The sequence below is a fragment of the Sarcophilus harrisii genome, chromosome 3 (genome assembly GCF_902635505.1).
Source record: "Sarcophilus harrisii chromosome 3, mSarHar1.11, whole genome shotgun sequence".
NCBI classification, from domain to species: domain Eukaryota; kingdom Metazoa; phylum Chordata; class Mammalia; order Dasyuromorphia; family Dasyuridae; genus Sarcophilus; species Sarcophilus harrisii.
This window is the reverse complement of record NC_045428.1, coordinates 227,021,085-228,174,517: the sequence shown is the minus strand read 5'-3', so window position 1 is coordinate 228,174,517 and position 1,153,433 is coordinate 227,021,085. Positions and strand designations below refer to the sequence as shown.

The window sequence follows — 1,153,433 nt, the reverse complement described above, 5'->3', positions numbered from 1 at the left end:
AAAGATAAAATGTTGAGACCTGTGTCAGCAGCCCCAAGGTAAGATTTTTTTACTGTATAAAAAATGGGCCAATGTTTATCCATTTTTAGGATTAATAAGTACTAGAAGCAATTTGTTTGCAGTGAATAAGCCTTCATTGAACAGAAGATTAAATATATGTGAAAGATATTAATTTTGACAAGTCTTTGGAATTAAATAATATACACATTATGACCATCCATCAGTCAGAGTACACTATTTTAAATTGCCAGATAACAAAGAGTTTACTGTAATATTTCCCTATTGATGCAGTTCTGTTTTTCTAATTCCTCTCATTTTTTTTTTCTATTGTCTTTTCTAACTATTCAAACTACGGTAATTTCTACCAAATCAAAATTTACATTTAAAAATTGTATACTTTATCCATCAAATAAAGTTAAAACCTAAACAAATTTGAATAGTAGCCTTCTAAAAAGGAATTGTGACTGGAAAAAAAATATTTTTTAAAGACCATCCAGGAAGTTTGAAACATAAAATTACGGGTAATATCTATTTCTACAGAGTTCATGGCATTATTTTTCCTAGATGGGAGTCACAGGTTATCAGTGGCAACTGATGATTCTGTGGGCAATCTTTACCCAGCATTATTTCTCACTAAATGGCATAACAGTATTTTGGATAAGTTCTTTTTCTTTAGCCTATTAAAACTTAATTCAGAGATATAGTCAAGAATAGGTAAAGTGGGAGCATTTCTCATATTGAGCCATCCAGACAGGTAGAAAACACTGAACCCTAAAATGTTACTGATTCTCCCCTCCTTTTCTCACTGGTGCTAGATATTTAATCCTAAGAAGTTTGCTTCTAACTCTTAGGAAAGGACCAACGGCAGTACTCAGAAAAAGTTTAAATGCTAAGAGATGTTGACCCAAGTCTGACCAATCTATAGAATAGCCTTTCAGTAACAGTTCTGCCTTTAGTATATTGTGCATTTTGTAGAATATTATTTTGACATGAGATAGTCATATAAAAGTGCCACAGTTCCACTCTGGCAAATTTGGGGATCATAATTCATGCCTGGATACATATATCTGGATTCAGCTAATGGAGGATGTCTTTCTTTGGTGAATAAATAGAAATGTGTATGTAAGTAGGCCTTGTGACTGCAACCATCCCAACTATGCAATTTGTGTATGGCATTTCAATGAAGAAGCCATTTGTTTCCATCATGAAGTAAGAAGAAAAGCCTTTGGTTGCATAAAAGATTAAATTCAGATGTGTGCACTCAAGGTCAGAGTATGGAAACCTCTAGGTAAGGGAATTTGGACCAAGATTCTGCCCTGAATATGTTGCCTAATTAATGAGGCTGGATTGGCAAATATATAATAAGCCTTTAGAAAGAAAAAAGTGAAAAATCAGTTTTTAACATACTCTTTAACTTTTTGCTTTTCAGGGACCATTTTAAAAAATGCCATTTGGGGCCTTTGCCATCTATCATAATATTTTAACACGAATAGTTTGTCAAGCTTTATATACTACTAACTGTCTGATTGGTTACAGACTTTCATACCTCTCACTGCGTACCCCCACACAGTTTTCACACTGAAATACATGGAAAAATTGTTCTTGCTAAGATGGAAAGTTGTATACTATATTCATATGTAGCTTTCATGCTAGTGAAGTTGGTATTGGTAGCGCCTTAATTTTGCAGTTGTGAAATGATTGTACCAATTAAGAATCTGATCTGTATTTTTTATATAATTAAATGAGCAGGTTTGAACAAGTAAGTTTTAACGTAGATAAACTTGAAATGAAATCATGCTCTTACCTGTTTTAAGATAGACAATGTGTTCTTACATCTGTGTAATATAAATTATTAATCTGCGCCTTCTCTTTTATATTAAGTATAAGTAAGACAGGTCCATGTTGTCATAATAGTGTTTGGCATTCTTGTTGCATAAGTAAAGCCAAACCTGAAATGCTGCAATATTCACTTCATGTATATTTGTAATATTCATTGGAAATGTATATTTAATTTATGTGATGTTTGGAATAAATAAATCAAATTCTCATTGTTGCATATCTGCTGTAAATAAAACCTCTCATGAATTAGAAGGTAGTGGCTTGGAAGTGAGATCACATTTACTATCTTTTCCTCACCTTCCTCACCTTGTATTGATTACTTTTCCTTGATGTTTTTTGTTTGTTTGTTTGTTTTTGTTGTTGTTTTTTGGTAGCCTATTTTTAGGCCCAAAATGAGAATGATAAATCCTAGTGGTAGTTAAGACTCCAAAGGCATAGCATCCAACTATCTCATTAACCTTATTGAGAAAACTGGGACTAAAAGAGGTTGACTTGCTCAATACCACACAAGAATCAAACATCCAAGCCCAGGGTATTTTTGACTGTATTATGATATCAAAGACCAGTTGACATAAGGACAATATTGTCTCAAAATTGTTTTCTTTTCTTTTGACTCCCCCATCCTCCATATGGGCAGGATCTTGGGCAGCCTACAAACCATTTTTTCTTCAAGCTCAATTACTAATGTAGTTGCTAGAAAAGACTTTAGGACCACAGGATCTTCTGCAGGTTTAAGGAGAAAAGCATGTTGTCCTTGGAGAACTCCTAGTTTTTGTTCACCTGTCCAGGAGGGAATCTAGCACTTCTCTTTGCCCAAGACATATTTCAATAGAAAATGAAATATCCAGCTACTTACTCCAAAATTGAGCCTATTGAAACTACACAGTATGAAAAGGTTATTGTTTTGGTGATTTCAGTGGGTTACTATCATGCACAATATGAATCTAAACAATCTGCTATAGCGTTAGTTTATCCATATTGCATTTATGAAAATAACACCATGCCTTGATGCCTTGTGTGAGTAAGTGTATTGTAGTGTAGAAAAAACTGACTTTGAAGCAAGATGGATCTGGGTTCGAGGTCTGATTCAGATATGTGCTGGCTCTGTGATCCCAGACAAAGGAAATCAGTACTCTAGGTCCCGAGGGTCAAACTTGGAACATCTTTATTCTGCTGAAATGGTTTATATGGGCAGAAACCAGATTAAAGTGTAATTAGGAAGTGTTTAACAAAATAAATAAAAATGTAATATAGTATCAATAATGTTGATTTGTAGTTTCCCAAGTCAGTGTGCAGCCTGCAGAAATCCATTTCTATTTGAGTTTGATAACTTCTGCAATAGGACTCTCTTAGCACTTGTAAGTTGCATTGTTAGAGGAGCTACCTCTACCTCACCTATATCACAATCACAAGTCCAATTTCTGCTCCACTGATGCCATCCATGGGCAATGGTTGTCTGTGGGAAAGGAGTGCTCAATTCCCAGACCCCCTTCATATCATGCAAACTTGCTGTTCTCAAATGCTCAAGTGCATGGACTAATTTCTCTCAATTATTTTTGTAATTTTCTGATTTTCTATGCAGAATTCATGGTCCAATGTTTACCATTTGATTTCAGTCAATATTTCTAGTTACCATGTTCCTTACTCTGAAACCAAGAAAACATAGAATACAATCCTTTTCCCTTTGAGAACTTTTAATCTCTTATGGCAGAAATAATTTCTAATAATGAAACAACTAGAAAATATGATAGAATGCTAAATCAAATATATTAAGATGGGACCAAGCTCATGGAGATAAACAGGAATTTATAATAACTAAGTTCATATAACTATGTGTTATCTCCCTTGGATCTGGCAACTCTCTGAGTTAGGTACTACAGGTCTCTAGCAATGTGAAAGAAATATGTGCTCTACAGACCCCCATTTGGGGTCTTGTAACTAAATGTGGGAGGTCAGTAATATTTTATTTGTACATCTGTTTTATATACTTAAATACCTGGGGCAGTGTGAAAATTCATGAATGGAAAAAAATTTAAGAAGCCCTAGGCTAGAGTAAGATTGTATGAAGGAAGTCAGAGTTTGAGCTGGACTTTAAAGGATGAGCAAATTGGATAAACCAAAAGGAAAGGGAAGGCATTTCAAGAAGAAGGGAGTAGTTATTAACAGCTGTGAAAAGTAAGGAATAAGCGCTTATAAGTGTTTTCTATATGCTAGGCACTGTGCTAAAATTTACAAATAGCTCATTCAATCCTCACAGCAGCCCTATGAAATAGATGTGGCTATTCCCATTTTATAGTTGATGAAACTGAGTCTTACCCAAAGTCCCATAGCTAACATGAGGCTGGATGTTTTCCTAACTCTAGTCCAGTGCTCTGTTCATTGGACCACCTCCCTTCCCCGTTTGTCAAGAGTCCTTAGAGGTACAACAGACAGAAGACCTCAGTGGAGCACAAGCTTTGAATTGAGCAAAAGTGGGAGATGAGATTGGATAGATCCAGTTTTGTAACGAATCATGGAAGAGCAATCCATGTGAATTGTGAAGAATTTCTATGGGAATCAAATCACTGAACTGAATGCATAATTCTATCAAAGAGGAATATTGGAAAACACGAGGTTATGTTTGGCCCAAAAAAAAAGCAAGCAGGTGATGTGATAATCATTATCTGATATTTGAAAGGTTGTAATCTACAAAAAGTTGAGAGATAATTGCACAGCCCCAGAGTATGAAGCTGACAACCAGTGAGTTGAAATTACAAGAAGCCTATTTCAGATGAACATTAAAGATGAACTTTCTAACTATCAGAGTTTATTGGGAATCTGATGGATTGCCTTATGAGGTAATGGATGAACTATGCCATCACTGCATAGCTTGTCTTCTTAGGAATACTGTGAAGGGACTTTGTGCATTGAGGAAGAAGGTGAAACTAAATAATGTAAAATCTTTTATAACACTTGAACATTAATTCTGAGCATTCTGTTATCACTCTTAAATTCAGGCAGACAGCTCATTGGTGACACTCGTCTTGAATTTCATGTTGTTAGGATAGTTTAGACTTTTCAACTTGAACCTACATACATATACCAAAATTATTTTAAAAAATATTTCTCCTTAAGCACATTTTTTCTTGGTACATTGTTTTTTATTTTACATTTTTCAAAGTTATATTTGTTTTGTTTTAAGAATATCATGATCTTTTAGACATTTCTTTAAAAACTAAATCCTTAGAGATCAAATATATTTATTGTCCACATTCATTATGTCTGAGGTGTTTAGAAGCTGGCATTGAGTGGAGTATCATAACAAGGCAGCATAAAGCTGTTGGAACTGCTCATATTGGTCCGAGGCAAAGTGTCTAAATGACAGTGCTACCATGACCTAGCATCAAAGAGAGAACATTTTGAAGCTTGATTTAAGGACCCATTGAAATTGCATACCATGCTTTTTGTAAAGGAAAAAGGAGAGGTAGTCTCTCAGTTATGTTTGTTTGATCCTGGACATTAAAATATGGTAGTGTGTGATGAATGTGGTTGTAAGGAATTAAATCTAAAGAGATCATACTCACAAAAATATCAAGCTGTAAGTTAAGGAGGCTATCAAAGGCACTCCATTTTAAACTTTTCCCTATTTGGATATGGCAAATGTTTACCAACTCCTGGGCAGTGCCACAGTGGTATGCCACTAATTTTTCTACGTGTAGCTGAATTCTTGTTAAAAGAAATATAGCATTTTTCCCCACAATAATATTGATATGGAAATATGTTTTATGTGATTACACATGTATAACCAATATTGGATTACTTAACAATTCAGGGAGAGAAAAAGGGAGGAAGGGAGAGAATTTAAAACTCAAAATTTAAAAGCAAATATTAAAAATTATTTTATACATATATAAATTATATATAATTGGAAAAATAAAAGATTAATTAAGTAAAAGACACACAGAAGGCTTAGGGTTCTTTTATTAGAACTTTAATAAAGAAACCCACCCCAAAGTAAAAGTGTAAGGAAATGACAGCAAGATCAAGCAAAGAATGCCATTTTGGTTCAATTTACCAGTATTTGGTGCTAAAACTAATACCTTCTAAATATCCTACCTATAGTTAAAAAACTATCAAGACCCCGGGACTCGAGAGGCAACAAACCCTGTCTATAATCTTGGGTAAGAAATGTGCCCTCCTTTGAGTTTTACTTTGATAAAATGTTAGCCTTTGTGGGGAGAATATTGTGACAATTAAATGAGAATAATATAGGGAAGCACTTTGTGACCATGGAGTATGTTACAAACAGAAATTGATTGCAAAATGGAAAGAGTAACAAAACCTGGATTTGCTATTTACCGTGTGATAATCATTGCACAACTTCCTCAAGAGACTCGATTTCTTCATCTGCAAAATGAGTTTTTAATTTGTATTATCTGCTCACATAAGTTTATTGTAAGAATAAAAATACATGAATTTGAACTATTATTCATGGGAAAATTAATTTATATAATTTGCAATAGAGAAAATCCTGTCATAAAATAATTTTAAAATGTATGTGTCTAAATATTACTTGTATGTCCATATATTCAATAATTGTGAAATATATGCTATATCTCCCAAGAGATGGAAAGTAAATGGTAGAGAGAAAACACACACACATATTCTTAAATAAAACTTGGAAGAAAATCCCCAAAGAATTGATTTTACTGCATTATTTTTTGGCCTACTGAAGTTAGGTGGCTTGATGGATAAAGCACCAGACTTCAGTTCAAATCCAGCCTCAGATATTTACTCCTATGCGACCCCTGGCAAGGCATCTAAAGCTGTGTGCCTATGTAAAATCAGAATAAGAATTTTACAGAGTTGCCACGAGAGGCAAATGAGGCACATAAAACACATTGTAAACTTAATCTTTAGCTATATACATGCTAGCTGGTGGTGATAGTAGTAGTAGTAAGTAGTTCTAGTAGTAGTTTTTCAAATTGTCATTAGGCTTTGTTATGTTCCCTAAAGTGTTTGTTTTTACAGATGGTATTTTGGGTAACACTATTGCCGTGCTTTAAAAAAATGGAAGAACAAAGAAGATATCAATGTGGTAGAGTGGCAAAAGAGTTCTACATTCAGAGTCATCCTGGGTTAAAAATCTCAGCCCCATAGCACACTTCTGTGACCACAGAAGAGAGATAAAATGACAGAGTCATTTTATTCCTCTGAGCTTCATTCCTTTAATTTTTGAGCATGAGGTTACAATAAGCCTCTGTAGTTCCTTCTATTTGTATAATATCCAGTGATCTCTGTACTACCTTTACCATTTGATATTGCCCTATGGTGATGGAAGAAAAATAAAAAAACCTCAGTGGCAGAGCTAGATCTCCTTTCCAGTACAGTGTTTATTCCTTTATACCAAACTGTTTTATTCCTTTATACCACCCTGTTTTTGAAACTCATCCTAGGTTTGGAGTTAGACCCTCTACTCTCCACCCCAAATCCCCCTTCCCTAGTGCTTGTCCATACCTATAGGACTTAAAGCCAATAAGGAGTCAAAGGGTCTTGCAGCTTTAATACATATTCATCAACTAAATAATCATTTTTGTGAACATAAGCCCTCATAGACTTGTCTGCTGCTTACATAATTTCCCCAAGAGGTCAGCTCCTTCAGAACCTCCTTTTTCATCCTTTCCCACTGGAAAGAAGAATCAAGAGAAAGCTTACTGACATTTTTGCATTGCATCAAGAATGAAACCCAATATGTGCCTAATTTCTTTGAAGGTTTCCCTATGGAATTATCTTCATTCCCCTTAAACTTCATTTGGGATAATATTCTCCTCTCCTGATCCTCTCTCCTACTTCTAAACTATCATCTGGAAAAGATCAAATGACTGCTCTCGATTTATATGTGTTTTAATTTCAGCCAGCCTGCTTAATCTCCCCTAGGTATTTGTCCCTATCCTTAATTGTGTAGTAAGAGGTTTTGTCTCTTTCTGGTCCTTTGGGCCCTGTTGTTTCTTAAATTTTCCTTAAGTTCCAAAGTGCAGGAAATCATTGTCTAGATAAAAGGTTCATAATGCCTTTTTGTGTGTGTCATGGACTCCTTTGGAAGTCTACTAAAGCCTCTGGACCTCTCAGATTGTTGTTAAATTATTAAAGGTGTGAAATGTGTAAGATTACAGAGGAAATCAATTATCTAAAAACTTTTTTTTTAAGTAAATGGACCCCAGTAAAGTAAATAAACCCCTATAGTTTAACATTTCGGGGAACATGTGGATTGTGTGTATCCATACCTGACAAATCTACTTTGTTTCTGGCCTCACATCTCTCCGGAAACATCCTGTACTTAGTCTTTCTTTGGTCTTGTGCTGCAGCCTCCCCTAACCACCCTATATCTCATCATCTTCTCACTGCTTCCTTGGGTGCTGCACAATTTGAATTCTTTGGAGACTAGCACCTCTTACTGCAATGAGTACCCTAGGGCACTGACATGGAGAGGCAATCCCTTCTCTGCTCTCAGAGACTTGATAGGAGCAAGATCAGACTACCTCTTCCTATTCCCTTCTCACCTCCACAAGTCTCCATGCTAGCCTCGGTTCTCTTAATTCAGGGGTCCTCAAACTATATGGCCCGCGGGCCAGATGCGGCAGCTGAGGACGATTATCCCCCTCACCCAGGGCTATGAAGTTTCTTTATTTTAAGGCCCACAAAACAAAGTTTTTGTTTTGACTATAGTTCGGCCCTCCAACAGTCTGAGGGACAGTGAACTAGCCCCCAATTTAAAAAGTTTGAGGACCCTTGTAACAATGCTTTAAAAGGCTTGGTCCTGTTCTCTCCATCTCTTCTGATGTTTTGTTAGGATGGGGTTACTGTAGAATCTCAGGTGAAACAACCTAATTGATAACAGTAGTATTTATATAGAGCTTTACATAGAAATTGCCCAATTGCTGAGTGGGGGTAGATGCCATTGTTAGGTCCACTTTACAGACAATTCTGTGGCGGAGGTTGAGAGGTTAATGTGACTTGTCCAGGGCTTCACGACTAGTCCAAGTGTCTGACATAGGATTAGAACTGCTCTTCATGACTCACAGGTTCCATATTTTATCCAGAGTGCCACCCAGCTGACTCATCCAAGTGAGAATCTCATCTAATAACATCCCTCAGCAATTGGTCATCCAGCCTTTTTTTGAGGACCTCCAGGAAGTGGGGGGTGGGGGGCAGGGAATCCATTACCTCCCGGAGCAGCCTTCTCTCCTTTGAGATAGTTTTAATTGTGATTCATTTTTTCCTTGCCTTATACCCATATCCACCTCTCTGTAGCTTCTCTCTATTGCTCCCAGTCCTATCACCTCAGACCAAGCAAAAGTTGAAAGCCTTCTCTTCAACTCCAGATTTGGAAGATAGCTCTCATCCTGGGTCTGTTACTTGAGTAGGCAGGTAGGTCATATGATTCCCTTGTCAGCCTCAGTTTCTACCTTACTTCTGTTGTATATAAAGATATATGAATTGAAATAGGGAGTTGGAATTAAGTGTTTCTAGTGTGTCTAGATTGAAACTAGTATCAGAATTGGGGGAAGGGGGCATCTAAGTGGTATTCATCGAGTACCTGGTATTGGGAAAACAGTTCAGATCACACTGAGCTCAGACACATACTAGCTGTGTTATCCTAGGCAAATCACTTAATGCTGTTTACTGGAGTTTCCTCATCTGTGTAAAAAGAGCTGCACATCTTTACTCCAGCATCTTTACCACAAAACTCCCAAAAGAGATCACTAAAAGTTGCATACAACTGACAAATGATTGAACATAATCCGAATTTGAGCCAGATCTTCCTGATTCCAGGCAGTGCTCCATCCACTCTGCCATGTTGCCCTTTAGATATTATTTGATCCTCATGGTAATCTTGTGAAATTGTTCATTTATATGGCATCCCCATTTTACCGTCGATAACTGCTGCTCAGAGGGCAGTTGCACCCAGTTGAACTTTTTTGGAGACTTGAGGATTTTGTTTAGGCGGGAAGTGCAGTGACCACTGCTGATCCAGCCTCGCTGCTGATTACCATGGGAGTTGGCACAAGTTAGCCCCTCCTGAGGCAGTATGATGATCCCCTGCTCTCGGGCTCATATACCAGTGCCATCCTTAGTGTGGATACCCAAACAGCTCAGCCCAACACAGCTCAGAACTACCAAGCCCTTGCAGTCCACCAGTCTCAGCCTTCCCAGTAGCAAGGTTTACTGGCATATGTGGTCAGAACTAAGTCTGACAGTATCTTTGTGGCTGAACAGTGCCGTCTTCCTTAAGAGCTTAACTTTTTAAAATACTTGGCAGTAATTGAGTTTTTCAGTTTTGATCCTCACTTAAGCCCTGATGTAAGCCATTACTTAAGGGTTAATGTTCCACATTGTGCCTACATCATTTGATTCTCACAGCTGACCCATGAGGTCAGTAGGGGCAGGGGGCTATCTTCCATTTTCTTGGACAGAGCAGGTTATATCATCACAGACACAGATCTGGAAGAATCCTGAGAAAATTGAGGCCCAGAGAATTTGTGACTGTCCAAAGACATGAAGATAGTAAGTAGCAGAGCAGGATTTGAATCTGTATTTTGAACTTCTCCAGGCAGTGTTATTGCCACTGTACAAAACTGCCTTTAAGGCAGAGCCAACCAGATTTCCTTAAACTGGCAGGAAACAAGAAACAGTGGATAAGCCAGATGGAGCCAGAGGGGCTTGATTTCTTACCCTCTCAGGAATGAGGAAATGGTTGACACCCTCCTTGCAAGGCCCCCCAGCAGGATATAATTATACTGGGAGCAACCATACATGCTAGTAATTAAGATACATTAAAGTGCCAAAGTGAATAGTGAGGCCCCCAGGCAAACCCCAACTCGAGATGAATGTAAGTAGGTTACAAGGCTGTGGGAACTGTACCATGCATAGTTTGTAGCATTAAAATAAGCAATATGAAAAGCCCACAGTGAGTTCAAACCCAACATGCAACAACAACAACAAAAAAAAAATTAACCTTTAGACAATTCAAGTAAACGGACATCTGAAGTTGTGAATTCTGTTCAGAACCTAGATCCCTTTAGTTTTCTTTTGGTGGAATCTTTATTTTAATATGCTTTTTGTTATTTTGAACTTGAAACACTTTGGGTAGTGTAGAGCTACAAGGTACAAAGATCATACCAATACCAATAAAAAAAAATAATTATAGGTAGCATTATGTAGGATCTTGTTTGTAAAGTGCTTTATAAATAACCTTATTTTTAACCCTCAAAACTATCCTGTGTTGTCATAAACTTGTGTCTGCCTATGACCCCATTTGATTTTTTTTTTTTTTGACAAAGATATTGGAGTGGTTTGGTGATTGCTTGTCCAGTTCATTCTCCAACTCCATTACTAATAAGGAAGCTGAGGCAGATAATCTTAAATTGCCCAGCATCATACAAGTAGTAAATGTCTGAGTGGATTTGAACTCCTGGCTTGTTGCTCCACATAGCTGCCTGCCCTATGAGGTCAGTGCTAATATCCCCATTTTACAGAAGAGAAAACTGATGTAGACAGTACTTAATTGACTTGTCTTGATTGAGGTCGATTTTGAGTTTGCATTCTTCTGGACTCCAGGTCTAGCATTCTCTCCAGGACACCAAGGATATGTGTCATCAGTCTGTGAGAGCCAGGGTTGGTTGACAAAGCTATGGAGATGATATAATTAGAGCACACTTTGTTTTTTTCCAGTAAGGAGATTTTTCTGGTATTGCCGTCTTCTCCCTCCTCTGCTTTGCCCTCTACCCCCCATGTCTAAGCCTCTCTGAGTCAGGCAAGAATTTGTTCCATCCCAAGGACTCTGCTGGAAAATCTTAACCACCACCCCCTAAAGGGTTAAATATTTCTTAGCTGAAGCATGAGTCATTTGTCCCTGATTTAGGAGCCAGGCTGCTTAGAATCACGTATTTCACTGGAGTAGTTCCTGGAACAATCACTCCCTGCTCACGTCTCAGATACACTGGCTGGCTTCGTCTGAAATGGAGTAAAAGGGAAAAAAAATCATCTCTGGAAATGGAACACCTTAGTTTGCCCATGTTTGCAAGGCCCCTTTGGGGAGGTTGAGTCTGACTCATTCTAGAGTATGCACAAGTCATTTCTCACGTACAAGTAAAGTCAGAGATTGACCATAATAGGGTATATGTGTTATTGTCCGTCTTTTTGTGTGTGTGTGTGTGTGTGTGTGTGTGTGTGTGTGTGTGTTTAAATCTCTAGATCCCTTTATTAAAAGCCAAATTCTGAAAAGATAAGTGAGAAGTATCCATTCTTTATTCTTCCACCTGAACTTGAGTTTCAGAGTACTTTTCTTTTTTATGTTTTCAAATGTTTCCATTTCAAATGAAATGGAAAAACATGTACATTTCTTTGTGCAAAGAATAGAAAAAAGATTTCACGTGACACTGAATCTTTATTGTTTTCCCTAAGTGGGTGAGCTTAAAAAGGCTGTGATAAGGATTAAATGTCCTGGTGCTGTCACTTCTGACTTAGTGACTTTGAGCAAGTCATCCTGTAAGTTGGCATCTCAGTTCCCATTGAAATAGGATCTCAAGTCTCTTCCAGCTGTCAGCCCTGTAAGGCTGACATACAGTGATCCATTTCTGGGCTCTGTGTACAAGCTTTGTTTCTGTAGCTTGGGGGCAAGGGGATATGCTCTGGTGGTGGCTCTGCCTCAGATTTCCAAGCCCACCAAAACCGCTGTAAGTACTGCCGCATACCAAGTGGGCTTGATGCTTGAACCCTCACGGAAGATAAAAATGGAACTAGCAAACAACAACTAAAATAAGGAATTCTAGGGAGAATGGGTGAGGAAGTGGTCAATATCAGAGTACAAAGTAAAAAGATTGGGAGCATTAGGCTAGAATAGATTAAGAATCCAACTCTAGGCCTCCACAAATATCAAGCACTGACTGTGTGCTAGAACAGACAACCTGAGACAGAAAATGAATTGATCCCTATCCTAAAGAAACTTAAATTCTAAGGAGGACAAGAACTATTTAATTTTTTGTCATTGTAAACCCAGTGACTAACTCATAGAAATATATTCATTTTGATAGAATGATAATGGAATAACATGTATCCACATTGGTAAGTGAGAAAATGCATGCAAACTAGCTAGAATTATAATTTTGGGGTTGGGGAACCACTAGCAAGAGGCAGATCAGGAAAGGCCTTAAAGGAAGATTAAGGACACTTGGACTGAGCCTGACCTAGAGGTTCCAAAAACAAAGGTAGGGAGAAGAGAGCATTCAGAAATGGAGTTGGGGGAGGATCAGGTTTTTCAAAAGCCCAAAGACTGTTTTGGATAGTTTGGGACCAGAAGCATCAAATAGACTAGCCTGACTGAAATGATACCAGAATAAATATTGGAATGAGTGTACATAGCAAAACTTAAGGTAAGTTTAGGGATAGCAAAGGAAATCTTCCTTCACACAGCTAGTAATCAACTTGTACAATTTGTATATAAACTATATATAAAATATTCTTACCCTCAAGAAGTAGTATAAATAGGAAATGTAGATGGATTCCAAAAAACCCTCAGGCAAATTTATGAATGATAAGAGCCATATTCTAGATTTTTCCCCAAGCCTTTAAAGTGGTTCTTTACAGAACATTTTCCTCACAACTAATCTATGTAGTAAGTAGATCAGGAAATAAACTCAGAGGTCAAGTAGCTTATCTGTTGCCACAAGAATCATCCAGATTCATCTATGGGGTCATTTTTAGCGATAAATACTGGATTACCTAGATCTTGGGTCTAAACCAGTATGGCAGCTACTATGTTTTAAGGTTTCAATAACCAGCAGACATCATTCAGATTCCTATTCCAGCAAAAATTTACTAATACCCTTCCTTGCCTTAGAAGGGAACATATGGACAAGTAGCTCTCCTGTTGATGATAGCCAATGAGAAGCAAAAAAAAAAAATGTTGATTTTCCATTTCCTTTTCGTGGCCTGATTAAAATATTGCATCATCTTCTGGGAAGTCTCTCTCCTTCTCCAAATACTTAGTTTGTTTGCAACCTCCTTGCCTCTGAAATACCCCTCTATGAGCTTTCATTCCTTTCATAAGTCTACCCTTTCAGGCTACAGAGCAAACAAAGCATGTCCCATCTAGCCTCAGTTTTCCAAGCAAAGCTTGGCCTCCAGCCCTTTCCCGGTTGTTCCTAATGTGTAAGAGGGCTAAGTGAACAATAACTATAGGAAGAAATGGCTCTCAGACAATTTATTTTTTGAGATCATTAGAGAAAAAAGGAGACATAGGTGTATGTATATGTTATATACCATACTACACATATTACACATGTGCATACATCTTCATGCATTCATACACTTAACGTGTCTGTTATTTTTCTGAATGCCACATTTATAAAATTTTGAATTTATATCTGCACACAAATATACATTCATATATACAAATTATATATGTACAATGTAAAAATACATGGCACAGATTCATATATACAGTATTTACATGTGAGGTAATTTTCTTAAATGCATTTGCAAAAGCTGGAAATTATTCTCCTTTCAGGTATAACTACTCACAATTATACCAGAACTTTACAGAACATTTTCCTCACAACTAATCTATGTAGTGAGTAGCATAAGCATTATCTCTATTTTACAGATCAGGAAATAAACTCAGAGATCAAGCAGCTTGTCTATTGCCATAAAGTATGTGGCTAGTAAGGAGAATAGACATCCTGACTCCCAAGGTGAAGTGCTCCTTAAACTACCCCTTGATAGTCCCAGCTTACATTCCAGGTATTTTCTACCAATAAAAGAAGATAGCATAAAATGGGGTTCCCATGCTTTGTCCGAGTTGAAATCTCCTTTTTTCACACAAATATCTCAAGAAGTGCTCATCCCTTTAAATCTCCAACCAGAACTGATGCTCAAAGTTCAGTCTGACTCTGACAGGGGCACTATAACATATGCCTCAGGGAATATCCTTGGAAATTTCATTGGATGAAAGTTTAAAAGCTAGCTAGCCCACTTCAAACCTGAACCAGAATCCTCCTGCTACAAGTCCTAAGTGAAGAGGAACTCATGATCTTTAAAGAAACCACATTTGGACAACTGTGTGTTTAAAAAAAAAAGGAAAAAAAAAAAGATTTTCTTCCAGGAGGTAAAATGTACCTCTGCAAAATCTACTTCTTGCCTATCTAACTTTTTAGGGTCCCAGGAGAACAAGGCTAATGTCTCATAAGATAACCCTCCACATTCCTGAAAATTATTCACACTTACCCCCTACCCTAAGTCTTTTCTCATTCACGCTAAATATTCTCAGGATTTTTCTTTTTTTTTTTCCAGTGATTTTCATATAGCATGGTATCAAAGTATCCTGGGCACTTTTTTCTGGATTCTTCAAATGATCAAAGTTTTCCTAAAATGGGTGTAATCTGTACAGGACAGACTAGTGGAATTTTCACCACTTTTCTTCTGGGGAGGAAAATGGTTCTTTTTAGGCAACCTGCACTAAATAGAGATTATTCATTGACTCATGGAGTTTTTGCTGTGCACTAAAACTTCCTGATATAATGATAATAATATTTATATAATATGTATTTGATGTTTTCAAAGCACTTTACAAATACTATCTCATTTTATCTTTACTACAATCCTGAGAGGTAGGTACTGTTGTTATCCCTGTTTTAAGTGGTTCGGAAGTTGTGACTCACTCAAAAGTCAAATACAACTAGTAAGAGTCTGAAGTTGGATTAGAATTCAGGTCTTCCAGATGCAAATCCCATGTTAACCACTGCACCACCTGGCTGTCCACTGTCTGTTATGTAAAAAAGTCCCCTACCTGCATTCTTTTGAACCCAACTGTAAGACTATATTTATCTCTATTAAATCGCACTAGATCTGGCTAAATGTTCTAGGCCAGCAAGATCTTTTTAGATCCTTCTGGTTTATTTTCCTCAAAGCCTTGTGTCATCCAGCATTTTGATAAGCATGCCATCTATGCCCTTGTTGGTTGTTGTTCAGTTGTTTTTTAGACCTTTTGGATTCTATGATTCCATTTGAGTTTTTCTTGGCCAAGATATTGGAATGGTTTGCTATTTCCTTCTTCAGCACATTTTACAGGGGAGGAAACTGAGACTCGGCTAGCATCACACAGCTAGTAAGGGTCTAAGGATGGATTTAAACTCAGGTTTTCCTGATTCCAGGCCTAGTGCTGTATCTACTGCACCTCCTACTTGTCCACCGATAAAAATGCATATCAGCTATTATACATGGCAACAAGATTATACGATAATCAATTCTGATGCATGTGGTTCTCTTCAACAAGTTGATTCATACCAGTTCCAATTGTTCAGTGATGAAGAGAGCCATCTATGCCCAGAGAGAGAACCGTGGGAACAGAGTATGGTTCACAACATAGCATTTTTCACTCTTTTTGTTGTTGTTTGCTTGCATTTTTTTTTTACTGGTTTGATGTGATTTTTTCTTGTGCAGCTTGATAATTGTATAAATATATATGCATATATTATATTTCACATATATTTCTACCATGTTTAGTGTACTTGCCATCTAGGGAAGGGCATAGAGGAAGGGAAAGAAATTGGAACACAAGGTTTTGCCAGGGTTAATGATGAAGAATTGTCCACTGATATGTTTTGAAAAATAAAAAGCTTTAATAAAGAAAAAAATTTCAACAGTGGCTAGGTGGTGCAGTAGATAGATCAGTGGCTTGAAGTCAGGAGGACCTGGCTGTGACATCTATTGTCCTTGTGACCTGGTCAAGTCTTTTGACTTCAGTGCCTTGGGCAACTTTTTGGGACCATAAATCACAAAGGATGTGCTTACTTGAAGGTGCAGTAGTTCCCTATCTCAAGAAAACACAGCTCCAGTTCCTGTCATTATTATCATTATTGTTGTCCACTTCTGTCATTATTATTATCACTGTGGTTGTTGCTATGACATCTGACTTGGTAGATATGGTATGCACGATTTTATCTCTACACTTTTCATTTTGACTCAAAATTCATTTTGTCTAGGACAGCTGGGTGGTATAGTGGATAGAGCACGGCCTGGAGTGAGGAAGATCTGAATTCAAAATTGGCCCCAAACATTAGTTGTGTGATCTTGGACAAGTCACTTATAATCCTGTTTGTCTCCATTTTCCCATCTGTAAAGTGACTTAGAAAAGGAAATGGCAAGCCACTCTAGTATCTTTGCCAAGATAATCCCAAAAGGAGGCATGAAGAGTTGAACGTGTCTGAAAAACTTATAAACAGCAACCCTTTTGACTCCAGACATATTTTTACCATTCTTTGTTGGATGAACTCCATCCCTATCATTACTGTATTTTAAGGTGTGGTCATTTGTTAACCAAACTACTATTCAAGGCTTCCGAAGATGCCATACAAACAGCTGGTGCTTTGTAACTATATGGGGATAGAAGTGGTTTGTGTAATTTTGAGTTCAGTTTCAGTTTATCAGAATACTGAAGGATGTGATTGAAGAGTGTGAGAACCTGCCTGATACCTGGAAAGATTCTGGTTTTGTTGGATTTGTTTCCCAGCCTTTCCACTTAGTAGTTCCAGATGCCTGGAATTTGAAATAACCATTGGTTAACTGTCACTAAACTCCAAACTTAATTTTCCTCATCTGGAAAATAAAAGCAGAGAGGAAAGGGACAGATCTAGATGCTTAAGGTTTCATCCTGAACACAGTTGTGCATACATATGCACTATTAATTTCCCTAGGACAAGAAAAATTTAGATGTTTTGTGATGAAAGCATTTGGTACAGCCCCCCAGAGGGTTCTGAGAGCAAAATAAAGCAGCCTTCAAACTTAATTCAATGTAATAAGCTGTTAAACACCTTCTACAGACCCTTCTATCCATTCTACTATTCCCTGACTTATCCCATTCTATTATACAAAGTTTCTCTTTTGAACACATTATGATGATGATGTGATATTATAATATCATTATATATCAATATGTCATTAATATTGATGAATATTAATTGATCCAAGAACATTGATTAATATTCAATGATTGATCATTGAAATCTCTCATGTAGAGAAATTTAATATTTCACAGAGCCAATAGGGCTTTAAATGGTACAGAGAAGAAAAGCAACTTCCTTTTTCCTCCATTGGATGGAGGGTGAGTTTTGGTATAGGGATAACAGGACTAAGATCCTGCCACATGAAAATTGTGAATCTGCGTCCCATCTCCTTCCTCCAGTGCACTAAAAAACTCCCCAACAGGGCAGACTACTTGCATACATCCTGTCCTGAGGATCCATAATACCTGAGATACCTGGGACCGGTCCAATATGTGCTAGTCTTAGAAATCTCATGTGATATGTTCCCCACTCTCCACTCAGCTCAAGAAAATTTGCTTCACATGCCAGAATTCTCAGTTCTGGGTCCGGTTCTCTAAAACATAGTTGCTTAACAGCATCTCATCCTATTCTAACTCATCCTATCCTAACCTCATCCTATCCCTAATGTATGCATATATACTCTAGCATGGGATATCAATGCAGACTGAGCCATCGCTTTCCAGAAGAAATGCTAGACTGTGCATAAGTTAAGAGATGGTGGTTTTAGTCTGGGCTGTGTCATTAATTCACTGTATGGCCATGACAGAAATGTATGATCCTGGGTGAGTCACTTAACCTGTCTACTTCAGTTTCCTCAATTGTAAAGGAGGCATCATAATAGCATCTATCTCCTAGATTCGTGAGTTTTCAAAGGCCTCCGTTGACTCATCTATGAAAAGGGGATGGAAATTTGCATTATTCAGGATTCACAGAGATTTATGAGAATGAATCACAATGAATGTCAAAGTGCTTTGAAAAGTTAATAGCATTGTGAATTTATTACGTAAGCCTGTTGACAGTTTAATCAGTTTAGAACTAGGTGGGTCTGACTGAACATTTTTTACCATTAGACTAATAAAGGACATCATCTTATGGTAACCTGAGTAAAGAATTTTGTTTTAGGAAGACTTGGATTCAAACCCTGCACTCTGATACTCTCCCAATCAATGGTCAGATCATTTAAACTCCTAAGCCTCAATTCCCTCAATAAAATGGGGATGATCATAGAGTATCTACTTCATGAGATTGTTATTAGACAACTAAAAAGATGATGTATTTTAAAATCACTTTGACAGTCTTTAAAGTGCCATATAAATGTAAGGTATTATTAACCAGTAAATAGATTGTAAGCTTCGGTAGGGCAGGGATTGTTTGCTTAGTTGGATGCTAGCAGGCACAGAAGATGGAATACCAGATCCAGTGACAGGATGAACCTCAGTTCAGATTTAGCTGCAGACATTTGTTTAGCTCTGCAATTCCTGGATGAACACTTAAATCTCTGGTCTGCCTCAGTTTTCTCAAGGAGGAAAAGGAAGGAGGAGGAAAATATATGGTACCTTCTCACTTTACAAATATTGTTTCATTTGATCTTCACAACAATCCAGGGAGGTTAGTGCTATTATGATCCCCATTTTATGGTTAAGGAAACTGGCAGACAGGCTAAATGACTTGTTTGGGGTCTTTCAGTGTCTGAATAATTTTAACTCATCTTCCTGACTTTGAACTGCTGTCCTGACAGTTGGACCTGTATCCACTGCTGCTTCCTGCTTTGAGGATATGTATAGTACTCTCTTTTCAGTGTTGGTGTGAGGCTAAAATGAGAGGGTATTTTAAAGCACTTTTCAAATGTTAAAATTCTACATAAATGCTTGCTGCTATTATTTTTGCATCCCCTAGCAAATAACACAGTGCCTGGACATAGGAGACAAATACATGCTTAGTAAATGTCTTGCTGTGCCACTGAATATATCATCATGGAGAGGTCATCTTCATTCTGGGAAGCTCATTTTTAAATTCAAAAATAAATGACTCCCCACCTGTTGGTCAAGGTCAGCAGACCAGAGATGGGGAACATGCTGCTGTTTGTGCTCAGCAGGAAGGGAAGCAAAGGCAGAAGGACATGAGAATTGCTCCACACCTCCCTTTCCTGATTCATCGACCTGGAATTGTCTTTGTGAACATGCACACATCTTGTCCCTCCTTTCCCCCATCTCTCCCATCTGGGAAAACAAAAAACCTATAGCCAAGTCCACAGACAAAGATCTGTTCCAGGCTGCAAGGCTTGATTTAACATTTGCCACCAGCCTTGATAGGCACTGTCTTAAGGGATCTGCAATTGGTAAGAGCATTTTAAAGTTATTTTAGAAAGGCTTGTGAAATGCGAATCATTAACCTTATGTTTGAACTTGGGCTCATGTGAGTGAAGTTTTGTCTACAGATATTAAGGGATAAGTGAAAGGCTTATTCGTACACACCAGCAGTTCAATCATTCCTTCATTCTGCAAGAATGCATTAAATACCTACTATGTGTCAGCTATTGTGATGGCTGGAGGATACAAAAATTAAGTCATCCCTGCTGTGAATAAACTATAAACTGAAACTCTTGAAAGGAGTGGAGGAATGGGGTAGAGGAGGAGGAATAATTTTTTAAATGATATATACACATACATTGTGTGTGTGTGTGTGTGTGTGTGTGTGTGTGTGTGTGTGTATAAAATGCCTTAGAAGTCTTTTCTGGTGCTAGGGATGTAGAGTGAGCCGTAATCCTGCAGCTTGCTGCCAGTTCCTTTCCATCATAGAGAATAATAAAATGAAAGAGCTGGACCAGAAGGTCTCTTGGTTCCTTTTCATCTCTAAGGATCCAGAAGAGATCCTACTGTTCCCCTCTACCCCCATCCCAGGAAGGCTGCAGCATCATTATCCCTCCCACAGGGACCACAGCAGGTCCAAACAGAAGTCTGCCAAGGGCCAGCCAGCCTCAATGGACTTGACCCCAAATTCAAGAATCTTGTAGAAACTGGCCTTTGCCTGGGAAGTGGGAACCCTGCTGCCGGTGGCTGGGCCATTGTTTCCAAAAGGAGGGGAGGGAAGGGGAAGGAGAGAAGAAGGGAGCCAGTAACCGCCAGGAAACAGAAACAAGTAACAGATTTCTTCCTCATGCTGCAGTAATGTAATCGGTCTGTCTCCTGGCCGAGCTTCAAGCTTGGTTGCACCTGAGTGCTGGCACACGAATGTTTGGAACAGGACGTGCAGGCCGGGGACAGACCAGCGAGACGCCGGTTACCTCCAGCCTTCCCGGCCACTTAGATGCCATTTCAGAAACTGGCCTTTTAGGAGAGACCCAGGCCGCTGGCGAAACCATTAGCATAAACGGAGCTTGGGTAATCACTGAATTTAGGGGCAGAGCTGGGGAATTTCCCGTCACCAGGCTGCTGGTGATTTCTCCGGGGGCCAAGTGGCCCGTGCAGCTGGCTGCATGTCTGGAGCAGCCCAAGGGGATAGCGTGTGGCACAAAGGATGACTTTTACCTGGCGGCAGCAGCATGGCTTTAGGAACAGGGAAAAATCAGGCCGCCTGAAAGCCAGGAAGTCTTGGGGTTGGATACATACTCATTTCATTCCTAAGTAACCAAGAAGGAAAGCATTTATTAAGCACCTAATATATATTCCAGCCCGTGTATGCTCTTAATTTACAAATACATTACTTGTTTCTCAAGAATCCTGCTTGGTAGGTGCTATTATTATCCCTATTTTACTGTTAACTGATTCATTCAGCAGTTAAATAGCTTGCTGATTACTGTCAGTTAAATAATTTAATGATCACTTGCTGATCAGCTTCAGTGGAGGAAGTTTCCACAAGGATCTAAATAACTTTGGAGATGAGAGGATCATAGAACTGAGAGCTGGAATGAGTCATAATAGTTCCAGTTTTACCACTTACTTCCTGTGTCATCTCTAGCAGGTCATTTATTCTTTAAGAGCCTCAATTTCATCTATAAAAGGAAAAACTGTTGGCATAAAATGTATCTAAGTTCCCCTCAAGCTGTCCATCAGTGGTCCTGTAATCCAGCATCAAGTTATTCCAGGGGTTCTTAATTATTTGTATCATAGACCCCTCTCAGAAAAATGTTTTCAAATGCATAAAATTCAATAAGTACAAGAACAAAGGAAGCCAATGCCATGGAAATACAATTACTAAAAATATTTTTAAGAAAACAAGTCCATGAGTCACAGGTTCAGAATTCCTGGTCTAGTCCAATCTTACAGTTGAGAAAATTGGGGCCAGAGGAGTTGCTCAACTAGTCCACAATCACCCAAGTAGTACAATGATAGCAAAAGGATTCAAATCTAGATTTCTTCAGTCTAAATCTGGGCATTCAAAACCACAGGTCAGATTTTCCACCAAAAGGTGATATATGATATCCAATAAGAGCTATAATAAACTGTTCCTTTGATGAGACAGAATGTGAAATACAGAAAGAAGTCAATTATTTTCTTCACACTTAAGCAGGGCTAAGGCAATATTTTTTAATGACTCTAGAAATACTGAATTTTGCAACTAGATTGTGTAATGGATAGAACGCTGGGTCTGAAGTATGAAGACTCACTCCACTTTCCATTTCCTAAGTTTAAATATGGCCACAAAGAATTGGACACAACTAAAAATGACTGGTAAGAAATACTTACTGAAGATTCTCCCCCCATTTTCCTTTTTCTCCCCCTTAACCATGAGGACTTGAACCTCTGTTTCTCACTCTTCTCTGATTCTAAGAGGTAGAATAAGGAGAATTCATGTGACATTTTATAGAATTGCTTATCTATAATGGGGCAGCTACTAATTTCCATGAAGGAAAGAAGGAATATACCCTAAATCAGAACTGTCAACCTTGTACAATTTGCTAAGGAAGGCTAGAGAAACAGACATTTTACTCTGCTTCTTGAAAAACTAATTTTCAATGGAGCAAGCACAGGTACTGAAATGAGAGGTGCTGGATTCAAATGCCACTGTTGAATCTTTCTTTTGTGACCTTGAGTAAAGTTACTTCCCTTTCCTGGATCTCAGATTCCTCATCTATAAAATGATAGTAGACTAGATGACATCTGAGTTCAAGTTCCAGATCTATGATCATATGATTAGAATTAGGGGTTTCTAAGACAAGGAAAGGGAAAATTTTTTATGTTTCTCATCCCCTATGCCATCCCCACAAATTCTCCCTTCTGCCTCCTGATTTTCAATAGCATTTCATTTTTCCAAAAACATGTGAAGATAGTTTTCAACATATACTTTTGTAAAATTTGGGTTGGAAATTTTTATACTTTTCTCTCCTCCCTTCTCCCCAAGACAGGAAGTAATCTGATCTAGATTAAATAATGTGCAATCCTTTTAAATATAATTCCATAAGAGCGATTTGGAACTATGCTCAAAAAGTTATCAAACTGTGCATACCCTTTGATCCAGCAGTGTTTCTACTGGGCTTATATCCCAAAGAAATCTTGAAGAGGGAAAGGGTCCCACATGTGCAAAAATGTTTGTGGCAGCCCTCTCTGTAGTGGCTAGAAACTGGAAATTGAATAGATGCCCATCAATTAGAGAATGGCTGAATAAATTGTGGTATATGAATGTTATGCAATACTATTATTCTGTAAGAAAGGACCAGCAGGATGAATTCAGAGAGGCCTGGAGAGACTTACATGAACTGATGCTGAGTGAAATGAGCAGAATGAGGAGATCATTATACACAGCAACAACAAGACTATACAATGATTAATTCTGATGGAAGATGGATCTCTTCAAAATGAGATGATTCAAACCAGTTCCAATTGTTCAGTGATGAAGTGGGAGCTGAATGTGGACACAGCATAGCATTTTTATTCTTTCTATTGTTGTTTTCTTGCATTTTTGTTTTCCTTCTCAGGTTTTTTTCTTTATTTCTAGATCCGATTTTCCTTATGCAGCAAGATAACTGTATAAATATGAATACATATGTTAGATTTAATATATACTTTAACATATTTAACATGTATTGAACTGCCTGCCATCTAGGGGAGGAGGTGGGGGGAAGGAGGGGAAAAGTTGGAACAGAAGGTTTTGCAAGGGTCAATGTTAAAAAATTACTCATGCATATGTTTTATAAATAAAAAGCTATAATGATAATATATATATTTCCGTATTTGTCATTGTATTAAAAAAAATCAGATCAAAAGGAAAAAAAACCACCATGAGAAAGAAAAAAATAAGAAAATGAAAATATTATGCTTCGATTCATATTCAGTTTCCATAATTCTCTCTGAATGTAATTAGCATTTTCCATCCAAAATCTATTTAAATTGTCTTGAATCACCACATTATTGAGAAGTTGATCATCACATAATCCTGTTGTCATTGTGTACAATGTTGTCCTGGTTCTATTCACTTCACTCAGCATCAGTTCATATAAGTCTTTTCAGGCTTTTCTGAAACCAGCCTGCTTGTCATTTTCTATAGAACAATAATATTCCATTACATTCATATGCCATAACTTATTCAGCCATTCCCCTATTGATTGGGCATCCACTTAATTTCCAATTCTTTGCCATTACAAAAAAAGCTGTTACAAATATTTTTGCACATATGGGTCCTTTCTCCATTTTTTATTATCTCTTTGGGATACAGAACCAGTAGTGAAACTGCTAGATCAACCACTTCCACATTCTCAGTTTTGATTAGATGGAGTGAAAGGGAAACAAGATAAAAATAAAAATCAAGTTTCTTTATCTCTAGGTCAATAGGACAGCATCATTTTAAAGAGAGCAAAAACTCCTAGGGAGAAATGACTTGTCCACAGTCATACCATGCAACAATCAGTCAAGAAATAGCAGTAGTAGTAGTGGTAGCAGTGGGGGTGGTGGTGGCAGTAGTAGTAGTAGTAGTAGCTGTTAACATTTATAAAACATTATATATATATAACATTTGCTCTCTTCTAGGCTCTATCCTAAGCACTTTAATTTATCTCATTTAATTTTCACAACAGCTCTGGGAGAGGTGCTATCATCAACCCCATTTTACAAGTGGGGAAACTGAGGCAAACAAAGGTAATGAGACTTCCCTTGTGTCATTCACACTTTAGCGAGTATCTGAAATAAAATTTGAATTCAGGCCTTCCTGACTTCAGATTCATTATTCCATCTCCTATTAGTCATACTTTTATTCAGTCTTTCATCCATTTATTCAACAATCAACTATATATAACAAGGCACCATATACCTGGCACTAAGAAAAGTAGTGAAGAGGATGTGGAAGAACCATACCCTGCCTGCTAGGAGCTTATAATCTAATTTGGGGGGGGGAGAATTAATGGATATTCATTCATTCAAAATCTATTCAACAAACACTTGTTAAGTAGTTTGGGGGGAGAAAAAAGGAGTAGACAGAAATTCAGCTTTTTCCTTATCAATCTTATTGAGAGTTAGAAGATGCATTTAGCAAATAGCATAAGATAGTGTAGCTATCACTTGTGTGACCACAGAAGCTTTGTGCCCAAAGGAGAGCCAATCAGCTCCATGATGAGGGATGCCAGCTAAAAGAAGCACCCCAGCTTGCCTGGCAGGCTCAACAGGACTCACATCCCTCCCTGCTCTGGAAGTGAAGGATTTGACCATCTCTTCCCATTGTGTGAAAGCCAGAGTAGAGGGCCTGCCATCAACTTCCATCTGCCTGTACATATCCTGTGGAAATTTACAGGCCCTTCAGCATGGAAAAATACAAAAAACACTGAAGCTTAAGGTTCAAGACCAAAGCACAGGCCCCCAACACCAAAGAGCTTTAGAAACTGCTATTTCAGTTGTTTTCCCCAATGTAAACCTTCCTAACACAAGGCATTGCTATAGCACATTCTCAATAGTGAGTGCAATTGGAAATGCTGGATATGAACATAGAGACCCCCATTCAAATAAATACCCACTGTACCACTCACTAGCATCTCTGGCTTTCAGTTTCCTCATCCCTAAAAAAGAAGGGATTAGACTATATGACCTCTAAGGTTCCTTCTATTTTAAAATCTATGAATTTATGGATCCCTCCAAGTCCAAGGTACTTCCACAACAACATTTTGCCTCTACCAGAGGGGTTAAGGAAAAACTGAACAATGGGATCCACCATTGGTTGATTGGACAAGAAAAGGGCAGCTACAGCTTCTTTTCTAGGTATGTCAAGTGTCTCTGATGGAGTCCAGTGAAGAAATCCATTGACTTGTAAATGCCAGGGCTGGCACCAGGAACAGTGAGACCATGTCATGTATGCCCTCCAGTCTCAGCAGAACTGAGAAGTGCAGGTGTCAGATAGCTCTACCATGCCAGAGAAACTTCCTCACTTCCACCTCTGAATTTTTCATGCTGGAATCATTCACTGACTCTGTGACTTCTTCCTCTGATTAGCTAGTTTTTCCCAGAAACTCCATTTTTTGAGCCATGGTTCCTCTCTAGGCTGCACTACTGATTCTTCAGATTTTCTCTACCATTCCTTCCTTCCTTTCAGATAAGTCTCACTTCCTTCCCTGCACTCCTTAGCTTCCTTTTTTTCTCCTGTTAGAATGAAAGTTCCTTGAGGGCAGTGAATTTATTTCTGCTCATATTTATATTTCCAGTTTAACATGGTGACTGGTACATAGTAAACTCTTAATCCATGCTTCTTAGATTTGAATCTTATTCCCACTCCAGATTTATTCCTCACAACAATCCCATGAGAGGTAACCCAGAAAATTGGCACCTGAGGTTCTTATCTGCAATCAACATTCAGTTTCCTCAAACCACTGCTTCCTTTTTTAAATCCACCATCACCAAGGCAACAAAAGTGGGACTAGGACTGGCTGCCTGGCAACAATGTCCCCATCCCACTTAGGACCACAGGATCTTAAAATTGGCAAGAGACCTTAAGAACAGAGTGTCTATCATTACTCACACATGACATTTCTTCTCCCATCTAGAGATGTTTGTACTTTCCTGATTCCCTCCCCTTCTCCCAGTTGCCACTGCCCCTCCTTCCCACAACTTGCATTTATTTTGTAAAGATGTATTGTAGATATTTGCTTATGCACATATAATCTCCCACTGCAGAATGTAAGCTCCTTGAAGACATGCTTTATTTTCAGCTTTGTTTTTGTATCCCTAGCTACAGTGGAAAGATATCTGAGCTTGGAATAAAAAAAGACCTAAGTTCAAATTTGAATTCAGATACTTATGAGAATTTGAGTGAATCACTTAACCTCTATTTACCTCAGTTTCCTCAACCATAAAATCAGAATAATAAGTGCATCTACTTCCCATAGTTGTTTTAAAGGATCAAATGAAAAATCAGTTTCCTCAACCATAAAATCAGAATAATAAGTGCATCTACTTCCCATAGTTGTTTTAAAGGATCAAATGAAAAATATTTTTTTAAACTTAATACAGTGCCTGGCATAATATGAGATACCTAATTATTCTTTCCAATGCCTAGAACAGTGCCTAGGATTTGGAAGGTGCTTAATAAAAACTTGATTGATCATCTAGCCTGAATATCTCATTATGCAGATGAAGAAACAGAAGTTTCAGGATGAGAAATGACTTAATTCAAAATCATACAAATAGCAGGTGGTAGAGTTAGGATTTGAGCTTAGATCTCTCCTTTCTTTTTCTCTCTGTCTCATTGTGTGTCTCTTTGTCTGTCTCTGTTTCTTTCTCTTTTTCTCTCTCTCTCACTTTATTTTTCTCTCTCCTCTCCTTTCCTCTCTCTCTCTTTCCCTCTCTTTGTCTCCCTCTCTTCCCCCCTCTGTCTTCCTTTCTCTTTTTGATTCTATCTCTCTGTTTCTCTGTCTTCCTGTGTGTCTCTTTTTTCTGTCTCTCCTTTCTCTCCACTTCTGTTTCTGTCTCTTTGTCTCTGCCTCTGTCTCTTTCTTTATCTCTTTCTCTTTCTGTCTCTGTTTCTGTGTGTCTCTCTCTGTCTCTGTGTCTGTCTGTCTCTCTCAGTCTTTCTCTCCTCTCTCTCTCTCTCTCTCTCTCTCTCTCTCTCTCTCTCTCTCTCTCTCTCATTAAATTCTCCTTATTTTCCAGTTCCAAGTTCAGTGTTCTATAACTAGATTATGCTGATTCTTCATATTGGGAAATACTGAGACAGAAGGTTGGGAAAAATATTGGGGTCAGAACAAGAAGTTCTTGATTCAATCAGTAAATATTTATAAAGCACTTACTTACTATCAGTTATGGGGAATACAAGTACCAATAGTGAAACAATTCCTATTTGCAATGAGTCAGTATTCCATTGGAGAGATAACAAGTAAATATACACACACACAGCATAAATATAGAGTTAACAAAACAAATTTGTACAAAACAGTTAGATATAAGGTAGCTTGGGAGGCAGGGCATTAGAAAATTGTCAGCTGCATCTGGAAGGAAGAGACTCCAGTGAGGCAAAGGCAAAGAGGAAATGCATTCCAAGCAACTTCCAGGTTTAGCCAGTGCAAAAAAGTGGAGGTGGGAAATGGAGTGTTATGTTAGAAACAGAAAGAAGACCAATTTAGTTGGACTGAAGAGGTTGGGAGGGGGAATAATGTCCAATGAGGCCAGAAAGAACTTGTTATATAAGATTTTAAAAGCCAAAAATGGGGAATCACATGATCAGATCTGTGCTTAAGGAAAACTACTTTGTCAGCAGTATGCTGAATGGACTGGAGTGATGAAAGACTTGAAGTGGGAGGACCAACTATCAGGCTGCTGCAATGATCTAGGTAAGAGGTGATGAGGAACTGAACTAAGGTGGGAGACCCTAAGAGATCCATATCTAAGAGATGTGGCAAAGGTAAAAATGATAAGATTTGGCAACTGACTTGATGTTGGGGTGAAGAGAGTAAAGAGTTGGAGATGTGCTGAGGTTAGGAATTGACAGATTAGAAGAATAGGGGTATGCTTGACAGAAACAGGGAGATTTGGGGAGCAAAGAGGTTTCGGAGAAAAGATGAGTTCAGTTTTCCACACAAGTTTCTGATGCCTTCTGAACATTTGAATTTGTCATTCTTGTGTTTAGAACATATTCTCTTGCCTCTATTGCCATTTTTGGAAATACATTTCCTTCAAGGTCTTCAGATTCTACCATTATATTATTGTTGTTGTTCAATTATGTCTGACTCTTTATGACCTCATTTTGGGGTTTTATTAGCAAACATCCTGGAGTGATTTGTCATTTTTTTTATCCAACTCATTTTACAGATAAGGAAACTGATTTGCCCAGAGTCACACTGCAAGTAAGTTATCTGAGGTCATATTTGAACTCAGGTCTTCCTGATTCCAGAATTGGAACTTTATCCACGGCCTTACATATCCACTTTATGATATCTTTCCTAATTTCCCTAGAAGCCCAACCCATTCCTTTTGAATCTTCTAGGTCATCAGTCTGACCTCATCTAGGTGCTTGTTACTTCATGACTTGTATTATATAGATTGTAAGTTATAGGATCATAGATTCCAGGGAATTTAGGAAACAGCTAGTCTAATGTTCTCATTTTATAAAAGAGGAAATTGGTTTTCAGAGAGAGGAAGTCATTTGCCCAGATTTACACATGTAGCAGCAGAGCTAGGATTCCAACTAAAGTCATTTCTTTAATTTCGTGATAAGATTCCTAAACTTAGACTCTCTGCCACTATGATACAAGAATAAACAGCAAACCACTGCAGTGTCTTTGCCAGGAAATTCCCAACAGGGGATGAATAATGGGACTGAACACAAACAAACAACAAATAGAGGATGGAAGCCAGGAAGTAGACAAAGGTGTTGGAAGAGTCAAAGAAAAGCATCAACAGAATTTAAAAATACATTTAGAAGAATTAGTTTCTTGATTAAAAAATGCAAAAATCTGGGGGGGGAAATGCACATGAATTGCATGGGATTCTATGAGCTCCTAGGAGGACTCAGTGGCAGGAGTGCCATCTGCTGGCTTCATAACCTCAGTGCCATTTATTGGAGCTCCCAAGGGTGAGTTATGGACAAAGAGGTATTGCTGTTACCAAGCCTCAAGCTGATTACTTTCCAAAGAACTCAATTTTCCATTAGTGGCTCGGATGAGTCTTGGCAGGTGGTTACACAAGTCCAAATATATAATCATCTTCATTTTGTGGGCCTGTTTTTTTTGTTGTTTTTGTTTTTGTTTTTGTTTTTTTGTTTTTACAAAGTGCTTGTTTGCATCAGCTTTCTCCAGGCAATTGCTCCTCATCAAAAGTGACATATACAGGTGTACTTTTCTTCATGAAATAGATGAGTCCAAAATAACTGTGCAGAAACAGAATTGTATTTTCTCAATGAAATATTAGTAGAGGTGGTGAATGGTGGAATGCAAGGAATATTAAGGAGCAAGGAGACCTGGCTATGAATCCTAAACTTGGATTTTCTGAGCTCAGTTTCCCCAGCTGTAAAATGAGTTTCCAGGGGGAGGATTTGATATTCTCTAAGGTTGGGAGTCAGGAAGAGCTGAATTCAGATTTGACCTCAGTCACTTATTAGCTGGGCAGGTCTTTATATTCTGTTTGGCTTGGTTTCCTTATTTGTAAAAATGAGCTGGAGAAGGAAATGTCAAACCAGTCCAGTATCTCTGTTAAGAAAACCCTAAATGGGTTTACAAAGACAGAGACATGACTAAAATAAAGGTTATTTTCAGTTTCAACATTCTAGGATTTTAGAGATTCTTTGCCTTTCTTTCCCCTTTCTCTCTATTCATAATCCTAATTCATACCTTCTCCATTTTTTTTAACCTGGAATACTGCATTTGTCTCCTAGTTTATTATTCAAATTTAGCCCCTTTCCAATCAGTGTTCCACACAACTTGCCAGAATGATTTTCCTAAAGCAAAGATCTGACCATCTGCCATTCTTCTGCTTCCTATTACCTACATTAAATGCTGAAAAGCATTTAGGGGAATGATGGAGAAACCCAGGTTAGTTCAGCCAGGTAGAAAACAGAAAAGAAAAAAACAGGAGGACGTCCTTCAATGGTGGTTCTGCTCTCCAATCAGAGGGAAGGGTACCAGGGTCAGGGGATTTTATGAAGTGCAAGTTACAGCACTGAAGTGATTTTCTAGGATGAAGAAGTTCCTTCCTAGAATAAGATGAGAAGGACAAAAGAGTGCAACCAAGTAAGAAATGAAGAGGGGGAAAATAGCTTGTTCATATGCCAGTTAAAATTTGTAGACTGATTCGATCTCACAAAACTCTGAGATTGATTTATTATAAATTAGTTATTATAAGTTATTATAAATAGCAATATTTCTGTGTTAGCCAGAAAAGCTGAAAGTCTTCCCTTTCCATTTTGATTTCACTTTTTTTTTTTTACTAAATAAAAAAGTATTCTTTGCCTCATTTTTTACCTAGCTTTAGTCATTAAATGTGCATTATTGCCTCAGACAAACATATCTGAGAAAGACAGCTCAAAAAGGCCAAGATTCCCATTGTAACAAGGGCCATCTCTAGTCCTTCTGATCTATATTTTGGCACTAGACCCAAATGTCTCTGGAGAACAAAGTGAAGCTGGTGACTTTGCCCAGGTGTCCTTCCCTTAAAGCCATTCACATGTTTGTCATGGCATCTCCTTCCTGATTCATGGTCATCTTTGAGAAGGAAGGACAAACAAGAATTACTTATAGGATCAAATACTAACTCTTCTGTATGGTCGCATTTAAAGTCCTTCCTAACCTTATTCTTCTTTCTTACTCCATTCTGCAGTCCAGTCAAAATGGTCTGTGGCTTTTGCCTTTCATCTTAATGATTTTGTTCTGACTGTCTCACATGCCTGCAATATACTTCTTCCATACCATCTACTGAAAGTTTCCTTCCTCACTCTTTTATGAAGAGATTACCCTTCTCCTTACCGATGTTATTCTCTTTACAGATTCCCTTGACCCCATTTCCTACTGTCTTCTGTAGATTGCCTCTGAAATCATCCTCCCTTTAATCTTCTATCTTTCCCTACTTACGGCTCTTTCTCTCAGTCCTGCAAAAGACAAAACAAAATTCTCTCACTTTTTTTTTTAAACTCTTCTGACATTCCCTTAAAACATTTTCATAGATCTCTCCTTTTTCATATCCAAATTCTGAGGGAGGAAAACTATCTATTCCTGTTTATCTATTTCCTCTCCTCTCCTTTACTTCTCAGTCCTTTGTAATTTGGCTTCTAACCTCATGATTCCATTGAAGCTATTCCTTCTATAGTTACTAGTGATTTTTTAATTATCAAGTTTGATTTTTTTTTAATTTCTCATCCTTATGGTATCCTTTGTAGTATTTGACACATTTGTTCTTCTAATTCTTTGTCCTCTTTGGATTTGTCCTACCTGTCTTACCATAGGCTCTTATGCTAGTTCATTTTCCATATAATATATCCTGACTGTGAAAACACTTCCAAAGGATTGTCCTGGGCTCTCCTTTTCTTTCTCTACTCTTAACTAATGACCTTATCAGCTTTCACAGATTTAATGATCGTTTTTATGCTATTACTCCCTGATCTATATATCTAACCTGTCTTCCTCCTGAATTCTAATTGCCTGTCTCCAAGTATTTATCTAATATTTTAAGCTAGATATCCCCAAAACATCTCAAACTCAATATAGCCAAAGCTAAATTCATGACTTTTTCCCCTCAAATCAACCAAACTTTTGAACTGCCTTATTTCTGTCAAGGGCACCATTATTTATCCAGTTACTCAGGTTCAAAATCCTAGTGTTACTTAATTTTTTCAATTTGTCTTACCCTGCATTGAATTATTGGCCAAATATTATTTCTATATCCACAATATCTCTTGTGTTCATCTTCTTTCTTCTGAGACTCATAGGTAACTCTTCTAGTACCAGTCCTTGTCATCTCTTACCTGGACTACTATACTATCTTCCTAATTATTCTGTCTGCTTCACATTTGTCCCCCTCTCTAAACATCTGCTACAGCTACCAAAGTCGTTTGTCTAAAGTGCAGATCTGATCTTGTCACTCCTCCACTCAATAAACTCTAGTGGTTCTCTATTGTCTGGAAGACTGAATACAAATTGATCTGTTTCATGTAAAAAAAAAAACAATAATAACAACACTTTCAAAAAATTTTTTAACTTTCATTTTTTCTGGTTTTGGTTGTACATTCATTTTAATATACTTTTTAATGAATTATATTGGGAGGAAAAAGATCAGGAAAAAAAATCATGAGAAATAAAAACAGAAGGAAAAAAACTGAACATAGCATGTGTTGATTTGCATCTCCACAGTTCTCTCTCTGGCTTCAGATGGCGTTTTCTATCCAGAGTTTATTGGGATTACCTTGGAATGCTCAAACACTAAAAAGAAACAAACCTTTCATAATTGATCGTTGCACAATCTTGCTGTTACATGTACAATGTATTCCTGGTTCTGTTTATTTTGCTTCTACATTAGTTCCTGTAAATCTTTCCATATCTTTGTAAAATCAACTTGTTCATCATTTTTTATAGAACAATAGAATTCCATTACTTTCAAATACCATAACTTATTCAAGCATTCCCCAATTGATGGGCATTTATTCATTTTCCAATTCTTTGCCATCACAAAAAAGAGCTGCTACAAACATTTTTGCACATGTGGGTCCTTTTCCATCCTTTATGATTTCCTTGGGATACAGACCCAATAATAGTACTGCTGAATCAAAGGTATGTACAGTCCTTTGGACATAAAAACAATACTTTAAAAAATTAGTTAATATGCACTAATTTTCTCTTCCCCTCTACCTGAAAAAAAAAAACAAAAAACAAAAGCCTTGTATATTTTTACATAGTTTTACATGTATATGTATATTTTTACATAGTTAAGTCAAATGCATTCTCACAATGGCCATTTCTAAAACTGATCTCTCAATTTGACCTTGAGTCCATCAATTCCCTAAAAGGAGGGGAGTGACCTGCTTTATCTTCAATCCTCCAGAATCATGATTGCTCACTGCATTGGTCAGAGTTTTAGAGTCTTTCAAAGTTTTTCATCTTTCCAATGATAGAAGCTGTTTTTTGGATTCTGCTTACTTTGCTTTTCATCAGTATATACATGTCTTTTTGTGGTGGTAAAGAATTGAAAATTAATGAGGGTGTTCATCTGTTGAGGAATAGATAATCAAATTATGTAATTTGAATGTAATGAAATATTTTGTTTAGCTTTTGAAGCCCTTTATAACTGGATGTTAATCTACCTTTCTAGCCTTGTTATATAAAACCAGACTCTTTGCAGTTATTAATATACACCACTATTTCTATCATCTCTTTCTTGGAGTTAACCTCCATGCTTGAAATACACTCTCTCCTAACCTCTGCCATTTAGAATCTCTTAATTCTTTTCAAACCTTTTTTTCCCCAAAACTTTTTATATGAAGCCTTTTCTCATCCTCCAGTTGCCAGTACTCTCTTTCCCCAAAATTTGCTATATATATATGTATATATATAATCAGGCACATGAATGTAGGTATATGCACATGTACACATAGACATGCATGTATACCTATATGCTATTTGTGTGTATATACACCTATATATGTGAATATATGTACATATATTTATGTGTGCATCTTATGTTTATATATGTATACATATATATTTTCTGTCATTTCTCTATTTCATCTATCTCAGAGCGTTTTTTTAATTTTTGACTTTTATATCTTGACTGCATACTACAAATTTTGGTGGGTTGTATAATTTTTGTCATAATCTTTAATGAACTTACTGATTGTTTCTATGATTTATTCTTTGACTCAGCCATTCTTTAAGATTAAGTAATTTGGTTTCCAATTAATTTTTAATCTTTGTCAAAAGTTCTCTATATCAAATATAATTTTTGTTACATTAAGGCTAGTAAAAAAGTATTTAGTATTTCTGTTTTTCTGTATTTGTTTGTGAGGTTTTATTCCTTAGTACATGCTCAGTTTTTTGAAGATTTTATGCACATCTTAGAAACAGATATATTCCCTTCCCCCTCATGAGATTACTCCCTCTAGAGATATATAATAGCTAACATTTATAATATTTTGTTTATGTCCTTAACTTCTTTTTTATTTTTTTTGGCCACACTTATCTAAATGTGGGGAAAATGAGTTGAAGTTCCTTAATTTTATTGTTTTATTATCTATTGTCTTCTGTAAATCCCTAAGATTATAAGCAGAAGAGCTTTATTTAGTCCTTTATGATTTCTCACTCATGTTTACCTTTTCATATTTCTCGACTCTTGTGTTTATATGATAGATTTTCTACTCAGCTCTAAGTTTTTCAAAAGGAATGTTTGGATATCCTCTATTTCCTTAAAGATTCGTATTTCTTTGGTAGGATTATACTGTTTTGCTGAGTTGGTTATTCTTGATTGCAAATCTAGATTCTTTGCCTTCTGGAATATGATATTCCAAACTTTCTTTTCTCTTAAGTGGTGTCTGCTAAATCTTGTTTGATATTGACTGTAGCTCCTCAATACTTGACTTTTTTCTTTCTGACTGATTTTTCCTTGACCAAGAGTTCTAGATCTGGGATAATTTTCTTTTATGATTTTTTAAAAATATGTATCTAAACCTTTTTTTGGCACATGGATTTCAGGTAGTCAAATGATTTAAAAAATATCTCTCCCCAGGTTTTTCCAGTTGTTGAAATATCTATGGGATTTTTCACATTTTTTTCTTTTATTTTAGACTTTTGACTTTGTTTTATTATTTCTTAATGTCCTATGGTATCAGCCTCCATTTGTTTAAATCCTAATTTATAAAGATAATTTTCTTCAAGAAGGCTTTGTACCTCTTTTCCTAAATTGTTGACTTTCTTTTTATATCTTTCTTCCTTAGTTCTCTTTTCCTTTCCCATTTTCCCTCTGTTGCTCTTATTTACTTTTTAAAATAATTTTTAGATTAAAAAAGAACCTTCTAGCTTTAACTCTTCTAGGAATTTTTCTTGGTTTTGTGTCCAAGTTATAGTTTTGTTTGACATTTTGCTTGTATCTGTTTTAGATAATTCTCTTTTTGTATTTATTTTTTTCCTGCCTACTTTTTGCTTTTGCCTATGTGCTGGTCAATTCTAGGGGATTGTCTGGCCTGAGTTTACATCCTTTGACACACTTTTGTTGGTTTTACAGCTCAGGATAGGATCCTGCAAGCTCTCTATGTACCTAAAGTGGTGTGATCTGGAGGGAGGTCTATTTATTATTCTCTTGATCTGAGCTCTGCAAGTTCTAATCCCAGGTTTGGTTCTTTTCTTGTTTAGGAGTAGACTGCTGAATTATTAATTTACTGATAGCTACTTTGGAGACTGCATGTTTGGAGTGACTGAATTGTTGGCTCCTCTTTGGCTTGGGAATACTGATGTGGCTATTCCACTAAAAGCTTTATGCTGGGCTAATGACCTAAGCTATTCCTCAGCTGGAAAAATGACTCACTGTGATTTTTTTCCTAGGCTTTCCCAAACAAAATTTGATCTCATACACTTTCTAGATCATTGTGAAGAAATAGTATAGAGCTTAACTCTATGCTTCTTTTAAGTCTGGCATCTTGATTACAATATGCTTGTTGATCAAATGACTAGGAACATCTTAGTCTTAAATTTCTCTGTACCCAAGCTTTTGTCAATTGGTTAATGATCTATAAACTTAAATGCACTAGAGAAGCTTTTATTTAAATGAAATGTTTCTTTGCAGCCAAGAGTCCATTTACAATATGAATCTCAACTTCTGATTTATCAGCTTTATAAATTCAGATTTATTGAGTTAGAGTACTTGTAGACAAATAATGAGAGATCATAATAAGGTGAATGTACTGAAGTCTCTTGATGCTCAAAGGGGAGGAAGTGAATTGACTGGTGGGAGAAAAGACTGTGGGATCAATCAGTCAACACATAAGAATTTATTAAGCATCAATTATGTATCCATCATTATGGCAAGGAACTAATGCTTCAAAGAAAAAAAAGGAAAATAATAGCTCCTGCCTTCAAAAGGCTTATAATCTAATAAAAAGAAAAAAAGAGCTAATCTCTTTGTATACAGATATACACAAAATAGATACAATATAATTTGGAGGAGGGTGGATAAAGGCTTCATGTAGAAGGTGTCTCTTGAATGAATCTTGAAGGAAAGAGGAATAAGAAGTGAAGGTGAGATGGGAGTATGTTCTAGGCTGAGGAACATCCAATATAAAATCTCAGAGATGAGAAATGAAGTGCCACGTGAAAGGAACAGGATAGTTTGGCAGGACCATAGTGTATATGGAAGAGAATAATGTATATTTGGACAAAGGATCTTGGGTTGAATTTTGTCTCTGTTACTTTCTATTGGAGAGTCATGGACAAATTACACCATCATAGCTAATAATTACATGGCAATTACTGTGTGCTAGGCACTGTGCTAAATGCTTTATAATTATTATCTCTCTTAATTTCTCCAGGACTCAGTTTCTTCATCTGTAAAATAAGGAATTAGCTAGATATTCCCTAAAAGATCCCTTCTAGTTCCAAATCTATGAATGTATGAACTCAGTAAATTTCTGGGAAATATTTCTTAGGACATTAGTCTCCCATCTGATTGCCTATCTCTCTCATTATCAGTAGTAGGCAGCTGCAGAAATACTGTCAACATTCTCCTCAAATTCTCATCCTCATTCTATCATTAAGCAGCTGATAATACTTAGAGATGAGTATGCAAAGAAAGATGCATTGATAATAATAGTTTTATTGTCATTGAGTCCTTTCAGTCTTTTCGACTTTTCATGATCCCATTTGGGTTTTCTTAACAAAGATACTAGAGTGGTTTGCCATTTCCTTCTCCAGTTCATTTTACAAATGAGAAAACTGAGGCAAACAAGGTTAAGTGACTTGCCCAGAATCACACAGCTAGTAAGAGATTGGATTTGAAATCAGGTCCTTCTGACTTCATGGCTCTGCGAACCACCTAACTTCCTGAAATAACAATTTAAAATCTGTAAAAAGGGAATTATAAGTAGGAGTCAGAAAAACAGTGGACTTGAATGTAAAAGCAAAGAACCTGGATGTGAGTCTATGAGCCATGAGCAAGTCGTCCTAATTACAGATTTAGAGTTAAAAGAGATCTTAGAAGTCATCAAACCCAAACCCTTAATTTTGTAGTTAAGAAAAATGAATTTGCCCAATGGTAGGTCGTTCTGACTCCATGTCCAACATACCTTTGAGTCTCAGTTTGCTCATCTGTAAAAAGGGGATGAAAAACCTTGTTCTATCAACCTCATTATTTGGTTTTGGGGATTTTTCTTGTGAAATATAATGCAACAAAGAACAACAGTGACGATGATAGTAATTCCTAGTTTCTAGCTGAGGGAGTTGAGCCAAGTAATTTATAAAATCTTTTCCATTACTCCAGATGCTCTGATTTTGAAGGTTATGACAAGACTCTTTTATGATGAGATTTACAGGGAACCACCAGAGGGCACTGCAGCCCCATGAATAAAAATACAAAGTCCATTGCATTTGGTGGTCTCTGAAGCAATCTGGTTTTGAGAAAAGAAACTGGAACAATAGAAAACCTTTGGTAAGGGCCTATTGTTTGTAGAGATAAGGCTGGATCACATTTGGGAAGCAGTAGGGCGTTTCCAAATGATCCCCAGCCCCTTTAGGAGACCCTGTCCTTAATACCAACCCTCTTGCTGGTGATACCCCAGGATCACGGATGATGCCTGGCAGGCAGCCCAAAGCCCAGTGGGTGTAAGCAGGTGGCAGAGTATTTTACTTTTTAGAGGGAAAGCTCTTTGTATGACTGTATAGAACTACAGAGCAGAGGTGCACCGTGGGCAAGTAGAACCTCAGAGTTTTATAAGGACCAGGTTCAAGTAGTTGTTGTTGTCCTATGTGACCCTGAACCTCATTCTGAGACCATAAATTGTGGAGCAGGAGCAGTTGCTAATGTTTATTGGCAGGGGGAGTTGTCTCTCCAAGATGAAACCTGAGATTTCTCTCTGAGAAAAAGAACAAAGATGCTGAAATATTTTAATCATGATGACTTATATAGGAGGCAATGTAAAAATATTTTTTCTTTTTAAAAATTTTGTTTTTGTTTTTATATCATCATAGTTTCCTACAGAATCCCTCCCTCTCCCACCAAGCCATCCCATATAACAGTTTTTAAAGACAAAAAAAGTACAGCTCATCAATATGTTTAACGTAAAAAGATATTTTCAGTTCAACAAGCACTTATTAAGCACTTACTATGGGCTAAGTATTGTGCTTAGCACTGAGGATAAAAAAGCAAAGTGTGTGTGTGTGTGTGTGTGTGTGTGTGTGTGTGTGTGTAGTCTTTCTCCTCAAACTCAAAAAATTTACCTGGAGTTGGGGAGAAGAGACAAAGGAGAATTGGGACAAGTCAGTCAACAAATGTTTGTTAAATGTTTACTATGTACCAGCCATTGAATTAAGCGCCTAGGATATAGACAAAAACTTCTGTCCTCAAAAAGTTTATGTTTTAATTGGGAAGGTAATATAAATAACTAGTCAGATTTCTACAAGATGGAAGGTATTGAGAAGAGAAGATATTAGTGACTAGTGAAGAGTGAGCAGTAAAATCCTCCTGGAGATAGGATTTGAGTTGAGTCTTGAAGGAAAATTAGGAAATTTAAGGAAATTAAGGAAATTAGGAAATGAAGATAAACTAAGAGTTGGAAGTGAGATATCTGCAATCCAAGACACAAGTACTGAGAGAGGATAGAATGTCTTGTTGAAGGAACTACAATTGTTGCTAGTCATGGATATGTATATATAAGTGTGCCTATTGTTGGAACCACAAGCTTGTGCAGAGGAAAATAAACGGTAAGAAGACTTGCAAAAGTAGGAAGGAAGTAGGCTAAGAAGAGCTTTAAATGAGAGCTTATAAATATAAGCTCTTTAAAAGAGCTTATAGATAAAGGAGTTTAAATTTGATCCTGGAAGCAATTGGGAGCCACTGCACCTCAATGAGCAGGGAAGTAGCACAGTTAAATCTAGGCTTTAGAAAAATCACTTTGGCAGATTTGGAGGACAATGAATTAGAGTGAAAAGAGATAAATCAATATAAAATATATCCCATGTGTCACCTGAGGCTCAGAGTGAGAGAAAATAAAGAAGAATCAAGGATAGTTCTGATGTGGTAGATCTGAATTTTGGGGGGGGTGGAATAAGGAAGTTTGGGAAATTGGGGGGAATGGTGGTGGCTAAAAATAAGACATTTCATTTTGGACATTTAGATTTTCAAATGCCATTTGGAGGTGAGAGAGGAGGAAAAAGATGTGCTGCTACAGAGTTATCGAGGAAAGAAGAGGTTTGCAATAGTCATCTTGGGAATTGTCATACAACATTGAGAGTCTAATTAAAATTAGATAGTATAAATTTGTAGTGAACCCAAAAAACAGGAGGTGCTTCCAGTGGAGTTTGACATTACTCAAGGAAGAGTGGAGAAGACAAATGACTTGATTATGGTAGGAATAATCTAGGGCCGGGGTTTGGCAATAAACAATGATATAATAAGACAGGGAACATAGAAGACAGTTGCTGATGCTTCCCCCCCCCAAAAAAAAAATTATCTTGTATTCTTGTATTTACATTTTGTATTTGATGTCACTGTTCTCATAATTGTTATTTTTCAATCGTGTCCAACTTTAACTCTGTGATCCAATTTGGAATTTTCTTGTTAAAGACACTGAAGTGGTCTGGCACTTCCTTCTTCAGATCATTTTACAGATGAGAAAACGGAAGTAAATAGGGTTAAATGACTTGCCCAAGCTCAACCAGACAGTAAGTCTTTTTAACTCTAGTTAAATATCCAAGTAAAATATCCAAGTGACCTTGTGAATTTGAAAGGTTCAAGGAGTTTGGGTCCATTGTAAGTAGCCAACTGGACTCGGGAAGCTTCTGCCTCAGAAAAACAAACACCAACAAAAGGAAGAAGTCAAGGGCAGCTGGCAGGGCAGTTGACATGGACTTTGAGAGGACAGTGCAGAGCTGAGGTGAAATATAGCATTGCTGATTCAGCAGTCCCACACATTTTATTTATGTTCAGATGGAGCTGAAGGCTCAACCTCCCAGCAGAACAGAACAGAATGATTCTGCTACTTGTTTAGTTGAAAGGTTCAGAGTGCTCAATGGCCAATAAGGAGAATGCTTTGTCATCTCAAAATGCAAAAGTCCTTCGGTGCTGAGTCACATATAATCCGAAGCAGCTGGCTCATCATCTGCAAAGTGCTGAGCTAGTAACACGGGATGAGCTATAAGAAGAAGAGTTTTATGCAGTAAGGTGTAAGAAGACTGAATTATGAAGGGCTTTGAATATCAAACAGAGCCCTTTGTATTTGATCCTGGAGGTAATATGAAGCCCCTGGAGTGTGTGTGTGTGTGTGTGTGTGTGTGTGTGTGTGTGTTTGTGTGTGTGTGTGTGTGTGACATAATCAAACTAGTGCTTTGGAAAATCACTTTTAGTGGCTAATGAATTTTTTCCTCACTTCTGCTTAGAATCTCATGTTACTTTCAAGATTTAACTCTAGCATCATCTTCTATATGAATCCTTTTCTGATGCTCCAAGTTGTAGTGCCCTCCCTTCCCAAATTATCTTGTATTTCTATTGTATATATTTTGTATTGCTTTATTTAGGTGCATATTACCACTCTTGACAGAATATAAACTCTTTGAGGCCAAGGGCCACTTCATTCATTTATTTATTTTGTCTTTGTGCCTCTGGTGCTTAGCAAAGTGTTTGGCACACAGTCAGTAAGGCTTGGCGAATGACTGATCTTTGAAGGGAACTTCCAAATAAAATAATAGTAATACAGAACTATTTGAATATTCATTTGAGAGAATCACGTACTTGGTTTCTGTACATGTGCAAAGTTAGCTGAATAAATACTTGGATTTATTAAATAAGCCATAGGAAGAATAAAATATGTATTAAAATATGAGAAGAGGTATACAATGCACTGAAAAAATTGCAGAGTTCTAGGCTCAATTGTTGGAAAAAGGAGGTATTTCAAAATTAAGTATTAATTTTCAAGATGCCAGGAACACAAAAAACTTTCCCAAAATTTGTCCTCTAAAAACATTATATATTTTCTTCACATAGAGGTTTATAGGCTATATCCTGGAAAAATGCTTAGAAGTATAATCACACTTGAAGATGTGTATTTTTCTTTTTCAAAAATAGTAATCTTTTTTATTTTCAAAATACATGAAAAGATAGTTTTCAACATTCATCCTTGCAAAATCTTGTGTTCTAAGTTTTTCTCTCTCTCTCCCTACCTTCCCCCCTCCCTTAGACAGCACATAATCCAATATAGGTTAAGCATGTGCAATTTTTCTAAATATATTTCAACATTTATCATGCCACATAAGAAAAATCAGATAAAAATGGGAAAAAAAATGAGAAAGAAAAAAAACTAGGCAAGCAAACAACAACAAAAGATGAAAATACTATGTTATGATTTACATTCAGTCCCCATAGTCCTCTCTTTTTATCACAAGTCCATTGGTATTGCCCTGAATCACCTCATTGTTAAAAACAGCCAAGTCCATCATAGCTAATCATCTTATAAACTTGTTATTGCCATGTACAATGATCTCCTGGTTCTGCTCACTTCATTCAGCTTCAGTTCATGTAAGTCTCTCCAGGCCTTTCTGAAATCATCATTCTGGTCATTTCTTACAGAACAATAATATCCATAACATTCATATAGCATAACTTATTCAGCCATTTCCCAACTGATGGGCATCCGCTCCATTTTCAGTTTTTTGCCACTGCAAAAAGGGCTGCCACAAGCATTTTTGCACATGGGGGTTCTTTTCTTCTTTTTTAATGATCTCTTTGGGATACAGACCCAGTAGAAACACTGGTAGATCAAAGAGTATGCATAGTTTGACAGCACTTTGGGCATAGTTCCAAATAGCTCTCCAGAATAGTTGGATCAGTTCACAATTCCACTAACAATGTATTATTATCCTAGTTATCATTATCTTTTCCTGTCATCTTAGCCAATCTGAGAGATGTGTCAGAGTTGTCTTATTTTGCATTTCTCTGATAGTGATTTAGAGCATTTTTTCATATAACTAGAAATGATTTTAATTTCTTTTTCTGAAAATTGTTCATATCTTTTGACCATTTATCAATTGAAGAATGGCTTGTATTCTTGTTACAATATATTTTCAACTCAAGGAGAAAGGGACTCAAGCAATTTCATTCATGTATTTGAGGTTAGTTTCCATGAACAGCTAGAATGATTGTCTCTGTGTCTCTGTGTCTGTCTCTGTGTCTCTGTGTCTCTGTGTCTCTGTCTCTGTCTCTCTCTCTCTCTCTCTCTCTCTCTCACTCACTCTCTCTCTCTCTCTCTCGTTTCCTATGTCCCATAATCTACATCTCCTTTTATCTCTAGACAGCATCTTGGGCATCCCTTTTTACTCCATTGCTTCTCATTCTAGCATCAATACTTCCTGAATCCTATTCCCCTGGAGAACTGCATTCTTTTTCCTGACAAAAGGAAGTGAAAAAAGTATCAATAAATTTGTTTCAGCTCCATTAGTGAACATGAAATATCTAGGTGACGTTATAGAGCACTGGGTTCAAAAGTCAGTAAGAGCTGAGTTCAAAACCCTGATACAGACATTAATTAGCTCTTTGATCCAGAGCAAGTCATTTTCTCTTTCTCAGCCTCATTTCTAAAAGGAGAAGGGTTAGATTTGATGATCTCTATGGTCTTTTTCAGCTCTAAATCTATGATTTTGTTTTCCTTAATTCAGTTCAGGACATCCTTATTTTTCATTTGATGTATTACAGTATATAGCACTGCATCCTACAAAAATGGTGGGAATCGTGGGCTTGAAGCAAGCAAGGGGAAGCTCTTGTTGGATTCTTGCTGCCTTCCTACTGTATCACGTGAGCACCTGCCTAGATTTCTTCCTCTTTCTTTTTTCCGTTCCTTCTTTGGGTCCTCACCAACACTCCCTCCTTTCAAATCCATGTGTGAAGCTGGAAATAAAACTGAGCACTCCTTTCTTGGCATCAGCTTCTCAGAATGAGCTTCCATGACCAACTAAGGAGACGAGGGCCAAGGGCCACTTTCTGCTGACTCCAACAGTGATTCCCAAACCCTGTCCCTGGTTTGAAATCTTTCTTTTCACGTGGAAACTTTCATTTCACCCCTGGCAGCTTGTTCTCAGTGGCTGCCCTGTAGGACACAGATGCTGCTTTGATACAGCTGTAGCTCCGAGAAGGCAGAAGGTGGAAGCTGGCCTTAGGCCAAATAGACAACACCCCCACGCTGTGTTAATAGGACCCCCACAGCCAGGATTCACAACAGCTGTTGTATAGGCGGAGCCAAGCTGGGCCAAGGTAACTGCAGCAAGTATACAGCTGTGGTTAGGGCTGCTGCTGGTCGGGGGGAATATTATTTTTGTTTCCTCTTGTTTTGGGTTAGTTTCCATCTTGAAGAGGACATCAGGAAGGGGATGTCTTGATTTGCAAGTGAATTCGCACAAAGTCCCAACCTTCAGAATCATCAGAGGTCAGTAGCAAGACATAGGTCAGGACTACTGGCGATGGCCCTAGATGCAGTGGGACACCTTGGCCTTTTAAGGTAAAGTCTCTCCCAAACTTCATTTGTCTGAGGCAATACCTATGCAGCAATTAAAGACAAGGTAAGACCAAAAGATGGTCTAGTTTGCCTTCATAAAAGAATAAATCGGGGAAGAGAAGATTCTCAGAGATTCAGAAACAATTGCTACTTACACTCACTCTGGGCCATCAAAACCCAAATAAGGAGCGTCTGCCTATGTGTGAAGTACACACAGTATGTAAATGTACAAATACACACAGTATGTAAATGTACAAATACACACAGTAGGTAAATGTACAAATATATATTATGTACATGTACAAATATACATAGCATGTAAATGTACAAATACTCAGTATGTAAATGTACAAATACATATGGTATGTAAATGTACAAATATATATTATGTACATGTACAAATATGCATAACATGTAAATGTACAAATACTCAGTATGTAAATGTACAAATACACACGGAATGCAAATGTACAAATACACTTTATGTAAAATGTACAAATACACACGGTATGTAAATGTACAAATACATTATGGTATATAAATGTGCAAATACATATGGTATATAAATATACAAATACACACAGTATGTAAATGTACAAATACACATGGTATGTAAATGTACAAATATATACGGCATATAAATGTACAAATACATACGGTATGTAAATGTACAAATACACACAGTATGCAAATGTACAAATATACACAGTATGTAAATGTACAAATATACATGGTTATGTAAATGTACAAATACACATGGTAATGTACATGCACAAACACAGTATGTAAATGTACAAATACACACAGTTATATAAATGTACAAATACACACGGTATGTAAATGTACAAATACACACAGTTATGTAAATGTACAAATATACACGGTATGTACATGTACAAACACAATATGTAAATGTACAAATACACACAATTATGTATATACACATGGTTATGTAAATATACAAATACACACGTATGTAAATGTACAAATACACTACATGTAAATGTACAAATACACACGGTATGTAAATGTACATATGCACACAGTTATGTAAATGTACAAATACACATGGTATATAAATGTACAAAATACACACAGTTATGTAAATGTACAAATATACATGGTATGTACATGTACAAACACAATATGTAAATGTACAAATACACACGGTATGTAAATGTACAAATACACATGGTATGTAAATGTACAAGTACACTATATGTAAATGTACAAATACACACGATTATGTAAATGTATAAATACACTATATGTCAATGTACAAATATACATGGTATGTAAATGTACAAATACACACAGTATGTAAATGTACAAATACACACAGTATGTAAATGTTCAAATACACACAATATGTAAATGAGACAGATAAGCTGTCCAGGTAATAGGGTGCTCAGTCTGGAGTTGGAAAGACCTGCTTTCAGGTCTTTCAAAACGGCTTCAGTCACTACCTAGTTGTGTCATCCTGGGCAAGTCCCTTAACTATTTGCCTTAGTTTTCTTATCAAATAGGATAACAATTGTAATGCACTTAGCATAGAGTTCGGCTTGTGTATATGCATGTATCTAACACATATACAGAAACTTGTGCATACACGTTTATATGCAAAATATACTTATGCATGCACACACATAGTACATGTGTACATTTGCACAATACATGTAAATTTATGTATAGAAATGTACCAGTGCATTGGTACTATATGAATGTTAGCCACAAAATAATAATTGCTGTATAAATATCAACAACAATACTAATAAATATTAATTAAATTTATAATCTTTAATTATACCAATTATTATAACATAGTATGATAGTATATAATTGCAATATAATACTTAGCACCTCATATCAATTAATTACTAATTATATGATGATTAATAAGTAATGTATTTACTATATTATAATATAGGTAATATATTATATGGTATGTATGTATATGTCATGTTATTTGTATGTTATTGTGTATTATGTATGTATAATATGTATATTATATGTTATATATAGTATATAATACTATAATCTATATTATGTTATATTATGTACTAATAGAATATGATTATTATGAATTTATTCATATTAATAACTATTATATATAACAATAGGATTGATGTAATGCAATGTAATTTATAGAGAATTTATTAATATTAATAACTACATCATATGCAAGAATAGAATTGATATAGACTGTAATTAATAGTGGTTTATTAATATTAATAACTATATATTATATGCAACAATAGGATTGATAGAATATACTCAATAGTGAATTTATTAATCTCAATAACAATTGTCATGTGCAATAATAGAATTGACAAAATTTTATTAGTAAGTTATTAATTACTGATAAATAATAATTAGGATTATCACCTGAGTTTAAATCTGGCTTCAGATACTTACTAGATGCATGGTCTAGGTCAAATCACTTAATCTCTATCTGTCCTGGTTTCTGTAACTGTAAAATGGGGATAATACCACCATTTACTAGCAAGGTTGTTGTAAAGATTAAATATGGTAATATTTATAAAGCACTCAGCCTGGCATATAAAAGGCACTGTATATGAGCTTATTCCTTTCCCCAAATATGTAGGCAATGTGTGTACATGTGTGCATATGTACCTTGTGTATATGTACATGGTAGAATGTATTTGCAGTTGTGTATGTCTATACCTGAATTTACTATACATGAATATACATGTATGTATTGTGCAAATGTGCATTCCTATTTATCATGTGTGTGCATACATCTAAAATTTATCATGTATGTAAATGTGTGTACAGAAGTAACTGTATATGTATTTATGTGTATGTGTAAGATATATAGATTCATATAAGCCTACATGCATTAAGGATAAGTGGAAAGGAACAGGCCTGGGCCAGGGCATAGAACTGAGGGCAAGGAGGCCTCTAAACCTAGGGTAGGGAATTTCCTGTGCTTGAAAAGCTACAGATCCCCACTTGAAAGGAACAGGAAAGTTACCTGAGATCCTCAGACCCATTTACCACATGGTCACAGCAGGGAAGGAACTGCTTGCCTGTTAAAATAATATAGGGCCTGATTTGTTTTCAGTCTTTTTTTTTTTTTTTCCTGCCAAAGTGAGTCCTGGACCAAATGGGCAACATCAGTTACCCAGATACTTTAATCAGAAAAGACTCCCCAAACTGACAGAGAAATGTATTTTTTTTCTTAATCTTCTTCCTAGTCATCCTAGATCTTCTCTCCAGAACAAGAATTTTGTCTTCCATTTCTCTGAAAGCCTTTCCTTCTTTCTCTTTTATTTCCTTTCTTTTTTATATTTCTGTTTCCTTCCCTGCCCCCCTTCCTTCCCTCTCTCTCTTTTTCTCTTGTTACTGGCTTTCCTCCCTTTCCCCATCACCTCCCCCTACCCCAAGCTTTCAGAACTCTACACCAGTCCTGCGGGCACTCAATAAATATTGTTGACTGGCTGACTTACTGCTGGGTAGAGCTGGAGCCAGCCGGAGCTTGGTGGCCTAATTAAGTCTGAGGCTTCACGAGCATTGATTTTAAGAGCTGTTTGGAGTTGGCAACTGTAAGTGTTTCATCTGTTATGATCAGGGCTTAAAGTGGAAAAAGGAACCTAAAAGAGTTCTGACCACCTGATATTATTTGCCTGTGAAGGGTCAAGGGAGAAAGAGAGAGGGAGAGAAAGCAAGAGTTAAGGAAAGGGGGACCTTTGGAAATGAAACAAAATACCTAATATCACAATGTAATGTTCTAGAATTAGAGAGTTGGGTTCAAATTCTCATCTTGCCCCCGCCATTTGTGTGACTACAGGCAAATTGTTTTATCTTTTTTGGACCTTTGTTTTCGTCATCTGTAAAATGGGTGGACTGGGTGATGATTATGTTCCCTTTAATCTCTACATCTGTGACCCTAAGAGATAGTTTGAAAACAGTCACAGGTATGGGGGAATTAAGATTCTCTTCAACCTAGGGCTTCCTTAGTGCCAACAGAAAACAACCCAGAAGAGCAAAATGAAAGTGTATTTTGATTTTTTCTTGTGATACCAACCACTCCTAAATGAAGGTGGGAAACACAATTAGATCTTTAATGTTTCCTGACCTGTTCTCATAAGCCAAAGGTTAAGATAGATCTCTCTCTCTCTCTCTCTCTCTCTCTCTCTGGACAAATAGATATACACACATATGTATACATATATATGTATGAATGAGAAGATGGTGTTTTATATATATCATAGATCATTCAAAATCATAACTGGCATTTAAATAGATAATGCTTTAAAATTTACAAAACACTTTATACATATCATCTATGGTGAATCTCAAAATAATCTTAGCAAGAAAATACTATAACTATTTGTTTAATTATTTTTCAGTTGTGCCTGACTCTTTATGACTCCATTTGGGGTTTTCTTGGCAAAGATACTGGAATGGTTTGCCATTTTCTTTTCCAGCATATTTTTCAGCTAAGGAAACCAAGGATTGAGTGACCTGCCCAGGGTCATAAAGCTAGTAAAGGTCTGAGATCAAATTTGAACTCAGAGTCCTCCAGCACTTTATCCACTGTGCCATCTAGCTCCCCTACTATAGATCTTATCACCACTGTAAAAATCAGGGAATCAAGGTTTCAGAAAGGCTGAGTAATTTGTCCATGTTCACTTAGCTAATTAGTACCAGAGAAAGTTTTTGAACCCAGATCTTCCTGACTATTGAACTCAAAATTATGAAGAAATTTAAAGATTATCTAATCTATCTCTCTCATTTTTACAGTCAAGGAAATTGAGATCCATCGAGGAAGTGACTCTTAGTAATTCAGCAGTTACTTAGTGAATTGTTCTCAGATTATAGGTTTCCTTAGTAGTTTCTAGGGCCTAATTGGGGAAATGGGGGGTGAGTATAAAGTAGAGAGGAATGTGTCTCATTCTATAGTACCAAGAGGCTGAGATAGTGGCCCCTTAGGGAAAGTCACATCCTGTTAAAATATTCACTGGAGCTGAGTGAGTGCCTCCCAGGATGTCTGAATCCATTAGGCAGGATTGTCTGTGAGCTCCCAATATTGCTGGCACACACTTCAACCCGTTAGCAGCTCCTCTAGCCTCCTGCATCCCAAAGGTTTGCTTCTTCAAGGTCACTGGAGCAAAAAGCAATGCAACCTCATCTCATTTGCCCCTGTAATTGTGGGTAAAATGAAAGTTAAGTGCCTGTAATCATCATCCACCCTGGGTAGAAGTGCCAGCAGAGAGCAGTAGGTATCAATAATTCTTCAATAGTTCCTAACCTCTATGAATCTCAGTCAGTGTCTCTCTCTCTCTCTCTCTCTCTCTCTCTCTCTCTGTCTCTCTCTCCTTTTTCTCATCTCTTCATCTCTATCTTTCAGTCTCTTTCTACTCTTTTTCCACCTTTCTTTCTGTCTCTTCACTTCTCTTTCTGTCTCTCTATTTCTGCCTCTCTGTCTCTCTTCTCCTCTTTTTCTCCATTGTCTCTCTATTTCTCTCTGTTTATATATAATTATGTATTTATATTCTATATAGTCACCAAACATTGTCATTTTGATTTTTATGTACTTCTCACAAAATATACAGACTGACTAATAGCAAACACACTTTAGAATCATAGATTAGACCTGAAAGGCATATCAGAGGGCAATCAGCCTATGATGCATAGATAATATGTGCCAGAACTGGGATTTGAAGTCCAGTTTCCTGTTTACAGAAGCAGTGGCCTTTCTATGTTATCACATTTCACCTTTCAAGACTGAATAAATAATAATTCATACAAATACATATTGACATAATTCCACATGAAAGCACATGGCAATGAAAAAAACACAAATAAAATCATTATTGTATTCATAGTGGGTTTTGGTCACCATGTATTTCCTCATTCAGTGATTACTAATAATACAATTACTATCATGTGAAGGCCCATAGCGTTTTTGGTTTTAAAAAGAGTTCCTATATTCACTAAGGTTGGCAATCACTAATCTAGCCCAATGACCTCTTTTTGCAGAAGAAAAAAACCTATATACTCTAAGGTAAAGTGATCCTGCAGGTTGTATGTGGCAGAGCCAGGACTAGAGGACTTAAAACCATTTTTCCTCACTTTCAGCTCAGGTCTCTTTCCATTTGTGATGATGGAGAAGGTCCTAGTTTCCCTTTCTTGACATAAGCAATATCATTTTAAGCCTCCATATATTGTTATAACTATGATCTTAGTTTCTTCAAAACTCCCCCATTTTAACTTACATGAACTGATGCTGAATGAAGTGAACAGAACCAAGAGAACATTGTATACAACAGCAGCAAGATTATGTGATGATTAACTAATGGACATGGCTCTTTTCAACAGTGACCTGATTCAAGGCAATTCTAATAGATCTGCGATGAATCCAAAGAGAGGATTAGGGGGACTTAATGTGGATCAAAGCATAGTATTTTCACCTTTATTTTATTGCTGGTATTGTTTATTTGCTTGCTTTTTTTCTCCTATTGATCTGATTTTTTTTTTGGTGCAGCATGAAAAATATGGAAATATGTTTAGAAAAATTGTATGTGTTTAACCTGTATCAGATTGCTTGCTGTCTTAGGGAGAGGGAAGGGAAAGAGCAAGAAAAAGAAAAATATGGAACACAAGGTTTTACAAAGGTAAATGTTAAAAACTATTTTTACATGTATTTGGAAAAATAAAATATTACTAAAATAAGCTTCCATTTCAAGGTGATCTAGCTGTACCAGACCGAAAACAATATCATAAAACAGTGATCATTGAAAGCATTTGGTACTGGCTAAGAAATAGAGTAATTGATCAGTGGAATAGTTTAGGTTCACAAGACACAATAGTTAAGGACTATGGTAATCAAGTGTTTGATTAGATTTGGGTAACCAAAGACCCCAGCTTCTGGGATAAGAACTCATTATTTGACAAAAATTGTTTGGAAAATTGGAAATTAATATGGCAGAAACTAGGCACTGACCCACATCTATTACTCTATACCAAGATAAGGTTGAAATGAGTTCATGATTTAGACAGCAAGAGTGATACTATAAGCAAATTAGAAGAACAAAAGATAATCTATCTTTCAGATCTGTGGAGAAAGAAGGAATGAAGGAATTTCTGGCCAAAGAAGAACTAGAGTACATTATAAAATGCAAAATAGATAATTTTGATTATATTAGGTTTAATAATTCATACAAATACATATTAACATAATTTCACATGAAAGCACATGCTATGTGGCAATGAACAAAACACAAATAAAATCATTATTGTGTTCATAGTGGGTTTGTACAAACAAAATCAATGCAGACAAGATTAGAAGGGAAGCCATAAACTGAGGAAAAAATTTATATCCAAGGAAGTCTCATTTCTAAGACATAGAGAATTGATTCAAATTGATAAGAATTAAAGCCATTCTCCAACTGATAAATGGTCAAAGGATGTGAACAATCTTCAGATGAAAAAATTAAAGCCATTTATAGTCATTTGAAAAAAATGCTCTAAATCATTATTGATCAGAGAATTGCAAATTAACAGAAGTCTGAGGCAACTCAGATTGCCTAAAATGAGGGGATGTGGAAAAACTGAGTCACTAATGCATTGTTGGTGGAGTTGTGAACCAATCCAACCATTCTGGAGAGCAATCTGGAACTATGTCCAAAGGGCTATTAAACTGTGCATACCCTTTGACCCAACGGTATTTGTACTGGTCTTGTATCCCAAAGAGATCTTAAAGGGAAAGGAACCTGTATGTACCAAAATGTTTGTGGCAGCCCTCTTTGTAGTGGCTAGAAACTAGAAACTGAGTGCATGCCCATCAATTGGAGAATGGCTGAATAAGTTATGGTATATGAATGTTATGGGATATTATTGTTCTATAAGAAACGATCATCAGACTGATTTCAGAGAAACCTGGAGAGACATACATGAACTGATGCTAAGTGAAATGAGCAGAACCAGATCATTGTACACAGCAACAACAAGACTATGTGATGACTGATTCTGACGGATGTGGCTCTTTTTAACAGCAAGTGATTCAGGCCAGTTCCAAAGATCTTATAATAGAGAGAGCCATCTATACCCAGAGAGGATTGTGGGAACTGAGTGTGGATCACAATGTAATATTTTCACTTTTTTGTTGTTGTTTGCTTGCATTTTTTTTCATTTTTTCCTTTTTGATCTGATTATTTTATGCAACAAGATAATTGTGGAAATATGTTTAGAAGAATTGCACATGTTGAGCACATATTGATTACTTTCTGTCTAGGGGAGGGGTGAGGGAAAGGGAGGGAAAAATTGGAACACAAGGTTTTGCAAGGATGGATGCTGAAAATTATCTATGTATATGTTTTGAAAATAAAAAGCTTTAATAAAAATAATAAATAAACAAAATAAAAGTCTCCATTTTAGTGTCATTTATGTTTTGGTTCTTTGCTATCCCAGATCTTGTGCAAGGACAGCCAAGAAATAGAGTCTGCCATGTCTCAGCCCTGGAGTTCAAGGGCTCAGCCCTCTGCAGTCAAGCAGATTGGAAAATCTTTGTCCTCTTCCCCTAGATAATAATAACTTGTCTTTAAGGCCAATGGCTGGCCTATAATGAACCAAACTTAACCAGGTTTTTTGGATATTATGGGAAACAAGTATCAAAAGTCCATTTGCCCCATAAGAATTTTTCCTCTCTTTGGGCCAAATAATTATCTTCCTTGAATGAAGAGAAGAATAACAATCTTTTTACTCATTTATCCATTCTAGAAAATTAAAGGATCATAAAATTTGAATTCAGGTATTCTGACTTTCAACCCAATGCTGTCTTCCAGCGTACCACCCTTGCCTTATTCCTTTTGTTTTTGAAGGCTTCAGAGGCAAGAAGTTCTTAAGTTTGGGGGTCTGTGAATTTGTTTTTAGAAATATTTTGATAATTATATTTCAATATAATTGGCTGTCTGATGCATTTTGTTTTATATATTTAAAAACATTATTCTGAAGAGTCCATAGGCTTTTGAGAAGTTCATAATACAAAAGAGGTTAAGGACTTGTGACCTAAGTTTTAATAGCCTCCTTTCAGAATGAAAATACTCTTGGGAGAAATCATATCTTAAATTCTTTTGAACTTACACTTTAGCTGTTAGCAGTTAACATCTTAGCAGGAATTAGCTTTAATGTCACTTTAATGTAATTAACTGAATGTAATGTAGGAGATTGAAGGTAGAGGTGATACTTTTCAGAGAAGGATGTTCTCAGTCTATACAATATTGGAGAAGTGGGTCCTGATAGTTATTTAAGACAGCACCTTGCATATATAGATCCTCTCCTCATCAATTATTTGTTGAATTACTAATTAATTCAGTGAGATAGCAGACAAGTTCTGAAATGAATTGGATTGCTTTTCAGTGATTCAGTGGGTTCCAGACATAAGAGTTGATGGGAGAGAACTCCATTACCCATACTTTGAGAAGCCTAGGAAAACACATCAACTTCTTATACTGCGTCCTGAGAATTTAAGGTACAAAGATTGGTAGGAAGAAAGCAGGGATTACTGGGAAAAAGAAAGAGGAACTAAGAGTATGGGTGTGTGATCCTGGGCAGGTCTCTTAACTGCTCTCCACCTCAGTTTCCTTATCTGTAAAATGGAGATAATAATAGTACCTATTTTCTACAGGGGTTTTTGAGAGTCAAGTGAGAGAACATATGTAAAGGACTTTGCAAACCTTAAAGCATTATGTAAATGCTAGCTGTTATTATTATTGTTGTTAATTCTGCGAATCTGTGTCCTTCATTATTACTGGAAACTGTAGGGCTCTGGGGTCCATTGCATAAATAAATGGGATCTGCTGTAAATAGATGAAAATCAGAATGTAGTCAACTCTCAGTTGTCTATGGTAATAAAGAGAGGCAGAATTGCAAGTTGTCCAAAGCAGCAGATCATCAAAAACTAATTTTCTTTTGAACACAACATGATTTTTTTTTCCAGAGCAGATTTACCTTCCTAATCACATTTGGCATAGGCTAATATTAAAATTAGCCTGCCTTCCTGGTACACACACCAGTTGCATGCAGGAAGATGCCAGCTGGGAATTTAAATTTTTCTGTAGATCTCTTATAAATCAACATGTATAATTGGTAGTCAACTATATTTTTCCTAGTTTTAGCCCTCTGTGGTCTGTGCCTATAATGAAGGGTGGAATGTCATTTTTGCAAAGGAAAAATTGTGCAATGTTTTCTGTCATTGTAACAGCCTAAATATTTTGGACAAATAATCCCATCTGGCAGTATTTTCTTGATGGGGGTAATTTGGGAGTGTCTTAATATCCCCAAACAAATAATGATTTCAGTCAGCCCAGTCTGATATTTGTTGGTAAAACTCTGTGCTTTTGAAGCAGAATCAAGGGCTCAAAGTTTTTCCACATAATTCTCTCTTCCTTGATGGAAATTGATTATTTAATGTTCAGTGCTTACCTGAAGGGTGTAAAAAAATTGCAAAAAGCTAGAATTCCAGATCTCACACAAGGGGAAATTCTCTAATGTAACAAGCTGGTGATAAAGATATTGTGTTAGTTCTTCCACATATCAACTTGTTCCCAATCTCTTTCTGTTTAGATATCTTTCTCTAAAGAAAATATGGAATTGAGTCTTCTCTTTAATTTGGAAATCAGAAAACTGGGTTCTCTATTCTGGTAAACTCATCATTTCTGTCCCTCTTGCTGGCATGGGTGCATTGAGTAATCAGTCTCCACCAGTGAGAAGAGTCTGATGCAAGTGGGTTTGGGACCTCTATTTATAGAAGTAAACACATCCAGAATCAAGATGTATTCAAATCAGCAAAAGGCATTCTGTGTGGAAATGAGTGCTGCTGTAGATGTGCCTTTACTCTAGTAACCCTATTTGAAAGACATGGAAACATAGAAAATTAAGATCATGTGACTTTAATGTTAGAAAAACTCCCTGAGAGCAGATATTGTGCCTCTTCTAAACTTTTTATTGCACCAGTATGAAATACAGTATTGTTATTCAATTGTGCCCAACTTTTCATGGTCTCATTTGAGGTTTTCTTGGTAAAGATACTGGAGTGATTTGCCATTTCCTTCATTTTTACAGATGAGGAAACTGAGGCAATAAGAGTTAAGGGACTTGCATAAGGTCACACAGCCTAGGAAGTATCTAAAGTCACATTTGAATTCAAATCCTCCTGACTTGAGACCTGGCATTCCATCGTATTCACTCTTCTGCCTAGCTAACCTCTGCACAAAATAGACCTATAATAAATGTTTTTAAATGAATTAATGCCTAGTGGTGCAGTAAACTTAGAATCAGGAAGACCTGAGTTCAAATTAGTAGCTGTGTGACTCTGGCCAAGTGACAACTTCTGCCTGCCTCAGTTTCTTCATCTGTAAATTTAGAATAATAACAGCACCCATCTTTCAGGGTTGTCATGAGGAGAAAATGAGATCTTTGTAATGTGCTTCCCAAACCTTAAAATACTATATATAAATGCTAGTTTTTATTATAGCCATAAATAGTAGCTCAAAGATCATTTTATCTTAACTTTTAATTTGTTTATTTTTATTTAATTTTTCTTCTAAATGAATTTTACTGCTGCATTTTGTTTTGCTGTAATGGCCATTTCCAGATATAATAGTACACTATGCCCCTCTCTTCAGCACTGAAGCTTGCCTTATAACTAAAAAGAGCTAAGCAAAAATCTACACTGAGCTTATCAGGGTATGTAGCATTCCATGCCTGTAGACCTCCACTTCACTTCAGAGGGGAGGATGGAATACATTATTCTTTGAGTAGCTCACTTTAGAGATAAAGAAACTCATTTGTTAGGATGTGAAGACCACCCAGTCAGCTACTAGAAGAGTCTGGACTATGAATCTGGTTTCCAGACTGTTGGTCCTGTGCCTTTCTTTTTACATAATTACTTTGGGGAAAGAAAAAAAAATACCCTGATGCAAAATACACTTGCCCTTTCTCTGAGAAGGAAACTTTCCCCTTGGATACCAGAAGTAAAGTCCACAAATGCAAACTTAACAGCCTGTAACAATTCCAGAGAGGGTATTGAGAGCAGTGAAATATTGATCTTGGCCAAGGTCCTTAATGCATCTTGAGTTGTGTAAATGGCTGTCCTTCTTTTCAATGGATTGTTAGAATCCATTTAATCTTTTTTGAACAGCCTCACAGATTTTTAAGACTTATGTATTACATCAAATTTATATGGTTAAATTGTCCCTGTTTTTTAAGAACAAAGAATTGTTTTGTTTTGTTTTCCCTTGATGTGTGTGTGTGTGTGTGTGGTGGAGAAGGAGTGAGGCTGGGGGTATGGGTAGCAAGGAGATGAGGTGAGGGAAAGGTTCCCTGGTAGCATGAGTTGGAAAATGAGCTTCTCTTCCAACTGGAGCCACAAAACTGCTGAACAGTGACGTGGGTGTGACTGAGGCAATCGCTGTGTGTTTCCTAGAAAAGTCCTGATTGAAGGCCAAAATCTAAAACCGGGATGGATGCTTTCAGTACTGACGCACTTATTCATAGGACATCTGTCATTTATTGAACCGGAACATTCAAGTACAAATGCCTCAGTGCAACGCAGTTGATGCCAGTGATAAATCTTAGGACTTGTGGCAGCTGAGGAGGTCCTTTCTGTTATCATTTTCTTCTCTAAAGGCACCTGACAAGGCCTTCAATTCCATACCCTAAAATCCTGAGCTTCCTTCAGAGCACAGTGAGACTGGTATCTCCTTTCTGTTGTTCAATTGCTTCAGTCATGACTGACTCTTTATGACCTCCTTTGGCGTTTTCTTGGCAAAGAGACTAGAGTAGTTTGCCATTTCCTTCTTCAACTTACTTTACAGACGAGGAAACTGAGGTAAGCAGGATTAAGGGACTTGCCCAAGATCACACAGCTAGTATCAGAGGCTGGATTTGAATTCAGGTCTTTCTGACTGCAGACCCAATGTTCTATCTACTGAACCACCTCCCTGCTTGCCAAAGGGGTCCATGACATAAAAATCAGCTTTGAAAAACCTATGTTTTAGAACTCTGATTCTATTATTGTCTCTATGCAAGTTGGATAGTGCAGTGGATAGAATGCTGGCCCTGAAATCAGGGAGACCCAAGTTCCAAATTGAACCCAGTCATTTACAAGCTGTGTGATCCTGAGCAAGTCATTAAACCCTGTTTGTCTCAGTTTCCTCAACTGTAAAATGAGGGTACTAATACTATCTTTCTTCCAAGGGTATTATGAGGATCAGAGGAGATATTGATAAAGGACTTAGCAAAGTATCTGGTATATACTAGGTGTTTAATAAATGCTTGTTCTCTTACTGAGGTTGCTTCCTCTTGCAATTGCTCTTCTACCATGTTCTATATCATGCTCCTGTGCAGGTACCTTCATATTTTCCATCATCAGCCCCTACCTCCTTTCAGCTCACTTTTATGTATTGTTTTCAGGAATTATCTTTCTTCTTGTATTTGTATCCCCAGAATTTAGCACAATGCTTGCTAAGCATTGTGCTATGACATGTAGCTTTGTATATAATTATTATTCATATTTAATTATTGGTATGTGTATTGTATCCTTTATAGCAGAAAGAAAAGGCATTTAAGGGCAAGAATTTCTTCATTTTTAAAGCCTCCCTTTCTTCTTTCCTTCTTTCCTTTCTTCCTTCCTTCCTTCCTTCATTCCTTCCTTCCCTCCTTCCCTCCTAGTCTCCCTCCTTCCTCCCCTCCTTCTTTCCTTCCCTCCCCCCCCTCTTTCCCTCCCCTTTCCTTTTTCCTTTCCCTTCCTTTCCCTCCCCCTTTCCCTTCCCCTTTCCCTTCCCCTTTCCCTTCCCCTTTCCCTTACCTTTTTCCCTTCCCTTTTCCCTTCCCTTTTCCCTTCCCTTTTCCCTTCCCTTTTCTCTTCCCTTTTCCCCCTTCCCTTTTCCCTTCCCTTTTCCCTTCCCTTTTCTCTTCCCTTTTCCCCCTTCCCTTTTCCCTTCCCTTTTCTCTTCCCTTTTCCCTTCCCTTTTCCTTTCCCTTCCCTTCCCTTTCTCCTTTCCTTTTCCCTCTCCTTTCTCCTCTCCTCTCCTCTCCTCTTCTCACCTTTTCCCTATTCCCAATTCCCAGCATAAATCCTTTGAGGTAGGGACTGTCTTTGTCCTCAGTAGCTTACTTAATAAGAACTTAATAAATACTTATTTATTGCTTTTATTTTGTCTTTGGGAAAGTTTGTTCGATTGAACTGTTAAATACTTAACCCCCACTGTTCTTTCATCTTCATCCCCTTCTTTTCCCCCTTCTATTTTGTCACTCTGATTATGCTTCCTCACTGTCTCATCATATCCAATGTGTTGGATTTCCATGATTCCATAAGTTCTCTCCTTGCTCTCCTCTGACTGCCATCTCCCTGAGGCAGGCCCTCATCCCCTGATGCCTGAGCTAGTTCTACAACATCTTAGTAGGCTTCCCTACTTCAAGTCTTTCCCTATTCCAAACCTCATCCTTGACTTAACTGTCAAAATGGTTTTCCTTCAATAAAGGTCTGAGGCACATCTTGCCCCTAGTCAACAAACTTCAGCGGCTCCCTACTACTTTCAGGATCAAATATGAAATTCTGGTTGGCTTTTCATAATCTGGCTTCTTTCTGCCTTTCTAATTTTACACCTCATTCCTCCCCATATGACCTTATTTTCTGTTCCCCAGACATGACACACCACTTCCTAACTCTATAATTCACCAGCTGTCCCTTGTGCCTGGAACCTTCTTCCCCTCTCTATTTCCTGGTTTTCCTGGCTATCTTTATGTCTCAGCTAAAATCCCACCCTCCACATGAAGCCTTTTCAAGTCCTCCACAATCTTTGTGCCTTCCCATTTTATTCTGTATATATCTTGTTTGTATAGAATTGATTTGCATGTTGCCTCCCCATGAGAATGAATTTCGTGAAAGCAGGGACTGTTTGTTTTTTACCCATCTTTGTATCCATGGCATTAAACATAGTGCCTGGCACATAGTATGTACTCAATAAATGCCAACATTATTAAATAAATGACTCAGCTAGAATGGGCATTAGCAGCATGTTATTGCTGACTGAATGTGGCAGGGGAATGATAGGGAGAAATTAATAATAATTCCAAAGCAGTAATCATGACAGAGTCAGAAAATGAAGGTACCAGTAGTGAGAATGGGAAAGCTGTGCTAGTTTGTTTATAAGGGAAAGTAGAAGAATTTTATCTTTAACTGTAAACTTTCAGACAGTATTACTACCCCTGGGAGGACAGATAGTTAATCCCCCACTTAGGAATTTCTGGGTAATACACGTTCTAATCACATTTAGATTTCCTTAGCAACAACTTTATGATGGAGCTTTTACTATTGCATTTCCCTTAACTCTTCTCCTGACTCAGAAAACCTCAGTATTCCAGATTCTCTTCTCTTTATACATCCAGTGCCTACCCACACAAAGCCAAGTTCAAATTTGACCTCATTGTTAAGTTTCCTTTTAGTAATATTTCAGGTGACATATCAGAAGGTACAAAGTGGATGCAAGGCAGCTTAAAGCTTGTAGCTGGCCACAAATACATGATCAAGGCAACAATTTGGAGCAAAGAATTGAGGCTGAAGGCTGTGCTTCCAAAGAGCTTCCCTTGGAGTTCTTTCCTTTTCCCCCTTTGCTTTTCCCTTCCCATTGAAGATCAAAAAGAATCTCAAGGTTAAGAAAATGGTAGAGGGAGGGCTCAGATCTTGAAAGCCCCTAGTGCTTTGTTCAAAGAGCAGTCCCCTGAAATGATTCTGAAAGGTTGCAGTTTGGCAATCAGAAATTAAACAAGAGTTACTAGTTTTAGTTTTGTTTTGTGTCCAAAAAGTCTGGTCCTTGGAGTGAAGCTTCTCGTTTTAGAAGGGGAAAAAAAGCCTTACCACATTCAAGGCTCTGAGAATGGACATATTCATCTTAAGGGGAGAAAAACAATGGTTTTTCCCTAGTCTGGAACTAGACTATGATGATTGCCTTATGAAAAGATCCAAACCTTAAACCTCTAGGACTTAAATTAAAAGACATATGTTGCCATAAGAAATGATGAAATGGATAGTTCTATAGAAAACTGGGAAAATTGATAAAATTGATACAAAGTGAGAGATGAGAACTAGGAAAACAACTTATACAGTGATAACATAAAACAATTTTGAAAGACTACAGTGATCAATGCTACAAGAAACTATGAATCTAAAAGACCAAAAGTGAAACATTGTGCCCTCTTCCTGCCAAAGTTGATGAATTGGAAATGCAGAAGGAGATATACATTTTTGTATATGACCGATATGGGAATTTATTTTATTTGAGTTTTTCTAAGGAGGGTTTTCATTTTGATTATTTTTTTTTATTTGCTCAGTGGGGGAAAGGGGAGGCACAGATTATAAAACAATCATAAAAATAATTTTAAAAAATATGGTGAAACCCTCTGTTCCTCTCATGACAAAGAGTTAGCACTTCAGTTAAACATTCTACCTGAGTCTGGAAGGATACAGAAACTTCATAATCACGTACCCAGCAGCAAAGAACATAAACAACTGTAGAACCAGAAATGCATATTGACCACAGGAGGCCAACAGGGAGCAATACCTGGCAGAGGCTATATAATCCATTCACATATTCAGAAGGGACCACATGCTTAATAAATGCTTGTTGACTGACTGACATGCCTTAAAACCAGTGGGAAATAGGCCCTTTGTCATTAAGGGCGGATTACTGCATCATTCTGGGCTTCATTTTTTGCAATTTAAAAATGAAAGAGCTGAACTAAATGGTTTCTGAGTCCCTCCAAGCATTTGGGCTTCTAGGAAACCATGTAGTCTTCCTTCTAGGAATTCTAGGTCAGAAGAAAAGGTTTCTTTCCCTGAAAAGTTTTTATAGAAACGTCTAATGTGATGCAAGTTGTCTTATTCTCTGTTTCATTGGATAGATACTGAATCTCTTAAGATTTATAGAAGAGGATTTCATGAAGCCTTGCTAATTTTAAATTCTATGATTTGGTAAAAAAAAAATGGTAAGTGATTGATTTCTACATTTTCACTTAAGGAAGGTATGGCAATGAGATTCATTGGCTTCAGTCAGGGCTACGCAGTAATTTAGTGGGAGAAGTAGGCTTTAAATGCAGAATCTTGATATCCCTGCTTTGTGATTTATTAAGTTTTTAGCAGGACCCCAACTTTTTCTACTGAGCCATTTTGGGACATATTGATGGAGACTTAGGCATAGAAGATTTAGGAAGCTTAATATTTATTTCTATATCAGTCATATCATAATTGCCCCACCTGACTAATATTTCCTGTTCTTTCCATGTTTAAAATAAAATATGTAAATGAATCATTGATTACTTAGTGTGTACACTATATACATATGTACAATACAGAGAAGGTATTCAATATTTCTCCATGGAGGATACAAATAATTCACATTTATATATAACATGTAAGTTATTTATATGTACTCTCATATGCATGCATGTATGTATGTATATTAATTTGTTTATTCACATATGACTTGTGAGAAGAATTAATACATGATTATAGAATCTTAACCACTCCTCTCTAGAAGAGACTGTAATTCTTGCCTTGAGGAAAGCAGGGGAAAGAATCTAGTTGCTGTTTTCCAGTTTCTAACAGAGATTCTGAACTAGAATTATATATGCTCCTCTAAATATTACTGATCCAGGGGTATTATAGATTCAAAACAGAACAAGTTGCTTTCCGATCACTATTCTCTAAAGGAAGAGAAAATATTTCAAACTTATTCCTACAGGCTTAACTTGTTCCCACAAAACACTAGATATATAAAAGACCATCACAAATAGTGAAGGCTAACAAAGTCAAGCAAATAGTAAACAAAAATTGAAGCTATATGGAGTAGAATAGAGCAGAAAATAGAAGTGTATGTTCTTTAGAAGGGAGTGATATGATATTTTAGCTCTATCAAGAGAGAGAGGTTCAGATATCACCCAATGGGACATTTCCTGAAGTCTCCAGGGATACTAACTAGAAATCAGGGACATGTTGAAGATCTGCCTTCCCTTGTATGTCTGCAGTTTCCAAAGTCTGTCTCTTTTCATATCTAGAGTTGGTCTCTGAGAGATTCTGACATATCCTCTGTTAAAGAAATGATGTCTCTATTTTCTAGTTCTCTTGCCCCAAGTCCTCCCCTGATATAATATGTAGCTTTGTACTAGCATTTTCTCTACCAAGTAGGAAAGTCCATGCAAAATGGTCCAAGCTTGACTAGAAATCCAGAATGCCAGAGTATCTTAGACATCGAATTTGCCACCTTCTGATGGAAGTGATGAAAATACCATCATCCTCATTTCATAGAAGTGACTGCCCCATAGTCACACAAATAATAAAATGATTGATTTGAGACTTGACCCATGGCCTTCCCATTCCAAGTTATGTCTTTCTTTCTTTTTTTATTAAAGCTTTTTATTTTCAAAACATATGCATAGATAATTTTCAATAATCACCCCTGCAAAACATTGTGTTACAGTTTTTCCCCTCCCTTCTCTCCACCTCCTCCCCTAAAGAGCAAATAATCCAATATATGTTAAACATATGCAATTCTTCTATACATATTTCCACAATTATGCTGCACAAGAAAAATCAGTTCAAAAAGGAAAAAAAAAAAGAGAAACAAAACAAAAGCAAGCAAATAACAACAAAAAGAGTGAAAATACTATGTGTGATTCACACTCAGTCCCCACAGTTCTTTCTTTGGGTACTCTGTCCATTGAAACTGGCCTGAATTATTTCACTGTTGAAAAGAGCCACATCTATCAGAATTGATCACCTTGCTGGTACTGTGTACAATGTTCTCTTGCTTCTACTCACTTCACTCAGCATCAGTTCATGTAAGTCTCTCCAGGCCTTTCTGAAATCATCCTGCTGGTCATTTTTTACAGAACAATATTCCATAACATTCATATACCACAATTTACCCAACCATTCTCCAATTGATGGGCATCCACTCAGTTTCCAGTTTATAGCCACTACAAAAAGGGCTGCCACAAACATTTTTGCACATACAGGTCCTTTCCCTCCTTTAAGATCTCTTTGGGATATAAGCCCAGTAGAAACTTCTGGATCAAAGGGCATGCACACTTTAATAGGCCCTTGAGCATAGTTCCAAATTGCTCTTCAGAATGATTGGATCAGTTCACAACTCCACCATATGTATTTTTTCTAATAATATATCATCTCTTAAAGAGGCACAAGACAGATTCTGACCTCAAGGAATTTGCATTGTAGTCCCAGGCAAATAATTGATCATCTTTATTCCTTTTTCCTTAAGCCATCACCTTCCATTCCTTCCCATATTTCCTTTCCCTGTTATCTTTATAACTTCTCATTTTCTCTCTATTGGTAGCATCCCTCATATATAGAAAAACTGAAAAATGATTACCCCTTGAGAAGACGTCAGTTATGTGGTACTTTCAACATAAAGTCAAGATGTGAGACAGGCAACTATATAGCAATTTTAAAAATACACAGAAAAGGCAATTTTGGATATTACTTTTTATAAATGCATGTATTTTAATATTTGAAATTTCTATTCTCTATAACATTTTTGTCTTGTTTTGTTTTTGGTTTTTTCCGGCAAGGCAATTGGAGTTAAGTGTCTTGCTCAGGATCAAACAGTCATAAGTGTCTAGTAAGTCACTAGTAAGCTAATGTCAAGTGACCAGATTTGAACTCAGGTTCTCCTGAGAATAGGACTTTACCCACTGTGTCACCTAACTGCCCCTCCATAACATATTAAGATATGGGTTTGTATTTTTGTTTGTTGTTTGGGTTTTTTTGTTTTGTTTTGTTTTGCTTTTTAGTTTTTACTGTTCCTCTAACTAAAACATTTTTCTTTTCTTTGTACATTTAAGACATTCTCCATTTCTGGATATGCAACGGTCACATTATTTTTTTTTATTGAAAGTTTTCCTTTCAAGACTAAGGTCAGGTGCTGCCTTTTTCCTGAAGCTTTCCCTCGTACCCCCAGAATAATGTGATCTTCCTCTTCAAGTTTTCTCAGGGTATCTCCTTGGGCCCATCACATTCTAGACTGTGTTATCCCTCTTTGTTGGCATATCATGCCTGCTTCTTGCAATAGGAAATAGTGAGTTCATAGATTTAGAAAAATACGGAAAGATTTGGACTTATGAAGAATATTATTCACCTTCAAGAAAGATAGGACAAACAAGCCTTACATAGATCTATTTGAAAGTACTTTTTATATACTCATACACATATATAAAATATCTATGTATATGTATAAATGTGTGCATATATATGTCTTTGTATATATATATATATATATATATATATATATATATATAAATGTAATAATGCTTAATTATACCCTTCTTGGGGAATGTAGGGGAAATAGAAAAGGGGAAAAATAAATATTAAAAGTATACGGCATAGAAAAAAGAAAACCTGCGAGGAAGCAAAGCAAAGTTGGACAGCTCTGAACATAATGTACAGTATTTATTATATAAGTTTTCTTGAAGTAGAATTTATTATTTCATATTTTAAATCCTCTCATGTTTTGTACATGACAATTTTTTCTATTTTGTTTGTTTTGCTATTTTGAAATTTAAAATAATTTAAAGAAAACATAAACTCTTTCGGGGCAAGAAATATCTTTTTTCATCATGCAGAACTGGTGCTTAGTCATCATTAGGGTCAGAATTCTTGATGGAAAGTATCACAGGGAAAACAATTTTCAGACTTTCCCAGAGCTTGACAAATGCCTTGTGTCTTCTGTGTTTCAGCACTGATAGAAGCTTTTTTTAGGTAGACTATTCCACTGCCTATCACAGTAGCTTTACAAATAAGTTTCTCAACATTTACTCTTGGATGAACAGATGCTGAAAATACTTAAGCTATGAACCAGTGATCCATCATGAGGATAAATAACAGCAGCTGTAATTTATAACTTCTGACTGCATCGAACCCCCAAACTTGGAAGTCAACCAACTGAGCAGTTAGAGAAAGTAGGTGAAGAAGCAGTTAAGAGGATATGAATCCGGATGCCTCAGAATGATAGGTTTTGTTTTTGTTTTTGTTTTGTTTTTGATGTCTATGGAAGTTATCATTGTTTTCATTCACTTGTCTGTTTTTGGAGAGTGAGGTGGAGAATTATGGCAGAATCAGGGGCCAATAATATGTCAACTCCAGTCATTTATGATATAGGGAAGTTTCAGGGAAAGGTCTACAAAAATCCACATCCCTATTCTTCAAAGCCTCCTTTGAGGAAGGGAAGGGAGCAACATAACAAATGACAGTTTTTGGTATGGAAGCAATGCAGTTTTGTTGTTGTTCAGTTGTGTCCAACTCTTGGTAACCACCTTTGGAATATTCTTTACAAAGCTCCTGGAGCAAGATTTGTATTTCTTCTTCAGCTCATAAAATTGAGGTAAATAGGGTTAAATGACTTGCCTGGGATCACACAGCTAGATGAGTCTTCCTGACTCTGGACCTAGCACTCTAATCTATGGTACCATCTAGCTGCTTGATGTAGTTAAGCACCTATGGTCACAAAATTTATGAAATTTGGAGATACTTGCCCTAAGGATATGATGTTTCAAGATCCTACAATTAAGACAATCAGCAATAAAGTTCGTTCTAATTCCATTCCTAATTCACTACTAATTAATCATTAAGATGTGAATCCTTTCTAGGTGTATACATTTTTCAAAAATGGATTGTCCAAGATAGAAAAGAGTTTAGGATCACAACGAAGGAAGACATTGTAGTTGGGCAGTTCCTCCTAGTGACGCAGAATTAAAGAGTTTTAGATTTGGAAAAGATCTCAGCGTTCATCTAGTTCATCCTGTATCGGAAAAAAAAAATTCTGAAAAGAGTTTAGGACCCCAACAAAGGAAGGCATTATAGTTGGGCAGTTGACATATTAGGGTATTCTGCTTGGTAACAAAGAATTAGAGGGTTTCAGATTTGGAGAAGATCTCAGAGGCCATCTAGTTCATCCTGAATATGAAAACATATCAGAAAAATAATTGCCCAGTCTTTGCCTGAAAATCTCTAACAAGGAGAAATCCACTTTCTCCCAAGGCAGCTCATTCCCCTTTTGCAAAGAACATTTGGTCTTACCTAAAAATTAACATTTGTCTCTTTTCAACATAATAACAATAATACTAATAATAGCTAGCATTCACATAACAGCTCTAAGTGCCAGGCGCTATGCTAAATGCTTTATAAACATTATCTCATTTGATCTTCATAGCAGCCTTCTGAAGTAAGTAATATTATTATCTTTATTTCCAGTTGAGGAAACTGAGGCAGAAGCTTAATGACTTGGGTAAGGTCACCTTGAATAAATTCTCCAATGTTATAACCCAGGGGCCATTATCCATTCTCCTATGGATGTTTGCCAGTTGTTTCTTCAAAATATCCACATAGGTACAGCCCCTCACATAGTTCTCCCTGACTTTTGAAATCATTGGCAGCCCATCATAGACTGCTAGACCTGGAAGAGACCTTAGGGACCGACTAGCCCTACCCCCTTCGTTTTACAAATGAGGAAATGAAGCCCTGGGGGTGTGGGGGGGCCTTGCCCAAGGTAACATAGCTAGTTATTGGCAAAGCCTGGCTTTCTCATTTCCAGCCCTGAAACCGCTAAATTTTCAGGCTCTGTGGCAGATGGTGAAGATAATTTTTTCAGGGCGGGGTGGGGAGGAACAGAGAGGGGAAGGGAGTCCTCCGCTCATTGGTATGTCAGACCCTGACAATAGCAGTTAGAAGAGATCCTGTGCTTTAGTTGTGCTGCCCATTAGGCCCTGTTCTTGTCTGCCGTGGAGAGGTATAAAGCACTCTGCTGCATCTGATGGCCCTGGTTCTGTCAGAAATAACAGAGAAATATCCCCTGATTTGTGCCAAAAGCAGGAGGCAAGAGGCCTGTGCTGTAGGGGCTGTCTCTCTAAATGCAAAACCATTCTTCTTCTAGTTAACTCTCGACTCTCTGCAGTAATGGAAGAAAGCAGAGCCTCAATAATTCTCTACTATGGATTATCCTAAATAATTTATGTTGGGATTTAGAATACACTCCCTGACTTCTCCTCTCCTTCTCTGCTCCCTCCTCCCCCAGCATTAACCTTCCTAATTATGTTTTTGCTGAAATTGTTAGGAAAATTAGTTTAGATCCTTGAGCACACACCAAAAAGCAGAGGAGTGGGGGAGAGAAAAAAGCTGGATTTGGGGGCAGGGGAAATCCAGCTTGGCTCTGCAAATTGGCTCCTGGCATGAATAAATCCTCAAGATAATCTAGCTCAAGATAGTGACATCACAGAAGCAACTGAAGCTCACCCACCTCCTCCTAGGCTTGCGGAGAGTGGCAGGAGATAGTCAATTTACTGTGAAGTTCAAAGTCAGGATCACCTACCCATGAGGCACTGGTTCTATAAATAACTGGCAGACAGTTATTCTCTCTGACTACCCACTTCTGCTAGCCCCTCATTCCCATGCATAGGAACTTCAGGTGGTGAGTGGCATCAAACTCTTGGTATATTTGGACAGCCCTCCCCTTGTAATACCTGTTGCTTCCTTTGCATGAGGTAGTTTTGCATGTCTCAAATTAGGGTTTGTGGTTCTTCCATTGGCCCACATGTTAGCAGGGGAAACTAGATGGTCCACACAGCTTTCCAGACAGATAGAGTGTCAGTTCTGAAGTCATTTTCCTGTATTCAAATTCAGCCTCAGAAACTTACTGTGTGAGCCTGGACAAGTCATTTAATCCTGTTTACTTCTATTTCTTCATCTGTAAAATAGCTGGAGAAGGAATCGCCAAACCCCTCCAGTATCTTTGCTAAGAAAACCCCAAATGGGATTGTGAAGAGTTGGACATGACTGAAAACAGTTGGACAATAACAATCAACCTTCACACTGAAAACTGAAATAACTTGATGATCTTAGAGCAGCATGGGTAAACTTGCAAAATGAGCACAACCAAGAGAACATTTTATTTAGTAACAGCAATATTGTTTTAAGAAGAACTTTGAGCAAATAAGTCATTTTGACTATTATAAATATCTAAATTAACTAAAAGGATATATGAAGAAAGATACTATCTGCATCTAAAACTGATAACTAGAAGTATGTATAGCACGATTTTACATAAATATACATATTTGTGTCTAATATTAGCCATCTCTAGGGTTGGGGAAAGGAAAAAATAAAAAGGGAAAAAAAGAAATTTAAATGATAACTTCATTATATATTTAAAAGGAAAAGCAAGTTGTATATAATAGATTTGCAGTTTCATGTGCAATCATCTTTTTTTCATTGTACCATGTTATGGAAATGCATGTTTTATTCCATAAATTAAGAATAAAATAAATAATTTTTAAAATTTAAAAAAAAATTGAGCTAATACGGATGGTCTGTCTCTAGTTGGGGCCGATGGCTATCAATGCGGTAGACATACTGGCTTAACTGAGGCAACACAACAACCTGAAGTAGAATTGGAAGTCAGTATGCACCACAAAGATCAAACTACCACATCACTCTAAACACTACTGCTTCTTACAGCCAAATAGACATAGCCCATGATGGTAAACCCAAGGTTCTTTGAAATAGCTCTATTCTCTATACCACCAGTCTTGCTTTTAGCTGGAGCCCCATAGCCATCACTGCGGGGAAAAATCATTGAGAAGGGACTGTCTCTTTTGCCACTAATTAATTTTAAATTGCAATTAACTGCTTTAAATTGCATTTTACTTTGAGCAGGGAAGCCCAAGAACCACTGGCCTCTTTCCCTATATATGGGCAGCATTCCCTAGATCAGAGGTATTAAACTCCCTGACACTGGGTCACAGTGCATAATAACAGCAAAATTCCAAAATTTGGTCCATATTAAAATGTAATTGGGAAATGTTTAACAACAATAACAGAATCAAAATATAATATAACCCAAATAATGTTAATTTATGATTTTTTAAATCATTATGCAGACCTATTTAAGTTTAACATCACTTCCCCAGATAACTCATTTAGCTTCTAGGCCAGCTTTTGGATCCAGAGGCCACCCCTGTCAAATCATCCCCATCTCTCCACAACTATTTCTGTCAGAACTTCATCCATAGCTTCTGAAGTCCCAGAAAATGATGTTTTTGACACCATAGTTCTTGCTACTGTCAGATGGTTCAACATCAGATGTGGATATGATTTTATCACTGGAAATGGCATTAAAGAAGAACCATGATCATCTGCTTTACTATGGTACCTGAAAAAAAAGGGATTTTTTCAACTGACTTGTAATTATGAAATCTTTTCTATATATTCTTTCCCTCATTAGAATGGAAGCTCCTTGACAAGAGACTGTTTTACCTTTCTGTTTGTACCCTTAGTGCTTAGTACAGTGCTTTGCACTTAGTAAGTTCTTAATAAATGATTTTTCATTCATTTGTTCATTCCTTCATCCTTCCTGCCTCAGAGTGGACAATAATCTATGAATGGGTTTGGGGAGAGGGAAGTAAAGAGATGGAGGGTTGACCAATAACCCACATAGACCAAAGGATCATTTTCATCAATCACTGGAGCATATTAGGGTCTAACTGAGAACAATGATGGGATCATGGGATCACAGAAGTAGATTTGAGTGACTTTAGAAGTCACATAGTAGTCCAACTCTCTTATTTAACATTTTAACACAAGGCAGGCAGCTAGGTGGAACAGAACATAGAGCATTGGGCTGGGAACCAGAAAGCCTTATCTTCCTGAGTTCAAATTCAGCCTCCAACACTTATTAGACAAGTCACTTAACCCTGTTTGCCTCAGTTTCCTTATCAATAAAATGAGCTGGAGAAGGAAATGGAAAACCATTCCAGTATCTTTGCCAAGAAAACCCCAAATGAGGTTGTGTGCAGTCAGAAACCACTAAACAACAATAATCAAGCTTCAGTGATAGTTATTCTCATTTTTCCCCTTAGCTTGAAAGAACTGTAATTGCAGAGTCCTGCTGGCAACACTTTCTTTCCTATTCTAGATTCATGTATTCATGGTAAGGGAGTGCAAATCTTTCTTGCTCTCCATTGCTACTTCTAGATTCTCACTCTAAGAATACTATCACTCATCAAGCTCTCCTCCTTTGGTATTCTCATCATCTAAATGTATGGTCCAATGAAGAGCCTTATGGCCACATACTGCCTCCTTCATTGTCCTTTCCTCCATGAATTCAGTATCAGTTAACAGTCTTCTCTACCCCAACTCTTGCCCTCACATCAAGGGACTTTCCTTGTAATATACTGTAATATACTGATTTTTCCCTCAGATACCCCAACTTTCCAACTTATCAGTCTACTTAGTTGACATGACCTTCACTTTCACTCTACCTTAGATATACAAAGAGATGGTCCTGTCTTGGACCTCACCAGTATCCTGAATCCATGTTCATTCATTCCAAAATTCTTTTATCTCATTATAATCTTTGATCACTGCATTTTCCCCCCTGTGTTTCACAACCACAGTAGTGTTTTTTGTCTTCACCTTGACCTCCATTCACTTCATCTCTCATTCTTTCCTAGGATATCATCCCTGCACTGGGTAAACTTTCTTACTCTTACTTTCTCAAACCCTTAGAATCTAATTTAACTCTACATAATTCTCTAAGCTTAAAACCTTTACTCCTTTTTACCAATCACATCTTGTCAAATCCCAACCCTAGTTCATTCTTACCATCTGTCTCCTCTCCTTTTCACATACTGCTGAATAGAGCAGGAGGGAAATCACAAAATAGTGCTGTTTGTATCCGCTACAAATTTCTGTTATCTGATCTCAACTGATCCTTTAGTGTATCAAGGAAATCATTGTACTCCTCCCTAATCAATTCACATTCTCATTTTCCACAGGCACTGTTTCAAACCTTTTCATCTCTTCCTAAACCTTGTCTGATACTCTTCCCCCAATCCCTTTCCAAGGAGGATCTTGCCTTATACTTCACTAAACAAAATTGAGGCCATTCAGATGAGATTTCCCTCTTTTTTCCTCCTCATCTTACATCCTTTAGACATTTTCCTTTACTCACATCTCTTTTTCTTGGCTCAAATAAAGAGGTGGGCTTCTCCTTGCCAAAACCAATCCCTTTAGATGCATTCTTAATCACATATCCTTCTGTATTCTCCAGTAGATTAACTCCTCTATGTCTCCAGTCTGTTTTCCTCTATAAATTGTTTTCTCCCTAACTATTGACTGCGTCTCTGCTGCTCACACACAAATTCAGCTCTCTTCCATCTTTAAAAAAAATACTCATTTGATCCTACCATACCTACCAGTTTTTGCCCCATATCTCCTCTTCTCAACTAAACTCTTGGAGAAATCTATCTAACCCAAGTGCCTATATCAACTCTACTCACTCTCTTCTGCATTTTGGCTTCTGATATCTGAAACTGCCTTTTCCAAAGTTACCAATGACCTCTTAATTGGCAAAACTACTGGCCCTTCTTCATCCTACTTGGGGATCCACCCTTAATAAATCAAAGATCTGAATCTTCATCCTTCTTGACTAAAGGCAATAAAGGCATTTGTCATGTTCAACATCCTCTTTTTTTGAATAGAATATTCTTTTTTAAGTTTTTTAAACATAACTCACTCCCAATTCTGCTCTTATTTGCCTGACTGCTTCTTCTCAATCTCCTTTGCCAGTTCTTCATCCATGTTACACCCACTAACTATGCTATCCTCAAATGCTCATTCTTGGGTCCTCTCTTTTCCCTTTCTGCCATCTTACCTGGTGATGTTATTAGCTTTCAAGAATTCAGTTTCCTTTATATAGATAATTTCCAGGTCTATGTATCTAACCCTGATCTCCTGAACTAAAGTGCCACACTACAAACAGCATTTTAGGCATCTTAAACTTGGTCCTCTTTGAGACCAAGGGACAAACAATAAACATCTCCAATTTAAAATATCACAAATAGAACTCATTTTCTTTCCCCAATCCTAAGTCTTTCCATTTGTTGGACTTCCTTATTACTGGGATGGGGGTAGGGTTGGAGAGAAATCACTTCCCTCCCAGTTATCTTGTTTGGCAAAATCAGAATCATTTTTTCTCTCCCCCCCTTACTCACCTCACATATCTAATCCATTCCTAAATCTTGTTATTTCTATGTTCTTAAGATTTCTTATATACATCCCCTTTCCTCTACTTAGGCGACCACTGCCCTTGTTCAGGTTTTCATCACCTTTCACCTAGATTATTACAATATTCTTCTAATTGGTCTTATTGCTTCATGTCTCTCCCTGACTCCAATTCAACCCCCAATCAGCTGTCAAAGTGATTTTCCTGATGTATAGGTCTGACCATGTCCTCCCTCTAGCCAATAAACTCAAGTGGCTCATATTACTTTCGGGATCAAATATAAAGACCTTTGTCAGTTAAAGGTCTATGTAACCTGACCCCTACCTACCTTTCTAGTCTTCTCACAGTTACTGCCTTCCGCATACTCTGATCCAGCTCCACTGGCCCCCTCATTTTCCCTTGCATATTATATACATCTCCTATCTATAAATTAACACTGGCTGATTTTCATGCTTGGAAATCTCCTCTCCCCATGCCCCCTCTCTGCCTCTTTATTTCTCTGGCTCTTAGAGTTGAACCTAAAACCTCACCATCTTTTAGATGCCTCCCTCTCCCAAGTCCTCCAAATACTAGTGTCTTTTTCTCTGAGATTACCTTCTATCTCCTTTCTATACGTGTCTGTATGTGCCTGCTCACGTATATACATGTATGTTGTTTTATGTTGTAATAGTTTTAAGTCAGTTCTTATTTGGAGATTTGTGATCCCATTTAAAGCTTTCAAAGACACTGGAATGGTTTGCCATTTTCTTTGTCAGCTCATTTTACAGATGAGGAAACTGAGGCAATTTCTTCCAGTTTATTTTCCCCAATAGAGTGTGATCTCTGAGATTAAGATTTATGTTTTTGCTTTTGTATCCACTGGTGTTTAGCACAGTGCCTGGCCTATAGGAAGTTCTTCTTAACCATTTTTTGTTTGAGCCAAGAGAGAAAAGAAAACAGAATAGAATAATAGAAACCCTAAAGGAAAGAGAAAAGAATTGATATGAAAAATTTGCAAAATATTTTTCTTTTGCTCTAGTTTCCTAGCTTCTGGCAAAAGTTTCAATTTTAGTCCCCGAATCACAACTTCATGGCTACACAATAAACTGATCAGCAGCAGAGGGAGTCCTGGGTGGGGGTTGCTTATGTAGTTTGTAATGTCCATGCCCTCAATAACTGCTGGAGCTTGGGGATGATAACTAGACTGATTGGGGATTAAGACTAACTGAGACAAAAATACCTTGCCCTTCACACCTGCTGCTAATTGTCATGCCCTACCTTTTATTTTGCACTCCCACCTCCCTGCCATTCCAAGCAAACTAGTTGAGAGAAGATAAAGGTTTTTTGTTTGATCTTTGTTAACTACAATTCCCTATCACAGTGCCCATTACATAGTAGGCACTTAAGAAATGGTTTTTTTGGATTTGCATACCTTAAGAATCTGGCTTTCCTGGATGAACTAAAAATTAAGCCTGAGTCCCAAGAGAAAGGCAGAAATGATTTGCACAATTCAGGCCTTAGGGACCCTGCAAGCAATGTTTGTCCTTGAATATGCATCCCTGCACTTGGAAGAACTATTCTTAAAATAATAAGTAAAATTATTCCCTTGTGTTTGCTAAAGCACCTATGACAATAAGGTTGACTCAGCAGGGCTTTCCACACTAGGATATTATAAAGTTCAAAATGACCTCAGCCAAAACACAGGATGGCTCAGAGGGAAACAATTTTCAGGCCCTGAAAATTGTATCTTTCCAGCAACCTCATGCAATAGAGAATGTTGAACTTGGAGTCATAAGACATGACTGTGTCACCATGAGTGAATCATTCAATTTCTCTGGGTCTCAGTTTATCCATCTGTAAAATAATAGATTTGATCTAGATGTCCTTTCTAGTTCTAAATCTATGACCCTATTTGATCTTATGATTTCTATGACATACTATGAGTGTCTGTGTATTTAAAAGGAGGGAATGGAGAGAAGCCCATCTCTTTTCATTGACTTGGAAACCATGATCAATGCATGTGACAGATACAGGGAAAGAAAAAAAAGAGGGAAAGAAGGAAAAGAAAGAAATAAAGGAAGATAGGGGAAGAGAGAGAGAGAGAGGGAGAGAGAGAGGAGGAAAGGAAGGAAAGAGGGAAAGAAGGAAGGAAAGATAGAAAGATAAATGGATGAATGGATGGATAAATTCATTGAGTGCCTACCATGTGCCAGGCACTGTGCTAAGTGCTTTACAAATATTATCTCACTTAAGATTGGAACAACCCTGAGAGGTAGTTATCCCTCTTTTATAGTTGAGAATCCTGAGACTGACAGAAAAGATTAAGGGACTTGCCAGCTAATAAGTTTCTGAGGCTAGGTTTGAACTCATGCTAGGTTTAGGAACAAATACATAGCTGGAGATGTAGGAAGAGGAACTCTTGCAACCTGATTATCATGGAAACAGCTGATCTGTATTTGATCGTACCTTAATGCGTGGAAACAAAAAGGAGATTCAACCACTCAACTATGACCTTTATTCTAAATGGTTCAATCTTCTTCTGACCACTACCTCTTTCAATCTTCCCTCCTCTTTTACAGCCTCTCCCACCTTTCTTATTCCTTTCCCCTTCCACTTTTGTTTTCCCTTTTGTTACCTCCCCCCTTCCTTTCCCCTTTCTCTTCCTATTTCCCCATAGGATGAGACAAGTTTCTATATTAAACTAAATATATCTGACATTCTCTGAGTCAAATCCGATTAGATTAAGGTTCAAACAAAGCTCATTCCCCTCCCTTCTTTTCCTCAACTGTAATAGATCTTTTTTTTTGCCTCTTCATACGATGTAATTTACCCCCATTTTATCTCTCCTTCCCTCTTCTTCCAGTACAATTCCCTTTCCACCCTTCGTTTCTTTTTTATACCATCATAATAAAGTCAAATTATCCCTATATCCTCTAAGTGTATCCCTAACAAATATACAGTCTTCAAGAATGAAACATATTATCTTCTCATATAAGGATGTGAACATTTTAACCTTTAAAAAACATAGCTTGTTTTCTTTCCCTTTTTCCTTTTTTATGCTTTTCTTGAGTTCTGTATTTGAAGATCAAATCTTCTGTTCAGCTCTGGTCTTTTTATCAAAAATAAATGAAAATGCTCTATTTTGAATGTCCATCTTTTCCCTTGAAAGGTAATGCTTAACTTTGCTGGATAGTTGGCTCTTAGCTCTAGTACAAGTTCCTTTGCTCTTGGGAATATCATATTACAGGCCCGTCAGTCCTTTAAAGTGGAAGCTGCTAAATCATGGGTAATCCTGATTGTAGCTCCTCAAATTTGAATTGTTTCTGTATTGCTTCCAGTATTTTCTCCTTAATTACAGTAATTTCTCCCGAAATTATTATTTTGGGGTCTCTTTCAGGAGGTGATAGGTGGATTCTTTCTCTTTTTTTAAGCTTTTTATTTTTAAAACATACGTATTGATAATTTTCAACATTCACCCTTGCAAAACCTTGTGTTCCAATTTTTTCCCTCCCTTTCCCTCACCTTCTGCCCTAGATGGATGGCAAGTAATCCAATATGTTAAACATGTGCAATTCTTCTATACATATTTCTACAATTATCATGCTGCACAAGAAAAATCAGATCAAAAAGGAAAAAAAATGAGAAAGAAAACAAAATGCAAGCAAACAACCACAAAAAGAGTGAAAAGACTATGTTGTTATCCATACTCAGTTCTCAAAATCCTCTTTCTGGATGCAGATGGCTCTCTTCATCATAAGACCATTGTTGAAAAAAGTCATGTCTATCAGAATTGATCATTGTATAATCTCGCTGTTGCTGTGTACAATGATCTCCTGGTTCTCCTCACTTCACTTAGCATCAGTTCATAAAAGTCTCTCCAGGCCTCTTTGAAATCCTTCTGTTGATCATTTCTTATAGACCAATAATATTCCATAGCATTAATATACCTTAACTTGTTCAGCCATTCTCCAACTGATGGGCATCCACTCAGTGTCTAGTTTCTTGCCACTACAAAAATGGCTACCACAAACATTTTTGTACATGTGGGAACCTTTCCCTCCTTTAAATGCTGTTGGATCAAAGAGTATGCACAGTTTGATAGTGATTTGGGCATAGTTCCAAAGCGTTCTCCAGCATGGTTAAATCAGTTCACAACTTCACTAACAATGTATCAGCGTCCCAGTTTTCCCACATCCTCACCAACATTTGTCATTATCTTTTCCTGTCATCTTAGCCAATCTGAGAGGTGTGTAATGGTAGATAGGTGAATTCTTTCAATGCCTGTTTTATCCTCTGGTTCTAGGATATCAGGGCAGTTTTCCTTGATAACTTTTTGAAAGATATTGTCTAGGTTTGTTTTTTTCACATGGCTTTCAGGGTAGTCTGATAATTCTTAGATCGTCTCTCCTGGATCTATTTTCCAGGTTAATTGTTTTTCCAATGAGGTATTTTACATTTTCTTCTATTTTTTGGTTTTATTTGATTGATTTTTGATGACTCAGTGAGTCATTTACTTCCATTTGTTCAATTCCAATTTTTATTGAATTATTTTCTTCAGTTAGCTTTTTTATCTCCTTTTACATCTAGCCAACTGAACTTTTAAATGAGCTGTTTTGCTCATTGGATTTTTTTTTCCATTTTACAACTTTTGTTTTCCAAGAAAGTGTTTTCTTTTTTCATTTTGCCAAATCTATTCTTTAAGGAGTGATTTTCTTTAGTCAATTTCTGTGTTTCCTTGTCCAGAGCTCTCATTTCCTTTCTCCATTTTTCTTCTCTTTTTAAAGATCCTTTTTGAATTCTTCCAAGAGAGCCTTGTGAGATGAAGACCAACTTACATCACCCTTTAAGGTTTCATCTGGTGATGTTTTGCCTTTAGTGTCCTCAGGGTTTGAGGTCTGTTCTTCCCCGTTTCCATAAAACTATCTCTGACCAGATCTCTTTTTGGTTTTTAGATCATTTTTAAAGGTTGAAGTCTGATCTTAGGGGAAAAGGGAGATTGTCCCAAGCTTTCTCTACAGGTAACAGCAGCTTCACATTACCCTGGGATCAGTGCTATGGGTTTCCTTCCTATGCTGGGTGGGTGTGGTCAAGTCCCACTTGTTGTGCTGGGAAAGGCTCACTCTTTACGTTCTGTGGTCTCACAGCTAGTTTGCTGAACCACTGCCCCAAACCAGGACAGAGTAGCAAATGCTGCTGTGTTTTGGCTGTAAGCCTTCCACTAGATTCTCCCAGCATGAGAAAGCTCTATCCTGAGTCTCCCTGCACTGTGCTGCTCCTCGATGGTGCTGCTATATCTGCACTGGGCTGCCCTTCTGCCCTCCACCCTGCCTGATTGACACAGATATTTCCTGAAGTTCTTTCAAAATATCTTCTTCTGGAAATTTGTAACACTCAAATTATTTGTGGGTTCTTTCGCTCCAAAACCTCTTCAAGGCCTTGATCTGATGTTGATCTGAGTTGATCCAGGAAGAACTCAAAGACCTGTCAATTCTTCACCATCTTGGCTCTGCTTCCCCCCTTCAGAATCTTCTTAATTGAGTAAACATGTGAGCATGAGGAATTCTGGAGATTCAGGATTCAGGAGTTCAAGAACTTCTGTTTCTTTTTTGTACTCTCCTAATTTTCAGTTTTGGCAAGTATGTTAAATAGTGCTTTTCTCTGAACCCCAAAAGAACCTGAACACCTCCACCCTCTATTTTCCCCAACCCCACATTATTATGTATTTATTCTACCTGTTTTGTATTTACCAATTTGTGTAGATGTTGTTTCCTTTTGCTAAGATGTAAGTACCTTGCGAGTAGGGACTATTTAATTTTTCCCTTTTTACAGTAAACATTTTACTACTAGTTGAATGGCTAAATGGTAAATGATCTGGACTCTAGTCCTGAATCTGTCACTAACTTTCTCTGGAATTTTGGGCAAGTCATTTTGAATTTTTTATGACTCATGACTTCTGTTGTCTAGACTTAATAGTCTATGGTCACATTTTCACAAAACAGAAGAGAATCTATATCATAGTCAAAGGAGAATCTACTTAACATGTAAAGTATGCCACAAAACAAAATTTTATTTCCTTTATGTATTACTCATTCCAGCTCTACTAGCTAAATAGGACTAGTCTAAAGTAAAAGGCTGCCTAATATGATGGGGTTACGATGATCCTAGCCAGTCTTCCTTTTCCCTCTCCCTGTATGGGCCCCACTCCCCCCTTCCCACTCAATCTTCCTAAGTACATAAAGTTTCCACCATTAATTTAATCAGTCTTGTGGATTAAGACATTGTCCTTAGATGACAGTTTAATCTCAAAAGAACAATATGTTACTTGGAAGAATGGATAGTTAATATTTTATTTAGTATGTTTGTCATTTTAGCTGGATGTCAACCTTTGTAGGCAGGAATCAGGGCCTCAAGGGAATGGGAAGGCCCAAAGGTAGATTAGATGTATTATGACAGACTCTGGGAAAGGGAAAGACAGTAGAAACAAATTAGTATTGCTCATTAGCAAGTGACATAGTTAGATTTTGCCATGCAATATCTGAGGAAGGATTTATTAAGGGTTCATCATTTGATGTTTAGAAGGTCTCAGTTTCCTTATTTGTAAAATGAGAAAGTTGGACTTTACACTCTCTAAGGTCTTCTTCTAAGACTAACAATCAATGGCACTATGATCCAGAGGTTATTAACCTTTTTTTTTTTTTACATCATGGTGTCCTTTGGAGATACAGTGAGGCTTATAGATCCCTCCTTACAATATTTCAAATATATAAAATAATATTAATAGGATTACAAAAGAAATCAATTACATTGAAGTAGTTATCAAATATATATATATATATATATATATACACGTGTGTATATATGTCTATATACACAAATATATGTGAACACATAAATAGATATGTATGTTTATGTATATATATTCAGTTCAAAGATCTCAGATTAAGAACATCTATTCCATATCTATATCTGATTGAGGTAAGATTCTATATTATTATAGGTATTGCTGACATTAATAGAGTAGTTAGTAAAGTGGATAGACATTAAGACTAGGAGAGTGTGTTTTAGAAACATTAGGAGTTTTTGAAACAGGAGAGTTTAAGGGAGGCAGAGATCACTTTAATAGCTGCTTCTGATACCTTGCTAGTTGTCCAGTCTTCTTTACCATTGTTTCTCTGAAAGCATCACCTTAGGGTTGGGCTCCTCTTCACAGAGAGTTTCATAAAACTACTATGCAGTGTGATTAATGACACAATAACTATTTATGCTTCTCTCAAGAGCAGAATTTATTGATTTACCAGCTGCATCCCATGAATTTTCTTTGTCTCCTAGGGAATAATTAACTGGTGCTAGTATGATATCAGAAAATTGCTAATTACTGTGATGAGTTAACGCACCCTGATTTGGGAAACTTGTGGAACTATAGTTAGTGATGGCAGAACAGGAAAGCATTTGACTTTGCTTTGCTACATTTGGATTCCCAAGAGGAAGCAGGGAAACATAGCTTGGCATCCTGCCATCCCTGGGGCCACCATTCCAGACACTCATTTTTCACAGGGGACAAGATGCGGCTGGGTAGGGATGGATTAAAGAGGGTGTTGGAGATAGTATAACTGGGTGTGCTTAAGTCAGCAGGAGCTAATGTAATTTAAGCCCTCTCTTATTCCCCTCCCTTCCCCCTACACCCCAATTGCTTGTTGGTTGTTTTGAGAGCCAAGAACACTGTTTCAGGAAGGGCAAGGGAAATGAGGAAAAAGCAAAACTTGAACATACTTTCATCTTTTCTCCTCTTAAAATAGTCTTCCTGAATCTCAGAAGAAGAGCTATAATTCCCTGTGGCCTCAGACCTAATTTTTGTGACACACTGGCACCTTCAGATGTAATATCTCCTATTTTCAAGCTTCTTTGACCTTTGAGACTGCTCTAAGTGTTAGAGGTGACAGACATAGAGGGATTCAATAGTACCTGCATTTAAATACATTTAAAATAGTTATTGGCCCTTATTTAGAAATTGCCCTAATGTGTAATTGAAAATATTAAATTTAAGCAGAACTAGGGGATCATTATACATGGCAATAGCAAGATTATATGATGATCAATTCTGATGGATGTGGCTTTTCCCACCAATGAGATGATTAAGACCAGTTCCAATGACCTTGTGATGATGAGAACCATCTATACTTAGAGAGAGGAATTGTGGGAACTGACTGTGGATCACAACATAGCATTTTCACTTCTTTTGTTGTTGTTTGCCTGAATTTTTATTTTTCTCATTTTTCCTCTTTGATCTGTTTTTTTTATGCAGCAAGATAATTGCATAAATATGTATGCCTATATTGGATTTATACATATTTTATTTTGTTTAATATATATTGGATTACTTGCCATCTGGGGAGGGGGTTGGGGCAAGGGGAGGAAAATTGGAACACAAGGTTTTGCAAAGGTTAATGTTGAAAAATTATCCTTGTATATGTTTTGAAAATAAAAAGCTTCAATTAAAAAAGAGAAAATATTAAGTTTATATATGACTCATATTTATATATATGTATATATAAAGCCTTTAATTATACAACATGCATCATTTTTACTCTTTCTTTTAGTTCTCTTTGAGGGAACTTCTTCATCTGAGAATTTCTATACTAAGGAAATCATAGACCCAGTTCCTATGCCCCATCCCTTTTAGCTTTACACTGCTTTTGATTTTTGCTTTAACAAGTTGTTGGTCTTTTTGTATATAGACAATAGATTCAGGAAAGACTTCTACAAGTCATTTTCTAGCTGTTAAAATGTAATCAATTTAATACTTTGGTGATGTACATTTTTTTGGTGCTTACAATACTCTCTGATTCTTTCCTTAGAGAATGAAAGAGATGGGGTGGAAGGAAAGAGGGAGAAAGAGGAAAAGAGAGACACATATAGAGAGAGGACAAAGATAGAGAGAGACAGAAACAGAGATAGGAACAGAAAGAATGAGAATGGGAGGGAGAAAATTTGGAGCTCAAAATCTTATAAAAATGAATGTGAAAAACTATCTTTGTAATTAGTAATAAAAAAAAAACAAATACTATTTACAAAAAAAATTCCACAAGTATTTATAAGGTTTCTGTCTAGTCTGCTGGGCTTTGATCTCTGTCATTCCTTATCTCTAACCCATATTTTCATCCTGTTTTTCACCATCCTTGCTCATTGTGGTTCCATGTATAATACATACACATACATGTATTATCACTGTTCTTTCTCTTTTCTATAATATCTCAAAACACATATAAAATATGCAAAGAAATTAGTACAAATTCATACAGAAGCTTAACCAATATAAGACAATGTTATGATGAAGAAATTGAAAGAACCTAGAATATATTTCTTTACAGCAAACACTTGATTTAGTTACCAAATGGAAACAGGGCACTCAAGGGTAACACAGGTTTAAAATATTAACTCTTCTGTAAAATCTTACCAATTGCCTACTGCTGTTTCTAAGTATGGCTGTGAGTCATGGAACATGACAGTGTCCAAAAAAATTAAAAATCAATATAACCCTGAGGGCACAATGGAAACACATATGGTGGGTGGGGGAAGGTTGTGACATATAAGAAAAAAAAAACTGGAATACAAGATGACATCAAGGAAATGGACGAAAAAGTACAAAATAAAAGAAGACAAGCTGGTCACATAGCAGGAGGGAATGATAACCAGTGGCTGGGCCATGGGTCCCATTGTTAGCATTAGCTATGCTCTCAAAAGAAAGTAAAGAAGACTGATAAGAGGGTTTGGGGTGGATGAATTTTAGTCTATGCCATTGTTGGAAACATGGCAGCAGAGAAGAAATGACATAGATCACTCTATTTGGAGTCAGAGATTCTGGAGTCAAATCTTGCCTCTTATTATACATCTGACTTTGGGCAAATGATTTAACCTGCCTGGACCTCATTTTCTTCATCTGAAAAATAATGGAAATTGAATGAGATGGTCACTAATATCCCTTTTACCTCTTAACCAGTGATTCACAGTATAAGATCACTGGTCTATTTGAGTATATCTAATCCAATTTGACAAGTGCCTACTATGTGTAAACACAGTATTGCTTTATAATATGATAGGCACTGGAGATATAAAGACAAAATGAAAAATCATATATGTCCTACAAGAACTTATATTCTACTCAGGTGAGAGGCTACAAAGTTTTATTGATTAATAAATACAGTTTGAGGAGGGAGAGAAAATGAACTAGAAGGACCAGGAAAGATTTCCCTTAAAAGATGAGGCATAAACTGAACCTTGAAGAAAGCTATTGAATCTAAAAGGCAGAGTTAAGATTTAGATTTACCAGGATTAATCAATCAGGCATTTATTAAGCATCTACCATATACCATGTGAGCAGCTAGGTGCACAGTAGATAGAGTGGTAGGCTTAGAATCAGGAAGATTAATCTTCATGCAGTCAAATCCAGCCTCTGACACTAGTTATGTGATCTTGGGCAAGTCATTTAACACTTTGCCTCAGTTTCCTCATCTGTAAAATGAGCTAGAGAAGGAATTAGCAAACTACTCTAGTATCTTTTCCAAGAAAATTCCAAATGGAGTCATGAAAATTTGGACATGACTGAACAATGACAACAAATGTACCAGGAACTGTATTAGGCTCTAGGTATGCAGTTGCAATCCCTACTGACAAGGATTTTTAAGGAGTCAGGAACATACATAACAATATAGAGAATAAATTAAGTAGTTAAATACAATAACTAATTTGTATGGGACAACAGTTGAGAAGCTCAGGAAAGGTTTCATATAAAATGGTGTTTGAGCTACATCTGAATAGAAAAGGAGAATTCTGAAAGGAGGAGAAGAGGAGGGAGTATGAGGAACAGGCTAGTTTGGAGCTATTGCAGAATATAGGAAGAGAAATGCCTAACGAGGATGGAAAGGTAAATCGGGACAAGATTGTGAAGTGATAAAAAGGTAAAACAGATTTGATTTTAGAGACAATAAAGAGCCACTAGAGTTTATTGTGTAGGAGGAACAAACAATCACATCTGGACATAAGGAAAAATCATTTTCTTAACAATGTGGAAGTTCAACGGATTTGTAAAGACTGATAGGGGGAGACTAATTAGGATGCAGTTCCAGTAATCTGTTAAAGTGCTTGCCTCTTCATAAGCCCATTTGGGGTTTTCTTGGCAAAGATACTGGAGTGGTTTCTCAATTTCCTTTCCAGATTATTTTACATATGAGGAAACTGAGACAATTAAGTGACTTGCCTGAGATCACACAACTAGTGTCTCAGGCTGGATTTGAACTCATGATGAATCTTCCTGACTCCAGGACTGTTGTTATATTCACAGCACCACCTAGCTGACCCTCACAATGATCTAGTCGAAAGGAAATGAGGGCTTGAGATAAAGTAGTAAATTTGTGAATTGAGAGGTGCTGTCAGATATGAAGAAATATTGTGGAGGTAGAAATGACAAGATTTGTCGACTAGTTATATTGGGTGGGTCATCAAAGATAACATCAAAACTGTGGAAGTAGTTAGAAAGACCTGGTAGGGGCCCTTAGCAGCTATGATTGATTGATCATTGTTTGAAAACTGTACAACAAGGGCAGTTTTCAAGTAAGAAAACTTCTTGCAAGATCACAAAACTGAGAAACTGGAAAAATGATGGTGCCTTCAACAGAACTGAGGAAATTTGGAAGAGGGGAAAGTATAGATAGTAATTTTATGGAAGTCCCTTTCAATAATAGTATTCAAATTATTATCATTTGCAAATTATATGTAATATATTTTATACATATTTTATATAATTCATGTTCATTCCCATGCTGGTAGTCTTTTCTCTCTTCCCCTGGGAATATTTGAATTTAACTCATTTCTGGTTTTTCTCTAGGACAGGGTTTCTCAACTTGGGGGCTGCGAACTTGTTTAGAATATTTTGATAATTTAGTTCAATATAAGTAGTTTCCTATGTAATTACACTATATAATTTATACTTTTTTACATTTAAGAACATTATTCTAAGGAGAAATCTATTGACTTTCCATAGGATCCATGGCACCAGAAAGGTCCATGGCATAAAAACAATCAAGAATCCTTGCCACAGGAGAACTCAGCTTTCCTGCAAACAAGTAAAACTACTGCCAATCAGACTGAACTGGCCTCTAACTTGTGGATGGCCAGAGCTGAACAGAGCCGGCTAGAGACGGGAGAGTCGGGAATCAAACAGAAATTTAATTTCACAGGGAGGGAAATGGTTTGCAAGCAAGGACACATGTCTTGGAGCACTGCTCCTGAGTGTGTACAAGCCACTTTAGTGTAGGGGGATCTCAGTACTTATACCAGTGGCTACACAGTAAGCCATAGTAAGCTACACAGTGTAGCCCTGAAAATGAGCAGTATCAGCAACAATATGACAACTTTGATTCATAGCAGGGTTTCATGACTGCTACACGGATACAGCAAGTGTTTGTTAAAGCTCAGAGACCACCTGATGCAATAATATATGTGATTTTGCCAGAGGGGAAAATAAACTAGAAGGTGAATGCAAAGGATTGTTGTATGTTACATTCGGGATACAGTTTGCCTGCTGACCCTTAGCTCTGGAAAACAGGGCATCTTCTAAAATCTTGACTTTCCCCCCTTTTGGCCAAAGGGAGAAGAAGAACTGAAAGAACCCCTGCCCTCCTGGCCAGTGAAGGAGAAGCAAGTATAAACCAAGATGCCACAAAAAAAGCCATTTGAGCCAAGATGAGATGTTGTTCAGGGAGTTAGTCCCTTGAGGGAACCTATCAGGGAAATGTGTCCCAGGTATCATTGCTAGCTATTGTTTGTGAGCAGAAAAGAGATGAATGTAGAAAAATGTAGAAAAGAGAAAAATGTAGAGGGAAGAGGAAAAAAAAATTAGGAGAGTATACATAGCCCTTATCCAGAGTCTGGGGACATCTGTCTCTTCTTGATATAAGCAACTCCTAAATCTGTATGAGATGAATCTTGGGACTCCTGAAGGGTTCTGCTATCCACTCAGGAGCAGGGATTTTCTTCAGATAATCCAGGAATCCACACTCACAAGTTTGGCAGCTGTGGAAGTAGTTAGAAAGACCTAGTACGGGCCCTTAGCAACAATGATTGATTGATCATTGTTTAAAAACTATACGGGGTCAGTTTTCAAGTAAGAAAACTTCTTGCATCAATCTTTGGATCAGAGTTTTTCCTAGTCAGTATAACAAAGTCCTTAGTTAAGAGTCTCTAAACAACACATCATCCAGTTTCCCAGCCACACAGGGTTAGGTTCAAATAATGCAATAAAGTTTTTCTCATAATTCCTATGATTGTATAATTATATTAAACCAGATATAGATAAAATTATTTAAAAGCTCTCACAATAGGCTAATTCTGAGAAGAGAGATTTACATATCATCAAGGTAACCAAAATATTAAACAAATGTTTTAAAACAAAAGACTAAAGCAATATAATAATTATCATCAATATTAACATTGTCTTCCTATAGGTTAGTAACCCATTCTCAATATATATTTAACCAGCACATTTTGAGTCCCAGATGTCTCATGTATTCATCTAGTCTCTAGATATATTTTCTTATTCTCAGGACAACTCTAAAAGGTGTTCTGCTTTTCTAGTTCCAAATTTAGAATTTCCTAGATAATTCAAATTTAATATAATTTAGCAAATTTGGCTCTTAAATCTTAAAAATTCAGAAAATTTCAGTTTAAATACTATTTACTTTTCTATCCTTACCTAAATCCTGCATTTGATACAAGAATTTTTGAGGAATTTTAAAAGGAGCCAATTGTAAAATGAACTTTTTTACTCTTTTAAAATTGTCAGACAGATAGTTTAATAATGGCAAAATGATTTCACTTTCTTTACCATTATCCATATAATTTAAGTGTAAAATCCTTAATCCAAGTTTGAGAATTTGTTACTAAAATATACTCAAAGCATGAATTTCCATGATAGATATACATCTGTATGCTGTTCTTAGAGAAAACAGTCTAATCTTGTTGCTTTCCATTTATTTATAAAACTTTCATATTGTATCTTTGTCTTATTGCTTTAATTATTTTTCTTTTAGAGGAAATCATCCCCATATTATAATTTGACCACAAATATAGGTTAAAATTGTAAGATGGTTTATATTTGCATCCTATTATAGTAACTTAGAGATGTTCCAATATCAATTTATTGTTTAATAGATTATTTATTGTTCTTATAAACTTTCTTGATTATAGAAATTTCCTATAAAAAAGTTATAATATTGTCATATATTATAACAGAGGGAAAACTTCCTTAGCTGTTTAATTCCAGGAATGAATTATTTCTGATAACCAATCAGGTAGTTCAGGATTAACCAGGTGAGGAAATTCCCTTTTCAGTAAGGAAATAACACAATGGGTAAATAGAGTCAGGAGCATCCTACTTAGACCCTGCCTAAGTCATCCCTAAAACTTTTCACCCTTAGCATTTCCCAGATTTCAACAATGCCATTTTCTACTATTGGCTTCATAACACTTTAGGCAACTATCCCTGCTCAAAATCATGTAAATTACAGTACCAGGAATCTTATTTTCATGAATCATAACTTAGCCTTGGATATTTTTCTTGATATTTCCTTAGCAATTAGCATTTCATTTATCATTTATTTATAAATTAAAATTACATATCCTATACACTTTCACAATAACCAAGATTTTTCTAATAAGAATTTGTTATTACTTATTATTGTTATCTGTTTTATGACAAAATATAACATTATTACTCTGGTTTTTCTTCAGATCATATAAATCTTAAGCCTTTTGCTAAAGATTTTCATGGAGAGGAACAATCAAAATATAACTCATTAACTATTTAACAATTTTCAAACATCTATTTTATCACATCCTTTTAACATGTAGTAGCATCCAAATTTAAAAGTTGTTTGTTTAATAGCATTTCTGTTACAATGGTCTTTCATATTTCACCTTATAAGAGAATTTAGAAGTGCAATAATAACATAAACAATATTATATATTTAAAACATGAAACAAAACTTCAGATGACATTGTGTTTCCAAATTTATCCTATATAAAAATCATTAATTTTATTACCTTTAGCATTTTAAAACCACTTTAGAGTCATTAGATATGGAACATTACATTAAATTAAAGAAATAATGATAATATAGTGATCAGCAAATGCTAATCACTGTGTTAAGCACTTTACAACTTTTTTTATATTATTATTATTGTCATCTTCCTAAAAACCCTGGGAGGTAGATACTATTATTGTTTTTCTCTTTACAGATAAGGAAACTGGGACAAACAGGTGATACAACTTGCCTAAGATTACATAGCAAATAAATTTCTGTAACCAGAGTAGAGATGGGTAAGCTCACCATGGGCAAAAGCTGGCTAGCCTCCTTACCACATACTGCCAACCTAGGCACTGCCAGGAGCACCAGGCCTTCTCGGCCCACACTGGAGACACTGGGATTTGGGGATATGTGGCAGAGGGCACTGTCTATATAATGATAATTCCAGGAGTTAGGGTAGCCGATGCCAGGACCGTCCCATTGGTGGTAATTTCTGGTGGCAGGGCAAAGCTGTGAGGCCTGACCGCTGACAGCTGCCGCTTTGAAGTCAGGTACTGCTGGGTCTGGGGTCATTTGCAGCTGCTGGGGGAGGGTGGACAGGTTTACTGCACTTAGGTGATGCTTCCACCAAGTGGGCACTGGGCATTGCACAGTTGGAAACAGAATATAATTCAAGTTTCCTACATTTTTCCAGCATTTTTTTCATCATTTGTATTTGGGAGAGGAGTTTACAAGGAGAGGATCTTTTGACTTGTGGAAATCATAGAGAATCTCTGGTTTAAACAATTTTTTTCTTTTTTCATGTCAGAAATGTCAAGAAAGGTTTAATAAGAGGTTTCTATAAGGTGCAAACTGTTTACCTGTTATTTTTTCTTTCACTTTGGGATTTCTTCTAAAGTAGCTGCCTTCCTTCATTGCTTTAGAACAATGAAGCTATTAATCTCAGCATTTACTTTTAACTTTTATAAAACTTAATCCTTATTTTTTTCTTATTACAAATTTTAGAGTGGTATCCCAAAGCTTACTGAGATCTTCTGAAATTTTTAAATGATTAGTTTTCACATTCCTTAATCTACCAAGATGTTTTTGGTAATTCCACAAATTTTGAAAACAAACATTTTGGACATATATTTAATACCTCCATATGAGAACTTAAATAGAATTTGTCTCTGAGGTTAACTAGTATTCTTTCTTTCCAGAGAGGCTAAGCCCTCTATCTCCAAATAGTCAAATCCTCAACATGATTAGGGAAAATCTTAGAACTAGAGGATTTTGGAGAAAGAAGTCAGTATATAAATCTCACTTCATGGTCACCTTCTGTTATAGTTTTGGTCCCTCTTGCTCTGGCTTCCATTTGCATCTGGGATCTCTTTGTAACTCTAGATCTGCCTTCTTTTGCCATTACTATAACAGTCACCATTCCTCTCATTTCCTCTCTCCTATGGTCATGCCTCCTACTTGTTCCAAGAAATCTCAACTCTTGCCCAATTTGAAGCTGTGACATGAGAAAATGAGTTTTCCCCCCTGTCATTGCTATTCCTTGGCTCCAAAGCATTATGGAAAGGCTTCTCCTGTGTGTATATCCACTATATCAACTTAGAATGTATTTATCAAGTTCCTAGGATCTCTGTTCCTTTCTAAAATTCACAAAGCCAAAATCAGGCAGATAATGACTCTTGTCATCTCCATTACTACCACAAATGAGCTTGATGAACAAATTTCTTTTTTTATAATAGATTTTTATTTTCAAAATACATGCAAAGATAGTTTTTAACATTTACCCTTGTAAAACTTCGTGTTTCAAATTTTTCTCCCTCCCTTTCCCCTATTCCCTTCCCTTAGACAGCAAGTAATCTGATATATGTTAAATACATACAATTCTTCTATATATATTTCCACATTTATCTTGCTACATAAGAAAAATCAGATCAAAAAGGAAAAGAAATGAGAAAGAAAGAAAGCACTTAAACCTCACTGTTGAAAAGAGCCATGTCCATCAGAACTGATCATCTCATATAATATTGCTGTTGCCACGTACAATGATCTCCTTGTTCTGCTCACTTTACTTAGCCTCGGTTCATGTAAATCTCTCCATGCCTCTCTGAAATCATCCTGCTGATCATTTCTTACAGAACAATAATATTCCATTAATTCTTATAACATAACATATTTAACCATTCCCCAATTGAAGGACATCCACTCAGTTTCCAGTTCCTTACTACTACAAAAAGGGGTGCCACAAACCTTTTGCAAAGGATATAGGTCCTTTCCCCTTTTTCATTATTTTTTTGGGGATACAGATCCAGTAGAGACAATGATAGGTATGCACAGTTTGATAGTCCTTTGGGCATAGTTCCAAATTGCTCTCTAAAATGGCTGGATCAGTGATGAACAAATTTTGTAAATATTTACCAGGTACAGAGCATTGTCATATGTTCAGTAAACTGAACTGAGGGAAGAAGTAGAAGAAAGGGATGATATGAAAATAATAAAAAGAAATAGAAATAGTAGTAGAAATTATTTCTTTAAAATATCAGTTATTTAGAGCCAGTCTTCTTGGCTTCCTGCTTTAGAGAAGTTTGGATGCTTTAAAAAAAGTATCTACTGAGAAAGAATAAAACACTTGCTTATATTCTTAGCTAGCAAGAAGGCTTATAGGGTAAAAAGAGAATTAAGGAATTAATTATTAGTGTGATTTGTCACTCATTCAAAATACACAGATGGAAGTTGATAAAAAAATAAGTATTTTTGTCCATCTTCTGCAAGAAGTCTGCAAAACTGGAACATAGCTGTCTATTAAGACAGAAAGAATCCTTCTACCCCCACTTGGCACTGGGAGGAGAATTTGAAACAATAGAACATTGTGACTTAATATACTTACGGCAAGCTGTGGCTCCATTAACCTCTTTCTGTGTCTGGGTTGGATTCAGTGCCTTCTTGTCTGAAGAACCCCTGAAAGTACAGAGACACCCTAGGGGTTGGAGTATGAGGTGGGAATCTTGCCGGGTGGCAGACCTCCCTTAAGTGAACAAAACAAGATGGAAAATAAGATGGAAAAGGCACATTTTGTCCCCACCACTCAAGGCCTGGGCAACCCTAAGAATTTGGATTGCTTACCCTCTTCTGACCCCTATCACTCTTGATGCCCTGAGAATCCTTTTTATTTTTTTTCCTTCCTCCTTAGTAGCCAGTGGCCTGCTCAAAGCTGGACAACACATTGTTTCTTTGCTGTTCTATTTCTCTACATACTAAAGTTATTCATGGAGATGAGGTTGCACTGAGAGGTCAGGGAAAGTAATGTTCTCAACAGCTGGCTGAGGGCATTCTGCCCCATGCAATGCATCAGATAACTTCTCCAGGTCTTTTACAGCTCTGACAATACAAAAGCCTATACAAGACTATACATTTATGGCATTTTAAACTGGAAGGAATTAGTCCAACCCCCCTCTTTAGAAATGAAAAAATGAAGGTCCACAAAATTGAAACAATTTGTCCAAGGTCACAGGTGAGTAGTTCAACCAGGTCCCAATTAGTATAAATAATGAATCCCTTGAAGTGGTCACATTATTCAATTTACATATTTCTATTAGGCTGGAACCAAATGACCATATTTTATATAATTATAAATTCAAATAGTGCAAACTCAAATAGATGTCACTACTTCAGGGGCCTCATTATTTGCACTAATCAGGATATAACTGTAGAGTGAAGATTTAACCATAACCTCTCTGATTTCAAATCCAATATCCTCTCCATGAGACAGCAGTTTTTATTTCACCATACTATTGTTGTTCAGTTGTCTGTCATGTCTGACTCTTCTTGATTCCATTTGGAGTTTTCTTAGCAAAGATATTGGAATGGTTTGCCATTTCCTTCTCAGGTTCATTTTACAGATGGGTAAACTGTGGTAAACAGGTAAATTACTTGTCCAGGATCACACAATTAGTAAATATCTGAGGCTGAGGTCAGATTTGAACTCGGGAAGATAAGTCTACTTGCCTTGCCTTCTCCTTTCCCCCCATACTTCTCCATTATTTAATTCAAATATTCTACTTGATTCCTTTCTGTTTCATAAATGTTTATTAAATTATAATATATACAACCCACTGTGTTTGACATTGAGAGAAATATGAAGATTAAATAAGATATAACTTCTATCTTCATGAGGGGTCCTACAATCCAGTGGTAGGGGGGATTCCACACATCAATCAATCAACAAATATTTATTAAGAACCTACTATGTTCCAGGAAGTTAGGTAGTATGGTAGATAGAGTGCCAGGCCTGGAGTCAGGAAGACTTTAGTTCAAATCCAGCCTCAAGCAGTTGTAAGTTGTGTGACCCTGGGAAAGTCACATCCTGCTTGCCTCAGTTTCCTCATCTGCAAAATGGGGAGGAGAAGGAAATGACAAATTATTCCAGTATCTTTGCCAAGAAAACTTCAATTTTTGAAGAATCAGACAGGACTGAAATAATTAAACAATATCTCTGATCTTCTAAATGTTGGAATGAAGAATTTGGGATTCACTAGTAGAAGAAAAGGAAAAAAAAACATCCCTTGTGTAGGTCAATGGGTAAACCATTGAAGCACTGAGTTTCAGTTTTCTATTCTTTAAGTGAAATAATCCAAATTTCTTTATCATCAAATTATATGCTTTTCAAAATCCACCAACCCTTTAATCTCTTGTTTTTCTGTTCTCTAGGTCTCTATGCCCCCATTATCTTGTGTATCTGTAAAATAGGTTTAATTTTTAGGTGGAGTAACTAGTCTGGAGTAAGATTATTTTATATTATTTTTAGTTTATTGTATTGTTTAGTTTAGTTTAGCATGCATTTAAAAAAAACTTTCTCAAATAGACCTTCTGTGAGATAGCAGCATAACTCTCCTGATAAGTTCTCTCAAAAGTTTCAGAGAGGTTTTGAGAATTTAAAACTTAAAACTGCACTAAAATTTTTGGGACATCCTGCACACTGTCTAAGCATGTGGAAACTCACAACTTCTGCCCAATATACCATATTTGATTCAGTGGAGAAAGATTTGGATGTTTGGAAGTCCACTGGATTTAAATTTAAGACCTCTGCTTCTTTGACTTTATGTGAATCACGTATTATCTCTGAGTTTTGTTTTCCTCATTTTGAAGGATAAAGGGGAGCTTAGGTAGAGTGATGGATAGAATGTCTGGCCCAGAATCTGACTTCAAATATAGCCCCAGATACTTACTAGCTGTGTGATTCTGGACAAGTCACCTACCCTGTTTGCCTCAGTTTCCTCATCTGTAAAATAAGCTGGAAAAGGAAATAGCAAACCATGACAGGATCTTTGCCAAGAAGACCCCAAATGGGATTGGAAAGAGTCAGGCATGACTGAAATAACTGAATAATAACAATAAAAGATGAGGAGACTGATGCTGTCTAAGCTTCAGCTAGATAGCACAGTGGAGAGGAGCACCAGCCCTGGAGTCAGCAGGATCTGAGTTCAAATCCAGACTCAGACATTTAATACTTTCTGGCTGTGTGATTGGAGACAAGTCACTTAATCCCATTTGTCTCTACCCCCAAAAAAAAGGACAGGGGGAGGAAGGCTACCCTTGCAATGTTATATCCTATAATAATAGGATAGATTGGGATGGGGACTGGATCTGTGATTTTACTAGTATAGAAGATTCCTTCTACCAATAGAAAGCAGCAGATTGTAAATTTCTCTGAAATTTATAGTCTCAAAGATTAAGTAAGTGTAAGGATCACAGAACTTATATGTATTAAAGAACCCACACCTTCTTAGCTTGGAGGTCAGTTGTCTAAACACCATACCATATTTCCTCTCTATGATAATTATAGTTTTATATGCATTTACTCCTTTGCTTTGTATAAGAAAGCTCCCAGGTTACACAATAGTTGTGTTCCAAAAAATCATTTATAAGTTGGTTATTTGGAACCAGGAATGTGGGAACATTTTCCCACAAAACGAACGTTATAAATAGTGGTTACATTTTCAGGCTAGATCCCTCCTCCAAATTTATTAATTCAAATGTGAGTAAAATATTGTTTATTTGAAACAAAAAATAATAGAAAACAATATTGTTGTAATACTAGCAATTAACCAAAAAAAAGAAAGAGAATAAAATTAAATAAGAATAAGGGTGTTACTTTACTCAATTTATTTTGAAAGCTCAGGAAAAAATGGGATTAATTAGAGGGACATGAATAGGTAGTAGGAGGCATATCTGGGGAATCTGGAGGGGATTTCTGGGTACTTTCAAGGGGTTTAGAAATTTATGACATTGTTTCTTTTAGGTCTAATTTCACTTAAAAACTTATGGCTTTTCTTTCCTTTGATACATATCATCACTACTATCATCCTTTGCTCTTTAGCCAGGACTAAAGTCATCTGGGGGAGTCCAAAGAGGGATGGAAAAAGAATAAGAAAGTGACATTTTCTTGAGGGTACTTACAGTTGAAAGAGAATGAAAGAAGAAAGGAGTTGAAGTGTCTCTCTCTCTCTAAGTGATTTTCCAAGTTGGAATTAACTGTGATGTGAATAGTGAAAGAGAGAAAAGAATGGGGAGGCATAGTGTGTACACAATCCTTCTAAGGGGAAAGAAAAGAGACCTTGGAAGAAGAGTGAGCTTTACAAATCAGCCATCAAGTGTTGTGTTCAACCTGGGATGCCTTGGATGTTGTTTGAAGTGATCCAGACATAAGGTTAAATTCAGGTGGGAAAAGAGGGAGAAGTGTATATATAACTTCCATTTGTCTGTCTGGGCTATTCATCAGTCAAGTGCTGAAAACTTTGTGATTATCTTTGTGTTCACCCCCCCCCCCCCAATGATGTGGTTATTCACTTGTCTGTAGTCTCTTTTGTCTCTGTCAATATTATTTCTTAGATTGTCAGCTTCCAGAGAGCAGAGACCATATCAGTTAAATTGCTTTGGATGGCCTCTAATAGAGAGCAATGTGCAAATAGGCATTTAATAAATGCTTTATGATGATGTATCACTGTCCCAGAGGGAAAATATCAGGTAGAATCCAGATTCTGTCCCTGAAACATTCTTTAATAGTCATGAGCCTCACAGGTAAAAAAGATTTATTTAAAATGAACAGAGATGAATATAATAGATTTTGATTCATATTTCATAATATTTTCTACCACACTACTTGATCTCCCAGGCAGATTTATGAAAATGCAGTATTTATTACATAATATCCATATTTTATTAAATCTGATTATATTAAGAATACAAGAGTCTCAAAGCAAGCAGTATCTCAAGTCTCCCTGGAATAGACTCTTGGCTGATCTCATAAGGTAGACATGAACTTTTTCCACCCCTTGGTTTTGTCAACAACTTATTCTATGACTTAGGAAAAGTCATTTACATCTAACTCTGTGCTTGCCTGAAAAAGATAGTACTTGTCAATAAATAGAAGATTGATGATAGTATTAGAACAATTTTAGATATATCATGCTAGTGTGTCTTATCTAAAGTAGAGTCTTGCTCCTTATGCAGTCAGCCCTGCTCTTTCCTTAAGAAAATCACAGAAGGAAACTTCTCTTCCAAAAGAGGTCTCATTCCCCAGGGAACTCATACGTAATTGGACACTTTATTAGATTTTTGGTTTCCTCCAAAGCTTGGTTGAAGAGTCATTCCTCTGAGGTCATTCTTAGTCACCATAGTCCCTCCTCAAATTATCGTGAATTTATTTATCTTTTGTGTGTGTCCCTGGGAGAATTAAAGGACTCCAAAGGAAAAAATAAAAAATAAAACTTTTCTCTGTCTAGCCCCAATGCCCAACATGTAGTACATATTTAATAATGTTAACTTGAATTAAACAGAACTGAATTTAATCATGGTGGGTATTCAATTCTCTCTTTTTGAAAGCGTGAGTACTTGATTATAGCATAGACCTTCTTGCTAGAAATGAAACAAGAGTATATCAACTTGGGACAGTATGGGATAGTGGAAAGAACACTGGACTTGAAGTCCTACCCATTTGGGTTCAAATCCTATCTTTTCTCCTTACTAAGTGTGACTTTGAGCAAATCGATAGAACTTTCTTCTGAGACCTCAACTTCCTCATCTCTAAAATGAGAAGAGTTTGATATGATAACATTTAAGTCAGAAGACCTGAGCCCAAATAACATCTCTCTAACATATGAAGTTGAGAAGTTAATTATCACATCTCGGCTTCTGTTTCCTCATCTTCTGATTGAAGGGACTGGACTTGAATTACCTTTAAGGACTTTTCCATCTCTAAATTTGTTACCCTTTGAACTTCAAGCCTTTGTGAAGTTTCTACAGCATCATTTCCCATCTCCCTAAATATACACACACATAGAGATATACACAGGTTACTGTACTTCTGGTTAACTAGAATACCTTTCCTAACTAAAAGATACAAAGGTAATGTCCATCAGTAGGATTAGGGACCAGCCAATTAGTTGAAAATCTCTCTGCTGACATTTAATGGTTTGTTTGTTTAATGGGGAGGAGTTGGGTCCCCATTTGTTTAACTAATATATTTTTTCCTCATTAGGGGAGAAATCCATCATATAGTGGATGACTAATTAAATTATGCAACTCTTCAGCCTTTAGCTGGCTGTTTTAGATTGATGGGAGGCATGGGGTCAGAGCAGGCCCGATTTTTGCCAAGGTGAGCAGGAGCAATCAGTCCCTTCTGCCACTGGAGTTTGACCGCAATAGGAAGGCTCTACTCCCCTTCAGCCCTAAAATAGAAGCAGAGCCTGCACACTTAGATGTCATTGGTGCTATTTTTATTCAGCAAAATAGCAAGAATACACGCCCACATTGGCTGATTCTGACAGGAATGAGATATGGCTGCTTTTGACCCTTCATTCATGTTTATTTCTAGTTTCCCTGGAGGTGCAACACTCAACCCTGTGCCATCCTACCAAATGTCACCCAAACCAAACATTTCCAGGCAGAGAGGTATGAATGATAACCCAATCTTTGTGGTTTTACAGTTTATGGGGCTCCTTACTCCTGGGGTGCAATCTCTGGTCCCCTGCGTTTTTGATTACTACTTTGTACTTTCTGGGGTTTTAATGGGGAAGGAGACAAAGGGCTATCTTTGGCTTCTATTTCTGAATCTTCACATTGAGATTCTTGGACATTTTAATTGTTTGGAGGAGAAGCTAAAAGGGGACTGAACTGGCTTATGCTTACCCTTGAAAATTATCATACACAGCATGCATATGAGACCTGAGCTTGCATGACCTTGCAGATGGCTGCTATCTCTTATGTACAAATAACTCTATAGTGTCAGAGGCCTGGTACATTGAGATCCCTTTCAGAATTCAAGAATGGAAGAAAGAATAAATTAAAATGAAATATTAAGTGCTTTCTTAGTATTAAGCCCTGTGCTAAGTGTTGGAGATATGAATAGAAAAATAAAACATTTCCTGCTCTCAAGGAGCTCACATCCTAATGGAGGGGAAGGAGAAAAGCAAAAGTGTTGGACAATATACACAGAGAAATAGCTATCACTTAACAAGAAAACAGACAAATATTTAATCAGCAAGTCAAAGTGTCAAAATATCTAATGCATAGTCTAATCTAATACAACTATTTCTGCCTTTACTGAGACAGGTAAGTAGTTCAGTGGATAGAGTGCTAGGCTTATAAGCAGGAAAACCTGAGTTCAAATCCTACCTCAGATATTTACCAGCTGTACAATTTTGAGCAAAATTTCTGTTTGTTTCAGTTTCCATAACTGTGAAATGGGAATAATAATAGCATCTGCTTCCCAGACTTACTGTGAAGAAAGTGCTTAGTACTGTGCCTGCACATAGAATGCCCTTTAAAATGCTCATTGATTGTTTTCTATCCTTGTCTCTCATTTCCTTCTGTCTTCTAAATAAATTGAACTTTATCCCAAGTGAGGCAGAGAACTTAGCACATATCCAAAAAAGTAGTATTTTTAGATCAGTTCAAAGATACAATGAGAAGCCCATTAGCTTCATGTTTTTCCTTCCTTGAATCCTGAAGATAGGAAGTTTGCTATAATATTTTTTTATCTTTTCCCATCTGAAATTTCATTTAAGAAACCCAACTCCCCCATAAATTAAAAAGACCCAAGTGAGCAAACTATATAATATGGGGATGAGAGAAAGAGAGTGATTCTTGGATTAGGATGGAAAATGGAGTAAGAAGAATCAGCAGAAAGGAGCATGGAGACATGAGCTCTGAGAACTTTACAAAAAAAACATTTAAAACTCAAGTTTTAAAAAATAAGCCCACAAAATATTCAAAAGCAGAAATGTCCATAATCAAACTTACCAAGAAGAATTCAAAAGTTGGGCCTATTCATCCAATGGCTGATGTACTAGCAGCATAGCTTTTTACTTCCTTTTAAAATAAATGTTTCAAAATAGTCCAGCCTCTCTCTTCACAAAAAAATCCCATCACAAAATATCACAATGCTCTTTCTCTTACTCAAAGCTACTTTTTGTCTCCTTGGGATAAGAGGAGAGTCTTTGGCCATTAAGAAATAGATTTTCAACAAGGAAACTGGAAATTGAATGAAAGCCCATCAGTTGGGGAATGGTTGAATATTTATGGCATATGAATATAGTGGAATATTATTGTTCTACAAGAAATGATGAGTAGGTCGATTTCAGAAAAGTCTGAAAAGACTTACATGAACTGATGCTGAGTGAAGTGAGCAGAACCAGGAAAACATTATGTATAGTAACAACAAGATTATGTGATGATCAACTGAGATGAACTTAGTTCTTTTCAATAATGTGGTGATTCAAGGCAATTACAGTAGACGGGATGGAAAGTGCCATCCACATTCAGAAAGAGAACTGTGGAGACTGAAGATGGATCAAAGCATAATATTTTCATCTTTTGTTGTTGTTGTTTGTTTGTTTCACTTTTTTTCATTCTCAAGTTTTTTTTTCCATTTTGGTCTGATTTTCTTGCATAAAATGATAAATATAAAAATATGTTTAGAAGTATTGCATGTATTTAACCTATATTAGATTGCATGCTGTCTTAGGGAAGGGAGGAGAAAAGTTTGGAACACAAGGTTTTGCAAAGGTAAATGTTTAAAACTACCTTTGTGTGTATATGGAAAAATAGAATACTATTTTTTAAAGTATGACCTAAAAAAAAAAAAGAAAAAGATTTTCTTTGTGAAGTAGATGATAGAGAGTATTTACTGGTTTTTATTGGTTATAAGGAACTTCCAAGTCAGGAAATCTCCTTTTCCCGATGTAAACTGGCAGCTTCTTTGTCATTTATGGTCTTAGAGTGGTACCTAAGGTATTGATGCCCAGGGTAACATAATCACTTTATAACAGTCTTCTTGGCTTTAAGACCAGTTCTCCATACACTTTGACTACAGCCTTAATTTTTTCATAACAAAAGGGGAAAATGTCTAACTTCCTCTAACACATAACCAAGGAAAGCTGTGCATTTATAAAAGGAAGAGAGGAAACAGTGCAGGGCACTCAAACGGGGATGTTGATTTCCCTGGTTCTGTTGATACTTCTCCCATTGTATCCAGGGCCATCTCCAGTCACCTTAATACTTATCTTGCCATTGGACTCATGTGGCTCTGGAAGGGAAAATGAGGCACAGCCCTCCCTCAAATCTGATTCACTTGCATGTCACGACATCACCTCTCATTATACTCTATTTTTCTCAATTAAAACCATAGTAGAAAACCTAGACATGTATAGAAGGCTGGCAAGTATATGCCTTGAAATTAAGGAAGAGATAGCATATCTGTGGGTGAAGGATTTCCTCATAAGGACAGGCTGAGAAGGAAGTGGTGTGTATGGTCAACCTTCAGTGTTAAAACTGTACCTATAGACTGTGTAAGGTGATTGGTGGCATTGGTGTAAGATGATAAGGTGATTCATTATAACTCAGCCAATATATATATATACATATATGTCATATATTTACCATCATGACTCTTGATATTTCATATTTTAATATCCTTTATTTTAAAAATAACTTTATTTTTCTTAATTATGTGTTAATATTTTAACATTTGATTTCTTAAATTTTGAGTTCTAAATTCCTTCCCCCTCTTCCCCCTTCCTTGAGAAAGCAAGCAGTTTGATATGGATTATATATCTTTAATCATATAAAACATAATTCCATGCTAGCAATGTTGCAAAAGAAAACACAAACCAAAAAAAAAAAAAAAAGAAGAAGAAGAAGAAGAAGAAGAAAAACATTCTTCAATCTGCATTCAAACTCTATTTGTTTTTCTCTAGAGGGGGATAGTACTTTTTGTAATGAATCCTTTGAATTATCTTATTTTATTGTATTCCTGTGAACAGTTAAATCATCCACCGTTGATCATCATACACTTGATGTCCTTTCCCTTCACATAATGTCCTTATCCTAATCCCTCTGTGGGAAGCATCTCTGCTTTCCTTAGGCTCCTTGCTCTGCTTTCTGTTTGGAAAAGTGTCTCCTACTGATTCAGTAGTTTTGCGATGGATGGAATAGAATTACTATTCTCTCTAGGAATAGAGAGAAATAGTCCTACTCCACTCCCCAATTAGTAAAGAACTATTTTCTTTTAGGGGCTAAGTTCTGCCATAGCTGACTTTCTTCTTGACTAACAGAGCTCGCATTTCTCAGAAATATCTCCTTCCTTAATTGATTCCCTAGAGAATATCTTTTGCTGTTTAAAGACCATTGAGGGAATGGTTGACTCTTTGGCCAACCAATGGCTAGCTACCCTATAATTACATCAACTTAGATTGAATTCTTCATTTCTCATAAAGAAGTAATAAAGTGTGAATATTTCTTTATACTTAATTTAATACTATATTATCTCTATCTCCAATCCTTTAAATTCTACAATTTCATCAACACCCTATTGTTTCTCTTATCCCTTACATTTTATAATTTTATTGAGTGGGTTCTGGGGAAATCAACTCCCTTTACCCTATTATAGAAAAGTATAATAATTTGGACTAGATGGTCTCTGAGTACTTAAATGTATAATTCTGTGAAGATGAAGAACTAACAACTTTTTCAAAGCAAGTATGGAGGGTAAGGAAAATGTTTTTGTACATTAAAATGAGCACACTGTTTATATTATATCCCCATAGGATAAGTATATATACATAAAATAAGAGTCTCTCCCTACAGGAGAAAGTAAAAGGACATAGAAAATCATTTCTATTCTCTGAGTTATTAGAGAAAATGAAAAACTTCTTGAAACAATGGAAGAAGTAATTCAAGGAGGAAACAAAGAAGATATAAAAATGAAAAGGGGAATTTTTACCTGTCAGGAGGTTGGAAGCTAGAAGGCTAGAACCCAAAGAAGAAAGGGAAGAAGAATAATCATAGAAAACTCATAGTAATAACAATAAACATCCAGCTCTTCCTGTTCAAAGGAGAGCTGGAACATCTGTGGAGGAACCAGATTCATGTACTCCAAAAGAAAATAAGGTAGATTCATAGTTCCCATCAGGTCATCCAATAATGATCAGAAGAAGTCATCTGGTTGATGAATCCCAGCTAAGGGTTCCTGAAGCAGCTATTTGTCAACTTGACATAAAAAACAAAGAGGCCAAGTGTCTTCCTTGTACATATATATGTAGTGATGGAGAAACTCCTGAAGACTGCATAACTTTGGGAATAAATGGCCAGGACTCAGCATTATTTGGTGGAAAGAACACTGAATTTTGAAATCAGAGGCCTTTTCTCAGTTCCTGGCTTTGCTACTTACTAACTAACTCATTTTGAATTTCTTTTACTGTTGGATACTATTCCATTTCCCTCTGCTTTTCATTTCACTTAGTTGCTTAAGGGTAGGAACTGTCTTTTTCATATTTGTATCCTCAGCACTTAGCATAGTGTCCGGCACGTAGTAGGTGTTTAATAAATGTGTGTTGACTGTTGGCTTCTAATTATTGAGCAAGGTTTGACCTTGATCAAAATTTATTGTTTTGTTATTTTTTCCCCATTTATATTGTCAGAGGCATTGCACATATTATTTTTCTGGTTCTGCTTATTTCACTTTACATTCATTGATATAAGTCTTCCTGCACCTCTCTGTATTCTTCAAGTTCATTTTTTCCCCAAAAAAATTAATATTCCATCTCATTCATGTACTATAACTTATTAGTCATTTTTCACTCAATGGCTATGTACTTAACAGTATATATATATATATATATATATATGTATATTAGCAGCAACAAATACTGCTATAAATATTTTCATCTGTTTTGAGCTTTTCTTTTTATTATTGACTTCCTTTGAATATATACCTAATAGTCTCTGGGGAAATATAGGGAAAAGGATAATATATAGTGCCTCCTGTGTGCCAGATACTATGCCATTCACTTTACAAATGTCATCTCATTTAAGCCTCACAATAGCCCTACAAGATACTATTACTATCTCTATATTACTATTGAGGAAACTGAGACAAAATGAAGGTGACTTGTCCAGGGTTAACCAACTATTTATTGTCTGAGCCAGATTTAAATTAAATTCTTCCTGGTTCCAGACCCAGTACTCTAGCTACTGTACTACAAACTACCTTTGAATAAGTCATTAAAATCATTAAACATTTACTAAGCACATACTATGTTCTAGGCACTATGCTAAGCTCTTGGGATACAAATTTTAAAAAAGAAAGAAAGGAAAAAAGAAGAAAAACAGTTCCTTTCCTCTAGGAGCTTGCAATCTGATGGTGAAAGACAAAACACACAAAAAATCCCTTAAAATCAAGGGGAAGATACCCCCCAAAAAAGAAAAAATATATATGAAAATAAAATTTTTAAAAATCAAGGGGAAGGTTCCCCACAGGGATGCATTGTTGAAAATTCAGTCAGAGAAGTCCCAAGACAGTCAAGCCAGATGATTCATGAGGAGATGTCTGAGTTGAAATCGTTCTTTAAATGGGGTTTTGGAATCTTTCAGATATCAAATACAGGATAACTTTTGTCATTTTCTTCACTAATTCCAAATTAGTATATATTGATAATGGTGTGGTTTATTAGTACTTAGAAAGCAAAGTAGTAATTACTAAAAACTCACATGAATTCACCAAAAATCGATTATATTAAACCAGTGATGTCAAACTCAAATAGAAATGGATCCTGTGGGTATATATTGACTTAGAACACAAGAAATTAAAGTTATATATGTTATGTTACATTTTTACTTTTAAAAAACCTTTTTTATTTACATTTTAATCTGGTCCAGTAGCATTCAAGTTTGACATCTGGGAAATTATTTTTTTGGACTGGGGAATTCTACAGACTTAACTTTAGCAAAATACTTAATCAAGTCTCTTATGAATAAGACAGAGAGTTATAAATCAAGTGTTAGTACAGTTAAGTGGACTTAGAGCTTGTTAAATGAATGATCAGACTTAAACAATAATAACGAATAGAGCTATGTTAACTTGAAAGAAAGTCTGTAGGGTAATCTACCAGGGACCTTTCCCTGATCCAGTGCTTTTGTTAACATTGTCATCAATGATTTTGAAGAAAATATAGGTGCCATGTTGATCATTACATAAGACTGAATGATATGAATAACTGGATGATAGAGTTTAGATTTAAGAAGAATGCAGCAGTCTAAAACTTAAGTCTAAATCAAACAAGATGAACTTGTACATACTACGTACTTTACAAATATTATTTTATTCAATCCTCACAATTACCTTGAGATTGTTGCTACAATTTCGCCATTTTACTTGGGGAAACTGGCAGAGAGAAGTAATCAAAAAAGTTAAATATCTATGGTCAGGTTTGAACTTAGGTTGTCTTAGCTCATGACTCAACACCTGCAGGCTGAACTACTTAGGTATCTGCCAACATTACTTTTCATTTTCATAAATTATACTTATCAAGATCATTTTATTTAACGTAACCCATTAAGATCTTGAATCTGGATTCTCTTATCCAGTGAGTTAGTGATATCACCCAACTTTGTGGATAGCATGGTACCTACTCTTCATCTTTCTCCTCATCCTACATTTGGCTTAAAACATAAGTTTCATAAGTATAGAATGAAGAAAGTTTGGCTAGATAACAGTTTCTGTGGGGAAAAAACAACCCTAGGATTTTGTTGGATTGTAAACTTGATTTGTCAATGGTTCAACTAAAACATTCTGGGGCTATCCTAGGCTTTCTTAAGAGAGATGTATGCAGGATCAGAAACATAAAATTCCTCTATGTTTTGGAGTGTTCTGAGCACATTTGAAGAACTATATTCAGTTCTGGGCACAAAATATCAGGAAAGATTACACAAGATGGAGCATGTCCAGATCCCAAAGGATGCATCAAAAAGGCAGTGATTTCATGTATTGAAATCTAGGTAAGAGTCAGAGAAGACATTATATTTATTAGAGTTTGAAGAGTTTTTATATAAAAAAGGGAGAAATATTTATTGTGTTTGACGTCAAAGGACAGAATAGGAGCCACAGATGGAAGTTATAGAGAAGTTTTATTTTGCCACTTTAATGAATTTGTGATATCATCAGTGTGAGTATTCCAATCAAAAATGCAAAATGGCTGCTTGTCCTGTGCAAATATTGTCCATGTCCATGTTCCATAAATACTTTACTAGGCATCCACTCAATATTGTGGTGACATTCCTCTACATCTCTCAATATTGAATGATGAAAAATGAAACATTTGAACCATTCAGTAATTATGTCATTCTATGTGACTAGCCCATCTTTTTCTTCTGATTTCCCTTTTTTTTTGATGACACTTGTTACTCTGTTTTTCCAAGTTACCACTTGTAATGTCTTGCAGTTCTATGGGTAGCTCTCAATCTGAAATCTTCATACTACATATAGTATTATATGAACTTCAGCTATTCAATAGTGGAGAAATATTAGGATTAATAAAAATGAGGTTTTATTTCAGGGAAAAGCTTGGTGGTTATGAAAATTCTCAAAGAATGACAAACATGACACAATCTACAGATTGCCATTTGCAACAATTCTCATCTGGAGGACCTCCTCCATCATCTCTAAGGAATCTTTCTTACATTCACAAACTTTCTGTAGGATCTTCTCCATGACAAGGCAAACATTTATTTATTTAGTTATCTATTTGCTGAGGCAATTGGGGTTAAAGTGACTTGCCTAGAGTCACAGAGCTGGGGAGTGAATATGTGTCTTCAAGCTTTTTGCTTCTCTCAATATTAATGGTCAGGGGGTTGTAAAAATAAAATAATCTCTGTTGTTACAGTTTTAAGGAATCTTGCCTGATTTTGACATATGTTGGAGGAGACCTTTTAAGGTAACTTTTCTTCTTATTGAACAAAGTGCTTCTAAAAAATTCTCTACAGATAATAAGAGTACAGTTTGAACAGATTCCCTACAGATAATAATAGAATCTAATAGCATTTACAATTTTCAGTTTATTATGTGAGTAAAGGCATGGTCTGCTATAGACTCTGGCTAAATCCTTCATTTTCTCTTAACAAGAATGCTCTCAGTTTGTGTATAGGGTGAGAGTTCCTAATATTTAGGGGCCATGGACTCTTTGACACTCTGCTAAAGCCTGTGTACTCATTAAAATAATGCTTTTAAATACATAAAAATACAATACACAGGATTACCCTCCAAATCCAATTATATTGAAATGCAACATATTTTTAAAAATAAGTTTATGGAACCTATTAGTTAATTATTAATACTCTTTGTTATAAACTATTCTCACAATTTTGTACAAGTTAGAAAGTAGGCATATGAATACATAATTATTGACTTAAATGTACAATTTCCTTCATTGGCAGTAATAAAGTTTGACTTTATTTCCTCACACTCATACTTTTGACATCTCTTCTTTTGAAATGATGACTTAATTGGGAGTCTCACTAAGCTTTTTTAAAAAAATTTTTTCCTCTGTATTTTTCTTATTGAATAGTTTGTAATCTTTCACCATATTTTACTAATGGATTTATATTTTGAATTGCTACATCTCAGTTGGCAGGAAGATAAAGGGCTCTGGCTGAAGCAGTTTAGGCTTAAGCATTAGAACTATCTCAAAGAAGCCTCTCAGTGGAGCTGTTCGAGCAGAGTCTGGCTGATGACTTCTCAGGGATCCTGTAGGAGAAATTCTCAGTCAGGGACAGGTTGGAATTGAAAGTCTATGAGGCCCCTTCTAGCTCTTATATTTCATGACTTTATATTTTATGTTAACATACTTTTATATTATACCAATATGGAATCAATCAATTCTAGGCACCAATTCAAAGTCCTTCTCATTTTCCCCAAACTCTTAAAGTCAAAATCATTATTGTCTTAGACATACACTAAGACTTTGACCTCTGCTAATAATCACAGTGCATTCAATTCCTTTTAGAAACAATTTTAAGATGTATTTTTAGATAAACTTGTTTTGATGTCTAAGAAAAGTTAAATGTTATCTCAGAAAGCATTTAGATTACTGGACTTGCTTATTAACAATTTTATATAATGCTTTGTAGTATCATATGCTTTACATAGCCTCATACCAACTCAATAAAGCAAATAGTATAACTATTATTATTCCCATTTTGCTTAGTAGGATGTTCACACAGCTAGTAACCAACTCATGTGAGGATGGACCACTGATGGTCCAAGACACTGATCTAGGTTTCCCTAGTCTAGCATTCTTTTCATTGTTATTGGTATTGTTCAGTTGTGTCCAGCTCTATGTGACCCCCATGGACATTGTCCATAGGGTTTTCTGGAGTTGTGTGCCATTTCTTTTTCCAGTGTGTCCCCATCTTGCAGATGAGGAACTGAGGTAAATAGAGATTAAATAGCTTGCTCAGAATTAAAATTAGTAAGTGTCTTTGACCAGATTTGAACTTAGCTCTATCCATTGCACGATCCATTGCACCATCCCCTATTTCATACTTAATACTGACAAAGAAAAGTCCATAGTTATGGTCTTTTAAAAATGAACTCTAGTCCTTACTGACAAAGAAACATGGATGTTCAGTGACTGGGCACAGAGAGTGTCAGTGATTAACTAAAGTCACACAGTAAATGAGCAGCCCAAATGAGAAGAGATATCTATGCCCGTGATTGATTCCTATCTGGACTAGGGCCAGCAGGCCATAGTACTTCCTCTCTAAGGGCAGGGAGGTTTGCTACATGATATGAAATTATAAATGGCATTACAGGGAAAACACATCCCTTGCTTTTTAGAAACTGGAAACAATTTCCCCAATATGGCCACGATGCTGCAATCTATTTCCACACACATACACAATGGGAGTTGTAAGAATTTGTTCAATCGACAGTAAAAGCCCTTTTCTTTACCTGGTGATGTCAGTTCCCAGACAGCCTGGTCCCTGTTGCTGATCTGAATAGTAATCAGATTCACATGTCTGCCATCTCTTTACAAGAACTCCGGACACTAATCATGTCCCTGGGGAGTGGCTGGAGCTTTGCAGAGAGTATCTATCTGCTAGGGCTGCAGAGCTCTCCCCATTCATTCTAATAGGCAGCAGGATGTGATGAAAAGAATTTTTTAACTTGGCTGACAGTTTTATTTTTTTAAAAAAAGCATTGGTTTCTGCTATCCTTGGTGGAACATTGGTCTTTTCTTTTTTTTAAAAAGAAGATTACTTAAGATTGTTTTCTATAAAATCTTGGTTTAAAAAAAAGTCACTCTGGAAAATGGCTTAAAGGTTATTGATGTATAACTATCTGCCACAGAAGATACCTGTCAGAAACAGCCTAACCTGGGATCTCTTGTACAAAAAGCAGAAGCTGCATGAAAAAAAAAATCCTCAAGAGCCTGCCTGCCTTCTCAGACACTCATTGAAAGGAGTTTGATGGTAATTTTTTTGGGGGGAGGGAAGAGTGGATCTAAACCTATGGAAAGTCCCTCCATTCAAACTAATTGAAAAATCTTAATAATTCATAGTCAGCTGGGATGGAGAATACCATCTGAATCCAGAGAGAGAATTATAGAGACTCAATGTGGATTGAAGCATAGTATTTTCACCTTTTGTTTGTTTGTTTTTTTTCTTTCTTGTGGTTCCCCCCATCATTGTCTGATTTTTCTTATATAACATGATAAAGACAGAAATATATTTTAAAGCTTTTTATTTTCAAAACATATGCATGTATTCACCCTTGCAAAACCTTGTGTTCCAATTTTTTCCTCCCTGCCTTCCCCCCTCCCCCCACTCCTCTAGATGGTTAAGTTATCCAATACATGTTAGACATGTACAGTTCTTTTATGTATTTTTCCACAATTTTGCTACACAAGAAAAATCAAAACAAAAAAGGAAAAAAAATGATAAAAGAAAAAATGCAAGCAAATGGCAACAAAAAATGAAAATGCTATGTTGTGATCCACACTCAGTCTCCATAGTTCTCTCTTTGGATGCAGATGGCTCTCTCATCACAAATCTATTGGAACTGGACTGAATCATCTCACTGTTTAAAAGAGCCAAGTCCATCAGAATTGATCATCTTATAATTTTGCTGTTGCCATGTACAATGATCTTCTGGTTCTACTCACTCTACTCAGCATCTGTTCATGTAAGTCTCTCCAGGCCTCTCTGAAATCAGTCTGCTGATCATTTCTTACATAACAATAATATTCCAAAACATTCATATATTATAACTTATTCAGCCATTCTCCAACTGATGGATATCCTCTCAGTTTCCAGTTTCTTGCCACTACAAAAAAAGGGCTGTTACAAATATTTTTTTTTGATACATGTAGGTCCTTTCCCTTTTTTTTATAATCTCTTTGGAATACAAGCCCAGTAGATGCTGCAGGATCAAAGGGTGTGCACAGTTTGATAGCCCTTTGGGCATAGTTCCATATTGCTCTTATAGAAATACATTTAAAAGGATTGTACATATTTAATCTGTATCAGATTGCTTGCTCTCTTGGGAAAGGGGAGGAAATGGAGGGAGGGAGAAAAATTTAGAACACAAAATCTTATAAAAATGAATTTTGAAAACTACCTTTATATGTATTTGGAAAAATAAAAGCCTATTAAAATGAAAAAAAAATAATAATTTATAGTCAGTTCAGTAGTTGAAGTCTTAGAGTAAGACTTTATAACAACATTAGAGAATATGATGGGGCATTAAAAGGTTAAGAAATAATCCATAATCACAATTTGGTTTGTGTAAATGGGACTTCAATTCAGGCCTTTCTGGTATGAAGTTGGGCATTTTATCTACTATACCTCAGTGCCTTCCTGGGAAATTATTAGAATTTACCACAAAAATGAATTAAATAAAACTTTCAATCTATCAAAAAGTATCTATTGAGAACTTATTGTATACATATTCTAACACAGTACTAGGATAATAGAGAATATCCCTAAAATAGGAGGTGATCAGGGAATTCCCTTATCAATTTAATGAGTTCCATTTTTAGCTCGATGAGCTTATAGGACATAGACATTTGTCTAAAGAATACCTCACCTCCTAGGTTCTTAATCTGGGATCATGGATAGCTTTCAGAGGGGTTGCAATTGGATGGGACAGAATACATTTTTACTTTTACTAATCTCTAGTGAAAATTTAGTATTTCCTTTAATTATTTAAAAACTTTATTCTGAGTAAGAAATGGGAAGTTTCATTAGAGTGGCTGAAAAATTTGTGACATAAAATTGGTTAAGAACCACTACCTTCCATGAGCCAAGGCTTCTCCCTTAGTGCCTTGGTATCTTGCTGAAAGGAAGCAGGGTATGCGTGAGTTTTCCATGAGAGTTTTTCAATGATTGGCATTTCCTCCAGAATGCTTAGTGATTGAGAGGTGGAGTTGGGTGTAGCCTCTTGCTGGAAAAGTCTTCCATATAAGTTCCTCAATGGCATATAAAAGAGACCTGAACAGAAACTCATATTGTTTATCTCCTTGGAGATGGAGATGGAGTGGAGCAGAATGGACTCTTCATCCTGGCAAGAGGAAGAAAGAGCATTTTGTTCTAGTCTACCTAGAAGTGGTAATTGCAATTTAGAGCACAGAAGGATATGGTGATGGTAGAATGCATAGCTTGAAAGAAGACTTCAAAAACACTGTTTTCTAATGCCAATTTCCTTTGTAGGAAAAGGGGGAAATTGGATTCCCTAGGCAATGAGATTCCACAATTTAACCTTCTAGCCAGAAAAGGGAAGGTTTCTTAGGCAGCAACAATTTTGGGAGTTGTATTGAAGACCTAATTTCATGAGTCCCTGACTTCACGAGTTTAAATACCATACCCTCTAGAGATGAAGATGGCAGCCTGTAGCTTTACAGCCAAATATGACCACTGCCAGATTTTTGTACAGGCTTTACAAAACAGATTGGGGATTAGATTCGGCTCTTGGGCCATTGTTTACAGACCCTTCTTCATATTCTCTGGAAAAAAAAGAAGAGGATAATTCAAAAATTCTTGATAAAGCATCCTATTTGGAAAGCAAAATCAAATAATTCCTAGGTTGGGACAAGTTGAATAGAAAAGGCATTGTTTGTTCAGTAGTTTTCAAAGTGTGTCTACTTTTGGGCAGAAGGACCTAAATCAAAGGAAAATATTACAAAACTTGAGGAAGCTATAAGATTCTAGAAAAGAGACTCACCAAAATAACCAAGAATTGTCACCTGCTTTCCCTGTACCTTAGTGTTCACATCTGTAAAATGATGAGTTTGGACTCAATTGCCTCTGAGGCAACTTCGTCTAGCTGTAGTTCTATGGTTCTACAAATTAGAAAGCTGTTAACTTTAACCAAAACATAATTCCATAAATCTTCCATTTAGTTTGATTAGACTTTATTGGCTAGGAGGCTAGTCTCTAGCTACTTAATTCTTTAACATAATTTCCTAATAGCCTCTAACCATAGTGGTGTAGCTTCCTGGTCATTTAAGGACACAGAGTCTCACCCATGTGAACCCTTCAGATTTGGTAGATGTCCCAAGACTGTCCTGTTGACTAGACACATTCTTCTACAAATATAAGAGGGGTGGGGCCTGATCTTGCTAAGCTAAATGATGGATTATCCTTGTTTAATGTCCTTTCTATTTTGTGACAAAGTAAACCTCATTTTGTTAACTGATAAATGATATATAAGTGCTTTATTGGAAACCTGAATTAACATGATACTGTCTTGAGTTTAGTCTTTCCCTAACAGATGGGTTGTCCATTATGTCTGTTACTCCTGTCACCCTTCAGAGCTAATGAAGATGAATAGGTGTAGGGTGATGGTGGAGTAACTTCCATTTCCAAACTTAAAACACAGAACCATAAAAATACTGAGTGGGAAAGGACCTCAGAAATCATAAAGTCGAAGTCATAAACAAACAATAATCCTGTGCCTTTACAATATCCCTGAAAGATGGTCTGCCTCTATGTTCAAAAAAATAAAATAAAAACAAAAAACTTTCTATAATAGAAAATCCATTCCTTGAGACTTACATGAACTTACATGAGTAAATAGTGAAGTAAATAGAACCAGGAGAATATTGTACACAGCAACAACAAGATTATATGATGATCAATTCTGATGGATGTGACTATTTCAACAGTCCTGTGATGGAGAGAGACATCTGCACCCAGAAAGAGGACTATGGAGATTGAGTGTGGATCACAAAATAGTATTTTCAATTTTGTGTTGTTGTTTGCTTGCATTTTGTTCTCTTTCTCATTTTTTTATCTGATTTTTATTTGGCAGCATGATAATTATGGAAAAATATATAGAATTGCACATATTTAATATATTGGATAACTTGGCGTCTAGGAAAGCGGATGTGGGAAGGGAGGAAAAAAATTTTGGAACACAAGATTTTGCAAAGGTGAATGTTGAAAATTATCTATGCATTTGCTTTGAAAATGAAAAGCTTTAATAAGAATAAGAATAAGAAATTCCATTCATTTCTTTTTGAGTCAGCTATAATTGTTAGGAAATTTAAATGCAAATGATAGTCAAATCAAGGTGTTTTTTCCCCCCTCATTTAGTTTCATTGGCAAAGCCAGAATGCTATTTTCTACCCCAAAGATGCCATTCTAGGGCAAAGCAAAGAAAGGTTGTGCTCTTTTAGTGTGTCCAGGGGCTAGGAGATTGATGAAGACAAGACTTGATCCCACTATATCATCACAGACTGGAGTCCTGCAGTTTCTGTAGGGAACAGACACTATGTAGTCAGATTCAATCCAAAGCAGACTAAAATCAGTGTATAGATATTCTAGTAACTAATACCCTGTTTTTTAAAATAGATAAATAGATTTATTTCATTAAACACTTCAAAAAAATTTTTAACATACTTTTTACATTTTGAGTTCCAGATTTTCTCCCTTCTTCCCTCCCTCCCACAACACCCCCTGACATCCTGTTTAAAGATTGAGCAGTTTGTTCTTTTAAAAAATTTATATGTGATATCAAAAAAGAACATGGTTTTTTTTCCCTAAGAATGTCAAGTTGCTGACCATATTTCATTTTATATGAAGCATAGTGGAAAGGATGCTGGGTTTGGCTCTGGATTCATGAAATCTAAATTCAAATATCATTTTTTCTACTCACTAACTTTGTGACCTTGACATCTGTGAGCTTCAGATTGCTCACCTGTAAAATGTTGATATTGTTCTATCTACCTTATAAGGTGGTTGTAAGAAAAATATTTCATCATAAAGTACTAAGTGAATGAGCAGATATTATTATTATTCCTATAAGTGATGTTCATATTGTATAGTCTTTATATGAGGAAAATTAAACATACAGCTCTAGCTATTTAAAAGTTTATAGCCTAATTATTTCTTTTTTTCTTAATAGTATTTTATTTTTCCAAATCCATGTAAAGCTAGTTTTTAACATTCATTTTTGTAAGATTTGGTGTTCCAAATTTTTTCTCTCTCCCTCCTTTAACTCTTTCTCCCTCCCCCCCCACAAGACAGCAAGCAATCCAGTATAGGTTAAACATGAGTAATCCTTTTAAATGTATTTCCATATTTATCATGTTGTATAAGAAAAATCAGACCAAAAGGGAAAAAACAAGTAAACAGACAAAAAGATGAAAATATTATGCTTTGATCCACATTCAGTCTCCATAGTTATTTCTCTAGAAGCAGATGGCATTTTCCATTCCCAAGGATATTGGAATTATCTTGAATCACCACACTGCTGAGAAGAGCTAAGTCTATCACAGTGGATCATTATATAATCTTGTAGTTACTGTGTATGATGTGCTTGTGTATAACTTAATTTTCTATTGAGCAGTATGCTTTGTTTTTGTTTTTTTATTAAGAATTTTTTCTGGTGGTTTTCAAGAAATTGGCTTCAAAAAATCTTCATCATCAATAAAAAAGAAATTCTATTGTATCATTTTATACATCCATGAATATACCAATTTTAAGGAGCAAGGAAAGGACTTTAAAGGTCAGAGATCTATAGTCTACAGACAATCTTCAGAATGTCTCTAGGTTATGAATACTTTCTTCAAGCAAAAAATCAGAAAGCATTGGACATGCTGAGTATTTTATAGCAGTAAAAATCAAACCGATTATATTTTAATGGACTAAAAGAAAATATTCATTATTGAGGTGGGAAATATTCTTGAATTAGTTGCCTGTATATAGTATATATTACAGACTCTTTGTTAGAGCAAAGAGCAAAATTAGGACAAAGCTAGAAAAAAGAATAGAAATAGGAAAAAAAATATTCTATACAATTGTGCACAGAAAGGTAACTCTCACGAGTTATTTAAATGTTATTGGTGCAAAAATATTAAGACAATCTATGGAGGACACTTGTTATAACAATTTCATGATGAATTTAACCAATATAAATATATTACTATAATAAGGAGAGCAAAATAATGCTTTCAAACATGAAATACTTGCCAAGGGAGAAATATGGAAACCAAGAATAACATGGGTTTAGAATTTTAAATTTGTTTGTAAAATCTTACAAGAAGAATTGATTATAAGTAGCTCTGCCCTGCTGAAATAATGAGAAGAATAGAGGTAAAACCTAGTGTAGTGGGGAAACAATTGAAAAATATTCTTCTCACTTCCCTTGGTCTATGGAACTTTCTGGTAGGCAATCAATGGTCTGGCTTAGTGCTGAAAGACTTTAAGGTGACTCATTGATCCCCTGGTAGTTCGTTGGTCCCCTACTGACAAGATAGCTGAAAAATTGGTGGGAAGAATGCTTCAGCCAAACTACATGGAGAGATTTGGCCCCTAAAGCAGTAAAAGTGGCCCACTCTGGATCTTCAAAGGAGATACTTTATCCTTTAGTATTTTCCCTTCTCTGCCTCTGGAATGGAAGATAAGTAACATGTTATTTGGACTTTCTGTGGTAAAACTGAGGGAAGATATGGACAAGAGTTACTCATGTAATAGGCAAGTATGGATAGGTTATTTTTTGCATAATTGTAAAAAATGTGCCCAAAGATGAGATTACAGCTCCACTTAATTATATGTCATATGCATACTTTTGCTCAGTTTATTAAAAAAATGGAAGAATGTGAAAGAGTATTGAAGTCTCATAAAATTCTGGGTAAATCAATGGGTATCAAATCCAAATAGACATAAATTCTTGACAGTCACATTTTGACTTAGAAAACCACAAATTTACATTATCTAAGTCTAATTTTTTATTTATTTTGTTAACATTTCCCAGCTGGATTGTAATCTGGTTCAAATTCTACTTGGGAATTCTGTGGGTCACATGCAGCCTCCCAGGTAACAATTCTAACATCTCTAGAAAACCAGAGATTAATGTGGTAATATTTAATAATAGTAGTAAATTAATTATTAATAAATAAGTATTGATGCCTTAAGTTAATGTAATAATAATAATACCTAGCATTTATATAGTGCTATAAGGGTTGCAAAGCATTTTACAAATATTATCTTATTTGATCCTGATAACAAACTTAGCTTATTTGCTTATATCTTCATAGTTTTACCCAGTATTCCCTTCCTCTTTAATAAATAGTATTTTGACATCAAAGAAAAAATACAGAAAAGTCAGAAAATTAATAAAACAATACATTGGAAAAGATTAAAATTATGTGCAATGGAAAACCTGTGGACCTTCCCTCTCCTCAAAGACATATAATGTCCCAAGACAGTGTTGGGATTGCCTTCTCATATGTCTTCTTTTGAGTCATGATAAATTTTTTTTAATTTTATTTTCTATTTAGTTCTTTCTATTTACATTATTGTATTTATATTGCATATTCAGTTTTCTGGGCTCAGTTTACCTCACTCTATATCTTTTCATGTAAATCTTTCTATGGTTCTCTGTATTTATCATGTTCATCATTTCTTATAATAACATTTCATTGCATTTGTATAACAATTGGGGTTTTTTGCCTTTTCCCTATTGAAAGGGAAAGGGAAAAATTGTTTCTGTTTCTTTACTATCACATGCAAAAGAAATGCTTTTAAAATATTTTGATATATATTAAGCCTTTTTTGTTGTTGTTGCCAACCTCCTTCGTATATGTGTTTAGCAGTAGAATCTCAGGGGCAAAGGGCATAAACACTAACTATATTAGTTGCCTAATTCCAAATTGATTTCCAGAATGATTGTACTTTTCCACAATTCCACTGCTACCTTAGTGTTACTCTTTTCTATAACCTCTCCAACATCGACTATTCCCATCTTTTATCATCTCTGACAATTTGCTAGTTGTGAGATGAAACCCCAGGTTTGTTTTGATTTTAATTTCTCTTATTATCATTTGAAGTAGAGGTGTCAAACACAGCCCAGTGAAATTGACAACACTCCCCAGTGCAGCTGAGCTAAATTAAAATATAATTGGAACATATTTGACAAAATAAATAAAAATACAATAAAATATAGATGATATGTTTTAAAACTAAGTGGTAAATGTAGAAATATGTTTTGTGTGACTTCATAAAAGAAAGAAAAAACTTAAATAGTATTTAACCTTTTATTTTGATTTTTGGGATGTTTTGTGAGAGGCAGTTGGAGTTAAGTGACTTGCCCAGGAGCACATAGCTAATTAAGAGTCTCAGGCAATATTTGGAACTCAGGTCCTCCTCACTTTAGGGTCAGTGCTTTATCCACTGTACCATTTAACAGCCCCACAGTGGTATATATTCTGTAGGAACCTATATATGAATTTGTGGCTTCCATTTTTCTTTGAATTGCCATACTGATTTGGAGCATTTTTCATATAATTGTTAATGGTTTGCAATTCTTATCTTGAGAACTGTTTTTTTCATATTCTTTGACCATTTATACATTTGGGATTGGCTTTTGCTTTTTACATTTTTCTGCTAGTTTTCTACATAACATGTATACTAAACTCTTATCAGAGATATTGATACAAATGTTTTTCCTATTCAGTTGCTATTCTTTGTGTGCTAGATGCATTAATTTTGCTTGTGCAATTTTTTTTCAATTTCATATAATCAAAGTTACTTATTTTATCTTTTGTACTTGCCTCTAATATTTGTTTGGGTAAAAATTGATGTCCTATCCATAGTTGTAAAAACTATATTATATATACATTTCTTAATGGTAGGTATCTTTAATGTTCTGGTCACTTTTCTGCTTTGAAATTATTGTGGAATATGAAATAAGAGTTTGCCCAAGTCTAATTTCTGCCAAAACAATTTCCACTTTTTTTCAGTAGGAAGTTCTTTCTTAAGAAATTTTTGTTTTAGGGTTGACTAAATGTTATTGAGTTACATTGTTAGTAGTTCTCTTTGTTTGATGATGTACTTTTCTATTTTTTAACCAATACCAAATGATAACTGCTGCTTTATTTATGTAATTATAGTTTGCTATATATGTGTATAAATGAAACTTTATGTAATTTGATAATTGTTTGCTTTATTGGTATGTAGTTTGATATATATGTAAATACATTTAGAACTATACATTATATATATAAAATTTCATAATTTCTACTTTATTTATATAATCATATATACTTTGATGTCTAGAAGCACTAATCCTCTTTCCTTACTACTTTTTAAATTTAGTCTCTTGATATTCTAGATCTTTTGCTCTTCCAAATGAATGTTATTGTTCTAGCTTCGAAAATATTATTTTGATAGTTTGGTTGGAATAACATTAAAATTGTAAATTAACTTTGAAAGTATTGTCATTTTTATGTTTTCATACTACCTAGCCAGGAACACTGATTATTTCTACTGCTACTTAAGTCCTGCATTATTTAAGGAGATTTTATAATCTGATCTAACCAAGTATTGAGCATGCTTTGGTAATTTGACTCCTAAAAGTTTTATCTTTTATAACTACTTTAAATGGGATTTCTTGGACAAATTACTTTTAACTTTACAGATGTTAACACCCTCATCTGTAAAATTAGGAAGTGTGATAATATAAGAAAACAAAACATCTTTCTGATTTGAGGTCTTGAATCTCTCTTCTGTAAGTTTTCATCTGTTATTGATCAATACCTTTCTTTTGCCTAAGACTCTCTCTTTTTACCCTTTTCTGGAAACTTTTGAAAATTTCTGTGTAGTCCTTTTGTATAATAGGGGCTTACCCTGGCCAGTCTCTAACACTTGCACACCTATGACAACAGAGATGAGAAAACAGTCATATATGACCAATATCCCATGAAACCTCAACCCCATCCTCCTATCACCAGACTGCTCTGATGACAGACTCAAATATCCATTTCATTAACTTTTTGAGAGGAACTCATGGCCTAGGAATCAGAGGACCAGGTTTTTAGTCCTAGTTTTGCCTCTAATTAGTGGAATGCTTTTGAGCAAATCACTCCAGCTTAATGTACCTAAGTTTTCTTAACTGTAAAATGACAAAGCTGAACTAGTCCATTGCTAAAATATCTTTAATTGTCAGCCTTCTCTAATCTTAGTTCTTGAGTTGATTTCAATTGAGAAGGGAGTTCCTTGAGGAGACAGAGTCAAATCTATGGCTCAGAAATATTTTTATGGTGTAGGGAACAAGAAAAATGCCCCCCAGTCACATGACACTGTTCTAGAAGTATGGAGATAGGATGCTGAGGGGGCATCTGAACTGAGAATCTCAGAATCTGGATTCAAATCTTGATTCTTTCTTTTACTATTTGTATGACTTTGAGCAAGCCATTTAATCTCTAGGCCACTTTTTCCTTTATCTATAAACTGAGAGGTTGTACTAGATGACCTTCAAAGTCTTTTCCAGCTCTAAAGCCATGACCTTAGCTCTGCCTTATTTGAATATAAGTACTCTCATAAAATAAATTCCATTTGCTGACCTTGCATCTTTTCAAGCACCATACAGAGTTTCTCACTCTAATACATTGTTAGTGATCCCTGGAGAACAATGGGGCAGCTGCAATGAAAATCACAAAATCAGACTTTTTGACAGAAGAATTTGATAGCTATGACTTTCATCTAAAAACAGCATAAAAATGAAAAAAATGAGACTTGTTGGTTTGAAAATATTCCTACTGTTCAATTTGTAATAGCAAAACCAAAAAAAAATCCACACAATAGAAATAGCCTATACATCCAATGATTGGGAAATGTCTGGATAAATTAGAGCATATATGGAAATATTAGATAATTTGGGACAGATAGGTGGCACTGTCAAAAGAGTTCCAGGCCTGAAGTCAAGAAAATTCATTTTTCTGAGTTCAAGTCTGACCTTAGACACTAGCTTCATGACTCTGGGCAAGTAACTTAATTCTTTTTGCCTCAGTTTCTTTATGCATAAAATGTATTGGAGAAGGAAATAGCAAACTGCTTCAATATCTTTGCCAAGATAACCTGAAATGGAGTCACAGACACAACTGAACAACAACAAAATTAGATAGTTTAAAATTTTAATAATTAATAATTTAATATTTGTTATATAATTGATAAGGAAATATTGTTAATGGAAAGAAAAAAATGGAGAAAAAGAGGAAGAGAGGAAAAAGAATAGGAGGTAGTGGAAGTTCAGATAGAACTGGAGAGAGCAATAGAATTCTCTTTGCTTATATGCTGTTTTAATTAATTTGTTTTTATTTTGTTAAATAGCAAATTTTATATGAGAAGTGACTATTTTGTTTATTTGCCTATTAAATTTTGCTTATGGTTCTTACGTTTATAATGAAAAATTAATAGAAATAAATTTTCAGATTTTAAAAAGGATATGCAAGTATACATCATAGTTCTGTAAGTGGAAATTTTTACCTGTCAGATCCATAGATAAGGGAAAAGTTGATAATCAAATAAGAAATAGGGAAGATCATAGGAAATGTAATGTATTATTTTGATTACATGAAATTAAAACGGGTTAGCACAAACAAAACTAATGCAGCCAAAATTAGAAGGGAAGCAGGTAACTAAAAAAAGAATTTTTATAGCAAGTTTTTTTTATAAAAGTCTCATTTCTCAAATATATAAAATGCTGATTCAAATTTATAAAAATAAGAGCTATTCCCCAATTGATAATTAGTCAAAGCATATGAACAGGCAATTTTCAAAAAAAGAAATCGAAGCTATCTATAATGATATAAAAGGCTTTAAATTATTGTTGATTAGAGAAATGCAAATTAAAGCAACTTTAAAGTACCAATTCATATCTACTAAATTGGCTAATATAATATAAAAGTAAAATGAAAAATACTGGAAGGAATGTGGAAAAATACAGACAATAAAACATTGTTGGTGGAGTTTTGAAGTGGCCCAGCCATTCTGGAGTACAATTTGGATTTGTCCATAAAGCTATCAAACTGTGCAAGGCTTTTGACCTAGCAATACCACTATGAGGTCAGAGATTAGAGAAAAAGAAAAAGGATCTTTATATACTAAAATATTATAGCAGCTCTTTTCGTGGAAGCAAAGAGTAGAAATACAGGATGTTCATCAATTGGGGATTGGGCAAGTTGTGGTATATAATTGTGATGGAATACTATTGTAATATGAGAAATGACAAAAGGCATATTTTCAGAAAAACCTAGGAAGATTTATATGGATTGATGTAGAATGAAATGAGTAGAACCAGGATATCATTATGTGTATGTAATAGTAATAGCAAGATTATAATAATGGATTATGAAAAATTTATATCAATACAATAATCTAGACAATTCCTAAGGACTTGTGATGAAAATTTGTTCTATTTCCAGACCAAAAAAAAAAAAAACTGATCAACTTTTTTTTCACTTTCTTTGTTTTTCTTGTATTTTTCAACATGGCTAATATGGAGATATGTTTTGTATAATTTCAAATCTACAACTGACATCAGATTGCTTTTTTTCTCAATGGATGGCTGCAGAGAATTTGGAAGCCATTTTTTAAAAAGAACATTAAAAATAACTGAATAATGATTAACTCCTTTACCACCACCACCCCCCAACAAAAAAAGAAAAACAAAATTTACTTTGGTATCTCTTGGAGAAGAGGAAAAACTTGAGACAGGGAGACCAATTAGGAGGTTATTGTAATGGTTCAGAGAACTGATGAAAACTTGAATTAAGATGATCTGTGTGAATAAAGAGAAGAGAAAGAGGTGATAGACCTTGTGAGATACAAATGACAAGATTTGGCAACTTATTGTACATATGGGGTAAGTAAATGATGGAATTGTGGAAAAGATAATACTAGATTGGGATCCTTGATTGGTGGAAGGATAATTCTGATACCACTGATAGAAACAAGCAATTTCTAAAGTTGTGAAGAAGATGAGTTCCAATTTAGACATGTTAGTTTTCACATACTTAGAGAATATCTGGTTTGAAATGTCTAAAAAGTCATTAGGGATATTTCACTGTAGCTCAGAAAAAATTAGAGCTGAATATGTAGATCTGGGAGTTATCTACATAGAGATGATAATTAAACCCAAGAGATCTGAGACCACTAAGAGAGTGTATAGTGAGAGAATAGAAGAATACAGAAGAAACAATTCCCCCAACCATGATATGTTAATTTCCCCCCCCCCCCCAACAGAAGTCAACCAGCAGCCCTAAAGCTTCAGTAATAACATAGATTCAGGGACCTTTTCCTCATTTCAGCCCCAGTTTCCTTGATTTCACCCTCCACCCCTCTCTTCCATCTGTTTGCTGATTCTCTCTTGTTTCCCACCACCTCCCTGAAGCAACCCACAACTTTGTTATTTTCCCAGTCCTTACCACTTTTCCAACAATCATTGCTTTAAGAGCCATTTCCCTTCCACAGCTTCCCAAGGTTCTATCTATGCTGCCAATTTTTCTCTCTTATATTCCCTGGTCTTTCTCTTGGTCCTAAAGCTGACTTTTCCTCACTATCTTGTTCCTCCTAATTAGAAGTGAACCCTTTGAGATCAAGGACTGTCTCCCTTGTTTATTTGTATCCCCAGAGCTTGGAAATAGTAAACACTCTCCCATTCTTTCCCGCTCCATAGGGTTACAAAATGGCAACATTAGAACTTCTTGTCTTGAAACTTTTTCAGTGTCCAGTGTCTAGTTCAGCTTTTGGTGGAATGCACCTACCCACCAAGCAAAGAGAGAAGAGATTGCTTTTGATTCCTGTAGGCTTTGTCTTTCCCCACAACTGAAGGTATAATAACAGGAAGAGCAACAAGAGCATTTTAAGGTTTTCAAAATCCTTTCTCACAATCTACCATGTGAGTATTGTTCCCATTTTATGGAGGAGAAAAGTGAGGCTCATAGGTCACATCAGATTGTAGGATAATAGATTTAATTCTGGAAGGAACTTAGTCCAATTCTTTCATTTTACAGGTGAAGAAGGTGAAACTTAAAGACAACAGTTTTTTCAAGATCACAGAGACAAAAAGCATCAAAAGTAGGATTTGAATTTATGTTCTCTGACTTTAAAGCCAGTGCTCTTTCTCCTGGTGAAATGATTTGCTTAGGATTAAGCAGGAGAAGAGAGGGAGATGGAGCTTTCACAAAAACAATAGGAAAGTAACGAGACTCTTTGTGGCTACTTCAAAATTTTGTTCAAGCTGTGAATGAAAATATATTCTCTGAGAAATTAACCAGAAGGAGTGTCTTGTTACAAAATCTGCTTTTAGGAGTAAAATGAAGGGGAAATCATCCAGCTTCTGTCAGCTCCCCCTTACTTCTGAACTGTTCTGTGCTCTCCCCAAACTGTAGCAGTTTCCTGAACTAGCTTCCCCTTGGGATGGAAGCAGGAGGGAGGCTGAAAGCAGGCACAGGAAGGGGAAATGAAAATGACCTTGTGCTGCCTACACCTGGACTCAATCAATGGGCAGTATTGTGAAGGAAAAAGTCTCTTGGGGAATCAGTTTGAAGCCAAGTTTTATTAGCTATTTGTTGTTAGTCCTCCATTTACCAGACCTTGCCCCCAAATGTTTGTTTTTTTAAAAATTTATTTGTAGGACTTGCCCCTCTAATAACTCATCTTTAAGCAGTAAAATGACCCCTTGCCTATCCTCACTCCTCATTTGGTTCTATCATGGGGCTTCCTCTTATTCATTAGAAAATTGTAAAATAAAAGGGTTAGCTTAAATGAGCTCCAAGTTTTCTTAGAAATTCTGTGATCCTATGAAATTGTCTTCTCTCTAATGCATTTGGTCCTTTCTCTTCTATTGCGAAGATGCAGAGGAACCACTGGAGTTTGGGTAGAGAGGAGGCTTCAGAAGACATTGTGAGAATGTCTCTACATTCAGACAAGTTGCTAGCACTTTCCAAAACAGCTGTACCAATCTCCTGTCATTATTAGATTATGTCCTTCAAGTACTTCCAGAAAACTGGGGGCTGTACATAGGACCTTTAGATTACAGATCAAAAAAATCAGAAATAGAAGGGACCTCAAGGATTATTTGATCCAACCTCCCCCCTACCTTTTTTTTAATAAAGAAGGAAATTGGAGTCCAGAAACATAAAGTGCCCAAAGACATATAGGTGGTTAGTTAAAATGTTTGTTTGTTATGATCTTTTATTTTAGCTACACAGTAGAGCTTGTTATAAAACTTTTTGCCAGTAAGTCAAGTGATACAATGGATAAAGTATTGGGTCTGGACTAAGAAGACTATTCTTCTAAGTTCAAGTCTGACTTCAAACAGTAACTAGCTTTGTGATCCTAAACAAGTCACTTGGCCTTTTTTGCCTTAGTTTCTTCATCTTTAAATGAACTGGAGAAGGACACGGCAAACCGCCCCAGCATCTTTGCCAAGAAAACCCCACATGGACTCATAGAGTGTTGAGCATGACTGAAAAATGACAACAGAGAATTTAGACTTCACATGCTACTTATACTCCAGCTTATATCATCCTCATCTCTCTTCTACTGCAACCTTGGAATCCAAGGTACCAAAATGGACATCACTTATGAGTGGCTCATATGGGTGAATTTCAGCCATATCTTGCCAAGAAAGGGGAAAGAAAGGGAAGAAGCATTTATAAAGCCCCCATACCAGGTGTCAGGTACTACGCCAGGTTCCTTTTCCAACTATCTCATTCTAAACTTAAAATAACCTTATTAATAGATCCATTTTATAATGAAAGAAACTGAGGCAAATAGCTGCTAAATGATTTCCCCAAGATTACAGAAGTTTGTTAAGTCTGAAACAGGATCTGAACTACCTCCATAGTATATACCTTAACCACCTAAGGATGACTTGCTGATTGGTGAGATGCTGCATCAGATAAATAACTACATGTTGAGTATTTCCAGTCACTCTTCTCATTTAGTTTTCTGGTCACTTTCTGATCTACTCCACCCCACAGTGGTACTTTGAGAGACCCTCTTTCCCTCCCGACCTTCAGGTAACTATAATTCCCCTTTAGGACTGACTTGTCTTCCCTCCTTAGAAAATAAGCACCTTGAGGATAGGGACTGTCTTGTTTTCATATCCTCAGGATTTATTATGGTGACCGATACATAGTAAGCACTGAATAAATCAGCTATTATTTATTTCCACATGGTGACACTCTACAAGTAGCTCACACCCTTTGCGGCCCAATGAAACTTTCTTTGGCCATTAAGTTGTAAGCTCTTTGTGGTTAGGAACTGTTTTGCTGACATACAGTTGTATTCCTAATATTTAACACAGTGTCTGGCACTCACTAAACTTATAATAAATGAGATCTCTTTCTCCCTCCTTCTCTCCTTTCCTCCCTCCTCCTCTTCCCTCTCTCCCTATTTCCCTACCTTTCTCTTTCTCTCCTTCCCCTCTCCCTTCCTCTCCCTCTTTTTCCTACCTCTTTTTCTCTCCTTCCCTTTTCCTCTCTCCTCTTTCTTCTTCCTTTTCCTACCTTCCCTCCCTCCTCCTCTTCTTCCTCTTTTCTTCTTCTTCTTCCTTCTTTTTCTTCTTCTTCTTTTATTCTTTCATCTTCTTCCTCTGTTTCTCTCTGTGTGTCTCTGTCTCTATGTGTCTGTGTGTCTGTCTGTCTCTTTCTCTCTCTCTTGTTTCTGCCTCAAATTTGCCCCTTCAAGTTACTTACTTATTGCTTGGTTCTTTCAATCATGTCCAACTCTTCATCACCCCATTTGGGGTTTTCTTGACAAAAGATACTGGAAAGGTCAAACTTCCCCTACAGAGTTACTACATCATTCTAGAGGGGAGATAGTTTGTAAGTTTATCTATTTGAGTGGTCTAACTGTTAAATATATTTGTATATTGCTAAGAGTTAATATCAATAATGCAAATGCAATTCACCCAAGCATATACAGTCAATTCTCAATTATCCACACTAGAGATTATCCATTGGCATATTTTTTAAAAATCCCAGATGCTTTTTCCTCCCGTTTTCCAAGAAGGAGATGGGCTCTCCTACTGCTTCAAGATGGCCTCTTTGACTATTAATGGATATGATCACAGGCAATGCAAGCTCAATTAACCCAAGCAAAGCATAATGAAGAAAGGAGACTGGAGGCAAGCCCGCACTTGCTGCATTTCAGAGTGCAGTTTACACAATTTGGGCTTGCCTGCTTTTTGAGATTACCTACTTGAAAAAAATCGTCTTCTTAGAGGGTTGTTATGAGAATCCAAAGCCACAAGATATGTAAAGTGCTCTGTAAACTATGCAGCACTAACTAAATGTCAGCTATTAGCTGTAGAATTGGAAAAGGACATAGACCATTCATGTAGCAAAAACAGGAGAAAACTGATGAATATACAGAGGGCTCCCTGCTTATCCCTGTAATGCCAAGAGATCCAGGCCAGGGATTCTTAACCTTTTCTGTGCCATGGACCCCTTGGGCAATCTAGTGAGCTTGGGAAGCTCTTCTTCGAATCATGTTTTTAAAAGCATAAAATAAAACCAAGGGAAAGAAAGGAAACTATTTATAATGAGCTACAGATATTGAAATAATGCCTTTCCCTGTTCCATGCCCCCAAAGCCTTTCCTCTGAAATTACTTCCAATTGGAGGACCATTGATCTATACCGTGCCAGTGGACCCAGATGGCTCTGGAGGAGAAAAGTGATACTGGTGACTTTGCACAGCCCTGCCTCACTTAATCCAAATCACTTGCATATCATGGCATCCTCTCCCTGATTTCACGGTCCTCTTCAAGAAAGAAGGGCAAACAACAACAATGTAAAAACAAGTTCTAAGACTTCAGCTTAAGAACCCCTCATCTAGATGAAGGCTCCTTGGAAGACAAGGACAAAAAGGATGAGAAGGATGGGACTTGAAGTATTCAAATGAACGCCTACATTGAATGAATCATAGACACATCCAATTGTTGAGGTATCATATGATCTTGTATCTATTTTTCTGTAGAGATAGAGATATTTTCCTATTTATTTATAAGAAGACTATTAAGAATAAGGATAGGATATGTGATCCAAATAGCAAATTTCCAAATGAAGAAATTTTCTCCATCACAGGAAGTTTCCATCTTCTTTAAAATTTAGTCTTAGATAGCTGCTTAGAACACTGAAATGGTAAGTGGCTTGCCTGTGGTCTTATGGAGAGCATATGTAAGTGTGAGAAGAAACTCCTCCTCCCTCCTTCTTATGGGAAACCTGCTTGACCTCCTGCACAATCAGGAAATAAGCCCAGACCTGCAGCTTCCCTGGTTGCCAGCCTAATAGAGATGGCTTTTCAGCAGTGCACATATTCAAACACAGATACGCCAAGGATAAGAACGAAGGCATTTATTTCAGTTCTCTCAAGAAGCAAGTGTACCTACTCTGCAGAACAGGACCACGCACTTACTGAACAAGCCTTTTTATGTTGGTTAGTTAGCCCTGTGCTTCCCACAGGATCCTGATTAATCAGGATCCTTCTGGATTACAATTCTCCCTTATAAGGTAATAATATGTCCAATGCTAAGAAAAATGGACAGCTTTTCCTTTTGTTCTTTTGAACTTGTGCTGTTAGTTACATCTCCACTTTCCCAATTCCTCCTTGTCCAGGAGGCAACCCCCCACCCTCTCAACTGCAACCCTACATATTTTCTGGAGCATTTATCCTTCCTCAAGGACATCTGTGGAAGCAAAACAGCTAAGATTGCAAAACTTCATTTCTTACATAAAATGGTCAAATTCTTACATATGGTCAGATTTGAACTTAGCTCTTCCTGACTAGATCTCTTGCTAGAACTCACATGTTCTCCATTGTACATATGCATGTATGCATTTTAATAATTACACACATGTCCATGCATATGGACATATATGCATATGTATTACATCCCCAGGTATATGTATATATAAACATACATAGAGGCACATGTATTATGAATGTGTACCAAATATAAGCATATCCATGTACACATGCATACATATATCAATGACATACATATATACATACCTCTTGTGTCGAGGCATATAACTTTGCATTGTGTGCTTTATAGCATTGCCTGAATGCATGCGACATACATGTGTACATGTATGTGAACACATGTGGATACCATGGGAGTACAGCCCTAATGCGTTTCATGTATGTGTGCCTTACATGTAATACATAACATGCATTGTGCACGTGTGTGGAACTGCATATGCAAATGCATGTGTGCCCCTATTCTAGTATAAACAATTCATCTATAAAACGATGTGGAGAAGGACATGGCAACTTTGCTCAGAAAACCCCAAATGAGGTCATGAAGAGTCAGGTATGACTGATAAAAGACTGAACAACAAAAGGTTTCCAAAAAGCACAACAGATTTAAACAAGGTCTTCTGGCACGAAATCCAGCTTTTCCTAATAGCCCCTATGGTTTTTCAAGGTGCTTTGCTTCATAAGTCAAATGCACTGATCATGTAATACTGTATATATCAAAAAACTCATTTGTGCTTGTATCTTATTCCTCTTTTGGATTGAAAGCTCTGTTAGGGCTGGGGTAATATCTAAATTGTGTATATCCAAGCTCACCTGGCACAGTGCTTTGCACATAAGGTGATTAATATGTTTGCAGAATGAATTTTGTGGAGTAGATTAGTAAGACTGATTTTATTCTTGCAAGTGGCACTTTTTTGAATATAAACATATTCCATTATAATTTACTGTGTGTTAAAATTTGTCCCTTTGAATAAAAGCTACAGGACATATTAATAAGAAAAAATGATTGCTTTGCAAGCACTTGCCTGCCTCCACATTTTTAGAGAGTTACATTTTGAAACAAGGATCTATTGATTTATTTTTTTTAAAGAACTAAATGGATTTTGGTTATATACAATCTTGTATTTTTAACTTAAGGTTTATATCCTTAAAATGCTTTCTTTTGTGTCTTCAACACCTTGAACACAGTCACAGAACAGTAACTAGCAATTCTAATGCCTGGAGCAAGCACCACTAAGCACTGAGGCCTGTGCAAAATAGATAAGGAGGATAAAAAGACAAACCTTAGGTAGATCACCAGGACGAATGATAGGAGAGAAGGCAAACAATATCAGGGAGTCAGGGGCAACAGAGATTTTAGGACATTAACCTTTGGGGGCAGGACACTTCAAAGTTGTAGTAGGGTGGTTGACAGTAGTAGGAATAGGACAGGGCAGGGCTGGACAAATTAGGAGTTTACTTGGAAAATGAAGTTGACTTTCTAGAAACTATTTAACTACTGATTTTATTAACTACTTGGTTAATAACAACAAGTTCAGTTGTTTCCATGTATTAAAAAAAGTACAAGGGTTGCTTGGGACCCTCTACATTGCAGCACCTTTGATTACCTTGCCCTAGGTAAGGCTCTGCTCAGCAAGCAAACAAATCTTTGAATATAGGATTTAGGAATGGAAAAATTCTTAGAGCTTAGTTCCTTCCACCACCTTTATATTATAAGTAAGGAAATAGAGATTCAGAAATTTATCCATGGTCAGACAAACTATAAACATCAAAGCTAGGCTTTGGATTCAGATCTTTCTACTCCAAGATTCATTGTTCTGATTAAGCTCTCTATGATGATGATGATGATGATGATGATGATGATGATGATGAAAGGCATTCATTCCATATTTAATTTTCCATTTTAAAGCCTTCTTAGACATCCTGGTAAACAGGTTACATGTTGTCTATGAAGACAAATAAACACCTTCGTCATGAATAAAATTAATCAAGCAAAGCAAACTCCCACATTGGTCATATGGAAAAATGTGTATCTCTTGCATTTTAGTTCATCATCTCTTTTACCAGACATGGACAAAGTGATTCATTATTGATCCTCTGGAAACACAGTTAATCATTGCATTGATCAGAGTTTTTAAGTCTTTTATGCTATGCATTTTCTTTATTTCCTTTCACAAGCTTGGATACATCTACTTAAATTGCCAGTCTGACTGGTATGAGAGACAGTGTGGTATAATAACTAATATTGGTAGAAAAGGAGACTTGGGCTTAAGTCACACTCCTGATATTTCCTGGCTAGGTAATCTTGCACAAGGCTTCTCCATGTCTTAAATAATCTAAAACTTGCAAAGCAGAGGATATTCTCCATTAGTAGGAGTTTCCTCAGTGGTAATGTCCTACCTCAATAAATCACAGGTCTAGTAAAAACAAAAAACAAACAAACAAACAAAAAACCCAGACCTGTCTCTGGAGTCATTAACTAATGGCAGAATAACTTTCTCATAAAATCAGAAACTATATTTGACTTTTTTTTAAGAATAGAAAAAGCTTCATTTTGTAGTACTATATTTAAAATAAATTTCGGAAGTCACCATGTTGCTTTCACAAGGCTTTGCCTAAACATAATTAAGCTACTTTAGCTAAGATTCACACTTGAAAAGTGTGAATAACATAACTCATTCAACTCCACTTATAAAAAGAGGAAACATGAAAAGCTCATTACAGTTTCTTAGGCATTCATTCAACAATTAATCTCCAATTTTAACACCCCATTAGAACCTTTCCAGCTCTCTTCAGGAGCCATTTGTAAAATCAAGGGTTTATTATTACATTTGAGTAGGTTTGCTCTGACACCTTTTATGAAAGAAAGATTTCTCTCACTTAACTTTCATACTTTTCTTCTTGCTCCCAGAATTTTGATTGAATGAAAAGTGGTTTGAAAGTAATAATCTATAAAGACAGATGTGGATGATTCAGACAATTAAACAAGGAGTCATAAAGATGTCAAGGGTGAGAAAATACAAAAACCTATAGAGAAAGGTTAAAAGCATCAGAATTTTTTAGGCTGAATAAGAGAATACCGAGGCATAATTTTTAAAAAAGTAATTAATTCAATAAACATTTCTAGTGTCAACTCTTCAAAAAACTCCACTATGGAGTGATTCAAAGAGTGGTAAAACATAATCTCTGCCCTATAGGAGTTTATAATCTATCAAGAGAGAGAAGGTAATTAGAATATAAAGGAGTACATGATAAAGGTCATAAAACAAATAAAATACAAATTTCAGAGAATATAAAGGTGGCTAGTTTAAAATTTGCCATTCTATTTGAAAGATTGTTATTGCTGTTCATATTATGTTTTTGAAGAAAACCAATGACATGAGGAGGGTGACATCTTGGCTTTCAAGTGAATTGAATTCAAGTGAGAAAAAGTTATTTATGGAGATGGCTCACTAATCTACACATAAAATCACAATTTCTCTCCTTAACTCCAATCTCTCTTTGTTTGTTAGCTGCCTGCAAGATATAGCCATAGCCATAGAATGTCCTGTCAGGATTTTAAGTTCAACATGAAAGATAATTGAATTCATCATCTTTTTCCCATCCATAAAAACAACTTATCTCCCCTCCCCTCTTTCTTATGTTCCCAATAATCTAAACACAAAAAGGATTCATCCTTGACTTCTCTTTATTCCTCATTCAATTATTATCCTTTGATTGAGGAAAAAATATCTATATATCCATACCCAGGTATATACATGTCTTTATGAAAAAAGTTGCTATAATAGTAATAAAAAAGTGACTTTTAAAAATCACAATAGCATCTATGTAAATTTGAAAAATAATAATATATACAAGTAAAAGCATTATTTATTCTATAAGAGCTCCTTTTGCTCATTTACAGATTCAAGGATCCTTTGAACTAGAAGTCTACAACCCACAGAATGAGGACCAATGTAGTACAAAATGAACCTCTGGTTGTCAGGAGTACATTCCTATAATCCCTGCTACTTAATAGAGAGGCTATTTGGGGGATCAGTTAGTCTTCAGAGTTCTGAGCTGCAGTGTGCTAAGCAGCTAAGGCTTTCTCCAATTCTGTGAGCCCTAGAGAGGTAGGGCTCACTATGCTGCTTAATTTAAGCAGGGGCAAACTGATCCATGTTAGAAATGGAGTAGGTGCCAATTAGCCGTAGGAATAGACCCATGAGTGGTTATTTGGGTGAAGACTCAAAAGGAAAAATAAAAAAGAGTGATGACTGCAGAGTAAAGAGATCTGTGTCCAGGACACAGTACCTGTGTGACCTCTCCAGACCTCTGTTTCCTCATCTGTAAAATGAGAGGGTTGGGCTCTGAGGTCCCATCTAACCCTGGTTCTATAATTACTGTGCTATATCTTGCTTCTTCTTTCTTTTGAAAATCTGTGATTCTGAAGGCATGAATTTTTTTTGGTAATTGGGTAGGTGATTCCCCCCTTTTTTTCTTTGGGGAAGGGGCAATAATACATTTTTAAGGTAAACCATTTAACTTTATTTTTTCTTTAAATTTTTAAAAATAATAGCTTTTTATTTTAAAATACATGCAAAAATAGTTTTCAACATTCACTCTTACAAAACCTTGTGTTCCAAATTTTTTCCCCTCCTTTTCTGCTACCTCCTTCCCCTAGTAATCCAAGTAATCCAATATAAGTTAAACATATGCAGTTCTTCTATAAATATTTCTATATTTTCATGCTGCACAAGAAAAAATCAGATCAAAAGGAAAAAAAAACTGAGAAAGAAAAAAAGGCAAGCAAACAACAACAAAAAAAGGTGAAAATATTATGTTATGATTCACATTCAGTTCCCATAGTTCTCTTTCTGGATGCAGATGGCTCTCCCCATCACAAGTAATTATACTTCCAAATGCCTCTGAAATAAGATGATATAGGAAGTATCTGTCTCTGCTTACATACCAGGCTCACCAAAATAACTCAGGTAAGATAAGATATACTTTGAATAAAGTATTAGAGAACCAAGAGTCCCACCTAGAAAATGAATCAGAAGCCTTAGGTAGGGCATAAAATCTGGCAGTGTTTCCTCAGTTCCTGGCACCAATTCTGGATCTCCCTCTCTGATCAAGGGTGGAGGGGAAGGACTTATCTGTGAGAATTCTTTCCCCTGCCTTCCCCTTTATCCCCACCCCCTCCTCCATTCTCCATTCATTCATGGAACCTCTCCCTGAAGCACTATCATTAATTTTTCTTGTTGCCAAAAGATGAATATAACCTTAAGACCAACAAGATGAAATTCAAATCGCTTCAACAAGTATATATTGAACACCCACTAATTCAAATGCCAATGACTTCAATAAAGGAGTGGGAAACTTTTTTCCCTGGCACTACCCCTAAAGAAAGTAATGAAAGCAATCTAATGGAAACAACACAGTAGAAGTTAACTCTGTCATTACATGTGCTCAGGTAAAAGCATTTTCTTGGAAAGCATTTCCCCTGGACTGTGCTCTGGGGAGAGTGGGGATGTCCAGAGATTGTAATTTATGTATTTTTCTGTCCCCTTATGGCAAGCTCCTCAAGATAAAGGAACCAGGTCTTGGTTGTATTTTTGAAAATATACTTACCCTAGCAATATGCATTATTGATCCTAGTGGAAAGCCAATGAGCATGTGGTCAGTGGGTGAATGGATTGAATGGATAGGGCCAGGAACAAAAAAGAATCCTTTGCAGGTCTTCCTTCCAACTCTTTCCTACCACCATTTAGACAAATAATTGAAAACAGACACAGTTAATTCTGGGAGAGAAAACTTTTCAGCTCTCCTCTCTGAAAAACCATTCTGACCTTAAGAGAGTAATTGCAGCTGCCTAAACAGGATTTTAGGGGACTCCTTTAACACTGTAAATAGCTCTCACCACCTGCCTGTCAAATTATGAACAAAACCTTCCATTACAAGTTAGAGGAGGCATCATGGCACATGGAACCAGCCTTGACTCTAGAGGCAAGAAGCATGTTTCAAATACCTGCGACCTTGGGCATATGATTTAAATGACCTCTGAAATCTAGATCTGCAATTGCAGGTGATTCTTAAAATACCTACATCTCTCCAAAATTGAGATTAATAGTTATAGAATTATAGATTTGGAGCTGGAACAGACCTCAGTGGCCATCTAATCTAATTCATTCATTACACAAATAAATCAATTTAGCCCTGGAGAGATGAAGGAATTTGCCCAAGGTCACATGAGCAATTAAGTATCCAAGGCAATACTTGAACCTGGTAGTCTGAATCCAGAGCTTGTGCTTGTTTTCTACATTTCTCTGTCTCCTCTAATTCACTATGAAAGGCATTTTCCCCTTAGTTTAACAGATATGGGACAAGAAATCTATTTGGGGGAATAAAGGAAATCTCTAAAATCCTATTGAAGGGGAAGAGTAAGAGGCACAGAAAGAGAAAGCCAGGTTGAGTGGAAAACTTATTTTATGGACTACTTCATGACTTTTCTTGGGAAGGTCATGATATTTGAGCTTTATGATATAATTCTGCTTTCTCTAGCTGAGCAGAAACAACCTCTCCTCCAGCCTATTAAACATGCACTGTGCTTATTTGTGAAGCAGACTGAAAAATGGTTTGACCTTAATTTCCCAACACTTTCTTCATTTCATAACTCTAACTCTTATGAGGGAAAAAAATTCTCCTTGTGTTGAAAAGTGTCTTCCTGGGTCTGTATCCCAAAGAGATCAAAAAAAAGGGGTAAGGACCCACATGTGCAAAAATGTTTATAGCAGCCCTTTTTGTGTGGCAAGGAACTGGAAACTGATGTCTATCAGTTGGAGAATGGCTGACTGAATAAGTAATGGTATATGAATGGAATGGAATATTATTGTTCTATAAAAAATGATCAACAGGATGATTTCAGAGAGGACTGAAAAGACAAAGATGAAATAAAGTGAGCCAAGTGAAGGGAGTAGAACCAAGAGAACTTTGTATACAGTAACAAGATTATGTGATGATCAACTGTGATAGACTTGGCACTTTTCAACAATGAGGTGATTCAGGCCAATTCCAATAGATTTGTTATGGAGAGAACCATCTGCATTTAGAAAGAGAACTATGGGGACTGAAAGTGGATCACAATGTGTTTTTTTTTTCACCTTTTGTGTTGTTATTTGCTTGGTTTTTTTTCTTTCTCATTTTTTCCCTTTTTGATCTGATTTTTCTTGTGTAGCATGATAAATGTGGAAATATGTTTAGAAGAATTGCTCATGTTTAAACTATATTGATAACCTTGCTGTCTAGGGGAGAAGGGGGTGAGGAGGAAAGGAGAAAAAATTGGAACACAAAGTTTTATAAGAATAAATGTTGAAAACAGTATTTGCATGTATTTTGAAAATAAAAAACTAAAAGGTTCTGATAAAGGCCTCATTTCCAACATATATAAAGAAGTGTCTCTAATTTATAAGAAATCAAGCCATTCTCCAATTGATAAATGGTCAAAGGATATGAAGAGACAATTTTCAGATGATGAAAATGAAACTATTTCTACACACATGAAAAGATGCTCCAAGTCACTATTGATCAGAGAAATACAAATTAAGACAATTCTGAGATATCACTACATACCTGTCAGATTGGCTAGAATAACAGGAAAAGATAATGATGAATGTTGGAGGGGATGTAGGAAAACTGGGACACTGAGGCATTGTTGGTAGAATTGTGAATGGATCCAACCATTCTAGAAAGCAGTTTGGAACTATACTCAAAAAATTATCAAACTGTGCATAGCCTTTGATCCAGCAGTGCTACTACTGGGCTTATATCCCAAAGAGATACTAAAGAAGGGAAAGGAATCTGTATGTGCAAAAATGTTTGTGGCAGCCCTGTTTGTAGTGGCTAGAAACTGGAAATTGATTGGATGCCCATCAATTGGAGAATGGTTGGGTAAATTGTGGTATATGAATGTTATGGAATATTATTGTTCTGTAAGAAATGACCGGCAGGATGAATACATAGAGGGTTGGAGAGACTTACATGAACTGATGCTAAGTGAAATGAGCAGAACCAGGAGATCATTATGCACAACAATAACAAAACTATACAATGATCAATTCTGATGGACATGGCTTTCTTCAACAATGACAGGATCCAAATCAGTTCCAATTGATCAGTAATGAACAAAACCAGGTATATCCAGAGAAAGAATGCTGGGAAATGAATGTAGACATAACATAGCATTTCCACTCTTTCTGTTAATGCTTGCTTGCATTTTTATTTTTTTCCCAGGCTATTTTTACTTTCTTTCTAAATTCGATTTTTCTTGTGCAACAAGATAACTGTATAAGTATGTATACATATATTGTATTTAATTTATACTTTAACATATCTAACATGTATAGGACTACCTGTCATCTAGGGGAGGGGGTGGGGGAAAGAGGGGAAGAGTTGGAACAGAAGTTTTTGTAAGGGTCAATGTTGAAATGCCTATGTTTTGTCAATAAAAAGCTATAATAATAAAAAAGAAAAAGAAATTTAAAAAACTATTATTAAAAATTAAAAAAGAAAAATATCATCTTCACCAGTCCAAGATAAGAGAAAGTGGTTTGTTACATTGGAAGAGATCTGGGAATTAGTTGACTGCAAACTCAACAAGAGCCAGCAGTATGCTGACAGTAGTAGGTTAGCAGTCCGAAAAGCTAATAGGATTTTAAACTACATTAAGATAAGCTTGATGTCTGAAGCTGGGAAGGTGAGAGTTTCTCTGTATTTTGCCCTGGTCAGACTATATGTGGATGACTTTTTTTTTTTCAGGTCTAGATGCTAAAGAATGCCCGGAAAAGGGAAAGTAGGGTGATGATGAGCTTTGTGATCCTATCAAAGAGGAATGATTGGAGAACTTTTGGAGAAAACAAAACCTATGGGAGAATGTCCTAGCTATCTTCAAGAATTGTCAAATGTAGGGTAGCCAAATGTTGAAGTGGATGGAGCACCTGAAGTCAGGAGATCTTAGTTTAAATCTAATCTCAGATACTTATTAGCTATAAATGACCCTGGATAAGTCATTTAACCCCATTGCCTCCAAAAAAAAAGAGAAAAGGGTTGTTAAGTGGAAATTAGGGTTAAATTTATGCTTGACTAGAAAGAAGTAGGTTTAGAAGCAACGGATGGTTATGACAGAGAAGTAGATGCAAGTTTCATGTGAGGGAAAAGTTCCCAATGATTAGACATACCCAAAGTATAATGGGCTACTTGGGGAGAAGAGCTCCTCTTCAGCAGAAGTCTTTTGGCAAAAGTTGAATGATCATTTATAAGTTACATTGTTCAGTCATATCTGACACCTTTTTCAATGCACTTTTGGGGTTTTCTTGGCAAAGATATGGGACTGGTTGCCATTTTGTTTTCTAACTCATTTTACAGATGAGGGAACTGAGACAAATAGGGCTAAGTGACTTGCCCAGGGTCATATAGCTTGTACATATCTGAGGCCATATTAGATCAGGTTCTAGGCTGGGCCCTCTATCCACTAGCTGCTAGGCACATTAGAAAGATGGCTTTATTTTGATATAGGAGTAGATTATAACAATGTCAAACTGAAATAAAAATCATAGCTAATCATATTTGCACATATTAACTTAGAAAACCACATGTTAACATTATCTAGGTTCTAGTGTATTTATATTCATTTTGTTAAATGTTTCTTAATTATGTTTTTAGCTAGTTTCGCCACAATGGACTCCTGAGTAAATGTTTGACATCTCTGGATTAAATAACCTCTGAGGTCCCTTCCTTCCTACCTTAAATCTGTAATTCTCTGCATTCTATAATTCTGTAATTTTAGGCAGCCTCTAACAGGCTTGGTCTTAAAACTTCTATTTCATGGAATTTTAGGGGCCAGGTATGTCTCTTTACTTCCTAGATCTTTCCCTGTTTCCTCCACAATTTCCAGGTTTATTGGGAATTTTATGTTTTTATTAATGTTTGATTCCTATTGAAAAGTAAGCCTTACTAAAAGTATTTTGGATCTTTTTCTTTAGAACAGATATTTCTAGAAAGAGAATGAGTATATTAGGTCCTAAGAAGAGAGTACAAAATGGAGGGTCTGAGAGCAGTAATAATACATTTTTCCTACTTCATCTTTTTATCTAGAGCATAGATAGATGCTTTATAGTCTATTAAAGAGAGTTGTTATTTCAGTTTAAATCAGTAAGGATATTGCTGACACATAACTTTATAATAAATATCAGATAAAGTTCCCCCATATATTTGGAAATCATCAAGGAAATGGGGAAAGATCTAAAAAACAAGACACCTGAAATCACATGAAATAAGAGTCATAAAGCCAGGCCCATTACAAGTTGTCTAAGAACATTCTTAGATTAGATTCTGCAAAAATTACAAATTTAAATACGACAGAATCCCTGAATTCATGTACCTTAGGGTTTAATAGAATGATAAGACAGCAAATACAGGTAATAATACAATGTAGTAATGCATGATATGGTAAGTATATTATAGAGCTATTACCACAGTATTATATAAAGTCTCAGAGGAAAAAAGGATTTAACCAACAGAGATTAGAATCAAGCTGCATAGGGGAGGTATCATTTAGTGTGGACTTTTAAGGGCAATTCTGCAGACAAACAAGGGTGAAGAGCATTTTCCAGGCAAAAGTAATAGTTGAAGGAATAAGAGAGAGTAGGGTATATTCATGGATCAGAATAAGCCAGATTGGCTGGAGAATAGATAATATAGAAGGAAAAAAATGTAGAGAGCTTTGGATGTTAGACAAGGGTATTTGAACATCATCCTGTAGGAAGAAAGGAGCCATTGAAGATTTCTGTGCAGAGTATTGAGTCATGGATTTGGAAGGAAGATCAGGTAATAGTATATAGGACAGATTGGGGGGAAGAGGGAGTTGGCCTCTCTTTCCTTAAATAAGATTTTCTTCAGTTTTGTCAAGTTGCTGATCCTATTCATCCATGGGACTACTAAGAAATGAATGTGTCTATCTGTTTTTTCTCATATAGAGAAAAATTTAAATTGTACAGTATTCAGATCCTTCAAAAGACAGTGAGGATGTAATTTTTCTGCTCCACATTTCCAAGAAAAAAAAGAATTCTAAGCTTTATTTTTTTTAAGTCAACTAAAGAATTTAGGGATAAGGAAGATACGAAAAATCCCTTTGAAAACTTCATCAGAATGCCTATGCACACTCATTGCAGTCATGGGTGCTGGTCTTTCAGCTGGTATATTGGGTAAAAATTTGCTGTTCTAATTCAGACTCTAGATAATTCAGCCATGTTCCGACAAATGAATTACAGCATAGCATAGCACTGGCCCTTGCTGAGGCTGATTTCGACTGAATTAAGTTACAAATCCTTGGAGAGAAGCTAATGTCATTAGCAGTTGTGTTGTTAGGGCAGAGTCAACGGAAATGCCAGACTTACCTAATTGTACCTGTTGTTATGGTCTGAAAGTGGGTCAGAATGTTTTTTCTCTCCTAGAATAAATACCTACCATATTTCCATATTAAACACTATGTAGGTCATTGCTTACCTAAGAGCTCAGTAGCTGAAAGAATCCATTTGGAGCATGAAGAGACAGCTGCCTTAGTCTCTCCTGAGTGAAAGAGTTGGAGATGAGCAGGAGAAAGAGAGAGAAGGAAAATGACTACTCTAAGGGTATTCTCTGGTCAGATGCCTGATAAATAACATAGCAAACTAATCAAGGGGTCTTAGTCTCCAGAAGGCCCCCATAATATGACGCTTTCAGCAACAGGTGGGACCAGAAAAGGGCAAAATTGGCTGACTCTGGGCCTGCTAACATCTTATTAATTAGCTTTGTATTTTTGCATGTCTACTTCTTAGTTAAAACATTCCAATTCAGGGAAATCCCTTTTGAAAAACAAAGGGATAATGCCAGTTTTTATTGCTATTCTTTTTTTATATCATTTTTATTTCCCAATATATTCCTCTCTTCTTCCTCAATCAGCCACACTGATACAAAAAATAAAAAGGGAAAAAAAGATAGTAGAATCAAACTAACAGAAATTAGTGAATTCCATCCAGTAGCATATGTGCTGTTCTTTTTTTCACCCCACTTCAGAGAATGGTCGTCAAATGTAATATTGTCTCTTACTGAGTTATTTCTGTGAATTTTTGACTTATGCCTTTAAGAAAAAAAAAGATGCCTTTCAGCCTCAGCATAAGAAAAACAAAACAAAACAATCCTCTTCTACTTAGAAGAGTCTACAAATTCAGTCAGGATTACATAGTCAATAGAGATCTGACTTCCTAGTCAGGAAGATCTGAACTTGTCTTGCCTCCATGTACAAGTTATTTAACCTTTTAGTATCTCCAGAAACTGCAAAGATTTCAGAGAAGGTGTGTTGATAGATGTTGGGAGAGGAAGTTTCTTACAAAGAACTCCCTATGCTGATGAAATTACAGATTTAGTTTAAAAAATAATTCAGAATATTGTTATTAGAAGTGATCCTCTAATCCAACTACCTTATTTTACAGATGCAACAGCCATATCTCAGGCAAGGGAAGTGATCCATCTCAGTGAGTTAGTGGTAGAATCAGATATACATCCACATTTCCTATGTGGAAAAAGAACTCTGCTAATTTGGGGAGATATAAATAAGAAATATTGGCACATTGCACAGAACTCTGGAATTAGGAGCAAGAAGACCAGTTCAAATCAACCTCAGACATTTGTTAACTGTATTACTCTGAAAACCTCTGCCTCAGTTTCTTCAGTTTAAAATGGGAATAATAATAGCAACTACCTCATTAGGGTGTTGTGAGGATTAAATTGGATAATATTTATAAAGTGCCTAGCACACAGAGCCTGACACATAATAGGAACTCTAGAAATGCTTATTTCCTTCTCTGTTCCTAATGCAAGTTTCTTCAATTTACAGCCTAAAAGGGAAGATATATATGAATACAAATAAATGTGGAACAAATCTGGAAGCGGAAAAAGTCAAAGGAGGGTTCTAAATAAAGTTAATACATATGAATGAGGTGGAAGAGATCACAACAAATGGGGAAAAAGTGAGAGGGAAGAATCATTTGCTGTTTCTGAAGCCAACTTTATACTTCTCTATATCCAAAAAACACTCAATTTCACTTTCTATAAATCTTGGGTGTCCCTAATGCCAAGACTGAAATGAATGTTTTATTTACTGATCCTTTTGAAAATTGGGACCAAAATCTAGTTTTTAAAAGTGGGAGGGAGAAAAAGGATGAGAAAATATGCATTTATTCAGTAGCTACTAGGTTCCAGACACTGGGCTGTGTGATTTTTTACAAATATTATCCCATTTCATCCTTATAACAATCCTTTGAGGTTAGGGGATATTATCATCTCTACCTTAAAGTTGAGGAAACCAAGTCAGGTTTACCAAATGTTACACAGTGAATGAGTGTGAGAAAGTATTTGAGGTGCATTTGAATTCAAGTTTTCTTGACTCTAGCTCCCACACTCTATTCACAGTGCTACCCATTGGATATAAAGCTGGAATGGATCTAGAAATCATTTAGCACAATCCCTTCACTTAATAATTGAAAAGACCAAGACCAGTAGAGCTTAAATGGGCTGCCTTGCTCACTAATAGATAGATGACCTTTCTCTGCATGCCCTCAGGCAAAAACTAGGAATCACAACTTAGTGGAGATGTTGGGGAAATTATTGTTCAGATATAAGTTGAATTAATTTTTTTCAGAGGTTTTCCAACTCAGAGATTCTGTTTTTCTCATTCTAAGTAATTATACTGTGAAAATTTAAGTCCTATGAAGGTAAAGTTTTGAGTAGTCCCAGTTCATTCAATCCCTCATTAAATGAAGTCTCTTAGAATTATCTATTTTTTAGTGGATCTCTCTTAGGAGAAACCCTATTTCTTTTCTTTTGGATTTGGTTTTCAATGCAGTTCAATAAACATTTTTTAGGTAACTCCAGTATCAGAGACTAATAGAGCATAAGGTTCTAGGCAGCCTTTGGGATGTTTTTCACTTGTGGCTCATTGTCTTCACCCCAAGAACCTCAAGAAGATATATGATATCATGGAAGTATTGTCAAACACTCCCCTGACAGGCACACAGTTCACAAAATGCAAAGAAAAGTTATCTTTGCAGGAGTGAAGAACACAATACAACTCAAATTTTTGTAGTTCAGTCATTTCAGACATGTCTGACTCTTTGTTGATCTCATTTGGGGTTTTCTTGGTAAAGACACTAGAGCCATTTTCTTCTCCAACTTATTTTACAGACAAGGAAACTGAAGCAAACAGGATTAAGTGACTTGCCCAATATTATGTGGCTAGTAATTTTTTGAATCAGAATAGAACTCAAAAAGGTGAGTCTTCCTGACCCCAAGCCCGGTATTCTATCCACAGCACCACTTTATCACCTAAAACTCAGAATATATAAAAAACAATAATATCCATTATTCAAGTTCTCCCTAGAACCCAGTAGAAGCTCATTCTGTTACTCAAGTAAAATTCCCAGTAGTCATTTTCTCTAGTTATTTTTCAGCATATGTCTTCTGAACCTTCTGCTTCTCCTAGTACTTGATGCTGGTGCCCCTCCACACTGCTTCTCTTCCTGCATATCTCTGAAGGTCCCATCATTTAGTAAAAATCCCTTTTTATTTGTTGTTACTCTGCTCAAAGTTCTCTACAATTCCTAGCAAAGGGGCCTCTCATCTTTCTTCTGCTGCTGTATTCCACACCTCCCAACAGCTCCTAGTATAGAAGAGGAGTAATTCAGGATTTCCTTGTCTGGGCAAGAGACAGTTATTCCTTTTTCCTTTTCACTTAGTATTATTTTTTCAATTATATATCATGATAGATTTCAACATTCATTTTTGTAAGATTTTGAGTTCTAAATTTTTCTCCTTTCCTCTCTCCCCAAGGCATCCAGAAATCCAATATAGCCAAACACACACAATCATGTAAATATATTTCCATATTAGTCATATTGTGAAAGAAGAAGCAAAACAAAAAGGAAAAACTACAAGAGAGAAATAACGAAAAAAACAAATAGAAGAAAAAGTGAAAATAGTATGCATCAATCTGCATTCAGACTCCATAGGTTTTCTCTGGATGTGGATAGCATTTTCTGTTATAAATTTCTTGAAATTGTCTTGTATCGTATTGCTGAGAAGAGCTACATGTGTCATATTTGATCTTAGCACAAAGTTGCTGCTCTATGTATAATGTTCTCCTTATTCTGTTACTTCACTCAGCATTAGTTCATGTAAGGCTTTCCAGGTTTTTCCAAAATATACTCCTCATTTCTTATAGTACAATATTATTTCTTTTCATTCACCTACTACAACTTTTTCTCAAAAAAAAATAATAAATCTCAAATGCAATTCCAAACAATGGAGCTTCTATTTTGAAGTCTTCCTCATTAAATCCCTCTAGTCTCACAGAACTTTGCCAATAAATCAAGAACACACCTTGCTCCATTCATCTCCAAATCAGTTTATAACTTTTAACACCAAATTTGGACAAGATGATTCCAAAGCCTGTTTTCCCCAGATACTTCCCAAGTGCATTTTATTCCTAAATAAGCACTTCTCACAGGTTTAGAAACTTGAAGAAAAAAACAAACCTTCCTGTTTCAAAATCTCTAGAATCTCCATGGAGAATAGTATCTGACTAGGGCTATTCGAATTACCTGGGGCTGCATACTTACATTAGAGAGACTAAGCAAGGTAAACCGTGCACTCCTTCTGAGTTACTATATGTCAAGAGAATGGAGGAAAAGGGGGGAAAATAGTCCTCTACATATAAGACAGCATAGTAGAGTGATGGGAGAGCTGACCTTGGAGCCAGAAAAGCCTGAGTTCAAATCCTTTCTCCAAGATGCAGAATATGGTACATATGTGTATATACATATACACATATATTTATTATTGTTGCTGTTGTTCAGTCATTTTGATCGAGTCTGACTCTTTGTGCCCTCATGATCTGGGCAGCAAGGTGGTACCCTAGTGTATAGAGTGCTGCACCTGGAGTCAAGAAGATTCATCTTTTTGAGTTCAGATCTGGCTTCAGACACTCACTAGCTATGTGACCCTAGACATGTCACTTAACCCAGTTTTCCTCATCTATAAAATGAGCTAGAGAAGGAAATGACAAACTACCCTAGTATTTTTGCCAAGAAAACTCCAAAAGGAGGTTGTACATGACTGAAACAACTCAACAACAGCAATGAATATATGTACATATTGTTACATACACATATAAAATCTTCCATTTAATAGGATATATATACCCATCTTATTAAATAGGATAATGGTATATATGTATATATACATATTTACCCAATATATGTATATATATATATATTATATAATATACATATTTAAGGTAGGTATTTCTCATGGGATGTCTATACATAGGGATGTTTCCCAAGTATGGCATGGATAGGTATCTCTGGAATCTGCTTCTCTTCCAGTTTCCACCTTGAAGGAGATAGAAGAAGGGTCATGAATGCATTCTTGCACTTACCTATTTCCTACAGGAATATAAAACTATAATTATATCTATCTGCTCTTTAAGCATCTCCAGATAGAAGTCTAAATTCAGAAGGGAAGCCATTTTCCTGATTACTCTTAAGGGAGAAATAGCCCTTAGTTTATATTCTCCAGCATAACTCTTTTCTTCCAGATTCTAGTTTCATTGAAAAGAAAAAAAAAAGCTTATCACAAAGAGCAAATAGCAAGTAAACTCATTTATCCAAGCAAACAGAAGTTGGAGAATCTGTATAGCTCGTTATATACCAAAGATTATACAAGAATGAACGATCTCTACAGTTGGAAGTGATGTGAAATCTCACTTCAAACAGAGGAAGTCTGTTCAAGCAATCTAGAATCTCAAGCAAGGTCAGCGACTTGATGGGGGCCAGCTTAGCATGTGTGTTCTACTATTTCCAGTGTCTTACCCTGCCTACATTCAATGACCTTTGTCCAAATGTCTCCCTACAGAAACTCTGATACCATTCCAGTAAATTTCTCAGCAGGTACAGTGTCAAAAAATTAGCCTTTTTCAGGTGTTTCCCATGTAACCCTGAATCCCCCCACCTTCTTCTGTTTGAGTGGTACCTGGGTTACATAGATACAGTACTAGGTGTTAGAGATACAGAAATGAAATAAGGCTCAGCTCCTGTCCATGAGAAGCTTACATTCTACCAATACAAATATTATTATTATTATTAATATTATATCGTATTATAATATAATAATAAATATAATTTGTTATTATTAATATTATAACTATAATACAAAATAGAATAGTACAAACTAAAGGTCCAAATGAGGTAGCACAACAAATTTGAAGGAGGAAAGATCACTTAACTGGGGAGGAAAGACTTCATAGAGGAGGCAGAATCTGGGTAGGCCCTTAAAGGGAGGGAACAATTTTAACAGGCAGAATTAGGGAGGAATGTAATGAAATCCTGGGGGATGGCTTGATCAGAGGCACAAAGATGGGAGGAAGTAATATGAAAATAGGAGAAGATGAGTAGATTGGTTTAAACACAACATAAATGAAGGCAAATGGCGTGAGATAAGGCTAGTAATGGAGATTAGAGCCAGTTTATGAAAGGCTTTGAATGCTAGGGTGAAATATGTGTTTTATTTGGTAGGCAATAGCAATCCTGTGAAGTTTCTTAAGAAAAATAATGACATGATCAAAGCAGTGCCTTAGAAAAAATATGAAGGCAGTAGTATAAAATAAAGCTTCTTAAACTGTCAGTTGTGACCCCATATAGGGTCATATAATTGAATATGGGGTTTATGAAATTATGATTTATTATCAGAGTTAATTGTATACCTATTTTACATTTTTATATACCTGGGGTCATGTAAAAAACTCAGGGAGAAAGTGTTTATAAGTGGAAAAAGTTTAAGAAGCTCTGATAAAAAGGATATATTAGTATGGGTAAGACCAGATGATCATTGAGGTATTCCTTTTAATAGGCATACTTATTTTAACTTAATAGGAAACTCTTGTTCTTAATTCTCGGTATGGTTATAATTTAATATTAATTTAATATTACCACAGATATTTAAAAGTTCTTTTGAATCCTTATGTTGTTAATGCCTATTAAAATGAATTTTAGTTACTATCATGTTCAAAGTGTCATAATAATTTCCAATAAGAAATTATATTAGCAATTTCTACAATAAAATTATAGTTCCAGTTAGGGAACTATAATTGTCTAGTTGTTAGATGATAAAGAACTGCACTGTGGTGTTTACAATAGGAATGAAAGTGTGAGGTTGGACTTGAGAAATATTAAGACAATAAAGTTGAAAAGACTTAGTAACTGCTTCAAGAGAAGAGAAAGAATTAAAGAGAACTCCAAAGTTTCTAATTAGGTAACTGAGAGGATTGTACTGACACAATCAGAATTATAATTATAATAATAATTAACTTTATAAAGAACATAGTATTTGTATAGACTATTTACAATAGAAGACAAGTTATTTGAGTTTAGTAAAGGACTTACTGAGTATGAATTATTGGTAGGGCAAATAGGCACAGATTAAGTAGAGAGAGGTCAGGGTGCATCTGACATCATCCACATAGAGATGATGATCGGAACTTTGGGAGTAGGTGAGATCATCAAGGTAAGAATATGAGGAGTTGGGAGTTTTTAGAGATACACACATTAAGCAGATAGGAAGAAGAGCCAGCAATGGAGACAGAGAGAGGCAGAAAGGAGACAATCAGAGAAGTAGGAGGAAAACTATAAAAGATATCTAGGACTTTGTAAATTCACTGAGATGCTTCTTGAGACTTGTTTTGTATAGCATGACACAAAAAATGTCAAGTAGACCTCATTAGGAGTCTTCGGTTACAATATGGAGTTTGGATTGAAACTCTTATTCTATGCATCAAGATTGAGGACTTTGATTCTCAAGTCTGCTTCCTTCAAACATAAATGTAGATAAAAGAAATTGGAAGAGAACTCTGATCAACAGCTATATTATTGCCTCAGTGTATCTCTTACCACCTGGGTAGAATACTCTTTATTTTCCACACTGGCATACTTTCCTATTCCTGATTCTTATTAGGACCAAGGTACTAAAGTAAACCTCACTTTATTTTTTGAGAAAGTGATAAAGGTAAGGGCAAGAAAGTTTGCATTGATTGTACATAAGCATTTCCATTCATACTTGAAAATATAAGGGTCAAAGATTATTTGCAACTTCCAGAAGCAATTATAAAAGGGTGTTGATTCTAATCCAAAAGGAGAAAAACCCTTTAGTAGAATATTAAACATTAATGTTACTTTATTATTAATGTATTTTAGCAGAAACTCAGGAAAGAACCAAAAGTTTTTCAACTGATCTGGTTATATATTTCCAATTCTGACCACACAAAACAAGTAGGAATGAAACCAAGAACTTGAACACTGAAAAAGTAAATTTCAATATTATAATCTTTTTAATTATCACTATCATAATATCTGACATTTATATCAGTTTGAAAAGTGATTTATTATATATCACTTTATTTGATTCTTAAAGCAATCCTGTGAGAGGTGCAAATATTATTATCCCCATTTTACAGAGAAAACTAAAACTTGAGAAAGATAAATGGCTTGTCGACAGTCACATTGCTGATAAGTATCTGAGGTGGCATTTTAACTCAAGTCTTTCTGACATCAAGCTTTACACTCTATCCCCTACATCATGCTGCCTGTGTATGTCTTATGTCTATTTCTACTTTTAAGGCCAAAGATATATACACATAGCTGCCATGCTCTCTTAATGAGACTAGTGCCTTTGAAAGGAGCCATATTTTTCTAGCAGAGCTAAAATGATGAATCTGCAGAGTAGGCAACCATCCCAGGATCACAGCAACAAAGGCTGTAGAGTCTGTGCAGAAGGAACCTCAGAGTTGTGGTAGCCCAACCCTCTCATTTTACAGATAAAAAACTTATGATCAGAATGGCAAAGTAATTTGTCCAAAGACTACAATGCTAGTGAGTGGGAGAGCCCCAATGTGAGCCCAGTTCTCTTGACTGAAGTTCCATTGTTCTTTTTTACAATGTAATTTTTAATCTTCACCATCATTCTCATTCTCATCTTCATTAAACAATGGATTTTGAAAGTAAAGGTCCTGTGGGGTATAAAGAAGCATGAGACATTGTCCTTTTGCCTCTAGAAGCTTACAAACTAAACAAAATTGATCATAAAAAGATAGTGGATCATATAAGATAGTACTAAAATAGAGTTTCCAATGCATTCTGAAGATATATTGTGGATCAAAGCATAGTATTTTCACATTTTATATTATTGGTTTTTTTCTTTCTCATGGGTTTTTCCCCTTTTAGTTCAGTTTTCTTGCATAATATGACAAATATCAAAATATGTTTAAAAGAATTGTACATATTTAACCTATATTAAATTGCTTGTATCTTTGGGAGCAGGGAGGGAGGGGAGGAAAGGAGAAAAAATTGACAAAAAAACTCATAAAAATGAATGTTGAAAATTATTTCTATATGTATTTGGAAAAATAAAATACTATTGAAATTTTAAAAATATAAAAACATAACTTTTAAAAAGAGAGAGAGAGAGAAATGCAGGGCAACCTATTCCACACAATGAAATATCAAAGCAGGACTTTAGCTAAGGAGTAATATGCTATTTATATCTTAGATTGAAAATATCTATCAGATACTTTTCCAATTTGGCAGCTAGCTGACAGCAGAGCTTACAAGAAAGGAAGAAGACATGAAGATCATGGGATATAGGTGATAATGGAGGATGGTGGTGAGGGGGTGAAGGAGATCTCGGATTGATTTCCAGGTTCTTGTTTGAAATGAGATGATCATTCTAGAACAGGTGTTCTTAACTTTGATTGTAATATGGACTCCTTTGGCAGTCTGGTAAAATATATGGATGGACTCATTCTAAGAATAATGTTTTTAAATAGTTGAAGGAAAATGTTAAATTTCAGTTAAAGGTCAGTGAAAATAAAGATTCAATTTTTCCCTGATCCAAATTGGTCCTTGAAATCTATCCAGTCAGTCAGATTTTTGTTGTTCAGTTCTGTATGACTCTTCATGACCCCATTTGGGGTTTTTTTTGGCAAAGAAATTGAAGTGGTTTGCCATTTCCTTCTCCAGCTCATTGTACAGATGAGGAAACCAAGACAAAGAGACTTAAGGGACTTGGCCAAGGTCACACAATTAAGAAATATTGGAGACTGGATTTGAACTCAGAAAGAGGAGTCTTCCTGACTTCAGGCACAGAAAGCTAGCTGCTCTATCACCAGTTGCTCCTAATCTCACATAGTTTGCCCATTTAAAAATTTTATTCTGAGAAAGGGGTCCATGAGACTTTACCAGAGTGCCTAAAAGGTTTATAATGCAAAAAACAGTCAAGAATCCCTGTTCTAGGTAATCTTATGAGGATTTCATGGACCACAAACAGCTTATTCTAGGAGAGTGCCAAAAACTAAGTCCCTTCATTTCTACGAGGTCTCAAGGAAATGGAAAGATAAAAGTTTGTCTTCATAATATTTTCAGGGCCAGAATCAGTGTAGGAAGCATTATTTATTCACATTTTAGAGATAATCTTTCCTTTGAGCATTCAGTTATTTCAGGTCACCCAACTGAACCATCAAAAGGTAAAGAGTTCTTTTTTCTTTTTTCAAGTAGATCCTATCAATCTTTCTCAACTATAGAGTCAGAGACAGGAACTAGACTCTGTGATTTCATTGGCATAGGGAATTTCCCATTTGAGGAAACACCTTTTACAAATGTAGTTTGGCATCTTCTCTTGCAATTTATAGTCTTAAGAGAGTTGCCAAGGGCACTGAGAGGTTAAGTAATCTGTCCAAGTTCAAACAGAAAGGATATTTCAGGAATGGGATTTGATCCCAAATATTCCTGGCTCCATGGCCAGCTCTCTTAAGACTATACAAGCTATGGAGGCAAACTACTCCAAGACTGAGAGCTAGAAAGAAGCTACCCAAAGAAAGAAGCAAAGCTAGGGAGAAACTCAGTTGTGATATCCTTTCCTCCTTACCCAGAATCTTGTTATTTCTCAAACCCAAACTGGCAACCAGATGATACAGTGGGTAGAGCATTAAATCTAAACTCAGGAAATCCTAGGAATAAGACATACCTCTGACACACAACCCTCTTTGACCTTGGGTTAGCCAAGTGGTTCCCAAGCCACCCACCCACCCCCAAGCCGAACTGTATCTAGATTTGTCAAAGATAATTTTCATAAACAATCATGGTAATTCAAGGAGAATATGGCCTACGATTGGCAACAGGATACAACAATTTTCAAACTCCCCTTCTCCATGGACTACCAAAAACATTTATTATGAAATTTAATGAAGAGTCTTTATTTTATACTTCAAACAGGGAAAGTTTAGAATGAGGATAGGCACTTTAATGTTGAACATATGTTGTTGAACAATTCACCCTGACTTTGAAGAACAAAACTAAAAATTGCAGAATTCTTAATTAGAAAAAGTGAAAGAGACTGAAGTTTTTTTGGGGGAAAGTCATCTCAGGGCTATAATTCAAGTCCATATTATCTGATATTATGTTCTGTATCCAACCCAATTGATTTGGGGTTGGGAGAGAAGGGGAAATAGGGACCTGATAGGTGCTTGGATTTGGTGGAGACAAGTTGGTGTTTATGGTATATAAACCTAATCTGCAAAATGGGAACAATAATAGCATCTATCTCCCAGGGTTGTTGTATGAATCAATAAGGGAATATTTGTAAATGGATACTTAAAAATGCTATGTACATACTATTTATTATGATTATTATTATTATTATTCTATGCTGCCTTAACCAGAAAATACACTGTGGATTAAAAACTGTGAATGTTTTCACAACTAAGTGAAGGAACAGAGGCTTTTCAGGAGGGCAGCAATCCAATACAGCTGCTGCTGCTGACTGGCTGTGGAGTGCCTTGTCACCTCCTGATTAGACCGATCTACAAGTCATTAAGACAGATTTGGAGGCTGGCAGCAGGCAGAAAGCAGGAGAGGTGAAGAGAATGTGAGAGCAAGGGAAAGGAAGAATGTTTGAAAAAAAATCACTATTTTTGGAAAGCAGGCTTTTGGAAGGGGAAAAAAAAAGTAATGTCTAAATAAGAAGAATGGGAGATGACCAAACTCCCTCCCTTAGTGATGATGGATGAGAAAAGCAGTATTTATTGGTTTTTTCCTAGCACCATGGACAATGCCCTGGGCTTAGTAGGTGCTCAGTTCCTGGCACTTAGAATTCAATAAATGCTTGCTGACTGACTGATATAACTGACTGATAGATGTCTTTTCTCACACTATTTTTGGGGGAGTTGTTTTTCTGAGTAAATGATAATCTGCATGTACCACCAAGTCATTTACACTTCCAGCTACCTGTATTATAGTTATCAAGGTCAGAGGCTATGTCCTATGCCTTTGCAATCCCCCCTTTCCCAATCCTCACAGTTCCCCAGGTAGTTGTTCCTCATACTCAGAGTGCTCCCTACAAATTTGCTAATATGATTTGATTTGCCATGGTGGTCCTGTGTCTGCTCACGATCCCAAACAGCCAATTCACCTTGGAATGGATCTCACCCTGGAGTGTAACTCCACTAATGATGGAACATGCATCTAGCAAGGTGTCAATGATTTCTTTTAATGAAAGTCTTCATTCAGTTTTAATTATGGTGTTTGCCAATGAAGCAGTATATTAAAATAAAAGGTTCCTCCTTCAAGACCACACTCAGGAGGTTATAGATGGGGCTTTATAAAGCCCTGTTCTGTTGAAAGAATTTTCTTTAAAATGGTAGTATTGTTGGGAAACATCAACTGTGGTGGAAAGAGACCTAAAAATGAAATCAAGAGACTTGAATTCTAAATATCTCACTTACTGGTTATATCATGTTGGAATGATCTCTCAGGATGAGTTTTATTAACTACTAAACAATTAGATTGGAGTAGAATATTCTCTTAATTTACTCTGTAGATGGACTATTAGCTTGGCATTAGGAGACCCAGATTTGAAGTTGAGTTCTTTGACTTGCTAGCCAAATGTCTTGGGCAAGTCACACTCTTTGAGATTTAGTTCAAAGGGGGATGGTACATGAACTATTTACCTCCCAAAGTGACTGTGGAGAAAGAACTCTCTAAACTAGAAAGCTTTATGTAATAATTTTGTATCTTTTTATTGTGAAAAACTTTATTTACAATGCCAGGAATCTTTAAAAGGCAAGTCAGATAGCAAGAAAACTAGTTTAAAGCTGAACAGTAACAGGACAAACTGCTTTACAAAATAAGAATATTCACACAGTTTCAGTTTTATTCAAACCAAAGTAAAAATAATAATTTATCAGAATCTGGACTCAAAAAACACTATACATGTAGCAGAAAAGTTTGCTATTCTGACATATGATATCTTTCCTATGCCAGTGACAAGTTTGAACCCATTTGAAGAGGGGACCCTAAAACTCTGAAAATCCTTAAAGGAGAAAATTTCCTTCAACTCTGCCTTAGTGAGGGACCCCGCCCCAAGGACAAACAGTTTCATCTTTGTTATCTGGGTGGGGTTGCTCAGTCCTGAAACTCATTGAATTCAATTCAAATTCTAGCCCTAGCTGAAACCCAATGAGGAGCCAACTTGGGACTCCACCCACTGGCCCTTTTAGCTAAATCTCTCATTATAAAAAGAGCCAAACTAAAATACTCTCTTTGCAGAGGTTCCAAACATGCCAGCTATACCATGATGGCATCCCAAGGAGCCTCTGCCCACTGGAATACTCTTTCCAGTGCCATCCTCTCTTTTCCCTCACCTATTTCCTAACCAGACTTTAACCTTACTTCCGATCCCCATAATATACCTCTTTTATCAATCTAGGTTTTTGGGTCTGTAAATTCCTTTACAGGGAGCCTCTGTGCCACCAGAAGGTAGTCCCCAGAACTCCCTATCCTTGTGCCAAATCCTAAAGGGTTGCAGGGGAGCCAAACCCCTCTATTTGATTACCTGAACCCCAAACCTGCCACTAGACCTCATTTCACTCCCTGACCACCAGAAACCATAATTTCATTTGGGTTCCCCAAATCTAAACCTCATCACACTGACTGGTTGTTATTCAAATTTAATTAAACACATTTAATTTTAAAAATTCATTATAGAATGACTATGTACAAGGTATTGCCCTATGACCTGGAGACAAAAAGATAAAAAATGAAATTGTATTTGTCCTCTTTGAGCTTACCTTCTATTAAGAGGGGAAGGAGATTTTCCCCATAATACTTCACAAATTTACATCCATATGCTGATAAAAGGGTTCATATAGATACATGTCCTTGAAACCAAGCTACTTTGACCATTCTCTCAGTCTCAGTTTCATCATCTGTAAAATGGCAGGAATAATCCCTGCCCCAGTGACTAGAGCAGCTTTGCACAATTGCTAGAACATTTGGACTTGAAATCTAGCAGAAATGAATACAATACTGTATTTGACAGTATTATGACTCTGGACAAATAATTTATACTCTCTGTGTTTCACTTGAGGGTCTGCTAAGCAATGAAAATGCAAACAGAAATAACATAATTTTAAGGAATTTATATTATTACTATAGATGCTTTCTGCTTTCAAGCCTTTTTAATTCCCTTTGAAGAACTGTCTTCCTCTGTTAGAATATAAATTCCTTGAAGGCAGGGACTGTCTTGCTTGCTTGTATTTGTTTTCACTGCTTTTAGTTTGGTGCCTGAGAAAGTAAGCTTTCCTTAGAGGGACCCTCATTTTGTATCTCTGCAATTTTGCATTGAATCAGAATTGTATAACCGCAAATTTTAAATTTGAAAGAACTGGACTATTTGATTGAATGAAGATGTGATTGGTCTTGAACTTTGGAGGATAGCTATGATGGGGACCACATACTGTTTTCCAGGCCTAAAGGGGAATAATCAGTCAGCTATAATCTAGATGGTCCACAGGTCTTAATCACAGAAGAGTCTTGTGTATAAGACATTTATGCAAATCTTTCTCTTGAAGGTTTTGCAGAACCTTCATAAAATTAAAGGTATAATTCAAAAGACAATGATAATATTGGCAGAATAGGTTTGGAACAGAAATATAAAAGGTGAGAAATGGGAGCCTGATCAATGGTGGAAAATTTGATATAGTTGAGCCAAATGTTCTTTGGATCTTTTCTTGTGGGTTTTTGAGAAGCAGGGATAGAAACTGAAATCTTTCTTAGAGTTGGAGATGATAGTGAACTCAAAGGAAAGTAAACAAAGAGTTTAAAAGATCTTTAGAAGCCAATTAGTTCAACTCTTTTGTTTTATAGAAAGGAAGCTGAGACTTAGAGGTCAAAGTGATATAGATAATTAATGGCATTTGAACTTAGATCACTGAACCCTTTCAATTTTTGTATATGTCATTTAAAATACTTTACTGATACCTTTTGTGTTGCTGTTGTTGCTTTTTAACTTCACTTTGAAACCTCTCTGGAAACCAAGAAAAACTGTTAGGCAAACCCAATAAATAGTGATAACTTCTGACAATATATACAAAAATCTGCCCCGGGAGCCCTATAGCCACCTACCAATCTAACAGTAGGAGGCAAGTATAGTTTATTATTTGCTCTCCAGGACCAAGATTAGTGATCACAATTAACCCAAGTTGCCTTTTCCTGTTCTTTTCATTTACATGAATGTGGTCATTAGGTACATTGTTTTCCTGCCTCTGAAATCCAGGTTTCTTTCCTCTACAGGGTGCGTATGTGTTTCTACTGCTCAACTGGAGCTGAGCAAAATAGGTTCACTGAGGGGAAATAACCTAGGATACATGGAGATTAGTACCTAGGGATGAATGTTGGGAAGCTCATGAATGCTATTGTGGCTTGCCAGGAAGCTGAAAGATCATTGAGTCTCTATGCCTTGGTGTACCCACCTGTGAAATGAGCATCTCATTGACCTTATTTCTAGGTAGGTAATGAAGATTGTTTAATCAATGTTTCGGTATGGTCCCTAGGTGATGTACGTATGCTAAGAGGAGTCTAAAGGAAGCAAAACTCCTATCTGCCTAGTCTTCTTTTTCATTCTATCTTATCCTCATTCACACACATTTCTTGAAGTAGCTTTGCCCATGGAGCATTTTTTTGGTTTGAATTATCCTACCAGAAACCATAAAAGCTAGTTCTGGGAACCCCAGGATAAAAGGGGGTTGGGGAGATTTAGGCACAAAATAGAGAAAATTAAATTTGTTTCCTTTTGAAATTGTTTATTATGAGCTTAACATTAAATACCAATACAACTAGTTAAACATTCTTTATACTTATTTACATTTAAATGACAATTTCAATTCATGATAATTCCTAAGAACTCTTCAGTGGCTTCCACCAAGTTTTAAATGGTATTCTTTGCACATTCATTCTTCTCTTTTGACACACTCTTGTACAAGTGCTCTATTCCTCTGGCTCTGTTCTTTTCTCTTTCATTAAATTGAATTTATTTTCACACCCCAAACTGTGGCAAATAATATTGTTGATTCACCTATAATTTCATATTTCTGGTTTCAGAGGGGGTGAAAGTCAGTAACATCAGCATTTTCTAATGAAATTCTCATTTATTTACTTTCTGCAGAACACCAGGGTTTCATGGAACACAGTTTGGGAAATGCTATCCTAGAAATATACCTTTGATGATAGCCATGTGATCTAAAATTCAGGGTCATTAGCATGGAAGCACTGTAACATGACCAAGGAGGAGTCATTAGCCATTAATCATGACTTAGGATATTCAGCCAATGTCTACAGTGGCTCTCCTTATGAAAGTATTCACTCATTACCCATGCCCATCCTTTCAGTTGACTGTTAGCAGACTGACAGGTTTCCCATTCTTTTCCTGGACAGATGATGGCATTGTAGCACTGCCATAGGAAACAAAGAGTCATGAAGTACCTCTGTGTGTCTGATTGGGTTGTGTCATCCATGCTTCTTGGGCAGGAGCTTTTGCATTTTGCTTTACACATCCTGGGTGAAACAGATGAGTGCTGTAATCATTGTATTTCCTAAAAGGGAGGCATGAAATTCTTATATTTATAATAAAAAGTGTTAGCAATCTCATTGTAATTCAGGCTTGAACTGTTCACCCTGTGCACGTCCAGGAACTCATTCTCTAATACTAGATGCAATGATCTCTGGAGGGAAGTTTTCCATCTGTTCCCTTATGATGTTAAGCTGTTAGTGCTGTTCATTATTTATTACATCTACTGGTTTATGTTAAGCTATGATTTTCTTTTTGTCTGGCATTAAGGATTCAATCGGGTTAGTGTAAAAATAGGGTTGGCACAAGCTTATAAAGGCTGATTTTTTTTTTAAACAGGATGTTTTGGGAAGGTTTATAGTCATTCCCAAACTGCTTTGATTCATAGCCAATAATTAATATTTACTCTGGCTGTTCACATTAATGTAACCTATTATCAGAGATGCCTTTGTGATGTGTGTGGCCAAAGATATTAATAAGGAGGTACCTCTACATGGATTTCACACACATGTACAGTGATCCTGAATGTCTGCTTGCAAAGATATGCATGCAAAGTACATGTATGAATAGATAGTTATATCAGTGTTCTCTCTTTCATAGGAAAGTCTCACAGAGAGACAGTTTGAGTGTGGGTTGAGTGTGTGTGTGTGCCTAAAGAAATTTGCCAATGAAATGAATGTGGACCACAACATAGCATTTCCACTCTTTCTGTTGTTTGCTTGCATTTTTGTTTTCCTTCTCAGGTTTTTTTTTTTTTTTTAACTTTCTTTTTAGATCCGATTTTTCTTGTGCAGCAAGACAACTGTATAAAATATGTATACATATATTTAAATATACTTTAACATATTTAACATATATGGGACTACCTGCCTTCTGGGGGAGGGGGGAGGGGGAAGGAGGGGAAAAGTTGGAACAGAAGGTTTTGCAAGGGTCAAGGTTGAAAGATTACCCATGCATATGTTTTGTCAATAAAAAGCTATAATAAAAAAAAGAAATTTGCCAATGTATAATATTTCTTCCAGTCATTCCAGCATTCATAGGAGTCCTTATGATACTATCTCTGTCACTCTGAAGTAGCCTTGAAGCAGGGAGGTGAGTGGTGTGACTAATGAGCAAATTAACTTTCCTTTTTTTTTTTTTTTTTTTTTTTTTAAGATAAAACTAGGCTGTCGGAGTGGGGGTTGGGGTGGACTGAATAGTAATAGACATTCCTGAATGGATGTGTTTTCATTTTTGGAGGGTCTCAGCCCTGCACCAGAAGGTGTACGTCACCATTCTGCTCTGTATTCACTGGAAGTGACTGACTCTCTGTGGAAGACAGACTACTTTGTGAGATATCTCCTTTTGCTTAAATGATGAATCTTGGTGCAAAAATCAGCTGGCTTCATGCAGTGCCACATGGGGTTAATGGCATTTGCAGTGTAAACATTGTGATGTAGCCAGAAAGACTCAGTATATCAAGCAATAAGGATCTTCTAAGTGCCCACTATGTGCCAGACATTTTGCTAATCAGTGGGATGGTTGCTCTATGAACAACTTTGTGAATATGGCATCTTGTCTACAGAATCATCCTAGGAATTGGGCTGGAGATATTCATATCTTTTACATTATAATTAAAGTATCAATTTTTCTCCATGAAACATTATCTAGATTATCCAGAGAAAGTGCTGTTAACAAGAATGACTATAAACTGTGTGCTAGCAAATGAGATAGAATAGAAAATATTCTCAGGGTTATCAAGCTCATTGTTGGTCTTTTGATGTGATAGTTTGGGATAAACAGAATTATCTTTCTAGTCCAAATGTTCTGCCTTTATTTAAATGGAGGTGTTCTTAAGATAGCATCTTGGTCCCATTCCACATGCACCATATTAACACACAATTAGTAATGCTTTATCAGTAATGGGAAATGATAACAACAGCTGCTGATGACTACTTTTAAGCTAAATTAAGTAAAATACCTTTATCATAGTAGCCCATGAAGGAAACTATAAATATTTGCCCAAGTGTATTTTACTCATCTAGTTTTTATATTACTTATTTTCAAGTCAATTAACCAATTAAATTTAATAAAAGGAATATTAATGATAGACAGGTGCTTCCAATATATCCCCCTCATCTGTTTTTTATTTAGATAATTTGGGGATTTCCTTTTCAATTTTATTTTTAATATAGAGGAACACATGGAAATTGAACATTTGAGCCTAATTTAAAGAACTGAAAGTAAAGGTCTTTAAATCTGCTCCCTTCCCACCATATGGATATATGTCCCTGAATGGCATGGAATGAGCATGTTAATTAGTAAATGTCTATACACACACACGCACACACACACATAGGCTTATTATAAATATAGTTTGATGGTGTTGTAATTACAGATTGGTATAATGGAAAAGAGAGCTGGAATTGGGGTCAAGAGTACCTGTCATTTAACTACCTGTGTGACCTTAGATCACTTAAATCACTTAACCTCTCTGGACCTCATATTCTTATCAGTAAAACAGGGAGGAAAGATTATACACTAAGTAGCCTCTGAAATCCCTTTCAGCTCTAACCCAGTGATCCTGTGAACAGTTTATCAATAACTACTCAGGGCCATATTTCCATGGACTATGTATGATGATACAGAATCTTACATAAGGGATCCTTGCCTTCATTCATTCAATAAAATTGTCAATTGCTGCTCCTTATAAAAAAGGCAAAAAGTTATTGAAGGGGGGAATTTTCACATTGAAGGCCTATGCTTTCCTTCCCTGTATTTTGGATTTTGCAGGATTCCTGGACTAGTATTAGGATCCTAAATATTAAATCTATCTATAAATGACAGATGCCTAAGGGATCTCTCTGTCATTCATACTTTTAAAAAAATTGACTCTTGTTTCACAAGAGTATCTACATAAGCAGCAATTGGGTGTGACATGATTTAATACACAGTGGGGTATGAACAATGAAGCTCAGGAGCCCTTATTTGAGGACACATTAGGATTTGAATTATTTGCATTATTTGAAAGCTCTTTAGAAATCTTTGGGGAGAGAGAATTCAAGCCTTCCTTTAATTACTTTTAAAAAGGAATAATGGAGCAACTTTACTCCAAGAAGGAGACTCTTCAGTTCAAAGGGTATTGATCCAGCAGGTCTCAGAGCCCACTATGGTATTATTAGTCTAGTGACTTATGATGTTCCTTCAATTGCTGCAAATGACCCTCACTACCACTCTTCCAGGTTTCAGAAAAGTATCTTTGAAAACTTTCAGTTTCTTTTGTATCTCAGTTATGATCCTTTTTCAATGTGTGCGAACCTGGGCAAGTCATTTGACCTTTCTGCACCTCGGTTGCTTCATCTGGAAAATTAAGGGAATTACCTGCCTTACTTGGAAAACAGGAATAATAATTAGTTTCTCTGCCTACTTCACAGGCATATTTTAAAAATAAAAGAATATAATAGCTGTGAAAGTGCTTTGAAAAAGTTGAAAGCAATATACAAATATAAGGTATCATCATCATCATCATCATTATTATTATTAACACTCAGGTCATTTTCCATACCACCCTGGCCAAAACCATCGACATAATTACTGAGTAATAGGTTAGAAAATTTCTCTTGATGAAAGGAAATAATTTTTAGTTTCAGAAATAGCAAAAAATAATAATAATAATAAAGCATCCTTAACAACCAGGGACTGACTGGGAGGCAGAAGACATTTATAATCTCATAAACTTAAAACCAGCCAAAGGGTCTTTTATCAAATTTGAAACTAATAATTTGATTCGAGTCTATATATGCCAACTTTCAACTAGCAGCCTGATTCTAAAAAAATTCCACTGAGTTATTGTAGCCCCCTGAAAGCTAGGGCTTATAATGGATACACTGACAAAACTTTATAGCCTCACTAAGTGACAATATAATGCGTCCTAGGTTCTATATCCTTTACTTAAAGCATTTCACAGCTATGGAGACTCATAAAATTCAGACCTGGCAAATTATACTTAATTCTTAAAAAGACAATGCTTTCAGCACAGGTCATCAATCTGTAAGATCAGGCGCAAGTATCAGATTTTCCAGGCATATGGAATCACTGATCAGTAGTAAACAGTCTAATTTGACCCCAGGGGAATAAAGGTGAATTAAATCCAAAGGGGAAAAAAAATCTTCTAGATTCTCAGTCTGCTTTCATCCATTTTCTTCTTCTTAGAGAATTTTGAATTTTCCCCCCTATCATCAGGTATTTGCCCAATTTTAAAATCTTTTTGTTTTATTTTGTTTTGCTTTTGTTATAGGGCATCCTTGTCTCTTCATTTTGGATAAACCCTACTGTCAGGAATTAGAAATGTTTCAAAATTCCATTTTAAGCAGGGCAGGGTAAGAATCAGCCTCCATATCATCAGTGAAACCGTTCCAATTATTTGCAATCAACTTTCAACTTAATGCCTTACCACCCTAATGGAGGTTATTGTAAGTGATGATAAAATTGGCAGAGGGGAATTATTGTAAGTGATGATAAAATTGGCATTTCTACGTGATGGAAACCTTTCACCCTTGGATTCTTTTCTATCTCTGATCTAGTTGAATTCATCCCTAATGAGAATACCCGCAGGGCCAAATCTCTGGGTGCTGTAAACCGGTAAGTAGAGATACTGCAACTTCTCCCCAAGCAAGAGGGGGCATGTCGACCCATAACTCAAGCTCAGAGAGGAGCAGGTAGGAGCAGGTGAGGTAAATATTGGAAAGATCTTTCATCCTGTTATTAGTCATCAGAGCAGGGCTGCGGTCACTTCTAAGAGTTCTCTTTGTTCCTCTTCTACAACTTTCGTCTCAGTGCCATGATGTCATGGTGCCAAGGATTATTTCCCTTTTTTTGCCAGGGAGGGAGTCTTAAATGGAATGATGGTTCCTTGAGGAGGAAAATGAACCAAAATGTGTATATCACATAAATAAGTTTGTATCCTGGTAGCTGAGGGAGAGGATATTGCTCTGTATTGGTGAAGAGGGCTAGTAACAACTGAGAAATTACTGTCCTTATGCCAGCTGACTCTCTGACACATGTCTTGTCCTGGTGCTACTCCTTTGTCTCCTTTTATTAATGCTTATTTGATAATCTGAAAAGGAAAATAAATAAATATGGATTTTTAAGTTGGTTATAACTGTCTCCAGCTTGTCTGCTAAAAGCATTGATGAAATCTCCATGTCAGCGTGAATGAGTGCAATGAGGCATTTGCAAAAATGTTTCAAGGGTGAAATGAATAGAGAGCCACTCAAGATGTGTCCATAGGTTGGGTTTTGGTCTGCAACTTGTCTGCCATTTGGAATATAATAACCTTTGAAGGGAAAGTAAAGAAGGACGATGTCTTTAGCTATTTGAAGGATTGTCATGTGAAAAAAGGAGCTGATTTAGTCTGTCCCCTGAGGGGACGATTAGGACCAGTGGGTAGAAACAGCAGAGAAAGTTTCATTTTAGGGTAAGGTATGTGTTAGCACAGTAAGCAAGGCAGGGCAGCTGGCTATAGTTGGGAAGTAGGGTTGGAAAGATCACAGGTGAGGTGTTGGCCCAGAGGAGCACACCAGTTCTATCCCAGGCCATCTGGGAGGGAAGAAAGGAGGGAAACATAGGAGCCCACTATTTCTTTCTGAATCTGATCTTTTGATACTACTTATGTAGAGCTTCATAGTTTTGGAGGCAGAAAAGAAAAAAAAAACATATTAGACCAGGTCGGGTGTTTCCTAAGTTGTTTTTTAGAGAATTTTAGTGGTTATTAACTGGCACGATGGACTTTGCTACCAAGCCACATGAGGTTTGAAGCACAAAATATAACAAAGGGATTCTAGTGCTGAATCTCTAAGACTTCTATGAACTCTACCTTTTAAACCCTTATTTCTTTCCTAGATTGTGTCAGTAGGTCAGAGATCATGGGACCCTGACAAACTTGTCCAATGATAGAACTTCTAAACTGTGAGATAGTGATCTCTCCATCATTATAAGTGTTCAAGGATAGGTTAGATAGGCATTCATCAGATCATCCAACCTATTCAGTCTCCTATTCCTTCTATTTTTGTTAAGAGTTTCACCATTGTGGTACAGCCAAGATGGCAGAGAGTAGACAAGACATTTCCTGAGCTCTCCCCAGCTTCCCTCAGAATCAGTGCTAGATCAAGCCTCTGAATGGATTTTGAAATGGCAGAACCCACAAACATTCTGAATGTAATAATTTTCCAACTGAAGATATCATAGAAGGATTTCAGGAAAGATTTGTCTCAGTTGAGGAGGGGGGAACACAGCCCAGTACAGGCTCAATGCAGGGAAGCCCAGTGAGGGAATCTGGTGGGAGACTCTTAGCCAAAGACTGCAGGGTTGGCAACTATGTCCTGGTTCAGAAGACCAGTGGATCAGCAGTGAGCTGTGAAAACTCTAACACAACTGCAGGAGGTAAATTGTGAGTGCCCAAATCCCAGCATAAGAAACTAGACTTGGCCAGGTTCATCTAGAGCAGTGGGAAAACCTAAAGTACCACACTTCCCAGAGAAGTCAGTGAGAGAGGTTCTTGTCCCCTGCAAAAGAACATCACCATTTATTTTTGGTCAGCCAACTAAGTCTGAAACATTAGTGCCATCCTTTTCTTCCTCTTATTAAGTCTTATCCATTGTCTATTTTTCTTCTCTCACATGACTTCTTTTCGTTTTCATGGCTATTACTACCACCTTAGTCTAATACCTCAATGTCTCTTGCCTGAAGTAGTATAAAATTCTTCTACTTGTGCTCCCTGACTTCATTTCCCCCACTAAAAGCTATCCTATATCCTATCATCTGTTTAGTCTTTCTAATGCATGGCTTCAATCACGTCATGGGATAGTGGATAGAGCACTGGGTTTGGAATCAGGAAAATTCATCTTCATGCGTCCAAATCTGGCCTCAGAACTTATTAGCTTCATGACATTTACTCCCATTTACCTGTTTCCTAATGTGTAAAATGAGCTGGAGAAGGAAATGATAAACCACTCTAGTATCTTTGCAACAAAACCCCAAATGGGGTCACAAAGAAACAATTCAACAACAACAATCATGTCACTACCTTGCTGAAATAATATTCAAAGTCTTCCTTGTTGCCTTTTGAATAACTCAAACTCCTTAGCTTGGAAATTCAAAGTACCTCTTTAATCTGGCCCCAAGTAACCTTTTTGGTCAATTTTCATGTATATGTTCTATGCTCCATCTGAATCAAACTCTTTGCCACTCCTAAATATTTTCTCCAATTCTTCTTTCCTTGTGAAATACTTTCCCTATTCTCTGCCTATCAAAATCATCATTTTTCAAGACCCAGTTCAAATGGCCCTTCTCTCAATAACCTTCTCTAATCCTCCTCCCATTCCCTCAAAGCTTAACGTAATCTCCTTTTGAAATCTCATAGCACATGTTTTGTATTATGGTACCAAGAATGGTAGAGTGACATAATAGATAGTTTCCCCTGAGGTAGGAAGACATAAGTTCAAGTCCCACTTCTGACACATACTAGCTGTATCACTCTGGATAAGTCATTTTATCTGTCAGTTCTGTAGGTAACCCTCTAAGATTCTAAATTACAAAGCAGGTGGTGCTTTGATTGAGGGTATTTCCTACTCCAGTTCTCAGTTCAAAATTAAACAAATATCTCTCAATGTCTATTGGATTGAAAGTAGAGACTATATCTTATTTATCCTGATTCTCACGCTCATTTACTATGCTTTTGGGGTAGCACAGGTCAACCCTAATAATGTTATTAATCTCTTACTGGTTCCTTATAACATTCCCCACAAGTATTGTTCCAAATCTACTCTAGTTCCAAACTAAATCATTGTGATCTGCCCCTGACCCCACATGCTATTTTGTTAATATTTTCTAAAGTGTAATTTAATGATGGCCAAGGATCATCCTCTTTAAATTCAATCAATAAAGTGATATAATTTTAGTTGTTCCTAAATCTAGTTTTTCTTATTCAACTTTATAGCCCTTGTTATATTCTAAAAATAAGCTTGTTCTGGATGAGTCATTGCAGTTATGTTGAACTGGGTTTTTCTTGGCAGATACTGGAGTAGTCTGTCATTTTGTTTTTCAGCTCTTTTGACAAGAGAAAACTGAAACAAAAAGGGTTAAGTGACTTGACCAAGAGGACACATGTAAGAACTTTAATTTGAACTCAGGGGGATGAGTCTTCTTGACTCTGGACCCAGAACTCTATTCAGGGCATCACTTAGCTGCCAAAAACAAACAAACCAATCAAAAAACAAAAACAAAAACCTAGAGCTGCATTAATGACTTATTTTTACATTTCAGTTTTAAAATAGGAATTAAAATGTTGAAACAGTTTAAAAACAAAATAATAAGACAACAAACCTGTTTTTCATTTTTAAAATATAAAATTTTTTTTAAATGCTATGATTGTATAGAATTTTTTAAAAAAATTATGAACTACAAGGAAAGGTCCCTAAAGTTATGGCATCCAGGAATCCCAAAGGGTCTTAATCTGTGACTGGGTAGGAGTATAGCTATCTCATGTCAAACAGATGTCTGTCCACTCTCTTCTTTAAAAAAATATTTAGTAAGGAAGGAGAAAAAAATTAGGAAAAAAAACTTGGTGCAACATCTGGAATTCCTTTTCTTGGAGTTCTTTGAGATTTTGGAGAAGGGGATGGATTAGATGGCCTTTTGAGGTTTTTCCAAGTCCTATAATTCATTAGCATCAAGGAATGAAGTACTCCCTTGATCTTACACAGAGTCGACAGGCAAGATATATGGGTCCTCCAGTAGTCTGAATTCATGTTTTTTTTTTTTTTTTCCCTAGAAAAGCTATAGTAATTTAAGAATCTATGGGGAAAAATGTCAGAGGCCACTTTGATAAGCATGGCAAATACAACTTGCTATGTAGTCCAGGGAAATAATTTCCAATTTTAAAAATTTATGAAGTTCTTCTGAATTTTTTATTCCCAAGTGTCCTAACTGTGGCACAATGACCATGATCCAGGTGTAAGTTATGTTATATATAGTTATATAATGCACACATATAGAGAGATAAAACATGTGTAAATTTATATATACATTTATGTAAATACAGTGTTTATACATATGTGTAGGATGTGTGTACATATATGTATATATGTATACACATACATATATGTATATGTAATGGCGTGCATTAAATATATATGTATAGTTATTGGGGTATGTATGTTATATATGAATACATATATAGGTATAATACATGTGTATATCTAGGTATATTACATGCATGCCTGCATATGTTTATACACATGTGGGGTATATAAATATAAATATAGGAGTGTTATATGTGTATATACATAATGGGGTAAACACATTACATATGAATATATGGCATATGTGTGCATGTATGTGCATGCATATATCTTCATACATGTTTGTGCACATTTATAATAGTGACTTTTTTGTCAGAATACTTTTGAGACACTATTAGGAACCATAAGATCCCATGAGATATAGTTTATGAAGCTGTGATCTGGTAAATAGAGTTATTGAGTAGAGCCAGATTTCTTTCCTAGTTGCATCTACTACTAGCTAAAGAAGAGGCTGATTGGCAAATAAAAGCAAAATAGTATAGTGGTAAGAGTGCTTATGAAATTGGATAACTCAATGAATAGAGTCTTGGCCCTGAAATGAGGAGAACCTAAGTTCAAATATGGCCTCTGATACTTAGTAGCTATGTGACCCTGGTCAAGTCCCTTGGGCTTGGTCTCAGTTTCCTCCTCTGTTATTTATTTTAATAATGGCAGCTACTTCCATCAAATTAGATATTTGTAATGTGCTTAGTACTGATTCATAGTAGGCATTTAATAAATGCTTTGTCCCCTTCCCTTCAGAAACTTCGCCTCATTTACTAATTATTTTAATCCTAAGCAATTCATTCAACTTTTCTAAAATTTTGCTCATCTTTAATATGGGCACAACAAATAATAATAATACTGGCTGTGTATATCTCACAGGATTGACAACTTGTAAATTATTATTAGTTGCTATTTGAGGGGAGGGAGGTTTAAGGTAATTGGGGTTAAGTGACTTGCCTAGGGTCATACAGATAATTAAGTATTAAGTGTCTGAGACCAGATTTGAACTCAGATTTTCCTGACTCCAGAGCTGATGCTTTATCCACTGTGCCATCTAGCTGCCCACTGCTGTCCTTTTAAAAAAGATATCAGAGCTAAGATAATGGAGAGCAGACAGATCTTTGTCTGAGTTCTTTCTGGCTTCCCTCAATTCAACACCAGATCAAGTCTCTGCACTGATTTGGAGTGATAAAACCCACAAATATTTGGAGTGTAATAATTTTCCAGCAGAAGATATTTTGGAAGAACTTCAGGAAAGGTCTGTTTCAATGGAAAGGAGTAGGTGGGAAGGAGAGGGCCCAGTGTAGAGACAGCTAGTAAAGTGGTCCCCATGCTGTGGGAATCTACCGGGAGGTTCTTAGCCAAAATACAGGAGTGTATGCTACTCTGCCCTGGGTCAGAAACCAGTGGATCAGCAGACTAGCTGTGAGACCTCCAATGCAACTATAAAGGCAAATAGTGAGTCCCTGAATCCCAGAATAAAACAGGACTTGGCCACGCTTACCCATCATGGGAAGGAAGCCTGCAGCACTGGCCCAAAGGCTGTGTGAAGCCATTGTCACCTAGAGAGGAAGTTTGGGACAATCTGCCCTTTGCCTTAAAAGCAGACCTCAATTTTAAAAAATGAACAAAGAAACCTAAAAAGACTTCTGACCATAATAACCTCTAGTAACTAAAAGAACTGAAGGAAGATGGCATAGGGGAAAGAGCTCTAGACTTAAAGTCAATACAAACACCTTAGTTCTAGTATTTACTATTACTTGGGCAAAAGATTTCACCCCTATTGAGCCTCTGTTTCCTCATTTGTAAAATGGGTAGATTGGACTAGATGACTTTTTAGCTCTAAAACTTACGATAATATAATACTATCTATGCAGAAGATGGAATTATTTTTAGAGGATCCACAGAAGAAAGTTAAGACTTAAAGAATAGGGAGATGAGAATTATATTCTTATTGTATTGTAATCTTATCAAGTGAATGCTAAAGATAGCAATTTCAAGCAAGTGAAACTTAAAACTGAATTCACTACTAAACTTACTTTAATTGTCTTTGAACCTGTTTTCCTCAGTGTGCCCCATATGAGAAATCTGGGGGGAAATTTTCTGAAAACCAGTTGATTTAATTATATAGAAGGAAGGAGTGAGATTAATACAGCCATATTTTTAAGTGATTTTAGGTGTGTGTGTGTGTGTGTAAAATTACATTTCAGAATAAATTCTATAAAATAAAGATTCTCTTGGAATCATTTCCTGGGAGTAAGGCAGAAAATCTCCTACCCTCCATTCCCATAATGTTCTTTCTCTATCAAGCTTCAAAAATCATTGAATCCCTTTTTCTTGACTCTATTGCAAATCTTGATTGTTGACTGTTAAGGTCAATTGCTTCACTTGCCATTATTGCTTCATGTGTTTCTTAACACAGCCTGTTGAGATGTGTTTTCATCGACCCCATTCTAACTCTTTGTTTGACAGATGGTTTGGATGTGATAAATGAAAACTCAAGATGAAGAATTGTGCTAGTGAATAAAGATAAAGAATCATAAATTTTATATCCACAAAGAAATTATTTGCAAGATCTGTACAACTTACTTAGTTGTACTAAAGTTTGAGCATAATCCCCCCCAATATTTGTTAATTTAGGAACTGCATATTTTTTGATTTCTTTAAATACATATCACCTCTCTTTGGTTGATGATGTGGAAGTAAAAAGGCTTTTTATTTTAATTGGAAACTTTTGGAATAAGAAACAGAGAGCCAGGAAATTGAGTTACATCTTTCATCTAACACACAGTTATGTCTTTTAGCAAAGGCACAGGCATTTATTAAATGCTTATTTCATGCCAGTTACCATGCTGTTTAGTCTTATTACTGATGTGACTTTAGGTAAGAGATTTCATCCTTCTGTTTCTTGTGCCTCTCAGGATCTGTAAAATGGGTGAGTTGGGCTAAATCATTTCTAAGGTCATTTTCTACTCTAAAACTTTTAGCCTTCCTCATTTTCTTCAATTGTAACTTGAGATAATGGTATCTGTTCCTATTTTAATAGTAAAAATGTAGAGTGTGAAAATCACCACAAAAAATATTTAAATTAAGAAATTAGTGGAATAAATGGTATAATCTTTAAGAGTTCCCTAAGCCTTTTGGTTGAATATATGCATGTGACAGAAGATTATTAATGTTATTTTGAGGATTTATATATTTATTAACCCAATGCATATTTGAATCAATTGATTCCATATGCATACAATATGAATTTTGTAACATTAGCAGACATTTGATTTTATGCACATGTACACATTATCCTACAAACTTAGCACAATGAAGTTAATAATAAGCATAAGATATATGTTAAATTTGGTTAAGTGTGGAAGAAATAATTTCTTCTTAGTGATGGCAGGATTCTATTCCTGAACCAATTTTCTTGGTCTCTTTCACAGAACTTATGTTCATAGAGTAACTCTTAGTTGTGGAACAAACTCCTGAAGAGCAGTTTCTGTTGGAATAAAATTATATTAAGTTTAACCCTGTCAAAACTGATGAAGAAAATTTCTGATTTTAGCTTATGCACTTATCCCTTCTAATTTGAGCTTTTCATTTTGCATTTCTGTAAAGGTCAGAGACATTTTGCATGATGATCCTAGTATATTCAACTGGAAACAACACATCCATCATACATTTTATTTTTGAAGAGAATAAAGATTAGCTACCTACCATTAATACAGATTTCCAAGTTGCTACCAAGCAGTTTCATTTTATATTCCATAATTTGAATCCACTTTTCCTTCAACTGGCAAGAACTCAACAACTGATGGGAAACTGTCCTCTTGAAACTATTTCTTAAATTTAGCTATAACCCATATCTCTGTCTTAAAGTTTACTGCCATTCTATGTCTGAAAGCTCGTCTTGGTTCATTTCCCTCACAATTGGCTATTTAGAATTAAGACTAGTCATCTCTTGGCTAGGTATTCTCCATTTTCTGATTCATAATGCTTAAAATAGTAATCTCAGACTATTTTGTTAATTTTTAATAGATTCTGTCTGAGCAACTTGATGCTAATTCCTGATTGTAGCTGAATTGTTCAGACTCCTTATTATTTAAAAACCTCAGTAAGCTCCTGAAGGTTTCTTGCCCTCTTCCCCTCTCATAGTCTTCAATTTTCTGGTGATATAAATTCCACCTGATTACTCACAAATCTATTTGGTTCACACTTGACCAATAATTGGTTTTATTAAAATGTGTCACTGATGCAACATGTCATTAAATTAGAAAGTATTTTTTTTAACCTATGCTATTTTTTTTAGGAAGATCTACTTTTAAAGAATATTTAATTTTTAAATGAAATATTTCTTTCATGTGTGGATAGAAAGAAATGGACCTGGAGATAATATCAGTTCCTTTTATACCTAAGTGGCTTAATGTGATAAGAGTGCTAGATTTGGAGTCAAGAAAACCTGAGTTCCCAACTGGCTTCAGAGATTTACTGGCTTTGCAATTTTGGACAAGTCACTTAACCTCTGTCTGCCTCAGCTTTCTCAACTGTAAAATGGGCATAATAATACCACCTACCTCTCAAGGGTATTTTGAGGATCAAAGTAAACAATTGGAAAGCACTTAGCAAGTGTCTAGCACATAGTAAGCATTTTATAAATGCTTGTTATTCTCTTTCTTGTTCTTCAATCTTCCTTTGTACTTTGTACTTCTCATCTCTCATTATGTTCTGTAGTATTAAAACCAGATTCCAGCAGGTGAACTAAACTAGGTTGAAGGCAAACCCTTTGGGAAGTTGGACCAATGCTTAACCCAAGCTTGAAGACTTCCCCAGTAGAATGGGTGGATGAGAACAATTTGTCTCAATTAAAGGCAGCTGAAGCAGGCACTGTGAACTGCTTAGAGCTTGGTCAGATATCAAAGTCACCAAGGTCATCCACTGCATCCTCAACCATTACCAGTTAGATTTTGTTCTGCCACTGGACTTTTATGTCTAGAAGAGAGAGTGAAGTGGAGAACTTTGTGCAACTCTGCCTCATTTTAATACAGTTCCTAAGCAAGTCTAGACATCACTCTATGATGTTATTGCTCTTCTCAGAAAATGAAAGAGGAATATTTCTTTTTCTTTAACATAGCTTAAATTTCTCCTTATATCTTGTCCTTCTTTCCTTCCAGGGAGTCATCCTAGCTAACAAAGATAATTTTAAAAAATAAAAAGAAAGAGAAAGAGAAAAAAAATTCCCAAACTAATCAATACATTAAGAAAATTGTTTGGCACGATATGCGTTGTCCCTTCTCTACAGTGTAGTAAGGGGAAGTTTGAGTGAAGAGAAGGTATCTTTTCATAATTCTTCTTTGGGTCCAAGCTTGTTCTTTATAATTTTAATAATTCATGGTTTTTGTTTTCTGATTATTCTTCCATTTATGTTTTTGTAATCATTGTGCATGTTGTTCTCTTGCTCTGCTAACTTCATCTTGTATTAATTCATATAAATTTTCCATGCTTCTCTATATTCTCTCTTCTTCTTTTCTCATAGCAAAACATTCCATTGTATTAACATACCAAAATCTTATCTATTCTCGTTTGTAAACAACTATCCTGTATCTAATTCCTTGCTAAAAAAAAATGCTACTATAATATTTTGGGGTATATGGAGTCTTTCTTTTATTACTACTCCTTAATTTGCCTTTGAAATAGATACTACATACCCCCAAAGTCTATTTAAATATAGTTTCTTTCAGGAAAAATAAAGAAGTCTCCTGAGCCTGAGAACTGAAAACATTTTCCAAATTTCTTGATTTTTGCTATCCTTTATGGTAACCTCTAATTTAGCACTTTTTTGAGCTCTCTGATCTAGACATAGTTGAAATCACAAGAAAACAATGGCATGAACTCAGTTTGAGTAGCTGATGGCAGTCTGTATGTGACAGTTCTCCCCCTGGGAATGAGGCAGTTGTCCAAAAGGTCCACAGATGTAAGTCAGGTTGGTTTGTGATGGACGGCAGCAAATGCTTAACAGAGTTTGACCATCAGTGGCCTATTTTGGTTTTTCTGCTTCCTAGAGGCATATTCACATAGCAGTACCATTCCTAATGGCATATTCCCTGAATAAACCATTCAATGAGATATTTACTGGGGATATTTTATGAAAATGCCTTTTTCAAGGACTTTGGGCTCCATAAGCATTTTATGGAGGAATTTTTTCTAAAGGCATCATTTCTTAATGGGATGGGATGGGATTAAGATAAGGGAGAGAATCTGGAACTCAAAATATTTAAAAATATATGTAAAAATGTTTTAAATCTAATTTGGGAAAAATAAAAATATTAATTTTTTTTAAAGCACTGAATTGGGAAAGAGATCTCTAGATGTATGACTCAGAGCAAGCCATTTTAACCTTTTATGGTTTCAGGTTATTCATCTCTAAAATGAGGGAACTGGAAAGGATGGTCTTTCTACCATTATCAGTTCCAGCTCTCTGCAACTTAGTGGTTTTCTCATCCATGCTGATGTCTGTAATGAGAGCCAGAGGTAGAAGGAGGGAGATTCAGAACTATAGTACCTAAGATAGCCTTAATTGGACTTTAAAACTCCTGAGGGGCAAAGGACTATGCTCTACACTAATGATACAAAACCCAAAAAAGAAAGGAGTCATATATCAGGTTCATATGGACAAATATAAGGATCACTGCAGACTGCATATTAGCTTCCTTTTGAAATGTAATGTTGTTCATGTTTTATTATATTATTTTTTTTGTTAAATATTTCCCAATTGCATTCTAATCTGGTTCAGGAGTGTTGTGAGCTACAAGTTGATGGTGGTAGGTGTTTATGACTACCCTCTATTTCAGAGCTTCTTAAACTTTTTCCACTCACCACCCCCTTTTGCCCAAGAAATTTTTACGTGACCCCAAGTATAGTGATAAATAAAATAGGTATATAAATCAAAGATTTACTGATATAAATCATAATTTTACAAAAAATAGTCACCCCCATTCAATTATATGGAATTATGTATTCCACAAGGAGTCACAATCTATAATTTAAAAAGTTTTATTCTACTCTATATTTCTTTTATATCCAATCCATATATATATTTCTTGTGAATCTGGAGGAAACTTTTAAGATCATGGAGAATACCTACAATATCTCCATGACTTCTACATGATTCAAACTGATGTGCTTTAATAAAGTCATATAATGTTAAAAAATTTAAAGAACTTTAATGCTCAACAACACAAGTGAGTAACAAAATCCTTCTAAATACTATTGGTCTAAATAATATCCCATCACTAACCAGAAATATACTAAATAATACTATCACTTCATACTTTTCAAAATACTTTAACATTTTTCCTGATGATTATCCAAGACATAAATACCAGAATTATTAGCTTCATTTTACATATTAGCAATTAAGTCTCCAAAGTCACATAGCAAATTAGTAGCAGAAGCAGGACTAGAATGTAGGTCTGGCATTTGTTTGGAGACTTGCAAACCTAATAAAAAAGATTTAAGTTAAAAAGAAAGAGAGAGGGAAAAATACTCACTATGAATTGCCTCCAAACTAAATCCCATAAAGCAAAGATCCCTAACCTGAAGTTTATGAACTTGGTGGTTGTTGTTGTTTTGATAGTAAGTTGGTAATTATTTCAATATGATTTCCTTTGTACAACCCTGAGATAGTATCTTATTAATTAAAAAACATTATTATGTGAAAGGGTCCATAGGCTTCAGCACAACACCAGACTATGATCCAGAAAAAATTAAGAATTCCTGCTATAACCCACATGTGCAAAAATGTTTTTGGCAGCCCTCTTTGTAGTGGCCAGGAACTGGAAACTGAATGGATGCCCATCATTTGGGGAATAGCTGAATAAATTATGCTATATGAATGTTATGGAATATTATTGTTCTATAAGAAATGATTAGCAGCAGGATTTCAAGAGGCTTTGGAGAGCCTTACATGAACTGATGCTAAATGAAGTGAATAGAACCAAGAGAATATTGTACACAGGAACAAGAAGATTATACAATGATCAATTCTGACTGACTGCTCTTTTCAACAGCAGATAATTCAGGTCAGTTCTAATGATTTTATGATGGAGAGAGTCTTCTGCACTCAGAGAGAAGACTGTGGTAACTGATTGTGGTTCACAATATAGTATTTTCAATTTTTTTTGTTGTTATTTGCTTGCATTTTGTTTTCTTTCTCTTTTTTTTCCTTTTTGATTTGATTTTCTTGTGCAGCAAGATAATTGTGGAAATATGTATGGAAGAATTGCACATGATTAACATATATTGGATTACAGGGGTGGGGGGAAGGGAGGGAGAAAAAAATTTGTAACACAAGGTTTTGTAAGGGTGAATGTTGAAAACTATCTATGCATATGTTTTGAAAATAAAAAGCTTTTTAAAAATTCCTTCTATAGAGAGTAGCTATAATGTAGAAAGAATAGCAATTGAGATATTCAGAAGTTCATATGAGAAAAAAATCCATGAAACCACCCCTTAATAAAAACCCATGGCTTCAGCCATCTATAAACAAATACATTTAATGTGGATACTTTCATCTTACTTGCCAGTAAAAGAAGAAAAGCGCTCCTAATACAAGGAGATAAATTTAATCTCACAGGAATCACTGAAACTTGAGGGGATGAGATTTATGTGTGCATTGTGGCTCTGAAAGAGTATACTTTATTGAGAAGCAAAAAGAATAGGTACAAGTGTGAATACTGGGGGAAGGGCAGAGGTAGCATTGTATATGAAGATAAGAAGAAATTCAGAATGGAGTGACTACAGTGAAAAGTTTTGGGGATAAAGATCAATGGAGGAGAAAACAATCAATATTGACTTCAGAATATACTGCAGATTGCCTAGCTAGAAAGAGGAAAGATATAAGGAGTTTGAAAAACATCAACAGCCCTAGAGGTATGACATATTACTGATAGGGGCTTCAATTATCCAGACATCTGCTGCAGTGTTTTCATTTTCTCTTTCTGTCTCTTTCTGCCTGTCTCTTCTCTTTCTCAATCTTTCTCTCTCCCTCTCTTCCCTAAAAACACAGAAAATATAATGATTTCTTAACAATGATAATTTCACCTTTCAAAAAAAGGAAGAACCAGCCCAGGGAAATTGTGGATTTGATAAAGGAGGAAGTTGTTGTTAGGGGCAGAAATGATCAGAACCTTAGAGCTAAATGACTATTTTGATTCTGATTTAGAACTTGTGAAAGAGGAGAGGAAAGCCAGGAATAATCTGAAGTCTGCTGTAGATTTTGAGACTTCAAAGACTTCAGGGGAAAGATTTGCAGGGTGGATTTAAAATCTATAGAGGAAGTCATTAGGGATGGAGTGGAACATTTTCTAAGTGTAAAATCCTGAAGGCACAAGATAAACAATACAAGTAAGGAATAAGAAGTAGAGTTGTCCAAAGGGATCAGTGTGGTTCCATAAGGAACTCACCAAGCAACTTTAACTAAAAATTAGTGAACCAAAGATAAAAGCAAAAGAAAGTAAAATGATATAAAGCCATGGCACAATCTGGAAAGAATAGGTTCCAGGATGCTAATGTTCATAGTTTACCAAAGCTGGAGAAGAAAGAAAAGGACCAAATATCATTAGGAAAAGAGGAAGATGAAATAAGAATTGGGTGAGATGATGACTGCTGAAGACCTAAAGAATGCTGAGCTTTTACTTTCTTTTGGACTAGATGACTTCCAGAGTCTCTTCCAATTCCAAGATTTTATGAGATCATACCCAAGATAAGTAAGGAAACAACAAAAAGATCAATTAGTTGTTCTAAATGAGTTTTAGTTACCTGATCCAGATGAAGTACCTCACTGGGTGCTGAAAACATTTTCAGATATTATGGGGGCAGCTCTGTGGGGCTGGCCACATTGTTTGAATGCCAAACAAATGCTTGCCAGAAACACTATTTCATGAAGAACTCACATAGGGTAAGCACTCACAAGGTGGTCAGAAAAAGGAATATAAGGACACTCTCAAGGTCACTCTTAAGAACTTCAGAATTAATTATATGACATAGGAAACACTGATACAAGACTATCCAGTATGATGTACCTTCATCAGAGAAGGTGCTATAGTCTACGAACAATGTAGAATTAAATTAGCTTAGAAGAAACATGAGATGTGTAAAGTTAGAGAATTCATCCAAATGTTCATAGAACTATTTGGATCCGATAAGTGGCAGAACATTCAAAGTTCATATTAGTCTGATCAGACAGTGTCTGACACATTAACTTGACTGTAACATAGTAATGCCATTTTGGTTCTCTTTGAGACTGAAGGACAACCAATTTGCAGTGATTATTGAAAGGACTTGGAATATACCATAAGATCAGAAAAGAGCAAATATACTTTGATTTGGGAGTTGCAAAGAAGAAAACTTAGATTTGAAATAAGGGGAAAAATGTAGAATTATCCAAAGTTAAATTAGATTGCCTCAGAAAGTAGTATTGCCCTCCCTTGGAGTTCTTTAAGCAAAGATTGGATGATCTACTTGTTAGTTATGTTGTGGGCCGCATTCTTTTTCATGGATGGGTTGTACTAAATAGTTACTGCAGTTCTTTCTAATTCTACAATTCTGTGTTTTCACCAGAAGCAAGCTGAATTCTAAGGATTACAAAAACAGTGATTGTCCTAGAGAATAGATAGTTACATATGCCTCTTTCCTCTCAGCCGAGAAAAAGGGACAACTAGGAAACAGTCCCTAAATCTAAAACAGTCCCTATTATCTTTTGCTGAATAGTTTTTCTTTATTACAAAGAAGAGTTCAATTTGGGGAAGACCAAGAGAGAAATATCTTCGGAACTGGAAACATTGTTCTATAACAATAAAATATACCTAAAGACCTTATTTTTCAAAATCTAAAAACAGGTCTTGCCAGGTTGACCTTATTACCCTTTTGACAGAATCACTAAGCTGGTAGGTTAGTTATAGTTTAACTAGATTTTAACAAAACATTTAACAGTCTCTCATGCTGTTCCTGTAGAAAAAGATGGAGAGACAGATGTCAAGTTTTGTAGTTGGGCTGGAAAAATCAACTTCACAAGTACAAGATGGGGGAGTTATGACTAGAAAGCACTTAAAAAAAAAGATCTTACAGTACAAAATCAACTTCACAAGTACAAGATGGGGCACTACGACTAGAGACCTTTCTTTCAGAAAAAGATCTTAAGATACCAATGTACTCATGAGTAAATTGTGCAATATGGCATAAAAGAAAGAATCTTTGAGTTAAGAAGTATATGGTAATTTCTAGTCATCTGAAAAGATGCTCCAAATGAGTATTAATCAGAGAAATGCAAATTAAGACAACTCTGAGATACCACTACACACCTGTCAGATTGACTAGAATGACAGGGAAAAATAATGCAGAATGTTGGAGGGGATGTGGGAAAACAGGGACAGTAATACTTTGTTGGTGGAATTGTGAATACATCCAGCCATTCTGGAGAGCAATTGGGAACTATGCTCAAAAAGTTATTAAACTGTGCATACCCTTTGATCCAGCAGTGTTACTACTTGGCTTATATCCCAAAGAGATACTAAAGAAGGGAAAGGGACAGGTATGTGCCAAAATGTTTGTGGCAGCCCTTTTTGTAGTGGCCAGAAACTGGAAACTGAGTGGATTCCCCTCAATTGGAGAATGGCTGAATAAATTGTGGTATATGAATATTATGGAATATTATTGTTCTGTAAGAAATGACCAGCAGGATGATTTCAGAAAGGCCTAGAGAGACTTACATGAACTGATGCTGAGTGAAATGAGTAGGAGATCATGATATACTTCATCAACAATACTATATGATGATCAATTCTGATGGACATGGCCCTCTTCAACAAGGAGATGAACCAAATCACAGAGAAGTAATGAATTGAACCAGCTACACCCAGAGAAAGAACTCTGGGAGATGACTGTGAACCACTACATAGAATTTTCAATCCCTCTATTTTTGTCCGCCTGCATTTTTAATTTCCTTCACAGGCTAATTGTACACTATTTCAGAGTCCAATTCTTTTTGTACAGCAAAATAACTGTATGGACATGTATACATATGTTGTATTTAATTTATACTTTAACATATTTGACATGTATTGCTCAACCTGCCATCTGGGGGAAGGGTTAGGAGGAAGGAAGGGAAAAGTTGGAACAAAAGGTTTTGCAATTGTCAATGCTGAAAAATTACCCATGCATATATCTTGTAAATAAAAAGCTATAATAAAAAAAGAAGTATATGGTATCTGGTAATAAGGAGGTTATAGTCCCATTGATTTCTGCCTTTGTTAAGTCACATCAGACATTTTGCATCTAGTTTTAGGCACGCTAACACAGGAGCACATCCAAAAAGCATCTGGAAAGCATCTAGAAAAGGACTGTCAGGATAGTGAAAAGTTTCATGCCACAAGAGTACTGGCAGAAAGAATAAAGGATGTTTGTGCTGGAAAGAAATGTTGGGTAGACATGGTATCTGTGTTTACTCAATCATCAATGAATAAATCAATAAGCATTTCTTTTTTTATTTAGTAATAGTAGCAGTAATAATATCTAACATTTATGTAACTATTTACATACATTGTAATATAAGTATTGGCTATCGTACTATTTTAGATTTACTATCAAACTGCTATATAAATGTTAACTTTTTTATTTTAATAATATTTTCAGCAAGCATTTCTTTTTTATATAATAGTCTTTTATTTTTCAAAATACATGCAAAGATAGTTTTCAACATTTACCCTTGCAGAATCTTGTGTTCCAGATTTTTCTCCCTCCCTCACCACTTCTCCTTACCCCCAGACTGCAAGTAACCCACTATAGATTAAATATATGCTATCCTTCTAATTCCACATTTATACTGCACAAGAAAAATCAGATCAAAAAGGAAAAAGAAAAAAAAAAGCAAGCAAACAACAACCAAAAAAAGTGAAAATAACATGTTGTGATCACATTTAGTCCCTATAATCTTCTCTCTGGATAGATCACTCTCTCCATCAGAAAGTCTATTGGAATTGGCCTGAATCACTTAATAGTTAAAAAGAGTAAAGTCCATCACAATTGATCTTCATATAATCTTGTTGCTGTGTACAATGTTCTTTTGGTTCAACTCATTTCACTTAACATCAGTTCATGTAAGTTTCTTCAGGCCTTTCTGAAATCATCCTGCTGATAATTCTTATAGAACAACAATATTCCATTGTACTCTTATACCATAAATTATTCAGCCATTCCCCAAATGATGGACATTCACTCAATTTCCAGTTTCTTGCCACTACAAAAAGGATTGCTACCAACATTTTTATACATGTGGATCCTTTTCCCCTTTTCTATGATCTCTTTGGGATATAAACCCAATAATGAGACTGCAAGATCAAAAAGTATGCAGTTTGATAGCCCTTTGGGAAGTTACAAATTGCTCTCCAGAATGGTTGGATCAATTCACAACTCCACCAACAATGTATTTGTGTCCCCAATTTTCCCATATCTCCTCCAACATTTATCATTATTTTTTCCTCTCATCTCAGCCAATCTGAGAGACATGAAGTGGTACCTCAGAGTTGTCTTAATTTGCATTTTTCTAATCAATAGTAATTTGGAGCATTTTTTCATACAAATAGAGATGGCTTTAATTTCTTCAACTGAAAGTTGCTTGTACATATCATTTGACCATTTATAAATTGGAGAATAGCTTTTATTCTTATAAATTTGAGTCAATTTTGCTATAAATTTTAGAAATAAGGCCATTATCAAACCCTTTGGATATAATTTTTTCCCTAGTTTTCTGCTCTTCTTCTAATCTTAGTTGCATTGGTTTTGATTGTACAAAATTTTTAATTTAATATAATCAAAAGTATACCTTTTGCATTTCATAATGTTCTCTAATTCTTCTTTGATCATAAATTTCTTCCTTCTCCACGGATCTGAGAGGTAGATTATCCCTTCAACAAGCATTTATTTCTTAAGAAAGTTCTTTGTGTCAGGCATTTTGTAAAGTTTAGACCTACAAAGACAAGAATGAAACCATTCTTATCCTCAAGGTGCAAGCAACATAAAGGCTGACATGTGGCATAGCTATGAGAGGGGTTAATTGGCTTAGAAGACAGGATTGGAAGCAAAGGGTATGACTCATAAAGAAGCAGATTTACACTTGAAGTCAAGAAAAACTAGCAACAATTAGAATTATCTGAAAGTGACATCAGTTGCCTCAGGAAAGTAGAGGTCCTCTAAGAGAGACTAAATGAGTACCAGCAGCCATGCATGAAGGAAGCATGAGGAAGCTATTTTTTCCTTTTCCCTGAACCTTGTCATCTATTTTCTTACACCACCAACACTTGGGTCCCACTCCTCTTCCCAACAGTCACTGGGCAGGGACTACCTTCCCTACCATTGCTCCCTAAGGTTCTACTATTTTACCTGCCAGATCCTAAGTCCTGCCTATCTTTTCTGTCTTCTGTGAAATTGTATCCTCTTTTATGTAATGTCTCCTCAAATTACAGAGAATTGTCTTACTTTTCCATTTCTATTTCCAATCTAGCACAAAGAGCTTAATAAATACTTGCCCAAACTATTCCACTTTACATTATATTGAAGAAGGTATTTTTTTTTTTACTTGCAGACAATAGTAGATGAACTCTGGGGTCCCTTCCAACTATGACATGTAGTGATGCTGTGATTCTGAACAGTCTTTCCATTACATGATACTATTATGTGAGAATATATACATTATAGCAAGTTAATTTAATAAAAGTATTTTTAAAATTTACTTGACATTTATGTGCATAACTGGTCAAATGAAGTCAATTTGAACATTTCTTTCACCTTCATAAAAATTAAAAAATTAAAATAGAGGGAGAAAAGAAGCTTCCACAAAACTTCCCTTGACTGTGCAAGCTAATTGGGAAATTGAAATCAATCAATTGGTCTCATCAAAATACTTTCCTCTTACAATTACTCAAAGCCTATTTAAAGTTTTTTGTTTTGTTTTGTTTTTAAAGACTGGGTGTCTTAACCTGTAGTTCATGAACTTGAAAACAAATTTTAATAATTGAATTTTAATATGATTACTTTCTTTTGTAATCCTCTATATTTTATTTTATGCATTTAAAAAACATTATTCCAAAAAAGTGTTTCTAGGTTTCACAAGACTGACAAAGGATTCTTCAGATGGATGACATATAAAGAGAACTTTTAAAATCTTTCTTTTTTTCTGAATAATATTTTATTTTTCCAAATGTGTTTAAAGATTCATTTCTGTAAGATTTTGTATTCCAATTTTTTTCTTCCTCATCTCTCCTTAAGACAGCAATCAATATGATACAGGTTAAAGATGTACAATCCTTCTAAACATATTTTCATATTTGTCATACTGGCAAAAAAAAAAATCAGACCAAAAGGGGAAAAACCACAAGAAAGAAAAAACAAACAAACAAAAAGAGGTGAAAATATTATGTTTTGATCCACATTCAGCCTTCATAGTTCTCTCTCTGAATAATATGATGCTTTCCATCCCAAATTTGTTGAAATTATCTTGGATCACTGCATGGCTGAGAAGAACTAAGTCTATCAGAGTTGATTATCGCATAATCTTGTTATTCCATACAATGTCCTCTTCATTTTGCTCACTTCACTCAGTATCAGTTCATTTAAGTGTTTCCAGGCTTTTCTGAAATCAGTCAGCTCATCATTTCTTAAATACAATTATATATAATAGTATTCCATTATCTTCATGTATCATAACTTATTCAGCCATTTCCCAATTGCTGGGCATCCATTCAGTTTTCAATTCCTTGTCCTCACCAAACATTTTTGTGCTGCAATCATTTTTGTGAATATGGGTCCTTTTCCCTCTCTTAGGATCTCTTTGGGATATAGACCCAGTAGTGACATAGCTTGATCAAAGGGATTGCAGTTTTATATTCCTTTAGGCACAGTTTCAAATTTCTCTCCAGACTGGTTGAATCAACTCACAACTCCATCAACAGTACAATTGGGCCCCAGTTTCCACACATCCCTTCAACATTTATCTTCATCTTAGCCAATCTGAGAGGTATGAAGTAGTATTCCAGAATTGATTTAATTTTCATTTCTCTAATTAATAATGATTTAGAGCATTTTTTCTTATGACTAGAAATGGCTTTAATTTCTTTTTCTGAAAATTGTCTGTTCATATTCTTTGATCATTTATCAATTGGGGAATGACTTGTATTCTTATAAATTTGATTCTATTTTCTTTATATTTTAGAAACAAAACCTTTATCAGAAATACTGGCTGTAAAAACTATTTCTCAGCTTTCTGCTTTCCTTCTAATCTTGGCTGCATTGGTTTTGTTTGTGCAAAATTTTTATCTAATGTAATCAAAAGTATCCAGTTTGCATTTCATAATGTTCTCTAGTTCCTCTTTGTTCTTAAATTCCTCCCTTCTACACAGATCTGACAGATCTACTAATTTGCTTTATAATATCACCTTTCATATCTAAATCATGAACCCTAATTGAGCCTTATCTTGATAAAGAATGTGAAATATTGGTCAATGTCTAATTTCTGTCATACTATTTTCCAATTTTCTCAGCAAATTTTTTCTCAAACTTCTTATCCCAGAAACAAGATTCTTTGGGTATCAAACACTTGATTACCACAGTAATTTGCTATTATATCTTATGTACCTTACCTATTCCACTGATCATTGCTCTATTTCCTAATCAGTACAAAATAGTTTTGATGACTATTGCTTTATAAAATAGTTTTAAGTCTGCTACAGCTAGGCCACCTTCCTTTGCATTTCCCCCCCGCCCCCCATTAATTTCCTTGATATTCTTGACCTTTTGTTCTTCCAGATGAATTTTGTTATATTTTTTCTAGCTCTATAAAGTAATTTTTTGGCACTGGTATGGCACTGAATATGTAGATTAACTTAGATAGAATTTTCTCTTCTAAAATACTAGTATGGCCTACCCATGAGCAATTTATTTTCCCCAAATTATTTAGTTCTAATTTTATTTAGTTTTGTAATTGTTTTCATATACTTCCTGGATTTGTCTTGGCAGGTAGGCTCCCAGATATTTTATATTGTCTACAGTTATTTTAAATGGGATTTCTCTTTCTATTCCCTGCTGCTGGGCTTTTTTGGTAACATAGAAATATCAATGATTTATGTGGATTTATTTTATATCTTGCAACTTTGCTAAAGTTGCTACTTTCTTCTAGTGCTTTTTTAGTTGATTCTCTAAGATTCTCTAATATAGCATCATATCATCTGCAAAGAGTGATTGTTTTGTTTCTTTGTTACCTAATCTAATTCCTTCAATTTCTTTTTCTTCTCTTATTGCTAAAGCTAATATTTCTAATTCAATATTGAATTATAGTGGTGATCATGGACGTCCTTGTTTCACCCTGATATTATTGGGAAGGCTTCCAGCTTATCCCTATTACATATAATACTTGTTGATGGTTTTAGGTAGATGTTACTTCTCATTTTAAGGAAAACTCCATTGATTCCTATGTTCTCTATGTCAAATGAGTTTTTCTGCATCTATTGAGAAACTCATATGATTTCTATTAGTTTTGTTATTGATATGGTCAATTATGCTGATGTTTTTCCTGATATTGAACTAGCTCTTCATTCCTGGTATAAATCCCACTTGGTTGTAGTGTATTATACTGGTGATAAATTACTTTCATATTTTTGCTATCATTTTCTCTAAGATTTTTTACATAAATATTCATTAAGGAAATTGGTCTATAGTTTTCTTTCTCTGTTTTGACTGTTCCTAGTTTGGGTATCAGCACTAAATCTATGTCATAAAAAGAATTTGGTAGGACTTCTTCCCTTATTTTCCCAAATAGTGTATAAAGTATTGGAGTTAATTGCTCTTTAAATGTTTTGTAGAATTCACTTGTAATTCCATCTTGCTCTGGAGATTTTTTTCCTTAGGGAAGAACTTTGAAAATCTTAAAGTACTATACAAATGCCAGCTATTAATTAATAGTGTGAATAATAATAAAAATAATAAAACAAAGATATTGAGGTTCAAAAAAATGAAATGATCTGCTCAAAATTATGTAGGTAGTAAATAATGAAAATACAAAATCACAGAGAATTGGAGAGATGGAAAGGACCTCAATAATCCCATACAAAGTCCTACTCATATGCAAAAGGAATTCCTGTTATGATATACCCAACAAATAAGCATCCATGCTCTTGTTTGAGGATATCTAACAACCCCTAGAGAGAAGCCATTCCACCTTTGGATGGCTCTAATTATTAGGAATTTTTTTCTGATATGAAGCTTATACTTGCTTCTTTCCATTTTGCTCTTAGTTTGGCCTTCTGGGGACATACAGAACAAATCCAATCCTACCACTGTGACACAAATCCAATCCTACCACTGTGATATTTCCTCAAATACATGAAGGAAACTATTCCCAGAGTCTCTTTTTCTCTAGGGTAAATAAATATGCTTAGCTCCTTCAACTGAACCTCATATAGTATGGATTCAAGGTACAGTACTCTAAATCAGGGCCTTTTTAAAAACTTTTTCCACTCATGACCCCTTTTCTTTTGAGAAATTTTTACACAACCCCAGGTATATAGATATGTAAAATAATTACACAAATCAAACATTTGCTGATAATAAATCATAATTTCATGATCCCCATATTCAGTTACAAGATCCCATATGGAGTCAAGACTCACAATTTAAGAAGCTGGGCTCTAAATGAAGATTGAGAAGGGCGGAGTACAATGGCACTGTCATCCCCTTCCTCCTAGGACTTATACCTTTCATAATTTAGCCCAATACTGTATTGGCATTTTTAGCTTCTACATCATACTAACAACTCATATTGAGCTTGCAGCTAGTAAAACTTCTAGATCTTTTCCCAAACAACTACTGTCCAATCAGATTTCTCTCTATCCTTGTAAAGTGTTTTTGAAGGGTTTGGTTTTATGTTTTGTGTTGTTTTACCAATGTATAAGACTTTAGGGGTAGTTAGTTGGTGTAATGGATAGAGCATTATGTCTGAAATCAAGAAGAATAGTCTTTGTTCAAATCTAACTTCAGACACTTACTAGCTGGGTATCCCTGGGCAAGTAATTTAACCCTGTTTGCCTCAGTTTCCTTATCTGTAAAAGAAACTGGAGAAGAAAATGACAAATCACTCCAGTGTCTTTCCCAAGAAAACCCCAAATGAGATCATGATTGAAATAACTGAAAAATAACAAGGCTTTACATTTATCCCTATTGAATTTCATCTTATTAGTTTTAGCCCAGTGCTCTTACCCATCATGTTCTATTCCCTCATTCACTGTTAGCTATTCTTCCCAATTTTATGTCATCTACACATTTGGGATACAAACCATCTATAATTTTATCTAAACTACTGAAAACATTTTAAACAACAGAAGTCCAAGCACAGAACCCTTCACTGAAGATCCCTTGCTGTGTTGACATTGAACTTTTAATAACTTATTATTTTTTGATTCTGGCTATTCAGTCTGTTCTGAATCTATTGATTATTTTATTGTCTAATAAGTTTCTCTTCAACATTTCCACCAAAATAATATTGTTGTGCCAAAATTTTTTTTTATTATCTTGACTTAGTTTCCCTAATTATCCTGATTCAGTTTCCCTGAATTGTCCTGCCTCGGTTTCCCTGAATTGCGACCTAATAGTTCTAGTCATTCCTGCAACCATCCCTCCCTCTTAATCATCAGAATATTTGAATACCAGAATGCCTCTCCCCAATCCAATCTATCAGAATATCAGATACCGTCTTATCAAGATGCCTCTCCCCATCTCTGAGGTGCCTCCCCCTATTATGTCATCCCCATCTCCAGGGGCTCCCCTCACCCTGTCAGAACCCGATTATCAGAGTCCCGTTCCTGCTCTCAGCACCCTGACTTTGCGCCTGCCTCGGTCTACCTCCTGTGTCTGAGCCAAGTATATATATGTCATTGAGAACTCACATTGTTTGCTGGATTCTTGGAGATGATAGTCTCATTCAGCCCCAGGATCAAACCATGGATCCATTTGCCACAGTAAATCTCTCCCTTTTAAATAAATTATTAAATACTCTCTAATCTCTATCTTGCCTCAGTTTCTCTGGCATTACAATATGACCTATTCAGAATTTTTATTTGAACTCAAGTCTTTTGACTTCAATCTTTCAACAACCAAATTCCCATTAATTTGCCAATGATTAAAAAAAAAAAAAAAACAACCTCTTCCATGCAGATTTTGATTTTTGTTAACAGTTTTTTTTTTTTTTAACTTTTCTAAGTGAACTACTTCGAACAAAAATATAGTAGGAGCTCCTGTATCTATTACTGCCTATTATGTAGTTTCACATTTTTAATAATAATGACCATATAGTTTTCTTTTAACCTGTCTTTACCTTCTTGAGGAGCATTACTGTTATTCTATTTTCACTCAATTTTTTATGGTGCAATTAAGAACTAAGTTATTCATTTCATCCCACCTATACATACGCAAAGAAAAAGGTGAGAAACTTTTAGTTTAATTTCCTCTGTGGTTCTTTTTGTTGTAAACTGACAACTGTAGAATTTTATCCACAGTTTGAGCTACAACCACATCTGAACTAGTCACACCTAAAACTGGAATATTCCAATCTTAAGAACTAAACATGGTTAATATCCTCATTATGGCAAGAACATTAAGTAAATTATGAATTATTGTTCCCATTTAGATTTTCCTTTCCAAGGTCAATTATTTAAATTGATCTTCTTACTTAATGATAGTCCTTAGTAAATGAAATAATATTTACATCAGGGTCCTCTTGACCTGTTATAGCAAGGCTGATAACAACCTTTATTTATTTGTCTGAGCCTTTGATTAAAGAAGAGGTCAGAAAACTTTGCCAAGACTATATCTTAAATTAAATTTATGACACATAGTCATTACTACCTCATATTTAAATACCTTAAGACCCTCAGCAGCTCACAATAAGGTTTGCAGTATGAAATAATACTCAGGGACATAAAGAAACAAAAATGCATCTATGAATGAAAAGCTATTTATGTAAGAAGACTCACTTCTCTCTGAAAGAGATCTCTGTTAAAGGTCTCAACTTATTCTAGCTAGAGTTGGAAAGACAAGTAAAAGGAAGTCAATGAATTTGCTAATGGTTCTTTCTTTATAGTGAGTGTTAGTAGGATAAGATACCAAACATTTCTTTCTCAAACTAAACTGCCAACCATTCAAACTCTGCTGCAGAGGATGTAACTCCATTGGGCAGGCTACATTGTTTGAATGTTTGCCAAATGTATGCTTGCCAAATATGTGTGTGTGTGTGTGTGTGTGTGTGTGTGTGTGTGTATACTATATATATATATATATATATATATATATATATATATATATATTATGGAGAACACACACAGGGCAAACACTAAGGTGGTCAGAAAAAGGAATACAAAGACACTGTCAAAGTCTCTCAAGAAATTTAGAATTGATTGTATAATCAATGACACAGGACCACCTAGCATGCCGTGCCCTCATCAGAGAAGGTGCTGGGCTGTATGAGCAAAGCAGAATTGAATTAACTCAGAAGAAGCACAAGATGCACAAAGTTAGAGAATCCACCCCAAATGATCATAGGGATTGTTTGTGTCCAACGTGTGGTAGAGCATTCAGAGTTTACACTGGTCTGTTCAGCCGCAGTGGGAACACTAACTTGACTCTAACATAGTAATGTCATTTTGGTCTTCTTTGAGAATGAAAAACAATGACCAATTGACCAAATTAGAATTTAATCTTTAGGGATGACAATTACCCATATTTTTCTTATTACTCTATGTCTGCTTTCTTCTTCTGCCCATGATCCCAAGCCATGATTCTCTTGCTGGGATGGGGAGAGTGGGAAGATGATGAGAAGTTTCAAGGTAGGTGGGCAAAGACTAGAGAAGACTCTAATAACAAGAAAAAGTATAATGGTGGATTTGTTTTATGTCTTAGTTCTAATATATTTGACAAATCCCCGATTCGCAAGTCTCTTTTCCTTTGTTTCAATTGATATCCTGGCTCTTGCTCAGCTCTCATTCTCTTCTGACAGCGTACTAACTTCCCTGCAGCTGTATGTAACTCATAAGCCCCAAGTTGGTCACTTCTTTATAACACTGCCACACAATAGGAAAAAACATAGTAAATAAAGCCAGAACTGGGTCTGAATTAAAATGTTAACATTTGCCAAAAGCATTGACAGACCAAGGGAAAAAAATCTAATGCCAAATCAGAGAGCATAACCAAAGCTGCTCAGACAGTAAGTAGTATCAATTCTATAACCACTGTAGCAGACAGATTTGCTCAATTTTTGTCTCCCAATGGCTTGTTTTAGAATCAAAACTAGAATTATATCCTTTATCTGCAGCAATGCTATTTAGCTATTAAATAGAATTTAAGTTACTCTCCCTAATAAATAAAATTTTATGTGCTACTCTTGAATTCTGTTTCTTTGTTTTAGATGGAGGATCTAATTTCAGTATTATAGCAGTTTACATTCACATGGAATCAGATTGGTCATATTCTTTTTTTTTTTTTTTTTTTTTGCCTCTCTCTTTTCCTGTCTTTTCTAAACATTATTTATTTATTTTGTCAGGTAGATAGATAGATGGATAAAGATTACATAAAAAAGATAAGACTACTTTCTAATGCTTCTGATAGCAATATTTTCGACATTTATCAGGATCTATGTTAGGAGTCAATTTAATCTTTTAGGATTAGTGGAAATATAAAATAGAGTGGCAAGGTTGGTACTAGGAAGGCCTAGAGCCAAAGATGCTATCCATTGTGCCACCTAAATGCTTTTCAGTGAAGAGAGTGTTGGGATTAAGCTTGTAAAGGTCTGGAATAAAACATTGCTTCTAGTTTATTTGTTCTGGACAAGTTAGCCTCTCAGGGTCTCAGACCATTGACCAAGACTACAAATTATTGACAGATTGGTGTGGAGGAAGTTCCCAAACCTACAAAATCATCAGCTTTTAATTTAGGATGGACAGTATTCTCTTCACCTATTAAATGAATTAGAAAACAATTAAAGATGAAAGAGGTAGAACGTAGATATATTCACTATCCCAAGGGCTACAGTTGTCTTCTCTATCATTCATACCTTTAAGTGAAGCTTACTTGTGAGGTTTACTATTGGGGGAAAAAAAGTTGTGTCCACAATGCTTGGTACCAAACAAACAGTATCAGTTTAGTGGGCATACTATATTGCCGGCATTGTATCATGCACTTTTGACATCACAAATAACTTTTGAGACTCTTCCTTCAAGTTGCTTATGTTCTAGTCAGAGTTGTGACTAACACATAAATTCCAAAATAACATGATAGTATCAATACATAATTAAAGAACATCAATGAGATATAAACAGTAATATCCTGATAAATGTTTAGCTCTGGGGAAAAAAGTATATGGCAGGACATACTTTTTTTTTCCCAAAAATTTATCTTATTTAAACAGAATAAGAAAAAATAAAAACAGAAAAGGAATATAAAGCAAAAGAGAAATTGTAGTGTGCCCAGCAGAACATCAAGGAGGATTCAAAATCTATAACAAAAACAGGTTTAAGAAAGTGTGTGTATATATATAAATAGAAGAAATTACATTCACAAGTGTCCATCTTTTCTTTACTTCCTTATAAATTGTTCTTTTGTTCTGTGCTGCTCATCTTTTTTGTTTTACTTTTCCCCCCCCTTTCATCTTTCCCACCACCCCCAAGCAAGCTATAGCTAAGAAAGGATACATTTATATATACATCCACACACACATACATAGACACACACATATCTTTCCTGTCCCTACTGATCCTTTACTTTAATTCTGCTCCTTAACTTAGCTTGCTATTTACTTAACCTCACTCCACTCCCCATGGATCTCTCCTTTGTCTTCTTCCCTCACCCTTTGTTTCCATGTCCACCCATCCCTCTCCCCTTATTTCTTTATAGGTTTTAGAGGGTACTATCCCCTTCATATATGTACTGTTGCCTATTTAAACCATTCCTGAATTGAGTAGGTATTCAGAACTACAAGCCCTTCTCCCCCTTCTAATGCCTCTGTTTCTTCCTACGCACCTGATTTGCATGACATAATTACTATTTATACCTTAACTTTGACCCAATCTTTCTTTTGAGTTGTTGTATCATTAATGTCACTCTTAAACATATGCTATAAATTTCCCATGTAAAAAATTCATGTTGAGTTCCTTGAAATTGATCTTTGATATTGGCTCTTACATGTTAAATTTTCTATTAAGTTTGCTTTGGTTGAGAGAAAGTCCTGAAAATCTATAAATTGATTGAATGTCTATTTTTTTCTAATTCAATATTATAGTTTTTCTAGATATGATATTTTTGGGCATAGGCTTAGTTTTTTTTTTGTTTTTTTTTTTAAGATTCAGTTCTTTTGATTGTTAGTAGATATGATTCCAGGATTTGTGGTCTTTTATTGTGGCTGCTGCTACGTCCTGTACAATTCTAATTGTAGTTTCAGAGTATTTGATTTTTTTTTTTCCTTGTTTCTTGCAAAATGTTCTCTTTGATCTGAGAGTTTTCAAATTTGCCAATAATGTTCCAATGTGTTTTCCCTAAAGTATGTCATAGAGGTGGTGATTGGTGGATTTGTTTTTATTTCTACTTTCCCCTCTTGTTCTATCACTCCAGGACAATTTTCTTGGATTATTTCTTGAATTACTGTGCCAAGGTCCTTTTTTTTTTGGGGGGGGGGGGGTCACAACTTTCAGGTAGTCCAATTATTCTTATATTTTTTCTTCTTGATATGTTCCCTAGATCAGTTATTTTTCTTATGTTTCCCATTTTGTTCTATTTTTTTTCATTCTTTATAATCTGTTTTGTTATTTCTTAGTCTCTCATATCTCCACTTGCTTCCTTTGCCCAATTCTAATTTTCAAAGAGTTATTTTCTTCTTTGAGATTCTATATCTACTTTGGTTAACTTTTTTTTTCATAATATTCTTGTTGGATGGTTTTTATTATTATTATTATTAGTTTTAGTTTTAGCTCAATGTTTCTCATTTGACTTCCAATTTTTTTTTTGAGTTCTTCCATAAATTCTTTCTAAGCAGGAAACCATTTCATGTTACTCTTTGGGGTGGCAGCTTCTTTTATTTCAGTATCCTCCTCTAAAGACAAACTCCAATCTTCTCTGTTCTCAAAGTATGTTTCTATGGTGGGATTCTTTCTTCTTTGATGGTTCATATATAAAAATAAGAGGTATTTGTGTAATCCTGGGGGAGAAAGCGGATAGTGTCTGTGGCTTCATTTCAGCTTTCTCTTCTGACCAGTAACCCCAAACCAAAAGCTCCACCCTTCAAGAAATGCCCACAGCTAGCAACATCCCTGCCCCTCTGCTTTCTTCGCTCCCAGGGCTGCATTTCAGAAGCATAACTGGATCTGGCATTCCTAATAAACTGAAGTTGCCTCAGTCTTCTGGTATTCAGACCTGGATTCTACAAGCACTCCATGAAGTGAACCTCAGTAATTCTTGCTGAGGCTCTAGCCACACCCAGCTAGCCCCAGGGCTCCCCTCTTGGTGTTTCTGTGGAGCTAGCCTGCAGGTGTTTACACTTCACACAGGTTAATCCTGGCCCTGGGTCTTTCTTCAGATCTTCTCAAATTGCATAAGAAGGATACAAGCTCTACCCTAAATCTTCTTAATTTTTCAGGAATCTATGTTTGCCTTGAAGTGCAAATTTGTTCTATTTGTGGGGGAAATCAGGAAATCATGAAATTTACCAACCTACTCTGACATCTCAGAATCCTCTCTCCTTGGCAGGACATATTTTTTAATTTAAACTGTATTATTAACATTTTCCTCTTCATTTTCATAAGTCTAAGCAATCAACAAAACCATAAATCAAGTCATAATTTGTAGCCTTTGTGGATTTTTGAAGTGGAAATTCTCATTTTTATACTTGGCTCTGGTTCAGTTGACCCCAGCATACCTCTGGAATATAAAACAATAAATGAAATAGAAGTTGAGAAAAGAGCTATGTCAATGTGGTTTGGATGTTCATGCAGGTGTAAGTAGTTTGGGGCCTTAAAACACTAGTACCATTTATACAGATCTGGGGAATAGTCATTCATATAAGAATGGTATGAGCCAGAAATTTTGTTCAGTAATTTGATATGAGCTTGGATCTAAGAATCAGAACTTGAGATTTTCAGCCTGAACATACCATTGCATCCAAACAAATCAATTAATAAACAGGTGCTTATTAAGCACCTATGTCCCAAGCATTGTGCTAACTACCGGGACTACAATCACAAAATTGAAATGTAAGAAACAAGCACCTTATTTGCTTACGAATCCAGGAAAAGAATTTTATTTTAATTCCTGTAAAAGTGAGTGTCCAGTTAGTAGACATGAAGAAGGGACTCCGAAATTCTAAAAATCCTTGAAGGAGAAAAATCTCCAACTCTGCCTCAGTGAGGGACCCCGCCCAAGGGAAACAAGACAAACAGTTTCATTCTATTATCTAGGTGGGGTTGGTTCTAATCCTGAGGAAAAGAATTCCAACTCTATTCAATTAAAAAAACTCATTCAATTCAAATTCCAGCTCAAGCTGAAACCCAGCTAGTAGATGAGCCAACTTGGGACTCCACCCACTAGCCCCCTTCAGCTTGTAGCCAAAGCTCCTATTATAAAAGAGCCAATCTAAAATCCTTTCTTTGCAGAGGTTCTAAACATGCCATGCTATGCCATGCTAGGCTATGCCATGTCATGCCAAGGAAGCCTCTGCCCACTGGAATAATATTCTTTTCCAGTGTCATCCTCTCTTTCCCCTCACCTATTTCCCTAACCAGACTTTATGCATCTCTGTCAGGATTTCTAACCTTACTTTCCAATCCCTATAATAAACCTTTTATCAATCTAAGTTTCCAGATTTGTAAATTCCTTTACAGAGAATCTCTGCGCCACCAGAAGGGGGTTCCCCCAAACTCCCTACCCTTGTGCCAAATCCCAAGGGGGTACAGGGGAGCCAAACCTCTCCATTTGGTTCCCTAAACCCCAAACTTGCCACTAGATCTTATCATTTACTCCCTGACCACCAGAAACCCTAATCTCATTTTGGTTCCCTAAATCTAGACCTTATCATTTGGTTCCCTACTAAAGGGAACCCCAAAACCTAAACCTCATCATGTTTTGGTTCCCTCACTCATCAACCTCATCAGACACATCTTTGAAGGGCAAAAGCAGTCTTTTATTCCCTAATCTCAAAAGCAAGTCCCTCCCCTGTTTCCTCATTGGCTGAGTACTACAAAAGTTACAACCTGTCCAAAGCACCTAATCCCTTCTGCATCTATCAACACATGGCTTTACTCTATAAGTTTCATTTATTTTATCCCTTTTCAGCCTAACCTTTAGGTTTCATTTCTTAGAGCAATTTCGCTGATTTAAGTTTCATTTCTCTGATTTTTTTTTTATGTAATCTGTGGAAACTAAACCCTCATTCAATTTTCACAAAATATTTAGAGTTTAACTTTTTAATCAGGCTTGCTTTTTATTAGGTGTGATAAATAGATAGATTTAGATGATACAGATACACACATGCATGCACACATATATAGAACTTACTTTTTAATGGGGAGATTATATATGTATACATACAAACATATGAAATACTGGAAGTAAGCCTGGATTCCAAGGAATAAGGATAGATAGAAAGTACTAGGAAGTCAATGAAATCAAGTTTTCCTGCTTGCCTGCCTGCCTGCCTGCCTGATGGGGAGGAAAATACAAGTTTGACATGCCAAAAAAGGAATCTGAGTGGGGCCTTCTAAAGTCTAAGCCTTGATCTTTTCCTGAGATTTGATCCAGTTGACAAGGGGGAGAATATCACAAAGACCACCTGCCCAAAAGACCAGGTAAGGATCATTTACCATTTGCCAGGTTAAGGTCGAGAAACTACAGAATGCATTACAAAGTAAGAAGAGTATTTGCAAAATAGAAAAACTTATTTTCCTGAGGATGCCTGAAAAGCAACTTTTATGCCATTTCACCCATCTAGAAGAACTATGGAATTCAGAACTCAGATGGCACTAACACTTTCTGGCATCCCTGCCCTTGACTATGGCAGTAATGTTAGTTACCTTGTCCCATTTATAGGTATGTCACAGAAGAGTTAAGAAGAAAGGCGTACATAGAGAATAAATAAACCCTTAGGCTAATATGTAATTAGGCTATATACTTTAAATCCTCCTTAAATTTGGACCTGCTGCACAATTTCTCTCAGTCCATTAAGCACTACTTAATGGAATGGAAACCTCCCTCTCTTTCAGACTGAAGATTCCAGTAGAGTTTTCCCAGCCAGTATATTTTTTTTAATTGTAAGTTAATCTTGGGCTCTTAAGCAATTGTCTTTAGTGTAGTGCCAAGGTACAACATAATGGTATTCACTCATCAAAAATCAATGTGGACAGTGATTCATCTGATCCTGCATAATCACCACATCTAAGTTTCCAGAGTTATATAGCTATAAAGAACAGAGAGAAGGCATTGAAATGCTTTTATTTAGTAATAAATGGTGTAGTTGCTGTAAACAAGGGATACTAAAAAGTACCAAATTGTCCCAAACCCAACCACACACATTTCTCTTCCCTTTTTTCCATCTCATACTCTTTCTTTCACAGCATACCCAAGCCAACAAGTGAACATCAGTAAGCAACTTGTGTTTGCACTTCCCAATTTTTGTTATATGACACAATTGATAGGCACATCTTTATTTCTCCTTACAATATGTATTCTTGTGTAATAATCTCCTTTTCATTTCCTAGAGTCTCTTCCAGCTAAATGATGATAAACACAATACAAACAGCTCTTGCGGAGGAGATGGTCTTTTATTACTGCTTAAAAAGGCCTTAATTTCCTTCCAGGCTGATCCTTGTAACTGGAAACCAGCTGATGGTTACAAGGGAGGCAAACAGATCAGAACAATGCGCCCTGGGTTTTAGAAAAAGGCTATGATTATAACAAGAAAATAATTATTGTGAGTGGTGTTTCAGTAGGGTTTAATTCCTCTCTATTTGAAATTGCATTATTACAGTTTTAAGATAGGTTAAGTTTAAGACTGAGTATTGGCTTTTTTTGAAAGGATTCAACTTTATTTCTAGGTACAGAAAAAAAAATAACTTAGTTTTGCCTTTATAACCTTCTTTCTGAGGAGCTATAAGAATTTCAGATAAAAAATGTTTCACAGAGAGAAGGTATGGAAATGTTAGAAAATTATGCAGTTAAAATTTTTGTGATCATCACTTAGGATGATTTATTCTGCTATAACGACCAGGACTCCTTGTTCTGGTACATTGGGCCTTTTATGCAAATAGAATTTTTGTGCAAATTATTCCAAATCCCAAGTTATTCATTTCTCAATCTTTTTTTTTTTTTTTTTAAGCTCACTTTTAAGCAAGAATTGTATTCAAAAACATCCAGCTTCTATGCAAAACAGCCCACTCTGGTACATACAATTAGAGCTGCTTGCCTACCCCCATTCTGACTGACTTACTTTGTTGGTGCCACTGGAAATTAGCAACCATTAGGGCTTATTTCTGCAAATCTCTATGCCTGCCTCATCCCAGATGTTGCAGATCATTAACGGGTGCAAATTGAGGCTTCTTAGGAAATTAGCATACTTCAGCATTTGTCAGTTCACTCTGACTGTTGCCCAGTTTGATAGAATGAAAAGCAAGCAAGTGGTCTTTTCTCTGGCCCAGATGATTGAACTGTTGAATAAAATGAGACAGTGCACTGGGCTGAAACAGTAAGATCTTACCAAAGAGACTGGCATAAATATTCCCGGCTCCAAAATCATTCCGGCTCGGGAAAAAGATTCTAGCAGGATGGCAAGAGGCCAACTGACGATGAAAGAAGAGGCAGAATGGAAAAGACCCTTGGAGGCCTTGCAGTGGTGAGGTGAGAAAGACACTAACAATGCTCCAATTATCATGAAAAAAAATCAAAGGCTCTGGCTGGTGGAACTGGCATGGAATTTTTGAGTGACTGGGAAAATGAAAGGAATAACCCAATGTACATGAGCTAATAGATGCATCCTTCCTAGTCACATTTGAGGGTGGCTCCTGAGCAAGTTACTAATCAGTCCTCATGGGTAGCTTTCCCTCCAAGCTTTTGCCCTGTTCCATCCCTATGTCTATTTTGATCATAAGGTCAATGACAATCCTAAAATGTTAAGAGACCTAGATTGCCTGATATCAGTAGTCACAGGTAAGATAGTCCGGGTGTGGGGAATTCTGAAACCCACGGAAGGCAGAATCATACTGAAGATCCTTTGGGATGGGGTTCGGGAATAGGGAAGATGGGTTATGATGAAGCAAAAGATCCCATGTTCTTGGCTTAATCTTATTTTTTCCTGAAAACAAAAAGCATTGATGTGAAAAGCCTGATGTGCTGGAGCTCCTAGGGAGGATGTAACAATAACCCTAAGGCTACCCTTGGGAGTACCACAAAAAATGCTGGCTATCACATAACAATCTGTGGGTCAGTGATAACAAAGTTTCTCAGACAATACAAGCCATAGAATTCAATACTCCTCAACTCCACCTCTAAGACCACTCCTCAGTTCCACTTCTAAACCATAAAATTTGCATATCATTGACATGAAGCACCTGATCTTTTTATCTTTTTCCTATAAATTTATCTTCTTGTTCCTGGTTCTTTGCTAAATTCTTTTGGAACTTAGTTCACTTCAATTGGAGTTACAATTATGATAAACTTTGCCCCTTGACTTGGAGATGGATCCGAACCTGCAAATTCTTTTGAGATAGTTTGCAGCATTGATCTGGAACCCCAACTTTTTTGGGCTGTCCTTTAAACCTCAACAAATCCTCACCAGAATTGTTGGAAAGAATAAATATTATGTTAAAAGAAAAATCATTTGGGCTTTTACCCCTTGTTAAAACTTAGGGAAAATAGAATTAAAAAGAGTTTATTAAAAATATGTCAAAGTAGCCATGCTTTGATAAATTTATTACTGATTCAAGATGGAACCAACTTTTATTGATTTTGTTTCATTATGAGAAGTTAATTTGGATAACTCTACATCAGCTAAGGGGGTGGACCATTGTGTTTCAGCTCCTCCTGAATTTCCATTATGTGCTATTTAACAGGTTAGAAGTGACCTGGTACATGTTGTATTAAAGGTAAAACAAAAGCTGCAGACTGGGTGACTGCTTCCCCAGCCCTGATTGACAAGCAAAACTGGAAACAATGGGACCACCAAGGCAGAATACTTTTAGTAATTGTAAGAATATAATTCTAGAGGTTCAATAGACCACAGAAGTGATCTATGCCATCTCTCTCTCCCCATCCCCATTTTTATAAATTAGGAACTTAGAATCAAGGCAGATGATATGAATTGCCTAAGATCACACAAGTAGTCAGCCTATAAATTTTCTAATTTCAACACCAGGGCTTTCTCCACTGAATATCCCTTTCTCTATAAAACTGATGAGGTAAAAAGTCTGGTTTGGGGGCTCCCAGTATGGGAACCAAAAATATGATGAAGTACCCCCGTGGGATTCAGCACAAGGATAGGGAGTTTTGGGGAACCCCCTTCTGGCAGCACAGAGATTCTCTGTAAAGGAATTTACAAACCCAAAAACCATATGATAAAAGATATGACATGATAAAAGAGGTTTATCATAGGGATTAGGAAGTAAGGTTAGAAATCCTGAAAGAGGCATAAAGTCTGGTTAGGGAAATAGGTGAGGATAAAGAGAGGATGACACTGGAAGAGAATATTATTCCAGTGGGCAGAGGCTTCCTTGGCATAGCATGGCATAGTATGGCATGTTTGGAACCTCTGCAATTAGAGGATTTTAGATTGGCTCTTTTATAATAGGAGCCTTGGCTACAAGCTAAAGTGGACTAGTGGGTGGAGTCCCAAGTTGGCTCATCTACTAACTGGGTTTCAACTTGAGCTGGAATTTGAATAGAATAGTGAATAGGGCTGGAATTCTTTTGCTAAGGACTGACCCAACCCCACTTAGATAACAGAATGAAACTATCTTGTTTTCCTGGGGTGGAGTCCCTCACTGAGACAGAGTTGAAGGAGATTTTCCCTTCAAGGAGTTTTAGAGCTTCTGGGTCCCTTCTTCAAAACTTTTTATGAACAATAATAGTTATCATATTTAATTCTTCTCAGGAATATATTATATTTAAGACAATCCAAAAAAGACTCATGATGGGAAATTCCATCTGCATTCAGAAAAAGAACTATGGAGTCTGAATGCTAATTGAAACATACTATTTTTCACTTTTAAAAAATGCTGTTTTTTCTCTTTTGTTCTGATTCTTCTTTCACAACCTTATGAATGTGTGAATGTGTTTATTATGATTGTACATATATAACCCTATCAAATTGCTTGCCATCTTGGGGAGAGAGTAGAAGAGAGGAGGGAGAAAAAAATTGGAACTCAAAATCTTATAAAAATGAATGTTGCAAATTATCTTTATGTGTAATTGGGAAAAAAAATACTGTTAAGTGGGGGAAAATAATTATCATAAATAAACTATTAACTTGTATCAGAAACAAACACATGGGTCCTATCTATCTCTAAAAGAGTTAAAAGTTAGTGGTTGGCTAAGTAATATTTGTGTAGAGGTAAATTACCTTTTCCAAGGTACTTTGCATTCACTACAACTTCTACCATATGAATGAATATGTGAATGGTTATGTCTATTTGGTGCAGCTAAATCCTTAACTTAACTTAAATCAGGCATGTATTGAATGTTGTGCTAACTCATTTAACACCCACTGTTCCTGCTTGTCAATCACCTTATCCAAAAAAGACTTTTGTATTAAGTGATCTTCATCACTAGTAGATAAATCACCTCCTACTTATTTGTCTCTGTTAAACACCACACAACAGGTAATTGGGGATGCAATGGTCCATCCCCTTTTGCTGACCTGGACCTATCAAAATTGTCATTATCCCCTTATGAAAATTATCAATAAAGCTGGCTCCAGCTTGAATTCCTTGCTGATCTCCAACGATCATACTATCAATGTATTGCTACCTTGGCATATTTTAATAAACTCTTTTAAATTCTCTTTGTCCTGAGTTTTGTCTTGTTAATTAGGGCAAATACTCAAACAAAGAATTTTCCTTTTGGCACATTTATAACTGAGAAAAGTAAAGATTTAGCAGTTGATTCATTCATTTGTGTTTTTTCTAAAATACATAGTATTTAATATTAATTAATATGATTGATTAATATTTATTGGATAAATATGTACATATAAATATACATATGTACATGTTTAAAGATATATTCTTAAATATATAATAAACAGAATACTGAATATGCATAATAATACAATTTATTATGTGTATTTAATATGTATAAATAAAGTATAATAAAATAAAGTATAAATAAATATAAATATAATAGAACAATCAACTACTTTGTTTTTGTAAGCAATATAAAATACTCTAGTTAAGTAAAAGTTTAAAGGACAAAAAACAAATCCTTCCCCTCACTCAGCTGCCATATGCCATTACATAGTACCCACTAGTGAAGTATATTTTGGAAAGGGGTCATCCCTGTGTCAGCTGTCTGTGTATATCTGACCACTGACTCATATTGACTCATCAGAACTACCATCAAAAGTAACTTTTAAAAAAATGAGAAAAATATATGATACACAATTGAAATATTTAATGCTGAACTATTTAGACAAGTAAATGAAAACTGTAAAAATGGGAAATAGATAACAGAAATGACATAAAAATAATTTTGTCCAGAAGCTTAACCAATGTAAATTAATTTCCATAACAAGGAGACCAAATGACCCCCGAAAGTACCTCAGTCAGCAAACATCTGACTGATTTGCCAAATGGAGAGAGATGGCTGCCAAAGTCAACACCAGATTAGAATATAAACTTGTTTATAAAATCTTGAGAAGGATGATGGATGATTATGAGCAGTATCATCTCATAAAACAGAGAGAAGAAATGGAGCATAAAACTAGTTTAAGGAAAACTTGGCAAGATATCCAACTAAGCAAAGTCATTCCAAGAGCATTTAAGGATGAAAATGGAAGTCAGTCAATCAAAAAAACATTTATTTAGCACCACTGTGCTAAGCACTAGAGATAACAAGGAAAGGCAAAAAACAATCCCTGATCTCAAGAAGCTTATGATATAATGGGAAAGACAACATGCAAACAACAGACAAGATTTATGCAAAAAAAGTTCTAGATAAGCAATAGAGGGATGGCACTAGCATTAAGAAAGATCAGGCAAGGCTTATTGTAGAAGTCAAGATTTTAACTGGGACTTCAAGGAAGCCAGAGAACTGAGGACATAGAGATGAGGAAGCAGAAGACTCCAAGAATGAGAAAGAGCCCATGAAAATGCCCAAAGGTGGGAGATGGATTGTCTTGTCCAGGGAGAGGACAGTTGCCAGGAACAGAGGAGTGAGTGAGGTTTAAGAATACTATAAGGATAGAAGGACACAGGTTATGAAGGGCTTTAAATTCCAGAAGATTCTATATTTAATCTTATATATAATAGGGAATCTGGAGTTAATTGAATAAGAAGGTGATATAGTTAGATTCAATATAACAGTTGAGTGCAGATTAGACTGAAATAAGGGAGAGAGTTGTGGAAGGGAAACCAATCAACAGAATATTGTAATAGTCCAAGCATCAGGTAATGAGGAAATGACAACATCAAGTGAGAAGGGACACATACAAAGACATACATAAAGATACACTCTGCAGGTCTTGGCAACAAATTGGAAATGAGGATTGAGAGAAAGTAGGTGAGGGTGATATCAAGATTATGAAGTCCTGGATGTGTTGAATTTAAAATGTCTATAAGACATCCAGTTTGAGATGCCTAATAAGTAATTGGACCTGTGAGACTAGAAGTCAGCAGAGAGATTAGGATTAGATAAGTAGATTTGAGAATTATAAATATTGAGATGATAATGAAGATACTGATAACTAATAAGTTAAGCAAGTGACATAATATAGAGGGTTAAGAGGACCCAGGACAGATTCTGAAGTATAAACATTGATGATGAGAGGGATGAAGATTCTTATAAAGGAGACTGAGAAGCAGTGGTTATCCAGGTAGGAGAAGAACTAGGTTTAAAGAGTCAAAAACTTATAAAGTAGAGGACATTAAAGAAAAGAGCATAATTGATAGTGTCAAATGGATAGAGCTTCAAGAAATATAAGAATCATTTGTCAATTGAGAGATTCGAAGAGTCCAACTTTGGTTGAATGATGAGGTATGAGGTCAGAAAACAGTTTTTTTTTTTTTTTTAAGATTTAAGAAGAGATTAAGAGGAAAAGAAGCTTAAGTTCTTATAAATAGACTTCTCAAGGATGTTAGCTACAAAGGGGAGAAGCTATCTGTAAAGTATGGACTAGCTCCCTGGAGGGCCTCAGGGTCAGCCAGAGTCAGGATAAATCAAAGTCCTTAGTCTTTAGGGGGAGAAGTAAAGGAGGCAGGCAAGCTGCCACATGGCTTGCCAAATATGTATCCTGGATTCTGGAGTCCAGAGTCTCCAGCCTCTTTCCTCCTTGTCCTGTGGCCAATTGTCTCTCACTTCTCTCCCTCCACTCTCCAATCCTTGCCTACGATTATCTCATTACCAAACATTCAGCAAGCACCAATGGTGAGGAGAACCATCATCCAAATACATGCTAATAGAGCTATTGTCTCACATCAAATAGATAGCCTTAAGTGCTCTTTTGTCTGAGTCAGAGTTTCAGCTCTCTCCATCTCCTGCTTTCTTTTGTTTTAGAACACAGGTGGTCATGTCCTTTCAGGACTTCTCAGGAAGAGAGATGAAAAACACCAAAGGGAAGTGGGGAGTCAAGCCAGATATTGCTAGTGGGTTTCTGTGCTGAAGGGTCTTCTTAGAAATATGTATGCACAAACCCATCAGCATGGGGGGGGGAGGGGGAGGTATTACACAAGCACATAGCAAGAACGCACAGGTGATTAGTGATAACTCTCCCCACAGCTGGTGCAGGCTCAATGTGGTGTAACAAACATGAATTATACATGCAAGTTATGATATAACAAATAATATGAATCAACATGGTATTGTAAAAGATTCCCAGAAGTCTTAGAAAGAGGATATGTAAATAATAATCACACATACGCCTCCTTCAGCAGCCTAGAGATAGTCCAAAACCAATCTATTGTCCATTGCTTCACATGTCAGGGAATCCAATGATCCCTGCAAGTTTTTGAAGTACAATAGTCTTATCATCTCTCAAGGGATCCAATGATTCCTGAGGGTTTTGAAGTCCTTCATCAGTCACATTAACAATTTTTGATGTCCATAAGTCAGTTGCCATCACTGACATGCTCTTTCAGTGGTGGGCACAGTCAGTGATAGAACCACCCGATGTTTCTTGGGTCTTCTCCTTCGTTTCAAGGGTCTACTCAGTCTCTCTCCAATGGACAAGGTGAATATGGCTCATTGGTACCCATCTGATTCCTTCTCCATCTGTAAAGATACAAGCAAACCCTTTCCCCCAAGCAGTTAACCTATTTGCTCCCTTCCATTTACCACTTTCTGGGTCTCTCCACATTACCTGGGGATTATCTAAAGATAGTGGAACTACTTGTACTGGACACTGCCCTTCCAGTGGGTTATAAAACCTATCTGCTGGAGCCAGTGCATCTTTGTCAAAAATCAAGAAGTTAATTGTATAAAGGGCTAGATTTAGAAGTTCTCTAGGGTTACCTGTGGCTCCCCCTTTCTTTTGTTTTTGGAGGAGTGTCTTGATGTCTCTGTTTCTCCTCTCTACTATTGCCTGTCCTTCAGGATTAAGGCTATGCCAGTGGTGTGTAAAATCTTATACTGTGCACAAAAGTGTGCAAAATGTTTGGAAGTATATGCAGGTCCATTATCTGTTTTTGTTGCTTGTGGCACACCCATAATTGCAAATTCTTGTATAAGTATTCAGAGTTTCAGCCCTCCACAGCTATCTATAAGATGACAGCTGGAGGAGCTGGTTGGATCAAGTAAGGGTTTTTTGAGAATGGGTAAACTACAGGCAAGTTTGGAGGTAGCAGAAAACAACCAGTAGATAAGGAGAAATTGAAGATAAGTGGGGGAATGGGGATGATACATGGGGAAGATACCTAGGGAAATCAGCTGAAGGAGATATGATGGAATAGGATCACTTGTGCTTATAGAAAGATTTGCTTCAGCAAGAAGAGGGATCACCTCCTCATATGAGATAGAATTGGGGGCAAAAAGGTACCTGAATCATGTAAGATGAGGAGGTGGGGAGAAAAAGGGAGATCTCTGTAAAAAGCCCTCCTTCTATGTGAAATATAAAGCAAAAGTTTTAATTGAGAAGGTGGGTGCAGACATCCCATAATATGTCTGAGAGATGAAAAGGTTTATAAAAACTCTAGTGGTGAGTGGGATAGTGAGTCATTTAAAAAAATGAAAGGAGATCAGGGATATGATAGACTCTAATATCATAATCCTTGATATACTTTTAGAGGAGGTAAAAATGATACTTAGGAGAACAAAGATGAAGAAAAAATATAAAGTACTATTCTTATTTATATGAACTTTAGTGAGAGTATTGAAAGGAAAGAAGTAGGCTTTTATACACCATTTTCAACAAAATGTCACCTTATAGGCTGTTTACAAGAGATCTTCATCCATATATGATTTATTCAATATTTCTTGGAAGATAAAATAACAAATACTTCTGCTCAGTGATCCTCTGAAAATAAGCAGAGGTATTAAAGAAAAAAAAACTAGTCTTGCTGAAATTATTCACCATAGCATTAAAGGACATTTAGGTTAAAGAGGGATTCCTTATGGATGATAATTCCTCTAGATACTTCTGTTTGGGGATTGCATTGGACCCCAGAAAATTTCAGATCCTCCTGAAAGATAACTGTAATTAAAGGAGTTTGGCTGTCCACCCACACAAAAAGGACCAACTAGATAAAAAAATGTTTATTACCCAGATTTCAGCACATATTTGAATTGATAGTCTATAGAACTTTCCATCAGTATGTACACCTGGACAATGAGTTTGAGTCAGAGTTGAAAAGGAGAAAAGTGTACTGAATTGCTTTCAAGACATGTGAAAACTCCTTTCTGACCCCAAGCTTCCCATGAAAGTCCATCTTTTTAATACTGTTAAATATTGTTCTATTCATGTTCCCATATGGCAGCAATGCATGGTATATGATTGCTTCCAAAGAATTGAGAATAAGTATCACAGAGGGCACTGTGAGACCCATGGTGGGCATAATGGACTATAGTATACAAGCAATGAGAGGTATCTAGTTGAAATAGTAGATAGAGCACCAGCCCTGAAGTCAGGAGGACCTGAGTTCAAATTTGATCTCAGACACTTAACACTTCCTGGCTGTGTGACCCTGGGCAAGTCGCTTAACCCCAATTGCCTCAGCAAAAAAGACAAACAAACAAAAACCCCTCACAATATATATAACCAATGAAGAACAGGAATAAATACTATGTGATACTATGTGAAAGGAATACAAGATGGACAGGACATGTGGCAAAGTGGACAGCCAGAATCCCTTCAGTGTCGTGAAAAATCAAGGAAGCCCTCCAAATCACCTCCCGAGACAATCTTATGGAAAGAAGTAGATAAGAATCACTTAGGATGAGCAGGTGTTGATGAATTGCACTCTGCATTGTTAGAGGGAACTATTAAATCAAGATTACAGATGTCTTTGAGAATAAACCACTACACATATCAGCAAACATTTAATATACACACTTATCAAAAGTATATCTGCAGGTACGCTCTATGTTTTGATGCAGAGGCTAAAACTGAGTATAAAATCAGAATGTATCAATATGTATCAACAAGTTTAGACATGTATTCTATTTTTCTTGACCTCATTACAAAATGTCTCTTTTGGAGCTGCCCACAACACAAATTCTTTCCGTCAGTGGGCAGGTGAAAATCAATCATTTAAATTAAGGAAATAATTATGAGTTATTCGTCATACATTTGAAATTGACCTTGGACTAAGATTTTATGCAATATTGCAGAGTTTGTCTTTAACAACTCATAAAATAATACACTAAAATAAGAATTACTTCATCTTCTTTATCTAGTAAACTGCTTTTTAAAAAAAGACAAAAAGACTTTGAATGGAAGCAGGTGGGACATGCTTTTCTTTTTTTAAAATAATATTTTATTTTTCCAAACACATGCAAAAATAGTTTTCAACATTTACCTTTGCAAAACCTTGTGTTCCAAATTTTTCTCTCTCTCTCTCTTTCACCCCCCCCAAGACAGCAAGCAATCTAATAAAGGTTAAACATGTGCAATTCTTCTAAATACATTTCCACATTTGTCAGGACATGATGTTCTTTATTATAAATTAAGTAGCCTTTCCCTATTTAACTATTTAAGTTCTATTTATGAAAACATTTGCTATCCTTTGTATTTAAAAATGCTGATATTTTACTTTCCCTTTCAACCTTCTTCAGAATCTTTTCATGATTCCTGGACCCATCTCTCTCAGTCTCCTGCCATGTTTTCCTAAAGCAAAAGACATTACATGTCTCCTTAATGACTTCCTGCTACTCCATGAGCAATAACTGCTCTTAATTTGTCTCTGCCAACGTTGCCCAGTAAGTACTTGTGCTCTGTCTCCTCCTGCTCTGCACTGCTGCTGGTCTCAAAATGGTGGCACCCAACAAACTACAACTCTCTCCAGACTTCTCCAGATTGAGTCATTTCATGGCCTGACTTCTTAAAGGGACCAAGCTCTTTTCTTCTTTTGAATCATTTAAAACCAGAAAACAAAACAGAACAGATTTTCAATGAAGTTATGCAGATTTCTTTTTAATCATATATAAGAACATTTATTTCTCAAAGAGATCCTATGGCAATAGTGGATAGAGTCTCTTGGAGTCAGGAAGATCTGGATTTGTCTTTTTCTCACATATATTAGATATATGATGATGGGCAAATCATTTAGTCTCTCCATGCCCAGGGCAACTTTCTAATAATAATATTATAACAGTGCCAAATCAGACCAACAAGTATTTAATAAGAATATAATATCTCCTAGGTGTAGAGCTAAGTACTGAGGATAAAACAAAAGATCTCAAGGAATTCAATTTAATAGAGGAAACAACATGTAAACAATTAAAGAGAAATAATATGTAGACAGGCTACACTGGAAATGATCTTAGAGGGAAGGTGCTAGAATTTAGGCAGATAAAGGTGGAAATGTGGAAAGCAGGGTTTTAGCTGTGACCCAAAGGAGGTCAGAAGATGGAGATGAGGAGGATGTGAGAGACAATCAGGAAAAATTCAGAGTTGAGAGATGGTGTGCCTTCTGTGAGTGATGATAAGGAGGACAATATCATTACCTGTGTTGACATACACTTTTGGAACAGTGAGATAGACAGCTTTGGATTTAGTATACAAAGTACCCATCCAATATTAATAAAATATAGAGTCTATCACCCCAGGGCAGGTATAAAAAGATTGACACTTCCTTTCAAAAAAAATGTAGGCAAGCTGATAACTGTTCTCTGATTACATGATAAACTGCATTAAAATGTACAGAAATGTTTCTGGACCATACACTGCTTCCCAAAATAATAGTAAATTTGGCCACAAATAAGTACTCCTGGGATTTAATATGGCTTACCTCTGGCTGACACCTATGAAATGACTGAGGTCCAAGAGTGAAATCAAAGGTCCTCCAGGGAGGTCTATGCCCAGACCCCAACAAAAGTATATGAACAAAGAAATAGTTAGCAAATGGCTATCATGCAGATTCCTGTGAAAAGATGGAATAGTTTCTGATAAAGATAAAAGAAAGGTATTACTGCTTCTGGAAATTATAGAAAGATCAATCTTAAGGAACCTGGACTTGTTGTTTGATGCCAACTTTGCTAGGAAATGGTACTGTACAATCCAACTCTGTTAGCTTGTAAAATTTTGATACCTAATAGATATTTAGAAATATGTGATCAAATAGTCAGAAATGTAAACCAAAAGATCATTATCCTTCATAAACTACAGATGATATACCCTATATGACAAATACAACCCCCCAAAGGTCCCCCCAAATTCAACAAATAAGCCTGCTTCCCACAATTGCCTAGATATAACAATGTGTGTAATAGATGTTACTATACTGAATATTCACAATCTCAAAACTACATGAAAGGAAAAGATTTCAAAATATAGAGATATTTCAGAAAAAATCAAAACCATGTGAGGAGAGGGTAGAGCACCTAATACTCTAGTCATTTTCTACACTGCCAAAGTTGCTTTCAATGTGCTTACAAAAGATGAACTTAAATACCAACACTTAGATTCAATTTTTCTTTTTCTATTCCTGCATCAATCTGATAAACATTAAATATTAGCAAACAATAGCAGAATGTGACTTGACCCAGAACTGTTTTCATAGGAACTCCACTGAATATAAGATGGTAATAAGAACAACAACAACAACAATAATAATAATAATATCTTATATTTAAAATGTTTGTGTACATGCATGTATACATATGTGTGTATGTGGCTTTAGGATTGTCTTATACTTCCAAGAAATTATTTCATTTGATCAGTGTATAATAAGGTAGTGAAGAGTAGTCCCCTCAACTGAGAGGAGACAAAGCTGCAGTCCAAACTCTACTTCTAATTAAGGGCACAATCTTGGGCAAATCATTCAACATGTTTGTATTCTGGTTCCTCATTTGCAATTCAAGGAGATTAGAATAAATTTCTAAGTGTCACTTCTGTAATTCTAAAATATTCCAATTTTATGCTAGGAATTTGGTTACATAACTTACTTTTCTCATGATCTCCAACATAAAACCAAATCTTACATTATCTTTAAATTCGATGCCCCCAACATTTGCAGCAACAAAATCTAGAGACTGCTTCAGCAGCCACCTTCCACTTGGACCTGCATTGTTTTATAACTCACTATAAGGGATCAGGGATATCAAGATACAGATTTCTTTACTTCCTTTCCTACTATGACTTTGTTCTCTAAAAAGGATGCTACTCAGAAATAATGTGGGTGACCTTCTTCTTTCTTAAAAGCTAAATACTTTTCAGGAGCTACATGAGTTATCTCCTCTCTCTAAAGACTCAGATGATTTCCCCCTAGAAAGTTTGATCCCCAAAAGGAATTTGGGAATTGAAGTTACCCATGAGCAATCCTCTGTTTCAGTGTTGCTCAACAAAGCTCCCTTTTTTGAATAGAAAAATATTCTAGCATGACACTGCTTCAGAACTCAAAATCCCTTCTAAGTAGGTTTTAATCTTGGGGCCTGTACTCCACATGTTTTGAACACATACCCCCCCGTCTTGGGGCTTAGGAACAATGTGTTCTTCCCTCTATGGCCTAATGTGCAGGCACATGCCAACTTCTATCACATGCTATCTATCTGTGCTTTGGCTGCTACTATTTCTTGGATGGGGGAGCTTTTGCCATCAGTAACTATTCTTCAGAATAAGGTTAAAAGTAGTAGAAATGGTATTATAAGAAAGCAATATAAAATATAAATTCTTATAGTTATTTTTCTTATTGAAGATGTCTTGGGTTTTTTAAGAGGGCTAAACTCATTTTAGCCATGAAATGTATACAATTTGGTTTGAAGATAATAAAATCATTTGGACGTCACCACCCAATGGAGTATTTTGGCAGGGAGGAATCACATTTCCAGTAAACTAGATATGCAAATAATTACTAACTTTCAGATTTTATGATCATATAATAATTACTTCCCATACTCCCCAGATTCATACTTTTCAACTCACGGTTTACCATTAAAAATGTGCTTTATGGAAAGAACAATTCAAAACAATTTTTAAAATTCACTTTGGTTTGTTGAGTATTGAAGATCAAAATGTCCTTGGGAAGTGATTATGAAATCTCTATTCCTGAAATATGAATCAACTACACATGCCTGGATCAGCAGCTCAATCTTTAAAAAACAGTTAGGCTAAGTGGGCATGAAAGAAGTTCTCAGCTTTTCATTTGGATCCCTACCTGTTTTACACATGTTTCCAGAAAAACTGTAAAGGCAGTTTCTTTTCTGCTGAAATAAACCAGCTATGTGTTCAAAACATGTGGAATACAGGCCCCAAAATTAAAACCTACTTAGAATGGCTTTTCCGTAATATCTCTATCTCTATCTTTGTATCTCACTTTGTATCTTTATTCCTCTGTCTCTTTTTGTTTCTCTCTTTCCCCTTCCCTTCTTTCTTCCTCTTTCTCCCTTCCTCTATTCTTCTTCCATTTCCCTCTTCCTTGCCTACTGGCCAATTTTAGCAAAGGAAACCCATGATTGAGAATTATGCCATTAATTTAAACACTGTTAAAATCCATACAACATAGTTGACACTTTAAGACTTCTGGGTCAATGGCAGAATTTCCCTCTGGATGTGCAAATTTTTATGGGATAATAATGAAAATAATATAATTGAAAAGAAATTTGCCTAAAATATTTAAGATTGTAACAAGAAGAAACTAATGACAATATGATTGGGCATCATTTTACAAGAAGGTTCCTTGACTTCTTGTAGCCCTTGCAAAATGAGATATACTATATTTACTAGTGAAGTAAGTATGGGGAGAGTGAGAAAAATGTTATCTCCTGAAATAATTCAAGTGTATGTATAGTGACATAGTCTCAAGTGAAACCCTCCCCCCCAAAAAAAAAACTTACCTGCTAATAAAATATGACATAGCTACTACATTTCCTAGAAAATGGAATCCTGCCTATTACCAGATAAAGATGCATTTAGCCTAATATTGTCCCAATTTGCTTTTTAATTTCAGACAGGCTGAGTCTTTAGAATTATTATTATTTAGAAGACTGAATCATTCAGACTTAAAAAGCAAATACATTGTAATTATTATTTGAAAGGATATATATATCTCAGCTAATCTGTTGGACATAGGAAAAGGGACCAGAGAGTGCTATTGTAGATAACAAAAGAAGAGAAAGGAGCTGATAATTCTAATAAAAATTAGAATTATGTTATAGTAAGAAACCGTGGGCAGTGAACATTCCTTTGGACATCTCATTTTTTATTTATAAAAATGCCTTATTAGTTCAGGGAGACCATGGAACTTTTAATGTCTTTGGTTCACTCAGTTCTAAACATCCACATGTTATAGGCACACAAGCCTTATAAGACATACAAATCTGCATGGTTGGTTGTATAAACTGATCTTAAAATGCCAAGGAGTGTTTTCTAGCAACAAAATTGTCCTTTCCTCCCTAGATGATTCCATAAATGATCTCACAGATAATACCACTTCTACAATGTGAACCAGTGAAGTGATATATAGCTCAGTTTATATCCTACTTCATTCCCTCTCTTTTCATTGCAAATCTTCTAGTCAAAGAGAAGTACGTGCTTTAGAGCTTCACTAGATGAGACTATCAAGGACAAGACTAAAGAACGAGACTTCTGGTCTTAGAGAACCCTATGAAGTCTTTAGTGATTTTAGATGCTGTCGTACGCAATCTCTTTTTGGTTTGTTTTAATTTTTTTTTTAAAGCACAAAAAAAGAATATAGAGTCAGCCTCAATTAAAGTCTTGGGTTTGAATCTGTGGCACAGACTGACTGTGTGACTATCACCCCCCGCATCGGTGGGGGGAGTCTCCACAACGGGAACTTACCTTTAACAATAAAATCATAGATTTAGACCTTCCTTGAACTGCTAGGTGACACAGTGAATAAAGCACTGGCTTGGAATGAAGAACATACATCTCCATGAGCCAGCCTCAGATACATACTAGCTGTGTGATCCTGGGCAAGTCACTTAATGCTGTTTGCCTCAGTTTCCCCATCTGTTAAAATGACCTAGAGAAGCAAATGGCAAACAACTCCTGTATCTTTGCCAGGAAAACTCACAACATTCACAACAACAATTTCAATTCAGCAATTCAACAAGAAGAAGCTTTTCCTTATCTTCTGTGTGTATGTGTGTGAGAGAGACAGACAGAGACAGACAGACAGAGAGAATTAGAGACAGAGAGAGAAAGAAAGAGAAAGAAAAAGTTAGAGACAGAGAGAGAGTGATAGACAGAGACAGAGAGAGAAACAGAGAGAGAGAGAGAGAGAGAGAGAGAGAGAGAGAGAGAGAGAGAGAAGGGGGAGGGAGAGAGAATAGATGATACTAGTACTTCCTCCTCCTCCCTGATTCTGTCTCTCTCTCTCTCTCTCTCTCTCTCTATATATATATATATATACATATACATACATACACACACAATGTATATATACAGAGTCTTCCTGACTCTGAAGACAATTCTCTGTCCAACACTTTGTGCTGCTTCTATAGTGTTGTAACTTACATATATAATTATAATATGTATATATGTATATCTACACTCATTCCAATTTTCAAATTTACATGTAAAACCTCCCAGAACTCAGTGTTAAGGCATTACTTTTTTAAAAAACATGCTTTAACATTCTGAATTGTAAAGATGTTACTTTCAAATTTAAATAGAGCCCTATTTAAGATTTGGATTAGTGATGATCAACATTTAAACTTACATGATGCTTTTTTTTTGTTGCACATAATGACAGACTTTAATAAGTGTGTGAGGTCTTATCACTGTCCAGTTATTGTTCTGTCAGCAACTCATTTGTATGCAAATTCACTTGTATGCAACTTACTCCCTGGTAAATGATACTAGCATGCAAGTGGGTTTCTCTGTAATTATGTTCATGTCTCTTTCTTCTCTATTTGCTACTGCCCATAAACATTATATTGCTGCGGCAGTGACTGCTGTATGTCATGTTCATGAATTGCAGCGAGGATCATGCAGCAATTTTTCTTTGGGATGATAGGCATGCTCTGTAACATCATGTCACCTACCAAGAGTGTAAAAGCATCTTTGAAACCTATATTTCCAAGGGCTCCCTTTTGGCACCTGCTTTTCTGAATGGTTGCAGAAAGCTCCTTTTTGTTTTGTCCCCCTTTTCTCATCTGCTGCTTGCCACAAATATACATACACATACACATTAGCAATACACATATATACATGCATGCAATTATATTCTTACAACAAATGCTAAATGCTATAAGGAAAGCAGGATGCAACAGTATATGAGACCTGAGATAATATTCAAATGTAAGAGGACTGTGCCATAAGTGGCAAGTTGATCCTGGCCTTCACCCTAAGAAAATGGGCTTCTTTTCTCTGAAGGATAATTACATTTACAATGTAAAAAAAACTCTTCTCCTCCTATACAGTCCTGGTTAGGAACACTTCCAGAAAGTGAGTGAGGAAGTATAGCTCTTTCATATCAAAGTTATCTAGATGATACTTCATAGAGAAATAAAAGCTTTCCATTAAAGCATGCGCCTTTTCCCTTAAGTCTTCTTAGAACATTTTCTTTGGATCTTCCCTCAGCTCAGCATCTCCCCTCCTCCCTTCTCCCCCTGCCTTCCCTGTAACACTTGTTTAGACCCCAGGGCCAAGGCTTTATTGAGTAATTTTGATGGAAGTTCTATGCCAGTTCTGAGGATGCACATTATGTACTGGCTCCCTTGTATTTTGCAAAGGCCATTTGGTACTAAAAATATTCCTATAACCTCTATGAGTTGAGAATATCCTGAACAGAACAGCACATTCTTTTTTCCATTTCCAGTTATGCTAGTAATTGTAAATGGGTACTAGACCTAAAAGTGAAGATTCAGGGTATAGTTCAAGGAAGACAAGCCTGTTGTAACAAAGACTTGCACTATATGGGGAAGAAGTACTATGACAAAAGACCCAGCTGGGAGACCATTACACTAAGTCCTTGATTCATGGGAAAGGGTATCTTGTCCTTTTGTGCTAGTATTCTGGGAGGTCTGCTGGTTTGAGGTTTATGGGGAAATAGGGAGATTGGTTTCCTACCCTCTAGGGCTCTCTGAGAGTATAATGATGGTCAGCCTATTGCATGACATTTGGGGCTACCGTTAGGACACACTACATCAGGACAGCCTGAGAGCCTGCAGCTCTTCAATATCATAGTTATTGACTCTGGGAATTGAAGTACACAAGGCAGGTAAAGGGAGGGGAAAAAATCTTGTTGGTGAAACCATAGTTAACATCGAGGAGAGTTGTCTTGGACAAATGAACCAAATTATTTTAACTGCATTCTACAGTAGACAGTTGGGTGTCTTAGTCATTTTGATAGTAGGATGTGTAGCAATAGAAATTATATTTTAGATTTCTGTTAATATACTACACCTTCCCATGAAAATATATTACTGTTTTGTGATATGCCATAGAAAAGTGAATCTTTACTTGTAAAAAAGTCTCAAAATATGTGGTAACCTCGGGCACCCTAATAGAAAGTTTGGAAAATGGAAGTAGTTGTATATTGTCTTCTCCATCAAGTTGTAAATTCTTTGAGGACAGAGACTACATTTAACCTTCTTCTGTATCCCCAACACTTAGCACATGCTTGACACATAGGCACTTAATAAGTGTTTATTGATTGACTGAAATTACATGAGGAGGAAAACTGTGGAGCTGCAAGATTTTCTGCATGAATGGATTGGTGACCTTATGGCAGATTACCCAGTATAAGGGAGAAAGTAAGCCATATTGGTTAATATATCTATCATCACCAAGATGGCATTACACTCCTACAAGAGGGGTTGCTGCTAATCATGGCTGAGATCTACTTTTCAAGAGTGGAAGTAAGCCTGTTAATTAGCCCAGGGGTTTTTGATCTAAGCATTATTTATTGCATGATTAGCTATGCCTGTAGATATAATAGTATCTTATATATTATCACTACAATTCAAGCATAAGATCTTGAACAAGCCCTCCATGGCTTCTCATGTTGTTGTCATGGTAAAGCTGATGTGCTGCCCTTAGATCTTAATCAGGAATATATAGGTATGAACAGGTCTAGAAGGATACCCACATATGACTCTTCTTTGAGTGAGGATGATAGTCTTGCTTAAAAGGGGAATAATTGGCTCTGAGTATACCTATATCTGGGCAGCCAGTTGACACAATGGATAAAGTGCTGAGCCTGAAGTTAGGAAGATTCATCTTCCTAAGTTCACATCTGTCCTCAGACACTTACTAGCTGTGTGACCCTGGGCAAATCACTTAATCCTATTTGCTTCAGTTTCTGTATCTGTAAAATGAATTGTGGAAGGAACTGGCAAACAACTCTAATAACATTGGGAAGAAAATCCCAAATGGAATCATGAAGAGTTAAACATGACTGAACAACAACAAAATATGCATATCATACCTGCTATTGGTGGATGAAGTCTAATGTAGTAATTATTGAGATCTAGTGATTGCAGTATTTACACTATGTAGACTGGCCTATAGGAGTGACAAGTCAGGTTTTGTGCAATAGGGCATCTTCTGTAGTTCAGAGTGTCCAGGAACATGGGTAATATCTAAATTGAACCTACTGAAAAATAACACAGTGGATTGGGCTGCCAGGAAATTCAAAGAGGCTTTAGGTTCTTGTGGCCAATGTGAACAGTGTTTAGTTATTATCACAGACCCTTGAGGTAGTGCCTCTTGTGGTTTTGGCAGCACAAAATATCTTTCAGAAACTTCTCTACTAGTCAACTTGTAGAAATACACAAAGCTGGGACATGAAGGACATGATGTGTTCTGAGAAAGAACAGACCTCACTGTAATATTGACTTCTCTGTCTTCAGGATGAATGTTTTTGCAGGCCTAGATGTACTAAGATAGGGATTAAGGTGAACATGTTCTTTAGATCATTAAATGCATCTCTCATTAGAAGTAGCTAAGGGGGCAGCACATAGAGTGCTGGATCTGGAATTAGGAAAGTCTAAGCTAAAATCTGGCCCCAGACATTTACTAACTATGTGACCTCAGGCAAGCCATTCAACTTCTGCCTCAGCTTCCTCAATTGTAAAAATCTCAATTGTAAAATGGAGATTATAATATCTACCTCACAGAGTTATTGTGAAAATCAAATGAGCTAAGATTGATAAAGTCCTTGGCACAGTGTCCACATATAGTAGTCACTTAATAAATGTTTGTTCCCTTACTGTATCCATCAAAAAGCCTTGGAGACACATCAGAAAATCAGTGAGATACAGTGACAATCTCCTTTCACTTTATTCCTCCTCATACTCCAGAATCAAAAAACACTGGATTTCTTATTTGCTCCACAGACACACAATATACATTTCTTGAACTTGTACTTCTTTTCCCACTAGGATCATCAGAAATTGTGTCTCTTAGATAACTCAGCTGGCCTGAAGTGGGTGGGTGCCCATCAATCATTTTAACTATTACTATGTGGGAATGAGATCTCTGGATCATGTTGTTTCACTGAACCAGTACTGAGTTCATAAAGTTCACAGAAGGTCTCAAGTCCATTATAACTGGAAGCTGAAATATTTGAGAACAAATCATTTTGATCTCCAAATAAATAAAAATATGGACTGTGGAATAGGGGAGGCACGGTCAGCATGGGAATGAGCAATAGGGAAAGAATTTGCTAACTTTTAAGTATTATATTTTACAATTGTATCCTTATTGCCTAGCACACAGTAAGCACTTAGTAAAAATTGGGTTAAATTGCCACAGGGTTGAACATGATTGAAATGTGACTTGATATACCTTCGTTGCCAAATGTGCACATATTTGTACCTATATCTGAAACCACATCTAGCCAAGCTAATTCAGTCCAGATGGGTATGGATTAAACTATCCACCCTCTCAGAAATAGATCACATTATTTCCTAAAAGAACATTCTTTAGGAGTTATCTGGGGCCAAGGCTTCTGCCTCTTGATCCTGTTTATAGGGTCAGATTATATTGTTACACATCAGCAACAGATAAACAAACATATACAGAATCTTATAAATGTATGATGTTGCACTGAAACTATCCCTTTTGACATTTCTTTCAGCACAATAGTATACCATTACATATGTGTAATATACCATTACTTATACTATATACTATAATTTGTTTAACCATTTCCCAATTGATGGACACCCCCTTAATTTTCAGTTTTTTGTCACTAAGTGGGAAGGGAGGACAGAGAGAAAAAGTAAATGCTTGTTAAATGAAAAATAAATAAATGCATGATATTGAACATCTTCTAAGTGCCGACTATGTACCAGATATCATGCTCAGTTGGTAAAAAGAATATAGATATCTCACTGCAAACCATTGCACTGTTGCAAACCACTGTCTGTTCTCTCTACCTCTAAATTGCAGGAGGCACCAAAACTTTAGGCCAGCACACCTAGGAGTAGTTGGCGTCATCCCCAATGAATATGAAGATATTGGATCAGTGACCTCATTTTTATAGAGGGCATCCCAAAAGTGTCTGTGGGATTTTAAGTTATTAAAGTTTAAAACAGCACTAAGACTTTTGGGGCACCCCATATTCTTAGTACAGCAGTTTTTCATGTATGCTAAAACTAAAGACCAAGTCTGAGCCAATGTCCAGAGCAAGGACAAACAGCAAAGTCATTCACTGTAATCCTGTTTACATTTTTAGGATCAACAATTAGTTGTTGAAGAAATACAACATGGAATAGTAGGAAGGAAAATAACCACTGAATTTGCAATTAAGAGATCTGGATTTGGGGTCCATCTTGATCCTTGCTTAGTTGTATGATGGTCAGCAAGTTAAGGAATATTTGAGCCTTTACTTCCTTACCTGCAAGCTAGAGATAAGAGTGCCTCCATCAATTCTCTTACAGAGTTGTTATGGGGGGGGGGAAGTGTTTTGAAAAAAAATATTGTTTTATATAAATATGAAGTATTTTAAGGCAATTGTGCCTGAACAGAAGCAGTTGCTAATCTTGGCTTTATGATATAATGACAATAGTTTAAAAGTAACTATTTCAGGGCAGCTAGGTGGTGCAGTGGATAGAGGACTAGCCCTGAAGTCAGGAGAACCTGAATTGAAATCTGATCTCAGACACTTGATACGTCCTAACTGTGTGACCCTGGGCAAGTCACTTAACCCAATTGCCTCAGCAAAAAAAAAAAATAAAAAAAAAAAAAGCAACTTTCAAAAAACCTGAAAGTGACACTTTCAGTTGCTAAAGGTTGTAATCAAAACAGAGACTGAGGAAGCTTTGGATAATTAGCCCAAAATTAACCCACAATATGCAGCGCTGCAAGCCTTATAAATGGGAAACAGTAAGTCCCCATAGACCACCTTTCACTCAATAAACTATCAAACTCAAAGGGAAATGTGCAAGTTGGGGAAGGGAGATGCATATGTGTGAATATACTTGTGCATTTAGGACTTATTTCTAGTTGAGGAAATCAAGACACAGAGGAACAAAATAGTTTGTCTTGATCACAGCCAATAAGTATCTGAGGTAGTATTTGAATCCTAGTCTCCCAAGTGCAGCACTCTACACATTATATCCTACTCTCTTAATGGATGAGGAAAGTTGATTATTTCCAGAAAATTTGATATCAAGGATATGCTCAAGGAGCATGATACCTGGTATATAGTAGACACTTAGTAAATGTTTATCTAATGAATGTATAAAATTCAAGAAAAGAAATGTATAAGATCAGAACAACATTGCTGCCATTCTTTACAGAATTGTAATGGTAGGGAGGAGAATCAGGAAGACCTATTATTGAAGGCCATCTATAAAATTTAGATTGGGGCAACAGGTGGCATAATGGTTATAGCACCAGCCCTGAAATCAGGAGGACCCGAGTTCAACTCTGATCTCAGGCACTTCACACTTCCTAGCTCTGTGACCCTGGACAAGTCACTTAACCCCAATTGCCTCAGCATGCGCGCACACACACAAGTTTAGTTTGCTTTTGATTTATTTTTTTAAATAAATTTGTTTTGATATCTTTTATTTTTACATTCCCCAAATCATTTCTATCCCTTTTCCCCCTTCTCAATCACTGCTTATAACAAAGAATTTTTTAAAAAATCAACAAAATTGATCAATATATGAAAGAACTGAAAATATATGCAACATCTGTGAATATCGTATGCCCTATCTCTGGAAATGAGCGGAGAGATATCTGCTTTTCTCTTTTTTTGGAGCCATGCTTTTTCTTTGTTAATTTTGCATATTCATTTTTTATTATTTTATTAATGTTATTTCCTTTTACATTTTTGTAGTCATTGAATGTATTATTTTCTTGGCTCTGCTTATTTCACTCCACATCAGTTCATGTAGATTTTTCCATGCTTCTCTGTATTTCATTATATTCATTATTTCTTATAATATTATAGCTTTCCATTGTATTTATGTACCAAAATTTATCATTTTTAAATGAATGAACATTGATTTTTAAATTAGTTCTTCAAAATCTTTATGGTTGATTACACATTTCTTATATACATTAAAATAAAAAACAACATTTTATGTCACATGACATTATTGTATATGCACATATGTAGTCACAAATATTAATTGGCAACTCAAAAAATTTTTATTAAATACCTCCAATGTTCAGAGCCATGCATATTATATGTGATGGGAGCAATATAAAGTTAGGTAAATTTCTTTGTTATTCAGTCATATTTGACTCTTCATGACCCCATTTGGGGTTTTCTTGGCAAAAATACTGGAGTAGTTTGCCATTTTATAGATGGGGAAACTGAGGCACACAGTACATGTCTGCAATTAGATTTGAACTCAGTAAGATGAGTCTTCTTGACTCCAAGTCCAGTGCTCTAATCATTGAACCACCTAATTACTTCATTCATACAGTTGAAACAATTAATTAAAATATCTCCATTTTTAATTAATTTAAATATTTATAGCCTTCATGGATAACCGAGTGATCTCACTTGGGTTTCTACTACTTATTTTATATTTGACAATCATCTTGAACACACTTTATCAACTGTGTCACTTAGCTGCCTCAAAAAAAAGCTTAGGAAGATGGTAAGACCAACAGATAAGTTTGGTGAACAATATATCATGATTATCTAGTAAGTGTCTTAAAGAGTTACAAGGCAAAATTCTAGGTGATGTCTGGGAGAGGTCATTTGGGTTTCAGGAAGAAAGATTTATAAGATATTGAGATGATGCTTAAAGGATATGTAAGAATTCAAAAAAGGAAAGGAGGACATTCCTGGTAAAGGAAAGAAACTGAACAAAGGCACAGAGGAGAGAGAGGAGATCCAGTTCTAGGGGGTATAGAATCTTGTAGTTTGACTGAAGCATAAAGCATTTGGAAATGAGTAATAGACCAATATCAGGTTGAAGAAGACCTTGAACACCTAAAAACTACCTCTGAAAGCTCCAAATGTGTTTTACTACTTTCTTTACTTGAGAAAAACAAAAAAGAAATGTTACACTACACTTAATAGAGAGATGACTCTGAAAAACATTGAAATCCCTTTTTAGTAAAAAAAGCAAGTAGAATGAGGAAAAATTCCCAAATGTCAAAGGTTCTCAATGTTTTAAAGTGTTGTTTTGCAAAAACATTTTTTCATCATTTAGAAAAACAATAAAAGTGCAGACTTTCTTGCTATAAAATGCCACCATTTTCACATGATTAAAATACAAGCAGGTGTCTGTATACAAATATAAACCTATTAAAAAGCACCTAGCGCAAATATTCCTCTTTATAGCTTTTATAGGTGCTAAAAAAGGGACTATAATGAATACAAGACAACTAGATTCCTGCAATAACTAATAAACATGACAATTTGATTTATAGCTGTTTCTCTGCTGTAGTCTGTTGACAGATTTTTCTTTATGGAAAAATTACCATGGTTTAAATCTGTATCATATGGCACTTAATTCAATCGACAATATGTTACCAATTAAATCCCGCTTAAACTATCATCAGCCAGCAGACCACGGAACATGTTAAATAGGATGACAATCAGATAACTAGTAAAATGCTTTGTGGCAGCATTCTAAGGACTGGAGAAGAAAGGCAGAGACAATGAAAAATGAACAGGAAAAGGCCAAACAGATCATGGCTTTTTCCCCCACCTCAGAAATAGAAGTTTCAAGTTTATGCTTCACAATGTAAATGGATATGTACAATTATTTCTCCATTCAGGCCTTTAACCCTCATTTCATTTACTCACTGTAGAATAATGAGGTTTTACTTTTTCTCTGAAGCATATTCTTATCTATGGGCAATAAGAGTTACTTTGCCCCTAGGAGAGTTCCCTGGAGTCAGTAAAAACAGATTTGCTATGGTCCACAAGATGGTCTAGTCTTGTCTCTTTTTCTTTCATTGCTTCATAGAAATGTGTTCTCCTTTATATAGGGAAAATCAGCCTTGAAATCCAGAAGTTGTTGTTCAGTTGTTTCTGACACTTCATGACCCCAGTTGGGGTTGTTTTGGCAAAGACAGGAGTGGTTTGCCATTTCCTTCTCCAGCTCATTTTTCAGATGAGGAAACTAAGGCAAACAGGGTTAAGTGACTTGCTTCTGGTCACATAGTTAATAAGTGTCTGAGGCCAAATTTGAAGGTGAGTTTTCCTGATCCCAGACTCGATGTAATTGCCCAAGAGAAATAAGGAAGAGCAATGTTCAGATTTTGCCTCTGATACATAATAGCTGTAATATCATAGACAAGTTAATCAACTTCTCAACACCCCAAGGAAATCCTTAAAATTATGAATTACAAAGGAATTTCTAATTCACATTAGTTGAGGGAATTTTCAAACTGGATATTCCCTTCACCAATGAAATCATTGTTGTGAAGCAAAAAAATCAAACTAAAATAGTGTGTGAGAATATTAAAGCTAGAAGGTGCATCAGAGATTATTTAATATACCTCCTTTATTTTACAGATAAAGAAATCCTGTGTAGGTTTAGAAAGGTGAAGTAATTTCCTTGAAGGCTACATATCCAGGAAGGGTATCTTCTTAATCAGCTAGTTACTGCACTGATGGTAAATTCTTCAACTTGAAAAGGCTACAAGCCAAAACTAAAGCAGAGGGAGTATTGGAGCATGATTTTTTTGTTTGTTTGTTTGCAGATGATTGTACATTCAATGTACCTTCAGAAGCTGAGATGCAATAAAGTATGGATTGATTCTCTGCTGGTTATGCTACTTTTGACCTAACAATTAACACCAAGAAAACACAGGTACACCATCAGCCAGCACCATACCATACCACATGTGGAACTTACAGTAAATGGTGAAGTTTTGATTGCTGATCTGGAAAGTACTTTCCAGAGATGTCTGCATCGATACACATACATTGCCAGAGCTAGTTCAGTGTTTGGGAGGCTCTGAAGCAAAGTGTGGGAGAAGAGAGGTATTAGACTGACTACAAACTAGGTCTACAGCGTCATTGTGCTGAACTAATTATTGTATGTCTGTGAAACCTGGACAGTATAACAGCCCCATGCCAGGAAACTGAATTATTTCCATTTCAATTTGAACATCCTCTTTATTATTTGCACTAATTTATTGTCAGCCACAGCACATTATCATTATGATTCTATGATTCTTTGACCTATGAGAAATAAAAGTTAGTAAAAAAAAAAAAACAAACAAACAAGCAAATAAACAGGATGTGTGTGTGTGTGTGTGTGTGTGTGTGTGTGTGTGTATAAGGAAAGGTTAAGGTGGAAGGTGAGAATGGGTAGAGAATTTGCCTCCCTTCTGTTTGTGTCAATCTTTATTGTTCCACGTTGCTTTTCTTGTTAAGTGAGTTATGTTGGTTCTCAGAGAATTCTGCTAGAGAGGTTCTGGAGCAACAACTCTCTGCTTCATATAGTTCTAATAAGGGCTAGCCAGCTTCATACAATAAGCAAAGTAGACTTTTACTTAAGTTGTGTGATTTTGGACAATTTAATCCATAATAATCCATTCCTTGCCCTGAAAGTATATCTTGATACTCAAATTCTCTTCAGTCAGTCAACACTAGAGTGCTATTTTCCTTCTTTGACTAGTTTACCAAATCCCTTTCCTTAATTGTTAGGTGAAGCAGGAAAATACTATGTTGGGAATGCTGAGAGAGGCAAGAAAAGGAAAGAAGGAAAATGATGCAGAAAAGGAAAGTTTGGGGTACTGAATACAAATTTCATTTATTTCACATGTAATACTGGGTAACCTGCTAATTTACTATTTCTCCCAGTCAAATTGCTCCAGGTTTAAGGTCTTCATCTCTGAACTTCGGTTCTCAGCTACTGAAAAATCATATCTCACAATTCCCCATCAAAATGTCTACTTATATTAATCAAAGGACACATTTTTTAAAAGGCATTTAGAGTAATGATATAGTAAGAAAAACAATAGAATATTTTTCCCATGAACCTTGTGTATACTCCCACAGACACACAGGTATATAGTAGTAAGAGCGTACACACTTAAAAACATGTCTAAAGGCCTACGCTTAGGGAATATATGTGGCCTGGACATACATAGAGTGGTGCATAAATTTGGCTGCAGGATTCCTGTAGAGAGGTAATGCATACTTCTGACACTGAAGAACTATCAATTTCTTCTAGTAATGTCATCTGTGGTTTTTTCCCCAAAAATTAATTGTAATTAATTTTTGCATTCTTTTTTGTTTTTCACAATTTTGAATTCCAAATTCTCTCTTCATCTGTTGAGAAGGCAAGCAATTTGATCTTAGTTATTCATGTGAGATTATACAAAAGATATTTACCTTTTAGCCATCTTGCAAAACAAAATTGAGAAAAATGAATTAAGTAAAAAAAATTATACTTCAATTTATACTCAGAGATCATCAGTTCTCTCTCTGGAGATGGACAGCATTGAAATTTTTTATTTTATTATTTAAGTTTTAATTTTTAGAATAAACCAAGCATTTTTATAATATAGTAACAATAAAAATATGATGACCCATGAAACTGTGAATCTACTATGCACAACCTGCCTATTCCTTTCAAATGTATATTTATGTAAATTTCTTTTTTTTCCTTTTTTCCCTTACCTTTTTCCTTTTTTTTTTCTTTTCCTCCCTCCTTACTCCCTACCATTAGATACAAATAGATAATAAATCTATTTATCAGTTCTTTCTCTAGATGGAGGTAGCATCTTTCTTCATATATCCTTTATGCAGATAGCATTTTCATTTGGAATTATGGGCAGCTAGATGGTGCAGAAGATAGAGTACTAGGCCTGAAGACAAGAAGATTCATCTTCCTAAATACAAATTTGACTTCAGACACTTAATTGTATGACTCTGAGCAAGTTACTGAAACCTATATGCTTCAGTTCCTCATATAAAATGAGTTGAAGAAGAAAATGCACTCTAGTGTTTTTGCCAAGAAAATCCCAAATGAAGTCACAAAGAATCAGCATGACAGAAATGACTAAACAAAAATCTTTTGAAATTGACTTATATTTTTGAATTGATCAGAATAATAAAATATTTTGCAGTTGATCATCTTTGTAGTATTTTTTCATCTTTATAATATTTCTGTTACTGTGTACATTGATCTCTAGGCTCTGCTCACTTCACTCTGCATCAATTCATATAGGTTTTCCCAGATTTTTCTGAAACCATCTCCATTGTCATTTCTTATAGCATAATAGCATTCCATCACAATCACATTTCACAACTTATTCTGCCATTCCCTAGTTGATGAGTATCCCTATAGTTTCTAATTCTTTGCCACCACAAAAAAAGCTGCTATGAATATTTCTATACATAAAGATCTTTCCTTTTCTCCTTTATCTCTTTGGATAAAGAACTAGTAATGGGCATAATTCCAAATTGCTCTCCAGAATGTTTGGATTAGTTCACAAGTTCATCAATAATGCATTATTAGTCCTAGTTTTTACACATTCCCTACAACATTTGTCATATTCCTTTTCTATTATATTAGCCAATGGTGATATCATCTTAGTGCTACTTTTAGTGCTTCTATTATCTATCATCCAATTTCTGCCAAAGGGGGAGTCTCTGTCAGGTGAGTAAACAGAGCTTTATTTCTCACCAGTATTTGCTCCCTACTGGTATTACATGGCACTAATGAATGGTACTTTGCTGGTCCCACGGTCACTGATGGAGCCACTGGGCAAGCAGTTGTGAAGCATCTTTCTGGTTCAAGTTTCTGATTATTTCAGCTGATGTCTGTTCTCCCACAAGAGAAATACAGGGAACTACCATATCTCTTTTAGGTTAAAACTCAAAAGATTAATTAACCATTCTTTTAGATAAATCTCTTTGTGGAGTTATATGCCTATTCACTTGGCTAGCCAAAAAATCCCCCAAAAAACTTTTAGAAGCTTTTCCTCACCTCCAGTAAGGAGAATCTATCTCCTCAGAGCCTGGACCATAATGGGTGCTATCGACAAAAAGAGAGATCTTATCCCAGAACTCAACATCTTTGGAACATAGAACAACCGATAATCTAAGTAGTACCTATGGACATTAAGCCTCAATTTTCACCTCATCAGGGACAATGTTTCTCTATTTGATTTAGACTTATAAAGTCCTTTTAACTTCTTATTGTAAGGCCAAGTGTTTCTTCCTAGTTCCTCTTTTCACCCAAATGTCCCAAGTCATCACACAGAGCAATCAAACAGAGTGAAGTACCCTGGGAAATCCTGGTACTATGGGAGACCTCAGTTACAGTCTGGTACAATAAAGCATTTTATGCTTCAATATCTGCCACCATATGAACAAGGTTCTCTCTGAGGAACCTTGAGTCCCCCAAAATCACTCTCTTGTTTCTTGGCTTATATTATTTCTCTGAAAGCTTCATCACTTCAGTGATTCCAATGAAAATCATCTAAGTATACTGGAGGCAAAGAAGATTGGTTCAAGGAAATAAAGTCCACAAAATGATTGAAAAATTCATCTCTTTGTATGACATATGTAATTTTTTCCTTCTGGTTGATACAGGAACCAGGGTACTATCAACAAAAAAGAGTAATGAATATTTTGTTTTCCTGACTTTTCACCTCTTGTTCCTTGCCTGGTGCATAGGAGAGAATCATGCTTTAGGTGCAACATGAAGTCAGAAGATCTATTTGGGGTAATATTTTTTGCATGTGATATTTTTATTATTTTACTAGACCTCTGATTTCACTGGTATGGAGAACTTTTAGGTAGGAACTCCCCTCTTTCAATGCAAATCTGCACAACCTACAATCTTACAAAGTTAGCTGGGGGTACTAAAAAGTTACATTCACAGTTACCCAGACGTTATGTATCAGATTGTCCTCTGACTTTCATCAGCTACATCCTTTCCTTCACTTATAAGTATAGAGACTGGTATAGCCAGCACAATCTCTTTAATTCCTGTAGCTTCCCCCTCACCCTCTCAAGACCTTCCCTTAGAGGAGAAACTACATTTAAATTTTATCAATAATATCAGGTTGAAAAATCACAATCATCCAAGTAATTTGAGAACTGAAAATGCACCTTATAGCTTGCTGAGATTGCCACTAGCTCAGTTTGGCTCAAAACCAAAAAAGAACTACATCATTAGGGCCTGAATTGCACAGCATTAAGTAGGTTGCACTGTTTCAAAGAGTGGCCCTTGATTCCATTTCTTTGTTTAAATACAGTATTGAAGCACTTAGTAACCCAGTGTCAGGGAAACACGGATCTAAAAATGTTACATTGTGTGTTAACTTCCAGCTGTGAATTTTATCAGTCTTCATTATCTAATCTTTAATGTTGTCTGTTCCAGATTATATGGTTGCATTTTAGGAGATGTTCAACAACCTTTGTTTAGAAATACAATGTGAGTAGTTAACCTGAGTCACTAGAAAATACCCATTCCATCATCAACTCTGTCATTATTGGCTTAGGAGGTTTTTGCTGTATTATCTATCTCTGCCTTGGTTGCCCTATGAGACTGTTTACATTGTAGCAGTTTGTGGCTACTACACAATAATCTTATAGTTCACTGCCTGAAGTACTCACACCTCAACAAAATACATGCAGGTCACTTCACAAAATCTAGGACCTCCAAACATAGGGTTGCTGTTTTTCTTCCCTTAAAATGTCTAACAGAGACAATGCTTTAGGATTGATCTTCACCATCTGGCTTCAGCTTACTTTTCCAGGTTCACTGCCCATTCTTCTCACATTCTATTCGATAGATAAACTGGTCTACCTTCTATTCTCCATACGTGACAGTCCACCTTCCATTTCTGTGTCTTTAAACAAACTGTCTCCTCTTCCTGTAAATTCTCATCAAAGAAGGAGTATAATGCCTGTTAAAATTCTAAGCTCCCTGCCTCTTTCTACAGAAGGCTTTTAGGACTCATTCCTGTCCCCCCCAAGTTGCCAGTGGCCTCCCTTCTAAAATGATTTTGCTTTACTTTGCATTTATTTCTATAAGTAAATTTGTACAATAGGAGCTCCTTCAGTATAGGAGCTCTTTTATTTGGATATTTTAAAAATCTATCTTTATTTTCTAAATGATATTTTATGTGGAAATATATTTAGAAGAATGGCACATATTTAACATATTGGATTGTTTGCTATCTAGAGGGGGGAAAGGGAGGGAGAAAAAACATGGTTTTGCAAGGGTATATTAGTTTAGCATGTATTTTGAAAATTAAAAACTGTTATTAAAAATAAAAACATAAAAAGTGATATTTTATTCCCACCCATTACATGTTAAAACAGTTTTTAAACATTTAGTTATTTTTAAGTTTTGAATTCCAAATTAATCTTTATCTTTTTAATAAATGTGTCAGACACATTTAAGGTTTGCAAAAGCTTTTGATTTTTTAATCTCATTTTATCTTTAAACTTGGCAGACAGTACTTTTATTATTCCTTTTTTATAGATGAGGAAACTGAGGTAGACAGAGGTTAAATAAATCACAAGGACAAAAGTCAAATAATCAATTAATTTAGATAGCATTTTAAATTTTAAAAGAAAAGCTCAATAGTCCTTGCTGTGAAGAAACTTATGTTCTCATTGGGAAGACATCATGCAGAGGTAGGGACATATGATAGGTGTTTAATAAATGCTTTCTGAATGAATGAGTACAGTATAGTTTTTAATGATATTATATCTCACAGAAGTCACTGTAAACCAGTTTCCCTCTTCATGGACAGCTCTAAGTAAATTCAGGCTATAAACACTGGTTGTACAATGATTTTAATGTGCAAGTTACTCCCTGGTATCAAGTTAGATCCTTTGGAAAGAGTGTTAATTCTCTGAGACTAGTGTACCATTTAGTGAATCACAATAGTAATTTCGTAAATGGCTTCAAGGAGCTTGAAAAAGTTAGCATTTTCCCCAAAGTACTTGGTTTCTATTCCCAGGATAGTCAACTGCTTCCTGGAATGATCTGGTCAAATACCCAGGAACTATTTTCCTGTAATGTGGACAGTTAACTATACAATTTGTTGTAGCACATTTGCCAGGAAAACTGCTAAGTAGGTAGTTTTGTGGATTTTCCTAAATACTAAGTCTTTGGGGCATGAATAAAATGTTAGATTTGTGATGAAAAACCTGACGTCAAACTTCTTTATAGCAGGAAAGAGTCATCCAGTGTAATTGTGTTAGTTCCCAAAATAAATGATGATAATTCTAATATATTCATTCATGATTCTGTACAACACACACACAAAACATTAGGGACCTTTATTTCAAAATCTGATTAGATTTTTTGGTATATTAAAGTTGATAGTGCCATTTGTCAACTATGATGATGAAATTAGGATATCTGAGAGCTAGAGATTACCTGCCAAGGCTTTATTAATTGTGGACATATTAAGAGTGCTGAATCTGAACTGAAGAAATCCTGTGTTCAAATTTGACTCCAAACACCAGCTGTGTGATCCTGAACAAGTCAATTTCTATCTACCTCAGTTTCCTCATCTGTAAAATGGGAATAATAAAAACACCTACCACCCAGGGACAAAATGAGATGTTTCAAAAATTTTTGCAAACTTTAAAGCACTGTATATTTGGTAACTACTCAGCAGCATCACCTAGCTTTTCTTTTACAGAATGCAATGTGGTGCAGTAGATAGAGCATTGAAGCTGGAATCGGGAGACCTGTGTTCAAATCCACCTCATACTAGTTCTGTGACTCTGGCCAAGTCACTTAACTTTGTTTGCCTTCCCCAACAATAACATTTGCTCTTGATGGAAGTTAATAAGCATCAGATTTAAAAAATGCATTGGTAGCAAACAACTGTTCCTGTCGAGTTTCTGTTGTTCATTCATTTTAGCCATGTCTAACTCTTTGCAACCCTATTTGGGGTTTTCTTGGTAAAGATAATGGAGTGATTGATATTTCTTTCTCCAGCTCAATTTATAGATGAGGAACTGAGGCAAATAGGGTTAAATGACTTGCTCAGCATCATATGGCCAGCTAGAGTTGGAGGCTGGATTTGAATTCAGGTCTTTCTGACTCAAAGCCTGACACTATCCACTATACCCAGCATCCTCATTTATAAGATAAGGGGGTTAGAATAGATGGAATTTGAGGTACTTTTGACTCTAGTATCTTATAAAATATGGTCATAAATTTCAGATACATTGTTAAGGAGCTGTAATTTTTTTCTATCCAATTTTCTTTTGTTTACTTTTGTATTCTTAACATATTATTTTTTCCAATTACAAGCAATAACATTTTTTACATTTTTCAAAATTTTAAGTTCAAAATTCTCTCCCTTCCCCACCCAACCACAACAGAATAATATGTTTCCATGTTAATCATGTTGTGAAAGAAAATATAGGCAAAAAAACAAGAAAAATAATTTTTTAAAAGTATGCTTTAACTTCACATATGGTTTCTTAATTGTGGATGGGCATAAGGAAGAGAACATAGAACTAAAAAAATTTAAAAAGAAATATAATTTTTTTATTTTGAATGTAACTGGGGGAAAATAATAAATAAATAAATAAAATTTTTTTAAAAATATAGTTCAGTTTGCATTTAGACTCCATCAGTTCTTTCTTTAGAGATGGACAGCACTTTTTATCATATGTCCTTCAAAATTTTCTTAGATCATTTTCTTGCTGATAATAGCGAAATCATTCACAGTTAATCATTGTACAATATTACTGTTACTATGTTCTCTTGGTTCTGTTCACTTTACTTTGCATCAGTTCATTTAAATCTTTCTAGGTTATTTTTTTTAATGAAATAAGCCTTCTTATCATTTCTTATAGCATAATAATATTCATTACAATCATATACCACAATTTGTTCAAGCATCCCCTAGCTGATGGTCACTTCAATTTCCATTTCTTTGCCACGACAAAAAAAGCTGCAAATGGGTCATCCCCCCAGTGTTATTGCTAGGTCAAAAGGCATGCAGAGTTTTATAGCCCTTTCCAAATTGTACTTCAGAATAGTTAAGTCAGTTCACAATTCCACCCATACTGCATTAGTATCCTAATTTTTCCACACCCCCTACAATAATTACTATTTTTCTTTCCTGTCATATTAGCCAATCCACTAAGCTTCAGGTCATTTCTCAGAGTTGTTTTCATTTCCATTTTTCTAAAAATAGTTATTTAGATGTGTGCAATTTTTCAAAAATAAGGTAACCCCCTTAGAGCTTAAGTTTCTTCATCTGTTAAATGAAGAGATAATACCAGTTACTCTAAAGAATTAGAGAATTTTGTTTCGGAGTATTAGAAATATGATTTCAATAGTATGGGATATAGAACTATCATTTCATTAGTATGTTCTACTACCACAGACCAGTATCAAGTCTGCAACACACAATCCTAGAAACTTAAATGGTGAACTGAGAGAGACTTGTCTACAATGATAAAGCCAATGCATTCCAGGTAAGGCTTGAATTGAGTTCTTAACTCCCAAGTAGACCCTTTAACCACTACATCATACTACCTTTGTAGGCAAGTGAGGTATTATGTGTAAAAGAATTTTGAAAAGCATATAGTTCTATACTATATAAAAACTCATATAATCTCTTCTTTACCTATTATACTAAATAACTTATTTAATATTGGAATTAGTTAATCATTAAATGTTTGATAGAATTTACTAATAAATCCATATGACCTGGTGTTTTTCTCTTAGGAAGCTCCTTTATGGCCTGTTCAATTTCTTTTTCTAAAATAGGTCCATTTAGATACTCTGATTTTCTCTTTTGCTAATCTAGGCACTTTATAATTTTGTAAAAATTTATTGTTAAATTTATTGACATATACTTGGGCAAAATAACTCCTTATAATTACTTTAATTTCATCTTCATGGGTAAAGAATGAAATAAGCAAAATGGAGAGAACATTGGATATAGTAACAGCACAATTGTTCAGGGATGAAGAGAGCCATCTACACCCAGAGAGAGGAATTGTGGGAGCTGAGTAGCTGAGTGTGGAACACAACATAGCATTCTTACTCTCTCTGTTGTCGTTTGCTTGCGTTTTTTCTCTCCCAGTTTTTTTTTCCCTTCTTGATTTAATTTTTCTTGTGCAGCAAGATAATTGTATAAATATGTATACATATATTGGATTTAACATATATTTTAAAATCTTTAACATATATTGGACTTCCTGCCATATAGGGAAGGGGTGGGAAGAAGGAGGAGATAATTTGGAACAGAAGGCTTTGCAAGGGTCAATTTTGAAAAATTATCCATGCATATGTTTAGTAAATAAAAAACTTTAATTAAAAAATTAAAAGAAGAAAAGAATGATTGAACACAATCAGTGGAATGGGTTAGGTTCACAAGACACAATAGTCAATGACTGTAGTAACCCAGTATTTGATAAACCCAAAGACCCCAGCTTCTTAGGAAAGAACTCACTATTTGACAAAAAATGTTTGGAAAATTGGAAATTAGTATGGCAGAAACTAGACGTTGACCCACATATTAACATCCATGTTAACATCCTATACCAAGTTAAGGTCAAAATGATATGAAGAATGATATTATAAGCAAATTAGAAGAATAAAGGATAGACTACCTCTCAGATCTGTGGAGAAGCAAGAAATTTGTGGCCAAAGAAGAACTAGAATACATTATGGAATGCAAAATGGATCATTTTGATTATATTAAGGTAAAAAGGTTTTATATAAATAAAATCAATGCAAACAAGATTAGAAGGGAAGCAGAAAATTGGGAGGGAAATTTTACATCCAAGCCTCATTTCCAAAATTAATAAAAAACTGACTCAATTTTATAAGAATTCAAGCCATTCTCTGATTGATAAATGGTCAAAGGATATGAACAGACAATTTTCAAATGAAGACATTAAAATAATTTATAGTCATATGAAAAAATGCTCTAAATCATTATTGATCAGAGAAATACAAATTAAGATAACTCTGAAATACCACTATCCACTTCTCAGATTGGTTAAGATTACAGGAAAAGATAAGAATGAATGTTACAGGGGTCATGGGAAAACTGGTATACTGATATATTGATAGAATTGTGAATTGATCCAACCACTGCTGGGTCAAAGAGTATGCACAATTTGATAGCCCTTTAGGTCTAGTTCCATACTGCTTTCCAAAATTTCTACCAATTCTACTACCAATGTATTTGTGTCCCAGTTTTCCCACATCTCCTCCAACATTCATCATTGTCTTTTCCTATCATCTTAGCACATCTTAGAGGTGTGTAGTGATACCTCAAGAGTTGTCTTAATTTGCACTTCTCTGATCAACTGTGATATAGAGAATTTTTTTCATGTGACTATAGATGGTTTTAATTTCATCATCTGAAAATTGTCTGTTCATATCCTTTGACCATTTATCAATTAGAGAATGGCTTGAATTCTTATAAATTTGAGTCAGTTTTCCATAAATTTTAGAAATGAGGCCTTAATAAGAACCCTTGGATATAAATTTTTCCCCAATTTTCTGCTTTCCTTCTCATCTTATCTACATTGGTGTTGTTTGTACAAAACCTTTTTACCTTAATATAATCAAACAATCCATTTTGCATTCCATAATATACTCTAGTTCCTCTTTGGACACAAATTCTTTCCTTCTCCACAGATCTGAGAGGTAAACTATTCTTGGTTCTTTTAATTTTCTTATAGTATCACTCTTTATGTCTAAATCATGAACTCATTTCAAAGAATAATTTTTTAATAAAAAAACCCATATAATTCAGGAGAACATTAAAAAGGAAATTCATTGGGTATTGACACAGTGTGAGAATAGGTGAAATTGTTACAGGTTAGGCAACTGACTATCTGGAAAATATTTCTAATGTTTCCTGTAGAGTTTGGGAGAGAAAGTAATCATTGATAGGTGGTAGTCCCGGAATAATTAAGTCATATGGTAAAGAAGACTCATGGAAAATCACAAGGCAAATTGGGTAGTCAACAGTCACCAGAAAGAAAGGAAGGGTGCGTCACCCTGACTAGATGTCAATACTTTAGAGCAAAACCCACTTGATAAGTATTTGTCTTCAGCTCTCTCACTTTTATATTGGACCTTAAATATTACAAAGTGCTTTACATATGTTAGCTCATTTGAGCTTATTGTCATTTTTGGTTTTATGGACTAATATGAAAGTGGCCCATAAAATATGATAAAATGATGTCCTTAAATTTAGCATTTATTAAGATTGAAATCATCTTAGAAGTATAGATTGAGAGCTGGAATAGATCTAAGAGGTCATTTAGTCCAACCTTTTTATTTTATAGATGAGGAAACAGATCCAAAAAGTGGTTAAAACACTCAACCAAGATCACACAGATAGTGAGTGTCAGAGCTATTTCCCAACTTTACTGTATGATGATGACTTGTGAACAGAAATGAAGGCTTAAAGTGACAAAGTTATTATTATCACTAACTTTGGCTTTGTATAATGAGTATGAGTACTTTGGCTATGTTTTGTTAGAAAATAAGGGGTGGTATGTAGACATTCCTCTTAATAACTTGGAGTAATATAGGATGTTTGTTATCAAAAGGTAAGTGGGTCTGGGCAATAAACATAAGATAAACTCAAGGAGACTTTAGAGATTGTCTACGATCATTTCAATTTTTAAGATTCTACCTTTAAAGTTGGAAGAGACCTTAGAAAAACACCATCTAATCTAACCCTTTCTCTTAACAAATAAAGTAGCCAAGTCCCAAATTTTTCCAAATCATCCAATTAATAGCTCATAACCTAGGATTCAAATATAGGTCCCCTAGCTCCAAATCCAGAACTTATTTTTATTGTTGTTCAGTCATTTCAGTTATGTCCAACTCTTCATGACCCCATTTGGGGTTTTCTTGGCAAAAATATTGTAGTAGTTTGTCATTTCCTTCTTCAGCTCACAGATGACTGAGCAAACAAGGTTAAGCTAATAGGTGTTTGAAGGTGGATTTCAACTCAGGAAGATGAATCTTCCTGACTCCAGACCTAGTATTATACTCACTGCACCACCCAGTTGCCTGCTCTATTCTATGTACCACAATAAATGTGTCCATACCAATAACACCAAGTATCCTTGATGAGAGTGAAACTATATGCACATCAATAATCTTCATATTTAAAATAGCCAATATGAATATACTAATTTATAGATTATTTTGCTTTTCATATTGATATATTAGTTATATTTATGAATCCTCCTCTGTTTCCCTCATCATGGTGTGCAGATGGCCCTGAGTTCACAAAGATTATGTGCTAGGTCTGTCATCTCTGGAAAGTCTTAGCAAACTGGAAGGGTTTTGAGCACTACAAATGAATTGTATGTTGATTGTCTGAAGAACAGACAATGTGTATTTAGAAAGGCTTATTTCCAGAAGTCTGGCCAAGTGATGCTGAATTTTTTCCCACAAAGGCTATGAAGGTATAGCAAGGTTGAGTTCAGTCTTTTTGGAGGTAGCACCCATATCAACAGAACTGCACATTATAGTATGCACAGAAAGCCTTTAGAGACCCCTAGGGGTGACAAAATGATCTATACAATGGAAATGTCTCTCATTCCTTTTTGGACTTATGAAATCATTTAACCTTGGCTGCTACCCTGGTAACTCATTGAAGCAAATTTAAATGCATCAGCACTATTTTCATCTTACACGTTAAATAAGTTTAATTAATAATTCCCTTCTTTCCCAGTAAGTCAACATGGTACCACCTTTTAAAGAACTTAAATAAATATGGAAGTGAAAATATTCAATTATCAGAACCAGAAATGAGAAAATATAATTGTTTTGAAAAAAGCTATTGCTACAAAAAAAGTTCCCCAAGGACAACTGACTATTTCTTATCAAGAAAGATCACATATTTATATTTCTTCATTTCTTATGTTATAATTTTGAGTTTCTCAAGGGGGAAATAGTGTTACTAAAAGAAAAATAATTATGACAAGTGTTAAAGATTAGTGAGCCAGATTCCTCTAGTGTGTAAGCAACTCCCTGAGAGTAAGTTAAGTACTTTAGAAAGCTACATTAACTCTTATCATTGAGTAAATTACAGCTTCAGTTCACTAACGAGTACCCTAGTGGATTGGAAGAGTTAATACAGTTTCCCAAAACACCAGACTGACTCCCATGGTAGCTTTTATGCTCTCTGAGTATCTGGTTCATGCTTTGATCCACATCTATTTCTGTCTTCTCCAGAATGGGCCCTTCTTGAAGGCAGAAACCATGTCTTTCAATTTATTACAGGGCATCTGGTTCAGCATCATACTCCTGAGTATCTAGTAAATACCACTCCAGATTCTCAAATAAAATGGGTTTTGCTTATGATTGGCATCCAAATACACTTGTCTGCTGAAAGAGCAATGGGACAATGTAGCAAATATGGAACCCTTGATTTCACTGGAAAGATCAACATAGATGAGAGAATTCAGATCAAGGACTAATTAGATTTATACCTTGTCTTATTCTGAGGTTACATGACAAGTAGAGGACTTTTTTTTCTCTCCTTTCCATTACATTGTTTTACATGCTATCAGATACAGAAAACTAAATTAAGAAGTTCATTATGTCCTTGTAGCCAGAGGTTTATGTCAAAACCCATTCCACACTGAAAAACTGAACCATCCCACCTTCTATGTGATTATGGAACTTAGAACTGCTATAAACATTCCATCCAGCTTTTTTGCTTATGTATCAATATCAGAGATAGATATAGATATCTATTAAGCACTTGTTGTTAAATTGTTTTCAATAATGTCAGACTCTTCATGACCCCATTTGAGATTTTCTTGACAAAGATGCTGTAGCAGTTTGCCATTTCCTTCTTCAACTCATTTTACAGATAAGGAAACTGAAACAAACAGAGATAAGTGACTTTCCCAGCTAATAAATGTCTGAGGCTGGATTTGAACAGAAGAAGATGCGAGATCCTGACTCTAGGGCCTGTACTCTATGGAATATGGTCCTATCTAGCTGTCAAGACTGTCTTCTTTTTCTCTGTATATCCTCAGCAGTTACCACAATTCTTCAGGGTTTTTAAGTGCTTCATAAATGCCTTTCATTTTTATTTTTTATTGTAAATCAGTAAGTCAAATATTACCTGAAAGTACTTCCCATGTATGACCAATAATAATGCCCTACAATGAAGCTAGTTTCCTAGCACTGGAAGTATATTTGTAGACATGCTGTTTAATGTTGCCTATTTGAAGAATATGGAGGCCAGACAGCAGATACTCAAGAAGAATACAATAAAAGTAAGTGGATTGTTCTATGGAAAGGCAAAAGATGAGTTTTAACTAAGGACACTCAACATAGCTTCATATGTTGTTCTCTAACTATAAACTCTGGGAAAATAGAAGATATACCTGACTATAATAAATGGACATGGGTCTTTTCCTTGAAGGAAGGTTTTGGGTAGTTAAAGAATTGAGATTCAGACTTATGAACATTGAAAAATCCTATGAAACCACAAGGCAAAAAAAAAAAAACAACTCTTGTCTACATAGTTTGGGAAAGGAGTGTTAATCACTATTTGCAGGAACTTTCAATTATGGAAAGAACATTGTAGGATATAGTGGCTAGAGTGATAAACCTAGAGATAGGAAGATCTGAGATTAGATGCTACCTCTGATGACTATTAGCTGTACCACCATAGGCAAATTACTTAATCAGCAAGCATTTATTAAACATTACAGATGATTTATTAAGCATTAAAGAAAAAGCAAAAACAGACGTCTTGAAGAACCATATGTTCTAATGGGGGAGAAAACAGACATAGGAAGTCTTAGAGGGGAAATGGAATAGACATCTGAAAGGGAGGATCAAGAAAGGCTTTTTGTATGATGTAGTTGTGCTGCATATCAAACTAAACCAGGGTGTCTACTTGGGGAAGATTTGGAGCAAGAGAAGTATTCTAAACATTGGGAAGAGCCAGTGCAAACGTATGTATAGGAATGGTATATGTGTGGGCAGAGTTCAGAGTTTGTGGATGGAAGTAATCTATTAAAAGACTAGAAACAACAAAAAGGCCCAAGGTATTGAGGAGCTTTAAATGCCTAATGAAGTTTATATTTGATCATAGAAGTAATCCAAAGACATTGGAATTTGTTGAGTAGAGGGATGAAATGATTAGATCAACGCTTTAGGAAAATCCCTTTGGAGGCTGTAGAGAAGATAGATTTGAGTAAATCTTGAGGCAAATCTCAAATCTCTTGAGGCAGAGAATGCAATTAGAAGAAGGCTAGTGCAGTAGTTGAGGCAAAAGGTAAAGAGGGCTAGACATAGGTTGATGGCTAGATGAATGGAAAAAGGGGGTACATGCAAGAGATGTTGTGGAGAAAGAAATTTTAAGATTTGGCAACTAAATGGATATGTAGGACATATATTCATCAGATAGAATGACTGGCAGAATCACCTTTCCTATTTAAATTATTCTCTCTCCTCTACTCTTTTTCTCCTCCCCCCTCTCTGTTTCAACCTCTCTGTCTCTTTCTGAATCTCTGACTCTTTCTCCATGTCTCCTCTCTTTATGCCCTCTATCTCTGTCAGTCTCTGTTTCTCTCCTCTGACTCTTGTGTTTCTCTCCCTTTACCCCTCCTCACCCCCTTCTTCTTCTCTGGCTCTGTCTCTGATTTTTTTCTCTGTATCTGCCTCTCATCTTTCTTCCGCAACCTCAACCCTTCTTTGGCTCTTTCTGTCTCCTCTGTCTCTATCTCTGTCTCTGTATTTGTCTCTGTCTCCTCTGTCTCTCTTTCTCTCTCTATCTTTGTCTCTCTGTATGTGTGTCTTTCTGCCTCTTTTTCTATGTTTCTTTATATCTCTGTCTGTCACTCTATTTGTTTGTATCTCTCCGTGTCTTTATCTGTTTCTGTCTCTGCCCTTCTGTCTGCTTCTCTCTCCTCTCTCTGTCTGCATTTCTCTCTCTCCACTTTCCCTTTCCTCCCTTCTTACCTCCTTCCTTCCTCTCTGGTTCTTTCTGTCGCTTCTCTTTAGGTCTCCGACTTTGTTTCCCCTCCCCTTGCCAAATTAAATCCTCTAAGTAAAATGCTTGTATAATACAATTTTATTGTACTCTCTAAAACATCTCTTCTTTAAGCTAATGAGCCTGAGTCACCAGGAAAAGGCTGAATAAAAATGAGCAATCTTTATTTACTATTATAGGGAAGTATATAGTTAAAGATGTCAAAATAGTTATCATTTAGAAAGTTTTTATTTTCTGAGGAGTAAGTTTCAAATAGTTGTAGAGTTCACTTTCTGTAGAACTTTTTAACTAATGCAGGATTCATGAAGCATCAGTGCAACTTTGTTCTTTGGTGTTAGTGAATAATTAATGGGCTTATTTGTTCACATAGGAATTAACTGAAACGAAAGTTTACAATGTGTATGATGTCATTTGAGCTTCACAACAATTGCATGAGGCAGATGATATGAGTGTTTTATGCCCATTTTACAGATGAGAAAATTGTTGTTATCAAAGGTTTCTTAATTGTCAAATCTAATGGCTAAATTCTCATTCTTCCTCACCTTTCTTCAGCATTTATTACAGTTCACAGTTGTCTTTTGAATGCCCTCTGCTGTGGAGTTTCATGTCATCTTTCTCTTGATTCTCCTTCTATCTGTTTGAGGCACCTTCTCAGACTCCTTCGCTGACTCAACTCTATTCCTGCCTCCTCATGGGAAGTAGTCCCCGAAGCTTTTGTTGTAGGCACAAGTCTTACCTACAGTTTTTCTTTGTGAATGCATCACCTCCCGTGAATTTAATTTTTACCTCCCTATTATTGTGTGATACCAGAAATTCCTTTTCATCATATCATACCCATAATCCTATAAGTAATGAAAGGGACAGCCTTATTCAGCTTTCCTAGCAGACTTGATTAGGTACTTTTGTATTCCCTTTGACTTACTTTTTTGCCCCAACATGAAACAGAGAGAAATAGTTATGTGGTCATGTCATCATCTTCTAACATAATCACACATGATTATAATGAATATCTTAGATAGAGGTTTTAAAAGAAATTTACATTCAATTGTTTCCTTGGCAGTCAGTCAATCAATATACCTTTTTTGTGCCTACTATTTGCCAGGCACTGTGCTATAAGCACTGGAGATATTATCACTACCACTACTGCTACTATGACAACAGCAACAATAACAGCAACTACTACTACTACTACTACCACTCCTTCTCCTCCTTCTTCTTCTCCTCTTCTTCCTCCTCCTACCACCACCACCACTACTACTGCTACATTAATTAATGATAATAATAGGCAAAAGACAATTCCTACTCTCAAGGAGTTCACAGCTTAGTGCCCAGATTTGGGAGATGGAATTTCTTGTTCAAGGAACAAACAGCAAGGAGACCAGCGTCACTGAACTTTAACATCACTGTGTGTATGTGTTGGGGTGAGGGGGGTATATTGGTGGTAAGGTATAATAAGATTGGAAAGACAGGGCAGGTTCTGAATGGTTTTGAATGCTAAGTGGAGGTTTTTATATTTGATCTAGAGGTAAAAGGGACAGAGATAGCAATTGTCTCAAATCCATCTGCTTTCTGTTATGGACTGCCTTCCTTTATAGAGACACTAATCTCTTTGCAGGTACAACCACTTACAACTACTGTACTATGTTCTGTGGGTGATTAAAAGGATTTTCAAGGACAGTTTTGACTGATTGCTGACTTTATAACCTAACTTTCCCTTGACTCGAGATGTAACATGTATCATATAGATTCATAAATATATATGCACACATACAAGTATACATATATATATATTTGGAGGGCAATCATAATGGAATAAGTTAAATTTCTTCCATTTGGCCTAAAAGTTCAGAATTAAAGCCAATAGATGGCAGATATTAATAATTTATATAGCACCTTAAAATTTTCAAAACACTTTAGATAAATTGTCTCATTTGACCTTTGCCAGATAAATGCTGTTGTTATTATTCATTTCACAAATGAAAAAAGTAAGGCTGAGAAAAGCTAAATGATTTACTCAGGTTGACATAACAAGTAAATATATGAAGAAAGTTTCTAACCCAGTTCTTCATAATTCCAAGTCTATTATTTTATACATTATACCATGTTGATGATTTTAGTTCAGTGTAAAAAAAAATTCTTAACTCACACTAGGAAGTAATGAATTCTTCATCAGGGAATATCTCAAAGAAGAGGATGAATGGCTACTTGTCAGAGTTGTTGTGAAACTGATTCCTGATTCAGGTATAGGTTGGATTAGATAGCTTCTGAGGTCATTTGTAATATTGAAAATTTATTCTAGTATGAATTCATTTATTTATTCTATTACAAATTCTTAGAGGACATCAATACAGTAATAGTCTCTGAGGCTATTTCATAAACTGTAAGCCCCCACACTAAATGCCCCATGCTATTGTGTATTTATTTCTTTCATCTAATTTTTAGGATTTTCCCCCTGTTTCCTCAACATCATTCAAATGATTCTGTGCTATCATTTGTCGCTTTCAATTTATCTGTTTTGAGTTGAGAAACTTTATAACCAAATTCTTTAGAATTATAGGTAAACAGTTAATAGATTCTAAGTGACGGTCAGAAGATTCTTCTATGGAGGAAAGTACATTACTTCAATGTATAAGCTTTGTGAGGATTATTTTAGTTGCTAAATTGTTTTTTTTTTAACTTAGTATGATGGTTGAAATTGTCAAAAATCCAGCTTCTAGATAAATAGGGTGTTAATGTCCATATAGGTATTTCTCTATGGTGAACTCACTTTTAAATTTTAGAAAACCTAAGAAAACTTACATGGCAATATATCAAACATGTCTAATTTCACACCATTGCTACTCACAGCATGAATGGTAAAAAGACCAAAAGGTACAAAGTAACTTAAATAGTTTCAACTGTGTCTGAATAATGTTGATCAATGAAGAAGTCCCTTTGAGGATCAGGGCAGAAATGTTGAATACCCACAGAATGTTGACCCCATAGTAACATTTGAAGACCAGAGGCTTGTGGTTATGCTGCACATAATAGAAAAAAAAAGTGGAGAATGTCTCTGTGGAATTGTATGGCAAATGAAGAGTATGGCAAAAAGGGAATAATGACCAGATGAAAGTAGCAAACAGATTATGGGTGGTTTGCATATTAAGGATGATGGACAATAAACAGTCCATCCGACAAACTCATTGAATCCTGCAAAATCACTAACTTTTGATTAGAAATCTAAGAACTTAGTAGTATGAGCTGATGACCCAAATTGTTTGAACACATCTGGAAATGACAAAGTACAAATTTTTTTGATTCTGGTTTTTGGAAGCTCTGTTGCCCCCTAGCAGCAAATGCTGATAGATACGATTGTGAATTATGAATATTATCAGTATTAATTCCTATTAAAGGTGTTATTCAAAAGTTGTATGTCATTTAAAGTAATCCTATGGTGAATTCTCTTGTAAATAATTTTTTAAGTAATGTTAATAGTTCCTTCCTTCTTTCCTTCCTTCTTAGAATTTTTTTCTTCCTTTCTCATCTCTTTCTCTTCCCTCTACTTGTTTCTCCTCCCTCCATTTCTTCTTCCCTTCTCTCTTTTCTTCCTTTCTCTCTCTTCCTTCTCCCTTCCTTCTCTTCTTTCTCTTTGTCTTCCCCTTCTTCTTCTGCAACTTCTACTGTTGCTGTTACTACTTCTACTACAATTATTATTACTTCTACTAGTCATAGTATGATTACCATGACTTCATATTTTCATATATCTGATTTGCACAAAGTAGGATATACTTGCAGTTCAAATTTCCACATGATTAATGCTTCATAGAATTTCAGAAATGGAAGGAACTTTCTATGACCACACAACAGGAACTATTTATAAAATTTTTCTCACTATATTACCACCACCACCTCCATTTTAAACAAAACATACTTTGCTATTAAAATTTGATGTAATGAACGTTCATTCACACTCAGATGGCACCTTAGCAGAACTAACTGTTCCAATGGAGCTACATGCTGGATAACCATAGGGGATAATTTATTCTTAGAAATGGTGGGAACATAGAATGGTATGTGACTTCCTGAATTCTTTTCAGAATATGCTGAGAAAGCCATATTCTTTCTAAATCTCAAGACTTGCTTTAGTTCTAAAGAGCATAAAATTCTTGCTGATCCTTGTATTGATCATTGTAATCTATGTTGTTACTGACTATTCTTATCATGAAAACAAATTTTGAACACCTGTACCTTAAACATAGTTAATTAGAATCATGCTGTAATTCCTTCCAAAGTCATACTTGCTCTTGACCCTAAAATGAGCAGCCTAAACCTAGTAAGGATTTTAATTTACTACTTTTCTGCTCTAGATCCTTCCTTTATAAGATATAAGGTCTTTTTACTCTCTATGATTTAATTTTCTTTCGTGCAAAAAAGAAAGTACCTATCTTTTAAGGTGTTGTGAGGAATAATAAAGAAAAATGAATAAATGATTGTCTTCGACTGATATGAAGTATCTAGCTGCTATGGTGACAGATGTTACATAAACGTTAAATAGATTTTTTATCTGATACTGTCAAAGCACTTTACCACTATTGTTTCAACTTTTTAAACAACCCCCTATTGGGGTAGACAGCAAATTTTATTAGCCTTATTTCAACCTTTTTAAACAACCCCCTATTGGGGTAGACAGCAAATTTTATTAGCCTTATTAAACATATATAAAGACTCAGGAATTGACAGAAGCTAACCAACTTGCCCAGAGTCAGAAACACTACCCTTAAGGAAAGTGATAAAAAAAAATCTGAAGTCTTAGTCACAGAAATATAGAATCTCAGGGCTGCAAAAGGAACTGAGAGACCATGGGGTCCAAGTCCATTTTATAAATTAATAAATTGAGGTCTGGAAAATTGAAATGACTTATCTAAGTTATGGCTTCAATCCAGATATCCTGATTTTCAATATAGTGCTCCTTCCATAACCACAAACGTTAAGTTTTTTTATTCAGAATATCAGATTAAGTGCTGCAAAGTTAAGATGAGAGGAGGTACTTACCCTCATGGAGTTTGTGGTCTAATAAAGATATGTGGCACTACATAGGTAATTAAAGGAAACATTATTTTAGCAGTTTTTTGATGAGCACATTCAAGTGTTACAAAATAAAATCTTATGTGGGATCAGATGGGGAAGGTCATTCCAGAGTGGGAGCATCAGGGGAAGCACCTAGTCTGCTAAATATGATCATGGAAGCTGCTAGAAGAACATGCTTATTTAAGATTGTAAAACTACTATATTCTCTGACATTAATTTCCCTGAATTATGACAAAAGCTTATCGGGTAAATCTTTGCTTTTGCCATTAATTGGGCATCTGAAGTGATTTATATCACAATTGTATGAATTCTTTTGTGTCATGGCCCTGATGAACAGGCTTAGGTAAGTGCTCTCTCTCTGACTTTCCTCATGACTTTGGTGGTGGAGTTGGTCAGTGGAAGGATGATAACACTAGATTCTGGGATGGGCCTAATGTATGCTTGACAGGATGAATTTTCCTTTATGTTGTAATAAACTCTATATTGTTGCCTAGAGAGTGACAGAAAGTAATGTAAAATTCATAAAAATATAACTGTCTGCACCAAGTATATAGAATTATGATAAGCATGGGTAGGAAGGTTACAGCTCAGAAATCACACTGAAACACCATTCTTTTTAGCAGCTATTTTATTGATTTGTCATAAGACTGTCCTTTTAATTAGGGAATAAAGCTAACCCACTCCTGAATCCATGCTTTTTTTCTTCCCTGTCTGTGGAAGCACCATGGACTAGGGTTCCCTATTCCTAGCCTAATATTAGCTTCCCTTAAAAAAGTAAAGCTGATCCTGGGCTTTGATTGATTCATTTCCTAGTTATCTAAGGATATAAAAAGGATTCATATGGATTCAGTGCCCTTTGACTTGGTAGTTATGTGAAGACCACTCAAGTTAACCATATTTTGTCTTGCTGGCTAGGCAAATTTTTACATGGAGATGAAGGGGGACATATCTAGAGAAGTGCTACTGTATCGCTCTTGTTGTATTACAGCAACAGAAACCTCCTCTAATTAATTATTCGGTGACTTTCAAATGCTTCATTTCATCCCAACATTGAACCTGTACTAACAGAGTGAAATTGTTGGGCCTGCCCCTAATATTCCACTTTTTCTTTTTCACTGCAAGGAAGGTATCTTCCATGCTAAGTATTCTAAGAAGTTTTTTTGTCCTTGACTAATTGATATATTTTATTCTAAGTCAGAAAGAAAAAAAAAACAACTCACAGGCAGCAGGAAGGAAAGAATCCAACTACCAAGAAAGCACCTCTAGGATCACACAGGATTTAGCAACCACTAGCACAAAGGAGCACAGAACTTGGAATATGACATTCCAGAAGACAAAGACTTTAAGTCAAGTAAACTTAATCTGTAAAAACTAAGTCTGAGGGGATGGGGAGGAGTGGAAAAGGGAAATGGCTCTTTAATGACATGGACTTTCAAACTTTCCTGATGAAAAGAACAAAGCTATGTTGAAACTCTGAAACTCAAACACAGAAGTTAGGAGAAATAAAAACATAAATACAAACAGTCACAAAGAACTAAAGTATTAGACAAGGATAAGCGACTTACATTTTTATATGAAGAGATGATATATGTGTCACCTTTAAACTTTATTATCATCAAAAGTCAAAATCAAATTAGAGAAGGTCTGGAAGTGTTTCTGTTATATCTTAATTATCTTTTTTTTCTTGGAGAGGTTGGGGATGTGAAGCAATTAATTGAGGTTAAGTGACTTGCCTGGGGTCACACAGCTAATAAGTGTCAAGGGTCTGAGGGCAGATTTGAACTTAAATCCTCCTCATTCTAGGGCCAGTGCTATATCTATTTTGATAGCTAGCTATCCTACCTTGATTATCTTCAAGAGAAGGGAAGAAGAATAAACTGAGCTGGGAGAGAAAGGGAAATGAAGGTTAGGGGAAATTATCTCACATAATAAGAGGGTGCAAGTAGACATTTATACAAATAAGGAGGAGCAACTGAAATTTCAGCTAAACAGAATTGAGTGAATTATTTATTTTATACCCAACCTCTATGTGTATGTTCACTTGATAGAGAAATAAGAGGGAAAGGGAGAAAAGAGGTAGGGTGAATTGAGGAACTGGGAATAGATTAAGGAAAGCATTAGTTTAAACAAAACAAACTAACATAGGTCATACAAAAATATTTGTAGTTCTTATTGAGGTGACAAAGAATGGGAATGTGAGGGAGTCCATCAATTGAGGATGACTAAAAAAGTTCTTGTATATAAATTTGAAGGAACGTTATTGTGCTGTAAGAAATAATGAAGGAGATGTTTTTAGAGAAATCTGAGGAGACTCATATGACTGATGCAGAGTGAGTGAACAGAAGTAGTAGAATAATTTACACAATAACAATGCATACAAGCAACTTTGAAAAAATTAAAAACTGTGATCAGAGTAATAACCCACTAGAATTCCAGAGGATTAAAATGTGTTACCTAACTCTTGATTAAAAAAAAAAGTGAAGAATTCAGAGGGCAGAATGAGACATAATTTTTTGGAGTTGACTAATACAGAAATTTATTTTGCTTGACAATACATGTTTGTAACCGGGATTTTATTTTTCTTTTCTTCTCTATTGGGGAGAATGGGTTGGGTAGAAAAGAGATAAGAAATGTATTTTGCAATAACTAAATTAATTAATAAGTTAATAAAAATAAATAAATAAAAGAGGCTTAGTGACAGAACACAAAAGAAAAACTCCACCCCCTAAACAAAGACAAGCAAACCAAATTATAGGCATTTCTTCTTGTTTGTTCTGCATTTTCAAAGAGGACCAACCATGGGCACTATCTTGACTGCAGAGTGAATTGGATTTAAATGAGGTAGTTGCATTGTCCTCAGCTTCACTCTTTTTTCTAAACTCATCAAAGTAGTTTACTTATTTCCAGTAGTAAGACAAAAGTCAAGATGACTGGAGATAGCCTGGGATGCATTGTATGACCTTGGCATCTTCAATGTCTTATCAAGCTCTAAGTGCTTCACAATATCTTCTTCAACCAAATTCATGGCTATTGGAACAAAACGTTTTCATCCATTTAACTAGGGAAAGTCTTCACATGTTTGGGTTTTAAAGTCCATCAATAAGTTTGGCACGTCTGCTGAAATGGTTTGCCAGGGTGTAACCATGAATATACTATAGCTTCTTGATACCACAGGTGAGAACTGAGTACCAGGTAGATATGTCAGAGGTTCTAATCCTCTATGAATACTCTTATCTCCTTAGGGAAGCGCCCTTAGAGTATCTAAACAAAATTATCCCATCCAATTATTTTGAGACATAATCAAATATAACAGGGACTTCCTTTATCAATTTTTAAATATATGTGTGTGTGTATATATATATATATATCTCATTGATATTCTTTTAAAATATCTTTAAATTTCCCCCTCTAACTCTTTCCTTTCACTCTCACCCCAGAAAGTCACCCCTTGTAATAATTTTTAAAGGAGAAAAATAAACAAGAACAATCAATAAATTAACACAATCTGATCCCACATATAATATAGTATTAGACACAAGGACTCCCCACCAAACAATCCCTCACCTTTGCAAAGGAATAGAGGGCATGAAGGGAGGTATCTTCTTTTATCTTTTCAAGACCAAGTTTGTTTTTTGAAATTTTACAACATTCATTTTTCAGTTGTTTTACAGTTGCTGTTCTTTTCATTTAAATTGTATCTATAGTAATAACTATATTTGTATATATATAGTCCAAATCTATGCCTATACATTTATTTCTTTGTAGGCTTTCCTTTATTTTGTATCAGTTCATGTATGTCATTCCATATTTCTTCTATATTTTGTGATTTCTTACAGTACAGTAATATTCTATTATATTCATGAACCATAATTTGTTTAGGCATCCTGCAATTGATGGGCATCTACTTTAGGTCTTTGCTGCTGCAAAAAATCTTGCAATAAATATTTTTGTGAGTATGGAACATTTTTTGGAGTCAGTCCTTCATAAAGTAAAATCCTAGAAATAAAAGGAATGGATATTTTAGATTCTTTATTTTCATAACTAAAACTCACCAGTAATACATTCAATGTCATTCCATAACCACTCCAATATTCATCATTCCCCTCTTTTATCTACTTTACTAATTTTCTGAGTGTAAAGTGAAACATTAATGTGTTGATTTTCATTCTCATATTATTAGTGATTTCAAATATTTTCTCATGTAACTAGTGTTTTGTCAATTTTTTTAGAACTATTTGTTTATATGCTTTGACTATCTATTGGGAAAAGACTTTTGGTCATTTATTTTAGGTATCTATACTGGATACCAAAACCTTATCCACAAAATTTGATATAAATATTATTCTCATTTCACCACTTTACATCTTTGCATTACTTTGTTTGCACAAAAGTTTTTTTTCAGGATCATATAATCAAAATTATCTATTTTTATCTTTTGCAACTAACTCTAATTTTTTAATTAAGTTAAGAACTAATTTTTAATCATAGTTGGGAAAGGTATACAATTTGTTTCTCCTAATGTTTTTATGATAAGATTATTTAATACTCAGACCATATATACATTTAGAATTTATTGTGGAATATGGTGCAAAATGATGGTTTAAGCCTAATTTCTGCCAGACTAATATCTAATTTACAAAGGACTACCAAATAGCTTCCCTTAAATTTCGTAGGTAATAAAAGTATTTAATAGCAGCATTTTAGAGATGAGAAAAAGAATTATAAAAGTTAAATGACTTGTCTGAGGTCACATAATTAATCACTGGAAGAGTAAAAAATTCAGGTTTTCTGCTGCCAAGTGCTTAGGAATTTTTCTATCTCACCATGAGAGAAAAACATTCTAACAATTAGAGTTGTTAAAAAATACTAATGGACTGCTTTGGTACATAGTAGCTACCTATCACTGAACTTGTTCAAGTAGAGGTTTAATAACATAGTATCAGGTAATTTCTAACAAAGAATTTCTGTATTTTTAGGGAGTTGAGGCTACATGATCACTAAGGTTCCTATCATCTCTAAGATTTCATGATTCTGTCATATGGTTCAATACTGTTTTGGTTTTAGGCATTTTACATTTTCAAAACACTGAACTTAAGTACATTAATTAGTTGTTTTTCTAAACTCCCCATGGGGTAAGTCAGCTCTATACAGCTGTAATTAGTTTGTTGTTGGAAAAAGAATCAGGAAAAAAAGATCTGCACATTTTCTGTCTGGTGAGGGAAAGGGAGTCCCAAATCTTATTTCTTATCATTATGATTTCTATTCTTGCTACAAATTATTCTCAAGAAATGAGACCTTTCAATAGCCCTGTTAGGATGTAACATTAATTAACCATTATAATGATCAGTGGAAAGTAGATACCTGAAAGTTAAGTTGATCATAGGAAAGTAATCCTACCTAAATTCATTGCTCTTAAAACAACAGGCATGAGATGCTTCTTTAAGGGTGTGTGTGTGTGTGTGTGTGTGTGTGTGTGTGTGAATTGGAGGCAAGGAAGTTTAACGGTGATTTCCCTAATAAATTTTATGATTCCTTCCTGAATCAAGTTCATGGGCTTTCATCCAAGAGACTTCTCTCCTCAAAATGAGCTTTGTGGAAAGGACACATGAATATCTCTGGGTGGCTTCCAGTGACAAAGGTTGTCTCTAAGATGATGGACAAGTGAGAATCAAATTATAGACTATGGTTTAAAGAAGTGTCCCTCCCCACCATGGTCTATAAATATAAGCCGTAATATGGACATCTAGACTACAATGCAGTGAGGATTGTATCCCTACCTGAAGAAGAAAATTACAACTTGCATATTTTGAGCCTGGAAGAGAGTTCCCGGATTTCAAGTTCTTGGCTACCTTCTTTTTCCAATTTCTTTCCCATTTCTGAATACAAGTTAGAAACCAGAGTCCATTAAAATTGACTTCCCTAGCCTTTGGGGTTACCTCCAAAGTTAGAGATTTCCTGAATTCCAGTGTTCAGGTGTTAGACTGCCTGCAGGGGGAAAAAATCTCTAATAGTGTTCTCTTTAGAACAGAAAAAGGTGGCCAGCATGGTTCCTTTAGCTGGAGGAGGACTGAAGGCATAGCATGCTATGGAAAACAGTTTCTAGGTAGTCCTCCATAATGAGTGTGTCAGAGTATGTGTGTATATGTGTGTGTATTCACATATAATGAATAGACAGTATCTGTTAAGCAGTCCTCTAATAAATAGTCTAAATAGGGGGATTATTTGTTTTGTGAGACAATTGGAGTTAAGAGACTTGTCCAGGGTCACACAGTTAGTAATTGTCAAGTGTCTAAGTTCAGATTTTAACTCAGATGCTCCTAACTCCAGGGCCAGTCCTCTATCCATTGTACCACCTAGCTACCCCTATTTATGTGCTTTACATTTCCATATTTTTTTCATGGGCTTCTGTGCGTCTTTTGTATCATATGCTTTTTCTTAAGTGATACAATAAAAACTGTCCCATAACCAAAACCCATGTATACACCAAATATCTTTGAAGCAGCTGGATAAGGTAGATAAGAGCGCTGGAAGTACGAATCAGAAAAAACCCAAGTTCAAAACCAGCCTCCAACACAGCCTCAGTTTCCTCTTCTAATAATATAGCACCTTCCTCACCAAGTTGTTCTGAGAATCAAATGAAAATGTAGTGTTTTAAAAACCTTAAATTCTAGAAAAATACTACTTGCTGTTATTGTTGTTCTTTTTCTTTTTCTTTGAAGATCTTTTAACTAATCTTTTGAGACATAAATATATGAACTTCAGGGCTCCGAATGGGCAATAAACCAAAGAAAGGAGATCTTTTTTTTCTGAGTTCCCAGGATCAGATCTGGTTTTAGTGGTTCAAAATCCTAGATGGGTAAGTAGTAGGAAGTAGGCAGGTGAAGGGGAGGCTGGGCTAGGCATCGTATTTACTGTCTGATTTATTTGGGATTAGGATGGACTAGAAATGTAAGCTTATCTTCAGGGAATCAGAAGCAGGATTCTAAGCCATTTTTGTTACATTTTCTAGCATTATTATCATGGCAACAGCATAAAGATGCTAAGTACCATTTATGAGGACTCTTGAATGTGGCCTATCTATGGTTGTAAAGAAAACAATTTAGCTATTATCACAGTCATCCTGTAACTTGCTAAATTTCCTCTTAAACTCTTCTTACTTCCCTTTTCCCCACTGCCTATGTAGGTTTTGCTCTTTCTCAACTACTTTGCTTATAATAATAATAATAAAAAATGATTGACACACAGCACCTTAAAGTTTGCAAAGCAATTTATGTAAGCATTACCTTGTGAGATAAGTACTTCAGATTTTTATTATTTCTATCTTACAGATGAAAAAACTGAATCTTAAAGGAGTTAAGTGACACTCTCCAGAACCCCCATACTAGAGTTAATGAACTTGCCTTCATCTTCGTTTTTTTCATTTCTTAAATTCATAGAACCCTGGTTCTCCCAAGAAAACATTATTTCTACCTATACTCTTTACTGGATGTACCCTCTCTCATAACAAGTCCCCTTCTCTTCCACATATCAAATTGATTCAAGAAGATGAGTAGACATATTTATTACTCAAAATTTCCTCCTCTAAAGTTCATTCCATCTATATGTATTTATCTATATCCTAGGAGCAATTTATGTATTAAGTCCCAAGACTTTCTTTCTCCTTTCTTAAAAAGTTCAAAACCTGGATTATAGTCTTCTTCATCTCTTTAACATCTATCCTTATATGTGGAGACATCAAAACACACTCATTAATGTTTTATTAAACACCTTGCCTTTTCAACTCATCATTCCTGTTAACTATATCCTCACTCAGTATCAGCTACACATAAATTGAGCTCCTACTCTTGATCCCATTATTTCAGATTCCTCCATCTGATGATATTCTTGCTATCTCATTACTCCCTTGTCTCACCCCTCCCAAATCTGCTCACTATTATCTCCAAACACTCTCCTCTTTCCTTCTTTCCCTACTATATCACTTCAATTCTGGACATATTTCTCTTCCTTTAAAATCTTGCAATGTAGGTGTGTGTGTGTGTGTGTGTGTGTGTGTGTGTGTGTGTGTATGTAGGGGTATGTATTTGTGTGTATGTTTCGCACATGTAGGTTATGTGTGTCCACATGGATCTGTCTAGATGTGACTCAGAGGGAGACATGAAAAGATAGCTCTAGATTCTCCTCCACCCTTCCTCTAGGAGGGGAAGTAGAAGGATGGGGCCAAAGGCTGGCCCCTTTATTCTCCTTAGAGAAAAGATGCAAGGCTAGAATTATACCTATTTTTTCCTCTAAATATTATTAGTCTAAAAGGCCAAGATTTCTCTTCTTCCAAGTTCTTGCTAACTCATGTAGGTATGGAGCATAAATAATTACTCTCCACTATTGAAGAGAATGTTACACAAATGAACTTTGAAACTTAAGTTACACTAAATTTACCCAGTGAAACTTTAGACCGTCCTGTCCTTTACCCTTAAATCCCTTGTCCCTTTGTCCTATCACCATTCAAGACCCATTTCTATATTATTCCCACTGTTTGCTTTTTCGGATTCTGGAAGTTACAGAACAATGCTAACTTTTGACTGAGAATTTTTGTTATATAATCTCAATTGGACTCCAATTGCTAAGACTTTGCCTCATGCTAGTAAGAAAATTGAAAGTATTCATCATGAATTCCATCATCTTCCTATATGTGAACTTCATTCTTTTCATCTTCCATTATCACATCTTCAGGAAAGATCTTTAGTAATATTTTGCTTTGGGTCAGTAAGGCAAGTTCCAAGCCCCACTAGGCTAGAGGACATTAGTGTTAGATTGGCCCAGTGCTTGGCATATAGTAGGCATTTAATAAATGTTAGTTGACAGATTGATTGACTGTTATGAACTCCTCTTAGGCTGCAACCCAGCAGTAGGTCAGGAAATCCTTGATTAAGAATGAACCAAAGAAAAAAGCTGTAATAGGAAACTTTTCCTAGTCTAGTTTTATGAATGGCTCATTTTCTTCTTGAATTTTCATATTCAACATGTGTGCATGTTTTCTGTTGTGAAGCTAGCCAAAGAATGTACCTGCCTATACATATGGAGAGGGGTAATCTGGTGCCATTAAAAGCATAACTGGACATGCTATTAGAAGACCTAGATTTAAATTTTTCACTTACTAGGCTCATTGAGGTAATTGGTCAGTGAATTAACCTCTCTGAACTTCAGTCTTCTTGCTGAAAAATGGAAGAAACAATACCTCTGGTATCAACCTTAGATAATATATGTAAAACACTGTGTAACTACAAAGCAGTTAACATGTTTTAACTGCTTTATTATGGAGTCTGTGGATGGAATTCTTACTATAACAAACTCAAAATGTCACATCTGCTAAATCAGCCCTATTTTTAAGGACTCCATAATTGGAAAAATGCTTATTTCATTATATAAACAAGTCTGAAAGATTGTCTACCATGTTTTAAAAATTAACTTTGGCTTATCTGACATTTGAATGACATGAAAAGTCTGTATTCCCCTCATTAGAGACAAAGAAATTACAGCTGGAAGGACCTTAGAGACCATTTTATAAACCATCCACGTCTTTTTGACAGATAAGGAAACTGAGACCCAGAGAGTTGGAAGACACATAGTAAATATTAATAATAGAGCCTGTACTAGAACCTAGGGCTTTATATCCCAGTCTATACTATACCCTCTACCAAAAATTTCATCAGTTGGTAGAGAGTTTGGGGGGGAGAGCATTTCATCCCTTTACCCTCATGAATCCCTTTGTATGTATATAATAGTTTTTGAGATGGTGCTAAATTACAGAGAAAGGAAGAGGTCTGTAATAATGAGGAAGCTCTTGAGCCTTGCCATGCCCTGGGAGTGGAGGATGGGAAGCTGATATTCTAGAAATACGGAAAATATTGCTTGTCAAGGCAGTCAGTGACTTGCATATTGAATGTGCTCCATAAGTATGTATTGATTGAAAAAAAAATCCCTTTTTGGGATACCTGAGACCCAGGGAAGCTCGTTGGCGAAAGAAGCCATCTAAGTATATCACCAAAATGACTATGCCTTGTGCCTAAGCCATACCAAGATGAGGTTTTGCTCTATTCCCACAGCAGGAACTACCCCATTTTGTCTCTCCATGAGAAAGTCCTAAAAATGTTTAAGGGGTATATAATGCTCAAGTTTGGCCTTGGGACAGGTCTAACTTCCTATGAAGCCACAGAACCACCCCCCTAAACTCTCTGGGTAGGAGTGCAGACAAGGGGAAGTCGGATACACAAGTCCTCCACCACAGGATACTATAAGAGAGCCCAAGGCAGAGATGGTCCCTATGCCCCATGTTTCCATGGAAACTTAGGAGGAGTGATGACAGCCAGCACAGCCACACCATCTGTTCTGGGCCTGGTAAATGATACAAAAAAAGGCACACAGGGACACAGGATGTAACCATCCAGAGATACCTGTAGAGAGGAAAAGTCACGACAGCAGCCTTTTATGAAGGGATGTCTAGATGGGGTGATACTGTGTTAGAGACCCAGCCAAGATGGGCACATTTAAAATGTGAATTTCAATCAGGAAGTGGGGGAGTGGGGTGGGTGGGGAGGAAGGACAGACTATTCTGCTTCCTTTAGATGCAAAAACAGCACAGAAGAAACAGTCCCTGGCTGAAGAAATGGCACCGAGAAGGGTTTAGAGCAAGTATTGGTACTCCAGTGGCAGACAAAGGATGAGGAAGCAACATCTGGAGATACCCTAGCAAGACCAAGAGTCTAGTGTTGGCTTTTAGTGTAGAGCAGAATATTAGAATATTCTTCTAGGGCCAGTTATTGGATATTGCTTTCCAACCAGGATTAAAATAAGGACTTTGTTCCTTCATTTCTTCCTTCCTTCTTTCCCTTCCATTCCCTTTCCTTAGTGCCTCCCTCCCTCCCTCTCTTCTTTCCTCTTTCCCTCTCTCCCTCCTTCTCTTCCTCCCTCCCTCCCTCCCTCCCTCCCTTCCTTCCTTCCTTCCTTCCTTCCTTTCTTCCTTCCTTCTTCCCCCTTCACAGAAGGAAGCCCTTTAACAAAAAAGAAGGTAGCACTGAGAGTTGGGGATATGGTTAAACACAGAAGCTTTATGGTCCTGCTTCATGGGCTCTTCCCTCAGAGATTATGTCCCATAAAACAGACTGGAAATGGGCATTGAGGAGTAATTGGCCACCATTAGGTCTTAGGACAAGCCCCTTTGGGTCTTTGTTTGGATTCAGATTGACTAAGATTGAATGAAAATAGCAATCATTTCTTCTTTGGTCAGAAACTCTGAGGATCTTTCCCTCCCACAGTTATTCATTCATTTATTCTTTTAGATTTTTTTGGACTAAGTGAAAGGGGAGATTCTTTGCCTCAGTTGCTACCCAGCCTTAATCACTGAACAGATCAAACTGAGACGTGCTGAAGATCTCAGTTTAAAAAGGTCAAGATCTCCCATTTCTTCCAAGGCCATCTCTAGTTGTTTTGATCTTTATCTGCCCCTTGTCCCAGATGGCTCTGGAGGGGAAAGTGAGGCAGGTGACCTTACACAGCTCTCCTTTACTTAAATCCAATTCACTTGCATGTCATGGTATCAGCTTCCCGATGTGATGATCCCCTTTGAGAACAAAGGACATGCAACAACAATGAGAATACTACTCTAAGAATCAGAAGCCTCTTCAGTCATTTGGCTTCTCTGGTAGTGTTTGTTTTTTTGTTTTTGTTTTTGTTTTTTTTTTTTTTGCACTCCAAGGTGGTGAATTTATTAGAGAGTTCCCTAATGCTCCTTTTTGAGCCCAGTGGATGATATTGGGTGTGGAGTTTAAATATATTATATAAAAATGAAAATAAACTGGGAAAGAATTCAAGGGATCTTTTTATTAACAATGAAACATTTCCAGCCCTGCCCTCCAATGTGCTATTAGTATACTTTGACTGAGGAAAGTACATGATGACAAAAAGCTACAACAAATTTATCAACAATTTTAAATAATTTGTATTTTGTTAATCTCAACATCTACATAATTTGGAAAATAGCAATATAGATGTGTGAGACATTATTCAGTCTACAGAAGGTACATCTGCTTATTTATTATGAGTCACACTGCATATTTTGTTGGAACTAAATAAAGAACAAAAGTACTATGCTTGTGTGTGTGTGTGTGTGTGTGTGTGTGTGTGTACACACAGACATACAGATATACAAAGAAGATATAAGCACCCCCTGCAATAACCCTGTGGTCCTCTAGGGGTCCTTAGCCCACAGGTTGGGAATTAGTGCTATTGAGAAAGGGTAAGAGACAGATTTTAGCAGCATAATATGTTATAGTGACACTTAGCCTCAGGAATTGGAATGAAAAGATCTGAATTCAAAACCACATTCTATCACTTAATGACAGTATGATCTTGAGGAAGTCTTTCTTCATCTCTAACATAAGGATAATACCTATCTAGGACACAGGATTATTGAGAAAAGTATCAAATACATTTGTGTTATTATTAGATAACATTATAATAAAGAATGGTTTCCTATGGGGTTAATTCCTGCCACCATTATAAAATGCTAGCTCTTTAAGCAGCTTGTGGTTTTCTTTGGTTTCCCTTTTCTTAGGCCCTAATCCAAGGAACCAGTCCTCTTTAAGACTCTGAAATTCTGGATACTATCTTTTTGTTCATGATATATTAGGAGATTTTTGGAGATCTAATTTTGTTTTTTGGCAGGACATGAGTAGTAGCATAAAGAAAAAGAGGGGGAACTTCTTCTCTTAGATCAGTTGAGGTACTATATGCTAGCTCTTCATTTTATATATATGATCTAAAAAAAAGTCCCTCCATTCATCTCCTTTCCCTTAAAAAACAAAAAACTAAAAAAAGTATAGAACTAAGAAATTTAATTAAATCTAGTTCTGATATTTTGGTATAATAAACTGAGCCATGTTATCTTTTCTGGGTATGGGTGACTTTTGTTTGTTTTGTTTTGTTTTTTAAAGAGTACCAGTTCTAAAATCTAGAAAAATTCTTCCTACCAATTTTACTCTTTCCCTCTTACATACCCTCTCATATAGACTCCTGAGTATTGAGATTATAGTTGTATTGTTTGGATTCCTCCCAGGAGAGAAGTTTCCCAGGTCACAAGACCCTCTTTAGTCTGCACAAAGGCCAACATAGCATATCTACTTGTTGGAATTTACCAAAGAGAAACAATCACTGACTGAAGGAACATTTGTGTAGTACCCTGTTTATTTAGGAAATTTTTACTCTTTTAGGTAGTGTCTTTTCTAAGATGTATGAAGATCTGACTCCCATTTTGCCTTAAATGAAGAATTTACATTTTTGGTCACTTAGACTCTCTTCTCATTTTGATATGTGTGCCCAGAGACTTAAGGATAATAGATTAATAAGCCAAATAAATAAGAATGAATAATAATAAAGACTTTCTTTGAATTCTTCCTATTAACTTTTTCATATTTGAACTTTAATACAAATCGGTTAGACTTGTTTACATAATATACTAGTAAAAATGTTTTCTATAACTATGATCTTAGAGTCTTCAAAATTCTCCCATTTTATTCAATAGATGATCCATGTTCATTCTTCAATGGATGAATATATATTCATAGAATTATAATATTAAGAGTAATTTTATGTCACATTGCAGTCTCAATATGAAAATATTTGTTATTCTGGAAGAAATGTTTTTAAACACCCAAACCTAAATTGCTGTAGTCTCACATATACTAATATATCAAAATGAGAGATTATTTACATTAAAATACAGATCACTGTAAAGGTGAATGTTGAAAATTTATCTTTACATGTATTTGGAAAAATAAAAAGCTATAACAAAGAAATAAATAAAATACAGATCAATGTATTACTCCATTTACTAGCCATTTCAGAGATTTCATTCCAGAATATATTGTAATACCTTTAAGCTGCTGAAATAGCCCTTATTTTAAAAAAAAAAAAGGGGAAGGGTTTTAGTCTTTTTCTTCTCTGGTACCACTTATTTATCCTTTAGTCTACATTAAAGGGGTAGATACCTAGCATCAATACACAGAATCAGAACCCTCAAATCAGTTTTGTTTTCAAGAAGTCATTGGTATAAACGTATTTGATGGGAAAGGAAAGGAATGTCAGATTTGTAAGTGAGCAGAGACATTACTTTCATTTGAGGCTTCCCAAATAGTCCTCTTGATGGTTATGCATTGGACAGTTTCAAAGTACTGGGAGTACTGGGAATATTCCTTTTTAAAGAGTTCTTCCATAGTTACCAGTCTGTCAGTCTCTTTCTTTCTTTTCCCCCTTTCCTCTCTTCTCTTTCTCCTTTGTTCCCTGAGAGCACTGACTTGATGTCTCATGCATCTCACTTTTGCCTGTGTAAACATTTCAAAGGTTTATGTTAAAGAGTTATTATGAAGACAGATTTATCTAAATGTATTATAGAGTAGGCTGTGGTTTGGGAATCCTACTTCTCACACCTGTATTTTCTCTAATATTAACATTCTCTGTTCTTTTTTAGCCTTGTTATTCTCTCATACTAGGGTGGAGGTTTGAAAGATGTGTAGAATTTCTAGATTGTATAGTAACAAGTGAATTTCTAAAACATGTCTTTTTCACATTTTCTGAACCTTATTTGTCTGTGATTCAATCAGTCCTCTCTCAGCAGATTCCATCTTAATTTATTTATTTTTTCTCCCTTTGACTCATAGGAAGGTAATTTGGTCTAGACAGAGACTCAAGTTTTAGTCCAAGCTGTAACACTAACTAGTTCCATGCCTCAGACCCTTCATTTGCTAAAGGAGGGAACTGAATTAGAAGATCCTTCCAGGTCTAAATTCTATATCCATCAATGCTAATAAAGAAGTAATCAGTTCAAAAATAAATGTATGACAAGGGCAGGGGACGATTATAAAAAATGAGAACCACTGTCTTTATAGAACTGTAATAATTGAGTCACTGTCTAAGACACCCATATCCAACCAAACTGGAAAAGCTTTGTGTTATCAGGTTATGTCAAATAACATTCAGCATTTTTTATTAATTCTTTCATTTTTCAAATCTATTATAGACATTACCTCATTAATTTTTAAACCACCTTTCTTGAGGCTAGTGAAGTCTTTAAGGATTATTTTACAATCTGACTAAGGAATGGGGGGATTATATAATTTTCACAAGGGTCTCCAGTCATCTAAGAGTCTCATTCCAAAATGTGAATTTGGCATTTCTCCTTGTTGCTGATGGAGCAAGAGGACTCTCTCCATTTAGGACATTTGGGAGAGGAGTTTTGAAATTTGCCATTATGCTCAGGAAGATGAAAACTTTATTTAATCTCCACTCTTGATACTCACTTTAGATATCTTATTTCTTCCCCATTCATACCAGGCAGTGTAATACATGGAAAAGAGCCCAAAATTTAAGATACAGAAACTGAGTTTGAATCCTGGTTGTATCACATTATATGTATAACCCTATAAGCCTCAGTTTCCTTACCTGTAAAATACAAGGGTTGGATGTATAGATGTACTATCAGATCCCTTTTGACTCTGTATCTATGCTTCTAAGGACCCCTCCTGAAGGTATAAACATAGACCATCTGCAACCAAGAAGTGAACCCAGAAGAACTGAGAAAGAACCTTAATTTCTGTATACTACAATATATTAAAAAAAGCTATTGTAACTATAACTGTGTAAGTGTGTTAACATTGTAACTGCATCCTAGAAATACATTCCTAAACATGTTTCTGGCTAAACCAATTTAAGAGGGTAAATAATTTTAATTTAGGGATGTAATAATGATCTTTCACTAAGTTACTACTCCTACGCTACATGATGTCATAGAAATGACTCTTGTCTTCCAAAGCTGCTAAACTGTAAAGGTGCCTGGTGTACCTTTTTAGAGTAACCTGGACAAGTTTGAAGAGGTTTATCAAAAGGAGATTGACTACCAGATGGTGGGTTATTTTGTTGTTTTTATTGATTTTTTTTTGTTTGTTTCTTTGTTGTTATTGCAAATTATAAAGGTACACAAGAAAGGAGAGGGAAGATGGTTTCTAGGATTTCCCCGAAGAAGTTTATCTACAAAAAAGAATCCACAAATCTGTTGAAGTGCTAAAAGAAGTAGAACTATATTAATAGAAAAGATAACTTAAACACAAAGGCTGTCCTATCATTCTTGCAAGAAACTGAATTTCTTATCACTTAACTTAATTATAACAGTATATTATTTCTTAAAGGAGTGTCGAATAAATCAGATAGAAATTAGGTGGGATGAGTTTTCGCCACTGAAGACAGCCCTCCCCCCCCCCCCCCCCCCAATGAAAAACGGAAAGAAAAAAAAAAAGACCGGGGAAAGGATGGTTCAGAGTATTGTAACAATTCATATGCCAGGCCTTTTACTAAAAAACAAATCACAGCTTTTGATCAAGTCCCCTTGGAAGTGATTTCCTGCCTCTCCTTCTCATTTATTCACTTAACTTTATTAACTTGAGAAATTTTAAATGAGCTGTTTACTTCGCCGCTGGAAAGCTTCACAAGTTAACCCCGATCTTTCCTTCAGGGTCAAGGGAATTTCCCCATCACTTCCTCCAGGTATGCAGAAGCGGTCAACCCTGCCTAAAAGGGGCTTCTCCCGAGGGTCAAATGAATTCTAAGAAAGGAAAAGAAGTGTGTAAAGACCAAGTCCGAGCTGGGAAAGGATGGGGGGTGGGGATGAGCGGAAGAGAAAGAAATTGTGATGGAAGAGTCGGGTTGGAAGGCATTCAAGGGCCCCCAGGAGTCCTTCGATGCCCTTTTTTTAAATTCTTCGCCCACTCACAGAACACTTTGGCTACTCTACGGCAGAGAAAGAGTCAAGTGCAAAGAAAAATACAAGAAAGACGCCACAAATATGAAGTGTGGCCTGCTAGTACAGCCAGATACCTAAGAGCCTGACGGGGATTGGGGGGGGGGGGGGGGGGGGGAGGGGGGGCGAGAGAGACAGAGGAGCAGCTGTTGGGTTTTTTGCAGCGTGCACAGGGAGGGCGCCCGTCTCGAGTGAGTCACACACACATGCGCGCGCGCATACACACACACACATACACACATACACACACACCTCTCGGAGGAGAAAAGGAAGGCTGGAGAGAGGCAGAGGACAGCAGCAACAGCAGAGAGAGCCGCCAGTGGGCGAGTGGCTGCGCTCGAGGGGGAGGGAGCTTGGGAGGAAGGGAGGAGGATAAAGCAGAGAAGGAGAGTGGGGGAGGAGAGCTCTCTGGAGTGAGTGTGTGTGTGTGTGTGTGTGTGTGTGTGTGTGTGTGTGTCTGCCGCTGCTCTCTGGCTGCCTGCGTGCAGAGAAGGCAAGGGGGAGGTGGGGGGAGACTGAGAGCCTGAGAAAGCCCCACAGCCACCCTCCTGGGAGGGGAAGCAGGGAAAGGAGAGCAGGGAGAGGAGAGGGGCGGGGAGGAGGGAAGCAAAGGGGGAGGAGGGAAGGAAGGAGGGAGGGAGGCAGCCAGGCAGAGGGGGGCTTTTCTCTCCTCGGCGCAGTTAAGATGCACCTTGAACGCACTGTTCTCATTGCAGCGCCCCAGCAGCAGCTACAGAAGCAGCAGTTTCAGCAGCAGCGGCAGCCTGGGTTGCGGCGGCGGCGGCAGCGGCAGCGGCAGCGCTGACACATCCCACCATGGACAGCTTCGACTTAGCCCTGCTTCAGGAATGGGACTTGGAGTCTCTGTGGTGAGTCCTGACACTCTCTGCCTTTGACAGGCAGCGGGAGGAGGGGAGGGGAGGATTGAAGGCTGCTCGGCTTCCTTCTGCAACTGCTGCTGCTGCTGCACCTGAGGCACCGGGGAAGGGGGATGTCTGTCGATCACTATGGGGTGGGGGGGATGTAAAGAGGTCGGGATTCATCTGAGGGGGTTTCTCTGCCCCCTTTTTTTTTTTTGCTCCTCTCTCGTGCCTCCCCCAGCCTATGAATGCACCCTCTCCTCCGCTTCCCCAGCTTCTCGTTCTCCTCCCCACTTCCCACTCTGGCCTCTTCAGCCCAAGGGGCCAATAGTCTGAGGAGTGAGGGGCGAAGCTCAGCCCGGAAGGGGAACAGAAGGGAAGACAAGAAGGAAACCAGTTTCTAGAACATGTCTTTGGTGCCTAGGGAAGCAATCCCTCGTCTTTCTTCCGCCCCTTCTCTTCACCCCCTCCTCCCTTCTCTCACCTCTCACCCTCCCTCCCCCAACTAGTTCAGACCAGCAGTGTCCTGGAGTTGGTGCTGCGGAGCACTGTGCCCTGTAGGATGCTTGGTTGCCCCCACCCCCTCCTCGTCTCCCATCCCTTCCGGACCTTGCTGGCTTCCTTTTTTCTCCTCCAGTACCCACCCACCTGAGAAGGAAAAGTGCAGCCAGGAGAAGAGATGAGTATCTTCAATGGGGGAATTCCAGAGATGTTGGTTTAGGGAGACGGATTCCTCGAGGTTTATAATTCCTCTGGGCCCCCTCTCTTCATCCCTATCCCACCCATCAACTTCTGCTGTTCTGCTCCTCCTACTTCCCAACCCCAACCTAGCACCCCCTCCCATTTATCCCTTTATTCGATGCTTGCTGCTTGCAGTATGAGGATGGGGAGCCAGGGACAAATCTCCCCGTTCTGTTGCATTGACTTCCCATAACGAGTAGCTGCTGTTCGTAAAAAAGGTGCTTGAAGCAGTTTAATTCTAGTTGCGGTTGTCTTAAAAATCCTATTGGCTGCTTCATCATCCCCCTCGATCCCCCCTCTCCATCCCTTCACTATCTGTTAAATGTTTGGAACCTTTCTCTTCAGGTAGTGAAATTACTGCCTGCACATTCCTAGAGGAACTTGTGTTGTGTTTCATATTTACCGGGATGAACATATGCTGGAACAAGCATGTGCTGGAACGAGCATATTAGCTGCATTTTGTTGTTATTATTATTGTTGTTGTTATCGTACCTCTGGTAATCACTTATTTGTAGAGTTGGACAATTTCCTTTTTTTTTTCTTTTTCTACTTCAGATCAGCTAAATGTTCACATGTCTTTAAAACTCAAAAGTGCTTTGCTGTTAGCACCCATTGTTTAAAATGTGAAACATGTTGTTTGGGGGTACACTGGTATATAAATTCCACAGAACATATTAGGACTGGGTTCCTTGTCCTTTCTTATTTAATGTTTTGGTGATTGTATTTTATATTTTCAATGACAGGTGTAGCCAAAAACTTGAACACAAAAGCCAAAGCTTTACTGAATAGCCTCTTCTTAAAAATCTCATGATTAGGGCAGCTTCCTGCTCATAAAGTTGCCTCTTAATAACACACAAAGATGGGCCTTAATGAAATAAAACTTTTATACATTAAGTTGGGAAACTTCAAAGAGCCAATAGACTATGACTATGAAACATGCTATTATTGTAAATAGATACTAATTACCATGGGGCTGTTCATGGCTCCTGTACTTGAGGTTATTTTAGCTTTTCAGCTATACTGCCTTTTATTGCAGGAATTTATATCTTTGTCATGTTGAGTCTTGGAATAAATGCAAAATCTTTCCAGGTACAAATGTATTCTTAAAATGAGTTTAGCTCAATTTAAAGGGCAGTTTTCCAGGCATGGAGAATGATTTATTATTTCAGACTCTTTTGGATGCTGCTGTCCATTTGCTAACTGAAAATGAAACAGAAACAACCCTTTGGCTTCTAAAAGGTAGTTAATCATTACTGTGGATTAACTCCAAAGCATTTATTATTTTTCAACAATCTAAAGAAGTAAAAAGAAAAAAAAATTTAAAGTCCAGGCATATATGATCAGATTTTCTGTTCTTTTCTTTTAATCTTTAAAAAAAGATCAGGAGAAGCATAATTGGAAGAAAGATAGCCTTAAAACTAGGAGGACCTGAATTCAGGTCCTACTTCTTGGCACATATTGGCTAGTTGATCTTGTTCAAGCTATTCTATTAAACATTTTAAAACCATAAATAGTAGAGAAAGTTATGATCTGCACTATTAGAATTTCCTCATCTGGGAGATCCATATACAGCTCTAGTCCCCATTTCATGTGTTTGATATGATTGGGGCAATATTTCTGATTTTTCAAACCAGATACGAATTCACATTTCACAATAGTTAATAAATTTGTGATTTAGAGTAATTTTTTTTAAAGAACTATATTTGGAGAATGGATTCCACATTTTTTAGAGATTAAACTAGAAGCTTTCTCAGATTTTCTCTGATACTGAGTTCTGTGAAGTAGGATTAGCATATATATTCATGAAGTCAAACGGTAATTCAGTTAAACTTATTCTGAGTTTTTGGATATTGTCTTCCATTAAAAAATAAAAACAAAAATCTTCAAATCATATATACACATACATATATATGCACACATATGTGTATGTATGTGTATATATGTACAATTTACATTGCATAATATGTATGTGTGCATATATCTATCTATGTATATATATGTGTATCTATCTATCTATCTATATCTATATCTCTCTCTCTACATATACATATATATGAATGTAACTTCTTTGGCATTTATGGAGCTTAAAAATTTATAGCTGGCCAAAGCAATTTTAGAATTATATTGGCAAAGTTTAGTGTTATTGATAGTTATAATTTTTAAAACAAAAGTTAATATATACTTGAAGAAAAACATTTCAGAATAAAAAATGTATAATTTTTCTTTATCAGCCAAAGTAAATCTAAAACTAGCATAGCATGAGTTAAATAAAGGGGGGGACTTTTTTTTCTTGATTATTCAGAACAAGAAAATCCAATTTTTAGTCTTTTTTTTTCTAATAGAAAAATGGAATTAGAAGTCAATCAAAATCATTTTCTTAATTGGCAAGCTTTTTTCCCCCTCTTCCCACAAAATAAGTTGTGGTCTGTCAGTGATGCCTTAACATTGCATCTGAAATAGCATAGTGGAAGCTTAGTGGTCAAAGAACTATTTATATAGATATCCCCAAATGGTTTAAGGCTGTGTTTAATGCAGGCAAAATGAAGAATTTAGTCCACTTGTTACTGGATAAATTTGATAACTTAGCTAGACAATATAGACTAACCTAAGCAAAACCTCTCTTTAATTCTAAGTAACAGCTTTTGAAGTCTAAATTATGGAGCAGATCGCTGCTCCAACTTTTTACTTAAAATTTATCATAAAAGTTGCATTGTGACTCCTAGTTTCGTCTACCATTTCATAGCTACTGTTTAAGAAAAGTAAATAAGACAGATAATCTAAGAATAGGTACCTTTCCATTTCTTGCCCATGAGTCTGCTTTGATGATTTTTTCCTATAGTTAGGCTTAAAGGACCTCTTAGTCTTCCTGTTCTACTCTTGACCAATTTTGGCCTTTATCGGAACTTTCTGAAGCCTTTACTATAGCATCAACTTCCACTTTTTTCCCTCTGTAGCACATACAGACGACAATATACACTCTTCACTAGGATGGCAGTAGCCTCATTGTCTCTCTGAATGGGCTAGCTCTGTTAAGTGAGCATATATTCAGGAATTACTATGAGCAGAGTGCTAGTACTCGGTATATTGAAGGCACAAAAGTAAGACAGTCCCTGACTGTCCATCCAAGTAGCTCACATTCTAGAAATGGTAAAATTACAATTACCAATTAATTCATGACAAAAAAAAATGATTTTGATACAGCATTTTCTACAATACATAAAATATTTTCAGATATAACATGATTTGAGAAACTGAAGGAAACAGCTTTTGCTTTCCAAAATAACTTATTGAAAATTCTAATTTGACCTCTTTAAATAAACTAGGCAATACATGTTAAATATTATGTAAAATATTAAAGATATAAAGATACAAATACCACCACCATACCATCACGATCACTACCACTGTCAATGCTTTGCTGCTGCTACTACTTCTACTACTACTACTACTACTTTATCTAGACTCTGAAGATATTCATTCAAAATTAAAAATTTTGCTATTGTTTATATCATATTTATGGACATGTTCTATCTGCTCTGTTATATTCAAAGATTCTCGAGGGCAGTATTAGTGTCATGTCTATTTTTGTGTCTCCAGAACTTAGGGGACAATGTCTTGTATAAAATAGATGTTGAATAGATGTTTATTGATCTGAATTTAATTGAAGATAAGCCAATATTGATTCAGTTTTACCCAAATACTTTCTGTGTTAACTTTCCCCCTTAAGATAAAGCTTTCATAATTACAGTAAATGAAGTATTTAATATCCATCCTTTCTCTACTATATCTACAATCAGCACATATTGTGTGTGTAGGTGGGTGCTTACTAAAATGAAGATGATGGATATGTTATTCATGATGAAGTGTTTCTTTCTTATGGTCTGGATTCTCTTGTGAAATGCAGAATATTAAGAATAAAGTCCTATTTGTATATCTCACTGTAGAATAGTGGAGAATAGTGGATATGCTAAGACTATCAGTCTGAAACATTTCAAGGATCATCCCAGCAATAGTGTACAGGTCTGTTTTCTGAGAATCATCTTGGCTAAATATGGAGAGACTATTCACTAGGCTGGCCATGGGGTGATAAATTTGTCAGCCATAGCACCTCTCAAAGACTACCTTCTAACTTATAAAGGGTTGTACCTGATGCCAGTACAAATTGTACCTACAATGATGAAATTATATATCTCTGAAATATTGAAGAAAAGTATTGTGAAAGGATAAAAATATAATTCTGAGAAAAGTCATACAAAGACAAAAATAGACCAATTACTAAGTTTTACATTTCTTGGTCTCAAAAAGGTTCTTTGGAAAGAACAGGGTTAAAATCACATTGAAATGAAAACACTACAAAACTCCACAAAAAAACAAGTAACCTTTCAAACAAGAATTTTTATAGTGAATAGAATAAAACAACATTCAACCAAAATACAATTTAAAATACTATTATGATATCAAAGTCACTGGTGACAAAAACAAAAACATGAACTATGATTTAATAGCATTTTATGATCACTGTGTATTTATAAATAAAAACTACAAACTTATTTTCAGGGTTGCCTATTCTCTTAACCTAGGAATTTAAGTAAAATCTGTGAATTTGACTGTCTCCAGCTCTGACTCTGTTTTGCTTTAGGCAATTATTCTCCATCCTGAATCACTTAGGAAATGGGAGCCGTCATAATGATATTCCTCTCAAAGTTGTGATGTTAAATAATATTATCAATTGCTCCATGGATACTAAATATGATTATTCTTCCCCTCAAAAGCTTAATTTAAAAAAAAAAAACCCTTATTGGGTTAGACATGTGGCCCATCCAGTTTAGTGTTCCATCTTTGAGAATATTCCAGGGAAATTTTGTTTTCCTCTCCCCATGCAAATCAACACCTTCTCTGCAGCTTGCAATCTTTCGACATTACTTGCAACACTGACAGCTATTTAAAATGGTATATGAACAGGCTGTAAAAGCATAGTCAGTATGTCTTAGAGGCAGCATTTGAATTCAGATCTTCCTGACTCAGAAGGTGAGCTCTCAGTTCATTAGGCTAGACTACCTCTTGTATAATATGCATATACATAGCAGAAAAATACAATACTATTTATGGTTGTACTACTAATGCATGCAAGTATTTAATTATTAAATCATCTTAACATTTTTCTGAAAATAAATGAACTATCCTATTGAGTGATTTCATTTAGTCACATGGATGTTATTAAATTTATCAAGTCAATCATTGCTTTGTTTCATAGAAATTAATATATAGGATGGTGGGAAAAAGTCTAAAATCACATCATTTAGAAGAGGAATAGATTTGATTTGTGAATTTCTAGAAGGCAGAGCTAAAATGAATAAGTAGAAGTTACAGGGATAGATTTCATCTCAGTAGAAGGAAGGACTTTCTAAAATTTAGAACTGTCCAAATATGTAATGAACTGCTTGAGGGTTTAGGGTCCTCTCCTTCTCCAGCGGTATTCAAGGAGAAGTTGGATAACCATCTCTGAGCTATAGAAGTGATTTCTGCAGTGCATTTGACAAAAATCAAACCTAAGATCCCTTTTAATTATAAATTCTTTGACTGTATGTATTAGTAGAAGATAACAAATTTTGGATAATGCAAAATTCATTTTTATATTTTATGTCTTTCATATCCCAATGGTAAGGGGTAAATACATGCTTTTAATTTCTCCCCAATGGGTCTCATCATTATTATGGCTGGACAAACAATTGATTTGAAATAACTTTCTCTGAGAACAGTTTCTTCTAATACCTCAGTTTTGTCTTTTGTATGCTTAAGAATAATTTGGAGTTACCTTTTATGTAGACAAGATAATAATTTTCAAAAGTTCTACAGGAGATTCCTATGGGGGTATGAGAGTCTTAGGTAAATTGCTCTTGTCACACCTGAGCTGTTTTCCTATCTGTGGAGCTTCAGAGAAGATTTGGCATCATCTCTCATTGAAATGCTAATTAGCTCTCCAGTAGTTTACTTAAAAAGTAGTCCTCTCTGCACAGGTTAATAAGCATCGACCTTGGGAAATAACAGATCTGCTTTTACTTTCTTAAACTTCACAGCTTATTTTTGAAATAAGGGTTTGTTATCCTATGGAATTCTGAGGATTTTGCATGTTTGTGAAGGAATGACTAAGGCTTAAGATATTTATTTTGGAACCTTAGGTGCTATGTGTCAGTTGAAATAGCTGTCACCTGGGAGTGAAGGTCCCTTTGACATTCAAAAGCTATTTGGAAATACTGGATTCTCTTCTCTGGGGATGCAGCCTGAGAATGAATTGTGGAAGAGTTCGTGGGGGGAGGAGGGCTGGATTTTTATAGAATAACATTAGCATTCCACAATGCCTGAAGGTTACATTTTGGTCCGGCATTTATTTTTATTATTCTGAGCCTTTCTGTCAAATAAAATCCTGATGTGATTTTTACTTTGTTTTGTTTCTTGGTCTAATTGGGCCCAAGTGGGGACAATATATGGTAGGAAATTAAAAACAAAATAAAACAAAGACTTCCATGGAAAAAAATAAATTCAGGAATAAATGGGTTAACCATCATTTCTACTACTTCAATTGTTTGTATCTGCTCTTCACACTTGGGATCCTCCAGCTACCACAGCAGCTTATCAGGGAATAAAATTGTGCTACCGGCTACAGTTAGACTTTTCAACACTTTTTGGTTTGTCAGGGATCTTTTGGAATCTCTAACAGACACCCAAGTCCCAGGATAAGTTATTTTTCTTCCAAGGACTCTGGGGAACATTTCTTTACAGAATCACTGTACTACTGTCTTGGGACCAAGGCTGGAAATTGTTTTTTCCCTAGTGTCCTGTTAGAAAGACAACCTTGCCCTCTCTCTGGAGCACAGAATGAATGCCATCAGCCTTAGATACCCCCTTATATGTGCCACATGCCACCTTCCACAATCATTATTCTGAGTGCAAATACACTAAGTTGTCAGACCTAGCTGCAGTATTATTGGACAGATTCACTGAAAATTCCCTATATCCTGTTATATGAGGAAAATATGGACAAAGGGTTATATTATACCAAGGGGGTAACATAGAAGAGAGTGATGGTGGTCTCTATTTTGCTTTGACGTATGCTCTGGGATTTGAGAAAAGAGAGTATGCATTCACCATCCTAATTGGGTTTTGTTTAGACATGTTAAAATCAATTTTCATTTGTGAAGCATACTAAAGAACAGTAGGGCCATGAGTCTTAGAAACATACTGTGAAGTAATGGAGAGTGGGGTTTAGGTAAGGGAATTCATTGGCAACTTGGATAAAGGAATAGGGGGTATGCTTGTCAAATTTGTGGATAGCACAAATCTATGAGGGATAGAGAATTCAATAAATTACAAAGTTAAAATTCCAGAAGATCTCAACAGGCTAGAACATTAAACTGTAGCTAATAACAATGAAATTTAATAGAGATAACTGTGATGTCTTATAGTTATGTTAAAAAAACATGAACTTTACACATTCAAAATTGTGGAGGTATACCTAGACAGTTGTATATCTGAAGGGGGAAAATGATACAAGGCTTTTAGTTGACTGCAAGTTCACTATGAGTCAACAGTGAGATAAAGCATCTAAGACAAATAACTTAGTCATGGGCTGTTTGTATTGGAGCATGGTGTTCAGGACTAGGGAGATGAGGGAGATGCTGTTCTCTTCCCTGGTCAGGCAACATTATAGTATTGTAGTCAATTTGAGATGTCACCTTTGAGTAAGGACATTAAAACTGGGGAGTATCCAGGAAAGGACAACTAGGGTAATGAAGGACTTTAAGCTTATGGAATATGAGAAAGATTTGAAAGAGTTGAGAATATTTAACATGAAAAGAATATATTTAGGGAACATAACTATTTTCAAATGTTTGAACATGGAAGAGGGAATGGATTTGTTTTTCTTGTCCCCAGAAGGCAAAATTAGGATCAAAAGGGGAAGTTTCTAAGAGGCAAATTTACTTTTGAAGCAAAGATTTTATTGTTGTTCAATCATTTCAGTTGTGTCTGACTGTTCGTGACCCCATTTGGGATTTTCTTGGCAAAGATATTAGAGTGGTTTGCCATTTCCTTCTCCAGCTCATTAAATAAAATTCCTTGAAAATGAGAGCTATCCACAAGTGCCTTAGGAAGAAAAAGTTTACCATTAGTGGTATATTGATAAATGTTTAACAACTGGCTCTCCAAAGGGGGAAAATTATACTGTAAGACATTTTAATTAGCATCATTAATTTTCCTATTTCTTAAGTCTAGACAATCAACAAAACAATAAATCAAACCTTGTTTGGTAGCATTTGCTGATTTATGAAGTGTATATGTTCATACTATAAATGTATCACTCTTCTGGTTGTCAGGTCTACATCCCTACCCTCATTAGACATTTTTGAGCAAAAACTGGATATTAATTCTTGTTTTAGCACAAAGTAGACTAGATGGATCTGAGATCCCTTCTAACTTACAGATTCTTTTATTCTATATTAGTTTGGGATTACCAATTTGCTTTGGATAAAATAAAAATCGAAAGCCAAATTACTTCAAATAGGATATAGGAGAAACAAGGAAGGACAGGGTGGTACTAATACTTGAGTCAGAATTTGACCATCTTTTCTTGGGTAGTTAAGTATTTCTCCTGTATGATTTGACTCCCTTGTGCGTTTTGCTGTCATCAAAGCCCAGTGGCAGTGATGTTATCTTGTATGATGATGGCTCAACATATATGTTGTCTGATTAATTGTATCTAACCATTTCTAATGCAATATTAACTTCCACTAATTTAGTCTACCCTTTGAATGTCAGATTCTCATCGTCCTTCGTTGGAGCTTGGTGCTTAAAAGGGTTATAGGCCAGACCCGTGGTGAAGGATGCATTTATTTATTTATTGCCTCAATTTATAAAAGCACTGTTGATGCCTCTCCATGCACACTCAAGCCATTTAGTAGATTTCAAGAAATAATATGAATAATAACTTAGTCAAATGATTTAGAAAAAAACCTTATTAAAAGCATAGGCTATCTGTCACACTCCAAGGTCAATAGGTTTGTACTCTGATGGAAGAAGAAGAAAAAAATATAAGGGAAAAGATGCCTGTAAAACTAAATAATGTTGAAATTATCATTACTTATCTGCCAAAATTTCAACTTTCAGAAATCTAAGGTGCTACTAAATGACCATAAAAAAACCAAAAGCATTTATTAAGCACTATATGCTAGAGTTAGTTCTAAGTTCTGGGTACAAATGCAAGAAAAAAAAATGGCTTGTCCTCAAGAGGAAGAATACTTCAAACACAGAAAAGGGCATTATATTGAAGTCCAGAAAGTAAAAAGCATAGTGGAGAGAAAAATGAAAGTTGATCAGGTTAGGCTTTGTTGAAAAATTGGCACTGGGAAGAATTCACCAATTTGAGAAAAGGGCTGGAATGGTGGAAAGATTTTCCAAGTTGATAATTCTGGTTATGGTAATGGATGGATGTTGCAAGGTAAAGAATCCCTCATTGCTGAGGAAAATTCCAAGTTGTGAAACATGTTAAACTCTAGAAATTCAGAAACACAAGTAGGATTGACGCAAGTAAGACTTAAGAATGATTGCTTTCAGCAATTCTGAATTTTGGAATTGGGAATCCTTCTGTCATTGAGAAGAGAGATATATGGTGATATCCAGCTTTCCTCTTATTTCATGTGACTGGTGAGAACTACCTTGTCATTTCTTTGAAAGGTTGTGATTGGTGAGTTTTACTACATGTAGACTTTACAATACAAAGATCATTGTCTTTGCTAGTCCTTGCTTCTGCATCAAGAAGCAAGTCAAAATAGAAATAGAAGCCCAGATCAGTGTAATGGTCCTATGGAGAATATGGTGAGTAACTAATGGTCCCTTCTGTCTTCTCAGGTTCCTCATGGTAGCTAACATTTCTGTGTTGTGTAGTGGAATGAAAACCATATTTTGAGTTTAATGAGATAGGTTTTGATTCAGTCACATTCTATCTTTGTGAACATAGTCACTTAACCTTAGCTAAAAGGTATAGTATATATAGTATATGGTATATATAGTATATAGTATGATTAGATGACCTCTAAATTTTCTTTTAATTCTAAATATTATAATCTATAATCTCTTCCCATGGATGCTGAACAGCCTTCTTAATTCACCATTTTGTAGTAGATAGAGAAGTTACCCACCTGATTGGGTGACTAGGTTAAGAGACCCCAGGGTAAACTGTCTTCCTGAGGAAATACACTGTAGCATCAAAATGAATGGGGAAAAAATCATCCTAATCTAATTTACATCCATACCAATGCCCTTTCCTTGTATTTTTATAGATCTGATATATGAAATCAAATTGTATAATCTGTTAGCTCATTTCCGTACCATGGTGCAGCACATGAATATATGCATGTGTAAGTGTATAAGGATGAAACATTTACCCTTAACTGCACTGACTGTGCTTAGGGAAAAATGAATAAAGTGCAAGGATTACCCGGATAGTGCTGATCTGCTGTGACTGAGGCTGTTGTTGAGTTTTTTTGAGAGCTCAGTGCAGCTATCATGAGCGATGTCTATAGTGTCTTGTATCAAAATTACGTTTATGTTCCTGAAAATGCATTTTAAGCTGCTCAGTGCTGACCTACTATTAATGTCCAATTTCATTTTGAAAGAGGAACAAAAAGAGCTATTTTAATATAATACATATTATGTTTTTTCCTCCTTTAAGAATTAACCCTTTCAGATGATTTTTCTCCTAGTTTTTTTTTTTTTTTTTTAATAAAGCAGATTCAAAATCTTGCAATGCACAGGGTAAATGGATTGGAGCTTTTGACTGGCAGGGGAGGTACCAGAATATTAGCTTCTTTCCCAGTCCCCCTATTTATATTAAAGCCCCAAGCAGAAGTTAAGATATTCAGGAGTTCAGAGGAGTTGAAATTTAAATCTGGAAGAAAATGTACTACTTTTCCTTCTTATATCTGGATAGAAAATTAGGAGTGCAAATGAAGCGCCAAGAAAACTGAGGAGGTGGCTAGATTATTATTTTTTAACTCTCAGCTACCTAGATGAACAAGTTGACATCCTAGAGCCCCAAAGTTTCATGTATATTGATAAAACTCAGCATTAATGGTTCCAGTCATTCTTAGTGACCCATAGTCCTCCAGATTTATGGACCTGTCTCACACGCGCGCGCACACACACACACACACACACACGTTTTTCCTGGGAATTTTTAGGGATGATTGAAAGAAAGATAGCTGGAATGGAGGGGTTGTAAACTGTATGCTGAATTAGCATGTTTGCAATTGGAATAATGATTCCTATGAGGAATATATCAGACTTTGGAAACAGAGAAGTGTAAGCATCAGATATCAGGAAAGAAAATATAAACAAAAAGTACTAAGTAAATATTTGTTTAATGGATTAGTGAAAAACCTAAAGTGGGTCAATTCAGGGTGAGTTTCTTTTTTACTCTCAGGAAATCAGCATCTAATGAAGATCAGTAAAATCACATTAATTCAGAATTAATCAAGACAAGGCAGGATATTTTCTCCAAATCGCTGAAAAATCATAATACTAGAATAATTTTTCATCATTTAATTACATTTAAGTGATATATATGTACATGCACATACACATATATGTATATATACAACTAAATATAAATTCTAGCCTTGACTTGCTGTGTGATATTGGTATCATTTAACTTTCATTCTAGTTTGCCCAACTATAAAAGGAAGTTGTCCAATATTATCCTAAAGTTTCAGTGCTAAGATTTTGGTTTGTCTCTTTGTCTATTTATTATCTCTATCTATCATCTACCTATCATTCATATATCATCTGTCCCTATTATTTCTATCAATGGAAGTCTACATCTCTTTCTATAGAAAGAGATAGAGAAATATATGAATATATTATGTATATATATTCATGCAAAAATATATATTGTTTAATTATTTCAGTCATGTTCAACTCTTCATGAACCCACATATGCATATATATAATACACATAGGTTTAAAAAATTCACTTAACCCCCAAATTAAACAACTTTGTACCAAAATACAAATGAGAAGTTATTGGACAAAAACGTAACTTAAAATAGAACATTTGTTATATATTATTATTATATCACTAAAATAAAAGCTTTGCAGTAAAAAAGGAAAACAAAAAATGAATTGATGTGTAATCAGTGGACATAATGACTTCAAACCCTTGTTCTTCCACTTACTACATGCAAGACTTCAGATAAATCATTTAAACTATATGTTTTCTCATCTTTAAATGATGATTTGGACTAAATGATCTCTGAGGTCCCTTCAAGCTCTATACCTATGAGTGCATATTTATACCACTTTAAAAAACCCCAAAACTTCTTACCTCCCTTAAAATCCCATACTCTGTCTCCCTTATTGAAAATCTTGAATTAGTAGAGTTCTAATTAATGAGACATCACTGCAGCTGAACTGAATATGACTTCCTTTCATATTTCAGTAGTGCTTGGTTTGTCAGTACTTAAAATCTAGAAAAAGCACACTGTCTACATATTATTTTCTTTTAATTATTTGCATGGTCATAAAACCACATCATTGACAAGTTTTATGGATGAAGGAAATGGTAACAACTGTTCACCACAGCTGCTGAAATCTACCTCAACACCTGATTATAACTTTATTAATAACGATAATGACAGTATGGCAATAAAAGAGTGAAAATAACATAGAGACAGAATCTGGGTTTTTGTATAAGGTATTCTTCATATAGAACTCCTTAAGGTTTATTTTCAGCATTGTGCCTATGATAGATATGAACCAGATGACCTCTGACATCTTTTCTAGGCTTATGATTTTATGATTCCATAAAAAGGGTTATTAATATAAAAGTTAACCATCTTTGAAGAAATGGTAAGAGGAAATGAACTTAATTTGTATCAGGAGGGAATTTAGGCAAAACAAAATGAATAGCTTCCTGATTCAAGAGGTTGTGAGACATTGAAACAGATAAAGGAAGGAATCTATAGATTTTCTTCTTTTAGAAATTATTAAGATTAGGATTAGCTTTGTGAGTAATAAGTGTGCAAGGTTTAGAAGCAGAAAATCTAGGATCTTATATCTTAAGTCCGTCATAATCTTTGGGTCTCAGTTTCTTCATCATCAAAAAGAGGAGTTTGGATTAGATGGCTGACTCCAAAGCTGTCAGCCTGTAATTTTATGAAAACATAAGCTTTTCAGGGTGATTTAATAAAGAGTCTATCAATCTGATAAAATTATTTTCATGGTAACCCGATAGACCTGATAGCAGTGATCATTCTCTGACTTAGAGATGAACAAAACCACTGCCAGAGGTTGAATTTTCAACTTCCCTTAAATTTATTTTGACCTGATTTCTCTTAGGATTAGCCTAATTTTTTTTCTAGGCCTTAGGCCTGTGCCAGTTTAATGAATGAAATACACATTTATTAACCTGGAGAAAGATAAAATGAGTAGGAGTTTCCTCCATAGAGAACATGGACTATGGCATAGTCTTCTTTGTATCTCCCATTGCAGTTTCACCATATTTGAACTTATATGGCAGTCTCATGCTTATTAGTATATTAACACAGGTAATGTAAATCACATCTATTTAGAATTAAATGGAGTAATTAGTGAGAAGTTTCAATATTAGATTAAAAAAATTGTATCCTGTGGGACAACTAAGGGGTATTATAGATAGTGTCCTGTAGTCCGAAGGATCTGAGTTCAACACCCCAGGCAAGCCCCTTTATCCTGATTGCCTTTGCTCCTTCTTCTCTCTTCCTCCCCATCATATCCTACTTAAGTACATACTGAGATTTACTATTTATCTTCATTTGATATCTCTTGGATTTAGCTACTTAAACTAAAAAATGAGGTTGTTGGAATAAAACATTTCGTGAGTCCCTTATCTCTCTAAAACTATGATGTTACATACTTGTAATACACATTTACACACATTACTAATGGAAAGAACTCTAGTAACCAGGAGGGCAAGCAATGATATTCTGCCAGGTGGATCAACCTTTCAAATATCCAGCAAAGCCCACATCTTAACACCACGGAAGAAAAAAGCCTCCATGTTTCAATTCCGTTTCAACGTCCCCAATGACATTATTCTTCCTGGCCCCCTCTTTTGCTTCTCATAGCCACCTCCAAAGCACACAAACATACTACCTACCACCATCTCTATTTCCAATTCAGACAAACTAAAAACCCAAGTCTTAAACGTCCCAGAGCTTTAGTGACCCTAAAGAGTTTCTAAATTAATGCTTTATCTCTATGATAGCATTACTAGTATCTCATTGCCCTTGGTACTAAGGGGTCAGGTCTAGTACTGCTTCATTGCTTCAGATGACTAAATGCTCTTTATTTCATTATGATCATTGCTTTGTTCAGTACCAGCATGTTTCCTCTCTCATTTCATGACCTAGAATGACCCAGGCTTCTTATGAAGTCTGATGGATTATAGCATATGGTATAAAAGCATGAGTTAAATTATTTTGACCTGGAAGGGAGTGGAGCTTATTGTCATATGCTCAGTTTTTATAGGCTTCAGATTTGGGTTTTTCTTCTTATTTCTGTTTCCCCCTCCTCTCATCTCTGCATTTATTACAATCGTACCTCGTAAGATGACATTGTACTTTTCAAAGTGCTCTTCTACAGGAAACCTGAAGATAAGTAATTCTACTCATCTCAGATTAAATTGCCAAATCAACAAGCTCTAAAGGTGGTTTATGGCATCTATCTGGTTTGCCTAATTGCAAAGAAATAAAAAATTACTAAGTGGATCAAATTTTAGGGGCACTGTTAATCAGTAACTTTGCTTTAAATTAAAATGGTAAATAATTTGCTCAATTATTTGCTCACTTTCCAATTGCAATTCTCTTAGTGGCAAGGAGTAACATTAAGAATTGCCATATTAGGAGTACATATATACATATATATATATATATATATATATAATGTAAAAGAACTGTTCTTTTTACTGCCTTAAATAATCACTGCCTAACTCTGTGTGATAGAGTTAATAAGAAGAAACTAGCCCATTATTTCATGTCTGAGAAATTTCTTCTTATATTTAGGAAAAGAATATTATACCTACTCTTCTTCATAATAAATGGTATGAAACATTACTAGATAAAATCTTAGAAAACATTTAGCAAAAGGAAATATGAATTTTTAAATATTGTCAGTTGTAACATGAAAATGAAGGTATATTTAATTATTAAGAAGTTGTTAAGTAGTTTTTATTGTGAGATTTTGTATTAAAAGTCATTTAACATAATTATTGGGTATCTATTGTGTGCTGGTCATTGTGGAGAATGCTGAATAAGACTTTGTCAATATTTCATTCAATATTTAATAACTCATAACCATTCTTGCTCTTCCAATGAATTGATTGAAAAGTAAATTATCTATATTTCTTGAGAAATATTGAGACAGTTGTGTGATATAAAATAAAAGAAACTAGTTTAACTTTTATGGACTTTAGCAAAAGCTTTGTGCTCTCAAAGGCCAGTTTTTAAAACTTTAATAAAAAATATGGGTGGGGTCAAGATTGAGGTTACAGTAAGAATAAGTAATGATAAAACAAGCAAGAATGAGTAAAGAGCTTTTAGTGAAACTTCATATTTCAACAAAGCTGAAGGTAGAAATCCCTACACCTGAGGAAAAGAGCATAAAATAGATTTTCAAATCAGTTAATTCCGGGTGGAAAGTGAGCAGAGAATAGAATACAGTCAGACCAGAGGGAAAAACTATCAGGGATGTGATTATAGTTACGGAGAGGAAGCCATTTTGTCTTTTCTAGTTTGAATTATTTTTGTTAGTTCCATGATGCTTATTTTCATAATGTTGAAGACTATATTATATTCATAATGTTCAGACACTCTTTAAATTTTGGTGCCCTGAGACAAAGTCCTTTCACCCTACCATCCCTAAGTTCTGCATCCCAGAATCCCTAATTTATAGTATGACAAAAACGAAGAACAAATTCACAGCGTGCAATTGCCTTTGGTCCAATTTATTCCTCCTGAATTTTAAAATATGAGAGAATAGTGTATGTTTCCTCCTTCTTCTGAAATCTATAATCATTAAGTGTAGACATGTGCATCTTTGATATTCATCAGACAAGTTGAATATTCAGGTATGTTTGGAGTGAGAGTACTAAGAGATATTTTTTCCCTTAGTTAATTCTAATGAAATTGAGTAGTGTGACTAACTAACATTATGAAACACTTAATGGGATTTAAGACCTGTAGGAGACTGGTACAAAGTAAAAATATAAACCAGATAAATGGAAATGCAATCATGCTTTCTAGTTTGTATGAGGACATAAGCAGCAATATTTTGAACTAATTGCTACTGATGTAAAGTACTTTGAAGAAAACCCATTAGAAGAGAATTAAAACTTCAACAGATTAGCTGTTCTCTAATGGGACTGTCTGAAGATCTTTTGATGCCTAGAAAATCTTTTCTAATTCCTATCACTCAACTTATTTGCCTAAAGAACCAACAGGATCTTTTCCTCTTGGCAGGTATGCCAGGAAACAGTTTTTTTTTCTCAAATGAATATAAAAGATATTTTTACAATCTTGGGGGGGTTGATGCTCTGTTTTGCATTTCAACATCTCTAGATGAGATTAAAATCATTTTTAATGCTCTTAGTGATTCTGAATAGAAAGAGCAGTGTCTAATAATGTTTCCTTAGACCTATTAATTACTTACTTTATTAAAATACTGATCTTAGACATTTTGACTTCATATGTAGTTATGAGGAAGATCATGAACACTCAAAAGAGAAATAAAGGAATACACATTTCCTGATATTCCATAGTTTAGTTGCTATCTCTAGCCATCCTGATCTATATCTTGCCAATGGACCCAGATGGTTCTGGAGAAAAAACTGAGGCTGGTGATCTTGTACAGTCCTCCCTCACTTAAATCCAATTCACTTGCATGCCATGGCATCATCTCCCTGATGGCATGGTCCTCTTCTAGAATGAAGAGTAAATAATAACAGCATACTTTTAGTTTCTACAGTCATCATGATTGAAAAGTCTCTAGAATCTCACAAATCATGATGAACAAAATTCAGTGTGTACCTCTGTAATAAACCCAAGTTCAGAATCTCATGCCTAATGACTAGCTAAATATATTCAAGTTGACATATCCTCAAGAAATTTCCATTTGTAAAATTGTCTTTGATACAAGTCTTTGATACAGTCTTACTTTAGATTTTATCTCTAGATCCATGTCTCCCATTTATCCTTCCAAAGAATATTTTCCTATTAAATAGTTTCAGAATCAAAGCATTATAAAGCTAAATATAAGTTTTAAAATTTCCTTTTAATAGATTATAATAGGTTATTATTCCTAATAGTTTTGAGCCCTTTACCTGATTTTTCCTATAGTGATTCCAATATGTAGGATCTGTTCTGTTCTTTTTTTTAGCACTAAAACTCTTTTAAAAATTTTAAACCTACAATCCCTCTAAAACTTGCTGCTCTCTCCATCTCTTTCACTTCTATTAATCTCTCTTACTCATAGTCACAAAGGCTTAATACTTTGGTGTTATCATTGACATTTTGCTTTCCCTCACCTTAGATAATCAATCAATTGCTATGCCTTATCATTTCTACTTCAATATCATTTTTCATATTTCTTTCTTCTCATATCACATATTCCTTCTCTTCAATTCCCATTGCTAGCAATTATATGCCTCTTTGTCTTATATGGTGCAAAAATTTAGTTCTTTATTAACTCTTTCCTGAACAATTATCTCCTCAATCAGTCAATAAACATTTATTAAGAGCATTGGGGTTATAAAAAGCGGCAAAAGCTAACACCTACCCTTAAGGAGCTTACAATCTAAGGAGGCAGACAATATCCAAACAAACATAAAAAGCAAGCTATATACATGGTAAATAGGAAATTATTAGCAGAGAGAAGGCCCTGGAATTAAGAAAGGTTGAAGAATGCTTCCTCTTGGAACTTAAAGGAAGTCAGGAGTGGAAGAGGAAAAACATTCCAGGCATAGGGGAAACCAGAGAGATAGAAGCTCTGGTTTATAGAAAGGCAAGAAGTCAGTGTTCCTGAATCAAAAAATACATGTTAAAGACTAAAATGTAAGAACATATGAAAGATAGGAGGAAACTAGCTAGGAGGGACTTTGAATACCAAAAAGAACATTTTGTATTTACTAGTGGAGATAATAGGAAGCCAGTGGAGTTTATTGAATAGGGGATGACATGATTGGACCTGTGCTTTAAGAAAATCACTTTGATTGAATAGAGAATGGATTGAAGTGGGAAGGAAGTTAAGTTAAGACAGGCAGACCCACCAGCAGGCTATGGCAGTAATCCAGCAGTCAGGGGGATGAGAGACTGCACTAGAGTAGGAGCAAAGGAGAGAACAAGGACATATTTGAGAAATGCAAAATTGGCAGGCTTTGGCAACACGTGGATATGGAAGGTGAGAGATGGTGAGGAATCCAGGATGACTCCTAGGTTGCAAGCTTGAGGGACTGGGAGGATAGCATTGTTCTATATAATATAACTGCTATAGAGATCTTTCAGTTAAGGACTTTGCTTTTTTATTTTAGAGGCAAGAGGAAACCAATGAGGATTTTCTAAGCAGAAGTGTTACAAAGTTACATCTTTATATCAGGAAAATTATTGTAGCACCTATTTGAAGAATGAATTAGAGAATAAAAAGAATGGATATTGGCTGTTTGAGAGAAAAGGAAGGATTATATTATGTTGAGAATAGATTTAATAAGGCATCTAAACTCTGAGATTGCAAACCTGGGGACTGATAAGATAATTGAATGATCAAAAGAAAAATATGGAAACTTGGAAGAGCAGTGAGATTTTCAGGGAGGTGGGGCAGTCAAGGGGAAGAGTGAGAGCGAATTCTGAATTAGATGTGTTGTTTGAATATGGTACTTCCACTTGAAGATATCTAGTAAGTAGCTGTAAGTACAGGATTGGAGTTCAGAAGAGCTATTAGGGTTGGATAGGTAGGTTTGGGAGCTATCTTCATCAAGATTATAATTGAACTCCTGGGAGCAGATGAGATCACCCAGAAAGACAGTGTAGGAGAGAAGGGGGCCCAGGATAAAGCCTTAGGGAGCATATGTACTCTCGGTGGGAATTTAGTAAGTATTTGTTGATTTCAATTAAGGAAGCTTATATCTTCTGTTTTTACATAGTTTCATTTATCAATGTAGGCCTTTTTCTATCAGAAAATCTTATCTTGTGATATGGAATAAAAATAGGAGGAAAAACATTTTACAAAACTAAACAATGTATTGAAAAAGCTTGAATAAGCACACTCAGAGTTTCCCACCTGTGCAAATCAGAATAGCTAGGGGCCTTCTCATAGAACTTCTAAGGGGCCTAACCTTAACCATTATCATTACTTTTTAAAGGGTTTTGATATAGCTAATTTTTTATTTACCTTCTGTCATTCATTGTATACATTGGTTTTTTTTCTATTTACTTTACTTTGCATATATTCAAATAAGTCTTCCCATGCTTCTCTGTAGTCATCATATTCATAATTTCCTATAGCATTTTATAATATTCCTTTGCATTAATGGGCCACAATTTGTTTATCCTCTGAAGCATGGGCATCTGATTGACTTCCAGTTCTTTATGATTAAATAGATTTTGTATAAACATTTTTAGAAATTTTCTGAAACTTTCTATATTAATAAGTATCGCAATCCTCTTGCACCCTTTAAAGTTGGGGCTCTACACCTTGGAGAAATTTCCTGGTTTTTGCAAGCAAAGGATTGTTATTTATATAGCTATTTAAGAGAAATCTAAACCACAGTATTATCATTACCCAGACTATCAATTAAGAGACCATAAATTCACAGCAGCTATAGCACTTTCTATGTAGCACATCTTACTACCACTTCTTTCTAAATATACGTGGAACACCTACTATGAGCTCACTCTGAGGTTTACAAAAAGATGTAATACAAAAGATGTAATAAGTGCTCCTACTGAACTGAAAAATTTCCTTGGAAAATTACGACTAATACTGATGGAGCAAGATAGTCTATAGCATAGGTTCTTTTTATGTTTTCAGTATTTTTTTAATAATAATAATTTTTTATCTTTCAAAATACATGCAAAGATAGTTTTCAACATTCACCCTTGCAAAACCTTATGTTCCAAATTTTTCTCCTTCCTTCCCTCTCTTTCCTCTTCTCTCAATATAGGTTAAACATGTGCAATTATTATAAACATATTTCCACATTTATCACACTGCATTAGAAAAATCAAATCAAAAAGGGGAAAATGAGAAAGGAAAAACCAATAAAACAAACAAACAAAGGTGAAAATAAGTTGTATTTTCAGTCTCACATTCATTTCCCATTGTCCTCTCTCTGGTTGCAGATGGCTCTTTTTATCACAAGTCTATTGGAACTGGCCTGAATCACCTCATTGTTGAAAATATAACACAGGTTCTTTACTTGAGATCCATAGATTTCCATTGTATCCAGATAATTTCAGAGAGTCTATGAACTTGAATGGGGGGAGATATCTTCATTTTAACTAACTTTTGGTTTTCCTTGTAAGACTGTATTTTTTAAAACATTATTCTGAGAAGAGGTTCAAAGACTTCACTAAACTGTCAGTGTAACACAAAATATGTTAAGTTCCCTTGGTTTACAGAACCTCAAAATGTTAAAGCTTTGTGACCTCAGGAAAGTATCAACCTCAGTCTTGACATTTGTAAAGTAGGGATGATCATATATGCACCATCTCCATTTACAATGTTTTGAGGATCAAATGAAAGAATGTATGACCATTCTCTCTCTCTCTCTCTCTCTCTCTCTCCCACTGTCTCCCTGTCTCTCTTTTTCCCTCTTTGTCTCTCTCTCCATCTATCTATTTATCTATCTATCTGTCTGTCAGACTGTCTCTCAATCTACACCTGTTATATATAATGCTATTGAAAGATCATAATGTTATAGGCCACTATTTGGAAAAATGTAAGCTGATCCAACTCACAACTTACAGTTTCCTCTTTTTCTTTTACTTACATTATTATAAAGGCAAGTTTTTTTTTTAGGCTTGCTTTGTTTTGGGGAGTTTCCTGTCTGTAAAATGGACTTACTGATATTTATCATTTTCTTTGAGATTGTAGTGAGACATAACTGCCAAAAGAAAAATGGGTGTGGAGTACTTTGCTAAACACAAAATGCCATGATGATGAAACATGTCATTTTTAAGGCAGGATTTTAGCATTAAATTGAACCACCTTTGTATTTTAATGGCTTAAGAAATCAAGTACTTCTATTAAAATTACTATCATATAAAATGCATATCATACTGTACTCAAAGGAGATTTATAGTTATTAATTGTAGCTTGAGTTCCACTGAAGGTCAACTACTAAATAATAAAATCATGACACAACAGCTCCTTATATTCTTTTTATAGCTTTAATGCAGCCCTTGCTATGGTTTTTTCCCCCCTCTCCTCTCTGCAATATTCAAATTATTAACAACAACAGCCTTAACATAACTGATGGCAATACAGTTTTTGCTGCTGTGGCAGGATCAAGGGATTTTTATATAGTCTTTTTGGCTAGACACCAAGAACACAGTGATCAATCTCTCCTCCTGCTGTTAAGCAGAGTACAATATTTTAGGGTAAACAGTTAAGCAGTAGAAGGGTTCAGCTAAGCAGTGGAGTTTTATCAGAAATATCTATGTATGTGTGTATATATATATATATTTATTTACACACAGTAGATATACATATATGTACATATATAATATATATACAGATAATCACATACTAAGTATATGTCAAATTTCAAGAATACCATGTATCAGAAGTTTAGGAATCATTCAATATAGAATTTCTTAATAATGAAACATTTTCAGAATAGAGTTCCACTTTTTACTTCTTGCTAGGATAAATGATACCTTTGGGATGCTAGTCTCAAGGATCCCATCTTGAAAGTCTGGAAGCTATTTCTCTGTTCTCTAGAGCAGATACTGAGGAATCTATGAGAGCACTGGGCCCATGTTCATGCTACAATTAATCTGCTTCAGTTTTTTTTCATACTAAATACTAAAGGATACTAAATCAGTGGTCTCTGCCATTTTTATTATCATTTCTAAAAATTCTAGTGAACATCCATGTAACATTTTAAGGGTTATAAAGCATGTTACAAACTATCTCATTTGATCCTTACAGTGACCCCTGGAGGTAGATGCTATTATCATCATTTTACAGAGAAGGAAACTGAGGCAGAAATCCAATGAATTATCCAGAAGTAAAAAATGTCTGAGGTTGGATTTGAAACCAGGTTTTCCCAACACCAACTACAATACTCTAGCCACTGTGTCAAATAACTCCTTTTGTTCATTTGAAAGTGTTCCATTGTTGAAGGATTCAGCTATTTACTACCTTTATGACCTTGGAAAAATCATTTCATTTCTCTAATAATTAATAGCCTCATTTGTAAAATAAAGGGACTAGTCTCAGTGACCTTTAAGATTTCTTCTAATTCCAAATCTATAATCTCACACCCCCAATTCTGGAGATCGCAGTTTAAGATATGGCAGATAGGGGGTGAATGTCATAGTGGAGGAATCAAAGCTTTAAAAAAAATAGGAGAAAAAAGCTTTTACATACTCATAGAATAAAATCTTTTATAGAAGCTTTTCTTTTTTTCTTTTTTTTTTTCTGTTATAGTAACTTTTTATTGACAGAATCCATTCCAGGGTAATTTTTTTTTTTACAACATTATCCCTTGCACTCACTTCTGTTCCGATTTTTCCCTCCCACCCTCCACCCCCTCCCCTAGATTGCAAGCAGTCCTATATATGTTGAATATGTCCTAGTATATCCTAGATACAATGTATGTGTGCAGATCTAAACAGTTTTCTTGTTGCACAGGGAGAACTGGATTCAGAAGGTAGAAATAACCCGGGTATAGAAGCTTTTCAAAAGACCAGATACTAAAAAATTTCTTCCTTAGAAAAATTTTATGAAGGAAAAAGACAATTAGGAAATATTTAACATACTGCTTTAAAAAAATATTGCAAATAGGGACTTTATTGAGGGGATTTTACTGTATTTCAGTTTTTTTTTCCTTGGATAATTTCTTTATATCTCTAAGGCCTCTTTTAGTCCTCAAGTACTATGACTTAATGCCTTATGTCTCTTCATCATTATCAGAATACTCTAGGTCAACAGGAAATAAAAGGGATTAACTGTGCACAAGGATATGCAAAGATTAATTTGAAGGGTACTGGATATCACATTACAAGTTGACCCAATTCCTTTCCTTTTTATGATAGGAGGACTATATTTCCACATGTAGAACAGCTTTCTCAGAACGGGATTGATGGGATTGTAACTAAATGTTAAGAGACTGAGGAAGTCAGAATAGAGCTAAGTCACATAGGTGGCAGAATAGATAGAATGGAACTTAGAATGTCAAGAAGACATGTTCAAATTTGATCTCGGATATTAATTAGCTATATAACACTGGACCAGCCACTTAATTTTTACCTGCCTTTTTCTTATCATTTTCTTATCATTAAAATGAGGATAATAATAACTCCTTAAGAATAATAATAATGACAAGAAAATATTTCAAGGTCAGTTATTTGAATTAGACTGTTTTTTTCTTTTACAAAAATATATCAGAACAAAATTTATATATGTAAAGTGAGAAATACAAATTAAGCTCTGTGTACATTTAAGTAAAACTACTTCTCAGGGTGAGTTACCATTTAAAATACTGAACTAAAAACATACTGTTAAATTCTTCTTACATAACTGCAATTTGGTTTGTTATCCCATGAGATCTCGATTTGTCTTTGACTGAGATGCAGTTAGTCTCTGCCTCTGGAAGTGAATGTTGAGAACTTTTGTTTTCCAGGATTGTTTTGCATCTCTTAAATGACTTAATACATAATTTTGATTAAATTTTTTAAAAATTGCTTTGTAGGATTTAAAGCACTACATATATGTTCATTGCTATGATGAGAATAGGAACCGCTCCATCAGAAGAGAAAGGCAGTGATCTCATTTTTTTCTTTTTCTACTCAAGTCCCAGATAAAAGAGAGAGCTGCTGTTTTGGGTACCCAAACTCCTACCTTAAGACTGAGCATCTCTCTCAGACTCCTTCCTTATCTTTTACTCTTCCCTTCCAGTCAGGTTAACCTACTTATCATTTTTCTTAGATGATTCACCAGCTATAGCTTGTTGACTAAGCTGTACCTGGAGTGACTCGGCCATCACCATTCATCTTGACTTTTGTTTTGCGACTGGACTTCAATGCACCTGGAAGAAAGAATGAGGCTGATGACTTTGCACAGCCCTGCCTCACTTAAATGCAATTTACACGCAAGTCAAGACATCATCTGTGATGTCATTGGTCCTGTTCAGAAATGAAGGATGAACAACAACAATAAATGGGATGAAATCACTTGGTATTTGTCCCAATATACCAGTTTAAGGGTCCTTCAGTTGTATAGAAACAATATAATTTTGCACCAAGACAGAAATTAAAATGATTCCAAGTAGGAAAGTTCAAAATGGTTGGCTAAGAATGAACTTCTGCATCTTACTTTGCTCCTTACCCTCCACCTCCAGTTGAGATCCTTGCCAGTGTGATATTTGCCCTTCATGCATAATTCCTAGTTACAGTTCTGCCTGCAGATCTTATATTTGTCAGATCTTGAAACAGGTTTCTGCTCCTGCAGGAATCCAACAAGAATATGAATTTCAAAGTCTTATTACTGTTTTTTTAAATTTTTGTTGTCTTTCTTCTTTATCTTGCTTCTGTTCTGACTGTTGGTTTCTAGCTACTTCTCTAATTTCATCTTTTGCTAAGCCTTGTTCTTTCAGTATTTTCTCATTGCCTTATACCAGCTCTCGGCTTCCATTTTGTCTTTGTGTTTTTCTGTATCTTTGTGACTGTGAAAATTGGTCCCTTTTTTAAGCATTAGAGAGAACTGTCTGCCCCTGTGATCTCTTAGGAGCACCAAGTTTGTAGGATATGAGAAGAAGAATAACAGCTAATATTTATTTAGTGCTTACTCTATGCCAGAGATAATGCTAGTATTTTATAGTTTTGTCTCAAGTGATCCTCATAACAATTCTGGAAACTAGGTGCTATTATCCCCATTTTATAGATGAGATAACTGAGACACACAAAGATTAACATGACTCTGCTAGTGTCACACAGCTAATAAGTGTCTGAGTCTGAAGTTGAACTCAGATTTTCCTGACTCCAAGCCTGTGATATTCTATCCACTGTGCCACAATAGTTGAAAAAAGAGCATAATGATGAAAAGGGAAAAATGTTCCGAGGGTGATTTCTCTGTTAGCAGGGATTCCTTGGAACTTGGTTCATAGAACCTTAAGTTGGTTCCATGAGCTTTTTTTAAATTGATAATCATATTTTAAAATCATTATTTCTCCTTGTAATCCATGTATCTTATTATATGAATTTGAAAACATCATTCTGATCACTGCTAGGTTTATATACCAAAAAAGATCAAAGAAAAAGGGCTTACGTGCACAAAAATATTTATAGTAGCTCTTTTTTGTGATAGCAAAGAATTAGAAATTGAGGGGATTCCCATCAGTTAGGGAATGGCTGAACAAATGGTAGTTTAAGATTGTGATATAATACTATTGTGCTATAATAAATAATGAGTGTAGGATGGTTTTAGAAAAATCTGAGAAGACTTACATGAATTGATGCAGACGGAGATGAGCAGAACCAGGAGAATATTGTTCATCATAATAGCAATTTTGTACAATGATAAACTGTGAATGGCTTTCCTGTTCTGATCAATGCAATTATCTAACATAATTCTGAAGGACTTAAGAAGTTATTTACCTCTAGAGAGAGCCGATGGAGTTTGAGTACAGAATGAAATATAATTTTTTCACTTATTTTCTTGCTTTTTTTTTCTTTTGCAACATTGCTAATATGGAATTATATTTTGCTTGACTTCACATGCTCTCTTTAATGCTCTCCTGGCTATAAATGGAAAATGTAACTTGGAACTTTCCAGCATACTACATATGTCTATAATTGCTATAACAAGCTAAATGAGTTAAAACCCAGTATGAATGCCAGATCCTAATCACTCTTACATTTTATTCTCTATGTTCTGTGTTTCTGAATTACTAGTTTCTCTATTTTCTTAGTTCCAACCCCCCAAAATGGACATTGCAAAAACAGACAAGTTTTCATTTTTATCTTTGTATACCCATAGCCCAGCCTTGCATATAAGTTCTTAATAAATGTTTATTGAATTGAATTGGATTGACCTCACTGTCAAATTCTTGAGTATTGACCTATGTACTGTCCATTTCCCTCTTTATAGATTGTTGTAAAACAGTTCCTGGACTGATTTGGCTTTTCTTTACCTTCTAGATAACTTGGTTGACATCTCTCTGTGTTAATTAGCAGTACAGGGGACAAAGTTCTCTGATTCAAACCCAGAGGTTGGTTATAGTTCTTAGCTATGGAATTAAATATCTTGACTCTACTCTTTTTTCCTAAATCCAGCTCATAAAAAACTTGAGTGCAGTTAGCTAATTTTTCAAAGTTTACCCAGATATGAGGTTGTTTTTTGTTGTTGGGTTTTTTTTTAACTTTAAAGAAATCTCATTTTACAGGGAAACCTATTTTTTGTGGATGCTGATAGAAGCAGGTCTTTAATATTTACCTACTAAATGAGAGTATAGCTGAAAACTACAGTAAATTGCTCTTTTAAATGGAGAGCTTAATGGAGTCAGTCTTTTAAGTATTTGTCCTTTGAAGCATATTTGTGATTATTTTTTTTTATTATGTTTGTCCCTAAGATGATATCTGTCTTTTCCCATTGTGCATTGAATGATGAAAAATATAGACCTTCTTGTGTCTAAATTATGTATTTTAAGGTTGAATATAAGTTTTAGGAGAATCATTTTGAGCAGAAGTGGTTTAAAATCTTCACAAATAGCTATGAAGCAAGTATGTAGAAAAATCAACAGTATTGATAATACAATTAGGAGCAATATTAAGTTCTTGTAAGGCCTAAAATTGTATTAAAATATAGAGGCATAGGACAATTAGTCTAACAAGTCAGCAATAGAAAAAATGTTTTCATGACAACAAATTAATTGAAGGATGGGGGTGACTCAGGAGGTGATATTATGTTCTTTTGCTGATGACATTAGTGAATTCTGACCAGTAACTTTGTTTGAGTTGGCTGACCTTAATTTAGGATATTACTTAAACAGTCAATGACATAATGTAATGAATTAAAATGAATTGCATAGCTAGCTGCAAAGGCAGAGTGAAGGAAGAGCTGATAGTCTTTATTTTTTTTTAATAGGGCTTGGATAATATTAAGTGTAATAAAAACTCATGTCATTGATATAAGGATATCCCAGTTATATGCCGCTTGGGCATCTAGCATGCTCACTTCTTTAGAATAACTATGAAGCCAGGAAAAAATGAAGGAATAAACATGGAGGCAGAGAGAAATAAAATGCAAAGGAAGCAGGAAGCAGATTCAGTGACAAGGAAAAGGAGAAGAGATTGTCATGAGAAGCAACCTTAAGGTGGCATTTGGAAGCAACCTAAAGCACAGTGCATTTCAATATGGGACATTTTCCACTACAAATTAACTATAATGTGTTAAACTTTCTATATCTACAACAGAAATATGAAATACTGGAGGAGGAGAAAGGACTGGATTTGGTGTCTGATTATCTGGGTTTGAAACTCAACTCTGTCACTTATCTATGACACTGAAAAAATCTACTTCCCTTTTGTGAACCTCAGTATTGCATCTGTAAAATGAAAGCTGACTGGAAAGAATATTTAAGAGGTTTTTTTTCCACCTCTAAGTCCTGCTTATTAATGTTTACAGCAACAATGCTGAAGTACCATATTGTATTTGCTAAGACAGGGAAGTGTATGATATACTCAGATATTTGTCAAACAAAAATTAAAATAAATTTCATATACAACTTTCTCTTTGGGTTGCCTGGAAAATTCATTTATTCACAACACTTCACTATTCTATATAACTAAGCTTTTCCTTTGTTGTTTCATTCAGCTCTAATATTCTTTAAATATGTAATTCATATTAAGCCTGGGATCTTTTTTTTCTTTTCTACTCATGCTTGCCCAATCACGTCCATCTTTTGCTGGTGTATCATACCTTGTTTTCTCCCCTCCCCAATCATACTGAATTTGCTGTTAGAATTAGATTCACATCTCAGCTTTGCTATATCATACCTTACAAAAATTATTTGCCTTTTAAGGATCTTACTTTACATATCAATAAAATGAGACAGGTGGCTTAAATGACCATTATCATCATAAATGACCTAAAATAGGCAACTAGATTCTACAATGATTAGAGTGCAGAGCCTGGAGTTAGCAAGACTCATTTTTTGTTGGTTCAAATCTGGTCTTAGATGCTTACTAGCTCAGTGACCCTGGACTTAACTTTGTTTGCCTCAGTTTTTTCATCTGCAAAATAATGTGGAGAAGGACCTGGCAAATCACTCCAGTATCTTCTCCAAGAAAACCCCAAATAGAGTCAAGAACAACCCTGAACAACCCTGCCATGAAATAATCAGATCATAAGTTCAAGGTTGGAAGGAAACCTAACCTCCTCATTTTGAGACCCAGGGAAGTTTAAACTGAAGATCACAAGGGAACCAAGTATCAGAAATGGGATATGAACAGTACCACTGACTCCAGAACCAATTCTTTCTAAGTTTAAGAAAGTTCTAAATCTATGAGCTTATGGACAACTATTTTTTGAACACTTGTTATGATTAAAGTATAATGTCAGATTGTATGGGGAATATAGTATAAACCCCAAGTCCAGTTTGCTTTATAATATAATTCATTCTTCCTCTTTAAACACACTACCTTTCATTTGACATTCTGTGTGATGGAACATTTCTCTGATTTATATTTTATTCGTGCCTTCTAATATCCATAGATTTAAGTAGCAAATTATTATGTCACTGATAAAAATAATAAGTAATAATAAATAATATCTTAGCCAGGAGAATCTAGACATCTAGAAATGCTCCTAGATTTATTCTGCTAACCCAAATCATTATGCTTTGTGAAGACTTTTCACTAGCTCTCGATTTTTTGTATATAGGTTTCTATACAAGAGTTAGATACTTTAACAGCAAAAAGTAGCTGCCTGCATCTCATGGGTCATCACAGGACTTATAACTGGATAAACCTGTTAATGTTAATTTCCAGTATCTTCTTCTTTAAGTTTCACTGTTAGCATTGGCTTTATATTTTGTGCCTGTGGCAGGTATACTGTCTGAGCCATGGAAAGAGGCCATGTTTTCCTGGGGCAGAGATAGTCTAGGGAAAGCGTGGGGCCAACTGAGACAAACAGGCTTGAGCTAAATCCTTATACTAATGGTTAGAACCAGAAGTGCTCTATTCCAGTTGGAATTGCCAAAAAAAGAAAGCATTGTGGTCTGTTAAGTGAAGATTTTCTTTCATGGGAAAGATTGCTGAAAAAGTGACAGATGATAGAAGAAACTATGAATGTGCCTAGGAGAATACAAGTTGTCAACAAAGGCACAAATCTTCGTGCTGACTATTCTGAACTAGTTTTGTGAGTATCAGCAAGTCAATTCATTTCTCTGGGATAGTTTCTCAATGTTGAAAAAGAGACATGTGGACTAAATTATGATTAAGGTCTCTTCTAACTCTGGAATTATTTGCTATATATTTATTTATATTTATTATACACACATACATATGCAAATAAATATATATATATGTACATATACATGTGGGTATATAAATGTATATGTGTTGTAGGAAGCACATATCAAAAGTCTAAGTGCAGTTTTACATTTATTAGAATATATACAGATACATGAGTATATATATTACATACATATATACTTATATATAATCTATATACACGTTATATCCAGGGTGTCCCAAAAATTTTGCTGCAGCTTCAAGTTTATGCATATACTTGTATATGTATAAATGCATACATATACACATATGTTGATCCCATCTCTATAAATTTCTATGTATACCACATTGCATATTTAGTTGTAGACTTTTGGGATATTCTCTCCAAATAAATGCATATATATGAGACTTGTTAAGTAAATCTCTCCATATTTATAATATATGTATGTCTATATATGTATGCAAACCATATTTGTTACTCTATCATCACATTTACACATATATAATGGTGCATGTATGCATATATACATACATGTATTAAAAGAAAGATTTATTTAACAAGTTATTGCTTATTTTGTAGTGGGTTTTTCATTAAGAATACTCATTCCTACAGGCTCAACTATCATCTTTACACAGAAGACTCTCCCATCTATATACTCAGCTCATTTCTCTCCTGAGTTCCTTAGCATAGCCTCCTTCCTGTTAGACATCACAAATTCAACGTTTATAAAGCAGGACTTACTAGCTTCATCCGTTCTTTCTGTTGAGGGTACTACCTTTTTCTGATTTATTCTTGTCCTTAGCTTCAGAGTTATCCTTGAGCTTTCCCTTTCTCTCTATCCTTCAACCACAATATCTACTAAATTGCAAATGTTATGGATCCTACTTTCATGACATCTCTCGTCCCTGTCTCTTCACTTTCCAAATTAGTCCAGGCTTTCATTATTTCCTACCTTAGTTTGTAGTATTAACTTATTTGGTGCTCTTGCTTCTAATCTCTCCTCTTTAAACCTCTGTGTATGTGACTGACAATAATAACATTTCTGAGTCATAGGTCTGACCATGTTACTGATGTGCTTGAAAACCCTTGAGGATTCCCCCTTGCCTCCAGTATAAAATATATATTCCTTAGCCAGGCTTCTAATTCACTCCATAATCTGGCTCCTACCTACCTTTCCAGCCTTATCCCCTAGTACTCTTGTTCATGAACGCTATGTTCCAGCCGAACTAGGATAATAGCTATTTCTGGAATTTGATGTTACAACTCCTTCTTCTATGCTGGCTGGATTGCATTCCCTTCTCACTGCTTGGAAAAAAATACTTTTCTTCTTCAAGCTTACTTCCTTCATTCCACTTTAACTATAATTTCATTGAGTACAAGTATTGTTTTGTTTTCATCTCTGTATGCTTTGTGTGTTTTAGTTTTTTTTAATAAATAGTTGTCACATCATTGTTATATTGATATAATGTGATGGGAGAAAAATCATAAGAGACCAGTATTGAAAGGGAATCCAGAGATCATTGAATACAATCTATAGAAGAACAGAAATCCCTCATATAGCATCTCTGCAAAATCATATAGTTTTCAGTCAAGTCAAACAACATTTATTGAGCATCTGGTATTGTCTATTTTTTATTTGTCAGGTAAGGACTTCTAGTGATGGAAAAATCCCTACCTTTTGAAGTAGTTCATTCTAATTTGTCTTGATTTTATTTATTGGGAAAGTTTTCTTTACATCAAATCGTCCTGCTTGCAACATCTGCTTACTATTTCTAGTTGGACCCACTGGTGCTAAATAAAAAGATGAATCCTTTTTATTCTGAATACTTATAAACAATCATTTTCTTCATTCTCCAGCATAAAAATCACCAGTTGGATTCCATAACCTCTTTTGGTGTATGTAGTTTCATGTCCTCTGACTGCCCCGAGTCACATTCTTCCATTTGTCTTTAGATTTTTCTTTTTGGCTTGTCAATACCCTTCCATAAGCCACATTTCAGATGGGCTTTGTCCTGGGGCATAGTACAATGGGATCACTTTTTAAAAATATGAAACTTGTATTAAAACAGTCTAATCAATCAGTCAATCAAAAACACTTATTAAATCCATGCTTTGTGGTCCTGAATGATTGTGTGACCTATATAAAATAACACAGGTGATTAATGTCAGAGGCAGGATTTACAAACATGATATCTTTTGGTTAATGTTATCTTGTTAACATTTATTGAGTTGTAGTTTGCTTCTAAATTTTTTTTCACATGAAATGTTGCTGTACACCAATGCCTCTTATGTAGCTGCTGTTTTAAATCTAAATATACGGTTTTACATTTATCACTGTTAAATTTCATCTTCTTGGAACTGACCCATTGTTCTAAATGGTCAAGATTATGTTTCATCTCAGTTCTGTCACCTAATATATTAGCTCTCCCCTCCAAGCTGTAGAGTATTTGCAAATTTAACACATTTGCTTTCTCTGATTCCTTCCAAGTTATTGATTTTAAGATGTTGAATTAAATAGGGCAAGGGACAAGTCCCCAGGCCCCAATACTGAAAACCTCCTTCCAAGTTCTATTCAATGAAACTAAATTTCACATTGAATTAAGTACCTGTTGTAGGCAAAGCAGCTTAAGTCCAGCAGGTAGATCAATTGTAACACAGATAATTATAAAAACATTAATATGTGATAACTATATCAGAGAGGTGAAAAACAAAGTGTTAATAGGAGATCTGAGGTCACTATGGACAGAAGGACAGAGTAAACAGTAGTAGCAATTTTTTTATAGTCTGCCTTTCTCTGCTAGCCAGGACCCTAGATTAGATTAGATCAGAAGGGAGAAATAGCATATATAATGTTGATAGCATTGTATTGGCCCAGGAGACCACAGCTTCCTACCTTGAAAGAAATATTGCTAGCGGATTAAATCATTTTACCATTCATGAGGGACCTTCTGTTTCAGTGTTATAGGCAACATCCAGACTCAGCTTCCCAGCCCTTAACAGGAGGTTTATTGAAAGGAAGAACAGAAGAAAATAAGGGGGAAAAAGCTACTTAGTTGAGAGACCATTTTATCAACCAGAATGGAGTCAACATCAAGGCCTTTTGAAGGAAAAGAATAACAGTGTATATGCCTGGTTTCAGCTGAGCAGAGGAAAAGGCAAACAGTTTTTAAAGGCCAAGTCACAGGTATTTTAAATCCTGTCCCATGGGGAATTTGGTGGAATATAGATTTTAAATTCTGTAAAAGTATAGTGGCAAAGGGCAGCATTTGAGACTTTGAAAACAGGTAACATTTATCTCTTCTCATGTGATGATTTTTTTAAGTACTGGGAAGTTATCAAATCATCTTAAAGGAAAGAAATTCCCTAGGACAGAGACCTGCTCTGACACCGAGAGTGTTAATAGCTGCCTAGACAAAACCATGAAGCAGAGTATACATCTTATCTGTGAGGGTGGTATTTATAATTGTTGTGACATCAGATGGGGAAACTATCTGGCTTGAGCGCTTTGTCAGACAGAATTGACTTTTGTTTTCTCTAAGGGGCACATGAAGTCTATTAATATAATATAAAAATCAGAACCAACTTCCTAAGCTCTTTTACCCTTATTCTGCCCAACACAACATAACATAATCTGAAAATCTCATGGCTTCAGAACTTAACTTTTTTCTGGCCTATTTTGACTTCTTCAGATTCTTTGCAAGATAGATACTAGCATCTATCACCAAACCATTGGCAGTACCTATAGAGGAGAAGATATATATATGATAAAGAGGTAGTTTATCAAAATATAAGGAATATACCAGGGTATGTATGCCCTCTTCAAGGAAGCATGTTAGAGCCATTTTACTGATTGTTGTTATCAGTGTAACCATTTATACCTTAGAAATTGGAGAACACTCAAATCAGGGCTTGATTTTTTAAGTTCATTGTCTAAATATAATAAAGTGTTAATAATGCAAATTAAACCTAAAAATGTGTCATAAATACATTTTTTCTGTAGTTAAACATTACCAACACACCCTTGCCTCTGCCTATCAAAATTAATTCAGGGGTCATTTTAAGCACTATATCATACAGGAGGCCTTTCCTGAGCTTCCCAGATACTAATGCCTTCACCACTGAAATTACCTTGTATTTATATTTATATATATATATATGTCTGTGTGCATATATATATATATCTGTGTGCACACATATATACATACACATGGTATATATTTATACATGTATATATACATACATACACATATAAATATGGTATAAAATGTACATATACATACATATAGATAAATATACACATAGATAGATAGATAGATGGATGGATGTTTGTTGTTCAGTTGTTTCAATCTTAGCCAATTTTTCATGACCCCATTTGGGATTTTCTTGGCAAAGGTACTAGAATGTTTTTCATTTTCTTCTCCAGTTCAAGTATCACATACTTCCTCTATAGATGAGAAAATGTAGCCCACCTGTTTTAAGGGGTTTATGCAAGAATACATGAGTAACTAAGTGGTAGAGCCAAGGATTTGAATTTAGTCCTTAGAGCCAAAGTTTAGCATTTTCTAGTGCCACTTTGCCTCTCCAGCGAACTTGATATCAATGGAAACTTGAGTTTGAATTTCATTTCTGACACTCATTTACTAGCCATGTTATCTTGACCAAGTCACATCCCCTTTCAGTGTCAGTTTCATTAAAGCCTTCATAGATGTCAACTGCTATTATTTGTGTAAAATAGAAGCCTATTATTTCCCTTGGGTCTAAAGGCAAAGATAGAGGACAAAGCTCTGTGGCTCCTGAGTTGTGTAAGTATTGATGACAGTGAGAAAAAAAGTACTATATTTGCTATCAGTTTAGTCAGCATCAGATAATAGTGTGTTGGGAAGTTTGGCCAGAACCTCAGTGGATTAATTATTAATCACTTCACAGAGTTGTCATGAGGAAAGCACTATATAAGCATGAATTATTAGCATTATTATTAATTATAAATAATCAAAATTATTATAATTATTCTTTTTAAATTAATGTGAAAGATGGAAGTATATAAGGGTCATTATACTTGCATCGCATTCTAATTTTACTATTGGAAGAACCCCACCACCACACTATACAATCACCCCCTGCAGTAATTGCTAGGTATGATAGCTATATTTCTTTTGACTTTTTTCCAAGGGAAAAAAATGTTTCTTTAAGGAAAATGTTGAACGCTTATATTATATTTATTGTAATATAATATTTTATATTAACATATAATATAAAATATTATATCACATTAAATTTTGTTTTATTTTGCTTATATTTTTGAAACACACACAAGTATTCAAATATATGACCATGAGGAAAAAGAAATCAAAATAAAAAGTAAGAACTCACTCCCAAATACTCCCTTTTAAAATAAATAAACAAAAATCCCAAGCAAAACAAAATCTTCAAAGGGTTACAATTCTCAGCATTTATTGAGGATATTGGGAAAGCATAAGCATTTATTTAGCCCCTACTATATGTTCAACACTGTCTTACAGATATCTTCATTGGTCCCCATGATAATGCTGTGAGGTAGATAGGTACAGTTAATGATCTCCAATTTATAGTTGAAAAAAACCAGATAGAGGTTAAATGAGTGGTCCATGGTCAAATGAAGTGTCTAAAGCTGGATTTGAATTCCAGGTTTCCTACATCATGAATCAATGCTTTTTTTTACTGAGCTACCTACCTGCCCCTTTGTTATAGGACAAAGAAACCAACAAAACCACTAGCAAAATAAAATCCTCCAAAAAGTTAAGTAAAAGAATCTTCCAAAGTAATTTCTGGGTAGTAAAGCAGGGAGAACAATGGCTGTGGATTAGATTATATTCATTTACTAGTTGCGTGATCTTCCACAAGTCTGAGAGTTTCTCAGTCTCAAGTTCCTCATAGGTAAAATGAGTTCCAACTTGGAAGCTATGATCCTTAGAACTTTACCTACTATTCTTTACTGGTTTTTAAAGGAAAGAAAAATGGTGCTTTTTTATTTGAATGAGATAATGTTAATATACATTGTATTGAACATGATTTTTGTTGTTTGATTAAAATTGTTTTCATTTACATAGTCATGGGTCATGTAAGTCTTTTGCTTGATATAACCTCAAATAGTTATTGTCATATTTCTTGGTACTCTTTGTATTCATTATTCTTTAGTGTTCCATAATATTCTATTACATTCACATATAGCGATTTATTCAGTCATTCTACAATCATGGCTCACATAGTTTGTTAGACTGCTTATTTCTAAAGATTCTACCCTCAGGGAAGGTCATAGGGAAGGATATCTTAATAAAGATTTTTTCAAGTACTTTTGAGAAGGGAAACAAATAGCTTAGGCAAACTATGTTACCTCTTTCTTGCCCTTAAAATGTTTTCCATTTAATTCCGAAGGTTTTATGAATAAAGAAAAATACAATATTCCATGGAGACATAACCATTGCCCAAGCAGTCACTAAAGGGAGACACAAAGGTGGGAGCGTTGTGGGGCTCATTGTGTTTTTTCTGGAGGCAGTGAGATGGAGTCAAGAGGTTTGTAAGATTTTGCTTAGAGTCCAGAATTTAAATGAATATCACTATATAAGCATAATTTCAAATTTTCACCAAAGGAAACTAAAAAACTGATGATGACCATAACACTGTATTTATATGTAGCACTTTATGGTTCGTTCCCTAGTATTTTACATATTTTATTTAATTTTAGGGATAGCTCTGAGAGATGAGTACAAGCATCATGATCTCTTTTAAAGATGATGTTGAAAAGTTGGTCTTTCCCAGTATTCTGGAACAAGCAATAGAACTAGAACTCAAAACCAAATTTTCTGACTTCATGTTCAGGGCTCTTTCCACTACAATATACTACTTATTCCAGAATGTGGCAATAGATATACCTTGGAATATGAAATTCTTGTCTATATTCAAGTTAAAAAAGAGGTTGTATTCATAACTGCTCCCTGTATGATTACACAGTCTATTTATTGAATGGAATGAAGTCTTATTTTAAACATTTAATTAGCCCTGTTTCACCTGTCTGGGCTTCCTGCCACCTCTCCCTCCCCTTCTCTCTTATAGCACACAAAGGTGGGCTTTCATTTGCCTCTTTACTAGAAGCTGTGGCTTTGTACATCTTAATTCTTAGTTCCTCAAGGTCATAGATCAAGTTATTAGACAGGCTAAATACAGGGCACACTTCTCAGTGTTGGATATCTAAAGGGCTCTTTGGCTTCTTATATTGCCCATTCCAAGACAGAGTACCATATATCTAGTTGTAGTTCTGCTTTACACCATATATTAGTGTGCAAAAAAAAAAAACATTAATTTGGATCCTTATAATTTAGAATCCAGAGAGGAGATGGGTCTGAAGGTTAACTTTGCAGTCCATTTTTTAAAAGAGTCAAAGCAATGTAATAATGGAAACAAGATATTGGGAGTGTGCTGAAGCATTTTTATAGAGAAAATTTCAAACTATTTAGAATAATAATGGCTCAAATCAGTTTGTATATGCTATCTCAATTTGATAGCAGCCATTTACAAAAGAACAATTGGTATGCTAATTACAAACCATTATTATCCTTGTTATAAGAATTTTAAAAAGTGCTTTGATAGTATAAATATTCTAATATTTTGGTGCATCTATAGTCTCACCAATGTGGGTATTCACTTCAGTGATGCAGATTACAAACCATCCATACTTGTTCATCCTATTGGACTCTTAAATCCTTTATAAATGCAATGGAGGCAATTTGAAGGGAATACCCACATCGATGAGATTACATTATATCTGCCCCTGACACATACTGGGTTTGTGACTTTGGCAAGACTTACTCTCTAATGCCTCAGGCAATTCCTTAAGATAATAATTTGCAAAACAGATGTCCATCTATGTTGGTAGAGTTTCCTCATTCAAAAATTGTTTAATGAAATCACAGATCTGATACAAAATTAATGTAAGTCATTATGCTGTAATATATTTGGGAGAAGTTGATGAGGATACTCTCATTCAGTCCACTTTTATGGAACTGAAGGACTAGTGGAAGGATCCATCATGACATTTCAAACAGCTAATGTTTGAAATGCAAGATGCATTGTCCAAGGAGAGAAGTAAAGCCACAGGTAGCTCTGAGAAGTATGAGCTCCGTGAATGGCTGTGGGGAGGTTAAAGGTCCCCTATCAAAAACAAACAAACAAACAAATAAATAAATAATTTTAAAAAGGAGCCCCTATCAGCAGCTTAATGCTCAAGAGGAGCAGTATAAGGATACTACGAAAATGGGAAGGACGTCAAGGCACTGAAGTACCAGATGTGTGAGTTTTCTGGACCACATGTATATACTATTTGTATTTTGACATATTGTGCATTTGTGGAAGAGCACACTATAATTTTTCAAATAGATTATTCCCTTATAATTTATCATATCTAAACCACATCTATAAAAAAATCTTTAATTTGAGTTGACTGTAATAACACTGATTATTAAAGGTAAACACACCAGTGGGAGCTCATGAGTTATATAAGTTTTAGTGTCACAGAATACTTTGAACTATCCTGGTGAACTCAACTTGTGTGTGTATGTGTGTGTGTTGGGTATAGGAGTGGTTTGGGGGAAGGGACAACTTAGAGGAGACACAACAAAAATATTATCAAGCATAATAACTAAGTCGATTCTCTAGGGTTTTCTGCTTCCTAGTGCTTGATTAAATTAGTTCAAGCTACTACATGTAGTAACTACTAACAGTGTGAAGTAATAAATAAATAGATAAAAATGAATGAAGCAATAATAAATAAAATTTCTTTAGAAAAAATTTTTAGTAAATACTACTTATATATTATAATTAGTCAAATATGATTTTTGCCATAGGAAAATGCCACAGTTATTACAGTTTCTGTATTTGTTATTCAGTGCAGGTCTTTTTGCTGCCATACCTTCACCTTGCTGAAGGCCTTTTGGTGAGTTCACAGTTCATTAGCTTTTCTAGCAAAGAAAGGAAGAGAAGGCAAAATTCAAAGTAAAAAAAAAATGAAACATTATTGTATGTAGTTTTGTCATAGAATTTTTGGAAAGTAGCTTAGAAATCACCTGATCTAACTCCTACATTTAATAGGTGAGAAAACTGAGCCTTACAAGGGGTAAAGTAAGCTCTCTAAAGCTACTGGGGAAGTAAAGAGAAGAGCTGGAATTCAGCCCATTCTTATGATTCAAAATTTAGTGCTCTTTTGTATTACACCATTCTTTTTAGTAAAGAGAGGAGTTCTAAACCAATGGTTAAATCCCATCTTTTGGATTACTGGATTTATTCCATTACAAAGGACAGTTGAAATTTGACAATATCATTCCTTCCTTATGAGAAATAGTGTGGAATAGTAGATAAAATGTTGAACCTGGGTTCAAATCCAATCTCTGATATTTCTACCCTTAAAGGGGTACTAGAATAATATTAGCCATAGTAACTGACAAGGTTCTCTAAAGATTTCTGCTTCTAAATGCTTTATTAAAGTAATTTAAGTTACTATATATAGTAACTGATAAGAATATGGAATAATAAATAGAATAATATGGCATTTTAAAAGAATATTCTTTAACATATACTATTTATTCATTTATTTACTCATTTACGTTAGTCATTATGGAGTTAAGAGTGGTGGTATATTCTATTTTTTTCAAATATTTGGACAATCGTCTCTACTTCTTCATGTTTCTTCATCTGAGCCTTAGTAGGGAAGAATGGATGTTAGACAATGACTGAGTAGAGACACAAATTTCTACCAGCAATCAGTAGCTACAAGGAGAGCAGCAAGAATTTATTAAGTGCCTGCTGAGTACAAAGCTCTATATGTTAAGTCTATTTCCTGTACCTTCCAATGACATTCATCTCCCAATTCCTTGCCTTCACATTGGTCATCTCCCAAACCTGGAATATTCCTCCACCTCTCCCTGACTCAGTTTCCCCAACTTCTTCCAAAACAACTCAATCCTCCTTTTGGCAGAATGGCCTTTTCCTGTAGCTCTAGTTGCTGCTAGTTCCTTCCATTTAAAATCACTTTCCTTATAGAAATATATTTAGAAGAACTGCACATTGTTTAACCTATATCATAATGCTTGCTGCCTTGGAGAGAGGGGAGGAAAAAAGAGGGAGAAAAGATTTGGAATATAAGTTTTTACAAGAGTGAATGTTAAAAACTATTTTTGCTTGTATTTTGGAAAAAAATACTATATTTTTTAGAAAGGGGAAGCAAAGTTTAAAAGCAATGGCTAATTCTGAAATGAACATTGGACAAGGGACAGTGGTAGATCAGTTTGAGTAATCATGGGTAGTGTTTTGTGGTATGAGATTTGGGCTCTTTGAGGAACTGTGTGGGATCCATGTTTTCCAAGGCTTAAGGAGAAGCATGGGTCACTTTAAGCCAGATGAATTGTACCTAGATCTTAGAACATTCAGGAATTATCCATTTTGGAGTTAGGGTTTTCTCTCATAGGCATGTGAGAACATTTAGTCCAACTCAATCATTCTACCTCTTTCTTTTCCCCTTTCTCTCCCCCCTTCCCCGCAGTTAAGTAACAATCTCAAGATCACATAGGGAATATATATCAGAAGAAGATTTAAACCTTGTTTTTTTTGGCCTTAGTCCGGGACTTTTTTCATATATATATATATATATATATATATATATCCTTCTTCCTATATATTATATAGCCTTGTGAATAAAATACATTCTTTCCTCCTTATGTGTAAATTTAAAAAATAGCCTGGAATATTGGAATGAGATAAGAAAAAAGATGCAATTGTTAGGACCAGGGCTTGAGCTTTGGAGGCTTTAACAGAAGAAAAAAGAACAGGTAGGTAAGGGACAGAGAATAGCAGATTTCAGAATTCAGAAATAATAAAAGAAATAAAACAATAATAATTATTATAATAAATAGAATTTATATAGCCCTTCAAGATATTCAAAGTGTTTGACAAATACTGATTCATTTATTCTCACAACACCCTTAAGAGGTAGGTACCATTATTATTGCTATTTAATAGATGAGAAACTTGAAGCAGACACAAGTGATTTGCCCAAAATTGCACAATTATATCTGAAGCTATATTTAAATTGACATCATCCTGACTTCAGATCCAGTAAGACTCAAAGGTAATCAGAAGTTACTTTGCCTTGAATTCAAATTTAAAAATCTGAGATTGGGGGGTTCCAACAGGTGCTAAACTAACCACAAAGTTTACCAAGATAAGCAAGTGCTATGATCCAAGGTCAAAACTTTCACATCCTTAGTTTCCTCATCAGTAAAATGAGAAGTTTGGACTAGATAACTTCTAAGGTCTTTTCTGGCTCTCAATCTGTGATCCTATAATCCAATAAAAACACTTCATAATCTTTCTGTTGGGCCACACCTGAAAAATCTTCATTTGTGATAGTTTTCCCGGGTCGTTCTACTTACAGTGTCTCTTATATCTGCATTTTTTCTTGCTTTTTAATAATTTAAAATTAGCATTTTATCATCCAAAATTAACATTTAATTCAAAAATTACCTTTTCTTCCCACATCAGTCTCATGTGTCAAGTCAAAATATTAAATCATCAATAAATAAAACAAGTATTTATTATGCACCTTTTGATGTGTCAAGTACTGTGCTGGGTATTAGATATACAAAAATGAGATATTAGTTATCTTAAGAATCATGGAATTTTAGTGCTAAAAAGAATCTTATGGGATATACTTATTTGCTTAATAGGCAGGCAAAAAACATTCATTAAGCCCTTAGTATATGTCAGGCACTGTGTTAAGCACTGGGGATATAAATATGAGAAAAAAAAGAAAAAGTCCCTGCCCCCAAGAAGCTTATATTCTAATGGAAAAGATTACAATAAAAGGGGCTGAAAACAAGAAAGATGAGAGAATACCCAGATAGGCTCATGATGGCAAAACTAAAAGAAAAAAATCACATGTGGGAGGGGGATGAAATATGGCTGCCTTAGACCCATCCCTGAAATGGAAGCTCTAGAAGAAGGTCAACAATGGAAGAGGGTCATGGTGGAGGATTATTTCAGAGTGAGAAGGCTCTGGGTAATGAAAGAAATTCCTGGATGAGAAGGGATCTGCTGCATAATGGAAAAGTTCAGAGAATCATGACCAGGAGAGGAAAATAATTGGTTGACAAAATGGCAACTTAGAGAATATACTGTTCTGTACATAGAAGGCAATTAACAAATGTTGGATTAAGTTGAATCTTGGGACTTGCTTAAGCTAAGCTCTTTAAGAACTAGAATTAGCTCTTAGTTCTCTAGTTTTAACTAGAATCTAGGGAACTTGTATCCCTGTTAGGTCCTCTTGCTGGGTAGCCTTCAATTTTACTAGACTACCTTCTTACTTTATTCATATTAAGCTATTTAGGGAAAAATTCCAAACTTAGGTATAACACTTAGAGTGTGATTGTATAAAATAAATCTAATTTCCATGAAATGGAAATCAGAAAGCTTTTGATAGTAGTCTTTGAATAATGACAGTAAGTACTCTTCTTTTAACTTCTAACCTGTGATATGTGAACTTGTCTTCATTTGAGAGAGAGGTGATTCTGTTCTTGATTTAGCTCTGCATTGTATTTTATTATAACAAAATGAGATACATTATTGTACTTCTGGATGAATGTGTTATGAGTGTGACATGTTTTATTATAAACAGTAGAAAAATGAGATTGGGGGAAAAAAAGAAAAGAAAAACTCCATTTCCAAACCAAGATCAGATGAAGTAAACATTTCCCCCAAATTTTGATTTAAACCAGTATATTTTACTGGCAATGCCTTTTTAAATATTGTTCTATCGACAGTTTCTTTCCTAGTTAGAGAATGTAAATTAATTAGACAAATGGTTTCATCAGTGTCAGGATAGAGAAAACTCAGCCAAAAGCTAGAAGACTGACATTTAGTGTGGGATTAAGGTTAAAATGACAAAGGAAAAGAGATGGAAGGATAACAGAAGGGCAAGGCAAAGGCACTTTTGTTTGCCTCTCAGTCAGAATTTCCTGGACACGAAGAACTATCTGGCAGTTCTGTGTAGAAATTTTTAGCATAACAAAATGGAGCAGGTCAATATTTGCAGTGCCTATAGAGAATTCTTAGCATCCATGGAATTAACCCTGTCATTATTAGGAAGAAACACAAAGATGAAGCTTTGAGTATTGCTGTGGAAGCTTTCCTGTTTGTGATTAATGCCTCTTTTTCCTATTTCCCTGAAGGTTGAGTTTTTCCTATGGGTTTTTCTCCCCCAGAACCCCAGTTTTATTAAGAGAAAAAGAAAGGATACCTATTTCAGAGAGTTCTTACTAATGCTGGTTCCCAAGGGTGACTTAATGGATATGGTATGGATAAATCCACACGACAATCCACTTTACTCTATGGCACAGCTGGCATTCCCTACTCAGGCAGAGCTCAGGAATAAACTGTCACAGAAATTGCATTGCTGCAGAGCATAGGTCAGTACACACTTCCATATGCTGCCTTGGAAATCCTCCCTCCTCTCTTTGCTCCATTACTGGCATGGGTGCCATACTTACTTATGCCTCCTTTTGTAGTAGCTAAAGGTGATGGGGTCATTTAGAGGGCAGCTTGAGAGCATGCGCATTGGATTTGGCAGAAAAATGGTCTTTTATAGTTAAAATTCAGGAGCTTTAGTCAGCCATCAAACTCCAAAACAAAAAACTCCAGTTTTCGGTGATCCTTGCTTGTTTGTGTTTAGTAACAGACATCTGAAGGCACAAAAATACATGATGGATGCTGTTTATTTGAGCAAGGCAGGATTCAAAATATCCGGTACCTACAGATAACCACATCTGTTGTGTAGGATGTACATAGAATAAATGCACATCAGGGATCTGGGACTTTCAATGAATACCCATAGGATAGAAGAAGAGGGTTCCCCACAGAAGGAAAAGAAAAGAAAAAGAAAAAAAAAGCATTAACTATCCAGGTTCCAAAACAAGGTGCCAGCCCATTTACTTAATTGTCTAACATTGATCAAATATCAACTACATTTAGTAGGTGTTTCTGACAGGTTCCCACTGAAAGGTCAATTCTTTTGACCAGGTTTTACAAATGATGACATTAAGATGTGATATATGGTACCCGCTTGGTTTGATCATCTTTGGGTAAAGATATAGACTGCAGGTTTTCTCAAACTTATGAGAAACTTGTGAGATTCTATGTTTTAGAATCAAGCAAACTTTTCTTCCAAATTCTGTTTTGAGGAGTGAGATGCTTCCCTTTTTTAAGTGTCTTTTAATCCATGTACTTATATAATCTTAATATGACACAGAATTATCTTTTAAATACCAATATTATACTAATATTTATCCCTTCAAGTCATGGAACACTATATTCTTTGAAGAATTTATATATATATATATGTATATATATATATATATATATATATATATATACAAATACACACACATAAAATGTATATGTATATATACACATATTTATGTATGAAGTATAAGAATATAAGTATATATATACATATATATATATATATATCATGGAAATTAAATTTCTTTCCCCCAACTAAAGATAAGTATATATACATATACATACATACATACATACATATACATACACACACATATATATGTTGGGGGAAAGAAATCCAATATGTATATATATATATTCATATATATATATATACACACATATACTTATATTTAGTTGGGGGAAAGAAATCTAATTTCCATGATATTCCATGTAGGTATACACGTACATTGCCTACCACAATATACTGTAAGCTTCTTGAGGGCAGGGGATTGTTTCATTTCTGTGACATATCCCCAGTGTCAAAGATACTGACTAGCCCAAAGTAGGTATTTATTTAACTCTGTTGATTGATTTATTTATTGAATTAAAAATGAGTGTCACCTATAAGGTACTAAAGAAGCACATGATAGGTATAACTAGGCTGAAATATATAATGAATAAGAAATGAAGAAATATAGAACCAGAATAAGAATAGCATCAAAAAAATTGTATTAGAAAAAGATGGGCCTGTCATGGAAGTGAGAATTGATGAACTTCTAGTTTTCCTGCAATATTAAGAGAAAGGAAGGCAAGTCCCCAACGTGTTGGGTGAGTGGTAAATTCATGGGAAGACATGGATAAAAATTATGTAACATGTTTAATCTTTAAGCTGTTTAAGTTTTAATCTGTATCACTAAAGGAAATGACTTTTGTATCAAAGAAGTCCCAGATCTATATGATCTATGAGTAGAAGTATTCCTAGAATATTTTGCCATGCTTGCTATTTTGAAGCTCTTGCTACTTTGGCTACACTATTTTTGCCTTTAATCCTCTTTTAGGAACAACTAGTAGTGCAATGGCTAGAGCACTGATCCTGGAGTCAGAAGGACCTGAGTTCAAACTTGATCCCAAATGCTTGACATTAGCTGTGTGATTTTAGGCAAGTCCCTTAACTCTGATTGACTGACAAAACAAAACAAAACAAAAAATCCTCTCTTTCTTCATCTCCATAGTTTACAGTCTAGGATTAACTGAGATGTTCTTAAAAAAAAATTTTAAACCCAAAAAGGTACATTTTCCATAGTAACTGATCAAAAGCACTTTGCTCATATTATTATACAAATGTTTGCTTTTAGAATATAACAGTATTTTCAATCTCTTGCTTAGACATTTGCATTTAAAATTTTTTTCCCAACTAGTAACCTTGCAGCTACTGAAAAACAGTAAAGGTATGTTCCATTATAAGAAAAAAAATAAGCTTACAAAACAAGTAAGGGAAAATTTATATTTATTTGTTTTACAAAGGGCTCCTTGTTTTGGGGGGGGGGAGGAGCATTCCATTACATTCTCCATGTGTACTTGAGTGTTTGATTACCAATTATTAATTATGTAACTGAAGAAGGAAGAGAGATGAGGATGACTGGCATAGAACATAGAATCTTGAGGTTAACAGGGACCTTAGAGGTCGTTTAGTCCAACTTCCTACCTAATGCAGGAATCCTCTTTTCAGCATTCCTGACAGGTGGCCAATTCAGCTTCTGTTTGAACATTTCCAGTTATGGGGAATTCACTGTCTAATAGGGCAACCTTTTTCATTTCTAGACAGCTGTAATTGCTAGAAAGGTCTTCTTTATGTTGAGGCAAAATCTGTCTTCCTGTAATTTCTATCTGCTGGTCCTAATTCTGGCCTCAGGAGCTATAAAGAATAAGTTCCAGAGAGTTAGGAGCCCCTGCCAATTGAGATTAATCAGAAAGGGAGAAAATGAATCTCTAAAGGAATAATGTAGGTCAATGGGAAAATGTGATTTGGCTACCAATGTCCATTTACACAAAACTTTTCAGGAATGCATCTATGGTGCAAGTGAGATAAAATTGCTATATGAATCCAGAATATAACTTTAAATAAGAGGCAATGATTTTATCAGTCTTGGACATGCATAACCTGAAGCATAAAATTACTGCTCAAAAATGATATATCTCCTTGAAATGCTCAAATTTCTACTTAAAACAATTACATCAATGGTGATTTCAAATCTGTTAGTCAGACATTTTTAATCTACAAAAGGTTAAGTATTTGACAGTTACTTGTTCTTACATACAGATTAGCTGCTTGAGGTTTAACCTTTAGATGTGCTTAAGCAACCACTCTTTAAAATTTATTGTATAAAATCACCCAAATAGAAACAGTCTAATCACTTGCAACTAAGAATACAGGAATCTCAGAGACAGTTTTTCACTTGATATAAATTGCTCCAATTACCTCTTTTCTTCCTTCCTGACTAGGGGTATTTTATACTCATGTTGCTTTAGTGGCTAGAGACGCCAGTTTGCAATTAGAGAATAGAAAAAGATTCTGAGGGATAAGTGTGGAGCTTTCCATTTGCAAGGATATAAATGTCAGAATATGATGATACTTCTACATAGTATGCCTTACAGGATTTTAAGTGGTAGAGATGTGTGTATGTTTTGTGTGGAGAAGAGGAGGAGAAAGAAAGAAATAGAAGAAAAAGGGTACTTGAATTTTCTTCTGGCCTGTACAGAAGTGGGATTTTTCTAGAGACGAGCTTATTTTTTCATTTTATTTTAATGGTATTTTATTTTTTCAAATACATGAAAAGATAGTTTTCAACATTCATCTTCACAAAACCTTGTGTTCCAAATTTTTGTCCCTCTCCTCCTTTTTTCCCTCTCCCCCAGACAGCAAAAAATCTGATGTAGGTTAAATGTGTGTAATTTTTCTAAATATATTTCCATATTTTATTTATTTTAAATTAAATAAAGGAATAATATTTTGATTCTTATTTATAGGGTTACCTCCCCCCAAATGTATTAAAACTGTTCTTTAGTTGCTTTAAGAAAATACCAATGAAGAATTACCTTCTACCACCTTTAGATATATATCTACTATAGGATTCATTGTTTTTCAGGGTTGCATGAGGTACTGAGAGAATAAGTGACTTGTCCAAAGTCACTAAGTATGTGTCGGAAATGAGACCCGAACTCAGTTTTTTTGTTTGTTTCAGATATCACAGTTCTTTCTGCTAAGTGACATTGCCTTATAGATAATACTGTTTTTAATTTTCAAAAGCTACTTTACATTCAATGAGTAATTTTAAGATAAAGTTCACATAGATATCATGAGTTGATCTAACTAGCCCTGGATTAGGAGTTATAAAATGTGGGTTCCCACATGCTTTGCTGTGTGACTCTGGAAACATCACTTAATGCATATAAAATGGATGAAGACAATTACCCTATTGCTTACCTCACGAGGTTTCTGTTCAGCTCATATTGATGAGCAGGATAGTTATGGCAGAAAGAATTTGTCTATGTAAAGTCAGAATAATTTGGTCTGAATCCTTCCATAGTTATATGACAAGGATTGTCAGCCTGGGAGCCTTGTGAGGATGGTAATACTTGCCTGATCTACACCAAAGGGTTGTAAGGAAAGCTCTTTGAAAATCTTAAAATGTTTCATAGATATGAATTATTATTTTGAGAGGTTGCACTCAATGATCCCTGTGATTTCTTTTAGCTCTCAACATTATGGTCCTCTGGCTATAAGCACTGTAAACATTAAAATTAGTATGACATAATATTAACAACAGATTGATGATACTGACAACAAACTGAATCTCATAATATTATGCCATCCATTAAATAAAAATGGAGGATAAATAAATGATTGTGAAATGAAAATGCTTGTGATATAGTAAAATATTTCTTCATAAGAAATAACAGATACAGTATTAACTAGTAGTAGCTTATGTAAAGTAGAATGTAATTGTTTAATTTTAGAAGCCCAACATTCAAATTGCAGAATCTCATATGGGAGATTTTATTTTTTTAAAATAATGATGCCTTTTTTATTTTTCAAAATACATGCAAAGATAATTTTCAATATCCACCCTTGCAAAACCTTATGTTCCAGATTTTTCTCCCTCCTTCCCTACCTTCCCACTTACCCTAGATAGCAAGTAATACAATATAGGTTAAATATGTGCAATTCTTTCAAACATATTTCCACAAATGTCATGCTGCACAAGAAAAATCAGATCAAAAGAGGAAAAAATGAGAAAAAATCAAGCAAGCAAACAAACAACAATAACAACAAAGTTGAAAATACTGTGCTGTGATCTATATTCAATAACCATAGACCTCTCTCTGGATGCAGATGGCTCCTTCTTTTACAAGTCTGTTGGAATTGCCTTGAATCACGCATTATTGAAAAGAGCCAAGTCTATCAGTTGATCATCACATATTCTTGTGGCTGTGTATAATGATATCATGGTTCTACTCATTTCACTTAGCATCAGTTCATGTAGGTTTTTCCAGGTTTTTCTGAAATCAGCTTGTTCACCAGATAGAAGATTTTAGACAAGGTATCTTGCAATTGTGGATGAAGTCTAGTCATAGTGTCAGGAAGGTCTGGATTTAAGTTCTAGCTTTTATTTATATTAGCTGTGTGACTATACAGAGGTCATATTCAACTTCACAGAGCTCTCAGTGAACTCTTAAGCTTCAGATTAGTTGATGTAGCAATGATGGGTACAATTTTCATACCAAGAATCCCCTTCTTAGATGAATCACAGGTTAAAAGGACCCATCTAGCTAAGCAGTTGACTTGATCTGCTCTGACATCTTCAGCAGATAGTTATCTGGGCTCTATCTGAAAGCATTTCTTATCAGGGAGAACCCTTTATTTAACAAGGAGACTCCTTTATTGGGAAACTCTAAATTTTTGGAAATTTCTATATGAAACAGGGAAAAATCTATGGTATAATCTTAGCATGGAATGCTTCTCACTAGACAAATTAAAATCTGTTTATGACTTCGTAGAAAAGTACTGTCTTTGCTTGAGGCACTTGGAGGTTAATTAACATGTCCAAGAGTACACAGTAAGTGTTAAGAATTTAGATTTAAACTTAGCTCTGGGTGGCTCAGGGGATAGAATCAAAAGAACCTAAGACATATAACTAGCTGTGTGACCCTGGGCAAATTCTGTTTGCCTCAGCTTCCTCATCTGTAAAATGAGCTGGAGAAGAAAATGGAAAATTATTCCAATATCTTTGCCAAGAAAACCTCAAATGAAGAGTCAGCTATAACTGAAATGACTGATCAACAGATCTTCCTGATACCATTCCCAGAATTCTAGACACTCGCTATTCCGCCTGCTTTTGGAAACTACCAGGTTAAAAATTGCATTTCTGTCTTGAGGAGAGGGACTGTCTTTCTTTTTGGCTTGTGTATGCTTGCCACAGTGCCTAGGATGTAGTAAGCATTTAATAACTGCATATTGACTTAACTTGACAGTAATTTTACTCCCTCTTTCACAAAGGCTTCACAAAGTCTTCAGAGAGTTTTAAGATGGCTTTTTTAAAATAACCCTTCCCAGTTCTTTTCTTTACCAGGCTAGAAACAAATTTGATTGCCTAATAGACTGTAGCATGCTGATAAATATTTAACAACTGGCTCCCCTCCAAAAAATATACCCAGAGAATACTTTTAAGTTAAATTTTTATTATGAACATTTCCCCCATAACTATATTGTCTAGATAATCAACAAAATAATGAATCCAACACTGATTTATAATATTTGTTGATTTATGAGGTATAAATGCTCATGCTGAAAATTTAACAGTGGGCTCTTGCCAGCTGTTGATGATGGCTCTAGCATACCCCTACTTACAGGAGACCAAAAGGAAAAGAAAAAAAAAAGAGGATAATTTATTATGCATCTTAATTTTTTTCCCCAGAATAGACTTTAAACCTTTATTCTACCCTGTTTTCTCTTTCAAGTTCTTCCCCTTTCTCCCCCTTTTTTTGAGGTTAGTTTTCTATATCTCACCAGACTTGAGGTACATGGATCACTCACTGGCTCAGTCCCATCATCGACCAGCACAGAAGCTTTGATCCATTCTGTTTCTGACCTGGGCCAATTGGCCCCTCCTTAGATAGCACGCCATGTTGACGTGTAAGTTAGTACAGATACCTTATCAGTTTAATCCTACTGAATCTCAGTACTCTCAAACTCAAATCAATACACTAGCCTTAGTCTTCAGGAAGCAAGACCTATAAAGCCTGAATCACCCAGCAATTCTTCTTAACCATTGATCTTTGCCTCTAAATCAGAGTTCAGGTACAAGATCTATTGTAAAATTAGACAAACAATTAATTTGTCGTCAGATGACCTAGTCCTGCCAAGTACCTTTTTTTCTTTGGGCATCCATAAATATCCTTTCAAGTAACTTTCAAGATTAAAAAAGTACAAAGCAAGCCACAGATAAGGAGAATTTCACATAAATGAAAAGCAGGAACTTACCAAAAAAATGAGGTAGGTAGATCTAAACAAGCATCTTTAATTCAGTGGATGACAGTTCATGATCTTGCTGACCTTGGCTGTACAACAAGGACAGTCTTTACAAAAGAACAAACTGTTTCTGAACAGTTCCTCCACTGTATTATTAAAAACAAACAAATTATGTTTTCTCCTACATTGGACCCTTCAGTCTTTTGTGTTTAAACTTTTTACTATCATGTTTGAACTATTTCTTCTGGAACAAACATTTATTATAGGCAGTGTAAATAACAGATGACACTCTGTTTGTGTTGACTTTTCTATGTCTCCTTTGGGCCATTATTTAAGGAAGAAAGAATTGGACTGGGAAATCGGAAGAAAAACTTAGATTTTATTCCCTATAGTATCACTAACTGGATATTTGAGCTTGGGCCTTTTAAAGCTTGTGTGTGTGTGTATGTGTGTGTGTGTGATATTTTCCTTATCTGGGCAATAGGGAAAAATCTATATCTGTGTCCTACAGAGACTATCAATGCATCCTGGTACAGGGAAAGAAACAAAGCTAAGGGGAAAAGTAGACAGAGGGTTTAGTCCTAGTTGCCTCTGCTTATTTGTAGGACTTTCACCAAGCCACTTTAAACTTTCAGAAACTCACTCCTTTCATCTATAAAAATCATGGGATCAAACAAGATAATTTTGAACATTCATAGGATTATTTATGTTTATTTAGAGCTCATCAGAAGGAAAAGGGTATTTATTAATCACCTAGGCTATGCTAGGCACCTTACTCAGTGGGTTACAAATATTACCTCTTTTGCTCCTCATAAAGGTCCTATTATTATTATTCCAGTTTTATAATTAGGGAAATGGAGGCAGACTGAGGTCAAGTGACTTGCCCAGGTTTGCACAGTTAATAAGTGTTTTAGATGAATTTGATTTCCCATCTTCCTAACTGTAAGCACCATCCAGCTTTTTCATATCAATCAATAAACATTTATCAAATGCCTTCTATGAGTCAGGTAAAAAAAAAAAAAAGATATGTAAAAATACTAAACTATGTTTTAACCCTCTCCAGAAAATGGGTTACATGAAACAAATGGTATTGTTTTCAGTTACTACTGACCATTATTATAAGTTCAATATCAGCTGTTCATTGAAAAGTATCACTTTCTTGTAGATAACACTATCTATGTCTTTTGGTTTGGTTTTTGAAGGACAGGATACTTTCAACTGGGTGGAATGAGGAGACCAAATCACAAGAAAATCTGATCATTTTAGTGGGGAAATCTAAGTTGCTATAACATTCTCACTTTTTTATTTTCACATAAGCTTGGAAGAGATGCTTTTTTGTTTGTTCTTTTTTTCTGCTCCATTTCTTTTTAGGAGCCAATTATAAGTGAAGAGCTCTCCCCAGTAGGACTGTCCAGCTGCTTCCTTGGAGGTAGATTGAACTGAAAGAAATAAACATTTTAGGTCTCACAAGGGAGGGCATAGGATTGTCTGTCTTGTCTTATAGAACAACAAGCCTTTTCCCTTAAGAAAAAGTAGGAATAGATCTTATTTAAGCATGCTAGGTGAGTGGTGGAAAGTGACTTCTGGTCATGTCCAGAAGTAAATCAGTGGTCTGAATGGAAACGAAAGTCAGTAAATTGTTAGTGCTTATGACCACAGATAGTACTCCCTGGAGGATGAAATTCTCTACTAGAGAAATAACTTAGGTTATTTTCATGAGCTTACCAATCCTAGTTCCTCTGTCCTTAAACTACATTGCTTCATTGTTCCTCAGTTTCCCCATGTGTAAAGTTAAAGGACCATGTTTTTATCTCACATAGTGTGCAGAGGTGCTCCAGAGATTAGATGATTAATATATATGTGAATTTCTTTGAAAATGAAATAGCAATTTCAAAGTAGAAAATATTATTGTTTTGTCTTATTTTCGGGTAATTGCAAAGGCTCTCCATATTTTCTCCTAAGCCATTTAAAGATGGAAGATAGAAAGTTTTAGTTTGCAGGGATACTAACCACAATATTCTTATGACCTACTTAATGTATCATTATGCAGTCTTTTTAGATGAAGAAATAAATGGGACCTCAGTAGGCCTGCCAGCACTATAATACTGTAGACCATTATAAACACATTAAAGTATAATAGATAATCTAGTAGCTGTAAGTCTACTATAAGCCAATTAGAATATTTAACTGTGCAATAAAAGAAGAGTTAATAAAATACATCTAAGAAATTAAAAATAAAATTAGGAGTGGCATTTTTTGGCTTTTATTTTTAGCTGTAGGAAACAAATTAGGCTATGGAAACCAATTTAAATTTGCTTTCTGCATACCTACTCTCCAATGACAATGTTTTTTTCTTCTAGATATCTAATGGCCTTTGGAATTTTTTTTCCCCTTTTTCTACCTCTCAGTTCAACTCAATTCTATTTTACTAGCTAATTTTGTTTCCAAATGGAATGTAGAAAATAAACAGTAGTCTCTACATTGAAAAGATTGAACCACCACTTAGAGATTCTATGTTCTTCTTTTGCATTTACACTAATAGTTTTATTTATTTATTTTTGGTCTTTTTCTCTCCACTCAAATTCATATATATATATATATATATATATATATATATATATTTATTTATTTTGTAAAGATGGTGAGATATATATATATATATCTCACCATCTTTACAAAATAAATTGTGGCCTTTTTTGATCCTGAATGAACTGTTTAGCAGCAGTAGATGCAAATCTGACCCTTTATTGAATAAGATATTATATAGGTATATAAAATTAAAATGGTTGCTTCTTCTGAAATTTTACGACTTTGGACATGTTTTCATTTTCCCTGACCTCTTAACTAGAGTATTTTATCACTGATTTATAACTAAATTCCAATCTAAATTTTATCATAAAGTGAATTCTTAAGATGAATTTCAGCTGTTTGAAGATAAAACTGAAGGACATAATATAAAATAAATTGTGTATCTTTTGATGTCCTTAATAATTCTGGTAACTTAATTTTAAGTAGGTATTTAAAACAGAGAAAAAATCATGCCTTTATAAATGAATAATTGGTGACATAATTTTTGTAAAAAAAAAAGATTCATAGACCTTTTGGAGAGAGCAATTTTTAGTAGAATAATGATAAGATTATATAAAACCATAGGTTCTGAATAGTTTTTTCTCCTTCATTTTCTTTCCAAAAAATATTTCAGCATGAATTCCAGAATTCATGCTTTAGCTATGGTTGTCAGTTGTAGAAAATATTATTTGCCTTAATAGTTTTAATTAAAATAAATATTTGCGTTTAAAGTAAAACAGTTTATGTTGCAACAAGATAACAGCTACATTTTATGCATCCTTTCTTTGCTGGATTTTCTTTTTACAGATAATGATCTTTCAGGCTGTATTCCATAAATATGCATGTCATGTTCAAGTTTCTATTTAAATGCATGCATGAGTAAGAAGCACTGAATTTGATTAACTTTATTAACAATAAATAATGAAGTGTACTGTTTTATGTTAACCCCTATTTTATTGTGTATCAGCCTTTAGACTTTTTACTATCTGGACAAGCAATCATTTATATCCTTTTAAAAAATATTTATGGCTTCCATGACTAATTGCTTCTTACATGACTTAGAGCCTTCTGCGTTGGTACCATTTGTTAAAACACAGCCAGAAGCAGGCAGAGCCGACTCATTTTTCAAAAATTTAGTGTCATTTTTATAGACAAATAACACTTGTAAATGATGGATAATAGCTAGCAGAATGCTGCATAGTATAAAATGTGCATGAATTATATTTTCCGGGAGGGAGAAGGTTAACTTGTCTATGAACTAATTGTGGAGCTTTATAGTAAATGCAAGGTGGTGTGTGCACATTATCAGCATGACTTAAACCAGCTGAAAAAGGGGTTTTCCTTCCCTTGAGTATTATTCATTATCTCATCCCCATTTCTGCCTGGCTGATGTAAAAAGGAGAGCAGCTAATGATAATGAATCTATGGGAATTGCAGCAGTGAGCACAGAGCAGATGTGCTGCACAACTCCGTTTGTTAACGCTTTGCACACTCAGAAGGGTGTACACAGAGGGTGGAAAACAGGAGGGTATGGGGCATGCAGGGTTGTGCCCCCAAACAGATGCTCTCATCATTACAGCATGATGTCTCAGATACTCTGAGCATTTCTGTTAATGCATGAGCAAGACACGGGATTTTCTGAAACCAACTGTGGCTTATGACCCTAAGGGAAAAAAAGGGAGGGAGATATTTTCTGAGGAAGGAGTGTGCTAGGGCCAGCTTGTACCAGCTCAAGCCAATTGTCAAGTTTTCAGTGTGAACATTTACACCTCACACAGAAGTCAGCAAAGTCTACAAATCAGGGCTTGATTTATTATCTTGTTTATTATCTGGACTTAAAGCGATAGAGATTAAACTTAAGCATGTATTATGAGTGCTAGAATATCATGTCATTTCAGAGAAGGACCAAGTCACTCCCATCTTTCCCTGTCTAAATAGTTTTAGATATTTAAATGTAGATTTAAAAACTAAATAGTTTTTGAAGGATGGATCATCCAGGAATACTCATGAGTATAGAGTGCCAAAGCAACAGGTTTTTTTGCACATAGTAGGCATTTAATTAATATCTGCAGGATTTAATTTAATTCATGATGTATTAATTACCTCTAAGGTGTCTCCCTTCCCCTATTCCGTACCCCATCACTACATGTGTTTATTGATCATCTTCTAGGATAGACATCCCACTTTATCATCCTGTAACAGTGCTATCCCAGGCACAGATCATCATCAGGCATTCATTGGTCATCCAATAAATTTTAACTGAATGAATTTGTAATCTTTAGTTGCATAGTTTTTAACTTATTTATTGAATAAAGCAACATGTCAGAAATTTGGTGGGAAAGCCCAAGTTTTTGTTCTTTGGGAACTGGCTGGGTATTCATTACAGCCAAGCTTTCTTTGTCCTCTCTCAAAGGCACTTACAGGGCATAGATCCCAAACACTGAGTAGTATTCTTCCAGTAATGGCATCTGACTTCTTGGCTGACTCTTCAGTTTCTTGGCAGCATTAGGTTGGCCTCTGAATCCAAAACTAGCAAACTAGACCCCTGATGAGTTGTCTAAGATGCCTTATCCGTCTGGTTTCCATTTTGCTGTGATTTGCCTTGGATCCAAAAGGAACAAGTACTTACCTTCTTGATTAGAGGGAGTTGACTCTATCTGTTTTGAATTGTAGATAAAGTAGAATTTGGAATCCACTCATGAAAGAGTTGCCTCATTACTTATATATTAATGCACTGGTCCCAAATTTAAACATACCTAAAAGGCATGTTTGTTTAAAGTTTATAACATAGATCTTATTTTTTTTCTGTTACTATCTAAATCTTTGTTTCTTTTAACATGGGCTTATTAATCTAATTATATATTTGTTTGAATCAAGAGATAAAGGACTTTGTAATATGTAGGCAGGCTGAGGGCTTAAGATCATTGTCTTAATACATAGAACTCTGATCCACACCACCTGGTTGTCTACTTGCTAAAACCTGGCAGTCTGTGATGTGTGGATCAAAATAACAGCTTCTCTGAGATTCACAAAAGCAAATTTCATAACAGGCAAATTAATTTCTTATAGTGTCCTTCATGAAGATTATGCATTTACTGTGTATGAGGTAACCATATATCTGACCTCCCATTAACCAAGATCCTCATTTAAGTATAGATCATCCTTTTTCCTTCACTTATGCAAATCTTTTTTCTATAGAGCCTTTGTGATTACTTGTGAAACGTTTTGGAGAACTTGGCTTCGATTTTATGTATAAAAAATACAAAATGTGTCCTATGGAGAGAAGTATTATGGTATAAGAGTTTGAGGATCATAGATAAGATGACACCTTTCTTCAGCACTTAATAGCAGTGAGGCTACTGGCAAACTGTTTCTTTGTCTATAAAATGTAGATAGTAATATCTACCTTACCAGGTTGTTGTGAGTCTCAGATAATAAAATATATGTAAAAGCTTTGACAATCATTAAAGACTATATTAAAGTCAGCTATCATTGCTCATGGATTCATCTTATTAATTTGTTTTTTTATCCTTATTTGAGTATTCCTCTTGACATTGTTTTTCTTAGAAGATAAACTTTATTATATGACTCAGAGAATGTTACTGCAGCAATTAGTAAAGGATGGGATGGTTCTCCAGCAGGAGGCAAAGAGGTCTCTCATTCCCAGGAAAGAGAAAAATGCAGAGTTTGCTATATTTAAATTTATTTCTGAAACTTAAACCAGTTTTGTGTGTCAGGCCAATGCAAGTTGATCTCTAAACAGAAAAGAAGGGATTGATGAATAGTTTCTAACTCTACAGTTTATTAGCAAAAATGAGGGTTTGTTAGGCAACACAAGGGACAGAAAGAAATTAAAATTAGAGGGAAGGAGGAAGAAAAGAGGATTTATTAAACTTCTACTATGCACGATGTAAATGTTCTAAGCATTTTACAAACACTGTCTAATTCGATACTCACAATAACCCTGGGAGGGAGGTACTAGTATTATCCAAATTTTGCAGTTGAGAAAAATAGATAGGTTAAGTGACTTACCCAAGATCATTCTGGAACTAAGTGTCTGAGGACAGATTTAAACTTGGGTCTTCCTGATTACAAGCCCAGTGATCTGTCTACTAGGCCATCCAGCAAAAGAATTTAAATCTGTATTACTAAAGCTATAATACCTTTGCCACCGAAAGTGAATCAGGACTTTCTAAAGATGAAGTACTTCTTAGTAACAGAATAATAAAGATTATTCACCAGAAAAAGTAAATACAAAAATACTATTACCAAATACTATACTATACATAGGAAGAAGGGGGTTTCATGTTGGTTGGTGAGTCTCTGCTAAGTAAAGGTTATAGAGGCAGTGAGGTGTAAAGTTGAATTAGTTAATCAAGAGAATCAAGATACATGCTGCTTTCTTGAGTGTGTATTACAAAGAACCTGCTAAGATTCATCAAATGCAACCGCTAGCTAGCTACTTCTTCTTATTCATATGAAAAAGAAATATAGGACAATATAATCATGCCAGAAGAAACTTGGGGGCACATGATCTATTACTTTCATCACTGAGATATGATATTGTTGTGGGAGTGGCTTGTAAACCACTTAGATAGATGAAGAATATGGATACTGCTTTTGCAATATTGGTTCTAAAAGTGGTATGGGGTAAGGTATTGTGGTGATGGAGAATTTATCATTCTGCTGAAAGCAGAGCATCATCACTTATGAGAATTTCTCTCTCAGTGGGTAGACGGAGAAATGAAGGAAATTCCTACTTTGGACATAATTCTAACTGACAAGTAAGAAGTGATAAATAAAACTCACCCAAGAATCATTGAATCATCAAATGTTAGAGCTGGAAGGTACCTTAAAGATTATCTAGCCCAATTTTCTCAACTGACAGGTAAACAGCCTGAGAGTAAGAAGATGAAACTTAATAGGAGTAAATATAAAGTCCTCCATTTAGGCTTTTTTTTTAAAGCATCTGCACAATAAGGGATAGGGAAAAGTGTTGTCATTTATATCCAGGGTATTCTCTTTGTCCTTCTCTTCCATGAAGATGTCTTTGATTTTCCTAGTTGGTAATGACATTTCAGGGGATCATAAATATAAAACTGGAAGGTACCTCGGAGATTGTAGTTCAACTCTTTAATTTTGTAGATTGAAAAAAACCTGAGCCCTAAAGACATTAAATGATGTGACTAATGTCATACAATTAGGAACAAAACCAGGATTTAAACGCCAGTCTTCTGATTCCAAACCTAGTATTGTTATTTATTCTAGTGAATTGCAGTGTCTTTGTTTTATACTTCCCTGATCTATTATTTTTATTATTATTTTCTGTATGTTTCATGTTGAGATTTTTTTTTGGTTTTAGTTATTTTTCAATTTTGTTTGACTTTTCAGGACACCATTTGGGTTTTCTTGACAGAAATACTGGAGTGGTTTAAGGAACTGAGGCAAACAGAGTTAAGTGACTTACCCAGAGTCATGTAGCTAATAAGTGTCTAAGCCAGATTTGAACTCAGGAAAATGAGTCTTCCTAATTTCAGGTCTTGCATTCAATACTGTGCCATCTACCTGCTATATGTGTCATATCCCCCTACTAAGTAAGTTCCATAATGACAGCAACCTTTTAAATTTAAATTTGTATACATTAGTGTATAAAACATATTCAGTTAAATTGCTGAGCAGTAGAATAGGTTAATTCTATTTAATTTTAATTGAATTTTAGTTGATTGCAAGCTCAAATCTATGATACTATGAGGATCCAATAATGTGATGTACCTGTCAAAAAAAAAAAAAAGCTAATGCAATTTTAGGCTCTATTAATAGAGGCATAATATCTGTAGCAAAGGAGGTAACAGTCCCATTTGGCCCTACATTGGAGGTGCTATGTTTTCAGAGGAACATTGACAAACTGAAGAATGCCCAGTGGAAGGTAATTACAATGGTAAAAAGTCAAAACTTTGAAAATTATGCAATTTTTCACACATTTGAACTGTCATATGGAAGAGAAATTGACTTATTCTACTGTAAAATCTGTCTCAAGTTCTACTGCATAACTTTAAAGGGCAGAACTAGCACAAGGAGGCAGTAGTTTTAGGAAGATGGAGATAAGCTATGTATCATAAACTGCCCTTTTGTCTAGTGAGCACCCCATCACAGAAGTCACAGAATCAGAACATTTTAAAGTCACAAGGGATCTTAGAGATCATCTACTTCACTCAATGCCCCAATAAGAATCCTTTCAAAGATATCTCAAACAAATGATATCCAACCTCACCTTGAAGATTTCTAGTGACTGAGAACCCAATATTCCTTGTGGCAGCACATTATATTTTTGGATGGCTCTAATTGTTAGGGTGTTCTTCACACCAAGGCTCTTAAACCTTCCACTTATTGTTCCTAGTTGTATCCTCTGGAGCTAAGTAGAAAAAAATCGAATCCCTTTTCTGATGATAACCCTTCAAAAACAATTACCACTGTCATCTCAAGCCTTCTTTTCTCTAGGTCAAACAGGACCATGTTAAGACATAATCTCCGTATACTCTGTATGGAATTCTTTTCAATGTCCTTCATAAAATATGGTGCCCAGAACTGAACAAAATACTTCAGACAAAGTCCTACCAAGGTAGAACAAAGTAAAACTATTATCTTCCTTGTTATGGGATGTTCTACCTCAATACATTCTAAAAGCATATTAGCTTTGTTGGGTATCATATGCCTGTTGATCCATATTGAGTTTACAATCCACTAAAACCTCATGTTACTTTTTGTATGAAACTTATCCTATGCTTTTGCATTGATCTTTTGAACCCAGGTATAGTAATTTATACTTGTCCTGATTAAATTATATCCACTGTGATACCTTACTTGTTATAGAGGTAAACCCTAGGCTCTCAAAATGTATGACAGTGGAGTATAAGCTTAAGTAAACCCCTAACAAGTAAACCCCTGAGCTATCTACCTTCCATTTATATTTATTTATTCTAGTGCTGTAGATTACAATCCTTTTTCTGAAAACTAAATGGCTTCAAGAGTTGTTGTCGCTGAAAATTCATCACTTTGCAACTAATCTGGTGATCAACCTCTCTAAAATTTGATAAGATTGGTCCTGATATGCCAGACATGCAATATATGCTAGCAAGCCAATACTACATATATGTGTGTAAACTGGTATATGATGAATTTTTTCATGTGAACCTCATTGTTCATAGAACCATAGCAATTATGGCACTGGGGATGGGAGTGGAGACCTGTGTTTCAGACTGACCAGTGATTCATAATGTAATTAGTTTTTTGTCATAATACTAGGCTCAGGGCTTAAAAAAAAAAAAAAAGAAAAGAAAAAGAAGAAAAGAAAAAAGAAAAAAAAGAAAGAAACAGCCAGGGGCAGAAAAGTGGGGAAATAGACATAATGAGGGAGGAAAAAAACTCTAATTAGTTGTGCACTGTGCTTTAGGCAATGGCTGGAGGAGAAAGAGATAAATGATTTCCATAGAGGACTTCAGATTTGGCACATCCATTTCCCCAGAGATTTGTGCGATCCTTTTTACCTTCACATTTACCTCTAGATACCAAGGCTATTTCTTGAGGTAACAGAAAGTCTTGGATTTGGAGAGTAGGGCAGAGGCGATTCAGATTCAGGTGGATAGCATTGGTTTTCCATCAGTATTAACAGCCAAGGAGACCCTATGTCTTGGCTGTAGCTGTGGGGAGGCCCAGACTCAAAAAATCAAACAAGCCTGAGGCATGAAAGTTCATAGGAAGTAACAGGGAAGAGAAGAAAACAAGCAATACCTGTGATTTTGGATAGAGGTGGATTATTATAAGTGAGTCTTGTGGGCTCTAGGTTCTAAATCTTTTGGACAACCCAAAAGCTGAACTCATCTAGTCTAATCCTTTGAACTTAGAGATAAGGAAACTGAGGTTCAGTGGCATTAAATAAGTTGCTCCACAGGTAGCTGTAGTAAAATTTACCTGTTCAGATGTCTTTGAATCCTGACTTTAGCATTTAACATTTTCCTCCCAGCTTCCTGTCATCTTCAGATATGATAAATGTACACTCTATTCCTCATCCATGTCACTGATAAAGGTATTAAAAAGCAAAGACCAAAAATAAATTCCTAGAGTGCATAAATTGGCATCAACCTATTAATAGCAATTCTTTGGAACTAATCATTGATATATTTCTGAATCTACCAGACTACTATTATCCAGCTTCACCTTTCCCTGTTGTTGGGTAATCTTGTCAGTGAGACAATCATTGGGATTCTTGCTTTGGGTGGGAAGTTAAACTAAACAATTAGAGGCCTTTCTAATACTGAGATGCTATGATCAAATGAAATTTTAATTATAAACATTGTAATAATATTAGAAATATTCTTGGAAAATAAAAAAGTAGTGTTTCACAATAGAAAGACTGCTGCCTCTGAAATCAGAAAACTTGGGTTCAAATTCCACCTATGATGCTTATCTCTTAAAATCATTGGGCCTCAGTTTCATCATCTGTAAAATGAAAAGATTAAATTAGATGACTTCCAAAATTCATTTTTGTTCTGTGAACTATTAAGAATAAGTCAGGGATGCTTACATTTTTTTACTCTCAGTATATATAGAACCATTAGAAGCTTATGGATCATCAAATTCAATTCCATTTAGCCCTCTAATGAATATAGAATTAAAAGGTAGATTATACGGTTGTAGGTGATACATATGATAAGGATATGAAACTATGCTCATCAAAATGGGAAAGAGCAAAATGGTTATTGTAATCCCTGAATCTTCAATAACCCTTTTTGTGAAGAAGGGAGAAAATGTATAACGTTAAGAAATGATGCTTTAGAAGTTTTTTCTGAAATTAAGGTATCTGGAGTATGTCAGTTTCTAGCAATTTTAGAAATGAAAGAATTCTTTTTAGGAAAAGCTGATGTGAATAATAGAATTACATTGGCAAGGGGAATGGAATTAACTGGAATCCAGAGAGGCTGCAGTATCAGATGAACCAAAGCAAATGGCTATAGTTTAAAAGCCCTAGAAACCCTATTCCTAAATTTGGGGGTTTAATTTTATTATAAACTCACCTTTCACTGTTCCAGATTCATCCCAATTCTCACAGAATGTTTCCTTGCTATTAATCTGACAATGGGGTCAAGCAGATGAGAAGGGGCCCATAAGGCAGGTTTTCATGGTGGAATACTTAATTGGTTCATCTACACCAGAGGTGTCTGATATTGGCAGCCTATTTGGCTAGAAGGAATTGTAAGCTGGATCCACAAAGGAGAGCACCAATTAGCATCCCTGTGGGGTGCTTCTCTTGAAGCATTTACACAATTGAAGAAGAAAATAATTTTAAGTCACTGTTACACTCACATTTCTGATGTACCTTAAAATAGCATGCTTCTCTCAATGCCAAAAAGAGACTGACTCTTAGAATAGTCAGATGTTTGTTGTTACAGTTAATTCTCAATTAACTGCAAATGACAAAATTTGAAGTACCATGCCAATAAGTGCATTTATACCCAGCAGGAACTCAGGTGCTGTGAACTTAAGGAATAATCAATGAGCAAGCATTTTAAAAATGTCACTGTGCACCAAATACTGTGTGGAGTACTAAGGATAGAAAGAGGAAACAAAATTAATCCCTACCCTCAAGGATCTTGTACTCTAAAGGGGGAGTACACATATAAATAAATAAATAAAATTAAGTCATTTTTCAGTCCTGTCCTGTTTTCCATGATCCTTTTTGGGGTTTTCTTGACAGAATCGCTAGAATGTTTTTTTTGCTATTTTCTTCTCCAACTCAAATATAGAGTAGGTAGGAAGTAACTTTAGAAAGGAGGGTAGTAGTAATTACGAAGACTCGGTAAAGCCTCCTGGAGGAGGTAGCTCTTAAACAGTCTTAAAGGAAACCAGAGATTTTGCAGGTTGGGAAGGAACCATTCCAGGTATGGGCAACACCTAGTGCAAATATGTATATTGATCTTTTAACTATCCATTATTTGAAATTATCTGAGCTACTGCTCTCCACTATTATGGCAGATAAATATAAATCCTATCTTGTCCTAAATATAATATTAAAATAATGTGCAGTAGATAGAGTGTTGGAGTCAGGAAGACCCAGGTCAAATGCTATCTTAAACGATTGCTTGCTCTGTGACTCTGTAGGAAAGTAACAACTTCTCTCAGACCCTGGAAACAACAAAAGGTAGATCTGGAAAAGAATCCTATCTTTTTTCCTCTCCCTTTGTGTCATCCAGAATAGTTTTAGAAACTCCTTTTTTTTTTGTTTTGTTTTAAATAATGTTTTATTTTTTTCCTCATTGCAGGTAAAAAAACAATTTAAAACAAGTAAGCAATTTGAAATAGGTTATACATGCGCAGTCATACAAAACATTTTCATATTAGCTGTGTTGTGAAAGAAAATACAGACCAAAAAAAAAAAAAAAAACAAAGCAACAAAACAACAAAAAAACAAAAATCTATGAAAAAATAAAGGAAGGGAAAAATAGTATGCTTCAATCTGAATTCACATTCTATCAATTTTTTCCCTGGGGGCATATATTATTTGTCATCATGAGTTCTTCAGCATTGTCTTGGATCATAATATTACTGAGAATAGATAATGATCATTTCTGGTCATTTTACATTCCTATTGCTACAGTTTACAATGTTCTCCTGGTTTTGCTGACTTCACTTTGCATCAGTTCATGCAAGTCCAGGTTTTAGAAACTACACTTTGATTTCAAGAAACATGTATTGATAAATTGATTCATGTGGGCCCATTCAACCTCTGGTCCTACTATTAGATGACCCTTGGAAACCAGGTGTATGTGAGAACAATTTTTGTGAATCTGTTCCGGACTGGGATGGGCCTGGATGGGAGCTGGTTAGTTAGATGTAGGAAGTCTGAAAGGCAGAAAGCAAAATGTGGTAGCAATACCAACCTATAATCCCTATGGAAGGGAGAGGCTGAGGTTGGAGATCCCAAATTCTGGGGCTAAGCTGATCAGGTTTCTATAGTTTGACTTTAACATAACTTCAGGAACAGGATCACCAGGTTGTCAAAGGAGTTGCCACTCAGCCCAGGTGAACCGAGCAGTTCAAAACTCTTGTGCTGATCACTATGGGATACAGGCAATAAATAACCATTGCCTTTGACCAAGAGGAGATTAAGAGATCTAGTCTTTCTCTGTCTGATAAATGTATATATGTATTATGGGTTTATGTACATACATGTGTCCATATTTATGAATATTTATATATTTAATACTGTTTTTGGCATCTGAGGATATAAAGGATATCTCTGATATTTACTCAAATGTAACCTTTAGTCATTAATGTTTAAAGAACTCAATTTCTTCTGCAAAATGAGGTGGGTGGACTACACAGCCTCTGAAATAATTTCAAACTCTAAGTCTATCTATGGTCATATCTATGACCTGGCCCTTCTTCTTATTTTCATGGTAGGGGAAAAGTCCTGAATGTTCAAGCTAGTGATATTTCTTCCATTTTCATTCACCAATCACCAACCTCATTCATTTTTAAAGACCTGTTGGGTTTTAATCAACAATAACATTATAACTGGGGCAGCTAGAAGGTGCAGAGAATAGAGCACCAGCCCCGGAGTCAGGAGGACCTGAGTTCAAATGATCTCAGACACTTAACACTTCTTTCTAGCTGTTGTGAGCAAGTCACTTAACCCCAGTTGCCTCACAAAGCAAAAAAAATTAATGAAAAAACTAATAACAACTAGTAACACTCTAATCAATACTCTCTCCCTCCAATAAAACGATTCACTGGGAGGAAGACAGTGATAATATTTTCCCACATAAAATGGACTCCAGAATCAATATTTTAGGATAAAAATAATTAAAAAAAAAAACACCATTATGACCTTATAGTAGGGCTCCAAACAGTTTAAACTACATGGAAACTGGCATTTGGCACTAAATACCACGTGTACACGATGAGGGGAAAAGTGAATGAGCAAATATTTACAATATAATATAGCAAATTTTAAAAACACATTCCCCCAATCCTCAGGCCCAGGCCCAGTCATTTGATTTAAAATTCCTGGGATCATTTGAAAATCCATTTACCTGCTTTGTTGAATATATCCAGAGTCTTGAGGATTCAGGGCCATGAGAAGTATTGATTGCATTTAAGGGTCCATTACTTAGGTAAACCAAATAATGTAACTGATCTTGGCTTTAATTGATCATACCTCTCCCACGGTGTTGGAAAGATTGTAATCTAATTACTGTGGTTCCTTAGTAACTGGAGCTGGAATGGTTACTTTTGCTGAAACTTAATCAGGTTCAATAACCATTCCACATCTTGGTCCACCCCTTCTTTAAAAAACAATCCACTCCCCCCCCCCCCCCCCCAATCCACATTTACATTTGCATTATCACTGTTAATAGTTTTCTCATAGTTCTGAGCAATTAGCTTCATCCCGAGATTCCCTGGAAAAAGGAGGTAAGCACTTCTAACCCTGGGTTGAACCATATAGGCTGACACATTTTAACTTTTGACAGTTTTGCATTAGGGAATGTGGATGACTAATCTGACTCTCAGCCTTTCTTGTTTCTCCTAACACATATTGCCTTGTGTTTTCTTTCATGTTTAAGGAAAAGTTAGCTTTTCAAAATAGCAAGTGTATTGCCTTGTCTTTTGGGGATTGTAATTGAAAGGGGCTTACAAGCTGTTCTAATACTTTGATGGACCTGCCACTTAGGTCAGGTCTTCTATGTTGTTCTCCATTCAAGACACTGTGCACTATCCAGAGTACATTAAAATATTTTTATTCTGATCTCTCCAGTAAGCTTGATACCTTATTGATTTCATCTGTTCTATTTAGATTTTCAGGTTTCTTCTCTATCATCCACTTAATTTCTTAGACCTTCATCCACATTATATTAGGAAAAAAATGTAAAAACAAAAATATGAATAATCATCTATTGTCTTAAAATGGCACAATTTAGCTTATTTTAAATGTATCTGTAAAAGTAGTTCCTGGCTAATCCGACTTTCAGCCTCTCTTGTTTCTCTTAACACACATCGCCTTGTGTTTTCTTTCATTTTCTAAGGGAGAGGTAGCTTTTCAAAATAGCAAGTGTATTGCCTTGTCTTTTGGGGATTGTAATTGAAAGAGACTGTTCTAATACTTTGATGGACCTGCCACTTAGGTCAGGCCTTATATATTCTCCATTCAAGACACTGTGCACTATCAATAGAATGCATTAAAAAATATTTTTATTCTGGTCTCTCCAGTAAGCTTAATGCCCTATTGATTGATTTCATCTGCTCTATTTAGATATCCAGGTTTCTTTTCTCTCATCCACTTAATTTCTTAGACCTTTATCCACACTGTAGAAGGAAAAATGTACAAACAAAAATATGAATTGCCATTTATTGTCTTAAAATGGAACAATTTAGCTTCTTTTAAATGTATCTATAAAAGTAGTTATTGTAATGCCATGTTCTTAGGGAGTAAAATGGAGGCCATCAAGCAAAGTCAGAAACTTCTTGTTTTCTCCATAATTGAATTGTTTGATTGTAGGTTTTCCTAAATATGAGTCAGATTACCTGAAAGCTTGAGCTCATTCACTAGGGAATGGAAATCACAGCTCTTCTTTGCTGGATGAAGAAAGGATAAGGAAAAACTTGTATCTCACACAATCTTGCTTTTAAGGCTTCCTTCTGAAGAAATGTAGGCTTGCTGTTAATTCACATTAGTCAAACTACAACTGCGCAGCCACCTTGAACAAGCTGCCAGCACTGACTGCTGTATTTAAAGTAGTGGAGGCTGTCAAACTGATCTGCATATGGCAGAATGGAGTGGTAATGTAAACTTGGTAATAGCTTGGGGGAATGAGGTGGGGCCGTGTATTTCAGGATTCCTGGGGATTTCTACTAGTTTTTGGTAAAAATGCTACACTTATTGATGTGTGCTGAGTAAAATAAAATGTGTTTTCACTAGTAAGAATAATGTCACGGAATATACCGTAATCATCTTTTTTTAAAAATACATAAAATGGATAAATATATACCACAAAGCAAGCAAGGCAAATATAATCAGGGTTGGTAGTATTTGATTTGTTGGTCCCCGAGCAAGTTTCTTGAGTGTTCTATGCCAAGAGTTTCCTTCTGGGGCCTACAAGCTGTGGGCAAGCAGGCAGCTGAAATCTATTTCACAGGAATATTTTGAGTAATGAGTTTGCAAGATGACTGAAAAGCTCTGTGCGTTCTATGGTGCTGATATTTAATAATATTAACACACAGGCACCTTACATTCAGCCTAGCACTCTAAACTGTTATTTACAAATTTGTCTTGAAAGAATTGTATTTAGGCTGTTTTTAATTATTCAAGAATCAAGTGTGTCAATAGCAATATTTTTTTAAAATTCCAGCAATTGTTTTATGTTCAATAGAGATAAAATTACACAAGATGTATAAAGGAGCATTTTTATTGAAAAATTACAAATAGAACTTTGTGTATTTAAAAGATGGATTTCTAATATAGAATTCAGGTTTGACTCTGAATATCAATTTATTTAAAAAAATCAATACTAGTTTGAACCACAGATGAACAGGTTAAATATTTGTGTTGAATTCCAGTTTTTTTTAATTCTGAGTAATTTTGCATACATTGATTTAAATCTAATTTTTAAAATCCTTTTCATTGAAAATTATGAAAATTCATAATTTCTAATTACTACAATTCCCAAACTGAAATTTAAAAAAGACTAATGTCATTAATGAAATGGTCTACATATATATATATATATAGCATTCGCCATATAAATATCACCTAAAGAATTCATGGAAAATGGAGAAAATTTGCTATCTTTTCAAAGCAATATTCATTTGAGAAATTTCCTGAGATAAATGTCTTGCTAATTAAATCATACACTTCCATAGTGCCGTTACATATAAAACTAGACTAGGAAATAAATATAATTAAAGTAAACATGCCCTTCTAATTAGTAATTGTTTCTGCCGTTTTAAGCAAATTTCAGAGTCACAGAGAGCTGCTCCACTATAAGCCTAATAATGAAGACAGAGATAACAGGTGTAAATTAACACAATGGAAAACATTTACAGTGTAACATTCTAAATTAAAAATGACATTAACAAGTCTCATTTTCAAATTCTCTATAATTAACATTTGTTCATTCCTGTGATGAATGGCACAGTACAATAGTCAATGTCTTTATTTATAGCCTATGATATTTGTCATGGTTTTATCTTTATTAAATTGTAAACAACAGAAACATGTTCATTCTTGAAATATATGTCATATGTCTGGAGCCTCAGACGGTCTGACAAGGGCTAAGATGGGATATTTACTGGTGTGATTCCTGTAGGTAATATGCAAGGGTACCATCATCGTGGCTATTGTAGACAGAGGATGGTTTGAAAAGAAATATTGAGAATGGCTTAAGTATGGCAATAGAAAGGTACAATGGTAATAATATCCACTACATGATAAAATATTTGGATTCCCTTGAGTCTGTCTCTTCAGTACATACACTACATTATTACTAAGTGCTTTGCAGTGATGTTTGTTTCTGAAAATAAATATCATTCAAAGGGCTTTATTTTATGATGTCAACTAGCAGAAGTCAAAAGGCCAGGGGCAGTGCTAACAGAAAGGCTCAGGCACAAAAGGAAGAGCTTTGTGATTTAATTTATCACAAAAGATATGATGTTTTGCACATTATAGGGATGGTGACAAGTACAGTGATGATTCAAAGCAGAGTTGGGGCTTTAGTACCCTTGTAAACTTGGACTCAGAGCTTTAGTGTTGGTATTTAAACTAAAAATTTAAATCAGATGAGATAGTGGGGTGCGTTTTTTGTTTTTGTTTTTTTTTTTAACTGTGAAAGGTGTACATCATGGATTAAAATTTTTAAATTATCTTTCCTCTTTAAAAATTTTTTATCTGTAATAACAGACTTGCTTGTATGCTCCAGAATTTATCTATGAAGCTTAAGATAGGGTGGGAAATGTGGAATGAAATCAAAACACCCAGAATTGTCTTGAGGTCATTGCCCCAGTAAAATTTCATTAACATTTGTATAATATCCAGATCTTTAGTTTGCTAAAGAATAAAAACAAAGTATAAGACAATTTTTTTTCTTTTGAATGTCAAACACATATTTTGGCAGTGTGATTGTAAAGTTTAAGATTACTCAGCGTGAAATATTTTTGAAATTTACGCAAGTAATTTAGTGGTAACAAAATATTACAAGAAATCTACTATGTACAGAGAAATGAGTTGGATTTCAGAATATCCCATAATTTATACTATTTATACTCTACAAACCCATATACATATACACGTAACCTATTCTTCCAACATCTTTTTGGCTATCAGTCATATTTTCTGATCCAAAACCTTAAGACTCACTATGGTTTAGAGTTGGTCCTTGGTTCTTGAGGGCTATTTTGTTGAAACACCAACTTTCTTCTTATTAGGTTAGAAAGATTTCAATTACAAGCCTAGAAACAGACTATACATGTTGAAGGTCATTGTGTGAGGTGGGTGTGGAAGAAGAAGATGTGGATTCATATCCCCAGATGTGCCATTCCCATGATATTCTTTGTTTGGACTTTTGTTTCCAGAAGAAGTTTGTGGTCATTAAAGAAGATTGTCAATTGTATGGAATTAATACAATTAGCCCTCTTTTTCCTCTTTAAATTTGGTTGTCTCATACTATTAATATTACTTTTACTATTTGTCCCAGATATGCATATTTATAGACAAGTTCTATAGATTGGGTACCCAGTGTAATCTGAACTGATACTCATTCTTTTTGATCTTTTTTTGTGTGGATGTATGAATTAATGGGTAATTATGTAGATAGGTAAGTAGATAGATAGATAGCTTGGAAGATTTTAATTTAAATTTTGCTTCTGACAAATACTAGCTGTATGGGTGCAACCAAGCTAAGACTTGTTGAAAACCTTAGCTTAAAAAGGTCAATCCATCCCCAATTCATCCAGGGCCATCTCTAGTCATCTTGATGTATATCTTACCACTGAATCCAGATGGCTCTGGAGGGGAAAGTGAGGCAGGTGACCTTGTATACTTAAATCCAATTTACTTATATGTCAAGACTTCACCTCCCTGATGTCATGGTCTTTGAGAATGAAGGATAAACAATAATACCAACAACAAGAAGTCTGGGTACTATTATTATATCCATTTTACAGATGGAGTAATTAAGGCGGATGGAAATTTAAGTGACTTGCCCAGCATCACCCAGTCAGTGAGGCTAAATTTGAAGTTATATCCTCCTGCCTCTAGTCCCTAGCTTCTTGAACTGAGGATTGCAATTTCATATGCAGTTTCATATGGGGTCTTGTAACTGAATATGGCGATATGCCAAATTATGATTTATTATCAGTAAATGATTTGTATATCTGTTTTATATACCTATATACTGGGTGTCACATAAAAATTTCTGAGGTGAAAAGCAGTTGCCAGTGGAAAAAAGGTTAAAAAGCCGTGCTGTAGAACCAGCAATTAATTCACTGTTCCACATAGATTCCTCTAGGGCTAAGCACATTTCTCACCCACATCACTTGCAAGAGTACTAATGCTTAATAAAAAGATCCTGGACATAATGTTGTTTAGTGTAGCTTTTTATATTGTGGTCTTGAACTATTTATGAATTTTTACTTAAGTTCAGGCCAGAATAATATTGTGACCTAATAATTGACCATAGTTAAATCTCCCTAAGGGATATCTCTAAGTCTTTTCTTAAATATTGCTTTAAGAGAGTCAGATATCACCCTTTTTTGTCAGACTACTCCTACAGCATGTGACTACAACTTCATGGCCACTTGTTCTGCCCTTGAAAAGCAAGAGGAAGGTCAGTGATTTGGATGGAATGCTCACTTTTGAAATATGACTTTGTGGTACTCAAAAGTGGATGTTTTGGGTAGAATGTTCTGTAACTTATTACTGCTGTTAGTGTTAATTTCATAGCCTCTCTAGTCACCAGGCTAAAATTCAAAGGATGATACCATAAAGAGAATTATGGGAATCTCCCCATCAGCAATCCCAACTCCTTAAATCCCTTTACTTTTTTGCTCAGATTTGTATTTCTCAGGGTTGTTCCACTGGTTTGTGGCTCTTACTCTGAAAAGAAGTTGTCTTTCTTACATTTATCTACCTTACCACCATTTTGAATCAGCATTTTAAATTTCATTCCCTTCTTTGTGGCATTTCACATTGGGTGGTCACAATGGAAGGTAACCACTGTGGGGAAGACACAGCTGCTGAATTGTCTATTTTTCAAGCATTTCCAAAAAATCTGTCTTTCAGTAGTTGAAAATATAAAAACTACTCCATGAGTTCAGTCTCAGAGGTCAAGAAAAATTGAACAAAGAGCCAGCTATCTAGAACACTAACAAGTGAACCAGCAAAGACAAGCCAATGTACTGGAAGAAAAAAGATGAGAAATCACATCTTTTCTTCTGTTACTAGGGGACTTCATCTTGATCATTCCTATTACTCATTGGAAGCTGAAATCCTAATTGATGCTGCAGAATAACTACCCAAAAAATGGTTAGGAAAGTGAAGGTCTCAAAGGACTTTGAGTTTTCTTATTTCTTGCTGCTTCTGTGTACATGCAAATAATTCTAGCATCAATCAACAGTTATTAGTTATCTTCTGTATTGGGAAGGGCTTTTGGGGTAACATAGTTTAGTGAAGAGAATATTCGGAATAGAAGTCAAAAGAACTGAATTTGAATCTGATATTTATCATCTCTGTTTCTATACATAAGTCATGTAATTTCTTTATCTCAGTTAACCTCATCTGTAAAATGGAATACTATTTATCTCTTTTGGGCAGTTAGGTGGTACAGTGGTTAGACTGTCAGACTTGAAGACAGGAAGACTCATCTTCCTGAGTTCAAATCTGTTCTCAAATGCATACTAGCTGGGTGACCCTGGGCAAATCACTTAACCCTATTTGCCTGAGTTTCACCATCTGTCAAATGAGCTGGAAATGGTAAATCATGTCAGTATCTTTGCCAAGAAAAGCCCAGATGGAGTCACATAGAGTTGGACACAACTGAATAACAACAACAATTTACATCAGTGACTTAGAATTATTTCAAATATCTTATAAATGCTGGTTCTTATTATTGAGAAACTGACAGTTAATTGAGATACTTTCCACCTAGTTTTAATGCTGGGTGCTGGAAGGTTGCATGCAGTGCTTTTTGGAAGTGTAAAGCAAAGATAATATGTGACTGCCAACTTGGTTCCTGAATAGATTGAATCCTAGCCCAGTAGCATATAAGAAGGAAACTGCTGAAGTTATATCTAATTATAAGAGACAGATATGCCCAGGTGTTAGCTGCCTAATTATGAAAGCCCAGGGTACACTACTTTCTCACAATGCCTACCAGTGTTAAGAACGTTTAAAAAAATAATTTTGGCAGCAGACTTTGACCTCAGAGGAATTCCAAGGCAGAGTTTTAACGGCTATAGATCTGAAGTCTAGATTTTCTAAGGCAAAAAGAACACCCTTTGAATCTGTTAAGTTTTAAGCCAAGTTATTGTGTGTACTCTTGCAAGATGTTTGTGAGAATGAATGCAAATGATCAGGCCTTTTTTTTTTTTTTAACCCCATGATAAAGGAGAAAAAAATCACAAACCTTATTGTTCTGTAGAGGGGTACTATACTGTAACTACCATTCTTGAATGAAGTTAGAAGAAGAAAAGTGTAAAATTATATTTCATTATGGAGATGTACTGGTAGAAAAAAAATCTCCATTTTCTTTTTTCAGCATTCTGCTTTGTGAAGATTTTTCCCCCCTCTAGCTATTTTTTCCCTCAAGTATGTTACATTTCCGTCAAAATAAAAATTTCAAGTACAGTGGAGCCATTTAGCATATTTCTCAATACCACATTTCCCCCATAATATTGTTCAGAGCTCAGCTTGCATGGCCCCAGCCCAAACCCTTCCAATTACTTTCCCTTCCCCCTGCCCCTCACCGTGTGGTAGTGGCTATATATTTTCCTTGTACCTTCAAAACCCATCGTAACAAAGTTTTATTATCCACAGAATCAGCGGTTGCTGAGGAGATTGGGTAACAACATGTATCAGACATTGCATTGGCCCACCTGCCTTCCCAGTTTTGGATGGAGACCACAGTTTTTTTTTCCCCCAAAGCCAAACTGATATTCTTTTGTAAGAAGCATCTGGCTCTTTGGCAAGCTCCGCAAGCAGTTAGTTATCTTGGTAGCTTGAGAGTTTCTTCTTCTATCACATGGTTCAGATATTGAAAGGGTTCCTGTCATTTTAATGTCACAGCTTCAGAGCATGAGGAATTTGAAGGAATTTAAATCTGTTTCTGCTTGCAGAGTAATTTCAAAACATTTATAATCTATGGGTCTTTGAGCCTCTCCTTGTAGGGTTAAAAAAAGACATCTTTAAATAAATTCACAACCGATTTCTTTTTTAAAGATTTATTTTTAACACATTATGGATACATTTAGGGATAGGAGAACAAACGAATAAGTAATAAAAAAAGGAAATTGACATTGTAAAATATTGCATATGAAGAAATGAACATTCACTCCTTTAAATGTTTTGGTTTAATAATTAAGGCGCTTTATTAAACAACCTAATGAAGAATGTAACCTAACCTAATTTCTTGAACTCTGCTTCAATGTATCACAGCTAGCATGCAGTTTCTCCATATTTGTTCAGTTCGGCTCACAATAGCCAAATCTCTGCCATTTCATTCTATTTGCTTTTTGTCAGGTTGGGTATGCAGATGTTTCTCATTTCACAATAAGCTTCAGTAAGGCCTGGCTGGGATCTATAATTTGCTTTAGTCTGCTTCCAACATAGTACTACATGCAGGTGTACTCAATAAATGTCACTTGATAGTGGTAATGGGAAAAGTGGATTACATGCAAACATATGTAGCGTGTGTATTACTTATGATACAAATACCACAACTGTATGCTCACGTAATAACATGAAAAAATCTTCATATAATATGTGTAAATGAGTTACACCTGTCTATACTCCCAACAGTTTAATATTCATCCTTTGGAGGAGATAGGTACATTTTTTATTCATGTATGGGCATAAATTGTTCATTGGAGAAGGGAATGCCAATTTTAACTAAGGTTTCCTCCTAATTTTGATTGTGTATCCCTTGTGGCTACATGTCAAAATATGACAGATCAGCATAGGCCAACCTGGATTTAATGAATAGAAAACCATGGAATTTATATGATTTGGGGGCATGTGGAGCTTTTTCTCATGCAGGCTCCAAGGATAAGTGGCACATAGGTTATTTGATTAATTGGGCAAGTATAAACTCTAGCTTCAGCTGCCCTACCTGCCATCTAAAGTACAAAAATTGAAGATTAGTTGACTTAGAAGTATGGAATTTAAATGAAGGTATTTATTTTTACTGCAGCATGACATTTTCTTCAACAATATCCTAGAACTCCAATAAGTATTGATCATATTATATACACATGTGTGTGAATATATATATATATATATATGTATATATATATATACATATATATATATATATTCTCTAGCTATGTGACTATGGGCAGATTACTTAAATTCTTCCTCAGTTTCTCAATTGCAAAATAGGAAGAATAGGACCCACCTCCTAAGGTTATTGTGAGAATTAAATGAGATACTATTTTCTAAGTGCTTGGCACAGTATGCAATTCATTAAGTTCTTATTTCTTTTCTCTGACTTAATTTAAAGTTATGCTCACTATTTTTGATCCAAATAGAAAAGGTGATCTAAATATTAAATTTGATTACTGCTCCCTGGTGAATGGTAAACCAGCTTTACAGTGAATATCCTTTATTGCTATGATATCAGGAATTTGTATGCTCTTCAAGCTTCACATTTGCACCATTGTGACTATCGTAAAAATGTATTTTCCTTTAGCTTTAATATAGATTGTAAATGAAAGGGAGGCATTAAAGAAGAAAGTTAGTTTGGGAAACTACACTTAACAGAATTAAAGAATTTAGAAGAAGTTGGGATATCTCGTCATACCAAGAGTTATTAGTTCCTAGTGTCCCTATTGAAAATGTCACTGGAAATCATTCTAATCTGTCCCTCCAAATCAAGGATCTGGGACAAACAATTTGTTACAACATTTAAAAATCTTTATAGATAAGATTTCTGAGGTTTAGGCAATAAAGTGACTGTTCAATGTCATATGTGTAAATATCAGTTAGAATTTAAACACAGATTTTGTAACTCCAAATTTTGTAATCTTTTTCATCTGCATCATTTTGCTGAGAGGACATTCATTTCTGTACATGATGGAGGAGAGCCTGGTAATAAGTGCTCACCTCAGGGCTCCTTCTGTGATCACAGACCTGAGTCATAGAGTATGTTACTCCTCTCAGGAACTCCTAGCTCTGCCTTGAGTGACAGATTCTACCAAACTAGGTGAGCATAATCCTTGTGTATACAGGTAAATCCAACTACTTAGTTATTATTCTGTGGGATACTCTGCCTCTTAGTTAAAGGTCCCTTTGACTATCCCCTTGACCATTCCCACCTGTTAGGAGTAGAAAGGGGTGAATTATGGATGCATGTGTATATGTGTGTGTGTGTGTGTATTTATCCAATGTATATAGATATACAGACATACAGACATATATGACATATACAAATACATATTTATGCACACGTTATATATCTATATGTGTATGTGTTTAGATCACTCCTAACATCCTGCTCCATTTGGTACACCATTTCTGAAAGATCCTGAATTCTTCAGGAAAAATTAACATTTAAACCATTCCATAAATATGAGAACCTAATTTGTGCTCTGTGTGTGTGTATGTCTATGAGAGAGAGAAAGAGAGAGAGAGGGGTGTTAGAGATATAAAAATGTTAGAGATTAAAAAATATAAAAATAAAAAAAATTATCAGATTGAGTTTAGGGGTTTTTGTCTCTATATTTCTATTCAGAAAAAAATAAAATCTTCAAATGGAATGATTTAGATGTAGGTATCTCATAAAAAATTAGTAATCATTTATCCAAATACCTATAGCTCAACAGCAAAAAGCCTATGTTTTGCATTTTTAGACTTTTATGGTTAACTAACAAACATTTTTCTTCTGTGCCACCTATGACAGCCTGCGTAGGTAGCAAAAATCAAGAGTGTCTCTTCTATTTGAAATCATGGGCCTGGCTTAGCAAGTGTCAGTCAGGTATGGATCAAGGTTGCAGCTTTATTGTCTGCAAGTCAGAGGTGCGCAAGAAAGACTTAACCAATTTTCTTTTTATTAGATGGGTGTTAAGGTTATCTCTGTTTCAGGAGTCCCATACTAGAAGGTAACTGGTTAAATTGTACAATGGACAGATCAATGGACTCACAGTCATGAAGGTGTGAGTCCCAATCTTTACTAGCCATGTGGCCGTGCACAATTTATTCAACATCTCTGACTTAATTTTCTCACTTGTTAAATGAGGATAATAATAGCACCTACCTTGTAGAATTGTTGTAAAGGTAAAATGAGATAATATTTGAAAAGCACTTTGAAAATCTTAAATTGCTATACAAAAGCTTATTTATTATTGTTGTTGTTGTTGTCATTTTCATTTAAAAAACAGTTTGGGCTCCTAGAAAGTACCATTAAACAAAGTGCATGTGGAAGATGGTTGAACCCTAAGGCATGAGAGAAATAATACTGATCCAATTTCAAAATCATGAAAAAGCCATAGCTCTTTACTGATTCAGTGGGTCCCTTAGTTAACAACTCATCTCTTGGAGAGAAAGAAATTGCTAATACAATAGTTCAATTAATGGAGAGCTCCATTTGAACAAAATGAAATGGCCACATTTCTATGTTAGGAAATAGTTTAATTATACATGCTGACCCATAGGTAAAAGCCACCTTATATAGTAGTCTAACTCAAAGGAAAGTGAGAGTTTAACCATTGACCCAAGCACCTTCATTGTCACTTACCTCTATGTGCACTGTTTAGTCATCTTAGTAAATGACACCACAGGTGCATTTGAATTAAAATTTGAGTTAATGATCTTAAAGATATCAATGGTCAGCACACAGGTGTATTGTTTATGCCTCAGTGGAGTGAAACAATGCTGTATTGGCTTGATACTGAAGATGAAAAGGGAAGGAAAATCCCCATTTTGTGCCATGGTGATCCACAGTGTCTGCAGCTGGAGTGGACTCCTGGGAGCTAGGAAGGATCTAATTCCACTTCCTCTTTCTATGATTGGATTCTATACCTTTCAAAGGAAAAAAAAGAGGGAGTACAGAGCTGGACATTGGAACACAATGATACCTGCGGGTCTTAGTTCCTTCAGCAAAACAAAAGAACATCCACATGCAGCAATTAATTTTGGAGACATTTAATATGTTGTACCTAGTGAGCTAGCTTGACCTTATAGGAATGTTGGAATTTGGATGGTAATTGGATCGATTTATTATGTTGCTTTGGGTTTATGATTTCTCTTGTTTGGAGACTTTGTGTGAGCCTTAAATCAATGACTACATGCATAATATCTTGGATACTTGGTACATGGAACAAAATATAAAATCACCTAAAGGCTTTTTCTCTTTTTTCTCAATGGTATTTTATTTTTTCAATTACATGTAAAGATAATTTTCGAGCTTCATTTTTGTAAAATTTTGAGTTCCAGATTTTTTTTCTTCCCTCCTTCCCTTACCTCTTCCCATCCTAAGACAGCAATCAATTGGATAAAGGTTATACACATACAATCATTTTAAACAAATTTCCATCTCTCTCATGTTGTGGAAAAAATCAGAACAAAATGGAAAAAAAACTTGAAAAAGAAAAAGTAAATAAACAAAAAAAAAAGGTGGAAATACTATGCTTCTATCTGCATTTAGTCTCCATGGTTCTCTATTTGGACATAGGTGGTATTTTCCATACCAAATCTATTGTTTTCTGTCACTGTATTACTGAGAAAAGCTAAGTCTATCATGGTTGATTCTTATATAATCTTGCTGTTAGCACTGTATACAATGTTCTCCTGGTTTTGCTCATTTCATTCAGTATAAGTTCATATAATTTTTTTCAGGCTTTTCTGAAATCAGCCTGCTCATTATTTCTTATAAAAACAATAACATTCCATTATATTCATATACTATAACTTATTCAGCCATTCCCCAAATGATGGACATCCACTCAATTCCAATTCCTCTCCACCACAAAAAAGCTGCTATGAATATTTTTATACATGTGGGTCCTTCTCCCTCTTTTATGATCTTTTTGGAATACAAACCCAATAGTGACACTGCTGGATCAAACAGTATGCACAGTCAAAAGCTTTTTTTTCCCAAAGTAAACATTTGATACAGATTTTGTAATAAGCATGTTAAAAATTACTAACTTACCAGAAAAGTTTACTATTTCTTTTCACAAGAGAAAAAAAATAGATTCCATTTCTAATAATAATCCAATATCATCATTACATTTTTTGTGTTCTAAATTGTCTTGGGGATTGATATATTTCTCTTTAAATGTTTATTCTAGAATTTGAATTAGTCTGACTAATAACTGGTGTGATATTTAATTTTTATGTTCAATATCTTTGTATATACCATTATATTAAACTTTTAACACATTTATTCAGATATTGAAAAATGAACTTTGTGAACTATAATAAAAATATTTTCTATATTTTTTGCACTAAAGAAAATCTATTTCTTTAGTTGACTTGTTGATCAGAAAGTACATGACTTTTGAAAATAAGGGCAGCAAATACCTACTTAGTCAATGTAAGCAAGTCAATTTTCCTAGATAGTAGAATGAATTAAATAATAACTGATTTTTGAATAAGTATTTGATACTGATTTTCTGGTCTGATTTAGCAAATTACTATGTGCTTGATAAATGAAATTAAATCTCAGTGATTGTGTATTCCCTATAAAGGCGGTCATGTGAATTCCCTGAATTGACTAATCTGCTGCAGTGTGGTAAAGGATAAATGTTTAAGGGTCATATGACCTTAATAAGGTATTTGTTTTGCATAAAGCTACTGAGTTATTTCCATGATATGATAATTGTTGGCATATATGTACACATAGCTCTTTCAGGTTTGCAAAAACACTTTACATATATTATCACATTTGAAACTCGCAACATCTCTGTGAAGTAGCTATTTAAGGTATTACCTTTTTTTTTTTTTTTAATGAGAAGAAAGTAAGACTCAGACTCTTGTGTTTGGTCATACAATTAATAAATGTCAAAGACAAACCATGAACCTGAATTCAGGACTAGGATATCATCTTCTTTCATCGTTTTTGTAATAAAACTCATTAAATATAAACAAAAGATTCTCACAGATCTTTCTAAACTTAGTGAAACATAATATAATATGGCATCTACATTATTGTCTTGATTATCCCTATTAAACCTTGAGTCATTAGCCACAATTATAGTCTACAGAAATGTTGATTTTTGTTTGTAAAATATAAACATTTTCCTGAATTCATTTGATGGACTCAGCTAACATTGATAATGACACTATATTTTTGTCTCTTGAGCAGCTAAGTACCACAGTGGAGAGAGTGCTGGACCTGAAATAAGGAACAGCTGAATTCAAATCTAGCTTCAGACACTAGTGCTTGTGATTTTATGCAAGTCATTTACCTCTGTTTTACCTTAGTTCTCTCTCAACTACAAAAAGAGTATGATAAAAGCATTTAGCTTATTTTGAAGATCAAATAATATTGATAAAGTGCTTAGCATAGTGCCTAACACATAGTAGGTACTATATAATTCCTCTTTCCCACACAACCCCAAAGTAAAATTTCACATAATGCTAAGGTTATGTGCTCTGTGTTCTATGAATCAGTAGTTTTAGTATGAGACTTTCATTGTAGAATTAATTTTCTTATACATATCCATGTTTATGATCTGAAAATAAATCTTATTTAATATGTTTCATGTGTTTTTCTCCTCCTATCAATTCTTATTTTACTAGAAATTTTTATAAACTTTTGGAAACCTACAAAAGATTCAGTTCTGATTATGGATTATTGCAGCAGCAATTTAACATGTCAAGTTTCATTTTAACTTTTAAGATACTATAGATTATTTTTGTTGATCCAGTGACAAGTTTGCGTGCATTCATTCTTATGATAAGTCTAAACTTCATCATCTGGTAGACTAAGATTTAAGGGGTTTGGTATAAATTGTCAAAAGACAATTTCTCATAGAAGGCCCTGTCATAATGTAATTTCAAAGATTGTCCAAGTTCTCCTCATTAAACACATGGATGATATTTGCAGGGTTAGGTCCAGCCTGTAAAGTAAAGAAGGTTGGGAAATATAATTCTCCTGCTATTATGTAAGACGATGACAGATTCACATCTTACTTTAATGGAATATTCTTGGGTCCTGCCCAAGAATAGAGGAATGAACTAAACGGACATTTAGAGTCTTTCCTAGTCCTATAGTTATTCACCAAGCAAAACTTAAACTTTGTCTTTGCCATATACTATTCTCTAAGGCTAAACTTTTGCAACACATTCTATTTCAATTAAATAAATAGGAGAGTTGAATTGGAAAGTTTTTCTCCTTTGGGTAGAATTGCTATTTTGTCCTCTTTTCTAATGTAATTATTCAAAGTGACAGTTTCCTTTCTTCAGAATATTTCTCTAAGATACCTTCATAAATATTTCTTCAGTTTTCTAGTTCCTTTAAAGAAGACAAAAACACCATTATTTCTAACAGAATGAAAACAGTATTTTATAGGATATAAACTCAGTGAGACTAAATTTTTTATGCTTTGTAATACTTAACATACTGAAGGTACTTTCTCAATCAATTACAGGTTCGGTTAATTTTTGCTTGAGGTCCATGTGTCATCTCTTTTAAATTATAAATTGCTCAAAGTTGGATTATGTGATTGCTTACCTTGCCTTTTATGATCATCAAAATAGGGTGTAGAAGAGACTATCAAATATTTTTATGATATAATAATCATAACAATTTTATTTTGATATAAAAAGAATAAAAGATGGTATAATTTTAATTTTATTATTATTATTCTTTTGGCAAGGCAATCAGGATTAAGTGACTTGTCACTTGTTAAGTGTCAAGTGTCAAGGCCAGATTGGACTCAAGTCCTCCTGGCTCCAGAGAAGGTACTCTTCCTTTGGACCACTTAGCTGCCTCAAAGAATGCTTTTAGAAGTGTTTTTGGATAAAGGCAATAGAAAAATTCATCTGGCTATTTTTTAAAAGCTAGATGTAAACAGTTTACATGAGTGTCTTATAAAAGAATAAAGGTCTGACTAAGAAGAAGACACTATGGTTACCAAAGTACAGATAAATACTCATATGAATTAATTTTGAAAATGCTATAGTACAGCTTGAGAAAACCAAAGAAGTAATTAGTATCATAGGACTGTTTGAAGGCATTACAAAATTTGAGAAATACCAGCTATTGGGAATGAAGTCCACTGCATCGAAAACCTATATAACATTAGAGGGCCAATCAATAATAAAAAAAATGTTAAAGGTGTAGTTACTCCAAATAAATGTTTCATGAACTATATAAATAATAACAATTAGATTCTAGTGTTTTAAGAAAATCTAATTATATTTAATATTAATGATAGGAAATGATATTAATTTTGCTCACAATAATTTCCTGAAGAATGTAAAATTTAGTCATTCTCATTGAAAATCAATCATTAGAAACATCTACTTAGAATATCATTTGTTAGAACAAAGGAAACAAGTTATATCCTGGAGAACAATTCCTTTTGATACTCAAATCTGTGCTTTCATTGCCTTCTACCTCAAAACTAAGCACTAAATGTTCTTTATCAGATAGCAAACAAGTTTGAATAGAACAATGATGTGAACCTAAGAAATCAACACGCCAAGAGATTTCTGTTGTCAACATGGAACTGGTTCATCCTCATAAATATCTTGTGACTTATGAAAGGGGCTAAATACTATTGTTAGAAAATCTTGGTGCTCTCTTGAGGGCTTTGGAATGTCCAAGAGTGCAGCTAACTAGCATATACTTAATTTAGGGTTGAAATAACTCCTGTGGTCATGGGTTTCACAGCAGTTGTTGGAATTGTTGTTAATCTAAATCTCTAAAGGCTATGCAGTTATCATAATAGGAATAAAGATTAGAATAAAGGCAGGTCCAAAGAATTCATTTTGAGTTGGTGACATTTTAGGAATAAACTGTCAGAAAATACCCGGGGAAGTCCAAGAACCAATCTAGCCACTTAGAAGTTTTCCAATCCAGGAACCATTTATGTCCCAAATTAAAATGGAATGTTCTAAATACTCTTAATGATGCCATGTATTATGTAGGCTCAAGGACTTAAAGAGGATAACAACAATTTCCACATATCTTGTACCAAGAGAAAAAATACTAATTCATTCAGGATATTCCCTAAAAGAATATAATATTGATATCACATAGTGAATTCCTGAGTACTGCAGTTCTTAGTTGTATTCTTGTACCAAGATGGTCATGAATGAAAAATTGAAATGATTCGAGAGGTAATGATCTAAAATATTCAATAAAAAATCACCTTTGCTTCAAATGCCCAGGTGACTGAAACAAAGTGAATTTCCTTGGTGAAATTACTGGAATGACTGTCTTATACCTCTGTTTTGCCTAGAGAGAGATTACCTAAAGAAGAAGGGGAAGATAATAGTTATGAAAGATTTTTTTTAATCCCATGAAGCATGGAGATTATTTGAACCTAACAAATATTAAATGTATGCTAAAATGTCATTCACTAAGTTTTAAAGATTAAAGTTATATCCAGATGATTGTGGTCTATGTTTCAGTATGATATGATGCTACAGATGAATTACAGTTTGTAACAAAATTCTCAAGGAAAATAGTAATAATAATAATAATAATAAGCAGTTATGATACAATAGGTATAAGATATCCTCAGGAAAATCAGAATTCATGGCAAGCCTTTGACATAGTGATTGTATGGGAAACTCGCAATATAGACAAATAGGTCTCTGAGTCATATTCAATTTCTGTCTTTGACACAAAGTAGATAAATATTTTACAAGCACCTACTATGTCCCAGGACTGTGCTAAACACTGAAAGTACAAAGAAAGGGGAAAAAAATCCTTGTCCTTCAGTAGTTCATAGTCTAATGGGGTAGATAACATGCAAATAATTATAATAAATTTAAAATTATATACATTTAAGAAATATTAATTATAAATATTGAATAATATTTATAATATTAATTGTATTAATATTACACATATGGATATAATAAATTTTAAATTATAAGCAAAAGTGGGGCACTAGAATTAAGAAGAATTGGGAGAAGCTTACAGTATTAGATAGGATTTTAGCTGTAACTTGAAGAAAACCAGAAAAGGCAGGAGGTGAAGATGAGGAGAGCATGTTGGCTCTCATGCATGGAAGCTGGGGGAGTAGCCAGAAAAAATGCCCAGACCCAAGACATGTAGTGTCTTGTTTGAAGAATATCAAGGAAACCAATGTATATTGGATCAAAGAATAGGGAGCTGGTGATCGAAAGTCAGTGTTAAGTATAAAAAGCCTGGAAAGAATTCTGAGATCGATTGTGAAAAACTTGAACACCAAATGATTTTACATTTGATCCTGAAGGTGATAAGAAGCAAAAAGTCACTTAAACTTTTTGATTCTAAGTATCTTCAGAATCAACGACACCACATATTCTTCCACATAACAACAGACCTTAATTGAACCTCACTGTTTTAAGAGTTAGTTCATTTCTATTTTACAGAAAAACTGAAATAATGGGATTCATTTGTCCAGTCCTAAAGCTAGTATATGTCAGAAGTAGGATTTGAATCTAGTTCTTTAATCTAAACCTAGTACTCAGTGTGCTATTGCTATACCACTGTGAAGAGAAATTAAAACTGTGTCATATTTTATTTCAGCACTGTGCTTGATACATAGTAAGCTCTCAATAAATACATTTTTATTACCAGCCACTATAAGGGTGGTCATATTTTGTCTCTTCTTGGAGAATTAAACATGTCCATAGCCCATCTTTAGTGCTGGTGATTGGGTGAAGCAGTTAACTATTGTCCATATAATTTCTCAGAAACTTTTATTAGAGTCTTGAGATTTCCAGAAGGATATTGGACATTAAGTTGAAAGATACTATCCCAGATGAAATCCCATTCTTCTCTTCATATCTTTAGCAAAAAATTTTTAAAGACTCTAAAATTTCTAAACAGTAGCTGAAGATAGTGCTCTGGAGAAATGGTATAATTATACAACTGTTTCATAGCTAGGGAATATAGACCAGCAGATCAAGCTTTTTGTATAGAAATAAAATTAGTTTGAACCAGTTATTTCAAGGTCTGACTAGGTGAGCAAAGCTAGGCTGGAATGGTCATGTAATGATGATGATAATAATAATGCCTTCAATTTTTATAGCACCTCTATTCTTTTTTGGGGGGGCAGGTATTAGGCAATTGGGATTAAGTGATTTGCCCAGGATCATACAGCTACTAAGTGTAAACTTAAGTATTTGAGAGTGGATTTGAATTCAGGTCCTTCTGACTCCACTGTGCCATCTAGCTGCCCCTATCTCAATACTTTTGAATCCTTTTTTACATTTATTATTTATTTAAGTTCACAATAATCATGGAAGGTAAATAGAACTGGTATGTTTATGTCTGTTTATAGTTGTAGAAGCTGAGACACCATAAAATTAACTAGTTCCTTGTCACACAGTAATGAAGTCAGAACTAGAACTCTACTAGTTAAAAGTCTAATGGTTGTTCAATATGGAGGCAAGGAGAGATTACTTAGAAGATCTAAGGTTATAATAGAAGGAATTATTATTATCTATCTTTAATAGGAGACTTCTGAGTTAGTAGTTTATTCCTAGAAGATTGTAATGATCTTATTCTTATCACCGCAATTCACTATTTATAATCCTCTAATGTCAAACCCTTTGTCTGCAAAATGGTGGCCTGAATCAGATTAAAATGGTTAACAAAATAAATTTTAAAATGATAGCATATAAATAATATTAATTTGTGGGTTTCTATGTCAATATATTACCTGAGTTGGACACTACTGATATAATATCCTCAAATGCTACAGAATTTCCTTCTTGAGATCCATGATCTCTTGAAGATCGGCTTATAGTCACTAACCATGGAAGAATAAAATAGATGATGAATCTACATTGCCAGATATTGACATGTAAAGTTGCAGAGGCAGTTCAAAAGTTATTGTAGGTGTTACAGGTGAGTGGTGAGGTGGATCCATAATTGAATAAGAAGAATATCTCAGTCTGGATCACATTTTTGGAATCAATTATCTGGAGATTGCTTGAATTTGAATTGAATTGAAATTGCTTGAAATAATCTGGAACTGCTTCCTGCTGCCAACATTTATCTTTTTTAAAAAATGCTAATCATTATTTTGATGTTATTTGACTGTGGGTCATGGAAAATCATAAACTCAAGATAATCAAAATTACAGGTGACCTAGAGGGTGATTGGGAGATGCACAATGAATATAAGAATGCCATAACAGCTTACCAATGATAACTTGTGCAAATGAAATGGCAAATGAAATGATGTAAAAATGAATGTCAAGGACATGTATAATTGAAAAATGAATTGTGCCAGCAATGGCAATAGTGAGAAGTAACAGATATTTTCATGATATCTATGAAATATCAAAAGCACCAAAGGAAGTTATCCAGCGCATGGAGTAGAAGATTTATAGAAAGACATTTTTAAAAATTACAGAGAATGGTAAACAGTGTAGAGATTGCTATTTGCATTGCTGGAGTACCCATACAGATGAGATAATGCATCTAAGCAGATAAATAAGCCTTCCATTTTTTCTGCAAAAAATCTTAACCAGCTCTCTTTAATCATAGTGTTTTCTTTCTGAGATCCCCTTTAGTTTATTCTATATACATATTATTTGTACATAGTTGGTTGATTTTTTGGCTCCCCATTAAACTGAGTTCCTTAAGGAAGGAAATTTTTTTTATGTTCATTTGTATCCACAGTGTCTGACCCCATTGTGTGTGTATAATACATGTTACTTGACTGATTGTTGGATTACTTGCTGCTTTGTCTTTTGCTTCCCAGTTCAAATAAAGCTGCTAGTGATCACATGTAATCTGTTAGCTGCTTTCTGGCTCTCACTGATTGACCAATAATCACTTGCTCATTGTTTGGGTTTGTAAGGCTCAGAGTGTAAATAGTATTTGTTTCTGTTCTGGCCAGAATCTCTGACATTCTTCTCCTCCCAGATTGAGTCTTTTGTGAAAGCAAACCAGGACATTTTTTGCCTTAATTTTTACCTAGTCTTGGATCACAGAATGGGTGTTGCCTCAGACAAATTGAGACCAGGGAAAGACATTAACTTGAGACGGCCAAGGTCTCCCATTTATTATACACTATCATATTATTATATACTAACATTTATTATACACACAATGGGCCAGGTACTGGGGATACAAATTAAGATAAAACATATCTCCTTACTATGACTTGCAATTAGACTCAGATGACTCTGAGGAAAAGTGAAGCTGATGACTTTGTACAGTTCTACCTCTTTTAAATCCAATTCACTTGCAAATCAAGACATTACTCTCCTGATGTCATTGGTCCTCTTGACAATAAAGGACAAAAATAATACTACAAGTCACTGTGATAGGTCCTGGGGCAAATACAAAATTCAGATATAAGGCATGATCTCCTTGTCCTTTGAGAGAAAGTGTGAAAAAAGCAAGGAATTTGTAGTCAAAATACCTGACTTTAAATCATATCTCTTGTGATTTATTAACTGTATAACCCTGGACAGGACCACCAGGTAGCAAGATGGATAGAAGTCAGGAAGATCTGAATTAAAAATCCAGCCTCAGAAACTTATTATCAGGGTGACTCTGAGGAAGTCATTTAATCCTGTTTACTTAGTTACTTCATCTGTCAAATGATCTGAAGAAGGTCATCTGCTAAATGAAAGTTGGTTTTCAGTTCTAAATCTATTATCCTCATGAATATTACAATTTACTAGGAATTAAGACACATATATATAAGTAGATAGAATATAGCAATATATATTGTATATTACATAATGCTGTATTATATATGTGTTGTGTCATATATTAGAACAAAGCTTCTTAACTTGGGTTGTAACCCTGTATGAGGTTGGGTAATTGAATGTGGGAGTTGAGAAAAATTTGTTAACAATAAAAACTATCAAATATTCTGCTAAGATTAAAGTTTTTATGTAAAAATAAATAAGTACATCCATCTTATTAGTATGCAAATTTGCTTCCATCTTTAATAAATGGTAAAATTATGTGTATAGCAAAGAATGGTTTTAAAATAAATTTATTTATGATTTAATATGTTATTATTTGATTTATATATCTATTTTATATATTTATACACCCAGTATACATGTAAAAATTTCTCAGGCAAAAAGTGGTCATGAGTAGAAAAAATATAAGAACCTCTGTATTAGAAAAAGGGAAAGAAGGTATAAAGTCCAAGACAAAGAAATTCTACAAAAGAAATCTACTATCTCACATTAATCATGCAGTGGCTCTTGCACAGCCACGTGGGTGGGTAGGCCCCTGCTGAAAGGTGGAGCAAACCAGTTGAAAGTCAGGTGCCACTCAGAACAATTATAACATTAAAATGGTCCACCATTCCCAGGGTGGCCAGCTGATTATTGGTTCTGCAGGAGTAGGCCAAATTTGATTATGTACCCATTGGCAATTGCTACCTTGGTTCAGTGATCTGAGTTATCAGTAAATACAAGTACAGTAGATGCAGGTTAACCAAGCACTTCTAAACTAGCACAAGATCTAATCTTGTATACAAAGGAGGATGGATCAAGGATATCAATGCTCTGCAGTAGTAAGTAGGTCATCACTATAGAGATGACAGTTGATGATAGAAGTTGCTGGATATTACACTTCTCAGAAATAATTATAGACTGTATTTAAAGTGGGGGAATAAGATGCCCAGTCAACTTATTTTTCAACTATTTACTTGATCCATTTCCACACATTTCAGGTAGGATTTCCTCATCTCAATGGTTGAGCACAGATGACAAAACTTTTTGATTTATTTAATATAAATTCAGACATGGAAGGGACTTCGCAAGTCATTTAATGAAACCTTCATTTTTCATTATAAATCCTATCCATTTTATTTAGGCTTTTAACAACATTATTCTGAGAATGGGTCCATAGACTTCAGGATAAACTACCCAGAGGGGCCTATGATGCAGAAAAGGTTAAGAACTCCAGATCTAATCCAAAACTGACCCATTAGTTCTCATGAAAGTCATGTGAGGTAAACAGTGCAAGTGTTCTCCACATTTTACAGATCAAGTGACTGAAGCCAGAGATGTTAAGATTTGCATTTAAGGTTAACCTAGGACAAAATAATGAGTTTGTTTTATTTATAAGCAACCCCTCACCTTTTCAGCTGCCTTCTCTTGGAGATCTCAAAGTATTTTTTAATGTAAATGCCCAAAGTTCAGGGGGATTAAGCCAGAATTAAAGTCAGAGAATACTTGTCATTCCAAAGGATGAGGTTATCAACCTTGCAAGTTGGAATAAAGACCTAATCTTTAAATAAAACAAAACATCATTGTCAGTCTGAGAGCTAAGATGATATTAAAATGAAATACTGATTTTTGAGTCAGTAACATTGAGTCAGTTTTTCAAGGAATGTTCCAGGGAAAACAACAAGGGTATACCTTGGAATGAACAGTATTTATTCACATAGTGATTTCATTTGTGATATTAGCTTTTAGCTGCATTTGTTTATTTCCTTAACCTTAAGACTATGATATGGACTTCCGTCTCATAGGGAGTACAAACCTTTCATTTTTCTTGATCTTTTATGTAGCTGTTCTTATCACTATACTTTTGGGTCCCCCGTCATTCTGTGACTTCACTTCCTGGCGTAGAATCTTAATACTGTCTTCTTAGCTGCCTACTACTGAGTCTGTACTCCCCAATGGCTGATTTTCCCCTACCTCTTTAGTCATCACGTACTTGCTATTCCTTTCACTGAAAATTACTCCCTATCTTAAATCTTATCCTTTCAGGACTGTGTTTTTAAAGGTGACAGCTTATTAATCTGATAAAAGAAACTTCACAGAAGATGAGCTTATAAGATTGAATTTATTTACTTAAAGGAGCAGAAAGAGAAGAACTTGGTTGAGAGAGTAGGAAGTAATCTTCCCTTTTCTCTCATCTAGCGACAATCCTTGTAGCAGATAAGGATAGTCAAGCAAAACATTGTGCGCAGTAAAAATATCTATGTCTCATTCTGTACCTTGATTTCATCATCCCTCTGTCATGAAGAATGTAGTCTGTTTCATCACCAGCCCTTTGGATTAATGCTGATAATTATGTTGATTAGAATTCTTAAGTTGTTAAAAGTTGTTTTTCTTTATGGTGTTTTTAACTGTATAAATTACTCTTCTGGTTCTGCTCTCTTCATTTTGTGTCCATCTTTTTTATACATATTTAAATCAGTTCCTTATATATTTTGAATACTGAATCTTTACCTTAGTAACTTGCTATAATGTTAAATATTTTTATTTTGTTTGATACAGCATTCTTGAAAACAATGACTTTTTTATATAAAAAAAACTTGAATTTACAGGTACAAATTAATTAAATTTTCATTAACATTCTTATTATCATCCATGATATTGTATTGCCTTTAATTTGTCTTGGGGTTGAAGAAAAAAAGTTCTCCTTCAGAGTTATTGGTTAGGACTGTGTGACACCACCTCTGTCTTCCTCTGATACAAACTGATAGTCTTTTTGCTGAAAAACAGGAAGCTGGTATCAATGTTGTGAACCTAGCAGTAGCTGTATTATGTGATAGACTTCAGTTCTTGGAAGAGATGAACAGATCCATTTTAAGGTATTTAAGAGGAACTGTAGGGTTCCTTAATGGGCATCCTCTCCCTTCTAGGCTATAGCAAATTCTAGAAATAATTGTCTTACTAGATGGCAGAGGTGGAAGACAGAGAACCTCAGTGCTAGGAAAAAGTACTTTGATTATACCTTGATGTTTTATGTATTGTGGTCTGGATCTTTGGTGGGCTAAAATTTGTTGTTGTTATCTTTTAATTTTTTGAAGCCCTAATCTGGGAGCATTCCTGGTAGCCATAATGAAACCTGGATGTCAGTAACAAAGTATGAAGTTGTGTCCACTTCTTAGTTCCTTGGGAATCTTCAGGACCGTGGGAGCTGCTACTAGTTTAGGCTGGGCTTTTTTACCAGTCAGATAGTATACCATAGGCAGCAAGCTCATCAAGTGGATAAAGTGCTAGTTTAGGGTCACAATGATCCATGTTAAAATTTAACCTATAAATCTTAAGCCCTTTCTGCTTCAATTTACTCAAATGCAAAAAAACAAAAAAACAAAAACAAAACAAAAACCTTTCTTCCTAGGGTTATTGTGAAGATCAAATGAGATAATATTTGTAAAGTGCTTAATACAGTGTCTGGCTCATAGTAGACATTAAATAATGTTTGTTTCCTTCCTTCTATATATACAATCATGGACTTCCTCAAGATTGTGTCACCCAGTTCTGTGTGTCAAGTTCCTTTCAGCCAGGTACAAATATTAGTGCTTCAGAAGCTCATAAGATATTAGATTTAAAACTGGAAAGGGATCTTGGAGGCCATTGAGACCAATTTCCTCATTTTATAGATGGGGAAACTGAGGCACAGAGAATTAAATAATTTGCCCAGATTCACAGTTAGTAAGTGGCTGGGATGAGATTTTTCACCTAAATTTTCTTAATTTTATGTCTAGCACTCAATAGACTATGCACACAGCCTCTCTAATAAGAGTCAACAAATCATATGCTAATTCTGGTGAGGTATCCAAGATATATGGACTATACCCTCTCTTAATCAAAGGATAGCCCCCTAAAACTAGTGGTAAGATTTGGGTATTTTGAGTTTTGATTCAATTGGAACCAGCTTTTTCATTTATGTCAAGAATTCTCATTCCTCTTAGGGAAGTGCTTGGATCATTGAGAAGTTAGATGACTTGTCTAGGGTTACATAATGAGATTGTTGTCAGGCAGTATTTAAACCTTCATCTTCTTGACTCCAGGACTGTCTCCTTAACTACTACATCATGCTGCCTTTCAATGGCCAGGGAAAACTGGAAACACATGCAAGTTAAAAGTTTGATCAATGGCTGCACTCTATGTATACATACATACGGATATACATTCTTCGATGGTAGTAGGACTGGATACTTTCCTTGCTTGTAAAACAATTTGCCAAAAAATAATATTCAACATTCCTATTGGAGTGATATAACATCTTGGAATCAGAATGCTATCACCTTTGACACGGGCACACCTGAGAAAATAAAGACAAGTTTAGATGTTGTTATCAAACACACATCTTGTTTTTGACCCTGTGACACAAATTCATCTCTGCCAGGAGCCCCTTGGTACTCTCTGTACCTAAGTCCTTGAGTAATTCATAGCATTCCTCAGCATCTAGGGATTTATGCATAAAATAGTAATATTTTATAGTATATGAGGAAGCCCATCCAATAATGAAAGCTCTCCTCCTCATCCCCGCTTCTGCCTTCCAGTATTGGTCCAGTTCTATCTTAGTTTGCTGTCTCCTTCCCTCCAAAACAAACAGCTTTGGGATAATAATATAATGAGCTAGCCTACCAAAAATCAACTCAGTTCTGCTTTTCTATGTCTTTAGAAGTCAGTTGCAACTAACCCTAGTGTTGGAGAGATTATCCAGCACTCAGGGCCATTGGCAACAAAGAGTCACTGTCTCGCCATACCCGTGGCTCTGTTATCTTGACTTATTTTGTCCATGAAATCATCCCTCCCTACTTCCCCTGGAGGCCCATCCTTCTCCTTTGTTTCACTCTTTCTGAAGGATTAACCTGAAGTACTCTTGGGGAGCCAAATTCATCAGGGAAAAGTGGAGCATTCTTAGAGGTTCTGAAGCCAGGAGTGGAAATTATATCTACTTTACAGAACTTAATGACTAGTTGATGGTGTATAAAGTCAAGTTTTCATTCATTAGAAGGCAAGAGATTTCTTTTCTATACATAGACAGTCATTTAATTCATCAGACTATTTCTGAATCCTATAGTAATTGTTTTACATTCCATCTCTTCTCTTTCCCTCTCTTCTCCTCTTCTTTCTCTTCCTCTTTCTTTTTCCTTCCTCCCTCCCTTCCTTTCTTCCTTCCTCTTTCTTTCTCTCTTTCTCTTTTTCTTTCTTTCTTTTTTCTTTCTTCCTTCCTTCCTTCCTTCTTTCCTTCCTTCAGTTTTCTTTGTCTTTCTCTCTCTTTCTTTGCTTCTTTCTTTCTCTCTTTTATCCTCTTCATTTCCCTCTTTATTTAATCACCATGTTAAATCTATGAAGTAGGTGCTATTATTATCTCAATTTTATTGATGAGAAAATTGAGGCTGAGAAAACTTTAATGATTTATTCAAGATCCCACAGGGGCTAGGCAGGATTTGATCTGAAAACATCCTGACTCCAAGTGCAGCACTCTACTATGTCACCTAGGTAGAAGATTAGCCATCTTTTGGGGGTAAACATATGGTGCTCCAGGGCTTATGTATCTGCTTTGAGATTGTTATTGTTCAGTTAGTAGTCATATCCAATTATTTATGATCCTATGTAAGGGTTTCTTTGCAAAGACACTGGAGTGATTTGTCGGTTTCTTCTTTAGCTCATTTTACAGATAAAGAAACCGAGGCAAACACAAATTTAAGATACCTTTGTTAAAGCTTGTAAGTTTAATCAGATTTTATTTAGGTGTCCATCATGGAATTCATGGAAAATCAACTGATTTGGAATTTGTAATTTTCATGATACATGACATGACGCTTTATCACTGATTCTCCTTGTCACAATCACGTTTGCGTGCTAGTTCTTGGTGGTTAAAACAAAGCTGAAGCAAGCTTTATGAAAGATGAAGTGTTTCAGTGTATCAGGATTTTAAAACTGCTGGGAGCTCAAATTTAAAAACGGATACTGCAAAGTGAAAAATGAAATTTAACCAGGCATTTGGTAAGAAAAAGTAATTTATTGGCTGTAAGATGAAAAGCTGCAATAAAGTAAACATCAATCTTGTCTTAGACATGTGTCATTGATTGATGTCTATTCTATGCTGCTGCCTGAAGGTAATCCCTTTGAAAAAGCATAGTAGGTATTTTGTCCATGGATAGAGGCACAGATTTTTGTACTACTGCTTTTTGAGACTCTGTTATCTCTTTATGTTCAATCAAAGAGAAAAATGGTAAATTAAAGTAATTGCTTCACCCCATGGCACTGCTACTTTGTAAAGAAAAAGCTACTGTAAAAATCCTGAAATTAACTTCTACTGCTTAAGTTATAGGAAAATTCTCCTTTGAAAAAAAAAGTGACTTGAAACATGGATTTGAATTTTAGTGGATATGTTACCACTTCACCAAAACTCAACACTTTTTTTTCCCTTAAGTCCAACAAGGGTTCCATTTTCCTTAAGAAAAGCAGCTCACTAGAGTCTTTTAACATGAGAGATTTGAAACAGTCATAATGTAGAGGTTGAAAAGAAACCTAAGACCAAGTTAATGACCAGTAAAGAACCAATCTTTAACCTTTGATATTAAAGTAGTGTATCAACAATTCTGTGACTTACTACTAGGAACTTCTGAGACAATAAAGCAGGATTCAGAAATTTCTGTCAAGTCAGATGTTACTGAAGGTAGAGTCATTATCTTGGAATCTTTTGGTGTATTTTCTACCTAAGACCTCAGGCAACTTGTGGTGGGAACTAAATTCCTCAAGCCTTTACTGCTATTCCTTTGGAGAAGTGTCATCTGGCTTGCTCATTTCTCCTCAATTAAATAAAGTCAGGATCTGTAGCAAGAGCTGTTTGATCCTGGACAAGTCACTCATTCCTGTTTACCTCAATTTTCTCATCTTTAAATGAGCTGGAGAAGGAAATGGCAAACCACTCCATTATGTCTGCCAAGAAATCCTTAAGTGGAGTCACAAAGAGTTGGACATGATTAATTGCCAAAACAAAAACAACAACAGTCTTTTTCAGGACTAAGTTAGCTGTGAGGTTCTTGTTTGTTGTCTTTCTGTCTCTTCTCACTGTCTCTCTGTGTCTCCTCTCTCTCTCTCTCTCTCTCTCTCTCTCTCTCTCTCTCTCTCTCTCTCAAAAAAAAAAAAGTAAGAAAAGAAAGCAAATCAATAACATCAATAGTAGAAAACAGCAATATCATGAGGATCTGTTTGGGAATGTCAGTTCAGAAGCTCTGGATCTCCCCAATTTCCCTTGTCTTCTTTAGATTGTCTTAGAATAGGAGAAAGGATGATGCCTTCATTAGACTTTTGGCAACAGCTTCTATTTTGCTGGCCCTACAATTTAACTAATCTTTCTTTTAGATTTTCGTACCATCATAGCACTGGTGCATGCATTCTAGTCAATAAACAGAACACTTCACACTAGCCGTTATCTCTTATTCTAAAGAAACCTGTTAAATAGGAATTGGTTTTACAGAATCAATAAAACTGGGAAATTAATTAATTTTATGAAGCCTCGAATTTGAAATTTTTATGCTGTGGTATATCATACATTAGTTGGCTGTCACCTGCTGAAAAAATTTAAGAGTGCTGCCCAGGGTTGTTTTACATAAATAATAAATAAATAAACTTAATAGAGCTACACAGCTGTATTTTATATAAATAAAAGGCCTTACTCTAATGCATGCCTTTACCATTGGACAACCAGGGATATCTGGCAAAGATTAGATATATATTTGCAATTTTGATATTGCTAATTAATGCCACTAAATCTGATGACTACTAACATTTGAAGTGTTTAGTTAACTATGGCCAATTGTATGGGTTGACAGAACAAATAGCTGTTTATGGTACAATTCAGAAAGGAGGGGGAAGAGGTACAACATCAAATATGCCTTTTTAAAAAAAATACATGCTTTCTTATTGCTAGAAATTTTCATTCTCTCTGGGATATAGGCAATTATTTTACAGTAACTGAAATATTAGCTCTCAGGGAGAAAGTCCTGGATTCAAATTTCAAATCAGCTTCTGTATAATCATGGACAAGTCATTTAATTTGTCTACATCTTCATTCTTTCTATGAAAAATGAGGGAGTGAGAATGGATAGCCTCTGAGGTCTCTTCTAGCTTTAGCTCTGTGAGATATTAAATAACCTATACAAAAGTCCTATTCTATCAGTTTTCAAAGACTGCACCAGAAAACTACAAATTCCAGCAGTTTCTCCAAATCCGGAAAGATTCTAAATGTGATTCTTATGACAGATTTTGTCTTCTTCCTGAGACTATGCCTAGCCAAATCAGAGATGCTCATTACCAGACTCTATAGGTTATTTTGAGATGCTAAGAGTGTGACTATGGTGACCTGTGAAATAGAAAAAAATTTATATGGCATTCAGTTTCATTTTGCTTTTGTAGTAGTAATACTGAAGTAGTAAAAATCAGGACAAGATAGTGGGAAGCATGTTGAGGATCTTGTATTCTAATCCCAGCTTTGTGTGAGTTTGGTTAGATCACTTGATCTTTTTGATCTTACTTTTTCATCTGTAAAATGAATCTCCTATGAACCTAAGAGGCTGAGTGAAAGAGAATGTATAGTTATATGACTGTTTATAAGTATTACTTTAACTTTTCATTATATGCTGTCCTTATCCACTAATTAAAGTTTGCACACCTATACTTACATGAACTGCATTCAAAATGAGTTCTTTATTACAAATCAAGCTAGAAAATACAGAGAAGTTACAGTAGAGGGAAGAATGGTTCACAGATTTTTTTTTGGAGGCAGTAAATAAAGGACTGGCTTAGTAAACTAGATACTAATATGAATAAATTCAGAATAAACTTTCTGTTCAGAGCCAAATCATTAACTCCATAAAGAAAAGTTCTAAATAAATGTGAAATCAGAAGAAAGGATAAAGATTAGAAAAACACTGTATGAAATTTTAGCTGCCTGTTTGTTTTTTTAAGCTATTTGCTTCAGGAAAAATAAGGAGAAAAAAGCAGAAGTGAAACCACTGGCTCTATCATGATAATTTCTTAGAGAATTTTTTGTACAACAGCCACTATAATAAGAAGGCTAACTCATGATTTCCTTGCCAAGAAAAAAAAAAGATCATAAGGGCATAGATGTAGAATTTTAAGGGAGATTTAAGGTCATCTTTATCTTCTTTTTACAACTGAGAAAATAGGAGTGAATAGCACTTAAACTGAAGTCACTCAGGTAGGCAAGCTTGCATCAGGTTGTTATTGTTTAGTCTCTCAGTTGTGTCTTGTTCTTCATGATCCCATTTGGGATTTACTTGGCAAAGATACTGGAGTGGTTTGCAATTTTTCCCTGCTCATTTTATAGATGAGGAAACTGAGGCAACCAGAGTTGAGTGACTTGTTCAGGGTTACACAACTAGTAAGATTTGAGCTCAGGAAGATGAGCTCCAGGCTTAGAGTTTTATCTACTGTGTCACCTAACTCGAATGTCAGATCTCTAATTCTAAGTCCAGGTTCCCTTCCACTTTAATAGTACAATAATAACTAACACTTATATGTAACTTTAAGGTTTTGAGAAAACTTTTAATATATTTGCTCATTTGATCCTTATAATAACCTTGTGAAGTAGGTGCCATTTATGTCCTCTTTACAGATGAGTAAACAGGTCCAATGACATATCCATGGTAATAGGGCTACATTAAGTATCTTGGCAGGATTTGAACTTGGGTCTTCCTGACTGATTACAGATCTAACACTCTACACACTTCATCACTGACATTACACTCAAAATAACCAGCCAGCCAAGAAGCATGAATTGTATGCAAAGATACAAGTAAAATAGTTCACTCTCTAAGAGATTACATTCTGCTGAGGGGGACAGTCAAGATAGTGTTTTTAATGAAAAATCAAAGCCTCTGGTGAATAGTTACCCAAAGAGGGTACATATTTCAAATCTAGCATATGAATCTCAATATCATAGAAAGTCAGAATTAGAAGAGAACTTAAATTGTTTTTCATGTTTGTCATATAAAATAGTTGTTTAATATTTGTTGACTTAAACAGCAGCAGATCTAACATCTTTATTATTACATAAAGTATCTGTTTTTTTGTCTTCTTGGACAAATCAGGACATCCTTAAGTGTTCTAATAAGTTATCTTAAAGGAAAAATAGAGTTAATATTCACTTTATTATTAAGAAAAGTAGCCACAACAATTCAGTAAAGCTGAAACTAGTAAATATAAATAAATATAAGTTTCTTTAGAGAAGAAAAAAATTTAATATTAAGAACAACTTGATCAGAATGGGTATGTTAGAAAAAAATCAACTGTGATAATAGATAAAAAGCTGAGTTATAGTATGGTTATAATTTAAAACAAGCAATCAAATATTTATCTGAAAATGCATGAATAGAACTTTGGTCTTTAGTAGCTATGAACTAATTCTCCTAAAACACTCAAAAAATTGTATCCTTATAAAAGCTATTTTTTAATGAGCTGCATTAAGGGAATAAATTTGGAAAGGAATTGATGGAGGGTTATGGATAGATAGGTAGATGGAAGGATGGATGGAAATGCATTTATCAAACATTTACTGTATGTCAAGCACTGTACTAAATGTTAGGTATCCAAATACAAAAGAGAATATAATCCCTGCTCTCAAGAAGTTTATACTCTTAAAAAAAAAAGAGACAAAGCATATAGGAGAGGGATGACCACCTAGGGATATTTTGGGTTTTGAAAGTTGTAGGCATGGTACATAGAGCTGTAAAGGAATAGATTGAGATACATTTAGTATTAATTACAATAATGATAACTAGTATTTATTTATATAGCACTTTACAGTTGGAAAACCACTTTAGAAATATTATCTCACTTTATCTTCACAACAACTTTGGGAGATAAATGCTATTACCATCCTCATTTTATAGATGGGGAAACTGAAGCAGCAAGAGACTAAGTGACTTTCCCAGAGTCACATAAGCTAGTAAGTATCTGAACTCAGGTCTTTTTGTCTCCAAGTCCAGATTTACCCCTTGAGCCAACTTGTTACACATACATACACATACACACATGTATGTGTGTAATTATACATTCTTGTATAAGTGAATGTATAAATATATACATATATCACATATTGTATATGGAGAGTGCTATGTATAACTTGAGATCAACATATATGATTGAATAAATTAAGTTCACAAAAATGCAAGGAATTGTTATTTTATGGAGAATGGTGTAATTAAAAAATAAGGGAATTTAGGAACTATTATGAGCTGAAATCCAAGCTTTGCCATTTACAACCTGAAGTTATTTAATCTCTTGGAGACTCAGTTTCTTTGTCTGAAAAATTGGATGGAAGTTGGAATAGGTAGTCTCTAAATTCCCTGCCAGCTTTAAATTATTATTAACCTAAAAACAGTATACAAATGTATATACAAAAGAAAGCTAGAGTCATATGTGTAATAGAAGAACATGAAAATATTCTTTGATGTATGAAAAATTGTTTTTTAGGTTGCTGGCCAGCTGTTTATCTTCACAAAATGTAGGGCAAGAGGAAATGGGCTTTGAGAAATTTAGGTTAGGTAAAAAGAAATTATTATTGTCAGGAAGCATTTTTAACCCATCTCTGATTCACTTCTACTTGCTCTCATGAGTCAGATTTCTTTCTTTCTTTTTCCCAGCTCTCACTGCAAGTTAAAGGTAGAATTTTCAAGGGCTCTTGGCTCCTTTCTTCACTAACTTAACAAAAAAAAAAAGATTGCCAATTTAACATCATCCTCTTTAATAGTAATGAGATATTTTAATTAGTTTGATTTATTAAATTAAAAACAATTGTTACAGATTGAGAGCATTTGATTAAGTTTCTTTAATTACCCTTGAATTGCTGATATTTCTCCTCCAGAAAAGAAAGGTTGATAAAGAGTTTCTACTGCACAGAATCTTGCCTCTTTCCATCTTTTGCTTTCTCCCATGTCTGTCTTCCCTATAATTAGTCAATCTATTTAGGCCTTGAATCAGGTGTTTTATACTTTTTGTGTGTCATGGATCCCTTTGACAGAGAGATGAAGCTTATAGACATATTTTGAGAATTATTTTTCAAAATAATCATTGACAGACATGATGGAAAGAGCAATCTGCATCCAGAGAGAGAACTATGGAGACTGAATATGAATCAAAGGACAGTACTTTCACTTGGTTGTTATAGTTTGTTGTTTGTTTGTTGTTTTTTTTCTTTCACCTTCTGATCAGATTTTTTTTGGTGCAGTATGACAAATATGGAAATATGTTTAGAAGAATTGTACATGTTTAACCCATATTAGATTGCTTGCTGTTTATGAGAGGGGGTGAGGAGAAGGAGAGAGAGAAAAATTGGAACACAACCTTTGTAGAGATGAATTTTGAAAACTATCTTTGCATGTATTTGGAAAAATAAAAAGTTATTAAAAAGAAAAAAAGAAAGAAACTGAGGTTCAGATAGGCAAGTTGACCTCTCTGAGGTCACATAGCAATTTAGTAGCAGAACCAGGACTTCAGTTATCTGTCTGCCAGCCCAGTGCTTTTCTGCTGTACCACATGCCTCATTAACATGTTGAAGATAAGGTGAGATGTATATGAAATGTCCTATCAGCAAGACAAAATGTAGACCTGAAACAGCCACCTTAAAATGAAAGAAAATAAGAGCATAATCATAATCAAGATCCCTAAGAAGAGCAAAAAAGATGGGTTTTTGAACACAAGTTGAAGAACTTTAGAGAATGAGGGAAATATTATTTCTTTTTTCATTAGAGGAAGATGTGAGGAATGGAAGTTAAGACCATGATGTGCTGACCTTACCAGAGGATGTATAAGGGAATCTCATCTAGGATTCAATCCTAAGAGCAGAGGGGCTTTAAGGGAAGAATCGCAAACAACATTTCAAATACATCTCCTCACTGAACTGCTTTATGACTTCTAATGAATCCTATAGAAAAGTAGTTCCCAAACTTTTGTTTTCAGTATCTTTATGGTATTAAAATTGTTGAGAATTTGTCAAAAAATAACCAAAAAATAATCATGGATTGAAACACTAAATTTTAGTTGGAGTTTAGTTAAAATAAAGATATAATTTTTTCCACCCAAATTTATAGATTCCAGGTAAGAGGAGTTCATTTAAGAACCCTTAGTAGGAGGCAGTATGATACCTATAGCTCTAAAAATGTATATATACCAAATTCATATATTGTATTTAATAGTTCAGGCCAGCTTTGAGCCAAAATATCAAGCAGGCAAAGTTATAGCCCCAGATTCTCATTTTTCACCCTTTCCCTACCTTGAATCCAGGCCTAGATATCAATTCACAGGTTATTTTTTTAAATGCTTATTTTCCAATTACCAAGCATTTATATCATTTTTTATATCCAACAATAGTCCCTTATGTTCATTTGTTGCATTTCCCCAATTGAAAGGCACCCATGTTGTTTGTAACTTTATGCTATCCTACTGGTATCTGATAGCTCTTTCCCTTTCTGACTTTTTTGTAAACATATGTCCAAAATATATAGGGGGAGGGGAGTTGGTGGATCCAAAATATGTGAATAATTTGGTCCCTTGTAACTCCATTTTCTATTTTCATCTATTTTAGTAATGATCCCATCATTATCACTAGCACTCTTAGTTTGCATTTTGTACTAAATCCCTATTTATTTACTTTTCTTTCTGTTGGGCTCCCCTCCTGTCACCATTTCTAATTTACAAAGGAATGTCTTTTCTTAGGTTGTGAGGAATGAGACCAATTCTTGTCCTTTAGTGCCCCTGAAGCATAAGATAATAAAAGAAAATCAGAACAGCCAAGTCTTTATTCCTCCAAATCTCCTTGTAGTTCTTTCTGAGTTGGGAAACAACCTCTCTTTGTTTTTACCCTGTTTTCCTTCTGCTGAGGCACATGTTCCCTATTTATAAATAATGAGCTCTACAGATGTAGCATTAGTGTTACAGCAACTAGGCTGGTAACTCATGTGCCAATTTAGAGATGAGCACAGTACCTTGAACAGTAGTATCCTCTCCATGCTACCTATTTAATAGCATATTTTTGGTGTTTAACCTCTTAGCCCAAGTTTCTTAATCTTTAAAATTAGTCCAGTCATACCTCCTATCCTCTCTCCCCCTTGCCTTTCACCAAGGGATGTTGCAAGAATAATTAAGGAACATATGTGTGAAGTGCTTTGCACTCAGTGGAAGGAAGGAGCTATAAGATTCATAGATATTATTATTACTTAGTCTCATGCTGTCACCATATGATCGAGAATAAATTAATTTTGAAAATGATCATTTCATATTTAGATATCTTCTACTACTTATCTATTTATATTTTTGGCCTACCTGCCTTTTGAAAGACATTTTAATTTATTAGATTCAATTTAAATATGTTTATTAAATATGTATATATATGTGTGTGTATAAATGTATATATATATATATATATATGGAGAGAGAGAAAGAAATCATTTGAAATCTGTGAATTTTATGTTATGACTCATCTTAGGTGTATTCTTTTGGGGACTTTAAAAGAATTATAAAGTTTTTAAAAAGCTGATTTAAAGGGCTTATTTTTGCATGGACTCTAAGCATCTGCAATAAATAAAAATGTAACAGTTGGCTGACTTTCCCTTCCAAGCAAAATAAATAAATACATTTGGTGACATACGTTTGGGGAAATGTGATTCTTGTGATTTTCATGCAAATAGGGAGCAGCTTTACAACTGATAGAGATTGTGCCATCTGCTAGTAACAAAGATACACAACTTTCAACTTGCAACACTTGTGAAATTAATGTATATAAATGATGACATGCTAAAAAATCATGATTGTCTTCCGACTTGAGAAAATTAATATAAAGGAAGCTGACCTAATTTTTCAATGTGGATGGAAGGGAATCCTTTCTGATAGAATAAAGAGTAAATAATGTATTCTTCACACAGTTTTGAAACAGGGTGGGAGAAATGAACTCACCTTTAATAATGGATATTGCATGAACAAAAATCATAATTCTTTGAGTCAGTAGCACCTGCCTTCCTTTAAATTGAATGTGGGAAGAGCTCATGCACTCTTTGCAGAGTAGACACTATTTTCACTGGAGCCAGCTATATGAGGAGAGATTTCCTCACAGAAAGGTCTAAGTGTTGGTTAGCAGACAAGAGTAGATGCTCTGACTGCTTAATAAGAGTGACGTTTTCTCTGGCCAGATGATAGATATTCCACTTAGCTAAGTTATGAGAAGCAGTATGATAGTAGAGAGAGAGTTGATCTTATATTTGGGAAGACATGGGTTCAAGTTCTGTTATGATACATATAGGCTATTATGCTGGGAAATCCCTAAAACTGTCAGCTTTCCCAGACATCTCTCCGAGACTATAAATTTCAAATCAAAACTATAAATTTCAAATCAAGTACAGATCTCAAGTGGTAAAATGGGTTTCATCAGCATTCCCTACACAAATAAAATCACAAGCTGGTTAAATGTGTTTATAAATGTATATATATGTGTGTGTGTGTGTGTGTGTGTACTTTTATATTATATATATATATACTTTTATGTAAAGTATTTTTGTTTGATGACATATTTTGATATATGCATGTATATGAATAGACATATATATATATAATATGTAAAAATTGCATGTATATAGGTGTAAATAGTTCTTATACTAAGGGTGAGAATATTTTTTAAAGGAGAAATGAAGTTATTTTAATTCTTTTATTCTTCTATGAAGACATGTGTACACCTATCCTTTTAAACCATAAAGCTAGAAGGAAGAAGAAACAAGTTTCAACTTTGTGTATGTTAAAAATCCTATAAAGTGCTGATGGCATAATAGAGACATCATGAACACTCACTGATTTTACTTGAATGATGGTAGGTGGTCTGTAATAGTCAATCTATATTATTAATATTCCATATGTTTAACAAATAGGACTAGATACATTAAATTTTAGTCTAGGGTAGTAGTAGAAAGGGGCTTTAAATGAAATTTTAATAATTAATTTTATTTCCTCAGATTATCACACATGGACTTTATAGAAATCAAATTTTAGGAAACTTGATTCCCATCTAGAAATATAAACAGGGTAGGGAGTAAGGCAGGACTGATCTAAAATCCCTCCCCTTGTTATAATTAATCTCTACCCCTAAAATATACCTACCACTAACCTATACATCTCATTGCATTTCTCTTAGTTCATTATTTTCATTTTACTTCTTTTACATGCCTAACAATTACATAAGTATGAACAGGGAGTGCCTATATTTTAAGTATCTAATGTCTGCATTTTCCCTTTTTTCTCTCAAGTCTCAGCTACAAATACAATATCACCTTATATAAGAATCCTTCCCTTATTCTCTTTAATGTTAATGTCTTCCCTCTGAGATGATCTCCAATTTGAACCAAATGTGTGTGTGTATATTTGTGTATTTTTGTGTGTGTGCATATATACATATATGTATATGTACACATATACATATATATACTCATATTTTTATGTACATAGGTTTTTACATGATGTCTCCTCTATTATATTGTGAGTACTTTGAGGGCTGGATTTTGTGGATTTTTTTCTATTGACCAGGGCTTAGCTTAATGCCTGGCACATAATAAGTACATAAAAATGTTTGCTCAGTTGAGTTGATAAATGCTTGCCAATTAATGGACTGATCACTTCATCTTCATCATAAAACATATGAAATCTATGGTACTATTCTAAGCAATCTACGGAAACTGTTACACAGAATAACTTTTTGCCTTCAGAAAGCTTATAGCCTAAAAGAGATAATATTGAAGGGATTTCAAGGTTTTAACTTGTATGTAGACAGGATAATCACAGACATGATATAGCTTTGGAAATGCTAAAAATAAGTCTAACTCCATTCTAAATAATAACAACTGCTGTGTCTTTTTATACCTGTCTCAAATTCATTAATTATTTTGTTAAATATCTTTTCTGCATCTATTGAGATAATCATATGATTTCTGTTACTTTTGTTATCAATATGATCAATTATGCTGATGGTTTCCCTCATATTGAACTAGCTCTGCATTTGTGGTATAAATCCCTCTTAGTCATAGTATATTATATAAGTGATAAGTTGCTGTAGTCTCTGCTAAATTTTTATTTAAGATTTTTGCATCAATATTCATTAGGGAAATTGTTCTATAATTTTCTTTTTTCTGTTTTGGATAGTCCTGGCTTAGGTATCAGCACCATAACTGTCATAAAAGGAACTTGGTAGGACTTCGGGTTTTTTTTTAACCTATTTTCCCAAATAGTTTATATAGTATTGAAATAAATTATTCTTTAAATGTTTGGTTTAATTCACTTATAAATTCATCTGGCCCTTGATATTTTTTTCCTTAGGCAGTTCATTGATTGCTTGTTCAATTTCTTTTTCTAAAATGAGGCTATTTAAATATTCTATTTCCTTTTTTGTTAATCTGGGCAATTTATATTTTTGTAAATATTCATCCATTTCATTTAGACTTGTCAGATTTCTTGGCATACAGTTAAGCAAAATAATTCCTAATTATTGCTTTAATTTTCTTTTCATTGGTGATAAATTCACCCTTTTCATTTTTGAAACTGATAATTTGGTTTTCTTTTTCTAATCAAATTAATCAGAGGTTTATCTATTTGGGGGTGGTTTCTTTTTTCATAAAAATCAACTCTTGGTTTTATTTATAGCTCAATAGTTTTCTTACTTCTAATTTTATTAATCTCTCCTTTGATTTTCAAAATTTCTAATTTGGTATTTAATTAAGGGTTTTTAATTTGTTCTTTTTTTTTTAGCCTTTTTAGGTGCATGTCCATCAAATTCGTCAATTAGAAATTCATTCTTATTCACTCTAATTCATTTTTCTTCATTACAATACACATACATAAATAGATACATAATATTTGTATATATGTGTGTGTGCATATACATGTGTACACACATGTGTATATGTGTGTAAAATAATTTGTTTCTATATCCTCATCCTGTAGTTCATCAGATTCTTTTTCATAGAAAAATGAAAGGGTATGAAAACATAGGCCACCTAAATGGAGGAAGGAAGGTAGTTTAATTTATGAATAGAATCTGTCTGTCTTTCTAGCTAATTTAACATTAAAAAGGACCAAAAAGGGCTTCATGAAAAAGATTGGATTTTAGCTGAGATCTGAAGGAAATTAGGAGATAGAGATGAATGAGAGAATTCTAGGAATGAGAAAGAGCCTGTAATAATGGAAGACTGGAATGTCTTGAGCAAGTCTCATAAAGGAGACCAAAGACACAGAGTAACAGTATTTTGAGAGGAGAAAGATGCAAGAAAACTAGAAAAGATAGGAAGGTGTCAGATCATGAAAGATTTTAAAAGAGAGAGGACTTTATATTTGATTCTGGAGGCTAAAGGAACATCTTGGAATTATTGAATGGAGATTGAATTGAATCAGATCATATCTGTGCTTTAAGATCCCTTTGATAAGGGAAGGGAAGATAGACTGGAATAGCAAGAGACTTGAGGCAAAGATACTAACCGGAATAATAAATGTCACAAGATGGAAGAGAACACATAGGAGAGATGTTTAAAAGATAGAGCTTATAGTTTTTGGCAACAGAAGGGATAAGGAGGCTGGAATGAGAGTGGTACCTCTGTGGGGATTCTGGGTGACTAAGAGATTTTCTTTACAGTTATAGGAAGTCAGGAAAGTAGTACTGCCAGGCAATGTACAAAATTCTATGACTACAAAGTCAAAATAAAATAGTTCCTGCCTTCAGTGAACTTATGCTACTGAATGTTGGTGGGGAACATAATATAGAACATGAAATACAAACTAGTGCCTTTCTTGAAGCACTTAGAATCTCCTTAAAGTTAGTAGCTAATAGATTGTGAGATATATTAGGATTTTCTCTCTTATTTAAAACTGCAAATCATAGCTTGTATTGGTTGTTGTTAGTGTTGTTGTCCAGCTGTTTAAGTCATTTCTGGGGTTTTTTTTGGCAAAGATACTGGAGTGGTTTGCTATTTCCTTTTCCAGGTTATTTTACAGATGAGGAAACTGAGGCAAAAGGGATGAAGCAATGTGCCTGGGGCAACTTGCCTAGAGTAATATAACTTGTAAGTGACTGAGGCTGATTTTGATTTCAGGTCTTTCTGACTCCAGATCCTGCTCTCTATCAATTTCACCACCTAGCTGCCTGCTATAACTTGTGTCTACCTACTAAATACTATTTCAAAAAAATTAAACACTGAGGAAAAGTTTAGATTTTAGAACTACAAATATCCCAAGTACAATTTTCTCTTCTTCCTTGACCCTGTCGTCTAATTTCTGAGGGGCTGATTTAGACTCTGTGCCTCCTCATGCTGGTCACTTTAAAGGCAGTTATTCAGAGCATTTTTTGTAGATGTGATTTTGGTCTTAAGGCTTATTTCACATGAAGGTCATCGTCTGGACTCCCAAATCTAATGACTTATAATAAATTTCCAAAGATGTATTAAAATGCTAATAGTCTACCTCTTCTGGCCATTTTAACATTCCATAATCTTAAATTTAAATAAAATGGCCTCAGGCTTTCTAAGAGCTTTGCCTGAAGCATATTGACGGATTTGATCAGCTGATTTGAATTTTAGGTAAGGGGACTAAGCTAAGAGTGTTTATTTTATTTATGACCCCTACTGTTATATGAAAACACTTTATTTTACTGAAGAATAGTTAGCTGAATGAAAAGTATGAAACATGTTTTTATTCAGATCAATCAAGAGCACTTAATAATAATTACTATTCTTATTACAGAACATATATCATCAAAATGATAAACTATTGCATTATATGGCACTTTAACTTTTCAAAGTATTTTAAATTGTATTATTTCATTTATCTGTATAAAAGTACTATAAGATAATTTAGTGAGAAGGTAATGTTAGATTTTAAAGACAGTGTCTTCCATTGGAGCTGCCCTTTCTTCATCTCATGCTAGGTAGGGATCACATTTCATAAAACTGCTTTCTATTTCCCATGTGTGACTCTATCCAATACTGGAAGGCTTAGCTTTTGAAAGGCTACCAGGAACCTATCTCTGTTCAACTAGTCGCTTAGTTGGGCTCCCTGAGTCTGCTGCACTCACTTAACTCACCCATTTCCAGGACTAATTCTCCCTTGACTCTATGATTGGGAGTTCTCTGAAGTCAAGTCCTGACTCTACTTTTTTTCCTCAGATTTTTGAAATATCTCCTATTAAAATACATTACGGTCAAACAACTTTGACCAATATACTTTATTAAACTGGTATCAGCAAAACTCTAGTTTGAACTCGGGTCCTCCTGACTTCAAGGCAGGTATTCTATCCACTGGAGGACCATCTAGCTGCCCCAAGATTTGAATTTGAAACCAAACCGTAAAAATGGGGATAATAATTGCCCCTACCTCCCTAGGGTTGTTGTGAATAACAAATAAGATAATATTTGTGAAATGCTTAAATCAGTACTTGGCACATAGCCTAAGCACTATGTAAATGCTTACTCTTTTTCCCTGCTAGAAACAAGAGATTTTACATATATATATGCTATCTCTGCTGCTCCTGGGCTAGCAAACTTAAAGGCTACCATAGGTATGAATGGTCTTTTTCTAATCTTTGGCTAGTTAGCTTTCCAATCCTATTAGTAGGAAACATTTAGATTAACAAGAATAGGATTTACACTTACAGGAGTAGGATGGTATGGGAAACAAATTACAGATAAATGAAGAAATTAAGAAATAATTTGCCTAAGACCATACACATAGTGTTACTTCTCTGACATTATGGTCCTCTTTGAGAATGAAGGACAAATAACAACTTGTGAATAGTAGGAGCTGCCCCACTGGCAAGTTCTAACTGGGCAATGCAGCTCTAGTTGGGCAAAAAACAGTTCCTTCCCTCCCTACCTCCTCTCCTTCCTTCTTTCCCTCTCTTCCTCCCTCCCTCCCTCTTCCCCTTCCTCCCTTCCTTCTTCCCTCTCCCTCCCTCTTTTCCTTTCCTTCCTTCCTTCCTTCCTTCCTTCCTTCCTTCCTTCTTCTTTCCTTCCCTCCCTTCCTCCTTTCCTTCCTTTCTTCCCTCCTTTTTTCCTTCCTTCATTCCCTCCTTCACTCCCTCCCTCCTTTTCCTCCTTCCATTCCTCCCTCCTTTTTCTCCTTCCCTTCCTCCCTCCTTTTCCTCCTTCCTTCCTTCCTTCTTTCCCCAAAAGAAGTTACATTTTGATCACTGAACCTTTATGATAGATTTTTTTTTAAGGACAAACTTTAAAGCCATTGATTGACTTGCCATAAATCCCAAACCAAGTTTCACTTGGTCATTATTTGGGCCCTAATGATTCAGAGTAAATATAAAAAGCAATTGTTTATGTTTTAGCCAGAAATCCTCCCAGATTGATTCATTGTTTGTCTGGGGTTTTTTGTTTGTTGAGGCCACTTTTTTGCCTCATTTCTTACCTAGTATAAATCACTGAATGGGTGAATGGTTTTTGCCTCAGTCAAACAGACCTGAGAAAGACCTTAGCTTAAAAGAACTGTCGTTCCTATTGTATCAGGGATCACCTCTTGTCATCCCGATCTGTATCTTCTCACTGGATCCAGATGGCTCCTGAGGATTGAGTGAGGCTGGTGACTTTGTACAATCCTCTGTCTCTTGAATCCAATTAACTTGCAAGTCATGGCATCATCTTCCTGATGTCATGTTCCTCTTTGAGGAAGAAGGACAAATAACAATTACTCCTACTACAACCACAGCCACTAACCATCACCACAGCTGCTACCCCCATTATTGCTGTGCCTTAAAAAAATTAGTGAGACTACATCAACAAAACAAGGTATTTCTTTCTTATGCGTAGGACCAAGTTTTCTCTTTTCTCTGTAACAAAGAAATGAAGAACTTCTTTAATTCTTTCTCTTGTCTACAGTCTGATTGCTTTGTATTTGTATTTTGGGAGAAGTCATTAAATTTTCTTATACAAAAAAAATCTAATTCTTTTTGTCTGATGGAATGACATAATTCAATTTCCTATCTCCCTCTTCATTGCCTGCACCCCCTCCTTCTCAACACATTTTTCATAGTTAGAAGGAGTGATGGTGTCAAATATATCAGAAGGAAGAATTGATTCAGTAGTAGTTTGACGACTTGGCTGATTAACAGAGATCAGAAGAAGGAGCATAACTGTGGAAACCACTCCAGCATGTAGTTTTAACAGCTCTTTAGGGAGCTAGTTAATGAAAGAATCACTACAGAAACACAGCCATGGAAAAAAAAGGAGCATTCCCATATAACACTCTGAGGATATGTCATAAGTGGAAATATGCTCATAATTTCTATTTACACATAGCTGTAATTACCGTCTGCTTTAAGATTACTTTCAGTCTTCTCCTGTCAAAGTTGCTTAGATATTTCCTTTTTCACATTTGAGGCAAAAAAGTTCAGTACAGGCTAGAGCTTGTCCTAAGTTTCTTTTTTCCTCTCCCCCCCCCCTTTTAAGAATTTAATTATCTGTTCTCCGTGTGAAGAAAGCACTAGTGTATCCAGGGACCTTGACTTCTACCGCCTGATTGGACTGGCATTAATCTGATTCATGTTCTTGTTATCATTGCCATTTGTCTGGGAAGCAGACTTCTGCACTTGTATTAATGCTGGATTGTGCTTTGCCCTTTAAATTTGTGTGAGTTTGGTTTTTCTCTTTTCTTTCTTTGGATGCAGTGTCTATGAACCAGACAGAAATGTATTACGGAGAAAAGAACGGGAAAGGAGAAATCAGGAAACTCAGCAAGATGATGGAGCATTTAGTACAAGTTACTCCCTCTTCAGTGAACCTTACAAGGTAGATGCTTTTCAGCTGTTTTCTCTCTATCTCCCTCTCCCACGGCCCCTACCCCCACCATGCCAGACTCTAGTTATGGGAGAGAATGCTAAAATTTAAATATACTGCTCTCTGTGCAGTCCAAGGGAGACAACACAGTCACCAGATGTGGGTTTCAACCTCACCAGATGTTGATTTATACTTCACATATCTTCAGTGGCTATGCATATTTGGTAAAATATCAAATGTTGTTATATTAGAGCTTTGGTTGCTAAGGATTTCAGCAATAAGATAAATCGTTAGATGTCTAATTAGTTCCCCAGGTGAAGGTTGTGTTGATCTAATCACTAAGCACTTAGCAAAAATAGTTAGAATTAAAAAAAAAAAAAAAAAAAGAGGTCGAGGTTACATTTTTTTAACATGCTTGGCTCATGCTTCCAGTCTGGGTCCCTCTTTGGATTGATAATGAAGAAACAATAGATGGATTATTTCTTATTTGTACTAAATACCGGAAATCTAATCTATCCCCCAAAATTAATTTTCTTCAGGAAATTTCACTGATATCAAGAGTTTCATGGAGCTTATAGAAAGCTCAGGATGATAGGTTTTCTGTAACCTTGGCTCCAAATGCCTATTAAAGCTACTATTTGGTTTCTCTTGCCTATCATTCTTTGTTTCTGAAAAGAATAATTGCATAGAATGTGTGGTGGTGGGGAATAAAGATTGGAATATTTAAGAGACCAACCTGAATTTTTGAGTAAGACTTCCAGTGAACTATCAAAAAAACCAAAATTTGATCATGGAGAGATTTAATCTAAATCACTTTGTACAGTTGCAATAGTAAATTTTCTAGTTTCCAGATAATATATTTTAACTGCAACATGATACCAGTGATGGATTTCTTCTTTATGTACTCTAAGGCTGTTTATAGCTTTTCCAGTACAGAGTGGCTTTAGAATGTTGACAAGTGTCTTCAGAGACAATGAGGAGCCAATCTTGAGATCAGCCCTTAGCTCTTTTTTAAAGGAGGCAGCTCTGTTTGCTATAAGGTCTTTAATAAAGGCACACTCACTATTTTTTTTTGGTTTTGTTTTCTTCTCTCTATTGTATTTTATAGCATGCTTGCTTTCTTTCCCCCCAGACTAACAAGGGGGATGAGCTCTCAAATCGGATCCAGAATACTTTAGGCAGTTATGACGAAATGAAAGACTTCTTGACTGACCGATCCAATCAGAGTCACCTTGTTGGGGTTCCCAAACCTGGGGTTCCACAGACCCCTATGAACAAAATAGATGAGCATTTCATTGCTGACTCAAGATCGCAGCCCCAGCCTCCTATCTGCAGCACATCATCTTCCACACCAGCAGCTGTACCTGTGCAGCAGAGCAAGAGGGTCACCATGGGCTGGCAGAAAGTTGGGCATCCTACATCTGATGGCCAGCAGAGGGCAAGCAAGCATGGGCATAGATTGCTTGATTCACACAATAGTGACTTCAAATCTGCTAACCAAAAAACCAGTAATGAGAAACCTAAACACTGTGTCTCAAGCCCCACATCCTCCTCCTCTTCTTCCTCTTCTTCTTCTTCCTCCTCCAACTCAGCACAACCAGGACCTCCAAGGACCATGCTTGGAGACGCTGTCAGCAGGCAACAGTCAAGGTCCAAGCAGAGCTGCAGTGTGGAAATGGGTCTTCAACCTCAAGAAAGGAACTCTGCCATGTCTGCCAAACACAGCGGTGGTGGGCACTGTGTCCAGAACTTCCCTCCTTCTCTTGCTTCCAAACCAAGTCTAATCCAGCAGAAACCAACTGCTTATGTTCGGCCGATGGATGGCCAAGACCAGGCCCCTGATGAATCTCCTAAACTCAAGTCTTCAACAGAAACTAGTGTACATTGTACCTCCTACAGAGGAGTACCTGTCAATAAAGCTGAATCATCCAGGACCAAGTCCAAGTTAGCAAAATTTAACATTCCCAAACAAGGGGAGGTAAGTCACTTTAAAAGATTATTTTCATGGAATTGCTGAGTAAATTAATTATTTATGTGTGATTCATGTGTGATTAATTTCCACTCACTCCTTTTTTTCTAACTCAGGAATATGGATATAAATCCCATATATGTATATATGTATGTGTATGTATATGTTATATGGATTCTCCAACATATATTATACATAAAATATTCATCTCTATCTACATATGCATATATACACACATGCATATATATCTATTCATATATAGAAAGAATCAGTAAAGAAATGCAGAAATATAATTTGTGATCTTTTTTTTTTTTTTAAGCTCATTTAAGATCAGGACTTTTAGTGTTTAAACTAAGCCAAAGTATCATGTCTATGAGGTTTTATTGTAGGGGTGATGACATGACTTCATTGTATCCCAGGTAATATATTTTGAAGAAAAAATTCTATATCATCTGACATATAATTAAGTGCATTACATAGTAGAAATAAAAGCACTTGAACGCAAATGATTGATGATGACTTTTTAATGTGTGAAAAGGTTATTTTTAATGGATTAATTTTTTTTATCAGTTTAGAAAAATCCCTTGTGTCTTGGCACAAAATGAAGCACATAATGAAAAGGATTGTTTTAATAAGAATATATTATTAGTGTATAAATATATCATTTTCATTCAATATTTGGAATTTTAAGACTCAGGTTCATTGGTATATATTAATCAGAATTTCTACTTGAACCCTCTGGTTCTCCCAGGAAAAAACTTAGTGCTACAAAAGATAGTAGATCCTTTTAGATCAAGTACTCTTGGTTTGTATTTTAATTTCTGTACTCATTGTTTAGTATTTCCATTACAAAATAAAGAGATGAAGAAAGGCGCGGATAGATTGAATGATATTTTATTTTAACATTTTTTGTTTAAAGATAAATTAACAAAGGATTTGGATCTAAAATGAGCTTTTCACATTAGAGAAGCATTTTAAATGTTACAAAGGGGGTTACCATTGGTTCTATATGTTTTCCTATTGCAAAGGCTTTGTGTTATCTCAACTTTGCTTCTTTCTCAGTTTTTAGCATATTGTTGTGTACCCAGTGAAGCTAAATTTCTCAAAGGAGTAACTAAAAAAAGCATAAACACACACATATGTACATATACAAATTTATGTATATGTACAAGAGAGAGACAGAAAGAAAGAGAAAGAGAGAGAGAGAAACACAGAGACAGAGAGAAGAAAGAAAGAGACACAGAGAGAAAGAAACAGAGAGAGAGAGAGAGAGAGACAGAGAGAGAGACAGAGAGAGAGAGAGAGAGAGAGAGAGAGAGAGAGAGAGAGAGAGAGAGAGAGAGAGAAAGATCTGTACAGGGTATCCAAAAGTCTCAGCACAGATTTAAATTATCAAATAGATTTTATATTTAATATAACTATACAGAATATTTGAATCCCAGGTCTGTACTTATTAGCTGTTTGACCCTAGCCAAGTCATTTAACGTCTCTAGATCTCAGTTTCCTTACTTTGGAAGGTTATCTCTCCAGTTCCAACAATCTGTCCTATGAGCTTGAGATAGATAAGGCATATAGCTTCTGGCTCCATATGTGCTCATCTCTAAAATAAAAGCTTTAAACAGATAGTTCACCTGGCTCATTAAGAAACATAATTCCAAACACTAATAACAATTTGACTCAAAAAGACTTTAAAAAACCAATTTAACAATCAGATGAAATGAAATAAATGTCTTATGATTGGTCTATTCTGGTTGGACATCGGAAAATAAAGACAATATTTTTTAAAAATCATACAGTTTTAGAGATCTCCATAGATTAGGGATAAAGCAAATATTCTCAGAGAAGCCTCAAAAAAACTTCATATTTCTCAAATTTCTATAGAGCACACAATTTTTAAAGAGCAATAGCTGAAAACATTTATGAATCTTTGGATTAGTAATTGGCAATACTTCATTTGTAGTATTTACTTTTTTATATGAGGATAACTTTTTTAAAAAGTATCTCCAATCTCTTTTATTTAAGAAATCATATAGGTAGTACATTCATACAACCCTACAAAATTAGTCATTTTCAAACTAATTTACTTATCTTTATATCTTCCCTGCATGATCTAAGTATTTAAAGCATTTTAGCAAGGGGCTAAAACAGATGGTTTTTTTGTCTCATTAGACTCTTTGATTTCATGATCATCACCATCAGTGACTATTAGAGATAAAGCATTTCTCCTAGTTAAATTGGAATAGGACCTACCTTTAAATGTCTGGTAATAGGTACCCTAATACTATCTCTAGTCATCAAGAGCAGAAAATATCCTAGAGATCCACATAGGGAAAAACATATTATCAGAGCCTTCTTCTTATTCTAGTAAACTTTTCATGTTCTTTCCAAATGAGTAGAGTGAACTAGCTCTATTACGTTGTCTAAACAAGTGGAAAAGTATAACAATGAAGGAATCTTCCCCTCTCTATCTGCTCATTCCCACTTTTACCAAATACTTGATCACTGTATTTAGAGTTTGAAATTATTTTAGGGGTAATCTAGTCTAATTTCTCATTTTATAGACCAATCAATATTTATTACAAGTAAAAAAAAAGAGGCTCTTGGAATCCCTCATGTCCATATAGGTGCTAAAAATCAATCTGAGATCAAACTAACTCAGTCACAAACATTTATTAAATGGCAACTATGTGCTAAGCACTAAACTAAGTGCTGAGGATACAAAGACAAAGGTAAAAAGACAGTCATTATTCTTAATGAGTTCACAGTCCAATGAGAGAAACAGTATGAGCTTAACTATGTACAACAAAACTATATACAGAATATAGTTGAAATCATCAACAGAGTTAGGCTACTAAAATAAAGGGAAAATAGGAATGGTTTTCTATAGAAAGTGGGATTTAGCAGGAATTTTAAGGACAGCAAGAGGCAGAGAAAAGAAGGGAAAGAATCCCAGGCAGAGGGAGTCAGTTAAAATGTTTGGAATCAGGAGATGAAACATCTTATTTGAAGAAAACGAAGGCTAATGTTAATTATAGTGTATATGGATGTATAAGGTATAAGAAGATTGGAAAGGTATAGGGGGACCCAGGTTAATAGACAGGTTTTGATATTTGATCTTGGAGGTGAGAGAATCAGTGGAGTTTGTTGAGGATTGGGGAGTGGTGGACATAGTCAAACCTGCATTTTAGGAAGATCTCTAACATGCAAATAAAGGGTAGAGTGAAGTCAGGAGTGATATACCAGAAATTTTTTTCCCCATTTCATATTATTTGGTTGAATGCCATCTATTACTGAAGTGAGTAATTTGAAAAATAGTAAAAAAGAGAGCTGTTCATTAAGAATTGATGTAGAAGTTGGGGCCAATTAATTATAAATGTTTGCCTTTGTTTTAAACAAAATTGTTAGTTTAGCCAAAGACATTAAAAGCATAGTTGTGTGAAGCAGATAAGAGAGAGGTATAATAGGATCCTATAACAGTCTTTTGTTTTAATTGAAGGTATATTCATGATGAGAAAATAACTTTTCATAGGTATTAATACAGTGTTATGTATGTCATCTATAATCTTTTATTGTTCTGCATCTACAAAACACATTTGTTTGTGGATTTGTTTTTTAAAAAACCTTTAAGAGGAACTCAAGATTGTCAGTTGCAGGTACATAATTACATATTTCTATTTATTCCTATAAAATCTCAGACCATGACAAAATATATGATAAAGGTCATCAATGAATAAGTATAGCTTAGAGCAGATCTTCTTATATGAAGACTTTTTTACTTAGGTAGCACCTTTGTTAAAATATGTATATGAATACATATACATATATATGTGTGTGTGTGGAGGGAGAGTATGTATGTGTGTTTATTGTTAATTCTGACATCAGTTATTTCAGAATTTTATGATGAGGGATATTATTGCCTGACCTTACAAAAGGAAATTGATTTTGAGGAAAATATTATGATTTGACTAGTCTTACTCAAGAGGTCAGTGATTCTACCTGGAATACACATAAGGCCAAATGCTATTATTATATATGTGTTCTTTAAGATTATTCATTAAAATTATGTTTACGTGATGTCAAAACAACTCAGAAATTCCGCGGGAAAAAAGTCAGGTGACAACTATGATATGGTGCAGACAAATGAAACTAGCAAATATTTATTGAATATCTACTATGTGCAAGGTCCTATGTTAGTGCTATGGAAGATACAAACACATATAAAATGGAACCCTGCCCTCAAGATGCTTACACTTGAATTGAGAAAATTAAACACTAATTTAGAATTAGAAAATTTTCATTATTTTACTTTCTTGTTAATTAATTTTGAGGCTAAATTTCTTCTACATCTAAGATAAGTACCTTTCCTTTTGTGATAATTTGTAATAAAATATATCCTATAAATATATGTATGTTGAAAATTGAAAATTTGTGAATACTTTTTGTCTGATCTGGCACTTTCTGAAGTATTCATTCTCTGCAATATATTCCACATCTGTAATTATGGAGAATTATTTGTTATTACTCATTCTTCAATAACAAGGTAATTAGTATATAAAAATTCCCTGAAAATTTATTTGGAAGTTTTAATCATCTGGGGACTTCCTTAACTTATGCACCTGCCTCTTTGCTAGTTTTTTCCCAAGCTTTCTCTTTCTCTCTCTCTGTCTCTCTCTGTCTCTCCTCTTCTCTCTCTTCTCTCCTCTCTCTCTCTCTCTCTCTCTCTCTCTCTCTCTCTCTCTCTTCTCTCTTAATAAAAGACATACTTTTAGTATCATAGTAAGGGTCTTTTTTACCCTTGAGCTCTACCCTTCATTAAAATGAATTTCCCCTGGAGTTTCATTTGGAATGGGGGCTACTTTTCAATTTGAGGCAAGAATTTTAATGAATGACAGAAATATACCAAACTTTGTTTCCAAATGGAATAATTTTTTTTTAGTTTATGGATTAGTCCCTTTGAGCTCATAAGGTAATTCAGAATCCAGTGTTCCAGTTATTAATAGAATCCAGACATTAAGGACCACTGCATAGTAAAGTTATAGCATTGTTAATAAAGTGATATTTTTATCCTGGAAAAGCACTTTGGATTAGACTAGTATTTTGGTAGAATTTATATATATATATATATATATATATAAAATTTTGAGTTTTGGAAAGCCAAAAAAGAGAAAAAAATGGATTGTGAAGAAGTCAAATATTGAAAAAAAAACTTTGGAATACAAAATATGTCTTATGGGCTACCTGGTTTAAAAGAACAAAAAAAAAAAAAAAAAAGTCTACTTAATGGAAGTCAAGTCCCTGAAAAGGCATCTGGACACTTGTATTTTAAACCTTTTTTCCCTTAGGCTAGTTATAGTGAAACACATTTGCTTGGGAAGTGTTGTAGTCTCATCAAGGTTTTTCCAAAACATCTGAATTACACCACTCTGGTTTCTGGTTTATGTTATTTTAATTAATTGAAATAACTTGAAACTGCCACAACTAAAAGTTTCCGGTGACTGGAGATTGGAGGGTTTAGGAAGCAAATGAATATTACCTTAATCTTATTAGCAACTTCTATGAAAGTGACAATTCACATTTTAGTTAAGTAAGGTTATAAATTCAGATTTTTAATTTTATACTTAATCCAAGAGCATCCAAAAACATTTTAAGGTTGGGGGGGGTAGTTAAAATTAATTAGCTAAAATCAATCATTGTAAAATACATATTTTACGACATATGTATAAATATCTTTAGGAGGCATGAGTTTGAGACATCTTAAAATTGTCATTTATGCTGTGAATGAAAATATAGAAGACACAGGTATTTCTTCTAAATAGCTTCTTAGAAAAGCAATTAACTGAGGGCTTTTTGCTTTGTGTGTGTGTGTATGTATGTGTGTGTGAGTGTGTGTGTGTTTTAAAGAAAAGTTCACAAAAGATAAATAATGTAGGCGTCTGATTTCCTGTCACTCTTGGTTACCTTTGTATGAAAATGGATCATTTCCAAATTAAAGCAGGCACCAGCCTGTCGAGGGAAAAAGGCATCTGTAGAGCAATGTGTACATTACATATTCATGCAATTCTAAATTTCTTAATTATATTTGAGATGTGTTACGTTTTCATATACTGAAATATGGTGGTACCTTATTGTTTAGTGATGAAATGACAGTATGAAGCATGCTCTTGGGCTCAGGTTACCCATCTGGCCCAGCAATCTTTTCCCCACTAATCTCCCCTCCCCCCAAACTGCCTAAGTATTACATAAATACATTTCCATGTGGTTGTTCAGTAATGGCAATCGTGAAAATAATATAGGACAGAAGTGTGGTCTGGGGTAAAGGGGGAGAGGGGGAACATTGTATTTAAGCCAGGATAGATGAGTTCAAATTTGGACTGTTGTGATTGCCTGCATGATCCTAGAAAGTCAACCAGCTTCTTGGTCTCAGTAAAATAAGAGGGTTTGAAATAATTCCTTCCTAAGGTCCTTTAAAATTTAATACCGTGACATGATACTTTGGATTATTATGGAAGTAATGGCATTTCAGAGACATGATACTGGAGAAAGAGACAGACAGACAGACAGACACACACACACACACACACAGAGACAGAGAGAGAGAGAGAGAGAGAGAGAGAGAGAGAGAGAGAGAGAAGAAAGAAAGAGACAGACAAACAGAGACAGACAGACAGAGAGAGACAGAGACAGAGACAGAAACAGACAGACAGACAGACAGACAGAGACAGAGAGAGACAAAAATCCACAGAGAGAGAGAGAGAGAGAGAGAGCGCGACAGAGAGACAGATAGAGACAGAGACAGAGAGAGAGAGAGAGAGAGAGAGAGAGAGAGAGAGAGAGAGAGAGAGAGAGAGAGAGAGAAAGAGAAAGAGAAAGAGAAAGAAGAAAATCCAGCCTCAGGTTCTCTTCTACATTGCTGACCCCTAGTCTTTCTTGTGGTTGGGAACTGTTGTTTCCTTTATTTGTAACAGGTGGGTCATAATGAAGCTTGGCAAAGGGGGAAAGTTTTCATTTTTATTTGTTCTTTTATGTTCAGCCAGCATTTGTTTGAAAGGTAATGTGCTTTCAAAGAACTTAAAATAACCTTAGGTTTTCATAACCTTTCTTTGAAGGTATCAAGAAAGTACATTATAATGTGCCCTGTTGTGTTATGTTGTTATTTCTACACCTCCTTCCCCCTCCAGACTCTGTAAAATTCATACCATAAAACCAAGTTTTTCAGCAAAGTAGGTGGGAACCTACTAATTAGAATGGAGGTACTTGGGGGAGGAGCACTGTGATGGAAGTTATGTGAAAATTTTACTTTCTCCATGATTGTTCTCTTACTTTTCATAAAACTTGCTCCCATGGTTCCATCATGAAAGGCTACCCATTTATTTGTACTTGTACTGAAACTATATTGCTTATAGTATCTTCTATAACCAATCCTAGCATTAATAACCTTATTAAATCTGTGTTCAAGTTTAAGCATTAATAAGCTTATTAAATCTTTGTTCAAGCTTAACTGTATGACCCAGAGATTTTCCAAACTGTTTCTTACCCCCTTCATAGCTTCATTCTGCTGGTTAATGTGATAAAAACATGTGAAAATTTCCAGACACAAAGTTAGAACCACCTCTAACAAAAACAAGTATAGAGGGGATAATAAAGAATTAATGGAATTCTGAAAGAAAATGTGTATAGAAGAAGCACAGTATCTGTGTGTTAAAAATAAGTAAAACTTTTAAGAAGACTGATTGGATCTGAATGCAGAAGAACAGAATAATCACTCTTGCCTATTTATTGCTTAGTTGCCTTAAGGGATTGAGATTACCACCTCTTGCATCAAAGTTGCTCATTGTAAATCATTATAAAATTGTGTGTATGTGTGTGTGTATAAATACAGGTGTACACATAAATATTTTTCTAGCTGAGGCATATAGTAAGACATATGTACTCTTAATTTCCAATTAAATAAGATATTAGAATAGAAGTTTAGGGGAAAATTATAAAATTTAAGTAATAAATCTTTAGAATAGCTCATTCAAGCATACCTCACTGAAGCCACAGAGCATTAAATAGCTTTAAAAAGAAATATTTTTTCCTTTTTTTATAACTACTATTTTATTTTTCCCAATTACATATAAAGTAGTTTTCAACATTTTTATAAGATTCGAATTTCAATTTTTTCCCATCCCTCCCTACTAACCCTCTTCCCCAAGAAAGCACACAATCTAATATAATAGATTATACATGTACAATCATGTAACATATTTCTACATTAGTCATATTGTGAAAGAAGAAATGGAACAAAAGAGAAACGCCCCCACACGCACATACACAAATGAAAATAGTATGCTTTGATCTGCATTTAGACTCTATAGTTCTTTCTTTGGATGTGGATAACATTTTCCATCATGAATCTTTTGGAATTAGCTTATAGATCAGTATATTGTTGAGCAAAACTACATCTGTCATAGTTGATTATTGTACAATGTTGCTATTACTGTGTACAATGTATTCCTGGTTCTGCTCACCTCAGCTACCTTAGTTTATGTACGGTTTCCAGGTTTTTCGGAAACTTACCTATTCATCATTTATTATAGTCCAATAGTATTCCATTACATTCATATATCAAATTTTGTTTAGCCATTCTCTGACAGATGGATATTCCCTAATTTTCCAATTCTTTGCCACTGAATAAAAAGCTGCTATAAATATTTTAGTACTTATAGGTCCTTTTCCCTTTTTTGTAATCTCTTTGGGATATAAATCTAGTAGTGATATTGCTGGATCCAAAGAGTATGTGTAGTTTGATTGCCCTTTGTGCATAGTTCCAAATTGCTCTCTAAAATGTTTGGATAAATCCACAACACCCCAAAAATGCATTAGTATTCCAATTTTCCAACATCTTCTCCAATATTTGTCATTTTCCTTTTATATCATATTAGCCAATCTGAGAGATGTGAGGTGGTATCTGAGAATTATTTTGATTTGCATAAAAAGAAATATTTTCAATCTAATTAAGTCATTTTGCAGCATGTTTTTGTCCTAATTCTTTATAATACCTTTAAAATTAGGTTTAAGTGGAATCCACTTAGTGGTACTTGTGAAGAATTATATTCAGTAGGATGTATGAAAAATATTCAGATTAGGCAGTTGAGTGGAATATGTAATTAATATTAGGAGCCAGCCTCTCCCATATGTACCCACCTTCCAAATGACATTGCATTGATCATTGATAGGGTCCCAAGTACACAATCTTCTTGTTAACTGTGGTCAGATAGTTAACAATTAACAATATTCCCTATTTGACCTAAATAGTCCTTACAAGATAAGGAACTTGAGCTGTAGCAAGAGGTTAAGAATATAGAAAGATGGTAGAAGTGGACCAGGAAGAAAAGGTGACATAATATAATGGTAGAAAGATATTGATCTGGAGTCAGAAGACCTGCTTTTTAACATGAAAACTAGACAAACTAAAGGATCCCTGGACTTCTACTTCCTCATCTGTAAAATAAAGGAGTTGTATTAGATGCCTAATAAAGTCCTTCTGGGAATAAAATAGTAATTATAGTCCTAAAAAATAACTAGAGCTTATCATTCTAAAGTCCTACTTCTTTTTGAATTTCTATGCTTGCCCACTTAACAATTACTCTTTATATTTTGTGTGAATAGAAAAGCAAATACATCTCACAAATAATTTGAGTTACATTTTTCTTTTTTAAAAATTTTATAGAAAAAATTTATTATATACTTATTTTATTCTGAATTTAAGAAATAAAACAAGCATTTCTACAAGATAGTTGAATAGAAAAAAAGATGATTGCACATGAAGCTACAAAACTATTGTGTATATAACTTGCTATCCCTTTAAAATATATAATAAAGTTATCACGTAGTTTCTTTTTTTCCTTACTTTTGTGGGAAGGAAGAAAGAAAAAAACATGTTTAGTGATATACATAAATACAACACGTGTAAAATCAAATATGTATGCTTTGCCCTAGAAAAAAAACAAAATAAAAACATAAGCAGAATGAGTCAGTGGATTGAAAGGGAGTCCTAAATAATCTATTTCTTCCTTCCTTCATTTTGTTTGCACTACATACAAAATTTTTCTTTAGTTTATTGACAAAGATTTCAGAAGAATGGGGAATAGGGGGGAAAAAAACTATTGGTAAATATGCAATCAGTGCATACTGTGTAGATTTTTCTAGGTCTTATGATTTTCAAAATCTTTTTGGAATGAATGTTTAAAGCATTTAAAAGATTATAGTGTCATAGGTGTTTTTGAAAGACAGTTCAATTATAATTGTTATTGTTTACTGAATCTCCAGAGGCAGGTTGGTATAGTAGCTAAGAGAACCAGTGTCAAAGGCAGGAAAATCTGAGTTCAAAAACTACCTCTGATGTATACTAGCTTATGCAATGCTGGGCAAGTCACTTAATTTGTTAATACTCTAGGCCAGAGGTGTCAAACACATGGCTGCCACAAGTCTCCAGTGGGATCTGAGCCAGATTAAAATGTAACTGTGAAACTTTTAACAAAATAAACGAAAATACAATAGAATATAAGTAATGTTAACAAATAGTAACTGATGGCACAGTGGATAGAGTTTGGGGCCTGAAATCAATAAGACTCATCTTCCTGAATACTAATCTGGCCTCAGGCACTTACTAGCTGAGTGACCATGAGCAAGCTCCTTAACCCTATTTACCTCAGTTTTTCTTCTGTAAAAATGAGCAGGAGAAGGAAGAGTCAGACACAAGTGAAAAATGACTTAACAATAAAAAAAATATTGCAAAGAAGAAACTGACCTACATTGATATAGGGAATTTTCTCGCTAGGAAGTTCCCTATACCAATAAAATCACAGATCTAGTTTTCTCTGTTGACTCTATTATGGTAATTATCTCAGCCTCATCCATGAATAATACTTTCAGTAGGTGCTACTCTGGGTGCTTTTAGTTTTCATGTTTTGTCACATTTCCTCCTCCAATTATCCGTGGTGATTAGTTATTTGATACCCTAATCAAAAATTACACTTTAGCTGGTACAATCAAATGTATGTTATATAAGACTGTTATTCTAAATATACATCCTTCAAAAATGTTGTCTAATATACTGTATTAGGGCTCACTTATCTCTTTTCCTACTTAATATAGTAAATAATGTGGGCTCTGTCAACATCACAGCCATCCAGTAAAGTAAATATTTTAGTCAGTAACTATTTGGTCTATACAGAATGACTAAGATTGGTCTAGCCCCCACATATTTCCCTGAAATAAGCATATATTTTTGCCCTATTACATAAATTTTACTAGGGTATCTAATGTATGTCCTTAATACATTTGTCAATTAGATCTTTAAGTCACATACTTCATCATTTTGTACAGTACTAGACACAACCTCCAAACACTTCCAGGTAGACACAAAAGTGAGAGAAAACACTTCTTTAGAGTTCTGAGTTTGTGAAATTCTTGTATAAGATTTGTGGTCTCTCTAAAATCAGAGAATCTGCATTAGTTGTTAGGTGGAAGAAACTCCTTATCTGAACCATTAGTGTGGATTTATTCATAGAAATCTGATATAAAATTTTGGGTTACCTAAATGGAAATGAACAAGAGATGATCCTTTGACCCAGAAGATTACTTTTTTGTGTTGGTATTCACAGTTGCAGAAAGATGTGCTAACAGACAGACTTATTTTTTTCTTCCTTTTATTTCATGCTTGAATTTTTGAAAATATGGCTTATACACATTCATGAATCTGAAACTGGTATTGAGAAAAATCACTATCCTTGTCAATCAATAAAGAAGAGTTTATTAATTATACTATGTATAGGCCCTGGGAGTCCCTAATCAAAAATGAAAAAGTCTCTACTCTCAAGTAGCTTACATTCTGTCTGAGAGGCATATACACTAATGAATATGCCTTTGTGTATAAGAGATGGAATTATGAATATCTGATCAAAGAATCATAAGATCATAGATTAAGAACTGGAAGTGAATTTATATATAGATTAATTCAACCCCTTTATATATAAGAAAACCAAGGCAAATTGATTTATCCAAGGTTACATATATATTCATTTGAATCCAAGTTTCCGTGACTCAAATTCTTTCCACTAGAATGGAACAAATGGAAAATTTGTTCTATTTCTGTTTCAAGTAATTATTTTAAAGTCATTATTTTCTTGCTTTTACAGTGATTTCCCTGTATCTTACCTTCCCTCTTTGGGTATTTAAAAAAATTAGGCACATCATATTGATTCTTCTGCCTACTCACCAACATTAATTTAGAGCTTAAATTTTATTTTCTTGATTCTGAAATGATTCCCTAAATTTTTTGGACCAAAGAACTTTATCAATTATCTGTTTGAGTTCATTATGTCATTCTCTCCCTAATAAGAAGTATATCCATTCAGCAAACATTTATTGAACTCCTAGATATGAGTCCCTAAGCAGACATGTTTGAAAAATAGGGAGTAGAGCAGTTTGGATGGATTATAAATAGAAAATTAACCTTCTGAATAGAACATGGGTTATTGTAGTAACCTGGTTTTCTGATCTCTCGAGATTTGAAGGTACAATTGGATTGAATAATTAATTAGGGAGATCAAAAATCTGAGAGAAAATGAAAAAAAGGAAGTATCTTCTTCCCAAGAGCATATAAAATTATTCTAATCAGCAGAAAAATCCAACAATGTGAATTTAGAAAAAAGATTATAAAATCCTTTAAATGATTAAATTATACTGTTACCCAAAAGAAAGGGATTATGAAATTTTAGCATTAAATAAATGCCTACTTGATAAAATTGTTTTCAAACTCAGACCTATGGGAGTGTGTGTGTGTGTGTGTTTGTATATGCATCTATATCTTTATCTAAATATTGATCCATGTATATTTATGTAAGTATAGATTTAACCATCTATATAAATTTAGTAAAACATACATATATGAATAGGGCTCAGTACAACATAAAGAATCTGAGCTTCTAAACCTAAGTGGAATCAGTTTCAGAGTAGAAGATTTAAAAAAATAAATAAAATTTTATTAATGCCTTTTTTTTTAAACATCATAGCAGTTTTAGAAAATAATTTTTCTTCCCTCTAACACTTGTGATTCTTCCAAAAAAAAAGGAAAGCACTTAAGCAAAACCAACCAACACAGTGATTATATCTGATAATGTAAACATTTTATACCTATACTGTCCCATATCTACCAAAAGGAGGAAGGCTTAATTTCTCATTTCTTCTCTGGCATCAATCTTTATGACTAATCTTTATAACTCAGAGTAATGCATTGCTCCTCCAGTTCTGCTTAATTCCATTAATAATTCCATCAGTCTGTTAGTCTTCTTAGAATTGAAATCTTGGAGACACTCTTGATACTCTCTCTCTTTATTCTTTCTTCCTTTGTAATGAATCCACCTCTGTCCCTTCTTGCTACTGTCTCTTACATTGCTTCTACCTTGATAGAAGTCCTCTTGCTCTATTCAAGAAACATTTAGGAAACACCTACTCAGTGGCAGCTCTGATTAGAGATCTGACCTCAGAGCCCAGAAGATCTACATCTGCCTCTGCTATCTACTGGCTGTGTGTATCTATCTTTCCAGTCTTTTTCTCCCCTCTACAGATCCATCATTCTGCTCAAAATAATTTATCTATTTATTGTTCCTCAAATAGGTTATGCTCATTTATTCCCTCTTTGATCACACCATTTTTCACAATCAGAATACCCTGACCCTTCCTTTTCCCTTGCCTAAAAAATCTTCCTTCAATTGTCAGCTAAAGCTTGCTTCTTCTCCCTCAAAGCCTTCTCCAATCACCACAGTCTTCAATCCTTTTCTAAATTCTCAAAGCTCTTACTGGTAATGTTCCCCATGGTAACTTAGCACATACTCCTTTATCTATTTTATGCACATACTCCAACTTCTTATCCTGCTCCTTATGGACATGGGTTCATGTTTTGCTATCTTTTATATTTCTAGTATCTATCATCAGAGTTGTTGCTAAGATCAGGTGAGTAGAGCTTTCCCCCAGGATATTGAAATTTGGAAGATGATAATAAGCCTTATAGTTTTTCAGCCACATGGAAATGATAGGATTTGGCATCTAGTTAGAAACAATAATAAGTTAAAATAGGACGCCCCCAGAAGGAATACTTTTTGCCCTTCACTGACTGGTTGCACTCCAAGTGCTTCCCTGACCCAGTCCTGTACTATGCCACCAAAGTAGCTTTTATAGCAAAAGTTGCCATATTGTACCATGGAATCTGTTTCTGTACCTCTCTCACTTTCCCCCAAACCAAATAAAGAGTACATTTGGATACCATAAGTTAAAAATAACATTCTGGTTATGATGTAAATGATTTTTTTCTTTTATGAAAATATTTTCAAATAGTAGACTTTCTTTAAATTTTATATAGCTTTAAACTATTAAGTTAAGACTAATGAGCCTAGTATATGCTTTGGTTGTTTCTCTAAGTTATTAGATAGATGCAATTATTCAGTTGCATTCTGTGAACTTAGTTACTCTAGTAACTTCTCAAAATTTGTAATAATGACAATACATAGGACTGGTTTTATTTTTCAGTTTTATCATTATGCTTCTAGCACTATAAGTAATGCCTTGCAAAAAGTAGCAAGGATAAATACTAGTTGAATTGAAATGAATAGTTTTGTAATTTCCAAAATCCTTTTATGTTGACTTCTAATTTAATTTTCACAGCATTCTTCTGTGATGGCTAGACAAGAAAATTGAGGCTCCAAGTCATACATGCACTACTATAGGGCAATCAGGACCTGAACCCCAACATTCAGACTATATATCCAAGGTTCTTTTTCCTATAATGTACTATTTCTCTTTTGAAGAGGCTTTTAGAGTCTATAGTTTCACCCCTGGGGGGCCAATGTATGTAGCAAGCTTAGTTTCTGCCATCTGGTATATGCACAATGGTTACACAAAATTGGAATAGCCCAGAGAAATAAGAAGCAATAAGGTAAAGTTTGGGAATAAAAGAAAGGAACTATTGCCATTATTGGGTCATATTGGGTGTTTCTATGTTTTTGGAATATAAGGGCATTCTTATTTAGGGTCTCCTTATGATAATTTGGTTAGATAATTAAGGTAAAGGATCTTCTAAATAAGCTATACTGATAAGGTCCAAAAAAGCAACAGAGAAATAATTCTGCATCATCTCTAACAGGGCTAAATAGAAGAAGGATCCATGAATTAGCCATCATAGCTTCCAGTTTTTAGGTCTTGACTTTACTCCTAATTTTTATGTGGCAGTTTTCTTAAGGCTTTGGGTTTAATCTTAGGTATCTGGGAAATGGGTGGCTTATACCTTTCTTCCCTGGATTATAGCAATATTATAAAGATAAATGTCATTTGCATGAAATAATCTGAATTCCTAGAAAAATGGAGCTCAGTGTATTTTTTGATATATTTTCAGTAGTTGCTCAAGGATCAAAAAAGACCTTCTGATGTACCCTAGTTCATCATCATAGTTTGGTAATTGCCCCCCCAAAAAATCAATGACAGATATAAAGCACAGGAATTTGATTGAACTACGTATAAATATAGACAGCAATGTAGGCCATTCTTTCTCAGTATGAAAATGTCTTTGGATAATAAGTGGATTCCTATCTAAATTCATGAGTTCTTTTATGACATTTTAGGTTAAGCCTGAAATAGATTAATCTTTTTCTGATAAAGTTTCATAAGCTGTGATTTCTCTGGTGACCACATTTAATTGGATATTAAATAAAGTGCTTATCTTTACACCAACAGGTTTTATAGTTGGATTTTACCCCTGAACTGTATTTCACAGATTAAATAACTAGAAGTAAAAAAAAAAATAAATTCTTGCTTAAACCATGATCAGTTAAGATTAGAAATTAGAATATGCCCAGTTGTGCATGTTTTTCAAATGTAAAAAATCGAAATTTAGACTTAACCCTAAAGGATATGAGGAAGGCAAGTTATCTTGAATATGGTTGTACCAGTCAAAAAGAAATTTGCTTGGCTTTTCCTTATGTACACCCCCTGCTTCCCCAAACTCCACAGATTGGGAACAGCTTCTACTAAGTGGAAAAGTTCTATTTACAACCACAAAATTTGAAACATTTTGTGATAAAGTATTGATGGTTTTAATTTAAAAGTGAGACTTTTTTTAAATACTCTGAATCATAATAAGAAACAATCTTGACTTGGCCATTTTTCCTTGAGTATGGGAAATCAGATGAAATGCTCTTCAAATCTTTCAACAGTCTAATAGTAAATATTAATAAAATCTGTTATTGTAATATGTAGAATAATACACAAATGATACCCTTCCTTCATAATAAAAAGAAACAAATAGGAAAAAATAGCCCTCTGAAACTCTGGTTCTGAAAGTGAGTATAGTAAAAAAGAGTACTGGATTTACAGTCAAAGATCTGGATTCAAACATAGTTCTGCCATTTATCTCTTGTTTAACCTTGGTCAAGTCACTTTGGAATAGCTAGATGACATGGTGGAGAGAGTGATAGATCTAGAGTCAGGAAGATTCATCTTCCTGAGTTCAAATCTGGCCTCAGACATCATAATAACTATATGATACAGGGAAAGTCATTTCACCCTATTTGCCTTAAAGTAAATCTGTAAAATGAGCTGGAGAAGGAGATGACTAACCATTGTAGTATCTTTGCCAAGAAAACCCCAAATGGGACCATGAAGAGTCAAATGCTACTGAAAAGCAACTAAACAAGTTACTCTATCTTAGTTACTTAAGTCTGTGCAGATTGTGGCTCAGTGGATTGTGTTGGAGTCAAAAAGATCTAAGTTCAAAACCTACCTCAGACATTTACTGGCTTTATGGCCTTAAATATGTGAATTAACTTCTCCCAGCCTCAGTTTCTTCATCTGTAAGATGGGGATAATTAAGATGGGGATAACAATGGCAACTATCCTATAGGGTTGTCATGAAGACCAAATGAGGGAAAAAGAAGGAAAGAATAAGCAACATGTAGTGCCTCCTGTGTATCAGGCACTATAATAATTGCTTTACAAATTATAATTATAATTTGATACAACAATTCTGACGTACTAATTTATTTTTAATTATTATTATATAGTAATGTAATAATAAAGATATATTTATATAAATACTATATAATAATAATAAAAATCAGTAGTAGTAATAATAGCAGCAGCAACAGCAGATGGACAAGCTGTTCTTTTTGTTGATAAAAAGTTGGACTATGGAGTCTTTGAGGTTTCTTCAAACTCTAAATCTGTGATTCTATCTGATGCTACAGGATCAAGGCCAAGAAGGTTGTCACAGTTGACTTTAACTCATGTGTTCTATGAAACATAGGGCTCTACAGAGGCATAAAACAGGATGAAATAAAAAAAATCCAATAAAGCTTGAAAGTTGTTTAAGGGTAGAGAGATTTTATGCATGTGAAATTCCTTGTTACAGCTCCTGATTTCAGTTGAATTCCTTTGGGATAGGTCACTGTGCTTTATGACCTAAATCATGTATATTTTTTAAAATTTAATTTTCTTAGGTTATACATATAGCATTTATTTTTAACATATGTTCATATGAGTCATGTTTGGGAAGAAAAATCAAAACAAAAGGGAAAAACCATGAGAGGAAAAAAAAGGTAAAAAAAATATGCTTTGATCCATTTTTAGTCTCCATAGTTCTCTTTCTGGAAGCAGATGGCATTTTCCATCCAAAGTTTATTGAAATTGCCTTAGATCACTGAATTCTGAGAAGATCTAATTCTATCATAGTGGATCATCACATTAGCATTCTGTTGCTTTGTACAATATTTCCCTGGTTCTACTCATTTCACTCAGGATAAGTTCATATAACTCTTTTCAGGCTTTTCTGAAATAAGCTTATTCATTATTTCTTAAACAATAATATTCCATTACATTTATACACTATAACTTATTCAGCCACTCCCAAATTGATGGGCATTTACTCATTTTCCGATTTTTTACCACCACAAAAAGAGCTGTAACAAACATTTTTACACACATGGGTCCTTTTCGCTCTTTTTGATCTCTTGGGATATAGACTCAGTAATGATTGCTGGATTAAAGGGTATGCACAGCTAAACCAAGTATCTTTTTATTCCTTTGTGTTTAAATTCAGATTCTCATTTTGTATTTTCAGCTGTACTCTAGAAATATTGAACTCGGTGATCCATGTCTACTTTCAATATCATTATATTTATTTCTTCTTCGCCTTTCCTTATTTTTATAAATGGCATCATTATATTCTCAGTTGCCAGTACTGAAAAACTTGGAGTCATCTTTGACTTTACTGACCTGGTCAAAAAACTTAAATTCTCTTATCTAAGTCTTCATAACTTCTTAGCTTGTCTTTCAATTTCCTCTCCAGTCTGAACCCAACTTTCTTTTCCAGTCATGTTTCCCATTATATTTTTGAAAACTTGTCATTCTAACCAGGACCTTTTCCACAGAAAACATAGAAAATTTCATCTTTATTCATTGTATCCCACCTACGTAAATATCTATCTCTATTCTTTTTCTCTAGCCAAATTCTTGTCCATCCTTCAGCTGGGACAGATAAAGGATCATCTCCTCCATGACAGTTTTTCTTGATTATATCAGGTTGCATGATAGTCATACCATTTGCATGACCTATTTTATTGTTTAATTATTTATTGTCTTTAATTGTTATGTAAATATAGATCTGATCTTCCTAACGAAAATACTGACTTCTAGAAATCAAAGACTGGGAAAGGGGAGAAGAAGTAGGTATTACATTGGTATGCAGATCTCTGAGTTAAGGAAATTCCTATTATCATTGTGGGTGAGCACCTTATCTGCAGCCTTTAGTCTTAGAGAATTTCATGGCACATTCAGATATTAAATGACTTGGTCATGGATATACAGCCCATGTGAGTCAAAGGCAGACCTTGAATCCAAGCTTCCTAAAACTTCATGGTCATGGAGATCTAGAATTGAAACACAGGTCCTCACATCCCAGATTCAGCTTGCTTATTACACACCATCCTGATTTCTTTTCTATTGCTCTCATACTAACACATCAGAAGCAAATGGAACCAAACAAAACCAAGGACCATTTGGTAATTTTTTTCTGTTTCACATTAATCCCATTTCCTTTTCCCATCTCTGCCCCCTCTCCCCAAGAAAAAGAAATCACCTACAGTCTCTGGAAATGAGCCTCTTTGTATTTAACTAGCCTAAGCCTCAGACAGAAAACAAAATCTGTCACCAGAAACATACTTAAAGCCATTCCAGATTGAGAGAAACTGCCTAAGCCTGTTCTCTGCTGGTGCAGTATTTGAGAATTGATACCACAACAAGGCTTATGTGTAAATGAATGAGAAGACAATAGTTTCCTTCCATATTTTAGAGGATGCCAAGTGGAAGAGGAAATAAACTCTCATTTTGTGTTTCAGTAGAAAACTGAAGTCAAGGGATGAAATTTATATGGGGGAAGAATTTGACTTCATAGAATGATGAATTTTCTAACAATTCAAGCTATCCAACAACAGAAACAATAGAAAAGGTATAAACTTCCTATGATTATAAGTGTCCAGTCCATGATTAGAGAACCACCTTTCAATAATATTGTAGAAGGAATTTTTAAATTGGACAGCAGATTAGATTAGATGACAACTTGGGTTCAAATTCTAAGATTTTTGTGAGTATGAGATTTCTGTTAATTAGAGGCAGCATGGTAAAGAAATTATAATAAATACAGGTTTAAAGTAAAAAAAAATACATAGCTAGTTAGAAATCATAAGACCTTTTGTGAGTTTTTACCTTCTAGGCATTAGTCTTACTGACCATTTTGCTGTAGGACATAGGCCAGTTGAGTAAATATGCCATTAAATGGGAGGAATAAATTATTTTTCAATGAAACTCTAGAGCTCAAATAGCTTATATGGCTAAGAAAAGCAATATCCAGCTTGTAAATGGAGTAAACTACTCTCTTGATATCAGTGAATAATCTTATTATTAGAATAAACAATTTGTTTTCATTGGGCCCTCACTATGCATTTGTAATGAGAAAAAAGAAAATGAAATACTGAATTTTAAACATGGCCAGAGCCTTAATGTGTAGGATAGATCTGATCCAGATTATGTATAAATGTGGTTCTAATGGTAGATTAATTTCTTAAGTTCTTTGTGTGAGCCCATGATTTTCTCTATTTTATTTTTGTTGAACTAATTTAATGACATACTAACCAGCTATGTGAACTTAAAAAGGTCATGGGCTTTCTCTGAGCCTCAGTTTCCTCATTTATAATTTGAAAAGCTTGGACTAGTTAATCTTGTCCTTTCCAGAACTGACATTTTGTGAAATGAACGCTAAATACCAATGTCTGAATTTCAAGATTACATAAAACTTTGTATGAGTTTATAAAGTTGTAAATAGGGCAAGATGAATGGACCCTGGAATATTGTCATTTAGAGTGTATAAAAATGTATACCTTTTGAGCTCCTGATCTGCCTTTCTTGTGTCCTCAGGCTATGACCTCACAGTTTCTACAGTTTCTCTTCCTACTTATCCATCCCTTATTCCCAGGTTAATTTATTTGCAGGCAGAATTAAACATATTTTAATGATATTTCCCCTACAATACAAAAATTACTAATCATCATTCTTCTGGTTTTAGTACCAGTTTGATCTACTTAGTTTATGTTCTTAAGAGCTTATTTTTAAAATGGTGAAGAATTTTTTTCCAAAAGTTATTTATTTTTAACATTCTTTTTCAAAAATCTTGAGTTTCAAATTTTCTCCCTCCTCCTCACATTGAGAAGGCAAGAATTGTGCTATTATTTTTTACATATGAAATTATGTAAAACAACAAAAAAGTAATTTTGAAAAAAAGCCAGAAAAAGTGGAAAAACTATTCTTCAATCTGCAGACTCTGTCAGTTATCTTTCCCAGAGTGGTTATCCTTTTTAATTAAATGTTCTTCAGAATTGTCTTGGATCATTGCATTGACCAGAAAAGTTAAGTTATTCACAACTGGTCATCATTCAGTATTGCTGTTACAATGTACAGTGTTTCACTTTGTATCATATTATATAAGTTTTTTTTTTCTGAAACCATGCCAGTTTCATTTTTCATAGCATGATAGTATTCCTTCACAACCATATTCCACAACTTGTTGAGCATCCCCTTAATTTCCAATACTTTGTCACCATATACACAAAAAAATTGCTATAAATATTTTTTGGGTATTTAGGTCCTTTTCCTTTTTTCTTTAATCTTTTTGGGATAGACCTGGTAATGGTATTTTCAGGTCAAAGTATTCACAGTTTTATAGATCTTTGAATATATTTATAACTATAAATTTGCTCTCCAAAATGGTTGGATCAGTTTGCAACTCCACCAACAGTGTCTTACTATCCCAAATTTTCTGCATCTCTTCCAACATTTATCTCTATCCTTTTCTGTCATGTTAGTCAATCTGGTGGTATCTCAGAATAGTGATTCGTATTTTTATAAATTTGGCTCAGTACCCCACATCTTTGTCAGAGAAATTTGTTTGCAAAATATTTCTTTCCCACCCTGCTTTCCTTTTAATCTTGACTATATTGATTTTGTGTGCAGAATTATTCCTGACTTTTAAAGCAGCTAAGTAGTGCAGTGGATAGAGCACCAGAATTAGAGTAAAGACTTCTTTTTGAGTTCAAATCTGACCTCAGTCATTTATTAGGTGTATGACCCTGAGAAAATTACTTAACCTTGTTTACCTTGGTTCCTCATTTGTAAAATGAACTGAAAGAGGAAATGCCAAATCACTCCATATCCTTGTCAATAAAATCTCAAATGAAGTCATGAAGAATCAGACATGACTGAAGAAAATGACTTATATTGACTTTCACATTTTATTCATTTGTCTAATTATATAGGAGCATATTTTCATGTGAGGCACTCTATCCCCTTCAAGTAAGCATCTCAAATCTTACATTTGAGATGTCAGGCTCAAGTTTAAATTCTCACTTCAGATCACACAATGAATGAATAATTAAACTTCAACTCCTAATTTCTTTTTTTTTTACCTCCAGATAACCAATCTGAATTAATTTTTAGAAGTCATGTCAATTTGAATTTATTAAGCAGCACCATATGCATAGTTCTTCACTAAGTACTGAGTACATAAAGAAAGGGGAGAGGAAAAAAACACTTCCTTTTCTCAATTTTAACAGTTAAGATAACATGCAAAAACCTATGTTCAAATATGTATGTGTGTGTGTGTGTGTGTATACACAGGATAAATTGGCGATAATCAATATAGAGAAGGATCTAGTTTTAAGTGGGGCCAAGAAAAGAAACTTATAGAAGGTGGGAACATAGCCAAGATTTGAAGGAAATTGGTAAACAGAGATGAAAAAGGAGAATATTCCATGCATGGGGTATATACAGTCAGTGCAAATTTCCAGAATTAAGGGATTCAGTATTTTGTGTCATTATATTGTAGAATACATGGAGAGATGTATAGTAGGGGGAAGCCTGTGGAGCTTATTGAATAAGAAGGGTGATGTGGCCAGACCTACACTTCAAAAAGATCACTTTGATTGATGAGTAGAGAATCAACTCTAGTTGGAAGTGATTTGATGTGGGGAAATCAACTAGAAGCCTATTGTAATGGTCCAGACATAATGTGATGAAAGCCTGTACCAGTGTAGTGGCAATGTCAGGGTAAAAAGAGGTATAAATAAGAGCTACAGCAAAGATAGAAATGACAAAAACTTGGTAAGAACTTGCATATGGAAGGGGGCAGTAACAAAAAGAATGAGAAATGTAAAAAGACACCTAAGTTGCAAGACTAAGTGAGTGGGAGGAAAGTGTTATTCTGGGAGGATGTTGGAATAATGTCTGTGGGACATCCAGTTCAAGATGTCCAGGCTGCAGATGGGGATGTAAGGCTAGAGGTCAAGAGAAAGGTTAGGTTTAGATAAATAGATCTTAATATGTGGGAATTGCAAGTATAAGACTAGACTATGTGGAAAATCTGTGCTGCAGGATGTGGATATGAAAATATGGAAATTTCAGAATATTAGAAAAGGAAAAATCCCTGAAATCCCTAAACAAGCAAAAGATATAAAGAATGCATACAACCAAACACTATAATTTCAAAGGTCTATGTACATTGTTTATTCCAGTAGAAGTCTAAAGTAAATTAAATAAGCCTTACATCTACCCTAAATCTCTATAGCTTATGTTTATATGATTGAAAATTCTAAGGAAGCATCTAAAACTACACTGTCCCTGACAGCCCTTTCAGGTATCAACTTTGAAATTAATTGAATATGATAGCCACCATCCTCCTTTATTTTGTTTTGTGTGGTGGAAGGAGGGGAATTTCCCTCATAAATATGGACCGTTTAATACAAAGACTATAGTTAAGTGGTTATTCCTTTTTCTTTTTAACCCATAAATTACATGGAGAAGTCAAGATCTTAGAAGAAAATTTCAGTCTATACATCTCTACTCAAGTCAATGAACAGGCATAAAGGAAGAGGTCAAAGAGGCACCCCTTAAAGGGCAGAGAAAACCCCTTTATGCCTCTGACCCCAGGTTCATAGGTTTATGGTCACCATTTGAAGAGGGCAGCTGTGAAACCACTTAAGATAAAGTAGTTGTCTATGTGATTATGCTTGTACTTATTACCTTATTAATATACCTAGGACCCTATGAAGATAGAGGAGCACAGGGAACTCTTAAGGGGGAATCATCATTCACTAATTTAGGAAGTTTACATTTATGGGGACATAGTCTATGTATTCAAACTGTTTATAGTATAATTTTAACTTCTGAAAGTGAAGCTCTTAATAAAAATTATAGTATTTGACTTTCTGGTAAAACATTATAGATTATCTTATACAATTATACAACAGGAAAAGGTATTGTTTTTTATCTCTCTAGTAATAAATGGTAAACACTATTTAAAAATGAAAATATTTTGTTAGCTTTAGGAGAGACATTTTTCACTTGCTCCATTTGTGCTCAGTAATTCTAATCTTTGATTCATTCCTTACAGAGAAAAAAATTCCAGTAATGGTAAAACAACTTGCAACTAAACTTTACTTGAAATTACGGATTTGGAATTGGTTCTTTGCTTCAAATAATGTTAGGGGGAAATGCTGCACACAATAAATATTCATTTAGCATTCTTGGCCTTATTGTGGTAATTGGTACAATTTCAAAAGAGGAAATGGTCCTTCTTAGAATATTATAATTTTAATTTACATTAAAATAATTAGCTTGTTTTGCCACTAAGTAAAACCTTGTGAATGGCTGAAGTTTACTGATGAAAAAATTCTCTTATTAGGTGACATAAAGCTTTCTAATTGGGAGATGGGATAACTTGCATATAAAATGTGGCAAAATAATGAGACCAATTTTTGGTTTTGTTCAGTCATCCTTGTAAATGTCTTAGCTATTTTTACTTGTGTGTTTTTTGTATTTTATAATTTCATTTGTCCTAGTTTTCTACTTACTGTAAGAAAGTTCTATATTTTAAAAAGTCACATGATATCCTGTTATTTGTATATACCATGTGATATTTTAAAAATCTGGATAAAACAAATGGTGATATATTTGGCAAATTCTGCGAGGAAAAAAGAATTGATACCACATTTATTTGAAGAAGGACATATACATATCCCTGCATTTCCATTCCAAATATTTAAAAGAAAATTCAGTCAGTGGGATGCTGTAATCAATTCCATTGTAAAACTTCATGATAGAAATATACTTTGTTGGACATTGATATTTCATTCTATTTTATACAGTCAATGATCTTGATAAAGGGAAGGACACCCTTTACTACACACACACACACACACACACACACACACACACACACACACGCACACACCCTAGAAAACAACCCAGCAATTGTTTCATATTAAAATGAGAATATTTTAAAACAAAAATGCAAATTTGCTTTGGTTACTCACTGCAAAATTTTTAATATGTAAATGTAGCACATCTGTGTATTTGTTTTGTTGCAGACATAACCAGCAAGAGTTTAGTGATGAAATCTGTTCTTAATTATGATAGCAGCTGTCGGAGTAGTAGCCATTTTTTTTTCTTCCTGATGTGAAGTTGCCTGATTTACTCATTTTTGTCTGCATTTGTCAGGGCTGCCAGTGCAGAGAGGGAACTCTTTGTGAGTGGTTGCAATTTGTTTTCTGTATGAGAGCCAGTGCAAATTGACTAAATCTGCACAGCAGGGTAGTTTTATCTTTCCTCCTTGTGCATTGCAAGCTGTTGTACCTCTGCTCTAGCACAAGAGACCTATAAAACCACCAAACAAATGAGGGACTTGTTAAGTGTTCTGGCAAGTATCTTAGGTAGCAGTTCATGTAAATTAACTGTGTCCCTCAGATCAGAAAAAAAAAATAAAACACCAAAAAATGAGTGAGTTGGACCTTATAGAACTGGAACAGATGGTATTAGCAGACTATTTTGCTTTAAAGTTTGTAGATTTATTAATGTTCCTCATTTTCAGTTCTAGTTATTTTTCCATTCATGTGAAAAGTTCCTAAAGCTATGAGTCACTATGTATTGAACCTAAGCAAACCTGACTTTTTAACTTCATTTTCCAGGGCTATTAGTCAACTTAGAATGATGTTGTGTGTAGTTTGTGTTTTTTTAAACATCAAAATAGGATATTCTGTGTTATTTTTCTAAGGAGATTTCATTTGTAATGAACAATGATGGGCTTCAAATTGATTTGTAAATGGAATCTGAGAAGAGTAACTTCTTTTAAAACTAGAAAAGATTTCTGTTTCGTATGTAATTTATAAATTCTTTGAGTACCTTTAAAAATATTCAAAATATAATCAATTTTTCATATAAAATGATCTAGGTTTAGTTTTATTGAAATTTTAGTTCTTACACTCCCAAACCATGTAATATGAAGCCATCTTCACCTTTTCCCTTTTGTGATTTTTTTTTGGAGAAAAATGAGTTTACTGATATCCTTAAAGGCAATTGACATTGCATCATGAAACTTGAAATAACCAAAGGAAAAATAAAAAGCCAAACTACTTCAGCACATTGCATCTTATGCTTTAAGCAAATATAGAAACAAAAGCACTGTTTATTCTTTGAGCCTTATTTTATTATTTAAAAATTTAAAATCAGAATAACCAATAAATAGATTTTTATCCATGACTTTCTGTCCTTTAGAGATTGTGCCATTATTTAACTTCACAATAGTCTCTTCTAAAAAGTACTATATTATAAATATGTGTTGGTGGAGGACATTGATATACATATGATATAATGTATTATATATGTGTGTGTATGTGTGTGTGTGTGTGTGTAAAATCTTCAAAACTTTGAGAACATATAGTTTCAATGATTTACATAAGCCTTCCACCTATGAATATTATTGTGACTAGAAAAAAATGCTTGAAGACCACATTCTGATGATGATCCCCTTCTCTAGGTTAATCATTAGGTGACAAACAGAGAATCCTTTGTTGCATATATATAAATGAAGCTTTTCTACCAGAAATTTTGCTATGCAAGTATGGCTTTTGAAAACCCAGGATCACTTCCAAGTCATAATAAGACATAGGATGGGATTTTAGTTAGCTCTCTGTGTGCATGTGTGTATATGTGTAATATGGACATGCCTATATTTTAAATTAGTCATAGGAGCATGTATGTACAGTATAATCTATACATGCATGCATATGTACATATAGCAAAAACATGGGTATATATAAACAATTTTAACTAGCACAAATATGCATATATAGGTGCACTTATATTGCATGCATACATACATATCTATGTGAACTTAGTTACTTAAATTATATTTAGTTATATAAATAAGGCCAATTAATTTGATTTTTAGAATTTATATTTCTTGCAAGATCCTATATAATGTAATACTTGAATTGAAAAAAATTGTTCTAAATCTTTGAAATAAATTGTTTCCCTGATAATAGTATATACTATTTTTATGTATTAATTAGATTTAGAACGAGGGAGTATAAATATTTAAATAATGTAATCTCTAAAACTTCTATTTTGTAAGAAATTCAATAAAAACTAATTTTCTTTCTCCCCCAATCTGAGTTATTAGTTCTATTTTTTAGACAGGTAAATGGGTTAAAATAAAAACAAACAAAAACAAACGAGATTTTTTTCCAGATATAAAATGAGAGGATAGGATCAAATGACTTCTACTACCTTTTCTAACTTTAAATTTAGGACCCCATGATCTTCTCTACACACAAATAAAAAGATCCTGAATTCTTGAATACAGAATTAAATATTTTATGTCTGAGAAGATCTAGTCCACTATGATACATCCATGAAGATTTTATTTAATGATAATTACTATCGAACAAAAGAGATTCAGGAGAATTAAACAAAAAATATAATTTTACAGTGTGTTTAATTCAGAAAAATAACAATAGTATTTTATGTTGTATGTAGATATGTATGTAATATGCTCTTAAATATTCCAAGAAATTAGAGATAGAATAAATCTGTTGATAATCTAGTATCTTTCCTCAAACCAGCTTAAAATTATTCAGGTTTTAGGGAAACAACATATATAAACACATACATAGACATATATTCAAACAAACTCTAATTCTTGATCTCTTTAAGTCTACCAACTCTACCACAGTAGTTGGTACCAATAGTAAGTTACTGTGAAATGTCATTGTGTGCGTGCTGTGTGTGTATGTGTGTGTGTTTTTGCATATAGGTTATGGCAGGATAGAAAAATGAGATGACAAAGAAATTGTGGAATCATTCTTTAGAGAAATCACTAGAAAATATGATATCTGTGTTCTTTTAGATCTAATTTGAGTAAATGGACTAAATCATCATTAAGCATATTCTATTTCTAATTTCTTAGACCTATAACAGTCCTTCCCCCCTCCCCCTTACTATCCTTTTCTTTTCTTTTTCTATCAGTATAGCAATGATTTCAGTGAGTGTCCCCAGGGAGGTAAGGCCTGGGGACACTTCTAACAGGTATTGAGTCACTGCCCCTACTTTCCCTCCATTATTGCTGCCATATGGGTCCTTTATTTTCTACAGACCAGTTCTGAGGAGAATGAATAAGAAAGGACTCTTACCAAACCACCAATGGTCCCCAGTTGTCTCCTTTCCTTAGACGGTAAGATGTGGTATGAAATAGTCGTCCTTTGGTCCTTTGCTATTATCATGGGCTTGCTGCCCTTGTTTATGGCTCTGCTGTGAAAAACAGGGTTTGAGCACTCATTATCATCTTTATTGAAAAAGTATACTGTTCCATGCCTAGCGAACTTGGTGGTGCAGTAGATAGAACACTGGAGTCAAGAAGACCTAAATTCAAATTTTGTCTCACACACTTACTAGCTGTGTGATAGTGGTCAATCACTTAGTAGCCTATGCTAGCCTCAATTTTCTCATTTTTATATTGGAGGAAATAATGACACCTACCTATCTTCCAAGATTATTATGAAAATTAAATATGATATTTGTAAAGTGATCTGAAAACCTTAAGGTTAATTATTATTATTATTATTATTATTATTATTATTAACTAGAGTCAAATGAGATCATTTATACTCTTTATAAACCTTAAAAATCTATACAAATGTGAGCAAATGTCTTATCCTTTGATTTTTTTTCCATTTTCTTCTCACTGTTTCCTTTTTTAAAAAAAACTATTTTATGAGATGCTCAGTGTTTAGAGCTTTCTATATTTGTATGTATAAGTATAAACTAATCATCATGTTGCAACCCAGTGAAACAAATTGGCATTTGAAGATAGGAAACTAATGAAGGCATGTCATCAGAAGCTCTCACACCAGAATAAAATTCAAAAATTCAAGTAACTTGATGAATATTGTGGTTTTAGAGACATGACCACATTGAACGGTTGTGTTTATGCTCTTCTAGTCTATTTAGTATGAGTTCAGTGTCTGTTGCCTTAGCACTCTGTACTGAATTTCCTGAACAACAAACTTGTGGTCCGATATGATCCTTGGTTGCCTATGTGTAACACTCACTGGTTTCAGAAGGAGAGCTGTGCTTGTACAAGATCTTCATTGTAACTCTTTGGGGCATTGGGTGGTTTCTTTGCTAAAGCTTTATCACCAGACCCAACAGAAAGGCTACTGAAATCACTTGCATATACGGTCTTCCTTTGATTCATAATCATAGAGTGTTGTTTTTAATAAGCTTGTACCTTTTTTTTTTCAAAGTTAGCTCAGAGAGAAGGTAGCTATTTACCATTTCATTGAACTAAATGTAGCCCTTTGTACTTTATTTATTATACCTTTAGGTTATATCTTGTTTTATAATTAATTGTGCTACTAGGTTTTCAATTTCATAAGGAATTTTATTCATCTTTGCATCCTTCACAGTACCAAGCTAGTCCAGTGCCTTCAATATAGGAATTATTCAGTAGTCTTTTTTAATGAATAATTGAAATTCTGACATGATTAGGCAAATTATATGAGAAATAGGGTAAGCAAGAAATCACATTTACTGAGGTATTTTTCAAGGAGGATAAGCAATATGGTGTAGTTAATAGAGAGGTGGAGTCAGGAAGACTTGTATTAAGTTCTATCTCTGACACATCATAATGTTATTTACCTCTCAGTACCCAAAGCATTATAGGATGCAGATGAATTGAAGGACTGTATCAATGGAGAAAATGTTCAGACCATGAATTTCCTATGTCAATGAAATCACAGGTCTGCTATGTATTGATAAAAATATGTAAATAAAATGACCCATGCATTCCCCAATATAATATCCAAGGCAACAATCTGCTTAAAACCAATGAGTAAAACACACAGTTCTCAACAAAAAGAGATAGGGATAGGTTTTTTTTTTAAGTTGACTGTAAAGTGAGGTTCAAAACAGAAGAAAACACCTTTAATCTGTCTATAAGATGAATTAGCTCAGTCATTGTGGAGCCAGGGAATGGAATTTCCAGAAATCTGACCCTTCCTAAGAAAACAACCCATCTATTCCTTAGAGAACTAAAAATACATTGCACATTAGTAAATAGATTTCCTTATATTTCTCTGGGTTATTCAGGTATAATTGCTTCCAGTGATAATCTCCTAACATCCCCTGCCTTTAATTTCCAACTTAATGCACAGTCAGTATTATGTTCAGTAGTACTGTGAATGTACTCCAGAAGTAGAGAGGAAAACATTGACATTTTGTCTTTGATAGCTCATCATATGTCTTCTGTCCTGGCACTAGATCCAAATATGCTGGATAGCCCTGGAGGCTGAAATGACGTTGCTGAGCAGCCAGGGAAAAGCAAACAGCAAAATATTTATTTCCTGAAGGGATGTCACAATTATGAATAGAGCAAAAACACTATTAGTTTAAGTCAAGCAATAGCCAGGGCTGAATAGCATGATATAACAGTAATGATGCTATAAACCAGAGGATATTGTTACGTATTTTTGCATTTTAAAAAAATTAGCTAGCAACTTGTACTTAATTAAGGGCACATAATTATTGTGAGTAGCACTCTTTAAAACCACAGATGGTAAGATATAAAGACAATAAGGTACTCAGAAGTATTTGCTTATCTACATTGCACATATTTTATATAAAATGTAAGTTCCTAGATGATCATTTGATTGTGAAGAGTGCTAGAAAAAGAAAAATTTAAATGCTAAAGGTGTCCATGTTGCCTTCGTTTCAGAGGAAGTAGAGACAGTAGGGTATTGGGGGAAAAAAATGATCCCTCTCTCATGCCTTCCCCCAAAAGACCTTGGAAGCCTTTTTGCTTCTAGAGCTTACATATAAACACACATGAATCCTTTTGTGATAATAATAACAGTAATGATACTTAGCATTTATATAGCTCTTTGGAGTTTGTAGAGTGCTTTACATTATCATCTCATTTAATTCTCATAACAACATTGTGATATAGGTGTTATTATTATTTCCTTTTTACAGATGAGGAAACTAAGGCAGATAGGTTAATCATTTTGCTTAGGATCACAGTTAAATAAGTATTAGAGGTAAGATTTGAACTCAATTCTTCTTGAATCCAAAGCATACCACCTAGCTTCTGTCTCTAAATATTTATTGTTTTGGGTACCAACTAGCTGCTGGGCTAAGTATTTTAGAAATATTATCTTACTCCCAAAGAGCTATCAAACTGTGCATTCTCTTTAATCTAGCAGTGTCACCACTGGGTCTGTTTCCCAAAGAGATCATAAAAGAGGGGAAAGGACCCACATGTACAAAAATGGTTGTAGCAGCCCTTTTGTAAAGGCAAAGAAGTAGAAATTGAGTGGATGCCCATCAGTTGGAGAATGGCTGAATAAGTTATGATATATTAAGGTTAATGGAATATTATTATTCTCTAGAACAATTTCTATAGTAATGATGAGTAGGCTGATTTCAGAAAAGCCTGGAGAGACTTACATAAACTGATGCTGAGTGAAGCAAGCAGAACTAAGAGAACATTGTACACAGCAACAGCAAGATTATGTAATGATCAATTGTGATGGACTTGGCTCTTTTCAATAATGAGATGATTCAAGGCAATTCCAATAGATTTGAGATGGAAAGTTCTATCCACATCTAGAAGAGAACTATGGAATATGGATCAAAGCATAATTTTTATTGTTGCTTCTATTGTTTGTTTGCTTGTTTTTATTCCTTTTCCATGTTTTTGTTACTTGATGTGATTTTTTGCAGCATGATGAATATGGAAATATTTAGAAGAATTGCACATGTTTAACTTATATTGCATTGTTTGCTATCTTGGGGGGAGGGAGAAAAATTGGGAATACAAGGTTGCCTTCCCGAAAGTATTACCTTCTTAATATGAGTAATTTGTGTACATTTTCATTGCTGTTTATCTTAAACTGATGTAGTTATAGTTGGAAGGAGGTTAAGAGCAATTAAGAAATTGACTATGTTTTGTTTCCACATCTATTCCTAAGGGTAATTATTTGTTTGTATAAAGGTTCTGTCTTAATATCAAGCATTAGTAATGGAAATTGCCTTTGGATTTCACAGCTATGTTTTAGATTCACAAATTCTGCATTTTATAATAGGAAATTAGGCATAGGAAATATAAGAATTACCAGAATAGTTTTAAGCCCATCACTACATAGCTCAGTATTCTGTTACTGGCAATAAGAGAGGGATATAGTATAGATAGATCATGTCACAGAGAGGTAGCATTTACAGGTATAGAGAGAATAAATAACTCAGTTGCTAAAGGTCACACAGATTTTGTAGTAAGCATCAGAGTTGGGGATTTCATCTCACATCTAAATGATTCCAAATTCGGTGGACAAGCTCACTATTCTTTCCACTGTACCATGTTGCTTTTCTTTGATGTCAGCCATAGAGATTAATTTTATACCCCAAGCATTCTAATTTCCTGTACTAACCCTTTTTTGGATCTGTTACTCATTAATTTGGGCTTAATGTTTTTAAAAGAATAAATTAGACTATGTAGCATTACAAAAGTTAGCCAGTTGTACTAAAACACATTTATTAAAATGTTTCTAAAGATAAATTCATTTAATTTCAAGTTAAGAATTCTTGCAAAGGAGGCTATCTTTTTTGCCAAATTTTACCAAAATATAGTAAACTCATATGTGTTCATTATATATACCTCTCATTATTTAAATCACAGTCTATATTTTCTCCATTCTCATTCCTTCTTCAGTCTTTACATCTTTGATTTCAATTTATTTGTATACATAATGTATGTATTTATATACATTATACATATATCTATAGATATCTATCTATATCTATATCTATATCTATCAATCTAGATATATATGTTGTCTCCCCTCAGTAGAATACAAGCTCATTAAAGTCCAGAACTATTTAATACTATCTTTGTAGCCCCAGTACCTAGGACAGTTCCTAGGTGTTTGACAAATGTTTTTTGATTGATAAATTCTTAAGATAAAAATATCTTACTTTTTAATATGTCCTTATATTGTAGCCTCTTTATCTCCTTGATCATCATATTGCTTTGTTCTGGATTTTTTCCAATCTGGTCCTATCTGACTGTGATGTAACAGCTGAAATGGCACACGGTATCTCAGGTGTGGACAAAATACCACTTCAGACATGAGCAGAATAATATTCAGGATTTCTGTTTCCAGAACATTTCCTGATGATGCCCAGCATCTTGCTTGGCCTTTGGGACTGAAGTAGCACATCAAGCTAATGTTTTCAGGGAATATTCTGTAATGATGCCTGCTTTCATATGCTGACACCTCTAAAATAAACATAAGGTCTTCGTTTAGTGAATAATTAGTCTTGACATTAGCAGTATTAGTAGAAGCATAATTCATTAATTTACTAAATGTTATTCCCTTCAGATAATACTAGCTTGTGTTGGCATGTTAGCCATAAAACAAGTGTTTTGGGTAGGTTTGTGTGTGTGTGTATACACATACACACACATAGAATATGAGGATAGTCACTCTATTTTGGCAAAATTCAACTTGGTGTTTTCCTAAATTTAGGATTTAAGCCTCTATCACATAATCCTACTACATAATTTGGTAATGATTTTTCCAATTTTTCCCTCAATGGGAAAATAATGTTTATCAAGAATTAGTGTGATATAGGGAAAAAAGAAGTGATCCTAGCAACAGGGAATAAGTATTCAACTTGCATCTACAAGTTCCTACTTGTGTGACCTTGACTAAATTATTTAGCCTTTCTGGGGCCTTCATTGACAAGTGGAATAGTCAGTCTCCTCTTCCAGCTCTAGATGTATGTGCCCATGAACATTTGTTCACATATCATAAAATAAGGGAGCTGCCTCAAAATTCTTTCTTTTCATATCGGTGCTCTGTTTGTACCAGTTCTTCCCAAACTCCAATGAGAGTGTCCCTGATTTATAAGATGTGAACATAAGCAAGAGAGAAGAAGGCAGAAGCAAAGTAATTGCTTTACTTTGTAATAGTAATTATTTACAATTAATTGTAAAAGTAAATATCTTTAAAGGTATCTTCTCCAGGACCCTATTAGGGTTTCATGTAGAACTTCAGAGAAGTTTCAGAGTAGTTCAGATCCAAAGCTATACACAAATTTCTCAGTCCTGAGCTTGGAGGAGGGATGAGCCACTGCCACAAAGGATTTTAAAATGACACAGATTGGCAATAATCTACAGATTGTTGGTTTAGAAACATAGCCTAAGATTTTACTTATATAAAGAGAAAAAAGCTAAGCAACAGTAAAGTAAGTAATAGTAAACATAAGTGACATTTGCATAGTTCCTTTCACAGTTTTAATTAACCTAGCTCACCTGGAAGTATGTAAATTAGTTTTTCATTTTATTGATGGAGTTAAGTGGACAAAATTATTCAATGCCACTATGGTAATCACTGCTTAGCTCAAGATGAGCATTGGAGAATACCAGACTATTATTTTGGTTCTTCTATTTCCCATCAGTCATAAGTAATAGAGTGATGAATTAAATAAATGATTTTACTGAAAAATGCCCAACTTTTCTAAAAAGTAGGCATTGCAATTCATTTTTCTTTATGACAGCTCCCCTAATAATGGGGCAAGAGTAACGGGGAAATGAGGGTTTCTAATAGTGAAGTTGCTGAATAAGACTCCCCTTTGTGTACAGAGTACTAGATAAGCAGCAAAGAAAGGGATCTGGCAGCAAAAGGTGCTTATGAGATTGATTTTGTAAGAATTTAAAATCTTCTAGCTGATTATAATCAACCTTTTGAAGAAGTCTACTCCACAGACTTCCTAGTCTAGTGTTCTTGCTATTGCTTAAGTACTCATTCTCTTGGAATTACAGCAGGAAAGAGTATATTAGATATAAAATAATCTACCTGCTTTATAAGGAAAAGGGTACTTCAAGAAGAATGCTAGCTCTGGAGTGAAAAGCCCTGGATTCATTTCTGACCTGTGATATTTATTACTTACATTGTCTTACCCAAGCTCACTTAACCTGGTATTCAATTTCTTCCTCTATAAAATGAGAGGGTTGCACACAATGATCTTCCAGGTTTTTCTCCCTATTAAACTCTATGACTATATAAGTGCTCTTGATAATTCTTTTGGATGTTTAAAACCCATTCTATAAAACTATTTGTTTTTATATCTAACCTATTTTCTATAAATTTCAGTTCTGAGATTTTGATTCAAATTATACCTCAAATTGCTAGCTCAAGTGACCACTTTTTACAGAAAAAAGTTCTTTATCCATAAAATTTATATATTAATATATAACATAAATACCATTGTTATTGCTATTATTATTATTATTATTACTATTACCTTCATTGTTATTGTCATTATCATTTTATCATCATTATTTTCTAAGTATAGCAGTTCTTACTGAGAATATTTCATATGTTTGATGATGCCTATGAAGCTGACCCTGAGACATTTTCCCAGGATGACTAATTCCAGTTCTATTCACTTTTCCTCCTTGATATTTGAAGAAAAAGTTAGCAAGAAAAAATTCAAATCAACTTAATATGCGTCTTTTCCTTTTTGGAAAAAAAAGAAATCATTTTAGTGACAATAGCCAGCCATTACTTCTCTCAGCCTGGGAGCTTCCTATCAGTAAAACTCAAATTCCCTGAAATGAAGAAGGAAGTTACTTATTCAGTTTTCAATGCTATATAATCATATTCTTTCCCTTCTCACTGAGAATCAGTTTCTATTTTTTAAAGTAGGTCATAGAGAGTTGTTCTAGGTACTTAAAGGCAGTTATCTAAGCTAAAGAGAGTTTTGAGATGTTCAAAAAAAACCCAAAAATTTAAGCTAAGAATGTTGTGATTTAGTAAAATACCAACTGCACTATTTAGAATTCAGTTGGCTTATAATATATGATAACAGTAAAAAAAACAACATAGAATCAATCTTTCCATTATCATGGATTCTATCACACAAAATATTCGACATTTTATTAAATAGGGGAGAAAATATAATTTTGGTGGGGACTGTGGTCTTGCTGGAATTTAATTTTCTGATGATGATGATGATGACAACTAAATGTAATTCTAAGTTGACACCTAGAATTATGAGGAAATGAGTAGTCATATCTTCTCTGGGGATTTCTTCTGCCATTGTAATTGTTAGCTGGAGAATGGATGCTACATAAAGAGTCATTGAATCTAAGAGCTGAAAGGAACCCTGGCATCACTTAATTCAATAACTATTCTGTGTATCAATTCTTTCTACAATTTCCTTCATAAATTATCTCTGTTTGATCTTCCCCACTGATATGCTCTCAAACTCATAAGGAAGATAATTTCATTTTTATTTTACTAATACGTTTTCTTTTTTATCATGAGCTTAAACTTCAACAAACATGAGCTGTTCACTATTCTAAGAACAGAAAAGATGGTTGCACATGAAACTATATACTTCTGTTAACGGTTTATTTTCAAGTACATATTAAATTTGACATGGTAGTAATAAAATGCTTACCTATGTCTCCTTCTGAATTTTCTTCTTTTTTCTACTATATATTTAAAATATTTCATTGATGTTCTTTTCTTTATATTCTTCATTTTTTGTAATATTATTATGACCCATCAAGTCACTGCTTTTCAAACAAGAGAATATCCTTCTAACAAATAGGTACAGTTAAGGAAAACAAATCAACACATTAGCTTTGTCTGCAAATTTATTTCTCATTCTCTATCCCTAGCCCATTGCTTCTCATCAATGTTTTGATATACAATTGTTATTTAGTAATAGCTATTATTACTAGTATAGTCTCACTTATTTTGAGCCAAAATCTGCTCCCCTATAATTAGTATCTGTTTCTATGAATAATAATTTTATATAATGACATTAACTTACATTTATATAGTGTTTCAATTTATAAAATGTTTTTTTCAAAAATCTTATGAGTTCTTCCCTCTTAGGAGAAGCAAAGCAAGTCTAATCCTTCTCACACATGACAGTTCTTAGAATACTCATGTTTCCCATAAATCTTCTCTTTTCCAAGCTAAAACTTCACCAGTCATTTGATTGATTCTCCCTTTATATGATTTCAAGTTCTCTTACCATAATAGTAGCTATCTTCAAGATCTGTTCCAGCTTATCAATATCCTTCCTAAACTTATAACTACGTAGTATTCTGTGTATAATTTGTCCATTCTATCCTATTTTAATTAATAATAGTAATAACAACAATAATAATATTTTATCATGCTTTAAGATTTGCAGAGTACTTTATGTGTTAACTCTTTTGATTCTATTTGATCTTCACAAATGCTCTGTAAGTGAAGGTACTATTATTATTCCCATTTTACAGAGGAGGAAGCCAGAGGTAAGAAAAATTAAGTGACCTGCCTGGGATTGAACAGTTAGTGAATATCCAAAGCCAAATTTAAACTAAGATCTTTCTCACTATCCTCTCCTCCACAGACATTAGTAAAGTCTAATATCATTTTAATTTTGTTTAGCATCTTCATCACATTGTTGATTCATAAAGAACTTGCAATTAATTAGAATTTTCAAACCTTTTTCATCTGCTATGCCAAAGTGACACTTATAAAGATATCACTAAGACCACAGTAATTCATTAGTTTAAAAGAAAATCATACATTCAAATAGTGGTATAGTTTTCCTCCATGATAAAAAAAAATCATGGGGCAGCTAGATCACACAGTAGATAGGGCACCATTCCTGAAGTCAGAATGTCAGAAGGACCTAAGTTGAAATCTAACCTCAGACACTTAGCATTTACCAGCTGTGTGACCCTGGACAAGTCCTTTAACTCTAATTGCAAAAACAAAACAAAACAAAACAAAAAAGAATGATGGGTGAAACCAAATTTAGCCATTATAATTTATATTTATACTGCGACTTAAGGTTTATAGCATGCTTCCTAACAATCCAATGATATAGGTGCTTTGTGTACTACCAACTCTGTTTTTTAGACAGGAAAATGAGGTTCAATGACTTGTCACATCACAAAACTAAGAAGTTTTAGACACATGACATGAACTGAGCTATTCATACTCTGAGTATCCTATGCTCTCTTTCCATTGTGTCACATTAAGGATTAATCTACTGCTGGCTTCTTTTAAATGATAAGCTTTTATCATATATTATTTGATCTGATTTTTAAATGCTTATTGATAGCTTTTGTTTTTAATGTCATTTTAATTTCCAATACAGCAAGGTATTCTTTATTTTTAAAAACAGAGAGGGAAAAACTTTTGTTCAGCCACCAAATCTGATAGTATTTTCTTAATAGTCCTCCATTTCTGCAAGGAAGGGAAATACATTTTTTCATATTTTCTTTAGGACCCAATTTGATCATTAAAATTACATGTTGTTCAGTTTCATTTTCTGTTATTGTTCTTTGTATTTATATTGTAGCAGTTACTAAATGTAATGTTTTCCTGGTTCTATTTATCTTACTTTGCTTCTCATTCTTCTTTGCCTTTTTCACGTTCATGATTTCTGCTTTTGGGTGATTTTTCATTATATCCATGCACCACAATTTATTTATTTTTATAATAAATATTTGTTAAATTAGAATTTTTCCTGAGGCATTTAGGTTTAAGTGGCATGCCTAGGATCACACAGCTAGTATGCTTCTGAGTCTGGATTTGAACTCCCATCCTCCTGACTTCAGAACAGGTATTCTACCCACTATGCCATCTATTTGTTTAGCCATTCTTGTATCAACAGACATCTACTTTGTTTCTAGTTCCTTGCCATTACCAAAAGAACTGCTTATAAATATTTTGATATCTATGAAATCTTTTCTTCTCTTTAACTCCCTTAAGATCTATGCCCATCAATGGATTTCCCAGGGTCAAAAGACAGAATTCAAGTTTTTAAAAAGTTAATTTGTAATTAACTTTTCTAGGATACATTTCACAAAGAAAGATGCCCTTACAAATACTTCATTGAGGAGACTTTTCTGTATTTAATTTCAATTTTATTCAAGTTGCTATATTTTCCTCTTCATGTCAAGTCTTCTATAATAATATATCACCAGATTTTTCTTTTGTCCAATCTTGTTGTTTTCCCATATTGTCTCATTTATTTTTAGTTCTTCCTTCTGCTACTATGTTAAAATCCGAAGTGAAAGGTCAATAATTCAGTTAGTATAGGACACTAATACACTTTTGGAGGAACTATGAAGTAAATTAAACATTTTGAAGAGCAATCATAAATTATGCTCCCAAAGTTATAGAACCGTATGTATACTTTGACCTAGCAATACCATTAATGTAATCAGGGAAAAGAAAAAAAATCAGATGCTCTAAAATATTTATAGCAGGTATCTTTGTATTGGCAAGGAACTGAAAACTGAAGGAAATGTTTATCAGTTGAGGAATGTTCTTGAATATGATTACATAAAATTATATTATATTATATGGAATAATTATGGTATATGATTATGATGGAATACTACTGTATTTTAAGAAATGATGAGCAATTTGACTTTAGAAAAATAGAAAAGCTTCCATGAAACAACAAAGAGTGAAATGAGCAGACTCAAGGGAATGTATACAGTAACAGTCATGTTGTTTAACAAATAACTAAACCTAAGCTATTCTGAGCATTATAAATATTCAAATCAACTACAAAGGAGCTATGAAGGAAGTTACTATCTACCTCCAAAGACAAAACTGATATATAGAAGTATGCGTAATGTCCTTTTATATATGTGTATGTGTGTATATGTTTGTGTCAAATTGTAACCTTTTCTGATGCAAGATGGAAAGGAAAGGAGAAAAGGAGACAATTTGGAATTTAAATTGTAACAAAAAATTAAATTAAATTTTAAAAAAACATTCCATAAGTGTGCTTATGTTTATTACATAGATGAGCTTATTCTCCTGCAAATACAGCAATGTCTTTCATCATTCCTTACCTCTCATTAGATGTGGGAGAAGAGCTAAATCTTAAATCAACCACAAACTCATCAATATGATTCCCAGGTCAAGGACTATATATGCTTTGTAACCATTTTCTCTATTACTTTAATCACAGGTCAGTCCCATGATATGTCTGCAAGTGAGTGAAAAGGCTTACTGTTTTCCCTGTGTTAAATACCAGAGATGAGGGTACAAATTTCAGATTCATTATTCAGACACTACCTTGGATTGCAACCTGATGATGATTCTCTCCAGTGTCACCATGCTATCCTGCCACATGGTGATGAGTTTCTCACATCGTTATTCAACTTGGCAGCACAATGAATATGTTACATGTGTCACAACACTGCCATGCAAATATATTGGTATTCACTGTGGGTACTCAAAGGGAGGGTTGGTTAAGGAGACTGGATTCAAATGAGATCTCATTAATTAAGTCTTTTATTTCTATAATAATGACAAATGTCAACTTTTAATTTGTTTCCTACAAAATCAAACCTTAGCCCCAGAAGAAACTGATCACTACTTATCAAATACATCATAATCAAAGTCTTTTACTTATTCTTATTGGTCAGAGAGACAAAAGCCTGGCAGAATGGGTTGGGTACATTTTTAATGCATTTAACAACAGCTGGTAGGTTGGTTTTGGACTACAGCTCAGAAATGACAGCATGAACATGTGGAAGTGTGTCTTTTATTATGATGTTTAGCTTCCTTTCTGAAATTATTTGGTCATAGATTTAGTGGTTGTGCTGCTTATAGAGTGTCAAATTTGTTGAACAGTGTGCTTACTTTTTCAATTAAGAACACTTATTGATAAGCATATAGGTAGGTATTAAAACAGATTGGTTTCAATCTGTTTATACTGTCACCTCTTAAAGTAAGATCCAACAAAATGGAAGTAATCAGATAGTTTTAATCAGATAACTGAACAAAATAGTCACTTAATTTTTTTAAATTTCCCAACACATTTTAATTAACTATTTAAAAAAATCAAGGGGTAAGAAAAATATAAATGAGAAAGATAACTTTTATAGAGCAAGTTAACTTTAGCTATGCATACTAACACACAACATTTTAAAACACACAACATGTAACCTTTCCATCATGACCCTCTTCTTCTTCCATTCCCTACTCTGAAAATAATAAACTTAAATTTCTTCAGGAGTAATATTTAAATATAGATTTTTAAAAAGAGCTTCATGTATGAATGAAGATTTCTGTTGGTTTGGATGTCTCTAATACTCTGATTATATAATCTTAATGCAATTTTCTAAATGCCTCACTGTTTCTGTCTCTAATCAACAGACTTGTTCTCTGCCCCTATCCCTCAATAGGTCTCCATTCAAGAGCTAAATCATAAAAACTTTAAAATGAAATGGAGCTAAGCAGACAAATATAACAAGACACATAGAAGCTGAGTAATCTATAGTAGCATCATAGCTACAGCAAGCATTTCCCTTAAAAGGTTCCTAAATAGGTGAATTAACCTGAAAAAAAAATTAGTCATGATTGGTGCATTGTTTTCTATGTTCAGGCATTCTGAGCAGTTTTCTTTTATTATGTCTTACACATGCTATTCAGATTTGTTGACTCATATTCTTCATCCTTAAGTTGTCCCTACTCATTCTGTCTCCACAATTAAGATGTTTTGCTTATATGAAGATCATGTTTTCTTTTAACATTGATAATTTTTAGATTCTTTCTTCTCTTCTTCCAGATTGTCCCTAACTTCTGTTTTTGCATTCCTAATCACTTATTTTCTCTTTTGTTTCTTTGTCACTGTGGTTTCAAGTTTTTCTCTTCTGCTAATTATTTCTGTTGTGGAGACCACATTTTGCTTTCACAATTCTTATTTTTATTTTAAATCATTCAGGAACAATCTATTATGATTCCATGTTCATCTGGCTCATTGATTATTAATTCATTTTCCTTTGCTTTTATTATTTATTAACATATCTAGATTCTACTAGTTGATCTGAAGGCCATATTTCCTTCTATCATATTTTCTCTGTTGGTTAATTTCCTTATCCTCAAGGTCTTCAATAGTGTTCTTTTTCCAGAGATCATTAGTAATTTGTCTTTTTCCTTCTTCCTTCTATTTTCCTGAGGCTCATTTTTCATTTTTCATTTCAACACTTCTGTGGTGCTGGTTTCTCTAGGTATCTGGATCCTAAAACTTTCTTCACTCTAGGCAATTCATGTTTTACTGGCTTCAGTCTCTGTCCCAAGTGAATTCAAGGAGTGAAGGCAGAAACAAAACTAGTCCCAGCTGGATTCTTGATTTCTTCCTCCAAGCTCAGTGGAGTACCATACAGTGATACACACTATATATCCTGTCACACTTCCTTTTTGTTCCTTAGTTTTAGGACTGAGATCTCTTCAGCATAGAGCACTGCCACTCCCTCTTCCCAACCAGAGCAAACTTCACCCTTTTGCTTTTCCATATCCTTAAAGAGTTTTGTTGCAGGTGTGGGGGTAGACTTAGACAGTACAGCCTGGAGTATGGAAAGTAGTGGGAAGGGCTATTGAGTGAACATGTTACATATTAGGAATTATCCATCTCTGATATTTATTGAGGTTTTGCATCTTTAGGATTCTTGATATCCTAGATCATAAAGGCAAATGAAATCTTTGGTATATCACTTCTAATTTGGAAAGGTGATTGTGAAAAAATTCTAGAGTGACTAGAGAAAGTGTCCTGTTGACCAAATGACCATCTTATTAGTTACATGGAACTTGTAATATTTTGGTGGGATTTCTTCTATTTAAGATTGCAGGATTTCCTTCACACAGACCTGGAGAATTAAATTCAGGAAAATTGAGATCTGTTTTTAAAGGATTTTTTAAAAAATCCACAATGTAGTTTTAAAAGCTATAATTAATAAATAACTCTTCATAATTGCACTTCCCAAGCTGGGAAAGAAAATTATTTTCAGGGTATAGTTTGTTTAAATGAATGTAGGAGATAAAGAGGCAAAAAGAAGCCTCTCTTCCTCCAGAATAAATAAAACTTAAAATGAATAATGAGGAACTCCTCCCATCCCCTACTACTTAGATTCATTTTTAAGAGAAATATACTTTTATAGGGATAAGATCATGATATGACTGAATGTAAAACTGTATTTTGTTCTGCCAATGATAAGATTTGATATAATAGATCAGTGATACTTAAATGCCATAGGAGAATGGTTTAAAAAACAAACCTTTAGCAGTGAAAAATCAATATATGGTAGTTAAAGACAATGAGAATTTAAATGTCTTAAAGTTGCACAAGGTAATTTGAAAATGTCTTGAAAAGTTTATGTTATTTCCTTAACCTTATGGTTCTAAAACATTTGGCCACTCTAATATCCAAACCTAATGAATGAAAGTGAAAACAAACAAAAAAAAAGTTTATGTTCTAAAGTATGATTTTATATCAATCACTGTCCAGATAATAAGAATTGAAATAGACTCTCATGGTATGTCAGCTTATGAACCATATTGTTATAATGGAAAGACTGGTCAAGAAAAGTGTTCAATCAATTAACACTATTTATTAAGCACATATTATAGTCAGACATAGAGAACATATGCATATAGAATGAAATCTCTTTACTTGCAAAGAATGTCTACTGAGAGATCTAAGAAGTATATATAAAATACATATATCATAAATATAAAATTAATAAATACAAACTAGTTACATAAAATAGAGAATGACAGTGAAAGACTCTGGCAATTGGGGGGGAAAGGCTTCCTGCAGAAAATGGTGCTCAACCTGCATTTTAAAAGGAAGAGAGAAAATTTACACTTATGGTGGATGACCAATACAAAAGTGCAAAAATGGGTGCTAAAGTGCTGTGAGTCAGTAACAGAAAGGTTAGCTGAATTGCAAAGCATGCAAGGGAGAGTAATATCCAATGAGACTATCAAGAGAGAGAGCAGGTTCTTCAGCATTTTAAAAGTTAATTAGAATAGTTTGCATTTGTTTGTAAAGTCAAATAGGAAATTATTAGAGTTGGTTCTCTAGGGAAGTTACATGAGGTTGTCAATTGTATTTAGGATGATTTGGAGTGAGGGGAGACTTGAGAGAAAAGACTTTTGGCAATAATATAGGTGAGAGATGGTGAGAGTTTAATTTAGCTAGTACTTGTTAATAGAGAAGGTTTTGAAGTAGACACAGCAGAATTTGACAAGTGTTTGGACATGTTGGATATAGGAGAGTGAGGAGTCTAGGATAATTCCCTTGAGATTCTGAAAGGATAGTGACCCCTTAGAAGAAAATAGAAAGTATGGGAAAAGGGCAGGTTTAGGGAGAAAGATGCATTCAGTTTTAGAAACTTTAAGATGTTTCTAAGATGTCCAGTAGACAAATAGTAATAAAAGTTTAAATTTCTGTAAAGAGACTTCAGCTAGATAGTAGAGGAGCAGAGGAGATGATCCAAGGTATAACCTTGTTGGGACACCTGGAATTGGCTACCATGATACGGATGATGAATAAATGAGATTAAGAATGAGTAGTCAGACAGGAAGAAAGCAAACTAAGAGAATGTCATAAAATGCCAGAAAGGGAAAAAATTAAAATTAAAAAAAATTTAAATTTAATTTTTTCAAATGCCAGAAAGGAAAGAATATTCAGGAATAGTCTTTAAATATGAGATATTCCTGTCTGCCTCTAAGACAATACTTGTAGGGAGGAGACTCTTTCCAGGCTTGCATGTTTAAATAGTTGGCACGGGTGCACTGACAGTCACCCCACTGGCTAGAAGATGCCCTAAAATTCCACACATTAATATGGGAAAAGGTAAGAAATATCTATGCATGTTACATTGTTAAATAAAATCACATATGCACGTACACATATGTCAGTTGTCATAGATACATTTATCTATACAAATAGCTGGTAATTGGTATGCTAACTCCCACATTATACATCCCCTAAAGTGAAATATTGCTATCCTATGAAACAGAAAATATATAGGAATTTTATAGTAAATTTACATTTGTTATTATTTTATACCCAAAATGTATTGGAATCTCACAGGAAATAATTTGTTGCACTCCTAAACATTCCAAATAACTATTTGAGATTGTGTGGTCATTCAGGCCCAAATTGGTATGGTGTAACTGAAGGTGGATAGAATGTTAGAAATGCAGTCTCTGGAGAGATCAGCTACTGCTACACATAGTTCTCCATCCAAACTAAGATCCCCAGAATTCAGAATTGTTCTAAAGTAGTGTGGTTAGGCAGAGTTGATTCAACCCAGGATTGTTCCATCGATCCTCCAAATTATCCTGAAGTCAAGGTTTCCTCTATAGCTTTACATGGGTTTCATTAGTTCCAATACAAACCTGCATGCTGAGAATATCTGGGAGGCTCTGGGTATATATCATAAGATAACTTTTTCTCTAACGAGTCCTGAAAAATTGGAACTAGTCATACTGTGAAAATAATGTGTTTGCATCTTGTCTCTCCCATTCAAATATACATTGCAGAGGAGAAACTATTTTGCTATTGTTGTTGTGTCAGTTGTTGAATTCTCAATACTTAATCATGTGGTATGTTCTTAATAAATTCTTGATGGCTTAATTGATTCATCATTCTCTTCAAGCCCACACATACCTAGCATACAACCATGTCTCTTAAACTAGCATTTGGAGTGCTCTTTGAGTCATAACCAACCATTGCTCTATTAAATTAGGAATATATTGTAGATTGATTATGACCTGAGAAAATCATCATTTGGCCCTTTGCTGAGAGGGTCTAGTGGACATTGGGATGGCTCTAGGCTGATATGGATCCAATTTGAGTTTTTTTTTTAAATTGTTAATAGATTGAGGATTTTTTTCTACCAGAAAAAACCCCAGTCATATCAGAATTTTGAAATTTAGCATGAATGAATTGGGCAGTAAAAATCAATCCAAATCTTTTTTTCTCTGCCATGGACTTGACTTCAGGAAAACAATTCCAAATTAATCCCACTGAGCTGTAGTTTCCAACCATTCCAACTGTTATATTGACTTACAATATTTAATTGTTGGTTGTGCTTTGTATCTTTTTCCTGACCACCTAATGAAGAATTAGATTAAGGTCAAATAGAAGCTCTTACTCTATGTATGTTTAATATCAAAAGAGAATGACTTAATGGTAAAGAAGAGACTAAGATTCTAGAGAAGGAAGTGATAAGTGAAAGAACTAGATACTGAAAGAGTGGGTAAGTGATCATACCTATGACATGTGTAGAAAGAGGCTTTAGCCATGGAAAGGGAAAAATACATTTCCTTTTTTTGATATGGGATGAAATATTATATTAGAATTATAATTCATTCTTATCTATGAATTTTAAAAGGTCTGTAGCTTCTATGTTTTTTGGTAACACTTGCCCTTTTCTCCCATCTTAACCCCTATCAGAAAATTATATTCCCTCTCACATAGCAGATCCACAGTTTGCATTCTGTTATGCCATATTTTGCTTTTCTTCATGTGGTGTTTGGAAATGAGTACAAAGAGAATTGTTAGGAGACTGAAATGAATAACATCTGTAAAATGTTTTGTGCTTCTTAGAGAAAACATATAAATGCATGACACTATTGTGCAAATTCTATGTGAATATTGCCAAAGATTACAATAAATGGATCTTCAGGTTCAGAAATCTCGAGGTTTTTCTTTCTAGTTTTTCAATATCTCCCTCATTTTCTGGGATCTTTCTAAAGCAGAGTCCTGTTCATGTCATCTTTATCCTTTCACTTCTGATTCATTAAACTCCAGTGGTTCCCTATCACTTCTAGAATTGAATATAAAATCTTCTGTTTGATATTCAAACTCTTTTATAACCTGACCCTCCAATACCTTTCCAGTCTTCTTACATCTTACTTTCCTGCATGTACTTTGTCATTCAGTGACACTGCCCTCCTTTCTATTATAAGATTCCATTTCCCAACTGGTCATTTTCACTTTTAAGCTGTCCTCTATGCCTAAAAATTTCTCCCTTCTCATCACTACCAGATAACTTTCCTGAATACTTTCAATCCTAATTGTAACCCCACCATCTGAAAGAAATCTTTCCTCATCTCCCTTAATGCTAGGGCCTTTCCTCTTTTGCTCATCTCCAATTTTGTCCTGCATCTGTCTTCTTTACACATAATTATTTGCACATTGTAAAGTATAAGACTGTGAACTCTTTGAGAATAAGGACTATCTTTTACTTTTCTTTGTATCCCCAGAGCTTAGCATAGTGCCTAGAAGATAATAGAATGTACTTAATCAATATTTATTGACCTATTGACTGATTTGTTATGAAAAATATCTGTTAACATTTAAAATTAAGTTTTCCCGCTCTAAAAAAAAAGGATCAGAATTCCTAGATGCTGCTGCTACTTCTACTAAAGTCTATTTTCCATAGACAAAAATAATACTACTTGTGATTCATGATTAGGCTGAGTTGAATGAGCATAATTTTTCAATCAATTAGTAAATATAATCCAAGATGAATTGAAAGTCATGATTTACAGCAAAGGAAATTAAATTTGGTGTCAATTCACTAAAGCATGATAATGAGTTGGGATGTGTTACAAGCTTGTGATCAAGTACTAATGAAAAGTCATGGATGGAAGGAAGGTCTTGCGAAAAAATCCCAGCCTCTCATTCAGGTATCTTTTTGGGACCTCCCCCCCAAAAAAAGTAATAAAGAGCAGGACACAACTGAAAAATAACTAAATAATAACAACCTGATGCTTAATAACTTTAGTGATCTTGATTAAAGTATCATTCACTCTAGTTTTCTCAGCTTTAAAACAGGGAAATAAAGAACACCGGCAAAAATTCTTTTCATTCTACTTTCTTCTATTTAATTCTATTCTTAAATCCATAGTCCCATTCCCTTGCTTTAGGTTCAAGTACATATGCACCTAAATAGGTTATTAGTCCTGAATGGGCAAGTATACATCTAAATTCCTGTTTTCTTATACTTCTTATTAGTATAGTAGTAATAATAACAATAGCATGGCATTTTATATGGTGCTTTAAGGTTTGCAATGCACTTTACAAATATCATCTCATTTGATCTTCCCAATAATCCCTAATGGTAGATAGTATTATTATTCCTACTTGGCAGATGAGAAAACTACACAGAGAGATTAAGTAACTTGCACTTTTTCCCTTTAAAAAGGAAAGACAGGAGACCCAACGAGTCAAGATTGTGCTATCATCTTGGCCATCTTGGCTTGTTTTGTTGCTGCACCACAAGGACCATGATACCTTTGCACATGACTTGCTGCTAAAATCTTCCATGTGGGTTTGTCCTTCATTAGAATATGAGCTCCTTGAGAATGGTGACTGTTGTATCTTCTATTATGTTCCTAACACATAACACAATGCTTTGCACGTAGTAAATCCCAAATAGATGTGTTTTTCATTCAGTTATTTAAATGCTTAAAAGTAACTTACATAACTAAGAAATTTCCCCTTTTAAAAATAAGTTTTATTGATGCCATTTTTAATATCACACTTATTAACTGAGTAAATTTTATCCCACCTGGGGAGGGAGATATTAATATCTTTTTTTCAAAAAGGAAAACAGTTAAACAAAAATAACCAATATGCTATTTCTAACCAAGGATACAACAACATACTGTTCCCATGGTTTCCCATTTCTCTGCTTATAAAATGAAGATATATTTCATAATATGTTCTTTGGTACCAATATTAGTTTTTGTATTTACTCAGAGTTTGCCTTCCTTTTCATGATATTTTCATTTAATGATTTTGGTTTTCATATAGATTATGTCCTCATTTTTTTCTGTTATCAATTCATATAGCTCTTTACATGCTTCAGTGAAGTTCTCAATTATGATTAAATTTGGTATAATATTTTATTATATTAAATATTTTGAATTTGTAGGTATTTATAGGTAAATATAAACACACACATACAAGAAAATACTTGTTAGGTCATCTATCTTGATAGACTAGAAATTCCTTGAGAGAAGGGACTGTTTCTTCTGTATGTAGTATACTACCTACCACATAGTAGACACAACAAATTCATGCTAATTGAGCAATCTGCGATAAACTACATTTTATTCAGCCATTTTTAATTATTTTCAGTTCTTTACTACAATAAAAACTGTATTGTTAGGAATAGTTTGCCATATACTAATTTTTTGATTCTATCTTTGACTTTCTTGGTGGTGTATGCCCATTCAAGTGGAATCACTAAGTACGAGAATATGAATAGAAAGTCACATTAATGAAATAAATAAAGTACACAGTTGGAAATGAGGTTTCTAAAGAAGAGGCCAGAAAAGACCCCAAACTAAAATATTTAATTGTGGATGTTTGAAGAAAGTCTGCTTCTCTTTCTTGGAAGCTCAGGATTAGAAAGGGCATTAAGAGTTCTGTCTCTTTTCCCATAAACACGCCTGTGATGAAACTATTTAAAAAATTAATCTTTTGTTTAAAAAACAATAAGACTAGACATCATTCCTCTGGAAAGCATGTCCATTTTGAATATCTTATAATTTTCATAGTCAAGTAGAAATGAGTTTTAAGATCTATAAAGTGATCTGATCTACAGGCTTGGTTATAAAGTCATTTTACATATACATAGTAATAAAAAACATCTCTGTCCAGAGGCAATGAATTTGTCCTGTGGATAGAAACAGAATATGCAGTCAGTACAGCTAAATCAAATCTAGCTGCAGGAACTTACCAATTGTGTGACATTGGGCAAATAACTTAACTGTTATTTTCCTCAGTTATAAAATGAGGATAATAATATTTACTTCCCGAGGTTATTGTGAAGATCAAATGAAATAATATTTTAAAGGACTTAGCACATAGTAGGTGTTTAATAAAAACTTGTTCCCTCCCTTTAGGATTATTCTTGTACATTTCCACTCAACCCCTTCAAACAATCATTATCTGGAGCCTTTCCCAAATGTTTAATCATTTCACTTGCTTTTCACTTGAGCGGTTTTGAAATTCTCTACATCATGTCCTTATTTCAACTCAAGTAAGTATTCAAGAAAAAGCCAGGTTAGATCTAGCTCAATGTGGAGGATTGCCATAGATTATCTCAGGATTGCTACATGCTAAACTCTTACTTATACATTCCATCATAAAGTTGGCATTTTAAAATTCAAGGTTAGTGCTGGCTCACACTTATTTTGCAATTCATTACCACTACCAAATATTTTAAATACTGATCTGATCCTCTCATATCAACTTAGATTGTTTTTCTTGACCATGACATTTCTTTATTTTTTTATTGACATAATTATTTTTAAATAGATTTATATTGATTTTTTTTTGCTTTGGATTACCTAAATTTCGCCCTGCATTCCTCTCCTTCCCAGATGGTAAAAATTTTTTATATATACATTTTTTAAAAAAAAAGAAAGGACAAAGGAGCAGCTAAATAGTGCAGTGGATAGAGCACCTGTTCAGAAGTCAGGAGGACCCTGAGTTCAAATCTGGCTTCAAACACTTAACACTTCCTAGCTGTGTGACCCTGGGCAAGTCACTTAACCCCAGTTACCTCAGCAAAAAAAAAAAAAAAAATCATAAACATGTTCATGATGTGGGTCCCCAAACTGACTAGGTGTTAGGAAATCTCAGCCCAGAAATCCTAAGATCTTCCTGCGAATAATTCCTCCTACCAAAGTCCCTTTGACTGGAGATCAATAAACCAAGAGTCAAAGCTGGAAGATAAAAAAGTTTAATTAACATTGGCTGATAGGGCAGTCGATCTCTGCAACAGAGGGAGATAGACACAATTAATCAATACATTGAAGAAAATGTACATTCAAAATCCCATACCTTTGGACCTCTCACTTCTACAAAGCAGAATTGTGTATATTGTGTATAGTATATTTTGTTTACTTTTTATCAGTTCATGCAAATATTTCCATGCTTTTTCTGTATTTACTATCTTTATGTTTTCTTACAGAACAGTAATATTCTATTGTATTAAAGTATTACTTTATTTAGCTTTTTCCTAATGGATGGGCATCCCATCAGTGTAATTCAGATTCTAATTTTCTAATTTATAAATATTTTATTTCTATTCCACCTGTCTATAGAAATTTAATATCCTTACCCACAGTTTCTGCTACCAGAACAGAGAAATCCATTTATCTCACTACAACGGCACAAGGAAATATGTTCTAATAAATGTTTATAATAAAGAATATATTTTTCCATGCAAATAATACTAGCTTTTTTGGTTTTGTTGTTTAAGATGTGGCCAACTCTTTGAGATCCTCATTTTGGGGTTTTCTTGGCAAAGATACCAGAGTGGTTTATCATTTCCTTCTCTAGTCTATTTTACAGAAGAGGAAACTAAGACAAACAGGGTTAAGTAACTTTCCTTGATTCACATAGCTAGGAAGTGTCTAAGACCAAATTTGTACTTAGGAAGATGAATATTCCTGACTCCAGGACTCTATCTTCTGTTCCATCTAGCTGCCCTTCTAATATTAATATAAGACTTCTATTATTGTTAATTATGTAATAGATTAAAGAACCTTTTATGGGCTAGCCTGAAAATCCAACCACCATTTGTCACATTGATCCAGTGAAAAAACTCAATCCCAAGTGCTGAGCAATTAGTTCACAAATGAATTTTTGAAATATTTCATATTAGTGGTTCATAAGGCAGAATATTCCAGAATCTCTGAGTTGGAAAGAATCTCAGGAGTCACCTGTACATTTAGATAATATAGAGAGCATTAGACGTGGAGTCAGGAAGATCTGAATTCAAATCCTTCCTCACTAATTACTAGCTTTGTAACTCTAGGCAAGCCATTTGATCTCTGTCAACTTCAGCTTCCTCATCTATAAAATGGACATGCTAATTCAAAAAACACCTACCTTCCATGGTTGTTATAAGATTGAGATAATATTTGTCATGCAGTCTACTCCAAGAGACATCTAGCATCTAGCTGTGCCATCTAGCACAGTAGACAGAGTACTAGTCCTGAAGTCAGGAAGACCTGAGTTCAAATCTGGCCTCAGACACTTAATTCCTAGTTGTGTGACTCTGGTGAGTCACTTAACCCTAACTGCCTCAGGGGAAAAAAGATGAATTAAAAAATGATGAAAAAGGAAAAAAAAATCTTTGGAAAATAGTATAATACCCAGGTCAGCAGATTTCATTTCCTGTTGTCATATGTGAAAAGCCCATCTCCTTTTCAATTCATAACTTTCTGAATGCTTTGCCACACAAATAAACATACTACAACCTGACAACACATAAATATACAAAACTGTAAATAATAAAAGAGTTAAATGATAGCACAGAACAACAATACAAGATGTCACAAGGCAGTTCGTGATTAATTGCTAAATGAATGTTTTAGATAATAAGTGTTATGAGTGTCAGGAAGGAGAGATCAATATGTTTCCCAGTCTGACATTGAACTATTAATAGCTACTTTTTGGAAATGAGCCTCTAGCTACTTTTGCAGCTGATGATAATAGCATAGACCAAAATGAGCCATAATTTCCTAGATTCTTCTAAAGGAAAGCCAAATCTATCCTGTAGAGTCCAACTTCAATAAGGGACTTTCTTTCAGCATTAACAGTTTCTTGTATTCATATACTCATTGGTTTATAGATTTGAAGCTGAAATGGACCATAGAGTTCATTAAATTCAACCATCCCATTTTTCAGATAAGGAAACTGAGGTCCAGAGAGGTTCAGTGTCTGAATCACTTAATAATTATGTGATATATAGGATTCAAATCCAGATCTTTATGATTCCAAATCCACACTCTGTTATATTTCAGTATCTCTTATATTCACTCAGTCCTCATACTGACAACAGAGATGACATTAGGAAGATAACTGCATAGCTCAAAAAACTTTTGACTCTCTAAATTTCTTCCACAGAACATTGTCACACAGAGGAAATGTAGAAATAAACACAAGTAAGGGTAAAGCAATTGTTCTCCTAAGACAACCTAAGAAGACCCCAGAAAAGACCTGCCCTGTAGGGACAAAGATTCAGCCTGAGTATAGTACTAATATCTCATAAAACATTTAAAAGAACTTTAAATATTAAAGAAAAGAGATCAAGAAAAAAATTAGGGGAAAAATGAGAATAATCCAGGAAAATTAAAAAATATATATGAAAAGAAAGTTAACTAATCTGAAATAGAGAACCAAAAATTTAAGGAAGAAAATGAATCCTTGAAAACTAGAATTACACAAAGGGAAGCTAATACCATTGTAAGCAAAATTTTAAAATAGGAAAAAATGAAAGAGAATGTGAAACATCTATCAGAAAAATAACTGATCTGGAGAAGAAATTGAGGAGAAATAATATAAGAAAAGTTAGACTGCCTGAAAATTATGATAAAAACAGAATCTTGTTATAATATTACAAGATATTATCAAGGAAAATTGCCCTAAAGTTCTAAAAAAAGAAAGCTAAACAGAAAGAAAAAAGGCATTGATTACCACTTGAAAGATACCCAAGAGGAAAATTTACAGGAATATCATAGCCAAATTTTAAAGATCCCAGGTTAAGGGAAAAAAAAAAACATTAGGAGCAATAAGAAAAAAAAAACCCAATGTAAATATCATGGTGCTATCATAAGGATTACACAAGACCTAGCTGCTATTACATTGAAGAACCATAGGTGTTGGAATACCATATTTTGAAAAGAAAAGAGCTGGACTTATGATCAAGGGTAACTTACCAAGAAAAATTAAGTATAATTCTGAGTGAGGAAAAATGGACATTTAACAAATTGAAAGACTTTCAGATATTTGTGACCAAAAAAAAAAAACCAGAAAAATTAAGGCATATTCTACATATAACATTCAGGAGAAGAACAAGTTATAAGGGATTCAATGTAGCCAAATAATTTACTTCTTATATACGAAAATATTATCAATTATTTTATTTGGGTAGCTTGAATGAAACTAAGTATGATGGGGGTAGTTCATATGTGTATATATGTGTGTGTGTGTATCTTCTAAATTTATAAAGAAGTAAGTGGGTGAGAGAATATTATATATAGGAATGTAATAAAGAGAAAACAACACATATCTAGAAGGGTATAAAAGTCATAAAAGTATAGATCCAGATGGAAACAAGAGGGGAAGAGGATAAACTAATGGGAGAGAAGTGGGGAGAAGTAAATTAGAGGAGTTAGGAGGGATAGAAGTAGGAGGGGTAGAAGTAAAACAGAGAATTGATTGTGATGAAAATGGAAAGGAGAAAAATAAGTAATTATAGCTTAGAATGTGAATTGGATGGATTCACCCATAAAATGGAAACATAATCGATTAAAAAAATTGATCTCAACATGTTGATTTTAGGAAATGTTATAAAAAATGAGAGATATACACAAACATAAAATAAAAATCAGGAATAGAATTTATTATGTTAAAAAAGCAGGGGTAATAATCATGATATCAGATAAACAATGTTAAAGTAGATTTTATCAAAAAAGAAAAATAGTTTAACTACATTATACATCAGCTATATTGATCAGTACCATTTTAGACTATTTAAAAGACAGTATAAGATTTAAATATTATTGTGGTATAGGAATGATGAGCTGAGGGATTTAGTAAAATATGGCAAGACTTGAACTTATGAAGAAAGATGCTATCTACTTTCAGAGAAAAGCGACAAACAAGCATAAATCAGTATTACTTCGGTGCATATGAATGTATATGTATTTATGTGTATGATTAGAGATATCTACATATGTGTGTGTGTGTGTGTGTGTGTGTGTGTGTGTACCCATGCTTAATTGTAACCTTCTTGGAGTAAGAGGAAGAAGGGAGGAAAATAAAATAAAAATTGCACAGAATACAAAAGAAAACTTACAAGAGAGCAAAGAAAAGATGGACAACTTTGAACACAATGTATAGTAGTATTTGTTATATAGGTTTTATTGAAATGGAAATTTATTGTTTATATTTTGAGTCCTCTCATGTTCTGCTGTGCACATGTCAATGTTTTTTTTCTTTTTTCTTATTTTGTATTTAAGTTTAAAAGAAGAAAAAAGAAAATAGTGACCACAGAAACAGAAAGTAATGTTTCTTCTAAATCTTCTATTACCTGCTTCTACTTGGATGCCTCATTCTGGTGTCACTTAGGGAGGTAGAAAGAAGGGCTGTGAGATGTCAAAAGAAGATTTTAGAGAAAGTTGTATGGAAAGGCTTTTACAATATCTATGATATCTGAAAGCAAAGTCCTACCACCAGAGGAGAAGGTGACAGGCTCAGTATGATTTTCAGTTTAGCAAGCAGGTGGAATACCATGTGGAAGGGCATGTGACTGCAGTTCAAGCCAGAACTCTAAAGCTCTGTGTAAATGGGTCACAGATTTGGCAGAAAAGCAAGAAAGCTCACAGGAAAATAGCACAGCAGTAGAAGAAAGACAAGTAGAAGAAGCTGGAGAACAGGGCCTGGCATGATACTGCTAGAGAGCTCAAAAAGAATCCAAGAACAGAACCCAGCAAAGGTTATATGACACATTGTTTATGTCCCTAAACAATCCCTTGATTCTGGTTCTCTGAGGGCCCAATCCTCACCTTTTCCAACATCCCATTCCTATTCTGCACATCACTTTTGGAAATGATGAGGAGACAGAGAGCAGAACAATGTAGAAAAGGGTGCATTTTAAAAATATAGAGTAATATACAGGATTAACTAAACTGATAACAGGAAATATTTGGGGTAAAAGAGAGAAAAAATAACATTTTGCTAATAAAATGCAGCATCCAGCAGGCTATTTGTAGGCTAGCCCATCTGGTGCTGGTGGTTTTCTCTGTAAATATAAAGCATAATTCTAAACAGAAATATCAAATGAAGACTCAGAGAAATCATTTTCTTTATAATAAGCAGGAAAGTGTCAAATTATATATAACCTTCTACTTCCTTGAGGTATTGTCTTATATCTTATATCTAAAATCTAAATAGCTTTTACAAATTTGTAAGAAAAGCATATGATTAAAAAAAGGAGAAAAGGATGGCAGTGTGAATATAGATTGCTTAAATATGAACAAATGAGTACTACTGTGAGTTGGGGAAAAAAGAAGAAACTTGTGACACATCAAATTTCAGAATCTATTTGCAGTCAACTTGTGATTATCTGTACTAAGGGAAGGGGATTATCGTAGATTAATTTTTTTTTTTGTTTTTTTATTTTATTTATTTTTTTTTATTTAATAGCCTTTAATTTACAGGATATATACATGGGTAACTTTACAGCATTAACAATTGCCAAACCTCTTGTTCCAATTTTTCACCTCTTACCCCCCCACCCCCTCCCCTAGATGGCAGGATGACCAGTAGATGTTAAATATATTAAAATATAAATTAGATACACAATAAGTATACATGACCAAAACGTTATTTTGCTGTACAAAAAGAATCAGACTCTGAAATATTGTACAATTAGCTTGTGAAGGAAATCAAAAATGCAGGTGTGCATAAATATAGGGATTGGGAATTCAATGTAATTGGTTTTTAGTCATCTCCCAGAGTTCTTTTTCTGGGTATAGTTAGTTCAGTTCATTACTGCTCCATTAGAAATGATTTGGTTGATCTTGTTGCTGAGGATGGCCTGATCCATCAGGACTAGTCATCATCTAGTATTGTTGTTGAAGTATATAATGATCTCCTGGTCCTGCTCATTTCACTCAGCATCAGTTCGTGTAAGTCTCTCCAGGCCTTTCTGAAATCATCCTGTTGGTCATTTCTTACAGAACAGTAATATTCCATAATTTTCATATACCACAATTTATTCAGCCATTCTCCAACTGATGGACATCCATTCAGTTTCCAGTTTCTAGCCACTACAAAAAGGGCTGCCACAAACATTCGTGCACATACAGGTCCCTTTCCCGGGAAGGGGATTATCAATACTAAGTGTCATGAATAATCCTAAAGATTAGATAATCCAAAAATCAAATCTATTTTTGTGAACTTGTATTTGTACTTTAAAAAAAAGTCAATTTACCTTCTAATTGTTTTGCTAGGGATAACATGAAATTATTTTATTCTGTTGTCTGAACACACAGTACTGATGATATAAAGTCCAAATAAGCAATAAGAGAAAGTCAACTTTTATTAAAAAAAAAAAATTTGCAGACAGCTTCCAGACAGATAATCAAGGGCTTTTGCAAAATAAAAATGTAAGCACAACTGAATAAAGAAGGGAAATTTTATGGCAGCTTTTAGAGGAAAACTGGTTTCAAAAATGTTCATAAATTTATTAATTTGAACACCAGATATTGAGGGAATTTTCAGTTTCTTTTGGCATTATTATAAAACCTTGGACTTTGGAGCAGAGTCTATCTGCGTCTATTTTCCTATATAAAATATGGAGCATGGTACTATGAGGAATATCATGGCAAAATAATGAGAGTGCTGACCTTAAAGCTAGAAATATCCAAGTTCAAGTCTTGACTCTGACAAGTATTGCCCAAGAGTCCACGGCCCAAGAGTTAATAGAGTTAAACTCTGTTTAAACAGCTTTCTATGTCCATCAGTTGAAGATAAAATACTAGTTTGGATTGCTAAAGGAAGTTCTTTATTGGAAGCTCCCTAAATCAATGAAATCACAGGTCTAGGAATTATCCTTATCCCTGAAATTAACATAATAGAGGTTAGAGAAAATGAGCAAAACTTTTCTTTCCCTGGCATTGATTCATGCAATTTTCCTGTCTTTCCTCACTGTCACTGCTACACAATTAGTTTAACACTTCTTCCCTCTACTTTCTTTCAATCTCTTAACTCATTGATCCTTTGCAATTTGGCGTCCAAACCCTTCTCAATTTTCCCTGTACTAAATTTATGTATGTATGTTTTGCTTAATATACTATATATTGTAGCATGTAATCTTCTTGCATACAGGGAACTGTACCATTCCATTTTGTGTTTGTCTCTCTGTCTCTGTCTCTTTTTCTCTTTCTGCTGTGTCTGTGTCTCTACACACACACACACACACACACACACACACACACACGTTTATCTTAAAAAACAAAACCCTAAAGGCCATGTAATTATAATTACCCAACTTGGGCTGGAGAAGAAATGAGAAAATACACCTTGCCAAGCATGGTGGTAAACACTAATAATCATAGCTTTTGGCGAGACTTTGCCTAATGGATCTTTTGAGCTCAAGAGTCCTGAACACTCAGCTTGGATTGGGTGTTCATAAAAAATTCAACATTTTTATAGTGTATCCCTAGGATCAGAGGGTTACTATGTTGTGTAAAGGAGGGGTAAATTCACCCATATCAGATTTGGAGCAGATCAAACCCGTGCTCATCAGAGTGGTTAGTAATAATTCCAGCATTCCAGTAAGATAGGGAAGAAAGGAAGAAAAGAAAGAAAGAACTAAAGAAGGAAGGAAGAAATAAAAGAAGGAAGGGAGGAAGAAAGGAAGGAAGGAAGGAAGGAAGAAAGGAAGGAAGGAAGGAAGGAGGCGGTATAATTCAAAGAAAAAACAATGGATCTAGAGAAAGACCTTGGCTTCAATTCTTATCTTCAGAAGGAATACTTGGGCAAGTTGCTTTACATATCTGGGCCTTCCTCTTCTGTAAAATGAAGCAGCTGGATTACATAGCATCTAGAGTCCCTTCCAGCTCTGGATCTATGATATTGTGAACATAGTGAAGCAATACATTTGTTGGGTTTTGCTGATCTACTTTTTTCTCTTTCTTTTTTTAATTCTTTATTACAAAATATGGTTTGCTGGATAGGGAGAGAATACATTAGGAAATCAATGTCATATAAAAACAAAAGATATCAATAAAAAGTTTTAAAATGTTTGTTGAATTGCATAACCAAAGAGTTTCATTGACGAATATGTGATAGAGTACTATTAAAAGTATTTTACCAGCAGTGCCTGATGAAATGAACATTATGGATATGGATTTTTAAAATGATAAAATGCATCTGCTCATTAGAATCATAAAATCTAAGTGGTATGAATTTTAGATGTCATGTAGGATAAACTCCCATCCAATGTAAGGATCTCCTCTATAATAGCTCTAATAGATACTGTAGATGCTTTTCTTTATTCTAATTGAATAATCCCACTAGAAGGAATCTCACAGACTTACAAGGTAGTCCATTTCATCTTTGGAACCACTCTAGCCATTAAAATCTTTCTCCCTGTAACTTTCATCTATTGGTCTTATTCCAGGACCTCCAGAACTAAAAGAATGCCCATTTTCTTTTCCTTAAAATATCCATTCCCATTTTTGAAAGAGCTATTATGTTCCCTCAGGTCTTCTCTTTTCCAGGTTTAACATTCTCAGTTCTCTAAACCATTTCTAATGTAACAGGGCAATAGAACTCATCAATGTGAGTACTGAAGTACAGAGAACACCTCAATCAGTGCAAACCACAAGGCAGCCACTATATTTTACTTGCAGCAATTCTCGAAATGTTCCCTAAAATTTTCTAGGGGGACATAGAAACCCCTATATTATCTGATAATCTCTCATTCTTGCAATGTTAATCATTAAACATTATTCAGTGCTTACTATGTGCCAGGCCATTGTGCTAAGTGGTGGGGATATATATATATATATATATATGTATATATATATATATATATGAAAAATTAAGTTCCCTGCCCTCAAGAAACTTACAGTATAATGGGGAAAGACAACACTCAAAAGGAAGCTGAAAACTGGGAGGCAGGATACCAATGCTGGGGTGTGATACTAGACATGTTCCAAAGTAGTTCATCCAGGTGAGCAATGAGATGTTCTGAGCTGAGTTCCCTCTTTAAATGGAAGTTTTAGAGTTAATGACTCCACCTTCCAATTGAAGCAGCTGAAAGTAGATGATGAGATAGAGTACCAAGGCTGCTGGGATCTTGCAGGATGATGAAATTTTCCCAATAATGAGCTTACTGGGGTCATGGTGGATAACAGACCCACCTCTTTTTCTGCTCATCTATTTCCTTTGGTAATATTTTTGTGACACTTCAGAGCTGACAATCATTATTAATCATAGGCTACAATGCACTTACAGCCAACATGAATCTTTCTTTGTATCCTCTGCAATTGTGATTGTGATTCTTATGAGATTGTACATTTCTAGTGCTTCACTTTGGCATTCAGGTCACCCTAGATTCTTAAGGGCTACGTCCCCTGTGGTGTGCAAGCTTTGTCTAGCTGGTTCTCTCCTGCTGAAAAGGTTTCTGATATATACCTAGTGAAAGACTGTGCTTGTGTCCAAAGAGCACCCCAGCTGAGTACAAAGAAGCTCTTCACTAGAAGGTTGGATCCTAGGTGAGGATTTTTTTTTGTCATAGCAACCTATTTATCAGTATTCCAATTAAAATGTGCTGCCCAAGACTGAGCATAATACTCCAGCTGTGAGCAGACCAGTGCAGAACACAATGGAATGATCACCATCCTATCTATGGGCATAATACTTTTTAATTTACTTAGATGAGTCCCATTTATTTGAGGTTTGGTCAAATTAAGTCAAGTCACCAAACATTTATTTAGCACCGACTACATGCCATTCCCTATGCTAGGTGCTGTTAGTCAAGAGGCCCCCTAACAGCCACAGCTGCCATGTATAATTTGTATTGTTTTTTGACAGGGCTATTACTATGCCTCCTGGCCTGTCTTCTTCTGTGAATGTATATACAGCTGTATCTTTGAAAGACTGACTTGCCTCCCTCACTTCAGATGCAGAAAATACATCAAACAATAACAGGAACTTCCTTTTCTTCCCAGATCCTAAGTGGATTTCCCTCTGAAAATGATTTAATGTGCAGACTTTATCTCCCACAAATCTTGGCAGCCTGACAGTTTGTTTCTTTATTGCCAGTAATGTGCTATTTTATCTGAAAGATCTTTTTAACCTGAAATGGCCCAGTTGGTCCTTTTAAAACTTCAAACCATCTTCGGAAGGAACACTGCTTTTTGAACACTCCGTGGAGGCTGACAGATTGGGGGGTTTTCTATGAGTTGATGCTATTGCTTTTCCACTGTTTAAAAAAAAAGAAATAAAACAAGTTATTCTACCCTTTGCTTCCCTTTCCCTTTCCCACCTCCTTCCCCACCCAATGAGCACATATGGCTACATTTTCTCATTTGGCATCCTATTGAGGTAATTTTAAGTAGCATGGCAAACCAATTAGTGTCTTTTGATTTTAATCAGTTTCTGAACAAAACCTCAAGGTTTGAAGAGTCACTTCCTTGCAAGGCTCTAAAGAATTACTTTCAAACATTTGTGGATTTTTCTTAAATATGCCACACTTAATGAAATAGAAGAGTGATCATTTCTTAATGATGATACAGGGACCTAGAAATCTATAAAGATCTTTTGATGAAATATTTTTATCCTCTTAAATCCAATGAATCATAGCTTAACAGGTAGGAATAATGATTAGAGGAAGTAACTCAGTTCATACTTAGTCTTAGTTTTAGATTCTGATTCACATGCTTGTAGGATTCACAATTCATACTGAGCCAAAGTCAGTAGTGGACTATTATAATGGCATAATTACTAATTTCCTGTTCTGTTTCCTGCTCATCTCTCAGAACCTTGCTACTATAACCTCTCTGGGGAATTCCTCTATGGTAACAACATGGAACAATATTCACATGAATATGCATTGGTATACATGGAGTGTTTCAACAAATTTCTTAAATAGCATAATTTTGAATTGTTCAAAATAGGTAGATTTAAGGAAATTTGTCTAACAATTAAATCTTGTGTTAAAGTAAAATCAAGCCACTTCTAATTTGGGGTGATTGTAATATATTATTACTAGGTAAAGACTATGGTAGAAATATCTAGATGGCATGGTAGAAAGAGAACACTGGCCCTAATGTCAGGAGAACCTGAGTTCAAATTCAATCTCAGACAATTTAACACTTATTTTGTATGTGACTCTGAGCAAGTCACTTAGCCCCAATTGCCTTGTAAAAAAAAAAAAAAAAAACACCAAAAAAAAAAGAAGCAACAGCAGAAATATGTTTTAGTAGTTACAGATCTAATTTCAGAGATAGAGCAGGGTATATCTGACAAAAAGATTGTTAAGTAACAGTTTGTTAACAGTAATGGGACTATTAAGCTGCGTCTTACCACATACTGTCTTTGTGATCCTGGGAAAGTTAATTAATTTCTAATTGTCCCATGTAACTTTCTTAGCAATAAATGGTATAGGGAGTTTCTTCTTTGGGGGTCCCTTACTCCAATGGGATCATAGGTCATCTCCCTACCCTATCCTCCATTCATCCCATTATCTATTAATCTCAGTTATTGCAATTCCATCTGATAGATATTCCTTTCACCTATATAGATCACAACTCTTCTAATGACATGTGGCTGATAGGCAGATAGGGTTACATGACTTTCCCAGGGTCACACAGCTAGGAAGAGAGTCTAAGACCAGATTTGATCTCAGGTATTCTTTATTACAGGCCCAACTCTATCAACTCTGCTACCTAGCTACCCAGAAAAGAGATAGGTTTCTGGTCTCACCTTTGCCTCCTAATTAGCTGGGCACATTTCTTCTCCTTTTTGTAAAATGTGATCTTTCTAAGATTCTTTTAGGCCGACATTTCTTTGATAATTCAGTGATATGTGGAGGTTAATTTTCTTCCCCTTATTGTCCAGGGACATATTGGAAACTACCCTTAACTGGCTGAGAACATTGTTAAATTTTCAGGGGAAGCAGTTACCCCTCAGAAATCAGCAACTGTTTCAAATCAAGGCTTGATATATTGTTTTACTGTTCCTCTAGATTTTTTAAAGTGATAATAGTGAAGAACAAGCTTAAAAGTATGTGTGCATATATCACTCTTCCTTATACCCCCTAGACCATCCCAGTTATTAACAATTTATCTGAACACACCCATTGTATTATTCCATAAATATTACTCGAGCTCAGCGAGAGTGTAGCAGAGGAATCGGACAACAAGGTAAAGTCATTGCTAGACCAGAGGCTAATTTGGACTAATAATAATGAAAATAACTAGCATTTATATGATGCCTTAAGATTTGTAAAGTGCTTTACATTTAATGTCTCCTTTTAGCCTCACAACACACCTAACACTGTTGGGATAAACAAGTTCCATGCTGTTTCTAAAAGTGAATGCTCTTTGTTGCTATTCCTCTCTTTTTCTGAGTATCCTTGTCCCCAATATGGATTTATTACTTAATGATTTCAATAAATTCAGTTTTATATTTCCTTTTATTAAATGCTTCCACAATAAATTAAATTAAGATTGTTAAGTGGAGGTGGAAAAAGCATGAAATTTGGAGGACAGAGACAGAGAACCTAAGTGGTAATTTGGATAAGTCACTTAATACCTTTCAGTCTCAGTTTCTTCATCTGTAAAATGAAGAGTTGAACTAGATGATCTGTCTCTAAGATCCCTTCTCATTCTAAACCTATGATCTTAAGATTTGAAGAAGCTCAATTTCTACATGAAGATGCCCATCATGATATTCATTCATTTTTATCTGACTTTAAGAAATAAGTTCATAAAGGGAAAAAAATACATGTTTAAGAAAATTACAACTTATTCTTAAAAAGCAGTGTGACCCTACTGGATTGACAATAGAAGATATCACATGCTAACCAATGATCATTTTCATTAAAGTGTTATTATCATATTATTTACCATCATAATTATATAGCTTGGTTTATCACATTTTTTCTTACCTGAAAATTCTCTTCTCAAAGCAGAAGTATATAAATGGCATGAGATTCTGTTTCATTTACTCTTCCCACATGTCATTGATTTTATGGTAGTATTTACTGAAAAGGTGCTGAATAGTACTAAGGACTTATTTAGAGACAATTCTCTTTCAAAATGTTTTGAATTCACAATACTAAAGAGTCACAAAAGTATCTTAACAGTTGTCTATAAATTTAATAGCTGCACAGCAATTATTATGTCTATAAGAAAGAATACTATATATATTTTTATCACCCTTAGGTTTCTTTTTTTAATAGGAGTACTGTGTTTTGTACAAGTCAATTATTTTTGATAGTTACAGTAATTAATGTTTAATTATATTTTATTAGTCTCATTTTTGTTCAACTACCTTGGAGCTAATCCAAGTATTTCTAAACACTGTGCTTACAATGTTTTCTGCACATGAATCTTTATCTTGAGAAAATTTGTATACAGATTCAGCATTTTATTTGTTTTTAGATCAATGCATATTGATAAAATATCACACAAAATCATCTTTATGCTTCAGTGGAAAAAGTCTGTTTTTTAAATTAAATTCTAAATATGGGAATACATCTAAATCATGCACTGAGTTGTAGTTATTAAATTATCAAATTGGTCTTAAGGTGATTTACAACTCTCCAATATTTCAGTTTTATTTATTTATTATTGTCTTTCATATATAAAGGTATCATTAATGATGTACACTATTATCTATAGACTATATACTTTGGGGTGTTTTCCAGGAGACTTATTGGCTTTATGCCATTGACACTCTCTAGATTGGATATGGATATGTCTGTGGTCACATAACAGAGCAAAGCTAATTGGCTCATTAGGGATCAAAGCCATGACCTTGGTCATATCACTATAGTGTCTCAACCAACTGAGCTAACTAGCAATAGACTTGTTCTGTTTGCTGATCACATCTTATGGTTCCCCATTGATACATTACAGCCTTTTTTAGTGAGATGACCTTCTTACCATCTGTGCATTCAATTAACAGTTGTGTAAGCCAGAGGAATGTTTTTTGAATGAGGATTGTTACCCGAGTTAAGTTTTTAAAATAATTTGGAAGAGATTGATCTTTTGGTCTATAGTAAAAACTTCCAATAGTTTTTTTTTGATGATAATGGAAACCTAGTTTCATACTGTATTGTGCAATTTTCCTAGTGTCTTTTTTTTCTAGTTCCACTAATCCCACTTTCCAATATTATCAATCAATATATACATGATATTTCTCCTCTCCTGGGAATACATCCTTACTTCAAAAACCTGTAATTTCATCACTATGGGCACATTCATACAGTAATAATATCACAATCTCCTTGTAATTCATCACCATTAGGCCAGGTTAGGTATATTCAGTCAATTTTCAATCATGTCTGAAGTTTTCTTGGCAAAGATGCTGTAGTAGTTTGCCATTTCTGGCTCATTTTATAGATAAAATAGAGGCAAACAGAATTAAGTGACTTGACCAGGATCGCACAGCTAGTTAATATTTGAATTCAGATTTAAACTCAGGAAGATGAGTCTTCCTGACTTGAGGCTCAAGCACTCTATCACTGTGTCACTCTTTTCCAAACCTAATGGGCTGGTTTTTAGACCATAGACACATTCATCACTGGGCCCATACTTGAAGTCTTTATAGTTCAGTAGTTTCCCTACTAGCACTGAAATTCTTTTGGTCTGGATTGTAAGAAATTAACATAATTTCCAAGGTACCATGAATTATTGTTATAGAATAAATATATAAGTAAAGTTGAGTTTAGAGCATAATGTAATGACATTAATAATGGATATGGAATCAGAAGTCTAGATTTGAATCCCAGATTCATTACTTCAGTTTAGTTCATTTTTTTTGTCTCAGGTTCATCACCTGTAAATTGCAAAAATCTCTGAGGTCTCTTCTAGCTCTAAATTGGATAAAATGGAATAGAATAAGCATTTATTAAGTGATTAGGTAATATGCTAAGTGGTTTAAAAAATATTATCCTATCTGATTTTCACAACAACCCTGGGAAGGTAGGTACTTTTATTATCGTTAGTTTACAGTTGAGGAAATTGAGGCAGATAGAGCTTAAGTGCCTTACCCGGGGTCAAATAACTAGTAAGTATCTGGAGACTGGATTTAAACTCAGATCTTCCTGACTCCAAGCTTAGTGTTCTTTCCTCTAGGTCTCTTAGTTACCTCTAAAGTCTCTGTTTCTCTCAATGCCTTAAATCTTTTTAACTCTTATTTTAAGTTCACCTCAATATTTCCAAAGCCTCCTTTCTTCTGATTTCTTGTGAAAGGCATTAATTCAGTGACCAGTGACTGATTTTATGCATAGAATCCAAAAACTGCCAAAGTCAATTGGTTGTAACTTCTACTTAATGTGAATCTCTAAGGTTTGTGAGAGTAGATTAAATTAATTGGACAAGTCTTGTCCTTAGGATCAGAATCTTGGAGCTGCTCAGGGACCATGCAGATGACCTATTCTAAGCCCCTTTATTTTACAAAAAAAGATACTAAAGATTAGTGAGGAGGCTTCAATTGATTAAAATTCACCCATATTTAATGGGCAAAGTCTAAGTCTTCAGATTCTCAGTCTCGTAAGTATTAAATATAAAACTCCGCTTTGACCCTATATTTAAGCATATAGCTCATATGTCCCTCCTAGATACAAGACATCTTTTTCTTTCTCTCCTGCTTACTTAGGTCTCATCTTCCTCTATTACATTGTGAGCTGCGTCAAATAGAGGGCAAAGGCTGTCTTTTACTTTTTTTATATCTCAATATTTAACATATTGCCTGCCACATGGTAGGCACTTAATAAATGTTTATTGACTTTTGATTATAAAGCAGCACTTGTTATTATCTTCTAAGCTGTTTGCAAATTTGTTTTGTGGTCATTTCTTTTTTGTATATAACAACATTGCAAACTTATCAATTATAATATTAAAAGTAGTTAGAAAGGAAATTTATCTTTTATATCTGAACTACACAGAAAAAAAAGATGAGAAAAATCATGTGATAATAACAACTCACTTTCATAAAACATTTTTAAAATTTGCAGATTTATATACATTATCTCATTTGATCCCAAGTTGAACTTTTATGACTTAGTCATTCCTTTTTCATTTTTGAAGCAAAAATATTAAATTAATCCTTTTATAAATTTTCAAATAGCTCCTCTGCTAAGGCTAGTTTGCTCATACAGTGGTATGAACACCAGTAAAACATCATATCATGACTCCAAAATAACATTCCTGATAGTTTGTCATAGTATGCAGAATTCCTATCCTCATTCCTCTTTCCTGTGTCAGAAGATCTCCTTTGGAAAGGAAATATACTTTTTCAGGAAAAACACATAGAATACATAATACAGTAAACCATCAATACTTTTGCACAAATCAGTTTATCATAAAGGCTAGCCTGTTTACCTAGCAAAGTTATGCAAAAAGGAGATACAAAACAGAGAAGTGTTGGTTGGTGCTAAGTAAAAAGTTAAGTACTGAATGGAAGGGGAGTCCCGGGTGAGCTATGTCTTTGATATAGATTATAAACTGCAAAGAACTACATAAGCACAGTAGGTTCCTAGGTAGTAGGTTTATAGTTATTGAAAATAAGGGACACTATAAGATTATTTTTTCTGTAGCATTTAATTAGATAATTGTATGCTAATTTATACTGTGCTTTTATTGTTTGTTTTGGTTATTCTTGTACCTTCAATCACTCAATAAGCATTTATAAAGCACTTAATACAGGCCAGACTCAATGCTAACCACTGGGAATCTAAAGACAAGTGAAATGAAAGATAGTCTCTATCTTCCCCCACCCCCATGTTAGAAAAAAGTTCAGAGTACATCCTGGAAAAGAATGAAGATTATGGCTATCCTGAGCAACCTTCTTCTGTGAGCTGTCCAATCAGAGGGGGAAAACCACAGGGACAAAGGGTTCTTCCAGTGTGTGAAGTTCAGGAATGGAGAAAATTTCCAAGATCAAGAGGTTTCTAAGGCATGGTCGAGGAAGTCTGGAATACTGCCTGGCAAGGAATGTCTGCCAGTATCCAGCTAGACAGTAAATTCCTTAAGATAGAGGACCTTGACTTATATTTCTCTGACTGGAGGACCTATAGATTCTCCAAAAAAAGTGTTAATTTATTGATTAATGTAGTGGCCCATGATTCTTCTGTAGAATTAAGCATCTGTATTGTGAGGATTTCTGATAACCTACAGAAGCATCCAAGTGGCGCAGAAGATTGAGCACTGGGTTTGGAGTCACACTTACTATGTGACATTGGACAGGTTACATATCTCTTTGCCTCCATTTTTTCCAGCTGTGCAATAGGAACCATAATTGCCCAGAGTTGTTATGAGAATTGAATGAAATAATATTGGTCAAATGCTTAGCACACTGCATGTTTCTAGGTACTATACCTATTGTTAACTTTGTGGAGTTAATGAATAACAAGTATATGGTGTCAGAATGTCGGCATTGTGTTATATGTGCATAAAATTGATATAATGACACCTTCCCAGTATTCTAGATGATAAGTGGCATTAATATTATTTCAAAGGGGACACAGTGATTTTGGAATATTGTGAAAACATTTCCTATATAACTAAATATGGGAAATATGGGACCACACACATAACTAAATTTACATCCTTTTTTTCAGAAGAGGAGAATTAAATTCATCATGGATGTTCTTTCTCTTTCTCTCACTATTTCTTCCACATATACAACGCGCTCATTTCTGTTTGTTTTATATTGACACCAGTAACAAATTAACAACACAACAGCAATCTGGTATCTTGACCTCAAAGAGTAGAAACACCTTACTAAGAAAGGAGTAGGGAAAATAATCTATCTAATTGTGTTGTTATACTTTCTGCATGATTAATCATCTAATTGTTTGACCAAGTTGAATTGATGCACTTGCCCATATAATTACAATTTAGCTAAAGTCACTTCATTAGTAATGCTTTGTTGTCCATTTCATACAAATCAAATTACTTTGAGAGATTTGATCTTTAAATTTCGTTGTGCCATCTAGGAAATAATGACAGGGGAAGAGTTTTTTGAAGTGCTCAGAAACTCAAAAGTCTCATTACATTGTATTGTGTGGCAATTTGAAGAGAAATGAATGAAGCATACTATGCCTTTTATTGATTTAAAAAAAAAGAAACCATTAGGTTAAAATGATGTAGAAATGAAGGTTAGGTTGAATTAACTCTTCTTATTTTCACTCATTTACCAGAAAAAAATTAAATTTTAGCCTCAATATAGTATTGCCCCTACTTTTAGAACAATTAATTTAACTGACAAATATTAAGTATCTGCTATGCTCAAGATACAGGGTAAGATACTGGTTATACAAAGCTTAAATTAGAGTTAAAGTCTGGATAAGGAATATATACACAAAGAGAAAAGATTATAATAGAAGACAAAAAAAATTGCTTAAGGTGGTGCAAAGGATGGGACTGGTACAGTAGATAGAGCACTAGATTGGAGGAAAAAAAGACCATTTCAAATCAGGCTATATGACCCTGGCAAGTTGCTTAATCCAATTTGCAATTTGTAAAATTTGTAAAATAATCTAGAAAGCAAACCACTCCAGTATTTTTGCCAAGAAAACCCAAATGAGGTCATAAAAAGTTATATGAATGAAAAAATTTACTCAATAACATTGCAAAGGATAGATCTGTAGGTTGTAGCCATTGAGTAAAATCTCATAAAGGACATGTTTGACCAAAGACAAAATTTCATCATATAGGAAGAATGGGAAAAACAGATGAAGAATTCAAGAGTTGCACTGATTTCCAATACACATTAAAAGAAGGCTTCCTATGTATTAGATAGATATTCAATGGAGTATTTAGGGATGGATATAGCAAAGAATTACACAGAAAAAGAAGGTATAAATGAGTTGTTTCTGTAGTGGTAGAGGGACTGACCACATAAATGAGATCATAAATCCATAAAAGTATTAAGCTGTGGATAACTAGAGGATGTGTACGTGTGTGTGTATGTGTGTGTGTGTGTGTGTGTGTGTGTTCTTGCTATAAGAATCTTTAAATAATAGATATAACAAGAAATCTTCCAAAGAATTTTCAAAAATTTATCAAATAAAGTGAAAATATGTTTCAGTGATTTTAAAATTTTGATATAAGTGAATATTTCTGATTATGGAACATTCCATTTTATAATAAAATAAAAAATATTTAAGCATTCAAATTAAATCAAGTTTTGTCTATTTGCTGAACAGGAACTAGAAATAACATGATAGAAAATTCTTGTAATCACCTAATTATGAATACTCACTTATTATACTAGGTGAAGAGAGGCTAAGGACAAATCTTGTTTCAGACACTTAATAACACTGTGATAATTGACATAATTTCTTAAAACCTCAGTTTTCCCATTTGTAAATGGAAGTGATAATAGACAACCTACTGTAAACTTCATAGTTCCAAATAAATGCATTACTTTATTAGTAATGAATTCATTAGTAGTGTTATGCCAAGAACAACATAGGACTTATACTCTAAATTTTAGGGTTATAAGATCATCTGAATCAGAGTTTCTTAAAATTTTTACACTTGAGACTCCTTTTCATCCAAGAAATTTTTACACAACCCCAAGCATATAGAAACATAAATGTGTGTGCGTGTGTGTGTGTGTGTGTGTGTGTGTAAATCAAACATTTATTGATAATCATAATGAAAATTATTTTAAATAAATCTTTGGTATACATATAATTTTACCATATATTAAAGATGAAAGCAAATTTGCATACTGAGATAGATGTGATTAAATGTAGAATTAAATCTAGGCAAAACATTTGATATTTTTTTATTGTTGCCAAATGTTTTTTGCAACCCCCACATTCAGTTATCTACCCCTTATGGAGTTATGACTCACAGTTTAAAAAATTGCAGTCTAAACTAATCTTATTTTGTAGATGAGAAAACTGAGATTGAGAAATATTGAACAACTTTTCTAAGGTTACATAGTTTACTATATATTTAATTAGTAGCAAGAAGCATGGAGCTCTAGCTGTTAGTGCCTTAGTATCCATTTGTTTATATTTACAGACACACAAATACATATATATTACTTCTCTGACTAGATGTAAGATCCTTAGCAACAGGGATTGTTTCCTTGTGTTTTCACATCTCCATCATCTAGCAGTATGGGGAACATAGTAAACACTTACTGAATGGCTGATGGATTGAGGGGAAGGAGCTAAGTATTCTAAGAAAAGAAATGAAGAGGAAGAATATTCCAGGAATGGGAGACCATCAAAGATCCATGAAAATGGAAGCTAAAGTGTTTCATGTGGCTTGGGACAGCAAATAACACTAGTTTTCAGGATCACAGAGTGCATAAAAGAGGAAAAAGGGTTATACTTATGAATACAGAAGGATAGTTTGGAGACAAATTGAGAAAGGTTTTAAATGCCAAACTGAGGAGTTTTATGTTTGATCCTGGAGACAATATAGAATCTTTGAGCTTCCTGAGCACGGGAATAACATAGTTAGACCCACAGGTCTTCTTCATCTGTTCTTCTCAATCTCATTTGCTATCATCACCACAATGAACTTTATTTCCTTATTCAGTAACCAGTTTCAGATTTGAGCTCTGCTCTTGGGGTAATTCACAGTTTCACTATTTTGCCCTTTGGGCAATATAGGGATTCAGTGGGACCAGGACATCTTATCTCTTAGCTCTTAATCCCTCCCCTAACTCCTATATGTTCATTTAGCCATGGACTTCCATCAGTCTTTCTTTTTTTTTTTTTTTTTTTTTGCTCTGTACTTTGTTCAAAAAGAGACATGTTGACCAGAAGAAAAGAGTTAAGGAATTCCTATGTCTGCTTGCATTTTTAAAAGAATACCTAAGCCAGTAAGCCTGGCTCCTTTTTGCATATTATAAAGGTAGAAAAGAGCTTGATGAAGCAAATACCTTCAAATAAAAAGACTGACTATGTGAGTATGAATAAACATTTCAAAAATTTAGTAAGCTTTTATGAGTTCTATACACGGTGTTAAGTGCTGAGGATGCAAATTGAAAGAAAGATCATACCTGCCTTTTAAGAACTTCATACTCTAATTGGAGGAGATAAAAGATATAGGAAAGTAGGCTTCAGGGCAGATGAAAAAGTTCAAAGCCCCTATTGTGTATAGATCCAATTAGTCTTCTAGAGAGAGTCAAGATTTGGTAATTTCAAATAAAATTAAAATTGTGGAATATTGGTATGCTATGATTCCTCTGGCATATTTTCAGATTATGCTGTTTGAGAAATTCAACGTTAAGAATTTTTGTAAATTTAATACCACTGGTTTTTATTCTCAGATATCTTCCCAGAAGGACTAAATAATTATTTACTGTGAGGTAGTTGTATTGTTTCCAAAAGCCTCTTACAACTATTTTGAGGGACCATGCTTTTTCTTTATCAGAAGAAGTATAACCACTATGCTTTATTTTCCAAAATTATATCCTTAAGTATGAGTCTGTTGGTTTTACATAAAAGCAATCCTTCTATGGGACAGTGGGAGGTCTATTTGAGATTACCAAAATAACCTTAAAGTAGCTAATAAAGGCATCTAACTTTCCTTGTTTTGGACAAAACCCATCCATGGGCTTTCCTCCTTATTTCGCTGCATTCTGTTCCCCAAAAAACAAGACAAAAGTACAAAGGAGATAAGACACAAAAAAGTGTCATTTAACACCAGTAGAAGTCTAATATTTAGGCAAAAAGAAAAGCTCCAAAATTGTGGAAGGTAATGCAACTAACTGTTGTCCTAAACCAGTTTATAAAGTAGAACTTCATGTAGATTTGAAAGCTCATCTCCTCTAGATAAATATTCTTTATCTCAGATTACTGGGTTGTTCAACCTTAGAAATAGAAGGTTCTGAATTTGTTGCCTGGCATTGGATGAGAAATAAGTTCAAGTCATTCTGCAACCCAATCTTTCAGAAACAGTAAATAAGTAAAAACAAACAAACAAACAAACAGTCTATGGATCTTTGTTAATTTAAATTAATGTGGAAAAGAAAATCAGTTTGAATAAATAAAAAATTTTAAATAATCAAATATTGTTAAATTCAATGTTGCTGCTTGTCAGCACATAGAACAATTTGAATTAAATTAGTATCATATTACCATGTTAGAAGTCCTTCAATAATCTGCTTTAATGAATAGATAAAATAATATTTCATTCAAGGACCCTGCAGAAAAAGTTGGGACCATAGAATTATAAATATAGGAGAACTCTAAGGTCATTTAGTTCAACTCTCATTTTCCAGAAAGGGAAATGAATGCAAGAAAAGTTATATAACTTGTCCATGATCATACCAATAATATGAAACAGAGCTGAGATTTGAATCCAGGTCTTCTGACTCCAAAATAAAGTGACTTTTTTTTTTACACTGGATCAAGATGTTTTCCTAATTAGCTTACAGTTCTTGCTATATAAGGATTTTGCTAAAGTGCTTAGAAATATTTTGTTTTTGTAAGTGGGTCAGATGTGTTAACTCTACTATATTGTTCTATACTTGTAAGTCTATTTGTTTATGGTTTAAGAAACTTCTTCCATTGACACATATTTACAAATGCTTTGCATCTTTATTTGTGCATAAATTTGATTTAAGTTAGTCAGAGTTTCATGAAGTTATCAGCCTCACTCTCTCTTCTAGTCACCACTGTCCAATGGCAAGACAGAATCAATGATGACTCAAGATATAATGGATGACCTCAATGGCTTTAATTGTCTAACCAAGGTGTTGTGGAGCAACACCTGCTTTACCTGCCTTCATAGCCATTGGAATAAATTGTTCTTATCCACCCAATCCACCAGGGGAAGTCTTCACATGTTTATGTAGACAACCCCATCACTCACTATAGGGTTTGAGATTCCTCAGTTATCCTCAACCTAGTTTAGCCCATTTGCTGGAAGTTTACTAGGGTATGGCCACTGTGCATGTTATAGCTTCTTGGAGCCACAGCTGAGAGTTGGGTGAATCAGGTGGACACCAAAGGTGAAAAGCAGCCCTTAACCTAGAGGTATTAGTCTCCCCTGAACATACCCTACATCAGAAGTTAAGTGATTTGCCTAGAGCCATACAACCAGTAAGTATCAGAAGTGGCTTTTAGGGCCATGTTTCTCTTTTTTAAAAATAACTTTTTATTTTCAAAATACCTCAAGGATAGTTTTCAACATTCATCCTTGCAAAACTTTGTGTTACAATTTTTTCTCCCTCCCTCTCTCCATCCTCTCTCTTAGACATCAAGCAATCCAATATATGTTAAACATGTTTAATTCTTCTGTATATTTTTCTACATTTATCATGTGGCATAAAAAAATCAGATCAACAAGAAAAAAAATGAGAAAGAAAACAAAAAGCAAGAAAACAACCACAAAAAAAGGTGAAAACACTATGTTGTGATCCACATTCAGTGCCTATAGTCTATTTTCTGGATGTAGATGGCTCTCTTCATCACAAGTCTATTAGAATTGGCCTGAATCACCTCATTGTTGAAAAGAGCCATGTCCATCACATTTGATCATCACATAATCTTGTTGTTACTCTGTATAGTGTTCTCTTGGTTCTCCTCACTTCACTTAGCATCAGTTCATGTAAATCTCTCTAGGCTTTTCTGAAATCATCCACCTAAATCAGTTCTTATAGAACAATAATATTCCACAACATTCATATACCATAACTTATTCAGCCATTCTCCAGCTGATGGGCATCCACTCAGTTTCCAGTTCCTTGCCCCTACAAAAAAAGCTGCTACAAATATTTTTGCACATGTGAGCCCTCTTCCCCCTTTTTTTTTTTATGATCTCTTTAGGATACAGGCCCAGTAGGGACACCACTGGGTTAAAGAGGATGCACAGTTTGATAACTCTTTGGGCGTAGTTCCAAATTGCTTTCCAGAATGGTTGGATTAATTCATAACTCTATCAACTATATTAGTGTGCTAGTTTTCCCCATCCCCTCCAACATTTATCATTATCTTTTCCTGTCATTTTAGCCAATCTGAGTATAGTGGTACATCAGAATTGCCTTAATTTGCATTTCTCTGATCAATAGTGATTTAGAGCATGTTACCATGACTAGGAATGATTTTAATTTCTTCATCTGAAAAATTGTCTGTTTATATCCTTTGACCATTTATCAATTGGAGAAAGCTTGTATTCTTATAAATTTGAGTTAATTCTCTGTATGTTTTTTAGAAATGAAGTCTTTATTAGAACCCTTAGATATAAAGTTTTCTGCTTCCCTGCTAATCTTGGATGCATTGGTTTTGTTTGTACAAAAATTTTTTAATTTAATATAATCAAAATTATTCATTTTGTATTTCATTATATACTCTAGTTCTTTTTTGGCCATAAATTCCTTCCTTTTCCACAGATCTGAGAGGTAGATTATTCTTTATTCTTATAATTTGCTTATAGTATCACTCTTTATGTCTAAATTGTGAACCCATTTTGACTTTATTTTGATATAAGATGTTAGGTGTTGGTCAATGCCTAGTTTCTGCCATGCTATTTTTCAATTTTCCCAGCAATTTTTGTCAAATCCCAGAAGCTGGATTTATTGTGGATTTATATGTGGATTTATTTTGTATCCTGCAACTGTGCAAAGTTGTAAATTGTTTCTAGTAGTTTTTTAGTTGATTCTCTAGAATTCTCTAAATATAATCATCTGCAAAGAGTGATAATTTTGTTTCCTTGTTACCTACTCTAATTCCTTTAAATTATTTTTCTTCTTTTATTGCTAAAACTAACATTTCTGTTACAATATTGAATAGTAATGGTGACAGGGGGCAACTTTGTTTCACCCCGATCTTACTGGGAATGCTTCTAATTTATCCCCATTGCATATGATGTTTGCTGGTGATAGATGGTACTAATCATTTTAAGGAAAATTCCATTTATTCCTATGCTCTTTAGTGTTTTTAATAGGAATGGTGTTGGATTTTGTCAAATGCTTTTTCTTCGTCTATTGGAATAATCATGTTTTTTTCTGTTTGGTTATTGATATATTATATTATGCTAATAGTTTTTCTAATATTGAACCAATAGGGCCATGTTTTTCTAAGTAGCGTGCAACTCCTGTTCATTACCTCCCCTCTTGTAACTTCTAAGTAGATGGATAGAGTAATCTAAAGGCACACATTAACCTAGTTCTTATCCAAAGATTCAAGTGCCACAGAATGTTGGATTAGGATTCAGATGACCTAGGTTGAAATCCCAAGTCTGCCCTGAGCACATCATTTAATTTTTCTGAGTTTCATTGTCTTTGTTCATAAAATGGAAGGGTTGAACTAACATGGTCTTCAAGTTCCATTATGGTTCTAAATATTGTGTTTTCTGTGTCCTCAATTAATCGATGAATTAGCAATCATTTTTGAAGTCATATCTGAGATAGGATTTAAATTCCAAATCCTGCTGCCTTCAGATCTAACACTCTCCTGTACCACTTAGCTATTCTTGGATTGTTCCCAGGAAAGACAACTTTAATTTACTCTATTCCTTACATTTGTCTAAAAGCCCTAGCTTGGTTGTATGCAAAATAGAGGCCACACTTACTTATCTTAGCCATTCTCAAATCAAGATGTAAACCTGGTACAAAGATAAAATATATGTTTTAATACACATTCAACCTTTCAAATAACCACTTTACCCAAAAGAAGTAACAATTTGAAACAGATAAGCAGGACTGCTAACAATTCACTTTGTTCCTGGCTTGACTCCACCAGGGAAGGAAGGTATGCTAACAAAAAGTGTGTGTGGACTGATAAATTTTTGATACTTATTAACAAGACTGTCATTACATTCTTCTCACATTAGTGACTGATGAACAGAGTGTAAATTAGGCTCAGAAACCTCCCTCAGTCATTTGTTATTCTCCAAGGTTAAGATTAACTGCTCTTTCTATCTCATTAAAGACTCTTCTGAAGGCTGCTTCAGTTGGTTTATACTTTATTAAGTATAAATTCATGTATGAATACAGTATTGTTCCTGTAAGAGGTTTATGTAAGGTCCTAAAGGTAGGGGAATTGACAAGTTGACCTTTTAAGGTCTCTTTAGACCTTTATTTCTGTGGCTTTGTATGTGGGAGCTGTATGTTTATCACTCACTATTAGGTACATGTGTATAATTGTTGAGATCTCATTAGCAACATTGCTATTTGGGTCAAAAATGGTTTGTATTGACTTGATTTCATCTGATGTTAATGTGATTCTAAACAGCATGGTTGAAAGATATGTATGGAGATACCTGATGGGAATATAAAATAGATGAGCTTATGTGAAGGTGTGCATAGTTATTATCATAATTTGACTCATTTACTATGACCTCAAGGAAGGGGTAAAACAAACATATCTAATAGTCTCATCCACTGTAATAAACTTTCTGAGTTAGTATAATAAACTTCAAGGAAAAGGTGGAAAAATCTCTTTTATCCCAATGATATATGCAAGTAATTATCTTATTTTTAAGAGAAAACTCATTTGAAGATGCTTTCAATTTTTTTAAAATGCTATTATTCTTCCTACTCAGAGATATAGTACCTTTGATTTATATAGTCTCCTATTTCTGCAATGAAAAAAGGGAGAAGCATTTTCTCGACTCTTTGCTGTGATCAAGTTTGGTCATTTTTATTCCAGTGTAGTATCATTTGTTGTTTTATGTTCATATGTTATTTTAGTTCATATTTTCCTTCATCTATATAGTTTATCATTTTCCTTCACATATATAAATACATATATATATATATATATATATAATGTGGAAATTAGTGAGTATAAATATATTAAACTACCAGTACTATAACAGATAATGCATATAAAGAAATTTAATTTTACATTAAAAAACAATAATAACCAGCATTCACAAAGTGGCACATAAGGTGCTATATCTCACACACACATGCACACACATACATACAAACCCATATCTTCCCATTCAATAATGTCATCTCCAGAAAAAAATATATAAATCCTCTGTTTGGCATTTTTTTTTACAACTTTACAACTTGGCCGTCTCCTACTTTCCTAGTCTTCTTATCCTTTATTCCCCACCATATACTCTCATCTCCTTGATGTTCTTGTACAAGATACTGTATTGCCAGATTCCAGACACTTTCACTGACTGATCCCCAGGCCTAGAATTCCCTCTCCTTATTTCCAATTCATGGCTTTTCAGAGTCTCTTCTCTATTCTCTAGGAAGTCTTTCTCAATCCCCAGTTCTCTTTCTGTCTCTCTCTATCTCTCTGTCTCAGTCTCTCTCTCTCTGTCTCTTTCTCTCACATATGTATATGTGTTTATCTATGTGCATGAATATATGTCTTTATTTGTATCCTCAGTACTTAGCAAAGTTCCTAGTACATAATAAATCCTTATTTACTGACTGACTAATCAACAACACAATCACTCAGATCACTCAGATTTCAGGACAAAAAGAGGGGGGAAAAAGACAATATAAGCTATATTAAAGAATGAGAAGCCTACAAAGTCTTTATTCTAGCTAAAAGACCACTCATGCAAAACTGGAAATGGAGACTGTGATGGAAATTACCATGCTATCTTCAGATCAAAATATAACACCAATCTGAAACATAAGATGGGAAAATCAACATAAGACTATACTCAACTGTATCATGATTTCATGATTAAATACAGATTATAAAATATGAGCAAAGGACAGCAGATGAGAAATTTATTATTCCTGGTTCAGTTCTTCTTAATGAAGAACATTACATTAGAATTAAGTAATAATTACACAATTATTGCATGTAATAAATCTGTTTAAGTATATTAAAATGAGGAAAAATTTACACATTGATGTACTGGGTTTTACTTTTCTGGAAGTTTAAGGGAAAGTCTAAGTTTTGAAACTAGGTTTTCTCTTTCTCTTTTGGTGACATTTTAGGAGATAATTGTATTAAGAATTATACTTTCATGACTAGTTCAGATAGTTGGCTGGTGTCTCTAAGATAGTGACTATTCTTCCCTGGGAACATAAATATGTGAAATGAAGATAAAGCTGCAATATATTTTGATCTATTAATTTCATCTCCAAATCTTCTAAAAAGTATAGTTTGTTTTTATGTAACTTGGGTGTTGCATAAACCTAAAAGGGAGATTTGGAACTTGTTGAATAGATAGATAGCATCTATCTGGTAGTTTAAGGATTGGCAAACATTTTACATATGATACTTCATTTGGTACTCACAACAACACTGTGAGAGAGGTGTTATTATTATAAAGCTCATCTACATCCAAGTAGAAGTCACACATAACTCAAGTTGAAGATCTTTCACTATTGAAAAGTACAGAATGCTTTGTGCTTAGATTTGTACTGGCTCAGTAAATAGAGTGGTAGACCAGTAGTCAGGAAGATTTGAGTTTAATTTGGCCCCAGAAACTTACTAGATTAGTTATGTGGATCTGGGCAAAGTACCATCTGCCACTCTTTTTTGATCTATTAAAAATGATGAAAAAGGGTTTTTATGAGGACCAAATGTTATATTTGTAAAGCACTTTGCAAATCATAAAGTTCTATATAAACTAGCAATTCCTTGAGTGAAAGAAAGCAAAGGTGACATTTCATGAAATCTACAGATGACAAAATAATGAAAGGAATAGTTAAAACATGTCTTGAGGAATATTATAATGAGAATTTTTGTTCAGGTATCGATTGGCCTAGATAACCCACTGGAATGGATTCTGTCATTGTTAGTCAACCAGTAGACTTTGATGACTTATGCTGCTATTCTCATAGTTAGTTTCTGCCAATCTGTTCTCTCTTGATCCTTCCAAAATGCCCTTCAAATACCTTTAAAAGTGCCCCCCTGGGGAGGTATTCTTACTCACAAGAAAATGTAAATAGGATCCTATGAACTAGTTGACCTATGCCACATAAAATAGTATAAATTCCTAGACTGTGAGCTCCATGATCACAGGGACTATACATTTTTATCTAGACTTTATAATTCCCCCAATGCCTCAGCAGTCAACAAACATTTATTAAATAAATTGATACATACTAGTCATTGTGCTAAACATTGAAAAAACAAAAAAAGTGAAAAACATATTCCCTGACCTTAAGACACTCATATGAGAGACAATGGTAAACAATTATATAAATAGAAAATATGTACAATTTAAATGGGAGGCAATTTTTGAGGGATGGGAAAGTGGGAAAAGATCAGGTTGGTTCTTTTGCTAAAGATGGGACTTGATTCTTACAAACTGGAAGGTAAAAGTGAAGAATATTACTCCAGATAGGTCTGAACAGCTAATCAAAATGAATAATCAAGAGATTGAATATAGTGTTCTTGTAACACCAAGAAGTCCAGTGTTATTGGATGGTTGAGTACATAACAGTAAATGATTTGCACTTAATAAATATTTGTATGTGTAGATATGAAAGAAAAATAAATGATGGCATAAGAATTAAAGATTTTCTTGACAGTTTTTTGATGAACATACCCTATTTTCCTTTCTTACTGTTCCCTGTAAGAAAAGGAATTGATGAATTTTCACACTATAAGATTTAAACTCTTAAAAAATTTGTTCACCCCCAACTATTTTAGAAATACTTTTACACTGCAGTATTGTTTTCTGTGGACCCCAAAGACACTCACTGGAGATGAGACTGGAAGAATTCTTGTCAGGCATCTGGTTTCTATTAAAGTAATAACACTGGGATTGCCATTTGTCCCTTCTTTTCCCTGTTATTCATTGCCAAAGACTTCCTTTTTAGTCTCATTCCCATTACTTACTACCTCAGAGACATTACCTCTGGATTCCAGTCTTGGTTTTCTTGGCTTGCTATCAACTTCAGCTGTTATAGTGGCCAAAAGAGACTTGTCCTAAAAAACAATAACAAAATCATAAAACAGACTTTAAATTCTGTTTATTAGTTGTATAGAATTTTAATGTTGAGGAGGCTAATTTACCATCACCATTATATTTTCATATTACTTTTATAATGGATTCTTAGAGTAGAAAGGAAAAAACTTAGATATTAAAGCATGAGAGGCAAGATAGAGACAGATAAAAGCAAATTGAGACTATTCTCTTGACTCTACCCCTTGATTTGTGACCTTGCACAAATTATTTCCTTTTTTCTGTGCCCCATTTCTAAGATCAGGAAAGAGCTACTCACCTCTGAGGCATGTTGCCATAATTAATTTATGCAGAACACTGTTAAGGTCACAGATGAAAGACCGTAAAGAAGTACTAAGTGTAATGTCACATAAATACATTGGAGAACGAGAGGATGTGTTTGCTAATTTAAGATTATAACATGAATCATTCACTATTTCAGATATATATACACACATACACACACACATTTTGGGGTAAATAGATATGAATGTTTATGAAGGAGGATTCCCCCAGCCCCACTGCATCCAATTAGGTTTTAATTCCACATATTTTAGCCCATCTAACTATAATCTTAATACTATAAACCCCACCAGGACAGTATGGTTATCATTAAGAGAGAATTAAACATAAAACTTTTATATACCCTTACAACCTTAGAATAGAATTATCTCAGTAGAAACCTGATAATACTGTCATTGGCAAAGTAATCCTTATTAGTGCATAACCAGATAATGAGAGAAATGAAAGGTTTTTTTTTTTTTGTTTTGTTTTATTTTTTAGTTTAAAATGCTTTATTAACTAAGCAAAAACAGCCATAACATAAAATATTTCAAGGAGCTTAGTTTTAACAAAAATAACCATACTTATTCCTGTATAAAGCTGAGAAGTTGAGTAAGAACATTTGGTTATATTTTAATGTATTATAGCATTTCCAAAATTCTGCACAGAAATTAGGCTTTCATCTAGGGTAAATTTTTCTTTCTTATTTCAATTGTTAAAACTTCCCTTTAAATATAATATCATTTTAAACTGAAACTAAGGCCTGCAAAAAGTGACTTACAGGTTATTGTGTAAAAACTGATAATTTATGTAGTGATTTTCTTTGGTTTTAGAAGGGTTGATCCATCAAAAAGCCTTTTTTTTTTTTTTTTTTTTTTTTTGCTGCATCAGAGAACTTTTTATACTGCTTTGAATGTGCTAGTAAACCCCAGATTAAAATGTGCCGTGGAAAGAATGATGGTCTTTGAGTCAGGAGAAAACTGAATTCAAATAATAGTTATGACATTAATTGTATGATATTGAATGAATCTCTTAACTTCTTTGGGACTTAGTTTCTTCATTCATAAAATGGAGGATACCTCAGATCGTTGTTTTGACCAAAAACACTTAGTAAACTTGTGCTACCATGGCCCAGCAGATGGTATATTGAAGCTGTAGTCAGAGAGTGCTGCATTCTAATTCTGCCTCAGACACTTAGTAGTTATTGATTATGGACAAATCACTTAATGGCTCCCAATGTCAGTTTCCTCATCTGTAAAAGTGGGGATAATGGCTTCCTTCTAACAGACTTTTTTTTAACTTCCTTTTAATTTCAATATAATATGTGGTAAAAAAAAAAATTAACAGGAGTTGTTATAGCATTTACAATGCTTACAAAAGAAAATGGACTTTCTAAAAGCATTTTGTAGTTAAGATTTAAGAAATCTCTTTAATTAAACATTTTCAACCAATCTATTTTAATATTTTCGACCCAAATGTCAGGCTTCATTTGGTAGGTATTTGTATTTTCTTTATATCTGCATTATTTTCACATAACCTCTGGTTCTTGAGATATCCAGTCCCCCAGTTCCCTAATATGTAAAAAAGACATATACATGTGGCCACTTAAATTAAAAGAAGAATTGAAATAAGGGAGAATTCCCAGGCTCCAAAAATATATAAGCACGTAGGAACTAAACATTTCACCCATAAAAATATTTAACAACCAAATCCTGTAGAATTAGGGGTATGGCTATTTTAAATATAACTATTCTGTATCTTAAAAATACACGATAGAAAATCTCTTGGCTCACAGGCTTGTTGTAAAGCTCAAATGAGATAATAGATTAGAAGTTACTTAAACTTATTTTTATTTAATGTTGTCATTCATTTTTCTTTCTTGGTAACATATTAGCTACGGACAAATTAAGCGCATCTACTTGAAGGCTTGCCTAATTTTAAAAAGTGAAATAATTTCAGGATCTGTGAGGGAATCAGCTAAGCAATCCCCCAAATGGATACATTGCCAGTCTTTCTTGAGCATCTGGGGGGAGAAAAAAAAAATCAATTCTCTTTTCTTTCTCACTTTTACCAGAAGATAAAAGAATAGAGTCAATACAAAAGTAACATGCATACATAGAATTTTAAATAACAAAATAAAAATCCAGATAACTGGTATCTCTTGTTTGTTACTTTTTAAAAATAAAATGAATTTTATTTTTTTTATCTAGTACTTTCCCCACTGTATTCTTTGTCTTCCTCTATCTCAACCCAATGCATTCAACTAAACTGACCAACATAGTGAAAATGTCTGATATTTTGTACAGTGTTCTATACCAACAATCTTCCACCTCTGCCAAAAATTGAGAAGTGTTTTCAAAAATTTCTTTTTGCAAGTCAAACTCAGTCATTATAATTTTGTAGCATTCAGTTTTGATTTCATGGCTGTTGTTTCTCTTTCTATCCATATTTTTTGTTTATTTTGGGGGTTTTTTTGTTTGTGTTTATTGTTTTCCTGGTTTGGGTTATTTCACTTTGATTTAATTCACATAATCTTTCCACAGTCTTCCGCATTTATTGTTTCTTACAGCAGAGTGATATTCCATTACATTCATATAATATAATCAGTAGCATTTGTTCTTCTTCCAGTTCTTTGCTATAACAAAAAGTGCTGCAATAAATATTTTGGTATAATTTGGACTTTTCTTTTTACCATTGACCTCCTAGATACATATGCCCAGAAGTAGACATAATGAGTGAAAGGATATGGATATTTTAGTCACTTTCTCTGAATAATTCCAAATTGCTTTCTCATTTAAAATTTTTATTTTTAATTTATGGAATAAAAGAAGTATTTCCATAACACAGTACATTGATTCTAGATGAAACTGCAAACCTACTGTGCATAACTTGCTATTCCTTTCAAACATATTACAAAATCATGTAACTTTCTCCTCTAACTTATAATCCCAACACTGATGTCTGTCCTTCCACAGTCCCTCCAACATTGATAATTCTGATGTTTTATCATCTTTGCCAGTTTTGGGGAGTTCAGAAAGTCCTCAATGTTGGTTTGAAATACATCTCATTTATTATTAGTGATTTGGAGCATTCTTTTACATGGTTCTTTATAGATTGAAATTTGTATTTTCAGAACCATTGTTTCATATCCTTAAAATTTATCTATCAGAGAAAGACTTTTGGTCTTAATTTTTCTGTATGTCTTGCCATATGCCTCAGACGCTTATCGGAAATATTTGATTCACAGATTTTTGTATCATTTTTCTATTTCTTTTCTTATCTTAGTTGAATTAATTTTATTCGTTTAAAAGCTTTTTAGCTTCATGCAATCACCATTACTTATTTTAGCTTTTAGAATCTCTAGCAGCCCTGACTTGGGTAAGAATTATCAAAGGTATATAATTAACTTCTCTTCTGAGCCTATGGTAAGACCTATAATATTTAGATCACGTTTCTACTTTGAATTTATTATGTACAGTATTGGTCTAAACCTACTTTCTGCCATACTGTTTTCTAATTTCCTCAGAATGTTTGTCAATCAGGGAATTCCTTCCTAAGTTATTTGTTTTGTAGTATCTATCCAATACCGTGCTATAGAATTTGGTTATTTCTAATTATTCTTGATATACTCAGTTCCACTGATCTACTTTCCTATTTTTGACCTAATAATAGGACTTAATAATTTTAATAATTACTGATGTATAATGTAGTTTGATGTTTGAAAATGTGATTCTTCCTTCATTGTAACTTTTCTCTTAATATTCTTAAATCTCTTGCTCCTCCAAATGGATTTTGTTTTTTTTTCTCATTCTATAAAGTATCCTTTTGAAAATTTGGTATAAAATAAGTTTGCAACTTATTTTAAAGATATTGTCATTTTTATTATATTAATATAACCTAGACACGAGCAGTGAACATGTCTCCAGATATTTAAATCATTCTTTATTTCTATAAGGAGCATTTTGTGAATGTATCTATAAAAATGTTGAATGAGCTTTGGCAGGTTGACTATCAGATATTTTATGCATTTTGAAGTTATTTTGAATGAGATTTCCTTTTCTATTATTGCATTCTGAACTTTGTGATTGCTATATAGAAATGCTGGGTTTTTCCTCTTAGAAATGCCTTAAATGCCTCTCCTTTGTTGAAAAAGTCATATTTTTTTCATTCCTATTTAGGTTTGCAGAGTATGTCATTCAGGCTACATCTTGAACAAATAATTCTGTGTTCCATATAAGATTTGGTTCACTTTTTCTTGTACCACTATTTAAAAAAATTATTTTTTCTTGTAGCACTTTTTTAAAAGAGTCTCATAATCTCTTTGAGAATTTACTAGTCAGTTTACTTCCTAGTTTTAGGATCTACTCTTTTGATTTATCTGCTTATACTTTATGTTTTTATTGAGTTTTTTTTTTCCTTTTGAAATCTTTGGTGCTATACTCTTTTTCCTTTCTATTTTTCAATTACTTTCCTTCTGATTCTTTCCCTTCTGAGGGTGGGTATACTTTAAGGATTGGATTGTTATGGTGCATCCATCTTCTAGGCTGAGGGATTTAGTGTTTACTAGCCTGGGAAACCACCCTACATAGGCAGGGACTATTGTTGGTGCAGGACTAACTTCAGTTAATCCATTTCCTTAACCCTGTGAACCAGTCAAGCTGACCCTCTGATCTGAGATATTATTTGACTATCCCTTTCTTCACATGGATCACACTAGTCGCTTGTCAGTATTTGAAAGTTTAGGGGATAATGGCCTGGGTATTATTTGTAGAGTCCCTTCACCCTTTGAAGTCCATGGACAATCCAAACATAAGGAGGAATGCTTTTCCCCACTCCACCTGACATGGCTGGATAACATCAAGATCACTTATTACTGATGAGGGGAAGACATAGGTGAAGTGTATCACTTCTACAAAGTGTCAGCAGCATGAAGGGATTTCAACATAGGCTCTTAGACATATGTCTATAGATCATTTTGTCCCTGCTATTGGAGGTAGGGATAAAATGTTGAGTGGATGCTTTAAAGATTACTATTTAGGAATTCATATTCATAAAGATTTTATTTTTTAAGACTTGCTTTTTTTTCTTGTACATTCAGCTATTATTAGAATGAGGCAAGTGGTGATTCTAAAATCAGAGGACTGCAATTCAAATTCTGCTTCAGATGTTGTTAGCCTCTCTGACCTGGAGAATCAGTTTCCTTAACTGTAAAGTGAAAAGATTGGGAAAGATAGCCTTTGAGATTGATTCTAGTTCAAGATCTATGATATTATGCATTTATGGTTATACATAAGTACTCTTTTGTGGAGTCGTTTTTTTTTATATATCATATCTCTGGTAGAATAGCTGATGTTCTACTGAGCTAGAGAACTGGGAGAATATAAATAGACAAGTTATATAGAGTCTTAGAGAATTGAGATTTAGGAAGAAGAAGAAAAAGTATATAAAAATGAAAGACTCAAAATTCAAGTCAATATGGAAAAAAATGTCTAGTCTGCCATCTTGTTGACCCTTTAATCCCAAAACTGTTACCTTTCTAATTTAGTCCCCATTTTGTCTAACATAATAACATGTCAATTATGGTATTGCTTCCACATTTATGTGGCACTAAAAAGCTTACAAAGCGTTTTGCTCCTAACCTTCATGAATAGGAAGTGCATGTATTATTGCCCCCATATTACAGAAAATGAAACTGAGAACCAGAAAATTAAAGTGATTTTTTTTCCACAGTCATGAAGCTTGTAAATGGCAGAGTTGGGGTTTGAATGAAAGGCTGTAGTTTAGCACTCATTCCACTAAAATGTTTCTATTACACTGCTTGGAACTTAGATTTCTGGTTTTTGAAATTGTTTCTACAAAGAATCCCTTCACATTGATCTAATTTTCTTAATTTTCTTTTTATCTTATGTTTCTTATTCCTGGTTTGGATGTCAGTTTTACTATTCTCTTCGGATATCTTGTCTCTGTCTTGGCTATACATGCTTTTTTAGGTCCTCAAAAACAAACATCAGTCCTCTAACAGGAAAGATATCAGGTATTTACTTAATTCTTATCCCTTATTACTCTTGTCCCATATTACCTCCAACTACTTTGTACTGACACTTTTTGATGTTATGGACCTATTCAAAATCTCTCCACTAAACGCCGATTTAGGTTTTCCTAAGTGGCGTGATTGGAAAACATATCCCTGATAAAGAGTGGATTCCAGTTCTTTTCCTTGAGTAAAGGAAAACCATCCATATGCCATACTTATATTTAGTTTTCTATTCTGGAGACTAGTTGTATATTGAACTAAGGGATTTAGCTTTGATGAGGACTATTAGCACTTGAAAGTGTGTTTACATTTCCATAAGTGTGTTTACACTTCACAAGTCTCTTTCTTCACACACACACCCCACTTTTTTAACCTTGAAGCCAGGTTCCCCAAACAAGCTGAATTTGCTAATTGTTCCTTTCTGTGGACTTGAGCATTTTATATAGGACTGAACTCCTTTGAAATGATTGATTGACCCATTTTCCAAGTCCTCTTGGCTAAAAGTTGCAGTCCGGCCAAAACTGTTTGCTTAAGCATAGTCCTTGAAGTTGCATTTCCTTTTGTCTGTACTGGAATGTATGTGGACTTGGCAGTAAGAGGCAATGTCTTTATTCTGTAATCCTTCTGGCAGTTTCAGAGGAAGCCTCTCTGGAACACAGCTGGCTTCTCTGTCCCTTTAGTTGCCGGGTGGTCAGATTAGGATAACACCCATAATCAAAGCCATGCAGGCACTGCAGCTCAGCACATGAAACTGTCAGTAAATGATCCTCTAGATTTCCTCAGGACTCCTACCCAGAGGGCATCACAGCACCAACTGCAGCAGATGAGGGATTAGCAGATCCTCAGCTGACTGAGTTCCCTCTCTAATCTTTCCACACCAGCAAAGATAGATTCCCCAATTAATACCTAGCTAACAGCTAAATCTATCTCTCTCAGGGACGCAGTCTCAGAGGGTAAAAAGAAATTTCTTCTCAGTGCTCCACTAGTTCCATGAAAAACCACTGTAGTTTTACAATGGTGCACCAATTGTTTCCCCTTTGCATCCCTATCAGGTCATTGCTGCAGCAAACGTTTGCGTGAAGATCAATAACATAATCCCAGAGGCTACCAAGGAGCAATAGAATCCACCCTTCCTTATCTTTAGTGCACACATACATAGACACACACACAAATAATAATAATAATAGTAATAATAATAATAATATCTAGAGTCTTACTTTCCAACAGCCTTTTGTCCTTTTGAATTTTCCTGGATAGGTATAATTGTTAGGATCCAGTGACTGAGATTTCTCTATTGGAATGATTGACTAGTTCAAATATCAGAGTTAGCAAAACTTTCTAATCTTAAATGCTTCAAGTGCCAACATAATAATATGGCTTCATGGGATTTGTGGTTCAAGATCCACCCTTCTTTAAAATCTCAAAGAATGAATGAATGAAAAAGAATTTTTCCATGTGCTAACAATTGTGCTAAGTCCTGGGCATATAAATAGATAAAATAAGATAGTACCTTCTCTCGAGGAATTTATATTTTGATTGGGAGAGGTAATGAATTAAAAAAAAAAGTTCAATTGCAAACGGAGTGGGAAACCCTGAAGTCTTAAGGGAGTAATGATGAGGTATCTGAAAAGGTCCAGAGATCCTTAGATTGTTTCAGCAGATCAGATGGCAGTGCCAGGAATCTAGAGACTAGGCAAATAATAAGGTTGGTCAGCTACCATTTTACTAGAAGGAATTCCACCTAATCCGAATATCTAGTAGTCAAGCAAGTCCCTGTGGGTTAAGATAGTGAGAAGAGAGTGAGAGAAGAAAAGAGGAAAGGCCATTCCTAGTGGTACTGGATCCTTTCTTCTCCCAACAATCTTGAATGGATTCTGAGTATCCTAGTGGGAAAAGACTAAGGGGAGAAAAGGAGAAGAATTCTCAATTGATTTGTTATTTTACGGATCTGTTTTATACTTAAAAGTTCAGATCTTGACCCTGATGCTTATCACCTGTAAGATCTTAGGAAAGCCACTTAACTAATAACAGTAACTGGTATTGTGAACCAAATCAGTAGAAGTCATCTAGATGTTGCTGGGCAGGGTTTTTTGGTCCTAGGATATGTCAGTCTCAGACAAGTTCCATATATTCCCAGATAAGACCAGAAGAACACCAAAAGACAGTGATAATTTTGAGATGATATGGATATGTTAACTTATAAATTTTACCAACAATTTTGAAAGGATTTGGATATCTTATTGAGCTAACACCAAGATATAACACTCAAACCCTATAAAGACAAAAATCCTATAAAAATGAAATTCAACTTTGCCCCCCTAAAACTCTCCATCTCTATTGGTTCCATGGGTCTCTAGTATTCCCAACTCTAATCCATGATTACATGAGAGATACTTTATATCTCTCCCTTTCCTCATAAAGGCATTTGCCTTCCTTCACCACTCCATCCCTGCCCTGTGCATTTGCACCCCCTTTGCCACTTGTCTCTATACTTACTATGTTTTCTTTTGCCCCCATACTCTCTGTAACTAATTAAAGTGTATTTGCCACCCCATTTTCCATTTCCCATTTCCATTAGTTTTTTTTTTTCCTGGTATCTAAAGAACTAGGCATACCTACTTGATCTCGTTAATTAATTATTAATCACCTGCCCTAGCATTCTTGTTTTACAATGAAGAAACTGAAACAAATCATTAAAGTCCTAAATTTAAATCTTGCCTCTGGTACAGACTAATTGTGTGATTCTAGGCAAGTTCCTTAACTTATCACTGTTTGAACGGGCTGAGCAGTTACTAACCAGCCCTGGATGATGAAATTTCCTAACTAAAATTTCCCTGTAACAGTGAATTCATAAGTGCACTCTAAAAACAGAATAAGAAAAATAAACACAAACGGTCCTATAAATAAATATGGAAAAATCCATTTCAATGGGTCTACATCAAGGGAGGCTTCATGGAAAAGGTAAACATTAAGCTGGGTTTTGAATAATAGGATGAGATTCAATAGGTAGAAACAAACCAAAGTTCTTTGATTCTAGATCCATCACTCCCTTCTAGACTTCATTGGCTTGTAGTCCTGTTACACTGAAGTACAAGGTTACAATGGGAAGGTACCAGATATGGAGAAGAAAGTCTAGAATTCTAGACGCCAACTTTATTCAGTAAATAGAACATATTGAAGGAGTGTGAGCTAGAAAGTAATATGAACAAATTAGAATGAAAGGAAAATTAATCCAGTAACACTGTATAGATTGAATAGTTATTAGGTTCTTAACTTAGAGGGTGAAAATAGTAATAAAAAGGAGGAAAATGATATAAAGTCAAATAAAAACAAAACAAAACTTAGCTACCAATGTTTTCACACTGACAGTATGGACAGTGGCTTTTGTCTGTGTTTTGTGAGTGCTGTGAGTGCCACATATAACTGTGTCTCCTTTGAGAGATAAACAGAATAATATAGTGAAAAAACAAAAACTTGGGAAAGGAGCATGGCCATCCATAATAAGCCATATGATTTCAGGTGACTTGCTTAATTTCTCTATTCCTCTTCTGTAAAATGTTGGGGTTAGTCTCCATGGCTTCTCGTGACCCTTCAGCTCTTAATCTATGATCTTAATTCTAAAGGACATGAGTCTTTTCAACAGTGAGGTGGTTCAGGCCAGTTCCAAGGGTTTTGTGATGAAGAGAGCTCTCTGTAGTCAGAGGAAGGACTGTGGGGACTGAGTATGAATCACAACAAAGTATTTTTCACTTTTTTGTTGTTGTTGTTTTTTTTTTTTTTGCTTGCATTTTGTTTTCTTTCTCATTTTTTTCCCTTTTTGATATGATTTTTTTGTGCAGCATGATAATTGTGGAAATATGTATAGAAGAATTATACATGTTTAATATATATTGGATTACTTGCAACCTAGGAGAGGGAGTTGGGGGGAGAAAGGGAGAAAAAATTTGGAACACAAAATTTTATAAGGGTGAATGTTGAAAATTATCTATACATATGTTTTGAAAATAAAAAGCTTTTAAAAATAAATCTATAATCTTTGTTAGCAATAAAGGAAAGATAGCATGGTCTTAGAAGAAAGAATTCTGTCCTTAAGAGTCCCATGCTGGCTCTAGGACCCAGGACAAATCATTTAACCTCTCAATGCCCCCCAGGCAACTCTTAATACCATAAATTGCAGAGAAAGTGCCATTTTATATTTGTAGAGGAAGTTCATCATGGGAAGGTTTCTAACCCCAGTGAAACCATAAGTCTGATGAAAAGAATTTGAAAAGTTAGAAATATATAGTATAGTGTAACACATTCATCCTTCAATCTTGAAAATGCCCCCACTGAGACAAGTCAGTGACAAGCATCAAATCATATCTTGGAAAAGACTTCAGAATTGATATAGATCTAGATAGTCTTTGGGACAGGATTATCATTAAATGTGATGCAATGGAAATAGCTACTCTAGAGAGTGGATTCTACGCTACTTTACTTTTAACTAGAAGCTAGAAGACATTGGGAAAACTACCTAAACTCTTTGGGCCTCAGTTTGCTTATCACATAATGAACTAATTCCATTCTACCATTCTATGGCTCCAAAGTATTATAGAGAAATGATTGCCTTTTTTTTTTTCCCCTTTACTTAAATACAATTCCTTCAATATAAATCTGTCCTAAATTAATAAATCCAGGATTGATTTGTGGGATTTACTGTGTAAATTCTCACGCTGAAAATTTAACAATTGGTTCTCTTTAGCATGTTCTTCTAGCCACTGTTCTTGAACCTGACTAGGTGTGACCTCAGGCAAAAATAATAACTTCTCACTCAGTGCTCTTACAACTTTCTGAGACTATAAGATGCAGTGTAGGTAGTAATCTGAATTGGTGGAGGGAGTTTCCTTATTGGGAGTTTCTTATAACAATGAAGTCACAAAATTGATTTAGAAAATCTTTAAGGCATCTCAGCATTGCAGTCATTAACAAATTACTGATTTAGCTAGGTTGATAGTGAAATTTAGTATGGTTATGTCTGAATGAATCATGGACCTGAGGTCCAGAGATCTATTTCAAATCTCAATAAATCATTTGATCTTTCTGACACGCTTTTTCCTTGTCTGTAAAATAGGGATAAAAATATTTGTAATACCTATTTCTAAGTTTGTTTTAAGAAAAATGTTTTGTAAACTGTAAAATGCTGAATAAACACGAGCTATTATTGTCAGGGTCTATAATTTTGGCATTAGCCATCCATTCCATTTTACTTTTGCCTGGAAATATAAATCTTATATTATTATATACTTATTTGTTTATTATCTGATAAGTAAATTCAGTTTGTTCTTCTGTAAAATTACTTTAATACTTACATTTATGTAAACTCCTAATTGGAAATAAGTATAGATGCTGCATATTTTGGAAAATGGAAAAGTTGAATGGCAAGTGAAATTGATAAGAGTGAGGATGATCCATAGAATTGTAATTTTTTATTATTAAAGCTTTTTATTTTCAAAACATATGCATAGATAATTTTCAACATTCACTCCTGCAAAACCTTGTGTTTCAAATTTTTCCCTCCCTTCCTCCCAGCTCTCCTTTAGATAGCAAGTAATCCAATATATGTTAAACATGTACAATTCTTCTAAACATGTTTCCACAAATATCATGCTGCCCAAGAAAAATCAGACTCAAAGGAAAAAAGGAAAAGGGAAACAAAATACAAGCAAACAACAACTAGAAGAGTGAAAATACTATGTTGTGATTTACACTCAGTTCCCACAGTCCTCTCTTGGATGTAGATGGTTCTCTTCATCACAAGACCATTGGAACTGGTCTGAATCATTTCAATGTTGAAAAGAGCCACTTCGATCAGAATTGATCATTGTTTAATCTTGCTATTGCTGTGTACAATGATCTCCTGGTTCTGCTCACTTCACTTAACATCAATTCATGTAGGTCTCTCCAGGTCTCTCTGAAATCCTGCTGGTCTTTTCTTACAGAACAATAATATTCTTGGAATTGTGTTTTAATTATCTATTTCTTTTTCCACAGCTCTTAGTACTGCTACAGTATTTATTAAGTGCCTTCATGAGCAAATCATTAAAGTAGGTTCTGAGTTAGAGTTTGCACGGGCAAAAGTAGCAGAAGTAGGACAGAAAAGCAAGAAAAGAGAATAAAAATGCCAGAGGAGGGGCTTGTTGTCCCAGAAGGAAGCAACAAAGAATGGCTAGAAGAGGCAATTTGTTTAATTTTTTAAATCTTTGTCACGCTTAATAAATACTGTGAGATTTTATATACTGTGATATAGTTTGTAGCCAAGTGGTCCTATGTGAAATGTGTTGTTACTTACACAAAGACACCATGTTTGGCCTCTCATTGCTACTGGCTCCTTTTCTCTTAAAGGTTCTCTCTGAATTCAAAAGGAAGTATGGAGTAGTAATAGATTCTAGAATATTATTAGAATTCCAGAAATTCTCAAATCAGGTGACTTTCACCTTATCCAGGGCTTAAAATGACTTTCTCTTCTATTTATATGAGCTTCTCTTCTCTCAGTTCCAAACTGCATACATGTTGGGTTGTACTAAAATTGCTATTAATAGCCATATACTTTGATAGAGGTTTCACATAGTATAAAAACATAAACAAGGATTAAAATAAATGGATTAAAACAGGTATGTGAATTGCAACAGTGAGCTTGAATTTTCTTTCCTTATCTTCCCACTCTCCACAGGTCAGAATGGAAAAGGGAATGAAGTGATCAGGCAAGTAAAAGAAACATCCCCACTGTGACTTTTAGAAAAGCAGAGTAGGAGTATGAAGGACTTGTGGATTAGACATTATAATGGTATAAAAAGCACCAGAAGTGGTAAATAGAAATAGATTTGGCAGAGCAATGAATTTGGGAGAGCATAATTGTAAAATAATATTATATAAAAATAATATAATAGATTTGGTTACAGTTCAGTCGACCTGAAGAAATCAAGTCCGACATTCATCACAGGTTACAAAGGTTTGCTCTTTTATTTACATGAAAATAGCTCCATGGGCTCAAGCAAATGCAACTAAGCAAATCCACTGAGTGAGTGATTTGCATTTTGGGGAACACGACTTTTAAAGTCTTCAGGTAGCAGAGGCAGGATCTAGGGAGTAAAAAAAGGAGGGGGAAATTTGGGGAGATAAAGGTGGAATCAAGGAGGAGCCAGGTGGAATCCACCTGGAGATAGGTTCCAGACCTGTCTAATACTATGCCAATCAAGATCTTAAAGGTTGTTGTGACTTTGCTAAAGATGCTAAATAGAGTCTCAGAAGTTGGAGTCCTAGACAATGTAAAACCAAATGGGCAAGTTAAAAGTTTTGCCCTCATATGTTAAGAGTTCCTCCACATTATTCTGCACAAACAGGACAGTCTGGGAGAACTAACTTCCTTTTTTATACTTTTTGGGTAACTTGATTATGGTTGATAATAGCAAGGTGAGATGTTTTTAATAGTTCCTGATAAGGGAAGAGAATAAACTGATTTTAGAGTTCCCACCGATATTACCAGCCATGGTCTACTGGTCTGGCTTAATCTGCTCTCTCCCCCATTCTCCTGGGAATTGTTCTTTTCTCTACCTACCTCCTCTGTTACATCTCATGATCTAAGGTCCACTTACTTTTCTTGCTTTCTGTCACAGGGAAGGTCCTCATTCTTCTAGTTCCCTAATAGTTCAGAAGAAGTATGGCAGACCAGTGTTGTTCCTAGTCTAGACTTCTCCTTTGGAAAAAAAGTTCTTTTCAAGATCATAAAAATTTCCTAACTTGAAAGACTTTGGATAATACAACCCTAGCTTTCCCAGTTACTAAATCTTTAAGTCAGTGTCCCTGAAAACAGGTTGTAAGTTTGTTTTCTGAGATGTGAAATTATGCATATTCTTTTTCTGGGGCAAAGGGACATAGAAAAAAATTGTCTAGCAATACACTGTGTGTATCTGGGGTAGGGGTCCGGGTTTGTCTGAAGTGGAAGAGGAATTAGGGCAAGAACAAATCAACCCAGGGAACAAACTAATCAAATTAAAGAGAAGAAAAAGAACACTATCATTATAGCTGATTTTGTAATAAAGGAGACTGATCCAAGAATTACAGTATTCTTCTTGAGATCATAATCAAGATTATGAAATTGTTGTTTGTTTTTTGTAAGCCCTCCTTGTGACTTTAAAAAGCTTCTTCCCCAGGAATCTAATGTTTAAATCTAAAAATCTACTGACTGCAATGCCAATGCAAGTAAAAGCTTAGGCAAGTTACTAAATCATGCTCTGATCTGTACTGAGCACCATTATAAATGTGTTTTTTTGTAATGTGCACCTCTTGGCTCTCATTAAAGCCTCATAGAAATGATACACGGTGCGTGAAAACCATAGATTGGAAAATAAATACATTTGAGCTTGTGTTTTTGGGCTAGTTCCCTGGTTCCCAGTGGTAAACTTAGCCCATTAATGGCTGATCCTTTAAAGAAATATAAAAGCCCTTAGGCTAGTCTTGTGTTGCAATGCATCTGCATAGCAGCTACAAGTATTAATCAAAGCTTTGGAGCTAAAGCAGCAGATTGCCCTTGATCAGAAGAGTCTGTCCCTGATTGCAAGAATTTAGCCTTTTTTATATGTTGACAGGATAATCTCTCCTACCAGAAATCACCTTCTTATATCTTTTCCAAAACAAATTCTGCATGTATTTCAAATGTCAAAAAGAATGATTTGATTTCCTTCTATTAAGATAGGACCACCAAAAAACCCAAAATATCCTAGCACTGCAGCAATCATATGAAATGATCCCTATTCTGGGGGAAATGGAGGCTCTCTTACTATGATAATTTCAGTAGTGCTTCAGAAGCATGGCCACCACAGAAATGTGTGATGAAGGGAGGAGCAGTTTACCCTACAGCTAAACTCATGGAGTGCTGAAAGTTGTTGTTCCCATTCCAATTGTGCTCTTTTTAAAAAGCTTTAAAAGAGCGTTTTAATCTCAGATAATAAATGTTCATATTTTATCCTTGCTAAAATATAAGGTTTAAAAGTAAAACTTAGGTGGTCTTGCAAACCAAATCTACAAATGTTAACCATTGTAGCTTGAATTAAGACTTGGAAAAAACTTTGGCAATCTGGTGAAAACTTTGGACCCCTTCTCAGAATAATCTTTTTTAAAAATTTAAAATTGAAGAAAATGATAAATTTCAGTTAGAGGTTAAGAAAAATTAGAATGGAATTTTTCCCATTCAAATTCACAAACATCCTGAAATTTATTCATAGACTCCTTTATCTTAAGTTTTCAAGATAGAATAATTGATGTCAGGAAATCACATAATCCATTTTATGAAATTCAAATTCTGGATATTCTCTGAACTATATTTTGTCTCTCCTCACCTCTATGTCTAACATTGTTTATATCAAATCATAATTCTAAATGAGAATCACTCTTAATTAAAGGACCAAATCGCTTTGAAATGATTTCACCTTCTTTTGCCTAGGGATATTATTTCATTTTTCCTAGTTTTGCATTTTGGCATAAAGATGACATTTGGGTCAAGATTTTTGGATCTTCTTTTTAATTTACTAAAATATAAGACTTCATTTAAATCAAGATACAGCAGTTTAGTGTCTATCAGGATGTGGTATGCTTGAAGGAATTTTGCTGTAAGAAGATACTCTTTTTAGCAGAGCTGCATCTTCTAATGAGTAATGTGAGAAGTAACAGGAGGCAAACATCAAGGAGACATTGAAAACAGAATAAAATTATTTTTTTAAAAAATAGACATGTTCTTAATATAAAATGAAGGGTTGCGTCATTTTATCACCTTGTCATTGAGTCTTCATATAGATTTAGTTAGTTTTGATTATGTACCATAATTAGTTATACTTTCTTGGGATCACTGCAGTTTTGACATTACATTTGATAGGTTATTTCTTTGATTTTAACTAAAACATATCAAAATGATATGTAAATAGGATTTTTCTTGGCAGGAAGCTTTGGTAAATAGGAAGTGAGGTGGCTGATTCAGTGTAATAGACTTAGCCAGAAATATTAAGGAATGATTACACAAATCCAATAGGCAAAAAAGTGGGAAGTATTAACATTTGATTGGGGGAAGAAATGATAGTTCCCTGAGTATCCCTAGTATGTGATAAATTTTTTTTTTAATTTTAGGATATTTCTCTGCTGACAAAATTGAGACGAGGATTATCTTTTATCTTTCTTTGTATCTCCAGCACTTTGCAAAGTGCCTGGAACATAGGAAGCACTTAAATGCTTGCTGCTGACTGAAAATATCGTTTTGTTTTTTGTTTTTTGTTTTTGTTTTTTTGCTGAGGCAATTGGGGTTAAGTTGCCCAGGGTCACACAGCTAGGAAGTATTAAGTATCTGAGATCAGTTTTGAACTCAGGTCCTCCTGACTTCAGGGCTAATGCTCTAACCACTGCACAACCTAGTTGCTCTGCACTTTGATATTTGTGAATAACTTTATTTTTAAGCTGCAGGGTTTAGAGTGGTCCTAAATTTTGCTATTCAGAGATTTTGCCAGACAGAAATTGAAGATGACCATTGTCATCTGCTGATGTGGTTACGTATATCTCTCCATCTGTCTGTCTCTATCTCTGAATGTAAGTTTGGTCAAGAAGACTTTCCTCCATTATTTTCCACATAATCTATCTTTTCTTAAGAGCTCTGATCACTGTTAGCGACTCGTTTTCTTCTTTATGACAGTTAGCTATGACAGAGGCACGAATGAAAATAAATCACTTCCTGTTATTTTCTCAATTGGGTTATTGCATACCAAGATTAGCCTGTTTGGATATCTTTACTAAACACCCTCTAGTCTGAAGAAGCACAGAATATATATAGGGGAGTAATACCATATTATTCTATCTCTATTCCTGGAATGTTCTCATGAATTCTCTAAAGCTTGAATCCCAAAGAGGATTTCTCCTTCTAAAATGCTTTCCTGCTTTTGATTTCCCTGGCCACTTTCAAGATGTAGCTAAAATCCCAGTTTCTACAAAAAGTCTTCCTCACCCCCTATTAATTCTACCCTTATAAATTTTTTCCTATTTGTCCTGTAGATACCTTATTTGTATGAATTTGCATATTTGTTTCCCTCTAATTAGATTGTGAGCTAATTAGACTGAGGATAGGAACTGTCTTTTGCCTCTTTTTGTATCCCTCTTGGCTGGCACATAGTAGGTCCTTAATAAATACTCATTGGCTGTTTAATAGATATCGGTCAGTCAATAAATAATTGGTGAATTCATAAGTGAATATTGGCAGATATTATGGTATTCCTGCCATTGGCAATAGACCCAGAATTTCACTGGAGTGCCTTCATGAAAATGTGAGAAAGAAGCAGTGACATGACTGTCACCACCTCCACTACCAATTTTGCAACCTATAATAGGATCATAAGCTCATAGATTTACAGATGAAAGGAACCTCAGAGGTCATCTAGTTCAACCCCCTCATTTTACAGATAAAGAAACAGAAGCCCTTAGAGGTTAAATGGCTTTCCCAGATCACACAAGTAGTAATTGGCCAAGCTCAGATTCAAACTGAGGTTTTCTACCTCTAAATCCATCACTTTTCCTACAGCAAATAGACCTCACCCCTGAAATTCTGGTCCTTTTGAAAGTTGAGAGTACTTGGTTGTACAGTGCCATTAGTATGCAGGGCATGTCACTAAGGTCTTTTTCCACTTTAAATCTATGATTCCATCCCCTTCTCTAGCCAAAGGTCTCGATGGCTCATGCAAAATGTGGCAATTCTACTGTTATTTTCCAACTATTAAAAGGCAGTCTGGATAATTTTATGGGCTGAATCATGTAGTGGGTTTGTCTTCCTAATCACTCTTCTTTGGGTCATGATCTTTCATTATGAACTATTTAAAACAGTGATTAAATTTAGCAAGTAAATATAAGACTTAATATGATTTGTTGGTCTATTGTTTTACAATACCAAATATCTAAGAAATATATGTATTTCTTCTCATGATAATAGATCAAACTGTCCATTTATAATATACCATGTGCTACTCCAAAAAGTTACCTAAAGTCCAGGAGACACAATGGCATTAGATGTCACTGGAGTTTTTTCACCAAGAGACACCTTCAGGACAGAAGACAGCTGAATGAAGTGACTCATGGTAAACATGGATGTGGACTTTCTAGTCTAGTAGAATGAGCCATTAATCAGTTCTTAACAACAAGGAGTAGACTATCAAGATCAAACTCTTTAGCTCAGGATAATAGACTAACTCCCTTAACATCAGGGTTAAGTAAACTCTGAGGATACAAAGTCAGAAAAGATGTGAAACATTTGGATAATGTTAAACAACTCTTGTAAATAGTTGGGTTGCATTGGGTCCTCTGGACTACTCAAGATGCAAGGGAATTGGATTTGATACAGAAAGGGAGAGAAATATACAGAAGCACAATTGTTTCATTTATTATATTTATTTTATACATTATTACAAATTATAAATTATTTATAAATATTATATTTATATTATATTATATAAAACAATTATAAATTGTTTTAGCCAGTCAAACACTGGTTCCTGACTAGGAACCAATGGTACCATTTGTGTTCTGGGTTTTCATTATACACTTCTTGTCAAGGAGTGAGCAGACAAACTCACTTAATTGGAGAAATCTAATAAAAAGAGACTTTCACAATAGTCCTGTGTGCAAATACTGTGACTGGAATCTCTAGAAAGAATCTTTTGTCACTCAGTTACAAGCAAATTCCCTCTTGATATTAACAAACAAAAACCTATTTGCTTTATTTGTATAAGTACAATTAGGGGAGCCTGTGGTGTGTAGACGACCTATAAATATCTGCTTTTACCTATGAATATCGATGAGGATTTAGGAAATTTGTGTTCAAGAGAGGGCTTCTAAGCTTTTCTGTGCTGCATGTTAAAAAGACCTACAGCACAATGCTATTTACCTTCAAAGCTGAAGTTTTCATTAAGCTATTTGGCCTTAAACAGCAATTTTCTTACTCCTATTAGTGTTTCAGTCACACCATCTGATAGCTTTACACAGTCTGAGATGTGAACATAGCCCCTCACGGTCCCTGTGATCTCTCAATAATAGCCAATTTATACATTTCACTGCTTCCTAGTTATTGGTGTGACACTTAGTATTTCTCAGGGTTAAAGCATAGGGTGGGCTCTTGTGGCTGGATTTGCCACTGACTCATTTAGTAACCTTTGGAAAATTACTTAATTGCTGTCCTATTTCTAGAACTCCCTTTTTGAAATAGGAATGGAGGTAATATTTGCTGCCTGCCTAGACTACTGGGGATATAGTGAGGATTGGAAAGGTAAAATGCCTATAGCCTTTTCATATGCTTGCATTTGTATTAACTAAAATAGGTTAATAATGCAGTTTATGATTTATAGATACATAGATATGACTAAAACTAAAGAGATTCTAAGAAGTAGAGATGGAGAAACAGAACAATCTGGTAAATTAGTTGCCTAGATCTGAACCAAGGGGTTGGAGGTGGGGAAATACTATAAAGTGAATGAATTTTGATTCATTTTTTGAATACCCCTTTATTAGGGTCTCATAGGACTTTACATTTGTGACATATCTTGACTATGTCTGACCATAGTGAGATACTTCTCTTCTTCTAAAAGAAGAAAAAGTATCTCCTAAGAGTTACTGTTTCTCTAAAATAGTTTGAGAAAAAAGAAGCAAGATCAGATTGACTAAGGATTGAAGAGAAGTATTAGTTAGGATTCACTAATCCAAGAAGCATTTATTAAACTCCTACTATGTGCTAGGCACTGGGCTTTGTGCTATGGGGGGATGTACAAAAAAAAAAAAATGGGTAACTACTTACAAAGGGCTTACATTCTACTGGAGGGAAAACATATACACAACTAAGTCTTTACAAAGTAATTTCTGGGGAAGGAATGCTTTAACAACTGGGGAGGTGAGGAAAGATCCGCTGTAAGAAGTGACACTTGAACTGATCCTTACATAATTATAGAGAGTCTAAGAGCTAGAGATGAAGAAGAAAAATAGTCCAGGCATGGGTGGCCAGTCATAAAAGCAGGAAATGGAATGTCATGTACAGGGAACAGCAATGAAACGAGTTTGCCTGGAATAAAGTATGAACAAAGAGGAATAATATGTGATGAAGCTAGAAAGATAGGTTGGACTTAGAGAGAGTTCATATTAGACCTTAGAAGTATAAAGGATGCCAGCGAAATTCCCTAAGCAAGAAAGTAGCATGATCAGGTTAGTGTCATTAATTATGAGTTTTGCAGTTGTATGGAGGATGGATTGGAGAAAAAGAGATTAATTAGGATGATTTTCCAATAGTTCATATGAAAAGTGATGAGATAAGCAGATTTTTGATCATATGAGTGATGGATGTAAAAATGTTTTGAGAATAGAATCAACAAGATTTAGCAACAGATTGCATATAGGGAGTCAATCCCTAGGAAACTAAATCTCCTACCCTGATCTGATCAAGTAATTTCTAATCGTCCCCTGCCCCAAGGTAAAATAGAAATCACTGCTGTGGCCATCAGTTTCTAATTGCCCCAGTTCCCAGACAGATAGCTCAAGGGATACTTCTGTGCCCTTCTCTTCTGACTATTCTGATGACCCTTCAAGTGACCTCTTTTGGGGCCAACTCAGTGGTCTGTCTCTGTAGGCTAGAAGGAGCCTGAAGCAATCCTATGGTTTTTTTCCCAGGAAGGTGTTATTACCCCTCAATAAATAACTTGTAACCCACCCAATGTTCCATTTCCCTAGCTGTCTCTTCTGAGTGATTATAACTTCCCTTTGTAATTCCTCTTACTGAACTGTCCTTCCTAAGACAATATATTGATCCAGATTGCAATTCCTTGACCCTGAATAAATGCCATACTTCATTCATTGATCATTTTGGTAATCTGAGATTTTGTACAGGTTTTGCTGGATTAGGTAAAGCAGAATGAAGAGCTAGGTTTATGAACTTTGATGACTGAAAGGATGATGGAAGTGTCTTTACCAAGAAGAGTAGGTTAGGGGCACTTGGATTGAAGAAATTGAAACATAAAACCTATTTTTTAAATCTACTTTCTATGATGATGATGATGATGATAACGTATCTTTCTACAGCTTTGAGATTAACTAAGTGGTTTGCAAACATTATCTCATTTTTTTCTCCATACCACCTCAGAAAGGTAAGGACTGCTATCAGGATAGATTTTACAGATGAGAAAACTGAGGAAGTAAAAAATTAAGTGACTTGTACAGGGTCACACAACTAATAAGTATCTTAGGGGAAAAGTGGGTGTTTGAAATCAGATCTTCCTTAGTCCATGTCTATTGCACCACCTAGCTGCCTGATTATGAATTAATTTTCTTAAGTGAATACTGTTCAGATGTTATATAAGATGTTCAGTATTGGCCCAAGTAAGTAGTATTCAGGAGCCATATGTACTAACTGCATAAAATACCATATATAAAGGGGTGTATATATATATATATATATATATATACATATATATATGTATATAATGTAGTTACATATATTCATATATATATATATATACATATATATATATATGAATATATGTAACTACATTAGGCAGTTCCATTAAAGAATAAGCTTCCTGCAAGCAACCATCTAGCACACAGGCTTGCCAAAAAGATGCTAAATAACGATTTGTTGATTTTAAACTGAAATTCCCGATTTACTGTAGGGAGAACATATTACATATTAATGACTAAAGACACAACATCCTGGGGCAGATGAAAGAGCAATTCGGTCTCTTCCAGACAATATTCTTTAAGTCACACTAGTTTAAGTGCCAATGTTTGCTCTATTTTTCTACCTCTTAATGTTCTCTGACTTTTAACACTCTTTCCTCCACCCCTTCATCAGTGCCAGAGCCTTTGGTAACACTGGAGATGTGAGCACCAGCTTAAATCAGATAGTCTTGGCAGGATTGGACTTAGTGGATACACAAAGGAAATATATTTTTGAATACTTGTCCTCTATGCAGAGATAATGGTTCCAGTGCCAGAGATCAGTTCCAAAACTCATATCCCATGATCAGCATTTTTATTATCTAGTTACGGAGGATTATTCACTCACCTTTCAAAACTTCTTTTGTTAGAGGAGGTTGCATTCTCTGGCAATGTCAAAGAATACATCTTGTAGGAAAATAGCACTGGAAGTTTTGGCAAGATAGGGACAGTTTTTCTATGCCAATGTAATAGTAAACATTAAGTTATCAGTGTAAGCAATATGAAAGCAATCAGTTAAATCAATAAATAAATCCTAAGCCCAAGTATTCAATGCTGGAACCCTAATTATAATGCCCTTTTTAAACTGCACAAGGTAATTAAAATGCAAGAATTTAGCATTTCTGGCTCTATGGTTTTGATCTTTACAGGCTCTAATTCTGGAACATAGCACATGACAGACTCAGCAACCTTATGACACTGCTATTTTTGCTGGATCAATGTTGGAAGTTGTTGTGGAAAGTAAAGCTCTTGGAACTTGTAGGTGATACCCGAGACCAAGAAAGATTCATGGCAATGGGGAAACTGATTAAGTAATGAATATGGAGCCTTAGAAGCTGAGTTTCCATATTCATGAAAGTGAAAATCCTCTAGGATTAGAAGAAAGATCAAGGGAAGGGTTGGGGGGTGGGGAGTGGAAGGAACTGACCATTGCTGGAGGCTGCTTTAATGCCATCACTCTTATTTTAAAATCAATGTTGAGATGAGATGAGGCATTCGTGCATCACTGAACAGATAGCCGAAAGAGGTACTAAGTAAGGGTATGTACCAAGGAGACTGTGGCATTTCTCTGGATATAGCTCCTTCATTTCCATATGGATATGTCTCTGGTTTTCAGATCAAGATGGACATGGTAACTTATTAAGCCTGGGAGGGCTAAATTCCAGTGGCTGGGATTTAGGTGACCAGGAAATTGAATCAGAAAAGCTGGAACCGATGAGGTCACTCAGGGAAGCTTTGATTTTTTTTAGATAAAGCTTTTCCATGTTGAGTGGAAAAAAGAAACTATCAGGGAAACACCAGTCCTAAATCAACCAGTGCAAAGGCATTATCTCTACATGCTCTGTTCCCTTTTTTCCCTGAGAGAAATTGAACCTACTGATGCTGAAGTAATTATTTTAAAAAAGAAAGAAAGAAAGAAAGAAAAACATCTTATATGAAGAGATTACTGTTGATTAAATTGAGGCATAACAGAATAAATAAAAAGGGAAGGAGTATCATCTTTGTAATAGCTCCCACATCTTTACCCTTAATCTCCCACTGCTGTTCCATCCTTGTCATCCCACAACTGGAATTAAAGTAAATTCCCTTAATGGCCTCCTCATCTCTAGTACTTTCCCTTTCTTTCTTTCCTCTCCCCACCCTGTCTATATTGTGAAAAGAAAACTGAAGAGGTCATACAATTGGATTCCAATTGTTCTATTATCATTAGCTATGTGGCCTTAAGCAAGACCTTTCTGGCTTTTAGTTTTTCTGTCCCACAAAACGAAAGAGTTAAAATAGATGATGTTGGGGCTCCTAGATGGCATAGTGGATAGAGCAGTGGCTCTGAAATCAGGAGGACTTGAGTTCAAATGTGACCTCAGCTACTTAACACTTACTAGCTGTGTTACCCTGAGCCAATCACTTGCCTCTCAAAAAGAAAAGAAAAATAGATCATGTCTAAGGTTCTCATTTGCTCAAAATCCTATTGTTCTTTATAGCTCAAGCCTTATCTACTTGTTCATCTATAAAATGAAAAGTGTTTGAATAGATGATTTCTGATGTTAATTTCAGCCTTAAAATCACAGTTTTTTTAGACTTGACAGGGACTTGAGAAGTGCTCTAATCCAAATTCAGCTGAAATCATAAACTACCATATCCCCAAGAGGTTGCCATCTTGCCTTTTATTGAAGACTGGTAAGAATCAATGGGAAATACTACTACTGTCCTCTGCCACTATCACCTCCCTACTCCAAAACAACCCAGAACTTCCTTCCTATACTGATCAGAAATCTGATTTTTGGGATTGTTTTATTTATTTATTTATTTAGGGTAATTTCTATCTATTGGTATTTATTTCTGGTCTCTAAATAAAGCAATCTGATCATGGTTTTTGAAATATTTGAAAATTGCTTTGTTGTTGTTTAGTCATGTGTAATTCCTTGTGATTTCATTTGGGGTTTTCTTCATTCCTTCAGATGAGGAAACTGAGGTAAACTGTGTTAAGTGATCTACCCAGGATTACATAGGTAGTAAGTATCTGAGGCTGGATTTGAATTCAGGAAAATAATTCTTCCTCACTCTAGGCCCAGTACTCTATCCATTACCCACCAAGCAACCCCTTTGTTGGACTATATAGGATGTATGAATGGGAATAATATTTAAGTCTAGAAAGGTAAGTTGGAGCCAAATTGTGAAAGGTTTCAAAGACCAGTCAGCAGAGTTTGTATTTGATACTAGAGGAAAAATAAAGCCTCTGATACTTCTTGGGCAATGCCATGGTCAGACCTATGCCTAGAAATGTAATTTTGACATTTGTATATGTAGATTAGAGAGAAGAAAATAGAAGCAAGTAGAATAATATTTACTGAAATAATACAGAGAGAAGAAATGAGGGCTAGAATTAGAAGGGTCGCTATGAGAGTAAGATATAATGAGTGGATGTGAAAAACATTTTGAGAGCAGAATTTACAAAAATTACCAACCTATTGTATATAAGAAGTGAAGCAGAGTAAGGAATTAAAGATTCCTTTGGGTTGGGAAACTGGATAATTAGAAATATAATAGTCTTTTTAACAAAATGGGGAAGTTAGGAGGAATGGTAGATTTGGAGAAGAAAGAGTTCTGTTTTGTACATGTGTTTGAGGCGCCCATAAACTATCTAAATGGAAATGTCCAAATAGAAAGTTGATAATGTGGAAATGAAGCAAAGGAGAAAGTTGGGATGAATATATAGAGCCAAGAATCACTTTCATCACTTTCCTAGGGGAGTTAATGGCCAGTTTAGGTCCCTTAACAATCCGATAACTTTCCACTCTACCATATTGTCTCTTGACATTCAGATAATTTGTCATATCACTTTTCCAAATTTATCTGCAACCTTCTACTTCTACAAACCAATCTCTTCTTTGTTCTCTAAATACTAATTGTTTTTTAGTCTTAAACTTTGCTAATGCTACCCACACACATAAACATCTTGTTTCTTCAAATGCTAACCATCTTTCTTCTAATCTCCTTACCACTCCACTCACTTTGGCATTTTTAGAATTATAAATTTATTTTTGGAAAGCTAAGCCCCAGAGAAGGTAAACCCAGGATCAAATGCCTAGTAATTTTTAAAGCATTATGGGAACTCCATTATCTCAGACTCCAAGTTCATTTTGCAATCATATAGCTGCTCCATCAATTCTTTGCCTCCATGCTTTGTTATTTAACAGTTTCAACATTTAACAGTGTTCTCTCTCTCATAAGCTCCTGGAGATTAGAGACTATGACATATATTTTGGAGGAATGGACATATATTTTTGCCAACTTCAAATGCAGAGTTATGTACAAAGTAAGCCACTTAGTAGGGTCTTGTTTACTTGTTGAATAATAAGATAGGAAAATTCAAGTAGAAAAATAACAATAATATATTTCAATATATCACTTTAAAAATTGTTTTCACCTACATTATCTCTTTTGATCTAATAATGTCTCAAAGGTAGACTTTATTATCTTCATTTTTTCATTGAATACTATTTTATTTTTTCCCAATTACATGTAAAAACAATTTTAACATTTGGATTTCTTTTAAAGTTTTGAGTTCCAAATTCTCTCCTTCCTTTCCTCCTGTTCCCCCCCCCCCAAGACAGTAAGCAATTTGATATAGGTTATACATGTGTAATCATGTAAAATATTTCTATATCAGTCATGTTGGAAAAGAAAACATAGACCAAAAAAAGCTCCACAAAAAAAAAAAATAAAGTAAGTGAATAATAACATGCTTCTATCTGCATTCAGACTCCATTAATTCTTTGTCTGAAGTTGTTTAGCATTTTTTGTGAGTCCTCTGGAATTGTTTTGGATCGTTGTATTACTGAGAAGAGCTAGCTCAATCATAGTTGATCATTGCATGATATTGCTGTTACTGTGTAAAATGTTCTCCTGATTTTGCTCACTTCATTCAGCATCAGTTCATGTAAGTCTACAATTTTTTCTGAAATCTGTCTGCATCATTTCTTAAATCACATTTCTTAACTTAAAAACAATAATAAAAATAACTTAAAAATCATTCTAAAAACACACATATTCCATTACTTATCTTTATTTTTAAAAAGAAGAAACCAAAGGTTGGTCATTTTCACTCACTAGACTAGACTAGAACCCTTTTCCCAATTCTTTTCTTCTTGTTAATCTACTTACTCTAGTCCAAGTTACAACAAAGCTTGACAAAAGTCTGATTCAGGTTACTATCCAACTTTTCTCAGACTATATAGCACTTTAAGATGTTTAGAGTGTTTTATGTATATCTTTTTTTTTATTCTCTCATCAACCATACAAGGTAGGTACTATTTATTATTACCCCGCTTTTACAAGCTAAGAAATAGGATAAGGGGTTGTGACTTTACCAGAGTCACACAGAGAATAAAGATTAAGAGTTAGGCAGTACTCTACCCCCCTCCCCACCACAGTGCAAAAAGGAATGCGTTAATGTGCAAGAGAGATATAAACAGAATAAGATAGCTTTGATTTTCTAGTTGCAGAATAAATGTATCAAATCAGAAAGTTGAATTATTTTCTTTTGATATAAAAAATAATTATGGAAAAAATATATTTAGATGACTTTTCCATGCTGTTCCATATAAGTGTTTCAAGTACCCCTGAATTTTCATTTTCATTTTGTATTCTGCCTTTTATGGCCAGATTTTTTTGGACTTAATGAGATTTGCTCAACTAGAATCAAAAGATCCCAATGGTCTTTGGAAAATAGTTCTTTTTTTGCAGAAATACAACTTAGCCCTAAAGTTAGTGGAACTTTTAATTGTGGCCCTTGAGAATACTTGGGGAATGTGTATTCAATAAAGAACTTGCTGGTTTTTAAGCCTGGAGCTGGTTTCTTTCTAGCTACTCCATATGTGTTTTAACATTGGGCGCTTATATCTATAAATTGCCAATCTGCACACTTGTGAGCATCTCAGATTTTGTTTAGACTAAAGTTAATGCACAGCACATTATCAGTGTTGTGTCTGTAAAAACAATCCATTGACTCCCTACGGCGCTATTTTACTTTTAGCAACTTAGAGCTTGGTCTAATAGAGATGGCAGCTGGGAGGAAGTCTGTATTCCTGTAGATAAAGGTTGAAGAGAACCCAGACCTGCCTTGTCTATGACTTTCTCTCTATTATAACTTTTAAAATAAAAGTCAGATTCTACAATGCTGCTTGTGAAAAACTTGAAATATTTGTTTAAAATATGCCTAATTTAATTTTATGCTTTTAAAAAGAAGGAATTGGATTTGTTCCTTTTAAGAAGACAGAATGTAAAAAAATAGAAATCACTCATAGAGTGGGGTTTTGTGTAAATGAGGGAATCACATATGGAACAGCCTTAAACACCATATTTAGAAAAACTCTCTAGAAAGCAGTTCAGTAATGACCTTGACTTAGAGAAATTGAGCCTTTACTGCTCACAAAGTAAGGAGAGGTGTAAAGGAGGTAATTAGCACCTTCCTTGCTAAAACACCAACTGCCTAGAAGAGACTGGATCTGTGAAAGGGTCCTGGGGCAGCCCAGGAAGTGAGAAAGATAACAAGCTTCTTCTGGGTATGCCCCAAAGAAAATGTTTAGATAAATGTAGTCTACTAGGAAGATGCTTAATTTGTATTAGAGTTCTATTATCACCTTGTTCTAACCAGGGTTTTGTAACCTGGGGTCTGATCTGAGAACTTAAAAAACATTTATAATTATTTTAATATAATTGGTTTCCTTTGTAAACATATATTTTACTTTGTGTTCGAAACTTTATTATGAGAAGGGATACATAGGCTTCATCTAGTTCCCAATAGAGTCCATAAAACATGCTAAAAAGATCAAGAAATCTTGGTCTAGTTGGTCTGTTATAGTAGAAAATACAAGTTGCTCCGTTCACGAACCATTTTCTTAACAAGGACCTAGAATCTTGCTGAAAAAAGAAAGCTAAGTTAGATAATGTATCTTGTCTTGGGCCTCAAATGATTATTGTGAGGAAAGTGCTTTGTTATCATTTGTTTTTCATTTTAGCTTTGTATTCCGTCACCTATTCCAGTAATGAAAACGTCTGATTTCCTAGGGGTAAATATATTTGCGTGTACATTTTAAGATAAAAATAAATGGTAAAAACCTAAATAAGATCACGGTTATCCATAAAGGCTACAAATATTAAAATTAATTGGAAATTGAAACATTTTAATTGATTGGTTTAACTATATGAATTGATGCAGTGATTAGGTGAAGTGGATGGAGCACTATCCTGTTTCAGAGTTCAGATCTGGCCTCAAACACTTCCTAGCTGCATGACCCTAAGAAAGTCACTTAATCCTGTTTGCCTCAGTTTCCTCATCTATCAAATTATCTGGAGAAGGAAAATGTAAGCCATTCTGATATCTTTGCCAAGAAAACCTTGAATGGGATTATGAAAAGTCAGACAACTGAAACAATTGAATAACAACAAAAATTATACTTAAAATAAAAACATTAATGGTTTTATGACATTTTTCATTCACAACCTATATAAGATTGTAAAGGAGGGAATTTAGTTTAAAGTAAGAGTTTTGCAATTCAATGATAGCTTCCCACAGTGGAGACAACTTAGCATAGTTAGAGTACAAGGATTAGAGTTCTGAGTAAGGAAAGCTTGGTTTAAATCCCACCTCTGACATGTAATTAGCTATGCAACTCTTGGCAAATCACTTAGCATTTGAGAACTCTCTGAGACTTTCTGTGTAGTTTTTTTTAATAATATCTGAGACTTTCTAAATCAAAAACATGTTATTAATAGTTCATGATCTATGTTGGAAGGAGTTCTCACACCAGGAATTCCCTATCCATAGTATTCCCATTTATAGTAATAGTAAGAAAGTAAATTTTTATATAGCTACATATATATCTGGTGATATAATTCAAAATAGTAATGTTCAGACCTTTCAGGACAGCACTACTGCACGTTATAAAGTCCCCAGGTCCCAGAACTCTTAAGCACACAAATTCCATTGACCATTGGTGACAGTTCCTAGTATCTTTTGATCTCCTTTTTGATCATGGACTCCAGTTCCTCAGTAATATTTCTTGAATTTCTCTTCCTCTCTCCTGCTCCCTCCCCTGGGAGTATTTTCAGAGGCTAATGAACAGTGAGATCCCAGACTTCCTGTTTATTTCCAACATGAACCAGAAATTATGGTTCATGTTGTACACACTAACTTTTGGTTCCAATTAAATTCACTTTAAGTTAACAAGTATTTATTGAGCTTAGGAGCAGAGTTGAGAGGAGTGGGTAGAAGGAAGAAAAAATATTTAGGAAGATAAGAGGCTTTATTGATAAATATCAAAGGCCAGGCAAACAAGATAAAGTGCTGTGGGATGTTTATGTATGTAGTCCCTTTTCTCATTGTCTTGTATTTGAGACTCCCTCCTAATACCAAGGATCCAGGATCCTTTGGGTTCCCTCTAAATGTCTTTGGTTCATTGACTTTCACTTAGGTAGAAAGCTAGGAATGTTGATAATCTAACACTCCTCTTCCTTTGAAAAGTACTAAGGCTGGTGGGAACTCAGTGTTAGAATAGATTTTATTTACATAGTCAAAAGAAAAAAATCTATATGCCCCCAAGCTCACAGGAGCTTCCCTTTATGCTGGAATTAATATAGTCCATAAAACTTAAAATTTTAGGTAGAATTGCCAGCCAGGAGAAAGGATCCATATCTGAGCTCATAGGGTCAAAATTATGAGATAAAATAGACACCCTACATCTCAATCTCAATTCCCACAGCACTTCTGCTACTTTCTAGGGATCTGTACAGGCTATATAACTAACAGCACCAGAGACATAACTCAGCTGGAATAAGTGATGCTTTTACCTCAGAAAGGAAATTTAAAGTGCGGAGATGGTACCATACTGGGGTCACTTTTTCTCATGTCCTGCCCTTTTCTCCTCTTCTCCTATGGTAGAAATGACAGTTTTGTTCCTAGTACATATGCTTTTCTGCCCTACTTCTTTGCTGCCAAGGGTCTGTAAACATTTTCTTATGAATGCTCCTATATCTGCCCCATGTTGTTTTCCTAGATTCTTGTACCCCAGGTGATCCTACTCCTGACCTTGCTCAAGGTACAGGAAATTTTTATCTGTAGCTCTGTATTATATTGTTCTGGATGGAACCCCTACAAGGAAGATGGCCTCGGGGTTCAGTTTTCCATGTGGGGACTCTTTCCTGTTGCTTATTGGCTGACCTTCCCTCAGATTCCTGATTCCCTGCAGTGTCTTGTTTCCTGATCTCTACCTTGTTTGGCAGCTCCCTGATGCGTTGTTCTTAGATTTATTGCCATAAGAAATTCTATAGCAGGCACAAGGAGTCCTTCCAACTGCTGTTAACTGTCCTCTGTTCAGCTTTGCTAGGGTTCTTTACTTCTATCGCTTGTCCTCCCCAGTGTAATAGTCCCTTCAGGAACAGGGTCAGAATGCCTCTGCTGTATTTAGAACTTAGTGACTTTTCAGTAGAGTTTCATGGCCAGATGCTGAAACAGCTGCAGTATCCTCACAGGCTTGTAAATCTAGTACCAGAAGGAATCTTCAGAGTTCATCTAGTCCCCAGCTTCTTATACTGTGGTCACAATCCCATATGGGGTCTTATAACTGAATGTGGGGATCACAAAATTATGATTTATTATTAGTAAATATTTTATTTGTATATCTGTTTTATACACCTATAAATATCAGGGGTCATGTAAAAATTTGGGGGTAAAAAGGGATCATGAGTAGAAAAAGTTTAAAAAGCCCTGAAGTCCACCCTCACATTTTAGAGATGAAAAAATTGAGAGGTAAATTATCCAAGAGAGTAATTAGCAAAGCTGAGATTTAAATTGAGTTTTGATGATCACAAATACAGAATTTTTTCCATAGTTACCACCCTCTCATGTTTGCTTGGTATCTGCATTTTTCTACTTTTAAGTTCGGTTCATGGTGACCACTAACCTTTTCCTCCCTCCAGTGCTTGGGCAACTAAACTCTTGATCAGAAATTCCCCCTTGTTCCGTGTAGAGGCTCCTTTCTTTTCCTCATTTGAATTCTCCCCCTTTCAGTTGGGTCAGGTTATACAAATTTATCTGAAGGTGCCAATAGTAGGCAATCCAGCTTCTAGCATGAGTTGTTATGGTTCATCAGGGAGAAGGGCAACCCTGCCTAAATAGCAAATATTTATGTCCCTGATATACTGTCTCATATTTTTTTCTGAGAACTGTTGACAAAAGTAGTTTATGTAGTGTATTACTAATTTGAGAAAGTGATATCCTGTGTTAGTGAATGCAATATTAATATTTTCATCCAAACCAATTCATAAGACACAGTATTTTGTATATAGGTAGTAGTAATTTAATACATTATTGAATGAAATGAAGGTTGAAAATATTGTTATTATTGTTGTTGTTGAATAGTTTCAGTAATGTCTGATCCTGTGACTTCATTTGGGCTTTTCTTGACAGAAATGCTGGAAGGTTTCACTGAAATCCAGCTTGTTTTATAGATGGGGAAACTGAGGCAAACAAGGTTAAGTGAGTTGCCCAGAGTCACACAGCTAGAAAGTGTCTGAGGCAAGATTTGAATTCTGGAACATAAGTCTTTCTGACTCTGGGTCATCTAGGGTACTTTACAAATGGACAAAAGACTTCTTAGAGATAATGATCCTTCCTATTTCAGCTACTAACCTCTCACTTTTAAGTTTAACTTCTAATCTTCCACCTATTTTGTATTTATCTGGTATGTATTCATGTGTATGTGTATGCAGTTATTTTGGCACAGTGGATAGAATGCTGGTCTGGAGTCAAGAAGACTCATCTTTCTGAGTTCAAATGTGGCCTTAGACACTTAATACCTGTGGGACCTAGCTGGGCAAGTTATTTAATCCTGTTTGCCTCAGTTTCTCATATATAAAATGAGCTGGAGAATGAAATACTAAATCACTCCAATATCTTTGCCAAGAAAACTCCAAATATGGTCACAAAGAGTCAGTGACTGAAAAATATCTCACACAACTAAATAACAACAAAACAGAGTCTTTGAGACCACAGACTATTTATGTTTTTTTTTCTTTGGATTCTAGCATTTAGCACAGTGCCTGGTATATATTAACTTCATAAATATTTGTCATTTGATTGGTTGATTGGTTGGTTGATTTGGCCTTTTTAAAAGTCAGCATAATAAATTTTATGGAAATGTTGTCAAAGTTACCATAAAATATTTTGTCATCCAGAGAGCTTCCTTTGTAATTTTACATCTCATCCCATTTCCTCATAAGCTAGACTTACTGTATTTTTAAACATGTTTTTGAAGAGTCTTTACTATTTATGTCCAGAAGTGTTGCTTTAGCAAAACTTAGAAGAAAACAATTGAAATATCTGACTCGAATAATAAATGTAAACAATCAAGGAAGAAAATGTTCAAATGCCTAGAAATTTACTGATTAGCTGTCTTTTCTTCTTCTGAGGTTAATATAGATGAAGAGAGAAGACAAGGGTGTGCGGGAGCTAGAATGAGCTGGTGTAGAAAACCAATTGTTAAATTTTTTGTATAACATTTACCTCTTGGAAATCAGAACAGTACAAATCTGTAATTGATTTGTTATTTTATTGAATATCTAGACAAGAAAATGATGAAGGTAATATTAATAATATATATATACATAAATCTGTGATTATGCTTTTATTGAATCCTTAACTTATGTAAAAGGTTGCAGAATGATAATTTTCGAGAATTGAAACTTCTCAAATTTATGGACGGAACAAATTATAAATCTTGAGTGTAACTCAATTGGTATAGTGAGCGTTAATTTGCTTATTGAGAGTTGCCCGTAAGAAAAAAAAAAATCAATGGTCCTATCCTTAGTTAGACTACCATCATTCTCCTCCTATTCTACCTCCTCTTCCTCATCAATTAATATCTATTTAAGCAGATTCAAGATATTAAGCTTAGTATTGGAAGGAAAAGAAGTATAACATGTAATCCCTGACGATAAATAGTGTGTAGTCTAATTAACTTCCATATCTAGGAACTATATCCCTATATTTGAATATTTATAGTTAGAGCTGGTAGGAAACTTAGAGACAATTTAATTTAATTCCCTTATTTTATAAAATGAATTTATTTTTTTTTTATTCAATAGCCTTTTATTTACAGGATATATGCATGGGTAACTTTACAGCATTAACAATTGCCAAACCTCTTGTTCCAATTTTTCACCTCTTACCCCCCCACCCCCTCCCCTAGATGGCAGGATGACCAGTAGATGTTAAATATATTAAAATATAAATTAGATACACAATAAGTATACATGACCAAAACGTTATTTTGCTGTACAAAAAGAATCAGACTCTGAAATATTGTACAATTAGCTTGTGAAGGAAATCAAAAATGCAGGTGTGCATAAATATAGGGATTGGGAATTCAATGTAATGGTTTTTAGTCATCTCCCAGAGTTCTTTTTCTGGGCATAGCTGGTTCAGTTCATTACTGCTCCATTAGAAATGATTTGGTTGATCTCGTTGCTGAGGATGGCCTGGTCCATCAGAACTGGTCATCATATAGTATTGTTGTTGAAGTATATAATGATCTCCTGGTCCTGCTCATTTCATTCTGCATCAGTTCGTGTAAGTCTCTCCAGGCCTTTCTGAAATTATTCTGTTGGTCATTTCTTACAGAACAGTAATATTCCATAATATTCATATACCACAATTTATTCAGCCATTCTCCAACTGATGGACATCCATTCAGTTTCCAGTTTTTAGCCACTACAAAAAGGGCTGCCACAAACATTCGTGCACATACAGGTCCCTTTCCCTTCTTTATAATCTCTTTGGGATATAATCCCAGTAGTAACACTGCTGGATCAAAGGGTATGCACAGTTTGAAAATGAATTTATTGAAACCAGTTAGTTGAAGTAACTTTTCCAAGATTCCTACCAAGATTCTTTGACTCCAAATTCATGGTTCTTTTTACTTTATTTTGAGCCACTTCAAAGCACTAGGGTCTTGAGTCATTAAGTGTAGATAGAATCCATCAGTAGATGTAGAAAATTCATCAGTACTGAGAAAAAGTATGCAAAATGCCTTAATGATGATAAAGCAGTATCATTAAAGCTTCATAAAAATAATAGTATTTAACATTAAGTCATATTTTCCTGATCTATAGTATCTATATAATAAAGAATTAAAATTTAAAAAAAATTTATTACTGGTATTCAATTATTTTAAGCATTTTGGAGGTACGCATATCTTAATATAAGGAATTCCTGGTGTGGAGATCCCTTCTACCAATATAGACAATTACTTATTCTGTAATTTATAGTAATATATAATTGCCTGGGGGCATTGAGAAATTATAACTTGTCCAGGATCACATGGCTTAAATCTAAGTCCTTCTGATGTCAAGGCTGAATATCTAATCCCTATGTTATGCTACTTCTCATTATTACTCATCAGCCTTGTTTGATATATGAAAAGTGACCTAATTAAAATTTTCAAATTAATTTAAAAGATTACAGTTACTTCATGATATAATTGAAATAAATTGTGTTTTCAAAAGGTTTAGCCTTTTGACTTCTAAGATACAGAGTTTGTAATTATTGGATATAACATAAGGTAACACAGAAAAAGATGAATCCAATTTTATTAAAATCATAATAGCTAGCATATAAATAGTGCTCTAAGGTTTGCTCAGCTTTTTAAAAACATTATTTCATTTTAACTTCACAACAACCCTAGGAGGTAGGGTGCTACTATTATCCTCAGTTTACAGCTGAGAAAACTGAAGCAAACAGATTTAGTGATTTGCCTAGGGGCCATACAGCTAATCTGAGGGCACATTGGATTTCTCAGGTCTTTCTGATTCCAGGTCTACTGAGCCACCCAAAAAAAAAAAAAAAAATAGTAGCAGACAATAGTGTGGTTTGAAGAAACAGTAAATTACTTATTCCCGTTGGACAACTAAACTACACTGATAGAGAAAAGCTTTTATCAGAATTGATTGTGTACTAGCACATTATGACTAGAGTCCTACAGAGCATACTAGGGTGTTTTTTTTTCTACTGAGAGTTTTTATTTCTGTAATATTTTTACATAATAGTCCAAACAATAAATACAATAATAGAATTTCTTTGTGCTCTTTGTGTGGTGGGATAATGCAGTTTCCTTGTCAGATAGCAAACAACTTTCATCATTTATTCTTACTATTAGGTAATGTTGTATCTTGTGTAGGCATGTAAATTAGGCCATCAAGAACCAAAGCTGTGATTAACAAGTACAGGCAGCTATCCCTTCAGAGTAAAAACATAGAACACTGGAAAATCCAAAGGAAACATTACATTCTGGTCCCTTTGATATAGGAAAGCTTACAGCTTGTTTAACTGTTGGTCAGTAAGTACTTGTTCAATTTTTCCTCAGTGCCCATCACAGAACTAGACAAGGATGAGATTTTTTTCAGCCTTCAAGGAACTTCTGGGCTATCTGGGAAGATAAAAGTAATATGTATGAAGCACTTAATGAATTGGAAAAGATAATTTATAATGAATAAAGTGTTAAACTGCGTGTCACTGGCTGGAAGAACAATAGGACCTCAGAGAAAGGGGAAATTAATAGAAGAGACAGTAATAACAATAATGGCTAGCACTTAAGTAGCCCTTAATGAGATGTATGTATATAAAGACTGGAAGTGAGGCTGGAATGATGCCTTGTGAAATGGGGAGGTTTGGAATAACTTGAGAGAAATGGACATTCTTAGAAGGAAACAAGTCAAAGGCAGGAACTTGTTCACCTTCTGAAAGGCTTAGATGAAATTTCTAAGAATTCATAAAGTCACAGACTTCATGAAATGTCGGTTGGACTGAATTAAATAGAATTGACAATTCATGGTCGCACATTCCCTTGCTAATGGTTTGCCAGATATTCTCATGGGGAATTCTGATTTTGGTAGGAATTCTCCCATAATGTCTTACTTGATAAATCCCTGTGGTGGCCAAAATTGATGGCCTGGAGGGGAAGCAGCTGCTGTAGAAGGATCTTTAGGCTCCAGTGAGGGATTCCCACTGGGCAAGCAGCCCATTGCCATTTGGATGTGAAAGTGATGCTTTGTTTTGTGCTTCCTAAAAGTATTACTGGCAAATGGGGTTTTCTAAGGGAGCTACTAGGAATTTTCTCTATTATCAGTGGCTTTTCTATAAGTCACTCCCATTACTAATATACTTTAAAAAATTTTATCCTATGTATGATTTTCTCCTTCCCTTTCCCTTCACTTTCCCCTCTTATGAGTTAGAGGAGCTGAGTTCAAATTCATTACGCTGCTACTCAGTTTTTACGTCTTAGGCAAGTTACTTTGTCTTAGCTTCAGTTTCCTCATCTTCAAAATAAGAGATGGCATTTAAAATCCCTTTTCAGTTCTAATTCTCTATAAAGACCATTAAATCTCTTTCCTCTTCTTTTACCCTTTCTCATAGTAACAGAGATGGATACTTTTCTAGTATTAACAATTTTTTGTTGTTCAGTCATGTCTGATTTTTTATGACCCTATTTGGAATTTTCTTGGCAAAAGTACTGGAATGGTTTGCTAGTTCCTTCTCCAGCTCATTTTAGAGATGAAGAAACTAAGGCAAATAGAATTAAATGATTTCCCAGAGTTGCATGTCTAATAAATATCTGAAGCTGGATTTGAACTTAGGTATTCCTGACTTCAGCCCTGGTACTATATCTACTGTGTTATCTCACTGCTCTATTAGGGATTTGGTTTGTGTTGTTCAGTTGTGTCCAGTACTTTGTGACCCCATTTGGGGTTTTCTTGGCAAAGATATAAAAGGGGTATAATGTTTTATATGCTAGATGCCAGCATTTCTCTTCACATTAATTTAACAGCCAATATTTACTTTATAAGTGAATGAACTCATGACAGACAGTTGGAAGGAATGGACACAACATTGGATTTGATATAGAGACTGATTCATATTTTGCCTCAGGGATATCATCATCCATCTAAACATGGACATATCATTCAACCTCTCAAACCTCAGTTTCCTCATCTGAATAATAGAAGTAATACTTTTACTACCTACCTCAAGAAATGGTTATTAAGAAAGTGACATGTAAATATTAAAACTCTACCTAAACATTAGTTATTATTATAAAGAGATATTGATCAAAACTATGCCTGAAAAAAGTGATGCTAAAAGATAATATTTGCAGAGCAATTTACAGAGCAATCAATGATCATTGATTAAATGTCTTTTAAAAAAAAAGGAATTGAGGCTCAAAAAGCTTAAATGTGTTGCCCAACTTCACCCAATTAGTATCCAAACTGGAATTTAACATTCGATTCTCTTACTCCAGATTCAGCAGGTTTTAGACTAGAACATTATATGTTCTATGTGCATATGTGTGTGTGTGCATGTGGGTATCTTCTTCTCTGTGTTAAACCACACTAGAAGCTCCTATTAATAAATCTACTGGGCCATGGTACTTCATTACTGCCTTCCTTCCCTCTGTATTATTCCTTGAAAGAGTATGTATACCCTTAAAGGCTATATATGCTTTGTATGGAGTTATTCTCTTCAGTATCAGTCTGACTGACTCTATCAGCTTCCCATTTACTTCTTAATTCCTACAGATAAACAGAGAGAAAATGTGCTTTTCTGGACTGCTGAGTGGATTCTTGCCAAAGTCTCACACACATACATACACACATCCCATGCGTACATGTCCCCAGATAAGTGGGCTCCTATGACATTGTAAGGGAGAGTCTCCTAAATTCTTTCCTGCACCAGCTTTCCTGCCCACAAAACCTTTATTGTGCAAGTTGGGGCACCAAATCTCTTTAAACACCACGGGCACTTGTCAACAGATCATGCATAAAAGCAGATGCAAGCTAGCAGGAAGCTAATCAAACCATATCTTGTCATAGCCTTTGCAAGCTTTGCCAGTTCCATACCTTCTTATTGTGATCCAATGGGCTTTGGACCCCAGCTTGGATTGTTGGTTCCTGAATGAGCCTTGTATTGTGTCTTGGGCAGTCTCCTGCGCTTCTCCAGATTGATCTCTCTGGTAATGACATAATGGAACTAAACCAAACTCATGCTATCCCCACAGGCATCTCATGGAAGATACCCCACCAATTGTAGCCACAGAGCTCCAGACAACAGTCATCTGTCTTAGCTGGGCTGTTAAACATCTGTGTAAAGAAACAGGAAGGTGTTTCCCTGCTGTCAGTTGTGACATGTTTGTGTTAGCCATGTCATGTTTGTGTCTCTGACACATGACACAAGATCATTTTGTAGGTAAGATTTTCTTTTATCAGGATATTCCTGATACTTTCTATAACCACAGGTCTTTGAACAGAGTCCCATGTAGTCTTGAATGATACTGAATATAATGTATCATGTAGTGGGTTTAAATATGTGTCCTTTAGAACTCAAGCTTAAAATTTCTTTTGCATCTGTCTTTTTTGACTAAGCAAAATAACATACCTCTTCGCATATAAACAAATTCCATCAATGTGCTTTTGCTCTGCACATTGTTTAATTTTTGTTTTAGACATCCACCTGCTAGCATTTTGCTAGTAAGTATTTCTTTGCTTTATTTCAATGACATTTTAGGCCCTTTAGTATCAGGGGAACTTGTTATCCTCATTATGGTTTGCAGATATTCACACACATACACACACACATAATCTAATACTTAATGTCACCACTTGTTTTATAGGTGCTTTTTAAAATGTCAGCTGATGATTTGATTTGATTCAATTCAACATTTATTAAGTGGCACTGGTGATTCAAATTCCTTTAGAGATGTCTACCTGAGTTACCAGAAGCTTTGTGCTTATCCCCCATATTTGTAGCTGTAATAAATAGGGAGACAGGCCAAGTCAATCCTTCTTTTTTGCTTGGCTCTGCTGAATCAGAATTGCATACCCAGGAGTACGTGTGACAACTTCTCCAAGGATCCTGTAGGTTGAAGAGGACACAGCTTAGAGCTAGGAACCTGCATATTATTTTCTATCTAATAATTCCCATGATCAGGTTTCCTGTCATCCCACTCTCAGTCCTAAACTGAACAACGGGTGACTAGGGAATCAGCAAGAGCTGATAATGGACAAGTTCAGGATTAAGGGAAAATTTACATTAAAACTGTCATTGCAGGTAAGTGATGAAAACGTCCTATTCAGCTCTCCTACCTCTCTCAGAGACTTTGGTCATCTTTTCATTTTATATCCCTCTTCATTTCTCCTTTCCTACCTTGGAGCTGATTCTCTTTTTAGATTTTGAACAAAAACATAAAGGCAATACCTTGGAAAGCTAGTAAAGAACTATGCTTCTCCTATTCCTCCTTTCTCTGTTTCTCTTCAAAGCTATGAGGTCCATCTCCCCTTCTCCCAGAAGAAAACATTCATATATAAAACCCTCTGTTTTTATTTTCTTAGAAATTGAATATATCCTCTCTCAGACCAGGATATAATCAATAACTGATAGGGAAATGATTACTGAAGGATTTGTTTTCTCCAGATTATTTTATTGAGTAATACAAGCCTATGCGATTTGGGCTCTCATTAGATTTATGGTAGCTTGATTGGATGTGTATTCCCATATTTCTTTTAAAACCCTTGTGATTTCTGCTCCTAAGTGCTCATTTGTTGAAAAATGTGGCTACACTTACTTAGGTTAAAAATATGACCTTTTAAAAGCTCTGTGTACTTGGAAGGCACCCTAAAGAAGAAAAATCTTCATAACCACTGGAGCAGAGAAGTTATTTATTGAGTCTTAATGGGAACATACAGCACAGTTATAAATTTGAGGACATGTTGTAACAAGTTATGTGGTATTTGGAAGCAAACGTGCCAACTCTGTGACTTTTTGCTAATAATTTGTACTGATGCAAATTGCAAAGTGACATTTATGAACTGTGTTTGTCATCAAACATAAAACTTTAGTTAAATGTAGAAATATTGATCCTCAGTTTCATGGGCAAATACTTTTTCACAGGTCATCCTAGGTTTTTGCCCTGAGCCTTTAATAATTCTAGGTTCTCAAGTTAATAAATAGAGAGACCTTAAATTTTATAGGCTAATCACTTGAAGAAATGAAAATTGACCTTACTATATTAATGTAAACCTTCTCTACAGCCTTTGAAATTTAAAAAAATGTTTATTTCATTCATCACTGATTTACTTCCACTCAACAAGATACCCTATGTCTCTGAAGTTGTCAATAAATGCTGATTACTATCTAAGTCACAGAAGGATACAAGAGACCAAGGGCTTACTTAACCTTTTTAATTTAGGTACTTCTTCATTGAGTTGTTTCATTATGCTTAATAAATATGGTTAAAATGTATTTTCCTAAAGAATCATTCGGAAGCTACCCTTTTAGATATAAATTGATATTTAAGAATATAAGTTTATCTGTATATCAAAATTTACATCTCAAATGGCAGTTTCCCTACTGATTCATGAGGGAAAAAATCTCATTCTACATATTTATCATATATACATATTGTATATATTATATGCAAACATAAATATTTTAAATGTTAAATAAATTAAAGATTGCTTTTGAATCTCCAGTGTTTTTTGGCATTTCCAATTAGGACTTCAGCTCATAATAGAAATTGCTGTCCCTTTTTTATGGTTCACATCTTATAGGCATATGAGGTTTGGATTTGACTACTATAAAATAATTCTCTGTAATATAAAGTGAGTTAACATTAGAAACAGTTAGGTGATGTCTGGTTACTGAGGCTCATTTTATTAAAGTTGTATTTTGGAAAGCAGCACTCAACACTTACATTTACAATATATTCTGCAATTCCAGGGTTGATCAATAAAAGTGTGTATGACTTAAATAACTCAGCTGTAATATTTTATATCAGCCTTTGTATAGTTGCAGATTTTTAAATCTTCAGACTACTTTTTAAACGCCTGTTTGAAATTGTGCAGAATTAGAGCAATCCTTGTTAGGATTATGTTGTCTTGGAATGGAATGGAATGGAATGGAGTTTCAGATAGGCTATGTGTCTAAATTTCCAAATTGTCACAGAGTATGTTTTTAAATAATTCAAAATTTATGATTATTTTACTACATACAGGTTTTAATGAGAAATGTGCCTTAATATATTATCTCAACCTAGATTTTTTTTTCATATATAAAATGAAGAGGAAGAACATCCATAGCTCAAAAAAAAGTGTGTGAATGAACCTCCCTCCATTTTTGGTGAAGTGAGGGACTGTGGTTAGATTGTTGCTTATAATTTCAGATACAGTGTATCTTTAGTGAGAGAGGGATTATCTAAGAGGGGTATGTATGTGACAAGGGGGAGGAGAGAAGAAAATATATGGAAGTAGTTGTGATGATAAAAGACATCAATAAGGTTTAAAAAATAAAATGAGAGAATTGAACTGAAAGATTTTTAAAGTTTCTTCCAGCTTAAATGAATATGTCACTTGAGATCAGAAATTTTTTGTATTCCCAGGGCCTAGCATATTGTCTTATACAGTGGGTTCCTGATAAATGTTTGTTGAATTGAATATCATTCTGAGATACATTCTGCTTTCTTGGGTTTAAGGGTTTGAAAGGGCTTGGAGTATTATTCTATGATAGTTTTTCCATTCATCAGATTAATATGGCAGTGACTTAAAATGCAGAGATTCCCTCTTGAGGAATTCTGAAAGTTAATTTACTAATGTTTATAGAGTGAGAAGAGAAAAAAATATACATTTTTATTACATGAGTTTTAAAATCATACATTTGTCCAGTGTAGAATTGGGACTAGCTCTGTGACTTTTTTGGTGAAAAAAACTACTAAAAGAGAGAATACTACCAATAGATATCTTCTTTGAAATTTATCAGAACACTGAAGGAGTAAGAGGTGTGTTCTTGGGATTAAATGGTCAATATGTGTCAGAGATGGGACTTGATCTGAGGTTTTCATCACTTCAAAGTTGACTATAGCAAGGAAGAGAAGAGAAGTATTTATATAGCACCTACTACATGCCAGGTACTGTATAAGAATTTATAAATATTGTGTCATTTGCTTTTCAAAACAATCCTTTCAGGTAGGTACTATTAATATTTTCATATTACAGTTGAAGAAACTGAGGCAAACAGAGGTGACGTTAATTATTAAGAATCATCCAGTTCATAAATACCTGAGGTTTAAATGCAAGTGTCCTGATTCATCTTTCTTTTTGTCCATTATATTGTTGGCTAAATGTTAACCCCTTCCCAGGAAATCCAGTGGGCTCTACATTCCCTTTGCTGCTATCCCCAATATTGTAACTATTTGTTGATTCTGCTCATTCCTTGAGTTTTCCAACTTTGAGTGTAATCTGATCTTAGATTTCAGCTGCAATAGTGTGCATATCCATTTACTGATCCTAACCTTGGCCACTTTAAACCCAAGTTAATGAAAAGTATAAAACTTTTAATGCCATCAACATTTCAAAAAATTTATTAAAGTAAATTCTATGTAATCAATTATTCAATAACTTTCAGTTTCAAGTAAATATTTCATTTCACTTTTTCTCATTCTTATACATACCAAATTTTTATAATCCTCATTTTGTTAAATATATATATACATGTAATATAAAGTGTGCTAGTTTTTATTTATGATGTAACATATACATGTGCATACACACATGTTTATATATTTGTGTGGGGAAACATAAGATAGTATTAACAATTGAAAGGAATTGAAATATAATAGCAACATACAAAACCACATATGCACTTGCTGCTATGCTCCCAAATACACAGGTCAATTTGCTATCAAAGGCAAAGTTGTCAAGAGAACTGACAAAATAAATGGGCTAATATGCACCACCACAGGAAATCCACACCCAGGGAGTACTGAGTCACCCACAAGGGTAGGGAGTCAATAGTGCTATTATACAGCATGCACAAATAGAAATCATATTTGGGGTCTTATTTGGTCTTTGTGTTGAGCCTTTCTTGGAGTTTTCAATTGTCCTCACAGTAACCCCATCAGGAAGCAAATAACAAATGTTAGCTGCACTTAGTAAATGAAAAAATGGAAGCAGTTAACTTCAATTAAGTGACTTACCAAGCTAAACATCCTTAGAGCAAGCCTGAACTCCTTAATTTGTAGCCGTTTGAGTAATGTACTATAAAATATAATATGCCTTACCTATTGAGTCTACCTTTCCCTTCAATTACACAAGGGCAAGATTCTTCTACATTATATCCTAACATATTAAACAGGTATTTTTTGTTAGTCTCTGGGGAAAAGTAAACAAAAGAACATTAATAAATACATAACAACTCAAGCTCAATAAATAAATAAAGAAGAGTTATTTGTCATTGCCTGGATAGAAACTTGTTTATTCCCAGTATAAGCATTAAGAATTATGTGACTCAAAATAGGTCATTTTAATTCAATTAATATTTATCAAGCACCCCCTGGTGCATGTCAGGGTACTAGTTCCTAGATACTTTTCAAGTCAATTCAGTACTCTGGAGAATTCATTATTTAGAATTTCAAGTTGTAACTCAGATTGGACATAGTATCTCCATGCACAAAAATAACACTACTTAATGTGCTTATCAGTGGCATGGATGATAGGATATAAAGGATGTTTATGAAATATGCAAATGACCTCAATCAGTTGGGTGGAGACAGTGAACTGAGGGGAAAGGTTGGACTATTCATCACTTTCAAAAAGGATTCATTCAGAATTACTAGTGGCAAATTGGATAGATGGAGAGAGAATAATTTCATTGCAAACAAATATTAGAGAATAAGTCTGATTTAAAAACAAAATAAAACAGGACAAGCTGTTTACAATGCAGAAATAACGTGACTATAAGACTTAAAATTGAGTTCTGATTTTGCTACTTCATATCTGTGCACTGTTGGGCAAGTCATTTTCATTCTTTAAAAGTCATGTCATTTTTAAAGTTACATTACTTTGTGACCAACCCTTCTGCTGGTAAAACTATCAATTTTCTAATTAGGCTATCCCTCAGAAAACTAATACAAATTTTAGAAGCCTTTTTAGCATAGTAATAATGTTTATACTGTTGCCTGGCTCAAGAGGTTTTTGTGAGAAAAGTACTTTTTAACCTTAAAGTATCATATAAAGATGAAATATTATTATTATATGATGAAGATTGATACGAGAAGTCAGTAACTAATTAAGCATTTAGAAAAGGAGGTCTTAGGAAATGATTGAAATTTTATTAGCAAACTATAAAGTGAAGTCCTCAGCTGAGAAAGTGGGATTGGATAGGTACCAATGAAAAACTTGAAATGAGAAAGCTTGGAAAGGTACTCTGGAGAGGGAGGTAAGGAATTTATAAAGGAGGAAGTGAATGCTTGCTTTTCTGCAGTAAGGATCTAGATGAGATTAGATAACATAAATTTATAGCAGATCCAGTCAATGTGGTTTCTTGATTTCCTCCAACTTATTTTCCTCCAGATTAACATCTTTTATGAGCATTTAAAGTGAATCTGGCTGTGATCTAAGAACCAAAAATATTGCAAATAATGATGAGTCTTTTATTATTGATTTCATTTGTTAATAAAGTAACTTCAATATTAAAAAAAATTATATGATTAAGAATGGAGTAAAAATATGGTGGTAAGTTAAAATCCATAGTTGTAGTTTGGCAAGGCATTAGTAGTGACAGGACAAAGCTGAAGAGAAGAGGATATTGTAGAATGAAGCTAACTGAGAGTCAAGAAAGGGCAAGGAGGAGCTTATAGCGAATCCAGAGGTGATTTCCTGCAAAAAAAAAAAAAAAAAAAGAGAGAGAGAGAGGGATAGAGGTAAAAGAGATCTCTGAAACAACAATGAGCAGTGTCAAGGGTAGTAGAACATAGGGAAATATGAAATGCTAAAAGGTTATGATTGGGCAGTTTGGTTGTACAGTAGACAGAGTATAAGACCTGGAGTCAAGAAGACTCATCTTCATTCCTTGAAATCTGGCAGTTAATTAGCTGTATGACCCTAGGCAAGTCACTTTACACTATCTTAATTCCCTTATCTGAAAAATGAGCTGGAGAAGGAAATGGCAAACTGGTCCAGTATCTTTGCCAAGAAAACAGGACTGAAAGGACTGAACAACAAAAGGATTTTGATTAGTTAAAGGAATTTGTGAATTTATGAATAAGGAGGTAAAACACTTGTGTGATCAAAATATGATCATCTCTTTTTGTAGATGAGATGAAATAGGGAGAAGGGAAGAATGTGCTGAAGCCACTTGTTAAATTTTGAATATCAGCATTAGCATGTCAGAAGTCAGTAAATGCTACAAAAATGGCTGGATTTATTGTTTTGTTGATTGTCTAGACTTCAGAAAATGACAGAGAAAATGTTAATAATGCAGATTCAATTTAAAAATATGTTGTAGTTTTTCCCTCAAGAGCCTATTATTAAAACATGGGATTAGATCATAAGAATTAAAGAGGTTGAAAAACTAGATACTTAGAAACAAGAATAACAGAAAAAAGATAAGAACTAAAAGGGTCAAGGAGAATCAAGGGAATGGAGTGATCTAGGTCTTGAATATAAACTTCATGTAAAAGGAGGAAGGAAGCACATGGAATCATAATAAAATTGTCCTCAACATTGCTAAGGCCTTTATTACAGAATAACAACTAATTTGGGGTGCCACATTATAAGAATATAATTGGAAAGGTCCTTAGGAGAGAGAGCAACAGAAAGAATTGCGGGACTAGAAAACATGACCTAGTAACATTAAGGAAATTTTACTTATTTAGCCTAAAGAAGAGAAGACTACATGTTTACACTAGGATTTTTGTAGAATAAGAAATTTCTTTATACTTGAGACAAAAATAGTAATTAAGTTAAGCAAGAGCTTGTTAATTTGGAAAAATCAAAATGTCAGAAAACAGCAAATATATAAATTAGACTTTGATTTATTATTTTTTGATTATATAGGTGATGGAGATGATGGTGAAGAAAATGTTAATAGATTAGATTTAAAAGTATGTCAAGTTTCCGTATTTCCCAGATAGCCGGTTGTTAAACATTTGTCAGCAGCACACACCTCATGGTAACCATTGGCTTTTTGTTTTGTTTTATATGATCTGTTAAGTGTATAAGTATATTTACATTGTATGAAGAAAAATTAGGGTTGAAGTAAGAAGTCTATGGCCAAAAATGTTATTAGATGCCATTGTTGGGAAAATGGCATTTTTTGTTTTTGTTTCCTGTAGATAAGAGGATGTTCCAAGGTATCTTAAAAAAAAAAAAGATTAGCAAAGGCTTGGGGGAGGGAGGAAGCAGAATCAAACCTCAAAAAATCCAACAAGAAAATATCACTAACTGCCAATCTATGTGACTCCTCATTAATTTGCATGATTTTCCCCCCTGAGAATATTCTACGTATACAATGAGGATACTTTGGATGAATCAAGAAAAATAAATTGATGGGCTTTCATAAATAGTATTGTATAACAGACCACATTATTACATTCATGCAGCTGACTAAAGAATACATGGAATGTCACTGTGCTCATTTATTGTTTATTGACTACAAAGTAGCATGTAATTTGATAGAGGAAAGTGTCAGTATAATACTTAATATGCTATCTTTCTTTCATGGACCTCCACACTCACTCTCTGGAATCCTTGACCCCACTCTGCTCTTCTATTGGCAGGTCTAGGTTTCCAGAGAAGTCCCATAACTACATAGTTTCATTCAAACTTTGTAAAAAGAATAGACCTATTGTGAGGAAATATACTTCTCTACATAGCTCTTCAGCCTCCATTTGTATGTTTCCTTTTATATAAACTCAGCTACTCATTTTAGTGAAACATTAGTTCTTTAACATAACCATTTAAGAAGGCAAAAGCAATAAATATTTTCTATTTCACACATACATCAGCATTATATTGTCCCACTAATGTACTCGGTATCTATGGGTGAGAGTGGAACATACTTGTAAAACCCTGTCAGGAAAGCTCATGAATGAGAAAAATTAGTGAGCTCAGCATAACTTCATAACTATCAGATTATGAACTTCAAGATTCTTTTTCAAGGTCTCAGGAAGTAAACATAAAATCTCCTTGATGAATAAAGCTTTTGTGTTGAACAGATGATTTCATTGCTAAGCTAAGTTGATATGCATTGTACTTGACTAACTCTTCTTTAGGCATGATATCTCAGCCAAACTAGTTACACTTACTCTTCAACAATAACTGTGTTTTCATCATTTCTGGCTTCAGGCTTAGCTAATACTTTCAACTCAAATAGTAGTTGTGTTACACTCAACTAGGCAGATGATGATCTTTATACTAAAGTTGGCAAATGCCTCTTCAAGTATGCTGCTTTATGAGACTCATCTCCTTTACTTCCTAACAACAACAGATGGAAATGTAAAGAAATATCTTCTGTCTTTATGTCTTGTCTTCTTCTAATAAAGAGTAGATTATATTTTCTCTTCCCTTTCTTCTTCAACAAAAAATGAAAATAGAAAACATAGTATATTCATTCTATTTCTTCTTCTTAGCTTCATGCTATAGTAAATTTCATTCCAGACTCTTATTGACCAACCAATCAGTAAGCCTATAAAGGATAGTACTATGAGTTTCCTTCTTTCTATAATACAGTTTTAAAGTGTCCTTTTACATTTCACTTCCTTGTATTTCCCAGTTCAGACTCTAGGTCTTTGTGTGAATGATTTCACTTTGTTTATATTTAGTAGCCATATTTTCATTCTCTTTACTACAACTATCTTAAAATTCTAAGTCAGACTTAATTTTAATTGAAACTATTTCTAGTCATATGAAAAGATGCTCCAAGTCATTATTAATCAGAGAAATGCAAATTAAGACAACTCTAAGATACCACTACACACCTGTCAGATTGGCTAAGATGACAGGAAAAAATAATGATGATTGTTGGCGGGGATGCGGGAAAACTGGGACATTGATGCATTGTTGGTGGAGTTGTGAACGAATCCAACCATTTTGGAGAGTAGTTTGGAACTATGCTCAAAAAGTTATCAAACTGTGCATACCCTTTGATCCAGCAGTGTTACTACTGGGATTATATCCCAAAGAGATTATAAAGAAGGGAAAGGGACCTATATGTGCACAAATGTTTGTGGCAGCCCTTTTTGTAGTGACTAAAAACTGGAAACTGAATGGATGTCCATCAGTTGGAGAATGGCTGAATAAATTATGGTATATGAATATTATGGAATATTACTGTTCTGTAAGAAATGACCAACAGGATGATTTCAGAAAGGCCTGGAGAGGCTTACACGAACTGATGCTGAGTGAAACGAGCAGGACCAGGAGATCATTATATACTTCAACAACAATACTATATGATGACCAGTTCTGATGGACCAGGCCATCCTCAGCAACGAGATCAACCAAATCATTTCTAATGGAGCAGTAATGAACTGAACCAGCTACGCCCAGAGAAAGAACTCTGGGAGATGACTAAAAACCATTACATTGAATTCCCAATCTCTATATTTATGCACACCTGCATTTTTTATTTCCTTCACAAGCTAATTGTACAATATTTCAGAGTCTGATTCTTTTTGTACAGCAAAATAACGTTTTGGTCATGTATACTCATTGTGTATCTAATTTATATTTTAATATATTTAACATCTACTGGTCATCCTGCCATCTAGGGGAGGGGCGGGGGTAAGAGGTGAAAAATTGGAACAAGAGGTTTGGCAATTGTTAATGCTGTAAAGTTACCCATGCATATATCCTGTAAATAAAAGGCTATTAAATAAAAAATTAAAAAAATTAAAAAACAGACTTAATTTTAGCAACTGCTTCTGTTAAAAATCTTAGTAGTCTATCCCCCAGACAAGTAAACATTTAAGACTTAATTCAGGTTTAATTCAAACTATTTTTCTCAGAAGCAAACTTATATCTCAGAAAAGTGAACAAATGCATAAAGGACCACTCTCATTTTCATTCATTTTAATTCAAAAAATTAAAACTCTCCTCCTACAAAGGGTGTCCTCTTCACATGTCAGAACTAAATAAGATTCTTTGAAATGGAAATACCTTTGTTCAGTGTTCTTCTGATTACTAAAGTGAAGCAATACATAAAATATAAAGGAACATACTCATAGAAGGTGTTTACCACTATAATGGAGAATGCCAAACACAGAGTACATGCTGAAATGGTATTTCTTTAAGATTCTAAATATCCCCATTCATGGAATACATTGTAATTGATTATATAAAATCTCAAAATATTGCATAGTATCTTACATGAGACCCATAATAACACAAAAGAACTTGTCTTAACTGATCCATCAATATATATAAGTTGGATAGCCTCTGTGAATAGACAATGATCTAGTATCATAATTAAGTAGGAGGAAAAGAGTGGTCTGGATAGTTTTGGAAATTGTGTAATTAAAAATACTCAAAGGTACTCATAAAACAAAAGTTCATCTTTTTGAAGTTTTTTTTTCCCATTCATGCTGTATGTCTGTGAATTATGGAATGGCACAATCTGCAATAAATTTGTGTTGAAGAATTAGTTACCTAAAGGGCAATAGGGAGGTGCATAATGGGTGTACAGAGGCTGCAATATATGACCATGAACAACTGGACCGGAGAAAGTATGTACTCAGTGAGATATATCTCTGAAAAAATAGGTGGGCTAGCCATGTAGCAAGAATAAGAAATAACTGATAATCAGCATATGTGTTCCATTTGTGTCCACAAAGTATCCATATTTGAGTGTTTCATTTGTGTCCATGAAGCATCAAGAGATTTAGAGAAAAGCTGTGGTCATGAAGGGTGGAAGAACTTATGTCAATACATAGACATAAGTTACATAGAATGAGAAAGCATGGATGGGTTTTAGTCTGTATGACTAGAGTACCTACTGGATAAGATCATACATTAATTTAAGTACCTAAGTAAGCAATTTAAATACATTTCATGCTATATTATGTATGCTGTACTATTGATTGAATTAAAATACCTCATTAGATTCTTCTCTTATTTTCAAATTAGAATACAATCTGTTAAAAGTTATAGGAAGTGCTAAGTGAAATGAGCAGAATCAGGAGATCATTATATACTTTAACAACGATATTGTATGAAGATGTATTCTGACAGAAGTGGATTTCTTCGACAAAGAGAAGATCTAACTCAGTTTCAATTGATCAATGATGGACAGAAGCAGCTATACCCAAAGAAAGAACACTGGGAAATGAATGTAAACTGTTTGCATTTTAGTTTTTCTTCCCAGGTTATTTTTACCTTTTGAATCCAATTCTTCCTGTGCAACAAGAGAACTGTTCAGTTCTGCACACATATATTGTATCTAGGATATACTGTGATATATTTAACATGTATAGGACTGCTTGCCATCTGGGGGAGGGGGGGAGGGAGGGAAGGAAAAAGTCAGAACAGAAATGAGTGCAAGAGATAATGTGTAAAGAAATTTTTTTCAAAAGAAAAAAAAGTTATAGGAAGGTATTTCCTTTAAGAACAGGTATATGAGTGTATGTGTAGATATATATGCAATAGTATAGGTAATATCGCATTTAATATATACATTAATAATATACATAAATCTTTGCATGTATATATATAAAGAGAATTTTGTCTTTGTATGTTGCTTTGTGGAAGGCATTAGTATATTTGAGGATTCTGAAAAATAACTTTACTGTGCCTTCAAAAAAGGTCAGATTATTGTAGCTCTGGGACCTATCAAGCTTTCCATTCCTCTTGTGTCTCCAGCCACACATTAGGCCAGCCTAGTTTTAATATTCTTTCATTGTGCAGAGTAAAGTTTATCAGCTCATTTATCAAATTAAGGGAATAAAAAACTACTGAATTAGAATGACTCTCCAATGGAAGTGGAGTGCATGATACATTATAACATCTGTATGAATACCAAATGAATTCATTATGATCAGTGCTGCTAGCGTGAATACCAACTGAATTCTTAATGACTGGACTCTTAAAATAATGTATTACTTAAAAATGTGAGAAAGTGGAGTGCTTAATTTTTCAGTTGGTTTATTGCAGTCCTTAACAAGCAGAGTTGCCAGTAAGTAGACAGCTAAGTGAAAATCATGAAAATCTATGACAATTTTAAAAATATAAAATTGAAACAAAAAGGCCTGCTTTATTGTTTGCACAGATGCACTAAAATTTATGTAATACTTCTGTTTGTGGGTCTGAAGTGATGAATAAGTACAACAGAACAATAAAATGATGTGATTCCACCCTTAGATTTCATAATTAGTAACAAAGATTATATTAAAAGAAATTGTCTGTAACTGATGATAAAAAATGGTTAAATTGCCATAAAAACTACAGCATATGTATGCATGATAGGTATAGGCAGATAATTGGAAAGAAAGAGGCCTAGGGCATGAACATGAGGCAGATTATAGAGTTTTCTTTGTGGATATTAATACGTGTAAAGTCACAGTGACTGAAAACATTATAATGGTCCTCCATGGAAGATGCCCCTTTAAACAATGCATAGTCCATTCAGTAGGAATTTGGGCAAGTATCCAATATCTCAGGGCTGAAACCTTGCAGATCTTCAGGGCAGAAACAGCAGTATGCTCCTGCCCTCCTGTCTCCCTCTCTCTCTGTCTCTCTCCTTCCCCTTCTCCCTCTTCCCCTCTTCCTCTCTCTCTCTCCTTCTCTCTCCCTTCCTCCCTCCCTCCTTCTTTTTCTCCCTCCTTCTCTCTCTCACTCTCTCTCTCAACCCTTTCTCTCTTCTTCCTCTCTCTGTCTCTATCTCTCCTTCTCCTCTTTCTTTCTCTCTAACTCTCTCCTTTTTTCTCTTTCCCTCCCTCTCTCTCTCCTTCCTCTCTCTGCCTCTCTGTCTGTCTCTGTCTCTCTCTTTCTCTGTCTCTTTTTCTTTCTTGCTCCCTCCTCTCTCTGTCTCTCTATCTGTCTCTATCTCTCTCTTTCTCTGTCTCTTTTTCTTTCTTCTCTCTCTCTCTCTCTCCCCCCTCTCTCTTTTTCTCACCCCTCCCCCCTTTCCCTCTCTTCCTCCCCCTTCCAACTTCCTCTGCCTCTGTCTCTGTCTCTCTCTCTGTGTCTCTGTGTGTGTATCTCTCGAAGCACCCAGTGATATGCAGATACTATGTAGGGAGTAGGCAGCAGAATCTCATCTCTTACTGTGCTGTCTTATGACACCTTCATAAAATAGGAGTAAGCAAGGCTTGGAGGTTACTGAAGCATGGAAATTGTGCTGACATAGATGATAGGATGAAGGACAGAGAGAAGAGAGGAAAGTAGCCAGATAGAAGAAGAAGCAGTTCAGGAGAAGTGGGTGGGCTAGCCCCTGCAGCAGAATTAAGCAGAGGGAGGGAAAAATGGTTGGTGGGGGAGAGAAGATATTGCAAAGAAATGTTCAATTGATATTAACCCAGGAGAAAGCTGAGCAGTATGGTAGTGTGGGCACAGGCTAGGAGGAAAATCTTTGAGAAAAAGAAAAGAGGCGCATGAGAGAAGGAAAAAAATACTTGCAAATAAATCCTGAACAAAGTTTGTTCAAATTCTAGGAATAGCCGAAAATTATCATGAGGTAAGAAGAATTTAGGGGTGGGAGCAGGGCATGAAACTTGTCTTTGAGAAATTATTTCAATAAACAAAAGGGTGAAATACAAGGAGAGAAAGAGAAAGATGAAGTTGACAAATGAAGAGACAAAATAGTGTAGGAAAATGTCAGTATCATCATTACTTGTACTGAAAATGTGTCAGCAAACATAAAACCATCTTTTAATTAGCAACAGTACAGTACTGCTGAAATAGAGAATTATAGCTAAGTAAAGGCAGTAGTAGCATCGTAGAGCCTGGCATTGCTATCAACATGTGTTTGCCTATCTTACAACAAAATATTGAGGCAAGAGTAAAAAGAGAATTAATTAAAAAATCAAATATAAATATCATAGGCTTCAAGCCAGAAAAATGTTTTCAAATTAGACTTTTCCAGCCCCCTAAATTCAGTCAGTTCAAATTCATTTGTAAGCATTATCTTTTTTGTTGTTGTTTAGTCAATTAGTCATGAATGACTCTTCATGACCCCATTTAGGGTTTTCTTGGCAAAGACTCTGGAATCCTTCTCCAGCTCATTTTATAGTTGAGGATCTGAGGCAAAGATGATTAAATGACTTACCCAGAGTCACAGAGCTAGTAAGTTTCTGAAGCCAGATTTGAATTCAGGTCTTCCTGCCTGCAAAGCCAGCACTTTTCCCACTGTATCATCTAACTGCTCCACAAGTACTATCCTATTTAGCCGATAAAAATGGTAGAATAGGAATAATTAAAGGAATAATATGTGTTTTATTTCATAATACTAGAAAATAGCATCATTAGATTAGATTAAAGAATCAATGCTATAAGGAACCTTAGAGTTCATCTAATGAATGATCCAAACTTTTCAGCTTCCAGAGGAATATACTGAGACTGGAATGATGAAGTGACTTTTCTATGGTTCCTCAGATAGTAAACTGCAGAGATATGACTCAGACACAAGTCCTCTGGAAACCATTAATCTTTCTACTATATCATACTACTATATCACACTGTCTTGGTTTTTATTATTTTCTAGGGGCATAAGATTATTTATGCCCCCTTGGAATGCATTCTTATCATATAGGGAAAACAGAGATTTGTGTCAGGTATGATAGACATATGCCATAAGATCCAGGATCATGAATATTCAAACCATTTTCCCAATGATACTGTTGGATAATTGTGATATAATGGAATGGGCACTGGTCTTTATAAGAAGATTTAGGTTTAACTCCCATTCAAAAACTTATTAGTTGTATCACCTTAGGCAATTATGAACAATTTTTCTAAGGCTCAATTTATTCAGCTATAAATGGGGATAAAACTATTTATTCTGACTACCTCATAGGATTGTCAGAAATGTACTTTGTAATCCTAAAAACAGCATAAATAATATGGATAATGATGATTTGTATGGAAAGAAATATAGAACCTAATGTCAGAAATGGTTTGAATCCTATTTCTGCTGCTTACTACTTTTAGTACCTCGGGACCTCTATTGCATAGCTAGAATATGAGTGTATTGGCCTTGATTATTTGCAGTGTCCCATTCATTTCACAATCTATGATCCTGTGATAAGAAAGCTCTCAGAAATGATATTACTAATCTATTTTGCAATCAAATCCACTAGTTACAGGGAAATATTTCTATCAAGGAAAATAGAAGTATTTTCAAATAAAGGATGTAGTTAATTATTAGCAAAGAAAGTGTAAATAAAATGATTAATAGAGACCTATCTAATTGAATTACTGAAAAAGATTTTCTTGAATCTTCTCTTCCTTTCAGGAATTCTGATCCTTTACTATCAGAGCACAATGAATCTGCAACAATTAGAATTGGGTAGAAAAGGATATTTGCATATTATCAAGTTCAAGGTCACATTGGAATTTATGATTGATAATAATATCTGGTTATTTAGTAACATCAACAGTGATAAAGAAGATAAGTTTTAAGTTTAGATTCATGGTACTAAAAAAAACTTTTGTAAAATAGAACTCATTATCTTTTCTCCCAACCCACCCTTCTTTCAAACTTCAAACTTTTCTGTTTTTTATTTAGATCACCCAATTTCCAATCTCGCAAGTTAACAATCTTGACATCATCCTTGACTTTTAGTTCTGATTCATCCCATATATCTAATTAGTCACCAGTTCTGTCATTTCTCCACAATATCTTTTAGTAATCACATGACCACCACCTTAGGTCAAGCCCTCATCATGTCTCACTGGTATTATTACAATAGGCTCCGGCGGTTTAGCCTACCTGTCTCATATCTCTCACATTTCAATTCATCCTACACAGGTACCAATGCTGATTTCCTATAGTGCAGGTCTGTTCATATTCTCCAATGCCAAAAACTTACTTTTGCTTCTAGGAGTTAAAAAAAAAAAAAAGCTGTCCTGTTTTTACTTTGAAAGTTATTTAAAATCTGGCTCCATCCTACTTTCCAGGATTATTATATAGTATTCCCCTTTCCATAATTTGTAGTCTAGACAAATTGGCCTTCTTGCTAACCTTCACATATGGCACCCCATTTCCTATCACTGTGCTTTGAATTAGTTGTCTTCCATTTCTGGATCACATCTTCTTCTTCTCAACTTTGTAGAATCCTTTGAGACTTAGCCACGTTTCTACCTTCCTTATGAAGCTTTTTCTGATTTCCCCTAACTGGGAATCTCCTTCCTCCCCAAACTACCTAATATCTATGATGTAAACAATTAAATGGGCAACTATGTGGTGCAATGGAGAGAGCACTGTACTTGAAGTCAGGAAAACCTGAGTTCCAATGCTGTCTTAGACACTAGCTGTGTGACCCTGAGCAAATGACTTAATTTCTGGTTGACACTGTTTTTTCATTTATAAAATGGGTATGATAACAGCTCCTTTCTCTTACTGTTGTTGTGAGAATAAAATGAGATATTTGTAAGCACATTACAAATTTAAATTTAAAGCATGACATAAATTCTATTATTGTTTTGTTATTGTTTTTGTCTCCCCCAAATAGAATCTAAATACTTTGAAGGCATAAATTATTTTATTATTGTCTTTATGTCCTGTGACTAGTATAATTTTTAGAATATAGGAAGTACTAAATAAACATGCATGTTTATTGAACAGTTGATGTACACTCAATCATATTAAAAGGTCTCATTTATGAGAATTCTGATTATTATTATAAGCTGAAAATACAATTGTAGGGAAAATACATTTTAAACAAAGGCAGACATGCATATATCAGATAATTTTTCATAGAAAATTTGCATCGAATATACATCTGAAATAGCCAAAATGAAAGGGCAAATCAGTGATTTGAACTTTCATTTAAAAAAAAAGCTCTTCCAATTTTTTCATGATCTAAGATATCATGAAAATTTAAGAGGTCCACATGTTGAGACTGTTTGAATATTTAGGCTCTTATGTAATGGAAATATGTGAAGACATTGACATGAACAAGAGTTACACAGGATACATAAACTATGGTCTACATCATTGCATGGAACACCCAGCTTAATGAGATCCCAAATTCATTTGAGTATATAATAAAGAAGTTTAGCAGCTAGCACACCCTTCCAAGGACACAGAGTACTATAAGAACACCTCTTTCATATGAAATGAGAAATATATACATGTAGTGTTAGATAATAAGTAAACATATTTGAAAGCAAATGTAAAAAACATTATATATTCAACATGATTTTTCCCTCTCTGCAGTCTTGGACTAGACTGTAGTTGTCAAGTCAAGTCGATCAAGTAAATATGCCTTTATTAAGTGCCTACTATGTGCCATGGTGTTACAAAGAAAAGCAAAAAATAGGTCTTATTTGCAAGAAACTGACAACCTAATAGTGACCTTAGATTAATAATCGCTTTGAATGAATCCACTTCATCTGTGTATTTTAGTTTCTTCGTCTGTAAAAGAAATGGTATTTATTTCGCTCTTTATTCATAGCAATTTATCACTAATTGTAAGAATAAGTTTATTATAACCTCTAAAAAGATCTATAAGGCAATAATTTTTAGTACGCATATATCTATAAATTTGTTTCATTTTATTTTATGATTTTACATTTTGAATACACACTCATTTATTGCCTTCTTCAAGGAACACTTTGATAAAGATGCTTTATGGAGATACAAAATACCCTCATATTGTGGCATGATATTATCATTATATGGTATTATAATGGTAAAATAATAACTCTGCTGTGATTCCTTTTAAACTTGTATTTAAATGTGTAAACACACACATACACACACACACACACTCATATCCCTTTTTGAAAAAGTCAAAAGGTCAAGAAATGACTTCATTTTCCAACTAAAGCAGTGCGCATTTTTGAATATGCAAAAGTCAGTAAATATAGCAAAAGGACAAATGATTAGGTAAAAATATAAACAGTTAGTGACAAGCACAGGGTAAAGCAGGTTCCCCCCCAAAAAAAAACCTAAAGGAATTATGAGTCATCAGGAAGAGGCAAAGGAGAAAAAAAAAAATTCCCAGAGAGTCTCACAAGAGATCTGGTTTATCTAATTTATTTTATTGCCATAAAATCAGGTAGTCATATTTTAGCAAATTTATGGCTGAATTACTGACACAAAAAACTTATTTTTCCAGATGTCAAGGATTGACGACCCCCAAAGGGCAATCAGGCATTTATCTAGCGGCCTTTGGGGGAACCTTCACTTTTTGCCCTTTGAGTGATGGGGAGAAAGAAGGAAAAGAAAAAGGAACAGCAGTGGCCTCTTGCCTCTGTAAATTCAGGCTAGTGACCTTAGGATCATGGGAATTTGCCAGGCTAGTTTATGAAGGTTGAATATGGGAAGAATTAAAGAGAAGAATAGCAGAACTTCAGCTATAGTCTGTGGCTCTTAACTCCTTCCCTGTTCTCTTCTGCCCCTCCTTCAAGCAGGATTACTTTCTGACTGGTATAATTGTTTTGCCAGAATCCTGTTCCCACATTATCCAAATAGTTTTAGTCAACATTTTTAAGTGCTTACAGAGATACAACACCCAGAAAAACTTTTTTTTAAAAAAACAATTTTACTAATATCTTTAGGTTTATTAAATTATAATCTTTACTCCATATACTCTACCCCTCAACTTTCCTGTGTAACAATAACAAAAGTAAAACAGAATTAGCCAATGTAGCAGTTATGTCTGTGCCACATTCAGCATTATGATCATCTGACTTCTATATTTGTTATTACTCATTTTTTTTCTGAAGTTAGTTGTCTTTTTTGTGTTATTTTAATTTATAATATTGTAGTCATTGAAAAGGAAGCATTTACTAAACTCCTGCTGTGTACTAAGAATTATGGTAAACCCTTTACAAATGTTATCTCATTTGAGTTTCACAACAACCTTCTAAGGTAGACATTCTTGTAATCCTCATTTTACAGTTGAGGAAAACAAGACATTAAGGATTTATCCAGGGCCACTCAGCCAGTAAGGCTAGTCTGAGACTAGATTTAAATTCAGGCTTTCCTGACTCCTGGGCCAGAACTGTATCCATTGTACCACCTATCTGCCAATCTGTATATATTGTGCATTGTCTGGTTCTGCTTATATTGTCTTGTGTTGATGCATAGGAAGTTTCTCATGCTTCTCATTCCTCCTACTCATAATTCCTTATAATGCAATAGCATTCAATTTCAACGTACATTGTAATTTGTTCAACTACTCTCAATCAACAAGCACCCACTTTGTTTCTATTTTTTCTACCACAAAAATATGGTACTGTTAATATTTTGTACATAAGCACATATGTGTGTCTGTGTTTATATTCACACACATACACTATGTCTTTGATTGTTTTGGGATATAGAACCAAGAATAGAACTATTAGGTCAGAGGGCTCTAGAAATTTGCTTTTTTTAGTCAATTCACCTCTTGTTATTCTGACAGTTCCCACCAAATCCCTGATGGAGGTAACTGAAGACAGAAATGAAGGGAATTAGGAAACTGAGGCTTTAAAAACTGTTTTATGAAAGAAAAGAATTTACTGGAGGCCATTAGAAAAAATTAGAAGGAACTAATTTTGTAATCTAGACGGTTAAGCAGGAAGACTATCCAGAAAGGAGATTTACTGATACTATCAGATCTAACAGATGGGGAAAAAAAACTCTTAAAGGTTTTGTAATCCTTTGAGAGAGTGTGTATACCAAATTGTCAGAATTTAGATTTCTTCCTTCCCAGTTGCTACTGCCTTTTCTTCCTATGTGCATAATAATTTAAATAGTCATTTTCTTGCTCAGACTGTAGTATTTATTCCTAATGTGATCCATCATCACAAATGTATTTCATTTGGTGATTACAATATTGTCTTTAGATAACTGCAGTAAAATCTTTTTGCAAGGTTAATTTCTCATAGTAAGTATAGCATCTCCATAGAGTTTTCAGTTTTTCTGCCCCTATATCAAAACTCATGCCTACGTTTTGTATCCCATTATAGCCACCCTGTAGCCAGGATCTTCACATTCTTCCGTTGAAATCCTTATATGATCATCATGATTCAGTTAAGTGGTTTTTGCTATAGCCTGATTTAACAATAAAACTATAAAAAGCCACTTCAGAAGAGGCACAGTGCTGGTTTTTAAATCCTAAATATCCCTGCAGCTTCCAAACATACTTTCAAAATATCAAAAGTCTACCTTAGGGACTACAGCAATTACTTGCAATTCAAACAAAAGAAGTTAGCTCCTATTACATCTCAATTCCCCATGGACTTAACTTTATTGCACCTATTTTCCTTAGTCTTATGGGCCAAAATTTTGTTTGAGTCCCTGTGGAGTATACAGAGCCAATGAAAAGATATTGTCCTATATTAGTAATTATTATTATTAGAGTTTCCAAAATGTTAAGCCAATTTTGAAGCTTTCAAAGAGGAGAATGTATGTTCTCTTTTCCCTCAAATCTCTATGTCAGCAGTATTTCTTTCATGATAACATTTATTTATCAAAGTTTATGCTACTTTGACTTTTTATAAAATAACAGTGAAGATAAATGGATCGATTGACCCCAAGAGCAGTTTATTTATCCCTTTAGTCACACTTCAGTGGCAAAATCAATATTCTTCTGAAATATCTGATATTACAGTGGTTCCAGTAAATACTGACATTCCTGAGCTATGTGCAAAGGGAACTAAAATTTATTATCAACTTAGATTTTTTAGTACCTATATTGATTTTCCTGGAGATGCTTGTGAATTTTTATTTATCTATAGCTGAGCAAGTGACCTTTGTTTCAGGAAAACTGCAGTCTAAACCTGCTAAGATTGGGGGAGGGGATTTGTTTGCAAGTCCCTGTGTTTTTTTGTTTGTTTGGTTGGTTTGGTTCGGTTTGTTTTTTTTTGCATGGAGAAGGGAGGAGGAGGAATGAGAAGGAAATTAACATTACTCATAAAGAAGATTTTGCCAGTAGTTGGTGTGTTCATTTTTCTCAGTGTCTGGCATTATACATTCTTTTTAAAGCTCTCAAAGATATAGAGGCAGAGAGGCTATGTGATCAAGTCATCAAGTGTATATGAAGAATCCACCAGTGAATACTTCTTTTTTATTTATCTCTTTAGTACATTTAAAAGCTAAGGATAATGCTTATATTGAAGTGGCCAACAGGAAGATCGATGAGTGATAGCAGGAAAAGTAGATTCTGGAAGTCTCACGGGGAACAATGAATATTCTGACTCTCCACAATGATCAGCAAGTTGGGGGTTTAAGGAAAAGTGGCAAACTAATGGATAACTGAGGCAGGATGAGGACAGATGATGAAGGACCAAATGAATTGTTTTGAATTCTCAGATTTCTCATTTTGAATGGGCAGAAATAATTCATTGTTTGTATTTGTATGTATGTATGTGTGTGTGCTTTTGAATGACCATATTTCACATAATAAAAGCAATTAAAATATTTCTCCTTCCACTATTAAAATGATCTAATTTTTTGTTATTGATTAACAATTTTCAGAAACTCTGTTTGTAATTTTAATTAAAGTAACTCAAATATTTTTTAATTAGGCATTTGAGAATATAGTTTGTATCTTCCTAATACAGAGTTGAATAACTATAGCTCAAATATCCATGAATGACTTTTTGAGTTCCTCTCCAAATGACTTCACAGATATTTATTTCATTTACTTTGGGAAATAAATCATCTAAGTTTCAAAAAAAAGTGAAATGATGGTTTGGTTATTTTAATGTTTTGATACTTCGATATTTTCACAGAAGCATCCAAAAAAACTGAATAATGGCTTGTTTATTTTATTTTCTAAAACTAAATGAAACAAATACTTGTGAAATCATTGGGAGAGGAATTCAACAGATTAATCATGAATATTTGAGGAATATAAAGTAAGCAAAAGAAATAACAAAGTCATCATTTAATTTTTGAGATAACTTCAAAATATGCCTGGGGGAAAATAAATCCTTTAAATGTCTAGTATGTACTTTCTGAAAAATGAAGCCTAAATCTATCTCTAAATAGTAAAGAATATGTGTTCCAGTTCTGTCAGAAAACAAAAATGTACTTTTTTAAAGGAAAAAAATAGATCCACTGAATCTTCCTGCATAGCATTTTAAATAACATTGATTTAAGTCAAGTCTACCTTCTTTCTGAGTATCACTTTTGAGAGCTTCTTAGGCAGTAAAATGTTGTAGATGTTGCCAGACACTAAAAACAAAGAAACTTCTCCTGTAATCAAATAAAGTAATAGGAGGGACAGATTGTGGCTTAAAACACCCTAAATGATTTAAATGGCAAGATTCCAATTTTTTAAAATTAGCAATATTTATTTTTCAAATTAGTGACATTTATCTATATTACCCAGAAGCTTCTACTTGGGTATGCTATGGGGCAAAGTTTCTTCAACTATCATGCTTATTAAAGCTTCTTAAACTGAATGTGGAGATCAAATAAAATTGTCAACAGTAAAAGATTTCTGAATGCAATGACCAAAAATTAATTCAAAATAAATGTATAATGAATCCAAAAGTTTCTGGAAGCACTTGTCCATGTTGTATCATACTACTTCACTGCAGCCTTGGTTGTCAACAGATAACACACACACTTTGCACTGTGCATGCATGAATGCTGCCAGAAACATTTCAGTCAACTCATATTCAAGTTGGGTCATATAAAAATGTTTTGGGTAAAAAGAGTTGACAAGTTGAAAAAGTTTAAGAAAAATTGGGCTAGAGCAAGGATTATTAACCTGAATTTGTGAACTTTAAAAAAATATAACTTGATAACTTTGTTTTGTGCATTTAAAAACATTATTTTGAAAAGGGATTTATAAGTTTCACCAGACTTCCAAAGGGGCCAATGAGACCAAAAAAGTTAAGAACACTTGGTTCAAAAGCCAGATCTCTCCTGAAATAACTTCAATCTTATATGGTACCATCATTTTTGCAATTCCCTTTACTCAAACTCACATCCAATTGCCAGATCCATTTGATATTACCTCCATGATATTTCTATTTGTCCTCTTCTCTATAGTCACAGACAGACTTCCACCAGCCTAATTCAGTTTTTAATCACATTTTGCTTAGGCTATAATAGTGGCATTCAAGTTGGCCTCTGTACCAACTCTCTCCTTCTGCCCAACAATCTTCTTGATGGCCATGTTCAAGAATGCTCACCAGTAATCAGTAGTAGAATGTAAAGCATGACTGGAAGCCATCATATTTAAAGTGTTTAGAGGATGCTAGTGTACTTCACATCTTCTTTCCTTACCACAAAGACCAGTTATAAAATTATGGGTTATATCAATTCTTCCAAACTTCTGAATCAATAGACTTCAGATGAGAAGTAGAATGATTCCTTTAGCTAAAAAGACTTAACATTCTTGACTGAGAGAATTAAGATGATTAGCTCTCAGAATTTTTTCCCAGCAGCAAAGCAGTGAACTCTTTCTATTCGTCATTATTTTTTTTCTACACAGAGCTGAAAAGCCCACACAAATGCAACAATAGTAATAACTCTTGTTATTACTAGCAATAACTATTGTTACTACTAGTAATAACTATTGATTCTGCCTTCACAATAACTATGGTAATAACTGTAGTTATTACTAGTAATAACTCAGTAATAAACTCACATTTGTAAAGTACTTTATAGTTTATCAAATGCTTTCCATACAACAACTCTGTGAGATAGACAATATTAGTATTATTATCCTCACTTTATATATAAGGAAACTGAAACTTAATGAGGTAAAATTAAGATGATCCTTAATGAGGGTCATACAGCTGGGATAAGGATTTAAAACTTAGGTCTCTGGAATCCAGGTACAGTAATCTGACTACCATACTAAGCTGCAACAAACATGATTGCTACAAACAGAATTGTGCTACGAGTTGATCTGTTTTTTCCTTCCTCCAAGAGTTTAACATTGCTATAGGAGAAAGAAGAAAACAGCACCTGCAGGAGGTTTTACATAGCTCTTCTATTAGGTAATAAAGCATACAGAATCTAACAGAATAAGTTATTTTCCAGATATCATTAATTGAAGAATACAGGGAAGGTGAGAGGAAACAAAGCCAATACTAGAAGAAGAAAATATTTGTTTTATTCCTTAGAAGAAAATTTTTATCAAAATAAGACTATACTCACAAGCTTCTACTTTCCTATTATTCATTTACCTTGCTACACTTTATAATTAACAACTGATGCTATAACTTTTCCAAAACTCCTCTCTCTAGGATCACTTTCTTTATATCATATAGCAATGCTTCCTCTGAAGGCTTTCTCCTCCCTTAGTTTTGTGACTCTGCTCTCACCTGATTTTTCTACCTCTCTGAAACAGTAGTTTGGCAAAAGTATAACGATATCTGTTTATCATCATCCTTCCACCCTCTGTCAATGTGAATGTTTCCTCATGGCATCCCCTCCCTGATGTCATGATCCTCTTCAAGAACAAAGGAAAAACAAAAAAATGGTCACCTATTTTAAATCCACAGCTTCAGATATTACCTCTATTCAGATATTACATAGTAGTGTGCTTTAAAAATGTTTACTGACTGACCGACTGTCTTGGGAGATGGTAGAAAGAAACGACTACAACCACTTATTGTCAATAAGTAGCTAGGGGCTCCTAGGTGGTTCCAATGATAGAGTGCCTGGCATCAGGAAGACTCCTTTTGGTCTCAGACCAAAACTTACTTAGTTGTGAGATGCTGGGCAAGTCTTACCCTTAGTTTTCAGATCTGTCAAATGACCTTCACATCTCTCTGTCTGTCACCTGCCTTCTTCTCTTCCTCCAATAATACACTCACCACATTACTTCAAACCCTCATCATCTTTCGCTTGAACAGTTATCATCAGGTGTTCCCTGATATTATTGAGTACCAACATATATGACACTTTGTCTGGGCTATTATGCAGAGGCAATCTAAAAACATAGCTCCTGTTTTTCAGAAGTTTATAATTCATTATTTATTAATCTATATTAGAATTTAGCTATTTTCCATGAGATAATGCTGATTTTGTTTTATAGTGCCTAGATCTGCTGTCTTAAAAAGTGTAACAATATCTGTCTTCTAACCCAGCTGAAGAATGTAGATGATGTACATCTGAAAGGATGATGAAATACTAGCAGCCATACCAGATTATATCCCCAAAGAAAAATAGGAAATAATAGATAAATAATTTAAATTTTGCTTGTAGGGTTAACTAAATCTATTGTCAAAACAATCTTGTCAGGCAAAAAGCAGCAATGATAGACTTAAAGAAGATGACAGGGAAAGAAAAAGAATCAAAGCAGACAGAAGAAAAAAATTGGCTTAAGAGAAAAAACCCCTAAAGAATTCAGATATCAGGATTTTAAGCAGATACCAGGGTACTTGATTCAATAAATAAGAATTTCAGTCATCGAAGCTGGGAAAGTTGTTCTAAAAATAAAAGAGGTAGTGTACACATTTCTAGTGTATCAAATGAGAGGTATTGAAGAAAAATGGAATTAAAAATTCAAAATAATTTCTTAGTTATGGAATATGTTTTTCATCATTGCACATTTATATAAGCTATATCAGATTGCCTATTGTCTTAGGGAAGAGGGAGGGAGAAAAATTTGGAACTCAAAATCTTATTAAAATGAGTGTTAAAAATTATCTTTATTTGTAATGGGGAAAAGTAAAATACTGTTTTAAAAAAAGAAATCCTAAAAACTAATAATAATTTCTCAAAGACAACTTTATTTTGTTCCATTAAAATCTTTAAGAAAACTATTTAGTTTTAATCATCCAAAATTGACCTTCTTACTTTGCTACCTCAAACCCCTCCCCAATTGAGAACATTAAGAACCATAATTAAGGGCAACTGAAAAATTTTAATAATAACTAATATTTATACAGTACTTGCTATGTGTCATGCACTGTGCTAAGTGCTTTACAATTATTATCTCATTTGATCTCATTAATAGCCATAACAACTACAGATTTATATATGCAGAATTAAACTACCGAATTTATATACTGCAGAATTATAACCATAACAACTATAGACTGTGATTTCCCTCTCACCTTTCTGGTACAGACTTAAGAGGTGCATAGAAGTGGGTCACGTGTCTTAAGCATACCCCAAGGCAAACGTTTAGGCATTCCACTTCTGGACACATCTGGCCCTTTTTCTGTGCATACCTATGGAACCAAGTCTCAGGCTTCTTTATTTATTGTTCTCTAAAATTTATCTTGCATCTTGATATGTATTGATCAACCATGTTTGAGGATAAAATAAGGATTCTACATAGAACTTGCTCAGGAATTCTAAAATTTATGATTAAAAGACCTAGTAGTGATTTTATTTAATAACTTATGGAGTCCAAAGGGGATGAATCAGAAAAGGAAATGCTAATGATGGTCCAGAATGGAGCTCTCCTCTTACATGTTCCATTTTATCATCCTTTAATATACTTCTCTCTGTGTCCTTTATTTTGAACCATCTAAGTATGAAAGTTAAAGAGATTCATCCCAAGCCTTTATTCCATCTCTTAAATTTTAAAGTCCTCTAGGTAAGGGATGATACCTACAGATCTCATAGAGAGGTAACAACTCACCATTTAGTTCTTAAAATCGAATCCCTTGCATAATTTACACCTCTTTTTAATGGTTTTTACAGACTTTATAGGAAATCAAATTATTTATCTATTTGTTTTTCTCTATTTTTTGTAACATATATATTCTGTCATTAGCCAAAATAAAAGACTTTAGATAATAGCAAATACCTTCAGAGGTTTATCCTCTGTTCATTTCCCCATTTTTAAACCTGTCCTTCCAATCTGCCTATTTGACAGCTATATAAATTCTTAAACTACACAACACCCATAAGCAGTAGAGGATAAAGATATGAGCCTATGTAGAACTACAAAGTTGGGCCTATTCGTATTTTAAAATAATATCTTTTAAAATGTTTTTGTATTTTTCTTTTTAGTTTATGGAATAAAACAAGCTTTGCTATAAGTATAATTTTTTAAAAAGATGATTGCATATAAAACTGCAAGTCAGCTATATGCAACTTGCTTTTCCTTCTAAATATACAACAAAATTATCATATACATTTCTTTCCTTCCCCCCTTTTTTTCCTTCCCTGTCCTCTTCTTCCACCGTGAAGATGGCCACCATTATATACCTGGAAGGGTCAAGAAGAATTTTGAAAACTGGGGCCCAGATGGCCCTTTTTATCTTTGGCATTCTTCCTTTCTTGCATAAACCACTTTAGTTCAGGCAGAGCTTTCTCTTAAACCTCACAGAGTTTTACAAACCTAAGAACATTCCTATTTTAACAAAGACTGATGACTTATATGTGTTATTATCAGATGCAGTAATAATAATAACTCATATTTACATAGTGCTTTATTTGCAAAATATTTCCTCAATAAAATAAGGTAGGGAATCTGCATTACAATCTTCCCAAGTATCATGTGATACAGATTAAAATGTTGAAAATATTTCACAAAATGAATTAAAATTCAATAGAACATAGATAATGTTAATATGTGGTTTTCTAAACCAGTATGCAGTTCACAGGGATCCTTATGTAAGGTTTAATGACCCTTGTTTCTACTTGAATTTGACAAAAACTGAGGTATAGGAATTGTGGGGATTATCATTCTGATTTTATATATGAAGAAATTGAGATTCAGTGATATGCTATCCTTTCTGTGCTCACAGAGTTAGTAGATTTCAAAGCCTTTAAGGCTTATAATCAACCCCATAGAAAGTCAGTGGTGGAGATAATTGAGGGCACGGGAACATTTATGCTGCCCCTCAATCATATCATAAATGTGTCACTGTTCTGTGTATACCTGGCCCTATTTCTTCCAAAATGCCTTTGCAGGAATTACTCAAGTAATGATAGATTTTACTGCTTCTTGAGGCAAATGGATGACGTAGGAGATAGAGTGCTAGCCTTGAAGTTGGGAAAACTTCGGTTTAAATTCTTTGAGCAAATTATCTAACTTCTTTCAATCTCAGTTTCCTTATATGTAAGATGTAGATAATAATAGTATCTACCTCATAGAGTTGTTAGGAGGATGTTATGACATGACATAATGTAATACAATGGTGTCAAACAGATAAAAATGGGGCACTAAATTCCTGTGGGCTGCATGTTGCCTTAGAACACCACATATTACCATTTTCTATGTTTTACTGTATTTTCATTTATTTTGTTAAATACTTCCCAGTTAAATTTTCATCTAGTTTGGCTGGTAGGAGTGTTATGGGTTATACCAGCTGTTTATTTTGACACCTGAGAATTAAGGCATTTTGCAAACCTTGGAGTGCTATATAAATGCCTACTATTATTGTTATTGCTATCAATATTTTGAATGAAGGATTATTTTTTCAAACTTAAATTTTGCCTTATTGTTATAGATCAGCCTCAACTAAAGTCCTAGGCAGATGCTTCATCAGGGCCTTGATGTGACTCTATTACATTTCTGTCTCTCCTTCATTTTTATTTTAAAATTCTTTATTTTGTTTATTTATATTTTAATTAATATTTTATTTGGTATCAATGAAGACCAAATAAAATGGGTATTTTTTACATGTATAGCAAAACATAAAAAGAGGGTTCAACAGAAACCTGCAAATGAATAACTTGCTTTCTTTGCTAATTCTACAAGTTCAGCCTGTAGATTTCAAAGCTGTCTTGCTTCTCTGTGATTCTTTCTGGTTTTCGCTCTGATTTTTTTTTTTAGAGATGACTCAGTGACTCTATTTTTCTTTTTAAAATTTTTTTAGTACTCTATCCCTGTCCCCACTGACCCTCCCTTTGGCAAAAATAAAAAATCAAAGAAGCAAATGAGGTAACATACAAAATGCTTTGCTAATAATAATTATTATCATCACTATTAATAATAAGAGAAAAATAAAATACTTTTTTAAAACAACTGTGCATAGTTAAAGAAAACACATTGCTATGTGGGCTATGTGACCCTGGTTTCTAACAAATTTTAACAATTCTAATAAGCTGGAAAAGCTCTTAGCACAATACCTACTACATAGTAAGTTCTTAATAACTAATTAAATAAACCTAAAAAGAAATAAAAGTTGACTGACTTACAGTTGTGGTCCAGAACTATCAAAAGGTCATTTAGAAAGGTATTTATTAACAAATCACAATTTTTTTTTTGTCCACAACAAACCATAAGGACCAGGGAAGATAGGAATTTCATTAGCAAAGGATAATTTGCATACTGATGGGATAAGTGATCTGTGACTATTAGATACTCAGATTCAAGTAGGCTTTTGCCACCAGATCTTGGTTAGCCCTGAAATCATTTTATCTTCTTTAATTATTGTACGCCTACATTGCTAGCTTCATTTGTGCTTTCTCAGTTCTCAAGGCCAACCTAAATCAAATAGGTCTTATCCAGCTCTAAATCTATTCCCTTACAGTGGTAGGTTGTCATTGTTTGAAGAATATCAAAGTAATGGGGGAAAAAAAAACCACCTACCATAATTTTTCAGGTTCAATCCTGAGTTCTCTGGACTTTGGAGGCTTCTTGAGAATTATCACCCAAGCATTAAATAAGTAATACTTAAAGATTATGTAAGAAAGAATCAGGAAACCTGAGTACTTTAAACCATGAAAACTTGTTACTTTTCTAACACAAATTCCATTGGTACTTTAAAAAACCTATGCCACTCATATTTACTTTGAGTAATTTTGAAGCTTATCAGTTTCTTTTAAAAATCCAATGTGAATTAATGCTGTTATGAACAAAGAAGAAAAATGAACTGCTATGTCACTACTTTTGTTTCTAAGTAATCTGATTCTCTTTCTCTTTTTTGAAACCTAAAAATAAATTTTAAAAGGTTTAAGGGCATGTAGTTGTATCATTGTTTTATGACAGTAAAATTAATTCTTTCATAAAGCATTCAAAACTAATGAAGATTGACTGTCCTGTTTTCTTTCTATAATGATGTGTACTGAGTTGAAAATGAAGATGTTGGAGGATAAAAAATGGTGCTGTGACTGCTATTGATTAGCTGTCTTGTTTGCTTCATTGTTCAGCCCTCATTGGCCTCTTGGGCAGAAGGACACCCAAGAATAACATTGCTGACATTTCCCCGAAAAGAGGCAATGCTTTTGAAAGTGACAGCTGCACACTTTTAAAAAAAAAATTCATTTTTGATGTGCAAATGCCCTAGTCTTTTTGGAAGGACTACTGATGAATTAGACTAGACAAAGGAGAAAGATTTCTTTAGACTACCTCGGGTCAGATGTCCATCAGAAGCAGTGACTAGTAATAATTGTTATGTGCTGTGTATTTTCAAAGGGAGCACTATTTATGCACATACACACACACACACACACACACACAGTTCGTGAACAAGAATATAACTGACTTAAAATGAATTTATTTGCACATAAATGTGATTTAATCTGATCAATTTGTTTAATTGGTACTAAAAGTTCACAATTTTATAACTATCATATCCTATAGTGTCGTTCAGAAAATACAATTAATTTTAAAAGGGTTTGAAAATGTTCTCATTTTAAAATATGTATATTTTTCTCCTAGTGTTAATTTTGTTTAGTTATAAACTCCTGTTCATTGGAAATAATATAAAACATTGTTTGGAGGATTCCATATTATGGGTAAAGACTACTTTGTCTATTTTGTATTTCAGGAACTAAATCTCTCTGGACAGGACCTCATAGAAAATAATGTTGTTAGAAGGTTCTTGTATAAATAATTTTCATATTAAGTCTTTTATATATGTGTATGTGTATTTGTGTGTGTATCATAAAAAGTGGTATAGTTAACAACTGAGGCTGTTTTATTCTATACCTGGTCCTTTTCCAAATCTATCAGGTATTTGCTTTTTAGATGGATATAATCAGTACACACATCTGTGTGTATACATATATATGTCACACACATGTGTGTATACATGTGTATGTGCATATTTATGTATATTACATGGATATGTATACATACACGTGCATATATTCTTTCTATGTTCCAAAGTAATAAGATGCTTATTCTACCATTAGTTTGAAATTCCCTAAGGTGACAGCCCTAAATATTATGTTAATTCTCTTGCAGTGTTTTCAGTGCTAAGCTTGATTGTGTATGACAGCGTTGCATGGTTAATGCCATAATAGTTACTGGATTTGATTAAAGCTAATAAATGCAAACAACTATCTTAAAATTATGGTGTTTGGCTCACATATACACATATACATATATATATATAAAATCTACACACACAAAAACCCAAATGTAAGGAAATTCTAAGTTGAAATTCAATCTTTAACTCAAACTCTTCTTAATTTATCTTAACTATTTTACATAGATAAGACAGTTGATAATTATTATCTGTTTCTGTGGATGGGTCTGAAAAAAAAACTTTAAAAAAATATTATGTCCCCAGAAATAGTCTTTAAGGAAGCCACAGGTGGTAGTCATTATTTTTGTTTTATATCTTAGACAGTGGTTTATTAGAGTTTTGTCAATTGAACCGTTTCCCTGCTGCTCCTTCCACATATTCTTTGAGCAGTGAAACCAAGCTTTCTGGTGCCCTTTTGAATTTTGGGGTGGGGGGGAAATAGAATATGACTAGTCAGGTTTAACCATTTTTTTGTGTTTATTCTTTTCAAACAAACAGAAAGATCTAGTTATTAACACAGGATCAAAAGCTTTCCCAGAATGAGTCATCTATCCCCTTCTTGATTAAGAATGAATCAATTATTTTAAATTCTGAGATTACCAAAAAATTAAGAGGAGTTGTTAGTCACCTTAAGATGAATTTATTATTTCATTAAAGATAGGGTGATTATGCAACAATGCAAATATATATCTACATCTACATATAAATATGTATATTTAGAGCCTAAGTTCCCTTCTATTAGAAACAATCTTTAAAATTGAACTGCAAATTAATCTGATAAAGTCTTTTCATTAATACTGTTGTTCATATGCCATAGCATAGTACATTAATCAAATGCTATCGTGAGCCTTCTTAGCACCTGTCAGTTTGATGTAATATGTAAGCCATAAAGTTCGCTTTTACTTTATTGTTATTAACATTTCAGTTTGACTAATACAATTTCTTACATGAAACATTGTATATGGCTTTAGCCCCACTTAATAGCCCCAAAGGACAATGAGGTACTTGGTGACCAGTGGGGGAACATGGACCTTTTAAATTTTTTCCAGGGTGAAGAACTCCATAACAGCCTGATATCTCTGCTTATTCACTGTCAAGACATCAGGGGAATTTAGCCATTTATGTTGTGGAATCTCTGAACCTGAATATACTTTTCTTTTTCATGTGAAATTCCTAATCAGCAACTAGCTGTATTTGTTTTAATTAGTACTGAAGCAGGGGATGATCTCAGGATATAAATATATGGGGGAGGAGGGAGGGATCAATAGAAAGAGTTAGACCAATGGTTTCAAAATATGTGGGAAGTGATGGTGTCTCCTTTGAATGAAATTGAGTGTCAGGCACTGAGTTTATTTTGACTTGGAAAGGAAAGTTATTATAGTGTAAGATCCTTGGATTAGAGATTGTTTCATTCCTTGGTTTTGTTTTCCCGGCACATAGTAGATGTTTAATAAATGCTGGTTGATTGATTAAGATGAGACATTTAATGTTAATCCAAAGGAAGGAGTATAAATAGGATCATCACCATTCTTTCTGTGAATGTTACAGCACCCATACTTTACCCCATCAGAGTGTGTTGAGGGTAGTAAGAAAGTGTAGAACATTCTATATCTCACCTGTTCTTGAGTGTGTTTGTATGGCACTAGGCTATAGTATAGCACAAATTCATGACTATGTGCTACTGTCTCCACATGTAGCTAGAACTAGTTAAAATGCAACTATTTAACAAAATAAATAAAAATACAAGAAAACATAGGTAATATTACATTTTTTAAAAATAAGTCAATATGCAGACATAGAGATCCTTATTTTAGTCTCATTTATATTTGAGTTTGAAACCAGTGAATTACTAGATAGGATAATGTGAGCCCCATCAGGACAAGTAAGAGTCCCTGTACAATGATCAAAGTGACTGAAATAGTTACACCTGATATTTAACAGAGCTAACCCTATAAAAATTAAAATGTGTAACTATTGAAACCAGATAATGAAAGCAAGAAGGGTGGAGAGCAAGAAGCAGAGATTCCTATTTAGATATTGGTTGGACTACATGTCCACTTCTGAACTTCTGTGATTGGCAAGATCCCTCTGCATCTAAGGTGATCATGTAATGGTTCTACAATCATTTACATCTCTAAGTTATCCAGGGAATCATGAAAAGAATTGTTGTAAATATCTTTTACCTCACTCTCACCCTCAGCCCTATTCTGTTAAAGTTATGCAGTAAGTGCCAACACAATATATTTAATATTTTAAATTTCTTCTGGTGAAAATCACATCCTTAAAATGAAGGAACTGTCTCCACTAAGACAACGCCTAAAAGAAATAATGAATTTTAAAACATTTCTTAAGTATCTACTACATTTAATGCATTTTACTAGACAATAGCAATACAAAGAAATATATAATACAGTCCTTGCCTTCAAGGAATGTATTATCTCATCAGAAAGAGCGTCAAATAATACAGTTGAAAAGGGAACTAACATTAGAAAATTATTCTTATTGTAGTAAGTTAGTGGTACTGACAGTAGTAAGTCTATGGATATTTTAGAATAGAAAGAGAAAAATAGGGAAGATTCATAGATGAGGTGGTAAAGTTTGAATTGAGCCTGGAGACTGGATGAGATTTGAACCACAAGAGCCACAAGAGAGGAGAGAGATTTCTATGCAAGAGAAATGCTATGACCAAAACCAAAAAAAGGGAGGGGAATGAATATGATATATTAATGGGGTAATAAGATAACGCTAAGGAGAGTTCCATTAATATATTTAAAGTTAACTGTTTTGACATAAGATTTTATATTTGATCCTGAAAAATGACTTTGTGAAGTAGGCAAGGCAAATATTATTATTGTCTACTTCATAGATAAAGAAACTGAGGCTCTCAGAATGACTGATTTTCTCAATGACACATGACTAGTTAAATAGCAGAGGTACAATTAAAATCTAGATCTTTTCATTCTTTAGACCCAAGCATATTTATCATCAGCAAGAGCAAAATTTTGAAAGACATGGGGGATATGTTGTGGAAGGTCTTAAATGTTATGATGAAGAGTTTTCACTTTATCCTGTAAGTGAATGGGTACCTTTTGAAAGTTTTCAACAAGTGACATCAGCTTGTAATAAAATTTTTCTGGTATTGGTAATAAATAAATACTTTATTGTAAATATTGTAAAAATCTAGAATAAATTTTAAAATAGATCAATTTTAAAAGGGAAAGTAAAACTAACTTTACAAAAGTGGGTTTTTTTTTTCATTTTTCCAAAGAATTATAGATAGGATTCCTTTACACAGTAAGTTCTCTTAACATATTTACAATATGAGTGAATTTGCATCAAGTTTTTTAGCAATGTGTCTATTTGTAAAGTAAGATGCATTAGAGCTGTTGTCTAGCCCTATGGTTCCAATTTTAATATTCATGAAATTAAATAAATCAAAATCATCAAAATACGTTAGCTCTTTGATGTATGTGAAATAAGAATGCTGAAATTATTTCCTATTTAGGTTTTCTCACTTTACAGTAAAAAAATGAATTTTATATCCTTTTGTAGTATACCTAAAACTTTATTATTCAGGTTCTTAACCATCTTTGAGTCATAGATCCCTTTAATAGTTTGGTGATACCTATGGATCCCATCACAGAGTAATGTTTTTAAATGAACAAAATAAAATGTATAAAATTCCAAAGGAAATCAATTATAATGAAATATAATTAGCAAAAAATTTTGGATAAAAATAATTTCATAGACATCGTTATAAACTTCTGCCTTAGTTAAGAAACACTCTCCCCCTATTCTTACAATCTGGAAACTAAAATAATTTAAAGAAGGTTGCTTTTAAACAGGCTCTGAGGAAGTATATAAATATAAGTATTAAAGATTAATTCAGTCACTTGATATCTCAATAGATGGACCCTAGTGAAGAGTTGTATGTGTTATATTTTAGAAAATTCTAATATGGAATGGCGGGAGCTGGGGAGGGGGTGGCTGGGGAGCGGCAGGGAGTAGGAAGAAGCCACCTTGTGGATATGAATAAGAATACTAGAAAGAAGGAAGACATTTTTCTCCTCCTTCTTGAAAAGGTTTTCTGCCCCCCAAAAGAAAAAAGATTCTTTTGAAATGTGGCTGTTCCCTTCCAAATGAAATTGAAGGGTCACTCCAAAGATTAATGATTCTGAGATGTTAATTCAGCAGAGAATTTATTTTTAAAGGCTGAGATTTATTCTGCACCAGAGGATTCAAGAGTTCAGCTGAGGGACTAATGAAGCATGTATTTTATTTTGCACAGCTCCTAGTGGTGCTGTCAGTCATTTGGCATGGGACCTATTCTCTGGAATTTTAGATCTGGTTAAAAGACTATAAATTCAGACTGTGAGATCTTCCTTCATTGGAGATTTTCTCAGAAAACCTTTAGGGGGTTGCTTATTTCTTTTATACTTGAAAGGTTTTATGTGTGATAGTTTCAAATTTTTTGCAAAGGTCCCATATTAACATGGATTTTTATCAATTATTAACATCCTGCAAAGGTTAAAATTCACATTTGGCACAGTAGGACCCCAACACCACTCTGGATAATACATTGTTTTCTTTGTCCAGGATTTGAAATGAAGCAGTACTTCTGTATGTTAACTTGTTTCCTTTCCATTCCCTAAGGAAAGGATCAGCTTCCGTCTAGAAATCTTCATCTCTTTTCCCCCAAAAAAACAATAATATGAGCATAACAATAATATATCATGTTGTCCTCTCAATAGTAAAGAATTTTTTTCAACATTTCTCATTTCTGCAAATTCTCGCCTACCTTCCAATTTCACTTTTCTTTTTACACAGAGAAATGCTAAAGACTCCATTTGCACCATAGAGTGGTATCTCCATCTCACTAGTCATCCAGAGTTAGGGGCTATACCAATCAATACACCTATCAAAATAGGTATCATGCTATAATTGATTAGTAACAATTAAATGCCATTGGCTTGGGCTCAGGATGCTCAGCTTCTTTAATGATTAATTTTCTTATTGCAGTGGGTCTTATCATCCAGTGTAGTTAAAAATGAACTATATGCATCTTTGATTTTCTGTCCACATGGGTATGTGGAGACACCTGTCAAACAGTAATGACCCATGCACTGATGTATCTGTACCATTGATGTTTCTCACTTATAATTATATCAATGAATAAGTTGTTATCTCTCCTGGGTTTGTGGCTAGAGTCAGGTCAGCAGTTGGTCTTGAGCCGTGTAAAGAACTTGGGCAATGAAACGTTGCTTCTCAACTTATTTCTCCTATAACCATTCCTCTAGGGTATTCCTGACACATTATGATCTCATAAAAATCTAATGTCACCCAAATACCTAGATTTCTTAATGATAATTTATTCTTTCGATTGAGACTTTAAATCTTACAATGTCACTAGGCAAACTTTGCTACAGCAGTCAGTTATTTGTATCTTCATTTTATATACTCGTGTCTATGTGTATGTGTATGTATATGCATTTGTATGGTGATTTACAATAACAGTAGGAAAGGGAGCTGAAAGGAATAGAGAGAACAAGGGAAGTAAGAACCAATCACACCAAAATGAGACATGATTTGCTGCTATTTTCCTTTACTGTTATATTTTTTCTGGGTTGACTCCAGAGAAGCTCTGCTCCTAGCTGTTCTTGTTGTCAAGTGCATGCTCATGCATAAATTCAGGTCAAGTACAAACACCTGATTTCTCTATTCATGGTAAGAATAGGTAATGTTGTTATCAATACATAATAAGAAATCTCAACTAATTTGGCTCACGACCTTATTCTTTTATCATTAATGGTTGAAATGGTGTTTGCTTAGCTGTTAATGCATTCAGTTTGGTAAATTAGAGCTGTTTGAAATTTCCACTAATCCTTTTCTATTGAGGGTTTCCCTGGACTAAATAACTCCTGAGTAAAACAAAAAAGCACATGCATGCACAGGTTTCTGAGATTTTCAGGATCAAATATAATTTACAGGGTGCAACATTTTAAAATGAGATTTTTTCCTTGAAATTGCAGTACCAAAAGTGCCAGAGAATGAATAAACACTGTTTACTGAAAATATGCTTTGCATGAACCTGCCCCATAAAGTGTTCAAGTACTGGGGGCTCCTTTTTTTTTCTTCAATGAAAGAATGAACCAATATATAAGAATAAAAGTAGAAAAATGGTTTAACACCCAGCACAAAGATGTTTTTCGAATGAATCAGTCTTTGCTATTTAATTTACATTTTGAGGGCTCATTAGGATGATGAATGACACTGCTGGAGAATAAAACATACTTCCTGAACAAAAGAAAATCTCTGTAGCCTAATAACATTTTATGCCAGCACTTACATTTGTCAGAAGTGGATGCTATTTATCCCTATGATTATTTAAAAATCATTTTTATTGTCCTTTGTGCTGTGTCCTCTTCTGGGAATTTTAATTCAGAGTTTGACACCTACTTATTAACTTCCATGAAGTATGGAGTACAAAGGCTTATACTATATAAAGAATTCTAAACAGCCATGTTTATATTGCCTGCAGCTGTACACAAATTAGCTCAGTTTGGATTCATCTCGATCAGAAATAGAAAGTCTATTGGAATAGCATGTAACCTTTACTTCTACCATAAAGTAAAGTGTTCTGTGCTGATTGCCTCTGAACTGAACGTGTCTGGCAAAGTAGTCATAAGAAGGAGAATTTGTAGGGATTGGGTTTCATCACTTAGTAACAAACTTATGAAGTTACTTGTTTCCCCACTGTTGATTCCAAACAATTCTCCAGCATCATTGTCTACATGTTGATTTTCATTTTCCCCGCTCCACAGCCCTTATCAAACCTGTATCCCTACTCCCACACCCCCAACATTCTAGCAGATTGCTTCTTCGTGGGCCATCTGTTTTCCTGACTGTCTGTTGGCATATTCACTCAGTGGGCTACATTTTCCCATCTTTTGAAAGACAGTGGTGGTCCTCCATGCAGAGTGATTCAGACTAGAAAGCTCATAGGGTTTTGCCTTGCACTGTAGGGATGGAGAAACTTTCCATACAGCTCAATCACATGGTCTGACTCCATACTCTGGAATACACTCATTTATACCATAAAATCTTTTTCCAGCTACACTTACCACCCTCACCTTGAGAGAGAGCACTTGTGACTCACTCTGGAGGTTTTCTCAAAGGGCAAACTTCTGTTTGGTCCCTCCAGAGAGGAAAAACATCCTGACAATGTATGAATCAGAAGCATCAGAGTGAAAGATGTCACAGGGAGGCACCTCAGCAGCCCCCAGAGCACAGTTGCGCTTTCAGTGGGAGCATGTAAAACCAGATGACATGTGGCTTTATTCCATTCATTTTAATGTGATGCGCAAGTGTTTGATCTTAATTTCATTCCTTTTACTAGAGTCATTCCTGCTTCCTTATGGTGATCTTTACTACCCAGCAGGATGAGAATAAAACAGCCAGAAACACAGCAGCCAGAGTGATTTTTTTTTTTACAGTACAATCCCGACACCAATTTTAACTCTCACTTATCAAATGGCCTTTGATGCCAATAATTTGAATTGATAGTCTACTGTGGAATCTAGTTTTGAGTTATTGGTCTGGCTTCATTAGAAATTTAATGAACAGATAATCATATTGTTGTTGTCATTAGCGTTAAAATAACATGAATAAATGACATTATTTCTATTTCATTCTGAACTTGCATGTTTTAATGAAAGCTTCATTGATAATTACTAAAAACAAAAATGAATCATTGCTGTTAAAATATGCAGCTTACATAGACATGTCTTATTAGTTAGTTCTCCTAGGGAAGAGTAATAGAACAACATTCTAAAACTTAAAAGGCAGCAGATATTTTTGGATCAAGATTTCAATTTTTAAGCAAAGGGTAATTTTATTTGGAGTTTTGACAAAAGCATAAAAGCATGTGAATATGTGTTTGCTCATACATATTATCATTGTGCACATGGGTTTCACTGTCTTTCTTTTTTATTATTCAGTCATTTTTCAGACATTTTCAACTCTTTCTGACTCCTTTTGAGGTTTTCTAGGCAAATATATTGGAATGGTTTGCCATTTCCTTCCCCAGCTCATTTTTTACAGATGAGGAAACTGAGGCAAACAAGATTAAGAAATTTAACCAAGCTAATACTGTCTGAGGCCAGATTTGAACACAGGAAGATAAAGACTCTAGACTCTGTACACTATCCATTATGCCACCCAGATAGATGCCTTCACTTTTATGCCTTCATTTCTTTTTGTTTGTGCTCAACTAACATTGTCTTTGATGAATAAATCAGAATTCATTGCCTAGAAGACCTCCAAAGTAACATTAATCTGTTTTGGAAGAAACGTTCAAGTGTAGAATTGCATTTTTTGGAACAGTTTCAGGTGTGCTACTGAAAATATTCTTTCTTTCAAGAAATATGAAACAGTAAACATCACGGAAATGTTATGCTACCTTTTGCATGATCAATGAATAGCTAAGTCACAATATCATAGCTAATTACTTTTTAGGAAAGTATCCAAAATTTCATTCCTAGCTTCAACTCTTTTCTACTTTTTTTCCCCTACTTGCTCCCCTCACTCCTTTCTTAGGGAAATATTGAACCTTTCCAGGACAGAAAGAGAATTCTAAGAACTAACCAGTTTTTCTATAACAGTTCATTACTTTGTATCTCTTCTATACATTAATCATGTTCTAATTTGTTATAGTGACTTGTGTATCTGTCTTATCTCTCCAGCTAGACTATTAACTCCACAAAGACAAGGACCATGTCTCACCAGTCTTTTCATCCCCAACATCCCTTGCACAGAATAAGAATTTAATAAATATTTGTTGACTAAATAATTGTTCATTATATTCTTGAACATTTGATAAGGTTATACACTGAGTGTAGAAGATATAAACTCAGTTCTTACAATTATACAAAGTAGGAAAAAGAGAGAAAGATCAAAATGTAAATAAAAAACTGGTTTTGAGAAATTCTTTCATGAGAATCTGCAGGAATCATTACAAACAGCATTGGGAATTATTTGAAATTTTTTCATATAAATAATGTGTATTGCATTTAAAGAGTAGGATCTGGAAAAAGCATGATTTTAGAATTATCATTGCTTATTTTATTATCCCCATCATTATGACTGGACCTGATGTTTCTTTCAGTCCCGTGCACTAACATTTTATTGCTTCCTCCCAGCAGGTGGGTTGGTCCTGTCTGTGACTGCAATCCTTATGCATAAATCTCCCATTCATTTTCAGATTAATATCTTCTTCAGAAAGAACATTCTAATTCTGTGACTTGTGAAACTATCAGGGTTTTTTTTAAAAACATAATTCAGATTTAGTCTAAGTAAATAAATGTTTTTATTCTTAAGCTCTCAGCAATTATTAAAGATCTATTTTAATTCTAAAGGCCAAGATGATTCTGCCTCAGAAATACAGTTCACTGAAAGACCTTATACCTTACTTATCCATATACCTTTTTGCTTAGGATAATTTAAATGGCCAAACCTGCCCTAAGTCATAACCACTTTTTTTTTGTAAACTGAATGAAACTATATCTAGTTGGCTATTAATCATATAGATGTGGTTCATTTATAAGATATTCTCCTTTCTTTTTGAGATTTAATCTAAATCTTTGTTTTTGTAGTTTCATGGAACTTTGGAGCTAAATAAAACATGTTGCTAGTTCAGCAAGTATTTATTAAATGGTGGCCATGTGCTAAGAGCTAAAATTATATTCAAGCACAAACACAAATTATCCTTTACCTTCAAGGAATTTACATTCTTTTACAGAGAATATGTATGTGTGTTTGCGTGTGTAGTATAAGAAATAATAATGGTGGTGGTGTTAGAAGGTAATGCTTGAGCTAAGTCTTGAAAGTTCCTATAGATTGCAAGAAGCAAAAGTGAGGAGGGAATGAATTTCAGGCAAGAGTGACAGCAAGACTTAGGGACAAGCAACAAAGTATAGTGTATGAGGAGCAGTAAGAAGGCCAGTTTGGTTTAGATATGCCCAAAATACCAATAGTTTTCCCCCTCATTCTCTTTCAAACTAATCAGTTTAATTTAAAACACTGGGGGGGGGGTTGAATATCTTGATATTTTAGATAAATTCAGAAGGGACTAGAGATCAACAAGTCCATTATAAATGCTAAGATCACTAATTGATTGTCCCTAGGTATTAATGACCCGATATTCTCTGTCTCTCTCTGTGTGTTTGTCTCTGTGTGTCTGTCTGTCTGTGTCTCTGTCTAGCTGTCTATCTATTTCTTTCTCTTGATAAAAGCTCTGAAAATATAGAATGACCAAAGAAGAGAAGTCTAGAGTTATAGATATTTCTAGGCAAAGCCATATATACTTCATTACTGGAAATTAATTCTGGGGAATTATCTTCCTAGATCAGATCATACTATTGTCTGTGATGCACTGATTTCCTCTCCACACTCCTACATCAAGCTGAAATCTACTGAAGGCAGGAAAAGAATTATCATAAATCATCATCATCACATGACAATAAGATCTGGTATTTATGTAAGAGCAGTTTGTTTCCAGGTTCAAATCTGGCCTTAGATACTTGCTAGTTGTATGACCCTGGACAATTCACTTCACTCTCCTCAGTTTCCTCATCTGTAAAGTGAGCTAGAAAAGGAAATGCAAACCATGCTGGTACCTTTGCCAAGAAAACCCCAAATGGGTCCTCAAGAGTAAAACATAGCTGAAACAAAGGAAAAGAAGAATTTATGTAATATTTTTGGTTTGTAAAGTATCTTACATGTATTATTTCACAACAACCTAATGAAATAGGCACTACTCTTTATTATCTCTATTTTACAGATGAAGAAACTGAGAGTGAGTAAGGTCAAATAATTTGCCCAAGGTTATGGAGCTAGTAAAAGACAGAGGAAGGATTTGAATTTTGTTCTCCATGATTCCAGCTCCACCACTGTAACCCAGCAAACTTATTTTATTCTTTGCCTAAGATTGTCTTGTGTCAGCTATTTTCTGACTTAAAAAGCTTAGTAAATAGTGATTTCCTTGTGGCAGGAACAGGGTTTTTGTTTATTTGTTTGTGTTTTTTTTTCCAAGGGCCTAGCACTTGTTCCGTATACACAACAGATATTTAATAAATATTTTTTTAAATGAGTTGAACTTGACCCTTAGGAGATGACTCTGAACTTTACTCTATGTAGTTCATAACTTACAACACTAGGCACATTACTATTGGAAGTTATTTTGATGGAATAATATAACTATGATCTGATGGGAATGTTTTAATCTTGTTCAGTGAATCAGGAGACCTGAGTTCTACCCTTAGCTTTGCTAATACCTTGACCTTTAGCCACTTATTTAAATCTCTCTAGGTTTGATTTCTTTCATTTTTCTTCTCATTATAGAAAATAATAACTGACATTTATATGAATATAACACTTTGAACTTTGCAAAGTACTTTTTATACATTATCTCAATCTGGTTATCACAACAAACCCTAGAGGAAGAGGAATAAACTGAGATTCAGTAAATTCAGTATCTTCATCTATGTGACATGGTCATTTCCTTGGTCTTCTTTTCTACCTCTATAGTACCTCATTTGGTCATCTCATTAGCTCACATGGATTTAATTATCTTCTCTATGCAAATAATTCCCATATCCATATATTCAGCCCTGCAATATCTCCTAAGCTCCTTTTCCACTTTAACATTTACCTTTTGGACATCATGTATTGGCTCAGATTCAAAACAAAAACTTATAATCTTTGCTCCTATATCCTCCCTCTCTTCTGAACTTGTCTATTATTTTCAGGGCTCCACCGTATTCCCAGATACTCTGACTTGTAACTTCAGTATCAACCTTGATTTCAAATATTCATTTAACCCATATATCCCAATCATTGCCAAATCTTCTCCCTCCTACCTTCACCACATCCCTCATATATAACCTCTTCTCTCCACTCATATAACTACATCCTCAGACTGCAATAGCCTTCTAAATGGTCTCCTTGCTCAAGTTTGTCCCCACTTAGTTGCCAAGGTGATTTTTCTAAACTTATATTACTAAATATGTCCTTCCCCTGCCCCTATTACCACCAAGTTCAAATTAAAAGTTTCTTTGGCATCTGAAACTCACCATCTAGCCACCTTCTACTTTTCCAACTTCTGTATACCCTGCCCTTCTAAATTCATGCTGCATTCTAGACCTTATTAATGTTTATTACCTATAATTTAGAATTTCAATTTAGTTTCTTTAGCTTCTTTCAAGATTCAGCTTGAACCCTATCTATTTAGGGAGCCTTCCCCAGTCTTCTTAATTGTTAATACTTTCCCATCTCAATCAGGGCTCTCCATTGACTTGGTGTATATCCTGTATTGACTTAATTGTTGTTCAATATTTTCTTTCCCATTAGAATGTACACTCTTTAAGGATAGGAGGTTTTGCCTTTTTTTAATATTACCAGTCTTAGCATATGTCTAGCATTCTTTTCACTTGTTACTGAAAGAATTTCAATAACATCTGACTTGTTTTCTTACTTTCATAAGGTCATTAGGAGAATGAGCTCCACATGTGCCAAGGGTATCCTTGATAAAAATATGAGGAAAGAATAGATTGGTTTTTGCAAATATTTCTCTGCAATACATCACATATTTACTGTCATGTTATTGAATGAAAGGTAAAAAGAATACTAGATCTTGCTGTATTTATTATATGTTGCTCATTTAGCAGATATACCCAAGCAAGATCCAGAAGAATAAGTACTCCTTCCCTCTTTTTGTCTTCTGGACCAGGTGGGAATTCTTCTTGATGATAATATGATGAAGCCTTTCTTCTGACAATGATTTAAGTTTACAACTAGTTCATACATCAGAATTTTACTCAGGTTTGGTTTATCAAACTGAGATTAGACGGAAAAACTCAAAGAGGAGTTTGAACAGAACTAAGGATAAATTCAGTTTCCTGGAGAGAGCTCCATCCATGTATCTAATCCTTAAATGAAGCCATATACATTAAGGAATTGGTACCAGATGGAAAAATAGGAAAAATTGAAAGTCGTTCTCCTAAGAAAGTGGATGTCAGTATTTATGTAGAACTTATCTAGTAGTGGAGAAATTGGGAGGGGAGGAATGCATGTTATGACCATCTTTAAAAGAAACAAACAATAACATCAAAACAGACACAGTAGTTAAGGTGAGAGCATGGATGCCCTCACTGGAAATAGAGGTACTTAACCAGCAATAAGAGCTATACAGCAATTTCAGGACATATTAATGTTCTCCAGAAAGTGTCCTTCCTGATCCTCCAGGAAAGATTGCCATCTGGAGAAAGAATAACTTGGTCCTATCTCCATTCTGGTACTTTTAACCCTGAGGACTATACAAGTCTTTAGGGAAGGTAGGACCACTTTCAGGTGGAGGAAAAAAAAAACCTTTTAATCATTGTTTTGGTCGTTAAATAAGGATTTCCTGTATTTAATGTCTTATTTACCTGAATGTTTGCAGAGATTTTTTTTTCCTTTTGGTAGAAGTATTATACGTAAATTAGGTTCTGATACTCTTTGGAATTAATCCTGGATGATAGTACACACAGCCTCCAAATTGAATCCATGTAGATTGAAGTTGTGGTTCTGAGCCAGGGGTTACAGTTAGAAAAATAAATCTTTTTACTTGGTAGAGCAAATCTAGCTATAAAAGTTTTCTTCCAACAAGAGGTCTCTCATGCTTGCGTTGATATCACATAAAGTTCCAAGATAAATACAACCATCAAGATAAAGTTGTTTAGTGGTCTTTTCATCATTCATGTTGAAGTAAGCATAAAATAGGGAGATTTATCCTCACCAGAGCTGCTTACTAGTAACATGAAAGATGATCTATGTATTTTCTTAAAAGAAGAACATACAGATGGTGGAAGTTTTTAGATGTTCCCGTTTGTAAAGGATACTGTGCTGATTGTGTTAAGTCCTAGCACATTATAGGACTTCTTCAATGAGATCTACAGCAGATAGTTAATGATTTGGGACTATATTTGAGTAGGATTAAAAGAAGAGGGTATATTGCATTTAGGAATGCTTGTAGTATTGGATTAAATTGAGAAACTGTGCAATGCTTTTAATAATCCAAAGTTATTGCCTGGGATAAAAAAACATCTTTTAACACAAATATTCCCCCAGTAATTTTGTATGGTTGTGATTTTGGAACATCACAGTCTTTGAAAAGTCATATTTTCCAATCTTGTACAAGAAGATAACTGTATAAATATGTGTGTGTTTGTGTGTGTGTGTGTGTATATGTATATATATATATATATATATATATATAGTATTTAACATATACTTTAACATATTTAACATGTATGGGACTACTTGCCATCTAGGGGAAGGGGTGGAGAGAAGGAGGGGGAAAGTTGAAGCAGAAATTTTTGCAAAGGTCAATGTTGAAAGATTACCCATGCATATGTTTTATATATAAAAAGCTATAATAAAAAAGTCAAAAAAAAGAAAAAAGTCATATTTTATGAGTGGCCCCCAAAACAATTTGAAGATTATTTTTTTCTTCATGGTAGAGAAAAGAGGCAGGAATTGAGCAATTCTATCTTATCTGTAGCATCAATCATCATCCTATCTATATCAAACAGAGCCTTTCCTTGATCTTATTTTAAACATCTTCCCTTTTTTTCCTCATCTGAATCAATTGGGTCTATGCCATCAGAATTTCATTTTTAGAGCTATAGTAACTAGAGAGCCATGTGGTCTCTCTGTAAAGGTTCTTGGCAAGAGAGTTAGTTTTTAGCTATGTGTTATACAAAGGCAAGTGTGCGAGTTGGCAGAAAAGGCTATAGAAGGACCTTACAGGTTGAAAATAATAGGGATATCACTCAGAGAGATCAAGGGAACAGAATAGCTCCAATGGAAGGATGAGGTGGTATTCAGGTGGGGCCCTCTGACATTGTTGTCATAGAGCAGACAAGGTAGAGCTGGATCTGGATGAGAGGGAAAAATAAAGGCTTCCTCAACACTCAGAGGTGATGCATACTATCTCACCCTTGGAACATTCAGCACACCTTGCTGTAGTCCATGATTTGAAAAATGTCAAGCTCTCTTTAGGGACCAGAGGAAGCAATTCATGGGAGGTGGACAGGGTTTGACTGCAAGCAAGTTTGCTGCAGAAAAATTTAAATGAGGAATGGCTTAGAGCCAGCTTGTGGGATGCTGCATACAAATGATACAGCAACACACTTTGAAGGAGAATTTTATAACAGAGGACAATCAATGAACAGGCAATTTTTTATATCTGATATGTTGCAAGCACTGGGTATGAGGCTTACAAAGCCAAAAACTAAACAGTCTTTGTCCTCAGAAGGCATCTATTCTTTTAACAGAGAAAATAAAGGTACAGATATAAATAGATTAAAATACATGAAAATTACATATGAGATACTTTTGCTATAGGTGTAGCATGAGGAAATAGAGGGATCATGAAAGGCTTTGCCTAGGTAATAGGTGCTTGAATTGATCTTTAAAGGAAAGTTGCAAAGAATTTCAGTAATTATCTTATGTGGATGTGGAAACAGAGGCTGAAGAAACTTAAGTGAATTCCAAATCCCAATACTCTTTCTACATAAGAACAATCCTTGATTTGTTTATACCATCCCCATTAAGAACAAACTAATGCCTCTTTGCTGTTTTCTCTCTATTCTTCTAAACCTTTGCTATTATGATCCTATTATCTTGAAACCTCAAGAATTCTCCATCCTGAAATATTTTGTACACGCTGATCTTCTCTTTCTCCTCTTCAGAACTTCCACACCAAAATCAAGTGCCCTTCCCCCAAATCACCTCTTTCTCACCAGTATTCACTCTCCCTCAGGATACCACCTGTCAAATTCCCCTCTTGCTTGCCCTGCTGTCTCCCCTTCTGGCCCTACATTGAATTTCAATAAGTTTCAACCAATGTGGAATATATTTTAGATGCAGTGCCCTCTCTGTGAACTATGGAAGACATGATTAGCAGATACAATTAGCTGCTGTAGGGTTAAAAAAAATCAGCCAAATCAAAAGAACTAGATCCTAATCGCTGTACGATTGGTTATTATTACCCTGAACATTAGTTTCAGCAATACACATGTTCTAAAGAAGGATGGGAGAATGGAAATGGGTAGGAAGGAGGAAATTAGAATATTTTTCCTACAAGGGAAAAAAACAACAGCACACTTTCAAAAACTGTGAAAGCATTCTCTAAATCTTATAGATCCCATCTGTGCATTTTTTTTCAATGACATGTTTCAAGTACACAAACTGTAGTCAAAGGTCTTTAAGAATACACATACACACACAAATGTAAAGAAAGCATGTGGGTGTTAATGAGGGGGCAACAGATTGGCAGCTGTGTGAGAAAGAAGCTCTCTCCTTGTCTCTCCCATCCTATTCCTAGGTGCCCCAAGGGGCACCATTAGCACTCTATCACTTCTCTCAGGAAATAGGACATCAAGGAGATTTTATCCTGATCCCCAAATATCCCAGTGAATGCCGAGGCTCATATCTACTCACGTCTTTATTTCCAAAGTCTGGGCTTGTTCTGACCCACACAGCTGTGTGCAGAACTCTTGTGAAATTGATGGAATATGTGGCAAATTGCTTTTTCTCTTTTCATTTGAGGTGGGGATGGGGGAAAGAAGCAGACAAGAGGAAATGGGCTCAGAAATTAGACATTCAGAAAAGGATCCTGGCACTGAGATGTAGGGCTCCAGCATGTGCTAATTACCATGAGAGGTTGTGAACTCACCTTCTGTGGAAATTATTTTTTGGGGGTGGAAATTATTAAGAAACAGAATGATTCCTTTTTCTGGAATAGTGAGAGTACAGTCCCAAAGAGGAAAGAGGAGAACAGATTAGAGGACTTCTCAAGGACCCTTACAGCTCTGTGATTCTATGAAGTGACTCTGGGATCTTTGATACAGTAATCAGTTGTCTGAGAGGGACTTAAACTGACTCTCCATAAACCATTCTGAGAATGATCCAACCTCTCCCCACTTTGTCACTGAGCACTAGTACTGTATGATGCAAAGGTACTCCTGCCTCAGACCTGGACATGCTAACTTCCAAATGAGTGTTGGATACCTTTATAAATGGCTGTGGTTGTCAGTCAAAATCACACATTTTCTAGCAAATATGTGATTCGAGGGAACAAATATTCCTTATGATATCTGTAGAAGCTGAGAGAGCTCAACCAAATAAGATCCTCTGTTTTTTTTTTTTTACAAGATATGTGACTCTAGGCAAATGACTTAACTAACTTCTTTGTTCCTATTTCCTCCTCTGTAAAATGAGGAAATTGGTCAAGATGGCTTCTAAGTTCTTTTCGATTTCTAATTCTGTGATCTAGAAGGCAAATGACTTAAACAATTATACAACTAACTGGCAGTTGACGTGGCTTAGAACCTAGTTTTCCTGTCCAAAGACTAGTTAAATTACTAATAAGTGGGTCTTGTCTTTTTATTTTATTTGCAGGGCAGATTTTTTATATAGGGAAACATAAAAATAGATTGTAAATTTAGTATTGACAGCTTGAGGACATTGCATCAATCTATTCAAAGTGTCCATTTTTCAGAGACATCCACAAAATATACAAGTTTTGTGTAAATTTTTTTGTCATACAATGAATTTACTTTATCCTTATCATCACTAAGAAAAATGGCAATTTCTTTTGAGCTCAGTGACTCTTCAAAGTACATTAAAACTTGAGCGCTTCACTTTTACCTCATGACATATATAATTTTTTTTATTAAGGCTTTTTATTTTTCAAAACATATGTGTGGACAATTCTTCAACATTAGTCTTTACAAAACCCTGTGTTCCAATTCTCTCTCCCTTCCCCCATGCCGTCCCCTAGCTGGCAAATATATATATATAATTTTAAATGAAAAAGCAGTATGACCAAGGGAGTTATTTTAACAAGTACTCATAGATCTGTACTTTGTCTTGATGTAGATTAAGCTCCATCTTTGCAGAGTACAGTATACAATTCTTCTACATTTTATAATTTTTACTTTTAAAAAATCCTTCAGTTATATTGAAATTTTTTCATGATATAGCATTGATATAAATAGCTTGCAATGTAGTAAATCTTTCTTATCATTTTGATCCAATTAGCATATATGCTATATATAAATATATGAAATATATATATTGCTTCATTCACTTGCAATATCAAATAGGAAGATTTTACTTTCTCTGTTAATTAACTGTGAAGCCATATGGACAATTTTTCCCATTGCATTATCTGCATGTACAAAGCTGCTTTACACATGATTCGCCAAGCATCATTTTTTACTATATTAGTAGCTATAGGTAGCATCAATATTGTTTTATCAAATGAGGCTTTTTACACTTAGCAATTCCATAAAAAAAAAAAATCTTTTATGATGCAATTAGTCCCATCAATGCCACTGATACTTTTAAGTTTCTTTTCATTTTCATTTCATTTTCATACTGTCTCCATCTAAAGTACTCTTACAAAAGAAGGTATAGTATTTATTGAAACTTATTATGAATTGCAGTGATAAACATAGTGGATTTGTTTTGAGGATTTGGGCTTTGTATTTTGTGTGTCTGTATTTCTACTACTAAAACAATCTGTATTACCTGTGCTTATGCTGTTTTCAGCTACTCCAGTAGGTTATCTCATCAAACTAGTTAAAAATCACAAATATAAATTATTTAACTTTTTAAAAATTATATGTTGGCATTATAAAGTTAAGAAAATTAAATTTAATTGTTGAAATTTCTCTAGTTTAGAGATGTATAAGCCAACTTATTTTGCTGTGCTTAAGGTACTTTTGACTTTCACACAAAGCTTGTTTAACTTTGAATTTACTAGTGGGGATAACAAAACTTATCTCTGTTATGAGCCTAGCCCTACATCAGTGAAAGCCCTTAAGCCACAGCAATAATAAGGTGTGTATGTGTCTGTGTCTATATGTGCATTTATATATGGGTATATATCGCTGCCACATTTACTGTCATTTGAGCAAATTGTTACATTAGTTTAAATTATGCTCATTTAAATTTGCTCTTTGTTTTCATTAGGAAAAGTGGGTATTTGCAGGATTGTGCTGAAAATTAATCTAATAATTTTACCCACTGTTTCTTGCCTCCCACTTAAAGCCTCATTCTCCTCCTTGAGAGGCAGTGCCCCGTAGTTTGAAAAACTCTGACTTAAAACTAATTATTATTCTTTTCAAATGCCCATAATAATCTCTCTCCTGATCCATTTTTTGAAGTGTGTGTATATATTTCATTCATCATATCTTTTAAAAATATCTTATTTTGCTCCAATTACATGCAAAAATGATTTTGAATTTTTTTTAAGTTTTAAGTTTCATTCCCAAAGGTTTATCAAACTGTGCATACTTTTTGATCCAGTAGTGTCTCTACTGGATTTATATCCCAAAGAGATCAAAAAAAAGGGAAAAGGACCCACATGTACAAAAATGTTTGTAGCAGCCCTATTTTTGTAGTAGCAAGGAACCTGAGAGGATACCCATCAGTTGGAGAATGGCTGAGTAAATTATGGTATATGAATGTTATGGAATATTATTGTTCTATGAGAAAAGATTAGCAGGATGATTTCAGAAAAGTCTGGAGAGACTTACATGAACAGATGCTGAGTAAAGTGAGTAGAACCAAAGAACACTGTACACAGCAACAACAAAATTATGCAATGATCAATTCTGATGGACGTGGCTTTTTTCAACAATGAAGTGATTCAGACCAGTTCCAATGATCTTATGATGAAGAGAGCCATCTGCACCCAGAGAGAGGACTGTGGGAACTGAATGTCAACACAACATAGTATTTTCACCTTTTTGTTGTTGTTTGCTTGCATTGTGTTTTCTTTCTTTTTCATTTTTTCTCCTTTTGATCTGATTTTTCTTGTGAGCATGGCAATTGTGGAAATATATATAGAAGAATTCCACGTTTAATATTATTGGATTACATATTACATGTGTTACATATTAATATGTATTGTAACATGTATATGTAAATATTACATAATAGGTATTGGATTACATAGACTTGCTGTCTAGGGGAGGAGACTGGGGGGAATGGAGGGAGAAAAAATTTGGAACATGGGTTTTGCAAGGGTGAATGTTGAAAACTATCTTTATATATATATATTGAAAGTAAAAGGCTATTATTAAAAAAAATAAAGTTTTAAGTTCCAAATTCTATTCTTTCCCCCCCCCAAGAGAGTAAAAATAGGTTATATATGTGTAATCATATAAAACATTTCCATATTAGTCATTCTGTAGAAGAAAAAAGAAAGAAGGAAGGAAACAAGGAAAAGGGGAGAGAGAGAGAGACAGAAAAAACAGAGAGAGTATGTGCTTCGGTCTTTATTCAAATATCATCAGTTCTTTCTCTAGAAGCAGATAGCATTTTTCATCAGGAGTCCTTTGGAATTATCTTGGATCATTGTTTTGCCAAGAATAGCTAAGTCATTCACAGTTGATCATCTTTCAATATTGCCATTACTCTGTACAGTTTATCTAGTTCTGCTCACTTCACTCTGCATCAATTCATGTAAATCTCCAGATTTTTTTTCTTAAAGCATTCAGCTCATCATTTCTTTTGACACAATGATATTCCATTACAATTATATATCACAACTGCTTCAGCTATTCCTCAATTGAGGGGCATCACCTCAATTTCCAATTCTTTGCGACCATAAAAAGAACTGCTATAAATATTTCTGTTCAAATAGGCACATACACACACACACACATTTCTAAAAAAAATCTCTTTGGGTTATAGATCTGGTACTTGTATTACTGGATCAAAGCATATGAAGAGTTTTATAGCCTTTTGACTATAGTTCCAAATTGTTCTTTAGAATGGTAAATGGGTGGATCTTCTGATTCATTTCATTGCTTTAAATAAGTATTTAATAAATATTTGTTGAATTGAATTATTGTTCCTATTCCCTTACAATCAGAATTTTTGAGGATATTAAAAACTAGTATCCATCTGAAATCATATATAATACAACTGCCCTGTTCTGCATAACTTTTTCAACACATTTATTTGCCTAATATATGCCTTACATTAAAGTACACACTCGATAGTTAACAATAGCTAAACTTTCTTTGGAAAATTGTAACTTTTAAACTTCTTGACTTTAGTGATTAAAACTTTTTTTTAACTTGACACTGCAGGACCATCTATTTCATTCTTAATTTCCTAAGTATGTTCCCATACTATTAGACCCAGGTAAATGTTTCCCAGGTTACTGTTCATTATGATTTTTCCCCTTGCTGCTGACACCAGAAACCTAATTTAATTATTAACTTGACATAATGTGAAGGATTTGATACAGTACCCTTTGTGTTTTGAGGCTTTTTCTTTCAAAGGTAATGTTAAGAACAGTAGGGCCTGCAGACCTTTCTGCTAATACACAGATTTTCCTTTAGTTTACATCTTAAATTATTTCCAGGATTTACTGCTGTCTGCTCTTCTCCATTTTTGCCTTTCAGATATCCTAAATGCAAGATCCAAGTTGAACAATCCAAATCTTAATTTCTGTTGTTTCACTTAGTATTTTACATTTATGTTTCATTTGAAATTGTGATTCAGGGAGCTTTAAAAACATTTCTTTTGCCCACTCATCTTGTTATATTCACCTTCATTCAAATCACCATAGAACATCTGTTTAACTACCTTGTTGTCTCACCAATCCTCCACATGTTTTCTGCAAAGCTGTCTTCTAGTTAACATTGCCCGAGTGTTAGCAGATCATCTGTATTCCATGACCTCTATGTTGATAATACTTATTTGCCATTTAATGTTGGATTTGATTTTGGAATGCTGCTAATGAAAGTGAAAAAGAAGTCAGAAGTAACATCTGAGGCAAGTCCAAGTTTATCGGAATAAATAAAGCAGTATTCTACCATTTACACTATGTTCCCATAGATTCATCTGGAATTGATTATTCTTCTTTCTCTGACTTTTTCTGTCTTTCTCTGTCTCTCTGTCTCTCTCCCTCTCTCCTTTTCTCCTTACTTCCCTTTCTTTGCCTTTTCTTCTCTTTCTTCCCCTCCCCTTCTCAATCTCTCCCTCTTTCCTTCTTCCTCCTCCTTCTCAATCCTCCTCTTATCCCTTTCACTTCTCCCTTTCCTTTAAGACGAATTAACACCTTAGTCTATTTTTCAACTCTTTGATCAGTCATTAGTACTAGCCTTTGGTACAATGCAGCAAAATTTCAATGACAGCTTTCAGTTATGTTTTCCTGATGAAACTCGTTGTCTTGCATTTCCCTGGTGCTGGCTAATGCACAACCTTGGTCTTTCCGAGGCTTATTGTCAGTCCATAATGTTGTGCATACTCAGCAGAATAGTCCATAATTTCTTGCATGTGTGTTTTGAGAGTGCAGTCATCAGCATACAGCATTTCCTGAATACCTATCTTAAGGACCTTTCAGGATGTTTGTAGCCTATTAACTTGAAAGAGTTTCCCAGAGGACTGGAAGTAGAGTATTATTACACAGCTTCCAGGACCCCTTTTTTTTGTCCTCAAGCCCACCAACATAAAATAAATTGAACAAAATGGAATCTATAATGGAACCCTGTTTTTGCTCCACTAGTAATGAAATGTGTTTGTGAGGACATTGGATTCTGGTATAATTGTTCTTATTATCATGGAGGAGACTTAGCAAGCTTCTCCAAGCAAATCAGAGCTCAGGACCATCAATGGTATTACTTCATAAAATCAGCAGAAATGGGCCCTATATATAGGACAGATTAAAATATAAGTTCCTTAAGAACAAGAGCTGTTTCCTTTTTCTCTAACGGAGTGCCAGGTATATAATAAATGCTTAATAGATGATTATTGATTGGTTGATAATAGTCAGCTGTTGCCCATAGTTGTGCCTTAGTAGTGAAGTATTAACACAGTAGCAGTAATCATCTTTTAATTTTATCTTGAAGATTACACTAATAGCAACAACATCTTTCCAGCATAATACATTTCAAATTAAAGTTTTTGGGAAAAGACACAATTTTTTCCATCAGCTTTTTTTCTTCTTATTAAACTATCAGGATTTTAACTATTACTAATCTTATCTTCCTGCCATATCCTTGTTTGTGAGAGATGACTGTGTCCAGAACTGAATTACAATTCTGAATTCTTACAATATACTGAAATATTGCCCTCCATAGAGATACTACTAATTTGCAATTCCATTAGCAATGTATGAGTGCTTCTATTTTCCTGCAACCTTGCCAGAATTGAGCTTTGTCATTTTGTTAACATGAAAGTAAAAGAAAAAAAAATGTTTTTTTCCTATGGCAACTGGGGTTAAGTAACTTGCCCAGGGTTACACAGCTAGGAAGTATTAAGTGTCTGAGGTCAAATTTGAACTTGGGTCCTCTTGACTTCAGGGCTAGTGCTCTATCCACTGCACCACTTAGCTGCCCCCCAAAATATTATTTTTACTCTGAGAATCCCAAAAAAGATAAAGTAAAACTTCCATAATGAATGGCAAAATTATCCTTCCTCATAAAAGTTCACCCTCTTATTTTTACTCTCAAACCATTGTCATTAACTTATTTTTTTGTTTTGTTTTTTTCTTTGATAAGGAAATTGGGGTTAAATGACTTGCCTAGGATCACACATGTTAAGTGTCTGAAGTCATATTTGAACTCAGGTCCTTCTGACTTCAGGGCTGCTAGTCTATCCACTATGCCATCTAACTGCCCCTCCACTGTCATTACCTTCTAAAATAAATGGACATATTGAATGAATAATATACTTTTATCTAGCATAGTATACAGACATCTCTAAAAATAACAGTTTTGAAATTATACTGTTATAGTTTCTTTTGTAGAAATAGTTGTGGGGAAATTTTACTAATTTAATGTATATTTTAAATTATTTTATTTTAATAAGAGTACTTTTTAATTTTATTTGCCCTCAAAACAAATTGAGTAGGAATGACTTTGTCAGTGTAACTCATAGCTCTCTTACTGAAATATAGAGTTGCCATCTAATATATTTGTCATAATTTTATTTTAGTAAGTTGGAAAGAGAAAATATTTACTTGGTCATTGGCATCTATAAGATTTAGACTTAGAAGAAAAAAATGGAAAGGATTTTAATTTGTTTCTTTATATTCTCAGTATGTCCTTCCTTTGATGTTATGTTTTTCAGGATGATGACATGTTTTGCAGGAAGAAAATTCTTATGTTTAGTAAAATATTAATGAATCTTTTTGTATACTTTCTTTCTATTTTTATCCATCCTGTCTTGCTGATATTGACTCCCAAAGCAACATGTCAACAAGAATCTTAATAATATCTACCTAAGTTTTCCCATTTTAATGTTGATAGATATGTGCAAATAACATGATAGATTTCAAGTTTAACATCATAGAAAGCAATAAAACTCTTTGCTATCAGTCATTCAAATAACTACAAAGTAATCATTGAGAATTTTCTTTTTGAGGAATATAAAAAATAGTTCTTATACTCAAGAAGTTCACATTTTCTTTTGGATATAAGACTAATTTGTACAACTAATCAGTTGCTGTTTATTAAATCACCATTCATTAAACATTTACTATATGTCAGACATAGTGCTAAGTGCTGTAGATATAAAGGTAAGAGAGGGTGCTTCACAATTCATAACTCTAATTTTTAGAGTACTTTTTATTTTTTTCATTTAGATTTATTTTCAAACCTCATTCTCTTTTTCCTATCTCCGCTACCTACCACAACTGAGAAAGTAAAACACAAAACACCTGTTACAAATATGTTATCAAGTGAAAGAAATTTCTATATTGGCCATGCCCCCCCCCAAAAAAAATGTTTCAGTTTCTACTTTGGGTCTATAACTTCTTTATCAGGGTAATATATTTTATCATGAATCCTTTGGAGTTGTAATTATTTGTTGTGTTTATCAGAATTCCTAAGTCTTTCAAAGTTGTATGTCATTATATTATTGCTGTTACTATATAAATGGTTTTCCTGGTTCTACTCATTTCATTTTGCATCAGTTAATATGAGTCTTTCTTATAGCACATAATATCCTTATAACTTTGTTAGGCATTATTCAGTTGATGAGTATTCTCCCTCAGTTTCCCATTCTTTGACACCATAAAATGAGCTTCTATAAACATTTCTGTTCATGGAATTCTTTTTCCTATTTGATCTTTTTAGGGGCACAAACCTAGTAGTGGTATTCCTGAATCAAAAAAATACATAAAGTTTAATAGTTTTTTGAGATAATTGAAATTTTGTTCCCAGAATGGCTTTACTGATTCATAAAACTCCCCATCATGCCATAATGTACCAGTTTTCCCACAGTCCATTTAGCATTTGTCATTTTCCTTTTTTTTATCAACTTTGCCAATCTGATAAATATGAGATATAACTTCAGAATTATTTTTATTTTATATTTCTCCAGTAATAGTGAATCTTTTAAAATCTTTTTCATATGCTATTGATAGCTAGGGTTTCCTTCCTCTGAAAATTGCCTAGTTTTTGGCCATATATTTTTGCCACTTAACAATTGTGAAATAGCTGCTCTTCTTATAAATTTAACTAATTTCTCTATACAATTTATCTTAGAAATTAGTTCATTATTATAAAAACTTGAAACAAAGATTATTCCCCTAATTACCTGTTTCCCTCTAATTTTAGCAGCATTGGTTATGTTTGGGGAAAACTTTTAAATTTTATATAATCAAAATTGTCTACCTTCTCTGTCTCTGTGTCTCTATGTCTCTGTCTCTATCTTTCTCTCCCCCATTTCCCCTTTATTTGGTGGGGTGTCATTAATAAAGAATTTTGGCTAATTCCTATACCCAAACAAACAAGTTGGGAAAAGGTTTTCTTTAGTCTTCCTAGTTAGCCTCTATTTTAGATACACACAATGTTCTAGACCCGATGTACAAAGGAGATATAAATGAATTACCAGAACTGGTAGTGTCCACAGTCCTTACTGATAATTGTTTCTAGCTCCTCTAATTTGTTTATGATATCACACTTTATACCTAACTCATATACCCATTTGGAGCTTGTCTTTTTATAAGATTTTTAGTATGTATCTACTTTGTGCCAGATGGTTTTCCAGATTTCCCAACAGTAGCACTATTAACAGTGAAATAGAGACTAATTAGGAAGGCTGAAGAACACCTTCTAGATACTCTCCACTCCCACTTGTAAGTTCCACATATAATTTTCTAGTTCCTTTAATTTGTCTGGTTGATTCATCCATGTTTGAAGAAGGACAGTTATGGTTATACGCAAAAACTTAATTATTCATTTTCCACTTTGAAACATTGAAGGATCCTTGATTTAATCAATGTGTCTCTCTTCTCCACCAGTAAAAATCCATCCAATAAAGTCTACAAAATTTCTTAACCAGTGTGATTCTAGTTCACATCCTTCCATAAATTCTCCATATAAGCTTTAGTAAAATTGTAGAGGTCTTCTAGTTCCTCTAATATATCACAGCTGTCAGTGCCCATCCATATCAAGTTGTCCATCTCTTGTCCCTTGATTTCAGTAGCCATCAGACTTACAGTGTGTAATTATCAAGGTTTCTTTCTTAATTACAGAAATTATATAGCTTGAAGATTATATGAACAGAAATAGATGAATTTTTATGAGTAAAAGTTTCACAGTTTAATAAAACTGCTTATAGGCTCAAATTTTAGATTGCTTTGCTAGAATATAATGATGTTGAACTAGAAGTGTTAAGCAAGACTGTGGAAACTGGAAAATTAAACTGGGCAATAGAGTGGGTATACTGTCTATCCACTGGAGAGATTTTAGCATAATAATTTTAGATAGGAAAAATAACTGTTTCCCAGAACAGTTTTAGAACCTATAAAGAAAGGAAATGTGATAAGCTTGAGCCTGGATAGTGAGTAAAAATGCTCTAGAAATATCTACATATTCAATTCCATAGAAATAAGAGCTACATAAATGAGCCAATACACTGATGGACTATGGAAAATGAAAACAACCTATCACTTAGTTTCTTAATTTTCAAAAAAGAAATAATAATAAAATGAAAGTATTAGGAAAAAATAAGTAAGATGAATAAGTAAGTTGAAAAATAAAGAATCTACAAGAAGTCTGTAGACTTTTTAGGAACACTTTTACTGGAAATTGAGACTAAATGTATGCCAAGAACCAAAATAATCCATATTTTGACCTAATCATGGAATTAAGATGTGATCCTAGTCAAATCACCTAACCTTTCTTTACCTCAATTTTTTTCATCTATATAATGGGTATATTAATATCACATACTTCTTGTGATTATAGTGAAGATGAAATATATAAATTCTACTTATCATATTAAAAGATGTCTATGAGACAACACAAGATAGTGGGAAAGGACACTGGATTCTCACTTAGAGGAATTGTTTTATCCTAGTTCTTCTACTTACTTTTTATGCAACCTCAAGCAAGTTATTTTACATCTCTGTGCCTCAGTTTCCTTACCTTTAAAATGAAGAGGTTGTAGCAGACTATTTCTAATATCCCTTTTAAATCTAAAACTATGATCTTATGATGTCTAAGATTCTTTCTAATTCAGAATCCTATGATCCCACGCAAACATCATAATTCAGTCATTTGCAAATTAATTGGTGCAAAAAAAAAGATATTATCATTGGGGAACACATCAAAGAAAAAAAAAAAAAGATTATCCAAGTGTGGGGAATAGGGTACTCTACAAAGTGTGGCAAGTCAGGTGTGTGAATGAGAAATTAGGCACATCATAAAAGAATTTTGTCAGAACCTCAAAAGGAATTTTGAAGCTAATAATAAGATACTCTTTAAATATGTGAAAGGCAAGACTACAGTTGGAGAGCCAGTGGTGGTCAGAGTGCAAAAGGTAAATTCAAAAATAAAAAGAAGATAAAAGGGAAATTAAACTAATTCTTCACCTCAGTCATTAATAAAGAATTTTGGCTGATTCCCATACCCAAACAAACAAGTTGGGGGAAAGGTTTTCTTTAGTCTTCCTAGTTATCCTTTATTTCAGATGCACACAATGTTCTAGAACCGATGTACAAAGGAGATATAGATGAATTACCAGAACTGGTAGTGTTTACCTCCTGAGGATTTGGAAAGCAGTCAAGAAAGAAAACTGTTGGCTAAAATATATAATTTGTCATTACAAAAACAACTGAGTGAAAAGGGCAGGTCTGTAACTAATGGGACTCCATTATTCAGGTTCTAGAGAGAATTCAAGGAATCAAACTGTCTTGTTTCTAGACTGCACAAGGTACTAAAATCTATACTAAAGAATAGTATTACTCAAAAATGTAAGCAGAGATCATTTAGGGAAAGGCAGGAGGTATGCTGGAACCAGCTTGAACTGGCTGAATTTTCAGTGCAAACATTTGCATTTCAGAAATAGGCAAATGCAACTATTCTGGACTTGATTTAGTGATTTGTTGATTATTTGGACTTAAGAAAGTAATGGAGAAAATGGTAATGTCATCAATAAAATTTAAATGTGTGTTGTAAATACATTTTACTTTTTGGAGAACTAGTTAACAGTTTACCAACATACGTTGGGGAAAGGCAATATGGTTTCTGTAAAGGAAAACATGGCTACCTGATCTATGTAATATAATTCTTTAAGGAAGTAAATATACTTATGGAAAAGGGGAACCAGAGCATGTGACTTATTGTCACTTTCTGAAAATCTTTGAAAAAAATCTCTACCAAAAGCTATTAAAATGATTGAATCACCATGAAATTGTGGGGTGGGGTGTACAGTAATTGACAGAATTGTCTCACTGTCAGGAAGCAAAGCATGGGAATAAGTAACATTTCTCTGAATGAAAAAGCATGAATGTTGAAATGAAACTTAACAAAACCAAAGAGAATCCAAAATAATAGCATTTTTATAAGTGACAAAGAAATATTTCCAGATTTGTGACTACTCATGAATCGGGGGTAAAGTGTAGAAAGCTCTCCATGGTCAGTCACATTGTCAGAAAAAATGGCAAATTAACATCTATAATGTATGCAAGTACAAAATTATTGATTAAAAAAAATTATACAGACTAGTTATAATGGAATTTAAACCAATCCAAAGAAAATGCTCAGAAATACAGTAAGGTACAAAATGTGTTATCTCAAGAGACCCTAGGATATTAATACTTAGAAAGAACCTTAGAGGTCAGGTAGTCCTATCCTTCATTTCACAGAAGAGTAAACTGAGCCCAGAGAGAGGAGGTAATTTCTCTAAGGTTATACAGGTACTAAGTAGCAGACACAGGTTTCAAATCAACATCCTTTATTTCTAAGTCTTGACAAAGCCTAAAAAGTATAAATAAGTTAAAAAAGAGTTTGAGTAAATTAATGCATAAAGCACCCATAATTTAGTAAGTGAAATTAGTGCTGTTTGGTATTGTGATTTAGGCTTGTCTGACTCTAAATGACTTTATGATCTTTATCTTTGGGGTTTTCTTGGCAAAGACACTGGAGTAACTTGCCCCTTCCTTCTCTGTCCCCATTTTACAGATGAGGAATTGAGGCAAATAGAAATTAAATGACTTGTTCAGGGTCACACAGCTAGTAAGTATATGAATCTGGATTTGAACTCAAATCTTCCTTACTCCAGACCAAGTGCCCTATTCACTGTATCACCTAGCTGCCCCAGTGATGTTGGTAATATGTCCTAAATCTCTGGGTCTTGAGTTTGTGTTAGGAAAGGAAACATCTTGCCTTTATAGTCTCAAATACAGGCTCCAAATTAAGACACTGATTATGATTAGTATGGAATTCTAAATCTTATGCTGTATTTCGACATAATAATGGCAACATTTTTATATTTCTACATAATAATGAGCAACGACTAAGGTCACATAAGACCCTTGCCTTGGTCTTTTCCCATCTTTTAAAAGGGTACCATTCAGTAAACTAGAAAATTTATATAGTGCAGTGAGAAAACCTTCCACTTAATGTACAACAATGAATGTATTATACATTTTCCAAAAACACAATAGTACAGAATCATCTGATAATCAACATAATTATTTTAGGATTAAAGATTATTCAGTCTTATAAACAAATTTTGACAATTGATGACAATTAATGCAAATGAGTCAAGTGTACCATTGTGTTCTGATCACTATTATGTCTACAGAGTAGCACAGAGATAGGAACAGTTTGCAAATGAACACCAAGTACAGATACCTAATATATTTTTTTTATTTTAATAGGTAGAATTATTTTAAATAAAGGTTTTGATTTTTAAAATGTTTTATAATGCAAAACAGTTCCCTCATTTAAAACTTAACAGTGTGCTGTATACATTTATAGTCTTGTGGACACAGCCAAAGCTTTATAGATCCCTGCAGATAATTTTCAGAAATCAAGGAGTCCCAGAGAAATTTTCTTCTTTTTATATTATGTTGGACTAGACTATATTAATTTAATAACTAACTGATAATTCAATAATTATTATTATAAATTAATATTAATACTAATAATAGTATTTTTCCAAATACATACAAAGATAGTTTTCAACATTCTTTTTTTTCAAAACCTTGTGTTCCAAATTTTTCCTTACCTCTCCTCCCCAAGACAGCAAGCAACCTGAAATAGGTTAAACATATGCAATTCTTCTAAACATATTTCTATATTTGTCATGGCACACAAAAAAAATCAAAATGGGGGAAAAACACAAAAAAGGAAAAAAACAAACAAGCAAATAACAATAACAACCAGGTAAAAATATTATGCAGTGATCCACGTTTAGTCTCCAGATGATACTTTCCATCATAAGTCTATTGGAATTGCCTTGAATCACCTCGTTGTTGAAAAGAACCAAAGATGATGCATTATTTTAATCCTAAAGAGTATCCATCCCAACAGTAGTTGTATTTCGGAAAATAAATCCAGCTTGAACAATCTTATTCATAGTTACATACTTGTACATCCAAACAGAATATCAAATCCCCCAACTACAGTTAGATTTAGCAGCTGATGTCTATAGTCAGGAAGATCTGACTTGAAATCCAGTCTCAGATACTTATTACCTGTGTGATCCTGGGCAAGTTACTAAACCTGTTTGCCTTAGTTTCCTCAGATATAAAAATAGGGATAATAATAGCATCTACCTTCCAGTGCTCATGTGGGAATCAAATGAGATGGTATCTGTAAATCATTTATCACAAGGGTTGGCATGTGGTAGGTATTATGTCAATTATTAACTATTATTATTATTATTAGTTCTTACTACAAGGTGAGTCCTGATAAATATACAAGCAAGTAGAAACCTTTTTAGAGGGAATCAGCCTAAAACTTTTCCCTTTTCTTCATTCACTTCCTGTTCTCTGAAAAACTCCATTTAGAGTTTTAAAATCTTTTCCTCCCTCATTCTCTCTTTTTCTCCCTCTCCCTCCCCTCTCTCCTCCTCAGAAGTAAAATCCATAGGAGTTGAGGTCCTTTGAGATGGTCCCAATATTAAGGCAAACTCATCTCTAGCATTGATTTTTAAACAAAATCTCATGTTCCTGGTATTAAGACAGAGTTTGTATGGTGCAAATATTTTCCTGGGCAAGTAGTCCCCAGCAGGCTATGTTCCAGAAATTCATACATTAAGTTGGTTGTTAAAAACACAGAACACATTTTCCCACTAAAATAAGTTATCTGTGGTAGATGTATTCCCAGACCAGCCCACAAAAACCTATTTAATGCATAATGTGCTTGAAGTATTGTAGTAATTGTATTCTTCCAACTTTATGTGACAACATTTTATAATATCATTTTTTTCTACAAAGAATAATTTTGAGCTCCACCTAAAGATGGTACAAAATGCTTAGTACTGGCAGGGAAAATAGAATCAGTGTGTAGAAGTTACAGAGAAGGAGATTTTTGTTTAATATAAGAACTTCCTAACTTTTGATTTTTAACCTTTTTGATTGTTATTTTTTGATTGTTTTTTATTTTTTTTGTTTGGTTTTTTTTTGATTGTTAACCTTTTAAACTATATTTTAGTATAATTGGATTTCCTTTATAATCTTCTGAATTTTATTTCGTGCATTTGAAAACATTATTCTGAGAAAAGGTCTATAGACTTCACCAGACTTCCAGAGGAATCTATGATACAAAAAAAAAGGTCTAGAATCAATTAATTAAAATATAAAAGAACTGCCTCAGGAAGAAGTGACAACTTCACTGGAGAGCCTACTGAAAGAGCATGATATTCATTTATTTGGTGCATTTCAAAGGAAATTCTTTTTTAAATATGGGTTGGAGTAGATAGCTATTAAATTCTCCATAAACTAAGATTCTCCTTCCCTAGAAAGCAAGTCAGGTAGGAAAGAGGTCAGATGTTTGAGGTAACCATATATCCCCAGAAACAGCAATAGCCACTCACACAAATCTCCAGGGAATGTACATAAATTTCATTAGGCAGACCCAAAAGGGAAGGCTGAAGGTTTTTAGTAACTCCTTAAATCAAAATAGGAAAGAGCATAATGTTATGGAAATAGTTGTTATTGTTGTCAATTAAATTATATTCGATTCTTCATGATTTCGTTTGGTATTTTCTTGGGCAAAGATCTGGTATGATTTGCCATTACCTTCTCCAGGTTATTTATAGATGAGGAAGTTGAGGTAAACAGGGTTTAAGTGACTTACCCAGGGTCACACACTCAATAAGTGTCTGTGGTCACATTTGAACTCGGTTCTTCCCAACTCCATCCATTGTACTATCTACCTGTCCATGGAATTGGTGCTGGATTTGAAGTCAGAAGACCTGGGCTTGAATGCTGAGTCTTTCACTTACTACTTTGTTACCTTAAACAATTACTTTATTACAGTCTGCCTCAGTTTCTTTCTAAAGATCACTTCTGGCTTGAACTTTACAATTCTATCCTACTATAATTCCGCTTCTTAGGTCAATCACTTGAATTGTCTCTAGATTAAAGAACAAAGAACAGTTGGAGGAGAGGAGGAAAAATGGAAGAGAAAGGAGTGGGGTAACCCTGTAGATTGGGCAATTAGATACCGCTTAGATTCTATTGATTTGCTTTGCTAGTTTGTTAGCTGAAGTTCCATGGTACATCATTCGATCTAAGATTTTTCCCCTCCCTTTTAATCCTTCAGCTACATAATTTTCAAAAAACATTGTTAAAGACAAGTTAAAATAGAAATTATACCTTTTCAATCAGAAGGTGAAAATAATAGGTAGAATTATTTTAAATAAAGGTTTTGATTTTTAAAATGTTTTATAGTGCAAAACAGTTCCCTCATTTAAAACTTGACAGTGTGCTGTATAAATTTATAGTCTTATGGACACAGCCAAAGCTTTATAAATTCCTGCAGATAAATTTCAGAAATCAAGGAGTCCCAGAGAAATTTTCTTCTTTCTATACTATGTTGGACCCAGACTATATTTATAATAATATGTATATCCCTAAATTAAAAGTACTAAAGATAAATATCTTGTTTCAGCAGATGTAGAGGGGGAAATGGTCTTGTATAATTTATAATCAAAGAACTTAGAATTAGAAAAAATGTAGTCCAACATCCTCACTTTCCAGAGATCCAAAGACACATGGTTAATAAGTAAAAAAATTGGTATTTGAACTCAGTTATATCGGACTCCAAATCCCAGTATTTTTTCCTCTATACCACATTGCCTCATTCATACATCCACAATTTACTGCTGGATGGTGGTAAAGATCTATGAGTAGACACTCCCCCTAGTTCTTCACAAAGTGGTGATGCACAAGTGTGGGACATTGCATATAATGTTAGATTTTTTTCCCATTTATTGAGCTGAATTGCTCATTTGTGTTTCTCTAGTTTTTCTTAAAAATACTGTTTTATAGTGTGATTCTCTGGGAGACTGGAAGGAAAGGGGTATGAAAGAATACAGGTTGTATGAAAGCAAAAGATATCAATAAAGTTTATTTTCAGATTTTTAAATTGATAGCTTAAAGGGACCTTAGAGGGCATCTATTCCAATCTTCTTACTTTACAGATGAGGAAACTAAGGCCCAGAAAAATTAAACAACTTGTCCAGGGAGTAAGTGATAAAGACAGAATTTGAGCAGTTGTAATATATGACTTGCTGTGGATGGTTGTGTCAGTTTTTATTTTTACAGTTTACTCAATTTTTCTAATCAATAAGCATTTATTGAGTACCTACTGTGTTTACCCCATGACACCGCATGGTGCTGAGTCAAACCTGTAGTTTCACAAAAATTTGCTATAATTAATTTTAAACACTTCAAAGCTCTCCATTACTTAATGCCTCTATATTTTATAAATCATCATAGTGGGTTTATGAGATGAATTATGAACCAATAATAGAATCAATGCACCTCAGGTAGCTTTTCATTTTTGAAAGTTGAGTTATTGATCAAAACATCTCAGTTATATTGCTAGGCTTAAACACATACCATGGAAGGAAGATACTATATAAGAGAGTGTCTTTAGACAAATACTAGGTCTATTGCAAATAAAGCCTTGAGCCTATGAAGTATTTATTCTGGTAATTTGTTTTCTTGATAATATGATTGTTTATAACATAACTTAGAGCCCAGCAAATTCTGGCTTTTTTAACTTATGGACTTATTTTTCTTTTCTTCCTATTGAATTAAATCTGTAATTTGTTCATATAAGAAAAGAAGAAAAATTTGAGATGTTTGCATTTGTCGTTTTAGTGAGTGGAGCTTTTTGCTGATATTATTAATAGGTTTATGGGACTTAGGATCAATAAAAAATATTTTATTAATTTATAAAGCACTTTTCTCATAGCAACCCTATGAGTTGGTAGCAGAAATAATTTATTTTTTAAAATATAATTGCTTTGGGGGCAGGTAGGTAGCGCAGTGTATAGAGCCCCAGCCCTGAAGTCAGGAAGACCTGAGTTCAAATGTGACCTCAGACACAACACTTCTTAGCTGTGTGACCCTGGGCAAGTCACTACCCCAAGTGCCTCAGCAAAATACTACTCCTACCAATAATAATAACAAAATAGTTTTTTGTTTTCAACATTTACCCTTCCAAAACCTTGTATAAAGCAAATAATCCAATATATGTTAAACATGAGCAATTTTTATATACATAGTTCCACCATTATACTGCACAAGAAAAAAAAATCAGATCAAAAAGAAAAAAAAAATGAGAAAGAAAAAACAAAAAGCAAGCAAACAACAGGAAAAAAAGGTGAAAATACTATGTGATCCACATTCAATCCCCACAGTCCTCTCTCTGAACGCAGATGGCTCTCTCCATCACAAGCTCATTGGAAATTGTTCAGTGATAAAGAAAGCCATCTACACCCCGAGAGAGGCCTGTGGGAACTGAGTGTGGAACACAATATAGCATTTTCACCCTTTCTGTTGATGTTTCTTGCATTTTGTTTTCTTTCTCAGGTTTTTTTAAACTTTCTTTCTAGATCCAATTTTTCTTGTGCAGCAAGATAATTGTATAAATATGTATACATATATTGGATTTAACATATTTAACATTATTAGACTACCTACCATCTAGGGGAGAAAATGGGAGGAGGAAAAAATTTGGAACAGAAGGTTTTGCAATGTTGAAAAATTACCCATGCACATGTTTTGTAAATAAAGAGCTTCAATAAAAAATAAATAAATAAACAAGACCATTGGAATTGGCCTGAATCATCTCATTGTTGAAAAGAACCATGTTCATCAGAATTGATAATTATATAATCTTGTTGTTGCCATATACAATGATCTCCTGATTATACTCAGTTCATGTAAGTCTCTCCAAGCCTTTCTGAAATCCTCCTGTTGGTCATACAGAACAATAATATTCCATAACATTCATATACCATAATTTTTCCAGCTATTCTCTAACGGATGGGCATCTACTCAGTTTCCAGTTTCTTGCCACTACAAAAAGGGCTGCCACAAACATTTTAGCACATGTGGGTCCTTTTCCCTTTGTTATGAATTTCTTTGGGATACAGGTCCAGTAGAGACACTGCTAGATCAAAGAGTATGCACAGTTTGATAGCCCTTTGGACAAAGTACCAAATTGCTCTCCAGAATGGTTGGATTGGTTCACAACTCTATCAACAATGCATCAGTGTCCCAGTTTTCCTACATCCCCTCCAACATTCATCATTATCTTTTTCTGTCATCTTAGCCAATATAACAGGTGTATAGTGGTATCTCAGAGCTGTCTTAATTTGCATTTCTCTGATCAATAGTAATTTAGAGCATTTTTTCATACGACTAAAAATGTTTTTAATTTTTTTCATCTGAAAATTGTCTGTTCATATCCTTTGACCATTTATCAATTGGAGAATGATTTGTATTCTTATAAATTTGAATTAATTCTCTATAAATTTTAGTAATGGGGCCTTTATCAGAACCCTTGGATATAAAAATTTTTTCCCATTTCTGCTTCTCTTCTAATCTTGTCTGCATTGGTTTTATTTTTACAAAACCTTTTTAACCTAATATAATCAAAATTGTCATTTTGCATTTTATAATGTACTCTAGTTCTTCTTTGCCCATAAATTCCTTCCTTCTCCACAGATCTAAGAAGTTAACTAGACTATCCTTTTTCCTTCTAATTTGATAGCGGAGATAATTAAACCTATGTAACATGTCAGGAAACTGTGCCTCAGAATGACTTGAGAGATTTGCCCATGGTCACATAACCAGTAAGCTTCAGAGCTGGCATTTTAACCAACATCATGGCTTCAAATATTCTCTTTCCACTAAATCATACAGATTCTGCTACTTAATTTTCACCCACACTTCAGGAGCTCATTAATTCATTAACTACCCTACATTCTTTTCAGGGCCATCTCCATATCTTTTCTCAGTTCATCCTTCTTGATCATCAACTTAGTCAATGACACTGCAGGAAAAAAAAACACCTGGGGGACATATTTGGACAGATAGGGCCACCTCTGAATTAAAAATTGCTGCCTATTGGCTGGGTAAAGCAAATCAGTGGCCAGCAGTCCCCATTCTGTCTATTATCTACCTGAAATAAAATGCTAATTTCATTATTTTATTGTTATTCTAAATAATCAGGATCCCCCACACACACAATTTCTTCTTGGGCAGCTGCATGAGTACTCAGTACATTGCAGTGATTGCTGATAACCCTAGAAATGGTTGTAGGATTTTCTTAACCAGCTTTCTTTTTTTTCCAGCAGCTTGGTATAAGTCTCTGTGTCTTGTTTATGGGAGGAGATGAAGCTGCCTAATTCCAGGCAGGATTGTTCCCATAAGGGGTAGAGTTCCCTTTAACACCCCTGATTGTCTCTCTCCCCCAGGGTCTTGTGTGAATGAACCGAGGTAACAGAACTAGGAATGCTCAGGCGGGGAAAGTGCCTACTGTAAGCTGGAGACTTTGAAATAGCTGTTTAAGTCATGCCTAATGAGGATTTCATTAGCACCTGGATGACTATAAAGGTCATTTATATTACTTTGATCGAACTCTTCTGAAACATACTTCCTCTTCCCTTCTGCCAAATTATTTCTCTGTCTTTCAGAACATAGGTTAAAATCTTTCTCAGGATAACTGAAAAAGGCAAGGAATTTTTAAGGTTTTTTACAAACATGTTTTATTACTTATCCATCCGCAGTCATCTCTTACTTACTCTTATTAATGGTAGCACAGAAAAGCATAGATAATCCAAAAACCATATTCAGCATTGAAATATATTTCTCATATATTTTAAAATAGCTGTGTCGATTGTTCCTATATTTCTTTTTTTTTTTTTTAAATTGGAGCTCTGACTCCAGAGAAAATAGCTTCATTTCTCCACTCAGGCTTTCTCTCTAAACTCTTTATCACTCAATGTGAAGTAAGTCACTAGGTTATGAATTATATCGTTATAGGCCATCTTGGTGTAGAAATGATAGTTGAGGTAAGTCAATGAGCCTAGTTAACAAGCATTTTAAAGTATTTACTATATACCAGACATTATGTTAAGATCTGGGAATACAAATAAAAAAGAAACATGGTCCCTCCCTTCAAGGTGCTTAAATTCTAGCAGGGGTTCTCAAACTTTTGTTTTCAGTATCTTTATCCTATTAAACATTATTGAGGATCTCTCCAAAGCGTTTTTGTTTATCTGGATTATATTTATAGACATTTACCATATTGGAAATAAAAACTATTTTTCAATTTGTAGACCCTCTAAAAGGGTTTCAGAGATCCCCAGGATTCTCTAGACCATACTTTAAGAACCACTGTTCTAGAGGATGAGAACATATAAAAGAGCTGAAAAGGCTAGGCAGGAGAGTTGACCATGGAGCATATCTGGATCTTTCCTCAATATGAAATTCATTGAGCAGCTCACCAATGGAAGAAAGATGCTGCTGAAGTGGATGAAGTTTCAAGCCCAGGGAATGAAGCCTGGTTACTCTGGGTTCTTCCTCTAAATAGGTCAGGGAAGAGTTCACCAATAGGAGAAAGAAAACAAGGAAAAGAGCAGCTGAAAGAAGTATAGTGACATTCTTAGAATGGTAAGTGTTAAGTTTTCAAGGACTTGTAGCAAGCAAACTACATACAAACTTATACAAAAAAGAAAACAGAAATTTTAACACAATGAGAAATTGAGCAATGAAAGTCCTCATTATAGGAGAAGTTTTTCTATTTTACTTCCTCCTGTAACAGCAAGTATTTAAGCACAATTTTATGTTTTGAGTCAATAAATCAACCAACGACATTTATTGTTTACCTAGCATATACAACTGTTTACTGTATGGTGTAGATTTTGAGGATGGATAATGAAGCAGCTTGGAGTCCAACAGGAGAAAAAATATATAAGCACACGAAAGGTAAAATACACGAGTTAAACAGCTATGTAATACGATCATACAGGAGATGTCAACAAGTACTGGAGTAATTAATTGGCAGACAAATGGTATTAACTATAAATGATCTAGTTCAAAGGAGGATGAGATCACTATGAATCAATAAGCCTGAGAGCATGATTTGCTTCAATAGCCTATGTAAAACTCACCTAGTAAAACTAACATTAACATCTCCTTAAAACACAGTCAGGAACCAGAAGCATCCCTTTTCCTAAAATCACATCCTCCAAATTCCTCTTCCAACCTTGTTACTTGAGCTCATCCTTGAGGTACTTTCAAAGGGGTTAAATGATTGCTGTGATTTCAGACTTAATTAGAGGAGCTTGAAACTTCAAGGTATTCCATAAGAAGAAAGGTAGTCAAATGAGAAAAGGAAACAAAATGGGAACAGTCAAGTTGAGATAGAAAATGCATAGCAGAGGGTTTTTTTGGTTTTTTTTGTTTTTTACCTGATGGAGGGCCATATGCTTGCTGAATATGTTGATGCTGGTTTTAAGGTTCTTGGGTATTTTAAACTTGACACTTTATTTTTTTAATGATTTCAAACATCATTTCTTTCAGAGTTTTTCCCCAGTATTGCTGTAATATTGGACAGATGGTACAGCAGCATTTCACATTTGCATTTTGCTATACTGCCATATTATTTGTAAAATCTCTTTGCAAAAACTAGTGATTCCTTTTCTACCTTTATAGAAATGATTTCTGTGAAGCTGTTTTAAGAGGACTTTTTTCCTGTTGTCTTTGGGATTATATAGACATTTTGATTACATGCCATAGTTCTTCTAAATTTTATATTGTGTTATATATTTGTTTTTTTTTTCTGGTGACTATATGCTGTCCTGTTAATCGCCCCATTCATCTAAAGTACTTAAAAGTATCTTCATTATATCCTGGTGATATAGGAAGGTGGTAATATTACTGTCATTTTACAGATAGGAAAACAGAAAAGTTGAAACATTAAATGACTTTTATAAAGTTACAGTGAACAAGAGACAGGATTTAAGCTTCAGAAACTCCAGATCAATTTCCTTACATGTCATTCTCTAAAGTAATTTTACTTTGATATTACTTGGGTTGAGTTTTTCAAGAGAATTTTTCTATAGGCAATCTTTGGAAATTTGTTTCTTCCTTTGACTTAAAAAAAAAGATTTCTTGAACACTGAATGTATTGGCCCTTGGGAAGTGTGGGTGTGCATGTACTCGTGCACATATATGTTATGTATACATATATATATATATATAATTTATGTATATAGGTACCAAATACACATATAGATATATACATGTAGGAAATGATTGATTACACTTTTAACATAAAAGAGGTTTTTTGTTCATCAGTTTAAAAGAAATTAGAAATAGGAGAAATAGTCTATCCCCCAAGAAAAGAAAACTGCTTTTAGATGTTCTTTTAAAGAGATCCATCTCCATGGAAAAATAAGTTTACAAACATCACTACTAAGTATTTTTCATTCTTTTTATTGGTGATATCTTTTAAGACAAGTCTGTGAGGAGGTCTTATTGACTCAAAAGATAGCTAAATATATCATCACAAAGATCCCATTTAATTGTTAAGGAGTTAGTTCTGATTATCTTGAATTTATATGGAATAGCTTCTGTCCCATCCAGTGGCCTAAGAGATTTATAATTTCAGACTAAATCCTTATAGATTAAATGAATTGTAATCTTATGTAAGGAAGTGAAAATCAGTCTGTATATATATTGAGGTGAATTGCTAGAAACATGAAATTAGAGTGTATAAAAGGCACTACCTTTACCCAGCTGGTGAGATTTAAATGTCTTGGTGATATTGTAATGGAAATTATTTGCCTTCCTGATCATATCAATGAATTCCCCCAATCAACTTGATGAGATTGCATGTTCTAGATCTTTGTTTGGAAGCATCTAAGGCACAGATCTTCATGGAATGTGAACACACTCAATGATGTCTTTTTTTATTATTATAATTATTTTTGGCAAGACAGTCGGAGTTAAGTGACTTGCCCAGGGTCACACAGCTAGTGTCAGGTTTCTAAGATCAAATTTGAATTCAGATCCTCCTGACTCCAGGGTCTGTGATCTATCCACTTCTCCACTTAGCTGCCCCCTGTCTGAGGGTATCTTGTCAAGAAGACACAGTGAATGATGAGAGGATTAGCTGGATGAGATTCAGAAAGATGGATTCTTATTGGCAGGTAGTCTCTGAAAGCATGATGACAGAGCATCTGGCACTCTCTTCTGGACTGTCTTTCCACCTTCAGAAAATAGGCACATAATGGAATGAACCTTAGTAGAAAGAGGGGGACAAGAGACAGAGGACAATCTATATCCTTGTCTTTCTCCTTCCCCAAGAATCTTATGATAGGTCTGAAGTTACATGTGCTTGCTTGGCAGTCAAGGCATTGATCAATTTCTTACAAAAATACAGGTCTGTGTAGTACTTGTTTGCATACAGCCTGAAAGGGCCAAACAGTATTCCTGAATTCCAACTTTTTTTGCAGAGGAAATGTGATTTTTAAATTTCCTAGCCAGTATAATCCTATACATTATTCCTTTACCCAGAAAAAAAAAATTCCTGAGCAGCAACAGTTTTTTGAATCACCTTTTGAATAAATTTAAGTTCAAGAGTTGCCAAGACTGAGATCGATCCCTCAACTTTGGGAATTTGGAGATCAGATTTCCAGAGGGAAGGAGATTTCCTAATACTTATTTCTCTGAAGAAAGAAATCATTCAAAGTTTTGAGTAACAATTTACGTGGAAGGCAAAGCCAGTGGAGTTACTTTGAGAGTTTAGGTTCAGTGGAATGGGGATTATTTTTTCAGTTGCTCCAAAAATATGTCTACTTTTTGGAGAGAGTCTAAACCATATAGTATTACTATAAGAATTGATGAGATTGTGTAAACACTGCTTGAAAGAGGGACTTGCTGTCATTTCAAAGACTTGCCTTCTTTATCAACTCAAAGTCTAGTTTAATATATATATATATATATATATATATACTAGAGAAGTAGCTAAGGGGAATTTTGGGACTACTTAAGTGTTACATGATTTTTGCATCTGTCTGTGGACTTCTATGAGTATTTTGTGTCTTTTCCATTTTTTATTGGGCAAAATAAATACTATTCTGGACCTAGTATACATTTGGTAGAATGAGTGACTATATGGAAAGTGGGCACTTTATTCTCTGTGATTGAGGAAAGCTAAAGGCCAGCTATATTCCATGAGTATATTAGATTTTCCTAAAGTTAACATCAGACATAGACAATGTGCTAAAGAGAAAAAAAATGGCCCTTAGAAACAAAGCTGTGTGTGCCTAAGTGAACTTAGAGTCCTGATGAGTCCTGAACATGAGTTAAATTATTATCACACAAATTATAAATTCAAAGTTTAGTACTTCATTCAAACAACAATAGTTGAGGTTTATACACAAAACATTTTACTTGGCTTTCATTTTGGCTAAATCTTCTAAACATATAGGAGTTTTCTAATAGCTTAATATCAAGTACTTAGACATTTTTGAGGATTAATTTCAAATAACTCTGCTTTTGACTGTGCTGTGTGCTCATAGAAACAGAATTTTAAAGAATAATGGTCATGTGAAGTTTCTTCAGGGTCATCTGCAACAACTGATGGATGTCAAGGTAAAGCCAGAGAGAAGTAAGTGAAGTGTGAAGCAGCAAAAAAGTAGGCATTGCTTGTACACAGATGATTTTGATCTATATTGGAAAAGAGCAAAGGTCCTCATTTTTCTTCCTTCATATGGGCAAATATTGCCCTTCCTTTCTCCCATCAACATCCATTTCCTTTCCCTTGCAATGGAATGAAAGATCTTTTGATTATGTCCTTGAAAATTGGGAGGGGATTTTTTTCTAATGTTTTTGTTTAGCTGCTCCAAATTCCTAAGGAAACTACTTGCTTTAAGAAAATTTGGGGGGTGGCACAGTGGATAGAGCACCAGCTCTGAAGTCAGGAGGACCTGAGTTTAAATGTGACCTCAGACACTTAACACTTCCTAGCAGTGTGACTCTGGGCAAGTTACTTAATCTCAATTGCCTCAGAAAAAGAAAAGAAAAGAAAAGAAAAGAAAAGAAAAGAAAAGAAAAGAAAAGAAAAGAAAAGAAAAGAAAAGAAAAGAAAAGAAAAGAAAAGAAAAGAAAAGAAAAGAAAAGAAAAGAAAAGAAAAGAAAAGAAAAGAAAAGAAAAGAAAAGAAAAGAAAAGAAAAGAAAAGAAAAGAAAAGAAAAGAAAAGAAAAGAAAAGAAAAGAAAAGAAAAGAAAAGAAAAGAAAAGAAAAGAAAAGAAAAGAAAAGAAGGAAGGAAGGAAGGAAGGAAGGAAGGAAGGAAGGAAGGAAGGAAGAAAGAAAGAAAGAAAGAAAGAAAGAAAGAAAGAAAGAAAGAAAGAAAGAAAGAAAGAAAGAAAGAAAGAAAGAAAGAAAAGAAAATTTTACAGGATGCTGATTGGTATAGATTGCTGATTTTAATCATTTGTGTTTGAAGAAAACAAATCATAATAGTTAATAGCTGGAAATTGACTATTACCAATTAAGACTGGTATTACAAATTAAAATTCACATAAGCCACAACCATCAAATTTCTCACAATTTTGATATCACAGCCCCCATTTGCCTGCCATCTCAACTTCCCTGTTTTCCATTTGTAACATTGTTTATCATTTATTTACTAATGTAAGACTTTGTACGTTACATGGTTAAATGAATAATAAATACTGTATTTCAGAAATTATGGGATTAACCCTTTGTTTTCTACAACCTGTAACTATATTAACCTTCAGCTCCATGGGAATGAATACTAATTATCATTATGAACAGTTCTTCTCATTATGTTCCTATTTATGGTATCTTTTATGGCTTGTTAATTGCAAGCATGCAAAACAGAAATGTTTGAAGCTAAATAATGTAAACAGGGATATAATTGATTTTCATGTTGAACTGTTTTATTGATTTATTGTTAATTAAAATCTCTCAAATCTCTGCTCAATTAATCCATTTAATTTATTGGATTTTAGAGTAGCAGTTGCTATTTTTCATAGTTTGATATTTCTGTCATATTTTTCACTACATATTTTAAAAGTTTATTATATGCAAATAATATTCCTATTATATATTATAGTATAAATTATTATAAATAAATAATATAAATAATATTCCTATTATATTAAAATGTAATATGTAAATTTACCATTGCATTTACAAATGAAGAGAATGCTTAGTTATATAAAGAAGATTAGCCTCTTAAAATCTTAAGAGTTCATGCCCAAAGGGCTTAAACTCTGCACTCCGTTGATCCAGCGGTGTCTCTACTGAATCTATAATCTAAAGAGGTCATTAAAAAGAGAAAAGGATCCACATGTGCAAAAATTTTTGTAGCAGTCCTTTATGTAGTGGCAAGAAACTAGAAATTGAGTGGATGCCCATCAATTGGGGAATGACTGAATAATTTATGGTATATGGATGTAATGGAATATTATTGTTCTATAAGAGATGAGGAGCAGGATGATTTCAGAAAAACCTGGAAAGACTTAACATAATCTGATGTTAAGTGAATTGAGTAGGACCAAGAGAACATTGTATATAGCAACAACAAGAATATGTGATGATCGATTGTGTTGGGCTTGTTTCTTTTCAACAATGAAGTGATTCAAGGCAATTCCAATAAATTTGTGATGTAAAGAGCCATCCATATCCAGAAAGAGAACTGTGGAGATTAAATGTGAATCAAAGCATTGTATTTTTACCTCTTTTTTGTTGTTATTGTCTGCTTGCTTATTTTTTCTTTTTTATTTTTCTCTCGTTTGATCTGATTTTTCTTGTACATTGTGATGACTATGGAACTGTGTTTAGAGGAATTGTACATGGTTAACCTGTATTAAATTGCTTGCTGCTTAGGGGAGAGGGAAAAGGAGGAGGCAGGAAGAAAAATTTGGAACACAAGGTTTTATAAGATTTAATTTTAAAAACTATCTTTGCATGTATTTGGAGAAATAAAAGGCTATGATTAAAAAACATTCCTAGAGTTCAAAGATATTTTAGTATTTATAGTAGTCCAACCTAGAAGCAAGAATCATTTCAACCACATGTTTAATAGATTTAGCCTCAGTTGTTTTAGGGATTGTTGGTTTTTTGTTTTTTAAATTTTAGGGAAATTTTTAATTGGTTCGACTGTCATTCAACAAAAAAAGTATCTACTATGTTCAATACCCTTTATTATTTTATGCCAGGTTAGCCTCTTCTTTAAAAAGTGGTTTAGGACTGAATAACTTGAGAGTTTCATGATATTCTTTTGTATGAAGCAAGAAAGGTTTAATGGGAGCTGGATAACTTTGTAGTACAGTGTGTATTTTTCAGTTAAGCTATTGTTATTTTCCCCCTAGGCCTTTAAACTATGAGCCAGATAGAAAATAACTTCAGCTAATTTGTATTCATCCTTTTTAAACTTGATTTGAGTGTTCCTATTCATATTTTATCATAAAATGATCATTTTTCCTTTAAATAGTCTCACTGCATTCTTAAGTATGATATTATTATAGCCTATAGCCATTTTTTCCCAAAAGAACAAAGCTCTAATTTTACAATAAAAGTCTATGGAAAAATAAGGATTCAATATGCAGAGAATTTACTTGGTTCTATATAGTAAGGTAGGCCTGTTATTAAATGCTGTCAACCAATTGCCTCTTCACAGTAGGCAGCATTAGAAGGCTACCCATATGGACAGATTCTGGAGAATAGGTCGTGTTAAAATGATAAAATCCCTTCGTGAATGCTGTGTCATTCATGAGTGAGCCAAGCAAATAGCATCACTTCAAGAATTTCTTTATGTATGGAATAACATCCACAATGTATTGGAGAAAATTGTAGATGAGTAAATGAATATTATTACGACTCCTTAGAATCATCAGGAGAGAGTCCTAGTCCAAAAATGCATCTCTATCCCTGGCAGGCCCTTCCTTATAAATTTCTTTGAGGTCTTTTACTTCTTATAATTAGGGGGAAGTGTTGTTCATTTACATCTCTGAGGAAAGTTCAAACTATCTCCATTTCTTTCTTCCAACTTCCTCTAGAAAAGTTATCTTAGGTCATTTCCCAGTGCCTAGCAGGGAGCTGAACCATTTTTTTCTTGATTACATACTTGTGATTTCATCAATGTTGGAAAAGCCAGATGTCTTTTCTCTCTCCATACTGCTTAACAGACATATTATCTAACTATATAATTCCAGAGAACTGGTGATGAAGCTTGCTATCCACCTGCTGACAGAAAAGTTAGTGTCTCAGAGTGCAGATTAAAACATTTCTTTAGACATGGCCTTTGTAGGAATCTATTTTGCTTGATTATAAATGTTTATTAAAAGGGTTCTCTTTTTTTTTCTTTTTCCTTTTTTTATTGTGGGTGATAAAATAGAAGAGAGAAAAATAAAGTTGTATTAATTTTTTAGAAGCAAGAAAGAAATATATGTTGAATGAATTGATACTGTTATAACTCCCTCCCCCCCCAAAAAAAAAAGACCATTTATAGCTCATGGCAAGCAAAAAATTTATTAAAGGAACACAAAAAATTACAAATTTTTATGTGGCTACAGAGAAAATCTTTTAAGAAAGCACTTTCCCTTCTTAATGTTTTAGGAACAATGGCAGACTTCTATTAGTATTGCCTATGGAGGTGGGCTAATCTATATTTCCAGAAATAAGCATTTCTTTTTTATCAGCCTAGGAATAAGGACAGAAGTAGGGAGGGCTTGCAGGAACTAAGACAAAGGAAAATGTGACTTCTCATTTTAGACAGAATAGAATTCAGTTTCTAAGATAGTTTCTTAGATTTCATAAAATAAATGAATGTATGACTTGGTGGGTAAATAAATGAATTCTCTAACACTTTTGCAACATAATATATTTTGTTTCATGTGGGAGGGTTACACAGTGAGAGAGTTATACAATAAGATCTATCATCAAATCAATACTATCCAGTGGTACTTTTAAAAAAAATTTCTCCTCTCACAGGAAGGTACATAAGCGATAAAATTGAAGTGCCTCTTCCCTGTTAGTATCTTTCTCTCCTTTCTTTCACAGACACTCCCATATGCAAGCATGGAGTACAGGAACATTCAATTGCTTGGGGGTTCTTGTGAAACATTGATGTCTCAGTGCTCACATTGGTAACATTTCAAGGATGTTTCTCCCTGTTATTTCAGGTACTTTCCAAGTATCCTTATGGACAAACTAATATTAATGTCCCTTGATGACTATCTTCAAATATTTGAAGGGTTATCAGAAGGAAGATAGATAAGGCTTATTTTGCCAGTGTCAAAAAGTCAAAATTAGAAAGGAGATTTAAGCTTGATGTAAAGACAACCTTCCAAAAGGTTGCTCTGGTTTAAGGGGTTCCCCTTTAGATATCTTTAAGCAAAGTTTAGGTTATAAATGTTGAAGTGGGAGTTTGTGTTCAAAAGTATATTGACCATGAAAGACTTGGTTCTTCTCAGTGATTCAATGAGTGACCCAAGGAAATCCCAATAAAATTTGGATAGAAAATGCCATCTGCATCCAGAAAAAGAACTATGGAAATTGAATGTAGATCAACACATACTATGTTTATTTCTTTTTTCTGTTTTTTTTTCTTTCACTTCCATAGTTCTTCCCTCTTATTCTGATTTTTTTTTCTCTCCCAACATGACTCCTAAAGCAATGTGTCTTTTAAAATAAATAAATAAGCATTTATTGGACTAGATTGGGGATTGTTAATCTCTGGTCTGTGAACTTGGGTCCTTTTTAATATTTTGATAATTTTTTCAGTATAATTAGTTTCATCTGAAATTCTATAGATTTTATATTCTATTTTTAGAAAACATCATTCAGAAAAGGGGTCTGAGGTTCTTTCTAAATACTCTAATGAGAGGTATAAAATTATATAGTTTTTTCAAGGGTTAGCTCTCTCATGAGAGACATGTCTTATGATATAGAGAGCTGGCTTCTAAATCAGTAAAACCTGAAATCTCACCTCTGACACATAATGATTTTGTGATTCTAGCCAAATCACTTTCTGTATTCACCCAAGGAAAATCTTTTAGATTATAAATTACAGAACAGGTTATGATCTGCCTTAATAGAGGAAGTCTCTTCATTCAGAGTTCCCTATGTCAATGAAAAGTACTCAATTTAAATCCAATGAGTTTAAATCCTCACTCCTTAATACCTGTGTAATCTTGGCCAAATCACTTAAAAGTCATAGAACTTTCTATGCTTGAGTATCCTCATATAGAAAATGAGAGGGTTGGACTAGACCACTTCTAAATTTTCTTTCAGCACTAAATTAATTGACTTAATCAGAGAAGAGAATGGATAAAGTCATGAGTAGCTTTTTTGCTACCTTATATCCTACTAATAATTTCTAAATCCAACCCTGTAGGCACACTGGCAAAATTAAGTATATTGCAGTTGACAGGGTTCACAATTAAAACAAAAAACTTGAAATGACTTCATATGGCATTATAGTTAGATTTTTTTTTAAGGAAAATAAACTCTGGGTCTGAAAAATCCTTACCAGCCCACAAAAGTGTCTATAAGTTCCTCACTCATATTTACCAAAGCCATCTTCTCCTCCATTGCAGTCACACCTCTCTGCTCCAGCTGGTTCCCAGCTAGAGAATGCAAGCATTTATTTATAGCATATCCCCTCATATTTCCCCTACAGACACAGATTTCTCGGCAAATCTAACAAAAGTGTAATATTAAGCCAAAATTGAGTGTATCCAATTTCTTTTAGGTCTGTTGCTCAGTATCTTTTAAGCTCTTAACACTTGTTCATTTTCATAGTTCCTTAAGTAGCACAGGCATATCACTGAACTTGGCCTGGGGGAGATGAAATGGAAAGAGTATTGAATGGGAGTCCAAAGAACTGGGTTCTAGTTTAGGTCACTGCTATGTGACTTTAGGCAAGTTGGTTAACCCTTTGGTCCCTGAATTCCTTCATTTCTAAAGTGAGACTATTAATGCCTGCCCCCCCCCCCCCGTTTATTAGTTAGATGGTTGAAATGATCAAACAGGGTGATGTTTGTAAAAATATGTCCCCCCAAAATGAAGTGCCTTTAAAATTTAATGATGTAAATGAAGTAACACTAAAATGCAGTTTCTCTCATACCTATTTTAGATGAATTCCAAAGATAAAAATCTATGTAACCTGATTTCACTAACAGCAGCTGCAAATATCTAATAGCATTCTGACCTTGTACAGTAATAGTACAATAATAGTCTTCAAGTATAACTGGATTGAGTACTGGTTGCCTAATGGTGTGACACTCCAAGTGAACAGTTTTCTTTAAAAATATTTGATGTTTAGTTTCTTAAATTATATCATCTGTTTCTCCTCCAACATAGATGATTTGGGGTTTTGGCCTCAGACTTTCATTAATTCAAAAGGAAAGGAAAGTTAATCAAGTTTTCTTCTCCCACATGACAGCTAATTTTTTTTTCCCTGGGAACATTACTCACCATGAATAAAAATACCCCTTAGAAAAAGAGAATGTTAGCAAAATAACAAGTTAAGATTCAACCTTTTGAATTGCTGCATAACTAGACTTGTTGATACCTTAGCTAAAAATGTCCTCATCTTTGATTTCTCCTCCATTAGTTTCTTCTCAAATATTCTGATTGTATTTTCTATTTTGTGAGCATATTTGTTTTTCTTCCTGAAAGTCACAGAAATCATAGTTACACAGTTGGAAGGGACCTTGGAGGCCATCCATCTTCTGAACAGCATCCCTGCCAAAGGGTCATTATACTCAAAAAAACATTCAGGAATGGCCAACCATTACTTCCTATGGGATCCCATTCTAATTTGGATAGCCCTAATTATCAGGATTTTTTCCTCTTACCTGTAATCTAAATCTGCCTTTCTACAGTTTCCAATTAGTTCCTTCTTCATCTCTGTGGGGCCAAGGAAAACAAAGTATTCCATTTGAAAACTCTTCAGACATCTGGAGACATATCCCTAAATCCTCCTGGATCAAGGATCTTCAGTTCCTTCAGTTGATCCTTTTTTGGCATTATCTCAAGGTTCTTCATTCTGGGTGTTCTACTCTTAATGCTCTTCTTATTGTTGATGTTCTTCATAAAATTTGATTGCACCATTTCAGATTAAGATTAACCAGGACAATGTTCAGTGAGATGATCATCATCTTCATTCTAAATATTGTACTTCTCTTAAGACAAACTAAGTCCCTTTGCCTTTTTTATTATATTATATTGATGATTCATATTGAACTTAAATTGTATTAAAGCTCCTAGATAAGTTTTCACATTTTATAGCTCCAATATAGATCCAATAACATATCTGGAGAGGTTAGAGGCAGTAGGGGGAATTATATTAAGTGCCTCCATTGACATGCATTGGATACTCTTTGGATCTTATTATTTTATTATTTAACCACTTCTAAATAAACCTCCTCCTTATATATCATCCATGTGTCTTCATTTTTCCTAGAAAGACAGCATGATGGACTTTGTAAAATTATTTTCTCAAGTCTAGGAAAGTTGTGCCTATTGCATTTGTCTAATCTAACAATATATGACCTCATTAAAAAAAAAAGTAAATGAGGTTAATCTGTCATGACTTGTTTTTGATAAAGTAGCTTCAAAAAAATCAAGTTTTCCAAGGATCTCATACATATGTCCATTATCATATAGCCATTAGATAAATTAGGAGAAATGCTCTCCCTTGTTTTCAGAAGATTGCTGTTCTTGTTTATTAGATTTCTCATAGTTTTTTTTATATTTAAGTATTTATAATCTTCTCAGCCTTATTACTAATCTTCTGTTCTTAACTTCTTAGATAGTACCAATGAGAATATAATGCTAAATAACTAAGTGACTTTCTTAATAGCAACTCACATTTATGTAGTCCTCTAATGGGCAACACACTTTTCTCCCAACAATTTTGTGAGGTAGTACAAATATTATTATTGTCATTTGAGACAATGAAGCAAGTGAGGCACAAAAAGATTATGTCAGTTCTCCAAGGTCATAAAGCTATTTACTATTAGATCAGGTCCCTGATGGTCCATACCAAATAACCATTGGTAGCAATTTTTACTCAAAAGGTGTGAGCATTTATCTTCCTTGGATCCAAATAATATCTTGAATTTCCTTCCAATGAGAAGCACAGTTTAAATTCAGTTTACCAAGCAAAAATTGTGCATAGAATTTACCTGTTATAGCCTTTCCTTTAATTTTCTGTCAGTTTTACTCTCTTCCTCCCCTACCTGAAACCCTTTTTCCTTAGCAGCCTTACACTGAGTTGTTAATTTCTACTATGCTAGGATACCTTCTACCTAACCTCAGCATTTCTATTACCAATTCCATGTTCAAAATTTAAATCCTCTGAAAGGGGTACTTAAATGGAATTAGAATTTTTAAGTGCTATGAGTCTGTACCCCATATTATAGTGGCTTTTGTCTCTTAAAACTTACAGATTTGTAGATTACTATTAACTTATGAGTAGAGACCTTTTTCCTGGCTTTTAATTTCAAAAGCATTGTTAGAGAAATTGCTTTTTGCTTTTTAAATGAAAGTAAAATGTCATTGCCTCTGTGTGTGTGTAATTTTTTTTTATTTGTAATAGATATTTTGAGTAAGTATATCTATCTCTATCTCTATTTCTATAGAGATAGAGATAGATATATATATATATTAAATAGGATGCCAATTATCCTAAATAGGGTGCCTTTGGAGAAGGGCTCTTGTTCAGAAATCCTTCATTAATCTGCATTCATAATCTATGAATAATCTGGAGAGAAACAACATCTATAAGGAGGACTAGAAATATTAGCAAAGAGAAGCAATTTTTATTACCTTGATGGCTGTCATGATAACATTAAGAAATATTTAATTATATAACAGCATCCTTTTTTCTAAGGAAGGGAAAAATTTTGTATATGTTTGGGGAAACATCATAGGAAAGTTAAAGCTCCTATTTTCATGGCCTAGGCTCTGCCTTGTCACTCTTAATATAGCAAATGCTTTTTTTTTTTTTTAATGGGGGAGGTGGGGGAAGGGGGAAAGAGGATTGAGTGTTTCTTTCATCTTTATTCATTTCTCAATCACTAGAAGTATGCTTGCAGCAGTAGCCTCTGGGTTTGTAGACAGAATAAAAGATTTGATAGCTAATTAGAAGATCGGTCCCAAAGCTGATTCCATCAAAATGTTTGTTGCCAAGCAATGGTTTCTTTCTTAGGTAGTGAGCATAGAACTACTCCCCAAAACAGTGCACTCCTATGCCCTTCCCTTTCCTCAGTTTTCACACTTGAGTATCAAAAAGAAAGTAAACCTAGAGGATAACCTATTCCACGGAATAAAGGCCTTAGACCACAATGTCTAAACATAATAATCTGCAGTTGATTTCTCATCTTGAAGACAATCATCTTGAAGTGACTGACCCTTTAGGATGAATATGTTAATTGCAAATCAAAATCTGAGGTGCTGTCAAGAGTCTTTTAGACAAAAAATCATGCATGAAATTTAATTTTTTAATTTATTCAAATATTGATTATATTGATTTTTTTCATTCTTAATTGAATAAAAATGTAGGGACCTTAATTTGTCTTTCTTTTTCTATACTATTGGACAACATCTATGGGCTGTTAAAAGATCCAACTCATATGTAAGGTATAAAGTGCTTTGTAAAATGCTCTTTAGGATGCCAGCTTTTAAGATTGATTCTGATTATTATTTTTGGAACTTTGCAAACTGCTGTTACACCTTACTGGGAAGTATTTTCTCTCTATAATATTCTTGGAAGCCAAGAACGGATTTTATATTTCTCTCCAGTTTAAAGTTGTAAATTACAGTATTTTTCACATAGTAGGAACTATCTTATTAGTAAATTAATCACTATGAAGAGATAGCTAGGTGGCACAGAGGATAAAGTAGATGGCCTTAGAGTCAGGAAAACCCATCTTCAAATCTGGCAATAGACATTTGCTAGCTGTGTGATCTTGGGCAAGGCACTTAACTCTGTTTGCCTCAGTTTTTTAAACTATGAAATGAAGAGGAAAATGGCAAACCTCTTCAAGATCTTTACCAAGAAACTCTCAAATGTGATCATGAAGAGTTCGATACAACAACAAAAATATGACTAGAACTGAGGCCAATCAGAATCACAAAATTTAGAGCTGTACATGAGTGGAAAAAAATCTGAAAAACAACAATCACACACAAAAATTAAAAAAACAAAAAACAAAAAAAAAGTTTAAAAATTTAAAAAACCAATCACTATGAAATAGTATTTAGTTGAAATAAGAAAGTTATAGTCATTCCTTGAACTTTTTAATAGAAATAGGATCAACAGAATAACTAATGAATTTTCCTGTTTAGATAAACAATTAAAAAATAGTTTTATGAAAAGGATATATCTCTAGAAAATAAAATGCTATTTTAGATGCTGCAATGAGTATGGGATATTTTGTATCTTTTCACTTATACTTGAATATCTTTTTCTTTTTTTTAGGCTGTTCCCTCTTTATTTGATTTTGAGTGACATTCTTTTGGAACATAAACTATATGATTTTTTGTTTTGTTTTTTAAAAATTTTATATTTTATTATACATGTCCACATACACATATGTATGCAAATCCATGCATACATACATACATACATTTTAAAATTAATTTATTTAATATTTTCCCATAGTTACATTCAAAAAATTTTCTACATTTGTTTTTAGGATTTTTAAGTTCTAGGTTCTCTTCTTTATCCCTACCCACAATTAAGAAACCACATATGAAGTTATGCAAAACATTTCCATAAAAGTCAAGTTGTGAAAGAAAACAAAAATCTTCCAAAGATCATTTTAATGAAAATAAAAACCCTCAAAAATATTAAATTAAAAATAGAGAGAGAGAGAACAATACAGAACACTTCCATCTATATTCAAACTCCATCAATTCCTTCTCTGGGTATGGATAAGGCCTAAATATCTTTAGCATTATTACTTTTTACTGACTTAGCTATTGTATTTCAAACACAAAAACAGGTTGGTCAGAATGTACATTTTGTCCAGTTATACAGTGAGAATGGTTGTCATTTATCTAGTTTAGAGTACAAAATTATCTGCCTTGCAGTTAATGCCCTCGACAATCTGGCTCCCATCTGTCTAAACAGTATTATTTCATAGTATTCCTCTTCACTTATTCACCATTCCAGTCAAACTGACTTGCTAGACATTCCATCTTTTGCTCCCAAACCTTTGCATAAATGATCTTCCATTTCTGTAATGTATCTTCCAGAATTCCCATTTTCCTAAGAGTCACCTCCTACTTGAGGCATTTTTTGATTACCCCCACTTGCCAGTTATTAATACTTTCCACCTCCTGAAATTGCTTTGTATACACTTTTACTTAAGTACATGCTGCATTTCCTAGTAGAATGGAAGATCCTTGAGGGCAGAGACAGAGAGATCATTTAGTTCTTGTTTGTTTGTGCCTTTTGTGATGAGATGGATAGAGTACTGGACCTGGAGTCAGGGAGACTCATCTTCCTGAGTTCAAACCCAGCCTCAGATACTTACTAGCTGAATGACCCTGGTGGAGTCATTTAACCCTATTTGTGTCATTTTCTTCAATTGTAAAATAAGCTAGAAAATAAAATACCAAACCGTTTCAATATCTTTATCAAGAAAACAAGGAGAATTAGGTGAAAAGGGCATAGAATAGTGGGAAAACTGATCTAATTAGAGTGAAAGGAAAAGTCTGGGTATATAGGGTGGGACCAGGCAGAAAAATTCCAGTTCAATATGGTAGAAATCAAGGGACCATTGGAATTTTTTTTTACTGAAAATGATGTTTAAGTAAGGCTAACCTGCTCATAGTCAACACAATGAATTATAGCCTACAGTCAAATCAAATTGGAGACAGGGGACAAAGCTTATGATTACACTTTTTGAATAGCATGCTTATCTTGCTAAAGTTAGCAAAGGGAAACAAAAGATGACGAGGAGTGGGGTTAAATATATATATATATATATATATATATATATATATATATATATGTATATATAAAATCTGAAATATATATATATTTAATCATTGTTTTGGAGCAATGAACTAAGAGACTTAAAATATTCATGTTAATCCTGGCTCACAGTATCCAGGACCTTCTGAGAAATTCATTTAATTTGTTTGCTCCTCTGTTTCCTTATGAAATGAGGATAATAAGTCTGGGCCCTACCTTCCTCAGAGAGATCTGTTGAGGTTTTTGTGGGGGGAATAATTAAAAAGAAAATATCTTAAGAGCTCTTTTTAGTGCTTACAAACAAACAAAAGTATTGCATCACTCAGCAACATTATTATTTTATAATAAAAGTTCAGCCTTGAAAATGATGGATCAAGTAAAGAGTTAAAGTCTTGTAGTAAATAAAATGTGTGCCTCTTCAGCTTTGGTGGAATGACATTCCAATTCTCAAGGATTCACTGGAGTCTGTACTTCTTGAGTCTTGCATCTTCTAGAGCTCTGTGCTTGGCATAGTAATTAGCACCTTGTGCTTTCTGTGATGTGCTGCTCCTGGCTATTTCTAAAGCTACAGTTACCCAGAGCTCAGATCCTTCTATTTTTCTGGCAGAGTGTAAACTGGGGTGTGTTTACTTGGCAGGGTTTGAGGAGGGCAGCTCTGTGAGAGAGGGTGGTGATGGGCAGTGCTTCTGAGGAGCTCAATGAGTTGGAGTAGCTAGCTTTTAATTGAAGACTCATTGGACTTTCCATGAGGTGAGACTGTTATGACAGATTTCAAAATGTAATGATAGGCAAGTGAGTTGAGTTCATCAAACTCAGTGTAAATACTGCTTAGTAACTTGGCATGAAATAACAACCACAGAAAGAAAAAACACAAACAAAATACAAGATTGTAATTAAAAGTTAAATTCTACAGATCTCATTCCATACCAAAGAAAGTAAAATTTTGTAGTGGAAAAATATGAGGCTTGTGGGAGTTTTTTCTCCTGGATACACATTAAAAATATATTTTGAATCATTTTTAGAAAATACTGAAAGTATATAGAGCTAGAAGCAGATCATCATACAAGTATTTGTAGGATTGGACTGCAGTTAGAATACTAAGATGAAGAAGAATAAAGGAAAATGAATGATCCTTGCAGTCCTATCTTAAATCCATACTGTGGAGAACCTGAATTTGGGAAAAGATGAATTCTATTTCCTCCTAACTTCTGTGGGTCTGTATCCATCTCTCTTTTTAGGGACCTTTCCTCTCTCAGCTATCTTTTACCTCTAAGGAATCAGGGACATATTCAGGAAACTGACAACCATTTGGCTGTTTACAAGTAATTTTATACCAGAACTTCCCAAGCTTGCTTTGTAGACTGACTCTGGCTGAATTCTAGAATCTTTTCAGAATAGGAGAGGGAAGGGAAGAAAGGATGAAGGGCAAGATCCTGAAAGGAGATCATTGGTACCCATCCAGATCCCATGAAGGTGTTCTTTTCTGGAACAGCACCCTGAACCTCACCCCAAAACAAAATCATTTTTTCCTCAATCCCCAGTTATCAGAAGCAGTACTGGGCACATTGCTACAGTAGTCTCAACTCCCTTGCTGAATTGAAACAATGGAAAACAAATGGGTGTGGGTAGGAGGAAATCACAAAAGGAGCTTGTCATTTATATAAATCACAATAAGTGTAATTAAACTGTGGCATTCAAGAAGGAACTTAGCTTTATGGAGTCAAACCCAAAGTTTAATTTAAAGAGGCTTTTTAGTGCATCTCTGTCTCCTAGGCAAATCCACAATGAGAATTTGTTCACATTATCTTTGATTAAATCAACGAGTGGTTTTAGAAAACAGTCCATCTTTTTTTTTAATGGGTAATTTCTGATTAGCTTAAGCAGCATGTCACTCAGTGGATATTGGGACTAAGAGTAGGTTAAGGAGAATACTATATATAGGAGCAATTGGACCATTCGTTGTCAAAGAATCATAGGATTTAGAGCTACTCTAGAGATCACCAAATTTAAGTTCATTTTGTAGATGAAGAATTGAGAGTTCTAAAGAGATTAAATGGCTTGCCCAATGTCACACAATAAGTAGCTGAGCTAGGATCCAAACATAAGCCATTTGACATCAAATCTATTACACCATGGTAGTTGTTTTGAGGGATGGATGCCTCCCTTAGGTAGCTGCTTGCATAGTTTATTTATTGGGGTTTAGATCCTCAAAACAGAACTGTCACATTTTAGTGTTAAGATATGTGTGTTTAGTGTGAGATATGTGTATTATAAAGTGCCAGAATAATGTTAGAGCCTCTATCGATCTTTATTAAAACTCACTCCTGAAAATTTTTCCCAGGACCCCAAAAGTACCAGTAAATACTCTGACTTCTCAGTAATGTTAGGGTATTATTTCTGTTCAGTCATGTCTGATTCTCTGTGACCTCATTTGAGATTTTTTCCCCAAAATACTGCAGTAGTTTGCTATTGCCTTCTCTAGCTCAATTTTTTTTCTCTGAGGTAGTTGTGGGTAAGTGACTTGCCAAGGGTCACACATTAGGAAGTGTTAAGTGTCTGAGACTAGATTTGAACTCAGGTCCTCCTGACTTCAGGGCTGGTGCTCTATCCACTGTGCCACCTAGTTCAGTTTTACAGGTAAGAAAACTTATGTGATTTGCCCAAGGTTATATATCTGGTAAGTGTCTGAGGTGGGATTTGAACTTAGAAAAATGAGTCTTCCTGACTACTTCTGACATTCTGTCCATTGGACCACCTAGCATTGTTAAGGGTAACTTTCCATCAAAAAAAAAAAAATCATACTTTTGAGTCCCTCTTAAGACATCTCTTTTCACTTTTCTCAAGCCAGATAACAAATGCTTCAAACCAGAAGGTGTTTACTGAAACGGTATCAAGATAATAACAAAGAATTGAATCTGGTATTCAAGAATCTCAAATGCTTACTTAGTTTTCTACATTTCTTGGGAGTACTCACCTTGGTACTGAACTGACTTCTTGATCTTTTGAAACAATAGGCACCCTCCCCAATCTTGGAATACTGCTAGAGAAATTCACCACAAAAGATGTACAAATGCTGATTGAATAGAGCTAAATATTGCCAAAAGATTGCTGTTTACTTCTATTGATTCAGCAGAATTCATCATGCAAGAAGAGTGTACTAAGGTCTCTTGCACCTGTCTCTGACACCTGAGTTATATATGATATATATATAAATGTAGAAGGATAGATAGATATAAATATATAGATACAGATATAGATATATCCTTCTACATGGATGCAATGAAGTTAAGCCTCTAAAGTAGCAGAAGGTCCTACTGTGGCTTTGTATTTCTACAAAAATAGCTGATCAAATTTGGTTGGGGCTCTGAGGAATTTGAAAATTTCAGGGAATTCCTGGTCTGAGAAATGGGAACTTAATTTGGTTCCAGGTCCTAAAACTAAAGCAAACTTTGGAGAGAGAAACAAAAGCAGAGGTCTGAAGGAGAAACTTTGAGTAAAAACTATTTATATATAACTTTTGGTCTTGAGATGTTTTCTCAGAGCCAGAAAGTTCCATTGCATCCATGAATTCTTAGCACTATTGGTAGCACCTTAGTATGATTAATAAATTTTAATGGAGAAACTAGAATGGGGTGATTTCTACAGAGCTAATGTTCTTTTTTCTGTCATAAGTTATGATATGGTAGACTTATGATGTGGTAGACTTTACTGAAAAGTTTCCAGACTCTACTCAGAAAAACTAATGGCAGGAAAATTCCTTAGGTACACAAATGGATATGTTGTTCTAACACAAAGGTTGGCTAGGCATGTGAATATGTTTTCATGATATACACTTGGATCTTAATACTAAATATTATGGTAGTGGTTTCTTTATTGGCATGATATCTCAACTCAGGTTTCCACTAATAAAAAATTACTATAAGGAAACTTTGGAATCATTTAATCCAGCTCTTTAATTTTACAGATGAAGAAACTGAAAGCTAGAAAAGTGAAGTGGTTTGCCTAAGGGAACACAGATTTTTAAGTAGCAAGAGCCAGTATCTTAACTCAGACCATCTGACAGTAGATCTTATTCTCTATCCTACCCCAGATTTTTACTGTGACATGCTATTAAAAATGTTTTTTGGGAAAAGATAATTTAAAGACTTGTGCTCACATCAAATTCATGTTCATGAAAGCTGATAAAATAACATCATTTTAGAAGAAAGGGCAAATTACAGAACCAATTGGGCTTTTATTATGTTGCTATTTGTAAATGGTCTCTGTGTCATCTTTTCACATAAATGATAACATAATCACAGAATTCTGGAATTGTAAGTGACCTTAGGAGTCGTCTAACCCAGCCTACTAGAATAAGTATACATCTGTCAGGATTTAATGCTTAAATTTCTACATTCATAAATTATTGTGTATGGTAATAAAGTGGGAAGAGGAGGAAGTGAAGCTTTATTACTTATTTCAATACTTCAAAGATTCATTGTAAGGATACTTTTTAATGACACAGATAACAATCCCTTGATACTTTAATAGGTAGCCTTCATGAGTTGCTAGAGCATAGGGACTTGAATGTGTGATTTCAAGAGGAACTCCCAGATGAAAAAAAGTCCCTTATCTGACACAGATCAGTACCTTTACTGCAATTTGTGGAGGATTGCTTAGAGTCTTACGGAGTTAAATGACTTGAGGCAGTTAGATGGCACAGTGGGATCTGAGTTCAATTCCAGCCTCAGACACTTAACACGAACTAGCTGTGTAATCCTGGGCAAGTCACTTAATACTAATTGCCTCACAAAAAAAAAAATCAGGGGGAAAAAACCCAAACCAGTTAAATGACTTGTCCAGAATCACAGAAAGAGAGTCTGGCATAAGTGGGACTTCAATACAAGGACTTCTGACTCATTCTTCCTGACTACTTCTCTATCCTCTCCATACATTGCTATGATGTAAAAAGTCTTCACTCAGGGACTAATCTGATGATTTATCCAGGAAATGTACAGTTCTTCAGATACCCCTCCATATCATCTTGAGACCTCAGAGTCAAATGTTAGTAGGACTTTATTATTCCTCAACCAAATAGTGAGATATCTATTCCCCTTTCCCAGGACTTGTCCAACCCTCCTTATTTCTGTGCCTTTGTTCATTTCATTCTTTTATACCTCAAATAAATTCCTTCCTCATCTCTATCTGCTGAAGGTCCTTCCTTCCTTCCATGAGTCTTTTACCCAACATTGGAAGCTACTCTCCTTTGATCAGGTCCCAGCAGAAGTAACGGAGGAGAGCAGGGTCAGCACAGTTCCACAGCTACCTTCTGCCTCAACATTAGCAGCTCAGTAATGCTTTAGATCTACAATTATTCTCTGTTCCCTTTTAGCTCAGTCCCTTTTAGAAGAAACTGTCCTGATGCAACACATGGGGTAGTGGTTGACTTTGGCAGGGCAGATAGCAACCAGTGTTGCAAGTCTCAGGGACACTGAGCACAGATGTGAGACTAGGGATGCTGACCTGGGGCAGCAGGTACAGACATGGACCACAGTGGCAGCCAGGAGAGTAATAGCTCCAGAAAGTCCCAGCAGCAGTGGTAAAAGAGTGGGTACTCTCACTTACAGCAACAAAAGTCAAATCCACTCTAGCCTATTATTTACTGTAATATAAAATTAATTGTCACAACCCTGTGGCCAGTATAACATCTAGGAATAGTTGTAGAATTCTTCCCCAAGGAAGGTTTGGAAGACCAAGCTTTTGACAAAGTCTTCTTTCCTGGAGCTATATTCAAATTATACCTACTACCTGTGGGTATCCCCTAAAGCGCTATTCTGGGTTCTCTTCTCTCTTTATACTATTTTCCTTGGTAATTACATCAGCTCCTATATATTGGATTATCATCTTTATATAAATTGTTCTCAGATATATTTGTCCAACTCTAATTTCTCTCCTGACCTGTATACAGTCTTGTATCTCCATATGATTCTCTATTGGACATCTCAAACCCAAAAGATCTTAAATTTTCAGTTTTAATAAAAAAAAGCCTTAAATTCAACATGTCCAAAACCAAAAAGATTATTGTTTCCCCCAAACTGTCTTCCCTTCCTAACTTTGCTCTCACTGTCAAAGATACACTATCTTCTCAGGTACCCAGAATTGCAGTCTAGGTAAAATTCTTGATCAGGTTTATTCTTTTTTTAATAATGGCTTTTTATTTTAAAAATACATACAAAGATAGTTTTCAATATTCACTCTTGTAAAACCTTGCTCCAAATTTTTTTCCTTCCCTTCACTCCCCTCCCCTAGACAGCCAAGTAATCCAATGTAGGTTAAACATATGTAGTTCTTTTAAATATTTATATACAGCAGTATATGCTGCACAAGAAAAGTGAGATCAAAGAGGGGAAAAATGAGAAAGAAAAAAATGAGAGCAAACGACAATTTTTTAAAAAGTGAAAACTATGTTATAACCCACATTCAGTCCCCATAGTCCTCTTTCTGGATGCAAATGGCTCTCTCCAACACAAGTCTTGCAATTGGCCTGAATCCCTCATTGTTGAAAAGAGTCAAGTCCTTCTGAGTTGATCATCACATAATCTTCTTGTTGTGTACAATGTTCCCTTGGTCCTACTCACTTTGCTTAGCATCAGTTCATGTAAGTCTCTCCAGGCCTTTCAATCAGGTTTATTCTAGTTAATGTTTAACAGCAGCTCTCTGGAAGAATGAAATGGCTAGGAATGAATGAATAACACACTTTAAGTTTAATCTCCATCATTGATATTTTCTCCATCACTTTCTCAGCAATAGACAATCAACACAACAATAAATCAATCCCTGATTTATAGCTTATTTCCCAGATATAAATACTTACATTTAAAATTTTAACAATGCATTTTTTCTAGATAACTCAACCACATCTTTATATCTTGATTCTTCACTCTCACTTGAATACATATTAAATTGTGGAGTTCCATTGCAACATTTCTTATTTGCCCCATTTCTCATCTGACATTGATACCACCATGATGCAAGCCCTTCACTTCCAGTCAACTGCCAAAGTTATCTTCCTAAAACATACATCTGACCATGATATTCCCTATTCAATAAACTCCCAATGGTTCTCCAGGATTAAATATAAAATCTTTTGTGGTTCCTTCCAACCTTTCCAGTTTTTTATGCTTTAGTTATCTCTGCTTATCCTTCTGTCTAGTGAAACCAGCCTTGCGGTTCTGCAATAAATAAATAAATAAATAGCCTATCTCCTTATATTTTGTATTTTCAATAGTGCCCCCACACCCATGCCTGGAATTCTCTCTCTCCTGATCTTCACCTCCTGGCTTCTTTCATGTTCTGCAAGAAGCTTTTCCTCAATATGCTAGTTCCTTACTTCTGAATTTATCTCCAATCTATCCAATTACATGGTATTATTTACATGTTGAGCCTCCTAAATTAACTCCTTCAGGACAGGGGCTTTTTTTGGCCTTTTTTGGTATCCCCAGTGCTTTACACAATGCCTGGCACATAGTAAGTGCTTAATAAATTCTTATTAATGTGACTTGACTTAAAGGCCTGATTCAGTTACCACTTCTTCCATTACTTTCCCCACAATCCCAACTAAAACTGATCTCTTAAATTACAAAAAATACATTACTTAGAATTTTGCTTTCCTTTGTATCATAGTTATCTGTAGGTATTTTATTTCCCACCCCCATTAAATTGTAAGCTTTTTGAAGTCAAAACTTCTCATTTTTAATTTTTGTTGTTGTTCCTGTCACTTTACACATAGATGGCAATGAATAAGGGTGTCCTAAGTTGAAATGAATTAAAAATCATATTCTGGGGTGCTCTGGACCACATAAATAGAGGAGTGAAGTTTGCATATACCCTTAATAGCATGGATAGTAGCCCAACATTTCACTGAAACTCAAAAATTATGCTCTCCCAGTACTCCTGCTAAACACTGAATACCTAGAAAAACATCCATCCATTAGCACTTCAAGAGCTATAAATGTGTTCCCAAGTGTTGCATGCAGAATGCAAGCACACTTCAGCACATAACAAAAGGAGTTAAGGCTGGAGCACTTCTCTCCATTTTAAATTCCTATGGTTTCCATGGGAAGGACATCACCAGGGCAGTGTAATTTTCTGAGAACTATATTTTCCAAAGAAGAATAGCAATGCTCCATGACTGAAATCAATTATGCTTTCCTTCTGAATTCTAATACTCAACAAGTTACAAAAACTTGTAGAAGACATTTCCCTTCTGTGTTGATCATCTATTCACTCACATCCAAGGTGCTAAAGTACACATTGAGAAGATAAAAGTAAATATTTGATATAGTTTCAAGGAGTTGACAGTCTATTTAGGGAGATATGATATGAATGTGTACATTTAGATGTGATGAGAGGGAGAGTATGATAAGTGCAAAGAAGAAATCCAGATAAAGTTCTCTCAATAGTTGAAGGAGGGAAAAATATCACTTTCAGCTAAGGTGATCTTCATTGAGGAGGAGGCACTCAGCTGAGTTGATCTTCAAGAAAAGAAAGGATTTTAAGAGAAAATGAAGGGAGTATGTTCCAAGGATAGGATAAAACATTAGCAAAAACATGGAAACGGGAGAAGGTAAGACAGGAATGAGGGATAGGAAAAAAATCAATTTTGACCACAGTATAACTTGCATGAGGAAGAGTAATAAAAGATATGGATGAAAAGGTAGGTTGGAAAACAGGTTATCATTAGTCTTTAAATTTTATTGATTTTTTGTTTTTATATTACTTTCATTTCCAAATACACTCTTCCATCCTTCCCAACCCAGAGAACTATCTCTTATAATAAAGAACAAAAATTAAGGGAGTGGGGAGAGGTAGTTCAGCAAAATTAATCAATTCTGATAACATATGCAATGTTTCACACTCAGTCTCACACTTCTACAAAGAAGGGAGGGAAATGTGTTTTACATCTCTTCTTCATTGAACAAGATTGGTCATTATAATAATACAGTGTTCAGTTTCAGTTTTTGTTCTTTACATTTACACTGTTGTAATCATTATATGTGTTATTATCTTGGCTCTGCTTACTTCCCTTTGTATCAATTTATGCAAATCTTCCCGTGTTTTTCTGTAGTCTTTATAATTTATATATAATATAATTTATATAATATATAATTTAATATATATATAATATAATATAATTTATAATGTTATGATAATATTACACTGTGTTTATTAACTGATGTGAGAATGGGAAGGAGGGAGATGGATTGAGAGATGGAGTGGAATTCGAATTTAGAAGTATTGAAATTGAATAGATTCAGCAAATGTGGAAGAGGGAAGAATAAAAGATGCTGACACCTAATTTAGGAATCCAAGGAAGTTAGTGTCACCAATAAAAACACAGAAATTAGGGAAGGGATGGATTTTGGAGGAAAGATAAGAGTTCACTTTTAGTCATGTTGAGTTTGAGCTAAGTGGAGATATCCAAAAAATCTGGAAATAGAACCCTGGGGAGAGAATGAAAGATAAAGATTTGAGGATCACTGGTATATTTGATAGATAAGGCCAAAGGAATGAACAGAGTTTTCAAAGAAAAGAAAATAGAGAAGATAAGGGATTTAGTAATACTCATTTTCAGGGGCCAAAAAATAAATTAAACAGCTAAGGAGTGATGGGGGGGGGGGAGGGGGAAGGAACATAGGAATGCAATATCATGGAAGCTAAAAAAGGATGGGTTTTTAAGATAGAGAGTCAAGAAACTTTGATAATTATTTTGAATAATGAGCTTTCATAAAGATTTTAGGGCTGTACTGTGCCTGTGAGTATTGTTATATATATATTTGAAGTGAAGTTGGATATGTAAAAATAAGAGCTGATAATTAAATAGTATTTTAGACTTGAAGAGGTACCTCTACGTATCAAACTGTTAGTCAACAAGCAAGAAAATTGAAAGTGCATGGTGAGTATGAGTAGTTTATAAAACACAAAGGAGTTGCAATCTAAATCATTGGGGAGAACTTCCATGATGATAAAATTATAGATCCATTTGAGTACTTGAATATCTTATTTGATTCACATAGCATCATGACTTGTAAGAGAAGTCATACAAATTTTCTTATTATATTAATATTTCTTATATTAATTATAAAGACTACAGAAAAACATGGGAAGATATGTATAAGAATTTATAGATGAAGAGATCAGACTAAGACAAAGATAATCACAAAAAAGATGATTGTGAATATATTAGGTTGAAAAGCTTTTACATGAACAAAATCAATACAACAAGAAGAGTGGAAAATGTAGACTAATTTAAAAAATAATTGCATCAAATATTTCTAAGAAGAGTCATATTCAAGATAAAAAGAAAGTTAATACAAATATAAAAGATCTAATCCACAATGGTATTTTATAGATGAAGAAAGTAAGAGCCAAGGATATAAAGTGATTTGTCAAAAGTCATACAGGTAATAGGTCATAGAGCCAGCATTCTAATCTAGGTCTTTCCTCACCAAGCTCTTTCCTCAGGACCACACTGCTTCCCTATGGAAATGCATATCTACACAATGCTGAACTTCCACCTCGCATCTAACAAATAGGCAAAAATGACAAAAGAGGAAAATGGTCCATGTTAGAAGGACTTTAAAAAAATTGTCATATTAATACACTGTAGGTGGAACTATAAGTTGGTCCGACCATTCAGGAAAATAATTTGGCATTATGAGAGAGGGGAAGACAGAGATACAGAAAGCAGGGGGAAAGAGGGGGAGAAGGAGAGAGGGGAAGAGAAAGAAGAGGGAGAAGAAAAAAGGAGAGAGGGAGGAAGGGACAGAGAGAGAGAGAGAGAGAGAGAGAGAGAAATCTACCTTTCAAAACAGAGATCTCATTGCAAGGCATATACCCTAAGAAGATTAATAACAGAAAGATTCCATATATCCCCCAAATTTCATAGTAACACTTTTTACAATAGCAAAGAATTAGAAATAGTAGGTACCTATTGACTGGGAAATAGCTAAATAGTAAGAGTATTGCTTTTAAAAATGAATATGAAGAATTCAGAGAAGCATGGGAAGATACATGAACTGATTAATACAGAAAGAAAGAAATAGAACTAGGAAAACAATATGCCTAATGACTACAACAATGTAAATAGAAAGAACAACTACACTTAACATTGTATAAGATGGTGACCAAGCTTGGTCCCAAAGAAGAGATGAGAAAATGCAGCTCCTTTCCTTCTTTCCAGAGGTGAAAGACTATATATATGGAACATTGACTATATCATCAGACTTGATTAATGTATGAGTTAGTTTTGCTCTCTATTCTTTTCTCTTTCTTTTATGAAATTTATAAGGAATGACTCACAGTATAGGAAAGGTATGAGGGAAGCTATTTGGAAATAAAGGTGACATAAAAAGAAAGATAATTTTTTAAAAAGCTTATGATTCAGAAAATTTAAGTACTAAGGGTCACACAACTAGTAAGAAAGAAATTAAACCTAGATCAACTAATCTCTAAGATCGGTGTATATCCCAATACAATTTTCCTCACATGTAAAACAGGGATAATAATATTCCTCAAGTCTACCTTATGAGGCTATTTTAGGTAGATTGTTTTGTAAAGTAAAAGGTGCTAGGTTAATTCCAGTTGCTACTCATACTTTAACCTCTGTGAAATTAGTTGATCTTCAAGATGTCCCCTCTATAAAAGCTGATGGTTTTTGTTGTTGATATTTTATTGTTTTTGTATGTGGCAGCTGTACTACACAGATATAGCCTAAAGACAGAGTGCTTACTCCTTGGAAGCCTAGTGAGAACTTAAGCCAATCTTTAAAAGCTACTTGGTCAGAAAGTACATGCTGAGACATGAAGAAAATTAGGGGGACAGTGCTAAGTCAATCCTAAGGGCTTTTGGCCTATTCAGTTGTGACTGTAAAAGATAAAGCCATAAGAGGAGCAAGAAGAATAATTAGGTAGAGGTACAAGGTAGAAGATGCAACAATGGAAGTGATTCCAAAGGTACAATACAAATTTCCCAATTTCCTAAGTTTAGGAGATCATGCCTGGGAGCAATTTGTGTACTCCCAACATCATAATTCTGTAAGTTCAAAATTCATTTCATTTCTGTTCATCTGGAGCCTGTCTTTAATATCTCACTCTGTCTCTGTCTGACTGCCCTTTCAAAGAACATTTGGTGTGTCTGGCTTACAGTTATGTTTTCCTTTGCTTTCAGGACAGTGGATCAGGCGATAACAGCTGTGTTGAAGAAATATTACGGGTAGGAACTTTTCTAAATCCCATCTATCATATTGTTACCCATATAATCTAAATAGAAACAAAGTAAGAACTACCAGACTCATCATGCCTTCTATACTTCCTATCTTTAACCCCTTAATTTAAAAATATGTATATTTTTTACTACCTATAGCAAATAGATTTTTGTTATTTAGACAATGTTTTCAGTAATAAACTTCTGGAAACCAGATGAGCTACAGGATGTCATGGTTTCTTGGTAGAAACCAGGATGATGCTATGTTGAATTGATCAGCAAAAAGGTGGGAGGGTAGAATTATAAATGAAAATATATACTGTTGTTCACATTTGGCTGCTTCCATTTTTCACACCAGTATTTAAAATCATGCTTTAATGGTCTGTACCTTTCAAGTGAAGCAGGAATTGACTTGCTATTTTTTCTCCTAAACTTAATTAGAATTGGTAGCACTCCAGTGAGAAGGTAGTGTTCAGTGTCTGATAAATTATTTTCATATTCTTTTGCATATCATTATTATCTTTATTACTATTTGTATTTCAAAACTCTTCATCACAGTCACCTTTATTTTGTGTTCACTCTGTGAAAGAGTTTTGTAGTCAGATTAGTCTAGGTTAGGAAATGTTTCTATATTGAGTGTTTCCTTAAGTAGACAAACTTATAATCAGGGTGTCATCTACCACCCGTATTCTTCACTCATATTTTTTTCAGAGTAGTAACCTAATAATTTGCATTTCTCAGAAAGCTTATATTTTACTGGGCAAAACACCAAGACAAATTAGACCAGATGGTATGGCAAATCCCAGCAGGAGGAAAAAAAAACTTCATTTTAATATGTTTCTATCATACATACTTTTTTCTAGAATTGTTATTGAATTATAGTAATGTAGTTATTTGGTTTAGAATCCTACATTAATAATCATGCTGTTTCTAGAGGCAGGTTTCTTTCTTGCAGATATTGTCAAATAATCATATGTCTCTCAAAGAGGCCAAATACTTTATTTAAGATTGATCTGTTAAGTGTCTTGTGATTTTTTTTTTTCCTGGCAGTTTAACTTAGAAAACATTTATCAAAAGCAGGCAAGTCCTCCCCTCCCTGCCTTATTGAAATGTCTGTTAAATTATTCCATCTTTTCCACTCAAATGTTTGTTTCAGATTAAATTCAATCAATTAATTCTTCAATAAATATTTATTGAGTACCCATTATGTGCCCTAAGGCAGTAGCCTAACTTGAGTCTCTCTCTGTCTTTTTTTCTGTCTCTCTCTGTATCTGTCTCTCATTTTCTGTGTGTATATGTGTCTCCATTTCTCTCTCTTCCTCCCTCCCTCTTTTCTTCCCTCCCTTCTTCCTTTCATCCCCCTGTCTCTGTGTGTGTGTCTCTCTCTCTCTTTTTCTCTGTCTCTCTCCTCTCTCTCTGTCTCTCTCATCTCTGTCTCTCTCTCTCTATCTGCATCTCTCTGTCTCTCTCCCTTTCTCTGTAGTTTGAGTGTATTTCTATCTTTAGGGACCGGTATATTCATGAGTATTGTTAATAGAATAAATAGTCTTATTTTGGCCCATCATGGTGTTTGTGCATGCTACAAAAAAATACCAGAAATTATTTCTTACCTTTCCTCTTAATTCAAAATTTTTAAAGAGACTTTCCTCTTGTTCTCCCCTCTCTCTTTCCTGTAAAGCCTGATATGGTGAGAAATGATTATTTTACCTTTTTCTTCCATGTTTCAAAAAGTATTTAAAATTTTACTAAGGAATTTCATAATACATATGTTCAAGGCTTTTTATTTACTTAAAATAAAACAAAAAGTTCCTATCATAAGATTTTAAAGTGATACTGTTCCCAGAGAACATAATCTTATGCTGCTCATTCACTGTCCACAGTACTGAACTTTACCTTCCACATTCTCACATAGCCTGCTATACTTAGGTACTACTATATTTATGCCAGTGCTTCTACCATTGCCATAGAATATGTGGGATGAATAAGTATAGAGAAGAAGAAAATCTTGAATAAAATGAAAGAACAAATTTAATAGAGCCTCCTAAATTAAAATTTTGTCAGGTGATAGTGTTGTGATTTTGTAATGATAGTTATTATATATATAAACATGTTATAACTATATTATACATATATACATATAACAGATAGATATAGATATTAATACTATATATTTATAACTGGTTCACACAATTTTTTTTCCTATAACACTTCAGATGGTAACATACTATAGAAGCCCAGGAGCAGCCAAAAGCCAGGATAGTAATAATAACAAACTAAATATTCTTGTATTCTCTTCCTCATTTCTTGGTGATGGTACCAAGAGCCTCAGCCTCCCCAGCAGCAGGGAGTACAGGTGTGCAATCATACCCAGAAAATATCCTGTTCTTTCAGTTATCCATTCTGTATATTGACCAATGCTATGAAGGTGACTTATAATGAATATCACCCTGTATATATTTGCATTTCTACCATTGAAACTATTTTTTCTATAAGTTATCAGTTTGTTTTTTGTAGTGGTAAGGATGAATTGAACAGATACCTTTTAAAAGGAAAAAATATTTCAGTTCATGGTTTCTGGTCATTTTCCTTTTTTTTTTCTCTTGGAACCACTGAGTAACTATAAATCAATCAAAGGAGACTACATTTTGTTAATGAGTCACCACCCATTAATAGAATAATTGTGGTAATTGTGCTGTCCAGGCTTATGCTTCCTCTGTTCATGATATCTAAGAGCCAGATGGGTGCCTCTGGGCACATGAACATATGCGTTTGATAACTAAAGTTATCAACCCTTTGCTTAACTTCTCCTTTCTTCCATCTCTCTCCTTTTTGCTGATGTGATCACCTTAGAGTCCTTTGAATCTAACAGTATGTTCTAAAGCATAATTATTTTATGTTTTTACTCTGTATATTTTAATCATGGGACCTAATAAATCTGTGTATTATTGCAAAATTCACTTAACCAAGGGGGAAATTATATCTGAGTTCTGAGAAGATGGGAGATCAGGTCTTGAAGTCCTTATGGCTGACATATGTTTGCAACAGACAGTCTTCCAAGTTATACGATATTTCATCCTTAAAGGTTCCAGTGCTGTAATACTTAGGTGCTTTCTGTTGCATTATCCATTAACGTAGAATGGCATTAACATTTGTTCAGCAAATAAAATCTGTTTAGAGTTTAATGGGTTTCTGCAGCACTAGAATCCAGGCTGCATAAGTTTTAGCCAAGACAGTTTTAGAAGGCAATTACAAAGTCAGACTGAGGGGCACAATCCATACAATACGGTATACAATCATGATAAAGACCAAGATAGGAGTATAACTAAAGGGCTCTGAATAATAGAGATTTGGATATTATCTCAATGACTATATGGAAGGAAGTGGTGATATGTAAATCCCTTTCACTTCTTCTGACCGTCTAGGTGGCTCTAAAACATTTTAATAGATTAACCTCTTCCTAACCTGATAAAAAGTAATTTCCTTGAAAGCAAGGATTTTCCATTTTTTTTGTCTTTGTATTTCCAGAGCCCATTATAGTGTGTTCTTAAATGCTTACTGATTCTCTCTTGGCAAATACTATTGATTCTTCCACCTTAGTACCTTTCAGTGTTATTCCCTACTTTTCATTCACACTGCCAATACCCTAACCTAGGCTTATTTCACCATTTCAACTGGGCTAATTCACACTAACTAGTCTCCCTTTCTTCACTTTTCTCCTTTTCCAAACCATCCTACACACACTTTATTAATCGATTTTTCAATGGGCAGAGCTGATCATGTTATTCCCCACTAAAAAACCTTTGTTCACTCTATTTTCCTATATCTTCTTTTAATTTCTAATCTTGTGTTTTTCACTACATGCTGGTGCCCTCCATCTTGATGTTCTTTACCATCCCAAACTAAACCTATCTAATGTCAGCTTCCTCACTCAATCTTTTCCGATTCTCTCAATGTTTTCTTTCATTTGTTCAATCATACAACCTCATATCTTCCTGAGTTCAAGATTTGGCCTCAGATATTTACTAGCTGTATAATCCTGGACATTTAACTCTTTTTTCTGTTTCCTCATCTGTAAAATGACCTGGAGAAGGAAATGGCAAACTGTTCCAGTATTTCTGCCAGGGAAACCCCAAATGGGGGGCAGAAAGAGTAAGGCACAATTGACAACAACTGAATAATGCTCACAACCTTCTAATGATCATTGACTATTTCCCCATTGATCCTCATATCCTATGTGTTTTGTCTTTTAAAGTGTTCCTCACATTAATCATTTCCCTAGCCACTACCTGGCCCTGATCTCTATTACAAGTTACTCTTTTTTTAATACTTTTTTATTGTCAAAATATATGCATGCGTAATTTTTCAATACTGACCCTTGCAAAACCTTCTGTTCCAACTTTTCCCCTCCTTCCTCCACCACTTCCCCTAGATGGAAAGTATTCCTGTACATGTTAAATATGTTAAAGTAAATGTTAAATACAATATATGTATACATATTTATACAGTTATCTTGTTGCTCAAGAAATCAGATTTAGAAAGAAGGTAAAAATAACCTGGGAAGAAAAACAAAAATGTTATTACAAGTCACTCTTAACTAGCCTTCTTGTACCATAGCTCTTTTCTTTCTATTCACTCTTGTATACCATGGCCAGATAAATCTTCCTAAAGCATCACTTTCAGCATGTCACAATCTTAACCCAAAATATTCCTACAGTATCATTCTCCCACTACTCCTTGATATGAACCCTCCTCATTATCTCTAGGGCATGTCATTTACATTTTTGTTCCCTTGCTTCTGTCCATGGCAGAATTTTTTTTAACTTTTAAATGTAACAAGTACCCTTTCTGGATGTTAGAATCTTGTTCCTGTTCAAATCTCACTGTCTAAATAAAATTTTTTCTAAGTACTCAAACACACAAGGATAGCCCCTCTATACTCCTATAGCATGTCATTATTTACATGTTACTCCTCTTCCTATATTCAACACATCTCATTGCTCCTCATGCATAAAACTCTCAATCCTGCCTCTGAGCCTTTTTTACTGTCTATTTCCCATAACTGGAATGTGTTTTCTCTCTTCTGCTCTGACTCTTAGAAGCTTTTGTTTCTTTCAGGACATACCTTAATTACCACATTCTGATAAAGCCTTTCCTGATCCCCAAAGTGACTTGTGTTTTCCCCTCAAAAATCACCGTATATTTATTTTACATATATTTTCTATCAAGCTGTATATCCTCACCATCAATTTGGCTCTTACCATATGCTGCCTTATATTGTTAATTTTATTTTTGATATCTTTATCCTAACCTCCTTGCTTTCTAGATTATAAACTCCTTAAGCTCAAGTACCATGCATTCCCTCTTGTGCATTTCCCCCATAGCATCTGTACTTAGTTATCATTCATAGAACAAGAAAGGACCTTGGAGTCAACTAGTTCAATCACTTCGTTTTGTAGAAAGGTTAAGGTCATAGTTGTAAGTGGACGGATTTAAACACAGGCCCTCTAATGCCAAATTCAGTGTAGGCAGTAAATCATCATTTATTCCTTGAATTCCCATTTTTGCTGTGAGGTGTTATCTCATTTCAAAAAGAAGAAATGAAGATAATAGCGAGGAGACTCATTCTAGATGCCAGACCACAATCAGGCTAGAGTTTCTTTGACCAGTTCACAGTTCACTGTAAATTCATTCTTTTTTTCCATTAGGGGAAAAGTGTACTAACCAAATGGCAAAACCAACCTTGACATGAATACAGTACAGCACTCTTATTACACCTTTATTATCATAAATAAGATAAACACTCAAGCTAAAACGAAAAGGAAGTATGCTAGCAAGTCTATATCCAAGTATAAAAAAGTCAGAAAACCAGAGTTATCATCTTGACCATAAAAATCACTAATTAGTTACGTTGAACCAATCATGTCACTTCTCGAGCTCAGTTTCAGCATCTGCAAAATGATGGAATTGGACTTGGTGACCTTTAAGCTCTAACATTTTATGATTACATAAAGGTTAGGAATACTAACTTGCTTCTGACTAGATTATTGTGTGACTTCACAGGGCAGTGTGGTTATTAAATAAAATGTATTTTTCTATCTCTGTCTCTCTCTGTGTGTCTCTCTCTGTTTCTCTTCTCTCTGTCTTTGTATGTGTCTCTTTTTGATAGAGAATGAGTCTAGAAATGAATAGGAGTTAGATAATTCCTAAGAAGACTGTTTCCATCTCTAAATCCTATCATTTCCCCACGATGGACACCATTAAATCTTCTTAGGCTTTCTAACATCATTTCCTCCCACCATTTTGACTATGATTGGCTAATAGGTGTACCTTGCAGTCTCAGAAAACATGAACTAAGAACCCATGTATTGCAGAAGCAACTGTGGTATAAGCATAGAAAAATAGCCATGGACTCAAGAAAACTCAAGTGGAAATCTCACCTCTGACTCAGATGGAGTCCCACCCTGTCAAGTCACTTTCCTTCTCAGTGCCTCAAATGATTCTGTAAGATTACAAATTACTGACTGATTGGTAGAGTGAGTATTGCAATCTTCCCCTGCATAAGTGAAATCAAATATCTGATCCCTCCTGCCCTATATACCACCCTCATCCAGGGTGCATTGCAGTGTGCTCTAGACTATGAATGAAAGACAAAATAAATAAAATATAATCCTTTCTCTCAAGAAACTCATGATCTCTTTACTAAAAATAGTTCCATTAAAAATAAATACTATACAAACTTGGATACAAAAGTACACTAGAGTTCAGAGAGATGAGACATAAATACCAGAAAGTTTAAGGGTAGAATCCGGGGAAGAGAAAGAGAATAAGTATTTATATCATGCTTACTATGTGTAATTATGTATTATTACATTATGCTAAGCACTTTACAAAGTTATGTCATTTGATCCTCATAATTACCCTATAAAATAAATGCTATTATCATTTTACCATTTTACCATTGAGGAAACTGAGGCAAACAGAAGAAGATATATTTACCCTATCCTCCCTGCTTTTTGGATTATAAACTCCTTAAGCTCAAATATCATGTATTGCTCGGGATCACAAAGCTAGTGTGTGAGGCAGTACTTGAGGTCTTCCTAACTCCAGGTCCAGAGTTTTAACCACTTTACCACCTAGGGAACCTAAGGAAGATTTCTCAGAAGACTTAAACCTGAATTTTCCTGACTCTAAAGCCATCTGTTTATGTATTATATCACAGCTCCCTCTACTTCTTAGTCCATGTTTTCTGAGGCTGCAAAGCGTACCCATTAATGATGGGAACAAATGATGCAAATAAACCTAAGAAGATTTAAATGTTCTCATAGTGGGAAATCATAGAATTTAGAGATGAAAACAGTCTTAAGAATCATCTTTATCAACCAGCAGAGATGTGGGTTGAAATATGAGGAATAATGTGAGCAAAAGGGTGGTGGTGGGTAGCACATTATAAGATTGGTTCAGAGGATAGCAATTATCTAATTTTTCTGAAGCAAGAAAGTACATGGGAGGAACAATGTGAGACAAAACTTAAAAGGCTCTGATAAAATTTCATTTCTCCTAAACTTTGCTATGACAAGAATCTCTGTGAGTTCACTTGCAAGATAGGATAGAATTAGGGAAACCCACAATCTATTCTAGTATCTGTCCACTTTGATATATGGGCCAAAAATATACCATAGCCTGGGGCACAGATTAGTTTGAAAGATATGCCTATGGGCACTAGTTCTACTGTTTTCTGTGACATATGCCATTTGGCAATAATGATAAGTTCCAAAATTATTTGGATATTCACCCAGGTACATATAAGCTCTGTAAGAATAGTTTCTCAGTTAATAAAAAGTAGGCTTTTAATCTTTGAATAAGAATGTTTTTCATGGTGAGCTTTTACCAGTTAACCCTGGAAGTATTAGGTTCCCCATTATTGGAAATCTTTAAGTAGAGGTTCTATAACCATTTGTTGGTAATATTTTAAAGGAGATTCCTAATCAGCTCTGGTTTATATTATGTGACCTCTGAAATGACCTTCGAGCAATAAGATCTGGTCATTCTGCTTCTGTGATTCTATGGATGTGCTATGGGTACACATACACATAAATAATAAAAATGAGAGAAGAATTACATGGCACTGATGATGTTCTTCTAATTAATGATGCTGTTGGTCCCGTCATTACTGTGATATTGGTAAAGGTAAAGGAGGCCAAAATATATTTTATGGGCTCAATGAAAGACAATTGTAGGCTTCCTTCCAGACTCTTTCAAAAGATCATATTCACAATTTCTTCTTGGTATTTTTAAAACTGGCTGTGTTGGATTTAGACGTAATTTTAGGGCATTAAACATATTCAAGATTTATTTTATCAGTAGTTCAAGCCTTGTAAAGTATATCAACAATGACAACAAAAAGAAATGAAATGGTTGAAAATGAACCAAAGAGAGGTGGTTTTCCTTAGTGCCTTAATACATATGCTATGCATGTGGTCGACACTTAATGAAATGCTTGTTGGGTGAATGAATGAAAGTTCAAATGTGGAGGAGGCACCTATTTATACAGAATAATACCTTACAATAAAAGAACCTTCACATCTATGATTAGAGTATGCATGATTTAACATAATACATGTCATCAGTGTGTTTCATTGTGGTTTTCACAGCATTCTCCTGGTTTTCTTTCATATTCTAAATTTGAGTGCGTCTTAGTTTTCATGAAACCGAGTAACAACCCCTTAAGCCAAGTAGAGTACCATACATATTTAATATTTCTGTCGTGTTTTGCTAGCTTGATTTCCTAATCGCCATTGTGTGTTGTTTTTATGTGAGTTATATTGCCTGCTTCCAGTAGCAGAAGGGACTCTGGACTTGGATCAAAAGACCCAGATTCAAGTGCTGTTTTCTTTTTTTTCTATATGAAGAATCACTTGAGTCTCAATTTCCTTAAAGTGTATCGTGAAGATAATGAAATTTGATTCTTATATTTCCTTAAAGGTTTCAAAAAGACTATATGTGTTATCTCACTTGATCCTTACAACATCCCTGATGAGAAAACTATGGTTTATAGAGGTCAAAGCACTAGCTCACATAGCAAGTAAATGTCATGAGCTCAGATACCTACTAGCAACAGATCCAGTATTCTTTAAAATATATATTACCTGCTTCCAACAAAATAATATGTATAAAATATTCAAAAATTAGAGTACATCATTGGTTATAGGAGTATAGGAACCTTAGATCTAGAAGGAACTCAGACACTATATTGTTTTTTTATTAAAGCATTTTATTTTCAAAACATATGCATGAATAATTTTTCAACATTGACCCTTGCAAAACTTCGTATTCCAATTTCCCGCCCCCCTTCTTCCATCTACTCCCCAAGATGGCAAGTAATCCAATATATGTTAAACATGGTAAAAATATATGTTAAATAAAATTTTAAAAATGTAAAATCCAATATATGAATACATATTTATACAATTATCTTTCTGCACAAGAAAAATCAAATCAAAAAGTAAAAAAAAGAGAAAGAAAATAAAATGCAAGCGAACAGCAACTAAGAGTGAAAATGCAAGGTTGTGATCCACCCTCAGTTTTCACAGTCCTCTCGTTGATGACTCTCTTCATCACTCAGACACCATATTGTACAACCCTTTCATCTTATTTCTCCTAAACTTTGGCATGACAAGAATCTCTGTGAGTTCACTTGCGGGATTGGATCAGGGAAACCTTTGAGAAATTGAGGCCCATTGAGGCTAAGAAACCTATTCGAGATCATATAAACAATAAGCAGCAGCAGTATGATACTAATGTTCTCTCCACTGTTACAAATTGCAATCTGTACAGTTTTGCTGATGTATGTGATTTATGTATGTCAGTCCCCTAAGTTTGCTGTTACAAGAGCTTCACCCAAACAACTCACCCACCTAACCTTCCTAACTTTCTCTTGATTTTACAAAGATGTCAATACTGGCTATTGATTATCTTCCCCATTCTTACCACATGTCCATTCTATCTTCTTTTAGCAATCACATATTGATTTGATCACATTATTTTATTCTGGTTCTTTACTATTGTTTGTTATGTGATATAATCTCTTCACAGTCACTGTATTCTTCACTGCATTATCAGATAATTCTTCACAGACTATAGTGTTTCATGATGCATACAATAACAAGTATTGATTTTGAAATTTGGGGTCTTTATTTAAGGGAAAACTTTGGGATTATTAAGAAGGGCTTTGAAATTTACCAAATATAATTCAAAATTCTCTTTTCTTCTTTTCTAATTTTGAGCCAACTCATTGTACATTTGTAGTACCTATCTAATGGATGTATACATGTCTGATACATGTTTTGTGTGTGTTCTCTAAGGTATTCAATTAAATGTCACATGTGAATAAGAGGTTTGTGGATCTTGTGGAAATTTAGACCAAACTTTTTTGAAATGACTTTGGTTCTTTTCCAAGAAACTGGTCAATATTTGTGGCCTTGATATTATCTGCAAAAATTCTTATCTTTTATGAGACAGGTCTTTTCATTTTGTTATATAATATCAAATGTTACATATATGTGTATATACAAAATTTTTTATGTTTAATCATGATTAACTATAAACTGAACACATACAGTTTTTCATTATCCTGAAAATTTTTAAATATCAGAACTAGAAATTATTGTGGTACTATTGATATTCTTTAAATACATTAATAAAGATTTATTTGGAACACCAAGAAACACAGATATTGATATTAATGTATGTGTTCAAGTAACATTATTACACAATCTAAAAGTCAATAAAATTCCCCTTATTTTCAAACATACTAGGGATGTTCTGCTTAACAATTTGAATTGTGAAAGCAGTCTACTTATTAGAGCACTTACAGTCCTTACTCTTACAGAATGTCTCAAGAAAACTTAAACCTTTTGTATCCGCCTCTTGTGTTTTGATTATCTTTCATGAGACAGAGCTTTTCATTTTGATTTGTAATGAATAAAATGCACAGGTTGAAGGAATCAAGGTAATGAATTTGCAGGGTAATTTTGTTAATTATTATGTTACTGCTTGTAGAATCTAGGCACTGTAAATCAGCCTAGTATGCTCTGCCTAAAGCTGTTCTACTAACATTTCTTACACATCCCGCCAAAGAAGACTACAGAAGATAGCTTGGGGGGAGGAGGAGATGTATTTATAATACTGAAAGTAACATTGAAAAATTCCTGTTAACTTTTACAAATTGCCGGGTGCTAAATTAGAATGATTTACTGCAAATTGCTATGGCACATGAACAGAAAAGTTTAGAATAATTTTCATTTTACAAAATGACAATTTTCTGAGGAAATACATGGAATTGAAAGGATAAAGACATTGAAAAGTTCGAATACCTGATAAAAATCACATATTTTAAAAAGATTGTTTACCTGTGGTTCTGATAATCACTTAGAACTGCAGAACTAAAAGGCTTTTAACAATCTAATTTTCTTTTTTTTTTTTTGCCATTAAATTTTATATAATGTTTTGCTGGTTCAAGTACATTTGATTTACTTGTATATTATTCATCTGCTTCTGAACTCACTCAGCACAATGAAATTTGATTTAGATTTTCAGCAAAGCAAAAAGAGGTTTGAACTAAAATGTCTGCTTCCATTAAAGATTCAGAATATTTTCATGTACTTGTTTAATGGTGGTTTTATTTTGTTATTTTTAATGTCTTCTATTTAAAAGTCCATGATTCTGAGAATATTGTGAATAGAGAGATTACAGCAGCAAAAATCTTGGTCAGGTCCCTTAGCCTTACAAATTCAACTATTTTTGAATCTTTAACATCTTCCAGAAATCATATTTCGACTAGCAGAATTTTTTTAACCTGTTTTTACTTTGAGAGCAACAGATTAGAAAATAACAAGAATATTATTGCCCCCAATATTGGCTTATAAATACATTTAGGGCCATGAGCTACAAAAGTGTTGGTTGATTTTGTTTTACTTTATATAATAGAGTTAGTTTCCCCCTAAACATAACCAACAGACCTATTGTGTATATTAGTAGAATGTTAAAGGTAAGAAGGCAAACTACCCCCATAATTTTATTTTCCTAATTTTCCTGTGAAAGATGGTGGTTTTAAACTATAGTCATTCATTGCAGCTTCAAATCCATTTTAGTATTTTTGAACAAATAATATATTTTTAATTTTGTCCTGGGCTACAGACAAAAGTTTAGAGATTCTTACTTTATATTTTATGTAAACATTAAATTACCTTGTGTTCCCTTATTTCTGGCCAAATTTCTGAAACTTAAAAATCTTTTCTTACCAACAATTTCTATCATCCCTGTTCTATAATTATGAAATTTCCCCTTAATACTGGTCCTTCCTTCTGTGAATAATTTCCAGTTAATCTTATATATTTCTTGTTTATATGTAGTTATTTGTGTATTATTTTCCCCATTGGACTCTATGTCCTTGAGAGCTAGAAATGACTTTTACATTTCTTTGTATTCCCAGTGCTTAGAAAATTTACACATAATAGTAATGCTTGGTAGATAATCAATAAATGCTTGTAATTGAATAATCTGAAGCTGCTTGAGCAGGCTCAATTATAGATTATAGGATCACAGATTTAAAATTGGAAGGGATTTCAGAGGTCTTGTAGTCCATTCTCCTCCTCTGCCCCTGACTCCATTTTACAAGTTAGAACACTGATGCCAAATCACATTAAGTGATTTAACCATATGTAACTATAAAATGACTTTCAAGGAGATAATGTAACATAATTTGCCACACCAGTAAATATGACATCTTTCGACTTTTTCTTCGACATTCTTTCTGAGTCATTTTGTTTTATCATTGATATTATTTGACTTAAAAATATTGTTTGGTCAATTTTCCCAATATGCTTTTGAACTACATACAACACATTATGTCTGGGACAGAGACCACCCTTAAAAAAATTTAACGAGTCTTTTTAAAAGCCTTTTAAAGTTTCCTAAAACTATTTGCAATGACAGAAATCACATAACCCTTAAAATCCACCAGAGCTGCTTCTCTGCAAAGCAACCCATAGATAAGTATCCAGGAGCCTCAAAAAATTGTGCTTCAAATAAGAGAATCATCCAAATTTGCTATTGCTAACAACCAGAGGGTACGGAAGACATGATCAGATTGCATATAGAAATTAGATGACAACAGTTCTCTATAGAGAGTGAAATTTAAAAAACAACAAAAGCCCCTCTTCTCTGTTCTATAAAATGCACACTTTTCATTTGGCCTCTTGTAGTTAGCATTCCCTTGAGTTGTTTCCCTGCCCCTTGAGAAGTCTGTTATTAGGAGTGGGGGAGGGAAAAAGAAGACAAGGAGTAAAAAATCAAGCCTTTTTCTTTTTTTTTTTTTTTTTTTTTTTTGCCATTTGTGCATATACACATATATTACACATCATCTGTGTTGTTTGTTTTATGTGATACTGGGAGTCCACCCTGATGCGGGGGGAGGCTTATGAATAAACTCTTAAATATTAAAAATAGGAGATTACAGTGACTGGAGTCAGCCACTAAGACCTGCAGCAGCCAGGGTTAGTGGAGATGATTAATCACCTCAGCACAAAAGGAGAGAAAAGGAGATTTGTTAAGAATAAGCAGGGGGCAGAATGTCAGCTCCAGGGGTGAAACAATTGTCCATTTAATAATGCATTTTTTAAAAGAGTGTACCACATCAAAAGCAAAGCACACAGCTGTAGGAAAATGAAATGAAAAAACATTAGGCAAAATATTTGTCTCAGTGGACAAATGTTTAGGAAATTGTATTATCAAGCACTTCGGCTTGACTCTGAAAAATCACCTTTTTTCCCAGTAGTGGAGGGTCCATGATCACATGCTGTTGTTCAGTCATTTCAGTCATGGGGTTTTCTTGGCAAAAATGCTGGATTGATTTACTTTTTTCTTCTCTAGCTCATTTGACAGATTAGGAAACTGAGCCAGACAGGGTAAATGACTTGCCCAGGATCACACAGCTATTAAGTATTTGAGGCCAGATTTTCTGGAGGAAGATAAGTCTTATTGATTCCAGATCTAGTATTTTATCTACTCTGCTACCTAGCTGTCTACCATGGTCACATACAGTGTCTATATTGGATCTTGCTGCTATCAAAATGGGTCTGCTCTTTTATTTAAATACTTCATTTCTTTGAGGAATAGGGTTCTAAATATTCTCACTGAACACTAGCCTAAATCTCCACAGAACAGGCAATTCTGCACCTTAATGCCCTTGCTATTTCTCAGTCATTGTGGTGCTAGCTATATCCTTCTAGACCTTTTCTCAATTGTGGAAGAGAGATAGGGTAGGAGTTTAAGTTAAGAAAGTCTCTGGACACATTGTCTTTCCAGGGTTGGAATACAGTGACAGCTCTCAATTCTAACCTCAAAAGGAAGTTTCTGAGACTCTTCACATTGCCAAACTGACTAAAATAATGACAACTAACAACATTTATAGAGCATTTTAGGGTTATCAAAACATTTTACATACATGATCTTATTTTATATACACAACTTTAGTTGATCCTGCCAACAATACTACAAGATTAGTACTTGTGGGTGTTATTATCCCCATTTTATAGATGAGGTTCATAGTGGGGGAATTAACTTGTCTGTGGTCATACAGTAGTAAGTGGTGGAAACTGAATTCAATCTACAGTCTCTTCTGAATCAAAGTCTTTTGCTTCTCCATTCTTCTATGTTACCTATGCTATGCAACAATTGCACTACACCATTTGCAAGTCTAATGATGATAACTAGAGATCTTAGTGACTTTTATATGTTAAAAAAAACATGCACAGTCTCTCCTAGCTTTGAGGGATACAAATCAAGGAATCAGAATCACGGGACAGCTAGGTGGCTCAGTGACTAGAAGATTGGACCTATAATTAGGAAGACCCGAATTCAAATTCAACCCCAGATACTTACTAGATATTTACTACTGGGTAAGCATCCATTTTCCTCAGTTTCTTCCTCCATAAATGGAAATAATAACAAGATTTGTAAATTTCTTAACACAATGTCTAGAATCTAGTAAGCATTATATAAATGTTAGTCATTATAGCTATTATTATTATAGAAACTGAGACTTCATTTCTTGTACTATTTTCTTCTCACAGGATAAACATCATGAAAAGCACCTAAAATTAACATTTAAAACAAATTCAGTTGAGGGAAGAAGGAATTAGAGACTTCAAGACACTCTTACCAAAGATAAATATCCCAGGATTCAGGCCTTTACTCCCTAAAGTAAAGCTCTCATATCTCCCTCCATAATTTTGACTTGGTCCACACTGTTCTCTAGGCTTGTTCCATAGTGGATTATATTAGGCAAAAACATAGAAGGAAAAATGTCCAGCAATGTGAGAAATTTGAAAATAGAAATTATATACAATTGGGAAAATTACAGGTACCCAGTTTAATTATAAGGTTCATCTTGGTTTGAATCTGAAGCTGACTATGAAATTCCAACTCATATCACCCTAAACTGAGCTGGGCTATCTCTCTTAATCCACTTCATGGGGACAGTAAATCTTTTTTTCTGACTGTTTCAGGAAAAACCTCTAAGTTCAAGTAGAAACCACTTCAATCTAATAAGCATTTTTGAAGTGCTAATAATAATAACAGACACTATGCTTGGTAATGAAGGTATAATGACAAAAAAAAATATTCCTTACTCTCAAGAAATCAGAAAAATATATTCCTCTTCCTGATAGTCATTGACATTCATCATATTGCTGAGCTCTAAGGCCAGAATTGTTTAAAAAATCCTCCTCTACATCAACAATATAGATCTGTTTATACAGACTGCTATCGTTATTCAGTGACCCCCTGATCTCTCTTTAAGCCATTCAAAATACTTATAAACACTTTTTCTTCTCCTTGGCTAGGGTCACACTCCCTGTCCCTGAGCCTTGTTAGGGACGATTGTCTCTGGTCAGAAAGACCATTGTCTTTCTCCATCCCATCTCCTGAAAGAGAATTATGATTAAACACAATTTTTAGCTACAAAACAATCATGCTTATTTCAAGACAATGATTTTAAACTTTTTGTGTGTCATGGACCCCCTTTGGCAGCACAGTAAACCCTCTGCTGCCATGATGTTTTTAAAAATCTAAAATAAAAAGCACAGGATTACAAAGGAGACCAAATACATTGAAATGCATTCATCAAGCTATTGAAAATAAATTGAGTTTATGGATCTTAGGTTGACAACTCCTGCCTAAAGATATTTTATTTCTGGAACAAGGCTGCCTTTAGAATAAGCATGTAATAAGAGACAAGGATTATCCTTGCCTCCCTCCTACATACTGGTTACCAAATTCTGTTGACTGATAACTTTACAAAAGAAAAGAATTTCGTTTTTACGAAAGAGTGCTTAATGTGGATAACTGCAGACATCAGAATAAATCCAATTTGCTATTTATTACTACTATGTTTTACTGAGTCAGCCTGGTGTCATTAGCAGCAGTAGCTCATGTATAATTTTAATTTTCCTAAACATGACAGGAATAAGAGTTTGATGAAGACATTGGCAGTTTTTAGGATTCAAAGCAGTATTACTTCAGCTGAATTAAGAAGTATTCATTCACTAAAAAGTTCAATCTAATGCAAGTCATGCTAAAAGAAAAAAGCCAATCCTATTCTTTCTCTCTTTTCCACACAAATAACTTCTGCTGCCAGCCAACCCTATGCAGATGTGCATTTTTAAGGGTTCAAAATTTTATGGAAAGCATAGTGTGTTATACACACTGGGGGGCATGAGTCCTTTAGCCAGAAACATTTTGGGAACTAAACTAATTTTGACATTTATCAGACTGAAATAAATATTTCATTTCCATTCATTAGAGGCATGCCTCACTTTTAAAAGCTCCCATGACACAAATAACTCAAACTTTTAAAATAGGTGGCAATGATTCTCGTTGCTCAAGGATTCTTTGCTTTAAAGGAGGTTTAAAATAGAGTTCTTAGTAAGCCTCCTTAATTGATTTAAGCACAGATTTATAGGACATGGGTGGTAGAAGGACAATTAGACATATAGAGATGAAGTGTTAGGAACAAATAAGAATTGAAGCTAGATATATTCAATTGAATTGACTATAAAGATTTTTAATAATATGTCTTTGAAACAATAGTGTTCAATTTAATTGGCCATCGTGACTCACTTGACAAAAATATAATTCGTACATAGTATGTTTATTATAAAAAACAATACAGGTCTATATTTCTAAAGGGTGCAAAAAGAGGGATGAGGAACACTGCAAGTTTGTTGTCTCATTAGATATCTGTATCTTCTCTTACTTTTGGTGCCTTCTCCCAATGCTTATTAACCTAAATTAAAATCTAAAAGTAATGTTCTTAAAACATATGTTCCCCTAAATACTGCACCTAAAAATTTCCTTCTCTATATGTCCTAAAAATGATTTAGATAACTTTGGAAAAGAGATTTTTTAATACCATATTGTAAGGTATAGTCTGCTATATTTCTAAGAATTATTTTAAATTGTAAAATATAGCATTTTTAAAATTCTGCACATCCAAATTTTGTGAAGTGGATTCTTGTCTAGGGATGGGTCAAAATAAGTGGTTTTTTGGGTTTTTTCCAACTCTGAGATGCTAGGATTTCGAATCATTTCAGTATTTCAAAATAAAGTGAATTGAATCATATTCATAGATTCCTTTGAATACCTACTTCACCCTCTCTTGAGCTTTATTGCCAAATCACATAAAATTTTGGACTTAAGTATAATTTTTTAAATATGTTTTTAATAAATGTGTAATAGGGAAAGCTAGTGTATATATATTAAATACTAGAATAACTGAAAAAAAGTAAATAAGGACTTGTGAATGAATATTTGAGAAATCTTAGAGCAGGCATTAAAATTTTTGTTTGTTATTGGTGAGGGTTTTTTAATTTAGTATTTTATTTTCCCCCAGCTACGTGTAAAAACAATTTTTAATATTTATTTTTAAAATTTTGAGTTCTAAAGTCTCACCTGTACTTTCTCCCCATATTTCATCCTTACTGAGAATGCAATTCAATATAAGTTACATGTGTAGTCATGCACAATATTTCTATGTGAGTTGTGTTGTGAAAGAAAACATAGAAAAAAGCTATACAAAAAGTAAAGAAAGTTTTAAAAATATGCTTATATCTCTATTTAGGCACCATCAGTTCTTTTTCTGTGAAGGAATAACATTTTTCATCTATCATAAGTTCTTCAGAATTGTCTTGGATCACTGTCTACAATATCTAAGTCATTCACAGTCCATCATTTTAAAATATCACTATTTCTTTGTACACATTTCACTTTGCATCAGTTCATACAAGTCTTTCTGGGCTTTTCTGAGAGCATCCCATTCATCATTTCTTATAGCACAATAGTATTCCATTAAAATCATATAGTACAGTCTGTTCAGCCATTCCCCAATTTATAGGCATCCCTTCAATTTCCAATTCTTTACCTCTAGAAAAGAGCTACTATAAATATTTTTGTAATATAGTCCATTCCCTTTTTTGTTATTCTCTTTTTGGGGGATACAGACTTAGTAGTGATATTGCTAGTTCAAAGGGTTGTATGACCCTCTGGGCATAGTTCCAAATTACTGTTCACCATGGTTGGATCAGTTCACAGCTCCACCTAGAGTACATTAAGGTTTTATTTTTCCCACATCTCCAACATTTGTTATTTTTCTTTCCTATTTTATTAGCTAGTCTAATAAGAATGAGGTAATGAATCAAAATTATTTTGTTTTTAATTTCTCCAATCAGTAGTGAATTAGAACATTTTTTCATATGGTTATAGATAACTTTGATTACTTCATCTGAAAACTTCATATCTTTTGATCTTTTATCAATTGAGGAATGACTCATTTTTATAAATTTCATTCAAATCTCTATATGTCTAAAAAATGAGGTCTTTATCAGAGAAACTTGCTTCAAAATTTTGTAAAGTTACCACTACTAACTATATTTCCCATCATTCTATTTCTGCCTGCCCTCCCATTTACTCTATCCTCTCTTTTCACTCTGTCCCTCCTCAAAAATGTTTTGCTTCTAATTATCCCCTTCTTTAATCTGCCCTCTCTTCTATCATCACCCCTTCTCTGATCCCTTTCCCTTCCTACTTTACTGAAGGGTAAGAGATTTCTATAGCCAATTGAATATGTATATTATTCCCTCTGAGCCAATTCTGATGAGAGTAAGGTTCATTCACTCTCCCTCATCTCCCCCTTCTTCCCCTCCACTGTAAAAGCTTTTTTTTTTTTTTTTTTTTTTTTTGCCTCTTTTATGTGAGATAATTTACCTCATTCTACCTCTACCTCTCCCTTTCTCTGGAACTTGGCTATAATATTTCGGGAATTTTCATTTTTGGATGCTTTTAGGAGGTGATTGGTGGAACTTTTTATTTCTATTTACCTTTTTATCTATTTAACAGATTGTTTATCTACCTATTTATATTTTACTAGTCTAGTTTTTAAGGTGGTTTTTTTCCAATATTTTTGTGTCTCCTTTACCAAGTTATTAATTCTTTTTCATTATTTTCTTGCGTCAGTCTCATTTCTTTTCTCAGTAATCTTCTGACCATCAATCAATCAATCAAGGGTCAAGTTCAGGAAATTCCTAGGTCTTAGAATTATTTAGGAAAAAACTCCTATAGAATCCTGATTTGACAGTAGTGAATGGTGTAAAGAAAATATTGCCTTTAAATTCATTGTGGTATAGCCTAAATGAATATATCAATTGAATAAAAACAAACAACAAAGGTTCCAGAATATATCAATTGAATAAAAACAAACAACAATAACAACAAAAAATAGATAGGTAATCTTAAAGGACAGAAAAATTTAAATTGAATCTCTCTAATCTTCAATTGATTACTTAGATACAGAAAAAACTTTAGCCATATGTAATATTTTTTCTTTTTTTCTCTATGGTGCCCTCTTAGCTTTTTTTTGAATTCTGTGAATCTTGGTTCTTGAATAGAGCACAGGTGAAATAGTTGAATTAAAATTTACATAAAGACAAAAATTCACAGGCCTGGCTGGTCTTCTGAATTGGGACAGGGCTTTTTAAGTTTGAAAGAATCTGAGTTAGAGGATAGACCTGAACATTATTGAAGCAAAGCCACCTTTAATATGTATATAAATGGTTCTTCTTCTCACTTGTCAGTATTGCTTAATATTTTATATACAGTTTAATATTCACTTAGTTTTGGGAAGAAACGAATACAGCAACCTAGTAAATAAAAGATTTTTTAACTATAAATAAGGACACCACTGTATCATTGAAATATAGCGATTATGTAGTACAATTTTTAGAGATGTCTGACCATTAACTTCTATATCTTCCTTACCACTCTTTTTTCCTCCCCAGAAATGCCTTTCCTCTAAAAATAATTTCATATACATATATATATATACATATATATATATATATATATATGTAAACACAAATTCCAACACACATCTTTGGAGTTTTCAGTTTAAATTTTAGTACTAATGTTAGTATTATCACTCATCATGAAAATTTTGAAGAATGATCACATAAGGAAGGCCCAGACCTTTTTTTTTTTTTAATGCCACTATTTCTTGATTATCTTTTTGGAGGTCAAGCCCTTCATTTTGACACTTAATGAATAAAATGCCCACATTGCAGGAAATGGGATAATGAATTGTGAAAAGACATAATCAGCAATGACTAAATAATTAAGGGAATTGAAATGCAGAGTCATCTGGGAATGCATTAATAATAACACGATTTGTTCCATATGCTAAAGAATTCTGTCTGTTTTTAGAAAATCAGTCATCACACATGCTCTGTGGCAAAAAAAAATTTAATGTAGACTAATAGGAACTGTAATTAGATGTTCTGCTTTTAAACAGTTGAATAAAAGATGAAATCATATAGAAAGTATATTTAGATACAAGCCAGAAAGTAAACTGATTATTATTCATAGTGCTGTTAATAGGAACTGTAATTTATGCATCTAGTGGGAATCATGTTAGGCAATTAGGAAAGAGAGTCACACTTGACTTCCCTTTATACATTTACATATTTATATTTTTTCTATATTATACAAATGACTGCTTTTCTCCTTATCTTTTATCCATATAACCACCTAGAGTCACACCTTGACAGACTGTACAGTAAATGAAAAAAACAGAACCCAGAAAGATGATCATTCCTCAGAGGAAGTAAAATTTCCATATCCACCTTCATAATACACATGATCTACTACCATAACTAGAGAGAGGGAAGAAGGGAGAAAAATGAGCATGCATATAGCCCCTACTATTTACCTGGTACTGGGCAAAGCACTTTATAAATATCATCTCATTTAATCCTCATAACAATTCTGCAAAGTAGGTCCTATTATCATCCCTGTTTTGCAGTTGAGAAAATTGAGACAATCAGAAATTAAGTAGTAATTATCAGTAGTAATTGAACTCAGGTTTTGTGACTTTAGGTCCAGCTCTTTATCCACTGCATACCATGTAGCTCTGCCTGGTGAATGTAGTACGTGACTTTTCAAGTTCTGTTAACATTTCACTTCATGTGAGAATTGGGCTGGCCCCCAATATCCAGTTTGAGAACGTTGGAGGTGAGAATAGGAAGAAGAGGAGGATAAGGGAAGATGTGAAACATTTAGTTCAGTTAAATGTCTACATATTTAGACCTCAGAGGATCTAAATGTACATCTCTTGGATCAGACACAAGAATAATTAACCTTGTTTTTGAGCTAGGAAAACCGAGACAATGATATTCTGTTGGACAGTCCCTCTTCCCTGCCTCAAAATGAACATATTATAGAGTTCCAGATTTTTAACTCAAGGACTTTAGAATAAATGGAAGAAACAATATAGCTTTCAGAGATCCATTAAAAAGAAAAGAAAATAAAAACAGAGCAATTGTGTGTTTTTGAATAAATAACAAAGTATATTATATAAAGATATATAGATATGAATACATGCCCACAGAAGAAAGAAAAAGTTACTTCAAGTATGTTTTTATTAACACAAAATTGAAACATAAAATTACCTATTTTAACTGCAGCAATGAAACGAACACATTATTATGTTGTTCTTTAGCTGTATTGTGATTTGCTGGCCATAATGATGTGAGTTCCCTCATTAGCTTGGTGAGAGGTTCACTTTGTGTTCTTTGCTATACTTCTGAACTCGCAATGTTCCATTTTAAAAATGGAAACAAGAGGGTGCCACTTCTGATTATGTATTATATATACATTATCATGAAAGTAATAGTAATAATAATAATACTTATTGTCATTTAAATGGTGCTTTAAAGTTTGCAAATGCTTATCTCATTTGAGAATCATGACCATCATGCTACTAATAACCACATTTTACAGGTGAGAAAACTGAGGTTCAGAGAAATTAAATTAATTTCCCAGAAACACAAATCTAGTTAAGTATCTAAGGTAGGTTTCCAAACCATATCTTCCTGACTCCAAGTACAGCAATTGATCTATTATACTTTGATATTTGATTAAATTTGCCTTCAGAGGATAGAGAGACAATTCCTTCATTTCTAGGATTATACTTGAAGTTTTCCCAGTGTGCAACGTTTCAAACTTTGGACCCATTAGTAAAGCCTTTAGTCCAGGAGTCCTTTCATATTATTAGGCAGAATAGATCTTGGGTGTAAGAATTTTATATATGGCATTCATTATTACTATACCAATATTCTTTTTCCCTTTATAATAGCTAACATTTGAATTTATATATTGTCTCCCTTCTATCTATAATACCATGGAGAATAGGAATTAAAACTCTATGGGAGATTAATAGACACTACCAATGGGTAAATAACTGCATAAATTAACATATGCATGCAAACATTTTGGCCAGTTAACCATTTAGGGTTTTCAAATACTAAATGGAAAGTATCTTAGAACCTACAGATGTAATTAATTTGTCAAATGTTGGGGGCACCCAAAGGCCTCTATTTCTGCCCAACCTGTCCAAGTATTTGAAATAATTCTTTGCTATATTCTTTGCCAAGCTAAGAAACAAGTTCATTGCTTCTTGCCCTGTGGCCACTCAATAAATACTTGTTGTCTGATTGACAGTGTAAGACATTGTAATTGTTTTTTAGATGAGGATAATGGAATCTTGGTGATGTCATAGAGTAAAATTTCATGACTTCTCTTGGATTACATAGCAATCCAGGAGAATGCTAGGATGAAATGAACTACTTTTCATTTCAAATTCCCTTCTCATACTCTCAGATAATAATCTTATCTCAGAGAATATTTGCTTCAAATAATAACTAATAGGCCTTTCTATACCACGTGCCTATAATCTCTATAGGACTGGGTCTTAACAAATATACTCATATTAAATTATCTCTCAGAAGGCCTCAGTTGAGTAAATGACTGGTCAGCCTATGTATGCATTTTAGAGAAGATTCAATTTAAAACCCCTATTTGGTCTTTCTATCCTTTCCCATAAATAGTTAATTGATTAAAATCATTTATTCAGGGTCAAAGACAAAATACTACACTAGGCACAGAAAGAATATTGGAAGAAAAAAAAAAGTGAAAGACCCATTCCAAAACCCCTGCATTCTCTTCATTGAATCTGATCCTAAAGAAATAATCCTGCTAGAAATGTGTTCTTCCTAAGTAGCCCTACCCTCTCCAAACACTATATTTTCCTCTCTATTAGTCACTTATAACATTTCACTTTTTATTATAATTATCTGTGTACATATGTTACCTCTTACTCAAATAAGTTGTGTGGTCCTTGAAGATAGGAATTATACATCATTCATTTTTGTATCCCTCTCAAAGCCTATCACAATATATTATACAAAGAAACAATTAAATAAATAGTTATTGAGTGAATAAAAGAAAAAATGGGAGATTGGGAAAACATATAAGAAAAAATAAATATAAATCTACCTGCAAAGAAACACTCAAACAAGTTCAAACTAAGAAGATCTTTAAACAAGGAAGGAAGGAATATAGAATTCTGTTGCCACATTGGCTAGTAGGGAATACTTTCAGCCAGGAAGTGATCTTTACTCTAGAAGAACTCTTCTGCTACAAAAAAGTAGCCATGATTTAAGGATTTGTAACTGACTGAATGCCATTTGTTTCTATTAAGCATTAATGTAAAAAATTAAGCACTAGTAGTTTTATAAGATCTTATAAAATCTCATAAAGTCACCACCTATTTGGAAATTCTACCTCTGAAGAAAATACAGATGAGAGGTATTATGGCAGAGGGGGGAAATCATTGGACTTTTTCAGACAAGTTCAAATCCAACTTTTGGCACTTAGTAGCCAGATAATTAGCAATTGATAGTTGCTCAAAGAGAGCCTTTATTGGTAAATAGTATGATAAAGCAGAAAGAGTGCCAGCTTTGGAGTCAGAAGAATCTAGTTTTGAATCTATTCTCTACTGCTATAGATTTTAAGTCATTTAACTTCTCAGGTCCTCAGTTTTTACATCTGTAAAATGGAAATTATAATCATTGTACTAGCTATCCTTATGGAGCTCTATCAGGGTTAAATGAGATAATGTATGTAAAAGTACTATGCAAATGAATATGGTTATTGTCATCATAATTTGTTGTTATTAAGATTTAGCAACTAGTGACATTATTGTTTCCCTAGCTTTTCCTCTGCCAATTTCTTCAGCTAAATTAATCACTTCCTCAACAGTTTTCTGCTTGTTACTCTCCTTACCTACTTAACCTTCACTTCCATTCCCCAAGGGTGCTGGAAGGTTTCTTGCCTTCTAGAAAATTCTTTCATCTTCTAAAAGGATTTTTAAAAATCACCTAGAAGAACATTGGTACTGCATGCTAATTGCTTTGATCATATGTCTCCATTTCACTTTAAAATGAATAAAATATCATCCTGCCCCCACCTCATCTTTCCTACATGCATTCCAATGGTTTCATTACCTTTCTTATCTATGGAATGCTTCTACACTGGGAGCAAACCTGTGAGCTTAAAATAGAAACAGAAAAAAAAAATCTCCCTTTGCAGTGGCTGCTATATCACGAAGTAATCATTAAATAAATTCAGTTTTTTAATGCACTAAGAAAAACACATGATTGTTTAACAGAGTATATTACCAAAGAAGCAAGCATTAATAGTGTCTGTGGAGTTCTAGTTGAGAAAAGTACATTATGGAGTTGCCATGGCAGGGGGCTGTTTTCATATGTGAAAGAAGTTACTGGCATTGTACATCATTTTTATATCTTGTTGCTAGGCAACATATCATAGTGTGGTTATTGAAAAGGTGTCTGCTTTCTCGTTACAAAAAAGTAGCTTCTTAATTCTGTTAAATTAGCCCTCTTATTGATTCTGTACTTCTTCCTGGCTATATTGATTGAGGTTTCATCCATTAGTTGAAGAGTGGGGGAGGGTGGGAATAACGATAAAGGGGGGGGGGCAGTGGGAACAACAAGTTTTTATTAACTGAGTTTGGGTTTCTAACCAAGAACACATGCATTAGTGCTAATCATTAGTTTTCTGGTTCATCACCATTTGTTTTCATACAAAGAGAGGGATGTAGAGTTCTCCTCTGGGATCAGAAATCAGAATAATTGTAGTAGAAGTCAGGGTAAGATGTGAACAGTGACAAACAAGTGGCCACCAGTGGATTCTAGAATAAATCCACTCCCCACAAACGACCTCTCTGGTCCACCCCATTCTCTCCTACAGAATTTTCTTTTTCTTGACTTCTTTCTATGAATGATATTGATCCTGTTCCCATTCTTCACCCTCCCTTATTTCTTGACCTTTAATGATGACAAAAATTTAAATTTGATTTAGTGGGAAAGGGAACAAAAGGAAAAGAGAATGAAGAATATGATTTTTTTGTAATTTTTCTGTCCCATCCAGCCTTCCCAAAATTTGGACATATTTTCCCAGGAATTTCCTGGATCTAGCCTTTGGACAATTCTTTTTCCCATTTTGGTGGCCCCCTCTTCTGCTCAGAGATGAGATTTGGAGTAAGCAAGATGAATAGCCACCTAGGAAGTATTATGACCAACTAAGGAAATGCTTTAATATTATATTTTATAAATTCATATATTTAATATCAAGATACTCTTTTCTCCACAGCACATAAATATTTATTTTTGTAATAAGTCAAGTCTAAAAGCAAAAGCAACATGGTACAATGGGAAAATCCCTGGCTCTGGAATCATCAAGTACTACCTCTGTCATTTACCACTTTCAAGCTTTGTGCCTCAGTTTTCCCATTTGTAAAATGAAGAGGTTTTTGGAGATTGAATCTGTTTCAGCCAAGTACAGGATCATAATTTAGTGAGATTGGGTTAACAAAACAGATAACAAAAGAATTTTTTTTTTTCTTGCTGGATAGCAGCAGGAATACATTGCGAGAATGTATAATGTGATAAATTCAGGTTCTTCAGTTCCCTATAGTAACAACAGCAGGTAGAATAAGAGGGAAGAATCCATCAAATCAAAATAATTATACCATCTTCTAAGCCTCACTTTGATGAGGTTTGTTACATCACCAAAAGCAGGCCTTACTGTGTTTAGTCAGTGAATCAGGGTTCTGTCACCTAATTTTGAACTTAAGCAGACTTGATGAATAGTTTGTCAGTCATATCCAACTCTTCATGACACTTTTTGGATTTTCTTGACAGATACTGCAGTGATTTGCCATTTTCTTCTCCAGCATGTTTTATAGATGAGGAAACTGAGGCAAAAAAAGGGTAAAGTGACCTGCCCAGGGTCACATAGCTAATACTTGTCCGAGGGTAGACTGAATTCAGGAAGATGAGTCTTTCTGACTCCAAGCTACCTCACTGCTCCTTGAGCCAAGTTCTTGTCTATAAAGAATGATTTATAGTGTTCCTTCTATATTCATTCTAGAGCTCTGAGAGGTCTTTCCTCTACCATGAATTTCTTAATTGTGCCACAGAAACTCATGGCCCTTTCTCCCTGTCTCTGCCTCTATCTTTCTGTTTCTTTCCCTTTCTCTCTGTCTCTCTGTCTCCCTCGCTCTGTATCTATCTCTGTGTGTCTCTCTGTCTCCCTCCTTTTCTGTTTCTGTCTCTATGTCTATGTGTCTCTCTGTCTTCCTCCCTTTCTGTCTCTGTGTATGTGTGTACTCTCTCTGTGTGTTTCTATGTCTCTGTCACACACACACACACACACACACACACATATGCTGATTTGACTTTCTTTGTGAAATTCCAGTATTTAGTATCATGCCCAATACATAGTAGACATAAATGCTTGTTGACTGAAAAAGCTGAAAAAGGGCCACATTCAGATCCAGCTTTTTCATATTTCATACATCATTGATCCCCACAACCATCATATGAAATAGGTAGTGCAAGTATTATTGTGATCCTCATTTTTAGAGTTGAGAAAATGGGCCCAGTGGGCTTTAAATCTTCAAACTATAAATATCAATGCAATGCCTCAAAACTGAGTTCTATTACTCCAAATTCAGTGCTCTTATCATTATATTCACCTAGTCCAGATAAATCTCATCATAATTGACAAGTTAAGGAGCTATATTTTCAGGTAGATCAATCTCTTAATTATACAATATAAGCAGCCACTTCCTTCATATAAACATTGATCTGTCCCAGTCCCTTCCCAGTATTCCCCAACCAAGTTCACACATAGAAATTCATTCCTAAAAATATGAGCTATTGGTCAACATCAGATTGGCTAGCTATTGGCTATTATAATTGTTTATGATATTGTGTTATGATATTTAGAAGGAAGGTTCTTGACCTAGTGTCTGTGAACTTTTTTTCCAAAAACTATTTTGGTCACTGTGTTTCAATATAATTGGTTTCCTTTATAAGCCTGGGTCCTTTATGCATTTAAAATTCTGAGAAGGGATCCATAGACTTTATCAGACTGCTAAGAGGGGTCCATGACATACATACTATAAAAATGGTTAGGGCCCCCTTTTTCAGAGTCTGAATTTCTTAAGGTCACAGATCTTATCTCATAGAGTTGTTTTCAGAACCCAGTATAATGCCTGGAGTTAAACAGGGAAGTTTACCTGGCAAATGAGTTGTGGGTCCTTTGAATATTTTTACCTTTCATTGTACACAGTACAGATGAGTTTCAGTCAATCTGACTCCCGCTAGAGCAGCTTTGTAAACCAAAAACACCTGCCGGGTAAAGGTTTTTTAAGTTTGTCATAGCTAATACTTGCTTGGAAATCAATCTTTCAACATGTGCTATCAATATCAACAGGGAAACTTTTAATGTGCATATGTAAGTTGGAAAAGAAATTAATGCAGACCTCATGTAAAGTTAATTAAAAGTCGCCTTTCCTCCCCACACTTCAACACACAATTCAAAACAAACATTTTTTTAAACCACTAGAAGAGATACAAAGTTAAGACAATACATAGTGAATACCTGCATGAAGCTTATGGTCAAATATAATGCTTTTAAATGTTTTTTAATAATATCAAAATATATTTATTTCTAGTTTTTAAAAACTTTGAAAGAATTTTCTATATCACACCATAAGAGATTTACTAGTTTTTTAAATCATGATTTTTAGCTAGCATACGTGGAGAACTTTTAAAGTTACCTATCATACATACATACATAATTCATTTTTTCAAGAATTTTCATAACTTTTAACCTGGTAATTACATGTTTTAATTATGTAATTACACATCCTAATTATGTAGTTAAATCCAATTACAGTAATTATGTAATTATATGATAATTGATACATAATACACATGTAAAAACCTGTACACGCATGTATTTAACAAAGAAAACAGAATAGTTTTAAATGGTTGTGGGAAGAGCAACAGAAATGATTAAGAAGTCAGAAGAGTTGGTTCAGCAAAAATAAAGGAATTTAGCCAATTAATGGCTAATAGCTGGACCCAACATACAACGTACCCAGTATAAACACCAAAGGCACCATCTTTAGTTAGCATTTATGTGTTCAGAGTGTCTGTTGAATTTTCTGAATCTAATTTTAGCACTAAGGTTGCAAAACCAGACCCTAAGAGTAACATTGAGTTTATTAGTAGTACAATTAGATGTGAAAAGTAAAAATCAATAAATTGGTGAATATTTTTTAACCATCCTTTTACCCGGTGAATTTTCCTGACAAGACTGGAATGTAATTCTATTTTTCAAATAGAAAGACTATTCAAGTGGGTCTGAGCATGACTCTTGTAGTTTGAGAATATAAAATTACCTTACTAGGATGATACTGTTAACTTTTAATCATATTTCAAGGTTTTTGTTTACTAACTCTTGCTTCTCCTACTAATATTCCTTTATTGATCTTACTTGATTTTATTTCCATCAGGAAAAACACTATGGCAAAGTGGATAGAGAACTGAGCTAGTAGTCAGAAAGAGCTGTTTCTTCTCTTGCTTCTGACACAAACTGGCAGATGGCCTTAATCTCTTAGTGTCCTCAGGCATCTCTCTAAGAAGATAGATTGCAGAGCTGATGATGAGGAAGTTTCCTCACTGGGAATTACCAATGCCAATGACATCATACATTTAATCTAGTCTATATACACACACATAAACACATGTATATGTGTGTATGTAACAATGTGGATGAATAGATGGATGGATAGATGAACATATGGAATGATAGTCACCTTATTCCAGAGTCACTGAATATAATTCAGTCTTCCTCTGCTTCATTTGAATATACCCAGCTTTCCCTTCCTTCTTAAAAATTCCTCATTTGTTCTTAAGATTCCCTGCTAGAATCATTCTATACATCTCCTCCCCTTCCTTTAAAACTTCCTTTAAAAAGCCAACTATGCTTCTGCTTTCACATCCTTTCCTATCACTATCTTCTAAACTTTCTACAATGTAATTTCTGGCCTCATCCTTCAACTGAAACTTCCTTCTCCAGAGTTTCTAATGACCTTTTTTCCAACCTTGCATTTGATATTGTGGGTCACTTTTTTCCTCTAATATATTCCCTCCTCTGGATTTTCTGAAACTTCTCTCTTGTTTTTCCTAGCAGAGCTGCTCATTCACCTTTTCTGAATCTTCATGGAGAATGAATAATATTTCTAAAACTCAAACTATATTATAAAGCAGTTATCTTCTAAATTATTTGGTACCAGTTAAAGAGAAAAAAGTAAATTGAGAACAGATTAGATAAAGAAAAATCAGAAATAATTGAACCCATAAACCCAATGACCAATAAATTCAGAAACTTAAATTAGGAAATAACACCTTATTTGATAAAATTTACTGGAAAAATTGAAAATCAGCCCAGCAGAAATTAGACTCAGACCAACTCCTTATAGCATGTACCACAATAAATTTTAAAAAGGAAACAATACTAGAATGTTAAAGATCACATCATTAAAAAATTAGAAGAGAAGATCATATGATGTGATCATGATTATGAGTAATAAATTCTTAACCAAACAAGGGGTAGATAATAGGATGAAATGGATAATTTTGATTTCATTAAATTGAAAAGCTTTTGCGCCAACAAAATTAGCATATATTGGAGAAAAGAATCAAATAGGAAAAAATATTTTAATGAAATATTTTATCAAATATTTCTGATTTAACAGTATATATAGACAAATAACAGAAATATATGAGAATAAAATTATTCCCCAGTGCATATGTGGCAAAAATAATATTAACAACAATTGAAATGCTAAATGAAAGCTAAAGATTGCTAGAGCACTAGCTCTGGAATCAAGGGGACCTGAGTTCAAATTTGACTTCAGACAGAACAATTTCTAGCTGTGTGACCCTGGGCAGGTCACTTAACTTGAATTGCCTTGCCAAAAAAAGGAGGAAAATGTAAACTATTAATAATTGTATGGAAGACTGTTTCAAATCACTAATAAAAGAAATACAAATCAAAACAAAGCTGAAGTTTTACTTTGTATACAAAAAATCGGCAAAGATGGTAAAATAGGACAATAATGTTAGTGAGGATATAGAAAGCAGGTTTACCAAATATCACTAATTAGATCTAGAACATAGTAGAATATCTTGGAATGCAATTCAAAATTATAAAAATAAAGTAACTTTAGAAGTCCATACTCTTTGATCTGAGGTTTACACTGCAGGAGGTCATTGACAGAAAGTTTCCATTCACACCAAAATATTTATAATTGCACTTTTTGAAGTAGCAAATAACTAGAAACAAAATGGAGGCCCATCAATTAGAAAATTGCAGAACAAAAAATACGTTGATATAATGGAATATTAATGTTCTGTAAGAAACTATGAATATAGAGAAAAATGGAAAGACATATGAAATGATGTAAGCAAAATTAGGAGAATAAATTCCACTACCAACTCTCAAAATGTGGGTTTGGGGACTCCTATAGGTCAATGATACTAACATATTTTAATTTGTAATAAGTGTAGGGTCTACAACAATTTTAAGCGTATTAAAGTGTCCCGAGACCAAAATGGTTGATATCTGGCATATACACAATAAAGACAACCATGTAAATGGAAAGAATAACCACAGAACAATTGAAAATGAATGTTGTAAAAGTACAAAGACCAACTTAGGCTCCAAAAAAGAAATATGAAAAGGCTATTATCCCAATTTCTTTGCAGATAGAGTGGTCCATGAGTATGAGGTATTTCATGAAGATTAGAGACAAATGAGCAAATAGTTAAGGTAGAACATTTATTAAAATTTCCAGTAATTTCCTTTTAAACTACAATGGCCAATTCCAACATAAAAAATGTAGACTGAAAGCTTGAAACATGGAGTTTTGTGTTTATGAAGATGATTTTATAAACAAAGAGTAAATGAATTATTTAAAATAATCATTTTCTAAAGGGGAAAGAGGGAGAATTCCCATGTAGGATTGGCAGGAGATAGAGTTTAGGATAAGACAAAATCCCTGCCTTCATGGAATTTAAAGTCTAATGGGGGAAGAATGACATATGGATAAGTATAATGCAAAATCATATCTATTAATTATGTTAGGAAGACACAAAAAAGTAAGGTTCTGAAGAGTGAGAAATAATTTACACTTGAATGGGAAGAAGTAGAGATCAGAATGGGCTTCCCAGAGGTGAGAGCCTTTGAATTAGAGTTTGAAAGGGAAATAGGAATATAATGAGTGGAGAGAAAAAGTAGAGAAGGAAAAGGCAACTAATAAACAAAGGTAAAGGAAGAAAAGTATGAGTCCTAAATGGTGGTCAGGGAATTGTTCTGAAGTTTAGAATGCACAATGGGAAATAGGGCAAGATGAGGCTAGAAAGATAAGGGAAGGTACTAATTTATGGAAGTCTTGAATTTCAGGTATCAGAGTCTGAACTTGACTTAGTAGTCAAGAGGGAGTAATCAAAGGGTTTTGAGAGGAGAAATTATATATATAACCATGTTTATTTATACATAAAGAAGGTGAATCTAATAGCAGTATGAAAATTTAGATAGAGGAAACTAAACCTAACTTAGAAACAATTTTTGTATGGGTATTAAGATAATAGAAATTAATTTACATAGTATTTTAAATTTTGTTTATATTCTCTTATTTGGGATTCATGATAGTTCTGTGAGGTTGAGATTATAAGGATCCTTATTATCATTTTATAAATGAGGAAACTGAGACTCGTAGAGTTTATATGACTTGACTTTGGTCACACAGCTTGTGTCTGAGGCAATATTTAAATCTAGTCTTGGAGTCTCCCTAACTCCCAATTCAAGTATTCATCATTATACCATATTGTCTTTCATGTTAAAAAAAAAAAGTTATCTATTGAGTTCTTTAAATAGAACAGAGACTATATAGCTAAGGTGGTCACAATACTTACTTTGACATTGGCAATCTGGTCATTTTAGTCCTATTATATAAAACTAGCAAGTTTCCAAATAATTGATTGGCTCAACCTTACAATGACCTTAACCTGACTGGTAAAATAAATGGGTGATCAAGCTGTTTGGGGATCTCTAGGTGAACTTGGACACAATCTGCATAGGGTCAATAATACATGTTCTTATAGAAATTACCACCAGAAAGATATAACAGACCTTAACATTTCAAGAACACCGCAGCTGCCAGAGTTCTGCCTCTATGACATTTTAATTTAGCAGCTCAGAGTTTTACTTCTTTACTAGTCTCAGCTGTTTGGGGGAAGAAGCTGCATGTCAAAGGTCACTGGTATAAATCTACTACCTATATCTTCTCTCTCCAGTCAGAACCAGTCAAGGTCAAAAGTGTATTTTGAGCAATGCAAATGGCCTTCATTCTACAATTTTATAAGTCTGGTCCTATATTTATACCAGTTCAAGGAAGGATCAGGGCAAGAATGGTGAATAAGTGCTTGTAGTAGCTCCTATGTGTCAAGCACTGGGTTAAGTGCTTTATAAATATCATCTCATTTGAGCCTCACAACAATCTTGGGAGGTAGGTGCTTTATTATTATCCCCATTTTACAACTGAAGAAACTAGGGCAGAGGTTAAGTGACTTGCCTAGAATAACACAGCTAGGAAGTATCTGAAGTCATATTTGAACTCAGATCTTGTGATTCTATAAACTGAAAGATTCTATCTACCCTAGTGCACCATGAAACAGAGACCTATTAGAAAGCCTGCACATTTGTGCGCTCTCTCTCTCTCTCTCTCTCTCTCTCTCTCTCTCTCTCTCTCTCTCTCTCTCTCTCTCTCTCTCTCTTTCTCTCTCTCTCTCTCTCCCTCTCTCTCTTTGTGTGTGTCTCTCTTTCTGTCTCTCTATCTCTGTCTCTCTCTGTGTATCTCTCTGTCTCTTTGTCTCTCTCTGTCTCTGTCTCTCTCTCTCTGTCTCTGTCTCTCTCTGTCTCTATCTCTGTCTCTGTCTCTCTCTCTCTGTCTCTCTCTGTGTCTGTCTCTCTTTCTCTCTCTCTCTGTCTCTCTCTCTCTGTCTCTGTCTCTCTCTCTGTCTCTCTTTCTGTCTCTCTGTCTCTGTCTCTCTCTGTCTCTTTGTCTCTCTCTATCTCTGTCTGTCTGTCTCTCTCTGTCTTTCTTCTCTCTGTCTCTGTCTCTTTGTCTCTCTCTCTGTCTCTCTCTCTGTCTCTCTGTCTCTCTCTCTCTCTCACACACACACACACACACACACACACACACACACATCCCAGAGCTATTATGTTCAGTATAGCTCATTTGGAATGATTCAACCACCTGATAATCAGTCATTTGACTTTGTACAAATCACCTAACCTTTCTCTGAAGGACTGGTGTAAGGATAGTTCAGTATATCAAGATTGTGTGATTTTACCAGTGTGATTGATAAAATATATCCATGGATATAAAGTATAACCCTTCTCTATCTTGGTCAATGGCCTTTGTGAACTGCTATGACCAATCAGAAACTTAAGAAATTTTGTTCTTTGGGCAAAATCATAAACCATACTTTGGACAAACATCATGAAGAAACTCCTAGTTGTGAAATTGCAGTTATGAGGTCATTGTTAAAGCTGGAATATGTGGGGTGAAGAAAAGAATTTAATCCCATTCGACTGTATAGTCATTTCCTTTCTTTAAAAAAAAAAAAAAAAAACTTTTTTTTTCCTGCTGATTGTGTGCTAAGCTTTGTAATTTCTACCTGCTGAAGTTTTTTTGCACATGTTTTTAGCATCCTGTAAATTTGGGATCTTGGGGAAAAGCCCCAGTTGCCACACCTTAGTTATGACTTAGCCCATAATTCATAAATCTATGGAGACAGCTAGGTGGTAGAGTGTTAGACTATAGAGTTGGGAAGGCTTAGTTTCAAATCCATTCTCAGATATATACAAGCTGTATGACCTCAGGCAAGCTCCTTAAATGGAGAGAACAGTAATTGCCAAAGTTGTTATAAAGATCAAATGAGACAATATTAATAAAAATATTAACAAAATGCCTTGTACATAACAGGAACTTTATAGATGTTTAGTATCTTTTCCTCTTGATCTCTTCCCTTCCTAGTGATAAACTTCTCTAGACCAGAAAAATAAAGTCTTTGCTGAGCCTGAATTCAAACCCTGACCAGCTTTATAGAACCTGTCAGATCTTGTGCTCAACTGGCATAGCCTTCAAGAATACAAAGTCACTCCCATATCACAATGGAGTTATGGAAGATTTTAATGGATGGTCAAATTAAAGCAAAAAACTTTTACAAATTTTATAGTACTGTGAAAATATAAATTATTATTATTTTTTTAATTTTGGGTGTCTGGACCTGATTTTCATAAGATGTCAGGAACTTCAAGAATATGAATTCCCTCCAACAATGGCATGGCAACATCTCTGTGATTTAGGAAGCTGTCTGGGGTTACTTAGAGTTTGTGACTTGCTTATGGCCACACAACCAATATGTGTCAGAGGAACTATCTGAATTCAATTATTCCTGACTCCAAGGCTAGCCTTCTATCCATTATACCATGTTATCTCTCTAGTTATTGTTATTATTATTCTATAGATTATTTCAAATTGAGTAGACTAGATCTTTCTCGACTGTGTTGGCTGTGCTCCCATAAATCTAATTTTAGTATTTTCCAAATGTACTTTTTTTAAATGGTCAGTCCTAGGGACGATTCAATTGTCTCTTCTCAAAATTTCCATGCTACTCAGTTCTACAAAAATCTAAATTTCAAATAAAAAATTCAACAGTTCTTAAAATTTGAAAAATAAAGAAATAAATACATCGCCCGCATATCATTTCCCAAACGCAGAGCAAAAGGACCAGGAAGTCACAAGGATTTGGCATCCATCCTCTTGTAAGCTTAGTCAATTAGAAGACAGCTCTTTAGAGGATGAAAATGGACTCCCACCTATATTATGGAAATGTTCCAAGACTGCAGGAACTACATCTATCTAGTACAGTAAACAATTGACAAACATTAAATGATCACCATAGTCATAACAAAGTAGTGGTCACACACACACACATATATATATATATAGTCACTTAATGGATTTTGGCAATAAAAGACTAAAAAACAATCAGATTCCTCCTTAAAAGGAAATTTTTTATCTTTGGATGCAAGCAAATTCCCAAAACTCAGAGCTTAGAATCCAACTCTCAAGGGTTTCCATTTTAGTACATTGTATTCAAAGAATCCAAAACATTTATTAACTTCTCAGACTGATGTAATGAATTTTTAAATAGGTCTATTGTATTTAGGTGTTCAAAAGCATATGGTTTATTAACAATTTTTTTAATCTCTTATATTTTTATGTGAATACTTAGAGTTGCTGAATCTGTCTTACATTTTTCAGCATATCCAAGGGTTCTTAATTTAGCATATAGACAGGGAAGAGGGTTCAAGATTCCAGTGTTTCTGTCACATTTTTTACTTTTCTTGTCAGTGCTGTATACACAAATTTTTGGATAAGAAGCATTATAGTATTTTCTAAGGCAAGACTCTGAATGCTTGAGTAGTCATTTTGTTAGTGGAATTTATCACAGGCAACGGAGTTCCAGATGAGAATGTATGCATTTCCTGATGAGCAATCATTTTCCATTTATTTTTATTTGCACCACAACTAAGGATCTAATTTTAGATATTATTACCAGGGTCCATGGAACTGTGATTTTGACTTGATCCATACTCCTTTCGTTGTTGAAATTAGTTGAATGATGTTCTAATTTGCTTTAAAATGCAAAGAAGATCATTTTGTAGTTATCTTTTAATTTGCAGAGTTGGTATTTCTGCCAGTGATGTTTATTTTTCCTGACAAGAGCTGAAAGCATGGGAGAAGGACTTAAATGAAGCCATTACTTCCTCAGGGAAAGAGTAGCTATGTCCTTGAATGGTAACTTGTGCCATTCTCTTAAAGACTTTGTCTTGAATTCTCAGCTCTATTTGTTGGCACTACCAAAATAAGAAAGGACAAATAATACTGTCCAAGAGAAACATTCTGTGTGACACCTATTTGATGGCTGAATAACTGGAAGAACCTTGTGAAAATTCAGAAATTCAGCAATAGTCTTTACTACTATCACATTCCCAATTTCTCTGGGCAATCTATATGAATAGAAGACAGTAGCAACTTTGTTCCTTAAACTTCTACAAAGTGATTAAAAACTTGAACAAACTCATGGCCCATCTAGCCCTGTATTTTGTCAATGACAAAGGCAACTAGGGATATTTTCAGAAGAGAGCAATAATCTCAGAAGGCCAAAAGATACCCTGAACATCCCCAAATTTTCTTTTCAAATTCACTATGGATATTTTATCCATGAATTTACCTAAATTATTGTAAAGCCAGAAGATGGAGAGTTTAACATTCTAAGACAACTATCAGTAAGGAGTAGGAAAAAGATTGAAAGGATCCTGATATCCTATATGCATTATTTTTACTCAACCCTGTAGAGGGAGGGATGAATATCTTTGCTTTTACATTTGTTTCATCTTATTATTGTTGTAATTTTGAGAATGAGTTTCTTCATCTGGCCCAGGTTATAAATTCATCATCCCCTCAAAGGTGGGATCCCACTACTGATTGGTGGTGGAAGTTTTGATCTAAACTGTTTCTGACCTGGTCCTGTTCTTCACTTCCTGGTCACACACCCCAGACAGTGCAGACACCCACTTGACTTTATCCCTTTTGCATTTCAGACTGTACTTATCACCTACCTGGGCCTCCTCTTTAACAGGGATTATACATTCTTACCACCATCAGGTCATCTTTGTTAAGCCATCTGAGTTAACCATTCCCATCTAAGACAGCACTATACAAAATGAGGAATATAACTGCCAAGACAATATGTTTTGGGAACAGGAATTTATTACCTTAATCCTATGGCCCCAAAAGACCAAAGCACGGAGTTACATTTTAATCAAAAATCAAATAAAATTTCAAACTGATTATCAAGGGCTATGATCACACTTTAAAAATGTTGGAATCTCAAGTTAACACGTGCCCAATGGAAGGCAGTCTACAGGTGATGCTGAGTTGATAATTTTAAGGTTTATAGCCTCAATATTTTATCATGGAGTAGCTCACCAATCCCTGAATTAAAGAGCTGAATTTACTGTCAGTTTGCTAATTATGACACAACAAATATTGTAGACTTTGGTCAGAAGATGGTATGAGCCAGCACACAGCCCTTGACTCCTATTGCCAAGGGTGATTTAGAGCAAAATCTTTGAGAGAAGTATAACTGCCTGAATTACTACTCTTTTATATGTTTTTAAATGAGAATGTAAAGGCCAAGGGCATTTTTTCCCATTTAATACCATTAAATCCATCATTAAATCTCTCACTGAACACTGGCTGAATTTAATGATGCCCTCAAGTAGTGATACCGGTGCTTGACTGTGTTAATATTGTTGTATATAGAGATACAATAAATAATGCTTAGCTCAGATAGTATTAGGAGCATTACTGGGCATATCAATAAAAATGGCCGTCCTAATGAGACCAAGTGTCAGAAACAGATGGCATTTTGTGAATCCAGCCACTGGAGCTAAAATATGGTTAAGAACAAGGCTCTATGGCATACTGAATCTATCTCTCTCTGAAATCAGCCAGACTCCTCAAAATGTTTTACTGTGCCTTGGCATAAAAGGATTAATTTGAAGATACAGAGTTTTTTTCCCCCTCTTTTATCATCTCACTTTATAACACCATGGTTTAAAAACGACAAACTGCTTTTCAGGATCTGTTACACTTCTACGGGCTCCTACTTGCCTGATGATTGGGCTGAATTACAGTTGAAAAATAAGAGATGCTTAGTGGTCTGCTGCCTCATCCTAGGACTGAACAATAGTCCCCCTTTTACTGTGCATGCCCGAGGAGGAACAGAATGTTCTGTGCTTTTAATATTTTTTTTTTGTAAGAGTGCTTGTTGTTTTGGAAGTAGAACTGTCTTTAATCAAATCATATCAGTTAGCTCCTGTGCTTTCTAAAGTACATGCAATATGCTGTACAAGCTGAACAGAACAGAGTAACTTCAGAACAGGTAAACTTAGGAAAGTTACAAGATGTTATTTGCCTTATAATTAGGTCCTGAATACATCCTCTCCTTGTGGAAGAGAATTAAGTGGGCAATACTGAAGCAGAGAACAATTCCATACCTTCTTCTCCTGGTCAGTTCTCATCAAAAAGGATTCATTAATGTAACAGACACTGGAAAAATAAAATCATTCCTGCCTCTGCCATAAGGGATTTACTGTCCATTAAGATAAACAACATATACATATATAAGTACATAAAAATACATTCATGCAAAAATACATGCGAGTTAAATTTTAAAATTAATTTAGAAGCATAGATGAGAAGCTAACAGATTTGGGCATCAGAAAAAGCTTCATATAGGAGGCAGCCCTTGAACTGAGCTTTGAAAGAAGGTGGGAGTTTTTTGAGGCAATGGTACAGAGAAATCTTCCATTGTTGATGGAAGAAAACCTGAATGCATGCAAATGCATGTTAAAGGGAAATGGGATTTTGTGTTTGAGGAGCAGTAAGTTGACCAGTGTATGAAGTTGGTAATTCAGAAAAAGCTTAAAGTCAAATTATGAAGGTTCCTACATATCAAACAGAGCCATTCTAGCCCTATACATGTCTTTCTTATAACTTCTTGTTGTAGGCTCATCTCCTGTATATTATCATCCCTACATGATGGGTCTACATCCTTTTCTGTCTTTGGTAACATCATTTTCACCCTTTCTCATCACATCCAAGTCATCACTGAAAATATGCTGCTGCCTTTTTGTACCTACCAGTCTTTCCTTTATCTTTTAATTATTTATGATTCTTCAGAGATCCATAGTATTCTATTATTCACAGCTATAGAGTTTTACCAATAGAATTTCTGTGTTAAAAGAGGTAAGCATTTATAGCACCCAGAAGTTATGTGTCTCATAGAGAAGCCAAGCCTCCTCGCCCTACACACCAATTTCCTTCAAAAATCTTTCTCTTTGTCCTGATTATCTTGAGTGTATAGGACCTGAAAAGTTGTAGAAATTTCAGGTCTTCAGATCCTGGTCATATAAATCTTCATTTTTCAGTGTTTTCAAAATTTCCATTTTAAGTTCCTTCCAGAAACTTAAATTGAAAAACAACTCTTTACATAGATCTTTAAGAACCTCTGAAGAGGTCCAGTTATTTGAAAACAAACAAAAAAAAAAAAAAGAAGAAGAAGAAGAAAAAAGAATGAAAAGGGGAATAAGGTCCTTATCCTATCTAAGCAGTGTTTCCCATCCTCAGTAGTTGTGACCTTTACAAGTAATTTTAAAGATTTGAATATAATTCTTGATCCAGCTTTGTCCTTTTAAAGGCACATTGCGTTTGCTGCTCTATCATCATTCTGAATTTAGAAATGGCCTCCTAATTCCTGAATGTGACACCGAGGTAGTGATATATAATTTCATTACTTGGAGACTCCATTAATGTAATTCTCTATTTTACTGTCTTCCTATTATAGTGGTCTGCATAGATTAAAACTTGGAATGAGTCAGCCAGGGTTTTTATTAGGCACAGACAAACCAATTCAGGGCTATACTGCAGTAACTTTTAAGTCACTCTTCCCCTGACCTGCTGAACTCCTGCCTTAGCTTAACTATAGAGAGGTAGCTTTGGAAATGGACCTTTTCAACTTCATTATTATGCATAGTGCTAAACAAGAGACAAATGATATAATAGTAACATGTAATTCAGTTTCTGAGAGCCAGTAATTTCCATTCCTATTATTGCATGCCAGGATTGTTGTAGGCCAAAGAGGGAGACATTGTGAATACATATTGTCAGAAAGGTAAGATTCTACATGGGAAGGCTCTTCATTAGGGCCTAGTTTATTTCTGAATTTTAATGGCTGAAGCTACGAAGATAATAGAAAAACTCTGCAAATGGTTGGGGTCTAATGCAAATATATTAAGCTTTGGGGGGACTATGTAGACCACCTGTTCATACATAGGAAAACAAAAATAGCAGCAATAAAAGTGATGCAAAATTGAAGTCCATGCAAATTATAAGAAGAGAATTCTTATATTTGATGCTTTTAGATAACATATATCATGATGACAATATGTTATTAAAGTCAAAAGTTGTTGCTTTAACTATACAAGGTCTTTATGAACCTGTATTAAAGGATAAAAAATTAAATCCTTTTTTTCATTCTGAATGTCTTCTATTCTCTTGTTCTATGATAGGATCTACTCTTACTAACACGCTGAAGTTTGGGCCACCCCCTGCCTCCACCTATTCTCCATCCCAATTCTCTAATTCACAGTGGTTACAGGATTTAATTTCTGTAGGCACACTTGTAAAGAGTCCTAGAATGTCATGCCTTAGCCTGTTTTCCCAAATACCCTGATAATAAAGTTATGTTTGGAAGAGACCTGCAGCTTGGACCTTAGAAATTTACTTAAAGTTAAAAATCTCTAATTCATTTAGACCAGTGAATCTCAAACTTTTGTTCTCAATATCTTTATATTAATAAAAATCATTGGGTATCTTTCCAAATAATTTTTGTTTATGTGGATTATATTTATAGATATTTGCCATATCAGAAATAAAAACTAATTTTGAATTTGTAGACCCTCTACAAGGATTTCAAAGATCCTCAGAATTTTCTAGACCACATTTTGAGATACACTGATTTAGACCAAGGATATTGATTATTTTTTTTCATCATGGACCCATTTTGGCAATCTGGTGCAGCCTATAAATCATTTTTCAGAATAATGTTTCTAAATGCACAAAGTAAATACCTAAAGTTACAAAGGAAACCAATTATATTGAAATGAAGTTATCAAAAAAATTTTTAAAGAATGTTCACAGACCATGGGTTTAAGAGCCCTTAATTTTTAGACTGAAGGCCTCCAATTGAACTCAGACTCTCCAGACTGTATCAAAACAACCTGAGGGGGCTTAAAATAAAGCAAAGCACTTTCAAATCTTCCAGATGAGGACTAGCCCAATTTCCTAAGGAAGTTGCTTAATGGGAGCATAGTAGATCCTTGGGGCCTACCCTATGGCAACAGTTGTAACCAACTGGGGCCTTAAGATGTGAGCCAGAGTTTCCTGGGTTGTAACTTCCCTTCCATATTTCATTAGGATGAGAAGTATAATTAATTTACTTAAGAAAAATAAAAGAGGAGAAGGGAAGAAATTAAAAGGAAAATATTGAATTGTCCTATCTCTGGCCACCTCTAGCACATAGGAACAAGTGGTCACTCTTACTGTGGCAGTGTTCTGGTTCATATAGATATAAGAATGACCCAGAAAAGTCAGACTGATTAGGATGTGGAGGAAATCTTTTCTGAAATGAATATGATATAAAAACAAAAGACATAAGTAAAAAATAAAAGGATATTTAAATAATAAAAAAATGGCCCAAATGTTGGATAACAGTATATTGTATGGCCAAAATAGTAATTTTCTGAGTAGACATTACATGGTTAGAAGAGGTAATGAAGCTGAAGGCATCAAAAATCAGTGCTGAGTACCAAAGACATCTTCAGTACTTATTAATTGATTGATCAAAATCTATTTCAGGTTACCCCCGTGGAGCATTTCTTGGGGGCTCACTATGCATATCCTCAGATAATAGGGTAGAATTCTCAGAATCAGGTATTCTTATTCCTTAGTTTTTGGTTTTTGGAATGGTCCTTGGAAGTCTCTATTCTCAGAATCTTTTTGTGATATGAAAGCATCATGTCACACAACATTTTCAAACAGAACATGGGTTTTGTGAAGTCTGCCATACAAAGCTAGCTGATTTTCGGTGATAGATTTCAATTAAGATATTTGGTTGAAGAGAAAATACATTTTTTCATTGGTTTCCAAATTTTTGAGAGTCCTAGAAAAAAATGTGTAATTTAAAGCAATCCTCAAATGATTAATTTCTTCATTTTTCTTAATTCCTAGCACTTTATAACATCTGTTGTCTAGAGATCTGTACTTTTATGAAATATACATAAGTTAAACCTCCTTAGATAAGATTAATGTATCTGTACTTGAATACAGCATTGCTATAAGAGTTTTCAATAATAAACTGTCATCAATTTGGAAGGATTTCTACTGATGGCTCCCATTTGAACTCTTTAACTTATAAAAAGGCCGGGTAGAAGAACCCATGTTTAGCCTTAAAGAGTTCAAGCAATTAGAAAGGCACTATTGTAGGACAAATGAGCCCAAATCAAACCTCCATACAGAATATGAAAAAGAAGAGGGAAAAATGTGGAAGAATTCTCCCCCTTTGTGCTTAGATAGATAGGCATCTCACAGTTATTCATTCATTTATTCAGTGCCTAGTTATTACAGCGCACTATGCAGTGAGGGATACAGAGCTTAGAATCGAAGCAGAGGAGCATACACCCACTTTCCTAATTTTGAAGGAAAAGAATTGAGGTAAATGTCTTGGGATGCACTTTATGGTTTGTTACCATTTTCTAACTGGATAAGTGGTGATATTAATATTCTTTCTCTTTAAAAACTTAAATGTCAGAATTTGCTTATTGTTTATTTTCCTTCCATGATTCATGGATTTCCACCCAAGATTCTGTTCTTGCCAAAAGACTCAGATAAATTAGAATGCTAAGTGGTTAAATTGAGGTTCCAAGGAACTATAAATTTCATTTTCTTTGTTCTTCATTAGGCACTCTCAAACTATAAGAACTTGACTAAAACAGAAAGAAAAAAAGAAAGAAACTTTTTGGATACTTAAAATGAATTGTCTGGAAAATATGCTAACTTAAGAAAACAGACAGATCTTTTTGCATAAACTTGGGCCAAAGCAAGCATAAGTGTCTTTTTGCGTTGCATTTCTAAATGTCATTAGTTTAAAATATTTTGCTTCTTTTGTTTTGTTTTGATTCACTGTATCTTGAGAAATCTCCCTCAGTGCATTCCTCTCTAATTACAATATGTATCTCTACATGAGAATTTTTGACCATTTCTCCCATTGATATTGCCCTGAGCTCACTTTTCAGCTGCCTCTTGGACAGAATCTCCATTAGCTTCCCTAGGTACAGGCTGAGTCCCAGGGACCTGGACTTTTGATGTTATAGTAGAAATAAAGCACAGGAGAATCGGAACAAGTGGCTTTCGAGCTGAGGTGAGTAGGGACGTGAGTCTCTTGAAAACCAGTGTTGTAGATCAAGGTTAAAAATGTTTAAAGGATGGTTTCAAACAGCATACCACCAAAATCATTTGCAGGTTCAGTAGCTGGCCCCCTTAGAATGGAGAGGTACAAAGGTTAGACTTTAGGAAGTTTACCTGTTAAGTCTTCAGTGGATGACTTTTAGAACATCTTAAAAATTCTAACATACTAACTCTGACCTTTTCTTTACTGAACTCTTCTTTTTCTTCCTCTCCTGCTGGCAGAATTGATGCTCTAAAAAAAAAAAAAAAAAAAAAAGTAATAGCATGAAAAGGGAGTCCTGTTTCTTTATTTTATAATGTTGAACAGCACTTACAGATGTTTTGGCTAAAGGGCTTTGGGTAAAAGCCGACATTAAACCTTTTCTGTGCACTCTGTTTGTAATTATTACAATGTGAATACCCAAATTCAGGAGTAAGACTGTCTATATATACAGAGAAAGATTGAAAAGTGAGTCAATCATCTGAATAACTTAAAGGAGGAAAATATCTACTTCTTTGCAAATACCTGTATGTGTCAGACAAATGTTTTAATCTTAACATCCTGAAACATCTGGATAATCATTTCTCTGTTTCATTTTACTTATATAGATATTGCTATGGTAAATCTTTGCATAGGTTTAAAAGTAACATAACATGAATATGTGCAATTCATTCAACATTTTCCCACAAGGAACATTAAATAAAACTTCTCACATTCTCTGTTCTCATTCTCTAGAAAGCGATACTGTGTTTCAAAATTTCCCTCAACTGTATGGGAGTTCATTCTGCTTTTGCCACATTTAGTTACTCATGTAACAAATGGAAAAGCCTTTTCTAATTCAATATCAATTAACTATACTTCTTCCTATTATTAGAATCAACATAAATAGATTCTAATGGAACTCAAGATTTCTGAATTCTAGTAGAACAATGTGTATTTCTTTTTATTTATTTATGTTTAAAATATATATTTGGTATCAATGAAGAGAAACACATGATATAATAAAAGAAGCAATAAATTAAGAAGACAGGGAACTTGATTCTAGTCCTAATTCTACCATTTACCTGGCCATACCATGATTATTAAGTCATTAAAAATTTGAGTTACAATGGCAAAATGGGGATGGTATTATCTGCCCTACCTATTTCATCTGTTTCTTAAAAGAGACTCAAAAAAGATACAGATGTAAATTAAGTCCTGTCGAGTTCTAAATCTATGATCCTTGAGTGCTGTTTTTATTGCTTATCATGAGATGATGTTCTGGGATACAGATTTTGAAGTGAAAAGTGACTATAAGGTCATCTCATTTATTCCTTTTATTTTACAGTTAGAGAAACAGAGGCCCATAGAAATTAATAATAATTTTGCAGTTGTGGTTCTTATTTAGTTATACCTAACTCTCCATGACCTCATTTTGGAGTTTTCTTGGCAGAGATCCTATATTGGTTTGTCATTTCCACCTCCATCTCATTTTACAGATAAGGAAACCGAGGCACTTAGGGTTAAATGGCTTCCCCAGGGTCACAAAGCTGATGAGTATCTGAAGCCAGATTTGAACTCAGGAAAATTATTCTTCCTGATTTGAAATCCAAAACTCTATCCACTGTCCCATTTACCTGCCCCTTACACTTACTAACAACTATTTTTATAACTAATAACAATAGCATTTACAGAGAGTTTTAATGTTTGCAAAGCAAACATATTTGTTTACATATATTATTTCATTATATACTCATAGCAACCCAGTAGGGTAGGTGATTTTATTATCCTCAATTTACACATGAGGAAACTAAAGTTGAGAGAAGTTAAATGATTTGTTGGGATTACATAACTAGTGTCAGAGACAAGATTCAAATTCAGATCTTCTTGACATCAAGTCGAATACTCTCTCCACTATACTAGAGGTATCAAATTCATATCAAACCCTGGCATCCCCAATGCCACAGAACCATACTAAAATTGTGAAATTTTCAGTACAACATCAATAATGTTCATTTGTGATTTTCTAAGTCTCAGGGATCCGTTTCTATTTGAAAACCTAGCTTTCTTAGGTTAAGTAACTTATCTCAGGTTGCCTCTTCCAAAGTCCTACTTTCAGGTTTCATTATATCAGGGAAGTAGCCCTGGATTAAAGTTCTAGAAGGGCCTACTACATTCCCAGAAACAGACTGTGAGTCTGAGTCTCTCAGGCCTGTCTGAGGCTAAATCTGGAAAAGGCAGAAAACCCTAAGGAGATGACCAGAGCAACTCAGTACATCATCTCTATGGTGAGTTTTCATTCTGAATCAGTCGCAGGGGTCCTCGAACTACGGCCAGTGGGCCAGATGCGGCAGCTGAGGACGTTTATCCCCCTCACCCAGGGCTATGAAGTTTCTTTATTTAAAGGCCCACAAAACAAAGTTTTTGTTTTTACTATAGTCCGGCCCTCCAATAGTCTGAGGGACAGTGAACTGGCCCTTATTTTAAAAGTTTGAGGACCCCTGAAATCAGGGACATGATGCCATAATATGCATAATATGCCTGGATTTAAGTGAGGAAGGGCCCCTCCAGAGCCATCGAGGTTCAGTGGCCAGATATAGACCAGAAGAATCTAGAATTATTAGGAGGTCTTTCCTTTTTATGCTAAGATCTTTTCTTCAACTGGTCTCAGTTTGAGGGAGGCTACACCCATTTGGTTATTAAGGCCAGGTAGCAATTTAAGCTAAGAAAGGCCTCTTTCACAAGTCAAAGAAAAAAAAATTGAAATAAATAAATCTGGGAGGGGAAATCTTTCAGTGTTTCTGACCAATGCAGAAATGGTCATTATTTATATTTACTCTGAGTCAATCTGAATCCAATCAGTGACCAACTAGGGCCTAGCCTGGGACCTATTGTTGGCCAGTCAATGAGAGTCAGAGTGGTTTTGGTTTAAAGCATAGTCCTTAAGAAAGAAATCTAAACCCCAAGATATCTTGGGAGCATTCAGTGATTCAAAAGAAAAAAAAAATCTTTATTTAAGAGTATCTGTAGGTAAGGGTATGATACCCTATGTGGACAGAGGGAGAGATGGGAAAAAGGGAAGGGAATAGAGAATAGGGAAGAAGGGAGGAAGGGCAGGATTTTCCCCACTGACCAGTTCTACTTAGGGGCAACTCTACTCACCTAAGTTGTTTGTCCTTCATTCTAGAAGGAGACTGGGTAGGACACACATCCATGAAATTCTCAGTCCCCAAAGTATTTATATACCACTGAAAGGATTTCAGACCCTGAAGTAGAAGGATCTTAGATATATCTTTATTTTTTGTCTTGTTTTTGAAGAATTGGGGCTCAGATTGGGGGAGGAAGGAAATGCCTAGAGGCTTTTTTTCCTCTCTAGGAAAGGCTCAAAGAACTTCGTGGTGAGGTGAAGAAATGTAGGGAAGAGACTGAGTTTAAAGCAAAAGTCCTTAACCCTTTTTGGGTCATTGACTTCTTTGGCAGGTTGGTGAGGACTATGGACTCCTTCTCAGGATAAAATTTTTTCATGAAAAATGTAAAATTAAAAAGAAACACACTATATGTAAATATAGTTATTATAAATTAAAAATAGCAAGTTTACAGACCCCAGGTTAAGAAAACCCTTCACTTTAAAGTAACAAGGAGAGGTAAGAAGCTTTTTGGTGAATACAGCTCCCCAGACTGCAGCTGCTTAAGTAAAGCATGGAGCCCTGGGTCACAATGATCTTTTATCGGAATTGTGTTCAAAGCAGGCACTTAGCCTTCCCTCTGCTTTTAAGATCCAATTGGATTATTATCTGATTGGTAATGAAAAGATAGGAAGGGGCCTTTGTCTCTATGAGAATGCATCTGGGCGTTAGACTAGGGAAATGGCATTTTAAAAATAAAGAGGCCACTCTGGTCTTTCTCTCCAAAGATATAGAGATCCCCTTAAGCATGTGAATTATCATAAAAGCAAGGAATGATTTTCTACAAATTTTTTTTTGTCGCTAGCATCCAGTTTCCATGACACCTTTAGATGGCCAGACCCTTTCCAAAAAAGAACTCTTTTTAGATCAACATTTTGTTTCACAAAAAAGGAAACAATAAGATATTTAAAAGATACACTCAGGTCACCAAAGAAAAGAGGCCTTATTCAGACAAAGGGGGAATTGAAAAAAAAGAAAGACTGAGTTACTGGCTCCCATTTCTTCCTTCTGCTTCCTATTCTCCACCCCTCCCTTCAATGTTAGCAAGGAAATGCCCAAAACTTAATTAGCAAAATAGGGTGGGGGAGTAGGGGGAGGGAAACTTTTCATACGGGAAGCAGCTAGGTTGCTCAGGAGATGGAGGGCTGAACTCGGAATAGATTAGGTCTGAGTTCAAATTTGATCTCAGATACTAGCTCCTAAATCTAATGCTGGAGAAACTGAGGCAAGATAGAGATTAGAGAGTATTTAATAATTTATAAAATGGAGAGATTTACTGGGACCAGATGGATCCATGGTTTGGTCCCAGGGCTAAATGAGACTATAGTCTCCAAGAATCTAGCAAACAATGTAAGTTCTCATATATACATATGAGACATATATATACACATGGCTCAGACTCAGGGGGTAGATTGAGGTAGGAGCGGAGTCTGGGTGCTGAGAGTGGGAACGGGACTCTGACAGGATGGGGTGAGCCTCCAGAGATGGGGGGAAGCATCTTGATAAGACGGTATCTGACATTCCAATAGCTTGGCATGGGGAGAAGCATCCTGATATTCTAAAACATAAGATCTTTTATCCTTATCAAATATTCTAATAAAGAGAGAGGGGAGTTTTTACAAGACTGAGCTTTGAGAAGCAGAGAAACTGAGTCAGGATTGGGTCAGGATAATTATGGAAACTGAGAACTGTGGCATAATATGACCTTGGTCAAATCATTTAACATCTGACTACCTCAGTTTCCCCAATTACAAAATGGGAATCATAATAGCACCTATTTTCCAGGATTGTTGTGAGGGTCAAATGAGGTAATATATTTATAAAGCACTTAGCACAATACATTCCTTCATTCCACAATTAAATATAATCTTACTAAGCAAATATTCTTAGAGGATGGTACAGGTTAACAAATTCCAGTAGAAGGATAAGTGATCAAGAACAAATTTTGGTGAAAAGAAAAGGGGGAAAAAGGCAATGACAATCTAAAGAAGCTAAGTATTTTAAGACCGAGGTAGAGACAGAAAGATAGTGATAGAAATAGACATTAATAAACACTAGTAACATTCCCATTTCATGTGTTTGTGAGGTTTTTGCTTACTGTCTTTAAAAACTACAGGAATTTCAAAGTAGAGAGGAACCTAGAAATAATCTAGTTAATTTAATTCTTTCATTTTATAAATAAGGAAACAGACTCAGAGAAAGCAGTAGCTTACATAAAGTCTTAAGAGTTAGCTTCTCTGAACTTTCCCATTACATCTACCTAAAAACAACAACCTGCTCTATTTGCATAACATTAAACCTGAATTTGGCCAGATGCCAACCCACTGAATATTTTTCACTTGTGGTACTTTACCAGTTGAGCATCCTACATCATTTGTCATGGAACTATTCCGAGAACATCTGTCACTGCTTGGAATATATTTTCTCACAGTACTTAATTTTTAGCTACTGTTGCTATCAGATGTATGCTTATGGATTCCAAGATACATATTAATACTGTATTAGTGAACAAACATCAGTTTGCTCATGAAGATCTGAGTTGAAAATGTACTTACTTTCTTAGGATCATCACTAACAGACTTCTTAATTGAGTTGCCAATATTGTCAATAGCGTCGTTCACTGTTGTTTTATAAATGAGCATATTTTCCCCGTTGCTTCTTATTCTACCCGTTACAGATTCAAGATGCTCTTTCCCTAGGCCATTATGCTTTTCCAAAATCAGTAGTCATTCCAGAAACATTCCATGACAGACTATTTCATTTGACAAAACTCCTGTCATAGATTTGCTCCTCACTGAATGAACTCTTTATCAAACCAATAACTTTAATTATGTCAATTATTCATTCTGAAAACATTCATGTTTTCTTTTGATTTTTTTCCTTAAAATCTCTGATAGAGAAGTAGGAGTCTGACATTTGCCTCTGAGGGTTCTTATTATATGGCATTCAGTGCTGTGGAAGTAAAGCCTGCTTTCTTCATCTTTCTTGAATGTGTGTATGTTTATATATGCAGTTAGAGCTACAACTAGGTAGTCCAGTAGTTAGAATACTGGACCTGTAATTGGGAAGAACTAGTTAAAATCTAGCCTTAGTCCCTCACTAGCTATGCAAGTTACTTAACCTCTGTTTGCCTCATAACATGGGAGGGGAGTAAGAGCACTTAACTCCCAGGGTTGTTAAGAGGCTCAAATAATATAATCTTTGTAAAGGTTTTTGAAGAAGGGAGGGGCAAAAAGAAAGGGTGGGATATATATATAAATACAGGGAAATTTGACAGAATCTGTTCTTGTTTTGACTTCAGCCTGATAGATGTGTAAACAAAGGTCCTTTTTGAATCATGGACCTCTTTCAATGATTTCAATGAGATCGATGGACACTTTTTAGCATAATTTATTTTAACACAGAAAAGAAAATGCATAGAATTGAAACGAAACCAATCATATGTAAACAGTTATTAAAAATAAAAAATAAATTCATGTGTGCATATGTGTATTGTTTATGTATACACATTCAAAATACAAAGATGTAGATATGTATGTATAGACATATACATATATATATATATATATATATATATATATAATTTTGGGATCCTCTTACCCATGGACCCCTAAAAAACAACTCCAAATTTGTGAGTCAGAATTCTCTACAAATCATAAGTCATGGTCTCCCACTGATGAGTTTACTCTTACTAGTCAGCCAGGAAGGCACATCTAGTTGAATGTAAAGGCATTTAATGATATAGCACAGTCATAAAAATAACAACAGAACATTCCTCATAAACCTTGAGCTTCATCTCCTAAACACACACATCCTCAGTGGTAAAAGTAGACCTACGAAGTGTTCACTTCTGGGGCCTACACATGGGGAAAACATGTGTAGCCAGAGTGTACATCTGTAGGAATACTCCAACCTCTGATGCTATAGAGGTTGCCTGTTTTCTGATGTTTTTTTTTTTTTTTCCTGATGCATCACACTGCTTTCTGCCAGGTCTATTTCCTCCCTTTGCAATTTGTTTGGTACTCCCTGCCAAGAGCGATATCTTGGCTGCTCCTTTCTGTGAGAATCATGTCTTCACTATTCCATACTAGACATGGTTTTTATATTCTAGGTGGTCTTCTCCTGGAAGCTAAGTGAATCAGTGGCTCTAGAGTTGAGAATTTCAGAGTTCAAATCAAGCTTGAGGCACTCATTAGCTCTGTGACCCTATGCATGTCACATAAGTGCTGTCTGCCTCAGTTTCCTCAATTGTAAAATGAGGATATTAATAGCAGTTACCTCAGAGTTGTTGTGAGTCTTAAATGAGATCAAATGAGATAAAAATTTATAAAGAGCTTAGCATAGTATCTAGTATATATATTCTCCCATTGAGTCTTAGTTCATTTCTGCTGAGATTCTGTATGAAATCTTATGTACTACTCCGTTGTCCATCCACAATGAGGTACTATGGTTAGTAAGCCTCTCCCTGGCAGAGGAAGAAAATAGCTCTCCTCAGTTAGCTATCACTGTCAGTGACAGTGACGTTTTTCTCCTTAGTCTTTGGGCATGTAGACCAAGATCACCATTAGTCTTTGAATTCTTTGAATGTTCTCCTCTCTCCTTTTATCTCTGAGACTGATTTACTTCTCATCACAGAACACTTATACTTTTTAGATCTTATACACCTCGAGGAAGAGGCAGATGTGTGCATACAAATGAATATTCCTAAATGAGCATACATATAAACACAAAACACATGCATGTATACATATATGCATTACACACTTATGAATGTGAATATATTCATGCAAAATAACAGGTGTCATATGGGGTGTCTCCAAACTCTTGGACATTTTGAAGTCAAATAGATTTAAAAATTTTAAGAGATTAGATTGACTGAATGAAGATTTTTGGTATATGTTGTATGGTATGTGAATATATGTGTATATTTTTGTATGTGTATCACAAGCCTGTATTTAAATGTATGCATATATGTATATATTATGTGTATATATACATGTGTGTACATAGATATGGAAAGCACAGTAGATACACTGCTGAACTTAGTGTTATGAAGATCTGAATTTGAATCTTATCTCAAACATTTTGGTTTTATGTGACCTTGTTCCCTTATCTGTAAAATGTACAAAATAGTATTTACTTTAAAAAATTGTGTTTAATTTTCCAAATGTATGCAAAAATATTTTTTAGCATTCGCCATTGTAAAACCTTGTGTTCCACTTTTTTCTCCCTCCTGCTCCTCTTCCCCTCTTCCCAAAACAGCAAGCAATCCAATATAGGTTAAATATGTGTGATTCTTCTAAACATATTTCTACATTCATCAAAAGCACTTACTTTTTAGGTGTTATTAGCATCAAATAATTTATGTAAAGTATTTTGCAAACCTTAAAGCATTATGTAAATGTTAGTTTCCATCATCACCATCATTTATTTTTAATTATTATACACATATACCATATGTAAAAGCCAGTGAGGACCATTCTTAGGATCACATGGTATCAGGACCACAATTTGGTATCTCCTCTCTCTTTGCCTTTTCTTCATCCCCCACATGATTATATAATGAGATCTAGTTAAAATGTACACCAGGTACAACCTTGAAGGGGCAAAAACATCACAAAAAATACTATGGAGTGAAAGATGGTTTGTGATAAGGGACGGGAAAAAGGACCAGTGCCAGTCAGCATGCCCCAGTGGGTTGTCTTGGTGATGAAGGATCTAATTGTGTGTATTTGAGCATCTCAGGTCTTTTCGGGCTTAAGCTGGCAGAACCACCTCCATCTCCCTCCCCCACCTTCTCCACCCCAGTTATTGTTACCACCAGGGATTGCTACATAGCTCCAACTGCCTAATCACTGAAACCATGATCACCCCAGGGAAGGCTCTGCCTGCAATCTCTCAAGCCTGAAATAAACTTACTGAAATCTGTCTTTATTATATGCTAACCATACATACAAAGACCTTGTTTTTTTACTGAATGAGTATGTGCCCTATATTCCATCTTGATGATGGATAGTAGATTTCCCACGAAAAGCCAAATTTTTCATTTTGAATGGTTGAATAGGAAATAAAGCCCTTCTAATTTGAATGTAGCTAATTCATAACTGGTGGTTATTTGAACTCTCCTCAATTTAGAAAGTGGATTGTATTTCCTGATAGAGTGAAGGAGACAGTTTAGCATGGCCTTCACTCTATCTGCAAAGAAGTATGCACAGAGCCTGGGGGGAGTATTCCTATTGTGCCTGCTCTGTGCCTGCCTACCGTTTTGCACATCTGTAATCTGCAACAAAAAGAAAAGAATTCTGGATCCCCTGCCCAGGCTGGACTGTGTTTGGAAGAACTATGTCATCTGCCCATAGGAGATTGGCTCCACCTTACATTGTCTGTTGTCTGTTATACCTGTCACTCTTTCTTAGGAGATGTAGTTCTGGTCCCTTCATTTAGCCATTTGTTGTATGGAGTACCCAAGTTGATAAGATCATGGATCCAATGATAAATTAGAAGTACTGATGAGGTTTGAGGAACCCCTTTGGTCGGCACAAAGGTCCTTTGTAAAGGAATTTACGAACCTGAAAAGCTAGATTGGAAAAAAGAAGTTTATTATTGCCATTGGGAAGTCAGCCTTTGCTAAAAAAGGTTGAATTCCTTGGTGGCAGGTCCTGACAGAGAAGTAAAGTTTCTAAGGGAGGAGTCCTGGCAGAGAGAGAGATAGATGTTTCTAGCAGAGAAATCCCTACAGAGAGATGAATAAGGTCTTGTAAAGGAAATAGGTGAGAAAGATAAAGAAGGGGTAATGATGAAAGAGAATATCATTTCAGCAGGCAGAGATTTGCAGCTGAGCAAGCTACTTTAGGCCCTCTGCAAGGAGTGAGCCCCAAGTTGCCTCTTTTTATAATTGAAACCTTGGCTAGAAGCTGGGGGCAGCTCTTGATGGAGGCTGGGAGCAGTTTGAGCTGGAATCAGAATAGAAAATCTTGGAATTGAATGAGTGTCTCTGGGCTAATCTCCAACTCAACAGAGTTGGAATCTCTAGCTCCAGGAGTGGCCCTGTACTCAACTAGCCCCACCTAGATAACCGAATGAAACCACTTTATCTTGATTTCCTGGGGTGGGTCTCTCAGGAGAGAGCTTAGCGTTCCCCCCCAAAGTCAAGAGAGAGAAAGAAAAAAGAGTTTCAGGACTCCCCTCGTCAGTACTATGTCTAGTTTCAGATAGTTAATGTCTAATGCTACCATATGTGTGTGTATCTATCTATCTGTCTATATATGGATGTATGTATCTGTGTGTGTGTGTGTGTGTGTGTGTGTGTATATATATATATATATGTATATGTGTATCTCTGTGTATATATGTGTGTGTGTGTGTGTGTGTGTGTGTATATACACATATATATCTTTAAGAGGTACTCAATGTTTGTTTCATTAAATTGGTTCCCTTTAGGGGATTTATTGTATTAATGTTCAATTTAAGTATTTATGGAGCACTTACTGTGCATTCAGCTCTATTCTCATAATGTATAGAAAGGCATCTCAATTCTAGTTAAAGAAATTAAATTAAAACTAGTTAAAGAACTAGGTCTTCACTTGTTCTATGGTACACACACACACACACACACACACACACACACACCATAGGCAGAAACCAGTGAGTCACATGGTTTTAGGACAGCAATACCATGTTCTCTCTCCTTTATTATTCCTTCCAATTTTCAGTAATTTAGTTGGTACTTTATCATAATGACTTTCCATACTTCATCTATCAGGGGATTTTTTTCCCCCTACCTCAAAGTCCACATCTTTTTTTTTCTTTTTTAATGCTATTATTTTCTTTTAAAAGGAAATGCAATGGGTCATTAATATTAAGGCTCTTTAACTGCTTATGATTTTAAAAACTCTCCATTTAATATGCATCTTCTCTGATCTACAGTATTGATAACTTATTTGCACAATCAGCAACTAATTATACACCCTCTCCTCTTTTCTCTTTGACTCCTGGTGTCTTATCATGAGAGTGCACATAGAAGTTCCTTGAAAAAAAGATATTTATTCTATCTTATGGAATATAATAAGCTCTTTAAGAACTGGCATTTTCATGTGCATTTGTTTCCCTAGAATGTAACCAAGAGGAGGTGATAAATATTTTTGATTGATTAATATATTTTATTTCTAATCCTTTTTGTACAAGTACACAATGAATACCAAGGAAATTCATGTGGAACTCCAACAACATTTTAACTGTCCCATATCCTTCTACTAATTGCTTTGAAGTTCTCTCTCATCCCTAATGTCTTTCTCCCTCTGAAATAGCCCTCTACCCTTTTGGCTCTCTTCTCCAAATGGTGAGTTTCTTTCCAAACCTCCATTTTGAAGAAGGACCCAGGCCAATCTTTCTATCTTTCCTCTCTAATCTCTGCTTCTGACCCCAGATTTTTTAATATTCTCTCTCTCTCTCATAACTGTCATCATCATAATGTTGAGGGATGAGACACCCTAATAGTTTGGGGGTCCCCGGGCTGGTGTTGCAGGTTTTGACAAAGAATTCGAGTCTCGGTCTCCAAGTGAGGTTTGGTAAAAGGGGTTTACTTACACCGAGCAGTTCTCAGTGGACTCCTGCAATTTGGGGGACAGATTTCAATGTTATTTAGCTTTCTGTGGTCCAGGGCCAAAGAGTGATCTCCATGAAATGAGGCAGTAATCTCCAGGTCAATAATGAGTGGTGATCATTCCCACTGCCAGGATCTCCAACCAAATTGAAGGTGGGATTATTTTAGGAGTTTCCTGAGGTCAGGTGAAAAATGTGTGTGTGAGGGAGTTTGTGAGCCAGAACTAGGAAATTCAGGGTTTTCTGATCTAGGCTCCCCACGAAGATCAAGGGGACCACAGAGTGTTATTATAGCAGTACCATTTATTTGGTTGGCACTAGTTCATTATTGTATACTTGTTCATTGTTTTGATCTGGATCTGTGATTTCATAGGTATAAATAACCTAAGGTGTAGAAACTCATACCACAATTCATCTTGGCACCTCATCTCTAACTTACAGTCTTAGAGGGTTGCCTGGGGCACTGGAAATAGAAAAACTTTGCTCAGAACCAATTTTTTTTTTAATTTTTAAAGTTTTATTTTTAGTTCATGGAATAAAACATGCATTTCCATAACATTTTATAATAAAAATGATGATTGTATATGAAGTCAAAAATTTATTATGTACAACTTGCTATTCCTTTTAAATTTATAATAATCATTTTTTTTTTCATTTTATTTCCACGTCAGAAGAATAAGTTGAATTTGATCTTCCTTTCTTTCTGACTCCTTTGATGGTCCTCTTGAAGAGGCTGAAAGATAGATAAAGCATTTATTAAGTTCTTACTATGTGAGACACCGTACTAACAACTGAGAATGCTAACACAAAGAAACACAAGATGGTCCCTACCCTCAAGGCACTTACATTCTCAGTGAGGAGACAGCTAGGTGCTGGGCCTGCAGTCAGACAGACTCATCTTCCTGAGTTGAAATATGACCCCAGATGCTTACTAGCTGGGTGACTCTGGGCAAGTCACTTAACTCTGTTTGCCTCAGTTGCCTCACAGTTTCCTCCTGTCAAATGAGTTGGAGTAGGAAATGGCAAACCATTCCAGTATCTTTGCCAAAAAAAAAAAAAAAAATTAATAACAAAAAAAACTCAAATAGGATCATGAAGAATTGAACAAGACTGAATAACACCATAATTACAAATAGGAGGGCTACGGAGGGGGAATAATATAGGGACAGTAAGAAGAATCTGAAAGAGAAGAATGTAAATCATGGTTAGAGTCCTTCTTAAAATGGTTGTCCTAGGATGAAGAGTCACCAACCATGGACAGAGACTTGGTCTTTCAGTCAGGAAAACCTCTGTTTGAATCCTACATCTCATAACACTAGTTGTGTGACCCTTCAAGTTAACTAATCTCTCAGTGTACCAGACAACTCTGATACTTTAAATTGTTCAGAAGGTACCATTCTGAGCTCCTTAAACTAAGTAAACCAGTTAGCGTATTTATTTAAAAAGAAAAAAAAAATCTAGTTTTTAAAATTACATACATATGTCGGAAACATTACATATATACATATACATAAAATTACGTATATATGCATGCATGTGTGTATATGTGTAGATATAGACATATAGGTATTATTTCAAGGATTTTCTTTAAATAAATCTAGATAGATATAAAACAAGAACCATGACTTGCCTAGTGATGTAACAATTAACTTTTTAAAAAATTTCTCAGTTGTACTTTATTTTTCCAAACACTTGTAAAGATAGTTCTCAGCATTCATTTTTGTAAAACTTTGTGTTTCAAATTTTTCTCCCTTCCTTTCTTACCTTCTCTCTCCCTGACACAGCAAGCAATCTGACATAGAGTAAACATATTTCCATATTTGTCATGTTGTACTAAAAAAAAAAAAAAATCAGATAAAAAGAAAAAACACAAGAAAGAAAAAAAATAAGCAAGCAAGCAAACAAACAAACAAAAAAACCATGAAAATACTATACTTTCCATCCATATTCAGTCTCCATAGTTCTCTCTCTGAATGTGGATGGCATTTTCCCTCCCAAGTCTATTGGAATTGCCTGATTCACTGCAAATGATTCACATTTATAAATCACTTTAAGGTTTTGTAAGGTTTTTCTCACAACATCATGCCCTATACCTTGACTCATGAACTACATAAATTTGAGGGTGATTTAATTCAAGAAACATTTCTTAAACTTGTGAACTATATAAATTTCAGGGTGATTTAATTCAAGAAACATTTCTTAAACTCTTACTATGTGCAGCACACTATGCAAGACGCCCAAACTATAAAGAAACAAAGCAATGCAGCCCCTCCCTTTAAGCACCTTCCAGCCTTGTATTGGGAAAAATAGATAAGGACAAAAAGCTATAATGTGATCTAGCCTATAGCCAAGGCCACTGGAGAGTCAAAGAGGAATGAAATGATTAGGGAGAAGAGATCACTTCTCACTGGATGGTTCAGGGCAGGCTTCCTCACCAGTCTCTGACTTGTGCTGGAGCATAACACCAGGCTTCGGAATGAACCATTTACTGTGCCAGGGAAGAATAAGAGTGCATTTTCATGATATTTTGTGGTTACACCAGCAACCCTTCATCTGTGATATTGGAACCACCATTGGAATGGTTGAAATAACTTTCTGCCTTGTGCCAGTCCTAGCTCTGTGTTATAATTAGGAGGCTGGCTTATTTGAAATATAGTCTCACAGGTGCAGCATTTGTCCTCAACAGGTGATTATGTTTTGATTTTTATTATCACTTCTAAAACAAAATCCTTCTGTCCAAAAGTGAGGAAAGTGATTTTAGAACATAAAACATGTTCTGCTACAAATGAGATATTAGTGTAAAAATGCTTAAATGTTGCTAAATATTTACCCAATACAGGGTTTCTACCTTCTGCCAACCTGAAGCATTTTCTTGGCAAGTGTGCCGAGTTGGGAACTTTGGAAATCTTTGTGCATGGTTCCTCTAACTACATAAATACAACCATCTGTCTCTGCTAGGTAAACAGCTTGACCCTTGTTCCTTTCGCTCATTCTTTTTCTCCTTTGTTTTAATTCCTTGAAATTTGTCCAAGATAATCTTGACTCTGCTGCTGGTCCCTTGTTAGTAGCCAAAATAACACACTTCTGAAAAACTCCAGAAATATCTAGTGCATTCATTCTTTTCCACCGTTATTTGAAACCCTTCAGAGACCTGAACTCTTAAATCCCCCACACCCTCTATATTTGCATATGCTTAAATGTAGATGGGTAAGTATATGCATGTGTGTAGGTGTGTACATGTGTGCATAGTATGCATGTGTATGTGTACATACATAATCTGTACATATATATGCATAGGTTTAGTGGGTGCAAGTATATGTATGTACATACCTATAGGTACATAATATGCATGTGTATGTGCATGTACTTAAATGTGTACCTATTGCATAAATACATTTGTATTTACATGTGTATATATAAACATATACTTCATATATACACAAATATAAGATGATGGAGGAGAACCTAGCATCTGGCTGAAACAGGAAAGACTTCATGTAAGAAAATGGTACTTACCTGGAGTTCTGAAACAAACAGGATTCTTAGGGGCGAAGGTGCAAAAGGAATGCATTTTATTACGAGGGACAGCCAATATAAAGAAATGGCAGATGGAGTACTTTATGAGAAGAACAGCAAAAAGGCTCATCTGACTTGAACCACAGAGAAGGGGCGGGGAAAGAGTAAGCCAAAATAATACTGGAAGACAGTTTGGGTCCAGGTTGTGAAAAGCTTTAAAAGGCAAACAAAGGAATTTATATTTAATCTTCCAGGCAATGGAGAAACATTGGAATTTATATAGTATATGAGCAGACCTGTGTTTTTAGAAAATCACTTTAGCAACTATGTAGAAGATGGACTGGAGAGGGAGAAATGTGAGGCAGAGATAGTCATGAAGAAGAAGAGAAGTTATGGGCAATTGAATTAGAATGGTGGTCTTATAAGTAGAGAAAATGTGACAGATTTGAAAGATATTGTGGAGGTGGAAACAAAATATGGTAATATTTTATCTTTGTATTGATAAAGACTTGGAAGTTAAGGATAACACAAAATTTGTAAACTGGAATGACAGAGAGTATGGCAGTGTCCTTGAAAGAGAAAAATAAGGGATCATTTAATCCAATCTCTTTTTTAAATTTTATTTTGACCCTAAATACCTACAAAAACATTATTGCTACCCATGCAACAAAACAAAAAGCCCTAAGCCCAACATCTTTAAAGATTATTGAGTCTAATTTGTCTTGAAAACATAAATCCTCTCTTTAAGAATTCTTTTTTAGATACTTTCTCTAGGCTCAAGATTATAAAAAATGCTGAAGAGGTTTAAAAAGTATTTGTGGTTCCTCAGGGCACTAAAGGAGCTTACAATCTAGATGAGTAATATGAAAAGGATTTTGTTGTTTAGTCATTTTCAGTTGTATTTGACAGGTCTTTGTGACCCCATTTGGGGTTTTCTTGACAAAAGATACTGGAGTGGTTTACTATTTCATTCTCCAGCTCCTCTGACTGATAAAGAAACTGAGGCAAACAAGATTAAGTGATTTGTCCAGGAAGGTGAATCTTCCTAAACTTCAATGCTGCCTCTCTTTCTATTACACCAATGAAAGGGATAAAGGATATTTTTTAAATTGAATGTTTTTTCCTTAGAAGAAAAAAAAGTTGGGGAAGGAACCAATTAAAATAACCATTAAATATTTGAAGTATCTCATGTGGAAAAAGAACTTCATCCTGATTGCTACCAAAAGGAGAACTAGTAGAAATTTTAGGAAAGTATATTTTGTTTTAGTATGAGCAAGAACTTCTTAACAGTTAGAACTACTGCCAAGTGAAATCGGGTGCCTCAATCAACCAACAAACACTTCTTAAGTATCTGTAGTTCCAGGCACTATGCTGGGTACTGGTATACCTAGGCAAAAATGAAGCAATTCCAACCTTCAAGAAACTTGTATTCTAACAAGAAATATTAAGTTTTCCATCAGTAGAAGTGCTTAAGAAAAGACCAGATAACAAACTCTATCATCAGTCTCATTCTCTCTAGGTAATAGGACCTGACAGGATGTATACTATAATAACATAGCTTTCAAAAACATAAGGTCATAGCCACACTCTGAGGAGGTATTAAAAGCGAATTTAAACTAAGAAAAAGTTAGCAATGGGCTTGTATAGGCAAAGCAGGTACAGATTATGAAATACCTAGCCTGGACTTAATTTGATTGACAACGATTGCCTATCAGATACCAAAGATTCTTAATCAGGGAAGTGACATGATAGAAAAGGTGTTTTTAGAAGATTAATTTGGCAGCAAAACTTATAACCTTTCTTAGAAAACTAGATGCAATCTCCCTTACTTTCTTATATTCAGTTCCACTTAAAGATAGAGACCTCATTCAAAACTGATGATATCATTAGCCACTAATAATTGCACTTTGGGTAAGCTCATTTAACAGGTTGTGAATCCAACTAACTGTGTTATCATCTAGTCCACATTTTCAATCTTGTTCGAAAAAGAGAGGGTGAGAGACTTTTTAAAAGGTTTTGCTCAGAATCAGATAAACCATATTTGCAGCATTCCTCTAACTGTCCCCAAAAAAAGGAAATTATTTTAATTTGGCATGACTTAGTCTTAATGAAGCCATGTTGCTTCTTTGTGAGCATGTCTTCCTCATCTAGGGTAGTTCACAAATTGTCTTTTCTTAATGATATATCCTGGATATTTGCCAGGAATTATAGCTTTAGAGATGGAAGGGACCTCAGAGGTCACGTAACCTTTTTACGTAAAGATATGGAAACCCAAGTATAAAAATGAGTCACATATGCTATGTGGACTGCTATGTGTGGTTCAAAAGGAAACAAAATAGATAGACATCTCTACCTTTTCTCTTTCTACTGTTCTCCAAGGGGGATTTTCATTTCTTCCAGGAGAAAAACCAAGAGATTATGAGTGCCCTCCTCAGAAAGAAAGGATATGGTGACAGAAGAATATCTATCTACTTCCTTAAATAGTTAATCTAGAGCATATGATCCAATCCCATCTAACTTTTGATCACTTCATCTTTTCTGAGGAGAAAGGGGACCTCAAGTTCTATTTCCAAGGCTTGATTCTTTTCCCACTTAATACTAATTTTACAATGAACACACAGAGATAAGAGCAAACCCATTAATCCAAATCATCGCAAAACAAATCAGAGAAGGTATACATAGGAGAATATATATTAGACAATACTAAGTGAAGGGGCTCTCATGCTATAACTAGCCCTGCTTCCAAAAGGAGTTTGATCTTAGTCTGATTCAACTGCTGCCCTAGGAACATTCTGTTCCTCCTATAGAAATCTACCTTGACGCAACAAATATGTGAATGTCCTTACTTCTTTTTTTCTCCATTTTGAAATGTAAAAATGTATTATTACTTCTGCACTAAAAATATAATTTTTTTCAAAAATATACTGGAAAGGGATTAATGTGATAGAAACCCAGTATCTCCTTAGAAACATATAAATCTATGAATCTATGTATCAATTACATCTAAAAAGGAATTTTAGCTTATGTTACTGGTAAGAAAAAATAATTAGGATAAAACTATAATTGAGCTTTTGTTTTTACTTTAATTCTTCTAGCTAATTATTGAAATAGTATATTTATCAAAAGCTTATTTCTTGAGCATTTTCTGTATGTAAATACTGGGTCAGACATTAAGAGATATACAAAGTTATGGCATTTATGATCTATTTTCAATGATCTTATAATCTAATAGGGTAACAAAATTAAGAGCTATAAGATAGTGTATGTATATTCTGCCAGTTGAGTGACATAGTTCTGATGATAAAGTTCTTCTTACTTTCAACATGGTAGAGGTAACAAGATGTTGGAATTAGAAGACCTAAAATCAAATCTTAGTTCTGCCATTTGTTATCTGTATAATTTTAGGCAAGTTGTTTTATCTCAAAAGCATCATCTCTCACTCTCTTCTTCCTTCCCCTTAATCTCTGTCAAATAGGTAGCCTTTCTCCTTACTGAAGCCATACACTCTACATTATCTCCTGTCTTTCCTAGCAGATTCTTTTTTAATCATTCCTTTTCCATCTTTCTAAATTTTCAGCCTTTCCCCATTTACAGTTTCTTTTATTCCCTTATACCTTCAAACATACTCAAATCTCTCATCACTTCATCTCACCATCACCTTCACTTGAATTTTATATTCCCAGCAGTTATAATCCTCTATTTTGTCTCTTTCTCAGTAAAATTCTTAGAAAAAGCTGTCTACACTTGCTTTCTCTACTCCTTTTTTCCTTATTTATTCATAGGCCCTTTGTATTCTGGCTTCCAACATTGTCACCCAACTAAAACTGCTATCACTGAGATTACCAGGGATCTCTTAATTGCACAATCTGTCAATCTTTTTTCAATCCTTATCCTTCTTGTCTAAACATATTCCCACATTTGATTTCATAATCTTTCCTGGCCCCATCCTCCCACCCCGGGCTACAACCAACCTGGGGTATTGCCTGATTTTCCTCCATCTGGAAGTCCCTCTGTTTTTTTTTTTTCCTCTTTCCCCTGCCCATTTATTTACATTTTCATTTTTTCTGTAATGCTGTCAGGGAAGCCTCTTCAGTAAAGTCACATAGAAACATCTGTCTTTTACAATATGATTGGAAGCTTCTGCTTCAGAGAGGCTAGCACAGTAGTTGGCTGTCTCCGACACCTGCAAAGATGCTCTCCCCACTTCTGCCTCTTGAGTTTTCCCAGCCTTGTTCAAGATTCAGCTCAAATCCCACCTTTTCCAGGTGATTTTTTTCAGATCTTGTCAACTGCCAGGGCCTCTGAGATTTCCCCCTGAAATTACCTTCCATCTACTCTTTATTTGTCTTGTAAGTACATAGTTATTTTCATATTTGTCTCTGCCAATGAAACATGAGGATTTTGAGAACAAGGACTATTTTTGTCCTTTATATTTCCAGCACTTAGCTAGAGCTGGCATACAATAAATGCCTAATAAATGTTTGTTGAGTAGTATACCTGCAATTCTCAATCTTCATTTTCACCTTTTTTCTGGAAACACTCTTCTGTGCTTCCTAATTTGCAAAATGTTTTTTCTTCCTTTACTCTATTTAAGACATATCTCAGCCTTTTTAATCATTTATTTGGTGTCTCCCCATTTACCACTAAGTCTTTTTTCTCTTCAAATACATTTCCCCCAGGGACAAAATTCATCTTAAACCTTTTACTAAAAATTTACTCATTTTCATTTTGTTTGTGCTGCCCTTTTTTTGACTAAAAATGTATATTATTCTAATTTTAAAACCCTCTTCTTTCTTCTTTCTACACTAGTTCTTTCCTTGTAAATCTCTGAGTCTCCTTATCTTAAACCCATTTTTTCTTTTTCAATGGAATGCAACCATTTGTTTGATTTGGGATGGGGGTGGGGTGGGGCAGTGAAATATGTGGTTGGATTTCAATTATGTTGTTTCTAGGACATGGCATTCTAAATATATATGTGCCAGATTTGACTTATAACTATTTGGGTTATTTCAATAGACATTTCCTCTCCCATGCAAAGTCTTTGAAGATTATGTTATAAGACTCACGATCATTCTTGTTGAACCAAGACAGCTAAAACACTTTAAAGGAGCTAAGTAATATGTAGTACTTTCTGTCTTCTCATATGTACATGGATAGCCTTTTACGAGTAGGTAAAGTCAATTACGCAGGGATGAGCATGTCTTTCTTTTTTTCTTTTTAAGAATTTATTTATTGTGAGGGAGTTTACCCAGGGAAGTTGCTAAGAATGAAATCATAGAAATATGACATGGTTGACATGCTGAGCTTGCATTCCACTAAAAACCCCTAATCTTTTTTCCAAAAGATTGCAATCTAGCCACAACATATCCATCTTGTATTTATGAAATTAATGTTGGGGAACACAATTTTATATTTATCCTGACTAAATTTCATTGTTTAATTTGGCCCAGTGTTCTAACTTCTAAAGATATTTTTGGAACCATCTATAACTACAGTACTCTACTTTGCTCACATACTGCTATGCCCTTAAATCTTAATCCACTCATGTTTCTTAAGAAAAAGAAACCAAATGTCAAAGAACCAGTTGTGGCCAAGTCCTCTAACTTCTCTAAGTTTCATCTTTTTTTCTTCCTCTGTAAAATTTGAATAATATTTTAAGTATTTAGTGTATATAATTGCAACGAAGAAAACAAAATTAAATTTTGTCATGTCACTATATTTCTCTCTTATTTTATATTATAATTATTTCTGCCATGTTGCTGTTGTTTGTCTTTTGTTCTTAATTTTACCTTAGTTGTTATCCATCATTCTCAAAGAGAACCAAAGTAACATCATTATGTTAGAATCGTATTACAATTTGTCCAACTGTGGCTGATCAGACCAATACACACTCAGAATGCTCTACCACAGGTCAGACACAAGTAATCCCTATGAACATTTGGAGTAGACTCTCTAACTTTGCACATTTCATGTTTCCTCTGAACTAATTCAATTCTGCTTTGCTCATAAAGCACAGCATCTTCTCTGATGAGGGTACTCTATGGTGGGTGGTCCTGTGTCAGTGTCTCCCATGTCATACAATCAATTCTGAAGTTCTTAAAAGAGACTTTGAGTGTCCTTGTAGTATCCCTTCTTCTGACCACCTTATGAGCATTTGCCCTGTGTGAGCCTCCATAAAATAATCTTTTTGGCAAGCATCCAGCCAAACATAGCTCTGCAATAAAGTTGGGCTGCTTGGCAGTTTAATTCAAGAAAGGACCTCAGTGTCTGGTATCTTATCCTGCCAGATGATCTTCAGAATCTTCCTAAGACAATTCCAGTGGAGGTGACTCAGTTTCCTGGCATGATGCTGGTAGACTGTCCAGGTTTCACAGGCATACAACCATGACATCATAGAGAGAATGCCATGACATGCAAGTGAATTGGGATTTGAATACGGGAAGGCTATGCAAGGTCACCAGCTTCACATTCTTCAGAACCATCTGGGTCAGATATAGATCAGGACAACTGGAGATGGCCCTGGATGAAATGAAAGATCTTAGCTTTTTTTAAAAATAATAACTTTTTATTTTCAAAATACATGCAAAGATAGTTTTCAACATTCACCCTTGTAAAACCTTGTGTTCCAAATTTTTCTCCCTCCCTTCCACCCGCTCTCTTCCCCTAGACAGCAAGACCTTAGCCTTTTTAAGCAAAGTTCTTTAACACATCTCTCTTTGACTAAGGCAACTGCCCTTTCAGTAATTAAGGCTAGTATCTTCCTACCCAACTAGATTATAACCCCCATGAGGTCAGTAACTAGTATCTTATTTAGCTCTCTTTTTTCCAACAGTGTTCTACACATAGTGGGAAATTAATCAGTGTTTGTTGAATTGATCTAGGCCATTTAGAGCCTAAAAGCTCTTAGAGCAGGTTTTATGGAAAAAGCTAATGGTCTTGGTTTCATAGCAGTGATCACTTCTTGGAAATTGATTCCAGATATCCAACTAAATCAGAAGAGGTCCTTTATCTAACTGCTCACACAGTGGTTTGGAAGCAAAGGGAGTTAGGGAGGCAAATTATTGTTTAATAAGCATGCTTTTATTATAGGCTCTATTTGACTGTAAATAATTAACCAGTTAAACATTAAATAATTAACTCTGTGAAATAATTTAAAAAGTAAACAAAGTAAATGTGCTCTCTCATTTTGATCCCTTCCCCTTATCAAAGCCCTAGGAAGATGCCATTACCAATGATAGCCAAGATACTCAAGTCTTGGTCTAATTCATATTTCCTGATTTTTGTTTTGGTGTGGGGAGAGGGTGACCAAGGCAAAGGGATGCCAAGTAAGCTGAAAATAGAAATACAGCTGCAGTGTAGTAGAAAGATCCTTACACTAATAGCAAGGTAACCTAGCTAGCAGCTATGTGACTTCATTCCAGGTCTGTTTCCTTGAAATAAAATAAAGTGATTTCATCTAGGAGATAACTTTTGTGTAAGGTCATATTTCTCTAAATGCTGGAGAAGGAAATGGCAAACTACTGCCATATTCTTGCTAAGAAAAACTCACAGATAGTATGACCCATCCAATACAATTTGTCATGAAGAGTAGGATATGACTGAACAACAACAAGGTTATCCTTGATTCTAATATTCTATGAATCTTCTACGGTGTGTTAAAAAGTTCACAAGTCTGCTACCTGTACCCTTTGCTATACTTAGCACCCTAGCCATGCTTCCCTTCCCTAATATCTATCCCAAAAAATTCTATTCCCTTACAAACTTGAGTCATTATAAGGATTAGATTGTTGTCTACAAAGTTGCTAGGAAGTCACGTATCTGGCCTCACATAGTGCTAGCTTCAAAGTATTGGGTAAGCCAAGAATAAGCTGCCAAAGGAGTAATTGATTACAGTGACCATTTCAAGCAAACAGATCTGAAATTTGGTTCTTTTCTTATAAACGTAATCTGCTTCATCTGCTTTTAATTCAGAAATAAGTATAGAAGTGGACAAGTCCAAAATTCAGAATGTGGAATGATCTTTTATAATTGCTCCCCCACCTTTTTTTAAACAAAGGCAACTTTTCCAAACAGTTCTTAAAGTAGACATTCTTTAAGAACACTGCTTCTCTTTTAGGAATATATAATAGAACCAATTCTTCATGTCCTTTTGCCAGTCTCTCCTCTGCCAATAATTATCTGTCAGTTTCTTAATGTGAAAAAGATGGACTTGAAATAGATAACAAGATTAAGTTCTCCCCAGTTAGAATGTAAACTCCTTTAGTACAGGGACTTTATTTTTTGACAGAAAGAGGGAATTTCTTTATAAGGTTTATAAATTTCTTTCCTCACATCAGTCATAAGAGAGAAGAAGTACAAGTATTTTTATCCCTGTTTTATAGAGGAGGAAACTGAGGTTCCAGAAATAGTCTGTGACTTTCTTAGGTCCACCCAGCTAATGCAAAATTCTAAATACCAGTAATGATGAATTATTACTGGCTAACTGGGTTTTCTTGCTCTTGCTTCCTTTGTTAATTTCTCATCTTCTATATTGATCTTCACTACCTACAACCCAGCAGGGATCTAACTTATCCACAGAGAAAAGTCATTTAGATTAAGATAATAATAATAATAATATTAATAATATATAAGATTTATGTAACACTTATTATGTTATAGAAACTACTTAAATGCTTTACAAATATTAGTTGATCCTTACAACAGCTCTGAGAAGTAGACGCTATGATTATCTCTATTTTACAGCTAAAGCAACTGAGGCAAACAAGTTAGCTAATTTACTCAGAGATATAAATGACAGAGGCAGGATTTTAACTCAAGTCTTTCTGATTCCAGACTTGGCATATCCATTGAATCACCTATCTTCTGCCCTGAAAGAATGAAAGTTTAGAAATTGGGTGGTAGAAGAATGTGTAGAAGAGGAGCAGATCTCCTTACTCCTCCAAAAAGGAACTATAAGCAAGGAAGAATAAAGAGAAAACCAAATGGCTTTCCATCTTTTTCCCCAGGTCCTTCCAATGTGTGGCTTTATGATTTTGTTCAAATATCCAGAACATCAGACCCACCCCTATTCAAATGATAATTTTTAAAACTCATCACTATTCTAGAATTAAATGATTTTTGAATCATCCCAGGCCCTAGTCCTTATCATTACTATAGGTAATTGAAAGTCATCTGTATGTACAAACAGGGATTTGAACAGCGTGTGTGTTGTGGTCGCTCTGATTTTACAAGGGCCATTAAATTCATGAAGCTATTTTGTGCAATCAACATCAAAACCTGGTTCCTCTATTATAAGCATGAACATTCTGAGAATTCAACATTCATTACTTCCATTGATGTGGATTTTACTACTTTAAAAAAAATTTATGCAATGTTCACTTCAAAGAAAATACCCCCAAAGTAACATAGCATTACAATTATAGCATGTTAGACAGAATAATAAAATGCAAATTGAGAGAAACCAGGTAAGAGTGAAAAATTGGGTGTTAGAAAATATCATAGCCATAGATTCTAAGTAAATAAGCTGGACAAGGAACTCATGACTTGAAACACAAAGAGGAAAGAAAAGAAAATAATTTCTCTCCCTCCCCCTTCCTTTTTTTTTTTTTTTTAAAGAAAAGCACACAACAAAATAAAGGGAACTGTGGAGCAGAAATGTTCCTGAAAATTTAAGTGAAAGGCTGTGACATGGCAAAGGAAAGGAATCTTTGTCTCTAATCAATAGTCTTATCCTCTCTATGGGTTGAAGTTCCATTGTCAACTCAAGTAACTGAGGTCAGAGGACAGGGGTATCCAGGGGCATAAGATTGATTTCTTTACAACAAAATAGCAGACCCCTTACACTCTGAAGGTAACAATGAAAGACCAAATGCCACGTGGCCTGAATCCTTTGCCAAATGAAAGCCTAAAGTACTTTGGTACTTTAGCAGGCTTCTGAGGCTTGATATAGGAGACTAAGTCTGCCATCAACATTTCCATGCTAGAGTCAGATTGCATTTACCAGTGTTACCCTTCCATAAACTAATGAGGTCACCTAGTTATCTAATACAAAACTCTTTCCTTTGTTGCCTGAGGCTGTTGCCTAGCATTTAAAACTGTTTCCAGGATTCCTATTGATTTTGATCCATATGGGGCACCCCACCAACTTAGGCCATTCACAATTAATCTTATTGAACATGTTTGAGGGTCAGAATAGAGGCAAAGGGGAGAGAGAGAGAGAGAGAGAGAGAGAGAGAGAGAGAGAGAGAGAGAGAGAAAGTTAAGAAGATTTGGTAATGCAACAAATTAAATTAGGAGATATACCCATCTAAGCTAATGTCCCATTCTAGGTTTTGTGTGTGACCTTGAGTAGCACTGCCAGGAAGAATTAGTACACTTACTGCTATTCCCTCTGTTTTGAGGCAGTGTACAATTTATTTTCCTGGATTTTCAGTTAAAGAAACAAGATTGTATTAGGTTTCTTGGTCACCATCTTTTTTTTTTTTTTTTTTTTATTTTGTTATTGGTATTTGCTTGTTTATCTGTATCTGTTTTCCTGGCAGCTGTAAATTGAATTTCTGACACCTTAGATGCCTAAGCTCTACTTTTGGCGCCCAGAGGGGACTGATGGAGAGAAGAAAAGGCATTTCTTTTTACCTCAGCAGCAACTGATTTTTACAGAAGTTTTCTCTAATAGCAATGACTATATATCATGTTCCCCAGGGAAGGGGGCTGTGGTAAGAAAGAACTGGCATGAATGTTCTGGGACTAAGATCATCAGTTTGGCTGACTTCATGAGAGGATATTTTAGTTCAACTTTTGTTAGATTTGGGGGATTATCCGACTTAACTTTTTTTTTGGTGCAGTGGGCTACTTTACCAATCTGCAAAAGCCCATTGGTCTCTTCTCAGAAAAGTGTTTTTAAATGCAGAAGATCGCAAAGGAGATAAATTATCTTGGAAAAAAATCATTAAAATATTTTTAAATCATATCCACAGGACCTACGTGAAAAATGTCCTGTACTAGAGATACTACAATGAATCAGACTCACCTGGGTCAGGTCAAGTCAAGAAACAAGTTAATATGCATTTATTAAGCATATTTGTGTACCCCAAGCAGCACATAGTTCCACCTACTATGGGACAGTTAGGTGGATCAGTGGATGGAGTCAGAAAGACTCATCTTCATGAATTCAAATGTGACCTCAGACTCGTTGTGTGATCCTGGGCAAGTCATTAACTTTACCTGTCCCAGTTTGCTCATATGTAAAAGGAACTGAAGAAGGAAAAGACAAACCATTACCAGTATTTTTTATAAGAAAACCCCAAACAGGGTCACAAATAGTTGAACACAACTGAATAACAACAATTATGTGCCAGGCACTGGGAATAAAAGGCAAAAAAAGAAAAATCCCTATTTTCAAGCAGCTCACAGTCACAATCATAGTGATGTTGGGCAAAGAGAAAGCATACAAACGACTATGTAAAATATCCACCTTGTAGTAAAATTGATCTCTTTTAGCTATTTGTGTGCTTTTTCCTCTGTTAAAATGTGAGCCCCTTGTGAGCAGACAGTACAGTTGTATTTCGTTTTGTTTTTTTTACTTCTTTTGTATCTCTAGGAATTAGTATAGTTCCTGGCACATAGTAAGCAGTTGATAAATGTAAGTTGACTGACTGATTTTACTGAGATCAATCCAAGAGCTCTCCTGAGGATACTGGTATTTCTCCTCCCTGAGTGACCCATATAGCATCCTTCATGAATCTATTCCCACTGACACTGACATTCCCTCTCTAATGAGAGGAAGAAGGCTAGAGAACAGGAGAGAGCTTGCACATGTCTATTAAGACTGTTTTGTAATGATTATGTCTGTTTAACTTAATTTTCAAGGACAGGCTGACTCATATATCGTATTATCATTCCACCGTGATTTTATTTCCCACCAATATATCAAAGAATTTTCCCTTATTTTTTCCTCTTATTCATTTAAAAGTTTTAATCAGTTCAGTCTTCTAGAAAGTGCTCCATTTCACAGGCAGAGGCCTTCTGAAGAGCCATTCTCCCTCACCATATTTAGTGCCATTGTAGTTCCCAGCATTTAAAACATGTACAATATAATAAAAATTACTATGTTCTGCTGGTAGTGGCACTTATCTGATAAGAGTGTCATAACATGAATAAAATGTGTGAAAGAACTGAAAAGCTGAGTGATGATTCTGATATTGAAACTGCAAACCAGATGATGCTCTAATCTGCAGCACCTACCACCACACTGAGAAATACATTGTATTATGTTACATTTTTAGTCATGAGTGACAGGATTAATCTGGTATTATGGATAGGAAAGGAATAAGCTGCTGATCATAAGAAGTTCTGGAACTTGCTGTGGTCATTCAATAAGCCCATAGGTATAGTAGATTCTTCCCCTGAGAGAGTCCTTGGTGGATAACAAGTTAGAAATTTTCGTGGGAGGAAGAGGTTAGAAATAATGACAGCGAAGACTATTATACAGTTACACAATGCAATTATTATACAATTTATACAATGTTTTTCCATGTTCATTAAATCTCTAGTTTCTGGTGACCTTATGAGATGAGTAGATTCAGTATCATTAGTACTGTTACATAAGCAAGGAAATTGACACAGAAAGAAGTTAAATGACTTAACAAAGTAATTCAAGACTGATTTTAATCAATCTGCACATATTCATAATATTATCTCACACTTAGTGTTTAAGGCTTACAAAAATGTTTTTCTGTCACAAATGGCCTGTGAGGTAAATTATTATTGTCCCAATTTTATAGATATGTAAACTGAGACTCAGAATATTAAGGGACAACTAATAAGTATTAGAGCCCAACATTTGATCCATTGTATTGTATTGTATTGTAACAATACAATCTCATATATGACATCTGTCAAATGAATAATATGAGTGAATGATGGAAGAGCTTTGTAAAAACCGAGTGATAAGGAAAGTGACTTTAGGATGGCATGTGAACTGAATGTGAAAGTCAACAATGGGAAGAGATGAGATATGAGAGAGTGAGAGGGGGGAGATAAAGAGAGAGACAGAGACAGAGACAAAGAAAGACAGAGAGAGAGACAGAGAGACAGAGACAGAGACAGAGACAGAGAGAGACAGAGAGAGGGGAGGAGGGAGAGGAAGAGAGAGAGTGAGGGAAAAAGGGAGAGAGAGAGAGAGAGAGAGAGAGAGGAAGAAGGAGGGAGGGAGGGAGGAGGGGGAGGAGAGAGGAGAGGATGACAGAGAATTTAGATCAAGAACACAGTGTTGGAGAGCAGAGGTGAAAAGGAAAGAGAGCAAAAATGTTGGAATACTTTACAGATGGAACTTGTGCTTTTGGTCTCAAGGCTAAAATCATTTGTAGTAATGAGTAGAGGAATTGTGTGTGGAGGTAATGGGTAATAAAACTGGAAAGGTATATTGAGGTTAGGAAGAACTTGTATGTTTGATGAATTTGATTATCTTGAATGGAAAAATTTAAAGTGGACATAATAATAAACATTTAACAAATGTTTGTTGGATTGGATCAAAATTGTGTTTTGTAGATAAGTCTGATGGTTGATTCCAAATGAATTGGGGTCAAGAAGATTACAAGTGAGAAAAATTCATATTTTATTACTTTAACAGAAAAATAAACTTCAGATTTCAATTTTTTTAATTGAATATATTTTAAAATATGGTTTACAATTTTCTTTGCCTATATATCTTTCACTACAAAGTCTTAGGAAATAATTACTTTCTCAATTTTAGACCAAAGTGAACTTTATATTTCCTATTTCCTTTAACCAAGAACTATTTTCTGTTCTGGAAGCATATATTCTTTTATCTCTGCAGTTGCTCTTATTGTTCCATATGTATCCTGAGCCTGGCAGATTCAAATTCTATTATGATAACTGCATAGACTTCTTTAATTGATTATTTAAAGCTGAAATTGGATATATATCCCAACTTTCATGCTTACTTCTTATGTAACTTTGGACAAGTTCCTTTTTTAAAATGTTATTTTATTTTTAATTTATGGAATAAAATAACCATTTCTAAACAGTACAATAAAATATGATTGCACATGACACTGCACATTTACTATGCACAACTTACTATTTCTTTCAAATATACAATAAAATTATCATGTAAATTTCTTTTGTTTTATCTTTGCTCCTATCTGCTCAGAGATGGCTACCATTAGATACAAATAAGAAGAGTGTGTTTAAGTGTGTGGTTATATATATATATATACACACACATACATATAAAAACATTTATATCTATTTATCAGTTCTTTTTCTGGATAAAAGTGTTTTTCTTCATATGTCCTTTATAGTTAATTTGAATAATTTTACAGTCATTCTTAAAACAATATTGCTGTTATTACATAGTGTTTTCTTTGTTTTGCTCATTTTGCTTTTAATTATGTTATGCAAGTCCTTCCATTTTTTCTAAAGTCATTGAGCTCAACGTTTCTTATAGGACAATCAAATGCCTGAACTTCTTCAGCCATTTTTTAATTGACGGCATCCCTGTAATTTCCAATTCTTTGCCACCACAAAAAGAGCTGCTGTAAACATTTTAGAAAACATAGGTTACTTTTTATCCTTTTCATCTAATCATCTATCGAAACAGACCAAGTAGTATATTTTGGGGTCACAGAATATACATAGTTTAATAACTCTTTGGGTGTAATTCCAAATTGTTCTCCAAAATGATTGGATCAGTTTGCAATTCCATCAACAAAATGAATTAGTGTCCCAAGTTTTACACATCCCCTTCAACATTTGTCAATTTTCCCTTCTATCCTTTTAGCCAATCTGATAGGTGCAAAATGATACTTAAGGTTGTTTTAATTTTCATTTCTCTAGTTAATAATGATTTAGAGAATTTTTTCTTATGACTATAAATTGTTTTGATTTCTTCATTGGAAAACTGACTGCTCATATCCTTTCACTATTTATATTTGGGAAATGACTCATATTCTTATAGATTTGACAGAATCCTTAATACATGGACATGTTATTTTTAACTGCTCAATATATAAAATGAGGGGGCTGGGGTAGATAGCTTCTAATATTTCTTATAAATCTAGCCCTAATGATTTAAAAAGTACTCAGCAACAAGGTACATTGTTTGTAATCAATTAACTTAGCTCTCTCCACCAGCCATGAAAAATTATCATTGGTCTATATACCTAAAGCCCAAAATAAATTCTGGGGCAGTAGATTTAGCTTCAGATTAGAATGAAACTTAAATAACAGTTTTCTGTGTTGATGAAAAAACATCATTAGAATCAGAGTTAATATTATCTTATTCCATTCTTGTGGGTATAAAATGGCACCAATTCATCAAAAGCTACTGAAAATATTCCCTGGACTGTTAGGTAACTGAATGGGTGAATGGGTTCTATGGGACTGTTGTCAGGTGGCCATGGCTACGTCAGAGAATCTATAACAGTGAGCTAGAACACTGACTGGCTCCATAGCAAGGACATTTAAAATGTGAAGAGCTATGAGCCAAACCACTTAGACTATATTAAAAGTTTGCTTACATTCGAGGTTTAAATTCCCATGGCCTACAAGGGAGGCTCTTCTAAACAGCTATTCCTTTCTGCAAAGGGCTATATGGCAATCCAGCCCTATGGCTAAGAAATTCAAATCTCTCAAGAATCCAAACTCAAAATTGAAGATCCTTGAAGCCTTTGAGTTCAGGAGTGAGATCTTGATCCTCTCTAAAATGAGAAGGAAGATCAAGGGGGAGGGAAACCATGAAGGTAGGAAAAGGGGCAGGAGAATTTGTAGAATGGGATGGGAGGTGACTTGGTTTTAGAGTCACTCACTTTGAAATTCTTTTTTCTATACAAGTCTTTGTTCATTGGTAGAAGTCAGTCATCCTGGGATAGAGGAGTAGCAGCAAAAAAGTGAAATTTTGTGACTCAAGAAGACTTTTCCTGGTTTGATAGATTTTGAAATTAACTAAATTTCTTTTAGACTGGAGATATGATGAAAAACTTATACATAAATCAATCAAGTACTCACATCTCAAGATCTACCAATGTCCTACTTTTAATTTTTCATTCTAAAATGAAGGTGGTCTTAAGTTCTCAAATTCTTTGTCAAGATATCAGGCATGTCCTACTAAGGTGGGAAATACATAACTTTAAACTTTTAGACAACTTTGTTTAGTCGATATCAGGGAAGTTCATAACCAGAAGATTGGCTTTAAGATGATGAGATTTTGGGGGAACAGCATGAGTATTTGTGGCAAGAAATACAACCTTGTCAATGAAATCAAATGTCTCTGAAGTAGTAAAATGCTTGACTGAATCCCTGAGGTACTGAAACCAAACACAGCAAACCACATTTTCCAAATGACTTTCATTCTCAACTTCCTTATCTGTAAACTAAGGAATATGGACTAGATGATCTCTAACGCTCCTTCTAGCTCCAAAGTCTGTGGTTCTCCAGTTATAATTTCAGATATTTTCTAATAAAAAAAAAAAAAGGCAATACACTCTCTCACCCCAAACTACCAAAATCACAGTAAGGATCCTAACAATCTCTTTAAAGAGTATTCTGTTTTAGGTCAGTGTGTAGCTTACATGTACTTAATTCTCCTATACAGCCCCTGCAGGAAAAGTTAATCTAATGGACAATCAATCCACATGGCAGTTGTACCTTCATTACAAGCAGACATATGTTAAACTATACCACGTTGTTAATTCTTATTTTCTTGGGTGTTCTCTTTGACTTGAATGTTTAAGCAGCCACATAAGCAAGATTATTCCTCCAGGTATTCCCTCATTAACTGAAAGAACCACATGGAAACACTTAATCTTATAAAATGGAGCGAGAGCCGGTGAATTATATTGCATTGACATTTCGGTATTATTGTGTCTTTAAAAATTCCCTAACCCTTGCTTTGCCTACTGTTTTATACTTTAATCACTGCCATAATAAACTGTTGATCTATTAAATACATTTTTATTTGATACTATCTTTTACCAATATCAAAGCTTTTGAGTTTTGAAGTGAGATCTTGATCCTCTCTAAAATAAGAAGATCAAGGGGGAAGGAAATGTAGGAAAAGGAATAGAATTTATAGAGTGGAATGTGAGGTGACTTAGTTTTAGAGTCATTCACTTTGAAAATTCTATTTTTATACAAGTCTTTGCCCATTGGTTGAGGGGATAGTCAACTGCCCTGAGGATAGAGGAGTGACAGAGCTCTGAAAATGTTTGGAAATTTTTCCCTGTTTAAGGTGATCCAGGACGAAGTACACCTTTCTTTTCCTCCAGTCAGGAGAAAGAAAAATGTATGCATGCAAGGCATTCAGATACAAAGAAATCATTGCTAATAATTTATTCCAAAATACCAATCACAAAATGGGGAAGAGTGACAGAGAAGGCTGATTTGATAATAATCATTCTTTATATTTAAAAGCTATAGTTCTTTAAATTTTGCAAAACACTTTACATATATTTTCTCATGTGACCCTCACAAAAACCCTATGAGGTAGGTGCTCTTATTATTTCCATTTTACAGATGACAACTGAGAAAGAAGTTAAATGACTTTATCCTGTGTCATTATACCAGGATTCAAATGTAGATTTCCCTGATTCCAGGTCTAATCCTCTTTTCACTTTTCATATCCTCCTTTCAGTATTTGCAGTAGATATATATATCTTTCTATATTCTTTGTGTACATACTGATGACTTGATATCTAAACACACTATGTAAATTAGGCCAAGCCTGTCAGTTTGGGTCTGCTATGTTCACATTCATAATTATGAGGTCAAACTTTGTAGAATAGTTAGTTGAATAGTTAATTTTTAGTGAGAAGAACTGAGGTGTAGAGGGAGTGTATGGAGAAATGAAAACTAAGGAAGAAATGAAAAGAATGGTATGGAGAAGGACAGATAAAAGGAAACTTTTTACCGACCATTTTATTTATTTTATTTTCAATAAAGAAACTTTAAAAAACAAGACATGGGGGGGAGATCATGTTTTTAGACCCATGTATTCATACTTAAGTTCCACTATGTTGTCTCATTATGTACAAAGATAATCAGGGAATCTCAAAAGCTCTATCTGGTCTTATCAAACTAAAAAATATTTGAGTCTGAGCCTGAGGACAAATTCTGGATGTCTTTGGGTTTAGAGCCAATCAATCTAAAACCAGAGAGCTTCATCATCAGATTAGCTACAGGTTGTTACATTTTTTGGCCCCAGTGTTTCTCAGAAGCAATCTAGGAAATCACAGTAAGGAGAAAAATTGAAGAAAGCATGAATAAAAACAGTGTGACTGGGATAGTAGGAACCCTGGTCCAGATGGATTTACAAGTAAATTCTGTCAAACATTTAAAAGGCAAATAACTTAGATACTTTGCAAAATTAGTTTAAAGGGAAAGGGGCTTATCAAATTCCTTCTATGAAACAGATTTGTTCCTGATACATAAATCAGGGAGAGATGAAATAGACAGTGAAAACTATTGATCAGTATCAGGAGTGAATATAGATAAGAAAATATCAAATAAAAAGAATATTTATGGAATGTCTACTATGTGTGGAGAATCATATAGGTCTAGATCTGGACAAAGCAATACCAAAGGAATAGAAAACACGTCTGTCTTAGAGAAATAGTTGGCAATACTGGGATGGGAGTCATGTGATCTGCTACTAACAGTTGACCTGTACATTTGTCTTTTCTGAGGCCTCAATTTCTTTTATCTGTAAAATGAAAAGATTGGACAATTATCAATACTTCCAGCTCTAAAACATTATGGACTATCTATACCTTGGTCCTTCTATTTAATAGAAATATTCAGTTATAAATATGATTAATTGATATTGTTTAATAGAAATATTCAGTAGTATTGTTAAGCTATATTAGAATATTCAGTAATATTGTTCATTTATATTATTTAGTAAAAATATTCAATAATTAATGTTAATCTATATTCATATTTAGTTGCTATGACATTGAAAATTATAAATAATCAACATGGTAATTTTCAAAGTCATAAACCTACATAAACCTTTTCTATGGCGTTGTGTAGCAACAATATTTGATATTTTCCTTCCTGAAATACTAGTTATTGTGCTAATTGTGAGGGAAAAAGGAGTAGTCTTGATGAATGGAAACTCATCTCTTTTTAAGCCTCCTCATTTCGTCATGGTGATCTCACTTATTTCTTAGTTTTAATTATCATCTCTATGAAGATGATTTCTAAATCTCTATCTTTAACTCCAAATCAGCCCTGAATTTGTTATCTTCCACCACCTAGTCTTGGAAATGTAGTCATCTTTGGCCATTTACCTCTCTCACTTCCTCAAATCTAGTTAACTGCTAAAATTTTGTCAATATCTTTGTAATATGTGATCTAATATATCTACTGTCTTGGTTTCAGCTTCTCCTATTCCTCTTTTTTTCAGTTTTATTCTGACCACCTCAGTTTAGAGTTTTACCAAATTGTCGCAGTTATTTTAATGGCATCCTAGCTGATTTCCATGCCTCTAATACATCCTTCTCATTGCCACCATATTAATCTCACTAGTGAATTACACTCTTCTGAAACTTTCAGAAGTTCTTCATTGCCTACTGAAAATAATCAATCTTCTTAATCTGGCATGAGTTATCCACTTCTTAGTTATCCAATTTACTTTAGATTTACTTTTCTAATCTCATTTCACCTTATTCCCCTTCATCCATTTTAGAATACTTAACATTTCCTTTGAATTTTGTATTTCCTTCCTGCCTTTTGTCATTCTGTCCCCTAATGATTGCAGTAAAATCTGCCGGTATCTCAGCCTGTGGAAATTCTTGTCTTTTTTTTCTATCCAGCTCAGGTATTACCTCCTCCATGAAGCCTTCTCTCCCCAAGAAATGACTCCTCTTCCTACCTTAAATCTCTAATACTATTCTCTGCTATACAGATAGGTCCCAATTAGTGCAAAAAATGAGTCCCCTGAAGTGGTTACATCATTCAGGTTCACATTAAAAACTTCCATTAGGCTGGAACCAAATGACTATATTTTATATAATTATAACTTTGAATAATGTTAATTTGAAATACAACCATTTCAAAGGATTTATTATTCAGACTCATCAAGACCTAGGTGTCTACTAATCCATACTTTAGTTTGTTTTATGGTTACTTGTACATGCTTCTTATCTCCTACTACTTATAAACTTCTTGAGGGTAAAATGTTTATCCTACATCTTTGTGTCACCTAGCACACTGACTTGTAGAAAGCATGTGCTTAATAATGGAATTTAAGTACACTTCTCATCCAAGCAGGGAGGTAAGGATATCTCTTTAGCTAAATAAAGAGGCTATCTCTCTGTTTCTATTTATGTTCAGATTTGGAAGTGAAAGGCACAAAGTAGGATTCACAATCTTGTTAGTAAATTCTCTTCCTACCCTCTAAGCCAGAAGTATATTCTAAATTATTGTGAGTTGTACTAAAACTCTGGTACTATGACATAAAAATGAAATTATCTTCTGCCTCTTTCTAATCTCACAAGTGAGATTGTCTTGCTTTTCTACTACCTACAGCATTTATATTGATAAACTGAGAGGCTTAATGTGAGCATCTCATCATAAAACCAAGTATCTCCTCTATCATTCCTACATATTTACAAAACAAAATTAATTAAATCAAGTAAAACTGCCTCTTGCATTGTTTGACATAACATGTATGCATTATTGCAATGTAATCTTAGAAAACCTCAATATTGCAGTCCATAAAACTCTCCCCCCCCATATTCTTTCTTCTCCCATAGGCTCAAATCAGGTGAGACTAGGACATGATTTCAGTTCTAATAAAGATAAGTGTCCTTCATGTATGTGCTTTAGTCTGAGCTTGGGTATTGTTGCTTATTAGGAGAAATGGATCATATAGGTGGATTAGGAAATTCAAGAGAATTTAAGGCATTGGTAAGTGTTAGAAAAGAGACTTGGAAAGTTACTCTGTTTTTAAAAGGAAGGAAATATAGTGTCCTTTTTATCCTGGGTCAACATAACAAAATGTTTATATAAATCTTCTATACATTGATTGTTAAATATTCCCCATGTCACAATATTGTGCTTTGTTTTACCTTCTCAGGAGATGACCCATTCCTGGCCTCCACCTCTTTCTGCTATTCACACCCCTGGTAAATTAGAACCAAGCAAATTTTCATTTCCAAATAAGGTGAGACTTTTCATAATTCAGAAGGCATATGCTTTGATCACATAAAGTGTTATATCTTTATGCTGTAATTTTTGCTATTTCTATATAAATGGAAATATCTATAGTTAATGTCACAAATAGACACATTCATACTAACGTTGTAAAACTTGAACTTGAAGCCTTGTTTATTACGTAGAATTTGCTGGCACTGTGCAAAATATCATGTGTACTATAACTGTTATCAAATCTAACAGCATAATTAATACCTATTCAAATAATTGCTAATTACTCATCTCAAATAATGGCTAATAATAGCTAACATTTATATAGTGCTTTAAGGTTTGCAAAGTAGTTAACAATTATTATCTTACTTGATCCTTACAACAATCCTGGGAGGTAGACTCTATTATTATCCCCATTTTACAGATGAGGAAACTGAGCCTGAAACTGATTTGCTAATCACAAGTATATGAGGCCACATTTGAATTTAGTTCTTCCTAACTCTGGACTCAATTCTCTATTTAAAAACAACAACCAGCAGGCTACTGGTTTTTTATGAATAATGCTTTCAAAGTCACATTCCTAGGAAAATTTTAGCATATTTTAATTTTCTCGTTTCTTTGTTTCTATTTTCTATGTGAAATTTGCTCTGATCTCAGGGTTTTTATTTGTATGTGTGTGTGTGTGTGTGTGTATGTGCATAACTGAAAAAAAAACAGTGTTGTACAATAGATAAATGGCCAGTCTTTGAGTTAGGAAAAGTTGTTTCATATTCTTCTCTCTGATATATATATATGTAAGTGTGGGATTTTGATGAGAAGAGAAGCACAAAGAGAGACAGAGAGAGAGAGGAATGGATAAAGATATATATATAGAGAGAGATTGTATACAAGGACACATGCAACAAGTAATAAAAACAAAATTGTAAAAGGTAAAAAAAAATTCAGATTTTTATTTTTCTAAATACATGGAAAGATAATTTTCAACATTCACCTTTGCAAAAACCTTGTGTTCAAATTTTTCTCCCTCCTCCCCCCTCTCCAAGACAGCAAGCAATCCAAGGTTGAGCATGTTCAATTTTTTAAAACATATTTCCATATCATTGTACTGCTCCAAAGAAATAAAAAGACATCAAAAGGAGAAAAAAACATGAGAAAGGGAAAAAAAGAAGCAAACAATAACAACAACAAAGATGAAAATGCTATGCTTTGATCCACATTCAATCTTCATAGTTCTCTCTCTGGATATGAATGACTCTCCATCACAAGTCTATTAGAATTGCCTTGAATCACTTCATTATTGAAAAGAATCATGACTTAAGACTTTAATAAGAGCTTTTATTTGGTGGTTTCATCTCTGCCCAAGAAAGCCTTTGAGTCTCCACCATTGCCTCCATCCTCTTTTCACTACTACCTTAAAAAGCAACTGAGAGGGACAGCTAGGTGGTCCAAGGGATAGAGCACTGAACCTGGGGTAAGGACGATCTGAGTTCAAATCCATCCTCAGATACTGTATGACCCTGAACAAGTACATAACTTTGGTTGCCTTCAAAAAAGAGAGAAAAAACAAACAGCTGAGAATATTTTTGTGGCCTTCAAAAGGATTTCTATTTCATCAAAGGAAAGGTATAGAAAAAATCCACAAAATATAATTTCAAGATTTTCTTGAATGAACTGGAATCATAAGTAATTTGATATACATCTTATATGCTTAATTTTTATTATTATAAGCATGGATATAAATAATCTATTAGCTATCAAAACCTAATATAATCTAGAAAAAATAAAGAAAAAAAGGTAAAGAATTTACTTTATCATTGTTAAAAATAACACCATTACATGCAGTAGAACTGGCTTTGTCCATATTATGGCAAATGGAGTCTTCAGAGCTAAATAAAATGGATCATGCAGTTTAAATTTAAATTGAATTGTATTAATGAAACATTTGACCCAACTGTATTGTTGACACTGTTCTTTCTTAATGAGGTTTTTTCCAAGTTCAATTGATTGATTGTCATTCACTCAGAGAATCTAAAATTGTCTTTGTACCCTGACCTTTCACTTTGTTCTTCGAAAGAATTGGCTAGAATGTTGGCAGATGGGCAGTGTCCCATCCTCACAGCAATCCCTAGAGTATAGTGAATCAGGATGAGCCAGGGTTGGTGCAGGAAATGAGACACACACACACACACACACACACACACACACACACACACCTAGAAATGTTAGATACAAATGTTGTTGATTAGAGTTACTTAGAGTGTCTTACGGGCACAGAATTGAAGTTAACTGAGTTGGCAAGGATCACACAGCTAATATGAATCTGAGGATATGTCCTCAGACACATTGTGTCATCCAGCATTCTGTACATTGTGTCACCTAACTATTGTCCCTATCTCATACAAGGTCTGAAATTTTGGAGATATCTCATACCAAAAGACAAATCAAAACCCACTAATCTATTTGACCTTCTCCAGTAGGGACCCTAAGGCATGAGAAGAGCTGAGTCTTCTGTAAAATAGGATGAGGTCTTTCAGGACAAGATAACATGGGCCCAGGATCATAGTAAAAATAGCAAAATAGAATCAATAAAAGACAATATTTTAAAAGTGGGCAGAAAGAAAGAGAGGACAAGAAGAGAAAAAAGGAGGAGGAAAAGAAGAAGAGGAGACTGTGTTGTGCTGTGTTAGGGACAAGAGCAGGAATATCCATTTATTAACATAATAAGTTATGTTCATGACATAAGGGGGCGAAATCTCATTTGGGTCTCAAGAAACATTAGTTGGATATGGTTGAGTATTAAGTTGAAACTGGGACATAATAAAGGGCATTACCTATTGTCTGTCAGTCATTAAACATTTATTAAGTACCTACTATGTCCCATGCACTGTACTAAATGCTGAGGACAAAAAAAGGTAAGATAATCTCTCCCTAGCTCACAGCCTAATAAGAAAATAACATGTGAAAAGCTGTGTACAAACAAATCAAATGGAGAATGAACTATAGATGTGAGGTAATGAGGGACTGAACCAGAGTGGTTGCAATGTCAGAAAGAAAGAAAGACAGCACAAATATAAATCCACAGGATTTAATAACAGATTGGATATGGTGAATGAGAGAGAAAGTGAAGAGTGAAGAATGACAACCAGATTACAGGTGACTGGGAGGCTGGTTTTGGCCTCAACAATAATAGGGATGTTTGGAAGGAAGGAGGATTTGAGGGGAAAAATAATAAAATCAGTTTGACTCAGTTTGACTCCTGTGGAGTTTAAGATGTCAGCAGGACATCTACTTCAATATGGCCAATAGACATTTTGAGATGTTAGAATGTAGAGAGTTAAGAGCTGAATAAGTAAATCTGAGAATTTTCAGCATAGAGGTATATGTTAATTGAATCCATGAGAGCTGATTTGTGATCATTAAGAGAGCTAAGAGTGAAGGCAGAGATAGTGACCGAAACTATCTAAAGATGTCCCCCAAATTTCCACCTCATTACTTAGCATTTTAATGTGCTCTGGACCTTTATCTGGTGTAGTACTAATACAGAATTCCTACACTTAGTACTGGTGTAGAAGAGGGTTTTAATTTTAAATGAAACAAGCAGGTTTCATTGAGGCATCTTCCAGATTGCTGAGAGGGTTCAGTGGTCTTGTTTCTCCTTGCCTCTGTCTGGCTTGGAAAACTAAATGTGTTTTCTTATCAAAGTGTAATAACACTTCACATTTTCTCTAAGGCTCCTCCCTTCCAAGAAGCTCATAGAATGTGCTGCTAATTCATCCTTTACAAATAGAGTATGACCATCATTAATTTTCACACATAATGCACTTCTTTTAACCTGTATCTCAACTAATTAGTATCCTGACAGTTTGAGACTTGCAATTTATTAATTAGGCCATTAAAGTTTCAAAGGCTATCACAGTTGTAACTATATGGGAGCTGGAATCAGGGAAGAAATTAAAGGGGCATCATGTGCACATAGCCAGATAAACAATGAAATAAAGTGTACATTAAGATTAAGGGGGCTGTTTGAAATCTCAAGGAAAGTCAATTTAATGGTGCATTTTCTACATGCCAGGTGCTACTAAATACATCAGGTAAGTAGTTCCAAGTACTTCCCCATTATGTCTATGTGTTAAGGAACATAACATACGGTACAGTCAATGGCTACTGAACTTTGATTTTCTGTTCCCTGTGGGGCTAATTTAGATTCTCAGATTCATTGGAAGGACACTGCCAGACTTTTCTGCTTCATTCTTCAGACCTTAAAAGTAATTGGATTTGGTAAAGAAAAGATAGGACACTTTTGAATGGACTGCCATTATCAGGAGTTCGAACCATGAGAGGAGAGAATGTTTTCTTTTTTTCCTTTTTTCCCCTTCATTTCTGTAGCAGCCCCTTAAGTTTTGAAATGCAAATAAAGAACTTAAATGGTAGAAATCATTTCTCTCCTCAGCTAACCAGTGTCCAAACCTAACGTCATTTTCACAAGAATCTCTCATAGTTCTCAAATAGCAGCAGCAGCTAAGTCTGGTGGAATCACACCCAGTCTGAAATTATTATTTTTTTTTTGCCAATTGATTTTTTTAAAAAAGCTTTGCACAGAGGAATTCAAGCATCATTACTGAAATAAAAGTCTCGGTGCCTTTCTTTTTCTGCATTAGAATGAAAGTGAGCATTTGGGAAAGAAAGTGCTTCAAGGTTGGAAAGCATATTATTAAATATACTGTTTAAGATGTCTAACATGCTTCCCCAAAAAAGACATATTTGGTTTAAAATCCTATTTGCTATGGAATTACCTGAAAATGAACATTTTAATTGACCAGAGCTAAAAATCAATTCAATTTATTTTTAGTTGCTAAAAAATATTCTGATAAGAAAGGAGGAAAGTGTGTGTGTGTGTGTGTGTGTGTACACAACAGGTGGTTTTCTTTTCCTCTTATAATGATCATTACCAGTGTCTGTAGGAATACTTAGTTTACCTTCCCTTACTGCAGAGTGCAGAGGGAGCTAGTTTTTTCCATTTAAGAATATCAGTATAAACAACAAGAAGGATGAGTATACAGGCATCAAATGCTTTTAAAGAAGGCAACAGTTTACAACAGAAAAAGAAATCTAAAGAAACAACAACAAAAATGCTCTGCCTTTAGTAGTCCACTCACTTTCTGTGCCTGTGGGCCCTTTATCTGTGACATCTGACTCCAAAAACAAGTTTTTGCTCTAAATACTCAATTTTTCTAGAAGTGGGTTTTTCTTTTTTCTGACTCAACCAATACCTGCAAGTCCTGTTCAAAAGCATGGCAAATTTGACATGTGCACTACTTCCTGCTTTATGTGCCATTGGTTGTCAGTTTTAGAACATGAGTAGATTGGGGGTGGTGTTGAGGGGTGTTTCTAAAAAGGTGTTTGGACCTCTGGGATGAATAGATAAAAGAATGAATTGCAGGTTACTAATAACCTTCTATGTAAACATAAGTTCTGATGACCTTTATAAATTCAAACCAAGTTATTTATAAAAGAATGGTAATTTGACTGTCTCTTTTGTTCAAAGACCCATTTTGGCAATGCGCTCACAGTTTATATGCCCTTAAAATAGTAGGTGTTCCTGAGGATGGCAATCAACTCTAACTGGTTAACACAATGAGAAGTGGGCTATATTAAAATGAGGGTCTTGAGGTACATGACTTAGATCACCCAAATCTTGGTATAGAGAGGCAGTAGTTTTTATATCACTTGTTAAGACAAAAGAGTGAATCCACACCTCCCTGGGTTTATAGAACAAATACTATGAGCAAAAACACACCCGTTAGCCTAAACTTAGAATTTATTTTACTGTCTGTTAAGATCTTGCCCTGGATAAATCCCTAAAAGGGATTTCCCTCCCTGGTTGATTCCTGTATGAAGAAGTAGAGAGGGGGGAAACCTTGGTCTTGATTCAATAATTATTAAATATAAGAAAGAAATATTAATTTCTCTCACTGTGGGTATTCTTTCTGTTCCAGTATCAACCAAACAGTTATCTGGCAAACACACACACACATACACTCAGCAAATTACAGATTGTTGACGTATAATTATTGATCAGAACAATGCCAAATTGTATAATGTGCCTGTCCCAGGAATATGTTTTATGGATAATTTTAGGTCTAAAAATCAACCTTAGAAATTAGAAATTGTTGACCCACTGTTGAACTGAGAAACTAAGGAAGGACTGACCATATAGACCAGAATATATTGACCACGGTTGTAGGGACCTTTCTGTGTGGTCTCTCTGGATGAGTGAAATGTTTATTAGGTACACTACTTAGTAGCCTTAAAATTGTTGCCATTTAATGGTCTTAGTTTCTACCCAAAATGTTATTTTTTTTCTACATATCATCCATTTATTCATGCTGAATAATTTGGACCCCACAAGTCTTCTTATCCTTATAAAACTAACAGTATTTAGCTCAAAAGGGTACAATGGAAAGTCCACTAATTGAAGTCAAAGGATCTGAGTTCAAATCCCAGATCTCATTAATTGCCTGGGACTTCAGGTAAGTCATTTAAACTCCTTTCCATTTAACCTTTTAACCTCAATTTTCTAACCTGTAAAATGATTTGATAAGGCTAGTTAACCCCTGATGTTTTTTCAAGTTCTAGATCTGTGATCCTATGGTCCATGCTTTCATGCTTTCATCAAATAACATATACTATATGTAAAGCATTTTACAGACCTTTTTTAAAAAAAATGTTACTTATGTTATTTTTGATTTATGAAATAAAACAAGTTTTTCCATAGCATAGTATAATTTTTTTAAAAAGTGAGTGCACATGAAACTGCAAATCTATTATGTACAATTTGCAATTTCTTTTAAATATATAATAAAGTTATTATGTAAATTTCTTATTTTTTCCTTTTTTCTTTCATTCCCTACCCCCCTATAGAGTTGGCTAACATTACACACAAATAAGTACATATGCATATGTGTATGTGGAATCATTTTATAAATCTTAAAGTGATATTATAAATGATAATTATCATCATAACCAAAGTCAATAGCATTAACATTATTATACTGAATACTCCCCATTGACACAAATTTTCACAACGTTAGAAGTTTTATGATTTTTTAAAAAAATGAACTGTTATCTAACATTTTGAGGATAAATTCTCTGTCTCTATCTAGATTAGTCTTTGGGTAACAAAGAGAATCTATCCTCATTTCCATACTCGGAGTCATTGATGAGATCTGCCCAAGTTATTATAGTTTTCAAATAAATTAAGATTATCTCCATATTATAGTAACTTAACCTGGGCAGAGGAAAACGATATTATTGCCATTATATTTCTAGTGCCTAGCACAATACCTGCTGCAATACCCAAAGTTCTTTTTAATATACTGAATGATTGAATTATGACAATGAAATCTATCACAAAAGGGATGCCCTTGTGAAACCTTTTGAAATGTGATTGAATTTGTATTTTCTCTTCCTCTTGTTTTCTGTATTTCTTCCCCTTATAAAATTATTTTCCTAGTGGAAATTTTATAACAGTGTTATTGAATGTAACTAAAAACATCATAAAAATATTAAAATATAAGGAACCAGCAGAAAGTAAAGAATGTTGGCCATATTAGCTCAACCCCTCACAAAAATGCTTGCAAAAAAAAAGAAAAAAAAAGATTTAATGTTATGCCTTCTGGCCTTTTAGAGAGTCCATATGAGATCCATCTGTTTAAAAAGAATTACTCTATCTTGAAGCAAAACTATGATTCTTTAAATCTAGTGCCCACAGCATCCAAGGTTCAGAGGGTTAAAGGGGAGGAAAGGGACTATCTCTGCAGACAAATTTGTATATTTTGCCTTGTCAGAAAACTATATATAGGTAATTTAACCTAGTTGCTTTTTTTGGTTCTTAGTTATCCTTAAAATTAGAACCAAATATATGATCCATTTTTCATCATCTCTTCAACTCTCATGCCTGAAAGCTCTTATTCTTTTTCTCCTCCTGTGAAGTGCATTCTATTTTGTCCTTATTTGTCTCATTTTAAGCTTCAAATCTCTTCTGAAGTAAAGGGAATACTGTGATTTTCAATCTGTACTGCAAATTAAGCATCAGGTGAAAATGGAATGGAGAGTGTTCACCAAAGATTCTTGGGTCTATTCTCATTTCTATTTCCTCAAACTTCTTTAGTGATTTTGACTACAATTTATCTAACCACTCCATGCCTCCATTTTCTTCTCGTGTAAAGTAAAAATGATAATAGAATGGAAGCACCTTGAGAGCATAGATATTGGGGGAGAAAGACAAGGTTGGCTTGATACTCTGGATACTTAGCATAAGTTTTTTTTAATTTTTATTTTTTATAATACCACCTCTTTATTTTTCAAAATACATGTAAGGTTATTTTCAACATTCACTCTTGCAAAACTTTGTGTTCCAAATTTTTTTTCACTCCCTCATCCTGCTGACAGCAATTCAACATAGGTTAAACATGTGCAATTCTTCTAAACATACTTCCACATTTATCATAGCATAGTTCTTAAGTTAAAATGATTGTTGAATGATTGACAATATTTTTCTGATTTCATAGACATTTTAATGGAAATTTGATGTTTTATACATGTAAAGTTTTTGCTGTTTGCCACACCTGGCATCTTTTCATTTCTGCTTGGGTCAGGATATTGAGTGTTGATTCACAATTTAATCTTCTAATAATTTATGGTTATTGGTCACTCTCTGTGATTCAAGATGGCTAAGATAGGATCATGGGTTTTTGAGTTAGAGGGGAGCATTGAGATGTCCCAATCCAAACCTTTCAATTTAGAAACAAAGAAATTGAGGCCTGAGAATAGTGTAAGAATTACATTGCAGAGCAAGAATTTTGTCTCAGGTCTCTGCTGCTACTTTCTGTGTGCTTTTCTTAGTGCCACATGATGGAATGAGATGGAATCAAAAGTGTTAATTCCCTGTAATGCTTACTGCACAGTTTTAGTAACAATTACATTGAATTTTCATGAAAGAAAAGGACTCAACTAAAAGACATGTCTTATATTATCATGTCTGCCATATTTGCTTCCACTTTATTCAGGACAACAGTAAAAAAGATGAGAGTTTCTAACAACCAATTAATTACATTTTTAATGCTTCAGGGATTGACAATTTGATCAACAAGTATTTTCTCAATGGGCAAATGTATGTCACAACTTCTCTGTGATGTAGTAGAATGTCTTTTAGAGTTGTGATCATCAAAATATTTATCACCTTGGTGATAACTGGTGATGAGCATCCCTAGACTTAGCAAGTTGTCTTCGAATGACAGTCCAATAACCCACCATCAGGAACTGACACAAAACTTGATTTCAGCTAGCATAGTCTTTGAATAAAATCACCCCTACATTTCAGTAAAATATCAGAGGATCACTCTAGTAGATGAAGGGGGTACTTAAATAACATCAAACTTGTTTTTCATATTCAGAAGCTTAAAACAGCTCATATTCAGTTACAAAAGCTCTGAATTATTTAAAATACAAAAGATGGAAACTAATTCTTTGGGGACACATATCTGGATAGTCTACTGTCACCATTTCTTTGTCAGAAAGAAATCTCTGTTCTTCAGAGTTTTATATTCCAGAATTTCATTGGGAAAAGAGGGGGATTTTTTTGTGATCTACCTTATAGTTAGCATTGGTTAGCATTTAGTTTCAGAATCATAAATGGAGTCTATGGGTTTTTTTTAACTAATGAATATAATTGTTACAGTATCATTGGATTTCTTAGAGCTAAAAATCACTTTAACCATCTAGTTTCATTTTGTGAGTGAGGAAACTAAGGCTTAGGATAATGTTAAATGACTGACCAAAGTCATTTACAGTAGTAAATTATGGAACTAAGCCTCAAGTCCAGGTTCTTTGACTCAAAACAGTGGTCTTTCTACTACACCATACTATATCTCATCATCCATCACTACCTGTACTTTTTGTTAAACTTCCAGGTATGTTATACTGTACTGGTTATAAAAACAAAATTGTCTAAAAGATTTATTTTCCATCTTCTAATATCATAGATTCTTAAAAATGTCAAATTAGTTAGATTTTGTTCCCTTCTTTCCCATGTATTTGGACTTAACGTAACTTAACCCTAATCTAGAGTAAGGGTAGTAAAAATTTCAAATAACCTAGTCTATAAAGCAGATATTAATCCTGTTCTATAAAACAAGTCTAAAATAGGGAATCTATCATATTTTTAATGTTGGTTCTGTTTTCAGTGTCTTTTTCGTATCTGTCATTACTTATTCCTATTCTCATTTTCCCTGATGTGTTAGATTAAGTGTACATCTTCATGAGCAGGAAGGAAGGGAATTCTCAAGTCAAACAAGATCAGACGTATAATTTACTTTTAATGCAAATTCAGTCTCTAGATGTGAGGGAAAAATAGATTCCTTTTCTGTGTATCAGAAATCTTATGAAAGAGGATAGTCACAATCTCAAATATGAAGGTATCAAAATTGGTAGAGATTCTGCCTCATCTTCAAACTGTGGTGAATGCAGCATAGTGCATTATCTTAGGGGATAAAGACATCACATGATTACAATCCCACATCAGGTGGCTACTGTGTGTGACCTTAGGCAACCCACTGAACCTCCAGGATTTTTTGTTTCCTTAACTGTAAAAAGAAGGAGTTAGCCTCTGAGATGACCTCTAGATCCCTTCCAGCTCTCACTATATATTCCTGTGAATCATTTATTTGCATTAAAGGAAGGCAAGGTGCAAGTCAAGGAAGTTAGAAGGGAAAAAATGACCATCAGAAGTAGAAAGAAGTGGTACAAAATGTATTTCTAAACTGCATGTTAGCACTTTCATAGAAAACTTTGTGATAGTAGATTGCAATAAATAATTAGCTTCCCAATTATAAACCATGTTTCTTGTTCAAATTGATTTTGTTTTTTAAGAAATTACAACAAATTAATTTTTCTCTTTTTTTTTTTGTCATTTTAGGACTCTCAGCATGTATCCACTGGACACAACAATCCAAGTAAGAACAGTTGTCTTTCATTACAGATGAATTAGTGGAAGTAGGAAAAATGGGGAGGTCCAGTAATTATGGGGGGAAACTGGAACATGATCTGTTCAGAAGTGGGAGAGTTCTTGATTATATACGCAACAAAGAAGCCTATAAAATAAGCGAGAAAACAAAATTAAGAGAAAGAAAGAGAAAAACTTGGACTAAACAATATTGACTACAGAGCCTTGGTTCTTGAACTTATTGGCTAGCAGTGATATGCTGAAGTAGAGAATCAGATTAAGACTGACCTTGAAACTCCTTTTTCTTTGTCTAGAGGAAGGAAAGCTAGGGTCTATAAAATGCTATTTTTCATAATGCTATTTCTCAGAAGTTAGAAAGAACAGCTTGCTTCATTAAAGTTGATCCCTAGTATATGTGGGAAGACAACAAATTTTAAAGGGTAAATAATTGGTTTCCTAAATTAAAAGAAAGTGGGTGGGGAAAGAAAACCAATCAAGGGGCCCCAAGCTAAATTGCCGTAAAACTCCCAAGAGGCCATTTTAAAGAAAAGCAGCACCTTGCTGGGCATGTACCATACAGTCTTCCAAAAATAGACCAACATCAATTGGATGGAGGAGGAGCCATATTGCAGTTAGTGACTAGTAAAACATTTAGGCTTTGTCGTCAAAGAAAGGACAGAATCATTCTGCGAAGCTCTGTTTTAATTCTCTCTCCTGGCACCCCTGATTGGTATTAATGTTGTCCTGTGTATTAAAAATGCATGACCTACCCAGTTCATGTCATTAAAGCATACCAACAAAGGCTGTATTTTGTTAGTTTCATGACCAGTCAGCCAGCTGAGAGCACCACTTGCCAATTACAAAGCTGTGTTTGAAGATGAAAAACACTCTGAGCCAGAAGATGTGGCTTTGAAATTGAGTGCTCACCCACTGGGTGTGGAGGGAAGACATCCAGGGGGAGAGTGTTAGGATGCTGCAGGCTGTTAATGCACAGTGCAGAATTTTGCTAGAGAAAGGTCAGTATGGAAGATAATGCTGTGAGAATGCATACAGCAATGTCACTTAATTATCCTGCCATCAGCTGGGATTTACTGTGAGCCAGGGTACCAAGGAAAAAGTAAAAGGCCAAAGGCACTCGAATTCTGAGGGAAAATGATAAATTCTGTAATGAGTAGAGGAAACTACAAGGAAAAGACATTTATTTTCATAAGATCCTTCAACACTTACAAAAGCTAAGCATAGAACACCAATGACCAGAAATTACTAAGGAGTTACTATTGTTTTATTCGAGGTGTCTCTTCATTTGATTCTAAACATTTCAAGCTACAAGAGAGACTTAACAGTATAATAAGTGCACAAAACATCTAATTGCCTTCATCTTGAAGTGGTTGAGGAAAAGAGGAAGGAAGAAGGACATTTAAAAATACTGTAGGTTAGGGACTGGACCTGTGATTTCATCATACAAAGAACTTTGAGGTGAGGAAACCTCCCTCTACAAATTCAAGTCAGCAACATATTAAAAGAGTTGGCTAGAGTTATAGTATCAAATTAGGATAGAACTGATTCCTATTGATTCCATGTTGATTTGTTATTATTGTTGTTCAATCACTTCCCACTCTTCTGACTCCTTTGTGGGGTTTGCTTGGCAAAGATACTAGAGTGGTTTGCCATTTCCTTCTCCAGTGGATTTGAAGCAAATGAAAGTCAATTAATGAAGATGGATTTGAATTCAGGTCTTCCTGACTCCAGACCTAGCACTTTATTCACTAAAGCCATCAAGCTGCCTCTTGCATAGTGACTTTGAAAACCACAAATTAACATTATCTGTGATATGTTGTATTTTTATTTATTTTGTCTAACATTTCCTAATTACATTTTAATCTGGCTTCTGTCCCAAACACTGGCAGCTTGTGTCTGAATTTGTCATCTCTGGGGTCTAGAAGTATTTAGAAGTTAAGTGACTTTTCCAGGGTCACACAACCATGTGACAGGGCAAGAATTGAGACATGATCTTCCTGGTTGACTATCCAGTATTCCATTCTGCCTCTCAAACATACTATAATATGATTAAATTATCATGCAGCAATGATACATTGCAAACCTTGATTTTTCAGGTGTACCAAGGTGATATTTCATGCTACTAATGCTCTTGTGCTACAAATATAAAATATGCAAAGGAAGATCACATTCCTTATATGATACTAAAGGTTCTATGGCATTTTAGGTAGAGACTAAAAGTCCCAGAATTCAGGGTAGCATGTATTCAGTCAAGCCAAGCAAGTAGATTTAAGAAACAAAGTACTTGAAGATAGAATGTCCAGTATTCTTATCACAATTTTTATGTTACATATACACATATGGTTCTAGCAAATTAGTTGCATCATTTTCTGAAAGTTTTATTTTTCTCAATCATCATATCATATTGCAACTATATGACAGGGTACCTACATGAAATTTTTAGGATTCTCAATTTTAACAGAGCAAAAAAGGTTTTAGATTCAACATGATCACAGAGAATACAGAAAAGATGTACAAATAAGTACAAAATAATTTTGAACATTGTGGTAATTTCTGGGAACTCAGAAAAGGGCTCTTATTAGAAGAGATAGCCTTTAAGCTGAGCCTTAAAGGAAACTTAAGATTTCCAGGAGGCAAAGAAGAGAGTTAAGATGAGTTCAGGTATGAAGTTCAGATGGTACAGAGATGCTGAAGCAACAGATAATAATGTTGTGTATGAGACACAGCAAATAGGCAAGTTAGATAGGAACAGACCGGAAAGGGCTTTAAATGCTAAAAAGGGAAGTTTATATTTTATCCCAAAGGCAATTGGGACCAACTACAGTTTCTTGGGCAGGAGAGTAATGTGTTCAGCCCTGGCCACTGAGAAGTTTTGTGGCTCTCCGGATGATTTGGAGATGGAGGAGAACAGAAGCATTAATTAAGAGGCTATTGTAATTGTCCAGGTGTGTCTTTTCTTCATTCTCAAAAGCAACCATGATATCAGGGAGGTGATACCATGATATGCAAGTGATAGATGATGAAGGCCTGAACTTTGTGAGTGTAGAGAATGGGAGAGATGTGAGAAATGTTAGGGAAGGACAATTGACATTTGTCAGTGTGATGAACTATTTATCATAGAATTAAATTTTATTTAATAAGTCAAGGTGAAAATTTAAGAAAAAGGTAGACCTGTTATTTGGTAAGACATCAAGGAATTTAAATATTAAGATGGATAGTGAATCTCTATACAAAGAAATCATTATATATCATGTTAAAATTGTGTTTCTTATACTATTCACTAATAGAGCAGAATTCAGCAAATATTTAAGTCTGTCTTGGAGACCATTCAACAACTTCAGTGTATTATATATAATAATGTTAATGAATGCCAGATCCTATAGCAGTGCTAGCAAAGTAAAATTCAGCAAACGATTTGAACTAGATTAATATTAATGTCAGGGTCCCAAAAGAAAGGACTAAAACTCTACTTCGAGTTAACTAAATGATCAGCCGTTATTGTTTGGCTTTCCTTCTCAAGAAGACCAATGAAATCAAGAGGATGATGATTTGATGTGTAAGTGAATTGGATTTGAGTGGAGCAGAGCTTCACAAAGTGATCATGATACCTCACTCTGTCCCCCACAGTCTTCAAAGTCCAGTGGCAAGATCATGATCAATGATCAATGGCCTTGGTCAGCTGTTAGGATATTCTATATTACCATTCCCATCTCCATTTCACTTAATTGACTTCTTTACTTCCTTCTATTGTCCTATCTATAGCGTCACAGTCCTATAACATTGGGTTCAGAAGTAATAAGGTATACAAATTAGAAGTAGCAAATGTTTATTAAGTATCCACTATAGATGAAGTCAATACTGGAGATACAAAGATGGAGCTATGAATCTGGAAAACATTTAATCCCAATTTTGTATGATTTGTTTTTAACCATTTCTCCTTGAGGTGCAATATAAATGTATAAAACTGAATAGGATTGCACCAAAGCCAATATTATAATGTCAGACTTTTTAATGATGGGCACACAAGTTATGACAAAATAGATTCAGCAACAGTGTTTGTTGTCAATCCTATGACTTTATTGTCTCCAGTCACATAACCAGGTCTGCTACAAAATAGTCTGGCTTTTGGTGACTTTTGATAGAGAGGGTTCATTCACTAGACTGAAAATATACAATTCAGAAAGCTCTAGCTCCTATTACTTTTTATCACTCCACTCCATCTCACCCTGCAACCCCACCAATTTCAAAACTGATAAAGGAAATTTTTTAAACATATGAAATTAATTCCAAAAATTACATCAATTATAGTTTTGCAATGTGGGCAGCATTTTACATTCTATGCTTCTTAAAGGACATGAACAGCTATTATCTCTGTCCACCATCCTGCATTTAATTTCCCTAGAAAGGTTTGTCCATTATCAATATTGAAGCTGCTGAAGGCTCTTACTCTTTGAGTTTTTCATAAATGTCTTGTCTAGCAGGCTTATATCCCTCCCCTTTGCCAAAGCCTATTCTGTTGTCTCTGTTGCCACAACAGTGAGCGCTGCTAAGAGAATTGATAATCGGTTACAGCTTGTCCTTGATTTGACTGAAGCCAACCAGCCATTCAGAACCCCGATCCCTCACGTAATCAGGTCAGGGATCCCTCCACCTGTGGGTTCCATGACAGCATTATTGCTGGAGGTAAAATATATTTATTAGCGTAACAGAAACATTGTATTAGCTTTTGTTATTGAGTTTTTTTCCTGGCACAAGGTGTTTTGAAATGTATGAGACTGCCTTACATTCCCAGGCCTGTTTGTTGTGGGTTGCATTTAATTGCCTGTGTGAGGTGTACTTAGTGACAAGCCATAAAAAGGGGGAGAAATTAACCAGCTTCCTGAAATTGAAGGGGGAGGGATTGAGGGAGATTCTGCTTTGAGAGAAAATTATACTTCAGATCAGTTATGCTTTACTTAAAGCAAATGTAGCTACCTGTACAAGGAGCATGTGCAGGAGTTGTGGCTGTTGCTGGTGACAACAGTACTAGCGTGCCTGGGATTGGTTTGTTTTTCTTGACCTGGAGTTAATTAACTGGACCTGTGTAAGTCCTTTCCAAACTAAATAGCTACATCACAAGCCTAACCCAGGGAACAAAACTTCCAATCAAAGTGTGAGCTCAAAAACAAATTTACTAATTTGCTGCTACTGCTTCTGCTTGTGTGAGGATTGTAGGACTATTCACATGTGGTCACCAGGGAAATTCAAATTGCTGGCTTTGCCTGACTTTTTTTTTTTCCATGTCCAGGCTTACATAATTAACACACACACACACACACACACACAGTGGGAGGAGGAGGGAAAGGAAGGGGAGAGAGAGTGAGATAGACAGAGACAGATAGATAGATACACCCTGGAGTTGAAGCTTGAGTTCATTACTTTTACTAATTTTTTTATTGATTTTATGACTTTGGTCAAGTTTGAGTTTACTACTTTTACTAATTTTGTGACTTTGGTCAAGTCAACTAACTCCTCTCAGCTTCAGCTATCCCTATCTATAAAATGAGATAATTGGACTCAATGACCTCTAAGTAAATTGCTAGCCCTAAATATATGATCTTGTGATCTGTGCAGCTGTGATGGAATTTCCTGGTGAGGTTTTTTTTTTTTTTTTTTTGAGGGGGCAGGGAAGATGTGGTAGAGAATTAGGAGAGAATAGAGAATTTTGTAGATACAGATTAAGTACCAAGCTGATTTCTTAGATAGATTTAGAAATTATGCTTGTTATGACAGGGTTTTTGTTTGTTTGGGGGACAGGGGTTGTTGCTACCAGAAAAAGAAAGGGAAGAATAAAGTTTTATAAGACTGAGTTCTAAACAAACCAGGTAGCTCCATAGATGAGCCCTCCATCATTAAAATTTTAACTTTGTAATCCCTTGTGGTAGTATAGAAAATGTATTGGAATATTTTATACCATAATTTAGTTATTGAATACTATAATTACAATTAAGCTTTAGAATTCAGGCCTGAGACTACTAATGTTCACATAGTGTAAAAAATGTGTTAGCCCACTGAAGAAGACAACTCACTTAAATCAAGGACCTAGAAAAGGGAGGATGTGTATTTACTGAATTTATGCCTGTGACAAGGTTGTAGACAACTAGCATGTTTAAGTGATGGAAAACAATTAACATCCTTAGTGTTGGTCTTTAAATTGGCCTTTATAATGCTATGGATGAAGAGTGACAAAGAGTAAAGAAAAATAAGGGGGATTATTGTGTTCAGGGAAACAATATGGCTGCAGCAGGCAGGGAGAGCGAAATAGAGAAAATGCTGAGAATCCTTTCTCCCAGGAAGGAAAACCAGCATTATGTATCCAGCTCTGGTCCCTTTGTGTAGTTATACTTCTATCACTGCATTGCTTAGGACACTGCCAGCACCACACACCTTCAATGAAAACTGCTTACCTAATCAATCCCCCCTGAGGTCGCTTCCATTCTTGAAAAGGAGCTGATAAAGGCAAGTAAATGACAATATATTTGGAATGGTACAGAACAGGACTTTTTCCCTTTCCCCCCCAAACAAACAATAGAATAAGACCTACAAGTAAATCTTAAACCTTAAAGGATAGATTTTCAAGATATTTGTGACCATTATATTCCCTCTCTGCCACACAATTTTCCTATGATTTTTCTGGTTTGTAAGTCCAAAGTTGAATGCAGTCAGCAGAAAGGCCTCCCTTGATCACATACCACACCTCCTCTTTAGTATAGACTTCTTTCTCCATATTGTACCCTACACCTTAACCCCCAAGACTACAGGAAATAAGGAGTTTCTCTTCACACACACACACACACACACACACACACACACACACACACAGGAACTCCTAACACTTGTAACATTCACAAGTGATTGATATCAGAAAAATAAAGGTTTAGTCAGCTTCTCTGCTACTTCATTATAAAACTTTAACCAAAAATTAACTAGTGTTATTTGTGTGCCATAGTTTCCCATTCATAAAATTTGAATAATAATGCAAAAAAAATGATTTTAAGCTGACCAAAATACTCATGGAATAGAAGGCATTTTGTTTAATTGAGAATTCTGATTTATCTGCAATTAATCAGAAACCCTTTTTGCTTCAGCTCTTTTTAGTTAGTTATATTAGTTAATTTTATTGCTTCTCAGTCATCACTATTAAGATCAGTTTTCACTGTATGTTTCTGTAGATGCAACTGCAGAAGGTGACAGATCAAGCTGAATGTATGCTGAGCTCAGCGCACAACCTGAAATTTTGGTTGAATATTTTGGTTTGGGTTAATTTGGTTTGGTTTTACTAAAATCTGATAATAGCTTATTTAATTTGCCTCTTTCTTACAAAAGTTGGGTACTGAAAAAAAAATCTCCATTTAATTGACGATTCTGCTTGATGTTGGTATCCAATTTATAAAAGTCTTGATATATTTGTAAACTTCATTATGTGTTTGGTGCAAATTATGGTAGAACTTGGGAAATTCTTTTAATTCCTTGGAATTGTTATGTGACTTTTCTTAAATTGTTATATTAGGTATCTTTATTTGACCTGTAAATGTAGAGAAAAACCTAAACCAAAAGCCCTGTTTAATCATTTATGACAAAGAGACATACAGAGATTTTTCATCTTATATCTCAAAGCAATTGGCAACCTTGAACAAATGTCCCCAGGAGACAGAACCAAAGAGGTATGTGATCACAATTATCTTAAGTGATCTAGCTCTTAGGGAGAAACCATGTAACAGTTTTCAGGAATATTTGGCAAGCATTTGCTATTAAATAGCTAAAAATTATACTATGCCTATTACAAGAGTATTCCAAAGTGAAATGGATATAGGCCCCATGGTTAAACCTTCTACTTCCATAAACCAAACCAAGTCAAATCTTTAATGACGAAAGACCACAGAAACATTTCTTTAATGAGCCTCTCAGATAGGCAGGAAGGATTTCTGATTTCTATCTCATTCTCCATTTACATAAGACGCCCAAAAACAGTTTGACAGGGCTCTAGATGAAAAATTGCTACATGGAGGAAGAATGATATGGCAAGACCTCAATGTTTCCTTATTTCTCAGGACTATGTATTGATCCAACCTGACGAAATTTAGGTTATGCTTACAAATGGGATCAAAGCAAAAGGTGCCTTGGTGGTTGAATACTAATAGATTTTAGTTCTTTAATTTACAATAAAATGAAGTAGAAGAGTCTCTCTGTAAGATAAGCATACTTTGGCACTGTCTCCTGCATTGAGCCTCCTAGTTGTTTGTAAATAGCACTTTAGTACCTACTTATAAATCATTACTTGGGCAATTGGATAGCATAGAAGAAATAATTTTGCAAATCCGGCTCTCAGATTGTAAAAGATGTTTAAAAAGCCTCCTGCTGCACATTTTGCAATATTGTTAATATGAGCATGAGAATGTATTTTATCTCTCTCAAATCTTGAAGACTTATATTCATGTATTCTTTGTGTTTTTTCCTCTGCTTCTTTTCTTAAGAGAAAAATGATGCTGAGCCAAAGAGTCCGGACAATGGTACATCAAATACTTCGTAAGTTGATTTCATGTTTTAATCCAAGATAACTGTTCTTTAATCTGCTTTGTGATACAGAATAGTTGAGTACTTTTTTTTTTTAAACAGAAGGAAGCTTGTGGTTCTCTCTTGTGATAATGTCCCTCTTTAAAATGTTTTTTAAGTGCAGATGCATATTCAGTTCATTAGTATCATTAGCATGAGTGATCTTGAGATAGAGGAATGGTCCTCTACTGAACCATGCAAATATAATGGGATTTTTGAGGGTAGACTTGTAGTGGGTGTGTGTATTTGTGTAAGAGAGAGAAAGAGAGGACAGAGGAAAGGAAAGGGGGAGAGAAGAAGAGAGGGATGTGTGTGTCTGTGTGTTTTCATGAAAAACAGTTTAATTTATTAGATTGTTTTTGCATACATATAGTGCATACATTCATATATCTTCATTACTTATACAAATACATATTTTAAAACTAAATAATAATGCTGTCCTGATTTCTGATCCTAGGATGTCTCTGAGCAGTTAATTGTGTGCTTTGGTCTAAAATGGTTCAAATAATGGCCATTTTTTTAAAATGCCATTGTAACAAAAGCTAAAAGGAGAAGCCTTTTAATGCCATCTGGAGGGATTTTGGAGAATTGAAAAAGATGGAACTTTTTAAAAAATTCAGCTATTGCTCAGTAATATGTGAGCCTTAAATACAACTTATGATGGAGTGTAAATTATTTGTAATTCAATTTCTAGCCCATACCAATTATGAAAAACAATCATTTTTAAAACATGCCTCTTTGCAAATTATGAATCTCTAGCCTTGGGGGCAAGAAAAGTAACAATAACACTGATCTTTATGAAATCCATTGGGGGAAAAGCCCTAGGATTTTGCATTTAAAAACCATTCTGAAAATCACATCTAGCATAGGGTAGGTTTTACTAATAGTGATTTGGGTAAGACTAAAGGAATCCTTCCTTGTAAATTTCTAAAATGTCCATTTCCCCCCCTAAAAAATTGTTTTCCATAATTCAATATCCTTACCTCAGAATTTATGTTAAAACCCTGTGATGAAGTTTAAGAAAGTTGTGGCGATTAACTTGAAACTTGGCTCCTCTCTCTTCAATTATTTAAACAAAACCACCCCTCAGTCATTTGTTTTATCCTATTGTGCTTAGTTACTGAATTGTAGGAATTGTAGAATAAGACTTTCTAAAATGATGTGATGTGCCACACTACTTAGAGGATAACAGCAAATTAGGAGTGCAAAGCAATAACTGGAGGCCTTCAAAGTAAATGTAAGGGTTGAGGAATCTGGTGGGTCTCAGGAGAAAGAACCAAGTAGGTAAATAGAAATAGGGTTAACTTAGGAGACAGACTGGAACTAGTATGCTACATATATCTAAGGGCAGAGTAAAAGTGGGAGGTCCATTGTTCAAGTGGATGGTCACAGATCTGGAAATGTGCAAAAATTCAAATGATCAGTCAGGGAGATCAAAGTAACATATAAAAAAAAGTAACATATAAAAACAAAAACAAAGCACCAAGAAAAGACCTTGATCACTGCCTCAGGCTTCATATTTTTATAAAATGATTCTTCTGGAGCCAAAAACTAAGCCCTAAGTGAGCAGCCTATAGTAACCAATGAATTGGGACTACCTGGTTGAGGCAAAGGACATCTGAACAGAGGAAAGCATCAGCGTCTGGCAGACAGAGTAAAATAGACTGTCATCATACCAGCAGAATTGTAGAAAACAGGCCTTCTCTTGGCATTTGGAAGGCTTCCATTATTTTGTGAAAGACAGAATTTGGCAGAATGATTGTCTATTGTGATGCTAATTCTACCCATGGCCTCTCACTTCACTTCCCATAAGTATTAGGCAGTATGAAAACTATGATATTTCACTGGAGTCCCAAGACTACTATATTACGTTTACAGAAAATAATACTAAATTAGAGGGACACTAAAATCTTTTAAAATATATGGAGAAATTGTATATATGTAATATATGGAGAAATAATCAATTATCACAATGACCAGTCAGGTTTTCAGAGGACTCATGATGAAACATGCTACCTAATAGAGGTGTAATGGACTCAGAGTACAAATTAAGGTTTTTAAAAAACCATGGTTAATAAAGGAGTTTGTTTTCTGTCCTTGAGCCTTCCATGCCAGAGATTTCCCCTACCTTCTCATTTTAGTACCTCATATTTTGTAAAAATTCACCTAGCCTTCTTTCTTCTCTCTCCTCTTCATCTGATATCACTCTTATCTTTAATGAACAGGTGGTCCTTTTGCTTTCCAACACCATCCTCTCTACATGGAGCCTTGATTCTACCCTCTCCCATCTTTTCTAGCAAGTTGTCTTTTCTACAATGTTTACTTAGTAGTTAACTCTTAATTTTCTTTTTGTCTACTGGTTCCTTCTCTGCTGTCTACAAACATGTCCAAGTTTCCTTTATTCTTTTAAAAAAAGATCCTACCATACCAACTAAATATCATTTTATATTTCTCTTCCCTTTCCTAGCAAAATGAAGAAAAAATTTATTTACATTCACTTTCTGTCCTCTCCTCGTTTTAAAACTCTTTGTAACCTGCCTTCTAGCCTCAACATTGAACTAAAACTGTTCTTTCCAAAGTTTCCAATTTCATTTAATTGCCAAATCTGATGGGCTTTTCTTAATCATTCTTATTGATCTCCCTATAGTAATTAATACTGTTGACCACCTTCTTCTTCTAGATAACTTTCTTCTTTCTGGGTTTTCACGATTCTGCTATGTCTTGATTTTCCTCCTATCTTTCTCACTACTTCTTCAATGTCCTCATCAATATCTTGCCCGCCTACTAACTCCAGATGTTTGCCAAGACTCCATCCTAGACATTATTTTCCTTTCTCTCTGAATACTACTCTATGATTTCATTACCTCCCATGGATCACTGGATCATAGATTTAGAACCAGAATCAACTTAGAGGACATCAGATCCAATTTCTTCACTTCACACATAAGAAAATTAAGGTCCAGAGAGATTTAAGTAACTTGTCTTAGGTCATCTAACTATTAAGTGTCTGAGATGGGATTTGAACTCAAATTTTTTGGATATATATGTTCCTTTAGTTTCTCTATACTGACAATTCCCAGTTGTCTCTCAGTGTATATGTCTCTACCTCTGTGTCTTCTCTTTCCCTTAATCTCTCTTTCCATCTACCTATCTGTCTATATCCATCTAATTATGGCTCTAGTTTCTTTCCCACATCAGTGTAGTCTCACATTACCATTGACATCTCAAATTTAACATGGCTAAAATAGCAATCATTATCTTTATGTCAAAATTCATCACTTTCAAACTTTCCTGTGACTTTCCTTGATTCCTGATTCTTACTCAATGTCACACACACATCCAGAGAATTGCTAATTGTATCATTTCTTTCTCCATGATATTTCTTACACGTTTCCTCCTCTTCAGTCACAAAGGCACTACCCTACTTCAGGCCTTTATCATTTTTTTAAGAGCCTTCTTAATGAACTTCTCATCTCAAGTTTCTTCCAACTCCAATCCATCCTCCAACTGTGTGCCAAAATTATTTTCTTAAAATGTAGGTCAAACCATATCATCCCTTTGCTTAATAAGTCGAATGCTTCCCTCTTACTTCTAGGATCAAATATAAATTCTTTTGTTTGACAATAAAAACTCTTAATAATGAATCTATCTAGTCTTGTAACAAATTATCTTCTCATTGTTCACTCATTGGTTCAGCCAAACTTGTCCTTCATATAAGACATTTCTATTTGAAACAGTCTCTCTCTCTCTCTCTCTCTCTCTCTCTCTCTCTCCCTCCCTCTCTCTCTCTCTCTTTTTCTCTCTGTCTGTCTCTTATTTCTTCCCTCCCTCCTTTTTCTCTCTCTCTTTTTCTCTTTTTCTGTATGTATGTTTATGTTATATACCATTTTATGTACATATGTGATGTTTCTCTCATTAGAATGAAAACTCCTTAAGAACAGGAAGTGGTTTTGCTTTTTCTTAATATCTTCAACACCTAGCACATAACATCTAAGTATTTCCTCAGTAATTCTTAGAAAATGATCGATTTTATTTTTATGAGATGATTTGATGTTTTCCTTGTCCAATATTCCCTTACTTTCTTTCTGAAGAAAGTCTACATATTAAGTGGATATTGAGCTTCTGTTTGGTCTGTAAGCCTTTGGAATTTCTCATTTTTTATTTCAGATACATGTTTTCAATGTACTTTTTGCCTTCTTTTGCACAGAGTCTCATGAGTATTAAAGGATATATTGATTTAATTTAGAGGATCATATTGTAGTTATTTATATTTACCTTCTCATTTTCTACAACAGATGTTGTCCCATAGGATGCTTCATGGAAGTCTTTTTGCAAATACTTAACATGGGCTTTGCAAAATGAGATGACCAAGTGTTGTTTCCTAAAGCAAAGTTTTACACATGAAAACCAATGCTGTCAACTCATTTATTTGGTTCTCCAGGGAGAAACTCTGAAACATCTTTCTTTTTAATTACAACTACCTTTATCTTTTGGTCTCAGTTAAACAATTAATTTCAGATGCTCATTGAATTGATCCCAGTTATACTGAAAATGTTAAGATTGATATGATTAAATTCCTTCAGTGATATGTCAACTTGTTGGTCATTGAATAAGTATGTCACATTAGAACAACTATATTTTTGTTCATTTTAAAGATGATTTAAAAAACTGTGTGACTCCTAATGCCTTTTTTTCTACCACTTTGTTACTGTTTTTGCAGAAGTTAAAATGGGCTATACAGAACTGAAATCATTTTGTATGTTTCTTTGTTTCATGTGTAGCCATAGTCAAAGAATTCATTGCCTAGTGGCAAGACTATTAGTTATGAACTCCTCCTCCTCCTCCTTGAATTAGGCTGGCTCTCAACAGAACAGACATAGGCTGGTGTTGTGACCATGTGCTAATATATATTCCTTGAATGAATGAATGAATGGAAAAGCATTTGTTAAATGATTACAGTGTGCCCAGCACTATGCTGAGCACTGGGAATATGAATAGAAAATTAAAACAGTCTCTGCTCTTAAGAAATTCACATTTTAACCTGAGGAAACAATTCCTGTACAAGAATTCAGCCTGAAAGTGGAGATAAGACCTGTATTCCTTAGGATTCCACAGCAGGGTGGATATCAAGGATCAAAGATCCTTAGGATATACTGGCAAGTCAGAGGGCAATTTCTAAGGCCTTGATATTGTAGTAACAAGGCAAATAGTGATCTTGAAGGCATAGTGGCAAGGAAGGCAGCATAGCATGGATTTCCAGTAGACATCTTACCAGAAAAATTGCAGTTGGTAATTCCACATGCCTGAGTGGTAAGAATATCTGTTTACTCCAGGCCCAGCCTAGTATTTTTGGGAAGTAAAGAATGGTCCCCAAAATTATAGTGGAATAGAGGTTCTGAATTCTTCCCTGGAAGTAAAGAGGAGGAATGCAGAGATCAATATCCAGATGAAAAGGAGACAAATAAAGAAGGCATTGATGGAATGGTTAAGGAAAAAGGAGTCTCTGCAGAACCTATTGATGGTAGGGAGGTTAAGGTCAGAGAGTAAAAGTATCTGTTTCAACTGGGTCTTCTTTAAAAAAAAAATCTACTTTACAAATTACTTGCCTTTAGTATCATATGATCTGATAGCTGAAAGAAAACTAAGGAATCTTCTAATCTTCCTTTTCAAAATATAATTCAATCTAATCTTTATTCTAACACCCACCAGAGTTGGAATCCCTTCTATAACATTCCTGTTTGCTTAAATAAGTGATTGTTTGCTTGAATATGTCCATTGACAAGAAATACTTCTAATTTCATAAGGAAACCAACTCCATTTCTAGACACAGCTATTAAAAATGTTTTCCTTCTATTAAGAACAATTGTTATTTATACAGACTTCCTTTTAAATATATATTTCTTTATATGTGCTTTGCATATGATAGGGATTTAAATAAATGTTGAAAGAATCTCAAAGATCAGTTGTTCTAGATAATAACTGATCCAAATCTCTTCTATAGTAGCCCTAACAATAAGTCTTTATTTGAATATCTTCCATGGGAGGGAGGGAGGGAGGGAGATCTCACTGCATTTCAAAGCATTATTTAAATGCCTATCATATGCAAATCACATACAAAGAAATATATTTTCTCCTAAAATTGTCTCTGCCTCACTTTCCTCATCTATAAAATGAGTATAATAATTGCAGCTACCTCAGAGATCATTATGAGGATCAAATGAGATAATCTTTGAAAATTTTTTGCAAGTCTTAAAGCTTTAGCTTTTAGATAAAATGTGGTGCCCAGAAACAAACACTATACTTTAGATGGACCTAACAATAGCCAAATATAATATAACTATTACTCTTTATACTTTCTCTTTTAATACGTTCTAGGACAATATTGGCTTTTTAAATTGCTTTATCAAACGGCTATCCAATTTTTACCATGCAGTTCACTAAAACTCCCAGATATTTTTCATTGGAATTGTTATCTAGTCATACTTAAGCCATCTTGTAACTATGAAATTGATTCTTTGAACCCATGTTGAATTTAACATTTCTGCTTATTAAATCTTACATTTGTTTCAGCTCATTGTTCTAGCTTTTCAGTATCTTTATAGATCCTGTCTTCCAATGTATTAACTAGCCTTACAAGCTTCATGTCATTTATAGCTTCATCCAAATAATTGATAAAGATGTACAATAACATAAAACCGAAATTAACTCTGCAGGGGCATTCTTCTCCAAGTAGCTATTAATGTGGATATATTTGGGATATGGTTATTCATGCAACTCTGTATCCATCTATTATTCTATCTTCGATCCCTTATTCTTATATTCTACTTACAAATTTAGCAGGAGACACTTTGTCAAATGCTTTGTTAAAATATACAGATAATATTTTTAAAAGTATTTTCATGATAACATCACTCTTGGAGTTTAATGATTCCTGCTTCCCTTTCTAAATGCCCATACAAATTATCCCCATAACAATGTGTTCTAGACTTTTGGGAGTAGAAGTTTGTAGTCTACAGTTTGAAGACTGTACCCTCTTCCCTTTTTTTAACTGGAAAAGTAAGTTTTACTCTCTAATCTTCAGCACCTCTCCCATTCTCTAAAGCACAAATCTCTCTATATCACCCTTTCCCAAATCCCATTTAATAAACTCCAGTGACACCATAGCACCTCCATAATCAAATCCCCATTTTCTCAGTCATATTATACCTTACTCTTATAAAGGGCAGGAACTCTAAAAGTCAGCCAGGGAGATTACATCTTGGACCATCCTGGTGGCTTTCCTGTCTCTTGCATTTCTGTGCTGAAACCAAGATCCATTCTGGAGGGGCTCCAAAAAGCTAACCCAGCCCCAGGTGAAGGAGACAAGACTGAGAAGGAGATAATAAAAACTTTGGACTTTATCCTTGACTATTCTTGTGGTGGTTATTCTGCTGGGACCAAGGCTGGTCCCAAGGCCTCCAGAAAGCTAACCAGAACATTCCATCTTGGCACCCAACATGTGACATAAGGATTTACACTCAGCAGTCCAGACTGACAAGATCCTGAGTTCAGTGGAAAAGTCTTCGTGACCCAGAAATTAGAATGGAGAAGGAATAAAAGGGCAGGAACTCAAGTGTAATATTCTGGTTAGCTTTCTGGAGGTCTTGGGAATGGGTCTTGGTTTCAGTGTAGGAAGGAATACAGGAGGCAAGAGAGTCATCAGAGGCTGGTCAAAGATGGAATCTCTGTGGCTGACTTTGTCCTCAGTTTAAATACTCTATTACAAATACATCATCATAGGTGTCAGTCTTATAGATGTCATCTTATAAAGCTATACCAAGTACATGTAAACTGGAGAATCATTATCTTAATTCCACTGAGTTAACACCTTGTTTTAGGATTAAATCAATCATACTGACTTAGAGAACTATTAATCACCATGCTAAACTAGATAGCCATTGTATTATCAAGTCCACTGAGTTAACACTTTGTAGGATTAAATCAATCATACTGAGCCTTAAGTATACCTTTTCAGAGTTCCTACCCTTTATATACTCTCTACCACATAGTCTGTAATCCAGTTACACCAGCCTCACTACTCTTCCTCACATACCACATCCATCTTTCCCTGCATTTTTTTAAATTAAAGCTTTTTATTTTGAAAATACATGCATGGATACTTTTCGGTATTCACCCTTGCAATATCTTGTGTTCCGAATTTTCTCCTTCCCTTCTCCCCACTCTCTTCCCTAGATGGCAAGCAATCCAGTATATGTTAAACATGTACAGTTCTTCTATACATATTTCCACAATTATCATGCTGCAAAATCAGATCAAAAGGAAAAATAAGAAAGAAAACAAAATGCAAGCAAACAAAAAAAAAGAGTGAAAATACTATACTGGGTGCAAGTAGCTCTTATTATCACAAGAACATTAAAACTGGCCTGAATCATCTCATTGTTGAGAAGAGCCATGTCCATCAGAATTGATCATTGTGTAATCTTGCTGTTGCCATGTATAATGATCTCCTGGTTCTGCTTATTTAACTTAGCATCATTTTATGGAAGTCTCTCCAGGCCTCTCTGAAATCATCCTGCTGATCATTTCTTACAGAACAATTCCATAATTCCATAACAATTCCATAACATTCATATGACATAACTTGTTCAGCTATTCTCCAACTGATGGGCACCCACTCATTTTCCAGTTTCTTGCCATTAAAAAAAGGCTGCCACAAACATTTTTGCACATATGCTTCCCTACATTTTATTGGCTGTTTCTCATGCCTATAATTCCCTTTCTCTTTCTCTCCATCTCTTGACTTTCCTGGCTTTCTTCAAGTTCCAACCTAAAATCCCAACTTCTACAAAAGCCCTTTCTATATGCTTTATAATGTTGCTGTCTTCCCTTTTTGATTAAATACAATTTATTCTTTGTCTTACAATACTGTTTGCATGTTGTCTTCCCAATAAAATGAGCTTCTTGAGAACAAGGCTAGGTTTTTGCCTTTCTTTGCATCTCTAACACTTTGCAAAGTTCCTGGCATGTGATACTTTAATAAATGTTGTTAACTAATGGATTGACTGACTAACAAGATCACTGACAACATCTCAGCCATCACATCTATCAGCTCTTTCCATACTCTTGAATGTAGCTAATGTGAATCTGATGATTTTAATTCATAGATGGTGGACAGATGTTTCCTGATCATCTCCTTCCTTTTCTTGCTACTATTTTATTCTCCTTCCCAATTCAAAGATCATTCCTCTTTGAGAAGAAAACAGCATAAAAATAAGAGTTAAGTTAGTTCAGTGTCCTTATTTTTATCATCTCATCTACCTCAAACAGTAGCCTCCTTCCTTCTTTGATTCTCCAACATAGCAACAGCAACAAAAAATAACCAACCAAAACCCAATTTTTTGTTGTTCTTAATCATTCCTTGCCAGAGATTGCAATAGGTTCATTTTTTTTTAACTTAAGGACCTGCTACACTTTCTCTATATATTTTTATAACATTCTCTTCAAACTGTTGTGATAAAACTATATAAAGAGCACAACAGGATAGAATATGTTAAGCACACATTTTTCACATTTTCATTCACAAATACTAAACCTTGGCATCATGTGGACTTAGACTTTCTGTTCTACTAAATATAGTTAGGTTTCAAGCCCTCAGAGGATGGATGGTGGGTGTTTGTCAGCCAAATTCTTTCCTCTGAGTCACTGACTCCCTTTCCTCTCCCACTTTACACAGCTGATGCTTTCCATAGTTGGGGAACAAGGTGTCTCCCAAAACTGCTTGTACTGCAATCCAAAGATACAGAATGGGATAGAAGAGACAATTAAGGAAGAATTCTTCCTCTATCCAAATGTATGTCTGCCTAGCTTATCTCTAACTGCTTTTGATATATCACCATGATGTTTTCAAAAGAACTATGTCTCAGAGAGCCTATAAGGGAAAAAAAATAAAAAGAAAGGGGAAAAAAGCATGATTTTTGGATAATGAATGAGGTTAGTGTTTTGTAGAGTGATGGAGGTCTTGAAAATAGCAGAGACTGAAGTCTGGTATTTATCCACAAACCAAGGAGCTGGCAAAAGTGAAATGTTGGCTTCACTGCCCTGTTCCACCTGTTTACCTCAACCCTGAGTTGGAAAGTGAACCTTCTGATGGTGTCAGAGTTTATTTCAGTAAATCAGCTCATTCAGTTCCCACAAAAGCATGTAGAATATTTTAACCACTATTTCCAAAGTTCAGCTAAGAGAATTTCAACCTGGTCTTTGCCTCCTAAATAATCCCTAAACATAGATACATAAAGGTATGTACTATAGGGACATAGAAGGTAGAATAAGTGATGGACAAACATATCTCACATACATACACACACATACCTTTAACTCAAAGTGCCTTAATTCAAGTGTTTTGTATTATCATGAGGGAATAGCTTTAACATTTCCTAATTGATCTTTGGATTATAAAACCAGAGCCATATTATAACCCAGACTTAACATTGCTGGTACCAGTGCAATATATGTGTGTATACATATACTCACATGCATGTATAGGATGGATATATATATATATATATATATATATATATATATATATATATTTTACATGTGTTCAATCATAATACACATTTAGTAACAAGGTATTAAATTATCTAGAAAGATTTCATGTTTATTTGTCTCAGTTTTTATTGTGGTCAAAACTGGGAGATTGGGGAACTAGAAAAATCTCAAGTAGAAGGGATTATTTGAGCTGTGATTTAAAGAAACCTAAGTTTGTGATAGAGATGAAAAAAAGAGTGTGTTCTAGACCAAAACTTTTTTTTCTGCTGAGGTAATTGGAGATAAGTGACTTGCTTAGGATCACACAGCTAGGAAGTATTAAATGTCTGAGGTCAGATTTGAACTCAGGTCCTTCTGACATCAGGGCTGGTACCCTATCCACTGTACCATTTAGTTGCCCATAGACCAAAATTTCTTAAACTGTGTTGCAACCCTATATGGGGTTGTATAAGTTGATTGTTGGGATCACAAATTATGACTTATTATCAGGAAATGTTTGATTTTGTGTATATATTTTATATACCTATATACCCAGAGTTGTGTAAAAGTTTCTTGGGCAAAAAAGGGTCATGAATGGAAAAATTTTAAGAAACCCTTTTCTAGACATAGGAAGTGACTTATTCAGAGACTAAAATAGATAAGATATGAAATATCATACATGAAGACAAGCTAGTAGGACAGTTTGACTAGAACATATTTTGCATAAAGTAATATAAAATTAGACTGGATAGGTAAATGAGATCTAGAATGTGAAGGGCTTTAAATTGTAGCCTGAAGAATTTGTATTTTATCCTAGAGGAAATAGGAAATCATTAAGGATTTTTGAGAATCAGTTGTGACTGATTCAACAACTATATTAAAAGAGTTCTTGAGCAGAGGTGTGAGACAGTCAGATCTGAGTTTGCAAAATACTGATTTTTTTAACCAAACAAAAAAATACTGACTTTTTTTAGCTGTGTGAAAAAATTTATTGGAAATAAGAGATAATGCAATTAAGGAGACCAATTCAGGTTCTTTTGCAATAGTGCAATTGAGAGATGAAGAGGGCTTGCGCAGTTCAAGGCTAGATGCTATGAGAGTAGGTACTAAATGTTAGCAGTGTGATGGCAATACAAAAAGAGTTGTTCATTTAAGTCTATCATACAATAAAAAGATTGACCAATAATATCACATTTATGTATTACTTTTTCATATATAAAATATTTTTTCATAATCTAATGACTCAGGAAATATTGTTATGGTCCCCTTTTTACTGAGAAAATGAAAGAAGTTAAATAAATTGCCCATGGTCCCAAAAGTGGTCCAGTGTTTCTTCTACTAATACTTTATTTTTTCAGATCCAGTGAGAAAAAAGTAAATGAAAAACTAAAAAACATTTATTACACTGTAAATATTTGTAGAAACAAGAAACATAGCACTGGATTTGAAATCAGGAAGACCTGGATTCATATCCTACCACTGACAACTAGCTATGGGAACTAATGCCAATTACTGTACCCCAGGCAACTTTCTGGGATTTGTCCACTGAGTCATAATCTGTTAGTCTGTATCAGTACAGAGAGTCTCATTATCATCATCAAGTCCAATGCTTATGAAATCACAAATATTTTGTGTGTGCTCTCATTAAAAGGAATTGGTTCCTAACTTGAACCAATAGAATAAAAAATTTGGTTCCTATTTTATAGAAAGAAATATCAGCTTCACACAGCCTCATTCAAACCTGGAGATTACTCAGAAGATGTTTCTGAAAAATCTTTTTTGGGGGGTATTATTTGTTTGTTATTTAGTATTTACTTTAGTGTCCATAATTCAAGAGGTGGTAGTTGTAATGAGTTCTGCTATTACTGGACCAAATCTCTATTATTATGTTCAGTCCTAGGTTATACATTTTAAGAAGGGCACCCAAATAATATGAAAATGTTTAGAGAATAGGAACCATGATGCTTAATGGACTCAAAGTCATATTACATGAGGATTGTTTGAATAAATTGGAGATTTTTATCTTGGAGAAGAGAAGGCTTAGAAAGGATAACAAAATAATATCATAAAGCTCCATCCTCCTTTCCTCCTACTCTTTGTTCCTCCTTGCTTTTCCTTGAGCAAGGTATACCCTCTTGGCTCCAGGCAGTTTCCCTGGATGTTCCCTAGTGCTAAACTTACCTTCCTTCTCAGCATTTCTGGTTCTCTGGCTTCTTTCAAATACCAGCTTAAAATCACACCACCAGAAAAAAAATTTTCCCAACTCCCCTAATTACTAATGTCTTCCCTATGTTGATTATCTCCAATTTACCTTACAGGCAACTGTTACAGACAACCTGAACTTGGGAGAGCCAATTGTTACATTGAAAAATCTTTTAAAATAAAAGTAACATTTTTATTTGCAATATTGAAAAAGCAAAACACAAAGCATTTAAGGGCAAAAACAAACAATCCAACACCCTTATTTCAAGTGTAAAACTGAAAACTGAGTTGCATTTTCTTGAGTTCTCCAAGATTATTTCTTTTTTTCCTCTTCATATTGGCCAATATTAATGGATGTATTTTCAATTTTTACTGCTACCTTTTAAAACACCAGGTAAAAACTTTCTGTCCAATTTTTTTTTTCTTTTACAAATAATCTTGTTTTCTATTCCCATGATACTCTAGCCTCCTGGTTGACCCCCATTTTCAACCACTCTTCATATTTCCTTTGTTGACTCCTTATCTTCTTCATTTCCTTTCAATATGAATGTTCTCAAAGATTTTTATTTGCCTCTTTTCTCTGCTCCATCTATACTTTCTCCCATGATGATCTCATCTACTTTTAAAACTTCAGTTATCATCTAAGTGTAGATGATTCCCTGACTTCTCCCCAGAGCATTAGTTCTATATTTCCAATAGCCTGCCATATATTTCCATCTAGATGTGCCAAATACAAAATGCCCAAACAGAACTCTTTATCTTCCTCCATAAATCCTTCCTTCTCCAATCAGCTTTAGTCCTATAGATGTCATCGCTGTCCTTCTATCACCTTGGCTTAATACCTCAGAGGTATCTTTGACTCTTCTGTTTTCTTTACCCTCCCCCATCCATTTGGCTGCAAATTTTACCAGCTCTACTCTGGCAATAAATATCTTCCATCTTTCTACTTCCATTGCAGATACCTTAATTCCAGCCCTCATTATCTTTCTCCTTGCACTTTTTAATAATCTCCTAACTAATATTAATGCCTCTGACCTCTTCCTTCTTTAATCCTTCCTTTACACTGCTGCCTAAAGAATTTTCCAAATATCCTGCTATGATCATCTTTTTGTTTGCTCAGAAACTCTCAGTAGTTCCCCTTTGCACAGATATTCAGGTATAAACTATAGATCTTGTCATTCAAGCCTTTGCATAGCCTCATTCCAAACTACCTTTCTAGCCTCATTTTGCACTATTCTCCTTCATGTTCTCAATGTTTTGACAACTTGATTATTCTTTATCTTCTACTTTTTCTCTTTTATTCTCCCATTACTTTGCCTTTATTCATATCCAGAGAGTACCTAAAATAATGCTTATTTTAAAATTTCATTAAATAAGTCATTAAATAACTTTTCCTTACCCCAACTTAGTACAAACACAAATATTTCTTTTTTTGAAGTCCTTTCCTTTTTAGAAAGTTTACCTGTAACCTCTTCCCTGGACTCTGTACTGACATCACTTCCTATCCGCAACATAAAAGTAATCCCTTCCTTCCTGTATTTCTCATAATGCTTTGCTTTCACATATCTTTTCACATATCTCTTTCTTCCTTGTCCCCTTTGTTTGTTATTTAGTGTTTACTTTAGTGTCCATAATTCAGGAGGTGGTAGTTGTAATGAGCTTTTCCCCTTCTATTTTAAGCTCCCTCAGAACAGGGTCTGTATCATAGGGCCATAGATATGGCCTTGGAAAAGATTTAGATAAGGAAACTGAGACTTGGAGAGATGAGTTGTCCAATGCCAAACATATAGTAAGAGACAGAAACAGGATCTGAATCTAAGTCATCTGACTAGAAATCTAGAACTCTTTCCAATATACCTAATCTGGTCTTGAAGTTTTTTTGCATGAATGATTAAGCAGATGGATTGGGATTAGTTAGAAAGAGTTAGTTAAAAAGGCTCCTAAGTATAAGGATGACAGATTAAGTCACAAATGAAACTTGTTTATGTGAGGGTACTTTTGGTAGAAATAGAACTCTGATAAAATCAGCAAAATGTTGTAGACAAAGTTCAGCTTTGTTGTTAGTGTTGTTCAGACATTTTAAATTTTTTGCATCCCCATTTTGAGATTTTCTTGGAATTGACTCAAATTTATAAGAATACAAGCCATTCTCCAATTGACAAATAGTCAAAGGATATGAACAGACAATTTTCAGATGAAGAACTATTGATCAGAAAAATGCAAATTAAGACAACTCTGAGGCATTATTACACACTTGTCAGATTGGCTAAGATGACAGGAAAAGACAAGGACAAATGTTGGAGGGGATGTGGGAAAACTGGGACACTGATATATTGTTGGTGGAACTGTGAATGGATCCAACCATTCTGGAGAGCAAATACTCAAACGGCTATCAAATTGTGCATACCCTTTGACCCAGCAGCGTTTCTATTGGGCTTATACCCCAAAGAGATCTTAAAGGAAAGAAAGGGATCCACATGTGCAAAAATGTTGTGGCAGCCCTTTTCATAATGGCTAGAAACTGGAAACTGAATGGATGCCCATCAGTTGGAGAATGACTGAGTAAGTTATGGTATATGAATATTATGGAATATTATTATTCTATAAGAAATAACCAGCAGGATGATTTTAGAGAGGATTGAAGAGACTTACATGAACTGATGCTGAGTGAAATAAGCAGAACATTGTACACAGCAATGTCGATATTATACAACAATCAATTCTGATGAACGTGACTCTTTCCAACAATGAAATGACTGATGCCAGTTCCAATGATCTTGTGATAGAGAGCCAACTACACCAGAGAGAGGACTGTGGGAACTGAATGTGGATCACAACATAGCATTCCCACTCTTTTTGTTGTTGTTCGCTTGCATTTTGTTTTCTTACTCGTTTACTTTCCTTTTTTTGATCTGATTTCTCTTGTGCAGCAAGAGAATTGTATAAATGTTTATGCATATTGGATTCAACATATATTTTTAACGTGTTTAACATATTGAATTGTTTGCTGTCTAGGGGAAAGGGTGAGGGGAAGGAGGAGAAAATCTGAAACACAAGGCTATACAAGGGTCAATGTTGTCAAATTATCTGTGCATTTGTTTTGAAAATAAAAAGCTTTATTAAAAAAAGAGATTTTCTTGGCAGAGATACTAGAATGGTTTGCTATTTCTCTCTCCAGCTGATTTTACAGCAGAGGCAAATATGGTTAGATGACTTGCCTAGGATCATAAAAAGTTGTCTGAGGCCAAATTCGGATTCACAGAGCTGAGTCTTCCTGACTCAAGGCCTGGCACTCCATGCACTATGGACCACCTTGATGCCCCATAGTTCAATTAGATTTCAATAATGCAATGTCTTGTCTCTCATGGCATGAAAAATATAGTTTGGCTAAGAGTTCAGTCAGATGAATTTATAACACATTCAACTACTGTACTCAGAGAGCTCTGGTTTGAACATAGGATTATAGGAGAAGTTATGATCAAAAGAACTGATTTCAAATCCTGGATTTACCACTTGCTTTCTCTATAATCTTGGCCAAGTCCCTTAAAACCTTTGAAGGCTTTGGTTTCCTTTGTTAAAAAGTGAGGGAACTGGATTAATTATGACTCTAGAGGCCATTTTAGCTCTAAATCCATGACTTTATTATGATCCCATTAATAAATAGTGTCAAACTCAAATAGCAATGAATTCCTGTTGCTGCAAATACTGGCTTAGAAAACCACAAATTAACACAATCTATGTTGTACTGTATTCTTATTATTTTGTGAATCATTTCACAATTACATTTTTAATCTGGTGCTGCATTATGGAGTTATGTGGCAAGTTTGACATCTCTGCTGTCATGATCCAATGGGAAACTGGAGGGGGGAGATATTTATTTTTGACATGTTACAAAGTTTTCTCCTTTGATCTATTCAACCTTTTAAGGAGTGACTTGGATGAAGTCATAGAAGGTGAACTCATCAGTCTTGCAGATGATGCAAAGTTTGAAGGGATAGCTTAATACACAGCTAAGATCATAGTGTCTAGTTCTGAAAAGTATGTCAGAAGCCAACTAGTCTATCCTGTTTTCATTTTTCAGTCAGGTCTGACTCTCCATGACCCCATTTGCGGTTTTCTTGACAGAGATACTGAAGTGCTTTGCCATTTCCTTTTTCCAACTCATTTGACAGATGAGGAAACTGAGGCAACTAGTGACTTGTCCAGACATCTAGTAAGTGTCTGAGGCCAGATTTGAACTCACAAAGAGGAGTTTTCTTGACTACAGGGTAGGTACTCTCTCTATTGCGCCATCTACTTGCTCTCCTCTTCACTTTATAGGTAAGGAAATTTAGCCTTAGGGAGGTTGGGACTTAGCAAAGGTCTAGGATCATCCAACTATTAATTATGAAAAGCAGAATTCCTACCCAGTACCTATTCCTTCAAAGCCTAACATTCCAGAGCTACGGACAAAAACCATGAAACTGACAAAAAATAAAAAGGAAAATCCTTTGATTAAGTTTTTAAAAAACAGCTGCACAAGTACAGGATAGGAGAAAACTGGCTTAGTTCATTTGTGAAAAAACAAGATTAGAGGTTATGGCTCTTTCAGACTTCAATAATGAATCAGTAATGTTGCACAGATACTAAGAAAGGAGTTAGAAAACATGAGTTCAAATTCTGGCTCTCATATTTCTGAGAAATTGAACAGTGTACCTAAGAAGGCTAAATTCAGTTTCCTCACCTTTAAAATGAAAGGACTCAGATTACTGGGCAAGCAGCTGTGGAATTGTTCTGTCCTAGTAGTCAAGAGTTCAGGACAGTGGAGCATTGGGGTTAACATGAAAAATTCTTTAATAGCACCTAAGCAATAAGTAATTGCAAATCTTTATGCATAATATATTGCTCTGAGAGATCACAATATCTTTCGTTTTTGATTTTGTTGAAAAGGATTCAAGGAGCAACAACAAAAATTACTGGCATAGTGGGAAAAGTCCTGACCCCACTTCTGCCTTTTAGAATCCTTGTTGTCTGCAACCTCCTACAGAGAGGCTTTCCCTACTCCTTTTCATAGTTAGCGTATTCTCCCCTCCCCCACTGAAAATTATATTGTTTTTTTTTGTTTGTTAGTTTAAATGTGTTTAAATAGTCCATTTCCCCAATAGAATACAAGCTCTCTGAAGACAAGAGCTCTTTTCCATTTTTTTTTCTGTTTCCTTGCATATAGTTGATACTTTTAAAATGTTGAGATAAATTGAGTTAGTAATGCAATATAATGTTAAAATTACTTGGAAATATAGGGGAACATGAAGGTGAAGGAGAAATATTTAAAGGCCTTTTAAAGAGTGTTCCATCTTGATTTTTTTTTAGAAAGAAAAATGAAAAGTTTCTTAAGTAATTTGTTACTTAATTAAGATTACTTGTTGTCTGGATGACGGGTTTTCTAAAGTCTTTATTCTGAGTGAATGCTGGGTGAAATCTGAAACCCTGGACTGCCCAAGAAAGTTTTGACGGATATATAGTTTATACATTATCAAGATATGCTATGCTATATAAAAATAGGCATTTAATAAACCTTATCTTATCCCCTGAATTTTGAACATAGACAAAACTATAGTCAAATCGAGTAGACAAATTATATGTTAAAAAAAAAATAACAGGAATCCAGATTGAGCTTTGGCTTTTTAATTCTGAATGTTGATTGTAAACTGATACCTTTGCTATCCCCTTTCCTCTCCACTGCCCACCCGCTAAACTTAAGCACACTGTAGGTCAAGATAGACTTCAGCTTGGTTCAGTGCAACAACAATGTTTTTAAAAAGGATAAAGAGGAGAGGGAGAAAGAGGAAGGGAGAGAAAGACAGGAAGCAGGGAAGGAAGAAGGGAGGAGACAGAGAGAGAGAGAGAGAGAGAGAGAGAGAGAGAGAGAGAGAGAGAGAGGAGATACACACACACACACACACACACACACACACACACACACACACACACACAGAATTTTGGCAAGACGCCAAGTAAAATAACTAACATTTTGTAAAGAAGAAATCCTAAGACTGAGGTCATAGGATGGAAAAAGTCTGTTTCACAGACTCTTTAGCCTGAATGTTAGCCAGGTTTTTTAAAAATCCAGGCATCCTATTAACATCTGAACACTAAAGCTCATCCAGGAAAGATTTCGGGAACCGAAGAACCCTTAGTTTTCAGCTTTGTTGGAATACTGATTGTTTTTAATTGCAAGGAAGTTCTTTTTCGGTGGGATCCTTGGTCTCTTTTAACATCAAAGAAAGCTGAAGAATTTCATCTGTGACTACCAAGAATCTCTTAAAGCTTCATGGATAACTTTTTTGTTTGTTTGCTTTGCTTTGAAACACAGAGAGATATCAGATACCTGAAGGAAAGATGAATTTGCCACTGCGTAACAATCTTAGAGTTCTGCTTGGAATAGTGAGAGTGGATTTTTTTTTTTTTTTTTTGGCTTCAAAACTATTTAACTGACAGTTTCAAGACAGATTAATTTTTTTCTCTAACCAAGAAAATTACTATAAGCAAGCTTTTTGCCTTAATCTTTGAACTTGGATTTGACACACTGCTATAAGAGATGATTTTTTAACTGTGGATGGGGGAAAACCTTTGGATTTGTTAGGATGTTATTACAAGCAAGTTTACTAGTTTTTGACTTGCTTAGCCACAGCTGGAGCCAGCCTTCTTCGGGGTAAGACCATTTCCATGTTACTATTACACCTTCAGTATTTTAAGAGTAGGATTATTGCATATTTTATGAATGTGGCCTTTGAAGATTTTATTGTTTGATTAATATGCAAATATTCACTTCCCAAAAGTGCCGAGGAATTGACAGTTTCAATATGTACTGGTAAACCTAGAGACCCAGGCAGATGACATATACAGGGCTATTAGAGTCAGTTAAAAAAAAAATCAGGCCATCCTTTTAGATGAAAGGAAATTTTTATTTCTTTGAGAGGCATTTAAAGGATTGCGTTTACATTTTCTACGAAAGTCAAACAACTATATGCCAGGCTCTTCTTTTGTTGATACTGCTGCTGCTATTGCTTTAGAAAAAAAAAAAAAAAACTCAACCTAATGGTGCATGGACTTTCACAAACAAAATTAATTATGAATCTGCCGGGTATCGTTTCTCTTTTGAAATAGTAAATTAGGCCACTGTCAGTGACTTTTCCATCAGCATAGTATTCTTTCCGCCATTCTGAGCCCTGTCATTTGTTTTCAGGGATGTATGCTAATCTCAGATAAACACAAATAAAATTCCTGACCTCCTTCTTTAAAGATATATCATGGGAAAGAATTTTAAAATATATCAAGACTAATCTCTCTTCAGTTAACCAAAAATGTTCATTGCATTTTTAAATAGAGTTCTTTTTCCCACATATCCAATTATTTGGGAGACTATATCATAAGGTATTTTATCCAGTAGTCAGAAACTAGGAGGAGGAGCCATTTGGACCAGAGGCCATGCATGGTGCAAAGGAAATATCCAAGTATCACTTGTGAAAGTGAGTCAGTATCTAAGCCAAATCTAATTATAGCCCTAAAATTATTTATTCCCAAAACATGAGGCTGCATTGTTGATCTTTTCCTTTTTCTTTAGACATTTTACATTGAACATCAGGATAACTATACTTAGTAACTAGTTATATTTAAAGTAATTGCAAATTATGAATTTGCAAAGAATTTCATCTTAAAATGAATTATTTGGCCATTCTTACTTTTCTTCATGTGATAACAAGTAAATTGAATTTCAATGAATTGAAGTGATTTCAATTAAAATAATTACATATATTTTAATTGTACTTTATGGTTACAAAATACTTCATAAATTATCTCATTTGATCTTCAAAGTAATTCTGTGAGATTAAAAAATCAGATTGATTTTTCCAAGTCATTTTCAAAATGACTTGCCCAGAGTCACAGAATTAATAGGAAGTTACAGAGGCAGGATTCTAACCCAGATATCCTGATTTCCATTTCTCTGTCATCCAAGACATTTTTTGCAAACAATTTTCAAGCTTTTAGGTTCCACTAGAGAAAATATGAGAAAAGAACTATAGCCCATTAAATACCATTTTGGAGCATATATCATCCTCTGAATTCTTCCTTTTTACTTCAATATTTTTTCTGTGTCTTCACCTATCCTCTTATCACCTCTTACAATCTCAAAGGAAAGTGTCTGTTCTTGTTCTCAGAGCTAATCCCTCCATCTGTGCTCTTAATCTCATCTGAATTCTCTTCTTCCTCAGGAACCTAGCTTGACCCATCAATTATCTCCTCTCTCACACAGACTCTCAATTTCTTCCTTTCTACAAATTCCTTCTCTAGCATCCTACAAACAATTAAGTAAGATATCTCTATTCTAAAAACATTCACACCTCTGCTCCCTCAAACACCATCTTGTATCTCCCCTTTCTTTTGCTACCATCCTTTACAAAAGAGTATTTGAAATTCATTGCCTCAGCTATCTCATCACATATTTATTCTCTAACTTCTTGGAATATGGTTTCCTTCCCCATTAGTCTACAGAAATTTGTTTCAGAGGCCACCCATCATTTCCTAATGACCAAGTCTCATGACTTTTTATTAGTCTTCAACCTTCTGTGGCACATCATTTGGCACACTTGATTATTCACTCCTTGAAGACAGTCTTCTCCTTTGGCCCTTCTCCTGGTTCTCTCCTCTCAACTAACTTGGGACTCACTTTAAGATTCTTCTTCCTCATCTAGCTCCTTAAATATAACTATTCCTCAATGTCCTTTGCTCAATGTTCATCTTTTCTCTGTATTCTTTCATTTACTGTTCTCTTCTACCACTACAGTTTCAATTATCACCACCATGTCAAGCTCTCCCTGATCTGTATCCCCAACTGTCCCTTCTCACCTGAGGTCCAGGTTATTTTCATAGCTACCTTCTGGATGCTTCCATTGATACCTCAATTATAGTATATACACAATTAAACTTGTCATGTACCCCTTCCTTTAATTGCCATAAACAACTTTCTGATTTCTCTAGTTCTGTCAATTGGAATTTATTCTTATATTCATCTAGGCCTCAGACCTCAATTGCTTATGAAATTATTCTTCTGCTATGTTCCCCCCAAAAAATAAATTTGCCTAAATAATGATTCTCATACTATTCCTTTTTATTCCTACCATCACCATCTTAATTCATCTCTGGCATTGTTTTCTCTCCCTCCACTCATGTAAACCATCATGAGTTCTTGCAATAGCCTCCTCATTATTCTTCTTACCTCATGACTCTCTGTTTTACATTTGAAGTCCTTTTCTCAGCCTGTCTTTAGCCTATTTTTTTTTATCCTTATTGACCATTACTCCCTATCATATATACACACTATAGTTAAACTAAACTGAACTTGCTGTTATACTCTACTCTTGCTCCCATTCTTTGTATTAGCTCTCCTTCATGCCTAGGATCCCTCTAAATCCCCATCTCTCAGATGTACAAATGGCAAGCTCTATAGAGAACTTTCTTGATTTTCCCAGAACTTCTAGCACATTCCCTCCCCTTCAAATCTCCTTGTACCTAGTTTTTAAATCTATCATTTTGTATATTCTTATTTTTATAGCCATAGTCTCCCTCAAGTGGATTATAAATTCTCTGAGGGCAAGAACAATTTTCATTTTAATTTTGCATCCCTTACTCCTAGCACAATACTGGCACCACAAAAGCTTCCCAATAAACTACTCAATTCCAGTTTATTTTTCTTCTAAATAGCCTTATATCGTGCTAACTAATCAATCTATCTAAAGCACATTTTCAAAGGATTATAGACTTAAATGTGGAAATTACCTTAAAACTTATCAAATCCAACTCCCTCATTTTACAAATGAAGAAAATTAAAACCCAGAGATGTTAGTGACTTATTTACAGTTACAGAACTAATAATGATCTGAGAGGAGATTCAAACTCAGGTCTTCTTAACTTTAAAGTCTAGGACTTATTAGCTAAACTATAATACCTCCATATCATTACTACCAACCAAAAACATTCATTGTGCATATAATAATGTCCAAATTCTAAGCTTATTGTTGTCATACTCTGTCAAACCAATTAGCTTGTTTTAAGGCTAGGGAGTCAATATAACACTCTCTTATAGTCCACTTGGTTCCTCCTTTTGGGGCTTTAGGGAATTTTTTTTATGAAAGCTTTTGAATTCAATCAGTATTGCTCTGAGCTCCTGATTAGGAAAGTTCCTAAAACTTAGTTGGAGATTGGGTCCTCTATCTAACTGTACATTTATATCTATCTCTAGTTTAATCTGACATCATTATGGTTGAGGCAAAATGAAGTTTACTGGAAACATCTGGATAATGAAGCAGCAGGTTATATTATTTTTATCCGTGGGGGGAAAGCTAATGATGTCTTGGGACTTCTTATTGCCTGAAGACTCAGTGATGCTATTTGATATTTCCATTTTTCGGCCACTTTTCAGTTTTCCTTCTTCAGAGATTTGTGTTTGCATTATGGCTTTAATCCATTTACTCATAATTTCTCCTTTCCTTTCCTTCCTCCTTTATCAAAAATCTTCTGCCTCTTATACAAGTTGATAACTCAGTCTTTCACACAATGACTTGGATTGACTCAAATTGGTGTATAGGGTCTGTTCAAACTTAGTTCTGATTGTTGATTCAATTGAAAAGTGTCCCCCAACTAGTCAGAGCATAGAGCCAACTAGGGTGTTTTCAACCTCAATACTATGATATGGCCCCCTTTCAAACTGCATCTTCCATTACTGTCCTATATATACATTATTCTCTGGTCTACTCTAGGTTACTGTCTTTCTTGAAAGATGCTTGGAACTTTTTCCATGTATCTTTCTTGATAATCACCTTTACTCCTGAAAGGCCTCTTTCCATTTCTCAAAATTGTTCCCATCCCCAAGGCTCGGCTCAAAGAGAATTTTCTCTGTGAAGCATTCTCTGACACCCCTAATTGGAAGTGATCTCTCTTCACCAAATTCTAATAATATATTTTACCAACATATTGGGGACAGTGAGGTGGCTCAGTGAATAGAATGATGACCTAGAGTCAGGAGGACCGAATTCAAATGTGGCCTCAAACATTGATTAGCTGTGTAACCCTGGGCAATTCACTTAACCTCATTTGCCTCAGTTTCCTCACCTGTAACATGAGCTGGAGAAGGAAATAGCAAATCATTTGTCTTTGCCAAGAAAACCCCTAGTGGGATCATGAAGAGTTGGATACAACTGAATAATCATGATGTATACATATAACAGACTCTGCTAAGCACTGGGAATACAAAGAAAAGCAAAAAATAGTCTCTGCCCTCTAGGAACTCAGAATTTAATCCATGGATTAAGGAAGGGCTACCACAGAGTTCCCAGCTGGGTGAGTGTGGGAGAAAAAAACAACAACCACAAAAATGTAGGAAATTTCCCACTTCTACACCCTGCTGATACTTCCTATTAAAGTACAGATTGGGGTACCCCACCTAAAAATTCCATTCAGGGTTTTTAGGTAGCCTGTTAACCTACTGTGCTACTATCAGCCTCACAAAGCACAGCTATAGACTTCAGGGTTGGAATTTTTAGGGGTTTATTATTATTGATAGTGGTCATTGTCATATTTAATTATTATCACCTATGGCACCTTTAGAAAAAGTAATGGTCTCCAAAGGCTGACACATGCTTAGTTTTTAAAGAATAAATGTAATACCTAATGAGAAAACTAAACTTTTAATAATTGGAACAGCACAATTCTCCGGAGCCCACAGCCATTTTCCTGTGCACTTCAGTCATTAATTATGTAAATAGAGAGCCATTAGGTGCGAGAGATGTTAAGCACTTTTCCTCCTGCTTCCAATAGGCATTTACCAAGCCTGTATTTCTCAAGCTACAAGACCATGTCCCCTTTAGTGTGCCATTCTTCATTTGTATCCTAAGTTAAGGATGTACTAGAGTGCCTAACGAATGTTAAAGATTTCCCCTCCCTCCATCCCACCCCTCACCCTCCCCTTTGCAGTAGCTTCTCTCTCTCCCTATTGCCAACCTTCTCATCAGCCAGCTTGCTGAGGTGGCTGCAAGTGGAGTCTTGACTGAATGTTACACAGCTGAGTTAATTCTTGGGTGGTATTTTGGCATTGGGGAAGCTGCCAGTCAGTATTATGTTGTCTGTTTACCCTGAGCACAGGTGTGAAACGATCTAAGGAGGTTTCCGAAGTGTGAGAACACACTGCTGTACCTCAGGCTGTTGAATACACCATGTGTGTGTCTCACAGTTATTCTAAGGGGAGTACTGAGCCATGCTTTCACTGAAACCAGGGCCAACTCTAAATGAAATTGTTGAAACAGATAGTTTGTCTTGGGCAGTTTAAATTTTCCCCTTCCTTTTAGTTCCATCTTCCTCTTGATGTATCCACTCCCTACGTTGTCCTCATACTGTCCACTACACTCCTACACTTATCAACCGCGTTCCATATTCTGGATTTCAGAACACTCCAAGTTATTCCTCTTTTTCTCCTTTTTATTTTAGAATTTACCTGCTCTGTGTTGTATTCTCTAATAAATGGCCCCCACTAGTGATTTGCTAATTTGATAAATGAATTTTACCTAAAGTGTTAATGACTCACAAAGGCTTAATTTGTTACACATGTACATTTTAACAAACCTCTTCACTTTCTTAAATCCCAAGGGGTAAATAATGTAGGCATTTCAAGCACCAATGTAGTGCCTGTTGGGGGAGATTTTTGGAGGGAATGTGTCTTTCAGCACCTCTCACTTTACAGTTACATGAGATTGGGGGAGGGTATGGAAGGCAGAATCTAGAGGCTTTTGCATAAATCTGACCCTGACTAAAACATTGAAAAGATTCCTTGCAAAAATCAGAGCTGCTATATACCTACTAATCAGCATAAAGGTCTTAGGCACCTTCTAGATTCCCCTGGAAATAAATGAGAATTTTCATAGGAATATTTTTCCTCTTTCAGAACACTTGAGCTCAACTAGATCATTATTGTCTTGTCTATCCATGCTGGGTTTCTTAAAGTGACCAGTTGCCTGGGAGTATTTCTTGACTCCCCAGTCACAACAGCATTTGCCTGGGAGTATTTCTTGACTCCCCAGTCACAACAGCATGTTTCTTATAGGAGGAGAAAGCAGAGATAGTCTCTTAATAGAAGAGAAGCCAGAACTTCACTACTAAAAACTTGAGGTCTTTATGTCACCAGAAACTGTTCTTTCCCAGGAGCTACCTCAAGTGAGCTCGGTTTAGAAAAAAAGCCATGAGATACAATCCCACAGAAAAGTGATTTGCCAGTCCCATTTTGAACAGTCAGGGTACAGGTCATTTTCACATCAGGGAATTTGGTGCTGATATTAAATGAGTTTTGTTTAGGTAAGCAATATGATCACTCTTCTTACATTTCTGCCATACCCCAGGTGACCTGTTGGTCCAGTGAATTGGAATAGGCCAAAATAAACAATAGACCACTCATCAAAAACCAGTGGAAACATGAGGTAGTAAAAGAAGCTTTAGTTGGGGAGGTTTATTCATGAAGCTCTTCTCTTCCCTAGATTTTTAATTTTCATTTGCTCAGGCAAGCCTCATGAAATATAGATAGTTTCAGTGGAGACTATGTAAATGAATAAAAGGTAAAGAGTTTCTTCACTTAAATGTTTTATTCATTGACACGCCACATGGTGCTCATGCCTTTCAACAAGATCTGTCACTTTGCCTTTTGAATTGCCATTCAAAGTTAGGAAAGTCATGAGAACTTTCAAAATCGATTTGTAGGATTTTGGTGCTTCACACTTTCTGATGAGATGATCCACTTTTCATGCTTGCAAGTGTTCTCTTTATTAAGTGGTTTGTTGCTGGGGTTTGGTTTTTTTTTCTTGCATAAACGTTCATACCAAAAGCGGGGGGGGGGGGGGGGGGGGGGGGGAGAAAAAGGAAAAGGAAAAAAAAAACAAGCAAGGGAAAATAGTACATTTCAGTGGTGCCTAATATAAATAAACACCTAGATAGAAATGAAAGAAGCCATAGACATTATGTAGTTCAACACCTTTATTTTACAAATAAAAACAATGTGAACCAGAAAAGAGAGGTGATTTGCCCAAAAGCCAAATAAGTTAAAAGAGCCAGGTGGCAAATCCAGTAGGCTATTTAAACACAGTTTAGTGCCTTTCCCAGTAAGCTTTCCTAGTCTACAATTCTTTGCAATTTATCACTTTGATTTTATATATGTTCAATGCAAGTTAACTTTTTAAAAAATTTTTGTCATCCAGTTGAAGATCCATTGTCAAATTCCCAAAAAGATATGGAAAGTTTGAGCCTTGTCACCCATGGAATTCATGCTTAAAATGAAACCTACATTTGAATGTGAAACTGCCTTTTGGCCTCTTAGAGCACAGTGTCTTAACCTGAAATCTGTTAATGTGTTTTTTTTTTAAACATATTAACAACTGCATTCTAATGCAATAGTTTTCCTTTATAACCCTGTATTTTATTTTATGCATCTAAAAACATTATTCTAAGATGGTTTTATATACACTTTGCCATGACAGAAAAAAGGTTGAGAACTCAGAGTAATTGTTGTCTTTTTCAGCAAATATCTACCCCCACTTCATAGTGACCCTTTGTAAATTGCTACAGAACCATTTAAAGGATCAAGTGCTAAAATGGATGGAAGTTATTGGCTGTAACTAATATTGATTTAAAAGTTTTCCACTGTCTCAGTACCAAGGGCTACTGCTTCAAGTGCCAAAATCCTAAGTGAGTCAGCATTCTTGGACTACTTTAGATTAAAAGTAGTGAGCCAAGATCAACACCCTCAGAGTTGTCACTTGGTAGAATTTCCAAATCCTGCACCTCTTAAGACAATAACAGTGCATCCTAATCCTGGGCAACCCAAGGAATGAATGAGTAATATGTTGGATCAGATTTAGACAGCTCTCGTGTTTGTTGTGATGTCCATTGCATTCCAAGTATTGTATCATTGGCAGTGTGCAAAAATGTGAAACTGTCCTAGGGAAAAGAAAAGAGTTTCAAAAATTCTAATAAACTGGTGAAACAGTAGTCCACAGACAGGGATAAGAAGTGTCTGGCTGAAGGTAACTGCTTTGGTTAGTTTAGATATAGGAAGAACATGGCATTCTACTTAATCCTGAATTTGGAATCTACTCAGAATTTCATTTAAACAGCCTATCACTATTTAGGATGATTTTAAATTTAAAAAATAGAAAATCATATTACATTATAGGTAAGCCTTTATCTTTTTTGTGACCCAATGAAAAAGGTAAATATATTGGTAGAAGGCAAAACTTATATTTTTCTTGCATTTTAAACCTTTCAGGGTTGTTGGGTTTTTTAAATCTGTTATTTCACTTTATCCTCATCATCCTATAATACACGTAAATATTAGTATTTCCATGTTACAGATGAGGAAAACGTGGTACTGAGAATTAAACATCCTAGAGCTAGCGTGTGAAGCAGCACTAGAAGTCAGATCTCTTGACTTCCTAACTTTGTACTTGAACATGAAAATATTATCTGAAAACTAGCATTTAGTTTGGCCCATTTTAACTCCCTACCAGTAATAGTAATAGTAGTGGAGGTGGTAGCAGCAGCAGGAGTAGTAATTCACTTACATAACACTTTAAAACAGTTAATCATCTGTGACTTACTTGAAGTAAGTCATTGCAAACAAAACTTTAAACTTTATAATATAAATATAAAAATTACCCTGATTTACAAATTTGTTGACTGTTCTTCTCTGATGCCATTTTTAAAAATACCCTTCTCTGTTTGTATGCCTAAAAGTATAAGTATTAGCCTGCTTATTTGCAGGTAAAAAGATATACAATGGCTCCACTACTCAGAAAATGATGGATGGGTAAAAGGTAGGAGTACCATATAACCATCCCTGCGGGATACCCAGTTACATACATATAAGGCAAGGCCTGCCTCAGTGGGTGGCAGGATTTCACATGGAGCTGAGAATCCTCAGATCTTCAGGAAACCTGAACAGAATGCTTGAGAAATTTCTTGTTTTCTCTTACTGCTTCTGGCTTTTTACTTAGGGAAAGCCTGATGAATTCTCTCTTCTAACTGAAGACATTTGGATAAGAAGAGTAGTCATATTTATGGAAAGAGATATCACCATTTAGATTTCTAAGTAAAGAGAGCTTATTTCATTCCCTGGGGAAAGTGGGAGGCAGAGGGAGTAACAAAATAGCCTTCCTTAGTGAATCTCAGCCTTTGGTAACATCCCCATCTATAAGTAGTTACTAAAGACTCTTTGTACAATGAAGCTTACAATGTATCTTATTTAATCAAACTTCTTGAACTCTGAAAATGAAGGAGAAAGAAAAGGGGAGCCAAGGTTACAGTGTAAGCTTGATTCCCCCCTTTTTAGAGAATAATGAATGCATACCTCTCTGTAAAAGATAAAGGAATCCTTCACTGGTTGTACATTTGACAAATACAAAGTATGCAGATCTTAAATAATGATAGTATAAAAATAAACAGAGTTAAAATTTCACCTTGCTCTGTGGGGATGTTAAGAGTTTTAGTTCCCTGTGGTGAGATTTCTGCATGTAAATCATCTGTGCTTCAGTATAATAATGTCATAATGTGAACATTCAGGATTTTGAGGAGAATGGAGATGTGTAAATGTAACTCCTTCCTGTTCTTCCAAGCAGCTCTGGTTTTTATGTGATATTATTTCAAATTGACTCTTCAGTCAATTCATGTGAGAATTTTGCTCTCCTCACCCCCAAAAAGAAAAAAGATATATTTTGTGGGCAATTAGCTGTTGTTTGAGGCTCTTGGGCAGTAAGAGCAGTAAATGCTGTCACTAGGAGGGGGACTGGAGAGCCCATCAATGTTTTCTTGGTCCAGTGAACAGCCTGTTGGAGGTAGTTTTCCAATAAGTGGTTTTTCACAGATTCTGGAGAGTGATTTAGGTAATATAAAAGCATCTGTGATTGAACCACTTTATTTCAACTGTTTTATCAGAGATCTTATTTTATAATATTAAAGTTCTTCTCTGCATCTAAGAAAACTTAGAATAATACATGACAAATAAAGCTATCTCATACCAATATAAAAAAGTAGATTTAATTTTTTTTTAGTTTAGGAGGTATTTTATTTATTAAGTTTCTGAGAACTAACATGTTCTTTTAAAGATGAAAAGAAAAAATTTGTGTGTATTATAAGAGCTGTGTGACATGAATAGTATGTTGGTGAATTCAGTATAGTAGAAAGTCATGAACTTTGAAGTCAAAAGATCTAGATTCAAGTCCTGAGCCTGTTGTTTACTATCTGTGTGGCTTTGGACAAGTTGGTCACATTTCTGAGCTTTGTTTTCCTCATTTGTAGGAGAGAATACTAAAAAAAATCTTTGCTACCAACTTCATGAAGTTACTGCAGAAATCAATTGAAGTACCAGATGTAAAAGCACTATATAAATATTAGGCCCCATAGGGTTATAGGATCAGACATTTAAAGTTGGAAAAGGTTTTAATAATTATTCTGTCCAGTTCATCCCTCCCATTATACAATGAAGAAGTTGAGACCCAGAGCGCATTATATAATGGTTACCTAAAATAGAGATGTTGTGGAAGAACAACTGGTCTGATTTTTTTTTTCTCCCTTGCAAAATAATAGTATATTTCCTGGTCTATCTTGAAACATCTTCCTAAAAAGAACTATTGATATTGAAAATATTTAATAGAAAATCCATTCAGTAATACTTCACTTAATGAAACACTTGAATACCATAATTACACTGTCTGAAGGTTTATGGATTGCCCCTGGCCCAAAGGACCAAACACTGCCTCAGGAGTTAGGAAATCAATTGTTTGATCAACAAGAATGTATTGAATAGCTATCATGTACATGGTATCTATCATGCAAGGTACCCTAGAAAATATGCATAGTATTATTGCCCATTCAAATTGACACTTTGTTTGGCAAGAGAAGGCTAAATACAAACAACAATAGAAAAAAATAAGTTCTAATTGGTCTGATGGAAACAAGTGCAGTAAAAGTTCAGAGAAGAGATAGAAAGGTGGACTATACAAAGACAGAGGTTTCCTAAAGGCTTATTGTTTGTTGTTCAGTCATTTCAGTCATGTCTGATTCTTCATGACCTCATTTAAGGTTTTTAAGGATGAATATTAAAAATTGTTTTTGCATGTACCTGGAGAAAATAAAATGCTAGAGAAAGCTTTTAAAAAATTCTTCAGCCATTTAGTAGGATATAGATCAGCCTCCTTGGCTCTACTTATTCTAAGTGTGCTTGCTTTAGAGCTATAATGAGAAAAAGGAAAGGCCTGTGTTTTTCAAAAATTCATTGATTCTCCTGGCGCTGTCTCTGAATTAGGGAAAGGACTTGCAAGTGGGCTGAGAATGGACAAATGTGAAGGACCAAAATGAAGCTTCTTACCTACCTTATTATGTTCAAAAAGTTTTCATACAGGTAGAAATGAGAAACATTTGAGATATGGGTTGTGGAACAAGGACAGATGAAAAAGCAGTGTTTATAGAGTAAAAGCAGATCAAAGCAAGAATGAAGGACAAAGTCCAAGAAGCAAGCAAAGAAATGTGATCCAGGGCAAGACTGAACAAACTCAAGATTTAAAAAAAATAAGATACAGAGATATGAAAATGAATAAATTTCCTACATTTGGCATTTTTCAGTAATGTGTGTTAATATTAATATATGGCCAGGCCCACCCACTAGTTTCATCTCAATTTGCTATAACGATACAGCTCCTACCATTCCCATCCTTACTGTTTTCCATGGAATCAGCTGGATCTTCATGGTAATAGACAAGAAATAAATTTGTGTAGTAGTAAAAACAATGACATATTCAGAGGACTAGGTTTAAATCCCAGCTCTTTTGATGTGTATACCATTGGGCATGTCATTATACCTCCGGGGGATTCAGATTCTTCAGCTGTAAAAGGAGAGTATTGAATGAGATGCTCTTTCCAGATCCAAAGTTTCTATTTGATCTACATCTATTCTCTTCCACCTCAGGCTTCAGTGTCAACTATTATGGCTCCTTATCTTTATCTTTATGTCAAAATTGCCCAAAAAAATTATTTTGGAGACTTTCTAGAATATAGAATGTTGTTCAGTTATTTTTCAGTTGTGGCTGACTCTTCGTTACTACATGTGGAGTTTTCTTGGCAAAGATACTGTAGTGGTTTACATTTTTACAGATGAGGAAACTAAAGCAAAAAGGGTAAAAGTAACTTGCCCAGGAACTCATAGTTAGTAAGTATTTGAGGCCAGATTTGAACTCACAAAGATCAATCTTCCTAACTCCAGGCATGGCACTCCCAGCACTAGTTGCCCAGAATCTAGAAAGGCACCATTTTTTTTTTTAGTTTGCTAAAGTCCCACGGTTGTGCCTCATTTCTTTGGACTACATTGTCATCACCAAATCTTTAACTTCAGTCATTAGATTTCTAGTCATCTGTAGAATGAATAATGACTAGATGGTAGTCCCCAAATGGCCAGAAATCAAGGAATCCTAGAATATTTGAAATGGAAAAGACCTCAGATAGTTTGTCCAATCCCCTTATTTTTCAGATGAATACATTCAGATTCAGAAAAGTTAAGAGGCTTACCCAAAGCAATTCACCAAGTGAGTGGTAGAGCAAGGATTATAACCTAGATCTGCCAACTTCCAGTCCAATATCTCTTCCACAATACCATGTGATTCCCCCATCAGTCATTTTCTGAACTGTATTTTATATAGCTTAAAAGTGATTTCTCATCTAGTCCTATCAGTCACTTTAAGCAAGCGTATGTAACATTATTGCAAGCTCAGAAATGTAACTTTTCTTACAAGTTGCCAGGGCAGTATTGCCAACATACCCAGATGCTTTCCAGAGTAAATTTTAACAGCTGGGCTAAAAAACTAAACTAAACCCAAAACAAGGCCTTATACAGGAAGTGCCGGTGTAGCCTTGTGAAATGTGAGAAAAAGCTCTTACTCCTTCTGGCATGAGAGGTGAGATTACTTGGATCAAGAAAGGCAGAGAAGGCTCATTCTTAACTACTGGAAGTATATCATTTATTTGATTTTTTTTCTTGTAAAATGGTGGGTTGTATAATTTCACCAGATTATTGGGTAGAAAATGGGATATGATAGCATTTCTCTTGGGGATATTCCAAATGGGGAGCTAGACAGCACTGTGTATAGAGCACTGGGCTTAGAATCAGGAAGGCTCATCTTCCGGAATTCAAAACCAGCCTCAGATACTTACTGATTTGTGACACTGGGCAGTCATTTAACCCTGTGAGCCCCATTTCTTTATCTATAATATAAGCTAGAGAAGAAAATGGCAAATTACTCCAGGATCTTTGCCAAGAAAACGCCAAATGGAGTCACAAAGTCAGACAAGAATGACCTATAATAACAACCACCAAAAAGAAAAAAAAAATGAGGATTTGAAAATCCATTGCCACATGTAAATTCCATATTTGTAAGCTGTATTCTATTTCTAAATTCTATATTTAAAAACAAATTCCATATTTGTTCTGAAACATACATATGCTATCAAATATCCCATTTCAAAGGATCATAAATTTGAAGTTGGAAGGAATCTTAGAAGTTATCTACTGTTATCTAGTCCCATGTTTCCCTTCCTCCTGTTTTACACATGAGTAAACACCACAGGACAGATAATCTCAGAGCTGGAAAAAACTTCAAAGGCCAACTAGTCCAACCTGTACCTGAACAAAAAGTCTCTTTTCAAAATATTCAATTTAATTAGCCTCCTTTTTGCAGATTATAGAAATAGAATGGTATAGCAGAGTGAACTTGGAATTAGGAGACATGGTTTTGAATCCCAGTCTTAACATTTAAAAGCTCTGAGCCCACAGCCAAGGGTTACTTCACCTTAAACTTCTGTTTCCTCAGTTGCAAAGTTAATAATTCTTGTATGCCCTATCTCATAACATGTTCATAAACAAAATATTTTGTAAATCTCAAAATACTATTGAAATATGGGTCCTTATATTCCTTCTCTCCCTCCCCCCAGATAACTAAGGCTAAATGCTAACCTTGCTCCCAGCTCTATGTGACTCCAAACAGGTTGTTCTAAAGCCAAAATCTTGACCCCTATGGAAACAGAATCCATCCAAAGAGAATTTTATTCTATTTTTTACCTCTTTGGATGGCTTTTATTCTTTTGTAATTTTTTAGCTATAAAGGCTAAAATTCTAGAGCTAGGATTCTTAACCTATGATCCAGTAACTTAATTTTTTTTTAATTTGATAATCTTTCAACATACAAAGTCCCAAGAGTCTTAGTGCAATTTTAAACTTTAATGATCCTCTGTATTTTCTCTTTTGTATTTACAAATGCATGTAATAACCATTTCAAATCTTTTGTAGTCCTTCCTATTTTTGTTTTATAACTTTATAAACATTATTCAGAGAAGTGATCCATGGACTTTACCTGATGACCAAAGAGATCTGTGACACAAAAAAAGTTAAGAATCCTTACTCTAGAATGAGAACCATGTCTTTATATGGTAAAGCTGTGTTTTTTTAGACTGCTTTGACATTGGAAATAATGATACATTTGGGTGAAAATAAAATAAATGTTTTCATTGCCTTTCCTGTTTACCAAACTGGGTAAAAATAAGGTAAGAAAAATCCCTTGCTTTTACTTAGAATCCTTTAAAAAAAAATTTAATGACAGACTAGTTTTCCTCAAAAGGAGGAAGCTCACCAAGACAGAAAGGAGCACTCAGCGTCATGGGGTAAAAATAGCTGTGGCTAAGAGAAGAACAATAGAAGTTCCTCTGTGATCACAGAACTGATGATGGCTCTACGACACACAAATTGCCATTTTGAGAGGAACATGCAATACACACTCAAACTTTACTTCACCTGAGCCTTAAAAAGTCATGACATTCTTCTCAATAGGGAAAGTTTTAATCTGTGAGCTAGGAATCTTTGCACATAGGGCAGGAGGCAAAAAAAGAAATCTTCAGTCCCAGATTGGGGGAAGGAACATTGACATGGGAGGAGGGGAAGCTCACCTTTATGGACCATCTAATGGGTTCCAAACAAATCCTACCCAACAAATATTTATTTAGTAGAGTATTTTGCACACTGAATGCCCATAGTGTACAAAGTACTGTAGTAGGTGCTGAGATGACAAATAGCAAAGCAAAAAGTAAAACCTATCCTCATGAAGCTTACATCTTACATGAAAGATTCAACATGTAAATAGGTAAACATTACATATATGATTTGAGGAGGAAGAAAGTACTAATAACTGAGAAAGATAAGAAAAAATTTCCTATAAGAGCTAGCATATAGGCTGAATCTTGAGTGCCAGGGATCTGCTCCTTTCCATCATTTATCAATCTTTTATACTCTGAATTTCAGCCTTGTTGCTGAACTTTACCTGCTGATTTAAGCATGGGGGGAATCTATTAAGGCAAAAGAGGTTAAGACATGGAATGCTAACTTTATATAACAATGAGTAGAACAGTTTGACTAAAATATAGATTCCAGGACAAAAATTAATGTGAAAGAAGCCTGAAAAAAATAAAGGTTATGTTTCAAAGGAGAGGAGAGAGGAAAAGGAGAGAGGGAAAGAGAAAGAGGAAAGAGAGAAAAGGAGGAAAAGTAAAAAAGGAGGGGAATAAGAAGTAGAAAGAGAAGGGGAAGAAGAAGGGAGAAAAAGAAATGGATGGATGGAATGGATGGATTGTGTAAGATTGTGAAGTGCTTTAAATTCCAGAATGAGGAATATGGATTTTTTTCATAGAGGCAATAGAATGAATGTTTTGAGCAGTGGAGTAACATGGTCAATCTTGTAGTACTAGGCTAGTAGTTGTATGAATGGGAAAGATATGGATGATGATGGGAGGGAAAATAAACAGGATTTGACAACTGATCAGATAAGAAGTAAGAGGGAAGCCAAAGGTTTGAAGATAATTCAGAAGTTATGAATGAGTGCCTAGAAGAATAGTGGTACTCTCAGCAGAAACAGAGAAGTTTGGAGGAGGAATGGGTTAGAAGTGAAGATAATGAGTTCCATTTTGGACATGTTGAAGTAAAGATAAGAGTTGTGGATAGGGAGATGGCCTTATTTACTACAGTACTTTGCATACTGAATGCCCATAGTGTGCAAAGTACTGTAATAGGTGCTGGAATGACAAATAACAAAGCAAAAAATAAAACCTATCCTCATGAAGCTTACATCTTACATGAAAGATTCAACATGTAAATAGATAAACATTACATATATGATTTGAGGAGGAAGAGAGTACTGATAACTGAGAAAGATACTAGTCTTTCTTTTAAAATCAAAGTCAAAATACACTAGTCAAAAATACTCGTAATTATGACCTATTTGTATTCAAGACCTATCTGTGATACACACTGGCTATGTGACTGATTGTCCTACTGGTGTCCCTGGCATCTTTTGTGACCATAATTTGCAAAACAGTTGCTAGTCTCCATTGCCACAAGGAATTTCCTCACCAGGGGTTCCCTGCCATAATAAAATTACAAGTCTGAACCACACACACACACACACACACACACAAAAACACACAAATGGTGATGTTAAGCTGATCAGCAGACAAATAATAATGTACCTAGAGCTCAAAAAAGAGATTAAGTTGAATATGTAGACCTTAAAGTCATGTAAAAAAATTCTAATAGAATATGTGAGAAATTATGAGGTCATTGAAAAAAAGGCATAGAGAAAGAAAATAAGGTGTCCCACTACAGAACCTTAATAGTTAGCTATGGTCAAAGTATGGGATCTAGATAATAAGCCTATAAATAAGCAAATAAAAAGGAGTGATCAGGTATGCAATTCAAAATTTGAAGAAAATAAGTCAGGAAAGTTGAGAGGAAGAAAGTATCCAGTAGGTGAGTGTGATCAGCAGTGTTCAAAATTAGAGTAGGGCCAAGAAGAAAAAAGGCCAAGAAAAGGCTGTGATATGCTAGTGATTCAGTTTTCTGATGCTGGGATCTGAAGTGTCTAGCTTATCTTTTCTTAGTACAAACACTGCTGTCAGTCATTGCCATTCCAGGTGTATTACCAGAATGCTGATGGAAGGTCTAAGTCTTTTAACCTTTAAAAGTCTATAGAGAAAAGGGAGATGAAGACAGAGTCTCTTCCACTTATCCTCCAAAACAATTCTTATGGGCTTGACTGAAGATGCTCCACCAAAGGCCAGCCTACTCTTGGAGCACCAGATTCTAAACTAGCTTCTTATTTTTATCTAAGTCCCACAGGACATAACCATCCCATCAGCCAATCCCATTCAACCCTCCTTATATCTATCTTATACTTTTGATTGATTGCTTCAATATAAGTCTGAGTTTTATACTCACCTTGTTCATCCCTGTCTAAGCAAACTCAACTCTGGAAGTTTCCTCAAAGAGTTTGCAGAGAATTGGCAAGAAAACAAATACAAAAGAAAGACAGTAAACACTATGAAATAATTTATCCTCTCTAGATCTGTTTACTCATGTGCAAAAATCAGAGAATTATATTAAATTATCTCTGAAGTCTCTGACTACTGTAAGAGTGAATGAAGTCTAGTACTGAAGTAAGGATCCACGGGAGAGAGAGTAGATGACATTGAAAAGGAAGCAGGATCTCTTCTTCTACCATCTCAGTCACAAAGCCATTGTGCAAGATAATGATGGTGAGGAACTGCAACCCAGATTAGCATCTCTTGTTCCCTTATTCTTCCCTGCCAGAGAAAGACTTAATGGTCCTCTCTGGGCATGAACTAGATGAGAAAGCTTTAGAACAGAGAGTGAAGACATGGGTTCATTCCAGACCAAGGGTGTATGTGAGGATAACCAGGCAGCCACACCCTGTCTTGTGTTTTAACAGCACTTTCCTAACCTTATTTGACCTGTCCTCTCCCCTTTCTTTACTCCAACCCTTCTGCAATCTGTGGATTCTTAAATCTGACTCTCAGTTTGTCAGTACTTATTTCCCAGATCTCCTCTGAATGTTGAGAAAGAAAAAAAAATTAAAAGAAAACTTGGGAAAAGGGAGAGACCCCATGAGACGTGCTTTTGTGGTGTGACTAGACTGGGAAGATTGGTGCAAGCTTTTCTTAAGGCCTTATACATATTATATTCTATTAGATAATTATATTGCCTTTGTTCTTCACAAAGCCTTTAACATTAAATCTTTTTTACCAAAAGGAGACCTCCCTCAGAATGAATTTCTACATTTTCTCCAACAGTACCCCTATTGTGGGCATTTTCCCGTTAAATTAATTTTTCTCCTGTTCAAATCAAATAACCACATAAGTTCACTATGTGCTCTGCTGAGCTTGTCCAACTACTACAGTGTCTTTTTACTGACAAGAGGTATAATCACTTGCATTGTCCAGAGGATTGTTTACTTAAGGGAGTGATAAATACCTTTTGAGACTTTGCTGGAGGTTCTCCCAGTTGTATAGCCCTGTTATTATTGCTGATGGAATTTATTTTCCAGACTTATTAAAAATGAAGCACGTGGCAATCTATTTAATTCCATTTATAACCCAGTTAAAATTGACTTAAACTACAACTATAAGGGATGAAACTGAAGAATTTAATGGCTTTCCAGGAAACAGCAGGACAAGATGTAAGAAAACACTGAAAGGTTTCATTTTTAGTTGAGCCTACCAAGAATGTAACTGTAATAAAACCTGGTTTTCTCATCTTACCTATATTGTTTTTAGAAGAAAAACTCAGGAAGAAGATTTTCTTACTAAAACTTTTCATTAATTATCAGAATTCGTGATATTTGGACATATCTATCTATAAATGTCATAGTTAAAAGATTACCTTGGAGATTGTGATGTTGGAATACAAATTCTGTGATTATACTGTTCCTCAAGAAAATAGCATGTAAGAGAAGCCTTAACAGATCTTTTCTAATTTTTGTGTCTCTATATTGCATTTACATCCTTGAATATTCTCAAGATGATCTAATTTATTATGAACTCATTTTTTCTACTGCTTCCCCTTGTTTTAGAAACCCAGCTCAATTCATAATTTTCTATTCCAGTTCTTTAAAAGATGTTACAAAGGACTTTATACACAAAATGGATGTTTCCCTTGTGCTTGACAAAGAGATGAAATGTTTGCTAGCTAAAATAGTTTCTAGCCTCTTTCAGTCTCCTTGTTGTGGTGATGGTTTACATTGGTTCAGTTTCTATATGAAATGATCAGTGTCAATGTTTTAACTTTTATCCATTATTCCATTTTCCTTTTATGTCAACAGTTTAATTAAATAGGTCCACATGGAGATGTTTTAATTTATGTATCATATTCTTTCATTTTTATCCTTTGAAATTTGATATTGATTTTTATCTTTGTTTTAACAAGTTAAAAGTCTTATTGTACATTTATAATTAGGACATATTATAAATGAGTAAGGAATTTATATTGGGCAAACATATTAGGGTATAGATGAGAGTTTTGGGCAGAGATTTTTAACCCTTTTGGAATCATGGACTCAAAGTCCATGACCCCTTCTCTGACTAATGTTTTTAAATGCGTTAAAAAAAAACAATACATAGGATTACAAAGGAAAGCTATAACATGGAAATAGTTTTTGAAAATGAAATTTTAAAAAAAAATAAGTTCACAGGTCCCATATTAAGAATGGTCCAAGAATTAGAAGGTAGAGAAAGCAATAATCGAGGAGCTCTTGCCTGGGTAGAAGCTAACAGCACAGTTAATTGTATTGTTTTGATGCTTTTTCAATTCTCTGAGGGTCAGGAGCCATTCTATTTTCTATCTCAAAGTAGTTTAAGATTTAGAATTTCCAGAATTTCAAAATTCAAAAAGACTTCAGTTGCTGTCTTATCCAGCCAGATCATCTTTTTTACAACATACCCAACAAGCAGCTGTCCAGTCTTTGCTTGATGATCCCTATTGAAGGAGAACCCATAGCAGCCCATTTCTCTTCAAAATTGCTCTAATTGTAAGAAAGTTTTCCCTTACATCAAGCCTAAATTTTTCTCTCTGAAACTTCTACCCAAAGCTTCTAATTCTACAATCTGAGGGAAAATAGACCAATTCACCTTCAACATAACAGACTCTCAAATACCTATCACATACCCATCACGTATAAACATCACATCCCCTCTGAGTTTCCTCAAGGCAAGAATTCTCCATTTGCTCCAACCAGGCCTTATATGACATGAAATCAAGGCCCTTCACAGGAAAGGCTTTGTTTAATTACTCTTCTGCATGAGACAGTTTGATGACTCAGTGGAAAGAGTGCTAGACTTGGCCTTAGGAAGACCTGAATTCAAATGCAGCCTCGGGCACTCTAGCTGTATGATCCTGGGCAAGTCACTTAATTTTTGTTTGCCTTAATCCATTGGAGAAGAAAATAAGCTACTCCTGTAATCTGGCCAAGAAAACCCCAGGGACAATATGGTTTATGAGGTCATGAATAGTTGGACACAACTGAATAATAATAATAATAACAAATCATTCTTCAGCTTACTAGTACAGTGTTCTAAAATATAGTACAGTATTCTATATCTCTGACTAGAGCAGAGCAGAGGGGTCTATCATTTCATATTCCTGGAAGTTTGATACCTCTCTTCATAGAGCTCAAAATCACATTAGCTTTTTTAGGTTGCTATGCCATATTCTTAATTCATATTGAACTTTCAATTCCCCAAAGCCCTCAGATCTTAGTTCTGTCCTTTAGGGTTAAGCAAAATAAGTCTAATCATTTTTCTATAGCACACACCATCAAGGCATAATGGACACTAATTCTTCATCTTATTTTCTCCTTTTCAGGTTAAATGTTCCCATATTATTCTATCAATAACTTCCAACTTCCAATCCTTGACCATCCTATTTATCCTCCTGGGGACAGTAAAATCAAAATATCACCTCCATCTTCGTGGTATTCTGTCTCTTTTAATAATTCTGTATATCTGTATATTTTTTTCAACTGCTTTGTGCCCATATTAACTCATATTAAACTTTGAGTCCACTACACCAAGGCTTCTTAAACTTTTTCCACTTTTCACCTGAGAAGTTTTTACATAATCCACAACATATGGGTATCTCAAATAAGTATACAAATCAAACATTTACTGATAATAAAATCATAATTTAATGACCTTCACATTGTTAAGAGAACCCATGTGGAGTTGTGAATCACAGTTTAAGAAGATTGACACTAGACTACTTAGAAATTCTTGCCAGTAACCATTTCCTTGCCAGATCTCACTATCTTATACTGGATAGTTTAATATAAATATAGGAATTGAGCATTTATCTCCATATATTTTATCTTATCGGAACCAGATCTTTATTTTGTCTATTATTATATTTTTCAGTCTTGAGTTTATCATCTCATCCATGTTTTCCAACTTTGTACCATGTGCAAATTTGAAAAGTCTCTGTACTCTTATTTTAAGCCATTGATTTAAAAAAATGTTTTTTATCTGCAAAGGGCCTATCCTAGATTTCTGGAATATTCAACTTGAGACTTCCTTCCAGACTATCACTGATCTGCTAATTTCTACTCATTGGATTCAGTTCTTCAACCTGTCTCCAAAACATGTAACTCTACTAAAATCTAGCCCATGCTTCTGTATCTTACCCCCCCATAAGGATAGTATGAGAGAATGGTCAAATGTTTTGCTGAAATTCAAATATGTGAATTGACAGTGTCCCTTTCATTTTTTAGTCTAGTTAACCTGTAAAAAAAAAAAAAAAAAAAGAACACGAGGTTATTCTGGCATGACCTGTTATTGATGAAGCCAGACTAACTCTTAGAAATTACCACTTTCCTTTCTAAGTACTCATAAACTATCCCTTTAATAATATGCTTTAGAATTTTTCCAGAAATAGAAGACAAGTTCACTAGTTTATAGTTTACAGATTCCATTCTCTTCACTTTTATGATAATTAAGACAATATTTGCCCTTTTCCAGTCCTAAAGTATGTCCTATCCTCCTTGATTTTTCAAAGATACTTTAAAAATGGTTCAGCAATTATATATGCTATTTTTTAATACTTTCATACAGTTGGTCTGGACCTAGTGACTTGAATCTATTGAGAACAATTAAATCCTCTGTAGCAATCTACTCACTGTCTTTTCAACAACTCCTTGTTAACCTTGTATTATTCTCTCTCTATTCAAAGATCATTCTCCTTGAAAGAAAAAAAGGTGGAAAATGAGAGTTAAGTATATTTTGAACTTCTCTGTCATTGGTTTTCATATTTTTTTCTGTCTCACATGCAGTTCCATTTTTTCCTTGATCTTCCTCTTGCCCACAACATAGCTATTTAATCCTTTTCTCATCACTAGTCTTAACTCATTTGGAGTTGTAGCACTTCTGACACTATTTTTAAAGGACCATGCCATTCTTTTGTTTCATCTTCTATATTTTTTAGTTTGTTGATGAGTTCTTACGCTTCTACTTCGGAAGCAAAGCCCCCAAATTGTCTTTTTCTTTGGAATAATTTCTGTAGATATCTTCAGAATTTCATTCTTGAGACCTTTCCATCCTATTTGGACCAACTTCACCTGGAAGGTATTAGGTCATGGATTCTACATTTCCTTTCTCTTAATCCTATGAAATTCTATATCTGTATATGTCAAACTATACCTGGCTTTTCCTCCTCCTTTCATAAATTCAAAGATGAAAAGGTCATTTGACTCCCATAACTTCTTCAGCAACCAATTACTTCTTTTGGGTTAGAATCAGTTTAAAATAGCAGTTCTCATTACTTCCTCCATTTCTTGAAGAATGAAATGAACATTCAGAGTCTTTCAAATGCTTTGTTTTTGGCTAAGAGACTATCTGGAAAGTTTGACATCCTCAATCACTATTCTATCATGGCTTTATGTTTGAGTTTTTTTAATTTGATCCTTATTTCCTCTTATCCAGGTGTTCTACAGCATATATCCACAACATCATTTCCAGTTTTCCATCCATTGATCATCACCCAAATGTTTTCTTTCATGCTCCTCAGCCTTGCTCAGCTTCCTGGATTTCTTCTTATGAATATCTATTTTTAGTATGCACCACTTTTATCTCTTCTGTTCTTTTTAGATAAAGCATATAGTGACACAGTCATATTCCTGCCTTATTGGCCATCCTGCCTCAGAGTATTTTAGGGTTTTTTGCATTTTTAATTATTTATTTTTTCTTTTTTTATAAAATATATTTATAATAGATATTTATTATTGACAGTAAGGTAAGGTATAGTTGATAGTATTCATGGGGAAAAAAGATATATTTATTTCAAAAGTTGTTTTTATGTGGATAAGAAGGTCATTTATAATTTGTAATCATAGACATTCTAGCAAAAGGGGAACTTTTTTTTCCTTTTCCTGGTTACATGATCACCATAATAAATTAAAAACAAAAATCTCTCTTACATCAAAGGAGAACAGAAAACAAAGTCAGCATTCTGCATAAGCCCAGACAATTTAGTTCAGCAGTGGCATTTTAGGTTTACAAAGTGATTTGCAATATATCTTATACATCATTGCTAAATTAATCTTCCTAAAGTATAGTGATCATGTTACTCCCCCTAATCAGAAAAAGTAAGTAGCTCCCAATTGTCCACAGAAAAAAAATGTCCAAACTTCTTAGCATTTGAGGTCCTCTGTAGAGATGGCTTACCATTCCCGACTTCCCACAAGTTTCCTTTGCATACACCTTCATCAAGCCTAATTGGACTATTTACTTTTTCATAAAAAGAACTCAGTTTTCAACATCCATGTTTTTTTTTTTCATGTCATTCACTCTAAAATTGCCTTCTATTCCCCTCTCCCAGTGTGTACCTGTTGAAAATTACTCTATTCTTCAATTCCAGGTCAGAGGATCCCTCCTCTAAAAAAAGGTTCATTTCCCCAACTGGATGTGATCTGTTCTTCCTTGTACCCCTATAGCACTTTGTATTAACCCTATAGTATTCTGTAGGCATGAGTTATGTAGCAGTTATGTAGCAGAGTGGACAGAGTACCAGGAGAGAGTTAGAAAGACTTATCTTCCTGAGTTTAAATCTGGCCTCAGACACTTAGCAATTGTGTGACCCTAGGCAAATTATTTAATCCTTTTTTGCCTCAGTTTCCTTATCTGTAAAATGAGCTGGATAAGAAAATGGCAAAACATCCCAGTATCTTTGCCAAGAAAAGTCCAAATGAGGGCATGAAGCTTTGCACGCATCTAAACAACAAGAAATAATATTCTGCTTTATACTGATATACTTTATAATTCCATGTTTGTTTGATTCCCTTTACAAAAACAGTGGGACCACTAAAGTATATACAGATCCCTGCAAGGCACATATTAACTTAGAAAACCACCTATTAATTTTATCTATGTTTTATTGAGTTTTTATTTATTTTATTACATCTTAATCTTGTTCAAACTACACTTGGTAGAGGTGTGGACCCTATGTGGCCTGTGGGCAGCATCTTCAACACCTCTGTTCTACAGAATTGTAGTTTCCTTGAGAGCAGAATTATTTTATTCATCATTGTATCGCCCACAACACCTATAATCAAGCTTGGGACTTGTTGGTAGCAAATTTAAAAGGCAAATTATTTGACTGCTAATTCTTGCTAGGTGCTAGGGAAACAAAGACAGAAATTCAAGTCCCTGCTTTTACATTTAAATTCTGTAATAACATGTAAAAATAATACATAATCAAATAAGTCAATATAAATAAATATATATACAAAAATACAGATTAAATTCAATGCCGTCTTCCAAGTGAAGCATGTCTTAACAAATGAAAAATCAAAAACCTCTTTTAAAAGGAGGTGACACTAGATCTGAGTCTTGAAAAGGGCTTGAGATTCTACACAATAGAACTGAAGATAAGATATTTCCAGCATCAAAGAAAACCTGTACAAAAGCACAGATATGGGAGTTAAAATATTACATATCTGGAACATCCAGTAACCCAGTTTGATTGGAATACAGAATTCACCATGGGGTAGTAATGTTCATTTCATCTGGAAAGAAAGGCTGGAAGCCAATTTTGAAGTTTTTTTTTTAAATATCAAAACAAAAGTTTCATTCTAGAGGCAGAAGATCTTTAGGGATTTGAGAGTGATTGGGAGGTTATATTGTCATAATCCAGTTAAGAAATTATGAGAATGTGGCAGGGTGATTTTGGGTAAGTGGAGAAGAGGAGGATGTAAATGATCTAGGTAGAATTGTGTAGAAAGGTGTAGGTAGAATTGACAAAACTGGGCCACTGATTGGTGACAAAAAAATTGTTAATAAAATAGAAATTGTTAATACCAAATGTAATATGTCCTATCCCTCTCTTAATGATCCCAGTAATGTCAGAATTTCAGTAATGTCTTTATGTTCCCAGTCTTAAGACATTTTTTAATTATTAAAATTTATTTTTAATTTATGGAATAAAATAAGCATTTTCATAACAGTACAATAAAGAAGATGATTGCACATGAAACTGCAAATCTGCTATGTATAACTTTGCTATTCCTTTTAAATATACAACAAAATTATCATATAAATTTCTTTTTTTTTCCCTCTCCCATCTTAGAGATGACTATCATTAGATACAAATAGATGTATAAATGTATGTATGTAGTATATACAAATGTATATGTAAAATTATTCTATACATATGTCTACTATCAGTTCTCTGTATTCTTGATTGAATTAGCTGAACCATACTGAAGTTCCCCCCCCCCAGAGATTTTTATCTTTTATAGGAGTCTAGCTTAAGCTAAATCTCAGCTTCTAATGTCCTCATCCCGTTCAGTTGAGATTCATGGCATGAAGGGCAAAAGAGCCAGAAAGAAGTGGTGTTCCTTACCCAGATTGCCAAGAACTACTGGGGTCTCGGGACCAGGTCTTGCCACCTCATGCTGCTTCCTCTCCCTTTTTTCTCCTAAACCTATAAGAAGCTTTTGCATGCATGGGTCTTGGAGTTGGGAAATTTATTGTGTTCTGCACTCAAGGGGCATCCCCCAAGATGGCACTTTTGCTACTCTCTTATCTTAAAAATGCTTTATTCCTCAACTCATGGTTTTGATTTATTTCTGGATTTGACATTGGGTATGGGAGATAAGGAAGGAGGAAGAGTAATTCATGACTGCTACATTGGGAACCTAAGTGACTAGAAGAATGATGATAATCTGCACAGATATAAGAAATTGAGGACTTGTGGGTTTAGAGAAAAGGATGGCTTCTCTTTGAATCTATAGTAGTTGATTGAGAAAATGATAGCTAATTGAATAAGACAGAGAGCACTAAAAATAGGAAACAAGGAATGTCAAGGAAGTCTTCCCTAGAGCTAAATCCAGACAGAAGACCAACATATTAAAAGAAGGAACTGAGGCAGTGCTTTAGAGGAATAGTGGATGGGGTCTGTTCCGGGAATGCTCTAGAAATACTGCAGATTTTAATGGTAATGGAGGAGAGATAAAGGGGAGAATAAGGGTCTTCAAAATCTCCCATTTCCTCCCTACCTGTCTCAGGTATATAAGGACTGATTACCCTGAAAGAGCTAGATTGAGAGTTTTTCTGATCCTGAAAACCTCCTTGGATCTTAATACATTTATCCGAATCCTTGTCTGCCTAAGACTACTCATTCTTTACATCAAAATAAATTCATAAAAATATGCTCTTTTAGGCATCTTGCTATCTAGAAACAGGGAGACCGATTAGCTGGTATCTCAGTTATGCGAATTTCAGGCAAAAGTCAAATTTGTGTGACTAATTAAAGAGTGTTGTTCTGGAATCAGAGACCTGAATTCAAATCCCACCTCACTACTTGCATGATTTTGGGCAAGTCATTTAAGCTCCTTAGACTTGAATTTCTTTTTCTGGAAAATAAGGTGGTTGTACTAGACAGTCTCTCCATTTTCTTCCAATTCTATTTTGTTGTTGTTGTTATTAGATCATTTTCTAGTTGTGTTCAATTCTTTGTGATTCCATTTGAGGTTTTCTTGGCAAAGCTACTGGAATGGTTTGCCATTTCCTTCTCCAGCTCATTTTACAATTCAAGAACCTGAACTCCATACCTATGATCAATCAATAGTGTCAAAGTCTATGTGTTACAATCAGCAGAGCTACTCCTATTCTTTGCTATAGCCAAACACTTCACTTCTAAGTAAAAAGCTTTGATTAAATCTTTGCAGGAAAAAACTTTTTAATGGTTTTTAAATGTCTGCCATATTTCTTAGGCTTGACTTATGATTTCATTAATGTGGGAAATTCCCTTCACCAATATAGAGTTTTCTGGAACATTGATAGATTAAGTGACTTGCCCATGATGAAACAGCCACTGTTTTCGAGGAGAGATTTGAACCCAGGTTTATGATTCCAATACAACTCTTATCTACTATGCCTATACTACCTCTCAAGTGCATGTTATAAATACCACTAACTAGCATAAAGCTAATTTTTTCTAAATCATTTTAGACCATTTTTGCTAATTAAGGATGTGAATGCTATCAATACATGCTTTTTTTGTAATTGTTAACAATATTGAATGGCAGAGCTGCCTCAAACTCAAAAAGACTTGAGTTCAAATTTTACCTTTGATATTCTGACAGTGTGACCCTAAATAAGTTACTTAACTTCTCAAATACAAAACCAAACCTCTATAAGAGTATAAATAAAAGAAGTATCAATTTGCATTGGTGGAGGAAGCTTCCACAGATCTAGAGCAAAACAAATAAACTATGTATGCAAAAGCTTATTTTGTAAGATGCTTCTAAACAAATTTCATTTTCACTTTATTTTTTAGAATCCAACATGGGGAAGAGGTTATTTCAGTTTTCTACATTTTAATTTTTAAAATTCAAGAGATTCATTCTTAAATTTACGTATTTTGTTTTTAAATACCTTTATAATTTTTTCAGATTTCTGAAATTTAGGAAAAATTCTATATTGAACTGAAAAACCTTTGGAAGTAAAACTAGATTTGAAATTGCTATAATCATCTTTATTTCCATTGCTTCTCTTTGGGGGAATTTGGTGTCTAAACAAAGTTTGTGGGTATTAGTTTTATCATCAAAATCATGGTAGGTTTTTAAACACATTTTCTTGCCTCTTCAAGTTAGATTTTACATAGTTTTCCATAATGAGTACAGATAAAAGAGTATTTAAAACCAAAAGACTATAGCTATCAGTGACTTCAAAGCAAAACAAACAGGTCTCCAGTGTGTGCTTGTACCCTATTACATCTCTTTTCTTTACAGAACCCCTAAACTGTTTTGTAGAGTTCCAAACTTTTGCACAGTATAAAACCGCAAGTTGAATAGAAGCCAAAAAGTCCCAGGTGATGAAAACTTTTTACTCCACTAGTGCTTGAAATATCTGCTATTAATGGCAGCGAGGAGTAGATTGAGAGCTGGCTTTAAAATGAGGCAGAATTGTGTTTCCAGATCTCTACCACATACTGCTTATGTGACCACGAGCAAATAACTTCTCAATGTCTTCAAACAACTCATATGACTATAAGCTTCAGGACTGTTGTTGCATTGGCAAAGAAAATTCCTACAGTGATAAAATCACCAATCTAGTGAAAGGAAAAATGTCACCCATGAAGACCTCTTTTATTTTATTTTTACTTAAGACTAGTTCTCCTTATTTTATCTAGGCAAAAAAAAAAAAATGTAGGGGCTACTCAGTTATTTAACATGCTCCGTTTTTAATCTGGGCTGGATTTTCCTTGCTGGGACAATCTGGTGCCCTCCCCCATTCTGGGAATTCATCATATCATTGGTGAATTGAATGTGAGCATGTCATAGTCTACTTAAGCTAAGAACTCTAGAGAGAAAAGGAAGGCAAGAAGGCAGGAAGAAAGGAAGGAAGGAAGGAAGCGAGAGAGGGAGGAAGGGAGGAAAGAAAGAAGGGAGGAAGGAAAGAAGAAAGGAAGGAAGGGAGGAAGGAAAGAAGGAGGGAAAGAAGGAAGGAGGGAAGGAAGGAAGAATATATTCATTCTACTTAGAAAATTTATATTAAAAATATAGTCGTGTAACTAGGGATGAACATGAATAAAATCCTGGTCCTACTGGAGTTTGGGAACATTGGACCCCAGAAGTATATTGGGGTTATGGGCTGATATGTATCAAGGTGTCCCAAATCAAGAGGCAGAGATTTATTATACTATTAAGAGGCTATATCCATAAGGGTTTTTTGTTTGTTTGTTTGGAATTGTTTTTTAGTAAAGAAAGGAGTTTTTAGCAATTAACATGGGGCCTAAGACACCATTTAAGGCATACTAAGTGGGAGAGTATGCCATTGACTGGCAGGCTAAATTCTAAGAGAAGTTAGCAAGCTGGTGAAGGTTCTTTTGAGGTTAACATCATCTACTTAGCTTTCTGATTGGGATACAGTAATTGTGGGGTGATGATGATTTTTGTCAATGCAAAGAATTCAGCTAAAAATTCTATAATATAGTCTACTTGAACAAAAGTTCAAATCAAATCAAAATCAAAATCAAAAGGTCTTATTCACTCCCAAGCAGATCTGTAAGAACAAAATGGAGAGTACCAAAGCCAAGGCTAGTAGTGATGAGCACTAACGACAACAAAAAGGGTTGATTTAGCTGATTTGGAGCAAGAGGAAGATCAGTCAAGGGATAGAGTTACTTTTGCGGATAGATAAGATTATGGAAACAAATGGCAGAGAGAAATCTGAGATACTCAAACCACTGTTGTTTTACTTCTGTTTACTCACAAGGAAAAAGTCCAAGAAGAGATTGAGTGACTAGTCCGTAACTAACACATTAGCAGATCTGTCTAATCCATTAGCATCCATTGTCATCTAATTCAGAGCTGAACAATGGTCCACAGGAATATTTACCTTGACAGATGAAGAACAGATCCAGGTTTAGGTACAGAATCACACCGACAAGTGGGGCAAGACGGCCATAGAATAACCTAAAGGCAAAGGCACCTGGGAGTACCTCCTCCACAATTTTTGCCTACAGCCAGCCCTCAAGGTAATTCAGTTTCTAAACCTTTGAGTAACAATTTCAAAAATGGTCTTTGCAACAAATAAATAAATAAATAAGAAAAGCTGCTTTAAGACAGGGATCTTTTCTTTTGCTGCTTTTTCCCCCTGACCCTGGGCAATGAATGACACTGTTTAAAGCATTATCTATGTCTACAGAGTTATGATTTTGATCAATTTCCCTGATTTTCTTTAAGTTCTAACATAAAATGTCATTTGAAGTATCATTTTGCAGTCAGAATTGTGTGCTTTAGCTTTTTCACAGGAATTATACTTTTTTTTTTTTTTACACTGAGATTTCTTTCTGCCACATGAAGGTCAAATAGATGAATACATAAAGAAGTAAAAAGGCTAGTCTAGCTTTCTGTTTGGGGAGACTGGCTGCTAGGTTGTGCAACATTAGATTACTTCACCTAAGGCAAAATATACACCCAATCAGAAACCATGGGGAAACACTAAAGCATTTGGCTCATTGAGGAATGACTCTGAATAGTGCTGCTGACAGTATTTCCAAGAAGGTAAATGGAACAGTTCTTTTCAATAGATATGGCTGATTTCAGTTATAATGGGGCCTGCTTGATAGATTATGTATTGCTTTGGGCAGAGAATTTCTGAGGGGCATTTAACTGCTGGGTACAGATACACTTTGGCTGAGTGACCATTGTAAAAGCCAGTTAGCTGCTTATAACTGAAAATGGAATTAAAATATTAAGCCAGATTCCCATCTTTCCCCCTTCCATATGCACTCAAAAAAGGAATATGTGGAAGGTGATGAAAAATGGTTTCGGTGTATATATCAGATCATTATTTTTAGGAGATTAGTCTTATCTGATTTAGGCATACTGCTGTCCTGGATTAGTTTTATAATGAAAAATTCTCAAAGTATCATAGATAATATGTAAAGTGCTATAAAGGTAGTAACATTAGAGCTGAATTCATGGAAATGTCTTGGTTTGGGGATCATGTAGAAATCTTCCCAGTTCAATGAATACATAATAGGATGCTTTTTTATATGAGATATAGTCATAAAGAAGTTTCTTCTTTACATTTAAATGATAGGCTTATTATTTCCAAAGCACAGAGCATTGGGGGATCAGGAGAAAAGCTTCAATTTATTCTCAGCTTGACTAAAGTTCTGGGGACATGTGGCTTCAATGACTAAACTGTTTGGGAGAATGAAAATGGCATCAGGAATTCTATCCTGGCCAGGTTATGGCTTCATTAATTATCCAAATACACTATTGTTGGCTATTTAACATGCTGGTGTGAACCAAAATGATCACTTCTGTCTAGTTTCCAGAATACAGAGGTTTGCAAATCCCCTAGAAAGTCACATGTTAAGAGAGGCTGGGTATGGCACAAGAAGACAAATTCTTTTTGTCTTTAAATTTAGTTTGGTGAAAGCAGGTAGATGGACAAGGTGGAAGAATCCTCACTTTTGAAAAATAGGTACTGTTGTGCCTAGGAGCATGATAGGAATATAAAATGTAGAACCTTCAGGAGAGGACTATGTCCTGTTGTGAATCCTTCCATTGGAAAGAAGTACAAAAATTTTTGAAAGAGTTCAGAATAATGCTACAGAAATGATGGAAAGTAAAACCTATGGTGAAAATAGATTACGTCCTATCTCCTTCTTTATGATGGCCATCTAATCATTCTCTAAACTTCCTTAATTTCTTTGGTCCTAAGGCTTAGTCTTTCCATTATTCTCTTCCTACCAGTGGTGGTATTGTATAGCTAGGGTATAGCATTTACATAGTACCTGTTAATGTCAGTATTCTTCCAATTTTAAAAGATAAAGTAAGGAATCCCCTGTGGTAAATTTATAGAAGGATTTGGACAAGAGTCTCACATGATGGGCAGTTATGAATGGGTTATGATTTATATTGTTTGAACTTCAGAAATTAGATTACAATTCCATTTGAGGATCCCTTTTAACACTTTGATTTCAGTTTGCCAGTATCCTACACTATTCTCTCTTTTAGCCATATACTAGTCTAATTGTACCTATAGATCTAAACATCAAAGGAAAATGTAACTTCCATGAGATCTGCTTTGTGAACTCCAACATTTTACTCTTTGGCCATAGAGTCCTATCCTTCCAGCTCTCCCACTTCCAGATCTAAACTAGACCTACTTGTAACCCTCGTTAAAATTTCTAATCTTTCACCTTCCCTCCTACCTATCTTTTTCTCCTGCTCAGGTCTGCCCTCACACCTACTCCCAATCCATCTAGTCAATCATTTCAGCAAGTCACTGGTCACTACTCACAAGGCAATCAGAAAAAGTGATACAAGGACACTCTCAAGGTCTCTCTTAAGAACTTTAAAATTGATTGTATGACACAGGAGACCCTGGCACAGGATTACCCAGTATGATGTGCCCTCATCAGAGAAGGTTCTCTGCTCCATGAGCAACGTAGAATTAAATTAGCTCAGAAGAAATGTGAGATGTGCAAAGTTAGAAAAGCCATCCCAAATGTTCATAGAATTTATTTGTGTCTGACCTGTGGCAGAGCATTCCAAACTTATTTTGGTCTGATCAGTGATTTGTTGCTGATAGTCCTCTTATTAACAAAATCTGATATTCTTTTCTCAGTTCTCATCCTCTTTAATTCTCCACAACTTTGATTCCCATAATTAGTTCCTCCTTCTGGAGATATCAAAACTTACCTTAAAATTTCTTTACTACCTCTTTCCCACCCCTTCCTTCACCAGCCCCTTAAGGTCCTGTCCCCAACCTATTCTTCCTTAATAATCTAATTTACTCCCATGATTTCAAATATTGGATCTATCCAGATATAATTGCACCTCAAACTCAACACACTAAAACTAGACTTATTTTTCCCCAAAATATATTCTTCCTTAGGGCTTTTCTATTTTAGTCAACAGCACTATCCATTCACTCACTTTCCCATTTTTGAAATCTTATTGTTGTCTTTGATTTATTCTCCTCCCTCATCTCCCAAATCCAACTAATAAACAGCTAAATCATGGCAATTTTTGCCTTCATAATATTGCTTACAAACATCCCCTATAATCTATTTCCTCTGCTATTACCCTAACACAAATTATTACTACTTACATTGCTGTAGCCTCACTGATTCTCCTGCTTTGACTTTTTATCCATTTCCAATCTTTCTTTGAGCTACTGCCAATTTAATCTTCCTCATGCACAAATATCATTGTACTATTCCTCTGCTCTAAAGCCTTTGATGACTATTATCTCTATCAAGCAATGTCTGGCATTCTGGGCCCTCCAAAATACAGTGCAATCCCTACCTTTGCATCCTTTTCTCACATTATTTCTCCTCACATGTTGCTATTCTGTAGTCAGACAACTGGGCAAATACCTAAGAAGGATTATAGGATTTCCTCCTCCAGATATCTTTATGAGTCCAAATAGAGCTTCATTTGTCTAAGGAGGTTTTATTGTGTTCTTATCTGAAGGCAGAGAAATGAACTAGATTGTTTCTACATCACAATTATGAATTCTGCAAAGAATAATAAAGATCCCTTGATTGGCTAATTGGCCTAATCATAAATGCGTTCTTGAACTGCAGCTGTAGCCTTTCAAGCACACACATGTATATGTTTTGGTTAAAGTCTCTGAACTGGCTAATTTCCATCATTATTCAGTACATTAGTAGGATTATGTATGTATTAGGTCTTCTTCCTCAAACCAATTGTTTATTTAAGTGTAAGTAAATTTACAGTCCTAATTAGGGCCTCTTACCACATCAAAAGAATTTTAAAACACACACATACAACATAACAATAACTAACCAGTTTAAAACTAAGAAAATTGTTCCCACCAATTAGCAATAGGAACAAAAGAGTAAATGTGAGTACAATTTATGACTTTTCCCATCTCAGTAAGATTCAATTTAAGTATGTCTATGGCAGCCATCTGTTAACTAGTTAGGTTGCAAATACAAACTGCTGATGGTAGGTAGGTATTAGCTACATGAGTCTCTTGTCTTAGTCTTTGGTCTTTGTCTCTCTTTTTGTCTCTCATTTTCTCACTCTCTCTCTCTCTCTCTCTCTCTCACACACACACACACACACACACACACACACACACAAACCAATGCCTTTCAATAGACATCAAATAATTAAATCTACATTATAACACCTGAGTTTTCAAAATAAGAAACATATCACAAGATTTTTGAAAACCAAATTCTTTAACACCAAAGTACATCAATTCAGAAACTAGTTTTCCAGAAATCATTGTAACTTAAAAGAAAAACTTAATTAATTTATTTTTAATCTTAGAAGTGAGAATATTTTAACTAAAAAAAAGATAGTATTAAAACATAGCTTAGATTTTGATAGGAATATTAGTAACAGTTTCTTTACTATGGGTGGGTTTTTAGATGAGAGAGATGGAGAGATTTTTTTTCAAAGACTACCTAATCATAGTTAGCCTTGTAGTAAATTTTCAATTTCCTAACTTTTATTAATTGTTTGTGTCACTTATGTCTTACTGGGGTAGATAGAGCCCTGGGAAAGATAAGAAAAAGGTGCTAAACATTCCTCTTTTCTTAAACAAACAATTCTCTCCCAATCCACCCAGTTTATTTCATTGGGATGGCAACAAAAAGAACAAACAGATTTAAATTTTTTAAAAATCTAAGACAAATTTCTAACTTTAAATAGCATTTGTCTCACCGAACAAAAATGACAAAAAAAAGAACAAGTTTTTTTTAAAAAGATCCTCTTCTGCCTTATATAATTGGTTAGTCATTTATCAGACTATAACTTTCAATGCAGTTTTCTTTAAGCTATAATGCCTAGAGAGTATAGTCCTAAATTTATCTTCCCCCATTTGAGGCTTTTAATCTTTGGTGCTTGTTAGTATTTAACATCTCCTTCTATCAAGTTTGCAGTCTAATCAAAAGCTCTCAAGTTTCTATGATACATTACAGACTTATAGTAGTAAATAAGATCATCATATTAAATCATAATAAAAACGAGGACTGGATCTGTAGTCACCTCTGAGGTTGATTCTCAGTTCTGTTATTTACTGTCTGTATAACATAGAAAGGGTCTTCATTTGCAGGAAAGGGGGACAGTATCCCAGATACCAAAAGTCTACTTCTAGAGAATGCTTCCCCTGTGGAGATATTTTTCCTACTTAGTAGGTGGCTAGATGGCTCAATGTATAGAATTTTGGATCTGGAGTCAGGAAGACCTGAGTTCAAATCAAGATTTGCCTAGGGATTTATGGGGAGGCTAAGATAGTGACACTCCCTCTTTCCCCCTCACCATAGCAAATGAACATGCAGCAAGAAAGTAGGTGAAAAGAGAGCTTGAAATCATTCTTCCTCCACCATCTCCCCTTCCCGCTCCCAAAAAGCCCTCAACCTCTGTCACTAGTATGGAACCTTAGAGAATATTTAGTCCAATTCTTCCTTCTACAGTAAATGAAAGGGGAAGTGATTTAGCCATGATTGTAGGAGTGGTCTTCTTCAACACTTAATGAAATTGAGGCTGAGCTGAAGTGGAGTAAAATAAAATCAGTTAGCATTCATTAAGCACTTACTGTGATCAGGCACTATGCTAAATGCTGGGGATGCAGACAAAAAAGAAAGATAGCCTCTGTCCTCAAAGCTTACATTCTAATGGAGAAAGACAACATATAAAAGGGAGGTTAAAAGCCATTGGTGAGAAGAAAGTTGGAAAAAAGCCACACTTGAGGGGATCAAAATGATGAAGACTATAAAATCAGAAGCAGAGACAGGGGACAATCTAGGATGATTGGCATTGGCTGGCCTTTCCTCAAAATGGAAGTTTTGGGGGAAGCCTCCTCTTGACAGTGGGAGAAGAGGGCTGCAAATGTGGAGGGATATTCCAGGGTGAGAAACCACAGGGAGTGTGGAAACATTGAGAATGAGAAATGGTGGTGAAATGTGAAATGTCAGAAGCAGAGGAGGGAAACTTAGAATAGACCTTAGAAACTGTTCACCCCCTTCATTTTCCAGAAGGGTAAACAGAAACCTAGAGTTAGTGTCAGAGCAGGAACCAGAACCTAAATATATGACTCCCTATCCAATTATTTTCTTTTTAGCCAAGACTTATTGGGACATCTGGTCTTCTATAGACTCATCAATAAGGATAAACATTTGAGTACAATGGGCAATCCCTGATTCTTTCCCAAATGTCCTCTAGCCCCATGATCACCCACCCTAGAGTAGATAGCCCAGCATCCTCCTCCACAGAGATCAGTGGACTGGGACTATCCCCCAGTCTGCCAGAGTAGAGTGGAATATAGTGGACAAACAATTCTAATCTCCACCACCCCTACCTCCCCTAAGTTTTGAATACCTTAGGAGACTTCCCACTGAAGATATTTGTTTTGCCTTTGGGACCAAGGCTGTTTGTTTCCTCTGGAGCAAGGCAGGGGACATAGCTAGGCTACTCCCCTATATTTTCTCATAGCCTATCACTGTGCTCTAATATTGCTTTATTCTGTAGCAGAGAATGATATTTTTAATACTACTCTAATTGTCCCACCCTGAGACAAAGTCTCCTATACCCCATCCTAGTTCCAATTCATTCCACGTGGATTTGGAAATTCATCCTTATCACTCTGGTACAGCCAGTCAGGTAAATATCAGGAACTCTTTTCTCAAATCTCAGTTTCCTAGCACTCGAGGGCCTGGATTTTTCTTATTCAAACAAGTATCAGACCACATCCTTCTCCATTACCCTAGATTGTGTGTCACTAAAAATCACCTTGCAGGCCGTCTTTGCCCAGTGTGAAACAGTAATGAAACTATGGTATAGCTCTTTAGAGACACATTGCTACATCAAAGTCAGTCACAGACCCTTTTACTCTTGGCATCCCTGTTGTAATTCATAGCTCATTCCATTTCCCTAATTTATCACAAGAGCTAGAAATTCACCTTTTCAAGTTCTGATTATATGGAGAAATGTCTTCATATTATTTCAAGAGATGACCTTTTATTACAAAGAGGAGTCCAAAGATTTTAGCCAGTTGAAATTTTTAAAAATAGAACACTGAGATAGTTTTAATGATTAAATCTAATGAGGAGAGAAGCACCTTTCCTTTTAGGAAGGCTGCTGTTGACTTAAATTGCTAATTCTATTACTAGACAATAATACGTTTCAAGCATTTCTTCTGTATTTAATTCTCCAGATGATAAATACTGTGCATTCTAGCAGAGCACTGCACATACATCAATACTTTATAGCCTCATTTTTCTGACTTATCCAACTTATTGTTCCAATTAGCTTTCATAGTATTTTGTGACTTTGTGTTTTTTTAAGTATATCTTTATAGTTGAGTTCAAGAATAAATTGTTCTTTCCAAGGAGCATTGAAGTAGTGCATGGAGACAGTATTTCTGAGAGGAAATTTACTCCTAGTAGTGCACTGAACAATGCCTTAGACAACTTGCTAAAAGCTCCATTGAAGCCCTGGCAAATGACCCTTTTGATCTATTTGCTAATAGCTTATCTGTCATCTACTGACTATATTTCTGACTCCTATTAGGAAGGGGGGGGGGTCTTTTAGCATATCCAAATGCTTTGGGCCATGTGGTTGTGAGTCACTTTTCACCAGGCAGGAAATACAAGAAGTAATGCCTAAATTCATTTGTCTGATTTAGTACAGGAGGAGGATATACTTATCAGTTCCCAAACGCAGCTGAAATTGGATGGTGAGGACCTCATGACATCTTCCAATGGGATTGGAGGAAGTTTTGGCAAGAGAAGCAATTAGTGTCTTACTCCCTTGTCAGGATTAAGAAGCTTTAAAGGAGACTGGACACAAAAACTGCTAATGATGTACTATTTGAAATTTGTAGGGGAAGTTTACCATGATGTGGCCAGTGTGGAATAGTGAAAAGAACACTGAGTCTAGAATCAAAGGATCTAGGTTCCAATACTATTTCTAATGTTTGGGCAAGTATGACCTTGCATGAATCATTTAACATCCCTGGAACTCAGTTTCTTCATCTGTCAAATAGATGAAGTTTGGCTCTAATATTTTCCAACTCTGGCTGTAGGCAAGTTTCCTAACTTGTTTGAGATTCAGCTCCCCTTTCCTCAAAATGAAAGAATAATATCTTCTCCACAAGGTTATGGTAATGAGATAATGCATGTGGGATGCTTTAAAGAAAACTATACCCATGTGAGAGAATTTGTTGTTATCATTAAACTGAATTTCAGAAAACAGAAGTAAGAGCAATCAGTGGAAATTGCAAAGGCAAAGTTAGACTCAGGCAAGAAAAACTTCCAAATAATTAGAGTTATCTAAAAGTGGAATGAACTTTCAGCTAGTGTCAAGTTTCTCCTTTTTGGAGGGAAAAGGACCCACATTTGCAAAAAATGTTTATAGCAGGTCTTTTTGTGGTGGCAAAGAATTGGAAAATGAGTAGATGCCTATCAATAGGTGAATGCATGAATAAGTTATGGTATATGAAAGTAATGGAATATTAATGTTCTATAAAAAATGATGAACAAACTAATTTTAGAAAGGCTTGGAAAGATTTACATGAACTGATTCTGAGTAAAACAAACAGAACCAGGAAAACATTGTACACAGCAACAGCAAGGTTGTGTGATGATCAACTATGACAGACTTGGTTCTTCTCAGAAGTTCAGTGATCCAAGGCAATCCCAATAAACTTTGAATAGAAAATGCCATCTGCATCCAGAGAAAGAATTATGGAGAATGAATGTTCACTTTTTTTCCTTTTTCTTCTTTTTTTTCCTCTTGTGATTTTTTTCTTTTTTTTTTTCTGAATTTTTCTCTCCCAACATGATTCTTAAGAAGATATGCTTTTAAAAAAGAACTCATATGTATAACCAAAAAAAAAGGTGTTTTTCACATGTAACTGAAGAAAATAAAAGCTAAAAAAAAATCTCCTTTTTGGGGTCTTTAAGCAGTGGCTAGATGTCCATTTATAGAGTATGTTATAGTTGGGATTCCTTTTCAAGTATGGGTTGGACAAAATGGCTACTGATGGCTTTCAACTCTAAAATATTATGATTATATCTTTTCTATTTCTATCAATTCATTTCTCTTATTCCCATCCACCTTTGGAATAATTATGACAACCCAGTTTCCATTTTCCTCCTAAATAAGAAAGGATGCTAGAGAGGGATAGGTTGACTTTTGTAGTATGTGAAACAGATGAGGAAATTGAGTTCCAAATAAATGCATATTCCTGCCCAAAATCAAATTAGTAGTAAATAGAAAAGATAGGTCCTCTGGTTCTTAATGTAGACTTATTCATGTTATTTTTCAAGGTGGAAATAAAGGAAGAGAAAAAAAGGAGGAAGAAATACTGATATTGAAACTGTTATCACCCCTTCTTACTAGCATAATTGAGTTTGGCAGAATCCCTCTTTGGACTATAAAAAACAGGTGGATTAGCAATCTCTGATTTGAAGCGAGAAAGAGTCAGAAAAAAAAAGTGTCGTTCTTCAATTGAATTCAGCTCAGTGTGTGAACCCATGGACTGTAGCATGTGAGGCCCTTCTGTCTTCCACTTTGTCTGTCCAACTTCATGTTCATTATTTCCAAGACATTATCCATCTCATCCTCTGCTACCCCCTTTTGCCTTCAATCCAGTCTTTTCCAATGACTCCTATCTTCAAGCACTAGGTCAGAATTCAGTCATGGTAATGGTGAAAGAGAAACATGACTTTCCAGATGTTAACTTCAGCATAAACTCATTTTCCTACTCAGAGATTAGGATCCTATCAGGACTCCTCATGGTTGATGGAATACACAGCTCGTTTCCTGATTTTCAATTTGAATGCAAAGTCTTAGGCTGTCTGAGACTATATGCCTCTAAAACAGAGAGTTTCTTTGAAAAAATCCAAGCCAAACTTTCTCTTTTGCCTTTTGGTTTAAGCCAGGCCTGCTTCCTAGTACTCTCAGGAAGCAGAGGTAGCTGTCTACCATGATCTCTCTGGGACTTGTCAGAGAGAGAGAGAAACATTAGCCAGAAAGTCAGAAGGACCACATGATGAGAGTGGCCAGTACCCCCTGAGGAATGAAAAGCATGAGTGAGTTCTGTTGGCTGTCTATTCAAAATCCTCACAGAAATAAAGCTTGCAAAGTTATTTATCAAGAGTGACCAGACTGGCCCTGATTATCACATTTTCTTTTCCTAAAGAAAGAGGTTGAAGGAATAATAGTATTCAAGATAATGCCAGGTTTTAGAGTTAGACATTTTATAAGCTGGGGATTCTATTTAATATTAAGTCCTGTATTTAAAATACACAAGTGACATGGTACCTGTCCTCTGGACACTTATAGTCTGGATAACATAAGAGGCAACTAGTTGCTATAATGGAAAGAACATTAGATTTAATCAGAGGACCTAGGTTTTTCTATCAGGGGTCCTCAAATTATGGCCTACAAGCCAGATGCAGCAGCTGAGGATGATTATCCCCCTCAACCAGGGCTATGAAATTTCTTTATTTAAAGGCCCACAAAACAAAGTTTTTGTTTTTACTATAGTCCAGCCCTCCAACAGTCTGAGGGACAGTGAACTGACCCTCTTTTTAAAAAGTTTGAGCACTCCTGGTTGTTCTATTATCTGTGTGATCATGTACAAGTCACCAGATCCCCCTGGGTCCTCGTCTTTAAAATAAGACAGTTGGGCTAGATGAAATAGATGAGATCGATTGCTACATCGACTTGGAATTGGGAATAACTACATTCAAATCCTGCTTCAGGTACAAATAAGCTGCCAAGTCACTTGATCTCAGACTCAATTTCCTCATCTACAAAATGAGATAGAACCTGCTGCATAGGGTTGTTTCAGAAATCAAATAAAGTAACATTACAAAGTGCTTTGTAAACCTTAAAGTATTCCATAAAAGCTAGTTGTTATAATTATTATTTCTAAGATCTCTTCAAGCCCTAAAACCTATGAGAAGCATAACATCCATTCTAATACTGCATAAATCTATTTTTCTATAGTTACTTTCTGTAGTCAAGTTTTTTTTCCTAGCTTGGCATACCAGATATAGACACTAGGACACAAAAAACCCATAGACCACTGAAATTGTAACAGGCCTAAGAAATCATTGAGTCTAGCCCATTCTCATATTACAAATAAGAAAAATAAGGTGAAAGACATGAACTAGCATACCTAAGATCTCACCACCATGAAGGGACTTTAAAGACTATAGGAATTTAGAACTATTTTCAAGGAAACAGGGTCATTGAAAGTTTTTTCAGCAGGGAACCAATGTTATATAAGTAGAGTGTACATGCAGGATGGGTTTAATGAATTGGGGCAAGGAAGGGGCCAGAAATAAAAGATCGGAGGCACAAGGGTCAGAAAGTATCTCAGAAACCATCTAGGTTAGCCTCCTCATCTTGTTATTCCATCATTTTTCAGTTATGTCTGATTTTTTTTCCAACCCCAATTGGGGTTTTCTAGCAAAGATAATATGTTTGCCTTTCCTTCTCCAGTTCATTTGATAGATGAGGAAACTGAGACAAACGGGATCACCCAGAGTCACCCAGCTATTAAGAGGCTGAGGCCAGATTTGAATTCGTTTTCTAGGCCCTAGATGGCACAGTGGATTTGGAATTAGCAAAGCTCTTTTTGATGAGTTCAAATCTAACCTTGCTCATTTTTAGCTGGATGACACTGAGCAAGTTACTTAATCCTGCTTGCCTCAGTTTCTTATAGGTAAAGAAGGAAATGACAAACCACTCCATTATTTTTGCCAAGAAAACCTCTAATTACTAAGTCATGGCGAGTTAGACACAACTAAAATGATTGAACAAAAATGACAACTTCCTGACCCAACATCCAGTGTTCTATCTACTGTGCTACCTATTGTAAAAAGGCCCAGGTAGGCCAACTGACCATTCATGAACCAGAAGTGGATTTTGAACTCAAGTTCTCTGATTTGAGAATCATTGTTCTTCTCACTGAAAGCTGTTGCAATTAAAAAATGTGTTGATGTAAAAAATTCCAGTAAATGTCTGAAGAAACTGATTTGTGGTTACCTTCAACCTTGAAACCCATAATCTTTATTTTACCTATCTCCAAATTATTTGGATCTGGTCTTCATATTTGAATTTGGTTCTCATATTTGAATACAATATGACTGATGATCTGAAACTATTCAACGAAGTGTTCTAACAATTCTAATACCAAGATTTAAAAGGAAGTTGTTGAGCTGGGAGAAGGCATCTTGAAGGTCTTTGCCAGCATGACTGTGGCTAGAATTAAATCAGGGAGAATGAGGAGGATTTGATAATAGCATTGCCTGGACTTCTTTTGCTGCTGTCTGTCAGCCTGTTTTTTTCTCAGTTCCTCCTTTTTCTCTTCCAGCACTGAAAATGTTGTTCCAACACTATTGTTGTAGGTTGTTGTTGTTCTTTCCTTTGCCCTCAAATGGCCTAAATTGTAAGGAGGAATAGTATTTTTCATAAAATTAGAGACAACCATTAGAAAACAATTGTTAAGTAGGCAAAGTTTGCTATTTCTCATTCCTCCCTAATTTCAGTCATCCTCCAGTAGGAATTAATCTCCTTATGCTATCTAAATCCTCACACTGACAATTGTAGTATCTTACCTAGGCATTCCTTTCCTAAGTAGCAATCCATAGTTTTTTTCCTCACCCACCTTTACCTATCCTTTATTTTGGAGTATTCAAAAGCTTTTGATCACTAGTATGAAGCATGGATTTACCAAGATGAATTATGCCAATCTAACTTGATATCTTTTTTTGAGAAGGATTACTAGTACATAGTAAATTAAATTAATTTAATAAATGTAATATATTTTGATTTCACCAGGTATTGACAGAGTCTCATAATATGCTTATGGGCAAAATAAAAAAGCTATATGCTAAATAATAATACTAAAATATTTATAGCAGTTTGAAAATCCTATCCAAAGAGTGTTAATTAATGGATCAATGCCAATCTGCAATATAGTTTTTAGTGATTATGCCTCTGTACTACTTAAAATTACTGGAACAGCTAAATAGCACAGTGGATAGGGCACTGGCCCTGGAATCAAGAGGACCTGAGTGTCTCAGATACTTAACAGTTACTAGTGTGTAATCTTGGACAAGTCATTTAACCTAATAGCCTTGAACCTTCCCCCAAAAATATACAAAATAAAATTACTTAAATGTACACTGTACAAATTATACTTATCAGATCCGTGAATGACATAAAACTAAGAAGAATAATTGAAAAATTGGTGGCAATATCAAAACTCAAAAATATATGGCCAAAACTAAGGGTGAAAATTAGTAGGAATAAATGGAAAATATCCATTAAGGTTCAAAAATTTAACAAATTAAATTAAACGTTTATTAAACATGCACTGTTCAGAAATCACTATTTGGAACTGGGGAAGCTATAAAATTTAGGTAAGATAATGTCTTCTTCTCTCCTTATAATTTGTAGGCTAGTAAAATGCTAAGATATACAGACATACACAGAAAACAGTTCATAATAAGTGCACAAGAGACAACAAAGTGCTGTATTTAAAAAAAAATGAACAGTACAAGCACAGGATGTAAGACAATTATGTTAATGGCAATAAATATTTTTAAGAGTTTTAGTTGATTGAAAGTTCAATGTGAGTCAATAGTATAATGTAACTGCCCAAGAAAAGCTAATGTAATCTTAAACCAAGTCAATAGAAGTTTTATGTCTAAAATGGAGTAGGCAGAAATCCCATCATATTCTGTTGTCATTAGGCTACATTCAAGTATTATGCTCAGTTCTGGAGAATGTGTTCTCAGAGGAACATTGACAAGATGACATTTTCCTAAATAAGCTGAAAAATTGAGGATGAAGCATTTAGAAATCACATTACACAAGGGAAGAAAATACAGGTATTAGGAACATAAAAGAAAAAAAATTATTGACGTAGTAGTCACTGCCTTCAAATATTTGAAGGGCTGCAGTTTGAAATTCAATTAAACAGGTACTTATCAAGTGCTTACAGTCATCATTGTAGAGATGAGGTACAGAGACAATAATGAAAAGTCATCCAAAAGATATACATCTTACTCTATTGTAATTGTGAATTGTATCATGATAGGAGGTTTTTCAGCAGAGGAAGTGGCATCATAGTGCTGTCTTGGGAAGGTTATTTGGGCTACTATGTAGAAGTTAGCTTAAAATAGGAAAGGGAGACCAATTAGGAGGCTATTAAAATGATCTAAGGAAGATGCTATGAGGGCCTGAAGGATGATAGATGTATGAGTAAAAAGGAAGGGGTGGATCCCAGAGATGTTACAGAGTGGAAAGACAAAACTTGACAATGGATTGAAGGTGGAAGAATAAAGACAAGGAAAGAATCTAGAAAGATTCCGAAATTATGAACTTGAATGACTAAGAAGAATGGTATTCCTTTTTAAAATAAAGATGCTTAAAAGAAGAACAAGTTTAGAGGAAAATATAAAGTGCTTCCTTTAGAAGATGTTGAGTCAGATTCTAGTGAAACCTCCAAGTAGAGATAGATGTTCAACAGGATTAAACATATATCATAACCTACCCACTCTGGAAGACAGAAATAGAGAGAAAGTTATAGGAAGGCAAATTTTGGAACAATTTAAGTAACAACTTTCAATCATCTGTCCAAAAATATAATGGGCTACCATCTAGTTGTTTAACCAGTTGTTTGGAGTGTGATGGAGAAGGTTTCTTTCCCCCATTCCTCACTCTGTTCATCTTCAGATGATAACCAGAAAAACTACATGAAAACATGTTGCAAAATGGAGTAAACTTTAAAAGATAAAAGATTTAGATTTAGGGTCTCCAAATAGCAAAAAATTCTGGCAAAATCCTATTAATTAAAAGTCACTGTTCTGTGAAACGCCTGAAGTACATTTTTAGTTAGTTGATATGACTGTTTGGAATACCTATTTAAGACATAGATAAGCAATAGAAGCAGTTGACCATCTGTTATTGATAGGTAGCTGAGGTAATGAGAATAACAAATTAGACCAATGCACCAAAAACAAGGGCCTAGCCCATATGACTGTATAGCTGCATAGAATGCAAATGTTCCCAGGATGGGAAGGCATAGAAATACTTGCTGGCAGTAATCAGAACACAGGAAATGAATGCTTCATGTTACCTGAAGCTCAATTTAGACATCTCTAAAGCTGTGGAAGATTGCAGAACATGGGTTTATTGTTGTTTTTGTTTTCTTTTCTTTTTGAGAATAATACTGTGTGATCTCTCTGAGTCTCCTTCTAAGCTAGCTTAGAACTGTATTGAGTCATATGTTAAATTTTCAATGTGAGCACTTACCACTTCAAATTGGGAAATATTATAAATCAGGACTAGATTTATTGTTTTGTTAATTGTCTAGAACGAAGCAAGCAATGGGAAAAAATGTTGTTGATAATGCACATTAAATTTAAAATTGGATCATACTTGCATCCTCTTCTCCTTTCCCCCCCAGCTGATTGTTAAATATTTATGAGCACATGACTAGTAGAAAGGTTGAGGTGATAAACTGGATGACATTTGAGGGTTCTCTCTAGTTCTAAATGTGTGAACTATTTCTGCTTTCTTAAGATGCTATAGATTTCTTTGCATTTCGTAAAATGTTTATATCATATGTGATTTAAATTACATCTTTTTCCCTGATTAAAAAACTACATCTAAAGATACTCTAGCCAAATTTTGAACCCCAGATGTTGATGATAAAGTCCTTCTTTCTCCGCTAAAGGTACTGATGTGTGGTGCTTTCAAGCAAGATATTTTGATCCATTTGGGGTTCTATGTGTCAGAACATGAACATCTTTGAGGAGATGATAAATATTAAAATGTGATTTTGAGAATATGTGTGAATAATGTGTGTTTGAGGAAGAAAGAGATAGAAATTCTGAAAGACAGCTTCCCCCTGTTGGTTGGTAACTTAAAAAAAAAAAAAGAATTCAAGGGATGGTGGTATGAAAGTTTTAAAATTCTTTTTAATTTTAAATTTAAATTTTTAAATTTAAATTAAATTTAAATTTAAAAATTTTTAAATAAATTTAAATTCTAAATTCTACAGCTATGGTACAATATAAGAACACAAGTGTACTCTGTGGTCACATCCAGATCTGGTCCCACAGTTATGTATTCCAATACCAGTGCTCTTGCCATTTACATCCCAGATGCCTGGAAATTTTGATTGAATCCTGATTGAGCTACCTACTCAATGTGTAACAATGGACCAATAGTTTAGCTTCTCTAACCCTTCCTTCACAAGTGCCACATGGAGGTTGTACTAGATGCCATTTAAAATCTTTTCCACAGATATGTTTAGGAAAATGGCACATGTTTAACTTATATTGGATTACTTGGTGTCAAGGGGTAGGTAGCAAGGGGAAGGGAGGAAAAAAAGTTGGGAACACAAGGTTTTGTAAGGGTGAATGTTGAAAACTATCTTTGCATGTATTTTGAAAATAAAAACTATTATTTAAAAAAAAAAAAAAAAAAGATTCTTTCCAGAGGATTGTGTAATGGAAATCTTTTGTGATTAAACGAGGTTATATTTGTAAGATACTATTGGTTAGAGGAAATGTGGCTTATATTTTTTAAAAGCATTTTATAAATACATAAGTGATGAGATATTTTAGCAGAACTCCTCATTGGATGGACTGAGTGCTACTATCTTAAATGAAAGTTCTGTGTTTTCTTTCTAAATAAAAAATCCAAAGAACAATATTAAGTCAACAATAAAGTTCAAATAATCTGATAATAATTAATAATAATAAAAATTCTAGTTCATAAAAAAATAAAGTCCCCTCTAGTTCTTACTTCTCCAGTTCTATAGGCTTTATTTCAACAAAAAGGAAAGCCAGGTAAGTTGTTCAGTCATTTTTTGGTTACATCTGACTCTTCATGACCCCATTTGAGGTTTTCTTGGCAAAAAGATATTGCAGTGGTTTGCTATTTTCCTCTCCAACTCATTTGACAGATGTGGAAATTGAGGCAAACAGGGTTAGGTGACTAGCCTTGGGTCACACAGCTAGTAAGTGTCTGAGGTTGGATTTGAACTCAGGAAGATGAGTCTTCTTGATTCCAGACCCCATATTGTATCCACTGCAGCACCACCTAGCTCAGGTAAGTAGTACATGACAAATTCAAAGGAAACATTTTTACATTTAGGTCTCTATTTCTGAATTACTAGGAATTTTAAAATAACAACAACAACAACAAAGGAAACTTTTTACATTTAAGTCTCTATTTCTGAATTACTAGGAATTTTTTTTTAAAACAACAACAACAAAGGAAACTTTTTTACATTTAAGTCTCTATTTCTGAATTACTAGGAATTTTTTTTAAACAACAACAAAGGAAACTTTTTTACATTTAGGTCTCTATTTCTGAATTACTAGAAATTTTTTTTTAAAACAACAACAACAAATGAAACTTTTTCTTCTGTAAAAAAGAGAGTGATTAAACAAGATGATTTCTAAAGGCCCTTCTAGCCCTCCAATTGCATGATGCTATGACTCTGATGCATTCCTGGAAGGCTTTTTCAGCTCTGCATGAAGACTCCAGGCCATTCAGCATGTGGTTTTTAAGTCTTTTTATTCTTCTCCACCTTGTGTTCAGGAAGCATGTTATAACATGCTAGGGACAATAATTTTAAGAAACTGTTGTCTAACATGGTTCCCAAGTGGAGCATGGACAGAGTCTCAATCACTTAATTGCATTAAAAAATACCCTGTTTGAGTCCTTTAAGTGTGGCGGTTCTCAATTATCTAGTTCAGACTCCACTGTGAAGTCATAATTAGGCACTAAAAGCTAACTGGATTACCGCAGAGAGCTCTCCTGACAGCTGTTTAACAGCTCATCAGGTGTTAAGGCCATAAATTACACCTTTCCCTGCACCTCTTCTTTCTGGCCTTAATTCACAAAGTTATATTTTACTGTCCTTTCATCATCAAGCAGTCAGGATCACTTACGGGACTCCTAAATTTGGAGCCAACAATTGATTCCCTAAAGGGGCCTTCACTGTAGAGGAAGAAGTGGTATGATTCTCTTAGGTGCTTATTTTTTAGTCCTTATGTGAGAAAGTGGGATTAAAATCATTGACAACAAAAGTAATAGCCATCTAGTCAGTCTTGGAGTAATTATGTAAATGAAATATGGTCTTACTCCCAAGTTTCTAAGAAGCTTTGTTTAGGAATGTCAGGATAGGAATCAAGACTCTAAATGTCAGACTCAACCATTGGTTGATGGGAACTTTTAAGGACCAATGGGAAAAGGGAGAGTGAAGATGCTGAGAGGAAAAGCACGGGTCCAAACAGAGAGTACAAAAAAGACAGTAAAGGAACACTGAACAAACTTTGCTTTTATTTTTACCTGTATAAATGACTATAAAAGACTCTTGTTTCAAGTCCTATTTTTACAGATTTCATGCAACCTCAAACAAATCATATTGAAATGAGGGGTGGTAAGAAGTGCAGGGGTGGGAAGGTGCTAGAAGGGAGCTTTACAGAAAAGGAAACTGAGGCTAGATGGGTAAAGATGACCTGTTCCCCATCACATAGCTAATATTTGGCAATTAATCCATATTTCTCTTCTGCCATGGCACCCTACACCCCTATCCTTAGTAATTCAACCACTTTTTCCTCTCCTTTAAAAATAATTATCTGATGAGGCTACTAACTTATTCATATTTCTAAATTTTTTAAATAATTAAATTAAAAGCAATTGCCATAAGAATAAATGTGTTTGGAAAACAGAAGCTCCATTCTGTTTACCAAATCGATACTAAGTGATATTTAGTGGATAGCGATCATTTTTATTAATGTAGAATTTGGAAGAGCAACATGGTGTTTTGGATAAAAAAACAAAACTGAGAAGTACCTTTAAGTACCATCTCTGATACATGTAATTCTGATACTTGTAAACTGAGTAACACTGGGCAAGTCACTTAAACTCTTAGGGATGTAGATAATTTTCTAATACTGTAAAGTTGTAATGGAAGTGTTGATCTACATTGGGAAAAATTTCTCTTTGGTATTTATTATTGCTATTATTCAAAATAAAAACTAACATTTATATAGTATCCACTATGTGTCAGATACCATGCTAAGCACTTTGCAAATTTTATCTTGTTTGATTCTCACAACAACCCTATTAAATAATCATACTATCCCCATTTTACAGATGAGGAAACTGAGGCAAGGAACAATTAAGGGACTTGTCCATAGCCATACAGTTAATAAATAGCTGAAGCCAGATTTGAACCATTTATCTATACCAATGAAATCATTGTGGTTCACTTGTTCATTTGTGTCTGCCTAGTGGACTATAGCCTGTCAGTACAGTCCATGGGGTTTTCTTGAAAAAGATATTGGAGTGATTTGCCACTTTCTTCTCTAATTAATTAAGGTAAATAGAAGTTAAATGACTTGCCTGAGGCTGAATTTGAATTCAGGTCTTCCTGACTCTCCAAGCCCAGTACTTTATCAACTGACTCACCTAGCTGCCTCCCATAAAATTATGGTCAATTTTTGGGTCAAATTATGGTCAAAATTTCAATCTGGTCAAAATAAAAGAATTGTAATCCTACTCTTTTCTACCTAAATAATGTTTAGTTTGACAAATATTTATTAAATATCTATTATGTGGAAGGCCCTGTGGTAGATGCTGAGGATACAAAATTTTTTAAATGACATAGTTCCTTCCCTGAAAGAATTTATATACTGCAATGTGTACATAGACAAATATGGTTAAAAAAAAAAAAAAAAAAAGTAAGATGTGGTTGGAGCAAAGGAGAGAGCCAAAGTGTGCTAGGAAAACCGGAGAAGGGAGAGAACACTTTTAACTGAGATGTTCCACTTAATCCAATAACAACCCACAATGCCCACACTCCTGTCTAAGCAAGAGGACAGAAAGATCTGAATTTAGGGTGTTGACAAGGAAATAGAAAGGGTAAGTTTGGTTAGAAAAATTGTGGAGGCAGAAACATGACTGAAGAACATATTGGATATAAAAGTAATAGAAAAGAGAATAAAAAATTACTTCCAGGTTTTAAGCTTGGGTGATTGAAAGGATATGCACCATTAACATAAATAGTTAGGGGAAAGCAGATATTTTGAGAAAATGATGATGAGCTTGGTTATGAACATGTTGAATTTGTGGGGGCAATGAGGCATCTAGGTAGAAATACCTTGCATTTAAGCAGTAATTAGTGAAGGACAAATCTGGGTTTGTTCAGGATGCCAGCCCTCAGAAGAGTACATTCCTCTCCCAGGATAACCTCCATAAAAGGTTATATTTCCCTTAGTATATGTTCCCTCCACCTTGCCTGGGAATGAGGCACAGTTAAAAAGGAACTCCATGAAGAAAAGGCATAACAGGCAGAAACCACCTATGGGAAAACCTAGAGGGGATACCTTGGAAATTTTGACTATGAGCAGCACAAAGGAGAGAAATATGATAATTATAGGGATCATTAATGAGAAAATAAGGACCTAAAGTAAACAAAAAGAGAGACTGGACAATGGAGAAAGTGAGAGAAATCATTTTTGGAAAGAAATGCAAAAATGAAATTTAAAAAATGAACAAAACTGTTTGAAAAGGAGAAGAAGGAATATCTATTTGATTGAGAGGGAGGAAAGGTGTGGAGGGGGGAGATTATATAATTAGGTAAAAGGAGGCCAGAAAAAGGAATTAATAAATAAAATCCCAAAAAGAAAGGGATAAAAAATAAGAGGAAGAGATCAGGTATGACAGGAAGAGAACTAGTGCAACGATCACCCTAAAAGTAAATTAATAGAATTAACATAATACTGTGTTAGAAATAATACTGTGCAGCAGAAGAGAGAAGAAATCATAACTTGAAAAAACTCTGCATATTAGAGACAGATGGACCAAAATATAAACCTAACTTATAACTCTAAATGTGAATGTATTAAACAATTGAATAAAACAAAAAAAGTGACAGATTGGATAAGAAAACAAAACCCTAAAATCTGTTGCTTACAAGAAACACATTTAAAAAACAAAGACATTACTCAATGAATCCAAAAAAGCAGAAGTTGCAATCATGCTGACAAATCAAAAACATTCAGAAAATAAAAAGGGATAAATGAGTAAACTATTATGCTGAAAGGAATAATAGACCACGAAACAATATCAGTAATAAACTTATATGTTCCAAATGCCCTAACATCCAAATCCATAAAGGAAACATCTGAACTATAAGAATTCATAGACAGTAACACAATAGTGATAAGAGATTTCAATATTCATCTCTTAGTTTTAGATAGCTCTACCAGAAAGATAAACAAAAGAGAAAATATGGGAAGTGAGCAAATTGATGTAGAAAGTAGAAGTAAAAGACTTATGATGTCTTCTAAGTGGGACAGCAAAAGAATATACATATTTTTTAGCACCAATTACAAAAATTAGCCACATACTAGGATACAGTGATACTGCAAACAAATGTAAAAAGAGAGGAACAGTTAATCCTTTACAGATCAAACCGCAGTAAAAATAGTCATTAGTTCAGGGACCATAAACAAAAGATACAGAGACAAATGAAAGACAACAATGAAATCCTAAATAATGAATGGATCAAAGAACAAATCATAGAAATAATAACTATATAAAAGAAAATTATAATGATGAAACAAGTCAAAATTTCTGAAATGCAGCTAAACTTGTACTCAGGGAGGAAAATCATATCCTTATCAACTAACATTACAATAAAAAAAAGAACTGAATATGCATTTTTAATGGAAAACCAAAAAATAAACAAAAATGAAATAAACACAAAAAGGGCATATTAAAAGTTAGAGAAGAAAAAGATAAGCTGAAAACAATAAAACTATAGAAATGATGAACAAAATTAAAAGCTGATTCTTTGAAAAGTTATGATAAACTCACAACTAATCAGATTTAAAGAGAGCAGAAGATTAAATCAATAAAAATAGTAAATGAGCTAGGTGAAATCATAGCAAAACCAGAAGAAATAAAAAGAATAATCACAACATGTCATGCACAGTTATATGCCAGTAAAACTGAGAAAACAAAATAAATAGAGGAATACTTGCAAAAATATAAAATACCCAAACTATAAGAAGACCAGATAAAGATCCTAAATAACCTAATCTCAGAAAAAGATAGGTATGGAGATATAGATATCTACCAAAGGAACTACCTACCAAAATAAAAACTCCTTGTCCTGATAGATTCACAGAAGAATTGTCAAACTTTTAAAGAACAGTCAGGATAATTTTACAAATTATTGTTGAAAATTGAAGAAGAGGGGCAGCCAGGTAACACAGTGGATATAACATCAGCCATGGAATCAGAAGGACTGAGTTCAAATCAGACTTTAGACACCTAATATTTACTAATTGTGTGACCCTGAGTAAGTCACTTAACCTCTATTGCCTCCTCAAAAAAGAAGAAAGGAAGGAAGCGAAAGAGGGAGGGAGGAGGAAAATTTTGAGAAAGAAAGCATCCTATAATCTTTTTATGAGACATATATAGTCCTAATATTAAACAAGAGTTTAAAATACAGAAAGAAAGCTGGGCCAATATCATTCATGAACATTGACCTTCCCCCCCTAAATTTTGAACAAAATCCTGTCAAACAAGCTATAGCTATTTATCCAAGTAATGATTCATTATGACAAGTGGGATTTATACAAGGGATACATGATTCAACGTTAGAAAACAATCAACTTAATTAATCATATTATACCAAAACATCCCAAAATTACATGATCAGCTCAATAGAAACAGAAAAGGCCTTTAACATAGCATGAGTGTAGGCATGGAGAAACTTTTTTTAATATTATAAAAAGTATCTATGCAAAACCAAAAACAAATTATCACATGCAATGGCTGTTCAATACAGTCTTTCCCAATAAACATATCAGTGAAACACAAGGGTCCACTCCATTGAAAAGTATTTGATATAGTTCTGAAAACACAATATCAAGAAAACAAGAAAAAGAAATTAAAGGCATGAAGATAGGTAAAGAGTCCATCAAATTTTCCATATTTGCAGATGATATTGTGGTTTACTTGCAAAATCCAAAAATCAACTACATTTTAATAAAAAAAAAAACTAACAAAACACAGGAAACAATGATAGAAAGAGAAATCCTATTCTAAATAATTACAGAATGTATAAAATATCTGGGGGTCAACCTCCAAAGCACGCAAAAGAGTTGTATAGATATAGTTACAAAATGTTCCTTAAAGAGATTTTTTTTTTAAAAAAGTTAAATAACTGAAGGAACATTCAGTGCTCATAAGTAAGCTGTGCCAATATAATAAAAATGACAACACCAACAAAATTAATTTCTATTTTTAATGACATACCAATCAAATTACCAAGGGGATATTTTATAGAATTTGATGAAATAAGAAAATGCATTTGTAAAAGCAAAATATGTAGACTATCAAGGGAAATTATGAAAAGAAGGAAAGATGAAGGTAGAGTAGCACTTCCAGACCTCAAATTATATAGTAAAACAGCAGTCATCAAAACCATGTGGTATTAGTTAAAGAATAGAGAGATCAATGAAACAGACTAAACAAAGGAAAATCAGGAAAAACAGAACTCAATAATTCATTATTTAATAAAGTGGAAAACATAAATTATCTAGAAAACATCTCTTTGTGTTGATTAAAAATGCTGGAAAAATCATTCCAATAGAAATTAGGTTTTAGACCAACACCTAATACCTTATTCCACAATACATCCTAATATGACCTTAATTTTAAAAATCATATTATTTTTTAAATGCAAAGGAATAGATCGTTTCTCTCTCACAGCTATGGAAAAAAGATGAATTCTTAACTAAATGAGAAATAAAGGCAATTACAGAAGATAAATAATTTTGATTACCTGAAACTGAAAGGCTTCTGCAGAAGCAAAATTAATGCATCTTGAATAAGAAAAGAACTAGTTGAAAAAGGAGGAAAAAAATCTTTACATCAAATTTTTTGATAAGGGATTGGTATCTGAGATATATAATCAATTAAATATTTGGTCAAAAAGAAAAAAGTTACAAAATATTCACAACCACATCTAAAAAATCATCCAAATCACTAACAGTGAGAAAAATGCAAATCAAAACAACTTTACAATTTCATTTCACATTCTACAAATTGGTGAAAATGACCCCAAAATAGCAAACCCCCATTTTGAGGGTTTCTGGAAGACTAGACATACAAATATATTGTTAGTGGGGCTGTGAAATGGTACAATCCATATTGGAAAGCAATTCGGAGTTATTCAAATTAGGTGACTAAAATGTTCCAAACCTTTGGCCCAAAGACTCCATTCAGTAATGGACTTGTACCTCAAAGAAACTTCTTTTGTTTTTAAGTCTCCATATACTGCAAAATATTTATAGGAGTACTTTTTGGGAAAGCTAAAAATTAAAAACAAAGTAAATTGCCATCACTTGGGAAATAGATAAATAATAATACATGGATATGATGTATGTGATGCATTAGATAAGCATGAAAAGATCTACATAAACTGATAAAGAATAAAGCAAAACCCAGTATACATAGTAACTACAACAAAAAAAATATTTAAATGTAACAAAATTATAAAGCTCGAGCAGGATTCAAATAAAGGGATATGAGAGAAAATCCCAAACTACCCTTCATTGAGGTGGAGGGGCGGGGAGAGAAGCACATGGTTATTACTTACACATGGCACAAATTTTCAGATTTTTTTCAATGTATTAATCAATAATGCTGACTTTTTTTCCTTTCCAAAAATTTCCAAAACTCTTGAAGGAGTAGAATGAGGTATATTTGAGATAACTATGATTATATATTATATTATGATTTTATATATATATATTACATATATAATGTAATATATATGTTATATATTATATTATGATTATATAAAAAATAGCAATAAAAACTTAATTTTTAAAAAAGTTTACAAAAGTAGATCTACATTTTTACTTCTTACAAATAATTTATTTTAGTTCAGAAAATATAAACAAGTTCTGCTTGTTTTGGTAAAGATTTTAGAATTACTAAAAAGAAAAAATAGAATTACTAAAAAAATTAGAATAATATTTAACAAACTTAAGAGTACCTCACCATGAAGGTCATTGCTCTAGGTCTACAGTTTTATTTAGAAATTAAAATAAGGGCAACATCCTTGTTCATAGAACAAGTGTATGGAACTTTGCTCCAGGGTGCAAACATTCAAGTTTCACTATTGTTGTGGTAACCCTCTCCTAAAGCCTATCTTTAATCCCAATTCCTTCTGGGGGGACATAAACTGGAGAATGAAGGACAAATGATAGGATCAGTACTTATAGGCGCTCACACAGAATTTGCCCCAGACTTAAGAATTCCTATTAATGGCTCTGACTCTTCCACATGCTCCTACCTTTAAAAAAAATAATAATAATAATGTATTATTTATCCCCTTTATATTTATATAGAGATAAATTGCGTAGTCCTTTTATATTTGATGGAGAGCTAGCATCAGAGACAAGAAGACTAAATTTCAGGTCTTGCCTCTGATGTATAACAACTCTAGCCCCAATCTTCTTTCTAAGACTCTTAATTTCCAGAGCAGGTTCTAATGTGTTTACTCATCAGGAGTTTCTCGAACCAATTAGACTTTCAGGTCTGCTTTACTCTTAAACCCCCAAAAGTTTCTGTACCTCAGGCTTCTCTCTCCCTGCTAGTGATTTAAAGAATAGATACTGCTAATGGAAATCACTACGGAATTACAAGTGAACAGAAATGACCTATCTGTAATTAACTGTGTCACTTTGGGCAGGTATCTTCCTCTCTTTGGATTTTAATTCCCTTATCTCTAAAATAAGAGAGTTGTACTAGATGGTTCTGAAAGATACCTTGTGTCTCTGACATGCTATGAGTCCATAATTCTTGTTTCCCACTTCCTGCTGCTCTGGTTAAAGAGAGACTGAGTGCACTTTGAGTTGTTGTTCCCACAAATGCCCTCAATTCCTGGGAATTTCCTGTCGTAGGTGTTTCCTAGCCCTGTTGACAGACACATAGGTCTAATTCTAGCAGCATGACTGGGCTGCACGCCCTTTGTAGAGATGGGAGTTCTTCCCCAGGTTGTCAGTGGACCTGAAAAGCCTGCACTGTTAATCACCTGAAGATTAAATCTCCTTAGACACCTCCTTGTGGGATTTAGGCTCTGTGACAGGAAGGTGATTTGAAATGATTACCTGTCTTCCATCCACTCATTTACTCATTGAAGGGACCACCCATACTTCAGGACACAGATTCTTACAATGCCTTCTTAAGATGAACAAAATTGCAGTTGCTGTTTTCTCAGCAGGAAAGAGAAAAACATTGCTCAGATGAAAACATTTAAGAGACTACTAGGTGGCTCTGTGAATAAAGCCCTAGGCCTGAAGTCTGAACGACCTGACTTCTAATCCAGCCTCAAACACTTACTAGCTGTGTGACCCTGGACAAGTCACAAAGCCCTGTTTGCCATAGTTCCTTATCTGTAAAATGAGCTGGAGAAAGAAATGACAAATTGTTCCAGTATCTCTGCCAAGAATACCCCAAATGGGGTTACGAAGAGTCAGACATGGCTGAAAAAATGACTGAATAAGAAGATACTTTCAGGATATATTATGAGGGAATAAAATTGCTTTTCAAGCCTTAAAGTTCTATAAAATGCTAATTGTTATTATTAATTATTATTTTTCAGCAAAAGGAGCATCTTCCTTTAAAAACTAACTGTACATGTTTGTGAGGTTCTGGGGAAAGGACCAAATGCATGTTGAAGGAACCAAAGACCTATCCTTCCAATGATGGAGCATATTTATTTTTAAAGCTAGGGAATGTTGCTTCAAACTTCTGGAAGGACAGAAGCATCCTAAAGAGAAGTTGATCTGGTGACATAATGTACTGGCCTGTATGACCAATTTGAAAATGTAGCTTAAAACACAGAAAACTCCTCATAATACATGAAAGAGTTTGCTTTTGGAAACACATCATAAAACTCTACTTTCAGAGCAGGTCCACACTTCATGGAAAAATTCAACTGGAAGGGAGCTAGGGACTATCTAAGACAACTCAGCCCCCCAGTTTTGCATTTGAGGAAACCAAAAACCAAAGGAGGAATGGAGTGAGAAGAGATCTGGGTGTGAATCACAACAACCATTGCACTTACTAGATGTGTGACTATGGGCAAGTCATCCCTCAGTTTTCACATCTGTAAAATGGGAATAATAAAAGCATATTTTTTGGTCATTAAGTTGTTGTCAATAGAGTTTAAATTATATAACATGCTTTTCCAATCTTAAAGTGCTCTATAAATGTCAATTGTCTTTGTTATTATTATTATTGATTTGCTGAAGGTCATGCTAAAAAAAATAGAACCCAGGCCTTCTGATTCCATATTCAAGGTGATTTTCACTATAACCTATCATTATAAGAAATGTTATAGACTAAAAATCACCTCCAAAATATTTTTTTTATAAATTCATGGAGGAAAGAAGCATAATGGACTTTTAAGAGAAAATTAAGCACATTCTCAAAACACAAGTTTTTAACCTTTTGATGTTGAAATTAGGGAGACAACCATAGCATTCCAGAACACAACCTTATAATGACAGAAATGTTTGGACCTAGAATATGATACGTGTTATAAGAATATAATTTTGCTGTAATACTAATCAATCATTAAACATATATTAAGCACCTACTGTCTGCCAGGCACTGTGCCAAGTACTGGGGATACAAAAAAGAGATTAAAGCCAGTCCTTTCCCTCAAAGAATTTGCAATCTAATGGGGGAGACAGCAAACAAATAAATATACATATATTAAGCAAGCTATGTACAAAATCAGAACTATTCCTAAAACAGAGTTGAGGAAGTTCCAGCTTGCAAGGAAACTAACTGCAGGTAATGATGAGCAAAAAACAAGGCACAGCAGTCTCCCACAATTTGAGTTCTGTAAGTTGATAACTTTGTTCGCCCGTGAATATTATAAATAGCCAAATGATTTTTGAGTAAAAACAAAACAAAACAAAACAAAAAAAAAAACAAGTTTTCCCATGTTTCCTTAAAAATTTAAATTTTAACCCTATGGCTCAAAAGTTGAGAGCTAGATCTAAATTAGAATATTTTGGGAGAATACAAAATTCATATGGCTGATTTTTTTAAAGTAACCAAATTTAAACACCCAAAATATTTACTTTTATGTATTTAGGTTAAAGGGAAATAATGTTCATTTATTTTATTATGTTTCATATGTATTTACACACAAACCACAAACATTTACAAACAAAACTATAAAAACCCTATCAATTATATTATAATTGATTTTAAGTGATAATTTTGTGAAACTTTACTTGACTTTATTAGGTCCAGAATAGAGAAAGAGAGAAAGATGAACCTGTTGTGGACTTTGAAATGAGCTTACTCTCTTTCTTATCCGGAAGAAGCTCATCTGGCTATTATCAGGCATAACCAAGTCCCAGACTATTCTGTTGGATGTAAGAATGGAAATTTTGATCAGCCTCTATTGTCTACCCCTCCAACTTCTGAACATCTTTAAACAACTTTTGAAATGTTAATTAGCATATCTTTAGACAGGTCTGGGACCTGATCTTCCAGGTGGATTTCACTTGGCTGCTCCTTGATCCTTTCTCTGAGCTACCAAATTCTTCCCTGGTACTTCCCTTCCTGCCCTGAGAAACCCCCAAGGTTATGTTTACTTTATAAAAGATATGCCCACAGTGAAGGATCTTTGCTAAGTCCTTTTCAGGACTCAGCCTGCTATGAGGTAGTGTCTGTTTGTCTGTCTGTCTTTCTCTCTCTTTTTCTCTCTCTCTTTCTGTCTCTCTGTCTTTCTCTTTTTCTCTGTCTCTCTCTTTCTCTCTCTCCCTTACCTTTCCTCCTTCCCTCTCTCTCCTTTTCTTTCCCTCCCTCCTTCCCTCTCTTTCTTTCCTTCCCTTTTTTTCTTCCTTTCCTTCCTCTCCATTTCTCCCTTTCCCTCTCTCCTTCCCTTTCATTCTGTCTCTCTCTCTCCCTCCCTCTCTTTCTCTCTGTCTCTCTATCTCTCTGTCGCTCTCTGTCTTTCTCTCTCTTTTTCTCTTTCTTTTTCTCTCTGTCTCTCTGTCTCTGTCTTTCTCTCTTTTTCTCTCTCTTTCTGTCTCTCTCTATCTCTGTCTCTCTCTCTTCCCTTCCCTCCTTCCCTCTCTCTCCTTTTCTTTATTTCCCTTCTTCCTCTCTTTCTTTTCTTCCCTTTCTTTTCCTCCCTTCCTCCCTCTCCATTTCTCCCTTTCCCTCTCTCCCTCCCTTTCATTATGTCTCTCTCTCTCTTCCTCTCTCTCTGTCTCTCTATCTTTCTGTCTCTCTCTCTCTCTTCCCTTCTCTCCTTCCCTCTCTCTCTTTTTCTTTCCCTCCCTTCTTTCCTCTCTTTCTTTCCTTCCCTTTCTTTTCCTTCCTTCCTCCCTCTCCATTTCTCCCTTTCCCTCTCTCCCTCTCTCCCTCCCTTTCATTATGTCTCTCTCTCTCCCTTCCTCTCTCTCTGTCTCTGTCTTTCTCTTTTTCTCTCTCTCTGTTTCTCTGTCTCTATCTCTCTGTCTCTTGCTCTTTCTCTCTCTCTTCCCTTCTCTCCTTCCCTCTCCTTTTCTTTCCCTCCCTTCTTCCCTCTCTTTCTTTCCTTCCCTTTCTTTTCCTTCCTTCCTCCCTCTCCATTTCTTCCTTTCCCTCTCTTCCTCTCTCCCTCCCTTTCACTCTGTCTCTCTCCTCCTTCTCTCTCTCTGTCTGCCTCTCTGTCTACCTCTCTATCTCTCTCTTTCTTTCTCTTTCTCTCTGTCTGTCTCTCTCTCTTTCTCTCTGTTTCTTCTCCCCCTCTCCTTCTCTCCCCACTCATCGTGTCTTCCCTTTAATGGTATCTTTCTGCTTATTTTGCTACATACTCACATCTCATGGCATGTTCCTTTAATGTATACTTAAAAACTTCTTTCTTGGTAATTCTATTGATCTCCCAAATCTATTTCATATTTAACACTCCTGGTACCTATTTTACCTCTTCATTGTGTCTGTAACCTCTTTTCCTAAATACTTTTTGCTTCTTTGGCAAAGAGAAAGGCCATTGTGAATTTGTCATGTGTATTTCGAAATAGAAATTGCTACCCTGATATCATCAAACCCAGGCAATAGGTAAATATACTGTGCCATAGAGATGTCATTGCCACCTCCAAGATAGATTAATTCCTTGTGGTTTCTCCAGGTTTCAACCTTTTATCTGATGCAGGGCAAATATTATGATTACTAATAGCAACAAGCCACTTATGTATCCAAAAAGTGGTAAAAAAAAAAAAAAAAAGTTAACATAATAGTTTACGTGACTGATTTTTCAACATGCCTACTGGGCCTTTCATATATATATGAGTATTGTCTTCTTCAATGTAGTCATCTTAGAAAAACTATATGATGCTCCTACCACTGCTTATATTATTTTTGGAGTTAAAGGAATTGCCTTAAAGAACATTCATCTGAATATTCCCAATGGTGATATATTCTCAGCTTTTATGATTGCAATTTTTTAGAAAAACAAATTTATTTAGAGCTAAATCTGGTGAGTAAAGCTGGGGTGGAAGATCAAACTGGATTGGATAACCTTTTGGACCAAAAAAAGTTGCGAATAGAAATTAATGAGTCCATTGAATTACAAGCCTCTTGTGGATTATAAACTGTCTTTGAAGGACAAGTTTGCTCAAAGAACTACTGCGAAAGAATTCTGTGTGTATGGGCTCCTTTAAAAAAGACACCATACATTTATTTAGGTGCATTAATTCTGGCGTGTTTACCTGAAAATCAGTCATATTATTTTTATAGGCACTCCAACTTCCATATAGAATAAGGGCAAAGGTGCTGTCTGATGGATGCCTCAAAAGAGTACATACATACATACAGTTTGTTTACAGAAATAGAGGAAAGAACCTTTTGGTCATATTCCTGCCAAGGTTAATTTTCTTACTCATTTTCTCTCATTGTGGGAATTAATGGTCATGAAGCAGGAGTCTGCTGTCTGAAAAGTGCTTAGGAGGAAAGGGACTTAAAAGAACAAACGTAAAAGTCAGCAAATTAATTAAGTTGTCTTATTATTGAATGTCTGTAGAAATAAAAAGATTGTTCTGTTGCTAAAATTTAAATCAACTCAACACCTTTTTTTTCTTCCCTTTCTTCCAGAATGCTAGAAGATGACCTTAAATTAAGTAGTGATGAAGAAGAAAATGAGCAGGTGAGCTATTTATTTTTTATTCTGCCCTTTGTAAATAAAGATGATGCTAGTAGCCTGGTGTCAGTAAAACATGTGTTCTGAGCTGCTTCTGTGATGGTAGACAGACTTTCACTCAGTTCCCAGTAGGGCCAACAACATGCATTTATAAAACAAAGGACTGGGGACCGGGGTTTTAACCTGTGACCATGAAAATGAGTTTCTCCTCTGCCGAGGTAAGTGTCCTCAGAGGGAACAGCTCTGTGGCCTTGATTTCATTAGCGCTGCACCCTGACCTAACCAGTCAAGCTTACAGAATCTTTACTAATGCAACATGTAAGCGGTAACATATTAAATATTAAGGATTCTTATACTGACATCATTAATATTTAGAGGAAGCATGGTAGAGGTTAGCTAAGCTGTCGAATTGAATAATAGATTCGCATATTTAGTGACAGGTTATTCATCTTCACTGAGAGATTTGCTTGAAACATTCTTCACTGATTTTGATTTATCCCCTCAAGGCATCAATTGGTGGTTTACAAATACTGTTAATATGAGTCAGTTAAGGGAAGAAAAAAAAAAGATTGTATTTAATTAATGTGTCTTCAACTGAAGAGTACCAGATTTAGAAAGAAAGAAAAAAGATCTGGGTTCAGATTCCATTATTTATTACTAACAAGAATCTGAGCAAAATGAGAAGGCTAGAATAGGTCAGGGCATCTTAAAACTTTTTCCACTCACAACCACATTGAGAAATTTTTATGTGACCCCAGATTTATAGGCCTATAAAACAGGTATACAGATTAAACATTTATTGATAATAAAAACATAATTTCATGACCCCCACATTCAATTACATAACCCACAATTTAAGAAACTTTGAAATATGTGACCTCCAAGATTTTTTTCTAGCTTAAAATTTCAGATTCCTGAAATAATTCTACATATCACTTTCTAGTACTCCTATAAATATTGTGTATTACATTTATTTTGTATCTTGTAGTAGCAAAATACTAAAAACTAAATATCTAAGCATTTGGGTTTTTTTTCCCTTAACTATATTATTTCAAAAACAGTAAAAAATAATGTAATAGATATGAAGAATTTAAGTGTTTTCATCATAAATATTTTTACATGTAATTGAGTACTGATACAGTTGATTTTGAAATGTGTTTTATACAAAGGTAGCATGAAATAACACAAAATTATTAGATTATCTAGACACTCAAATAGAATAATATATAGATATAGAGATGGACAAAGCTAAAATTGAAGATAAGAAAAAAATTTCAAGAAAAGTCAGAAACTAATTGCAAGGTTTATAAAAATAGATATTTTTTGAAAAGAGCACAATTTTCTTGCGCTAACTTTTAATTTTGAATTCACTCCAAGCTGACAGAAATCTGAATTTGTTTCTTTAAGTTAATATTATATATACTTATTAATAGATTAGACTTATACTTAGATTGTAGTTTTAGTTATATATCATCTATTTTGGTTAAATTTTGTGTCCAAAAGCAACAGGAACAATATTTCATGGAACATTTTGTCCTGGTGCATTGTAGTTGAATATGTTCAGCATTTCCTTTCTTTAAGAAGAAATAATTTCTTCGTTTACTTTCTTCTGCTTTAATTCACTAATCCTAAGAGATTATCAGGAAGCTGCATAGTGCTCTGGATAAAGTGTTGGGCCTGGGTCAGGAAGACTCATCTAAATTCAATTCTGACTTCAGACACTTACTAGCAATGTGATCCTGGGCAAGTCACTTAACACTATTTGCTTCAGTTTCCTCATCTGTAAAATGAGCTGAAGAAGGAAATGGCAAATCACTCTAATATCTTTGCCAAGCAAAACCCTAAGTGGGATCACAGAGTTGGCCACAACTGAAAAATGGCTGAACAACAAAAGAGATTATCACTTATTTGTAGATATTATCTTGGAATAGTGTTAATGGAGAACACCTATTGTTTAGAAATGTTCTGAGAGGATGTTCCATGCAGCAAAATAACCTTACAAAATCTTCTTTTAACTAAATGTCTGAATTCAGCAAATGAGAGGATTCCTCTTCAAGGAAAGACATACTCTGTATTCAATAGTATCATATTTATAAATTTACCTGCCTCATTAGATAGAGTAGGGTATGTTAAACTTTTTCCACTTGCAACCCACCCAGGGATATAGGTATATAAAATAGGTATACAAATCAAACACTTACTGATAAGTCATAATTTCATGACCTCTCATATTCAGTTATACAACTCCATGTGGGATCACAAACTACAGTTTAAGAAGCTTTGGGGTTCAGAACTATTGCCAATGAATTAATTCACCATCATTTGTCCATCACCATCACCTTAATATGATGATGGATTTCCCATACTTAATTAAGGTTGGGCCTTGGAAAGCAGACATGGCCTGTTAGTAGGACAGAGTATGGTAGAATTAATGGATATAGCCTTTTAAAATTCAAGATCACCATCACATTGCAATAAAGCATTAGATAGTCTATAGGAAATCTCTACTCCAGTGCTTTTTTATATTTTATGGAATATTCTCAATATTGAAAGGAAATATATATGGTCATCAGTCTTTTGTAGAACCTTTCTACTTCCATAGTAACAGCGATAGAATGATAGAAAAGGAAGCAGGGAGTTCTGAGACATTAGTTTTAGATCATTTATAAATGTTAACTAAGTGGTTAGTTAGTACTCTAGATTTAAGATCCTTGTCCAGTGACCCTAATACTACTGGAGGAACTGAATCATATCTATCTTGACATTCTCACTATAAATGAAACCCAGAAGATAAAAAAGACAGCCAAATGAAAGGATCACTCAGAATCTCACCTTACAAAAGGAAATAAAAGATTATATTTTTGGTTATGTATCCTCTAGTTGGCTATATTTTGTATCCACAGGCAACAACAATATTTTATGGGACATTTTGTCAGTATACATTGTAGTGAATGTGATCAGCATTTACATAAAGACCACCATGAAAATTTTGCAGCTTTTGTGCCAACTTCTGTCACAGAGTATAAAGAAGCAGAGAAAAAAATCTATGAAAAACTCAATAAGGTCATCTGAATTGAGTCGGGATATTTTTTAATACTCACTGACTTCAATGGAAATGGAAATTTCAGGAAGAACAGAGAAAAATATTTTGGAAACCATGGCATGTAAGAAATAAGAAAGGTTGAAATTTTAATGAAACAAATAAAAATTTTTTTTAAAAAAATAGGAAAGGTCAAAGGATTGCAGAAACCTTATACCTATTTCATGAATACTTGAGAATTGGGAACACTATATAAGTTAAGCATTAAGCAGAATTGGGAAAAAAAATTAAATTGATTATATTTTAATGGATTAAAAAATGGTTACTGCCTCACATATACAGAGACTACTTCAGGATTAGTCTTTTTCATTCAGTTTGTTTTTTTCCCCCTATAAAAGTTGCTTAGGCCAGTGTCTTTCAAGTCAACTTAGACCATAGGATTATAGATTTTGAGATCCAAGGAATCTTGAAGTCATCAAGTCTGTATCTTCTCATTTTAGAGATGAGGAGAGTTAAAGTGACTACTTTTTAGTTACATAGTGTGTGAGATGAATTTGACTTCCAGTCAAATTTTGACTTTTTGACTTCTGGTCCCAAAATTCTATTTACTATTGACTGCCTTTCATGGAGACTCCCTGAAGTGGACTCTTTCAGGTTTTAAAACAATAAGCATAGTTTTGTTTAACGGGAACATCTAGAGAATTTCATCATCTTAAGAATTCATCTTCTTTTGGACTTCACATAGGACATTCCACATTGCATTGGAAAGCACCTTTGGCAAATATGTCATCTTTCCCATAATTTACTTGATACTGATAATAGGAAGATCACTGACAAGAGTCTCATCTGTGGTTGTATTTATCAAAGTATCTTGTATGACCTAGATAGTATCTTATTGTAGGAGCTAGACTTAGTGGATGTGAGCTGGTCTTAAAGCCAGGAACACCTGGTTTCTAATTCTGTTTCTGACATATGTTACCTATACGGCCTGAGTAGTAGTGTTACAGATAACTTTATAAGATTATACAATGTAGAAAAAGTCAGGTATTTGTGAAAGGAGTTTCTTAACCTGAAAGTGCCATGAAATCATACTTCTAGTCCCTATCCTTATCCCAATCATAGTTTGACTTCTTATTCTCTAACTCTTGGTCTTAGCTGTTCAACGTGATATAATGCCATAAGAGAAAGGAAAGAATTTAGAAAGCATGGAACAGCAGAAATCTATGGAGTGAAGGAAACAGGGAGAGAAATAGATCATTTTTTAAAACTCTTTTCCTGAAATGATGAGTTCTTGCCTCTTAAGCCAGGGAAAGCTCAGGGAGTTATACCCAGAGAAAGTATCCAGATGAAATTACTTTAGCCAAGACATGAGGAGAGGAACACATGATTAAGACTCAATAAGGAGCAGCCAAGATAATGTCAACTGTGGACAATGTTTCAGAGATGACAAATATATGGGCTTAGGAACTAAGAAAAGGTAAAAAGAACAGGGAGCAGAATTGAATGCCTCTGTGTGTGTCTACAGCTTGCCATAATTACATTATCCACACATATTAGGCAGTCTTTTAATTTTAATTATATAACTGCATTTTTCTCTTCTAATGAGCATAGTTTATTCATTTAAACTGACAATTTTAATTTTACAGGCAGCGATCATAGGATATAATCTGCAGAGGAAAATTTTCCTGTTGGCATAATTTACTCCACACACATCGAAGAAAAGTTACCTTTTAATCCCCAATCAATATTTGAAGAGCACACAATTAATTTAATAGATAGCTAGGTAGTTAACATAAATCTGCAAGTTAAAGAGCCAATTCTTTTTGATTTATAATGCATAAAGTAATAATTTCCTCATTCAAGTCTCTCAGAAAGTGTCTGAAGCTTTGTTGCCTTAAAATGGCAAGGTGGTAGGTAAGATAGGATTGAGCACTGAATCATGATGCTTACTGCTTTTTTGGGGGGGTTCCCTCCAATATGGAATGGGTCCAGAAACATTCTCCTTCCAACTCTCTGCTCTTTGCTGAAGAGGTCACTAGATAATTTAAATCAGTTTAGGGTGTAATATTAAAAGCAGATTGCCAATTGCAATGTGAATGGCTCATTCCACACACACCCTGACTCCCCTTCATCCTTTTACATGACAATTGTATATAACAGAAAGCAGAGCTTTAAAAAAAATCCTCTGAAATCAGTGTGCCATGCATGTCAATCAGTGATCAAATAAATTAGGTGACTGGTACTCATACATGGAATAATAATCTCGCATATTTTTGCAACCCGACTCTGCTTCCCTGGGTGCATTTTTCATCTCAGGATCAGGTTGGTTGCTGCTGAACTTCTGTGGCTGTGAAAATTTATTACCCACAGAGTCAATCTGCAATCAGGCTGCCAAGTCTGGATAAATAGAGTCATTGTGCTTGTCTGGAATATGTAGCCAAAGTTCATCCAGTCAGCTTGACTTTCACATCCCATGGGATTCATAAAAGCCAACACCCTGGTATGTGCTCTCGAATTCTGCCAAAATTTTGTAGAATTATATAAACAGGAGTTAAAGAAGCAATCAGGACCTGGTTGAGGGACAAGGTTCCAAAATCAAATTTTGCTTGCATCAGAAATGAATTTTTTTAATCATTTTGATGCGTAGTCAAGTGAATCACCCCTAAGCAAGAATTACTCAAAATGCTATGCAATTAAATATCATATGTTCAGTGCATCCTGTTTTGATGAATTAATCATCAACTTTTTTAATTGAATAATTTTATACATGAAAACTACTTAAAGGAACATTTAAAGTGGTTTTTAAATGGAAGGAGCTACCCACTTTAGGAACTATTAAAAATAAGTAGATACTTTGAATATTAAGCCATAGGGCAGAATTTTAAGAGGAAAAAAAAAGGAAGCCACCATGGGTATTTTTTGCCTTTGTTTTCCATTTCAATTTTGCATTAAATATCTAGGTGGAATGTATTCCTGAATTGGCTTCTTTTTAACACAGGATCGTTGATGAGAGTTCAATAATTAGAAACTACTGTCTATCAGATCTGTGTCATCTCTGTGAATGAAGTAATCATACATTTAGGCAGTCAGTCAATCACAGTCAATGCAGCTCCAAATCTCCCCAGCAGGAAATCTTTTGTTTTTAACAATCCTAATACTGAACTGAAAAAATGTGTTTTACTGTCATCAGAGGTGAAAGGCAGTCACAGTTACAAGACTAAAACTCTGGAACCAGAGAAGACTTCAGAAGCCATTTAGTTCAATCATTTCATTTAACAATTGAGGAAACTGGGGCCCAGGAAAGTTAAATCACACAGATAGAAAGCAACAGAATCAGAATTTTAATATGCATCCTGTTATTCTAAATCCAATGTTCTTTCCTCTCTACGTTCTACCACTCTGCAATGTTTATTTTGCTTTTCTACATGTTCTTACTGTAAGGTGATACCACTTTGAGACTAGGGAGATGCTTCCAAAACATAATTTATCTCTTCATTTTTTTAATGTTAAATCTAGTTATAAGATTTACAGTAATATCAGTATAAGATTTACAGTAATACAGTAATAAATAACAGATTAAGTGTCTGTTGTACTAAGTGTCACATATTCCAAGTTACAAAAAGTTCATTTTTTCCAAATCATTTTTTCAAAAAATGAGCTCTTGTTTTTCTTGAAAGGGCTTGGTATCTTCTGAAGATAGTCATTTATCCACTCAACAATTATTTATTAAATATTTCTTGCTCAGAGAAGCTATGGAGAAAATAGAAATTTTAGATAATGATTTGGGGGAAAGGTAGCATTTGAGTTCGACAAAGTATTTTTTTATTCTCTCACTGTCAACTAAAGGATAGGTAAAAATTCAATAGAGGAAGGACAAGAAACAGAACTTAATTATAGGGACAGGTGAGAGCCAAATCACAGAGGTAGCAGAGTATGTTTATGCACTCAGAGAAATAGTCCTATTTGGCTACAGCATAGAATACATTGGGGTAGGGGAAAAGGAGGAGATTTGACCCGAAAAGTGAGATGGTACAAGATTGTAGAGAATTTTTATTGCCAAGTAAAGGAATTTTGAGGGCAGCTAGATACCACAGTGGATAAAGTACCATCTGGATTTGGGAGGACTCATAAAGATGAGTTCAAATCTAGCCTCAGCCCTTACTATTGTGTGATGCTGGGCAAGTCACTTCACCCTTATCTATTAAAAGAGTAGGAAAAGAAAATGACAAATTATTCCAGTATATTTGCCAAGAAAACCCCAAATGGGGTCACAAAAGTTCAAAACTGAAAGAACTGAACAACAAAAACTTTGAATTCGGGAGTTAGTAGGGAAGTATTCAAGATTTTGAACAGAAAAGTGATATAAAAGCTACTGTATATGAAAAAAATATCTTGGCATGATATTAAGAACTGATTGAAGGAGGGAGAGAAAGAGTAAATGTGAGAAGACCTGTTTGGAGGCTGTTATAGCAGTCCAGGAAGGAAGTGGTAAAGGCTATCAGTATGGGGGTGATGTCAATGGGAGCAGAGAGGAAGAAACAAAGGTGGAAGGATTAGAGCTTTGTAATTGGCTATTCAAGAGGAAAGAGTTAAATATCACCTCAAATTTATGAACAGAAGAAATAGGGGAAGAGAATGAAAGAGCATTCATTAAGTGCCTACTATGTGTCAGGCACTATGGTAGTTTTACAAATATTATCTCATTTGACAGAATAAAAGACAGGCAGGAATAGCGATGTCAGGAGGAAGAAAGAAATTAAGTTCAGTATTTGCTAATAATTGAGGTAGGAATGGAACATTTAGATAGAAAACTCTCATAAACAGGTAAAAAACTGGATCTGGAGCTCAGAACAGGAGTCAGAACTAGAGATACGGATTTGGAAGTCTTCTGTATAAACTTAGCAGTTGTACTATCAATTGGAGTAGATTAGGCCACTATGAAAAGAGTTTAGAATGAGAATAAAGACAAATCCTTGAGGATTAGAATGTCATAGATGGCCAAAGACATACTATTTGGCCAACTATATGAGGAGAGAGAAGTAGTGAAGAAGTAAAGGTATCTTGGAATAGTCAATATATTCAAGTTTAGGAATGATGGAAAGATGGTGTGGTTGTTGGGTGTTGTATATCAGTTAAAAGAAGTCTTTTTTTTTAGAATGAAGAATATCTGAGAATGTTTCTAGGCAGAAAGGAAGAAATGACTTGATTGGAAGACGTTAAAGATGCAAAGGCCAAACAGGACCAAAAAACCCAAAAAACTAGAATTTATACTAGAGGAAATGAAAGGGAATAAGACCAAGTGAGTAGGTGAGGGGTATATTCTAAATGGAAAGTTGGAATACCTCTTTTGTGGATTGAGGGAAGATAGGGATTATGAATAGTGATTCTGAAAACTTTTTAAGAATGAAGGAAGTAAACTGAAATTATTAATGTTGGATTACCCTTTTCCTAAACCCTTTAGAAATATATTGAATATGTGAATGTTATTGAGGGCATTTAGATACTTGCAATCATGCATATTTGCCATGAGATCCCTCTTCTTTTTTTACAGCACTATCTACTGGTGCCTTCCATGCTTCCTACAATCACATCCAAGTCTGTCTAATCCTTTATTAAAAAAAAATTCCCTCAAATTAGCATCCTATCTTTTCTTCTACCTTTATTAGCCAGTTGAAAAAAATCTATCAATATTCAGTGCCTCCATTTCTTCTCCTCTCATATATTAACCCTATCCATTCTGACTTCCATCTTCACTCAATTAAATCTTCTCACTTTAAAGTTGCCAATAATCTCTTAATTGTCAAATCTGATAGTCTTTTTTCCCCAGTCCTTAATCTTCTTAACCTTTCTACAACGCTTTATGCTGCTGATTACAAAGACTTTGTGGCTACTTTCTCCACTCTAGGTTTACATGGTACTGCTCTCTTTTGGCTTTTCTACCACTTTGATTTATTTGCTGGATCGTTATCCATATTTTCTAATGCTGTAGATCTATCCTGGCCTTCTCTTTTTCCCTATATTCCATCTCTTTCCATCTTTTTCTTTTGTTCTGTATGTGTGTGTATTGTCATCATTTCCCAAAACATTATTGCCTTTCCAGATGATTCCCAGACATATATCCAACCCTAGTCTTCCTTTCTGAATTCCAATTAATCTCCATGCATTTATATATATTTATGCTATATTTATATATATTTTCTTCATTTCTTCTCCAGTTTGAACATTTCCCCATTCCACCCTAGTATGACATGATTTTGCGTGCCCTTGCTATCCTAGTTACTCTCCTTTGGACACAATCCAACTTATCATTTACTATATATTTATACATACATATTTATTATATGCCAGGCACAAAGTGCTATATTCTTCATACAAAGAAGGAAACAGTCCCTATATACTCCCATCTCGTATCAGCAATTGCCTATTGCTCATTTAAGTCATATAATCCATAGGCATTTCAAACTCAGCATCTGTCCAAAAAAGAACTCATTACTTTCACATATACACACACCCAAACCATCCTTCTTTGTAACTTCCCCAGTGCCAGTGATATCACTATCTTCCTAGTCCCTCAAGTTTTATAATCACTTCTTAAATTCTTGTCACTTTTATCTTTACAACATCTCTTGCATCTTATCAGCTCTCCAATCACACAATCACCTCCCTAGTTCATGCTCTCTTCACTTTTTATCTAAACAAACTGTTGCAATAGCCTCCCACTTGAGCTTCTTGCCTCAGGTTTCCTCCTGTTCAGTCTGCTTCCAAAGAGATTTCCCTAAACTGCAAGTATCACCATGTCATTTCCCTATTCAATAAACTCCAGTGGTTTGCCATAAGCTCTTCAAACAAATATAAATGCTGTTTGCTGGCCCTTGTTTACCTTCCAACCTTACACATCACTTCCTTTCACATATTTTAGGTCCAATCAATGGGACCAGTCACCATGCATGAGACATATTAACCTCTCCCCTCCTACTCTTAGTATTCTTTAGTTCCATTCAAGACTCAGCTCAAATAACTCCTACACAAAGCTTTTCCTTTTTCTTCCCAAGGTTCTATCTCCCAGAAAACCTCATATTTAACTACTTTGATTTCATTTTTGTTTATTCTCATTTTTATTTGTATACTCTATGCATTTGTTATCTCTTTCATTAAAACATAAAAACTTTATGAGTAGGTATTATTTCATTTTTTATATTTGTATCCCCACTAGCACATGGTAGATGATTAATAAATGCCTATTGATTGATAATATATATATAAACATGTGGATGTGTGTATACACACACACATATATAATATATATATATATATATATACATATATATATATATGTTTCTGAATTAATCAGTATGGAGATCTTTCATTGTGGAAATTCTTTTTACTTACTGCTTATGAAGACTTTCCTTTAGATCTTTAACACTGCCCAAGAAAAACTGCATTGTGGGAAATGGATTCCTCTTAAAATTTTTGTTTAATTTTGCATTGAGCAAAAAGTAAAAGAACCTTTTTCCCTCTTAGAATTTTGGCGTGGAGAAACAGAATTTAAACTTTCAACACTGGCTTTATATCACATAGTGATCTTCAAGACTGAAGTTCTAAAGCTGAAAGGTCTTGGCAAGATATTATACATTGTTACTTGTAAAAAATGTACTGTCCCTCTCCCAAAAGCAAATATATTTAAAAAAAATTCTTGGGAACATGAAGTACAAAACAGAATCAAACCCGTAATTAGTGGGAATTGAGTTTGGTGAGAATGTTTTTTAAAGGAGAACAAAGTGGTTATGTTAAGATTTTCTTTTCATCACAGAAGTTGGTCAGTAACACCACATGTTTAACACAGCTTAGTTAGAGGTAGAGTCCCAGAATGACTGAATTAGAAGCAACCTGGAAAGTTCATACCTGAATAAGAATTTCCTCTACAATCTATGAAAAATAGTCATTCCATAGCTGAAAACCTCCAATGATAAAGAATCCATTAACTCTTGAGACAATCTATCACTCTTTGAGCACTTCTTATAGAATTATAAATTTAAATATGGCAGGTGATTGAAAAATTACCCATATGTTTTGTATTTAAAAAGCTAAAATAAAAAAATAGATAAATAAATATGGCAGATAACAGTAATAGCATTTATAACAACCTCTTCATTTCATAAAGGAAGAAATTTACTCTCAGAAAGATTAAATGAATTAGCTAAGATCCTATAGTTAAGTAAAAGAAGAGCATCAATTCAAACAAGTCAAAAGACTCTTAACTCCAAATATATTTCTTTCCATCACATATGTAAGAGATATGTTGGTATCTTGATCAACTCCACCAGCCTGTGCTATTCTTTCTTCCACTCCCTACCTTGGCAGTGTCATCCAGTATTTAGGTGAAGAAAATTGTTTTCTGAGATCAGGGCCAGATGAATCCTTATTAACTTCTCTAACCATATTTCAAGACCCACAAAACCAAGAGTTAGGAAAGTTTTCCTTGTATTGAGTTGAAATCTATCTCTGTTCAGCTTTCAACGATTTGTTTCTAGGTGCTCTGAAGTCAAGCCAAACAAGGCTAATTCTTATAAAAACCCTACATATTTTTATCTATATAAATATTTATTTATATTTATATAAAGATATATTTTTAAAGCATAAAATGCTTAAAAATGGCAGATATATCACAACCTAAGTCATTTCTTCTCCAGTTTGAACAATGCCCCATTCCACCTTAGTATGACATGATTTTGAGTGCCCTTGCTATCCTGGTTACTCTCCTTTGGACAGAGTCCAACTATCATTATCTTCCTAAAGCTTAATGATCAGATTTTAATATGATACTTCTATCTACATCTACCCTAAGCAGCAGTCATATGACTTCTTTGATCATCATTTTCTCTTTGATTTTGGGTTAGAATTGTTTTTGTCTTTTCTGACCCTATTCTCACAGGACTGTGCTACTCTTTTATGAATTCATTTTGTTTCATGTTACTCATGCTTCAAACGTCTGAGTATAGTATCTGAGGTTCTTTCACACTGGGAGTCCCAGAAAAGTTAACTTCAAGTTCAAGGCAACATCGTCACTCATGAGTCCCACCTGTGCATTCACTTTTGTCATTCAGGTAGACAACGGATGCATTAGGACAGAATGAAAGATATCTAACTAAATAGCAAGAAGTCGGATTCCCCTTGTTCATAGCAGATATGTTCTTCCTACACACTACACTACCAGTGGGAAAGGGCGTACATGATGAACATGTGTGTCTAGTGAAAATATAGCCAGAAATCCACGTGGACAAGACACAGGTGTGTCCACAAACATGGTGGCCAGAGCAATTCCCATCTCAAGATAGAGTTATTGATGTGCAGATCATCATGCTACTCTCTTTGGGACATCACAGCTCTGCTTTTTACAAAGCATCATATAATCTATTCTCAGCATCATATTATCTGGGCTGCCAGTCGTGCTGTTCCTCTTGGATGTCTCCATTAGTTTTGTGGTCGCCAACCTGCTCGGTGTTACCATCTGCTGGGCTTTAGCTCTTCAGGGCTACATCTGGCACTCCTCTGTTCCCAACTGCTAAAATTCAGTACAAAGTTTTTCCTTTATAAGAATAGAATAAAATACTTTTTAGTGCCTACCTGAAACTTTGAGTCACCACTCTAGCCAGGAAGCTAAAAAAGTGAGCAAAATTTTTTGGATTAAGTCTAAAACTGTTCTTTTTTGAGTTTTTTTGTCGAGGACTAATGTAAGCTGAGGTCCCAGACAAGTATCTGACTTAGAATTAGGAAATTCCTTATAATTGCAGTTACCTTTTGGATGGTAAGCCCTAAAGTCTATTTCTTACTCTTTGTGCAAAAACAACCATTCATAAAGCCTAGAATAGGAATGGGACACTAAAGTCCAACTTGTTCCCCAGAGAACTTTTGATTAGTATTCAAATAAAGCTAGGTCAAGGACAAAAGACCAGGTAAAGCACCTGGAGAGTATTCCTTCCTTTATTAAGCATATTTAATCCTCTTTTGTTTATCCCTACCAGCATACTAGTGCTCTCTACTTATTTCCATCTCTGATGAGGGCACGCCATGCTGGGTGGTTCTGTGCCAGTGTCTCCCATGTCATACAATCCATTCTAAAGTTCTTGATACCTTGAGAGTGTCCTTGTACCACTTTCTCTGACCACTTTGTGAGCACTTGCCCTGTGTGAGTTCTCCCTAAAATAATTTTTTTGGCAAGTGTACATTTGGCATTTGAACAGTGTGGTCTGCCCAATGGAGTTGTGCTCTCTGCGGGAAAGTTGGAATGCAAAGCAGAATTGAATTAGCCCAGAAGAAATGCAATTTGCACAAAGTTAAGAGTCTATCCCAAATGTTCATATAAACCAGTGGTTCTCAAACTTTTGTTTTCAGTATCTTTATCCTATTAAAAATTATTGAGGATCTCTCCAAAGCATTTTTGTTTATCTGGATTATATTTATAGACATTTACCATATTGGAAATAAAAACTATTTTTGAATTGACCCTCTAAAAGGGTTTCAGAGATCCCCAGGATTCTCTAGACATACTTTGAGAACCACTGATATAAACCATTTGTATCTGACCTGTGGCAGAACATTCTAAGCTCAGTTATTGAGCTTAGAATTGGACACATAGAATGAAGAACAACATACAAACAACCAATGTATTTCCATACCTCCACAGAAATCTTCTCTTTCCCTTTTTATCTTGAGTTTTGAGACACATAATTACTTCTTCCCAAGGCTCCAAACTTTGCTTCTTCAACAACTAGTTCCCCCTTTTTCTGTCAGTATTAATTCAGAATAGCAACTCCCCTTTTGGATTCTCCCACAATTTAAAAAAAAAATGAGATTTTTCACTAAAGCCCAGTCAAGAATTTCTCAGCTGCTCTACTTTTAGTTAACAGAAAGTTCCAGCAGATGCTCCACCACTACTAATTGGATTATGCTTCCTTGCCAGATTTGTGACTGCTTTCCAAAAATAATCCATTTCCCAATAATGACCAACTAATCTATAATATATTTCCATCATATTATCATATGTCTATTCGTGCCTTCCATTGAGCTCCACCCAAATATTGTACAGCTTAAGATTTGTAGATTTTCTCACATGATTGTATCATCTTGATACATAATAAAGAAAAGCAGAAATAAAATAAAATTATATTCCTTTTAACTAGATTATGTGCTGTGATTATCATATTCTAGTTTTGTCACATCCTAACAAAGATTGGTAATATCTAGGATTATAACTTACTTCCTTGAATTACAGACTCTGGTTTATTTTGTTTGCTATGCTCAACCTTTTTTTTTTAAATAAATAACCAAAGCAATAGGGTTTTTTCTTACTAGCCTTGTGACCCTGGCCAAATCCTATTTGCCTCAGTTTTCTCATTTATAAAAATGAGCTGGAAATGGCAAGCCACTTAAGTATATTTGCCAAGAAAACCTCAAATGGAATTATAAAAAGTCAGACATGACTAAAATGACTAAACAATAAATTTTATTATTTCCTCTCTTCATGGATATTCATTCCTATGAATTGTTGGGCTTTTCCATTAATATTCTTTATCTTGTGTTGGTCTCTGAAATTCTGGCTGAGTCTTAACTAGAAATTCTTATTCCTTGGTCAAATTTAGCTGAAGGGGGAAGGGGACAATGTTAGTGTATGTGTGTGTGTGTGTGTGTGTGTGTGTGTGTGTGTGTTGTGTGTGTGTATATAGTATATAATTCTAGATATGATAATTCCCAGAAAGTCCAACCTATTCCTGACAAGTGATATTGTGTGGTAGAAGTATATTAAGAACTTGACTGGTTAAATATGGGAAATGGATGATGATTTAAGAGACTTGCCAGGGGATGGGGAAAGAAGGTGAGCCCTGGGAGAAAATACTATGGCCATAGAGAGCTAAAGGCAATGGGCAGAACATTTTAAAACCAAAAATCATAAGAATGATAGTTACCATAGAGAGGAAGCATCTCTTTTGTAGAAAGTGTGATCTTAGGACAAAACCACAGTCACCCCACATAATTATGACTCAGCTCAGACTTGGTGCATGTGGGTAGTTGTCCTTCCCATGTTGGTTTCAATTTAAATTCCTCTTAACAAAATCCTCCTGGCAAATACATTTTGCCATCCTTCATCAATTAAAATCTTCCCATGCCCATCATTCTTGAATATGAAAAATCTGATCCAAATCCTATTCTCAAGCACCATCTCTTACCCTCACTATTTTATATATATTTTTGTCTTTCTTCTGAAGCCCCTATCTTTCAATAGATAAAACATCACTTATACTCCCTTACAGTCTTTAATTTCTTGTCTGGAAATTTATCATCCCTGGCAAATCTTCCCAGATTCTTTCTGGCAATATCATTTGGCCTGCATGAATCACTAGAAAGTTGGTAGTGATCATCAAATTTGACAAGTCTCAAGAGACTCTCCATTTCATCCCAGATACATACTTTAAGACAATATATTCTCCCAATTATTTATGTCAGATCTGCATCTATGGAGGTCAGTTCCTCTTCAGCAGGAAGCCAACAACCAACATGACTTCTTTTTTTTCTCCAAACAATATGGAATGTCATGTTCCTTGACACTATACATGAATCCCTATCATTCCACAGAGCTTAAGAAGCTGTTTCCTTCTCAGAGGTCTGACTAATTCTTGGGGATTGAAATATTCAGTAATCCTTTCTGTTGCATACTTCTGCCTTTTGGACTCCCAATAGGGAGTTTGAATTTCCCTGTGCCTCTTCTATTTCTTTTTCCTCCTTGTTCTTCCTTTAAGTCTTTCAAGAAACATTTCATTTTACCTGGTAAGCTAGAAAGTAGAATGACATTCCTTATGATCATAAGATCATGGATTTTGAGTGGAAAGGGATATTGATGGCTACCTCGTTCAACCCTCTCATTTTAATCGATAAGAAAACTGAGACCCAGAGAAATCATTACTTGGTCCAGGTAATAAATTAAGATTTTAGATGTAAGTCTTTCAACTGCAAATTTGATACTTTTTCTAGTGGGCTACCTTCAGTCCTTTTACCTTCTTCCTTTTTGGTGAAATAAACCTGTATTTAATGAATATATTTATATAGCACATACTACTCAACTCTGGAACCACACAGATTAAAGCTCCAACAGGGAAGGAAGGATTATTATGCTGTATCACAGCTGACTCTTATACCTGTCTAATTTCCTAGAAATCACTAATTCCTCTCAAATTTAGTTCCTACTTTAATAATAAAGCCTATAGGAACATGCCTTAACACTATAAAATATCTAAGTAGGATGGACAAGAATTGTAAAAATACTGGGGAAACAAATGCACATTCCTGAGTGATTATAATACAACTCCCCAGATAATTTGGGAAATAACCTTCTCCAAGATTTACATTCCAACATGAGGAAGATTGCTTATGCCTTCAGTGTAATCAGCCTTACCACTAAAGATGGGAACTACTGCCAACTTCTGTTTTCACTGATTCTACTTGTCTTTTTGCTAATCACAATTGTGGTTCAATATGCTTCAGATTGCCTAAAGTATTGGATACCACCCTAGCAATCTTGAAGGCTTCTCGTTGAGGTTTTAACTGGGTCAGGAGATCTTCTCTTTCTCCTCTGTTCCCCAGGGATCCTGTCTGTGACCAACATGAAAGTTATACTACTATTTGTCTCACTCAGGTTTCTGGTTTCTAAGATAGCCAGCTGGGGGAAAAAAAAAATACCTCCTTTTAAACTTCCATCTTTGCAAAACTGTCCTTGTATCAATTTGAGTCTTTGCCATGGAGTATGTCATTCTACACCAGTCCAATCAGACCCATCTCTATGGCCCATAGCTCCAAAGGAAAAAGGAATCCTCTTCTCACTGGATTTGTGTCTATACATTGGATTTACATCTTCTCTTCATGTTCTGATGTAAAAAAAGAAAAAGTGTACTTCCTACAAATACATCAAATACACATGTGTAGCTGTAGGAACTTAATGCTAAATATATTCTAATTAGAATATAATGTAGTCCTAGTAATTATTACAAATATGCATATTTGTAATATATAATAAAGCTATAATCTGTAACATCAAAATTATAATTACATGCAGTAGATCAAACAAATGTAGAAACATGGCACTTGGTATTGTCTGCTGAGATTTTATGCAAAATTATTAGTTATCAATTGTCAATATCTATACTCCTCATTTCCATTCCTCCTGTGAGTGAGTTTATATCCATAAGCCCATTGATCTACAGTCCCTGTTTGGGTCTGTGGATGGTCTGAGCTAAATAGCACTATTTCTAACAACAAATGCCTTAGATTTTAGGGTATCCTCTATTCCCTCAGGGTATCTGAAGCTGAAATATTAGAAAATAAAGGAATAGTCTTTCTTAGGTTTCAGTGTTCTTAATGGTCATCTTGGAAGGCTTTTTAGATCCCCAAGAGGGGAATTTTCCTCAACATCTTAATCTAAATTTTTTTTCTTATAGACCATTGTCTGGTTTATGGATTCTCAGTCTTTTTTCTCTTCATTTGTCTCATTTGTCCTGTGTGTGTGTGATGTATATATATATATGTATAAATTGTACACATATACATATAAATGTATAGATTTCTATTATGTGTTGGGGCAGGGATTCCCTCTTTTATCTGGCCTTTATAGTGGACAACCTCCACACTCCCTTTGGCAAGGGGTTTGTCCATGTTTTTATTCCTTGCTTGACAATCTGACAGTCATTAAACAAAGTTTTCTCACTTTTTACATCTCTAAAGCACTTTTACATGATTTTAACATATATGAGACAAGATATCTCATTGGAGGAGAATGTTTAAAGCAGCAACTACTCTACCAAATCAGATGCTTTTTAGACTCAACAATCATCCACAACAACAAGCGATAAGTACAGTGGGATACTTTATTCTATGCATCTTCCAGGAAATTGCATGACTGTAATTATGTGACCCACTATAAAATACTCTCTGCAGAAACTTGCTTGTTCTCTTCCTGTGGTTCATAATTTGTATTATCAATGAAAAATTGTGCACTAGAGAGAAAGAGATGTCTGCAAAAGGAAATGGGTTAGTCACGTCTAAAGAGTGAGAGTGTGCTCTGCTGGTATATAAGCAATGTCAAGAAATCTAAAGGAAGATTTTTTTGTGTAATTTATGAGAAGTACACAGGATGAAGATGGATGAGTTGTGATCTTTCCTTTGGGAGGGAATACCTCCTTGGATGAAATCATAGACCCTTAAAGTATAATGCAAACATGTGTGTATAGATACATATGTGTGTAGTGTTTGTGTGTGCATATAGAGTTATGCTGGTGAATAATTAATCATCAGTCCAGGGGCTGGGAAAGTGTCATACACACTTCATCCTTTTAAGTTTAATCTACACAGTTAACATTTTCTCCACCAAGAGAAAATTATATCCCTGGAGTCAATCAGCTAGAAAATGTCTGAGGTGGAATTTAAACACAGATCTTTTCTGTCTCCAAGTTCAGGGTTCTGGTTATTGTATTGATTACTAACACCTCCAAAAGCTCTCCTTGTGATTGTTGTTATCCCCAAACAGCCACCTAACAAGCTAACCCTCTATAATTACTGAATAGGGACTTGGAGATTCCTTGGACTCTCCAAGCTTCAGGAGCTTCACCTTATTCTACCCTTGTGCTCCAAAATCCATAAACTTACTCTTAGTATTTTATCCCATTCCAATTATAACAAAAGCATTTCTTTGTTGATTTCCCTTTAACAGCACATTGGATTTTGTGATACTTTAAGTAATTTTGGTAGTTTATTTAGTACACAGTGAAACCTGAATATCTGCCGATTAGGTTCCCAAGCACTAGGCACATTGCAATAAAGAATGGAAACAGAAGATATAATCGCTAGAGAATGAGAAGCTGAAAAGGATTACTATTGGCAGAGAACTTGTTTTGTCTCACATATACGTGGGGTACGTCTATGAATGATTAATGAACTCAGGGCATATCAATGAAGTATTCTTTTAAATGTAACCATAATCCATTTTGCTTAGGGTAGAGTAATGGAGAAGTTTGGATGGGGTATGGAGATGAAGTAGGGGGAGATCTGGGAAGAGAGAAAATTGGTTCCCTGTAATCTATGGCTCTTGAGCAAGTGAAATTGGGCTATTCATCTAATTTATTGTGGGTAGTTTTTCAGGCTTCACTTCATGAGTCACCTAAGTAATTTTTTCTTTGCTATTTCATACCCTGTAGTAAAGTTTAAATCCAATGTTTATTTATTTCATTACTTTCCAACAGTAATATGAAATAATGTAGAGGAACCAAAGGAAATTTTTTTTACAGTCATAAATTCTAGAGATCTTTGGGCATGGTTTGTGGTATCAAATTTTAATCTAAAGCCATAATCCTTATTTAAAAAATCACACAGCTAGCATAGTCTCTTATTTCAAGGAATTATATAGAACATTTAACATATTTTCATCTCTTTCTTTGATGGATGATGAGTTGTCCTCAGTAAAGTTTTTAATGATGTGAAATAAAATGCAAATTAAATAGCACAATCAAAATCAGACTATTAAAAATAGTGGAGCAAGCAATAGATGGTACTAAGTACCACCCTGTTGCTTAAGTTTTTACATAAATAGCACTAAAATATTAAAAGAGTGATCAGTCATAGGAAGACAACATCATTTTGTGAGTGGTACCATTTTGTCCCTGTTATTAAACTGAGAGGGAGCTTTCCCAAACCACTGTCTCACAATCTCCTCTTTTTTTTTATTTCCCACAGTGGAAGTATAAGTGAAAAAGAGAAATAAATAAACAGAAATTAAAATTTAAAAATCAACCATAATGAAAATATATTTATTTATAATATTTAAAAAACATAAAAACATGTTTTCTTTTTTTGAAGGAGAGAGAGTTATATTAAACCCTGATGATTGGACAGTTGGGAGTCCTTGGAGATTTTAGAACAAAAGACCCCATCAACACTAATCTTGGAGAAATTTCTTCGGTGACATTCACTGAAACTACCTGCTACATAAAACAGATTGAAAAGTAGCCTGGAAGAGTAAACTTAACATTGAACTGGAAGTCAGAAAACCCAAATTCCATTTCTTGCTCTGTCACTAACTTACTTACTTTTAGGCAAGTCACATAAACCACCTTAGCTCTAAAATGAGGTGAGGAGTGGAGGTGGAAAGAGTTGGACTAAACAAACTCTCAGGTTCCTTTCAGCTCTATTAGTCCAGTCTAATTACAATTTTTTAAATTCATTCTGCTGTACTAGGAATAGCTTACGATACATGCTTCTTAAGTGGTCCTATACCATTTTAAACCCTGTGCTAAGAGACAGTTAAATAAAAATGAAAGATGTGAACCTAAAAACATACAAAATGTTTCAGGGAAAGCCAGAAATCAGTGCTAGAAATTGCTATTTGACTTTCTCTCTGTTAGGCAAAATAGGATGTGTGCTAATTTTTAGAGGTCAGACGAAGTTACAGGATACTCACTTTTCTTTTGGGGAACTCAGACCTTTAGGTGTCTTCATCAAAGCCTTCCCAACAATAGTAAGCCAACTTGTTTTTCAAGTTTGGCTCCCAAAACCTGTTGGGTTCCATAAATCCCTTTAGATGGGGAATCTGGAACATGTAAGGTTTATATGTTGAACACTTGCCGTCTTCAGTGAAAATAGTATAGATTGAACTGTCTTAGGAGATAGAGATGAGAATAATGAAGAAGGAAAAGGCTTGATTTTAAAATGAAGAGTAAGAATGATGTATTTCAATATTTCAGTAAATCTACACTCTCTCCAACGTGGGCACTTCCTCCAGTGATCTAGATCAAACCCATGCATTCTTGCCATACGCAAGCATTTGTGAAACATCCACTATGTGGGGCACTGACATGCAGAGGGCCAGTATTATTTGCTATTGAAAATATTTTCATGTCTGTAAAAAAAATTAAAAATTAAAAATGCAATGATTCTGCTCTTTAGGTGTTTGCACTCTGAAGATTCCACATTTTCCAACTCTATCAGTATCATAATATACAGGAATATTTTAGAAGTTCCTCAAGTTATCTATATTTATCTGTCTGTTGTTGAGAGGTCTGGTTTTTGGAACTGATCCAATAAAGCACAATAAAAACTACCATGTAAAACACATCACCTGTTTTTTTTAATCTCTTGGATTATTCTAGAATCAATCTAGATCTTCAGACATCTTTTTGCTTCCTAAGAATTACACTAGAGTAAGAGGCAATAGAATAAATGTTCCTTCCTGAGCTCCTTGCCCTATTTCCTGGACCAATAATAAGTCCCAGATTAAGCCCAAACTTGGTCATTTTGGGGGTTCTGATTGGTTCAGAGTGAATGAAAGTAGCAAATTGTTTCTGTTTTGTCCAGAAAATCTGAGGATCTTTCACCCTGTTTCTTTTTTTTTTTTTTTAATTTGGTAAAAGAGATCATTCTCTTCCTCATTTCTTACCTAGTCTTAATCACTGATTGGGTGTTGCTTCGATCAAACTGAGATCTGTTAAAGACTTTACCTTAAAAAAAAGCCCAGGTCTCCCATTGCATCTAGGGCCATCTCCAGACCCAGATGGCTCTGGAGAGGAAAATGAGGCAGGTGACCTTGCACAGCCCTCCATCACTTATCTTCCTGATGTCATGGTCCTCTTCAAGAACAAAAGACAAACTACTCAAGCCAATACAAGAAGCTGTTCAGAGAAAGAGGAAGTAGATAGAAGAATTGGAGCACAGTTTAATCAAGGAAGAGAGATTCCTTCCCATAAATCTGACTCCTGGCCCAAAATTACAGCTTGGTGTCTATCAAGGCAGGGGATGGTGTTTTTAAAAAAATCAAAGTAAACACTCTTTTTTTAGGTAAAAATACTAGAATATGGGATAAGTGATCAGAGTAAAAAGAAAACTTTTGTCTTTGTTTGATTTCCTTAGATTTGCTAAAATTACCTAAATAAGAGTTCTTCCTCTCTAAAATACTATGTGACAATTCTCCTGTGCAATGGTGTACATCACAGAGTCTCACATTTATTCATCTGGAATGTTCATTTCATGAAACACTGTCTGCTACTTGGTTGGTAGTTTGAAATTTGGCCACATGACAAAAATGTGTGTAACACGTTTTTTTCTTAAGTGTTGATTGAGCACATAATTTAAAAGTCAGAATATAAAATAAACATCTCTGCCCTTTCTTCCAGCAGGCCGCACAGAGATCTGCTCTCCGCGTTCTGTCTGACAGGTACATTTTGTCATTTTTATGAACTATAAATTGCTTTATGAAACGTTGAGCCCTATTTATTGTGGCATATAATTCATAATCGGATTTTTGTCCCCAAAGTATCTGTGAACTGGGATGTTAAACACTTTGCATGCTTGGATTTGTCATGCATGTGTGGAGTTTATTACTGCAAAAATCACAGTCTTGTTGTATTTCATAGAGTGTGTGCAAAATCCCTTGTTGTGCTATGAGACGAGATAAGAAACTTAGTGGGAAAAGCATGAATGATACAGTAAATTGTGAGCTTTAGAGTTTGTTGAAATCTAAGCTTATTTTTCAGCAATAAGTACTTCATTTATTTTGAAATGTTTTCTTCTGACTTTGTCCAAATCCTTTTACTGGAAGTTATCTTTCTGTTGATGAGGTTCTCGGTTGAAATGCTTTATACACGAATTTCAACAATTCATGCTCTCGCATTCCCCATTTCTTATTTCCTTGCATTGTTTAGTTTTTTCTCACATGCGTTACCAAATAAGACATGTAAATGTAATAAATAAACATTGTTGAGCTATATTTGGCGCTAGGGTTTGCCTTAAAGACTGGATGAAAGATAAGTTGAATTAGGGGATGTAAAATAGCTTCCTGAATAGACCTCTCCCCCAGTCCCCCATTTTGACACAGCAGGAAGGAATTTGTGTTGATGCTTGTGAGTTAAAGGACTAGCAGGTACCACAAGTGAGGTACTATGTCATACAGTGGTGCAAAGAGATTTTTCCCCCATGCTCTCCTGGCAGCCCCTTGAACCCTGTTTGGCTCACCCTCACCCCCTCCAGAGAAACCTGTGATATATTCCACCTCCACCTCAGCCCTGCCTTCAGTTTTCCAATTCCACTTTTTTCTTAGAATGAGCAATAATTGACTCTGTAAACCAGCTCAAGCCAGTGCTTCTCCAGAGCAAAATCTGTCACTTAGGCTGAATTATTTGTTGTGCATGGCTGAAAAGCATTCTCTATGGGTGGTAGACTGAGACTACCAAACTTATTCTACCTCAATTTTATAAACATCATATTTTTTTATTTCACTTGAAAACCCTTCATTTTGACAAAACTGTATATACTCTGCATGCTGCGAGATTAGTTGCCATTGAAATCTTTTAGAAAGGCTTTTTTAGAAATTTGGCAGAGTTAACAGACAAATTGTGGAGGATTTTAATTCTTGAAAAGAAAAGGAATTTGGAGATCTGAACACATTTAATTTCTGACATAATATCTCCTTTTATCAGTTTTTCTCACTATTATCATTTTTAAAATACTATCTTCTAAATCCTGACATTTTTCTTCTTTAGTAAATTACCTACTCAACAAAACATAATGAGGTAAAAATAGTTTGGTTTAAAACACAAAGCCATTATGGCTTTTGGTGGACTTCACCTAAACCTATTTTTAGAATGACACCAAATCCCTTTGAAGATATGACCACAACACAGAAAGCAGTCACCCATCAATATAACAGATAAAATTCTAGTATATACTTCCAAAAGATAAGACTCTCCTTGCATACAGAAAGTTTTGAGGGACATTGGACTAGCAATGATGCTTTCACTATTTTATCTCACTCAAGTAAATTAAAATTCTTAATTAATGAATTAGTTGTTTTTGTTTTATTGTATAATTATTCTGTTCTAAACATGACAAAGAAAAACATATTTTCCAAACCAGAAACAAGTTCATTCTGGTAAGTAAACATAAGGCTAAGTGATTAAACATAGATCTCATAGGAAAGAGGGGAAAGAAGAAAAGATGAGAATATCTATAAAATAGATTTACTTCTTAAAAACACAATGTACCATTCTTATGCATATGCCATATCTTCAACTATATATGTTAGGGCTTTTTTACTTTGTAGTTCAACAATTTATACCTGAATAGTCTCTATCTAAAGTGTCTAGAAGTATTACATGCCTTCTCTTTGGTATTATGTGAACTCTAGTCACAAAGAGATTTCAAAATGATTTGTTGACTTTGTAATGTGATCCTCATAATGCAGTAAAAAGCTGTCTGCTCTAGTCTATTTTGCTGACCAGTTCTATGGGCTTTGTGGATGTTTCAGGGCCAAAGGTGCAATCACCATAAATGAGAAGCATTTGTAATCATTTGGAGATACAGTAAGAACTCATTAATTCAAAATGCAAGGGATTTAAAAAAAAAGGAAGAAGTAGGCTTTGAATTAATTGGGTTCAGGTTTTCCAATATTTTTATTAATGAATTTTAGGCCATCTAAGTCAGGTGGGGAATATAATTATCTCAATTTGCATGTACTTTTGAATAAACTTCTGTTATAGAAGATTGAAAAGTAGCATACAAGGTCATATTTCTATTCTTTTCAGTCCATTGTTATGTCTCAAACAGTGAGTAATACCTTAAGTCAATGTGTGAGGATTCTGGATGCCCTTCTATAATACCATACTCCAAAGATTAGCTCTGTTATTAAACAATAATTCATTAATTTATCTGAACCTTACTCCAATCTGTTTATTTTCTCCCTTTGCCACCTGTCAAAATCTACTAGATGGTAAACTCCACAAGGGCAGGGACTCATCTAAATTTCATATTTTTCCTGTTGCCTAGCATAATGATGGGCCCTAAGTGGATGCTTAATAACTGTTACTGTTAAATTCAATGGGCTTGAGGAATTGGATTGGGGTTTTTGTTGTTGTTATTTAATTATATCAATCAGGTTGGACTCTTTGTGGTTGGAAGAGACAAGTCACATTCTCTCACAGATTTTAACTTTTCACATTCTAAAGTTTTAGTTTAGGATGTCCACACCCGTTAACCCCTTCACCCTCCTTGATCATCTTAGTTTTTGACTTGTTTACGTTCTCCAAGAATAGCAGTTCCCATTGCCTGCAGCATTCCAGATGGGAATTTGCTATAAAGATAACTTTGTGGTCATGAAAAGGTCGCTGAATTTGAAGTCAGAAGATCAGGACTTGAAAATCTCTGCTTGGTCACTTGATCATTTGGTCACTGTTGTTTCACCTCTCTATAACCTTGCTTCCTAAATAGTAATGCCTTCATTACTTTCCTCAAAGGGTTCTTGTGTGATTTATTGTAGGAAAACAGGGATATGTTGTCCCCTCCATTAGTTTGTGAGCTTCCTGTTGAGCAGGAACTTTTTATTGTTGCTGCTGTTGTGTTTGCCCTTCTTTATATCCCCAATGCTTAGCACAGAGTTTAGCACATAGTAGGAGCTTAATAAAAACTAACTTTTATGGTGTTGTAAGTACATTATTTAAGGTCACAAAAAATCCTTTAAGTCAACAAGCACTTATTAAGCTCCTAGTCTATCCCTCTGAGCCAGGTGTTGAGGACACAAAAGTTAAAAAAAAAAAAAAAAAAAAAAAGAAAAGCCCCAGCCCTCAAAGGTAATATTTTATTTCAAATGTTCTCCTTGATGAAACTCAGCATCTTGTGGTCTCTTAGGAACTTCAATGATCATGATCTTATGTTGCAGAAAATAACTACTTATATCAGTTTTCCCAGTAAAAAACAAAATTTTGCCTTCCCAGAAGAAATTCACCGATAGGCCCTTATGAGATAGGCTACAAGGAAAATATATGACATTTCCCTTCCTGAGAACAGATAGCCACATCTCATCTCTCTGAGATGGTTCAGGTATCCAGCCATCAGGGAGGAGTTTGCCTGATGACATCTTGAAATTCTTCCTAGCTGTGCTTCCCCAAGATTGCTTCATTTATTTGCTGCTTTGGTTTTATTGGAACAGCCAGTAATTTGACTGTTAGGATAATATCCTTTCAACATCAACAAGGGTATAGTGATTAAAACTGAATCTTAACAAATTAAAATGAGGGAGACCATTAGCCAAAATCCTATCTGTGGAAACGGCCCCCCTTCTCTGGTTTCATTTGAGCTTTAAGTTCAGTCTGTGCCTTAGCAACAATCATCCAAGGCATATTGGAGGTCAGAATTGAAAAAAATGCTGGCGGGGCAGTGTGAGGAATTGGGCCTCTGCTTGCTCATTCTGCCCATTTGTCACTTCAGTAATGCAGCTCAGTAATGGTGGCTTGGGCCGCCTACCGTCAGGATGGTCTTGAGGGTTCCTTTCTCCCATTCGCTTTTAACAGTTTTTCATCAGTGGGGCTTGGATAGACATGCAATTGAGATCACCAGCATGTCAATATTCTTTGCTCAATTCCCTTAATAAAGAGTGAGAATGAAACGGGGAAAACAAAAATTTTAGAAAGAAAAATGTCAATTAAAAGAAATCCTATGTATGAAAAAGAGAAACACCAGTCTGATGTCCCTTTCTTCTATTATAGTTATGCTTTTCATGTATATTTATTTTAAGTGGGAATTATGGAAGTAAAGGGTCTAGATTTATGAATTCATCAGTGAGTAGAAACTCTCTCCAATGATATAGATCCGCAACTTATCTGCAACTTAAAGTCTTTGAGAGTTACTGAATATTGAAGTAATTTGCCTTTGCTCACCCCTGCCCAATCTGTGTCCTCTTCCTGATTCTAGTTGTGATTCTTCCATCCACTACCATTTGCCCTTTTGCTGCTATCGAGCCAACAGAATAGACAAGCATTCAATGTTTCTTGAAATAAATTGAAGTGAAGTAAATTGAGATGAAATTAATTTTTAAGTGTAGTATATCTGTATCCTTGCATGAGCTCAGTTGTTGACAAATGCATGTATTTAGTATAAACAGACATTGGGGACAAGAAGACAGGTAAAGTTGATAGAAAAAAGGCAAAATGCTGTTAGGAAGAACATATATGTGTATAGCATATGAAGTGCCTCCACTTATGATTGATCTTCCTTCACATGAAGTAAATAGGAGATAAGTGATCAAAAAAAGTATTCACATGATTTATCAAGCTGAGTAGAGAAGCGAGAGGTCAATCTTGAAATCTAGGGAAGGAGAGTAATAGGAAATTGCTGGGACTAAGAAGTTAATCATACACTTGGACTGCTTCCATCTGTTTCTGAAAGAAAGAGCAGAGCTAGTAAGGATGCTTTATAGCAACAGATCAGGAATTAATGTGTTCTGTGAAATCTAAGTATCATTTGCACTAACTTGGAATTTATTTTTTAAAGATAATAATAGAATTCCAATTGAATAAATCACATTGGACAGGAAATAGGAAATATTGGAGGGAAGGATGGAGAATGTGTTTATTAAAAAATAAATAACTAAGAAAAGCCAACATGAAAACAGTTGTTAATCTAATGGCACTCAAAGGGCATGAATGGCCTTGTGGTTAAATTGTGCATATAATCATCTTTTGAAATATCAGCTCACAATTTCAGAAATGACTACACATTTATGAACCACAGAGATGAATCATTAGGCCATAACCTGTCTGTCCATCTGGCAGTATCTCAGGTCCAAGATCCACTTATCTTGAATATCCCTCCACTGCTGTTCACTCCTGAACCCAAGAGGTAATATGGTAACTAGATGCTGAGCTGTAAGCACATTTTATTGTCTAGTTTTGATCTTTTCTTAAATCTATTTCAGATCATTTCAGACTTTCAATTCCTTTTGGGAAGGAAGTGCAGAGTACATGAAAAATATAGGGTTTTTAACTTCCTTGACAGCTATAATATCTGAAATGATCCACATTGAGAAAAAAGAGTAGAAACCCACGTCCACTGAGTGTCAGGAGACAAGCCTCAGCACAGTACAGATAAGTTTCTGTAGAGCAGAATCTGTCTTTATAAGATTATATCTTGAAATAGCTTCAATTAAGAGCAAAGGAAAGAATGAAGAATGGGATGCTTTTACCTTTTCTCAGGCCCATTACTAAATAAGTATAATTTTCTAGTTAATATTTTAGTAATTTATTGACATCTCATGAAAAAAGTCAAACATTGTCATACAATGTAATATTTGTTAATGTGATAATTATTATAATAATGAAGATAGTAATGAAAACCATCTCTTCAGGGTCCTTAAAAATGCTTTACAAATATCTTGTTTTGTCTCACAAGAACCCTGGAAGGTAGGTGTTATTATCATCCCCATTGTGTCACATAGCTAGTAAAAATCAAAAAAGCTGAGCATTAATTCAGGTCTTCCTCACCTGAATTATCCATTGCACTGTGTAAAGTCAAGAGCTGTGCCTTTCAGGAGTAAACAAAATTTCTAGGCACCTCTTTAAGGGATCAAAAAAAAATGAATATCTTGGTTTTGAAAAACCCTAGATTCTCTAGACCTTAATGTGGCACTTTTCCTATTACTGGGGGACTCTATGCCCAGAGATTGGCTGAGTGAGACTGTTTTATAACAAAGTCCTTTTATTAACTCAGAAACTAAGCCAACTTGGATAGAATTCAGAACAGACCCACTGTCTGCCAAATGCTGCTCTCCAATAAATAGTGCTATTTAGTTTGTTACTACTAATAGAGATCATCCTAACTGAAAAGGGACAGTACAACCTCTTATAGTAGCCACAGGACTTACTAGAGAATGCATGTCTGCTTGACAGAAAGTGCAATTAAATCTATTATGCAAAGGATCTTGCCTGCAGCCATGTTGGTGTTTCTTCAGTGGTTTGGGGAAATTCAATGGCCTAAGGAAACTTAATAAACTAGAACTCCAAAGAGGAGGATAACTGGAATGGTAAAAGGTTTAGAAATCTTGTCAAATGTGAAATGATTGAAGAAAATGGGTGGTTTTTTTTGTTTGTGTAAAGAGAAGGCTAAAATCCAGTAAAACATTTCAAAAATTAAAAACAAACATTTTGAGATGGATAAATAATTTCATGTTAATCAAATTAATAAATAATAATTCATATAATAAATAATAATTAATAATGTAATCATTGTGTTAATAAGTGATGGTTAATTTAATTAATGATTATTGATTGGTGTTGATGAATATTTCAAATAAAAAGCTGTCACAAGAAGAGAGACTTTGACTTATTCTGGATTGGACCAACATGCCAAAGTTAGAAGGAAGATGATTCTGGCTTAATATGAGAAGCTTAACAATTAGAACTGTCCAACAATGAAACATGCTACCTTTGGGCTGGTAAATTTCCTGGGTTTTGGAAGTATTTAAGCAGTGGAAGAGAAGGAATTAAAAATTTGGAGAGGTAAATTATTACTACTGAAAATTAGCATAGCAATTTAGAAGGAATTTCTGTACTGAATGATAGATAAGATTGGATAAACTTTAATTTTACTTCCAACTCTTTACATTCTATGAGATCTGATTTTTGAGAAGCATTCAATGATTATATCCCTGTCTTTGAATTCTTATCATCTCCACTGAAGAATAATTATTGTATAACAGTTCTGAATTAATACTAGTCTACTATGAACCCAGAGGGCAGCTAGGTGGCCCAGTGGATAGAGCATTGGACTGGGAAGCAGGAAGTCACATCTTCAGGAGTTCAGATCCTGCCTCAGTTTCCTCATCTGTAAAATGAACTGGATTAGGAAATGGCAAATCACTTCAGTATCTTTGCCAAGAAAACCCCAAATGGGGTCATGAATAATCAGACATGACTGAAATAATTAACTTCAACAAGAAAAAAAAAATATGAATCCAACAGGAGAAAATAAAATGTTTCTCATACTGAATAAACCATTTTTTTTTTCTGTCTCTGTATCAGAAACAGAGAACAGACAAGCTCTTGCTTTCTTGTTCTGAGATCTCGTGATTGTAAATTAAACATCCACAGGAAAAGCATAGTAAACCTTAAACATTCTCAAATGCTCTGGTTCATTCTTATTCACCTTCATGTCTAGTTATTGTGCTCTATACCACCCTAGTCCAGGACCTTTATAACTTCATACTAGGATTATTTTTAATAGTCTTCTTATCTGATCTTCCTGTCTCCACTCTCTCCCCTCTTCAATTCATCTTGTTCATGTAGCTCTAAGGATAATTTTTCTCCCACTTCTGGTGGCTTTCTTCAAACCACCAATTTTATTATGTCATTTTCTGCATAAGAGTTTCCAGTGTTATGTATACTTCCTCTAAAATCCTCAACTCCAGATCCTCGAATATGGAGTATTTTTTTGCTACTTCTCATTCCATAATTACTGTATCCCCAGTTAGACTACCCTTACCCTCACCCCTGAAGGCTTTCTTTTCCCCCACCCCTACTCTGGGTAACCATTAGTAGTACCTGTTCTGGTGCCTTGGTTTGCAATGCTCTCCTGTCTCACTTTCAATCTGTAATCATTGCTGCAATCATGAAACAGATGTCCCTGGCCTGACTTTATGCTTCCTCACCACTTTTTAAAGCAGTGTGTATATGATCGTACATTGGCTTCTGTACCCTATTGTGCATGCGATGATGTCATTTCTTCCTAACTAGATTGACAGGGGCCCCTTTCTTCTAATTCTTTTGCATCTTCTTTGCCAGTACACAATTTGATGCTTTTTAAATAACTGTTTGCTTTGGGGAAAAACTGCCCTGCTAAAAGTGTTTAAAGAAATGCTGAGTTATTTCACTGATCAGTGACATACAAATAGATTAAATGGGTATGTATAGGGGTATGAGAACTTACAACAAACAATAAGACATTTCAAAATTTGAAAAACTGTCATGTATAAAGGAGAGTAGGTTTATTCTGTGTTACTTCAGAGAGCAAAATGAAGACCTACATGTGAAAGTTAGGAAATACAAAAGAAGTTGAAAATAGGGCCTCTGTATTTTAAAAAAAAAAAAAAAAGAAAGAAAGAAAGAAAGAAAATAGGGTCTCTGTCAATCTAGTTAAGAAGAAATGACACAGTCCCATAAAACAAGGAGAAGACAAAAGACTAATATAAAACATATGTATATATTTCATCCTAAAGCAATGATCATTGATGTAAATCAATTAAATTAAAGCTGCTTATTTTCATAGGAATATGCACAGGAATTTTTAACATTCACCTCTGTAAAACCTTCTGTTCCAAATTTTCCCCTCCTTTACCTCACCCCCTCCCCTAGATGGCAGGTATTCCAATACATGTTAAAATATTGTTAAATCCAATATATGTATACATATCCATACAGTTATCTTGCTGCACAAGAAAAATTGGATCTAGAAAGAAAAAAAAACCTGAGAAGGAAAACAAAATACAAGCAAACATCAACAGAAAGAGTGAGAATGCTATGTTGTGGTCCACACTCAGTTCCCATAGTCTTCTTTCTGGATGTAGATGGCTCCCTTCATCACTGAACAATTGGAACTGGTCTGAATCATCTCATTGTTGAAGAGAACCTCGTCCATCAGAATTGATCATTGTATAGTATTGTTGTTGCTGTGTAAAATGATCTCCTGGTTCTGTTCATTTCACTCAGCACCAGTTCATGTTAAGTCTCTCCAGGCTTTTCTGAAATCATCCTGCTGATAGTTTCTTACAGAACAATAATATTCCATAACATTCATATACCATCATTTATTCAGTGAATCTTGATGGGCATCCATTCAGTTTCCAGTTTCCAGCCACCATGAAAAGGACTGCCACAAACATTTTTGTATATCAACATTTACTTTTATAAGATTTTGAATTACAAATTTTTTTTTTCACACCCTCTCTAACCACCTCTTAGTAGTTCTTTCTCTGGATGTGGATAGCATTTTCCATCATGAGTCCTTTGGACCTGTCTTGGATCATTGTATTGCTGAGAAGAACTAAATCTATCATAGTTGATCATCACACAATGTTGCTATTACTATGTATTTCTGTTTCTGCTCACTTCACTTTGTGTCAGTTCATTTAAGTCTTTCCAGGTTTTTCTGGAATCTCTCTTCTTTTAAAAAAAAAATCCCTTTTTAAAATTTTAATTATTTATTGCTGCAGCAATTGGGTTTAAGTGACTTGCCCAGGGTCACACAGCTAGGAAGTGTTAAATGTCTGAGACCAGATTTGAACTCACTTCCCCCTAATTTCAGGTCTGGTGCTCTATCTACTTCGTCATCCAGCTGCCCCTGAAATTTCATTTCCTATAGCACAATATTATTCCATTGTATTCATATACCCAGTTTGTTCAATCATTTCCCAATTGATGGGCATTTCAATTTCCAATTCTTTGTCACCACCAAAAAGAGTGCAGTCAATTTTAAAGGTAGCTAATATTAGTCTTATGAAATTCTGTCTCATTTATGTCTTACCATTTATACCACTGGCCATCAAGAGGGAGAAATAATAATAATAATTACTATTATTATGAGAATTGACAATTTTATAGCATTTTTTTGATTTGCAAAGTACTTTACATAAATTATCTTATTTGAATTTAATAACAACTATGTGAGTTATGTGAGTATTATCCCAGTTTTACAGATAAAGAAATTTGGACTCGGAGAAATAGCTCGCTCAAAGTGACACAGCCAGTAAGTTTCTGAACCTTACCTTCCTCCTGATTCTAGGTCCAGTTATCCTATGAAGTATTCACTCAGGTTCATTACCAGCCAGTTCATTGGCAATAATGTGGAGTTTATTTTATGGGAACATGATTATAGACATACAAACTCCATCAGATTCATTATTTCCTGAAATTTCAATGACATCATCATCTGCTATTGTTTATCCAGCATATAAGCTTTATGATGGGGGTAGTTTAAGGGAAGAAAAAAAAAAACCACATTGATTTGCAGTTACCATTCATAGGATTTTGCCACTAGCAGTATGAACATCAAAGCTTTTAAGAGAGTTAAAAGGAAAACTTACACTAAAGTCTATTCTAGATTCTGGGAGGGGAATAATCATTTATTAAGTACCTACTAAGTACCATGCACTGCTCTAAAACACTTTACAAATACAATCTCATTTTGAGTGGGCTTAGTTCCATAATTAGGGTAGCTGGATGGTGCAGTAGATAAAATGCTGGGCCTGGAGTCAAGAAAACTTGTTTTCATAAATTCAAATCTAACTCAAACACTGGGCAAGTCACTTAATCCTGTTTGCCTCAGTTTCCTCATCTGGAAAATGATCCGGAAATAAAAAAAGGCAAACCACTTAGTATCTCCACTAAGAAAACTCCCCAAAATGGGGTCACAAAGCATCAGACACAACAAAACAATTCTATGCTTTATAAATAGTACCAACAAACACAGAAACAGACCACTAAACCATACATAAGTATCCCTGTATATTAATTTAGAAAGCCACATGTTAGCATTATCTATGATTTTATTTTTATTTTATTAAATATTTTCCAATTACATTTTAGCTTGTTTCCTCCCCCATTGGGGAAAGTCTCTATTTCCTTCTATAACCTCCCAGAGATATGGAAGGGATATGTCATTTGGAAACCTATTTTTCCCCCATGTTCCTCCTGATTTTTTCTCATATGCTAGGGACTATGAGTTCCTTGGTCACAGAGGGAAGATAAATTTCTTTTCAACTCCTTCCTGTATTTTTGCTCTGTGTAATATTTATACCCATTTATCACTGAAATAAGCAGGCTACTGACCCAACAACCACAACCTCATTCCCCCCCCCCCCTTTCAGCACTTCGAAAAAGTGAGCACAGGAGTATGTAAAGAATGGCTAAAGGCTCTCCCTCCTTACCTCTCAGCTAAATTTCCAAGAGGCACATCCAGAAACTCCACCACCACTTACAATCCCCTGTGAACCCCCAATTCTGCCACTCCACCCATCCACTCATAATCTCTCTGGTGATTAAAGAAACCTGTTCTCCATTTCTTGGAATTCTTCGGCATTACTTTCCATGTTTATGCTCAAATGAACTGAAACATTTTCAAGTTATAAAAACAATGCTTAGGGTTTTTCCAAAACATAATAGGTTCGACAGAGGGTTATTTGTGGTTTCTTTTCAATGTAGTGTTCATTTGGTGGTGCTGTTTTCTGACAAATAATTATCTCATTAATCAAATGAGAGAACATGTAAAGTTTTGCAAACCTTAAAGCAAAATAGAAATGCCAGATTTTAATGTTACATGGCATTTTCTGTCCCAACCTTTTTCCATTTCTTAAAACATGAATTGAGGCAACATTTGCATAATAGAAAAATATTTTAATATCTCTATAGTCATCATATGAATGATTCATCATTTTGGGTACCCACAACAAAGTGATTCCATAGCCTAGATACCTATTTTTCTTACTTTAGGTATACATATAACACCTTCTGATATATAGGAATATAGGCTGCTGCAAAGAGTTGATAAAGTGATTATGTATTACAACCCTTTCCTGTTTATTAGTATAATAAAGCATAATTCCTGAATATAAGCAAATGTGAGCCATCAAATCTAAAAATCAGCTTTTTTCATCTCCCCCTTGTATTCATTTACACAGAACAGCCAAATGGTTCCAGAGAAGCCATTGAGCTCTACCAGGTAAATAATACACATTTTAAAAGATCCCAAACATATATTTTACACAACAGAAGATAGTAGCTCAGAAGAGGCTATTAGAGCCTTCTGAGTAAATAAATAATACATTCTATAAAATCCCTAATTGCCTTTTAAGATGTTTTAGGAGACATGGGATTATGTAGATTAGCAATGACTTACTGTCTGGTCTGTGAAATGTATACAGGGAGTGGTTGTTTGGTGAAAATTAAGTTAAACAGCAATTCTTCCTTTTTTTTTTTTTTTTTTTTTTTTGACATGTTCAATTGTTTTAAACTTTTTAGATGGCTCTGACAAGTACTGTGAATACACATAATCTTACAGAATGACCTAAGCTCTCCTATATAAAGGAATGTACTTTTTCCTTGAAAGGCAATGCAGAGTAGTGAATAAAGGGTCAAGTCTTGTAGTCTAAAAGATAGGGTTCAAATTCTGCCTCTGGCGTATACCAATTGTACAGCAGTGGGCAAGTGAGGCTATTAGATCTAGACCAAAACAAGAGACACCTAAAAATCCTCCATTCATTCTCTGTGTGTATAAATCTATGCTCCTGTGCTAAGTATGTTCAGAGTGGTCAGGTATTCCTTTTTTTCTAAGTGTAATGACTAGGAAATAAGTACATCTCTCCCTAAGGGATGGTGTATTTGAATTCTGGCCAGGAAGATCCTCTCTGCCCAATGACTATCATTATCATTATTACCATGATCACTTTTGTTGTAATTATGTGTGCTTTGAATTGTTTCTGCATTAGTGGTGATGGCTGTGTGCTAATCCAATTTACTCTGTCTGGAGTGCCCTCTCTTGTGACTCAGGTCATGCCTTTGTGAAGTGATTGGCTGTGGTTATGGGTGCAGTTTGTGGCAAAAGAATGCAGCAAAGCTAAGCAGCCTTGGCTCATTAGCACTGTTTGCTTTAATGACTAAGTTAACCAGTCTCCCTGTCCTGCCAAGTTGGGACAAAGCATCAAAATACGAGACTAACCCACATTTCCCTAGAGTTAGAATGAATCCTCCCCTACCTCCCTAGAAATAAGAATCACTGAACCATGATTTAATGTTGCTAGTTTTAACCCTGAATATCCCTTCCCTACTATTCACATTTATTCTGATCCAATGGCTAAAGAAAAAATTTAAATGAGATTATTTTTTGGCAAGTATTTGTCACCACATCACATTCCCTTGATATTCCAATACAATCCAACTCACTCTGATGAACATTTTATGAGAACCTATTATTGCAAAGCACTAGATTAAATCCTGGGTATATAAGAAAATCAGTTCCCGCCTTCACGGAGTCTACATTTGACTGAGAAATTCCTTCTTTGTGATTTATGTGAACTGATACTAAATGAAATGAACAGAATCAGGAGATCATTGTACATGGTCTCTCTTTAACAATGAGATGATTCAGACCATTCCAATGATCTTGTGATGAAGAGAGCCATCCACACCCAGAGAAAGGACTGTGGGAAATGAATGTGGTTCATAACATAGCATTTTCACTCTTTTTGTTGTTCTTTATTTGAATTTTATTTTCTTTCTCTTTTTTTCCCTGTTTGATTTAATTTTTCTTGTGCAGCAAGATAATTGTATAAATATGTATGCACATATTAGATTTAACATATTTCTACTATGTTTAACATATATTGGATCACTTGCCATCTAAAGAAGGGGGTAGGGAAAGGGGGGAAATTGGAACACAGGGTTTTGCAAGGGTTAATGTTAAAAAATTATCCATACATGTGCTTCGAAAATCAAAATAATAAAGCCAAAAAAGTTTTTTTTTAAAAGAAAAAGAGAAATCCCTCCTTTACAACATGGAAATGCTTAAGTGTACTTTGAGGAGATAGTTTACAACTTTTCTAAAACAAAAATGGACATTATAAATGCTGTTATTTGTTCTTTTTTTTTGTTTGTTTTTAATTTACAATTCTTTGCATTGTTCCCTCCCCAACATCCCCTAAAATTTTTTTCTGAAGTAAAATCACAACCTGTTAACTGATTTAATTGGATTGACTAGCCAAATACTAAATGTGCTAGCTACTTGTTGGTTCAATTAAAATGGCCAAACAAGTTAAATGTGAAAGCACAGTCTATCTTCCCTTTTCCTGTTTTACAAATATAATTGCCCTGTTTTCACTCAGTCTGAAAATAGTTCTGCATAAAGGGCATAAAGGAAACTCCAAGACAAAACAAGATTACTAATTTTAAAAAGAAAAAAAATGAAAATCTAGTGTCTTAGCATCATATTTTTTCAACCAACAGATTACTTTCTTCAAAATATCACCCCTACTTATGTCTTTTAGCTAAACATACTAAGGAGCCAAAATGGGAAGGAGGGGTTAAACCAAGGTAACAGATTTTTTTAAGCCTAAAAACTTGAATTCTGGTTTCACATTTACTTAAATAGATAACCTGCATGTAGAGTGGAATAAATATTTGTTCTCTTAGTTTTTCTGAGTTTTCTGTTAGCCTCTGCCTGATAACTAATTGGCTCTATAAATGTAGATTGTTATTTTGCATAATATTTTGTTTTATAATTATATTGTTTTGTGTTTTTTGGACTTATATACCATATTTTATACTTAACTGTATGTATACATTATATTCCCTTTTTTGTTGTCTATATTTAGCATAGAAGCATGAGATTTGAAACTGAGTGCTTTATTTTTGTCCTTTTGTGTCTAATACAGTTTCTGGTTTATAAAGAAGTATACAGTAGACATTTAATAACTGTTGGATCCCTGCAGGCCAAATATATCTCACTTTTACAGATGACTAAACTATGACTCAACAAGAGGTTATGACTTGACCACAGACATACATGCAGCTACTAGAAAGTGGTAATATAGCTAGTACTCGTATTTAGGTCTTTTGACTAGTCAAATACTCCAATATTAAGTCTTCTCAGTAAAGTCCTTAATGTGTCTTTAGAAAATAGACTCCTTTCTCATTTTTCAGTTTTCACCCCTATTATCTTTATAGTCCAGCCAGTCTTTCCTAACCCCAATCCATTTGGTATCTAATGTTAGTATCTCACCTAATTCCTCTCTACTTCTCATTTTCTTTCTTCCCACTTCCTTTTTCAATGGCATAATATAAATTTACCTACAATAGAGCTCATTTTGCCTCAGTTTGGATCGTCTATCTCCTCCCCACTGACTTCTGATCTCCACAGCTTCTTTTAAGTCCCAACTAAAATCCTACCTTCTACAGGAAGCCTTCCTTTTAATTCTAGTGCTATCCCTCTGTTGATTATTTCCTATCTCCCTTGTATGCAGCTTATTGCTACTGTTGTTCAGTGGTTTTCAGTCATGTTTGACTCTTTGTGATCCCATTTGAGGTTTTCTTGTTGATCTCATTTGGGGTTTTCTTGCTATTTTCTTCTCCTCTTTATTTTATAAATGAGAAACTGAGGTAAAAAAAAATTAAATGTCTAATAAGTAAGACATTTCCAACTCATAAGTGTCTGAAGCCAGAGGAATATGAGTCTTCCTGACTCCAGGACTAGCACTCCACCCACTGCCCTACCTCACTGCCCCATATATAGCTTGCTATATAGCTATATACAGCTCTTTGCATGTTGTCTTCCAATGTAGATTCCAATTTCTTTGCATGTTATCTCCCCAGTTAGAGTGTAACTTCTTTGCATGTTATCTCCCCACTTAGATTGTAACTTCTTTGCATGTTGTTTCCCCACTTATATTGTAACTTCTTTGCATGTTATCTCCCCACTTAGATTGTAATTTCTTTGCTTATTGTTTCCCCACTTAGATTGTAATTTCTTTGCATGTTATCTCCCCACTTAAATTGTAAGTTTCTTGAGGGCAGTCTTTTGCTTTTTTTTGTACAACTGAAATAGTAGGCACTTAAGAAAAGCTTATTGATTGTCAGCTCCTAGTAAGAAATTAGGATCTTCATTATTCCCTGGAAGACCTTCTTCACATTGCCTACTAGTGATTCAATCCTTCAAGTATCCTTCCAGAAATAGACTTCAGTAAGTGTGTCAGCAACACTTGGCTCTTAGCTGTTTAGTTACTGTGTTTGAGAGCCAAATGAGCTCACCTCCTCCTGTCGAAAGGTTAATGTGCCCTGCAAAGCTGGAGCAAACTAACCTTTTACCTACCCCCTTCCAACTATTTTTTTTCTGTGTTGTTGGCATTCATGCAAATGAATGACTAATAGAAATGAACCACCATGCCCTAACCTTTCTCCCACACAGATCTATGAATGCTTCTCAGTCTTAACCTGCTAAATGCCTGATCCATCTTCTGTTTCTCTTCATGTACAACCAATTGCTTATTCAGTTGAATTAGACTTTCATACCATTTTTATCCCATTTTTTTCCAGAAAGCAGTCAACAAAGGCTTTGAATTTTGATCCTTGTATCTAGGTGATGAAATCAATTTACTAGGTATGCTACTCCATCCCATGAGCTGACATTCCTTTGATTTCTGCTCAAACCCCCCCTCCCCCGAATTATGATAGGTTTGTATTGTACATACACAGAACAGATTCTTGTCATTGATCTTTTTTTCTTTCTTTTAGCCCAAAATAACAGTATCTTTCTTTTTTTTAATTGAAGGTTTTTTTTTTTTCAAAACATATGCAAGGATGATTTTTCAACATTGACCCTTGAAAACATTGTGTTCCAATTTTCCTCCGTTTCTCCTCACCCTCTCCCCTAGATGGCAAGTAATTCACTCTCTCTCTCTCTCTCTCTCTGTGTGTGTGTGTGTGTGTGTGTGTGTGTGTGTGGTTATAAAACACAGTATCTTTCAAGGATCTGGAGAGAGAGATCTCTGTTTGCCTTTAGGTTCCTGCTTAAATTGAAGCACTAGTCAGCAAGCTAGTCTAAAAAAAACTGCACATTTACTCTTTTGTCCATGTTGAGAGACGACAGCATTACTAGTCCTTACTACTCTAACACAGGTGTTGTCATTCCTATAATGTTGCTAGTTATGGTGTGATCACTGTGACACTTATTATTTGGGCGAATTCCTTAATCTGTCTAGGTCTCATGTGTAAAAGTGAAATTTTGCACAAGATGGTCTCAAAGGTTTTTTCCAGCTCTAAATTGATAACTCTGAGAGATCAAAAGTGAATGACACTGGGAAAAGATGATGGGTTGTTTTTTTTTCCTCCTTCTGTAACTATTGTAATTGCCTGGTAGTTGATATCCCTTCTTTAAGTCTCCCACTCCAAGCTAACTTCCCCTAGCTATCAAATTGATCTGCTAAAGCATAAGTTTGGTCATTTGATTAAATAATCATTGATTATTTAATAAACTCTAGTGTTTCCCTATGGCCTTCAGCTTTAAATATAAAATCTTCAGTTTGGCTTGTAAAGCCTTCCATAATCTGGCAGGTACTAGTCTTATACCCTGTGCCCCATGCCACCCTCATATCAATGTACTCTAGGATCCAGTGACACAGAACTCCTTGGTTTCTCATACAAAATCCACCCTCCCTATTCATGAGGGACTAGCTGTCCCCCAACCTAAAGCTTTCCCTTTTCATTTCTGCCTCCTAGCTTGCCTGGCTTCTTAGCTAAAGTTCCACCTTCTATTAAATGTTTTTTGCAGTCTTTCTTAACCTAAGTGCCTACCCTCTGAGGTAATTTCCAGTTTACTCTATATAACCTATTTGTACATAGTTAATTGCATGTTGTCTCTTTAGACTGTGAGATTTTTGAGATCAGGGACTGTCTTTTGCCTTTTTTTATATCCCCAGCACTTAGCTCAGTGCCTAGTATATAGTGGGTGCTTAATAAATGCTAGTTGACTGACAGGCTAGCTGCATATGCCCATGGTCTTCTGGTGTCCCCATCTCTGCTTGTAACAATTATATCAACAAAATTGAATTGGCTTTGCGTCTCTAGTGCATTCCAGGTTTATAGTCATAAAGGTCAGCAGAAACATGCTTTAAATTCTAACAACAGAGTACAAGGGGGTTGCTGATTTTTGTCTTCCCTCTGTCAGTCTGTTATTTTCCCTTAATTGAATCGAGACCTCTTTGTTCTGCTCTCCAATTAAACTTCTAAATGTGAATAAAACATATCAACAAAGGGTCAACGATGTTTGACTTCTGACAAGGACTGTATTCACTGGAAATAACTCTCGATATATTTGACCTATGCCTTGAAAACTTAGGTCATTCTTTCTTTTTGATCATTATCTTGTATGCTATCTATCAAATGTTCACCATTTCAAAATCTGGGATAGCCATTTAGAATAGTAAAAAATGCTTTCCCCTTGAAGAACTAAGTAGCCATTTGTCACAAGGTTTGTCAATATTTCTTCTTTCCTGCATGATTTAGGATCCAAACACAAATAAACAGAGTTTTTACAAAGCCAAGAACAAGACAAAACCCAATACTACAGACGTACTCTCCTGTTTCCTCCAGCTATTCCTAGTTGCATTTCTAGGTCTCTTTTAACTACAATCCCACTCCTTCAGCATAAATCTGGTCCAATTCAGTATTTTAAGTACTGCTTCAAGGTCATGTGATAAGTGCCAGGGATTACCCTCAGTAAGCTTACATTCTATAGGGAGGAAGGAGGGGAGGCTGTATACAACATATAAACAGATTAAAAAAAATATGAAGAGGAGGAAAACCCATTAGGGGTAAAGGAAGGATATTGAGGTAGTATTCTAAAACAGGGAGCTGAAGTGGAGTCTGTGCAAGTGCATAGAATTAGGAAGTGGAATTCAGGGAATAAAATGTAGTCCAATTTGTCTGGATGGTAGAATACATAGGAATAAGGGGGAAAGGCCTGAAAAGGTAGACTGGTGCCATATAGTCAAAAAGGCTTTAAATGCCAAACTTAAATTGAAGAATTTATATCTTATTTTAAAAATAAATTTATATCTTATTGTAAAGAGTCAAGTAGCAGTCTGTCAGATTTTGACTTCCACCACAGGATTGGCACTTTTTGAATACTACCCAATACCATCCCAGATACACAAATATATATATATATATATATATATATATATATATATATATATATATATATATATGATATAAAGATATCCACCTAATACATTCTTGGTTCCATTCACTGTTGATTCTATCCAAGGAAGTAGATTTTGAGATTCTTAAACATGGGCTTTCAAGTCTCTTCCTTTCATTGTCTATACTTAAAACAGAAGCACACAGAGAATTTGAAAAGTGCACTAGTGCTATTTAAACATCTTGTTGTGATTAGCAGAGTGAACCTGCATTATTTCCCAAGAATTATGTTTCATGGTTTTTTTTTTCCTTCCAGCTGGAACAGTATTAACTATTCATTAACATGTCAAAATGAGGGCCAAGTTTTGCTCTCACAGCCACATCAACAAGCCCAGGTTCCATAGCTCTTAACAAGGTGAAATCTCCCAACACATCTTTTCTTGAGGAAGTAAGTCATGGCAACAGGGGTACCAAATATGACTTGACATGACTGACTTGCCCCAGGAATCATTTAGAAGGAAGTTGAGGTAGAGGAGATCTCACAAAATAATCCCTGGGCACCTGCAGCTTCATTACTGATCAAGATAATGAGACTGACCTCAATTAACAATTCCTTTAGGAAGAAAGCCCTTTTGTAATGAAGTTGGCTTTGTTTTTCTTTTTTAAAAAAATTGCAAGTAGGAAGAAAGAAATTTGGGGGTCACGAAGACCTTGAAATCACAGAACATATTAAGCTACTCCTAAAGGTAAATCTGATTTAGCTCCTTTTTAATTAAATTTTTTAAATTATCAAGCACTTATTTTTTTCTCCTTTCCACCTTCCCTTCCCCCAAAGGAAAACAAAATCCTTATAACAAATAAGTATAATCAAGCAAAATAAATTCCTGGGTTAGACCTGTTGAAAAATGTTCTCTCTTATCATGGGGTGAGCAGCATTCTTTATCATCATAGTTGATCACTGCATTGATCAGAGTTCTTGAATATTTCAAAATTGTTCATTTTGTAACATGGGTTATGATACAAATTGTTAACCCTTTTAAAATGATTTTCTATGGGGTCCGATGGAATTAATAACCTAGATTAGGTAAAGGAAGGTCTGTACCAGGAAGCTGCTAAGGATAGCAGGTGACATTTGTAGGCTTCTTTCCCTAACACAGATCAGATCAACCTAGTAAGCCTCCTGCCAGATCCTCCTTGCCTGAGCCATTTCACCTCAATTCATACATTCACACACACACACACACACACACACATACACACATATACATACATACATACACATACACACGCCTTAACCCTTCAATGGACCACAAGATTCCCAGATGCATATTTTATGCCTCCTGGAATATTTGACATTACTTTCATTAGTATTGTGATTTGTATGGTGTAACTCCCTTTTCTGACATCCTGGAATACATCCTTTTACTTCCTATATTATTTCTACCTCTAGTAACAAAATTTATAATAAGAAAATATGTTTGGAGAATGCAGAACAGAAAAAGGGAAAAGCAGATCAGTTTTCATCTGGTTTAGGTATCTATCTATCTAAAGTCATCCACTGTAAACTTCATCATTAAGGGACATTCACCCATTGTCATCCACTCTGTCTAGAACCTCCTAATGATAGAAGATTTTCACTATTTAAAAGATAGTCAACTACCATTTATTAAGTACCTACCTACGTATATTTTGTTAAACACTAGAGACTCAAAGAAAAGCAAAATACAGTCCCTGATCACAAGGAGCTTACCATTTAGTGGAGAGAAAACATACAGAAAGAAATTAGAGAAGCCAGGAGCCAGAGATGAGGGAGAACATTCCAGACATGAGAGAGTGCCAGCGAAAACATTTCAAAAAGAAAGACAGAGTGTCTTATACAAGGAATATTAAGGAGACCAGTGTTACTGGATTATGGAGTACACAGGGCTAAGTGAGATGTCAGGTGGCTGTAAAGATAAGAAAGGGGTAGGTTATAAAGGGCTTTGAATATCAAAAAGAGTATTATATTTAAGTATGGAGGCGATGGCCACTGGAGTTTATTGAATGGGAGTGGGGAAGGTGATGTATTATGACCTGTGCATTAAGAAGATCAATTTGACAGATGAGCAGAGAAATGACTGGGATGGGGAAAAATTTAAAGCAAGGAGACCAACCAGGAGACTAATGTAGTAGTCCAAGTGTGAGATGATGAGAGAATGTCAGGAAAGAAGAGAAGATGTAAGGATAGATGTTACATATGTAAAAATAACAGAATTTTTTAAAGTTTGGATATATAGGGAGTGAAGGAGAGAGTGAGTAGTAAAGGATGAGATCTAGATGTGGGCTTGAGTGACTGGGAGTTTGATGGCACCCTCAGCAGTAATAGGGAAGTTCTGAAGAGGAAAGGGGTTTTTTTGGAGGTGAGGGGAAGATAAATTGCATTTTGGACACATTGAATTTAATATCATTTATGGGATATCTAGCCTGAAATGTCCAGTAGGCAGTTGGACATATGTATCTGGTGGTTAGGAGATAAGTAGTGCTTAAAAAAAAAAAGTAGATCTAATAATCATCACGGCAAGCATAGAGATGATGATGGAATCCATAGGAACTGATGAAGTCATCAAATAAAATAGTCACAGTGAGAGAAGAAGGTTCAAGAAAGAGCTCATCACTAAAAAGGTGAGCAAGATACTTGGTGGACAACTTGGTTCATATGTAGAGTTGGTATCTTATTGCTCTAAGAAGAATTTGCATAAATTCAAATATAGCATAAAGGAAAGGAATTTCTCCCCAAAGGAATTTTTATTATTTTTGCTTTCATTTGACATGGAACTGGAGGAAGGACCCTCTATAAGGAATCATGGTGCAATTTGAATAGCAAAATGAAGTTAAGGGACCCCTTCAGATTTGGGGGTTTAAGAACAACTTTTTTTGGCTACTGTGAAGATTGTAATTGAGCTCTGAGTACAAAAATAAAACTGTGGAAAGGAAGAAGCATCTGGCAAAATGGAGTCTCCATTTGTAGATATTGCTGTCGTCACTAAAACTCCATAAGGAGAAGGAATATCCTTACTAAGTGCAACATGATTAGCAAAACCTTTTTTCTTTTCCTAAAATAGCATCTTTCAATATGCTATTGTCCAACTGTAATAGGATGCAACCTAGGATTGCCAGAGCTCAGCTAGTTTAGATATGCTAAAGGCCTTTCAGTAAATTCATTCTGTACACCTGAGCTGAAAAGTAATTTGGCATTTTTTTCTTTTTATAGAAGTCCTATTTGACTCACATAGTAACACTGGAATTCTAAATTGGATGGCATATGTTTCCGGTGCTGAGATGTAAACAGATTTTATTTCATTGGGAAATGGTTGCATAAAGACTTATCTCACAGCTGGTCTGAAGCTCTAAATGACAGTATTTTAACCTTGAAGTTTGTAGCTTTGTAATTGACCAGGAAGAGATTTTATTCTTTGTTTTTTTGTCTTCCTCTATCACAATGTCTATTGTATTACATTGCTTTTAATATATAGCTTTCCTAACCTGAAGCATAACTTACTAGGTCTTCTGAACTGCCAGATCTGTGATTAATTATAATTAATTTTCTCACTTGTCATTTTGTCTAGAATACTATTGCCTAATCTTGAGGAATACAAAGATGCTTTGCAAAATTTCAAGCAGTATAATAGCTTAGACATTATTTCACTGCAGATGCTGTTTGTCGGGCATCACTTTTCTACTTTAAGCCATTATAATATCATCTTTTTTAAAAAAAAATTCATGACAGAGAAAAGCAATAGAAAATGGGTCTTAATCAAAAGGCCAATGGGGTATCCATTTGCTAAAGAATTGCTCTTAGATAAAATCCATTATAGGAAATCCCAGTAGCTTTGGGGGGATAGAGACAGGATTTGTATATGAGTGTCATATTGAGTAGGTCTACCCAAATCAAACATATTTTCAGGGGAATTGGAGGAACCCAAACTTTAGTTTTTGAGAGTGGCAATAACAGTAAGTGTTGGGGGAACCGCCTCTGTAAACTCTTATCTATAAATTTGAGATCATGTGAACTCAGTGCTCTTTTTTCAGTTGGATTCACATGAAGTTAAATAGGGGTCTAGTGCTATGATAAACTCTCTGAGAGGGGATATTAAAGAAAAATTATTTAGGGCATAGTCCCTGTCACATGAAGTTTACTGTTTTTCTCGGTTAGTATAATATAATAATAATAATAATAATAACCAGCATTTATACAGAACCCAGCTGTTTGTGGGCTTTGTAACTAGTATCTTCTTTTATTCTTGGGGAGGTAAGTGTTATTTTTAATCCCATTTTTACAAATGAGGAAGCGGAGGCAGAGTTCAAATAGCTTGTCCAGGGTCACACAGCTAGTGTCTAAAACCAGATTTTAATTCAGATCTTCCTGCCTCCAGCCCCGTCACTATATTTACTACAACACATAACTGCCACCTTAACAATATTTTTTGAAACTGGTATCTGACATCATTAATATCAAGCATAAACAAGAAACAGATGCTTGCAGGGCTCTGTACACATGTTTGTAACATGGATTTTTTTCTGGCTTTTTCAATTAGTGTGAGAAGGGGAAACAGGTCAGGTTAAAGGGATGTGGATTTGAACATAAAATGTAATTTAATTCAAAAAAAATTTTTTTTAAAGATCAAGGTTCAAATTCCACTTCTGGTACTTCCTAGCCCTGTAGCTATGGGCATGATACTTACCTTCTCTTGGCCTCAATTTCTCCTTCTGTAAAATGAAGATTATACCTGTATTGTATAGCTCAAATGAGATAATCTATATAAAGTATGATACAGCATATATTGGATTTAACATATATTTCTATCATGTTTAACATATATTGGACTACTTACCATCTGGGGAGGGGTGGGGAAAGGGGAGACAAGGTTTTGCAAGGGCTAATGTTAAAGAATTGTCTACACATATATTTTGAAAAAATAAAAAAAAAGAAAGGAAGGAAAGATGGAAAGAAAGATGGAAAGAAAGAAGAAAGAAAGAAAGAAAGAAAGAAAGAAAGAAAGAAAGAAAGAAAGAAAGAAAGAAAGAAAGAAAGAAAGAAAGAAAGAAAGAAAGAAAGAAAGAAAGAAAGAAAGGGAGGGAGGAAGAGAGAAAGAAGAGAAAGAAGAGAAAGAAAGAAAGAGTAAGAGAGAGAGAGAGAGAGAAAATGCAGCTAGATATTGCAATAGACTGGGCCTGAAGTTAAGACTCATCCAGAGTTCAAATTTGATCTAAGATACTAGTTGTATGATCTTGGCCACATCACTTCACTCACCCTGTTTGCCTCAGTTCCCTTATTGTAAAATGAGCTGGAAGAGAAAATGGCAAACCATTCCAGTATCTTTGCCAAGAAAATCCCAAATGGGTTCATAGAGAATCAGACATGACAAGAAGATAGTGCATATTACAAAAATGTTAGAAAAGCAAAAATTGGGGCAGCTAGGTGGCTCAGTGGATAGAGCACCAGCCCTGAAGTCAGAAGGACCTGAGTTCAAATCTGGTCTCAGACACTTAATACTTCTTAGCTGTGTGATCCTGGGCAAGTCACTTAACCCCAATTGTCTCAGAAAAAAAAAATAACATTATCTGAGTTATAGTGTATTTTTATTTATGTTGTTAAACATTTCCTAATTATAATTTAATCTGGTTCAGCCACTCTAAGAGTTTTACCGATTGGACCTGCAGATGAGTTTGACAGCTCTGTCTTGCATCTTAAGATAATATGAAGATTTCCTTTATTTTCCTCCCAGATCAAGCATTGGGATAAAATTATCCTACTTCAGATTGAAATAGTGCCCACAATATGGCCCTTCATCCTTATCACTCTGGCTCTCCTACACTGGCCCAAAAGTCAAAGTCCTAGCTTACCTAGGTCAGCGTTTGGGTTCTGCTGGCTCAGAATGAATATAAATAGCAATTTTTCCTGTTGTAGCCAGGAACTCTGAGGGCCTTCCCCTTCCAAATTTTTGTTTGTTTGTTTGTTTTTGGCTAAGTAAAAGCGGCCATTTTTTGACTCATTTCTTACCTACCCTTGATCCCTGAATGGCTGTTGCTCAGACAAATTGAGACCTGGGAAAGACCAAAGTCTCCCACTATATGCAGGACTGTCTCCAGTCCTCTATCTTGCATCTGGACCCAGATGGCTCTGGAGGGGAAAGTGAGGCAGGTGACCTTGACTAGCTCTCCCTCATTTAAATCCAATTCACTTGCATGGTCCTCTTGAGACTGAAGGATAAAACAACAGCCTGGGTGCGTGTACATGTGTGAGGGTGGATGTGTATGTGGGTATGGGTGTGTATTGCCTCGATGGATTTTATTTGGCAAGTGGTAGGGAAGTGGTTTGGCTGTTTGTGTGTACCCAGGGAGCTGCTTTGCAGAAATGCTCCCTCCACCCCTTGCTGTGCTCTCTTCCCTCTAACCTTGTATGTGCTTATGGAAAATATCAGCCTTACATTTTTTATGAAGCTTGGACTGCTGCTCCAGAATTTCACTGACCCTTTGGAGCTGTTTCTAATTTATGCTTTGCTGAATTACTTGGGCTGAGGAAACTGTCTGTTTTAATAAAGTGAAAGCTTCACCCAGCTGCCACTGATGAGAATTCCTGATCTGTTTCCGGTGCCTCACTGACAAGGCCAAAGAGAAATTTTCCCCTTGACCTCTGATAACAGCAGGTGATCAATAGCAGGGGTATCACCTGCAAGCACATGGCTGTCAGACTACTAGGTTCTCATTAACAGAGCTTTGGGGGGAGGTGGGGGAGAGGGTTGACAGTTTCTTTCTGGCTCTCTTTCCAAAGCGGCATGCTCCTTGGTTATCACATTGTATTAATTATTCATCACCTAACTTTTTTTTTCCAAATGTAATTAATGTGATAAGTTACACAGTGGTACTGGTAGTAAATATTATAATATAAAAGCAATTACTGAAGTGGCAATTTTAATTCAAAATTATTTTAATTACAAGAGACTCCTACTTATTTAAAATCCTAGCTCCACAGAGCCTCCTTAAGCTTCCAGAATTGTCACCACCTAAGTAGGAGAAACAGTCTGCAAAATGTTTCCTCGGTAATCTCTGATTTAGTGAGCAGTTAGGGGAATAAGGAAAGTAGACAGGTAGGACTGGATTATCTCCAAAGTAACTAGCCATTTGCCCAACAGTGTAGGGGGTTGCCTGTATTTTTTGGGATTTTTGGAAGGAAACAAGAGGAAGCCGAAGAGACTTTGCAAGCCCAAGTGACAGAACTGAGACCGAGATGCCATGGGACATCTCATGATACCAAATTGGGGTGTATGTAAGTCTCAGTTAAATTTTAAAGTTAAAATACCTAGTGAGGAATAGGATTTAGAGTTACAAAAGACTTTAGAGATGTAGTCCAGACCTCATTTTGCAGATGAAGGAAAAGGAACAAAGAAATAAATTAATTTACTCAAAAGTCACATAGGTGAGTAGTAAAGTAGTAGTACCAGAATTCAAAGCTGGATCTTTGGATTTCTCATATATTAAATGGCTCCCAGGTGGCCTGAACAAAATCATGCTAGTCTGAAAACAATTAATCTACATACGAAGACCATTTTGAACACTTAGCATCATTTAACCTATATAAATATAGATCTCCAGATCCCTCCCACCTCCAGACCCATCCCCAGACAGTTCCTTTCTTGGAAAAGGAAAGACCATATTCTTTTGGAAATAAGGTAGATCAATTCAAAGGAATACCCCAAGGCCTGTGTCTTTTTCTTGGTCATCCTGGCCCAGTGACAAGGAAATGGGATATATTTCAGTTAAGAAATAAGCAATCAGGATACAGAGGTCTGACTTCTTCCCAGAGCGGTGTAGCACTGGGACTATTCAAATCTACTGAGAAAGCTACATCAAAATAGGGCCTGGTTTAATGCTGAGATTTTTATGGAAATGTCATATGATTCTAGTGATGTTTTCCTTCTAGTGGGCGGCTCATTTCATGGGAGTGAGGATTGATCACACACCGTGTGACAGTGCAGCCAGGGAGCCACAGAACCCAGACATATTGGCACCAGACTTAGGATTAATAAAGCAAATAAAATTATATTGACCACATTCTAGTTTATTCCACTTCCTTTCTCTCCCTCTTTTCCTCCCTCCCTTTTTTCCCCTTCCTTCCCCTCTCTGCAGCTACCTCCTTTCTTTTTTTTCCCCGTCTACTCCATGTGTCCATAAACCAACCTGTCCACTTTCAATGATCCACAGAGTACAGATGCCATACTCTGAACAATCATCCCTTTAAATAAAATGCCATTCTTATAATTGCCCATCACAGACTCAGCACATACTCAGCTACTGCTGTGAAATGTCATTTTTTTCAAATCTTAAATATCTGCAGAGATTCCACTATTTACTGTTGGGGGTACATCAGAACTGGCAGGATGCCTCAGCGGAGTACAGCTCAAAGAGATGATGTGGCCATCAACAGCTGACAGAATCCCAACCATGCTGTCCCAGGCCAATACACACCCAGCACTGTGACTGTTGCATTGAATTACAATGAGATTGCTAGAATCTCTTCTCTCCCCTTGCCATCCTCCCCCTACAATGACTGTTTTAAATTACTTATATTCACCTCTTATTTGGATTCCAGTTTTACACTCAATAGGAAATCTCTCAATTCTCACTAGTTTCTTAGGGCACCTTTCACTATGACCCCCAAACCTTTGGACAAGGGAATTATTTTCATAATGTGCATTTTCAAAGAGAAATGATAAGTCACACTAGCACTTTGAGGTTTGCAATGGTTCAGACAATGGAAAATGGGTATGTAGGTTCTTTTCCAAGAAAAGAAGCTAAGAGTCTATAGAGGCTGTCAGTCAATTAGTCAACAAGCATTTTATTAAGTGCTTACCATGTGCTAAACTGTGCTAAAATCCCTGCCTTCAAGGAACTTATATTCCATGATCAGAAATTATAGAGCAGAATTTTGAATTCAGATTTTCTGACTCCAAACTTATTCATAGTTTTATATGAATATTTTTCTGACATCAAACCTATTCCTATTTCATATAAACGTTGCTTCTCAACATTTCCTAACACATTCTAGTCAGTGTAGGCTCCTTAATTGCCCCAGTATTCCATATTTTTTCTCACCTTTAATCCTTTGCTTGTTTGCTTTACCTGTAATGCCTTTCTTTCCTTCTCTTTTCTGTGTACATAAAACCTGTACATCTTTCAAGGTTCATCTCCAGTCCTAATTCCTTATTAAATTCTTTTTCTCACATGAAATGTGACTCTAGAGGCCTGAAAAATATTATGTTCTTCTCAAAATGCCAAATCTATATAGAAGAACTAATTTAATCATACTGGAGTCCTGGACTGGAGGGAAAAAGACTAGGTTTCACAGTGCAGCTGAAATTAGAAGAGAAGCAGATAAATGAGGGAGAGGAGTATTTTTGGTAAGCAAATTTCTGTGATAAAGATCTCATTTCTAAGATATAGGGAACTGATGAACATTTTTCAGATTAAGAGCCATTCCTTAATTGATACATGGTCAAAGGAGGCAGTTATGAACTGATCTAAGCATCCTGGAAAGCAATTTGGGCAACTGTGCCTAAATTCTGTGTACATTTTTACCAAGTGATACCACTACTAGTTCTATATCCCAAAGAGATCAAAGAAAGAAGAAAATGACCTACATTCACAAAATTTTTATAGCGGTTCTTTCTGTGGTAGTAAAAAAAAATGGAAATCAATTTGAAAATGGCTGAATAAGCTATGCTCTGTGTGTATGTGATAGACTATTATTGTGCTATAAGAAATGATGAAGGCTTCAGAAAAACGTGGAAAGACTTGTATGAACTGATACAGAGAAAAGTGAGCAGAATCAGAACAATTTATATAATAACACCATTACAAAGATTTACAATTTTGAAAGACATAAAAACTATAATCAACACAATGAGCATCCACTATTCCAGAGGACTCAAAATGAAATATGTTACTAATCTCCTGACAGGGATAAATTCAGATTACAGTCAGAGACATTTTTTTTTTGGAATATGGCCAACATGAGATATTATTTTGCTTTACACTATATATGACTGTAGCATGGGATTTGTTTTTCTGACTTTCTTAATTAATATGGTCTGTGGCCATGGAAGTTGGAAAGGGAGCAGGTGAAAGGAAAAGGATGTGGATTCATAATTAAAATAAAATTAGTTTTAAAAAAATTTAAGGCCAGGATTCCAATTCTTTTTTTGGCACTTACTAGCTCTCTGAAGGCTACGGTCAAGAAGCTTACCTTCTCTTGGTGTCATTTTCTCCTTTGTAAAATGAGGATAATATTTGAATTATGTCACATAGGACTATTGTAAAGCTCAAATGAGATAATCTATATAAAGTATATTGCAAAATTAAAACACTATGTAAATGTCTATTTTAAAAGTAATAGTAGTATTTGATTCTTTCCCTCCAATTACCCTACTCTCATATCTCAAACTACTCTAGCTTTACTCTGAGCTCTACAATTTCATGCTTAATTATATACCATCCTTCATTCTTGTTTCTCATAGTACCTAGCACAATTGAGCACCAAGGTGAATATTTAGGAAATTCTTGCAAATTGATGTGTAAATCCTAGTTAGCCTTAAAATTAAACTCTTGGTCGTAATAGATGCAGTTAGTATTAATCGTATATTCTCTATGGGTCTTTCCTGAACTCTTTATACAAATAATAGAATTATTCAGTTAAACTTGAATTGTGGTTTAAAAGATGGAAGGTAATAACCAAAACAAAAAAAATGGCAAAAACAAATACTACATAACAGTTACCATACAGTATATAATAAAACAATAAAGCACCTACCTAAGAAAGTATTGCATAGCTACAAACCACCAAATGTAGGATTAATCTGGACCCAGGAGTTCTAAGAAATGCATTGTCTGAATTTGTTTCATTTTGTGGCAAAAGAGAGCAAATGACACCATTTCTCCAAGTTGTTTAATTTATGCTTCAGAGGCAGAAATGCTGGAAACTTCTGATGCAGATAATGGACTCAAGACAAAACTGAGGCACTAACAGAAGGGAATGTTCTCTGTCCTGGCTGTCTAATTCTGGCAAGGACTTCCAATCTTATCTCACTATCATGGAATAGGATGAGTGCACTTAGTTAGCAATCAGCCTGAACAAGCAGCCATGAAGCACTGCTGTCTGTACAGATGGGTAGGAGGGTGGAGAAAGAGAGGGATATCACATCTGTAAAATGGGGTTAATAATATTTGAAAAAAACTTCCTCACAGAGTTGTTGAGAAGAAAATGCTTTAAAAATATTAAAGTACTTCCTAAGTATGAATTATTATTAGGAGAAAAGGAAGAATAACAAAAATTTAGGCAATTCATTTTCAGATGAGAAGTGATAATCTGTACTTCTCATGTTTCTTTCCCCTTCCTATTGCCTACATTATCCTCAACTACAAAAAGGAGGTCAAAATAATGATCTCTAAGGTAGCTTCCAGCTCTTAAATTCTCTGATTCTATTTGTTCTCCCTACTGCTCATTAGCACATCTATCAGAATCTGAAAAGCAGATGAAAAAAGAAAGAACGAAAATTCTAAGTCACAGTGTAGCAACTTCTTAGACATAGCTAAGAGCTATATAGGTATAGAGTATGTTTGGGGCTTGCTTGATTAAATGGATTGTGGATTTAAAAAAAAAAAAACAATACCCTATTATCCATAGATTCCATTTATCTATTCTTTTGTCCTAAATAATGTCAGCAGCAAAAAGTTCACCATAAAGTATCACAGAATATGTTCACTGTGAGGCAATAATTCCAATTGACAGAAGATTGACGCTCTTCACAGAAGATCAGATATTTGGCTCTTGTGCTAAATTTGCAGAACATGCCTTCACCATTAAGTTCTCTCTTTGGAAGTTTGCAAGAGGTCAGCAATAGAGTGTGTGTGTTTGTGTGTGTGTGTGTATGTGTGTGTGTGTGTGTACACATGTGCAGCTGCTGAACCTTTAAGAAAGGCAGAAAGAAGCTCATTCTTAATATCTTTGCTGCCCTGAATGTTTTTAGGCCTCTCCCAGGTGGACCTTGCATTGTTCCAGGACTAAGTCAGAGTCTATCAAAGAGGAAAGCTTGTTTTTTTAAGATCCTAGGATCACAAATTCCAAAGTCATATAGCTCAACATCTTCATTTTATAAACAAAGAAACTAAGGCACAAAGTAAAATGACTTGCTCATTGTCACACAGATAGTAAATAGAGCCAGAATTTGAACTTAGGTTGTCTAAGTAGAAATTTGTTACTGGTACACACACTATCAATTAATCAATCAATATTTATTAAACACCTACTATGTGCCAGAAAGTATTCTAAGGAATGGAGACACAAAAAGAGGCAAAAAGACAATCCCTCTTCTGCAGGAGGGCAAGTGGACAATATTCCAACAAATTTATGCAAAGTAAGCTAAATACAGCATAAATAGGAAATAATTAAGAAAAAGAAGGCACTGGAATTAAGAAGGCTTCTTATTGAAGGTGGGATTTTAGTTGGAATTTAAAGGAAGCTGGGAAAGTTAGGTAGCCCATATCAGCTATGAGAGACAGCCAGAGAGGGCTGAGAAATGAGATAATTGTATAAATATGAATGCATACATTATATTTAACATATATTTCTACCATGTTTAACATATATTGGAGTGCTTGCCACCTAGGAAAGGGGATGGGGGAAAGAGGGGAAATTGGAACACAAGGTTTTTCAAGAGTTAATGTCAAAGAATTATCCATGCATATGTTTTGAAAAATAAAAAGCTTTAATAAAAAAAATAAAAATACAAATACAAAGAAAAAAATTAAAAGTATGTGCCAGGGAGTACAGGATAGGAAGACTATCCTGCGTAGGAAGACTAGAAAGATAGAAGGAGGATAGGTTATAACCTCCTTTCAATAGTAATAGCTTGGATATGATAATGAGGAAACCAAGGTGACTCCTAGTTTGTAAGGATGGGAGAATGGCGTTACTCTCAACAACAACCGGAAAGGTGGGAGGAGTTTGGGGAGGAAAAGTAAAGAGTTCTACTTCTCTGTTCCCATGGCGTCGTGAATTTCCCACAAGATGACCTAGCTTGACAATTGCACACCAGGATTGATCAAAGCATAAGTCTACCCTAAATACTCCGTGTTTCTGGAACCAGCCACTAAAGGGAATCCTCCAAAGCCCATGTCCATTACCTGACCCAGGCTGTGTTCCTTTATCCCAGTAGCCATTGCTAGGATGAAATGTGACAGAATTCTATCATTCCCAATATGGAGCATCTCCATTGCATAAGCTTCAGCCTCCCACCAATATTGCACCAGCATTTCAGTCTTGCACAAACTCTTAGGACCAGCGCCTCCTGCTGAAGTATAATTTCCCTAAATGTTTTCCTCTAGAATTTCCCTGCCCAAGGAATAAAACCCAACTTAATTTATAACAGCTAACAAGATCACAGCTTGATCTACTCTGGCCACAGCTCTGTGTCTCAGAAACTATAATTCGGTTTCCATTAAAAATCCCTTTAGCTCATCTTCCTTGTGTCTGGTATTCCTTGGTGAGATGCAAATTAAACACCACATGCTGCTGATATTCAGAGAGGCACTTTATTTTCTTTAGACACAAGAGAGAACAGGATTTTGCTTATTCAGACAGAGATCATATTGGGAGAAGAACTTCCAGGAGTAAGAAACGATCCCAAGATAAGATCTGAAAGCTGCCTGATCTCTATGCTTCCCCACCACACTTTGCCCATTTTCAAGACCATTACTTTATTTAGTAATTTAGTAATCCAGGCAGATTCATGTAAAGGAGAAAGGGAAATGTCTATGTGTAAGAACAAGTTAAAACAACCAAATAAAGACTGTAAAGAACATTTAAAAAAGAAAGTTTTTTATGGCTGCCCCACATTTGGAATGATCTATACCATTTTAGCATAAATACCCAGGAGTCAGACTTTAGAGGCATAGTTTGGGGAAATACCAGAAATAAGAAAGGATATTGGGAGAAGTCTTTATAGACAAGAGAAATTTCACTAGGCAAGATTGTAAAAAAAAAAAATGCTACAGAAGCCACAAGAAGGAACTAATTATTTCTATCAATTAATACAGGGGAAATATATTTTTTATAGATTGGGTACAAATCAAGAGATCTGGGTTCTCTTAATTCCCCTGGTAGACGTGTGATCTTGAGTAATTAATCCACTCCCAAATGCCTCAAACTTCTTGATTCCTTGGCTATTCAGCCTCACTCAGCTACCATTTCATCTCTCCTCCTCTTCACTTCCAAACTCCTGAAAATATTGCCTAACATCAAACACCACTATTTCTTCACCAGGTGTTCTTTTTTGAACCCCCTGAATTCTGACTTTCAAGTGAGACTTTTAACATCTTTTGCCTCTATATAAGCCCAGTACAATACATGGTGCTACCATATTTTTTCAACAGTCAGGTCCAGTCAAACTTGACTATATTATCAGCCCCACACCCCAAAAAAAAGTCTTCTACTTTCTAACCCTTTTGCATTTAATCTGACCCCATAATTGGAAATATATTTCTTTCTCCTCTTTACTTGTTGAATTCCTACCCATATTTTAAAATACAAAGCCTTATAATAAATGTAGAAATATGTTTAGAAGATTGGTGCATGTTTAACTTATATTAGATAAATTGCTGTCTAGGGGAGAGAGAAAAATTTGGAACACAAGGTTTTGTAAGGGTGAATGTTGAAAATTACCTTTGCATGTATTTTGAAAAATAAAAAGTTACTATTATTTTATAAATAAATTAAAAAATACAAAACCTTCATTGCTACTCTAACTCCCTCTTCTCTTCCCATTAGTAATAATCTTTCCACCTTGAATTTCACAACATGTGTTGTTTTCTATCTTTCTACTATTTATTTACCCTTGACTGTTTTAGATGTTAATATGTATGTACTATTCTCCCAGATCATCAGTTTCATGAGGACAAGGGATATTTTCTCCAATAAACACCATAGTATAATAAAATCTGTAAAACAAAAATTAACAATAATATTAGTTATACAATACCTGTCTTTCTTCACAGGATTTTATGAGATTAATTATATGATGGATTTTAAATTTCTTTGAAAAGTTGTGCTATATGCAAAATAAGGAATCATTCCTACTACTATCATTAATGAATAATTTATTCCAATCTATTCCTTCTTGGAGGGTGGAATATCTACAGGTGTTACACATTGCATGTTTTTAGATTGTTTTCAATGTACAGGTAATTTTTCCTGACTTTTTTTTCCTCTCTAAAAAATATTTCTAGGGACAGTTAGATGGCAAAGTAGATAGAGTATCAGCCCTGAAAGCAGGAGAACCTGGCCTCAGACACTTATACTTTCTAGGTGTGTGACCCTAGACAAGTCACTTAATCGCAATTACCTCAGGGGAAAAAAAAAGTCTTTTCATATGAGATGATTCTTGGGAAAAGGGAGAAAAAGGAATACATAGGAGATTATAACAATATAAAAATGAAAACATCAGTAAATACATATAAAAATAAATAGTTTGGATGAAATTCTATTGCATAAAGGATTATTGAACTCAATAAAAAGCAAAAGTTTAAGAATGACCATCTTCCTTTAATTTAATTTAAGAATGACCATTCCTTTAAGAACTTGGATAAATTCATGGATGATGAAATCATAATAGGAATCATAGACTTAAAGCCAGACTTTGCTTTCTTTTTTTACAAATGAGTAACCTGAAGCCTAGAGAAATTAAGCTACTTATCCAGGTCAGAGGGCTGAGATAAAAAAAATACATAGGGGGTAAGGGTGAAGATTTCTGAGTCTAATGTAGACCCTATCCAACTAGACCCTAACACTTTAAGAACTTGAAAATTCAGTCTACTGGAGCTTCACCATATGGTGTGTCTCTTCATATTATGGAATCCAGTATTATATAGGAGTGTATGATGGATATTCCTAATTCATACCTGTTCACAGATTGATAACAACATTTTGTAGCATGGGATCAAACATCTAGAGCCGAAAAAGACCTCAGAAACTTCATTTTCAGATAAGGACACTGAGACCCAAAGAGGCTGAGTAAATTGGCCAAATTTATATTTATAGTAGATATGAAAGACAGGACTTGAACTCTGCCCCTCTGATCCTAAAGTCAATGCTTCTTAAAAATTATTCTAATAGAGGCAGCTAACTGGGATTATATCCCAAAGAGATTATAAAGAAGGGAAAGGGACCTGTATGTGCACGAATGTTTGTGGCAGCCCTTTTTGTAGTGGCTAGAAACTGGAAACTGAATGGATGTCCATCAGTTGGAGAATGGCTGAATAAATTGTGGTATATGAAAATTATGGAATATTACTGTTCTGTAAGAAATGACCAACAGGATGATTTCAGAAAGGCCTGGAGAGACTTACATGAACTGATGCTGAGTGAAATGAGCAGGACCAGGAGATCATTATATACTTCAACAACAATACTAGATGATGACCAGTTCTGATGGATCAGGCCATCCTCAGCAACGAGATCAACCAAATCATTTCTAATGGAGCAGTAATGAACTGAACTAGCTATACCCAGAAAAAGAACTCTGGGAGATGACTAAAAACCATTACATTGAATTCCCAATCCCTATATTTATGCACACCTGCATTTTTGATTTCCTTCACAAGCTAATTGTACAATAATTCAGAGTCTGATTCTTTTTGTACAGCAAAATAATGTTTTGGTCATGTAAAAAAAAAATAATAGAGGCAGCTAGGTGGTACAGTGGATATATCGAGCATCAGCCCTGAAGTCAGGAGGACCTGAGTTCAAATAAACTTCCTTGTGTATCAAGCAGCTCATGTAGCATTTAATTTGCCATCCTAGTATCAGGAGGGATTTTTAAATAGCTTCACAAGCCTCTCTTTTGCATACCCCAGATGATGCATTACTAGGACCTTTCCAACATAAAGGCAATTATCTTTACAGAAGGTGTTTTTTTTTTTTTCCAGTCTGAATGTTTGGCCTTGGTGTAGAGCTCATCAGACTAAGAGTTAACCAGCTCAGTTCCTCGGAAGGGAGGCTCCCTGCTCCCATCGAGCAGATGCAAGGTCAATGACAAACACACCGAGGAAGTCAGAGTTGCTTTATTTTTCTTGTGAGCAGGTCAAATAAAACACTGCTGATGCTCCATTTATCTGGGGCGACAAGCAAACACTTGGCAGTCGTGGAGAGCATACATTGGAATCTGGCACCAGTCGCCTAGCCCAGCTGTCAGCCTGCTGACTAATCACTTCATCCCCAAGTTAATGCAGCACCAGGTTTCAAGCACCCTTTCATCTTGCAGAGCTGGGCCTGCCACACTCTGACCAAGAAAGCCATTAATACCTGGATTACCTTCACCTTATTTCATTTTTGCAGGCCCTCCCAGCAGGAGAGGAGTTACACAGTCGGTTCATCTAGCTTTTTTGTCATTTGGATGCTACCCAGGGACAGAGAGGAAATGAAGAAGACAGAGGAAAGAGACAGAGAGATAGAGAGCAGACAGACAGACCCAAAAGTGGCCCTTTTTGGAGATGTTTTTGTTTTGTGATTTTTTTTTTGTACTTCAGCATCATTGAGGGAAATCCACCATGCATCTGGTGATTTAGGTTCCGGTCAGCAGCGGGCACATAGAGCTTACATAAGCTACTTAAGCGACTTTCAAGGACAGTGTTAAAATAAAGGTGGAGTCTCTCTATGAACTCCAGTTCCTGGCAGTGATACTTTATTAGCTGTACTGAGCAGAGGTGGCGTGCCTAAGCTAATGCACTCTTTTCACAGAAGCATTATATATTGTGACAGCCCAAACAACCTCCAGGGCTCTCACCCATCATGACTCCCATTTCAGATCTCATCCATTACATGAATGAGGTATGAAAACATTTCTCTGTTTCTCAAAGATATTAATAGACTCATGGGAACAGTTCCATCTCCAGGAAGAGAACAGAGGGATCCAACCCATTTAAAGCCCTCAGTTCAGAACTGACAGCAATGGAAAGGGTTGTTATCTGTTTTGGCTTTTCAAAAAACAAATTCTCAAACTCAATAGTGTCTGTTTTGGAAATAGGGATGCCGGAAGGATAATTCTTAAAGTAAGCAAAAATCAAACACTTGGATGTAAAAATAGATGATTGGTAACTTATTCACTGTGACTGGAAATGAATTTCAGAACCTACCTGAAGAACTATTTTCAGCAAAATCAGAGATTATTTTGACGGCTCACAGAAAGTTGGAGCTTTCTCCCTTTGTTTTCATTCATGAAAGAACATCTCTATATTCCACATGTAAGATATTATTCAACTAAAATGATACCATCTAGATGATACCCAAAACTCAAAGCAACAGATTTAGAGGTCATTTCTTCTCTATAAAACCTGAGAAGCTTGTGTATCCTTATTTTACCATTTATACCTTTAGTAGACAAGAAGGAATATGTGTATGTGTATCTGTGTATACATCCATACATACATGTGCATATAGATATATGTATATTCATATAGTTATATAAAGACTTCTAATATATAAAATTATACTTTATAATATAAATGGGGTATATGGCACATGTATGTATATATATATATATATATATATATACACATATAAACTTATTTGTATATGCATATATGTTTGTGTAGTTGTCCTGAATCCAAGAAAGCTTTGGCACAAGTTATACATATTCTTTATGATGGTAAATAAGCCAACTCCATGAATCTGAAGAAGCCAGAAGTTAAAAGGTAAACAGGGACATGAGCTTAAGAATAGATTGTTTAATAGAAGATCAGGACCTGTCCCAGCCCCATCCGGATCTGAGCCAACTTTGGGGCTATATCCAAAATCCCCTTGAGCTAAGTCTCCTATTATAAAAGGGCCATGCTGGGAACCCCTCTTTGCAGAGATTCCAAACATGCTAGCCATGTGAGGACTCTCTGTCCACTGGACCCTCTGTCCGGTGTCCTCTTTATCTCTACCTTCACCTATCTCCTACTTCTAAACTCAATAATAAACCTCTTTTATCAATCTAAAAAAAAATAGATTGTTTATTGGCGTTCAGCATGCTATAGAACTGAAACATAAAAAACAACTTAAATCCCACCAAATAGAGTAGACCATTTTGAATGTATGACAGTGATAAAGCATTTGGGGGTCCAAAGTTGTTTTAAAATGTTTAATTCCCACATAGGACATTTCCTCCTTGCCCTGTTAAAAATATACAAATGCTCCAAATGGATTAAGTAGAATTTTCTTACGTCTGTAATGGCTAAATTTTCAAATAGGTTAGGAGCATGAGATAAAATATGAGCCATGCTTTATCTCTAACTTTAGAGCTTTCTCAGTTAAAAACACTCTTTTTCTGCCAGATGTGGTATATTCTACTTTCTCGTGACCTTCCCTTGGGGCCCAAGGTATTTTCAGGACTTTGGGGGATCTATGTTGACTTTGATTCTTTTTCCCAAGACTGGTTCCCCACTTAACTCCAGAGTAAATGAGGTACATTCTCATCTTTCTTTCCCTTGTTGTTGACCTGGTTCCAGTTTACCATAAGTGGACCTCCAGGCTTCCCTTTTTATTGGTGAAAGGATAAAAATTGATTCCCAACAATAAGGGAAGAGAATATGAATTTTTAGAAATATATATTCTAATAGTACAATAGCATATTTACATTTTTATCTACTTTATAGGGGTGTTAGTTTAAAAAAAAAACATGCTTTTCTACATTTTTTTATGTAATGTACTTTTTGTCTATTACTTTTGAGTAAGTCCTGGTTTTGTCAGAAAATCCAGTTGATGAATGTGCCAAATCTTGGTCGTGTTTTTCTATGAAACATAAAGTGTAGCCAAATGTTCTGCCTTAATAACAGTAATGCTTTCCTTCTATATAGTACATCTCACATGAGATTTCCTCTCTGGATTCTTTTTCTGCGGCATTCTCTTTCTGCTTTGTCTAGCTTTCTAATTATTTTGTCCTTGTCTCTTTTGGATCCCTGGTACCTAGCACAGTGACTGAGTAGTCACCCCTCTAATCCAATTGACTCTAGTGGCTCAGAATTAAATATAAAATCTTTTGTTTCTTTCTCAGAGCATTTCACAACTTGACCTCTTCCTACCTTTCCAGTCCACTTAGCTCTCTCTTCTACATACTGGGTTCCAATGAAATGAGCTTCCTTGACCTCCATCTCTTGACCCTGGGCATTTTCACTGGTTGTCTCCCAGATCTTGAACTCTCTCATTTCTCATCTCTGTCTTTTAGCTTCCCTGGCTTCATTCATATTCCAGCTAAAATCTCAAATTCTGAAAGAAATCCTTCCTGACTCTCCTTATTGCTGGTGGCTTCCTTCTAACAGTTTCTAACATGTTCTTTCTTTTATCTTGTTTGTACGTGATTGTTTGTTATCTCTAGCACTTAGTGCAGTGCCTGAAACATAGCAGGAACTCAATAAATTTTTATTTACTTGACTTAATCAAGACATATTTTTAACTCAAACTAGTTATGCAAAGTATCAATCCTATACTTAAAAGGAAAATGCAAAGACACACAAGAAATAGCACTAAAGGGAAAATATAAAGGATATATCTGTACAGTTTCCTAAAAGGACAGAAAGGTTAACTCAGACATCATAAAATAAGCCAAAATAAATGTAGCCATTTCCTACCACCAGTTTTCAGATTTCAGCTACCCTACCTCAATTTCTTTATCTGCAAAATGGAGACATTGGATTATATGATCTCAAAGATCCCTTCAAATTTTGACATTCTACAATTCCCAAACTTTTTCTAAAATAAATAATTTTTTAAAATCATTCAGTCTTTATTCAGCCCTGAAAATCTAGAGTGCTGGCATGTGATATGTGATATCTCCTTTCATGGTCATACCTAATGAAGTCTCCAGTCCTTTCCTCTGGATTTAGCTTCTTTCCTTCCACTATTGCACTATATTTTTTGGATGTAGATCTGAAATACCGTACTTAGTGACTTGGAATGTTTGATTATTTGCAGTCCTGGCTTCCCTTGGTATTTCCTCACTGTCATTTCCATCCTGGGATATTTTGGATTAGCATTCCACTCTTTTTCCCCCCTCTTGTTTGGGCTATGAAGGGATTCAGCTTCATGTCATCATGTAGTTGGAATCTTCTTCATATACAATTGAAGTAAATTTATCCGGACATTTTTAGCAGTGCTCACTGAAAATAGCAATCTCATTCTTTCCAGCATTCTCACAATTCTTCAATTTCAGGCCTTTTTTGGCTTTCTAATTATTTCATATATCTCTCAGACAATATTAATTTGGTATAGTCCCATAGTGGGTCATTGGATTTTTTATATGTCTTTTCTTTATAAGTCCTTTGGGCAATCTCCTCCAAAAGATCTATATAATTATGTCCCAAGGAAGCTTAGTATATTAGAAGGACACAGGACTTGAGTCACAAAAGCCAAGTTTCGGTCACAACTCTGCTACTTGCTTCCTGTGTGACAAGAGCAAATTACTCCAGCTCAGTGTACCAATTTGTTTATTGGTCAAAAAAAGTAGAATCTTCCTATTTCACATAGTTATTAGCTCAATATTTCAATGGTTCCTTGCTATTTTCAAGGTGAATATTCTTTTCACCAATGTGGATGATGACTTGTCTATACCCCTTCATCCTCCAATTCTTGTTCATGTTTTTCTGTCAAGACTTAGAGGGAATTCACTTGATATTCTAGAGGCCTTCCTCTGTTTGTTGTTGTTATTGTTGTTTTTTTAGCAATTACCAAAATAGTATGAAAATTAAATAAGAATATTTAAATATTGTATTTTGTAATATGAAACCCTATACTGATATAAACTATATATCATCAATCTTACTTCATGGGTGAAGTGTAAGACTTTTTTTGAAGACTTTAATGACATTAGGGCCATAGATAGAATTAGGAAATCTAGGAAAATTTAGGAAGATACAGGGATATTAATTTCTTCTTTAAGTGCACAATTTACAATAGCAAAGAAGGTAAACTTTATTGCAAGTAAAACAGAATCCTTCTCAAACTCTATGATGAACAACTTACTCTCAATATTTGATTGAATATCCTAGCCACTACCCAGCATATAGGCTTTTCTCTTGCTGTAGGTCGTGGCCAATGAATGATGTTTTTAATTTCTCCTAGCAGGGAATCCTAGGTCCAGTTCACTTACTGAATTACATAGCCCAGGAAAAATCCGAAAAATTATAGCTGAGGTTTCTGTAGTTGGGTTTGCTTTTCATCAAAGGCAAAAAAACTTAAGACTTTAAAACTTAAAACTTAACCTTGGCTGATGGGATATAGTTATCCCTGAAGGGCAATCTATTTCCAGCAAAATAATACAACCAGAGACTTCTTATTGAGGTTAATCCTTTTGACCACCTATCTTATTGGTCTCTAGCCATAGAAAAGTTTGGTCTCTACTTAATCTCCACCTTTAAGAGAGTTCCCATCATATATTTCTAGATTCAGATCTGTTGACCAAAAACCTTGATTCTTTTCTATCATTTAGTTCTCTCCATTAGTTTAAAACTTTACAAAATCCAAGATTTCTCCCCAGTTTGATTTCTTAAGCACCCAGTTGGCATTATTCAAATCAATCAAGAATATCAACAGTTTTAGCTACTTACTAAACCTACTTAAGGTGCAAAAGACTCTGTCTTTATCTTCTACCATGTATTTCTTCGGACTATGGAATAAGGGAAGGGGAAAAGATGGCTCTACCTTTATATTTCCTTTTTGGCAAGAGTTCAGTTTTCCAGCTGTTTACAATTTAGATTTTACTAAAATCAGGACTTGGGCCACTTTTCAGGTCTAATAATTATGTCTTGCAAAGTAAGTTTTTCAGTTCTACAAACCTTAAATTTTGACCTGATGGTTAAAAACAACAACTATAATCTAAAATTAAAAAAAAAAACATTTTTCCTCTCATGCATTGTTTTTCCAATGCGGAAAAAAGGAAAAGGAAGCTAATAAGCATTTGTTAGAGTGCCCACTATATACCATCCATTGTGCTAAATGCTTTACAAATATCTCATTTGATAATCTCTATATTTTACCAGTTATAATCTATGTCTCAGTATGCCATCTTATATTGTTCCTAATCCATTATGTGAATTCAGACTCCTTAATCTAATGTTAGTCCAGTAGGAATGGCTGAATCAGCAAATAGAGCCTGTTGAAATCTTAGTGGATTTAAAAGCTGATCTTAGCTCCATATTCTCAAAGAAGTTAACATATATAGAGTCCTTGGCAAACCTTAAAGCCTTATTTAATTTAGAGGAAACCAGGTGGCCCAAAGGATGGAGCACTAAACTCTTAAGATCTGAGTTCAGATTTGATTTCATACATTTACTGGCTTTGTGACTCCATACAAGTCACTTAACCTCTGTCTGTCTTAATTTCCTGAGTTGGGGGGTTGGAGAGGGAGAGGGGGAAGTGAGGGGAGGATTAATAATAGCACCTACTTCCCAGGGTTGTTGTGAAGATGAAATTAGATTTTTGCAAAACAATCTTTTGCAATACAAAATGCTACTTTTTCTTCTTCTTGACCTTGATGCCTGATCTCTGAGTTAAACAAACAAATTTGCTTCCATATTCCTTTGTAAGATAAAGAGCACTAATTTTAGAGTCAGAAGACCTCTTTTTGTGAACTGACTAAAAAGATACTAGTTCATTTTTCTCACCTATAAAATGAGAGTAATAATATTATACAGAAGCTATATATTCTTGTATCTTCTCAATCAAGTTTAACCCCTTTTCAGTGTCAATGATTTTGTCAATAAGGTAAACATGAACAAGACCTTTATTCAAGTAGGGGTGATATCCATCTGATAAGTTATAAACTTGCCTTTTCTTTTTAATTCTATATTTGAAGAAGATTGCTTAAGTAATGGCTAGACATAAACATACACTACATATAATACTAAATTGGGTATTTTGCCAGCCTGAATACTACTGTGGAAATTAAAGAAAAAGAACCTTTACTTTTAAAAAAATTTATTTTTTTTATGTATACCTAAATGTGAATCAAATTCTGATGTTCCAGGAGAAAAGCCTTGCTAGTGATATAAACCAAAAGTAATTTATGAAATTGAGCTACAACTATGTAAACCCAGAATTTCATTTCTAGACTATGGGTAACATTTGTGGAGCTTGTCCAGGATTTTCTAAAATTGCTGTTGTTCCGAGACATGATCTAACAACATGAATAGCCTTGTACTAGCAGGCAGTAGGTTACATCTACATAATTCACAGGATTTTGTGAAGAAAATATTTTATAACTTATAAATGTGAGTTTTTAATATTTAAAGGAAAAAGACATTAAACTTAAAGAAATCATGGAATATAGTCTGAAAGAATATTAGCCTTGTGGGCAGAAGAATTGATAACATTCTTCCTCTCTTGGATATACCCCGTCAATCATCAAGCATTTGAAAGTACCTACAATGTTCCAGGCATCATATTAGATGCTGGACATAACCCCTTCCCCCCCAAAAAAACCTCCCTTACATGACTGAGCTGCTTTGCTCACTTCCACTGGACAGGTAATGATTTGTTTCCAGTAACACCATTTCTCAGTGAAGTAGGCCTTCACTGAATTGTCCTTACCAAACTATAGAAAAGCAGGGTTTGGGTTTTGTTTTGTTTTGTTTTGTTTTTAAATGAGCACTTTCAGTTGTCTTATTAATTCTTTGACCTGGGAATCAGGTTATAGCCAGAATAATGACAAATTATTTTGGCATCCAATGGCACAGAGAATAAGAGTACTGGGCTTGAAGTCAGGAAGACCTAAATTCAAATTTGGCTTCAAACACTGGGCTGTGGGAGCCTGGGTAAGTCCCATAACCTCTGTTTGCTTCAGTTTCCTCAAGTATAAAATGTGGATAATAATGAAGGGATATTAGGAGGTACCCTGTTATCCCAGCAAGCAAGGGTATAACAACAGTGTTCTGTGCTCACCCTCTGGATGATCTCAGCCACAACAAACCCAATGGGATTTATGATTTTAACTACTTAGCCCTTTTTCCAGGGAATTCTGACCTGAGAGTTGGAACTAAAACTGACATACTGCAGCAGAAAGTAATCAATCAAATCTCCTGACACTCTGAATAAACCCTTTGCTTGTATATAAGTGAACCAAACCAGGTGTTGTACTCCATTTCCACCGTACTAACTATGGTTCTGTACCCCACTGAATGATCACTGGTTCAACCTTAAAGCTTAAGACAATCACTATTCTAATAACTTGAAGAGTCCCCACAAGACCCAGGAATACCTGTATTGTCCCCAAAATGTCTACATGCTTGGACATACTGTAGGAACAATTTATTCAAGGTCTAAGAATGATTGTGTTGACTTGTACTTTTTTATGGTTCTCATGCTTAAAAATTCAGCCCCTGCCATAAGTCATAAACTCTCCTTAGTAAAACTTCTGCTTGGGAACCTTTCCCTCACTTTGAAATTAAACATTTGTTTGATTCCTGACTCTCTCATCTCTAAGCTACTTTGTTTGGCTCTGGCCACCCACAAGTTGGAGACTGGTACTGGCCCAATTGACAGTAGTATCTAACTCACAGGATTGTTATGAGCATCAAGTGAGATAATGTGTTTTTTTTTAAAATCACTTAATACAATGCCTGGAACAAAGTAGGCACTATATAAATGCTCATTCCTTTTCCTATCCAGAGAAAGCTTCAGAAAATATCCCAAGTACCACATCTCCTCAGTAGGCTGAGGCAGAGGCTTCAGTATTTGATGCTCTTTAGGTGGAAAGACAGAAATCCAGGAATACTGGATTAAAGACCCTAGAATACTACAAGCCCCTGCCAGGGCAGGCACTACACAGTGAGAAGAATGGCCATAAAAAACCTCATTTAGGTTGTCTCTAGGAAGGAATAAAAACATCTGATAGCTTATCATATTTTAACTAATTATTCTTTATACTTAAGTGCTATTAGTTTTAAAAAATTGAGGAATATTTAAGTGCTTTCAGCACCATGTAGATTTCAGGACCCTCATTTATTCTACCCTGAGAATATTCCATTAAGAGACTTAAGATTCCACATGTTTCTTATCTTTAGGTGTCTGGAAACTTCTTTTTTTAAATTAAAGCATTCCCTCCTTAATGAGGCTTTCACATTTGCCTGGTGATAAGTCATCAGTTTCAAACTTTTTAAAAATTATAACTAGGGTGCCCAAATCCCTGAGACTATGTAAAAAAATAAGAGTATTTTTAGTGCTACCTACCCAACTCTTTTGAGAAGAATCTACATAGTGAATATTAGGACAAATTTTGTTTTGTTGGGTCCCTGGGGATAGTTTTTATTAGTTTTCATTTTTACACCATGCAACTATAGTTTGGTATTTAAATAATATTGTAAAAGAAGGAAGGAAGGTAGGAAGAAGAGAGGGTCTGAAAGTGTTTATGGAGTATTCACAGGGTATATAGTCAGAAAGAAATGTAGCTTTCTGTAATACGTGTGGAATTCCTACTATTTGTAGGCACTGTTGGCACTCTAGCATTTTATAGAATACCAAACAGATAAAAGCCTTATCTCCAAATAGCTTTCTAACTAGCATATCAAGATGATCCTTCACTATTTATGCAAGGGTCCAAAATGAGCTAGACTGCAGACAGTACATTTCAAAAGGTGTGACCCCTCATTCACAGTAGCTTGTACTCTTGGGCTGTTCTTTGAAGATCCATGTTCAGACTGAGCCTGGGCCAGATTCCCAAAAAGACTAGTCTGGCAGCTAAAGAAGGGACATGATGAGCACACAGTTTAGATTAAAATTGGAACTCCCTCAAGCATCAGAGTACTTAGTCAAACAACTCACAAAACCAGTAAAATATTTCTTGAAACCAAAACACAGAAAGCAAACAAACCATCCAAGAGAGAATGTGCGTAAATTGTAGCAGAAGGAATTTAAGCTACATGTAAAGAAGTGTTCCCTGGCGGTCAAGATTGTTGGTTCTGGAAACTCCTTTCCCAGAGATCGGTTAGCAGTTAAAAAGAGACTTTAAATCCTTTAGAGTTATCTTGATATTGTGGAAAGAACATGGTCTTAAAGGCAGACATTCTGGGTTTGAGACTTGGCTTTGATACTTAACAGCTTTAAAACTCCAGGAAAGTAGTCATTTAATCTCTATAAGCCTCAGTTTCCTCATCTGCAAAAGACATAATATTTGCACAACATATGCTAGAGCTGTTATTAGGAAGCAAAGAGCTTCCTAAACACTAAAAGTCGGAGACACATGTGAGCTAACATTAATTTAGAAAAGTTGAAGAATAGTTCTGGGCAAAGAATTTTTCCACCATGATTCCATACATTGTGATCATCAATAAAAATGTTATTGAGAGTTTTCAAGGTTTAGGACACAACCCTGGGTACTATTCAACTTCCAAAAAATGTTACACACCTTTTTAGTTTCATAAGAATTTTGGACCACTGTGTCAAAATGATGCTGAAATAATTACTTCATGCTGTTATTTTAAAGGTTTTTTTTAATCACTTAATTAAAAAAATTTGCTCAAACTACTTCTTGAGCATCTTATAAACAAAGCAATATCTGACTGGTTAATTTTTTTTTACTTTTATAATTCTTGGTATACGAACCCTACAGTAATAAGTCATAAAGGTCTTTTTGTATCTTCTTAATTCTGTAGCTAGAAATCCCTTGTGGCTTAGTGAATTTCTTTCTTTTTATTTCTCACTGTATAAAAACCAAGATTACTGTCCTCATCAGGTAACTGGGTCATGCCAGTCATCCTACAAGACAGCCTCCCTGCTGGACTCAAACCAGCTTAGTTCATGTAGTGGTGACAGTGATAACAGTACTTAGTATTTCAATAGCACTGTTATCCTCAAGGAGTAATTGACAGCTTCTCTGAAATAAAGGTAGGAGTGATCCTGATTTAACATCCTGGAACACCTGAAGTATATCAGGAAGAAATGACTTGCTCCCATCCTAGGAAAGTCAAAGTTCCTGGTTCCATATTCTGAATTGTTCTTCCTCATGCTCTATACTTCTCAACCCCATCCTTGGTCATAGATAGATCCTATCTCCTCTATTCTATTCAGATGAATAAAAAAAAAATCCCTCAAAATTCTTTGTTCTTTTAAGAAATGTTTTTAAAGCAAACTATTTTGTCAATGTAGATAAATTTCCTAAATTGAGGAATTCATTTTTGGCAACTTATATTTTGCATTTTAGATTCTGCCCACTTGGCATTATATGCTGCTATTACTATAAGACAGTGGCAATAAAAGTGAGGAAATATATTGATTGCCTAATGCATGTTTTGCTGAAAAATTAAAGAACAGTTTTTAAAATCTAGTAATTCACCCTGGGAGTGTCAGTATCTCACTGAACATACAAAGCATGGATGTACTCTAATAACTAGCACCTTATGTTGTCTTTTTTTTTTTTTTAACTTGAAGCAGTTTGAAGGCACTAGTCAGTGATCAAAGCCAATATCCATTATCCAGAACCAATTGAGGTGTTCTCTATTCTTCTTGATTTGCCAGTTTTCAGCAACTATATTTCCAAAGTATGGAAGAGAGACATCCCTCTTCCCTCCATATCCCTTGAAACTAGGAAGTATTTTTGCCATGTGGCTTTTTCATTGTGGTGGGGACTACCAGCAGAACTCTTTAACATGGATTCCAGATGTTCCTGCAGAGTCTAACAATTCTTTTATGACTCCAGCAATAGTAGCCATTTCTATTTAGCTAACAGGGAAAATCGATTTTTAGGTCAGGAGAGAAGAAAGATATATTATAGTCCTTTTATCCTCAAACTTCCCTTATCCTCTGTCTAGAAATTCTGGATTCCTCACTCAACACCAGACACAAATGATGGCCTGGAAATGAAATCATAGCAGCTAGGGAAATGCATAAATGTACAGATGTTCTCTGATGTTAAAGAAGCTTGTCAGGCAGCAGGTATTGACAGTGACATTCTGGGGAAGAATCAGAACCATGAGAACAAGTTACTCTCAAACTCAGATGTCCCTTAACCCTGGTGTTAGAAAAATCATTTGTTTTCAAATTCTCCTTAAGTTGTTTTCTTCCCTTGTCCTTCTTTTGAGAAAAAACAAGACTATTATTTTAATAACATTGTGACCTAAGATTTATGGATGACTGTTTGTATCTCTTTGGTGGGTCACCATGGCCCAAGAATTCATCTCTACTAGTCATCTTTCTGGTGATGAGTCTCTCTATACATGGCTAGGCTGACTGGTACTGAGAGAGTAGGCTACACCCTATTCTCTGTGTCTGTGTGACCCTGCTCTGAGCTTTTCCAGTCTGCACTTCATCGACTTTGGCTTCAGAAGTTCAGAGTCACCTCCATGATATAATGAAGAGTAGGGCAGGGATTTGTGGAAATTATTGGTGTCTATCCTGGTGGGAAAGGTCTACTTCAAAAAACAGACTAAAAGAGTCGCCAGAAAAACAATACACACACTCACAATAACATAAATGAAAAGAACAAAAATCATGATTGAATGTTTTTAAATTAGAAAGAAAAAATTGGCTCCAGAGATGAGATATGAGAATATACCTTCCCCCTTTCTCCTCTATAGAGGTTGGGGTCCACAGGTGGGGGACATCTCATTTAACAAGAGACTTTTTTCATTCATATATTTAAGTGAATTTTTAAAAATTTCCTTCTATCTCATTTTCTCTCCCTTTAAAAACTCTAATAATGGGAAGAGACTAAAAAGAAAATCTGGGCAATATATACAACCAAAAGCTATCAATAAAATTACTTCAAAAGAATTTTTTATGTAATCTAAGACATCGTGTACTTTGAACCATAATGTAGATAATTAACAATTAGCTGGCTATTTATTAAGGTACAATCCCATACGGGCAATAAGCCACAAGTAAATGGCAAGCAGGAATTTTGCTGACTAGAAGAATCAGTGTGTCCCAGGAACTATTGTTTTCTCAAGTTTTTAAATGTTTTCAAATGCACACACACATTCACTTCTTATTCAATTTAATTAATAAAAGACCTAGAAGATGTCAAATATTTTTGTGGATGCTGAGTGGTTTTGGTTTTATAGTTTTCAAGTTGCGTTTTGTTTTTTGGCAGGAAAAAAAATCTTTGCTTGGGTTGTATGCTATTTGAATTTTTATGGTTAATTACCTTTGGAAAGAGTCAATTTTTCCTGTTGTCTTTGAATACATGATTATGATCTGGCAAATTTGAGTGTGAATGTGAACATCAAGTATGAATTTTAAAATGCTATTCCTGTAAACGGCTGCATTGGGTTTGAATTGTAAAGGTCTGGAATCTAAAAATGTGCTTGCAGAGTAGGCCCCAGTCCTATAAGGATGCAAAAGAAGCTCATTGTTTGTGCAGACGACCCTGCGAGTGTGGGGGACAGCAGCTTCAGACTGAGTGTAGGCTGCAAGATGGGAGGAGACAGGGCTATATAACACGGGTTGGCCCAAGCTCCTCAGAAAACTCAGGCATAAAGCAGAATGGAGAACATGCCAGTTTTTCTAACCACATTGTTTTTCCTAATCCCTGCTGTCTCTCTGCGTTCTCCTTAGCGACAATAATGAAGTAATCAGCGATCATTTCTACAATTTTGGGGGGCATTTCAAGCACTCAGTTTTTTCTCTTCCTTTCCTGTTACAACAGGCTTTGAAATGCACCTGAAAAGTCCTCACCCATGCATCAACACAATAGAAATGGGCAATTGGGGGTGGGGGGGGGGGAAAGTTTCTTCCCTACTAAAACTGACACACAAGTAACCAGTGCCCGAATATTAGAGGCATCAACTTCCTGGCCCAGTTTGGGGTTTTTTTTCCCCAGTCGGATTCTACTAACCATGATTTTTTTTTTTAAGTCCCAATTCCAGATTGTAGGTATGCACATAGCTGGGACCGGAGAGCTAAACAAAAAAAAAAAAAGAAAAGAACACGGAGCTGGGTGATGTTTTTGTTTGTTTATTTTGTTCTCTTTTCCTCCTCGGTGGGTTGTCCGTGGGGCCGGCAGCGCGGTGGTTCAGCAGCAGTCCAATAGCAGACCCTCGGGCCCCTCCAGCAAAGGGTCGAGCAGCGGCAGCTCCAGCAGCAGCAGCAGCAGCTCCAGCGACTCGGAAAGCAGCTCCGGCTCCGACTCGGAGAGCGAAAGCAGCTCCAGTGGAAGTGAAGGCAGCAAGCCTTCTCACTACTCCAGCCCAGAGGTAAGGACTCCCCCCATTGTTCCTTCCCCCAGCTTCTGGCCCCCTCCCTCTGCTCTGGGTCTCCTCCTAAGTGTTTCCATAAGGCCAGACCCCTGTCTCCTTCCTCCCCATGTTCTCCCAGACCCACCATCCAGGCCTGGTGCTAATAAAAACAGCTATCCCTGGCCAAATCCCCTCATTGGGAAAAGGGACTTTTTTTTTTTTTTTTTTTTTTTTTAATCAGTTAGGCAAGTATTGTTTAGAATCACTTTCCCTGCAGTCGGCATTTGAAGCATGAGGGCTTTTGCCCTTCTTTGTCCCTCAAATCTCCATCCTGGCTTTCTCCTTGTTGCCAGGTACTCAGGGAACTCAGCAGATGAAGGATAACCTATGGATCAAGTCACACTAAGGGTCAACTGAGGCAATAACTAGATAGAAAAGTTCATGGCCTAATAAAGTGTGACCATATATAAATCACAGGGAAAGAGGTTTTATGGATTAGACATGGCTAGGGCCTCACCTTTTTGCAGTTTGTCACGGGTTAGAAGGACAGAGAGAGCTATAAATATTAGCAAAACAAACAAACAAGAAAAAAAAACCGTGCACACATTCTTAGTTCTGTTTTCTTTGTGAAAATATAAAAAGAAAAATTAGCATCAAACTACAAATAATAATAAAATCTTTTATTGCCATGATGAGTATCTTTGGAGAAGATCTAGGTACCTCATATAAAGACATTATAACGCTTCAGTAAAAATCATTGCTATTTCTATATTAAAGTGGAAAGGGAAAAAATTAAATAGTAATTCAGAGAGTGAATATTTGGGGGGGAAGGGCTGAGAGCAAATTTCTAGAGTTGTGGGACTCTGTAGATCGATTTTGATGTTTAAAGAAGCAATAAAGAGCAACTTTACCTTAGTGTAGAAACATGACATTGGTGTGAATTTCATAGTTTCAGTTTTTGAGATTTTTTTTTCACTCACAAAGCTACTTATACTACTTTGGGAGATCAAATTTCTATATAAGGCCCATGAAATTGGGCAAACAATTGATAACTATATTAATATGATTGAAGTTCTAATCACCTACTATGTAACTTATAGATCATAGATCTTGAGCAAGAGGGGACTTAAGAGCCATGTAATCCAACCATTTTTTTTCTTCTGAAATTTTATTTTCCCAAATACATGTAAAGATAGTTTGCAATATTCACTTTTATAAGATTTTGAATTCAACATTTTTTTTCCTCTCTTCTTTTCCTTCCTTCTCCCTGCCCCAAGACAATAAGCAATCTGATAATAGGTTGTACATGTACAATTCTTTTCAAACATATTTCCCTATTTGTCATATTATAAAAGAAAAATCAGATCAAAGTGGAAAAAAAAATCATGAGAAAAGAAAAGCAAATAAACACAAAAGGTGAAAATACTATGCTTTGATCCACATTCAGTCCCCATAGTTCTCTCTCTGGATGCGGGAAGGCATTTTCCATGCCAAGTCTATTGGAATTGATTTGGATCACAGAATTGTTGAGAAGAGCTAAATCTGTCATAGTTGATCATCACATAATCTTGTTGGTACTGTATACAATATTCCCTTGGTTCTGCTCACTTCATGCAGCATCAGTTCAAGTAAGTCTCTCCAAGCTTTTCTGAAATCAGCTGGCTCATTATTTCATATAGAATATTTCATTATACTCATATACCATGACTTATTCAGGCATTCCCCAACTTATGGGTAGCCATTTAATTTCCAGTTCCTTGCCAGCACCAAAAGAGCTGCCACAAACATTTCTGCACCTGTGGCTCCTTTTCCCTCTCTGGGTTACCCAGTATTAACCCTGGTGGACCAAAGCCAACCCCCTTTTTTAAACATGAAGAAACTGAGTCTGAGATGTTATAAGACTGTCACATAGGTAGTAGAATTTGAATCCAGGACCTCTGATGCCAGAATCAATGATTTTTCTATTCTGCCACCTACCTGCATTTTATACCTTCTTCTATAGCCATAGTTGCTAAATAAATTTAGCTAAAATGTGTCTGTTTGACCTATCATTTAAAGGTGGTGCAGCATCATTTTAATTTCTTTCAGGTGTCCCATGAGCACCTTTGGGAACTTCACTAGGGGATTAGTAAAGTCTCAGAGTAGTCCAGGCACTACAGTTAGGCTTACTAGTTATGAAAAAAAATAAAGATTCCCCTCCCCCCCCCCACTTAATGCACTTAGGACCTTTGCTTTTCATAAAGTAAGACTATTAACTGTTTACCTCACCCATAAACATTGAGATAAGCCAAGGAAAACAAATCCTAGAGGAAAGATCTTCTAAACAAATAAATTACCTATTGCTACTAATTTATTGACTTCTTCTATTAACATTGGCCTTTTAGATAATCTCCTACATAAGGGGTTCTTCAAGCCATTTTCACTGCTTCTGGCCGGTCCCTTACTTAGATTACACATGTTCCCAAGTGGCTCTTCACTTCTTTAGACATAAACGTCCTTCCAACAGTTTGATTCTGAGATAGAGACCTGCATCTCCTTTCCTTTTCACGGTTAAACTTCTTTTTTGAAGATGTTCATGTATTCTTAGATCCAGTCTCTGTTGAAGGCCTAGTCCGTGCAGGATGCTGTGCCAGTAGTTTGTAGTGTGGTGTGATGAAAAGAAAGGATCTGGAATCCAAGGACTTCTGCTTTAGTTCTGAGTGACTTTGGAGCAAAATCTTCAGTCTCTCTCAATTTCTTCATTTGTATAAGAAGACTGGGCTCTAGGTGATGACCTTTAAGCCAGCCAGCTCTAAGTGTATGACTTGAGGAAGATAAAAAGATGATAAAAACATGGTCCTTGATCTTGAGACGCTTATAACCTCACCAGTTGAGGGGGAGAAATGCACAAACAATGCTGTGATAAAGAATATTATCCATTCCCTAAAAGAAGTGTAGACAAAGTTCTATAAAATCTCCAGAGGAGGGAGAAATTAGAGTTGAGAAATTAGGGATGTTTTCATAAAAGTGATGGCATCTGAAAGGGACCTTGAAAACATGTACTATCTATCATTCCCCCAGCTGTTTTTAATCCCTCACTCAGGGCTACTCCAGTCACCTAAAGAAAGAAAAATCCTACATGTTAAAGGACCCATACTTTTTATTATTTTTGTACAATTAAAAATAAAACAAAAACATACAAGAGGAATTAACAGTCTACTTGCAGGAATAGAATGGACATTAGGCCTCCAAAGTTAACAGAAATGTTTTATGTTATAATTTTAGAGGAAAACCTAAGTTTAGTGATAGGAAATGGATCTGTGTAATCCAGTTAAGAAAAGTATTGGGCACGTTATGAAATGCATAATGTCCAAGATCTTTCAGTTTTCTGATAAAATTTTAATCTAAAGCCTCCTTAAATTAGACTGATAATTCAGCTAAGAGCACAGTTACCATTCTCTTTAATGTAGGTTCTTTCCAAATGTTATTGAAGTAATTACAAAGATTCCAGGTCTCTTGTACATTTTCTCCAGCAAAAATGTGGGGTCCACTAATAGAGCAGGATTCAAAGAAGCTCCTGGCTAAGAAGCTAGATCACAAGTCTCTAAAAAAAGATCCCCAAGAGTTAAAGGAGCCTTAGGCCAGTTACCTTTGCTAGTAACTTACCTGTAAGCAAAAATAGGAGAGTATAAAATACAAGAGCCTCATAGGACATGTTAATAATACTCATCATTTAACAGTCTCAATTCTGGAAAAATAATGTATAGGTTTGACTAAAAATAAAAAGTCTTATCACACTATCCCCCCAAAAAAAAAATTAATCAATGTACTCCACCTGTACAAATGGAATCAATTTATACAGGTTTTTTTCCTACAAGGAAAAAAAAGCGGGTATAGTTATTCATTTATATGTGTAAAAGTTAGGCTTATAAAACCAAGGCTGGAAAGAACCTTAATTATCTAGTCCAAGCACCTGATTTTGCAGATGAAGAAACTGAAGCTTAAGGAATTTAGATAAGTTTTCAGTCAATCAACCAAGCATTTATTAAGTGACTTCTATGAGAGCCAGTGTGGTATATAGCACATAGAGAGCTGGCTTTGAATCCAGAAATAACTGAGTTCAAGTCCTGCCTTTGACACAGACTGGCCATGTTCCCCTTGCGACTTTCAGACTAAATTGGTTAGATTTGATCTGTATGGATAGAATGAGTTCACTCATCTGAGAGCTCCTTATACAAATGAAATCATAGATTCAGTCCCTGAGCTCTCCCTGTGAGCCAAGAACTATGCACATAAGTTACCAAACTTGCCCAGTCACACACATAGTAAGTACATGATACAGCTGGGATTCAAGCCATGTTCTTATTCAAAATCTAGTGCTCTTTCCATTACAAAATGTAGGGAACATCAGTTTGAGAAGAATTTAGTATTACTTTACAATATACACCCCAACAATGCTAAGTATGCACCTCTCTTCTTTACCATAAAGGATGTAATCATAAAGTAATCAAAATTATTTCCACAAAATCACTCTTTATGATCAGCCCAGGTACTTCATGGTTTTACCATTAATTCTACTTGGGTATATAGGTGTTCTGGGGATAAGGTTGCCCCAATTAATGTCAATCAGCCAACAAACATTTATTAGGCGATTACAAAGTGCCTGGCATTGGGCTGGACCCTGGAAATACAAGCATCATTAGTTGCATTTAATGAGATCCTACTGTAATAATAGTTCTATGGTGCTCTAAGTCATGAAACTACACCAAGTATCATTTGCCCAATTGTCCATTCATAAAATCTTATAGAATGTAGTTTCTATGTAATAAACTGCTCCATAAAGTCATCTTGCCTAACCCTAAACCAGTTCTTAGCTGGCTACACTTTGGAGATGAAATCAACTCTCCATAACTAATTGAGATGCTAGGATTGAATCTTCTTTTATGCTTTGAAATATAATTGCTGAGGATGCCATTTCTGTCACTGATAATATCCCAAAGTACAAGAGAAAGAAAAGATTCATACCATGAAGTACCAGCAGATATTTGAGTTAACCTGTTTGGAAAAACCCTCTGGGCTCACCTCCATTTTTATTGGCTATTTCTAGCTTGCTGAAAGCCATTTTATTTTACATAAAGCACCATAGAATAATGATGATATATTCTTTTTTATTTTTCATTATAGCTTTTTTTTGACAGAATATATGCATGGGTAATTTTTCAACATTGACCCTTGCCATCACTTCTGTTGCAACTTTTCCCTTCCTTCCCTCCACCCCCTCCCGTAGATGGCAGGCAGTCTCAAACATGTTAAACATGTTAAAGTATATCTTAAATACAATATATGTGTACATATTTATACAGTTTTCTTGTTGCACAAGAAAAATCAGATTCAGAAAGGTAAAATAACCTGGGAAGAAAAACAAAAATGCAAGGAAACAACAACAGAAAAAGTGTAAATGCTATGTTAGGGTCATGATATATTCTTAAGCTAACATGAAAGTCATTTAGTGGCATTTTTTCCATAATTAGTGAATCATCACACCCACTTCATTGCTTCAAGACTTTGTTTCTGGAATTAGCTTTTATCTTCCTTCCCATTATTTTTTACATTCTCATGTAATTGCTTTCTAGAATATGGGAAAAGATGTTTTTTTTATCCTATTGCTTTTTTTTCTGATACAAAGTTCTATATCATCATATGATACATTAGAGGGTCTTTACATAAAAATAAAATGGGAATTCATTCTAACTAAGTAGCCTTAAATAGTATAGGAACTATAATAAAAATAGATGGTGTTGCCCTAGATGAGCTTACAGTCTATTCGAGTAATGACATAGAGAACATTTTCAAGGCAATACAAAGGTACTTAATATTTATTTGGTGTAGTGTGAAACTAGTTGGTTAAATAAGAGTTAAGTTAATTCAAAATTAGCTACAGAATCACTGGAAGAGGTGGAATCAAGGCAAGACATCATCTAAGAGTTGACACTTGAGTTGGAACTAAAAAAAATCATAAAATTTGTATTAATAAGAGTAAGGATGGAATGCCAGGTAGAAGAATAAAATTACTCTTGGTAGAGAAATAGTGAAAATGCCCTTAAGACTCTAGCAGAGTGACTGTGCAAATCAAATTAATACAATGCAAAAAAAAAAAAATGTTTTGAGCAGTTAGCTAGGGGTTTTAGAGGATATAAAAGAAGTAAAATATGTAGTTCTACCCTGGAAAAACTTCTCTCTATAGAAATGAAATAGAAACACAAAAGATTATATAATAAAGTACCCATTAGTTGTTTCTGTACAAATATCAGGTGATTAAAGGAGGCTACTGGATGTCTTTCCCTTAAGAAAGATCATTATCAATTCCATTGTGTATTTGACATTCTCAAAGTTGGCTATATTGGCGTGCAGAATAGAGTGGGAATATTTGGTGGAAAGTCTTGAATGTCAGGCTGAGAAATCTGAATTATATTTGGTAGGCAATTTAGGGATCCCATTAGGTTCTTGAACAGGAAATGTTGTGATGAAAATAGTGTATTGGGAAGATTTCTCTGCTAGTATTGTGTAGGATGAAGGAATCTAAATCAGTCAGTGGTCCTATACAAAAATGATTAAAATCTACCCAGCCTTTCTATTCACTGTTTTATTGTTTTCTTAGGAATTTCTACTTGTGACAGGGGTTCTGGCTACAGTCAGATGTATGTATGTGTTTTCTTTGCTTAGTGAGATGAAGGAGTAAAAGCATGGACTTTAAAACTGTAGAAATTGAAGTGCCACTATTCAAAGAAGTGGGACTAGCCACTGCAAATCCTGTGCATTGTCAAAAATTACTATAGTCCCCACCTTTTTTTTTTCAAGGCATTTTTTACACACTCCAACATTTAGGGCATTTTTATTTTTAAGGCAGAAAACCTCATGCACTGAAATGGTTAGTTATTTGCCAAAGTTAAAAATATATATATAATGATAGGGTCAGTTTTAGATTTTACAAATGTATTAAGTTCTACTCAATTAGCTTTCAGCTAACCTCTGTTTACTGAGAGACTTCTAAGGACAACTGCTTTGTAAACCATTGCATGCTGCTTTTCATTTATTTTGATTATCCACCATTGCTTTATATACTCTGGAATCAAGGAGGAGTTGGATCCAGTATCAGTTACTTCTTAGACAGGTGATCCTCATCTGCAAAATGTGGATCATAATAGTACCTAAAGGAACATAATACACTTTCCCAGGATTGTTATGAGGATCTAATGAGATATAGAATGCTTTGCAAATCTTAAAGTGTTATGTTAATTTTTGGCTTTATCATTATTACAACATAAGAGCAAATCTTTGTAGAATTCACTTGGTCATTTTTCTTTTTGGACATTTTCTTTTAATCTGGAAAAGTAAAAATATTTGACATATTTATCCTGTCACTCAAAGACTGAGTGAAATAGCACTATGTGTCAATGTCTTTATTTTCTGTGCTGATGTTGATGGATGTTAGATAGCTTTAACCCCACTAGAAATGACAATTTCCTACCTAAATGTTCCAAGTTAGTACATATGTTCCCAGGAAGAATTTTTCATTGCTTCCACCACTTTCATTGCTTTCTACAGTATAGGGATTGTAGATGAATTTCAGGCTGGCAGAGCAAAGTACAAGCACCAATCCCCTTTGAAATGCACTGAATACAACCTTAGCAACCTAGTAATTTCCCTAAAGTTAATGCTCCTACTGTGAGATGACTATACCCTGTCTTCTCAAATAAGCAGTCTTTTTTACTATTTGTACTTGGGGGCGGCCTTTTCACTTTGGTTCTTCACCTTTTACCAATTCTTTACTGCCATATACTTCACTTTAGAAAATGTCTTTCTATTCCCCCACATGATCTACTTCTCCCCAACTTGAAACCATTCACAGCACATTAAGGAATTCCTAACAAAAGAATCCTAAAATTGGGTTTGAGAAAGGACATGCCTTAGAACGAAGCAAATTCTGGGATGGATTAATTTTTTTAATTCTCAAAAACTGACAGGGAGAAACCAAAAAAAAATTACTTCCATCCCCTCATCCCCTCCCTTCGATGGCAGGTAGTCCAATACATGTTAAATATGTTAAAATATATGTTAAATCCAATCATATATATTTTAATAGTCATCTTAGAACACCTAGGATCATATTTAACAGGTAAAAAACATGTTAATGTTAAAATAAATGTTAAATCCAATCATATATATTTTAATAGTCGTCTTAGAACACCTCGGTTCATATTTAACATGTAAAAAACATGTTAAAAATGTTAAAATATATGTTAAATCCAATCATATATATTTTAAAAGTCATCTTAGAACACCTAGGTTCATATTTAACATGTAAAAAACATGTTAAAATGTTAAAATATATGTTAAATCCAATCATATATATTTTAAAAGTCATCTTAGAACACCTTGGTTCATATTTAACATGTAAAAAACATGTTAAAATGTTAAAATATATGTTAAATCCAATCATATATATTTTAATGGTCATCTTAGAACACCTAGGTTCCTATTTAACATGTAAAAAACATGTTAAAATATGTTAAATCCAATCATATATATTTTAATAGTCGTCTTAGAACACCTTGGTTCATATTTAACATGTAAAAAACATGTTAAAATGTTAAAATATATGTTAAATCCAATCATATATATTTTAATGGTCATCTTAGAACACCTAGGTTCCTATTTAACATGTAAAAAACATGTTAAAATGTTATATGTTAAATCCAATCATATATATTTTAAAAGTCATCTTAGAACACCTAGGTTCATATTTAACATGTAAAAAACATGTTAAAATATATGTTAAATCCAATCATATATATTTTAATAGTCGTCTTAGAACACCTAGGTTCATATTTAACATGTAAAAAAGTTAAAAATGTTAAAGTAAATGTTAAATCCAATCATATATATTTTAAAAGTCATCTTAGAACACCTCGGTTCATATTTAACATGTAAAAAACATGTTAAAATATATGTTAAATCCAATCATATATATTTTAAAAGTCATCTTAGAACACCTCGGTTCATATTTAACATGTAAAAAACATGTTAAGATGTTAAAATAAATGTTAAATCCAATCATATATATTTTAATAGTCATCTTAGAACACCTAGGTTCATATTTAACATGTAAAAAACATGTTAAAATGTTAAAATATATGTTAAATCCAATCATATATATTTTAATAGTCATCTTAGAACACCTAGGTTCATATTTAACATGTAAAAAACATGTTAAAATATGTTAAATCAATCATATATATTTTAAAAGTCACTTAGAACACCTAGGTTCATATTTAACATGTAAAAACATGTTAAAATGTTAAAATATATGTTAAATCCAATCATATATATTTTAAAAGTCGTCTTAGAACACCTTGGTTCATATTTAACATGTAAAAAACATGTTAAAATGTTAAAATATATGTTAAATCCAATCATATATATTTTAATGGTCATCTTAGAACACCTAGGTTCCTATTTAACATGTAAAAAACATGTTAAAATATATGTTAAATCCAATCATATATATTTTAATAGTCGTCTTAGAACACCTTGGTTCATATTTAACATGTAAAAAACATGTTAAAATGTTAAAATATATGTTAAATCCAATCATATATATTTTAATGGTCATCTTAGAACACCTAGGTTCCTATTTAACATGTAAAAAACATGTTAAAATGTTATATGTTAAATCCAATCATATATATTTTAAAAGTCATCTTAGAACACCTCGGTTCATATTTAACATGTAAAAAACATGTTAAAATATATGTTAAATCCAATCATATATATTTTAATAGTCGTCTTAGAACACCTAGGTTCATATTTAACATGTAAAAAAGTTAAAAATGTTAAAACAAATGTTAAATCCAATCATATATATTTTAAAAGTCATCTTAGAACACCTCGGTTCATATTTAACATGTAAAAAACATGTTAAAATATATGTTAAATCCAATCATATATATTTTAATAGTTGTCTTAGAACACCTCGGTTCATATTTAACATGTATTGGACTACCTGCCATCTAAGGGAAGGGTGAGGGGACGGAAAATTTTGGAACAGACAATTTTGCAAGGGTCAATGTTGAAAAATTACCCATGCATGTTTTGTAAACAAAAGCTTTAATAAAAAACAAATAAATAATAAAAATACATATGGCAGAAACGTGGTGACTTCATATGTATCATGAAAATCCTATTTCGTGCCTTCCCAGTGGGTAGGAGAGAGAATAATAAATAACAAAATATAAATAAAATAAATAATAAATAATGATACTTAATGAAAATGTCCATTAAGGGGCATATGCACAGTGCTTGAAGGAGATTGGGAGGAGGCAAGATGCCATTCCACTCTTTGGGACAGCAAGACCATTTGAGCAATCATGTGGCAATGGATAACATCATCCTTCTCCCTTCTCTCTCCTACTGAGAGATACACAAATCTTCCCTGTCTGCTTCAAACACTATTCATCAGTCTTCCTTCATGCACCCAGAGGAATCAATCACAAACCCCAAACCACCTCCTTAAGTTTCATAAAAGATGTTTGTGGCTTGTTTTTTTTGTTCTGTTCTGTTCTGTTTTGTTTTCTCTGATTTTTAGCCAGAACAAGCTTCTTCCAACAAGTGGCAGCTGGATAAATGGCTCAACAAAGTGAATCCCCATAAGCCTCCGCTCCTGAATCAAAATGAAAACCACGGGTCAGAGAGCAGCCAGTACTACAGCCGGGGAAAGGAGGAGGTGCAAGAGTGCGGGAAATTAGCCACCCTCTGCCAGCCAGGCGTCCGGGAGAAGGAGATCAAGAACGCCTGCAAAGAGGAGCAGAGGCCTAGGACTGCTAACAAGGCCCCGGGGACTAAAGGGGTGAAGCAGAAGTCGCCTCCCGCCACTGCGCCTGCGCCTCCCGCAGCCGCTGCCGCCGCCCCCACAGCGCCCCCTGCCGCCCCGGCCTCTGTCTCCGCTGTTCTGAGTGCCGGGCCCACGGGGGTCATTCCGATTGCTGCGGAAAGCGCAGGCGCGCCGGCCCCTTCCCGGAGGTCGGCCTGCAAGAAGCCTCCGAGGAGGACCGCGACAGCCACGGAGAGGGCCTCGGCCGTCGACGGCGCTAACTGCCACCGGCCGCCGGCCGAAGAGCTGGCGGCCAGCGAGGTGCTAGTGGAGAGCCCCACCCCCGACCCCCCAAAGCCCAGGCCTTGCGCCGGCGGCGGCGGCGGCGGCGGCGGCGCTAGGACGGGTCACCGAAAAGAGCTGCGCTCGTGCGCGTCCTCGGTAGCGGCGGCCACGGCCTGCGAGAAGCGCCGCACGCGGGGCCTGAGCAAGACGGCCCCCAAGTCCAAGGAATTCATCGAGACTGAGTCTTCGTCCTCTTCTTCGTCCTCGTCGTCCTCGTCCGACTCGGAGCCAGAATCGGAGCCCGAGGACTACTCGGGCCCCAAACCCCCGCCCGTGGGCCCGGGCTCCGCGGCGGCGGCGGCGGCGCCCTCGGCGGGGGGCGACCAGCGGCTCCGGGAGGGCGCGGGCCCCGGCACCGGCGGCAACAGCAACAAGGCCGTGGGCTCCATCAACGCCAGGACCTCGAGCGACGCCGCCAAGGAGCTAGAAGAGCAGTTCTACACTCTGGTGCCCTTCGGCCGCAACGAGCTGCTCTCCCCGCTCAAGGACAATGACGAGGTGAAGGCCCTTTGGGTCAAAATCGATCTGGCCCTCCTCTCCCGCATCCCGGAGCCCTCGCCCCCCCTGGACCCTCCCCCTGCTGCCCCAGCCGCCCCCGCGGCCAAAGACTCGGATCCTGGCCCGCAGAGTCACGCCCCAGACCTGCAGACGGCCGAGAAGGGTTTGCCGAAGTCCAAGCGGAAACGCAAGGTAGGCCTGCTCACACCGCCCCCCCCCCCCCATCTGCTTGGCAGAGGCCCCCGGAGCCAGGGTTTCCAGCTCGAGGAGGCAAAAAGGGGCTCCCAAAGGCCTTGCCATCTAATGGGCACAGCTTGCAGTTATACAGAAACCAACCAGGCAGCATTTATTAAGTGCCTACTAGATGCCGGGCACTAGGCTAAGATTTGGGTATATACAAAAAAAGGCAAAAGATAGGCTCTGCTTTCAAGGAGCTTGCAACCTAATGGGCACAGCTTGCAGTTATAGATAAACCAATCTTCTGTGTCTGCTTCTCAAACACTATTCATTAGTCTTCCTTCATGCACCCAGAGGAATCAATCAAAAAACCCAAACCACCTCCTTAAGTTTCATAAAAGATGTTTTATCTTTTATAAGGCAGCATTTATTAAGTGCCTACTAGATGCCAGGCACTAGGCTAAGATTTGGGTATACAAAAAAAAGGCAAAAGAAAGACTGCTTTCAAGGAGCTTGCAGTTACAGATAAATCAACTAAGCATTTATTAAGTACCTACTGGATGCCGGCACTGTGCTAAGATTTGGGGGTACAAAAAGTGGCAAAAGACAGCTTCTGCTCTCAAGGAGCTTGCAATCGAATGGGGGAGACAACATAGAGACAAATCAATTGATAAACCTTTATTAAGCACTTACTAATTGCTAGGCACTTTGCTAAGAGCTGAAGACACAATAGAAGGCAAGTTCCTCCCCTCAAGGAGTTTGCAGTATAATGTTGGAAGGCAACATGCAAAGAAATATATACAAAGTGAGCTATGTCCAAGATAAATAGGACATAATTAACAAAGGGAAGGCAGTGGACTTAACAGGATTGGAGGCTTCCCTGTAGAATGTGAAATTTTAATTATATTACGCCAAGGAGGTCACTATTTGGAGATGAGGTATGGGAGAGAGCCAGAGGAAATACTCAAGAAATGAGAGATCATCCTCTTCATGGGACGGCATAAATGCCAGTATCCTAATCAAAGATTGTGTGTCAGGACTGGTATAAGGTATAAGAAGACTGGAAAGGTGGCAGGGTAGCAGGTTAGGAAGGGTTTTGAATGCCAAACAATACTGCCTCTGGAAGCAGCAAGGAAGTCACTAGAGTTGGGGTGAGGGAGTAGTATGTCATGATCACACACTTTGGGAAAAAATTAGAGACTGAGTGGAGGATAAATTGAGGCAAGCCACTCCTAAACTGTTCCAACCATCCTGTTGTGATGCAGTGAGAGCTTACAGGAGAGTAGTAGTGGTATAAGAGGAAAAAAGAGGGCATATTGCAAAGTTGAATTCGACCAGGCCTTGGCAAATGCACAGTGGTGGAATCCAAGGTGACTGAGGTTGTAGTTCTGAGGGATGGAGGATAGTGGGACTTTCTACATGGCAGGGGGGGAGGCAGCCATGTAGGAGGGAAGATAACAGAATTTATTGTGGATGTATTGAGTTTAGATGTCTATTGGACATTATCTAGAGAGATCTACTGTCTCCTGTCCAATAGAATCTTAAATTCGATAGGATAGATGCATTCATTCAATAAATAATTATTGAGTTCCTATTATGTGTAAAACCTTGTGTTAGGTGTTCGTCTTTGAAGGATACTGAAATGTGTAATGCTCAGTAGATAGAATACCTGTGCACCAGGAGCATATAGGGTCCTTGGGAAAATGGCTTCCTACAGAAGCCACAAAAGTAACTTGGGCACAGGCAAAATGCAAATGCTCTAAGAGGGAGCAAGACCAAGAAGTGGTACCAGTATTCTGGGAATAGAAAGGACACCTCTTGATGGATATTGATTTAATTAAGTCCACAGGTGGAGGGAGGTTTGAAGTGGGCCTTAGATGATAGATTGAATTTTGATGCAAGGACGACAGTACAGAAGAGAAAAATGAAGATAGGGATTCTCGAGAACAAAAGTAAAGCAGCAAAGTAAAAAGTCCAGAAAACAATAAGAAACAAACCTTTTTGAGCATGACTAGAGGGTTTCCCAGGGGATGGGGACCAAAATGTGAAAGATACAGGATGCGAGGCAAAGGAATTTGGACTTAATGCTATAGAAAATGGGAGTTTTGAGGCAGCCCTGTTTGGAAATAACTTAGCTAATAATGAGAAACATCAATAAAAAACTGATAGTATCCTTTGACAGTAATCAAAATTCAGCTCAAGCTCTTTAAATTATGACTGTTTTAATTATTGAAAATTTAGCCTCCTTAAATTTTTATAGCATTTTACAGCTTTCAAAGCACTTTTACAGACATTTTTTTGGAGGTAATTGGATGTTAAAGGAGTAGACAGGGTTTCAGGAATCCTAAGTTCTAATTGTATAACAGACAGAGCTGGTAAGCTCTCTATACCTAACTACTATTTGTTTTGAAAAAGGCATTTCTCATTATCTGTCTTCAATTTCTCCATTTATAAAATGAAGATAAAACTCAGGAGATAATAGATGTGAAGATAATTTGATACAACATCAGTGTAAGGAGTTACAATAATATTTATTCTCCTGCTGTGAAAGCTTGTTTTAGTCTTTTCAAATTTGAGCCATTTCAGATTTCACTGAGCCAAAGGGAAAAGTATAGCCTTGGCTGTTTTTTAGCCAAATATTTGATATGTTCACCATCCTAGAAGTAGTGCTTATCATTCAATTGCTGGGTGACTTAATTCTGTAACTTCAACCAAGCTCTTTGAGAATCTATTGAGTAATACCTTACTAACAACTCTAAATAAGTTCCTTGAAAGTATCTATCTCTTCTGCATTTTAAAGCAAAACTTATTTTTAAAGTTGTCCTACCTCCCCTTCCACCCCAAATAGTGCCTATCTCTCACAAACTTGGAAAAGCACTCAAACTACCTTTTTTAACAGATCTCACAATAGAATGGAATTGGACCCCATTAAGATTTTGAAACTTTTGCTTTACTGAAATAGCCATCCCTCACTCCCCACAATACTCTCATAATATGACTTCACAGTTTCCCATGGTATGATGGATAATTTATTGGGAAATTCCACTGTATCGTGTAATCACTAGATCCACACATTTTCTTTGACCCTTAAATTTCTCTTGGCCTTCTCATACACTTACAGTTGCTACTATTTACTTTTAGATTTTCTCACTTCCCAATTCTACCTCATGGAGATAGGCTATGCTCAGAGTTTTCTTCTGCAAACACAGATTCCCACATAAATAAAACAAAATGAAAATAAAAAAGATAGGATAGGCCTTAAACCTATTTTGGTCTATTTCCTTAATATTCATTAGGCCATTACTAATTTCTTTTAGGCCCTGAGCACATGGGCCTGGGTTTATTTTCATGGCCTGTTTTCAGAAACATTGAAAGTCTCCAGAGAAGGAGATGCAACAACCTCTGTAAGTGACCCAGTCCATTATCTCATAACTCTTCTAGAATCCTAGGATATGCAGATGTACTCAGTGAACCTTGCAGGCCTTGCTGCATTGAAAAGACTTTAACTTTAGGTAACTATTTAGAACCATAACGTTGTAACTCTCGGGAGTCCTCCATATTCTCCTCCTCTCTCTCCATGTTCCACATCTTCAAATTCCATACCTTCTGAGGGCAAATCGAGGACAAGACTGAATGAAAAGCTTTCTGACTAGGAGGGTGATTTAACACTAAAAGTAAGGGAGGTTATTCATGCTTCCCAGGATGTCTTTGAGGACAGGCATTTAGTACTGCTTGAGAGAAGGTTTAGCGACAGGGGTGGCGTGATTGGACAAAGGGACTTTTGAACAAATAAATGAATGTAGGACTCCCTTCTGAGGAGCCCTTTCTAAGCTCTCTTACCACTACCAGAGGTACTGGGGACACTTGAATAAATACTTATTGAATTCAATTGAAATAAGGAAGATGGAAGCAAAATTGGCTTCATAGTGTGGTAGAGGTGGGTAAAGAGTTCCCCCATTCCCTGAAGTAAAAAGGCATACAGAGCATAAGATGCAAGATATATATTACTACTGTGAAGGTTTCCTTGGAAGTTGGAGGTCAGATTTTTGGTAGTACCACTAAATGCGGGCGGGGCGGGGAGGAAGAGAGATACTTCCACTGTCTGAAGTTCAATACAAGGATTCTTTTACAGACGGAGTTCAAGTCACAGTTCTTCTCCCTAGAGTAAGGCACATGGTTTGGTACCAGTACTTTCCCAGAGATGAGTGCCTTGGGCAGCCATAAGACATTCTGCTAGGAGGCACTGGGAGTTCAGAAATATTTGGGGGCAGAGATGTGGATTACATGCTGTGCTTTTCTTAATTTAAAAGTACTTCATTTTCCCTTGCCCTTTTTTATTTTGTTAATTTATAAAACTACATTCAGTGTGTGGCTGATAAAGTGTTCGTTACATGATCTAATGTAATAATCAATAATAAAATCAAGTACTGCAGAGATGAAGGAAATACTTTTCATAGGGCCCTTTACTACTAGGCATTATGGAGCCATAAGACATTGAGCACATTATGAGTCCCTATAAAATGTTTGGGATTGGAAGAGTATTAAGTCAGGCAGCTGAAGATTCTGAGCCATAGAGTGCTAGTCATTGTGCCAGGTGGTGACAAGCAGGAATCTATGACTAGGTCCCCCTAGACTAATATTTTCGCCTGAACATCAGGGAACAACTTTGACAGAGACCATGGGAATACATTGATAGCTAGCTAGATAAAAGTTAGAGACCCTCTGTCCTAAATAGCTAGATAAAAGTTAGAAACCCTCTGTCCTAAATCAAATAGCTCAATCCTTGGTAAATAGTGGATGTGGAATAATTTCACTTCCTAGGTAATATGCACATTTGACCTGTAGCTAGTATAAGACTGACAGTGCTGTAATACATACCATACATCTTGCATCATGTTTTCCATGTATTATCCTGATGTCACAGAGAAATGGAGTTTTGTTTAGCACAATCTATACTTTTACTCCAATGACTGCCTACCATCCTATAGAAAATAAATGTCTTTTAAGCACAATTGCTAGACTACCAACCAAACCTGAAATCTTCCATTTCTCCTAAGCCATCATTTCTTGATAAAAATTCTTAAAAATCCTTAGATACTCCAGCATAGTAACAGTTAATTAAATTTAAAGGAAATTAGTCTTTGATTGAAGTTCATAAGAGTAAATTTCAGAAGAAAGTTCTCAAATTGTCAGTTACTATGCTGGAGTAACAGTTAATTGAATTTAAAGGAAATTAGTCTTTGATTGAAATTCATAAGAGTAAATTCCAAAAGAAAGTTCTCATATTGTCAGTGACCTCCCTCCACCAAACCCAGAAGGTATACACAGTTTTGACATTCTTTGTTCCAGTTCTCCAAAATGCCAGAGTAACTTAAGTTGAGTTTACTATCTTAATTAAGAATTGGCCTTCCTTTTGGAGAATTAAATACTGGCCCAGGATGCTGGCAAAGAAGATATCATCTTTCAAAACTTTCTCATTAGTACTTGATCATGGAGTTGTCATTTTCCTCTTAAATAAGTTGTATGTAATAAAGCAGAATCTCATCCTAACTGAGTAGAAAGTTTATTGTGAAAATATAATAGTGGAGGCAAGGGTTGGCTGCTAACAGGGTTAGGGAAATGAGTACAGGGTAAGTTAGGGACTTCTTCCACTGGGGTCTGCTGCTGCAAGCTATTTTTGGTTGCCTTAAAAAAAAAAAAAAGATGATCCTTTTTAACTTTATCTTCTTACAGTGTGAAAATGAGGAGGAATTTAGGGAAGTCAAGAAGACTCAGGGAGAGAAAGAGTGTTCCTCACGACTGACTACTTTGGCCAACAGTACTTCTTCGACAAGCCATTGCCACTTGAACACCAATAGGTATGGGTTTTCCTTTTGAATATCATCTTGAGCCTCTAGGGATAACAACTGTTCCAAAAGATGTCCCTATTACACCTTCTCAAGGAGGTAGAAGGTGCATAGATATAGTACATTGTGTATATTTTCAGACTTACCAGTGTATTGATCAATGTATTGATTTTGCTGATGTTTTTCCTCTTCTTTTAACATTGTGTTTGTTACGGGGAGCTTCCTTCCTTCTCTTCCTCCTGTGTCCCTCTTCTCCCTATGCCTTCATAGGGAATCATATCCTTACCAGTGGGTTCTTTCCCCTATGGAATGCAGATTTTGATCATTGAAACCTAGGAAGATATCTTGGTGTTTATGAACTATATATGTATTAATTTTTATGGACCATGCTTTAAACCCAAAGTATTCTGCCTCTCTTTGAGTGGCCAACAAAAGTCACAGCCCAAGCCTCACTCACTTGGTCATTGTTTGGATTCCAGTGGTTCCTGAATGAGTGTAAATAGCAATTGCTTCTTTTTTGGCTAGAATCTTGGAGAGGCTTCCCCTTTCTGATTAATTCTTCTTCCCCCCAACTCCTCCCAACTAAGTAAAAGAGACCTGTTTTTTTGCCCCTTTTTTTACATTGCCTTCATTACTGACTGTCCATTTCCTCAGACAAACTGAGACCTTAGATTGAAAAGACTTAAGCCTCCCACTTCCTCCGGAGCCATCTGCAGCCCTGGTGATCTGCATCTTGCTACTGGACCCAGACACCTCCCAAGAGGAAAGAATGAGGCACCTGTTGATTTTGCAAGCCTCTCCCTCACTTAAATCCAATTCACTTGCAAGTGGTGATATCTTCTTGATGTTTTGGTCTCTTCAAAAACAAAGTACAGACTACAGTTTGTTTTATGGAGTGACTCTTTAATAGAAGAAATAGGAAGGGATCCTGGGAAAACTTTTGTTGATTGGAAAACTACATAAGCAAGACATCAATTAAAATTCTTTTAATGTAGAGTTAAAATTTTTCAAAACGCTATATATCATATCATGGTTAGATCAGATTTTTAATGAATAGATCAAGATTGGAACGTTGAATCACAGAATTGTAGTTAGATAAAGAGTTGCTCCTTGTCTTGGGTAACAGAGTATACTCTGCATACCATACTAGTGCATAGTTGTTGCTTCTGTGATGAAAGGACAATTATTTTGCCCAAATGGAATTATTTTGGGATAGAAAATTCCATGTCATTCATAAAGCTTCAAATGACTCTTTCCCCTACTCCCCAAACTCTAATTACCAATAATTAATTTTTTAGCCATTTAAGTAGTAATAATAATTCCATAGCACACACTCTCAACACATCATATAGCAGTTACTCCCAAAACTTAGAGAAAGGAGGATCATACATAACCCAATGGAATAGCAATGCCTGCTGTATGTGAAGATGGAGGCCAGGAATGGAATTGTCGACACCTCAAGTTTTATTTCTGAGTATATGGAAGTGTTCTCAGGGTTCAGTCAGAGTAGAGAGAAATGACTTGGGGCTATAAAGGAAAACGTTGGCTTAAAGTTTAAGTTTAAATTTAGAAAGTATTTTGATTAATCCAAGACATGTAGAGAGAGGGTAGATCAAAGGAGGTTGCCTACAATGTTAACTTAATGAATTTGTCGGGGAGTATGAGGGTAGAGTACCCTGGAAAGTTCAGAGAATAAGCAAAGCCCAGGTATGTATTGAACTCTTAACCCTGCACAGAAGAGGAGGAGCCCTAGGGGGTGCCAGAGTGCACTGAGTGCTGGCTCTGAAGTCAGAAAGACGAACTCTTTGGAATTTCAAATCTGGCCTTGGACACTGACAGGCTGTCTGATTTTGGGCGAGTCCCTTAACCACCACCTGCCTCAGTTTCCTCATCTGTAAAATGGGAGTAGCAATGGCCCCAACCCTCAAAAGTTTTTGTGAGGTTAAAGTGAGATGATATAGATAAAGCATTTTGCAAACCTTAAAGCATTGTATAAATATTTGCTACAGAACTATAGATAGATCCTAGAACCACAAACATACACACTCATATGCATAAAGCATGATACCCCCAGAGGGAGCTGTGATTAGTGGCAGATTTTATTTCATAGGCTTTATCTGAAGCTAATCTTTTCTGGGATTCTCCTACTTGTTTTGAGTATTAAGAAGGGAGAAATATCAGGTTATAGAAAAAATAGGCTATGGAGTCAGGGACCTGGATTCTAATGTTACCTCAGTCACGTCCTACCTATAAAACTTTTAACTTTCCTGGAATTCATTTTCCCCACCTATAAAATGAGAGAGGTTAGTAGATGTACTTTGAGGTCCCTTCCAGGCTGGAACTATGAGCCCCTCAAGTCAGGATTAGTCCCTTGCATTGAAAGGCACAGAAATCTATACTCTCACAGGTGGCTTACAGGGTATGTATGAGTTTCCTGAAGTAGATAGCACATGAGTTCTTGTCTACAGAAATGAAACTTCCCTTCTTTCTTTGGATGGGGTGGCCTTCCATCCTACTGAGATTAGTGTTCTAGGGATGTTCCAGATTGTATATAACAGGTACGATAGAGGTTCTTGCCCACTTAGAAACACCAAAACTTGGGATATTTTTCTGTACTAGTATTAAAAGATTCTTTGATCTCCCTATGTGTAGAATTTTTTAAGGGAGATTAATGTTCACCACAACACACAAAAATGTAAACTGAAAGGTTAGGAAAAGATGAAAAGTTGTCTTGAAACTTGGAACTGGGGTAAGCTCACACATACATGCCTACACACATATACACATTACACACACACACACACACACACACACAGAGTTTCTCTCTCTCTCTCTCTGTCTGTTTCTCTTTCTTTCCCTCTCCCCCATAAAGCTTTTTTCAGGAAGAAGACTGAAATTTCTAAATAGGGCTAAGAATTGAGCATACTAGACTTGTCCTCATATCAGCATATATTTAGCTCATGCCATCCCAAGTAAATGCTTCTTGAACCCTATTTCCTTGACTATAACTCAAGAGGAAATTGCAGTAATGGCTATTTTTTGAAAGTGGTTATCATCAGGGGAATCCTTTTCTAAATCTGTAGAAGCCTGCTTAGCTTAAGTACTTCCATTTTGAAAACTGTCCTTCATTAAGCTTGAAATAGTCTCAGTAGTTAACATTTATATAGCATTTTAAAGTTTGCAAAACATTTTGCATATATCATCTTATTTGATCTTCACAATAACTCCGATAGATGAGTGTTATTATTATTCCTATTTTACAGGTAAGGGAACTGAGGCAGATAGATTAAATGATTTGTCCAGGAACAAATAGCCAGTGTCTGAAGCCGAATTTACACTTAACTTAAAGTCCAGCATTCTATCTAATATGCTATCTAGCTCCCTCAAGCTAAGTAACTTATTGACCCTTAAGTGCCTATGATTATAAAAACATGCTCTTCCCTTACTTCATCAACTATTACCTCAAAAAAATCTGAAACACAATTATTATAATTCTGATGCTGATTGTTCCCACATAGGATATTTCTGTTATTCTTTTTACTCACATGTAATAGTGTTTACAGGGTACTTTGAGGAACTTTGCAGAAACTATTTCCCAAAATGATGAATTGATCTAATTATTCATCAGTCTCACCTGCCTTTATTTCATGGCAGGATATACAAAGTAAACCCTACCCTCTTACTCTACTTCAAAACAGATATCCAAATGTCCTTTAAATTGTAGAATTAGTTTCAGTCAAGTCCCTAAATATGAAAAGTATCCTTACCTTCCCTACAACTGCCTTCCTCTTCCCCAGTTGCTTGGATTAGGAGAAAAATACACATTCCTGAGGATAGTAGGCAGGTGGGGCAGTAGGTTCTGCTTAACTTTCCTCCTGAAATATTCCATTATAGTTTGTAGAATGTCATAGAATCTATGTTAATGATTTATTTTGGGCTTTACTTTCCCAGATGTGGCTTCAAGATAAAATACAGTTTTACTCTTTCTTAAGGTTCCTTCCGGGATTATAGAACTATTACTGCTAACTAATTCTGGGGACTAAGCCACATCTAGAGATATCAACCCACACAGTGTGGAGTCCTAGGCTAGAAATCTAGCATTACCTGTTCTCCCCCAACTGCTAAGAGTGGGCAAATTTCTCTTCTTTCCCTCATACAAGCAGTTACAGTTAGGGAGGTCATTATAAGGAAGATGTTACTTCCAACATTAAGGAAGGTGGTTTGAAACTTGAAAAGAGTCTCTTCAGAGTTCCAAAGATAATTTTGGAAATTTGCTCTAAAATTGAAGTTGTAGGCCAGATTTTCTTTTGACTTATGTCGAATTAGGATAACCAGTTTTTGAAGCAGCCATTCGTAATTAATTGGAAATTCTCCCATACTAGCCTTAGAATTTCCTTAACTGTGTAATCTGTTGTTTGTCCCCATCAATCCAGCTATAGCCTAGACATTGTGTATTGCTACCTGTGATTTATATACTAAATTTCAAATTTTTGAGATGTTATAAAATGTATATACAGTAGAACTTTATCTTCATCTTACCAGAAATGTTATAATGAATATAAATGTTACTTTGAGTTCTAATCAACAATTCTTTATAAGTCTGAAGTACTACTGTTATTCTTGTTAATTTTTATTAGCATGATAAAGCACATTTTATGAGGCAGTGAGGAAGAATATCTTTTGTCTTTAGAGTAAGCTAAGCACAAGTAGCAGGATGGTTTTTATAGGCAGAACAAAGAGCTAGAAAACAGAAGTTCTGGCTTCTAATCATATCTGTTCCCTTACTGGGTTTTGATTCAATAGATGCCTAGATAAGCCATAGACTAAGTGACTGGGAGTGGTAGCTTTATGTCTCACAGAGTACTTTGGAACTCAGCTTACCTAATTTTTAAATGAGAACTTTGTCATAATATTTGATAAAACTAATTTTTTAAATCACCCTGGAATAAAGTATTTTAATATTATGATTACTCTGCTTACTATTCATGTTTTGTGCATATAAAAGAAAGATCAGTATTTGTAAATTATTTTGAAGTTCTCAGATGAAAAGTACCTAGATAGTATTATCACTGTTGTTATTATCATTATTGGAAAGAGATGGACTTTCAGGCTAATTGTAGGTTTGCCATTTACCCTCAATGGCAGGGGAAAGAAACCATGATCTGAATTGGCAAATGAACTTTTGGTCCTAATACCATAAAGTCGTTTCCAGGAATAATAATTCCTACTAAACTTCTCTCTGCCAGCAGGTCTTAAATTGGAGGTTTTGGTAATATATAAAACATTTACCTTCTTCAGTGCCGGCTTTGTGACATTCCATTACTGTAATTTCCTTTTCCAGCTTGGCAATACCAATAAATAAAAATGAGAAAATGCTTCGGTCACCCATTTCACCCCTCTCAGATGTGTCAAAACACAAATACTCCAATGATGATTTAACTTCTTCCAGTAGACCTAATGGCAGCAGTCTGTTCACTTCCATCTCCTCCAGCAAAAAGCATAAGACGGAGAATCAGTTGCAGCCCCATGCTGGAGACCTTGCTGTAAGTTTTTATATTGTCATTTCCTAATTAAAACACTCACATGCAAACCTGGAATTTCTCCCTCTCCCACATACCTTCCCACCCTTCCCCAATCCTGTCCTTACTGCCAACAAAACATTAAAAAGCTAACTTGCTGCTTTACAAGAGATCCAAAATAAAAGTGTTGCCTCTCAGCTCTCCCAATTGGGAGTTGTAAGGGGCTCAGGAAGATGAAAAAATAAAAAACTATTTATAAGCCTCTTTTGCTCTTTAAAAAAATTTCCTACAGCTTTTAGTTTCAATTCTCAAAAGAAAAAAACAAATAATGCATCTTTTGCTAATGACGTAAAATAACAGGTTGGAAACAAGTCTTTGCTAAGAAAGTTCCCCTGGGGTGGGATCACATAGGGCAGTAGTTGTCTTAGAAACCTGCTCTTGAAGCGGGCCAGGGCCTTCTCACCTACTCTCTTCAATCAGTGTAGCCCACAGAAAGGCAGTGCTACCACAGCACCCTCTTTTGGTGGAGAGAACCCTACTGGTGAATAGAATCCCTCAGAGAGAGCAGGTGGTTCTTCTCTGTGGTGCTGAACATTAGCGTAACTTCAGGGCACAATCCCCCAGCACAATTTTCACAATTACTGCTTTTCTCTAAAATTGGCAGGAGTTCCAAATATAACAGAATATAGGTAGCCCTTTATAAAGGGGCTAATAATGAAGGGATGAAAACAAGAAAGAAAAAGCAGTGGCCTGATAAATACATATATTGCTTCAACCTATTAATTGATGATAAATAAAACCTTCTAGGAATCTATAACTTATTGCTATGTCAGGAAACTTGGCTTTATAATCCTCGTTTAGCAACTACCCTGGCCGAACTTGAATATCTATCCAAGTTTTTTGGAAAAAAAAAAAAACAAACTTGAGAGGAATATGAAATTAAGAAACTGTTGAAATAAAATTCAGGGGGAGAGGGAACCCATTTCACAGGACTTTAGGGAAGCCTTAAATTCACAAAAATTTTTAAAGAATTTTCAGGTAAATGATTGCATCATCTACAGAGATAAATTTACCTCCCCTTTGCCTATCCTTAATTACTCAAAATTCTTATCTTCTTGTTATTGGTAACATCTATAGCATTTTGTGAAATAATGAGTGAAACTTTGAACATCTTTTCTTCATTTCTGATGTTAATGCAGATTTTCCTCAGTACAAACAAATTGTAGCTTTCAGTTTAGAAAGATGTTTTTGATATTAGTAGATAAAGGTCTTAAGAGTTATTGTATCATGGATTTATGTCTCAAAAATAGTTTTAGCATTATACTTTTTATGATCATTAATATAAATGAATAAATTAATTAAAATTTTTTCAGATTGTAGAGTCAAATTTTCTGGGTCACATAATCTTCCAATTTTTTACATGAAATAGGCCCATGTTTAAAGATACAATTCTGTATCTAGAAACCCTGCAAATTTTAGTTGCTTCAAAGGAAACAGTTTGTATTTTAGAGTGGAAGACATTTATGTTATAATCCACTCTCCCTAAGGAAGGTACTTAATTTCTTTTTTTTTCCTTCCACAAAGCAGCACTGCTCCATTTTTGTCATTTGAGGCAGGGGGAGAGGAGCATAAAAAATAAAATAAAAAGAAACCTGTAATAACCAAATCAAGCTTTTTTTTTCCTGCATACCACCTTGAAATTCTAATCTTCCAAAAACATGAAAACTGATGAGATTGTGACCTGAAAAGACAAAATGGTCATAGGTATTCCTTGAAACAAAGAGCAAATTAAATTGTAATTGACAATACCAAAAAGAAAAATCTCTTTTAGCTTATGTTAATTTTTTACTTAGATGACTGATTTCTCAACTATCTTGGTATTGCTCATTATTTAGAAAACAGTGCACAACAACTCAGAAAACAGTCTCTTCTATAATAAACCACGACCCCAGACGGAACCATGGTCACCATTATCCAATGGGCACAGAGACTGCAGAAGACAAAAGCTCATCTTTGATGATATGTGAGTATGGGGTTTTTGTTGTTATGTTGAGAATAGATGGATGGATGGATAATTAAGCACTTAACTACTGCCAGACACTGTACACAACATCGAGAATACCAGTACAGGCAAACATGATGGTTTCTGTATTCAGTAAACTTAGATCCTGACAGGGAAAGATGGCACATGAAAGAGAGCTAGAAATGGAAAAAGTCAGAGGCATCATGCACACACTGTGAAGGAATGGAGTTAGAGAGGATCATAGAGATTTGATTTGTAACAAGATGAAGCAAAAGTTCACCTATCAGAGCTTAACTTCTGAGGACTGCTAGAATTCACTAGTACCTAGTAAAAAGGATGAGAATGATGTTCAGAGTACAGGTAATATGGTTTGGAATTTATGGCTAAAATATAAGATCCCTTATCTTCTGAGACAAAATTTAGCTTACATATGTGGTCATTTTGTTTCAAAGTTATAAGTTAACAATTTTAGCGTCCAAAGCAAGCAGTACAAAACATTCCCCTAAATTTATAATTCATGATCTGAAAATAATACAAGAAGTAATTAAGACTAATTTAGTTGAGCAGTAAGAGTAATTAATTACTACAATGGCTTACAGATTGGTTTTATTAATATTTCCAGTGATCTCTTGGCTTTGTATTTTAACTAATTATTCTTTCCATTTAGATGCTAAGTTCCTCAGTTAGTTCTAAAAAAGCACTGATGTATCCAGTTTTTGCTTAAATTTCAGTGCCCTGGAGCAAAGGCCTACTTGCCTCACTCTAATCTTAACTAGTTACTCCTAACTTATGATGGGGTCAATTTCTATCATGTGGCTTAGTGAGTTAAACACTTAATCATAAAGTAAATTGAGTCTTTGGTTCTAAATGTCTTTTTTTAAAAAACTTACTCCTAGTAGAAATATATACCTTCTTCATTTCAAACCATAACTACATAAGTCAACTGAATTCATAGAAAAGTTGGGGTTGTTTTATTCGAGAATATTTGGTCAAGATAGGACACATCTGTATAGTAGCAATAACAGATTTCTCAGCACCTGAATATTGGACTTGGGGTAGTTTTATATTACTATAGTAGTACTTATTTTTAAAATTTCATCCAGCAGAAAATAGGAGTGATTTGCTAATGAAAGCCCTACCCTTCCTCCCAACACCATACCTTACAGATGGTATAGATGGTATTTGAAGTGGAGGGAATTGGGATGATTTCAGCAAAAATGCCCTCTCTATGCTTGCCCCAACCAAAATTTACCATAGTTATCTTCAACTCTCTGCTCATCTATTTCAGCTATCCAGGAAAGAGAATATAAAAAGCAGAAGAGAAAGAGTAAAAGTATCATTCTGAGATGCTTTTGAGCCTATTAAAGATGGTCAAAAAAAAGTGGCAGAATAGCAATCTATTAATCTCTTCCTACACTCCCCTTCCTCTAGCACAGATCCTGAGTCCAAGTATTGTCAATAATTTTTAATCAGTAAGATTTAAATGATTTAAGGTTTTGTGAGTATAGTAAATTTTTTAACTGAGCTTTGGAAGATTTTAGGAACTAATAAAGAATAAGGGAAATTTTAAATTAAAAGTCAAATATTTTAAAATTGAATTAGTTTCAGATAAACTACACTTGAGACAAAGTTGGCCCACAGGAGAGGGTATGATATTGTTTTCTCCTCTTGCTCCTGATGTAGCAAACCCTTTTCTATCTCACTTCCCTATATACTCTTTCTGGCTCCATACCAACTTATCTCTTTTCCTTAATCATCTCCAAGGGTTCCCATAAAACTGAGAGGAGTGTTAATGAAACCCTTGGGAAGTGTTAGCATTCTATGCTTTAAGGAAGGAGAGAATTGTTAGGTTCCAGTTTTAATAAGAAAGGCATTATCAATCTTGTACACAAACTTGAACCATTAGGGGAAAAAAAAGAATATAAGGCAGACTTCTATTTAAGGACAATAGAGAAACTTACATTGGGAATGGAGTGACTCTTCTTTCTAAGCTTCAAAATGAAGTGTGGCCAAACAGAAGTTGGACTAGAAATCGTTTCAGTGTTTTGCTCCAAGTTTATCACTCCTGGAAGCTTGAATCTTGGGTTTCATTTCATTCTTCTTGTGTTTCCATTTCTTCACCATGCTTTTTGTCAGTTCATTGTATTTTGTCAAGTACAGAATCATCCTCATGCTAAGGTAGTTCAACTTAAAAAAACTGCAGATAAATCTGTGCTGGATATAGAGAATACATTAAGTATGTGTTGGAAAGTAAAATGCAGAAATATGTCCAAAATGTGTATAAATGAAGACTGAGTCAGAAGCAGCAACAATAAAATAATTTTGCCTCAACCTGCTGCTCTTGGACTACTTATAAGAAGAAATGTTTTCCTTCTGCTATCCCTGGAACTAATACAACTTTGCCACTGTCTGTATCAAGTAAGAGACTTTTATCACTTGTTCTTCCCATTAGCAATACATATGATTTTTTCTGGCAGGCATCTACTGTAAAACTGCCTTCTTTTTTATGGAGATAGAAACAATAAAAAAATTTTAAAACCTCTTACACATATACGACATGGATAGATTACATGTTCCAATTGCCATGTGCCCCATAGTTATTTGAAATTCATAAAAATGAGATAAATGTGCAACTCAAAAAAAAAAAAAAAAAAAGAACTTCTCTTGCTTGAAAGTCAGAAAGATCCTGTAAGATTTAAGAGCAAAAGTGCTGCCTTTTCTTTTTAGCTATTAATAATAACATTGTACACTTTAAAAACAGATTTTGTTCCTGGATCTGTTGTATACATAAAAGTATGAAAAATTAAAAATGATTTGGGACTGGGCTTCTGTAATTCTGAGCTCAGCTTGAAAATAAAATTACTTGATCAGGAATCGGGCATATAATCTAAGTTCATTATTACACATGGTAATTGGACTTGTCTACCCTTGATCCTCAAACTTTCCACAGATCAAGCAACAGTCTGAATAAATGATTTCAGTCTCCTCTTCCTCAGCTTTTTACCTAATTGCTCAGTTGATAGATTGGATCTCATCTCCATTTCTTCCCTGTTTTGACCTTACTTTGACATAGGTGCTAATAAACAGTGAATTGACCAGAGGAAGGTATCAGAAGAAAGGAAGAGAAGAAGCAAAGAGCTGGCTTAATTCAAAACTGGATAATTAGCATATGAAAGTTTTGCAAATTGTCTAAAACCCAATATGAGCACTTATACTGAACCTATAGATAACAGGTGCTATAGTGACAATTATTTTCTTATCTTCATTGGGCTGCCATTTTAAAAATGGAAAATTTTATTAAGAATAATAGAAATATTAATTGATAAGAAATAATCAAGGTTCCCTGAGACATTTTTCTAGCATTTTCCCCCTTCTTCTGTTGAATGTAAGGAACTAGCAATAATAGAAGTTTAAATTTGGAGACTTTGAGACTAAGTTTCAAAAAGAGCCCCTTATTCTTTGTCAGTTATTAATGTCTCAATTGGGCAATTTTTATACCTTCATGATTCAGAACTTGTACATGTGGCAGGCAGAACCAGATTGAGCAAACACTTTGGGAAAAAAATGTTATCCAGGTCAGCTTGTTCTTCACAAGTTACAAACCCAAAGTGTCAGGCCGACTTGTGCTTTCCTGCAGCACTTTGTATCTTCACCAATTGGCAGCCAAAGCTCTAAGGTGACACTGGTGTGATAACAAACTTAGTAAGAATTCAGTTAAAAAAAAAAAAATCAAGTTAACTAGTGACAGTGTTTGGTTCCTATCGATCCCCATTCACTGTTGGATCTCATTAATCCCCAAAAGCCAGGAGCTATAATAAATCTAGGACTGTAATTATTGACAGGAGAATTAGTGGGCTGAAGAGAGAAATACCACATGGCAGAGGCTTTAGATACAGAAGTCCTGAACAGATCTAAGAGGCAAAATCACTTGGCTGGAAAATAAACCATCAAGTTCCAGCCAGCCATATTGCCACTGTTGGGAAGACAGTGGTCCCCAAATGCCAGGTCTGCCTGCTGCTACTCCTAAAGAATGTGCTGTCTTGTGCCCATATTTCACATTAGTCAGTCATGAAAGCTGCGTGCAGCCAAGCCACCAAATATCCCATCTGTTCCAATCGAACTGCTAATATGTAGTGAAGCTACCTAAACTTCACAATCTTAAGGGAAGGTTCCCCTCAAAAAATCTCTTCTAGAAGGCCTCAGTATATCACATGTAGGTGTGAAGAAGCAAGATGGACCAGATGTTTCAGATGTAACCTTGGTCAGCAATGTGCTCATAAGAGTGTTGTGGTTTTGTGAAATGGGAGGGATCCCTTTGCCCTTCAGAGAATGGCTAAATATCTCTCCCAGCATGACTTGGCTACCAGACACCATCTGAGTTTCTTTCCTAAGTACATCTTCCTGAGTTTGTGGTGGTCATTTTTTACCCAAAGAGCACTTCCTTTTCTCAAAACATTTGGTGATTTCAAACAGTAAAATTATAGAATCATTGACTTAGAATTAGGAGGGACCTTAGAAATGATTAAAGCCCAGATTTCTTAATCTTTGTGTGTGTCAGGAATCCTTTTCGCATCATGGCATCACGCCTCTAGAATCTTTTTTGTTTTTAAATGCATATAATAAACTACATAGAGTTAGGAAGGAAATCAAACAGTTATCAAAATACTTTAAAAACAAGTTCAGAAGCCCCAAGTTAAGAACTCCTTATCTAATCCAGCCTCTTGCTATTATAGATTTAAAAATAAAAACAAAAAAATTGATGGTCATAAAGGTCAGATCCCATGTTTGAAGTTAGAGAAATATAACAAAGCCAGGATTTTAGATTTCAGCTTCAAACCTGTTTACTGCTCATGTTTGAATTTACCCTATCTTCTCGTAAGCTTTTAGTAGGGCTTTGTTAATCTAAATATAGAACTCGTGTATATTTATCTAGGAGAGCCTTATTGTCTCGTTGAATACATTTCATAGTCCATTCTTTTTCAACCAAAAAGAATGCTAGATTTGAAAGAAATGATTAAACAATAATAGTTAACATTTGTATATAAGCTTTAAGATTCAGGACATCATCATTTGATCTTCGTAACAATTCTGTGAGTAGATGCTATTACTATCCCCATTTTACATGTAAGAAAACTTGAGGCCAAATTTGTCCAAAGTAACACAAAGTTTTCAGCAGTATTGGAACTCGAATCTTAAATATAGCTGGGGCCAATTTTTTTTTTTTTTTTAAAGAATTTGAGAGTTTCTACTACCTCTCATAATAATAAGAATTTTCTGGTATTTTTAAGTTCTGTGCCCAGAGAAAAACAATCAGCAAATTGGTAATATCCTATTTAGAAAGTTGCTTTGATTGAATGGCAAAATTTTGCCAGTTTTAGCATGTGCATCCTGCAAATCATGTGCATGTTGGCCACAAGAGATGCAGTTGTCTGCAGGGGCATATGGCCTGTAAGAAACACAATGAATAATCACCAGAGCTGCGCTGCTGGGAAGCAAGCTTTCAGGGACTTTGCAGCCCAAGCCAACATCAAGGTCATGGAAACAAAAGTTGTATTGGTATCCTTGCTGGCTGAATGCATTCCAGCCTTTAATCATGAATGACCCACATACTTGTCATACAGCACAAGGGCTAGCACTTGATGCTAGCAGACTTTTCCTCTCAAGCATCAATTTTCTTAAAATGGGATTTGTGAGACATGAGCTTATGTATTAAAGATAATTATTATACCTAGAACCTGATTCAGGCCTCTGGGCATAGCAGAACATTGGGACTTTATCAACCAATAAAATAACAATTTGATTGAAGACCAAACAATTAATTCATTTTAATGTTGTACTCAATTTGCCTTATTTTCATCTCAGAATCCCCTGAGAAAATTATCCAGATTTCTTCCTTGCTGGGGAACCTGTTTGTTCAAACACATTGAGCTCATCACTGCCAGTTTTCACAAAACACCATGGCTATGCCTGGGGGCGGCATTTAACATAGGTAGGAATTATAGAAAGAAGTCTGCCAGCCGCTCAGTGGGAGACCATTCAGCTCTGTCTCAGCCATAAGAAAGAATAGAAAGCTGAGTTGCTTTAATACTCAAGTGCCAGAAGAAATATTGGGGGTGACTAAAAACCATGCTGCTTTTTAGAACCAAGGTCATATGTTGGGGGGAGGGAGAAAGAAAAAGAAAAGAAAACATTACATTTGAACCAAGTCCTCAAGCTTCTATTGTTGCATTGAGTTCTTGGACAAAAAGGTTTAAATGACTAAGCTTTGGCTTTTATAGTGCTTTGGAAATCCCATCTTAGAAGAACACAAAATGTGTACTTGGCTACATTTATGTTTAATTGAACTTTTATTAGGTTTGTTAATGTATCACCATAAAATATTGTCACTGTGAGAAAAAATGTAGAAAGGATATATTATATAAATGAAATAGAAAACTCTTTAGGTTTACCATATAAAAGATGAAAAATCTGAATGCAGAGAAAATTAAATTTTATGTTAGTACCTATGCCATATTATAGTCAGTAACTGCCACAATAGTGACTTAAAAATGAAACTGATTATTTTCTTACAAATCCTGGCTTATCACTATCTGAACTGTTAAATCATTTTATAAAGGACTGTTTCTCCAATCTAGATGAATTCACCCAGGTTTTATAGTTAACCTGATAGTGAATCAGAAATCCCCTAAAACGGGAAAATAGACAGATGGTCAAGCTCAGTTCTTACATGGCTTTATATGATGTGCTGTTCTTTAGACATAAGAATGATGGTACTGCCTCTGGTATACCCATTACTGTATCTTTTAAAGAACATCTTTCATCTGCTGTTCTTAAGCCATTTTGGCAGTACACATTTGGCCTTTATTTTCCCAGAATGTCTTGGAATTAACAAAAAAATTTATTTGTAGTACTACCTTGTATTGTAACTTTCAATATTTGGACAGTCATATTAGGCTTAAAGATACATTTCCACATATTAAAACACTGAATTCGGCATAGTTTTAGACAACTATTATCAGTAAGGAAAAGATTATCACAGGAAAAAAAGTTGGTTTAAACAAATAAGATTTCAAAAACTTAATACAGAAGATGGTTCTGTAAAAAACAAAAACAAAAAAAGTCAGTCCTTTAATGAAAATGGATTACGTTTAAAATTACATTCTATTCATGACAAGTATTTCATAAAGAGGCAAGAGAAACATGATTAACCTCACACTGGAAAGTGGAACAAATAATGAAATAGAGAATTTTTCCTCTATTTTTTGAAGTTGCCATGGAGACCTTCTCTGGCTCATTGGCCAGGATGCTGATCCTCTCCCAAAGCTACCATAGCTGTGTTAGCTCATCAGAAATTCAATTCAACAAGTATTTATTTATTCAGTGCCTACACATCTCTAAAATGCTACCAGGGCACCAAAGGAGAATATCTCTCCCCTCCAGGGGTTTTTAATCTTTTTTGTGAGAAACCATTTTAAAAAGTATAATCAAGGGCCAGAATGTGTGATTTTGATTTGATCAGTGATATCAAACTAGTATAGTTGGGGCCACTAATCCATGTATGAGGATCCCTGAAACCATGTAGTGACTTAGAAAACCACAAAGTGACATCTGCATTTTTTTGGCTAAATATTTTCCATTACATATGAATCCGCTTCTTGAGGTACTAAAGCCTTGGAGCCCTGGGTCTTGTATTTGATGCCTCTGGTATATATATATATATATTGTTAGGAGAAGTTGAAAAGGGAAAAGATCAGTGTGGCCAGATTAACAGGTAAAATAGTAATGGAGCTTGAAGTAAAATTCATAGTATGAATGGGTTTCTAATAGAATGGGACAGTAAAAAAGACATGGATTCTGGAGTAAAGAAAACCTGGATTTGTAGAGGGGAAGAGTCAAAAAGGACTATAAACCTGGCAACTAAAGAAATAGTGTCACAAAGAGTGGGAACTTCAGAAGGGAAATGATGAGCCAAAAATGATAAGTTTAATTTTAACTATTTTAAAAGATCATGCAATTCTCCACTCTGAAGATCTTATTCTTCTTATTCCTAGTATACATTACCAAAAAAGAAAAGATGGGAGTTTGGGGGGAAAGGTACATTTGTGTTAAGTGGCAGAAGTAAAACTCCTGTGACCTTCAGATATGAAAATAAGCTAATGTATGCATTCGACCTTGAAATCATTTATAGTTCAAAACAACCATTTTTCTACTAAGCCGAGCAGTTTCTTGTTAATGTCACTACTTAACGCATACTGAAATGAAATACTTTGTCCACAGCATTTGATTCATATTAGATAGTCACTAATGGATGGGAGTATACTTAAATAAGAAAAGCCACAAGTCACTCCATTATGCAAAAATTTGCTAATTGTGTCTAATGTAGGAAGGGAGCGATATGTGTGTAGGTTTATGAATGTATAGATAGATATAGATTTACATATTACATAAACACATATACATACATAATCACATTACAATACAATAAACATTGGCTCTAGGGACATGAAGATAAAATGAAAAATGAGTTCTCCCTTCAAGGAGCTTACATTTATCTGAGTAGATAAAGCATGTAAATAGATAAGTATATACATGATTAAACAAGGGGAAAGGTTTTAACTGATTAGATTAAACTTTTTAAAAAAATATTCCAATAATGATTGTTTATTAAACCAAGAGATAGTTGATTCCAGGCTACTATGTAAAATCAGATTGGGACTGGGACACATTATCTTTAGATATAGCCAATTGATTCCCAGCAGAGCCTATGTTGGCCAAAGTTATTACTTTTAATAATGCACGTCTGCTGTTAATATTTACTAGCTAGCTAATCAGAACTCCAGAGAATACATGCCATGTTTGCATTGTTACAGGGTAGACATCATTTTACAATTAACTTCATTACAAGTGGAATATAATCACAGGACATTAGCTCATTTCATTTTTATATGATGTTCCAAAATAATTGTATGTACACAAATGTAGTTTATATTGAAGAGGTAAAGGAAAGCACGTGTTTTCATTTGGATATGTAAATAAATGGATTTGCCCATCCATATGCACACAATTATTGTGAGGCATCTTTACAGCTTTTAAATTAAAAAAGGATCATTCATGTTTAAATGCTGTGTGAAAACTTCTTCTTAGGTGTACTTTAAGACTGATTCACAAATATCAGAATCAGAGTTATCTGGAGACTTTATTACATTATTGTAAATGCAGATTATCAACCTATATTTGCTGCTTTAAATCACTAATTTAAAAGAATGAAAGTAACATACTATACTACAAAATAGGTAGCTTTTAATCTGCAGCAGATTTGTATGAAGGGAAAGAATATCTTTTTTAAAATCTTATACTTTATTATTTAAAATTAAAATAATGCAATATTATTATCTCTTTGTAGGCCACGCAGTGCAGATTATTTTATGCAAGAAGCAAAACGGATGAAACATAAAGCAGATGCAATGGTAAGGCTATTTTCTTTCCAGATAACGTTCTTCTGAATTATTTTTGTACTGAAACTTCATCATCAGTGCAATATAGCTAGGGTAATTATAAAATCTATTACAAGGATGGCTGGGTTTGTTAAATTAAGAAATGTTTATATAATCAAGTGCTCATAGCCCAATAAACTATGACTCCAGCCAATAATGTCTGACTGGGAGAGAGCCCTGGATAAATGGATATTTCAGTTTGTTCCTAAGGCTTAATTAGTAACTACTGCCAACAGAGCAATAGGTAGTAGAATTTTTTTTTCCTTAAAGTTTTCAATCCAAGTTTGTGTTTTTCTGTGTTGTTAGCCTTTGAGTTTGTCATAAGGCAATAGGACTTAAAACTCTATGGGATCTTAAAGATTAGTCCAAATTTCATTTTAGAGATGAGAAAACAACTCCAAAGAGGTTAAAAGACTTCTTCAAGAGGTCACACAAAGAGTTGTAGTCACACCAAATTATTTTCTAAGAAAACTTTTGTGGTATTTACATTTATCTGCCCAAAGGAAGGACATATCAGAATTGATATAAATGGTGAAATTGCTATTTGAATCAGAGCAGAATATCAGAAATCATCATCATTAACTTAAGTAAATAATTTTGTTGGTTTGACTGGTATCTTATAAAAAACTGAAGATTATTTTTTTAAGTTTTTTAAGCAAAGTTTATAAAGCCTTTTTCTTTGTATAAGAATACATACATTCCCATCCTCTTAGTTCATAGTTCTTCTTCCATCTTATTCAATAATATAAGTGTTGTTTTTTTCTTAGTAACTTCAGCTCTTGCGGCATTTGGATAAGTTAGTAAAGCCAGAAGATACTCAGTTTAAAAATTTTTTGTCATAAGAAAATTCACAGAGTAAAATTTGCCATAGTTTCAACAAAGGCTTTTCTTAAAAAAAAAAAAAAAAATAAATATATATATATATATATATATATATATATATATATATATAATATATTTTATATAATGTATATTACAATGTATATTTTAATATAATGTATATTACATAACTTTTGGTATTTAAAGCCTTTATATTGCCACATCCTTGTCAGTTAACAAATATTTATTGAATATGAACAGAATGTAGAGCTCTGTACAGTGTAAGTATTGTGGGAAGAGGGCACAAAATAAAAGTTTTGATGTCTACCTAAAAAGAACTTAGACAAAGATGAGGTATCATTAGATGTAAAAATAGATTGCCTAATAGAGAAGATGACAGAATTTTCAAGCTAGAAGGGACCAAGAGGTCATCCGGATAGTCAAGAAAACAACTTTGCTAAAACTTCCTAGTCACTATGACAGTATTCCAGATAATATAAAACAAAAAAAAGTGCCATACCAAATAATGGGCAACTGCAATGAATACCTTCATTCATCTGTGGTTGGCAGGAGAAACGCTGGCATAGCTTTGGACAGTGCCTGATAGAAAACCCTAGGGTAGGCAGATTTGCATGGACCGTTAGAGAGACCAGAAAAAAGAGGGTGTTTTATCCAGGAAGCCCCAGAATAGTCATGCTGTCCTGGCATAAGACTACAGTGTTCCAGGGAGAAGACTATGGAGAACAAAGTTCTTAAAAGGAAGATAGCTATCAATCTGCATATTAGAGGGACTCTGATCAGCCTGAGAAGTAAGCCACCCTTAGAAGCTTGGAGGTAGTAGCTAGAGGAACAGCCAAGAAGGCATTAGACTTAAGAGTCAGACCCAAGTTTAAATCTGACTTTGGACATTTAATAGCTATGTGATCCTATTTGTCACAGTTAACTCAGTTATAAAAAGGGAATTATAATATTTAGTTATATGGTGGTTATGAGGGGAAAAAGTGAGAAAATATCATAAGATGCTTTGCATAGTGGTCTGGAACATAGCAGGCACTTAAGAAATAACTTGTTAACAAAATTTACTAGTACTTTGTACATAGTTGATGCCAATAGAGGGAAACAAAAGAACCTCAAATAAAAATAGAAATTATACAGGAATCAACTTTCCCATCCAGATGTTCAAGAACAGTTGAAAACAGGCCTTGACAAAATGTCATGATTCAGGAAGGAAGCCTTGAAATAAAAATAATTAGAATACATCAATAATAAGAAATTTTATGTATTCAGTGACATTCAATACACAACCTAGAGAAAGAGTAACTCCATAGCTACTGTGAGCAGAGCCTTAGATAAATAAAGCTTTGAGTGTCCACAGGTTCTATTAGAATTCTTGAAAGATATAAAACAAGAATTAAAATAATAATAATAAAAGATAAAAATAAAAGGAGAGCTCTAGAAGAAATAATTGGAAGAATAAATGGCTTGATACATGAGTATAAGATCTTAACCCAAATAACTAGCTTCCTAAAAATTACAGTAGCCCACATACTACTAAATTACTCTATAAAGCAAGAAATACTAAAATAAAACAAAAAGACAGGGGAAATAGCCTAACAACTAATCTAGAAAAATGGGCAAACACAATATAAGAATCCTTAACCAAAAAGAATGACCCTCTCCCCTTCCCAAAAAAATCAGTTTTATACCATAGTATAAGAAATCATAAATGAAAAATGGTCTAGAATTCTTAGAACAAGAGGACAAAACAAATTTAAAAACAAAAAATCACCATTCACATCCTAGAAGAAATTTTAGAAACTCTCAGCCATGCTATAACCAAAATCCAGAACTTCCAGGTTAAAGTAGAAAAAAAATTTTGGAACCAGAAAGAGCAAGCTTAGATACTAAGGAGTCACAGCCAGGATCATACAAGATGTAGCACCTAACACTTTTAAGAACAGAAGCTTGGATAAAAAAAATGTTACTCTAGAAGGGAAAAGAAAGGTTTGCAACCAAGAATAATTTAGCAAAATTGAGTATAATCCCAGAGGGAGGGGGAGGTGTAAGAGGAATTACATCTCTCTAATTAAATAATTAAATGGATGGGACAAATAAAATAAAATTTTTAAACATTCCTGTTGAATGAAGACCAGAGATGAATTGAGTCTTTGAGATGCAAACACAAAATCAAGAGAAGCTTCCAAAGGCAAACATATTGGAACTGAAAGAGACTGTATGATGAAGTAGTATTTAAAAAAGAAGCAGCAACCTTAATGTTTTTGGAATGGTCTTTGATGATCTACAGATAAGATTAAAAAAGTAAAACAGAAAAAGAATTACATTATAGAAGGGAGGAACTTCTTATTTGCATAATTAAAGTATATGAGGAAAAAAAAAACTTATGCAGATGTTGAGGAAAGCTTCGAGGAAGTAGAGAATCAAAGAAAAGTTAAACATACATGTGCATGTACTCATATATACACTCTAACACACTAAATTTGGTGTAGAAAAACATCAGACAATCAAGAAACAAAAAGGGGACAAGAAGAAAGTGAGATTTAAGAGAGAGGATAAAGTAAAAGAAGGATTAATCATTAAGTTCAATCAATTTCAATCAAAATCAAAAAAATCAATAAATCATTAAAATTCATTACTAGAATGAAGATAATAGAAGAATTCAAGGGGGAAAAAAAGGACTAGTGAATCAACAAAAAAGTCGGGATAGAATGGAGGGAAATACACAATTAAGCAATCGTGGGTAAACGTATAAAATGAAAATTGATAGCAAAATGGGTTAGAAAACAGAATTATAATAAAAGTTTCTTAATTTATAAGAACTTGGACAAGGATTCACATAGAATTAAACTAAGGGACTGGAGAAGAATTCGTTGTACTTTAATTAGAATCAGAAAAGCAGAATTAGTAATTTATATAAGGCAACAGAAAAAAAACCAGACACGAATAAAAAATGAAATGGGAAATTTTCTTTTTTGTCTAAAGATATTAAAGATAATGGATTAATACAAATATTTAACATATATATATATATACACTAAATATTTAAATGTTAATCAATTTACAGGGAAAATTATAAATACTTTAGTTATGGGGACCTCAAGTATCTCATCCAAACTTGGACAAATCGAGCAACCAGAAAAGAATCAACAATCTAAGTAGGATTTTATAAAAGTTAGATGTGATAGTTCTCTGGTGATTATTGAATTAGAACAAAAAGGAAGTATGCACCTTTCTTATCTATGCATGGCACTTTTACAAAAATTACCGCATATTATGGCATAAAAACTTCACAAATAAGTGCACAAATACAGAATTATTAGATATCTTTTACTGACCAAAGTGCAGTTAAAATTATATTCAATAAAGGGTCTTGAAAAGATCAAAAATAAATTGAAAACTGAATAGCTTAATTCTAAAGAATTTGTAGGTCAAATAAATCATAAAAGCAATAGAAAATATAAAAGTAAAAGAAAACAAAATATTACAGTTTGGGGGATATATCTACCAACACATGTTCACTTTTTTTCTCTCTCTCTTATGATTTTTTTTCTTTTCTGATTTTTCTTTGCCAACATGATTCATAAAGAAATCTGTATTTAAAAAGTTAATATACATGCATAACCAGAAAAAAAAAAAAACAATAAAGTAAGTCCACAAAAATAGTCAGTTTTCCTGTATATTACCAACAAATTCCAATAGGAGATAGAAAGATTCAATTAAGAATAACTACAGTTTAATTATGGAAACTGAATGTGGATCAAAGCATAGTATTTTCACTTTTTTTGTTTGTTTACTTTTTTAAGAAAAAATTTTCCCCTTTTGATGTGATTTTTCTTCCATAACATGACGAATATGGAAATATGTTTAGAAGAATTGCATATGTTTAACCTTTATCAGCTTGCTTGTCATGGGAAAGGAAGGGAAAAGAGGAGAAAAATTTGGAATTTGCAAAGGTGAATGTTGAAAACATATCTTTGCATGTATTCAAAAAATAAAATACTATTAAAGTAAATTAATTAAAAAATAACTATAGAATATATAAAATATCTAGGTATCTACCTACCAAAGAAACATACAGGAACTATATGAATACAATTACAAAAAAAATTTATAATAGATTTTTATTCTTCAAAATACATGCAAAGATAGTTTTCAACGTTAATGCAGATGACTCTTTCCATCACAAAGCTATTGGAGTTGGCCCTGAAACATCTCATTGTAAGGAGCCAATTCTATCACAGTTGTTCATCACATAATCATGTACAAAATATTCTTTCAAAAATCTCAGTAAGTGAGAAAGTAATAACTGCTTCTGGATGAGCTCTGCCAATAAGACAAGTACCCAAAAGTGCCAACCTAATGTTACTATCAAAGGATTACGTCAGAAAGCCAGAAACAAATAATTCATTTTGAAGAACAAAAGGTCAAGAATCTCAAGATAAATAGCAGAAAAACATTGGAAGAAAGGAAACCTAGTAGTACAAGATCCCACAAAATAGTAGTGATGCAAACTTTTTGAACCTAGCTTAAAAAAAAAATTACAAAAAGACTGTGCAATATACAGGGGGCAAAAAAACAAACACAGTAACACAATGACCCAAAGACCATTACTGCTACTACTGGTACAGACTTTATTAATTGAAAAAAAAAATTGCTTAAAAAACTGGAAAGCAGTCTGACACGATTTCAGTTAGACCAAGGTCCCATACTATATTCCACAATAAGCTCCAAATGTCATTTGATCAAAATATAAAAAATGATATCATGAATGAATTAGAGGACTATGGAAGAAAATGACTTTTGCAGCTATCATAGGGGAGAGATTCATAATCAAAGAGCAAATATTTTAGGAGATAAAATGTAAAGTTTTTGTTACATAAAAGATTTTATACAAACAAAATCAATATGTTTAGAATTAGAAGGGGGGAAATCTTTGTAGCAAATGTCTCTGATGATTGAGTTTCAACATATATAAAGAAACTGATTGAAATATATAAAAATGTCAGGTAGTTGTCAATTAACAAATGGTCAAAAGATAGGAAAAAGAAGTTTTCTAAGAAAGATATCCAAGCTATCAATATCCATATGAAAAAATTCCCAATTTTCCCCAAACAAATGCTTTTCTTTTTTTTTTCTTAGATGTTAATTGAAACCATATGTTATATTAATGCCTTTTTCAGTGCCAAGCACAGTTATTTGCTATACACCCACAATCATGAACATAGTGTATATGTGTGTGTATGTAGAAAAACACACAGTTCTTGGAATTTATTACAAATAAAAAATTATGTGTTTACTATTTACACAGAACCATTCTAGGTGCTGGGAATATAAATGAAAATGATGAATTCCTGTTCTCAGCTCCTATTCTGTTTAGGGAAGACAACACAAGATTAGTTTAAGGATATTTAGAAATTCCTTGAAGTTCTAAGTGTGTAACAAACATAACACTTTTCACAAAAGCTCCTCATGAACAGGGTCTGTACAGCAGGATGAATACAGAGAGGCTTGGAGAGACTTACACGAACTGATGCTAAGTGAAAAGAGCAGAACCAGGAGATCATTATATACTTCAACAACAGTATTATATGAGGATATAGTCTGATGGAAGTGGATATCTTCGATAATGAGAGGATCCAGTTCAGTCCCAATTGATCAATGATGGACAGAATCAGCTACACCCAGAGAAGGAACACTGGGAAATGAATGTGGACTACTTGCATTTTTGTTTTTCTTCCCAGGTTATTTTTACCTTCTGAATCTGATTTTTCTTGGGTAACAAGAGAACTGTATGGATCTGTACACATATATTGTATTTAAGATATATTTTAACATGTATGAGACTGCCTGCCATCTAGAGGAGGGGGTGGAAGGAAGGAAGGGAAAAGTTGGAACAGAAGTGAGCGCAAGGGACAATGTTGAAAAATTACTCATGCATATGTTCTGTCAATAAAAAGCTATAATAATTAAAAAAAAAAAAACAGGGTCTGTATCATGCAACCTTTGCCTCAGAGGGCCTAGAAAAAAGACATCTGAAATGAATGAATAATTCATAATGAATAATTTATTAAATGCTTACTATGTGCTGTGGACAGAAGTTACCAATTAAAAAACAGTGCACTTCCTGCCTTCAAAGAGCTTATATTCTTAACAGGAAAGGATAACACAGATGGGGAATATTGGATAAGTTTTGGTTAAGTGACACAGCTGGTACATGGAATCCAAGAGGAGTTAAATGACTTCTTTTCCCGGTGACAATGTCAGAATAGATTTCAGTATGATTCCCAGAGGAAGAGGTGGAAATCAGGGTTGCAAGAAGTGGAATAAAAGTGTCTTAGTATAGCAGATGGCAACAAGGATGTCTGAATGGTATGAGAAGTATGACTAAGACCAGCTAAGGCCAGCTAGATTTAGTAGATTGTCTTGCACACATATTAGATGCTTAATAAATCTTTGTTGAATTTGCTGTTGTTGAATTGTGAATACTAAATAATTGCCACCTGTTATATGGGTGAGATACAACTCTGCATATAACCACTTGCTCATGTAACTAAAACCAGTCACAATTTATGGAACATCTGTAGCAAAGAATGTTCTTTGTATTCATTTTACCATGCATAATATTTATTTTACATATGCACCGTATGCGTTACGCTGCCTGAGTGGTAAAAATAAGCTGGTAAATTTTGTGTACTTCCCTGTAGAACTGGATTTTAATGAAAAGCAAAACTCAATTAGAAAGCCTAAAATAATGGCGATTTTTATTTGTGTTGAGTTTAGTTTGAAGGGCTAGGTAGTTCCATTTACTCCATTTATTAGCAGTTTTGTTTTGTGTTAGATTCTCACTTTGAATTTAGTATAGCTTTTTCTCAGCCTCATTAACAGGACTTTTGAAATTCATATCTCAATAAAGCACATAAAATTCCATGAGAATGTTGACTTTATAAGTGTTCTTAAGGGAGACCATGTTTTTATTCTGCTTCTTAGGTGGAAAAATTTGGAAAAGCTTTGAATTATGCTGAAGCAGCTCTGTCATTTATTGAATGTGGAAATGCAATGGAGCAAGGTCCAATGGAATCTAAATCTCCCTATACAATGTATTCAGAAACAGTAGAACTCATCAGGTAAGGAATTAGAAAGCAAGAATCACTTATATTTCTTAATTGATTGTGTGAGATATAAACACAAAACATCAGCCACACTGCAAAAAATTAATGTTCAGTACAAAAAATAGTAACTCTTGGTGGGTGTTAATGGTAACTACTGAAATTGAATAACTTGGAAGGGGCACAAATGGTAACAGGGATATGCTATAATTCATCTTTAAATGACTGTCATTATTAGCAGACAGTATTGAAAAGGGTAACCACTATTGACCTATTCATAAATGTAAACATCTATAGCATCATGATATCTTACTGTCATAATTTGCTCATATAATTTCAGCATAGGAATCTTAATGAAACCTCAGAATTTGAATTCCCTCTCTTTAATATCCCCTGAACTCCTCACCAGAATTGAGATACAATGAGAGGATGAAAGAAGTATTCACCTATTGAATCAGTCAAGCTAGCTGTACCATTATTTTTTTTTTCTTATGGTAACTAACACTAAAAGATGGTTTGTAAGAAAGCACTGCTTTCCTCTAAGATCTTGATGTCAAAAGATAGAGCTTTAACTTTTCCTTTACGTGTTTAATAGACCTATATCACTTAATTGATTAAAACTTTTGAACCTTTTTGTGCTTTTTGTCCTGTGATGAACATGCCTTTTAAACACTAACAACTTCCTAAAATTTAATGAAAAGTTTAGAATCACTCAGTAAATATTGTGATTTAACACTGACCATATCCTTATTCAGTTTTATTTTTCTGTATTCAAAATTCCTAATCATTTTAAAAGAATAGACTTTTGCACTAGAGTGGACTTTAGAGAGGACCTTTTCCTAATCCAACTCTCACTTAATAGATGAGGATACTGAGGCTCATATAGGTTATGTGACTCCAAAGTCACATTGCAGCTAAATGGCAAGCCTGGAACTACGGTTCTTCCCATGACAGCATACTTTGGAGGCAATAATCTCTCTAAAACACATTGATACAGAGGGAAGTACTTGTTATCAACTGTATGTACTATATACTGAAAATATTTTTAGCCTTCATGATTGTCATTTTGGTATCAGAATACATAATTTTTGAAAACTGTATAAAGTTGTTATGTGAGGTGTTACTGCCTACTGTTCAAAAGAAAAGCTAGATATGTCTAATAACCTAAGCACACTGCTGGTTTAGTGACTGCAGACCATCATGCTGCTTCAGTGCACAATATTACCAACGTAGTATGACAGCAAAGCAGAGCAGTAGAATGAAGTTCTCAAAATTATAATCGTTTTCAGGAATAAACCATCTCATTCCAGAATTCTTTACATTCCTTCCTAGAATTGTGACCAGTACTGCAAGCATGATATAATGAACCATTCATACTAATACTAATAATATAGCAATAATTAACATATAATACTATAAAGTGCTTTATATGTATTTAATTTCATCCTCAACAGCTCTGCAGAAGAGAAAAGTAGGCTGAGAGGAATTAAATTATTTACTATGGGTCACACAGTTATTAAAGAGTCTGAGGCAGAATTTGAATTCTGGTCTTGCCTATTTAAGGTCCAGCATTCTTTCCACCTTATTGCCCTAATTAAGACCATTATATAGATAATCCAGACTACAACACCAATTTCACTTTAACCATCTAGGCAACACAAATAAAAGAAACTGGTTTTAATGATAGGAACAAGGAATATAATTCTCTCCAAGTTTCAACAAATATAGAAGTGGCTTGAATGATCTCAAAAATTCTGCCTGTTAATTGGATGTTTTATTGAGAAAAATGAATAACTATGATTAAACAACAAATGGAAGGACAGTCCATAAAAGCTAGCAGCTTCTCATAACAAACATCTGTCGAAGCAAAAATATAGATTAAAATGTACCCAAGACACTTATACTGCTGTCAGAGTATGAGTTACAAAGAAAAGAGGAAATTCATACATTTATCTAAGTGTTAGGAGATGAGACTTTTCTTGGATGCAAGCCTGGAAGTATTGAGCATTCCTGTCTTCAGTCAAGCTACTCAGCAGTTCAGCTGTAAATTGAAATTTGTTACAGTAGAGATGTTACTGTTTAAACATGGCTTATTCTTGAAATAGCAGCACTCCTAGCTACTTGTGGTATTTGAACTTGTATTATTAAGAAACAAAAAGGGGGTAGCTAGGTACTGTGGATAGAGCACCAGCTTCAAAGTCAGGAGTACCCAAGTTCAAATCCAACCTCACACTTCCTAACTTAACACTTCATAGCTGTGTGACTCTGAGCAAGTCATTTACCCCCAATTGCCTCAGTGGAAAAAAAAAAAAGAAAGAAAGTACCCCAGTGAACATAAAAATCATTCTTTTGGTCGTCTTCATAATGTTATGCTTGCTGATAATGGAGCAGCCTCATCCAGCTTTTAAGAAAATTGTAGCAAATACTATGTAAAGCCCAGAAGGAACTGGGACATTTGCTCTTAACAAAAAGCATATTCTACTGTTGATATGGGATAATTATGTTCACTATTTTTACTTTTTTTTTTTTTTTTTTTTTTTTTGGAAGGTACGCTATGAGACTAAAAACTCACTCAGGCCCAAATGCCACTCCAGAGGACAAACAATTAGCTGCATTATGGTAGGTATATCATCGTTCATTTGACATCTTTAGCTGTGTCAGTGGTTTTCTTTTAAACTAGGTACTATAAATACCAATGGGAGGTGCTTTCTGTCATCTCTCATGACCCTCAAGAAAGAAGATTTTGCTTTGGAGGGTAGGGGATTCCTAGAAGTCATTCAGCTGCAACCCTTGAATGACTTATGAATGGCTACTATTCTACAGGTGTGCTTAAGCAATTCATAATGATTGGTAGTTGACAGATCAGGTCTAGTTCATTAAGGTTAATAGTTTTTCAGCATTTGATGGGTCTGGATTTTTAATGACTTAGTATATAACTGTGCCAATGTCCATGTAATTTCTTTTGTGTTTAACATTTTAGGTGCAATCATAATAATTCATCTGTTGTTTTACATGTAGGATTAATTTAGCAGAACCAAGATAATGCTTCAAATTAAAGCTCACCAAATTTAAAATCAGATTCATTGCGTTATTTTTAATGTATTATAAATGCAAAAAAAAGTTTGAAAAGATTAATAAAATTTAAAAGGATTAAAAAAACAAAACATTTAAAACAAGAGGGAGGAAATCTTAGAGAAAACTTTTAGCCTTCAATAAGACAGAGCAAAAGAATTAGCAAAGAAAATATTCTTGTTTGTGTCCCATGTCTATCTTACCTAAAGTTGTCACCTTTAATTTGTTTTCCTTCCTCCTTAATAGAAAACACCTTCCATGTGAATTTATAGTACCCAGAGCACATACAAGTCTGGTTCTGCTCATTTAATATTATATTATCTTATTTAAGTTTCTCCTCATGTGCTTTATACTTTTTACTATGATATTCCTTTAAATTCATAGCAGATCATAAATAAAGGGCTAGAAGGAACCCAGAGGCCCCCTAGCCTAACCTACTCAAGCTCTCATGCACGTATTTGTTCTCTCCCTCCCTCCTTCTCTCTTTATCTCTCTCTCTCTGTCTCTCGCTCTCTCTTTCTCTATATCTCAATATATATACACACACACACATATATGTATATACACATTTATTCTTTAAAGTTCAATAGATATTTGATCTCAATGATGTGAGTACTCCATCCCTCCTTCTGTGACTTTTCTTCATCTTCCATAAAGATGCGTCTTCTCAGAGGATCTTTCTCTAAGTCTTCTGGTTTCAGGTTATATAACAGTAAAGCAAATGGCAGGCATCATTTATCCCTTATCCTTATATTTATTCCTATGTACCCAGCCCACCACCTTTTGTCGTCTCACATTTCTGACATCTTTTAAATTGTTCTTTTATATACTTACTCATTGGTAATAATTGATGGCCTGTCACCTATCCATTGCCTTTTGGGGATGCCACAACTTTAATTATTAAAAAGCTGGCATTCCATGACTAAGAGCCATCATCAAAATAATACCAGTATCTAAAAAATATAGGTCATTGTTTCTGAGAGAAATCTGAGGGATTAAAAATATCATGTAATTTCCCAAAGTCAGGACAACTCTTTTTCTCCTTTTAGTTTCTGAGCTCAGAGCATTAGCCATTCACTCTCTGTCCAAGTTATACACATGAAAAGATCAGATTTATGAATTGTCCATCTAAATATTTCATGAACATTGTTCATTCCCTTGATTTTTCATATGTATATCATAACCATTTTTCATTTAATTGAATATTCATGTGGATAAATAAACAAAACTCAAATTTAAATGTCACAAATAGGCACACTTAGAGGACCTCACCATCTTAGAATGAAAATTCCTTTCAAATAATGATAGTTTTCTTTTTTTTGTACTTATATTCCTAGTGACAAGCACAGTGTGTGGTACATAATTGATTGATCTATGAGGAATCCCGCCTCCATATAGACTCTGTAGAGGATAGGTATTATAACAATAGCAAATGGAAGCCTATTTCCTTGTTTCGCATCTTGCTTGATCCCAATTTTATTGTATCTTTTAAGGAATCCCATATGATCTTGATAGCATGCATAGAAGACATATTGATAGAGGAGCGCCTTGAAAAGGGATATTTTGATCTACTGAAACAAAATTTTGAAGTCAATAAACAATAAGGTGTATTATGCACATCTTTCAGTCTTTTATGGGACTGGTGAAGACAAGATCTTCCATAGAATATCATTTGCAAAAGTCTGGTTATTCCCTTATCAGACCTTCATTAAACATAACTAAATATATGTAATTATTCTATTCTCATAAAGGTCATATAGACATCAGAAAGCTGGCATCTTAGGCATTATTGATATTTTTCTTGATCACTTTTGTTTTATTTTTGGACTGGACCTCTGATTTCACTGGTAAAGAGAACTCCCTCCAACAATATAGATCAGTGCTTTCTCTGAAGTGTGTATAGTTTTAATGTTGCCAAACACATTGAGATGTTATGTGACTTGCTCATGTTATGTCACATGGCCTGTATATGTGATTTGAAATTTAGTCCTCTGTCCAAGTCACCTTTTTATGTAAAGTCCAAGTTCTTTTGCAAACCTTATCTTCCCTTCTTGATAACTTTGGAAGTGATTCCTCAGTATCCTTAAAATTAAATTGTATACCACACAGAACTTGTTTGTATACTTAATCTAATCCAGCTATTCTTCCCATCTGTGTTCTTTAATGCCATTTCTATTTGCTCACATATAGACTTTGGGAACTATGTGGTAACTCCTCTCTCATTAATAAAGGAAATGGTTTGTTATAAAAATCTTTACAGATATTTTCAGTTTTTCATACACTTATTGCCCCTTGAAGTTTCATCCTTTAATGTATAAGGACAATTTGGCTTCCTTGGGTCTATTGCCAAATTGTTTTCTTTTCCCACATTAGCTAATGTCCCAAAAATGTAGGTCTTATTCTGAGTCTTGAGTACCTCTCCTGTCAGATGAGTACCATGCTTCATTATCTATCCTCTCAAATTAGGTCATTCTTAGAGTTCTTACAAATAAGTTTATATTCTGTATCAGTTCATTTCTCTATCTACTAGCAAAATCAATTTATTGGGTGATATATATTATTTTTGACTTCCTTATTGTAGCACTTGATTTACATTATTTAAGTTTCAGTAGAAAAAGTGTTGATATCTATTATTTTACCTAGGTCTTTCTTGGCATCAGTAACAATTTGAATAGTTCACATTAAAGTTGCCTTATTTGTATCCCAGATCGTCTCATTTTTTAAAATACTTTCTTCCAACTTGATATTTACAGCATCAAATCCAATTTGATACTAATAAGAAATCCAGTTGTATATCAACCCACTAATTCAGAAAAAAAAATTCCTATATACATTAACCAGTCATTTCCTGTCTGTTAAAAATACGTGCAGTTTTTTATAATAATAATAATAATAATAATAATAATATTTGGTTCTCTCCATGTTCAGTATCTTCCTAATCACCATTCTTATGTCCGAAAAGACTTCTTTATAATCTACAAGCCTTTGTCTTCTTTCTCTCCTTATTCCTGAACCACATCTTATTACCTTTTTTTGTTTGTTATTTTGCCCTACATCTATTTCTGCATATTAAAGTATATATTGATTTAATTTAGAAGGTGTCATTAAATGTTTCAGAGATTTTCACTATTTTTTCATTTTTTATAACATATGTTGACAGTAATCTTCAGTTATTTTCATGGTAATCTTTTTACTACTATTTATAGTTCACATTTGATCAAATCTCCCATGAAATAATGTTTCTTGTTTTAAATGCACAGTAAAACCAATTCCACCAACTTCATTATTTGCCTTTACAAAAGAAATCTGTGAACCATTTTTCTAAGCTGAATTGTCTATTGGTTTTATTTATAGTGAGAATATCAAGTCTGATAGGATTCATTTTCTTCAATAGTATTTCCACTTGGTCACCGGACAGAGCTTATATTTAGTGTAGCACCAGTTACTTAATTGTGGTCTTCAACTCTTGGTGATTCTTGACATCCTCTATCCTTTTTCTGCCATTCTGCCACCACCATCACTAGAGTTGTCAGAAGGACCTTTTTGTATTTTTCTTTATTGTATGGGTTGTCATGGGCAAAAAATTAATTGCCAAGTGGCTAGCCTAGCATGATGGGCCTCTCTGTCCTTAGGCTGGTCCTTGCAATGCAGATTTAGTCTGGTGCCAAGACCATACTGAAAACCTTTCCAACTTGGTAAAACTTGCCAGAGTTTTTGTTCCTCTGGCATAGTCTTCAGAAACTCAGGCTCTTTTGCTCACTGCAACAAAGTGGCAGACTAAGACTTTATGGAACAAAAAACTTAATGTAATATAATTTACACAGCCATTTTCCAGGGTTTTTTTTTTTTCCTGTTTTAATAGGGTATATGTGAATATTATTATAGATATAGGTCTTCCTTATGATGTTTTTTAGGATAAAAGTCATAGCAATGCAATTAATAAGTGATGTTATGCACAATTTTGTGACTCATTGCATGCTGCCATTTGCCAAAATATTTGTGCAGTCTACAGTCCTACCACCTTTTTAGATTGCTATTTCCCCACAGCTCTGCCAACTTTGTTTTGTTTTGTTTTGTTTTTTACAGTTCTACAGAATAGTATAAAGTACCATTTTTCTGATTATTAAGAAATCTGAACTTTTTTTTTTCTTGTGGTTAGTATTTTGTAATTCCTTCTTGATAAATTGTCTTAACTTGTATCCTTTGACCAGTGTTTGATGGATTATGTTAATGCCTGTAAAGCTATGGGTACATTTTTTACAAATTCTTTTTCTAGATCTTTTTCTGCAATATTTACTGTACATATTTTCCCAAACTACATATTTTAAATTAATTTTAATAACATCACTTTTTGTTGTTTAAAATCTTTTTATTGTTGCATGATAAAATATATTTATCTTGTCTTCAATGATTTCTTCTGTTTAGGTTTATCACATTTTGATAGTAAAATGATCTATTTTAAAAATATTTACTAATACTCATCCCTTGGAGCTTTACTTTCCTCATTTGTAAGTCAAAGGAGTTGAATTGATTGATTTCTAAGGTTTATTTCCAACTCTATAAAGTCCTGTGTTTTTATGTAGTGTATAGTCATTGCATTAATACAATAACTAATAATGATGATAATGATAAATCCTGTGATCCTATCATGTCCTACTCACATGCCTGCTATATTAGCAATGGTAATAAAAATCATACAGTCCTATGTAGGGACTTACCTACATAGTGCATAAATATGAGTTCTTTTAATAACAGTGATAATGAGATAACAGTGATTCCTCCATCCAGACTTCACAGGGCATAACACCTCATATTCCTAAGTCTTTTGGGGAAATTATTCCATATTTTTTATAAACTTCAAAGTAAATCCATTGGCAGATAGCTTCTATGTACAATTTGTGATAAATATAAAAAGATAAAATAACAAGATCATCAACTCCTTATGGACTGGGAGATGTCTACTATGATCCTTCAAGAAGATATTTCTGAATTGTGAATCTGATCATGAAGATTTACCTGTAAAACTGTACAACAGTAGATGATTGTGCCATATTTGGTGTCCCAGTTAATGCTAGAGCCACTTGATTTATAAAAATAGTAAACTAGATAGTGGGAGATAAACACCAAAGTACATATTTTTAGAAAAAGACTATGTTCTTTTCCAGCTTTAGGTAACTACTCCTAAAAGTACTAGATTAATTATAAAATAAGGAAAGAAAATTTGGAAGAAAGGTTTTTGTTTTGTTTTCAGAAGAACAGATTCAAAGTCAGTTAAGCACCTGAGCCTGTTAGTGTGAGAAATGGACATAGCAATTTCCTTACACTGCTTAGTATCCAGGAATTTGCTTCTCTTGCCCTGTTCTTTAACTTGCTTTTTACAGGGAGATACTACCCTCTAGTGGTGTAAAGGAGAAACAGAGGTAATAGAAAGCCCCATTATTCACACTCCCTAAAAAAGGATTGTGAAACTGATGAATGTATTTGATTTCAGTAGATTATTTTATTCTATTGAGCAATCACTTAGGAAGTGCAGGTCTTTTTGAATTTAATTTTTTTTAATGGTAGATTTGACTTGGTGCTTCAAAACCTCAATCTATAACTAGTAAGTGCCATGGAACAACTAAAGTGTTTGAAGATATTTTTCTAGTTTTGTCTGGAATTTATGACTACTCTTAAGACTGATTTTCTTTTTTTTGTAATATAGTTATCGCTGTCTGGCTCTCCTGTATTGGCGAATGTTTCGACTCAAAAGAGACCATGCTGTAAAATATTCAAAAGCACTTATTGACTATTTCAAGGTATTATCTTGCTTTATAGATTGCTTGTAATTTGACATGATTATAAAATATACTATATATTGTTTAAAGATCCTGGTGAAAGTAAATCTGATTAGACAGAGAGAATCCATTGCTTTCAGGCAGATGACAGTGTATTCCCTGAGTGTATATATGAAACCATATTATGATCCAATCCCAAAGTTTTAAGACTGAAGACACCTTAGAGAAGTCATCTAATGTGTATCCTTATTTTAGGATAGTCTATGCCTCTCCTTTCCTTCCCCTGCTAACCAGTAGTGTTCCTTAAACCCACAAGAGAAAGATTATACACCTAATCCCTCAACATCCTGTTCTAATATTTAACCATCCTGCAAGACATCATTCCTTATAGCTAATCCAGGGGCCTCTTTCTACTCTTTATAACGCTTTGCTGTTTTTTACCTATGTGATCTTGTGCAAGTCATTTCAGTCCTCTGCTGCAGTTTCCTTTCAGATGAGAAATTTGGTCTAAATGAGCTATAAGGCCCCTTCTTGCTCTAAAGCTATGAGTCAATGTGCTTTCACATACCGTACCAGCAGTTCCTTCATCTGGTATCATTCCCATCAGAGATCCCTATTGACTCATTGAGAAGTAACTCTTTTGAATCTCCTATGAGAAGAAGAAAATGAAATATTCTCCCTCTTAATCTTTGTCAGAGAAGACACTCCAATCAATGAGGACTCTTTAGGACAGGGTCAACCTTGGGGAAGGAAGGTAGCTGGTGTGGAGGTGCTCCCCAAGATTATGTGACAGGCCCAACCAGGGATTCATCAATCAACACTCACCTCTCTGGATGTTTAGGAGTAGTGGCCACCTAAATCTGTTTAACCTCAGTGGGTAATTTTGTCATGCATATGTTGGAGCCCACATGAACCACTAGTGGGGAGGGAGAGGAGGAATATTCATTGACTATTGTCTTCAAAGCATACAGCTAAACAGTCTGTCCAAAATAGATTTCGTGTTCCAAGCCGTAGTCAACTAAATGATGTTTTTCTCAAATGAGAAGTGTACTAAAACTTACATAGTATGGTTGTAGCCTTATTTTTGACTTTAGGAAGATGGAGTCAAAGACAGAAATGTGGCAAATGTTATGAACTTTGATACCTAAGAGGAAACTCTGAAAAGAGTAATCATATAAAGAGAAGATGTCAGCTTTTTATGGTTAAATGTAAGCATTGGGCATAATGAATGAAGAATGGATTGGAAAATTTCCATGATGTAATGATGCCTCTTTATTTGTGCATTGTCTCTAGTCTTTCTAAGAATAAGGACAGAACAGGTACCATATTGAACCTTAGGACATGATTCTTCTCCTTTGGAAATTTATAATGCAGAATAGGTATTTACAATCAGAGATTATTGAAACATTGACTGAAATTCAGTAATTATAAAACCTTTGGGTAAAAAATGACAGTATGGTGAAAATCAATTCAATTTCCCAATGCAAAGCCAACTCTGAAAGATGATTTTTCTGTCCATGGTAGCTAGGAAGAATTAAACTTTTTTCCTCCTTACTATCCTCCCTTCTTCTAGTTCAGTTACCATAGAATTCTGCTCATGTTTATTGCAACCAAAGTATACTTTTAATAACTCATATTAAGTGACTAAAATTTGAAAACTAGGAGAGAAAAACAAAGCTGATATATCCATCAGTGTTTAAGAAAAGTGTCACTTTTGATTGTAGAAAAGAAAAATAATAGTGGCTCAACTATTAGGAGCGCTTTCCTCTTCTGAAAATGGTTTTATTTTCTTAGTAAACAGCACCATATACTATTTTGTCTATCTTTTACTAGTAAATACAAAACTCCTTTTCAGTTTCTGAATATAAGTGTTTGGCTCATGTAATATGATCTTACCATATTAAAAAGAAGTAATTGCCCTTTTAAGGAAGCATGTTGAATTATGTGCTTCCAGAGTGAATATAAAGCATATTCTTTATTTTTATAATTTTTTTAAGTTCTTTTTTATCTTTAATTTTGATTTATAAGTTTGCACTGTTTCTCTCTCAAGAAAATTGAATCCTCAATAAGTCTACTTCCCTCCACAGAATTCATCTAAAGCTGCCCAGGCCCCATCTCCATGGAGTGCCAGTGGAAAGTAAGTTGGCATTACTGAAATTAATTGTTCATGATCTTATGAAACTGCTTGTTAACATGCAAATGCATTCAAGTATTGTCTTATATATCCCACCCCACACTTACCTCTCTTTAATGTTTTACTTTTCAATCTTTGCCTGTACAGGAGCACGGGAACTCCATCCCCCATGTCTCCCAGCCCTTCTCCAGTCAGCTCAGTGGGATCTCAGGGGAGTCTTTCCAGCACTAGCACCCCTTCACCATCATCCATAATTAGCATTCCACATCGGATCCATCAGATGGCAGCCAACCACGTCAGCATCACCAACAGCATTCTGCACAGCTACGACTACTGGGAGATGGCTGACAACCTTGCCAAGGAGAACAGAGGTACGCATTGTAAAAACAGAAACAGAACACCTGGGCTGCCTGCGAGAATCCGGAGGAGCGAGTGATCCCTTGGTGTGACAAGGTCCCGTTTTCATAGTGTATCATAAAGAATGCTAGCATGGTGGTCACAAGATGAGGGTTTGAGTCCCAGCACCCCCGTGCCTCCCTCTTCCCCCACACCACCCCCACTTCCTAGCGTTAGAAGCAGCAGGACTCAGCTGTAATCTCAGACTATCATGTGCCCTTGGTAAAATCTCTTTGTCCCTGTGCTTCTTCAGTTTTCTCATCTATAAAGTAAGCCTAATAATACCTGCAAAATGTTATAAGAGAAGTACTTTGGAAATCTTAAAGTGCTATTGAAGCGTCACACTCTAACCCTATGGCAGTACCACTTATTATTATTATTATTATTATGCACCTAAGTATTAATATGCTTACTGTCATAAGTTCCTGGACATAATCACTCATGTGTCTGTATGGCAGATTTTCCAAGGGATTTTCTCACAGTAATCCTGAGGTAAGCAAATAAGTATTATCCCGATTTTACAAATGAGAAAACTTAAGGTTCAGAAATTCTAAATGACTTGACAATAGATAGTAAATATTAGAGCCAGGACTCAAATTCAGGTCTTCAGAATGCTATCTATCATACCATATTATCAATGGAAAGTTCCTGTTAGAAGATTTCACCTCTTAATTAGCATTGTTTTTCTCAATCAGATTTATTGTATAGCTAGTATGATACTGTTGTATACTGTACATAGTTTTTGGTGGGGCATACAAAGAAGTATACATCTGACACCAAAGTGTTAACAGACTTAAAGGGAAGACAATATAAGCAACATATAAATAACAAGTGAATAATATCCCAGACCATAAGTTCTATATGAATTCAGAAGAGAACTGCCAGTTAATATATGGCTTTGACTTCATTAAAGGATTGGAATTTGAGCTAGACCTTGAAGAATCAATAAATAAGAGTCTGGGAAGTCCTTACAGATGGGGAAAACAGTGTGGGATAAGATAAGGAATTGAAAATCCTTTTTAAAGTCTTGAAAAATAGTGAATCGCCATTATCTCTGCCTAGAAAAGGGATTCATGTAAGATAACAATAGGAAATAAAGTTGAAGCCAGATTTGAGGAAATTGTAGAATTTTAACACTGAAAGGGACTGAGATTTTCTTACCTAACTAAGGCAGTTCCCCAAAAGTGGACACTCAGTCTCCACTTAAGCATTTCCAATGGCGGGAAGATCAGTGACTTCTGCAGTAAGTCCATTCTATACTTGGATAGTACTAATTCTTAGAAAATCATTAGTCCTATACATTGGACCAAAAAAATCTTCCATTGTTTCTAGTTATGCCCTCTGGAGCTGTGCTCTCGTAAAGCTATATATAATCTCTGAACAAATAATCACATAGACAGCACCTCTTTAAATATTTGAAAACAATCATAGCCTCCTCTGTATCTTCTTTTCTCTAGGTTCAGTATCTCCTGCTCCTTCGATTACATCTCAAATTTTGTGGGTTCTAAACTCTTTGAGTAACCTAGTCACTTGATTCTGAACACTTTAGTTTATTGATGTCCCTCTTAAAACAAGCCAAAATTGTACATAAATGACCAGTGTGCCTCCTATAATATGACTAAGAAGAAACAGCAGAGTAATCTGATGATGTTGGTGTCCAGGTGGGTATAGTGGAGAGAATTCTGGACCTGGATTAAGGAAGAGCTGACTTGAAATCCAGACCCAGTTACTTAGCTCTATGACTCCATATAAATCGTTTAACCTCTGCCTCAATTTTCTTAACTTTAAAGTGAAGATTATGATAGCATCTATCTCCCAGGGTAATGAAGCTATATCTAATCTCTGGACAAATAATCACATGGACCACATGTGATAATAATAAAATAAAGTGAATTAATATTTTAAAGTGCTTTGCAAAAAATCCTAAAGCAATGTGCTATTTTTATGAGTTATTGTTGTTGTTGCCATTACTGTTGTTGTTATATTGTCATAGGGCCTGTACTCAGAGAATTCTACTCCAGACTGACTCACTATGACAGATAATATACTCTTAATATTTTCTGCATATCTGTCTCACAGAGATGTGATGGAAAATGCAAGAAATGTCAGTAAATTGCTTTCACACCCTTACAGAGAAAATAGAATATTTATGATATTTGACATAAAATGAATGTCAGATCTATAGTTAGACTCAAAGATTATATGTCTGTGTGTGCGAGCATATACACGTGCTCTTTTTTTTTTTTTAATCCCAAGGTTGCTCAGTATCATTAGACAGAATTCTTTGGCTTCAGATTAAAGGGACATTCTATTCTGCTGTGACCTAAGAAAAGAGTTAATTCCAACCTCCATTTCCCCCATTTTACTGCACCCTATCTACAACCCCACTAAGCCTGCTAATATGTAAAAATAAAATAAATGTGGCCAAGTACCTCGCTTGCTCAAGCACCGAGTAAAGAAAATCAATTCAGAAATGACAAGGTTATTCCACAGCAAAGGAGAAAAGTCAGCCCCTAAATGGCATTCTATCATTATCCAGGGAGGTGATTATTCCCATAGCTTTATGGTTACAGCAGAACAAGGAGAGGTCCTGATACCTGAGCTGTTATATATACCCAGTATATGCAAGGCATAAGAACAGGGAATCCTCACCACTTCAGTGACACAGTTCAGAGGGTGTTTTATATCAGAGAATCACTTCACTGCTACTTTTGGAACTGTTTCCTGATCTTCATAGAAACCATCTCAACTTGAAAATCCAGTTCCTGGCCCTGCTTTCTTGCTTCCATCTCACCTTCTAGAATTGGCATTTCCAGGAACTTGTTATAGCTTGTCCTTATCTTGAATTTATAGTGATGCTTTGGACCCTGTATTTTATTTACTAGATTGGGTCGGGGGAGGGAGGGAAGAGGTTTTACCCCAGGCCAAGTGATTTTATCAGTCATTTTCTTAAATCTAGACAATTTACAAATCAAGCCAGAGTTGGAAAGTATTGGTTTCTGAGTTATAAATATGAACACTGAAAATTTAACAACTGGTTAGGGTTCAAAATTGGCACCAATAATACCTTTGCACCTCTCCAAAGCTAGTTGAAGTTGTACCCCATGACTAGTGGGCTAGGCTAATGGATATGTAACAAGAAAGTTTTGAAGAGCTTGAGGCATCTGAGCTATATGATTTTATGTCCTAATATCACTGGGAGAATTATTCATTCATTAACCTCTTTGCCCTTTGCACCTCAACTCTGCAATCCCTGCAAATTTCACAGGTAAAGACTATTTTAAGTGTGGGAGGAGCACCTCACAGTTAATAGTGAAGCATCACCTTGGGGACATTTTAGCCTCCCATTATCCCAACGCCACCATGAGGATGTAAAACATCTTTTGAATGTTTATTAGTCAGTTCAGTCAATATTGACTCCATTTGAACACTTCAATTAATTCATTTTCACCATCACTTCTGTTCTTGACCATTAGGAAATGCAGGCTAACATGCTTTTACAGAAAACAGAATTTGGGTACAAATATATCAGATAGTCAGACCCTCCCATAAATCTTAATTCTATTGGACAGCACTAATATCAGGGGGCTAGATGCTTATATTCTGTCTTAAGTGTTCATTTTCCAGGCCAACTTAACACCTACAATTGAAGAAAGGCCAGTCTCAGGTGTATTCTTAATATTTCTGCTCACACTTGTATCCTTTTCAATAATTAGAATTCCACCTTTGCCAGAGGCTCATTACTAGACTGCAAGGCCTATATCTTATACACAGTCACCTTCAACTCTTGATGAAAATGATCCATTTGATTCTGATGAAACCTCTTCAGGCATATGCAATCTTATGAAATATGTACTCCAACCAATGACTTTAATGGAAGGAATTGGTAGGTTTCGTGCGAACCCTGCTCACTCTCTTCTATCCCTGCATGGCAATAACACTAGATTTTATTTTAGATTTGTCCTCCCCCCTACCTCGCCCCCCCCCCCCCAAAAGAATAGTCCCACTTTGTTAGTAGTAGACTCTTTGGCCAACATAGCCTGAATTTTCCCTCATAGTGAACATCCCATTACAGCTGGGGCGGCCAACTTGTTCCTGAAATTGTCTGCTTCCACAACCTTCCCTTTCACCTCTCCATGTCAATTCTAGGTTGCATTCTTGTGTGCCCCCCAGTTAAAGATTCACCTCTCCGTGACACCATCCCTTAATGTGACATGGATAAAAGCTGTGAATAGCATCTTGGATGGCAATGCCTCTTTTCATTAGAATAACTACATAGCTCTATTTCCCACCACAGATTTTTTTTTTTTTTTTTTTTTTTTTTTTGGAACAATTATTTGGTCCATTCATTCCTTTTTTTCATTCACAATCACCCATTTTTGCAAATTTTGATTTACATCTTCAAGTTTCTCTGGAACTTCATACACACATTATAGTTCCTGTCTTTAATAATTACCAGAGAAAGACAGAGGCTGGGCATAATAGACCTCATAATAATGACTTACAAACAAAGGGGCTTCCATCAGCACTGTTCCACCATTCCATGGTTTCCCAAGCCAGGAAGATATTGGCAGAGTCTTTCCTACTTCTTCACAGATGTAGGGGTATTAGGAAATGGAAGAGGAATGCCGACATCTGGCCTTGCTTAATAAAAAGGAAAAGGCAGGAAATACCATCCCAATTCAGGAAGTTCACAGAGATTAAAAAGCAAAGGGTAGCCATTATACTTTTACTGATATGTTGCTGCATCTCTGGAGACCTACCTTGCTTTAGATCCCCATTCCGACTCCTGGCTTTCCCATTCCAAGTCATCTTTTAGATTTGACTCATCCTGATCTTTGACTTACACTTGTACTTTAGACTTCATCCTTTTTTTCCCTATGAGGGAGCTCTAATCTCTTGCTTACATTGGGTACTTTATGGAAGTTCCAACAATAATCATGCCTTGGAACAACAGTATGTAACATTTATGTGGCACTTTAAGATTTTCAAAGGACTGTCCCTGTCATCTTATTTAATCCTTGATTTCATCCTGCTGCTGGGAGGTGCTATTATTTTTTTCATTTTACAGATGAGAAAACTGAGGTAGAGGGGGCTAAAGTAACTTGTCTAAGGTGACACAGCTAGTAAGTATTTAAGGAGTTAATTCGGGGCTTCTGGACTCCAAACCAAACCTAGGTACCCTGCTTAAGGAACATAAGAAAATGACGGGTGAAAACTGGCCTATCAGAGTCAAAAATCATGATGTTACCATGTTTTTTTCCTGCCTATTTGCCCTATTTGCCTTTATGTCTATCTTTGCCTTACTCGTGTTTGTATTTTTATTTAAATGTTACAGCATCAAATTTGACTTGGCTAGCTAAAAAAAAAAAACACTAGAGGTGAATAGAAGAAGGAAGATAATAGGTCTTTACTTTCTGATTTTTACCAGCTGTTAAATTCCATATTTTAGGAAAGTCATTTATAAACTAGAGTAACTTCAAAGTAGAAAGTTTGGAAACTGGAAACCACATTATATGAAGATTAATCAAAGAAACTGGAGAAAAAAAGTCTGGGGATTAAAATATAACTTGTATTTTTGAAGATTCCTGTGAAAGAAAGATTATTAGCCTTATTTTGCTTATTCCCAGATTACTATCTACACAAATATTATACATATACAGATTTTGGATTAATAGAAAAACTTCTTGACAATTAAGAATTGTCCAAAAGTCAAATGAGATACCTCAGAAATTAGTAAATTCCTTAAAAATGGAACTCAGGTAGTAGGAAGAAGAAAGAGAGAGGATTGCCATCATCTTCGTCCTCATGGTTGAGGGGAAAATAGCTGGGAGAACTGCCCTGCTTCCCAAACATGGTGGAAATGGATCTGCCAGGATATGGATTGGACCAAATGATGAAGCAGATCCATTCATTTCAGAGGTTCTATAAGAGTAAAACTTTTTTCCCCCAAAAAAAGGGTCTAGTAGTTTTTGTTGTTATTTTTAATGGTTATTCTTATCGCAAAGATGGCTTTGTTGGGTTAGGGAAGAGAAATTGAAGAAATGAGACTATTCACTAGGAAACACAAAGAAATACCCAATACCAGAAGGTGGCATCAGTGGCATATCAGGGCAGAGAGAATGAAAGATAAAATAGGTAGCTGTTTACAGCTACCCTCCAGTACTATTCCAGTAGCCTGACATCCTCATTTCCACCATGTTTGGGAAGCAGGGCAGTTCTCCCAGCTATCTTCCCCCCAACCATGAGGATGAAGGTGATGACAATCCCCTCTCTTTCTTCTCTGTCTCCCATTATTGGCTCAACTGTGGTTACTCTACTGGCTCCAAGGTCCTTTTCCTCAATCTCAGAAACTTAATGGGTATCCTTGAGAAATATGGTACCAATGCCAGTGACACAAAAGTATCACAAGAAATATTACTGCCTCCTTTAAACAATATGTTCAGAAAAATACAAAACAGTCAAACACTAAGGCACAGATTGAGAGATTAGAATGCTGAAAAATATCATTTAGTTTGATCCCTGTATCATAATTTGTATGCCTTTTAAATATATGTTAATATAATTTTTTCCATTTTTCCATCCTTTTTTCCTTTTCCTGATATTTATTTGTGCTAGTAATATGAATAGGAAAGAATGATTTTTTTCCTAAAAATTTATTCATTGTGGTTTCCTTCACAAATGTGACAAGATTCCTTTTTAATAATGATTATTTCTGTTCCCTAGAGTTCTTTAATGACCTGGATTTGCTGATGGGGCCTGTCACCCTGCATAGCAGTATGGAACACCTAGTTCAGTACTCCCAGCAAGGACTACATTGGCTGCGAAATAGTGTTCACTCATCATAGTGATTGCGTGCCATTTAGCCGGACTGTGTAATAATCTCCCATGGACTGTTCGATTATTCTGGACACTGTGCTACCGAAATTCTCAGTCACAGCATTTATCCAAATGAAGGTGAATATTTCTTCAGCATCAAACAACAATATTTTTCTAGGGGGTGTGTGTGGGTGTGGGTGTGTATTTGTAAGTGTGAGTGTGTTTGAGGTTGTCTGTATATATTTGTAAAATATATGCAGCTCTTCAGAATTCTTCTCCTCCTGTAGTCTCCATAACCTTAGGATAGGCAGAAGTGACCAGAGGTGTCTGATTAGAGAAAATGCACACATAAAAACACACACACACATTTCTTTCTATTTCAATATTATACCTTGGATTCTTAAAAAAATTCAACCAAAATTTTATGGGTTAATCAAGTGCAATAAAGCACATTGAAAGCTTGACTGCCAATTTAGATGCTCCTAGAACATACATTAATGACCTCTTTTTTCAGTCTTAATATACTATCTTCTCCCTACTTGCAGATTGGTGTGAACTGATAAGTAATTGAAAAATGGAATTAAGTATGTTATTTTTTGTGCAGTAAGTTTCAGTGGATTTCATATTACCTTAATTATTATTCTTTTCTATTATCACTTCACCTATCACTCAACCTTATTATCACCTTAAAAAAAAACAGTTAAGCAAAAGAGATTTTTTTTCCTAATTACCTTTCTTTTCCTGCTCCCTTTCCCCCAATTAGTGATAGAAGTGGCACTGAAATGAACAAAAGAAAAAAATCCAATGGCTTGGAACTGAATAGATAATTTTAAAAATGTGGCAAGGCTTTGCAACTGAAAAACAGAATCCACTTATACATGTGGCATCGATACACATGTACATATATTTTCAATTCTCTGTCTCTTTTATAATATCCATATGGAACAGTGTCTTTATCTAACTACCAGAAATTTTAAAAGTCTTTCCATGATAGCTTTCTTGCATATGTAGGCCAAATCAAGATATAACCTAGATTGTTTCCTTACCAAAAAGTCTGGATTTGCTGCTTATCATGCTAAGAACCACTTACTGTAATATTTCCATATAATCCTCTCACTCTTCTTGCATAATGTACTAGTGTAAGGCTTTAATAGTTCTTGATTTGATAAACATTTCCAGTCACTGTTGACAAGGCTGCCTTTTACTGAGGAGAGAGGGCTTGAGGAATGGTACTAATCTTGCAACAAAAACTACAATTTTGTTTGGGTCAACAGATCAATACCTATTTGTATCCTCTGTAGTAAGTCATATGCATATTTCCCTTTGCCATCAGTGCATTTCTGTTTATTATTAACTTTTATGTTCACTCTTTTGACATCTTTTGTTTCCAGTTTCATTGGAAATATAGCTTTAATCAGATTTTTGTCACTTCTAAATTGAGTTTTGGAGTTGAGAAAATATGTTCCAGGAAAAAACCCTCTGGATCATAAAAAAATAGCCATATCTTTCCAAAGCCTAACATTCCCAAACTCTGTGTGTACACACATGCACATACACATATGTACATGCATATGTGTGTTTATACATGTGTATGTGTTTTATATAGGTATAATGCATCCTTTTTATATCAATGCCACCATCGCATGCATAACATCAAGCCACTGTAAAGAAGGAATGTGATATAGTTAGGTTGCTTAAACTATTTAAAGGCAATAGAGTTAGAAAGAATTTAGAAAAGATGCTGACCTCTAAGTCCTGATGTTCTCATTCTTTTGGTTGTAGCATGTTTCTTATTTTTCAGCCTAATATTTAGCTGGAAAAACAAGTCCTCCAAAATTCCTTTAGTTTCAAGTTCTATGAATACTAGAGCTGTCTTGGTGATAATTTTGAAGTTAATTTTATGCCTCAGTAAGTGAAGACCTTACCAAACTTTTCTTGGGCTTTTGCCCTAAGATGTTTTGGTTATGTTAACAGTATTATTTTTTCCAATACTCATTTCACCTTGTGTGCTGCATAGATTTTCCTTATAGGTACCTCTGATAAGTAATTGGCACATTTTTACAGTTCTATCCTCTTTTGGAAATTTTAGGTGCATATATAGAATTTAAGGTCACATATTTTTTTAAATCCTTATGATCTCTGAAGAAAGGTTAGACTTCTCACTTAGATTGTGTTCCATAGAGATGCTTTCCAATTCAGGATGCATGAATATTCTCGTATGATGCTGTAGCATAGCTTGCATTACAAATATCTCTGCTAAATCTTTTTAAGTTATGTACACTTTATTTTTGTTTTTTGTTTTGTTTCTGGTAAGCCCTCTGGTTTAATCATGACACTGACTTAAATGAGGGAATATATTTAGACTGATTATGTTGACAGCATTTTGGTTGGTAACTTGGCAGCCATCAGTATTTCAAACAAGGTTTTTAGCAGTGGGTCATTTTGTTGATGATTAGAATAGCTGATTATATCACAGGTGTTTGTTTTCTTCTGCCCCAAATGGTGAGGCAATAACATCTGTTTCATTTGGAAGCAGAACTGTGACAAAAGACAATTTTTAGTGACTGGACCTCTCTTGATTGCTATTTGTGAAAGTCATTCCTATCCTAACCCTTTTCTTTCTTTTAATTTTCTATATATCTTTGCATTTGACCTCTTTTTAATTTTGGAGACAAATTCTGTTCTCAGGAACCAAATATGGGCTTGATTGAGGTCAAGCCTTCTGTGACTTTAATAGGAGTTTGTCCTTAATCACAATGACAGAATTATCTTCAAATGGAAGTAATCCAAATATATCCCAAGCCAAAATCTGGCATTTGTTATACATTCCTTGTGATATATTTTGATTAGCTATGACTTCACAAGTCAGACTCATATAAAGAATTATGCAAAGAGAGAGAGAGATTTGGAACATACTTCTTAATATTGTAGATAGGAATTCAGTCCCACAAAATAAAAGAGATGGAGTAGAAATAAGTTGAAGTGCTTTCAAATTGTTTACCACATTTAAGCACATGAAATGCAATACAAGGAAACTTTCTGCACTAAAAATCAATTATCATATTTATAACAACTATATATGCATTGCATCATGATATGTACATTTCTGGCACTCCATACATAATATAAAGTTTGTATAAATGAATACATTTAAATATATGTATACAATACAGTTAAACCATAAAAATGTAGTCACTCTGAAGGATATTACTAGTGCCTAAATATTGAGTACATGTCACTGGATGTTCATTTCACCTTGGAAGTGCAGTAATTGTTACAAAACTAATTAGTGCAGCTAATCATTACTTCAAATCACATCTTTGAAACTGTGCAGTAGTATTTATGTATAATATATATGAAGTATATATACACATGTATACATGTATATTTTTAAATAACATTTTTCCACAGTTTTCACAGTTTTTCCAAGAGCTACTGTTAAAAAAAAAATCTATATTACACAAAAGAAGCAGAATTTTTTTTTCCTAAGGAAGTAGACACTCTGCACACCCAGTTAACATTGTGGTTTATCTGTTTCTAGAGACCCAAGAGACTTTAGCAGTCACCAGCCTTAATGCATGTACAGAATATTCTTGTGATTTATCTGTTTTTTTTAATTCTCATGAAATTGGAATTTATAAACATGTCTACCTTTCTGAGGTTGCAAATGTTACATTAAGTGATTTATGCTGTAAAATGGGAGAAGTTGAATTGTAAGTAAAAAAATATCAACTGAATTCCATAAATTTTTTATAAGAAAAATTCAGAATTGAAATGTTTTTCAAATTAATCTTTCATTCATGAAACATCCTTTTTATGCATATTTTTATTGAATATCCACTAGATAATTAACATTGTAAGCCTAATTCTTGATGCAAAGATATATATTCTCTTCATGAATTCTACCGTTCCTTCTTTATGCTGCCCCTCCAAGCCTCTTACAGTCCATCTATACATACGCACATATATATATATATATATATATATATATATATATATATATATATACACACACACATACATGCCTAATTCACCAGGGAACTGTCCAAAAGAAACAAAATGCCTCAAAAACACACGTATTTTTGAGTCTTTACATAGATTTATCCCCGAAGTACTTTTTAGCTAATTATCTTGTGTTAGTGCCGAAATGAGGTGTCTGGGCTCATCTCTAGCCGAAGGAGCAAATGACTTGACTTAATAGTGTGCTATTTTTCAATTCCTGGCACCATTATATAATATTTACTAGCCTTTAAAAAAAAACCTCAATATGAATTTTAATTCAAGAACTGTAGGTATTAGAATGGTAGCTTGGCATGCTATGTCTTCCTGGGAAAAAGAACCCCCTTTTTAAAAAAAAATTACACCATAAGTCTTTCTCCCTTCAGAAACCTCTCTTTCTACCTTTGTCCATTTCGATGAAGTTGTTTCAAGCCCTTTTGCTTTTCATCTTGCCATACTTCTTTGAGCTATTCACAAATATTTGGCCAAAAAGTAGCAATGGGTAACTTTCAGAGATTACATTCAACTGATCAGATTGGTTCAGTTAATCTCTGCAGCAGGTCCCTTCGTGCACCGACCATGAAGGATTGGGTCATTCTCTAAAAAAGGAGGGAGAGAATATTTTGCATTCCCTGCATTAGAGATCTTCCAATGAGGAAGCATCCTTTGGAGTTAACGTATCCTTTGGACAGTGGACTTTCCCACATTGGATTAAACTTGAGTGAAGGCTAAACTTCCAAAAGAATCACTTTTTGTTTTGCAACACTTCTATTTTAACTGCAACTTGGAACCAGTGGAGATTTACAAAACATAAAAAGAAAAGTGAAAACCAAAAACAAATAAAACTGAATTTCAAATTTGGGGTCAGTTCTATTTTCTCATGTGCCCATTTCTAAAAAATAACAGCTTTTATAAATTTTAACAAACTTTTCTGACTAATGAAAAAGAAATCAGGCAGGCTTCTGATTCGTTTTCCCTTTGTCCAAACTGAAATACTCTACTTTCAGACAGACTACACTTGTTTGTTTGACATAAAGGAAATTACAAAAACTACCCTCTTGAACTAATTGCATATGACCATGGTTCATTTTTTATAATTAATTGGTACCTTAAGTCCACTGGGGGAGGGGTGTACACTATTGATGGGATGCAGAGGGATTTAGCATCACAGCTCTCACTCATATTAATGGGAATCAAGGGATTAAATCCCTGTGTATTAAGTTGACAATTTACCTCTTACAGCCAATTTTAAAATGCATTGATCTGAGAAGTGAATGCAAGATAGTAATTGTTAGTGAGCACTGGGCCCAGCTGAAATGTTTAAGTGTCAGTAAGTATTGATGAGATCTGAAAAACTAAATAATAGCCTTTTTATTTCATATGGCAAAAACTGTTTTTATTTCTAAAAATGGTTCTTAACTTAGGAAATTTTATAGACCTTGGTATAAAATGTAAGTGTTTTTTAGTTTATTATTCCTTACCAACTATGTGACCCTGGAAAAGTTACACGCAACTTCTCTGTGCCTCGGTTTCCTCATTTGTAAAATTAGGATGTCAGACACAATGTTCTCTAAGGTTCTTTCCATCTTTACATGGTTATCACTAGATTTTTTTTTCCCCCAATTTTTCAAAAGGCAAAATTTATGTTTTCTCCAGGAATTGTGTGGGGAGTCCTGGATACTCAAAACTAAGCAAACTAAACAAAACAGGGGGAATATAGTTATATCCAGAGATGTGCCTCTGGAGAATATCTTTCTTAATTGTGTCTTATTCACTGTGGCTAAAGATAATTTAGCTTTTATGGTAATTCTCTTCATATCCCTTCTGTCATATTGTCCCCGCAATATACAAATCACTTCAAAGCCAGGGCATGGCTTGTAAGTTGTGATGGCAATAATCCTATGCATAAACACCCCATTTTTGTCAGAGAAACTGTTGTAGCATCACCAAAGTCTTCACAATTACACAAACATATTTGTGTAGTAAAATATAAATATTAACTCTTCAGAAATTTGCATACTATTTAATAACCCCTTATGATTTTTAGAGTAGTCAATTCAGACCAAAATGCCCTTATATGTGACCTGCATTATTCCTTGTCTTTTCCCCCCACGCAATACTGTAAAAGTCAGAGATTTAGCATTTTCACTTTTCAGTAGGACAGAGTCAAATCATGATTGGGCATTTGAGGAAGCAAAATTGCAGTACATAAGGAGAGGGAGGGAATGTGACCCCTAATCCCATCCCTGCTCCTGTCTTGTTGGTGACTGTGAGCAAAGCTGCTTCTCCATGCCTCGGTTTCTTTCTTGGTAAATGAGATTCACCTACCTCACCGAGACAGCCTGAGAATCAAAGGTTTCTTCATGTATTTTGAGATCCCAAGTTACCAAGTGCTCAAGAGGTATTAATGCAGTTACTATGGCAGCAGCACTCATAAAGAATACTCAGTACATCTGCAAGCTCCTATATTCACACCTGTGGGAATCACAACATGAAAAAAAAACATTCCCTACTGATAACCTTTTTTAAGAAAGATTCTTAGCCTCAATTTCAATTCAGAAAGCTAAAAAATGAAGGGTATCTAGAATAATCTCTACCTTTGGTATTGGAGAGGAAGAAAATATAGATCCTATACTGGGACATTTTCCTTCTGGCCAGTATGTGAAGGAGATAGATGTTAACTTTGTTGCTACCCTGTTTCTAGCCCTGTGCAAAGTCCTAATTAAACAAAAGTGTATGTACTCTCTTGGCCAAGTGTAACAGAGTTACTAAGTAATTTATGATTGATGAATTAGTTTCCACTCTCCTGTGACCTATACTTTTCATTGTTTGGCCTTGTGAAATATGAGATCATCTTGTTGAAAAGAGGAAGAATCTTTCTCAAGTTACTACTTCCCACCACCTCCCTACGAATAGGAAAATAAATCACTGAATATCTTGCTTCAGATATTTGCAATAGGGTTTAAGTAGTTGCTGCTGAGCCTAGTCTAAAAACGGGAGCTATTTTCACACTAGTTTAGTAATGTAAACCTTTTCTGATCTATCTCCCTATAGCCTTTAATACTGTGGGACTCTCATACCTTTTTTTCCTTCTGAGGGTAAAATGTGTCAAAAAGTGCTGCAGGGATTTGGTGTTAGAGTTAGATCTGCCAGCATAAGGCCTGAGTCTGTCCTAAGTTTAGGAGAAGAAAAATCTTCTTGGTGTAAGATGAAAAGAATTTCCAGTAGACTAAGAGAGGACCTTTCAGACGGTCAGGTTAATTATGGACCCATCATTTGTCAATTCAAGGTGAAGGGGGAAAATGCATTATACTAGATTTGTTCAGGCCATCAAATGCTTAGTATATTTACACAGTACCAAACATCTGGATGAAAACTGGAACATGCAGCTCATCATTGAGGATTTTGGGTCATGGAAATTGATTATGTAAATGACAAAATGAAATTTTCATCCAGTATTGAGTGTCATTTAGATACTGCATCAGTTAGGTTGCCAATTGTCCCTCAAGACCCTGGCCATATAAAACAGTAACTGTGGTTATTGGTACTTACTCTCTTTGGGCCACTAGGGGTAACTTCGTCAGCTCTCTCCGCTGAGGCTATCAAAATGGTCAAAGAATGTCATACTCAAAAAACCCTGCCCAATTTAAGTAAATCCAGAGACAAAATGGAGCTTTTCTGGGATTTGTCCACAATTCTGTGGAGTGTGGATGGTGGCTGTTTGAATGAGAGGCTCCAATATAATTGGACTGGCTGCATTAAAACCCATCATAATAAAGTGTAACTGTTAGTACTTTCTAGCAGCATCTTTTTTCCTCTACCAGAGTGTTGTTAAATATTTCTCCTATAGTAACTCTGAGTAGTTGCAGGAAACTTTCAGGGGTAGGTGTTGAATTTGTTAATCTATAGAATCAAGTTGTTGAAATCCTGTTTTTAATTTTCCTCACCTCATGCAGGAACCTAAAATTCCATAGTTGTGTTTACTGCCAATAATTGGTAATTATTCATAGAAACGGCAGTAGTAGTAAGTCATATAAAACAAGGATATCAAGGACCTTGTTCTGGCCTTGTGAGTTTCATCAAATTCCATTCAAGTCTTGACCATTATACATCATTTCACATTCTTGGCTTTCTGGAAGCCACTGGCAACTCAGGAGCCCAACTCATTTTCAACTAGATTTTTCCAATGACACAGACTTAAGTCTCTACAATACCAAATTATAGACCCTTCACCTGCCCCTTGCTTACAGGAATTGGTCATAGTGATTGTAGAATTGAACAATTTTTTTTAAATGGGACTATTCTGTACAGTAATTTATGCTGTAAAAATGTACATATTATCATTGTAGCACTGATGAATGATTTGAAGTGCTGTATTTATTAGGTCAGTTACCATTTTCATTTTGTCTGTTCATTCTATATTGATAACTTAATTTTATTTTTCTTACATGAGATTCATTTAGGGGACATTTGTCGATGCCCCTCTAACAGAGAAAGCCCAGGATTTATGTTGATACACAATGGCTATTTTAATTGAAATAAGTGTGATGGTTTCACTATGCATCAAAAATGGGAAGTTATATTGCTAACGATGGTCAAAATCATATGCTTTTATCTATGTATTTTAGTAATATGAGCAGAGTGATTACTTAATGCCATGAATGCGACCAGTGACTTTGGTGAGGTTCACATTTTTGTTTCCTTCTAGAACTCACAAACTCTTCATTCTAAAGGAAATGAAAATGGATACACAGTAAACAAGTCCAACCATTTTGTGACTTGTTCTTACTCCCTGGACTACTTCCTAGAAGTTTGGAATGCAAGGGCCTATAGGTCTTGAATTTGGTGGTTGTTCATATCTGCCTAATTAAGCGTATGAAATCCCCCCCTTTTTTTTCTTCTTCCTCTCTTCCTTCTATAAAAGGGCAGAAAATAAATTTGATGTCTGTTCACACCTGTTTTTGTCCTGTTCCAAACAAACAAAACCCCCAAAGCAAAGTGTATATGTTCCAATGGCAGAAGGTTTAGAAGGGGTGGGAAGCCTATCTATTATTAATGATTTGTTTCTGGTTTTTGTGTATTTTGTCTGATTTTTAAAAGTTCACATGTACAAAGATAATGGAACCATGGACAACTTGTTTTACTGTTTGGAGATTTTGCTGTTTCTATAATTCATACGAAACCCATGTAGCACAGTTTCTGGAATGGTAAAACATCTTACTGTAATGTAACAGAATGAGCCTTAAGGATTTGTAAGAATAAGCACTTTTATATTAAAAAGTAAATATTAATTCATCAGTAAGATTACTTTTTTAATGTGACAATAAACCATAAAATCAACATCTTTCTGTCTCAAGTATGTCTCATCTGTTTCTTTAAAAAAAAAAAAAAAAATACCTGAATATGGAATGCTGTTGTTTATCAGACTTTGTGGTTTGCAAATGTCTCTTTTTAATCCTCAAACTAACCAGTTTTTTCCATCTGCTCCCTACTTTCTACCAAAGTTTAAAAACACCTAGACACCTTTTAGACGCCTTTTGAAAAAACATCATTTTTAATGTAAAGAACTAAAAATGAGTAGATAAAAGATCAATTGAAATATTGTATGTAAAATGCTTTGCAAATCTTAAAGCTTATCTAAATATAAACTGTAACTGATTCTGATTTTTAAAAATGCCATTTGATGCTTAGAGATTTGTCACTAAAGATTCTTTGGTCACTCTACCATAACAGTGAAATAGAATCACCTCTGGCAGCCAGGCCAGAAGTCATTTCTCTGGGGTTCCACTCTCTTTCATCATTTCCCTTTGTGGGAGTATTCTGCTAGACTAGAGATAGGATGATGTACTTCAAAAAGCACCTGCCTTCTGGTCTCTGCTCTACCATTCAACTGTTAAACTCAGTGTTCTTATATATCAAAAGAGGAGAAGGTATGAATAATAATCCCTGAGACCCCTGCTAAGTCTTCAAATCTCTTCCTTTTGGGAAAAAAATTAATGCAATCATGACAGAATCTGAAATAATTTTGCTAAAAGATTTTAAAATGTCAACTATTTAAGCTCCTTGGATTTGATCATTCAATATTAATGCAATTTCTTCTGGCATTTGGGCTTTTTTTTTCTAAGCAAATAGCAGCATGTACTTTAATTGTATTGCTCAGTAGCACTCCAAACAGATATTTAAGTCTTCCAGATCATTTAGTTTTGAGCTCTGCCAGTTTTAGCATGTTCATGTTGGATTTTTAGATAGTTATTTAATTGTCATATAATCCAAAAGTTAATCTGCATTAGAGTAACAAAGAAAAGTGAAGATTTTTTTCTCCTCCCCCTCTCCATTGAGATGGCACGTGTGAAGTTATACAAAACATTTCCATAGAAGTCATATTGTGAAAGGAAACAGATTCTCCTCCACTCCTCCCACACCCCCCCCCCAAAGAAATCTCAATTTTTTTAAAAAGTATGCTTCAATCTGTATTCAGACACAATCTCTTATTGCTAGCATTTTTCATCATAAGTCCTTCAGAATTGTAAAGGACTTAAGTTTAAAGATGATTTAGATTGCCCAAACTGTCCAAACAGAAAACTCTTAACAATTTGACCCTTCTTTAAAAGATTCCATTCGAAGACTTACATGAAAGGACATAAATAGAATTTAAAGCAGAACCAGAATAATATAAAGGACAACACTTAAAGATTTCATTGTCCAGTTGGTTCTTTAGGAGACTGATGGTAAAGCTGTCAGCCTCTCAGCAAAGAAGTAGGACCATAGAAGTGAAATGAGGCATACATTTTCAGAAACTCTTTTGCATTACTTTTTTTTTTTTTTTTGCATTACTTTTAAGTGAAATAGCCCCTAAGAAAATATTTCTAAAAGATCCTTACTCAAGTTAACAGAATAAACATCTTCAATGAAGAGGACCTACCCTTTTAGGGTAAGGTCTCTGCTATTCAGGAAGTTTTGGGGGGCAGAGAACTATAACCTAATGGACAGCTATAAATCATAAGTCATCTCTCTTATTCTGACATATTCAACCTCCATTGCCTTTTCTAACTGGAAAAGCAGAAATGATTAATTCTGCTTAGAAAAAAATATAATTTGAACAACATCTTCAGCATCTGTCCTTTTGTACAGCTTAACTAAGTTATTTGCAAATTGGGTATTTTAAGGAAATTTTGAGGTTATGCCACCATAGATTTCAAGCTTGAAGGGACCTTAAGTAGAGGCTAGTTGATGCAAATCCTTTCAGAAGGAGACATTAAGGCTCAGAGATTGAATTATTTGAAACCATTCACCATGAACTCTGGACAGAATTCAGTTAATTTGGTCTGACTCAGATTTATCTAACGTGGCAATCAGCCTTCTACCCTTTTTTTTATCTGAAAATTCCATGACATCATCTGCCACTTCTTTTCCCCAATCTCTGATAATGAAGTGATCCTTTTCCTTGCCAAGGCCAACCTCTCTATGGCTGTCCTTGGTCCTATCCCCTCAATCACACCCTCACTTTTTCTCTCATCTTTAATTTCTTGATCTACTAGTTGGTTTCCTTACTGCCCTGCAATTAGAGCCAAGTGTCCCCTAGCCTTAAAACATTTGTACCCAATCATACTGTCCCCTCAATGATCCTTTAGCTCTCCTGTTTGCCCTGCTCCAAGAAAAAGCAGTCTGTATGCTTCCATTCTCTAGAATTCACTCCTCAGCCCTTTGTGATCTGGCGCAGCTACTAACTGTCTGAGGTCAGATTTGAATTTTGGAAGAAGAGTCTTTCCAATTCCAGGCCCAACACTGGGCACTATGGCCTCACCTAGCAGCCACCAGGTATAATAAGTACAGGTGGTACAAATCATTCCCTCAATAAACTCCCCAAAAGACAGCATCTATAGGAAGAATGGTCTCAAATACGGCCTACAGTGATGAGACTGGCTAAGATAACACCTGTGGCAGTGGGGATCTTACAATTCAATTTCCCTTCCTCCCCTTGTTCTATCACCGATCTTTTATTGTTACTCAGTTATTTTAGTGTAATAGGCTGAAGTTTGAGTTGATGCACTGAGGTCCCAAGTACGTGAGGCTAAATAGTAATTGGACTATACTCTATTAATATACATGATTGGATAAAGAATGGTCCCTGCCCACTCTCTGTGCAAGTCCTGATGTGTTGTACAGGAAATGACGATTTTGGTGGGTGGAGGCAGAGACAGGAACAGGAAGAGAAGCTGGGAGAGATTGGGCCTGGGTTCAATTCTCCTGGCTGCTGGTCGTGTGGCTGGTGATCTAGCTAGCTTCTTGACTCAGCTGCACACATTGCTATCGCCGATTCTCTTCCGCCTCCGATCCTTCTTCACTGAGAATAAAGACTGACGATTTTCCCCTAACCTGAACTCCGAACTCTTGCTGATTTTAAAATACGCGATCTTCACATTTTAGATATGTCCTGTTTTCATTGTGACCCCCTGTGGGGTTTTCTTAGCAAAAATACTGCAATGATTGTCTGTTTTCTTCTCCAGTTCCTTTTACAAATAAAGAAACTGAGGCAGTGTCTTCTCTCTAAGTTCACATAGCTAGTGTCTGAAGTCCGATTTGAATTCAGGTTTTCCTGACTCCAGCAAAAAAGAAAAAAAGATAGAACCCATTTACCAAGAATTCCCCCTTCTTCCCTCACATCACATCTCCCCCCTCCATCTCCTCTCTCTCTACTATCCCAGATGAAGAGATAATCTTCCTAAAGTTAACTCTTGTACTTGCACCCTTGATCTTATCCCCTCCCATCATTTTTAACAACAATTGCCTCCAATATCTTTCTTGTTTTCAGTCTCACCCATCCTTCCTTCCTTTCTGTGTACATTCCCTGCCTGTGCCCCTCCAAGCCCTGAAAATCTTTCACTTAATCCTGCTGTCCCCATTAGCCATAAATTGAGCAATAATAAGCAGAATCTGTCTAAAACCAACCATGAGCATTATTTATAATGGAGAGAAGCTGGACACACTCCCAATAAGATCAGAGGTAAAAGAAGGATGTCTGTTACCCCCATTAGCCATAAACTCTTTTCAGAAGCCATCTACATTACAAAGCCTCCATCCACTCTCTTCAAATAGTCTGACTTCCAACATTTAGCCAAAACTCCTTCAAAGTTACAAATGATCTCTTCTTTACCAAATTTAAACACTGTTTTTCAATTGTCTTTCTCAGCTACTCCACGACCTTTGCCACTGGTAATCACCCTCTTCTTGAATCAATTGTCAAATTTTGTCCTTTTTACCTTCACCACATTTCGTGTATTCTCGTCTTTCAAATCACACAATCAATACCCTAGTATAAGTCATCACCTTTCTTGTTCCAAGATCATCTCTCAACCATCCTGCATTTAGCTAACAAAGGGATTTTTCCTAAAGTGCAGGTTGGCCCATGTTAACTCCCTACTCAATAAATTTCAGTGGCTCCCTAAGAACAAATAGAAATTCTTGTATTTATAAAGTTCTTGCTACCTTTCTAGCCTTCATAATATCTACTTCCCTCCATGCATCCAACTACATTGGTAAACTTGCTGTTTATCCTTCAGCTTTGTGCATTTGCACTGGTTTATCCATTTGCTTTCCTTCCTCATCTCTGCCTCTTAAGTTTTCCTGCTTCCTTCAAGCCATAATTCAAATACTATCTTATGTAATACAGCCCTTAGCTATTAGTGCTTTCCCCTTAGAGGTGGCTTTCCATCTCCTATCTAAACCTAGTATTTACTATTTTCTTTCCCTTAAGTAAATTTTCAACGTTCCCTGGAGACAGAAGCTGCTTTTGCTTTTCATTTTATTTCCATCACTTCACAAATTGTAAATGCTTGTTAACAGAACAAGTCCCTCTCCCTAATGTTCCTTTTTTTTTTTTTTTTTTTTTTTTTTTTTTTTTTTTTTTTTTTTTTTTTTTTTACTGAGACAGTTGGGTTAAATGACTTGCCCTTGTTAAGAGTCATACAGCTAGGAAGTGTTAAGTGTCTGAGGCCAGATTTGAACTTGGGTCCGGTGCTCTATCCCCTGCACCACCTAATTGCCCCTAACTTTCCTATTTTTTCCAGTAGACATCCCATGCTCCCAGTCACTCAGGCTCACTACCTAAATACTTCCCTCAGCTCCTCAGTCTCATCCTCCCCTCCACATCCAATCTGTTTCCACATCCTGTCAATTCTTCCCCTCATGTACTTGTCCTTTCTTCTGACACTGACACTACTTGGACTACTGAAGTTCTAGTTCGATGTTCACTCAGCTGTCAAAATGATCTTCCTAAAGCGCAGATCTCCCTTACTCAGTGATCTCAAGTGACTCCTGCCCCCTCCACCAAATGCAGAGGCTAGAGTAGCAATTCCTAATTCAAAATACCAGGCCCAAGGGCCAAAGCATATGTGAAGAATTCACAATGACCTTTCTTTTTGCCAGAAAAAGGTACCTTTATTTACAAGAAGAGGTTACAGACAAAATGAAGAGGTAAAATTGACACCTAGAGTGATAAATATGAAATAGATACAGGAGAGCATCGATTTAGCAAGGGAAGGGAATTTAACAATTAATAAGGAAAAAGACAAGACCCTTAATGGAACTCACAATTAATCAAGAAAAAGAAAATATGTTATGAGGTGGGTGGGTGCTAAATCCATAGAGGAATTTAGCACCCTAAAATAATTAGCTATACAAGGAGAAAGACACTATGAAGTAGAATGCTGTGGAGGGCTAACCCCAAAAGGGATTCAGCAAAGATGGCATAGGCCATATGGGCAGATATATAGTGGGAATTTGACCTTGGGAATTTGACTCCATAACTTGGTTTCTGATTGGATATAGTAAGGGATGGTTTCCCAAGACCTCCACAGGAGTAGGACTGTAAGGCTGAACCGATCCCCACCACTATCCTTCCCTGCTTGACTCAAAGCGTATTATTATCTTATCAGTCCTTCAGGCTTTCTCTGCCCACCCTATCTACTTACTCAGGATTTCATTAGGTTCAAATATAAAATTCCCTGATTTTGAAAGCCCTGCAAAAGCTACCCTGCTCTTACCTTTCCCATCTTCTTATCCCTTCTTCCCCTTCCACATACTCTGTGATCCCATGGTACTATCCTGCTTGCTGTTCCTCAAATAAGACATTCCATATCTCCCATGTCAAGAACTCCTTCCCCCTCTCTTTGTCTCACAATTTCCCTAGCTTCAATCAAGCCCTAGCAAAACTCTCAACTTCTACAAGAAGTCTTTTTCCGCTTTCCTTAATGTTCATTTCCTTTCTTCTACTGATTATTTCTAATTTAGCCAATATATCTATTGTTTTGTACATAATCCTTTAGATGCTGTCTCCTCCATTAAACTATGAGCTCTTCAAGAATAATTCTTATTCTTGCCTTTTTTGTCTATCCCCAGCACTAAGCACATAGTAATTGCTTAATAAATACTTACAATTTGGCTGCTTCCTCTTGGTTAAGAAGCTGTTATGATTATATCTCTAGACTTGATTAAAATAGAATTACTCCTTCATTCTACCATATTTTTAATTCAGAAAGGATTAAAAAGGTTGTCATGCTTATGTATTATGTAGAAGAATTTTTGCAATTGATACAGAATGGGTATAGAAAGAATTATATAGAAATTGACTTTGAATTGGTCCAAAAAATCTCCAGTTGCATGGAAGGGGGTCAGTTAGTCTTTCTTGTAATGGGTTCTCTTTGCTCTAGATATATCCCTCTCTCCTGCCCTGTTCCTCTTCTTCTTTTCTCCATGGCATAGGAGCTATCTCACTGACCAATTCTTGATGCTTGTGACATTAGAGGCAGAAATTCAGATCTGAAAGGCTTGAGCCAAACCCCGTCTCCCCATTAAACTTCTGGCCTTTGCCCTGTCATTGCCCTGCCCTATGTATGAGTAAAGAGGCAGGCAACCTCTCTATCAGACTAGAAATAGCTACAACAGCATGGCATGAGGTACCCACCAGGTGACATTGCCTGACTCCCACAGCACCATTTTACATTCCCTTATTTTTCTCATCAAGGCCTAAAGAGCTTGTTTTTCTTGTTCTTCATCATCATCATCATGATCTTCCCCATCCTGCTTTCGAAGGGTCAGCAGATGATCTGGTTTGGGGGTTCAATTAAAATTCTAGTTTATTCTTCTCTTCTTTCCCCTATCTTCCCTTCTGTGTTTCCATACCTGGGTTCTCACTTAAGCTTTGAGGCTTCCTTCCTTTTCATGAAAATGTACCAAATAAAGGACTTTGCTTTTAGTGTTACTGGCTAGACTGATTTTTGTGTGTTATAGTAATATTAGCTAGCATTTGCATGGGGCTTTAAGATTACAAAGAGCTATTTATACATGTATTATCTCATTTGATTTCTACAATAATGCTATGAGGTAGGTACTTTGCTATCCCCATTTTACAGATAATAAAATTCAGGTCAATTCAGGATTAATTCCCTCATTATGTTCCAGTCCGACAAAACTATAATCCTCTCAGCTGGGCCAGACTCAGACCAGTCCCCTGGTAGTTCAGATTCAATATTGGAACAAAATGAAACAATAACAGATCATTTAACAAAAGGAAATTTACTTAGTTGTAGCAGGAAAAGCATTAAGAAGATTTTGTGTTTGATTCAACTCGGCAAAACTCCCTTGTCCAAGTTAACCCATTGTGATCTACTAAGCAACCATCAGAGTCCTTTTGAGCTTCTCACGAAACCTTTGTGTCCTGGTAGAATTGTATCAGGTCTATCTCCTGACCAACCAAATCTCAAGGAAGTCTCAATATCTTTTAAGGAAAAGCAGTCCCTTTTCCACAGGAAGAAAGATTAAGATATTACTTCTAACACACTTCCTCTAGAAGTCCTTAAGGTCTTCTAGAGAATCTTCCACTACTTAATTTACCTAATTTAAGACTACAACTGGTCAACCTCAAGTTCTCTTAATCAAACAGTACTAAAACACATGACAAAAAATAAAACAATATAACAATTCCTGGAAATACCAGGAGATCATTATATAATACTATATGATGATCAATTCTGATGGACTTGGCCATCTTCAGCAATGAGATGAACCAAATCAGTTTCAATGGAGCAGTAATGAACTGAACCAGCTACACCCAGCGAAAGAACTCTGGGAGATGACTATGAACCACTACATAGAATTCCCAATCCCTCTATTTTTGTCCGCCTACATTTTTTATTTCCTTCACAGGCTAATTGTACACTATTTCAAAGTCCAATTCTTTTTGTACAGCAAAATAACTGTATGGACATGTATACTTATTTTGTATCTAATTTATACTTTAACATATTTAACATGTATTGGTCAACCTGCCATCTAGGGGAGGGGGGGTGGGGGGAAGGAGGGGGAAAATTGGAACAAAAGGTTTGGCAATTGTCAATGCTGTAAAATTACCCATGCATATAACTTGTAAATAAAAATCTATTAAAAAAAAAAAAAAACAATTCCTGGAAAGAGTGATTGAATCTGGAAGAGTTCTTAGAAGACTCAAGTGCAGGGTTCAAATAATCAAGTTTACATGGGAAGGGATACCAAATCTTTGCCATTTGTAGTAATTCAATGTGAAAAAAAAGTGACCATAAGCAGAAGCTCCACCAGAACATCAAGATTACCACAAAAAAAGGAGAATCTTTTTTAATTCAAATCCAGTCTCAGATACTAGCTATGTAACCATGAACTTCATCTTATTTGCTTTAGTTTCTCATCTATAAAATAAGTTAGAGAAGGAAAAGGCAAAAACCACTTTTTCTTTGCCAAGAAAATACCAAAATGGGGTCACAAAAAGTTGTATACAATTGAAACAATTCAACCCAACAATAACATTCTTTCTGGTCTTGAAGAAACACTTCAGGAGTCTGAGTTTTATGTTCTTCAGAGACTCTTTACAATTTAAGGATTCAGGGATGAGAGTAAAAATTTTGTAAACTAACATAGCATCCCTAACTGTCCTCGCCTGGTTAAATGGGGCATAAATGACACATTTGCCAAAATGCCCAACCCCAGAAACATTTCTTTATTTGGTATTGTCCTTTCAAGTGCTTTCTCCCAAAAGCGTGCACAAAATCTATGTGACAAAATTATATTTTGATTCTCAAATAACAAATTAAAAAACAAATGAGGTTCCAGCAAGTTTGCTTAATTTTGTTGTTGTTGTGTTAGTACTTTAAACAATCCTCAAATTCCAAAACTCTACCTTAGTTTACATACTCTTACTGTAGGCATTCTTCATGCTACCCTTCAGTGGTTTGACTTATGTCCATATACAATTATAAGATCCTAGACCACCTGTTTAGCTACTTTATTTCCCAAAAAGTCATTCAAGACCACAAACATTTTACACAAATAAGACTCTGAAAACTAGTAAGGTTCTATCTTTTAGGTGGCTCCCTCCCCAAATCCTCCAAATTAGGTGATAATGATCACTAGTCATACAAATTATCTAGTCCCAGTAAGGACTAAGCAAAGTTCTTTCAAATTTGTCCCTTTTTAAGGGGGGGGTAGTATCTTTCTCCCCAAAATTTAATCTTTCCAGGTTCCTTTGGAAATAAAATTAGTTCTGAAGAAATTCCTTGTTATAGCTTGGAGAAGACTGTAATTACCAGCCTGGGAAGCTTTACAAAGCTATAAAGGCTAAAATGCAATTTATCACTATTATGTTCAAATATCTCTTTTTAAAATAGCTTTTTATTTTCAAAATATATGCAGGTAGTTTTCAACATTCACCCTTGCAAAACCTTGTTCCAAATTTTTCCTCCTCTCTTCTCCCACCTCCTCCCCTAGATAGCAACTAATCCAATACATATCAAACATGTGCAATTATTCTTATACATATTTCTACAATTAGCATGCAACCCAAGAAAAATCAAATCAAAAAGGCAAAAACATTAGAAAGAAAACAAAATACAAGCAAACAACAAAAAGAATAGAATGTTATGGTGCAATCTACGTTCAGTCCCCACAGTCCTCTGTCTGGGTGCAAATGGCTCTCTTCATCACAAGATCATTGGAATTGGCCTGAATTATCTCATTGTTGAAGAGTCAAGTCCATCAGAACTGATCATTACATAATCTTCTTGTTGTTGTTGTGTATAATGATCTTCTGGTCCTGCTCATTTCACTTGGCATCAGTTCATGTAAGTCTCTCCAGGCCTTTCTGAAATCCTCCTGCTGGTCATTTCTTACAGAACAATAATATTCCATAACATTCATATACCACAATTTATTCAGCCATTCTCCAATTGATGGGCATCCATTCATTTTCTAGTTTCTGGCCACTACAAAGAGGGCTGCCACAAACATTCGTGCACATACAGGTCCCTTCCCCTTCTTTAATATCTCTTTGGGATATAAGCCCAGTAGTATCACTGCTGGATCAAAGGGGATGCACAGTTTGGTAATCCTTTGGGCATAGTTCTGTTAAAAAAAAAAATAACACTTGACACAGAAAGTCAGATATCAAGGAAAATTTATCAAAGAAGAATCTTAAGGAATTGTCTTAACATTTCTGCCCAGAAGCGGGCAGGCCCCATTCCTCTTTGGGGGAAAAAGGAGCCTTGAGCACAGAAGCTTTATACTTGCTAGTGTGGCGCAGCCTCTCCCTTCAGAGAACGGATTGGTCCATTTCTTCCAGGTTACAGTCTTTCTGATACTCCCACTACATGTTTCCCCTTAATATGTATAGAACATGTTCTCCCTCCATCATACATCAAACAAGATAATAGCCCATCCAACCTAAACTAGTTGGGGTCAATGATAGGACTTGACCAAATCACTACTGCCCTGCTTAATAGGCTAATTGAATATTAAACAATACACACCATAGGAGTTTTTCCACCATTTTTGAACATGGGATGTATGAACATTTGAAATATGACTCTTTCTGATTGGCTGAATCCAGCTGTGCCTTCCTAGCCCCCCCAATTCCTTGTTAATTCAAGGCTTCTATTGCTCACTTAATTGTGCTGTGAATCCTAACCTTCCTTACCCTCTCACATTCTGAGAACCTCTTGGTCAGTGGGACCCACTATCCCAATCCCACACTGTGGAAACCCAACTTTTCAGCATTTTTCACACTTCCACACTCCTCTCCAGAATGGTTAGATCAGTTCACAACTCCACCAACAATATATTATTGTCCCAATTCTCCCACATCCCCTCCAACCTGTCAATTTTTCCTTTCATCTTAGCCAATCTGAGAGGTGATTGTAATACTCAGAATTGTCTTAATTTGCATTTCTTTGACCAATAGTGATTTAAAGCATTTTTTCATATGACTAAAAATGGTTTTAATTGACCACTTATCAATTGAAATACATTTCTTTTTTTTCTTTTTCTTTTTCTTCTTTTTCTTTTTTTATTTAATAGCCTTTTATTTACAGGTTATATGTATGAGTAACTTTACAGCATTAACAATTGCCAAACCTCTTATTCCAATTTTTCACCTCTTACCCCCCACCCCCTCCCCCAGATGGCAGGATGACCAGTACATGTTAAATATATTAAAATATAAATTAGATACACAATAAGTATACATGACCAAACCGTTATTTTGCTGTACAAAAAGAATCAGACTCTGAAATAGTGTACAATTAGCTTGTGAAGGAAATCAAAAATGCGGTGGGCATAAATATAGGGTGAAATACATTTCTTAAAAGAGAACGTGCAGCTTACCCTCCAATCTTCCAGGAGTGCAGAGGCTCACCTTTCCAGATGCAACCACCATAAAAAAGCACTACCAATAAGCAGGAAGGCCAAATCCAGGCTTATCTTCCTCAATACTGCCCATTCCCCTTTCAGTGAATTCATTCTGTTTCAACATTACAATGTCAGTTGATCAGGACTTGACCTGACTCAGGTATAGGAGTTTAGGACAAATATTATTTTAAAAATGAGATATCCATGGGTCATTCAATAGTTAAAAAGAGATTTCTTTCTTTCTTTTTAAAAAACTTAGCTATAGCAGAAGAAGGGTATTCAACAAGGATAGACATTAAGGACACAGAGTTGATTCAGCTGAACAAAAATTTCCCCATAACTAGCTAGAGCTCCTTTCCACCTCCACCCTCCATCACCTACTCCATTCCTACTCCCTCACCTTTATCCTTGTAGGACTGCTTTGTAGGAAGGTGATGAGAGAGAGACATCAATATTCTGAGTCAAATAGAAATCTGAAGACCAAATATTGACTTAGAAAACCACATATTAGCATTATCTATGCTCCGTTATATTTCTATTTACTATAAAGATTTCTAATTACATCTTAATCTTATTCACTCCGAGGTCAGCTTTAGCCCCCTAACCTAAACCAATTAAGTCGCAAAGAAATCCTCAAGGCCTGTGAAAAACAAAAACAAAAACAACAACAACAAAAATTAGCTTAATTTGCCTAATTAAGACTTAGGCTATTGTTCCCAGACACTATTACACATGCAAAAAAGGTATGATAAGAGACTCTGAATGGGTTTCAGATTTCAACTCTACCACTTAATGGATTGTGTTACTACTCCACTGGCTTCCTCCTCTCCTTCAGACTTTCAGTCCAACTGCTGTGCTCCCAACCTAGGAAGATTAAACTAATGCTTTTATTAACCTGAACAAAATATAATGAGGAAGATAAGTGCACAATCTCTCCTTTCCAACCCACCACATCAATCATCACCCAATTCAACAGTTAAATATCTCTCTGTCTCTCTTTCCGTCTGTCTCTCTCTGTCTCTGTCTTCCTTCCTCCCTCTTTCTCTTTTTCTCAGTCTTCTTCTTTCTCTTTGTCTCTGTCTCTCTCCCCATCTGTCTCTTCCTGTCTATCTCTGCCTGTCTCTCCCCCCACTCCCTCTCTCCCTCCCTCTCTCTTTCTTTCTCTCTCTCTTTTTCCTTCTCTTTTCCTTTCTCTCTCTGACTTTTTCTTTCTCTCTGTCTCTCCATCTGTCTTTCCCTTTTCTCTCCTCCCCTCCTTTCTCTCTTCTCTCCTCTCTTCCCCCTCCCTTATGAATTAGTTGGACTAGGCGTAGTGGGGTGAGGAGAACACAAAACAGAAAACTAATAAATGTGATAATGTACCAGGGAAAGCTTGATAAGGGCAAAAGTGGAGGCTAGATGAAGCAATACTGTATAAATAATCTTTCCATTATCTTTTTTTTTCTTTGGCTGAACCTGTCTCCCTTTTGAGTTTCTCTCAGCCATATCCTTAGAAAATGAGAAACAGAGCAAATGATTCTTTTCACTGATTTTGTCATTTTATTCCCTTAACAATGTCAAACAACAGGTGGGCTGGCCTGTGAAAACAAGTCTTTAAGGCATGTGCAAATATTTCCTTCCTGGTCATAGTCTAGTCAACCATATGGATGACCCAAGGTTTATATTTTGTGATGGTAAAAGTCTTCCAACTGGTTGAGGAAGCAGAAAAACTTATTTTTGCTGGGGTTGCTGACTGCGAACACAAAAGGGGTAAACCATAACCTTATGTTGTTCTTTTCCCTTTGTGATTGTGAAGAGGCTGGACTGCTTAAAGTTGGTCCCAAAAGTCACAGTTGGAGAAGGAGTATCAGCCCTGTTTCCCACTCAGCAATGGGGAATCTGAGCTTGTGACCATATCTATATTTATATTTTCCTGATCATAAGTGAGTAACTCAGTTAATTAACTAAGCATCTACTGTATGCTGCTAGATTAACGATTTTAAATTTGTATTATGTCAAGGATTTAGTGTTTCCTTTAGATTGGGACTATAGCAATAGGAAAGTAATCTGTGACTTGATAAGTGAAATGACTTTGTGGATAGTAAATATGAGAGGATAGTTTTGAATCTAGATCTATTTGACGTCTTGTCCAGTATTCTATCCTCTGCAATATACTATGCCTCTAAATTTGTGTTGTTAGAAGACTGTCAAAGGAAAATTCAAAAACAAACTTGAAAATAATATTAAAATTTTATCAAGACAGTTTTCATAACCATTCTAACCCTAAATTAATCACCTGTGCAGACTACCTTCCCTCTCACACACACCACTTTGGTTCCCTCCACTACCACAGATTCTATGTATTTTGTTGGTCAATTTTCCCCAAATTATAGTTCCTGAATCTCTTCTGATGTGTTTTTGTTCATATAGTCAATCATATATCTCAATGAATGAATAATAAAAATATTCCATTAAACAACAATTTAAATAAAATAACAAATAGATCATTTCCCCCATAAACTTTTATCTCATTAAATACAAGCACAGTGAGTGAAAACAATAGACTTTTTAAAATTCTATGGATCATCCACATATTGGGAATACATATAGCTAGGCTACTTCCATTAAGGAATGTATATAGAGGGGAAAAGTTTGACCAGTACCTATTCTCATGTATTTGATATTGTAAAATTATTGATATTTTCTACTGTCATTGTGTTGCTCTTTGATGGACTTGTTCCCTGCCAGGAATCTCCTTCTCCTTCTCCTTCTTCTCTTCTTTTCTTCTCTTTTTCTTTTCTTCTTCTCTTCTTCTTCCTTCTCCTCCTCCCCCTTCTTCTCCTCCTCCTCCTCCTCCTTCTTTCTCCTCTTCCTACTCCTCCTCCTCCTCTTTTTCCTCTTCCTACTCCTCCTCCTTCTTCTTCCTTTTCCTCCTCTTCCTCCTCCTCCTTCTTCTTCCTTTTCCTCCTTCTCCTCCTTTTCTTCCTTCTCTTGCTCCTCCTTCTTCTTCTTCTTCCTCCTCCTCCTCCTCCTTCCTTCCCTGTGTTTGTGGCCCTCTCTTTCATTACACAGGATTTAACCCAGATTACAGAAATCTCTCCAGGGCTCTACTTACTCAAATGGAAAAAGGATTAATGACAGACGTTTAGGAAATTTTTAACCTCCCCTAATCAGGCCGCCAGTTCTATGCAAACAGCAACATCTGGGCTGCCCAGAGGATTCTGACATTCTATTGACCTTTGTCCCATTTTGCTCAAGCTGCACAGCACAGCTAGTGCTCTCTACCCATCAAAATCCATATTCATCACTTCTGAACCACAAATTATTTTTTGAGGGGGTGGGGTTGTAGTAGAACAAGCTTTCGGACTTGGAGTCAGTAGAACCAGTTCTGAATAAGTGAGTTCGAATTTGATTTCCAATATTTATTACTTAGGTAACCATAGCAAATCACTTAACCTCTCTTTGAACTTCTGTGTACTCATTTTTAGATGGAAATAATAATATTTCCACCATCTATCTCCTGGCTCACTGTAAGGTGATGATATAACGGACAGAGTTCTGTCCCTGAAGTTAGGAAAACAAACCAAATCACACCACAGATACATAATAATTCTGTGACAGTGGACAATTTGCCTAACATTTGTGAATCTCAGACTTACCTCAAAGATTATGTTCCAGAAGGCTGCAATTTATCTCATGGGCAATGAAGGAAGCAAAAAGTATTATATGTGGTGATTATTATTACTCAACATGAGAAAGTTACCATTTTCAAAGATACGCCGAAATATTTTTCACGCTATAATTTTTTACAATGCCAATTTCCATACTTCTGTTTTAGATGGAAAATGTTTATACCTAGTGTAGGAGGAATTAAGATTCCTTTAGCTATCCCTGTATATCTATACATATGTGCAAGGAGGTATAGGAAGCGTTCAGAAAGATTATCTTTTCTTCTTCTCTTCTTTTTCTCTTCTTTTCTTCTTCTTCTTCCTTCTCCTCCACCTTCTCCTTCTCCTTCCTTCTTTCTTCTTCTCCTTCTCCTTCTTCTCCTTCCTTCTTTCTTCTCCTTCTTCTCCTCCTTCTTCTTCTCCTCCTTCTTCTTCTTCTTCTCCTCCTTCTTCTTCTTCTCCTTCTTCTTCTTTTCCTTCTTCTCCTCCTCCTCCTCCTCCTCCTCCTCCTCCTCCTCTGCCTTCTCCTCCTCCTCCTCCTTCTTCTTCTTCTCCTTCTTCTTCTTCTTCTTCTTCCTCCTCCTCCTCCTTCTTTTTTTGTGTGAAATTTTGCTGAGCCCTTTCAGAGCTGCTGATCCACCTTTGGGCTTCACTTGATTCATCCAACTCTCACCTGTGGCTCCCAGAAGCTGGAGCAGGAGCAGCAGCCGCACCTGGCAAACCAGACTGAGGATAACTGATAGTCTCAAACCTGTCTGTGAGTTAGGGGGGGATCTCTGTCCCATGCATGGGAAGACAATGGGTACATAACAACAGCTTGCTCCAATGGCCATGAAAGTGGCTGAAGCATATGGTGAGAGCCATCTACACCCAGAGGGAGGACCGTGGGAACTGAGTGTGGGCCCAACATAGCATTCTCACTCTCTCCATTATTGTTTGCTTGCATTTTGTTTTCTTTCTCATTTTTTTCTTCCTTCTTGATCTGATTTTTCTTGTGCAGCAAGATAACTGTATAAATATTTATACATATATTGGATTTAACATATATTTTTAACATATTTACTGCCTGCCATCTGGGGGAGGGAATAGGGGGAAGGAGGGAAAAATTTGGAATAGAAAGTTTTGCAAGGGTCAGTGTTGAAAAATTACCCGTGCATATGTTTTGTAAATAAAAAGCTTTAATAAAAAATAAAAATAAAAAAAATGGAAAGCAGCTGAAGCAGGTGCTGGGGAATGCTTAGAGACTGGTCAGACTTGGAAGACATCAAGATCATCCACTGCCTCCCAGACTATCACCACTCATTCTGGACTCTGCCATTATACTTCAATGACTGGGAGAGACAGTGTGTGTAATGACCGTGCAGTTCTCTCTTAAATCCTCTTCATAAAGCACATATCAAGATTTCCCCTGTGATTGGGAGGATTCTGGGATAATGGCAGAGTAGGTTGGTAAACTTCAATTCAGAGAAGAACACTGAAGTAAAAAGAACTTCTTTTACCCCAAAGAGTAATGTGAAATAGTTCCCTGCCCAGAAAGAGTTTATAGAACTCAAAAAATAATTTTAAAATCTAATGAGAGACATTGAGGAAAAGTTAACTAACTTAATGAATGAATAAATAAATAAAAATCATACAAGAAGACTATGAAAAAAGTTAACCAATTAGAAAAGGAGATACAGAGTCTCAAAGATGAAAAAAGTTCTTTGAAAGTTAAAATTGGGCAAGGGGAAATCAGTAAAACTATGAGAGACCAAGAAATAACAAAACAAATTCTAAGGAATGAAAAACATAGAACAGAATGTAAAACATCTTATAAGAAAAATGACAGACCTAAAGAACAGATCAGAAGAGAAAATATAAGAATAATTGGACTTCCTGAAAAAAACAGAATTTTGACACAATAATGTAAGAAATAAATCCAAGAAATCCAGGAAGTAATTTAAGAAAATTCAAATATGCTGCAGCTACAATTAGAATTGTATAGAGCTTATCAGCAGCCACAATAAAAGACCTGGAATCATATCTACTGACAATCAAAGGAATTAGGGCTACAGCCAAAAATATATCCAGCAAAATTTTAATATTGAATGAGAAAAAATGGACATTCAATGAATTTGCAGATTTTCAGAATTTTTATCAACCAAACCTGAACTTGTAGTTCTGAAAATCTCATATCAGGAATGGATTAAATAGGCAACACTGTTATATATACCTTGAAGGGTACCAAAATCTATTAAAATATAAGGGGGGAAGAGATGGATGAATAGGGAAGCAAAGGTGGAGAGAAGATCAGGGAGGGATCCATGGATGGGGAGAGATTAAGTAATAGCAAGGACAAAGGAATAGAATTAAAGCAAAGAGTCAGCAGGCATAGGAAAGATATATGTATATGTGTAAGTGCATGTATATATCTACATATATCTACATAAATATATTGTTGCTTAACTATAGCCTACTTGGCAGTGATAGAGGAATGAAAGGGGGGGGAAGGAATAAAGTAAAAAAGGTGAGTAGCAGAGAACAAAAGAACAGTTTACAAGGAAGTAAAGAAAAGATGGACATGAATATAATTTCTTCTAATATAAACAATTTCTTAAACTGGTAATTTGTTGTTATATTTTTTGAATCCTCTCAGTCTGGTGGGCACATGACTATGCTCTGTTTTGTTTTGTTTTATATTCTTTCCCTTTTTTATTTTTTTTTAAACAAAGTAAATTAAAAATAGGAAAAAGATATCACCTGTGGTATAATCGGTATTCTTCTGAAACAAAATTTAAACAGCAATGTATATACATACATGTATCTATGAGGCAAGTAGATGGTACAGTTGTTAGAGGGCCAGTCTGGGAGTTAGGAAAAACTGAATTCAAATCCAGCCTCATTCATTTACTGACTCATTTACTTGTCCGGCTGACCCCGGACAAGTCACTTAACTCTGTTTGCTTCAGTTTCCTCATCTGTAAAATGAGTCAGAGAATGAAAGTACAAACCACTCTACTATCTTTGCCAAGAAAACTCCAAATGAGTCCATGAATAGTTGGATATTATTGAAAAAAAAAATGAACAATAACAAATCTATCTAAACATTTATGGATAGAGATACTGTTTTGAAAGGCTTAATGAAGCTCTGTTCTAATGTTGTGCAATATCCCTAACTAAACCAACTATGAAACCTGAAACTTGTAATGGGCTGAACTTTGAGTTGATGCACTGAGGTCCCAAGTACGTGAGGCTAAATAGTAATTGGGCTATACTCTATTAATATACACGATTGGATAAAGAATGGTCCCTGCCCACTCTCTGTGCAAGTCCTGATGTGTTGTATAGGAAATGACGATTTTGGTGGGTGGAGGCAGAGATAGACAGGAAGAGAAGCTGGGAGAGATTGGGCCTGGGTTCCATATTCCTAGCTGCTGGTCGTGTGGCTGCTGGTCTAGCTAGCTTCTTGACTCAGCTGCACACATTGCTATCGCCGATTCTCTTCCACCTCTGATCTTTCTTCACTGAGAATAAAGACTGACGATTTTCCCCTAACCTGAATTCCTGACTCCGACTGATTTTTAAATACACGATCTACACAGAAACTAATGGAGGTTCTGTTATGAAAAAGACATTTTGTTTGCCTCTTATTCCCAGGCTGAGTTGATTTTCTTTAATCTTAAAAAAAAAAAAAAAAATGACATTATTTTTGTAGCCAACATATACATAATCTTTCTTAGTGAATTTTTTTAAATTGGAAAACTGTTGGCCAGTATACTCAGATTAATTTGAAAATGCAAGCTTCTCAGATTCTTTTGTTTTTATTTTTTTGTTGTTCAGTCATTTGAAGTGTGTCTGACTTTCTGTGACCCCACTTGGGGTTTTCTTAGTAAAGATACTAGAGCGATTTGCCATTTCCTTTGCCAGCTCATTTGACATATGAGGAAATAGAGGCAGACAGAATTAAGTGACTTGCTTGGGATCACACAATTAGTAAATGTCTGACACCACATGTGAACTTGGTAAGTTGAGTCTTCTTGACCAGGGCTGGTGCTCCTTCCACTATTCCATCTAATTGCCAGGTAGTTGTTTTGTTGTTGGGTTTTTTCCTTTTAATTAGGAAGAATTAAATTATTAAATTAAGAATTCTTCCTGGGTTTGATTAGGAAAAATCAAACAATGTGATGGTCTAGTACTGCTTGCATTTTACTCAACTACCCTGACTCACTAGTGGTGGTCAGAAAGTGAGAATTCTCCTTGTTTTCCATTGCCATTTCCTATTCTCCATTGACTCCATTGCCAGATTCCCCTGTTCCCTTCATTACTAGGTAACCTCCTCCTCTGAGGTTCTTTCAACATAAGTTTATCATCCAATCAAATACTGGTAGCTGTTAACTAACAATTCCCAGGATGCTTTCCTTATTTCTTCAGTGAATTCAGTGTCTGTCCCACAATATTTCCATACTATTGACTTTCTTTTGACCTCATTCTAGGGAACTTTCATATACATATTAATGCTGCCTCAAACACCCTAACCTTTCACTTCCTCAATCTATTCAATTCCCATGATCCCCCCTCTTATACTATCTCATTTATATCGCTCACAAGTATTCTACTTCCAACCAGGAGATCATTGTACATGGCAACAGCAAGATTATACAATGATCAATTCTGATGGATGTGACTCTTTTCAACAATGAGATCATTCAGCCCAGTTCCAATGATCTTATGATGAAGAAAGCCAAACATACCCAGAGAGAGGACTGTGGGAACTGAGTGTGAATCACAACATAGAATTTTCACTTTTTTGTTGTTTGAATTTTGTTTTCTTTCTCCTTTTTTTTCTTTTTTGATCTAATTTTTCTTGTGCAGCATGATAATCATAGAAATATGTATAAAAGAATTGCACATGTTAAACACATTCATTATTTGCCATTCAGGGGAGGGAATGGGGAGAAGGGAAGGAAAAAAATTTAGAACACAAGGTTTTGCAAGGGTGAATGTTGAAAATTATATATGCATATGTTTTGAAAATAAAAAGTTTTAATTTAAAAAAAGGAAAAGAAAAAATAAATTTAAAAAATTAAAAATAAAAACAAAACAAGTATTCTATTTCCATGTTCACAGAAGTTTGATTAGTCTTTTGTCATTCCATCTTTCCCTCTGTTTTACAATCTTTACCTCTATTCATCATCTTCAGTGTGACTACCCCTCAGTTCTTCCCCAGACTACTGCATCAACTTCATTACCTATTGCAATTTTTTGGTGAACCAGTTCAATTCTTTTTTCCCTACCAAAATCAAAAAAAGACAACATCTGTATGTTTGTAATTGAGATTTTGTTTTGTTTTCTCAGTGCAGCCAAGGGAATTTGGGAGAATTAAAAAGGAGAAAATGTGTACCTGAAAATAAATAAAATTGAATTAAAAATGTATTTGTATCATACCAAGAGATTAGAAGGGTCTCTTTTGTGAACAGTTTGTGTAATAATAAAATTATTTTTTTTTCACTAAACACTTTATAGAATTTTCTTCTAAACCCATCTGGTTCAAGAATTTTTTGGAGGGAGGGATTTTTCTTAAAGTCTGTTCAATTTCTTATGATACTGAGTTATTTAAATAATTTATTTTTTTAAAATGCAAATGAAGGTGCTTTAGTTGTACCAGACCTACAACTATATTATAAAACAGCTGTCATCAAGATTATTTGATACTAAGAAATAGAGTAGTTGATCAGTGGAATAGTTTAGGTTCACAATACACAATAGTCAATGACTATAGCAATCTAGTGTTTGATAAACCCAAAGACCCCAGTTTCTGGGATAAGAACTCACTATTTGACAAAAATTACTGGGGAAATTAGAAAATATTATGGCAGAAAGTAGGCATTGACCAACAGCTGACACCATAAATCCAAACACAGATGAAATGGGCTAACAATTTAGACATAAAGAGTGATGCGATGCTATAAGCAAATTAGAAGAACAAAGGATAGTCTATCTCTCAGGTCTGTAGAGAGGGAAGGAATTTGTAGCCAAAGAAGATTAGAATACATTATGAAATGCAAAGTGGATAATTTTAATTATATTAAGTTAAAAAGTTTTTATACAAAGACAAGATTAGAAGCAGAAAACTAGGGAAAATATTTTTTTTTATATCCAAGGGTTCTAATAAAGACTTCATTTCTAAAAGTTATAAGAAAAAAAAGCCATTCTCAATTGATAAATGGCCAAAGGATATAAAGATAATTTTCAGATGAAGAAATTAAAATTATTTCTAGTCATATGAAAAAATGCTCTAAATCACTAATAATGCAAATTAAGATAACTCTGAGGTACTACTACATACCTCTCAGATTGGTTAACATGACAAGAAAAGATGATGATAATGATAATGATGTTGGAGAGGATGTGGAAAAACTGGGACACTAATAATGTTGGTGGAGTTGTGAACTGATCCAATATGGATTTCTCAAGAGCAATATGGAATTATGCCCAAAGGGCTATCAAACTCTACACACCCTTTGATCTAGCAGTAGCTCTACTAGATCTGTATCCCAAAGAGATCAAAAAGAAGAAAAAAGACTCACATGTGCAAAAATATTTGTAGCAGCCTTTTTTGTAGTGGCAAGGAACTGGAAACTGAATACAAACACCCATCAATTGGAGAATGGCTGAAAAAGTTATAGTATATGAAAGTTATAGAATATTATTATTATTCTATAAGAAATAATCAGCAGGGATTCACGATTTTTCAAGTTGGGATATCTTGCACAAATCACTGAACCTCTCCAAGCCTGAGTTTCATTATCTATAAAAATGTTGTTTACTATCTCTCAAGCAAGTAAAATAATTTATAAAATGTAAAGTGTTTTAAAAATATGCAATATGTTATTTATGTGTTATTATAATTCCTGGAAAGGTGACATTGAATAATATTTTGAAGACTGAATTATATTTTAAGTGAAGAATTTACTATTGAAAGAATGCACATAAAGTAAACACGTAAAATAAACTCTTAGTAAAATAAATAACAACTCACTTAAAAAAAAAAAAAAAGAAATGATCAGCAGGACGATTTCAGAGACTTACATGATCTGATGCTAAATGAAATGATTAGAACCAAGAGAACATTGTACACAGCAATAAGAAGATTATGTGATGATCAATTCTGATAGACGTGGTTCTTTTCAACAACGAAGTGATTCAGGGCAATTCCAACAGACTTATGATGGAGAAAGACATCTGCACCCAGAGAGAGAACTGTGGGAATTGAATGTGGATAACAGCATAGTTTTTTTCACTTTTTCTTGTTGTTTTCTTGCTTTTTGTTCTCTTTCTCATTTTTTTCCTGTTTGATCTGATTTTTTTTTGTGTGCAGCATGATAATTGTGGGAAAATGTATAAAAGAATTGTACATATTTAATACATATTTGATTATTTGGTGTCTAAGGGAGGAGGTGGCGGGAATGGAGAGAGAAAATAATTTGGTACACAAGGTTTTACAAGGGTGAATGTTGAAAACTATGCATGCATTTTGAAAAAATTTTTCTTTTGTTAATATAGGGTTTTGGTGTAAATATTTATTCTATAAGTTATTTGACTTTATTATATTATTGGGCAAATTTTTTTTTCTGATAATTCCCTTTATTTCCTCTTAAACTGTTGTGAGTTTTTTTTCACTTTTGATGCAAACAATTTTATTTTTTATCTCCCATTATATATTAAATAAGCCATTTATCAAATTTATATATTTTTATTGAGGAAAAAACTCTCTAGTTTTACTTACCAATTCAATGCTAGGGTCTGAAGTCAGGAAGAACTGAGTTTAAATTCAGCACAAATTCTAATGAAGTGTGTGATGATGGGTAAGACATTTAATCTCTGTTGCCTCAGTTTCTCCCAACTATAAAATGAAGACAGTAACAGCACCAACCTCATAGAGTTATTGTGAGAATCAAATGAGATATTTGTAAAAGTGTTTAGTATAGTGCCTAGCACATAGTAGGTAATATGTAAAAGCTAATTACCTTTCCTTATCTTTCTCTCTCCTCTTCTTCCTTTCAATGGATTTTCCCCTTTTCGATTGAATTCATCTCTTCTTTGTTTTGCAATATTTTTATATTATTGTTTAGTTGCTCTAGATTTTTTTTTGGCTGCATACCATATTCATTAATTTATCCTTTTACTTTTTGGTTGATAAAAGTGTTTAAAGTTAAGAACTGCTTTAACCACAACCTATTAAGTTTTGATCTATTGTCTTTTTTTGTCATTTTCTTAATAAGATATTCTATTGTTTCAATAATTTGCTCTTTAACCCACCAATTCTTTAGAATTAAGTTACTTAGTCTCCAATTAATTTGAATACCTTCTTCAAAGATACTCAGTATAATTTTATTGCTTTATATCTATATCTATAAATATAGATATATTTATATCTAAATCACATAAATGATGTATATAGTACTGATTTTCCATATTTGGAGGGAGGGGGGAAATGCCCTAATACATGGTCACTTTTTTAAGGTACCATGGACAGCTCAGAAATATATAAATTCATTCAATTCATTCCCATTAACTGTGGATGTCATTCAAAGCTCTGTCTTTGGCCTTCTCTTTTCTCTCTACAATCCTCTTATTAATTTTACCAGCTTTCATGATTTCAATTATCATCTTTATGAAGATGATTCTCAGATTTATTTATCCAATTCTAATCTCTTTCTTGATCTTTTTTCTCATATCTCCAATTACCTTCTGTCACATAGACATCTCAAACTCACAATATTCAAAGTAAAATTCATTATCTTTCCTTTTGCAATCTTTCCCATTGTTGTTCAGAACACCACTCTCCCCCCAGTCACCCAGACTGGCAACCTTGATTCCACCTTCCTATTTATCTCATCCTATACATCCAATCCATCACCAAGTCTTGCTGTTTCTACCTCCATAATATCTCTTTTAAATGTTCCTTTCTCCTGCAAATTAGAATAATTTTGAGATACCACCTCATACCTATCAGATTGGCTAAGATGACAGGAAAAAATAATGATAAATCTTGGAGGGGATGTGGGAAAACTGGAGTACTAATGCATTTTTGGTGGAGTTGTGAACTGATCCAACCATTCTAGAGGACAATTTGGAACTATTCTCAAAGGGCTATAAAAGTGTGCATACTCTTTGATCCAGCAGTGTTATTATTGAGTCTATATCCCAAAGAGATCATTAAAAAAGGAAAAAGACCCACATGTGCAAAAATGTTTGTAATAGCTCTTTTTGTGATAGCAAGGAATTGGAAATGGAGTGGATGTCCATCAATTGGGGAATAGCTAAATAAGAATGTAATGGAATACCATTGCTTCATAAGAAATGGTGAGCAGGCTGATTTTAGAAAAGCCTGGAAAGGCTTACATGAACTGATGCTTAGTGAAGCAAGCAAAACCAAGAAAACATTATATACAGTAATAGCAAGATTATGTGATGATCAACTATGATAGACTTAGCTCTTCTTAGCAATACACTGATCCAAGAAAATTCCAACTAACTTGAGATGGAAAATGCTACCTACATCCAGAGAAAGAACTATGGAAACTGAATGTGGATCAGAGCATAGTATTTTTACCTTTTTGGGGTTTTTTTTCTCATGGTTTTTTTTCTTTTGTTTTAATCTTTGTTTTCCATGACTAAAATGGAAATGTGTTTAAAATAATTGTACATGTATAACCTATATCAGACTGCTTGCTGTCTTGGGGCTACGGGAAGGGAAGGAAAAGAGGAGAAAAAATTTCGGACTCAAAAAAAAAGTGAATGTTGAAATGAGGTGATTCAGGCCAACAGATTTGTGATGGATCCAGAAACAGAACTCTTGGGACTGAATAGAGATCACAACATAGTTTTTTTTTTTGTTATTGTTGTTATTGTTTGCTTGTTTTTTGTTTTCTTTCTTTTTTTTCCTTTTTGATCTGATTTTTCTTGTGCAGCATGATAAATATGGAAATATGTATAGAAGAACTGTACATGCTTAACATATATTGAATTATTTGCTGTCTAAGGGAGGGGTGGTAGAAGGGAGGGAGAAAACTCTGGACCACAAGGCTTTGCAAGGGTGAAAAAAACTATCTTCATATATTTTGAAAATAAAAAGCTATTTTAAAAAAGTGAATGTTGAAAACTACATGTAATTGGGGGAAAATACTATTAAGTAGAAAAAAATATTCTTTTCTCTCCCCTCCCCAGCTACCATACTTGTACAAGCCCTCATCACTTCACTGAAATGCTTTTGCTCTTCACCTCCATTCTGGCTTCCTTCAAGAGTTTCCTTCAAGATTCATACTGAATCCCTCCCAGTCTTTTTTTGAAAGAAGCCCTTCCCAATCCCCCACTGTTGATGCCTTCTGTCAGAAACTACTTTTCATCTAGTCTCTATTTCTTTGATGTGTACATAGTTGCTTGCATGTTTGCTCCATGTTAGAATAGAAGCTTCTTGAGGGCAGAGATCATGTACCTTTCATTGCACTCCCCCAATGCTTGGTACCTGACACATAATAAGCACTTATTTCAAAAAAACTGGCTTATTAATGATGATTATGATGATGATACAAATTCTCTAGTTTTTATTGAAAGAGCTAAACAATTCAAAGGTCATTTGGAATTATTTATAAACACTTTTATTAAATCTTTAAGATGTTGTTTCTAACCTAACAAACCAGCTCTCTTAATAATCTGAAGACAGATCTTGATGACCTTAAAAATCTGCAGCATGAGATTGGAATGAATCTTCAAATAGTTCACTAGATGCCTATTTGCTTACATAACAAAAAAAGAAAATACCAATGTTAAATACAAACTTCCCTTGGTCTGAATTCTCAGATCTAGAGACTGGACCTTTAAGGTCAGAGAACATTTGCCAGATGAAGGGGGAGGAGGAGTAGATTTTTGAATCCTGTCACAAATCCAGGATGATTAATGCAGCAGATAAAGATAAATAAGGAAAAGAGGATTCCCTCCTGCTCTGCCCCTCCCCCTCCTTTCATCCTTGCCTCCCCTTAACTAGGATCAGAATAAGACCTGGGCAAATTGAAGCATCAGGTGAATTTTTTTCTTTGGTTCACCTCCCCTGTGAGTTGCCTTCTCTCCCTTCTCAGTATCCCCCAGGTATCTAGAATTTTATTGTTGCCATTAGGGAAAGGAACAGATAAACTAGCTCACACTGAGATGTTAAGAGATGTTTAGGTTTGTTTTGCCTCCTCTCGTTCATCTGTAAGGGGACTAAAAAAATTTAGTAAGACCTCTGAAGAAAATAGCTGAAATCTGGAAAAAAGCCAGGTATTCTAAGAGGCAGAAGTGAGGATAGAGAAACAGTCCAGTTACCAGGAAGAGACAGTTAAAACTCTAATCTCACCCAGAATATTTACTTAAAACATAAATATTCCAAGAAAGAGATAACAAATAAATCCTCTAACGCCTTAGTATGAAAGTGATTGTCAGATACTTTTCTCCATTTCAAGAAGAACCAATATTCAGCCAGATCTTGAGATCTTTGGGAATAAAGAATGAGAGGACTGAAAGAGAGACGACAGTAGAGAAAGAGAAGGATTAGGCACCCAAACCAAATTACTTCCAAGGCACAGTATTACTGAGGATAACACTGCTCTGGTGATATAAGTACATAATCTTATGGAATGTATTTGCGCCTAAGATCCAACCCTGGAAATAGAAATTCTTGTCTCTGTATAACGCTGAAACTCTCAGGCATTGCTAGGACATCCTTATTTGTATTTCTGGAAGACAAATGAAAACTTCTCATTGAGCTAATTTAAACCACTTTAAAAATTAAAGGTGTTTATTTTGGATATGAAGTTATAATTACAATTTATTAGAGTACTGCTTTGTATTCTAAAGGTCTTGTTCTTCATTTGGCATAAATTATATTCCTAGTGAACACATGAATGTATGTTTATTCCTATAGGGATTTGGAGAATTCATTAACTATTGTTTGTGAAGTACTTTGGATATGAAAGGTTTTTTTTTTTTTTATAAAAGCAATCTATTATTAGTAGAACCTTCAATTTATAAATCATTTTGAATGGAATTTCATGTCTTTTTTCCACTTTGCCATGGAATTGATTACTTTTAAAAGCCATCATCACCAATAGCCAGCATATATTCCAGAATAAATGCAGAAAACAGGAAAATGGGTTATAGGTGAAATGTTTACAATTTATTATCTGCATTATAGTGTATGAGAGATGGCATGGTGCCATGAAGAGAATTCTTTACCAGCCAAGAGTCTAGTCCTACCTTTGCCATTAACAAAGCTATGTGACTTTGGGTGAAAAAATTAATTTCTTTAAAATTCAGTTTCTTCATCTATAAAATGGGATATGTGTGATTACTTCCGACTAAAACTGCATGCATTTTGTCATTGGTGCTAGGACATCTCTAGATTGTAAATGTAACACAACCCTTCCCCACATATGAACCAAATAGATCAGTTATTGAATCTACTCAGGCTTTGATTTTCCTATGTGATCACATATTCTAAATTGTTAGAGTTAAAAAAAAAATCTTCAGACCTTAAAATATTTTCTCCACTTTTTTTTTTTTCATTTACACTGTGTATAGCCCTGGTCATATCCTTTTTTCCTGACTGTTCTGACTTTGTCTCAAGAAAAACAAAGGTCTGCTTGCAGGCACACATATTCCCAGCTTCCCCTGAGAGAGATTCCCAGGAGAGACTTAGAAAACTTAATAAGGAAAGGCCCAGTTCATGAAATTTCCTTTAGGTATGCTGTCTCATTTATTTTAGATCCATAGGGATTTCCTTAATGCTGTAACATGTGGTCTAAAGCTCATTTTAATGTCTGACAGAACCTATGAAGTCATGAAAACAATATCCTATTTTGAAAGTAAACTTTCCCACTTAATCTTAGCTTTAGGTGGTCTGATAGTCCCCAGATATCTGTCACCTTCCCCAGGAAGAGTCCAAATATGCACCTCAATCTTTTAATTTTTATTGACATTTCAAATCTATCTTCTTCAAAAAGAAATGTTTTAAAGATTCATAGTTTTAGCCTGATCACCTCCAAATAGTTGGTTATAGACTGAAAATTCCATTTCTAGTGCTTAAGAGCTGTCAATTAGTAATACTTCCCCCCCCAAAAAAAAATAACAACAGAAATGCTTAGTGATGAGGGGTAAGAAAATGTCACAGTTTTCCTATTATTTTCATATATTGGCCTTAAAAAGAAACATGCTAAGAAGATTATTCAACAGAAGTGGCTGGGGAACAGAGATTTCAATCCAAGGCTCTCTAAATCTATTCTATAAATTCATCACTATCCTACCATTAAAAAGTTTTATTTTATTATGCTAAATTCAATTGGTTTATTTATTTTTTTAATTTATTATCATTATATATAATATATACATAATAACATAACATAAAAATAATATATTTTTTAAAACATTTGCTTACTTATTAAGCATCTGCTATATACCGAGCAATATCAAAGCATTGGGGATACAAAAAAAGACAAACAATAGCTCCTTCTTTCAAGAAGTATAAAGTTGAATGCAGGAGACAAACTGCAAACAGTACCAAACAAACAAGATATATACAGGCTAGGAGATAATCAACAGAGGGAAAGCATTAAAGGGAATGAGGAAAAGCTGCTTGCAGAAGGTGGGGTTTTAGAGAGTCAGAGAAACTAGGAGATAGGGGACAGCTAGTGAAAACTTTTGGAGATGGGTGAAGGAGGATTTTGTGATTGGAAGAGTAAGTAGGTCAATGTCACTAGGTCAGAGTGACTATAGGGGACATGGAGGCAGGGAGAAAGCACAGAGAATAAAAAGTTATAGACGATTCTATAAGGCAGAGTTTTGGTATAGAGAAAAATATACTAGAATTAGAGATGAAAGTCTTAGTTTCTATTCTGAGATTGTATCCTTTTGTATGTGGTTGGAAGGCTAAGAATTATTATTATGTTGCTTAATTTTCTTTGTCACTGTTATTCTTTCCCAATTTAAAACCTTGTTTTTTGATTTATGACTCCTGTTTGGTCTCTTGATGAAGAATGTACTAAATAGGTGCTTAGGCCATCTTTGCATAATTATAATTAACTAAAAACATTCCACACTGACCTAGGTACCAGAACATTCCAGAATAAAGACCCCTGTTTTAAGCATAAAATACAGTTTATGATGTAAATTGCAAAGTTACTAGTTACGGTCTGAGGATAAGTTGTTATTTATGGAATTATATCAAGGAAATCTTCCTGGAGATAGCATAATTTGAATTATACTTTAAAGAAAAGGTAGAAATTAAATAGGAAAAATGCAATATAGACATCAGAAACAGTTTAAACAAAGTCCCAAAGGCAAGAAAATACAGTGCCTGTTCAGGGTCAAAATTGTCAAGTTTAGCTAATGCCTAGAGTGGATAGGTCTGAGAAAAATAAACTGGCATCACATTATATAGAAGGCCTTGAATGCTCAGCAGAATTTGAAGGTTTATTTAATAAGCACTGAAGTCCCCGAAATCTTTTGAGCAAAGAAGTGTAATCCCCAGATCTGTGCATAAAACAGTTTATTGTAACAGGAATATGTAAAATAAATTGTGTGGGATAAAGAGGAAAGAGTGGAAGTACAAAGGAGGTAAATTTCAGTAAAGGTATGTTTGTAATGAGGGCTTGAACTAAGTAGTAACAAATAGGATGAGAAGGGAAGAAATAGATGGGAGAGATTTGAAGGGATAGAACTGTCAGATGAAGGAATGAGAAAACTTAAAAGTTATAGAGTCATAGAATCTCAAAATTAAAAGGAAATCAAATGAAGGCATCTAGTCCAAATCATATCTAAATAAGAACTACTTCTACAGCATCCTTATAATTAGTCATCCAACTCCTACTTTAGGACCTACTATTAAGGGAGGAAACCCAGTCCCTTCTCTTCCTTCTTCCCTACCTTTTCCATAAATTTCACTTTGGGACATATCCAGCTGTTAGGGTTTTTTCTCTTTCCCCAAGCCTAAAACTAGCCTCCTCCAACCTCTGCCCAATCTTAGCTATATCCTCTGAGACATAACTTCCCAAGGCTAATCCTTCTTCTACAGAGAGATCTATGTTGGAGAGCAAACAGGCTATTACTTTTCCTTTGCTCTCAGACATTACCTGCTATCTTTTTTTCTCCTATAATATTCATTATCCCTCTTCTTCTGTACACTCTTGAGACTTGTCAAAGCATACAAATAAAACTAACAGGACCTAAAGGGCCATTTAGCCCAATCCTTTAATTTTTTAGATAAAGCAACTGAGGTTATGAGAGGTTGAGTGCTTGCTTAGTACCCAAAAAATGCCCCTCAGTACATCTTTGCTCTTTCACCCAGAATTCTATATACTTCTAGCTCTTCTTCAATTGTAGCAGACTCTTCATGACCCATTATGGGGTTTTCTTGGCAAAGATACTATCTGGTTTGCAATTTCCTTCTTTAGGTGATTAAGGCATACAGGGTTAAGTCATTTGCTTGGGGTTACATAGCTAGTGACTGAAGTCAGGTTTGAACTCAGTTCTTCCTGACTCCAGGCTTAATGCTGTATCCACTGAATCATTTTTCTGTCTCTCTTCTACATGCTAGCAACCAATAAATTAGTCCAGTCCTCTAAGACCATCTGGGTAACAACATCCTGTTGGCATTTGGATTCACCGATCTGGAGATGGAAGGATAGATCAAGTTGTGACATATAGATGTAGAAATCATAGTGGATTAGTACTGGTAATGATTTCTATTTTTTCATTGATTCCAACTTCATACTAAAAGAAAAAAATCTCAATTTGCTAAGAAGTAATGACTGAAGCCTCAGAAATGAATGAGATTGCCATGGGAGAGAATATAGTAAGAAAAGAGAAGAGGGCTACTAAGAACTGGCCTTTGAAGACCTTACACATTAAAAAAATTGGGAAAAGATTGAGAATCCAGCCAAGAAAGGAAAAGCTGGAGAGATAAGGGGAGCATCAAGGGAATGTGGTGACTAAAGTCAAGGGAGAAAAAACAAGATAGTTGGAGATGGTGGTACACAGTGCCAGAAGCTATGGGGATTGGAAGGGGGGGGCGCAAATGGTTTGAGGACTGAAAAAGGCTGTCAGATTTAGGATTTAGAACATCATGGATGATCTTAGATAAATTTTACTAGAATACTAAAGGACAAAAGCCTTATTGCAAAGAGTGGAGAAAGAACAAAGTGACTAATGAGGAGTAGTGATATCTAGTACGTAAAAAAAATAAAATTAAGAAGCTAGGCAGTGAGAAGGAGAAATAAGTGAATGAGAGAACAGCTGCTAGGTGGGATAGAAAAGGAAGATTTCTTTAGGTTAGGAAAGATCTGAGAATTTTCATAAACTTTATTGATTCAAAGACATGATTCTCAGGGGAAAAATTAATTTGTAACTCAGCTGCCAGTGTACTGTCAGCTAATATTATAGAGCACTGTGTTTGGGAAAGCATTTGTATAGAACAAATCAGAACACAAATAAGTGAGCATTTGTACATTAATGAACAAAGGGAACATTGTTCAGTATGGCTTGTTTAGGTAAAAGACCTCTCCCTCAAACTCTTTGAAAATTTGATTGTATTTTTCACATGCTATTAAGTATGCAATTATATGTGCAATTGCCCATGGCTCTTTTCAAGAAGCATTCAACAAGAAGAAGTCCAAATTTTTCCCTTCAGTGCTCACACACTTCCTAAAATGATGCCATTAAGAAAAATATAAATATTTGTAAGCAGATGTTTTTATTTGTGAGCCTTATAATTTCTCTTGTAAAAATCTTTCTTTTGTCATGAAAAATTGCACCTTTAATCTGAGCCATGTGATTTCAATCCAATTCAATAAACACTTATTAAATGCCTACTGTATATAAGACTAAAAGCAGAAAATATAGAGTCAAAAATGAAAGTTCCCGTTCTTAAGACTCTATATTATACTGGGTAGATGGAATGGCAACTAAGTATATAAGCATATACAAGCCCATCAATCAATCAACATGTATTATGAAGAAATAACAAGGTTAACCTGCCTGAAGGAGAGGGCTTGTGTTAAAGGCAGTGAAGATTAAGGTCATTGTTTTTAAAGTGCTTTGTTTTTAAAGGCAATTGGGGTTGTGATTTGCCAGCCATACAGCTAGGAAGTGAAATGTCTGAGGCCAGATTTGATTGTGCTGTCTAGTTGTCCTTCTGCTTGGATTTTGTTAATTGGGTGTAAAAGCTCATAGCTTTTGGCAAGAGCTGTCAGCCTGCCCTTTTCTGGGAGAGGTTTTTTAGGTAAGATTTTGGACCTTGTTGTTTTAATTCCTAACTATTTTTTTCAGTGTAACTTGTTGCCTCCTTTTAGTTTTGCCCTTGAATGTCCACAAGAGGATATGGCTTATTTGGTTCTCTTGTCCTACTTTATATAATTATTTTTCTCTCCACTGCTTCTCATTGTTTTACAAGGTGATATTGTTCATAACCTTCTATAATTTTCCTTTGTAAGATTTTATAAACAAGTTTACCTTTTGAAAGTGGCTTCTATCCATTTAATAAAATCAAGAGTTTTAAGTCTTAAGTCATTTGTAAACAATTTTAGCTTTCTTATTGTGGTTATTTACACTATCTAAATTTTATTACACTATAGTGATTATCAGTGTTAATGTCTGCTCTTTTATCCATTTCCAATTTTTCAATGTGGCCATATTGACATTGTTTAATTGCATATATGGTTATCTCATCTTTATGCTTTCTTGTGATTTGATGGTGTTTTTGATCTCTGAACTAATTAATCTGTGGCCTGAGATTCAGAAATTGCCCCCACATGGATAACCACCCTTTTCCTTTCTATTAAACTACCATTTGTTAAAATATAAGCAATTTCATTTTTGTCATCATATTAGTGCTATATCTAGTGCCTCCAGATTCTATTCTTGAAGAAGGCATTAATGATATGTATGTAACCCATAGACCTTTGGCCACTTTTGCTTATTACTCCTGAACCATATTTTTCACTCTCCTCTCCATGTCCACTTTTGCAATAAAGTCACTGAATATTAACGAATATATTGATTTAATTTGGAACATCCTATTAGTTTCTTCATAGAATCTCTTTCCTTTCTCATTTTTCTACAACAGATGTTCAGATATGGGCTGCAACTCTCTTCACGAGGGTTTCATTTAGAAAAGCTTGTCATGAGTACTGTTAAAGATGTTCAAGTATTCATGAAATCATGTTTCTTATTGCCTTTGGCTGCACATTAAAATACATCCTGCAATCTCCTTTTATTTTCCTTTCCAGGGAAAACCTTTAAGACATTCTTTCATCTAGCTGCAGCTTCTTTTTGCCTTCTAATTTCACTGGTGTCAAGAATATAAAAATGCATATGATTTCGTTCCTCTTATAGTATATCCATTCGTTAGTCACTGGACAAGGATACTTTTTTTTTATTATAGCTTTTTATTTGCAAGATATATGCATGGGTAATTTTACAGCATTGACAATTGCCAAACCTTTTGTTCCAATTTTTCCCCTCCTTCCCCCCACCATCTCCCCCAGATGGCAGGTTGATCAATACATGTTAAATATGTTAAAGTATAAATTAAATACAATATAAGTATACATGAACAAGGATATTTTTTTAAATTTTATTTAATATTTTATTTTTCCCCAATTACATATAAAAATAATTTTAACATTAATTTTTTATTATTTTGACTGCCAGCCCTCTTTGTAGTGGCCAGAAACTGGAAACTGAGTACAGGCCCATCAGTTAGAGAAAGGCTGAATAAATTGTGGTATATGAATATTATGGAATATTATTGTTTTGTAAGAAATGACCAGCAGGATGATTTCAGAAAGGCCTGGAGAGACTTACATGAACTGATGCTGAGTGAAATGAGCAGGACCAGGAGATCATGAGTTGTATACTTCAACAACAATACTATATGATGATTAATTCTGATGGACATGGCCATCTCCAGCAATGAGATGAACCAAATCAGTTCCAATAGAGCAGTAATGAATTGAACCAGCTACACCCAGTGAAAGAACTCTGGGAAATGAGTATGAACCACTATATAGAATTCCCAATCCCTCTATTTTTGTCCGCCTGCATTTCTGATTTCCTTCACAGATTAATTGTACATTATTTCAAAGTCTGATTCTTTTTGTACAGCAAAATAACTGTATGGCCATGTATACATACAGTATATGTATATATATGTTTTTACATATATATATGTATATGTATACATATGTATACATATGTTCTAATAGAGGAAGACTTCAGTCTAGCTAAACACTTAGAAGCTTATCACTGAATAATGATGTTCGCTGCCACTCAGGAAACAAAAATAATTACAAAATTGTTATCAAATATGTACCTGAGTAGTAGAAAAGGGAGTGAGGATGCTATGAATAAGATACTTTCTGCTGACATAGAAATATTAGCTTAGCTACTGATGCTCTAAATATAAGATCCTTATCCACTGAAGGGATGCCCATAATTTAGAGATGGCTGAACAAGTTGTAGTACATGATTTTGATTGAATTCCATTGTGCCATAAGAAATGACAAGCAGAAAAAATAGAGGAGTTGATCACTGGAATAGGTTAGATTCACAAGACAATAGTCAATGACTATAGTAATCTAGTGTTTGATAAACCCAAAACTCCAGATTCTGAGATAAAAAACTCACTATTTGACAAAAATTGCTGGGAAAATTAGAAAATAGTTTGATAGAAACTAGGTATTGACCAACACCTAACACCCTATACCAAGATAAGGTCAAAATGGATTCATGATTTAGATGTAAAAAGTGATACTATAAGCAAATAATTAGGAGAACAAGGGATAATCTACCTTTATGATTTGTAGGGAAGGAAGAAATTTATGGCCATAGAACTGAGGAACATTATGAAGTGTAAAATGGATAATTTTGATGATATTAAATTAAAAAGATTTTGTACAAACAAAACCAATGCAGCCAAGATTAGAAGGTCAGCAGAAAAATTTTTTACATCCAAGTTGTTCTGATAAAAGGTTTATTTCTAAAATACACAGAGAATTGTAAGATTGCAAGCCATTCTCCAATTGATAGAAGAGGATATGAATAGACAATTTTCAGATGAAAATCTTGAAAATATATCTTTCTATTTATATTTGAATTCTTAGTGCTTGTCACACATGATACATAGTAAGTACTTAATAAAAGTTTATCCATTTGACCTGACTTGCTGAGACCTTGACAGACTGCTAGAAGAAATTCCTAGAGCTTTAGCTCTCCTCACATTATCTTTGAGAAACCAGACTCATACCATAATCAGTGTAAGCTCAATGAAGGCTTTCCAATTCATTTTCTATATAATATTGTATTATTGTATTGTAATATGTATTATAATTATTCATATTTTTATATTATTTCCTTGCCAGACTTTAATCTCCATGAGAATAAAGATCAGATTTTATCTAAACTTTATCTTCTCAGCACCTAATATCATACTCTTCTGACAGTAGGCACTTAATGTTTACCGAATGAATAAATGAATAAATGGGATTCTATCAATACCTGAACCAGTTGTTAGGATTGTAGTAAAGTTGATGATTCAATGAGTTTATTTGTTTTCTTTTAAAGGAACCTTCAAAGCTTGACTCTGATCAGCACCCTTCCATTTAACACACATCCCTTGATTTGCTCTTTGCTCTCAGACTAATTCATTTATTCTCTCTCTGCACCAAGCTGCATTTGCCATCTGCTAGTTCAATCAATTAAGTGATCTAAATCCTTTTGAATGTGGCTGCATTGTTCCTCCTCATTTGCTCTGCCTGGCCAAATCCTCCCATCAGAGCTGCAGAGGCAGAGCTCACATATAAATAGCTGGAATTGGAATATTTCTGAGACAGAAAGCATGTACTTAGATAACCCACAGGAGTTTCTTATGTTCATTTATTCTGTGACACTGGAGGCCATGAAACAACCATGAAAATAAGAGCTGTACTATATCTAGCCCCTAAAATGCATCATAGTGAGCAAAAAAAAAAAAAAAAAATAAATCAGGCAGAGAGTATAAGAAAAACCAGAAAACTAGACATTAGAACAAAAAGAAATTAGGACAAAAATATATATATATAGTCTTCCTCTCCTTCTTATCCTCCTTTTATTTGGATTGCTTTTAATCCAGGTGTTCAAGGAAGCAAACTTGATGAGGGTGCCCTTTGAACTGTCCTGATTTGGTTGGTTGCAGCGATCTGCTGCAAGACGTTGATTACCTTGACTCTCTATCTTTAGGGACCTGGACAACTGAAACTCTTAAGGAACTTTTTAACAGGTGTCTACTAGTTTGAAGTGCTCAATTATGGACTCCCAGAATCAGCTCATCTCTCCATCTGTAGACTTGCCCAAATGTTAGGGTCCTCAGTAAAACTTAAAGAAGAATGACCCTAGGGAAGTTGTAAACTTTCCAGGTGTATCCTGAATCCTAAGATATCTCTGGGAAACAAAACCACTTGGATATCTTTGCCAAGAAAATGTCACATGGAATCACAAAGAATTGGATACAACTGAACAATAATCACAGGAGCTCTTTCTCTACTTCTTCCACTGCCAGTGCTTCCCCTCATTCAAATCTCTTTATATTCTTTTTCATTTATTTTGTACATGGTTATTTGTATATCTACTGTCTCCCCCAATAGGATGTAGAAAGCCCAGGTAGCAACTGTTTTTTTTTTTTTTTTATCTTTGTATTCCTAGCATTTAAAGAGTATCTGGCACATAGCAAGCATTTAATGAATAAATGTTGGTTGGTCAATTGTCAAAAAAATAAGAAAGCTAACCCCACTGAAGGAGAGGACTTGTGTTAAAGTCAGAGGAAGTTAAAGTCGAAGTTAAAGTCAAGGGTAAGGTATATTTGTAGAATGTTTAATGCTAGCCTAGAGAGTGTGGAATTGATTTGGGAAGCAATAAGGAAGTACTGTAGTCATCATAAGAAAGTTCTTAATAAAAACAAATTTTTAGGGAGTTTTTTTGAAATCATTGTGTTGGTAAGAATTGGAATGGAGAGACTCTGGGAGATATAGGTTTCACTAATTAGAAAGCTATTATACTATAAATATATTCTATATAAATGCATATATGTATGTGTATATGCATGAATATATATAAACATACTATATACAATATACCATATTGTAGTATATAGCCAAGAGAGTGATGAATGTTAGTAGCATTCATGCAGGCTAGTAGCAATAGGAATGAAGAAGAAGTGGGTGTTATCTCACAACAGATTTTCATGAGACTAGTCTATATTAGTTGATATTTCAGTATTATTTTTTTCCAGATATACTTTTTAAAAATTTTATTTTAAAATGTACATTCATTTTTTACATGTTTCCAAATGAGTATGCTGGGAGAGAAAAATCAAAATAAAAAGGAAGAACCATGAAAAAGAAAAAAAAAAAACAGAAGGAAAAAAAAGTAAAAACAGTTCTTTCTCTTTCAATGCAGATGGCGTTTTCCAGCCAAAATTTATTGGAATTGCCTCAGATCACTGAATTGCTAAGAAGAGTTAAGTCTATCACAGTAGATCATCACACAATCTTGGTGTTGCTGTGTACAATGTTTTCTAGGTTCAGCTTGCTTCAATCAGCATCAATTCATGTAAATCTTTCCAGGCTTTTCCAAAAACTTCCTGTTTATCATTTCTTGTAGAAAAATAATATTCCAATACTTTCATATGCCATAATTTATTCAGCCATTCCTCAATTGATGAGCATCCACTCACTTTCCAATTCTTTGCCACCACAAAAAGAACTGCTACAAACATTTTTGCGCATGTGGATCCTTTTCCCTCTTTTATGCAGATGCACTTTTTTACTTACTGGAATTTTTATTCGCATTGTCACTGTTTTACATAGCAGTGGTTCTCAAAGTCTGGTCCAGAGCATCCTAGGAATCTCTGAAATCCTCTCAGAGAGTCTACAAATTCATAATTAGTTTTTATTTTTAATGTGATCAATATCTATAACTATAACCCACATAAACAAAAACTCTTTGGACAGATCCTCAATCATTTTAATAGGATAAAGATATTGAGAACAAAAGTTTGAGGACTACTAATATAAAGGATAATTTTATATAAGGTTCATTTACAGCATTGGTTATTTGCTAAACACTCATCCCAGAATATTATCTCTGAGGCTTTCTGGTGCTGCAGGCAGCTGAGGTGCATTTATGCATTTATAATCATTTCTACTACTCTTTCATTTTAATTCAGTCTCTTGAATATCCTCTGTTTTCCCTAGTGATTAAAAGTACCCACCAGGTAAGTCTTTTCTCTTTTCCTTTATGAGTGATGAAACTGCCATTTTAAAACCTGGTCATTTCTCAGACAGACTGTATTCTCCATATCTTTTTCTTATGGGACTAAATATTTTATCTCTTGTAATGTATGTTTGTAGTCTGTGATTATGGAAGCTGCTTATAGTATTGAGCCTCTTGATTTAAAAAAAAATCTTTTGCTGATTAAATTTATGCAGTGATTAATTCTGCTTGTCTTTCATAATTCCCTTATTCCCATTCCACTCTTCACATACCTTTAAAAATCAAAACAATGTCTCTTTGCTCTTTGTCTTTCTTCCCTCATGTATACCTCTCTATGTCTCATTTGGCTCTCTGAATTTTTACTAAATTAATTTCATTCTTACTTTACATGAATGTATTTGAAACAACTAGCCATTGCTTCTAGTAGATTATAGGATCATAGTTTTAGAGCTAGAAAGAGATTAGTTCAAATATTCATTTTACAGGCAACTAGAATGTGGGATGGCCACCACAACACAATATTTCATATTTCTCATAGAAAGTGTGGATGTTTGTTCTCTGAGCTGGCTTATTCAATGCAGCTTGCCTTCACACCAGCAGGTCTAGATTCACAGAGAAGGACCATCCCTCATATTGTCTCATAGTCCTATTGTGGAGTCCATTTTTTTCTACTTTCTACTTTGTAGCCCCCATTGATTCATTTCCATTTTCATAAACCAGCCACTCAATGATAACACCCTTCGATCTTAAATACAACTATTTAGCAATAAGGCAAAATAAATAACATCATAGGCCTTCATATATTAAGGCAAATGCAGTAATAATAATCTATTATAATCCACTCATAAACTTGTATTCTATTTTCCTGCCAGTATCTCACCAGAACTCAGTATCCTTGGGGACAAATAGTCACACACTTACAGAAACCTGCCAAGGAGGTAATATGAATGAGGAAAACACATTTTTACAGCTCTAGAATTACAAATGTTGTTATCTGTCTTTCTCAGAAACTATCCATTAAAATTCCCTGAGAAACATCTCTTCTGTGATAAATAAATACTTCCATTGCTAAGCTTAGTTCATCTATCCTGTGTTTCACTAGACATAATGTCTCAGGTAAAGTAGCCGCTCTGTTGGTGACTTCTCTGATTCTGTTTCTAAGCTGTTTTTAGGTCCCCCTGGACTTATTCTTCAACAATAATTGTTGTATTTATCACTTCTAGCTTCAAGCTTAGATGATGCAATTCTGAAATCTATCATTTAACTTTCTCTTCTTATCTCTCTGGGTTCCTACTCTAGATCCTTTTAGGAAACAATCCTTAGCTTATTATTAGTTATAAAATTCTCACCTGCTATCTATAGCAGATAAATTAAGATGTTTTAAACTGGAATAGGAATAATAGAAAGACAATTCTGATGTCCATATCTTTCCAGTATACTATATCTTGTTGCATTCAAATGAAAATTTAAAAAAAAAAAATGTGATTCAGATCTCTGTTGGAGGTACCATCTCTGTTAGAACTTTAAGAAAACTGTTCCATGTCAAAGAGCAGAACCTTTAAAGAACAGTAATTCACTATGAGGAAGCTGGAGCCCAAAATATTAAGAGACTTATGCAAAATCACATATGTATGTATCAGAAGCAGGATTTAAACCTATGTCTTGTCATTTCCATTTTAAACCTATGTCTTGTCATTTCCAATCTATCATTTGTTCTACTCTACTATCCTGCTCCCCATTCCAACTGATTTTATTTTTCACATTTTAGTGGATTTGTGATTGTTTTCATATGAATATTTCCTCCCACAGTGGAGAGCTTGAACTCATCTATGCTTTCTCACCCTGGCTTGTCCATGTCTTCCCTTACGTTTCTACTGGAGATCATCTGAGATTCTAGGAGGCTTCTTCTAGCTTTCTTGATAATGTGCAGGGAGCAGTGGAGCATAAGAATGATCTGTCCTCCTTACTACATGATCAGACTACTTCCCTTTCCATTTATCTGTTTTTGGTGTGGCTGGTTTGGGTATGTATTTCTGCTAACCACCCCTTCCTGATCTTTCTTCCAAACACAGCTCCAGCCCTACCTCCTATATAAGATCTGATCCCCTCAAGTTCTCTTATATTTCTTAGTGTTTACTCAATTGTGTTCACATAGCATCCTCCCAATAAAGTGTAAACTCCTTGTAAGCAGACATGTCCTTGTTTTGTTTTACTTTGTTTTAATTTATTCCTCATTTCCCAGCTCCTAGCAGATACATAGCAGATCTTTATACATATTTATCAATTAAAGTGAATTAAATCCAAGTCCATCATGCTCCTCTTCATTGCCCCTCAAGGAACTTAAATTTGATTCTTCAGAAACCGAGACATTCCATTACTAATCTGAATTCAGTTGACTTGAATTGACTAAGGTTCTTGTGACAGAATCAAAACTAAGTCTCCAGGTCTCCCAGACTTCATGGCTCTCCCAATGACATTATATGGTAGCTCTCTCAGTATTTGAGGTGCTATTTGTTTTTTTGACTACTACCATTATACTTCATTATTGTTGGAATTTATATTTTAATATTTTCCCCCTTCATTTGTAATGAAACTCCCTCCAAAAGGTCATCCAATAATTTCCTAAACTATACTCCAGTTTTATTTCTTTTTTTAAAAAATGCCTTTTCCCCCAAACACATGCAGAGATAGTTTTCAACACTCAGCTTAGCAAAATCTTTTTTCTCCTTTTGTCTCCCCTTCCCCACTCCCCTCGACAGCAAACAATCCAATACAGGTTAAACATGTGCAATTCTTCTAAACTTATTTCTATATTTGTAATTCCAGTTTTATTTCTAATTCCATATCTTTAAAGTTGCTAATGTTATAGTGAGGAGAGACAATTTCTAGGCTTTATTTTCAGCTCTACCATTGATCTGATATTTCACTTTGAAAATATTCCCTTCTAATAGACACCTTCTACCAAAAGAAACTATACTTTAGCAGCTACTTATGGACATTATAAAAATGATGGCAATATTTACATGGTACTTATACGTTTACACAATTATATATACATATATAAGCATATATTATATTTATATGAATATATAATTTCACTTGATACTTAACCTTGTGTGATGGGTAACACAGGTATCAAAAAACCCTCATTGTATAGATAAAGTAAATGATCTTGGTCACACAGATAGTAAATGTCAAGGATTGAATTTTGACAGAAGTTGTCCTGACTTCAGGCCAATACTCATGTCCCCATGGTGTGCCACATAAAATATTCTAAATAGCACAATACTATATATATGTAATTATTTGAACTAAGAGGAACATTTTTGTTTCTTGGTTTACTTTTGTTTTCTAAGGATTCTAGATTTTTTTTCTTCTCATGCTAGCCAGCATCTCATTTTCTATGCCTTTCTTTGAGAAATAATTAATGTAACCTCAAGGTCATCCAGTACTTTACTACTGGTTTACAAGAGTTCATGAAATCACAGAATCTCAGAGTTGGAAGGAACTTCACAAGTCATCTTGTCCAACCTAGATCTCAGACATGAATCTCCTTCCTAACATTCCTATCAAGTGTTTTTTGTTTTGTTTTGTTTGTTTGTTTTTGTTGTTGACTAAAGAAGTCATTCCCATTTAGTTTTCTGGAAAACCTTAATTATTAGGGTTTTTTCTTCACATTGCACTGAAATCTTCCTCCTTACAGCCTATTAGTTTTAATTCTGCCAAACAGAACAAATTTAATCTTTCTTTCATATAATTTCACAGAAATTATATGACAAGAAATAATAGCTGTTATGCTCAAAACAATAAATTGAATATATATATAATGCTATAATGTTTAGAAAGAATATATACATACTCAGATTCAAATCTCAGAAGCATTGCTTATTTCCTGGGTCACCTTGGACAAGTCACCGAATCTCTTAGCCTGGATTTCCTCTATAATAAAATGAAAGAGTTGGATTGATGACTTCTATATCCTTGCCAGCTCTAAATTTATGATTCTCCTCTCATCTCAATCGTCAGGTAATTAATTTGCTCCTAATGGAAATTCTTTTCTTCTTCCCTTTTTACATTTTAAAATCCAAGGACTAAGTAGATTAACCCTATTTTATATGCAGAAATGTGTGTATATATGTAAATAGACACATATGCACATACAACATATATATTAAAATCTATGGTTTGGACAGTGGTGATCTTAAAACATAAACCATGTTGTATAAATGAACTCATGTTATAGGGTAACAATCAACTCTTATTTTCCCTATGATATCACTGAGATATTATTTGTATAATTTTATGTATTAATAATATTTAATAAAAATAACACTTATCTTTACAGAGGTAATTCCTTCCTTTCCTTTTTTCCTCAAAGTCCTTCTTTGAAATATAAAGTCTTGGAAATGCTATCTAAAGTGGAATTTCACTATCTTAATTTTATTGGGTAGTTTGCTGAGGCAGCTAGATGGCACAGTGATTATAGAGTTAGAAAGGCCGGAACTCAAATCTGGCCTCAGCCATTTACTAGCTAAGTGGCCCTGCACAAGTCATTTAATCCTATTTACTTCTATTTCCTCATCTGTAAAATGAGCTCAAGAAGGAAATGGGAAAACATTTCAGTATCTTTACCAAGAAACCCCACAACAGGGACATAAAGAGTCAGAAATGACTAACCAACAATTTCATTGACTAGAAATTTGAGAAGTTATTTCTATTCAAGAACATTAAAAGGGAATAAAAGTACGAGATTCAAAATTCAGCACTCCATGGTGCCTGATCTTGTGTTCATCAATGATCAGATTTAATCTTTTATAATTTATCTTCTTTATTTACCACTTTAGATTTGAATGTGGTCCCAATTTCTGACAAAATATTACATATGTTCATATGAACTCTTTACACATGGTTTTAACACTAATATCAGACACATTTCATACTTTATGTTTTTATTTTTCTTAGAATATTTGATATGGATATTAATAAGGAAAACCTACACAGATAAAAATTTGAGGAAAGCAAAAGTCTCTGGAACCCTAGGGTGTAATAAAGAGGTTTATGAAAAAAGGAAAGTGGACAACTTGGTAAAGATGAAATAAAAAGTTGTTGTTAGAAGTGTGAAGATAATCTTAAAAAAAAAATCCCATAAAATTCGAAATTGGAAGAATAAACAAAAAGCTTTTGTAAGACTTTTGTTTAGACTAGACGCTCTAAGAACTTACAATATTCTCTCTGAATGTCTGCTTTTTCTCATTATATTTCACCTTCTTTATCGGTCCTTCTGTCTCTCATTATTTTCCTCTTTAGTTATAGAGAGCAGTCAAATAGTAAATTGGGATAAAATTATTTTTCTTACTAGCCAAGGGCAAGTAGCTATAAAGTTTGTATCAGTTTGCTATTAAGATAAAAAGCATATTATATATCTATAAGACTGTTAAGATTTGTTAGCATAATACTTTAGTTTTTCCTCCTTGAAAAAAAAAAAAAAACCAGGGAAAATCTTTGACTAGAACATAGGAGAGAGAAGAAGATATTTGAAACAAGACATTTCTTATATAGTTGTATAAGGTTATTATTCAATTTTAAAACTGTTTTTGCTATTCCCTGTTTATGGAAGTTATTATCATTTAGGGACACACAGGAAAAACAAAACAGAATAACCATGAAAACTGCTGCTTTTTCTCTAAGGAATCTCTTAGCAGATGATTTCCTTGAGTTGCCCTCTATCTAGTTGCTAGCCTGTCACAATTAAACTATTTGTTGTAATATATGACATCTCAAAAAACATGTGACCTGAATTTGCCATTTTTGCAAAAAGAATGCTGACACCGAAGTGCATTTATGATGGTAAAACATGGTAAATTTAATATAGTAAAACAAAGTGCTACAAAAAGGGACACTGCCGGAGATTTTGATTATTTTGCCCTTCTTGCCTATTTCCTTTAAGAAAGTTGCCTTGATCCAATTCTTAATTTACAAAGCAACAAACAAGAAATCTCAATGTCCTCAAAAGACTTCCAGACTATTTGTGAGATGGCTGGAAAGGGAAAGGATTTGCTTAAGCCTTCTTCTCCATATGTCATATTAGTGGTTTATACCATAAAGATTGTGTTTAACAGCAAATTGTAATCATATGTTACCCAGACTCCTCCAACCCTATTAAATTGCATGTCAGTATAATGTAAAATATGAACATTAATGTTTCTTTTTTAAAACAAAATTCAGGGAAAAGATTTTTCTGGTCTGTTCCTCATCACTGCCCTTGAACTGGATGGCTGGGGAGTGAGTTTAGAAATATTTAGCCTCAGACGTAATAACAAAGCTAGCATAGGCACTGATTGGAGCCATGAGTAGTACTCACGATAGTGTTTTCCCTCGAATCTGGTGGCAAAGCTTCATCTGCGTTCACTCTGTACGGATGCTGCTTCCCCAGCTCCATCGTTACCATGACATTAGAGATATTTGAGTTAATGTGAGTCCCTTTCTCCACTAGATGTCACTGTAAATCAATTGCATTTGCGGGGATGTCAAACGTGCTATACATACACATGCTATACATGTTATACATATAATGCCTTCCATGTGATATGTGTTGGACAGTATGCTGCAAACACGAAATATAATTATATATAAAATATCGAATAGATGAAAATATCTACCGATATCCACGTGTGGATAAACATATCTAGAGCTAAGAAATAAGATGCATAATGTATATGCACGTATGTATGCATGCGTAATTACACAAGTATGTATGTATATAAACACATATGTGGAGAAGGATTTAGAATTACCCTCTATAGGTTTAGTAAGGTCACCATTCCAAGAGATCAACCTGAGCATGGATTTTCTCGGTGGGAAAATATTTTCCGGCCCATTGCCCCGTTCTGCTTTGGGCTCACTCACGCACACACACGCATTGTGTCAGGCGGTTACAGCGTTAGCGCGCGTGGTCCCTGTCCCTCTAGCCCCCCAGGAAGTAGGAGCCGGCAGCGCTCTGCGTCAGAGGCCGGGGAGCCTCGCCGAGGGCCGCCTGGGTAGTGCAGGGAAGCCGTGGGCCGCGTGGGCGATCCCCGCAATGCAGCACTGGAAGGAGATGTGACCAGACTGATTTCACGTGAGCGCAGGGCTCTGGACTCTCTCGCTACGATGTTTGTCTCTTCCATCAGCAGCTGCCGGGGCACTCGGTTTTGCCCTGGAAGTCCCGGGAAGGGGATGGAGGGGGGGTGTGGAGGAGGGGAGTGGGAGGCAGGGCGGGGGCAGCGATTCTTCCCCGGGGGCACGCATACGTAGGAGGCAATGCAGACGAGTCCTCAGCTCGAGCTGGAGGTGGGGAGGTAGCAGGAGGCACGAATAGCTCGGGCCTTGACTGCACTGCAGAGACCTTCCTTCCCCGCCTCTTCCCCCAGCAAGCCCCTCTGCGGGCCCGACGCAAACAGTTTTTTTTTTTTTTTTTTTTTTTGCTAGCGCCGAGAGCGAGGCGGGTTAAGGCCCTGCAACAGGAGCCCCGCAGCCCAGGATAGTGGCTCGGAGTTGCGGCGGGGGTTCGCGCCAGTGGGCGGGGCCTATGCGCAGCCGCGTCCCGGCCATTGGTTGCCGGAACTGCCGTTTTGGCAGCGAAGGCGGGGACGCGGCGTTCCCCTCCCTTCTATCCTCCACTCCTCCTTTCACCCCCCTCCCTCCCCCGTCTCTCCCTCCGCCTTCTCCGCGAGCTAGACGGTCACGTGCCCACGCAGGGAAAAGCCACCTCCGGTCGGCGGCGATTGCAGCTACTAGGGAGAGAGAGAGAGTGTGTGTGGGAGCCTGGGAGGGGAGCAGGAGGAGGGACGCAACAGAAGGGGCAGGGGTGTTTCTGCGTTCCGCGCGCGGCTCCCGTCGTTAGGGGTCGCCCTGGGCAGGGGTGCGAGACGTGTGCGCGTGGGCGTACGTGTGTGTATGTGTAGGCAGGAGGGCAGCTGTGGGAGTGGGTCACGCTTGGAGCCGCGCGCCGCCAGAGGAGGAGCCCGGAGAGCCAGACAAGCAGGGAGCGCGCGAGCCAGCCGAGGCCCGCCCGGGATGGAAAACGCGGCGCGAGCGATGTGACTCTTCCCACCCCGCCCCCAACCTCCCTCCCCTTCTCCTCCTCCTTTTCCTCCTCCCTCCCCTCCCCTTCCCTTCCCATCCCGGCCCGGGCCGAGGGGACCCAGCAGCGGTGGCGGCAGCCGAGGAGACGGAGCCAGTGAGGGAGGAGGCGGCCGCTGTGACCGGGCATGGTGGTCTGGGGCAAAACGAAAGGTGAGAGACGCCCCCCCTCACTGGAGCCATCGGCCGGGAGGAGGGGCTGAGCACCGGGCTTGGGTTGGGTTGGATTCCCCGGGGCCGTGCGCCGCTTAGCCTTCCCCCTCCCAACCGACCCTCGAGGGACCTAATCACTGGTGTCGGCCGGGGCCGTGCCGTGGGGGAGGGGAGGCAGTCGGGCTATTCCCGGAGCCGCCGATTGAGAGCTTGGGGGAGTGGGGGAGGGGTCCGGGGTTCTCCCCGCGTCTCAGCTCCTCCTCCGGTCCTGGAGGGAGGGGGGAGCCCAGGAGGCGGTGGCTTTTCTGCACCTCCCCCTCCCCGCGGCCCGCACTCGCAGGCAGCTGCCGGGTTATGTAACGTGTGATCTCCCCCTTCCCCCACCGCCGCGGTTCCTCCTCATCCCCGCCGGGGCGGGGTGGACGCGGGCTCCCTTTGCACAGCCTCACCTGCTTTGCCCTGAAAGAGATTCGGGTTAGGGGCTACCCCACCCTCCAAACCCATCCCCGGAGACCCGACGGGGCCTGTCTTCTTTTCCCACACCTCGGACAGAACATGACGGCTCGACCCTCCTTTCCCCACTCTCCCCTTCTTTTCACAGTCCTGTAGCCCTCCTCTACCAAAGCAACCCCCCCCCCCCCCCCTTGTATATGCTCACCGCGTTTAACCTTCCCCCTTGCCAAAACTGCCATCCCTTTCCTATAACGTAGCCTGCATTCAGAGAGTATAAACCTGGCATTCTCGGTTGCCTTACGTGTATGTATGTATGCTTGTCACTAGGCAGGATATCTTGCACCTCCCTGGCCCCAAGAAACACGAGATTGCTTTTCTGAAAACTACTAGAAATTTCTTCCATCTGCCTCCTTTATATGTTAGGTGGCTCATTCAAATTATTTTTTTCCCTAGGTAATTACGAAAATGCAAACCCTTTTCATGCCCTTACATACACCATTAAATTCTTCCAGACCCTGTATGCCTAGAAATGGAGAATCTCTTCTTTTAATACCTCATCCTACCACAGATGGTGCTAGGAAAGAAATGTGTCCTTGTTATTCTCAACTCCTTATTCTCAAATGCCTTTACATAACCAATCAATTGCAAGACTGTGCCTGTTGTATCCCCACAAGTCATACGTCTGACCCTTTGCTAGCATAGATCCCACCGCAGCTCAGATCCTCATTAGTTGTTAAACTAAATTTTTTAAATAGTTATCCTGTGTATACTTATACCTGTACTTGCTTCTGCTTTAGAATGTAAATTCCTTCCTGACACGTAATAGGTACTTCATAAGGATATGTTGTTTGATTGAATTGAACCCATACATTTAACTTCATCACAATTCTCCAAATAAATATTGATATTTTCTCTACTGATCAGAGCCTTCTTCCTCTTCAGTGCTTTTCTTGTTGTGTATCTCTATAATGCCTATTTTTAATCTTTTCTTCCCTATGGGAGAAGTTTCTTACAGATGCAAATAGTAACTCAAATAGGCACATTCCTGAACCCTTTTAATGAAAGCATTACAGTATTTGTGTAAATTACTTAACTTAGAGAAAAACTCATTTCCTTTATCACATACTAGGAGACATCTTCAATCCTTTCCAGCTATAATTCTATGATCAAACAATAACCTTTTTCCTTCTGCTATGTACACAGGGAGACTTCTTTGCACTTTTTAGGGCTGTGATTTCCAACTTTGGCATTGTGATATCCTGAGTTATCTTCAAATAATTCAAAGAGCATTGTTCCCTAATCTAATTTCTTAAAATCAGCTAGTGTTGATAATACTTGCCTTGCCCTCTTCATAAACTGTGAGAGTAAAGTGATAAAAAATGAAGGAGCTTTTTTGTAAAAGGAAAAGAAAATTTAAAATAGCATCCATTCATGCTATATGGCATTTTTTAATGGGTAGGGACTGGGAAGAGACTTTTGAAAGCATCTAGTATAGAGCCTTCCTGTTACATGGCTAATTCCCCCTTCTCCCTTGAGTGCCTTCCCTCTAAGACCATATTCCATCTACTCCATATTTTGTAAAGTATTGGTTTATAATTTATTGTTTATATTGCCTTCCCCATTGAAATGTAAGCTCCTTGAGGGTAATTATAGGTGCTTATGAGTGCATTTTTGATTGTTGCAAATATGAGCTATTGATGCTAATAGTAATCTTTTTAAAATGCTATATTTTTGAGTATCTTTCTATTTTAAAAAAATTCTTCTGTAGTCTTGTTATCTAGAGGGTAAAATCTGTGTCCTTTAGCTTGGCATTAAGGCTTTTGAAACATTGTTTCATATCTGTTGCTTTAATTATATACCGTTAACTCTTCTATAGAAAATCTTTACTTTAGTATCTGATCCTGAGGCATCATGGTAAAATGAAATTATCAATGGATGTGGAGCAGGGAGACTTGGAGTTGCCTTTGGTTACCTAATGCTATTGGGTAACCAAAGGGCACCCCACATGAACTTCACTTTCTTCTTCAGTCCAGGGCTTTTTCCTTTCTAAACTGCCCTCATCACTGACCCTCAGTTTGAGGTGCTATACATTATAGATATTTCTCATTCTGGAATATATTAGTCACCGAATCAAGAAGTATTTAAGTATCAATTAAGACACTGAGGTATAAAGACAAAACCAAAATAATCCTTACTTTCCATATAACAGTATGTAATTCTTATTAATACTTGGTCGTGTGTTTTAAAAGACAGCTTTGTACAATGTATAGAATAAACCAATCTAGGAATCCAGAAGGTCTGAGTTTAAGTCCCAACCCTGGGCAATTCACTTCACTTCTCAGAGCCCTAGGTATTTCTTTATCTATTTAAAGAAGTTAGCTACCTGTATTAGGAGAGTTTCTTCATTAGGTAGTTCTTTTATACCAGTGAAATAACAGATTCAATCGTTCTTCCTATCTCATCTATAGTAACAGTACTTAAAAAAAAAAACCCAGCATAAGTCCTTCTCTCTTGTGGCATAAGTATTGACTGGACATGAGGAATTAGGTTTTAAAGTCTTTGAATTTGTTTTTAGCTACTATGAAAACCCAAACCAGAAGGAAGAAAAATGTAAAGCACCAAATCTGGGTCAGATGCTGTGCTCAGCACTTAACAATTATTGTTTCATTTTATTTTTACAATCATGTAAGGATATTATTATCCCCATTTTACACATAAGGAACTATGGCAAGTGGGATTAATGACTTGCCCAGGGTCATTCAGCCAACTGAATTTAGCTAAGGCTGGATTTGAAATTAGATCTTCCAGACTCCTATCTATTGTGCCACCTAGCTGTCAGTAATTTTTTGGGGAGAAAAAAAATAAATGCTTTTTTGAAATCAAATTATATGGTGCAAATAATTTTTTTCTTTTCAAGGAACTGGTTGTTTATATTCAGAGTATTGTAAAGTAAATAATAACTTAACTTATGCCAGATTTCTTCTAGTACTTTGGAGTGATGTAGCTAAAGAGTGATGTAGCTGTTCATGTGTACTTGAGCTTTATTTGTTCATATTTTTGTTTTTCCATATAGAGGAACATCCAGTTTGTAATTATTTCAGCATGACCCTGCACAAAGTTGAACATTAGATATATTACTCAAAGTGTATTACAGGTGACAGTTTTGTGGTTAAGATTATAAAGTATGCAAGCGTTTTGTAGATGAGAAAGTGGAGACTCAAATTAAAGACTTATATGTAGTCTCACAGCTAACTATTAGTGGAACTGAATTTTGAACTCAAGTTTAGATTAATTCAGATTACCTTAAATAATACAAATTGCTGAAATGGGTAGTAAGGGAGAAACAAATAATGACATAACTCTGTATTGACAAAATACTTTGAATTTGAGTTGTACTATTGTTAAAGAGTGACATTCTGTCTGCAGTGCTCTTGTTACTAGTAAAATACTTTTTTGTGGGAAGTATTTGACTGTTCGAATCTCAATCTGAAGTTAACCAAACATGGGGTTTAAATTAAACACTAGATTTTGCTCCTCCTTCCCCAATTTATTTTGCTTTTTTTTTGCATAGTATTTGCAATGAAATTAAATGTTGCTCATAATTTCCCTTAATTATGTTTTCTTTTCCATTTTTTCTTTTCCACTTTTCTTTTAAGATAATTAGAAATATAACAGAATAATTCCAAGCTTTGTGTCTTTTTGGACTGTATGAACCCTATGATAAAAGGGATCAGAGGAGACACGTTTATCATTTTCCTATATTATAATTTAACATCTTTTCTTTGTTTAGATTTTTCCAGTGTTCATTTTTGGTAACCTTTTCATGTTTCACGTGGGAGTTAGAATTTAATTATTTGTACTAGCTCAGCTCTTTTCAACAGACATTTTTGGAACATCATCTCTATCACTAAAAATTCACTTTTTTGTCCCCATGCAGGATTATGTTCAGTCTTGCTGGGTAAATTATTCTTGGCTGTAAACACACACATATACACACACACACACACACACACACACACACACACACATATGTATACTTTGCATTTTGGAATATCATATTTCAAGCTATCTGCTCCTTTGTAGAGATGGCAGCCAAATCACTTTGTCATCCTGTTACTCCCTAATGCTTGAGTTCATTCTTTCTGGATGTTTGCAGTTGTTGTTGTTGTTGCTGCTGTTGCTGTTGCTGTTGTTGTTGTTGTTGTTGTTGTTTTAATAGGGAAGCCCTGAATTTTGGCTATGATGCTCCTGGAAGTTTTCATTTTGGGGTTTCTTTCACCAGGTAATAAGTGGATTGTCTCTTTTTCCATTTTGCCCTGTGGTTCTAAAAGATATGAGCAATTTTCTTGGAAGATTTCTTGAAATATGATGCCATGGGGCTTTGTGGTGTTCATATAATACACTGATTCTCAATTTTTCTAATCCTCTTTTGGTTACCTGATCAGTTGTTACTGCTAATAAGATATTTTATATTTTCTCCTCCCTCCCATCCCCGAGTCTTTTGACTTTGTTTTAAATATTGTTATCTTATGGAATCATTAGTATCTGTTTTGTTTATTGTAGTTTTCCAGAAATTTGTTGCCTAGGCAAAGTTTTTTTATCTCTTGTGACAAGTTGTTAAATCTCTTTCCAGTTGTTCTTTTATAGTTCTCATTTCTTTTCCAATACTTTCCACTATTGAACCCATTACATTTATTAAACATTATAACCTTTAAAAATATTTTTTTTGCTTCTTGCTTTGTGTCTCTTAGGAATTCTCACTGGATTGTCTCCAAGCTGTATTTTAATTTGAAGTATTGTTTGCAGCTATTTTGACTATGTCAAGTGGTATGCAAAATGCTGGGGATACAACTAGAAAAAAAGCACTTGTTCTTAAGGAGTTCACATTCCAATGGGGAGGTAATATATATGGGAGGTTCAGCTATAGAGCTAATAGAAAAACCTTGCTGGTCTTTAGTGATGTGGGTTAGGAGAGCAATTTCTGGTTTCAAATTATGTGTTGGGATTTAGCACCGAATGATGAGATTATAGATACTAAATGTTGGGGTTTGGTCACATGAAGAATTCACCATGACCATTCTCTTTGGCAAAATCTAAGTTTATTTATGAGAAGAGGTAACAGACTAAATGAAGAGATAACTAAATGAAGAGATACAGTAAACACCAGGAATGGCAAATGTGAAATCGATTTGAGAGAGTATAGTTAGAAAGGAAAGAGGTTTTAACAATGGAAAGAACAAATTCTCTAGTGGAATTCAAAATTAACCAGGAGAAAGGGAACACCCCAAGAAGTTGGAGTATGCCCTTAGCTGACAGGCTAAATCTATAGAGGTATTTTTACACCCTAAAATAGTTAGCTATAAGAAGGAGAAAATAGAAGCATAGTGGAGGAAGAGAGATGCCAGGTGATATGAAGGAGGGGGAAAGACAGCATAAGTCAGAGTGGCTTTATAGACTGACCCAAAAGGGTGCTCAGCAAAGAGACCTGAGCCATGGACAGATTTATAGGGGAAACTTAACCGTAGTGATTTGACATAGCTTAGCTTTCTGACTAGACATAGCAAGGTGGGGCTGCTCACCACCTCCTTGTTGGGGGAACTATAAGGCTAAAGTGATCCCTATCAGTATCCTTCTCTGCCTGCCCCAGAAAGCAATTCCATCAATATTCTGCCAACCACACACATTTATTTGGGACCTCATCACTTAGGGTACAGCTGCATGGACAAAGGGTCATGTTCTAGTGGTCTGGAGGGATGCATAATATCAATAATGTTGTTATTGTGGATTTTTGTACTTTAATTGAAATTATAACTATTTGGGCTAATGGCTAGTACCTGAGACATTGTCTATTATAGAGGGAAAAAACCCCCAGCAAAAATCTAGCTTTTCTAGTTTTCTCTTAAAGACCATATAAATGTCATTTGAAATGATTGGATATTGCTTATGTATGGGTATCTTTTTTTTTTTTTGGTCAAATGATGAGATAATGACCATATAAATGCTTCTGGAAATCATTAAATACTACCTAAATACAGGTGTCAAAATATGTAAGTTGAGGAGTAAGCTACAAAAGCTCTTAATTGAATATAGTACCTTCTAAAGTAGGTAGAGCAGTAGGATAATAATTTCCTGAAAAACTGTTTTGATCTTATCTGATTTTTGTTTGTGTTCATCAGTGTCAGAGTTTTTGAGAAAAGTAAAAATATTTGTTGAGTAAAAGTAGTTTGTGGTAGATACATAATGTAATGATTTTAGCCATATTGAGAATTAGAAGCAATCTCAGAAGCCTCCTTAGTTGAATTCATTTTTGAATAATACTTAATAAATACCACTTATTAAATAAATATCAATAATACCTTTACTTGAAAACTCAGAATGGATGAGAACCAACTGTCTTCCAGGATAGTCCATTTTCCTTTGTTAATCTTTCTGTTCATCTTCTACCCATTGTTCCTATTTCTGTCAAATAGAGTAAATCTAATTTAACTTGGAAATCATCTACTATAGTATATTTTCCACCTTTCCACCTCCTCTAATGCAAATAAACCCAGTTCATTTGATTAATTGTTATGGCCTTGAGTCTTTTTCTTTTTTTTTTTTTTTTTTTTTGCCCTGAGCTCCTTTCTGTGCAAGCTCTCCAATTTACCTGATTGTTTATTTAAAATATGCTGCCTAGAGCTGAACAGGATGTTAGAACAGTAATGCATTTCTTAATGTAGTCTGAGAATATCTTGTTTGTTTGTTCTGACTATTATATCACACATAATGAACTTTCAGTCTACTAAAACTCTCGGATCTTTTTGCTTAGTCATATTTTCCTCATCTTGTTTTTTAAAAAGTGCATTTTTGAACCCAAATAACTTTATGTATTCTTATTTAAATTACACCATTTTAGATTCAGCTCAACTATATAGCCTGCTGGATCTTTTTGGATCTTGATTCTATTATCCTTTTTGTTAACTTGTCATCTTCTGCAAATTTGTTCAAAATGCCATTTTTGCTTATATCCAAGGGATTAGTAAAATTTTAAATAAACAACATTGTGCTATGCACAGATCTTTGGGTGCTACCAGGAATTTTCTTCTAAGTTGATAATTTAATGGCTTCAGATCAGTGGTTTATATCTATTTAACTCTACTATCGTCTAGTTCTCAGCTTCTTAAAATTGTGGTTTGCAATGCCATATGTAATTGATTATTGGAGTCTAAAATTACGATTTGTTAGTAGTAAATGTTTAAGAATTACTAATCTAACTCCACTTTATCCACAAGGATACTTTGCGGATCACAAGTTATATATTACTTGTGATAGTTATAAAGTGAAGTAGTTTTTAATTTATTGCTGTTATATATAATAATTTGGAAATCCAGGAGGCATCTACTACATTATATGGCTAGTATTGTTGAGATTCAGAAAGGGCCCCAAAAGGTTGAGGGTCGCAGATGGGTGTCACGAAGTGTCTCAAAAGAATTTGCAGTCTTGAACCCATATCCAATTCAAGGGGCAAAGTTTATTGTAATGCCAATTGAAGTGGGTTAAGTTGTGAAAGAAATTAGTAAAGAACCAAAAGCAAGAAAATAGATTTATAGGATAGTTAGACCAGATCTTACAGGTAGGTTTGAGGGGTGGTCTACTCACTATTGTCTCAGGAACTTGATTGTCACTGACCAACAGATTATTTATCTGTCGGTCAGTAATATTTACAGGACTATCCTAAGTCCAGAAGGCTTTAGAATCATTGACTTGACAGTCAGACTGTTAGAACAATAGCACTCTTGGGGGAGGGGAACTTCAGGATCACTGATTCTAAAGCTAGAAGACTTTAGAATCATTGACAGATTGTTAGAACAGAAGCACTCTAAGATCAGGGGACTTTAAAATTATTGCTGTATTTCCCCTCGAAACTGTACCATATCAGTATGATTGAATATCATGTGTATGTCAAATCAATTTTGATTGTTTTAATATTTAGAGGTGTTAGAGATTTCTGTTTTACAAAGTTTGTTGCAAATAGAATTAGAGCTTCTGTAGCTGCCTTTATTAGCTGAGGATAGACATTTTTTAAATTGTAGTCACTTTTAAATCCTAAAACCAGTGACATTTTCTAACCTGGCCAACATGTTTGATACAGTTTTACATAAGGAAGAAAAGTATTGTGACTCCCTGGTTCAACTTTAATAATATTAAAGGTAGAAGTGATTTTTGAAAGTTTTTCTGAAATGTATCCACTTAAAAGGTAAAAGGTTTCTCTTTTCAAAGAAAGAGACAGAATAGTGTATCAATTCTAAATTGGTTAGAGTTCCTTCTGCATTTGAAAGTTCAAGTATGTTAGGCTCTACTTTCTTCCAAATTGATAGATTTTGTTGACTTTGGATTGAAAAGTTTATCTCATTCATGTAGTCAGTTAAAAATATCTGCCATGTCAGTCAACCAATAGATAAAATGCTTTCTTTGAAAATGTTTCAAGAGTGGGGTTGTTTTCTTTAAAAAAGAAAAACTTTTGCTTTTAGTTTGAATACGTGCTTAAAGTTTGTCATCTTGAAAGCTGGCAAACTTCTGTGTGGAAAAGAAACATTTTGCTCTCATTTTTTGACATTCTTTAAAACAAAATGGAATAATTCAGAGACCTTCTGATAAAGCTGGTGACTTTCATTACCATTGATAACATTTTTCAGGATTGTTGGATGAGTCTGTTGAGAGCATATCTGTAAAAAGTACTGAATGACGACTAAATAAAGAGCTTTCTTTTAAGTTAGAGTAAACCAGATGTTTTAACAACCATTATAGTAATGCAAAGTGAAGTGAAAAGAAGTAGGAAAATATTTTACACTCCAAATAGCAGTATTTTGATAGTCAACTGTTAAAGATTCTGATCAAATACCATGATCTGTGGCAATTCCAAGACGCATGATGAATAATGCTATTAACTTGTAGAGGGAGAAAACAGATCAACTTGGGAGTTAAGATTGAATCTTTCAGCTTTTTTTTCCCCCCTCCAATATGGCTAGAGTGAATTTATGTTTTGCATGAGATATAATGGATGTTTTTATCCAGTGGGTGGGTAAAAAGGAAAATTTGGAGCTGAAATTTTTAAGTGAAACAATCTTCACTTAGAGAAAATAAATTGTTAATGGCTTGCTATTGCCTCTAGAATTAAATATAAACTCAAAACCTTTCCAATCTGGGTGAAGGAGAGCAAGCATCAAAAGAGTTCTCTTAGAGCAATTTGGAACTTTACGCAAAAAGTTATCAAACTGTACATACCCTTTGATCCAGCAGTGTTACTACTGGGCTTATATTCCAAAGAGATCTTAAAGAAGGGAAAGAGACCCGTATGTGCAAAAATGTTTGTGGCAGCCCTTTTTGTAGTGGCTATAAACTGGAAATTGAATGGATGCCCATCAATTGGAGAATGGCTGAATAAGTTGTGGTATATGAATGTTACGGAATATTATTGTTCTGTAAGAAACGACCAGCAGAATAATTTCAGAAAGGCCTGGAGAGACTTATATGAACTGATGCTGAGTGAAGTGAGCAGGACCAGGAATCATTATATATTTCAACAACAATACTATATGATGATCAATTCTGATGGACATGGTTCTCTTCAATAATAAAATGAACCAAATCAGTTCCATTTGTTCAATAATGAAGAGAACCAGCTATACCCAGCGAAATAACTATGGGAAATGAGTATGAACCACAACATAGCATTTCTTTACTCCCTCTGTTTTTGTCCGCTTGCATTTTTGATTTCCTTCTCAGGTTATTTTTACCTTATTTCTAAGTCCGATTTTTCTTGTGCAGCAAAATAACTATGGATATGTATACATATATTGTGTTTAACATGTACTTTTTTTTTTTTTTTAAATGGAAAAATAATTTTAAATTTATTTTAACAGTATTTTATTTCCCCAAAATACATGCAATGATAATTTTTTTTTCTCTTTTTTTTTTTTTTTTTTTTTTATTTAATAGCCTTTTATTTACAGGATATATACATGGGTAACTTTACAGCATTAACAATTGCCAAACCTCTTGTTCCAATTTTTCACCACTTACCCCCCCACCCCCTCCCCTAAATGGCAGGATGACCAGTAGATGTTAAATATATTAAAATATAACTTAGATACACAATAAGTATACATGACCAAAACATTATTTTGCTGTACAAAAAGAATCAGACTCTGAATTATTGTACAATTAGCTTGTGAAGGAAATCAAAAATGCATTTGTGCATAAATATAGGGATTGGGAATTTAATGTAATGGTTTTTAGTCATCTCCCAGAGTTATTTTTCTGGGCATAGCTAGTTCAGTTCATTACTGCTCCATTAGAAATGATTTGGTTGATCTCTTTAACATGTACTTTAACATGTATTGGTCTACCTTCCATCTAGGGGAGGGGGCAGGGGAAGGAGGGGAAAAGTTGGGACAGAAGGTTTTGCAAGGGTCAATATTGAAAAATTACCCATGCATATGTCTTGTAAATAAAAAGCTATAATAACAAAAAGTCATTTTATCCCTCTTTAAAAAGAGGGATGCAACATAGCTAATTTTGCAACCATAGGCATAGACCAAAAGCCTGAAATATTATATCAGGCTTTTTAAAAGGTTAAAAAAGAAGAGCTCTCTTACTTTAAAGAGTTTGAAGCATTTCTTTTCAGGCAGAAGTCCATTTCAAAATGTTAATGGCTTTTGTAATTTATAAAAGGGACTGTCAAAATAAAAATTCTTCTTGAATAACATTAGCATGCGCATAGTGAACAAAAAAGGGAGCTTGCTTTTTGAGAAATACCTATAGTTTCATCTTATTGTATGCTGAATAAGAATAGCAAGGTGGCTTCCAAAAGTAAAGTATCAGTTATTCTAGAACGTGTTACATGATTTGACAGGCATTTTGAGATTCCTATTTCAGTCCACAAACCTCAGCCATTTCTAGTGCAATGGGTTTACTCTTATCTCTCCAATACTATGGGAACTTTTGTATGGAATTCCATTTAATAACTTTATAGATTATATCAAGAATATGTTTTTGTGGAATAACAATTCTGAGTTTGGGGAATATCTTAAATTTTTTCTGAGTTGAAGTTTCTTTGCAGGATGTATCTCTACATGTATTTTTCAGGATGAATATATAAAACACTCAGTTATGCTAATTTCATGGTATGTTTGCAAAGCTTTTGTGTCCTGTCATGCGAAATAATGCAAATGAAAACATAATATTTATTTTTAAATCAAACTTCCTTTTCTTTGATATTTAAACTTTGATTGGGGCCATGAAAATATAAAATAATGATGAAATATACTTGATTTAATTGATTGTAATGTCAGAGAAACTGAGGGAAGATAGAGATTAAAAAATATTTAATAATTTATTTGAAAGGGATAGATTTACTGGGACCAAATGGATCCATGATTTAGTCCCAGGGCTGAATGAGACTGCCATCTCCAAGAATCCAGCAAACAGATGCAGGGGCAGTCAGAGTGCTAAGAGCCGGAATGGGACTCTGACTAGGTGGGGAGAGGCATCTTGATAAGACAGTATCTGATATTCTGATAGATTGGGATGAGGAGAGGCATTCTGATATTCTAAAAAAAAAGATCTTTTATCCTTATCAAATATTCTAATGATTAAGAGGGAGGGATGGTTTGCAGAATGGAGCAGAACAATTAGAAAGTGAGGCAGAACAGTTCAGGGAAACCAAGGCAGGACAATTTAGGGAAACTGAGCCAGGACAATAAAACAACTGTGGCACAAGAGACAAGTTTTGAAATTCAATATTGTATAATTTTAAGTAGCTAATATGTTATTGGTATGTTAAAGTATGAAATAGTCAAGAATTTGTGTGATTAGTAAAAAGCTATTAGGTTTTACAGTGATCAGAACACAAAGTTGTGCTATTTTATGATTTTACACCCTTTTATGTACACAGATTATTATAGCACTAGTTCAGGAACTGCTCTTTCTGGAATTTGGCTATTATATATGGATTTAAATGGCTTTATGTGCTAAGATCTTAAAAGTAGTGGTTCTCCTTTCTAATATTATTTATATATTTTTTTACCTTTAAATAATTTTTAAACATTTTTTGAATTCTAAATTATTGATAACTCCTTTCTCTAGTCCTTCCCCCACCCATTGAGAAAGAAGAAATATATATGTGAAGTCCTGCAAAACATTTTCATATTAGCTATGTTGCAAAAACCAAATAAACCCAAAACTTAAAAAAAATAAAGTGGAAAAAAAAATGCTTTGATCTGTATCAATTGCTCTCCATTTTCTCTCGAAGTGGATAACATTTTATATATTATGAATCCTTTGAATTATCTTGGCTCATTGCATTGTTCAGAATAGTTGATTATTGATACAATATTACTTACTGTTTACAGTAATCTCCTGGTTCTGCTCATTTCACTCTGTATCAATTTGTTTAGCTTTTCCCAGATTTTTTTTTTTATAAATGTTTTTATTTACATAAGTCCTCCTCCTTTTTCTTTGATCTCTTTGAGATTTAGACCTACTAGTGGTATCGCAGGGTCAAAGAGTATACATAGCTCTATTTATAGCTTTTCATTATAGTTTCAAATTGTTTAACCAGTTTACAACTATACCAGCAATGCATGATCCCTATTTTCCACATCCCCTCCAGCATTTGTTATTTTCCTTTTCTGTTAATTAGCCACTAGATCTTAAATGGTACCTCAGAGTTGTTTTAATTTAAATTTCTTCAATAGTGATTTAGAGGGTTTTTTTCTATGTGATTTAACATTTTTAAAATTTGAGGTATTTGGGGCAGCTAGGTGGTGCAGTGAATAGAGCACAACCCTGAAGTCAGGAGGACCTGAATTCAAATCTGTCCTCAGACACTTGACACTTCCTAGCTGTGTGACCCTGGGCAAGCCACTTAACCCCAATTGCCTCAGCAAAAAAAAAAAAAAAGAGATATTTTCACAAAATAGGATGACACACACCACTTTACAACATTGTTTGTATATTTTTACTTCATAATACAGGCATTATACACAAAAGGAATGTGAAGAGAAAATGAATGTTCATTTAAGTTACAGCCACTTAAGTTCTTTTCTTAATATTATGCTATTCATAGAACTTATACTGAACAATTTAGTAGTAATGAGACATATTTATATTTAAAGTAAATTGAACAATTATCTCAATCACTTTTGAACTTGTCTGGTCTGCTCTTCCTTCTCTTCATATTATATAGACAGCTAAAAATGATGCTTAAAAACTAAAAAGCTAAAAATTTCCAGTTTTGCAAAACTTTAACAAACAATGAAAATGACTAACTTCCAACTCAGTTTTTGAAGCGGTATAGTGGGATTCTAAGATTGCATATTCTTTAATGTTTACATTCAGAAATCTCAATAGGATAGTCATATCTGATATTTTTAAAATTTATATATCTATCGAATTCATGTTGCTCTGAAAGATTATTAGTCTCCTGTTATTGTCGTCTTGCATTTTGCCTGGCTTTTCTTTTTAAGAATGGGGCTATTCTGTCATTTTTTTCAAAATTCTTATTTATAGAGCCTTTGAGGATATTGTTAGTTCTTTACTTCTCTTGCAGGTAACAGTTACACTGGGCTGTGAAAGTTGAGTGAGATCTCCATAAGTTCTAAGGACATTACAGGACAATCTGAAATGGTTGATGAAAGGCTTGCTAAGGATATGTTGATCATCTTGGGATACAAATATAAGCAAACAAAATAGCCTCTGTCCTCAAGGAGCTTACATTCTAATGAGGGAAGACACATAAAGGGGACCTGGAAAAGAAAGGTTGTGTATTGCAGTATGGTGTGGAGATGGATAGGAAGTGTCATAGAAACTTAGTTCCCAGCAAGCAAGAAGAGTTCCTGCTAAGCTCAGTGTATATAAAAAGAAGCTCCACCTCTGATATATAGTAGCCGTGACCCTAAGCAAGTTCTAACCTCTCTCAGCTTTATAAGGACATAGAATTATAGATTTATATCTGAAAAGGACTTATTCATTTTATAAATGAGGAAACCGACTCATAAATGTTAAATTATTTGTGTCTGAGAAAGAATTTGAACCTTTGTCTTACTGATTCCAAGTTCAGTATTATATCCATTACACCCAAGATAACAAAACACATAGCCCTCGAATGTTACTCAGAATATTCTCATGAATATGATTTGAACAAAGATTAAAATATAATTAGGGAATATTCAGCAAAATAAAACACAATAAGACATAGATAATGTTAATATTCAGTATTTGTCTACCAAAATCCTTGTGTATGGTCTTCTGGCCCACCATCTAGGATAACAATGCCTACTTCATAGGTTTGTTGAGAGGATAAGATAGAATTGTATATATAAAACATACATCTTAAATTATTACAAATGTTGGCTTTTTAATCATCTTAACTATTATTCTTTTAAAACAATTAACTACATTATCTCAAACTGAATCAGTTTTATGGAAAGTAATGGAATCATTCTTTCAGTGTTCTATTTTTTTTGGTTTAGATCATAGTTCTTCCATCTCATCTTGTGCAATTATTGTGTCTATATTTTTGTAAATAATTGGATTAGGATCTGTTCAAATGCTCATTGTCTTCATTTGGTTCTTTTAATATCTTGTCGTTTATCAGTACAAATACTTTGCTAAGATTGTACATCTATAATCTCTCATTCTTGGCAAGTGACCAGCCTGCTTTTTTCCCCTAGTTATACTTATCCTTGATGTCTTGTATTCAAGTCCTCATTTTTACAGACTTCAGCTAGCTCTATGCTGGTAAATGTTTAAGTAAACTATGCACACTTTAATCTGCCTTACTAACTTTTCCTCCTTTAGTTGCTTAAGTCTAGACAATCACCAAAACAAATCAAGTCTTGATTTGTAGCATTTACATATTTCAGAAATGTAAATGTTCACACTGAATATTTAACAATTATGATTTGGGAACTGATTTGAGCTTCAATATATTTCTGGTTCACCTTGGTTAGATTTACTGGTATGCTTTTGCATTACCTGAAATTCTGATAAAGATCATTGTTCTAGCATTGTAGTTATTATAAGTTAAAGGTTAGGAATTTAAGGATGAACTTGTGTAATCTCTTGAAACCATTGAAAATCCTGGAGTTTCCCAATTGTAATCTATTAAATCTTATTCCCAGGTCATTGTCCACTGGCAATGAGCATTCAAATAAAATAAATATGATGATCTAATTCATAGGGCTTCTTTCCAACTGCATTTCATAATATTGGCAATATCCATTCTTTATCTAATTTTAAAAAACCTAATTGAGTGCTAGACATCTCTTTTGAGTAATCCTAGATCTCACTGGAGGTGGCTTTTATTGGTCTAGGATCCACTGCATTGAGTAGCATGTTATCCATAAAATCTAGTGAATTGATCTATGGTTAGGGAATCTTTTTTTTCTATTTAGAACATTTTTTTAAAGTTTTAATATTTCTTTTCTAATTATATGTTAAAAACAATTTTTAACTTTTTACAACTTTTGAGTTCCAGATTATTTCCCACCCTCCCTCTCATTAGGTGCAATACAGTTCAGTAATATAAAACATTTCCATATTAATCAAGTTGTGAAAGGAAAAACCAATAAGGAAAACCAGAAAAATTAAGTTAAAAAAAAAAAAAAAACGCCCAACACCCCACCCCCTCCTCCCCATGTATATGTATTCAGATTCCATTAGTTCTTGGTCTTGACATTGATAGTATTTTTCATCAATAAGTCTGTCATCATTCCCAGTTGGTCATTGTACAAGATTCCTGTTACTCTGTTCAATGTTTTCCTGGTTTTGTTCACTTCATTTTCTGTCAGTTCATGAAATTGATCTTGGGTTCTACCAGTTTTTGTATTATGCTCTCTTTTGACAGCCTGCTGTAGTCAGTTGATCCCTTTTCACAATAAGGTTTTTAAATACATAAAATAAAATGTAGGATCACAAAAGAAACTATATTGAAATAGTTATCAACAAAAATTTTAAGTATGTTCAATCTCATTTATCCTGTCTTCACTGTCAAATTGTCTTACCTTCATCCTTCTCTCTCTCTATTCCTTGAACTCTTCCCATCTCCTGGTTCCTTTCTTGCTACCTGCTGACATACCCAGTCTCCCCTTTCCTTAAAAACCTGATTTGATCTTACCATTCTTTCTATTTATTTCCATTTAGCAGTCAAATTCGGGGAATGGGGGAAAGGACTTGTAATCTCTCTGCTTCCTTTACTTTTAATTCTCACCTTTTAGCATTCTGGTTTCCTACCTTGTCACCAAGCTGAAACTACTTTTTCTAAAATTTTTAAATTTATAAATGATTTCTTTATTGCCATATCTGATGACTTTTTCTTAATCTTCATCCATTTTGTTCTTTTTGTACCATTCTGTTGTTTTTCTCTTTTGGTGATTGTCAGATTCCATGGGTTACATATGACTCTCAGATCCATATCATCAGCCCTAAGTTGTTTTATGTTTTTCTGATCTAATTCCCTATCATCAATTGCTTTTTGAACTTTTTGAACTGAATATCTTAAACTTAGTATATCTAAAACAACTCATTACTTTTATCCTCCTACTACCCTATAGAAATCCCATATTTCCACTGAGGACATTCTAGTCATAGAATGCTATTTGCTATCTTTGAAGCCTTCTTGAATCCACCCTTTTTATTCCTATCTATTCATTTCTCAAATCTTCTTGATTCTGTCTCTGATAGCTGTCTAATCAGTCTTTTTGTTCTCTATTCATACCATAGCCACAATAGTTAAGGTCTCTTCACTTCCCATCTAGATTGGACATTTGGTTTGTTTAGACTTCTTTCTTTCACATTTGTTTTTCAATAATTCTCTTGATATTCTTAATTTGTTGTTGTTGTTGTTGTTGTTCCAGATGACCTTTTCTGACTTTATAATTTTTGGCAGTTTGATTAGCATGATATTAAATAAGTAAATTTATTTAGAAAGAATTGTCATTTTTATTACATTGATTCAGTCTATGAGCAATTGATATTTCAATGTTTAAGAGTTCTTATTTCATAGAATTGGAATTTGGTTTGTTTTAGGATTTTTCTTTACATTGTTTTCAATAATTCTCTTATTTTTAATTTTTGTTGATGGTTGTTGTTGATTCAGATTGAGCCTTTCTGACTTTATAATTTGCCTAGGTGTTAGCATGTATTAATAAGTAATTTTTTAAGATTGTCAGTTTGGTTTACTTGTTCATCTAGATGAAGTTAGATAGTTTATACCAATGTTTACATCTGAGTTCTTATTTTTATGAAAAGTGTTGTGTAATTTTGGTCATATAGTTTTGGATTTGTCTTGACAGATAAATTCTCTTTCTAGTTTCTGAGGGGAGCATTGTTTGCTACTTATAGGAAATGCTAATAGTGATTAAGTGTTGAGTTTGGTTTGAACTCAGTACTCTGACTAAAGTACCATCTATTTCAATGTCATTTAAACATTGATGATTGTCGGATTTCTGTTAGTCATTTTATTTTCAAATAGGATTTATCTGTCTCTGTTTTAAGCTTTTTTCTATATATAGAAATGTATGAATGGACTATCTTGGGTTTCCTTTGATAACTTACAACTTTGCTAAGTTATTATTTCACGAATTTTAAATATGATGTAGGCTTGTTAGCATGTTTATATCAAATAAGTGATAGTTTTGTTCTCTTTAATTTTTAAATGGTAAATGGATATCTGTATTCATCTGATCTTAAAGCTTTGTTTATCTCGTTATATTGGCATCTGTTGGGTTAGATAAATAAATTATTCTCTTTTAATGAAATGGATTTGTATTTTTGATTTTTGATCAATTTGAGTGATAATATTAATTTCTTTTGTTTATAGCATATTGTGACATTCCTGCCCTGCATTCTTGGTATAAATCCCAATTGGTCATAGTGTATGTCCTTATAATATACTGCTGTAATCTCTTTGCTAGCATTTATTTAACATTTTTGCATCAATATTCATTAGGGAAATTGGTTTATTGTTTCTTTCCTCCCTCTGTTTTGCCCTTTTTTCATTTAGGTATCAGTGCCATATTTGTGTCATAAAAAGAATTTGCTAAGACTCCTTCTTTGCCTATTTTCCAAATAGTTTGTGTTATATTAGAATTAATTATTCTTTAAAAGGTAGAAGTGTTGTATTAGAATTAATTATTCTTTAAATGGTAGAATTCACTTGTGAATTCAACTGGCCCCGGGGAATTAATTTTTAGAGAGTTCATTGATGGTGGGTTTTTTCCCCCTAAGATAAGATTATTTAAGTATTAATTTTTGTAAAAAATTCATCCATTTTCCTTACATTGTCAGATTTGTTGGCATATAATTGGGCAAAATAGCTCCTTATAATTGCTTTTAATTTCATTTGTGGTAATGATGGTGGTAATTTATTTTTTTTTCTTTTTTTTTTTAATCAGATGTTTTGTTCTTTTTTTTTTTTTTTACTCCATAAAACCAGCTTCTAGTGTTCTTTCTTTCTTTTTTTTTTTTTTTTAATGCTATAAAACCAGCTCCTGGTGTTATTAGTTCAGTGTTTTTATTACTTTCAAGGATGACAGGTAGATGCTGCAGTGGAGAGAATGCTGGGTCTGAAGTCTGAACAAAGTGTGTTCAGATCTAGTCTGAGATACCTTACTAGCTATATGACTGACAAGTGCCTTAATTCTGCTTGCTTCAGTTTACTCCTCTGTAAAATGAGCTGGAGAAGGAAATGGCAAGTCACTCTTGTCTTTTCAAAAAAAAAAAACAAAAACAAAAACCTCAAATGGGGTCAGAAAGCCAGACACAACTGAAATGATTGAACAAAAGTTTTTTATTTTCAGTTTTATTCAGTCTCCTTTAGTTTTCAGCATTTTCAATTTGGCGTTCAATTGGGCATATTTAAGTTGTTTTTTAGTTGCATTTCTAATTCGTTTATCTTTTCCTCTCTTTTATTGATGTAAGCATTTAGTGCTATATACTTTTCCTTGAGTACTGCTTGGCTGCATCCCATAAATTTTGGTATGTTGTCTCATTGTTGTCATTCTCTTTAATGAAATTATTAATTGCTTCTTTGACTTGATTTTGACTCTTATTCTTTAGGATTAGATTATTTACTTTCCAATTAATTTTTAATCTCTCTACAGGCTTTTATTATAATTATGATTTGAAAATGATTAATATTTCTGCTTTTCTGCATTTGATTGTGCAGCATTTGTGCCCTGATACGTGGTCAGTTTTTGTGTAGGTACCTTGTACTGCTGAGAAAAAGGAACATTCCTTTATTTTCACATTCAGTTTTTACTATAGTATTATATCTAAAATTTCTGAAATTCTATTATTTTCTTAATGTCTTTCTTATGTATGTATTTTGGTTAGATTTATCTAGTTCTGAAAGGGGAAAGTGAAAAGTTCTTTACTAATATAGTTTTACTGTCTATGTCCTCCTATAACTCACTTTATACTTTTCCTTAATTATTTTAGATACCATATGTAACATTTGGTGCATGAGTTTGTTACTGATACTTCTCAATAGTCTGTGGTATCTTTTAGCAAGATGTCATTTTCTTCCATTTATCTCCCCCCTTTTTTTCTTTTTTAAAAAAAATAATAATAGCTTTTTATTTTCAAAATACATGCAAAGATAGTTTTCCAACATCCATCCTTGCAAAACTTTTGTATTCCAAATTTTTCTCTCTCCCTCTTACCTCTTTCCACCCCTCTTCCCTAGATAGCAAAGTAATCTAATATAGGTTAAATTAGTTTTGTTTTTAATCAGTTTATACCAGGTATATTCCTCCTAACTGTCCTAATAATAATGAAGTTCTTAGGAATTCCAAATATCATCTTTCCATGTGGAAATTTAAATACTTTATTGTTACTGAATATGATTTCTCTTTCCTGTTTATCTTATTTGCTTCTCTTGAATTCAGTATTTGAAAGTCAAAAGTTTCTATTTCATTGAATGTCATTTTTTCTTAGGAAGTTTTTCTGGGTTGGTTATTTTTAGTTGTAATCTTAGACATCGTGTGTCCTCAGGAATATCCCATCAGCCTTCTGATCCTTTAATGTAGAAACTGCTAAATTTTGTGTGATCCCGACTATGGTTCTAATATTTGAATTCTTCCTTTCTGGCTGTTTAATATTTTCTCCTTACTCTGGAACTTCTGGAATTTGGCTATTATGTTCTTGGGAATTTTTATTTTACTTATTAATATTTTCAAGAGATGATTGTTGGATTCTTTCAATTTCTATTTACTCTCTTGTTCTAGGATGTTAGGGCTATTTTCTTTCATACCTTATTGGAAGATGATGCTCACTTTTTTTGATCATGGCTTTCTAGTAGTCTAGTAATTCTTAAATTATCTCTCTTTGATCTATTTCTAGCTAAGTTTTTTTTTTAATGAGATTTTTGTCTCTTTTTTTTAGTCTTCTGACTTTGTTTTATTTGTTAATGTCTCATGGAGTGAGTGACTTAGAAAATAACTTCTTAAAAATTATAATCGTCATTTGGGATACCTAATACATTATTGATGGAATTGTGAATGGATCCAACCATTCTGGAGAGCAATTTGGAGCTATGCCCAAAGGGCTATAAAATTATGCATACCCTTTGATCCAGAAATGTTTCTACTGGGCTTATAAAAACTAAAGAGATCTGAAAGGAGGGAAAGGGACATTTTTGCACAAATGTTTGTGGCAGCCATTTTGTAGTGGCAAGAAACTGGAAATTGAATGGGTGCCCATCAGTTGGAGAATGGCTGGATAAATTATGGTATATGAATGTTATGGAATATTATTGTGAACTGATTCTAAGTGAAATGAGCAGAACCAGGAGATCATTGTATATGGCAACAGCAAGATTATACAATGATCAATTCTGATGGACATGGTTCTCTTCAACAATGAGATGATTCAGGCCAGTTCCAGTGATCTTGTGATGGAGAGAGCCATCTGCACCCAGAGAGAGGACTGTGGGAACTGAGAGTAGTTTACAAAATAGCATTTTCACTCTTTTTGTTGTTTGCTTGCATTTTATTTTCTTTCTCATTTTTTTCCTATTTGATTTGATTTTTCTTGTGCAGCTTGTTAATTGCATAAATATGTATTCATATATTAGATTTAACATATATTTCTACCATGTTTAATATATATTGGATTGCTTTGTCATCTAAGGGAGGAGGTGAGAGGATGGGGAATTGGAACACAGGGTTTTGGCAAGGGTTAATGTTGAAAAATTATCCATATGTTTTGAAAATAGAAAGCTTTAATAAAAAAAAAAGAAGCTATTTTCTTTTCCATTTGACTTTTTCTACCATTTTAAGGAATTTTTTTCTTTAATGAGTATACCTTTTTTTTTTTTTTTTTTTTTTTTTAATTTTGTGGTCAATTCTGCTTTTTAAAGGAGTTGTCCTCAGTAGATTTTTGTGCCTTTTTTTTTTTTTTTCATTTGACAAATTCTGTTTTTTAAGGTGTCATTTTCTTCAGGGGATACGTGTATGTCTCCTTTACCAAACAGTTAAGTTTCTTTTTATAATTGTCTTGAATCACTGTCATTTCTTTTCCTAAATTTTTCTCTCTTAGTTGACTTTTTAAAATTGTTTTTTTAGACCTGTGACCAATTCACATTTTTCTTTGAAGCTTTACTTTTAGGTATTTTGACATCATTGTTTTCTGAGTTTTTATCCTCCTCTTTCTTGTCATTATAGTGATATTCTGTAATAAGATTCTTTTTGCTCATTTTCCCATCTTATTTGCTGACTTTTAATTTTTTGTTAAAGTTGGGTCCTGCTCACAAGCTGGAGGAAGTATTGTTCCAAGCTTCAAGTCTTTTTTTTGTTGTTGTTGTTCCTGTTTTTCAGAGCTAGCTCTGTGGATCTGTAGGTGATCTAAGTTGATGTGTGGTCATTGTTTTCCTGGCCTCTGCGCTGAGCAACCACAAGCACTTTTCTTTGCCCTGGAACTGTGACCAGGTCTCCTGTACCCCTGTAACCACAAGCACAAGTGAGTTAATGGTCCTGTTTTTCTGGGAGTGTGACCCAGAACTGTTTGTGGTCAGTTTGATAGACTATCTGGATATACCTATATCCAGGGAACAAATGGTCCCTATACTCTTCTGACTAGATACCCACAAGGAAACTTTAAATGAGGTTCATCATCAACAAATACCAGTTTTGGGAGTTCTCACACAGAATGGGTTTGTTAATGATGAACCTCCTTTAAAGTTTCCTTGTACTGGTGCTATGGCATAGCCTGTGCTGGTTTCCAGATCTAGCAACTTCCCTACACTTTCCTGCTGACTTTTAAGTTGTCCTGAGCTGGAAAAATATTTCATTCTTGACTTATTTTTGGTTCTTCCACTTTCAGATTAGATTTGATGCATTATTTCAAAGTGGTTTAGAAGGGAATTTTGGAGAGCTCAGGTCAGAACCTACCTTTACTTTGCTTCTTTGGCTGTGCCTTCTGAAATCTTTCAATGAAAAGAAATCTAAGTGTGTATAGATGTTCCACTTTGAGGATATGATCTATGATTTTATTGGTATAGGGAACTCCTGGTGAGAAACTGCCTCTATTGGTATGAATCTTTACTTGATCTTTAATTCTCCAAGTGCTCAATTAATAATACTTAGTGCCAAAGGCTTTTTAAAATATTTTCTTTGTGAAGGTAGGAATGCCTGGCATAGCCATGTTCACTTTGGATCTGACTGTTCTCCTGACTCCATAAGCTCCTTGAGTGTTAGCGTCTGTTCTTCTCTTGTTAGGGTCTGTCCTTCTCTTTACTAGTTTTTGTATTCCCATTATTGAGAATATTGCCTTGTACAAAGTCTTTAATGAATGCTTTGTATCTTATCTAATCTGTCACCTACTGCTTGCTAGTTACTGAGCTCAACTCTGGATATACAAATACAAACAACAACAACAACAGCAAAAAAAGGTGTTAGGGAAACAAAGTTAAGAGGAAAGAATCCACACAAAGTTAAGAGGAAAGAATCCCTGCCCTCAAGCAAAGAGTGCATGTTTGGATGTAGAGAGCAGAAGACAAATAAACATATCTATACAAATTCTGAACTTTAAATTTAAGGAAAGGTAGTTTGGGGGGAAACATTTGTTATAAGGGGAATCAGGAAGATTTCCTTTAAGATGAATTTTGAAGGTTTTCTAAATGAGAAAGGTGAGGAAGATGTATATTCTAGGAAAGAGAAACAGCAATATAGACAGGAAATGAAATGTTGAATGTGAAGAATATTGATGATGCATTCGAACACCAAAATGATATGGATGATGTAGACACTAGATGATGTTAGGCACCAAAAATTGGGGTACGGTCATGTGAAGAATTCATAATGGCCATTCTCCTTGGTCAAAGATTTATTTAGGGGAAGAAGTTACGGACAAAATGAAGGGATGCAATAGACATTGGGAATGGTAAATATGAAAGAGTAGTAGGAAAGCATATGAAAGACAAGTTCCTCTGTGAAACTCACAATTACCCAAGGTAATGCCCTTAGCTGGCAGGCTAAATCCTGAAAAAGACTGAGCACCTTGCAAGAGGTGCTCCTATAAGGAGGAGAAGTGGGATTGGAAAGCATATAAAGTTAAGGAGATACCATGTGGGATGGGGGGTGAGTATAAGGATAAAGGTACCATGAGGCAGAGTGCTGTGGTGGGCTGACCCAAAGGAGGGCAGTAGCCATTGGGATGGGATAAGAAAAATTTAACCTCAAGGATATGACTGGGATTTCTGACAGGGCATAGCAAGGTGCGACTGCTTGAGATCTCTCTAGAAGGTGGGTCTCAGGGGTTTGATATAACTTGGATATAAGACTGGATGACCTCCCCAGAGCAGAGGATCATGAGGTAAACTGATCCCCAGCAGTGCCTTTTCTCTGCCTACCTCAGATACTAATTTTTATCAATTCCTCTGCCAGCTACACCTACCGTAGAAGACCTCATCATTAAGACCACCAATCTGGTTGGACCAGAATACAGAAAAGAAAGTGATAATAGAACAAGGTTGGAATGATAGATTAGGGTCAGTTTCCTCAGCAGTCACATTTACCTATTCTTTAAATACCCTGGGATAGTTCATTTGGATTTGTTGATTTGAATTTATTAAGCATATCTAAGTATTTCTTGCCATCTTCTCATCTTGGATATCAACTTGTACCATAAATTGCCAAGTTACCTTTTCAATTAATGCCCATATACATATCTGATATGTATTATATATTATGGCAAAATTTTCTTATAATTGATTAAATCCATCAGCTTTTCTCTACAACCTTTTCACTAGAGGGTTTTTAACTAACCTGAGATCTATTACATTTTTTGAAATATATTTTAATAACTGTTTCAGCATAATTGACTTCCTTTGTAGTCCTTATTTTATGAATCTAAAAACATTCTTTTGAAGTGAGGTGAAAGTGAGTTTGAGTTTCACCAAACTGTCCAGAGTCCATGACAAAAAAAAAAAAAAAAAAAAAAGATGTTGAGACAATTGCTGTAAAAGTTTGGCCAGATGACTTAGGGAAGGTATTGCTGCCATGAGCCATACTGCTTTGGAAATTCTGTTATTGGTACCATTGTTAATTATTTTTTTCATACATTTTTTGTCTTTGGAGTGTTGGAAAAACTGGCTTTCACTGAAGAACATAGGATATATATGGTTAGGAAAGCTCCTTTCTCAGTAATGAATTATGTAATCTAAACATATTGTCTTATTTGAGAATCATTGCCCTACACAATACAATATATAGTAAGACATTTTTATTCTTATGAATCTGGCTGCTATTATCTAAAATGTTGGTTCTAGGAAATTTGATTTTTTTTTAATTATGTAACAAATAATGTTTAATAACACACATACAAACTCTACACACACTCTCTGTATATGTATTCTGAAAACAAAAACTTATCAGTCTATAGCAAAGATCTATCAAACTTTACTTTCTTGGAAGCTTACAGGTATAGAAATTAATAAAATCATAATTCTTTTCTCTTATTGCATTTGTGCCTGTACTACTTACAGCACTTAATATATGCTATTATCTTTTATTTTTAATTTAATAGCCTTTTATTTACAGGTTATATGCATGGGTAACTTTACAGCATTAACAATTGCCAAACCTCTTGTTCCAATTTTTCACCTCTTACCCCCCCCCACCCCCTCCCCCAGATGGCAGGATGACCAGTAGATGTTAAATATATTAAAATATAAATTAGATACACAATAAGTATACATGACCAAACCGTTATTTTGCTGTACAAAAAGAATCAGACTCTGAAATATTGTACAATTAGCTTGTGAAGGAAATCAAAAATGCAGGTGGGCATAAATATAGGGATTGGGAGTTCAATGTAATGGTTTTTAGTCATCACCCAGAGTTCTTTCTCTGGGCGTAGCTTGTTCAGTTCATTATTGCTCCATTGGAAATGATTTGGTTGATCTCCTTGCTGAGGATGGCCAGGTCCATCAGAACTGGTCATCATATAGTATTGTTGTTGAAGTATATAATGATCTCCTGGTCCTACTCAGGAAATTTGATGTTTAAGGACAAATTACAATGTCTTAGTCCAAGAGTTGGCAATATTTTATATATCAAACATTTACTCTTGGATAGAGTTGGCAGCAGGTTCTTGAAGAAGCATCTGCTGCCCTTTTCTATTAAAAAAAAAGGTTTTTAAAAATCTCAGCTATTTCTAGGTACTCCACACACACAAACACACACCCTACCCCCCTATTGAATCCTCCATTGTAACTAAAGAAAAATAAGCTAATTGAAAATGGTTAAATAAATTGTGATATATGAATATGATAGAAGGGTATCATGCTCTAAGAAGTTTAAAAAAATAAGTGATTTCAAAAAAGACATGGTAAAGATTTAGGAATTGATATAAAGTAAAGTAAACAGAACTTGAAGAATAGATTATATTGTAACTTCAGTAAAGGATGAACAATTTTGAGGACTTCTAAAGTGACAAATGGAATGAGCAAAACAGGAGAATAATTTATTCAGTGACAATAGCATCTTAAAAATAGTAAGGACTATTATTAATACCATCATTTCATGTTTTTGAAAGACTGATGATGAAATATATTATACATCCATAAAGCAGTCACATATAATAGCCTATACAGTTTTTCAAACCTATAATTTTCTGCCTTGATGGTGAGGAAGGGATCATTTTATCCTTTGTTATCTGGAATTAGGATGATGCATGGTTACCTTTTATTGTTAACTTAATGCTATTTTAATAATTATACATTTCTCATAGTGCTTTCTTTCATAGAAGACCTTTTATGGCAAAAAAGAACAAGAACAAAAATGGAAACGATATTGGTGACCATCAATTAGGGAATGGCTAAACAAGACACATAACATACCATAACAAGAAATGAAACGAGGAATTCAGAAAGACATGAGAAGGAAGACTTATATATATATATATATATATATATATATATATATATATATATATATATATATATATATATATAAATAAATAAAAGAGAAGGAAGACTTATAAAGTGGTACAGGGCAAAGTTGCTGCCACTGCTGATATTGTTAAGAGTGCTCACTAATCTTTTTGGATTTTGTGTGTGTGTGTGTGTGTAGTAATGGAATCTCTGGGTTTAAGGATATTGTTATTTTAGTTTTTCTGCAAATTTACAAATTGCTTTACAGTTAAGCTAAGAATAAAATAGGTTTCCTCGGAAGTTATTGTGGTGTTTTCCATGATCATAAGTTTAAAGGTGCACCCCTTCTGAGAACCTTTTAACAAAAAGATTTAAAAAGGGAATCTTTGTAGTTTTTTAAACTGTTTTTAATCAACTTTCTGATATAATGAATATGCTCCCCATTCAAAAGAGGTAAATAATGAACTACAGTAATAAGAGATGTAAATTCAGTGGTGACTGTTGTCCATAAAAAATATAGTAAATAGCTGCCCACTTATTTTCCTCTAAATGACTCCTTTTGGATATTGATTCCTCTGAAATGTCATATACAAAACCCAGTGTTAATTAGAAAGTAAGAAATACAGTATGTCAATTTCATGAAGACATGCTTGTGCCTGGGTTCTAGATAATGGACAATTAATTCTAATAATGAGGTAGCTAGGTATTAGAACATTAGGCTGGGAACTAAGATAATTCATCTTCAGATTGGATTTCCGATACTAGCTGTATGACCTTGGGCAAGTCATTTAGCTGTTCACCTCAGGTCCTCATCTGTGAAATAAGCTGAAGAAGGAAATGGTAAACTACTTTGCTATCTTTGCCAAGAAAACCCCAACTGGTATCATGGAGACTAAAAACTTGACTGAATAACAATAATTCTAATACTATGCAAACTCTACAAAATTTCTACTATGACATAAACATGATTTTGATTCCTAAACCAAGGGGTTAAAATGGAGAAAGAATTATAGATCAATTTCCCTGATATTGATGGAAAACTTTAAAAATATAGCTTCTGAACTACAATGAAAAATATTTCCTAATTTCCTTTTTACTAAGGACTTGAAGTGTCAGGCATTCAAACTACTGCAGAGTACACAACTAGTGGGTTAGCCACATTATTTGAATGCCAAATGTATGCTTGGAAAAAAAAGAAAAAAACTTTTATGGAGAAATTACACAGGACAAACACTCACTCAGAAAAAGGGATATAAGGGCACTCTCAAGGTCTCTCTTAAGAACTCTGTAAGAATTGATTATATGATGTGGGAGACACTGACACACCCAGCATGGCGTGCCCTCATTAGAGAAGGTGCTGTGCTCTATGAGCAAAGTAGAATTGCTTGATCCTGGAAGAAATAGGAGATGTGCATAGTGAGAGCATCTACTCCAGATATTCATAGAACTATGTGTCCGATATGTGGCAGAGCATTTCAAGCTCATATTGATCTGATCAGCCACAATTGGACATAACAACTTGACTCTAGCATAAATGATTTTGGTCCTCTTCTGGAATAAAGGACATCACCTATATTGGTAGAGCTGGATAAGTAGATCCGGGAGTCATATGCATAGAGATGATCATTGAAATACTGGGGCCTAAGGGAAATAGAGAGGGGATAAAACAACTAAGGACAGAGTGCTTTGGGAGACGTCTTGGTGAGCTTTGTGGCTTGAATGATGATCCAGGAAAGGAGACAGAAGTGTTTTTACACATTAGGAATAGAACCAGGAGCGAGTGGTATCAGGAAAATTTAGGGAAAAGAGTTTAACAATGTAAAAAGCTGCAAAATTCAGGGAGGATGAAGTTTGAAAAGAAGAGTATTATATCTGACGATCAAGAGGCCATTGATAACTTTGTTTAGAGCTGTTATTTGAATGATGAGGTCTGAAGTTAGACTCAATGAATTAAGAGTGTGAGAGGAAAGAAAGTGGAAACACTTCCTTTATATGTGGCCCTTTTAAAGTGTTCAGCCACGTAATAAAAAGCTCATGACAGTGGCTGTCTTTCCAGGTTCCTCTAAAACTGTCTCTTCTCATTCCTTACAATATAGTGCTATCCTATTCCATTAATAATAATAATAGTTAAAATTTATAAAGCCCCAATTATGTGCCATATGCTGTGCTCAAATATTATCTCATTTGATCCTCACAGTTAATCCTAGGAGGTAGGGTTATTTTATTTTACAGATGAGGAATCTGAGGCACAGAGAAAGACTTGTCCAGAGCCACACAGGTAATAAGTGTGAGGGCTGAATGTGAATTCAGGTCGTCTTGACTGCAGCCTAGTAATTTATCCACTGCACCACTGCCATAATTAATTCCCCCAATTAAATGAGCAATTCTTTCACTTATAGTTTTTTACCATCACGTAAAGAATGCTATATAGTGCTTTATTTTTCATTGTTCTTTCTTTAGTGCTTATTTTAGGTCTTTTTGATTTCTAATTTTTTACATGCACATTTCAGCTCATTAATCCTCTTTTTCTGTTTTGCTAACTATCTTAAGGATATAATTTTTCCTCTTGATTGCTTTAGCTTCTTTAACTGCCTCCCAGAAATTTGGTATGGTATTTGCTCATTGTCATTATCTTTCACATAATTATGTTTCTGTGATTTGAGTGTTTCTCTAGAAACACTACCTGACCTAATAACTTTTATTGTCTTGTTATGCCACAGTTCTCAGTTTCTCGAATTATCCTCGCCCAGTCCTGACTCAGTTTCTCTGTTTCTCAAAGCTCAGTCCTCCAAAACTTCCCTTCCCTCTTTATTAGAATATTTATTAAGGGTAAACGATCTTATATTTTAGAATATCAGAATGCCTCTCCCCATCCCAAGCTACCAGAATGTCAGATATCTTATCAAGATGCCTCTCCCATGTCCAGGGTGCCTCACCCTATTGTGTCATCTCGTTTCAGGAGGCTCACCCCACCCTGTCAGTCCTTTTGCACACTCTCGGCACCCTGACTTCGCCCTTGCCTCCCTCAATCTGTCCCTTGAATCTGAGCCATGAGTGTATTACAGGTCATTGAGAACTCACATTATTTGCTGCATTCTTGGAGACGATAGTCTCATTCAACCCTGGGACTAAACCATGGATCCATTTAGTCCCAGTAAATCTCTCCATTTAATAAATTATTAAATATTCTCTAATCTCTATCTTGCCTCAAGTTTTTCTGGCATTACAGTCTTATGTATTTTTATGTCTATATGTTTTATGCATTTTCAGTATCCCTTTGCCCTAAAAATTTCGTATAGAATTGAAAAATGCATATATAGTTTTCATTAACAGTCCCTGGAAAATGTCCTAAGTTTTTTGTTTTTAGATGAAGTTGATCCACCATTTTAATTTTATCTTTCCCTGATAATTTGGCCAACTCCAAAAGAATGGATAATTTTACTTCCTGTTTTTTTTTTCTTATAAATAAGTCATATTTTTCTTTGGGTTAGTTTAGAAACATTGATTTTGGGGGCATGTAAGTTTACTATTTATACTGAGTTGTTGTCTATGGTTCTTTCAATGTAATGCAATTCCCTTGTGTACTTATTGTGAGTTTGTTTTTGTTTCATCTACCAGTTTGATTATAACTTAATTTTTTTGGATTCACCCAATGCACATCACATTTTGTTTTCGTTTTCATTTTATTATTTGTATGCCTTTGCTTTTTAGTTTCTTATAAGTAAAATTATGGGGTTTCATTTTTCTTAACCAATCTGTCACTTTCATTTTAGTGGTTTAAAGGTGTTTTTTTTCCCCTTTTTCTTTCTTTCTTTCATTGTTATCCAATTTTTCCTCTCTTTTACTCCCAATTAAGTAATTAATTAAAATTTCTGTTCTCTTTTCCCCTTCAACTTCTCTTGTTTATTAAGACTTTCTTCCCCCTCACCCCTCATTTTCCTTGCCTTTTTTTACTAAAAAAGATTTTTTTCTTACTGCTCCTAATTATTTTGCTTTTCTTTTTATCTATTCTCATCATGAACTTATACTTAATTATTTATTCTCTAGAGTTGTAGTATTCCTTATAGAATCAAAGCTTCTAAAAGGCCCATTTTGAATTACTGCTTCTAAATAATTAAAAAGAAAAAGATTGCCATGTGTAGATCTTGTCTCTTTTCCCCCCTTTTCTCTTGAGCCATTTCACTCGTTTTCCTGTAGTCCCTTTTCATAAATTACAGATATTTTCTGTGTATTGTTTACTCTTGACAATTAGGATGCATAATGCTTCTTTGGGGGGGAGGGCACCCTTTCATTACCTTATTTAGTTCCACAAAACACATTGGTTCACCCCAAAGTTGGACTTCTGATTTTTACTATATAATGTTTCAGGATTAGTTCTCCTGATTGTTTGCTTTTAAAAAGAATTTTCTTTATGGTCAATTTTGTTATTTTTCTCAGTCCCATAGGGGTGTGTCTCTAATTTTATTTCTCCCTTTTTTGAAATAGTCTTTATAGAGGTGATCATTTCTTTTGTTGTTTATGCCTTTCTTGGTGGTGGTATTTATTTTCCTTTTCCTGCTGTTTGATATGGTTATAAATCATAATCTGCTTGGGACTTATTTTTATAATATTATTTCATGTATCTCTTACTGGACAATCTTTATTTCCTTGATGTTAAAGCTCAGATTTGTCGGGCATATCATTTTGAGTTGCATCTTGAGTCTTCTTTGCTTTTCAGATTTATTTTATTCTCTTCTATGGCTTCTGATGCATGTAGAATAGTCTGCTTTGATTTTTTTTCCCCTTTTTTCCTTTGTATTGATGATCTTCTCTTGGTTACTTGCACGATTTTTGTTTATTTTTTAAGTAATTAAATTTAACTACTATATGTTTTGAAGCTTACAGTATAGGGTGCATAGGCTTCCCCCCCACCCCCCAACCCTAGAAGTCAGCTATTGATTCTTCCAAATGGTGGCTTTTTTTTTTTTTCAGAATTTCTAGACAGTTTTCTTGTGTTATTTCTTACATTGTGGTGTTTGTTTTCTCTGAGATTCTTTTGATCTTTAAGTTTTCTCTGGGCACTTATTTTTAAACATCTAAGTGTTTTTCTTGTATAGAGATAATATTTTTTAACTTTGCTTTTTTTTTTCTTATCTTCTTCCAGATGTTATTTCCCTCAGTATATTTGTATTACATTTTCTTTCTTTTTGCTTCTGGAGGGACTTGCTCTTTTGAATGTATATTTTCCTACTTCATTATTTTTGCTTTGCAGACCACAAATTCTGCCATTTGTTTCTTTTTAACTTCTTTCAACATTCAGATTTTTCTTTTGAACCATTCCAGAATATCATGCTGTGTGTGGTCCCTTGGTCTCTTGGGGTCTCTTTGTCTTTAAAGTTTTTACTTAGAGAGCTTTGTGGCTGTTTTATATGATTTTCCCTATTGACTTCTTGATTGAGCTTTAAATATTTTAATTTAGTTGTCTTTCTTGGCAGATTTTTGGTAATTCTTCCCACTTATCCCTCCAATGTTGTCATCAACAACTTTCTGATTTCCTTTCTCTTTGATGACAAGTTCCCTGAATATTAGATCATAAGACACACCCAGCTACCCTCCTGTATTGGGAAATTTCACTTTTCACTGGTATGAGTTCCTGGAGGGAAAAAGATTGGCTTTAGCTAGATGTTAGTCCTTTTTCCTTCAGGCCTAATACAGCCTCATTTTCAAGCTCTACTCTCCTGTTCTTTCTGTTTTTATTTTTTCCAATTGACTGTTGTTGTTATTCTCTCCCTTTCTTTGTCTCCCCTTCTTCTATAAGCTGATTGATAGAATTGAGGTATGCAGCTTGTTGCCTTTGAATAAGGGTAGGAACGGACAACTAGGTGACCTCAGACACTTCCTACCTGTGTGACCCTGAGCAAATCACTTAACTCTTTGTGCCTCAGTTTTCTCATCTGTAAAAATAAATTGAAGAAGGAAATGGCAAATCATTCTTTATCTCTGCAAAGAAAACCTCAAATGAGATCATGAAGAGTCATATAGGATTGAAAAAGGCTGAATAACAACAAGGAAGTACTCTGATATAGGTTAAATATGCTCATTTTTCTCATATTTTGTCCTGTTGTGCAAGAAAAATCAAATCAAAAGGGGAAAAATGTGAGAAAGGGAGAAAAAAAAAGGAAAAAGTGAAAATACTGTGCTGCAGTTCATATTCATTCTCCATAGTTCTGTCTGGGTACAAATTTTCTTCCCACTCTATTCGAATTGCCTTGAATCGCCACATTGTTGTTGAGAACAGTCAAGTCTATCACTGTTGATCATTATATAATCTTGCTGTTCACAATGTTCTCTTGGTTCTGCTCACTTCACTTAGCATCAGTTCATGTAAGTTTTTCCAGGTCTCTCTGAAATCATTCTGCTGATTATTTCTTAGTAATATTCTACTACATTCAAATACTACAACTTATTTAGCAATTCCCCAATTAATGGGCATCTACTCAATTTTCAATTCCTTGCTATTACAAAAAGAGTTACTACATTTTTGTACATGTAGGTCCTTTTCCCTTTTTTATGGTCTTTTTGAGATACAGAACCGTTAGTAACACACTGCTGGATCAAAGGGTATGCACAGTTTTATAACTCTTTGGACATAATTCCAAATTGCTTTCAAGTACACCAACAATGCATTAGTGTTCCAGTTTTCCCACATCCCCTCCAACGTCAATCACTATCTTTTCCTGTCATCTTAACCAATCTGAGAGATGTGAAGTGGTACCTCAGAGTTGTATTAATTTGCATTTCTCTAATCAGTTGTGATTTAAAGTATTTTTTAATGACTAGAAATGTGTAATATTTTTCCCCACTTTTTCTCTTCTAATTTTGGCTGCATTGGTTTTGTTTATGCAAAATGTAATCAGAATTATCCATTTTGCATTTCATATTGTTCTCTAGTTTTTCTTTGATCATAAATTCCTTCTCCATGGATCTAATGGATAAACTCACTTGCTTTCCTAATTTGCTTGTGGTGTCACCTTTTATGTCTAAATCATAAATCCATTTTGAGCTTATCTTGATGGTAGGGTATTGGAAATTGGTCGCTGCCTGCTTTTTGCTATATTATTTTCCAATTTTCCCAGCAATTTTTGTCACATGGTGAGTTCTTATCCCAAAGGCTGGAGTCTTTCGGTTTATCAAACACTAGATTACTTTAGTCATTGACTATTATATCTTGTGTCCCTGACCTATTTATTATGAAATTAATGGGTGTAGCTTGTTATAGTTTGTATTATTATAATGTATAATTATAATAATATAAAAATAATATAACAATATTAATTTAATATAATATCAACATATAATATAATTTGTAATCTGGGAATAGGTATTGCTAGGCCTTTTTTTCCCTATTTTTTCATTGATTCTTTTGATGTTCTTGACCCTTTGTTATTTTACATGAATTTATTTATTTAGCTCTATAAAGTTGTCCTTTGGTATTTTGAATGGTATGACACTGAATATATAAATTAATTTAGATATGTCATCTTAATTTTTGACTTGACCTCTCCATGAACAATTAATATTTTCCCATTTGTTTAGATATGTCTTTATTTGTGTGAAAAGTATTTTTTAATTGTATTCATATAGTTCTGTATGTGTCTTGGCATGAAGACTCTCAAGTATTTTACACAGTCCATAGTTTTTTTAAAAATAGAGTTTTTATCTCTTCCTTTTGGATTTTGTTAGTAATACATAGAATTGAAGGTATTTTACATATTACAATATTTATATCTTACAACTTTCTCAATGTTTTTAATTGTTTTAATAAGTTTTTTATTTGACTCTAGGGTTCCTTAAGTAAATTATTGTATCATCTGCAAAAAGTGATAGCTTTTTTTTCTATACTTAATTCTTTAATTTCCTTTCTTAACTAGCAATTGCTAACATTTCTAATATAATATTAACTAGTAATGGTGATAATAAATATCCTTTTTGGTCAAGATTTTCAAGGGAGTTCGTGAAAAAAAAAATCAAATGAAGGTAGCCTAGCTGTACCAGATCTAAAACTATATTATGAAGCAGCGGTCACCAAAAACATTTGGTATTGGCTAAGAAATAGACGAGTTGATCAGTGGAATAGGTTAGGATCACAGGACAAAATAGTCAATAACTATAGCAATCTAGTGTTTGACAAACCCAAAGATCCCAACTTTTGGGATAAGAATTCATTATTTGAGAAAAACTGCTTGGAAAACTGGAAATTAGTATGGCAGAAATTAGGCATGGACCCACACTTAACCCAAGATAAGATCAAAATGGGTCCATGATTTAGGCATAAAGAATGAGATTATAAATAAATTAGAGGAACATAGGATAGTTTACCTCTCAAATTTGTGGAGGAGGAAGGAATTTGTGACCAAAGAAGAACTTGAGATCATTATTGATCACAAAATAGAAAATTTTGATTATATCAAATTAAAAAGCCTTTGTACAAACAAAACTAATGCAAACAAGATTAGAAGGAAAGCAACAAACTGGGAAAACATTTTCACAGTTAAAGGTTCTGATAAAGGTCTCATTTCCAAAATATATAGAGAACTGACTCTAATTTATAAGAAATCAAGCCATTCTCCAATTGATAAATGATCAAAGGATATGAATAGATAATTTTCAGACAATGAAATTGAAACTATTTCCACTCATATGAAAGAGTGTTCCACATCACTATTGATCAGAGAAATGAAAATTAAGACAACTCTGTAATATCACTACACAACCTCTCAGATTGGCTAAGATGACAGGAAAAAATAATGATGAATGTTGGAGGGGATGCAGGAAAACTGGGACACTGATGCATTGTTGGTGGAGTTGTGACCAGATCCAACCATTCTGGAGAGCAATCTGGAATTATGCCCCAAAAGTTATCAAACTGTGCATACCCTTTGATCCAGCAGTGCTACTACTGGTCTTATATCCCAAAGAGATCTTAAAGAAGGGAAAGGGACCTGTAAGTGCCAAAATGTTTGTGTCAGCCCTTTTTTGTAGTGGCTAGAAACTGGAAAATGAATGGATTCCCATCAAATTGGAGAATGGTTGGGTAAATTGTGGTATATGAATGTTATGGAATATTATTGTTCTATAAAAAATGACCAGCAGGATGAATACAGAGAGGCTTGGAAAGCCTTACATGAACTAATGCTGAGTGAAATGAGCAGAACCAGGAGATCATTATATACTTCAACAATCATACTGTATGAGGATGTATTCTGATAGAAGTGGGTATCTTCAACAAAGAGAATATCTACTTCAGTTCCAATTGATCTGTGATAGACAGAATCAGCTACACCCAGAGAAGGAACACTGGGAAATGAGTGTGAACTGTGTACATTTTTTATTTTTCTTCCCAGGTTATTTTTACCTTCTGAATCCAATTCTTCTTGTGCAACAAGAGAACTGTTTGGTTCTACACACATATATTGTATCTAGGATATACTATAACCTGTTTAATATGTATAAGACTGCCTGCCATCTAGGGAAGGGAAAAGTTGGAACAGAAGTGAGTGCAAGGGATAATGTTGTAAAAAAAAATTACCCATGCATATGTTCAGTCAATAATAATGAAAAAATGTTTTTAAAAAATCCTTTTTTTCATTCTGTATTTTTTTGGAAAGGCATTCTATTTTAGAAGTTTTAGATAGATATTAACTATTTAAAAGAAAATTCTATTTATTTCTTTACTTTTCATTTTCTTTTCTTTTTAGGGGAATTAGTACTGCATTTTGTAATAGTTTTCTTAGTATTGAACTGGCTCTTCAATCCTGGCATAAATCTATTATATGTTCTTTGATATTTTGCTATTATCTCTTGGCTGGTATTTTTATTTAAAAGTTTTGCATTAATATTAGGAAAACGGGTTATAGTTTCCTTTCTCTATTTTGACTTCTTAGTTTAGGTATCAAAATCATGTTTATGTCACAGCAAAAATTTGGTAGAACTCCCTCTACTTGTTTTTCACAAAGTTTGTGTAGTTTTGGAATTTGTTGTTGTTGTTCACTCAAGTCTTGAGTCTCTACTCATTTGGGGTTTTCTTAGCAAAGATACTGGAGTAGTTTTGCCATTTCTGACCTGAGATAAACAGTTTTAAATGACCTAATCCAATGTCGTATAACTAGTAAGTATCTGAGATCAGTCTGAAGATGCGTTTTTGTGGTTCCCAGTCTCTTGTTCTATCACCTAGCTGTCCCATTATTGCAATTAATTATTATCTAAATATTTGGTCACATTTACTTGTAAATTCATCTCATCTGGTCCTGGGTTCCCCTCCTCCCCCTTTTGGGACTTCATTTGTAGTTTATTTAATATCTTTTTTTCTAAGACAGTTATTTAAGTATTTTACTTCTTGTTCTGTTAATCTGAATAATTCCTCTTTTTGAAGAGATTCATCCATTTCTTTAAATTACCAGTTTTATTAGTATATGGTGGGCAAAATAATTGCCCTGAGAGTATTTAAATGTAATTGTATGGTAGTGATCTTTTTGGATACTTAGACTTAACTAGTGTGAAAGCAGGTTGGATGATCAGAAGAAGTCTCATTTATCTTGATTTGGGTGTGAAGTTTCAAGGCTAACATGGGAGTTTTGTTGTCTGTAGACCCACATGTTATGGCACTACATTAGTAAATTATACTAAAAAAAAATCCATCTAAAAAATTGTTTTTCTCTGTTTCTAATGTATCATTGTAGCTCTTTATGATCAAGTGGTTGTTTTTTGTTATTTGTTTGTTTGCTCACTTTTCCAAACTACTTCTTGGTTTTGGACTTTAGGTTAATGTTGAGTTCTGCATATTTCGTGGGAAGGGGGGGAGTGGAGGATGGGAGTAGTTTGGTTTTATCCTGCTGTTTTCATAACTCAATTTGGGGACATAGAAGCTTTCCATGCTCCCAAAAAGATAGGATCTGGTAGAAGAGGGTGGGAGTCTTTGCAAGTTTGTTACCTAGGTTTGGGTCCTGGTTTGTTCACAGGGTTTCAGTGGCCTTTTGCAGGAATTAGTCACTAGCCAGGTGTGAAGTTCTGTAAATTCCAATGATTCGCTGTTGACTCCTTTTGAGTCTGCAAGACTCCTGGTTTTTTTTTTGTTTTTGTTTTTGGTTTTTTTGGTTTTTTTTTTTGGTTTTTTGTTTTTTTTTTTCTTACTACTGGCATCTGTGCTGGACTAAAGTTCTAAACCACTTTCCCACTGCCTTCTTGCCTGGATTCAAAATCACAGCTATATTTTAGAATTTAGATGGCTTTAATTCAGAATTTGTTCCTTGCTTGGTACAAAGCCAGGACCTTGCTTGTGCTTGCTCTTTTCTATCGTGGACCTGTGGAATTAGGTAATGAATGAGTGCTAGCTACCAGATGACACCCATTCCTGCACCTGGTATTAGTCCAGGCATACTGTGAGAACTCTTTCTACCTCTCTGCTTTCTGTACTGGTATTTTTCCCCCTATCCTTGGGCATTGCAATGCTCCCCTTTCCTATTGTTGTTAACTCTAGGAGCCTCCCCTAGTCCCAGTGTCTGCTTTTTTTTTTTTTTTTTTTTAAACTGTTTTCTCTTTAAGCTGCCATAGGCTGGGAAAATGATTTTTTTCTTGGCTTTTCTGATCACAGTTCAGTCTTTTCATGGAGGAAGTGTGCTGGATAAGTTAGGCAAAAATGCTTTTTCTTGCTTGATTCTGCCTCCTCCTTTAAATTATAGGTAGGGGAGTAAGTGCTTATAAAATGTTTTCTGATTATTAACTATTGTTGGAAGATACTGATTCCAAACTTAATTTCTGACCCAAAGCTTTCTTGTTTTCATAGTAATTCTTGTCATATATGGAGTTCTCGTCTATATCATTTATTTTTTGATTCATTGAACACTGAGTAATTTGTTATTTCTTATTCTTTGTCTAGTTCTATTAATCTGCTTTTAAATTTTTAGCTGATACCATGCAATTAGTGCTCTATGATATACTATTGAATCTTAAAAGTACCATTCACCTTTTAACCTTATATTTTTCATTATTTTCCTGATATTCTATGAATTATTTTTGTTAAAATTTTGTCTGGCTTTATGAAATAGACTTTTGTTTGTATAATACTAAATCTATAATTTCTCTTTGGTAGTATTATCATTTTTATTTTATTCCTCAGTTATCACTGAATAAGTAACTTCTCAGTTTTTAAATGGTTTCATTGTGTATTTTTAAAGGAACATTTTGTAACTGAATCTAGCTACATCTATTTAGTGTTTCTTTCTTTAGGTTCTTTTCTTTAGGCTCTCCAGTTGTTCTCCCTAAGGTTCTTAACTTGGGCTCTGTAAACTTGTTTTTGAAAATATTTTGATAAATTTACCTGACTATGAAACCTATATATCTTTGTGCCTTTAAAAACATTATTCTATGAAGTAGTCCTACCAAATTCCTTTTATGACACAGACAGGGTACTGATACCTAAACTAGGTAGGTTGAAAACAGAGAAACTTATAGATCAATCTCCCTAATGAATATTGATGCTAAAATCTTAAATAAAATATTAGCAAAAATACTACAGAAAATCATCCCCAGGATAATACACTATGACCAAATAGGATTTATACCAGGAATGCAGGGCTGGTTCAGTATTAGGAAAACTATTAGCATAATTGACCATATCAGTAACCAAATTCACAAAAACCATATGATCATCTCAATAGATGCAAAAAAAAGCGAGAGAGAGAACTGACTAATTTATAAGAAATCAAGTCATTCTCCAATTGATAAATGGTCAAAGGATATGAACAGATAATTTTCAGATGATGAAATTGAAACTAGCATATGAAAGAGTGTTCCACATCACTATTGATCAGAGAAATGCAAATTAAGATAACTCTGAGATATCACTACACACCTCTCAGATTGGTTAAGATGACAGGAAAAAATAATGATGAATGTTGAAGGGGATGTGGGGACACTCATTGTTGGTTGAGTTGTGAATGAATCCAACCATTCTGGAGAGCAATCTGGAATTATGCCCCAAAAGTTATCAAACTGTGCATACCCTTTGATCCAGCAGTGCTACTGCTGGGCTTATACCCCTAAGAAATACTAAAGAAGGGAAAGGGACCTATATGTGCCAAAATGTTTGTGGCAGCCCTGTTTGTAGTGGCTAGAAGCTGGAAAATGAATGGCTGTCCATCAATTGGAGAATGGTTGGGTAAATTGTGGTATATGAATGTTATGGAATATTATTGTTCTGTAAGAAATGACCAGCAGGATGAATACAGAGAGGTTTGGAGAGAATTACATGAACTGATGCTAAGTGAAATGAGCAGAACCAGGAGATCATTATATACTTCAACAACAATAGTATATGAGGATGTATTCTGATGGAAGTGGATTTCTTCCACAAAGAGAAGATCTAACTCAGTTTCAGTTGATTAGTGATGGACAGAAGCAGCTACACCCAAAAAAAGAACACTGGGAAATGAATGTGAAATGTTCGCATTTTTGTTTTTCTTCCCTGGTTATTTTTACCTTCTGAATCCAATTCTTCCTGTGCAACAAGAGAACTGTTGGGTTCTGCACACATATATTATATCTAGGATATACTATGACATATTTAACATGTATAGGACTGCTTGCCATCTGGGGGAGGGGGTGGAGGGAGGGAAGGAAAAAGTCGGAATAGAAGTGAGTGCAAGGGATAATGTTGTAAAGAAATTTTTTTCAAAATAAAATCAAAACAAAACATTATTCTAATATTTTTCCACAAGAGGAAAGTTAAGGTATCTTTATTTTGTATGTTTTGTGGGTTTTTGAATGAGAATTTGAATTTCCATTTATTCCCTCCTGGATTTTATTATTGCTATACCAAAATTTCTTTATTATGACTTTGCCTGAATTAGAAAAAGAGTGGATGCCCATCAATTGGAGGAATGACTGAATAAGTTATGGCCTATGAAAGTAATAGAATATTATTGTTCTGTAAGAAAGAATGAACAAACTGGTTTCAGAAAAGCCTGGAAATAGTTGCATGAACTGATGCTAAGTGAAGCGAACAGAATTTAAAAAACATTGTACACAGCAATACTAAGATTGATAAGATAGTATCAACTATGATAGGACTTAGTTCTTCTCAGAAATTCAGTGATCCAAGGCACTCCAGTAAATTTTGGATGGAAAATTCCATCATCCAGAGACAGAAATTTAGAGAGAGAATGCAGATTGAAGCATACTATTTTCGTCTTTTTTTTCTTTCTCATGTTTTGATTCCTTTTGTTCTGATTTTCTCTCCCCACATGACTCCTAAGGATATATATATAGAATATAGGATGGATATATATATATATATATATATATATATATATATATATATATATATATACACACACACACACACACACACACACACACACACACATATATATATATAGAATGTATATGTCACGTACAAACCCCAAAAAAGTGAAAATGAAAAAAAAAATTTAATGACTGCCTTCCATTGATTCTTTGTGAGATGATGTCATCAAACATCTCCCTTCATAAGATTTTTATAAATGGGTGTATATTGGTATCCATTTCTTGATTTTACAAGGGAGTCCAATGTTCAGTGAGATGTTTTGTGGACATTTTTGGTCTTTTGGGACAATTTGTCTTAGTTAACTAACTTCAAGGTATGATTCTAGGCATTATCAATGTTTTTTCTCTTTATCTTCCACTTGCAATTTTTAGTTCTAGGTTAAATTGTTTCAATTGTATACCACATCTTTTTAAACATTTTGTGCGTACATTTCTTTGTACATTTTAACACTTAGGAGTTGATGGTTAGGAGTTATGATTTCCTGACTCGGGCATCAATAACAAGTCTTTCCTATCTTAAATATAAACTATTTCAGTCTTTATGATATTTAATTATTTCCTAGAGAAATTGTTCTTGATAGTAGAGATAAGAGGCATCTGAGTAATCTGTAAGACCATGGCCATTCTCCTTTATGAACTATACTCTCTCATTTTCTCCCATCCTCATTTTTGTTTTGAAGTTTCCAAGTAGTAGAATTTGCATTGGCTGAATTTGGTAAGTCTCATGAGAATTTCTCTAATTGTGGCATACAAGCTACAATTATATTTAAGATTCTAATTTCTTTGGTCAGTAGTGCAACATGCAATGTCTAAATATATTTAGAATTCCACTGATCATATTAAGAAGCAGCTAGGTGGCATGGTGATTAGAATGGCAGACCTAGAATCAAGAAAACTCATTTTCTTGAGTTCATATCTGACCTCAGACACTTACTAGCACTGTGATCTTAGGCAAGTCACTTAATCCTGTTTGCCCCAGTTTCCTCATATGTCATATGATCTGGAGAAGGAAATGGCAAACCACTCTAGAATCCCTTTCAAATGATATCACTGAAGAATTGGACAAAAGTCATCATAAAGTTTATTGGTGGTTTAAAATTTTAATATTTTTTAAAAACCCTGTTATCATTACCATAGAAGTAGAAAAGGGTCTTAAATACTAAAAAACCATTTATAGTTTTCATTTCTTGGGTTGGTTACCTTAACCAAAGAAATTTATCACTAGGCTAGACTGCTAGTAATTTGCCTCTTTGTAGTTAACTTTTATAGATCAGTCCTTGGAATATAGACTTACTAATCTGTTACAGATTTATTTTTTACATTATACCTGAAGTCTTTCCAGCATTGTTGAATGTGCAGAGGATTTACAGTCCCACTGATAGCCTTCCATAACTATCCCTAGGATTATCTTCATACCATGATGAGAGAAGCATTAGAGTAGGGCTTTTTGGGAAAATGACAAGTTGAGAATATTCTTTCTACTGGTAACCCTTGCCAGTATCAGGATAAAGTGGGAAAGGATCTGGCATTTTGTATGTACACTTCTTCCTCCTCCTCACCATCTCTCCATGAATTTATGAGAAGATGAACTTATGGGAAGATTGGACAAGAGTAGCACAGAATGACATGATTGGGTTGTGCTCTGTATTGTTCGAATACATCTGAAAAATATTTTGTCATCCCAGTGAAATGGGAAGTTGTTTGCTTGTAACTTTAACTTTGAGGGTTTTGGAAGTGGTTTGAACAGTTGTTGTAGATGGTATGTTTGCTGTTTCCTTTGTGATACTGCTCTCTCCTGGTTTTCCTTTCTGTCTTATAATTTCTTAGGTTCTTTTGTTGATTTATCTTCTATTTCCTGTATGTATGTAAGGCCATATGACCAAATACCAGTGATGAACAAAGAAATCCAAGGACCATGGAAACGGTGGTGCCCTAGAATAATGGCCTTTCTTCTAGTCTTCCTTAAGCAAATAATTCTCGAGGAAAAGGGTCCTTGTCATACCTACCTCTTTTATGTTTCACATTTTAGTGTTTTTCTTCAGATTTGCTACCCTTAGTTTCTTAAAAATTAACTTGTTAAACTTTTGTTTTTTATTGTTTGATTAAGACTATATTTGTCAGAATAGCTTCAGGTTTTGTGTAACAACAGTAATTGTGTTGCCAAGGAGTTTATGTTTTATCTTGGAGACAGTCAGGAGATGTTAAAATTTCTTGAATCATGAATGAGGATAAAAGTATTTAGAAGATAGATTGGAGAAGGGAGATTGGTAGGAGAGAGACCTGCTAGCATATTATTAAATCCAAATGAGAAATGATAAGGGCCTGAAGTATAGTGGTAGCCTGTGAGTGAAGGAATAGATGAAAGATTCTGTGGAAATAAAATCTTCAAAACTTGACAACTGACCTGAATGGGGATATGGATGAGTAAAGAAAGACTTGAGCATGACTCATAGTAGAGCTGAGTGATGTAGCAGAGTGTGAGGGCTGATGTCCTCAAGAAATAAGGGAGTTTGGATAAGGGAGGGATTGAGGTGGCATTGTCCAGTATTTGGATTGGAGCACAGGAGAGCAATTAATTCTGGATTGTAAAGATTTTTGGTGTCATTTGCCTAGAAGTGATTATTGCTCTTAGGAAGTATAAAGAAGAGGGCCAATGGCAGAGTCTTGAGGGAATACTCTAGGTCTTAAGTGACGAGTCAGAATCAAAACGTTTGAAAGGAACTACGGTCAGAAAAAATGTGTTCATAGTTTTATTGTGTTCCAGTTTAATATTTTTCTTTCTATTTAATATATCATTAAGTCACAGTTTCTTGTAAATTGCTCCATAGTCGAACACTGCAGAGAAAAAACATAGGAAGAGTAGTGGATTTAGATTTAAAAGATCTGATAACTGTTTAACTATGGGTCTGTTACAGACTTTAATTTCTAAGCCTTAGTATTCTCATTTGTAAAATGAGAATCATTTTACTGTCAAATTCCCATAATTGTTATGAAGAGATTGAATTTGTAAGGTGTAAGGTGGCATATAATTTATAGTTCTACAATAACTTAGTAAATATAGGATAGCAAACTTTTATGTTACTTGAAGAAAATTCTCCAACTGGGATTCTATGGTATTTGAAGTTGGGGGAGGGGAGTAGGGAGAGAGAGAAGATAAGAAGAATTCTTTTGAAACATCTTAATTATAGTTTAACTTCCCTGAATCAAAATTTAGTTAAGACTACCTGTTTGTGAGCAGTAATGAAATATCAGTAAAAATGGTGGAGAATATTACCAAATTAATATTAATTCTTTTCTTATGCAGAATCTCCAGTATGAGGCGAGGTGGATGGAGGAAACGAACTGAAAATGATGGCTGGAGGAAATGGGTGTGTTTAAGTACAATTTATTTTGTAACTTTTTCAACAATCTCAACAATTGTTCTGAGTTTCTAAGAATTTTGTTCTTAACAGAGGATAATTCTTTGAGAGATCTAAAGTTAAAGACTTGGTTACCTTTTGAAATGCTACTATGCTTTTTCAGAAAAGAGTTGGGAAATGATGAAGTGATATAATTCTTATAAAGCTGTTCTGAGTATAGAACATATAAGTTCATCACAAATCATACATTGTATTCTTGTAAAGTGTTTTGTAAAACTTTGCAACACTGCATTAACATTAACTCTTATTAAGTTGTTTTAAAAATCAGTGATAGTACCTCAATCACTGCATCTGCCAATTATATAATATATTGCTGATGTTTTTGACCAGGTGACTTGAACTCTTCAATGTGATTTATTAACTCTTTAATTGTTTTAGTTATCAACTCTCTATAAACCCTATTTAATCACTTCTTTTTATTCTAAAATTAAGTCTTTTTTTCCTATTGAGAATTGTTTCTCTTATTGATCATTGTATTTTTAAAATGTCATTCTTGAAAGTTTTCTTTCAGCTCTGTGCTGACTTCCCCACTTTCCCTGTAGAATTTTAGTCAGTGTGAATCTGCCTATCCTTTTTCTGAACCCTTTGAAATCTACTCTTCCAAAATTTAGGATGTGTGTTATATTGTTTCTAGTTTTCCCTGAGAAAATTATCCATGAGCTTTACCTTTTTTCACAGATTCTAAGATGAAGTGGTCAGTTCTCTATCAAGGTTTGTTATCATTTCCACAAAAGGAACACATTTTTTGATAGTTTGAGAATATCAATTCCTTTTTGATTCCTGCACCTTTTAAAGATCAAATAATCATTAATGAAAGTCGATTATTTCCTCTGCTTTTAGTAGAGCACTCTTAACAGATGTCTCCATGTTTGAACTCAACCATAACTTGATGGTTAGATGGTTAGATGGTTAGATGCCACATGTCTCATCATCTATTATCACATTCTGTATAGGTGATATGTATTTAGTGCAGGTGAAATATATATTTCTGTTCACAGTGAAATTTCTTTCTAGATCTTTCTTCCCTTCATTCTTGAATTTCCTTACCATATTACATTCTTAGCATGCCTGCAATTTAATTTCTTATCTCTACCTTCAGAATGTTTGACTTTTTCTTTTCAGGCTTAACTTAGGTTATAACTTCTCCTTGATGAGGTTTTTTTTTTTTAATCTTTCCATCTAGTGTTCTTTTCCTTAGGTATCTTGTATTATTATTTGTGAAGAAGAAATGTACATTCTTACCCCTTAGAATATAGATTCCTTGAAGTTGGACTCAGGCACTGCTTTTCTTTTGTCTCTCTATTTCCAATATTTTTTTATAGTGTCTATAATAATCAGAATTCAACAGTTTTTTGTGAAGTAGAAGGAAAAACCTTTAAATTTCCAAATAGTTTAAAGTCTGGTACTAAATCAAATGCTGGCTTTTTTTTTTTTTAATTAATGTGTATGCACACATATGTACATATATGTGTAGACATATATAGGCTATATGTGAAATATATTTATAACATACATATTTTTGCAAACTGAGATGGACTTTTTATACTTATTTTACTCCTTCCCCAAACAAGAATAGTTTTTTCCAAAGTAGTCTCTCAAAAATAATTGATATATTTTATGAAATCTGTAAATGTATTAAAAAGTAAAATAAAATAATTTTTGAAAAACAGATCTTTTGTTTATTAGGAAAGTTTGTTTTGTCAGGCATTACAGTGGCAAATCTATTTTTAAAGAAAAGTTATGTTGATACCATTTGTTTTTATATATGGTTTGTATTCCTTTTTTTGAAACTGGATTGTTTTTAATATGCTTGGGTCACAAAGAAAAAAAATTTCCTTTTTTACATTTTTTTTTTTTTAAAGAGAAAGCAAGAAAATAAAATCCAGCAAATTTGTAACTAATTATTGAAATATCTTCTTTCCAATTCTAGGGTGGGTACATGGCTGCAAAGGTCCAGAAATTAGAAGAGCAGTTCCGATCAGATGCAGGTTTGCAGAAGGATGGAACATCTACGATTTTTAGTGGAGTTGCTATCTATGTCAATGGCTACACAGGTTGTGTATTTTTTTTTAATAGCTAACCTATAATAGTGTAGCTGGGGTACATTGGGTAAAATGGAAGGTTTTGAAGTTCATCTTTAAAGAATTTCATCTTTATTTTTAATTTAGTGAAAAATGTACAATTTTCGATTTTGGGGGGTTTGCATTAATTTTAAGACCAAATTCTGCATATTCTCTGGTTTTAGTTGAAAGTTTGAAATAAGATATGCTTCTTGAGAATTTTTTATTTTGCCTGTTTGACAAAAGTTGATTAAAATTAAGGTTTGTAATGAAGCAAATATGATTCATTATTTGCTGATTTTAACTTAATCCACGAATGTTATTTTCAAATTATATTGTTCATTCTGATACTTTCATTTTAATAAGTGAAAGATCATCTATTTTATTTGAAGTTAATTTCTCATTTTTTTCATTTGAAAAAAAGAATTGTATATATTTCCAATTCTACATTTTTGATTATTTTACACTAGTTTTTGTGTATGTGTGGGACTTTAGGTCCATTTCCTCATTTTGTAGAATAGAGGCATTCTTACCATTTTTTAGCTTTCTAGTGTTACATAAAACAAGGAATATTCTAGATTAGGGCATCTGAATTTTTTTTCCACTCGTGACTTCTTTTCACCCATGAAATTTTAAATGACCTTGGGCATGTAGTTTTTTTTTTTTTTTTAATAGCTTTTTATTTACAAGTTATATATGCATGGGTAATTTTACAGCACTGACAATTGCCAAATCTTTTGTTCCAATTTTTCCCCTCATTCCCCCACCCCCTCCCCTAGATGGCAGGATGACCAATACATGTTAAATATATTAAAGCATAAATTAAATACAAAATAAGTATACATGACCAAACTGTTATTTTGCTGTACAAAAAGAATCGGATTCTGAAATATTATACAATTAGCCTGTGAAGGAAATCAAAAATGCAGGCGGGCAAAAATATAGGGATTGGGAATTCAATGTATTGGTTCTTAGTCATCTCCCAGAGTTCTTTCACTGGGTGTAGCTTCAGTTCATTATTGTTACATTGGAACTGATTTGGTTCATCTCATTGCTGAAGATGGCCAGGTCCATCAGAATTGATCATCATATAGTATTGTTGTTGAAGTATATAATGATCTCCTGGCCCTTGGGCATATAGTTTTATAAAATAGGTATACAAATCAAACATTTGTTGATAATAAATCATAATTTTCCAACCCCTGCATTCAATTATGTGACCCCATATGGGACTGTGAACCACAGTTTAAAAAACTTTGCTTTATAGAACAAAGGAGTTGAATTAGATGATATAAAATAAGTCTTGGTGATTAGCTTTTGTGTAATGAATTAGCAAATGAAAATTAAGTGCTTTGAATCTAGTTAAAGGGAGATCAGATTTTGATCATATAAAATTAAGAAGTTTTTGCACAGACAAAACCACTGCATCCAAAATTATAAGGAAATAAGAAAACAAGGAGGGAATTTTTGCAACAAATATATCTAATAAAGACCTCCTTTCTCATATATGTAGAGAACTAAGTCAAATTTTCAAAATACAGTCATTCCCCAATTCATAAGTGGTCAAAGCATATGAACAGACAGCTTTCAGATAAAGAAATCAAAGCTACCTATAGTCATTTGAAAAAATGCTCTAAGTAATCATTATTGGTCAGAGAAATGCAAATTAAAACAACTCTGAGGTACCACTTCATTTATTTAAAAAAAAAAAAGGAAAATGTTGGAATGTTAGAAGACATGTGGAAAAACTGGGATATAATGCCCTATTTAGGTGGATCCAAGCATTCTGGAGAGCAGTTTGGAAAACTGTGCATACCATTTGATCCAGCAGTACCACTTCTAGTAGGTAGGTCTATTTCCCAAAAACATCAAAAAAAAAAAGGGGGGGGGGGGGAAACAGCCCATATGTACAAAATATTTGTAGCAGCTCTTTTTGTGGTAGTTAAGAGTTGAAAATCAGTGATATCCATTAATTGGGAATTATTAAACAAGCTATATATATGGTTGTAATGGAATATTATTTTGCTGTAATGGCACGACGTGTTCAAAAAAATCTAGTAAGATACAGAATGAAGTGAGCAGAACCCGAGAGAACATTGTATACAATGACAGCAATATTGTTTAATGAAGAACTGAATGACTTGACTGTTCTCAGCAATACAATGATCCAAAACAATCCCATATGACTAATGATGAAGCATATTACACCCCTTCAGAGAAAAGAACTGCTAATGATTGAATAAAGCATTCTGTTTCTCACTTATATAATTTTTTTCTCTTATTCATATCTTCTTGTACATAATAACTAATATGAAAATGTTCTGCATAATTGCATATGTATAGTATATATCTAATTGCTTACCATCTCAGGGAAGGGAGAGGAAAGAGAAGAAGAGAGGAAAGAATTTGGAACTCAAAACTTTAAATAAAAATGTTTTTAAAAGTTGAAGGGGAAAAAGGCCAGAACCATTAGGTATTTTCAGTCCTTAATCATTTAATGGAAGATAGGACATATGGAGATGGAGTTATCTCACCTAGTTCAACATGGAAGTACTGATGCCACTCGTGGACCAGATCCTACAGTGACATGGCACTGAAGCTTTGGCCTACTCTACTTCTAATTGGGCCAATTCATCCCTTCTTGTACAGCCTGGTACTTTCTTTCCCTCACCCATTTCAGGGATTTTACCATGTTAGTGCTGAATTTGAAATACCCATTCAGGTTTTTATCTTTATGCTGCCACATCAGCATCTTTGGGTGCTTTGTTTATTCATTTATATATTTTTATTAAGCATTGAACTTAGTTCACTTGTTGAGTCACATATGGGAGCCCTCCTTTGGAAACAAACACAGAAGCAGTTTGGGAGCTGTTCTCTTGACTAAGTTAAAGTCATACTAGACAGGTCTGATTGTACTAATTCTCATTGTTGCTTATTGCATATAGTGCTCCAGCAAGCTCTGCTTAGGGAGGGATTATTCTGTGCTAATGGCAACACATGCATCTTTCTGCTTCTGCATTATTCAGAGAGGGATTTACGTATTGTTTGCAAGCATTTGTACCTGCACAGGAGACTGTTAAGAGAATCTGTCAGGTTGGTGGATCTTGCTAGGAAAAGGTTTTAATTGTTATAATATGTTCTAATCCAGTTGTCCTTTCTTCTGTTGACTCTTTTTCTGTGATCTTTTTTCAGACAACAAAATAGTTGTAAAGGTCATTATGGTGTGCCTTTTCTTTCCTTGAAGAAAAGGCAGGAGAGGTTCTGTTGAAGAGATGTATTCTTTATTCCCAGAAGAAGGTCTTTGAAATCTCCATTCTTAGGCCAAAAGCATATTAATAAATTGTTTTGTGCTCCTAGCCACTTCAAGTCACCCTCAGGTCTCTTAGTACTTGAGTTTCTGTTCTTTTGTTACATTATAAGGGAGAGGGATCTTGGTCTTAGACTTGGACTGGGGAGACATTAGTCTTCCATTGAACTTGTAAAGGAAGAAGACAGAACCCATATGATTAATAAGGAGTTGCTATCTAAAATTCAGAAGTAGACATAAGAAAATGCCTCACTGTTCTCCATTAGTTTGGGTTATCTTGTCTAGCTGATCTCTAACTTACCAGTTCTAAAGGTCTAAGTCAACTTACAATGAGACCTTTGTCTCTCTGCCCTTTTGATGCTCTCTATCCCTTTTGAGGATACCACCATCCTTTTAGTTACTGCAAATTTTATATCTTAGTCATTTGAAATTCTTAACTCTTTTGTTTCCTACCTCCCATGAGTCAGTTATAAGTTGTAGATTTTATTTTTTTAATTCATCAAAGAGCCCTCCACCATTCAAACCTACCTCAATGAGAGATCACCTATTTCTTATAAGTAAGAACCTAGTTTAGGGTGATTCTGGTGTGAGCAAAGGCATCGAATGACAAAAGGTCTTCTTGCTCTTGTCTGGATTGTTGCACTTGATAGTCAAACCAAACTGGCCTGCATATTTGTTACCTTTATACATTTCATCTCTCAGCTCCATGTCTTTGCTTAGGTTGCCCCTTACTCTTGGAATGATCCCTAGATTATAATCCTTCCCTATGCGGCTTTTCTGATTATTGTCCTCCTCCATCACTACTCCCTTGCCTCTAGTTGCTTTGTTCGTATTATATATGTATACTCTATTTACTTTTATGTATGTGTTGTATCATTTAATAAAATGTAAGCATGAGGGCAGGATGAAGTAAACTCACTGTCACTAAATTATCAGATCACACGAAATAATAGTTTTCCAAGGACTTGTCTGGTTTATGAAAGGGGGATATTTGTTTTTAAAAGAATGGAGAGAAGTAGGTTTTTGCCAGGTTTTGAAGGCTTTGCATATAAGGCCAAGGGATTTTTTTTTACGTGATTCATTGGACAGTTTGGAACAGAAATTTTGAGTAGAAGAAATGATATAATCTCATATATATTCATCATGTTGTATGTATGTATAGTGCTTAAAAACTTTCAAAGTTATTTCTCTAAAATAAACTTGAGAGATAAGTAATTTAAAATGTTGATTTTACAGATGAGGAAACTCAGTCTGAAATGTTGCATAATTAGCTCACAGTGCTGCAGCTAATAATCATTGGAGCCCAGATTTAAACTCTGTCTCCAAGTCTAACAAAGCCTTTCAGTTCCTATCATTGCCTCAAATGATAAAATAAAAATATCGTCTTAGGAATTTTATAGCGGCAACAATAAGGATGATGGAAGTACCAAATGAATTTCTTTTTATTTGTATAGTTTGATAAGAAAAATATGTATAACCAAAAATTAGATCATAGAATGTATAAAACACAACTAGAAGATCATGTCACAATAATTGGCTTTAGTTTTAGCTCTTTTATTAAAATTAACCTTGTAATTGACTTTGGGCTAAGTCACTTTGCCTCAGTTGAACCTCCTATTTCTCACTGTCAAGTGAGAGTTAGAATAAGATGATCTCTGAAGATCTTTTCATCTATGGATAGTAACTGTTGTGAGTTTAAAGTCTAAACTTTAGTTTGTGAGTTTGATTTTATTTACTTTTATAGAACTACTACTGAGTTTTGAACAACTTCTGCTATTAGGATTTTTGTCTGAAGCCTTAATCTATTGAGTTGGTTAGACATTCTTCACAGGCAAGTTTGTTAGGGTCCTAATTTTTTCAATCATAATTTCTATCAGTGTATTTGGTTTATTCAGTTTGAACTTGCTACACTAAGAATAAATTTCAAGAAAAGTTGTTTATATCATTAGTAATAGATCTTTGCTATGGCAAGCACCACATGGTAGAAATTACTTTGTTTTGTTTGTAGCCTGTGCATTCTGCTTTATCCTTCAATTTTGCATTACCCTTTTTTAGGGTAGCCTGAATGAAAGCTTTTCTTGAAACTCATTACATAGCTAGCTCTCTCTCTCTCTCTCTCTCTCTCTCTCTCTCTCTCTCTCTCTCAAACTTGGACTCTTTCTTTCTCTCTCTCTAATTTTTTTATGTTAATTTTACAGATCCTTCTGCCGAGGAATTGAGGAAGCTAATGATGTTACATGGAGGCCAGTACCATGTATATTATTCCAGATCCAAAACAACACATATTATTGCCACAAATCTTACTAATGCCAAAATAAGAGAACTAAAAGGTGAAAAAGTTATTAGACCTGAATGGATTGTGGAAAGGTAAGCCAAACTCCTCTTATGCAATTTGTCTTTCACTATGTGGTTTAGAAAACAACTTATCACCTCCAGTAATGTGGGTAATTACTTAGTTACAGATTTAGAAACTGATAATTGAATAGTTTTGTTAAACTAGAGTTACAATAATTATGGGACCATGGTTATCTTGCATGTTTTAATAAGAAAACCAGTGTGCATGATTTCTTTTTAAAGTACATAGATTACTTAAAGTTGAAGTATGAAAGCTGCTTCTATATTTTTATAAATGTAAATTGAATATTCTTTCATAATAAATAGATGATATATCCTTTATAGGACAATTAATTTTTAGCATGCTATGGCTAACAGGAAAGTGTCTTTTCTTCCTGTCTACTTTTGCTTTTTGATATTTTGCAAATATACCTGGTATATTGATGGTGATGTTTTATTGTTTTGTCTTTTATTTATGATCTCTCCTGAAAGTTGGAATTTTGAGCTCTTTCAGCCCTTTGTGGTTTCAGGTATCTTTGATTTTATGGTATTTAATATAACCAAAATAAAACATCAACTGTAATTTGTTATGTGATAGAGTTTTTCTGTCTTCTTATCCTAGATATTTTTTATTGCATTGGGGTGTATGTCTCCAAAAGAAAGACAGACATGTCTTATGTCATTGACATTCTAAATCATATCTCATTTTTGTCATTTGACCAACTATTACACCTTTGGTCCTTTTTAGTTTGTCTCCCAACAACAATTCTAAAGCTATTCACGACCTGCAGGAGGTAGAAATCAAACAGATATCTAATTCTAACTTATAAATATATATATATATATATATATATATATATATATATATATACTGTTTAAATCTACATAGGAAAGGGAGAGATGGCTCCACACATTCACAACATACATTTCTCCCTTCTTAACCTCTTTGTGCATTGATAGTTGATTTCAGAATTCAGTTGACAATAGAATTAAGGGGAGATGGAGGTAAGGATATTGTGCCAGAAAAATTAATTGAAACTTGCTATGGAATAAGATAGGTGAATAGTTCAGATCTTTTAGTATTAAATTAGATTCTTTTGTTACAATTTGTGAAAGGATTCTGTTATGCTATTATTTTTTCTAAAGAAAAAATTATTATTGTAGGTTAGTTTTTTTAACAGTAGGAAATAGGCTTTAGAATGGTAATTATTGCCATAATGGGATTTTTACTTGTGTCTTGCTTTTGTAAAGTTTTCCTAAATTTGGTTGTATTTGTTTGAATAAAGTTTCATCAATGGTTGAGAGATAAGTAATGGAAATAATAATAACAATAAAGTAGAATTATATAGCACTTTAAAGTTTGCCAAGCAAATATCATTTTATTTGATCCTCACAACAATTTTTTTTTTTGGGGGGGGGTAGGTGTTATTATTCCTGTTTTATAGATGAAGGAAACAGTTAAAAGTTATAAAGTAAAAATTAAGTGACTTGCCATGGGACACACAATAAGCATTTGGGACCAAATTTGAGTCCAGAACTTAATATTTCCATGCCTAGCATTCTATCCACTGTTTACTTAGTTACTTGGAATTGGCATAAATATAGATTTGTTTTGGTAGAATCTGCTAGATAAATAAAACCGGAATTAAATCTTGTCAGGATAGATGACAATAAGAGTTTAAATGTTTCTGAATAATAGTGTTTATATAATTTTTTATAAATCAAAAGATATCTTAATTCTAGGAAAACTTGTGCTCTGGTAAATTATTTTTGTAAAGAATCTCTTTGCAATTAGTTCCCTTATCTTTTCTATAAATTTTAATTTATAGAAATTGTCTTAAATATCTTATGTCTTAAAACATGTCTTAATTAGAATTATTTCTATTTAAGAAGAGAACCTTTCTAAAGTCCTTCTAAAGAGGATAAAAAAGTAACCCCTACACACATTTTTTTCCTTGAAAACATAATTTACAAAGATGATTTCTCAGATGCTTTTGTCCTGAAATAAAGTATTAAAATTTGTCATCAGCAGTGGTGGTCGGTATGAGTGGTACTTTACTATTCTGACTTCAAGTTAATAATTTCTTTTAACTGTTATAATTTTAGACTTGGGGGGGGGGGAACCTTGTCATCTTTGAAGCCATTTGTCTTGTGTTACAAGAGGGAATTTAAATTGCTTGTCTCATTTCATGAAGACTTAATAAAAATCAGATTGAGAACTCATATGTATGAAATTATGATATTTATCATTGTATGCTAGGGAGACTGTCAGACACTTGTCTTTTACCATTGAAAATATCCTTAGTAATTTATTTATTCCTGGGGTATAATAATTAAGTAAAAGAAAGATAAACATGGCTTAAAGAAATACTTTGTTTCATTTCAATTCAGTCCAATTCTGCCATTTTAAGATGTTTCAGAATGCCTCTTGTATCCCTCGAATCTTGTTCAGCATGTGTCCCTTGTACACCATAAAAGGATAGACTGAAACTGCACAAGTTTTCAGGTCTGCTTCATAGTTGTGTGGGAAAAAAAACAGATGACATTTGAAGGGTTTGCAAAGAGAACTACAGGAAACAAGTGAATAACTAGATTTTTAGGGTGAAAGTAGTATATGAATAATTAGTTTTGCAACTCACACCCATGTTGCAATTTGGAATTTTTAAATCATTTTTCCCCTGAGATATCTGTTTAGATTAATGAAAAGTCATTGAAATTCTATATTTCTTATGGGGCCTATTTTTGATTCATGATATTGTAAATATTTGGTTATCATCAAATTTGAAATGGATCAAAGATTTAAAAAAAAACAAAACTCTACATTGAAACTTCAGTGTATTACTTTTATTGCTAGACTTCAGAGTTGACTAGTATCTCCTCAGAGTAGATTTAATTGCTAAAATGTAGAGAAAAATCATCAGGCAGTTTCTGTGTTAAGGAAATCTCACAGCATTTTGAGACATTAGTGAGACACTTAATAGTGATAATTAATATTTATTGAACGTTTTAATGTGGTGAGAGTTTTTAAAGAATGTGTGACATGTGTGACATTAGACTTTTCCCTGTGACTTTAAATGTTAAAGTAGCATTATCCTATTAGATTGTCAGCTCTTTAAAGAGTGACAGTTGTCTTTTTTACATGTTTTTAATTTTGAGAATATCTATTGCATTGCATTTAAGGACATACTTAATAAATACATTTATGGAATGGATAAAACATCTCTCACAAAATGTACCAAAAGGGCAAAATAGTGCATTCCTTATGATTTGTTATTTGTTTTCTGTTTTTATCTTCTAGTTTTCTTATGTAAGAGATGGACAATGAAAACTTAGGAGTGGGCTGCAATTTGAAAAAATTGAGGACCCATACCTTTTTCTGGGAACATTTTATGATATAGTATCTGGGGAATGGAAAATGCTTTCTTTCATATTGATTTTATCCTTCTTTTCAAACATAGTATTGAAGCTATGAAGATTGAAATCCTTTAAACCACTGGCATAATTTTTACTCAATTTTTTTTCTAGTCCACTTTATAACTAATCTTTTCAGATCATCATACTTTTAAAGTAAAGTAAGTTGTATTTTTGTATGGGTAGCACATTATGTTATGTGTTATGGTAAGACTGTATAGGTCTGAGACACAGAAAATAAAGGAAGAACCATGTCATAACAAAAGCAAGTGATAAAATGCCTCTCAGATTTTATAAAATATATTAATTTGCCAAATATTAGACTTAACTTTTGCTTCTTTTTTATTTCAGTATTAAAGCTGGCCGTCTCTTGTCATACATTCCATATCAACTCTATACCAAGCAGTCCAGTGTTCAGAAAAGTCTCAACTTTAATCCCATATGCAAGCCTGAGGATCCCATGCCAGGTCCAAGCAATATAGCGATAGAGCTCAACAACAGGGTGTAAGTGTTTCTAGGCTGGCAGCACTGCACAAAGCTGGGGTCTGCCAGTAGTAGTGTATGGTTTTGGTTCCTAATGTGTACTATAGGTATGGTGCTAATTGTCCACAAGTAATCAAATGAAAACATAGAGTCTGGATATTTTTATGAGTTAGCAGTTTTAAAGAATTATGTTGAAAAATTCATATTAAGTATGGGATAGCCAGATTTGTAAAATTTACAATATATTTTCATAGAAAACAAAACAAGATAATAATGAAGATTTTCTTAAATCAGTTTTGAAAAAAGTTAAATTTAAAATTTAATTATTATATAGAAATTTGGGTAGCATTACCTAAAAAAAAGATATTCAATCAAATTGCAATGATTAGTATGACTAAAACCAGCAATTCTTTTCAGTGTACCCCAAATACTAAAAAGTAGGACAAATTTGAACCAATGAGAATTTGATCCTAAATATAGATCTTAACTGTATTTTGAGAAATTGTGGAAGGTGTTTTTTTTTTTTAATTGTCCAATTGGGGTAAGCTTGTTGGTGTAGTAGATAACACTAGTCAGGATGACCTGAGTTCAAATCTGGCCTCAGACATTTTAACACTTTCTGTCTGTGTAATCCTGGGCAAGTCATTTAACTCTAATTGCCTCGGCAAAAGAAGAAAAAAGTTCCAATTGGTATGGTATATAAATTCTTAATATATTTGCAGCATTTCCCAATTTACCCAAAAAAATAAATAAATAAATAAATAAAATTCCAGGAAAACTACTGTGAAAACAATCATTTTCCTAGCCAATTTCTAGCTTTATGAATTTAGACCAATCACTGGACCCTTTTGGTTCTGTACTTAATTGATCAATTAAATGAAAAACATAAAAGATCACTTCCTTTACAGGTGTGTGTGTGTGTGTGTGTGTGTACACAAATGAGAGCATTTTTCTATTGTCTACAAATGCATATTACAGATGCTGAGAAATTAATATTAAATATGCCATATAGTATGTCATACTGTGTTCCAAGGCCCATAATTATGCTTTGGTAAGTAAACTTTAAGTAATTTACCAGGATTATAGATTTAGAGTTGTAGATCTCATCTAATTTAACCTCCTTATTTGATATGCAGGTGAGTAAATTGAAGTTTTGAGAAGGAAAATGAGTCCATCAAGGCTACACAAGTGGTCAACAGTATTGATATTGGGCCCAGGGCCTCTCCTACCAGAGCTTACTCTCCTCCTTCAGATTGCTCTTTCTTAGGAAATGAAAGAAATAAGAGATAATACAGAGTAGAGTGTAGGCCATGAGAAGACTGATAGAGTGTTATGAAATTAAATGAGTGATCAGTGGAGAGTTCAGGAAAAACCTCACAGAAAAAAATGACATATGGTCTGAATATTGAAAAAATAAGTACAAATCAGCCTTAAGACAATGGGAAGAAAGAATGGAGAGCATTTCGGGTTTAGGAATTGTCTCCAGAATAGTTAGTTATCTTATCTCTCTTCTCCCTTCACACCATCACCACCACCACTACTACCCCCACCCTTCAAGTTCTTTACTCTTGATAGAACATCCTGATGATGGATCATCATCTGCATCTTCTCCAATCTTTCTTAACCTGCCTGTTAAATAGATATTTCTAAAACAGTGTACATCATAATCTTATCATTCTCTCACTCAAGAAGCTCTATGGTTTCTATTCATATTGTCTATATTCCTTGGCATTTAAAAGTCTTTATAATCTGATACCAAACCTGTTTTTCCAGACTGACTTCCTATTATTCCCTTCCTCTTGGGCAGTCTACTTTCTAATTGAACTAGCCTACTTGCTATTTAGTGTAGAGGACATTATATTTCCTTTTGCATGTTTAGAATCAATGCTTTTCTTCCTTATCTCTTGCCCTGTAAAAATCTCCCAGCTTTTTTTCAATTGGATTTCATTAGAATAAATTTCCTTAAAAGCTATGTTAATGATATAAAATTTCTTTATTTACTTTGCCTACTGCTTATTCCTTGAAAAAATTATTTTCAATTTATCACAAGGAATGAAATAACCCATTTGTTTAAAAAAAAAAAGTTTCATATTTATATTATCCTTTAAAGTTTACAAAGTTTTTTTCAATACAAACTGTTTGAGGTTGGTCATGCTATCATTTTTATCCTCATTTTACATGTAGGGAAGCTGAGTGATTTGTCCAGGGTCACTTACTACATGATATGCATAAGAGGATGTAGTGGTTTATATCGATAAGAAAAAAGTATGAAATACTTTTTAGTAATTTTCTATTTCCATTTTAGAAATCAGATAATCAAGAAGTATGAGACAGAAAATGAGATCAAAATCAATGGAATGAACAGTTGGAATGAAGAAGATACAAGTGATGATTTTACGCTTATGGAGCTGGAGCAGATTTTTCCTGGAAAGAAACAAAATGGAATTCAGCATCCTGGAGACAATACTTCAGTTCTCAATGGACATACTCTCAGCTCTAATGGTGCCTTAAAGACTAAGGATTGCTTGGTGCCCTCGGGCCACAGTGTTGCAGATAGGCTTTCTCCAGGCCCTTTGTCTGAGGAGAAGACTGAAAAAGGCAACATTGATTTTAGAGACTGCCCTATGCAGCAGTTGCATCAAAGCAACAGAAACATAGACATTTTGTGGAATCCACACAGGACTATGAGTAATTCATTCTCATCGTCACCTTTGCACAGTCATACTAAAATAAATGGTGCTCACCACTCCACTGTTCAGGGGCCTTCAAGCACAAAAAGCACTTCTTCAGTACCTGCTGTTAGCAAGGCAGCTTCCTCAGAGCTGTCCAAACCTTCAGACTGCAATTTTATTTCAGACTTTTATTCTCATTCAAGACTGCATCACATATCAATGTGGAAGTGTGAATTGACTGAGTTTGTTAACACCTTACAGAGACAAAGTAGTGGTGTCTTTCCAGGAAGGGAAAAATTAAAAAAAATGAAAGCAAGCAGGTCTGCCCTTATAATAACTGATGCAGGTAGATACTTGTTGAAGACCTTTTTTTTCTTAAAGGATAATATTTGATAATTCTCATGTGGAAGCTGAAATATCATACCTGATTAAGATGCACAAGATCATCAGGTCATATAATTCATGGTAGAAATAATTATCAATTGTTAAAATAGTCTTTTAAAATTTAATGTAAATTAAAACAGAAATATAAGAGTTGTCTAGTAATTTTAACAGTTTGAATTTTGAGAAGTTATTTACGCATAAATTTATTGAACAAGTTTTAGGTTCTGGTCTACATAAAATATGGTACATGTACATATGAGAATGACATTGATTCCATATAAAAACTATATAAATTGCTAGGCATGAAAATTAGAATCTGAATGAATTTCAAGGAACTTAGAAAACTAGTTTGATATATAGCAGCTTTTTGTTTTGTTTTATTAAAGCTTTTTATTTTTCAAAACATATGCATGGATAATTCTTCAATATTAACCCTTGTAGAACCTTGTGTTCCAATTCCCCCCCATCCTTTATCCTCTCCCCCAAATGGCAAGTAGTCCAATATATGTTAAACATGGTAGAAATATGTTAAATCCAATATATTATAGCAGCTTTTTAAAAGGTACTTGTATCTATAGAGAACTTTTGAGAATTAACTTCTTTTTTTCAGTTAGAAATATAATAGCTAAATTCTTTATAAATTTTCATTTTATTTTTTACTTAGTATTTATATTCCATAGATAAAAAGTCCATTAACTATAAATTATAGAAAGGTAACAAGATTCATAAATAAAGGATTTTGGAAAAATTCATCTTGTCTTCTGTTATAGGACACTATTTGGTTTTAATTAATGGAGCTGCTTTTAATTAGTCTGTTCTCTGCCTTTTCCTTATTCTACTTAAACTTTAATATTTGAAATACTTCAGAATAGAATTATGATAGATTCTCACATTGCCTTGGTCTTTTTTACTCATTTTAAATTTGAAAGATTAAGGGGGGATATTATAATTTAATTTTGTGATTGAAAAAAAAAATAGAGGAAATTGGCACTTTTTTACTTTATAGATAGGTTTTATGGGTTAAAAATTAATTATCCAGTAGCCATTCTGTTAAAGATGAGCTTCTGTTAAATTTTCTTTGGCTGGCTCTAGGTTGTTTCTTATACATGAAGACTTTTTAGCTTGACAGAATCTATTTTGCCTTGTCTTCTTCCTCCTGCAACTCTCACATTGTCAGATAATTCAAGTTTGTCTTCATTCCTTGATGAAGTGTCAGAGTAGGACCTAATAACATTTATGCTTCATACACTGACATATTTGGTAGATAATTGTTGACTTATTGAACCTCATACAATGACATACATTATGAAACTTTAAATTTTGAATCTTTTTAAAAAACATATCTATTTGTGAATGTTAATATGTAGTTCCTCATAATAGTAATCTAATATAGAGAATTAACTTTTGTGAAATTTAAATATTTTCTCTCTAGATAGATATATAATTTTACTCAATTAGCTATAGTAAGATTTTACAATATAAATTAAGAAAATACAAATAATATTTAGAGATTGTACTAAAAAGAAACTTTTTTTCTCATGTTTTGACATCTAACCTATTGTTTAAACTGAGACAGAATCTGGCATGATTTCATGGGCATAAGGAATTCTTGGATGAGTAAACTCTCCATGAAAGTCGGGTTAGCATCTTTTTTGGGTTCTAATGGTCTTAAAGAATTGCCTAGAACACTGAGAGGATTTGTGCCTTTCTCAGGGTCATATTGCCAGTGTGTGTCAGAGGTCTCAAAGCTAGCCTTTTCTTCCTTCTCTGGGCTATACCTCTGCTGGCTCTTTATTTTTGATAAATAAAAAGGCTTTAATTTTTGAGGCTGGAAAATTTTTCATTGTGAGTCTTGTTTAACAACTCTTTGAATTTTTAGACCCTTTTATTTAGTAGATAAGTTTTTTGAAACTATAAAATTAGATATAACATTTTTTTTCTTTAATTATAGGCAATATGTCTGTATTGAATCCATCCAGACATCAGAGCTGTATAATGCATGTTGATATGGATTGCTTCTTTGTGTCAGTGGGTATCCGAAATAGACCAGATCTCAAAGGTAAGTATTCTTGGTTGACTCATTATTAAAAATACTTGACTAGTGAGATAATTTTTAATTGTATGTTTCCTCTGACTCCTTTTTCCCAGTATTTTAGTTTTCAACTTGGTTTCTTTGTATGTGTGTATGTGTGTGTTTTTTTTTCCCTCAAGAAAGGTGTGCAGGGAATAGAAGGTTGCTCACATACCGTGGGTACCTTTTCTTTTTGGCAGAAAAGGAAATGATGGAAATTTGGATTTTACTTGTCACATTTCTTAGTTAGAATAAGACCTGTTTCTGGATTTGTTATGTTATCGTGTTATGGATATTTTGTTCATAGCAAGGGAGTGCAGCCTGTATTTAAGAGGTATCCTATGTTGGATTAATACAATAAAACCTGGAAAATTATATTTGGAGTATAAGTAATTAGACTCTGTCAGATTTTTTTATAACAGTTATAAATGATTATAACTAGTCAAACCTTCATAGCTAAGAGGCTTTTACAACCTTTGTTATACAAGATTTGACTAACTTTTAATATTTTTTTCTTTTAAATATTTCAAAAACATTAATAAGAATTTATGTCTGCCATCCCTCATGTCCCCTCCCCCCTAAAGGACATAAAAATCTTATAATAAACAAGTTAAGAAAAATGAATGTACATATTGGCTATATTCAAAAAATGTGTCTCAGTGTGCATATTAGATAGCCATCTTCATTATCAGTCTTCTGACATCTGACTTGATTGGCGTTCTTAAGTTTTTTGAAAATTGTTTTTATGCTGTCAGTATGCAGTATAAATTTTTTTTTTAGTTTTGCTCATTTTATTCTGTATCAGATTATACAGATCTTTTCAGGTTTCTCTGAAATCATTCCCTTCATTAGAATTGTACAATACGTATCAACCAAACACTAGAGATGAAATCTGAAATGTTAAATAGCTAAAGTTGGCCCATAAATAAAGGTTCCAGTGTGCTTTGATATATAAAATATTAGTGAATGTTCCATGCTGTTTTTTAAGAATATTGTGATTAACTTTCTTTTTATCACTTAAAAGACAAAATAGCACATAAAAATAATATAACTTCAGTAATCATTTTGATCTATTGGTAAAATGGGGGCTCAAAATAGGATCCTTGCACATGTAGTGGCATTCCCTTTAGCATAAACAGAAGGTCTCAAATGTGATCCTTTTTTATGTTATTCATTCCTTCATCATATTGCTCTGTTGCATATGGAATTTTAATTTCTAAAAACATTCTTGTTAAATCGTTGTTTTGTCAGTGATTTGCTATTTTCTTCTACATAATGTAGAATTCAAGCTCATTGGGAGTAGTTATTTCATTCCTTGTTTTTATCGAACATAGCACAGTATCTAGCACAGAGTAGTCACTTAACAAATATTTGTTGAACAGTTTGAATACATATATAAAATATAAAACTCAAGCATGCTTTTTAAAACACCTTTATAGGTTTTTCCTTTTAGCATATTGAATATTTTAAAGGAAATTTTGCATAATTTATAAATAATTAATTTTTTTTCATCTTCAGGAAAGCCAGTAGCTGTTACAAGTAACAGAGGTACAGGAAGGGCACCCTTACGCCCTGGAGCTAATCCCCAGCTGGAATGGCAGTATTACCAGAATAAAATACTGAAAGGCAAAGCAGGTACAGATAATAAGCCCACTTTGAAGTTACTGTGCTGCTGCTGAAGAATTATGTTGTATTTTTTGATGTTGTTTTGGTTGAAATGTAAGAACATAGTTAAGGACAATTGTATTCAGATGATTTTTTTTTTTTTAAATCAAGTCTTGACATTTCAGAACAAAGTAATATCTGACAAAAATAAGTGAGTAACCTATACGAAATATATGTCAGAAATGATAGTATATTAATTTATGAATTTTTATTTCTCTGGAAAGTGAAACACATTTTAAAAACTGGAATTAGTTTGCTTTATACTCAGCATGAAAAAATTTAATTTTGCAAAAATGACTTTTTTCTAAAGTTTGTAACATAAGTTGTTTGATTTATATCACAGAAAAGATAGAAAAATAATTTGAAGTTAATAAAAGCATTTTTCAAGGAAATGAGAGAATAGTTTAAAATTTTAATTTTTTTTTTTTTTAGTTAGGCTTAAACTTGTCCAGAGGTATGAATTTTTTTTACCCATACAATTAAAAGTACTAGCATTATGGGTCTAGGTTATCTTCATAACTGTCATTTATGAAATTATTTCCTGTGGCAAATGTGTATAATATTTTCTTGTTGTAGGATGGAATGTAATATAACCAAGTGGCAGTATTAAGTGCTTTGAGACTTTTTAGTTGTGGATATTAATGTACCATATATTTTTTAAAAGGCATTTTTGTTATTTATTTTTTCTTTCTAAATGAATTTGTCAAAGAGCTAATATATGAATGCATTTAGCAGTTAGTATAGGCTTTTCACTTGATATGTGGAAAACTTCTTATATTCTTGTTTTGGATTTGGTGCCTTTCTGATTGATATTTATAGTGTGTTTAGAAGTTAGATTAATTATGAACTTAAATTTCTATAAGGGGAATAATTTATGCTCTTTTCTTAGTGTTTTGGCCTTGTTGCTTTTTAGGAGTAAAAGTTTGAATTCATTGAAAACTAAGCAGTTAATCTTAAGAGGAAACAAATGGGAAAGTAGTTGGATAACTTGAGCAGCCTTATACCCTGGTAGTAGCCTTTTTTGTTGATGGTAGTCATCTTTGGATGTTTCATAAAAAATACTAGACAATATATTTATAAATGTATTTTCTAAGTGTTTCAAATGGATCTCTGTATGTAAGAGTGTAACATCATCAGGCAAAATTCTAGGAGTGCTTTTAGATTTCTTTTGTAGATTGTTGTGCTGTGATATTCAGCTATTTGGATTGTTTCTTAATTGTTTGGTAGTATGATGTGGAGTTTTTCTTTAATGGTATAGTTTCTCTATGGTATTTGGTATGAGATAAGGAAGCTTTTTTGTTTCTCTTTGGTATTTCGTATGAGGGGAGAGAGTAATTTTAGGATGTGGAAAAGTGAACAGAAGTAAACATAGCTGAAAGAAAATTGAATATTAAAGTAGCATCTCTTCTATTATTTGTGTATAAGATTACCCTTATGGGTAATCTTCACTTCTGGCTCAAGTGCACCTTTCTTATTTCAGGATGTCTTTGTCTAGAACTTTATAATCGGTGTATCCATTCTCAGTGAGAAGCCAAGAGATAGTTCTCTTTTTTCTTTCTTTCTTCCCTATACCGCTTGACTATGCATAGTTTTCTGAAAAGGCAGTTGGTTTTCTGGCTATCTTTATTAAGGTAGCTAAAGGTTTGTTATCACACTTTAGAGAACTTTTAAATTCACTTTCCCTTTCCTCACCTTAAAATCCATAGAATCTAAAGAGACAAATGTCAAAAGAAAATTATATTATACTTAACATCTAAAAGTTAGCATAGATTGTTCCTTAACAGGGAGTAGAGAATGTCATTTAGTATCTATTCATTACTTTTTTAAAGATATAATTTAATAAAACAATTCTACATTAAGAACCTGAATATAAACTTCCATGTATACTATAACCGGATATTATTTATTTTATGGCATTGCCATCCAAACAAATTCATTTTTTTTTAATGTGTTGCTATACACAAAATGAATAGGCTTATTACCTTATTGTAAGGTTCCATTACAAATAAATCCATGCGTAGAACACTTACTTCATTTGTCCAGTGCTTCATATACCTTTTTCCAGACAGTTTTTTTTATCTTTTTTGCCTGAAGCTTAATTTTAAAAATATCATCATTTTAAAAAGTACTTGTAGAGAAACAGTATTAGAATTAGATGGCTCCAACTATCTACAAACTTTTTTTTTTAATCCTATTTCAACTTTTTGGCCTGTTTGTTGGTCACAATATTAGGAAAGATAGCATCTTGGATTCTTTGTATAAAAACTTCCAACTTCTTATTAGTCACATTGAAACTCTTTGTCTAACAATTTTGCTAGCAATTTTCATCTATGCCTTCACTTTGAAGCAGCTTCCTGAATGATATGCCGAAGTACCACTTTCATATTGATGGCCTTGATGTTCTGAATCAGTTTAAAGTTCATGATTGGGGCCTTTTATCTTTCCCAGGATTCTCAAGATGCAAATATTTCCTACCCCCTCAGCATCTTCAGTTTTCATTCTAAAGAGCAACAGTTTTTAAACATCGTATTAGTCACAGATTTATTCTCAGCGATTTCTTTTTCACAGACTTGGGTCCTGGCCTCTGATTTCTCCAACCGTTCCTCCACATTCACCATGTGCCCGTCTAGTTTGTCAAGTTTTGATGAGCAGTTCTCTACCTTGCCCTCCAGTGAGGACAGTGTGTCCCTGCATTGCCCTGAATTTCACATGAAGCAACTCTATCAGCTCATGGAGGGATCCACTCTGCTGCGATGTGGAAAATCCAGGTCAGCGAGCCCAGTGAAGATAAACAAGATGGCACTGCATCTCAGGCCAGGGCGTGGGAATGCATGGACCAAAGAAATTGTTCTTCTCATTCTTTACTTTGGGCATGATTTTTCTCTAATTTGAAATTTCAAGTGTCTTTGGGTACTTAGTAAGGCTTCCAAATATAACAAATGATTTTTAAAAAACAAACAAATTTTAGGTACATAAATTAGTAAGAGTACTTTTGAAAAGAAGCTGGTCACCTGGTTAGGCTCTATTCACATGTTGCAATGCTTTTTCGGCTTAGTGGTCCCGCTCTGACCTGATAGTTTTGTATTTCTTATAGAATTTCAGCTTAGAGTCATAGAACATTAAAACTTTTCTTTAGTTTTAAGATCCTTCAGAACTTTGTACATTTTGCACTGTAAGAGGCTGTATAAAATTGGAAGAATATAGCTTACATTAGTGTAGTGTACATGAGGTCATAGCTCAAACTCCATAGTATTTGTTTCTTCTTAAACAGGTCCAGATTCCATTGAGATTTGGGAACTGAAAGTTTGATTGGAGTTTATTCTCTGTATGTATGTATGTCCTTGTGTGTGTTTGTATTCAGTAAATACTTGAAATTGGTTTAGTGAGTTGTGGGGAAAGTAGTTATTGTATTCTGAGAAGTTGTTGAATGTCACTAAGCCTTGGTTTTGTCAGGTTTTTAGGCTGGCTAGTTTTTCGTGTAACAAAATTTGTGAATTAAACAGCAAAAAATAGTTCATTTGTAAGTTGTAGTGATCTCAAAATAGGATTTGAGGAGTTAGCAGATGTTATGTCTTTAGGTCTTGTTTTACCATCTAATGTTATATTTGTTTATAGTAGCATAGACATGGTGGAGAGTGTGTTTTGTAGAATGTGCAATGTGTTTTTTTTTTTACAGCAGGCACTTCTTGAAACCTATTAATAGCATCCTGGGAGACCTATAACTGAAGCTGTTTTCTCTGCTGTCTATTTCTGAATTACTAGTGAAGCTGAAGGTTGTAAAGGAAGTGAAATGGCAAGCAGCCAGGAAGCTTTAGATTTTCTCCTTTTATGTAGTTGTGTGTGTGTGTGTGTGTGTGTGTGTATGTGTACGTGTGTGTGCATGCCTTCTTTTATTTTGCTCTTGCTATTTAGTGAAGTGTGTGTGTGTGTGTGTGTGTGTGTGTGTAAAATATATATATATATATATATATTTGGTTTTTCGATCAAGGGACAATTGGTGAATTTGTAGGCCCATTAGCCAAAATCTACCAGGGTCTACTCTGAATGTCTAATTTTCCTCTAACCCTAAATGTTAATTGAATACAAATGGTTAACTGCCACAGATATAGTTATATTGTTATTTTAGTTGATATTTTATTGTAATATTTAAGCTGGAGTAGGCTTAGGGGGTAGAAGGAGGGACTAAAATAATACGAAAAATTTTAGCAAGTATTTAGCAAGTACTATATCAAAAGGATAATATTTATTAATTATGTTACTATTTTACTATAGTATTAGGAAACATACTGTAGGAAGCTTATTGTTTCCTTGGATTAAAACTTGATGTCCTTTGCAGGAGAACTCCTTTTTTAAAGAACTATGTACAGCTGGTTCTACTTCCTGATCTCTGGCCATATGTGTTGATCTCCAGAGATTGTACTAATGAAAGGATATTTTATTTTGTAGCATGTTCTAAAAAACCTCACTGGCTTATGAAACTCTGCATAGTAAATGAGTACTTTTAATTTTATAATAATGACCTATTTTTATTTAACTATAGGATAAGATAGGCAAATAATATTGGAGCACTATATTTTTCCTTATTTATAGTGATATAGCTCTCAGTCGTTGGACTTGCAGTTTGATTTGTTATATATGGTTAAGTGAACGAAATGGAAAACATCATTTTGAACTAAAATCAAGCTTTTCTTACATATGATTATAACAATCTATTATTTTCAAAGCAGATAGAGTTCCTGATGTACCAGATTCATCCCTATTGGATAATCAGGATTCTGCACAAGCAAATGGAATTGACTCTGTTTTATCCAAGGCTGAAATTGCATCTTGTAGTTATGAAGCCAGGTATGTGGAAGTGGAATGTGATGTAAATTGTATGGAAAAATGGATTTATGAAGATAATGATATATGTTCAGTGGTATATTCATTTTAACAAATACTGGCTTTGAGAACTCCGTATCTCCCTTCACTCCTCGATGGCTAGGGCAGTTTTCTAAGATAAGAACATTTTAGAGAAAGATTTATTTTGTCTTAATAAATATTTCTTGCTGGGGATTTCTCCATTGTTGAAGTCAGAGATCTATTGTCCTTTCACCCACTGGTAAAAAAAAAAAAAAAAAAAAAAAAAAAGGCAGAATATTCAGCTGTACCAGTTAATCTATAAATTCTAAAAGTTGTTTTTAAGCAAATTGTCACAGATACATCTGGAAAGGGAACACGTTCTTTTGTCCCCTTTTTCTGAGCTCATCTTTGGAAATTCATTGGAAGCATGGAAGTAGAGACTATAACCTCCTATTGTTGTTTTGAAGGATATATCAGATAATATTTGTAAAGCACTTTAGAAGCCTTGAAGTGCTATTTAAATATTAGCCATTATCAGACAATTAGACACTCTTAGAAATAAGTGGGTTTTTTCCACTTGTGGACAAAAATAAGATATGGTATATTGTAGACCTTAATTCAAATCATGCTCACTCCTGCTCATTTAAGCTATGTATCTTTGAACAAATCACAGAACTTCACTCTATAATCTGAAAACTTGGGTTCATATATCACCTAAATGCATGCTCTTGTGTCTTCCCTAAACTTCACTTTCATCATCTATAAAATGAGGATAATAAAGCCAGTACAGAGCTATAGTATTGTTCTATGAAAAGAGTGCTGAGTTTGCAGTGAGAAATTGTATCACCCTGTTAAATAAGATGATATTTATAAAACAATTCAGAAACCATGAAATGATCCTAGATGCACAATAAATCTTTGCTGGCTTTGGGCAGGTTCTAATAGAACCTGCCCTAACCTAACCTAACCTAATAGGTTAACCCATAATGGTAAAGCTTTGCATATGGTCCTGGCAACTGACTATATGTTTCTTTTGTGATTCAGCCTAATTGAGTTTCTTCACCAGTAGACTGGCAATTTAGTGGTGAATTTCTTTGTCCACTTCCACTACAACTATGTATGCAAAGAATAGAATAGAATGGTACTCAGTTGTAAGTAGCTACCCTTCCACTTCTGCAGTGGTAAAGGAAGAGCATAATGAGAATCCCATAGATTTTAGATTATCTTTAAATATGAAATCAGTTTGTGGTACCACAAATGCAAGTTATATGTCAGTGACAAGGAAGTTCTAAAGTAACTGAATTATGTCCATCTTGAACTCCTTACTATAATTGAAATCAGAAGACAAAAGGAATTTCAAGCTAAATGTAAAGGGAGTTCACAGGTTCTCTTTGCTTAGTCAAGTAAAGAAGTTGGCAGAATTGTTTTTATCATGTATCCACAGGCAACAAGAAACATCATGTAATAGGTCCTTACTCTTTGTATTACAGTGGTCATGCTGAATATTTGAAAGAAGTACATCATGAAGAAAATTATAATTTACTTACCAATCTCTAATTGCAGACAATAAGGAGGTAGAAGAAACCTTTATAAGACATCCATAAGCATACTTTAGATGGTTTTACAGGTTCTTGATAATTACGGTGGTTCTCAAAATTTTTTAGTTTCAGGATCCCTTTACACTCCTAAAAATTATCAAAGATCCTTACTCCTAAATCTTTATCTATAATATTTACTATATTAGAACTTAAAAGTTTTTAGTATTATTATGAAAGTAATTTTTACCTTGCAGGCCTGCCTACTTACTCCATGGGTTCCCTTTTGTACTTTAAAAATTTCTGATTCAGTGTAGGTAAAGGTGAGCATTCCTGATACTTTGAAATATATGTTAGAAAAAGATCAAGAAAATATAGAATGTACAAAATCCTAATAATTGCCTTACCCTTAATGGGCAGAGGTAGGTAGCACCATGGATTGAATGCCCATCATGAAGTCAGGAAGATAACATCTTCCTGAGTTCAAGTCCGGCATCAAACTTAGTAGCTGTGTGACTCTAAGAAAGTCACTTAGTCCTATTTACCCTCATTTCTTCATATGAAAAATGAGGTAATGAAGGAAATGACAAATTATTAAAAGTACTTTGTCAAGAAAACTCCAAATGGAGTCACAAAGAGTTGGAAACAACTAAACAATGTCAAAACATCTTTACCATGTATACTTTCTTAATGATTATGAATGATAGACATTGGACTTGAAAAGCACCTAATAAAATCACCTTCTCCCCTCCAAAAAAATAAATAAATTGGCTATAATCTAATTAGAAGTAACTGGTTACTACTTTGAATCATTTATTAATCAGTTGTCTGCATATAGACTTACAGCAGTTAAAAATGAATACTAAACTAGAATTATTAAAATGAAAAGTAAGTGAAATAGTTAATTTAAATCTAAACTTTTTAATCAAACATGGACACTAAGAAATGTAAACTAATATACAAATAATACACTATGACATAGAACATCAATATTATTTAGGCAAAATTAACTGACATCAAGCACTCCAACACAATAAGGAGTCCAAAAGATCCTAGAAATGAATTCAGCCTATTCATGTTAGACTAAGATAACAGGCAAGAGCAGCACTTTTATAATATAAACTCATGTATAAAATAGTGTGGAGGAGAATGGAAGTACAATGAGACCTCACAAAACATAACCACTAAAGATGAATTCAAGCCTATAGAACATCGTAGAAACACCATAAGATCAAAGCTTTAGAGGTAAAAGGAGAGAGCCCTCTCCTTTTACTGAGAAGAGAAAACTGTGTCTTAAAGATGAGTGATTTGTTCAGTGTCCAAGTAAGCCAAATTTTGCAAAAGGGCATTTGGACAGAAAGACAATGTGGAAGAACTTGAGAATAAAAGATAGAGTAATCGAAAAAATCTGTAAAAACTTTTCTAATAAGTCTTTTTCTCAAGCAATCAGTGAGTTTGGAGCCATTATATTAGAATTCTTAATGTTAAAATTACACATGTGCTTTATGAGGAAATTAAAAAGGCACTAAGTGACATGAGATGGAAAGAACAGCTGAATTAGACAAAGTACACACAGAGGAGGGTAATGTCAGAATCATAATTGTGAGGGCACTGATGTGTTGATTTTCAGGGTAACAGAAAGAAGATATGAAGATACTTGAACAGAATCATAGATCTTTTATTACAGGTAAAAGATAATCTCTACAAAATTCACATCTTTCTGGAATCCCTGAGATTATTGTATACATATATTAAGGATTTTATGAAAAAAAGAACAGGTTGATATCTTACAAAACAATATTGTATATAGCAGATGACTATACAGTGACAGAATTTACAGGATCAGGAAATATAAAATGTCACTGCAATTAATGTCCATGAAGCATTTGATGTAGTGATGTAAATAATACTTTAAAGGCTCTTCATCAAGGCATTTACCAGGACTGTTTAAAAATTAAACAACATTCCTTGAAAAGGGATGATTTTGTTTGCATATTCTCTCATTTATATCTAATGAGACATAAAGCAGTAAGCTGAATACTTGCCAAATTGTTATAAATGATTTTGTGCTCATTGAATGAAGCCCTGATACATTGCAAACCCTCCTAAGTAAGTTTGTAATCATTCAAATAGTTTGGCCTAAATGTCCACAGAGGAAAAATAAAGTAGATGGAGGATATCTGTTATCCAAACTATGATATGCAATTCTATGAAAAATCCACAAAGGTGATTTGTTTGTGTGTATCTGGACTAGATACTGAAATGAACTGGACACAAAATTGAATAGGAACAGAAGGAAGTCTTAATTGCCTTTTGAAAATTATGTGATACTTTTAATGAATCCAGTGTCTGCCTGAAGCTTCTTGATGTTCAATCATTTCAGTTGTATCCAACTCATTGTGATCTTATTTGGGGGCTTTTTCAGCAGAAATATTGGAGTGGTTTGTCATTTCCTTCTCCAGCTCATTTTACAGATGAAGAAACAGGCAAATAGGCTTAAGTAGCTTGCCCAAGGTCACACAGTCAATACGTGTATGGAAGTTATATTTGAACCTAGGAAGGAGACTATTCCTGACTTCTTGGTATTCTATCCTTTGCATTATCTAGCTAAAATAGCCCTTTAATTGATCTACTTGCTTTTGTTTTCTTTCCTCATACCAATACATCTCCCACTCAGCAACGAAAGTGATTTTCCTAAAATTTAGGTCTATTCACTTTAGTCTACTGCTCAATAAACTGTACTGGCTCCCTATTACATCAAAGATCAAATATAAATTCTTCCATTTGATTTTTATAGTATTTTAAAACCTGGCCCGTTTTTAGCTTTTTGGTCTAATTTCACATTTTATTCTTTTCCACAATCTCCAGCAATCTGAACAGCAATCTGTTCTTCTTGTATATGACACTCTTCCCAACTGCATGAGTTTTCATTGACTGTGCCCTGTGAAGAGCTTGGAATGCTCTCCCTCGGTTTCACCTCCTGTTTCTCTTTTAATAATCCTAACAAACACTATCCACTCTAGTCTTTAGTCTTTCTTTGATATTTTTGTTTCATGGCTTTATTTTCATTTAGAGTCTGTAGTTATCAATGCAGGCACTGACATGTTTCTTAAAAACTATGACTAATAGGATGATATCATGTTAATTGCAAAGATTATATAATGAACCACTTAAATATTTGATGTAATTCAAGGAGTGCTGTGCTTCTAGTTAGCAGCTATCTACCTAGGTTTGAATACTGGGTCTGAGTAATATCTTTGTGATCATTTTAACCCATCTGAATCTCTGTTTCCTCAGCTGTACAATAAGAATAACACCTATTCTGTTTATCTCATGGTTTTGTGAGGAGCCTGTGAGATACAGCACCCATAAAGTACTGTGACGGTTTCAGTAACTAGCTAAAATAAAACAATTATGTGAAAATCAGTTAGCTTTTTATTAGCCAGTAAAGTAACACCACAATTAGGGAGTTCTTCATGTTGGAAAAAAGTCAGAAGGGGAAATCCATTCACCAAATTTGATACAACAATCATTTTTTCAATTCTAGATGTTGGATAATCAACAGGCATGACTTACTATGTGGGCTGTAATAGGAGACTGTGGAGAAGGTTTTATCTGAGAGATTGATTCCACTTTTAGCTATGGTCATCTTGAAATGTCATGTGAAGTGATAAAACTAAGGAATAGAGAAAAGGAAAAAAATGTCTAACTGAACCCAAAAGCTGAGTAGGTTGTGTTTTAGACTTGAACACAGGAAGACCTGAGTCCAGACAACTGTAAGCCTGCCTCTGAAACTGGAAGTGTAACCCTAGTATAAGTACTCAACCTTTCTGTCTCTATTTCCTCATCTTTACAATGAGAATAATAATAGCACATACCTCATTGGATTCTTGGGAGGACCAATGAGTCAATATATAAAATACTTTACAAGGGCTATCATTAATATATCTTCCATTCCTACTGGTAAAAAGTAAGTAATGAATACATCTTTTTCCTCCTATTAAGAATCTGTTATTTCCAGTCACATTTGAGTCTTTGTGATCTCATTTAGGGATTTCTGGAGTGGTTTGCCATTTCCTGCTCCAGCTCATTTTACAGATGAGGAAACTGAGGCAAACAGGGTAAGTGACATGCTCAGGATCACATAGCTAGTAAGTGTCTAAGGCCAGATTTGAATGGAAGAAGATGAGTCTTCCTGGCACTCTATCCACTGTGCCACCTAGCTGCTCTTAAAAATTAACTCAGACTTAAGTGACTCTTCTTTAAAATGAAGAGTTAGGATGTTGATCTCCTCCAACCCAAAATCTATGATTCTAAATCTTTTCCTTTCCATTCTTTCTTACTGAGAAAATAAGTATTGTGTATAAAATACTCTTTTAAAATGCCTGGAAATCAATTAGATTTTTCCCCCCAATGTGAGTGTCTATTGATACATGAATATATTTTTTTTTTTACTTGTGGTTGTTTTTTAAAAGAAGGAACACTTTCCATTTATTTAGAGATTGTAACTATCTCTTTTGGTGCTTTTTCATCCCCCCCATCCAAAAAAAAAGTTTTCTTCAGGTCAAATGATATCTTAGCTTCACTAAGTGATCATATTGCTCCCTTATGGCCTTTCAGGTTTCTTTAACATGATTTTGTCATCTAATGCTCCTGTAGTCTTCATTATATTGTTGCATTTACATTCAAATGATTATAACTATACACATATGAATTAGATATGTGTATAAATCCAAGAGTGTTGATTATTTCAGTATTCTATTCAGCTTGTTGTTAAAGAAATCCTATGGCAAATACTTTTTATTATTTTATTATGAGTCTTCGTTCCTGATAATTTTTCTGTTCCAATAATATTACTCTTTTGTGTGATATCATTAAAGAATGGGTTGATTTGAATTTTTAAAATAATTGATTACATAAACATTTCTGATAAAAATCTGTGTAAAGGCAAGAGACTGTCCTAGTGCATTCTATAAAAAATGTTAACAAAATTTAATCTTAAATATTTGAAATGTTATTGTAGAAGTTTTTTTCCTCAATTTCTTTGTGGGGACTTATACTGAATCATTGTGCTTGGCCTTCTGGGTCTTTTCTCTTAAAATTAAATGTTTTGGATTGGTCTGAATAAATAAAACTGTATTTTAATCACATACAGGTAGAATTCTTTGAGTTCTAAATGATCAAAAGCTTCTAGAAGGTCTCTGGTTGTCAGTTCATCTTTTTCTTCAAATACTATACATTTAGAGGTAGACTTAGCTGTTTATTGACTGGATCAGTGACTATATCTGAATATTCACATAATTACTTTTTAATCATATATGCAGCTCCGCAATACTTTGAAACACTATGTGCCTATTTATATATATATTTTTTTTGGTTCCCTACAAATTAATATGATGAAGATTTTGCTCATTATGTACAATTTTGTGTTTATTGGTGGGTGGGTTTTTTTGTTTTGGGGGTTTTTTTGGTAAATGGTCCAAATACTGAAAAGCATTTAGGTAAAATTTAAATTTGATACTTTATCAAATACAATATAATCACTGGAGTTTTTACTAGCGTCTAGAATTAGTCAATTGTGAATTGTGAATGATTAAGTACATCTCTGCTGTAAAGCCTTGTTTTAGGTAGTTTCTTAATCTTTTAAGTCTTTAGAGATAAATGTTTGCTTAGAGGATTCTTAAACAATAAATTCCTACCCTTTGATTTTGATTTCAACAATGTATGGCAAGTTAGTGACCCAGCTAAAGGACAGAGATATGAAATTCAATGGAACCAGCCTTTTCCCTTATAAATTTTTTTTTAAAAATCTCAAACCAATTGCCAAATGTCATTTCTTGCAATGTTATTATAAATATTGTGTGTGGGTCAGCTAGATGGATACTGGATAGAGCATCAGCCCTGGATTCAGGATGACCTGAGTTCAAATCCAGCCTTAGATAGTTACTAGCTGGGCAAGTCACTTAATCCCAACTCCCTGAGCTCCCCCCAAAGCGCACGCACCTGTATGTGTATGTGTGTACACATATAAATAGTTTTAAAGATATAAAGAATAAGACAAAATTTTTAAATGCTACCAGTGTGGGAAATTTGTTTGTCAATGTATATTATAATTTTCTTACTTTTTTATTTTCCAGTCTGCTTGGGAATGAGAGATAGGGAAGATTAAGGATAAGGCACCAAAAAAATATATTTTTTAAGTGGCAAAGTCATTGAAACATTTTCAAAAAGATGAACAGTAAAGAAAATAAAGAAAATTAAAAAAAAAAGAAAGACTAGCAGGGCAACTTTGAAAATTGTTTAGTCCTCTTTTTCCTGTTCTGATGTGTATTAGAAATGGCTGTTTTATTTATTAAGTTCAGAATTTTTTAAAAATGTAAAAAAAAATCATTCAATAAATAGTTCAGAATTGTAAGATGTTTGTTTGTTTTAAATACCTGTTAATTACCTAGGGTAGATATATTAAAATTCTAAATACCTGGTATAAGAAAAAAGCATTTTGGGGATTTTATTTTTATTTATATCTAGAAACACTTAACAGGGGCAACTAAGTGGCACAGTGGATAGAGCACCAGCCCTGAAGTCAGGAGGACCTGAGTTCAAATATAATCTCAGACACCTAACACTTGCCAGCTGTGTTCCCTGGGCAAGTCACTTAACCCCAATTGCCTCAGCAAAAAAAAAAAAAAAAAAAAAAAACAGAAAAGAAACACTTAACATAATCTATTGTTGTACTTTTGTTTTTTTCTTTAGACAAGTTGGCATAAAAAATGGAATGTTTTTTGGTCAAGCCAAACAGCTGTGTCCAAATCTTCAAGCAGTTCCATATGATTTTCATGCGTACAAAGAGGTTTCTCGAACAATGTATGAAACATTAGCAAGGTAATGTGTAAAGTATAGTTTTAATTTTAGATATTTGTGTTTCACCTTTAATATTGACTAGGACCTAGCTTAAAATCAAAAAGATTTGCCAATCATTTCAGCAATACTTCTATCCCATCCCATCTAGAGTCTTCTGATGGTTTAACTTGTTAAGGAATAAAAAGTATACGTGTTATTTACATGTATATAAATGTAAATATAATATAAAGATATGGTAGAATTTTTGAGGTATATAAGAATAACAGAAATTTAAAATAGTTTGAATTTATGTTTAGTAAATTTCTACTAATTTAAGTGAATTTTGAAATTAATTTTTCACACTTTGATTTTCAAATAAACCTAAAAGGTCATTCAAATTTATTAGACCACTGAGTGTTAAAATTTTTTGCAGTACCCCTAGTAAATAGTCATTCAGTCTTTACTTTAATAGTTCTTTTTAAATGTCACTGAAATCAGTCCTTCAGCAAGTAGTAATTGTTGTTTGCCAAGTTTTATAGTAGGTCCTTGCGATAGTAATAAAAAAAAAAATGAAAAATTTTTTCTTAAGGAGCTTATATTTTAATGGGAGAGAAATCATAGAATAAATATAAATGAATAAGTATTGAGGGCGCAAGCAGATAGAGGGGATTGGGAAATATTTCAGGTAGAAGGTTTTTCTTGAGCTGAATCTTAAAGGAAGCCAAATTCTGAAAGATGGGCATTTCAGGTATGGGGACCCACCAGTACAAAGGCATAGAGTCAAGAAATGGAGGATCATGTTTGAGGAACAGAGAAATGGCTTATTTTGCCAAATTGTAGATTAACATCTTTGAAGGAGGAGCTTTGTCTAACTTTGAACCACTATCTCCCCCATATAAAGTAAATCTTTTTTTCCTGGCTTGAGATTTATATCACAGCTTTTCGGAAAATTATTACTGGTATTTATGTTTGAAAATTTTAAAAGATTTTTAAAGTCCAATTTGACTTTTCAAGATGTAAACCATCATTATTCAGAGGAATACTGACTAAAGTGAGTAAAGAAATTTGTGAAAAAAGGAAGTTGTCTTATAATGATCCAGGGAGGAGGAGTGGTAAATAATTTATCTTCCTTTCTCTTTTTTCCTTTCAATTTTTTTCCCAATAATTCCAGGCAAAAATTATCTTAATATTAAATGTTGTATTCTATATTTTTTGGATTTTTTATTTTACTTATTTTTTTTTGTTATATTTAATTCACTCAAAAGCCATGGGCTTCATTCACATGGCTTCAAATGCACACTCCATGTGCAAAAACTTTGGCGTAATCTTTTTAATTGTTAATAAATTGGGATTTAAGGACAAATTTCAAAATGTAAGAGAACACTATTTTGAAAATAACTTTAATTATAACAGTATGCAAAGATTCTATTTAATAGGTTCTCCTTTAACAATATTTAGAAAGATAACATTTCTTAGTATTTTAAACTTGTAAGGCAAAAAGAAATCAGAATTACACCAAAAAAAAAAAGAATTTATTTGCAACATATTCTTTCTGACAAATGGTGAGCTGTTCCTAAAGACCTATTATTCCCTTCTACTTTGCTAGTTATACTCATAACATTGAAGCTGTCAGTTGTGATGAAGCACTAGTAGATATCACTGAAATCCTTGCAGAGACCAGACTTACTCCTGATGAATTTGCAAATGCCATCCGAACTGAAATCAAAGACCAGACTAAATGTGCTGCTTCTGTGGGGATGGGTTAGTATATTATGTAATTTATTTTTAGATTGCATGTTTGGGAACATTACTTCTTGTTGCTTCAGTCCACTATCATCTGTTTGTTTTTTTTTTTTTTTTTCAAATAATTTTTTTTTTTGTGTTTGCCATGATGTTGGGTTTTTTAATATTAATTAAAACTTTATGTGTGTCTATATTAGATTTGTCCAGATACTCTAGCCTATCAAGATTTTTTAAAAATACAAACTCTTTTATTTTGTGTTTTGACTTTTCTATGTAGCTTTTTTATCATTTGCAAATTTGACAAAAATTATATCATGACTTTATTATCTAAGTCATTGATAAACAACATATAAAAGAATATAGGGCCAAGTACGGTTGATACTCAACTATTAATGACCACTCTGGGTCTGGTCATTCATCTGGTTTCAAAAGTACCTAATTGAACTATATTGTAGTCCATATGTCTCTCTGATTTTCCCATTCTACATAAAGAAGTTTGTATAGCCTTATTATATAGAAATAATCTTTGTAAAAATTCTTTTGATTCTCTCAACAAAAAAATAACCTATTTTGAAATAAGCTACTAGCACTCAGGATTCCTGAATTTCATTGTGTTTGGGTAGTGGGAATTTTGTGTGTGTGTGTTATTTTATAAATTATACATTATTGGAATAACAGGTCCAACTAGAACATGATACATGTGAATTTTCTGATTTGTTTTCCTGTCCCCCTTGAATTGCTTAAAGCTTGGTATAATTTTGAATAATAATGATTATTGATATGTACATACCATGTCTCCATACCACTTTACAGTTTGTAAGACATTTCTATACAATATCCCAGTACAATCCCTGAGATATGTTCAATACATATCCATGTTCAGATTTAAGGAAATGAGACATGCCCATAACTTATCCATGATCAGAGGGAGGAATCTCAGGTCTTCTCTGATATATTCAACTATCAATATTTATTAAACTGGCTGGTTATGGCTGGCAGAAAACCCAAATGGCTCTGGAGGGGAAAGTGAGGCAGGTGACCTTGTACAGCCCTCCCTCACTTAAATGCAGTTCACTTGTGTGTCATGGAATCAGCTTCCCAATGTCATGGTCCTCTTTGAGAATGAAGAATAAACATCAACTACTTACACACAAACATGGAGAAATATAAGGTAGTTTGAAAGGAAGGACACTAGCAATTGGGAGCCAAGAAAGATTTAATGTAGAAGTTATAATAACTATAATATGGCTATTATAGACGAGTTATATACTTGTCTATAATCCTGCTACTAATGTAACTGATACTAATGGATTCCTTGAGATTGGGATTTCTGAGTGGCATTGGTACTGATAAAATAAATGCAGTAGGTCCAGCACCAATATGGTCAACCCCCAGGAATAGGGAGTTCACTGAGTTATGGAGGAATAAACTGACAGATTGGAAATAGATCAGGGTCAAAACTTAGGTAATGATAAGCAATAAGATCCAACTCATAAATGGATGTTGGTACTTGGCAAGATAGGGAGACCAAGTCTTCTCCCTCCCCTTATTCCACCTGAATAAATTAGTAATGATGATCATGATGAGAATCAAAAAATCATGTATGTAATGTAGGATCAAAATTTAATGGATCTTGTCTAAATAAATCTAAACTTTAATAAGATTTCTTTTAATCTTATGGTATTAAAAGATTTTTCTTTGTACTGCCATTTAATGTAGCTGATTTACTTTGATTTGAAGTATTCGACATTCCTGATAATTTTTAGTGTTCTTAACAATCAGGTATTAAGTCACTTTTTGGGGGGGGCCTGTAGAGGACTGCAAAAGAAAAGAGCAAATTTTGTAGTGGATTTTTATGAAGCTGATTTCATGATTTTTGACTTTATAGGTTCCAATATTCTGCTGGCCAGACTGGCAACAAGGAAAGCCAAACCAGATGGACAATATCATTTAAAGCCAGAAGAAGTGGATGATTTTATTAGAGGGCAACTAGTTACTAGTCTACCAGGTACATTCAAATTTTTTTTGCATTTTTTTCTCCCTATGCAAATGCTATTTTAATAAATGGATTTTGAGGGCAAGAATTTGTTTTTGGATTGTATCTCATGCTCTCTTGAACATGTACACCTTAATAAAGGTTACCTTGAATTTTTATAATAAACATCAATTGATTTGGGGGGTATATTTGTATTTTTGAGTATTAATAATTGATATCGTCGTCTGAAACCTCCATCAAATGGTGATATCAGGGCTGTGAGCTAAAAATCTAAGCTGTCATTTGAAAATGAGAGGATTGAATCATTAGTATCTGCTCTTTTGTTTACTGCCCTTTCAACCTCTTACAAATTTTATTTAGTTGTTTTATGCACATCTCTTCTTCTTTTCCATAAAAATAATACAGAATATTTTATGTGTTGCCAAAATCTAGATAAACTGTGTTTGTAGTGTTTTCCTGACCTCACAGTTTAGTGACTCTGATTTTTGTTTTAAAAGATTGATCTGGAATGACTTGTGTCCTATCTTAAGGAATCTAGAAAACATTACTAAGAGTTATTAATGTTTGGGTAGGAAACTGAAGACCTTTAGGAAGATGATTTTTATTTTCATCCCCACTGTAATTTGAAAGTCTGTGCCTCAGAAGAGAATTCATCTAGGAATTTATTGCTTTCAGATGGTTTGAATTTCTAACCACTGCTTAAAGTAAAGGAAAATAATGGTCTTTTTTTTTTTTTTTTTTTTTAAACCAGGGATAGGTTACACAAACGAGAACGGATGAAATTGTACTTGCTCTTGCAAATCTAAAGAAAGTAAAAAATAAGGAGTGAGGGCAGACTCCACTCATCTATGGCTAGATGTTTTACAGAGTAGTGGGAAGAGAAATAGCAGTAGAAATATCCAATACCTAAGAAAGGAGTCAGCCATAAGGTATATCTGGCTTCAAATATGTGAATATAAGTGCACAAAACATGGTTAACTATCAGGATTGAATGTAAAGCATAAATGAAAGAGATAGATTTTATGCCATAATTATTAATGAGACTTTGTAGGGTGGGATTCATATCTAGGCTTTCTCTCCTCAAGGATATATTTATCTAAAAGGATTAGCATGGTTAAAAAGAGGTGTGGGATGAATTAGTAGTGCATATTAAGAAGAGAGTTCTGTATAGAATCCCAGGAGCCAGAGATGGGAAACAAAATGAAGAGCAAAATAGAATCAGTACTCTTCAATGTAAATGAGTATATCATAGAGTTTTAAAAATCTTTGTAAGCATAATTATGTGCCAATTTGACAATTTAAGTACAAAGAAAGAAGCTGTCTCTACTTGTAAGAAACTTATATTCTAAGGAGGAGTTAAGTGCACCTAGAATGGGCACAGCTTCAATCAAATTGAGCCCTGATGAAGACATTAGCATAAAAATGGCGAGGTCTCGGACTGCAGCCAGGGCCAAATCCAGTTATCCTGATCTGTAACTGGTCACTGGACTCAAATGGCTCTGGAGGGGAAAGTGAAGCAGGTGACCTTGTACAGCCCTCCCTCACTCAAATGCAATTCACTTGCATGTCATGGCATTAACTTCCCGATGTCATGGTCCTCTTTGAGAATAAAGAATAAACATCAACTATATCAACTACTTAAACACACAAACATGGAGAAATATAAGGTAGTTTGAAAGGAAGGGCACTAGCAATTGGGAGTCAAGAAAGATTTAATGTAGAAGATGGTACATTTGATACATCTTTAAAGAACAGAAGAATTGTAAAGTAGAGGGAATGAGAGAACCATATTTCAGGCATACAAAACATGTAGTGCAAAGGTATAGAGATGGGAAATGTGTAATATCTGAGGAAAAGAGAGCCATTTTGGCAAAATCCCAAAGTGCATAAGGGGAAGATATGTACACTAAGATTGTCAAAGACACTTTAGGAACAGCTTCCATTGTGCTTTAATTGCTATGGAGGCTTTCTTATGAGTTCTTGGTATATTTGATCACTGTTCCTAAATCTGTTGTAATGTTTGATCCCAACTTAAATGTTTATTTTTGGGGGGAGAAGGAAATTACTATTCAGCTAAGGCAAATTTTTAAAATAGCTTTTGTGAGGTAATTAATAGCATGAATTTGGGAAGTTTCTAAGTACCCACTAGGATATATCAACTTCTTCAGCAGATTTATATAGTCCTTAAAAACATATATTTTAATCCAGATCACCAAAATCTTTTTTAATCAAAAAGATAATTCAAATACATAGCTTAATAGTTTTGTACTTTAGCTTCCTTCTTAAAATATTTGTTTACAAGGATTTTCCTGTCAGATTTTATATTTATAAAAATTGCATTGACATTCTAAAAATTCCAGTTGTACTTATAGTGATTTTCTTTGGATAACTTACTTTTATTACTCTTATTGAAATTATATTTCTTCTCCCTATAGGAGTTGGTCGAACAATGGAATCCAAATTAGCATCTTTGGGAATTAAAACTTGTGGGGACCTGCAATATATAACTATGTCAAAACTGCAAAAAGAATTTGGTCCAAAGACAGGGCAGATGCTTTATAGATTCTGCCGAGGTTTGGATGATAGACCAGTTCGAACAGAAAAAGAAAGGAAATCTGTGTCAGCTGAGATCAACTATGGAATAAGGTTTACCCAGGTAACCATTCATATGACAACGCCATTGATTTATAGTATTGTATATTGTATATATATGTATTGTATCTTTTATATTTATCTTGTATTCCTAGGTAAACTGGAATCCTCTCAATGATTAGGTATCTATATTACTTTGCCAGCAATCTAGCTCAATTTTCTTTCAGCTAGGGTTGCATCAACTCATACAAGAAAGTCTTAGAGCTTCTTGTCTTTCTCTGGGACTTGATTTTTGAATAATAAGAGTTATTAAGCAAAGTTCCTTCATTTGACAGGGAAATTGAGACTCATATAAATTAAGTAACTTGCCTGCAGTCATATAAATAGAGGTAGAATTCTGCTATTTGTTAAATCATAGACAGCTTTTTTTTCCTACCACATCATGGATTTCAGCCTTTTTTTTATGATTAAACAACAAATACATCTTTAATAAGTGTCTGTGTTAGGCACTTTCCTAAATTCTTGATATGCTAAGATAATAGATTGAGACCATAAAACTCCATGGAGGAGACTAAGCTATAAGAGAACTTGAAAGTTACAAAAGAGTTAAACTGTGAAGAGTCTTAAACACCAAACAAGAGTTAATATTTGATTTTGGAAGAAAAAGAGCCGTGGAACATTTTGAATTGGAAGTAAGGAGTAATTTATGCTTCTGGAAAATGTTGTGGCACTTATGTTGAGTTGGATTGGAAAGTGGGGAAGTTAGGTCAGGGAGTCTATTGGGGACAGAGTAAAGATGGTGCAGTGAGAAGCATTTTTGCTTAGCTCAGGCAGCAAACTTTTTCCACAGTAATATAGAAAACAGTGGACTGAATTCTGAATGGGGAAAACCGAAAAAAAGTCATAGTCATTTTTCCAGCAAAGGACAGTTTAGGGAAACAGAAAGGTCAGCAGATACCAAGACAAGGAATTAGCCATAACTGGGGAGTGTTAACAGCAGGGAGCATTCCAACCTCCAGGCAAAGAATATGAGGGGCAAGACAAAATACTGTGGTGAGATCCACTGGAACAGGGGAAAGTCTCCAGGGTGTCCCCGAACTAATACTAGGTGAAGAATTCTAGCTGGAAGTTCTCTTTCCCATTACCTGGATCCAGGGTGAAGGAGTGGTTGAGCATGAGTCTACCCCAGCTATGTAGCGGACAAGAAATAGGTTTAAGAAACAAAAAACAGGAATAGAGAAGCAGGGACTCAGTTCTAGTCTTTAGCTACAACACTGAAAGGGAGTTTAAATGCTCCATATCAGAAAAGGTCTCGCCTAATTAACTAAGTTCAGCAACAGTCTACAGAAACACCTATAAACCAACACTCCCAAATCTGGGACAGAATTTTGTAGAGTTCAGACCAGGAGGGTGGTGAACAGGCATTCCTTGGATCATACCAGTTTAGGGACACTCAAAACTTGGATGTACCTAGACTGAATTATGAAAGCAGTGAGTCCATAAAAGGACTGAAGCTCCATACATCCACTCTTCTAATGACTTAAAACCAAATGGTAGGTTTAAATGAAAGTTTTTTTAGAATTGATAAAAAAAAATACAAAACATTACTTTAAAAAACTTAAAAAATTTAAAATTACTAGTCCACCTGAACAAAAACATATTATCAAGAAACCTAAAAGTTTAATTAAATCTAAAAGAAAACCAGATATCTTGGATGGATTACGATGGATTACTTTATAGAGCAAAAAAATTAGTAAAATTTATCTGAAGAAACAAAAGGTCACAAATATCAAGAGAATCGTTGGGGAAAAAATGAGAAGAGAAGATATTAATTAAACAGAGCTTAAACTCTATACTACAAAGCTGTCATTATCAAATGAATTTAGTTTTGGTAAGAAATAGAAAAGTTGAACAGCTAGCAGAACAGATTAGATATGTAGTATGCAGAAGCAAATGAGGACAGTAATCTTTTGTTATTTTTGAGTCATTTCCATTGTGCCTGAGTCTCTGTGACCCCATTTGGGGATTTCTCGGCAAAGACACCGCAGTGATTTGTCATCTCCTTCTCCAGCTCATTTGACAGGCAGACAGGACCAAGTGACTTGCTTAGTGTTACATATCTAGGAAATGTCTGAGGCTGGATTTGAACTCATCATTCAAGCTCATAGAACCAAAATAATACTTTCTTTAAGAATATTAATCTTCGTAACTCCAGGCCTGGCACTATACTCCCTGTTCCACCTATCTGCTCCTGTTGTTTATCAAGATGGATATTGTGACAAGAATTCTCTACTCAACTATAAAAATATAAAAACTATAAAGCTATATAAAAATAAATATAAATACCAGATATAAAAACTAGAAAGTTATCACCTAGGTATAGACTGACACCTCACACTGTATACTAAAACAAGCTCAGAATGATTTAAACATGAGTGGTAATACAGCAAATTAGTGGAGCACAGAAGGAATTAACTTTCAGACCCTATGGATCAGAGAAAATTTCATACCCAAACAAGCATATGAAAAAATGTTCTGAATCACTAATTATTAGAGAAATACAAATTAAAACAACCCCACACCTATCAAATTAGTGAAAATGGTATAAAAAGTACTGTGAGAGAAAAATAAAATTATTTATAGAAGCTGTTTTTTGTAGTGGCAAAAAACTAGAAACTAAATATTTGCCCATCACTTGTGTATCTGTAAATAACTATAATGTATAGTGCTTTAATATTTAGAGGTATTTTCATTTTCCTCATAAGTCTGAGAGGGCAGTAGAATAAATATATATTTTCTTCCTTTTCAAATAAGCAACATGAAACTCAAAAATATTAACTGCGTACCCATTTTTTCTGCTAAGTAGTAGATCTAGAACTTAAATACAAGTCTTGTGATTCCAAGATCACTTATTCTGAACAACACACCATTCACATACAAATAGAAGTTATCTATTTACCTCTTCTATTTATCTTCACTTCTGAGGAAGTAGTGGCATTGAATAGAGCAGTTATGTGGCATAGTGGATAAAGTGCCAAGTCTGGAGTCAAGAATGCTCATCTTCATAAGTTCATAGCTGTGTGACCATGGGCAAGTCACCTGGCCCTTTTGCTGCCTCAGTTTCCTCATCTGTAAAATGAGGTAGAGAACAAAATGGCAGATTGCTCAGTATCTTTGCCAAGATAACTGAAAATGGAATCACAAAGCATTGGATATGACTAAAATGAGTAGACAACAAAGTGACATAAGTAATTTTTAAAATCAGATGGAGCTATAGAATGTATATTTGAATGTGAAAATGTCTCATGCTCTGTGAATTCTGTGTGAATCTGAAGTTTGATGAGCTAAAAAAAAGCTTATCTTCATACCCCATTCTCAGACTCTGCTTGTCATGATTGAAGAGAAAGCATCATCTCTTAGACTCTTGTAAAGCCTAGTAAAAGGTCAATTTGTGGGGATATTTTCCCAAAACTTTCCTCTGGGAAAAGGAGGAGAGATTCCTTCCTTCTAGGAGGAGAAATGTTTCAGCAACACCAGGGAATCAAGTTATAAATTTGTAGATAGTTAAAAATGGATAGTCGGGGCAGGTAGGTGGTACAGTGGATAGAGCACCAGCTCTGATGTCAGGAGGACCTGAGTTCAAATTTGCCTCAGACACTTAAAACTTACTGGCTGTGTGATCCTAGGCAAGTCACTTAACCCCAGTTACCTCGGCCACACACACAAAAAAGTGGGGTTGTCATAAATGAGCAACTCCAAAAAGCAAATAAAAGAAAAAATATCTTTTAGTTGTTGTAAAGGTGCGCACATATACACACTCACATTTTAAGTGTGATAAATATTTTATTATAAGCATCAAAAAATTTAATGTTAGGCCTTATAACTAGGAATTTTGTGGGTTTTTTCCCCCCTTAGCCAAAGGAAGCAGAAGCTTTTCTTCTGAGTCTTGCAGAAGAGATTCAGCGAAGACTTGAAGCTGCTGGCATGAAGGGAAAACGATTAACTCTGAAAATCATGGTCAGAAAGGCTGGAGCTCCTGTAGAAACAGCCAAATTTGGTGGTCATGGAATTTGTGACAATGTTGCCAGGTAAGTGTCTTCAAAAAGAAATATTCATGTAATTGCTTAAAATTAATGTTACTGATAGTTAATGGAAAGAGGATCATGAAGCTTTTTTACAAGTCTGCAAAATTATTAAATATTCATTATTACTGGCTTATGTGCCACTTTACAAGCAGTCCTTAATTTGCTTAGCACTTATCATTCCCTTCAGTGAAGTCTGCTTATTTTTCTTCCAGTATACAGGTTAGCCCATCTTTACTCTTGAGAGATATTTAAGTTCTTTAAAAAAGAAGGAAAGGAGAAAGCAGTAGATCTCAAGGGACTGTTATATTACCATTTACCAATATGATTGTTGATACACATGTGTATAGAGGGTGAATAAGGTCTTTTCAGAAGAGTTCGTGTTTGAACAAGGTGCTAAGATTTTATATAACACTCATTTGAATATGGAAATTCTAGTTTGTTTCAGAGCATCTTTGGAGACATATTATAAATAAAGAAGAAACTATAAAAACCTAGTAAAAAGGGGGAGAAAGGTTTAGTGATGTTCATTCAAAAAATACTTAAAGGCTACTCATAGGATTCATGGTATACATGCAGACAATTTGGGTTTTATGCAACCTTATATATATTGCTTGCTTATACTGATTCAGACTAGTTTTTACTGTATTAAAACACAGATGAGTCCAGAATAAGAAAAAAGAGAGAAAGTCATTATAATTAGTAAGATAAATAAGATAAAAACCAAAAAAGACCATAGACATAACAATTTTTTTCAGAATCAGAATTTTTTCAGATTTAGAATTTTTTTTCAGAATTAGAAATAATAAATATATTAAAAACAATTAAGCTTATGAAATGATTAATTCAAGTAAAGAAAAAACATAATATGCCATAAAATGCTAAAAAGCATAGCTATGTGGACCATTTATTAAAAAAAAAAGCATAAATGTGTTACTTACTCTGGGAAAAGATAAGCTGTTTTCTTGGTAAATACATAAGTAAAGTGAGGATGCCTTCTTACCCACCATTATTAATTCTCAAAATAGCTAGTGACAGTAATAAGTAAATTAAAAATCATGATTATAAAAGAAAACATATTTTAGTCCATTCATAGATGATCTTATATTTTAAAGTTTTTAGAAAATTCTAGAGAATCATCAGGAAACCAATAGAGACTATTAATACCTTCAACAAAATAGAAATAAATATAACAAAATTTAAAGAATCAATAACAAATAAGGAAGAATAATAGAGAAATACTATTCAAAATAATTACACCATGCATAAAATATCTGGGAGTCAAACTATGCACTAAAGATAAATACACATACATATTTTTTTTTTCAATATTGATAAGTATATATGTACCTATATGTGTTTATACATATAAAATCACAAAATTGTTCACCATCATCAGATGAATATTGATTGCCCTTGCTTGAGTTATGCCAGTAAGACATTTTACTATCTAAATTAATATGATTTAGAATTATGTCCATTAAATCATTATGGTATACTTTATTAAGGGACATAATAAAATACATTTGGAAAGCATACAAGATCTTCAGTCTCAAGGGAAATAATGAAAAAGATAAAAACAAATAGGAAATAGTGTTTTATATTGCAAATTGCAAAGCAGCAATCCATCAAAGTTTTATGGTGCTGACTAATAAAAGTTGATCTTTAAAGAAACAAATGAATAAGAACAGTCCAGTTAAATAACCTGTAGCTCAAGAATACAAACTAATTCGTATTCACCATGGATTGCTGGGAACCCTGGAAAGCACTGGGGCAGAAATTAGGTTTGAAATCACAAATTTATTATATATAGTGGGCTCATGTGTATGTATGTATATATCATATATATTCTACATAATGACGTGTTGTGATATATAATCTATACTACTATAGATCCAAAGTGATTATGTAATTCCCCCAAAATAAAAAGTGACACCATAGCAGAAGAGAACATAACCAAGTACTTTGTATAATTGTGGTTAGGGTGAAAATCCTTAACCAAACAAGGGATGGTAGGCACCCAAAGGACAAAATATGTCATTAATTATATGAATTGAAAACTTGCATGAACAAAAATCAGTGCCATAAGAATAATAAGGGAAACTGTCAGTTGAGGGGTGGGAAATCTTTGTACAAGTATTTCTGATAAGTGTCTAATAACGAGTGTATCTAAAAAACTAACACAAAAATATAAAATTAAGAGCTATTCTCTAGTGTATAAAATAGTGAAAAGCAATGAATAAAAATAACCATAAGAAAGAATGTTGCAAATAATAATAAAAATGCTAATGAAAACATCTGATATTTTTACCTCCCATTCAGGAAATGGGCAAGCATAACAAGATTGGAATATCTAGTGCTGGAAATCTTACAGAAAGATAACATTGTAAACAGAGACCATAATATTGTTGATGAAGTTTAAAATTGGTCCTTCCATTATAAGATGCTATTAGAAATTTTGTAATCAGAAACTGACTAAAGCTTTCTACTCTTTGTCCCAGAATTCTCACTATTGTACGCCAAGGAATTAAAAAAATGAATGAATGATCTCATATATATCAAAATACTAATAGTAGTACTTTTTAATGGTACTAAAGAATTAGGGATGGAAGGGGAAATATGTGATTATGAAATGAAGAAATTGTATTACATAATTACAATGAAATATTACTGAGCCCCTAAAAACAGTGAATTTGAAGAAAACAAACAAAAGTAGGAAGGCAAACTCTGAACAATGTAGTAAGCAGTTCAATAAAACAATATAACAGTTCGATAAAACAAATATAATGATTAACAATGTAATAGGGGATGTTCTGCTTTTATATTATTCACTCCCCAGCAATACCTTATCTCCACCTCCCTTACTCAGTGAAATTCCCTTGTAACAAAGATGAGGGAATGATTTCTGAACAGATCTAAACAGATCAAAAGCATGTGCAACATTACATATAAGCCTTTCCAATGAAAGAAAAGTTAGTGAATTCCTTTTCTCTTTACCAGGACCATTATTGGTCACTTTAATTATGCAGCTTTCATTAGACGAAGTGAGCAGAGTTTCCTGGTTCTGCTTCAGTCTGCATCATTTCATATAAATCTTCTTGGTTCACTACATTCATCATATTATTTGTTTCTTTTAACACAATAATATTCCATTATGTCCAAACTGCAGCTTTGTTTAGCCATCCCCCAATCAATGTATTTGCTTTCTTTCCAGCCTTGGTTAACACAAACATTTATCAATATTGTGGCTTTTTATTCCTTTAGCATCCTAGGAACATTATACCAAGATGTCAGATTTTGAAATCTTGGGCTAGAAAAGTAAAAGCTAAAGAAGATATAAGTAGCATTTCAGTAATGGCACATATTTAATTAGTTCTGAAATTCTTACGAATCTGTTACATCAGAACTTAAATTCAGCATGAATGAAGAAGGAAAAAATAGTTCAGTCAGTATCAGCAAAAGGACTAGTAATTTGTAGGAGATGTTATACAAGAAAAGAGCCAAGACTTTATAGATATCTAAATATAAATAAACAGGAGTAGAGATTTTAATTCAAAAAAACAAATATGACAGGGAGTATCACTAAGAAAATAGATAGTATTGGACTAATTGACAAGTGAGGAAATCTTGAAATGAAAAGGAATACCAGCTGAAGATTAAGGATTAGCAAGAAATAGTAGAGGAAAAAATAGAAACAATGTTTTGGTGATCTGTTCACTTGGGCAGAGGAATAAAATAGATGATGAATTTAGGAACATTGCAAATTTGAGAATGATGCAGGTTACAATAAAAACTGGATGCTTCAAATATATAAGCCTCTATTTTCATTTTCCTTGGCTAAAGAATGATGGATGATGAATCCTTTATTTTAATAAAAATTACCCAGAATCACTAGTCTGGTTCTGAATCTGACTAATAAAAAAAGTGATTGCTGTATTAGAAATTCTGTCAACCTTGGAAGGGCAGTGGGAGGCAGAGAATGCCTATTGCAGTTAGTAAAGTAGTTGTCCCATGAAGGCACATGGTTCCTCGATTTCTTTTCCTCACTTTTCTGAAAATCCAGCAATTTGGCTTCTATCATCAATCACCCAAACTTTTCCCAAAATTAGCAACAATCTCTTGTCAACTCTAATAGTTTTAGTTCTTTTTGTTCTTCACCTCTTTTCAGTATTTAATGTTATTGAGCCCCTATGAATTTAGATAATCCCTCCTCTAGTTTTTTAAGACATTGCTTTCTCTCCTTTACTAGTTCATTCCTGATTTCACAATGGCCAACTGTGAATGTATCCAATTTTTTGTCCTACATTCCCTTCTCTTTTCTCTCTATTGTTTCTTGGTGATTTCATTGGTTCACTAAAATGCTTAATGTAGATGGCTCCTGGGTCTTACTTTTTCCCTTGAGTTCCAGTCCCATGCATGTAACTGCCATTTCCAAATGAATGATGTTGGACTTGTCTCAAACTCAAGCTGTCCAAATCAGAACTCATTATCCTCACCTGTCTCCCTATCACCTCTAATGCTGTACCTTCTTCCTATTACTGTTAAGGACACCAACAGCTTGCCAATAACCCAGCTGCCTAACCTTGGTGTCATTCTTGATTATTTTCAGCCTTATTAGTTTCCTTTATATATGCTATAGTAGAGCCTTAACGACTGGCTGCCTTATTGTACCTCGTATGTGGCACTTCCCCTGCTTTCCTGGTGTCTTTATACTGTCACACTGCCTGTTCTCCAGGTCTGGAATGCTTTTCTTCCTCACTTTTGCTTTATACTTTGTACATGTACATGTGCACGTCTCCTACATTAGTATGTTAGTTTCTTACAGGGCTAGGAATATTGTTTCATATTTGTTTTTGTTTTCCAGATTTTTATTTATTTATTTTATTAGAGAATGAAATTTAGATTGTAATGGGCTTGGCCCAGTTTACTAAAATGAAATTTAATGTAAATATAAAATTTCACTTTTTGTTTTAAAAAAAATCAGCCTTGTAAGTGTGGTGTTCTTTTTCTTTAAAATAATTATGATGATTCTCTCTTGGGAGAGAGGTTTCTTGGGGATGTTTTCTGGAGGCAGCTTTAGTTTCAGTTACAAGTAAATAATCACCCAAAATCATAGCCAGCTGATAAAAGTTCAGATCTTTTATTGTGTCCTTCAATATAGCCCAATTAGTTCAGAGGCCCATCTCTCTGCTTGGTTCCAAGAGCTCTTGCAGCTTGTCCCTTGCTTCTACCTCTGCTCTCTCTCCTTGGTTCTAAGAGCTCTTGCAGCTTTGTCCTTTGCCTCTGCTTTCTTCAGCCTCCAGATGGAATGAATCTCTCTTGCCTCCGAGAGAGGACTTCGATCTCCCAGAGCGCTGAATCTCCGACTCCTGGGAATATTCCCAAGTAAAAACTCTTGAGTGGCTCACTGAAACTGTATTTATGCTGCTTCTCTGAGAGTGGGATTGTGGGATATCTCCCAGCGTGCTCTCTGGCCCTAAGAGCTTCAAGGGAGGTGTGAATTCAGATATCTCATACTAAACCCTGAAATCTCCCAAACGTGTGAACTCCATTGAGTAAAAGTGTGAACAATGCTTGTTCACATTGCTTGTTTCTCAGTTCCACTTAGTACCTTGTTTCTTCTGGCCCATAACAGTTTGTAAAGATTTCAACAGTAAGTATAGGAAGCATAATGTTATAAATGCTCTGTGCACTTTATAAAGTAGACTAAAAGGATACCTTGTCAGCATTGTGACTTGGCAGTCAAATATACTAATTCCTGGACTGTTTTGTTTGTTTCTGGCTACCACATTTTAGGAAAGATGTTAACAAGTTGCAAAGTAAATGAAAGAAAATAGCCAGGCTAGTAAGATGACTTAAGACCAAGCCATATTAGGAAGGAATTAAGTTATGTCTAAAGAAGAAAAAATTTAGGGTGCATGACTATATCCCACATTAATGTAGAATATTGCAATAGTAACATCCTTACAATTTTTTCTACCTCTTTACATTTCTTTTATATCATTAACTCTGTGATCTTTATAAATTTGCATATGAAAGTATAGTTACTATATTTTAAGTAGTTCACAGAGTTGTTGTTTTTTTTAACTATTCCTTGGCCTATATAATGTGCCTCAAAAGAAACAACTGTTACTCCTCCAACCCTAAAAATTCATCACTATAGGAGAGTTTTTAAGAGTAATGAAATGGAAAGAGCACTACATTTCAAATTAATGAAATTTATTCCCTGCATCTGTTGTTTGTTCATGGGAAATCACTTACTCCTCTCTGGGCTTTGGTTTCCTTCACACTGGAATCTTTTAAAGTTTGAGTCATAACAGAAAAAATTTTAGTTATGTATCTGAATTATGGTAGATGTTTTGGTTAGAGAAAACTTAAATATATTCCATGCTATAAAAGGTGGCAGAGATATTTTGGACAGATGCAGCCATGACATGCTACTTGAAAAGAGCTTCACTAGAAATCATAAGGACAGGATTGAGAAGTTTTCTTTTTGCCCTCTAATAATAGTACCCATAAATGTTCATAATGAGCTAAATTTCCTGGTTTTCTGTTTTGTGTTTGAAAGTGGGCTTCAAATAGACAAGTGGTTATTAGGCATACATACATTTCCATTCATAATATTGAATAAAATGTGAGTGTTTATGATATGATATACATATCTGGATCTGATCAAATCTATTAAATTGCAAAAGTTCTATTTTCAACACGTCAAATTTTTTTGTGGCTTTTTGTCATCATAGAAGCCCAAATCAGGAATATCCTTTTAACAGAACTGTATTTTATGTTAGTTTTAGGCTAAAGTCATAAGATAGTTTTTATACATTTGTATATGCAAATATACAAAAAGGCTTATTTAACATTATTATGATTCTCAGAATCTCACCCATTGTTCATATTATTGTAAATCATCACATATGAGAACTGTATATTGAAATTCAGTAATTCATTAGATTTGTAGATTACTTAGGTAAGATTTTTACTATTGTAGAACATAAAGAAAGTGGTTTATGCTACCAAATAAATATATACTGAAAGTCTTCTAATTTTTCTTTCTGTGAAAAAATTGTTCTTTATAGGACTGTCACACTTGACCAGCCAACGGACAGTGCAAAAATAATTGGAAAAGCAACATTAAATATGTTTCATACAATGAAATTGAACATATCAGATATGAGAGGGGTAAGTAAATAAAATTTTAAGGCTCTTGATGTCTCTCTCTGTTTTCTCTTTTTAGATCTATTGTCAGTAAGACAGACTATACATGTGTTCATTTATATTATACATCCTTGGCTTGATTTTCCCTCCCTCTTCATGCTAAAATTATGTGAAAACGCTTAAAATTGTTGAGGTTAGAAATCCTGCTGTATCTTAAAGGATACTAAATAAAAAATATGCTCAGTACAAGATAATAAATACCTTTATTTCTCAAAGGTGTCAGATGTAGCCTTCTTAAAACAACAATAATTTGGAGTCATATCAAACCTTGCTTCTAAGGAACTGAGAAGTGTATGTGTGTGGTGTATGTGAAGTTGATAGTATTCACAAAATAAAAGCCAAGTGGCACGGTGAGGAAAATTCTGTTTGTAGTCAGAGGCTCCAGGTTGAAAGCCCAGTTCTGCTACTTATTAATTTGAATTTATTTTCCTTGGGTTTCAGTTTCCTTAATTAGAAAATGATTGGACCAGGCAACCTATCTCAAATATCTCTTCCACCACTACTATATCTTGAATCCTAGAAAGAACATACCAAATATATTTTTAAATGAGCTCAGTTTTGTGAGCTTTCTCTGCTCACTCAGTTAAGAATCATTTCCATATTTCTGGCACAGTTTGGCCTTCCCTGAGAAAAGGGTACTCTTTGAAATGCTTTATTAACTTTATGATCAAGCATATGAAAACAGGTGTGGGCATTTATTTAGCTTTACATTTAACATATGGGAGTGATCAGTTGACTTTTTTTACTTGGAAGTTCATTTAATATTTCTGTGTTTTCATTGAAAAAAAGAATTTTTTGAGGAGAATAAGCTATCAGACCAGCAGTATATACTGTGTGGTTAGTTTATGGGCTAAACAAACTGCCGCGATGACATCATTTTTCTTAGCAATAGGGCAGTGTGGGTATTGTACAGGTATGTCCAATTCTTCATGGCCAAGGATTTCTCTTAGGTTTTCTTCTCCAGCTCATTTTACAGATGAGGAAATGTGAGTTTCTTGCCCAGGTCACAGAGTATCTAAGGCCATATTTGAACTCACGAAGATGGGTCTTCCTGACTCCTGGCAATTTCTTCATTGTGCCACTCAAGAGACTCCCAGGGTTGGGGCGGGAGTGGTACTTTCAGATGTTTGTCAATTCCCTTAAGTACCTTATCCTGCTTTCATATTTATACACCTTCACTAGATGTAAGTTTGTATTGAAAAAGTTCCTTTATTGTTTCTCTTAGTATTGAAATCAAGTAACTTTTGTTTAGAAGTTTAGCTAATTGCAGTGTTAGAAGTAGGAAATTTTCTGCATAATCAAGAACAATCTATAGGTTCAACTTTTATGTTTGAAAAAATGCTTTTAGAAAAATCTTATTATAGTAAGCATAACATTGTTCAACTTAATTGAATCATTCTGAATGTCGAGGTTTTTTTGTTTTTGTTTTTAACACAAAATACAAAATAGTAGATGCTAGATATTTGACTAAATGTTTATAAATCCCAAGATATTTCATGGAAACTTTAAGCTTTTTTCTTGTAATATGTTCTTTTCCTAAAAATGGAATCAACTAAAGGTTTTGCTTAATTATACAGTTTGGGTTTATCAGAAATTTACTAATAAAGATGATTTCGATATCTGCTATTTTTGGAAATTTTGTACTGTAGCTTTGATAATATAACTTATTCTGCTTCTAGGTTGGAATTCAAGTGAATCAGTTGGTTCCTATCAATAAAACGTCTTCAGGATGCTCCACCCATCCATCCATGCAATCTAGCCGTTTGCCAGGTGGATCACATTCTGTTATTGATCTTTTCCAAGTACAGAAAACTAAGAAATCCACTGAAGAAGACCATAAAGAAAGTGAGTCAATCTTGAAAATTGTTTTTAGATTCTTGATGGCACTAACTTTCCTTATAAAAGAAATCCACCCGGAAATTATTCTGACTAGTAAGTAGAAGAGTTATCAGTCCTAATTGAGAATTTGAAGTAATTGACTTATAAGCTTGTTAAGTGTGTACTTAGTTCTTCAGTAGAGACTTTTATGATGAAGGGGAATTCTCTATCATGAAGAATTTGCATTGTGAGTTGGAAATTGGAGGTAGAATTATCACTTTGAAAAGATTGTTCTGTAATCCTGATAGAAATGGGTGAAATGGAAGTTGTTTGGAATTTTCTTTTTCTAAAAATATTGCATATTTTTATTCACATACCCAATTTGTAGTCCCTCCCTGAACCTCTGTTACAACAAAGGGAAAAACTAGTTTTTCAAATAGTTGGACAAATCAACAAACCCATCAATATCCATTTTAATTCCCACTGGCACAGCAAGGATATATGTGTTCTAATGTAATTCTATATTCTAATACCTCCTTGGAACGGTTTTGTTGTTATAATCGATTTTATATAGCTTTGATCCTAGGTGTTTTGTTTTGGTGAACATTTACATTCTCATTGTTTTTGTACTTCTTGCTTACTTTACTTTGCATCGGTTCATGTCTTTCCATGCTTCTGTGTTAAAATCTACATGCCATAATTTGTTCCTCCCCTCCTTCCCACCAGTTCTTAGTAGGAAAGGGGATGGATGCTGTTTATGTATGTGGAACCTTTCCTTTTTTTCATTTCCATGCTTGGGAATATATACTTCTAGCAGTGTAATTTCTAGATCATTTATGTAGCATTTATTCCTTAATCAACTTTTATATTTTTGTAATTTTAGTTTTTGTGGCTGCAATGGACCTTGAAATTTCATCTGCATCTCGAACTTGCACTTTTCTACCATCTTGTACCACACATCTGACATCTAGCATCTCTCCAGTTGCTAGTAAAACTGAGCCTTCAATAAAATGGAATGGGCTCCATTCTCCTGTCAGTGTGAAATCTAGACTTAACCTAAGTATAGAAGTCCCTTCACCTTCTCAGGTAGGTTTCTGCCTCCATTATCTTTTGTATATAATCATTTTCATTGTACATGCATGATGGAAAAAAACCTCTATCTTCAAATTCATGCAGAAGCGAGAAATGATGATGCTGAATTCCAGTACACATTTGGTAATCATGTCTTCACTTCTCTCATCTGTAATTTGGTTGGTTTTTTTTACATGATTTTTGAAAAGCCTGCAAATGTAAAAAGTTGTAGATAGTTGATTTGGTGTTTCTCAAATTCTGAGATTTGACTAGGTGATTTATATAAAAATATTACTAAATTACTTTCCTTGGCTGAAAACTTTTATTTGTAAATTAGGAAAAACATTCAGCCATGAATCTGTCCTCCATGTATATGAGACCACCCCACAATTCAGAACTTTTGCAATTGCAGTGTCATATAACCATATCACTAACCCAATGAAGACAGGTGCGTGCTAAGAGAGATATCTTTATATAAAGCAGTATATATAGTTTAATATTTATTTAGTCATTTGCTGCTTCTAGAACCAGGAAAAGTATAATGCTAGTTTAAATGATTGGGAAAATGACTTAGGATTATTGTTTTTATTATTTTATAGCTAGATCAGTCTGTTTTAGAAGCCTTGCCACCTGAACTTCGGCAACAAGTAGAGCAAATATATGCTATTCAGCAAGGCGACACACATGGCGACAAAAAGAAGGAACCAGTAAATGGTTGTAACAGTGGAATTTTGCCACAACCAGTTGGAACAGTTTTGTTACAAATACCAGATCTTCAAGAATCAAATGGTGACACTGGAATCAATGTTATAGCCCTACCAGCATTTTCACAGGTAAGGAAAAACAAATTAAATGTTTTTTTTTTTGTTTTTAAAGATTTTAAAGTTCTATCTTTAACTTTAAAGTGTTCATTTCACTTCTTAAAACCAGTAATCCAATGATTACTGTAGAGGCCTTTTATTTACAATGTTGCAGTCTCCCTTATTTGTGGACAAATGTTTTATCTAATTTGGAATTTTAAAAACATCCTTTGTAAATACTGGGGGTGGGGTAAGGAACACAAATATACTTGGATGAGGATTTCCTCCAGCTTTCTTTCCAGGTAGTCCCTTTTCATCAGCCTTTTTGAAATCATTAAAGATGATGATCTTTTGTAAATTGTTCTTAGAGCTCTACTACAGTCTATTTGTTATTTCCTGAAACTGTTATATTAAAATATAATTTCTTTTGGGGTATGTGAGCAAACTGTCTTTTAAGGCATATTCTAAATTTTTCCAAGTTAAAATCCAGTTTTTTCAAGAAATTAGGGAGTCCTGGGGGTCTTATTTGAATAAATTCGCGCTATTTTGTTCCTTTTGCTGTTTTCTTTGTATTAATTGATATATAATACTATATATATAGTATATAGTAGTGCTTGAATTACATGACCTAGAAAGCTAGAAAAGCAGGGGAATCAGATGTTCTGCTAAAATACCTAGGAATCAAGGTTGAATTTATATATAATCTTGAGCATTTTATTTTTATATTAGGTGGATCCTGAGGTGTTTGCAGCACTTCCTGCTGAACTTCAAGAGGAGCTGAAAGCTGCATATGATCAAAAACAAAGGCAATTAGAAAACTCCACCTATCAGCAACCAGCCAGCTCATTTGGTAAGCTTTGGAAGATTGCAAATGACAGGAAAAAAAACTGCTTTTTTACTATATCCAAGAATTTCTACCCATTTTAAAAAAATATATTAAAACTAATATACTTAAATATGCAAGTATATTTATATGGGGAAAAATTGATGGATTTTTTAGTGTACAGACAGCCTCAGAGCACTCCCTGGCACTATATTTAAGAAATATGACAAAATTGGTAAAGTGCTCCATATGCAGAGAGAAAGAGACTATATCATAGCCCTTCAAAGCTTTAGGGAGGTTTTACTCCTTTGTAAAGTTTTCTTGATTTGAGCCTTTCCAAGCTTGGCTGGCACTTACATTCTTTAAGAAAGAATCTGGGGCCACACAAGTCACAGGTTAATGTTAATGAAGGGAGATTTTTATGGTCTGAGAAGTATTACAAAGGGCCTTTTTTTGCTTTGTTTTTCAGTTTCAAAGAATCCTTTATTTCAACTAAAACAAACAGTAGTAAAAGATAAGAAGAAAAGCAGGAAAAAAACAGTCAGTCCCACAAAAAAGATCCAGAATACTTTGAACAACAAACTGCTTAGCAGTCCAGCTAAAACACTGACAACAACTACTGGAAGCCCTCAGAAGCTGATAGATGGCTTTTTGAAACAGGAAGGTCCAGCTTTTGCTACCCTACAGGTAAGATTTGTACTGCAACCTGCAGCTTTTTATTTTTCTTCTTCTTGGATTGCTTTATTAACATTAAATTCTTCAGCAGGTTGAGCCAAGTTCGTCAACTTCAGTTACGGCAGAACCTTCTTCTTTGCCACCAGAACTGGCAAGCTCCTTTAGACAACCAGCCCCTAATCTAGCTGGTGCTGTTGAATTCAATGATGTGAAGACTTTGCTCAAAGAATGGATTACCACCATATCAGGTAGAACTAATCATTTATTTGGCTTTTATTTATTAATAATATATATTTCCTTTCCCTGGTCTGAAATATTCTGAACAGGTTGTCAAAAATCTATGCCACACAATGGCATATTTTAAAGTCCTTTTAAAGGTAAAGGCTTTTTTTGTATGTCTATTGATTTTTTTAAAATCCCCAACAGATCCAATGGAGGAAGACATCCTACAAGTTGTAAAATACTGTACTGATCTAATAGAAGAAAAGGATCTAGAAAAACTGGATCTGGTCATAAAGTACATGAAAAGGTAAATATTGCACATTGCATCTGAAAGAGAATATGGGGGATTTGGGGTGGGGAGAGGTAAGATGAGATAAGCAGAAGGTTCTGTTGTTTATGGGCAAGGCACTTTCTATGTCAGAAATTAATACTTGGTTGAAAGTTTTTTTACCTTACCTTTGAATCCATTATCTTTACCTTGAGTCCGTTTCCTTAAAATTGTTTTTTAAAAACCCATCACCCAGTGTAATTCCTGGTGAAATCAGTTCTAAAGTATATAAGCTGAGTGTCACTTACACATTTAAAAGCAGTATTTCCTTTTGAGAAGGACTCCATGCCAGAAGGCATAGAATTAAGATTCTGACTGCTAGCTTTAGTAGAGAGAATTGACAAGTGAAAAATGCTGCTGAAGGGCCAAAAACCATTAAAAGTTGTCAAATTATGGTGTTTCCAAGTTAAGTATTTTGGCATAGAAATGAATTTGAGGTTTAATTCTTTTTTTTTTCCTTATTGTCTCTTCCCAACTCAACCCCACCCCTTCACTCCAGGTTAATGCAGCAGTCTGTGGAATCAGTTTGGAATATGGCATTTGACTTTATTCTTGACAATGTTCAGGTGGTTTTACAACAAACTTATGGAAGCACATTAAAAGTTACCTAAATTTGTAATAAGGAGCTTGGTGAGAGAGAGCCTGGAGCTCTCTGCTAGCTGTGCCATAAGTGCTTGTGAGGTATTTGCAAAAGTGCATGATAGTAATGCTGAGTTTTTATAATTTTGAATTTCTTTTTAAACAGAAGTGTTTTGTACATTTCTTTTCAAAAAGTGCCAAATTTGTCAGTATTGCATGTAAATAATTGTGTCAATTCTTTTACTGTAGCATAGACTCTATTTACAAAATGTTTGTTTATAAAGTTTTATGGATTTTTACAGTGAAGTGTTTACAGCTGTTTAATAAAGAACTGTATGTATATTTTGTATTGACTTTTATTTTATGAGTCCTTAAAAGTCCCCTTTGGGCCAGAAGCTTGCATATCATACACTTTTAAAATTACTATGCTTAGATAGGATCCCCTTAAGGTTTGGAAGACTCTTGAAAAAGATGCCTTACAGGAGAGTAAACAAATAGGGTAAAAGAATGCTTATTGTGAGCATCACTTTAGATTTATGTGGTAAAAACTTCATTCCTCCCATAGACCAAATCTCTGACTCGGGGGCCAATCATTTTATATATATATATATATATATATATATATATATATTATGTAATACAAAAGTGGCCTTGGAAATTTAAAAAAAAAAAACTTCCCTAAAGCCTTTATATGGTCTGTTACCAATTTTCAGGATTACTCAGCAACCTACATTAGAACTCTAGACTTCCTTTCTAACTTAGGTAACCGGTGAAATACACGCTGCACCTGTTCCCAGCCCATTAAAAAAACTTTCTTACAACTCAGATGCCAATATTTGTTTTATGTTGTGAAATCAGTACATATACCCTAGGCTCTCCCCCTCAATCTTGTAAATTAAATCTACAAAGCAGCAGATTGTCAATGTGCAAAAATAAATATCCATATAACTCAATTCAAAAACATCTTATTATTTGCCAAGAATGCCATCAGGGGTTTTCCTCCCCTTTATGGGATTTTGTTCCTGATTCTAATCTACAAAAGAGCTTACTTGTGGCATAATTGTGTCTAAGCATACATCACACTTGACAGTATAAGAAAAACAGCATCACCCATCTTATTCCTTCACCCACAGCATCCAACCTGGCTCGACATAAATTACAAAGCAGATTTCGCAGTGGCCCCTCCCTCGTGCATGCTACAGAAACAAACTAGCTCTGGCCCAGTTTACTCCCATTTCTAATCCTCATTTAGGAAAAACTCTACCTTTCAAGGCAGCAGCTTAAAACAGCTTGTTTAATATAACAACAGTAGTTCAGAAGTGTTGTCAGATCTGCACGGTCCAAATGTCCAATATGCACTTGGACTCCGTTTCTCTGATACTTTTGCCGGCTGATCCAAAAATGGATCAATGATAATCACATGTTGAAAAAATAAGAGTTCCTGTCTGAACTCACTCTGATCCTATGTCTGTCTTGCTGGGGGAACATGTCTACAATATACTCTAATTTCTGAAAAACAAAATGCACAATACAGGAAAAATATGTTAAAGAAAATCTCTGTATAAAAATGACTGCTGCTAGGTTTTAAGAAATTTGTGAATGCTAGTTTTTTTATATAAGGTATCACGGTGTCATCTAGCGAGCTTTGGTCCTTAGGACACTTGCACTGAAGATGACAGCTAGTACCAAATTTCAAGCAAGAATAATCTGTGCTTTCATTGAAGCCTAATAGAATTTGATGATCAATGTCCATTCCCTTTATTTGTGGCTCTGTATTGTAATGATTACAGTTTATGTTGACTTCCATGGACTGTACAAGCAATAAAAGGCAGCCAGCTATGCTCTTTACATCATTGTTTCACACAAAGCAAATACAGAAATATCATATTACCTAATTTTCTATTTTAAAAAATTCCTATAGGCACAAAGCAGAATGCTGGAAAATCACCGAGGAAAGAATATGCATAAATAAAGAAGTATTTCTTACATCAAAAAAGTCCAAGAATCACAAAGTCTGCAGAAGCTTGGTTAATCAAATACTGCAGTACTGATTTAATCAGTATAAAATTGAAAGAGCTTTAGTTCTGTAATAAAAATTCAAATTTGGGATAGGGCAAACTTTAAAACAGCAGCCAGTAAAGAAGGGAAGGGAAAGGTAGTGGGACAGGTGAACAGGCACATTGGAACTGTGGGGACATGTAAATTGACCACTGTCAAACCAGTGTAAGTTTCTTGGTTTCTCATGGAAAACATTTTATCCACCTATTTTTCCTTCCAAACTTAAGTCCATCGAAGTCCAATACATTGTTTCAATATTTTTTTTTTGCTTGGTTTGCTTGGTGACATTACAACAGAACAGCAAGTATACTACTTTTCCTGCCCACGGTGGAAAAATTAGATGATTTCAAATACTTTCTTCAGCTCCACAATAAGTTGCCAGTCACTCTTCTGCATTTCATCTCTGAACCAATCCTTCAGTGCATCAATGGACTGTCGACTGATCTGCAATACACCCAGCATACAAAAAAATTAGGAATGGAGGAATAGACACACTTTACCCAATTGTCAAAAACAAATTATTTGAATTGAGGCAATAAATCATACACAAATAAAAGATTGACAACTTAGGGACATTTGAAGATCCCAAGTACAATGATCAAACAAGTTTGGAATTTTTGTCACCTAATTCTTAAATTATGGCATCACTGGGGGGTAGGGGGGAAGAGGAGAGAGAGACTGCCCTTCCCCAATACAGAAAATAAGACATTTCAAAGAAAGTTTATCCTTTATTAGTTTTCATAGCTTGAAGTTATGTACTTAATACACACTCATACAATCATATGCTTTTTTAAAAATATGGTTGTACTTATGAACTTCATGTGTACCATTAATATTAAAGGAAACAGTGTTTTCCTACGTTTCCTATAACTATAGGGTTATAGTGTAGTTATAGTATCCCAATACCAATGCACAGCTATTAAAAATGCCCAATAAGTTTGAAACTTGAAATGACAACCCCACCCCTACCCCACTCATCTTGGGGCTTTCTATACTCTCAAACTGCCAAATTTCAATCTTATCTTGAGAGTTCAAAACTAATTGGGAAAATAAAAAGATCAATAAGTGGGATACATGAAACAAAAAAACAAACAAAAAAGGTACCATGTAGAAAACCCATGGATAAGAATTGCAAAGCATGAGAGAACAGGCTCACTACTTTTTACTGATTCTCAATGTTAAGGCATTAAGAACTGAACTAATAAAGTGAATTATCATCTTTCATATTTTCAGTTATTGAAAGGAAGCACAATAAGGGAATGAATGTTGGCTTTCAGAGTTAATAACATCTACAAACCTCAGGGCATCCAATTTTGTAGATGAGTGAAAGTTATGGTAGCATCTGAGTGTTTCTACTGAGTATGTTCTATGTATGTTTCTATGAGTATGTTCTCATACTCCCTAGAACATGGGCAAATTACAATCTCTCTAAACTTTAGCCTTGTCAAATGGAACAAATAAGTAAGAATTGCATTTTCTCCTTATGAAATTTTTGACAGATTTAAGGTTTTGCTGCTTTATGTAACAAATTTGTCAGTTACTATGGGTAAAAATATTTACCTTGCTAACAAGAATGTCTGTAGCTTCAAAATGTCTTCCGTACATTTTGGGAGACTCTCCAGGAATTGGTTCGATTTTGACACAGACTTCTTGACCCTTTTTTGCAATATCAACTTGTTTATGGTTTATTTCAATACTTGTAACTATTCCAATCTCAACAAACTGTTTAAAAAAAAAAAAAAGATATTGCTACAAGGTGCACAAAACAATTGCATATTTATCATTACTATCATCTGGCTATACTATTTCACTACATGTGTGTGTGTGCACGCATATGTACACACACTTTTGTATATATTATTTAATCTATAATCACAAGTCATTTATCAATACAACCTCCCCCATCATGTTAGGTGGCAAAATTCACCAGGTCTTTATAATTTGAAGAGAGAAATCAGTGCTAGAAAGGATTTTAAAGATAATATATCCAAAAGCTTTTCTGATACAGATGAGGGATTGAAGAAAGGAATTTCTCCCCCTCCCCAATTACTAAATAAAATTCTTATTCATTTTACTGAATTCAAGTGCGATATTGGGAGTGGAAGGTGAGGGGGAAGAAAAATGTGTTCAGGAAATCCCTGGCAAAAGGCCAAGAAGCTCTTATCCTTCCCCCCACCATCCTTTTCATCTGTACTTCATTCCTGATTATAATAAGCCTTTATAAGCCTGTGCTAACATAGAAAAGAAAACCTCCAGATTTGACAAATATACTTAACAGCTCACCTTAAAATATATTTTTGGGATGAAGTCGATTTATATGTACAAAATTGTTTTTACTTGCTTTAGTTACAGAAAACTTGCAATGTAAGATTTTAAAAGAGGGAAAGCTTGAAAACCAGTTCCTCATTATAGGCAAACAAACTTGTAACTTCAACCTTTTTCCTCCTTAAAAAACTGATCTAAATCTGCAAATCCATTTTCAAGTGACATTTTATGGAATCTGCTCCTGGTTCTCATTTACTAAACGAAAGATTTACAAACACCAAAGTGATTTTCCTTTTACTTTAATGAGACGTCTCAAAGAACCAAAACAAGTTGAAAGAATGTGACCAATACTTACATTTTTACTAGGTACACACATGGGTGTGCCTTGTTTCACTTGACCTGCTTCAACAATTACACCTATCACTATTGGATCTCGTGAATTGAAAATAAATTGGGGGAGTATCTTCATTTTACAGGGAAATACTGCAATATGCCTATGAAGAGAAAAAATATACAGGTTTTATTCTGGCACCTTGGTTTTACTCCAAATAAAGACACACACAACAATTTAAAAGTAGAAAAAACAGTCTGTCCTTGGCTCCCAACTCCAGTTCCAGCCCAGATCATACCAGAGCTAGCTACACTGCACTCCGATGACATGCAGTAACAGCCCCACATTAAACCATTATTTAAGGGCAATTACAATAGTTACACTGATATACATTGTCCAAAGATCCAATTGTACAACTCACTTTGGTCTTTCCAAGCATCATTTTTCTCTTCATATCCTACTTGTCCTTAAGCTACATAAAGTCCTTAGCTAAATAAAATTCAATGTTTCTCATAACACCTATAATCCCTCTATTTGTGACATGAAACTAAAGTAAATCCATTCCAGACAGGAATCTTGACCAAATGTAGAAACTGCCCTTCAATGGCTAGTAGGCATTTCATTCTTATCAAACAAAAATTTCAAAAAGCTAAAAACAAGGACTAATGTCCATAGTTGCCGAATATATGTATATATGTTATATGTACTGTGGGTGATGTGAAAACTTGTCTGAACAGTATTCTGGTTCGAAACATTAAACTTTACTTACTATCCATTCTCCAAGTTACTTACTTGAATTCTTCTTGCTTCTGTTTCTTATAGTCTTGCCTATATTTTGTAAAAGCATCAAACAAATGGTAAATAATTTCTGCGCTAAAAATTCGGACTCCTAAACTATCAGCCATTTCCTGAGCATCACGTTCAATCCTCACATCAAAGGCCAAGATTACTGCATATCTGTAATTAAAAGAAATTAATCACAAAGACAATTCAATAAAAAAACCTAAGAACTTTCCTAAAGAAAAGCGAAATCACAGAAAGAACAAAAAGTGTTTTAAAGAAATGTTTTAGAAAATTTAATAGCAGCATAGAAATTACTTACTGAGGATCATGTTCCAACATCACTGAAGCCTTCATAACATCTTTTTTATGTACAGGGCCTATGTTAATTCCAGCATACTATTAAAGAAGGGAGGGAGAGAGAAAGAATTTTAAAAATTAGTTCATCTTGGTTATTATAAGCACTATCGATGGATATTTAATCTTTTGGACTACATTAGTCAACAAACATTTATAGGCACTGTGCTAAAAGTCCCTGTTTTCATGAATCTCAGAGTCTATATAAAGGGGAAAAATGCAAAAAAAGTTACAAATAAGATACATAAGGGACAAACTGGAGATAATCAAGAGAAAAGGTATTAGCATTTAGGGAGAACAGTTAAAGCTTCTTGCAGATGAGGTATTTGCTGAGACTGGAGACAGAAGACAAGAAAGTTTGGAAGCAGAGATGGAGAAGAGAAGTCATTCAGTAAAAATGCCCAGAATTGGACTGTGGAATGCAAAGAAAGCTAGATTACAAAGTACAGAGAGGAGGTAAAAGTTATAAAAAGGAGGTTTTATAAAAAGGTTTTTTAAAAACGAATGGTTTATATTTGATGATGCAGGCAATAAGGAACCTCTGATCTCTGGGGCTGAGTGATAGCTTAGTGAAGAAAAACTTGATAAAAGGACACCAAATAGCAGGCTATGGTAGTCGTCCAGGTATGAGGCAATGGAGGCGGGTGCCAGCAGGGTATATGTGAGGAAAAGCTGCCAAAGTAGGACTGGACTGGATATGGTGGGATGAGAGCAGGAAGGAACCAAGGGAAGATGGCTGGGCTGTAGGCACTTAAAGGAAGGATACTTAACAGGAAGGCTAGTGGGGACCTTCTCTAGTAATAGGAATAGATGAGGTTTAGGGGAAAAGACAATGGGTCTACTTTGAATATGTTTAATTTAAGATGCTGATAGCACATCTGGCTCAAGAAGTCCACTATAAAGCTGAAGCTGTGAGCTGGACAAATCAATCTAAGAATCATCTGCATAAAGATGACTGTCAAAAACTAAGAAGTTGGTGAAATCACCAATAAATTAGTATAGAGAAGAAGGAGAGAAGAGGGCTCAGGATTAATAGGTACGGCTTGAGGAGACTGAAAAGGTTCAGCAAGAGAGGAGAAGCAGGAGAGAGCAGTGTCACAGAGAGCACCGTGCCAAGGGCTGCAGCAGTCAAGAGCAACATAGAATGAGGAAAGTCCTTAAGACTTGGAAATTTAAAGATTGGTAACTAACTTTCACCTGAACAGAGAGCAGTAGTCAGACTTCAGTTAAAAAAGGATTGAGAAGGACTGAATGCAGACAGGGATGTGGAGGCAGCTCGCTCTATGACTGGTCACAAAGGGACACGGACACCAAGTGGTCATCATCAGGAATAGATAAATTATACTTGCTCTATAATTAAATTTCTATACTCTCAAACTGCCAAATTTCAATCTTATCTTGAGAGTTCAAAACTAATTGGGAAAATAAAAAGATCAATAAGTGGGATAAATGAAACAAAAAAACAAACAAAAAAGGAATTCTCCCAGTCTCAGAACAGGAGATGGCACTGACCTCAGTGAGGAAGGAGAGGGAATGTCCTAAAGACCTGCATTCCTCCAGAATTTCTCATTTAGACTTTGTTTCTCAAACATAATTGACTTGTACCATGACTGGTGACTTGAGAGGTGAGGGAGAGGAGCTTGAAAGTACAGGCAGTGCTAGAGAAGATAGCCAGGAAAGCCATGTTCCAAGGGAGCTAGGTACCCAAGCAGGAGTAGCAGCAAGAAAGGAGATTTTTAAATGAAATCTAGTTTTTTAATTATAGAGCAGACATCCAGTGTGCATTTCCAGCCCACTGGAAAGTTTGGATACTTTAAAAGTATAAATGGTTAGATGGAGGAAGATGGGAATTAAATTATGATCAGCAATGAAAACCCAAGGTTCAGAATTGCTAGGATGTAAAGAATAGGCCAGAACAAAAATATTACTCATGTACAAAGAAGTAATTAAATTAATATTAAGTTGAGTATTGCTACTTACCGGTACTTCGGAAGTTTTTAAAAATTCAAGTAATGCTTCTAAAGAGCCCAATGTGGACGCTTGAACATAGACACCTTTTTCTTCTAATTTGATAGCATTTAGAGTTTGCTTTAATTCATGAATCAACTCATCCTTGAAAAGAAAACATTGAAAACAAGGCTTAATCAATTTCTCTCCAATTAAATAACATAAAAATAACCAAATAAAAACAATTTACCTTGTATTCTTGAATAAGGCACATTTATCCCACTAGGTAGAGTATTCCTTATTTGAGATTACCTCTCTTAAGGTAATAAAGCTCTTGAAGGCTCATTGTACAGCAGAAAATAGTATGCTAAAGGGTCAGGAGACATGTTCTACACCTATCACTATCACCTAAACATGTAAAGTTCTTGCTATAAAAGAGATACTATTTGTCCTATCTATTTAGAGCAAAGCTGAGTCAAAAGAGATTGCAGTTATGCAAAGTATTATTCCCCCATGTAAAAAAAATTCAGAAAAATATACAATCTCTCAAATGCAGGTCACTCCAAGAAAACTACAAAAATTATGTGCAAAAAATTTTTAATTTTTGAGTGACCGAGATATTTGAAAAGCATCAGTAGCTAGAAATATTTAAATTCTTTCCTAAAAAGACAAAATAGTACTCTTTGCCACAATTAGATATACCCATCTGCAAAATATTTTAAAAGAAATTCTTACCTTGAGAACTGGGACTTCATCCTCTTTATGAGCCACTAGGAGTGGCAAGCCAGCTAATGTTTTTTCAAGGTCTTTTCCAAGAATCTTTACACCTTGAGCAGCTTCTACTTCTTTATGCTTTTCATATTGGTTCTGAAGAGACCCCCCCAAAAAAAAGTGCATTAAGATAAACGTGAAGATTTTATTACTACAACATCCCACCTCTTCCCACTTTTTAAAAATAACACGAGAATCTTAACTGGTAAAGGAACCTATGGAGGCAAACCTCAACAGTGACATTTCTATGATTAAAAGAGTAAAGTCATTATCTTTGGAACTATCCAACCTCACCTTCACTCGCAGTTCTTTCATGGGAGGAGGTAACAGTAGACCTCTAATCTGAGTAACAATGGGACCTTCCACTCCAGGAACAATAATTGTATCTCCTTCTTTTAGACGTCCATTTATCAATATTACATCTATTGTGGTACCCATGCCAGGCAGTGCTTTGACCTGAGTGGGGAAAAAAAAATGTATACATACATGCACACATACACACAAAAATATAATTTAAGTAAATGAGCTACACGCCACTATTCGACCTGTACATTAAATACAGAGGTAAACACAGATTAAAAAAAAAATCCTCATTAAATGGACATTTGCTTCTGGGAAACAAATCCATTTCTAAAATGCTATTTACCTCCATGACCTGAGCCCTCAGTTCTTCACATTGTGCCAGTCTCTTGCTCAACATAGTCTGGGTTAATTCAACAAGAAGTGCTATCAGACTTCCCATGCCATCACCAGTATGAGCCGAGGTAGGTACCAAGGAAACAAAAGTACGAGGATCCTTATTTTCATAGAACAAAGCAGCATTCAGGCCCTGGTGAACAAAAGGCAATAGCAAAATTAATGAGAAAATGCCAGACTCTGTGCATGTGTGTGAGTGCATACACACGTGTAGGGGGCAGGAGAGAGTACATAGGGAGAACAAAAAAAAATTTTAATTGAGAATAAGACTATCGAGAAGCTGACAAATAAATAACTACAAATACTGAATTGTAACCCCATCACTATGTCCTCAAAAAGTTGTTAAATTGTAGACATAACACTTCAGTCTCCTTTCATCTCAATTCATGTTTCTAAGAATAAAAAGCTTATGATGGCCACCGGATGTATCTTCATAAAATTCATCAGAAAAAGGAATTAATAAAAATGCTGTTTTATTTATATATTGAGGAAGGAAAAAACAAACAAACAGAAAACTGATTTCATGGCACATACACAAAAACTACAATAACATAAATGTCAAGAGAAATAGCGCATGCACGCATTGAATGCTAGTAAGATCAAGAAGCCTGGTCAAAGACCTCCACATTCCACCTTTATGCAGAAGTGAGAGGCTCACAAGATCTGTAAACTGAAGACATTTGCAGACTTCCTGGATTGAGGACAGTTATACTGACTTACCTGCTGTGCAAACTCCACAATAATGGTCTTTGCTCGCTCCTCAAACTCATCTTTGGTGTTCTTCTTTTGCTTCTTTAGAGTTGCTGCCACATCTGAGTCCGGGCTCTTTTTCCAATCATACAATCGATCGATCTAGAATAATTTCATTAATGGTAAGACATCTAATGTTTATGTTCAGAAACACAATATACTCCACTCATTCAATGTAATTTGATATCTAACATGACCAAGTCTGGACCTCCTTATAGCACAAAAGTGGACCTGATGCTCTGGGGTAGACTACTGGCCTTTTGCCTGAGCAGGGCCTGGCCAATGATGCTTGTCATCAGGAGGGGGCTGGTGGCTGTGATGACTACCAATCACAGTTCTTCATGGAGATGATCCTGTCTAGGCTAGGGTCTGGCTGGCACCATTAATTGGTCAGTGTAAGGATAAAAAGATCCTAAAAATACTTCAAAAACTGTGCTAGGAATTAGGGATACAAAAATGATGGGAAAATTAGGGAATTCCTGCTTTCATCAATCTATACAATCTGGTAGAGGATTTGAAACATGGATGTAAAAGAATAGGATGAAACACAGAATACAACTGTACTGCAAGAAACGATCAATGTGATATACAGAAAAACATGGAGAGATCTATACAGACTAATGCAAAATGAAGTACAGAGCCAAGGAAAAAATATATAATGACTACAATAACAAATGCCAAGAGAAATAGCACATACATGCATTGAATGCGATAAGATCAAGAAGCATGGTTCAAAGACTTGGAGAGACTGCCCCCATTCCACCTTTATGTAGAAGTGAGAGGCTCACAAGATCTGTAAACTGAAGACATTTTCAGAATTCCTTGATAAAAGACAATTGTACTGACTTTTTTCCTTCCTCTTTTTCCTTTTTAAAAAAAATTCCTTTAAAAACGTATTATATGTTATTTGTTATATAGGATAGCTCACTGGAAAGGAACAATGAAAGAATTATGGTGTTGGGAAACTGGAAGAATTGATTTTTTTTTTTAATAAAAATAAGAAGAATTTAAGCTTATTTCTAGAAAGATCAGTAGCAACATAGCAGCATATTCAAAATGACCATCATATACTCCTGAGACTGCATAATATGAGATGGTATCTATCAGATCAGCCCTAATGCTATTCGCTGGCACCTGTTTTAATAATATACTTCACCTTTTCCCATTCTGCTTTACCTGAAGTAAACTGTGTAACTAGCAATTCTCCTTCATCCTTCCTCATTGGAGTTTGGATCCATTTACAGAGACTAACCAATGCAGCTGCATCCTCATTTCTTTTCCCAGATACAGGTGTTCCTGTACCCTTTCCTCCCTATTCATCCCCACCTTCCAGATTTAATTGTGCTATCCTCCTTGAGGGCTGAGACAATCTATTGCCTCTATATCCTTAGTGTTTAGCATAAAACTGACAGGCTATCAGTACAAAATTTTTAAAATTACCCCCCAAATTATTTGATGTGTCTAAATATAAACTCATCAATTAGACTGTTCTATTATGGTGGCTGTGATGGCCACCAATCACAGTTCACACTAACCAAAAATTAAATAATTGTGGACCTAGTTATATACATTTGGGCAACTTTTGTCCTATGACCACATCTATAGTTTTCTTGGCTTACTGGAATTTTCCTTTTCTAGATAAACAGGAATAAGTGATTTGCACAGGGACACATAACTATTTAATAGCCTGAGGCTGGATCTGAACTCAGCACTTCCTAATTCCAGATCTGGTGTCCCATTTATTATAACATATAACTATCATGAATTTGGGCAAACAAAAGAGCAAATTATCTCCAACTTAGATTTTATAATTTCACAGAGTAAAATTCAACTGAAACTTCTAGATTAGCATATTATAAATAGATGGTACTGATTTTGTGGTAAAATCTCATTAAATGCATTGTTAATATAATGAACCATCTTAAAGAGGCCAAAAAAGTCCCTGGAAACACATACAGATTAAACAAACAAGCCAGATTAAAAGCATCAAACATAGAAATCTTCAGATATAACTCTTTTCTTTTAATTCCTTCTCCTCATATAAACCCAAGAATTAGTGAGATCCAAACATAATGTCTTTAAAAGGCTGGCAATAGTAATAAAACTGGCAGAGATCAAAGCAACTTTAAAGAAAGTCACTTCTAGCAACCTTAAATACACACATTCACAGGCACACTTTTAAATTTCCCGCCCTTACCCTCCCCTCCTCACACATTCAGCTTACCTTATTGAGTGCTACAATGAAGGGACACTTTTTAGATTTTAGTAGGTTGATAGACTCAATTGTCTGTGGCTCCAAACCATGCATAATATCAACAACTAAAATGGCAATATCACAAAGTGAGCTCCCTCTGTTCCTAAGATTACTATTATAAAAAAAAAAAAGGGGGGGGGGGGAGAGAGAAAAGGTATAAATAAGAAGATTAAACAAAGACTCTCAAACTTAATTCAGATTGCAGGATCATAAAATCTAAAGCTGGGAAAGACTTGTCAACTATCATGTGGTTAAATGGCTCCTTCTATAAAGAAGGAATCTAAGGCTCAGGGAAATTAACCAACTTGCCCAAAATTAAAATAGTCAAGCAAGGATGCAACAAAAATCCAGACTTCAAACTCTTATCCACTGCTTTAGAATTCTTTTATCCTCAGCATAATCAATATTAACAGAACTAAATGCAAAATGTGTTACACAGATGCCAGTAACCTTAAACTATAAGATTTGATCAAAATGAGATGAACTATATCCTATGTTAACCAATCAGACCCAAAGTAAATTTTTTTCATATAGCAACCAATTTCACTAATAGACTTCAAGGAATATAAAGAAAAGATTAAATGGTCATTCTCTTGTTTCTGAGGCCAAGCATTAGAAACTCCTCTACTGAAGGCATAATCATGTCTACTTTCCATGCAAATAATATAAACAAATTAAAGTAGAAAAAAAAGTATTATTTCCAACATGTATGTATGTATGTATATATATAAAAACCTGCAAATATGATAATACATCACAAATTAATAAAAGCCAAATTAACAGCAGGAAATCATTTAACACAGTTGAAAGGAACATCATTTGATATAAAAAACTGAGGTTTTTTTAATTTTGTTTTTACCTGAAAGACTCGTGGCCTGGTGTGTCAATTATAAGCATCCCAGGAATCTTTATGTTCTCTCTGTCAAACTAACATTAGGAAATAAGACAAAACAAATATACAAGCAGCACAGACAATAATTCAAGAAGATAGAATCCCTAAAAGCCACCCATCAATTTATAAGCTAACTACATTACCATCAACATCCAAAAGACTTTTTTTCCATTTAATTTACTCCAAAAGAAAATCGCTGAATAAAATAATTAAGCAAAATCCAGCACTTATTTTTAAAATTCAGAATCAAATAGGTAATATGTATACACATAAATATGTGTGATACAGAAATACTCAACTCTGAAAACACCTCTTCAAAAATATCAAAGATTCAGTTTTTTTGTAACTAGAATGAACTTATGACAGTGTGAAACCTTACGTTTAAAAAGCTAAATTAAAGGGGCATTCAAGCAGTTTGAAATTTATGTAGATCATTTTTTAAAAAAGATTCTAAAATTATGGCTACAAGCCATATTTATCAACCTTCCCATATCAACCTCAAATTTAATAAAGAAAATATCCAGGTCTGTGTTATTTACCCAGTACAACAACTTTTGTTTTTTCTGAGAAATAAGCATATAAACAAACCACAAAAGACTGCATTACTCAGTGCTATGACCAATTTTTCAAAATGTGGAAAATCCATTTCAAATACATTTTTTTCCAAATTTAAATATTTTCATTATGGGATATTTCCCAAAAGTGCCTCAAAATGTACACAAATTTCCTTGATTATATAAGAGACTCGAGCTAGATTATTTCTAACTTAATGGAGCTTAGTAGCATCTAAATACCTCCATTTACATTCTTTTTTTTCCTGAGGCAATTGGAGTTAAGTGACTTGCCCACAGTCACAAAGCTAGGAAGTGGTAAGTGTCTGAGACTTTATCCACTCTGGGCCACCTAACCACCCCTACATTCTTTTTTATATGCAGAAAATAGTAGTACCAGATACATAAAAATGAATTGCAGAATTTCAGATCAAATCCAGAAAATATTGTCTACATTCTGAAAATAACCTAAATTACAGAGTCCCACAATACTTACATTCTTTACCATCTTTGTCTGTTCGTTGATAGCTTCAAGGGGAACATTAGTGGCCCCAATTTGTTGAGTAATACCACCAGCTTCCCCATCTTGTACATGAGTATGACGTAGCTAGAAGAAAATGGTAAATTCCAATAAGTATTCAAAAACTGATTGAAAAACAGAATACAGGAGCACGAGAACATTTTTAAACAATTTTTTTATCACTACTAAGAAAAATTCATTTATATTTTTAAACTGCATAAATAATAAGTTAGAGATCAAAGTGTTCAATTTACTAAAGATTTAAAGACATAATATTTTCTTACCTTATCTAAAATTTTAGTCTTTCCTGTATCTACATGTCCTAGTACACAGATAACAGGGGCTCTCAGTTTTTCTGCATTTACATTTTTGCTATTTTCAAGTCTCCGTTTCTAAGACAGAAAGAAATACAATTAAATATTTCAATTTAACAACAAAACATTATTTTATATAAAACATCACGTTAAGTACTCGGTTACAAAGCCAACTTTGATCCACAGCTTGCCCTCAAAGGACAAACTTGAGAGAGAAAAACAAATGTGCACACACTTTAAAAAAAAAAAAAAAAATCCACAGACCTTTTCCAAGTCTATAAATGCCAGGTTAAGAACCCAAAACAGATGATGAATGAAAGAGATGAATGCAAGATCAGAATGGCCTGGAAGTCAGGGGAGGAATCTTGTATATATGACTTTTCAACCTTGGATTGCTTTGGGGTATACATTGAGCAGTGTAATCTCTGATCACAAAATACACATAGTTCAGTTACTTTCTTAAAGAATCAGAAATCTGTACTTATGAGTCCCTGACCCGCTTGTTAAAATGCTACAATATATCCTCTGCCTAATATCAGTCCTGAATCAATCCTACAAAATACTACTTAATAATAGTGCCCTCCAAAAATAAGAGGAAAAATGAGATATGCAAGAGAGGTCCAGGAAAAAATACTATGAAAGTCTGAGAAGAGACTGTTTTTACCATGATGTGGCAAGAATTGGAGAAAAAATTCTATTTTTAGAAAGCACTAAATTAAAATTTTCACCACTATTCAATTTTAGCCATTCAGAAACACCCTAAAAGGAACATCAAAAACCCAGAATTTTATTAGCAAAGGAGGAAACTGGCCAGAGGAAATTAAGGAACTTTCCAAAGATCACACACCTTGTGACAATGCTGAGACCAGCATCCAAATCTCCACACAACATAATATAAGTAAAACTTTGCATCATAAATTACTTTTTTTAGATTGTCTCCTTGACAGAAAATCCCTTTCACTGACTAGTGACAGAAAATCTTCAGCAGCAGGTTTCTGGAAGTTTCCTTATGATCAAAGCAGTCCAAAAGAATCTTAAGAGACTAGTGAAGATTGCCCAATTGGCAATCTGGCCTAGGGCAGCAAAGGCACGGCCACTCATTCACTACAAGGCAGGTAGACAACTGCTTTCCAAACTAGCAAGAAACAAGAATTCCTAAAGCCGGGAAGAAGGAACTCACTAGGTGGTCCAATACTGGGATTTAGTTTTTAAACAGGAATAGATGTTATAATGTTTAGGAACCAAAGGTTTGAGTCTCAGTAGGTGAAGATGATGAGCTTTTCTTAAGAGCAATAAAGACCCTTAACCAATTAATAGGTTTCTAGCAAGACAAATCAACAAAGCAAGAGAGGAATGGATTAAAACAAATAAGGGGCTCCAAATTCTATCTTCTTCAGCAGGGGAATCCCTCTGGCAATATGGCAAAGGCATAAACTCTCGAAGAAGGATTTTTAAACAAAATATAAATAATTATAAACAACAAAAGTTAGTAAAATAAGGAAATTAATCTTTTTTTTCCCGTTTACATTCACAAATCTATTAAAAATCAATTCGCAGACCCTTTTTTAAGTCTATAAATGTCAAACTAAGAACCCAAAAGAGATGAATGCAAGAAGAGAATAGCCTCAATGTCAGGGGAAGAATCTTGTATATAGGACCTACCTTTCTGTCTTGGATGGCTTTGGGGTATATACTCAGCAGTGTGATCTCTGGTCAGAAAATATACACAGTTGAGTCACTTTTAAAAAGAATCAGAGTCCTGTACTCATGAGTCCCTGGACCCCTTATTAATATGCAGGATTACATACTGCCTCTCAGCCCTGAATCATTCCTACCACATATTATAGAGCAAGTGGAAAAATCATGCTTCCACAATAAGAAGGTCTACCACAGACTTGTGGCTAACAACTACCCTTATACTCCCACTGCTGTGAGACAATCCAACCGTACCTCCATTATCAACAGACTAATGCATTCTCCATAGCAGCTTCCAAACCTCATACTTTAGTAGGGGGAAGAGGCCATTTGCTGAAAGCTCCCTTTCTCATCTCATCACTAAATCCCTTCTGTCCTGTACTTTTCCGGCATCCATGTCCCCACCAAGCGGCCACCCTACTCTTTGACCAAAACTAAGAATACTTCCCTGTACGAGTAATCTTGTTCCATTCTGTTTCCTAGAGTAAACTGGCCCCGTTCCAGCTGTGTTATTCACACCATTTCATTAATCCCAAATTTCTCACAAACATGCTCATGTATCCTTCCTCCAAAGAAAAGTAACAAACCAACCTTACTTACTCCCTTCCATACCTGCAACTCTACATCTTTTCTGTACTTTGTGCAAAACTCCATCTATGATAAGTATCTCTACTTTCTCTTTTTTCACTCTCAACTCCCTACAATCTTTGGAGGGTATTGTATCGAAAACACTTGATCATCTAATTTTAATATCTATTTCTCTAAAGGTTTGGGGATACCACTCTCTCCTGCTTCTAGTTCTGTCTAACCACTCCTCAATCTGTTTTTCTAGATCTTTATTTTGCTAACTCTCCCTAACTAGATGGGATTCAGGGCTCTTTCTGGGTTCTCTTCTCATTCTACACATTTCACTTGGTAATATGAGCAGCTGCCAAGATTGAATTCTGAATCTCTGCCAATGATTCTGCAATTTATTCAGCCCTATTTATATCTTTGTGTTCTTTATCAATTTATTAAGTATAATGTGAAATCTCAAAATTGACTTTGATCTGCATCAAAGTCCATAAATTATTATTAGTGATTTGTAACAATATCTGATGTGAACTCTTCATTCTGATCTTTGATTCATCCATTGTCTTATGTACTTATCTTATGTACTTGTTAGTTCCCTCTACAGATCAGATAACAAGCTTTTATTCAGATTTTTATAATGCATAGATTTTTTTTCTTAAATTGATATTTTCCCTACTTATGTGAGCAATAATAGATTTTTTTTTTCCAGTGCGAAATACTTTGGATCTTGTAATCAAAATTATTGGGTGGGAGAAGAGGGAAGTGGTAGAAATTGCCTCTATCACTTGTTTGATTATTCTTTCCTCTAGCCAAAGCTGTAAAAGCTACACTTTTATTTAAAAAAAAAAAAAAAACAAAAAACCCTTTCATCTAATAAGTTAAAGGTCATCTACCTGATTTTACTTGACACAAGATAACCTTATGTGACAAGTGTACAACCTACACATCTCAACCCAAAATTTATCTTAAATCTGGCCCTTGGAGCCTCTTGGGTAGTTTAAGCCAAAGTATAAAACATAAAGCTTAAACATTGCAGTCTGCAAATACTTCGAAGTATAATCCAAAACAATATGGGAAACAAAAAAATAAGTAAAGTACAATAACACATAGATAATATTAAACAAGTAGTTTTCTAACTCAATATATACCTGTCAGGATCTTTTCTAGATAAGCTTGATAATTTAAGCTATTTTTAATGCTCTTTTGCCAGAAAAGGAAATGCTTAGCTGCTCAGTGTGGAAACATTTTAGCTAAAACATCAAAGAACTGAAAAACATGGCACCTTATCACCCCACCCGTGTTACAACCATGAGATTTCTCAGGACTGTCCAGCTGCCTTAGAGCCCCTTAGGTTTTTCCTGTAAAGCCACGGTTTCACTTTCCATTTTTTCTACTAAGGTTTTTTTTTTTTTCTAATCAAATCCTCATGTAGAAAGAGACATAAGATTTCCTTCCTATTCTCTAAAATGACAAGCCCTTAGCCATTTCAGCTTTCTGTACAGCAAAACCTGAGAACACAAATGACTTGGGAGAATGTATCTTTCCGAGAACTCCAGACAAAATGAGGAAGCTGTTTAGCAATAATTAAGATCAGACCAAGATTTTCCTCCATATCTCCTAAGATCTTCAAAATGGATCAGGAACCAAGTCCAAGGCTTCCTACCCTCAATGCAAGGACAAGAAAATAACCAAGAAACCCATAACTTTGAGATTAAAAAAAAAAAGGACTAAGTCCCGTCTAATAGATGATTTTTCTATGGAAAAACCCTCCCATATGATTTCCAGCCTGATGTTCCAGAGGAAGACAATATTAAGACAAGGAACACCTGAAAAATGCTGATGACTATTGGGGAGTCAGTGAAGATTAGTGTGTTCATATTTTCTGGACGTGTCTATGTAGCAACTTTTTAACAAGAACCCAACAAATAGGTGATTAAAGGGTTCACTATACCCCAACTTTTTGAACTGTGTGTCCCAACCACATTGGGGGGAGGGGAGGTTTCATAACTAAATGTGAAGGTCACAAAATTATGATTTAATATCAGCAAATATTTAATTTGTACACCTATTTTATATAACTATATCCCGCGGATCGTATAAGAATTCTTCAGGGAAAAGGGGTTTAGAATACAATAGAAATAGAAAAGGTTTAAGAAGCCCTATGCTAATCAATCTATTAGTCATCAGCAAGTATTCATTACATAGCATATAGACCCAAATTCCAGGGGCCACTCCTTGAAAAGAACTAAAAAAATAATAAAGTCAGAAAGCAATAGATTTCAAACAAGTCAAATCACCACTACTGCATTAGCTATTATCTTTTCTTAAATCCTAATGGAAAGAGCAAAACAGGGAGAGAGGAAGGAAGGAAAAGAAAGGACAAAGAACAACAGATAAAAAGACAGAGGCAAGAGAAAAAAGAAGAAGAAAGTGAAAGAGAAGACTGGCTAATCAGCAGAAATTATTAGATATATGGTTCGCACTAAAGAGAATGATCCATTCTAACCAATTCTGGGATTAAAGTAGACTTTTATCTAAAGTTTAGAGATTTTAGCAATTACTAAAATGAAACAAAACTAAACAAATGAATGTCCATGTGCCAGTGTGGGATAAGGAAGGAAATGAGATGACCAAGATCATAGTCAGATCATACAATTTTGTGCTTGGAAAAGAAGGTATGTGATACTATAGCTGTATTCCCCATACATGAAAGGTAACCAAATGGAAAATGGACTTGACTAGTACTCCTAGATAGTAAAACAAAAGTATTCTTTTAGATAAATTTGGAGACAGGTACTTCCTGTAATATTAAAGTGCTATTAGTATCTTTTTTCATAGCCTTTTGCAAGACTGAAATACATCAGAGAAAGGTGGTCGATAAATGCCCTTTTCCTTTTTCACCCAACCTTCTCTTAAAATATTATATAGCAAATATAAACCCATAAACAAAATATTTACAGAATCAGGTATTGGTACGAGGCATGCTTTCAGTAGGCCTCTCCGTATTATCAATTAAAGGCAATGAAATTTTTAAAAGAATTTTTAAAAAACATGAAACAGTATTACCAGATTGGGGGGAGAGGAGGGGAACACAGTCCTTTCCCCTAAGGGACTTGAGAATTCTCAAAGTCTTACTGAACGGAAAAAGGGATACACAAAGTAAGGAGGGGTAAATAGGAAAGATATTTTACCTCAATCCTCCTTTTTGCCTTATCATAAGCACGTTCTTCTTTAGTTCGGTCATCATCTGAGTCGTATTCAGACTCTGAGCTAAGTTCTTTACTTTGTTTTTTATCTATTGATGGTTTCCCAGTGTCTTTTTCATCTGAAACCTTCTCTTCCTCATCATCACCATCACTTCCATCACTTTCTCCTTCATCTTCATCATCCTCACTCTCTTCCTCCTCCTCCTCCTCTTCCTCCTCTTCCTCTTCTTCTTCTTCTTCAGGGTTTTCTTTTACTTCAATATGCACAGTGTTTCTTTCTGTGAAGAAAATACTTTGACCACTTAAAAAAAAGGAATTTAGAAAAACCCAGTCCCTAATTAAAAGGTAGTTTCATTGTCTAAAAATAAAATAATAGGGGAAGCTAGGTGGCGCAGTGGATAGAGCACCAGCCATGAAGTCAGGAGGACCCAAGTTCAAATCTGGTTTCACGCACAGAACACTTCCTAGCTGACCCTGGGCAAGTCACTTAACCCCAAATGCCTCAGAAATAAATAATATATCTAGACTTAAATGTTAGATGGTATAGAAAGAATGCAGTGCTAAATCACAAGTTAAGAAATTTATCCTTGCTTATCAATCTGAAAATGCAGGATTCTAGAGTAACGAGATGAAACAATTAAGGGAAAAAAGCAACCTACAAAGCTGGCACTCTTCTTCTGGATCTCAGTGCAGCTTCAAAGGCGATAGGAAAGAGAAAAGAAAACACCTGCATCTAAATGCTCATTATTTCACATCTCTGATCTTTCTCATCTTTAAGACCTCTAGTCATTAAGATAGCAACTACCAAAAAAAAAAAAGCCAATAAATTTGTTCTTTAATGGGTTGTCATGTATTAGAAGGATTAGTTGAGCTATGTTTAATCACAGAGGGCAAAACTAGGATCAATAAACCAAAGTTGTAAAGAAGAAAATTTAGGTTTTAAGATAAACTTCTCAACAATCAGAACTAGTCATCTAAGTATATATTGCCTTGGAAAGTAGTACGTATATATAATCTCACTGTAGATGTTCAAGAAAAGGCCTGAAGTAGGAATTCTATTTTGGTAGAAATTAGACCAGATAGACAGTAAGTTTCCTTTTATAAAATTCTAATACAATGAAATTCTAGTTACAACTCAGCAGGATCCTTGTTCCAGGCCACCGTCAGGGAAGTGACTTGGAGTTCTGAAAGTCCTTTCCTAGCAAGTGAGCAGATAGCTAAGAATGCATGACTGGTCCTGGCAGGCTGGCAGAGGATGCATTATATATGTACTGTAGTATAGGCAGATTTTAGACTTAATAGGCTCTTATGGACTGGCCTGACAACTAGTGGTTATGCTCTTTGCTGTAGGGGATTGCAGATATTGGGGAACTCTGAGAAAAGTATACTTGAAGCAAAAATACTTATAGCAGGGTGTTAACAGTATGATTAATGAGATGATGGTTCTCTAGTTCACACATACTTAGTATGGTGATGTAATGGTACTCTAGTTCACACACACTCAGTATGCTGTAATGATATAATTGTAAAAGGGTATTTATGGGCTCAGAGAACTGGGGACATGGTCAGTCAGAGTGAAAAGACTGTGAAGGAGACAAGAAAGACTCTAAGACTCTATTCCTGACCATCCTCCTGGTGATTATCCTGCTGAGACAAAGGCCTGTCCAGAGTACCTCCAAAAAGCTAGCCTGGACATTATACTTTGCTACAAGAAAGTGCATTCACCTTCAGAAAACAGCAGCTGTTAGCAGACAGCAGTTTTAACTTGTGCTCCAACATATAGCAGTGATGTGTCAGTAAAAAAACAAAACCAAAAACTGTAAATTGTAGTTTCAGTAAAGGATTTACTGTTAGATACTTTAGTCACACATAATTTGCAAATGTGTGCAAACTGTCATGGATACAAAATTTTAAAAACCACTACCTTTATTAAAAACCTACCTTTCTCTCTTTCCTCATCACTAGCCATTGCTTCCCAATCATCCAAACCAGTATCTTCACTTTCTTCTTCCTCTTCTGTAAATTAAAAATTAATCAAGTGAATAAAACAATTATATGGAGATTTTTTTTAACAGAATTAAAATTCTGTTATATGTAAAAGAAAAATAAATTGTGGCAAACAAGCAACTGTGGACAATAACAAAGCAAAAACAGTCCCTAGGACAGCTAGATGGCTCAGTGGATAGAGCACCAGCTCTGAAGTCAGGAGGACCCGAGTTCAAATCTGACCTCGGACACTTTAGTTGTGTGACCCTGGGCAATTCACTTAACCCCATTTACTTCAGCAAAAAAAAAAAAAAAAAAAAAAAAAAAAAAAAAAGTCCCAAATAAGACACTCCATATTTTGTATATGAATTCCATAATCAAAGAGAAAACAATCATTAAATCTCAGCTGGGCAGCTAGTTAGTGCAGTGAATAATATGCTGGGTCTGAGTCAGAAGACATTTCCCCAAAGTAAAATCTGGCCTCAGATTCCTGTGGGATGTGTTACCCTGGGTAAGTCATTTAAACCTCTTTGCCTCAGTTCCCCCATCTGGAAAATGAACTGGACAAGCAAGCATTTCTGCCAAGAAAATCCCATGAAGCTCATGAAGATTTGCAAAGGACTAAAGAACAAAATGAACAACCAAAAAAAAACTTAACTATTAGTAGAATTATGAACTCTGGACCATTAAATATTATGCATAAATTCATCAAGTTTCAATTTAAAGAAACTATAGAACCTAATGTAGACTAAGTTTCTTTTCAATTCCTGGACTCATACAAAAAGAGTTTATTATTAGAATAAAAATTTTAGAACCAGAGGGCAAAAAGCCCCTCACTTTACTGGTAAAGAAGCTGAAACCTAGAAAAGAGGTAATCTAATCTGACCCAAATTAGAAAAGTGACCAAAACTGGGTTTTAAAACTGAAACTTTTGATTCCATATCCAGAACTTTGTCCCAATGACACATTACTAGGTCAATTAATAATGCATTATTTTCAAGAAAATTAAATGAAGATAAATAAGGTGCTTTTCAACTAAGGCACACTTTCTGGATCTGTGTTCTTCATTATGAATCTTTTGAGTCTGTGCATCCCTTTTGCTTCCCTATTCAGATGATAAGTAAATCTTTGGCAGATTTAAGTTTGCAAAAAATTGTTTCATGTTAAGTTATATATTTTCTGCCATCCACATTCAGAGAGAAAACTATGGAGAGTAAATGTGGATTGAAGCAAAGTATTTTCACCTTGCTTTTTGTTTATTTGCTTTTTCTTTCTCATGGTTTTTTTCTTGCACAACACGAAATAGTAATATGTTTAAAAAAAAAAAACTACACAACAGCAAAATAACGTTTTGGTCATGTATACTTATTGTGTATCTAATTTATATTTTAATATATTTAACATCTACGGGTCATCCTGCCATCTAGGGGAGGGGATGGGGGTGGGGAGGTAAGAGGTGAAAAATTGGAACAAGAGGTTTGGCAATTGTTAATGCTGTAAAGTCACCCATGTATATATCCTGTAAATAAAAGGCTATTAAATTAAAAAAAAAAAAAAACTACACAAGTTTAACTTGTATCAGGTTGTTTGCTGCCTTGAGGAGGAGGGACGTAAGGGAGAGAAAGAAAAAATTTAGAACACAGTGCCTTGCAAAAATGAATATTAAAAAACTACCTTTACCCATATTTCGAAAAATATTACTAAGGGAAAAAAAGTTATTTATTTTAAACATAATATTCCCATTTAGGGGGCTGAATTCAAAACATTAAGACTTTTACAAATAAAGTCTTTTCAAGGTCAAAAATTCCAAACTTAGAGCTTTTAACATCTGGTTAATTTGGTTTTTAAATTAGAATTTCATTTCTTTGATGTCTTCCTGTTATCCCATGATTTGGGCTTCCAAATCAATTAATCTATAAATGGAATTGAGTGCTTAGCATTACCAGTATGTGAAAATGGAAGGTGAAAAGGTGTACACGTAGACAAATAAAAAAGAAAACTGAATTAACTGGGATCTTTGCCATCAATCATACAAAATTCACTATAAAAAACAATAAGAGCAACAGGGAAGAAACAGTGTTAAGAAATGTTTATCTTTTTCATTCAAAAGGAAGCTCTCTCTAGTTGTTTTTCTCACTTGAGCTACTTACCTGGTTCTACAAGAGGCAGGGACTCTTCTTTTTCTGGAATGGCTTGCTCTGTAACTTCTACAGGAATACTCACTTCAACTGTTTCTATTGAAATCAGAAAGCAGAATTAACATATATTTACGTACTGAAAAAGCCACTAATGGACAAAGCATTTCTATCAATTTTACATACAATTGGAAAAATACTGCTCAATGTGAGTCAACAGTGCCAGAACACTAGTAACAAAACATTCAATATATTCAAACTTTTTCTTCTTCAAAAGAAAACCTGAGGTTCTTAGAAAAGGGACAAAGGATGAAAATTTTACTTTTTGGGCTCTCAGAGTCTACTGATACAAGACAAATTATTTTGGAACATCCACAGTTAACTAAATCTTACTAAACACAAGGGTGTAGACTCAAAAAAAGAGGAGGATGTGTGATTGGTGAAATGACAGAAAATTACCCAAGTATAGAATTGAAGTATTACTGATTTTTTTCTTAAAGAGCAAGGGTCTCATATCTGAAAGTTACAATGGAATGGACCACACTTTTTAAGGCCAAAATTTAGCCAGAATGCTGACCTTTATTTTCTTGTTGTGGCTGTGGTTTTTTCCTCTTTTTATCTTCATATATTGGTCTCTTCTTTGGCAAAGAATCTTTAGATGGCACTTCAACACCTAAAAAGAAAAAAAACATAAAAGTATAAATAACTTACCAGCTTTTTAACAGATAAAATATTTTAATTCCCCACCCCCTTTAGCATTTAATTCTACATGTTAAAATTTCCTAATACAATGAGGGAAAGAAAAGAGAGAAGGTGCAGAACACCAAAGGAGATATTATATCTTATGGCAACAATAAAAACTAAGTTCTGAAACAGAAAGAGATGGGAAAATACTTAAAAAAAAAAAAAAAAAGAAAAACATCAACTTATGACACAGAAGCTCCATCACAAAGTTCTTGGCCCAGAATACATTGTTTCATTGCCTTCACTACAAACTATTAATGTCTATGAAAAATATAACAGGCCTTCCCAGCTCCATTTCCACCACAAGCAAACTCCAAATACTGACAAAAGTAGAGCGCCTAGCCCTCTTTGTAGTAGCCAGAAACTTAAAAACTGTGGATGCCCATCAATTGGAGGATAGCTGAATAAATTGTGGTATATGAATATTATGGAATATTATAGTTCTGTAAGAAATGACCAGCAGGATGATTTCAGAAAGGCCTGGAGAGACTTATACGAACTCATGTTGAGTGAAATGAGCAGGACCAGGAGATCATTATATACTTCAACTACTATATGATGATCAATTCTCATGGATGTGGCCCTCTTCAACAATGAGATGAACCAAATCAGTTCCATTTGTTCAATAATGAAAAAACCAGCTACACCCAACAAAAGAACTCTGGGAGATGACTATGAACCACTACGTAGAATTCCTAATCCCTCTATTTTTGTCTGCCTGCATTTTTGATTTCCTTCACAGGCTAATTGTACACTGTTTCAAAATCTGATTCTTTTTGTACAGCAAAATAACTTTTTCTTTTTTTTTACTTCACCATCTTTTCCCAAAACATTCATGGTGTTTTTTCTCTCTTTGATTCTTGGTCTCATTGAATAGTGTTAGATTATTTAAATTTGTAACATGCATCCTCTAGACTTCTTCCAATGGACTATCTCCTTGATTGAAGCCTTGTCTCTTAACACCTACATTTCTGAGGAGAATTAAAATCGGGGTTTTTCTTCATCTGAACCTGTGGATTATTGATTTGTATTCCACCTCTTCTAATTAATTTTGACAATTTTATTGAGTTAATTCCTCTAGAATGCTAACTTGAAATTGTCCATTGAAATTTAAACAAAGAATACAAAATTGAAAGTAATTAATGGAAAACTCAATGTTAACATAAGTAAATTTTCCTTTGATGATTAATTAAACAAAAGATCACCTGAGGGGGTAAACACTGAATTTTTTTTTTTTAAATCAGATAACCATGCATGAAGAAGGTTAGGAATAATTTCTAAACCTGATTCTTATTTTAAAAAAGGAATAAGCAAAAATGAAAATTAAAAGAAAAAATTACATATGTAAAATTTGAATCTCTGGACTTTTCTTTGGTATTGGCAAAAGTTAAATATAATTGAAATTGGTTTGTTACAAAATAGTAAAATGAAAAATATTTTTATCAAGCTTATGTGTGTGCAGGATTAAGAATAAGCTATTAAATAATACAAGAAGCAATAAAATAGTTCTACCTTAACTTAAATAGGTCAAACACTTAAAAAAGGACAGTGAACTGCAAAAGGATATAGAAAACAAAACCCAAAATTGTTTATAATTAACACATGTAAATGCGTAAGTCAAAGCATATGGATTTAAAGGCTGCAATAAAACCTACTGCATAACATAAATTTTGAAAAGCAAGAATTTCAATGATGGTTTATGATGAAGCAATTATAATCACATAGATAAAACACTAAGAGCAACTAGGTGAGAAACTGATTATTTACCAAAGAATAAAAAAGTCACTATTAAAAATATAAACTTCAAATGGCACAATAATCAAGTTCTTAGAGAAAACCAAACTTCAATATGTCATACAAAATTAAGTTACCAATTTTAAAGCACCTAAGCATTTCAAAGCCAGGCTCCACAAATCCTAAACTTGAGCAATTTTTTTTTTTTTTGGGGGGGAGAGGGGAGGAGAATTTCAAAAAAAATTTCCAAGGCATAAAATGAGAGAGAGAGAGAGAGAGAGAGAGAGAGAGAGAGAGTGTGTGTGTGTGTGTGAGAGTGTGAGTGTGAGTGTGGGGGGACTCAGGAAAAACTGATTACATGCTAGAGAACAAATTACCTTAAATCAAAAATAGCAGAAACCATAAATCCTTTACAAATTCACTCATTCTCTTATGCTAAATTACTTCGTAATCTGTTTAGTCCTCTAAAAAGTACAAGGATTCTATGACTTAATTCATTTTGCACTATCAGAAGAATATTGATGTAAAAAAGATGAGCCTTTGATGAGGGAGATGTTTGGCATTAAAATTTTATAATTTCTCAAAGACAATTCACCTTTTAAATTCTGATCTTAACTGTTTACTGTCCATTTAAAGTTTTCGTAGAATTTTCTGTAAACAAACTAACATAAAGAATTTGTAGAAGATGTTGTATGGAAACAGGCCTCTCAGTTTCAGCTACAATGATATCGATTGTTTGAATACGACTAATATATCTATCGAACTAAGCCAATTCCCAACTTTAATCTAGCTGAAAAATTGAACTCCCTAAATTTCTGGAAGACTAAGGGATTCACTCAAGGATCACTCAAGGAGTTATACACAGATATGGGACCATCCTAATTAGGTTCTTCAAAGTTTTTATCTGATTGGAGCCAGTCCCACTAGAGGAATAAACTCCACTAGGACTTCCCACTGTTGGATATGGGGTGGGGAGGTGGGAGGGTGTAATTTGGAAGGACTAGCACTTTTGGTTTCACCCATGACTCCAAGAAGCTATACCAGCGACAGGGACCACATCTCGGCAGATGGGCTAAACCAGGCTAGGTCTAAACTGATGGACCACAAACCTGTCATGACTCAGAGAGATGTCTATCCTGAGCCAGATCTCCCCATGTGTAACAGGCAGTTAAAAATAATCTGTTCCAATGGCCAAAGCAGCAGCCAAAAAAGATACCATGAGGACAAGATGCAGCAATAGGACAAGAACCATATAACATAACCTTAACTTCTTTTTCCCCAGTATATTGTTTCTCCCTGTTGCACAGTTCTCATGATTGAAACCCAACAGTTTCTCAAAGGATTACTCAAAGGCAATCCTTTTGGCAGATTATATGTCTCCATTTTATACATCTCAAGAGAGTAATGACATATTTCAAGAAATCAAGAAAGGGGGTGGGTGGGAGGGTTAGCAGTCAGCCAACAAGGCTTTCATTCAATAGTGTAATGGTCAAAATATGGTCTAATATGAAGTATTAATTGTGAAAGCCTATTAACTCTCAATAACCTCAAAAAAGCAATTACCTAGTAAAATTTGATACTAACATGAATGAAAATATGTCTGTACTGATGATCATTCAGTCATCTTTTTTGGTAATAAAGTCCAAGACTCCCTCCTCCCCCAATAACTGTAATACCTACCATCCCTCCAAAGACTTTGAGAATCAATCCCTGAAAGTGGAATCATCTCTAAAACAAGCTACCTTTGTATAAATTTGACCTATTTCTGAGGGAAGAAAAATTTGGAGCTCAAAATTTTACAAAAATTAATTTTGAAAATTATCTTTACATGTAATTGGGGGGAAAAAAACACTATTAAGTTAAAAAAAAAAAAAAAAGAAAATACACACATACAAACAACAACAACAACAACAACAAAAGTAAAACATACCCTTCACTTCAAGATGAAATATTATTTGGTAATCCTAAGTGTGCTGATGTTCACTTCTGTGCAATACAGGTTTCCATGTGTCTTTTCCTTTACTGATCCAAACTCCAGAAACTTAAGTGCCATCTCAGATAAATCACTACAGGTACTTCATAAATGCAATTTTAATATGTTTTACCTTTCAAAAGTATCTCTTTAAAAGCTCCTTCAGATAGCAACTGTACTCTATTCCTCCATATTACAAAACACGATAGGACAAAGATATATGCTAAATGAAATATTTGTTAAGCAAAGAATAGGAACTCAAGGAGAAACCCAATACTTTGTTTTACTTTCAATCATCAATTCAGTTTCATAATACCTTTTGACACCTAATTATTTTCTGGGTAATAGTCAAGAAAAGAAATGCTAGGCAATGGAATACCATCACCATAGCAGATATTTAGTGTTTACAATTTTTCTAAGTGATTTCAGGAGAATTATCTTCTTCAAACGCCAGACCTGATTTAAATATCTTCACAGAATTCACCAGCTTAGTGGGGTATCTGTACTTTTACTTACCCTGAGCTTGGAGAAGTTTAAGAGTAGCCTCAGCTCTCGCTCTGGCTTCTCTCTGGGATTTTGTTAAAAGCTTGCCTTCCTTTTTCAAACGTTCTTTTCTTTCTTTTTCTTTTTGCTTTTTTCTTTCCCTCTTTTCCTGCTCTAATCGTTCCTGTTGAAAATGGTATAAGAGAAGTTTTGCCATTAAAACTAAATAAATAAAAGCATGATTTAAGATCAGAATACTGTATGTATGCATTCTAGTTGACACAGATTACAGCAGGTCCCCCCTCAAGAGGTCCCATTTTCTCACTAGCAAAATTTTGGGAGTTGGATTAGATTTGTAAGTTCTAAATGTCCTATGAAACCAGAAACTAGCATTTGTCACTAGTCATATTTAAATATAATCAAAACATAAGGGTGTAAACCATAAATAATTATAATTCAGCCCTTTCATTTTAAAAATGAGGGAACTAAAAATTCAAGAGGCAAAGTTACTAGATAGCATCGCCATCAGCACAGAACAACTTCCATGATTAGCGTTTCATACAGATCTTTTAAAGTCTGAAAATAGCTTTTAATACAGCACCTCATTTGAATCTCACAACATGCTAAATTATGACAAGAGACTCAGAAAGATTATATAATGCGTTGAGGGGAATGGGAGCAGAGGGGGTTGGAGGGGTAGAGGGGGATGCAGCCAGGGAAGGCTGGGAAGAAAAATGGTTATAATAAAGATGTGGGTTTTTTCTAAAGACAAGTCTAACTTTCTACTCAGTATACCAGATTGGTACAAGGTAGTAAATTGATCATCTTAACATGTGAAGAATCTAAACTAAAATATTTTAAATAACATGCATGAATATTCATGAGTAATGATTTGAAAATGTGAATGTATCCTTATGTATCAAGTATGAATCATATTCTTTCATATAAAAAACTTTTATGTTAACTTTCTCAAGTAGAGGTAGGGACCTGATAGGGGTTAAGACACATATCTATCAGTCATAAAGGTTTTTCAAATCATCTGGTGAACCAAGACTTGAAATTCAATCATAATTTTTTTTAAAGACAGTATAAATTTAATGGCTTTTGAGAAATCTTGCAAAATATTAATTACTTCACTAAGAGTTAAAGAAACTACACATAACCTGAATACATACCTCTTCCTTACGCTTAGCTTCTAACTCTTCAAGTCGTCGGATACGTTCTTCCTCTTCTCTCTTCTGTCTTTCTTCCTCTTCTTTAAGCTTAGCAAGGGCTTCCTGCATCGCTTTAACAGTAGCTTTGCTAGGACCTTTTTTCTTTTCTTTCTCCTCCTTTTCTCCTTTCTTTTTTTTCTTATCTTTCTTCTTCTTGTCACTTTCATTATCATCAGCTAATAGAAAAGAAAAAAAAATATAATTCCAGTAAAAACTCTTAAAACATAAATTACAAGGACTTTTCTTTTTCATTGGCAAAAATGAAATTAGTTTTCTTCAACATGTAAAATTAAAACACATATACATTGTTTCCCTTTAAGATTTAACAAACTATTTGATCATAGAAACAAAAATAATCATATCTTCAAAATCAACAATCCTATTATTGGAAATTAATTCTGTTCATTTTTTTTTGTTGTTTATTTATTGTGTAAATGCTCAATACCAAACAAAAAGGGGAGGGGGGGGCAGAGTAATCCCAAAAACTTAATGATCAAATTGTGGTACATTAATATTATGATATATAATCAAATCAAGACTAAGAAGTATTTGATATATAAAGAAATCAGTAAAGATCTTTGCCCAATATTGCAAAGTAAAAACAGTAAAAATACAAGAACAGAGTACACACCAACAACAATCATATAAAAAAGAAGAGTTAATGACAAAAGAACCAGTGTACAAAGAATCACTTGGAATGACTGAATGTCATGCAATGAAATTGGCTTAACTGTTGTTAAGTCAAATTTGGTTACAGCAACATTCAATATTATGGTTTTAATGTTATTAAATGTAAAAATAACATATTTAATGGCCATAAAATTTTATGAAATTTTTGAAACTTAAAAACTGATTTCCAAGAACTATCAGGTATCAAAGTATATTGAAAAGTGTGTTTTTGCGTGTGTGGAAGGGGAGGAGGGGAGAGAATGACAAGAAGAGCAAGAGGAACAAGCACTTATAGTAAGTTGGCTCTCTAACACTGAAAGAACATACAGAAACCTATGTTCTCTAATTTTAAGGCTCAGGAAACTTTTCTATCAGTATAACTCTGGGGAAGTTAATTAACCTAGAATCTCCACTCTTTATCAGTAATAGAAATGCTAATACTCCACCTCCTCACAGATTGTGGTGGGGAAAGTGTTTTATAAAACTTAAAGCATTTACCAAAAAAAAAAAAAAAAAAAAAAAAGGTCTGAAGAGAGAGAAAATGAGCAGAGATAGGGAAGGTGAGAGGGGGACAGGGAAAAAGGGAAAGAGGATAAATAAGAAAATAATTAAGAGAATGCAAATGAAAACGATTCCAAGATTATATTTTACTTTTAATAATGATGAATTTTTTAAAATGGGGAGGGGAGGAGAGAAGATCCTACATTTTTATGTAGTGGTAAAGAACTGGAAACGGAAGGAGAACACATTCCTGACATATGGATAAAATCAAACATTACTAGGCTAGGGGAAAAAATGAGACAATTTCAGAGAAAGTGAAGACCTGTACAAACTGATACAGAGTGAAATGAACAGAAAATAATTTATACTAAAATAATTATAAAAATGAACAATTTCAAGATAATAATTCTCATTAATTGAACAATCAATCAAGACTCCACAGGACCAATACTGAAAATTACTAACAGTCTTCCTGGAAGAAAAATGATAAAATCAAAAACATATACAGAATGAGACTCAATTTTTGAACAAAATCAATAAGGAGATTGTTCACTATACATGTTTGTAAACATGCATGTTATGTATGTTTCTTCCCACACTCCCACCCCTTTTCCAATGGGGAAAAAAGTGGGAAGGAGGGAGAAATATGGCAATTGTCAAGTTTTGGCAATTTTTTTTTTCCAGTTGTGATCCCACTAATAAATTTAAGTGCCATATAAATGATAGTGACCACTAGAAAAATCTATAAATTCAAAATCAGACACTTTTAAAAACCATTATTTCATAATGAAATACTCAATAGTAAAAACCAAGAATAAAGGTTTCCTGGAAAAAAAACAAAAACAAAAACCAAAAAAAACTAAGACTATTTTGCAAATAACTGGTCCAACAAAAGAATTGTTTGTGTATGTAAATTACTGGTAAGATCAAATTCTTACAAACATACACAAGTCTTACAAATACACACAAAATACCACCTGTATTTTTTTCTTTCCTTCCTAAGATCACCAACCTTCAGCAATTGTGAGAGTATCTCCCTTTTCTTCTGAGACAGGAGTTGGTCCAACATCAAGAGCCACTCTGGATTTTAATGCATCATCCTCTGGTTTCTTTTGAGTTTCTTTCTGCTTTGTTTGCTCTTTTTTACCAGTTTCAGATTCTTCTTTTTCTTTCAATTTTCTCAATTTTGCTTTTTCTTCATCTCGCTTTTTTCGCTCTCGTTCTTTTTTTTCTGCCTTCTTTTGTGCCACTGTTTTAATTTTGAAAGAAGAGTCATCATCTTCATTACCACTTTCAATATGAAGAGCTGATTTACTTTTCTGAATCTTTTTCTGTGCTTTTCTGGATTGAGAGAAGTCATCGGAATCATCACCACTACCACCTGATGAATCTGCCCTGGTCCGAGCTTTACCTTTCTTAAGGCTCTCTTCATCCTCTTCTGATCCCTCTACTTTTTTATTTGACTTCTGAGTTTTCCCTTTACCCTTCTTAGAAAGTTTATCAAAATTATCATCTTCACTTCCAGAAAGGGGTTCAATTTTTGTTTTGGAGCCCTTTTTTGATTTTGATTCTTTCTCCTCTGCTTCTTCACTATCATCATCCAAACTTTGTTTTTTGCCCTTTTGCCCTTTCTTTTTTCTTTCTTGCTTTGAAGTACTGAATTCTTCTTCATTATTTTCTGCTGCCTAGAAATTTGAAATTATTAAACATATTAGTGATTACCTCAAAATTCATGCCAAATTTCTTTTTTGAAAGAAAGTTAAATGACAAATGGATGTATCAAAAATTTCTCAACCCCATAAACAGCACACTCCAAAGAGCTTGATGGTGGTTCTCACCATACAACAGATTCAGCATTTCCTCTAGAGGAAATATAAAGGCACAGAAAAAGAAAAAAAAAAAAAGCCACTTTATGTAGCTTAATGATTTTCTCCGATTTCTCTCTAAAAACTGAACACATTAAAAAAAAAAAAAGGAAAAGGCTTTCCTGAATTTTTACATTTAAAAAATTAATAGTATTTTATTTTTCAAATACATATAAGATTGTTTTCAACATTTATTTTTGTAAAATTTTGAGTTCCCTAATTTTTTCCTCCTTCCCTCCTTTACTTCTCTCCTCCTCAAGACAGCAAGCAATCTGATATACATGTATCATTTTAAATATATTTTCATATTATTCACATTTGGAAAGAAATCAAGAGGGAAAAGTCATGAAAAGGGAAAAAAAAGTAAAATAAGTATAATTCCATCTACATTCAGTCTCTATAGATGCAGATGGCATTTTCTGTCCCAAGTCTATTAGAATTGTCTTGCATCAGTGGATTGCTGAGAAGAACTAAGTTTATCATAGTTGGTTGTTACATAATCTTGCAGTTACTGTATACAAACAAACGTTCTAGTTCTACTCAGTTCATGCAGCAGCATTATCTAAGTCTTTCCAGGCCTTTCTGAAATCAGTCTGCTCATCATTTCTTATTATCATTTCTTGATAACAACGTGATTTCGTATAGAAAAATGATATTCCATTAAGTTCAAATACCATCACTTCTTCAGCCATTCCCAAATGAATTGGTATGCACTTAATTTCCAATTCCTTGCCACCAAAAAAAAAAAGTCTACTACATTGAGCATGTATGGTCCTTTTCCACGTGGGTCAACATTAACTTAACATAAATTTGACTCTGTTATCTTTATACTTTAGAAATGAGGGTTTTATCAGAAAAAATAACTATAAAACACAATGAATTAAAAATAGGCAAGGAGAAAGCAGAATTATCATTAATATGATGGTGTTATATAGGGGATCTTAGAGTCAACTAAAAACTACTTAAAACAATTAAAAACTTTACCAAAGTTGTAGGATAAAAAATAAATCCACATAAATCAACAGCATTTCTATATATTTAACAGCAAAGACTAGCAACAAGAGAGAAAGAGAAATTCCATTTAAAATAACTGTAGACATCTTCATGCTAAGACAAACCCAGGAATTTTATGAACACAATTACAAAACACTTTTAACACAGTTAAAGCCATAGTTAAACAAGTGGAAAAATATCAATCACTCTCTTGATTAGACTCGCTAATTAATGTCAGTTTTACCTAAATTAATCTATTTATTCAGTGTCATATCAATGTATTGTTCAAAAAGTCTATTTCATAGAGCTAGAAATAAAATTCATCTAGGGGAAAAAAAAGCAAAAGATCAAGATTATCAAGGGAATTAATGGGGGGGAGGAAGCAAAAGTAGGGCCTAAATTAAGATTATTAAAGGATCAGTAGGATACGTTAGGTACAGAAGACAATAGTCAATGACTATAGTAAATCTATTGTTTGATAAACCCAGACTTGTGAGATAAGAACAAAAATTGCAGGGAAAACTGGAAACTAATATTGCAATAATTAGGCATAGACCAAGATATAGTCAATTTAGACTAACTAAACAACATTATGAAATGCAAATTGGTTAATATGATTATATTAATAGATTTTTGCACAAACAAAAAGTGTCAAAATTAAAAAGGGAAGCAGCAAGCTGGGAAACAATTTTTACATCCAATGTTTCTGATAAGGATCTCATTTCTAAAATATATATAGTAGGGACTCTTAACCTGGAGTTCATAAACTCAATTTATAAAAATATTTTAAAAATATATTTAACATAATTTGTTTCTATTGTGATGCTATGTATTTTATGCATTTAAAAACATTATTTTGATTGAGTCTACAGCTTTCAGATTGCCAAAGGGGTATACAACACACAAAAAAAGAACCCTTGTTCCAAGGGAAAAGACTTAAAAGTGGGTGCATGTAATAGCAATGCTGTGCAATGATCAACTTTGATAAACTGAGCTCTTCTCAGCAACACATTTCATCTAAGACAATTCCAACAGACACATGATAAAAGATATTATCCACGTCTAGAGAAAGAAATATATATTTTCACCTTTTGTTTCCTTGTGGTTTTCCCCTTTTCTTCTAATTCTTCTATCACAATATGACCAATGTGGAAATAAATTTAATATGACTGTATATGCTGTCTTGGTGGGGATTGGGGAGAAAAACCTTTTGAACTCAATTTTATAAAAGGGAATGTTGAAAACTACCTGTAACTGTAAAAAATAAAGTATTGGAGGAAAGAAAATGTATACACAAAGATCATTTTACTTCTGTGTTTTCTATAAAAGAGAATTACTTCTATGAGAAATGACAAAAGAAGCAATTTCAAAGTATAAGCTATCTGAAAGCAACACCTGAGTCTCCCCCTCCCCTTTCTTTGTGGTGCTTAGCAGAGTGCTTGATTTACTTAGTTATTTGCCAACTTGACCTAAGAAGACATGCATTAACTGACACAAAGTGAAATGAATAAAATTAGAGAACTTAAGACAATTAATGATGTCACAAAGAAAATAAATTTGTACTCAAAATACAAGAATGAGACATACATTTTTGTACACAGCAAATGTGAAGCTGTTAGAGAGGAGGGAAGTAGCTATAATGTTGCACCATGCAAGCCTCCCGACTCTTCTTAGCCCCTACCTCCCTAACAACCCATCCCCAGAAATTGGGTCACTAAAAGATTTAAACACAAAAAAAACCAAGGCTTAAAAAAAAAAAAAAAAATACCCCACACCAAATCACAGACAAGTAGGGCAACTCTTGAAGGCTAAATAATTAATATAATTTACTTCTTTTAAAAAAAGCAAGATAAAGATAATAAATTAATAGTTTTACATATAACTTTTTCTATTCTACTTTTCCTAGCAAAATGTTCACCTCTTTTTTTTGTATTGAAAATCCAGAAAATTAAGGGGGGAAGCTCCAACAATTTACAGACCAGGTATTACAGAACTAAAATGCAATAAACCGAAATGAAATACAAGAAATGACAAAGCAAGAGAAAATTCAAATTAGTCATAATGAGTTCTAATTACCTTGTACAGAAAAACTGTATTCTGGGGCATAAAAGAGCTAGCTAACTGAACAGGGGTGAATGTTGAAGGACTAACAATGCTCTTTAGAAAATTTTGTAGAATATCAATGGTACATCAAGGCTGAAGAAGAGTCAAGAATATCAAAGGTATTGACAGATATATGTGAAAGTGGCCTAAACATACCAAAACCCTTGCAGGCTATGTTATAAAATAGTAAGCAAAACAATCTGGTACTAAAAATGAGTAATAGATGAGGGAAATAGAATAAGTATGTAAAGCACAGTAATAAATGACCATAATAATCTACTGTTTGATAAACCCAAAGACCCAAATCTTTGGAACTGTAAGTGAAAACAATTTGGCAGAAATCAGGTACATATTAAGACAGGGATCCTCAAACTACTGCCTGTGGGCCAGATGCAGCAGCTGAGGACAATTATCCCCCTCACCTGGGGCTATGAAGTTTCTTTATTTAAAGGCCCACAAAACAAAGTTTTTGTTTTTATTATAGTCCGGCCCTCCAACAGTCTGAGGGACAGTGACCTGGCCCCCCTATTTAAAAAGTTTGAGGACACCTGGACTGAGATCTTACATTGCATATCCAGATAAGATCAGAGTGGATACATAACTTGAACATAAAGGGTGATAACTATAAATTATTAGGATAAGTAAATTTATGAAGAGAAAAATATATGATCAAACAGAGCATTATAAGATGTAAAATGGATGGCTTTGATCATATTTCTAAGAAGTTTTTGCACAATACAACCAAGATTAGGAATAATAAATTGAGAAAAATTTTTTTCTGAAAAAGGCAGTATTTCTCAAATATATAGAGAACTGAACCAAATTTATAATATAATTTATTCATCCATTGATAACTGTTAAAAGATATAAGCAGACAGTTGTCAAACAAAGAAATCAAAGTCTCCATAAACATATAGAAAAATGTGCTAAATCATTATTAATTAGAGAAATGCAAATTAAAACAACTCTAAGGTACCACCAAACAATTATTAGTTTGGCAAATATGACAGAAAAGAAGAAATGATACATTTTGGAGAGACATGGGAAAATTGAAACAAGATAACATAATTGTTAGAGTGATGAACTAATCCAACCATCCTGGGGAGCAAGTTGGAACTATGCCCAAAAGGCTAAATATGTATAACCAATAATACCAATACAAGGTCTATATTCCAAAGAAGTAAACAAATGAATAAATACGACTAAAACTATAGTTATCCTCCACATTGCGACTTTATCTCCTGCAGTTTTGATAGTCAGCAAAAGAAATTAAATAAGAATTTTGGGAAAGCTGCAGATGTGTGAAGGACAGTAGATAAAACAGAAAAGTTCTAGAAACTCAGAAATACATAAAACGTATAATGTAAAGTATAAACCCAAGTTTTACAATAAGATATTGTAAACACCCTATAAAGGAAAATTATCATTTCTTACAAGGTGAGGGCCAAAAAATTTTACACAGATTTTTAAAATCCCTAAGGCTGCACACCTCCCCCTATGGAGGGGACAATTGCATCTGTGCAAAAATTAAAAAAAATAAGCACTTTTTATGGTGGTAGAAACTTGGAATTGGAAATCATGGGGATCAACAACTGAAGAATACCTGAACAAATTGTCTCATGGATTGTAATTGAATACTACTGGACTTTAAGAAATGATAAGCAGACTACTGGACTTATACACCAAGGAGATACTAAAGAAGGGAAAGGGACCTGTTTGTGCCAAAATGTTTGTGGTGGCTAGAAACTGGAAAATGAATGGATGCCCATCAATTGGAGAATGGTTGGGTAAATTGTGGTATATGAATGTTATGGAATATTATTGTTCTGTAAGAAACGACCAGCAGGATGAATACAGAGAGGCTTGGAGAGACATGAACTGATGCTAAGTGAAATGAGCAGAACCAAGAGATCATTATATACATCAACAACGATACTGTATGATTTATTCTGATGGAAGTGGATTTCTTTGACAAAGAGACCTAACTCAGTTTCAATTGATCAATGATGGACAGAAACAGCTACACCCAAAGAAAAAAAAACACTGGGAAATGAATGTAAACTGTTTGCATTTTTGTTTTTCTTTCCGGGTTATTTTTATCTTCTGAATCCAATTCTCCCTGTGCAACAAGAGAACTGTTTGGTTCTGCACACATATATTGTATCTAGGATATACTATGACATATTCAACATATATAGGACTGCTTGCCATCTAGGGGAGGGGATGGAGGGTAGGAGGGAAAAATTGGAACAGAAGTGAGTGCAAGGGATAATGTTGTAAAAAAAATTACCCTGGTATGGGTTCTGTCAATAAAAAGTTATTATAATTAAAAAAATTAAAATTAAAATTAAAAAAAAAAAAAGAAAGAAAAATGATAAGCAGGATGGTTTCAGAAAAATCTGGAAAAACCCAAACTCATGCAAAAAGTAACTGGAACCAGAACATTATACCACAGCTAGCTATTCTTAGCAAGACAATGATCTAAGACAATTTCAAAGGACTCAAGATAAAAAATAAAATCCTAGCCATATCCAGAGAAAAAACTGATGGGGTCTGAATGAAAATTGAAGCATACTTCATTTTCATTTTTGTTTTTGGTCTGTGTCTTTCACATATGTAAATATTTTGCATGGTTGCTTCTCAAAACTTTTTTTAAAATGCTTAAAATTTTGTTGTCATGCATTAGGAGGAAAAAAGGAAAGATATTATTTTAACTGAATTTTAAATTGTCTTTACTTATAATTGGGGGAAAAGATTATTAACAAATAATCATAAATAAATAAAAATAAAAGACTAAAGGGCAAATAGTACATTTTCAAAAAAGAGAAATATGTGAATCCTATAAAATATAAGCTAATGTTGTGACATTGAATATTTCTAGAATATATTATTGAAGGAATGGAATCATCAAGGAGATCAAGAATGGTAAGCAAGCCATGCAAAACCCAAATCAATTATATTTCCTTTTCTGAGAAGGATTTATTGGATTGGTAGAAGAGGGGAATTTTATAGGTAGAGTTCTCTAGGATTTTAATCAAACACTTAAAATTGTTTCTGGACAAGATGAAAAGAACAGCTGGAACACAGCAATTAGAAGACGTAATGACTATTAATAAATGAGATGGGGGAAGCAGTAGTTACTAAGTTTTAGTGCTATTCAACACTTTAATCAGTAATTCAGACAAGGGCAGACTTGGAAAATATCAATTTACAGATGACTCAAATCTGACTACACATTAGATGACAGTCACATAGACATAACTGGGCACAAATATCCTCTAATGTTGCCAAAAAACAGATCAGACAGCTTCTGCGATGATAACCACCATTATTAGAGAATCCATCCCAATCCTAACTTTAGAAAGTTGTGTTGGAAAGCTTTCCTTCAGATCAAGCCAAAATTGGTTTCTGAACAATGTCTCTCCATTCCTACTCCTTTAAAAGAAAAAGCCTATTCCATCCCTATTTCAACTTATCAATGCAAGAATGATCATATTTTTTATATCTGATTAATAAAGCCTTAAATTTATCTTATGTTGATTTACTATTTTTATCTTCCCATGAATTGTCTAGACATATCCTTTAAATATGGATATGTCTAGGAACTTCTCCAATAGGTTGCCTTTTTTAAAGGTTTGTATTCAAGAAAAATATCTTGTCTTTTTTGTATTTAAGGAAAATCAAATTTAACCTTGTAATTTCTTTTCTTAAATTTTAACATACCACTGGTTGGAATTAGGATCTCAAAATATAAGAACAGTGAAATATAAGTGCTAATTTAAGTACTAAGAACAAATTTGAGTGTTGGGAAGATTTTACTAGTTCATGTAGGAAAAAAATCTTGAGATTTTAGTGGAGTACAAAGTAATTTGAGGTAATCTAATAAGAAAAAAGATCTTAGCAAGGTTTTACCTTCAGTGAATTAATAAGATGTAAAATGTGCATTACATTATCTATATCTAGATCAAGCTCTTTTGTCTGTAAATTTGGGTTTTTTAAAAATTATATTTTGATAACTAAGCCAGTGTAATTTCTTTCCTTGGTATCCAATTTTTTAATCTATTATTTACTGTTTCATATTATCAAGTTGTTGGAGTTCTTTGTCCTCCAAAATACTTATAAACAAAAATACTCCTCCAAAACAATTAATTTTGTAAGTGTGGAGAAACAAAGTAAGGCCAATTCAACACATTTATTTAATGTATTTAGAATTTTAATACTAAGAAGGAGTGCAAAAATTTCACTAGCCTTCCAAAAACGTATATAACATCAATAAAGTCAAAAACTCCTAGCACCAGCCCTGAAATCAGAAGGACCCGAGTTCAAATCTGGCCTCAGACACTTAACACTTCCTAGCAGTATGACTCTGTACAAATCATTTAACCACAATTGCCCCAGCCAAAAAAAAAAAAACCCTGCTTCATCTAGCCAGTATGTATCCTGTTCATTTCTGAGGACATTTTTGGGAAAGATGTTTCACAAAATGGAAAACAACTAAGGAAGTGTAGGGCACTGCAAGATATGCCATAAAAGATCAAGAGAAGGAACTTCTTGGTAATATTTGGAGACATTATGACTGCTTAAAGGGCAGTACTGTAGAAGAAAGATTGAACTCTTCCTAGGGGGAAAAAAAACTGATCAACAATAGGAATATATTGCAAAGAAGTATGTTTAAATCAGATATATCCCAAAGTAAAATGGACTTATTAAGGTAAAAGACCCTGGTATCCCTTTCAATTGACAGGTAATAAAATTTCTACCATATGAAAAGCAATACAAATTTCTTAGAAATACATGAAAAGGCATTGATTCAACATATCTAATAAAAAAAATGATTATAAAGAAAGCCCAATTTCAAGAACCTGAAGGGAAACATGTAACTTGGAGGAAAAAATTCATTTAATCACTGAATCTGAGACTACTGAACTAAAAGTAAGGGAATATCCAATAATTTTAATAATTATCTGAAATTTATATAAATTAGTTTAAAGTAGTTTTTGTCTCCTAGTAAAACTAGACACAAATTAGTAAGATTTGTTGTGAATTAACAATTCCACATTTTACTTAGTGGCTTGTAGGCTATTTAGAAGAATCAAGGTAATTCACTACGCAAGAAGAAGACAAGTCTTTCACCTTTACTGTAGTAGTTTCTCGGTCAATTTTGACTCCCTGTGCTTCTAAAGACAACTCTTCAAGCTCTTTCAGGATATCATCCTCACTAGAAACCAAAACAAATTTTAAGAAGACAGATTAGTAAGTGAATCAAATATAAACACAGCAGAAATTATTATTATTTTAAATAACATGCTTATACCCTTTGATCCAGCAGTGTCTCTACTGGGCCTGTAATCCAAAGAGATCATAAAAAAGGGAAAAGGACCCACATGTGCAAAAATGTTTGTAACAATCCTTTTTGGAGTGGCAAGGAACTGGAAACTGAGTGGATACCCATCATTTGGGGAATGGCTGAACAAATTATGGCATATGACTGCTATGGAATATTACTGTTCTATAAGAAATATATATATATAAGAAATGATCAGCAGGATGATTTCAGAAAGTCCTGAAAGTTCAGAAAGACTTATATGAACTGATACTAAGTGAAGTGAGTAAAAACCAAGTGAACATTGTACATGGCAACAAGATTATATGATGATCAATTCTGACGGACGTGGTTCTTTTCTACAATGAGGAGATTCAGACCAGTTCCAATGGTCTTGTGATGGAGAGAGCCATCTGCATTCAGAGGGCTATGGGGACTGAATGTGGATCACAACATAGTATTTTCACCTTTTTTGTTGTTGTTTGCTTGCTTTTTGTTTTCTTTCTCATTTTTTTCCTTTTTGATCTGATTTTTCTTGTGCAGCATGATAATTGTGGAAATATGTTTAGAAGAATTGTACATGTTTAACATATATTACTTGCTCTCTAGGGGAGAGGGTGAGGGAAGGGAGAGAGAAAAAAATTTTGAACACAAGGTTTTTGCAAAGATGAATGTTGAAAACTATCTTTGCATGTATTTTGAACATAAAAAGCTATTATTCTAAAAATAATAAAATAATATGCTTACTCAAAATCTTGTTTCTTCTTATCCTTTTTCTTTTTACCCTTTGATTTCTGAGGTTCTTGTTCCTTGGCAGCTCCAGCTCCCTCTATTTCTGCAGCCAAGGCTTCAAGATCAATATCATCCTTGGCACTTTAACACACACACACACACACACACACACACACACACACACACACAAAAAAAAGAGGATATAAATGTTAATAAGACATTTCCTTCCATCTGAGAAATTTTTAATTTAATAATAAGTTAGAACTTAAAACAGTCAAGATAAAATGCCAAAATAAAATAATCTACACTAACTAGCATGATACCAAGAAATACTAAAAATAAATGGGGGGGAGGAAAAAGGAGGGATGAACTTGACAATGAACAGTAACTGCAGAATTATTAGACAGGCCTATTTCCTTACAGGAGTTAAGTTCTATTATGACTCATCAAGTGCAAAGGACCCTGGGGTTCTCAAATGCTAAGTCTGCAAAATGGAACCTCTGGGAGGTTCTACAATTTTGCAAAAGCTGCACATATAGTCAGGGCCAAAAATAGGGAGATATGGTAGGGAACATAAGAACAGTGGGCAACAGAGAAATAAAAGATATCAATAAAAATGTAATTTCAAAAAATAAAAAATATTAAGTTGGTCACTAGAGAACTGTTCTGTTGATTACTGAGGTCAAAAATCAGAGCACAAAGGGCTGGGGAATGAAACAAAGGCAGGAAACAAAAGCAGCAAGAACAAATAGCTTAAGAAATTTGGCTGACAAAAGAAAGGTACAGGACAACAGTTATGAGGAATATTAGAATTAGCAAAGGCTTTTTAAACAATCTGATAGAAAGAGAAGGAGGGAGGGAGTGAAACACAAGATTTTGTAAAGATTAATGTTGCAGAATTATCCATGCATGTATTTTGAAAAATAAAAGGCTTAAAAAAAAAAAAAAATCTGAAAACTTGTTTAAAGTTAGAACACAGATATCGAAGTTCATAATTAAGGGAATGTTTTGGAAATAATAAAAAGGAATGGGATTAAGAGTAAATATACATAAGTGCTAAGAAAAAGTTGCCTCATTGCCATAAATGAGGGAGAACGGAGAAGGGCAGGGAGAAGCTATCAAGGAACTTGGGTTCAAAAAGAAAGAAGGGAGATCATATTGAATGTCCTGATTCTCAGTAAAATAAGAAACAAAGTCCTTAGCTTGTTTGAGGGATTGGGATAGAGGGCAGAAAAAAGATATGTGAGGGCTGAGGGAAGAAAATAAGATTTGGAATATAAGAGATTTTTATCCCATTTTTACTCAAATGCCTGCCTTGATATGGTATTAAAATGTTAAAGTTGAATTAAAAAAAGTGCAGTCATCTGAATTGTTTTATTTACACCAGTTCCATTTACCATCAATCACTTAAGAACAGAGGTAGCTACTGGGAGTAATGGAAGGCTGAGATTTGACCAAGAATTATCAATAATAGAACAAAGCAAAGAAGAATTTTATGGTATATAGAGAAATGGGGAAAAGGGGATAAAAAACAGGAATTTCTGGTTAATTTCAGGATCAGGATTAGAAAGGGAAGAAAATGAAATGAAAACAGGGTAACTAGAGATGAGATGAGGCTAAGACAAGTGTAGAAGGGTCAAACAGCAGGACAGAAAGTCAAAAGATTAAGATTTAAGATATGGATAATACGGAGATTCAAGATATGACCACTGCTTTTTCAAGCTAAAATGAAGATATCCATTTCATGGGATTTTAAGGAAATTTAGGTATTCAGTTGTTAGAGATTTGACAGAATGTCAACATGAATTAAAGTTAGGGATAAGAAAGGGCTGGAGTTGGTAAGAAGAGAAAGATGATGAGGCAAATAATGAATTCTGAAAAAGAAAGGAGAAAAATGGTCTGAAGAATAAAACATAATAGTTACCATGATTTGAATAGGATGAAAATTTGACACTATAATCTCTACTAGAAAGACAATATCAGGCATAACAGGCATAAAGTCTAGCATGAATAAGCCAAGGCATGGAAACAAATTTAATTTCACAATAAGTTAGATCAGTTTAGCTCAAAGAATTGGGGGATGAATAATACCAAATTTTAAATTATACTATGAAACTGTAATAGTAAAAACAAATTGGTACTATAGAATCAAATAAGCACATTTGTTTCATAAATTCTTCAGATCTCAGTTACTGCCTCAAGATCTATATGAACAAAACTGCTGGGAAAACTGAAAAGCAGTCTGGCAGAAACAAGGCATAGACCAATATCTCAAACTGTTGGACAAGATAAGCTCAAAAAGAGTACATGTAGACATGAAGATTTATATAAGAAAATTAGTAGAGCATGATAGAAATCTTTCAGATCCATCTATGACTAGGAGAAGAATGCATGATCAAACCAAAGAGATTCACAGGAGATAGCATGGTTATTTTGATTACATAAAATCAAAAAAACTTTGTACAAACAAAACTCATGCAGTCAAAATGAGAAGCAGAAAACTGGGACACAAGGGGGAGATCTCTGCAACAGGTTTCTCAAATAAAAGGCATTTCTAAGGGGAACAGAGATTTATCTGAGCCTCATTTATAATAAAAGTCATTTCCCAATTGATAAGTGCTCAAATGAAATGAACTGGCAATTTTCAGAACTCCATAAATCAACAACAATATAAAAATGCTCTAAATCACTAATAATTAGAAAAATAATTAAAACAACTATTGAGGGTGTCTCACACCCACTGGAATGGCTAAGATGATAGAAAAGGAAAAATGACAAGAGCTACAAGGGATGAGGGAAAAGAGGTATACTAATTGCTGGTGGAACTATTAACTAGTCTAACTATTCCAGGAAATAATCTGTAAATTTGCCCCCAAAACTATTAAACTGCATTATGTCTTTTGAGCCAGAGAAAGTTTATACTATGAAGAGACCAAATCAAGATTCCATGTACAAAAGATTTATAGCAGTGTTTTGATGTTTTGTTTTTTTTTTGTTAGCAAAGAATAAGAAACTGAGATACATATAAATTGGAAATGACTAAACAAGTTACAATAAAGGAATATGGCAGAAGGCTATTGTGCTGGAAAACAAAGATGGAGATAGTTTCAGAAAAAGCTGGAAAGATTTGTGAAGTAAAGTGAGCAGAATCGGAACAATTTAACACTATAACAGCAATAATACAATCAACTCTAAAAGACTCAGTAACAGAAAAACAAAATGACGAAACAATTACAAAAGCTTCATGATGAAATATTCTTTCTGCTTCCAGAGAACAGATGGGCTCTAGTGCGGACTGAAGCAAATTCTCTTTCTTTCTCTTGTCACCCACCTTTTTTCTTGCTTGGGGGAAGGAGAAAATTGATAACGCAGGTATTTGTTTTACATGTCTATTTTCACACACAAACATATGTATATGCGTGTAATGAGTTTTCTTTTTTTAATGTATGGGGGAGAAAGAGAATTTGGAAAAGAAAACAAAATTTAATTTAAAAATCTTTTTTAAAGTTTCTTTAGAAATGTTAAATACAGGACAAAAGAAAAAGTATGGCAGTTACTAGACTAGAGGCCAATGGGTTTTAGATTGTTCTTGAAGACGACAAAGCTATAAGGCTGATACCATAGACATGCAAGTGAAGTGTATTTAATGGAATGGAATGTGCAAACTCATCAGCTTCACTTTGCTCCTCCAGAACTCCTTCAGAATGTGGTTGGTGGGTTAAGTAGAAAGGATAAGGAACAGTGAAGGGGAATATTTTTAAATCTAGCTTTTAGAACCCACAGATGCAAAAATGTAGCAGCCCTTTTTGTAGTGGCAAAATTGGTTTACTTGGGTTTTTTTCCCTTATCTTTGGACACTTTTGATCTGATATCTTGTGCATCATGATATATGTAGAAATATGCTAAGAATTGCACATGTATAACCTATATTGGATAATTTGTTGTCTAGGGGAGGTGGGTAAGAAGAAAAATTTGGAACACAAGGTTTTGTAATGGTGGATATTGAAAACTATCTTTGCATGTTTTTTGAAAAATAAAAAGCTACTATTATTTAAAAAATAAATCTAGCTTTTAAAAATCAATTTTCAATTTTACATCCATTAACTGCAGACTAATCTCATAACTTGAGAACTGGTCTCTTTTATCAATGGAAAGGAAGTAACATTTATACAACCACCTCAATGAAATGCGGAGCCAATATGAAGCCAAGCCAAAGTTGTTCAAAAGTTTGCTCTACAATCTTTGCTAATGACTATAAAGCATTCTAATCATCTCTAACTGGGGTTTTTGGCCATTGACCCCATTTATTGGCAATTGCTAAACTTCCTCAACAAACAGATTGTATTTTTTCCCTATCTACTACTGGCTTCTTCCATAATGCTTACAAGAAATCCCATAAGATTTCCCCAAATCTGGGGAGAAAAAAATTCTTTAATCTTTTAAGCCCCACTAGCTATTACTCTATACATTTCTTTTCTATCTCTCCTAAATTCCTTGAAAAGGGTGTCTATTAACTCAATGCCTTCATTTTCCCTCTTCTAACTTACCTTCTATAATCTGGCTTCTCACCTAATTCAACTGAAACTGCTTTTTACCAAAGATACTAATGATCTTTTCCTTAATTGCCTAATCGCTTTTTTTTTTCCCCCTCGTGATCTTTCTCTCTTCTCATGACTTTTCTCTCTTCTCTCAGTTTTTATAACACTCCCCCTCTTGGTTTTCTCCCTATTTGGTCACTTTTCAGGTTCCTTTTGTTGAATCATCATTCAGATCATGTCACTAACCTTGAGTATTCCCTAAATGGTCTTCCTTAGGCCCTTTCTCTTCATATATGCAGATGATTTACAAATCTGAATATCAAGCCCAAGGCTTGATTAAGAAGGAAGAGCAAAGACCCAAACTTAATTGTTAACTGCACCACAAAGCAAGTAAGTGGCTAGGGACAGGGGAATGGCCATTCCCCAGCATCAGTTAAAGCCTTACTAGTACACAGCCTGGGTACTTGGGGCTATACATGTCAAACAAATATACACCAATTCACATTAAGAAATACTACTCTGCCTCTGAAATAGAAAAGGTAGAACAGAAAATGTGTCGTGAAAAACACCACTCCAAATTTTAATTGGAAAACCAAAGAAAAAGTTAAAGTGAGTTATTCTTTCACCCAAGAATAAGACAGGGAGATTGGTTGAGCTTGTTAAAAAGTCAAAGCTGAGATTGGGCAGCAGGGCAGGAAGATTCTATCTAGTTTAAATCTAGTTTAATCATCTGGCAGTTCTGTGCTCCAGAAGAACTGAAGGAATAATATATGGTTAGAGTGGCAAAAAGAAACTGGCACTAGTAAGCCCTAAGCCATGTAATAAACACGAAACAAATTTAGATGCAAAAAGCAAAAGTGTGGCTCTCATTACAGAACTATATAGCAGGTACTTGTTTCTAGTCTCTAGCCTAGGGAAACAAGCAAAGGACCAAAAGGAGCCATCTCTTCATTCATCTGAAACCTGCAAAAGCCTACCAGTGGACAAATGTGTCCAACAGCAGTCTACTACTTAACCAATCAGAAACAACCCCTAAGTTCCAAAGCTGGGTCACTTAAAAGAGCTCAGACCAACAGAGCAGAGTAAGCAGAAGGCCTTGGATACTATCATTTTGAGAGGCTATGAATGAAAGCTTGTAGGTACTTGAAGACTAATCTGTGAAAGTAGCCAAGATATAAAGACCACTGTCCAGCTATTCCCTCCAGAATATTTACAAACAAAAGCCTGCAAGAAGCAGGCTGGTGAGCAAACAAAAACAAAAAGAAAACCAACATAAAGAACTCTAATGGTGACAGGTAAGTAAAAACATCTGCAAGCAAAGCCTCAAAGAAAAATGATGCCTGAATAAAATTCCTACAAGAATTTCTACAGGAGCTAGTTGTTTGTTTTTTTTAAAGGAACTAAAAAATTATTTTAAAAACAAAATGATATATGAAAGGGTGTTCCAAATCACTATTGATCAAAGAAATGCAAATTAAGACAACTCTGAGATACCATTACACACCTGTCAGATTGGCTAAGAAACAGGAAACGAATGAAGATTGTTGGAGGGGATGAGGGAAAACTGAGATACTGATGCATTACTGGTGGAGTTGTGAATACATCCAGCCATTCTGGAGAGCAATTTGGAACCATGCTCAAAAAGTTATCAAACTGTACATACCCTTTGATCCAGCAGTTTTTCTACTGGGCTCATACCCCAAAGAAATCTTAAAGAAGGGAAAGGGACCTGTATGTGCCAAAAATGTTTGTGGCAGTCCTGTTTGTGGTGGCTAGAAACTGGAAAATGAATGGATGCCCATCAATTGGAGAATGGCTGGGTAAATTGTGGTATATGAATGTTATGGATTATTATTGTTCTGTAAGAAATGACCAGCAGGATGAATACAGAGAAGCTTGAAGAGACTTACATGAACTGATGCTAAGTGAAATGAGCAGAACAAAGAGATCATTATATGCATCAATAACGATACTTTATGAAGATGTATTCTGATGGAAGTGGGTTTCTTTGACAAAGAGACCTAATTCAGTTTCAATTGATCAATGATGGACAGAAGCAGCTACACCCAAAGAAAAAACACTGGGAAATGAATGTAAACTGTTTGCACTTTTGTTTTTCTTCCGGGTTATTTTTACCTTCTGAATCCAATTCTCCCTGTGCAACAAGAGAACTGTTTGGTTCTGCACACATACATTATATCAAGGATATACTATGACATATTCAACATATATAGGACTGCTTGCCATCTAGGGGAAGGGGTGGAGGGTGGGAGGGAGAAATCGGAACAGAAGTGAGTGCAAGGGATAATGTTGTAAAAGAAATTACCCTGGCATGGGTTCTGTCAATAAAAAGTTATTATAAAAAAAAAAAAACTCTGGAAAAATAAAAGGGAAGAGGAGTAACCATGATTTGGGGTAAATCAAAAGTAAGATTGTATCTAATTTAAGAAGAAAAAGCAAGGAAAACTATATTTTGCTAAAAAGCACTATATAGTTGCTATTTGTGGTTCTCCTTTCTCCAAGAGGACCATGACATCAGGGAAATAATGCCATGACATGTAACTGAATTAGATTTTAAGTGAAGAAATCACCAGCACAGTGACAAGATATAAATCAGAACAGAAGGTAGCACTGGATGCAGTGGGAGACTTTGCCCTTTTTAAGATTAAAGACCTTAGCTTAAAAAAAAGGCATTATAAACAATGAAATATTTTCAGTACTAAAAAGCTATTCGCCAAATTAACACTGCATCTAAATTCTTAAAGGAGGAAACAAACAGCTAATAAAACTGTAATAGTAAAGAAACTCAATTTACTGTACCTAGATAAATCTAATCAAAAAGTAAGAAAATGATGAAGCTAAATAATTTTGAGAAAATTAGATATGAAAGAACCCTAGAAAAACAAAATAAATGGGAATATTTCTCCACTATGCACAATATGGTAAAAAAAAAAAAAAAGTGCAATATACTAGTACATTAAAAATACAGAAAAGCTAAAATGTTAAATACATCGCATTAACCAAAGGTCTTTGAAGCAAAGACTAATGGAAACTAAATATCTTAAACCTGAAGAACAAAAGATAATAGAACTCATAGACACAAAGACAATGAAAAGAGACAACATATCAAAAATTTAGGGATGAAGTCAAAGCAGTTTTTCAAGGAAAATTTTTATCTCCAATAAAAGAGTCAAAGAAAGATCAATAAAATGGGCCAACAACTAAAAAATACTAGAATACCAACAATCTTTTAAAAGGCTCAATTAAACATCAAAATAGAAAATCAAGGAGATTAATAAAATTATCAGATTGTCATCAAAAATGAAGACTAATTTATATCATCAAAAATGAAGACTAATTTATAACTAACAACAACAACAAACTCTAGGAGCTATTTCTCCCAACTATATACTAATAAAACTGACAGTTTACATGAAATCAATGAATCTTTTAAAAAATAAACTATTCAGATTAACAGAACAAGAAATGCAGGACCTAAATAACCCTACATTAGCAAGTGAATAAGCCATAAATGAAATCCCAAGAAAAGACCACAAAGAAAGAAAGCCCACAAGATGACATACTTAATCCTACTAAACAATTAAGAAGCAATTAATTCCAATATACACACTGAGAAAAATGAAGGGAGGCTGCAAAGATTCTCTTAAGGAACTAAGATAGTCTTGATTCTTTTAAAGTACTGAAGGAAAAAAAACTGATATCCTTAATTTTTACATTTTAAGTAAAATACAAACAAAACCAGGTTATAGCAACATGGCACAAAAATATACTATGACCAGGTTTGGTTTATACCAGGAATACAAAATTGGTTCAATATTACAATTTAAACATGATAGTTTTAATGAAAAATAAAAATTACATGATTCTATCAATGTAGTCTTTGAAAAAAACCATCCACTACTAGAAAGCAAAAGAATAAATGGAGCTTTTCTTTAAATGAAACTAATCTTAATCCAAAACTAAAATCAAGCATTATTTATAATGGTGATTAAGTTAGAGGTCTAATTAAAAAGTCAGTGAATGTTTTGTAGACATTTATAATCTTTGTTCTTTTCATGTAGATGGTTTTTTATTTCTTACACATGGCCCAAAATTGTTTAAAAAGGTCTTTTTGATCAATTTTATCAGGTATTGAAGATGAAATACAAATGAGTCAAGTCCAAACCACATCACCAACCTTCAGAAATAAAAGATCAGGGGCAGCTAGGTGGTGCAGCGGATACAGTACCAGCAAATCAGGCCTCAAACCTTAATACTTTTTAGCTGTGTGACCCTGGGCAAGTCATTTAACCCCAACTGCCTTAGCAGGAAAGAGGGAAGGAGGGAGGAAGGAAGTTCGTGATTGCTTCAGCCCATGTCTTCCTTCATGCTACCTTCATCAGGTTATTATATTATGCCAAAGTTCCCTTTTAATGGGGTGACCAGTTCCTCCAATTGTCCTATTTGGTAATTCTGCCTTAGGTTATGACTGTCCCCTCTTAATGGTTGAGATAAAGGTTTTATAGACATTCCTTAATGTCATCAGAATATCAGTAACCTCCCTCTATCAGATTATCCCCACCTAGGTCCCCCCATTCTGTCATTGTTCTTGTTATTCCATAAAAGGCTCCTAGCCCAGAGGATACTAGGGGCTAGACTTTTTGAGATGATAGTCTTGTCTAGCCCTGGGATCAACTGGTCCCAGTATTTCTCTCCATTTAATAAATTATTGAATTGGTCTCTAATCTCTGTCTTGCTCAGTTTCTTCAGCATTACAATTAAAAAAAAAAAAAAAAACACACACATAGTGAATGGCCTAAAATAAAATGTTGCCAAAATACTGTTAAGTCCTGGAAATAATCTAGGAAGACTATAAAACCTAACTTTAATAAAACTTATTCCACCTCTATTCACTTAAATCACCAAAAACAAATGATTCTCTTTGCAAAACAATGGAAGTCTTTCATTCATTTCTAAGAAGACATTTCAAAATATTCTTCACAATCTAACTCTTCACTGTGGCATAGTGTTTTTTGGAAAGTTTTTTGGTTTTCTTGGGGGACAAATCACATTTAAGTGGGATTGATCACTATTTTCCCTTCTCTTAAATGTTTATACATATTGCGGCAGGGGGGAAGACCTGAAAAAAGGCCTCCCACATAGAGAAAACAGCAATATCACAGGAAAAGAAAGTATGTAAGGGCTACAATTGGCATCAGGATAAGTAACACATACATATAAAATCATGCTTCCAAAAAGCATTCTCACAGTATATAACTGATACACTAGTACAATGTGAATTTTTAAAATTTAGCTGGTTTAAATGTCTAGGAAATTCAATAATCAATCTGTCTTTCTGTCTCTCATACATATGCTTCCCCTATGCCCCTCCTCCTTTCCCCACCAAAAAGATCCTTAGGGTACTGTGCAATATGGAACTGTTGAAAATATGCTGCATGGGGGTACTGCCAAGTTTTCCAAAAGCATTATTTTAAATTAATAACCTCTACAAGGTTCTTATGGAGAACAGAATGCTTATTTTAGGTTACTATCTATAATAAAAAGATAAAAGGTCTATTGTATCTAATGCTCATCTGTTTATGAACTTCCATAATTCCATAACCACCATAAATTTAATAGGGCGCTTAAAGTTGTATTTTTTTTTTAAGGTAAGTAGTCTTCAACTACAGTTGCTATGTTTTCTAATTTGCTATTCAGATGCCCAGCAAGCTTCTCATTCTCTTTCTGGATGTACAGTACTCTCAAGGGCTGTCTAAATCACAAATTTATATCTTATCCAGTTAATGAGGGCCATATCTAGAATATTGTAAAAAACACGTATAGGCCACTTCCTCCTTACTGCTTTTAATGAGTTGTAACAACTTGTTATTTTACTGAAGAACATCCTCTTATCTTTTTCCTTGTATAAAACAGGATTACTAGCTGGCTTTTACTTTGGGTTATTCTCAGAATCTGAATTATCAAACTGATATGAAAAATCAGTGTCACTCTACACTTTCAAAATCGGATTTCCTGCAGTGGCCTATGTCTTCATTACTTTCACAAGTTCTCTACAATTTATGAAAAATACTTTTCCAAATTCTCTGGTTTCTGAAGAATAATCCCAACTCTACAGAACTTTTGCTTAAATTTCAAAAAAAAGATCAAAGAATGCAAAATAACTGCACATTATACACATCATAGTCTTTGTTGAACACTGTTTTTCTGAGTTTTGAAACCATAGTAGGTACATTGGCATTGGTGCTATGTCTTTCCCAAGAAAAAATTTGGTTCAATTAGTACCTTTTTTCCCCCCCAAGAATCTGGTGCCAACTAAAATTTTAGACTAAATATGTCTGGTTTGACATGTAATGAATAAATAACATAGCATGCCTTTCCCCTTTCTTTTAACCTTTTTTTTAATTTCAATTTTCAAATTCTTCTACACTCTTCAACTCATTGCAAAGGCAAGCAATAGCAAATATACATGAAGTCATGTAAAAAAATATTTCCACATTCCCCATGTTACAAAAAAAAAAAAAAAAAACAAACATTAAAAGGGCAAAGTATGGCATGCCTTTCAAGGCAGTAATTGCTTACTGACTATGAAATACATCACAAATAAATGCCTTCTAACAATTTCCAATAAAAGTTCCACAGTGAGAATGTTAGCAAAACTTGAGCTGAAATAAATTTTGCTTCCTTTGTTTTCAAGTGAAATCAAAGGTACATTATATGTAGGTATCAATTATATGGTATACTTTTATGGAACTCCTGGGAACTAAACTGGGAACTAAGACCAATGAACTTTTTGAATTCATCTAATGTAAAGGATCATTTAGCACAGCCTTACTCACTGACTCAACATGTGACTTTTTTTTGCAATCTACTAAGCATTGACTCATTAAATTAAAAAAAGAAAGAAACACATAAAAATCAAACTGGGTTTTTCTTGATGTAATAAAATCAGATCAGAGTATTTTAATATTTAGCTGTTACAGTCCCCTGGACCTTTAGACATTGTGATTCTCATATCTTTTGTATGGTACCTAAGTTCCAATGAAAACTCCAATTCTCATCACTTTTTAGATTGTCACCTGTAGAGAAAAGTTAAGTGATGGTCTCATTCTCACTGGAATCAAATGAATACTGTTTTTGTTTTCACAATTCATTATCTATATTTTCTTATTTCTTGAGAACAGGTATTATCATCATAATTATGCAGTGTTCAGCAAGTCTCAATTTTCAAACAATTCAAAATGAAGAATGTGAAACAAAATAGGAAAATATTCTGAGAAAAGCTAAATGCTGAAAAAATAGTGCAAATAATTTAAGTTTAAGAATGTCCTTTTAGACTTTGACAATTTTGCTGATTAAAAGAGGTAAAGTAAAACCTAAGATGTTCATGTGAAATGCACTAAATAATCCATAGTGAATTCATAAGTCCAGGGCAAAATGACTGTTGTTTTGTATTCGGACGCTAGCAACTCTCATGGGTAGTCATGTGGTTTGAGTACCTAAAAGACTACCCTATAGAGACCTCAGACATGGAAAACACCCCTCACAGGGTGGTCAAGAAGAGGCATTACAAGGACACTCTGAAGGTCTTTCTGAAGAGCTGGAATCCATTGTGAGATAAGAAGAGACCCTAGCAAGACAGCACAGCATACATAGCATGCCTGCATCAAAAGTGCTATATTCTATGAACAAAGCAGAATGGAAGTTGCTCAAAAGAAACATGATACACAAATTTAGAAGTATCTCCACTCCAAATTTTTCTATAGACTAGTTGTGCCTACCTGTGGTAGCTCCAAAGTCACAGTGTCAAGAAACATGTTACACTATACATGGTACAACATACTGATGTCATTCTGGTCTACTTTGACAGAGGACAACCACCAACTCTAACTGCTCATCTGCACAAAACCAACAATTCTGAAATAACCAGGGAACCCTGCATCCGAGAACTGTTTTGTGATTAATATTAACGAACAAATGTACATGGTTTAGCTGACAGATGAAGATTTGGTTAACGAATGGGACCTCAACCTGTGCCCTAATTGTGACTTGAGACTGCTATTGCAAGTTGAGCTATAAAAAGCTGAAGGTGTTGGGCCTTGGATGAACATTTTTCCCTCCTGTTCCCCCCACTTCTTAATCAGCACTTAAGTACTTGATGGGTAAAGAGTTTTATTATTTACTAGTACTCTTATTTCTGAGATAAATTTCACATGTTTAAGTGTAAGCCTGGACTCCCCAAGATAGAGAAAAAAAAAAGGGGGGGGGGGGAGAGAAGGGAAGGGCTCCTGCATTAGAGTCTATAGAATCTTTTGTTTTGCAGTTTGCACTCCTCTACTGACACTTTGTTGGGAGTTGCCTTTTCTCAGGAGATTGTAATAAATTCTGTTTTGCTTTTTACCTTGAGAGTCTGTGATTTTAATTTGGATAAGGGTAGATGTTCTACACAGGTTTGTAGGCTCATTCTGATGTCACACACACACACACACACACACACACACACACACCCCCACACACCCTTCCAGGAGAGACAGCAATAATTTTAAGGACCTCTGACCTTAGGGGGCTTTTGTTCTAATAATCTGTCCACATCTTCTAGCTTTGGAATCTGTCATCCCAAGGCCCTCTGATCCAAGAATGCTATTGTTCTGTCGATGACTGTAAGTCTTCTGGCCTAGGAATATACTAATATTTTTTCCCTTAAATTTTAGGAAAGATATATTAATGACCCTGAGACTCTCTAACTCAGTATGCTATAAGTATGCTATTGTTCTACCAATCTTGTCTGTTAATGATTCTTAAATCTTCTGGCTAGGTCTGCTGGTTAGTGATAAGCAAATTCCTGAGACCACTCCTCACTCAGTTCTACCTCTAGATATCAATGATATGAACTGGATAAATTTGTCTTCTTGCTCCCGATTCTTTACTAAATCTTTTTGGAACTTAGCTCAGTTAAATTGGCATTACAATTACAATAAACTTTGCCCCTTGACTTGGATATGGGTTCAAGCCTGCAAATTCTTTTGAAACACCTCAACACAGGTCTGTGACCCCAACTTTTTGGAGTGCCTTCCCAACCTCAGATATTTCCTGTTTGTTAGGGGTCTCTTTCATACTAAATCCTTGAGCAGACCCCCTTGTGAGAGTTCTCTGGTGGTTCTTGGACTCAGTTTGAGAACTTCCACCCCATTGGATTAATTCCAGAAAAGACACTGGAAGAAAGCAATAACGGAAATGGACTAATGAAGATAGAAGATTAATTTGACTCAGGAGCAGTCATCTGAGAAAAGTGAAATTAGTCAGTTAAGTTGCACACAACCCAGGTAGGGCAAGCAACTAGGGGGATGTGAGGGGGGAAACTGAAGAGATTATGAGGCCTTTTCTCTTTGCCAAGAATTGGTAAACTGCTTGGATGACTCTAATCACTTAAATTCTTCCAATCCCAATCAAAGTCTTTGATATTGGAAAACTCTTAAACGGTTCAAGTCTGTAAGGATTCTTTCATTTTCCTTTAGTAAGATCAAGTGAGTCCTCCATCAAAAAGGATAAGATATTGTGAACCTTGGGAAAGGAACAATGGAAGGTAGCTGGCTATAAAAACACTCTGAGAAATTGTCAATCTTCCTCCTCCTCCCTTCCACTGGGTATAAATTCAAAGGCGTCTTCACTGCTAAAGGAGTAGTTACTCACTGTTCTCCAAAATGAGGCAGAGAACCAGAAGAGGATTGATTTATTTAGTCTGTGTTTTGTCTTCTGTTTCAGTCAGAATTGCAAAGGAATCTGGCTCTTTGGGAATTTTAAAATTCCTGTTTTGTATATAATTGGATTTATGCAAATAGCATTTAGCTAGAGAAAAGAAGTACTAGTTTTTAGATAAGCAAAGTTTTTTAACTACCACATTCCAACAAACACACACAAAAAAACGAAGGGAAAAGGGAAAAGACACCATAAGGCAGAATACTGTGGTGAGCTGACCCAAAGGAAGCTAGCAGCCATGGGATGGCTCACAAATAGGTTTTATAAGGAAAATTTAACTTCAGGAACACGACTATGATTTCCACAGAGGAAAGATTGGACAACCTGGGGGTTGTGTGTGTGTGTGTGTGGGGGGGGGGGGGGGGGGGGGATGGGTCCAGATGGACCCCAGTAGAGAAAAAAAGACAAATCAGTGGACCCAGAGGGATTAGAAACTGAGAACAAGATGGTTGAGGAAAGGTTATCAAGCATGTGTGAGGTCTTGAAAGGTTAATAAATAAAAAGGAGGGACAAAATAGGATAAACATGATGTGAGAAAGACTCCTATCTTTGATTCCCAAACCCCCCTAGTTAATGTAATTACCCTTTGATTCACAACTTCTGGTCCCTTTGAATTCCAATAGAAGATCCAGACCTGTCCCAGCCCCATCCGGATCTGAGCCAACTTTGGGGCTACACCCAAAAGCCCCTTGAGCCAAGTCTCCTATTATAAATGGGCCCCACTGGGAACCCCTCTTTGAAGAGATTCCAAACATGCTAGCCATGTGAGGACCCTCTGTCCACTGGACTCTCTGTCCGGTGTCCTCCTTATCTCTACCTTCACCTATCTCCTACTTCTAAACTCAATAATAAACCTCTTTTATCAATCTAGCTCTCGGGCTAATAAATGCTTTTATTGGGGACTCTCGCAGCTACTAGACCTCATTTACCGCCACATTCTTGCGCCGAATCCAAGGAGGTTGCAGGGGAGCCGTTTGACTCCCTGTACCCCAAACTTGCCACTAGACCTCAACTAAACCCTAATCTCATTTAGCTACCCCAAATCTAGACCTCAACAAACTGAGTGAAGACCTCTCTCATAAGGATGTAGCTTCAATCTATGCCCTAACAAAGTTAGCTTTGACTTGAGACTGCAATAAAAAGCTGAAGATGTTGTATTGTCTTTTAAGCACATCTTTCCTCCTCTTAATTATTAATTAGCATTTAAGTACTTGATGGGTAAAGAGTTTGTTATTTACTAGTATTCTTGTTTCTGGGATAGATTCGGCACTTTAGAATCTAAGCCTGGGGGGAGTCCAATAGGAGAAAAAGGGGTGGAGGTTAAGAGTCTATATAATCTTTTGCATTTTGCGGTTTGCACTCTGCACTCTGGGGTTTGCCCTTTCTCAGGAGATTCTAATAAATCCTTTTTTGCTTTTTACCTTAAAAGTGTCCAATTTTAATGCAAGGGTCACTGTCCCACACAATAATATACTGGTTAACAGCCAAAAACTAGAGAAGATTTCTCCTTAAGACCCAAACCTGAAAAAACCTTAGAGGGGTATGGAAGAAAATGCTTTTCCTACACAGCTACTTATTGAATAGAAGACATAAGACCAAAGTCCCAATTAAGGGATCAGAATTGTGTAAGTTTCTGCAAATCCCAGACTAAGGCTCTTCATTCCCTGATCACTTATCCCTTCCACATACCCTTAGATCTATTAACAGTGATGTGAAATCTAAATCAGTTTATTCTCGGGAATTAATTACTAAAACGAAACCATCCAATTCCAATTTTCAATCATAATCAGACCAGCTTTCCCAGACTGTCATTAGAGTCCATTGTTAGTTCATCCAATCAAGTCTGAAACTCTAAAATTGTCTTTAATTAGTATATCTTCAGAGTATTTTAGGGCCTAGTCAGTCACACCAAGTTGTTCTCCCCCCAAACCACCTATGATTATGACTCATCTAGTCATATTTAGCTAAGTCTATGAACTATTTCACATATTGGCACATCTTTGTAACCCTGTGACAGATGTTTCAATTTATGCTCCAAATTTAAACATTACTCTTTTATCTTATAAATTATGCTTTCCCAAATGTATTTCATATTATCACTTCAACAGTAGTTTCCTTGCTATTAAACATCACTCCACATGCTGACTGACTCTCTACCAGATCTGGAATTTTCTCCCTCATTTTTTGCCTTTTGGCTTCCTTTATATCCCAGATAAAAATCCATGTTCTTCAAGAGGAATAGAGGAGAATTTTGTTTCCAAAGTTAAGAAAAATTAAATTGGAACAATAAAACAAATTAGAAAATTGAAACTCACAAGGACAAATATCAAAGAATGTAATTAGGAGGTTTGAGATTTTAACAGGAGCCCTAGGAACTTTGCTTCCTCAACTTATCTTCTCCATAAGAAAGTAAGCTCTTTGGAGACAGGGACTGGCTACATAATGAGAAATAAAGATTCACATTCTATAATTTCTGTAACAACCAATTAATGGAGAATTGAGGGGAGGGGAGGGCAAGTCAATAAAACACTATTGATGGGGGGAACAACCCTGAAGCTGTCCACTGACTTTGGGGGGAATGCTTGAGAAATTCTCCTTGAACTCTTGAGAAGCTCTCCGCTGAAAAAGAGCAGCCCCAGGGATTCAAGATAAGTAGTTTCATTCTGTTACTCGATTGAGTTGAAGATTAGTCCAGGGACACTCATTCAATTGGAAATCTATTCAATTGGAGGATCTGTCTGATTTCAGCTCAAACTGCCCCCAGTCCCCAGAAAAGATAAAATAGGCTTTGGCTCACTCATTTCTTTGCAGAGGACCTAAAAATCAGGACCATGCCAGACCAAGGGACCTCTCTTTGGCACAGCTGTCTGTGAGGACCCCTTGCCCACTGAGAAGACATTCTCTTTTCAGCATTAATCCTTCTTTATCTCTCACCTACTTGTCTGTCAGGACCTGGCGGAAGCTCACAAAGCAGGACCATGCCTTGTCAAGGAATCCCTCTCTCCTTGGCATAGCTGCCTGCCAGGACCCTATCCGTTGAGAATAGATCCCCTCTTCTCAGTGTTAACATACCCCTGTTTATACTTCTGACAGGACCTTGCCACTGAGGAAGTCAGCCTCCTAGCAAAATCTAACTTCTCAGTGCCAATAAACTTCTTTTTGCCAGTCTAACTTTTCGGGTTTGTGAATTCTTTCATAATTCATGTTAGATCTGCACCGAACCAGAAGGGGTTCCCACAACTCTCTGCCCTGCACCAAACCTCATCACTACCTTTGCAGTTTCAGAAGCCTACTAAGTCTACTAACCTAGGCACCCATTCTTTCGAGAATATAAAAGAAATCTTTCCTGCATTCAGTGAAGTTCTTGGTTAGATATTTTGCTTATTACATTAAAGAAGCCCTTTTGCTAGTGCCTTCTTTCTAAAATTGGTTCCAATTTATCATAAACAAACACACATACATATTTTGTATTTGTCAGTGTACAGTGTTCCTCATCCGACAGAGTCTTTGAGAGGAGGAACTAGTTTTTTGAACTTCCTTTGTATCCCAAGCACTTAACACAATACATCCTGGCCATGTTGTGGGCACTTGATAAATAGCTGACTTTACCTCTGAGGGTATTCTTTCTGAAATAGTATAGCATCAATCCAAATGTGAAGAGACCTAATCAAGACAGGTGGTTGGTTCTGCCCTGGCCTTGCAGAGCCACTATCAAGACAACACAACAATCAAATTGAAATTACATATGTCCATGTTTATGAGTCACAAAAATACATAATCTTATCCTCCCAATATCTCAGAGGTGATTATAGGTGTTATCATTTAACAGATGAAGAGACTGAAGTTTATGGTAGGTAAGCGAATGGCATATGATCACAGTTACTAAGTACAGAGGCAGTACTGAATCAGTCTGATCTTAAATTCATCATGTTTACTGCTACACTAATCTGAATGACAAATATTTGAGCAACAACTACATGCAAACACCAAGCGAGGCATTGTATTAGCTAGATAGTATCCTTTTCAACTGTTCAACCTTTCTACATTCATCCATACCAACAACTGACAAGTTTTGTCAATTCCACCTCCAAAAACTTCTATTTAATTCTTATAATGGAATTCAAGTCTTAATTCCGTTTCACTAAACTAAAACAATAACTTTAGGATGTGTCTTATCCTGCCCCTGGGCTCTTTTTCACAAATCTATCTCCCACACAGAAGCCAAATTAATATTTCTAAATGCAGAGGTCCCTCAAAATTACAACTCAAACTAGAGAGGCTTGCCAGCAGCACAAAATACCAATTTCTCAAGATATCAAAGATGCTTTTCTGAAATTTTCACATCCCCTTCACTCATGAATTCTATGTTAAATTAAATTGTTCCCATGCACAATAATTCATTTCTAATGATCCTGTCTGTGGCTAGAATTCACAAATCTCGGAACTTGTTGTTTGGTTCCTAGTAAAGGTTTTGCTCCCAATTATCTTGGTGTTTTATGCTTCCTCCCCAGCCACCAAGGGGGAAAAAATATTTGCATTTTATAAACATTCTGTATTTTACTTAACACAAGTGGTTAACCTACAATAAAATGAAAACTCCTTTAAGACAGGGACTGTTTTTGACTAGGTATTCTCTATACCTTGTACAGTGTCTGGGCCATAGAAAGACGTGAAATTAATATGTAAAAAAGTACACATATACATAACCACACACATGGGTGATTATGACAGTATGAAACTAAAACTTTATTGTTGCTAAAACAAATCAAATCAAATCCTTCAGTAGCATAATTTATTAATCTTTCAAATATATGCACTTTAAAAATACTGTAACTTTAATTTGAATTTAATACATAATTTTCAAAATAGAAATGTTTTTAGTTTGGTTTTCAATTTTCTTTCAGCATACAGAATGGTGACAGGATTATGAACTAAAAATAAGTGTATACTATGTGTTCACATTTTGTGTTCTTACCCTAAACATATCCATCCAATGTACTCTGTCTCAGAAATATAATTGTGAGAATTGGATGGAGGATCAGTTTCCACAGAGCTATGAAAAATACACAAAAATAAAAGTGAAATTGGAAAACTGAAAGCTAAGAAATAGGAAGCGAGGAGGAACAAGGAAATAAAAATAAAAGGAAAATGCAATGGGGGAGGGAAATTCCTACTTATAAAAAGAAAAGGATAATGTAATCAGGGTGGAGACTACTTACTAGTTGTGGGAAAGGGAGAATAAGTAATGATGTTATCAGAGGAGGAGACTTAAGATTCCAGTGGAGAAATTAAGACTTTTCAGATAGGGTATTACTCAACCAATAAGCAATCAGGGGAAGGACTGAACTATTTTCACATAAGGAAGAAGTAATGATGTAATCAGGGGTGGAGATTCAAAACTCACATGTGGGGATTAAGCACTTCTGATAGGTTGTCACCTCTGGTACTGAGCCAATGAGGGATCAAGGGAGGTTCTGGTATAAAAAAGGGACAAGTATTGATTCTAAATTCCTATTCTATAGGGCACTCACATCTGCAGTTGTGAAATAAAAGATTTCATTCCCCCAAATTCCAACTCAACAACAAATTCTATCAAATTCAACTAAATTTTAAAGCTTTGAAGAAGTTGGATTATTCCCGGGTTATTTTTACCTTTGAATCCAATTCTCCCTGTGCAACAAGACAACTGTTTGGTTCTGCACACATATATTGTATCTAGGATATACTGTGACATATTCAACATAATAGGACTTGCCATCTAGGGGAGAGGGTGGAGGGAGAGAGGGGAAAAATCAGAACAGAAGTGAGTGCAAGGGCTAATGTAAAAAAAAATTACCCTGGCATGGGTTCTGTCAATAAAAAGTTATTATAATAATAATTTTTTAAAAAGGAAGTTGGATAATAACTCATATCACTGAATAGCTGCTTCTAGAATGCTCTGAACATAACAGCTTTTTAAAATGTTATTTTTGATAAAAAGCTAAACAAGTTCTCATGATTTTTTTTGTTCTGATTTTTCTCCCAATATGACTCATATATATATTAAAAAAATAAATGTACATATATAACCCAAAATAAAATTTAAAAGCCTAGAAAAAATTTTTCTTACTTTTTGTTTTTACATTACCATTTCCCTCTTCTAATCAACTAAGTAATCCCTCCATATATTAAATGTTCCTCTGAGCAATAAAGATTTCTTTACAAGAGGAAGGAGGGAAAGAGAAACAAATGAAATTAATTACATACAAAATTTCATACCCATGATCTCCCATTCTGCAAAGGTGGGGAAGGAAGTGCTTTTTCTCAATTCTTCTCTGGGGCCAAGCTTGTTCATTGCAATTGCACAACCCTATGGATATTGCTGATCATATTTTTAAAAGGGGGTAGTAGCCAACTTGGGTTGAAAAACGACAGTCTGAAAATATTAACTTTTAACATCACAAAGATTTATCAATGTTAAGACATCTTGCTCTCACTTTAAGCAGATCAATTAAGAGTGAATTTTTCTCTCACTCCTAGATAAGATCATTCATGAGGAGGGGGAGGGAAAGAGGGTTCATTGTCCAAAGGAATATAAATTTTGATTGCTTATAGTTCAAAAGGTATTTTGGGGCTTGGGAACCAAATTTTTTTTGCTCTACTTATTTATTACATCTTTGTTTTTTGGAAAAACTGGAACAATTATTTTCTTCCCGGGTTATTTCTACCTTCTGAATCCAATTCTCCCTGTGCAACAAGAAAACTGTTTGGATCTGCACACATAGCATTGTATCTAGGCTATACTAGGACATATTCAACATATATAGGACTGCTTGCCATCTAGGGGAGGGGGTGGAGGGTAGGAGGGAAAAATCGGAACAGAAGTGAGTGCAAGGGATAATGTTGTAAAAAAAATTACCCTGGCATGGATTCTGTCAATAAAAAGTTACTATAATAATTAAAAAAAAAAAAAAAAACTGGAACAATTAACTCTTTTGTATCATGTTTTCATTTGATTTCTAGAAATACAGCTCAGAAAAACCAGACTTTGATAAAGCTAGTTGGAATTTAAATGAAGCTACTTGTCTAAGCCTTTAAATCTAAATCATTGTTTGTCCTTCATTCTCAAAGACGACCATGACATTAGGGAAGGGATGCCATGACATGCAAGTGAAGGATTTAAGTGAAGAATTTAAGTGACAGAGGGCTTGTGCTAGGTCACCTGCCTCACTTGACTGACCAATAATGATCGCTAGCCCAAGAGTCATTAATTCATAGTTTAGGTTTTGATAGACTTAGTGAGTGTAAATAGCACTTGTTTCTTACACAAGCTAGAAACTCAAAGGATCTTCCTTTCCCTCACTGATTCTTTTGTGAAGGCAATAGGCCCATCTTTTTACCTCACTTCTTATCTAGTTTTTGTCTAGGATCACACAGCTAGGCAGTATCAAGAAATTGGATTTGATTAAAAAAGAAGCTATTCTTTGCCTCACTACTTATTTAGTCTTAAATAATGGGCTGTTGCCTTAAGTCATCCTGAGACCTATTAAAAAGCTTAGCTTAAAGGACATGATCTGCATCTCCAGGAGTCTCGATCTGTATCTTGTCCCTAGACTCAGATGGCTCTTGGGGAGAAAGTGACAGTGACTCTATCCAGCCTCCTTCACTTAAATCCAATGTACTTGCATATCATGGTACCACCTCCTAGAACCTCCCTAGGTTCTTTTCAAGAACAACATGAGCACGTGAATGAATGATAAAAGCAAAAACTAGGTGTTTATTTTGTGCCTGTCACTATAAATTCTTGGACTACAAATATAAAACAACTAGAACTAGCCTTTAACTACTGAATGGGTGTTGCCTCAGACAGAAACCTAGGAAAGACCTTAGTTTAAAATGACTAAGGTCTCTCCTACTGCATCCAAGGTCCTCATGAAGCCATCCAGATCTAAGTCCTGCCATTGGACCTAATGAATAACTCAAGGAGAAAGTGGAGCTGATGACTTTGCACAGTCTCACTTAAATCCAATCACCTTATAATTTCATTGAGAACAAAAGACTAACAAAACCACTACATGACTGAGGTACTTAGAAAAACCAATGCCAAAACTGTTTTGTAGAAAAATTACTGTGCAAACCCCATATCTTGTACTAAGTACTTGTAAATTGATTTATAACTTGTAAAACTTTCCACTTAACTTTAATTCTAATTTGTTAAGATTCAGTTCAACATCCTAAATTCTTGAGATCTTTTTCTATAATCATCTACCTTGTTCATTTCCAAGCTGTGTTGCTTGTAAATTTACTAAATATTCCAACAATGCCATTAGCCCAGTCATTGATATATCAAAGATCAGAAATGAGATGTTTGTAGAACTACACTAAAGATCATCCAAATGACACCAACCTATTAAATGACTTATCTAAATTAGGCAACTCAACCAATTCCAAAAATATTTAAACTGTACTACCATCTAACCCACCTCTCTTCATCCCATCTATAGGTTCACTAAGATGACCCACTTTTGTCAAATGCTTTATAGAAATATAGATTATGTATATGCTTTCCTCTGACCCATCCCAGTTTAATAACTTTCAAAAAAGGAAATGAGGTTATTCCAGAAGGACCAGTTTTGGATAAAGCCATTCCACCTTTGTTATCAATACTTCCTTTTGTGGATGTTTACTAATAATGCCTTTAACAATATTTTCCAGTATTTTACTAGCAAAGTCAAGCTTGCTTGCCCATATTTGCATACTCCACCTTCATTTTTTTTTTAAATTTAGAACATTTACCCTTCTCTAATCCTGTATAAACACCCCCATTCTTCAACATCTTTCAAACATGATTTACTAGCTCAACCACCATTTCTTTCAAATTGACCAACTTACACTTTCCCTAGATCCACTATTTATTATGCTGAGTTTTAACTCCTTAATAGTCAAATTTTACAATTCTTTTCACTTGAGAGAATATCTTTCCTGGCAGAGAAAACTGAAAGAAAATAAAAGTTAAAATAGTCCTGCTTTCATTCATAAAAAAGTACCATCTATTTCAGCAGAAATTCCAAACCTATTCTCTTTTTCTCCGAACAGTTAAAAAACAAAACAACTAACCCTTCCTTTTTGCTGCCTTAGCATTCATCAGAATCAGTTCATTCTGGGTTCTTGTTGCTCTTACTACAATGCTTATAAGGCAACATGTTTTTTTTTTTTTTTTTTAATTTAATCTCTATTAACTTGTACTAACTACCAACCTCTGTACATCTTTTTGGAATCTAAGTTGGTCAAGAAATGGACAACAATTTCACTGTCCCTTCCTTTTCAACTTAATTGGATCAAATTTTTAAGACTTCAAGCAAATAAATATTTACTAGGTCATCTCTGGCCAAGAGCCCAGCTTTCCTATATTTAAAGCCAGTCTAAGAAACCAAATCCCATTCTTAGATACCATCTTAAACATCTGTTCACTTCCCACATCTGACTTTCTTGAGGCCCTTGATTTCATTTGACAACAGTAACAAAAATGCCACCTGTGCTCTTACAGTATTCTTTTTCTTGTCCAGGGTTTCAAAATTCTAAGCGATGCTAGACTACTTAAGGAATAACCATAATCTAAATTGATTTGGACAGTTATCTTTGGTGCCCATTAGAATCATCAGAAATGGATAGTATTCATCAAATTTAGTATGTCACAGAACATCCAGGTCATGTCTAGGATACATGCACTAGGAAAAAAGCAAACCTCCTTATTGTTGTCAACAACTGGCTGTCTCAGTACTTTCAACTTTTCTCTCTTCTTCCTCTGATCCTTACTAGATGGCTTTTCTCCCAATTGCAAACAGTTGCTTTCCTTTTCAGATGATCTGGATGCCTAATTTTTTAAAAGTCTCAACTCCTATTACTTGACTCAGGTCTGAGAATCAGTTTTCCTCCATTCTTCCTGTGACCAAATAATTCATCCATGATCCTCCAACTACTGATGAAAGTCAGGATTCCCCTTCTGCCTCTTCAGGTCCTTTTTTCTTTGTTTTTATACTGAAGCTCTTCTTTCACTTTTTAAAAAGGAAAAACACCATTAAAAAGGAATGTGCCATTTGCTGAAACAATATTCTGGAGAGAACAGGCATTTTTCAGGTCCTTCTAGATTTTTCTCTGAGAGTAAATCAAATCTGTACCATGAACATTTTTATTAAGTTACTTGGCCATGACAAATATTTCATACTCTATGGAAGTCAACATAAAATTTACCATCCCACCACACTTTTTGAAATTGAAATCTTCAGTTCTGTTGCTCTTGCCAGTAGCTTTCAAAAAGATGACCATTCCAAGAGAACTTTCTCCTACTTCTTATAAATGATCTAAATGAAGTAGATTAACATCAAAAAACTGGATCTAAATCAAAAACTTCCATTAACTATCCTAAATAACTAGGTCTATTCATGATTCATATTGTTTTTCAAAGTGTGGGTTTTTCTTCTCCAAATTTTAATAGCAGAAAAGGAAAGGCTGCAGGAAATTTCATGTATGTATGTACTATGGTACATGAAGTTGCGCTAGCCAGGTGCCATAAAAACAGCCAAAGTGAGCAATGAATTCAGCACAGCCAAAAAGGACGTAAACAAAAACAGGGAAAAATGAATGGAACTGAATATTAGTTCCAGATATTAGTCCCAGAGATAGGAATTTATTTGTCAATTTGTCAAAGACACCTGGAGAAACAAATAAAGATATTGTTTGCTGAATTTCATATGTACTACTAAAACAAGTCCTATAAATGTCGCTAATGTCCTCATATTCTTATTCTTTGGTTAATTTTCTATTTCAAAACTTTTTATCAGTTCCTTATCCTTTTTGTCTTATTTGTTAAGGGTGCTACTATCCTTTCAGTAACTCAGATTTACAACCTAATATCTAACCTCACTTCAGTCCTTCATATCTAAGTTATCAAGTCCTGTCTCCTTGCAATAACATTCTCTCATCTGTCCCTTTCTCTCCAACCAGTCTATCACTTTAATTCACACCCTCAATAATTCTCATCTGGCCTACTGGAACAGCCTCCTAATGCTGCTCCTCAAGGTTTTCCACTCTCCAAATCATTATACATAGTTACTAATTTATATTCCTAAAGTATCGACAGATCTGACTATGCTACTCTATTCAAAAAGCTTCAACAACTCCATATTCCTTGAGGATAAAATACTTTTTAGTATTTAATTCTTCCAAAAATCTGACACTTTCTTATCTTTTCAGGCTTATTACACATTACTCTCCTTCACAAACCCTAATTTTTCCAGTCAAACTAACCTACATGCTGTTTTTATACATTTCTTTTCCAGTCTATTTTTTGCAGAGATTAGCGGCTATTCCAAGAATGAAATGCTTCCTCTTTCCTAGGTATCTTAAAAGCATCACCTTATAAACTAAACTTAAAAGACACATCCAACATGAGGCCCTTTCTATCCCTCCCAGTTGTGAATACCCCTCCATAAACACTTTGCCTTTTTATTTACTTTGTATTTTTATTTGTGTACATATTGTTTCCCCACAAATAACCTACAAATCTATAAAGACAGGCATTTTTGTTGTTGTTTTTGTCTTTGTATCCTCAGTGCATGGCACAGTGCTTGGCATTAAGTATTTAATAATTATTGAGAGATTTTTCTTTTCGTAAAAAAGGATTTTCACAAGGATAAAATAGAGAATCTCAAACAGAACATTGCTTGAGCACCTATAAGAGTCAAACTACCTACACAGAGGCTAGGTTAAAGATACAAACAGGCCCTCAACTCCATAGATTACACAAAAATTACTGATCCAACACAATAAACTAGAGGTTTTTAACAAAATTCTTTCCACATAGCCATCACCTAAATTGTCAACAGTCAGACAAAATCAGTCAGCAAGTATTCAGGGAAATCCAAAAGATAAGGTTGTGCTTTTACCACCTTTCCAAGTAAAGTATCTTCTAGAGGAGACATTTCTGTTATCTGTGCATAAATTAGTTTCCATGTGAAAATAACTGCCTTGCTCATTTTTATAGTACTTCTGATGTACAATTTTTAAATAATATGCCCTAAGGCAAAAAAAAAAAAAAAATACACTGAACCTTAAGAAAATCAACCACTAATAATTAACAAAGCAATAAACTCTTACTTTGTTATTATAGTAAAATGAAATTTAGAGTGGAAGAAGGCACAGCTGGAATATAAAAACTGAGCAGTCAGTTTTCTTGTTTCTGCCAGGAAAATGTAAAAAAGCATAACAAAATAGAAGGCATATATAAGGTAAAAGCAATGGTATCACTTTTAACATGTAACAATTCCAGAAAAAATAAGCTGATTGGTTTCCTTGTATAGCCTGTTCAGACCCAACTCACCTAGCAAAGACTGAACTTGTAAAGCTCATCATTAAGAAAACAGAATCCTTAGGTTCAACATCAACTAAAGAAATTTGTGGCACTGCCAAAATGTGAATAAACAACTTCTGCTAGGGGCTTGAAACAGCAAGTTGATTATTTACAGTGCTAGGCAAGTCATTTAACCGTTCTGGAGTGGATTTTGAATAAATTTTTTAAATAACAGAGAAAAGAAGAAGTCAGGGGGAAGGAAGATTAGATAATCTCACTTTCTTCATCTACAGTAACCTTTCTAGTAACCTATTGTATCTAATCAAGTGAAGTACAGTATTCTCTCCTATCAGAAACTTAGTCAGATAAGATTCAAATATTTTGAAAATTCAAAATTATTGAAGTGGGAATCTGCAAAGTGGATTACAAAAATATGAAGGGGGGGGGGGGAGAAGCATATAGCAGGCAGAGAAGTGAATTCATTTTGGGAAAGGCCAAGATCTTCCAAATGCTCTCTCCAAAAGTTTGCATTCTATTCTTATATGAAGCATTTAAAGATCCTAGCTGTATATAAATACAAAGAGCAATAGGAATAGGCTCAGCAATTGCTAAAATTTGCAGTATCTTTCAATCATATTGCTACCTGTTCTCTTAAAAGGAAGTAAAAGATAAAACATAGTACTAAAATTTAACAGGTTAAAAATCAAAAGAAAAAAAAAACAAATCATAGCAGCATTCTGTAGTTTATTCTAGTTTTATAACAGGACATTTTTCTTTACTACTAATGTTTCTTTTACTGTTAATATGATATCTTAAAGTATATTCTAATCCCTTTGTGAATACTTCCAACTGGAAACTGCAGAACTTGAAAGACTCAGACCTCTATATTGTAAACTAATAGATAAGTATCACAAGGAAGCAATTATTGGACATAGGGAAATATTGCCTCTCATTGTGGAGCTGCATACATCCCAAACCTTGTCAGAGTATATTATTAAAAGTTCTTTTTATTAACTGACCCTACAAATTAGTGGCATTTTGCATATTGTTCTTTTTTTGTAATTCATGACTTAAAAATGCAATCTATTCTCTAAACTAAATATCCTCTTAAAGTTAAGAGTTGGAAATCAAAAGCTAGGACTGACATCACTTTGATAACACGATAAATGGTCTTTCTAATCAATCAATTATATAGAGAGAGAGATCTAGAGATCTGGCATATATATATATATATATACACATGCCAGATCTCTAGACCCTGAATTCAAAACCCTGAGAGGGACCCAAAATGTATATAGATTTCTGATAATGGACAAACACAATTACTTGATTATTTAGTTATGTCATTTTAATACTGTCTATCCGATTTCTGGTCACAAAACTTGTAAATATAGCAAAGCTTGTATCTTGAACATAGCAATATGTAAAAGTCAGCAGTTTCATTAATTAGCTTGTTTTCCACGTGCTGCCTCAGATTCACAGGGAATTTCATAAGGAAAATTTTTCCAGTGCTTTTTTCATAAAACTAACAGGTGCAAAAAGAACACTTTCCTAATCAACATCTGGAATGGTGCACTGTGGAATACTTCCTAAATGTTAACTCGCACTACAAGAAAGGGAAGTAAATCATCGCTACAGAGAATACAGTGATCTCTCAAGGTGGTACTACTATATATGCCTACAAACATTACTAAAACCTCTCACTAATTATAGAAACCTTTCTCTATGAAAAACTAAACTCTTAAAAGAGGTGTTGTCCAAAAAATCTTCACTTCGTTCTCTTAACTCCTTTTTGAAGGGGCAATTAATAAGCAACGAAACCAAGAAAAAGGCTGGTCACAGAAGGAAAATTAAAAACCATGGCAAGCTGTATAATTGGACCGTGAAGAAGTGTAAGCTGTGTGTGGCTAAATCGCAAGACGAAAAGAACATGTGCGTGATTAACTAACTCTTAACAAGCGAGCATGACCTACGGAAACAACAAAAAACTCGATTGCATGATGCAAATTCAGCAAGGCAACTGCATCGTAGAGGATCTAGTGTCCTTTTCTTACAACTACAGAAAGATATAGCAGAGAAACTACATTGTCCAACAGGAGATGCCTTTCCCTGCGCTTATGGTCACTCAGCCCAACAATTTGTTAAGAGTCTCTCCAGGCTACTGTGACCTCCTTCACCCCAGCCCGGCCCACCGGCGGGCCCCAGACTCTCTACCCCACCCCCAACTCCTAGAAATTGCCGCGAGCTCTTCCCCACCCCCCTCATGTTCCTCAACGACAGGGACTGAGTCCCCTAGACCTCTCGCGCAGGTCCGGTCTCCCAAGTCCCCACTTCCCTCCACCTCACCCCTCGTCCTTCTGATCTGGGACTAAAAAAAATTGGGTTTAGTGGAAGGGCTGGGGGTGGAGACAGATCCCGGAGCGGGAAAGAGAAGATCCGGCCCTCTCCTCCGGGCCCGGCCGGCCGGTCCGCCCCAGCACATGGTGGCTTAACACTGGCGTCCCCCTGCCTTCTTCCCTGCTGACCCCGGAGGGCTCTTTCCTCTGCCCCGGCCGCCCCCCCGCCCCCGCGAGCCGGCGGGTGGCCTGGGGCTCGTGACCTCTTTCCCTTCCCCAAAGCGAGACTCGTTCGCGCAGACCCCGCGCGCCCCCACTGAGCCGCCGCCGCCGCTACCTGTCCTCATTCTTGTTCTTCTGCTTCTTCCCCATCGCGTGACAGTGGCTTTCGCGACTCCAGTACCTTCGTTCAGCCCTTTACTGGCCCACAACCTCCTAGCTGGCCCAACTCTCAGTCTTTCCTCCGCCGCCGCCGATCCTCGGACCCGGCTCACCACAGACCCGAACACGGGGACAGGGCACATATGGTATGAGCTCGCACGGCGCAGGCGCATTGCCCCCGCCACCCTGGCGTGGGGACGCAAGGCGTCTCATAGAGTTCTACGTTTAAGGAAGAGCGTCTCCAGAGACCAGCGAGTGACGCTAGATGAAGACATCGCCCCCTATCTTTAGAAATTAGAACTGCAGGGTCTTGAGTGCCTGGAGGAGTAAGTATCTTCTTCTACTGCCGAAGTCCATAAACTGTTCAATCTTTTGTGTTACTATTCTGTGATAAAGTTCATGTAATCCTCCCAAGGCAGTTCAGCCATTGCGGCTATAAAGCAAACTTCTGGACGGTTGTTACATCATTTGGAACAGAAGAAGAACTTCTGTGATCCATTTGGACTTCATTCCACTGTTTAACGTCTATAATTCTGTAATTCTGATCAGCACGAAGTTCGACATGGGGGTGCTCTAAGTTAAACACTCTGCACCAGGTACAGGGTTTATGGAGCTACTCAATAAATAAAACAAAGACGAAAAGAGTGTGTCCCCACTTGGTAAAATACGTTTTCAATCTTCTCTTTTTAAAAGAGAAAAGATTTGGTGCTTTAAAAAAAAATTCCAATTCTCATCTGGAAAAATAAGACCAGGAAATGTGTTCAAGTAAATATATTTCGTCTTTTTATGTACTTTACTATAGAAAATTCATCGAGAAACCACAGGGAAAAGATTTAATCAAGTAAACGGACAACATGCCCATCTCCAGAAGACTACAATGCCCAAGATGCATTGCTTCTTCCGCCGTACCTCGTACACTAAAGTGCAATATTGGGATTCTTCGGCCCGGAAGAAAGTCAAGAATCTTGGGCTTTTGTATTAGCCATAGGAAAACACACCCGAGGCAGTTGCACCTATCTTCTCAGAAACCTAGACACTAAAGAGATGGGGAGAGGGGAAAAGAAGGGAGTGCGGAAATGTACGCAAAGGAGCGGAAGAGCGCATGCGCTGGAGACGTACACTGGCTCTCTTCTTTGGGGGCAGTCAGTTCGCGTCGAGCGTAGGAAACAGCCAATGAGGGCTTAGTGTTTGCAACTGGCTGGTGCCCACCCGCCGCCGCCGCCTTAGCTTCAGTCGATTCAGAAGTAGCAGTGACCTTCCGCCAAATCTTCCCCATTCCTCGGGGGAAGGGAGCGCAGCAATCCCCGCCATCTCAGGTGAGGCGGGCCTGAGGCGAGAATGCGAGGCTGGCGATGTCTGTAAGGCATGCCTTGGGGTTCTAGGAGTAAGCCTGGAAACTGGGAACGGGATGGAGAAAGGGAAGGCAAGCCGGGGGTAGGCCTGGTGGGGGAGGGGCCAACCCCTCAGTGCGCAATTGCGGACAGGGCCACGCATGCGTATTGAATGACTTTGGAGCCAAAATCTGAGGGGGGGAGTGGAAGTTACCCTCACTTCAACTACCCTTTTCTAGTCCTGGTAGGGCGGTTCGGAGAGTTGTGAATGGAGGAGATAAAAGGGAGATCTCGGAGAGGAACCCGTGGCTGCGTGGCTGTTTGTGAAGGATTCAGATCTGCTCATTGCCCAAAATATAGTCCCCACTTTGGGGAAGTAAAGAAGCCTCGGGTTATTTGGGGACATGCTAGTCCTTCGCCCTCCCCTTTACACCAAAGGAAAAACAATTGGTCCTTGGGGATTAGCAAAGCTGGAAGGAAGGAAAGCAGAATTGGAGACCACCATTAACGGAAGATGAGTAGGGAAATAACAGGACTATAGGAAATGGGGTAACGGCTCGCCCCAAAGATATTGTGACTGGGTTTTAAACTGGTACACACCAGTGCTTGTGTTATCAGCCCTAGTGACCGAACAAGAACTGAGTAACGTGCAACTCACTAATCCTGCTCTTATAGTTATCTGAACTAGGGGTAGGCGGCTGTTGCTGGCTGAATCAGAGTTTTGTTGTATTGAGCACTTTCTATGTGCTTGCACAGGGGATACAAAGACTTAAGATTTGGAGAAGGGGGAGGAGTGGGTTGGGTGAGGCTTAAGGAAAAGCTTCCTAGAGGAGAGAAAACACCTGATCTGGACTTTGAAAGTAAGTGTTCCAACAGGGATGAGGAAAGTAGGTACTTAGAAGCTTGAAGGATGAAAGGAAGAGAAAACAAGATGAGATGAAAGACATTCTAACAGTTTGGCCAGAATATAGATTGCATTAAGGGGAATAGTGTGAAAGGAATGCCTATCAGGAGTCTTTATTTTAACCTTAATAATGAGAACAACGTTGTGTAAAGAACACTAGACTAGGATTCAGAAAACCTGAATTTGAATCCTAGCTCTACCACTGAACTTCCTCTGTGCATATTTAGCCCCTTTGGTTTTCCTTTTTCTTGTCTACAAAATGAAAATTTTGGACTAGATCACTAAATCATCTCTTAAGTTAACTTCTTCCTCCAAATGTGAGGACCTTAGGCTATGATCCTGAGGTTTTGGAACAGGGAAATTACATGGTCAGACCCATGCATTTGAGGTGATTATTTTGCAATTTGCAGGATCACTCAGAAAGGGAATAAATAGACTAAACTAAAGTCAGGGAGACAAAGCAGGAGGATATTAAAATAATTCAAGTGAAAAAATATTGAGGACCTGTGGTGGCAAAGGGAGTAGAAAAAAAAGTAGAAGAGAGCTTGGAGAGGTGCGACTGATAGGCATTAGCATCTGAATGCATATGATGGATGAAGGAGAGGAAAAATCTACCAATACCAAAAATTATAACTGAAATTTTGAAACTATAAAATCACATTATGAAAAATACCTTTTTTTGTCTTTCAGCAAATAATCCCTTTTTGTATAGTGCCTAAAGTGAATCTCATACTGAATTCTGTTTTGTAATGAATTGTGTTGCAAAATATACAGCAGCAATAATGCTTATATTGCAGATTATTATCATAGGAAATGTTTATTTGACTGTTCTATAGCCCATTTTCATTCTTTTTTTCCCATATGGATTTTTTAAATTTTAATAATAGTTTTATTTTCAAAATATATGCAAAGATAGTTTTCAACATTCCCTTGCACAGCCTTGTGTTCCAAATTTTTCTTTCTCCCTATTGAGGAAGGGAGTATTGGATCTTAAGTGAATTACATAAATATATGTTCTCATTGGCTTAGAAATGAAACAAATAGATTACACTCTCTAGAAGGCTCTACCAAGCTAGAAAGGTTTCAGATCTTAACAATATATATATATATATGTCTATTGTACCTGAACTAGCCTAATTTCAGAAATTTATCACAAAATTGGCCGAAGAGCAATGAATTTTTCAACCAAGGCAATTTTTATTAAGTTGAAAGCCTTCTACCAAATTGTAGAGAGATTGTGGCAGTTGTGTCCATGTTAATGAAATCATTCATCTTTAGATTAGCATTATTATATCTTAGATAATTAAAAGTAGACAACAGATGTCATAGTTTATTACAGAAAAAGAAGTTGAATCAAAGTCAACTCATTTTTCTCTAATCATCTTACTTTCCACAAGCATATTCATGGCCTAGGAAAGTAAACAAATAATAAAAATCATTATGTCAGTTAATTGCATGCTGTTCAAATAATGTTCCTTGCTTATATTATGGACAATCTAAGGAACATGGTGTCATCTTGGCAATATTTTAACTGTGTGTTTTTATTTCCATAGTTATAAGGAGTGAACAGTACATTCAAAAAATGGAAGCTCATACATCTGTTGATATGTTTGCAAAAGTCCTGGAGAATCAATTGCTTCAGACAACCAATATTGTGGAACAGCAGCTGGATGCTGAGATTCAAAAACTGGATCAGATGGATGAGGATGAATTGGAGCGCCTCAAAGAAAAGAGACTTGAAGCACTAAAGAAAGCACAGCAGCAGAAACAAGTAACCTAGCTGCACTGGTTTCTGAATTACTAAACAGTATGGTCCCTTATACTACTGCAGTAGTTGCTGTTGGGCCTCATTTTAGGGGTTAATAAATTAATGTATCCTTGCCATTGTTTAAAATTTGTTTAAGCAAGTGTTTTTAACCTAATCAGTGTAATAATCTGAATACAGATTGGGTTTTTTAGATGAAGGCTTCAGATTAAGAACACTTTGGCAAAATAATGAACTAGCAATCAAAAGACCTAAATTCCATGCATGCTTTCATTAACCCTTTCGTAATTTAGCCTGCCAGACTATAAAATGGGAGAGGGGGTTTTAATTACTGAAATTTTTTTAGCAGGAATGTTTTCAAGTGAAAAAAATGACTGCAAAGTAGTTTTGAGAGCTATAGAGGAAAGATTTTTAGTTATTCTCAATATATAATATTCTGCAGAGTAATGATGTCAAACTCAAATAGAAATGGATTCCTCCTGCTGCATATTTACTTAGAAATCCACAAATTAATTTTATCCTTGTTGTATTGTATTTTTATTTATACTGTTAAACATTTCTCAATTATATTAAGATCTGCTTCTAGTAGCATTGAGGATTACTCTGTGTAGAGTGAAGGAAGAAGACATTATATAATGATGTTGAAAGATAAGTTTAGGACAAGGTTATGAAGGACATTAAAAGCCTCCATGGTACCCTTTCAAAGATCTTTTTCCCCCCAGTCCTTCTATGGACATATGGGACTTCAGAGTTGTTTCTATCTTTTAGTACCCTTGTAATTTTATGTCTAAATCTTAGAAAGAGAAGTAGTTTTCACCCTCAATAGTTTTCCTTTTTCAGCCTTTTAAAATAACAGATCATGCTCTTAAACTGAAAACATAGAGTAATAATTAAAATAAACTAATTTTTAACAAATTATGAATCACTACATTACTATTAAGCTTCAGTTGTCAACATAGTATAATCTTTGACAAAGAACATGCTTAGCAACTTAATAATCCAAAAGTTTTTTTAACAACTCTCTTTTCAGAAAAGCAAATGGTATTTTAGTTTCATTAGTATGTCTTGCCAATAAGAATTATGCAAATAAAACTTATTCTCTCTCCTCCCCATCAAAAAACTAAACAGAAAGGCTTAGTAGGGAACCATTGTAGTTCATTTAATGGCATAGTCAAATATGTGCTTAAGAAAAAAGATTTAACTGGGAATGAAAGACTTGAAGTAGGACGACTAATTAGAAACCTATTAAAATACTATAGGCAGGAAATGATGAAAGACTGAATGGAGAGAAGGCATTGAATGAGAAGATGTTGTGAAGGTAGAAATATCAAGACTGGACAACTTATTGGTTATGTAGGGTGAGAGAAAGTAAAACAAAAGAAAGCATCAGTGATAATGCCAAGGTTATAAACCTGAGGGACTGAAAAAATGATGGTTCCTTCATCAGAAATAGGGAAATTTGAAAAAAGATAAAAAGACAAATTTTGTCTTAGATATGTTGATTTTGAGATGTCCCAGAGACATGGTTTGAAATGCCTAACAGGCAACTGGTGATATGGAACTAAAACTTGGGGAAGAAACTAGGGTTAATGATAATTTGTTAGTAAGAGATAATAATTAAACTCATAAGAATCCAGGGCAGAGCTTTAAAAAACACCTATAGTTGGGCAGTATGATATGAATGATGAGCCAGCTAAGGAGACAAGGAAGAAGTGGTCAGATAGGTAGAAGAACCAGAAGACATCTTATAAAAGCAAAGAGAAAAGAATATCCAGGGGGAGACAGTAGTCAGCAGTGTCAAATGCAGCAGGAGAATTCAAGAAGGTTGGGGGAAAAAATTAAAATAAAAACTATGTTCTTTAGAGGTCATAGATAGCTTAAAGAAATTTCAAAAGAATAATGAGGTCAAGATAAAATGCAAAAGGTTGAGAACTCAATAAGAAAGTAAGATGGGGGCTATGTTTGTAAAAATGGCTTTTTCTAGTTATTTTGAGAATGGAAGAAGAGGTATGTAGGGCAATAGTTTGAAAGGATCTAGTGAAGGTTTTTTTAAAGGTAGGTAGAAACTTGGATGTGTTTGAAGGAATAGTTTGAAGGAAGACCAGTTGCTAAGGAGAAAAGCTGAAAATTAAAAGAGAAGGAATGACAAAGGATTCAGTCTGCTGGTGAAGATAAGAAAATGAGGTTCAGGGATATGTTCAAAGAACTAGCCTCAGAAAGGGTGGAATTACTTAAATATGTTCACAGATCTCATCTTTCAATTGATAAGAAATATTTACACTGCTTATTATCTGTCATTATACCTATTTTCACAGGGGAAAAAATATTCCTAAATGTTACTTGGTGTTCAATGAGGTTAAAAGAAAGAACTGCAGGATTCATTTTTTTATCGGCACCTTGGGAACATGGATATCTATAAGAACCAACATAGAATTTGATTTTATTGACAAATGACACAAGTGAAGGGAAAGAATAGCACATATACTGGATAACAGTATTCAAAAAGACCTTAGTATAATCTCGCCATGAGACAAAACTGACAAAATGAAATTAATAGAGATAAATGTAGAGATAAATTGGTCAGAATACCAATTGTACAAGTACAAAATGAACAATACCTAGCCAATAAGTTATCCACACAGAATTTAAAAAAAAAAAAAAAAAAGAATGTTAGTTTATTTAAATATGAGCCAAAAATATGTTGGGGTTGCAAGAAAAAGATATACAATCTTAGGCTGAATTAATAAAAGTATTGTGTCTAGATTGAGGAATGCAATAATTGTGTTATACTCTTAAGTAGTTCAGACCACATTGTAATAGTGGGATCAGTTTTGAATGTCACATTGTGGTAGCAGCATTGTTAAATTAGAGTGTATTCTTAAGGAGGACAACCAGCTTTGTAAATGGTCTAGATAAAATGTTGTAAAGAATGAAGAAACCAGGAACATTCAACCTAGTGAAAAACAGATTTAAAAGGTAGAAAATATGGAAGAGATATTTAACTTGTTTTCTTTTGAGAACAAAAGGGACCACTACCTACAGATAAAAACTAAAGGCATATTTTCAAGCAGGATAAGGAAGAATTTTTGCCTAACAGCTGTTTATTTCAAAGATGGCATGAAATGCCTTAATCAGTGGTAAGGGTCTCATCTCTGGAAATCGTAGAGATAATAAATATAGAACTAGAAGGCTCTTCAGAGATCATCTGGTCCAATCCCATCCTCTTATGGAGGAGGGGACTGAGGCCAAAGGTTACTTAACTTGCTAAGAGTCACATCATAAGCCTCTGTGATGAGTTTTGACCCCAGAGGCTATTAACTCCAGGGTCTAACAATTCTCTCTACTAGCAACATTTGATTGCAAACTAAATTACATAAAGAATAATGTGGAGGGAACCCCTTTGACAGGTGGGAGTTTGAATTATTCAACCTCTAAGATTTCTTCCAAATGATTTATATAGCTGGTTCACCTCTCCTCCTCCCCAAGAACTTTTACAAATAAAATGATACCTGAGGCCCTGGCACTCAACAAAAACATATAGAAGTTCGCCTCTTCTCCACATACTTTTTTTCACAAATTTAATTAAACAAATAAAATTTAGCCTTTTAAAATTAACTTTTGTTTATGGCATTTTAGGGGAACTTTGGGTAAAATTCTTCTGAGTTCAGGAACTCAACAGAAAGAGAGATATTACTGGTCACTGACTTGCTTAAACATTAGTCTATGAATTCACATACTGAGAGTTTTCAGAACGCTTATTTTAAAATATTCAGAGCATTATTAAATCCAAAGGATTACCTTAGACATTTTATGGGCAATTAATATCATTAAATATAAATTTGTACCAAATAGCAAAAGATAGAAAAAATACAAATTGTCTTGCCAAAATTAAAAGCAAAAAAATTTATAATTTAATTTTCATTTTTCAACATAGTCTACAAATATCTTCTAAGTGCCTGCTAAGCAAGGTGTAAATCATAAAAGAATAAAAGCACAGATCATGACCCCAAAGGATCTACATTCTATCAAAGTATACCAGGAGGAAAGAGTGCTACTCTAATAAAACTTGTAAAAAGATGTAATACAAAATATAGAATGAAGATCTAGACAAGTTTTTCTGGGAGAATTTGAGAATAAAGAACAATTTTAACTGCAAGATAGTTGGGATACATAAAAATACAAGGAACGAGGTAGTATATGAACTAACCATTGAAGAACAATAAAATTCTCAAAGAAATGAAGTGGATTATCTTTGGCGTGGAAAGGGAAGAAGTAATTATATATGTACCAGGCACTGTGTTAAGCATTTTTTAGAAATATTTCATTTGATCCTCACATCAGCCCTATGCTATTATGATCTCCACTTTACAGTTGAGGAAACTGAGACAGAAAAAGTTTAAATGACTTGCCCTACAGGGAAATGTCTGAGGCTCGATCTGAGCTCTTGAGAAAAAGCTATTGCCAATCACGTGGGCAGGCAGTGGCATTCTGAGTTCAGGGAATAAATTAGTGGTCCAACTTAGATAGAAGATAGAATTTGTGAAGAGGAATATGAAGTGAAGCTAGAAAGGTAAGTTGGAGAGACTTTAAATACCATATTGAAATAATATTTTGCGCTCTATAATGGGGAGCCACTTAAGATTATTGAGCAAGGGAGAAACATGGGGAGATTTTTGCCTTAGGGAGATATATGAAGAAGGAAAAATTGAGTAAGATGATTGTAACCATTTTAAACAAGAGATGTGAACCAAATTAGGTGTGACATAAGTAGAATGAAGAGGACAAACGTGAAAGATTTTGTAGAGGTTAAGAACAGGATGTAATGATTAGATGATGATAATAACTATCATTCATATAATATTTTAAAATTTACAAAGCAACTTCATATAAACTAAATTGCTATACACAAAAAAAGATAGTAAAAGGTGGATACTGCAGGAATGTTCATTCTACAAATGCAGTTGAGACTAAGAAGTTAGTGATTTAACTATAGTCACACAAGTAGTATCAAAAGTAGAACTTGGAACCATCACTTTCCACTATGATATGCTTCCTCTGTGGTTACAGTGATAAGAAAAATCAGTGATTACTCCAAAATTTCAAATTTTGGGGTGATGGAGTCAATAAAAAAGTTTAGGTGAGAAAAGTGATGATTCCATTTTAATCATCTTGAGTTTGAGATGTTGCATAGTAGGTCCATGTGGAGATTCATGAAAGATGGAGGACCAGGTGGTAAGAAGAGTAGGAGAGTAATCAGGAATGGCAGTTGACATTTTAGAATCATGTGGAGGAAAGTGACCATTGAAAACAGGGATAAATAAGATTGCCATGGACATCGTCATGGAGTAAGAGCAGGACAGGGCTAAGGGCCAAAGCTTTGGGATACATCCACATGTAGATGATGAGGTGGATGTTGGACATCAAAACCTATTCACTTTTTGATGAAAACTGGGAGCATAGTACAAGGAGGTTAAGAACTGAGACAGGAAAACTCTATCTAATGATATCTATCTATATCTATCTCCTATCTAATGGAGCAGTTTGGAAATCATTAACAACTTTGAGAGAGTAGTTTCATTAGGAAGATTGCCTTGAAAGCAAGGAATTGGAGTGATTGAGGAAATGGAATCGATGAGTGTAAATTACTCATTTTAGTAGAAATTGGTTATTTTTAATTGTTCTAAAATAAAATTTGCTGCAAATGATTTTAATGACATCAAAATTATTTTACATGCTTATCTAAGACTCAACATTCCCATTTGCTGAAAAAGAAATTTCAAATATTGTTATTTACTCTTTCTAACCTAGGAATGGCTTTCAAAAGGACATGGTGAATACAGAGAAATTCCTAGTGAAAGAGAGTTTTTTCAGGAGGTCAAAGAAAGTAAAAAAGTGGTTTGCCATTTCTACAGAGATTCCACATTCAGGTAACTGAACTGCTTTCTGGTGAAGGGTTTTATAATCTTAGAAAAATATAATACATAGAATGTTTAAAAGGACTTGGGAAATTTTGGACTATCTGCCTCATATAAATTGACATCAGATCATATTTTTAAAAGGTTAATTTTAGAACTTATTAACATTCATTCAAAATTATAATAAATATTATTGGGGAAATGAACAGTCATGTATAAGTTAAATTTCTTAAATTGTTACTTCTAACAGTAATCCTTACAGGTGTACTATACAGTTTAAAACTTGTCAAAGGAAAAAATAATTATCTTTTTGCCCAAAGTCTTTATAGTAGTTAAGCTTCACTTGCCTGTTCTTTAGTAGAATGTTCTTGTGATTTTCCAGTGAGACTCATGTAAGTCAAGGAACTCTCTAGAAAGCAGGAACAAGATAGCTTTTTAGAAGGGTCTGTCAAGGTGGGGGGGAAAGTTGATGGCTACCTGCTAGTTGGATCTTCCTCCCACCTTCAAAAAGTCATGAGCTGTGAATCTCCAAGCTAAGACAAAACACAGTTGAAGATAAGACAGGGGTTCCCAAGTTACTGTAGCATTTTAGACTGGATCCTTGGAACCATTTTTCTCTCAGGTCCATTTTTAATTTACAAATACTTTCTGAGGAAGAATATAAACTAAAGCTTCATCGAGTAACACATAATTATCAGTTGATACTTTATCAGAATTAGTTGAAAAATGACTGAATGAATAAATGAAAAAAATATTTATGATTACTATATGCCAGTCATTGAAAGAAAGAGAGAGGGCATATGGGATCAGAAAGGTACTTGGGAAGGGAGAAAGAGTAAGATGATACAAGAAGTGGAAAGATATCCAAGACAAATTTGTCTCACCCTTGTTGTCTATTTAAAATCATTTCTCATTTGACATTCACACAATAGATTGTGACTTCATTCTGTAACTTATACATTTCCTTAGATGTACTGCCTAAAAATTAATACCTAATTATATAAAATAAATACTAAAAAATATTTTCCAAGGGAAAACTTTTAAATAGTTCCCTCCCCCATCCCAATCCCAGTACATTTTAAATGTTTGCAGGTTTTCTTTCAGGATAGTGTTTCTTCATTTAAGAGATTTTTTTTTTTAATTGCATACCTGCACACACACACACACACACACACACACACACACACACACATCCTCTATCTGTATTCAAGTTAAAATAATATTAAGGTTAACACTTATTTTTGTTTTCATCTCATTATTTGTCATTCACCAGGATTCTTACACGTCAGGTGCTTTTTCTGGACCATAGATGAACTCCATGTCACTGACTAAGCCTCAAGAACATTGGTATTTTAAAGATTCACAAAGTACTTAACTATGTACAAAACTAGCTTATAGGCATTTTATCTCATTCCAAAGGGTTACAACTATTTCTCTCAGGAAAAGCAGTGTACTGACTACTTTGAAACATTTGGATTCTTTTTAAAAAACATGTTTCTTGACAACCACCTGTATTTCTAGTTACTTCCTAAATTGAGAATAATACTTTGCCAATGACAAGGCACATAACTTAGTGCTTCTTTTTTATCTTGGTATACCTTCACCTCACAATAGTCAAAATACATGAGAGAGTAACTGTAAAACCTTAGCACCATGTCTGGAACATATTAAACTCTATATAAATGTTAGCTGCTATTATTATTGTTCTCATCATTTCAATCAACACTTTCAAGGTCCTACTATAGAGAAACACTGTCAGATCCATTTGATAATGGATAGAGCTAAAATGATCTTGCTGATTTAATTAAAGATATTGATTATCCTTGATTCTCATGGTATCACATACAGATTTTCATTGGCATCATTTTTTTCCTTTGGAAATTTTTAAATTGGTCCTAAATGTTCATGACTCTCTTTTCTGTAGACTTGAGTATTGGTGCCTGTAAGTTTCTCTCTTTGCTCCTCCCTCCTTCAATTCTTATTTACTCCTTCAATGCTTACAAAACTCCATTTAGAAAAAATGTTAATAGGATACAATCTGGTTTTGGTTGGCCCTGTTAAGTGCCAGAGTTGGATAGTGATAATTGATTGAAAAATGTTAAAGGAAAATCTGAATTTTGAATTTCTTGAATGCTATATTTGGATTTTCTACTGCAAAGACTTATGAAATAGAAATAAAATGGACCTCCAATAAAGTCCTCACATTCTCCAATCACTGTTGCTAACTCTCCTTTATATCAAAAGTATTTGGTGTATTTCATTTTTTAATTTTCATATATATTTGGCTTTACAGATGTAAAATACTAGATAAACATTTGGCCATATTGTCCAAGAAACATTTGGAGACCAAGTTCCTGAAGCTAAATGTGGAAAAAGCACCTTTCTTGTGTGAAAGACTGCGCATCAAAGTTATTCCCACCTTAGCTCTGGTGAAAGATGGAAAAACGCAAGATTATGTAGTAGGTTTTACTGATCTAGGCAATACAGATGACTTCACTACAGAAACTTTAGAATGGAGACTCGGTTGTTCTGATATTATTAATTACAGGTAACTTTTTTAAATGGCTCATTTATGCCTTTGTTTATTTTTTTGCTTTATGTTTTTAGGTTGTATTTTATGATTTAGGATTATTTGGACAGAGGAAACTGGGGCTTCACTCAGGTTGTAAAAAGTACAAATCTTTCTAAAAAGAAAAGTATATTTTGTAAAGCCACACTTAACAAAATAAGCAGAAGAATGCCTAAGGAATGATGCAGATAGATTAAATTAAGCCAAAATAATAAAGTAATGTTTATGGATAAAATTAAATTTTGGCAAACTTTCAACTTTGATGCTTAATGCCATTTCTAAATTATTCTAATTCTTAGCTTCTTTCTTAACTGATTTCAAAACCAGTTCTGAGACACCCACTTTTTCAAACAAAAAAGAACTTATCTCTTTGTATAAGTCATAATATGTCACATCAACTTTTAAGTCCCTTGCCTTGTCTACAACAATAGCAGCAGGAAAATGTTTGAGATTGATATGTCACTATTTCTGTTCCTGGTCCCTCAAGAAGCAAAGTTCCTGGTGCATATTTGCTACATAAGTTAGAAAACTCTTTGTCATTTATTCTCATTCATCACACAAGATGGTTTTTTTAATAGAGAAAAAGAGAATCTACTTCTTCAAGAAAAATATTTTATTGCAAAGCCTCAACTTTATAACTTTAACTGTTGAACCTGAAATTTATTCAGTCTTACTCTTCTGTAATTCACAATCTGAGAAAAAAGTGTTATTTTCCTTTTAAAAAAAAAAAAAAGATAATTTCAATTTACCACATGCCAGGATACATTGAACTTCCCTTTTTTGGTGGGGGGAAGGTGGTGCTCAGGCACTTGGGGTTAAGAGACTTGCCCAGGATCACACAGCTGGGAAGTGTTAAGTGTCTGAAGTCAGATTTGAACTCAGGTCCTCCTGACTTCAGGGCTGGTGCTTTATCCACTACACCATCTAGTTAATATATTCAATTTCTTAAGAAAGTTTCCAATACTAAAATTCTTCAGATTCTCAGAAATTTTTTTTTTAAGGATTTTGGATAGTTCTGGTAATATATGTTGTAAATAAATAGAATAGTATTGAAATTAAGGAAAGGAAATAACCTGATCAAACTGTCCAAAGGTACATTAGGCAAGTGTTTCCTCAGTACTCAGGTTACTACTTACTAATAGATAGTAAGATAACTAACTATATAGAGAAGAGTGTGAATTCTTTCTTGCCTTTATGGATCATTTGTTATCATAAAGCAGAAAGTACATTTTTTACCTCCTCATTTTGTATAAAGTTAAAAATGGTTGTTCATTCAGTTTTGTAATGGAATAAGGATAAAATTAATGTTTTCTTTATTAGAATTTTAAATTCACATTTACTCTATAAGTAAATTTAATTGCACAGATTTAGTTTCCTAATGGGAAAAAGGATAAGATTAATATTTTCTTTTTTACAATTATAATTTCATATTTATTCTGCAACTAAATTTAATTGCACAGCTTGATACGTAGATATTTACCAGTACAATGACATCTACTACAAAAAGTACAAAACAAATCGGCTTTAAAAAAAATTCACAATACAGCTTGTTATAGAACGATCTCACTCCTCAGCACACAGTATAAAACCATATTAAAACTATTAAATTGTGAATCTGTAAGATCTTTGTTACAGGACTAAACATCCTGTGTCTCTAGGTTATTGAAGGAATTCCACTGTACTTTGTGAATTTTACTAAAGATGCAGTTGTACCAATTTTTTGTAATAATTCATATCTAACTCATATCTTAAAATAAAAGTTCCTTTTCATATTTCTTTAATTTTTAGTGGAAATTTGATGGAACCACCATTTCAAAGCCAAAAGAAATTTGGAACCAACTTCACAAAACTGGAAAAGAAAACCATCCGAGGAAAAATATATGATTCTGACTCTGATGATGACTAAAGCTCTGCCATAAATCTTTGTAAATCATCTTTTGTTTCTGCATACTTCAATTTTAGGAATGTTTTCTAAAGCTTATTATTTTCAATACATTTGAACATGCTGCTCATTTTCTACACAGTTTTATACAACTGAATCATGGAAAACATCTTAAATATTTTTGGTTTGGAGGTCATTTTTAGGTTGAAGAAAATATCAGCTCTTTTGAATTAATAGTAGAAAGTGACTGGATTATTATCTCTATTTTTAGGATTAGAATTTATTTCCAATTGAGTTTTTCTGTCATCTCCATTTAAAATGTTTATACCATTCACTTAACTGATTTCAAAAATGGCATCACAGGGAACTGTTCCAGGACTAGCTTTTAATAGCATTCTTTCCTTTGTAGAATTACATTCATGGAATTGACTAGGATCACCACTTTGCATTCTTCATTTATAAAGGGTCTTTCACTTCCGGGATGTTCCCAATCAGCTGTCTAAAAACTGCCTGTTTATCAACCCTGAACACTATGTGGTAAAGTTGAATTTAACTGAAAACAAGTCAGCCATTCCAGACTATGAAAATATTGCCTTATTCAAAAGATTAGATTTTACAATTCCAGGTTTCTTTTGTAATTTTTTTAAACAAATAAATTAAAAAGTAATGTTATTTGGTAATCAGCAAATTAAAAAAAGAAAAAAATTGGCAAGAGCACGCTACCATCCAAAGAGCAGTGAATTGGATTCTGCTCAAGAAATGAAACCCTCAGAGATTTCACTCCTTTGGTCTCTGGACTAAAATAAAGGGCAGTGCCCAGGGCAGCCCTGCAATAATAGTATAGGCTTATACAATTTAAGGGCCACTAGGCCATCTGGCCCCAAACCCCCCCCCCCCCCCCAATTTAATAAATGAAAAAAACAAGTTACATAGTATGGAAAGAGGTAAGATTTGAAAAGATCCTCTGATTTCAAATTCAATGCCCTTTCCTACTGCCTCTCAAAAAATATCTTAAAATAGTTCTTTAACATTTCTTAACATCATTAGTTGGGACTTTATTTGACCTCAGCAAGAGAAATAAAATAATCTAAATGATAGTGTTCAGTGTCTTGGTTTTTAACATCTTTTTAGAGCAATATGTTGCATTTCTTGTAGGAGTTTTTGGGGACCAAGTACAGTCATTTTGTATGATTGTAGATTGAGTAGGTTTTTGACAGTTTTCGAGAAGCAACTCTAAACAAGTCCAAATCTGCCCCTGGAACTCAGCCTGACACTTTTAATAAACACCTGAGATTACCCCATCATACCACAGATCGCTGCCCTATCCTGAGAGACAGATTCTCATTGGAGCCCACTGATTCCATAACCACATTTTTTTTTCTCTGCTAGTTAATAGGAAATAAATTGAGCTTTAAAAAAAAAAAGCAAAATACATGAAGAGTATAGTTATTTGTACCTGATAAAAGGCTTTTGGTGACTTCCCAAAAATCAGCTTATTTTTATGAAGTAAAGGGAAAAAAATTATACAGAAATATGTAGGGCAGTGAATATAAAATGTTAACACATCCAGCTGCGTGTTAGATTTCTCTTAAAATCCAACTACTATTGCCTTAACAATATTTTAAACTATATTATTTTCCCTTATATACATATTCAATTGCTTTTCAAGTTCTGTTGTAGAATTATGCAACTGTTCTGTCATTGAATTATAGCTATGTCTCAATTTTGTTCTACCCTTTGGTTTTATTTCAGACAAAATCCATTTAGGAATGCCTTACTTGACATTTTATTAGCTCTGAGTGGGTTTTATAATGTGATTTATGCCATTATATTTGAGTTGCCTTGTTTCTTTAAAAAAAATTTTTTTTCTTTTTTGCTAGAAATGTTTTTGGATATCCACAAAGTGAATACTCTATAACATACACCCACAAACACACAAAAATGGTGGCAAGTGGAGTGTTATGATTTTTAAAGCTCCTAAAACCGCTCAGTCCCAAACTGCTGAAGTTCTGCTTTTTTCTAAGTCCAGGAGTTTGTTCCCTTTCTATTATGGTCACCACACATTCTCCCACCTGAATTCTTGTCCACCAAAATATTCTAGTAGAAGGGGTGCAGATCTCTTAATTTTTTTCCCCCACTTCTGTTTTTGAAATAAGCACATGACCCTAGTCAGACTTTCTAAGAATTGTTTACTGCTGATAATTATTTTTTATCTAAATCTCTGATTTCTTCCTACTGTAAACTCCCTTAACTGAAGAAATGATATATCTATAAAGCACTTAGCACAGTGCCTGGCACATAATAGGCGCTTAATAAATGCTTTTCCCTTCTCCCCCCTTCTGTGATGGATAGTAGTGACAGGTCTATAGTTTATAGTCTTCATCAGAAGAGACTTCATGACTATAGTTAGTATGTGTTAACAATGTGATTAAGGCTGACCTGTAGCCTTTATGTCATTTTGTCTCCCATGAAGTTTTAGTATGTTTCCAATATCTTTTTGGAATCCTGCATGTCCAGATAGCTTTAATATGAGTCATTGGAAGAGTAGTTAGATGCATAGCTGACTGAGCCTTCGGAAATAAATTTCATGTACTTTAAGCCATACTTGTGTAACTTGTCAGCATTAGGTGGAGATTAGGGAGATGTGGATAACCTCAATTAAAATGGAAATTTTTAGATGGTACAGAAGGATTAAAGATCAAATGTCATTCTATTGAGTTACAAATGAAAATACAGATATTTGAAAGAGATTAGGATTGAGGAGCAACAGTAAATAGATGCCTATTTGAGATCTTGATGTGTATAAAGAGTGACTATCCATTATATGCATATGATCCTGAGTATAGAAGTAGTTAGACCTTTAGACAAGCTCTTTTCTCAGTACTCAATGCTGGCTGTTGAGCACATGGTTCTCTTGGTTTTCCCACCTGTCTGAGGTCTTCTCGGTCTGTTCCTGCTTTATCTTCCCTATCATGCCCATAGTTATGCGTGGTACCCCATCATTCTATCTCAGACTCAGACTTGCACTCTGTCACTTAAAAAAGGACCTAGTCAGCTCCCATGGCTTGCACTTAACTGTTTGGATAGTAGTGTTTATATCTCTTTATCCTTGGGGCTGTCGTTGAGGACCAAATGAGATCCTGCACTTTACAATTCAGCCAGACTTCCCATCTTGCTGTACCCCAAACATACCATTCATCTGTTATCTCCAGCCACACATTTGTGCTGGCTGGTTATCTGCTGGAAATGCACTTCCAAACTGATCAAGCACTACCCTCAACATAGTGTTTCCTGAGCTTCCATTCCCTCAGCTGTTAGTGTTCTCCCTCCAAAAAAATTTACCTTGTATTTATTTTATGTTACATATACAGTTATATACATGTTGTCTCCTCTGATAAACTGTAAGCTCCTTGAGGGCAGGGACTTTTACTTTTGACTTTGTATCCCCAGTGCTTAGCATAGTGCCTGACAACATGGTAGGTAATTAAATGCTTATTGTTTGATCAGACCTCAGTTTCTAAATTAAGGAATTTAAACAAGAGTTTCATGACAAGTAGCCTCATCCCCTGGATCTTGTGTGCTTTGTCTTCAAATTCCTCCAAGAATGGGCATTTAAAAATTCAAGCCCTGTTGAAAAATACCAATTTTCAGATAGCCTTTTAGTCCTTAACTCATTTGCAGAGGAGATGTTGGGCTATCTTGAGCCCAAAAAGTGATGTTCTTTTTCTTGGTCCAGGAAACCATTTTCTTAAGGTTGTCTTTAATGATTCATATTCTTTCTACCTTCCACTTCTAATCCTACATGAATTTTTTAGAATTTTTCAAAAGAAAAAAATGCTTTACACAATAAAGATCTGTTTATGTCAATATGGTAACAATAAACAATTTCTACCAGAATTCTTTATAATTCTCATAAAATCGCATCCCTGTTTGAAAGTCTGTTTCTCTGGGAGCATTTTCAAAGGTGGTGTAAAAATAGGAAAAATTCTGCACTGGGGACAGGAGAGATGGTTAGGGGAGATGATCTCTATCTAGAATCTTTTCCAACTTTAAGCTTATGACTACCTTGTCCTGTTCTGAATTCCAGTTCCAACTTGAACACTAACAAGATTGTAACCTTGATCAAGTTCCATTATAACCAAGTTCCCTCATTTGTAAAAACAAACCCACACACACACAAAAGCAAGGGATCAATCAAATCGACTTCCAGAAAGTCAATATTTATAAAATTCTGTGATTTTATATCTATACAGTAAAATTAGTTTTTAATAATGCCTATGTTAAAGAACTTTATTCTACACTTGTGCCATTTCTGAATATACTACCAATTTTAGAATTGTTTTTCACTTAGGAATTTAAAAAGTATTAACTTGGTAAAATCTCATTGGATTAAGTCTGAGAAGAGGGAAGTTAGGAACTGGATCTATGATTTTGTTGGTTTTGGGAATCTGTAGCTGAGCAGATTGGCACTTCCCTACATTTTTGTGGTCTTGGAGTGCTGCTTAGGGCACTGAAAAGTTAAGTCTCAACCAATGAGAATTTACTGTTACAGGTGTAGATTTAACAGTTAGATGGAATTCAGTTACTATTATCAAAGATGACAACAGAAAAAGAATCTCAGTCATTTCTAATTCTTGTTTTCCTTTACTCATATCTAAACCTAGGAATTCATACTCAAAAGATCTGTGATCCCATCAGTTTGGGAGCTTCCTCCATCAATGCAGCTTGCAATCCATTCATGACTACTCATCCTGTGAGTCTTACTAATATTCTATCAACATTTGGAGGGAGGGCAGGAAGAGGAACAGGAATGTGTCTATCCAACATGCAGAAGGATTTCCTGTTTCTTCCAACATATCTAAAGTAGCCCTGCTTAGTTCCTCCATCATCCCTCATTCTTGTCACATGATGAGCCCATCATTTCTGCCAATGGTTACGATAAGTAAACTGCATATGGCAGCTTTTGTTTCATTATAATAAAACAGCTGGATTGCAAAGTTCTGTTCCCACACATCCCACTTGAGCTTAACCATACCCCCCTCTTATCCCTATCCTCTAGGCTGTACAATAGCTATTAACACCCCCATTTTACATATTGACCCAGTAAACTAAGGCTTAAAAAGGTTAGTTAAGTGACTTGGTCACCCAATGTTTGAGTAATGAGATTCAATTCCACTTTCTTGGGTCCTATACTCTTAGGGAAGAGGTGTATTTCCACTACACACCTTGCCTTTTCTCTACTAAATGCCCTCATTTTTGTCTTGATACAAAATGAATAAAGGAAACTTTGTTTTGAACTCTCAGATGTATCAGACAGAACAGAAATGTATTTCTGCTTAAGTCTTGGACAAAGGTGGGGTTTAAGTCACATTATATGATACTTTCAAAGAAAAAAACTTAGTATTTTGTGAGTTAATATGCCTATTTGAGAGATGCTATTTCTCTAATACTGATTTCTCTGTAATGTTCTTTTTTTGAGTGTTTTAATAATCAAGGAAGTGGTGTTGGGGATGGGGACCTAACTTTTTATAATAATTAAAATTTATATAGTTTTATGGTTTATAAGGTACTTTTATCCCCAGTTCATGTGACTTGTAAGAACAAAAAGACTTGAATTCAAGCTCCCCAGAAACATAAAGCCCTTTTTATTGTTTAGTTGTTCTTCAGTCATCTTTGACTTTTCAAGACCCATTTGGGGTTTTCTTGAGAGAGACAATGCAGTGGTTTGCCATTTTCTTCTTCAGCTCATTTTACAGATGAGGAAACTGAGGCAAACAGCCTTTAATGACTTACCCAGAGTTAAGTAGCTAGTAAGTGTCTGAGGCTAGAATCCAGAGAGTCTTCCTGATTCCAGGCCTGGCACCCCACTCCCCTTGATGCTACCTAACTGCCTTTAACTCATCTCTAACCTGAAATAACTTCCCTGGATAGATAGGTCCTTGCCTCCTTGATTTAAGGAAGGAATCCTTCAAATGTCCTTTGTTTTTGCGTTGGTTTCACGTTTTTAGGTTACAGAATTTTAAATTCCTAGAAGCAGTCAGTAATCTTAGAAACAAAAGGATCCTCTCCAGACTGTCCCTGGAAGCCGCCGCCCCTCCTGGGCCATGCACAGATGAGAAATCTGAGGCCCACAGAAGTGACTTGCTTGAGGCACTTCTTAAACAGGTGGTAAGTAGCAGGTGGCTTTGATGGCTCAGTGACTAGGAACTTAATTAAGCTTTATCCATGAGGCAGCCAGGGCTAGCTCCTCCTAGATTAGAGTTGGGAAATAATTTCTGGTAAATGTGCCCCACCCCAGTGTGAAACTGGGTCCCTCTGAAGGACACAGCCACCTTGGATACTGCGGTTGTTATGCCAAAACCTGGGCAAACAACTGCAGAGATTCAGCAAGGACATGTAACTGGAATAGAAAAGAAAAAGCTTCACCCAGGCGAGAGCCAGTCCATTTTTAGATAAAGACAATAAGTTTGAAAGAATTCAAGTGAGTTGCCCAACTAATCACGCAGCTAGTAAGTATCTAAGAGATTCCAAGTCCGAGCTTTCTAACTTCCACTCTCACAAGGGAAAGTGCAACGATGTCTAAGGATGCCGGAAAGGGGACCTTTGGGGCCAGGTTGTGAAGGGCTTTAAAAGCCAAACAGCTTTGAGTTGGCATTTGATTCTGCAAGCAATAGGGAATGACTGGAGCTTGTTGAACAGAGACTGTAATGGTGAGATCTGCACTTCTGGAAAAATCATTGCTACAAGTGTGGAATATAGATTAGAGATAGAGAAAGCTGAGTCTGTATCTTTGACAACTCACAGGATCCTTGTATATAAAAGAGGGAGGGGGGAGAAAAAGCATTTAGATAGCACCTACTCTTTAGGCAGCACTGTGCTAAGTGATTTTTAAAATTTTTAAATTCATCTCACTTGAACAACAATTACAACCACCCATTGAGGTTGGTGCTATTATTATTCCTATTTTACAATTGTGGAAACTGGGGCAGACAGAGGTTAAATGACTTATTTACAGTCCCACACAGCTATTAAGTATAAGAGGTTAAATTTGAACTCAGGTCTTCCTGATTCCAGACCTAGCTGCTCTATTCATTGTACCACCAGCTACCTCAGGTACTTCATAAATGTATGTTAGATTAAACTAAGTTTTATAAACATTATATTATAAACATCCATCTTGGTAAACAATCTGTGGTTCATCAGAAATCCTGCAATTCAGTAGGACGAAATGAGTAAAATCCTCTTTGTTGTCTAGATTTTTTTTGTCATTTCTATTAAGCTACTGTGTGAATTTCACCCATGTTTGTTTATGAACTCCTACCTCTCCTTCCATTTGTGCTCCAGAAGGAGCATCTTTGTTCTCAACCAGGAATATACCCTTTCTTGAGGCCTTGGAAAAATGCTTTCCTACCAGATACATGGATTATTGCAGACTCTGACATGCGCAGCCCAGGCTTCCCCTTGGGATCTATGTTTCAAAGGCCCTGCCATTCTCTACATCCCAACCCAGAGGAGAAACTTTGAGGAAGGAAGGAATTGAGGAAAGCTCTGGCAGTAAACAAGAGTTTTATCTTTGTTTTTGCCTAATTTCTTGAATTCCTTTCTTGGAATTCTCATGCCTCATGTTTTTCTCTTGATGTTGGACTGGTCCTTTGGCCCTTTTTTACCCCTCTCCTCTATACTCTTGAATGTCTCCCCTATACTCTTCAATATTTAAATAAATATATGTTCTGTGTTTGTTTGGGTTTTTTAATGTAACCAAAAAAAAACCAAATCATAAATAATCAATTAGGTACTTTTTAGTCACTTAAAGGATAGTTTGAATTATAGTACAATCTTGTGTAATGGTGAAAGAGAGTTAAAGAAATATAATTAAGAAAATGGTTTAGTGCATATTGGAACCATTCTGGAAGCAATTTGGAATTGTGCAAATAAAGTGGCTAAAATGTTAATAGCCTTTGACCCAGAGATTCCATAGCTGGGCATATTACCAAGGAAGTCATTGACCAAAAATATTGGCCCTATATAGGCCAAAATATTTTATGGGAAAGGAAAGGAAGCAGATGCTCATCAGTTGGAGAATAGATTTTTTTAAAATGACAAGAATTCAATGGAATATTACAGTATATTAAAAGCCACAAATGAGTATAGAAAAACTTAGAGAAATGATGAAAAGTGAAATAACCAAAACCAGGAAAATAATATATTTATGCAGAAACCATAACAACATAAATGAGAAGAATAAATAAATGGTAAAGAGATTAAATCTACCATTTGAGAAAGCTCCCATGCCAACTATGCTCTCCTTTAACCTGGCTTAACACCCAACTCTTCAAAAGTATAGCTTTTGATCTTGCCCAAAGAAGACTTCACCATCCCCTTGTAGCTCCCTGTTAAATGCTTCTTCCCTCATGAGAACTCATGAG

General features: G+C 34.8%; 4 protein-coding genes and 1 long non-coding RNA gene across 10 annotated transcripts; 3 read left to right on the top strand and 2 right to left on the bottom strand.

Annotated features, from left to right (window-relative positions):
• Positions 1-256,829: 256,829 nt before the first annotated feature.
• AFF3 (AF4/FMR2 family member 3) lies at positions 256,830-907,039 on the top strand. 3 transcript variants are annotated; one of them, XM_031963628.1, is made up of 21 exons: positions 256,830-256,963; positions 367,675-367,795; positions 368,892-369,761; positions 587,974-588,018; positions 668,424-668,510; positions 679,467-679,503; positions 688,025-688,076; positions 769,007-769,058; positions 791,298-791,338; positions 841,685-841,874; positions 852,481-853,740; positions 859,459-859,583; positions 864,913-865,114; positions 866,986-867,113; positions 876,517-876,580; positions 884,432-884,568; positions 887,098-887,169; positions 893,327-893,420; positions 895,487-895,536; positions 895,681-895,904; positions 902,656-907,039. In XM_031963628.1, the coding sequence occupies exons 1-21, from the start codon at positions 256,911-256,913 to the stop codon at positions 902,775-902,777; spliced, it is 4,026 nt and encodes a 1,341-aa protein (XP_031819488.1). In that variant the 5' UTR covers positions 256,830-256,910; the 3' UTR covers positions 902,778-907,039. The 3 variants fall into 3 exon arrangements, with proteins under 3 accessions (XP_031819488.1, XP_031819489.1, XP_031819487.1); XM_031963629.1 differs by having other exon boundaries at positions 256,863-256,963; positions 368,916-369,761; positions 791,301-791,338; XM_031963627.1 differs by having other exon boundaries at positions 256,863-256,963; positions 368,916-369,761.
• A 47,195-nt stretch (positions 907,040-954,234) lies between these two features.
• Positions 954,235-957,387, bottom strand: LOC116422324. Its single transcript, XR_004232916.1, has 3 exons — positions 957,212-957,387; positions 956,779-956,916; positions 954,235-954,356 (listed from the first exon to the last, which is right to left on the bottom strand). It is a non-coding gene; the product is annotated as an uncharacterized LOC116422324 (long non-coding RNA).
• Positions 957,388-958,131: 744 nt separating this feature from the next.
• Positions 958,132-1,059,212, top strand: REV1 (REV1 DNA directed polymerase). 4 transcript variants are annotated; one of them, XM_031959137.1, is made up of 24 exons: positions 958,132-958,691; positions 981,005-981,146; positions 1,003,205-1,003,268; positions 1,005,250-1,005,373; positions 1,010,885-1,011,053; positions 1,014,783-1,014,935; positions 1,017,220-1,017,932; positions 1,019,922-1,020,029; positions 1,021,560-1,021,676; positions 1,026,431-1,026,551; positions 1,034,837-1,034,965; positions 1,036,530-1,036,684; positions 1,038,555-1,038,674; positions 1,041,098-1,041,318; positions 1,045,170-1,045,342; positions 1,052,416-1,052,518; positions 1,054,234-1,054,399; positions 1,055,256-1,055,458; positions 1,056,043-1,056,276; positions 1,056,973-1,057,093; positions 1,057,536-1,057,753; positions 1,057,830-1,057,989; positions 1,058,168-1,058,270; positions 1,058,791-1,059,212. In XM_031959137.1, the coding sequence occupies exons 3-24, from the start codon at positions 1,003,215-1,003,217 to the stop codon at positions 1,058,900-1,058,902; spliced, it is 3,777 nt and encodes a 1,258-aa protein (XP_031814997.1). In that variant the 5' UTR covers positions 958,132-958,691; positions 981,005-981,146; positions 1,003,205-1,003,214; the 3' UTR covers positions 1,058,903-1,059,212. The 4 variants fall into 4 exon arrangements, with proteins under 4 accessions (XP_031814997.1, XP_031814998.1, XP_031814999.1 ...); XM_031959138.1 differs by lacking the exon at positions 981,005-981,146 and having other exon boundaries at positions 1,026,434-1,026,551; XM_031959139.1 differs by lacking the exon at positions 981,005-981,146 and having other exon boundaries at positions 1,057,833-1,057,989.
• A 143-nt stretch (positions 1,059,213-1,059,355) lies between these two features.
• On the bottom strand, positions 1,059,356-1,130,938 carry EIF5B (eukaryotic translation initiation factor 5B). The gene is made up of 24 exons (XM_012546151.3): positions 1,130,598-1,130,938; positions 1,101,300-1,101,425; positions 1,100,363-1,100,447; positions 1,091,281-1,091,953; positions 1,089,060-1,089,274; positions 1,087,918-1,088,068; positions 1,083,529-1,083,624; positions 1,082,967-1,083,050; positions 1,080,772-1,080,846; positions 1,078,816-1,079,108; positions 1,073,327-1,073,434; positions 1,073,019-1,073,129; positions 1,071,939-1,072,006; positions 1,071,050-1,071,191; positions 1,068,796-1,068,927; positions 1,068,026-1,068,208; positions 1,067,674-1,067,835; positions 1,067,344-1,067,475; positions 1,066,642-1,066,773; positions 1,064,627-1,064,703; positions 1,064,317-1,064,481; positions 1,063,549-1,063,687; positions 1,062,489-1,062,650; positions 1,059,356-1,061,372 (listed from the first exon to the last, which is right to left on the bottom strand). The coding sequence occupies exons 1-24, from the start codon at positions 1,130,630-1,130,632 to the stop codon at positions 1,061,265-1,061,267; spliced, it is 3,654 nt and encodes a 1,217-aa protein (XP_012401605.1). The 5' UTR covers positions 1,130,633-1,130,938; the 3' UTR covers positions 1,059,356-1,061,264.
• Positions 1,130,939-1,131,479: 541 nt separating this feature from the next.
• On the top strand, positions 1,131,480-1,146,431 carry TXNDC9 (thioredoxin domain containing 9). Its single transcript, XM_003765650.4, has 5 exons — positions 1,131,480-1,131,957; positions 1,134,430-1,134,647; positions 1,140,450-1,140,568; positions 1,142,850-1,143,104; positions 1,144,914-1,146,431. Exons 2-5 carry the CDS (start codon positions 1,134,459-1,134,461, stop codon positions 1,145,029-1,145,031), a joined length of 681 nt encoding a protein of 226 aa, XP_003765698.1. The 5' UTR covers positions 1,131,480-1,131,957; positions 1,134,430-1,134,458; the 3' UTR covers positions 1,145,032-1,146,431.
• Positions 1,146,432-1,153,433: the final 7,002 nt, after the last annotated feature.

Excerpts from the sequence above, each read along its gene's own strand:
- TXNDC9 (XM_003765650.4), top strand. The coding sequence starts at position 1,134,459 with ATGGAAGCTCATACATCTGTTGATATGTTTGCAAAAGTCCTGGAGAAT. Across the intron at positions 1,134,648-1,140,449 it reads AAGCACAGCAGCAGAAACAA|GAATGGCTTTCAAAAGGACA; the intron begins GTAACCTAGCTG and ends TTTCTAACCTAG. Across the intron at positions 1,143,105-1,144,913 it reads TCTGATATTATTAATTACAG|TGGAAATTTGATGGAACCAC; the intron begins GTAACTTTTTTA and ends TTTAATTTTTAG.
- EIF5B (XM_012546151.3), bottom strand. The coding sequence starts at position 1,130,632 with ATGGGGAAGAAGCAGAAGAACAAGAATGAGGACAG. Across the intron at positions 1,083,625-1,087,917 it reads TAAACTTCTCCAAGCTCAGG|GTGTTGAAGTGCCATCTAAA; the intron begins GTAAGTAAAAGT and ends TTTTCTTTTTAG. Across the intron at positions 1,063,688-1,064,316 it reads CAGAAGCAAGAAGAATTCAA|GCATATTGCAGTATTTCCCT; the intron begins GTAAGTAACTTG and ends TTCTCTTCATAG.
- AFF3 (XM_031963628.1), top strand. The coding sequence starts at position 256,911 with ATGGACAGCTTCGACTTAGCCCTGCTTCAGGAATGGGACTTGGAGTCT. Across the intron at positions 679,504-688,024 it reads CACTGGACACAACAATCCAA|AGAAAAATGATGCTGAGCCA; the intron begins GTAAGAACAGTT and ends TCTTTTCTTAAG. Across the intron at positions 769,059-791,297 it reads ATGAAGAAGAAAATGAGCAG|CAGGCCGCACAGAGATCTGC; the intron begins GTGAGCTATTTA and ends CCTTTCTTCCAG.
- REV1 (XM_031959136.1), top strand. The coding sequence starts at position 1,003,215 with ATGAGGCGAGGTGGATGGAGGAAACGAACTGAAAATGATGGCTGGAGG. Across the intron at positions 1,011,054-1,014,782 it reads CCTGAATGGATTGTGGAAAG|TATTAAAGCTGGCCGTCTCT; the intron begins GTAAGCCAAACT and ends TTTTTATTTCAG. Across the intron at positions 1,041,319-1,045,169 it reads ATGGAATAAGGTTTACCCAG|CCAAAGGAAGCAGAAGCTTT; the intron begins GTAACCATTCAT and ends TTCCCCCCTTAG.